Below are 1,077,728 nucleotides of genomic sequence, written 5' to 3'. Positions count from 1 at the left end.
TTGACCCACCCAAGTAGCTGGAGTAGCTGATCATTTGCAGGTTGCATTCCTTGACTAAATGCCTTTGACTTAAAAATCTAATTTAATAAGCATAATTCAAATTAGCTACAATGTTCCTTCAAAGAATGATTATCCCTCCTCCATGTTGCCTCATCTCAATAATGAGTGCAAATTCCAGACCCCCTTTTCAATATGTTGCTTTATAAACAAACAGAACAAATAAACCCAGCCTGAAACACATACTTATGGGACTGAACTGGGCCTAACTCCCATTCAAATCCATAGGAAAGCTGCAAAGTTTTTCTTTGGAGGAGTGCTTTACTCTGTAATGAATGAAATTCTGTTAGCACTCGAGAAACGTGTGCGCTAATTTGTGTTGATCCATAGTTTTAAAAAATCATGGTAGTTTCAATTGCCCTCCACATTTCTCATGTCATGCTTATGATAGTGAGGTCGAGGGGTTGCCCTTTACATGCTGAATAAAGCAAGTGATACAGTTGATTCAAAACCCCTTAAATGCATTTGTTGTTACATATTGCCTTTTACTCACCAGTGTATATAATATGTTTCTTTTTCTTAGCTATAAGAATCAGTCTTACCTTTTGAGGGCCAAGCCTTCTACATAACTTTAAAAAAATTGTAATAAAAATAAACCCATGTTTGAGTTCCTGCAACACCAAACATAGTTAAGCCAATAATGTGATTGCATGACCACACATGAAAATACCTGGCCCCATTTGCAACTTCCTGGAAAGGGATGGTGGGGCATTGGGTCACATTACCACCTACCCATCACATCTACTCATCCAAAATACTGGTGTGGGTAGGAGATCTCATTGGTTTCTATCTAGGAAGCTCTGCCAGCAGAACTGTTTTGAGATTTTCTTTGTCCTAAACTACTTGATCTGCCAGTGGTGGGTGTATAGTACACAGGGAATAAAATATTATGTTTAAACAGTTATCCCATATTCTGAGGCAACCAAAAGCTTTGGAATAAATGCAGTCTATTTCTAGAAGAAGTTTGCTATGCTGTAATATTTTTCTGATAATTTCCTTGAAATAAAACTGACTTATTACCTGGATCATCCTTGCTGCTTCATTTGTATTGTGAGACCAGGCTTACTGAGAGCACAGAGGACAAAACAAATGAGGAACATAAGATAATGTTGTTTGTTTGCACAGGGTTTTATGCGATTGTAATCGAGTGCTCAGCAACCAAGGGAAGAATGGTGATACATCAACACGTTTTTCTGCCATATTACTCTTGTTTCTCACTTCAGCAGACAATGTACTTAAATGAGAATTACACACGTACTTCCGAGCATTTCAAGATAATGCAATAATTTTCATTGACATCCTTCATAATTATCAGAGTAATCTGCACAGCAGAATGGCTACATGCTCAACATAACTAGTGCACGGGATTGGTTGGAATACTATTTACAATGAAAATGAATTTAAAAGTTTGAAAAACAGAGAAGTTTAGTAATACATTATATAATTAGATCATCTCTTGTATGCTTGGGGCTGGTATCTGTGCGGCTGATTCTCATTTTCACGAAGGCCCCTTTACATCACTCTGGCAATGAAATAGGTTTTAGAGTGAATGTAAATTTATGCCTAGTTTGATGGTGTAATGAAAAACTAGGCCTTGTATGTACAATTTCCACCCCTTTGGCCTGACAGGAAGTATGCGGTGACCTAAGATTTAAGAGACATGGATTAAATTCCTGGCTTTGGGGAAGTCACTTAACCTCTCTCTGTCTCAATTCCCCATCTGTAAAATGGAGATGATAGCACTTCCCTACGTCACAGTTTGTGAGAGGCTCAGATAGTATAGCAACGAGGATTACATTAGTACCATAGATAGATTCACTGCTACATTACTCTATTGAAACCAATGTGGACACAAAAAATTTTTAGAACCTACATTGCAAGAGAATTCAGAAATAACTAGCCACCAAAGAGAGGATATCTTACTGTTTGTCCAGAAGACCTGCCTACTGATCTAATTCATTATTATTAATCAAATAATATTTTAATATGTTTATCACCATGGTAACCGAGTGTCTTTGAATGCATCACTTCAGTTCAACCAAAATAATGTTTAAAATCTATCATAGTTTTTTCAGAGAAGATTCCAATGTTCTTCCTGAAAGGACAAGTACTATATAATTTACTTTGACTTTTTATGAAAAACAGAAAGTATTAAAGCATGGGAGGTTTCAACGGAAGTATCACTCCTCTCGACCTGTAAATTTCTCTAGAATTGTAAACATCAAGGATAATATTATGTAAATTTAAAGAAAGATTATCTTTTGTGAATTTGTTATTCATTTTTCACCCATTTCAATAGCTTTGTACGTAATTGAAACGTAACAGTAAATCAGGACTTTTTTTTCCTTTCTGTTCATTGTGGGCAATTTTAACATTTAAAAGCAGAAATGCATTTGACTCTTGATTGTAAGCATCGCTCATGAAATCATAGCCCAATGGGGAATTTTGCCACTAATTTCAATAAAGCAAGGATTTCACCCTTAATTCACAATCACTATAAGAATGAAATGTACTGCAGTATGATATTTGTGATACTAACTTCAGACAATGGAAATCCAGCAGAAGTGAGGCGAATAGAAAGGAATATAAACTATGGCAAGTATTGTGTAAGAAGGAAGGTTAAGATGGAATTTGAAGACCAAATAGTCAAAGAGATAAAAACAAATAACTATATCAAAACTAGGAAGACAAGGGTGCATTGGACTGCCACTGGATAAGGGGAACAATTAAAGAAAGGGGACCATACAAAATAATGAATGGTATAGAACAGGTAGAGTTGGCACGTTTATTGAGCCTTTCTCAAAATACAATACAAGGGGACAGTCAATGAAAATATTAGGCAGAGATTTTCAAACTGATTAAAGGAAATATTTTTCACATCATGCACAATTTGGAACTCACTGCAATAGGATATCACTAAGGCAAAATTAAACAGAAGTAATTGTCATTTACATGTGAGCATCCAGAGTTACAATAATAAGGATTAGTAAACCTCAGAGGATTTTGAAAGAGATATAATACCTTATGCTTCAGGACATAAGTCAAATTCTAACTCATAGCATAGGAAGAAATTTTCCTTGTTGGGTAGGTTATTTCTAGAGCTGGTCAGGAAGTCTCCAACAAAAACTGGCTTTTCTTTGGAAAAATGCTGAGTTTGTGTAAAATTTCAAGGTTTTGGAATTTTTCATTCCATCTTGAAACAAAACGGAGACCTTTCCATTTTTTTCATGGAGACAGAGACCCACTGCAGAATACCCCATACCATGGTAGTTAGAGCACTTGTGTGGGATGTGAAAGACCCAGTTTCAGGTCCCTGTTGTGCCTGATTCCATTTCAATCTATATATTGGGGGTAATGACATCTACTTTTGTAAACACAGAAATCTTCACACGCTATATAGCTACTAAGTACTTATTTTTATAAATAACATAGGATTAGGATTAGCTGCAAACACCATCTATTATTTTAAAGACCCAGGTGTGGAAAAAATGTGGAAGCGCCCTAGTTGATTCGCTCAGTCTCTTCTCTGCCCGCCTGAACAGCTCTATCAGTCCATCCGGTGACTGCAGTTACCTCAAACTCCCTTCTGGCCACAAATCAGTTCTCTGTCTCCCCTCCAGCAACTCAATCCTCGGCCTCACCACAGCCTCATTAGCAAAATTCAACCATTAGCTTCCCAGACCTGCATCTTGCGCCTCTGCTTTCTAGCAAAATGAATTCTCTGCCTTCCATCAGATGATGAGATAGGGTGTGAATTGGACAAGGGCCACTCTGCTCACAAATTCCCTGATCCTATATTCCACCCAACCTCCTTCAAATCCAATTTTTTTTCACTATAGTTTCTCCATTACAGACACGAGACACCCTATTAAAACATAAATCGTCTAAAAAAGGAGCCACACATTCTGTGCAATTCATGCAAGCCCATAACCTTATTTATATGAACCTTTTGCCCTTGCTACATGTCATCTGGCATTCATGCTGAGGCCTGAAATTAGAAAAAGAATATAGAGAAGCAGGGGGATTGTTGGTTCATGGGATTAATAATAGGCTATGGAGCCTTTCACCTCAAGGGCACTGCTCAAACCTAACTAAGGTAAGTATTCACTGTAAATCATTTCTATTTGATGTCTGGTCTGTATCTTCTGTGAAATGAGTTTGGTGGTCTTGTCCAGGGAACAAGTGCCACATAATACATAGCGCTCACAGATAGCCTGAGAAAAAGGACCAAAGAGCTGACACGGCGTCATGGCTGGAGCAATAGAGCTGCTACCAGAGCCGGCTCCAGGCCCCAGTGTTCCAAGCAGGTGCTTGGGGCGGCAGAGTTTCCGCGGCGGTGGCAATTCGGAGGCAGCTCCTCTGTCCCCGGCAACTCGGTGGCAGCTTCTCCCTTTTGCTATCCGCGGCGGCAGTTTTTTTCACTGCTTGGGGCGGCAAAAACTGGAGAGCCGGCCCTGCTGCTATTAATTCTTCAAGAAAATGGATTTATATTTGTTGATTAGGAGCGTGCAGACCTGGCCCAAACTAGGTGAAAAAAAAAAAGAGGGAAGGGGACTGTGCAGTTCTGTAGGGAGGCAAGGGAACTGTTAGTGGGGATGTCTGGGTGTCTTCAGCCTCCTCATTCAATCCATCTCCCAAGTCAATGGAAATGTTCCCATTAACTTCCCTGGGAATTGGCTCAGGCCCTGTGTGTGGTGCTTCCCTGTCAAGGTAAAGAGATATTACTGAGGAAGTGTGGAGAAGGTTGAAATGTTTGTGCTTATGTTCTACGTCCCTTGTGACCACATACAGACTTCCAGTCGTCAGGGCTGTTAATCCAGCCACTGTTCAAAACTCTAATAAATCAATACATGGAAATAAAGGAAATTTATTCCTAAATTTGCCAATGTCAGAGGTATGTGTTCAGTTAATCGTTGATCTAGCTAGCCATCTACCATCTCACATATTTAATAGTGTGGTGGGAGAGTAAAATGCTACAGCCATTGAGTTGAAGGTTTAAACCCTCAGCAAGTCGGAGACTGCTTTGGCTTGTGAGGTAAATTGAAAACGAAAGTTTTTTCCAGAATTGACTCAGGAGTGCTTAAGGCTCAGGGTGCTTTTTTTGTTTGTTTTGTTTTGTTTTCCTCCTCACTGTCCCTCTTGCATTTACTGTTGAGCTCAAAGAGCTAACAGCTACAGCCACCAAAATTGAATTTTTAGCCCCTCAACAATCCTGAGAGTGGGAGATCCTCAAACTGAAATTTTTCTTTCTTTGTTTTATATATAAAAAATGTTATTTGATTTCTTTTTGTGAGGAGGAAGTATTTAAAGCTTTGGGTTGCTGGTTATTTTCTCTGGAACAAGAAGTTTATTAGTAGATGGATGCTGGGAATGAGGCAATGCATTTCAAGTTTGCCTTGAAGGTTCATGCACTTTCATTGAGTCTGGTCAGTACATGTCTAAGCACTGTAACATAAGTGGTAAAAATGACAGACCTGAATGGTATTTCTTCATCTCTCGACCTCATGAGAGTGAGGAAAAAAAATACTCCTCTAAGACTACAGAAGTCAGGGGTTTGACCCTAAAACCTGAGGTAAGGAAGGAATGGAAAAACACCAGCTGAGAAAACACCTCTGATAAACCACAATAAATCTTGTATTTTGTTCACATGCGTAATAGATAACAGTTGCCATTAAAATCTTGACAATTATTGTTTGAAAGTAATGAATATTACTACATACTTGGCGGGTATAGGCAACTCCACCTATAGCTAAGTTTCCTGGTACTTCCTATTACAAGACTCCTGGGTCCAAAGCCAGTTGCTTATAATTTTGTCAAACTTTAACAGTTTGGGTTAAAAATTTCACTGCTGAGTGTTTTCCTCATGCTAAATTTTTGGCAAAAGTTTCAGCAAAAATGGTTCAGCTGTTTCGAAGAACAAGATTAGGGGGAAATAGATTTTTAAGCCCATATTTTAAAAAAAAATAATCATGCCACCTTTTTAATTGAGATGATCTAGTGCCCCTGTCATAAATATAAAGGGAAGGGTAAACCCCTTTGAAATCCCTCCTGGCCAGGGGAAAGCTCCTCTCACCTGTAAAGGGTTAAGAAGCTAAAGGTAACCTTGCTGGCACCTGACCAAAATGACCAATGAGGAGACACGATACTTTCAAAAGCTGGGAGGAGGGAGAGAAACAAAGGGGGTCTGTGTGTCTGTCTGTGTCTGTCTACATGCTGGTCTTTACCGGGGATAGACCAGGAATGGAGTCTTAGAACTTTTAGTAAGTAATCTAGCTAGGTATGTGTTAGATTATGATTTCTTTAAATGGCTGAGAAAAGAATTGTGCTGAATAGAATAACTATTTCTGTCTGTGTATCTTTTTTGTAACTTAAAGTTTTGCCTAGAGGGGTTCTCTATGTTTTTGAATCTAATTACCCTGTAAGATATCTACCATCCTGATTTTACAGGGGGGATTTCTTTATTTCTATTTACTTCTATTTTTATTAAAAGTCTTCTTGTAAGAAAACTGAATGCTTTTTCATTGTTCTCAGATCCAAGGGTTTGGGTCTGTGGTCACCTATGCAAATTGGTGAGGCTTTTTATCCAACATTTCCCAGGAAAGGGGGGGTGCAAGTGTTGGGAGGATTGTTCATTGTTCTTAAGATCCAAGGGTCTGGGTCTGTAGTCACCTAGGCAAATTGGTGAGGCTTTTTACCAAACCTTGTCCAGGAAGTGGGGTGCAAGGTTTTGGGAAGTATTTTGGGGGGAAGGATGCGTCCAAACAGCTCTTTCCCAGTAACCAGTATTAGTTTGGTGGTGGTAGCGGCCAGTCCAAGGACAACGGGTGGAATATTTTGTACCTTGGGGAAGTTTTGACCTAAGCTGGTAAAGATAAGCTTAGGAGGTTTTTCATGCAGGTCCCCACATCTGTACCCTAGAGTTCAGAGTGGGGGAGGAACCTTGACAGCCCCCGAGGTTTTGAAGCAGGGACTTGAAAACTGGCAGAAAGCCACCGTGGTGTCAGGGATATGTTCTTTTTCTGGCCCATGAAAAACTGCACAAATTTGGCCATGTTAAAACACTTCGAAAAATCTCAGTTCACACCTGCTCAGTAGACACTGCTTAGACTTTGACAGCTAAATTCTCAGCGGATTCTGCCTGCCTTGAGCATGCTTTATCCTAGGATTGCATGGGATGAACAGAACTTTCCCTGCAATCTCTGGTCCAGGCTGCTGTGGCTCTGGACCCAGGAACGGAGAACAGGCAGACTCTCTCGTGCTTTCAGTGCTGCCCTTGCTATTGACCAGGCAGTGTGGGGGAGGAACAACCTAACTGAAATACAGAGAGGACAGGAGCAACCTTAATGTTGGCATTTCCTAACTTCTACCTGTTTCACTTTGCAACCTTAATGCTCTTTTCATATTTTTTGCGTGTAATAAGTGTGTCTATAGTAAGTGTATGGAAATGAATTGAGCTAAACTCAAATGGAGGCCACTTTAATGCTGAATGAGAGTCTCCACACAGGGGTTTAATGCATCTTAACTAAGCCACTTTAAATTCACATTTTTAGTTCATTCTGATTCAATTTTCCTGAATGTCCCCATGTAAACAAGCCCTTTACGTCTCCCCTGCCCTAAAAATAGGGAAGATGGGTATTGTGTTGTAGGGAGAGCTTTTGACTGTCTGAGAAAGAATGGTTTCAGAGTAGCAGCCGTGTTAGTCTGTATTCGCAAAAAGAAAAGGAGGACTTGTGGCACCTTAGAGACTAACCAATTTATTAGAGCATAAGCTTTCGTGAGCTACAGCTCACTTCCTCAGATGCATCTGAGGAAGTGAGCTGTAGCTCACGAAAGCTTATGCTCTAATAAATTGGTTAGTCTCTAAGGTGCCACAAGTCCTCATTTTCTTTTTGAGAAAGAATGACTGTCTCAAAGCAAGAGAGAGCAGCTGAGGATAACAGGTTTTTTGAAACAGACAGTGCCCTTGTTATGTTAATAGGTTTTCTGCTAAAACAAAAGTTCTGCATTAAAGTGTTGGATTTTGTAAACAAGTCGTCAACATCCTTTTAAAATGTATTTACATTACAGTTTTGGCTTCTTATTCCTAGTAAAATTGATGCCAACTTGCATTTCATTTGATTGTGGAATGATACAGGCATCACAGTGATAAAACATAAAGGAACTCACACATTTCTTCCCACTAACACTGATCAAAACTCTTGTGTAGCTTAAACACATTTGCCTCGTCAGTGTGTTTAAGAGGAAAACAACTTACGTTTGCAGTAGGTGAGCAGCAGTGAATGTAGCCTGTTCTTAAACAGTCTCCAGGACACATCCTTTTTCAGAAGGGAGGGGGGCAGTGTGATGGATCTGAAGTCAGGGATTACAATTCCCATCAGCCCACTCCCCCTTCCTCCTGACTAAAGGGGAAAGGCCCTGAGCCGGGAAGTGACTGGGTTTTATTTGGGATCTGCAGCCACGTGGCAAGGAGGAACTGCGGGGAAGATGAAGCAGGAGCTACATGGTGAATAGGGAGCTGGAGAAAAGACCCAGAAACTGTCTGCAGAGTGGCATGTAGAATAGAATGTGACTGCCGGGCATCACAGCTGGGTGCAGGGCTGGGTGAGGCTTCTGGGGGAGCAGCAGCAGATGGTCAGGAAGCCAATGCGTAGGGACCCCAATGGGAGGCATTACCTGAGCCTGGCTTGGAAAACTGTAAGCTCCTATTTGCTTGAATAGAGACTGGACTGGAGAGAAGAGACCTGACTCATGACTGGACTGCCCTAGGAGCCCAAACAGGGAACAGTGAGGGTTGCCAGTTTTGTTTGGATATATTCCTGGAGGTTTCATCAAACGATATAACCTTTAATATTAAAGATTAATCTTTAATTCCTGGAGACTTCAGGACAATCCTGGAGAGTTGGCAACCTAAAGAACTGCTACTTTCAACTGTAAAGGTTTAGCCTCTGTACATATGGTATCTTCAATCATTCCCTTTCCTGACAGCCCTGGTAAACCACTCTTTCCCTTAGTCAGGTGTCTGAATGGTCATTGGGACCCACCAGGGCTAGCGTACACCAGGCCTAGAGGCTGTAGCATCTACTGTGGCTGCCTCTGAGCTGCAGTACAGCTGAGGTGCAGTGGTCTGGTGAACTGTAGAGCCTCAATAATTACAGGACCCTGGAGAAGAATGGTGAAAAGGGATGATGCTGGTGATAGGAACATGTTTTCAATTTGCAGGTTCAACGCTGTTTAACAGGGTGCGTAGCGTTATGTTGGCTTTCTCCTGGACACCCTTCCAGTCTCTAGTTAGGTGACGCATAATGGCTATCAAATTCAGTCACAGCAGTTTCAAACAGCGTGATAGTGATACTGATTTGTTACCTGACAATAGCTACATCGCTAAACCGGCAGTGCCAGATCACGCATGAGCTCCCACTTGTGTGTTGGCTGTCCTCTTGGCCGACACCCTGGGGATTGAACTGGGGACCTCCAGAGCTAAACGGCAAAATCACTGCAGCTGAGGGGCTGTACAACTTATGCCCTCTGCAGCCTGGCACACTCACCCATGGATTACATTGAGACTCTGCAGCAGCAGTGATGTTGTGGAGCAGAAATATCTCACAGCATGACTTCCCTCATTGCTGCAATAGAGACTAAGGGGAGAAGGAAACTGTTAGGGGCTTATTCCTTCACCCGCTCACTTCCCTGGTCCTTCTTGCATGAACAGAAAGCAACAATACCCGAAGTCCAAAGGTGCAAACAATTCAATGTTTATTGGGGTGAACTTCCAGCAAGGAATAATTCCAATTTCCTTCCTTAGTGTCCCCCTTCCCAGCTCTGACACCACAGAGCCTTATCTGTGTCCCTGTTCCCGTTCCCCACCTTAGCAAAACATGATTCCAATTTCCTCACCCTCATTCCCCGTTCCCATTCTTCCTGATTGACTGCAGACTATATAGTAAAACTTGAGTTCTGCTTAGCTATACCTTAACCAATCATTTTACTGAAATTGAACTAACCAATCCTAACATATTGTAACATGATTATTTAACCAATTATATCCCACCATCTTAATTAGTTTACACCCAACAAAATTAATTATACAGCAGACAGGAACAATCACAGAACCAGACAGAGATTATACAGACAAACAATGGGAAAATGGGGACTACAGTGATAGAACAACAAAGAAATGAGGTTTCAGAGTAGCAGCCGTGTTAGTCTGTATTCGCAAAAAGAAAAGGAGGACTTGTGGCACCTTAGAGACTAACCAATTTATTAGAGCATAAGCTTTCGTGAGCTACAGCTCACTTCCTCAGATGAGGAAGTGAGCTGTAGCTCACGAAAGCTTATGCTCTAATAAATTGGTTAGTCTCTAAGGTGCCACAAGTCCTCCTTTTCTTTTTAAAGAAATGAGGATTTCACATCCCAGCTATTGAGAAGTGCGTTCTTGCCAGACAGGATGCTATCGAACTAAGTTTCCTTTTACATCTTCTAGGCTCTTCCCTTTCTCTGGCGGTGATAGGCACTATCAGGACAGGATTGTATTCCTAACAGCCCAATAGCACCTTATTTCAATGTGATCTGTTTGGAATGTGAGGATGTGACCGTTCGCTTCCCAGCTTATGGCTGCCTCTGCTGCTTGGTCAGAGGCCTTGGCCTAAGAACAGGGCCTCAGTCTGTCACAGTGAGAGAAGACCTTATACAGGCAGACAGCGATTTTGATTCTCTCTTTCTTTTATACCTCTATAACTAGCTAAATGATAAACATGTACCTACATTCTTAAAGTATAGGCCTTTGCAGACAGGCCTGAATATCTATATCCTAACAGAAACCTCTGGTCCGATTGTCCCCAGACCACCATCACAATTGTCTAGCCACTTATACTGTGCAAAATCAGTGTAAAACACTATCCAGTCAGGAGAGTAGTTTTCTTACACTGTTTTTTGTACCAGTGTAAATGATTACACAAGGAGTAAAGCAGTAGAGAATCAGACCCATTGTTGCTGGCACTGCCGTAGTGCACAGTTGGCTCCAGTCCCTCTTTGAAACATGGAAGACTCTAGAGAAGGGCCATCCCTGTGTTTGAAACAAAGCCCTAGGGAACTTTGCAGGACAGGAAGATTTTTCCCTTAGTGTGTTTGTTGACTTGTATAGAGATGGCTCAGTGACCTGTGCCTCAAGTTTAGAAACAATTCGATTCCCTGTAGCCCCTAGTTATAATCTCAGCCTGAATGACAGACATTGATGAATCCAAGCTTAAACAGAGTTCTGCTTGTACAGGTGTGACACAGAGGGTATATACATAGTTGAACAGCTTCTCCTTCATGGACCCTACTCATTTTCTCTTCGGAGAGAAAAGGTTACTCTTTTACAGGACCTTTTTCCCAGCAGGCCCTCTGGGGCTGACCCTTTAAATTGGGCAGATCCAAGCAGCTGAAGATTTTAAGTGGCCATTTTGGAAGCAGTTGTTACTTTTTGCATCTTTCTCTCCTCCAGCTGGTAAGTACTCCTGTTATGATACCCTCTGATCATTCTCAAAGTGGGTCTTTCAGAAGAGATGCAACTATCACAAGTAAATAGAAACACCTGGTACTTTTCCTCAGAGACAGTGTTTGTTGCAGCATTCTTGGAAACAATTTCCTTGCAGTGTTGTACAAAATACTGTGTATTACATTGCTCACAGCCACCACACCTGAAGGAGTTACATTTCAGTAATACTTGTGCACTATACACAGTTTTCAAAGGGTTGAAAGGGTGGCATAGTAATTATTATTAATAAGCATACTTTAATGAAAATTATGAAAAAGAACCTGAAACATGTCAGGAATCTTTTGTATCACCAGAGAACACCACATGGAACATCTTACCTGATGAAAAGAAGGGGATCGTTTAAGAGATGGTTGACTTTAATTCAGTGAGGAAAACAACAAAGAAATAAGGTCTATATTGGTATTTTAATTTCCCTATATCCTCCTCCTTCCACTTTATATCGAATAGTTATAAAACTGTGGGTACAGAGAAGCATATATTACCGGCAAACACACAATATTATACTGCTGACTTGTAGTGAGTTGAAAATATGACTTGAGGTCTGTGAAGATGACTACAAGCACAGGTGGATATCTCTTTGAAGTCTTGCATCCTAATGATTTCATCTTCTGACCTGGGAACTTAAGTAAGAATTAGGTTTGTGCTAGTATCAAATAAAATGAGGGTTATGAAGTCAACGCATCCATCTGAACTGGAGCTTTGGTTTGTAGTGTAGTATAACCACAATGTTTTTAATGAGAGGTTTATGTCACTTAGGCAAACACAAACATAAAAAATTGACAGCACATATTTAGATTCATAGACTTGAAGGTCAGAAGGGACCATCATGGTAATCGAGTCTGACCTCTTACACATTGCAGGCCACAGAACCTCGCCCATCCGCTCCTGTAATACATCCTTAACCTCTGGCTGAATGATTTAAACACTTCAAGTTAGAGATAATACACAGTTTCCACTAGTTTAAACCTGCATTTGACCCCTGCCCCATGCTGCAGAAGAAGGTGAACCCCCCCCCAGGGTCTCTGCCAATCTGACTCAGGGGAAAATTCCTTCCCAACCCCAACTATGGTGATCAGTTAGACCCTGAGCATGTGGGCAAGACCCACCAGGCAGATATCTGGGAAAGAATTCTCTGCCATAACTCAGAACCCTCTCCATCCAGTGTCCTGTCTCCAGCTGTTGGGGATTTTTGCTACAGGCAGTTGCCAATGGGCTACACACCATCATAGGCAGTCCTGTCATACCATACACTTCATTAACTTATTAAGCTCAGTCTTGAAGCAAGTTAAGATTTTTGCCCCAACTGCTCCCCTTGGAAGGCTGTTCCAGAACTTCACTCCTCTGATGGTTAGAAACCTTCGCTTAATTTTGAGCCTAAACTTGTTGGACAATTTATATCCATTTGTTCTTATGTCTACATTGGCGTTTAACTTAAATAACTCCACTCTCTCCATGGTATTTATCCCATTAATGTATTTATAGAGGGCAAGCATATCTCCCCTCAGTCTTCTTTTCGTTAGGCTAAACAAGCCAAGTTCTCATAAGATAGGGTTTCCATTCCTTGGATCATCTTAGTAGCCCTTCTCTGCACGTGGTCCAGTTTGAATTTATCTTTCTTAAACATGGGACACCAGAATTGCACACAGTATTCCAGATGAGGTCTCACCAGTGCCTTGTATAATGGTACTAACACTTTCCTGTCTCTACTGGAAATACCTCGCCAGATGCATTCTCGGACTGCACTACCATTTTTCATGGCTGCATCACATTGGCGGCTCATAGTGATCAACTAATATGCCCAGGTCTTTCTCCTCCTCTGTCACTTCCAGCTGACACATCCCCAGCTTATAGCAAAAGTTCTTCTTGTTACTCCCTAAATGCATGACCTTACACTTTACACTATTAAATTTCATCCCATTTCTATCACTCCAGTTTACAAGGTCATCCTTCTTGTATGATATTGTGGTCCTCCTCCATACTGGCAATACCTCCCAACTTCGTGTCATCTACATATTTTATTAGCACACTCACTTTTTGTGCCAAGGTCAGTAATAAAAATGTTAAATAAGATTGGTGCCAAAACCAATCCCTGAAAAACTCCACTAGTAACCTCCCTCCAACCTCACAATTCACCTTTCAGTATCAACCATTGTACTCTCCCTTTTAACCAGTTCCTCATCCACCTTTCAGTTTTCAACTTAATCGACATCTTCTGCAAGATAATTAATAATTTCCCATGTGGAACTGTATCAAATGCCTTACTGAAATCCAGGTAGATTTAGTTCTACTATATTTCCTTTGTCTAAAACATCAGTTATCTCCTCAAAGAAGGAGATCGGGTTGGTCTGGCAGGATCTACCTTTTGTAAAACCATGTTGTATTTTATCCCAATTACCGTTCACCTGTACGTCCTTACCTATTTTCTATTTCAAAATTTGTTCCAAGACCTTGCATACAATTGAGGTCAAACTAACAGGCCAGTAGTTTCCCGGATCACTTTTTCCCCCTTTCTTAAAAATGGGAACTATATTAGAAATTCTCCAGCCACAGGGTACAACCCCCAAGTTTACAGATTCATTAAAAATCCTTGCGATTGGACTTACAATTTCATGTGCCAGTTCCTTTAATATTCTTGGATGGAGATTATCCAGGCCTCCTGATTTAGTCCCATTAAGCTGTTTGAGTTTGACTTCCACCACAGATGTGGCAATTTCCACCTCCATATCTTCATTGTCATTAGCCACCCTGCCACTACCCCTCATCTCTTCATTAGCCTCATTAAAACCTGAGGCAAAGTATTTATTTAGGTGTTGGGCCATGCCTAGATTATCTTTAACCTCCAACCCATCAACACTGCTTAGTGATCACACATCTTCTTTTCTTGTTTTCTTTCATTTATATGGCTATAGAACCTCTTCTTCTTGGTTTTAATTCCCTTTGCACGGTGCAACTCTGCTTGGCTTTTGGCAGTTTTCACTTTAACCCTACACTTTCTGACCTCCAAGAGGTAGCGTTCCTTGCTTATCCCTCCCATTTTCCATTCCTTGTAGGCTTTCTGCTTTCTCTTAATCACCTGTTTGAGATGCTTGCTCATCCAGCTTAGTCTGCAACCCATTCCTGCGCATTTTTTCCCCTTGCTTTGGATGCAGGCTTCAGATAGTTTCTGCAACTTTGACTTAAAGTAATTCCTAGCTTCCTCCACATACAGATCCCTGAGTTCTTCAGTCCAGTCCCCTTCCCTAACTAATTCCCTTATTTTTTTAAAGTTTGCCCTTTTGAAATCAAGGATCCTAGTTGCAGATCTGTTTTTGTTTATCCTTCCATTTAGTTTAAACTGAATTAACTGCTGATCACTTGAACCAAGGTCATTTTCTACAATCAGTTCTTATATGAGGTCTTCACTGCTCACCAGTACCAAATCTAAAATGGCATCACCTCTTGTTGGTTCAGCAACTATTTGGTGAATAAATCTGTCAGCTATCCCATCCAGGAAAATCTGGGACCTACTATTATTAGTAGCACTTGTCCTCCAATCTATATCTGGGAAGTTAAAGTCTCCCATAATCACACAAGTCCCAGTAGTATTTATTTAGTTAAAACATTAAAGAGATATCTCTTGATATCCAAATCAGATCCAGGGTCTCTGTAGCACACCCAAAACACTAGCCTGGGGAACCTCTAGTACCTTTCTTTCCCAAAGTTATTTTCACCCAAAGAGACTCTGTCTTATCCATTCCATCACTTCTAATTTCTTTATAGACTACCTCATCATTAATATTCGAGTGATCATACATCCTATTTTGGCTGGGACAGTCCCTTTTTAAAGCCCTGTCTCAGCTTTCCTGACTTTTTTCAAAAGGAGGCACTTGTCCTGTCTGCTCTTGTTTACTTGATCAGTTGGCCAGAGCAAGCAGGACAAATGCCCACTGTTGTCAAAAAATGGGGTGCAGTGAGGAGGAATGTGCAGGGGGGCAAGTAGAGATGCCAGCCTCCAGCAGTAGGGAGGCCAGGCTGGGAGGGGAGGCTGCGTTTCAGCATGTGCGGGGGCCAGCGGTGTTCCAGCGATGGGCAACAGCCTTGTGCGCGGGTTGGGTGGGGGGCCGGGCTCAGGCGAGTGGCTGAGGGTGTCCTGTTTTCTCTTTGGGAAATATGTTCACCCTAATTAATAAACAATACTACTCCACCACCTTTTTTCCTGAACAGAACATACCCTTCAGTGCCTTTATCCAGTCATGACTACAACTCCACCATGTTTCTGTTATCCCTATAATATCTGGTTACATTTCCTGCACTAATAGGTCTAGTTCTTTTTGTTACCCAGGTTCCTTGCATTGAGGTACAAACATCTTAACCATTGCTGCTTGGCTTTGCCCACATTCCTCGCCTGATTGGGTACAGTCATTCCACTGCCAGTATAACCTACCTGACTGTTAACTTCATTGGCATTGGCACTATCTTTCCTCTTAATGTCCATTCTCCTACCCACGGCTGTTCCTTTCTCCATTGCTGTATCCTTCCTTACTTGATTTCCTTCCCTCTCAATGGTAAAATCAAATAAAGTCACACCTTGCTTACATGAGATCTGAATTTGGTCAATTGTATCCATTTGATATTAAATGAATTATTTCTGTGGAGGCTTATGGAAACTAAGAAAACTGACACACAAAGGTCTGCTGAGAGGCAATTCACTGAAGCTGGTAATGACTGCACTCTTTTCCTACTCAAAAGAGAGAAGGCACAGCCAATCCTTTTTACCAAGAGAAGCCCTGGTTGGCAAATCTATGTATGGTCACATGCATCATAGAGGAGGTCAGACTAGATGATTACAGTGGTCCCTTCTGGCCTTGGAATCTAGGAATCGTTTCAAAGTCAGTTGTAAGCCATGTGGTTTGAAAGCCAGCATCATCACTGTGAAACCCAGGAGAAAAGCAAATTAGTTTGTAAAGCCACCTTGCTCAGTCAGGCTCTCTTACCTGATAAATATCTGCATTTGAAAATCTGTTCATGGTCTACAAACGTTGGGCTAGATTCTCAGCTGGTGTAAATTGGTGTAGTGCAGTGTTTCCCAAACTTGTTCCGCCGCTTGTTCAGGGAAAGCCCCTGGCAGGCCGGGCCGGTTTGTTTACCTACCACATCCGCAGGTTCGGCCGATTGCGGCTCCCACTGCCCGCGGTTCTCCGCTCCAGGCTAATGGGTGCTGCGGGAAGCGGTGGCCGATACGTCCCTCAGCGTCCCAAGTTTGGGAAACACTGGTGTAGTGTTATCAACTTCAATGGAGCTATGAATATTTACACCAACTCAGGATCTGGCCCATATTGCTGTTTTGACTGATGCTCTGAATAAATGACAGAAAAGCAGAAGGGGACAGAGAGCAAATCACATATAACATATACTGTACGCATGCTCTCATTCCATTTATGAAACATACTGGCATGGACTAGCAAGGATTATGAGGGGTTCTGACTCTTCTTTTGAAGGATGGACTTGTGTGTGTTATACCGTTGGAAGTGGAACCTTGATGCAGGAAATATAAGTGGTTCCTTTTAAAATACAACTCATTTATTATTTCTAAATAGAATGAACAATTCTCTAGCCCATTCACGAGCCTGGCCTTCACTTATTCTCCACTTTGCAATCATTATCTGTATTACCATCTCTCAAATTCTCTCTCTTAGACCTGGTCTACACACAGTTTTTGTACTGATATAACTACTTTGTATAGGGGTGAGATTTTTTTATTGATATAATTATACAGGCATATGTCTTAGTGTGGATACAGATATAAAGTTACCTTATAGCTTATTCCCCTTCCCACACAAGAGTAAGATATACTTTTATAAGCAAATTATTCCAACATAATTTGCCAGAAGCTGGGAATGGGCAACAGGGGATGGATCACTTGATGATTACCTGTTCTGTTCATTCTCTTTGGGGCACCCGGCATTGGACACTGTCGGAAGACAGGATACTGGGCTAGATGGACCTTTGGTCTGACCCAGTATGGCCTTCTTATGTTCTTATAATTGTGTCTACATTAGATGGTAGTTCTGCTGTAGCTATAGCAATATATATGAAGCAGTACAACTTTTGTGTGTGAACAAGCCCTTATTCTTTCCTGTACCTGTTTTGCTTCAGACTCACCATTTATTCACACTTGTAGAGCTGTGCAAATAACTGATTTTTTGGTTGGCTGGCAGTTTGGGAAATATTTAGTTATATTATTCTCATAGCAAAATGTCTGACCAAGTAGTAGTATTTTATCAATCACAGCTGATTAATAACATAGTAAAAGCATCATCTTTGGCTAATAACTTTGATTGGTTAATAATTAGATCACACCGTGTTTTAATATCATGTGCTGCAAAGAGCTGCAGGAGATGCATTAAAAAGCCACTTGCGGCTTGCAAACCTCAGTCTGAGTATCACTGGTTTGAGTGATGTGTGAAGGGGGGTTCTGGTTGTGTGTGCATGTGGGTGAGGAGTCAGCAGCAGTGAGTGGTGTGTTTTGAGGAGGTTACCCAGTGAGAATGGTGTGTTTGTGGGGATTTCACAAGTGATGAGCAGCATGTGTTAGTGCTCAGGTTAGGTTGGAAGGGGCAAAAATGGAAGGTGTGAGTGATGGAAAGGTGTGCTGGGCAGGTCTGAAGCAATGGGTGACAGGTTTGAGATCAAGTAGGCTCATGGTTGAGGAAAAAGGTTAATTACACTTGGTGAGATTGTATATGTGGGGAATTGGTAACTCCACCCCTTTGGCAATACTTGTACTTTCTCTGGAAATGATTAGGTCTAGCTGTTAATGCCAGCACGGAAGTATTTAAGAGGTTTATGGATCTCTTCTAAGTACAAAACCTTTTCTTTGTTGAGAAATAAAACATAATGTGTAAGGTTTAATTTTTCTTGACTTTTCACTCTATTAATCAGGGGATTCATTAGATAATTCTGTCCAAAGCAGGACTCATGAAATTAGAGAGTCAGATTCAAGTGTAAAATGCATATCTGCAGTACCATATTTGTAAACAGATATTTAGCAATATGATGAAACAAAGTTAATTCCAGGCTAAGTCTATTTTACATATTCATCTTCCTCCATTGTGTTCAAAGTGGAAATCTAGAACAATATGAAAAGTAAGGTTAGATTAACTAGTAATTTATGAATATTCTCTTTATTAAGAGTTTTTGAGAGAACTGTATTTCTATTGGAGCAGTACCATGTCAGTGCTATCCATCTGACAATCTGTGCTTTATGGTGATATTTGTCACTCAAGTGTCTGACTTATTGCAGCTGGGGATTTAAATTTACATTTCATTCTGTCTTGAGAGCATTTGTCTTGCTTTCTTGTCTCACGGGTTTCAGATAAGTATTAATAAAAATTTTGCTTTCAGATTTTTGAAAATCTCTCCTGCAGGGATAGGTCTTCATTTTATGACACACTCTCATAAGCACTAGAGCTGGGAGGGACACTGTTTTCCTGTTCTGCATCAGGATGAAATTGACACCTTTAAATTTTTTCAGAAAAAAAACAGAAAGAGAGAGAGACTCCAGGACAGCCAATAGGCTAGTGATTAGGGCACTCACTTTGGATGTGGAAAAGTGGCTGTCCATCATCTTAAGTTAGTACCTTAACCAACAGGCTGTTGGCCATTGTGAAGAAAGACTCTCTTTCTTCAGTTGTGACTAGATTTTCCAAATGGATGCTAGAAAGCTTTCCTGACAAACATTTCATCAAATCTGGTATGTCCTTGTGAAAAGTTTTGGTTTCAATGACTTGGCATTTTCTGATGAACAATCGTTTAGTCAAAAAATTCCTGAATAGCCACCTGGCTACTCAGTTGAGATCAGATTCTTCATCAATTCTTTTATCTATAAGAGAAAACCCACAATGCATGACACTATAACCAGTCCTCTATTTCCTCTAAAAGAAGAGTTTTTGGCTGCTTCTGGAACTCTGCTATAAAAGTAATAGTTTTCTTTTGATTTCCTCTCTTTAAAAATGTTTTCGTGTCATTTTGTGCACAGGGAGTCATATTCACCAGTATATTCCAGCTAGGGTGACCAGATGTCTCAATTTTATAGGGACAGTCCCGATTTTTGGGTCTTTCTTATATAGGTTCCTATTACCCCCCTCCCCGATCCCGATGTTTCACACTTGCTGTCTGGTCACCCTAGTTCCAGCTGCTTTGTATTGCTTCTGTCATGCAAAGGAGTCATAAAACCAGTTTAACCAGTCACTTAAATCCAGTTGATGGTAGCTTTGTGTCACAGGAGTGGCTCAAAGGAGCTGAAACATACGGTGAATGTTCTTAAAGGGGAAATAATGTGATGTACTCTGTAAATTTGACTGGTGTTTTATTATTGGCTATAGCGAGGTCAAGACTCACTGGTGCAGTACCTTCTGCTGGTTGTCTCAAGAATTAGCTCTCCAGCCTACAGAGTGCCTCCTCCTGGCCGGTGTCCCTCCTGGTACCCCTTTACCTTGGGGTGCTGCACCCTGACAGTGCCCCCACAGTCTGGGTCTCCCCTCCCAGGGGAACCCCCAACCCTCTATCCCCACCTTACCTCAGTGGCTACTGCCAGTCAGCATCTAGCCCCTGTTCACTGGGGCAGACTGCAGTCTGTAAACCACTCATCAGCAAGGGGGGTTTGAACCTGCTACCTTTGCCTATTCCCAGGCTACACCTCTGTAACCCCAGGACCTTTCCTAGCCTTTAGCAAGGCCTGCAGCCTGGGAGTTCTCCAGGCTGGAGCTCCCCAGCCCTGCTCCGTTCCAGGTACCCTTTTCTCCCAGGCAGCCAGGTCCTTTTCTCTCAAGAGCTAGAGAGAGAGTGCCTGAGCTCCTGGCTCACAGCCCTTTTATAGGGCCAGCTGTGGCTGTTTCCCCAATTAGCCTCGCCTTTTCTCTCAGCCTCGGCCCTCTCCAAGGGCTGGCTTTTAACCCCTTCTGAGCTGGAGCACGGTGACCACCCCGCTACACTGGCTTCTTGACTTTTTTGTTTGTTTGTTTGTTTTTTCTTTGGGCAGAGGTAGCTCAGCTAGTTGGATTGGATATTGTCAGACTCTGTCTTTATAGAATGTAGTTGCAAGTACTGATTAGTGGAAGGATGGATAGACTCTCAGAGGCAAATTCAGTAGCAGCAACAGCAAATTCTTGAAACTAATGTATGTTCTAGTTAAGGAGGAACTGTAGAGGGAGCATATAGGTTTAGTGTATACCCTGGCTGTGCATCCCTCTCTAACACGCTGGGCTACTCAGTCAGTGGGAAGTACTTCAAACTTTGTGCTTTTTAAGGACAGTGAAATCTGGCCTGATTGAAGTCAATGGGAGTTTTGCTATTGGGTTTTTGACAAAACAAAATATATTGTTTCAAAACTGACATATTTTGATTTGACTGTCCAGCTGCAGTGGCTCATGGAAATTGTCATTCAGGTGCCTTAGTTTTTGAGGAAAAGGATTTGGTTATTGATATTTTTTGTGAAAAGTTGAAATTTGCAGAGGAAAATTTTAACAAAAATCATTTTTGTTTTGTCATCTTCCACGGGAAACCCTTCTCTCCCCCACTGCCCATTTTCCAACTAGTTCTACCTACCGTTCAGCCGCTATGAGCATAGAACTCTATCATTGCTTGTATGGTACATTTCATTCTTATTACTTAGCTACTTTGTATATAGTATGCCTCTATTGTGATGTGTGTGTGTGTGTGTTGGGGGATGCAGGGGTAAGATGGGCATTCCCAGTAGATTATTGTCATTTGTGCACATGCACCCTGCACAAGAAAGACCTGCACTGTGTGCTTTGCAGTCACATTGACTCCTATTAGCACATAGAAATATCCTGACTTCCCAAACAGTCTTTGTATTGAAGCAATTTTAAAAACAGTTAATACCTACCCTGAGACATCCCGAATACTTTAAAGCCTACAGCAATTTACATCAAGACAAAAAAATGTTGAAGTCAAGCTTTATCATTTCAAGCTGTGCACAGTTGATCATTTGGAGTGGAATGTAATAAGAAAAGCTTTACAACTTACAGAAACTCTTGGGAACGAGAGCACGATGCTTTGCTTTGAATAAAAGAACAGCTTTTGTCATTAGAAAGAAATAAAACGAAATCAGTGTTTGGAGCTGTGTATCTTCTCTGCTTGCTCAGTGGTATTAATTATTTTTCTGTAATCACTTTTTAAACTCCGAGTAACAATGTCATGAGGACACTGAAATACCTCTCGCCAGCTTCCCTTGAATGACACCTCTCTGCTCAACTGAACTCGTGTATTTTGAGGCATAATAAATAGGATCAATAGATTAAAATGGCTTGAAAACAGCTGTGTGTGCACTTTATTTATGCTTACTGAGCATTTTAAGGAGGCTATGCTACATGTCTATTTACTTCAGTCACATTGTTCCAACCTTCCTTTCGGCTTCCTGTTACAAAATCAATCTATTATAATAGTGAAAAAGTGAGCCATTGTAAGGGGTTACACACTGGGAACTAACCTGTAATACTTGTATGAGGTAATCCTAGGTGCTCTCTAGAGGGCAGAGGAGTAATCCTGGAGGCTTCTCACTCTTCTAAGTGTTTGTGTCCTCTCAGGAAACTCTATGATTATGCAGTCGCTGCAGTTTTGAAAGACGGAAGCTAGATACTACAATATGGGACATTTTTTAGGTCGATGGATTATGATGCGTGGGGCAGTTACGTGGTTGTAAACCTGGGGAAAGGGAAGAAGAACAATAGAAAGATAGTAAAGGAAATGATTTTGGTTCTTTGAACTTTAAAGGCTATCCTTGTGTACTGTTTGCAATCTGATTATTCAGCCTGACTTTTCAAATGTTTGCTCTATTTGTTCAGGGTTTTCCTCTCTTTTTTGATTGCTGTCACTAGCCACCCTTGACATTGCCATTCTCCAATGTTCTCCTTCCTGTTCAGTTTTCTTCCTCATGTCAAATAATACGCTACCTTTTCTTTTTCTCTTTGTTTTTGCAGCACAAGAAACGTCATAGGAGAAATGTGGATATTAGCAGGTCAGCAAGGCTATCTCTCTACCAGTATAGGATTGTGACCTCCTATATATTTTCTAGAGGCATTCGGTACATGGAAATTAGTCTTACCTCTTTTCTTCCAAAGGAAATCCCTCCTCCTTCTTTCGCAGCTCCCTTGAACAAAGCTCCCATGAGGTGGATCCATTCTTCTTTGTCTCTCTCTTTCCCACCTGTTACAAAACACTTTTCACCCAAAAAGGAAGTACAATCCATTTCTTCATATTCTACAGCCAAAAGTTACCATAGTACCTATGCATAATTAAAAAGTAAAGTCTACTGGAAAAGCAAAGTCTATTTTTTCCCTAAATAATGTGGAAAAATATTTTTAAAAGCAAACAAATATTTGGAATTAAGTGGAACGTATAAACCTTTCCTTGGAAAGGAGGTATGATTCATAATTGTCTACAAATTGTCAGAAATATTCTTCTGCACGTTCTTGCTGCAGGTCCTATAATTCATACTCGTTAATGACTTAGGGAGCAAGCTGGAGCTTTTTAAATAATAGTTTGCAAGAATGATAATTGCAGGCCTGTCAGATGGTACATAAAGCTATGGAGACACCTTGTGCATGTGAGAGGCCTACATTATAAGAGGAAAATCATGATTGCCTGATAAGGACAGTTGAATTATACTTAACTATTACGTTAAGTCTTAAAGGAACATGTGGAGGTCAAAATCAGTGGTTGTTAAACTACTTTAAAGGTGAACTGCAAAAAATATTTCTTATTCCTTTACTTCTTCTTTATGGACTTTTGCAGCCTCTGAGCTCTGTCCAATCATGCCTAGGGGTCAAAGGGCCTCCAGCAGTCATCTTATTTGTAGTCTTTTCCTTGACATAGTCTCTGGGTGAGAGAGAAAGCTAGGAGGTTGCATAAGATCAAAGCAATCATTTTCCGATGTAATCAACAGATCAAGAGTAGGCTGCTTCCTTTCTTCATTGTGCCACATTCTAGACTGCACTGACCACAAAAACCCAAAAGGCCAGTGAAATGTTTCAGTTTGCCAAAGAGTATTGCATACGTTTTTAATTCTGAAATCCTGTGCCATTCCTAGTAAGTAAGCAGTAACTGAGTGAAGCACAAAAACAAAGTGTATGTTTTCAAGAGGCTAAAATGAAATAACTTACACACAGCTGGTTTTAAAAAAGGAGAAACTACACATGGTTCAACTTCTTCAGATTGTAATAATGAGCTATGTACACCTGCAACGGTAACCAAATGCCAGTTGCCTGACACGGCTAGCATTTCTGAGATCCCTCAAGGACCAGCATTTTAAGTCTTTTCCTGCACGTAACTTTGGCAAACAAGGCCATTATTTCTGTTCATCCTGGTTTGCTGATTTTCAATGGCTCCATTATTCTGAAGCTAATGACAGCATACTTTATTTTTACTGTTGTACTGCTTTTAGGTGCAATCTACTTTTGTCTAAGTTCTCAGTTGAAGCTTTCACACACTCTAATTGGAGAAAGATTTCAGACAGATTTGAGAGGCACCAAGCTTCTTCATATTATCATGAAGTAGTTGATATTCTTCAAAAGTCCACAAAGAATGTTGGCAACATTCTATCTTTTCAGTACTCTCCAGAAGAGAAAAGAAAACAAGAAGATCCTAGTGAAAATACTAAGTAGGATACTATCTTGCCACACAGACTTCTAATACTGAACAAGCTGAAAATATACCCTAAACTGGAGATGTTGACTGCAGCTTTATTCATCTGCTTTGTCTGCAGGCAGAATATGATCATGATATGTTACAGTAGTTGAGCCCTGAGGTAAGTGGGGAAGTGGGATCCCAGGAGGAAGCACGAACAGGAGAGGATGAGCGGGGAGGACTCCTGCCTCATACTGAAAAAGCAGGACGATCAGCGAGTTATCTTAAGTGCCTATACACAAATGCAAAAAGCCTGGGAAACAAGCAGGGAGAACTGGAAGTCCTGGCACACTCAAGGAATTATTACGTGATTGGAATAACAGACTTGGTGGGATAACTCACATGACTGGAGTACTGTCATGGTTGGATATAAACTGTTCAGGAAGGACAGGCAGGGCAGAAAAGGTGGGAGTTATACTGTATGTAAGAGAGCAGTATGACTGCTCAGAGCTCTGGTATGAAACTGCAGAAAAACCTGAGAGTCTCTGGATTAAGTTTAGAAGTGTGAGCAACAAGGGTGATGTCATGCTGGGAGTCTGCTATAGACCACCAGACCAGGGGGATGAGGTGGACAAGGCTTTCTTCCAGCAACTAACAGAAGTTACTAGATCACAGGCCCTGGTTCTCATGGGAGACTTCAATCACCCTGATATCTGCTGGGAGAGCAATACAACGGACAGACAATCCAGCACAGACAATCCAGGTTTCAGAGCAGCAGCCGTGTTAAGGGTAACAAGAAGGGTTTCTTCAGGTATGTCAGCAACAAGAAGAAAGTAAAGGAAAGTGTGGGCCCCTTATTGAATGAGGGAGGCAACCTAATGACAGATGATGTGGAAAAAGTTAATGTACACAATGCTTTTTTTGCTTCTGTCTTCATGAACAAGGTCAGCTCCCAGACTGCTACACTGGGCAGTACAGCATGGGGAGGAGGTGACCAGCCTCTGTGGAGAAAGAAGTGGTTCAGGACTATTTAGAAAAGCTGGACAAGCACAAGTCCATGGGGCCGGATGCGCTGCATCCAAGGGTGCCAAAGGATTTGGCAGATGTGATTGCAGAGCCATTGGCCATTATTTTTGAAAACTCATGACGATTGGGGGAGGTCCCAGATGACTGGAAAAAGGCTAATTTAGTGCCCATCTTTAAAAAAGGGGAGAAGGAGGATCCGGGGAACTACAGGCCAGTCAGCCTCACCCCAGTCCCTGGAAAAATCATGGAGCAGGTCCTCAAGGAATCAATTCTCAAGTGCTTAGAGGAGAAGAAAGTGATCAGGAAGAGTCAGTATGGATTCACCACGGGCAAGTCATGCCTGACTAACCTAATTGCCTTCTATGACAAGATAACTGGCTCTGTGGATGAGAGGAAAGCAGTGAACGTGGTATTCCTTGACTTTAGCAAAGCTTTTGATACAGTGTCCCACAGTATTCTTGCCAGCAAGTTAAAGAAGTATGAGCTGGATGAATGGACTATAAGGTGGATAGAAAGCTGACTAGATTGTTGGGTTCAATGGGTGGTGATCAATGGCTCCATGTCTAGTTGGCAGCTGGTACCAAGTGGAGTGCCCCAAGGGTCAGTTCTGGGGCTGGTTTTGTGCAATATCTTCATTAATGATCTGGAGGATGGCGTAGACTGCACTGTCAGCAAGTTTGCAGATGACACTAAACTGGGAGGAGTGGTATATATGCTGGAGGGTAGGGATAGGATACAGAGGGCCGTAGACAAATTAGAGGATTGGGCCAAAAGACATCTGATGAGGTTAAACAAGGACAAGTGCAGAGTCCTGTACTTAGGACAGAAGAATCCCATGCATTGCTACAGACTAGGGACTGAATGGCTAGGCAGCAATTCTGCATAAAAGGACCTAGGGGTTACAGTGGACGAGACGCTGGATATGAATCAACAGTGTGCCCTTGTTGCCAAGAAGGCTAACGGCATTTTGGGCTGTATAAGTATGGGCATTGCCAGCAGATCGAGGGACATGATCATTCTCCTCTATTTGACATTGGTGAGGCCTCATCTGGAGTACTGTGTCCAGTTTTGGGCCCCACACTATAAGAAGGATGTGGAAAAATTGGAAAGAGTCCAGCGGAGGGCAACAAAAATGATTAGGGGGCGGGAGCATGTGACTTATGAGGAGAGGCTGAGGGAACTGGGATTGTTTAGTCTGCAGAAGAGAAGAATGAAGGGGGGCGGGATTTGATAGCTGCTTTCAACTCCTGAAAGGGGGTTCCAAAGAGGATGGATCTAGACTGTTCTCAGTGGTAGCAGATGACAGAACAAGGAGTAATGGTCTCAAGTTGCAGTGGCGGAAGTTTAGGTTGGATGTTAGGAAAAACTTTTTCACTAGGAGGGTGGTGAAGCACTGGAATGGGTTACCTAGGGAGGTGGTGGAATCTCCATCCTTAGAGGTTTTTAAGGCCAGGCTTGAGAAAACCCTGGCTGGGATGATTTAGTTGGAGATTGGTCCTGCTTTGAGCAGGGGGGTGGACTAGATGACCCCCTGAGGTCCCTTCCAACCCTGATATTCTAGGGTTCTATGAGTGTAATTGGATCCCAATAAGGCCAGAGTTGGAGTCAGAAGCCAAGATCCAGAGCAAAGAGTCAGAGTTGAAATCAACAATTGGAATTGAGGGTTAGGATTGGGCTACCTGGAGTGAGGCAAGGTTGGGTGCAGAGCAGGAGCATGGCTAGGAACAAACAGGCACAGGAACTATCACTGCTGTGGGTGAATGCTTTGAGTAGATACTGAACTGCTGCTTCTGGGCTTAAGAGCTAGTCTGCTGACTCTTCCACCTAATCAGGTAGTATAGCCAATCAGGCAGCCTAATACAGGCCAGCTGCCCTCATTAGGTTCCCCCGGAGACTGGCTCTCTGCAGGCTCTGATTCCTGAGAGTACCTACCTCCCTGAAGGCTCCTCACAGGGGCCTCGAGGCCTGGTTTCTCAGGGTCCTTCCAATGGAATTCTTGCAATTAGTCTGGGACATGTATGTTCTCTACCAGTTCCCAAGACTGCTCTTCTGGACTGTAGCCTTCCCAGTCCACCATGTCCTATAGCCTTCCCAAAACTTGCTAAGACTCAAGGATTTTGTGGACTAAGTACTCCTCTTGTCCATAGACTATGAGTGGCTGATGGGAGCAGTCTGGATATAGGTTCTCAGTGCAGGGCTTTCAAAGTATGATGTGAAAGACAGGGAGGCTCTTCAATGACTTGGGTAGCTGTAACCAGAAAGGTGCTGGATTTACCCATTAAAGCACCCCAGGTATTGGTCACCTAGTTGGCGGATGGGTGGCTCAATTTAAAATTCTGGGAAGAGAGCCACACCTTGTCCTTATGGCCAGGCTGGGGCTGTCCCGATAGTTTTGGTTCACATGGTGTTTATAGGCTTCTTGCAAGTGTTCCTTGAGCTCCCGGTGCAGGTGGGGGGCTATATCCATGGCAGTCCGTACTGGGGAACTGACAGGTAAGAATGGGTTTCAAACCTGGGTCTCCCATATCCTGGGTGACTATTTTAACCAATGGGCTAAGGTTATACATGGGGGCACTACCTTTTTCTCCTCCAGAAAAGCACTACACTGTCTTAAGTAACCAACTCCTGGAGAAGATTCACAGCTGTGAATTCCAAGTGGAGTCATGCACCTCCCTCCAGCTGGGATTTAGGTACCTTCCATTTGAGGGGCTTAAGTTTTACCCCTCTGCTCAGCATTTACTATTGGCTAGCCTATGTGGCTCCCTGCTTTGCATGCTGGCTTTTATGAATCCTATTCCTATGTGCCAAACTCTCCCCATGCCTTGTATAGGGAGCTTGAGCGCCTGACTCAGAGTGTTGAGCAGTGAATCCTTTTAAGCTGATCCTCTCATTTTAAAATGGAAATTCTTTTCCAGATCAGCTGGCTCAGCTCACTAGATAACCAGTGCTCTGCATATCTTTCATTTCAAGGATGGACGTTCCAGAGGAGAAATGAGTTTGGTTTGATTTACACCCACTGCATCATTGACTGTGTAACACAGAAAATAACAACCATGATCTGAGTGAGAACTCTGACTGAATTTAAATATGACATGTATTGACTGTGCATAGTGTGAACAGTGGTTGTGGATAGAAAGGTTTTTTTGCATTCTTCTTGAAACTCAAAATCTTTCCTAAGTTGCACAAGGGAACATGTCGTTGGCCAGAATCATACAGAAATGCCATTTGATTATCATTATTAAAAGATCTTGGATTTTAAATTCTCAGAAGTGAAATGATTATATTTAGAAGGTTAATTTAATTATGCATTAAATTGGGACTTTTATTCTTTCCCTGCTGTCTTTTCCATACCTTGGCATATAGCCTAGTGTATATTACCAGCATGTTGCATGATATCTCTTCACAAAAATGATCCCATGTTAATTAACAGTATTCTTCAAAGGCACTGTGGTGAAACCCCTTCATTATTAAGTGTGTTAATTTCCATTCAGAAGTATCAAAATACACAACTACTGCTGAAGATTTAAAATACTGAAACCAAAAATGTAACTAATAAATCTATTTTCAGTCTGAATTAAATAATTAAAAATAACACTGTGCATAGTAAACAAGTCCTAGACTTTGTGCAATTAATTATGATTATTAATAGGTGTGTCTGAAATTCACTGACAGAGCACTGAAGTGACAACCCCCTTTTATGAAAATATGCCTGGTTGTCGCTTGGACGGTGTGTCTCTCAAAAACACTACGACCTTGGACTCACTATGTGTGCAGCCCTAGTGTAAACAAAGGATAACCTAGATTTGCTGTAAAAAGGAGAAATAATATCTACCCCAGAGGGCTGTTGAGGCTAAATATATCAATGTCTATAAAGCTCTTTGAGAGCCTCAGAAGGAAGTTGCTGTTTAGAGGGACTCCTTAACTGTTCTATCTGTTAAAAAACTTCTAATGATAGTAGGTCCTCAGTGGAACTTTTTAAGTGCACATACTGAAACAGCGAAGTATTTTCTAGAAAGTGGAAGACCAAATGTAGTATTTTCTTTAATGCATGTATGTTGTGAGATTGTTGGGAACACTGGGGCATGGCCACTAGGTAACTTGAGGGGATGGAAGACCACGAGTGTCGATGAAGCCCCCTCGCACTAGGCCCCGGTGTCCTTGGCCCCCCCCTCCTGCCTGGAGGCACTCGCAGCAGCTCTGCGTGCTAGGCCCAAGTGTCCTTGGCCCCCCCGCCTGGAGGCACACACAGCAGTTATGCTGAGAATCTGCAACAGTATGTTGCAGAGTCAGACTGCCTGAAACTAAGCAAGGCCAAACAGGGGAGATATGGAAGAACAATGCTGAATAAAGCAGCTTTATGTATAGTTTAACAAATGATACAGAGAATCAGGGAACTAGCTGGGAACTGGATTGGCTGGCTATATGGATACTTGGAGCAGCTTGCTATTGGATAAGTATGCTGGGAAAAAGGATGTATAAAAGCCTGTGTAACTTCCTGCTCTGTTGTACAGGATTTGAGATTCAAATCTCCCTGTACCTTTTTGAAGCTTCAAATAAACTTTTCTGCTTCTCCACCCCGTTGTGATTATTGGGTGTAGCACACCGGGTAACGAACCAACTCAAGCTGTTGTTCAGCCTCTCGGCACTGGGTGCCGGCAACAAGATCATGTCATGAAAGAGCCTAGAGTAGTCTATAGTCACACTAGGTTTGTGTTAAGATTGTGCAGTTAATGTCTCAGTGTTGAATTTGCAGCAATGTAGTTTTGTATGTGATATAATACAATTTTCCACTGCAGGAGTGACCACATTTAAATGTAAAGTCAAAGTTTTACCCTGTGTTGAGTTAAGTCAGCACTTTAGAGATATGCACTGTACAAGGACAAATGCAGAGCTCCCATCAGTCTTAGCTTATACATTTAGAAATGTATATTTGTTCCCATCATCAGGCATTGGGCAGCATATGGTCATAAAATGTATCATTGACACAAATTCAAAATATAAGCCTTTCAGTCTAAAGCCCCAATAACAGAACTCCCAAAACAAGAACGATTGTTCCCTGTAACAGATTCGGCTGCCAACCGAGTGCCTCATGGCCAGAGGTCACTCTGTGGCACCCTGCCTCTCTTTTCCCTACTTCCGGGGTTTCTTAAACAAACGTCATACCCCAGTCCAAAGGTAATTTTAAACACTCCCCTTCTGAAGGGCCATTTTATTCAGTCCTCTGAGTAGACACTGGCCCTCCAGGCCCCAAACCCAGTTCAGTGTCTCTATCTTCCTTAAGTAAGGAGTGGCCAGCACTCCTTCCTTGAGCTAGTCACAGTTGCATCTTGGATCTCTTCTTGCATTCATTTATGCTACCAGCTGGCTAATATACTCACACCAGCTAGAGTATTGGTGCATTCTACTAGAGCATAGGCCACTTTGGTGGCTTTCTTGGCACAAGTACCTATTGCAGACATTAGTAAAGTGGCAACTTGGTCATCGGTCCACACTTTTGCCTCTAAAGTCATTCCCCATCAGTACGGAGACAATGTCAGTTTCAGATGGGATGTCTTACAGTCACTTTTCAGGTAGACTCCTGGCCCACCTCCATGTGTGTTTTTGAGTCATGTACAGTGGAATGGACATGTGCAAGAAGATGAAATAACCTACCTTTCTGTAGCTATTCTTTGAGATGTGATGCACATGTCGATTCCATGACCCTCCCACCTTTCCCTCTCTTTCAAAGTCTATCTGGTGTGAAGGAACTGAAGCGGGTGAAGGATGGCCCCATCCTCTTATACCAACGTGCAGCAGTGCATGGAGACATTGGGCACGCAAGTTACCCTGATGGGTACCACTGCAGAAAAGTATCTCTGACAACTATGCATGGGGCATGCACATACCTACAGTGCAGTGGACATGTGCAACACATCTCAAAGAACAACAGTTACAGAAAGGTAGGTAACAGTTTTTCCCCACCTCCAGACCCAACCTCTTGAAGCTAAGCCTTAAGGAGAAATCCATTGCCTGGCTGATTGCCTATTCACAGTCTGCAAATCAAAGATCCAGATTTTATACAAGAGTAGCTCACAGATTCATGGGGATTCATTTTCTAAGCAAAAGGTGTTATGAACCTCTGTGTGGGATTTGAAGGACTGTTCACCTGCCAGGGCCCTTGTTGGAGTTGTGGTGAGCTCAGGTAAATTTATTAGCATGCATTTACGCTCTTTTGTTGTTTTTAATACCCTCTCTCTCTAATGCGTTTATCTTAAGAATAAGTGTGCTTGCTTAGAAAAAGTGGTGTGGTAACCTATACCTATAGGTAATTACACGGTTTATAGCCTCACAGGTGAAGGCAACACGGGCCTGCTTAGACTGTCTGAAAGGCAGGTGAATTCACAATGTAGGCAGGGAACTGTGCAGCCGGGAAAACCCCCAGTCAGGAGTGAAAGAGATGCGGGTTTCCACCCAAGAGACGTGACTGCTGTGGAGCCAGAAGCCTGGGAGCGAGTGCCCTTGCTGGACCATGGAGGAATGTAGGTACAGAGGGGAATGCAGGTGCAGGTGCCCTGATCTGTGACTCAGGATATTTTATTTTATGGGTCCTGTTGCTCTGTGTGACACAGTGAACCTTCAGGAACCTCATTTAGCCTTTACTGACATGGTAAATCCTGATAACTCACCAGTCACAATGAAAAGTATATAATTTAGACACTTTCTGTCTGCAAAGGAACTGTGTTTACAGACTACTAAATCTGTGTTTTATAGCAAGTGTCTTTGATGCATAGATTGTTTGCTCCTGACCTTTTCTTTTTGCTTTTATTCTGAAAAATTAACAAAGCAGTACACTAACATTAAATACAATACATGGTCTGTAGGCACAGCATTAAGTATACCTGATAGGATAAGTACAGTATGTCTAGCAGAGCTGGTTGGGAATTTTTCAATGCACTGTTTTTTCATCAGAAAATGCCAGTTCAACATCAAAACTCTTTGTAGGAAAGGGTTGGTTTTGACAAATTTCCCATTTCAAATTTTTTCTGAAAAAAAAAAATTGAAGCTGTCAAAATGACATGTTTTGACATATTTTAAATGTAAAAGTTCTGCTTTTTGGGTCAAAATGGCTGTTTAGAAATGTAAGTAAATTTATGGTAAAAGTAAAAATAAAAATGGTTGAAACTGAAACAAAATTTTCTGAAATTATCCACATTAAACATATTGATTGACCTGCTCCATTTTTTCTCCAGAGTTTTGGTTTGGGAAAAAATTGAGGTTTCAGTTTTACATCCCAATTCAGACTGGAACATTTTTCAGAGTCTCAAAAATTCTCATGGAACAGAAAAACCGTTTCCCACCCAATTCTGATGGCAAGGCTAAACCTTTTATTCTCTAACAGTGTTGTAAGAAGCATTGAGGTGAAGAGATGCAGAGCTGTACTATAGATGTCTAATGTACTATGCCTAAAAGTCTGTCTCCTAGCAACATAAATGTTGCTCTTTTGGCAATTTAATATTAGCTTTGCACTTGATTGAAAACATTCAGTGACAAGCTGAGCTGTAGAATAGGTACCTTGAAGAGAAGGAACAATGGTAACATAGGTGGATGTTGAGTACTGTATTCTGACATCCCAAAGGCATGCAAAAAATTATGGACCTAGTTCTGAGGCTCCACCATGCATCTGGGCTGAGATTTTATTTAAATAGCCTATGGGATTTGGATACACAGTTCCCATTAATTCTGATGGGAACTGGGCATCCAAATCCCTCTGGTAGTTTTGAAAATCCCAGCTGTTAGGTAGTGCTTACTTATGGGAGAACTCAATGGGACTACTCAAATGAATAAGAACTATTCAGCATGCATGGAAGTGACAAAATCAGGCCCATAATATAGTAGCTCTAACACAGTAGATGAAAGACATACAGCTGAACAAGCAGGAGTTTCCTTTAAGCTTTCCTCATGTGCAAAGTATTACAGAGGGACCATATCACAAATTTATTGATTACCATTTGCTTGCAAAGAACTGACAGATTATCCTACATGCACTCACATGCAGAATGGAATATATTTCAGAATGGCAATATGATACACCCTTTTGTGTTTGTGTTAGGTTACTGTCTCTTTAAAAATGTAGGATCACAGCCTGGGTTCCATTGGCTTCTGCTCACCATCTTTTGACCAAAACCTTCCACCTCCTTGCTCCCTTTGATTCCTTCTCCCATGCTCATCTGCACGCTTTCTTCCCTTCTACCACCTATTCCTGCAACTCCCTCCTCTCCTTGGGGCCTGAGCTTGAGAGTTTCTGCATTTCCACAACTGCTGTTGACTTGAATGGGGGGTTTCAGTGCTTGGCTACTCTCAGTTTCAGGCCTTTCCTGAGTTAGGTGACTACTTACTCTCTATTCAAGTTTCACCTTAAAAACTCACTTCATTCCTGGAGTTTGCCAGTATTAACCCACGAGAATCAAAAATGCTGTCACATGCCACATTGTAGGTCACAGAGCTGTCCTCTGCCTTCTGTACTGCGATTTTCTACCAGCCCCAAATGACACACAGACCTTGCAGGATGAACAAGGCAGAGCCTCACCATTCCAGAGGGAGCTCTGGGAGGAGTAATAATAATGAATTGTTATTTATTATTTGTGTCACAGCAGCGCCTAGATATTCCTACTCTGACTGGGGCCCCATTGAGTACATCTACACAGCAACACCCTCCGCCCCCCCCAGCAGCAGTGAATTTCAGAGCCAGGGTCAACTGCTGGGCTCAAGTAGAAATGTGGGCTTGGGCTGGAGCCTGGGCTCTGAGACCTTCCCCCTCACAGGGTCTCAGAGCCCGGGCTCCATCCTGAGCCCAAACATCTACACTGCTATTTTTAGCCTTTCAGTGCAAGGCCTGCAAGCTTGATTTAGTTAATCCAGGCTCTGAGGCTCACGGTTATGAATTTTTTATTGCTGTGTAGACATAACCATTTTGGTGAGTGCTGTACACAGACATAATAAGGATCAGTCCTTGCCCTGAAGAGCTTGCAACCTAAATAGACTAGGAAGAGAAAGGAATTGCGGGTTTGGAGGCACAGAGAGATTAAATAATTTACTCAAGGTCACAGGAATGGTCACATCCTGGCCCCATTTAAGTAAATGGGAATTTTGTAATCGACTTCAATTGAGGCCACGATTTCACCCAAGGCCTGTGACAGAGCTGGGATGTGATCCCATATCTCCTGGTTCCAGTGCGGTGTTGCAAGAGCAACCTACCTTCTTTTCATTAAGAATGATTATTATATTTTGTATTACTGCCTAAATTTAATGCATTAAAATCAGCAATGCCAGAAAAATACACTGTCACAAGAAATGTGTATTCATTGTATTGTTATAGGATGGGAGATGAAATTACAACAGTTCATTTGCAGATAAAGACCAAGAAATATTGGCATTAACATCTTAGCTGTTGTGACTAATAATATTTTGATTCAATGGCTATAGATTTATTTGGGGAATGTAACATGGGAAGTCAATGGTGGTCTGATGATTTTGACCATCTGAGGATCTTGCCGATGGAGGGGACTGGGCCTAGGGAACAGGAATGTGACTATTTTAAGATGACACTGAAGTTGTGAGCCTGGGAGTTTGGAAAGATAGTTGGGTGGGCAGCTATCGCAGGGAGAGGAACCAGTGAAAATGTGTTAAGAGAAAGATGAGAAGCACTGCTTGTTATTTTTGCAAGCCAACTAGCTAAGGATTTAAGAAATGTAAAAGTTCTTCAGTTGAAGCTTAATAACACTTGTTTATGTTCTCCCACTTTAAAATACTTATTTTTTTCCTTTAAAGAACCAGGGAGATTAGCTGCAAAAAACTCCAGTGCTAATACAATTGTAGGTTTAAGAAATCAAGCACTCAAAAATTAAGGTAATACTAAATCATTCATGTTGCACACACACATAATATTTTCTATTTCGGTTTACCTTGTTAACTGGCAATCTTGATGGGTTATTGTTACTTATTAACATACACCACAGAATATAAAAGATGTTGAATGTGGCTGAAATAAAATGGCAATATTACCATTGATTTTAATGGGAACAACATCTGGTTTTTAGAATGTCCTGATTTTGAGCGGCTGATTTCATTCATGCTATTTCCCATCACCCCCAGTAAATAATGTAAATGAATATTCTATGTATGGCAATATAATCTGGCTTTTGAATTTGGCCTCTGAGAAGTGGTGTTGCTACTATCTAATGTCCAGTGTTCTGTATTTTCTAGCATTGTTGCTTTTTCAATGGGGGCAGTGAAGACAGTTCTTGTCCAATTCTCAAGCTTTCTCTATAATTTTTCATTCTTGAGGAACAGAGAAGGAAACAGAATAGTGTTCTTAGTAGTATCACCATTGCATTGTGTCTCTCATTCAAAGAATATTGTTTATTCCAGCTCTCAGGAAATTAACAAGGCACCAGGTTGTTTCTATGGCATGCATTATATACTGTAGAAATAGAAATGAATGAATACCAAGCCTTATCTTTATAAGGCTACAAAAATAAAACAGTGTGTGCTTGAGTTTGGTGTTTGAGGTGCTGCTAAAAAATAAGAGATTGGTGTAAAGGTGATGTTCTTTGGAAATAACAAGGAGTCCAGTGGCACCTTAAAGACTAACAGATTTATTTGAGCATAAGCTTTCGTGGGTAAAAACCTCACTTCTTCAGATCACAAAGGCCCTGAATTGCTTTCATCTCTGCTGACAAGCCACTTCCTTTGAGAAACCACATATGTTCAAACAAAAACATAGGCCAAATTAGTTTTGTGACCGCCTGTCCCCGACACAAGTACATCAACTTCAAATATGCATTGGAGAAGAGGGTTTAAATTTTTGTTTGTCTCCTAATCCTCTCAGGATAACATCAGAATTATCCAAACACTGTCACTGCCTATAGGTTAAGTAACAGCTTCCAAATATGAATACATCTGTCAGTGGCAGATTGCAGCTAATACTTCATAATTGGTACCATAGAGTAGAGAGATTGATTAGAAACAACTAATAATTTCTCTTGCTTAGCCCCATGCTTTTGTTTTTGATTGATTAATTTATGTATGCTTTAAAATTAGTCCTCATAACAAAGATTACTGTAAATTTCCCATTTTAATGGAAATTAGCTGCAAACAGGATAAACACTTTCGAAGCACATTCTGCAGGTGCTCACCATAATTTGCTTTATCAGTATAATAAGATTACATACAACTTCTTTCCATTCTGCAATAAAAACAGACTCCCTACAATATTTCTCTTCTTTAGTTGGTATGAGAAGCTGCATAGTACACTTTTTGTTTATAGGACACATTTCTCAATCTCTTGAATTTCTGAGGATAATTACTATCACTGGGTGAAAACCATTTCTGAAGATTTTTTTTGCTTGAGTATTTGGCTTTGTCTACACTGCCAATTGAACAACAAAACTTTTGTCGTTCACAGGTGCTTAAAACCCCCCCCCCCCAATGAAAGACAAAAGTTTTGTCATGGCAAGAGGCAGTGTAAATGGCTCATTGTCAGCAGGAGCGCTCTCTTGTCAACAGTGCAAACCCCATTCATAGGGGGTGGAAGTATTTTATTGGCAAAAGTGCCGACAAATAGCGTTTACATTGCCCAACTTTTACGGAAATGGCCATGAGCCCTGAAGCTCATGAAGCAGTTGGAGTAGGCGGGATGCAGAAGGGAAAATAAGTTATGCAAAGCAAAGGGTCCTCCCAGAGAGGAGGAAGAAACAATTGGGAACAACTACCATATATAGCATTGCGACAGAGTTCAGGGAATTAACAGGTGAACCTACACTCTGAGCACTCTGGCAGTAATTGGCTGCCCCAGAGAGATCTGATAGGGGCATGAAATGGAATGAGCTAATCACGATAGCAGGCTGGGTGAGCTACAGGATTAATCAGCCCATCAGCTCAAGACTGACAAGAAGAGCACAGGAAGGGAGCGAGGGGGAGAAGAGCTGGACTAGATGAGCCCAGAGTTAGAGCACTCTTCAGGAAGGGAGACCTCGTCTTCTCTTGGGCCCTGGGAAAAGAAGCCCTGAGGCTACACGAGATGCTGTAAATAGCATTGCTGCGTACAACTGTAAAGGTAGTGGTGGAGAGAACATAAATAAACAGCACAGTGTGGGTATCTAACCAGAGGAGTCTGAGCAGGTTTCTGTAGTTCAAGAAGGCAGGAGTGGACCATGCTCTGCTACAGGCCTTTCAAGCCCATTGCGATTTACTGCTGCTGTTTCAGTTTGGGCAGTAATAGCCCCGGTGGGAATGTTAGTGCAGGCAATATTCCATGGGGATGTTTGTGTTCTAAATACCATGGGCTCAGTCCTTTGCTACTCACCCTCTGCATGGTGCAGCAGAATTAGAAGAGAATGATTGTGGTGGTGGCCAGGGGATATTTTTGCCTCTAGCACAGTTTAGAGCAACTTCAGTGCTGCTCCACACCATGTGCAAGCTGTGACTAGGGCTCAACAGGTATACAGAATGGTATGGTCTTGGTTGAGACTCTCAAGCTGAGTATAATACTGTAGTATATGTGAAAAATGTGTTAGCCACTGTATTTGGTTCAACAAAATACAATCAGTATTTTATATACTGGACATTTGAATCATAGAATCATTGTAGATTACTGGGTCAGAAATGTTTTATTCTGCAGGACTGTTCCCCACATATCTATCTCAGGTACTTATATGGGAGGAAGTGATTATGATAGAATTCACGATCCTATGGAATGGAGGACATGAGAACAGCAAAACAAGGACACTGGACCTCAGAAAGGTGGAATTCAACCATCTCAGAGAAATAGTAGGCAAGGTTCTGTGAAAAGACCAATTAGGAAGAAAAGGCGTTGAAGGGGGCTTGCAGTTCCTAAAAGATGTAAAACTAGAGGCTCAACATCAAGCTATTCCGACGCAGAGGAAAGAGGAGGCCAATGTGCTGCACAAGGAGCTTTTTACCTATTTAAAAACAAAAAGGGATACATACAGGGAATGGGAGGAGGGGCATGTCACCAAGGAAGTATACATGGGAATAGCGCGAGCATGTAGGAACGAAATCAGGAAAGCCACAGCTGGCAAGGAATGTTAGAGACAACAAGAAGAGGTTCTTCAAACATTAGACAAAAAAGAAAGATCAAGGACAGTGTAGGTCATCTGCTTAATGGAGAAGGTGAGCTGGTAACGGAAGATGATAGGAGGGCAGAGCTGCTCAAAGCCTACTTTGCTTCAGTCTTCTCACAAAAATAACATGTTACCAGATGACTACCAAAGTTACCATAGACAATAAAGGGGAAGGGATGCAGAGCGGGATAATTAAAGAACATGTCAGAGATCTCCTGATCAATTTGAATGAATTCAGATAAGCAGGGTGGATGATCGTCACCTGAGGGTACTGAAGGAATTAGCTGAAGAAATCTTGGAGCCATTGGAAATAATATTTGAAAATTCATGGATAACAGGAGAGGGCCTGGGAGACTGGAGAAGGGCTAACATAGTGCCCACCTTTAAAAGGGGGGGGGCAAGGAGGAGCCAGGGGACTACAGATCTGTCAGTCTGATTTCGATGCCTGGGAAGCTACTGGAGCAATGCATAAAACATTCAATTGCAAATACCTGCAGGATGAAGGGGTGATCACTCGCAGCCAGCATGGATTTACCAAGAACAAATCATGCCAAACCAGCTTGATTTCCTTCTTTGAGAGGGTAACTGGTTTGGTGGATAGGGGGAATGTGGTGGACATAATATACCTGGACTTCAGCAAGGCTTTTGACACAGTCCCACATGACATTCTGATAAGTAAGCTGGAGAAATGCAGGCTTAGCGAAACTACCATTAAGTGGATACATAATTGGTTAAACAACCACAAACAAAGTGTAACTATTTATGGAATGATGTCAGGTTGGAGGGAGGTCTCAAGTGGGGTTTCACAGGGATCTCTTCTGGGTCCAGTATTGTTTAACATCTTGATTAATGACCTGGATGTAGGAACAGAGAGCATAGTGATCACATTTGCAGATGACATGAAGCTCGGAGGGGTTGCCAACACTTTGGAGGATAGAGCTAAGAGTCAGAGGGATCTTGATAAACTGGAGAACTGGGCTATAGACAACAAAATGAAATTCAACAAAGACAAATATAAGGCATCACATGTAGGGAAGGAAAACCAAATGCATGTACAGAATGGGGGATAACTGGCTTGGCAGCAGCACTGCTGAGAAGGATCTGGGAGTTGTGGTGGATCACAACCTCGACATGAGTAAGCAATGCGATGCAGTTTTAGGTTGCATTAACAGAGGGATAGTATGGTCACAGGAGGTATAGTACTGCTCTACTCGGTGCACGTTAGGGCTCAGCTGGAGTGTTCAATTTTGGTCACCAATGTATAGAAAGGATGTGGAGAAACTGGAAAGGCTCAAGAGGTGAGCGACAGAGATGATCAAAGGGATGGAATGCAAGGCATGCAAGCAAAGGCTGAAGGAACTGGGTATGTTTTGTTTGGAAAAGAGGAGATTGAGGGGGGACATGTAAGAGGTCTTCAAATACTTTAAAAGGCTGGCATAAAAAAGATGGAGAAAAGTTGTTCTTTCTTGCCACAGAGGGTAGGACAAGAGGCAATGGGTTCAAACTACAGCATAGCAGATTTTGATTAAATCTCAGGAAAAAAATTGCTAACTGTAAGAACAGTAGGACAATGGAACAGACTGCCTAGGCAAAGTTATGGAAGCTCCTTCACTGGAGGTTTTCAAAAGGAGGCTGGATGGCCATCTGTCTTGGATGGTTTAAACACAACAAATCCCACATCTTGGCAGAGGTTTAGACTAGATGACCCTTGTTGTCCCTTCTAACCTTATGGCTCTATGATTCTATACTCACCCATAATATAATAGCACAATTTTTACTATATTTATCTTCATAATAAGCCTTTGAGGTAGGTAAGTGCTAGTATCTCCATTTGACAGGTGAGGCACAAAGAAATGCAGTGACTTGCCCTAGGTCTTACAGAAAGTCTGTGGGAGAGAAGGGAATGGAACTCAGGTTTAAGGAGTCTGAAACTAGCCCCCTAATTGCTGGCTCACTTGCCTAAACTCCATAGCTTGTGCTTGTTAAAGCATTATTACAGACCCTTACTGGCAGTGGATACACTAAAACCACCAGTGCCAAAAAAATTTAAATTCTCATTCAGAAAAGGAGGCTGACAAGACAGAAGGGTTTGTTGACTCCCCTTCTGCTGCAGAGTGCTAAAAACTGGGTAAATATTTAGGCACCAGAAAAATGATTTCCTTCTTTAAACATTTCACAGAAGCTATCTCACAAAGTTTTGCTGGGGGAGGTGGACACTTCTCCTGCAGCAAGGTGCTCTATAATTGGTGGATACACGCTCTTACTGTGTGAGAGGCTTCTTCATAAGCAGCTGTCTTCTCTTTGTACGAGACACGATAATGCAAAGAGGTTGATACTATGTACTAGCTCATATGATCCAGAAGACTAAATTACAGGAGAATTGCAAAGGTAGAAGCATTGTCTAGATTGCCAGAGTCAGTTGAGGTAAAGAGCAAAAAGGATTCAAGGTACAAACATTTCATTCATATGTTTTTGTTGGGAAAACACACAGATAGATAGCTTGCTGTCATCCTTCTTTAATTGGCACAGGTGCTCAGCCCTTATGAAACTATAAGCTGCTGGAAAACATTAGCAGGTTGTGTTAGATGGCAAGTTCCACATTTAAATGGAAAAGATATTACTTTGGCAACGAAAAGTGATCCAGTCCTATCAAAGGTTTTTCACTGTATACTGCATGGAGCTTTTCTAAACATGCATCTCGTGTTGACATAAAGCCATATTTCAAAAGGTGGCTGGATTTTGTCTGCCAAGATGGATTATGTGCTGTATGGGTTTCATATAATAAACCCTCAGATTTTCCAACTCAGCCTGTTGTCTGAGCCGCAGCATGTGCTCGAACGTCTTGGGTCAGGCCAACATGAGTAGGACGCTACTTTTCAACTTCAGTTAGACAAAGATCTTGTGGACTGTCAACAACTTTACAGATTACCTGCTAAATGAACATCCGAGGGGCTTGAGTCACATTTACATCAAGGCCCATTTACACCACAGTTTACACCCACATTAAGGTCCCTTTACAATTCTGGAGTGGAGTCAAGTGACCTTAGGCTGCGTCTATACTACAAGCTAAGAGTATGAATCCCAACTCGCATACAAATACTTGTACTAGCTCAGCGACAGCTAGTGCAAGTATAAATAGCAGCTTAGCTGTACCAAGTACGCACCCATAATGTTTGGGAGGATTTGTACTTAGCATGGCTAAGCTGTTCTCTTGCTGCTTGTGCTCCTGCGGCTACTTGTGCTAACTCTCATCAGGTTAGCGAGAGCATGTGTAGGAGCTGGGAATCACACCCCATAGCTCATGGTGTAGATGTAACCTTAAGAAATATCTACACTGCAAAGAAAAACCCACTTCTGGCCTGTGCCAGCCGACTCAGGCAGCTCGGGCTGCTGGGCTCCTCCATTGCTGAATAGACTTCTGGGCTTAGGCTGGAGCCAAGGCTCTAGGACCCTCCCACCTTGCAAGGTTCTAGGGCCTGGGCTCCAGCCCGATCCTGGAAGTCTACACAGCAATGAAACAGCCCCACAGCCTGGGCCCTGTTAGTCTGAGTTGGCTGGCACAGGTCAGCCATGGGTGTCCAGTTGCTGTGTAGACATACTATCAGCTTAATTTGTAATGAAAGAGGTGCCAGGGCTCAAGCAATTTTTTTACATTCTTAACTGATGCAGCAAGCCCAGAGGTTCTGGGGCTATGAACGGCCGAGCCTAGAGGTTCCAGGGCTCAGCCCTGGGAAGCCCTGTCTCCAATTAAGCACTTCCCTCAGTGGAAATAGTCCGACCTTTTTTCGTTAGTGCCTCAATAAGCAGGGGTTTGCTGTTTCACACCAAAGGTGATGGCATTAAGTGGCATCCCTTTGTGCACACAAATGCTGTAAGCTAAATAGCAAGCACTGTCACCTTTATGTGAACACAGCTCATAGATTTGAACATCTCTGCTAATTGACATTTATAACTGTGTGCACAGAATAGATGTTAGTGCTCTAAGGTGCATAGGTACACACAACTTTGCATGAACATCAGTGGAAGCTGAGTTAAGGCCCTTTGAACATCTATGTGTCAGTTATATTTGGAGAGTATAATTCTGTAAAGCATTTGAGTTGCTCTATAAATCAATAGGTAATAAAATATTAAGTACTGGCAGAGAATTCACATGCAGTAGGAAGACATGTATTTTCTTGTGGCAGATGCATATTCTTGGTGGCCAGAGGCATATGTGCCAGCATATGAAAGCTGCTATTAATAGAGACATTTAGAGGAGTTTAAAGCCCACTGAAATCCTTCACCTAGATGAACTTCTTGGAGGATAATTTTGGGTTATGTCCTTCCTAGGTAGTAGAGAGAATTGACATGTCTACTTATGGAGTGGTAACCTTTCATAATTATAGCAGAAACAGATTAAATTGGGGTTTCCTTACCAACCTGAATAATCCCCTCCCCAGGTTTCCAGAAGGTCATTGCTGTTATTTTTTATTAGAGTATTAGAATATTTGTAGGTGATATGGGGCTCCTTGTGCTGAGCACTGTCCATTTATATATCAGGAGGCAGATCCTGCTCCAAAGAATTTACAATGCAAATGCATGGAAGATGTATAAAGGGGAGGGGGAGAGAAACAAAGTATTATTATCTCTATTTTACAGACGGGGAACTGAGTGACAGAGATTACTTGACTTTGCCAAGGTCACACAGTGAGGCTGTGGCAGTCAGGCACTCAACCCAGATCTTTAAGAGGCAATTCTTAATCACAAGACTATGCTTCACTAAAAGAAAGCTCACTGAGGTTTGCAAACCTTTCAGTAAGCTTAACTCCATATTTCAGATTCAGGTTATCCCTTTCAGCCCTTGGGCTCCTCTTTTCCTCCAAAGGGCCTGGTATCATCTTCTTGGGTAGGAAGAATGTGTAAGGGAGGGCAGTGGCCTGTAATCTTTTTCCCTCCACTAACTTTTAGGTAGACCTTCCAGAGGCAGTAAATTGGCTTAGTTCCCGCCTCTTCCATCTTTAATGGAGAGAGGAGTCTTTTCCCTCCTAGCTAGAAGAGATTTTCAGGGAATCAGGCCACGGGTGCTGGAACAATTTGTATAGTGGGGGTGCTGAGCGTCATTGAACCAAACTGTAAACCCTGTATATGATGGAAACCACTTCAAGCCAGGGCGTGCAGTAGTACCTCCATTACCCTTAGTTCCAGCGCCTGTGAATCAGGCTGCCTGACAGACTCCCCATTCAGCAGCCACAGCAGGACCCCAAGCTCCAATAGATGCCACAGCAACTCCTGCAAAGCCTGCTTACACTAGAGGACTGCTCTAACTTATGCTAAATTACAAACAGCCTCAGTGGGTTGAACACATTAAAGAGGACTGGAAAGATACCGGGTGTTCAAGCCATACCTCCTGTCCTCCATCCATGCCTCCTTTCCCTGTTATGCTAGGAGCACAAAATCAAGACACATAAAAGGCTCTATACCACCAAAGGATTATCTTTACAGAGGATGATACTCCTTGGGCCAGCTAAGAGGACTCGAGGACCTGATTATGTCAGCAGTATGATGAAAAGTGGCTACATCAGCCCAGAGAATCTGGACCATTTTGCCCAGGTGTGCATAATTACACATGGTGCAAAGCAACAGGGAATAAAGTCTCTAAAGGTTTTTGTTTTAATAGGTTGATGAGAGAGATTTTCAAAGAGTAGGGATTTATCATTTTTTGACCTAGGCTGGTCTTTGCAATGACAAATAACAGGCTGGCTTCCTTTTTTGAAAAGAAATGATTTGGCATCACGAACACTGGTGTACTTGGTCTGAAAAAAAAGCGGATTTATATTTTTAACTTCTACTTTTTTAATTTTGGGGGCTTTGTTCTCTAGCCCATTACCAACAGCTTCAAGTCACTTAAAATACTGCTAGCCCGGTCTATCTAACGAAGCGAGCATTTTATAATGAAAAGAAGTGATTTACAGTTAACCTGGTTTCCCTTTCTGCCTCCAGGTCTCTCTCTCTTTCTGTTGTGATGGAATGCACTCCTTTTTTATTTTTGTAAGTAGTTCTGAAAGCTGAAATATTAAAGCTTTTCCTCCAGAGATGTGTGAATGAGAGCGTTTTCCAGCTCTGAAATGCTTGGCATGGCACTTTCAGATTTGGCCAGCAGGAGGCTTCGTTTCAGTGCAGTCGGTTAGAGCTGCTGTGATAACTGCGCTCTGATCATGGGTTGCAGTGCTGTGTTGATCCACACCCACGGTATTTACTCGGATACGTGGCTTTTGAACATTACTTAAAGGACCACAGGCAACCATCTTTGATCCTACATTTGACCTATCATAAATTATCTGTCGAGGAAGTGTCCTCAGGGTACCAAAGAGATTATACAAAAACAAATGCAATTCTCTGTTTCCAAATAATAATAGCCTTAGTTTAGATAAGGCCTAGACAATTTGTGTATGTGTTCTTCTGCCAGTGCGTAGAAAGAGCATATGTTAACTACAAACCCCTTTTCCCAAATTTGTGCTGATACCCTTAAAGAGGCTGCTATGTGAACAATCAAATAAAAGAAACAGAGCCAAGTTGGCTTGTGATCCACTGGAAACATTAGGAGTGTGGGAGGGGTGTCATTGTTTCCCAAACAGAAAAAGACAAGATCCGTAGGGAAAGAAACTGAATGTTCAGTTATTTATGAGGCGATGGCGTAGCTAGCACGGGACATTTGGGTGGGCCCTGACTTCGGGTGGGCAGGCAACGACTGGAGGGGCAGGCACAAGGGGGCAGAAGTGATCAGGGACTTGCCTCTGCCCACTCCCTCCAGTCCAGCCAGCCTTGGGGGGGGGGCGATGGATGCTCTGGCCGGAGTCCCCCCGGAGGCCCTGTGCGTGCGCCCAGCTCCGGGAGGAGAGGCCAATCTCCAGCGCACTCAGCTCCCACAACCTGTCCCCGTCACACCGTCCCACACTGGGCCTGGCTCTCCGAGGCAGCCGGCCTACTTTTTTATGATGGCCGGCTGTCCTCCTCCTCCTGGGGCATGCGTGTGCAGCATGCTCATCAGGTGCTCCACTGCTATGCTGCTGCTGTCCCTTGTCCTCTGGTTGGGATGTGAGTGTGCACCCGGTGTGCGGCACCCTCCAGGTCTGGACGGGGCTAGGCCTGGGGCTGGAGCAGAGCCATGGCTGTGGGGGATGGGCCTGGATGGTAAGAGAGTGGGCCACAGCCCACCCAGGCCCACCCATAGCTACGCCCCTATTAAGAGGATTTCATAGACTCCCTGAAGCTAGTTCTCTGTCTCCTCAGAGCTACCAGATCAAGAGTGAAATTCTGGCTCCATTGAAGCCAATGGCAGAACTCTATATAATTTCAATAGAGCCAGGATTTCATTCAGTAGAGCCAGATTTCACCCCAAGTGTTTAGGCTTAAAGTTAGATACTCTACGTATGATAGATTCTATCTTAGAATACTTTGTATGGACACAGGTGGGAAAATACTAGGGCTATGACACCTACCAAAGCTGGCATTGATATGTGTGGAAATCCAGCATATGTGGTCCTGTTCAGAAACACTATGATAATACTGAGATTTTCAGTGATTCCTGTATCTAGGATGATCACCTGACTATCATCTGTTGACAAGCAAAGCAATCTGCGTCTGCTAGCTTTGTGCTCCAAAGGGTCAGTCAATGTATAAAAGTAACCAATTTCAGCCAATTTAAGGCCTCCATTTTGAATCTCTGGGGCAGAGGGAGGAAGAAGGGAAACACTGCTGTGAGAGTTTCTCAGTGAGTCAGACTAATCCTATTTAACCTGACTGAGTTTTGCAAAGTGGAGATGTCTCAAAGGAACACTATGTCTAGTTGCTTTACATCAACAGTGCAAAAGCTTACTTACATGCAATTTAAAGGGTTAACAAAGAACATTATGTTTATAGTGTTGAATAGAAACACTATAGAAACAGGGGATTATGGAGGAATTGGAGCCCAGGGGAGGCTAAGGAGAGTGGATTCTTTGGAGGCTGATGTTGCCCTCACAGCTACATGGATTATGAGGGCAACTGATAATCAGTCAATTTCTATTGGGTAAAATTTCATCTTTGCATGACTAATGTGACAGGTAAGACCTTGGTACCATTTCCCCTCCTGAGAGTATTTTCAAATGCTGGGATCCCTGATACTGTATACAGGGTCTGGGCAAATATGCCTAAAACTGATGATGTTAGAGACAGAAATCAGCTACTCATGCACAAGAGTCATGTGCCTCCAGCATAAAACCACCCCTCTTCCTCTTGATTTTATGGTCCGCTGCTCACAGTTGAAAAAAAAGTAGTTCAGTGGTTCTGCCTTATGAGCCCCAGGATCGGATGCTTTCTGGGAATATCTGTTAACTGCCAAATTCCCAGACATAGTAGCCATGTGGTCCCTTTAACAATACCACAAACATGTTGATAGCCCTCAGTTGCTGCAATGTGAACATTCCACAGGGCTTTGTCCACAACCTTCATGGTTTTGTATTAATAAAAGCCGGTCAACAAAATTGTGATGAAAGTTTTTCCCATATGAAAATACGATTTCAATTAAAAAGAAAATGCTACTTTTAAAAGTGAAAAGCTTGGGGTTCCTCCCACTTTCATTTTCCCTTTAGAAAAAGTTAGGGATCAGTAAGAATGTGTGGAGGTGTGATAGGGTGTCAATCCAGACAATCATTGAGTGGGTTAATGTGGGCCAGAAGGGACCAATTAACCTTATAAGGTGCGCCTGAAGGGAAGCCAGGGTTTATAAGCATTAATTGCAGATGAAGCCCAGCTGGGGGGCAAGGCTGGGCCTGGCCTGAAGTAGATGCTGGCTGGCTGCCTGAGAGAGGCTGAGAGTGGGGCTTAGAACTCTTGGGCAGCTAGGGCTGGTAGCTGGCTGACCGGAGCTGTAAATACAGGCTAAGAGGGAAAGGCTGGAAGCTATGTTGGAAAATGAGGGAGAAGAAGCAAGGAATGAGGAATGGCTTCAGATTAGGAAGAAGAAAAAAAGAATAGAAGTGTCTGGAACTGAAGAAAAGGCAGCAGACAGGGATGGAAAAAAGCATGAGGAAAAGGATTGACATCTTATAATTATCAAATCACTAACTGAAGATGTAAAGATAAGAGATGTTAGTCCCTTGAAAACAGTTGATTTCAACAATTAGATGAAGTATTGGAGATGTATTAAGAACTAAAAGAAGGCAGGCTGGAGATTTGTTAGTAGAATGTACACATAAGGAACAGTCTGAGAAACTTCTTAAAACTACAATTTTAGTGAAAAATAAAAATAATTTGCCAGCTACTTACATTTATGACTGGAACAAGAGGGGTAATGAATAAGGTACCACTAGGCATGACTGAGGATGAAATTAAAAGAGGTACAGGTCAGGACCAACTGCTGTTTGTTAAGCGACTGATTAGCGGGATTTGGGGAGAACACAAGTCATCCACTGCCATCCGAGTAACATTTAAAAATGCAACGTTGCCTGATAGGATTCATAGGATATCAACTCTTCTGGGTTAAGCCATATATCCCGGTTCCTTTGGGACATTATACATATCAAAGTTTTGTGCATGTGGCAGCTGTCTTAAGGGGAAATGAGGTGTGGTAAAAGTGAAGAAGAACACTTCTTTGAGAACTGTATGGAAAGAACAGAATTAAAATGCAGCAATTGTAGGGATAAGCAGAGTGCAGCAGAATGAGCTAGAGAGATATAGAAAATTGAAACTATCTGTTAATTTTCCAATGCAGAAACTACCAAAAGATATTCACAGCTGAATGTAGGAAAGGAAGAAAATGCCAGTGAGGGGAAAGAGTGACTGGTACGACAACATGCACGGTGTGACACTGAGCCAGGGAGGATAAAGCAACTATCAGGCTAAATGACCCAAATTCAACCTTTAAAGACATATTAGAAAAGTATATAAATGGTAATTAGGGCCATTCCCTATAAATAGCTAACAAAACCATGTTAAGTAGACTAGAGCAGAGGTTCTCAAACTGTGGCCTGTGGACCACCAGTGGTCCATGAGCTCCATTCAGGTGGCCTGCGGATAATTCCCTCTATTGTGCGCACCTAGGCAGCCGCACATGAGAAAATGAAGGGCCACCCACCTAATTAGTGGAGCCACGCAAGCATGGCTCCACTAATTAGATGCCTGGCCCCTGAGAAGATGCACGTGTAAGGTCAGGTGGTGGCCTTGGGGGAATAGGAGGTAGGTGGGAGGGGGCAGTGGGGTGAGAAGAGATTGTGGGGGGAATTTGGGACATTCAGGGCTGCAACGACCAGAGAAAGATGTGACTTTCCCCACCTCCAAGGCTGCGCCTGCCAGGGAGAGACCCTCCTCCTTCCCAGCCCCAGCTCGGGAGCTGCTGTGCCAGAGGAGAGAGGGAGAGACCCACCTCCTTCCGAGCCCCAGCTTGGGGGGTTGCCGCAGCAGGGGAGAGAGGGCACATCCATCACATTAGAAAGGTAAGACTACTGATATTAAAATATGAGTTGTCTGCTTTTATTTGTAGAACAAAAAAACCCATTAATTATTGAGGGTTTTTTTTATATAGTGCTTTTATCCAAAGCGCTTTACAATAGTTAGCTAATGGTACAAACAACATTTGGAAAGATCATTAAGTGGTCCACGGAGACCCTCAGCAATTTTCAAGTGGTCTGCAGAAAAAAAAGTTTGAGAACCACTGGACTAGAGCTTTCAAATGTAAACTTGTATCGTTAGAGAATTGGAAGAAGATACAGATTGTATTTCTCTGTTTACCTATATCTTGTTAGATGTTAACCAGATTAGCTTGGAGATGCTAAACTTTTGTTCCTGTCTGTTACTATATTCTATTGATTCAGAGATCAAAAGGGAATATTAACATTTACATGAAATATGTGGCGTAATAATATCATTGTATTCATTTCTCTTTGAAGTTTGTAGTAAACTACCTATGGACTGCTCAAATGAATAATTGTGTTATGCTAAGCGATGCAAACTGATTACCTGCGTATACACAGAAAATTGACTTTAAAGCCACAATATATATATTGCCTAGTCTTCATCCAATGAATGCCTGCTGTGTTGATTACTATAAAGAGGCTAACACAGCCTGCCAGAGATCTATAAAAGAACTCTAGGGCCCCAATCCTGTTATCTCAGATCTGCTTAAAATTGGTCAGGGGAAGCTTGAGTCACAAGACTGAGGTCTCCAGCGGCAGTCTGGATTATCCTGTTATTTCTCATGGAAGAATTATACAGACCCTGCACATGGATGGCCTATTGAATTATAATCTCTGGAATTGATTCTGAAAAAAATTTTTGGAACTCAGCAACTCACCATCTCTACTATGAAACTGACCTAAAAACTTCATCTCTTTATGAATAATGAGATTTTAACCAATTTTCTCTCTCCTTTTTAAAATAAATCCTAGTTTAGCTCATAAGAATTGGCTGTAAAGGTGTATTTGGTTAAGATCTGAAATATTAATTGACCTGGTGGGTAATGTGTCCAAATTCTTGGGACTTGGTAGAACTTTATATATGGTGAATAAGATGTTATATAAGCCTCACCATATTTGACTTGGCTATCTGGGTGGGAGCCAAAGGCTGGAGTGCTTTAAGGGAGCTGTGTTTTTGGCTTGTGGTATTATAGAAACTATTTTGTTGCTGGCTTGGTGAATCTAATTATTAGAATAACCACCAGTTTGGGTAGGGTGACCAGATGTCCTGTTTTTAAAGGGACAGTCCTGTTTTTTTGGGGGGACTTTTTTCTTATATAGGCACCTATTACCCCCCACCTCCTGTCCCGTTTTTTCACAGTTGCTATCTGGTCACCCTAAATCTGGGGGATCATCTGCCCCATTCTTTGCAGTTAGTCCTGATTGAACAATCTCAGTGTGGCCCCTCCAGCAACCATGGTCACAAAGGGGAACAGAGTATGGCTTGTAAGCAAAGATAAATGTATAACATTTATGATAGACATGATCATTTTCCCTTTAGAGACAAGAAAGAAGACTGAAAGAATAAAAATTATAATAAAGATGGCAGAAAAATATTTGCATATAAGCGATCTCTTGATAGACCACAGTCATGCAATTTTAAACGAAGAGATATAGTTTAAACAACATGGTTCTAATGATATTTTTGCTGGAATGCACATAGTTTAATAAGACCTAGTCAGGAATTAAAGAACACTGGTTTTGAAATGGAAAAGAAACCTGACATGTATACAAGAAATGTGCTTAGTAAGAGAACTTATGTTTAGACCTCCAGGATATGGTGTAATCAGACATGACATAAAAAGTAGTGATGGGGAGTGCTCTATATATTTATAAAGGAAGGTCAAAGTTACATTGACATAGATGTACAGAACTTAAGGTTTGAGTAAAATACTGTTGAGATTCATCTGCAGAATAATATCTTTATACGAATCTATACTGTTTACAATTTATGTAAAAAAATAATCAGAAATTGGAAGAGTTAGTTAAGGGTGTCAAAGGCTCATATATAATTTTGGAGACCTTAATCGCCATAATGAATTAGAGGGAAGCAGGAAAACTGATTATAATGGCAAATGCATGGAACAGTTCACTAATATGCACAACCTGGTATTGCTCAATACTGGAATACCAACTAGGTTTAATTTGATGGATGGAACCTTTTCATATTTAGATCTGGGAATTGCAACAACCAATATAGCAAGTACATGCAGCTGGGAAATCTATAAAGAAGATGGAATGGGAAGTTATCACTTCCTTATGCTAAATATATATTAAAGCCAAGGTAATGTTGAAAACACTGAAGGAATTCCTACCTGGAGCCTTGGAAAAGCAAACTGAGGATTTTTTAATAAGTGAAGAGTTTCTAAGTACCAACTGTATAAGCCATAATCTAGAGGAATTTCATGATACTATTATAAAGGGAGTTGTAGCAGTATCCAGTCTAGCTATATGTAAGACATTGAATTGCGACAAACTCAAAAATCCAATGCCCTAGTGGAATGAAGATTGTAAAGCAGCAAGTAAAGAAAGAAATAAGGCATTCAAACAAGCAAAAAGTATAATCAATAGCAAGGACTTAATGAACTATAAAAGATGTAAAGCAGTGGTACAAAGAATTATTAAAAAAGCAGAGAAAGAGTTGAAGAAAGTATTGAGGGAAAATGAACAAAGATCCCAAAGTTTCAGAGATATATAAACAAGTGAAAATAATGAATCGGATATGGGGTAAAAACAAATTTATACTTGGTCTTATAGTAAATGAGAAAGTTGAAAGTTTTACTTAGGAAAAGCAGATATTTTAGCAAAAGAATTCCAAAAAGTTAGCAGGTTTCAGAGTAGCAGCTGTGTTAGTCTGTATCCGCAAAAAGAACAGGATTACTTGTGGCACCTTAGAGACTAACAAATTTATTTGAGCATAAGCTCAAAAGTTAAAAAAAGCATTAAAAAAAAGCATAAAAGTTAGCAGTGATACAAATCAAAGTAAAGAGTTTTGTGAACAAAAAAGAATGTTTGCTGAAAAAAATTGAGCTCTTACATGGCTGGTAGAATACAAAGATGATGTACTGAATGAAAATTTCAGCAGACAAGAACTCAATAAAGCTATAGACAAAAATAAAAATACAGCCCCAGGTAAAGATAGCATCTGCAAAGCAATGCTTAAGCACCTGCCGGAAGGGAGTTTGAGAGTTTTATTGAAATTAAATAATTCTATTTGGGGGGAAAGGAATACTGCTGGCAGAACGGAAGAAAGCGGTGGTTATACTGATAGGGAAAACGTGGCAAGTTGCACACAAGACCTGATGCATATAGACCTATTGCCCTCCCATTGTGTGAGGGCAAAATTATGGAAAGAATGATAAGAGATTAGTAAAATACCTGGAAAAATGAAATTATAAACTGTGCACAAATTGGTTTCAGGAAGGAAAATGCACAGTTGATCATATTGTAAGATAAAGAGAAACCAACATACAAAAAACTCATAAGAAACAGGGAGTTTTTGATGTCTGTATTTTTGGACAGGGAGAAAGCATATGACATGCTGTGGAAAAAAGACTTGCTCTATCAACTAGCCACAACTGGAGTAAGAGGAAGAATGCTCTGGTGGATAAGAGATTTAAGTGATAGAACCATACAAATCAGTGTGGGGGTGGCTTTGTTGAATATTTACAGTAAAGGTTCTTTTATCCAGCACTTCACTAACCGACAAGCTCTATAAACCAGCATTTCTGAGTTGCACTGAAAGTCCAGTTTATAGTGTGGTTGGTGAGGGCCGACAGAGGGCTGGGGCGTGGGAGGGGCTGCGAGGCATGCTCTGGGAGGAAGTTTTGGTCCAGGAGTGGGCTTGGGGCAGAGGATTGGGGGGTGGGAGGGGCTCGGGGTGTTGGACATGGTGCAGGGGGGAGGGCGCTCACCTCCGGTGACTCCCTGCAAGTAGCTCCCTGTCCCTGCAGCTATTGGCTGAGACGCACCCAGGCGGCTCTCTGCAGGCTCACTGCCCCCTCCCCAAGTACTGACTCCGTGGCTCCCAGCCCATTGGCTGGGAACTGTAACCAATGAGAGCTGTGGGGGGCAGTGCCTGCAGATGGAGGCAGCGTGCTTGGTTGCAGAGCTGCCTGGCTGTGCCTCCACCAGCAGCAGGAGGGAGAGGGAGATGCTTGCTGGGAGCCACGGGAGATAAGCACCTCAGCATCCTACACCCCGAGCCTCCTCCCATGCCCATGCCCCTGCCCCAAGCCCCCTCCCAGAGCCAAACTCCCTCCCAGAGCCCGTGCCATGCACCCCCCATGGCCCTGCACTCCAAACCCCTCCCTCTGAGTTAACTGGCATTTTTAATTTATGGGCACCCCCCATAGCTCCAGCATGCTGGTTAAAAAAGCTTTTAGTGTATAAACTTACTAATAAGAAAAGGAGTACTAGTGGCACCTTAGAGACTAACCGATTTATTGCCACTAGTACTCCTTTTCTTTTTGCGAATACAGACTAACACAGCTGCTACTCTGAAACTTACTAATGGCACTCCAGAGGGTAGTGGCATCAGACCAACCCTGTTTAACATGGTTAATGATATTCTATATGGCAGATGGGCAGGGATAGGTAATTAGTCCATTTGCAGATGACTGTGCTGTATGGGCCAAACATAGAAGACTTAAGATAGCTGTGGAGAGAACCAATGAGGCACTCAAGGGTATTTCAGAATGGGGAGATACTTGGGGTTTTAGGTTCTCGCTTGCTAAAACAAAGGGAATGATCTTCACAAAAAGGGATATTGGGGAAGAATGGACCATATCTCTCTATACAGAAAAAAATCAGGTAGTTCAAAATTTTACATTTTTAGGAGTTATGTTTGAGAACAAACTAATTTGAAAAGGTCATATAGATAATATCAAGACTAAATGTAGAGATAGGATGAATGTGCTTTAAAGTATTGTGAGAACAATTGGGGGGCAGATAAGAACATGTTGATGCTGTATACAACATTAATAAGATCGGTTATAGATTATGGGAGCCTTTAATTCACCTTCGAAATCAACACTAAAAAATTAAAGCCAATCCAAGCCAAAACTCTGCGAATTTCATGTGATGTGGGTATTACAACTCCATTGTATATGCTGCAAGTAGCAACCAGAGAAATGCCTATAAATTTAAGGATAAAATTGTTAGATTTAACCTTTTGGGCTAAGGCTAATGCAAATAGTGACGATAAGAGTATTAAATGAATACATAGGTACTGCTGGGAATTAAGTAGACAAGAAGTAACTTGGCGCCACAAACTCCCACATGCTAAAAAGGTCGGTAAAAGACCTGTGTGAAAAGGAAAGTCTGCAGAAATTAAAATCTTTAGTCATGTGAAAGTAAACCATAGCTAGACAAAAAGAAAAGGAGTACTTGTGGCACCTTAGAGACTAACCAATTTATTTGAGCATGAGCTTTCGTGAGCTACACCTCACTTCATCAGATGCATACCGTGGAAACTGCAGCAGACATTATAGACCCACACAGAGATCATGAAACAATACCTCCTCCCACCCCACTGTCCTGCTGGTAATAGCTTATCTAAAGTGATCATCAAGTTGGGCCATTTCCAGCACAAATCCAGGTTTTCTCACCCTCCCCCCACCACACACAAACTCACTCTCCTGCTGGTAATAGCCCATCCAAAGTGACAACTCTCTTCACAATGTATATGATAATCAAGGTGGGCCATTTCCTGCACAAATCCAGGTTTTCTCACCCTCCACCCCCCCACACACAAACTCACTCTCCTGCTGGTAATAGCCCATCCAAAGTGACAACTCTCTTCACAATGTGTATGATAATCAAGGTGGGCCATTTCCTGCACAAATCCAGGTTCTCTCACTCCCTCACCCCCCTCCAAAAACCACACACACAAACTCACTCTCCTGCTGATAATAGCTTATCCAAAGTGACCACTCCCCCTACAATGTGCATGGTAATCAAGGTGGGCCATTTCCAGCACAAATCCAGGCTTTCTCACCCCCAATAATTTCTCAATAATGCGTTGGAGGGGTTTTAGTTGGGGGCTGAAGGTGACGGCTAGTGGCGTTCTGTTATTTTCTTTGTTAGGCCTGTCCTGTAGTAGGTGACTTCTGGGAACTCTTCTGGCTCTATCAATCTGTTTCTTCACTTCCGCAGGTGGGTATTGTAGTTGTAAGAATGCTTGATAGAGATCTTGTAGGTGTTTATCTCTGTCTGAGGGGTTGGAGCAAATGCGGTTGTATCGCAGAGCTTGGCTGTAGACGATGGATCGTGTGGTGTGGTCAGGGTGAAAGCTGGAGGCATGTAGGTAGGAATAGCGGTCAGTAGGTTTCCGTTATAGTGTGGTGTTTGTGACCATTGTTTATTAGCACTGTAGTGTCCAGGAAGTGGATCTCTTGTGTGGACACATTATTAAGGATCTACAACCTATCCTGAAGGATGACCCAACACTCTCACAAATCTTGGGAGACAGGCCAGTCCTTGCCTACAGACAGCCCCGCAACCTGAAGCAAATACTCACCAACAACCACATACCACACAACAGAACCACTAACCCAGGAACTTATCCTTGCAACAAAGCCCGTTGCCAACTGTGACCACATATCTATTCAGGGGACACCATCACAGGGCCTAATAAAATCAGCCACACTATCAGAGGCTCATTCACCTGCACATCCACCAATGTGATATATGCCATCATGTGCCAGCAATGCCCCTCTGCCATGTACATTGGTCAAACTGGACAGTCTCTACGTAAAAGAATAAATGGACACAAATCAGATGTCAAGAATTATAACATTCATAAACCAGTCGGAGAACACTTCAATCTCTCTGGTCACGCAATCACAGACATGAAGGTCGCTATCTTAAAACAAAAAAACTTCAAATCCAGACTCCAGTGAGAAACTGCTGAATTGGAATTCATTTGCAAATTGAATACTATTAATTTAGGCTTAAATAGAGACTGGGAGTGGCTAAGTCATTATGCAAGGTAGCCTATTTCCCCTTGTTTTTTCCTACCCACCCCACCCAGACGTTCTGGTTAAACTTGGATTTAAACTTGGAGAGTGGTCAGTTTGGATGAGCTATTGCCAGCAGGAGAGTGAGTTTGTGTGTGTGTGTGTGTGTGTCCCCGGGAAAGGCGGGTGGGGGGTGAGAGAGCCTGGATTTGTGCTGGAAATGGCCCACCTTGATTATCATGCACATTGTAGGGAGAGTGGTCACTTTGGATAAGCTATTACCAGCAGGAGAGTGAGTTTGTGTGTGTGGTTTTCAGAGGGGGGTGAGGGGGTGAGAGAACCTGGATTTGTGCAGGAAATGGCCCACCTTGATTATCATACACATTGTGAAGAGAGTGGTCACTTTGGATGGGCTATTACCAGCAGGAGAGTGAGTTTGTGTGTGTATGGGGGTGGGGGGGTGAGAAAACCTGGATTTGTGCTGGAAATGGCCCACCTTGATTATCATGCACATTGTAGGGAGAGTGGTCACTTTGGATAAGCTATTACCAGCAGGAGAGTGAGTTTGTGTGTGTGGTTTTTGGAGGGGGGTGAGGGAGTGAGAGAACCTGGATTTGTGCAGGAAATGGCCCACCTTGATTATCATACACATTGTGAAGAGAGTTGTCACTTTGGATGGGCTATTACCAGCAGGAGAGTGAGTTTGTGTGTGTGTGTGTGGGGGGGGGGGGGGGGGCAGAGGGTGAGAAAACCTGGATTTGTGCTGGAAATGGCCCAACTTGATGATCACTTTAGATAAGCTATTACCAGCAGGACAGTGGGGTGGGAGGAGGTATTGTTTCATGATCTCTGTGTGTATATAATGTCTGCTGCAGTTTCCACGGTATGCATCCGATAAAGTGAGCTGTAGCTCACGAAAGCTCATGCTCAAATAAATTGGTTAGTCTCTAAGGTGCCACAAGTACTCCTTTTCTTTTTGCGAATACAGACTAACACGGCTGTTACTCTGAAACATAGCTGGACAGTTCTCTCTCCCCTTGTGGTTTTGGAATTATATAATAAAACAAAGGGAAGAGCAGGACTACCAAGATGATGACTAAGATTTATGAATTTATTCATGGCAAATGGGGACAGCATTACCAAATCTATACTGATGGCTCTAGAGGTGACAACACAGATAAAGTGAGAATGACCTTTTTTATCCCTGAAGGTGGACTTAAGAAATCTATAAGACTATCCCATTTTGTGGCCACTGTGACAGCTGAATTGATGGGCATACTGTTGGCAGTGACCTGGATAAGGGATGTACTCTTGACTATGACTGCTATCCTATCTGACTCTTTATCTAGTATAATGACAATTAGAAAGGGAGCTTTGGAAAACAGGAATAACTTAATCAATGAAAGATTGTTCTTAACCATGGAAACACACTACTATATCTATACCTAATTGTACTGTCGGGATACCGGGCAATGAAATGGCAGGTAAAGCAGTGAAAAATGGCTTTAAATTAGGAGGTTTATATAAAGATCCCTCTGAGTAAACATGACTTCAAAAGTTTGGTTAAGAAGGTGTAATACCAACAGACACCCCGGTTGTTGGGCAGGATTGAACCTGGGACCTCAATGCATGAGCAGCTACTGCATGAACTAACAGCCACAGGGCCCTTAGCTAAGGCTATAGCAGACTCACTAATCTCTAAGTGGTCTCTGTGCCACTAGAGGGGACAGAAAACCAGACCCAGAAGGTGTGTGGGTTACAAAGGCACTTAACAAGGAATGGCAATTACTATGGCCCAAAGATACAAAGGGATGAAGGTTCTATGAAATATGTCCTAAACTTGAGGAGGATGGTATACTTAATAGCTATGACAGAAGAAGTGAAGTAAGTATATTTAGAGTACTAACAGCTCACTGTGACCTGAATGGTAATTTATCTTCACTAAACAAGTACAGGCTGTGTGACACATACAAAGTCCAAGAAATAGTTGAGCATCTGCTAAGGCAGTGGTTTTCAAACTTGGGTATGCATCCCCCTAGGGGTACATGAGCTCTTGTCAGGAGGTACGTGAGAAAAATCCTGTAATGGTGGAAGCAGACCTCCCCCCCCCTCTTTGTTTTCATAGGTATATTATGACCCTATCTCAGATGGGGGTGCACAGTAGATTACATTATTTGGAAAGGGATGGACTTAGCCCAAAAAGTCTGAAAACCCACTGTATTATGGCAATGCAGGAATAACTACATAGAAAGATTTTTTATAAAGACCTGAGATGCCTCAAGGTGAAAGAATATAGTCTGAAAGGATTAAAGGGAGTACCATGAAAGTGTGGTAGCAATAAAGAAGCATTACTTAGCTTTATTTAAGGATACAGAACTGGGTGAGAGGATGTAGATTTTTGCCTATGTGAAAACTGCGGTAGGTAGCAGTCATAGCCTCACATGCTGAAGCTGCTGGTCATAAAATGACAGAAAAAGAAAGAAAAGAAAGCCAGCAGTGGGAGAAATGGGATTGGAGTATAAAAGCCAGGAAGTGAGAGCAGGAAGGGGCCTACAGTCGCCCTCTAGAGGGAAAGAAAGTTGGGTAGGGACAAGGAGGAAGTCCAGGGAGAGGGTAGGCCCTGGGATCCTGTCCTGAACTAGATGGTTCGGCAAGAAGCCAAGAAGGGTGAAGTAGCTGGGGGGAGCAGAGGACTATCCAGTGGCAAATCAGAGATAGGAAAGGAGATAAAGAGCTGAGGTAGGAAGGAGTCCAGGGAAACAGCAACAGGGTGTGAGACTGAGCAGACCTGGATTGCTTGACACAGGGTCCCTGGGCTGGAGCCCAGAATAGGGGCGGGCCTGTGTTTCCCTACCAGCCACTGGGAAAGTGTCACTGGACCTAGAGTTGGAACAGAATACTGCCTGAGATGGCATATGGACAACTTGCCTGGTGGGACTGTTACCTCAGAAGGGAGGGACTACATAATGACCCGAGGCTGAGTCATGAAGAGGGAGCACCCTGAGTTGTGGAGAGAGAGAGAGGAGGGGCGGCACAGAGTGAGCAACTGACAGAAGGGGGCAACAGACAGGGCAAGAGCTAATTCCCAAACCCTACCACAAAGAGGTGCACCTGTGATGAATGGAAGCCCCTTTATGGGGGAAAATACTTTTTGCAGGAAAAGCAGAATTTTCCCTATAGATTTTTCACACAGAGATTTTTGTGTGAGAAATACAATTTTTCTGGCAAGCTCTAATATTAATGATTTTTTAAAATAATTATTTATTTATATTACTGTTCCAACTATTAGCCCTAAACCAAACCTCTGTATGAGAGATGGTTGCAGCTAGCCAGAAACTGGGCAGCCACTTTCAAGCGTTCTGCTTCCGTTTCTCATTGAAACGGAACTCTCTGTGAACCAGATGATACAGGATAGCTGGACAAGGTAGGACTACACATGTATGCTGGTATCTCTTTTGGAGAACAAATGGCCTTAAACAGTTTTCTGCTTGGTAGAAGTGAAAGACATTGAGGCATTAACTGTGGGGACTCTGATCCAAGTTCTTATGTCCTTCTGTCGAGTTAATCTGCTGGTGATAATTGCTTTGGAGAGGATTTTATGGTGCTAAGGCTGTATGCTTCAATGTTCTTTTGACAAAATATTCAATGATCTACTTACTCATAGACTATAAGGTCAGAATGGACCATTATGATCACCTAGTCTGACCTCCTGCACAAGGCAGGCCACAGAATCTCACCCACCCACTCCTGTAATAAACCCCTAACCTATGTCTGAGCTATTGAAGTCCTCAAATCATGGTTTAAAGACGTCAAGGTGCAGAGAATCCTCCAGTAAGTGACCCGTGCCCCATGCTGCAGAGGAAGGCGAAACCCCCCCAGGGCCTCTGCCAATCTGCCCTGGGGGAAAATTCCTTCCCGACCCCAAATACGGCAATCAGCTAAACCCTGAGCATGTGGGCAAGACTCACCAGCCAGACACCCAGGAAAGAATTCTCTGTAGTAACTCCGATCCCACCCCATCTAACATCCCATCATAGGCCTTTGGTCATTTTTACCGCTAATAGTTGAAGATCAATTAATTGCCAAAATTAGGCTATCCCATCATACCATCCCCTCCATAAACTTATCAAGCTTAGTCTTTTGCCCCTCTTTAAAAACTAAGTAGTTTTTCCATTGGGATCTTATAAACTATCTAGTTTTTATCTCAGCAATTCTATGTAATGATGTAGCAACCAAATGTAAGTTAGAGTTACAATTTATCAGGAAAAATCCTATTATGTACAAATTAGGTAATGTGTCTCAATTTACAGTCTTGCTTGAGGAGATGGGCAATAATCATAGCTACATATTTAGGGCTTGTTTCTGCCACCCTGACTGGACTGATATCAGTGGGATTACTTATGGGTAAGGCACTACTCAGCATGAGAAAGGGGTGGAAGAATCAGGCTTGTAGCATCCATCAATTATTTTAAACAGTGTATTAACATTATCCCTGGATCAGGTATTGGGCCAGGTCCCTAGATGGTGTAAATCAGCATAGATCCATTGATTTCTATTGAGCTATGCCAGTTGGGTGACACCCTGGCCTCTTGACTTCAATGGGGCCAGGATTTAATCTAGTATTCCTACACTCAACTAGATAAAGACAAACTCCAGCTGAATGAATGGGTGTGGGGAGGCTGGGGCATTTGTTACATTTCATTTAACATGTTAGAACAAAAAAAGCTTCAAAAGTAGCAAAAAACCACAAGGTCTTTACAGTACAATGGCTTAGTTTATGCTTCATATTAAGGTTGGCTGGTAATTTGTTTAAAAGCTCTACAGACAGGAGTATTTATGTTCTGACAGAAATGTTTATCACACGTGTTTGTGCCCTGAAGGGGTCTCCTTTGCATGGGTAATGAAGTTACAGGTTGATTTTAAACTAGGTTCACATTAGACATTAGCAGAGGGAGCTTCCGTGAAGTAAAGTAGGCCCACATCATCCAGACTCCCAGTATCTTAAAGGGAGATTTTTTACCTCAATGCTTAATTTGTGTCCTTGTGTCAACTAGAACCTAATTCTGCAATTAACAGTTTTCGTCCCTGCCTCCAGTATGTTCAGAACCAAGCTCCTTGTTTTTAGTAGAACATTTGACACAAGGGGGCAAATGTTCAGATCAGTGAATGGGGATTCATCCATGTGCCTCTATTAGCATTAATGGGAATGCCTCAGCTAAATCCCCTGCAGCACCCTGAATATCTCCTCCCGTATGTCACTGGGAGCCACATAACTCTTTCTTTCCAGGATGTGTCCTCAGGGGGTTATTTCCATTTTCTATGCCCGCATATTAATATGAAATATGGGGAGATATTTTTGACATCCCCAGCTGGGATAATTTGTTTTCATGACCCCTTTGAGCTTTAGGATGACTAATATGTTGCAGTTTCACTTACCACAGAAAATTATTAAAACCTGGAATGTTTTCATGCAGTTTACCAAATGCTGTTTTAACCAAAACAGACATATTGCTCTTCCTCTTTGGTTCCATTGCATCTGGATTGAATCTGACTCTCCCATTGGGGGAAATACTGCTTGTGCCAGGCTGGAAGGCTGTATTACATACTGACCTGTCTTCCCATCCGGAGGCAGTTATGGAGAATGAGGGGATAAGCTACTGAGTTGCTGAGACAGAGGAAGGAGGGTCAGTGGCATTCCAGTCTAGAGAATGATCGTGGTAACCAAAAGGCAAGAGAAGCGTCTGAAAAGGCTGTGCAAACACGAAGAGCTAAACTTTTCAAGAGTGTCTAAGTGATTTACTAATTAATCCCTTTTCAAAAATGATGTAAGCACTTAACTTACAATGAGATTTAGGCTGCTGACAGAACTTGGGGCTTGTCTACACTGGAAACACTACAGCAGCACAGCGCTGCAGCGGCACCACTGTGGTGCTTCAGTGTAGATGCTCACTGCAAGTGATGGGAGGTGCAATCAATCCACTTCCTTGAGAAGCAGTGGCTAGGCTGATGGAAGAATTCTTCCATCGACCTAGTGCCTTTTACACTGCGGGTTAGATCTAGCCTTTGGGAGCTTTTGAAAATTTTACCCCGTGCTCTTAAGGCTTAGCCCACGGCAAGGAGCAATGTCCGGAGGGAGCATGAAGGAGGCATTCTGCATCAGAGAAGAATGTCTCTGAGGGCAGCTTTGTGAGTTTGGGGAGCACACATGCTAGTAAATCTGTTTATGAGATGCAGTTTATTCCTCCACGTACAGTGTGCTGATTTTGTTCTGCCTTCTCCCTGTCATCTTTGGAATGTAGAATGCCCCAGACCCTGATGTGAACCAAGCATACTCCCACTCTGGCCGTTCGTGTAAAGGCCAGGAAGAATCTAGCTATCTGTGTAATGTATCTGTACTTTATGTAATGTGAGTACTAATTGTATAATGTTCTCTGCTAGTCACACACAAGTTCAGGTCAGGAGGTAAAGAATACTGTAGGCAGTTAAAATCCCACCAGGAAATTTAAATAGGCAGAATGCAATTATGTGTAGAAGACAATGAGGTTAACACTCCAACTCTTACAGAAAGTTACAGTGGGTCTCTGATAACCACAAGTGGTCAGAGATCTCAGCTACAGTAATTCTGCCTTTACCTTGCATCTGAAATGCCTCTGGCAACATGCTAGCATATGAGTCAGAAGGAAGAGTCCTGTCACCATCAGAAGCTACATTTTAAATAAAAATATCTTGTCTAGTTTGTTTTTTTTTAAAGCACTCTCCTGTGAATTAATCTCTCTGCAAACTTCCATTTTTAAAATAAATAGAGGTATTGTTTAATGGTGTAAAGATGTGTTCAAAACCCATAAATACCTATCTTCCTTCCAGTTAAAATGTGTCTGAGACATATTTTAAAACAAAAATAAACAAAACTTTGCTTACAAGTGCAGACCACGTAAGTGCAATTTTAGGACCTGATCCAAAGTCAAAAGAAGACGATCAGGCTCTTAGTTGGGTGGGAATATTTAAGTGCAAGTATAAATCCCCTAAAAAAATAATCAGGCTATCTAATGGAAATATGTAGACATAAAGGCTATTCTAGACAAGCATGTAAAGTTGTGGCAACAGTCATACTGCTGAAATTAACATCGCATATCACTTTTTTCTATTATGATCCAAAATAAAATAGGACCTAGTTAATCTCTATAATTATAGTGTCTGAAGATTGTTGTCTTCTAGTATTTGAGAGCAGAAATGTTATTTACTGCATGCTTCAAAGAACTTGGTATTCAGTTTTTTTGAACCAGTGAGTGAGCTGGCCTTTAGCATGTCAAATGCTGATTAAGAAATGAGTTGTCCTCTCTGGAAATGCTGTAAGCTCCTGTTAGTGATCTGTGTAACCACAGACCAACTGGCTACCTTTTATTCTTTTTATTCAGACTGCTCTTCCTTTTGGGTGTGGTACTCCAATAAATCACATTTTTCAGCTTATTGCAAGTGACTGTTTTAACCCTCAGGTTTCTGTAGGCTAGTGACATCATTCTGCTACATTCCTCAAAGCTGACAGCTTGACAGCTTAAAGGTTAACTGTAAATATCATTAAGGAGAGTGATTTGACTAATGATAGCACATTGATAGATCTGAGCTACCAAATATTTCTTCTTTCAAAAGTTGTCGCCTTTGTCCCTGGTAGAATTCTGACTAATGTTGACATGTTGCATATGTTGATATATTGGCCCTTGATTTTGATAGATTAAGATCAAGATTTTCAAATGACTGCTGATTTTGAGTATCCATTTTAAAGGGGCTTGATTTTTCAGAAAGTGCCAACCATCCATCCTCTGAAAATCAGGTCTTTAATAGCATATTTATAAAGCTCGGTGTTTGTGTTGCAAAGTCTCTATTAAAAGAAGCAGAAATGTTAGGTCACAAACTGCAGCTCATCTTCAACCCGTGCTTCTTCCACATCCTATATCCATGCCGTGGTCAAATTTTTCAGCTTTTTCCTCAGTTCAGTTCAAAAGTCCTTACCTTTTGTTTCGTCCAGATGGCCAGTTCAGTCACCGGAAATCTAATCTCATCCTTTCTTGACTACTGTAATTTCCTCCTTTCTTGTCTTTTTATTACTAATATCTCTCCACTCTAGTCCATCCTAAATGCTGCTGCCAGATTAATCTTTCTCACCCAATACCACGTTTTTATCACAGCACCCCCTTCTTTGACTTCTGACTCCCCACTTTGCACACATCAAGTTTCAACTTTTTGTTCTTGCTTTCAAGGCCCTGCATCACTCAGCTTCTGGCTACATCTCTGATCTTCTTTTCTGTCCTCCCCTTGCCTCCTCCACTCTACTGCTACTTTCAACATCCTCTTCACATTCTCCTCTCACTAGTGCCACTGGGCCTTCTTCCATGCTGTCGCTTATGTTTGGAAAGCCTTTTCAAAATCTCTTGGTTCATCCAGTTCGCTCCTAAACCATCACTCCGGCATCATAAATAAACAAGTGCATTTACACTTAAAAACAGAAACAGCAACAGAAACATTTGAAATTAGACGTGTGGCTAAGTCTAGTAACCATGGAAGTTGATTGCTAGATCCTGTGTCTTTCATCGTTCGTCGTCTTGCTAATGTGTGTTTTATCTTTAGCTGTCTGCCAAGCCTATCATTTAGAATACACCTATTCTCTCTGTGTTTCCTGTGAAGTGCCTTGTACACTTCTGAATGCTGTAAAATAAATAATAAAATAGACTTTGATTGGCTGGCTGTGAAACTTTTGTATTACCCCTTCTTAGGTTTTTTTGGGAGGGTTTTTTTTTGTTTGTTTTTTACTTTTTGTGTGGACAAAAAGGAGACACTTATTTTCTCAGGCTGTCAAACAATTTTTATGAGCATGAAGTGGTATTTTAAGGAACTAACATATTTGAGCTATATCAAGACAGAGGACAATAGAGTACTGTACATAAGACTACTTCCTTTCAGGTTTATAACAGCAAAATGGTTTTGCACAGGAGGTCAGACTGGCGGGAAAAAAGGTTGGATGCTCTTCCAAACTCCACCCACAAAATAAGGTCTGCCTATGTGGTTGCCAAAAGCAGATGCTGCTCACGGTAGGTTGTACAGATGTAAAAAATATGAGTGTGCAGCTTGTGGGGCTTCTTGGGCCTTGGCAGGGCTTGAACATGCCCACGGGCTCTGCTAGGCTTCTTTGGCTTGGAGCCTTCCTTAGTGGGGGAAAATAAATGGTGGCATCTCCCACAGAGCACCCACTGGTGACACCAAAAAATGAGATGTCACGCTCAATAAACTGTGCAGCTCCATGACCCTCCCGCTCCTTTCTTGTATAAGGAATGAAACAGTAATCAATATTGACATTCAGATTATCATTGGGCGTCTGATAATGGATGAGGCAGTTTGCATCACACATCGCTGTGGTTCCAGGCTCTTTGGAGACTCTCACACACACATAAGTTATGCTTGGTTCACATTTCTGAGTTTTTCTTCACAAACACAATAGCTAGAAATTGACTTTCGGGAAAAAAATGAAAGCTGCAGATCAAGACTGTAGGCTCAGAGAAGTATCAATACAGTGTCTAGGTGTTTACTAGCTGTTTCTGAATCCTGGCTTTGCATGCTCTAGAAAGCACATCTTGTTGCTTCAGTTTTCCTGTCACTGCTGAGCTATGTTTTTCAGTTTTCTCCCTGTTGGGGAAAGAAGACAGAAGAGAAAGAGAGGAATCTAATAATCTTTACCAGAGATATTGCAGCTGAACACAGAAAATGTCTGAAACCAGTTCACGTGAAATGCTGAACAATTAAATATTGCCATATATGTTTAAGCCTAGTAGCATAGCACTTAGACCACCTATCTATTTGTATGACCCTCATCATCATAGTGTATGAGCAGTTCCCAGGTAATAAAAGTGGGAACAAAACCAATATGGCCTTGGTACTGGTGGAGTGTGTAAACCTGGTTTAAGCTCATGGAGTCTAGCCTTTGTCTACATGTCTACACCACACACTTACATCGACTTAAAGTAGTTCAGAATACAGCTGCTGCAGTTAGAGCATTGGTTGTGCATGTGTATACTTAGCTCCTTGTCACAGCAGGGCATGTGCTCACCAGGAGTGCTTGTATTGATGCAGAGTGCAGTACACTATAGGTATCCTATGTGGAACTCGCCAAGGTCCAGCACACTGTCTTTTGGGTGGCTAAGCATGATGGGGCCAAAACAAGGAGTGACTGGGAGCATGGGGTCAACTTCCCAGTCTGCAATGTTTTCTGTTTCCAATAATATCACACAATTTTTTCAAAATCTCTCCTTGCTGTCCGCCATCTATGAGAGAATCATGGAGCCTACGCAGCTCTGCGCTATTGTCATGAGCATTGCAAGCACAGAACACACAATCCTGGAGTTCCTGCAGAGCCACAAGTAGAACCAAAGGAGTAGGGAACATGACAATTTGAGTACAAGTTGCTGTGGGACACATCAGGAACCAGTTCAAGGTTGTTGGTAGTAGTCAGAGAAGATAGTGGAGCACCACTTCTGGGCTTAAGAAACAAGTGCTGACCCCTGAGATCACATCATAATGCAGATTTGAGCTGATGAGCAGAGGCTGCGGAACTTTCGGATGCTCAAGGCCACATTCCTAGATCTGTGCGCTGAGCTTGCCCAAGTATGGCATGTAGCCCTTTGTAAAAGAAGCAGATGTGCAGCTCTGCACTGGATTGATTGTGGGCGTCTCTGGCTTACTGGTATGCCTGCAGCAGCTCCTTGGCTTTCAAGTGGCACTGTTGCTGGTCCCTGTTGTACCCCTTCTCCTGCAGCCTGAGCAATCTGCTCATAGATATCTATGTTTCTATGGCTAGTTTGGAGCTGTTCTTTCACAGCTGCTTCTCCCCACAGGCCCAGAAGATCCAACATCTCTTGTCTACTCCAGGCAGGAGTGAATCTGAAACATGTAGCCGGCAAGGTCAGCTGGGCAGTTGCACTCAACAATAGAGAGCTGCTAGGTGTGCATACCAAGCCATGTATTCAGGAAAAGGAATTTCAAAAATTCACAGGGCTTTAAAGCGGAGGGGAAGCTTCTGGTCTCCTTTACTTCTGGGCAGTGGAGTTCAGCATGGTGACTAGAATAGTCAGTGTGGGGCATTGTGGGACAGCTGCTGGAGGATTGTTAGAGTTGACATAAGTATAGCAGTATCTACACTACACTGCGTTGTCCTAAGTACATCGACCGTAGCTCTATGCCCTTCAGGGAGGTCTTCTTACTACGTTGTTGTAACGGGGCGCTTACATCGATAGGAGATAGATTTAAGTGTAGAGACATGCACAACTAGGTTGATGTTAGCTGCCTTGCCTTTCCCTGCCCAAACTTTGCAGTGTAGGCCAGGCCATAGAGTGTCTATAGAGTGGGGTGGGATGCAGTGATGTTTCTGGAAGGTAGGGAGTTCAGGTGCTGCTAGGGACTGTTAAATGAACTCTTGGCTCAAGCATGAGGACAGTTTCTAGTAATTAAACAAAGCAAGGCAAGGGTTAATGCTTGTTCAGCCTGTTTCTTTTCGGAGTAGGAAGAAAGGAAGCATAGGGTATTGCTACATAATGCATTTCAAATCCTGATTTCTCACTGCTTTTTGTAGTGGTTTACACGTTTGCAAAGTGAGTGAAAAATGCTACCCAATCAGAATGCAGTCTTTTGAGTTGATTTTGTACAGATGTAAATGACTACACAAGATGCCAGGCAGTGGAGAATCAGGCCCATGATATTTTGGGCGTTAGAGATGAACAGATCATTCAATCCCATTGTTTAAAGAAGACAACTGTATGTGAAGAATTCACAAGGGGAACCGTAAACTACAGTTGAGCAAAGTCATGCTTTATCCATACAACAAGGTTATTTTTGCTTGATACTAGATCATTTCAGAGGATGATGTGGGGGATAGAAGGGGTATTATTGGGTTGATAGTTCTATTTGTCTCATGCAGTTGTGGAAGCCACAATGCATCATCTTGACACATTTTCATTGTGTTATTATTCCATAGGAATGACAGAAAGTGTATGTGGGGGGGGGGGAGGAGTTCTGTGATGCATCAAGATTTTCTAAACATCTGTGGAGACCGGCTGTAGTCATGGAATCTTGTTCTTATGAATTGAACAATTAGAAGATAGACTGCAGGATTTCCCTAGTTTATCTTGTGCAAAAGGATGTCACAGAAACCATTAATAATTGTGATATGATGTTTAGTTTGTCGCAAACATTTGCAGAGGGCACCCTGATATGTGCTTCTCTCTTTCGGGCCTACTGAATATTTAATTATTTATCTGAAGGGGAACAGCTCCAACTGGAGATGGAGAGCACAAGGCAAGAGAGATTCTATAGCTCAGTTCTTAGAGTACTCACTTGGGATGCAGAAGACCTAAGCTAATTTAAGTCCCTGCTCTGGATCAGGTTGGGACATGGGAGGCTAGTATAGACTCATCCTTCCTTCACTACTAATTTGGTCATCTAGTTAGTTTATGGGGACACTAGTTGGGAGAAGGCTCTAAGCTCCATTTTGAAAAAGGGGTTGAAAAGCTAGAAAGTTTGTGTTTTTTAAAAAGTATTTTTAAAGTTTTATTTTATGGGTTTTTTTTTCCTTCTTCATTTTTATTGGTGGTGGTGGTAGTGGTATTTGTTTTGTTTTAGAAATTCTGGTCTTGTCTACATTGGAAGACTCACTGGTGATTTAAGAACTAGTAGGATTATGACAAGTAACAAGGAAGTGAAACTAGAATAAATGAGAAGCAAACTGTTTTTTTATTTAGACTGCTTAAATCTTTGCTTTTTGTTAATGCAGTAATTTACATGACCAAGAAACATTTGGGAGAAAAGATGTCTTAAAGATTCAATATACCTGGCCCTTCGATTAAGGTCTAAGAAATTCACAGTCCATGTTGCGGAGACCTCCAATAAGTCTCCCAGCAAAGATCAGACTTCATGCTCCTGATAATGGAAGCTGAAGCTAGATGAATTCAGACTGGAAATAAGGTGCACATTTTTAACAGTGAGGGTAATTCACCATTTGAACAATTTACCAAGGATTGTGGTGGATTCTCCATCATTGGCAACTTTAAAATAAAGATTGGTTTTTTAAAAAATATGCTCAAGTTCAAAAGGAATTATTTTGGGGAAGTTCTATGCCCCATGTTATACAGGAGGTCAGCACAGATGATCACAATGGTCCGTTCTGCACTTGGAATCTATGAATTCATGTATTTCTAAGATAAAAACAAGCAGAAAAAGAAGGCTTGGAACCACTGCTTTATCTGGTAGGAATTTCAGGCATCTTTCTTGATGAGCTCTAGCTACTTAAAGGTGACCTCCAAAGGGGCTAGGGGTGGGGGCGCAAGAAAGAAATTGCATCATTTTTGCTTCTTTGGGGTAAAGAAGTTTTTTTTTAAAAGCTATTCAGCAAATATACCAGTTTACCAGAATCAGTGCTGCCCATCTCCCTCCCAGCTGTGCACAGTATAATGACTTTGAAGCTTACCCAGCAGTGCAAACTCCATGTTGGATTTTAGTGTACATGGTTTGATGGAAGGTGGGCAATGATAGTGCCCCTGGTTTCCGGCTGAGTGGCTTGCCACGAAGGTAGGGAGTGCACTGAAAGAGCTTTTAATGAGAGCTGGCCGGAAGCCAGAATTTCTGCTCCCCAGGAAATTCTGAAATTTCAAAAATATAACTAAGATAAAAAATAGATAAAAATCATTCCAAATCGGAAAAGCCGAAAAATTCCCTGAGAACAATTTTTTTTTATTTGAAATCCTCAAAACTTTTCATGTTGATAATGTTTGAATGTTTCATTCCAGCTTTTAATTTATATAAAAAAATTATATTTTATATTACAGCCATGTTATTAAATATATTACATTTATAATTAATATTTAGTATTTCACAAACGCTAAAGAAATCAAAACAGAAAATTGCATGTTTCTTAAATGTTTCCATTCTGCATCAGAGCAAAAACTCAGAAATGAAAAATTTCCCACAGAATGGATTTTCAAACAATAGTTCTGAGAGAACAGAAATAGAATCTTCAAAAATGTCTGGACAGGAAGCTGGACACCTGGTGGGTGATTGTGCTCCCTGGGTTGCCTGGCTACCCAGCAGCCTGCCTGTTTGAATTGCTGGGGCTACATAGCTCCCGGGAATCCCCAGCAGTTTTCCAGGTTGCCCAGATCTCTGGCTAGCTGGCCGTCTGACTGCCTGGCTCTGTTCCATCAAAACATTTCAGCCAGCTCTACTTTCAACACTTTCAAATGATATTTTATGTGGATTGTATTTGAAGATTTCTGGTGCCTGGGCCCATAGACCCAATAACAGTATGTAAAACTTTCACCAGGAGTCTGTTTCTGCGTAGTCATGTAGTAGTTTTGGCAAGAAAAATATTTTCCCCTTGCTATTTATCGAGTGAGGTTTGCTTTGGGAGCCAGTGGAGACTGTTAGGCTGGTGGTAATCAGATAAATCACAGTATGAACATGCTACATTTTGGGGTGAGGATACTGGTGCTGTCAACCTTGGAACTAACATGCTGGTCAAATCATGGAGTATCAAATTAATATCACAAAGTCTTTAGTATGTTCTAATCCCTGGTAGGATTAAATGTACTATGACAGCTTGCTTGGGGGAGCAGGGAATGTTCAGTCGTTCTTTGGATGCTGTTTTTGATGGTGCACTGTTTTGGATGTCATAAAGTGAAAATTATACATTGACACAGTGCATGAAGTTCCTCATGAAGCTCAGTCATGCTAATTCAGCTGGTGGCAGTGATGGCAGTTTGAATCCACAGGATCTTTCAAGAAAGTTAGAGTTAAAAAAACAGTTAGAAACTCAGGAAATAAAGATCTAATCACGCACTTCTCAAATAAAATTTCTCCTTCTCCCAAGCTACCTTAACTCTGTCCCATATAGATGCCTGAAGAAAATCTGAAACTTTTCCATCATTGCACATAGTTTGTTTTTTATATCCGTAACCACAAACCCCAGTGTTTTAATCTCAATCACACAATGGCTGTGCTGCTTTATGGCCTTCAGCATGATAATATATTTCATACATTCCTGACTAGAGAAATAGCATTTTAAGACAGTCATCTTCCTACTCCTTATTGATGGTTTAGACCTGCTGGGTGCTGAGGACACTCATCTCCTCATATGAGATGCTGAGTACCTTACAGGGTTGAGTACTATAATTCCATGTGGTAGAGAATTATCCAAGTGGTAGATGTAGGTCTCCACTTACAAACTTAATGGACTAAATTCACTAGTTTGCTCTTGCTTCTTTGTGTGCCTCTGATGATGCAAAATAGGAACAAACCTGGCTTAACTGTGTTTATAGCTGTTCTGTGTTGCCAGAGCAGCACAAAGGAAGATGGTAGAGTGGCTTCTTTATGGGGCAGAGTTAAGGTACTCTAGGGCCTTGTTTGAAGAGTGCAACCTTAACTGCACTCCCTGGATTTCTTTCTAACTTGTTTTGTTTTACATCTGTTGTTCTTGAAAGGTAACATGCACTCAAACCACTGGTATGTGACTGCATCTTGACTTCACCTAAATTAAATTTTCTTTATGGGAATAGACTAGAGCAGGGATGCTTCACAATCCTGACCAATAACACAGCTTTTTTTTTCTGAACCCATAGATGGCAGCTAAAGTAACTATTTTTTTTTTAAGTTGCTAAGTCAGCAACTTCAACATGGAGTCTCTGTGAAACAGAGAACCCCTTGATGCCATTTTTACAGTCACTTTCCAGAGTAGAATGGCACTATAAAAATCACAAAAGAAATATTTCAACTCCTCCACTGCTCAAATCAGTCTGTATGGAGACAGAAGAAGATGAAACCTACAAAACAGAAGACTGTTAATAATTATTAATGACGCTTACTGAAATAACTTTCTTCACCGTGAAGTATCAAACTACCTGGGGTTGAGATTCATCGCAGCACAGAGTCCACCATGAGGCCCATGTACCATTTAAGTCAAACTTCAGACCTATTTTGGAGGATCTTAAGTGATGCAAGGGCCTTGTGCTGGCTTTCTTCATGGGATTTTTGCCATGGGAGAATGTCACTTTGTCTAAGGACTAAAGATGAAAGTTTACTGTTGTCTGTTCATGTTGGCTGTCCAGTGACTTTGTGTATGACCAAAGAAGTTTAGTTCCTTTGATTACAGAATCTGAGTGGAAGTCTGAGGTTCAGAGGTAAGAATAATAATGGTGGCTAAGACTGAATGCATATTTTAATTTACCCATTCAGTGCAAAATATTATGCCTACTTACATTTTTAATCTCTTTCTCTGTAGTATTCTCCTAAGAAAGGACCTTATTTCTTCCTGACACCTTTCAGGAAAATATGCATTCCTTTTGGGTGTTCAGTAAGAGTTTCCTTCAGATGAATCAGACCTCTCCCATTTGCACTGGCTAAGGAGAGTCGTTCATTTGTCATCAAGAAGAGACAGATTAAACTCATCCAGGCATATAAAATATAATACAGTGAACTAAGGATGAATAGTTCAGATTTGTTTAGACTCTACAAGGATTTAAAAGTAGGTTATACCCAAAGTACCTGTATCCAAATGAGAGATGTACCCAGAGTTGATTTAAATGAAATATATAATGTACAGGATTAGCTAGAGACCCACGGATAATACAAGGTCGTCATTTATCTAATGACACAAACCATGGAATCAGTATTTTGAAAGGTTTTTGAAAGCACCAGGCCCCTGAAAGCAGAATCAGTGACAACCATCTACAGTATTAACTATTAGGACATTCAATTTTTAGTACATATTTCATCTTTTTACATTTATCACTTTTAAAAAGCCTTTTAAAGTTATACTGAAAACTTTTTCATTCTTAATGTCTGAATTTACCCTCCAACTGAGGTGGGCTAAACAGCAGTAGCACTTCTAGAGATTGTTTGTGTATTCAACAGCACTATTTTCCCATTCCCAGTGATGTCCGTGAAAAGACGCTTCTGATTTACCATCTTTTCTTTTCTTCTTTTCTTTTCTTCCCTGATGGAATGCTGAGCTTGAAGTCCTGTTTTCTTCTTTGATCACTGAAGACCAGCTGTCTCAATTTACCCCTTCATACAGAAACTCAGCATGAGGCCTTTGAACCACTTCAGTCCACCAAATTGATCTTAAGTGAGACTTAAGTGGTACATAAGCCTTGTGTGTCCCCTCTGCACAGGGATGTCACCCCCAGATAGTTAGGTACTTTATCAGGGAATGTGGCTTCAGAATCAACATCAGAATATGAACAGTGCTGCCTGCACAAGAGAGAGGTTCATAAAAGATGAGGAAGAGAAAATGCCCTAAAAGTTTCTATTTATTTTTTATTGACTAATCAGGAGGGGATAGACAGTGAAGGAGACATATGATTTGAAAATGATCTTGGCATCTATGCCTCTAGAGGAGAAGTATTAATCTATAATAGAACAAATAATTCTAATAGTTTCCAAAAAGTTACACTTTGAAGAATAAGTGGCAGGGATAACGGGGGACAGAAGGGGAAGGAAGAAAATAGAATGCAGTGAAATAGGTATAATGGTAATTTGTTAATTTTGATTACTTGTACTAGCTAATTGACCCTATGATTGTTTCCATGCATTAATCACAATGTATTGTGTCTTATAATGCTAAGAAGACCAGAAATCCCTTTGATTGCTAATTTTCGTAGGTTTTGCTGCATAGCTATTTATCTCTGTGCTAACTAGTAGGAAATCTTGCTTTATAGAGGATTTTTGTCCCAATTTTTTCCCCCAAATGAATGGTCATAGTCCAGTTCCTTCATTCAAGGAAAGTAATATTGCTAATAGTCTTAGTCTCTCTGACTCGTGGTGTTACAGCTGACACTAAGAGTATTTAAAAGATGGTTGTGCAAGTATGACATTCAAATCGATGTCTTTACAATGTTACTGTGAATTACTCATAGTTCAGGGAATGAAAGAATAGTTTTCAGGCATATGCAGTAAAAAGGGGATATGTAAATTAATTTAAAAATACCCTAAATATTCAGTAAAGAATGATCAAGGTCCAATGAAAATCATGTCTCTTGAAAACTGTGAATCTGTTATATAAAACTTTAAATTGGGAACTATCAATTTTTCTTTCTTTCTCCTTTTTGTTTTGTCTTAAGTGAATAGTTTTAGCAAAGCTTTATTGAGAAGAAAGAGGAGATGACATGATTTAAAGTTATCCTAGACCCAGGCCATTCTGTCCTGTTGGATAAGCCATGAGAGTGACCTGGGGAGAAGGTCCCTTATAGAGCCTCCACTGCATTAGTCTGTAAGGGTTGGGTATGCTCTTTTCTCCCTGAACAAGGACGAAGCAGGGGTTTAGGCCAATAAAGCCTTCACGTTTTCCGAGATCCATGCAGAGGATCCCATGTTCAGGCTCTGTGCTGACTGCTGGTCCTCTTAAGGTTGCCAACTTTCTGTTTGCAGAAAACTGAACACCCTTGCCCTGACCCTTCTCAGAGGCCCCGCCCCTCACTCACTCTGTTCCCCCCTCCCTCCGTCACCTGTTCTTTCCCACCCTCACTCACTTGCTCATTTTCACCGGGCTGGGGCAGGGAATGGAGGTGTGAGAGGGGGTGAGGGCTCCGGCTGGAGCTGCGGGCTCTGGGTGGGGCTGGAGATGAGGGGTTTGAGGAGTAGGAGAGGGCTGCAGGCTGGGGCAGGGGTTTGGGGTGTGGGAGGAGGTAAGGGCTCTGGGCTGGGGCATGGGGTGCAGAGAGGGCTCCTGGCTGGGGCAGGGGGTTGGGGTGCAGGAGGGAGTGGGGGCTGCAGCTGGGGATGTGACTCTGGAGTGGGGCCAGAGATGAGGGGTTTGAGTTGTAGGAGGAGACTCTGGGCTGGGGCAAGGGGTTGGGGTGTGAGAGGGGTTGCGGGCTCCAGCTGGGGGTCAGACTCTGGAGTGAGGCTGGAGATAAGAGGTTTGGCATGCAGGAATGGGCTCCAGGCTGGGGTAGGGGGTTGGGTGTGGGATGGGACTCTAGGTTGAGGCAGGGTGTTGGGGTGTGGGAGGGGGGTGAGGGCTCTGGGCTGGGGTGCAGGCTCGGGGGTAGGGCCAATAATGAGGTGTGCAGGGTGCAGGAGGGGGATCCGGGCTGGGGTTGGGGTGTATGTGTGTGGGGGGGAGGGCTCTGTCTGGGGATGTGGGCTCTCGAGTGGGGGTAGGGTTTGGGGTGCAGGAGGTGGCTTAGGGCTGGGGTATGGGGTTGGAGCATGGGAGGGGGTCCTGGCTCTGGGGAGCGCTTACCACAGGAGGGTCCTGGGAAGCAGCGACATCTCTCTTCAGCTCCTAGGTGCAGGCGTGACTATGTGGCTCTTCACACTGCCCACGCCTGCAGGCACCGCCCCCCCTCAGCTCCCATTGGCCACAGTTCCTGACCAATGGAAGCTGCTGAGCTGGCACTGGAGGCGGGAGGAAAGCGCAGAACCCCCATGGCCATCCCTCCACCTAGGATCCAGAGGGAGATGTCAGCAGCTTCCTGGGAGTCACGTGGAACCAGTTAGGGAACCTGCCTGTGCCGCCAACTGGACTTTTAATGGCTCGGTCATTGGTGCTGACCGGAGCTGCCAGGGTCCCTTTTTGACCGGGCGTTCCGGTCAAAAACCGACACCTGGCAACCGTAGGTCCTCTGAGACTCTCTCCAGCTTTCTGTCAATGTTGCTCTGACAGAGACAGATAGACATGGCATCCCCTGCAGACAGCAGAAGGTCTTAGCAGTGGGGGACAACAGGTGTGGGGCGGCATGCGGGGTCACATGCTCTCCCCCCACATTGCTCAGTCACATAGTGTGGTTGGGCCCCCTGCCTGCAGGACAGCTGAGCTGGTGAGCTGCCCTGGACAGAGAGTGGCAGAGACAGGAGGGATAGCCAGGAGCTGCAGGCGGGGCCACTGTTTTCTAGGAGGGGATGGCTGCCGGGGGTGTGTGACTTGAGATATTCCAGGGTTGTGACCTCGCACTATCAGCAGGCACTGGGTATTAGCTTAATAATTAATTCAGAGGTACATATGTCCCAGCTCCACCTTCATCCTTCTCTATACTCCATACTTTCCTTGCCTTCCTAAAGCCTGGATGCTATAGCATTTGAAATTGCTTTCCAAGTGACTTGTCCAAAGTCACACAGGATATTGGTGGCAGAACTGAGGATAGGATCCAGGGCTTCAAGACTGATCCTTAAGCCTCAAGAGCAACCTTCCTTTAGTGTCACTTTCAACATGAGTCATTTTGCAATTAGTCAATTCTACTAATTAAGACATCTCCACCTCACAAAATAACTAGAATTCATATGCACTTATGACAATGCCTTAAAGTGGAAGGGGAAAAGGTACTGAAGTGACATTTGAAACCATAAATATCAGAAAGATATTTCCAACAAGTTGAGAAAGAGTCAGTGAGTGGGTCTTATTGTCATCAGATGATAGAAGACTCAGGTCTTGTCTAAAAGCACACTTAGTTTGCAGCAAGCTGTGGTACGAAATCTGTGCTGCACTAGACTGCTGCTCACTAAGTGTCTGTATGGACCCTGATGTCATGCAGTAAAAATTGCTTAGTGAACTATCAGTCTTGTGCCAGTATTTAGCCTTAGAAGGAGTTTACCACCATTCTTCTGTGGTTTCTAAGTGGGGCAAATCAAAACTCATTGGGCAACTTTCAGTGAGCAGCAGCAGAGTCCACACAGCCACTTAGTGCACAGCAGGCTAGTGCATGGTGGATCTACACTCCATCTTGCCACACACTGAGTGTGTGTATAGACACGCCCTTAGAGAATCCTCCATTCTTTATGGAAATTATAGCATTAGTGGTGGAGCTGAGAGATAAATTATAGCAATAGTAGAAGTCGGGCACAAGTGGTTCTCAACTGAGGGTGTTTCATATGCTTTGATCTTTCTGCTAATAGGAATGCTTTGCGGCATTTAGGACCTTTTTCCTCTGTGTTACATAAGGAAGCCCCACTGCCTAAAATTAAACAGATCTCTTTTAATTGTGTTTCTTTTAAAAGAACACTTATAAAATTAAATGGCTACGGAGAAAATCTGAATAGCACTCCACAATAATGAAAGGATATTTCTATACAAAGTGCCTCTGAAGAGGCATGCTCTAGGACAAACAGCTACCAACTCACAACTGGTGTTGCCAAGCAACACTACCTCACATACTTAAAATGAAAATGAAAATTAGCAGTCACTGAGGAACACGACACTATTAAAAGTTGTGGAGACAGTATAGCCTAGTTAGTGCAAGAAAGAGCTGGGGAACCAAGAGAATTTGCTGAGTCAGTCATTCTCTGTGTGATTGAACACGTCACTGATATTCCTGTTCTGTAGCTTGCAGCTTCTTGTCCATCATTGTGGTGTCTGAGCATCTACTATACTAGATATGAGTGGTGGATTGCTCTGCCTGGATACAATCATATCAAACTACAAATTCCCATTTTGTTTTGTGAACGCCATCTTGATTGCAAACTCCTCTGTGGCTTCACTGATGCTTTTTTACTTCCATCTTGGACTGGGATTCTAAAGGTACCTGTGCATTGCAGCTGGGAGCATGCTTCCCAGTGTGAGTAGACAGAAAAGCACTAGCTTTCCTCAAGCTAGCATGCTAAAATTAACAGTGTAGCTGGGGGTAGCACAGGTATGGCTTGGGTTAGCTGCTCAAGCACATAGTGAGGGGGTCTGGATGGGTTTGTACTCAGGCAGATAGCCTGAGTTGCTGGCCAGGCTACCCTGGCTACACTGCTATTTATAGTGTGCTAGCTCGAGCAGAGCTAGTTTGTGTCTGTCTATTCATGCTGGGAAGCATGTTCCCATCAGCAGTATAGATGTTCCCCAAGAGGTGCTACCAGGGGGCTAGGAATGCAGAGCAATCGAGAGTTGTTAACCTGCAGAGTCTCCTGGTCAAATGGAACACACTAGGACAATGAGCTGGCTGTAGTCCTGAGGCACCAGCTCTCTCAGGTGGGCTTGTGACCAATCAGTGAATCACAGAATCACAGAAATGTAGGGTTGGAAGGGACCTTGAGAAGTCATCAAGTCCAGCACTATTGCAGGGCCAAGTAAACCTAGACCGTCCCTGACAGGTGTTTGTCCAGCTTGTTTTTAAAAGCTTCTAATGGTGGAGACTCCATAACCTTCTTTGGAAGCCTGTGCCAGAGCTTAACTACCTTTATGGTTAGAAAGATTTTCCTAATATCTAACTGAAATTTCCCTTGTTGAAGGATAACTTCTTGTCCTACCTTCAGTGGAGATGAAGAACAAATGATCGCCTTCCTCTTTATAACAACCCTTAACAATTGGAAGACCGCTATCGGATCCACCCTCAGTCGTCTTTTCTCAAGACTAAGTTTTTTCGAGCATGGGAGGGGGTGCTGGCTCTGGGCAGTGCTTACCACAGGAGGCTCCCGGGAAGCAGCGACATCTCTCTCCAGCTCCTAGGTGGAAGCATGACTATGTGGCTCTTCACACTGCTCATGCCTGCAGGTACCGCCCCCTCAGCTCCCATTGGCCACAGTTCCTGGCCAATGGAAGCTGCTGAGCTGGCATTGGAGGCGGGAGGAGAGCACAGAATCCCCATGGCCATCTCTCCATCTAGGATCCAGAGGGAGATGTCGGCAGCTCCCCAGGAGTCACGTGGAGCCAGTCAGGGAACCTGCCTGTGCCGTCAACTGGAGTTTTAATGGCTCGGTCAGTGGTGCTGACCGGAGCTGCCAGGGTCCCTTTTCGACCGGGCGTTCCAGTCAAAAACCAACACCTAGCAACCCTAGGTCCTCTGAGGTGCTCTCCAGCTTTCTGTCAAAGTTGCTCTGATAGAGACACATAGACATGGCGTCCCCTGCAGACAGCAGAAGGTCTTAGCAGAGGGGGACAGCATGTGTGGGGCGGGATGCGGGGTCACATGCTCTCCCCCCACATTGCTCAGTCACATGGTGTAGGTGGGCCTCCTGCCTGTGGGATAGCTGAGCTGATGATCTGCACCGGGCAGTTTTTTTAACCTTTCCTTATAGGTCAAGTTTTCTAAAACTTTTATCGTTTTTTGTCTTTCCTCTGCTCTCTTTCCAATTTGTCCACATCTTTCCTAAATTGTGGTGCCCAGTACTCCAGCTGGGATCTCACAAGTGCTGAGTAGAGTGGGACAATTACCTCTTGTGTCTTACATACAATATGCCTGTTAACAACTCTAGGATCATATTAGCCTTTTTTTTTTTGCAGCTGCATCACATTGATGACTCATGTTCAGTCTGTGGTCCACTATAATCCCTGGATCCCTTTCAGAAGTACTATTGCCTAACCAGTTATTCTCCTTATCACCTGATAGGGGGCTTGAAACCATTCAAGAATGTCACCTGACAGATTGTACTGGCACATTATAAAATAAAGGTTTCCTCACTGGCCATTTAAGAGGAGACCAAAACCAGGAGGAGAGTAGGGTCCTGGGAACCTGAAAAGACTGAAAAAAATGCAGAGGGGACTTGGAGTGGGCAGGCTACTGTGGAGGGGCTGTGGGAGGTTGCATGCATTTTTTAATTTTTCCATAGATCTATATAGCTCTTGTGTTTTGTTGGTTAGTAAAATGTATTTGGTTTAGAAATTCCTTTGCAAAGTCTGTTTGTGTCCCATAGTCCTGAAAGAGAAAACAGTAACTCAGAGGTTTCCCAGCACTGGTGGAACTCTGGAAATGTACAATAACTACTGGGGAAGCTTGGGAGAGATGGCACTAGATTTGGGGTGTAGGCAGTTGGACTGCAAAGTCCCCATCTCTCAGGAAGGTGTGCTGGGACCTGAGGGTATGCCTAAAGGCCCAGCGTCAGAGACAGGGCCTAAACTCTATTGAGTCCCTGCCAATCTAATAGCACATGGGATCCAGTGGTTGAATCCAAGTATAAGAAGCTGGTGAGTGGCCACCAGGATGAGCTCATGCAGGTTTAAAATGTTACGCTTAAAAGAAGCACACTGAATCTTTTTCAAGGGGATAAGGCAATACACCGCATTTATCCAGGGTACAATTTAAGCATTAAAATCAGCATATGCTTCCATTTTCTCTCTCTCACCCTCCAAAAGGTTCTGCAGCTGGATCTTATAGTTACCATTCCTTAGTGTTGCTTGGTCAGTTCCAGTGCCCAGCTGAAACTGCACACGAGGGGTGGGGGGGGAGAGGAGCTGAAGCTGGGTCTCTGTTGGATGTGTCCAAAGCTCCCATGTTGATGCAGAATGAAACCAAAATCCATTGCAATACACCCCTCTTTTATAGTAATAAGTTCCCATACAAGTCTATGGACCTTGCAGTGTCACACTGGAGCTGTTAATCACGAGGTAGTCAAGGTTGCTCCCAATCAGTATTATTTCGGGTTGTTACTGGGAGTATCCACAGCTGTTTCTTATTTTGTCCCTCCGGCTCCACTCTTTATCTTGTCTTTGGGACATATGCCTTTGCTTTAGGGTAACTCTGAAATGTTCATAACTTTGAACAAAACGTTATGGTGGTTCTTTCACAAATTTACAACTGAACATTGACTGAATACAGCTTTGAAACTTGACTATGCAGAAGAAAATGCTGCTTTTAACCCTGTTAATTTAAATGAAACAAGCACAGAAACAGTTTCCTTACCTTTTCAAATCTTTTTTTTAAACTTCCCCTGTATTTTTTTAGTGGTTTACATTTAACACAGTACTGTGCTGTATTTGGGGTGTGTGTGTGTGTGTGTGTGTTTCTGTGCTGCTGCCCAATGGCATACTTCCAGTTCCGAAGGAGGTGTGTGGTTGACTGGTCGGTCCATAACCCTGAGGTTCTACTGTAAGTCATTAATGTATATGCACTTTGTTAAAATGAGTACAGAACTTAATGATGATGATGGGAAAAATTCTGCCCTCATTTACACTCATGTAAGGTATGGCCCAAATCACTATGTAGTTGTTTAAAAAAAAATAAAAGAAAAGCAAAGAATTGGATCAGTTTACTTTAAACAGAATAACAAATATTTAAAAGATAACACTTTAAGCGTCACCTATCATTTTCATGTCCAAAGAAAAGTAATCTTGTATTGACCTATACCCCACACTCAAAGAGGCATACAAAGTGAGCTGATAAATGCTTATAACCAAAAAGAGTGTCATTTCTTATGCTGACAGTCCATATCATCTTTTGATCCTTGACCCACAGTATTGCGTGCACTCTTGATAAAGGTGAAAATTATTACTGACCTCATTAATCTAAAATCATTCCCAGTGCTGGAGTCTAAATATGCTGCATTTCTTTACAGGACCTAACTAATGAGGTGTAAATTACTGAAAGTGTCATGCATTTACTTAACAGATGTCAAGTATATTGATAACTGTGTATGATACTCCCATGCTCCACCTTTACATTGCCTGAGTTGGAGCATTATACTTTACTTCACACATTTCCTGCCTCAAAATAATTATCATGTCATTGTAAACTGGGGAAGGGGAGGGTGTCACTTAGCTGAGTAACATCCAGCAATGCTCAGTAGCATTCTTCCGTAGCAACAAATCTTTATGAGCATAGATCAAAACAAGTCACTATAAATACAACAATGACAAAAAGATTCCTCAGCCGGGGGATACCCAGACCTGAGCACATGGGTGTGGAACCCTACCTTTCTATAGATAGTCTTCCCCTTTGCCTGGCCAACAGACATTTTTAGAACCCTTTCCTTAAGCAAAGGGAAGGGAATCCAGAGCTACTGCCTCTCAACCTTGTCATAGTCATTTAAAACATTTCAAAATATGTTAGATCAGGGGTTCTTGTGAACCACACGGACTGTGAACAGGAGTCTAAGGATCATAGTTACTCTGTCTCCCCGTTACAAGGAGAGGCCTGACATGCAAAAGTTAATGGGAGAGGAGTCTTGGTATGGAAAATGTTGAGAACGATTGTAAATAATAATATTGTAATGATTAATTCTACGAAATAATAAAAGAAAAATCTCTTTAGAGGACTTCTGGGTAACCAGAGAAGATCTTTAACCATTACTCTTGACGGATTTCTAATGCAAAAATCTGTTCCCGAGGCGGAACCGTTCTTAGGTTTTTGCATTAGGAATCCTATTTTCAGCCAATAAAATAGGGTGAAAATCAGTAGCACCACCTTTGTAATAATGTCTTTTGAATTTGGCTCCCAGAATGTCAAAGTGAATCTTTAAGAATGGGAGTCTTCAGACTTGTCTGCACAGCAAGTTACTGTGCAGCAAGCCAGGGTGGGAGTCTACAGCGCACAAGGTTGCCACTTCCAAGCAGTACTACACAAAGCCACACACTGGGACTTTCTCTGTGCTGCAGCAGTGTTCACATGGCAAATTACTGTGCGGCAAACTGGTGCAATAACAACAGAAAACAAGTGATTAGTCAAATTAAAAATACCTCCATGAATAGTAAGAAATTTGAACCCAACTAGTTGCGTGGCTGGCAATCTGGCCAATACTGACATGTGAGCAGCAGAACAATATATATACTTAATACTACAATTTTACCCAAGGGCTTTACTTTTGCTGCTTTTCCTATTTCCTTCCCCTGCCATTTTTTGCAGGTCAGTGGAAGAGTGAGTGGGGTTTGCTTTTACCTTACCTTTATTTGCTGATTTACCTTTGCATTTACATTAGGCATAGCTTTGTTTAAAGAGATGCTGAACTTTATAAATTAGGGTTTGTGGGCTCAATTTTTTAAATTTATGAAGCCAAATTTAGCTTAAAAGCAGTTTGTTTCCCTTTTCTACAGAGACAGACAGAATTGCCAGGGAAGTCACTTCTCTTTTTTCATAGAAAGGCTCTTCCCTTTTGTCTACAGAAACATGCTGGCTGCTGCCCCAAGAGTTTTAAGAAACATTTCACTGTTCTCAGCCAGCTCACAGGAATTACAAATTAAAGGCACAGCAACAATTAATATCTTTAATTTTAAACTTCCTTGATAAATGACTTACATAATACTTTTGCAATTATTTAACTTTTAATTATTAAAGATAAACAGATTTATAGTGGAATATTTTAGAAGCCATGTAATTTATGTTTTACACAAACCTTTCTGCCTCCATTACAGCTGGCAGCCCTCTCCCATGGATTACAAAATTTATGGCTACAAAGCCCCTAAGACTTTATCTTTTGATAAATAGAGCTTCCTTCTTTTATATAATTAATAATTAGCATTGTGCTTAATGGTTAATATTCATAGAATCATAGAATATCAGGGTTGGAAGGGACCTCAGGAGGTCATCTAGTCCAACCCCCTGCTCAAAGCAGGACCAATCCTCAATTTTTGCCCCAGATCCCTAAATGGCCCCCTCAAGGATTGAACTCACAACCCTGGGTTTAGCAGGCCAATGCTCAAACCACTGAGCTATCCCTCCCCCCAAAGTATATTTAATATACTTAATTAATAATAGTTATTATTGAGATATATAATAATATATATGATTACTATCCAACTCAAAGAATCCTACCTTATTACCACCCCAACTCAAATTTCATATAGCCTTTGAATTGTGTGCAGAGCCTTTAAGATCTTTAAATTTTGTTATTCATAATAGTTAGTAGGAGGTGTCCCTCCTTAATTCATACAACATATGAATACACCAATCTCTTTATATCCAGGTCTTTGGTCATTCATGATGGGAATTCTATAAGAAACGTATCGGAGAGTCTGAAGGTTTCAGAGTAGCAGCCATGTTAGTCTGTATCTGCAAAAAGAAAAGGAATACTTGTGGCACCTTAGAGACTAACAACTTTATTAGAGCATAAGCTTTCGTGAGCTACAGTTCATTTCATCGGATGCATACAGTGGAAAATATAGTGGGGGCATTGGTCAAAAAGGGGAAAGTGTTCAAAATGATTGTTACCTTTTGCATGTGAGTATCCCTACTGACTGTTACTTCTCACCTCTTCACCTTAGCGAGGCTAATAAATAAATAAATAAAGATAAAAAGTAAGTGTCAGTCTTTCTACCAGGCAAGATAAGAGAAGTAACCACAGTGCAAAGAGACTGCCTCGTAAAGAACACAGTCAGGAAAACAGAGAAATAGCTTCTATGTTTGGAAAGCCTAAAAAACTCACCCCTTTTGACTTTTGAAACCACAGGGTCTCTGTGATGGGCTACACCAATCCTGTCCGTGATGACACTTGCAGCCTGGAATTCATCGAGGGTGCACAGTGCAGCCATCAGAAATAACAGGTTCTTTTTCAGATGGCTACTTGGGGTGAATTAAGAAGATGAAATGGGTGAAGCTTTATGAGCTTTAGTTAATGCAAAGAAATATAATTGAAATATAGGAAAAATCAATATACATAAGTATAAGGCTAAGTACAGTAAAGTGGTTTCTTGCATTATTCATAATTACAGTCTTACATTGAACATACTCACAACCTTATGGAGACCATTAGAAACAAAGATGGAAGGAAAAGTAAGTGGAGATGACCCCAAGAGGGAGATACTGTGCCAGGCTTCCTACCTGGTTGTCCCATGTTGTCAACAGACTGGATAATTATATATTTTATATACCATTTTCCATTCTACTTACACATGTCCAGCACATATCTGATAAAGATTTGGTCCTTGCCCGTGTGTGGTAGTCCAGCTAACCATGTACTATATTCTGGCTAACCACAGTTAAACTTCTGACTATTAATGCCTCACTTATGTCAGTTGATATCCTAATAGTTTTGATATGTCAATTCAATTAGTTCCATGGCTACCTTGTTTCAAAAATACCCGAGGATGCTATTATATGTTTGTTTGTGGTTTACCTATGTCACAGGCACCAACTTCCTGTCTACCCAGAGGGTGCTCGACCCCACTCTCCACCCCAGGCCCAGCCCCCACTCCATCCCTTCCCCCAAGTCTCCACCCCACCCTGCCTCTTCCTGCCCTGCTCCTCCCCTGCCCCCATTCCACCTTTTCCCCCCAGGCCCCACTCCACCCTGCCTCCTTCCACCCCTCTCCCCCAAATGTGCACCATCCCTGCTCCTTCCCCTGCCTCCCAGTGCCTCCTGCAGGCCGTGGAAGAGCTGATCGCAGAGGGCTGGAGGCCCTGGAAGGGAGAAGAAGTTGATAACAGGATGGCCAGCAGGCAAGAGGCACTGGGGGGAGGGGGAAGGGAGGAAAGCTTGGGAGCTAAGCACCTGCAAATTTTTTCCATGGATGCTCCAGCCCTTTTACTTGCTGCTACAGCTTCAATAACATCCATTATTATTCCTGAAGGCATACTTAGTAAACAGATTATATTTTACCCCAAACTATGTATCCTCTGAGATCAGGTCAGAGGCCAATGGTCAACTGTGCTGCAGCAGTATCCATATAGTGAGTTACTGGTGCACTATAACGACAGGTTTCAGAGTAACAGCCGTGTTAGTCTGTATTCGCAAAAAGAAAAGGAGTACTTGTGGCACCTTAGAGACTAACCAATTTATTAGAGCATGAGCTTTCGTGAGAAACAAAGGGTCTGTGTCTGTCTGTAGTCGTCTTGGCCAGGGACAGAACAGGAATGGAGTCTTAGAACTTTTAGTAAGTAATCTAGCTAGGTATGTGTTAGATTATGATTTCTTTAAATGGCTGAGAAAAGAATTGTGCTGAATAGAATAACTATTTCTGTCTGTGTATCTTTTTTGTAACTTAAGGTTTTGCCTAGAGGGGTTCTCTATGTTTTTTAATCTAATTACCCTGTAAGATATCTACCATCCTGATTTTACAGGGGGGATTTCTTTATTTCTATTTACTTCTATTTTTTATTAAAAGTCTTCTTGTAAAACACTGAATGCTTTTTCATTGTTCTCAGATCCAAGGGTTTGGGTCTGTGGTCACCTATGCAAATTGGTGAGGCTTTTTATCCAACATTTCCCAGGAAAGGGGGGGTGCAAGTGTTGGGAGGATTGTTCATTGTTCTTAAGATCCAAGGGTCTGGGTCTGTAGTCACCTAGGCAAATTGGTGAGGCTTTTTACCAAACCTTGTCCAGGAAGTGGGGTGCAAGGTTTTGGGAAGTATTTTGGGGGGAAGGACGCGTCCAAACAGCTCTTCCCCAGTAACCAGTATTAGTTTGGTGGTGGTAGCGGCCAGTCCAAGGATAACGGGTGTAATATTTTGTACCTTGGGGAAGTTTTGACCTAAGCTGGTAAAGATAAGCTTAGGAGGTTTTTCATGCAGGTCCCCACATCTGTACCCTAGAGTTCAGAGTGGGGGAGGAACCTTGACATGGTGGCAGCGGTGGGAAGTGAGCTGTAGCTCACGAAAGCTCATGCTCTAATAAATTGGTTAGTCTCTAAGGTGCCACAAGTACTCCTTTTCTTCTTGGTGCACTATAGATTCACATCCTGCCTTGCTGTGCAGTAATTTGCTGTGTAGACAAGCCCTTAGTAAATTTAAGAGTCCAAAGTCTAAATTGGCATAACATACACATTACAGGAAAGGGGGATAGAAGAAAGCATAAGATATACCCACATAGACTCACTTAAGACTTCTTTAGACTCACCTCTGAATCTGGTCTGTGGGATGCACAACTTCAACACATTAGTGCTATGGATCATAATGGGACCCTCAGTCTTAATTAATGCTTTTCTTTCAAATGTCCTGGAGATGATAGACCCTGTTGGTGTTTTATTTATCTGCAGTCTCTCTCTGGACTTGTTTTCATGGCTGAACCCAGCATTCAGGTGCTCATATGCATTACAAATGCTGACATTTGCAAATGTCAGTTTAATAACAAATTCTGGAAACCCTTTGTATTGTCATCTGCTTGATGAAGCATCTGAAGAATGAAAAACAACAGGCTCTTGCTAGTGAATGAAGTTGTAATTTATGAACACAGGTACAGTACGTTATTGATTGTCAACAAACACATTGTCTTCACAGTGAGTACCTAGATATTCTCCATAATTTGTGGTGATTAATCTCACAGAAGAACACACAATAAAGTTCATTTGTCTTCTATTGTTGCTTCCAAGTTCTCTAAGCTGTTCTGACTGTAGTCCCTAACTCTTCATCTTACACTCAGGGTTTTTTTTTCTGGTTTGCAGTTGTTTTTATTTAGGCTGTGTCTACTTTACAAAATACTTTGGTATAAATTATGTAGCTCAGGGCTGTGGAGCAACGTAAATTACACCGACATACCCACCAGTGCAGACAGTGCTGTGTTGGCAGGAGAAGCTCTTGCAGAGGCAGGAGTTATTAAGCTGGCGGGGGAACTCTATCCTGTCAGCTAGTGCATTTTCACCAGACGTGCTATAGTGGTGCAGCTGTCCCACTGTAGCTGCTGCAGTGTAGACATTAGCCTTGGAAAAAACCTCGCAGCATTTTTAAAGGCTTTTTCTTCTCATTTGGTGTTATATATGTAACCCTGTAGCAAAATTAGGCTCCCTGGCGAGCCAGCAGTTCCCTAGCTAGAGCTGCAGAGCTAAGCAGTATAGCAGATTTTGCAATCTGTTAGTCAAGGCTCTGCATGCTGAGAGCAGAGAGATCCCATCTACTGTGCTGTAAAGGTGTCTTGTTTGTGAAATGCTAAGAAGTGGGAAGCCAAACAAAGGTGCTGAAGGAGCTGATCAAAATAAAGAATGAGTGGTAATATATTTAGAAAATTATATTTCAAGTGACAGATAAATATACAGAGGGGAAGTCACTGACTATTTAAAGTCAGGGAATAGATATTTTAGGAGGAGGAAGGAATTTCCCAGGCTTCCCTCCTATGAATAAATCACAGCATCACAATCAGCATGACTTGCTGGAATAAGCTTGGGAGGGGAAACAGAGCTTGTGTTGAGGAAGTTACCAGCTACTAAAGATAAGAGTCAATGTGAGTGAAAGAGGTATAGAGCGGAAGTGATGAGGAAAAATGCGGGAACCTGGCATTTGGAAAAAAGGAAGATGAAAGAAAGGAAAAAAAAAAGATGAGACAAGAAATGTAGGAAATAAAGAAAAGAAATTAAGGGAAGTGGAAAGCATAACCAAAACTCAATTGATAATAATGCCTAGTATTATTGAAGTTCATGCTATTTAAAAACATGTAATTAGGCCTCATAGACCCCTCTGAAGTACCTATGCATCATTTCTGCCTCTATTTCTCTGTGGGTGAAGTAGCGATAATACTACTTACCTATTGTACTTTTAGGATTGCCAACATTCTAATCGCACAAAACCAAAACACCCCTGCTCTGCCCCACCCCCGCTTGTTCTTTCCTCCCTCCTTCCGACACTTGCTGTCCTCCACCCTCACTCACTTTCACGGATTATTTTTTTCACCAAATGAACTGTAATTATGAAGTGTTTTTTGCTGATCATTCTTCATACTTCATTTATTCACAAAGAATTGAAAATAATGTTATGTTTATGTGCAACTAGAAATTTTATGGTCATCTGCTGGGAAAAAAGCACTGTGCTAAATGGAGATGAGCCCAAGCTGTGAACCCAAAGCTTGGGTTCTGGGCCCCAAGTTTCCCCAAATTTGGATCTGTTTGGATTTGGAGGTCTGGTTCCAGGTCATTTCCAGAGCTGAATGTTAAATCATTTTATTGAAATGTAAAGTCCGTTTTAAAATTGTTATGCACCACCAATGAAAATCAGCTGCAAGGTGAGTTCCAATTGCAATTAGAGAGAACTTATGGAATAGTTTAAAGGGACTTGTGACTTTACCAGTGGGACACTTGTGGGAACCATGAAATTCACACCATTTCCCATAAGTTTCTGCTACTTCATGATGACTCCCAGTGGCTACTTTTAGATAGAGATATGTGGTCATATTTTCTGCAGGAGCAACTCCATTGAAGTAATTGCAGTTATGCCAACAGAGACTTTGGTCCATAAAATTTTGCCATATCAGATCAGACAACTTGCCCATCAGGACTAGTGTGCAGTATGTGGGAGTGCCCACTACCTGATGCTTCAAAGGAACATGATTCTTCCCCTAAATTCCAATTGTTTAATGCTGTAGCTGGTAGAACACTTCTTTTGAACTGGGCTCCTGATAACTTTCAATCTTGACTCATGATCTAGTATGAAATATAACTTGAATATTTATAGATATTAATTCAGACTGACAACCCCTTTTTAAAAATACAGCCACTGGTTGACTCAAGGGTCTCCCCTTGCAGTGAGTTCCACAGGTTAACAATGCATTTGGTGAGATAACATATATCTTTGTGTTCTAGAGTTAGCAGTCATTAATCTCAAGTGACACCTTGATCTTCTGTAATGGGATAAAGTGAAAAAGTAGAATCAGTTCAGTTTACACTGTCACAGAGGCTTTCAGCTGGGGCAGGGCCACACACTCCATTGGCAGCGTGTGCATCAAACTTTCTAGGAGTATATGCCATACCTGGTCCATGGGGTCATGACACAGAGGTGGCTGGGCCAAATTTGAGTAAGTGGCATTGCAACTTGGTGCTTGGACCCCTCCAACTTCTTCAATCCTTCTGGGACTGGTCCTGGTTCGACCATCTAAACAGGTAAGGGGTGTCTTTATAGTAGTGTTTGATATCTGGCTATTGTGTGTTTTTTTGGTGGGGAGGGGCTGCCCAAGTAAACACTAATATGGGTCACAATTCTAAAAAGGTAGAGAACTGCTGCACTATACGATTCAAACTTTAGTATCTGATCTACTTCAGCTAAACTGTCCTTTTTTATAAGCATTTGAAGAGAAGTAAGAATTTCAGTGTTAACTTTTCAAAATGTTAATGGAAATTAGGTGCCCAACTGCTATTCAAAGTCCCACTACCACATGCATTTCATGACAGCTCTATATTCATAGGATGAGATGCTCAGCTAGTTTAAGTCAGTTAACAGAATTACCCCAATCTTCTACAGCTGAGGGTCTGGTTCACAATGTCTGTTGAAAATGGAAGTTTCACACCTGTGACATACCCAGGAGGCCATCCAGACTAATGAGTAGCTGTGTCACCCCTGCCCTCTAATCTTGGGTGTCTTTTACACTGCTGTGCTGCCCACAAAGTCTCCAGCATGTAAATCACTCCCCGCTCTGTCTGTGTGTGAGCTCCAGCCAGCCAGCCACACCTTGACTCTTACCAGCCATAAATATTTCCACAGAGAGAAACCCAATACACTCCCAATCCTCATATTTCCCCCCAGAAATGTATGTCTTGTACTGCCCAGCTCTCTTCTGACAGCACAAATATATTGTCTGTTATTCCTTTAAGGGAACAATATGCACACAACTTGTTACCCAGACACTTCAACTTGAACACACTGGATTAGATAAAACAATAAAACAAGTTTATTCACTACAGAGAGGTAGGTTTTAAGTGGGTACAAGTAATGAGGCATACAAGTTAGAAAGGGTTACAAGAAAAATAAAGATAAAATACTTCCTAGTATCTACTTAAGAAACTATCTTTGTTACAAAGCAAACTTTCTCATCACTTGTTCCAGCAGATTACTGACCAAACATTCAGGTCAGGACCTCTGTTCCAGAGTCCAACCGCTGCTTCCTTTGTCTCTTCAGGTGCAGTGAATGTGAGGGGCAGGGAGAGAGAGAAGGGAGTCGTTGCAGTGTTTGTCCCTCCTTTTTAGAGTTTCAGTCCCCCACTTGCAAAACATTTCTAGATGAGAACCAGGACCAAAAAGTCTATGTGGAAGGATATACCCTGCTGGGTTTTTTTTCATGTTTGAATGTCCTTTGTCTTCCCTTTCTGCTTGATGACTCTATTTATTGCTTAAATGCAAATTAAGCAAAGCACACATTCCTTTCTCTAGGCCAGATCTGTTTGCCAACTTCTGTTTGACAGGGGTGTGGGGTTTGGAACATGTGTTAATAACACCATACAGGGGACTCTAAGAAGTTCACATACAATGTTGCCACACATATTCAGGACAATACTGACCAGCAAATTATGAGTTTTCAAATGATACCTTACAAGACATACCTCACACAAACATTATTGCAATAGTGTGTAGGTTATGAACATGGGTATATTCTGTTACCTACTCCCCTCAAAAAACCCCATTCATTGGAATTATAAAGCAGCCAAACAAGAAAAAAAAAACAAGCAAAATATGTGCAATTTTGATGTTTCCAACATGCCCATCTAATCTCATTGAGAATCTAATCTCACTTGTATTGTTCACCATGTCTTGATTCTCTGGCAAATGTGGAAAAGTGCTGGGCCAAAATCTGACTTGGTGTAAGCAGGTGCAACTCAGTCAACAGTCTGTGGTCCCAAGCTTATAACTCCCTGTCTACTAGTGTAAGTTACACTACATTACCGCTTGTGCCTGTTGTCTACCCAGTTACATCCCATATGTAACTTACACTGATGTTGAAGTCACAGTTGAATTGGCTCTGTATGCACAGCTCAACTTATTTTTGTAAAGTGTTTTGCTTTCAGATAAATAATCCCTCCACTGCATGTGTGTGGGTGAACCAGTTGTGGCTGGTTATGATAGTTACTGGTATATTCCCTGTGGATATTGTATATCCTACACTGTTCTGCATTGGAATCAATTAGAAGATGTCCATTATGCTTGATATAAAAAGAAAAATTCAGTCAGTTGATTGGATTTTTGCCAGCACATGACAAATTTTGGTTAATAGATAGTGATACATTACATGACATTGTGATAGCAGATTTCAGAGCCTTGCAGCTGTGTTTTCCATTTGAGAAGAAATCAGTGACATGGAGTTTGGATGTTTTCTTAGTTCAGCTTGTTTATTTGACACTGTATACTCCAGTTGTGAAATAGAGATGAAGAACAGCATGCAGGCAATCCTCTCGTTCAGCTATCTCAGCCAGCATATCAGTGCCTAGTTCCCGGGGATCAATTTTGCCCCCCAAAATGACTCTAGTGAGATAAATTAAGGCAGAGCGAAAACTTCTTTGCTTCATGCCACTGCTCCCTATTACTCAGGGACTGTATGGTGTATAGTGGGTACATAGAAGTTTACAGGGATCCCCTGGGTCAGATATATGCATAATAGTTCACCAAAGGGTGGCATGTGAGATCTCTACCAACAGCCAGTAGCCTATTGGTTGTCATAATCATTGTGGAATATACGTGTGGAAAATAATATTTAAGGAGTTATGTATCTATACTGAAATATTATGTTCTTAAGGGCTTGGAGTTAAGGCAAGTCACCAGGAGGTGACATAACTCCGTTATGTTCCTGTTAGGCAAGAGGTAACAGACACCTATCTCCCTGTCTAGTCATTTGGGTATTGTGTATTGGAGGCCTATTTGCATAATAAGCAAATTGTGAAATGAAAGACTGCAAAATCTACAAGAAACGAAATCTACAGGATGAAACAAACAGCAGGGGGTGTCTTGTTTATGAATAGAGACAAATAATGGGACTGGTATATAGGGTTGCCAACCCTTCAGGATTGCCTGGAGTCTCCAGGAATTAAATATTAATCTTTAATTAAAGATTATGTCATGTGATGAAACCTCTAGGAATATGTCAAACCAAAATTGGCAACCCTACTTGTATATCTTGGGGGGGTAAAGAAAACACTGAATCCTTTGCCTGGGTGGCAATCTGATTGTGTACTTGTCTCATGAGAGGAGGGTCACAGCCAACTTGGCTGCAAAATGCTCCAAGGATTTTGGGTGAGCAATATTCTACAAGACATGAGAGTATCTTGTTAGTTAAGGCGAGGCTCTAGAATGAATGTTCTGATTTTGTTTTAAATGTAACCATTTGTTTCTAATACTTCTACTTGCCACTACTTTAATCTCAGTGGCTTGTTAAAATAAACGTATATTTGATTTCATTATAAACATATATAAGTGCTGCTTGTGAAGCAGCGTAGTGATCTGAGGTGGAACTGGTAAGCTGAGATGTACTATTAAGCCGGGAATCTGTGAATAGTGAAAATGCCCAGTGGGCCAGTGGACACTCCAGGGAGATGCTTGGAGGACTTCAGAGCTGGGGCATGCCTATCACAGGTTTGGGGCTGCGATGTCTGTAGGGGAGTGCTTGTGTTGCCCATGGTGGGGTGGGGTTCAGGAGCTGACCCCTGGCAGGCAGAGGCAAGGCTTCCTCACATTAAGGGCAGGTTGTAGCGAGGTGCCTCACAATCCTGAGTACCCCCAGGAAGTGTCACACTGCCCTTAAAAGAAACATCACAAAACTAACCAACAATGCAGATATTTTTTTCAAAGACTGAACAGTGCTTGCATACTAACAGAAAGAGCATGTAAAATTGCCACCTGGTGACTCCCCCATAACAATTTTTAGCATCAGCACTAAGCTTCCACTTAAAATCAATTCCAATTACTTCTCTCAGATTAGTTTTCCTGCTGTATTTTTTTAAAATATGATCTAAGTTGCGATAGTGTCTAATCACTGTAGTATGTAGGCACCTGATGCAATAATTACAAAGGATTACTTCTGGGTTGTGCACAAAGAGACCAATAACTCCACTCGTTCCGAATCTTACGTAATGCAGAAGCTATTGATTTTTTTGGGGCGGGGGGGGGGGGGGGGGGATGAGTAGCCTGTGGGATTATTGGGTTGGACTTTTCGAAGATGTGCAACATGCATTGAGATGTGGACACAACAACCTTGCCTCTCATGGTAGGAACACCAGAGGGCGTTCTATTGAAGATACTCTCCCCGCATCTCCTGAGAGTATGACCCATAGCCAACCTACTATTTTTTAGCTTCCTCTGGGCTCCCTCCCTTCTCCATAGGAGCGCTCAGTCTTCTTGCCTTCCTATTCTTGCTCAATCCATCTGTTCCCCTACATCTCAGCTCACTCCCAGCTTCCCATTTATCCTCTCTTCTCTGTCCCACCGCTGCTGGATGTGAATGAAATCATGCAGAGATGATTCAATCATGATTTTAGGGTATCAGGCTTAGGTGAGGCCTTAACTAGTGATCTCCTGATATTTCTAGCTTTGTGTTGGAAGTCTAAGTTCTATTGCGACCTCAGCCATTCAAAAATCATGAGCCAGGCCCCAAGCCAGAATCTTTAGCCAGGTTCTTTGAATATTGTTTGTCTGAGCGATTGTTTGAACAAGAAGTAGAACTGAGTGGACTTGTAGTATCTAAAGCTTTACACTGTTTTATTTTTCAATGCAGAGGTTTTTTTGTACGTAACTCTATATTTGTAAGTTCAACTTTCATAATAAAGAGATTGCACTACAGTACTTGTATTAAGTGAATTGAAAAATGCTATTTCTTTGTTTTTTTACAGTGCAAATATTTGTAATAAAAATAAATATAAAGTGAGTACTGTACACTTTGAATTCTGTGTTTTAATTGAAATCAATATATTTGAAAATGTAGTAAACATCCCAAAATATTTAAATACATGGTCTTCCATTATTTAACAGCTCGATTAATTGCGTGATTCATCAAAATTCCTTTTTTTATTCGGATGATTAATCATATTTCATTTTTTTAATCACTTGACAGTCCTAGGTTGTTTTTTTAATTATGAAATTGAGATTTAATAATAATTAATAAGTTTTACTTCCTTTTTATTTGCCTTCTGGGTTTGATTTCTTTTTCTCTAGCTATGATGGCAAGAAACATTTTTTTTTAAAAAAAGATGAGACCCCATGTAATCACAGAACTCTAGGAACTGGAACTTTAAGAAAAAAAATACAGTGAGATTTGCCATGTAATTGTGAGTGCTGGCAATGTTGTATAAACACTTGAATAACTGTAACTGCTCCTTAGCAGACATGTTTGCTTGGAGGAAAATACAGCATTTCAGAAATTTACAAATACATCTACTTTTACCACTGTGAAATGTACCTAATCCCTGAATGCACTGTTATATCCTGAAAATACCTCCTGAACATGTAGTGACCACTTCTCATGCTGCCTTGTCAATCGGACATAGAAGTAATTATTTCCTTTTGACACGGCAACACTTTTGTAGTTGCCGCATAGAAGATTAAGAATGATCTTTTCTCTGTGAAAGAGACTTCGATGTTGAGCTCTATTTTTGGAATTATTCATCAGCTTCTCTTCACACTGATTACAATTTTTAGTTCATATACAAGAACATTGTTCCTATGGAAGTAGTAATTAAAGCTATCTTTATGAACAAATAGGCAAATAGAAAAGCATTTCTGCTACAGATAAATTTAGGTTTTAACCATTTCATACACAATTGGGAGGCCATTCGTAAACTCTACACCAGAGATTAATAATCATTCTTAGCACTTTACTGCTTTATTCACTAATTAGATTTTCCAGTACCCCTGTGACATAGGTAAGTAAGAATTATTATGCCAGTTTTGCAGTAGAAGAAACGGATATAGAGAGGTCATATAAATTGCCTAAGTCCATAGAACAAATCAATGGGAGTGCTGAGATGAAAGCTCAAGTATCTTCAATTCTAGAATCATTCTCTGTCACTAGACCATGCAGAATGAATGTGCATACCACCTAATCATGCCTCCATCACAGAAGAATACATTTGTTTATATCAAACCCCCAAATGTCCAAACTCAGGAGCAAGTTCCTACTGCAGTTACAGAACCAGATCCCTAAATCAGCTCAGTTTCATTTACTTCAATGGAGTTCAGTTGAAGCTTTGGATCACTGCTTTTTCTGCTCCAAAACTAGGAGGTTGGCTTGGATCTAGCTAGAGGGAGATACTGAATTTCATAGCACAACTTTATTTTTTATAACTTTTTCAAAAAAGAAAAGAAAAACACATTACTGCCCAAGCGAGACCAACACCACTTCTTCACTCAAAAAAGAAAGCAAAAGGATAAATATGAATGAACACAGTTAATAGGGCTGCTATAGAGGACATCAAAGTCATTCTGGGTTATCAAATTACTGTTATACCTAATCAATAGAAAATGCAGAGCGATAAGAAAAATATGCAGCATTTAAGATATTTAGAGGCACATGTGAAAGGCTGGTCTAGTGGAGAAGGCTCTGGACTGGGACTCATAAGAACATAAGAATGGCCATACTGGGTCAGACCAAAGGTCCATCCAGCCCAGTATCCTGACTACCAACAGTGGCCAATGGCAGGTGCCCCAGAGGAATGAACCTAACAGGTAGTGATCAAGTGATCTCTCTCCTGCCATCCATCTCCACCCTCTGGCAAACAGAGGCTAGGGACACCATTCCTTACCCATCCTGGCTAATAGCCGTTAGTGGACTTAACCTCCATGAATATATCCAGTTCTCTTTTAAACTCTGTTATAGTCCTAGCCTTCACAATCTCTTCAGGCAAGGCATTCAACAGGTTGACTGTGCGCTGAGTGAAGAAGAACTTCCTTTTATTTGTTTTAAACCTGCTGCCCATTAATTTCATTTGGTGGCCCCTAGTTCTTATATTATGGGAACAAGTAAATAACTTTTCCTTGTTCACTTTCTCCACACCACTCATGATTTTATATACCTCTATCATACCCCCCCTTAGTCCTCTCTTTTCCAAGCTGAAAAGTCCTAGCCTCTTTAATCTCTCCTCATATGGGACCCGTTCTAAACCCCTAATAATTTTAGTTGCCCTTTTCTGAACCTTTTCTAATGCCAGCATATCTCTTTTGAGATGAGGCTACCACATCTGTACGCACTATTCAAGATGTGGGCATACCATGTGCCATAAATATAAAGGGAAGGGTAAACACCTTTAAAATCCCTCCTGGCCAGAGGAAAAACCCTTTCTCCTGTAAAGGGTTAAGAAGCTAGGATAACCTTGCTGGCCCCTGACCAAAATGACCAATGAGGAGACAAGATACTTTCAAAAGCTGGAGCGGGGGAGAAACAAAGTTTCTTTCTGTCTGTGTGATGCTTTTTCCGGGAACAGAACAGGAATGGAGTCTTAGAACTTAGTAAGAAATCTAGCTAGATATGTGTTAGATTCTGTTTGTTTAAATGGCTGATAAAATAGCTGTGCTGAATGGAATGTATATTCCTGTTTTTGTGTCTTTTTGTAACTTAAACTTTTGCCTAGAGGAATTCTCTATGTTTTGAATCTAACTACCCTGTGAAGTATTTACCATCCTGATTTTACAGAGGTGATTCTTTTACTTCTATTAAAATTCTTCTTTTAAGAGCCTGATTGCTTTTTCATTGTTCTTAAGATCCAAGAGTTTGGGTTCACCTATGTAAATTGGTGAGGATTTTTATCAAGCCTTCCCCAGGAAATGGGATGTAGGGTTTGGGGAGGATTTTGGGGGGAAAGACGTTTCCAAGCGGGCTCTTTCCCGGTTATATATCTGTTAGATGCTTGGTGGTGGCAGCAATAAAGTCCAAGGGAAAAAGGAAAATAGTTTGTACTTTGGGGAAGTTTTAACCTAAGCTGGTAAAAATAAGCTTAGGAGGTTTTCATGCAGGTCCCCACATCTGTACCCTAGAGTTCAGAGTGGGGAAGGAACCGTGACACCATGGATTTATATAAGGGCAATACGATATTCTCCATCTTATTCTCTATCCCTTTTTTAACGTTTCCTAACATCCCATTTGCTTTTTTGACTGCTGCTGCACACTGCGTGGACATCTTCAGAGAAGTATCCACAATGACTCCAAGATCTTTCTCCTGATTAGACTCCAGTGACTTGAGTTTAATTCTGAATGACAAACTTGTGTTACCTTGGGAAAGGCATTTAATCTTCACTGTTCCTCAGTTCCTTTCCTGTAAAATGAGGATAACACTTCACTACCTCACTTGGGTGTTTTAAGGATAAAGCTAATGATGGTGAGGCTGTCAGATACTTTGGTATTGAGGGCCATATAAATATATAGATAATTAGATACTATTATCCCCATTTTGCAGATTAAGAGTGAAATGCTGGCCCCAGGAAAGTCAATGGGAGTTTTGCCATTGACTTCAATGGGGCCAGGATTTCATCCTAAGAGATGGAGGCTAAGAAAGGGTAAGTGGCTTGTCTGAGAGACACTTCAGATCTAATGGATTGGGCATAGTTCTCAAAAACAAGGATCTGGGTTTAAAATCGTGGTTCACAATGGTAATGAATTTAACATGGGTATATCACTTCAGTTATCAGATCCCCAGTTTACTCATCTGAAAAATGATAAAATAATGAAATTTGTCCATGTCATGAGGCCTAAGTGATGTGTGTAAAGTGCAGAGTGTTACGAAGGCCAATCAGAGATGAGAATAGATCCCAGGAATTTCTGGTTTCTGGCCCTGTGATTAATTCACTTCAGGCCATGGGAGTTTTTAAGGCTGCTGCTGGTTTCTCCATTTTGAAATTCACAAGTCATCCCTTTTAACAAACCAACTCTGCACAGGAAAGGTTTTCTGATTTCATAGAATCCCAGGGTTGGAAGGGACCTCAGGAGGTCACCTAGTCCAACCCTCTGCTCAAAGCAGGACCAATCCCCAATTTTTGCCCCAGATCCCTAAATGGCCCCCTCAAGGATTGAACTCACAACCTTGGGTTTAGCAGGCCAATGCTCAAACCACTGAGCTATCCCCTTAATTTTGTAGGACTGCTCCAAAGTCATGAACAAAATGTTCAGACTAAAGAACCAGGTTTCAGGTTTCTCCCCAGCATGAATAGTTTACTCAGCTCTAATGGAAACCTTCCCCCCAGACTCACTCATTGTTCCACTCAGAGACCTGCCAAAAAAAAAGGGTGTCACACAGTGTAAGCTTGTTGCCCTAACTAAATGAAAAAAGAGACCAGTTTTACCCCATTATTGGTATTTATCTACAGAGATCAAAATTGAGCCATTGCTGCTGTTCTTAATTAGTATTGCTATTACCATAGGAGCTAGGATCCCTAGTCATGGACTAGGACCCCATTGTGCTAGGCACTGTACAAACACAGAACAAAAAGACCCGGATTTTGTCTGGCCTCCTTATCTGTTTCAGAGTAACAGCCGTGGTAGTCTGATGAAGTGAGCTGTAGCTCACGAAAGCTTATGCTCAAATAAATTGGTTAGTCTCTAAGGTGCCACAAGTACCCCTTTTCTTTTTATCTGTTTCTATTACTCAATTTTTAAACAGTCCTAAAAGAACCCTAATTCATTTTCTTCAGTGCTGCTGAGAATGAATCTTTTAACCTCTAATCAGCTCCTAAATAAAATGAACGTCCACTGCTGCCACCATGTCGAGGTTCCTTCCCCACTCTGAACTCTAGGGTACAGATGTGGGGACCTGCATGAAAGATCCCCTAAGCTTATTCTTACCAGCTTAGGTTAAAAACTTCCTCAAGGTACAAACTTTGCCTTGTCCTTGAACTCTATGCTGCCACCACCAAGCATCTAACAGATATATAACCGGGAAAGAGCCCGCTTGGAAACGTCTTTCCCCCCAAAATCCTCCCCAAACCCTACACCCCCTTTCCTGGGGAAGGCTTGATAAAAATCCTCACCAATTTACATAGGTGAACGCAGACCCAAACTCTTGGATCTTGAGAACAATGAAAAAGCAATCAGGTTCTTAAAAGAAGACTTTTAATTAAAGAAAAGGTAAAAGAATCACCTCCGTAAAATCAGGATGGTAAATACCTTACAGGGTAATCAGATTCAAAAATAGAGAATCCCTCTAGGCAAAACCTTAAGTTACAAAAAGACACAAAAACATTCCATTCAGCACAGCTATTTTACCAGCCATTAAACAAAAGAAATCAAACTCATTTCTAGATTACTTACTAACTTTTTACAGGAGTTCTGAGCTGCATTTCTGATCTGTTCCTGGCAAAAGCATCACACAGACAGACAGACCCTTTGTCCCCCCCCCACACTCCAGCTTTGAAAGTATCTTCTCTCCTCATTGGTCATTTTGGTCAGATGCCAGCGAGGTTATCTTAGCTTCTTAACCCTTTACAGGTGAAAGGGTTTTGCCTCTGGCCAGGAAGGATTTTATAGCACTGTGGTTACCCTTCCCTTTATATTTATGACAAATGTCATGACTTCTCTTAGCTATACCCTCTGTTTCTACTTCATTATATTCTCCCTCTGGTGAGGGTTAACTATATGAATATAAATAAGACTCATTTACCATTGTTGGCATCACTTGCAATACTTTGTTCCTTTAGCCAATAACTCTCCCCTTTCCATGAAGTTGATATGAGCCACTCTTAGCAAAAATTCAGCCGTAATCAGTATTTGCCAAGTAGCAATATATTTTTATTATTATTATTATCCTGAAAATATAATGGCAAATATGAGTGATAAATATATCTGATTTTGACTGTAGGCAAAGATCCAATTTTTCAGATATACAGAATTACGCAAAAATTTTCGTACATCAATGTGTTCTGAGTTAAATTCTTCCCTAATTCACCCAAGGTCTTTTGTACTACTTAAGTCCCACTTAACCCTTTAAAATAGGGGTTAAGTGGAATGTAAATTATTCCTGGACTTTGTGCTGGCCCTCTGAACTGGATGAAGTTCTGTCTAAGTGGTGGGAGCCAGGCATCTATAGATCTCCACTTGAGTGTGCAATATTGCTAATCCTGAGCATTTCAAAATCACAAACCGTCTCCCTACCAACCCATGCCTGAACCAAAATCATGAGATTGATTTAAAAATCACACAGTGTTAAATGATAAATATTGGGTGCTTTTTATTTGCCTTCTGGTTTTAACCCTTTAGGGTGCACTTGCATCATGTTTTCAACCTTTACCCTGCAACCATGAGGGTAGTGACAGATGAACTTTTAAAATAAATGACAGTTGAGAGGGTTCAAGAAAAAAAACAAATACTGCCTTGTGCATGATAAAATCATGACAGTTGGCAACGCCAAGAGTGGCAGAAATCTCTGCTTTCTTCTTCTGTTCCACCTTCCTCATGTATACAGACCTAAGCCCTTAAGGACTTCAGTGGTGGTGACAGGGTCCCTGGGGTGCACCTTGAACTGTGAGGCTGCTGAGCCCTCTGTCCCACCAACATGTGTTATCCCTCACACTGTGATGCTGATGTCAAGCTGCGAACCTCTGACCGGCACTGCACTTACATAGACATCCTCAGACAGGGACACACCCAGTTGTGTTACGTGAAAATGATTTCCAAGTCACTCATGAATCAGAAATAGAGAGACTCCAGCCAATTCCCCCCAGTCTTGCACCCCAGAACTATATTGTCTTCCATTGGTCAGAAGCCTGACCAGTGTAAGTTCATTACCTAGTTTGCCACTCCAACAAAAGGGTAGTGGCCGTGCAACAGCCCTTGTTAACCTCAGCTGAGATTTCCCAAGCACTTCAGCCAAAGTACACTATTTTAGGTAAAATATAAAACAAATGTATTAACTACAGAGAGCTAGAGTTTAAGTGATTATAAGTGGTAGGTATAAAGGTCAGAGATCGTTACCTTAAGAAAATAAAAAGTAAAGATGCATTCTAAATCTTAAACTTTTCTCTAAGCAAGAATTGAATCATAGAGATTTTCTCACTCTGACAGATGTTATTAATAGGTTATCATTCCTCAGTACATAGGCTGGACCATCCTTTCCCAGTACAAAGCCAGTCCAAAGTGTTTGTCTTCCAGACATTCTTCCAGGTGTTGAGTTGATAGGAGGTAGAGGAGGAGGGCGTGCAGGGGGAAGACTGGCCAAATGATGATGCCACTGTCTCTCTTTTATACTTTCTTCCAGCTTACTGGAAAGATCTTTGCTGTGACCTGGGTTAATCTACCCCCAAGGCATAGGTGCCTCCTCTGAGAAGTCTCTAGCATAGTGGATTGTGTGTTGATGAGCCATTAATGCCTTCTGGCTATTGATGGCTACTCCTTTGTTTTAACTGAAAGGCTGGTTGTGGGTGTTCCCTATTTCAGTAACACATACAGTAATACTTCATAACTTCCCATACAATAATAGCACATGCAATCCAACAGGTTATTGTTATTCAACAGATCAAGACTTACAAAATGATATCTCTCAAGGCATACTTTGTGTAAAACATTTCATCATAATATCACAGTGGTGAATAGGGGGTGCCTGGGTGCTACTTGGAGGTACAGAGTGTCACAGTGGAGTGATGCTGAGCATCGCAATACCTAACTAGAAAATACCCCTAGAAAATCACAGGAATAACACTGAAACTCACCAATCCTGAGTTAGGTGCTTAGGCTTCCTATAAAGTGAATGAGGAGAGAGAGATGACTTAGAATGAGATCCACAAAGCCAGCATGCTAGTCAGTGCAATGTCTAAGATAACCAATGGTAGACGCCAACAAGAGATGTGTGTCCAGAGCCTGGCTCCTCTCAAGGAGCTAGGCACCTTCTTGCAGCCTGGATTTAGGAGAATATATCTGCTAATGGTCTACGAACTGAGGGAAGATATGCATTCCTCCATCTAAGGCCTCTTCTACACTACACAATTAGATTGATGCAAGGCAGCTTATGTCAACCTAGTTGTGCATAAGTTTACACTTAAATTGGTCTCTCACCACTGTAAGTGTCCAATTACTCCGACATAGTAAGACCCCCATAGTAAGACTCCCACCTCCCCAAGTGGTGTAGAGCCACAGTTGATATATTTAGGTCAACACAATGCATGTGTAGACACTGCGTTACTTCTGTTGACCCAAACTGTCCTCCAGCTGCTGCTCCATGGTGCTACACACTGACTGCTGTGGTCACCATTGTGAACTCCACTGCCCAAGGGTTACAGAGAATGGAAGCACCTGGCTTTAAAGTCCTGTGAATTTTTTTTAAATTCCTTTTCCAGATCGCCTGGTTTGGTGAGCACACCTAGCACCTCTCCATTGTTGAGTGCAACTTCCCTGACGTCCACGCTCCAGACACGCTCCTTTCTGGAGTAGAAAGGATATATATTGTGTCTCCTGGGCCTGTGGGGAGAAAAGGCTGCGCAGGCACAGCAGTAGAAACGTTGATATCTATGAGCAGGTTGTTCAGGGGCTGCAGGAGAAGGTGTAGGAGTGGGACCAGCAGCAGTTCCATGTGAAGGCCAGGGAGCTGTGGCAGGCTTACCACAAGCCCAGGAATGCCAACAATCGATCCAGTGCCGAGATACTGACTGGCTGCTTTTACAAAGATCTGCATGCCATATTCAGCAGAGACCCCACCTCCATCGTCCATGAATATGTCCAAGGAGCCCAAGTCACAGGCCCCAGCCATGAACAGGGAGGAGGACGAGGTGGTGGATGAGGAAGAGAAGGAGAAGTATGGGAGATAGGAGACCGTGGGAATCAGCTGCACAATGAACCAAGATCTGTTTTTGACTCTACAGCAGTCCAGCCAGTTGACTGGAGCCTGATGTGGGGGGAAGGAACTGGAGCCTGATGTGGGGCAAGTGTGTAGATAAATTTTCAATTACAGGGATTTCCCTCCTCCCCTCCAAATAGCAGGACACATCTTTTGACTTTTCATTAATTTACTCAGGCTAGAAGAGATGGTGGCACAACCAAGAGAGGTAGAGTTGTATCTGCTTTTCATTCCCCTCTAGAGTTAGGTGGTGGGGAGGAGGAGATGAGGAGCAGTTTGTTTTTACACACAGGGATGTTCCTTGAATCCTTCTGAGAGATCTTGATGAAACTTTCCTGGAGCTTCTCTGCAATCCTTTGCTGAAGATTTCGGGGGAGGGCTGCCTTATTTCTTCCGCTGCAGTAGGACACTTTCCCACACCACTCAGTGATAATTTCAGCAGGCACCATTGCAGTCCGCAGGCTAGCAGCATATGGGGGGCCTGGGCTGCTTCAGGATGCCATTGCTGCAAACCCATCGACTATGTCCTGCACATTGCCAATTGTCACAGTCCTGCATAGCAGGAGGTCATTAATGGCCCTGCACACTAGCATCACATTGGCCTGGGGTGGATTTCCTGACCTCAAAGTGATTCCTGAGTGACCAGCAGCAATCTGACATTGCAAGTTTCCACAGTGCAATCACCACTCACTTTTCTGCTATCAGTGCAGCTCCCATTTTGGTGTCCCTGCGCTGGAGGGCTTGGGCAAGCTCAGCGCACAGATTCAGGAATGTGGCCTTGCGCATCCAAAAGTTCTGCAGCCACTGCTCGTCATCCCAAACCTGCATTATGATGTGATCCTACTGGTCACCACTTGTTTCTTGGGCCCAGAAGCATCTGCTCTGTGAATGCTACCACCAACCTTGAACTGGTTCTTGCTATGTCCCACAGCAACTTGTCTTCCAAGGAATTGTCATGTTCCCCATTCACTGGTTTCTTTTTTGTGGCTCCGCAAATACTCCAGGATCATGTGCTCTGTGCTTGCAATGCTCATGACAATAGTGCACAGCTGTACAGGCTCCATGCTTCTGTCAGAGATGGTGGACAGCAAGGAGGGCTGTGTAGCTTTGTGGGATTTGAAAAAAGGATGAGAAAGTATGGGATACAGATAACATGGGATGGAAACAGTTGCATTTTGGGAAGTTGACTCTGTGCTCCCAGTCATCCCCGTGCAACTTGTTTTGGCCCCAACATGCATTGTCAAATCTTCCCAGAAGACAGTGCACTGGACAGTGGTGAATTGTACATGGGTGTACCACATTTTGCATCGATACAAGCACTCCTGGTGAATATGTGCTGTGCTGACACAAGGAGCCAAGTATTCACATGCACAAGCAATGTACTAATTGCAGCGGCTGTATGCTGATGTAACTTGAGTTGACATAACTTTTTAGTATAGACAGGGCCTAACTTGTACATGGGGGCTGATCTGAGAGGCCATCTCACTCTGCACAGAAGAGGAGGAGTTGTTCTGTTATAACCTTTAGTCTATTGTTTAGCATGCTCATCTGGGATTTGGGAGACCATTGGCTCAAGACCTGCTTCTGCCTGAGAGGAAGAAAGAACTTGAATAAACATCAGACACTTCTCAGGTGAGTCCCCTAGCCCCTGGGCTATAGAGTCGTTTTGTGACCTAGTTGATGTTTAATTATTTAAAGTGTAATAACTTCAATTGGAGAGGTAGAGGCAGCCACACATCAGAATATCCCATAGCTCAGTGGTACAAAGATAGCTGCTAAGGGCATTTTTACAGCAAAAACTTATGTACTGAGAAAGTTTAGGGTCTTACAGGGTTAGGCGACTGCTGAACAGGAATTTTGTGGATCTCAGTGGTGCCTAATATTGGGACTTATGTACCCTAGGGATTAGTTGCCTAAGTATCTTTTTTGGATTTGAGCCCAAGTGCTTTTTGAGGCTGAGGGGTCATTGGGAAACCATGGATTTGCTTGAAAATCCTTCATTTGGACAAGCGATGGAAATCTGGAATCAGACTACTCCCATGCATAAAGTTAAGCACACGCTAAAGTGCATTGCTAAATCAGGATGTCTTTGGATTTAATTAATTAATACTCCATGGATGATATTGTCTAAAAATGTAGACTTCCTGTAGTTTGATTGGATTGACATAGTGTTAGCATGGAAAATTCTCTAGTCAGAATTATGTGATCACACACACACAAGAGTTCCTTAAAATGGAAAGGACATTTAATGACAATCATTTACTGAAATGAGTGTGGATTTTTGTGTGTACTTGGGCTTAAATGTATGCCTCATTTAGTCTAATGATTCTATCATTCAAAAGAAGTTGTTACTGGTATTTTTTCAATGCCCTCTTTGTATTCCTTTTTCTACAAGGTTTTCCTCATTAACCTATACTTCCTGGGCTTTTAAAAAAAAATCATGCTAACATTATACTCATGTTAAAACATCACCTCAGCACGGTTTCTGATATTCCATTGCCAATTGTCTTTGTTAATGAAGAAGATCACAAATGTGGTGCTCTTTCTAATTTGCTATAGGCCTTTTTCCATATGGCTGGAAGATCATATAGGTTGAATTGATGCCTTTGTATTTGACCTATCAGGTGGCTGTATTTGTTAAAATCAATCATTTAGTCCCTTTTTGATTCATAGATGGCCGGAAGGTAAAACAGCATGCTAGGTATGAGGTCAAAGAGAATATGATGAACCAATTATCTAAAAGAACCAATTATCTCATGTTTTTCCTATAATGTAACTCTCATGTTCAGCTGAGATGTTAAAATGATTTATAATTAAAGGAAGAAAATAATTTTTGTTGCTGGAAACATTAGTCTAATTTTGTGCCATTTTTCTGCCAGGTGATTTATTCTCTGAAGAACAACTAATGTTCCCTTTTAATGTGGATTTGCACATCTTTTCATTAGGGTTGGTGAAAGGAGTATGGCAGTTTGTGTTCTGAAAATTCTACCCTTGTCTTTCCTTGAATTGTCAAGCATTGTACAGTCAGATCAGAGAAATGAGCTCATAGATACTAATCCTGTTATTAATAAACCTGATTTGATAATGCACTTCCTGTCATGCAAATATATCTGAAAGCTACAATAGAAGCATGTATGTTAGTACTGAGCTAAATATATGATTCTCAAAGAAGTCATAAAGCACTAAAGCACACACCATTGTAAATTTAATTCTAGGATTAGATTTAATATTTGATGTAGAATATATGATCCGATTAGGTGAGACACATGCCTTTACTAAAATATAGCCTGAGCAGTTAGGACTTTAATGTATTCATTTTTTAAACTGATTCCAAAGAGGTAAAGGCACCAGTCTTTAATTCAATATATTTTATTGAGGCTACAATCAGTTTCCAACTGTACTGCATCAGTGTTCTTTTCCCTGCTTAGGTTGCATGCAAGTACCTATTGAATTCTTTTAAAAAGATCATTATATTATTGATATTACTGGGCGTATAAAAATAAAATGGCTCTTGGCCTATGTGCAACATTTAAGGAAGATTAGGTGCTTTTTCTGTAAGTAAGTATTCCAGTTCCTGTAAAGATCTGCTAGGAGACTTAGGGTGACTATATGTCCTAATATTATTGGGACCATCTCAACATTAGGGGTTTTGTCTTATATAGGAACCTATTGCCCTCCTCCCCCATCCCAATTTTTCACACTTGCTATCTGGTCACCCTAATGAGAATGAAAGCTGAGTAGTTTATCCCTACAAGGGAAGGAGGATTATTGCTGAGGAAATGGAGGGCACTCTAGCTATTCTCTCTGCTCTGGGACTGATCCAACTCCTAATGAAGTCAGTGGAAAGACTCCCATTGACTTCAATGGAGGCTGAATCAGGTGTTATAAGAGGAGTGAATCTGGGAAATGGAATACATCTCCACTTTTTCTCGTGTTGCTTTTGAGCCTGACTACTCCCAAGTGCTGAGTTCTGCTGTCAGTCCCAGTGATCTGCAGCTCAGAAATGTCACCAAAGTAGTAATCATTCTAGCTCCTCCGAGCTGAACACATCCAGTGAAATTGGTGCAAAGCGTGACAGGCCAAATGAGAGAACTAAGAATAGGGTCAGATTTATTGTGTTTCTTAAAATGAGTCATGATCGGGGATCAAGAACTGGAGGCAGGAGGGACAGTGACCTGCAGGAGGGTAAGGGAAAAACTTAGTTTGCGGAATTAAAAAAGAGAGGTGGTGTGGGAATACTAGAAAGGGTGGTCAAAGCTTACTGTTGGAAATTAAGGCTCCAATTTCTCAAATCATTTAGGCACAAGCTCAACTTTAAGCAGAAGAACCCTCCAATTGAGACTAGTTATATATTTTAAATTAAGCATGTGCTTAAATATGTAAGGCTGAATAGGAATCAGAGTCAATGGAACTATTCATTTGCTTAAAGTTAATGTGTTTAAGTGGTTTTACTCAGTCAGAGCCTAAAGTTCTAAAGGAGAATAAGGTAAGGGAAAACAAAAGAAACGTAAAATTGTAAATTACCATCTGAAGTCTGATATTTAGATTAAGGATCACAGAACATGAAATCTTTGCGGGGAAGGAGCAGAGATCATGCCATTGTATTCTTTTATTCAGCAGATAAGCTGTAATAATATATCGCTGACTGTTGATTCATTGAAAGAAGTAGAGCAGAAAATACACTAACTCAGTGCATTTTCCTTATGCATTTTATTTCTGTATTACACTATCAACTCCAATATGACAGTTACTGTAATAAAATGAGGTCTAGTTGCATCCTACACACACACACACAGATTCTGGGGAAAGTGTATCTTTGGAGGAGGGGGGAAATACTAACCCCTCCCTTTCTGCACAGGAAGGACATGTTACAAAGGGAACTTCTACACATGGACAGTCAGTAGAGGCAAAATAAGACACACAGTTAACACGTTATTATTATTTTTATAGGCCGGAACTTTCAAAGGTGCCCAACTCCCACTGAAATTCAGTAAAAATTGGGCACCTGACTCCCACAGGATCCTTTGAAACTCCCAGTCATAATAGCCAAAGTGTATTAAGTGCTTTACAGAGATGAAAAAGAGAAGGGTTGCAAACTACATACAGTCTAAATGATATCATTGCCATGGGAAGTGAAGAGAAGACAGAAGGGAATTAGTAGGGACACTAAGTTACAGGTACAAGGTTATGGGAGTGATTTTTCTCTTTCTTACACTGGTTTAATTCAGGATTATCTCTACTGAAGTAAAACGGATTTTACCAGTGGAAAAAAACCCAATATGAGTGAGAGGAGAATCAGGCCTTTTGCATTTGTTTCAGTGTTCAACACGGGTCTTGAAAATATATTTATTTTCAATAAAGGTACATTTAAACACAACATTTCAGCATGGAGATGGGGATTGAATGTATATCACTTGTTGGATCACCTTTGCCCATTTTTCCAATTGGAATGAATAAATTTAATTTATCTCCTGTTGAATCTACTTTAATATTTAACAATTTTCTGTAGTCATAGGCCCCACTTTATTCACATGCAGAATGTTAAGTATCTGTGTAGTCCCTTTGACTGCAGAAGAACTACTCACATGTGGAAAGCCATCCATGTACTGATGGGTAGTTTGATCACATTTTCATATTCAAAAAAACCCAGATGTGCTACAGTACAATCTGATGTGTAAAATACACACAGTAATACTTTTTTAAAGAATATGAAAATCTGATAGTTATAAGAATAATTAAAATATGAAAGGAGATGAATAAATTGTGGTGATGCTTTTTAATAATGAGACTCTAACAACCGAAATACCAGCCTAGATCATCTAGTTGGCTTCTTCACATGAAGGGGGCCTCCTGTATGTGGCTCTCTCCTGCCTTCATTAAAAAGGGAGAAGTGCTGCTTTCACAGCATTCTCCCCCTGCCTGAATTCCTCGGGGTACCACTCTGTGTGGAATTGGTGAGGTTGGGGAGGGAGAAGACTGCCTGTTCCCCATTGCATCATTCCCTGATAACCAGTGATGAGCTGCCAAAATCTTAACAACGGGTTCCCTTCTCACCCCACGAGGGGGTTGTTGCCCACTCCCGCCCCCTGGGACTCCTGCCCCATCCAACCCCCCCCGCCACGTTCCTTGATGCCCCTCCCCCAGCCCCATCCACCGTCCTCCCCTGTTCCCTGACTGCCCCCGGAACCGGACAGGAGGGTCTTGTGGGCCACCATAGTGGGTTCCCACCCCACCCCTAAGAGCCAGAGGCACCTGCCAGGGGGCGAGGTGGGGAGTCCCGGAAGTGCTTACCTAGGGCAGCTCCCAGGAAGCATCCGGCAGGTCTCTCTGGCTCCTAGGGGTGGGGGAGCATAGCTAGGGGGGAGCAGGGGAAGCAGCCACTCCCCCACTGATCACATCAAAAGTGGCGCTTAGGTGCCGACTCCCTGGGTGCTCCAGGACTGGAGCACCCATAGGGAGAATTTGGTGTGTGCAGAGCACCCACCAGCCACTCCACGCCCGGCCCCAGCTCACCTCACCTCACCTCTGCTCCGCCTCCTCCCCTGAACGCACCGCCCTGCTCTACTTCTCTGCCTCCTCCCCCGGCTTCCCGCAAATCAGCTGTTCGGCGGGAAGCCAGGGAGGGCAGAGAAGCAGGCGGCAGCTTCCCGTTCAGGCCAAGGGTGGCGGAGGAGAGCTGGAGCAGGGAGCGGTTCCCCTGTGTGCGCCCCCCCCACCCGGGTTACCTGCTGTGGCGCGGGCAGCCCTCCTTGCGTGCCCCCCACCCCAGCTCACCTCTGCCTCCCTGGGCCTGAGTGGGAAGCCATGGCCTGCTTCTCAGCCTGCCCCAGCTTCCTGCATGAACAGCTGATTCGCGGGAAGCTGGGGGCGGGGAGGGACGGAGAAGGAAAGCGGGGTGGCGCGTTCAGGGGAGGAGGCGGAAGCGGAGCGGAGGTGAGCTGGGGCCGGGAGTGGGGCAGGGAGCTGCAGGTGGGTGCTCTGCACCCACCAAATTTTTCCCTTGGGTGCTCCAGCCCTGGAGCACCCATGGAGTCGGTGCCTAAGGCGCCACTTTTGGCCAGTTAAATTTAGATGCCCTTTTAGAACTGGTTGTCCCTCATGGAACAACAGGTTCTAAAAGGGCTTCTAAATTTAAAAACCGGTTCTAGCGAACCGGTGGGAACTGGCTCCAGCTCACCACTGCTGATAACCCTACAAATATGAGGCTGTTTGTTTAAAGAAGAATGTAATACCACAGGGTCAGCTCATGGCCAATACTGAACTGCCCAGTTCCCGAGGTTCAGGTCCTCTGCTACAGAGCCATGCAGCCTAAGGAGAGCTGCTAGCAGAGTAGAACAGCATGGATGGCTCTGCCTCCAGGGATCTGGGGGTCTGTTCTATATGATCAAGCAAGGCAGAATCAATTTCTAGTTTCGTATCATTTCAATGGAGAAAATCAATGTTTATTTTTAAGCATTTTTTGTTTGTATTGTTTTAAATTTTCACAGTTGTGGTTGGACAATGGGTGTGTGTGTTCAGACAATAATTATTTAATGACAGTAGATGTTGAGATTCAAAAACTTAAAGCTTTATAACTATTAAAGCACAAATTGTCAACATTACATGTCAAAATATACAAAGAAAATAGCCTTAAATCAAACTCTAATTACTTCTCAAGTAGCATTTGTCTTACTTTGCCTACTATAAATTTTGATTATCATCCACCGAATTTTTTTTCTTCAATTTTTGTGTGTATGGTGAAATTGATGTTTACCAATATTTATCAATAACGATGTAATCCTTTAAAATCTATCTATAATTCAAAGTGCTGGGAGAGTTTTCCCTCTGTAACTCTACAGTGGTTCAGTCCCAGTAGAATGATACTTGGCAGGAAACAATGCAAGGGGAAACTCATGGAAATGCCCTGCTCTTCTAGCCCCTTGCTGCTGGTGATCTGGCTCATTGAATAAATGTCTGACTCTTGGATGACTTAATCCAGTTGTATTTTACTTTAATAAAGCAAATGCAAATACTTTTTCTGAGCTCCTTTGAATGAAATAATATACATCTGTGCAGTTCGATGATCACTCCTTGCTTATGATGCTTCCACGAGACCTTTCTATTCTGTATCTAGTTCCAACTGGCTGTACATAACAAGAGCTTCACAGCACCTCATCCAGACTCTTTGTCTGGGAAGTTCAGCCCTTAAAGGCACAGTTCCCCAGTACCACAAACACCACCGTCAGGCTGATTAGCTTTGGTGTCCTGTCTCAGAAAATATTTCTCTCTTTCTAGTATGTTACCCTGCTTCTCTCTCATATTGTTGATCTCATTTAAAGTATCAGACTAATATACTGATAACTGCCGAAGTGAGAGATACACAGACACATCCCTGGTCCAGACAAAAAAAAATGCTTTATGCACTGTGGTACTGGAAAAATTGCTAGTATTTTCTTTTGGTGACTGGGGAGAACTGCTTGTCAGAGGCAGGATCTCCACATCTGCTTGATTCAGTCTCTATTTCAGGTGCACACAGAAATCCAGAAAACTAGGACTAGCAAGTGAGTTAACCGATGAAGGGAATCCTCTTTTGTAATGTATGGTTTTCTCTTGTGAAAGGAGCAGCCTAGATTTTTATGCCCACTTGAAATGGATTATAGCTATGCTGCTGAGCCCACAGTTAACTCTACTTTGAGATCGAAGACATCCTGCGTGGCTGTTTTAGGGTTGTGTGAATGAGAAACCTTGAACTGGGAATTTGTACAATGACTCTACAGTTCAGGACTAAGTTTAAACGTGGATATTTTCTAAGGTTGTAATTAACTGTGCATATATACAGGACAGGTTCAATAAAAATGGCCCTATGGGATAGTAATAAAGTCACTTCCTGCAGAGCACATGTTTTCCCTCATAGTTGCACTAGATTTGGCACTATTTGGAATATTTTAGATGATTGAAATCCACTCATCTTCTAAAGTTTCTGTTCCACATACTTCACAGAGGAGGTCAGTATCATTATCCCCATTTTATGGACATGGAAACTGAGGCACAGAGAAGTGCCTTACCTAAGGTCACTGTCCAAGATAGGACAGCTCTTTTGAGTCCCAGCCCAAGGTGCTATTTACTAGGCCCCATCGCGTGTCTTGAAGGCATCTGCTCATTTCCAAAATCCAGTTACGTTAATGGGAATCTTTCCATTAACTTCAATGGGCTTTGGATCAGACCACTGGCTTGTAAAGGGTTCTTCTCAAGGGTTTTGCAAGTGCCCAAGGGTTAGGATTTAATGCACAGTGGAATGGAGTTAATTGGGAGTGAGGTTGTGGGTGAATTGCTGGCAGGAGGAGGGATGGTAGGGTAAGAGCTAGATAGCAACAAGAGCCCTTGGGACTAGAAAAGAACAGAAGGGTATCACAATGGGGTAAATACTGTTTTCTGTCTCCTAGGTTTTTGCTGTAAGTGTCCTGACATTTAATTCTGAAAGGGGGAAGGGATAGTTGGAGAACAAAAGCAGCAGTGTAATATGATCTCAGCAACCACTGATTGCAGTTTGTCAGTGGATTGCCACCTTGAATTTAGGAGTGTTATAAAGCAAAATAAAATTTGTTCTTGGGGCCCAATTTTGTATCTCTTATTCATTCAAGTTGTCCCATTTGATCCAATAGGACAACTCTCTGAAAAAGTAAGTACTCCTCAGCATCGGGAAGGATTGAAGAATTAGTCCTTGTCTTGTGTTAAAAACTGTCTTTTTATTTATAGTCATAAGATGGTAAAATAAGCAACCAAGTTTTGAACTGGTAAAAGGAAATAGCAGTCTAGTTTGGCTTTCCAACCGTTAAACAGAGACCGCTCCTTAATGTAGCATAACTTCATTCCAAAAGAATGGCTGCTACAGTACTTCAAAGTAACAAAATTTAAGGAACAGTGATAATTAAAGACAGTTAAACTTGTTAATTCTTTATATTTTAGATTTTTCAGTCTAAAAATGAAAACACTAAAATCTCCTTTGAGACAGTATAATTCATGTGTATTGGCTAGCAGTACATGAAGCATCAAAATAAAGGTTATTTCCGTATATTTTTTCTTTACTTTTATGCATTTCAGTTATTTATCCTTTTTACTAATGCTACGAGATTAATGTGTGAAGTTATGAGACATTGGCATAGATGTGCCAAAGAACAAATAATTGAAAATCAGCAAAAGAATTTCAACTGTATCCATTTAAATTGGAAAAACTCTTACAATAGAAACTATTATGAATAACTCCTATTAGTGACAATATGTGCAAAATCCTTCATTAGGATTGTATAGTCTAACATTCATGTTTTGTAAGTATTAAAACTAATAAACAGAAAGTTAGGAAAGAGAATGAAACCCCATGAATCATTATGCCTGTTTTCTGATTTGTGCATTAATTTGATGCACTTTTTCAGTCCATAAATTGGAAACAATCCAAGAAAATGAATAAATAGATTGCTTTGATTGCAGTTTCAATTTTTAAAAAATGCATAGTGTAGTCAATCAAGAAATGTTATGGTAATTACTGTAAAGATAACAGCTGTGCATATTCTTTAGATTATTAACACCTTCTAAACTCCAGCAGGGGAGTAACTTGGACATTGCTAGATTTCCATGTGAAAACAACTGCTGTTCTTTCACTCAGAAAGGGGTAATACATTCCTCTCTGAGGGCAGGTCTACACTACCGCTTATATCGATATAACTTACGGCACTCAGGGATGTGAAAAAACCACACACCCCCCGTGCGACCCAAGTTACACCGACCTAAGTGGTGGTGTGGACAGTGCTATGTCAGGGGGAGACGCTATTCCCCCGACACAGCTACCGCCTCTTGCAGAGGTGAAGTAATTATGCCGACAGGAGAGCTCTCTCCCATCAGCATAGAGCATCTTCATCAGATGTGCTGCAGCGCACAGCTGCATTGATGTAACTCCACCAATGTAGGACTTCTAGTGTAGACTAGCCCTGAGAGAAAAATCGGGCATCAACTGCAGGCAGAACAGAAGTTTTGTGACCTTAAGGGTTTTTGAATGTCTTTAGTGCCACAAACTGTACAATATATATGTTACCAATAGTGAACAAACACAAATATCCTGTCCGTTCCTTTATATATAACAGATAACGGATTATGCCAGTGTTAGCATTTTTGTTTCTCATTTTTTCCCTTTGTTTCATATTCTAGTGTGGAGATATGGAACATTATTTCTGAACTGCCGCTGTAAAAATGTCTATTTTTGACCTTGTAAATCAAATCTGTGGTAAATCTAATATGATGCTCATTCCTTTTTCTGGGCGATTGAAGGAAACTTTCAGCATTATTACAAAGTTAAATGTTCTGTTCACAGGTAAAAGTGTGTTACATGATAGAAAATATGCCATAAACTAGACGCTCTCTTTTATATTAAAAAGAACTCTTGATGAAAATAATATCGGGCATGACACAGAAAAAAGGGGAACAATATTGCTTCTTAGCAGCTATTTTCAATGTCTAAATAGTTGTGTCCACAGCAAGTTTGACTTAAGACAGCCATATGCACTAAAACATCACCTTTTTTTCTTCTAAAGCACTGTAACATAAGGATTATGAAATAATGTAATAAGCTTTGTGATAACTCGGGAAAACCCACTTGACAAGCTGTTTTTTTTCTTCAAAGGGCTCTTTAAGCTCTTAGGCCTAAAGAGAGCTTAATTGAAGTTAATTGAGAAATTAAAAGTGGGAAAAATATTACAGGGAATAAAAAAAAACCTTCCAGCAAATTAGATAATTGTACAATTGAACTGTCCTCCTGTGACTCCTCCTTACATTTTTTTTCTAAACAAACTCACCTGAAAATGTGGGATTCACTTATTGGGGAGGGAGGAAAGGATTCACAAAATCATGAGTTTGCCAGATGTCTTCAATAGTTTGTACAACCGACAAAACCTTACATTGTCTGAGTTCACTCATCCCTACTAGTCAGTCTTCAGTTGAAGGGACTGCTAGCATGGTGAATCATTCAGAGTTAATCAGACTCTGCACCTCCCAAGAATGTTCAGGTGCATTGCATCTTGTGATGTCTATATTTGTGTACAGCAGAACTCCAGGAAACTCTCCAGCCATCTTCTCTTCAAGCTGTCCTTCATCTCCTTCATGTCAGAGTGGCTTCTAGGTGCAGAAAACAACCTGTGTATGAATAGTGAGCTGTTCAACATACATTTCTGAGAATAATTATGTGAGGGGAGTGATGCGAATGAATGATAGGATCACAAGATCCAATTAATATTTAAGAACTAGAGCTGGTGGAAAAATCAAACATTTCAACTAGCTCTAATAAGAATAACATATTTTTCTGCTTTTCTTCCAAATAAGTACCTGATCCCAGGTTCCACTAAGCAAATGGTAAAACTCCTATTGACTTCAATGGGCTTGGATTAGATCTCCAATGATCATTTCCTTATTGTGTGTGTCTGTTTTTTTTTCCCTGTTTCTGTCAGTGTTTTGCTAGGCTGTGTGAAGCTGTCTGACTGTCTTGGGGAGCCTGGGATGGATTCCAGCTGTTGTTTAGAGTTAGGAGCATCTCAGATGGTGATGGCTTTGGGTATTAGTAGAATAGAAGAAAATACAGTTAAAGCTTTGTTATCTGGCATGTTCGGGGAATGGGGGGTGCTGGTTAGTCAAAAATTCCAGTTAACTCAGAGTTATACTTACCAATGGCATATCAATTTTCAAAGAATTAGAGTACAATAAAATGAATAAAGTATAAACATCTTATGAGACTACATATCACTATGGGCAACATATGTCATACACCCAGATCACTAAAAATACACTTAACACTAAAACTATACTGACCATAATTTAATCTTTCTTTGATGATTCAGAAGGCACTTCAGGATCTTGCAGTGCTTCAGGGTCATCATTATCAACATCAATTATCACTGTAGATGTAGAAGGTGTAGGAGATTGGGCTGAATCTGTAATGACCCTATGACATACCCTGGAAGCTGCTTTTTTTGAATAAATCCCTGATAACAGCTTGCTTACTTGTCTTCTGCCTCTTTTGCATAAAAGTAGAGTTCAGAATGTGCAATTGCATAACCTTCTGGATAGTACACTAGTCCCAGTTACTAGACTGAAGATTTGTATTGGGAGATATCGGAAATTCTGGTTAATAGAGCTTTCCGGTTGATAAAGTGCCAGATAACACAGCTTTTACTATATTTATTTTTTGTTCTTGTTTCATCGAACAATTTCAGTTAAGTTTTTCGTTCTGCTGTTTCACTGTCTAGTTTTCCCCTTTCTCAAGTCCATTGCTCCCTTCCCCCATTCTTTTCTGCTTCACATGGCAGTTGCACTGCTTGGTGATGGAATCTGCCAAAGATGGTCACTCCTTATCTATCCAAGGCCAGCAAGCCCACTGGCCAGGCTAACCCCAGGCCCACTGAATTCCAGAGGAGTCTTTCCACTGACTTCAATAGGCTTTGGATGGCCTTGGGATGTACTGATGCCCTAGGTGCAGATGGAGTTTGGTTCCCCACCATGGTTACTAACAACTCTAGCTCAAATAAATTGGTTAGTCTCTAAGGTGCCACAAGTACTCCTTTTCTTCTAGCTGCATTGGTGATTCAAAAAGAGGCGCTGTGGCATCCAGAGGAAATGATTCCAGTAATCTTCCACAGTCCTTGTTTGATCAGGACACTCAAGTGAATGAAGCCATAGGCCCATGAATGGATTATAAGTATCAGGCACAACTCTATGAACTTTAATATTAAAGGGAGCAGGAGAGCGGGGGCTAATCTCCCCTCCAGAAAACTACCAGGAATTAATTAGGTCCAAAGTGAGGTGGAAGGCTTCACATAATTACCAACCCCCAGCTACCCACTTCTTGATTCAGCCAAATGCTGAATTGTGCCACTGTTTCCTGACGAGAGGGAATGAAGGTACTGGTGAAGGAGAGTTCAATCTGTGAAAGCTAAAAACCTCTGCTTCTCCCACAGGTGAATAGAGTTCACCACTCCCACTTGGGTCTGGTGCTCGGGTTCATCCTGGGAGCTGGCCCCTTGAGCCCTCTGAGCTGCTCTGGCTGCAAGTTGTGACAATATTTATTTATAAATATTTATATTATATATTATTATAAATATTATAATTATATATTATATATATTAAATATTATATATTATATTTATAAATATAAATAATATTTATTTTTATTTATTTATTGATAGTTTATTACTTCCCCTCCCTTTTTTTAAAAAAAGTTATTCTCTCTATTATCATTATTATCCCACCTGCAAGACTTCCTGGATGTCGTGAAGAAGATGAACACCACTGAACACCTTGCCAGTCTTGCCCAGAGGGAAAAACTTTTTGCTCACTCCAAAAGGATTAGATCTCCCCACAACGCAGGAAACTCATATCTGACAGCTACACCACATGGAGAGCGGAATGGGCAAGGCAGCTTTCAGCAGCAAGAACGCTGAGCCCCCTGGAGAGGGTGGATGTTCTGGAGCCAGTCTGCTCTCTCCCTCCTCCCCTCGGATTGACCAGCTCTGCTCCACTCTTCCCAAGCTCAGTCCCCACATGAACCCCGCATCTCTTTTGGGGAGAGCAAAGGAAAACGGCCCTGGAGGCAGAGCAACCGCTATCTCCTCTCAATCCAAACAGGACCCCAAGGGGTGGCCATTCCGTATCAGTCCAATTAAACACTCGCCCCACAATGGGAAGGAGCAATCTACATCTCCGCTTCCATGTTGCCCCTTCCTTTATCTTCATTTTTGCACCTTGTATTTTCCAGGCTGCAGTCCTTCTATGTCCCTTCAAAGGGAAAATGATTTGGGCTGGGCTTAGTGTGTCTCTTCTGCACCTGCAATGTATTATGGTTTCTTCCCTCACTGCAGAAGGAAAGTGACTAGGATTGCTCAGTTTCCTTCTCCATCAGTCTCTCAACACAGATGTCTGGGCGGCAAAGAGAAATTTACTAGTATTTAAGTTAGTTTCCCTTTTCGCGTGGTGTGTGTGTAAAGTGCTTTGGGGGGAAACCCAGAAGTGGCCTAAGCGACTGCTTATGGCTCAGACTGGTCTGTTCGCTTCTGAATAATCTTAAGTGGCTGAGAGGGTTTCAGGCACATTTCGATCTAGCTATTCCAAATCACATAATTTTTTTTTAATATAATAGCATGAGCCAGGCAGAGAGATTCATCTCCCTTTCCCCCATTTTATATTCAGCAGGTGACACCTTTTTCAAGGTCTGGTGTTGCTGAATAAAAGACATATCAGGAAACTGTATTGAAATTGTGCACCTTAATCCTCCCTATTGCGTGGTAATCCAAAATCCCTGCTTTTGCTCACAGGAGGATCAGCAACCGTTACCTGCGCCATCTTCACATTTGTATTTATTCATTTTGAAAACAGTTTCTCCAACTTCTTTAGTAGAAGTTGTAAAGGAATTAAGTTTCAGAGAAAGTGACAATAGTTACAAAGTGCCAAGAGGAGGGGAAAAAAACTGCAAACAACCAAACCGGAAGCCTGCTGTCAGAATGAGCTTTTAAATCTCTTACGTGTGGAGACGAACACAGGGCTGCAGGAGACCTAGTACACAGAAAATTAATCATGCTATCTCCAACTGACAGCTCAAGTGATTAGTGTGCAGAAACCTTCCATATCTCAAACTACCAGCATATAAATTTGATCAACTTTAGGTAGCTGACATCAGTTATGTAGAGCCATATTGCAGCAGAAGCCTCAGCTTTAAAATGCTAGGACTTTGTTAATTTACTGCCAAAGTAACAGTGGCTTAGGAAAAAACCTCATTTTCTACTTTTCTGGAAAACATATAAGTTCCATTTCTACATAAAAGAACCTCATGTCCACAGCCAACCCAGTAAACCCGAGCTAATAGTTTATGTACTCCTTCTGGTCTCAATCCTGCTCCCAGTAAGCCAATGGCAAAATCAGCCCATTATGCTCATGCAGTATCAGCACTTAGGTGGTGACTTTCTTGAATTTACAATAATGTTCTAAATATTTTGTTAGGTCCATGACTGTGAGCAGTTCCCTGCAAGTATTCAAAACTTAATGTTTGAAATCTGAGCTACAGTGGTCAGTTGTGTCTAGTCACATGATCTCACTTCTTCCTGATTGAGTGAGTGTACTGTAGCTATTATGATTGGCAGATGGGAGAAGAGTTGCTTTAAGAAGCCATTGGGTTAAGGATAGAATCTGTCCGGGAGATGTGGCAGTTTAGGAATTTGGGGAATTGAAAGCTTTTTTCCTTTCCGGGCCTCATCTAAGGTACCATATCGACAAAAAATAGGCTAATGTGGATTTATTGGTTTAAATTTAATTTTTTCTTGTGACCTTTGCACAAATCAATTGTGCGTGCACCTAATAAAATGGGGGGGTGATGTCCTGGGAAGCCGATGTTTGCCATTGATTACAATGAAGGCAGGATTTGACCCAAGGGCTCAAAGTGTGCCACATACAACTTCCCAGGTGCAATCAGTTGTGTGTACAAGCAATGGGTTTGGTAGTTATGAATTCCATTAGTTGTGTGTGCAAATGATAGAGGCTGGATTGAGTTCGCTTTGAAATTCTGACCCATTAAATCAAAATTCTGGCACCTGATCACAGCTGGACTTGACAGTTCCTGTGAGAGAGACAGACTTCCATGAATTTGTGGAACATGGTGAAAGGGAGTGATAAAAACAATAGAAGTATAATTTCTTTTAGGATCTGTCTGAAAGCAAGACATGTAAAATATTGTCAGTGTGTTGTGCTTCTCTTTCAATCCATGGAGCGAATTACAAAATATCAGAATAAAGTATTGTCTTTGTGATTACACTGACTTATCTGAGAGATACATACAGTGCCTCCATTTAGACTGAAAATATACTGTCCAGCTGCTTCAGAAATTAAATTCAAGAACTGAAAAACACAGACATAAATGAGGTGGTTTAAAAGTATGAAGGAAGGAAAAGGGTGAGATTGTCCAGTTTTAGAGGATGTAAATACATCAACACAGACTAAATAGACCTATTTCTACGTTATTCTAATTGGGTAGTTATAAACCACACTCATTAAGTGCTGTGATTCACATCTGTCAAATGTGGTTCTTTCTCCTTTTCTTTTCCCAGAGGAAAAAATGCATATGGATTTTTTTAATCTCTTGTGTCCTGTGTGGACATTCAAATCATGTCCAAAGTAGGATCACTTATACGGATTCGTCTATGGATTGGCTCATGTTCCACAGAATTTTCCCATACTGAAAAATTCTCATGGGCCCTGAAGATACATGGTTTTATGTCTCAGGTTACTCAGACTTCCTTAATTCAAAGCACTAAAGCTGAAAAGTGAGATATTTAACTATGAACTTTATTGATCATGTCTGCGCTCTAACAAACAGTTACAAAATATTAGAAATGTCTATCTGATACAAAAGGTTACAGACATTCTTTCTCATGGTGCGTTTTCAGTATTATTCAACTATGGATATATTGTAGATACTAAACTTGGAAATGTATGATTGACAAGATTGTGTCACTTATTTTATATCACTATAAAATATATGTACTGGAATGACTGTACTCATATGCTTTGGAAGTAGAGAGACCTTTGACAGTTCATGGCTACAATCTTTGTGACCTTTTTATGGTCTGAAAGAAGAATGAGACTTTTCTCATGATCTGGAGACTAGTGTGAAAGGCTCTTCTAGGAGAAACTGAAATACAAAAGAGGCAGCTTTTTTTCTGTAAAACACAACTGCAAAATAGATGAATTCTTGAGAAACTGGATTAAGGAATTATTATTCTTGATGGAAAATAAATCTCTGGAATTTCTCGTACTGATAAATGTTGTGTTGATCTTACAGTAGGCACAATCATAACTGTAATTTTAGAAGAAAGATTGTAAACTGCAGCTCCGAAGGTATAGTTGTTGTTCCAGCTTTTTTGGCCAGTTACTCAAAGACAAATGGCGACAGGGAAGGGCTGTTGATCCCCCTTTGAATTACCTGGTGCTTGTGGGGGAAGACTGAGGGGAGGGGTATTAGCAAATCCACTCCTGAATACGGAAGAAATAGCTCTGCGTGTGCTGAAGCCAGCTTTGTAAAGACCCAGCAGGAAGGAACAATTAACAGGCGGCCCTGTTCACATGTTTAAATTTGTGAGTACTTTTTATACTATAGTTTTTCAGTGAAGGCTTTGAGTTTCCTACTCCTCATCCTCCTTTTTAAGTGGTTCCTCAGTATTTCCTCTCTGACTTGGGAGGAATGCTGTGTCCATCTTTGAGTAAGATGGCTATAGCCTTATCTCTCATACCCGCTCTGATCAATCTCAGAGGAATGATTTAGCCTTGTAGCTAAGGACACACTGTGTCAAGCACTTCATGAGTATGAAAGGGTGGTGGGGATTAGAGGACACAAGAAAATTTCATCACTCCCGGCACTCCCATGCAGGGGTGAAGCACGGTTAAAATTCTTGCATTGAGTGAAGGCTGTCACAGTGGAGTAGGAAGATTGCTTCCCTCCCCGATTCTGAACCAACAAATGGAACTGGCTGGGTGCTGGGGAAGGGAAGCCCAGGCTGCATCCTGTTATGGATTGATGCAATGACTATACTCCTCTTATGCTCCCTGGAGCTACAGAAGATGTGTCTCTGCACCACCCCAATTCAAGGGTTTGCCTTACAGGCACAAACATGTCTTAAGTGTGAAGAACACTTAACAGGTAGCATTTTCCCATGGTTATTCTTTGTGGAAGTAATTCTAACATCCTTGATTCTGCCAAAATCTGCAGCAATGTCTGGAGGAGTAGAGAAAGGGTTAGATATATATGTACAGCTGAGAGGTGGGGTAAATGGTAATTAATAAATGTTAGTCATATTCCTTTTTTTCTAGTGATAATTATATTATTGTTTTAACAGAAAATAGGTATTTAATAAAGGTAATATGTGGTGTGATCATGTCTATGCTCTACTATATGTGCACAGAGAAATTTGGTAATTCTAAGAACGATTCACTTTAAGTGGAAACGAGATTTATAAGACTAGGTAACCCATTGGTTTGTTATTTTTTAAAAAAATCTCTCCATTGTCTTTTGACCAGTTTATCCTATAATGCTCAAGACCTTTCTTAGCAATAGAGAAAAGATCAGTGGTACTGAAGGTCTGAGTGACACCATCCATCTCTGGGATTTGGCAGTGGGGGTTTTGAGCTCATCCTTCCAAGACTGTCATGTTTGTGGTCTAAGTTACAAAGCCTGTTCCACATGAGTGAATGATGGGTGTTCTAGCAGTGTCAACCCCACCACAAGGGGCATCCTCATTGTGCATCATAACTGGAAGTTGTGGACACTTTCAAACACTGCTGCACATGCTGACTGGTACCTGTGCTGATGGGTAAGAGGAATCAAAATTGCCTTTAGACAAATCCCCATATCACAGAAGCTGGAAAGTAAAGGTCCTTAATTACTGTGGTGCACTTAAATGACCCATTGTGCTACCTGAATAAAAGTCTCCTAGGACACAGTCTCCTTGGCAACCATGGTACTCAGAACTCAAGAGCTTCTTCAGAAAGCTAGTCCCAGAGTGCACTCATGTTTTTCCTGGTCTTTTATCACTAATTCCACAAGCATTCAAAAAGCAGGTTTGACATTCTTCTTAAAAAATAAAATTGCTACACTAAAATTAACTACTGAAGCTGCCTTTGCTGTTCTGCAAAGCAAAGCTGAGGTGAAATTCCGAGATGGAGCAAGAAAAGATAGGGCTAAGATGCCTTTGATCTTCTTTCTACATTCACACCAATTGTATGTGCATTTAAGAACATCACAACAAGAGGCAATGATATCATTCCATTAGGATACAGCAGCATGCCAGGATCCTTTATGGGGGCTGAGTCTTTACAAGGTTCTGTAGTAACAGTCTGCAAGCAGTGTCCTGTATTTTGTCTTGTATGTTCTGCTTGGTGTTGCTAGTATTTCGGAACTGTATACCAGAACCTTCTACAGTGGTCACCATTAAAAATTTAGTATTTACCATACAGAGGTATCTGATGTACCATAGTTTTCCTGCTGTATGGAAATGACTGTGATAGCTTTGTAAATATCTGTTGAAAAATGGTGACTTTTTAAAGGGTAACTAATACCATGAAACCTCCTGCTCACTAGCTCTGGGTTACTCTGATCCCTGCTATCTCCCTACACCACAGCTGTCATTTCCAGCTAACTTTTTTTGTTCATCTATACTTTTTACTTTTCCCCTAAAATCCCTAATTCTCTTTGTTTCAGGCCACATCAAGCTTGTTGCTGTGATCTTATATATATATATATATATATGGCTTTTTTCAAAAAATGTTGGTTTTAGAATTTTTTCATCCTTTTTTATTTATGGTTTATTCATTTCCAAAATAAAAAAAAATATGAAATATTTGAAAAATACTTTAAAAATCTTACCAAGTGACTAGACTGACCAAAATATTCACTTTCAAGGTATTTTTTTTTATTTTGCACACAAAAAATGAAGACTTTTTTTTAAAAATGAAAAATTTCACGAGCCAGTTTGAAAGACATTTTTTTTAAAAAATGTGTAATGGACTGCACACCTGTGTTCACACCCTACACACTATTGTAATAATCTTTGTACACGGTATGTCTTCTGAGGTATCATTTGAAAACTCACAACTTACTGATCAGTAATATGGTAAAGTGCCCATAGCAACATTATGTGTAAAGTTATGAGCATAAGCTGAAATCGTGACATGAGTGAGGAAAAAAAAAAGACTCACCTAACCTGTGTGAAGAAGAGGTAGGGATATGGGCAGCTGGTGAACCAGTTGTTGGGGAAGACCAGCTCCCGGCCCCTCCCCTTCTACCCAAGGCCCCTCTCTTTCCCCTCACCTTCTGTCCCCTTCCTCCCGCAGGATCCCAGAGTACCCCGCCGCAGCCCCTGGCCCCGGGCAGCCAGGTGGCACAGCCGCAGTGGCCCCGGTGTGCCTGGCGGCTTGGCCGCAGCTCCTCTGGCCCCACTGTGATGCATAAGGGAGCAACCACAAAGTAATTTACAATAGGGAAGACTTTATACCTTGACTAAAGGATGCAGAGAATGGAAAAAAGATTGAAGGAAAGTCTGGTGGAGTGCACTGCTTAATGGAGAGAGATCAAGAGAAGCCTCTTTGGAAGAAGCCGAAAGTATATTTGTGCCTGATATAGGAAGTGAAGGGATTATGGTTGAATAAGAGGAAGAAGCATTAAGAAATCTGATTTTTGTGTGTGAGGAGATAACTTACCTTAGGAGGACTGTAGGATATCTCCAGATTTGAATGCTCCATAAAGTGCACTATCCTCCATTTTCCTCTTAAATGCAATCTGAGTTGTTAGTTTTAAACTATAAATCTTTTTAGTGCCCTGTGAATCTAGAATACTGCCTCTGCCTGTGTTATACTACCACCACTGAGAGCAGATGAGGCATATAGGATGACAGTCCATTTCTGTTTGTATGTCTGGGAGTTGACAGCAGGGTATTTGTTGTAGGTGGATAACCCGAGTTCTCTGGAATTTACTTCCTCTTTTAGTTTAACAGCCCAATTTAACTGACCTTTGGGATAAGTTGCAACACCTGTCTCTTCACTAAGCTTTCAAGGCTTAATCATGTGCCAGTCACGTCAATGGGAGTCTCGTATCTCAATTAATCAGGCAGAAAATTGTGTTTGAGGGGGTAGAAATTGAGACTTTTTGATTTGGAGATTTTTTAAATTAAAGATAAATCTAAGACGATGCAATTTTAAGAATTTTTAAAATATTTTTATGAGCCTGGAAGTATTTATTTATTAGGCACATTACACATTGAAGAAGAATTACGTAAAATAATGGAGATTTGTGACTCTGATTTTTTTCAAGATTTTAATGTTTAGGGTATGTGCATTAGGGTTTGTAATCATCAAGAGATAACACTATTTCATAGCTTCCCTCAAGTAAACAGAAAACCTTGTTTTTGCCTAAGAAATTAGGGCTACATCTGTGCTTGGAGGGAGGGGTGTGATTCACAGTTCGCATGGACATATTCACACTAGCTCTCATCAAGAGAGTACACTAAAAATAGCAGTATAGCCACAGTAGCATGGGCAGTGGGGAGCAGAAGCATGGGATAGCCACCTGAGTACGTACCCCCGGGGTCCAGGAAGGTTTGTTCTCAGATAGGTGAGCACATACTGCCTCACTGCTGCCTGGGCTATCCCGGCTACACTGATATTTTTAGCACATTAGCTCTATGAAAGCTAGCTTGAGTATGTCTACGCAAACTGGGGCTCACTCCCTTAGCTCCAAGTGTAGATGTAGCCGAAGAGCAGAGACAGCCCTATCAATATTTCAGTTCAGTTCCATTTGTTTTATAAATAATGCATTCCCTGCAAGCTAACTCCATCTTCCTAGTTTATGTCTTAGCAACTAAAACTAATATGGTTAAAAATCAAAGTGGAAAGATAACAGAAACCAGAACAAACCCTAGGTCCCTTAGCTTTCAACATGGTGAAAAACAAATTAGAACTCTTGTCCTTTCAATCTACTGGTTTGTTAACAAATGAAGGATGATAAAATTGTGAAACAAAGTGTGGAGCAAAGGGTACCCACTCTGAAGAAGATGACACACTTCTTGCCATGTGCATCTTTAAAGTAACTAAACTGATACAACTTTATAGACACAAAAACCAACCAAACAAAAACCCATATCTGAAAAGAACATTAGGGTTGCAGGGTAAGTACTCATAAGTGTGGATGTGCTGAAATTAAATTTGCATGTGGAAGCTTAACTTGTCCCCTTGTACATTTGCATTAATATGTAATGTTTAATTGCCTCTAACATAGTATTTCTTAAAGGGACATCATCAATTTAAAAATCATGCTGCTTTGTGATTTTTTTAACCTATTATTTTAACAAGTAACACCAGGTTTATTATAATTGAAAGAGATCAGAACATATATTTTTACATTTTTTTCTGAATTTGGTAACATTTAGTATAAGTTTTCCTTTTGTGTTTGCAAGAATGGGACCTTAATCAATTTCTCTGTGTTGACTATGTTTTCCACATAGCTAAAAGGAACACAAGAACACTTTTAAAATAGGCATATGTGATTACAACACTACAACAGTTGCAGAGAGCATATTACTTTTTACACATTTTTTAAAAAGATCAACATTTCATGTTGCATGAGCATTTAAATACAGCATAATAACTTTTATTCTCTAGTCTATACATGCACCATCTTGTTGTATTGTGTCTATGAGACAATAAGAGTACGCTACATGATGTACAATGACAATAGCCCTGCTTAATTCATGGTATGTAATACAAAATGAGCAAATGATTGAGTCAAGGGCTCATTTGGAAAAATGCACGTTTGTGAAGGATACGGGATGCTTGTAATACTTTATGAATACTGTATGTGCCATGGTTATTGGGATAGTTACAGTATGACTAAATTGGGTTAAATATTGGGAGGTTTACCATATCCTTATACTGGATTAGATCAACAAGGCTGTTTGGGAAACACACAGGAAGGCAGAACAGTAACTCAAGATTAGGTACTTCCTGGGGTGGTTAACAGACAATGCCTGTGCTAGTAACTATGAAGAGCTTACCTTTCAGACTCCAGCCAAGTTACACAGCTTGTTTTGTCAATGCCAGGTGTGACACTACACCCCATATTCTTCACAGTGATATTACCATGATATGATTATGGCATAATTATGATGCATTTTGTATAAGATAAGTCATGTGAGCTGTCATAGGAAAAGTTGTGATTTGCTGAATATGATTATCCTATTTGTATGCATGTATCATTTTTGTATCTGAAGTTATGAATATTGACTATGTATCTGTATTTCAAATATAGTTACACCTAGGTAACATACAATAGACAAGATGCTTTCAGTCTAGATAGCTGGCTGGGAAGGGCTATTCAGAGCAATGAGCCAATAGGGAAAACAATAGGCCTTAGAAGAAGCTTATACCCCACCTGGTGAGCCTTCTTGAGAACACTCCAGAGAGCCTATGAGTGAAGGCTGCTATGACTCTACAAGGACATGTGATCAGGTCACATGATACTGGACTCCATCTTGGGATGTCAGTATTTTTCCACAGACTGGTATGGGAGCCAAGCTTTGGAACAAAGGGTTCCCACCATATGCTAAAGCTATATAAGTTGGGGAGTAACATCATCTGGGGCTCTTCACTCCCCACACAAGAAGACTCCTAAAAACACCTGAGGAATGAAGACTGAACTGAGAGAAGTGCTGGATCCAGGCTAAAGGGATTTCTAGACTGTGCATGAAACACTTGGGGATTCTAAACTATAAAGCAAGTGCAGCTTGCCCCTTAAGAAACTGCAGCCTGCTTGTATTATCTCTTAGGGTGAGAATCTGCTAATTCATAGCCAATCTATCAAGTATAATAAGCTTAGTTTGTATTTTTTGTTTATTTGCTAGATGAGCTGCTTTGATCTGTTTGCCATCACTTATAATCACTTAAAATCTATCTTTGGTAGTTAATAAACGTGGTTTTGTTTTAATCTAAATCAGTAAACTGTGACTGGAGTGCTTGTGGAAAATCTCTGTTTGACTACCACAAATGTACATGGTCCTCTTCACATTCAGGGAGAGGCGGACCAAGTGTTAAACCCATATACTGGCCAGATTTGACCAGGGCAGGATGGTACTGCTCTGGGGTCCTAGGCTGGGAGGCTGGTGATTAGAAAGCCTGCATGTAACTGTGTGACTGCTGGTGAAAGTGCAAGATTGGGGGACTTTGCAGCTTGTCACAGCAGCACAGTGTGAGAGGGAGCCCAGCCTGGTGGGTCAGAAGGCTCAGTGCTACCCCAGTTCCAGGTGGCACCCCCGGAGGGAGGGAATCTGTCACACCAGGAACCAACAGATTAAAAAGACTATTTTTGTTATAGTTAGTTAATTCTTATAGTGACTCTAAGAGAACACTTTCTGTTCAGAGGGGGTACTTTATTGGAAATGTATTGAACGGAGGCCTTCTTAGGGTACTGCCAAGACTTTAGGTAAGGTAGAACTACATATAGACTGTTTATTGCTGTAAAGCCAAGTCCTAAATCTCTTATACTATGCTTTGGTTCTTCTGTTAAGATTAATCAATACTTTGGTTTAAGAAGGCTGTCTGGTCACTGTATTTACTACTGGTTGCAGGTTCCTGAAGGGAAGAAGCACGTGTGCCAAACCCAGTTGGATCTGCTGGGTAAGCACAGTTAATAAACAGAGTACTGTAGTTCAGCGCCCAGTCTCAGAGTAAGAGAACTGTGGGATTCCACCCTAGGAGAGGTAAAGGCACACCACCTAGTACCTAAGGGGCTGTACTCAGAGAGACCAGGAAGGGGACTGAGTGTAGTTAGTCCCATAACCATGACAATCATAACATATTGGATTATTTGAAAAGCAGAATTTGGAACAATGGGGTTACTCATATGAGAAAAGTTACTCATGGGCATAAGTCTTCACAGAGTTAGGTGCTTTGTCCATACATTTGCCGCAGACACGAGGCCCATGACAAAATATTTACTTTGCGGATTTTTTTTCCATACAATGTTATGATATTTGCCACCAGTCTAGCGAGCATCTGAGCAGGGCTTCATTAGTTTTTATAAATTTGGCTCTGCATATGCCCTGTGTAGTGAAGTATGGGAGAGTGACCTGGATTTTTAAACAGTTTTCAAACCATATAGTTTAGGAATGTATGATATATATCTATCAAACCAAGCTATACTAGGTAGTGTCTTATACACTTTGGCTGAGATTTACAAAGGTACTTCAGTGTGCAAACCCCAAACTTAGATGCCTAAATCTGGGTGTTAAATTCCTAAATCAAAGTTTTAGGCTTCACTGCAAACCACAAAACTCCCACCAGTGTTGTAGGTGCCCAAGGTCACTCAGCATCTAACTGTTCAAGTAAAAGTTCCATAGCACCTAAGTTTCTGTCTCTGGGCATACACACTGCTGCCTCCATCTAGGCATCCAGACCTCTGTCTCCTGCCTAAGTCCCAGAGTGATCAATGAACTGGGGGAAGGTAGAGGTTCTTAACTCGTGGGTGGGGCCCAATCCATTAAGTGTGCTCAGAAGCTGCCGACCCCACAGCTTTTAGTGATTCAAGCACTCATCTGCACAAGTAGCTTTCAAAATCAACCTGAAATCATGAATAGGTGTCCTGGGACTTTGCATGAATGTTGGCTGCACTAGCATGAGGACTTCACTCTAAAGATTAAAAAAAAGTAAAAGCAGGAAAACAAACTAAATATAACACAATTTATAATTATTAGTTTATAAAAAGCTCATGATTTTTGTGCTTGCAGTCTTTGCAACACTGCATATTAGAAGTTTCTCTCGAAGAATTTTAGATCTCACCAAGCTATCAGTCAATTTGATGTGATTTTATTTTATTTTTAATTGAACAGTAAGTCAGTTGTGATTAGTTTTCTGAACAGAGATTCTTAAAACCTAGAGATGGAAAATGTCTGTTCTGTTATCTATTTCATCTCACTGCTAGGGCAACACTGTTCTCTGTGCACATCTACTAGTGATTTTTCCAGGCTAGTATTCAATGTATCAAGTATCAGGGCTTCCACCACTTCTCTTGGGATATTTGTTTCATGGCCTTCTATGATAGATGTTGCTGGATAAACATGGGTATTCTCTCATTGCATCGAACATTGGAAGTATTGATCATATATTTTCAGTTTAGATGCCAAGAAAAAGCTTGTAGAAGAAAGGATCAGGTTCAAAAAGACGAAGAAAGGGAATGGAAAAATCCGCATAATACTGGTGAAAGTGCACAAGTTCACGTTGTTGATATGTTCTTAGGATTACCCATTTTTTATGAGGAAATCATTTATGAAGCTTGATGTTCTGCATATCCGTATAAGAATATTGTGGTACGACAAGGGTGTTTACACCAATGTTCCAGGGATATTTCAGATCAGACACCCAATCTTACCTCACTGAAGTCAACTAGAATTTTTCCATCACTTGCAATGGTAGCAGATACAAGCCCCAAATAGTTACAATCTGCCTACCAACTTCAAACTGAAACCGATTTCTTCCTTTCCTGTTCTGCTGCATTTCAGTGGAAGTGAAGATGAACCCTATATGCCCTTACCTTCCTCTCATGGATGTTGAATGTTAATTTGTTAATATTGGAAGTGCTTTGAGATCCTCAGATGAAAAGCACTACAAAAAGTGCACAGAGAATTTTCATGCTAACATGTTTCTCTGACCAACACGTCTGTGATGCGAGATGAATAAAAAAAGATGACATGAAAATGTTGAGATGCTCATGGAGCCCTGCCAAATTGATAATTTTTAGATGCTCATGGGAGACGCCTATGTAATTATTCATAATTTGGATTCCTTTCCTCATTTTATAACTTCCATTTAAAAGCCAGTGATGTTTAAAATTGCATACACGTTTCATGATAACCTCGTCAAAACTTGGTCAAAGGTATGGTTTGCAGAGTATGGCTTGACAAATTTTGTGGCAGCGCAGTTAAAACCATTCATTTCCCATTACCCCAGTAGGTTAAAGCAACCCCAGGGGCTATTCTAATTTATATTAGCTGGCTATTGTGATAAGTGACCATCCATACAGCGATAGCAGAGTGGACCATGTTCTAGCCAGAACCATGCTCTCAAAATACTCCCTTCACCGGAAGCAACAGAGAAGGCAATGTAGGAACAGGTGATGGCTCTATGCCCTCTGGAAATTCCTCCATGACAAGGGAAATCCCAGCTGGAAAGATCTTACCTGGACCCTGGATTCCACTAGGTCAACGCAAAGAAGATTGAGTAAGTCTAAGAATCTGCCCCAATGTGTCCACTAGTTTCAAACTACAATTTTAATGTTGGCAGTGGACATTTCACTCTCCAAGAAACTTCTATAAAAAACTCTACTTGGGAAATAAATTATAAGAGAGAATTCTATTTGTCTTTGCTTTTTGCCCTCTTTCTTCACTCTCTAACCAGCTGCTATTTTGTTGCTATTTATTTGACAAACTTTGTTTCCAGCTTACTTTGGAATACCCCCTACACATCCATCTTTTCATTAGTTTTGTTTTTCTGCTCTCTAGGATGGGAAAATTTCATGTGTGCACGCAGCACAAGGTTACACTTTAATCCTGTGGAACTCTCTAGAACTGATTTACTCTGCTAGCATCTTCTTTGCACTTCAGATAGGATTCATTATCACACTTCATTAATTACTTTGCAACAAAGACAAATGTTCTTTGTAAAATGCTCAGTGTTACATGTTTATGAACAGCTAACAGCCAATGGTGGATGGATTACAAATACAGTGGAAACTCAAGTAATGACTGCAATAAAGTTTCCTGCCAATAGTGGCAGTGAAAAACACAACTTCCCAAGATTAATAAAAAGCTCACTACACAAAAGGCAACTTGTGTATTTGTAGTTTAAATCCTTGTCCTTCATCGAACAGAGAGATGTATAATCAATTTCTTTCACAATAACAGAAGTTGACTTTGTTAAAACTTTTGCTTCTGACAGGCCTTGTGGTCTTGCAGTTTTCTTCAGATTTCCCACTGTTGTACTACCAGAAGGGCAGCTCCAGGAATTATAGCAATGATGTTAGCACCAGCATATACCAGCTACCAACATTTTAGCCCTTGTGCCATCTAGATGATCTCTGAGATAACATAGATATTAAAAAAAAACAGTGGCTGGTGCTTCTACTGGTGCTATTTATAAAACTGGTAGTGAACCAATGGAGAATTTGAAGATAAAGCTAGTGTAGACACAGCCAAATGACAAAGTACATAATCCCTCATGGCTATTTCATTATTTGCTCAAATTTCCCCCCACATAGACCATCCTGTCTCCTCTGGTGGTACTCCTTATAGTAGGTAGATAGAAGGTTCCAGGAAACTCCACAAGAGTCACATCGCTGAGTCTAGTTCTAGTACTTTCTTTGGGAGTTCAGGGGAGAGCTGACAGAGGCATGGATCATAGAAATCTATACCTGTGGAGTGTGGGGAATTGTGCTTCTAACTCCGTGGCTTCTGGCGTTTCCACAATGAGGGTTCCTAACCCCATGGAAGTATGGCTCTGTCAAAATATGCTAGGTCTCCTAGCACTGCCAGCCTATAGAAAGAGGAACTGGACTCTAGCCTTCAGTAGCATGCCTGGCTGTCTTGTATTTTAGGCAGCGGGGAGGCCTAAAGCAGGCTCTGGTGGTGCCCCCTGGAAGAAGGGGAGGATTTGGACTGCCAGGGTGAGAGAGAACCCTGGAAATGGTGGACTAAATTGTGACCTGGCCAGAGGGCTTAGTTACAGGAAGAGAGATCATTGCATCAATAGACCAGCCGTCAACGGGGGGCACCATACAGGGACACAGTCATTATGCCTTGCCTGGCCACGAGGAGGTGCTCCTGCAGCGAATGAATCCCTTCACATGGTCCCATTGTTGTTAATGTACTAGTTTCTACTAAAATAAATCCTATTGTATCTAGTTCATTGAATGAGAACTGCACTTCAGAATTCAATGGGATTAGTCCCACTGTGAATATTAAGCATGTGCATAGATCTTTTCAGGATTAGGGCTTATATATATGTATTGCAAATACTCCTGGGACATTTTGTGGCAGATGCTGTACCAAAAATGTATCTTGTAAAGCTGTCAAGTTTAGAAGAACATTTTTTAAATGAATAGAACAAATTTTAAGACCGTACATTAGGCCCTGATCCCGCAGAGCTCAGAACTCCCTCCACCCCAGCAAGCCTATCCATCCTATCAGTGGTTCTTTCCTGGCTCTCGTCACCACAGGGCTGATCCCACCTAAACAAATTCGAAAATCTAACCCTTGGAATTAATATGCTACATTGAGCCAATGGCTTGCTGCTTTTCCACAACTCTCCCTTGTACGACTGGGCAGCCTACGCTCCCAGGTAAAACACGTCATAGTTAATTATCAATATTTCTGCTGTAATTCTTTCTGTGGGATGATTCACTCTCTAATTGACAGGCATTTTCAAATCAAATACTCAGGAAAATTCTGCTTGAACTTTACTTGAATATGGCTAGTTTGAATTATATGGCTCTGTGTAGGTCAAGTGCACAGGCATGAGTTCTGAAAATGCCAGATGAGTCACTACCCCCTATACTATGGCATATTCCACAGTAACAGTACTACTATATTAGCGAGGGAAAAGCTGTGCTTAAAACTAAACATGAGTATAAGTGTTTGCAGGATGAGAACCTCCTGCCTTTCCTTGGACTCCAGAATTTACTCTTCTCTTCATGGAAATAAATATTTCTTTCAGGTGTCTGACTTGAGCTATCTTAAAGGGACTCAGTTTGACAGAGTGTAGGAATGACGCACGTTCTAAAAATCAGGCCTCTTTAAGGTGTCTCAAGGTGGGCAACCAAAATCACAAGTCACTTTTGAAAATTGTACACTTATACTTTTATTTTGGAAAGAAAAGTTTACCTAAACTAAGAGAATGAAAAAAACAAGTTAGTTTATAATAAGCTTTTTGTTTTAGATCTCCTTCTTGTCATCATTTTCTTCCACTGAATCAAAAAATGTTTCTCACTCAGTCCAAAATCCCCATGGGTTCATTTTCAGATACCATAAAAAGAAAATTATCCTTTTAAAAAGAACTCTCTTTTCTTCAGGTTTAAGTAAAGGGTAATAGCCAAACAGCATGCTAAACAAGTTCTCCAGCAAAGCCATCAGTACATAAAGAAAGAAACTTTATCCAAGCCATTAAACAAATGGATCTATTGTATGCTACAGTCTTTCTAATCAAGGAGAAGGATTTTTGAAGTCAAATAGATTTCCTTTCCTGACACAAATATAGTTTCAGCTGTAGTCTCCACTGTCTCAGTTTGATTTGAATTGAGGTCTAGGTCATCTCTGGCACATGCTTGAGCAGCTGAGACAGTCTTGTGGCCTATGGGACACATTTTGGGATGAGAATTAGCTGATGGGATGTTTGAACACAGAGACTTTCGGGAGTTCAGTAAGTTACATGCTTTGCTGTTTAATAACCACCCCTACCCAAAGCAGTAATGAGAATTGTAGATGAAATTCACTGCAGGACAGAGGGCCAACACAGGATCCTGTGCACCCCTGGGAGCTGACAATGCTCACAGAACCTTGCAGTATCATTCACAATATCACTGGTGTACAGCAGAGCTCACTGATTGTGTGTGTGTGTGTGTGGGGGGGGTGTATTTCCCTATTTCCTTGTATTAAGAAGGTGATCTAAAGACCATCCTGAGAAATTAATCTTATACCATGCCCAATAGATCACTAGACTCTGGCTGGTGCGAGCCTGTCATGTGTGAGTGCAGGTATGTGTGTGATGACTGTACGACAACCGTGTAGAATCTGTGTGTGTGCAGGTGTCAGTGGGTCAGAATGCACTGAGGAGCTTTTTAGCAGGTGCCTTTTCACAGATGTGCCCAGCTGTGCTGGTGTGAGCATTACTGGGGTAGGGCAGAGGGAGAATGGCTATTGTGGTCGTGGTGCTGTCAAAACAAGCACTAGAGAGAAGATAACTTGTGGAGTTGGAAAGTTGGAAGACCCATTTCAAGTTGTTGCTTGGAGTTCATCTGCAAACTGTTGTTCCACTCTGTAATCAGCTGTGGATATATCTGTGTCCATCACCAGATAACTGCAGATAAAAAAAAAACCTGTCTGTGTGCCAATCCCATGCCTAAAACAAGACTGGTAGGGAGGATGTCTGTGAGATCAAGACATGCATGAAGCTGCTTCAATCCAATATTCATTATATAATGAAGAGTTTGAAAATAATATGCTGTAATCCATTTTTTTTGCAGTTATTTTCAGTCTGATTGTGTTTGTACAAAATAATTAAATAGCTGTATGAGGCTACAGAATTGTGTTTTTATGCACAAACGAACAAATGGAAGCAACAATTGTTTAATTTGGCAATAATGAATGTGAAAACAAAGATACAAGAAGAGGCATTATAACGGGAGCTCTCAGTCCCTCTGTTTGCCCATTTGTTTAAGGGAGGTTGCTATATGGGCATAGGAAACCACAAAAGTTTAGCTGGAATATCTTGAGAAGGAGCAATATAATTTTTATTAGATCATGTGAGGAAGGAGACTTAAGCCTAAACCCTGCAGGTGAATCCATGAAGTAAATCATGTTGTATTAGAATGTAAAAGGGCACACCAGGGATCAGCAACCTTTGTCCCGCGGCCTGCCAGGGTAAGCTCCCTGGTTTGTTTATCTGTCGCATCCACAGGTTCGGCCGATCGCAGCTCCCCCTGGCCACGGTTCGCCGGTCCAGGCCAATGGGGGCTGCGGGAAGCGGCGCGGGCTGAGGGATGTGCTGGCCGCCACTTCCCGCAGTCTCCATTGACCTGGAGCTGTGAACCACAGCCAGCGGGAGCTGCGATCAGCCGAACCTGTGGATGCGGCAGGTAAACAAACCTGCTGTGCCTGCCAGGGAGCTTAACCTGGCAGGCCGCGTGCCAAAGGTTGTGGATCCCTGGGGCACATTTTATTAGTGCGCTCCCCATCAAAATGCCATATTAGCAGATTTCAATCAGCTGTGATGACACGTGTATTGTCTAATTGTTTCCTCATTTCCCCCCTGTCTGTTTGTTGCATCCATCTCTTGCCTTAAAATCTAAGTTTTTCAGTGCACGTGGACCATCTATTTGTTACGTGCATGTACAGAGCTTAAGAGAATAGAGGCCCCAGTCAGGGATCAGGAGCCTATGCCCTGCCACAATATAACTAATAATGAAGTGTTACAGTTCAGTACATACAAAGAAAGCATATTAGAGAAGCATTGCTGTTTATAGTTCAGGCTAACTTGTCAAATTATTATGGCTGATATGATTCTAAAAGCAGGACTTTTAGGAAAAGTAACCTGCCATGCACATCATTTTGTAAAGCTGTCAGGAAAAACTGTATCAAATGGGTAAGCCATCATTCATTCCTTCATTTGATCTCGGCTAGACATGAGCAGAACCAGTGAAAAATACCTTAATCAGGTCTTTAGAATGGCCTCAATTATTTTGCATTTTTTAAAATTTTAAGTTGTTACAAGTACACGGCAGTTAATAGCACTAGTAATGGTCTGGGTGTAACTACAGCTATCATGTATGGTCCATTTTTAAAGAGAACCTTTTGGCTTTACTATAGGGTGCACATGGGCAGCACGAAGTTTAGTTAGGAACCTGCCCAAACAGAACTGAGTTCCACTCACAATTTGCTACTGAAACTCTATTAACAATATGAAGCTTTGTTAGCAACATTGGAGGAACATAGGCCTCCAGTCCTGGAAACAGATCACCAAGGGTAGACCCTGACATAAGCTTAGAGTCTTATTGAAGTCAATGGGGCTTTATATGGGTACAAAGGCCCACCCATATGGATCCAATTGCAGGACTGGGACCTTAATGTCCACTCTTTGTATTATTACTGATGGTATTGTATCTGCATCTCCTCGTCTCACTAGGGATTTGTGTGTGGGAGAAGTCAATGGATATTTTCCACTATGTGCTCTCTGTTTCTGGTCTATACATTCATTAACTTTTGAATCAGAGAAAATATATCCTCCCCTGATACATTTTTTTCTGTGTCTTGTGCTAACATTAGGAAAATATATTATGTGGTACCTTTTTTGTTCTTTTTTTTTACCATAGTTTATAGCTTCAAAGCCCTTATGTGGTTTCTTTCCTGTTTATTATTTAATATGGAATTTCTAACATAGGGGCCTCCAAAGTTTCACACCATTCTGAAGTAATGGGTGGGTAGTTTTGTGTGATAGACTAAGTAGCATCCCAGATGAATCATATTTATTAACCTATAATTATATGGAAATGTACTAGGAATGAAGTTATGACTAATAAAGGAGTGACATCCTGTCGAGCAATCCAGTCAAACACAAATCAGGATCGCATGAGGAAAATGCTAAAATAGTGTGAAAGAAGCTGACACTTCAATGTGGGAAAATATAACCTAAAAGTTTGTTGAACTGTATTTTTGGTGGGGCTGGTGTGGGGAGAGAATACATGTGTGAAAAGGGTTCGATTTTGAAAGGTGCTTGCTCCTATGAAGTGCTGAGCACCCTCAGCTCCCATTGAAGTCAGTGGGAGTTGAAGGCATTCAGCACCAGACCTGGGCAACATTTTTCCTCCAAATTTTTTTTGCGGAAAAATCTGGCTTTGAGTCGACTTAAACACTTCTCGAATTTGTGTCACATTCACACAATTACTTTGGTCAAAACCAAACAAATTCTGAAGCTGAAACAAAACACAATGTTGTTTTTTTTTAATTTGTAATGACTTTTTCTTTGTAAGCTTACTTCAGTTTCATTTAAAAAAAGCTTTTTCAGCATTGCATTTCAGGCTGAAGGCCACGTTTCAGTTGACCCGGAATTACTTTTTTTTTTCAGAATGGAAACTGAATTCAAAAATTGGTTATTTGCACAGCTCTGTTCTGCACCTCACAGGACTGAGCCCACATAGCCCACATTTGTCTATAGATCTCAAAGTATTTTAGAATGGAAGACAAGTATCGCTGTCTCCAGTTGGGGATTCTGTTGCACAGACAGGTGAAGTGACTTTCTCAAAGTCTCCCAGCAGGTCACTGGCAGAGGTAGGGACAAGTTACATCTCTGGTCAGTCCAATGCTATGTCCCCGACTGCACTGTCTCCGAGAATGAATAGTTGCTTTTGTCAAATGTGTGTTCCCAGAAACCCTAAAATAATTATAATGAAATATTAATAGCAATAGCAACTTTTTCCCCTTTAAATGTTTAGTACATAAAAAAAAAACAGGAACATAAGAAGGCCATGCTGGGTCAGACCAAAGGTCCATCTAGCCCAGTATCCTGTCTTCCGACAGCGGCCAATGCCAGGTGCCCCAGAGGGAATGAACAGAACAGGTAATCATCAAGTGATCCATCCCATTGCCCAAACCGAGCTTCTGGCAAACAGAAGCTGGAGACACCATCCCTGCCCATCCTGGCGAATAGCCATTGATGGGCCTATCCTCCATGAACTTATCTAGTTCCTTTTTGAACCCAGATAGAGTCTTGGCCTTTACAACAGCCTCTGGCAAGGAGTTCCACAGGTTGACTGTGCGTTGTGTGAAAAAATACTTCCTTTTGTTTGTTTTAAACCTGCTGCCTATTAATTTCATTTGGTGACCCCTAGTTCTTGTGTTGTGAAAAGGAGTAAATGACACTTCCTTATTTACTTTTTCCACACCAGTCATGATTTTATAGACCTCTATTATATCCCCCCTTAGCCGTCTCTTTTCCAAGCTGAAAAGTCCAAGTCTTATTAATCACTCCTCATATGGAAGCTGTTCCATACCCTTAATCATTTTTGTTGCCCTTTTCTGAACCTTTTCCAAGTCCAATATATCTTTTTTGAGATGGGGTGACCACATCTGCACGCAGTATTCAAGATGTGGGTGTACCATGGATTTATATAGAGGCAATATCATATTTTCTGTCTTATTATCTATCCCTTTCTTAATGATTCCCAACATTCCGTTCACATTTTTGACTGCCGCTGCACATTGAGTGGGTGTTTTCAGAGAACTATCCATGATGACTCCAAGATCTCTTTCTTGAGTGGTAACAGCTAATTTAGATGCCATCATTTATATGGATAGTTGGGATTATGTTTTCCAAATGCACATTACTTTGCATTTATCAACATTGAATGCAATCTGCCATTTTGTTGCCCAGTCACCCAGTTTTGTGAGATCCTTTTGTAGTTCTTAGCAGTTTGCTTGGGACTTAACTATCTTGAGGAGTTTGGTATCTTCTGCAAATTTTGCCACCTCACTGTTTATCCCTTTTCCCAGATCATTTATGAATATGTTGAATAGGACTGGGCCTAGTACAGACCCTGGGGGACACCACTCTCCATTCTGAAAACTGACGATTTATTCGTACCCTTTGTTTCTTACCTTTTACCAGTTTCTTGTCTTTTACCAGTTATCAATCCATGAGAGGACCTTCTCTCTTATCGCATGACAGCTTTAAGAGCCTTTGGTGAGGAACCTTGTCAAAGGCTTTCTGAAAATCTAAGTACTCTATATCCACTGGGTCCCCCTTATCCACATATTTGTTGAGCTCTACAAATAAGTCTAGTAGATTGGTGAAACATGATTTCCCTTTACAAAAACCATGTTGACTCTTCTCCAACAAATTATGTCTCGCTGAAACTATAGTAAAGAACAAAATTGTCAGTTTGCTGGGTACTGAAGTTAAGCATACAAAAAACAAAAATCCCTTCTGTCTTTTGTGATTTCTTCTAATAAAATACTAAAAATAGTAGTGGCAGTGCGACTGTGAAAGGCTTCAGCGTTCAATTAGCAGCCAGCCACCTATTTGCACCTCAGAATTGCTCAGAGTTTATATACTTACATCAGAATTGAGATACAAGTTATTAGCCTGATGGTGAAATTTGATAATTATTGCCATATCTCAAATACTGCAGTTTTGCTGAGAAACTTCAATTCTCTCCTTTTTCAGGGGACAGCATGAAGTCTCTTCAGCCAGTGATGAACTTCTTTACTTTCTAAAAATCAGTGTTCATGGTAGCATCAAAGGGGCACATTTTCGCAAGGGAAAGCAATAGGATATTTTAAGTTATGCAGATGGTGTTGCAGAACTTCTGAATTGTATAACTTGCACAGTACATTGAATAGCGACACTTTACTCTTAGGTTTCACATTAAACTAACCTCAGTATTGACATTCTGTGGTAAGTATAAGCATCTTCAGCTCAAATGATTTAAGTGAAGATGGATCATGTCTTTTTGTCTCTTGTTTATTCTTTTCAAATGCGTGCAGCTTTGGGGACAAGGGACCAGATTTTCAAAGATATTTAGGTACCAAACGATGCAAATAGGTACTTAGTCAGATTTGCAAAAGCACCTAAGTAGATTAGGAACCTAACTCCCAACTGACTTTACATGACAAATTCATACTGATGACTTTAAAAAAAAATTATTATCCTCCATTAGTCTGATCGGAAGAGCTGTGAACTCACATTGATTTTAGGGGGAACTGAGGAGACTCAGTATCTCATGGCAGGCACCTGGGCCCACATCCACAAAGTGTCTTAGGTGCCTAGGTCCCAGTTTCAGCTCCAATGTGATCCACCAATCTCCCGCTGAACCAATCATTAAACTTTCTAAGAGGTCTGCATTCATATAGGCTATTTTTCTCACACCTTTTGGTATATGCTGTATCCCTTCCTCTTGCATTTAGCAGAATGGGGACCGATGATGATTGAGGATTCTGAATGCTACTGCTACAGTGCCACATCTGCTCTGGGCTTATCTACAATATTTTCCCTGAAAATACACTGCAATCTCAATATAGCCACGGTGCGGCGACTGGGTTGCAGTGAAGGCTCATCAAAGCTACCACACTATTGAGTCCAGAAGGCAAGAGAGACAATTACTTTTGATTTGTTTCCTTCTGTGATCATAGATTGTAGGCTAAAAGTAATTTCAAAACTAAACCAGAATCAAAAGGTAATTTTTTCTACCAATGGTAATTGAATCACATTTTCCCCCAATACAGATTCCATCTGATATTGTCATGGTGCTGTGTCACCTGGCTCCACTCCATTCACACTTATATGGATAAACAGGAACAACTGATTCCTGTCATATCAACCAAGGTTGCTGTCTGGAGTTTAAATTGCATTGTCCAGATATTCATTTAAATGCATTTCTTTGTGTGTGTTTGAATCTTGAAAAAAAATACCAGAAATTACAGCACAAAGGAAATCACATGCATCACTTATAGAAAAAGTTGAGGCGACTTGATCATAGTCTACAAGTACCTACATGAGGAAGAGATTTCTGATAGTAGATGATTTTTCAGCCTAGCTGGAAAAAAAAAACATAATGAGAGCCAATGTTTGGAAGCTGAAGTTTGATAAATTCATATTGGAAATCAGATGCAAGTTTTTAATACTGAAGGTAATTAACCATGAGAACAACTTACATAGGAACATAGTATATTCTCTATCACTTGAAGTCTTAAAATCAAGACTGGATGTTTTTCTAAAATATATGCTGTCACTCAAACAGAAGTTATTGGCTTAATGCAGAAATTAGTGGGTGAGGTTGTGTGGCTCTTGCTATGCAGGAGGTCAGAATAGATTGTTGTAATGGCTCCTTCTGGCCTTAAAAATGTATTAATCAAGTTAGACTTTTATTTCAGGCTTTATTTTTATAATTTCCATCCCCACTACAATGACTACCATACCACTAGCAACCCATTAAACAATGCCAGAGAGTTACAGTACTTGAAGCACTATCAAGAGTTGAGAGCAGAATCTGGCCCTTGGTTTGTTTGCTGAAATGCTGCTATGCTTGTTTCCAGCACAAACCCAAGTTGTAGCTGCTGCTACCACTCATTCAGATTCTAGCTAGATCAGGGGTCAGCAACCTTCAGCACGCGGCCCATCAGGTTAATCCGCTGATGGGCCGCGAGACATTTTGTTTACATTGACCGTCCATAGGCACAGCCCTCCGCAGCTCCCAGTGGCTGGGAATGGTGAACCGCTGTCACTGGGAGCTGCGGGGGGTGGGGAGAGGCATGCTTGCGGAAGGTCAATGTAAACAAAATGTCTTACAGCTCGTCAGCAGATTAACCTGATGGGCCATGTGCCAAAGGTTGCCGACCCATGAGCTAGACTAATGGAGAAAGCGTTGTTGGTCTCTTTCAACTTGTTCAGAATTTTGTGGTCTGTCAATAAAGCAAAGTATTAGCCCACAGAATTACCACTATCCACTTATCAGTTCCCACCAAATGAAGCTTATAACCAGTTCCTGTTCAATATTCTTAGATCTTCTGGGGCCTGGGCCACAACGAGAAGTGCGCTCTAGCTGCTTTGTTGTTCTGGTAATATGAAACTCTGGTAAACCCAATTTATGGTGGCTTTTGATGACTGGAGTGAGGGAAAGGAGCCGGAGTTCAGTCCTGATGTAACCTCCTACTCTTCTGGCTTGTGGAATAGAGAAGTTAATTAGTGATTCAGCTACAAGAGAAACAAGTACATGTTGTTGTATACCTGTAGATTCAATATCTGAACTCTTATTATTGTGTTAAACACCATAAGTTGCCCTAGTATCCTGTATACCAAAGCATCTTATGTTTGCCAGATGTCATTTTGTGGACGGTGCTAGCTATTAGCAGTGGCAATAACTCCAGAAATAATCTGACCACGGAGGAGAAATTATGAATAATTTTAGAGAAATGTTCAATGAACAGATTTGGCATAGGATCTAAAATGTTATTAATTAAGGAACTCAATTAGTAGCAATATATACTAATTGCCTGGTTATTATGACTGATGCCTGTAAACAGTATAATTGCTAAGAGTCATGTGCTGTGCCATACTGAGTCATAATATTTAGAAGTATAAATAAAACTAAATACAGGAGCAACATTATTACTGGAAGGGGCCTGATTAGCTGTAAAGAAGAGGAACCATAATTATTAAGCAGCAGGAATAACAAAAAGGGCTGCAGTTGAGATGGTTGCAAAGGTGTTACTGCAACAAGACAAGATGTTATCATTCAAATTAATTGACAGCCCCTGCAAGCTAATAACAGGACTTTATTCAAAATTCTAATGCCATATAGTCAATTTCCTACAGAATGGTTCAGTGGAGGGAAGTTCATTGAATATTGCCCAGTCTTTTTAACCCTTTTGAAAGTGACCTTTCAAAGACTGTAGTCCTCTCTGTTATATTGGTGTAACTAACATAATATGGAGCTTAATTGGTCCTCATGTGAGTTTCTTTTAGTGATAGGCCAAAGCTATGCTGCAAATTCCTGAATTGGTGCTGGAGCACTAGACAAATGACAATTGTATTGGCAGTTACCTTTGTATTACAGGGTGTAGTATTTAAAACCTCGGATCAGATCCTGAGTTGATATATGTCAGTTTAGCTCTGTTGAAGCCAAGAACAGGAAGTGGAGGCTGAAAGTAGCCAACAGAGCTACACTGATTTGCATTATCTGAGGATCTGGGCCTAAATATTCACTGCTTCATGTAGCTGCAGTAATCCATGGTACCTTGCTATACTTAGAATTATAGGTATCACAATTACTATGGGGAGGCAAAGATGGAGTTTTTAATGGTGCCCACTTTATTTCACTGACGTCAGTGCTACAGATCTAACTTTTCAAGGACAAACTAACATGGCAAGATGCGGGAAGTTTGTGGGCATTTCTGGGGTTTTGTGTTTATTACAAAAATTATGAAATTTACCATGTTGTGAGACCCCATTACAATAAGGTAATTCACTTGACAGTCATATTAGGTTTATTACATTTCTAAAACTATTGTCACTATATTTCTATATTTTAACAGTATCCTCTACATGGTTAATTTGACAGACCTTAGTAGATGTGACTGAGGAGTACTAAATCCAAATGGGTGACCACAGTCCATGCTACTATAACCAGAAAATGTCAAAGTTGAAAAACGTTACATTGTTTCATCAAATCTTGATGTGTTTGCATTTTGTTGAGCCTTTAATTTGATTCAATAGCAAGTTCAACGTACCTGGTTGGGTTCCATGTCACCTGATTGTTCTATAACGAGGATCAATAACCTTCGACACGTGGCCCACCAGCGGTTCACCACTGGGAGCTGTGCGGGGCCCATGCCTGCGGATGGCCAACGTGAACAAAATGTCTCACGGCCCGCCAGCGGAATACCCTGGTGGGCCACGTGTGGATGGCTACCGACCCCTGAGTCAGAGTGAATGTTCCATTGATTCCTTCTGTTCCTTCGGTTGCTATGTCCTTGTGGCAGAGCCATGGTGTAAAAGCCTTAGCACACTTTTTTCCTGGCTGCCTGGCCTAGGCTAACACTCATCTCTGCAAAAATAATCTTTTCCCAGCATTCTCTTCTGGGCCTGGCCCTTTACATTTGTCAGAGTCAAGCAACTGCAACCCCACAGTGGCCATTTTGAAGCTGTCTTCTGCCTGGGGTAGCTGCCTATCTTCCAACAGATAAGCACCTGATTTGTTCCCCCAACTTTCCCTTTCTTATTGCTGAAGAGATGGTACATTCCTGTGTCCTCCATTCCTCTACCTCTTTGAACCATCTGCAAATAGCGGTGCATGTTTATTATACACACCCTCCCCCTTGTTCACCTATCATCTTTTTGGCCAAGCAATATTTAGCTTTTAAAAACCTTTCTTCCTAAATCTGTGCTTTCTCTGGGAATCAACAAATATAACTAACCTTAAAACGGAATGACAGTTGAACAAGAAGGAAAGTAAGTATAAGACATCATATTTAGTAGAACTCTGTTGGCCTACTAATCAGCACCTTAGTCTTTTAAAAGATGTAAAAAGGTTGCTTGTGAGGACTGAGGACACTGAATGGCTGATGTTTAACCACTTTATCTAGACTTTGAAGACATGTCAGCTGCAGTGTGAAATGAACAATATGGGTGTGGTCTCCCCAAACACAAACGTAATAGAGGAATCTGAGCTTTTTTATTCAGTCTTTGGTTGTGTGGAAATATTCACATTCGAACCTTTTGGATGTACCTCCAGTCAATGCGATTCTCTTGCTCAAAACTGTGAATACAGGATCATTAATCATATAGAAAAAAGGGTAGCTATCTCATCTGACCTCTGTGGTGCTACTGGAGATGAAATGTGAAGGTAGTAATTCCAGATGCAGCAAGGCAGCGGATTTCATAGCCTTCATGCCTCATATTCATTTTAAGATATGCCATTTATTTTGTTGTTCCTGATAAGTCCTCTGGTACCTGGCTTTGATTTTTTCCACTTCTTCCTGGCCAGGTCTTTTACTGTTCCAGAGATTCCAGCACATTACAACAAGTTTTGAGATCTACAAGTGCATACAAACTCCATAATTCCTAATGGTTTAGAAGATAGCAGGTGATTTTTGCCAACCAACCTTCATGGACATTTGAATCACAGGACAGATTGTGCTTGAATTTAGCCCAGTTTAGTCAAGCAGCAATAATAAAGTGGGAGTGAATAGTCTGCTAATGACTGTTTTATTGATCTCTTGTGTTCCAGCGATTTAGTTATTCACTGTATTAGAAGCTAATTATTTTCCTGTTGCACTTAAAATGTTAATGAAATATGAACAGTTTGCAAGTAAATTGATTGCATGTATCTTGGTGACAGCACAAGACAAAGCACCAATCTGTTTAGCCATCAGTTCCACAGTGCTCTGGCCTGAATATTGTAAAAACTAATTTGAATGCCTTTTCCCCTGGCTCTATTCACATAAATCATTTTATGCCAATACAATATGCTTGAAGTGTGATGGATATGCCAGGAGGGATACACGGTCATGCAGACTACTGGTGACTTTCAAGTTAACACTGATTTTGATTTTTGCCTTGATTCTTTCTTTTAGTATCCTTGAAGCAGCCAATGAGAAAATGTTTCTTGGAGGTTTACAGAGGTAGTACTATTAAATGAAAAACATTCATCTTGTGTATGCCTGAAACTCAACGGTATTGCTGCTGTCATTTGGACACAGAATTATACCGATATAATGATGTATGCTGTTACTGTTATCTATTAGATTGCCTTTCAGATTCATTGCCAGCTGTCTTGGACTCTAACCTTTTCTGTGCTTCTAATGATATTTAGCTCAAATGGCTGAAAACCTTCTACATCTTGGAAAGTTTTGGGAAATTAGATGTGTAGCACTAAGGTCAGCACTATTTAAAAACTCAGTCTTTGCCTATTCATAGTGATTGCGGTACTACTGTTGTAAATATCGAAAGATCCCACTGGTAATTGTACGTATGTGAAGCTGTGAATATTCAGGGCTGGATCCTCAGTTTAAATCAACATAGCTCTAGTAGCTATCTTATATTTTCAAAGGGCTTTACAAGCATTAATGAATTGATTTTAACATTGACAAGCAAGCCTAAATTTCAGAAATGAGCAGTGATTTTAAGTGCTGAACTCTGAGACCTTAAAGGGTCTGATTTTTATAAAGTACTGAGCACTATGCCTCTGAAAATCGGGCCCCTTTAAGGTGTTTCAAGTTGGACATCCCAAAATCCACCAGTTACTGCTCACATACGGTTGGGATGGGGTGTAATATGAACTTAAATGGAAGAGAAGAAAACTTGCCAGTGCTGGAACCTTAGTGAATCTCTTAGTTCTTTGCTGCCAAGGTATTTTTTCCAGCTATGAAAAAAAAATTTTTTGCCCCCATCTTTCATTGCCCCCCATTCGTCTTGCAAAACCTTCTCTGAGAGCAAGTTCAGATGGAGTTTACCATCTCCAAGAACATGAAAAAGTCAAAGAAAAACATATCCCTTCACAGGCCCTCCCACTACATAATTGCATTAAATAATTAAGAGAAGGTCTGTACCTAGGCCTCAGGGTCTATTTTAACTGCAGAAGCATATAGCATTGTAACCAACATTGCAGCTTGCAGGCTTTTCCCAAGAAACTTTGCAACTTAAATTCCTGTCCTGAGTGTCCTAGAACACTAATATCGTTGCAAGTCCCTCACTGAACTGGCATCTCAACTCTTGTTAGGTGGAATCCCAAGTCACTATTGTTATGCCTGAACGTATCAAGTTCTTGATTCCATGTTGAATTCTTTTGGTGGTACATTCTCACAATGGGATAGTTGTACATTGTAGCATGTACCGTAGCCATTATTAATTTATCATCTCTGGCTACTGTGGCATTGTTTATTACCTCTTTTTTGGGAAGACCTGGCTTCATCCCCTTTCTGGAACAAAATAATAAATAAATTGTCCGTAGAATTCAAGCACTGCTGTGCAGAATGCAGGTTTGGTTGGATTCAGTGTAAAATTATCACCTGCCAGACAAAGGCTGCTGTGAAAGCTTGATTGTGCTCTGTAAGAGTTTGGGCAAAGACTAGAGTGTTATCACTGAAGATGACTGTGTTGCAAATGTGCTGAATTGCTCTTCTGGTTATGGAAAATTTTAGAAGCTGAGCATATGGCATTCATTAATCTTTTGCACCATCTCAGGGTTACATACTTGAGTAGAAAATGCTAGCAAGTAGCATGGTTCTGATGTATGTTCTAGCTAAGGGAAGCATATATTATAAAGCCAACTTGGAAAGGGGGCTTTTTTGGTGAATACTGAAAACTATTTACAATAAAAATCTCTATCTTTCTCTCCACCACTGAATAGGGAAACTGAATTTTCAATGCATTGTAACGACTTTCAACACTTCCATTTTAGGAATTAGCAGCTAGATAGTGGGGGATGTACTGATATGCAACAGCTTTAAATGACACAGTTGCTACACCACTGCTCATTTGTTATGACAGAGACTGGGTAAATAAAAGACAGGCAACATCTTGTATGTTCAAAGTTGGAATTACCCAAATCTACAGTTTCTTTCAAAGCCACCACAAAAAAACCTTCATCTCATAATTATACTCATTGCAGAACAAAACACTTGTTAATTTCTGTGTATGCTAAAACAGCAGGCTGTTAATCATACTGCTGTTGGCAAAGGATCATTTGTGTTACTGAATTGTTGTGATGTATTTGATGAAATGCCATTACAGGATGGCTTATATCTTGCCTAAACAGCTGAAGATTAGAATTATGGAGCACAAGAGGTGTATTAGGAGAAATGATAGGAACTCACTTTGGGTCACGCTGAAGTTTTTATAAGATGTATGTGATGTATATTGAACACAAATCCTGTTTTTGCTTTCATGTGCATTGGCGTAAATCAGAAGTAACTCCAATGACTGAATTTAATCAGTGTTTATTGTAGTGTAACAGAGCAGAGATTGGTCCATGGGCCTTAACTGTATGTAAGACCAAAAATCCTGGGGAAATGTGACAACAAGTATTTCTCATTTCCTTCTTTATGAATGTCTTTCCCTCTAATTTGGAGTTTTCTATTGTTTTGTGTTCTCTTGCATTCCCATATTGAAGTTGATTAGGACTGTGTTGGATTTCTCTTTTTTCACATGTTAAAGATTCCATTCTGAGTCAAACCGGTTGCTCTCCACAAACAAACAGGCATTACTTTGCGTTGTTATTCTTGACTTTGGTTAGTCCCATTGCTCTAAGCAACATTTTCTTTCAAAAACTGCCAAGAAATCTGTGTCGGAACATTTTCTCCTGTATGTGGAAGAGGAGGAATAAGAGGGGGAAGTGGGTGATAGTCTTTATAGTTTAAAAGACCCTTGGGTCACTGATAGGAATTATGGTCCTAAACTGGCTAGAACTCTGATTCATAGATTTTTAAAGCCAGGGGGACCATAACATCATCTAGTCTGATCTGCTGTAGAACACAGACCCTTAAATTTCACTCAGCTACCCCTGTTTTGAGCCTGATAACTGGTGCTTAACTAAAGCCTATCTCCCAGAAAGGCATCTACTCTTGATTTAAAGACATCAATAGCTGGAGAATGCACCACTTCCTTTTGTTTGTGCTAATGGTTAATCACCTTCACTGTTAAAAATACATGACTTATTTCTAATCTAAAACAGTGCATGCTTGTGCAATTTCCTGCCCATTTCACCGAGCTCCTGGATTCTGACCACTCCCTCTTCTCATTGTGCAGGGGCCTGGAAGCTACTAGTGCCGTGGGCTACAACTAGCCCTTCGGGATCCACCTGCATGAGGGAGGCTGGGATGGAGTGGAGGCTGGCCAAGTATCTGGGAATTCACTGTGGACCTCCAAACCAGGTTTTCTGGGTAGGGGCTTGGGAAGGCTCCTTTATTTTATCTTTTGAATATTATGTAGTGACTGAAAATACAGAGGGATCAGAAGGCTTTGGGGCAGGAGCTGAAAGTGGGGACTGCTTGGAACCTACAGCTTTCAGTCGGTAGAGCAGATGTCAACAACTGCTTCCTTTCCTGTTGACACTCCTCCTCCCCCAGTGTTTGCTGGTTAAAGAGGCAGAGCTATAGACCCTGCCTCTTGGAAAGGGGCTGAGTGTCTGTGAAGCAGCCTTGCAGCCACAGACCACATATCCCAGGCTTTGATTAATACTTAGGGGCTATGGAACATGGCACAGCTCAGTAAGATTGTCTCAAGTCATTGCAAATTTGAGCAATTCTGAAATTGTTCAATTACTATTTTGCTAACTGGTGCAGACCAAAATATCACCAGCAAAGGTTTGCAACGAAAGTTAGCCCACGTCCAGAAAAGGGGAAAAGAGGTAGGTTTTTTCATCTTAGAAAATCTGATTCCATGGCAACCCCCCTTCCTTGCATTTTGTTCAAAAACCTTATATTTGTCCAATAAAATAAATAAATGCACTTTAATAAATAAATAAAACCAAAGTCTGAGATGAAAGCATATACAAAACCAAAAAGCTTTGCTTTTTTTGTAACCATCTGGATTTACCTTAAAAACAAAAACAGCTTTCTCTCCCAATGAACAATCTCAAACGGGCAGTTGGCAGAGTTAAACTTTACATAGTAACTTCAATTCATGTGCAACATACTGTCCTAGCATTCTTCAATTTGAATATAAATTCACGGAGTCAGAAATTCTTCTTTCCTCTGTGTTGATACAAGTAGTTAGGAGCTCAGTCAGTATTTTCAAGGGCACCCAAAGATATTATCAGTCACACAGTATGTCATCAAGTAGACTATTTTGATTAGCATGCAAAATGGATGGTCATATACTACAGCAGGGGATGATCATATAGTACAGCAGTCATATAAGTTAATCATAGTACACTATTAGAAGGAGATAATGCATATTACTGCTAACCCAGTTAACATCTATTTCTTTGGAGGATTTTTGGGAACATCCAAAAGCTTTTAATAAATGAGGGAGTCTGTCACTTTATGGATAGCGGTGCCTAATGGTCGGCCCACCCCATCACATGTTGTGGCCCTTTAAGTTTTTGCGCAATCTGATATATAAACAATGGCACAGGAAATATTGGCAGAGGGGAAATGTTCCCAGGAATAGGTAGCATTTGGGAGGAAATCCTAACATTATTGTTTCTTTAAGCACTTGGAACTGGGGCCCAGATCCACAAAAGGGACTTAGATCCCATGATTTTGAGGTACCTAGAAACTCACAGGAACAACCCTGTGATCCTCAAAGCCTGAGTTAGGCACCCAGGCTCCCTATGCAATGCATGGGGAGAGACAGCTACCTTAGCGTGTGCTCCACAAAGCTAGCATGCTTGGCATGGAGCCGCCTAAGCAAGGCAATGAGAGATTGTGACCCAAGGACCTCTTCATGCCAGACGGCAGAAGGCTCAGGGTGCATAAGGGCTACAGAGATCCCCTGGGAGCGGTAGTTACACTCTAGTACACCAAAGGGTGTCATAACGTTTCTACTAAAAACCCATTTCACACCATACATTATAAGCATTGCAAAATGTATGTGCAGATAAACTATGAGTCAAATACTAATGAAGAGAGCGTGTAGGAACTTCAGACGGAAAAATTAACAGGCAGAGGAAAACGGGGGATGCAGCGCTCTGTTTTACTAGTGAAGAACAAAGGGCTGGTCTAATATATGTAGGGGTGCAGCAACACCGGGGCATCCTTCATCTGAGAACATAAATTGCTAGTGGGTTTGACCTCATGAAAGGAGGGTTGCAATCATCCTGCCTGGAAAAATATTGAGAGAAGGACTTTGAAGTAAGCACGACCTTATTAGACAAGAGGGCATCCTGTTAGATGAGTTTAGGTTCCAGAAGTCATGTTATGATTTTATTTATATGTAAACCTTTGTTTCCAGTATTTCTGCTGGCCATCATTTGAATCTCTGTTCTTTGTTAAATAAACTTACATTTGCTTTCTCTATAAATAAATCTAGGTGCTGTGTGTTACACAGAAATGGGGTCAAAGGTATAACTAGTAAGCTGGGGTGTACTGTTCCTTTCGGAACAGGGCCTGGTACGTCCATGGGTGTCCAGTGGCTCTGGGACTGGATGCTGCAGCGGGTTGCTCGAAGGACTTGGGAGTTGGAGTATGCCTATCTGTAGCCTGCATGAGGCACAGTGGAGCCCACATGCCTGAGAGGGGAGTGTTTTGTCTTGCCTGTTGCTGGGAAAGTCAGGGAGTCGACCCCTGACAGGTACACACAAGGCTTCTTCATGCTAAGGGCAGGTGTTATTGAGGTGCCTCACACCCCTGGTAGCCCTGGGAAGTGAAGGGACAAAATATGGACACCGTGTAGAATCAAGCACGTGGGTTATGCACAGTGCTGGCAAGAGTGTCACCTTGCTTATTAGGCTCAGAGATACTGCCAAACAATTGATTACAATGGATTATATGGATTTTCCATGGGCGGAGGGAAATGACAGGGTAGGCAGTGCCAAACTCCTGGATAGGTCTAGCAGCAAGACAAGATAAGCACAGTAGCCAATGGTCAAAAGGTTACATAATGTCTCCACCCATGGTTTCAGGTTAACACATGACACTTAATTAGTACACAGGTGTTTTTCTTTAAACAAAATATAGAGTGTGTTAGTATAAAATATATATGTTGAATTCTGATTGGGATCCATAGGAATGAAGTGGCTCCCCTGATTGTCCGACAGGTCCACACTTAGGAGTTAAAGCAAAAGGACAAATGAAAAATATATAGCAATAAAAATTGTCTTTTAGTTGTTCATTTGTGTTTCTAAGGCAGCCACTGGCAATGGCTTGGAGGAGAGGTGCGCATCTGTGAGAGGGAAGATATCATATCTCATACTGACATGTTTGAAACTCAAGGCTGGTATGTAGGAAGGCACCTCTTCTACAGAGGAAACAGGGCCCCTTTCATTCGTTCGGCTGCTTAAATCACATGCTGGGCCCAATCCGCTAGGGGTGTTAAGAGGCCACCTACTGAATCAGACCGCTGAGGTGAGTTCACCCAAAGCAGTTGAGGCGGGAAAAGGAGGTGGTGCTCCCTCATAACCTTTAGCCCAGTGGTTAGGGTACTCACCCAGGCTGTGTGAGATCCCTAGTTCAAGTTCTGCTCTCTGCCTGATGAAGAGAAAGGATCCAAACAGGGATCTGCCATCTAGCAAGTGAGTACCCTAAACATGGGGATATAGAGCCTCTCTAACACTTTCACTGGCCCAATTAATATTTAATTATTCAATTAAAGTGTTAGAACTTCAATAGGAGAAATTAAGGAAGACCCACATTCCATAGCCTAGTGGTTAGGACACACACCAGAGAGGTAGCAGATCCGTCCTCAAATCACTTTGCATCAGGCACGGGAGAACTAGAAGATAAAGTTGAACCAGGGCTCTCTCACATCTTGGGTGAGTACCGTAACCACTAGGTTAAAGGCAGCCCTTCCCATTCCCCCAGCTGGTTGTGTGTCTCGCCGGAGCAGCCCGATCTGGTAGGTGCCTATGAGATTGAGCTCCACGTGTGACTTAGGTGGCCAAATGTCTGTCTTCCCTGGTTTGCAAATTGGTCTGGGGCTTAGATGGGAGATCAGCACCCAGCCATCTAGAGTAAGGCAGCAGTGTGCATGCTCAGAGGCAAAAACATAGGTACCTAGGGAAGTTTTACTGAAGAACATAGGTGTCTTGTGCCTTTAGCCACCTACAGGGTTAGGCAGCAACTGAGTGGGATTTTTGTGGATCACAGTGGGGCCTGACAATGGGACTTAGGTGCCTAAATACCTTTGTGGCTCCCACTCCAAGAGCCTTGTCGAGTGTGCAGGACAAGGGTCCCCTCACCCGGCCAAATGCGATGAGCTTTAGGAAGCAGACCAACCTATATGCTCTCTTCTTACTCATGGAAAGGGAGACACCATCAGTAAAAGGCCTGCTTGCTCAACACACTAATTTTGAGGACTAATTGGGAAAAAGGGACCAGCTGAAGGAGAAACTGGCTAAGGCCCTGAAGCTGGGAAAGGTAGAGACAGTTCAGGGAAGTGGTGTGGAATTGCAGGAACAGTCTTTAGCATCCTAACCTAGAGTTCCTGGGCTGGAACCCAGAGGAGAGGGTGGGCCTGGGTTCCCCTACCTCTCCCTGAGCAAGAGACAGATTACAGGCTTCAAAGGTCAAGAGTGATGAGTCACATATAAGAACTGAGGGCCTGGCATAGAGGCCACTAGACTTAGAGTTTTCCTATTGTGGACTTTTCTGATGACCCCAGAAGGGGACTGGACTGAGAGGTGACCTGGCCAGAGGGCTAGGCTATGGAAGCAGCAGACTGTTCTGGAACCAGGAGGATGGACAGGGATCCAGGGGAGTGGAAAAACCCTTCAAGCCCTGTGTCCTGGCACGAGGGGGTGCTCTAGTGGTGAGTGAGCTAGGAAGTAAGGAATGTTGCAGTTTTAAGTAGGTTTTGGAATAATTGGGTTAATATAAGATATCATTTTAAAAATTAAGCGCATGCAAAAATGGGTAGCTAATTATACCGTGCATACAAATGGTCATTTAGAGTATAACTGTATGTTATGCATGCAGTTCCCCAGTTTGTGTTCAGTCATGGAGGAACACAGCCCTGTGTTGTTTGTGAGCATCTGAGACCTCAGAATAATAATGGTATATTCCCCGCATCATATAAGATAGACAGAATAATGCAAGGGGGCCATAGTCTACTATTGGTTACACCAATGTAAACTGGAAGCAACTCCACTGATTTATGGCATGAACATTGATGTCCCTGCCAGCTGTAAAAAATTAGGTGTATTCTCCATTTCATATCTAATATCATGTTGTGGATTTAATAATCTCACTTCTGTAATTTACATAATAAAGCTAATTTAATTTAACCTGCTTCTCCATTTATCAAATATGTGTTTGCAAAGATCTTGCTATAATCTGTAGTAAAATACTCCCCACTCCCCCCCACCACGCCACCCCTTGTAAAAGTTTCCAGTTTGGTCTTAAAAGCTGTAAGAGAGTCATAGTTACTTATAACAAGTAGCAGTGATTTTCTCAAGCAAAAGCTCTGTCCCCCCAGAGGAATACTTTTTTTCCTTTAGTGTGGACTAGCAAGAAGTGTAGCTGCTCATTTATAAATAAACTGTAATCCACAGAGTGAGTTAGTAGGAAATCCAATAAACAGGGAGTTATAATAATGAAACGTAAATGTTATGAACATGTGAATCAGAAGTACCAAATGATACTTACATAGAAGAGGGTGCAGTTTAACAACATCCCTGAGATGGTAAATGGAACATGTAGAGAGATCTTTAGTAAATTCCTCCATACTTAGCCCATAGTGTAAAAATGTATTTAAATTCCTAGCTTGGGGATAGGCATAATATTGCCATAGTCATCAAAAGTTAGGGTAAGAAGGTACAAAATGTGATAATAGTATAGGCTCCAGGCGATTTATTCCATTCAACTTTGAAGTGTTCTTCATAATGACAATCAAAAGACACCGCATCACATTCTCCGTCATTGCAGGTGTACTATAGAGAAAAGAAAATGTAGATTTCACTGGGCTACATCACAGTGACATGGTAAACATTAGGGGGCAAAGATCAACATAAACAAGCATGTTCATTCTAATTGCCCTGGAGAATCATCTTGCTGGTTCCTGTTCTGTCAGACATCTTGTCTCCAAAAGATATAAATTGAATAGGGCCATAATAGCAAGATTTAAACAACTCAAAGAGCAGTTCGGCTTCTCACGGTAATGTGATTCCCACATACTGTAATATTCCATTCAACAATATCAGAAGTCTAAAGACTGGATTCAACTCCCAATAAAGCCATTGTAAAAGCTTCCTCTTATAGCAGTGAATGATGGACTGGCTTTTAAAAAAACCAGCATGACAGATGGCAGTCATTGGCACTGAAAAGACCCCTGCAGGCTCTGATCAAAGCCACTTCCATAGTGGGTTCTAAACCTAGTTTTATCAGCACACATTCTTTCTAAGCTAGAACTGAAATGTACATTTGACAAAAAGGGTAAATTAGAGGGAGGTCTGGAGCTAGCAATGTAATGGGGGACAAAGGAGTTTTGTTTTGGTTTTAAATAAAGGAATTAAAATTATGCAACTCTCCCTTTAAACTGAGTGCATAAATTAACAGGTTCATTTTCTGTACTTGTGCTGCAAAATGCTAAATATGAGCTAACTTGTTGCAAAGCCTTCGCCATATTCATAAAATAACCTTGCAACATACTCCTGGTTTGGATTACAACTGGAGGCAGTAATGCCTGAGAGTATTCTTCAAGATCATAAATTTACCAGGTTTTTGACAGATGCTTGTGTTAGAGTTCTCAGCACTACAATACTCATTAAGAGTCCTCTGAGACAGTTCTCGGGGTGCCCCGGACTGTGAGTAACCTTGTTACCCCCTTGCCTCCAGCATGAGAGTATCTTGCTTGTGCTTCGCTGGGGATCAGCTCCCTGACACCACCAGCCTATTAGCCACCCAAGCACTTGTCACTGGGCTATGCCAGTCCTTACTTTGCCTTGCAGATTAACAATAGGTGCACCTCAGTCCTGGAGTCCCTTTGTAGCATTCCCGTGTTGTGCTCAGCCCCATATCCACTAAACTCTCACAGAAATGCCAGGACTGCCCCACAAGGGAACAATGTTCACGTTAGCTTGTATGATTCAACTCAGGATCAGCATTTGGCTTAATAGCACGTGTCTTACATAGATGTAAGCAGAGTCAGGATGAGCTCCACCCTGACATCTGGTGGTGAGGTGTGGCAAGTTGTGGCAAAGAACTTCAGGGGCTGATCTCATTTGCATAGGCACACCCACCCCACCTAGAATGAGGTCATAGCTGCCCAAATGGTCACTTTGGCTGCTGTGGGATCCCCAGTGTCTCTGTTATTGGGGCAGGAAGAATAAATTGTTATTACCCTGATTATGGGAACTGTGCTTGGAACTGTACTGTGCCTTTTGTTATGATGGAGGGACTCACCATCAACTAAGTAGCACTCGCTAGGCAAGGGACATGGGTTCCAAAACTCTTGTCAGTTGAGAGAGGCTGGGGACAAGTATTAATACTTGGTGGCATGGGCCCCTTGGTGAGGGCCTTACATGCTAATTGCACTTCCTCCTCTCTCCACTGTGGAATATCAGAGCTAATGTTGATTCTATTAGGAGTCTAGTTACAGGCTGCTGAGCTGAATTCGCTTTGGGCTAATGGTGCACCAGCGCTAAGGCTCCCCTACTACAAGCTGAAATCACAAAAGAGCTAAAAACTGATTAAGAGCTGAAATCACTGAGCGTTGTGTTAAGTAGTGGGGGAGCCTGAAGATATATGGTGGAGCAGTTTGCGGGATGGCTGGAGCGGCTTGTGGACTGGCTGGTGGAGTAGTTCATGGGACAGCGGGAGCTGCTTGTGGGACGCGGAGCTGAGCGGAACAGTTTGCGGACTGGTTGGTGGAGCAGAGCAGAGCGAAGCCCTGTGGAGCTATGGGGCAGTCAGCTTCAGATCATGTAAGGTAGAAGGGTTACATACATTAAAAGTGAAAACAATAATACCTTTATCAGAGTCAAGTGATCGTAAGAATATTAGAAATAAATGGTTACATGTAAAACAAAATCACAATATGCTTTCTAGAGACTAAGCTTCCAGGTTAAGCGCCTGTCTAAATCAGTTTCTCTCCCTCCTCCCTGGCCAAGTTCTTTATGGCATTTTCTATCAAAGTTAGCTGACATCCCATTTACTTCGTAGGCACAGGAAAAAAGGATGTTCTTCTTTCCCTTGTACTGAGATAATCCCCAAAGTTCATTGTCTGCACTCAGAGACAGTATAACCACCCGTGGCTTGTTTTTCCTGTGTGCTGCTTCCCTGCTGACTTCACATCTCTTTGTCGACTTGGTATGTAAATGGGTATCCATTGCACTAGCTTACAGTGCTTAATTTACATCTGACAGAGAGAAAAGTGAATAAACAACTTTCTAACAGAAAACCTGTTCTTTTCACCTCTGCTGCTGACTCATACCTGAATCCAGATGCTAACATATGTTCATTGTATACACATAACTCCTAATATGGTACTGTATCTGTACATACATTTCACACTGATATTCATGATGAGTGTGACCCCAGCTTTCACTGAAGACTTTATATGACATTCTTTGATGAACCATACTGACGATTCTTTGGTACATACCAGAATCAGGACTTTCTTGTAACCCCATTGCCAGTTGGCACTAAGGGTTTTTTTAGGTGACAGACTCTCCGCAGCAAAGACCAGCAACTGGTAGTTATGCAACTAAGTACAAACAGTGATGCACAGCAAGCCAGAAATGATGAACTGTAGGCTGCTGTGAGAAACAGTCTTCTTCTTAGCTGGTTTTTAGATGGTCTGTTGCCAGAAACACAAGGTATTTTAATGAAAGATGATGAGGTCATGTCCAAACCGCTGCAGCAGAGAGGGTCACTTATTGCAACTACTGAAGCAAAGCCAGATAATGGGAGAGCAGAAAAAAATAGCCAGATGCACTGTCCATAATGAGTTTGGAAGTGTAAATATTAAAAGTGGATGCTGACCAATTTGATGATGTACAGATGTAGCCAGTCCAAGGAAAGCAGCGTGGCAAGTGGGTTGAAGGGGCTGCAAACAGCAATGTGTCCCCTAATGCACAGATATTTGCAGGGCGTATGCTAAACAGGGGCACTGAAGATTGGAGAATGACAATCTGGAAAAGTTAGGCAGGGCTAGTCTCAGCTGCCAGCCATTATCACATTGGTTCTGCAGAATAAATGAGGTAAGTTTAATTATAGTTAAGGGATATGTAAATAACCAAAAAGTATAAGTGCTTCTTAATTCAGGATCCGAACTTTGTCCCACCCAACTGCCCATCCTGTGGTGGAGGGAATCAAATTGCAAATAACTAAGCTGTGATTCAGACTTCAACTGGAAACCTACTGGTATAAAAGTGTGAGGAGGAATGTAGTTGATTCTGTGACTTGGAGGGCTGAATACAGCATACACTTTTGGCCCTGCCAGAGGCTTCTGCACAAATTATTTCAGAAATAGACTCTGCTTGCACACCACACCAAAGCACAGAGAGACAGAAACAATCATCGTGCTCTAGCTATGCTAAGTTAATACAGCTAGTTCCCAGAAATAGAGGCGAGGGGAAAGAAGGAATATTATGGCCATACAGACAACTGTGATTATCTAGTCTGATCTCCTGCATTACACAGGCAGTAGGCCTTCCCTGAATTCATTCCTATTTGAACTAGAAAATTTCATTTAGGAACATACGTAATCTTCACTTAAAAGTTTTCATGGGTGGAGAAACTACCACAAACCTTGGTAGATACTTATAAATGGGCTAAACCCAGGGGTGCTTAGACCCATATTGGTCGGTTCCAATGTGGTCAAGCAGGTAATACCAATGAAACCTTTAAGAGGGGTGACTTTTTACATCCTTTAGCAAACAAGTGATGTTATTGCCAGTTACTGATTTCAGCTACAGACCTGTTTGAAACTGTTCACCCTTTTTTCCAGTCTTAATCCAGATAAGATTTACAACCTCCTTTCTTCTCAAGCCCTTCCCTCCTTGTCTCTTCCCCTCCTTCCTACTGGCCAGGAGCCTTTTTGTTGCACCTGGATTCGCATCGGAGATAACGCTAGTCTGTGGGATGGGAAGGTCCATGTTGGCTCCTTTTAAGAGAGATTATTTTTGTCTTATTGAAAACCATCTGCCATCACTCCTAGCAGTCAGAGGCCTTCTTAGAAACTGCCCCTTCCATTAGGTATTCTTCGCAGCAGACTTCCTCCTTACTGTGTTCCTTTTGGCCTTATAACTCATTAGTTTCAAGGCCTTCCCTCTTGACTGCTAGTCAAGGTCTGTCTTTGTAATACACATATATTTCCTTACCCAATACGCTAATTTTAATTCTTTACTTATCCTGCAGTAAGCCGAACAAATTGAGCTCCTCGAGTCTATTTTTAGGGTCACTTATTCCCAGACTAGAAGCCCCCCTTCCTGAAATTGCGGTCTATATTTTTTGTCCTTAGACTTTCCATTTGGTAGTTTTTAACACCAAAACACATATTGTCTGTTTGTGCTCAGCTCTGTATCAGTCAGAGGTGATGAGTGGGGAGGAGGAGCAATGCAAGGTCAAGTCCTGCCCCAGCAGCCGGCCCGGGTGGGGAGCGCAAGGGGTGGGACCCCTTACTCCGGACTTCTTACTCCGGCCTTTGGGACACAGCTCAGTGGAGCCGCTGCAGTGCAGCAGCTGCCTGCAAGACAGCCTAGCTGTGGTGGGCTGCCCCCCGCCCAGGCTCAGCTTCTGGGGACAGAAGCCGAACAAACCAAAGTCCTTCCTCCCTCCTGGCATGCTCAGCCCCTGTCCTTGGAAGCCGAGCCTGGGCAGGGAGCAGGCTGTCGCCACCCCTCCCCAGCCAGGCTCTCTCACAGGCAGCTGCTATGCTGCACAGAGTGGTGACCCAGAGCAACTCCCCTGCACCTGTGCCTGGCTGCCAGGGAGAGCAGCGGAATGTGCTGGGGAGAGCTGACGTAGTGGGAGAAGGACAGAGCCCCACCTCCCTGCAGGCAACCTGAGATGAGGAGGAGGCGGGGAGAGTGCGGCAGCCCTGGGCTGGGGAGAGGGGAGGGGAGGAGACATGTAGGGTGGTCAGATGTCCTCCTCTTTAGATTATGCCGCCCCTCAGTATGGGGAGACACTAGTCACTTATGGTATCCACTCCCCCAATCTTTGTGTCATCTGCAGACTTAATCAGTTTTGTGTGTTTTCTTCCAGATCATTGATTAAAATGTTAAATAGTGTGGAGCTGATAATCAGTCTCTGGAAGACCCCAGTAGAAATATACCCACTTGACAAAATGAGAGCTAAGGAGCTGATAGATGGTACTCAGCATGCTACGGGGCGAGGATCCAGACCTTCCACTACAAGAGACTGAGAAAACCCTGGCAGAGATTTGGACAGCTTGTGGTGTTGTTCATTTACAGATAATCTGTCTGCCAAGAGATTGCAGTCTAGAATCTCTTTAGGAGGTGAGATAAAATGTTCAAGCTTTCCAGGCCTCTCTGAAGCAGCAAATGGCCCACAAATATTTCAGCAAATTAAACATTAGTGTCAACAGTGTTGATCCTGCACAGAAGCACATCAGAAATATTTGGAATTGATTTAGCTGAAATAATAATTTCAGGGCTAGATAGAAGAACTTTGTTCAAATGTAGAGGGGTTTTTTCAGTAAAAGATATTGGAAGGAATTCTGAAGTTCAGACTCACAACAGATTGATGTTTGAGCCTGTTGTTTAAGGTAAGCCATTTAATGCATAGCCACCACCTATACATTTACACCTATACAGCTCTGTATAGCAGAGAACCAAAGTATTGAAAAGGTGCACTTGCGGAGGAATCTACTTCATCTTGGGCCGTATCCTGGGTCATAGTAAGGAACCTAGAAGGTGACATATTATCAGATCAAAAATGCTCACGAGGGTTGTTTTGTTTTTAGGGTATCATCAGCTCAACCCCCTGGTCTGGCAACAAGCTCCAGGGAAGCTCCACTACCTATGCAGAGCCCCACTGAAGTCAGCGGGGCTCCGTCTGGCAGCAAGGGTCTGCCCTCATGGAACTCATCGTGGGGCTAGGGCCCGAGGTCGCACAGACAAAAGTTTACAGAACAGTGATTGATCCTATGGCGATGATGGTGATGATTTAACATACACATTGTGGTGATGACTAGAGGACAACCAGAAGAAACTGGAAATGATGAGGTTTTTATTTGTTTGACCAGAAAAACGACAAATCAGAAAAAGATTTGGTCTGGTTCTGAAAATGTTCGAAATTGGTTAGCAAATCGAAGGGGTGCGTTGCATTCCAGTCAGCTTCAGAAAATGTGTGCTGGGTCTCCTGTTATAACTTTTGCCCCATGGCAAGGGCACTTTCCTGGGAGAAAGGAGCAAGAACTTGAACTCAGATTTTTCTGCCCTCCTCAGTGACCAGCCAAACCAGCATGCTATAGGCTTTTCTGGGGTGGATGGCTGTCAATCTAGCCTACCCAAGCTGTTCTTTTCTCTGCCTGATTCACAGGGAAAGTTTGAATCTACATCTGCTACCTCCCAGGTGAGTGCCCTAATCACCAGGCTATAGAATCATAGGATTGGAAGGGGTCTCGAGAGGTCATCTAGTCCAGTCCCTGCACTCATGGCAGGACTAAGTATTCTCTTCTAGACTATTTCTGATAGGTGTTTATCTAACCTGCTCTTAAAAAGCTCCAATGATGGAGATTCCACGACCTCCTTAGGCCATTTATTCCAGTGCTTCACCACCCTGAGAGTTACGAAGTTTTTTCCTAAAGTCCAACCTAAAGCTCCCTTGCAGCAATTTAAGCCCATTGCTTCTTGTCCCATCCTCAGAGGTTAAGAACAACACTTTTTCTCCCTCCTCCTTGTAACAACCTTTTATGTACTTGCAAACTGTTACGATGTCCCCTCTGAGTCTTCTCTTTTCCAGAGTAAACAAACCCAATTTTTTCAATCTTACCTCAGAGGTCATATTTTCTAGACCTTTAATCATTTTTGTTGCTCTTCTGTGGACTTTTTCCAATTTGTCCACATCTTTCCTGAAATGTGGTGCCCAGAACTGGACACAATACTCCAGTTGAGGCCTAATTAGTGTGGAGAAGAGCAGAAGAATTACTTCTCGTGTCTTGCTTACAACACTCCTGCTAATACATCCCAGAATGATGTTCCCTTTTTTTGTAACAATGTTACACTGTTGACTCATATTTAGTTTGTGGTCCACTATGACCCCCAGATCCCTTTCCACAGTACTCCTTCCTAGGCAGTCATTGCCAATTTGTATGTGTGCAACTGATTGTTCCTTCCTAAATGGAGTACTTTGCATTTGTCCATATTGAATTTCATCCTATTTACTTCAGACCATTTCGAATTTTAATCCTGTTCTCCAAAGCAATTGCAACCCCTCCCAGCCTGGTATCATCCACAAACTTTATAAGTGTACTCTCTATACCATTATCTAAATAAATGATGAAGATATTGAACAGAACTGGACCTAGAACTGATCCCTGCAGGACCCCACTCATTATGCCCTTCCAGCATGACTGTGAACCACTGATAACTACTCTATGGGAATAGATGAGAATTTGGAAGAAGGAAATTACATTCCAGAAATACTGAAAATACTGACAAAATTACAATGTCTAACTGTAGTTGGTGCTCCAAAGATATATCAAGCCTGATTATCAGAAGATGTAATTTTGCATGAGCACAAAATGAAACACCTTCTGAAACACGTTGTGACACTGTACCCCCATATTCTTCATAGTGATATTATTATGATATGATTATAGCATAATTATGATGCATTTTAGGCAAGAGAGGTCATGTAAGGTGTCATTGGAAAAGTTATGATTTGCTGGATATTATTATCTTATTTGTATGCATGTATCATTTTTGCATCTGAAGTTATAAATACTGACTATTGTACTTCAAATGTAGTTACACCAGGGTAACGCGCACTAGACAAGATGCTTTCAGTTTAGATAGCTGGTTGAAAAGGGCCTATTCAGGGCAATGAACAATTAGGGAAAACAATAGGCCTTAGAAGAAGCTTATCTCCACCCCCTCCGCCCCCTCCCCACCCCCCTTCCCCCGGTGAGCGTTCCTGAGAGAACTCCAGACAGCCTGTGAGTGATGGCTGCTATGACTCTACAAGGACATGTGAGCAGGTCACATTATTCTGGACTCCATCTTGGGATGTCTATATTTTTCTACATATCAGTCTGTGAACCAAGTTTTGAAACAAAGGATTCCTGCCCTATGCTAAAGCTATATAAGGAAGGGAGTGACAACATCTGTTGTTCTTCACTCCCCACTCAAGAAGACTCTTGGAAACACTGGAGGAACAAACACTGGACTGGGGGAAGTGCAGGACCCAGGCTAAAGGGATTTCTAGGCTGTGTATGAAAGACCTGGGGATTCCAAGCTGTAAAGCAAGTGCAGCTTGTCCCTTAAGAATCTTCAGCCTGCTTCTACCATCAGCCGGGGTGAGAATTTGCTAATTCATATCCTATCTTGCTAGTATCTTCGACTCAGTTTGCATTTTTGTTTGTTTACTAGATAATCTGCTTTGATCTGTTTGCCATCACTTATCTATGTTTTATAATTAATAAAAAAAACTTGTTTTTGCTTTACCTAAACCAGTGAGTTGGAGTGAAGTGCTTGGGACTCTTAGTTCAGAGAGGTTGTTGCATTTCCTCTCCACATTGCGGGGGAGGGGGACTCTGTGACCTTACACTGTACAGTTCTCTGTGTAGTGCAAGATGGTCTAATTTTGGGTTTATGCTCCAGAAGGGGTGCGTATCTGAGGAGTTGAGAGTTACCTTGGCTTTAGCCTTTCTACTGTTGGTTGGTTCATGCAGTGACTAGGCAGAAAGCCTGCATGTAGCTGCAGCTGGGTGTGTCCCTACCTGTGTGTATGCTGGTGGAAGTGTAAAACCGGGAGCGTCTCTGCAGCTTGTCACAGCAGCACAGTATGAAAGGGAGCCCAGGCTGGTGGATCAGAGGGTTCAGTGTACCTCAGTTCCAGGCAGCACCCCGGGGAGAACCTGTCACACACGTGCCATACATTTTTGAGCACTAATAATTATATGTGCAGTGGAAAGATCTTAATGCCTGTGCAAGTAGGTTATATAATTTAGATAACCCAGAGCTGCCTATGTGCATAGGCCTTAGAATCTGCAAACACACACAAATAATTTGACCTAATAGACTTTATACGTGCAAAATCTGTCACTTGTGTGCATAAGTGTTACTGTTTGAAAAGTGTGGCTGCAGGAAAAGGGGAACAAGCTTGAGTACCTTTTGAAAAATCAGGCTCTTTTAAAAAGAATGAAGCTGGTGCATACTGTCCCAGGTAAAATATAAAATCCATGTGGAAACGTAAGACATTACAGTTTATGAATATTATTGCTAGTCACCAGGTGGTGTTATTTTAAACCATTTTCAAGTTAGGTTGAACTAAATGTATAAGCAGTTAGACCTTGGAGAATTCTTGATTGTGCTGCAGTCTTTTACAAGCTGTGGCATTCACAAGTATAGCTTGTTTCCTGACTGGATCGCTGGCTGGATACATTTTTAGATACTGAGCTGCAGTTTACAGATTATAGCCACACACACAACAAACAAGAATGTTACCTGGTGTCAAAAACAACACAGAAGTCACAAAGAAAGAAAAGGCCAATAAAATATTTTCCCCCAATATTTAAAGGGATGTTTTGAAACCAGACGGGTCTGAACAAGATTTTCTGAGGTTAAGTAGTAGAGAGTCTTATTATTCATTTGTATTATCATAGCCCCTATCCATGACCAGAACTCCACTATCATAGAATATCAGAGTTGGAAGGGACCTCAGAAGGTCATATAGTCCAAACCCCTGCTCAAAGCAGGGCCAATCCCCAATTTTTGCTCTAGATCCCTAAATGGCCCCCTCAAGAATTGAACTCACAACCCTGGGTTTAGCAGGCCAATGCTCAAACCACTGAGCTGTCCTTCCCCCCATGCTTGGTGCTGTGCAAACACAGAAGAAAAAAATGGTCCCGCTGCAAAGTAATAATCTTATGTATAATATTTCTCTATTTGTGACGGAAAAGAAGGTTGAAATTCAATGCAATAGTTTTGGGGAAGCTTTCCAAAAATATTGCTTTCTACAAGAATTTAAGATTTTATCCGTAACCCTGAATGAAGCAGCTGGCCTCTCCTTCTCATGAGAAATTAACAGAGAATAAGGAGCTGTTGCCAAAGATAAACATTTCTTTGTATAACTCAAAGTGAGTTTTAAAATATCATGCCAGACATGGTCCCAATGCCCTGCACTCATGTTTCAGAATTTGACTACTGGCTTTCAAATCCGCACGTACTGAGGATAAACCAAGGAACAAACCAAGATTTAATGGTTTTCAGTTGTTATAGGTAGCTTTCCCATCAACAACAAACCTAAGGGGAGTATTAAAAACAATACAGGTTCCTCCATAGATATGGGCACAGGGGCCATTAGCTTGAAGTTCACGATCCTAGCACCAGTGGTTTTAACAGATGACAGGGGTGAAAAAATTAATCTAACAAAGGAACTGAAATAAAACTATGTGACGTGGTGACTAGCTTCAAAGCTCAAATGCCAACATCAGGTATTTCTATGAATGCTGCTTAGGTTATCAATTATTTGTTTGGAAATACATCAAATATTTTAGAACACTGGTTGGCAAATGGCTTTGTGAAGCCAAAAACACTACTATCCACCACATGCAGCATTTGCCAAATACATCTGTAACTTCTACCTCTGGGAGATGAAGAACACACTGTTATACTTTCACCAGTCCCTTCATCTTCCTTCATTTTATTATATCTGCAGACTGTGTCATTTTAATTGCTTTGTTTTATATACCTTTTCAGTGCCAGTTAGACAAAGGAGAAGTCCCAATGAGAGCGTATTTTAAGTGGGGGTGAGGGTGGGTGTCTTACCAAGGCTGTAAAAGGCAGAATTAATATGATCCCTTTTGATCTTTCCAGAAATCCTTTGGTTAATAGACACCCCAGAATTACTACTGGGCAAATCGATTTTTAGTTCACTGGCAATTTTGAAAATTGTTTCCGGTCAGATTGAAAACAATTTTTTAAAAATGTTTTTGGCAAATCAAAAAGTTGAAAAAATTACATTTTGGGGTTCACAAAACATTTCATTTAGATCCTGTGCATTTTTAAGCATTATCACCGTTTTTCAATGGTTGTGACATTTTAAAAATAAAATGAAAGGAAATTGCAAAACAAAAAGTTGTTTAAAAATCAAAATGTATAATTTAGAAAAATTTGAAATGAATTTGAAATGTGAATGTTTCAATTTTATGGATTTTTTTTAATGGACAATTTGGCAAAATACATGAATTTGTCAAATGTTTTAGTGTTGCTATAACTGCATTTTCACTGAAAAGGCTGCAGTCAAAATGTTTTTCTCAGCTCTACATAGGATGGCATTTATCTGTATTTCTTCACTGTGAGTTCTTCTCCAGTATACTATCCAGTATAACTCCAGATTTTTTTCTGCATTAGTGCTTTCTAATAATCTCCAGTTTTGAATCTCTGCCCGTTATGTTTTCTCCCTAGATATGTTGCTTTACATGTATCTGTTTTAAATCTCATTTATTGTTTACTCATCTCTCTTAGTTTGCTAGACTGCTATGTTGAGCTATCCTTTCTGGCATTTCCTAGCAGCTCACATCCCTCACCTTCAGACAAACTCCTTGCTCCAATTGCCTGTGTCCTTTCTTCACCTGCTCATGCCTGTTCACAAACTACCTGGATTACAAACCCTCCTCATAATCATATGCAAATAACACAGTCACTATGTGATGGGGTTTACTCCACCCCCCATTAGATAAAGGGTTAAGAGCCTGTTGGTGCATCTATGATTGATTGTCTCCTAGCTTGGAGGGGCAGAGTTAGGTAAATATCATTAGGTACCTGGGCCTTATAAGGAAGCTGAGGGACATAGGGGAAGGAAATTTAAAGCGAATAGCTCAAACTGAGAGGAGTCAGTTCAACAGCGAAAAAAGAAGCTGGGAGGACCTAAGAAGAATTTAGAGGCCTGCGAACCAAAGGATCGTTGTGTTAAGCACAAGCGGTAAGGAAGCAGCACGAGGGGGCTTGGAGGGAGTAAGCGGGCCAGGGAAATAGCAGTATGTCTGAAGAAGCAGTCATATCTCCTTAATGCAGAATCCCTATAAAATAAGGAATAACCTAAGAGGTGGGTAGAAGGCTCTTTGGTGTTGGGATATTTTGCGGACTTTCTAAATGGATTGTTTTGTTATTCCAGAAGGAGATTAAATTTGGTGTGACTTGGCCTGACGGCTGAGCCATGTCAGACCTGGGGAGAGGCAGATAGCCTACAGGAATTGCTAGAGATAAGAGCCCCTTTGCAGCATTGCACCCTAAGGGGGTGTCACAGGTTGTGAGAACACTACTGTACACACTGTCACTTGATTTGATATTGCCTAGTCTTCACTGCAGAGATTGACATTGACCAGCATTGTATTTTGCTTGAATGTACTTGATTTGGCTTCAGATCTTAAGCCTCCCAGACTGTAAAAGTGATGATCAGAACTGGGGTTTTGCTTTGCACATCTTTTCTTACTACAAGTAGATTTGGTGAATTGATTGAAATAAAATAAAGACTGGCCTAAGTCTTCACCCGTAATTTTGGTGAATTTGTTTGAGGCTCAAAATAGATCAGAAGTTTCCCCCTTTATTTTTCATTTTCTTGGGCATCTTCACTTCATGATTCTGGATGGAATTGGAAGTATCTGGGAAAAGGCTGTTTCATGGGGTATCTTTGGACTGAGAAGAAGCAGGAATTATCAGGTTTCAGAGTAACAGCCGTGTTAGTCTGTATTTGCAAAAAGAAAAGGAGGACTTGTGGCACCTTAGAGACTAACCAATTTATTTGAGTATAAGCTTTCGTGAGCTACAGCTCACTTCATCGGATGCATACTGTGGAAAGTACAGAAGATCTTTTTATACACACAAACCATGAAAAAATTGGTGTTTACCAATACAAAAGGTTTTCTCTCCCCCCCACAAACCCACTCTCCTGTTGGTAATAGCTTATCTAAAGTGATCACTCTCCTTACAATGTGTATGATAATCAAGGTGGGCCATTTCCAGCACAAATCCAGGGTTTAACAAGAACGTCTGGGGGGGGGGAAGGAAAAAAAAAGGGGAAATAGGTTACCTTGCATAATGACTTAGCCACTCCCAGTCTCTATTCAAGCCTAAGTTAATTGTATCCAATTTGCAAATGAATTCCAATTCAACAGTGTCTCTCTGGAGTCTGGTTTTGAAATTTTTCTGTTGTAATATCGCAACTTTCATGTCTGTAATCGCGTGAGCAGAGAGATTGAAGTGTTCTCCGACTGGTTTATGAATGTTATAATTCTTGACATCTGATTTGTGTCCATTTATTCTTTTACGTAGAGACTGTCCAGTTTGACCAATGTACATGGCAGAGGGGTATTGCTGGCACATGATGGCATATATCACATTGGTGGATGTGCAGGTGAATGAGCCTCTGATAGTGTGGCTGATGTTATTAGGCCCTGTGATGGTGTTCTCTGAATAGATATGTGGGCACAGTTGGCAACGGGCTTTGTTGCAAGGATAGGTTCCTGGGTTAGCGGTTTTGTTGTGTGGTATGTGGTTGCTGGTAAGTATTTGCTTCAGGTTGGGGGGCTGTCTGTAGGCAAGGACTGGCCTGTCTCCCAAGATTTGTGAGAGGAATTATCAGAGATCTCATGAATTCTTCTTATAGCCAATTTTCAAGATACAGGCTAGCTGAGATAAGTGTTCATAGCTCAGGTTGCAGAATGAATCAACACTGGGCTACACTTCACTTCAGTGTTGAATGCAGGGTAATGAAATGTTGTTATGCTTATTGTATGTGTAAAGGGCAAAAGAACTGAACTTCGTCTGCCCTAAACTGAACCTCACTTGCTAAGTGTAACCCACACAGCACCTGGGTGTGGTGCTCTGTCCCATCTTGTGGCACTGAGACCACTGAGAGGGAGATTCATGAGTCTGCTCTACAGCCTTTTAGCTCATGCATTTAGCTCCAAAGGTCCAAAGTTCATTGGACTTTCACACCACAAGGTGGGAAACTGAGGCAAAGGAAACTTCCCAATGTATTATGGGGTTGGTGTTTGCTTATGGTTATATGCTTTCGAATTGTGATTGTGGTGTTTTCCCAAATTAACGCTAGCTTCGGTTTCCCTTTTTGATAAGTTTATTTTCTTTCTTTTGTTATATACAGACTCAGTACTTGTGAGGGGGGAAGTATTGCCTCAGAGAGGCAGCCAGGGTGGTGGTCAGTTTTCCCCAATTACTGGGTGGGGGCTCAAATTAATTCTGTTTCTTAAGAGGAACCCCTGGATATTGAACTCAGCCCTCTTGGGGTTGGCAACTGTTGCGGTTCAAATACAAGACAGCACACAAGTTTAAGCAAGCAAACAGGCTGGTCTGCCAACGGACTGGCCCTGTCAGCTTTCCACCCTCTCCTTTATTCTTTCTCTCCCCCCGTGCATTACGTTCTCCAACAGATAAAAGGAATACACTGGCTTTGTTTAACATTCTTATTTACCAATTTCTATCTACCGCACTCCTTGCTCTCAGGCCTTGAGCCCAGTCCTGGGTGGCTTCCCATGGTTCATGTCATCTGGGCGACATTCCAAGGTTCATGCCCTTGAGAGGAGCCGTGTGTGCACTGCTCCTACACAACACTCCGGGTGTGCCCTGAATGTTGCCAAGTGCATGAACCCCATATGAATCCTACATCCCCTCCTTTTTTGTTTATTTGTGCTCGCCCATCTCATGGTAGCCATCAATTTGCTTTTGCAAGCCAATTAACTCCCGGACAGACAAGGTCATAACTCGTGGAGCCTGCCAGGGCGGGTCTCGACAAAGCCTTAACAAAAAGGAAATACATTGCACACAGCAACAGCAAAAAATAAGCCCAAGAAGGTAAAGTGTAATTCGCCGGGCCCCAATTAGCCATGCTAGAGTACTGGGAAGAGAGGTTCGCGTAAGCAGCGAGCATCATCTCATTCCCAATTTCCTCAGGGTGATGACATACTGGAATAAGGCACGTACCTAACAATTCTTCAGATGCTACAAAATCAAATAAACAAAAGTGGGTAACATTTGCTATTGAAGCCAATCTTTCCCATAGGTTATATGTCATTCGGGCCTGTAACGGCGGAGGCGCTCCCGAGTCAACCCCTACAGGAAATAGCAGGCACATAAGGCACACAATCATCACAGAATTAGCAGTGATTTGGGCGAGAATGGCCACAAACAGAGTCTCAGGAGTCTCTGGCTGTTGGTTTGCTGCCAGTCTTCGTTGAGCCGCGGCGACCAATGCTTTCACTGCTCCCCATGTCACGGGCTGGCTTGGGACGCTACGTCTCCTCCGTCTCCGTCCCGCCATTGTCGACCCGGGAGGCACCGGATTCTCCTCCAAGGTCAGCTGAAACTCCAGTATGGGGTTTGACAGCCCCCGGTGCCACGCCATGCTGTTTCAGTGCCGATCCCACACACCGGGCAGGAACCCACAACGGTCCTGCAGGGAGAGACACAGCAGCAGATCCCCGCCCCCAAGTAATTAAAGGCACTAGGCCCATCCATTGCGGATCGGGCAGCTGATGGTAATAGACATGCAGTCTTTCCAGTACCTCGGACTTATGAAAATGCCAATCCGTGGGGGGTCTGCTGATCTGCGTTAAATTATTTAAAGTAAACAAAAGGATATGCATTTGTTGCTGAATGTCTCCTAAGGTTCGGAGACGCAGCTCCCCTTATTTTAATTGTTTGTCGAGCAAGGTTTTTAGCATGCGATTTGCATGTTTAACAATAGCTTGGCCTGTGGAATTATAAGGGATCTCGTGTTTGAGACGGACGTCCCATTAGGCACAAAAGGTGGAGAGGGCTGTGGAGCAATAAGCTGGGGCATTATCCGTTTTTATCTGACTCGGGCGACCCATAACAGCAAAACAGGCTAGCAAATGGTGGATAACTTTGGGAGTGGCTTCCCCACGCTGTGGGGTCGCCCAGAGGAATCCCGAATAGGTATCAATGGAAACGTGAAAATGAGTAGGGGCGGAATTGTGGCACGTGAGTGACATCCATTTGCCACAGCTGATTCGCTGTGGTACCTCTGGGGTTAACGGCATAAGAAAAGGTAGGGGCAGCAGCGGCACAGTGAGGGCAGGAGCGAACAATAGAACGTGCATGATCGGCAGGAATGTGAAACTGTCGGGCCAAAACAGAGGCAGACTGATGAAAAAGGAACGGCTTTCAATGGGGTCAGAAAAAAGGGAATTTACCAGCCCACGTAATGCGCGATCAGTGCGCGCATTGCCCTCAGTGAGTAGCCCAGGCAGAGGGGTATGACTGCGAATATGAGCAACAAAATAAGGGAAATTACGAGTGGTGATGAGATACTGTAAGGACAAAAACAGGCGAAGAAGGTCCGTATCGACCTGAGGGGTAATGAGGGCAAGGGGTAAATGATCAATTACCTGATAAACATAACGCGTGTCCACAATCAAATTAAAGGGACAATCAGCAAAAAGTTGAAAGGCCAAAATAACAGCAGCTAGTTCCAAGGACTAGTGAAGCTCTCCAGGCACTGTGCATGCAAATGTTGTTGTACAAGTGAATGAAGCGCTTTCAGCTTTTCTAGGGGGAGGGGCCACTGGTCAATCCACACGGGCTCTAAGGATTGCCATACCAATGGTAATGCGGAGGGCAAGGTGGGTGAGGGAGGATTTTGGGCCATTATATATTAATATCAAGGGTGGTGTCCAGCTTTACAAGTAAGTCACGGCCCCAAATATTGAGGTGGACAGGAAGTACAAAAGGGCGGATCGTAGCAAGGGCATGGCCTCCTGGTTTAGAGACCGTGACCCAAGACAAACTTTGGCGCCCGGGTTTACTACCCCCGATCCCCCACAACTCTTTAGAAGGAACTGTTGGCCAAGCGACCGGCCACTCCGAATCACGAATCACCGTAACGTCAGCTCCAGTGTCCACCAGCCCTGTAAAAGGAAAATTATTTAAAAGAAGTGTTAACTGAGGTTTCGAGGGGCGGAGCAACATTGTTAGAGCAACAAGTGGAGAGGACGTGTCGTGAGGCGGCGACTGAGACAGTGTCAATCCAAAGCCGCCTCCGCCCCGGTCTCGATCCTCTGCGGCTGGTACCTGATAGGGGACTAAAATCAATTGTGCAATTGACCGTCCACGCGGGAGCGACTGCGGAAGATGGGTCCACACCTGAACCTTAATAACGCCGGTGTAATCGGCGTCAATGACCCCTGGGAAGACAAAAAAACCCTGTTTCCCAGCGTGTGAGTGAGGGAGAACCAGACCCAGAAATCCGGCAGGGAGAGGTCCCGTCACCTGTGTAGGTATGGCGCAAACCTCCCCCGGCAACTGAAAATCAGCATCCTCCCGCATAATCAAATCAAGCCTTGCACTGCCGGCAGTCGCCGCCCTCATGGAGTCTATGGCTTTTAAGGCAGAGGAACAGTTGTCTGAGTGGGGAACACCCCCGTTTGGCCCTGGGTTCGGGGGGGACCCGTTGTGCAGTTTTCCGACCCGCTACGACACTGATTAGCCCAGTGATAGCCCTTCCGACACCTGGGGCACTTCTTTGAGGGGCGGGCGGGCGCCGTTGATGAGCGGCACTCCCGCTGAAAGTGAGCCTCCTTACCACAGCGGTAACAAAGCTTCACCTCCTTCCCGCTTTTCCGCAGGGCGGTGGCCAGAACCCCAGGTTTATGTGCTTGTGTGCCGATGTTTTGGCACGCCCGCAGCATGTCCAACAGCTCTAGAACGCCAGCGGCTTGTGCCGCCTGGAGAGCGAGGCGGCAGTCCTCGTTCGCATTTTCAACCGCCATTTTTAACAGGATCTCCTGAGCTGCCGCAGGGTTATCCACCTGTCGGAGGATAGCCTCCTGCAATCTGTTGGTAAAATCCATAAAGGACTCTGATGCACCCTGACGGATACTGGCAAAGCTTTTGGTAGGCTTGCCTGAATCCGGGACCTTCTGAAAAGCATGCTGTGCACAGGTGGAAATAATGGGGAAGACAGCCTGCTGGAGTTGAGACTGCATCTGAATGGTAGCAAACTGGCCCTCCCCTGCCAAGTGCTCATAAATGATACCTTGCTCTCTATATACCTGGGCTTGGCGTTTCGTCATCTGCCAATACTCACTAAGCCAAATAACATACTGACTGGGCGTCAGCATCATGCGCAACAGCGCCTTCCAATCTTCAGGGACCAGGGTGTACCCAGTACCTAGCCCTTCAATGAGACCACGTACATACGTGCCAGTGAGGCCGAACTCGCAAATCGCTTTCTTTACCTCTCTGATCACCGAGTAAGGCAAACTGACCCAGTTTGCAACCTGGTTGCCCTGGCCATCATCCTGCCAGGTCACCGGACAAACTGAGACCAGATCAGCCAGCTTCTCTGCTGTAATATCTGAGTGAGTCTTCGCTGCGTGAACCATTTGTTGCACCAGCGAAAGCCCCTGAGCAGACGCGGATGATCCCCCGGGGGGCCCCGGAGCATGGGGCCCTACGGGGGGACAGTGATCACACACTGGCTCCGGTGGGGAAGGCAAAGGAGGCGGTGGTAATTGAGGCACTGGGGCGAAGCAGGGGGAGGGATGGCTGCAGGAGCGGACAGGGGTGGCGAGATCGGCAGCCCCTCTATTGGCGCGGGAGAGGGTCTTTCTGAGGCGACACGCTGTGTTGCATCGCCAGGAGGGGGGACGGCTGCAGGAGCGGACGGGAGTGGCGAGATCACCAGCCTCTCTATTGGCGCGAGGGAGGGCCTTTCCGAGGTGACATGCTGTATCGCGTCACGGCAGAGGTGCCAGGCATGTAAAGCCTGCATGGGCGCCCGAGGCTCTTTGTGCAATGTCTGACCCAACTGCTCCCAGTCCGCTAGCTTAAGGGTTCCAGCTTCAGGGTACCACGGGCATTGGGCACTCACCTCCTGTAGCAGGAGAGTGAGTTCTCGAGTGGGGCAATCATGCTGAGCCTTATGCAGCAAATACTGTAGCTCATTGCGGTGTTGCACTTGCAAAGCAGAGAGGGAGCTTCCCATACTTACCATGACGAAAAATACTCACCGGGATCCGCGAAGCGGATGAGTGACGCGTCTGAAACCCTTGCCGGGCGAGGTGAGTGCTGAGGGCCCCACGTTTGGGCGCCAGTTGTGGCGGTTCAAATACAAGACAGAACAAGGCTTTAAGCAAGCAAACAGGCTGGTCTGCCAACGGACTGGTCCTGTCAGCTTTCCACCCTCTCCTTTATTTTTTCTCTCCCCCCACGCATTACATTCTCCAACAGATAAAAGGAATACACTGGCTTTGTTTCACATTCTTATTTACCAATTTCTATCTACCGCACTCCTTGCTCTCAGGCCTTGAGCCCAGTCCTGGGAGGCTTCCCACGGTTCATGTCATCTGGGCGAGATTCCAAGGTTCATGCCCTTGAGAGGAGCCGTGTGTGCACTGCTCCTACACAACACTCCGGGTGTGCCCTGAATGTTGCCAAGTGCATGAACGTTGTATGAATCCTACAGGCAACAACCTGACAGAACTGTTACACACCTATAACTAAATACAATTATTTTATGGGCAAATTTATCTTCTTCTGACTGTTTTCACTATTCATTATATTAAACTATCTGCATCTGAAATGTCAAATCATTAAACTGCAGTTATAGAAAAAATTATAAATGCTGAAGAACTGAATAATTTCAAACTTACACCTCTGTTTTGACCTGTGTGCCTTGTTCTGGATCTTTGGACTGTAATCTAAAAGCCAGTGTGACCTACTTGGTTATTAGCATGTTGAGACTGAGCAGTGAAGAGAAATGAGAAATAAATGTAATGAAATTAAAATTAGCAAAACAGCTCTTACCCAGTGCCTCTGAGCTCTGTTTGCTTGTTCACAAGATCCCCAGGGTAAAACCATCTTCTTCGTCATAAGTGACTGCCTCTGAAAACAACCGAAAGTGGTGCTACTTGGTAAACAAACACACTGACTCTCCAAATAATGTACTGTGGGCTTGCGGGTGTGTTTGTGTATTGTTGCACCAGGGGGCGATTAAGTGTCAATATTTCTGCACTAAATAAGTGCTGGTTGGTCCTGACCAGGTCTGAAATTCCAGACTATTTGCTTGGTTGCATGGAGCAGGAGGGTTCACAAAAATCCTTCCTTTCCTCTTGTGTGGCTGTGCAAGGGCCTCGTGTGAAGTGTTCCTTGCCCCACCACTGCCGCGGGGGAAAAAGATGCTGAAAAGAGGCAGGAGTTGTGTCCTTCCCTCCCTCTATTGTAGCCTGCAGAGCTGGACAGGCCCCCAAGAATGACTGTGTCTGTCCAAAGCACAATCTCCATAATGCTGTACCTGCGGTGGGGTAGCTTTGTGCCACCACGTGAGCAGGGCTATGGACAGATGTAGCCAGATCGGTTTCACCATGGCAATCTGCTGAGGAGCCCGAAAGGAATACATACACTGTGCTGCGAGAGAGTCCTGACCCCCACTGAAAATTCTACCTTAGCTTGAGTAGAAAAAGCCTAAGGTATAGAATGGGAGACTATACCATGCACTGGATAATAACATGAGAGACTGCTTGCCTGTAAAACTTAAACTAGCTCTTTGTTTGGAGAACTAGTTACAGAAGTGATGCAGCTAGCTTTCAGAATGGCATGGGGCATCATGAATATTGTCCGGCCACTCCTCAGCTCTGTTGTATTTGGTGGATAAGTTAATACAGGCTGGATCAGTATTAACGTATCCTTCTTCCTCTCCATGGTCCAGGACAATCCAGTAAAAAGGATCTAGGTCCCGTGGCCAGTGGGGCAGCCCCATTTAGCTTGGATCCTGACAGAGGGGCAGAGCATTGCTTAGAGCCATTGCAGAGGCATGGGACTTCCTCATAGATGGCCAGAGCCCCTGAGATCTGCTGTGTTGCCAGCTGTCATAATTTCATTGCAAGTCTCATGATATTTGACACTCTTGTTAAAGTCTCAGCTTGTGGAGTCATGAGGATTACATGAGAATCTCAGCATTGTGTCCTTTTTTAAAAGAAGTTTTTATCTGTCATGTTTGTGGAGGAAAACCCCAAAGGCTCAAAACCCAGACAGCGTATAAAAAGATCCTAAAGTTTATTTTTTTAAAAAAAAAAACTCATGATCTGCTGGGAGGAGCGGGAGGATAACATGATTTTTTAACACTTGGGCTTTGCTATATTAGATCTGCATAGAGTTTGTGGGGTCCACTAATTTTGTGGACCAAATCACCCATGAAAGAACATGTAGAAAATTCTACAAGAGGAATGTTGTGGGGTTTCCTGTCCCTCTGTCTGGACACAGTCACAATAATTCCTATCTGTCATTCCTACATGATGAATAGCTATTCACCAAATACACTCTACCTTTTTATGTTGTTTATAAACCTATACTATGTCCCGTGTTATGCAGGAGGTCAGACTAGAGGATCATAGTAGCCATAAATTCTATGACAACTTTGGGTAAACCAACCACTTACAAGAAAACTTTTCCTAACCAGGAACTTTTCACCCCATATACATTTATTTTGTGACACACTGAGAATTAGCTACCCATTCAAACTAAATAGGAGATCTATATATTGGCCAATAAGTAAATGGGAATTGGGGTAATTTTCTTGGCAGCAGGACTTTGTCTAGGCACTGGTTTCCTTTGAACTTCAATCATGTTAAGTGTAACAAAGAAGACTACACGCTTTTAATCAGCAAGATAACATATGGAGTAGTTAGTTGTGATTTATAGAAAATGAATTTCATTCTCATGAACCTGAATGCTGTAATTACGTACCTCCTCCTTTCATACATGTAGCTTCTGCATCTGTATCTTTAATCATCTGACTCAGTTTTCCTTTTCTCTGCCTCCCTCTCAGACTTGGTTTATTCTCTCTCTAGACCTCTGGGCATGTGTCGACAGTACTTTTAAAATGGTCACAATCTGAGAGGAGCTATTCTGAAAAGCCATTCAGCTGATTGTTAATAGTAGTCATCAGAATACTTTGTAATTATTCCTGTAAGAATACTTGTATAGATTACATGATAGGATGATTACAGAGGAAAATAATGGCTGCCTTGAGTGCCCATTATTTATCTGGAAGGCATTTTTTAATAAAGAAAAAGTGACTGCCATACATTATGTAAATGTTGCACTGTTTTTTGTTTTTAAGTTCTTGCTCTTAGCTTCTCTCCTACCTAATTTTCTCAAATACTTGCTTTTCCCTATAGCTCCAGGATATAATGCTGCCTGCTTCTTCTTTACAATGTCACCTGAAAGTGAGAACATGCTTTCTCCTGGCACTGTTGTAGCCGGTATTGCAAGATATTTACATCCCAGATGTGCTAAAGATTCATATGTTACTTGATGCCTCAACCACCATTCCAGAGGACATGCATCCATGCTGATGACGGGTTCTGATCGATAACAGTCCAAAGCAGTGTGGACCGATGCATGTTCATTTTCATCATCTGAGTCAGATGCCACCAGAAGAAGGTTGATTTTTTTTTTGGTGGTTTTGGTTCTGTAGTTTCTGCATCAGAGTGTTGCTCTTTTAAGACTTCTGAAAGCATGCTCCATCCCTCTCAGATTTTGGAAGGCACTTCAGATTCTTAAACCTTGGGTCAAGTGCTGTAGATATCTTTAGAAATCTCACATTGGTACCTTCTTTGTATTTTCTCAAATCTGCAGTCAAAGTGTTCTTAAAACAAACAACATGTGCTGGGTCATCATCCAAGACTGCTATAACGTGAACTATATGGCAGAATGCAGGTAAAACAGAGCAGGAGACATACAATTCTCTTCCAGGGAGTTCAGTCAAAAATTTACATAACACTTTTTTTTTTAATGAGCATCATCATCATGGGCATATGTCCTCTAGAAAGATGGCTGAAGCACGAAGAGGCATATGAATCTTTAGCACATCTGGCATGTAAATATCTTGCAACACTGGCTACAACAGTGCCATGCGAACGCCTGGTCTCGCTTTCAGGTGACATTGTAAATAAGAAGTGGGCAGCATTATTGCCAGTAAATGTAAACAAACTTGATTCTCTTAGTGATTGGCTGAACAAGAAATAGGACTGAGTGGACCTGTAGATGCTAAAGTTTTACATTGTTTTGTTTTTGAGTGCAGTTATGTAACAAAAATATCTACATTTGTAAGTTGCACTTTCATGATAGAGATTGCACTACAGTACTTGTATGAGGTGAATTGAAAAAATACTATTTCTTTTGTTTATCATTTTTACAGTGCAAATATATGTAATAAAAATAATATAAAGTGAGCACTTCACACTTCATATTCTGTGTTGTAATTGAAATTGATATATTTGAAAATGTAGAAAAACATCCAAAAATATTTAATACATTTCAATTGATACTCTATTGTTTAACAGTGCGATTAATTTTTTTTAGTTAATCTTGTGAGTTAATTGTGATTAAATGACAGCCCTAGTTTTCACATTTGTTGAGCTGATTCAAACCCATGTTCAAAAATGAAAATACACTTTGACCTCATCCTCCTTCCCTTTACATAGTTCTTATGAACTCACCAGACAATATCCAATCTCTGCTTAAGAAGAGCTCAGGACTGGATCAGTGGAAAACTGCTAATGAATATCCTGCATCACTACATATCTTCCTCTTTATTGGATGTAGGGCAAGTTTCTGTACTGAGGGGCAACGCAGAAAGCACTATACCTGAAGTGGGACTGGTGTGTAGGTGGGAGAATGGCTTTAACCCACCTGTGGTGTAAGTTATTTCATAGAGATCTGTACTCTGGAGCTGCTCTAACTTCTGGCAGTCTGACCTGCTCTCTGTGTGCCTTGTGTCCCAGAATTGCTGGAGTGGAAAGTGATCTGGCCACAGCTGTTCTGTTACATGCTCCTGCACTGGAGGAAATCCCCAGGGATCTCCTTGACACCCTGTTGGCCATTGTATGTCACTGGAATGGCATAAACAGGTTGTTGAAAAGGCTGGAATCTCATGCTGTTTCTTATTGCATCACCTCACCTGACCCCACCTACATTCCACCCATTACAACCCAGCTGTGTGGCCAAGATTTATAAAGGTGACTAGTGAACATGGTTATCTCAGTTTTTGGGTGCCCATCGTAAAGGGGATTATCTAGAAAGTGCCAAACACCCTCCCTCTGACAAGCAACCTCTGTAAATGTGTCTCAAGCTGGGCACCCAAAACTTGAGACCTCCACAGTCATGAGTCAATCTGAAAATACTGGCCTAACTGTATTTGTAATGTTTAGCACTTACATAAGACCATCCTCATCATCACTACCATTTTTCTACTTAACTAGTTACAGGGAGTATATTGCTTCCGGATGTTTATGTTTCTCTACCCTGATCCGTCTCCTTTTTCCCCCTCCTTTCTGGGGGGAGAGAGTGTCGGGGTGACCTGGCCTGAACTGTGAAAGGTCAAAAGCAAAAAACCCATCAAATGAACAATCATTTTAGCTATTTTGACTTCTCAGCTTACTTGACATAGAGTCATTTAGTTTCATGTGATAAGTGCTTGTTGTGACGTGAGCGTGCCATAGTAGATATTACACCTGTCCGATCACCTTCCTGATATTTCACCAAAGGGGGGTATTTGTGGTTATGTGTACAGGAAACAATTTTAGAGTTATATAATATGTAAAATATTGGTCCCCAAAACTGGTGGAGGCAAAACTTGTCACCTGAGGTGGGTCACAAAGCGGTCTCAACACTAAGACCAGTCAACATCTGTCAGCCTGACACAGTGCTGTATTTACAGTCTGGGGAACATACAAGCTTGAGCACTGACAAAGACAAGGGTCTCACACTGTATATGAGAAAGAAAGAGGTTCAAATGTTATCCATTACAGAGGTGACATTCTTCCATCAGCAGTGTCTCATGAAAAGTGGGCCCCAGCTCTCTGGAATGTACAACACTGTAAAGACTGACCATGAGGGGAGAAATGCCTTATTAGACAAGAAAGTAACTTGTTAATAAGTGTAAGCTATAGATTGTGGGGTTTTTTTTTACCTGTAACATTATATTTTCAAATTCTTTTACTTGTTCTGAGTTGAATCGCTAACTCAAACTTTGTTACATAAACTGCAGTTTGGTTTTACTATAGACATGTCTACGTGCTTTGCTCCGAGGAGACTGTTGAACTGAGGTAAAGCTAGTAAAATGGGGCACATTGCTTCCAGGGAGGCAGTGGATCAGTGACCACTGCAGGTGTCCAGAAGACACGGGACTGGGTACTCAGGTGTAACAAAGTGAGTGTATAAATTGCTAGCCTTCAGAGAGGGGGAAAAATAGGGCTTGGGAAGCCCAGAGTGGAGTCCTTGAGCTATCAGGGGCCAGAAGAGTTGAAAAGATTTTCCCCTGGTGGACCCAACCAAGGGTCTCTCATGCTGTAAGCAGGTGATAGCGATTCACCTCAGGTAACCTCCAAAAGTGTCATGCCTCTATAAAGGTCTCAGAAATAGTTCTCCATCATTCTTCCATTATAGATTTCTGTGGCTAAAGAAAGTTGATCAATCCTCTACTATTCCGAGGAAGAAAGAAAACAAATGTCTTTTCATTAAAATTTCATCAGCACCTCCTTTCCCACCTGGTCGGATTTTATGTACATGACTCTGCTAGTATTTTCTTAGCACAAAGTTAAAGATTGAAAAGTTTAATAGGGGAATAATTTGATCTGTAATAACCCTGAAATGAAAAGAATTGGGTCACTCCCCAATCTATTTCCCCCTGCCTCAGATGAACGCTGACATTTTAATCAACATATTATTCCTGGGTAAAATAAAATCACATCAGTCATCAAAGACCTCAGAGAGCATTTCTTGAGTTCAGTGCTCAAAGAGAGCAGTTATAGTTTATTGCAAACCTTCTTCACACTGCTCTTTGGTTTAGCTTTATTACACAACTGTGCCCCAGTTACAGGGGAAACACCTTCAGTTTTATATTACTCCTGATCTTACTATAAATTCAATGATGGTTGGGTCTCAGTGAAAGAACTCTGCTTAGTGGATTCAGTGTAATTCCTCCAAATACTGGAAGAATCGAGCAAATCAGTAAGCCCCAACTCTTGGATAATGGGTTCTCTAGCAAAGTGTCAGAGTGCATTACGGCATTATAGGTTTTATTAATAACTGACATTTATATGTAACTATGGTTAATTTCAATCTGTCTCTTTGGGGCTTTAAGTCAGCTCAAGGGGATTCCTTGAGTTAAACTAATACATTCAGGAAGGCAAAGGCTGACATGTTTTATAAGTCATCTCATGCCATATAAAAAGTATAGGTAAAAAATGACAGGCTCTCTGTTTTCCTACAACAGATTGCCTATGCCATATGTAGCATCAATGGTCTTATTATTGGCAGTGCAGGTAGCAATGCCTGCAGGTAAGGTTACCTGACACTTTTAGCCACCCTCCTGGTGCTCCGTGATGGGTTTTCAGCACCCTTACGATAAAAATTGGTCCAGCACCCCTCTGTGTGACCACTAGTGAACACTCCTCTCAGAACATGCAATAGGACACAGTATTCCTCAGTCTCCACACTCTTCCGCTGTCAACAAAAAGCCGCAAAGCCCACTAGCAAAATGTGTTCCTCATCTCCCTCTAGTGGCTAGGCCACATAGAGTATAACAACCTACTACTGCTGTTATTAGCTCAGGTGTCTGAGGTCTGTACTGTGGATTGTAAGATTCTAACCATACTGATGAACCACGTGGGAATCCATATAAGTCCACATGATGGAATTTTAGCCCCTCCTCCCGCAGTTTGGTATTTTAAAAAGCTAGCAAATTATATAAAAATTACATTAGAAGAACTCAGAAGTCAAGCACTCAAAAATTAGGAAAGACCAGAATTAAGGTTGTCTGTGCAATGTTAATTTGGACCCCTTGTATGCGTACACTGGGATACAGTCTTTAACTAATTTGATTACATGCAACTCAATCCCTGCCTCATACAGTGCATAGGATGAATCAGGTTGCAGGGTGGATGAGGCTGTTGGATGTAGGAACCCTGGTTTATTTATTGCAGAAGTTGGAAGATGTCCAGTGAAAGACTCAGGGGACTGCAGGAAAAGAGAGGCTGCTCTGATGATTTCGGGAGTTGCCATGGCAACCTTATTTCTGGCATTTCTTAACTTTTGAGGGCTTGACTTTGCAACCGTAACTTTCTTTGAGTCTATTTTTATTTAATTATTATTACAGAAGCACCTAGAGACCCAAATGAGATCCAGCTTCAATTGTGCTAGGCACAGTATATGCACAGAGTAAAGCGTTTGCTATCTAACGAGACAAGACAGGAAAGGGCAGTATCTTTATCTTCATTTTACTGAGTGAGAATTGAGCTGCAGAGAAGTGTAATGTCTTGCCCCAGGTCGCACAGGAAGTCTGTGGCCGAGCCAGGAATTGAGTCCAGCTGTCCCAAGTCCCACTTGGGAGTCCTGCTCACAAAACCATTCTTCTCTGATTAAAGATGGCTTCCTCAGAGAATTTGTGCTGATGAAGAATGCACTTAACAGACGTCAATAGAATAAGATCCCTTAGAAAGCAAGCAGTTTGTTATATTCCACCATTGTGCCTGTAATTAAAAACCCGTTAACCGAATACAGCTTTTCCAGCTCACTGGATCTCTTTTGTTTTTTTGCTGCAGTTCTAAATGACTGCAGTGTTAGAAAAGACATCTGACAATTTATTATTTTAATACTTTGAAAGCTTTTTGAAATTTCAAAAGGTGGCTTTTTCTGTGTATCAGAAAAGTAAATATTTTTACTGAAAGTCTGTTCAGAAAACCACAATGCACTGTTCAGTGTTGTGGATAAGTGTCGTAAGTACTCAGTGCACCTTTATGCAGAATGCCAGCACTAGTTCTTGCCATCATTTAAGTTCGAACTGTGGGGGAATTTTCAAAAAGTGCGTAAGGGCTAGATTTTTAAAGGAATTTAGGTGCCTAAATATGTAAATGGACACCTAGTAGGATTTTCAAATATTCCTTGGTGCCTAAGTCACTTAGATGCTTTAGAAAATGCTACCCTAGAATCTTAGTTGTATTTCACACAGACCACTGAGCAAACTTAGTATCTGAGGCAAAAAGTGAACAATCCACTCTTTATTTGGCTTTCATTGTGATGGGCATGTGCTGGTCAGAGGAAAGGAAGCCTTTCAAAAAATTCCCAAGAGTAGAGCTCGCTGAAATTTGGGATTTCTGATTCCTGCAAAATTTTGATATTTCAAATACTGTTGTACACAAGAAATCCCTCAAATATTTTGTTTCAGACACACTGACACATGGTATTTCCAGAATGAAATATGCTTCTGGGACTGGCAGCTGCTGATTGAAACTGGCATTCTTGTTACTTTCATCCCTGTTAATAGCAGCAGTGAAAAGGGACAAGAATGTCAATTTCATTCAGCAGTTACTCAGGTGGGGCTCCCAAGGTCTGTGGTTCTGGGGCAGCCCCCTGGTGTGGACTTCCCCAGGGCAGGGACCCTAGGCCTTCCTGACTCCTTGGCCAGCTGATTTCCAAGGCTGCTGGCTCAGGAAGCTGCATGGTAGGGGCTACCCTGGCATCCAAGGCCCGGGGCAGTTTTCATAGTGAGGTACCAGAAAGCTGTGGACCCTGGAAAACAAGGTTTCCCAACCCCAGAACAAATTGCCCTGGAGCTGCAGACTCTGGAAGCCCAGGCTGGCAGGGGGAACCAGGCATATTTCTGATGGAACCCTTTCTGTGATCTGATGACAATTCATCAAAATCAGACTGTTTTGCCAAACACTTTGGGTTGAACAAACTGGTATTTTCTTACAAAAAGTTTTTCTACTTGCTCTACTGAAGAGAAATATACATTAATTACCCTTTGCCTTCTGCAGGATCAACTGCTTCACACTTCACTGTTCCCCAAAGGTGCTCTAACTAGGGGCTGACTCCCAAGAATAACAAGAATAAGAGCCTGTTAAAATGAATAAACTATAGCTATGTTAAAGCAATCTGATGTTTCAGTAATGAGGGTGACCAGGTTAAGGTCACTCAGGAGCAGGTCTAAACTGGGCTCTGAGCTTTCAGTAAGGATTTTTTGTTTTCTAATAATCTACTGATTACCTAGTCCAACCCCCTTTGAGCAGGGGGTTGGACTAGATGACCTCCTGAGGTCCCTTCCAACCCTGATATTCTATGATACTGCAGATATGACACAAAGACTGAGCTGACTGAAAAGATACTGTTCCTGATGATGCACTGGTTGAGCTCTTACTTTCTCCCATTTGTTGTATAACTCCTCCTTGAAGATGACTGTATGGACATAGGCTGTTTATATGTCTTTCATATATGTCACATCAAGCTCTGACCTGGTCACTAGTGCACAAATGAAAGTGTATTGTATTGGAAGCATATTTTTATGGCAGAGTGCACAGGAAATCTATGTGTTACTGTAAGCAGAAGTGATTTACTATGTGGTGCTCTTCCTTCTGAATCAGTAGGAGAAGCAGGTGAATACTACAGAAACCTTCCTCATAGAATTGGTTTGGATATTTAAATGCATAAGCTTTTGCTAAGTTCACATCCCTCTTGGGTTTCTTTTCTGCACATTTTCTAGAAAAATAAGTTTGCCAACATAGAAGCTAGCTGCAAACAGTGAGCACTGACAAAAAGCAAAATTTCAAATTCATAATTTCAATGATTTATACCAGATATGTGAATCTATTTGGTATGGTCAGCCAAGTAGGGAACCAAAATGTAAAATGCTACATATGTATCCCATCAAAATAGCTCTAATTTCAGATTTATAATATCAAATACTGAAAAGAAACTGCTTGTAAACATGCTACAGACCAGGGATCAGCAACCTTTGGCACACGGCCCATCAGGGAAAGTCGCCGATGGGCCAGGACAGTTTGTTTACCTGCAGTGTCCGCAGGTTCGGCCGATTGCAACTCCCACTGGCTCTGCTTCACCATTCCAGGCCAATGGGGCTGCAGGAAGCGGTGGCCAGCACGTCCCTCGGCCCGCGCCGCTTCCCCCAGCCCCCTTTGGCCTGGGATGGCAAACTGCGGCCAGTGGAAGCTGCAATCGGCCGAACCTGAGGACACATCAGGTAAACAAACTGTCCCAGCCCGCCAGCGGCTTTCCCTGATGGGCCTTGTGCCAAAGATTGCCGATCCCTGCTACAGACCATTGTGAGAGTAGTGGGGAGAAAATTACACTAACACTGTACCCAGCCGTAATATCTGACAACAGCTGATGTTTTGTTCTAGGAATAAGTCAAAACCTGCTTGTCCTTTGGAAAGGAGGTTTAAAATTCCCCACCTCTTACCTTTCCCTAAATGGCTGTCACTCCTTGTGATAACTGAGTTATATTTATACAATCAGATCGCAATAGTATGTGGCTTGTGACCATAGGTGTAGTTTGACTTCTATATTTGGGGGGGGGGGGGGCGGGGCGGGGAGAGGCAGCTCCAGTCAGGCCAACTGGGTTGCCTGTGTGTGTGTGTTGGGGGGTGGGGGGGGAGGAGAAGGGGGACAAATTATGTGCCTGCCCACACATAATGTGCCTTTTCAGATTGGTGGGGGCGCAACTTTAACTGATTCCAGGTGCTGCTTAGGCAACTGAAAACTCTAGTATTTTTGCAGATAATAAATTAGAAATATCTGATAGGAGCATTGTATCTAATTCTTGTATCAAGAAAGAAAATAAATAATTACTGGGCCCACTCAGCTCTAATACTAACATGTTCTGACGTCTTGTGGCAAGTTACTTATGGGACGTTGATCAGGTTTACAATTGTAATGTATATTCTTACTCAGATACTCTTACTAAAGTCAGAAGGGACCAGCGTGATCATCTAGTCTGACCTCCTGCACATTGCAGGCCACAGAACCTCATCCACTCACTCCTGTTATAGACCCTAACATCTGGCTGAGTTACTGAAGTTCTCAAATCATGGTTTAAAGACTTCAAGTTACTGAGAATTCACCATTTACACTAGTTTAAATGACCCCATGCCTGATGCTGCAGAAGAAGGCGAAAACCCCCCACAGTCTGACCTGGGGCAAAAATTCTTCCTGACCCCAAATATGGTGATCAGTTAGATCCTGAGCATGGGGCAAGACCCAGCAGCCAGACACCTGGGAAATAATTCTCTGTAGTAACTCAGAGCCCTCCCCATTTAGTGTCCCATCTCCAGGCATTGGGGATTTTTGCTACAGGCAGGTGCCGATGGGCCACGCACCATTGTAGACAGTCCTATCATACCAATCCCTCCATAAACTTATCAACCTCAGTCTTGAAGCCGGTTAGGTTTTTTTCTCCCACTGCTCCCTTTGGGAGGCTGCTCCAGAACCTCACTCCTCTGATGGTTAGAAACCTTTGCCTAATTTCAAGCCTAAACAGTTGATGGCAGTTTATATGTATTTGTTCTGGTGTCCACATTGATGCTTAACTTAAATAACTCCTCTCCCTCTCTGGTATTTATCCCTTTGATGCATTTATACAAAGTAATCATATCTCCCCTCAGCCTTCTATTGGTTAGACTAAACAAGCTAAGCTCTTTGAGTCTCTTCTCTGCACCTGATCCCATTTGAATTCATCTTTCTTAAACACGGGAGACCAGAATTGGGCACAGTGTTCCAGATGAGGTCTCACCAGTGCCTTGTGCAATGGCATTACCACTTCCCTGTCTCTATTGGAAGTACCTTGCCTGATGCCGCCCTGACTGGGAAAACCGAGAAGTCTGCTGCTTGCCAGGAGCTAGGATTCACAATGTGACGGAGAGAGTGCTGAGACTCATCAAGCCCTCGGATCACTACCCCTTCCTGCTTCTCCACGTGGGCACCAATGATACTGCCAAGAATGACCTTGAGTGGATCACTGCAGACTACGTGGCTCTGGGAAGAAGGATAAAGGAGTTTGAGGTGCAAGTGGTGTTCTCGTCCATCCTCCCCGTGGAAGGAAAAGGCCGGGGTAGAGACTGTCGAATTGTGGAAGTCAACGAATGGCTACGCAGGTGGTGTCGGAGAGAAGGCTTTGGATTCTTTGACCATGGGATGGTGTTCCATGAAGGAGGAGTGCTAGGCAGAGACGGGCTCCACCTAACGAAGAGAGGGAAGAGAATCTTCGCAAGCAGGCTGGCTAACCTAGTGAGGAGGGCTTTAAACTAGGGTCACCGGGGAAGGAGACCTAAGCCCTGAGGTAAGTGGGGAAGTGGGATACCGGGAGGAAGCACGAGCAGGAGCGCGCAAGAGGGGAGGGCTCCTGCCTCATACTGAGAAAGAGGGGTGATCAGCGAGTTATCTCAAGTGACACAAATTCAAGAAGCCTGGGAAACAAGCAGGGAGAACTGGAAGTCCTGGCACAGTCAAGCAATTATGATGTGATTGGAATAACAGAGACTTGGTGAGATAACTCACATGACTGGAGTACTGTCATGTATGGATATAAACTGTTCAGGAAGGACAGGTAGGGCAGAAAAGGTGGGGGAGTTGTACTGTATGTAAGGGAGCGGTATGACTGCTCAGAGCTCAAGTATGAAACTGCAGAAAAACCTGAGAGTCTCTCGATTAAGTTTAGAAGTGTGAGCAACAAGGGTGATGTCGTGGTGGGAGTCTGCTATAGACCAGGGGGATGAGGTGAACGAGGCTTTCTTCTGGCAACTCACGGAAGTTACTAGATCGCAGGCCCTGGATCTTATGGGAAACTTCAATCACCCTGATATCTGCTGGGAGAGCAATACAGCGGTGCACAGGCAATCCAGGAAGGTTTTGGAAAGTGGAGGAGACTATTTCCTGGTGCAAGTGCTGGAGGAACCAACTAGGGGCAGAGCTTTTCTTGACCTGCTGCTCACAAACCAGGAAGAATTAGTAGGGGAAGCAAAAGTGAATGGGAACCTGGGAGGCAGTGACCATGAGATGGTCAAGTTCAGGATCCTGACACAGGGAAGAAAGGAGAGCAACAGAATACGGACCCTGGACTTCAGAAAAGCAGACTTTGACAACCTCAGTGAACTGATGGACAGGATCCCCTGGGAGAATAACATGAGGGGGAAAGGAATCCAGGAGAGCTGACTGTATTTTAAAGAATCCTTATTGAGGTTACAGGGACAAACCATCCCGATGAGTAGAAAGAATAGTAAATGTGGCAGGCGACCAGCTTGGCTTAACAGTGAAATCCTTGCTGATCTTAAACACAAAAAAGAAGCTTACAAGAAGTGGAAGACTGGACAAATGACCAGGGAAGAGTATAAAAATATTGCTTGGGCATGCAGGAGTGAAATCAGGAAGGCCAAATCACACCTGGAGTTGCTGCTAGCAAGAGATTTTAACAGTAACAAGAAGGGTTTCTTTAGATATGTTAGCAACAAGAAGAAAGTCAAGGAAAGTGTGGGCCCCTTACTAAATGAGGGAGGCAACCTAGAGACAGAAGATGTGGAAAAAGCTAATGTACTCAATGCTTTTTTTGCCTCTGTCTTCACGAACAAGGTCAGCTCCCAGACTGCTGCACTGGGCAGCACAGCATGGGGAGAAGATGACCAGCCCTCTGTGGAGACAGAAGTGGTTCGGGACTATTTAGAAAAGATGGATGTGCACAAGTCTATGGGGCCGGATGCGCTGCATCCGAGAGTGCTAAAGGAGTTGGCGGATGTGATTACAGAGCCATTGGCCATTATCTTTGAAAACTCATGGCGATTGGGGGAAGTCCCGGACGACTGGAAAAAGGCTAATGTAGTGCCCATCTTTAAAAAAGGGAAGAAAGAGGATCCGGGGAACTACAGGCCAGTCAGCTTCACCTCAGTCCCTGGAAAAATCATGGAGCAGGTCCTCAAGGAATCAATTCTGAAGCACTTAGAGGAGAGGAAAGTGATCAGGAACAGTCAGCATGGATTCACCAAGGGCAAGTCATGCCTGACTAATCTAATTGCCTTCTATGACGAGATAACTGGCTCTGTGGATGAGGGGAAAGCGGTGGATGTGTTGGTCCTTGATTTTAGCAAAGCTTTTGACACGGTCTCCCACAGTATTCTTGCCAGCAAGTTAAAGAAGTATGGGCTGGATGAATGGACTATAACGTGGATAGAAAGTTGGCTAGATTGTTGGGGTCAACGGGTAGTGATCAATGGCTCCATGTCCAGTTGGCAGCCGGTATCAAGTGGAGTGCCCCAAGGGTCAGTCCTGGGGCCAGTTTTTTTCAATTCTTCATAAATGATCTGGAGGTATGGATTGCATCCTCAGCTAGTTAGCAGATGACACTAAACTGGGAGGAGAGGTAGATAGGATACAGAGGGTAGGGATAGGATACAGAGGGCCCTAGACAAATTAGAGGATTGGGCCAAAAGAAATCTGATGAGGTTCAACAAGGACAAGTACAGAGTCCTGCACTTAGGATGGAAGAATCTCATGCACTGCTACAGACTAGGGACCGAATGGCTAGGCAGCAGTTCTGTAGAAAAGGACCTAGGGGTTACAGTGGATGAGAAGCTGGATATGAGTCAACAGTGTGCCCTTGTTGCCAAGAAGGTCAATGGCATTTTCGGATGTATAAGTAGGGGCATTGCCAGCAGATTGAGGGACGTGATCGTTCCCCTCTATTTGACATTGGTGAGACCTCGACTGGAGTACTGTGTCCAGTTTTGGGCCCCACACTACAAGAAGGATGTGGAAAAATTGAAAAGAGTCCAGCGGAGGGCAGCAAAAATGATTAGGGGACTGGAACACATGACTTATGAGGAGAGGCTGAGGGAACTGGGATTGTTTAGTCTGCGGAAGAGAAGAATGAGGGGGGATTTGATAGCTGCTTTCAACTATCTGAAAGGGGGTTCCAAAGAGGATGGATCTAGACTGTTCTCAGTGGTAGCGGATGACATAACGAGGAGTAATGGTCTCAAGTTGCAGTGGGGGAGGTTTAGGTTGGATATTAGGAAAAACTTTTTCACTAGGAGGGTGGTGAAACACTGGAATGCGTTACCTAGGAAGGTGGTGGAATCTCCTTCCTTAGAAGTTTTTAAGGTCAGGCTTGACAAAGCCCTGGCTGGGATGATTTATTTGGGGATTGGTCCTGATTTGAGCAGGAGGTTGGACTAGATGACCTCCTGAGGTCCCTTTCAACCCTGATATTCTATGATTCCATGCACCCCAGGACCACATTAGCCTTTTCACAGGCACATCACACTGATTGCTTATAGTCATCCTGTGGTCAACCAATAACTCCAACTCTTGCTCCTCAACTCTCACTTCCAACTGATAAATCCACAGTTTATAGGAAAAATTCTTGTTGTTCATGCCTAAATTCATGACCTTGAATTTGCACTATTAAATGTCATCTCATTTCTATTACTCCCGTTTACAAGGTCATCCAGATCTTCTTGTATGGCATTCTAGTCCTCCGCCGTATTGGCAATACCTCCCAACTTTGGGTCATCTGCAAATTTTATTAGCACACTCCCACTTTTTGTGCCACAGTCAGTAAAATAAAAATGTTAAATAAATTTGGTCCCAAGACTGATCCCTGAGGAATTCCACTAGTAACCTCCCTCTAGCCTGAGAGTTCACCTTTCAGTATGACCTGTTGTTGTCTCCCCTTTAACCAGTTCCTTATCCACATAAGAATATAAGAATGGCCATACTCGATCAGACCAAAGGTCCATCCAGCCCAGTATCCTGTCTGCTGACAGTGGCCAATGCCAGGTGCCTCAGAGGGAGTGAACCAACAGGTAATGATCACTCTCCTGCCATCCATCTCCACCCTCTGACAAACAGTGGCTAGGGACACCATTCCTCACCCATCCTGGCTAATACCCATTAATGGACTTAACCTCCATGAATTTATCCTGTTCTCTTTTAAACCCTCTTATAGTTCTAGCCTTTGCAACCTCCTCAGGCAAGGAGTTCCACAGGTTGACTGTGCGCTGAGTGAAGAAGAACTTCCTTTTATTTGTTTTAAACCTGCTACCCATTAATTAATTAATTTCATTTGGTGGCCCCTAGTTCTTATATTATGGGAACAAGTAAATAACTTTTCCTTGTTCACTTTCTCCACACCACTCATGATTTTATATACCTCTATTATATCCCCCCCCTTAGTCTCCTCTTTTCCAAGCTGAAAAGCCCTGGCCTCTTTAATCTCTCCTCATATGGGACCCATTCCAAACCCCTTATCATTTTAGTTGCCCTTTTCTGAACCTTTTCTAATGCTAGTATATCTTTTTTGAGATGAGGGGACCACATCTGTATGCAGTAGTCAAGATGTGGGCATACCATGGATTTATATAAGGGCAATACGATATTCTCCCTCTTATTCTCTATCCCTTTTTTAATGATTCCTAACATCCCGTTTGCTTTTTTGACTGCCGCTGCACACTGTGTGGATGTCTTTAGAGAACTATCCATGATGACTCCAAGATCTTTCTCCTGATTAATTGTAGCTAAATTAGCCCCCATCATATTGTATGTATAGTTGGGATTATTTTTTCCAATGTGCATTATTTTACATTTATCCACATTAATTTTCATTTGCCATTTTGTTGCCCAATCACTGAGATCTTTTTGAAGTTCTTCACAGTCTGCTTTGGTCTTAACTATCTTGAACAGTTTAGTATCATCTGCAACCTTTGCCACCTCACTGTTTACCCCTTTCTCCAAATCATTTATGAATAAGTTGAATAGGATTGGTCCCAGGACTGGCCCTAGTAACCACTAGTTACCCTTCTCCATTTTGAAAATTTACCATTTATTCCTACCCTTTGTTCCCTGTCTTTTAACCAGTTCTCAATTCATGAAAGGATCTTCCTTCTTATCCCATGACAATTTAATTTACATAAGAGCCTTTGGTGAGGGACCTTGTCAAAGGCTTTCTGGAAATCTAAGTACACTGGATCCCCCTTGTCCACATGTTTGTTGACCCCCCGCAAAGAACTCTAATAGATTAGTAAGACATGATCTCCCTTTACAGAAACCACTTTGACTTTTGCGCAACAATTTATGTTCTTCTATGTGTCTGACAATTTTATTCTGTTTCAACTAATTTGCCTGGTACTGACATTAGACTTACAGGTCTGTAATTGTCAGGATCACCTCTAGAGCCCTTCTTAAATATTGGCGTTACGTTAGCTATTTTCCAGTCATTGGGTACAGAAGCTGGTTTAAAGGACAGGTTACAAACCATAGTTAATAGTGCCGCAATTTCACATTTGAGTTCTTATAGAACGCTTGGGTGAATGCCATCTGGTCCCGGTGACTTGTTACTGTTAAGTTTCTCAATTAATTCCAAAACCTCCTCTAGTGATACTTCAATCTGTGACAATTCCTCAGATTTGTCACCTTACAGAAGACGGCTCAGGTTTGGGAATCTCCCTAACATCTTCTGCCGTGAAGACTGAAGCAAACAATTCATTTAGTTTTTCTGCAATTACTTTATCATCTTTAAGTGCTCCTTTTGTATCTCGATCATCCAGGGTCCCCACTGTTTGTTTAGCAGACTTCCTGCTTCTGATATACTTAATAAAACATTTTGTTATTACCTTTTGAGTTTTTGGCTAGCTGTTCTTCAAACTCCTTTTTGGCTTTTCTTATTACATTTTTACATTTAATTTGGCAGTGTTTATGCTCCTTTCTATTTACCTCACTAGGATTTGACTTCCACTTTTTCAAAGATGCCTTTTTATCTCTCACTGCTTCTTTTACGTGGTTTTTAAGCCATGGTGGCTCTTTTAAAGTTTTTACTGTGTTTTTAAATTTGGGGTATACATTTAAGTTGAGCCTCTATTATGATGTCTTTGAAAAGTGTCCATGCAACTTGCAGGGATTTCACTCTAGTCACTGTAGCTTTTAATTTCTGTTTAACTAACCTCCTCATTTTTGCTTAGTTCCCCTTTCTGAAATTAAATACCACATGTCAAGGTTCCTCCCCCACTCTGAACGCTAGGGTACAGATGTGGGGACCTGCATGAAAACCTCCTAAGCTTATCTTTACCAGCTTAGGTCAAAACTTCCCCAAGGAACAAAATATTCCACCCTTTGTCCTTGGATTGGCCGCTACCACCACCAAACAAATACTGGTTACTGGGGAAGAGCTGTTTGGAAACGTCTTTCCCCCCAAAATACTTCCCAAAACCTTGCACCCCACTTCCTGGACAAGGTTTGGTAAAGAGTCTCACCAATTTGCATAGGTGACTACAGACCCAGACCCTTGGATCTTAAGAACAATGAACAATCCTCCCAACACTTGCACCCTCCCCCCTTTCCTGGGAAATGTTGGATAAAAAGCCTCACCAATTTGCATAGGTGACCACAGACCCAAACCCTTGGACCTGAGAACAATGAAAAAGCATTCAGTTTTCTTACAAGAAGACTTTTAATAGAAATAGGAGTAAATAGAGGTAAAGAAATCCCCTCTGTAAAATCAGGATGGTAGATACCTTACAGGGTAATTAGATTAAAAACATAGAGAATCCCTCTAGGCAAAACCTTAAGTTACAAAAAAGATACACAGACAGAAATAGATATTCTATTCAGCACAATTCTTTTCTCAGCCATTTAAAGAAATAATAATCTAACACATACCTAGCTAGATTACTTACTAAAGGTTCTAAGACTCCATTCCTGGTCTATCCCCGGCAAAAGCAGCATATAAACAGACAGAGACCCTTTGTTTCTCTCCCTCCTCCCAGCTTTTGAAAGTATCTTGTCTCCTCATTGGTCATTTTGGTCAGGTGCCAGCGAGGTTACCTTTAGCTTCTTAACCATTTACAGGTGAGAGGAGTTTTCCTCTGGCCAGGAGGGATTTTAAAGGGGTTTACCCTTCCCTTTATATTTATGACACCACAGCGTTGGGCTGTTGAGGTTCTTCCCACTACAGGAATGTTAAATGTTATTATATTATGGTCACTATTTCCAAGCGGTTCTGTTATAGTTACTTCTTGAACCAGATCCTGCGCTCCACTCAGGACTAGATCGAGAGTTGCCTCTCCCCTTGTGGGTTACTGTACCAGCTGCTCCAAGAAGCAGTCATTTAAAGTATCGAGAAATTTTGTCTCTGCATTTCATCCTGAGGTGACATGTACCCAGTCAATATGGGGATAACTGAAATCCCCCACTATTGTTGAGTTCTTTATTTTGATAGCCTCTCTAATCTCCCTTAGCATGTCATCGTCACTATCACTGTCCTGGTCAGGTGGTTGATAATAGATCCCCACCATTCAGGCTCATATTAATCCCCATCTTCTCCAAATTAACTAATAATTTCCCATGTGGAACTGTATTAAATGCCTTACTGACATCCAGGTAGATTAGATCATCTGCATTTCCTTTGTCTAAAACATCATTTATTTTCTCAAAGAAAGATATTAGTAACTTTGTTACCACCCCTTGAATACAACAATTGAAACAATTGTAGCAAAATCTACAATTACTTTCTATCATTTAGGCTACTTACTTTTGCAGGTCACCAAGCTTGGAACAGATCATTTAGCTTTAGGAAATGTCCTAACAGCCCCTTCTTACTTACTCACTGTGTTTATAAACAAAATTCTGACTCCCTGCCTCAGGGGCGCAAACTGGGAGCAGCAAATATCCTGTCTCCTCTGCAGACTCATTGCATTGCACACTCAGGCTGCCTGCCCTTGAGGCTTGCAGGTTGTTTATTTTTTGTGGGGGGGGGGATGCCTTCCCTTGCGCCACCCCCCCCCATCCCCCCAACTCTGCCTATGCTTGTACCCAATCATAACTAAATCCCCAGGGCTGGGATTGAAGATCTGTGTAAGTTGCACTACCTTTACTTGTGCTGTACTTCTTCTGTAGATAACTAGATGACTTCAGTCCCCTGTCAGCTGGGGACCTTGCACCAGCACTCACTACAATTTGAAAAAACATATAAAAAAGAGGACACACAAACTATTATAGGCTCATTAATTTACAGCTTTTAGACTAGGGCTGACATTTTTTTGCTTAACCACTCACCATTTTCTCCAAATGTGCATCATAAGGTGGGTCCAGAGGTCATCTTGTTTAAGAAACTGGACTGATTTCTTTGTTGGTATTTCTGTGGCATTAATGTTCATGGTATCTAAGCACTTCAGAGGTGGAATTGTTTATGCTGTAGCATCATTTGGCATGTGGCCCAAGCTACTCACAGTGCATTTATTCCTTTCCACACTATTCAGCACAGAATATGTTGTCTTTAAATTAATGATGGAGCAGAGTTGCACAGTTTCAATCTGAGCATCATTTGCCTTCAAATAACTTTCTACCATTTCTCAGTGCAAAGAGATTTTGTAAATTAAACCATATTAAATGTAAAGATAATATAAAGCTGCTGAGAAGAGCCCTTGCTTGGAAACCATGCCATATCATTTCTTATTTAAGGTGCCCTGGATCTTTTTTGCAATCAGTGATTGATATGATGACACAAATGCACTGTCATTGTGTACAGACCCTTCAGGACTCAAGAAGGGTAAAACCTAACACCGTCTATGGTACTTATATGATCCCTATTACCATGGTACCTGAATGCCTCACAGTCTTAATGTATTTATCTTCACAAAACCCCTGTGAGGGGGGAAGTGCTACAGATGTGAAACAGAAGCAGAGAAACCCAACCGACTTCCCCAAGCTTATCCAGGAACTCTATGTCAGAACAGGGAATTGAACCAAACCCCAAGCTAGTGCTCCAATCACTGGAGAAACCTTCCCCTCACCAGGCTTCCTTTCATGAGTCATTTGCCTTGTAATCATTGCAGTGATGTTTTCAGGGTACCAGGGAAAGCAAGGAAATCAATTATTGCTTCCAGGGATCCAGGTGGAAAGGGTGTAACTGCCAGTGCAGCTCTAGCTGTGTCTTTTGGGTTTCTGAGAGGAATTACTGCCTAAGTACTTTACAAGTGTTCCATTCTCCTCAGTGTGGCTCATGGATAGCAGCAGGGCTTCTGGTTTAGTTAATCAGGACAAGAAGACTTTATCAGCCTATGAATTGACACATCACGGAATGTGAATAGCTGGTCTCATCACAGAAAGGAGAAGAGAGCGGGAAAAGAGAACCTAGAGGGAGAAGTGACTGGGGTGGCAACCTTTGTCCTACAGTGTCCATTTTACTGGTAAGGGGCCTCTAACTGCATAAAGAGGGAACATGGTTGCTTTGTTTTAGAGCACTAAAATAAACATAGGAAGGAGAAATGTTTATATCGAACCAATAAAGACTGAGATGCATATCCCATCAGCAGTGCTGCCCTATGTCTGCTGCATGATTATTTTCAATTGGTTTCAGTACATAGAGAAAACTGCCTCTTTGAACTACAGTCTCTACAGAAAAGCGAGCATATGGTTTTGGAACTGCCAAAGTCCACAGCCCATTGACTGAAAGGATAGCATCGTATTTCCTATCTTTCTTAGATCATCCAATAAATCTGAGAATAAGGAAGAAGAGACATAGCATGAACATAGCAACGTGACTTGAGCCTTCATCAATTCCATGTTGTCTGAATTTCAACAACAATATAGCAAGGTAACGATGACACTAAGGAAATTGCATTCTGATCCTTTGTGAGGGTTTTCAAGACCTTTGTACCTACCTTGATGTACTCTCTCACTTTCTTATAATAGTCAATGTAATGTGCTGACAGAATGTTATTAACTTGCTGCTAATATGACACCTTATAGGAAAAAAGCATGGATACAGAGAAATATTTCTTGGTGTAACCCTTCTGCCTGTCAGAGTTGGCAGCAACAAGGACCGGGTTCAGTATGTAGGGGTTCCATTCCAATAACACAATGCAAAACCGGCTCAAGCCCCCACCCAGTGACCTGGGACAAATATATACCACCCCCGCTGGGCGCCTCCAAGAGGCAATACTTCCCCTCTCACAAGCACATAGTCTGAGTGTAGCAAAAAGCCTTTTAATAACAGAGAGAAACAATGTGTCATTATGCTGCGGAAACACCACCAACAGGATTCATAACACAACCCATGAGCAAAAAACCCACCCCAAGCAAATTGGGGCATGTCTTTTCCCTTTGGTTCTTGAGTCCAGCAACCCAAAATCACCCAAAGTCCCAAAAGTCCAACGACCCAAAAGTCTCTGTCCCTGATCAGGGCAGCCCCAGAGTTCGAAAGTTTATCTGCAGAGTTTTACCTCCCAACCTGGGTGGAGATGGGGGGGGGTGGTTTAAGGGGCACCTTACATGGACCAAAGCTGATGGCTCCACCTCTCAATGGGGCTCCACTCTGCCAGCCACCCCATGAGCTGCTCTAGGCATCCAACAAACTGCTCTGCTCCACCAGCCACTCAGCTCGCCATCCTGCAAACTGCTCCACCATATATCTTCAGGCTCCTCCACTACTTAACACAACACTCAGTGATTTCAGCTCTTAGTAAGTTTAGCTGTTTTGTGATTTCAGCTTGTAGTAGGGGAGCCTCAGTGCTGGTGCACCATTAGCCCAAAGTGAATTCAGCTCAACAGCCTGTAACTAGACTCCTAATAGAATCAAAATTACCTCTGATATTCCACAGTGGAGAGAAGAGAAAGTGCAATTAGCATGTAAGGCCCTCACTATGGGGCCCATGCCATCAGATATTAATACCTGTCCCCAGCCTCTCTCAATTCACAGAATTTTGGAACCCACATCCCTTGCCTAGCGAGTGCTACATAGTTGATGGTGAGTCCCTCCATCATAACAAAAGGCACAGTACAGTTCAACTGTCCTCGATTCCCATAATCAGGGTAATAACAATTTATTCTTCCTGCCCCAATAACAGAGACACTGGGGATTCCACAGCAGCCAAAGTGACCATTTGGGCAGCTCTGGCCTCATTCTAGGTGGGGTGGGTGTGCCTATGCAAATGAGATCAGCCCCTGAAGTTCTTTCCACAACTTGCCACACCTCACCACCAGATGTCAGGGTGGAGCTCATCCTGACTCTGCTTACATCGGTAAAACCTCATAATACAGTGCCCTCTCATTTAATGTGGAAGAATAAAATACTTTGAAATATACACATAGTTTTGTTATATCTTTTCCATATCACATTAGCCTCAAAGGACATTGGATTATACCTTGAGTTTAAGCTAAGTATGCATAATGCAGCCTAAATATACAGTAGACTGAGACACATTTCATATGATAAGTGAGTTTGACTTTTGGATTAAAAACTGGAATGTATCAAAATGCTGAAATGAGCTAACATCTGGATCATATGATTGACATTTTCCTAATTTATGTTCCTTGTAACATGCAATTATTTTTCTGAGAATTTTTCTGAGCCCTTTTGAGAATGAGATTCCATTTGTCCGTCCATTCTACCTCTTCAGAAAGCATGGGTGAGGTTGGGAGCATCAGCTGTGCCCTAAGGATGGGCTTTTCAAAAGAGCTCAACTGAAATCAATGGGAATTTTAGCAGTGGCTTCAATGGGAGCTGAGTTAGGCCAACAACGAGCATATCTGAATATCCCATTCTTATACTCCATTCTACAAGTGCTTCCTGTGAGAAAGATTTTAAATCTTGTCACATACGCATGTTTATAAATCAGGTTCTGTTGTAAGAATCGTCAAAAATTTCTAACACGTACTAAGCCTGTTTGGTCCATAGCAACGAATTGTTTGCCCAGTATTCATTTATATAAAACTAGCACAATTGGAATCTGAATTACTCATAAAATAGTGTTTATTTACTCTAAATACATTAAATTAGAATGATTATAAAATACATGAATAAAACTATAATTATGTACATGGCACAAAGAAACAACTTTAAAAGCTACCAATGTACAAAATACTTCAATCATTCTAAAAACTTGAATTGTTAAAGGCAGGGTTCTGTCTATTCTTAATGCACTGATTTAAAAGCCCCTTATTATCAAGAACAAAGTGCTACACTGAGAGTGAGAAACGTGTTTCAACACAACACTTTACAAACAAATTAGTTATAACATTTCACATTGTGCAATAAAACTAGAGATGGACTGGAGCAGTGGGAAGCCATTAGACACATGGGAGAGGTGATCACTGATGGAGCAGTTCAATTTGCTTTCTGAACTTAACATTGAGGAAAATCCGCACATGAAAATGTGTGTCTGTGGCACAAAGAAGCTTTCCACCTTTTAAGAAGACTTCAAGCCTCGCAAATCTTGAAACTTTTATGGTATTTGTGATGAGCATTCTTTTCTATGCTGGTTTCCACCTGCATTTTTGGGGACTTCTTTTTAAATCAATTTTTAGGATCATGAAAAGAGCTGTAGTGACAGGAAATCTGAGGTCTTCTACATACCTACAGAGCAGGTGCAGAATACACAATTACAATGGAATTGCCCCACATTGCCCCATCCAAGTGCCTCACCCTTGTCTTGGGGAGCTCACTCCTAAGTGATGATTAAATCTTCGGTGTCTACTGAAATTGCTAATAAGGATGCCTGAAGTGACTGTTTTGTTTTTTGAGTGATGAAAACTGGTCTATCAGCTAGCTGGAAAAAGTCCCCACCTCCTGGTCTGTCTGATTGCATATAGCTGGCAGCACCTGAAATGGGGAACAGATGGGCTTCCATTAAGTGCAGAGATATACAGGCAAAGTGTCTGGGTAAGGCCTGAAAAATGCATTGATATTGGTACTGCTTTCCAACAAAGAGTGAAGTAACTGCGCTTCCACAAAAGGGCTCTGAACCCACTCATCCAGATCCTGTGTGCTGACAAGCACTCTGGTGTCAGCACATGATGAAAAGTGAGAAGTCCCGAAGTGCAAATTAGGCATAACAAAGACCGAAGGTCAGGGTTCCGGCACATGCCAAAGCCACAAGCTGGAATACCAGGCACAACATGGTCACATTGGAGGGGAGGGGATAAAAGAGCAGCCAGACAGCGATTAGCCAGACTAAACCAATGCCCTAGAAGCAAGGGCCGTTGCTTGTGGTGTGTAACAGAGCAGCACGTGGATAGAAGGTACATAGAGAGCTTTCCATAGAGAACGGCAGGCGCCATTCCCATGAGGCTGCTGTTAGCGCTGAACTCCAGAGGCGAGCTGCAGATGGAGCACAATCTCTGACCAAAGGCCTTTGGATAACATGTGAGCAAACTGTGGGAAACCAAGTGGACACAGGCCAGCTGGTATCCACATCCATCTGAATCTGCTGAATGACATTTAGCTCCTCTCTGAGGCCGAGCGCTTGTGAGGGTGAAAGAGACCTTTCCAAACCCAGTACAGTTGCCGCCATTAGTAGCAACAGGCTGTGCAGCTTGTCTCACCAGGGCACAACTGGACCAGGGGCAACATCCTGTGAGTCGCCTAGCCAGGCAGCATCACCCGATCTTCCCCTGGTGACAATGCCCGTGAGAACTGTCCAGGCATAGCTGGAGGGGTAGTCATGACACCTGATGACTATGTGGCAGAGAGCCAGCCATATGTGTCTGAGACGGTCAGGCTGTATGCTGGTTCTGTTAATTTCTGTGTCACATTAATGTGCTCTTTCAGCACTTTCCCTCAGTCCTACAGCAAATTGTAAAATCCCCTTTCTCTTCTCCCTCCCCCCCCCCCCAATGTTAATACAGGACCTTCTTGCAGTGCTGTTTTGTTCTGGACTCCTGAATATAGCAGAGTCAGCCTCTTCTTTTGCTCTGTGGATGATACTGGTGCGTACAGTAGCTTTCCCTGCTGATATTGTTTAATACCTACTGTGGTGATTTCAGTTGGCCAGGCCCTTGGGTGAAGGTTGCAATACACACTCTAGTTTTCCTGGTCCTACAGCTATGCCTTCTTGCACGGGGCCCAGTGGTGGGGAGAGCAGGGGGGTAATTTCTTCTCATATGCACCTTCCACTTTGCACCATGAGGGGCATATCAGGGGCTCAACCCAGAGGCAGTGGCTATACTTCTGTCAGTACAGCTCCTTATGGGGCAAATGCTGCTCAGGGATGTGTGTGTGTGTAATGAGTAGCAGTGCCTGAAGCTGCTCACAGCACAGTAATGATCAGCAGGTTGTTAGCTGGGTTTGCTCACATGTCTACGAATTTCTACCCATTGCCGGATCTGCAGGTGCAACCACCTCGCCTGCCTTTGAGTCACTCTCCTCCCTTGCCTGCCACATGTTGGTGCTAGGAGAATACCACTCAGTGCTCCCTGCAGTTTATGTGGTACTGTAACACTATGATATTCTACATGATGACTTTTGCCCGTGAACATTGATAGCAGCTCACCCAGTGCCTCCAGGGCTCCTGCTTGCCCTGCTGTGGAGAAGCAGTTCACGCTCTTCTTGGCCCTTGCAGTCGGCTGTTCACCCTTCAGTACATTTGGGGGAGGTAGCTGCATGATGACAGTGCATAAGGTCTGCTCGCTGGCTCTTAGTTAGTCTCACACCTGTCAGTATTTGCCTCCATATTTGATATAGCTCCTGTGCTGATACGTCTTAGCACACACTATTCATCCAGCTTTCCTAGGGACGGGGTTATTTCAGAGCTTGTTTGGCTAGATGCCATCCTTTGCAGTATCACTTTTGATTGGGCTTCTTAGTGTCATGTCCTGGGGGAATTGGCCATGCTCACCAGCAAGGTCACCTCACTCTGATATCCCAAATTCCTCTTCCTCCAAGATGAGCTACAGGCTGCATAAATGAGCCTCTTGGTAGTGAATGTGTAGTATGCCTTACACTTCACTGCACATAGCAGAGCTACTCCTTTCTCTCCACCGGAGGATTGAATTGACCCCTGTATTGCTATCAGCTTCCTTCTGTCTTCTTTTCCTTATACAGGTTCAGGTGTTCGTTTACTAATGTACCAGTAAAACTTCTAGTAAAATAAATAAGTACCTACACATATAACAGATAGAGCTGTGAATCTTGGGACAAATGTATTAGATAGAAACACTGTCACCAAACCCCTGACAATCATGTTTTGACTCTTCACCTGCTTATTTTAGTGACCAACTGTGAATTGTTGGCATTATACATGGCTACAGGTGAGAGAAACGTACATTCAAAAAGAGTTCTGTAGCTTTGTCCCCTGTAGTAGGAATCTGCTCACTCCACACCATTTGGAAAACATACAATTTTAGGGGTTGTCTATATTTGAGATATCTGTGAGAAATTTTATTATCCACAGTGATTTATAAATGATATTACAGTGAATGGAAGGGCCTCATCCTTGCCCTCTGATGGTTGGCATTTCTATTTTGGAAGTACCTACGTTTTCCCAGGTGTAGCCAAAATATCTTTCTCTATGCACGTGTATACACACCATAGCTCTTTTGTAGCTAAGCAGCTATTAAAATATCCACCACCGATCTCATTTTGGGGGGCTTAATACTTTGCCATTTCAGACAGCATCTGTCTGGAAACTTGGCATATAAGTTACCAACTGAACACACATTTCGGTGTTTTATTTTGTTCATATAATAAAATGCATGAATTTAGTAACATATCAGCTAGTGAACAGTAAATAACAAAACTGTCAGAGAAGCAGAGATTTTTTTTTAAAGTAGGCTTATGAATAAATATTTTTATTTGGAACAATTTATTTGTTCATTAAACAAAGTGTTATTGAAATAAATTAGACAGAACTGGGACTTTTGGTAAGTCATAAAAGTTTACATCCCTTAATTCAGTGCTAAAAGGTCCTGCTTAGTATGCTATGCCCTATCTCGTGTTTAGTAAGGGCTACTATCCTGGGAATGATTTGAACAGTAGTGTCAAGCAATACATTTTGTATATTGTGTATGATTATTATTTTACTAATGAATTTAATGAACACATGGAAGGAATAATTGGTGTTAAACAGTGACGGTACTAGCCCACTGGGGGCCCTAAGCAGGAATATCTCCAGCCCCTCCCCCCCACATATACTAATAATTAATAGGGGGCCCCCTTGTGCTGCTTGGGGCCCTAAGCAGCTGCTTAATCTGCTTAAGCCTAGTGGCAGCTCTGGTGTTAAAAAACTTTTGTTTAGTGTTTTTATTACTTACCTTCTCTTGAATTTCAGCTTTGCAAAGCTAGGTCATGGAAGAAGGGAATGCCATGAGCTACAGGATGGGGGTTTCCTGCAAATTCTCCTCTGAAGTGGGTTCTGAACTGGAACTAAACTTTCCCAAAGTAGATGAGGATGATTAGTGGCAAACAGCATGTTTGGCTATAAAGATGGAGAGGGTTCAGACCCAGTGCTGTAAATTCAGGTTAATCTCTATCGTAGTATCGAAAGAATACTTAGCAATCCTTTCAAGATTTTGGCCCAGAGCCCCAGCACACTGTATGGGGAAAATATTACACCACTGGTGTCATTCAGACTTTCATTAGTAAGAATACTATGGTCCCATTGAAAACAACGGGTATTTTGCAATTGATTTTGTTTGTTTATTATTTTGGTTGGAAAGTCCTGTCTAAGCATTTTGGACAAAATTTTATTTAACTTCAACTTTAGCAAGCGCCGCTAGTAGAAAATCCAGGCATCTCCTTTATGCAGCTCTACGTCTTCGCCAGACACGCTTGAAGCTAGTCCCCAGATCCAAACACCTTCAAAACTTTGGGAAAGTTTGACTTTGAACCCAATCTGCTCTTTGTGGCTTTGGTCCATTCTTACTATCAAGTCTAGGTTTTGTAGTGATCTGATAACTACTCAGAAAATAAAAGTCAGGTTTTTTTAAAAAACAAACCAACTTAAATTGGTTTGAGGATTAAATCATTTGGGCATGACAGACTTTAGCAAGAGAGCATGGGGCAGCTCTTGGGAGGGTAAATTGAGGATTTACTGAGGGTTAATTGCATACATAGGTAAATTAATGCTTCCTAGTTCAAAAGCTCTATTAGCAATTGGCATACTGTTACCTCAGTCTTTGCATCTGTCTCTTTCTACCCATGGCTATCTTGCTGAGATTCATGGCAGCTGGTGCTGAACAGTTGCCAATGAACCCATAGGACTCTGGAAAGTTCCATCTCATTTCCCTTTCCATGCAATGTGTATCCAGCACTGCTTGAAGGGCTAGCAGGGAGTATGGGCTATGGGGCCTTCACTATTCTGAAGATACCTAGCTATATACCTCTGTTTTTTCTGACCCACCCAGTACTGTTGAATGTCAGCATCTGATTCAGAGCCAGATGGTTAAAGATCAATCTGAATAAGACTGAAGTAGTGCTGTTAAACTGGGGTGAGTAACCACACATTTTCGTGTGGATGGTATCTTGAGCATGTATGTGGATCTTTTCTAACCAGGGTTCATGTTGGAGATATTATTGCATCCTTAGCTGCTACTAGATGATCATATAGCAACAGTGTCCAGGAAATGATTTTCATCTTTGGCAAAGCAAATGCAATAGTTTGTTTCAGATGCTACCATAATCCATGCCTTCGTCGCCTCAAGGTTAGATTAGTGTATTGTACATTGCATAAAGGTACACCTGCAATCAACCTGGAAACTGCAGCAGGTGGAGAATTTGGTTTCCTCTTTATTAAGTGGTGTATATCTTCATAAGCACAGGACACTGGCACTGTGTGATCTGCACTGTCTGCTTAATGGTTTCATGGTGGAGTTCACTGTGATGGTTTTGACCAATTAGGGTGACCAGATGTCCCGATTTTACAGGAACAGTCCTGATATTCAGGGCTTTGTCTTATAAAGGTGCCTATTACCTTCCAACTCCTGTCCCGTTTTTTCTCACTTGCTATCTGGTCACCCTATGACCAATCAAACGCTAAGTGGCATGAGTCCTATTTACTTGAGAGATGTTTCTGTCACTGAGCCATAGTGCCACACCCCTGGAGGCACCATCAGCTGGGGCCTCTTCATTCAAAAGACAGGGATCTGCTGGCATGGGTTTCTCCCTGTGGGACTTGTGAATTTGGGAATTACTCTGCACCTTGGTCAAAAGTATCCTGAATCGGTTGACCTTCAGGCCATGCTGCAAGGTCTATGCATTTTGCCCAGGCTTTGAGGAGACAGTTGAGATTATGGAGTGAGGCAGAGCATTATCAATATTTGAATTTATTTCTGGTTGATTCAGTTTTGGTTTTAGAGGAAGAGGAAGCTGCTGGCTTATATGACTAGGGTTGCCAACTTTGTAATATTTATAAACTGGACACTCTAGCTGGAGTGCCAGAATCCCCGCCTTCCCTGTCCCTTCCCTCTGAGGACTGCCCCTGCCCTGCCCTGCTCCTTCCCCTTCCAGATTTCTGGTAAAAAACTCGGCACCTGGCCATCCTATATGTGGCTGCATTTTTAAGTTCTGTTAAAGATGCCTGTGAGAGGCTCTTAAAATACTTATTAGAAATGGGAATAAAAATTAAAATAAAAACACACAGGAAACTTCAGCCAATGCAGGAGGAGAAAGACACAGAGGTAGAGGTGTATGCCAATTTCTAATATATCTTTTTAACTATGAAGTATTAATTTACTTAAGTCTGGTTATTAACCCTCGCTAATTTTTATTTTAATATCTGTCAGTGGCAGTGAGTTTGTGTATGTGTGTTTTAATACCTTGCTTGCAGCATTATCCACTTTCCATTTCAGAGTGATTTTACTTTATTTGCATATTCACTTCTCACTGTGTATTGGGAATTCAGTCACAAATAAGAACTGGAGTGATGAGGAAGGGCGAAAGAGAAAGGAAAATTGCATGGGCCTGATTCTCCAACACCTTGTGCGGTGGTTTACACCAACGCAAAGTGGGCAAAGAATGCTAGCATATCAGAAGGAGAATTACATCCCTACTTTTAAATGGTGGGAAGGAGTGTCTTGATCAGTCAGCAGGGTTTCAGTCCTCCAGAATGTCGACAGGAGTAGAAGGAGCATTCCAGTTTACATTCTGGTAGCTAGAGAGAATAGCCACTGTATTGTTTACACTATGATGAGACAGGCAAACAACCCATTTATACAGGACAAATGACTTAACAGTGCTTAACCATGAATCCCGCCGAACTGGGGTATGACAACATTTTCTGGCCACTGTATAGGGTCCAATTGTGTAATAAGTTGAGTCAGTCACACTCACTGTAAACATGCAGGTTGAGCACAACTGTTTATTCTGAGTAGACAGGTCAATAGATGTCCCACCTGAAGTAAAAAACAAACTGCTTTTGAAATTGAAAATGTGAAAGCAGAGCAGTTTTTGAAGGGGAGACGGACAGCATTGCATGAACTAGTGATGAAAGACTAAACCGGAGCTGGAAGTTAAAAAAGAAGAAGAGGAAAATCTCTTCTAAAATAATGGGATTAAAGGCAGGAGAATAAAGGAAAAAGCAATAAATAATTTGACAAGCCCCAAAAGAGAATGTCTTTCTCATGCTAAGGGACCAAGAGCAATTCTGGAGGCTTTCTCCACTTGCTCCTGACCAGTTGTAAGCCCAAAGCATTACTGTTGAAATGAAGGCTTGAAATGAAGCAGGGAGTTTAGAGCAGCAATTGGTTGATATCTGTGGATTCTGTGGCTGTCGATGGAGTCTGAAATTAAGTTTTAGGTACCAGAACAGGATCTAATTTTTCCCAAGAAAATTAGTAACCCTATTTAGAGCTTTAGGAAATTTACTAGTATAATTATACCAGTATAGTTGGATAATCTGGACTAAGAGTGTCTGAATGGAGACTTGTACCAGTATAACTGTACCAGCATAACAATATGTAACTACTAATATATTTATGCTGGTAAATTTCCCCATGTACACAAAGCCCAATGAGTTAGATTAAATTAAGAAAACAAATGCTTTGGAGTTTTGGATTTGGACGTCTCTATAAAAGCATCACTATATACCGTTTTTTAAAAATTATTGTACCATTATATTCAATTCTGTTTATACATCAAAGAGATTGCTTCATATCTGGTGCCACATTACCCTGCTGCTGTTTGTAAAGTATGTAACAGCATCAGGATTCACGCTGGATCCATGACAAACCGATCTCCATTTCTTTTCAGCCTACAAATCAGGGGTTGTTAAATCTTAATGTTGGAAATAAGGAAGAAATGTTTGGAATCTCCGTAAATTCCTCATAAAACATCCTATCACAACGACACAGCTGTCATGGTACCTCCATCGTCATCTGTGCTTCAGACAGTATTTCAGGGTTTGTTTTAAAAGTTGTTTACTTTGAGAAGAAAGTACAGTCACCAATATATCCACTCAACCCTTAGCATTTTCTGGCAATATGTGCATTTATTTGTATTCGTAAATACAAATGTTGCAATCAAAATACAAATATAAATATTGGTCTAGACGCACAGCCCTACGCCTTAACACCAAATACAGTGGAATGTGTGTGCCTTTAGGGGAAAGTTGTTTGAGAACTCGAGGGTATGAAGCACAGAGACGCCTGGCTTTTCCGGATGGTTCGGCCTGTGGGGTTTCCTAGGGTGGCTATCTAGACTAGAATGACATACTTGTACTAGTGCTACCTGTATTATCCAAGGCACATTGGGCACAGAAGTTTACTTTCATTTCACTATGACATCACAAGCTGCACTGCTAGCAAAGAAATCACACGTCCATAAGAAAAACCTAGGAAGTAAGGACAGTAAGAAATTATGTTTGTTCTTGGGTAGGAAAGGTCTATTTTGGCACCATTTGTGTGGATTTGACTTACCTCCCAAACTGCATTGAATAAACTAAAAAAAAAAAAAAAAACAAACAGATAGGCATTTGCTTATGTTGGACTACTTTTTTTTAAGTTACCTATGACCATTACATGTTGGATAGTAACGTCTGGCTAGTATCACATGGTCCACTGAATGACAATGAAGCCACATATCTCCCTAACACAAGTAAATAAGAAAATGAGGGATTGATCCTGCAAGCTCTCTACGCCTAAAGTCAATAGGAGTGTTGTTTGCTTGAGCCTATGGTGAAATTTGATTTTTCCTGCAGAAAGTTCCCACCAGACATGTTATGTACGTTCTTCATTTGCACCACAGTAACCAAAGCTCCCTGAACTCAGTGGCATTTAATATTTAAATCCTGCAATAGGGTCCCATGAATTCTATAGCATGTTCAGTTTGAGATGCTCTATCATTAGTAGGTCCCAAATGTGCTTTTATCAGGACACTGTGTGGAGGGCATCTTCATCTGTTATTTTCTTTTAATATATCATTAAGATATCTTTCATGCTCTTCTTTGTGTTTTTTATGGGACAAATTCAAAACGTTAAGGTTTTCAAACACTGCAGCCAATTCAAATAAAAAGAGAGGAGCAGATTTTTCTCTCTGGTAGCATGGATGATTTTACCTTATTCTTTTGCCATTATGTTTGATGTTTTACATATATTTTTTAGATAATTATATTGAAAGAAAGAGAGACTTTATGGTCAAGATTCCAATGGTTTTAACTCAGTCACAGAGACCTAAAAGACTTCTCCTCAGAACTTTTAACCATAGCACAGGCTCAGTAACAAGTCAGCAGACTAGTGTGCTTTCAGGGTTAATGGTTCCTTCTTGGTGTTCTATAGTGTATATGTCAGGGAAGATCCTTTCTCCAGACCATTGCCATAGGCTAGTAGTTTGTATGAAGGCCCACTGGCACAAATGTTAAACGTAATGAAAGAAAAGGAGTAATCACAAAAGAGAGATGGTCCCTGTCCCGCCCATAGGTTCCCCTGCACGTTAGTTTGGTCCTTCAGCTAATCCTGAGTTATTGTGACATACTATCATTAGAGCTGGGTGAAAACTGCAGATTTGGCATGACCAAAGAATTTCGTGAATTTGTGTTGATTTTGCCAGATTGCTTTACTTAAAAAAAGAAAGAAAGAAAGAAAGAAAGAAAGAGAACTTTTAAAAATTCAGAACAAAACATTTGGTTTGGGCATTTTTCCAAATTAAACGTTTTGATGTTTCTATTTAAAATTACTTTTTGTTTTGAAATTTCCTTCAACTTTATTTAAATTTTAACAAAACATTTAAAAAAGCTTAATGAAACTTTTTGTTTCTGATAGACGAAAACATTTTGTTCAACCCAAAATGATTTTTTTCTCCAATTTTTTGGCACTGTCAATGAACCAAAAAACCCTCCAGTTATTCACCTCATTTGTTGCTGTTGCTCCTCTGTCAAATATCTCTGGTTATTACCCAGACAAAAGAATACCTCACAAACAATTGACTATATCAGTGGCTGGATCTAAACCTGAGAGAGCCCACAAGTCAAACTAATGACCAACACAAATGCCATCGGTTCTCCATTTTCTTTCGTCCTCTGTAGCTAAGGAAATTATTAGAAGACCAAGATGCACTGTTTAGGTATCATTAAAGAATTCCCTGGGTGTCAAATACTGAGGCACTTAACATTATGATGAATGTCCATGTCTAATTACAGATATCCTTTGTGTACAAAAACACACCACCAACTGAGGCTCACAGTGAAAGTTGAAAATGAAAATAAAGTTAGTAGCAGAAGGGAAGACATAACTTCAGATCTGGCATATCTATGCTGAGAAATGTCAGGAGTTAGTAGCCAGATGCTGAAAGGCAAATAATACTAGGAAGTAGTCATGTTCTAAAGTAATTAAAAACACAGTTAGAAAAGTTAAATCTAAATTATTTTCAGATGATATAACTATACTGGTACTCAACCCCTGGGCACAATGCCAAAGATGGGGGTGGACTAGTATGCTTTTTCCCACCAAACATACTGTGTAGGGGAGGGAGTTGCTTCACTTGTCACACTAGTGTAGCTCAAGAGAGGGTATGTAATCTCAGTGTTAAAACACCTCTGTGAGAGAGGAAACACTTCAGACGCCAAGAGTAAAAAAACCAAGAAGCTAGAGTGTCTAAGAAATGAAGGCAATAGTTAAAAAAGAGAAGGGGTCACTTCTGTGGGAACAGGCACAAGGGCTATGCTGATTGAGTCCTGGAGGATGATCTCCATTTTTTCCCCAAAGAAGTACTGGTACGCTTAAAAGAGAAAAATGTTTTAAATTTTAAGCAGCCTGTATGCAAGTGGATATAGGCCCAGGCTAGTGATACTTTGTCTGTAATAAGCAAGTGTAAGTCAAAATGTCCACCTGAATAGGTGTGAACTAAGAATATAGCAGATGTCAGATACTGTTCTTGGACTGACGTTGCTATTTAACATGGTTTCCAGCAAGTCATTTATAAAATTAATGACAGCTGCTCAATTACCATGTTCTTTCTCTTGTGTTCTTTATTTCTTAAGAATAAAAACTGGCAGAATTGTAATGTGTGAGCTGAAGCAAGCCATGGAAGGTTGCTCCGGAGTTTTGACAGAGTTTTTGGCCTAGTGGATGGGGGGAAACAGTGGATATGATATATCTTGATTTTAGGAAGGCTTTAGACACAGTCCCACATGACATTCTCATAAGCAAATTAGGGAAATGTTGTCTAGATGAAATTACTGTATGGTGGGGGCAAAACAGGTTAAAAGACCACAATCAAAGAGTAGTTATCAATGGTTCACCATCAAACTGGTGGGATGTATCTAGTGGGGTCACACAGAGGTCTGTCTTGGGTCTGGTACTATTCAATATTTCCATTAATGACTTGAATACTAGAGTGGAGAGTATGCTTATAAAATTTATGGATGACACCATGCTGGGAAGTGTTGTTAGCACTTTGGAGGCCAGGATTAGCGTTCAAAACAACCTTGACAAATTGGAGAATTGGTCTGACATCAACAAGAGGAAATTCAATAAAGACAAGTGCAAAGTACTACACGCAGGAAGGAAAAATCAAATGCCGTAAGTACAAAATTGGGAATAAGTGGTGAGTTTGTAGTACTGCTGAAAAGGATCTGGGGTTTATAGTGGATTACAGATTGACTATGAGTCATCAATATGATGCAGTTTTGAAAAAGTCTAATATCAATCAGGGGTGTATTAATAGGAGTATCATCTGTAAAAGACAGGAGGTAATTGTCTCACTGTACTTGTCACTGTGGCCTCAGCTGGAGTACTGTGTCCCGTTCTGGGTGTCACACTTTCAGAAAGATTTGGACAAACTAAGGAGAGTCCAGAGGAAATCAACAAAAACAATAAAAGGTTTAGAAAACTGAGCTATAAGGACAGGTTTAAAAGAACTGGGCATGTTCAATCTTGAGGTGGGACTTGATAAGTCTTCAGATATGTTAAGGGGTGGTATAAAGACGATGGGGATCAATTGTTTGCCATGTCCACCAAGAAGTAGTCTGGAGCTAGGGAGGTTTAGGTTAGATATTAGGAAAATTTTCCAACTATAAGGATAGTTAGGGAATATTTCTCACGGATGGAGTGCTGAAGGCCATGTTATTGTCACTCTTCCCAGCTGCAAGGATATCCATATATCCTGAAATACCAAGAAATGCAAAAGGCACTGTAACAGGCATGTAGACTTTGCCATAAGCAATAAATTAAAGGAAAAATAACTGATTCTGTGCTTGCACTGTTTCTGAAAGTAATATAACATTATGAATACTGTGGCCTTTTCTTACTAAGACAGGATTGTCCAGGCAAACCCCAGAATTCTACTTTGTTGGCAGAAGAAAAATATTTCTGTAATGCTAGTTGTTGGAGGAACCCTTTAATGTATGCCATATTTATATTGATGCATTAATGTAGTTTTGTACTCAAAGGTATTAGCTGCATATTACTGCTCCTAGGGTAAAATAAACTTGTCTGGAAGAATGTATAGAACTTATCTCTTTTTTTAAAGAGGAAACCAAAACCAAGGAGCTTGCTGGACGTTAGGATTCAAGGTCGGAATAACTGAGAAGTGATAGCTTCTGTATTAAGCTGAGTGTTTTTATAAAATTCCAAGTGCCCTAGAAGCACTCTCCTTAATGCAATAAAACACTTCTCAGCTCCCAATTGAAGTAAATCTACAGTAAATGAAAGGTTTTATTTTTGCACATTCTTCTTCTTGGTGTGTTAAATGTATTATCTCACAGGGTAATGAAGCAAAAGGACAAGGGACCTTGGCTGTTATTTCAAACAGCTATGTCAAGTTAAAACAATAAAGGTTGTCTATTGATTTTTCCATAGAAATGTATCTGCATTGCTTTTACTGGCCAGTCATATTTAAAACCTTTTTATTCAGTACGGTACTATAAATGTTATCACTAAGACTGAAACTGGGTAAGTGTGAATCAACATAATTAACTCTCTTGTTTTTCAGATTTTTGCACAACCAAGACATGGATAAGTCTTTTTGTCTTAATGCCTGCAACAAAGCTTATTAGGGATGGAATGTTCTCAAGTATGAAAAAGTAGATTGATAAATTTGGGTTGTGACACCCCAGAAAAGCGTTGAGCTACCTTTTTGCTCATAAAGGAGCCAAACAAACCATGGGTGATATATGATTTTCATATCACTTAACATGGGTATGGAAATTCCTTAGTACAAAAAAAGGGTTTAGTACACAGATTTCATATGCAGTACCATTTTCTCTGGGGATATAGGTAGGACAAAGAGATGATGCAAATAATTGTATTTTGAATTATGCTGAGCCCAGTAGACCGACCTTGCCTCAGTCCAACAGTGGCTTAACTGCCACCAGAATATTAAGCACTGAAGCAGACAGAGTAAGCCATGGAAGCTAGCAACAGTTCCAGGGGCAATGACTATAAAAACACACTCCAGAACCTAGTGTCTCACAGCTGCCTACCTTATCTACAGTTTACTGCACTGAAACTCAAATGACCAAAATTAGAGACAGCAGCATAGCCCAGTTAAAGAGGAACATATTTCACACAGTATTCAATAGATAAGAGCAGTAGCAAGTGAAGGTTGCACCTGCAAGCTTCTGTTCAGTGTATATTGAAATTATGACTCGTCTCAGCATATCAGTACTGGAGTTGTTGCTGTGAAATTGCAGTTCTATAAGGCTAAGGAAGATGAACATAAAATTGTGGCAGGAGTTATTTTGCCACAGTCACACTGAACTGGGAGAGAGACGGGTGTGTGGGTACATACATGGGGTGGGGTTTGCACTTGTCCAAGAACAGCAACCGAAGTGCACCTTTAGTTATACAGAGGCTGAGTTTTGGTTTGGTGCTTTGCTGTTGCACAGGATGGGGAAGAGCAAAGTTTTTAATGTTCTCAACGTCGGTTTGTGTCAATACTCATAAAACAGAGGCAATATAATTAGACTTCTAGTAGAATTCATCTTCCAAGGAAGAACCTGAGGGTACTGTGTGCTTTTTTGCTGAGTTGCGGAGCAATCATAGAAGCATGGGACAGGAAGGGACCTCGAGAGGTCTTCTAGTTCAGTCCCCTTCACTCAAGGCAGGACTAAGTATTATTGAGATAATGAGTAGAAGCTCAACCACAGTATGTGCACATAGTCTAAAAATGGAATATTCCATTTCCACAGACACTCTAAGGGAGCTCATCTACAAATATAATTACTTAATAAACAACACTTTATCAATCAAAGGACTAATGATGCAAGCAGCCCTCTTTGTCTAGAACACTCCAACTGAAGTCAATTGGTGTTCTGTGTGCAGAGGGTTTCCAGGATCAGCGCCCAAGAAGATAAATGGATCTGTTCTCTTATTTAGGTTTATAATGGGTGGCTCTTATCAGAGCATTAACTCACTTTGTTTGTAGTCCTGAATATTTAGCTTTACCTCGCTTCGTAAGTCTACCACCCATATTGCTTAGATGACAGCTCCGACCCAATGCAGAGAACTCACAATTAAACATAAACACGCAGAAGGTTTACATAGTAATAGTGAGCTACAAAGGAAATGTGGTATCATTACAAATATGTGTTGATCTTTTGGGTCAGATGAGTATTTGTTTTATTTTATTGCAGAAGATGGGTAGGATAGACTTCACTAAAATGGGGTCCTGATCTGGCTAAAAACATTTTGTTTTCTCTCCAAAGGAGAGGAATTCTTGTTCAGTACTTCTGTTTCACAGGAGCCAAACATGCAAGAGTTTTTCTATATCCAGCTTCCTTTTTCTGTTATCATTTGACTTGGCCGTATTTTTATGATACCAGAAATAATATTTTGAAAAGCTACTTTTAGGTTTCTTGTGAGCTATTTGTTTAATTAAAAACACTCTGAAAACAGAGAGAAGCAGCACTGAGATTCATTGGTGTTTCCAAGAACATGACTAAATTACTGTTCCTTGTAGTTACCATGGTATTACCATGTACGTTTGTGGGATTTTACCTTTGTTTCCATTTGAGGACAGGGATTATATGTACTGTACATTATTTTCAAATACACATGGGCGAGACTCACATTTTAATCTAACAGTCTAATACACTCATTACTTTATGTGGCTATTTTTCAACCAAAGAGCACTGAAAACTCATTGCTATTTGGTTTTGGTAGAGAATGTGAGTTCTGTTGGCTTAGTAATATTTACTGAGGGTTTGCTGAAAAAGTAAGAGTTTCTTAACACTGTAGAAATATTTAAAATGTTGCAAGATGGACAATTCTCAATAATTTAATTTGTGAAACATGTTCCAAAAATACAAAATGCTTTTCCAAGTTAAAATCTATTTGATTGTTAAAAAAAAATCCCCTAGTCTTTTCTGTATCCAATATCTGTTTTGATTTAAATCCAGTGTTGACGTACGCAAACTCTTATACTGAACTATATAGGTCAAAATTTTTCAGTCCTTAACTCAGACAAGACTCCCATTGACTTCAGTGGGAATCTTCTGTAATTAAGTACTTCAAGATTTAGCTCTATAGCAACAGAATACATTTATTTTTTCTCCACTCTATGAAAACACTTAAAGGGGGAAGGGAGGGGAAGAAAAATGCATGGGTGAACTTTGCATTAAATTGTAATCTGCAGAAAATCACATACCCCTAGTGCTATTAAGTAGTAAATCTTACATATGTCCTATCAGCTATAGTCTGCTACAATATCACAAACAAGCAGAAGTCTTGTCCAGTTGCAAGTAAACTATCCCAGAAATCACGTACCATCCTGCTATGTTTGATCAGTTATTTTTTAAAAAAAGCTCTGAAATGCTCTGCAAGTAATACTTGCAGCTACTTCAGATATAGGCAACATCTTTGACGTTATCAAACTCTGAGCATTCTTGTAAATCAGCTTTTTCACCTCAAATTAAAATTAACGTGTGCAGAAAGGGGGCTAAGCCTATGAATCCCATAGCTTTGAAGCAGAAGAGACCTTACATGGTTTGATGGGATCAGAGAAACTGTCTTTATTTTATAGTGATTTCTCCCATGCAAAGAGACAACTAAGACAAGATCTCCCAGCAACAGGTCTCAATAAAAGCAGGTGGCTTGGGTTGGTCTGGACTTAGACATCTCTAGTTGCATCATGGCTAACTAGCACCAGTGGGTGTTGCTTTAAGCCCCAGAGAATGGAGGAAACTTTGAAAGGGACATAAGAATGAAGAACCCATATCAAATGTTTGACCTCTGTTTTTTGCTTGAATGCTGTTTAGCTTTCAATGCCACGGGAGAACAGTAAAGGTTCCATTATATTAGAATTATTAATAAACATTGCTTACACTACAAATTTAGTTGAATTTAGTAAGAATCTTGTATTTAAAATTAATAGCAGTCAGGAGAATTCTTCAAGGTTTTTCTTTTTCAGGCAACTACATATTAAAATCCTTCACTGATTTCTGTGATGATAAAAGGTAACATGGCCTCTATAATTTGAGATGAAACTGACCATGTCCTCCTTCACTTTTTCATGTTCACTATCCCAAGAAGTGTGAAAACACAGTAGTCTTCATCACAACCGGCAACACTTAAAGATAGAGGTATCCAACCCAGTAGACCAGGTTAAACAGCAGGAACGATGTTGGAAAAAAGACTCTGGAATAGGAATCCAGTTCTAAGATGTCTATGTGAATCCGTCCTCTCCTCCATGAGCCAGATTTACATTCTTCATAACAGCAGAAAAAGCTCTGGCAGTCTTTTCCATCCAGACACTCATAGACACAAGTGTCTTCAAATTCTTGCCAGTACATGGCATTGTTCAATGTGATGACTGTAGGCGGTGGTCTTATATCAAGTACAGAATAGTTCTGGGGAGAAGGGGGAGGAAAAAAGAGAAAACATTTGAAAAGCTGCCTTGGATTGTGGACATAGCACTCTGTAAACAGCTGAGGAACAAGCCCATAGATTCTAGAGATTTGTTGAGCATGTGCAACTGACACTTTTGGATTTAGGATCAATGTCACAGCCTTTGCAAATAGGTTTCCATAGAGTAATTTTGATATACAGTCATCAGTTAAATTAATTCTGGGTGTGTATTCTCCACAGATGTTTTCAAGGCATATTATCCATTAGGTACTCAATTTTCATATTTAAAGTATGTGTTTACACTACCAGTATATCACAACATGATCATCAAAATCACCTCTTTCTAAAGTTACAATTAAGAATGGTGTCAAAACTATAGTTAGAGCAGACATATGGGCACATCAGTTATTTTATGGAGCAATCTCATCCATATCAGCAAATAATGCTGCATTAATGCCACCTAAGCTTAGCATGAGTGAGAATAATCACAAAAAATGAAAAAAAAGTCAGCTGAGAGTGACTAGAAAAGAAAGCACAGACTTTCAAATTAACATCACAGGACGCAAACGTATTTTAAGTCTCTTTATAATAATACTCAGAAATCTTCAAGGCTCTATCTTTCTACCTCTGCCTATATGGTAGGGCTCATCTTTCTTCTACCCATTCTCTCCTTAACACTTTGACTTCTACATGGTCCATTTTCTTTTCATGCAGCCCTCTCCTGTAATAACCTCCTTTTTCCGAAGCATCAAATCTCTGCCAGACTCAACTCTTCTACTAAAATCAGTGGAAACACTCTCATTGACCTCTTTGATCTTTAGATCAGGCCCCAAAAGCACATGCCAAAATTCCCAAGGTATACATGAAATAAGTAAATTGTACAGTTTCTCCTTCCTTTTTTTTTCATCTCCCTTATTTCCCTCCTCATAACCTCTTTGGATTTATTAATCTTTAATATTAACCCATCTAATTAAGAATGCAAGTTCCTTGGCATAAGACCTTGTTGTCTCCAGATCACCATGCATATCAGTGTCTATAACAATAATAATATGATACAGGATGGTATCACAGAAAATCCATTTTAGCTCTGCATTAAATACTGTGCTACTAAAACACTATCATAACATTTGACTGCAGCTTTATCAGATTGCAAACTACCACTTTGGCCTGGATCCACAAAGGAACTTACACATTACAACACCCAATATCACAATGCCTAGCTTGTAGGTGCCTAGAAAATCACAAGAACAAACTGTGATCCACAAAGACGGAGTTAAGTGCTCAGGCTCCATATACAATGAAAAAGGAGAGCTATGCACCTAACAATATGATCCACAAATGCCAGCACATGAGGTGGCGAGCTCCCAGGGCGAGCCAATGAGAGATGTGGATGAAAGAGGTGTGTTCTAAACCCCACCTCTCTCATGGTGATAGATGCTTAAGTCCAGGCCGTAGGGAGGCACCTATTTCTGCTAGGGATCCATGAGCAGCAACCCCTCTCCTGGAGTCAGGCAGCTTAGGCACTTAAGTCATTTCTTGTGAGAATGAGGTAGGTGTTTACCTCATTCTACACAAAACAGGGCAAAGGAAGGATGAGAGGTGATGCCCACCTTATAACTCTTCTCTTAGCCCAGTGACTAAACCACACATCTGGAGACCCACATTCAATTCCCTCCTCTGCCAGAGGGGGAACAGATTTGAACTTGCTTCTCAGGAATATGCCAAATCACTGAGCTATGAGATATGCTGATTGGGTGGGGGGGGATGCCACAAATTCTCCTGCTGACGCTGTTCTACTGTGGATAAATACTTAGCATCGTTGGACCAGACAGAGAGAGCGAGAGCATGCACAATAGCGAGAATGACTCTATTCCAGTGAGAGACCCAGGGTCCAGTCTCCTGCTCCAAGCACTCCTTAATTATTCAAACTCAATCATTCAAAAATGGCTGAAGAAAATAATTTCAGACATGGGATGTACAAAGTTCTCTAGGAGGAAGAGTAACTTTCCAAAAAAGAACAAAAACAAAAACAAAAAACGAGGGGAAAATTTGAATGCAAACTCTATTTAACAGTTTGATAGTTATTAGGATATGTCCCATGATAGTTCTATGAAAACTGTAAATTCTTCATTTTTGTTAGTTTAACTTCATGATATAATTTGTATTCACAGTTTCCATATATTACTTTATAAAGCAGACATGCAAAGTTGCATGGGTAAGAATAGGGCAGGAGGAGATGGCAGTTTTGGCTATCCTAGATCGTTTAGAAAGAGCTTATAGCCAGAGGCATTTATGTTCCTCTCCCAAAGCCAGAAAATAAACTGACCTTTTACCAAAAAAGAAGAAGAGCATTCACAATCAGGCTCAAGCCTGACATTACATTACAGCATATTTCATGAATAATTTCAAACTGATGTCAACAATATGTGCATGCATCCATTTGTTGCTATTGAATAAAATAGTGTACTCACCATCATGTGACCAAAACTGACATCAGGTAGCTCAAATAAAGATAAGAGAATCATTCAGAAGAAAACAAATCTTTACTGCTTTATATTCATCTAGTTTTAATAACGTTTCTTAAAATAACCCTTAACAAAGGCATGAAACTCCCACAGAACCTTTAATCCACCCAGAATTCTTCTTCACCCATTGACTTCATTTATTTAGTAAATAATAGCAAAGCCAGCCTTCATTCTCATGTCACTTAGCAAACTGCCAGATTTTCAGTTAAGACACCTCCCTAGTGTTAGCATTATTTCCTCATCTTGACATATACCCCTTAAACGTGTCCTTCTAATAACTGCCATATTTTCTGCATTCAGCCTTTCCACACTATTATCTTTTCCATTTTCTCAAAGGCAGCTCACTTCTAGCATGCTGTAGAATTACTTTCAGTAGCACCCTTCTCATGTTGCCTTTCATATACAACATACATGTATAAGGACTATTTTAGAAGTTTAATGGAATTTTCATTGAATTGGCTCTTGGCTATCTATTATTCTAGCTTGTACTCATTTTTCCCCTATTAGTCCTTTATTTTACTGTCTTTCCACTTCATGACTTATTTCCTGAATCCTGTCTTCTCCTTCCTTCTTCCTCTTTTCCCTTGACCTCTCTTTAATCCCCTTCTTCTCACCCTCTCTTCTCTCATGTTTCACCTCTTTGATTTCAAATGAACATGTTTCCTTCCCCCAGCCTGAAAAAACAAAACTTCCGTCAACCTCTCTGACTCCTTTTTTCCATTAAATGTTTTGAGTGAGTGAGCTACTTCTACTTCCTCAGTTTCCTCGTCACTAGTTCTATCTTTGATCTCTTGCTTTCTGAATTTGCACTTCACTCCACTGTAATGTCTCATAAAGTGAACAACAACATTCTCCTGGGAAAATATTTAAGAACAGTTTATTTTAGAGTTTTTGGAGGGGACTACTTGTATGTCCCTCTGGCAGGTGCCTTTGCTGCCATGAGTCCAATTGTACTGGGCTCAGAGGGAAACAAACACTCTAAAAATGACCTAAAGCTGTTTTCTGAACTTAAAAATGACCGTTTTAAAGTTTACTATCTCATTTGCTTATAGAGCTAGGAACAAGTGTTGGTTCCCACTGGAGTGGTAGAGACCTGGGAATCAACGCTTCTGAGTAGTATAAAACTCATGTTTCTAGAGATGAAGAGCCATCAGATAACAGACTTAATAGCTGGTGTGTTTATGTATATGGAAAAGCTATTAAAGATGCAGGACTGAACTTTGTCTGACCTGGGCCATGTACGGGTATAATTTTTTGGTGGGAATTTCAGACTGGGGAGAGAGAAGAGGAAGAAGGAATCATTTCGGTGGCAGGTTGGGGTTAAATAAATCCTGGGGAGATAATTTCTTTTGAGGGGCAGGTGATGCAATGAAAAGTGCATGATAAATTTGTTTGTTAATAGATTTGGCAATTCATACACAGGATATCACTTCTGCCTCCACTCATGTTAACTTCAGCACCATCTCCATGCAGCACTGATGCTCACACTCGTCACACCCACCACTTACTCTCTCTGTCACACCCCCAACCAGGTACACATCCACCTTTCACTCTCTCCACCCTCTGTACATTCATACACACTTCCTATTTATTTTCTGAAGCCCCACTCTTCACTTTCTGCACTCCCATACATATAAACTCACCCACCCTTCATCCTTACTGCAACTCGTCATTCTCTGCTCTTCCTGTGATGTGCCCCAACCCCCCCATTTACCCCTCACATTCTGTTGTATACACCTCTGCTGCACCCTCTCAGTTCCTCATTCCCTCAGCTCAGGGGCCTGTCTCCCTCTTCCCCCACTTTCACTCCTTAAGGCCTTATTCAAAAATCCTTGCAACTGGGGCTGGGCAAGGAATCTATGCTACTTAAGTATCTCTAGATTTTTTTTCAGTGGGGGAGCCACTTTCCTTTCCACTCAGCTGCACAGCTGAAAGGCAGGGAAAGGAATAGAAAGAAGGACTGCAGTTGTGGAAGGTATTGCATTTGGCAGCAGCATGCTTGATGCCTACAGGAACTACTTTCCCACCTGCTTGCTGGAATTGATCAAGAATTAGGGAGGGTCTGGGCAAGGGGGAGTGGGGTGTTACTTTGCAAAAGCATATGGATGGACCATTGCCATGACTGGCTGTGTGAAAGATTCCCTCTCTGTATTATGCTCTGTGCCCTTCATTAGTAATCTTAGGTGACCACATCTTACCGACTTTTTCTTCTTGGTACAGTTTGGCTTCCTGCAGCTTGAGTAGTAGTTCAGGGTTGCATACTCCATCAGAGCAGCAAAGACAAATAAAAAGCATACAGTCACAAACAGATCCATGGCAGTGACGTAGGAGACACGGGGTAAAGACTTTCTTGCAATGGTACTCAATGTTGTCATGGTCAATACAGTGGTAATACCTGCACACAGAAATTGCATTTAAATGTATACATATCATTTCTTAATAGCAAAGCAGAAACTTTGGAAACATACACAAGATAGGGGACTAACATCCCACCAAGCAGTTAAAGGAAACTGATCATCCCCATATGATATCAATGGATCACTGAATAGTGGTTAACATAAAACATTGAGTGAAAAATTAAATCCTCAGTAGAGCAGGTAAATAGTTTGCACAAAATATTTCAAACCCAATGAAACATTTGCCTTTGGTATTTTTAATACCCCTCTCCTGAAATTCCTACATTTTTCTTTTTTCAGTGCCCCTCCCTATTCAGTGCCTTTCCCTCCCTATTCCCCTTTTCTTTCTCCTGTTTCAGTGGCAGGTGCGGGGTGAAAGGAGACAGAAAAGTGGGGAAATACCTAAACCTGGAAAAATTAGGGTTTGGGTTTTTCAATTAAAAACTGAAAAATGTTGATGAAAACAAAATTTCACACACAAAGTCAAAAAGCCCTTGTTTGTCAAAGGAAATTTTGATTTTTTTATTATTTTTTTTTGACCAGCTGTAATTGTCAATAAGGATTTAGGCCCTAGTCCTGCAATTGGCAGCTTGCTGGCCAACTGTTGCTTCCATGCACAGCCTCACTAGCTGAGGTCAATATCAATCAACAGCAGCAGCAGTTTGTCCAGATGTTATCAATTTACAGGATTGAGGCCTTACACATTAAAATTCTCTCTCTGACCCCATGTATGTAGCCCGGATGAAAATTGTGGCTTATATGAACTGCTACTGTAATTTGAAGAAAGTGGCCAGTTTAGTTCAGAATCCATTCTTTCAAATATGGTATCTTGGATGGACAGACTAATATTTAATCTAATATGAATGATCTTGATGTAAAATATGCTGAAACCACACAATCTGGTTTGTACTGGAAGTGAAAGCTGTTTGTGTGCATTGTTCAAATCTGGAAGTCGCTCTGCCTGAGAAATAAAGACAATGTTTCCATTTTTGGACTAGTATTGACAATACTTTTTTGGGGGAATCACAAGGCTTTTACAGAAAAATTAAAAATAAGAACTCCGGGATGGCTTGGAAGAATGTAAAGCACCCTTTGAAATACACTCCAAAAGACATGATTTAAAACAGTATAGATATAAACAATGTTAACAACAAAAAGAAGAAGAATGTTTTGCAGCAGCATGCAGCGTTTGAAATATCAGTGGGGTGACAAAACCTATGCTTCACAGTAAAATTACTGCCCACATATAGCACTCTTTTTGATACCGATATAGCAATGTCTATGGATTACATTTACCTAACTTTACTCTTTTCTTCATAAAAAACTGTCGGCACTTGATTTGTAGTGTTTGTTATGGACTAAAGTGATTCACAAGGATCCAGTCCTCTCCCATATCATATTTAAGAGCTATAAAACCACGGGGAGAGCTAGAAGCTGAAGTGCTAGCAGAATGTTTACACCATGCAGCTCTACATCTCCTTTATGTCAAAGGGTAAATAATGCTATCTGTCAGGGGTCTAAAATGTGCCTCTGACATCAGCATCAGGATAAAGAGCAGTTTGCTGAAGCTGAACCAGACAAGCCTGAGGTGATGCTGATGGAAAGAAGGGAGTGCTCTGAGTAATTTTTCTCTTCCATAAGAGCCACTGAACTCAGTGGCTCTCAGACCTTGGAGATACCTAGATACCCAAATAATAATGGAGGCAAAAAACTTCCACTTCTAAAATGTCATGCCTGAACCTATCAGAGACAGATGTGGCCCCAGTAATCCATGCACCCGTAACTCCATGCTCAACTACTATGATTCTCTGTATCAAGGTAGGAAGTCCAATATCCTGAAAAAGCTTCTGCTCCTTCAGAACACAACCACATCCCTGCTCAGCAACACATCACAGCAGAGCTTTGCACTGATTCCCCCATGAACCCACAGCCAGTTCATAGTCTCTGTCTTGATTCACAGAGTTGTTCTTTGCTAACAGGGAGACTCTCTCTCTCTCACTATGGCCTCCAGTGATCAGTCTGTTCTACAGGCACAATGAAATTACAGACAAAAGGGACAATTTGGGACCATGGGAGCTTCGCCCAGACATTGGAACTCCTCATCTAAATGAACGGAAAGTAACTAAGAACCTGGCCACAATCACAGCCTCCATGCAAAATGCATCTCTTTGACTGAGTGTTCTGGCAACAACACTTTTACACTCCCACGGCTCACTCAATCTTTTATTTTATATTAAAAAACCAAACCCCTAAACTACACTTCCTGAAAAAGAAGACAGAGATTTTTGTTCTTAGTCTTGGAGGGTACTTTGTCATAGTTTCAGGATAACTGCACCTGTATTCCCTGTCCATGGTCCCTCAAGGGCTCCCAGACATTACCTCTCCATGGCGGAAACTTGTTTCTCACTCCCTCCTGACACCATGTTTTAAGGCTGCACTGCTCCCTGAACTACACTGCAATATCCCTAGCAAGCAAGTCTGCCTTTGCTTTCTCTCCACGGGCTATGACTAGTGTATTGCCAGCAGATACAAGTTACCACAACTTCTTCTAAGAGAGCACATTTATTCTTAAGGTAAAAGCATTACAGAGAAAACATATAAAAACAATAAACTTTTCTATATGCATGATGAAAGCTTACCAGAGGGCACCCATCGGTCTTATGGGACCCAAGTAGGCCAAGTCCTTCCACCCCTTCTGCAAGGAATGCCCCCCCCACCCTTGGACAGGGGTTCCTGTCCATTTGCTGGATAAGAAAGAAGTCCCTGAGTCAGTTTAAACTCAGGATATTTATCCAAAAGTCCTTCCTTTGACTGTTGTTCTCTGGAGAATCCAGTTTGAACCAGTATATGTGAGCCCTCGCCCACCCTCGCCCCCGGAAGGGGAACTTCTCTGGGAGGGAGGTTTATAAGCTGGCTGATTTGCCTTAATTACCGCCCACTGCTTTTAGTTTCTGGAGGAGTCATGGTACCCCTCCCCCATGGAGTTGAACACAATCATACATAAACCATTCATTTAAAACTATGGACCCCAAAGATAGATATTGCAACTCCATGCAGTATGACACTTGGATACCATACTGATGGGTGCTAGGATCAGAACCTAGTTAGACAGAAGACCATAGTAGGAATAGGCAGGAGCTGGGTCAGAGTTGCAGACGCAGTGGCACTTGAAAGGGCAGCCACAGGGGAAAGTGTGTAGCATCTTTTCACCCCTGGCTTGGGGCTGGATTTCATCTCCACCTTCACAGAGTTCAAATAGTCAGACTTTATGCAAATAAGATGCCATTGCTTAGGGTATGTCTGCACTGGAGCTGGCAGGTGTAAATTCCAGCTTTCGGAGACATACCTGAGTGAGCTCTGATTGAGTTATCACACTAAAAATAGAGTGTAACCAGAGTGATGTGAATGGTGGGAATGGCTACCCTGAGAACAAATACAATAAACAAGCACTGAGAGCTATTTTTGAAGTAATACAAATTTAGTCCAGTCTTTAATTGTGTATAAGCAATAGAAACGCTGTTTTTAAACATGAAAATCTGTTTTATAGTATCACATAGGGAGCAGGAATGGAAAAAAAAGGCATAAAACACTATACATCAACAGTGTATATCTAGATGCCATATACATCAGTAAGAACCAACACCTATTTTTTCCCCAAAATAGTATCTAGATTCTTTACCCTGGCCTCACTGCTGTTCTGTGTGAGATCATTTTTGGGGATGATGTCCAGGAGGCCCTATGATAGATCTCTTATCCTTCCTTCCACCCTGTTCTAAAATTTGCAATGCTCCAAAACTGTCTGTCATATTTCAGCAGACTTTTAAAACCTACCAAAGATCTGAATTTACTGTCAGAGTCATCCTGATCTCATTTCAACAGCTTCATGTCACAGCTGGCATTAACACCCTCAGAGAAGTGTATGTGTTAAAATGTATTTGCTGTCAATGACATCAATACTAAATTTACTATTTTATAAATGAAATAAAACTTTCCAGCAAACTAAGATAGCTCAGGGGATTCACAATGGGTGAAAAATGTTTTACCTTTAGGTCATTGGTATGACTGAATCATGATCAATACTTACATTAATATTTTACCATCCAATAGCTGCTTACAGGACTTCACTATGCAAAGAAAATTAGTGGTCTGAATCTGGCAGTCTTAGAGGACACCTGGATTACATGGTTAGAGAGGCTCAATTACCCTCTTACATCTAAGGGTACCTTCCGCCAGGCAGGAGTAATGGCACGTTGAGGACATACTACTGATGCCCAAGCTGTAGCTAGTTTGTAGATACGGATTTCATTTTCTCCATCTTCCAATCTCAGCACCTTTCATGAGCACTAAATTCATTTTCAAAATGTAAGTGACTGAAGGATGGAATTGAAAGGAAAATGATGTGAGTTTTTATTAAGTGCCATCGTCGGGCTTGACAACTGCTGTCTTTTTGACACTTGCAATTTCAGATGCTATATGGTAACAATCATAATGGTATCAGATAATGGTATGTGCTAACACACCATATATATATATATATAAATCTTTTATATATATAAAAAGAAGGCAGTTTGCTGAAAGCTTCAGTTAAATTAAACCCTCTGAATTTCAAGAAAAACACCCCCATAGTTTACCCAGTATAATTTTTCTTCTCTTCAAACGCCTGCCAACATATCTAGATTGGTAGCTTTGGAAGAAGGTAATTTTCATAGTTAATGAGAAGTAGAAATACTAGAAAGCAGTTCCAGCTCTGTAAAGGGAGGCATTTACACAAGGAGGGAGCATAGTCTAGTGATTAGAACACATAACTGGAAGTCAGGACTCGTGCATTCTCTGCCCATCTCTGACACTGACTCAGTGTGATGTGAGGGTAACTTCATCTCTCTGTTCCTCATCCGTTGGTTTGTAAAGCAGGGAAAATGATACCCATCTTTCTAAAAAGAAACCCCAACACTTTGAGATCTTCATATTCAGGTGCTAGTGTTTGTGTATGTGCCATAATAGGGATTATTACTACAGTTCTATTGTCCTCTCAGAACCAAATATCCCCTATTTCATTATTTTAGTATATAAGTAGCTTATTACTGATAACTGTGCAGAAGGGGGGTAAAGCCTTTATTTCATACAACCCAGAGCAGTTGCCAATAGCTCAGCACATTACTCATTAATTTCAGGGAGTGAAATTTTTTCCCTGACGTAATGCCATTTAAGTCAATGAAGTTACACTGGGGGCAAATTTGCCCCCTTCCCCGAGTCTATAAATCATTTTGACTGATTAGCACTAATGATCTAGAAAACCCAGGATTATTTCAGTGAGTAGCCGTTAGCTGTGTTACACACAAATGCACACAACTATTTTTAGAAGCGGGTACAATGTATGCTACTTTTCAATTCAGACAGATTTCTTGTTCAAATTATGTAAGTGCACTAAAGCAAATAAAGAGCACTAATGTGGCTATTCTGAAGATTTACAGTAAACTGACCATTGGGAGACATTTGGGCTCTAATGGTGCACAAAGACATATGTCCCACCTATGCACTACTTTCTAGTCGCTTTTTGTAGTTTATATTTTTTAAAAAAGAAAAGGAGTACTTGTGGCACCTTAGAGACTAACAAATTTATTTGAGCATAAGCTTTTGTGAGCTACAGCTGAATGCATTCACTGAATGCATCCGATGAAATGAGCTGTAGCTCATGAAAGCTTATGCTCAAATAAAATTGTTAGTCTCTAAGATGCCACAAGTACTCCTTTTCTTTTTGCGAATATAGACTAACACGGCTGCTACTCTGAAACCTTTATATTTTTAGACCAGTAACTAAAGGTTTAATTATTTCTCAGAGTGTATCTAAATGGATTTCTCTGGAGTCTATCTAACCAAAAGGAGTTGGGCACCTAATACATCTAGACTGCTTGGAAAACTTTAGCTTAGTTTCTAATTTGACACCCACCCATTGCTATCAGAATGTCTTGTTCCTATTGGATAGTGGTTTTCAGGAAAATTCAAAGACAATACATTGGTGTGACTAAAATTCTAACCTTCACTCTTGTCTAATTAGTTTGGAAATGGACCTGTGCAGTATAAGTACAGGAAGCTTTCTGAGAGATAGCACAAAGCAAGCTGTTTCTAGTAAGAGAAAGCACTTGACGCTTTTTTTCTCCTAGTTTGTTGTTTTTAATGAAAATCAGGCATTGTGAAACATTATCCAGATGGGTGATTTGTGATTCTTCAGTACACAATATTGTCTCACACGTTTATTGACACACTGTGGTTAATCTTTCCTTGTCTCTATTAATACACTAATTTAAGAGAATTGCATTAGTACTCTAAGGCCTGATTCTCATTTACACTAAGGCATCCTTATACCCCACTGGCAGTTGAAAATCGTCTTAAAATGGGTGTAGATTTTAAAGCCCCTTTCTACTGCTAGAGTAACAATGTAGAGGCACAATACTGTAAATAAGAATCAGGCCTCTAGTCTTTTGTTTTTGGAAAATGGAGTTCAAATGATGCATATCTGGAATTCTGAAGGACATTTATAGTATATAGCTGTTCAATTCAAAGCTTACCAATGCAACACTCAGCAGGATTCGGAGCGTTACACGCAAGAAAATCAGAGCACATTTGTCAAAAGGTTTGCTAAGGTTTGTGAATTTCTGGAGTGGAGTTGGGACATTTATGATTTTGTGTTGAGCTCATGGGAAGTGATTTTTTAGTGTTGCGTTATTTGGTTTTAATTAACTAATGTATGCTCTCAGCAGTCTTATTGCAAGTTCTCCCAACTCTCTTCCCGTTACTGCTCCTGTTGCATATCTCCATCATAATGAACCATCTATGAGCTGAAGAGATGTTCCCTGTCATTCACTAAGAATAAAGGCTCATTTAGCCCTGTAGCAAGATGGGCTGTGTACTTACAGCAGGAACAGCTGACATTTGGATTCATTGCTGAAACGAAGTGGTAGCTAGTGGAAAGCCTATACTTAAAACATATTTTTAGTAACATATTTCTGCTGTCATTCATTGTGATGAGCTGGACCATCATTTTAAGATGTCAGTTTTGCTTATTTATGTGATGCAGAATGGTTCAAGCCAGGTGCTGACAAACCTTAATAAATGGCTGCACAGCAACATAGGCATACATCCCATGCCTCACTGAGTTATGGACTTTGCTAAAATTTTCAAACATGCTTAAGGGATTTAGTAGCCCAATACCTTCTGGTGAGATTTAAGCTCCTAAATCCCTTAAGCACATTTGAAATTTTCATCTTTATGCCTACAGCATATTTATGCCTACAGCATATGCCTTCCAGCAAATTTCTGGAAGCTACATCACTCAGGAGGTAGGTGGCTGCCCTGGTTCACTCATGTGCTGGAAGAAATGATAATGCTGGACTGAGGCATTCTGAACAGCCAATAAATGTTGCAGTCTTGAACTAAATGGCTTCCTGTTGTGACTTTGGGAGAGAACAAACTGGAGGGTATGAGGAATTCCTCAAAGAGTCTAGCTCCCCAGTGTGATCTTAGTAAGATAGCTTGCAGAAACAGGTTGAGATAAGGACTCATGATCATTTTCAGTTCAAGAAGTCATTTTAAAATATTTTTTCCTGTATAGAAAAGGAGCAGATGGTGATAACCCATGCATAGCTGCTAGGAGGGTCAGAAAGCTTTGTGAAAAAGGCCTCCCCCTGTTATAGGAGTCCTCCCGCCCCCGCAACAGAAGTCCCTGTTCATTCCTAGGGAACTACTCAGCCAAAAGGGGATAATGAGACCACAGCCCTGATCCTCCTCCATCTGCCATCCCCCACCTCCGGTATTTTCTCTAAAGGGAGAGGCTATTTGTGTCAGCATAAGAGTTGTGCAAAGTGAGTGCCCCATTGGGTGCAGAGCAGCTCTTGGAAAGATTATGCTTCCTTGAGGCAAAATCTCCCATGTGCTATTTCTGGGATGGGCACACTGACCAGGGTTCTGGCATACCAGCCACAATGGAGCCCCAAGTGTCTTTCCTTTTGTTTTAATGTGTACGTAGTTAATCTCCTGTTACAACCCCGCCCCTGCGTTCCTGATACTTGCACAACCTGCAGTGTTTGTGTTAGACTTTGAAAATTCTGCCCAATTATTTTTTAACAGAGCCTAAAGTTAAGCACCTAAATCCACACTTTGACACGTATATAAGCGACCTGATTTTCAGAGCTGCTAGAGAGCTGCCAGCACCTTCGAAAAACAGGACTCTTATTTATGTACCTAGCTCTAGGAACTCAAGCATCATCATTTTGGACAATTTTCTTCTTATTCCATCAACATTTGTCTGTCTATAACTATAACATAAGGAACAGCAGCTTAAGGACGGAAGGAAGGAAGCAGTCTACTGTGCCAATCATTCAAAAATCCGACTAGAGAAACCACAGAAGGATTAGGGAGGCAATCATTTATTTTGAGCTATTATGCAAGCAAAACAAGTGGCAGAGTCATTCATTTTTAATTGTCACTTTAAAACTCAAATACCAAATTCCCTTGTCACAACTGGCTTTTGGGCCTGTAGGAACTGGCTGTGACGATGTACAGTATATATCTAGTGCCCAGAGACATTGGTTTTCTAATCGGAAAGGAGATGAAATTTTCAAATGGTAAAGCAGGATATTTGTTAATATTCAACACAGACATAGAACAGAAAGAATTAAGACCTTACCTAGTGCTGTTCTTGCTGGTGTGGCATCTTTTTTAATCCAGAACGATACCCAGGATAACACAACTGTTAAGATGCAGGGTATGTATGTTTGAATAGTGAAGTATCCCATTCTTCTACTTAAATCGAAGTATATAGTCATGACTATGTAATCACCTGCAACAACAGGAAAGAAGCCAAAAAGGATATTGTGATGAACTTCCGTTACTCATTTGCCTCACTGGTAATCTTTAGAGCAAGTATTGTTTCAAATATGCAGTGTATGAAATATTTCCTTGTGTTCTGAGACCATCTGTGCAAAAAAGCCCAGGCACAATGCAGCTGAATTAAAGCTTTCTTACTCAGAACTTCCTGTGTTTTATCCCTTTGATAGAAATTTCAATGTTTCTGGACAGCTGGTGTGAGGCGGGGAGTGGACACAAGGTTCTTCCTCTCACCTGAGCTTGACTAATGGGTTTTCCCGAGGCCTCTCTGCTTCCTGAGGCTGGAACTTCAGAATGATTCTATGGCAAGTATCACTAGGCTACTAACTTCCGACAAACTTGCAGTGGCCATTTCACCTTCCCTCTGCCTTCCCTCCTATGGATGCACCTTCCCTTCCAAACACCTGATTCTGGATTTGATCGGCTTCACCTTTTCCCCCTAGAACCATAATGCTGCTCTACACCAGCTGCTAGGGGTCCTTATGCAAGATGAAGCACACAAACTTTCCCCATAAACTGAGAACTTGTTCACAGACATTGAAAGCTCAATGTGGGAAAGCCTTAATTAGCCTCAAATCAAGTTTTCTATCACACAGTAACAAGACAAAGTATAGCATCCTCTCTCGAGGCCTCTTAACAATATTTTCTATGTTCTTTGTGATTGGTAACATTTCAGTATTCTTTAGTACCAAATGTATTATTGAATAGTTGGCATAAAATGTTCCCTTGTGTCAGTAAAGTACATACCACCACCATTTGTAAATTTCGTTTTCTGTCTATCTAGGGTTTTATGTTGTACCCCTCAGCTCAGTGGTGTCCAAATTATATCAGAAATACAGCTCTGTAAGCAAGAATTAAAAGAACAAAAATTAGCATACCATAGTATTTTGCAGAGTGCTGTGCCTACAGTGCAGTGCGTAGGTATGTGTCTTGTCTTTGAGAAGGTATAAAACAGTGTGGGTTTTCTGATTTATGTATGTAAACCACCCTAGCCTGTGGAGAGCTCTTCTGCTCCCAACCTATAGAAGATAAAATTCTCTGTGATTATCAGGCCCTAAGGAGTTCTACGTGAAAGCAATAATGATTGTGTGATCTTATTTGTTATTGAACTGGGATCTGTGAGGTCTGAGAACAGAATATGATGTAAGTACACGACTGAGTTTATTGATACATGTGCATAACTCTCAATAATTGACACTGGGAAGAGTATAACCCTATGTCTATGTTTACTGGTTTACTATACAGCACCTCAGCTTTTATTTCTGCGTTCTTTAAGTAGCTTTAAAAGTCCTTTTGTGATTATTATTGTTACAGATGTGGTTTGATGAGGTTATGATGTAACACTGACAGACCCTGGTTGTCGGCAGGTGGTATAGAACCTGGGACTTCTGGAACTAAATGCATGAGCCTCAAGCCATATGGCTCTAGCTAATGCTGTAGAGCAGACTCATTAATCTCTCTCTCTCTAGGTCGTCTTGGTGCCACTAGATGGGACAGAACCCCACACCCAGCAGGTGTGTGGGTTACAATAACAGACAGGGCATAAACTTGCTTGGACCCCTTCTCCAATCACCTGGCAGACAATATGTACAGTAATCAGCACCCTGCTTTTCCAGCAGAAAGAACTGTATTTCTACTTTAGGGTTAGAAGAATCTCCAAGTATCTAAACGGCTGCCATTTTTAAGGGCTCCCCCAAAATTGCTCACAAAATCCCTGTCACACAGAAAAAAGTACATTGAAAGCTGCAGTTCCTCTTCAAAATGGATCATTATTGGTTGGGTGCCGTCAGCGTTCTTAGTGCTGCACAGAACCATGCAGGGGAGAAAATCTTTGTTCCCAAAGGGCTTATAGTCAACAATGATTGTCATTAAGTAGTTACCCCTTGCCAATTAATTTCACAGAGTGATCGTACAATTATGTCTTCTAGATACAGAGAAAAAAAACTATAGTGATTTCAGATACTGCTACATAGTAACATAGTAACCCTGGTATTCTATGATTTTCTTAGCTCTCATATACCCATTTTAATTCATAGATCTCTTCTAAAGGATGGTAAGTATCGTAATTGCATTTTGCAGAACAGCAGTCAGATGTTTAAAGGTATTTAAAGGTGCCTAAAGACCTAAAGAATATTTGAGTGTCGCCCAGTATGAAATTCATGAATGGCTGGGAGAGCATTCATGTAATATAGCTGGGAGTGATTTTACATGCTAATGGCTGTATGTGGGCAGGCCAGGTATGGCTGCTTTGGCAGCAAAGCCATGTAAAAGGCAACCCAGGCTAGAGAGTTCAGGGGACACAACTGTTCAACAGTCCAGATTGTAGGCTGGAGAATGTCAGAATATGATGCTATAGACAAAGTAAAAGAAAACCCAGATCTAGGTACCAGATTTATTACCACAACATTAGCAGTGTGTCAACTTTCATATCTTCCTCATACCACACAACATTTCTCATAGTGAGGAATGGCGATCAAGCCATGCAGGCAATTGCAGTCGGGACACTCTGGAGCCTTCATTGTATGTAAATTTGTGTCCAGGACACATTCTCCCCCATTTGTTTAATTACACAAACATTTGACTAACAAGTGGTGCACCAAGGATCACCCCTCTGAATCTCCCCTCACACAAGTGAGAATCAGGAGTACCTTAGCTTCGCCAAAGTCCGTGGAGTTACACAAGTGTGAAACTCATGTGAGAAGAGATCTAGCCCCTGAGATTCTAAAGTAAGGCTAGGCAGTGCACTGTTTGGACACTATTAAAGCCGCTGGCATGGGGAGGAAATCATCTCTGCATTAAAAAAGCTGGAAGCACTTATGTCCCTCATGTTGGCACTATCGTGGTAAGTAAAAGCTGCGTGCTGGCCCAAGGCTTTTAAAAACTACTGTAGATTGCAGTATGCATCTAAATTGCATTTTAGATTTTCCTTTAACCTTGGTCAGACCATCTCCTTTTGCATGACCTCAATTTGTCACTCAGCCTGCTGAATAGCTGCATCAGTCTCTAGTTATCTAAAATTTCTTGGTGGTGGTTTTCGTGAGTGTGTATAGCAGTAGCATGCACATGCCACATTGCACACAGTACAGTTTTACAGCTACTTATTTAAAGTACATGAACCATCAATAATCAAAATCACACAGCTTCTATTCTAAAGGATTACAGAAATGTCAAAGGAAGAGGTATGAGTCTTACATTAACAATCCAAAATATAAAATTATTCTCTTCATTCTGCATTGTGGGACATAGTTGTATATGGTACATTAGTTCTGAAGAAATCCCACTGACATCAATGCAATTTCCAGATGAGGAACAAATACAGAACATGCAACACAGATCTACAAAGCAGATTTCAGAGGAAAACCCTGCTTTAAGATAAAAATAACGGATATAATGGGCTTAAAAAAACATAAGTAATCTAATTGCAAAAATGGAGACCACATGGAAACCAAAGAAATCTCCAGTTTGGAACTAAGAAAATAGTTTTAGTTATCAACAACTTAAATAATTTCTCAGGAAACTTACTTAAAAGTTTAACTAAACAATGAGCCAAGTTCATTGAAATAATGAAAATTGCCTGGAGGCAAAATAATCCACCACAGGTTTTATGTAACAAGAAAAAGTGTATCTTAAGGCAACAAATCTTTTAAAGTAATCAAAATACAGAGGCAACATTTCTCATGAAACCCGGATGACTGTTGTCTGTGACCTAAAATACCCTTATTAATTTTAGTTTATAATTTGAAAATAGGATCCTGGGTGGAAAAATAATGATTTTCTATGGATTCAGAACCTGGGGTTTTAATGAATGGTGCTAAGCAGCAGCATAATATCATTTTCTGCTAAAGACTGAGGAAGGCTTGAGTGAACTGCCAAAAGTTTTCCTATATCACATTAAAACTCAACTTCCTTAAGGCTGAAATCTTTGAGTAGCACAGAACTGGAAGTTGTATTTTTAAATAAATCTTTTTACAGTATAACCACATTAATGTACATTGCATAGTAATTAATATCTTCAAATTAGACCATAAGTTCACTCTACTACATTTGTTTCACCATCTTACCCCTCATCGCCAATAATTCTACTGTTATACTCTATGGCTAAAATGGATGGTGAGCCCATTAGTCTTACTAAAAGTTAAATGAAGACTGATTTTAGTGATGTGTAATATGAAACTACCATGTACCAACTTGACAATATTCTGGTTTACTGTATCTTTAGTATGTGAAAGAAGACAAGACTCTTGTTCTTCTCCACCTGAAATGGAGAATAATAAAGAGTGTCAGAGTTCACCTGTGACATTAGTGAGTGTGATTGTGAGAATAAAATATAAAGATGACTAGCAGCATGCTAGGAATATATTACTATAGACCTGTGGGACTCAAAGAGAGCTCATAGGGGTAACTCATTTAACATGTTTGTTTTTTATAATATTTCACAAAATCTACTTAATACCGGATGGGTAAATTTCCCCCATCCTCCAAGTTTCAATCTCTTTTCCATGTCTGAACCCAACATCATCCTCCCCCCACCCCACTCCTCTTTTTTCCCTTCCACCCAACCTTGTCTGACACCTTTTGCTCCCAAAGCCCTCCCCTGTCATTCCTTTATTGATCTCTGACCAAGTCTGCTGTGCTGTCCTAGTAAGTTGAACAACTCTTACTGGGCTGGGTACTCTCTACCTTCCATAGTCTGGAGCACCCCGAGTCAGAAGCACCTCAGATTGCGATGCACATCTCTGATCTGAAAACAACCAGCCCAGTTCACAGGACACTAACCAAGTTAGGATTTCTTTAAGTATCGTTCACCTGTTATTGATGCCACTTCCGCAGTTGACTTGTCTATCCAATTGCTATGATGTGCTGAAATGATTTTGCCAGATGCTGCCCTCTTACTCCATCAGGGAGAGGAAGACCTACCTTTGGAATATCCAAAAATTGAGCACAATTGTGGATGAGACAGTCTGGCAGCAGTGACTCTAGAAAGAGGTTCTCTTATTTAAAATAAAAATAATGATAAAAATAGGACATTGTAAATGCTTCTTGGAGATGCAGAGAAGATGAAAGGTAGGGGAATAAATGTCCCTGTCTCCCTTAAAATCTTGATAACCAAAGAAAATGTACTAGAGCTTATGCAATCTTTTATTCTGACTCTTCCAGAACATGTTTTTCCATGTGTATTACTAGTGCTCATCGCCATGGAACAATCTTTGATCTCAAGCACTCTAGGATGAATGCTCCCAAGGCCTAGAAAAAATAAAAAGACTGAGGTCACCCTGCTACTTAGGTTTTTTTCTCAGATGGCTACACATTGCTCTGATGACAATTTTTCTCCAGTGTGAGTAACGGTGTGCATGTTCCCACAGGTGCACACACACAAGAGCAGACAGGCACATTTGCACACATTCCAACATGTAAATGTACTAATTCTGAAGTATTATATTACAGGTAACTTGTGTGCATGATATGTTAAATAACCGTCTCTATGTGTCTCCAGGGGTGGCTTTTAGTATCATTTGTATTATCATAGTGTTGTAGCTTAAGAGCCTCAATCTTGGACTAGGATTCCATTGTGGCAGGCGTTATGCAAACACAACAAAAAGATGATGCCAGCCCTTAGGAACATACAATCTAGATTAATAATTGCTCTAGGCATGGACAATGTATGTATGCACTCTGCACAGGCCAGAGGCTGCTGTCTTAAGTAATATTGAGTATGCATTTTTCCTTATGAAATACAGTGAGCCCATTAATTGCAAATGGCTAGCAGTAGTAGTGATTGTGTTGTTATTACATAAGTTATAGGTCTTTTTTTTATTACACAGAGCCATATATAATATGGGGGTGGGGGAGACAAGCAAATTCCAAAAGCATCAGTTTTCATAATAGGAACGTTGAGGGTTGTTTTAAAGAATATAATAAAAAAAGACACATGCGTAAATAAAAGGGATTAATGTAAGGGGATTAATATTAAGGACCAACTCCTGGTCTCATTGATGCCAATGGAAGATTTGTCTTTGACTTAAGTAGGACCAGGATTTGGCCCTAAATTATAACTCATAACTGAACTGTCTCTTATTTAAATGTTTGCCATTGTAAAGATATTATTTTCTTTGTGTAACAACATTAAGAAGTATAACATTTGGGAACATATTTTCACTGAAGCTATCTGTTGTTTATTTACTGAGTCAGCAACAGGTAATTTACATTTGACGTTATTTGCTCTTCCGTAGCCAATAACCTTTCAGTTTCTTTGATGGAACTAGCATTTTCAAGAGCCCAATAAAATGTCAAAGTTTTGTTGAATGACATTGTGTCTGTTTTGAAAATCTGATAACTAGTATGTATTTACATTTATTTCATCCTATGATTTTGAATGGTAGTGTTAAGCTTGGAAACATTTATGAAATGTGTTAGAGGTCTAAATTATTCATATTGGCCAATTTTTAGAATTATTGACATACGTGTATGAAATAAAATGTTTAAAAATGAACCTTTTTCAATAGTTTAAATAACTGTGAAACCGAAAAGCCGGTAATTATCATGTCCGAAAGAACTCATTATGTACTGAACCCCCTACATTTTAAAGTAGTTGATTTGAAATGTGGTTGCACATATTCTACAGTCTTCAGTTACACTACACAACTTATGTTAAGTCCCCTTTAGCTCTTTGAGAGTACAGGGGAGATAGACCAACATCTGTGTATATAGCTGCGTACAAGAAGGCAACCCCAAAGATATAAACTCCCAAACAATAAAGCCTGAGTTACTAAGGTGATTTGTTTGAGCAATTAAAAAGAGTTTGATCGTTATAATGATAGCTTTATTCTGAAAACCTAAGTGCTCTTTGTTTGCAGCACTACTATAGAGCATAATGCTTCCCCTCAAAATAGGCCATGTAAAGTTACAGCATCCTACTCATCCAAGCACTGCTGCCAACATCAGAATTGCTTTTAGATCATGTCTAGCCATAATGACATTTTCATTTCAGAGCAGAAAATGGCATTTTGTATGTTCTTTCAAATATGGAATTAATGAAAATGATTGATTTTTCATTTTATTATTTTAAGGTACAAATAATATTGAGCAGTCCTCACAAAAAATGTAGGTTCATCAAACCAAGCAATACAAATGAAAACATATAATACCACAAGCAGAAATTCCGTCCATGATTACAAGTCTAGTTCAATTTCTGACTGAACAATAGAAAAGCTACACATATAACCTCTATCACCTAGAATGCATTTAGCGCATCAAGCAGAAAGTAAATCAATGTCCAAATATTGTAGATCATGAATGATCTATTACTCTTTATTCATAGAGAAAATATCACTAAGTATCACAATTAGGCTCCTCTTTTGTTCCTAAGAAAAGATTAATAATATCCAATGTAGTCTGAATAATAATAAATTACCATATGCCACTGCTGTGTCTGTGAAGATGAGACCAGAAGACCCTAAAATATGAATTATTTTTATAGGGTTATATAGCATTGCAAGGGTTATTGGCTGGGAGCACAATAATGCTTTTAGAACAAAACATTTTCCACACTCTTTGAAATATAGAATTCAGCAGGAGTAATGAGCAGACACTAAGGTAATGCTTCTCAAACTCATTTTGCTGTTAATAATTGTCCAAACATGCCTAGAGAGCCACAGTTTAATGTCACCTGTTAGGCAGTGCTGATCACATCCTACTTATATATAGTACTAAGACTTTTAATGACACGATCCATTGACAATTGACAATATTGCTTGGGGCAGGGGGCCTGCCCTCTTTGTTTTTAATAATGTTTGGCATAGTCTCACATGCTTTAATGTCCACACTTTTATTATTCAGAATTTCATTTAGACTGATACAATTAAAACTGGAAATGGAATCTAAATTACTTTGAATTTTAGAACAGTTCAGGTTTCAATAATTGGACCTAAACCTGCCTTGCTAGTGTTGGGTCTGACTCAAAGCCAAGAGACTATTTTCTAGAACTGTTTCAGAAATTGAATTTTTTTTTTACAAAATACCAAGTCATTGAAAATGTAATTTTTCATAGGAAAGGGTCAGTTTCAACAAATTTCCCATTTAGAAAAAAATTGAAAAAAGTTTCAAAATTGTCAGAACATGCCATTTTGACATTTTCTATATGAAATGTTATGTTTTCCCAGTTCAAAATGACTTTTCATTTCAAAATTTAAGTTAAATAATAAAAAAGAGGTCAAAATTTAAATGAAATGTTTTAATTGATCTGAAGCATTCCCGCCACCGCTCCCCCTGCCTCCCCAGATTTTCAGTTAGCAAAATGTTTTGAGATTTGGATTTTTTGTCCTGATCTGGGCAGGAAAACTTTTTGAAATCTTGAAAACTTTCATGGGACAGGAAAACAGTTTCCCAGCTGGCTCTACTATTTCAAGGTTCAGCTGTAGATGAAATCTCTGTTGTTTGTGCAAAACTTCTTCCCCCAAATGGCAGAAACTTCATGAGAATAGCCGTTTACTGTGATTACTGAGATTACTGTGCATTTTACAAAAATCAGTTGATCTCACAATCCTTCTACCATCTGTGGCAGAATCTCACGAGAACATATTACAAGATTCTGGTCAAATCTGAATCCCAACCTCAAGCCCTACAGCAGCTTTCATTGATTTTAAGACCAGACGGGACCATTGTGATAACTGAGTCTGATCAGCATAACACAGTCCTTAGGACTTCCCTGAATTAATCACTGCTTCAAGTAAAATAGATGTGGTTGAACTAGAACATATCTTTTAGCAAAACATCAAATCTTGACTTAAAGAATTTCAGTTGTAGAGAATCCACCACAACCCTTGGTAAATTATTCCAATGGTTAATTACCTTCACTGTTAGAAAAAAATTGCACCTTATTTCACATCTGAATTTGTCTAGCTTCAATTTCCAGCCATTGGATCTTATTCTACCTTTGTCTATTAAATCAAAGGGCCCTCTTATAGTCTGGTGAACATGATCACCAGTTTGGGAAAAACAATTGGCCAAGTTTGTAACTTTTATCTCAGAGCCCTGTTTATTTATCACAACACACATATGAAATGTGGAACACCACCACTAAGTAACAGCCCTGTTCCTAGCCTAGTTTTGGGGGTCTCTGTACTCCTGCAGCTTAATCTTTTCCAGTCTAACGGAGTCTACAAGTCCTATTTGCCTTCTCATAGCCAACTTCTGCAGCCACAGGAGAATGTGCTCCCAGCCCTCTCCTGGTCCCAGGCACTCTCAGGAAGTTGGGGTCTTTACTTACATCCCTTAGCTGGGAATCATCCGAACCAGTCACTTGATGCTGTCCAGCTGGGTTTGATGATTCCCAGCACCCACCCGCTGGGCTTCTCTCTAAAACAAGGTTGGTGGCTCCCTCCTCCCCCACCACCTGAGCCCTTAAAAAGGCAGATGGCCCTATTTCACCTCTATTATCAAATATCTGTTCCCCAGATAGGTTCTTGCAGTTGGTGATCAAGACACCTCTTCACCTCCTGTTTGTTAGAATAAACAGATTGCGCTCCTTGAATCTGCCACTATAAGACATGTTTTTTAATCCTTTAAACATTCACCCAGCTCTCCTCTGAGCCCTTTCCAATTTATCAACATCTTTATTGAATTGTGGCCGCCAGAACTGGACACAGTATTCCATCAGCAGTTGTACGAGTGCCAAATACAGCGGTAAAGTTACCTACTCCTACTCAGTATTCCCCTGTTTATACATCCAAGGATCACATTAGCCCTTTCAGTCACAGCGTTGTACTGGGAACTGTTGTTTTACTTTAGAGGGAATACATGGGCCAAAGGTGTTAACATAATTCAGTCACTGACCAACAATAAACAGTGTTAAACGAGGTCTGGGCTTTGGTATACAAAGACCTCAGCCTGCTTAGGACCATGGCAAATACACCATTAGAAAGACACAGAAAAGAAGGAGAAAAAACAGCTGAAGTGTTTAAAATGCGACGTATTAAACAAGATTTTAATTTTAACAACATCCCCTGTTTCCTTTAGCTGTAGACAATTTTTAGGAGGAAAAACTCCCTGTTCTTTGACAGTCTTTTAGAGGGTACCTAAGAGGGCAACAACTTGTATTTGTCAAGTTGTATTTGTCCTTTTGTGGGGAAAGAGAAGTTAGTTGAGGTGGGCTGGAGATGTCCTCGCTGCTGCTGTTGTTGTTTGTCAGGGTTCCTTCCCCACTCTGAACTCTAGGGTACAGATGTGGGGACCTGCATGAAAGACCCCCTAAGCTTATTCTTACCAGCTTAGGTTAAAAACTTCCCCAAGGTACAAACTTTGCCTTGTCCTTGAACAATATGCTGCTACCACCAAGTGATTTAAACAAAGAACAGGGAAAGAGAACACTTGGAGACGTCTTCCCCCAAAATATCCCCACAAGACCTACACCCCCTTTTCGAAGGAAGGCTTAATAATAATATCTTCACCAATTGGTACAGGTGAACACAGACCCAAAACCTTGGATCTTAAGAACAATGAAAAATCAATGAGGTTCTTAAAAGAAGAATTTTAATTAAAGAAAAGGTAAAAGAATCACCTCTGTAAAATCAAGATGGTAAATACTTTACAGGGTAATCAGATTCAAAACATAGAGAATCTCTCTAGGCAAAACCTTAAGTTACAAAAAGACACAAAAACAGGAATACACATTCCTTCCAGCACAGAGAATTTTACAAGCCAAAAAACAAAAGAAAATCTAATGCATTTTCTAGCTAAATTACTTACTAACTTTACAGGAGTTGGAAGGCTTGCATCCTTGATCTGTTCCTGGCCAAGGTATCACACAGACAGACAAAAACCTTCCCCCCCCTCCAGCTTTGAAAGTATCTTGTCCCCTCATTGGTCATTTTGAGTCAGGTGCCAGTGAGGTTACCTTAGCTTCTTAACCCTTTACAGATGAAAATATTTTGCCTCTGGCCAGGAGGGATTTTATAGCACTGTATACAGAAAGGTGGTTACCCTTCCCTTTATATTTATGACATTGTTCAAGCCCAATCCTAGAAGGAAAAGCCCCCTTGTTTGACAGTCTCATAGATGGTATCCAAGATGGCGATAACTGCCATTGCAGGACATGTTTGGGATTCACCTGGAGCTGGTAGTGGTGGTGTTTATTACCAGGCTCTTAGCATTGGTGTACAGGCCATAAAAACATTTCTTCTCTTCATGTCCCTTGGTACCTTGATTAATTTTGCTCTCAACAGCATAATTCTGTGCTAAATGAGTGCTCAGTTGTCCCCACTTTTCACCGTCCCTTTTTGTGGTCAGTTCCATGCCCTCCTCACTAGTCTAAACAGTCTGTGCCCTAGAAGATTAATTCCCCTTCTATTGAGCCTTGAACTTATCCTTCACCCCTGCCTAAACCTGATCCGAATCCAAATACTGCCTGTTCTCCTCTTCTCTTCTCTAAAGTTATATTTGTACTTCTGAATTTTCAGACCACACACCTTTCTTAACATTTTTTTTAATCACAAGTATACATATTGTCTTATCTGGTTCACAGTAACAATTCACTCTTCTTTGACCTGTGATTGCTTTAGTCACGTACAATATCTGCATAAATGCCCTGAATTCACATGCATAACTCCTCACTATCCTTAAAATAGTTTCCTTTACTCGGACAAAGAATCATCCTCAAATCATTTGTCAACATTCAATTCTGAGAAGTCTTTCAACAATAATACACCAATTATTCAAACACCAACAAACTCTCCTCCCCTTCAGATAATTGACTTTTCAGTCCCTGGCCATTCGGTTCATAGCCAGATGATTTGTATTGTCTGTACAGTTTAGACTGTAGACTCCATTGACTTTATCTGCAGAACAGTAATGTTGACCTAAAACTGTTAAAGGAACAAAGTAACAAATTTAGGTTGAGTTGGTCAATATCTGTCTCCTCATTGTCTCCGGGGCTTTCCTTTGTTTACTAATAGATTCTCTAAGTCTTATGACATGTAGCATTATAAACTATCTAAAACACAAAAAAGAAACATGCATTGTGTTTCCATTAAATTTCTCAGCTCAATTGTCATGTCACTGCAAGAAAAAAAGTACACCATCCAAACGTAAAAAAAAAAAGTACACCATCCAAACGTCCACTCTTCTCTTCTTCTCTGTGGTTCCTCAAAGTTATTCACCTTCTCCCCATGTTGGAAGAGGGACCATTATAGACTATATAGAGGAAGAGGATGAGGAGTCCCTATCAGAGTTTGTGGGGAAAAACAAGGGAGAACGCTCCAATAGAATATGACCATTCATACCAAATTCACAGCTGATTATGAAAAGGTGTAACACGAGTGAAGTCGACAGATTTGCACCCACTTACACCAGAGGAATTTGATGGTTCACAAACAAAAATGCAAGCTGCTAGTAATCAACCAGGATGAAAATATGCCAACCTGCCTTAACTAATGTGCACACTGTGCACTTGCACAGGGACAGCACCTCAGGAACCTCCCCCCACCCGCAATGACTAGGGAAAAAAACAAAACCAAAATGACTCCCAAAAAAACTGAAAGGTGCTGTGACCCTGTGTACCAAATTGGAAAGCCACTTGCTCAAATTTGATCTGCTTACTCAAATTTGGCCTGGCCACTCCTCTGTCATGTTTACAGACGGTGGAAAGGGAGAGGTCCCAATTTCTGTAATTTGCAGAGCCCCCATATTCTTTAATCCAGATCTGAAAAATATGATACATTTTGTATATTGTATCCTTCTCAAGAGCATGTGGTGGTATTATTTTTGGTAATTACTTTGAACATTTCAGTTTTCCTCATTTAATTGGTAAAGTATAAATATCTATGTAATTACCAAAATTAGGTCTTATTTTGGAACAAGTTTGTAAATCTTAGCCTTATATTCTTTATTGCTGTAATCCACAGTTCTGATCTATTCCAGCGGGACTCTGTGAAAACTTTGAGGGAGGATGGGGGTCAGAAAAGGGGTCTGAATTCTCAATAGCAAAACCACAATATTTTTACTAATTCAGTACATTTTGGGCTTAGCATTCAGGGTTGAGGAATCAGTATATGCCACCAAAATAGGCTGACTGGCAATTGTATATGATTATGTTTAGTATGATTTTTATTTAAATGAGTGTGTTGCTATTATGTTGCCATGATAACTGAATCTCCAGTGGAACAAAAAAACAGTATAGAATGGAGTGTGATTTAAATGGATTTAAAGTTATTTCTAACTGAAGGTTTGTGGAACATTAACTGCAAACATATCTTTCTTTTACTGAAGCAGCAACTGCCATGCCTGTTTCATTCATGTGGAAGGGCTCAGTTAAGAAGAAAAATGCTGCTCCTAATGGAATAAAATAGCTAAGGAAAGGATTGCAGCGACTATTCCAGTGTAGCAGCAGCTTTAACACCAGACATGGTTTTCAGCAAGAACAGCTATCCTAACTGACCATTACGGCCTGGTATCAGTTACCGTTACTGTGTCCTATTCACAGTGAAGAACTGGACATGAAATTCTGGACCTACTGAAGTCAATGGAGGTTTTACCATTGACTTCAAACAGACCAGGATGTCATCCTTAAATATAAAGGGTAAAATTTTCAAAAACACTTAAGTCCCATTAAAAGACAACGGGACATAGATTGCTAAATCATTTATCCCAAATATCTCTATTTTATGAACTGTAAGACTTAATCTGTGGGTAGCTGTAGCCTAGGGGAATGAGTGCAGGTCTGGGTTTCTAAATACCTGGTCTGGCCCTCAAAAATATTTGCTATGTATCCTTACTTTATGCTTCAGTTATCCCATCTATAAACTGAGGATAATAATGCTTACACCTATTTGCAAAGGGTTTGGAGATAAAACATATAATATGAGTGCCAAAACTGAAATCAGAGTTTCATTGTAAACCCTATTTTGATCCTCTAATTATTTTTATAGATGCATAGGGCTTGCCCTGAATTTTCCTTTGCCCTGAACCACACTTCCACCAGATGGGTGTAAAAATTTAGACCATCAGAATTATCAGAGCTGATTACGAAATGTGTTTTGCTCCGAGGGAAAAATAATTATGACAATGTAAAAGTTACAAACTCATGTTATTAAGGTTCAGTTTAAAAGCAATCTGGACATTTACAACCTAAATACGAAGTGAAGGACTAAAATCCATATACTGTTTATGTTACAACCTGATATATAGACTGTGTCAGCTCTTTTTACAGGCCCAAAATCCAGAGTTTGGTCAAGAAGACAGAGGCCTAGCAAATAGTGAACAATATTAGCTAAGAAACAGAACAAACAAAGGACAACCTTGCTTGCAAACAGACCTAAGGAATGAAAGGGGCCCTGTTTCTTCTGTAGAAGAGGTGCCTTCCTACATACCAGCCTTGAGTTTATGGAAGAGATTCAAACATGTCAGTATGAGATATGATATCCTCCCTCTCACAGATGTGCACCTCTCCTCCAAGCCATTGCCAGTGGTTGCCTTAGAAACACAAATGAACAACTAAAAGACAATCTTTATTGCTATATACTTTTCATTTGTCCTTTTGCTTTAACTCCTAGGGGTGGACCTGTCAGACAATCAGGGGAGCAACTTCATTCCTATGGATCCCAAATCAGAATTCAACATATATATCTTATACTAACACACTCTATATATTGTTTAAAGAAAAACACCTGTGTACTAATTAAGTGTCATGTGTTAACCTGAAACCATGGGCAGAAACATTATGTAATCTTTGACCATTGGCTACTGTGCTTATCTTGTCTTGCAGTTGGACCTACCCAGGGGTCTGGGACTGCCTACCCCGTCATTTCCCTCTGCCCATGGAAAATCCATATAATCTATTGTAATCAATTGTTCGGCAGTGTCTCTGAGCCTAATAAGCAAGGTGACACTCCGTCAGCACTCTGTGTAATAAATAAATAAATAAATAAATAAATGATTATACATGGTGTCCATATTTTGTTCCTTCTCTAAGTACAGGCAATTTGTCCATTCAAGAGCTCTCTGAATAACCATCAATTCTGGGAAAGGAATGCAAGTAAATTTTTCATAATCTCCTCCCCAATAAAATCTACCAGACTGGAGAATGAAGTACCTTATTTAGCAAATGAACAGGTAAGTCACAGGACTCAGCAATGCGATTTTCCCTATACTGCCTTATGATGTGCCACAACCTGATCTGAGAGTGCAGTTCAGTCCCCATGTCCAATCGTTTTCTTCTCTGTTGAGACTGGTAAAAAGACACAGTCAAGTGTGATGGCTGGTTTGGCAATGTCTACCATGTACCAAACTCAGACTACTTGATCATTTTTTTTAATTTATGAGTGAATTTAGTCTTTCTGAATGTTAAGTTCTAATAGCCAGGGACTGAGCCAGGCATAGTATAGGCACGTGCTTCTATCAACAAGAATCCAGGTCCCCAGAGCATGTCTGTTCTAGTAAAAATTATCCTTTAAAAGGTACAGAAGGGACCAAAGCACCACCTCCCCTTTCTTCTTTTTCCTTTTGTGATTGTTCTTGATAATGAAAGTGTATTCTCTTTGTGGATAGAGTTCTTTTTTATTACCACATGTGGAACAAAGTTATTCTTGATATCTTACTCTCATGTATTTATTCATGGGCTTGGCTACCTCAAAAGCATCCATATTATGCTTAACACTTTCTTAAATAACGAGTTAAGCATTTGGGGATTCAATTTTTTTTCCTGCACATGCTCCTACCCTTTGACAATGCACCTTATTGCTGACTAGGACTCCTGGACCTTCATGGAGCAGAGACTTCCATAGGTACCATATTGTGCAGTGGTTTTGTGATGTGGTTAAGTGGGAACAAACACACTTGTGGCTTAATGAAACATATTGACTCCAGGTTAAAGGCTCTTGAGCTAATCCACTGCACCATTTAGCCCTGAAACTAGGTTTCTAAGCCCTGGTCAACACAACAAGTTTAGGTCGAACTTAGCAGCATTAGAATGATTTAACCCTGCATGCGCCCACACAATGAAGCCATTTTTGTCAACTTAATGGGCTCTTAAAATCGATTTCTGTACTCCTCTCCGACGAGGGGATTAGCGCTGAAGTTGACATTGCTGGGTTGAATTTGGGGTAGTGTGGTCGCAATTTGATGGTATTGGCCTCCGGGAGCTATCCCAGAGTGCTCCATTGTGACCACTCTGGACAACACTCTCAACTCGGATGCACTGGCCAGGTAGATAGGAAAAGCCCCACAAACTTTTGAATTTCATTTCCTGTTTGGCCATGGTGGCAAGCTGATTAGCACAGGTGACCATGCAGATCTCATCAGCAGAGGTGACCATGGAGTCCCAGAATCGCAAAAGAGCTCCAGCATGGACCAAACGTGAGGTACTGGATCTGATCGCTGTATGGGGAGATGAAACCGTGCTATCAGAACTCCATTCCAAAAGACGAAATGCCAAAATATTGGAAAAAAATGTCCAAGGGCATGAAGGACAGAGGCTATCACAGGGACCCGCAGCAGTGCCCACGTGAAACTTAAGGAGCTCAGGCAAGCCTACCAGAAAACCACAGAGGCAAATGCCCGCTCGGGGTCAGTGCCCCAGATATGCCGCTTCCATGATGAACTGCATGCAATTCTAGGGGGTGCCCCTATAACTACCCCACACCTGTATGTGGACTCCTGCAAGATAGTCTCACGCAACAGGGATGAGGATTTTGGGGATGAGGAAGAAGAGGAGGAGGGGGAGGTTGAAGATAGAGCACACCAGGCAAGCGGAGAAACCATTCTCCCCAACAGCCAGGAACTGTTTATCACTCTGGAGCCAATACCCTCCCAACCCGGGCTCCTGGACCTTGAAGGCGGAGAAGGCACCTCTGGTGAGTGTACCTTTGTAAATATAATACACAGTTTAAAAGCAAGCGTGTTTAATGATTAATTTGTCCTGAAGACTTGGGATGCATTCACTGCCAGTACAAATACTGGAAAAGTCTGTTAACGTGTCTGGGGATGAAGCGGAAATCCTCCAGGGACATCTCAATGAAGCTCTCCTGGAGATACTCCCAAAGCCTTTGCAAAAGGTTTCTGGGGAGGGCAACCTTATTGTGTCCTCCATGGCAGAACACTTTACCACACCAGGCCAGTAGCACGTAGTCTGGAATGACAGCATAAGAAAGCATGGCAGCTGTGGTCCCAGTGTTTGCTGGCATTCAAGCAACATCTGTTCTTTATCTCTCTGTGTTATCCTCAGGAGAGTGATATCATTCATGGTCACCTGGTTGAAATAGGGGAATTTTATTAAGGGGAAATTCAGAGGTGGCTGTTCCTGCTAGGCTGTTTGCCTGTGGCTGAAAAGAAATCATCCCCGCTGTTAGCCACGCAGTGGGGAGAAGGGTGAAGTGATTATCCCAGAGAATTGGGTGTGGGAGGGATTTAGTTGGGTTTGTGCTGCATGTTAACCCGAAAACATCAGCCCCTCCTTTTAAATGGGCAATGTGTCTTTTTCAATTTTACTCTCCCTTTTTTTTTCCTCCCACAGCTGCAAATGTTTCATCTAGCATCTCCGTCCTAGAGGCAAGCGCAGACAAGAAGGTGAAAAAAACGCACTTCCGATTAAATGTTCTCTGAGCTCATGCAGTCCTCCTGCACTGAAAGAGCCCAGCAGAATGCGTGGAGGCAGACAATGTCAGAGTCCAGGAAAGCACAAAATGAACACGAGGACAGGAGTGACGCGCGAGAGGATAGATGGCTGGAGCAACAGGAGAGGTGGGAGGACCGTGATGAGAGAAGGCAGGATGCAATGCTGAGGCTACTGGAGGATCAAACTGATATGCTCCAGTAGTATGGTTGAGGTGCAGGAAAGGCACAGACCACCACTGCAGCCCCTGTGTAATCAACCGCCCTCCTCCCCAAGTTCTGTAGCCTCCTCACCCAGACGCCCAAGAACGCAGGGGGGTGGAGGGGACCCTCCAGGCACCCAACCACTCCACCCTAGAGGACTGCCCAAGCAACAGAAGGCTGGCATTTAATAAGTTTTGAAATGCAGTGTGGCCTTCTCGTTCCCTCCTCCCCTCCTCCCCCACCCCACCTGGTGCTTCCCTCCTCCCCCTTGGCAGTTATCCCCCTATTTGTGTGACAAATTAATAAAGAATGCATGAATTTGACTTTATTTCATGACTTTAATGCATGACTTTATTGCCTCTCTGATATGCAGCGTGCCCTCCTGTATTCTTCTAACTGCCCTGGTGTCTGGCTGTGCATAATCAGTGGCAAGGCGATTTGCCTCAACTTCCCACCCCTCCATAAACATATCCCCCTTACTCTCACAGATATTGTGGAGCACACAGCAAGCAGTAATAACAATGGGAATATTGGTTTCGCTGAGGTCTAACTGAGACAGTAAACTGCACCAGCGCACCTTTAAACGTCCAAATGCACATTCTACCACCATTCTGCACTTGCTCAGCCTATAGTTGAACAAGTCCTGACTACTGTCCAGGGTGCCTGTGTACGGCTTCATGAGCCAGGGCATTAAGGGGTAGGCTGGGTCCCCAAGGATAACTATAGCCATTTAAACATCCCCAGCCATTATTTTCTGGTCTGGGAATAAAGTCCCTTCCTGCAGCTTTTGAAACAGACCAGAATTCCTGAAGATGCGAGCGCCATGTACCTTTCCCGGGCATCCCACGTTGATGGTGGTGAAACGTCCCTTATGATCCACCAGTGCTTGCAGCACCACTGAAAAGTACCCCTTGCGGTTTATGTATTGGGTGCCTTGGTGCTCCGGTCCCAAGATAGGGATATGCGTTCCGTCTATCGCCCCACCACAGTTAGGGAATCCCATTGCAGCAAAGCCACCCACTATAACCTGCACATTTCCCAGAGTCACTACCCTTGATAGCAGCAGCTCAGTGATTGTGTTGGCTACTTGGATCACAGCAGCCCTCACAGTAGATTGATTCCCAACTGATCGGTAGCTGTCTGGCGCTGCACGCTTCCAGAGGGCTATCGCCACTCACTTGTGAACTGTGAGGGCTGCTCTCATCTTGGTATTCTTGCGCCTCAGGGCAGGGGAAAGCAAGTCGCAAAGTTCCATGAAAGTGCCCTTACGCATGCAAAAGTTTCGCAGCCACTGGGAATCATCCCAGACCTGCAACACTAAATGGTCCCACCAGTCTGTGCTAGTTTCCCGGGCCCAGAATCTGCGTTCCATGGCATGAGCCTGCCCCATTGCCACCAGGATGGCCAAATTGCCGGGGCCCATGCTTTGAGAGAAGTCTGTGTCCATGTCCTCATCACTCTTGTCACCACACTGCTGTCGCCTCCTCGCCTGCTTTTACAGGTTCTGGTTCTGCATATACTGCATGATAATGCGTGAGCTGTTCACAATGTTCATAACAGCTGCAATGATCTGAGTGGGCTCCATGCTTGCCGTGGTATGGCATCTGCAGGAGAGCAGAGTTGTAGGGGAAGCAGTGGTTGGATGACCAGTTTTGCAGACCTACTGCACCGTCTGCTGCCAAGACAAAATAGCTGAGTGGGCTGCACACTTGCCATGGTATGGCGAGACAAGAGCAGCCGAGCAGAGTTGCAGTGGAAGCGGTGGATGACGACGGTCATATAGAGGACCTGCAAGGTGGATTCATAGCACTCGATGACAACGGTTTACAGCCCTACTGCACCATCTGCTGAAAGCAATATGGCGCCCTCACGGAAAGAAGGCGAGAAATGATTGTCTGCCTTTGCTTTCATGGAGGGAGAGACGACTGATAACACGTACCCAAAACCACCCGCGACAATGTTTTTGTCTCATCAGGCATTGGGAGCTCAACCCAGAATTCCAATGGGCAGCAGAGACTGCAAGAACCGTGGGATAGCTACCCACAGTGCAACACTCCAAAAGTCAACGCTAGCCATGGTACTGTGAACGCACTCCACCGACTTAATGCGCTTAGTGGGGACACACCCAACTGACTGTCTAAAATTGCTTCCTAATAATCAACTTCTATAAATTCAACCTAATTTTGTAGTGTAGACATACCCACACTTGGCCCTGCATTGTATACATTCATGAAGTCTAATGTTAGAGCCAAACCCTTAAACCTAATAGGAAATGAATAGGAGCTGTTTGGGAGAGCCAGACTCAGATCATGAAGAATCATTTGTGATGCAAATCGGTTTCTTTCCCATCAATATTTAAGCATATTTTAAAGACATGGACAACAATATTGATGCATTCCAAATGCAAAGTGACAGCTTTCATATAAACACTGCCTCATTTTTTTTTATTTGTAACCATGCTTATTATTTATATATATATTTTATAGTGCCTCTAAAGTTCAGGTTATGTCAGCATTTCTGTATTTTTCAAGAGTGTACCAGTCAGCTGTGTAAATTCATTCTGAGCTGAAATTTGCCAATCAAGCCTTGGAGATTTTTCCTATGAACTTTCAGAAAAAATTGTCCTCGCCATTTCTGATTTACAAGTGCTAAGGAAATAGTTTAATTTGTGTAAGAGGCTATTTTTAGTGCAGCTTAAAAAGGGCTTTGATTTAAATATTACATTGAGCATGTACAATAATTAATCAGTGACATGATCTAATTGCTTTGGTATTTTGGAAATACAAATAGATTCGCTTTATTAGCAACCCCTCTGAAAACATCCGCTCAATGTGCAGCGACAGTCAAAAAAGCGAACATTCTGTTAGGAGTCATTAGAAAAGGAATAGAAAATAAGGCAGAAAATATCATAATGCCTCTATTTAAATCCATGGTACGCCCACATTTTGAATGCCGAGTGCAAATCTGGTCACCCCATCTGAACAAAAGATATATTAGAATTGGAAAAGGTACAGAGAAGGGCAAAAAAACTGATTAGGGGTATGGAACAGCTTCCTTATGGGGAGAGTTTAAAATGACTGGGACTTTTCAGCCTGGAAAAGAAATGAGTAACAGGGAATATGATAGAGGTCTATAAAACCATGACTGAAATGGAGAAAGTGAATAAGAAAGTGTTATATACCCCATCACATAACACAAGAATTAGGGATCCCCCAATGAAATTAATAGGGAACAGGTTTAAAACAAACAAAAGGAAGTATTTCTTCACACAATGCACAATCAACCTGTGGAATTCTTTGCCAGAGAATGTTGTGCAGGCCAAAACTGTACCTGGGTTAAAAAAAGAACTAGATACGTTCCTGGAGCATAGGTCCATCAATGACTATTAGCCAAGATGGGCAGGGATGCAACCCCATGCTCTGAGTGTCCCTAGCCTCCATTTGCCAAAAGCTGGGAGAGGGAATGGATCACTTGATGATTACGCGTTCTGTTCATTCCCTCTGAAGCACCTGGCATTGGCCACTGCTGGAAGACAGCCCAGGATACTGGGCTAGATGGACCATTGGTCTGACCCAGTTTGGCCATTCTTATGCTATGTTCTCAGTTGCCAGCAAAAGGTTGCTATCATCCGGCAGTTGCTAATGAGCAGAAGGTAGGTTTGCGAGGCAGCAGCCTGGGAAGGAAACTCTGGGACATGCCTTTCCTGCAAACCTGGCTGCAAGCAGGGCCACAACAGAGCTGGGCTGCAGTGTGGATGCCAGGGCTTTCTTTTGGGAGCAGAGGCAGTGATATTCTAGGGGGCTGCATCTTACCTCTCTCTGTGCTCTCCAGGGTTTGGTGATCAGCATGTACCAGCACTTCTTCCCTGTGTGCACTGACAGGGCACAGCCTGGAGAGTGCAGGGAGAGGTACTACGCAGCTCCAGTATCCAGGCTGCAGCCACCATACTGCTCTGTCCACAGCCTCTTATCCCAGCCCACAGCCCTTTAAGTCCTGTGTGGCTCCTGTATTCAGTCAAGTTTGCTGGGCTGCAGCCCCAGAAGGACGGGCTCAGCTTAGTACCTCAGGCAGGTTTGTGGGGCTGCAGCCAGGAAGTCCCAGAACTTCTTTCCCTGGCTGCAGCCTTGGAAATCTGCCTTCTGCTGGGGCCTTTCTTTAAAAAAACAAGTTGCTAGTAAGTGGCATTCCATTGCCACTATCCAAATCCCAATAACACTCATGCTAATGGGATGGGATTGGTTCCTGGCAAAACATTGTCATTAATCTGGAAGTTGCTAATGTCAAGATTTCTATTAAGCAGAATCTACTATGACACATTTAAGTGGTCAAGCTATTTATCCTCAAAAATGTCTATGTCTGCAGTAGCTGCTTTTCTTGAATCTAGAGTTTGGAATCAGTATGACTAAGAAATTTCCCTAACCACTCTGATTCCCTTTCCACTCACTGCTCCCAAATTCCTGCTGCATTCCCCACCTGGCTAACTTCATCTGAAGCTAACCAGGCCCATGTGTCTCCCTCTTCTATTCTCTACTACCTACCCCTATGCAAATACCTTTAAAGAGATATGCGAGAGCTAGCTACGTCTGAGCTGGACACAAGAGTTTCTACACTAGTTATTTGTATAGCAGAACTGAGTACACCCCATCATTCATTAGGAATCATCACTTGAACTGTTTATTCTGTATTGATTTTTGGATTTTAATTGATTAAAATAATATTTAAAAAAACTCATTAGCCCTTTGATGAATGCAACTGAATATATGAATAATGTAATGAATAATAAATTCAAATGACCTACAGGAAAATCTGCACTCATTCAAGCAAACGTATGAGTCTCCCATTGATAATGAGTGGAAGTTTAGTTAATACACAGATATTTGTTCCTACTGTTTTTCATGGGTGGCCCTGTAACATCTTACAAGAGAGTGGATGAGTTCATCAAAGTCTGGAGGAGTCTACATAGAAAATATGGTCGTTATACAAAAACATTCCCAATGGATTTCATATAGATAGTTGTGTAAAAAAACTGAACACAAGAGATTACTCTTAGGGGTAGGGTGACATTTGAGATTGGTAGTTCAAGACACAATGAATTCTGCTAAACTCCATTTTATGGTTCTCTCGTCCTCTCAAACCCACCGAACCAGTTTGTTTTGTCCATCTGCTAAGTCCTGTCTGTCATGGAGATTGTGAGCTCTCCAAGGCAGTAACTGGTTTCTTTATTACATGTATTTATGATGCTTAGCACAATGGGACCTGGATAATTGATTGGGGTCAACAGGCACTAGCATAATACAAATAATCAATCATTATAATGAATATTAATAAATAATAAGATGTTTCAAAAATATGATGTAAGGGCTATTTCTGCTGGATGTATTCCTCCACAAGGGCAGTGTAACAGGGTGGCTTGCCCTTCAAGGGCTGCAAGGTCTGGGACTAGCCAATCCTGATTACTAAAGAGGCACACCTGGGCTGGATCAGGGAATTCCCTATAAAGGCAGCATAGCTGCAATGAAGGGGGAAGCTCAGTAAACTGTAGGACACTAGAAAAGCTTCACCAGGGGAAACCTTGATACCAGGGGTTTTAGAAGCCAGAACCAGAACCCTGAGGCTCTAGCTGTAGCCAGATCTATAGGTTATATATATCGATTACTTTAAAAATCATTTCCTGCAAGTTCAAGTCATCATGCATTGGGGTGCTGTAACTCCAACTGAACCAGAATAACACCCTCAAGGTTATCCAGATCTAGGCTTCCATAAGCACAAGTGAAGATGATGATGTGGAAGAATTCTATTAAGAGCTTGAGGAAACCTCAAACCTTCGCTCAAAAATCCACATATATGATTGTGATGGGAGATTTCAACACCAAGGTCAGAAGAGGGAAAGAAGGTGAAAAGTTCATTGAAAGGTATGGCATCGGTGAACGGAATTCATGAGGAGAGTGACTGATAATTCTGGCAGAGACGAAAGAAATGTTCATTGATAACACCTGGTTTAAGAAAAAGGCCAAGAGAAGGTAGACATGGATCTCGCCCAATGCGAAGAACAAGAACGAGATCGACTACATGCTGATCAGTAAGCAGCACATCATACAAGGCATCTCAATAGTGCCATCATTCAACACCGGTAGTGACCATCACTTGCTCAGAGTGAGGCTTAAGGTCAACATAAAGGTGGAGAAGAAAGCACTACAGATGGCAAATCAGAGACAGTGGCCAAAAATATTTGACCAGCAATCCTGAAATCAAACATTTCCAAGTAAGACTGGAGTTTCATGGATAACTGTGACGAGGACTATAAAAACTTTGCAGATAAGTTGAGACAATGCGTGAAATTAGCCAAGAAAGAAAGAATGAAAAGAGTGAAGGGAAGAATCTCAGAGGAAATGAGGAATTTGCTAGAGAAGTGGAGGAATATGAAGCAAAATGATGGTGACAAACTTGAGTACTCCCTCCTCTGCAAGCTGATAAGAAGACTAAAGAAGGACTTTGAGACGTACCGAAATGAAAGGCTCTTAAAGATGGCTGAAGATCGCAGAAGCCTCAAAAATGCAAATGGGAATTGACACTGTACAGGTCAAATAATGGTACTGAAGGACAAGGATGGAAAAGCAGTGATTGACAGAACAGGGATGGAAGTGGCCTGCCAAGATTTCTACACTGAACTGTTCACGTCTCAAATAAATGTCCCACTACCAATACCTCAACAGACCAGTGAGCACGTATTCCTGGTCCTCATCACCAACACCTCATCCGTTCAACATGCAATTTACCAAATGAAGGAAGGAAAAGACAGACTGATAACTGAAATGATAAGAACTAGAGGCCATGACCTCTGGAAAACCCTTGCTCAGTGGTTTAGCCCTTACTTGGAAATCCAGAAGATATCATCCAGCTGGAAGGAGTCCAACACCATTTTGCTGTGCAAGAAAGATGATCATGAAGATCTAAAGAACTATCGTCCAATATGCTGCTCTCTCGTGTCTACAAGCTATTTACCAAAATAATAACAAACTGACTCTCACAGAATCTGGACGAGCAGCAGCCGAGAGAGCAGGCAGGTATCGAATGAATTTCAGTACATTGGACTGTATCTTCACTAGAAACCAGCTATGGAAGCACACAAGGGAATACATATTCCCTTTAGGCATTGCCTTCATCGAATATGAAAAAGTGTTTAACAGTGTAGAGATCGTTGCAGGACTGAAAGGTCTTGCAGAGCAGGGCATAGACACAAACTAAAGGAAGCAAACTCTGACTGCACTACAGCTAGAACTCTGTTCAATACTCCCTTTTGCATCCCAGTCAAAAAGGGTATGAAGCAGAGAGAGACATGGTTTCCCCGCAAACTCTTCACAGCCTGCCTTGAAATGGTAATGAGGCAGATGAACTGGAAGGGTGGAACCAGCGTCAATGGAGAGCAGTTAAATCACCTCAGATTCGCGGACGATATCGTGTTAATTGCCAAAGCTACAGAAAATGCTGTGAGAACTCGACACAAAAAGCAGCCAAATTGGACTGAAATTGAACCACTCTAAAACAAAATGTATGAGGTGTGATGCCTTGCCAAAAGCCCAAATAATAGTCAAGGGAGAACAAATAGAAAAAGTTGAATAATACATCTATCTGGGCCAAGAAATTTACTTGCGCCATGATCAGGAAGATTAACTCTTGCGAAGAAAGAAAGCTGGTTGGCACACAATGATTTCTATCAAGGATGTCCTCCCAGAAAAAAATCAACAAGGAAACATGCGCCAACCTCTTCAAATCAACAGTACTGCCAGCAATGTTGTATGGCAGCAAAACATGGGCGCTGACGAAGATAAAGAAGCAACGACTGTCTATCATGAAGAGGGCAATGGAAAGAAGAATTCTGGGGATTTCAATCCATGACTAAGTCCCCAGTGAAATGATCAGACAACAGAGTGGAGTGCAGGACGTTGTTGAAAGCAGGTACAGTAAAATGTGATGGGCCAGGCATATAGCTAGGCTCATTGACAATTAATGGCCTACAGCTGTCACTGAGTGGTATCCACAGGAACTGAAGCAACCACTTGGCCAACCTCCAAAGAGATGGGAAGATTTTATTGTGAAAAGGCACGGCTGCACGTGGAGAAGGAAGGGCAGGATCAGAGAAGAATGGAAGATGTGTTGTGATTGGCGCAATCTATATGAGGGCTGAAGGACCGATCGATCAAGGTGACGTAAGAATCCCCAGTTATCACTTTGAGAGTTGACAGGTTCTTGTCCCAAGATCAGCCCCAGTATTATTTAAATTATTATAGAGTTGGGAACCCGATGTGCACAGCTGCAACATTCACACTACAGGAACTCTTCTACATTTACAAATAGTTTATTAATGAATTTTACACAGTCACAAACACCTCAACTCAGTAAGGTAGATAAAGATATTACAGAATGTACATCTGAACATTCATATACTCTCACCATCCCTTGTAGAACAACCTGAAGTGTTAGCCATCATCTTTTTCATCACCATCACCATCACCAGTGGCCATCATTCGGGCATCTCCCAAAGACATCTTCATCTCCCCTAGGCTGGGATGCAACTTTTATAATATGTTATGCTGACGCCACAATGTTTGATACATGTTCAGTAGAGGATTTGCCCCTTTTCCTTATTTGTATTTCCTCACCTTACTACTGTTGGAGTGTCTTTCTATATAGGTTAGTATATCAATAATATCAACTTATTATCATATATGTGCATTCGTTACCATGGCCCTTTTGTGGTTAGGTATCTGCAGATATAGCTCATACACCTGTTATATACGTCAATTAATTGCCACGATACTTTTGTGGTTGGATCATGTACCTGTGGTCTGAACTTCCCTTTAAACAGTCTATTTTCAGCTCCCCAATACTTAGGGTTTCTGTTGCCTGTTTATCTGTTCAAATGTCATAGGCCTCAAGCCTTATGTTAACTTGCTGAAGCTAATGTCTTATGGGATACAGGCCTGTGGGTTCCTTGCATTACTGCTGAATATACTGCAAAACAGTGAATATACTAAAGGCAAGCTAGCCCACTGAGCTACATAGCCAGGTAGGGCATAGGAGGGTATGTCTATATTTGCAAATAGTAAACTGTGGCTGACCCATGCCAGCTGACTTGGGCTCCTGAGGCTGGGCTGTGGGGCTGTTGCATTGCCGTGTAGAAGTCCAGGCTTGGGCTATGGCCTGAGCTCTGGGATCCTCCCACCTCGCAGCGTCCTAGAGCCCAGGCTCCAGTCTACACTGCAATTAAATAACCCCTTAGCTTGAGCCCCACGAGCCTGAATCAGCTGGCACAGGCCAGCTGCAGGTGTCTAATTGCTGTGTTGACATACCCAGAGTGGCCTGTCAAAGCAGGAAAAGCTCCAGGCAGGAAGGCCTAGAGTGAATTGGAGACTGATAGCAGTAAGCAGGCCCCAGCAGAAACACCTGGGACATGGGGCTTCCCTATTGAGTCTGCAGGCAGGAAAACCTTGGGAGTGACCTGACAAGAGAGTAAAATCAATAGAATTTGTTTGGGGACTTTGAGCTTTCTTAATGTGAAGAAACTTGGGCCCCTGATAAAGCGTGGTTGATGCAGAAGAAAAGCCTCTGTGGAGTTTATGAAGACATTTGAGGGGGAACTATGTAGTGACAGGATTTAGACTAACTCCCTCTTGAGTGTTTATCATTTTTAAGTGCTTAAAAAACACTCTCTACCCCCTGCACACATATGCTGTTTCATTTTGCCAGTTGTGTAACATTTTCTCTCCTGCAATCTTTCCCTCCTTAGCCTTTCTCTTACTGTAGACTGACCAGCCAAATGAGGTTCCTCAAATTCTCCCCACAAGGGATTGTATTTTTTTTTAAAGAACTCCTTTCTCTCAAACCCACTGGGGTACAGTGCTGATTTCTCAGATGCTTCCTTTTGTTCTTTAATATTCTGTGCATTTTGTGAGGTCGTCTTCTGCATGGAACAACATATAGTTAAATCAAGGAAATCTGTATTTCCCTCCTGGAGCCTATCAGGTTTCACAAAAGTTTGAAGCCCTCCCTGCAGGGAATATCAGCTTTGTTGCAATTGCCCCCAGATAGTAAGGATTGACAAAAGTAAAGGTGGCTGAAAAATTTCTGACAGCACAGGCTGCCTGTCTGATTTCTCTTTCAACTGAATCAACATCTTCCCATGGAATGTTTTGATTTCCGCAAATCAGCATGTTCTCAGAGAACTGTTCTGTTTGAAAATTTTTGACCAGCTCTATCACCAGGATATCAAGTCAGGCACCCAGAAATGAGGAACATGCAAGTAGTGACCACCTGTGAAAAGTTTGGTTTGAGTGACTTCCCCAGCATCACATAAGAACTCTGTAGCAGAGGCAGGAATATAATCCTTGAGGTACCATAATAGGACTGGTGCTGTTTAACACATTTATTAATGATCTGGGAAAATAAATTTAGAGTGGTGGCAAAATTGCCAGATGAGACAAAAATATTTAGGTTCTTCAATATTAAAAACGACTATGAGGAACTTTAGAGGGACCTAAGACAGCTAGGTGATTGGATAAAACAATGGAGTTGAAATTTAGCCACTACTTTAAAAAAAAATACTGATTTACATTTGTACATGTTTTATGCTGTTAATTCAGTGTCTTCTAATTTCCTTTATGGAGTGAAATCTTTTTCTGCCGTATATTTTTCATGTACTACCTCCTTTGGAAAAATGGCCGTTTAGCTATACAAGTGGACAGACATAAGTGTGAGCTATGCCCTTAAAAATGCTGGTGTGTAGCATGTTATGTCTTATCTAATTGGCTGCTATGTTTCTGGGGGAGCAGGATGTCTTCTTTGTAAATCTCACTTATCAATAAATCACAAATGATTGCTTTTTCCAGCAACTTCCCCAAGCACTAGTATCTTTAACAAAACTGTAATAGCTTTTACTGAGGTTTGGATGGTTGAAAGTGTTTGATTTATAAAACTGCTGCTGTTCATTATTAGTACTAAGGATGTGAACCTGCTAAAAATGTTGAGATGGCAAATCAAAGCTGGAAATCAACAAAGACCCAGGAAATACTAACGCTTGAGGCTGCATTCACACTGAGGTGCTCAGGGAGTGTATTGTGATCTCCTTCATTAATGGTATTGATGCACATCGAACTCCCCAGGCACTATTATAAAAATGTATTCCTTGTTTCAGGGTTTATTTCCCTGGAGTCAGAGGCTGATCTAAACAATGAGGAGTCCGGTTGCACCTTAAAGATGAATATATTTATTTGGGCATAAGCTTTTGTGGGTAAAAAACCCAAAGAAGTGGGTTTTTTTAGCCACAAAAGCTTATGCCCAAATAAATCTGTTAGTCTTTAAGGTGCCACTGGACTCGTTGTTTTTGTGAATACAGACTAACACAGCTACCCCACTGATAGATGCTGATCTAAAGATTTATAAACTATAGCCCAAACAATAAACCCTCTTTTTCCTTTTTTTTCCTTCTAAGATTCCTACCCTTGCTGTTCTCTTCTGTAAAACACAACACACTCAGTTCCAGCGGTGATGAGCACAGTATAAATACATATGTGATTGCAGATGATTAGATAGATATATTGAATCAGACAGAACCAGCCAAAACACTGAGACTGAACTTCGACTGCCTTACATCTTTCTGAGGTCCTTTAAACCTGGGCAAATTGCGTTCAAAGAACTACCATTCTGATCTGACAGAGTTTTAAACCCATTTTGCACTGGCATAAATGACTACACAAGATGCAAGGCAGTGAAGAATCAGACACATTGTCTTCTATGTTTGTCTTTATCTCCCTAATTCAGTGGTCTGCTTGTAATACATAGCCATTGTGAAGTTCTCGTAAGTCCCTTAAAGGCAGGCTAAAGAGACAAACATAAAAGATAATCCATGTCCAATGCACTTTATTGTATACAGTCACACTGAGTGACATGCTGTCAGTACAAAAAATGGTGCTAATGGAAAAAGAATGAGACTCTAAAAAAATTAATGCAAACTCCTCAAAAACTGTTTTCCACTGCACTCTGGGATGAAAAGTGATTTAAATAATCAAACACTGAGATCTGGAAGTGTTAAATAAAATGAAGAGAGAACGTACTAGCAGGGTTTACCCTGAGAAAGGCCAATCAGGTCAATATATTTTGTTCCTAAATTGGTGTATTACTTGAATCCAGTCTGATTCAAGAGAGAAATACTTTTTGGGAACTCCATAATCAGAACTGTACAGCTAGCTGATGAAGAGAATTGGGGTTGGGGCAGGGGAGCAAAAGCCATCAGAGATGGTCTTATGGTTACCAGATTGGGGCATACCTTTTCATTATGTGTGTGTACAGTGCCTAGCATCATATGGCCCTGATCCCTGATTGGGATCGCTAGGTGCTACCATAATACAAATTAATAACAAAATAGTAAGTGTCTAAAGCACATGGCTGGGGCTTAGATCTGGGGTCTGTCCCTGATTCTACCATAGACATCTATATGAATTTGGGCAAGTCACTTCATCTCTGTGCCTTGGTTCCATAATTGTTATGAATTATTTGGGTTATTGGGTTATTGAAATTTACATTCTCCTGCCTTTAATCTGTCTTGTCTATTTAGATTATAAACTCTTTGGGACAGACAGTGTGTTTTACATGTACAGTAATGGGACTCCGATTGTTCTCTGTCGGTGACTCTAAGGCACTATCATAATATAAATAATAGTTGAGAAACTCCAAACCAGGCCAGATTCTCCTCTCTATTCACCTCAGCAGATCTAAACTCTGATATTTTGTTTTTCCTGGAAGACTCATATTGGGAGTGTGGCTTTAAGAGCAGGCTCTTCCCCAAAAGTAGGAGGAACAAGTGCCGTTTAACCACAAGCGTATTCAGGCACATTAGTCCTTTTAATGCATACAGAATCTTGTAATTCAGCATTGCCTCTACAGTAAAGCTCACCTAGCTGTTTGTTTAGAATAGTATTCAGTATAAATTAAGGGTGGAATTTTCAAAAGCTACTAAGTAGAGTGGGGTCAAGAACGTTTCAACAGTTGTATTTTTAAAATACCAATGCCTCCATCATGATTAAATTTCTGGTCAAAATATGAGACAGGCCCTTGCAGAATAGCCAATAACCTGGTGGTTCAGGCATGCTCCTGGGATGTGGGAGACCCAGGTTCATGTCCCTGGGCTGGTTCAGGCAGACTAAGCACTTGGACGTGAATCTCCTGCATTCTAGGTGAGTACCTTAAGCACTGGGATAATGGTTCTGCTTTCTTCACAAAAAATTCAAAAGGGCTTGGTTTTATTCCACAGTAGAACAGAAACAAAAACCTTAAAATGTTTTGCAAAACTGATTTCTTGTGTTCTGGCCAGCGGCCAGCCCTATTCCTAAATCACTTAGACTTAGATGGGAATACTTCCAGGGTTAAAATTAAGCGTGCTTAAGTGCTGTGAGGGATAAAGGTATTGGCCACTTTTTCGTTAAGTGAATCATACACAAACTCATCCTGAATGTTGCCAATGAATTTGTTATTTGTAAGGTTAGCATTTGCTGAATAGCTTCAATTAATATTTTTCAACCTCTGTGATGTTTTTGAACTGGTCATTGAAATATATGGTTTCATTATTTGCATTGTACAATTGGTTATCTAATTCACATGGTGCTGTTTCTGCTCCTTGACTGGATAAGAGACCTTTAAGCAGAAGAATAATGAATGACCAGTGAACATCCAGCAAAAATTTCTGGACAAATAAATACTGATATTAAAATTAATGAACTTTGATGATCCCATGAACCATAGCAAAGTTAACATAGTGCTTTTGTTGCTAAACATATTCATAAGTCTTGGGTTTTTTTTTTTTTAACTTGGACCAGTTCCTCTCTGGATGGCCTATCATTTTTTATACAGATAGAAATTCAAATGAAATTATATATGACCTCTCAAGGTCCCTTCTAGTCCTACGATTCTATGATCAACGCATTTCTGAAATTCTTATGCCACAGTCATCTGCCTGCCACTTTTGAGGATAACTACAGCTTCTGGAGCAGATACTGAAAGCAATAGCCACATTCTAACATGCATATAAAGGGGTCAACTTCAAACCAGTTGATTGTCTAGAAAGAAGCCATAAATACATAAATAAATACCAGAAAAACCAAATTAATCTGTCTCACTTTATTTCTGAGCTATCATCCCTACTAGGAAACATGTTATGTAAACCTCCTATTGAACTCTTTTTGGAGTTCTCCTTATGGAATAAAGGTAGAAGATGGTATTATAAACATTACTTTTTCAGCATTTGTAGAAATATAAGCACCTATTAGGTTTGGTTGAACTATAGTTTTAAATTGAGTGGGGGCTATTAGAATGAGCAATAGCCCCAAAGCTTTTGACCAAAACGGAATAAAATCATGAGAAGAGTTTCAGAGTAGCAGCCGTGTTAGTCTGTATCCGCAAAAAGAAAAGGAGTACTTGTGGCACCTTAGAGACTAACACGTTTATTTGAGCATAAGCTTTCCTTTCACGAACGAGAAGAGTTGTTGTTTTAAACTTGTAGTGATCCTTCGAAATATCGGTGTTACATTATTTAAGGTTTGGGCAGAATAACAGAAATAAAACACAGTTAATTGGGTACCAGCTGCAGTAAATAATTGGCTATATAAGAAACTGCTTCATCTGGCATCAGCTAAGGTCCAATAATTGGCAATGACATCACTTGTTTCTTAAAGGGCATACAAAATTAAGCTCTCAAAGGGTTCATTGCTAATACCTGCCTGATCACACTGGAGCCAACCAACATGTGTCTAAGCACCCCTGAGTTTAGCCCATTTGTAAATATCTTGATCAAATGCTTATAAATGTTTTGTTACTGTTTGGAGGTAGTAAGTTGCTTATTATTGTGTTGTTGTTATTTTCATTGTTATTTAGGCATGTTTAGAGCAATTGCATAAATCCCACTCAGCCTTTGGATTTAATAAAGGAATTTATGGTTAAATTGCTGTCGTGATAAATCCCTGCATAAATAATAATAGTTCCAAAAGCATTGGAAACATTTTGGTTTCTAGACTGTCCTTAACTATGCAATGTCATAATACTGTATTCATCTAGAAGCTTATTCCTCTTAAGCAACAGTATCTGAATCCCAACAAGTTTTTTATTAATCAGTCAGATACTTGGGTAAGCACTAGGGGGTACTACGCATTTAGCCATGAATATGGGGATCAGCAATCAGCTACTATATAACATGGATACCAGTGCTCAGCTGTCAGCTTTTCTTCAGCCACAGCTGTACTTACAAGACATCTTTAAAAGGGCATTATTAGCATGCCTGGAAGTGTGTGGATCTGCTGTCCCATTCAAGCTGTTAGACTAAAATGATGAGAGATATTTTTTTTTATTTCTTTTGATGGACTGAGCGCTGAATGCAGTAACTACCAATGCTCACCTTTTAGAAGCATTAAGGAATGGGGGGAGAGGGATTATATATGTGGCCTATTATTAGAGATGATCAAAAACAGTGAGAAATGATTGTAAAAACATTGATGTGGTGGGTTTGGGGTGGGGGAGGTGGTTTACATGCCCCCAGTGTCCCAAAAGTCTGCTTTTCCACAAAATTGGCTATTTTTTGCAGGGAGGCATTCAAACATTTAAAAAGCCAGCACTGTTTAAGCTTGCAACATCTCTTATTCTGATTTTCTTTAAGGACTTCCTGCACAATTACATTGAACGAAGTGTGCAGAGCAGAGGCTGTGGAGAAGCCCGTGTCATCGTGCACTGTACACTTTTCACAGTTGCCCTGTTTTCAGAAGCTATGATCCTTAAGGAGAGATTAGATAGTCAATCACTTACCTACGGATCCCCGCAGCTTGTACACAAAAGTACATGCAGTATATGATTTTTTTTAAACTGCCGCGTGGCATCCTGCTGATTGCTGCTGTAATATTATTCAACTATCCTCCCCCAAAAGTGATCTAATTCCATACATGGCACCTGGCCTACACTAGGCAGCTGGTGAGTTGACATCTTCTGCTTATTGTATAAAACGGATCACTTTGCCCTCCCCAACTCCTCCCTGTCCCCCTCCTGCTCCTCCTGTTTCTTTGTCTTACCCACCTCTTCTGTCTTGTCCTAGATTTTGAGCTCTTAGGAATTTGGAATGTATGTTAAATATCTGTGCAGTGCCTAGGACAATAGGGCCCTGTTCCTTGATTAGTGCTGCTCGACACTACTGCAATACAACTACTTGATCCACTAATTTATTGTGAGGTGACCTGCTGTGTTTCCTAGACACCCTCAAGGCAGAGGGGATGCCAGTGAATTGAGTGCCAACAGTTCTGTCAGTCTGGCATTAGATAAACTAGGGTGAGAGGCTGGGGTAGGCAGACTCTGCATCATTTTAGAACAAACACTAGCGGCAGTCGAATCAAAAGAGCAGAAAGTGTATGTGCATAGAAAAGGGACAACTTTAGACTATCAACTAGCAACAGTAGGCCAAAAAGTCATTTTAAAACTACAGTGGAGTAGCATCTTACGCGGGAGTTAGGTTCTAAAGTCAGCGCGTAAGGCAAAAATCGCGTATAGTCAAACTTACCCTTGAAAATCCCTTAAATCGTCCATAAGGTACAGTATACTGTACATGGTTTTATGTATACAACCCTGTACAGTAATATATATGAATGTATAATGTATACAGTAATGTACAGTGTATAATAAAGAGTACATATGCAAAATATAATTTTACAGTACTGTATTTTTAATTATCAGTTCCTCTAACTCTTCGTTAGTCAATGTTTCTCTATGGCCCTCAATTAATTCTTCAATTTCTTCCTCAAGGATGTCGACAAAGCCATCACCACCCACTGGCCTGGCCACCTGAACAATTCGTTTCACTTCCTTGTCAATGGTTGGGAAACCCTTAAAATCATTCACACATTCTTTCCATAGGTTTCGCCAATATGCATTGACTGTTTCAGGCTTGATTTCATCCATTGCCTGTTTAACATAAGTGATGCAATCGGCAATGTTGAAGGACTTCCAACACTCCATCACATTAAGATTGGGATCAGCATCCATAGCACTACGTATCTGTGAGAACGTAAGCCTCGTGTACGTGGCCTTGAAACAGCGAATCATGCCTTGGTCGAGAAGTTGGAGGATAGAGGTGGTATTGGAGGGGAGAAAGACGATTTCAACATTGTTATGTGCAAACTGGAGTGCCGCAGGGTGGCCAGGAGCATTGTCTACCAACGGCAACACTTAAAAGTCAAGTCCTTTCTCTTCGAGGTACCGCTTGACCTCCGGAATGAAACACTTGTGGAACCAATCCAGAAATAATGCTGCCGTCACCCAAGCCTTTTTCTTTGATTGCCAGAACACAGGCAGGAGATTTTTGTTCTTGCCTGTTAGGGCACGGGAATTTGCAGCCCTGGAGAGCAAGCCCAGCTTTATTAAATGCCCAGCCGCATTGCCACAAAACAACACAGTCACATGGTCTTTAGCTGCTTTGATTTCAAAGTGTAAGTGTGGTTGGGCATTTTTTTCCAGAAGAGCCCAGTCTTGTCAGCATTAAAAACTTGTTCTGGAAGATAGCCCTTTTCTTCTATGATTTTCTTTAATTGTTCGGGGTAGGCTTTTGCTGCCTCTTCATTGGCAGATGAAGCTTCACCAGTAGCACGTTTTTGAGGTTGAAGTGGTTCTTAAAATTGTTAAGCCAACCTTGGCTGGCTTTGAATTCCTTCTCAACAGAAGGCTGTCCCTCTTCGGTGGGAGGTTTGAACAGCACGTAGAGGCTAAGAGCCTTTTCTCGCAACGTGTTGCCATCGATAGGCACATGTTTATGGTTCATGTCTTCCAGCCATAAGTATAATGCCTTTTCAGTCTTCACTAAAGGCTTATCCCTCACCTGGGTCATCACCTTAACAGTCTTTGGAGCACCTGATGCCATGGCTTGACGAATTTCTCTCTCTCGAATCTTGATGGCACAGATGCTAGATTCATTGGGGCCATATTTATGTGCCACGTTGGAGACTGACATACCTTCTCTCAATAAGTCCAACGCAGCCAGTTTTTCCTCCAGCGTTGGAACAGATCGCTGTTTCTTTGGTTGAGCACTAGATGAAGTAGTTGGCTTGTGTTTATGGGGCAGGTTGTATGAAAAATATGTACAGTATCTTTAAACTGCACGTATTTAAACACTAGAATCACACTTAGCGCGGCGAGATGCTCACAGTCTGAGAGGCACGCGGGAACTGAGTCGGACTGAGGGAACAACAGATTCACGTCTCCCATCTCACGCTCACTCCGGGGCATACGTTCATTGAGTGGAATGGTGAGCAGAATCGCCCACACTATTTATAGGTATCTTGTTATTTTTCTTTTTTTTTTTAGTGGCTGAACACGTACAGTTGAATCCGTGTAAGTTAAATGCGCGTGTGATGCAACTCACCTTGTACGTCTAACTAGAGGAGTGTGGCTTTTCTGATGTGGATGTGGCTATCATCATCATCCATGCCTTTGTCACCTTCAGACTGCTCTCTTGCAATGCATTCTGCATGGGGCTGTACAATGGGGCTATTCAGAAACCTTGGCTAGCGCAGAATGTGGAGGTCCACGTGTTTAGGGCTAGTTTCCAAGCTGGAGAACAAACCTCTGCAGGGACTACATGGTACAGGAGAGGTGGGGAAATGGCTCTACCTGTTCTATCATTGCTGGTGGCATAGCACTGAAGCACGTTACTACCCTACCACTGAGCAAAGGGAAGCCAGGAGAGAGTTGTGCCCCAGAGCACACAATGAAACACAAAGCACAATGACTCTTCAGGGGTGGTGCTGCTTACACACCAGCCCTTGGTCAGAACAAATGACACAAACTACCCCTTAGGAGAGTTCTCTTCATATAAATGAGTAGGAGCTACTCGCAAAGTTTTCTCAACTTTGGAATTCACTTCCCTCCGTGGTCTGCCAGATGTTAACCTGGCAGGCATGCTACAAATGACCATCTTTTCTAGGATGCATTTAGGAAAGTTGGATGGTCTATGTATAAGGTGGACAGAATTTGATTATTATTAATTATTATTATTATTTGTCATTTGGACAAATAATATGAATGTTTAAGCATTTTTTTCAGATTCTTTTGATTGAAATTTTCACAGAAGTGTTAAATTATGATGGGGTCAGGCAACAAAGGGGGTCAGACAATAATTATTTAATGACAGATGTTGGGATTCCAAAAGTTAACGCTTTATAACTCTTAAAACACACGTTGTCAGCCTGACATGTCAAAATATCAAAAGTCAATATTCTCCAATCTAACTCTAATAAGGTCTCAAGAAGCATTTTTCTTACTTTGCCTATCTGAAAATTTCAGTTATTATAGCTGGAAATATTTCTTCCTCAGTTTGTGTGTGTGCAGTCAAATTGACTTTTATTGACGTTTACCTCTAAAATTCCAATCCTTCCAAGCTTATCTGTGTGTGGAGGGTCTGGAGAATAACGAACACTCTGATTATTTGTTGGAAAGTCTTTGGTTTTTCTTTTATGGGAATCTATAAAGAGGTATTTGTGAAGTTGGAAATTTGAATAAACCTGTTGTGTTAATATATTTTAAAAAATTGTCAATGATGTGTTTATTTCCTGAGAGGTGGCTAGACCTGTGGAAAGATGTTAGCTACAAAAAAAAAAAATTAAACTCAAAATGTAGCTGCTCTATAATTAGACTCAAGCCGTTAGCCACAAGTTGGGGTTCAGGTTCATCTATGGTTTTACACTGTCTTGACAAATGTGCATGCCTACAGCAAGAAGACGTATAGCAGTTTCAAAAGATATTTGTAAACCCTTTATGCTCCTCATACTATTTCCTTATATAGAGAACTCTGGGTGGTATCTTTTTTTCCTGTTCAGGCTCTAGGCCATGCATTAATTTCTGTATTTCATTACTCTTAGCCAAATTCTACCCTCAACCAATAGTATTACTAGAATCTAACAACGGCAGAATATGGCCCACTGCTCAGAAAGATATGCCTAAAGTTATATGGTCTGTAAAACAGAAAAATAAACTCCAAGGGTTCTTACCAAGGGAATTCTGCAATTATCTTATCATGAATTTAAATGTGGAGTGGTGTTTTGGCAGTTATTATAAGAAAATATTTAATCTATATTTTATTTTTCTCAATAGATGCCATTCTGCTTATGTACAAATGTAGGGTTTTTTTTTTCAGGGAATCACGTCCAGGACAGATTTGCAGTATTTAACTTAAAACATTTGTAGGTGATTTTACTATAGCTGCAGACTCATAGACAACCATAACACAAAGCTATTTGTGGATTATTTTTGTTGAATGACCATTCTGCTGAAGAAAAATAAGACAGATGATGGGATAGCACCTCTTTGTTTCAGAGAGGGTCTTTGTACTATGGGGGGACTCAGCCACTGACCAAGCAGACAGTATTTCTGCTGCTGCCCACATTCAGGGATTATGTTAGGGGATGGCAATTTTAATTTCCTTCTGCACAGAGACCAAATGTCAAAAGATATCACTCCAATGGTGATGTTCTACAATAGGTATAAAGCCTCTGAAAGAGAGGGGTTAGCAAAATGGCCAGCTTGTCCATAACTAGCTTCTAACTCAAAGCCATGCTATATACATAGATGTGGTGTACTGAAAACTGCATTAAAAATACAAGTGATCAGCCTTATAAAGGGTTTCCTGGCCCTGCTTGCAGGCTAGAGCGTGCGCAGGGAAGCTGTGTGATATGGGACATCTTGGATAGTTTGAAAAGAGCCAGCCTGCAGCAAGGTAGGTTGAGTTGTACTTCTCTGCCTTTGGTAGCAGCCTGCGTTGTGTGTGTCTGCTTTTGTTGCTGTTGTGTGTTAGGGTTCTGGATTTTAAAAAGCAAACAAAGAAAGGAGTGTTATGGTGCAGCTTTCCAGAAAGAATATTTACATTTTTCATTTACTTCTCTGTGTGTATGCCATGCACATGAGAGTATACCTGGGAATGTATTATATATTATCATTTATAGCTTACTTGTACTAGAGTTTGACTAATATCTGGGCTTAATCTTACGCAGACCAAGCAAAGATATTGCTCACCCTCCTGCAAGCAGGAGGGTGGGATTTTCAAAAGCACCTAAGTGACTTAGGAACACAAGTCCCACTGAATATCAATAGAGCTAGTGCGCCTAGGTCACTTGAACGTTTTTGAAAAAAATTGCTCTTAGTGCTTCTGATGTTATAAATTTTCCTATTCTGAAGCAACGGAAATCCAGTGCATGCCTAATTGTGCCCTGAGTATGCCTCAATTTTACCACAGTGTACTTTTGCCTCATAGGATCCCATGTCATGGCATACTTCCTTCCGCCTCATGAAGTTTATATGGGGCTCTCTTGTGAGGAGGAGTCAGAAACTTACTACATGCTTGCTTACTGCTTACAGGGGTTTCCCTGCCTCTGATATCATAGCCCATCACAACACTTGAGGCCTGATACAAAGCCCAATGAAGTCAATGGAAAGACTCCTACTTATTTCAATTTGGCTTTGGATCAAGCCCTTAATCATGCAAGTAGTATCACTCAATTCAGATATTAGTACCACTGTAACCAGAAAGCAAGAGGATTGAGTGTAGTGGGATTATTTATGAATAAAACTACATATTGTCAATAAAGACTGCAGAAATGGGCCCTCCATCAGCACAGCAACACTGTCTCTGCAGCTCTTCAAGCTCTGTCCAGATCAAAGGCTGAATTTGAGGACAGCAGGAAGCACTAAGTGTTATATCCATAAAGGGATTGAGGTGGCTAAAGTGGCAGTTAGTCACCTAAATCCAAAATGTGGATCCTCAAAACCCCTGCTCAGCTGCTGTCTCACCCAGGAGTTACCTAAATTCAACAGGTGCCTAAGTCTCTGATAATAAAGTCCCCTAAAATTTTGCCAGCAGGCATGCACATGGCCACCTAAATCCTGATGCCTGGAACCTAGCTCATGGCTAAGTCCCAGCAGAATTCACAAACGAGGCACTTCCCACCACTATCTCCTATTGGCCCTGATCTGTTAGGCATGTTCAGAAGCTACCTTAAAGCACACCTACTGGACCAGACCCTGCACAAAACCCAGGAGGAGGAGATATCCCCTGTTTGCCCTGTATCCCAGGAATTAGAAAGCTCACGCAAAGACACAGAAGCCCTGGGTTCAAATCCTCACTCTGCCCAAGACAAGCAGGAACTTGAACCTAGATATTCTACGTCATTGGTGAATGCCCTAACCCCTGGGATACAGGGTACTCTTGGGTGGGATTTTCTCAGTTTATCCTGCTGAAGCTGTTCCCCTTTGTATAAAATACTTGAATAGTCACTGAGCCAAAGAGAGTGAGAATGACTCTGGTCAATGGTTAAGGCACTCACCTGGAGTGTGAGGTTCAGGTCCCCGTTCCAATGAATATTGAATCATTTATACAATGTGGACCCACACCAGAATACCTTATAGCCCTGTGGCTAGGGCACTCACTTGTGAGATCCAGTTTCAAGTCCTTACTCCCTACAGACAGGAGTGGAGGAACTTCATCACTGCCCTAGGTGCCAGAGATGTAATGGGAACATGATGATGCTGATGATGACAATGACAATGACTCCTCTCAGGCAAAGTTGGTATTTGTACCTGCATCTTCCATATCTGATGTGAATGCTCAAACCACTGGGCTATTGGGTTCAAGAAGATTGGGGCTGCCTCCTTCTACCTTTTGTTGTTGTTGTTGTTGAGAGAAAGGGCTGACCTGACTTAGATGCCTAACTCAAGGAGTGGCTTCCCAGCTGTGTAGTGTAGTTAGGTGCCTAGCTCCCCTCTCCTCAGAATTTCTTATTGGTTAGCTTAGGTGGCTCCCTGCTCAGCATGCTGGCTTTTGGGTATCCTGTTCTTAGGTGCCTAACTCTTCCCATATGTAGGGAACCTGGGCACCTAATTAGGGGCTTCAGATTCCACAAGGCAGCAAGGTGCCTGAACACTAGGCATTGCAACACTGAGCCTAAGTGCCCTTTGTGGATTTGGCCCTAAATTTAGAATAACCTTGGCCACCCATACTTTCCTTTAACCTGCATTTTTATTTTTCATGTTATTGCAAATTAACTACAAGGTATTCAAGACCATTCTGCCACATATGAATAATCACCCAGGTTTGAATCTTTAAAGTGTCGTTAAGATTGTAGATTCACTACTGAATGAAAATATAAAGCATCCTTTGAAATAGTTTCAGCTCTAAATTTAGCATAATTACTGCTACTGAAAGGGCTGCAGATGACATTATAACAACCTTGGGTCAAGGCCAAGCCTACAGAGCTTTATTTATTAATATAACAAAGACTTTTGATAGAGCTGACCATAAATTATCGGTAGAATGGCTGGATGACACAGGATTTAGTACAAACTCAGAAACAGATTGGGCAGCAACCGAATAGAAAATAGCTCCCAACTGATTCAATTAAAGCAGTTCCACAAGCTTTTGTGCTGGCTTACAATCTCAGTTCCTGGTTACAGCGGTATTAATAGCAGGACCACGAATAGTATTGTCAATCCATATTTTAACATATACAAAAAAACCTCTAGATGACTGATGAAAGGGTTCATATCTCTTGGGTACCCTCTTACAAATGAATACAACTAATGGGCCCCATTCTGCTCACATCTTGTGCAGTCATTTACAGCTGTGCAATGTGAGTGCAACACAGGTGTAAAACTCTACCATTCTGACTGCGGTTATGGCTCTCCCTTTTATGGGAAAAAGTTTCATCTTACCCCTGGGCTCCTGCATCAAGGCCAGGCACATTCTGACCTTTATAACTAGAGTCAATATTTAAAAAGAAAAATAGGAGCCTAATGTGGAAGTGGAAAAAGGGATAAAGGGAATTTGGATGCAGACATCTTAGTTTTCTTAGGAATAGAGCAAGAGTCAGGCTAACTCTAACTCTAATAATGCGAGACTTTAAGGCAGGGCCTGGGTGAGTGAGAAGCGAGTGGGAAAACTGTAAGAGATGCTGTTTTGACCTTGTGTTAGATAAGAACGGAACACAGACTGTAGCAGGAACTGCTGAGAAAAGTAAGATATCAAGAAGGAATATGTATAAACAAGACGTGGCTGCTGATCATTATTGTATGCAACAAAAGGTATAAATGTTTGCCCTAATTGTTTATCTGGAGGAGAGCTGCCTAGGAAGGGGGAATCTCTGTCCATGCACACTCTCCCCCTTGCAATTGCTTGAGAATAAACTGTCTCTGACTTGTTGCAAACAACCTAAGAGTGAAGACTGTGTTTTCTTCCACACTAATGTTAAGCTCTTAAACCCATGTTTAGGGTCCTAAACAAGTGGCCACATTTTCAAGAGTATTGAGCATCCAGCAGCTCCCACTGTAAACAATGGCAGTAGCCGGGTGCTCACCACTTCTCCAAGTCATGCCATTAGTTTAGGAGCCTAAATATGGAATTAGGAGTCTAACTTTGGACTCCTGTTTTTAAAAATCTTTGCAAAGTTCACTATTAAAGGGCCTGGTTTTCCATCTTTACTCCATCATGCTCATTTCAGTGTGATGACTTGCAGAGTAAAGTATTATTTGACAGGGTGGCAGAATTGAACTCCAAGAACTACAAAGTCCCTTTGGGCATAGGGCTGAGCAAGGTGTGTAAGCTCCATGATCCCAGGAGATGCCCAGAGAGGCATTATGCCTCAGAGGTACCCCTCTGAGATACAATTCCTTTCTGGATCCCGTTTTGTTCAAGGTGGGCGGGAAGGGGAGAATAAGTTACTTCAGCCTTTGAAACAGTGCAGCTTACTTCCCACCTTTGTGCTTGGCCACTTAGGGTATGTCCAGGGTTAGTAGAACACCAATTAGCAGACCCCGGGTTTGTTAAGGTAGGGCTTGAGCATCTACACTCAGTTGCAACCCGTGTTAGGAATTGTTGAACCCTGGGTCCCAATCCAGGGCTCCAGTGTCTACATTGCATTATGTGGGCTCAAGTCCAACCACACATATCCCAGACTTCCGAGTGCTCTTGGTTTGGGGTGCAGTGTGGGAAAACTTGCCTGTTCACCAAACTTGACTAGCCAGAAGACAAAGAAAATCAGACCATGGGATTGTGGGATACTTTTGCAGAGTCCTTGAGCATGAGTCCAGTGGGGCTGTCTACACTGCAAAGCAATAGGGCTTGAACCCGGGGTGCCTATTTGTCTCAGGCTTGGACCCCCCTCCCATCCATGGGATCCTGGAATCCTGGGTCTGAGCCCTGGGTTAGTGTGATGTGTGGTTAGACAGAAGGGAGGTTAGGCTCAAGCCTTGGACTGCAGTGTAGAGGGAACAGGGGATAGACTGGAGAATAGCACATTCACCAGGAAAAGGCAGGTCTACATGATCGGGGACTCTTTACTGAGAAGGATAGACAGGCCTGTAACCAGAGCTGATCCAGAGAATAGAAGGGTGTGCTGTCTTCCAGGTGCTAAGATACCGGATGTAGACCTGAGGATGAAAAGGATCCTAAAGGGAGTGGGAAAGAATCCACTAATTATCCTTCATGGGGGAACAAACGATACAGATAGATTCTTGCTGGAATGTATCAAGGGAGACTATGCTAGGCTGGGGAAGACGCTTAAGGAAATCGAGGCTCAGGTGATCTTTAGTTGGATTCTGCCTGTTCCTAGAGAAGGGCAACAAAGGTGTGACAAGATTATGACTATCAACAGATGGCTCAGGCAGTGGTGCTATAAGGAGGGCTTTGGGATGTGTGGCCACTGGGAGGCATTAATGGACAGAGGACAGTTCTCTCAGGATGGACTTCATCTGAGTAGGGAAGGAAATAGACTTCTAGGATGGAGGCTGGCACAACTGATTAAGAGAGCTTTAAACTAGGAATTTGGGGGAGATGTCCAGGTAATCTCCACATGGATTTTAGCACTGAGAGGGAAGAAAACAAAGTAAGAAAGGATACAGCTGTGGGTAGGAGAATGGATATAATGAGGAAGGGCAGTGTGGTTACCAGTCTAATAGGTTATACTGGCTGTAGAATGACCGTGCCTAATCGGGTACAGAATGTGAGCGAGGCCAAAGAGCAAAAATTAAGATGTTTGTACACCAATGCGAGGAGCCTAGGTAACGAAATGGAGGAACTAGAGCTACTGGTGCAGGAAGTGAAACCAGATATTATAGGGATAACAGAAACATGGTGGAATAGTAGTCATGACTGAACTACAGGTATTGAAGGGTATGTGCTGTTTAGGAAAGACCAAAATAAAGGTAAAGGTGGTGGAGTAGCATTGTATATCAATGATGAGGTAGAATGTAAAGAAATAAGCGATGGAATGGATAAGACAGAGTCCGTCTGGGCAAAAATCACATTGGGGAAGAAAACTACTAGAGCCTCCCCTGGGATAGTGCTTGGGGTGTGCTATAGACCACCGGGATCTAATTTGGATATGGATAGAGCCCGCTTTAATGTTTTTAATTAAGTAAATACTAATGGAAACTGCATGATCATGGGAGACTTTAACTTCCCAGATATAGACTGGAGGATGAGTGCTAGTAATAATAATAGGGCTCAGATTTTCCTAGATGCGATAGCTGATGGTTTCCATCATCAAGTAGTTGCTGAACCGATAAGAGGGGATGCCATTTTAGATTTGGTTTTGGTGAGTAGTGAGGACCTCATAGAAGAAATGGTTGTAGGGGATAATCTTGGTTCAAGTGATCATGAGCTAATTCAGTTCAAACTGAACAGAAGGATAATCAAAAATAAATCTGCGACTAGGGTTTTTTATTTCAAAAGGACTGACTTTCAAAAATTAAGGAAATTAGTTAGGGAAGTGGATTGGACTGAAGAATTTATGGATCTAAAGGCAGAGGAGGCCTTGGATTACTTTAAATCAAAGCTGCAGAAGCTATCGGAGGCCTGTATCCCAAGAAAGAGGAAAAATTCATAGGCAGGAGTCGTAGACCAAGCTGGATGAGCAAGCATCTCAGAGAGGTGATTAAGAAAAAGCAGAAAGCATACAGGGAGTGGAAGATGGGAGGGATCAGCAAGGAAAGCTACCTTACTGAGGTTAGAACATGTAGGGATAAAGTGAGACCGGCTAAAAGTCAAGTAAAGTTGGACCTTGCAAAGGGAATTAAACTCAATAGTAAAAGGTTCTATAGCCATATAAATAAGAAGAAAACAAAGACAGAAGAAGTGAGACTGCTAAACACTGAGGATACAGTGGAGGTTAAGGATAATTTAGGTGTGGCTCAATATCTAAACAAATACTTTGCCTCAGTCTTTAATAAAGCTAATGAGGATCTTAGGGGTAATGGTAGCATGACGAATGAGGATATGGAGGAAGATATTACCATATCTGAGGTAGAAGCAAAACTTGAACAGCTTAATGGGACTAAATCGGGGGGCCCAGATAATCTTCATCCAAGAATATTAAAGAAATTGGCACATGAAATTGCAAGCCCATTAGCAAGAATTTGTAATAAATCTGTAAACTCAGGGGTTGTACCGTATGATTAGAGAATTCCTATTTTTAAGAAAGGAAAAAAAGGTGATCCGGGTAACTATAGGCCTGTTAGTTTGACATCTGTACTATGCAAGGTCTTGGAAAAATTTTGAAGGAGAAAGTAGTTAAGGACATTGAGGTCAATGGTAAATGGGACAAAATACAACATGGTTTTACAAAAGGTAGATTGTGCCAAACCAACCTGATCTCCTTCTTTGAGAAAATAATAGATTTTTTAGACAAAGGAAACGCAGTGGATCTATTTTACCTAGATTTTAGTAAGCTGTTTGATACCATGCCACATGGGGAATTATTAGTTAAATTGGAAAAGATGGGGATCAATATGAAAATTGAAAGGTGGATAAGGAATTGGTTAACAGGGAGACTACAGCGGGTCATACTGAAAGGTGAACTGTCAGGCTGGAGGGAGTTACCAGTGGAGTTCCTCAGGGATCAGTTTTGGGACCAGTCTTATTTAATATTTTATTACTGACTTTGGCACAAAAAGTGGGAGTGTGCTAATAAAGTTTGCGGATGATACAAAGCTGGGAGATATTGCCAATTTAGAGAGAGACCAGGATATCATACAGGAAGATCTGGATGACCTTGTAAACTGGAGTAATAGTAATAGGATGAAATTTAATAGTGAGAAGTGTAAGGTCATGCATTTAGGGATTAATAACGAGAATTTTAGTTAAAAGCTGGAGACGCATCAATTAGAAGTAACGGAGGAGGAAAAGGACCTTGGAGTATTGGTTGATCACAGGATGACTATGAGCCGCCAATGTGATGTGGCCGTGATAAAAGCTAATGCGGTCTTGGGGTGCATCAGGCGAGGTATTTTCAGTAAAGATAAGGAGGTTATAGTACCTTTATACAATACAGTGTGCAGTTCTGGTCTCCCACATTTAAGAAGAATGAATTCAAACTGGAACAGGTACAGAGAAGGGCTACTAGGATGATCCGAGGAATGGAAAACCTGTCTTATGAAAGGAGACTCAAGGAGCTTGGCTTGTTTAGCCTAACCAAAAGAAGGTTGAGGGGAGATATGATTGCTCTCTATAAATATATCAGAGGGATAAATACCAGAGAGGAAGAGGAATTATTTAAGCTTAGTACCAATGTGGACACAAGAACAAATGGATATAAACTGGTCATCGGGAAGCTTAGACTTGAAATTAGACGAAGGTTTCTAACCATCAGAAGAGTGAAGTTTTGGAATAGCCTTCCAAGGGAAGCAGTGGGGGCAAAAGATCTATCTGGCTTTAAGATTAAACTCGATAAGTTTATGGAGGAGATGGTATGATGGGCTAACATGATTTTGGTAATTAAATATTCATGGTAAATAGGCCTAATGGCCTGTGATAGGATGTTAGATGGGGTGGGATCTGAGTTATTACAGAGATTTCTTTCCTGGGTATCTGGCTGGTGAATCTTGCCCACATGCTCAGGGTTTAGCTGATTGCCATATTTGGGGTTGGGAAGGAATTTTCCTCCAAGGCAGATTGGAAGAGGCCCTGGAGGTTTTTTGCCTTCCTCTGTAGCATGGGGCACGAGTCACTTGCTGGAGGATTCTCTGCTCCTTGAAGTCTTTAAACCATGATTTGAGGACTTTAATAGCTCAGACACAGGTGAGAGGTTTATCGCAGGAGTGGGTGGGTGAGATTCTGTGGTCTGCGTTGTGCAGGAGGTCAGACTAGATGATCATAATGGTCCCTTCTGACCTTAATATCTATGAATCTATGAATGTGTCCTTACACTGCCCATTGAGCAGTGGGGCAGTGCTAGGTGGAGTATCCAGAGAGCAGGGGTTCTTGTGCAACACACTAGATGCAAAACTGGATGGGTCTTACATGCCTGCTCACCTAATTAAGACTAGGGCACCACTGAGCCTTAAATACGTAACTGTATCCTAGCCGCTTAGAGAACCGTTAGTGCATGGCAGCAGGGTCCACACAGACACTTAGCAAGTGGCAGGCTAATACTAAAAAGTTAGAACTTCAAAAGTAACCTCAAGATTCTTCTTCAGTTAAACAAACAGAATCACATGAATTAGGGAGAAATTTTGTTTGGCTACTTAATTGTTCACCCAACTGAAAGTTTTATAACATGAAGTTTTGTACATATGCAAGAAGAAGTTGGCCTACCCCTTGTTCAAATGTTTGGCTTAAGTCAGGCAGCCTGCAATAAAATGTAAATAAATTACAATACTGTGACGAATGTCTCCAAAATGCTAAAGTCAATGCTACAATATTTATACCAGAGTAAAAACTTCACTGAAGAACTGACTTTAAGTAGCTTAGACAGTATTCCCACACAAATAGTGAATATTTATTAATTTGGAAGGACACTGAATCAAGATTTGCAAACCACATTGTACATTCATCAAGCAAGGTACACTTTTCATGTAGAAACAGCTATTTTTCTACGCAGAGCTGTTTTATACTTTTCAATGATCAGACTTCAACAGTGATGTTGCCCCTATGAATGAATCTATACAACAGTCTATTTTAAATGAACAAAGCACTGGAGGGCCAATACAAAGAGAAGCAACAATAGTTACCTGAATTCTAACTGGTGCAGTGAATTAATAAATGAATTAATGACCTTAATTAAGCTAGATACATACGTGTCTTTCAAAGCATGGACGTGCCAAACTCTTTTCTTAAGATGGTTGTTCATGAAGAATCTCTTCCAGTTATAGCAATCTTCTGTGTTATTTGCAAGAACAGAAGGTAAAACATTTTCAGACAGAAGTGTGATTTAAATTTGATGGCACCCTCTTAAGATGAACTATTTTTCCTAGTTGCCATCTACTGGACAATTATTTACTTGATAATTTAAGTAACCAATTGTAGGGTGTTGCAGTATTCTAGGACTAACCACCTGATCCAAAGCCCAGGTCTTTGGAAAGCTTCCATTAGCTGCAACTGGCTTTTTATCAGGTCTTAAGTTGCTGTATTTAGAAGTTAGCCTTCTATGTCCTTTGCTTATCTTTTTATAGTGAGTCAAATAACTTTTCCTGAAGTACATTTGCTGAGCAATATAAAATCTACACAATAGAATACAATCATGTGCAGTTGGCGTTGTATCAAATGTTGGCCTATCAACTGGTTATTGTTTTCTTTACAAAATCGTTGAGTCAAGCTATAAAAGCCATTCTGAACACAGTGAAATAATGAGATTTAAGTTTTCCCTGGTTTTCATCAAAAGGTACAAAGTGGCCACTATTCATCAATGGCATTCTTCTGTATTTCACTCTCAGCAATAGGCCCTTTTCACTTAATTTAGTTCAGCAAAACATTTTAACACACATTTTCACACTAGGCCACTTAAACCAAGTGCCATGTCCTTCTTTGGATACTCACTCAACTACTTGGGTACTGCAACTGTTTAAGGTATCTAGGTTCCTTATTTGGGTGTGCAAATAGGAACTTTGTGCCTAAGTCTTGGCATGCAACTTTTAATAGAGCTGTCCGGGTCATAGTGAAAAAGAGGAGAGGAGAGAATTTCAACAAGTTTCATTAACAAGTGGTCATCTGCGAGTATAGCTTTGACACATATTGCACTATAATATGTGTGCTTTTAGAAGGCTCATAGCTCATCCACTTGATTCTCTGTTTCAGAGGAGACAAATATAGTATATGTGCACCCTCAAGGATGAGTGCTATACTCGTTCCTCCTAGTGCCTACTTCAGTGGTTCCCAAACTTGTTCCGCTGCTTGTGCAGGGAAAGCCCCTGGTGGGCCGGGCCAGTTTATTTACCTGCTGCATCTGCAGGTTGGGCCGATCGCGGCTCCCAGTGGCCGCGGTTTGCTGCTTCAGGCCAATGGGAGCTGCTGGAAGCGGCGGCCAGTGTGTCCCTCGGCCCACGCCGCTAAAATAGAGAGAAGATATGATCCATAATTTCCTGTTTAATCAAAATGTAAATTCACAAGTCAAATGAATAAGGAGCAGAAATCTCAAAATCTTGCATGAGACAGTCACAAGAGGATCACAAATTTGGGAGGTTGTTAAAAGAGAAATCGATGTTCCCCTAGGAGAGTCATGACTTATTGCAGATATTACACCAGACTGATTATCAATTGATGTGTGGATTTCTTTTAAAAGGAGATACAGACACTGATTTATTGATTATGACTGTTAAATAGGGTCTTGATTTATTGCAAATATTGTACTGTAGAGTAATATTCTGAAAGCAAAAGATTATTGTCAGACCTCATAAACACCAGGCTATTTCTCCACTGATAGGATAAATTACTGTTTACCACCAAGAAAGAAAGCTCAGAATATCCCCTTACTCCAGAGATGATTATTAAAGAGTTATATTTGTTGATTACAAGGGAAAGGATTTGCAGTCAATTGTTCATGGGCCTTATTCTGTTCACACTGCAGTCAATGGGGCAATGTGTATAGTGGGGGTGCTGAGAGCCATTGAACCAAACTGTAAATCTTGTATATAATGGAAACCACTTCAAGCCAGGGGGTGCGGCAACACCTCCAGCACCCCTAGGTCCAGCACCTATGCGGGGGGAAAGTCCCACAGTAGGAACACATTCATGGGGGCAGGATTGAGCCCTATATATGAACCTCACAAAAACTAATTTTGAAGCTATGCAAAGATTCTGGGTAGAATTACTCAAATGTTACAGGTTTCACACTTCACTTGAGATTATGATAAATGGAGCAGAGAAGTGGGCCCAGTGAAAAACAATGAGAGGATAACGTTTACCCTTATGCAGTGGGCCAGCAGAAGGCCTATGTCCTACTTAGGTACTATTTAAGACATATTTTAAGGTGTTAAATGATATTTGAAGTGATGCAAAGTTCTTATGCTGGACCTGCATGCAAGGGTGAATTTCATAAATAGAAAAACTGATAAAAGTAGCAGAGAGGATGGAGAAATTTATTGAAAAAGTAAAATATATAAATATCATCTAGGTACCAATTTATGCCAGCTTAACTTGTGTATTTGTGTGAGGAGGTGAAGACATCTTATTTAACAGGAACAGTGGCACAGGTGCAGCTAACAGAGCTGTAAACAGGGGAGTTTTAGTGGGAGTTCTGTTGGAGAAGTTTGGGGTGGGAATGTAGTGTTGTGATTTTGTTTTAGTGTTTGAGTCTTTTTTTCCCCTTAACAGGACTTTAGGTGGGAAGAATATGACAGGTACAGAGGCAGCAATGGTAGTGACCGAAGCCATGGAAGAGACAATGAAGGTGACCAGATGTGGAAGCTGTGGGATGTACATGATCCTGGAGTGGGTACCTGAAAAGAGCTTCGTATGTATGAAGTGCCGCTTGATAGAGCTGATGGAAGAGAAGATCGGAGGCTTGGAGATGCAGGTGGAAACTATGGCTGAGTTTCGAAGGGGGTTCAAGCAGGTGATGGAACAAAGGCAAAAAGAGGCTGAAAGGAAAAGTCAAGATTTGCAGATGCAAGCTGGACTGAAGAACTCAGAGGAGATACTGCTGTGTGAGGAAAGTGGTCAGTGGAAACATGTAACTACAAGAACCAGGCAGAGGAGAAGACCAGCTAGTGAAGGAGAAACAGAGCTCAGGAACAGGTTTGCCGAGTTGGAGAGTGAAGAAGTGGCACAGCAGGCAGTAACTGAAGGAGGTGGGGCAAGGAAAAAGAGAAGAGTGACTACTCCTGTAAGAAGAAGAGAAAAGCCAGTGGAGATACCCAGAGTTCAGAGCCCCAGCAGGATACAGGGTGACTTTCAGAAGATTGCAAGGGGGAATAAAAGACAAGAGGACTCATGGATAGAAAGAACAGAAGGAAGGCTGGAGAATCACACCATCACCAGGAAAAGGCAGGTCTATGTGATTGGGGACTCCCTACTAAGAAGAACAGACAGGCCTGTCACCAGAGCTAATCCGGAGAACAGAAGGGTGTGCTGTCTGCAGGGAGCTAAGATATGGGATGTGAACCTGAGGCTGAAGAGGACCCTTCATATGGGAACAAATGACACAGCTAGATTCTTGCTGGAACATATCAGGTGAGACTATGCCAGGCGGGGGAAGACGCTTAAGGAAATGGAGGCTCAGGTGATCTTCAGTGGGGTTCTGCCTATCTCTAGAGGAGGAGAACAAAAGCGAGACAAGATTATGATGATCAACAGATGGCTCCGGCAGTGGTGCTATAAGGAGGGCTTTGGGATGTTTGACCACTGGGAGGCATTCACGGACAGAGGACAGTTCTCATGGGATGGACTACATGTGAGTAGGGAGGGAAATAGAATTCTGGGATGGAGGTTGGCACAACTCATTAAAATAGCTTTAAACTAGGAACTCAGGGAAACTGTTGGGAGATGCTCATGTAATCTCCATGCCTGATTTTAACATTGAGAGGGAGGAAAATCAAGTAAGGAAGGATACAGCAATGGAGAAAGGAACAGCAAGGGGTAGGAGAATGGACATTAAGAGGAAGGACAGTGCTGATAACAGTCAGATAGGTGACACTAGCAGTAAAATGACTGCAACCACTCAGGCGAGGAATGTGAGCAAAGCCAAGCAGCAACAGTTAAGATGCTTGTACACCAATGCAAGGACCCTGGGTGACAAAATGGAGGAACTAGAACTACTGATGCAGGAAGTGAAACCAGATATTATAGGGATAACAGAAATATGGTGGAATAGTACTCATAACTGGAGAACAGGTATTGAAAGGTATGTGCTGCTCAGGAAAGACAGAAACCAAGGCAAATGTGGTGGAGTAGCATTTTATATTAATGATGAAGTAGACTATAAGGAAATTAGAAGTGATAGAATTGATAAGACAAAGTCTGTTGGGGCCAATCAAATTGGCGACGAAAGGTACTAGAGGTTCCTCTGTTATAGTGCTTGGGGTGTGTTACAGACCACCAGAATCTAGTTTGAATATGGATAAAGACCACTTTCATGTTCTTAGTTAAATAAATACTACTGTAAATGTGTGATTACGGGAGACTTTAACTTCCCAGATATAGATTGGAGGACAAGTGCTACTAATAGTAGTAGGTCCCAGATTTTCCTGGATGGGATAGCTGACAGATTTATTCACCAAATAGTCACTGGACCAACAAGAGGTGATGCCATTTTAGATTTGGTATTGGTGAGTAGTGAGGAGCTCACAGAGAACTGATTGTGGAGAATAACCTTGGTTCAAGTTATCATGAGTTAATTCAGTTTGAACTAAATGGAATGATAAACACAAACAGATCTGCAACTAGGATCCTTGATTTCAAAAGAGCTAACTTTAAGAAATTAAGGGAATTAGTTAGGGAAGTGGACTGGACCAAAGAACACAAGGATCTGAATGTAGAAGAGGCTTGGAATTACTTTAAATTAGAGTAGCAGAAGCTATCTGAAGCCTGCATCCCAAGCAAGGGGGGGAAATCATACAGAAGGGTTGAAGACTAAGATGGATGAGCAAGCATCTCAAACAGGTGATTAAGAGAAAGCAGAAAGCCTACAAGGAATGGAAAATGGGAGGGACAAACAAGGAACGCTACCTCTTGGAGGTCAGAAAGTGTAGGGATAAAGTGAGAACTGCCAAAAGCCTAGCAGAGTTGAACCTTGCAAAGGGAATTAAAACCAAAAGGAAAAGATCCTATAGCCATAGAAATAAGAGGAAAACAAGGCAAGAAGATGTGTGATCGCTAAGCAGAGGATGGGGTGGAGGTTAAAGATAATATAGGTATGGCCCAACACCTAACAAATACCTTGCCTCAGGTTTTAATGAGGCTAATGAAGATCTTAGAGGTAGTGGCAGAGTGACTATGGGAATGAAGATATGGAGATAGAGCTTAATGGGACTAAATCGGAAGGGCTTGAGTAATCCCCATCCAAGAATATTAAATGAACTTTCATAAAAATTGAAATTGAATTTCAAAGAAATTGAAAGCCCAATAGCAAGGATTTTAATGAATCTGTAAACTCTGGGGGTCATACCCTGTGACTGGAGAATTGCTAATATAGTTCCTATTTTTAAGAAAGGGAAAAAAGTGATCCAGGAAACTGCAGGCCTGTTAGTTTGACTTCAATTGTATGTGAGGTGTTGGAAAAAAATTTGAAAAGAAAGTAGTTGAGGACATACCAGTGAACAGTAATTGGGATAAAATACAACATGGTTTTACAAAAGGTAGATCATGCCAGACCAACTTGATCTCCTTCTTTGACAAGATAACTGATTTTCTAGACAAAGGAAATGCAGTAGATCTAATCTACCCGGATTTCAGTCAGGCATTCGATACAGTTCGAAATTGGAATTTATTAGTTAAATTGGAGAAGTTGGGGATTAATATGAGAATTGAAAGGCGGATAAGAAACTGGTTAAAGGGGTGACTACAAAGGGTCATACTGAAAGGTGGACTGTGAGGCTGGAGGGAGGTTACTAGTGGAGTTCCTCAGGGATCTGTCTTGGGACCAATCTTATTTAACATTTTTATTACTGACCTTGGCACAAAAAGTGGGAGTGTGCTAATAAAATCTGTGGATGACACAAAATTGGGAGGTATTGCCAATACAGAGTAGTATCAGAATTTCATACAAGAAGATCTGGATGACCCTGTAAACTGGAGTAATAGTAATGAGATAAAATTCAATAGTGCAAAGTGCAAGGTCATGCATTTAGGGACTAACAACAAGAATTTTTGCTATAAACTGGGAACTTATCAGTTGGAAGAGACAGAGGAGGAAAAAGACCTGGGTGTATTCATTGATTTCAGGATGACAATGAGCCATCAATGTGATGTGGCTGTGAAAAAGGCTAAGGCAATCCTAGGATGCATCAGATGAGATATTTCCAGTACAGACGGGGAAGTGTTAGTACCATTACACAAGGCACTGGTAAAACCTCATACTGTGTGCAGTTCTGGTCTCCCATGCTTAAGAAGGATGAATTCAAACTGAAACAGGTTCAGAGAAGGGCTACTAGGAGGATCCAAGGAATGGAAAACTTACCTTATGAGAGGAGACTCAAAGAGCTTGGCTTGTTTAACCTAACCTAAAGAAGGCTGAGGGGAGATATGATTGCTCTCTATAAATACATCAGAGGGATAATTACCAGGGAAGGTGAAGAATTATTTAAGTTAAGCACCAATGTGGAGGAGTGAAGTTCTGGAACAGCCTTCCAAGGGGAGCAGTGAGGGCAAAAAACCTAACTGACTTCAAGACTGAGGTTGATAAGTTCATGGAGGGGATGGTATGACAGGACTGTCTACAATGGCATGTGGCCCATCTGCAACTGCCAGTAGCAAAAATCCCCAACTGCTGGAGATGGGACACTAGATGGGGAGGTCTCTGAGGTACTATAGAGAATTCTTTCCCAGGTATCTGCCTGGTGGGTCTTGCCCACAGGCTCAGAATCTAACTGATGACCATATTTGGGGCCAGGAAGGAACATTCCCCCATGATTGATTGGCAGAAACCCTGAGGGTTTTTCGCCTTCCTCTGCAGCACAGGGCATGGGTCACTTGCAGATTTAAACTAGTGTAAATGATGAATTCTCTGTAACTTGAAGTTTTTAAACTATGATTTGAGGACTTCAGTAAAGCAGCCAGAGGTTAGGGGTCTATTTCAGGAGTGGGTGAAGTTCTGTGGCCTGCAATATGCAGGAGGTCAGACTAGATGATCCTGTTGATCCCGTCTGACCTTAAAGTCTAAGAGTCTAGAGGGCCAATTCTGGTCTAAAATTGAATTTCTTTTGGGAGGAAAACAAAACAAAGCTATGAGTTTCAATGATCGGAATAGAAGTGTGTAAATTTAAATGGATCACATTAATCCTGCAAACCTAAAAAACAGTTTATAGGTTTGCCAAGCCTAAAATTCAATCCCTAATTCCAATAACCCAAAAGCAGACCTCTGCTTCTGAATGTTATCTTCGGCCTCACAGCTCTGAGAATTCGCTGAATCTGAAGGAAGGGCATAAAAGGGGGAGGGGAGCTGCGCTGCCGCAGAGGTGAGCAGCTGGAAACTTTTTGCCTCAGAGAGTTGACCCTGTGATATCCCTTTGGGGGATGTGTGACACTTAGTCCTCCTGTGTTCAGGCCAGCACGTGAGGAGGTGCAGCCATGGTTCCCATAGACATCAGGAGGGAACAGTCTCTCTGTTGGGGATTTAATTTTGCCCAGGCCTTACATAAGTCATGGAAGGGGAAGCTCTTTGTCCCTTTCAACCCCACTGTGACCCCAAGTTAGGGGTTGGGCAGAATCTGGTCCTATATGAGGAGAGGAGAAAATACATAATAAATAAGCATCTCCCTTACATTTATGGAGACTTACATAGCATATTTTCCCACCTAAACCAATATACAAACTCAGTAAAGAAACACTGTCAGGATTAAAATCATAGCGACCCGCTTAGAGTGAAATAAGTAAAGTTTCTCTATAATCAAAATCACTCTTAGTGGGTTTAATAGGAGGGCTAGAGTCTCCTGGTGCACCCCACCCTATTAGCATGTGCTAGACACCAGAGGACGCTGAAGGTCAATTAATCTAGACTCACTGGGGGAGATACAGCTCATTGGATGCCACACTTGGATATAAGGAAGCCAATATAATGCTGTTGTACACTTCAACTCTCACTGACTGCCCTTCCCCTCCGATGGATCCCTGAGCAATTGGAGGGCCCTCTGCAGAGTCCAGATATTGAGGTGTACGAGGTCACAGAATACCTTCCATATAGAAACATGAGATCTTTGAGGGGGAGACACACTCTGTGTATGCAGTCCCATGGTCCAGAATCTGGCTCTGATGTCCTGAAATCCAAGTTTTCCCAGCAATTTCACTTTAATGCTAAAGGGCTTGGGGTTTCAGTATGCCCTGGCTGAAATAGACTGGGCTCCCGCAGAGTGTAAAGCTGTTAGAAACAAGTGCTGTTTTTGGATGATATGAAACATTTTTGAGACCCCATTTTTCTGCCTCAAATGATCACATCATTAGAGGTTAACCCCATGGAATGTCTTGCTGATGTATCCCTGTGCTGGATCTTTTCAAGTCAGGCATTTAAAAGAGAGAACACGCCCCACAGTGCTTGTCCTGTAAAGAGCACTCATGTGACAAGCACCCTTTGATGTGCCATCAGGACACAGTTGGGAACCACCAGTGCTTTGAAAATGTCACTGACATTTAATAAACAATTGAGCTTCATGAATAGTCATTAAATAAATGTCTTTAGAACGAGCACCTAGCTTTGGAGTGGGCGTGGCAAAAAAGACAATTAAAAATGGCTATACTATAGTGACAAACTGTAGGATCTTGGACCATGTTTTTCTTTCACTAATAATACAAGCTCTTTTCTTCAATGCAAGACTTTGTAGTTGTGGATAGGAAGTGCCTAGCATACAGGCTGCCACACATATATCTGAAAATCCTGGGACCAACACTGCTACAATACTGCATGCAAACCTGAACACAGTCATGCCTTACACATGTGATTGAACTGGCTCTAAAATGCCTTCAGTTCTGTGGAGTAAGCTCATTACAAATTCCACACTATCACAATGGCCCACTCCCCCAGGTCTGGGCTGGCAATCTGTTTGCAGACAACATCTAGGATGGGCTATCACCAGCAGGAGAGTGAATTTGTGTGGGGGGGTGGAGGGTGAGAAAACCTGGATTTGTGCTGGAAATGGCCCAACCTGATGATCACTTTAGATAAGCTATTACCAGCAAGACAGTGGGGTGGGAGGAGGTATTGTTTCATATTCTCTGTGTATATATAAAGTCTGCTGCAGTTTCCACGGTATGCATTCGATGAAGTGAGCTGTAGCTCACGAAAGCTCATGCTCAAATAAATTGGTTAGTCTCTAAGGTGCCACAAGTACTCCTTTTCTTTTTGCAAATACAGACTAACACGGCTGTTACTCTGAAATCTAGGGCTATGTTGTTTCCAAATCCCAAGCAGACAATCTTCTTAACACAAAAATTTCCCTTCACTGGTGTTCTAAAGAGACAGCACTCCTTGTAGTGCAGCTTGAATAAGGCAGCTAAGAGAATGTAGAAATTTAACAGAATAGTTTTACTTATTGAATTTCCATGCTTGTATAATTTAAGCTATTTTAATATTTATATTGCCAGCCAATTTCTCCGCCATTCAAATATTTGAATACAAGAGTCGTAAATAAGCACAAATGCATTTCAGGACTTTTTCAGGAAATGTGCCTTTTCATAGTTATTAATATCTTTGTTTCCTAAAACAGAACATTTTACTGACAGCGATTAGCACAGAACTAGAAAAAGTGTCTTTGTGTATGTGTGTGTCTATATTCCCAAATAAAAATCATTAGTTAACAGCTAAGGTTACGAGTTGCTCCCCCAAATTATTGCTCCCCAAACCACACATTATTTTAAAAGACATGAATTTGTGTACTTATAACCTTAGCTGGTGATTGCCATGTTTTGTAATGTTTGAGGATTTTTTATAATGTGTGCAAAAGTACATGTTGCTTTGAGCAGCACCTCTTGGTTTTAATGATTAGTTAACAAAGCTTTTGTTCTGAGCATTACTAAGCTATTTGTATTGTTAGTTAATGAGCCTAGTTCTTATTTACACTAAGGGTATGTCTACACTACAAAATTAGGTCAAATTTATAGAAGTCGGTTTTGTAGAAAGCGTTTTTATACAGTCAATTGTGTGTGTCCCCACACAAATGCTCTAAGTGCATGTAGTCGGCGGAGTGTGTCCACAGTACCGAGGCAACCGTCGACTTCCAGAGCATTGCACTGTGGGTAGCTATCCCACAGTTCCTGTAGTCTCCGCCGCCTATTTGAATTCTGGATAGAAATCCCAGTGCCTGATGGGGCTAAAACATTGTCGCGGGTGGTTCTGGGTACATATTGTAAGGCCCCCCTTTCCTCCTTCCTTCTGTGAAAGCAAGGGCAGACAATCGTTTTGTGCCTTTTTTCTTGAGTTACCTGTGCAGACGCCAAACCACGGCAAGCATGGAGCCTGCTCAGCTAACCGACACCATATGTCTCCTGGGTGCTGGTGGACGCGGTACTGCATTGCTACACAGCAGCAGTTTATTACCTTTTGGCAGCAGACAGTGCAGTATACTGGTAGCCGTCATCGACGTAGTCCTTTTAACTCTTTTAACTGACCTTGATGAGGTCGGGGTGCTTGGGCAAACATGGGAGTAACTCAGCCAGGTCATTTCCCTTTTAAGTTTCGTCTCATGGCGATTGAGGCCGACCGGCAGTGCACTGTCTTTTAATCAGCAGCCAGCAGAAGACAGTGGCCAGCAGTCATACTGCACCGTCTTCTGCCGAGCACCCAGGAGATGATGATGGCTAATGGTCGTACTGCACAGTCTGCTGCCAGTAAGATGTATAAAGATAGATGAAGTGGCTCAAAACAAGAAATAAACTAGATTTGTTTTGTATTCATTTTCTCCTCCCTCCCTCCGTGAAATCAACGGCCTGATAAACCCAGTTTTGAGTTCTATCCTTGAGGGGGCCATTCAGTTTCTCGCAAAGCCAAACCCTTTGTTGATTTTAATTCCCTGTAAGCCAACCCTGTAAGCCATGTCGTCAGTCACCCCTCCCTCCATCAAGGGAATGGCAGACAATTGTTCCACGCCTTTTTTCTGTGCAGACGCCATACCACGGCAAGCATGGAGCCTGCTCAGATCACTTTGGCAATTAGGAGCACATTAAACACCACACGCACTATCCAGCAGTATATGCAGCATCAGAAACTGGCAAAGCGAAACCGGGCGAGTAGGTGACGTCAGCACAGTGACGAGAGTGCTGAGGACATGGACACAGACTTCTCTCAAAGCACAGGCCCTGGCAATGTGGGCATCATGGTGCTAATGGGGCAGGTTCATGCGGTGGAACACCGATTCTGGGCTCGGAAAACAAGCACAGACTGGTGGGACTGCATAGTGTTGCGGGTTTGGGACGATTCCCAGTGGCTGCGAAACTTTCGCATGCGTAAGGGCACTTTCATGGAACTTTGTGACTTACTTTCCCCTGCCCTGAGGCGCAAGAATACCAAGATGAGAGCAGGCCTCACAGTTGAGAAGCGAGTGGCAATAGCCCTGTGGAAGCTTGCAACACCAGAGAGCTACAGGTCAGTCGGGAATCAATTTGGAGTGGGCAAATCTACTGTGGGGGGTGCTGTGATGCAAGTAGCCAACGCAATCAAAGATCTGCTGATATCAAGGGTAGTGACCCTGGGAAATTGCAAATCATAGTGGATGGCTTTGCTGCAATGGGATTCCCTAACTGTGGTGGGGCCATAGACGGAACCCATATCCCTATCTTGGAACTGGAGCACCAAGCTGGCGAGTACATAAACCGCAAGGGGTACTTTTCAACAGTGCTGCAAGCACTGGTGGATCACAAGGGACGTTTCACCAACATCAACGTGGGATGGACGGGAAAGGTACATGATGCTCACATCTTCAGGAACTCTGGTCTGTTTCAAAAGCTGCAGGAAGGAACTTTATTCCCAGACCAGAAAATAACCCTTGGGGATGTTGAAATGCCTGTAGTTATCCTTGGGGACCCAGCCTACCCCTTAATGCCATGGCTCATGAAGTCATGCACCGGCAGCCTGAACAGTAGTCAGGAGCTGTTCAACTACAGGCTGAGCAAGTGCAGAATGGTGGTAGAATGTGCATTTGGACATTTAAAAGTGTGCTGGTGTAGTTTATTGACTCGGTCAGACCTCAGCGAAACCAATATTCGCACTGTTATTACTGCTTGCTGTGTGCTCCACAATATCTGTGAGAGTAAGGGGGAGACATTTATGGCAGGGTGAGAGGTTGAGGCAAATCGCCTGGCTGCTGGTTACGCACAGCCAGACACCAGGGTGGTTAGAAGAGCAGAGGAGGGCGCAGTCCGCATCAGAGAAGCTTTGAAAACCAGTTTCATGACTGGCCAGGCTACGGTGTGAAAGTTATTTTTGTTTCTCCTTGATGAAACCCCCCGCCCCTTGGTTCACTCTACTTCCCTGTAAGCTAACCACCCTCCCCTCCTTTCTTTGATCACCGCTTGCAGAGGCAATAAAGTCATTGTTGCTTCACATTCATGCATTCTTTATTAATTCATCACACAAATAGTGGGATAACTACCAAGGTAGCCCAGGAGGGGTGGTGGAGGAGATATGCACCAGGAGAGGTGGTGGAGGAGGGAAGGACAAGGCCACACAGCACTTTAAAAGTTTAAAACTTTAAAACTTATTGAATGCCATCCTTCTGTTGCTTGGACAATCCTCTGGGGTGGAGTGGGTGGGTGGCCGGAGGCCCCCCCACCACGCTCTTGGGCATCTGGGTGAGGAGGCTATGGAACTTGGGGAGGAGGGCGGTTGGTTACACAGGGGCTGTAGCAGTGGTCTGTGCTCCTGCTGCCTTTCCTGCTGCTCAACCATACGCTGCAGCATATTAGTTTTATCCTCCAGCAGCCTCAGCGTTGAGTCCTGCCTTCTCTCATCACGCTGCTGCCACCTTTTAGCTTCAGCCCTCTCTTCAGCCCGCCACTTACTCTCTTCAGCCTGCCACCTCTCCTCCCGGTCATTTTGTGCTTTCCTGCACTCTGACATTGTCTGCCTCCATGCATTCGTCTGTGCTCTGTCAGTGTGGGAGGACAGCATGAGCTCAGAGAACATTTCATCGCGAGTGCATTTTTTTCGCCTTCTGATCTTAGCTAGCCTCTGGGAAGGAGAAGATCCTGTGATCCTTGAAACACATGCAGCTGGTGGAGAAAAAAAAAGGGACAGTGGTATTTAAAAAGACACATTTTATAGAAGAATGGGTACACTCTTTCACAGTAAACCTAGCTGTTAACATTATATACATAGCACATGTGCTTTTGTTCCAAGGTCGCATTTTGCCTCCCCCCAGCACGTGGCTAGTCCCTCCACCTCCCCATGGCTAATAGTGGGGAACATTTCTGTTCAGCCACAGGCAAACAGCCCAGCAGGAACAGGCACCTCTGAATGTCCCCTTAAGAAAAGCACCCTATTTCAACCAGGTGACCATGAATGATGTCACCCACCTGAGGATAACAGAGAGAGATAAAGAATGGATGTTGTTTGAATGCCAGCAAACATACACTGCAAAGCTTTGTTCTACAATGATTCCCGAGTACGTGCTACTGGCCTGGAGTGGTAAAGTGTCCTACCATGGTGGATGGAATAAGGCTGCCCTCCCCAGAAACCTTTTGCAAAGGCTTTGGGAGTACATCCAGGAGAGCCGCGAATGCCAGGGCAAATTAATCATTAAACATGCTTGCTTTTAAACCATGTATAGTATTTTAAAAAGGTACACTCACCAGAGGTCCCTTCTCTGCCTGGCAGGTCTGGGAGGCAGCCTTGGGTGGATCTGGGGGGTACTGGCTCCAGGTGCAGGATGAGAAACAGTTCCTGGCTGTCGGGAAAACCGGTTTCTCCACTTGCTTGCTGTGAGCTATCTACAACCTCATCATCATCATCACCATCATCTTCCTCATCCCTAAAACCTGCTTCCGTGTTGCCTCCATCTCCATTGAAGGAGTCAAACAACACGGCTGGGGTAGTGGTGGCTGAACCCCCGAAAATGGCATGCAGCTCATCATAGAAGTGGCATGTTTTGGGCTCTGAACCGGAGCGGCCGTTCGCCTCTCTGGTAGGCTTGCCTCAGCTCCTTAAGTTTCATGCGGCACTGCTTCGGGTCCCTGTTATGGCCTCTGTCCTTCATGCCCTGGGAGATTTTGAGAAATGTTTTGGCATTTTGGAAACTGGAACGTAGTTCTGAGAGCACGGATTCCTCTCCCCATGGAGTGATCAGATCCCGTACCTCCCGTTTGGTCCATGCTGGAGCTCTTTTGCAATTCTGGGACTCCATCATGGTCACCTCTGCTGATGAGCTCTGCATGGTCACCTGCAGCTTGCCACGCTGGCCAAACAGGAAATTGAAATTCAAAAGTTTGCAGGCCTTTTCCTGTCTACCTGGTCAGTGCATCTGAGTTGAGAGTGCTGTCCAGAGCAGTCACAATGGAGCACTCTGGGATAGCTCACGGAGGCCAATACCGTCTAACTGTGTCCACAGTACCCCAAATTTGACCCAGCAAGGCCGATTTCAGCGCTAATACCCTTGTTGGGGGTGGAGTAAGGAAATGATTTTAAGAGCCCTTTAAGTCGAAAAAAAGGGCTTCGTCATGTGGACGGGTGCAGGGTTAAATCGATTTAACGCTGCTAAATTCGACCTCAACTCCTAGTGTAGACCAAGGCTAAGGCCCCATCACTGCACAAGTTTGGCAGATTAAAAGGGCCTTAAGTGAGTGCAAATATGAGTTATGTGATGTCAAGAAGCCAATCTCTCTCTGTATTTGGGTTGATTTAATGTTATAAAACCCTGAGTGGGGAAAAAGGAGGTAGACGCTTGAAGGGGAGGAGAGGAGACTAGAGAGCAATGAAGAGCAACACTATAGTGGCACCCATGATCCCTCAGCAACTGCTCCCCCTCAGCTTCCTCTTCCCCTTCAGACCCCTGCTTTCCTTTTGCCTATTGTGTTTTTAAATGATGATGCTCTAAAAGCTAACACTTAAGTGATTCACAGCCAGCACACTGAACCTGGGTTTAAGGATTACAAAAACTTGCACTGCAACAGGGTTACCCTGATATAAAAGAACAAAAGATTTTTTTTTCTCATGTGTAGTCACCCTTTCCCACAGCCCAGTCCTAGAGGGCTAAATAGTATTCATGCTGTTTTCAACAAGCCTAATATTTCTCCCGATGGCCTTATACTCAGGACCAGTTCTCTAGGGGTGGCTGGGCAGAGTGGTTGCCCTACATGCCAACTTCCAGAGAGCACTGTACTTTTCATGGTTTGGGGGTTGTTTTTTGCTCCCTTATGATTGGCTGCCCTTTTTTTGCTCTGCTGATTGTCCAGGGTTCAGATTTTTTTTTTCTCAGCTGGTGCAGGGGTTGGATGGAGTGGGAGGTACTGAAAATGTTTTTCACTTGGCAGACAAAAAGCCTAGGACCACCTCTGTTTATAGAGATAAAAATTTTCTTTGGCCGGCAAAAGTCATTAAACCCCAGATTACTCTTCCCCCTGAGTGCACATCACCTTGGCTGTGCTTTAAGCCTCTGATGATTTTGGACATTGATTTTCTTGTTTAGATTCCAGTAATTGTGAAGTCCTCATAGCAACCATCTTGTTACTTGTAAAACCCTGCCCATGTCTTCAATTACACAAAATGCATGTACATCTCTAAAAGAGAAAGGTTTAATGGAATGTTGTCTCTGGTCTTTGCTAAGCTGATGAAGTGGTCACTTGATGGGCTAAATTATATTACAGGGAATGGGTTATACACAGACTGGCCACGATGGCAGTATGTTCCTGTACAGACTATCAGCACTCATGCTGCAAGGTTGCTGAAGAGAATATAGAGACAGACAGACCAGTATACTGGTGATACTGACAAAGGTCTCACATTACACTCACAATTCTGGAAGGAAGTAACTGTGTCATAAAAATGTCAGAAACATATACATTAGAAGTGAAAAAGACATTAGGCTAGTGAGTCTATCTCTTGGGAATGCAAGACTGTTTCCTACAGTATATTTGGGCCCCCACAGAGAGAGTTCCCCTCATGCAAGTTCAGAGATTTGGTTTTCACATCCTTCATATATTTGTAGACTGCCAGCACCTCCCACACTCATCTGTGAGCCAAAATAAATGAGTGAGATCTTCAGCTTGTCTCTCCGCCTAATGACACCAGCTGAATCACTGGCCTATATACATTTCATTTTGTTACTTGTAAATTAATTTCTATATCCCCCTTACAATTTTTGGTGCTCCTTTAAAAAAAAAACAAACAAAAAACAGTACCTCCAGTTTGGCAACAGTTTCTGCTATCATGATGGCCCAAAGTCATTATTATTTTTTATGTATATTTAGTATAGTACCTAGAAGCCCAAGTCATGGGCCAGTGCCCCACTGTGCTAGGTACTATACAAACACAGAACAAAAAGATGGTCCCTGCCCCAAAGAGCTTACAGTTGAGGAACTATCATCTCCCTCTTCCCTGATATGATTGCCCAAAATCTCTAGCATATTGTAACTTTTCTGTATCTTAATTTAATAATTTGCTTTATATTTTATTATTTAGTTGGTAGTTATGTTTATTTCCTTTGGGCCCATCTACAACCTAACCAGTTATTTGTTTAATTTTGATGACAATGAGATCTTGCAGAACATTAGGGCCTTTGGGAATCTGTAGGAAATTTTGACTAATTTGTGGAATACATCATACTGAAAGATTGCATCATCTAGTGATACAAATCACCCAATAACCCAAATAACTCATTGCCAAGGGATGCTGTGAAGGCCAAAACTATTAATGTGTTCAGAAAAGAATCAGGTAAGTACATGGAGGATAGGTCCATCAAAGGCTATTAGCCAAGATGGTCAGGGATGCAACCCCATGCTCTGGGTGTCCCTAGTCCCTGACTGCCAGCTGCTGGGACTGGACAATGGGGGATGGATCACTTGATAATTGCCCTGTTCTGTTCATTCTGATTGAAGCACCTGGCATTGGCCACTATTGGAAGACAGGATACTGAATTAGATGGACCATCGCTCTGACTCCGTATGGCCATTCTTATATTCTTATGTTCAAATACTGAAAAGCCAGCAATACCGATCCACTCAATAAATATCTGGATAGAGAAAACCTCTCTTTGAGGCACCCCTCACTGTTTTATAAGGAATTCCCTCTACTTCAGATTGGCATTTTAAAAATTTCACATAAACACCAGGTTTTCAGCTATCATGCTGACAAAGGCTACATAAGAATCTGGATAGACAGGTTTGATCAGCACAATTTTCAAACATTGGTACCTCACCATGGTATGCAAATCCCACATTTGGAAGCTCAAATCAGTATTTAGTGCATCAGTGCTCATTTTAAGTGCCCATCTGAACATCAAAATGTTAGATCAGTGTATCCCATGTCAGTGCTCGTGCATGAAAATTTGGTGTACAGTTCATATCTAATGGCAGAAAAGAAATGGACTCCAGAAGACATGCTATGTGGTTGGTTTTTGCTCAGAAGCATGACTGAGAAGTGGCAACGGTAATGGGGATAAAAAAGGTAATGCCAGCTCTCCTGCTTCTTTAAATTATAACTTGGAGTCTATGAAGAGGAGTATAAAAAGGAATTTGCCCTGTTACCTCATTTATTATTTGTGATCTTAAATGACTATGTGAAGCTGGCTTCTGACTTGTTTAAATGGAGCAGATACACATATTTATTAGGATACCGCCAGCAGTTTCATAGTTCAGATGGGACCGTTCTGAGCATTTAACAAGATTTCTTGATGAAAACTGTCAGGCTGGCATGACTCCTGGTAAGCACAGAATAGAAGCGGCAGGTCACTCACACTATCTCTAGCTTTCTCACCATCTCTCCTAATTAGTTTCATGCCTCCTGTCACAGATATTGGAACCATAACATATCCTGGGCTTGACGTTGATCTACCAACACCCAGATCACAGTTAACTTGCCTGAAGAACTTACACATCCATATTCATTATTCAGATAGCAGAACAAACTTTTACATTTGCTTCATTTGTTAACACTCTCCTTAGCCAGACCATATACCCAAAAGATTTACTAATACATTAATTGCATTTCAATGACAAAACTATCTGTCAGCCATGAGAATGCATTACTGGTGCAAGAGGATGAGCAATATATTTTCCACGTTAAGCCCATAGATCAGTGTGTTTTACTCTTTATCCACAGTGTTCCGCAATAAATAATATAGATGCACCTAAATTCTGCTTTTTAAAAATTCATAATTGGTTAATATTAAAGCAGCAGACTGCTACTAATACCACTTGCCACATTTACTGATGTGTAGCTTACACTTCAGTGTCATTTATAACCTTTAGATGGTGGTTGACTTCTATGAGTTTTTTAATCTACCAAGTGCGGCATCTATTGTTTATATTGCGTTACGTTTAACTTTACAATTTTAGCAATCTATGCCATTTAATGCATAGTTCATTTATTATTAATTATTATTATTATTAGACAGAAAAAGGTTCCTGTGGAAATAAAATGGCCATTAAGTTTTAATTAAAATCAATTGATAAGGTCAATGGAAAAAGACATTCATCAGCTGGAGGTGTACCATGCCTTTGAAACATTAAGAAAAATACTCAAACAGTAGATGAAAGATTAACTAGTCATGAAAACGTTTAATTTTATTAGCTCGACTGCTATGCTCTGGGCTAAGATAATAATCAGTCAATGTTCTTGATGCTTGCTATTTAAAAAAAAATCAATGATCAGAACATATGTCTCAATGCAGGGATAATTTAATAACACCTAATTGCAGAATGAGCATATTGTGGCAACTTAAAATGTAGTGTAAACAGCAGCTGCAAGTTAATATTATTCCTAGGTTGGTAATACTATGAAGAGATGAGAGGAAGAGAGAAGGGTTTTGTTAGAAATCCAAACATAGTCAATTATACTGAAGTCTGGATTTTGGCACTTTTCAAATGAACACTTGTAAAGACTGTAATTCCCTGAATTCAAAGTGTACTTAAATGAAAACAAACTTTCAACAAATGCCCAGTCCATTCCACACTGCACATAGTATCCTGTATATTTTTCATCATTTTATTCTGAGTTCATAAATATCAATTGTGATTGAAAATCAATATTTTTTAGCAGTTTAAGGGCACCATTTTCAAAGTTGGGTCCCTAAAGTTAGACACCTACAGAGTTAGAGTCCTGAATATCTGAAGTTCCCACTGAAATTAATATTTTGGAAAGCACTAGCCCTTAGTTTGCCATGAGAATAACCTGACTGTTTAAAACATAAACACAATTAAAGTCAAACGTACAATAAATTGCAATGTAGTAGATGAACTGCTGAAACCTGTCAGATTCAAGGCACAGATGAGATCATGTCATACACAGAGTGTAGAAAACTATATATTGAACTTCTTAACCTTGAGAAGTGAGCATTCATTCAGTTCCTACCTGCTGAGGTTTTCACAATTTCTGAAGTATTTCTGAGACCCATGAAGTCAAACTGATAGAGTCTCCACGATTTCTGGTCTGCAGCTTCTACTGAGTTTTTCCTCCATCTGTAAACCATTTCTTCTTTAGGATAGCCATCTGCAAATTTTTTAAAAAAGTGTTACCTTTCTTAAAGAGATGTTGGAAAAATCTATTTATGATTTTTGAGAATGTTAAAACTCTTGGAGGGTCTGTTCCAGTTACTTTATTGATACGATTCAGCAGAGGAGAGTTTTATGGCATAGACAAGAAGAGCCAATAGCCCTAAAAGATTACTTTATTAATTCATTCACGTACCCATTTATATATTTCTATAGAGATAAAAGTTCAGAGGAAGTTGTGGGGAAAGGACAAATTAGGGCCGGTCAAAAACTTTCTGCTGAAATTTTTTAAATGAAAATTGGGTTTTCTAATAAATATTTTTGTGGTAAATATCTGCTTTCCTAGATTTTTTTTATTATTATTTTTAATTGAAAAACACCAAGACTGAATTTTTTTGCCTGAAAACTAAGAAATGGTATTATTTGGCCAAACATTTTTCAGGTTTCTGGCCAAAAAATGTTTGAGTTATGACATTAGTTTAGTGTGGAAGAGTCTCTGTAGTGGTTTATTTTACAAATAATCTTTCAGAATGCGAGAAGTTTCACAACAAAAAGGAAAATAAAACATTGAACAAGACAGATTTTTTTAAAATTAACAGTGTATACCATGATATTTCACAAATCAATTAAACACAATAATTAAGCAAAGCTTTTGTCAGAATGTGGTTTCAATCAGATTAGTTTTAAAGGCCAGGAAAAGTAGTAATCATCACATGATCCATACAACTGAAAGGGCTTAAGCCTTCTTTTACCACTACAATAATAATTCATAATTATTAATTCGGCAGCCCAATATTTACATTTCTTTCTTTATTTACAGAATATTTAATTCTATATCTGAATGAGCAGAGACCTTCCAGAAATGTATTCGTAAAAACCATAACAATAAGAATGTCTAGAAAAGAACAATATGCCCTCACTAGTTAAGTCTATAGGCCTGGGTACACAAAAGGGGTTAGGCATCTAAATTCCTATTTTAGGCATCAAACTTTCAGTTTTGGGATCACTGACCTGTAGGAAGCTAAACTCACTTGGCCTCTATGTTCATATAAAAGAAGTAAAGTAAAACAAAACAGTTTGGAGCAGGGGAGGACTTCATAACTTTCAGACCATGGGTTAGGGTACTCAAATGGGATGTGGGAAGACCCCACTTCAAGTCCCACCTCCGCTTGAGGGGAAAGAGGAGATTTAAATTAGGATCTGTCACTTCTCAGGTGAGTGTCCTCACCATAGGGCTCCAAGATATTCTGGTATGGGGTCCTTTGTAATCTCTCCGGTTGAAGTTGTTGCACTCTGGATAACTACTTGAAGCATCATTTGGACTGGAGAATGAGCGAGCGAGCGAGCGAGAGCTCAAGCATGAAAATTACTCTTATAGGTTGGTAGTTAGGGAACTCACCTGGGATTTTGGAGACCAGGGCTCAGTCTACCTGCTCCAGTTGCTCTTTAATTATTTATCCAGAGTGTAACAGCTTCAACAGGATAGACTGAAGGAGCCTTCATATCAGAATAGCCCAAAGTCCAGCGGTTAGGGCACTCAGCTGAGCAGCGGCAGAGCCAAGTTTGAATCCTTTGTCCCCTTCAAGTGGAGGGTGGAGTTGAACTGGCAGTCCCCCATATCCCAGGTGAGTACCCTAACCACTGAGCTAAAATTATGAGGGAGCTTGCCATCTTCCTCTCAGCTTCCTGATGAAACAGCATAGGCACCTAACCAAGAGGGGGTTAAGCACACACCCCAGCTGCCTGCCTAGCACACTGGTTTTTGTGAATTGCAGGCTAAGGTCCTTATCTCTCCCCATTCATTGTAGGTGCCTAACCTGGACTTTGTGGATCCCAGTGATTTTCTAGTATCTAACTCCTATTGTGATTATCAAAATGGTCTGTTCTGGCCTTGAAATCCAGTATATTGTGCTTTCTAATATATATCCTAATAAACCATTAGTCATCTGGTAATTATTAAAGTAGATGTATATCAAAAGATAAAGTTTTACAATGTGAAAAATGAAAAGTAAAACCCATCTATTTAAATACAATCCACTTGTTTTTTTCAATATAATTTTTCCTTTTCTGTGCTGAACATTGTTACATCCTGATATTTGTGCTGAAAAGAACATGCTCCCGCATAATCCCTCTCTTGAATTTCCTTAAAAGTTTAATCCATTATTATAAAGACTCCCTTATTTATTCCCCATCCCAATACAGCAAAGAAAAAAACCAAAAGTCCTTCACTTCTGATCTTTCCTAAATGACTACGTTAATTTAGAATGCAATGTTCGTATATTCTATATCAATGTTTGCACAACTGAGGTCCCCATTCAATTTTAGCAGAAGAATTCCAATACCAAAAAGATAATTCATACTGCAATGATTTGTGGGGGATTTAGAGGGTAATTTTTTGCCAGGCAGATTATGGCATTGGATCCATGCTACATATTTGAGCAGTAGAGATCCTGTGAAGCTTTAAATACCCCCTCCTTAACGACTGAGTGCATGTTTGGAATTTGCTCTGTGTATGCTTCTAATTGAAATAAACTTGCTCCCCTTTTTACCTTAAATAGCTTCTCAGACTGACATTATTTGGGGGGACTCTTCCTCATGTCCTCACAATCCATAAAGGAAGTATCAAATAGCATACTAGACACTCTAAGGGATGATGTGCTCTCTCACTGATTTGCAATGATAGGATCACTGCTTTACTTGAAAGTAAGAGCAATACCTTACTGAAATCTGCCACCCCTTCTTGGTCCTGATATTGCCCTTTAGGAGTGGGGATGTGGGGGAAATGAGAATATCACTCAACCCGTCAGAATCCTTGCTACATCCATAGTTCAGCACCAGTCAGCACAACTACTGAGGGCAAAGTGCTACCCCAAAACAAGCTTCACATAAAATACTCAGATTCTGTAATCTGAAAATAGGTCATGTATGATTTCTGAGAAGTCTATGGGAGAATTCTTCATTATTCCTTCAGCCACATTCAAAAAATGACTAGTTAAAACATGATCCACATCATCGTTATTTGTCAGTGTCCTGAGCAGTATATGGTCAGTCAGAAGTTTAAGAGGATCTAGTCCTGCAGTATTTTGTGAATTTCCAGATGCTTTTACTGCAGTGAAAGAAAGTCAATCTGAACATAACAAGCCTCAGCATCAGTCATTGTCCTGGAACCATATGCACCAGACTTCAGTTGACCATCATGCCCTTGCAATAATACCTAACTTAATCCTGAGTTGCAGGCATCTGCTCTTAGAATGGCTGGCTTACTTACATCAAAAAAGATAAATGCTTATGACTTAAACAGAAGTTGTTTCACTCTATTGAATGACTGTTCTTGTGTTCTTCACCAGTGCTAAGTGCTTTCACTTTTCACTTCTTTCAGAGGGTATTATTTTCTGACAGGTTGACCACACATCTACCTAGACAGTGAATCATACTTAGGATTTCTTTCAATTTCAGAATGGATTCAGGAGGTTGCAAATACTTAATAGTTTCTTACTTTCTCAGCATCTGAGACTTTACATTATTCATTATATGAGGTACCAAAAATTCCTAGTTGTTTCCAGCCCAACAAGCTCTTTCACTTTGTACAGCATCAGACTTGTAGATTTTTATGTTTTCAAAAGACACTACACAGGTTTTTTAAATCATGTTCCTCTTCAGTACAGCGATGTACACAAAGTATTAGTTTATCTGTATAAATATCTAGCCTTTCCAGGTGCTTCAGTAGCTCTGCCATCTTCCTGTGAAAGATCTCAGATGCACTAGTAATGCCAGAAAGAGGTCTGTGGTGAGACTACTGTATAAAAGGAGTTAAAATTGTGGTTAACTTGACACTTTTTGGCTGTAGTGAAATTTGCCCCAAAACACCTGTGGCATCTAAAAGAGTAAATACTTGGGGGCACCTACTTTGGAAGATGTCATCCAGTGTGGGATAGAACAAATTTGTCTCTCTAGCCTGATCTTTCACTGAGATTCAGGTCACCAAATAGACAAAATTTTCCAATTTGATTAAGCATTGGAATCAAAAGTACACACCATTAACTGGACTCTGTAATTTCAATAGCACGCCATCTAATGATTTGGTCTATATGCTCTTTCACTTAATGGAGCACTGGAATTGAAATTCCACCTGTTCTTTGGCTGCGGCACCACCCATGACTTCCTAGAATTATCTGGGCAAAGGATATAAGAAAGATCAGTCTCATTGTCTTGTGATCTCACAACTCCTTCCACTTCTCTAGTGAAACAGAGGGCAATGAATTAGCCTATCTTCTTGCCTTTGTGGCATTCAGCCATCCACGCTGAGCAATCAGTAGCATGTGTATTTGGAATCTTGCTTTTTTATTTGGGATGGTTTACTATTCTGTGATAAATCCTTGCCCCAGAAGGAATGAGATTTAAATGCCTTAAAGTCAGTTTATGACATCTTGATTGCCAGGTTTCATATAAGTTCAGAATTATGAGCAGTTGATTCTTCGAAGTCCGGTCATGTTCTAATGGCAAGTTCAGATATTTATTTAAGAGCCCAATGACACATTTGTCCCTGATGCCTTCATGATTACTTTTTCCAAACACACAACTGTCTGCTACTCTAATTCATACAAATGCTTTATTTTGTGTATGTGATTCCAAAAATATCTTAGAGAGTGTACAGTCATCTTTAATTCTAATAGTAAAGTAAACATTACTAAGTACTGAATACACCTTTGCCAGATTTGGAGATGAACCAACTGAAAGGAGGAGAGTTTTCCAAAGGAAGATACAACGTTGTTTTTTTTTTTAACTGTACTTCTCTTTTATTATTGTAAAATTTAAGGTCATATTCGCACCCTATCTTTCTAAATTGCTTCCACTGTATTTTTAATCAATGTATTTAGAATGTTTTATAGTTATTCTTTGCATTTACACTGCAATGCTTTCTATGGAAACCAGATCATTTGTGCAGAAGCGGAGGTCTAGCTTTGAAAATAACTATGAGAAACAGTAGTCGACTTGCTTCACCTGCCTTGATTTTGCACTACAGAAAACAGAAAAATCAGCAAAACAATGGGTGAAAAGTTCCGTGATTATTACAAATGTCTCCAAACAGAGATTAATCTTTCCTTTTTCTTGTCTGGATTCCCTGGTGAAGATTAATACCGATTAAAAGGCCTAGCTTCCTGTGTATTCTCCACTTCAAGCCAAATACTGCCACTGATCTGAAGTCAATAGGAATTGTGTGAAAAGTGTGAGGAAGGAATATGGCCTTTAATGTGTTGGGCACAATGTTTTGCAACATGTGAATGCCTCACTTTGCAGTAGTTTTACCCTTCTGTAAAGCTATCGGGGGGAAAAGTAATATATATTTAGTATAAATCCAGTACATTTTACTTTTGATAGTGAAGGGCTAGACGCACTGTGATGCTGGAAAGTATGAAGAATGGACATCATGCAGGGGTGATTAAATTCAGATTAGATACTCATTTCACAGCACAGGTTTACACACTTCCTCATGCGTGTTCAGATTTATTAGTGCACAATTTGCTCATCACTTTCATGGGCACAACTCCGTTAACTTCATCAGGACAGATACACAGGCAGCAATAATTTCTGGAACACCCCAGGAGAAATCTAGAATGTTTATCACGTAGAGTTTGGCTGATTGTGACACTGACATGCTGCTTGCCTTTCAGAACATTCCTTCTGCTGCCATGATCACCATATAACTGTTGGGAGAATTGGGCTCCAAGTTTGCATCAAATTTCCTACCTGCTCCCACCTTGATTTCCCCAAACTATTACTATTTGTCTCAGCCTCTCAAGTCAACGCTCTTCATTTTCCTCTCTCTGCTGCGCATATGGGCCTGTTGCGTGAAGTGATTAGAGATGAAAGGAAGATAATAAATGTGACAAGGGTCATGCTAAAGGACACAGTCAACCTGAAAATCTTATTACAAGCTGAATATTTTGCTTGAAAAATTGTTGTAACACCAAAAAAATTGTAACTGAAAGAGTGGGGGAGAATCCCTTTTTTGGGAATTTTTTAACTTTGTGATTCTGACAGAATTGTTTGTGTAATCAGTTTCTTTTATTTCTTTATTACTGATGGCCAGTTATACTTCACGCTCTTGTATAAGACAGGATAACATCACGCACATGTACTGCAACAGGGAAGCTCACAAGCCATTCTTCTTCAGCCGGCCTCTGGGGAGAACTCACTTGCAGGTTCTCCAACCCATGAAAAAGGGTGTTTCTTAGTAATAGCAGCAGCAAAGCTGAAACTGTTCACATGCCTGTCTGCTGCCTCTCCAGAGAGGAAAGGGAAGAAGAGTCAGCCCAGATATGTTTGGTGATGTCATGCTCAGGTCTGCCTTAAAGACCTTCCTAAATATAAGTAGGAGAGCTAAAGCCTGTGACAGTGGTAACTGTGTAGGAGACAGGGTGGGGTCAGGGGAATTCTGTCATTGAGTGACAGGAGAGCCAAGTTAAATGTCAGCAAAAGAAATGTTCCAAAAGACAAGCAGCATGTCAGTGTCACAATCAGTTAAACTTTACATGGTAAATATTCTAGATTTGTTCTGGGGTGTTCCAGAAATGCTTGCTGCTGCTGTGTGTGTTTTGCTCAGGGAGGATACCCCTGTCATGCAAGCAGAAGCTTACTTTTCAGAGGGGTAATGAACAAGCCTTATTCATAGCTGACTAACTGTGGCAGTAACATGCTATTTGTCTTTCAAATCGCTCTTTCTTCTGACATTCAACTTGGCTCTGATGTCACTCGGTGACAAAAAAAAACCCCACCTCCGAGCCCAGACAGTGGCTATGTCTGTCACCGCTGTCACAGGCACTAGATAGAGAGGCTGATGAAATCCAGAAATAGACTACTCTGATATGGCCATGCTACTGGCAATCAAGCAGGTTGTTGGCATGGTCTTTTTTTCTTGTTAGGGGGAGGAGATGGGTGGTTTATAAATGCTTTCCTTGCCTGCAGCAACAGCTGCAAAACAAACATTTCTTTATCCAAATTACTAAACATCTTGCAGGGAGGAGCATCCACTTCCAAAATTTTTTAGAGTCTGTTCTTAGAAAAGTTGCATGTCTTAGGTATGCAGGACATGGCAGTTTGTAGTTAGCATGCTCAAAATTATGGTATCTTTGATACCATGTTCATAAGCTCTTTGAGAAAAATCAGTTAGATGACAGATGATTAGATCCCCTTTCAATAGTTTGAAATAAAAATTTCAGGTGATGTTGCAATTCTACCAACAGATGCATGACCAGAAAGATTTGAATACAAGTAATTCACTAAAAGAAACCATCAGAATAGTCCAGTTCTGAGTGATGAAAAAATGGTGTCACTGTGTTTTAGTAAATTACTAGAAACCTAGGCAGAAAACTGAATTAAATCACAAATAAATTAGATTGGTGGTATCCATATCTACAAATAAAGAGGATGGTTAGTCCCTATTCACCCATTCACTATTTTTAAAATGTTTAACTGTGAGGCATTTTATAAGGCAGCTACAATTAAATACACAAATATAGAAAATGTAAGGACATTTTTAAAAACTTGAAATGATTTCTGTCAGAAGTTGGAGACAACTGTACTTAAACAATAACTACAGCAATGATGCCAGTTGCTCCTTCTAGTTTGCAGTGGCAATTGATAGTTAATTAAACAGCACATTAGCAACACTGAAAAGCATGGAGAAACAAAACAAAACAAACTCAGTGTAATGGGGAGATGATCAAGTACAGCCCTGAGATAAGTAGGAGCACCTCCCACTGAAGTTGATAGTATTATTATAAAATTATTATAATGATGCCCAAAATATGCTAGCCACATCACAATTATATTATAAATACAGTGCCTTGCCCCAGAGAGTTGTCAATCCATTCTAAAGGAGATAAGGAACAGGGAAAGGAAAAGAACACATTTTCGTATCCTTCCTCTTTTTCCACTTTGTTTAGCCACCTTACCTAGTTTTTGTTCACCCAAGCTCATATTTGAAGTATATACAGGTAAGACCTGGCCATTTGTTCCCTTTCCTGTCATTCCCCAGTAGAAGTTCTTATCACCTCTCTCTCTGCAATTTGCCACCCTCATAGCTTCAGTTTTCTTACCAGATACGACTCACCACAACCCTCCAAAGAGCTCTCAGTCCCATTAACAGCTCACTGAAGGGGATTCTGCTGAGGATAGAGGGCTTTGAGCAATCACTGAGACACAGGTCCTCAAAGGTATTTAGGGACCTAACTCCCATTGAAATCGACCCCTTTGAGAATCTGGGCTTGAAGCTTTGAGATTGTGCTCTGCACTGATGCTCTGTCTTTCCTATATATCCAGCTGTTTAATTAGGTTCTTCTTCTAATGGAGCCCATCGCTATAGTAAATTCCCCCTCCCCCCAAACAAGTGAGAGTGTGAAGTTTCCACCCTTCTTACCTCAAGGAAGTTGCAAATATTTAGTTAATTATTTCCTCTTTCTCCTCCCTCTACTCCTATTATTTCTTTTCTACACTCACACTATTTTCTCTTCTTGTTTTCATCTTGTTTTCCTCCTCCTTTTTCTGCTGTCTTCAGGGCATGATTTGGCTGCTGTGACAGCTCAGGAAGAAGAGGAGATGGTTCTTTTAGACTATCATGGCTGTGCTACAGGATAATGAAATCTTTCTGTTGGAGTTTATTTATCTCCAATCATGTTCTCTACCAGCTACATACACTTTGTGTTCCTTCCTTCCTGCTTTGCCCAAAGAGATCAGAGAACTATGGAAATTAGCAATGGTAAAGAGATGAAGGGTGCATTTAAACAATCAGGCTGAAGGTGGTAGCCAAATTGCCCAGTCTTTAGTAAGCCTTTATTAAGTTTTCCATTAGGGATGCTCTGGAATTTGGCTCATTTGTCCCCACTTCATGAAATAAGTTGAGTTTTCAGTTTGACATCAGGCAGTCACTACTCTTATTGTAGATGCTTGCACTGATCATTACACATAGCCCCATATCTATTTTGTAAAGTCACTGTTTCCAATATCATAAACCAATCTTTTTGTGGAACCATGTACTATAAATTTCATAAGAGACCCAACAGAGAACTGTTCCTGCTTCATCATCACAGCTTTGTCCTCTAGCTTTATGTTCACAAAGCTATTTTGCTTTTGAATTACTTTAGTGTCACGAGTGACACATCTTTGCCAAATGTTTGCTTTTTCCAAACTTGGAATTATACCTATTATGTTAGACACTTTTGTGTTGGTTTGTAAATGTTTCCACATATTAGAAACAAATCTAGTCTCATTTATTTATCCTGCATTCTGCCTTTGATTTGATATACATTTTTAATTAAAGTGTTTTTGATTCATGGGTTTGTTTTTTTTTTTTTACACAGCTCTTAACAGTTTTGTTTGGAAAGCAATTTTTAGTAGCCCTGTATATACTAACTGTTTTTGCCCATAACCTTGCAGGTTACCAGAAATACCACAAATAATTCTCTCTCCTTTAGTTCATCTGTTAGCTGTCCAAAGTCCTATGACTTAGATTTCTTCCTTAGGTCTTTAACATAATGATATATGGTATCACCTTGCAGCTGGGTTTTTGTAAATCAAATGTGCTTTTCCCAAATGGCAATCTTGTTTGGATCACAGTACTTAGGACATTTGAATGTCTGAATGACATATCTAGCAGATGTTAGTCCCCTTCATGCTCTCACTGGCATGTATTGTAGATTAAAGCCTCTGGTTCTGCCACACACATGTAGCAGCGAGAAGCTTTTACCCTGTCCAGTTTCTGTGAAATATCACTTCAGAAAAATATGTAGAAGTGTTGCAACTACTTCTTCCAGTTCAGGTTTATTTCCAGACTGGTGCATTCAGGCATTTCCCCCCTCCATTTTATCAGATATTTACTTTTTTCCTTTCATCAGCAAGGTAAGAGGCTGAATTTTATTCCCTGGCCCAAATCATGTTTACTTGTTATACTAAACATAATTATTTCATAGTTATCTTGTGCTCCGCCATCTTTGTTCGGTGCAACTAAAATACAAACATAACAATTCACCCCGTTTCATAACAAAGGTCAGGATCCTCTAACCCCAAAAATTACTGTTAAAGCATTGTCTGCTTTGTGGGAATAGCATGGCTACTCAACCTTATTTCTGCACATTCTGGGAGGCGTGGCATACAGATTAGCCTAATAGGATGAATAGGCCAGCAGTGATTTTATAGGGCATGTCTACACTGCATCTGGGAGTAAACCCTCCCAGCCTGGGCCAACAGAATCATACTAGCACTCTAAAAATAGTTGTGTTGATGTTGTGACTTGGGCTGGAGATTTGGCTATCAACCCCCCTGGCTTCAGAGCCCAAGCTCCAGCTGGAACACAGCTGTTTTTAGAATGCTAGTATGAGGCTTGCTAGCACAAGTCTATGGACCCAGACTGGGAGGCTCACACCTACATGCAATATAGACATGCCCATAGAGTTATCTTCCCATGTTTCAATCATACAGGCCAAGGTGGGGGTCTCATTGACTATGAGGCTGTGGATGGAAGTGTTGTGGAAGGAGGACATGTGGTATGAAGCAGGACTTTGGGGGCCTGCTGGCACACACTCTCCTTGCTGCTCTGTCCTTCTGCCCAGTGGGGAGTAGAGGTCTTAAGGACCACCCCTGGCTGGTGATCAGTGAGGTTCTAGCCCTGTGTCACTGGAGGCATGGGGAAGACTCCGTTGAGGGTGTGCTGCCCCATAGTCCAAAGTGCAGTGTGGGCACTCAGCTGGCTAACTAACTAGATCTGGATGATTTTCTTTCCTCACGTAATGCCACTTCGGGTCAACCAAAACATTTCACAACTTTGTGTAGAATTTGGTGCCTTGTTTCAGTCTTACAAAAACAAAACAAATCAAACATTTGGAAATGTTGAAATGGTTTATTTTCATGTACCCAAAACACTTCAATTTTCCAGGCTAGAATCAGACATCATTCACAAAACCACTGGACAAGGTGCCTCCCCCTTATACCCAATAACCCATCTCTTAGGCCCACATTTGGAATGTGGGACACCCAGGTCTGAATCTCCATGCTAGAGCAGTGACTTGATACAAGGTCGCTCTTGTCACAGGTGACTGTCTGAGCCATCAGGCTATTGATTATTCTGTGAGGTGAGGGAATGCTTTCATTCTTTCCTGGTGAAACTGTTCCATTTTGTATAAAATACCTGAATAGTTATTGCACCAGAGAGTGACCAGTAACTCTATAGCCTGATGGTGAAGTTACTCATCTGCATGGGAGGAGACCTGTGCTCAAGTCCTTGCTCCAGAGTGTTGATATAAACCAGGGTCTCTCCCATCCCAGATGAGTGATCCAACCACTGGGCTAGTGAGTAACAGGGGAGACACTTCTGGTTTTATGAATGTAGCCCTTCATTTCCTTTCCTTTTTATAAAAGTGACTTAAATGAAATGTCATTTTCTGACTTATCCAATTGCAATTCTTTAAAATTAATTTTGGTTTGATTCAAGGCATTTCCCCCCTTAGAACTGCCAATGAACTGGGGAAAAAAATCAATTGTTGGCCCAGCTCCACAGCTAACATTCTCCTCCCTGTTTCCTGCAGTTGGATAAAAACTTATTCTGGAGCAGATTTATGCCTGGTATATCTAACATGGCTCTTGCTGAAAACTGAAGGAATACAGGTCAGAAAAAAAGTCTAAGTATTTGATTGTTAAAATATAAATTCAATGCTTCTTTAAATAGAAAAGTGTGTCTTTTTAGCAAATTGAAGTGTGTGTTAGTTGCATTAACTAAAATTGAAAGAGAAAATAGACTATATCTTCAGTTTGCTATTGGTTATCAGAGCACATTGTTCTAAATTATGGATTCTCCCATGTTTGTTTGTTTTAAGAGATGAATTCTGTATCAGCTTTGCTTTCCACAGGGTTCCAGGGTGGATCTTTAGCCACATCACAAGATTTTACCTGAGATCTACAGTCTCTGAGCAGCTGCATAACTGAGCATCCCAGGCAGATGTAGCTGATGCCAATCTTTGAACAGTTTCTGCATAAATGATGAATCTTAAATCAATTCTGCGAGAGAGACTGGAAGCTAACCTAATACAGTAAAAGCTTTATCATCTGGCACTTTACCAACCAGAAAGCTCTATAAACCAACATTTCTGATCTTCATTGAAAGTCCGGTTTAGAGTCCGGTTGGTGCAGGGCCAGCAGGCTCCTTACCTGGCTCTGCGTGGCTCCCCAGAAGCGGGGACATGTCCCTGCAGCTCTTAGGTGGAAGAACGGCCACGAGGGGCTGTGGGATTGGGGCACAGGAGGGAACCATGTCCAATGAGAGCTGCGTGCAGAGCTGCCTAGCCGTGCCTCCACCTAGAAGCAGCAGGGACATGTCACTGCTTCTGGGGAGCGGCCGCAGGTGAGCACCTCCTGGATCCAGCACCCTGAACCCCCTCCAGTGCTCCAACCCTGAGCCCCCAGCCCCCTCCCGCACCCAAACTCCCTCCCTCTTAGTTAACTGGAATTTTTCACTTACCACACCCCCCCATTCACCCAGCGTGCTGGAGAAAAAAGCTTTTACTGTAAAACCAGAGAGACAAGGTAGGTGAGAGAATATCTTTTATTGGACCAACTTCTGTTGGAGGAAAGTACACAGAGCTCATCTTCAGGCCTATGGAAGGAAATCAAAATGTCTGAGGGCTGGCCTACACCTAGAAGTTATTTCAACCTAGCTACAGCACTTAGGGTTGTGAAAAATGTATACCCCCCCAAGAAATGTAGTTAAGCCAACCTAAACCTGAGTGTAGAGAGCTCTGAGTCAGCAGAAGACTATTTCCATCATCTTAGCTACTGACTCTCAAAAAGGCAGAATTACTACAGTGATGGAAGATTGCCTTCCCCTGTAAGTACATGTTTAGGATATTCCTGATGCTGTAGCCAAGGTATGTCTACATTAGCTGCACCACTGATATTTCTAATGTAGACATACTTTGAGCTAAATATAAGTTGTGACAGATTGTTAAGCATAAGGGGTAATACATGTTGTATGAGGCCACTTGAAACGGAATGGGCAACAAAGGTTAGATTGTTATGCAAGTGGAGTTTGAAATGGGCAATTAATGGTTAGCAGGAAAGTGCACGTTACATGAAACTAGTGTCCCTGTTCAGTCCATTAATTTAAGTTCTCAGGCTTGCCTTTTGAAGGTGTTGTGGAGGTTTCCTTTGAGGAGGAGTACTGAAAGATCAAATAAGGAGTGATCACTTTGTAAAAAGTGTTCCCCTGGGGTGATATGGTGTTTTTGTCTTTTATCATTTTTTTGGGTGAGTTCATTCAAGAGCTCATTCAGGGCTCATTATAACAATCTGTAACACACACCTGCCCCCTCAGCCTTGGTAGCCCACGTATGTATAACAATCTAATCCTTATTGTCCATTCCACATCAAGTGGCCTCCTAAAACTTGCATTACCCCTTATATTTAACAATATGTCCCAACTTGTGTTTAGCTCAGACACTCTGATTTCCTTCCCCAGACCTGAAGAAGAGCTCTGAGTAGCTTGAAAGATTGGACCTTCTACTAATAGAAGTTGGTCCAATAAAAGATATTGCCTCACCTACCTTGTCTCTCTCATGTCCTGGGACCGACACCAGTACAGCAACACTGCAAATATAAGAAAACCAGAACAGACTAAATGAAATCTTGGATGAATTAGAGCATAACTGGTGTTTAGACAAAGTAGTTTTAGGTAAACTAGAAAACAAAGCTATAAAAAAAGTCAAAGCAGGACACAAAAACCAGAACCTATTATAGGAACAAATTTCAGACTCACAGTTCTTTGGCTTGGTCATATTCTGTACATATTAATAAAAAATCCCTAACACTTAACATGTTTTCATATGCAATGGAAATATTTTTTTGCTAAGAAACAATTCTATTTTTAGCCACTTTAATGGCAAGAACTTAACTGTATCTTCAATCTATGCCCCTCAGACAAAATCCCAAAGAGACAAACAGACAGGCACAGACAACACTGCTCAAATCGATCCATTACTCAGTTATACATAAGGCAGAGGAAATGTGCTCTTGCTTGCCTGAAGTCACACAATCAATAGGAAAAGATTTTGGTAGAAACTAAAGAGCTCCAGGAACATAAGCAACTAAAAATGAAATAGTTTAGGAAAGGAGGCAAATCTTCCTGGGAAGTCCCTTTACTCCATGCTGGCAAATGGATAGTACATCTGTAAAGGAGGTAGTTCATCCTCCCCATATGAATGATCTTAGTTCCAAGGATTTTTAAATACTTATTTTGTGGCCAGTACATAAAGAAAGACAACAGAAACTGAAGTTTATACTCTACCTCTAATTAATTTACAGTATAAATGCACTGTAATCATTCTAAAACTATATATATGTATTAAATAAGCAAGACTAAAGGGGGAATAAAACTTTAAGCATTAAATTACTTGCGGTTATATGAATTAGTCATAATTACAGATATAAAAAAATAGGACCATACTGCAATCATAATTTAAATACACAGTAACTTCCGTAACCGTGTTATGAAGTGTATCCAAAAATATCAGTGATGAGTCTAAACACAAACAAATGGATTCCATATTCTCATACAAAATTTTGATTAAGGCACAATTCAATATCATATTATACTGTAAAGAACAAATATTAATGGGTTTGAAAGAAAATCTTAAAAAAAATAGGAAATTCGCAGTGAACCTTTTAACTTTCGTCTTAATATTGCCCCATATCCCTGCCTACTCTCCACTTATAGGCCAGATATCCTCTTAAAACCTGCCCATCTTTCCCCTTCTACAATAGTTTTCCAATACTGGATTATAGTGGATATTGTATCTAAAGTGATGTCCCAATTTCAAACGAAGTTACACGTTCAACTGACATAGCCCACAGAACTCATAACGAGCATGACCCCTACTTTTCAGGCCCAGCAGAAAGTAGAAATCTATAACATATCTTCAAATCATTGTGAAATACATTTCAAACTCCACAGAAGCTCCTTCAGTGTAGCCTGACGGGCTCACAGAATCCCTTCTAAAATGTGCCATACTCAGCTGACATAGTACTAATGGAGGATATAGCAACTTTCATAAGTTCAGCTGAAGATACATAAGATCAGTAGGCAAACCATTTTTGATGTACAGTACAAGTGGATAACTAATGACAAAGTTTGTACAAAACTGATTATAACTGCACCTTTTTTTCCAAATTCCAGTTTTCAGTCCCATTTCTGGAGTCAATATGCCCCAAGTTTGCTTCCCACCCATCCGACCACTTAGTATACCTTTTTCTTGGTGATGCCTTTAGCACACCTTTTTCTGGTGGTGCTATTTCCTCCAGCATCCCTTCCAGCATACCTTTCACTTACATAGGCTATCCTCACACCAACTCAGTTGGCAGGGGTTGTATTTTATAGTGCCATGAGGTATGTCTACACTAGAGATGGAAGATGTACATTTCAGCTTGAGGACTAGATGTCTGCACTAGATCTGATTGAGCTAGTGTGCTAAAAATAGAAGTGTAGCTATGGTGGTATGAGAGGTGGGAGGGGTACAAAAGAACAGCACAAACATGTAGGGACAAAATCAGAAACGCCAATGCACAAAATGAGTTAACCTATCAGGGGACATAAAAGGCAATAAGGAGGTTCTTTACATTAGGAGCAAGAGAAAGATGAAGGAAAGTATAGGTCCTCTACTTAGTGGGGAAGAAGAGCTAATACTTGATAACATCAAGAAGGCTGAGGTGTTGAATGACTATTTTGCTTCAGTCTTCACTAAAAAGGTTAATGGTGATCGGGTAATCAACACAATATTAACAACAAGGGAGGAACACAAGCCAAAATACAGAAAGAACAGGTTAAAGAATATTTAAATAAGTTAAATGTATTCAAGTTGGGAGGGCCTGATGAATTTCATCCTAGGATACTTAAGGAACTAGCTGACACACTCTTGGAACTGTTAGCTATTATCTTTGAGAACTCAGAGCAGGGATTGGCAACCTTTGGCATGTGGCCCGCCAGGGTAAGCCCCCGGAGGACCAGGCCGGTTTGTTTACCTGCCGCGTCTGCAGGTTCAGCCAATCGCAGCTCCCACTGGCCGCAGTTCGCCGTTCCAGGCCAATGGGGGCTATGGGAAGCGGCGGCCAGCACATCCCTCGCTGCTTCCCACAGCCCCCATTGGCCTGGAGTGGAGAACTGCGGACAGTGGGAGCTGTTATCGGCCGAACCTGCAGATGCAACAGGTAAACAAACTGGCCCGGTCCGGCCCTCCAGGGGGCTTACGCTGGCGGGCCATGGGTGAAAGGTTGCCGATCCCTACATAGAGGATAGTCTAGGTTCCAGAGGACTGGAGAAGGACAAACATAGTACCTTATCTTTAAAGTACCTATCTGCATAACTATAGACAAGTCAGCCTAACTTCGATAAATGAAAAGATAACGGAACAAATTATTAAACAATTAATTTGTAAACACCTAGAAGATAATTAGGGATGCAAGTAGGGTTCAAATAAAGTAACTGTGTAACCCAGTAGTGGGCAACCTGCGGCCCATGGGCCGCAAGCAGCCCGTCAGGGTAATCTGCTGGCAGACCATGAGACAGTGTTTACATTGACCGTCCGCAGGCAGATTTTACTTTTGTGAGCAGCTGTTATGAGGTTTATGAGCAAAATGGCTACAAATTTGTGAAGTAACCCTCCCATGACATTTCCCCCATCTTGAATTATGGCTAGTTTGGATTTGAGGTTGTGATTCAGGCTCATTTCTAGTAATTGATGGGTTTTTTTCTGGGGGAGGCCAGCAATTTCACCAGCACTTCACCCTTGAGACTTCTCAAATACCCTCATAAAAGTCCATTGCAGAAGAGGCTATTTCGGTCACAGTTGAATAAGTACATGCAGGGAGTAAGTCTACTGGCTTGTCTGTCTCATATAAAGAAACTCCTAAAGTAAATGAATAATAGTAAATATAACATTCTAGTCAATAGCATAAACACTGAAACAAATCACTTTGTTATCAGATTGAACATCCTGTCACTCAAAATAATGATGAAAAAAGCTATAAGTAATTCCTTGGGCATGCGTGTATTCCATAAGGAGTGAAAATCAAGTCCAAGTCTAAGCTTTTTTTCCTGGTCAGGCCAGGCAACCATTTAGTGGCTTCTAGGACAACTGGCATCTCAGACTCATTTGTCACCATTTTTTTGCAGCAATATATAACTTATATTGACTATCCCTGAAGTTCGGTAATGCACACAACTGGCTGAAAGGAGCCAGAGAAGTAATTTAATGTAGAGGGTGAGGTGGATATCTTCTGTTGCTCAGTGGTAAGTGAGGTTGGATATTCACAATAATTTTTTCCTTCAGGGAAAACATATTGGCCATCACAGCAATCAGGGTTTTTGTTTGTTTGAAGTGCAGGGCAGCAGCCTATCGACCATACAGCATGTATATATATATATATATATATATATATATATATATATATTTCTATATATACACACACACACACACTTCACTTGTCCAGACTGGGATATTTGCTTGTCATAGACTACCAATTACTAGGATTTTTCCTAGTCAGATATTCACTAATCCCAGTGTGGTTTCTCATCTCACTCCCTTTGCCTCCTCTTTTTTCTAATTGAGATATTTTAGCGTGTGTTTATATATAAAGTTTAATATAATGCACACATCTGGAGGGTCAGAAGTCTGGTTCAGCCTTCAGAAGAGCTATGGAAAATGGCATGTCCCAAATCTCAGGGTTATCATCACATTTAATTAAATGATTTTGATGTATAGTTGTGCTTTCCTCCTTATTTCATGCATTTTTGTAGTTTAGGTATTTCTGATTGTGACTATATCTGAACAGGCAACCCCTCAGTCTGAATGTCAGGACTCCTGCACCTCTTAAATTCTGAACTGATTGGATACTGCAGCGGAGAGATAGAGCCAAATTTGACCTCAGTTACACCAGTGTAAGTCTGGAGTAACTTCAGCAAAGTCACATTAGAACTCAGTAACTATGATGGTGGCCATTTTGATTAGCTAGTTTAGCACTAAAACAGAAACACACACAAGATTATGAACTGAGACCAAAATAGGACTTTAAAAAAAAATTGTTTTACCCCTTCCAAAATATTGGAAGAACAGAGACTTGAGTTTGACACAAAATAGCATTTTAAACCTTTTAAAAACAGGACACTTGCTCACAAAACTGAAACAGAAGAAAGATTATGGAATATATGGAGAATATGGCTTGTGCCTGAAACTGCCTTTAATAGTGATGCTTTCAGGACCTGAACCATTTAAGTTAATTGAAAGGCTCCCAGTGAGGTTAATAAGGGCCTGCAAAACATCCCACTGATTGCAGGTGCACCACTTTGTGGCTGAGTCTGGGAATTAGCTCTTGATCCATCGGGTGCCCTATTTTGTTGGTTGCCCTCTCTCTCTCTCTCTGTGCCTCAGGGTGCTCCCTCTTCATGACTCAGCCCTCTGGCCAGGTCACTACATAGTGTCCCTCCTTCTGGGGTAACAAAGTGCCACCAGGCAAGCTGTCTCGACATAGTCTCTGACAGTCTTCTGTTACAAGTTTAGGTCCCTCTTTCCCAGTGGCTGACAGGGGAAATGGGCCTTCCTGCTACTCCAGGTTCCATGCCAGGGACCCTATGAGCCAGCAGTCTAGGTCTACTGAGTTCCAGACTGTTATTATTTCCCTGAGCTCCTTCCCACCCCACCTCTCTATCTCCTTGCCTATCTCTGGGTTTACAACCCAAGATTCCTTTGCTCTTTCGCTACTTAACCCTTCTTGGCCTCTTGCCAGACACACTAGTCCAGGACAGAATCCCAGGGCTACCCTCTCCTTGGACGTCCTGCTTGTCCCTGCCCAACTCTCTTTCTTTCTAGAGAGTGACTGCAGGCCCCTTTCCTGAAGCTTCTTCCTGCTCTCACATCCTGTTTTATAATCTTGTTTCAGATCCCCCTGTCCCGCAACCTGGGCTTCAGCTGCAGTTAGGACCTATCAATCCCTGTCTTTCCTCCAGCTGCAGCATACAAGGTTAATTGGCCCTTTCTGGCCAACATTAATCTGCTCAGGGCTTGTGTGGGGGTGAACACCCCATTACAGGGCCAGATCCAGAGCCCATTTTATCTCATGCTACATATTAGCTTTGCCCACTAGGAGCAGTACATGTCATCCGAAAAAAGTGGCAATAAATCCTTTAGGGCATATTAGCATGTCTGTCTCTTGTTTGTACAACATGTGCTCATTAATCTGGAAGAAAAGTTCTGACATTTTTTTAAAATAATTATACACTGAAGCCAAACTTGTCAGCAAATGGGATGCTGTGAGAAAATGGAGAACTGATTAACCAGTGCTTTCAACTTTAAGCTATTTTAAGATTGTAGACTTGGCAGTGCCCTTTCTCCTTGGGCAACTGTCCTTGTTTAAGACACAGGTAGAAATGAAATTGTTGGTAATGCACTAGTCCTTTACTGAGCATTTAGCCACAACATAAAAATGCCTTACATTTTGGCACAATTGCCAGTGAGAAGGGGCTGTGGTAAAAAGGACTAAAATAAGAGGTAGAGGGACAAAGTGATACAGTCAGAATGACTTAACTGCTCATTTGCTTTGGTTTCATAGTGTGTCTCTCCCACTCATCCACCAATATTTTTTGGCATTGTTAGATCAGTGGTTCTCAATCTTTTCCACGCTGTGACCCCATTTTTTTTAACAAAAACATAAAAGACCCTCCTCCCATCTAGCCACAACAATGGAAGGGTGGGGTTAACTGACATGAACCTGGTCACAGCTTCTCCAGGGGTCATGACCTCCAGGTTGAGAATTCCTGAGTTAGAGTGTAAGATCTTTAGGGGAAGGGGCTCCTTTCACATATCTGTAAAATACCAAGAATCATTTTGATACTCTAACAATAATTAAGATATACCTCAGTGAAAGCCCCTGAGAGAAATGTAAATGTGTGCCCAGAAAAACCTCTTAGGCATAGGGCCATCCACTATTGCTACATAGACATTAATATTCACTCTAGATGTTTATCTCTCTAGCTGAGCACCTGCTTTGGTTTCTTTGCTGATTTTGTCCTTAATTTGTTCAGCATACAACACCTCAGTTCCTTTGTTTTCTGTTATCTTACCACACTAACATTCCATTATATTTATATCTTGGGGCAGTTTAGATGGATTTCACCTCTTATAAAGCTCCTGGCTACTTGTGAATGCAACCTTTAGCAATATTACTTTTCTAGTGGTGCATAAGCTGTACCTTAATTAGCATGCCAGTCAGTTTCACCTCAGGAAATCATTTCAGCATTTAACAGAGGACACCCAATTAAAATTCCTCTATAGAACTACATCATGTAAAAGTTAACACTGACAAATTAGCTATTCTTTTCATAGCAGCCCAGAACTTTTTTTGCTGTCCCTTGAGACGGGATTTCTTCTTTGTTGCACTTCCTTTAGAAAATGTCTTCAAAATGATCTTCTGGGAATGATTTTGGGTGTACATTTCTCCTTCCTTATTTGCTCACAAGACTAATAAATGGACTAGAGATATTTTTTAAAAGTATTGATGGTTATGGGTGTTTCAAAGAGACCACATCATAATATTTTGTGATGTTTCTAATGGCAGAGTTAAGAGAGTCTGGCAGTGATGAAGCAACCACTTCCCCGTCAGATTTCTAAGGGTACAGTTGTGGCTAGAGCAGAGTGAATCGTTAAGTGTTTCAATTTGGTGGCGAAGCTGAAAAATGAGGAAATCATCATTTGGGGTCAGTCCAAAATAGAAATGTTTTGGTTTTCACACTGCTACGAAAAAACAAACACTCCATTTCAGATCAAAGGAAATATTTTGTTTGAGCTGAAACGTGAAATGTTTTGCAGTATTTTGTACCCCTTTAAAAATTAAATCTAGCTAAACTTCTAAACAAAACACTGTTTTGAAACAAAAAGTTGAAAGGTTGTTTTGAAAAGGTAGAAACAAGACTTCTTTTTTTTTTAATTTCCTCCCTATTTGCAGGATTCAATCCAAATTGAGAACAAGTTTCAGTGGATCAAAAACTGCATTTTTGCTGAATAAACCATTAGTCCAAAAAAAATTCACTCAGCTCTAACTGTGGCTTTAGAACAAGGGGAAATGCAGAGTTGTGTTATTCCAGAGTTGTGTTACACTCTGGTTCTTAGTTCCACCCCTGGCTTCGGGGGGCTATTGGTGTTGGGGAGTAATCTATACCAGCCAGATACCTGTCATAGATTACTCCCTGTGGAATGTTGGCTCAACTATGCTGCTGGCATGTTGGGAGGCGGAGGGAAGACTTAATCCGATCCCCACCCACATGCACAGAACCAACAGTGACCCCCCAGTTGCTCTCCTCCACAGGCAGATACCTGCAATACAGGCAGTTCACACAGGGCAGTAAGGGGCTACGGAACACGAACTTTTGTAAAAATTCAGGTTTGGGACCTTAGAATGTGCCCAGTAAAGATAATCATGCAAATCGTATGCTCAACCCTTGTTTTCAGAAGCTCTAACAGGACTCACACTAAGAAACTCCCTGTCAATGCTTGGAGAATCTCTCACACCATTAAACACTACACTGTGATTATTAGACCCCAAACTGTAAATTAGAGAGATCCCTCTGATCACCTAAATACTAGAAAGTTTGAATAAGGTTAAATTCAGCAAAGACTTTTTCAGGTGAAAAGGTCTGTCCTTGTATGGAGCACACACTGCATTCTGATTGAGTCTTATTCAACTCCAGTCTACTTGTAAAAGCCATAAAGGCTTGTATGCTTAAATCCCTTCCCTAAAGAATGTTTCCTTGTTCTCTGTTTAGCTGTTCTACCATAGAGAATTACGTGGATGGTTTACTCTTTTGCCTCTGATAGCTTTAGAGGTGCAATAGAAAGGGAAAGCATTTGAAATTTGTCATCAAGCATCCTGATTTTATTTTCCATTTCACATCAAACCTCATAGTCAAAGGTGATAGTCGATTAAATGTCTTATTTCCCATCAGCTTATTTGACATCTGTGATCCTCTGCCATATTTGCTGAGAGATTCCTTTCCCATCTTTAATGCTGACCAATAAAATGTAATGGATATTGGATAGAACAATTTGAACTACTCATAAACTACTCATACAGTTTATCAGGTTCTAAGTTAACCTTTACACCATCAGAAAAAAGATCTGGTGAAAGCTGTGGACAGCTCAGATCTCTGTTCAATGTGCAGCGGCAGTCAAAAAATCAAACAAAATGTTTAAAAGAATGAGAATTGCACTGAAAATCTTATAACGCTATTATATAAATCAATGGTAAACCTTTAGTTGGAATACTATATTCATATCTGATCATCCTACCAAAACAATTAGAAATAGGAGTCCAGAGAGATGAGTGACAAGGATGATTGGATGCACAGAAATCCTCTATATGAAGAGAAATTGAAAGTTTTGGGAGTGTTTACTTTAGATAGGAGATGAATAAAATGGACCTGATAAAGGCACATGAAATAATAAATGATATAAAGAAGGTAGAGTGGGTACTTATATTCACCCTCTCTCTAAATATAAAAATCAGGGGTCATCTGATGACAATCAAAAGCAGCAAATTTTAAAATGATAAAAATATTTTTTGTGCAACACACATAGTCTGTGGAACTCATTGCCATAATTATGAAAGCCAAAAGCATAGCGGGATTCAAAAGAGGATTTGACATGTATATGTGTAACAGGGACATCCAGAGGTACATAGTAGGAATTAAAAGTTATGGAAGAGGGAGAAACCATCATGCTTCAATGTATAGACTGAGCTCTCATTGATGGCATTTAGGGAGAAAATTTCCCTATGGGTTGGTTACTCCTTCATTATCTATTGCAGATTTCCTTGCATGTTCCTCTGAAGCATCTGATAATGCCTGCTGCTGGAGATGGGATACTGGAGTAGATGAATCATCTGGTCTGGTTATTACCATGTTCTTTTCCTGCATAGAATTTGTTTTATTTGAGTCCTATACTTTGTCCTAGCATTAGGAATGAGCCAGACTAATTTCCTTCCTTAATTTAATAAGTAGAGTTAGAGGGCTGAGTGAACTCAATGGAGTTAGCACTTGAAATAGAAGCGAGCAGCTGAGCTCCTTTTGAGCATTCAGCCCTATGTCCTTTTCCAAAATAGCTTGGAGACAGCATTCTTCAAACTTTGCTGGCAACACATTTCTTGTTTTGTCTGGAGAAACAAACATATCTTCTTTTTCCATCAGGATGTCATCCTGCTATATTTCCGCTGAGCTCCCCATCTTTCATGATACTCAGACTACTACATTGTAAATTTATCCACTGCATAATAGCTTTATCAGATCGGACCAGATGATGATTCATCTAGTCCTGTAACCCAGCTCCTTAAATTTGCAGGTCAATTGCTATTGAAAACAATGATTATTACAAAGCTCCTATACAGGAAGTGGCTGACAACAACAAAATCCTTGTGTGCTGAGTTTATGTTGTGGGTACTATCCCATTATCTGCACCAGAGAAAAGTCTGCCTAAGTAGAGTAACAGGAACTTCCCACTACATAGTAAGATTGATAACAGGAAAAGGTTGAGAACTGTCCAACAAGGTCAATTATATTAATATTAAATGAAAAAAGTTTAGCATGAACTCCTTAATTAAACTCTGGAAACATTCACTAGCTTATGGCTGATCCTGACTTGTAATTTTGACTCTTCTCAGGTCATTTAAACCAGTATCCTCTTAATACACATTTTCTTACTAGTTCTCTAGTTGGAGCCGAGTTCTTAATTCTTTAACTTTAACTGTTAGGGATGAATGGCCTTCATAAAGTGAAATCAAGAGGATTTAAAAAGTTTGCACAGTCTCAGTGATCATATCCTGTCCAAAGCACTGGCTTCAACTATTCATATAATTGTTGTTACTGTACTGTACAGCATATAGCTCCAGGACATAGTGGTGCAATAAATGCAATTACAGTTCCTCACATTTTGGATGGGAAGCCACCCTGGAATCTATCCTGGATTATAGAGTTACTCATAACTCATGTCACTGGGAACATGCATCATGTAAGAAAACATGTTAACTGGTACACTTTTAACTCTATGATGATAAAAATAATTTTGCCCTTAGTGTGGGCAAGGAGAGTCATGTTTAAAAATGTATTAGCTGATCATAATTCACTCTATAGAGGAGGCAAAAGGTAGAATACTAATAATAAAGTAGCACATGGGGGCCTCAGCTGAGGTCAGAGCCCACTGTGATAGGCCCTGTACATACACATAATAAGAGGCAGCTCCTGCTCTGAAATGCTTACAAATCTAAATAGACAAAATAGACAAAGGCTGGGAGGCAAAACAAGAACAGAGAAGAAGAGACATGCTCAAGGTCATATAGCAGGTCAGTGACAAAGCAAGGAGAAGAACCCAGGGCTTTGAAGTCCTAGTCCAGAGTCTGAACAACTAGTCTATTAGAACTGGGAGAATTTTTTTGTGTGACTAGTTTTCACCGAAAAATGCAGATTTTGGCGACTCAAACTTAGTGAATTTGGATCAACTTTGGCTAATGTTTCAGTTAAAAACACACACAAAAAAACCACAACGAAACAACTCTATTTCCCCCCCACACACACACCAATTTGGGAATGTCAAAACTGTTTATTTCTGCATTTCTGAAACTAAACATTTTGATTTCAAGTTTAGGACAGATGTTTCATTTAGGTACTTCCTAAATTTTACTTTATTTTTTTATTATTTAAAATGTATTATAATTGTTAATTGTATAATTTTTTTAAACCACGAAAAACAAAACATTTCTCTTTGAACAAAATGTTTCATTTGACTCAAAACAAAAAATAAATTTCATTTTGCCAAGAAATGTGAAAGTGTATGTTTCATTTTTTGGTTCGGCCACCAAACTGAAAATCAGTTCTTCACCCAGCTCTATGCATTACTCTGTCTCTCCAATCAGTTAATTCATTTTTAAACATAAATTGCCCACGTACACTCGATACTAAGTGGTGCTTGGCATGTTAAAATGTCGTCTTAACATATTTTCCTTGGGTAAACATGACATAGGGGCCTATAAAAATGCCCATTCTAAGTGACCATTGAAACTCACAAATGTTAAAACTTTGGCTTCGGGGTACCAGGTTATTATTACCTGACAATTTTCTTTGTCCATGCCCTGTGAGCCAATTCAGTGGACACAAGCTTAAATTATCACCTTAATCTCCTATTGAACTCTCATTATCATATAACAGATGCAGAAGAGAGATTTACAAAGGGCAGTTAAGTGCTCATCTCATGAAAGTCAATGGAAGATGGCTGCTGAATCCAACACGTGCCTTTGAAAATCTTGCTGGTAGAAAACTCCAGAATCCCAATATTCCTTGGAATGGAAGCTATTAAATGGTTATGACAATGCTTAAATAATAAAAAAATCAAAACCTGTAAAAGTGAGGATAACCAAGAATTGAGTTGTAATGAGAGGAAAAAAAAAATATCAGATTCACCAAGCCTGGGCTGAAGAGGCATTTCAAACACAGTAAATCCTATTACATGCAGAGTGGTTTCTGGAAATGCAGATGGAGCATGGCTAGGGAGTGGGTTGGGAAAAGGTGGTGATGGAGAAGGACAAAGTGTATGGCATCCACTGATATTCTCAAGTTCTAAAACTCTGCTTGCATAAACTTGACCCTTTGCTTACTACATATCAGTTTGTAATATCCAGGTTGCAATTGTTACTGCAGGATTAATAAATTCTGGCCTTGGAATCTATGAAGGTATCTACTGGATAGCTTTTCTCTTCTGTTGTTGACAGAACAGCACTTTGGGTGCCTAGGATGTCTCCAGATATAATGGGTATTTCAATTGGGGAAATTCACCTACAGTATTTGACTTCCATCGTGAGTATTAATTTTGAGCTATTTCTATGGTGGTAATATAGTTAATTAAATTTCACTCAGAAAAAATGAAAAGTTAAGCGCATCACATACTCTGTACAAAGTAATAAAAATTTAAGTGATGTTATTATCCATCTCTTCTCACAAAACATAGCAAATCTAATATTTCTGTTTGAGCTGAATGTGTAGGTTAACATCTTCCATAACTCTTCATTTCCTGATCCCGTATCTTTTCTGCCTTAAGGTAAAACATTATTAAAACCATATGAGCTAATTTTTCATCATGTTTTATAAATACTTCACCAAGGGAGTAATCTTGACGTTTTTGCTCGCTCTGGGCTCTAACCTGCTGGGCGCTGAGCAATCTGCACGTGAGTAGCCCCACTGAATTGAATGGGATTACTTTTTTACTGAAAGATAAGCTTGTGCTTAAGCGCTTTGATGGATCAGGGTCAGAGTGCTTGGAATCTTGCAGGATGAAGCCCCTCTGTGTTCAGGAAAAACTCCCAGAGAGGTCAGTGGAAGTTTTGTATAAGCATAAAGGACCTGTTTGTGAGTTCAGGTGTACAGCAGCAGAGGGGCACACAAGAAACCTCCTCCCTACCCTTGGCAGATGCTCAAGGACAGCACGAAATACCCTCCGAAGAGCACAGGGATTGCTCCCTCCTGTTCCTCATCCCCCAACCCTATGGGAATCAGGGCAGCCAAAAAAAAAGTGAGGTCATGCTCCGTTTCCCCATACCAGACCAAAGTGTGGGGCTGTTGCATGAAGGAGAGCATTCTCCATAATTACTGGTGCAAAATATACATGCCTCATGTCCCAGCAACAATGTCAGGGTGATTGAGATTTAGGCAGCCAAAATCTCCCCCCAGTGCTCCTTCTGGGGTGATGCAGTTATGCACCACTCCCTATATCAGGATTGTGGCTAAATGCCACAGTCTAGCCCAGAATGATTAAAGACTTCAAGGCAGAGCCCATTATAAAAGATGAAGTTCTTATGGATTTCAAATACTGCAGCCTGGTATGATTATGTAGCATGTTGGCAGATGTTTATAGTGTGCTTTGACTTGCTATGGTGATAGAGACTTCAATTATCATTACTTTCTTTATGGAATACACCTTATAGTTTCCACTCTGAGAATAGACATCCTGCAGCTTTCTTAAAAAGAAAAGGAGTACTTGTGGCACCTTGTACTTGTGCCACAAGTCCTCCTTTTCTTTTTGCGAAAACAGACTAACACGGCTGCTACTCTGAAACCTGCAGCTTTCTTGTTATACTGAAAAAAACTCTGCACCTGCTTTACACATTTTAACTCCCCCATTTTTTAAGAATTCTAACCACAGAAGGTATGAAGCTGCCATAGGATGTTGCAACAGCTATCACCCCTGAGCCTTTTGAAAATGTAGGACAACAACAATAAAAAGGACGATGTGCCACTTCCATCAAATGCTGCTCCCTATCATAACTTCTGGGCAAATGGATACTCTAAAAATGTAGGAGAGTACTAATAGTGTTCAGTATGTAATAAATTCAGAATTTACCAAACACAGCGGGGACTCTGGAGTGGAATTGTTTACTTGCTTGAGAAACATGGACATTACAAATATATTAAATTATTTTCAATAAAATCTTTCATAAATAGAAAAAGCAGCAGCTGGGAAGCAATATTTGATTCCACTACTCCTTTAGAACTCTAGCGGCAGATCCTAGTGATAAATGTGCACTTTCAGGCTCCAGCTGATAAATACAAAGACAAGCCTGCAGACAGTCTCTTGTCCCCTCCCCACTCTCTCGGTGCAAGATAGTTGAGTAGGATTTAGAAAGGCCCTACTGAGCAGACTGTGCACCATTTTGGGGGGGGGGCGTGGGAGGAGGGAAAGGTGGTTGACACTCCAGGAATGAATAATGGTACACAGAGCCTTTCACATCTAGGATATTATTTCAAGGTCAGATTGTGACTGAATGTTGTTACCATCTGACGGCCGGCTGGTGCTCTGTGAAATGAGCGAAATCATCCATTAGTATCTCGTCAGGTGTCCACATCACAAGGCCATCTTACCCTTGGCACTAACCAGTACCCTTCTACTGCAAATCACTTTTGTGCTGATGCTGGCACTCAAGAGAAAGGACAAGAACTAAATGGGTATGGAAATGGGACACCTTGTGACTGTTAATGGTTACACCCCGGAACAGGTCTGAGGTAGATGGCTGAGGCAGCAGAAGGAAGCCTGCACTGCTGATGCCTGTGCTGCAATTGTTATATGGTTAACAGAGGACTTCTTCTTCAGGGCTGTCAGGCCTGCAGCTTTCATGAGAACTAACTGTCACGGAGTCCCCGGGCAATGCTCTGGAGCTACTCCCTACGAAGCCAGTCAGGACTCTGGGGGAGCCTCCTCTCTGTGAGCAGACTGTCTGCAGGGCAAGCAGTTCACACAGCTTCCACCTTACTGGGTCTGACCTTGGAGCATTCAGCATCCCCTTCCACACTGTGGGCTTCCCACAGCGAGTCCGCCCAGGCGGGCTCCTGGGGAAGCCAGAGGGTCCTGCATTCCAATTCCACAGTCGGACGTAACTCTCAGCCAGCCAGTAAAACAGAAGGTTTACTAGACAACAAGAACATGGTCTAAAACAGAGCTTGTAGGTACAGAGAACAGGACCCCTCAGCTGTGTCCATTTTGGGGGGCAGTGAGCCAGACAACCATGTCTACACTTCACTCCTCATCCCCAGGCAGCCAGCACGAACTGACTCACCCTCCAGCCCCTCCTCCTCTGGGCTTTGTTCCTTTCCAAGGCCAGGAGGTCACCTGATTCCTTTGCTCTCCAACACCTTTAGCTATCACCTTGCAGGGGGGAAGGGCCCAGGCCATCAGTTGCCAGGAGACAGAGCGTCCGCCATTTATGTACACTGGCCCTTTGCTCTGTAACAATTACACCCCCTTATCCCACCACCTAGAGACTTAAGAAATGCATAGGGGAAACGGAGGCACCCCTACAGTATTCAGAGGAAACATTAAGAACACTCCCACTTCATCACACTAACATTTAACTTAAAAAAAAACAAAAACCCAAACCACCTCCCCCAAAACCAAGCAATGTTTTATAGTCACAACAAAACATAGTCGCTCCCTTTTGAGTCACTATGAGTCCCTCCAGTAAAGAGCTGGATACTTATTATCTCTCTAATGGTCAACATTGACGAGATGTGCAATGTTTGGCATGAGGAAGGGAAAAATAAGTCTATTCTTTGTACAGGGCATTGAAAAAAAAAAAAAGGTACTTGGTGCTGCAGATATATATGGGGTGTGTGATGGAAAATAAGGAGACACTGAATACCTACACTAGCCAGAATTTGAATTAAGCCTTCTGACAGCTCTTCTTCAGAAGCTATTAATCCACCTGCTCCTCCTGCTAATGTGCATGCTGAAGAAGCTTTGCTCAGAACAGAATCACTACTTCAGGTTCATGCAGTGCTTCCTCTTAGTGACTGACAGATGGGGGTGATATGTTCAGCAGAGCTGTGTGGATGCATTGGTTGAACAGCAATGCAGACTAATAACTGCAGAAGGGAAGTAATTATACACATTACATTTTCTAAAGCAGGAAAAAAGCCTGCTTCACTGATGGCCTCACAGAAGAGGCATGTTTGCGTATAGAGACAGGAACTTCAGAATGGGAATATGATATTTAAAAGATACAACAAATCCATTATTCTTATCTGTTTCTTCCAGGACTCTTGGTTTGTTTTGTTGGAAATCTCCTTATGTAATGGAACAGAACAACAAAGGCCAAAATAGATATAGGCGTGAGGATCCCTGGGCAAGATGAATTATCATTAAGAGGAAGGCAACAATATGATCAAAGCCTTTGAATAGTCAACATATGTATCTTATAAATGTGACAGATTGAGATTGGCTAATGATGGGAAAGGCAGAAAGAAACAAATTGGAAGAAGATATTAAGCTTCCTCTTTTCACCCAGTCTTCCACGCCATCAGGCTCAATACAGGGGTAACTTGGTGCAATTTAATGGCGTGTGATATAACAGAGATCAAACTAGATGATCTAGCAGTCCTTTTGGCTTTAAAACTCTATTAATTGCAATCTGAATATGCTATTGTACAGTGTTTGCCACCTGTGGGTTTGTCCCACTGGATTTGCATGAATAAAAAAAGACATGAAACCACCTTGGTGTGGGATACCTTCCCCATCTTGCATATTCCCTCTGATACTTCTGAGATAACTGGGCCCTATTTTTCCTGTGGCATTGCAACAGAACAAAATGAAATTGAAATTAGACCAGTATGACCTAGTTCCCTGTTGTCAATAATACTAATTAAATCAGTGCTTTGCAGGAGGCTTCCCTTACCCCTATACCAACATCTTCAATCTGCTTGTGCCGCTCGTTCCCGTTATCAAATTCATCAAGTACATTAAGATAGTATTAGAATCAGATCTCCATCAGCACAAGGAATCCAGAAGGAAGCAAGATTATACAGTGTTAAGTTTTCTGCTGGACACAAGTATAAAACTTCCACTCTGCTCAGTGCAAAAATTTCAGAAGGAAGTTTAGGGAAGTTGCAGGTGTTTCCCTCCTCGCAATATCAAGCCTTCTTTGGTATAGGAAAAATGTATTGTAATAATTCTTAACAGCTGTCAGTAACATCATATTAATTAGGTGACCAGGTGTCTGGGTCAGTTCAGGAAAAAGGTCTCAATCAATGGTGAATGTATGGATTCCAACTGGAGCTGGTAGAAAAATGCCTTTTTTCATAGTTTTATTTTTAAAAGAATAGATTATATCAATATTTCCTGTGCAAAACTTTTAGTGTTTTCAATGAAAAACAAAAATTGAAAAAATCTGTATAAAAGGTTTAGTTTTCCCTTGAAAAATGGAAAATTTAATTGAAAATTAACAAAAATTGCTTTAGATAAAAAGCCATTTGTAACCAAAGCTACTTTTCAACTTAACAATTTTGACCAGCTCTAATTGTAACTCTATGTACAGGACTGGGGCTTTTTTAAAAAAAGACAGTCTGGGATATAGTTATATACACACACGCTTAACTTTGAATAGTACCATTGAGATTAAAAGTTAAATATATGCATCACTTTTTGCAGGTCCATGGAATAGTCTCTGGCTAAACTGATGTCAAAGATTTTGGGATACATTGGCTTGAGTCACAATGGAAAATCCAAAGTGGAGAGAGCTCACCACATTCAGCAAGTGAAGCAGGATCCTTTCTTTAAAAATGTAAAGATAAGTTTGGAAGGGACTTGGTTCTTCCTTTCCACCACACACAATGCAATGGGATGGCTGTATTACTACGGTATGGTTATTGGAAAACATGATCACTCTAGCAAATTTTCCTTCATATAACCAGTTGTAAAAAGACATACATTAATTAATGAAGAATAAGTCAACTTACAGATCTACTTAAGATACATGCTAATGCTTCTCACTTATTGTGATTAAATGGATTATTCTTCACATATATCAATAAGTCAACCAAATTTAAGCACAATATCTATGATCAGCTACATTCAATGCACATTTAAAAAAAAACAACAGTTTATCATAACAAAAGGCCTCAATTTTTGGAACTGCATTGAATACTGCCAAAAAATATTTGGCTCAATGAATTTGCTTTAGTGGTATTCCAAACCAAGTTCTTATCTGCATCCATAAATATTAATCTGAGTAATTTCAGTTAAAAGAATGTTCATGGGAAACAAAAGTCTAGTGCAGGAAGGGTTTGTTCAGCTAACTTGAAACTTCCAGTTTCCCTCCTTTTTATAAAAAGTTTCAGTTATCCAACTGGGAATGCAGAAGCAATGCCAAATAACTTAGGTGACTGTGGATAGCTGACAATATGCAAAGTCAGTAGTTCCTGAATAATTAATGGGCTAAAGAGTTCACACTATTTCATACAACACATTTATGAAAATAAAAATATATTCATGAATCATTTGTGACTTGAGAAAAGGCCTAAATGTACTGAATAAATTATATACGAGTCATAGTTTGACCACCTCTCCATGTTATATGACAGTAATACACTATAAAACACAAACTGTCCTCTTACAGAGCTCAAGGGACCAAAAATATGGATCTAGACCCATGTTCTTGACTTTCCATTTTCTGACAAATACTTGAAATGAATTTGGTTAGGCAACATTATCAACTAATAGTGCTTGCAGATGGGTGGCTTTCTTCATGTATGCTTCCTACAATATACATGAGTACCAACAGTTGCTCTATCATAGAGAGATCTGTTACATTGGCATAAATCCAGAGTAACTGACATAAACAGAGTTATATGATTTACACTGTCATAACTGGGATCTGAACATGACCCATCCCTAATGATAGGAAAAAGACTGATTAACAATCTATTGTCTTTTTATGGGATAAGATCACATTCTGGAGGCCAAATACATCCAATATACTTAGATGTCCAAATTCTATCCTGATCTAGACCTTACACAATTCTATTTCCATTCTTGAATCGATGGAGTTCCATGGGATGTAGGTGAAGGTAATTTTTGGCCTTAAACTTGTGAGAATACTAATACTTCAAACCGCAGTGCCAGATTCTCTCACCCAACTCATGTTGAGTAGTACTTCACCTTGCAAGTACTTCTACTGGTTTCAACCAATGAGTGAGGGTGACAAGCTCTGACCTATAATGTTCCACCTGATTCACAAGTGGGATTTGTTTGACAGATCATTTGTGATAAAGGAAATAAATGTTTCACTCTTTTCTTACAATGGAGGAGCTCATCACCATTACAAATTAGCTTATTAAATACATTGTACAATGCCAATATTTATTTTCCTTTACCTTCCAATAACTATTACCCTACCAGGGATAAATAGAAGTTGATTTTCTGTTTTTTTTTAACCTGTATTCCTGTATATGACTAATCATTTTGTTCTGTTGGACTTGATGAAAGCAATATCCTGAGTACTAAATAAAATTAATGAAATCGCTACAGTATTGAATATGCATGTTCATCTTCAAAAGCACCAGTACTCACAAGCATACATATGCTTGCTGATTGCAGGATCTTGAAAAGAAAAAGAAAAAGACCTTACTAAAGCTAAAATTTGCCAAATTTGCCCCAGAGTTATTCTCACCCCCAGAAAACCCCAAAAGTCTAGGTGGAAAAGGAAGACAGATAAAAGATTAGGGACCAGGATTCTAGTAGAAAACCAGAAAGCCCCCCTGGTTGGTAGGCGAACCCTTTCAGGAGGCCAGGAGATAATTCAGGCCAGTGAGGACTCTGAGGCAGTTCCTAGCCCAAGTAGGGGCAACCCAGGGAGCGGAGTAGAAACAGGCTCCCTGGAATTAGGCTAGATTGATACCGCACGTGAGAATTTCGGGCAGGACCAAGCCAATGACCCCGCTATATGGAGGTAGTGGAAGTAAATGGCATATCCATGGAAAGAAAGACCGAAGGCCCAAGGCCACATTATGTGCTCAAACGCGATCTGTTGTACAGGATAGAGCAAATACGAGGGGAAGAAATAGAGCAACTCTTAGTCCCACGGAAACACACAAGGGCAGTACTAGAGTTAGCTCACAGTCATCTATTTGGGGGACATCTAGGAGTAGACAAGACACTGGATATAGAGTCCTAAGAAGGTTTTATTGGCCAGGAATACATGCAGAGGTCCAGCGCTATTGTACCTCTTGCCCTGAATGCCAGTTGCATAGCCCCCAACCTCACTTGCAGGCCCCATTAGTACCTTTGCCTATTATTGAAGTCCCTTTCGAGAGGATAGCCATGGACATAGTGGGCCCACTGGAAAGATCGACACGGGGCCACCGAAAAGTACTAGTCATCCTTGACTACGCCATGTGGTATCCAGAAGTCATTCCTTTAAGAAACCCCACATCCAAGGCAATAGCAAAAGAACTACTCCAGGTTTTTGCCAGAGTGGGCATCCCTAAGGAGATCCTGACAGACCAAGGAACCCCCTTCATGTCAAAATTAAAGACAGACTTATGTACCCTACTCCGCATCCAGGCCACACGGACCACAGTCTACCATCCACAAACAGATGGATGGGTCGAGCGGTTTAACCATACCCTTAAAAGTATGATCTGGAAGGTGGTAGCACAGGGCAGAAAAGACTGGGATACCCTTCTACTGTATCTAATGTTTGCTATACGGGAAGTCCCCCAGGCGTCCACTGGTTTCTTTCCCTTTGAACTACTATATTGACGCCACTCATGCAGAATATTAAATATCACCAAGGAAGATTGGGAAGAACAACCCAACCCAGGAAAGAATGTCATTGGACATGTGACACAGATGAGAGAGCGAATAACTCGAGTCACCCATATAGCATGAGAACATTTGGAAAAAGCACAAGAGGCCCAGCGGACATATTACAACCGTCGGGTAAAAGTACAGAGATTTCAGCTGGGGGAACAGGTGATGGTGCTAGTGCCGACAGCAGAAAGCAAACTCCTAGCTAGCTGGCATGGACCATATGACAGAGTGGAAGCTATTGGGGAGGTGGACTATAAGGTCAGACCACCAGACCGCCGAAGGCCAGAGCAAATCTACCACATCAACTTACTGAAGCCCTGGCATGACCGAGAGATGTGCCTGGCCATTTGGGGAGTTCCATCCCAGACAGACGACCCACGGGGGAGGTGAAGATATCTCCTGAGTTAACTCCAGAATAATGAACAGAGGTCATTGATATGATCCACCGGAACCATGACGTGTTCTGTACACAACTGGCCGTACAATGCTGGTGCAACATCATATTGTCACCAGTCCTGGAGTAAGGGCGACGATAAGACCGTACCGAATACCAGAAGCTAAAAGGGAAGAAATTAGGACAGAAGTAAAGATGATGCTGGAACTTGGGGTTATTGAAGAATCCCACAGCTTTGATCCAGCCCTCATCCTAGTCCCCAAGCCTGACAGCACCCTGAGGTTTTGCAACGACTTCCGGAAGTTGAATGAAGTATCCCAATTCGATGCCTATCCGATACCACGCATTGACGAGCTAGCTGATCAGTTAGGCAAGGTCCGATACCTAACCACTCTAGACCTGACCAAAGGATATTGACAAATTACCCTGGCCGAGAATGCCAAGGAAAAGACTACCTTCTCTACACCCGATGGCCTGTTCCAATACACTGTCCTTCCTTTCAGACTCCATGGGGCCCCTGTGACTTACGGACAAATTGCTGTGACCCCATGCCAAGTATGCTGGGGCAGGTGGAGCAGAGAACAGTTTGAAGGAGTTGGCGCAGAGGAGAGTTTGGAGAAGTGCTGTGGTTGGCTAGAAGACCAAGACCCTAGGTAAAGAGACACCCGGCTTGTGCAGAGGTGGGGCAGGAAGCCCCAAAGCTGAAGAGCAGGAGAGGAAAGTAGCCCAGGGGAAGGAAGCACTAGTTCAAGTGGTTTACCACTATCCCGGAGTAGAGGGTGGGCCCAGGTCCCTCCCTCTCCACTACCCTTCTCTGGGTTACTAGTGGGACAGTAGATACCTTAGTTCTGGGACAGGAAACTGCACCCTGAAACCCCCCACAAGAAGAGGAACCGCGGGACCCATCATGATTGAACCAGCAATTTGCCACAACCTATAAATAGACATCTCCCAGTCCACGAGAACATTAATTATACATACAGCTTTTCACAGATCTATGTACTGGGTGTTTATGGAACTTATTTGTGTATGTAGGACACAGTCTGTAAAACACAAAGCTAGTCATTACCTCAAATAGATTGAAAATATTAGAAGATGTGCCAGAAAGGCACAATCAATTAGAGCTCCCTTCTGTTAAATGAATGATTTCAGTGCGAGTTGAGTGCTCAGCTGTCTGTTTCCCTCCTCTCTCCACCACCCCACTAACTATTCCCCAGACTGATGTCCTTATATTGTATATTAAGGCCTCAGTTGTGTGAAACACTTATGTGCATGAATAAATGTATGCATGTGAATTATTCCATTAACTCTAAATTATAGATATACAGTGTATTAGTACTATCATTTGTAATTCACCTTATACTACAATTAGCTGGCAGCTCAAATGTCCAGCTTCTTTCCAGAGTTGGGCCACAAAAGGTTTGCATGTCAGCACAGATACTCAATGCCACAGCTGACAGGAAACAAACTCATTCAGATAAAATGAGGAACCTCCCTAAATCTCACCCACAAGTTGCACTCAACTTAAATCTTTGAGGATCTAGAAACTGTCATTAACTTTCTCATAATTTTTCATTTTTGCTCCTCAACGCTTTTGGATTCCAACTGGGGCCAGAAGCAGAAGTATTAAAATACAATGAAAAAGGCGATCCTAGTGCCATTTCTGACTGTCCAGCTGCAGAAGTAACACTCACCAGCAAGCCTGTGCCTGTGAAATTTCTGGTACTGTTTTGCCAGTCAAGATAATACAGATGATGAGCTTCTAAAAATATACAAATTGAGTTGATCTATCACTACTATCAGAAATTCCATATATTAAGGCCAGAAGGAACAGTGATCATAATTTAGCTGGGCCTTCAGCAGAACACCAGCCATATCACCCAGTGGAAAGAATTATTCTCAACTATTATGTAAGGAAACACTAATGAGTCCAATGACTTGTGATAGAACTGTACCATAACTTTTAGACTGAACATCTTTCTCGATTTAAAGATTCCAAGTGATGAAGACAGACTCCAGGTGATAATACCAAGCTTTCCTTCCTCATTCTTTCTCCAATTCCACACACACTTGGCTTATAGACTTGCATTCCAGTTCTCAATTACCTCAAAACACTGATGAAATAAGGTATGTGATTTGCAGTGCTGGAAATCCTTGAATTCCCCCCATGCTAGTCATGTTGCAGGACGTTTCATAGGCAGTGACACTAGGAAGTTCGGGGAGCTGTAGTGTTCCAATACAGGTATGTACTTGCAGAGCTCTGTTTGAAAGACTACAACTCCCAGAATATTCCACTCTTTCACATACTGCTGCAGAGACTTTTTAAAGATGATACCTGTTACAGGAGAAAATTTGGGCAATCGTGAATTATTAGGGAAAAACTAGAAACTTTTCTGTACAATTTACAAATTTACGTTCTGGAGTCCATATTGGGTTAATTTTAGGCAGCATGGGAAAATGAAATACAGAGAATTTTCACACAGGAAAAAACAAAACAATATGGATTGTACATCACAAAAACATTTTTTCAGTGCTCCTTTTAGCACTGAAAAGAGTGCAACACTATTAGATATTTTCCATGAAAACAGGGGCCAATTTTTGACTGGCATAACTAGAAAGTGGGATGCTACTATATCAGATTCAATAACTTATTCCTTCAAGCTTTACATGACTTGGATAACAATTGCCTAGGAAGTAGATTTGAAGGTTACAGTCTATTTACAGCCCTTCCAACCACTCTACCTCCTTTTGTACTAGAGAGAGTATGATCTAATTTATGTTTGAAATCCTCTCTGCTATCTTGACTAGAAGAGATCTTGTGTACAAGACATTTTTGTTCATGTGCTTGACATGAAATGGCCATAGTCAGTAGACTCAGAGATGTTGGAGAATGACTGCCAACCAAACAACAAATACAGAGCTTATTGATGGATATTGTTTTCCCTCTCCCCTCAAAAGTACTAATGGGTGAACAGTGAACATGAAAGAGAAGTTCTGAGAACAATTAATAGAGTCAAGTTTAATGCTGGCAGGATTTATGTAAACTTCTAGTACACTGATCTGAAGATACCTCATTCTCTATCCCCAGTATTCCTGCAAGATTATTTTTGTGACTGCCAACTGTTCAGTGGTTTTGATTGTCCATAGGGACTAGGCTGGAGACCAGTGAAAGTCTGTTTTCACTGATCTGTTTTCACTTCTGCCCTAAATCGGGTTGGAACCTAAACCGCATCAAAGGGGAGAATCTAGTGCATCATCCACTGTACCACTCGTCTTTATTTTGTAGCATAAATTATTGTAAAGCTTATAAAATATTTTACAGTACCAAACAGTTGTGGGGAAGTGTTCCATTAATCTCTCTGATGCACAAGAACATTCCAAAGAGCTTAATGAAAATAGAACTCCAAAAGAAAACAGAAGTAGTCTCACTGCACATTGTCAGACCGAAGGGTCAGGTGTACAAAATGAAACACCTCAAATTCCTTCATGTATTATCTCCTTTGCACAGCACTTTATACCAGGGTTGGCGGCAGTTGCTCAATATTTATGCCATGCCCATGCACACCTGTTTTTATTTTTTTTTAACATGCTTTCTAGAATGACCAACTGTTTGGATCTGTCACAGAGTTTGTGGACAACAATGGTTCTACTGGAGGTCATGTTCCCTTCTTTTCTACCAACATAGCATACAACTTTTCTTTTTCAGTGTCTTTGAATTTTGTAATTAAATGCAGTCAACATTATAGTGTTTCCTGGAAAGTGCAGAGATTGTGTCTTGATGAGCTAAAACCATTTCTCTCTCTCTCTCCTAAAGTATTTTAATTCACAGGGTTTGGTCATTATTGACTTGGAAGCTGCAAAGCCAGCACAATATTTTTCTTGACTGATTTATCAATCAGTTATCTGAGGTTACACTTAGCATGATCCTCATATTTTAGGTCTCAAACAGTGTGGACACACATTCTGTCAACCAGCAGTGACTTTTATAATGGCCATAGCCAATCTGAAAACAGTTCATTTACTTGACCTCAACTGATCCTTGACCTTGGGAGACGGACACAATGTTAGATGCCAAGATCTTCTCGATAATTGGCATTTGGATAAAAAGACTGTGTATTTTATTTACTAGCAGTTTGGAGGAACAGTTACAAAGTCAGAGCAAATGTTCTCTTTGTCATGAAATGGAGTAACATGCTCCATATGGAGATGTTTAAAGTCTGTAAAACTGAAAGGCCAAATGCTGAGGGTCTTAACCACAGTTTTCACTCAGCGCTCAAATATGCTTTAAACACAGAAGCTGTAGTAAGGGTCGATGTAGAGACTCCCAAAGCTCTCGGAGGTATAGAGCCTATACGCTTGCTGCCCCCTATCAACAAGTATATGGGTTGCAGCTTACTACGTACTCTGTGCCGCTGTGTGCTCTGTGTCTAGCTTTGCTGACCATTTGGGAGTGGGGAGTGAAGCAGCCATGGTTCTATCGACTTTCTACCCCCTTTGGAGTTCTACAAACCCTAGGAAAATAAGAATGGGGCAGACCACATTTCCCACTGAAGAGCAAGGACTTGAATCCCACATAATAGCCAGGTATTGCTCAACTGGGGGCTTTTTGCACCTACATAAAGGCAAGGCAGAATGTGGCCTTCTGTTTCTCTCATGTCCACAATCAGGCCAACTCCAACAGGTTCCAACGAGTTGACGTGAGTGAAAACTGAATAAGAATCTCAACATTTGACCCTTATAGTATATTATCTTTTAACCCAGGGACAGATGGAAAAATGGAGGAGTCTTTGGACTTCACAGTGGGAGCACAAGGTACTAGTCACATTCTAATCCTCTTCTAACACTAAAGTGTTGACTTTTAAGTCAAGAAAAAATGGAGAGCAGCAGTGGGGAGGAAGTGATTTATAACAAATTCCTAGACTACTGCAAGATTTCCTGTCTGACCATAAAAACCAAGGAGAACACATTACCCCCTTTGAGAATTGAGTGCTGCCAGCTAGAAGGATTCACAGAAGAGAATTTTCTTTGTGGAATAGACAGGTAGACATTGTAGTTGTTGTTCTAGTTCGGCTTAGACATCTGAAGATATCAGGCAACATGGTACATTTTAGGACACACAAACTAAGAAATAGCATAAGATCGTAAGAGGGTAAAAAGAGTATGTCTGTCTATGTATAGGCATCAAGAAGATTCTGTGAAATTCTTTAAAGTATGGATACACTAATAGTCTCAGGGAGGGTGACCTAAGATAGGAAATGTGAAAAATCAGGATGAGGGTCAGGGGTAACAGGCGACTATATAAGAAAAAGCCCTGAATATCGGGACTGTCCCTATAAAATTGGGACATCTGGTCACCCTAGTCTTAGGGTATGTCTGCACTTTGAGCTGGAGGTTTCAATTCCACCTCAAGGAGACATATCTGCATTAGCTCTGATCAAGTTATTGAGATAAAATAAGTGGGTAACTGCAGTGGCATGAGGAACTAGCCACCCTGAGTATTAACCCATCCAAGATGATAGGTACGTATTCGGGGCAGCAAGCCCCTTACGTCACTGCAGCTACAGACGCTTTTTAGTGTGCTGGCTCAATCAGAGCTAGCATAGGTATGTCTCTTCAAGCTTGAAATTATACCTTCTAGTTCAAATTGTAGACACACCCTGAGTTACTAACTATACGCCATTTGTCTTACTCCAATAGCTTTTGTTTAAAAGTTTAGGAGCATATTAATGGCTGCTTAAGATACTTATTTGTTTTCAATATATGTGTATGCAATTGTGTGCCATCCTCTCCTTGAAGGTGACTGGGAGCTATTAATAAGATTTAAAATTCAGCCATGCATTTAGCTCTGTGTAATGCTTCTGAAGAGTCTGAAGATGACAAAATGCTAGCCTGGGCTTCAGCAAAGAGTTAAGGCAAAATGCAGGAAGAGGAATGTGAAACAATTTGCCCTGATATCACAGTTATGGGTAGTTCTGGCAGAATGATGTTTAACCCCTGTTTTAGATCACAGTTGTATCTTGCTTAGGCCCTGTCTACATGCAAAATAACCAAGTTTAACAATATTAGCTAGGCTCTGTTACAGCTCTGTAAATTACCATGCATACGAATAGGACCACGGAGATAATATATAACACCACCCTTTAGTTCTGTTCATACACGTTGCAGCGGTTGGCCAAAATTTGGTAACAAAGGAATTATGTGAGTTCTTCCTGCCACCACCAGAGCCGGTCTTAGTACTGTTGGGTGAGCCTGTGATTTTTTTTTTTAACCCTTATCTTACCCTTTCTACTGCAATCATATCACTATGCACAAAAATGGTGTGAGGACTTTGAGGGAGATCAATGAGATGATTCTTCAAGGTCTTCCTGGACAACTAAACAGACAGACTTAGCTTTAAAATGGGGGAGACTCTGTGTCCCTTGGCTTCCTGGGGTAGAAATTGAGGCCAGCTGTATGTGCTTGGGTCTGTGCCTTGCTGCACGTTTCAAAAATATCTTTCAATCCACAATTGTTTTTTTTTAATACATACATACAAAATGCAGCATTTGCAGAGTATTTTACGAACATTAGGTATTTAATCATCACAACCAATGCTTACCAACACTGCAGGAATATTTCATCTCCATTTCAGTGATTGGGAAACTAAGGCGTTTACACTGCAATAAGAAACCCGCAGCATCGAGTCTCAGAACCCAGGTCAGCTGACTTTGGCTCATGGGGTCTGGGCTGTTGGGCTATAAAATTGAAGTGTAGACATTAGGTCTCAGACTACAATGCAACTGTGTAGCCCAGAGGTAGGCAACCTTTCAGAAGTGGTGTGCTGAGTCTTCATTTATTCACTCTAATTTAAGGTTTTGCGTGCCAGTAATACATTAACGTCTTTAGAAGGTCTCTTTCTAAAAGTCTATAATCTATAACTAAACTACTCTTGTATGTAAAATAAGGTTTTTAAAGTGTTTAAGAAGCTTCATTTAAAATTGAATTAAAATGCAGAACCTCCTGGACTGGTGGCCAGGACCCAGGCAGTGTGAGTACCACTGAAAACCAGCTTGCGTGCTGCCTTTGGCATGTGTGCCATAAGTTGTCTACCCCTGGTGTAGCCCCACATCTCGAGGCCCGCAAGCCCGAGTCAGCAGACTCAGGCTCAGAGGCGCCGTGCTGAGGATTTTTACACCACAGTGTAGATCAGTGGTCCCAAAACTTTTGAGGGCCGCACCCCCCAGCTCTCCTAGAGCTATGGCCAGGAACAGGGCCATGGCTCTGGATGGGGTGGGGGGGATTGGGGACATGGACAGGGTAAGGGGGCCTAGGCTGGGGCTGCAGCAGTGGGTGGGGCAGAGGCTGGGAGTGGGGCCAGGGCCTCATGACCTTGATAGGTCATGTTTTCTAGAACTTTAATCATTTTTGTTGTTCTCTGGACTCTCCAATTTGTACACATCTTTCCTGAAATGTGGCACTCAGAACTGGACACAATACTTCAGTTGAGGCCTAATCAGCACAGAGTAGAGTGGAAGAATTACTTCTCAGGTCTTGTTTACATTACTCCTGCTAATACACCCCAGAATTATGTTTGCTTTTTTTGTAACAGTGTTACACTGTTGACTCATATTTAGCTTGTGATCCACAATGACCTGCAGACCCCTTTCTGCAGTACTCCTTCCTTGGCAGTCATTTCCCATTTTGTACATGTGCAACTGATTGTTCCTTCCTAATTGGAGTACTTTGCATTTGTCCTTATTGAATTTCATCCTATTTACTTCAGACTGTTTCTCCAGTTTGTTCAGATCATTTTGAATTTTAATCCTATCCTCCAAAACAGTTGCAACCCTTCCCAGTTTGGTATCATCCTGAAACTTTATAAGTGTACTCTATGCCATTATCTAAATCACTGATGAAGATATTGAGGAGAACCGGACCGCAAACCGATCCCTGTGGGACCCCAATCTTTATGCCCTTCCAGCATGACTGTGAACCACTGATAACTACTCTCCGGGAACGATTTTCCAACCAGTTATTCACCTACCTTACAGGAGCTCCACCTAGGTTGTATTTTCCAAGTTTGTTTATGAGAAGTCATGTGAGACAGTATCAAAAGCCTTACTAAAGTCAAAATATACCACATGTACTGCTTCCCTCCTACCCACAAGACTTGTTACCCTGTCAAAGAAAGCTATCAGGTTGGTTTGACACTTTGTTTTTGACAAATCTATGCTGACTGTTACTTATCACCTTATTATTTTCGAGATGTTTGCAAATTAATTGCTTAATTATTTGCTTCATTATCTTTCTGGGTAGTGAAGTTAAACTGACTGGTCTGTAATTCCCCGGGTTGTGCTTATTTCCCTTTTTATAGATTGAAACTATATTTGCCCTTTTCCAGTCCTCTGGAATGTCTGTCTTCCATGACTTTTCGAATATAATTGCTAATGGGTCAGATATCTCTTCAGTCAGCTCCTTGAATATTCTAGGATGCATTTCATCAGGTCCTGGTGATTTGAAGACATCTAACTTGTCTAAGTAATTTTTGACTTGTTCTTTCCCTATTTTAGACTCTGATCCTACCTCATTTTCACTGGCACTCACTATGTTGGACATCCAATCGCCACCAACCTTCTCAGTGAAAACCAAAACGAAGAAGTCATTAACAGAAAATGTGGAAATGGCAGAGGTGCTTATTGTCTTTCTCCCATCATTAATGGGTCCTTATTGAGATTACAGGAACAAACCATCCCGATGTGTAGAAAGAATAGTAAATGGCAGGCGACCAGCTTGGTTTAACAGTGAAATCCTTGCTGATCTTAAACTCAAAAAAGAAGCTTACAAGAAGTGGAAGATTGGACAAATGACCAGGAAGGAGTATAAAATATTGCTCAGGCATGCAGGAGTAAAATCAGGAAGGCTAAATCACACCAGGAGTTGCAGCTAGCAAGAGATGTTAAGAGTAACAAGAAGGGTTTCTTCAGGTATGTTAGCAACAAGAAGAAACCAAGGAAAGTGTGGGCCCCTTACTGAATGAGGAAGGCAACCTAGTGACAGAGGATGTGGAAAAAGCTGATGTACTCAATGCTTTTTTTGCCTCCGTCTTCACGAACAAGGTCAGCTCCCAGACTACTGCACTGGGCAGCACAGCATGGGGAGGTGGTGACCAGCCCTCTGTGGAGAAAGAAGTGGTTCAGGACTATTTAGAAAAGCTGGATGTGCACAAGTCCACGGGGCCGGATGCATTGCATCCGAGAGTGCTAAAGGAGTTGATGGATGTGATTGCAGAGCCATTGGCCATTATCTTTGAAAACTCATGGTGATCAGGGGAAGTCCCGGAAGACTGGAAAAAGGCTAATGTAGTGCCCATCTTTAAAAAAGGGAAGAAGGAGGATACTGGGAACTACAGGCCAGTCAGCCTCACCTCAGTCCCTGGAAAAATCATGGTCAAGGAATCAATTCTGAAGCACTTAGAGGAGAGGAAAGTGATGAGGAACAGTCAGCATGGATTCACCAAGGGAAAGTCATGCCTGACTAATCTAATTGCCTTCTATGACGAGATAACTGGCTCTGTGAATGAAGGGAAAGCAGTAGACGTGTTGTTCCTTAACTTTAGCAAAGCTTTTGATACGGTCTCCCACAGTATTCTTGCCAGCAAGTTAAAGAAGTATGGGCTCGATGAATGGACTATAAAGTGGATAGAAAGCTGGCTAGATCGTTGGGCTCAACAGGTAGGGATCAATGGCTCCATGTCTAGTTGGCAGCTGGTATCTAGCGGAGTGCCCCAAGGGTCGGTCCTGGGGCCGGTTTTGTTCAATATCTTCATTAATGATCTGGAGGATGGCGTGGACTGCACTGTCAGCAAGTTTGCAGATGGCACTAAACTGGGAGGAGTGGTAGATATGCTGGAGGTTAGGGATAGGATACAGAGGGATCCAGACAAATTAGAGGATTGGGCCAAAAGAAATCTGATGAGATTCAACAAAGAGAAGTGCAGAATACTGCACTTAGGATGGAAGAATCCAATGCACTGCTACAGACTAGGGACCGAATGGCTAGGCAGCAGTTCTGCAGAGAAGGATCTCAGGATTACAGTGGACAAGAAGTTGGATATAGATAGATAGAAGTCAAGAGTGTGCCCTTTTTGCGAAAAAGGCAACGGCATTTTGGGGTGTATAAGTAGGGGCATTGCCAGCAGATCGAGGGATGTGATTGTTCCCCTCTATTCGACACTGGTGAGGCCTCATCTGGAGTACTGTGTCCAGTTTTGGGCCCCACACTACAAGAAGGATGTGGAAAAATTGGAGAGAGTCCAGCGAAAGGCAACAAAAATGATGAGGGGACTGGAACACATGACTTATGAGGAGAGGCTGAGGGAACTGGGATTGTTTAGTCTATGGAAGAGAAGAATGAGGGGGGATTTGATAGCTGCTTTCAACTACCTGAGAGGGGGTTCCAAAGAAGAAGGATCTAGACTATTCTCAGTGATAGCAGATGACAGGACAAGGAGTAATGGTCTCAAGTTGCAGTGGGGGAGGTTTAGGCTGGATATTAGGAAAAAATTTCACTAGGAGGGTGGTGAAACACTGGAATGCGTTACCTAGGGAGGTGGTGGAATCCCCTTCCTTAGAATTTTTTAAGGTCAGGCTTGACAAAGCCCTGGCTGGGATGATTTAGTTGGGATTGGTCCTGCTCTGGGTAGGGGGTTGGACTAGATGGCCTCCAGAGGTCCCTTCCAACTCTGTTCTATGATTCTCCCTGCTTGTTTCCCAGGCTTTGTGCATTTGTGTATAGGCACTTGAGAGAACCCGCTGATCGCCCCGCATTCTCAGTATGAGGCAGGAGCCCTCCCCTCTCACACGCTCCTGTTCGTGCTTCCTCCCGATGTCCTGCTTCCCCACCTACCTCAGGGCTTTGGTCTCCTTCACCCGGTGAACCTAGTTTAAAGCCCTCCTCACTAGGTTAGCCAGCCTGCTCGCGAAGATGCTCTTCCCTCTCTTCGTTAGGTGGAGCCTGTCTCTGCCTAGCACTCCTCCTTCTTGGAACACCATCCCATGGTCAAAGAATCCAAACCCTTCTCTCCTACACCACCTGCGTAGCCATTCATTGACTTCCACGATTAGACGATCCCTACCCCGGCCTTCTCCTTCCATGGGGAGGATGGACGAGAACCCCACTTGCGCCTCATACTCCTTTATCCTCCTTCCCAGAGCCACGTAGTCTGCAGTGATCCGCTCAAGGTCATTCTTGGCAGTATCATTGGTGCCCACGTGGAAAAGCAGGAAGGGGTGGAGGTCCGAGGGCTTGATGAGTCTCGGCAGTCTCTCCATCACATCGCGAATCTTAGCCCCTGGCAAGCAGCAGACTTCTCTTTTTTTCCCCGATCAGGGTGGCAGATAGATGACTCAGTCCCCCTGAGGAGAGAGTCCCCGACCACCACTACCCGCCTCCTTCTCTTGAGAGTGGTGGTCGGGGAACCCCCAACCTTAGGACAGTGCATCTCATGCCTTTCAACTGGTGGAGTCTCCTCCTTCTCCCAGACGTATCATCTGGGCCACTCCCCGCAATGGTACCTGTGGAGAGAACATGAAAATGGTTACTTACCTGCATCTGCATTGCTGGTACATGGACGTTCCCCCTTCTTCTGGAGGTCACATGTTGCCAAATTTCTTCACTGGCCTCCTGTCCCCGCTGTGCGGCCTGCTCTGAATCTTCAGAACCTTGTGCCTATAGAAGCATATCCTGACTTATGTCTAGGAAATCTTCAGATTCTCTTATGCAACGCAGGGTTGATACCTGTTGCTCCAGACCTTCAACCTTCTCTTCCAATATGGAAACCAGTTTGCATTTTGTACACACAAAGTCGCTTCTGTCCTCCTTTGGGCTTAGTTCACTGAGAATATGAGTCTGTTACAAATCCTGGAAGATAGACTTGTGTTCTTTAGTTCAAACTGAAGTAGCTCATTCTTTTAGCTTTGGAGGTCCCTGGTTCAATTCACAGTGTGTTACGTAAAATGGTACCCTTCATAGTAACCTGTTAGAACAAGAATTTCTTTTTTTGTAATTTTGTGTAGAAATTATGTAAAGTGATCAACTTTTTATAAGACTCCCAAATTTAACTCTAAAATTAAAACAAAAAAAATTACTCGGGGAAACACCAAATGGTTGTACTATTTCACCAAAGTTGTGGAAAAAAATAAATCCCTGGAAAATTGCTTCCCTACCTATAGTACATATATTATAAAACCAATGGGCACATAAATTTTGCAGTTGATAACCCTTCCCTATAAACTCAGCTTTACAGTAACATGCCCAATTGACCTAGGTAGGTACTAAAGTTGCACAAAACATAATGCAAATCAACTACAGATCACTTTGACTTTCTTCATTTCATTTTCATTACCCACGTACACATTACAAATACGACACAGCAAGACTAATATTCATCCACATATCTGCTTTCAGAAGGTGCTCTGCTGAAAGGGACCAACACATGTTCAACCAAACTTTTCTGCCATGTTGAGAAAAAGAATCAGGCTAGAAAAGAATGGCATCTAGAATTTCCCAATATAATATTGCTCTAAATAGCCAATTTCTAATTCCACTGCTGCTCTCTAGCAGTGGGGATTAAATCTTTCAAATATAATTCATATGAAGCTTCTGTACATTTCCCACAAGCCTTAGAAGTAGGCCCAGGCCTTTAATTTTGAACATTTAATCCAGTATTGTCAACCATAAACATTCAATAATCATAATGGCTTAAAAATCATGAGATTTTAAAAATAATAAATGTTGGGGTGGTTCTAATTTGCTTTATTTTTTAGCCTCTACAGTTCACGTTCCAGCTTTTCTCAATAACTATGAGGGCTAGAATATAATATCAGAAATTCAAAACACCCTCCAAGAACAGCCCAAGTGATGACTTCTTGTTCAGTTTGCTAACACTTCATATATAGATCCTACAAATATGAACTGCTGATTACAATACAGCCCTGAAAATAGTATGGGAATAGGAATCTCAAATTTCTAGACCTCAAACAATTTCGAAGAATACTCCCTAAACTGTAAAAGACTTATGGCCAAAAAATACATGAAATTCAAGACTCTTCACAGATTGTACTGACACAGCTCCATAGGATTTGTTACTTAAACTCAGATCTTTAGCTTGTTCAGCCATAACACACATGCCCAGGGTGTATCCTGTAGCAACCCTATTCTTCAGCAAGGTCCTTGAGTGAATGGATTTTGCCATTCTAGTCACTTGTATTTCCATGTGCATCTTGGATTACACTGTATACCTGTTCTAGCTTTGAGTGGAAATGATTTTTAAGAGCAATGTTGACATAAAAAATGTTCATTGTAACAAAATTATAAAACAAAGCCAACACCCAGCTGGGACCAATGAATCAATTCCCTTTGCGGGACAGCAAGGCTTTAGTGAATAACCTTTGCAAGCATGAACCAGCTTAGTGCTTGCAACCTGATATGGCAATTGTTGTTAGAATTACACTTATTAAGGAGTGTCGGGGTTGGGACTCACCACCGCAGCACCTCCTGCTGACTTGTCAGGGAATTAGCTCAGACCAGTATGGAGCACCCTCCACTGGTGGTGTCCCATCCGTCTCTTGCCCCCTCTTGGCACCTGGACCCATGTTGCTCCCTTCTTGCGGCGTCCTCTTCAAGACACTGCCCTCCGGCAGTGCCCCCTAGTTCTGGTTCACTCCCTTGTGGGGGAGAGGGGTTTATCAGGAGTCTTTCACTTCACCCAGCCACAGCGGTCAACCACACCCCCAAAGTCTAACCCCTTTTGCCAGGGGTCTGGTGCAGTCCACTATTGCCACATCTAACAGCTAGATGTATGTACAAGGAGGAAGGGGGGGGGGACCCAGGCCCACCCTCTACTCTGGGTCCCAACCCAGGGACCCTTTGGCAGCAGCCTTCCTGCCCTCCTTCTCTCCCACCTCTCTCCCTGGGTCGCTTCCCCTTCGTACCAGCCTGGCCCTTCCCTTGGGGCCTGCAGCATGGCAGATAGCAGGGGTGGGGTGGGGTCACACAGGAGACAGACCTTCACCCTCTGAAGGCCTGAAAGAGACTGTCTGCTCCCTGCCTGGGCCGCCTTTATATAGGGCTGAGCCTGGCCCTGATTGGCTCTCTCTTACTAAGCCTCTGATTGGCTCCCTAGCAGGCCTTCTCTGATTGGCTGCTCACCCGCACAGCCCCTCTGGCCTGCTGGAGCCCCCTCTAGTACAGGAGTGGTGCAGCCATCCCACTACAAGGAGACACAAGCTAAATTTCCCATTGTCTTACTTAACCTTTCACTTCAAACCAATCTTATTTTATGACTGTAACAAAGCTTTTATGCTCCAGTTGCATATCAGTGGGTAAATAATGTTCCCCATTGACCGTACCTTTGAATTCTACAGAGGTACCACTGCTTCAGGCTCTCTTTGTTTTGCTTCTTTTCTTCTTATTGCTGTTTATCCCATCACATGTCTTTCAGAAGGTTTGTTGTAGTATTAATACAACCTTTATTGAATATCTAGCCGCTGTTACCTCCTCTACTCATGCACCTATTACCAGAGTCTAGAACTGGATGGGAAACTTGTCCTGTTCAACCAAACTTTGGATTACAAAATGTTTCCTGTTCCACTTCAGGAGGAAACTGAGCCCTGTGAAGTTTTTCCATGTAAAAACAAAGAGAGCATCCTGAATAGCCAATAGTGCAATGCTAAGGGCACTCACATGGGATGTGGGAGACCTAGACTCAAGTCCCTACTGTGCCTAGTTCAGAGTTGGGACTTAAACCTGGGTCTCCCACATCAGGGCCCTGCCCACCAGGCTATATGCCCACCTAACCATTCCATCGGCATAGCTAAATATATGAGAATACACTGTGTAGAGTGACTACATTTCTTTAGTCTTCACACATACTTGTGCAAAATAAAAAAAAAACCTTTTCAGACGAACACAAAATCATTAGATCAATGATCTACAATACCAAGCTATGCAGGATCAACAATATCAATTCAAAGGATTCAACAACAGCCAAACAAAGCACTTTTGAGCTTTGCACACTGACTGGGATTTAATTGCTCTCTGTACCCCTTCTGTGACAACAGGATGCCTCGACTAAATGCAATTTAGGGATTTCTTATATAATCTGATCCTTCTTATGACAGTAAATTCAGAAAAGAGGATTTTTCGTCACCTGCCAAAAAGCACTAGTTCCTTATTTCTGAATCTGTAAAATAATGCATGTGCTCTGACAAGCTGTAGCTTGTTTTGAGTGGAGTTTTCAGGTGAAATCCTTCGAAGGCAGAGGGCACCAAATGCGGTGGAGCTGCCACTGTAACTGCTGCACAAAGAGAGCCAGGCCATAGAGAGGTCACGGCCACCTGTACCCCACGGAGCCATGCCCTGCAGTAGAGCACATGGTGGGAGTGGCTTTGTGGAAGGGCAAGGATAAAAGTGAGGCTTTGGTCAGTGCGTCCACAAACAGCATGGACTCCCTATGCTCAACTGCTTTTTGACTGGGGGAAGGCTGGGACAATTTCATCCTTCCAATTCCAGTGTTTGTCCACAGAGCAAAGCCCCTTTGTTGAGGTGCTGCATGGGGCCAGGATTTTACCTTCAGTGGCAATCTCCAAATTTCCTTTATGCCAGCAACAGCTGTGCTTGGAGGTGTCGAACCCCTTCAGAAGACACTGTGGAGTTCAGGGTCACTATGAATTCCTTGCTGTGTAGAGGTGGTGCAAGCTTCACTGTAAGTACATCCTGCAGCTTAAACCATGCCGCCTGACTGAGTGTGTTCAGTGAAGAAACAACATTTGTTCCACACTGATGCTGTGTCTAATGTCTTTTCACTAATGTGCTGCATCTCATGTGCTGTGCAGGGCTTTCAAAGGTTTCTGAAATGTAAAGGAGGAAGCAAAGTAAATTTCACAGTGACCTTTCCTGATAATAAAAACATTAATTGTGATCGCTAGATGGCTGCTCGGACTATGCTATTCACTGAGTACCCATTGCATTCCAATCCACGTGCAGACCAGCATCAGATTGGACTGAGTAACAATGCATTATATGGCTCTTGCAGCTGGGTTTGAAGCGTTACTATGGCAACAGAAAAAAGGTGATGTTGAGATTTTTAGACACATAAAGAAAAGCTATTAAAATAATTAGGTAATGCTTTCCCTTATCTTCTGTTTCCAGGGCCACTTTGCAATCCCCATTTTTGAAGTGCTTCAGATCCTATGAACTTGTTGAAAATTTTCAGGTTCAGTTTTTCTTGGCTCTCTGGCTAAGTACCAATGTCACTGTTCAGAATCGCTGTTATACTGATGTGACTGGTGCACCACTTGCAGGGGAAGTTTATATAATACGCCACTCTCCATATGTTGATACTACAAAAAAGACACGCCCCCTTCCCCGGCAGCAAGTCTCAGAGCCCGGGTCAACTGACTTGGGCTCCTGGGGCTCACACTAGGAGCTAAAAACAGCAGTGTAGATGTTTGGGGTTGGGATGGAGCCCAGGCTCTGAAACCTGGCAACGGGGGTGGGTCTCAGATCCTAGCCTCCAAACCAAGCCTGAACATTTACATTGTTATTTTTACTCCTGTAGCATGATCCCAAGTCACCCAGGCTCGGCAATTTGCTGCTGGAGTCTTTTCTTGTGGTGTATATGTAGCCTCAAAAATCTCACCTACTGCTCCTGCAGTAGGCAGATTAGGGGCCTGTTTCACCATTGTGTTACTCCAGTTTCATAGCCGTTTAGCTCCGTTGGTTTTAATGGAGTCACACCCGCATAAAAGCCAGAATAAATGCAAAAGTAACTCAGTCCCTAACACAGAATCCCTGGATCTGAGACTCAGGCTGGACAGAGCCTGTGGATGCACAAAATTTGGATCCAAGAATCAATGAGGGGAGGGGGAGAGGGAGACACTGCCAGAAAAGGTTGGGATGTAACACCGGAGGAGGGAAGACTGGCAGAACACCAAGTCGGGAGTGCCAAGAACACTCTGATTTATCGTCATTCAGCTTTAGGTTCTGAGAAGGCTTTGATCAGATGGCATTTCCCCACTACTTCAAATGAAACGTACATATGCTGTTATATGACAAAACCCACCTCCTTTCGGGGTTCTGGCTTTACTGGGAACTCAAATAATAACAGAACAGAAACTTCAACCTAAAATTTCACCTCAAGCCTTGCTGTTCTTAGGGAGTCCTGAAATATCTACATGTCTTTGCCTTTAGTTTCATAAGAAGGTCACACACCTTTACCTTATATCTTAACAACCCATACCTATCATAAAGAGCCAACAGAATTTACTCAGCAGCTTTAGGCGGCATTCTAATGCCAATCAACAGGGTGGGTTAGCAGAAAATCTTTCTCTTTCCCTTTCTAGGTGGTATCATAGATTCTACCATCTTATTACAGATGTGCTGTGGTAGGGGCTTGGATCTAAGTGCTATTTCAACTTCGCTTGCTGCAGTTCATGCGTAAACTAGGTATTTGAAAAGTATTTGTGGGATTTAGGTGTTTCAGTTTCTCCTACTTCCCATCAGCCCCTCTTTTACAGTTGTGGTTCTTTATCTTGTAGAATCCAAGTTTAGAGTACAACAGTATTGTTCAGATGAAAAGATCTTTATTACAATGTCTATATTTAAAGGTTATTTAATGTGATTCCTGGTAAATCATTTTTTCTGATAGTGATCATCAGACTGAAAAGGCCAGTCCAAAGACAAGGTGAAAAATATACCAAATGACTTGCTTGTAGTGGTAATGTGGAAGAATTTTGACTGTTATTAACAAAGATTATTAATCCGTAATAGTCTGAGTGCTAACAAGATACTGAAGACCTATTCTAAACAATCAGAACTATCACAAAGAGGTTACGTAAAGCCATTTTACTAAACAATTGTTAGTTTTGCTTAAATTTGACTCAAACAAGCTTCTATAGCTAACACCAAAACACTGCTTGATGAAATATGTTACAAAATATTTTTTTTATTGCTGAAAAAATGTAGTTTTTCTGAGATATCGTGTTTTTATTTACTTACACTTTCTCTAAGGCAAGTAGAACTGTTGACAATACAGGTTATTTTACTTAATAAGTATTATGGAAAAGGTGACAAATATAAAAAATATAATAAAACAGAGTTGCCGTCAATATACCTATTATCATAGAAGTGATACCAATGAATTATTTTTATTTAATTCATCATGTTTGTCCATCTTTCCTCAGTAGCTAAGTTGTTAATGTAATATAGGAAGGAAGTCATTCCAGTTCTCTTTTTTTTTTTATTCTTGTCAACCACATTTTTATAGCTCCTAATTGGTTTTGCATGCATGAGGTCCACTCCAAAGCCCTTTAAAATAAATGGATATATATTCACTGATGTTGAAGAGCTTTGGATCTGACACATCATGCTGAATGCACCCTGGTTGCACTCAAAGACTCTGAACAGCTACACATCTTTGTTTAAATTCAGAAAAGCTGGATGCTTTTTTAATAGCACAATAATACAAATCAGGAGGGCACACCTCTGAAATAACGCTTGAATCAATTTTCTGACATCAGACCAGAAGTCTTTCAATTTGGACAAACCCAAAAGATAAGAAGAAGAATCCTTACAGAATCCCCTCCAATATATTGTCATGTATGTTGTATCTATTTTATTTTGCAAGACTAATGAGAATATTTATTCATAGTTTTCTTCTAGTATCATATCAGTGAGGGGGAACTTACTGGCCATTATGAGCAGTACATTTTATCTTTCTAGTCCCCTGGAGAGATCTGTTGGTTCATTTCCTTTTCCTAACACAGCTGCAAGCCTCCTCCAAAATGCTAAACATCTCAACTCACATGGTCAATATTGCCCTGTAGTTCTATAATAAAGTGCATACAACACACATCTTTGTTTTGTTTTGTTTTTTATCAGATCTGATTATCTTGTAAGCACCCTACTGGGGATCTAGTTTAAGCTATCTATAATTCCTGGATTTTGTAAATAATATCTTAACTGTACAAAAATCCAAAATTCGTATCAGTCTAACTTAACATTGCTCTTGTGACTGTGTAGCTCAATTTTCTACAAATTAAATGTAGAGTAAGGTCTGGATGTACAAAAGGAATTAGGCATTGTGAAGGTGAGCATCACTGCACTTGATTTTAGGTGTCTGGAAAATCACTTAGTTAGGTGCCAAAGATCCTATATGATGAATGGGGAAACAGAGGCATCTTAGACTGTGATTCACAAAGGCCAGTATGTTAGGCAGGGAGCAGCCTAAGCCAGTTAATGGGAGATGCTGAAGAGATGGGTGTGTGTTAAGCTCCACCCCTCTCAAGGAAAGAGGTGCCTAAATCCATTCTTCGTGGAAGCACCTATCTTTGTTAGCCATCCACAACAACTGAGGACCCTCTTTGGAGTTAGGCACCTGATGTGTTTTTTGCACAAAGCCAGAGAGGAGAAGGAATATGACACCTCCCTCATGACTTTTAGCCAGTGGTTAGGGTACTCAGATGGGATGTGGGAGATCCCCAATTCAAGTCCACCCTCCACCTGAGGAAGAGAAGCGATTTGAACAGCAATCTGCCATCTCTCAGGTGAGTGCGGAAGTCATTGGACTAAGGGATATTCTGACGTGGGGCTCCTTCAATCTTTCCTGTTGAAACTGTTGCACTCCAGATATATAGGGTCATTAGAGCAGGGGGGCTGGACTGTGGGACTCTCACATCTTGGGTGAGTGCTCTAACCACCAGGCTAGAGTCAGGTTCAGGCTTGTGCACTTGCTCTGTCTCTCTCAAAGAGTCTCTCCCACCCCACCCCCACAACTCAAATTTAGAGGTTGCCTACTGGACTGGGCCCCACAGCCAACTCTTGGGTGTCCAAAGGATTATCTTCCCCTGGTTTGTGAGTCACTCTGGCTGAGTGAAGGAGAGTGAGGTAGCCATGAACATGTTCAGAGGCAGAAACATAGCCATTTAGGAATCTTTTATGGCCAAAAGTCAGGTGCTGAGCGACTTTAGGTACCCATGGCATTCAGCGGGTGTTCTGTGCCTCACAGTAGAGCCTAGGACTTAGGTGGCTAAAACAGGGAGTTAGGTGCCTAACTCCTTTTGTGCATACAGGCCTAAGTTACTTTTGAAAATGGGCATTTGGGCAAAAATTTCAAAAGCATATTTGTTTTTACCCATTTACACTAGAATATATTAGGATCAGATTATCCTTACAGATAATAACTTAAGGAATGGATATGCGGTTTATAGTATAGGATCACAATATATTACTGGCATTTTTGCTGTGCTAAGAAATAAGAGAACTCCTTTTCCCTTGTACTTAAATGGCTTTATCTTAAGAGGCAGCACTGAGAGTCTCCCACAAAGTGCTCAGCTCTGTCCTGTCTCATCATCCGCTCAGGATCGGGCTCAGGCATTTTTCAGAAATGATTATCCTTAACTTCATAGTGAAACAGTAAATCCTGTGCTACTGTGTCTAATAGATAACGTATAACTTTACTTCATTAGTTGTAGATAATTTGAAGTATTTCCATGAAAAAACTTTCAAGCTCTTCATATAACCCTCCTTCCCTGAGAGCACAACCACCTTTAGCCCTTTTCAGCATCCAAGAAGGTGAACTAATGGATGACAGAACAAAAAGAACACAGTACTTTTCAGCTAGTTTAATCAAGAGCCAGATGGTGCTGTTGGGAGGATTGGGGGAAGGTATCTTTCACAGCTTGGACTATGGAATAAACTTGGAAGTAGAACCTTGAGGGTTCCATTATAAATCATATGCTTCAAATACAGGATCTAATTTAAGCCTTATAACTAGGGTTGTCGATTAATCACAGTTAACTCACGTGATTAACTCAAAAAAATTAATCACAATTCATCATAGTTTTAATCGCACCGTTAAACAATAGACTACAATCAACATTTATTAAATATTTGGATGTTTTTCTACATTTTCATATATATTGTATTCTTTGTTTTAATTGAAATCAATGTGTATATTATTTTTTATTACAAATATTTGCATTGTAAAAAGGATAAATAAAAGAAATGGTATTTTTCAATTCACCTCATACAAGTACTGTAGTGCAATCTCTTTGTTGTGAAAGTGCAACTTACAAATGTAGGGTTTTTTGTTGCATAAACTGCACTCAAAAACAAAACAATGTAAAACTTCAGAGCCTACAAGTCCACTCAGTCCTACTCCTTGTTCAGCCAATCGCTAAGACAAACAAGTTTGTTTACTTTTACGAAAGATAATGCTGCCCACTTCTTATTTACAATGTCACCAGAAAGTGAGAACAGGCATTTGCATGGGACTTTTGTAGCCTGCATTGCAAGGTATTTACATGCCAGATATGCTAAACATTTGTATGTCCCTTCATGCTTTGGCCACCATTCCAGAGGACATGCTTCCATGCTGATGACGCTTGTTAAAAAAATATGATAATTAATTTTGTGCCTGAACTCCTTGGGGAGAATTGTATGTCCCTTACTCTGTTTTACCTGCACTCTGTCATATATTTCATGTGATAGCAGTCTTGGATGATGACCCAGCAAATGTTGTTCATTTTAAGAACACTTTTACTCCAGATTTGACAAAGAAGGTTCCAATGTGAGATTTCTAAAGATAGGTACAGCACTCAACCCAAGATTTAAGAATCTGAAGTGCCTTCCAAAATCTGAGAGAGATGATGTGGGGAGCACGCTTTCAGAAGTCTTAAAATGAGCAACACTCCAATGTGGAAACTATAGAACCCGATCCACCAAAAAAGAAAATCAGCCTTCTGATGATGGCATCTGACTCAGATAATGAAAATGAACATGCATCAGTGTGCACTGCTTTGGATCATGATGGGGGGTTTGGAGTGTGGAAGGGTGCTCCATGCTAGGGCAGGGGTTGGGATGCGGGGGGTGGGGGAGGGTTCCATGTGGGGGTGTGGGCTGTGGGGTAGGGCTGGGACCAAGGGGTTTGGAGGGTGGAAAAAGGATCAGGGCTGGGGCAGGGAATTGGGGTATGGGGGGTGAGAGCTCCAGCTTGGGGTGTGGGCTCTGGGGTGGGGCTGGGGATGAGGTGTTTGGGGTGCAGGAGGGTGTTCCAGGCTCAGATCTATGGGTTTGGAGGGTGGGAGGAAGATCAGAGCTGGGACAGGGGGTTAGGGCATGGGAGGGGGTTCAAGCTCCAGGCGGCACTTACCTCAGGGAGCTCCTGGAAGCAGCGGCATGTCCTCCCTCCTTTTCCTACACTGAGGCGCGGCCATGTGGCTCTGCATGCTGCCCCATCTGCAGGTGCCGCCCCCGCAGCTCCCATTGGCCACGGTTCCCGCCAATGGGAGCTGCAGAGCTGGTGCTTGGGGTGGGGGCAGCGCACAGAGTCCCCTGGCCATGCCTTGGTGTAGGAGCCGGAGGGAGGACATGCTGCTGGTTCCAGGAGCTGCACGGAGCCAAGGCAGGTAGGGAGCCTGCCTTAGCCCCGCTGCGCTGCTGACCAGACTTTTAATGGCCCGGGCAGCAGTGCTGACTAGAGCCACCAGAGTCCCTTTTTGACCAGGCGTTCCTAGGTCTGATCTGGGGTGGCCCCTCCTAGGGCTGAAATAGTAGTCTGAAATCCATGCCCATTCAGTCATTATTATATATTAATCATTCCATGCCTAAACCATACTAAGGACTTTATAAAGCAAATGAGAAACATCCAGCCAGCCCTGTGGCGCTTCCAGTCTAATTACAGACATTGTGCTGCAAGTGATCAGCTGACATGGAGGGCGGGGGAAGGGCACAGTACAAATATGGGCTTTCTTAGTTTTGTTATTGATGTATGTGTCTCGATGGATTCACTTTATCAAATAAATATTTGTAATTTTTGTCCTTTGCCCTTTCATTCCTCTGGAAACTATGTGTGGCCTTGAAGAAGTAATGAGTTTTTAGCAGCAACTTGAACGAGCTGAGGAAAAGGGATTGGCAGACTGGGATTGGGAGTTCAGGATGGAATGAAAGAAAGCATTTATATAAGAAGTGGGATTAGGAAACCAAGGGAGCGTCAAAACAGGCATCAGTGAGGGTGCCTTCAGGAGACATAGACAACATCGCAGATGTATGCAGTTGTGTAATTTTATAGCATCTCAAAGAATGCATTGCAGCCCCTTGGTGCCGCTGTAATCTGGCCACAAATGCCCTGCTAGTAATGAATTCCCCTGTTGGAAGAGAACTCCCTGCCCGCGTAAGTGTGCTGCAGCTGGTTCTTAGGCCTACAGCTACTCATGCAACATAACGTGTTTGTCAGGGATGGAGTCGGGGACATGCCAGGTATGGAAAGGCTACAGGGCAGAGTGGAGTTCCGCTATGATAGTTGTTGAATTTACAGCAGCCAGGCAGCTGGTCTAAATTGTATACGGGTCTGGGATCAGCCTTAAAACTGGAGTCATAACCAGCTCCCTGACACATACACTGCTCCTACCCCTCTCCTGTGTTGATCAGAGTTCTGGCATGGGAGAAGATCCCATTAAGTAAAAAGTTTACTGTTACATTTGTTTGTTCATTAACAATGTGCTGGGGATCATATTATTGGTCTGTGGTGACCGTTATTAATCTTGTGAGAGGAGGGAATACATGGATGCTGCATATATGTAATAATAAAACCCTTCACTGTAATTATTTTCTCCAATTTATATAGATGTTTGGTATTTTTCTAATACATCTGGTTGTACTACACTTGTACAGGTCAAATGCAAACTACTAGAAAAGGCGATTGCATTACCTATAACATCTTTTTAGTACCAATAATTTTCATGTCCCTCTATGTAAGACCATTAGTAACTAGCTTAACAAATCATAATCATGCTAAATGAGGTTATTCTTTCCCCACCACCCCAGCAAAATGTACTGAAAATTACCATAATTCCAGTCACCACAAATCCGGATTCAATTTTCCTCCCTGAAATGTTGAAACTTTAAGTGGCTAGAACAATTTACTTTTGTGGCATCTTCTATTATTTATTAAACCCAGATTTAAAAGTAACAATTCTGCTGCTGCATCCAAGTTGAAGAGCTTTAGATTCTTGGTTTCAGAGTAGCAGCCGTGTTAATCTGCATCCACAGAAAGAAAAAGAGGACTTGTGGCACCTTAGAGAATAACAAATTTATCTGAGCATAAGCTTTCGTGAGCTACAGCTCACTACAAAAGGTTCCCGCCCCCCCCTCCTGCTGGTAATAGCTCACCTTACCTGATCACTCTCCTTACAGTGTGCATGGTAACACCCATTGTTTCATGTTCTCTGTGTACATAAAATCTCCCCTCTGTATTTTCCACTGCATGCATCTGATGAAGTGAGCTGTAGCTCACAAAAGCTTAAGATCAAATACATTTGTTAGTCTCTAAGGTGCCACAAGTACTCCTTTTTTTTTAGATTCTTGGTTTTTTTTTCCCTGTCATAGAGTTTAAAAGGTGCTGTATAAGAGGCTGTTTGTGTGTTATTACTAACAGCAAGACATTTACGTACAGTTCTATTTACATATATATCTTGCCTATGAGTTGTTTTTCTTTAACCAAACAAGATAACTATAAAAATGACCACTAGTTTGTCGGTAGGGTTTTGGGGGGAGAGGGGATTCTTGGCAATTTATAGGAAAGGATTAGCTGTTCTTTGATAAAGTAACTTCAACTTTCTTGATAGACTTATACTTTTCTTAACAAGAGATGTATATGGGCTACTACTACGAAGTCCTAAACCTGGAAGAAATAGGTGACAATATTGTTGCTAGAATTGAAAAAGAATAATGTAGCCTAGAGATACCTAAACTATGGTCCATGATCACTTGTGTTCCCCACAGTACTTGCTGGTGATGTCTGGGCTAGTAACATGGTGCTGGCTCTCCCTTTTTTCCAGCTACTGACCCATTTTGAAGACAGCAGAAAATGCATGACTATTTTGTTATTACTTCTCCATGTAAGCAATTGCTGTAGTTGCTACATGTGATCACAAATGGTAAGAGAAGTAATCTACCTGATCGCAAATTGGGAAATTAGTGGATGCAAGAGACTCCACAATATGTAAAATGATTTGAACATACATCCCTGCTTCAAGATTTGTCAATAGCACATGCCTGTACAACCTGTCTGTAAAAACATCTTCCTTTCTTAGCACTCTCACCATAACATCCTTCCTTGAAATACCTCCCCTGCCTTCCTCTCAGCTCTGTAGTCTACACCAATCCTCTGGTCCTACAAAGTACATAGTCCTTCAAAGTTCCCTTTGCCTACTCTTGTGTCCATGTCTCTTTTCTCCATCCTGCCCACTTCCTCTTCCTTTGCAACACTCACTATCTCTAAATTTCTTCTTGAAATACCAACAATAACCAGCTCACTTCCTTTCACCTATTGCGCCATCGCTTATCAACTATGTCTATTGGTGTCCACTCTCACACTTCATCCTCTAATTCTTTGTTTGGTATTGTTCCAGTTTAGGCTGCAAATTCTATGACATAGGACCTTTCTAGGCTTTTTAAAAAGTAACATACACACTGATGGTGCTGGATAAATAATATACCTGAAACTTGTTTATTTTTAAGATTCAGAATACTAATGCAAATGTATGTTACTAAAAAAAAAATGAAAAGGGTTTAAGGAGCTCAGTAAGTACCTTGAATCCTTAAACAGGCAAACATGCTAGAGGAAAACCGTGTTTTCTTTGAAAGGATTTATACACCCAGTGAAAGGTGAATGATAGAAGTAAAGCTTTTGAAGACTCACTATAATGTTTAACAATGGAACCTTATGATATTATGCTTATGGGAAAACTAGCTGGAGTGACTGCATTGATTTGTAGCTAGCTAGTGTATATAAATATTAAAGGTAATATGTTTTTCAACTATTTTACTGCTTGAAGTGGGTTTTGAAAAGGCAGATATACAAAAATGAAAAGATTCATCTTTGAATAGCATTTACAGAAAATAGAGAGTTTACTTTGTAGTAAGTGATGTTCTTTGAGAAATGCCTCTGCAAGCTCACATTTGTGGGATATGGCACCCCTGGCAGCAAAGTGTGGAACGGTCTTGAAAAAGCAAGTGTCTGATGTGATGAGGGAGTTGTAAATGAGATCCTGTATAGTAGTGACATAATCACCTTGCTCTGCGTACAAATCAGTGCACCACCAACTGCCTCAGCATTTTTTCCCAAACCAATAAACCTGATGTTATACAGAACTCTGAAGCATAGGGGAAGGTGGGTGGGAAGTGTGAATGCAGCAAGGATACTCTTAAAGAACAACAGTAGCTAGTAAGTAACCTTTCTTGTTGAGGGCCTCTATGCATTCCCCCTCATGGGAGATTAGAAAGCAGTGCTCCACCAGGACGATGTTGGGAGGGCAGTTCTTAACTAAATATGGAGTATAGCATGGCTTTCCCAAGAAGTAGAGTCTGGTGACAGTGTGCACTGACCTTCAAGTTGCTATGTTGCATATTTCCACCAGGGGAACCTGCCTAAGGCATGCCACTGATGAAGTGGTAGAGTGGGCCTTTAGATTAGGGCTACTGGTTTAACATCCCGTCTGTTCTCTTGGATACAAGTGGGGAAGAGAATGGAGACAGACAAGATATCTTTGGCTGGGCTAAGAAAGTTGGAACTGCTAGGCAGAGTCTGAATCCATAATATGTCAACGAGGGGATTGGATATCTCCAGTACCATAAATCCTGTTTGCAGCTGGAAAGTATTTGCACTTTTCCCCCAGTAGCCCCTGAAACAGATTTAATTCATTTCCCCGCCTGATAAATAGTAGACAATCTGATCTGATGAGGTGCTATCTGCATACCCCTGCAGATGGAAATTGAGTGGTTCCTCCCAAGGAGTCTCAGATTTGAGGGGTCTGGTTGTAGTGTCAGTGTTGGAAAGGAAAGTTACTTCTCTGTTGGGTGAGGAATGGTTGCTTGTGAAGGAATTGTTGCTGACGGACGGCACAAAGTAGAAGGGGCTGATGCTAAGGTCTATGCTAAGGTCTCTCTGCCTCCAACAGGGCTTTTGTAGAGTCCTGCATGTAGGGCCACATGAGGAACTCAAGAATGTTCTGCATGAGATCTTTCCACATTGTCTGGATCTGAGGAAAGGGAAGAAGGTGATAGAAGATAATAAAGGTGATAAGTAACAGTCAGCATGGATTTGTCAAGAACAAATTGTGTCAACACAACTTAATAGTTTTCTTTGACAGAGTAACAAGCCTTGTGGATGGGGGGAAGCAGTAGATGTGGTATATCTTGACTTTAGCAAGGCTTTTGATACTGTCACATGACCTTATCATAAGTAAACTAGGGAAATACAATCTAGATGGAGCTACTATAAGGTGGGTGCACAACTGGTTGGAAAACCATTCCCAGAAAGTAGTTATCAGTGGTTCATTGGAAGGGCATATTGAATGAGGTCCTGCAGGGATCTGTCCTGGGTCTTGTTATGTTCAATATCTTCATCAATGATTTAGATAATGGCATAGAGAATACATTTATAAAGTTTGTGCATGATACCAAGCTGGGATGGATTGCAAGTGCTTTGGAGGATAGGATTAAAATTCAAAATGATTCTGACAAACTGGAGAAATGGTCTGAAGTAAATAGGATGAATTTCAATAAGGACAAATGCAAAGTACTCCTCTAAGGAAGGAACAATTAGTTGCACACATACAAAATGGGAAAGACCGCCTAAGGCTATGGAAAGAGATCTGGAGGTCATAGTGGACCACAAGCTAAATATGAGTCAAGAGTGTAACACGGTTGCAAAAAAAAAGCAAACATAATTCTGGGATGTATTAGCGGGAGTGTTGTAAGTAAGACACAAGAAGTAATTATTCCACTCTACTCTACACTGATTAGGTCAGAACTGGAGTATTGTGTCCAGTACTGGGTGCCACATTTCAGGAACAATGTGGACAAATTGGAAAAATTCCAGAGAAGAGCACAAAAATGATTAAAGGTCTAGAAACCATGTCCTATGAAGGAAGATTGAAATAATTGCGTTTGTTTAGTCTGGAGAAGAGAAGATTGAGAGGGGACATGATAACAGTTTTCACGTACATAAAAGGTTGTTACAAGAAGAAGGGAGAAAAATTGTTCTCCTTAGCCTCTGAGGATAGGACAAGAAGAAGTGGGTTTAAATTGCAGCATAGGCAGTTTAGGTTGGACATTAGGAAAAATGTCCTAACTGTCAGGATGGTTAAGCACTGGAATAAATTGCCTAGGTTACTCTACACTAACTAGCTACAAGAAAATATTCACAAGACTAAGGGAAGATCTAGCCTGAGGACACAAACATGAGTTCCTTTATCTTTCTGTGGCAGTGGGGAAGGAACGAAGGCAGATGGCAGCTGTACTCCCTCATACAGAGCAGGGTGATGATGCCACCCTTGCATGAGACCTCTCATGCACCCCCACAACAATATGACTTTTCAGGGCAGTTCTGGCACCTCGATGTCAGAAGCACCATAATATCAGAAGTGTGGCTACAAAGAGGAAGAACTCTCTAAGGCTACGTCTACACTTGGAGTTAGGGGTGTGATTCCCAGCTCGCACGGCCATACTAGTGCTAGCTCATATGGATCTAGAATACTAAAAATAGTAGTGTAGTCATGGTAACATGGGCAGCACCGAACAGTGGCATGGACTAGCCACTCCATGTATGTACCCATGGGTCCAGGCAGGTTTGTACTTGGGGGTGCCTAGTCCGTGCCACCACTGCGGCTACACTACTTTTTTTACCATGCAAGATTGATGGAAGCTAGCACTAGTATGTCTATGCAAGCTGGGAATCACAGCCCTAGCTCCAAGTACAGATGTAGTCTGAATTATACAGAATATTGAGTCTGAGACCATGCATTTGGTCTTTCCTAACAAAAGGCAAAAGTGATACTTCTGTAAAGGAAGAAATTGTAAAGCACTCTGAAACCAAATAGCACCATTACAGCAACACAAATGTACAGAATGTTTATTGCACACATTCCTTTAGAAAATACTGTTTGCAGTTCACCTATCTCTGAAAGATTTGAAACTCTTGTTAAAATAAAACGTAAGTATAGCTCTTTAAGAGGTAAAACAGAGTATTACTTCACTAATTCATAATAAAAATCATTTTGAAAAGCACTTACGCATGAATGATCTTGTTCTAAAAGTCACTAGGTTTAGTGAGATTTCCCATTAAGTGGACATGAGAGCTGGATGAATAATTAAGAACAAATGTTTATATGAATTTCACCTTTTCATTCTATTCACAAATTCTTTGAGCAGATCACCATTTTCTGAAACTAATTTGCTGATAAAAAAATGATTCTCCAATTTTTTCCTGGATTCACAGAATCATAGAAGATTAGGGTTGGAAGAGACCTCAGGACTCCAACCCCGTGCTCAAAGCAGGACCAGCACCAACTAAATCATCCCAGCCAGGGCTTTGTCAAGCCGGGCCATGAAAACCTCTAAGGAAGGAGATTCCACCACCTCCCTAGGTAACCCATTCCAGTGCTTCACCGTCCTCCTAGTGAAATAGTGTTTCCTAATATCCAACCTAGACCTCCCCCACTGCAACTTCATCTCAAGCCTTACTCTCAGGCATAAATAGTAAACATCAGCCTTCCCTCTAGGCATTTAAAGCCTCCACCACTCCAACACCACAATGTAAGTTGCTCTTTCCTCTTTGGGCCCTCCGTGTTCCTTGTTCTATCATCTGCCACCATAGAGAACAGCCTAGTTCCATCCTCTTTGGAACCCCCTCTCAGGTAGTTGAAGGCTGCTATCAAATCCCCCCTCACTATTCTCTTCTGCAGACTAAATAAGGCCAGTTCCCTCAGCCTCGCCTCATAAGCCATGTGCCCCAGCCCCCTAATCATTTTCATTGCCCCTTGCTGGACTCTCTCCAATTTGTCCACATCCTTTCTGTAGTGGGAGTCCCAAAGCTGAATGCAATATTCCTGATGTGGCCTCACCAGTGCTGAATAGAGGGGAATAATCACTTCCCTCGATCTGCTGGCAATGTTCCTACTAATGCTGCCCAATATGCCATTAGCCTTCTTGGCAAGAAGGGCACACCGTTGACTCATATCCAACTTCTCGTGCACTGTAATCCTTTTCTGAGGTCCTTTTCTGCAGAACTGCCACTTAGCCAGTCGGTCCGCAGCATGTAGCAGTGCAAGGGATTCTTCCGTCCTCAGAGCAGGACTTTGCACTTGTTCTTGTTGAACATCATCAAATTTCTTTTCGCCCAATCCTCCAATTTGTCTAGTTCACTCTGGACCCTACCCTACCCTCCAGCCTATCTACCTCTCCCCCCAGCTTAGTGTCATCCGCAAACCTGCTGAGGATGCAATCCATCCCATCATCCAGATCATTAATGAAGATGCTGACCAAAACTGGCCCCAGGACAGACCCCTGGGGCACTCTGCTTGATACCGTCTGCCAACTAGACACTGAGCCGTTGATCACTACCCGTTGAGCCTGATGATCTAGCCAGCTTTCTGTCCACCTTACAGTCCATTCATCCAATCCATACCTTTTTAACTTGCTGGCAAGAATACTGTGGGAGACCATATAAAACCTTGCTAAAATCAAGATATATCACATCCACTGCTTTCCCCATATCCACAGAGCCAGTTATATCATCACAGAGGGCAATCAGGTTGGTCAGGCAGGACTTGCTCTTGGTGAATCCATGTTGACTGTTCCTGATCACCTTCCTCTCCTTCAAATGCTTCAAAATGGATCCCTTGAGGACCTTCTCCATGATTTTTCCAGGGACTGAGGTGAGGCTGAAAGGCTTGTAGTTCCCTGAATCCTCCTCCTTCCCTTTTTTAAAGATGGGCAATACATTAGCCATTTTCCAGTCATCTGGGACCTCCCCTGATTGCCTTGAGTTTTCAGAGATAATGGCCAATGGCACCAACTCCTTTAGCACCCTTGGATGCAGTGCATCCAGCCCCATGGACTTGTGCTCATCCAGCTTTTCTAAATAGTCCTTAACCTGTTCTTTCACCACTGACAGCTGCTCACGTGCTCCACATATTGTGCTGCCCAGTGCATCAGTCTGGGAGCTGACCTTGTCTGTGAAGACCGAGGCAAAAAAAGCATTGAGTACTTCAGCTTTTTCCACATCATCTGTCACTAGGTTGCCCTCTCCCATTCATAAAGGGTCTCACACTTTCCTTGACTTTCTTCTTGTTGCTAACATACCTGAAGAAACCTTTCTTGTTACTCTTAACATCTCTTGCTAGCTGCAACTCCAATTGTACTTTTGCCTTCCTGAATACACCCCTGCATGCTCGAGGAATATTTTTATACTCCTCCCTAGTCATCGGTCCAAGTTTCCACTTCTGATAAGCTTCCTTTTTGTGTTTATGCTCACCGAAGATTTCTCTGTTACTCTAAGCTGGTTGACTGCCATATTTGCTATTCTTTCTGTACACCATGATGGTTTGTTCCTGCACCCTCAATAAGGCTTCTTTAAAATACTGCCAGCTCTCCTGGACTCCTTTTCCCCTCATATTAGCCAGGGAATCCTGCCCATCAGTTCTCTGAGGGAGTCAAAATCTGCTTTCATCCTTTTAAAATTCAGCCTCAATAGTATTTGACTTGACATTCTCCTATAAATATGAATACCATACACTGACTGTGTGTGAACTAGAATTTCCTTCATTTCTTCTAAATGTACAGGCCCTTGCTTTCATTAAATGATCCATCGTTCTCTTAGTATAAGACAGTGAATAAAGGAAAGTCACTACTTACTCCACTAATTCCAGTGAAGCCCCCTCTAACTTCTCTTTTCCAGATTATGTAATCATGGTCTTTTGTCTCTTCCTCTGTAAATACCAGCTTCCTCTAACATTCTTTATTGCCCTTCTGTTCTCTAGCAGCATATCACAGCTACAGCTTATATTTCTTAAAGGTTATGACCAAAACTGATCCGAGTATAGCTGATAAGACTCACCATTTTTGTTGTATTGCCATTATAATATTTAGTTCCGATTTGCTTTTTATATTGCTGCAGGCAGCTTTCTAACATGGCTTTAGTTTTTCTTCCAGAGAAGAGCCCAAAAGTTCAAAGCATATTGGAGTACAAATATAGACATGTTTTGCCAGTGCTTATTACCTCACACTTGAAATTTCATGTGCCATTGTGTTGATGAGCATCTCAGACCATTTAAGTTAATTTTAAGTTATTTATCTGCAAACTACATCAGTTCACTGCCAACTCCTCCTCCTCCAAACAATCATATATTAAACACTGGCCTCATTACTGATCTTTGGTTCCATTAGCCTTTACTAATCTCTCTCCACGTGGTCCAGCTATTCATCAGGACACTTTGATTCCCATCACTTAACCTGTTCTTAATCCACAGCGAAACATTATCCCTTACCCTATTGTTATTTTCCTTAATAAACTTTTTTGCAGCCTTAGCAAAAGCGTTTTGAAAATCAAAATAACTATGTGCCCACCAAATTACCTTATTTTGTACATCAATAAATAAGGACATATTACTCTTTCATTAGGTAATCATCTGGTTATGAGACACAATTTATCACCTATAGTTTTTTACAATAAAAAGTTCTTCTCTATTTACATGGCATTGTGGTTTCCATCATTCTCAAAGTCTGAAGCTGCATATCTCGGTCCCACTAAAACTGTTAAGGGCCTTAGTTTGTAGTGTATAGGAGTAATAAAATCCTTTCTAACCTCTTCTCTCAATTTAAACGTTCTGACATTTACTGCAGATGCCATGTCTTTGACCTCACACATTCATTAGCCCAAGAGAGAATCCATAACAAGTGTGTCAAGGGAATTCAGAAAAGCTACTGCATTTTATAGCAATTCTACAAACCTGACTTTCTAATAGCTATTATCCATTATATGATCTAGAGAAATCTACAGGATACAAGAAAATCCACAATTGGTTGGGAACCCCAGAGAATGTAAGAAAGAGAGCCTAGTTATTTTGGAACCCCACACATTCCTTGATTTATGCACTAAATAGAAATCTAAGGGGGGAAATGAGTAATGTGACTTGTCAGAGACCCCATTAAGAATAACAAAGTATTATCTTTTGCTAATTATTTTCCTCAAATTATATTTACAATAAATTTTGTATTTATTACTTTCAATTAGGAATTACTTTCAATTTTCCCCTTTTGGAGGGTATTTATTTTGTTAGCCCAGATAAAAGTTGTCATTTACTGGATGGCAAACCCATTTAATGTGATTTCAAACTTTCCACCTATTAACCCCTCACTTCATGTTGTCTTCTAACCAGATTTTCCCACTGTAAGCCAGTAAAAACAGAGCTCTTGCAAGTCCCTTGAGCACTGAGTGATCCTTGAGCACCATATGGTACCAGGAATAAAATGGGAACATTTTTTCACTGTCTACAAGGGGAGACATTTTGGGAGATATGAATGATGCCAAATATTTTTCTACCTTTGATTCATCAGGATGATTCTGGCAAGCGTCCTTATAAAAACAGAGCATGTGTTTGTGCACATTCAACTGCCACTTTGGGAGACACTGCTTCCATAGATTGACAGTTGGGTTGTGTTTTGTTCCTGAGGTGTTTCACCAGAAAGTTCATGACATTTTTGAGGGCACAGAGGGTACTATGGCTCACATGGGTGACATGTTGATCTTGAGAAAGATAGATGAAGAGCATAATCAGAGGCTCCAAGAAGCTCTGTAAAGAACTGAAGTTGTGCTGGGCTAAAGCTAAATAAAAAAAATAAATTAAGTGACTATCAAAGATCTTTTTTGTTAATTAAAAAAAGTTATTTTATTTTATATAAAATAAATCAAAATGAAAGATCTTTGACAGTTGTCTAACTTTTTTAAATTTATATATAAAGTTCTCCCTACCACCACCATTAAAAGCAACTCTAAATCCTTAATGTCCTAGGAAGGATGACATATTAGTTTCCCATGGCAAATTCCTTGTTGAGTCAGCAAGAAGCATCTTAAACTAATAAACAATGCAAGGACAGTAAAAGTAATCTTGACCTGAAAAATGAATACCCAAACCAAAATGTAAATCCATGTAATGGCAATAACATACATGGGAGAAAAGTTAACATAGCAAGGTCTACAGGTAGATGACAGTAAGATTGATGTCATCATCAGCATGCCTACCCCAAGAGACAAGAAAAGGGGTACGAAGATTCCTTGAAATGGTGAACTATGCAGGAAAATTTGTGCCTAATTTAGCTGCCCAAACCAGCAGTCTGAGAGCACTACCATGCAAAAGATGTGCAATGGACATGGGATGCAAATCTTAGGTGACACCTACACTACACACCAGTGATGGCTACACACCACAATGACAACCAAGGTGCGTCCACACTGCGGCACGTACCTACACGTGTCAGCAAAAGACTCTGGCAGTGATGATAGGCTTCAGCAGCTCCCCAGTGCCAGAGCCTGTCACTATGGGGAGGAAAGATTCTGACAGCAAGGAGGCCACAGGGAAGCCACCCCTGGCCACCAGAGCCTTTCCCCATTGAGGAGTCTCTCCCTACACCAAGAAAGGGCTCCAGCAGTGGGGAGGCTCTAGTTGGGTGAGTAGAGAACCATATTTCCTGATAATCTGTTTTTTTCTTCCTTTTTTAAAGCAGCAACAAGATAGGCCATCTCCTAGTTCCAACTGGGAGTGACAGATATCATAGAATGTTAAAGAAAAATGTCAGGTTTGGGGTAATTATATGCTGAATTCTCTGGCTGCCTGGCTAGTTGGGGCAGTCAGCAGAAAGTGCTTACTTGAAGTTCACATTTAAGGGTGTTCTCAAAGAATATGTCTGTACTTCAGTGTAAGCCCAGGGTTCAAACTGAGGCTCAAGGCTCAAGCCTAAGCCCCTTCCATCTACAAACAAATCGTGCTAACCCAGGGCTGTCTTATCTTTCTTGATGTAGGTGTTACCTGAAATTATCTCCATGGATCTCCCAACAAACATTTTAGCTGTTAGTATTTCCTTCTTTTGAGCCATATAGAGGTATTTATTTTACGTGGGAAGTCTAACAAATAAGTAATTATTTCTTCTAGTTCACTTTTTGCAATTTGCAAATTGGATACAATTAACTTAGGCTTGAATAGAGACTGGGAGTGGCTAAGTCATTATGCAAGGTAACCTATTTCCCCTTGTTTTTTCCTACCCCCCACCCTCCTCAGACGTTCTTGTTAAACCCTGGATTTGTGCTGGAAATGGCCCACCTTGATTATCATACACATTGTAAGGAGAGTGGTCACTTTAGATAAGCTATTACCAGCAGGAGAGCGGGTTTGTGTGTGTGGGGGGGAGAAAACCTGGATTTGTGCTGGAAATGGCCCAACTTGATTATCATACATATTGTAAGAAGAGTGATCACTTTAGATAAGCTATTGCCAGCAGGAGAGTGGGGTGGGAGGAGGTATTTTTTCATGCTTTGTGTGTATAAAAAGATCTTCTCCACTTTCCACAGTATGCATCCGATGAAGTGAGCTGTAGCTCACGAAAGCTTATGCTCAAATAAATTGGTTAGTCTCTAAGGTGCCACAAGTACTCCTTTTCTTTTTGCAAATACAGACTAACACGGCTGTTACTCTGAAACAAGTCAGCAAAAACCATCTGTAGCTAATACATGCTGCAAGGACAGTAAGAGGCATCTCCAGATGAAAACTAAATATCCAAAGAGAACAGTGTTTCAGTAGGCAAGAGAAAACAAATGAAGCCAGAACGTTTCTTGTTAAAGCAAAATTAAACTATTATTCTTAATTGGCGTAAAAGTGACAGAGAACAGGCTGTGAAAAACAAACGAGCGAGCAATTGAGGAATTCTCAGTCTGGTATAGTAAGGGTGAACACATGGAGTCAAATCGCAGTAGCAACTATACTCATTTTTCTTTTCATTTAAGTAACTGTGCTGGCCAGTAACAAATCTTCTTCCACATGAAGACTACAGATCAGACTTCCATTGATGTTGTCAGGTGGGATTTTCAAATGGGCCTAAACAAGCGTCATAGAGTGGCTGGCTCTTTAAGGGGAGCTGGGTCCTCTCAGGTGGCCTGCAGAATGTAATCCAGCAGGGAGCAAGAACGTTTGCCTTGACTGCCCGACTGATGGGCTGTGGAGTGTAACCATTGTAGACATGTTTGTAGAAGATTATAATTTAGAGATGCTCCCTCATAAGGGCCAGTGTAATGAACATAAGAATTTGGATATGTGCCCTGAAGGCAGGGTGGGGAACACTGCATGGTGGTGTGCAGCAGTTCACCAGAAAGACACTCTCCAGCTTGTTTTATTAAAGTTTTATTCCTTTCTCATTCACTGGTTTGCTATTTAATGAACCCCAAGATCATTACAACCATGTAGGGAGCAGCCCTGGGGAGATGAGGGGAAAGGATATGATTGATATGTTAAACTTCTGTTCAACAGTCCTATTTCTTCAAAACAAAACTGAGTCCCTGAAGAAAAGAGACTGAAAGTCTGTGCCTCGAGCGTGAGCTCTAGTGCATGAGCTAGTGAGCTAGCTCACCGGCTTACAGGGAGCTACTTGACTTCCAGCAGCAAAACTCTCCTTGACTTCACTGTTGGGACAATTGAGCTTTAGCTTTTGCCCTAACTCTCAGTTATAAAGGATCTCTCTTTTTTTAAAAAGTGTAGTAAAAAAAATTAGTTAACTGTGAAAAGAAGGTGCATCTCTGAGTCCTAAGGACAGTGGAATGTAAAAATACAGAAGAAAATTCACCCCTGTGCAGAGGGCCACCATACAATCTGTGCACCACTTTAGCCTTAAATAGTTTCTTATCCCTTTCTTTTGGAGTTGACTGTTAAGTGTTTGTACTACTCAGTGGGTAACCAGAGCTCCTTGCTGAAAACCTGAAGTTAGTTCCAGAAAGGGCAGAAGCTACGTGAGTGGTTCTAGCCCAAAACAGATCCTTTTTCGGACCCAGTTAAAAATCCTAAAAATGCTATTTGTGTATCTGTACTGACAGTGGTTTAGGACTGATTGCATCCAGGGAGCTGGATTCAGGAAGCAATCAGGGATGGGCATGCCATTTCCTCCCCCAACAGCTGATGATTGTGCTACGGGAAGCCATTAGAATGACCCCTCTCTGATCAGAAGAGTAAATAACTGTGATTATATCTCTGATACTGTGGTGGGATACGTGATGGTAGCAGTCGACTTTTAAACACAATGGAATGCAAAGGATGAGTCACACCAAAATTAGTGTTTGCACAACTTTTTATGTTTATTAGATTCCTGGGTGGTGTGCTTTTTTTCTTCAGTAAAAATGTGAGCAGGTGAACATTGATCTTGTGTTTTAACTACACTCTTCTCTACCAACAGGGTATCCATTTAAAGGTTTTTTGAATGCGGTGTTAGATTGACTGTTAAAACACAGAGAATAAATTGCCAATGCTGGTTATTGTTAGGGCAATACTCCAAACTCTCCATCAAGTCAGGGTGCATATAATAATATTCTTGTTCTAATTTGGCTCACGTTATATGTTCTTCACATCCATTTGCATCCATGCAAACTGCTTTCAGGGAGATGTCTTTGCTTTCGTTTGGGAAGCAGAGCAGCACACAGAAGCTAAGAGATATTATAACACCACCAGAATTGTTCATTTTATTTCCTTGAGCAAACAGTATGGAAAGTACTTTTAAACAGACACTTTTATTCTCAGAAATAAATACTGTAAATGATAATGATACTATAAAGTGAAATGATGACTGTAGACTTGCAAGTGAAAAGTGTGTGTAATTATAACAACAAATAAGTTACAGGCTAATTTTAGGAGCACAGAACAAATGACCCAGAGCCTTTTTTTTTAGCATTATTTACATCCTGTCTAGTCAAAGCATCCAATTTCCCAGGGAGATTTTGAGAGGCCTGGTATTCAAATTTTAATCATTCAGTTTTTCCACATTACTTCTAATGTTTGGGTCTATCTTGAACTTTGTGGTCAAATGATTGACTAACATAACGTATGGAGGACAAAGCACTAAAGAACATAATCAAGTAACAACTGCTGTCTTCAGACACTCAAATAATCTTTCATTCAGCAGTTAGCTACCTGTCAAACTTCTCTCAAAAAACCTCTCTTTTAGTTTTTGTGAAATACCAGATAATACTTTATACCAATACCTGCAGACAGTTATTTAAAAACACTTATGTTAGTGCTCCCCATTCAACACAACCTTTGTTTTCAGTCACAGAGAGCTGATATTTGCTGACAGAAACCATGTAGGGCTTTAAACATCTCCTGAGTGCATAGACTCCAATTCTGCCCTGCTCTTCAGCTGGTTATACAAGGGATAGAGAATTAAAAGCTCCTTATGACACATACCTTCACTGTACATATAGGTCATATGGTGGGCAACCTGTGGTCTGCGGTCTGCACACGGTCCGTCAGGGTAATCTGGGTGCGGGCTGCGGAACAGTTTGTTTACATTTGCACGACCGCCTACAGCTCCCAGTGGCCACGGTTTGCTGTTCCTGGCCAATGGGAGCTGCGGGAAGTGGCAGCCAGCACATCCCTGCTGCCCGCGCTGCTTCCAGCAGCTCCCATTGGCCGGGAACAGCAAACCGGGGCCGCTGTGGGGTGTGGGCAGCCGTGCAAATGTAAACAAACTGTCTCGCAGCCTGCCAGCAGATTAACCATAGGCCACAGATTGCCCACCACTCTTGTAGAAAAATGTGTAATTAGATCACGTAAGGTATAGTCTCTGATAATGTAACTGAAACTACATTGAAATGTGTATGCCCAAATGTACAGAATTTGGAAGGGAACCGCATTCGACTTTGAGTGTTTAATCTCATAAACCTAACATTCTCTAACTACAATTTTTAGGGTGGATTTTATTTAAAGGAAAAGTTGGAAGAAAAAAGCTTAAAAGTAGTTTCATTTTTTAGTACTCTGATACAATGATGTCCTGCAAAAAAATTGGGCAGGGGATGTAAATGCAACAATCTGGATATATTTCGATAAGACACCCTAAGAATACCAGGTCTCTAGTCCATAGAACCCCTGTGTCATATATGCTAAAAGAGCTGCAGAAAACAGTTCTTCCATGAAACCTACAGGTAGGAAACATGCTCTGTAATTTGATATTATAGTGCTTTAAAACACCATGAGTAAATGTTGCCCATGGATAGTGATTTTTTTCTCCAAGACACTATCTCTTTTCTCCACTGCACAGCCCTCCTGCTTCATGATTTCCCTAGGGAAAAAATCAACATGTATAGGCACTGCTAGTAATATGGAGAATATTCTGTTAAAACTACATACAAAAACATAGCCAACAGAACTGGTAAAAAGTTGGAATTTTTGTTTTGTAAGATATTTCTAAAATTCTTTTTTCCCCTTATTGGAGTGATTTTTTTTTCTTTTCAGAATTACACATTAAACGGCCTTGTGTTATCCTGGAATTATTTTTCTGGCATGTTGAAAACACTTACTACTCTAGTTCTTACCTCCTTTTCTTGTGGAAAATGTCAGAGTGACAAACTGTTTCATTCCAACACAAACAACAGACACTTCCAACAGTAAAAAAAAAGTGAAGAATTTTCAGTCAGTAGTAATCAGCAGCTGCCCTTAACGATTTTAAACAAAAATAAAATAAACTAAAATAGAATATTTTGACTATTATAGTAATACTGTCATATGATATGACATATCATTATGCATGTCAACATGACATATTAGACACTTCTAGAGACATGTAATGAAATACTGTAAAATAAGTAATATAAAATGAAAAAAAATGAAAAATTTCATTATGAAATCAAAGTTGCAAGATTTTTGAAAACAATGTTTTCTAAAACAATTGTTTTAATTTCTAAAAAAAAGCATTCGCAGGAAGTGTTATCAAAGTCAATACAATTTTGTGGAAAAATTCAGTTTTGGCTAAGCAACTTTTCACAATTGAAAACTTTCAACAAAACTTTTCCAGGTAAGTGGAATAGCCAGCTACCTCTAATGGTGCCTCATTTAACTGGACTATTTAAATAACTCTTCCATTTTTTCCCCTCTTCTGAACACATCAAATCACTGTATGGCTGAATTGTTCTTCTTGCAATTTGACATTTTTGTAGATGTGAACTGCTTTTGATCAAGTATATCATGTTAGATAAGAATGAGTTACACTGGGATTTACCGGTTGTTCTACCTGGTCCACATCTTTATTTTGCCACCTCCTGTATCACTGTTTATTTGATTATATTTCCTGGAGCTTTACACTGTCCACTGTCACAATATAACAGGTCAAGCACAAAACTGCCTCAGAGCCAGCTGCTCTCCTTCAAGACAGATAAAGCAGAGACAGGCAAGCAATTATTGGAATTTAATAGAATTACAGCTCAAGTGATGGCTTGGATTTTAGTCTCTACAGCATCATGTCTTATGGTTCATCCTTGTTACAGCTGGTTCCATTAAATTGAATTACCCTGATATTGACTATTAGCTACAAAGCTTTGAGAAAATGAACTGAGTGCACTACAGTGTTAGACAAACATTACCTTCCAGTGGTCTTGGTGTCTGTCTCTCTTCAAATACATATATATACACACACTGGGCTATCATCTAGTGGCCATGGAAAGACTCCCATTCAATCAGCTTTAGATCAGGTCCTATGTGCCTCTCTTCTGCATCAATATATGGTATTACCATGACTTGTCCTTCCCATTTACTTCATAGTATTACTAAGTAAGAGTACATCTAAGCATGGTGGTAGCTAGTCGTGTCCAGTACACCATGTTTGTCAATGGTGTAGAGCTATTAGTGTAATGGCAGCAATGTGTCAGCATAGTGGTATGCCGCACCATCAAAACTAAAATAATATCCTGCTCCACAAAGTTGAATTGCAGAGGTTTAAATTGTTAGAGTAGCAGAAGGAACTTAGGGCTTCTAATTCCCTTTGTTGTGTCTTGAAGAGTGAAGGAAAACCACAGAGAATGATAGTGAGGTTACCCAGCAGAGCAAAAGCTGTTATGTGGGATGCTATTCCCTTTCAAATGCAGTTATCTTTTCTCTCTCCACACAACAGCTGTCTGACAGAGAGGCCAAAAAAGTGGAAGAGTTTGGATCACTAGGTAGCGGCTGGGGAGGAGACACACTAAAAAAAAACAGGTTTCAGAGTAACAGCCGTGTTAGTCTGTATTCGCAAAAAGAAAAGGAGGACTTGTGGCAACTTCGAGACTAACCAATTTATTTGAGCATGAGCTTTCGTGAGCTACAGCTCACTTCATGAAAGCTTATGCTCAAATAAATTGGTTAGTCTCGAAGGTGCCACAAGTACTCCTTTTCTTTTAAAAAAAACCACTCTGGCATGCCCCAGCGCAGTTGAACACCCCCCCCCTCAAAAAACAAAAAACCAAAAACAACAACAACCCCACAACCACACAGAAAATTAATGCTGTTTTAAAACAGCTTTACCCTCCATTTCATGCCCTATAATTCCCCCATAAAAGAGGTCAAAAAGCACAGCAGGGACCTGGCAGTCAATGGTAGCATGGTTAGTGGCTCAACTTTGCTGCTAGAGATAATGAGGAAAGGAAGGACTGGAAATTAGCCAAAGAGAGAGGTCTTCCTTACAGCTAGAAGATACAGAACTGGGGTTCTATATATTTTGTTCCATATGTAAGGTGGGAGACTAAAATCCCAGCCTGTTCTGATCACTGAACTATAGAACAATTTGCCAACACCCCATGAATTTGTTTTTTGTTTTTTTGGTCAGTTTGTTCCTCACCACATGCTTTTGTTCAGAAAAGGAATATATCAGCCATAGAGAATAGCAAATCCCATACTTTCAATGTTAATAAATGCAAAGTAATGCATATTGGTATATATAATCCCAACTATACATCAAAATGATGGGATCTAAATTAGGTGTTACCATTCAAGAACAAGATCTTGGAGTCATTGTGCATAGTTCTCAGAAAACATCTGTTCCATGTGCAGCAGCAGTCAAAAAAAAAAAAAGCTAACAGTGTTAGGAACCATTAGGAAAGGGACAGCTAATGCAACAGAAAATATGATAATGTAACAATATAAATCCCTGGTACACCCACAGCTTGAGTACTGCATACCATTCTGGTCTCCCCATCTCAGAAAAGATATATTAGAATTGGAAAAGAAACAGAGAAGGGCAACAAAATGATTAAGGGTATGGAACAGATTGCGTATGAAGAACGATTACTAAAACTGAGACAGTAAAAAGACTAGGATTGTTCAGCTTGGAAAAGAGATGACCGAAGGGGGTATGACAAAGGTCTATAAAATCATCCTTTAAAAAGTGGAAGTTAAATTCTAGTGAGGAAAATAGAAAGGAGCATAAACTCTGGCAAATGAGGTGTAAAAATATAACTAGAAAGGCCAAAAAAGAATTTGGAGAACAGCTAGCCAAAGACTCAAAAAGTAATAGCAAAAATGTGTGTATGTACATCAGAAGCAGGAAGCCTGCTAAAAAGCCAGTGGGGCCACTGGATGATTGAGATGCTAAAGGAGCACTCCAGGATGATAAGGCCATTGCGGAGATACTAACTGAATTGTTTGCATCAGTCTTCACGGCTGAGGATGTGAGGGAGATTCCCAAACCTGAGCCATTCGTTTTGGGTGACAGATCTGAGGGACTGTCCCAAATTGAGGTGTCATTACAGGAGGTTTTGGAACAAATTGATAAACTAAACAGTAATAAGTCTCCAGGACCAGATGGTATTCACCCGAGAGTTCTGAAGGAACTCAAATGTGAAATTGCAGAACTACTAACTGTAGTTAGTTCTATCATTTAAATCAGCTTCTGTACCAAATGACTGGAGGATAGCTAATGTGACACCAATTTTAAAAAAGGACTCCAGAGGTGACACAGCAATTACAGGCTGATAAACCTGATTTCAGTACCAGGCAAACTGGTTGAAACTATAATAAAGAACAAAATTGTCAGACACATAGATGAACATAATTTGTTGGGGAAGAGTTAACATGGTTTTTATAAAGGGATATCATGCCTCACTAATCTACTAGAATTCTTTGAGGGGGTCAACAAGCATGTGGACAAGGGGTATACAGTGTACTTAGATTTTCAGAAAGCCTTTGACAAGGTCCCTCACCAAATTCTCTTAAGCAAGGTAAGCTGTCATGGGGTAACAGGGAAGGTCCTCTTATGGATTGGTAACTGGTTAAAAGATAGGAAACAAAGGGTATGAATCAATGGTCAGTTTTCAGAATAGAGAGAGGTAAATAGTGGTGTTCCCCAGGGGTCTGTACTGGGCCCAGAACTATTCAACAAATTCATAAGCAATCTTGAAAAAGGGGTAAACGGTGAGATGGCAAAATTTGCAGATGATACAAAAGTACTCAAGATAGTTAAGTCCCAAGCAGACTGTGAAGAGCTACAAAAGGATCTCTCAAAACTGGGTGACTGGGTAACAAAATGACAGATAGAAAAGGAGTACTAGTAGCACCTTAGAGACTAACCAATTTATGGCAGATGAAATTGAATGCTGATAAATGCAAAGTAATGCACATTGGAAAATATAATCCCAAATATACATATAAAATGATGGGCTCTAAATTGGCTGTTACCACTCAAGAACAAGACCCTGGAGTCATTGTGGATAGTTCTCTGAAAACATCCACTCAATGTGCAGCGGCAGTCAAAAAAGCAAACAGAACGTTGGGAATCATTAAGAAAGGGATAGATAACAAGACAGAAAATATCATATTGCCTCTATGTAAATCAATGGTATGCCCACATCTTGAATACTCCGTGCAGATGTGGTCGCCCTATGTCCAAAAAGATATATTGGACTTGGAAAAGGCTCAGAAACGGGCAACAAAAATGATTAGGGGTATGGAATGTCTTCCATATGAGGAGATATTAATAAGACTTGGACTTTTCAGCTTGGAAAAGAGACGACTAATGGGGGATATGATAGAGGTCTATCAAATCATGACTGGTGTGGAGAAAGTAAAGAAGGAAGTGTTATTTACTCCTTCTCATAACACAAGAACTAGGGGTGACCAAATGAAATTAATAGGCAGCAGGTTTAAAACAAACAAAAGGAAGTATTTTTTCACACAAAGCACAGTCAACCTGTAGAACTCTTTGCCAGAGGATGTTGTGAAGGCCAGGACTCTATCAGGGTTCAAAAAGGAACTAGATAAATTCATGGAGGATAGGTCCATCAATGGCTATTAGCCAGGATGGGCAAGGATGGTGTCTTCAGCCTCTGTTTGCCAGAAGCTGGGAATGAGCAATGGGATGGATCACTCGATGATTACCTGTTCTGTTCATTCCCTCTGGGGCACCTGGCATTGGCCACTGTCAGAAGACAGGATACTGCGTAGATGGACCTTTGGTCTGACCCAGCATGGCCTTCTTATGTTCTTGTTTATTTATGTACAAAACATTTAAATGAGAAAAAGTTGCTATTGCTATTAATATTTCTTTTGCAATCCCTAAAATTCCAAACTATCAAATTCAAACCTGTTCTGTATTTCATAATTTGGAGCCTGGTAGCCTTCTGCAAGGGACATGTGGAGTAGGGGGCAGAGAACCACACACAATGTGGATTAGATCTCTGAGGTTTCCCTCTGAGAGTTTAGTACATAATAACCCCAGAAGAAACAGGTGCTTTAACTACACATCTACAAATTTCAGTGTTTTGACCACAGGGACACATATACCCTGAGAAATGTATGTCTCAGCATGAACTTTAGAGGCTTTTCATGAACTTTCTAGTCTCCATTGGACTCTCTCAAATTCCCCCATTTATATTTTTCCCAGAATCCCCTTAGATTTGGATGGGAGGATGTCTCCACAAAAGTTAATATTATTAACTTAGCTGTAAATGCCCTGTGGTGGTGGATCATCTTTTCCTGATAAACATTGTTTTATGGTTCTCCTGCTTCTCCTAATCCACTGCCTTGCTGTTGTGCTTTGTCCACTTGTTGTCTCCTGTCTGTCACTTAGATTGTGAGCTCTCTAGAGCAAGGAGTATCTTTTTTGTTACATGTCCATACAGTGCCTATCACAAGAGAGCCCTGATCCTTTAGAGTTCTTTGTCATTATTGCAATAAAAATAATACTAATGATGAGCCCCTGCCCTCACACTGCTCTGGATTCAAGCCTTCAGGCTGGTGCTTCATAGGATTTGCACTCACTCTGGCTTGTGGGGCAGAGGGGATGACTTGCCCCTTGAATTCTTAGGGCTCAGTTCTGCCATTAGATGAACACATGGCTCAGCCTTACAAGAATCTGAGGGTAGAATTTGTCCCTTAAGACTTTACATTCCTGGGAAAAAGGAGAGCAGAAATGGTATCACAAACCCTAAACAAACCAGAAAAATACTACACAGTTTAGTGCAACAGCTCTAAAACAGCACAATGTTTAAAAGTACAGGATCAAAATATTCAGGTCCCTGTGGGTCACTACTGTAATTTTGGGGTATATTTTTAACGAATTCAGTCTTGTATTTTTCAGTAGCTGACAGTTTGGTTTGAGGTTTAATTCAACCTTTTTGTAACTTTTCCTCTGAGAATGTTTTCTGTCCTTACCAAACAATTTCCTCTCCATTTATCAAGCATTATAAGAATGTTTCACTCTACAGATTATTGCGGGGGCGGATGTAATCACAAGAGCATTACCAGTTAAACGTCTTACCTGCCTTGCCATCTAAATGAATGAAGCAGGAGAAAATCTAGAGCCACATGTGTGGTGGCTAGAGGGTTAAGGTGAAAGTCATTTGTATGCATCTTACTTATCTTCAGTGGATTAGGAGCCCTTTCTCCTGAGATGCCACCTTTCACTCTTCCTTAACTAGTAGGAAGGTGTTTTGACAGCTGAATACAGAAACTTTTCATTTAATGTAATCTCCAAAATGAATAATATGCAATCCCATCCTAAGGTCTCGTGTTCGCCCATGAATGGTTAGCAGCTGTGGTTGAATTAAAATTAATCAAAAACTGACAGACACAATGGAGTTATTCCATAATATTTGCTTCTCCGATTGCTATGTTCTTCTTACACACACACACAATATTCTTTTGCTAGTTCTTTGTTTCCCCTCCTCCCCCCAGAGCTCCTTCTGAGTTTTGTTCAGTTTGGCATGTATAATATTTTGGTCCTGTAAGTAATGAGTACATTCATGTAAACAGTCAACAAAACTTGATCTTATACATCAAATAAAAAAAACAAGGGAATTCTGGGTTATAGTTACTCAATCATTATTTAGTTGGATTATATTTGAACATTTAAAAACAGACAGTAAATGTAATGGCCAGTATTCTAAGGCACCCTGGTAATGTACCACACACTACTGCTATAGGGCTTAGACACAACAGGGACTAAGTTGTTAAAGATTCCAGGGATTGCCCTGTGCCTAGATACACCTGTAACGTTACACTCCATATTCTTCATAGAAATATTGTTATGATATGAATATGGCATAACTAAGATATGTTTTATGCAAGATGGGTCATGTGAGATATCTTCGGAAAGGTTATGATTTGCTGAATGTGTTTATCCAATTTGTATGCAAGTCTAAGTTCTGTAGCTGGAGTTAGGAATATTAACTCTGTAACAATTACAATTGCGTTTTCACCTGGGAAATGCCCACCAGTTAGTAGGCAAAGAGCCTGGATGAATCATTAAAGAGAACAATAGAACTTTGAAAATGATAATCTCGCTCCTTCCTGAGAAGTTTACTGGGATGCTGCATTGACATAGCAGGGTCAGGTGACCGTGTCATCAGGTACCGGATAATGTCTTAACTTGCTGGTACTTTTCCACTGTAGGGAGATGGGGATCAAGCAAAGGATTCCCACCTTATGTAAATCCTTTTTAAAGCTGGGGAGAGGGTTAATCTTGACTCTCCTCCATTGCCTGCCCAGGAAGGAAGACTGATAAAAACACCTGGAGGGAAAGGCAGGGTTGAGTTGAGGCTGAGACAGGGGTCCAGTCTGTAAAGAGAACTAACTGGAATTCTAAGCTACAGAAATTCTGCAACTTGCCTAAAACAACATTGAGGGTGAGAAATTACATTTTGTAACCCGTTTCTTAAGTGTATTAAGCCTAGTTTATGTGTTTTGTTTTATTTGCTCACTAATTTGCTTTGTTCTGTTTGCTATCCCATATAAATACTTAAAATTTACCTTTTGTAGTTAATATATTTGTATCTTGCTTATAACATAACCCAGCTTGTGCAATTCATATCTGGGCGGGGCTGGGGGGGGAGGGAAAGAAGCTCTGCACATCTCTCTCCACATCGACAGGGAGAGAGATTTTTATGAGCTTACACTGTACAGATTTTTCGACATAGTGCAAGACAATATTATTTTGGATTTACTCCCAAAGGGGGTGTGCACCTGAGTGCTGAATAAATCCCTGAGCTGATTCTTCCCACACTGAGCTGATTTCAGTCTGTGTCTGCAGCTGGGTGTGGCCTTATCTCTGTGTGTGTGAGTGCTAGAGAAGGCTTGAGGGCCTGGCACAACAAAGACAGGGTAAGGAAGCCCAAACTGGTGGACCAGACAGAACCAGAGGGACCCCAGCAAATCAGGTGGCATCCCAAACAAGGGTGTCCAACCCGCCACAACACCAATGCATAAAGAAAGTACATACTGAAATAATTATTTGCATCCATGAATTTCTTCCCCATCTGTAACATGGGAAATATTAAAGTTTTATGATAGATGATAAAGCCAGGCAGCAGAAGAGAAAAAAAAAAAACTTGCTACAGATCCCTGCCATCTCTATGTAACAAAGTACAGGTTCACTATTGGTCAATTAGTACACAAATTAGGTTGCTGGTATGAGTTCAACCAGAACTCTTTAACTGAGATTTACTTTCTGGAAGCTCCTGATTTTGCAAATTTTGATCTTTGCCAAATAAAAGGGATCAAATTTCAGTTGTACCAGTTTATCCTTTTGCATAGGAACTGAAGTTAGTTGTTCTATCTTTCTACATATTTGTTATGTTAAGCTTAATGACTACATTGGCAAACAGTTTTGGATTTTGCTCAGTTGGCTACTATAAGTGCTATGGTACATTTTTCTCCATCAAGCTGTATGTTTGGTGTCTATGACAGAACTTTAAACGTTATCTGTAATGCAAAACTATTAGAATCCCTCCTCCCTGAAGTACTTTAAAAAACCCAGAGTATGGTTAACTTTATACATCTACAAGAAGAACCCTGTCTGACTTTCACGATAAAATACTGAAGAATGCTTGGAATGCATAAGCATTATATTCACAAGGAAAATCAAAAGGTGTCATTATTAGACACTCTTCTCCAAAATACCTTTAATTACATAAATCAGAAACAAAGATAAATTTGGGAGATAAATTTCCAAGTCATATAGAACTGAAAGGCTTCCTTATTTCAATTATAAATATATTTATTCCAAATAAGCAGAAAATAGGTTATCATCTGGCATCTATTTGCGGCATAGCTAAAACTATGCAAGAAAATCCCATCATAGAAGTAGGCTTTAATTTTAAGACAGATGTACCTAATTGCACTCATTCCTCTTCTTCTAATCTCATTAAAAATGAAAGGTGAACTAGGCTGAAGTGATATTAGGAGAACAAAACTCTAAAGCATGGTATGCTTGGCTATATACAGTATTGTACTCCACACCTAAAGATACACATCACACAATTCCTTTTTTCTGCTTTCCAAGAATACATATGCTCAAACGAGTCCCACTGCATGGTCCAATCATGTCCTCATCAGCATTACAATCTCAGCCTGTCAATTTCCTGTTGAGAGCAATGATGGTGCTATTATTCCAGAACCTGGGCTAGATTTAGGGGCAGGCAACCCAGGCGACTGTCTGGGGTGCTGGGCTTGGGGGGCACCGGGCTCAGGGTACTGCTTTTGTTGTTAGTGACAAAAGGGAAAGTGGAATGTTTGAAGTGAAATATTTCAGGCATTCCATATGTGGATTCATTTTTCATTAACCTCCTAGAATGTTCTGGCCCTTTGTAGATTCTTGTGGAACCTTCCAGACTTTCTGAGGACTACATTTTCCTTGCACGTCCCAGAAGGTTGTCAGTCATGCCCTCACGGGTATATAGGGTGAGAGGCGTCGCCAGTCAGTCAGTGAGATATAAGAATGAAGTGAGAGCCCAGCTCCGATATTGTGAATCTTGTTTTATTGTGCAATTGTGAAAGTGTACTTGTGTTTTAAGACTTGAAGAGTGTAAGTAGAGATTAATAAAGGACATATTTAATGAGACACCAGAGATATCTATCAAACCCGGAGATATCTATCAAACCCCTATCTACACAACAATATAAAAGAAATACTGTTACTTCTTTTGCCATGCTTAACACGTAATGTTTGATGACTTTTTAAGACTGTAGAACAGACACTTTTCCTCTCTCTAATACTGTATGTTTCCTCCCACAGAAAGAAGCCTTGAGAAGCTCAGTATAGGAAGCAAACAGCTCAATTGCAATCTAGTTTGCTGCAAGGGGCAAATCTGATGGGAAAATATCTGAAACAGAACAACATAGTCAATCAGTAGTGATTATCCCAGTGCAGAAGAAATTGAGGAGTGAAGCGTAAATGATGGAAGTTCTATTACTAAGGAATTAGCAGATTTACCTGAAGATAAAGAATGGAAATGTGAGGAAAGTGATGGAGAATCATCCAGTTTTCCTGGTGGCATAAAAGAGAGTGATGACAAAGAAAAATCTGGTTTACATGAAAAGTAGAGAAATGATAAAGAAGAATCAGCCTCTCATGATAGAAACAGCAGTGAGAAAAATTGCACATCACAAATCGATACATCAGATCCTGCTTTACGGCTAGCGATCCTAAACTCTGCCGACATTGATCGTACAATTTGCAATGGGCTAGGCAAAATCAAGGATATGACGTTAACAGTAAATAAGCACAAGTGATACTTCTCAAAGTCACAGTGAGAAAGAGTGCTTGAGAATGGTGAGAAACCAAATCAGCATTGGCTAGATTACCTGAAATCAACTGACAAAGTGTTCTGTTTTTGTTGGAAAATATTTGATAAGAATGCCAAATAGTTGCTTTTGCTTTCTAGGTACAGTTACTGGCATACCTTAGCTGATGCTCTGAAGCAACATGAAAAAGCCACCCAGCAATTTTACCCAGCCTACTCCAAATGGATGGAGGTTGAGTCCAGGCTCAAGCCAAATAAATGAATAGACCCAGAAAACCAGTGCATTATTAATGTAGAAACCCACCACTGGAGGAACTTGCTTGAGCATCTGATCTCAATTATCCTCCTCCTTGCAAGGAATTATTTGGTTTTCCAGGGCTTGTCAGTCTTTGGCCAGTCTTTGGATCTCTCTTCAGTTAGTGAGGGCAAAGGCAAGAAAGCAACCTTTTGAACTAAAGGACTAGGGTTAACATTCTAAGTCTGTCACCTACTGTAACACTATTTAATGCTGGTCTATCCAATGTTGGTGCACAGTTCAATCTCTTGAACTGTTATTTCTGTTATTCTTAAAATGAAAAAGTTTCTATAAGTTCAAAGAAAACAATTTTTTATTTGCTTATATATGGCATGAATAAATACAGATTTATAGATCCTAGCATACAAATTTATCATCTTATGTGATAGGATAAATCATGCATTCAAATTGTGCATCAAAGACATGAAATGGGTTACAAATGCAATAAAAATAAGGTATTCAAAAGTTTAACAAATTGGGGGAGAAGGGTGTGCCAAAGATGTTCCTCATCCGGGGTGCCATTTGGTCTAGGGCCAGCCCTGTCCAGAACAACAACAACAGATGTTTTGGATTTACAAAAGAAAAATGCCATTAAGAGTTACCTAAAAATAATTTGACCGAAACCTATACTTTTGAAACCACTGCTTGCAAAGATGCAAATAAAGCAATGACCTTCCATTGAAACCACTACCTGCAAAAAGGATTAATAATGCAGTGACCTTCCGTTGTAACTTTAAAATTGTACCATAAAGGTGAATTAGATGATTTTTCTGAGTTGGTTGAAATCATTTTTGAATTTTTATCCAAGTGTCTCATTTGTATTTCGTACCAGGATTAGGACCATGTTTTTGCCAATTCCTTTTTAAGGAGCATCCAAGATGGTTAACAAAGGTAACAGATTTTACATAAGTCTAATACACACACAGACACACACACATATATACAGCTCCAAGTTATGTAAATTGTAGTCTTCCATATACTGTACTTGTGGAACTTGTAAGCCAATTAGTTTTATTCTTTGTTGTTCAGTATCCTGCAGGACAGATCATAGGCCTTCCTTTGTACTTTACAATGTTCTTTTAGGAGTTAGCATATGTTTCACTAAAATACATATCTAACAATCATTGGGAAACTCCTATTTGAACTATGAAAACCTATTTCCAGAAAGATATTTTTATTTTCTCACTAATAGCCAGATTTTCTGTAAATTGTTTCAAATGGATGCCAGGTCTTCATTATAGATTATAAAACATAATTAAAAATTCTGTATTTTATGTATGCAACTAACCATATAAAAATCTCATCAATGTATACGAATAGGCAAACTGTCTCATTCCAAGATGCAGAAAAATCTGGAGAGACACAGAAACTGAAAAAAATGTTTGTCACACATCGCAAAAGTTACTTCATATGATACTCCTTCCACTGAAGAAAGAACTGAAGATAATAATGGGAATTGTCTTCCTTATTCCTATTATCTGCTCAGACTGATAAATGCTTGTGAGCTTGTAATGCCATTTGAGTTGTACATCCTGAATATTATTTGATACAGCCCAATAGAATTTTTAATCCCCTGAAATCTGTTTTGTGAGTAGAATTCTTATATTTAACTTTATGATTTACTGTATAAAGATTATTAGCTAATTTTCTTTCTTTCAGCATTGTTTTCTAAAGATTTCATACCCAATCTTAAGAAAAAATGCATACAGAAAATTCTGATTCAAATGTCAAATTAAGAGTAATTATGTTATTACAATCATATACTTTACAAGAGAACCTCTTCACATGATTCCATGCTTAATGTTAAAATTATTGTTATGTTTGTGTGTGACAACACTGTAATTTCCAAATTTCATTAAGAATAATTCTTAATAAAATAAAATGAAATTATTTATACTCATGAAGAAAACAATTTAGGTACTTTACTGAACATCCAAAATTATTAAAAATTGAGAAAAGCTGATAAATTTTACAAAATAGTAGGTGACTGGACACTATGGAATGTAATCTAGAAATCAGGAAACTAAAGTACACTGAGTATTAACAGTAGAAATTAGGCCAGTGCATAGTCATCTACATCACTTAAGCCCAACATAAGAAGTTTGTGGGGGAAACACAAGTGGAATGGCTGCACTTGTGCTGATTCAGTGTCCTCAGCACCTACACAACAGCTGCAGCTGCCCATGTTCCACTCAGATGGACTAGATTACAGAACCCATGATCAGGATTTCAATCATGGAATAAATTACCAGAGAAGGTGATTAAGAAAAGGGTGTCAAGTATCAGAAGGGTAGTTGTGTTAGTCTGGATCTGTAAAAGTGGCAAATTTCAGAGTAGCAGCCATGTTAGTCTGTATTCGCAAAAAGAAAAGGAGTACTAGTGGCACCTAGAGACTAACCAGTTTATTTGAGCATAAGGTTTCGTGAGCTACAGCTCACTTCATCGGATGCATTCAGTGGTAAAGAGTCCTGTGGTACCCTATAGACTAACAGACGTATTGGAGCATAAGCTTTCGTGGGTGAATACCCACTTTGTCAGATGCATGTAGTGGAAATTTCCAGAGGCAGGTATAAATATGCAAGCAAGAATCAGGCTAGGGATAACGAGGTTAGTTCAGTCAGGGGGATGAGGCCCTCTTCTAGCACTTGAGGTGTGAACACCGAGAGAGGAGAAACTGCTTTTGTAGTTGGCTAGTCATTCACAGTCTTTATTTAATCCTGAGCTGATGGTGTCAAATTTGCAAATGAACTGAAGCTCAGTAGTTTCTCTTTGAAGACTGGTCCTGAAGGTTTTTTTTGCTGCAGGATGGCTACTGCTATTGTGTGTCCAGAGAGGTTGAAGTGTTCTCCTACAGGTTTTTGTATATTGCCATTCCTAATATGTGATTTGTGTCCATTTATCCTTTTACGTAGGGACTGTCCAGTTTGGCTGATGTACATAGCAGAGGGGCATTGCTGGCACATGATGGCGTATATTACATTGGTGGACGTGCAGATAAATGAACCAGTGATGGTGTGGCTGATCTGTTAGGTCCTTTGATGGTGTCGCTGGGGTAGATATGTGGGCAGAGTTGGCATTGAGGTTTGTTGCATGGATTGGTTCCTGAGTTAGAGTTACTATGGTGCGGTGTGTAGTTGCTGGTGAGAATATGCTTCAGGTTGGTGAGTTGTCTGTGGGCGAGGACTGGCCTGCCTCCCAAGGCCTGTGAAAGTGAGGGATCATTGTACAGGATGGGTTGTAGATCACTGATGATGCATTGGAGAGGTTTTAGCTGAGGACTGTATGTGATGGCCGGTGGAGTTCTGTTGGTTTCTTTCTTGGGCTTGTCTTGCAGCAAGAGGCTTCGGGGTACACGTCTGGCTCTGTTGGTCTGTTTCCTTATTTCCTCATGTGGGTATCATAGTTTTGAGAATGCTTGGTGAAGATCTTGTAGGTGTTGGTCTCTGTCTGAGCGGTTGGAGCAAATGCGGTTGTACCTCAGGGCTTGGCTGTAGACAATGGATCATGTGGTGTGTCCGGGATGGAAGCTGGAGGCATGAAGGTAGGCATAGCGGTTGGTGGGTTTTCGGTATAGGGTGGTGTTAATGTGGCCATCACTTATTTGCACCATGGTGTCTAGGAAGTGGACCTCCCATGTAGATTGGTCCAGGCTGAGGTTGATGGTGAGGTGGAAGCTATTGAAATCGTGGTAGAATTCTTCTAGGGTTTTCTTCCCCTGGGTCAAGAAGATGAAGATGTCATCAATGTAGCATGTCATCACTTGATGAAGATGTCATCAATGTCCACCAATGTAATATACGCCATCATGTGCCAGCAATGCCCCTCAGCTATGTACATCGGCCAAACTGGACAGTCCCTACATAAAAAGGATAAATGGACACAAATCACATATTAGGAATGGCAATATACAAAAACCTGTGGGAGAACACTTCAACCTCCCTGGACACACAATAGCAGTAGCCATCCTGCAGCAAAAAAAACTTTCAGGACCAGTCTTCAAAGAGAAACTGCTGAGCTTCAGTTCATTTGCAAATTTGACACCATCAGCTCAGGATTAAACAAAGACTGTGAAAGGCTAGCCAACTACAAAAGCAGTTTCTCCTCTCTTGGTGTTCACACCTCAAATGCTAGAAGAGGGCCTCATCCCCCCTGACTGAACTAACCCCGTTATCCCTAGCCTGATTCTTGCTTGCATATTTATACCTGCCCCTGGAAATTTCCACTACATGCATCCGATGAAGTGGGTATTAACCCATGAAAGCTTATGCTCCAATAGGTAAAAAAAGGGTGTATCTGTCAAGGAATATAAACAACATTTAAATCTCTTCCTACTCCAGAAGGATAAAATAAAAATCTGGAATATAACAAAAAGACAGAAAAATAAATAAATATATTACAAATAAGCACCATTGACTTCACTGGCACCAATATTATCTAGGGTAACACAAAGAGTATTTACCCCTGGTTTTCACTTTTAATTTTATTGAGAGAAAACACACTTGTTCTTATGATGCCAAGAGTTAAGTACCAAGTAACACAGCATTAAATCAAACTAAAATGTGAGATTTCCATATGATGTCTGTCAAAATTCATCAGAAAGTACAGCACTGTTGATTTATGACGCAGAAAAAAATTAGCTTCTGAGGAAAATATGTTAAATTACTTGGAAAACAAACAAAGAAAAAGGATATAGAAAAAAGCAATTAGTGGGGAACATATTAGAGGTACTAGCAGAGCAATGTACTTAAAGTTAGAATTATCTCATTCTTCAGATATAGTTGTACTATTTTTGATTGTGCCAAAAGAAACTTCTTAGTGGAAATGGTAAGTTTAAATGAATTGAATCAGGTATGGTATTTTCCTTACTCGTTTAGATTACTGACTTATGTTTGGGAGTTTGCTAATGCACGTCTATATTATCCAATTCCAGGAATATCACTCTGATGCCTAAAATGTTTATTCATAAATGTAACCAGATTGAATTATCCCTGGGTTTTGTGGTCTGTTACCATCCAATTTTTACATTCTCAGCCATTTTCACTTTACAAACTGCACTTGTGTGGTGTAGAGCTACAGTAAGGCATGTATCTATGCCATGCCAAGAATCGTAGACCATTGTGATCTCAGAGGTAACTCAACCAATCACCACTCTAACTCTACAGTTAGTTTGCATGCAACTGCTCATTGGTTGTATGGCCCTGATGCCACACCCTTCCAATAGTACATACAATAACCCTAACCTACAGTCCTGCACAGCAGCACACAACCCTCTTTCACCACCTGTGCAAATCCACTCAACTGTCCCAGCACAACACTACCCACAAACAAATCAATGCAACCAGCACGTACAGTAACTCCGAACATAACTTTTAAGCCTAGAGTACGTTACGTGATTCTGAAGAGATGGAAACTGCTACAAGCATCTTTGGATCATCACCAGACTTAAGAATTTTTGGTCTGTTACCATCCAGGTTTTAAAGTTCTGAGCCATTTTAGGCTATTTTACACATATGACTGTCTGAATGATACCCATATGAGATCACAGGCTTTCAGCTACCAGTATTAACTATATAATATCATTATCCCATCAACTTCCTGTTGATGATAAAGTGTAAATAAACATGGATTAATTGCATTTTATAATCATTCTTTTAGGTCTTTATAAAAATGTAAATCAAAAAGGGCTGGTCTTACATTAAAATAATATTTTAACTGAAAATATCAATTTTTCATAACATTATTAGATGGGAAAAGAAATATTTAAACTACCCAGTAGCATAAATTTTAAAGGGTTGTTGGAATTACTTTTTCATTTCTTGAGTATTAAAAGGAAGCACTTTTATGTACTATTTATAATATACACACACATCCATATCCTTTCTTTACTAGATAATGCTGTGCAGTAGCCTTCATTTATTTACCATATAATCTTATTGATCTTGCCTCTTATCTGTCTCTTAGCTGTCTATCAACCCCCTCATTGCCTCATCTCGGAAATTAGTTTGCAAACTCCTCAAGGCAGCAACTTTGCCTTCTAATCCACAGTGTGAGTCAAGTACTTTTGAGTGCTGTAAAAAGTAATATATAATTTTTATAGAGTGTAATTGTAGTAAGGTTTATAATAATAGGTTGTTCTAACTTAAGCCCAGCTGGCCTGGTAGCTGGAGATTGCTGGGGTTTAGGGACACCTTGGCCATGCCCTTTGCTTCAGAAGCAACCCCTGAACCAGGAGCCTAAAATGCAGGTGGAGTCATATGCTGGTGCTACAAAACCTTGTTACTCCCTATGAGAGTGCGAATAACACAGAACATCTCATCTATCAGCTTTATGGCTACTCTGCACTACTGAACCCATGCAAAGCAGCCATAAAGGGTCTGGGAATGGGGCCCAGAGAGTTGTGTGGTAAAACTGAGAGCCTTGTAGTAAATTAGAATGAGGGGGGGTTTCTGATTCTCCACTATGCTACTCCACTTTTACACCGGAGTTACTCCTCTGAAATGTATTTTGCTTTTCTGCTACAGTAGAATTCTTTGTGCCCTTCTTCATGTAAAGCTGGCAATGTGATAGTGACAGAAACCAAGATACCGAATGATTCATTAGATCTCATGTCCAGATACAAATGGATTGTCTCACAAGCACCTCACAATTTGATTGATTTAGCACTGTAAATTCCAGTAGTCACTAGTGAGATTGTTCATATAAGATCAGATGTTGTGACATGCAGAGCATCACTTGAGAGAGGCTGAGCACCTCATCTTTCATTCAAGTCAATGAAAGTTGAGAGTTTTCAGTATGTTTTCCGAGGCACTGAGGCATAGACTGTGTAACTCCTGGTGCTTATTTACTCACAAGTAATCTCATTAGCACTTCTCATGTGAATAAGTGCCGACCAACACGAGTAAGCATTGAACAATCTAGCCCTAAGTATCTTGCAACATCAGAACCATAATTTGTGTATCAGCCTACCAAAGGTATGATAAGGACTTCTTCTTAATATTTTTCCATATTGTGTTTTGACATGTGACTATTTTACACTTTCACAGCAACAAGGATTCTGAGACAGAGACATTCCTTACTATTTACAGTATTTTATATCATTGCATTTGTAATACTATAGCTAAAGAACTGTCAGAGATTGTTATAAACCCTTACTTTCAAAGAGATGGTATCTCAAAGAAAACTACTTTCCAGCTACAATAGGACATGCAAGTTTGTCAGTTACCAAGCAATCTTTCACCTACATTTGATTTTCTTTTCATTCCACGATTTAAAAATGCAGGACAGCACCACTGACTTTTGAAATTACAAATTATGCACGAACAGTACTTGTCAAGAGCGTGGCTTCACTTTCTTATTTTGAAAATAATATGACATAAGTATTGAAAAGTGGCTATTACAAATTTTCAATAAATATTTTTCAAAATGTTGCAGCATATCAGGATTAAAGTTCCACTGAAATTCCTGTACATGAAAAGGATTCTATTTATGCTATAGTTTGAAAGAAACTCATAATGTCACATAATGAAGTGTGTCGTTCTTGAGATCACATACAATATACTCCACTGAGATTTCTCAATGGAAGAATTGTAGCATGTCCAAAATTCTCATACTGTTACACTAGAATCTGTAACAACGTAATGGAGTGTCTCACACACGTCTATTACACTGTGGAACAGGGCTGCAGAAATAGATTGTCAAACCATGTAGTGACTATCCAAACAGTCAGAGAAACAGTGGCTTCAGATTTTCCAGTCCAGACTGAAATAAAAACAAAAAATGCTGAGAATCCAAACTTTGACTTCAGGCTTTTGTTCAAACAAGCCAAATATATATGGCCATCTGGATAGTATTTGAGTCTCTAGAATTATATTATATGTGTTGTGCCATCTGTCCCCGCACTCTCCCTGCAACTAATCCCATGCCTATCTTAGTAAAATACTGCCCCATGGAACACAATACTTACATTATATGCTGCATGGCATTATTTTACAGATGGAACCATTCTATTGTCCATGATACACTATAGGATTTACTTTTCATAATTTTTCATTATAAGTCTATTTAACAAATAGACACATGCATCTGAATAGATCTGTCAATATTTATTGAACTCCATGAATAACATTCCCATCTCATAGCACAGTGACCTGTAGGGTAGCTACCGTCATAATCACAAGGAATTCTTCGTTCAATTCTCGTCTTCATTCAGCTCAAACTGCTATTCAAGCCAGTAAGATTTTTTGTATGAGTAAGTGCAGCTTAAAGCACTGATCCAAAAAAGGCACTGTGAAAAGTTAACTATGTACTATAAGTCTGTGCAGGATTGGGCCTTCAGTAAATAAGGATTTGGCTGATGTAGCATTAGTGTCATATATACAACTACTTAAAGGTTAAATCCTGGCCCCAGTGAAGTTGATAGGATTTTTTGCATTAATTCAGTCAACCAGGCTTTCATTCTGAGACTGTATATATTCTATTGTCATGTCAATAGGAAAGCCCTAGTACAGCAATGTTAATTCTCAATTTCAAGGGGACTTTTTTTCTGTTTTTTATCTCGGGACACACACTATATTAGATTTTTTTAGTGATAAACGTCAGCAAACTTTGATTTCACCATACACACCCAAAGCGATAAAAAAAAATTTCCATCAATAATGAGCAAAATATAAGGATGGGCAGGGAAACAAAAATGCTTCCTAAGAACTTAGAGTTTGATTTAAGAATATTTACTTTGAGTATTTTGAAATGTGACATTGACAGTTTGTGTTTTAAAGGTAATAAAGCTAACTCTTTGAACTTCAGTGTCTACTGCCATTAAATAATTACTGTTTGTCCTCCCCGCCATTGTCTGATCCTCCCAGAATTTCCTGTAAACATGTAAACATTTAATTTATGAAAATCAAACAAAATGCTTAAACCCCAAAATTATATTTTTAAAAATTGAATTTTGCCAGGCCTATATTACACTAAATTGTGTATATTACATATATATATATCTAGAACTAGAGCTTGTCAGAAATTTATCTTCAAAAGTTTATTTGAAAAAAAATAATTGAAATGTCTCAAAATATATGTTAATTTAAACAAAAATTCTTGTGAAAAAAGATATACAAGATATTTCAAAATTTAAAAAGAATGTTCTAGAAACCTTCAGAATTTCATTTTGGTATTTCAAAATTTAATTTAGAATACTATTTTTATATATTTTGTATTGTTTTTACATTACGCCACAACATGTCAATAATAGTATAAACTATTACTTATATATGGCAATATAATAGTTGAAATATTGTATTTTCATTTTATTTTAATAGACATTAAATACAACTGCTACTTAGGTCTGGTAAAACCATCTTACCATTTCTGGATCGAAATGCCTCCTGTTTGTGTTGTAATGAAAACAACATCTCTGATACGATATCTGCCTGGCCTTGAATAGAATAATGCTTAGACACAGAGTGGAACCATTGGTTTAAAGCTGAGCCAAAACAAGCCAAGATACTGCTTATAAGGTATAGTCTGGTATTCCTGATGGTTTCAGATTGCATCTTATGAGCCAGCACAAAATCAGGGTGTCTAGGAGAGGGATCTGCAGCACCCACTTGTGACAGATATGGCAATTTTCTGCAATATCCTTGAAAAACCTTACTGGCTTATGTTTAAGTTCATGTATTATTGTGGGCTGGAACTGTATGTGACCCTAGGGGGAGATGTGATGGAAGGCTTGGGTGAGCAAAGGACTGTATTGAACAATACACCACATATGAATGGACTTTTGAGACAGTATGTGTGAAGTGGATTTTCTGGGAAATATCTAGGAGGAGGTGAATACAAACTCACCCCCCAACCCCAGTTTTGCACAGTTCTCAAATTAGCAACAAAGAGGTGCCAGGCCTCAAGCAATAACAATGGCATCTTCCATACAACATTACATTGCACGCACAATACATGAGAGGTCACACTGCATGGAGGATGCCATTTTGTTCTACAAAATGGTATCCTCTGCACAGTATGAATTTTCACACGCTATATGTGAGACGTTATGCCTTGCACAGCACTGACAAAAGAGGCGCTGGGGCTGAGCCCTGACAAGCCCCTGCATAAATTAAGCCCTTGTTATGCAAAAATCCAACCTTTTCAAGCTACGCCCTGAGGAGTGGGCCTTTGTCAGCTGATCCCCTATTACATGAGGACAAGATCAAAGGCCCAAGCAGTATAAAGGAAAGACTGAATTATTCATTTGGTTGTTCTGGTTCTGAATCAGAGACAGTTATGAAATTGTAATCATGGGGAAAACCCAGTTGTGGGTTCTGAAGAACTGACACCTATCAGAGCCTGAGGCTGGTAAGTGTTTTAGCATGTGTGTAGGTCCTTTTATTGTTTTGAATGTTTTTTTTTCTGTAAAGCTTTCACCTTAAGAATAAATGTGCTTGCTTATCAAGAGCTGTGTGGCATCTCATAACTGCTGACTATTACATTGTTCGTAGTCTTTGAAGAGAAAGCAAAGTGCAGATGCAGGCCTATTTAGGCAGCCTGGCTTGCTGGGACTATCACAATGTAGGCATGGAACGGTGCAGCCTAGAAAATCTCTACTCACGAGGGAGAGAGATATGGGTCTCTGCCCAAAAGAGGTGACAGCTGAGGAGCAGGGAGCCTGGTGTAGGTGCCCTTGGTGAACCACACAGGGGGAACACAGGTGCAGTTGCCCTGAAATGTGACACCACTATCTTAAAAAAAATAAATGGAAGTTAGAAGAAAGTTTTCGTAACTTTTTTCCATATTTGGAGGGAGGGGAGAGAAATGGCGTCACTGATAACTCCTAAGAAAATTACAGATAATAGGCCAAAGCCTGCTCACTTTGCTCAGGCAAGTAGTTCCTCTCACTGAGAGTCAGGAGGGTGGGATTTGTTTCAAAATAGTGGTACTGAAGAGAGGTATCTACAAGCAGTTCTTATCATCAAGGAAAAGGGTTTTATACTACATATCTGAAAACTAAATTGTCTGTGTCCTTAATTTTTTCTTTAGCAAGTATCATTTCAGTTGTTCCTTCCACCCTCATCAGGAACTGTCAAAGGTGCCCACCTAAGAAAGCCTGAATAAGGCTTCCTGATTACCGGGTAGCGCCCTCATCTCATTTGAATGCATATATTTTCTCTCTTTCAGTTTTTAACATTTCAAAAAGCTTTATTCTTTACAAACTAGAAACCAAAACCTAATGTTTAGATTGCTACATTAAATGAAAGCACCTCCAGTTGTGGCTGACAAGTAGCATCTCAAACACTTTGGAAATATGTAATGGCTTCATTTTACTGCTAGAACACAAGTCAGTGATGTAAAATGCACACTGTCGTATCTTCACATATTTGACGGAAACCCTTTGAATGTAAGTGTTCAAATGAAACAGCAATTCAAAAAACCATCATCCAACACCACCACTGTGAAAATAGACAGGAAGGAAGAAAGATTCATAGTTCTGTGTTGTATGTAAGGCAGTTCCAGTTGTCAGTTCTTGCTGTGTAACTAATCATTAGACATTTCCTATTTTGCAGAATAATCTCTTGCATTTTTTTAAATTTATTTAAATAAAGATAGGCCTACTTCAGCGAACTTCAGAATCCACTTCACACACATTGTCTCAAAAGTCGATTCATATGTGGTGTATTGTACAGGATACTCATTTATCCACAGTTGTGATCAATGATTTCCTAACGTATGCTGTATAAAACTGCCTGGGAAGATTGTTGGAGGAAATTCACATACACCTTGGACCTGCTTTTGGCTAGGATCAGGCACAAAAAGGGAGAATCAATGCTTGGATAGGAAGCTTACACACGCAAGCATTTTTAGTAATTTTACAACATCCCAAATTGTGCTTATTTGCAACTCAACACACCAAGGTGCCTGGTTTTTACCTTCTGGAGCTTGCAATCTAATTTCAAACATTACAGAGAATGTGGTAACAACACAGTGAGGAGGGGACAGAGGAAAGATGGGGTAACATCAGTAAGATTATTTGGTTACTTAAAGGCTGGAGTGTGACATGGTGATGCATGTAGTGGGGCAGCTCCCCCACTCCTGGAGAAGAGAGGTTAAAAGCAGCCAAGCTAGGCTGATTGGGGAAGCAGCCACAGCTGTGGCCAGTTCAATTAGGGCCCAGCGGACCCTGGTAAGAGGGCTGTGGGCCAAAAGCTGGAGGAGTCTCTCTCTCTCTCTCTCTGGAGAGAGAAGGACCTATCTGCTTGAAGGAACACAGGGTACCTGAACTGGAGCAGTACTGGGCAATAGGGCAAGGGAGCTGGGGAGCTCCAGCCTGGTAAAACCCCAGGATGCAGGCCTTGTTGAAGGCTTACAGAGGTACTGGGGCTGCAGAGATACAGTCTGGGTTAGGCAGAAGCAGCTGGTCAACCCCCTTGATGATGATGAGTGGTTTATAGACTGCAGTCTGCCCCAGGGAGATGCAGCTAGATGACAACTGGCAGTAGCCACTGAGGCAAGGTGGATTAGAGGGTTGGGGGTTCCCCCTGGGAGGGGAGACCCAGAGAGTGGGGATACTGCTGGGGCAGAACCCAGAGGTAAAGGGGCACCGGGGTCCGGGAGGGACACAGGGCCTGAGGCAGGTGAGACACCGGCCTGCAGAGGGCGCTCCGTATGCTGGAAAAGAGCTAATTCCCAGATGACCAGCAGGATACACTGTGTCGGTGAGTCTTCGCTTCCCTGCAGGCAGATTTGTGTAGGTTTAAGAAATGACCGCATTGACTTAGGTTAAAGTAAAGTTTTTCTTTATCTCTAAAGATAATCTCTGTATGTAGTAAATACCTGTGAGGGACCGGCTCCCATATTGCATGAATTCAGGAGAAGATTGCACAACAGTAAAACTATCTCCTTAATGACAGATAAAGAAATACTATTTTATCTTTTCAAAATTATTTGAGAACTGTCAGTGTACTTGAAATACCTTTTCTGAATACAACATGCACACGGTTACGCTATATTTTTACAGTCACTCCCAATCAAGTCAAGACTAAAGAAAAAATGCTTGTTCTATATCCAAATCAGTTGTATACATTTCCATAACAAGGACTCCAGGGTGATACCCTGGTCCCATTAGAGTCATTGGGAGTCCCCCCAAGTGTTTACAGGATAGAGACTCATGCTATCTACTTTTTTGTTTTCTAGGAGACTTGTCCTCCATTCAAAGCATGCATTCAAAGCACATCTTTATTGCTGCTTGCTGGCTTTTTCAGCCAGTGTGACATGCCTCTCCTTTCGGAATCTAGAAAACTGACCCAATTATATATCTGCTCTTCTAACCTAGAGGATGAGGTTGTCCAGGAAAGCAAACAAGTTGACTAAATATGTTCATAATTAATTTATTTTTGCTCTCATTTTCTGCCACAATCTCTTACCACAAGCACCCACACAGCTACGAAATACAAGCTGAGCATGTATGCTAGATATGAACAGTGTTTTGATTCATTTGAATAGTGCATGAGAATGATTAGACACCAGATAAACTAGGAGGAGAGGCTAGTAGAAAGCATCTATCTCCTCTTTGTTCAATAGCATTTGGTAACTGCTATTTTTATTGTTTGTATAGCTACATAATTGTGCTAGGTGCTTTACAGGAAACTTTACAGTCTAAGGACTAATACATGTCTCCTACTGCATGGGGTAGAAAGAGGGTGCAGGGATACCAACTGCTTAGTGCACTTATGGAAGGAACTCATTATGGCAACAGGTAGGTAATCAAAAGCACAAGAGAGGAGTCACGCTAAAGCTGCTGGCAGCACCAGTGGTCCCAGGTGACCACGTCTGGGCAAAAGAGAGCAGAGCTGCAGTGGTGGGGAAGCATCAGTTACAGCAAGGTGCACTTTCTAGCATGGTACACACAGGAGGTATTACACCTGCTATTACCACGTAGCCAGTACACCTGCTGCCCAGGTTTATAGTACACATGATTAATCCCTGAATGTAGACATAAAATAACTGGTAACAATGAACATATTGGTGGGTATTGTGGATGAATGAGAGAATACGGGTCGCAAAAATAAGTTCATGTAGTAGTTGCTTAGACAGAGAGGCGTATTTACTAGCGATTCAGTGGAGGGATGGTTGCTGGGGTGGTGGCAGAACACTTTTTGTTGGTGATTTAAAACGGTTGATGTACATGCTAATGAGATTATGCTCAGTGCACTACTGAACTTAGCTGATTGTTCCTCAGGTACACACAGCCCTTCCATTACCAATAGCATACCTAATTTTGGGGATACTAAAAGGCTGTAATGTGTACTCAGTTGGGATTTTCTTCATTCTTCAACAAATGGAATCGATCCATATGTTTCCCCAAAATTATATAATTAACAATAAATAGCAACCAATTGTATTCTGTATTGATTTATGTTTTACTAGAAACATAAAAAGCCAAGTTCTCTACTGATTTATTTAATCCTGCACCATTTTAAAAAAAATCACAGCAAAGTTTGCTGCAACTCTGATTTAACACGCGTTGGGTTACTCTGAAAACATCAATATGTCATGTTAATTATGCACAGAAAAAAATATAATTAGCTATGAAATTAAAATACATAGAAATACCCCAGCAACACCCTCCAAGTACAGATAATATTAAAATATTCAGTGTAGCACCAAAGCATAGGGAGGATAAATATAATTTGGTTATGGGACCATTATAGAGAATTTTTATAATCAGAAAATTGTCTCCTCAAACCTGTATTCTGAAACAATTAGGCCATCAGCAGACAAACTGTGGATAGACTATCTAAAAGAAGAGTTATTAATAAGATACACATATTATTATAGCCAATTTTAAAATGAGTATAAAGGTAATTGGAAGAGTGATCATCATGCAAGACTGCAGCATTACTTACTAAGTCTTAAAAGACAGGCCCAAAATTAAAATTACTCTAAAAATAGCACTCCCCCCCCCAGTCCTAAAGGGAAAAATATCAGTAATTGCTTCTTGTAATGATTAAAAGCTTAGTTTCTCACCAACAGATTAAGGGCACTAGGTATTGAATGCTCTCTCTAGGTGACACTGGCCAGGCTTCGTGCTGGGATGCAATCAGGAATTAGGGAAATGAATATACAAACCAAATTAGGGGCTGACCACGAAGGTGCAGTATAGCCACTGATCTAGCTTCTCTCTTCAGAAATATAAATCCAGTCGCCCTTCTCCCAACCCATCCTCAAATTTCTCTCCATGCTCGGCTAGCGTGAGCTGTTCTAAAGTTTATTTTTAAGGACACAGAGGACCCCCCTGCCTTGCTTCATCAACGTGGTATTTACAGGATTCTTGCAACATGGATGGCCTTGAGTGAGTCCTCTGCCAATGGTGGAATGTTACCCTGTGATAGCAGGATTCTCAAATATTTGAATATCCCGCCTGGTCACAAGCACAGACCAGACACAACTGAAATATGCATGTGTATGCTCACATTGCATGTGTATAAATATGAACCTGTCAATCCAAACCCAATATATCCAACTTTAGAATGAGAGTCTTCTGTCTGCCTCCCTGCACAATTAAGTTTAAAAATATTAAGATAACTACTTCTTAATTTTTTTGACAACAGAGCTTTCCTAGATTTTAGTGGGTGAAACTAATGTGAAACTGACAAATATTGGCGGTCTGTTTTTAGAAATAACATAAAAACCATCACCACGCAGGTTGGTCACAGAAGACCAGAAAAACAAAAGAAAGTCAACCATATTTAATAAAAATGATCACCTAAGGTTCAACTTTTGAGAAAGAGGATTGAGAAGCACTTGCAAAAATGTGTAAAGTTCTTGAAGTGCCCATTTGTGCATGTGAAAGACAATTTGTGCAATAACATATGCAAAAGCTCACATATTTCATCTCACAGACTTTGGTTCTCAGCTTTGGAAAATTTGGCCCCAGATTAGCAAAATATTGGTAAATGTAGGTTATCCTTTGAAATTTCATACTTTAAGGATTATTGCAATCGTTGTGAAATGCTTTCTTCACCAACCAATCTGGTAAAGTTAAAATCCAGCTGTATATCATTTATATTACTTTCTAATGCAGAAATCCCTCATGGAAGTACATTTTCAGAATTTTCACCATAAGGAATTAAGTTTAATTGAGTATTGTGCCTGGAGTTATGGCCAGTTGAGGTTCCTTAAATGAGAACAATACAAAGAAAATACAATTTAATTATCTGTCTACCCTCACTGAGCACCAACTTCTGACTGCATAATGAATTAACACCATTAAATCCTGCAAAGAGGTATGTCATTTAACACAAGTTCACTCCCAGGTGACCTGACCAATTCTTAATACTGAATTGTGACCTAGTTGTATCAGTGATTTGAAAACAGCTTCAGTTGATAGGCTTGATAAGAGCCAATATTTGTAGCAATATATGGTGGCACTTTACAGCTTTCTAACCGGCAGATAATTTGGCAGAGTTCAACACAATATACAGGGTGGTGCTGGAAGAGATATTGAATTGTTTCTTTACTACATAACCTACTCACAGTATTACTATCTATTTGTATCTGACCTAGAGTTCCAGATCTTTATCTAACCATATCAGAATTATAACTAAGCAAAATGGAGTGAGTTAATGATGCAGTGTCATTGTAAAATTTATATCTTAACTCATAACATTTAAATCAGATGCATACAACTGTCTTGATTAATTTTTTAATAAAGTGAAGTAAAAAGATGGTCAGCTATGGGAGACGAACTATTTAAATGATTTGGTCAGATGTATACTACAAGAAAAAAAAAGTAACTTAAAGACAGAAATTGCTGGCTAACACAACACTCTGGAATGTTTTCCCCATGCCTGCTTTCAACTTTTATTTTATAATAAATTCTAAAACTGAATAGTAAAATACTTTTTCCAGTGAAGAAGTTAAAAATGCTCTAATCATGACAGTATGAAAAACAAAAGCAGCAGTTAGAGAAAAGAATTGCAGGTTTCAAATCATAAAGTGTTGACTCATGTGGCTTTCAATAGAGTTTCACGTGCTACTGGATCCCCCTTAAACTTGGGCTTTTTACTGTAAAATCCTAAATCAGGATAGATTTCATCTTCAAGTTTAACTGCTTTATTTAAGAAAGAGCAAGTTAACAGTGAACCATCCACAGATAAAGTCCTATTGAAAGCTACTGGCAGGCAAACACTAGTAAAAAGTTGATTGGGAACTTCTCCCTAGTACAAAGTTATTTATCAACTTCATGAAAAAAACTTGTACAGATACAGACAGACATCATCTTCCTTTCCAAATGCAAACAGATGGACATCATACCAAAAGGACTGAAAGTAAAAAATCCATTACAATCTACATACCACACAGACTATGCTGACAGCTTGTGTCACATGCTCTCAAAGAAACTGCGGAACCACCTGATCAACATCCTCTACAGCAAACAGCGAAAGATTAAGAATGAGCTCTCAAAACTGGATACTCTCATAAGAAACCAACCTTTGACACAAACTTCCTCGTGGCTGGACTTCACTAAAACTAGACAAGCCATTTACAACACACACTTTGCTTCTCTACACAAGCAAAAGAACACTAAATTATCGAAACTACTACATGCCACAAGGGGCCACAGCAATGGTTCCCTTAACCCACCCAGCAATGTTGTTAATCTATCCGACTATACTCTTAACACAGCGGAAGAATCTGTCCTATCTCGGGGCCTCTCCTTCTGCCCCTCCACCCCCACGAACATGATACAGTTCTGTGGTGACCTAGAATCCTATTCCGACTCAAGGAATATTTCCGACACACCTCTGAAAAACATACTAATCCACAGAGACCTTCCTACCAACACTACAAAAAGAAGGATTCTAGGTAGACTCCTCCTGAAGGTCGAAACAGCAGACTGGACTTCTACATAGAGTGCTTCCGCCGACGTGCACGGACTGAAATTGTGGAAAAGCAGCATCACTTGCCCCATAACCTCAGCCGTGCAGAACACAATGCCATCCACAGCCTCAGAAACAACGCTGACATAATCAAAAAGGCTGACAAAGGAGGTGCTGTTGTCATCATGAATAGGTCGGAATATGAACAAGAGGCTGCTTGGCAGCTCTCCAACACCACTTTCTACAAGTCATTACCCTCTGATCCCACTGAGGGTTACCAAAAGAAACTACAGCATTTGCTCAAGAAACTCCCTGAAAAAGCACAAGAACAAATCTGCAGACACACCCCTGGAACCCCGACCTGGGGTATTCTATCTGCTACCCAAGATCCATAAACCTGGAAATCCTGGACGCCCCATCATCTCAGGCATTGGCACTCTGACAGCAGGATTGTCTGGCTATGTAGACTCCCTCCTCAGGCCCTACGCTACCAGCACTCCCAGCTATCTTCAAGACACTACTGACTTCCTGAGGAAACTACAATCCATGGGTGATCTTCCTGAAAATACGATCCTGGCCACTATGGATGTAGAAGCCCTCTACACCAACATTCCACACAAAGATGTGTAACCCTTCTGCCCGTCAGAGTTGGCAGCAACAAGGGCCGGGTTCAATATCTAGGGGTTCCATTCCAATAACACAATGCAAACCGGCTCGAGCCCCCACCCAGTGACCTGGGACAAATATATACCACCCCCGCTGGGCGCCTCCAAGAGGCAATACTTCCCCTCTCGCAAGCACATAGTCTGAGTGTAGCAAAAGTCTTTTAATAACAGAGAGAAACAATGTGGCATTATGTTGGGGAAACACCACCAACAGGATTCATAACACAACCCATGAGCAAAAACAACCCCACCCCAGGCAAATTGGGGCATGCCCTTTTCCCTTTGGTTCTTGAGTCCAGCAACCCCAAATCACCCAAAGTCCCAAAAGTCCAATGCCCCAAAAGTCTCTGTCCCTGGTCAGGGCAGCCCCAGAGTTCGAAAGTTTATCGGCGGAGCTTTACCTCCCAACCTGGGTGGAAATGGGACAGGGGTAAGAGGCACCTTACGTGATCTGAAGCTGACCGCCCCATAGCTCCATAGCGGCGCTCCGCTCCGCCAGCCGCCCCACAAAACTCCTTCACGCAGCTGCACTCCGCTCCACCAGCTGCCCCACGAACTCCTTCGCTCAGCTGCACTCCGCTCCACCAGCCGCCCCACGAACTCCTTCGCTCAGCTGCGCTCCGCTCCGCCAGCTGCCCCACGAACTCCTTCACTCAGCTCCATGGCCCACAAGCAGCTCCTGCCATCCACACACTGCTCCGCGTCGAACTGCTTCACCAGCCGTCCCGCAAACTGCTCCACAATATATCTTCAGGCTCCCCCCACTACTTAACACAACACTCAGTGATTTCAGCTCTTAGGTGAATTCAGCTTATAGTAAGGGAGCCCCAGTGCTGGTGCACTGTCAGCCCAAAGTGAGCTCAGCAGCCTATAACTACACTTCTAATGAAATCAAAATTAGCTCTGATATTCCACAGTGGAGAGAGGAGGAAGTGCAATCAGCATGTAAGGCCCTCACCAAGGGGCCCATGCCACCAAGTATTAATACTTGTCCCCAGCCTCTCTCTATTCACACAGTTTTGGAACCCATGACCCTTGCCTAGCGAGTGCTACTTAGATGATGGTGAATCCCTCCATCATAACAAAAGGCCACATACAGTTCCAAGCACAGTTCCCATAATCAGGGTAATAACAATTTATTCTTACTGCCCCAATAACAGAGACACTGGGGATCCCACAGCAGCCAAAGTGACCATTTGGGCAGCTATGGTCTCATTCTAGGCATGGTGGGTGTGCCTATGCAAATGAGATCGGCCCCTGAAGTTCTTTTCCACAACTTGCCACACCTCACCACCAGATGTCAGGGTGGAGCTCATCCTGACACTGCTTACATCCTCCCCCCAGCCGAGACTTTGTCGTCCCGACAAATCACACTCCCTTTATACCAACTCATTGGTTTCCTCCAAAGGGCCTCAGGAAGCCCACTTTAGCTTCCACAAGCCTGTGTACTAAATGTATTGGCTCCTCACTAGTCACCCCAGGTGCATCATAAGTTAACCGTTTCACTGGTCTTATCACCCTGTCTCGTCTATTGAGAATCTCTGTTGCCGAAGTAAGGGGAACATCCTCTTGAGTGATGGATGGAGAGGCTTCCCTGGAGGGTCCCTCGGCTACTGGCGTAGGCCCCTGCACTCCTAGTTCTAACGCTGGAGGGTCCAAGGTGCCCAGGACATCCTCTACCTGTCTGTCCCCATTGTCCAATAACCTGTGTGTGTCATCACAGGGGGGTCTCATCAGCAGCACCGGGGTATCAGAAAGGGGCCTAAATAGTTCCGCCATTGGGTTTAGGGCGGAAGAGGGAAAACTCTCGTTTGGTTCAGCTGATCGAGACTGAAATCTTGTCTCCATCCCAGGATACACCAGGGTTGTGTCTTCCTCCTCAGACTCACTCTCAGATGTGCAGAATAGGGGTAAGTTAGCTGCAGGGGGCCCACTGTCTGTGTTGGATGGTGGCCTTGGTCTAGCACCTCTGTTCTGCCCGGCGGCCCTGCTGTGGCCCATCTCACAAGGGGTGCTTACCAATTCCCCCACAGGGAGCAAAAGGTTTCTATGCACCGTCTTTATTTGCCCTGGACCGTCTTCAGGTTTGATCTTGTAGACCGGCAGATCTCCCAGCTTTTCCATCACCAGGTAAGGTATTGCCTTCCATCTGTCAGCTATCTTGTGTTTGCCAGCAATACCCAAATTTCGCAGCAGGACTCTGTCCCCCGGCTGGAGCTCCTGCGAACGCACTCTAGCATCATATCGATGTTTGTTGCGGTCTGCGTTCTTCCGAGCCGCAGCGGTAGCTAAGCGATAAGCATCCCGCAGCTTTTCTCTTAGTCGGGATACATATTGCTGATGAGTTTCATAGCTATCTCCATCCTCTGATACACCAAAGCACAAGTCTATGGGTAATCTTGGTTCTCGCCCAAACATCAAGAGATATGGGGTGACTCCCGTAGCATCGTTCTTTGTGGCATTGTAGGCATGCACCAGAAATGCGACATGCTGGCTCCAGGTTGCCTTCTGCTCTGGTCGCAAAGTTCCCAACACATCTAATAGGGTTCGATTGAACCTCTCTGGCTGAGGATCACCTTGGGGGTGATAAGGCGTTGTCCTAGACCTTTTAATTCCTGCTATCTTCAGCACCTCCTTCAGAAGGTGACTCTCAAAATCCCGCCCCTGATCAGAGTGTATCCGAGCCGGGAATCCATAGACTGAGAAATATTTGTCCCACAATACTCGAGAGACGGTGGTGGCCCTCTGATCACGTGTGGGATATGCTTGTGCATACCGTGTAAAATGGTCAGTCACTACTAGAATGTTTCCAACATTCCTCTTGTCTACCTCTACAGACAAGAAATCAATGCATACCAACTCCAAAGGTTTGTTGCTGGTGATGTTCTTGAGATATGCAGCCCTCGTGGGCAGAGTTTTCCTTTGAACACATCGAGCGCAAGTCTCACATTTCCTGCGAACATCTTCAGCCATTCGGGGCCAGTAGAACCTACTACGAATAAGTTCCAGGGTCCTCTCCATCCCTAAATGCCCAAAGTCATCATGCAGGGCCCTCATGGCCAGGGCTCTGTACTTTTTTGGCAGTACTAGTTGTGCTCGTTGTTTTTGTAAAGGGTCAGTGGTCATTCGGTGTAGCACTCCCTGAATCAGTTTTAGTTTGGTCCATTCTCTCAATAGTAGTTTACCCTCCGGGTTAGGTGGGACAACCGCAGCTGGGCTTCGCCCCTCCCTTTTGGCAAGTAGTGTATCACGAATGTCAATATCTTGCCGCTGGGCTTCTTGCCAGTCAGCCGCATTGAGCATGGGCAAAGGAGATTGGTCTAATGCAATATAGTTCACCAAAGCAGAAGGCATGCATTCAGGGGGCAGGCCCAAAGCTTCTGCAACACATCCCTGAAAGTCTTCACGGGCCTCTGGCTCTCGGCGACTCACACTGCAAATAGCTCTCACTCCATCTGTGGGTATCACAGCAACTTCTGGAGCCTGCGGACGCCTGGACAATGCATCTGCATCTACATTGCTTCTCCCTGATCGGTACTGAATGCTGAACTCATAGCTAGCCAAGGCGGCCACCCATCTCTGCCCTGTAGCATCCAGCTTAGCACTTGTTAACACATAAGTCAGTGGATTGTTGTCTGTCCACACCTGGAACTGAGCACCATACAAGTAGTCTCGAAATTTCTCAGTGATGGCCCATTTCAAGGCCAAAAACTCCAGCTTGTGGGTGGGATAGCGAGTTTCACTATCAGACAATCCTCGGCTGGCAAAGGCTACAGGTTTACATTTGCCTTCCACTTCCTGGTACAGGACTGCTCCCAGACCCTCCAAACTGGCATCAGTATGCAGGATAAATGGTTTGCTTGGGTCGGCAAAAACTAGGACTGGAGCATGAGTTAGGCAAGTAATGATTTCTCGAAAAGCCCTTTCACATCTCTCATCCCACCGTGGCCCAAATGGTGCAAAGGGGCCATTGTGTCTCTGCACAGGAGGCTTTGGGAACCTCCCCTTATTCTTGGACTTAGATTTGTTCTTGCTGGACTGATGTCCCCTGGTAAGATCATTCAGAGGCTTTACAATCGTAGCATAGTTTTTCACAAATCTGCGGTAGTAGCCACTAAATCCAAGGAAGGTCTTGAGTTCTCTGTAGTTACTTGGACGTGGCCATGTAGTGAGTGCTTCTATTTTATCAGGATCAGTACTCACACCTTCTTGGGACACAATGTGACCCACATACTTCACTGAGGTTCTGCAGAACTGGCATTTGTCAATTGAAAGCTTCAGACCATAATCCTCCAACCTATCAAGCACTTTAAGAAGTCTTTCTTCATGCTCCTCTAAGGTTCTTCCAAACACAATCAGGTCATCCAAATAAACTAACACTTGCAGTAAATTCATGTCTCCCACAACTTTCTCCATGAGACGTTGAAAGGTGGCAGGTGCTCCAGAAATCCCTTGGGGCATGCGTTCGAACTGATAAAACCCTAATGGTCAGATGAAGGCTGTCTTCTCCTTATCTTCTTCTCCCAGAGGGATCTGGTAGTATCCACTTCGAAGATCCAACACAGAGAACCACTGGCTTCCCAGCAAACAGTCTAAGGCGTCTTGCACTCGAGGCATAGTGTACTGGTCGACCACAGTACGGCTGTTTAGGGTGCGGTAGTCAATACACATCCGGATTTTCCCATTCTTTTTGCGGACTACCACAATGGGTGAGGCGTATGGGCTGCGGGACTCTGTAATGATGCCATTCGCAGCCAGCTCCTGAAGATGATGTCGCACATCTTCCATCTCAGAGAGAGCAATCTTCCTAGATCTCTCCCTGAAAGGTCGAGAGTCATGTAGTCTGATATTGTCCTCTACTCCTTTTGCACATCCCACATCCCACTCATGCAGTGAGAACACCTTGGATCTTTCACAAAGTTTCTTCCTCAGGCGATCTTTCCACTCCTCGGACACTGGTGAATCTCCAAAGTCAAACTTTGCTGGGTCTATTGTCGGAACTTGTGTTTCACACTGGGGTTTTACAATCGACTCAGGCTCAAAGAGGTCTGCTATCTTTTGTCCTTGCTTCACAAAAATATCATGACTCGTTTCATTAGCAATCAGTATAGTCACCCTTTCCTGGGCTTCAGCAGGTAGGGTTATGACTCCACTGGGGACCAGCACTCCTTCAGGGAGCTCTCCTCCCATCGGCTGCTCTATCATTGCTAACGTCCCTTTATTGCCTTTCAGACAGGTACTCATGACAAGCACTTCTTGCTCCGTCCTTGCAGGCACTACTAAGGGGGTTGTGCCCGCATACTTCAGTGCCCCAAGCGGTAGCTCAGATGTGTCCCTTTTAGCGCTCTCAATTTTCCTATAGGCTTCAGCACAAAGCGTATGGATCATCAGGGTATTCAGGTATTGGTCCCCAGCCCGCCTTCTGCAGTAATCCGCGAGTACCTTGAAGAGACTGGAGTTGGTCCCTATCAGCACAGACACATCAGAGGTCCCTTTAGGGTCAGGGCATATTAAGGCAGCTGTGTCTACCTCTTCTCTTACCCCAGCAACCTCCTCTGGGAATTCCAGGTGCACTATGACATACCCTTGATAGGGGTATTCATCCATGCTGAGGCCACATAGGCCAAGGCCAGTCAGTGGCTGTATAGGCAGGTGCCTAAGCATCTGTTGGTAGAATGACTGAAATATAATAGTCACTTGAGATCCAGTGTCAAGCACTGCTTTACACTCCACCCCTTCGATCCTCATCATGACCTCTGCTCGAGGCCCTATCAGTCCTGCAGGGATCCCAGCTGGACAGTCTTTTCTGGGGGAATCTTCAAATCCTGCAGACCTGGGGGGTCCCCGTCCCCAGACCCTCTGGCAGCTACCGGATCTCTCCCAACTGATCCTCAGCTTTCCATACACTAAGGAGGGGTTTTCTTCATTACGGCACTTGGCAGCACTGTGTCCATCCTGACCACATCGGTAGCAGAAGAATTGACCTTTCCCCCTTCGCCTGGGGGGATGGTGGCTCTAAGTGCGGGCTTCTCAATCGCCACAGTTTGAGGCTTCTTATTCCTGGAAGTCTTAACTCGGTCAACGGTACTTTGCAGCTCAGCTATCCGTTCCGTCAGGACCTGCATTTGTTGGGCAAGTTCCTCTCTGGTGCTCACCATCAGTACACTGGCCGTTTGCAGTGGTGTTGTGCTGGCTGGCTCCGATGTTTGGGCTTCCCAAAACTCACTGGCAGCCTGCCTTTCTTCCTCCTCTCGGACCTCTTTTATCAGCTGGGAGTAACTTGGGGGATGTTCCCGTCGTTCTCTTAGCCGGAGATGAAGTAGAATCGGGTTCTGATACTGAGTTCCTCTTACAATTTGAGCCAGTCTGGTCTGATCCATCTGCTCAGCAGTCACTGCTCCCCTCATGACAGCTCTCTGAAGCAGTCTCTCCAGTCTCTGTATGTAGGCTGAAGCCTTCTCGCCCTTTTGTTGTCGGGAATTAAGGAACTTACAGTAGCTGTCTTCAGGGCCCTCTACGCTCCCAAAGTTGTGTTCAAGGGCCTCTAGGCAGTCCTTCACACTGACCCCAGGGTCAATGAGCTTCAGGGTGCGAAACACATCTAATGCTGGGCCGCCAAGGCTCTCTATAAGGCATCTTCGCTTTTCTGCATCTGGTACGGCCCACTCTTGCAGCATTTCAGTGGTATGCTCTAACCAGGGTTCAAACTCCTCCTCCCCAGCAAATAATCTTAACTTACGACAAGAGTCTGACTCAGCATGGGGCAGCACAACCTTTTCCAATATTTGCCCCAGAGCTTTTGTCCAATCATCAGCCGAGGCTGCAGCCTCTGAGCTAGAAGCTGCTGAGCCAGGGCCCAACAAACCTGACATATTAGCCATTATACAAACAGTAATTTCCTCAAAATATAAGCACAAACAAAAAAAAAATATAAATTGTTTCCCAATGTAGTGGATCACTCAACAGGTGCTTGCGAGGGGTACTGACCCAAGCATCCCGGACGAGCCCCCAAAAATGTAACCCTTCTGCCCGTCAGAGTTGGCAGCAACAAGGGCCGGGTTCAATATCTAGGGGTTCCATTCCAATAACACAATGCAAACCGGCTCGAGCCCCCACCCAGTGACCTGGGACAAATATATACCACCCCCGCTGGGCGCCTCCAAGAGGCAATACTTCCCCTCTCGCAAGCACATAGTCTGAGTGTAGCAAAAGTCTTTTAATAACAGAGAGAAACAATGTGGCATTATGTTGGGGAAACACCACCAACAGGATTCATAACACAACCCATGAGCAAAAACAACCCCACCCCAGGCAAATTGGGGCATGCCCTTTTCCCTTTGGTTCTTGAGTCCAGCAACCCCAAATCACCCAAAGTCCCAAAAGTCCAATGCCCCAAAAGTCTCTGTCCCTGGTCAGGGCAGCCCCAGAGTTCGAAAGTTTATCGGCGGAGCTTTACCTCCCAACCTGGGTGGAAATGGGACGGGGTAAGAGGCACCTTACGTGATCTGAAGCTGACCGCCCCATAGCTCCATAGCGGCGCTCCGCTCCGCCAGCCGCCCCACAAAACTCCTTCGCGCAGCTGCACTCCGCTCCACCAGCTGCCCCACGAACTCCTTCGCTCAGCTGCACTCCGCTCCACCAGCCGCCCCACGAACTCCTTCGCTCAGCTGCGCTCCGCTCCGCCAGCTGCCCCACGAACTCCTTCACTCAGCTCCATGGCCCACAAGCAGCTCCTGCCATCCACACACTGCTCCACGTCGAACTGCTTCACCAGCCGTCCCGCAAACTGCTCCACAATATATCTTCAGGCTCCCCCCACTACTTAACACAACACTCAGTGATTTCAGCTCTTAGGTGAATTCAGCTTATAGTAAGGGAGCCCCAGTGCTGGTGCACTGTCAGCCCAAAGTGAGCTCAGCAGCCTATAACTAGACTTCTAATGAAATCAAAATTAGCTCTGATATTCCACAGTGGAGAGAGGAGAAAGTGCAATCAGCATGTAAGGCCCTCACCAAGGGGCCCATGCCACCAAGTATTAATACTTGTCCCCAGCCTCTCTCTATTCACACAGTTTTGGAACCCATGACCCTTGCCTAGCGAGTGCTACTTAGATGATGGTGAATCCCTCCATCATAACAAAAGGCCACATACAGTTCCAAGCACAGTTCCCATAATCAGGGTAATAACAATTTATTCTTACTGCCCCAATAACAGAGACACTGGGGATCCCACAGCAGCCAAAGTGACCATTTGGGCAGCTATGGTCTCATTCTAGGCATGGTGGGTGTGCCTATGCAAATGAGATCGGCCCCTGAAGTTCTTTTCCACAACTTGCCACACCTCACCACCAGATGTCAGGGTGGAGCTCATCCTGACACTGCTTACAGATGGACTACAAGCCATCAAGAACAGTATCCCCAATAATGTCACGGAAAACCTGGTGGCTGAACTTTGTGACTTTGTCCTCACCCATAAATATTTCACATTTGGGGACAATATATATCTTCAAATCCGCAGCACTGCTATGGGTACCCGCATGGCCCCACAATATGCCAACATTTTTATGGCTGACTTAGAACAACGCTTCCTCAGCACTCGTCCCCTAATGCCCCTACTCTACTTGCGCTATATTGATGACATCTGCATCATCTGGACCCATGGAAAAGAAGCCCTTGAGGAATTCCACCATGATTTCAACAATTTCCATCCCACCATCAACCTCAGCCTGGACCAGTCCACACAAGAGATCCACTTCCTGGACACTACAGTGCTAATAAGCAATGGTCAGATAAACACCACCCTATACCGGAAAGCTACTGACCACTATTCCTACCTACATGCCTCCAGCTTTCACCCAGACCACACCACATGGTCCATTGTCTACAGCCAAGCTCTACGATACAACCACATTTGCTCCAACCCCTCAGACAGAGACAAACACCTACAAGATCTCTATCAAGCATTCTTACAATTACAATACCCACCTGCTGAAGTGAAGAAACAGATTGACCGAGCCAGAAGAGTACCCAGAAGTCACCTACTACAGGACAGGCCCAACAAAGAAAATAACAGAACACCACTAGCCGTCACCTTAAGCCCCCAACTAAAACCTCTCCAACGCATTATCGAGGATCTACAACCTATCCTGAAAGAAGACCCATCACTCTCACAAATCTTGGGAGACAGGCCAGTCCTTGCCTACAGACAGCCCCCCAACCTGAAGCAAATACTCACCAGCAACCACACCCCACACAACAGAACCACTAACCCAGGAACCTATCCTTGCAACAAAGCCCGTTGCCAACTGTGCCCACATATCTATTCAGGGGACACTATCACAGGGCCTAATAAAATGAGCCACACTATCAGAGGCTCGTTCACCTGCACATCCACCAATGTGATATATGCCATCATGTGCCAGCAATGCCCCTTTGCCATGTACATTGGTCAAACTGGACAGTCTCTACGTAAAAGAATAAATGGACACAAATCGGATGTCAAGAATTATAACTTTCATAAACCAGTCGGAAAACACTTCAATCTCTCTGGTCACTCGATTTCTGATCTCAAAGTGAGTATCCTTCAACAAAAAAGTTCGAAAACAGACTCCAAGGAGAGACTGCTGAATTGGAATTCATTTGCAAATTGGATACAATTAACTTAGGCTTGAATAGAGACTGGGAGTGGTTGAGTCATTATACTAAGTGAAACGACTTCTCCTTGTTTATTCCTCCCCCCTCCCCCCCCTCCCCCAACTGTTCCTCAGATGTTCTTGTTAACTCCTGGAAATGTGCTGGAAATGGCCCACCTTGATTATCACTTCAAAAGGTTTTCTCTCCCCCCACCCCACTCTCCTGCTGGTAATAGCTCATCTTAAGTGATCACTCTCCTTACAAAGTATATTTTTTCAATGTCTGTGTGTATATATAAAATCTCCTCGCTGTACTTTCCACTTTATGCATCCAATTAAGTGAGCTGTAGCTCACGAAAGCTTATGCTCAAATAAATTGGTTAGTCTCTAAGGTGCCACAAGTACTTCTTTTTTTAAAAAAAACCTAAATAAGCACAAAGATGTATTGACATAGATTTTTAAAGGAAAAAAATGGACACTAAGTGGTCTGAAGTGTTTTGACCTTATTCAGAGTAGTCTTACTAGCCTGACACAAAATCCGAGATGGCAGAGAGATGTGAAAGACAGAACATAGCTTCAAACCCTTTTGAATTCATTTATCTCAAGAATCTACATGCATTTCAAACCTGAACAAAGTAACAAACACATGCTAGGTCATTTAAGACTTAGCTAAAAGTTTAAATTTGTGTAGAACTCTAAAGCAAGAAGTGAAGTGTCTGTTTTGGAATACCCACTTGCAGGCACTGATGAAAAGAAGGAAAACAAATACATATAAAATTCAGCAGTCAAACAACCAGAAAGGGAGTTTAACAGACCTGCTCTCTCTTCTGGAATTCCTGACTCTTGCTCAAGAATGTCTTCCCTTCTTCCATGCTCCCTGTTAATAAGGATTATAGAAGCCTGCTGCCTGGATGATGGGAAGGTAAGTGTTTGCAGCCAGAGACCAAAAAAAAGTTTAGGGTTATTTTTAACCTATCATTTAATCACTAAATTTTATAAAGCGTTAAGAGTTTAAAAATGTGGCGTTAACAGGATAAAATGTTGGTGACTACATTCGTTTTTTATATTTCCATACTGTGGATGATATTTCATACCAGAAAGCTATTGTCAATAAATTTAATAATTTTGGTGTAGTTTAAATTCATAAGAATTACTTTTTAAATTAAGAAATCCATTTTTCAACCCTAAAATGCCCTAACGTATATGTCATTGCAGATAAGTCACACAAGTTGTAATAAACATAGTCTTGATCATTAAAGTCATTCTTCTTGTCTGAAATCCAGACTAATTTCATTTAAAAAAAACAAAAGTCTACAGACAGATTTGCAGCTCTTTTTTTTTTTATCTTGAAGTTCCAACAGGTCTCAATGGAGAGAACACTTTGGCTTTTGGAAATTCCTCTTCGTACCAGAACATATAGCACGTATATCCTTCCTCAGTAGAATCTGTTTTAATGAATACGATACGCTTATACTTCAGTCCTGAGGTAATCACTCTATAAATTCAGCTGCAACAATAGAATTTAAGTCTCTGAGTACCTAATTATTAATAGTGATAGTAGAGTCATTGTCAAGGTTTTCAAAAGTATGAATCTGATTAAAAACAACAAACCTGCCTGAAGACTTATAATGTAATTTAATTTACATTCAGCCTGCTGGTAGAATACTTCCAACGAATCCTAAATGGAAGGAAAAATGTAAAAGATATATAGGGGACAGTAAATTTAACCAAAAAATGCTATACAGACTGAGATTCAGGTTTCCTGTCATTCACATGGTTTGATCAAAAACTGCTCTACTTTAGTTTCTAAATTCACTTCAAACTCATTTTTGTAACACATAGGTTGTCCAGGGTGGTCATACATACCTGTCACAGCGGAGGCCAGCATACAGCTACAGGCAGCCTATGCCTGCTACTACTGTTTTCTACTCCTACTCATACCTCCCCAAAGAATTACAGCTTCTCCCTTTATGCCTCCCTCTAGGGGAAAAAAAGCCACTTCTGATAGCAACACATCTGTTCTCTTCCTTCGCATTGAAACAGAACACAGTATTCCTAAAGGCTAAACTAATCCATGGCATATGGTAGACACCAAACAATCAATATGCATAAAGAATTATTTGACCGCTGAAATATTCTATCCAACAACATTTAGCAAAAAACGAGCCATATCCTATGTTGAAAAGGAAACTGTCAGGTCAATTTATGTCCAAAGTGTGGGTTATATAAAAATCAAGATTTTACTAGAACTTAAGATCAAAATCAGTGAGCCAGGATCTTTTAAAAATCCCACTGAAAACACACACACACACACACACTTTATTGTCTGGCTCTAGACATCCCCTACAGTGTTTGTCAAATGTAGCAGCATTGTGACAGTGCACAACAGATGAAAAGAGAAACTGATTATAAACAAAAGTGAAAAACTTGGCTATTTTCTTTGTCCAAAGAGATGGAAATACAAAAAATAGACATTAACGGTGAAGAGTACATTAAATTTGCCAACTTTAGTCACCTTAGGGACTTTTATTAAGACTGATAAGAATAGTACAAGTCAGCAGGACTATTTTTATGCCATTTGTATTGGACAGACCAGTGGTTTTCAACCTTTTTTCATTTGTGGACCCCTAAAAATTTTGAATGGAGGAGAAGACCCCTTTGGAAATCTTAGACATAGTCTAAGGACCCGAGGCTGAAAACCACTGGGACAGAAAATGCCATTACCTTATTGAGAAAAGGAGAGTACGTATTAGGGACTCCTGGTTTATAATTATTGGAAACGTACAGATTGAAAACATTGAAGCAAACTCAGAAGTTCATATGACAATAGAAAAATCATGAGAGGAACTCTGTTTTCTAAAACATATCTGGGGCCAGATTTGGTCCATGTTATAGTGGAGAGGGCATAGCTCTACAGCTAATGGGCCCTAGGAAAGCAATCTAATCAGCACAATTTAGAGCAGCCCTGAATTATGCCATTGGCCCATCATCATATCTGACTACCAAATAGTATCGAGGCATCTGTCCAATCTTTCTTATCTCACTGTCTGTCACAGGCATTTGTAAAGTGTCCATTGTTAGGATATAGATATTCAGGCCTGTCTGCAAAGGCCTGTACTTTAAGAATTTAGGTGTATTCTTATCACTTGGTTAGTTCTAGAGGTATAAAAGAAGAATCACTGTCTGCTGGTGTAAGGGCCTTCTCTTACTGTGACAGTCTGAGGTCCTGTTCTTAGGCTAAGGCCTTTGGCTAAGCAGTAGAGGCAGCCATAAGCTAGGAAGTGAACAGTCACATCCTCACATTCCAAACTAGTCATATTGAAATAAGGTGCTATTGGGCTGTTAGGCACTATCAGGACAGGATTGTATTCCTATCACCTCCAGAGAAAGGGAAGTGCCTAGAAAATGTAAAAGGAAACTTAGTTTGATAGCATCCTGTCTGGCAAGAACTCACTTATCAATAGCTGGGATGTGAAATCCTCACTTCTGTATTGTCTTGTCATTATAGTTCCACTTTGCTATTGTTTGTCTGTATAATCTCTGTCTGGTTCTGTGATTGTTCCTGTCTGCTGTATAATTAATTTTGCTGGGTGTAAACTAATTAAGGTGGTGGGATATAATTGGTTACATAATCATGTTACAATATGTTAGGATTGGTTAGTTAAATTTCAGGAACATGATTGGTTAAGGTATAGCAAAGCAGAAGTCAAGTTTTACTATATAGTCTACAGTCAATCAGGAAGTAGGTGGGTGGGGGTGGGCATGTGGGTGTGTGAGATGGGAACAGGGAATGGGGGTAAGAAAATTGGAATCATGTTTTGCTAAAGGGGGAAATGGGAACAGGGAATGGGAGTAAGGAAGTTGGAATCATGTTTGGCTAAGGGTAGGAATGGGAACAGGGACACAGGTGTAAGGCTCTGTGGTGTCAGAGCTGGGAAGGATGATACTAAGGAAGGAAACTGGAATCATGCTTGCTGGAAGTTCACCCCAATAAACATTGAATTGTTTGCGCCTTTGGACTTCGGGTATTGTTGCTCTCTGTTCATGCGAGAAGGACCAGGGAAGTAAGTGGGTGAAGGAATAAGCCCCCTAACATCTTGGTGCCGTGACTCGGATGCATCGCATTGGATAGGTGAGTGGCAGCCTGTAAGTCCCCCTCCCCAATAGTCCGCGCAGCTGCTTGGAGGGGGTATCGCGAACTCTCGTGATGGTAGTTGTGGGTTCTGGCAAGCCAGGGTAAAGGATTTTTTGGATAAATGGATAAGGGAGAACCAGGCCCATACCAGGTACAGTGGTCAACCTGGGATGAGATTAAAAAGGAAATGGAGGAAGTGTTAGGGGACCCAGAGGTATGGGGGTTGGCTGAGGAGCCCACCCTCCTTGGTATATGGGTGTTGGAAGAAGGTCCCTGCCCATGAGGGCTGAATGCCTTCCAGGGAAAGGAGGCACTTCAGTTCGCTTGTGAGCGGTTTGAAGTAAGGGCAGCATTATGAGAAGCTGCCAGTAATCTTTCAAGTTTGGTGCTGCTTCAGCAAGGGCTGCTGAAGGGTTATAAATTAGTTAGGGGTAGTGAAAGATGATTTGGCACAAAAGGGTTTAAAGTCAAAAGCAGAGTTAACAGACCACCTTTAGAGACTGGATCTGAGACTTGGTCCTGGGGGAGTGGAGAAAAAAAAAGTTTCAAAGTGCAACCTGCCTTTCCTCACTCTTGTTTTTCTGAAGTTTTAATGGAGGGTACTTTGGATACTTATGTGAGATGTCAAGAAGGAAGTTTTTGTTTAATGATAAAACCCAGTTATATAATTGTAACTGTATGTGCATCTCTGTGCAGTCACATTGGATGGAAGCTTGGTAATTAAATTTTCCAAGGGAGTCAGGTAGAGTGGCTACTACCACCACTACGCTTCTGTCCCCAGAAGCCTTTACAGCTATTCTGAGGGAAAATGGGCCCTTTTCCCACAGAAATGGTCTATAAGGGACTGCTGCAGGCAGAGAGAGAATCTGATTAAAATTATTTGACTTTTGGGTAATGTAATCAAAATCACTAAAGGATGGAAGGGTTTTCTATTGGAACTTAACTTGGCTGCCCCTGGTTGTGTCTAATTGTACAAGATGGAAGTGTAATCGGGGTACAGTTGTGTAAAAAGAGTAATTACAGTGCAAGGGATGTTAGGCAAAACAGAATTTTGTGTGTGTGCGCACAGGTAAAAGAAAAGGAAAAGGGAGGAATGATGGGAACACTGAGCCTTGGGATGGCTCTGGGGGATTAGATTGTTGCTTTGGTGGGTGTGCATGAAAACTCTGTAGGCATGGGGGAGGCAGTTACACCTTGTGTAAAATTAATTTGGCTAATATGATGTTATGGAGGTTAAACTATATGGAAGGAATTTGCATTTTCCCAGGACGTGTGCGGTGTATATTGGAGAAGGGTAAAAGAAATGCAAATAAAACATGGTACTTCATTAAAATCCTAATAGGGCTCCAAAAGGAGCCACAATAGGTTATGCTTTCTTTTTCAGATCTGTGTGTTTTGGAGCAGGAGATGAAAGTGGAAAGTAATCAGAACTCTAGTGGAAGTGGAATGTTTCCCTTTTAAGACACTCTCTAAACTGCTAACAGCTTTGGATCCAAAAGCAAGCTAGTAAGCTACCAAGTAGGTATCTCATTCCCCTATGCAATGTGGAATACAGATCCTTTGGGGCTCCCGGCAGCTCAACACAGAGCGATATTTTAAAAGCAGGGCAAGAGTGATTTGGAGGAGGAATGTGGTGGGTGGATCTGTGACTGTGGCTCCTATGGTCAAACTTCTCCCCGGGATGGAAGAGAGTGGGGATTCAGGCTGAGGTAATGCCTGCTAAGTGATCCTTCTGCCAATCTGTGGCCTGGGGACAGGGAAGGATCCCCTCTCTCTAAACCTTCATACATGTCTGCAAAGCACACCCTGTTTCTTCTGTGGGTTGGAGAGAGGATTTTGGCCCTATTAGGTGTTCAGAAGCCAGATGCTATGATGATGATGATGATGATGATGATGATGATGATGATGATGAATATTATAGACATACCTGTAAATAAATCCCAATAGTAAATACCATATTGCATTACAAAGTTTTGGGATAGATTCAGCACATCAAGCTGAGTACCTGCCACCAGTTCTGCCTCTGTCCCCAAGTAAAAGATGAGCCACAAATAAATACAAAAATCATGTATTGCACCGTTAGACATGGGACAATCCGAGGATGAGTATGATACCACATGTGCACATCTGGCAATATGGTGCCTGACTATTCTGTACTGCCTGCCTAGCTCCTTCTTGGTGTGTAGACCATTGATTTAGATTGTGCTCTTTCCTTTATACTCTGATTTTTGCAGGTCCTAACAAAAGTAACACTGATGGGATCACAAACACCAAGTAAGGACTCATCAAATTCTATCTTTAAAGTCAACAATTGTCAGTGAAAAAACAAAGATCCTGGCAGTCTCTTGATCCCTACACATCTTGTAATTTGACCCTTAACAAGCAAGTTAGCATCAGCTGTTCCTCACAGCACTCTTATATTAACAATAGTTCAGATACATGCGATGTTGAAAACGAGGGAGCAGCTGTCCCAGAAGGAAAGAAGAAAGTGGAATGGAAAATGATAATAGCCCAAGGCAATAACCTCTGTTAGGCACTCAGGTATTTCACTGAACATGCAACAACTAGCAGCTGCAATGCACAATAAGGCTGTACACACACATACAGCCATAGCTTTTTGGATCACTCTCTGGCATGCACAGAAGAACCTGACCATATATAGAAAGGAAGGCAGAAGGTGCTTCTCTCAGTGGTAATAGGTGGTAAATTACTATTGGGAGCAACAGTCCAGCCCTTCCAACTATCCTTGCTGTACTGAGTTTGATTTCCTGGGCAGAGTGGTTCATGCATGACAGGCATAGAGTCCAAAGGGAGAAGAGAGCGGAGGTGGCACAGCCAGATACATCCAGCAGCAATCTTAAGGGACTGAATGGCCACGAGGGCGCATCAGAAAAAGAAAGGGAGGAGGGATCAGAGGAAGGACAAATAATCAGTAGGGAGCAATGGAGGTAGTTGAGGCAAACATGGAATAGCGCAATCTCAGAATGACAAGGGGAGAGTGGTTGCTGCTGTGCTCCGAAGGAGGCAGGCAGGTTGAACCTGGAAGGTGCTATGTGACACTCCTATGCCCCACTGGGGGTGCACTATGCCATTGTGCAGTTTAGGAGCTCTGCATGGCAGCAGCCTGCCCCCTCCTGGTCAGATCCTGAACTGTGCTGAAGCAGGGGGTTCCCTCCTGAAAAGTTGTTTAGGAACAAAAGGTGGCTGTCATGCAGAGTTCCAAAGCCCCATAAGAGAGACGATGTGGCTTATGAGCTTCACACAAGGAAGAGCTAGCTGCCCTGAGGAGCTCCTGAGCTGCACAGGTGCATTTGCTTCTGCACAATTTAGAATACGTGTCATCTTTATAACAGGGTAACTTGTGATCATTTGTGTGTCCTTATAATCACCATGTGCATACGTGCCATCCTTATTATAACATGGTACTTCTACTTTTTTGTGGCAAAAATCCTGGCTGCAGGGGCAACCAATTGATGAAAGTGCAAAGAAAAATCAGACAGGTCTCCCACTGAAAAAGAAGTCAACTCAAAGGAAGCCAAATTAGGATATTCTGATATGTTGAAATAGTGCCAATGACAAACGACATATGGAAAACAAGGCAGCAGTTTTTACTGAGTGACCTCCTCTCTTTGTTCTACATGTTTTAGGTAGATCATCAGACAGAAATTTTGGAATACACCACAGTTGAATGAGACAGAATAAAAATAATGATATAATCCTTCATGATTCAGGGCATAAACTAAATCACTAATTGAGTGGGTTAAGAGGAAATCTCCCATATGAAGAGGTTATTCCATAACTGATAATTACAGGTTTCTTATCTTTTCCTCCAAAATCCCTACTGGAGATAGGATACTGCTCTAGAAAGACTACTGGTCTGATTCAGTATGGTAATTCCTATGTTTCTAGTTCAAATTCTATTTTGCTATATTCAAGATCTTACCCTGTGGCCATCCACCACTGTGGTAACAAAGGATAAAGTCAACACTGTAAATTCCTTCAGAAATCTGATGTTTTGAAAAAGGTAGCAAAACAATGTCTAATGAATAGGAATTTCAACTGCAATAAAGCAACTTAATTTTTCCTTTCAGGATAACCATGAATTTCTGCAAGCAATAACATTACACAAATAAAATGTGTAAAATGGTTTCTCCTTCCTGAAGCTTCTATCATCTTTCTTTTTCAACAGTTATCTGGATTGTATCTGGAATATTCTGCCCACCACCACCACCACCACCACCACCACACCAGAAATGAGAAAGTATTTTATCAGGTCAAATCACTTCAAACTTGAAACAAGGACTTTTGCGAATCTTGATGTTCTCTATTTGATTTGCCCCCTATTAAGTATTTCTTTCAGTGCCATCTTCAATAGCATCATTATTGAAGTTGTGGGAATTGAATGTTTTGGGGGTTTTGTTGCTTTTAAAAATGAATTTTAAAGACTTTCTTTCCTGATTCTTTGACTTTCTTGCTTGATTAATGAGGCGGAGGATGACACTACTGATGGAGATAAAACAGCTGAATGAATCTGCAGAACAGTTATGGGGAATCTAATCTCAATACAGTCCATAAAAAAATACTTGATGTAAAATTGAGATGTGTTATTCAAGCTAGCAGGGAAGAAAATAAAAAGCTATTTTCAATTTTCAAACCCCCTGTTGAACACAATGTGGCTGCATGGAGAGTATTTTATTTGCAAATGAAGGTACAGCTATACACCAGATTTCCCCCCCCACACTTTATTTTTGCTATCTTTCTAATAGCATTCCATTGCCCATCCTCTATCTTATCAGGATCACTCACAAAATGCTTCATTCACATGTTAACAGTCAGGTTATTGTGTTTGATTTTATAGTGTCAATAAATGTTTTAATTTTTTTTTCACTCTCGGAACAATAAATTCATCAGCTGGTATTAGCAGTGCTGCATTTCAAAAAAGTATTTTAGTCCTCATGATCCCACTTATGTGGGAGTAACAAAGGATTGCGCATCAGCAGGAAGTTTGACATTGCTGTGCATCCTACAGGACACTATGTATAAATTAACCAATTTGATCTTGACCTCACACAAAGAGACAGGAACCATTTGCAAACACCGAGATGGCAAATTGAGCAAGGCTAGATTCTAGCAGCATTGGTGCTATGTTTATGCCTTCAGTTATTTTTGTTGGTATTTATTTAAGATAGCCTATATAAATTAAATGAGCCCAAAACCTTTATTATTGATCTACCACATGCGGTATGGACAAGAGCAAAATTGGTGGGAACAATGTAGAGGGGAAAAGATGGTTATGTGAGATACTACTTCTCCATGTAACCATCAGATATCCCCTGTTAATGACCAATATAGCTGATACACCCAACAGAAGAAAAGGTAGCTTGGCCAGGAGAGGACTAAGTACTATGCTTTTCCTTGACCACCTGCCCACTCCCACAAGCACAGCTATGCACTGTCACCAACTCTTATCACATTTGTCTATTTTACTTAAAGATCCGACTCATGGAGACAAGTGATCACGTGAGAATCTCAGCTTCCGTATTTTTTAGACTGAGTTTCTAGCCCTTATGGTTGCAGAGAAAAGTTTGAAAATGTGTCTCGGATGCATCCTCAAGGCTTGAAAACCAGAAGGCAAATGAATGGAATCCAAAATATATAACAAAAATACTCATGACTTTTTTAAGACAATCTGATGATTTGCGCAGGGAGAGAGCTGACTTATGGTTTTTGAAAGTTTGGTTCTGGCAATTTTGCAACAACTTGGTCAGCCATTACATGCCACAGCAAGAGTCATGGAACCAAGTGTTGACTGTAATATCCAAATAACCTCCAAGTGACCTGCCAAGATCCTAGAGCAGCAAGCATGATCCCAGATCAGTCAGCTAAGATGACCATAGCTCCAGGCTTATTTAGAGCGGCATCTAGGCAGCTCTGCCACATTACCCTGGGATGTCTGCAGCATGTCCAAACAAAGTCTACAATACATTTCCTCCAAAGGAAGCCACGATCTGTGTGGTCTCTTGACTCAAATGGTTAGTATCACATCAATACTGCCTACATGCCCAAACCAATACACACATCAATTTAGAAACACAGCCAAGGTGTCACAGACATTCTCAGAAACTGCATTCAAAATCTTAAGGAAATTTCTGCGCAAAAAAATTGCTTAAACAAGAGCTACAGTTGAATACATCTAAACTCATCACTGTGCTACTGTTTTCATGGGGAAAAATCCCAGGAAAATGTTGCCATTTTCTCAAAAAAACCAAACACTTTTAGAAAAATATAGAAATACATAGATGAGATCACTCAAACAATCTTAATTCTTTCAAATGTGCATGTCATGAATGAGACTGCACCTGCCTAGTGACCGGGTGACCTCTGAGCACAGCTGAGCCACAACAGGGCTACCCGATTGGCCAAGGAAGTCAGCAAATCACTCTGAAGCTCAACAGCAGCAACTAATCTATGGCTGCTCAAGGCTTATGTCCGCCGCTTCCTGCCTGTCTTGTTCCCAGCCTCACTCCCTATTGGCTGCCTGACTCTGGCTCTGATACCTGGCTTTGGTTCCTGACTTCTGCTCTGACCCCTAGGTGTGGCTCCCACTCCAACCACTAGGCCTGATTGCCCACACCCAGCTTCATGGCAGGGGAATAGCTTATGCACATGCTTAAACATGTGCTTATGTACTTTGTTGGATCAAGACCTTGATTCATTTGAGTGGGCCTAGGAGTGCTATTAATATATACTCTCACACAGCACCACAGTGACATGAAAACAAAAGAACAGAGGTAAAATGAAAGGGAAGTAGTGCAGACCCTAGTCTCCAACAACTACATTGTTGACCCGTGATGAACTTGTAGAAGGTTTTTATGCAAGATTAAACTATATATCACGTGCTAATGCATGCTAAAATGCTTTAGAAAGTGATAATCTAAGTAATTATTATGGCATATTGGGCTGTATTAGCAGGAGCATTGCCCGCAGATCGAGGGAAGTGATTATTCTCCTCTATTTGGCACTGGTGAGGCCAGACCTGGAGCATTGCATCCAGTTTTGATCCCCCCCACTACAGAAGGGATGTGGACAAATTGGAGAGAGTCCAGCAGAGGGCAACGAAAATTATTAGGGGGCTGGGGCACATGACTTACGAGGAGAGGCTGAGGGAACTGGAGTTTAGTCTGCAGAAGAGAAGAGTGAGGGGGGAATTTGATAGCAGCCTTCAACTACCTGAAGGGGGATTCCAAAGAGGATGGAGCTCGGCTGTTCTCAGTGGTGACAGATGACAGAACAAGGAGCAATGGTCTCAAGTTGCAGTGCGGAAGGTCTAGGTTGGATATTAGGAAACACTGTTTCACTAGGAGGGTGGTGAAACCCTGGAACGGGTTACCTAGGGAGGTGGTAGAATCTCCATCCTTAGAGGTTTTTAAGGCCCGGCTTGACAAAGCCTTGGCTGGGATGATTTAGTTGGTGTTGGTCCTGCTTTGAGCAGGGGGTTGGACTAGGTGACCTCCTGAGGTCTCTTCCAACCCTAATATTCTATGATTCTATAATTAAAGCTGTAATGATGCAAGTAGGGGAAATAAAAATAACAAAACAGGTTTTGAAATAAATGTGGGAACTAAACAGTTACCACAAGGCCTGATTAGTTAGCACAATGCCTATATGGTTAGCCTAATGTGCCTGACTTAGGTTTGTAAGATTTAGCAATATGCATCTTGTGATAAAAAAGTAAGCCACAAAAGGGCACTTTAAGTTTGAAATAACAGATTCCAGGAGAATTTCAGTATAAGTAACCAGGAAGTGAAACCGCATTTACATATTGAAACCATTGTGAAATTTGTCAGAACCCTTAGTTATGGTCCTTGGAGTGACAAACATGGGCAGGGGGCTGAGACCTAAACCAACTATGGTTCCAAATGTGTGGGGAATGTAAGGAAAATGGGTATAAAAAGACGGTCAGACCATCTCCTGGTTGGGACACCAGGAATGACTGAATGGCAGAAGCCTGAGTATGAACAACCCCTCTTACTGTTTCTTCTCTCATTCCTGCAGTTTCCATAAGGTTGTAAATCAACCTGGGGAAATGCTTTATTTTGTACCAGCTTCAGATTGTAAGTATGCACAATCTAGGAGGTGCTTTGTTATATGTATCTGTTTTGGTATAATTATGCTTGTGCTTGGATTTTAAATAAAGTCCTCATGTCTCTGTTTGCACCACTCTCACTTCATATAACAAAATTAATATAGCTGATGATTAAAGAACCTGTTATTGGTGACAGTACATTCTGCACTTCTAAATTAATAAAAGGCTACAAGATAAATTAACTTAGGCCAGAATTTAGGTTTGGCTAGACCTTATTTTTTTGGAAGGGGTAATAACTATCTGAATGAAGGTGTCCAAAAGGTTCACAATTGAGTTTATGTAATAAAATCTGATTTATTTGAATGGGGTTTAATTTTTCTTTTGAGATACATGTTAGTCTTGACTTATTTCTGTTTTAGGTAATTTTTAGAGATCCCTGCTCAAATCCCTTTTCCACATTAGCCAAAGGAGGGAATTGAACTGAGCTCTCCCATATCCCAGGAGAGTAGCTCATACACAAAGCTAAAGGCTACAAGAGAGGCTGTCACCTTCTCGCTTCCTCTGGCTTGTGGTTTGTACTGGGGCTTAGGCAGCTGGTGGCCTGCCCGTGGCAGCAGCAGTGTACATACTCAGAGACAGAAACTGAGGGTCCAAAGGAACTTCTACAGTGAAAATATACGGAGTAAGATTAGGAGCCTGCAGGGATAGGCTGCAGCTAAGCACCGGTTTTGTGGAGTGTGTGGAGGTTTTGTGATGCCTAAAACTGTGGTTTAGGTACCTAAATCCCTCTGTGGATCTGTCCCAGTGAGGACATGGAAGACACAGAAGGAGGAGGAAGGTACTGGGGAGGAGAGGAACAATAGGATGTGAAAGGCTGTAGGGGCAGGGAGTGGGAATTCTGGGAGAAAGAAAAGGAGCCAAGGAAGACTGGAACACCACAGGAGAGATGAGAGGAAAGGAGCAGAGGGTAAGAGAAGGCTCTGCAGGGATTAAAGAGGGGGAGAAGAGGAAGGGAGGAGGACAGGTCTGTGGCAGGAAGAGAAGCTCACAGCCAGTGGATGGAAGTGAAAGGTCTGCTAGAGTCAGAAGTAACGTTGGGGGCTAGGGATAGGAAGATGAGCTCTCATGCCAATACACGTGTAATCAGAAAGTCAATCTTGGGGACAGATCTGGTCAAGAATTTTTCAACAAAATGATTATGTTGAAAAATAGTGATTTGTCAAACCAGAAACTTTTGACAAAAACGTATCCATTTTCACGAAAATTCTGTGGGAAAAGTTTCTTGGGTCTAGGATGTAATTTCTGATCAAAATGAGGGAGAGAGAGAGAGAGAGACTGAGGTTTGAGTCCCTGTTCTGCCTCCCTGAGTGTCCTGACCACCAAGCTATTGGATATTGTGGGATTTACATCTCTCTCCTTTTGCCAACAAATTCAAAAGGTGTTCGGTTTGTCCTGTAAACCATGGGGAAAGCTTTGAAATCTCGAACAACGTAATGAGACAGGAAAACTGTTTCCTGCCAGCTCTCTACTTAGGGAGCACACAGAGTAAGACATTTCAAGTGCAGAGAAGCTCTGTGGACCTGAGGATGAGAAGTTCTGGCTACTTCTTGATTCTTAATATGTTCAGGGTTCACATTACTGTCTTCAGGAGAACTCCCCCTTTTAGTCAAATGAGGGTTTGCCTTGTTTGCATAGTGGAGTAAGGATCCAATGAATGAACCATTAATTATGTAAAAACAACCACTGTAACTGAATGTTACTGAGGTGATATGAACACTATTTTGAATAGGATATGAACAGAGCTAGTAAAAAAAAAAGACAAAAGAAATTGAAAAAATGTAGTTTTTTTATCGTTTGTTTCAAATTTTTTGAAAACTCATATTTAACTTTTTCCACAAAAAAAACTTTGTTTTAATTTTTAAAAGATATTCATTTTTGAAGAAAAACAGACATTTTGAACAGAAATAATTTGATCAAAATTTTTCAACAAGCTTTATATAAGAACCATTTTGTCTACCAGAGAGACTACAATTTGAGACCTTAAAGACTATTGCGGGACAGAGCATTAACATGTTTTATTGTTATATGAATACATCAAGAACAAAGTAACTATACACATTTTTCATGTTATAAATGAGGCTCTTATATATGCCGCCGCCACCACCACTTTGTGGTCACTGCAGTATTATTCTTTTTCTTGGAGGTCTCCCATACAAGTACCAATTAAGCCTTATGTTGTTTATCTTTATTGCTGATAAGTGCAATAACCAGCGTCATCTGGCAACAAATTCTGTTAAGCCTTGGCAGAAAATATTGCTGTATTTTCTATATAAATCAATAAAAACCTGAAGTACCAATCCCCAAACTAAATCTGTTCACAAGCTGTTGGGAAGAACCTTATATCTTCTCAGGCATCTCTTTTAGGTCAGACAAGAAAAGCTGTAGAGAATTTGAGTAAAGCCTCAATTTGGAGGGAAAAAATGGGATTACCTTGGACAAAGCATCTATTATTAAAGTTCTGAACAGCTGTGTTTCTCTTACTTCAGTAAATATCTCTGGCGATGTATTATAATGTGTCTGCTTTCTGTCTACTAGAGGCAAGCGATGTTGTCTCATCAAAATGCTGATTTTTGAACAACCATTGTGAACAAATACATCTTTAAAATTATAAAGTTCTCTTTGTTTGAAAATCATTACTGATACTAGTAAACTCGTCTAGACTTATCACATCAGTGTAGCTCATTTGATGATAACGAATAAAAGAACACACACCATAAATTACAGGTTGTACCTTTCTCTGCCTTTTTTATTGAAAAGGGGCAAGAGACCTTCCAGAATTAGAATATGGGCTACTAACTAGCTTCACTGACTGTTTGTTCTAAGTGGTTATCATTTTTATCCTTCATATGAGATAGTATTTTTTGACTCTCTCTCCAAAAAAGTTACAAAGTAAATGCTGCTTTTTGGACAAGTTTATAGGAAATGCTCTAAACTTTGTTTAGCATGCTAAACTCAGCAGGGGCAGGCTATCTGAATAAGTAACCAGGCTTCTGGGCAGTCCTGTACAGCTGGCACTGAAGCGTGCTCTGCTGCAGCTTCACTGCTATCAGTATTAAAGCTAGCTCAGATAAGTCTATGCATGCTGCAATCTCACACCTTGATTGCAGTGTAAACATTCCCTCCCTGAGAACTAGCTTTGAAACAATCAGCCTTTGTCTACACTTGCAAGTTAGAGCACATTAAATCAGCCCCGGGCGCCCTAACTCCTGAGTTGTCCACACTGGCAAGGCACTTAGAGTGCCTGGACTCTGCAGCTGGAGTGCTCCTGGTACTTCACCTCCACGAGAAGCATAGAGCTTGCTGCGCCCTGGCTGAAACACCCGGGTGTCAGTGTGGATGACGTGTTGCATTACTGCGCTGTGATTGGCCTCTGGAAATGTCCCATAATCCCCTGAAGTCAAGTGGGCACTCTGGTCATTGTTTTGAATTTGACTGCAGGCATGTGACTATCCCCTTTCAAAGCTCTATTTCTGACAACCGGCATGCTTCTCTGCTCTGGGACAAAGCAAACCATTACTGGGGGGGCGGGGAAGAGAGAGAGAGAGTGTGAGTGAGTGAGTGTGTGTGCGCGCATGCGGGGCACGGGGACTGATGTCTGGTTTCCCCCTTCTCCCTGCCGCTGTCTGAACTTACAAGATAGCATGCTGACACATTCTGTCCCCGAAAACACACCGTCTCTCCCTCCACATACACACAACATACTCCCTGTCACACTCCCCGCCCCCTCAGTTGAAAAGCAGCTGGCAATCTAGTAGGATGCCTATGGAACAGTGGGATTGGGAAACCTGCATCATGTGATGCTGTGCCTGCCCCATGAGGCGTTGCAAACCCTTTTCAAAGCACGTAGCAACCACTTGCACACTGGGATAGGTACCACAATGCACTGCTCTCTGTGGCATTGCAAGAGCTGTGAATGTGGACATGCTCCACAGTCACAAGGAACACAGTGTGAACACACAGCAGCACTTTTCCTGCTGCTGTCTCCGAGGGCTGGTTTAACTCCCGGCGATCTACATCTGCAAGTGTAGACGTAGCCTCAGTCTCCACTTACCCAAAGTAGCACGATCCAAGCATACTTTACCAGTGCACCAAGTCAACCCACTTCTAATTGTACATTTTTAAAATGCAGCATTGGGGAATTTGCTTCTAAAAATCAAATACTTTACTGTGGATAAAGGGACGACCCACAACTATAGCAGCATCAAGGTGTTTCAGACCAGAGCTGAGTACTTTTTATATGGGGAATTTAAAACAAAAAGTCAAAACAAACAAAAAACCTGGGCAAAGTTCAAGGACAGAGGGGTTGGATATCTCAGGGGATTTGGAGTGGGACATGAATTAGAAATTTAGGAAGAAAAACTAATTGGTACTGTGCATCAAACTGAAACATGCATTTTGCTCCGTACATGGAAATAATCTCTGCAGTCAAATATTTAAAGAATACTCTCGTTTCTTACAAGGAGGTGTTATGCAATTCCACATCATATGGAGGAATATGGAACTATAATTTTTTTTATATAAAAGCTAAAACTGAATATGATACCCACATTGGGCAGGTTATTTGATAATAAAAGACAAAAGTACAGTATTTTCTGATTTGGCAGAGATATGGTGCCTAACATAAAAAGGAGAAGGAGATAAGATTTATTAACTGCCATACAGTATGTCATTTCTTCCAAATTAATTATCTTGTAAGGAGGCAAAACTGCCTTTCATATGCTGGGATACAGGCAGCATGCTCAAGAAGCCCAGACCTTGATAGCACTGCCTTAATAGCAAGGGATACAGATGAAACTTCTCTGATATTGTTTTAGCTTTGTTAATGGTACAGCTGGCAGAAGTGCTGCTTATTGCATTTTCTCCCTATTTCCATGTTTGTCCTTAGCATCTTTTACACTTCTGTGGGGAAATTCTATATTATTTGACTGACTTGGTCAATGTTTACCTCTCCCCGTTCCTTCCCTCTCCACACCCCAAAATTCTCTCTCTTTATTTGGTCTGCTTCTGACCCTCTACGTGGCATCTAACACTGAATAAAATGCACAAATGGCTTCTTTCTCCAGCTTGACAGTCCAGCAAGCGTGACAGTTTCCACAAAATGCTTGAGAATTAGACTGCATAGTTTCCATTAAGTGGAGCTGCATCATTTGAATGCTAGGTATTCCACTGAAGTATACGAATAAAAGGAGTATTTATTTTTTTAAAATCCACCATTAACATTGTTATAGCCCCTAGAGAATAATGTTTTGTTGCTATGAAAACATTTTACATTTTCTATATAATATGTGCTATACATTTGCTCCCTGCACGGTCCAAAATAACCTGAACCTTCCTGGTATGCTACAAAGCTCATCAATTTTCCACAGGCATTTGAAAATGAGGTGAGGGGAAGGGAATTCTTGAAGGAGAAGGTGATTTGAGCTTTAAATTGCCTGGCTTTTTGATGGTGCATTATATACTGAATTGTATTGCTGTAATTTTAGGGTATTGTGTGTGATGTACCTTAAAGTTATATCAATGGTGCCTAGAGGGTATGAAGAGATGCAGTTTTTTAGCATATGTAAAAATCTAAAGAACTATAAGAAGCAAAATACAATTAAGCTGGGGATATGCCTTTTTGCACATTAGATAGCCCAGGGAGGAGTTTCTTGTGGTGGTTTCAAGAACAACTTATTCACAAAACAACTAAAGCAGCACAGAACCCAAACTGGAGTAAATCATAGTAAATACTGGATGATGGTTTAGGCAGATGTGGTTATTGACATGGACACCTGTGGCACAGTGAGTCACATTCCGAAAGCACAGACATTTAAATGTTGTAGCACTAACAGTTTCATTTTTCTAATAAAAAGAATGGACTGCTGTCAATAGAGAAGCATTTTCATTTTAATCATAATTGATCCTTTATACATGATAGAGTTGCTTGCCTGGACTCCATAGCTAAGGCAATGATTTCCATAGTTAAGGCTAATAGATTTCTATTCTAAAACTTATTTTCAGTCCTCCTGCCCTGCAAATTTTGCTTGGAGTAACTCTTTCCTTTCTAAAATAGTATTTGAGAAGAATGGCTTTTCTGAGAAGTGTGAAAGTTTAGGATCAAAAGTGTTTATATGCTACTTAATCCAAAAACACATTCCAGAAATGTTGCCAGTGTTTCTCTGACATACTTATCACTATGCATGAATGAATGACTCCATCCTGTAATATAAGCATGACACACAGAACTACTACTTCTGTGTGTCATGTTTATATTACAGGATGGAGTAATTACAGGAGGTAGTGATCAATGGCTCCATGTCTAGTTAGCAGCCGGTATCAAGTGGAGTGCCCGAAGGGTCGGTCCTCGGGACGGTTTTGTTCAATATCTTCATTAATGATCTGGAGGATGGTGGGGATTGCACTCTCAGCAAATTTGCGGATGATACTAAACTGGGAGGAGTGGTAGATACACTGTAGGGTTGGGATAGGATACAGAGGGACCTAGACAAATTAGAGGATTGGGCCAAAGAAATCTGATGAGGTTCAACAAGGACAAGTGCAGAGTCCTGCACTTAGGACGGAAGAATCTCATGCACCGCTACAGACTAGGGACCGAATGGCTAGGCAGCAGTTCTGCAAAAAAGGACCTAGGGGTGACAGTGGATGAGAAGCTGGATATGAGTCAACAGTGTGCCCTTGTTGCCAAGAATGCCAATGGCATTTTGGGATGTATAAGTAGGGGCACTGCCCGCACATCGAGGGACGTGATCAGTCCCCTCTATTAGATATTGGTGAGGCCTTATCTGGAGTACTATGTCCAGTTTTGGGCCCCACACTACAAGAAGGATGTGGAAAAATTGGAAAGAGTCCAGCGGAGGGCAACAAAAATGATTAGGGGACTGGAACACATGACTTATGAGGAGAGGCTGAGCGAACTGGGATTGTTTAGTCTGCGGAAGAGAAGAATGAAGGGGGATTTGATAGCTGCTTTCAGCTACCTGAAAGGGGGTTCCAAAGAGGATGGATACAGACTGTTCTCAGTGGTAGCAGATGACAGAACAAGGAGTAATGGTCTCAAGTTGAAGTGGGGGAGGTTTAAGTTGGATATTAGGAAAAACTTTTTCACTAGGAGGGTGGTGAAGCATTGGAATGGGTTACCTGGGGACGTGGTGGAATCTCTCCTTCCTTAGAAGTTTTTAAGGTCAGGCTTGACAAAGGCCTGGCTGGAATGATTTAATTGGGATTGGTCCTGCTTTGAGCAGGGGGTTGGGACTAGATGACCTCCTGAGGTCCCTTCCAACCCTGATATAGTATGATTTTAAGTGCTAGGAAGAAACCACTCTTATTACTCCCTCCCCGTGCCAGTGACACAACTCAGTGTTTAAAATCCCAACCATCTAGAAGTCATGAGTCAGGCTCTCCCAAATCACCCCACTGACTAAAAAACTGATATTTAAAATAAGTGAATTTGCAAAGAAAGAGGAGGGGGTGAGTGTTTGTCTTCTGATTTTATGCCTTTGGGGTGCACTTGGGCCATATTGGCAGGCTTTTCTCTGTAACTGTGTATCTTAGAAACATACTTTTAAAAAAAAGCTGAAATTCTTGTGATCACATCCCTGAAGGAACATGGGCTTTTAGTAAAAAACACCAAATATTGCGAGACTCATGATAAAAATCACAGGAGTTGGCAATAACCATGTCACATGGCAGGGATCAATACCTAATGCATGCCATTACATACGTCGGTCTAGCTTACCTAGAGTCAGGATTTGTATTCCCACTCCCTCCTCCTTGCACCATGCAAGCAAACTGTCTTAGGTCCTTTCTTGCTTTGCTGGAAGGAAAGCTGTTTGAAATTTTTCAGATTTCAAGTTCTTGATTAATGTTTTCATCAAAAATTCAATTTTTGACAACAAATAATACGATCACACTAAATTTTGGGGAAGGTTTGACCAGATTTAGTTGGAAGTAGCTACAGCTGCTGAAGCACTTTCCATGTTATTCAGAAAACTTGAGGTCATCACACTGAAGGCACAGAAATATTTGGAGTCTCACATAACAAATACCTTAAAAATCTCCTGGTGGAACAGAAATCCTGGAAAGGACAAAGCGGGGGAGGGAAGGAAAGGGATACTTAAACTAGCCTATGTTAATCAGCTCTCAGGCCCTTCCGAATGTTCAAATTTGGGCCCAAGCAGCAGGCTAATTACATTGTCCTTCGCTAAACAGAAATTGTGTGTGCTCATATGGATCTGGCTTAGACTTTTTATGTCTATCCCTCTTTTACTGTATTCAATCACATTATATTTAGGGCCCTAACAAATTCACAACCATGAAAAACATGTCACAGACCGTGAAATCTGGTCTTCCCCAATGAAATCTGGTCTTTTGTGTGCTTTTACCCTAAACTGTAAGGATTTCATGGGGGTGACCAGTGTTTCTCAGATGGGGGGGAGTGTGGGGGGCTGACCCAAAAGGAGTTGCAGGGAGGTTGCAAGATTTTAAGGGGGTCACGGTATTGCCATCCTTACTTCTGCGCTGCCTTCAGAGCTGGGCGACCAGAGAGTAATGACTGTTCGCTGGGCGCCGAGCTCTGAAGGCAGCGCTCCTCCAGCAGCAGTGCAGAAGGGTGGCAATACCACACCATGGCACCCTTACTTCTGCACTGCTGCCCTCAAAGCTGGGCGACCAGAGTGTGGTGGCTGCTGACTGAGGGCCCAGCTCTGCAGGCAGCAGCGCAGAAGTAAGGGTAGTAATACCATACCATGTCATCCTTACTTCTGCACTGCTGCTGGCAGCAGCTCTGCCTTCAGAGCTGGGCTCCCAGCCAGCAGCCGCCGCTGTCCAACTGCCCAGCTCTGAAGGCAACGCTGCCACCAGCAGCAGCGCATAAGTAAGGGTAGCAGTACTTCAATCTGCCCTACAATCCGCCTTGCGACCATTCCATAACTCTTTTTTGGGTCAGGCAGGGCCATTCCTAGGGTACAGAGAATCAGGGTGACTGCCCTGGGCCCTGCGCTTTGAGGTGCCCCCATAGGTGGGGAGGTGAGGCTGGAGGCGGGTCAGGCAAGCAGGGCGAGGAGGCAAATAGGGAGGCAAGCAGCACGTGGGGGGGCTGAGGAGGAGCCCCCCTACCAGAACCTCCCCCTCCCACCTCTGCCTCCTGCCTGCCGGCGGGCCCCACCAATCAGTGCTTCCCCCTCCCTCCCAGCCTGCCATGGATCAGATCAGTTTCACGGCGTCAGCAGGCACTGGGGGCAGAGGGGGAGGAGCAAGGGTGCAGCATGCTCAAGGGAGGGGCAGAACTGGGTGGGGAAGAGGTGGGGCAGGGGTGGGGCCTTGGGGGAAGGGGTGGAGTGGGGGCGGGGCCTGGGCAGAACCAGGGGGAATACCCCCCAGCAGATAGGGGCTGAGTTTCTAATGTCCTGGGCCTCCCACCCTCTAGGGATGGCCCTGGCATCAGGACCCGTTCAATTACAACACCGGAAAATTCAGATTTAAATAGCTGAAATAATTGAATTTACAATTTTAAAAATCCTATGACCATTAAATTGACCAAAATGGACTGTGGATTTGGTAGGGCCCTAATTATATTGTATAAGAATCTCACAATCAGTGTACAGAGCTACACAGTAATAAATGTTGAGAGAAGCAGCTCTCTATTTTCACATACAGTAACTTCCTCCAGAGGAATAGGGGTAAGTTAGTATCAATATGATATTTACAATGGCATACAACACTCTGACAGGAATTTCCCATAAATTATAATAATTCTCTATCACCATTACAATTAGATTTAAAAATAAAGGTACAAATCCATTCACACTTTTATTTGACTGGGGTGAATTTGTGTACACCAGACCGAGGATAAATTTGGCCAATTTATAGCTATAGTATATGCTGTTGGAGTCTTTGGACAAAGTTAGAAGAAACTTTTGGATGCAAAGATTCTGAATGCATCTCCAGAATTTTATGAGCCTTGGCTATAAAAGTGAAGGAGCATAAAAATTTTAGAGACACTTAATGTAGCCATGTATTGAGTCATATTAAAGAGGATGGATAAACCAGAAAGCAAACAGAATAAATGTTTGGCTAAACAGACTTCCTGAGAAATAAATTATCAAGGTTAGTCAAGAACAGAAAGAATTGTGGGGAACTTCAGAAAGACCTAAATAAGGTTGGCATCTGGGCAACATGATGGCAGATGAAATGTATTGTTGACAAGTGCAAGGTAATGCCCATTTAAAGAACCAATTTAAACTACTCACACATGTTAATATTTTCTAAATTTACTATATTTATTCAGGGACAGATCTAGGTCTCACTGGGGACACCTCAGGAAAACATCTTAGTGCACATTCAAAAAACAAGGAAGATTAGCTACATTAAGAAAGGATAATAATGAAAATATAATACCACAAATTAGTGATTAAGCCATCACCATGAATATGGTACTGAGTGTTGGTCAACCTGTTTGAAAAAATATATGGAAGAAATATAAAAGTCCAGAGAAGGGCAATAAAAATAATGAGGTATAGAAACTTCCATATGAAAAAGATTAGAGGAGACTCATTTAATTTTGAGAGAAAACAAAGACACGGCAGAGGTTTAGAATCTGATGGATGATATAATGGCTCCACTATTTATGCTTTTCTACATAGAAGAAAAAATACAATTGTACTTTAAAAACAACAAATTTAAAACTGGTAAAAGGAAAAGACTTTTACACAAAATACAAAATTAATCCATGGAACTCATTGCCATGAGATATTGAGGCCAAAAGCTTAGTCAAATAATAAAAACAGATTTAACATTAATATGACTAAGATCATCATCTTCAGTTACATCAGACAGTATATAAAAATGTAAACCATCATGGTTCAATTCATAAGCCATTTGCTAACTACTGGGGGATATGAAGAAACTTCTCTAATGCAAAGGGATTTTGCATTTTTCAATTAATTTTTTTTCCATTTTTCTCCTCTTTCTGAAGCATCCCATACTGGCTGCTCTCAGATATAGGAAACCAGTCTTGAAAATGATTAGGGGGATGGGCACGTGATTTATGAGGGGAGGCTGAGGGAATTGGTATTATTTAGTCTGCAGAAAAGAAGAGTGAGGGGGGATTTGATAGCAGCTTCAATTACCTGAAATGGGGTTCCAAAGAGGATGGAGCTAGGCTGTTCTCAGTGGTGGCAGATGACAGAACAAGGAGCAATGGTCTCAAGTTGCAGTGTGGGAGGTCTAGGTTGGATATTAGGAAAAACTATTTCACTAGGAAGGTGATGAAGCACTGGAATGGGTTACCTAGGGAGGTGGTGGATTCTCCATCCTTAGAGGTTTTTAAGGCCCAGCTTGACAAACTCTTAGCTGGGATGACTTAGTTGAAGTTGGTCCTGCTTTGAGCAGGGGGTTGGACTAGATGACCTCATGAGGTCTCTTCCAACCCTAATCTTCTATGATTCTATGGCATGTCATCTATGACCCTCAGTATAGTAATTCCTATCTTCCTGTAAGAAGAAAGAGATGAAATAGCTAGGCCCCCAGTCACAAAGACTGAATCAAGAAATTCAGCTGTGTGGTATCCAGAATAAGCAATATGGTTCAACTCATTGAAGAGAGCTTCTCAGCTAAAAAGTTCAGATTAAAATCCAGATTCTTCCTGTATGCACATCTGTGGCATTCAGTTTACAAGAAGTCTGCTCTCGCCTACCAAAACGTCAATAATGAAAACTCAGCATGGGATATAAAATCAGGCTGGGTTCTTTCTGGCTTGTGCCTCACCAGTAATAAGATTATGCAATTAGAACTTCATTAATAACTCTGCTGATGATACATGAGACAGAAAAGAATACAACTCTATCTGTCAGACCAGAATTTGTTTTTTTCCCCAGGCTAATGGGAGGAAAAATAAAATAAAATAAAATCGTTGAAATCATTATTTTTGTCAGAAAACTAAATTGATAAGTCTTAATACCAAACAGCTAAACTATATATTCATAGAAGGAGTTTCTCTATTCCAAGGAATATATTTGGTGAAATGGAATTTTTATGTAGAAAGAGAGGATCTGTTCTTCCTACACACTAGTACAATAATAGATTTGGACGAAATTGGTGAAAACTTTTTCACATTTCTTGCAGTTTTTTAACCATTCTGTGTTTCATGATTTTGCATACCAATTTTTTAAAAATTGTTCTTGAAATTTCAGGAGACTGGTAGTTTTTCACATTGAAGCATGCCTAAAATTGAGTAAATTAAGCCACTTTTGGTTGAAACTTCATATTCGCATATGGTTAACCTGACATGAAAGCACTCTAGTTTGCTCATGCATATATGTGTGTGGCCTGTTGGCTGTATATTTACTGTGATTGAACTAAGCAAAGGGCTGAGATCCAACATCTGAGTTCCATTCCCATCTCACCTAAGGATTGGCTGAATCGCACGACAGTAGTTTGACACTTTGAACTTTGTTCTGTTAAAAGCACACTTCTAATTCTCTAAATTGATTTGGAGTTTGATAAACCACATGTAATTCATCTAAATATCTTGGTGGTGTATTTTTACCTTAAAATAACAGGAGCTGCTAAATATATCAACCAAAATTAGTAAATGAAGTGTAAACTTGGAGATTAGCTGCTACCATTGGGAAAACACAGCAAAATCCTAGTAAATTACAAATATATCAAGTGAGTGACCTGTATTTTTAGAGTTAAATCTTTGTAAATCAACAGTAAAAGGTTAATTTAAAGAAAAAAATCTAATTGTTCTGCTGAAACCTCACTGGACAGATCAGCAGGATGGCAAACACCATATTGAATTCTTCCCTGTGCAGTGATTGGATAAGGGTCTGGGAGAGGGAGGAGCTGCACAACTCACATCTGGAGTCTTGAGTAGTTGGAGACACCCACAGCAGGAAAGCCCATCCCTTACTTCCTGCTGACAGTCCTCCTCATGCTGGATGATGGGAATGCCACTTTAAGCAGAGGGTAACTAGAGAAAAGCCCACACCTGCTCACCTGCAGAAAGGTCGATAACTGACAACAGGCAATTTGGTTGGTTTTTCTGTTCCACAAAATCCAATATTTCTTTTTAAATTAACTTCCTTGGCTTTAAGTGGATCAAAAACAACAGGAAACAATAAATTAACACACAAAGAAATCAGATCAGCCCAGTGAGATAGCTTTTTATTTGTATCATCTCGCATTATTCTTGGCTCAGTCTCCAGCTCAGATATCTCTAAAAGGGGTTAATCTTCTAACTCTGCCACACAGATTGTTCCAGACATTAATGATGCAGTAAATGCACAGTCCTGCAGATCCTGACACTCTATACACCACAGTTGGTTCTTGAACACTCAGCTGCCATATGGTATGGCTGCTGGCCGTCATGTGCTTCTGTCTGACAGGGTGGAGCAAGTGCAAGCTCATGCTGAGCACATGGATGAGAGGTAGGCTCAAGAATCCTCCTTGATACATGGCCCGAGGTAGGTCCTGAGGAACAGGGAATAGCCAGAGATGATGCTTGGACTGCTCCCTATAATAACCTATGCCATTTTTCTTTTGGCTACTGTTGTGTTTGTTACTGTTTAAAAAAGTGCAAGAGGCTGAATGCTCCTTCTGCTTACACCAGCTGAGAAGAGCAAAAGCTCAGACTTTAGCAAGTGGAGGATGGAAGAGGAGAGGAGATATATGGCTCCAGTACATGTTTCTAATTTTTCCAGAGCCTGTGGAATGCATCACAGGCATCTTATTCAGGTAGCGCAGGAAGATGTTGATGGGTTAAAGGTTGTTCCTCTTCTAACCAGGTAGATTTCAAAAAGGAAATCCACACAGAAGTTAATGCTTTTCCAAACAGTTTTAACTCCCCTTCAATACCATTAGCCCCATCCCAGGAAGTAGAGATGCATATAGGGTTTTGTGTGTGTGTGCCTTTTGTTTTTTAGACGCACACACGAAACCTTATTATGAAAGAGCCACACAGGCACACTGGGATCCAAATAACCATATTAACTAATTACATACAACATGCAAGGCCTGGCTACATACATACATTGGCTCCTCAGGCAAGGTTTTGGTGGCTTCTGAAACATAGAAGACAGTGAGGGTCACTAGAGGGTCACAAGAAGAACAAGGAGTACTTGTGGCACCTTAGAGACTAACAAATATATTTGGGCATAAACTTTCGTGGGCTAAAACCCATTTCATCAGATGCATGGAGTGGAAAATACAGTATATATACACACACACACACGTACATACATACACACACACACACAGAGAACATGAAAAGATGGGGTTGCCATACCAACTCTAACGAGACAAATCAATTATGTTATTATCAGCAGGAGAAAAAAAAACTTTTGTAGTGATAATCGGGATGGCCCATTTCAAACAGTTGACAAGAAGGTGTGAGTAACAGTAGGGGGAAAAATTAGTATGGGGAAATAGTTTTTGGTTTGTGTAATGACTCATCCACTTCCAAAGGAATACTGCCCAATTCCTATACATTAAAGGAAGGCAGCATGATTCCCAGGGACAAGGAGTTGCCTTGGAAATGCCACAGGCTTGTACCCAGGGAATTGGCTCCCTGAACTACTATCCTTCCAGCTCACGGGGCTATAGCCCGCTTTCCTGCAGTGCTCTAGGTTTTGCTGCATCACTAACCACAAATGAGTTCAGAAACCACTTCAGAGGTGAGAGAGAAGGGAATACCATGAAGTGAATTATGCAGCATTTCTAGCTAATGTTTTCTCCTCCCATGGGTTTTCCAACAATAGGTGACGATCAGGAGCTAGTAATCAAAACAAGTTAAATTAGCACAGTAAAATGGCTCCATTCAGCCCATTGTATTCGTATGACTCTTCCTGGCAACCAGACCATTTGACTCCAACTCACAAAGGGCAAAGAGAAAGGATAGGAGTCAGGAGGTCTTGCAAGGACCTAGCTCAGTCTAAAATTTATTTGGTAAAGTTAAAGGAAATTTCTAGGAAAGGTGCTAAGTTTTAGATATTAACATAGTTAATGTTCAAGTGTCTGTGCAGCAGGATAGGTTATAGTATATGAAGTTTGAGTGGTTTTTTTGTGGTTGCCCGCAATTTAACTTTCAACAGTGTGTGTGCACATAGGCATTCTGATGTAGATTCTACAACCATTTAGGTTTTTGTTTGATTCACAAGACAACACATTGTGGAATCTAAATTTGTAATAAGCTCCTCCCATTTGGAAATTTGGCATAGCTGACAGTAATAAATCATTCAGATGTTCACCTCACAAGTCCTGTGGAGCATCATGTATCTTCTGCAGTGTGTGTACAATACACTGAAAATATAATGAAGCTAGAACACAAACAAATCACTGAGGAGATGTTCTATATGAAAATTTACAAAAGCAGCGCTAAGATAGTGCTAAAGGTAGCACTAAAATAGCCTTCAAGGAAAGGAATGTCACTTGATAACTTAAAAAGAACCTCAAGTGAACGGCAGTAGTAGAGCAGGTGAGAAGGTTACAGAATCATTGTGTTATCGTTTTTCATGTGTTATTTTCATACATCAAGAAAACTGTAAAACTGAGACGAATGGAACTCGATTATGCTCATATAACTCCCACTTCCTCAGATGGTGTTGCATGCATGCACCCAAAGTTAGAAAGATTTTTTTGCCTAAAATATTTAAATGATGATAAAACAAGTCAGGCCAAGATCAAGTTTGAAATTTAGCTATGGACCTGAACCTTCTGAGGTTCAAATCCTATTCAATGCAAAGTGAAGAGTTGTTCCTCTAAATAAGATAATGGCACAGAACACAGCTTAATCGCTTTCTGGAGCTTCCCCAACAGTTATTATGCCTCCAAATTGAAGAAAGGATGGGGATGATTTCTCTGCCTGTCAAGAGCAGGCCATCTTCTCTGGATATTGATAAAGCTGGGGTGTCAAACTCATTTTGGAAGAGAGAACCAAACTCCATTTTTGATTATAGTAAGGGGTATACATTTAAAACTACATACTACCTTCAGTCTACAGCAAGATAGCAATGAGAGGTTTCCACAAAGATCCAGAGTAGAATATGGACTATTATTGTTTGTTGAGTAATTTATTGTCACATTCAATTTCACTGGGAAAATCTGCTCCCTTGTAGAACTGCTACAATTTTGTCCACTATTTCTCTTTCTTTCCCATCCTATTTTTCTGTTTCTCTCCCTATTCCCACCTCTCTGTGGGCTTGACTCTCACCTCTTCTCCCATTCCATTCACTAAAATGATCATCAATAAAGCAGTTCATGTTGACAATATAGCATTATCATTGGACTTTAAAGTTGACGCTCCAGTGAGATTAATATAGACAGGAGAGTTAAATCTAAGTAATTGTTTCAGGCTGTCTACAGACTCAAAGACATTTCAGCACTAGTTACATTTGGGAGGTCACTTTTTATTTTTAATAACAAGTTAGATTCTACACAGTCTGAATACATCAAATGGGCTGGATCTAGCTCACAAGCTGTATGTCCTAAAGCATTTTTGCCCATATCCATGGAGCTCATACAAATACTCCAAAGTTCATTTGCCTTGTGGGAGGAAAATACCTCCATGCCCACCATACTGGGTTCCAAATCCTGTTTCAAACTGGAGAAGATGAATACTCTTCTACACTATCAATATACTTCCCAGGAAAAAAAAGTAGCGTGTATCACATAAATGTGTTTGCCAAATGGTGTTACCTCTCTACTTATTTTATAGATACAATGGGAAAATGATATTATTTAAAAGGAAAAAGAAAATGATAGCTTTCCCAGTCCTTCACTTCTATTTACAGAGTACATTCTCTGAGACGCAGGATTTATCAAAGTATCACTTTTTGATAGAGCCCTTTTAAAACAATAGTGGCAGCACATCACTGCTGATGAATGATCTGTTTCAGGAAGAGGGAGTACTCTGTGAAAAATACATTTTGAATGCCTTTTCCACCCAATCATCCTAAAAAGTATCTTTTCCCTAGTATTTTTCATGATATGAATGGGGGTAAATGAATAGGAGAGAATAAACACACTCCTTACTACCGAGTACATTTTTTTTGTAAAAGACAGAAATTAAGTAACTCTGTGAGCCTGGCCAGAAGACAATTGTCCTTTTGGAAGGGAACACCAGTTATAATAGAACTGAAATTGGATTCATTAGTAAGCACCTATGATTCATGCAGTCAGAATGTTCAATGTGCTGAACATTCCCTTCACCTCAGGAGATAAACAACTGGAGGGTTTTTTTTGTTATTCAACTTCTATTTTTGGGTACAGAGGCAATCAGGAATGTGCCTTTAGCAAATTTTAAAAACAATTTAGAAAGTCATAAACCATGTTTGTAGGGATCTGTGGTATTTGCAGTGTTTACATACACACACAATACCTAGCATGATGATATTATGGGTTAGCTTTCACATTCCTGACTTTCTTTTCTAAAAAGTCTCACTAAAACTTGACTTTTGCCATATTAAGGAGAAAAGCCTGTGATGAGAGTCAGATACAGTAAACTAAATGCCATGCTTGTCCTTTTAAACATCACTTACCACATTTGGCTCATGTTTGTAATTACATTTCTGCAGCAACATAATGTTAATTGAGATGTGCCATCTCCCATCTCTGGGGTGTTCATGTTAACAGGATTCCTGCCAACCTCCCACAATGATGACAGCATTTATAGACAAAATTATACACAATACAATCCAGTTGGACCTACCATGCAGCTGAATAATACAAGAAAAAAATAGCCTTAGCCTAATGATGCAGTCTATTTCTGAATTGTGAGGCAAAGTTGCTACCATGCTATTTCTCATAAACTCAGATATCAGAAATGATCAGGCCTATATCTGAACTGCACATTTCATAATATAGTTAGTTCTCTTCTCAAATATATGTTACATTATTATATCTCATCATAGCACAGACTGATGTGAATATCTGCTCCTTGTTAAACTGTAATTATGACTGCAGACCATGATGCTGGTGCTTGCAGCTCTAGCAGTATAACTCTACATGGGGCATTTCATGACAAAAACTTCTGCTCTGAATGCTGAAGAGAAAACACATATATGATCATATCAAAAGCAAACCTCAGCTTCCAGTACCTGTTCAATAAATCCTGAAAAACCTGACAGAAATTAGAGACAAACTGGTGTCTCGCCACATGGTTCAAGTATAATAGTTATGCACTGAAGCAGTACTTACAACTAGAGAATATCAACGGGCAAGAATGTTCATCCATTGGGAAATTATGTAGCTGCAGCTGGCATTCTGCATTGATGGTGAGCCTGTGGAAAAACCAGGTAATTGTCACTATATATCAGCACAATGAAAAGTTAAAGGAACGTGGTAGGGTAATTGTTGGTAATTGTCCAAGACACAATTGAGAAATTTTGAAGCGTGGCCACAGAATTAAATGCTAGGAAATGGGTGAGATGGCTGTGTGTGATCAAACATGGAAACAGAGCTTTATGCAGTGTTGTATGGGTTTTGCTTGATATTACGCTGTAAACTTAATAGCCTGATCTGTGATATTCTTTCTCCCATGTTAGGCAACCATTTTTAAACTAGTTACTATCTACAGTTCTTATCAAAGAACTTTTAAAATGCATTTAACAAAGATATGCTCAATTAACATAGGTCAACACAAATGTTTGCAAAAAATCTCGACCACATTTTAAAGCGATGTTCAGAATGGTTTGCTAACACAGGGCACACTACAAATAAGGTCAGTTCTTCAATTACCATTAAGACAGGGGATTCCATCCATGAAACTACAAAGTCAGTCTATATATTTGACTAGATCATATCATATATTAGTTTTATTTGAAAGCTATTTTCAAGTAATGGACACTATGTTAACTTCACTGATGAGTTTGCCCAGCAAATGACAAATTTTAGGAAAACTAAGTAAAAGGTAAACAAACTAGATTTGAGAAGGTCTAGGTGCCTTAAATTTGGGCTGACAGCCAGAGAAATGTCTATCTTGTTTAAGCTCAGCTGTAAGTAAATTAGTTCTCTCTGCCCAGGAGTTTTAATTGTACAACAGGACAGGATTCCAAGGTTGCATGCACAAAAGTGGCCAGAGAAGAGGAGGAAGAGACAATGGACCTGGCACAAACTTGTACACTGTTTCTTGAATTTAGAAATTTAGTCAACTCAATGCTGTTCTTTCTGAGGCATCCACAGTGAAGAAATTGGAGATACTACAGCTGTCTCTTACCTACAGTTCTGTAGAGTCAATAGTCTGTGACAATAAAGACTGTGTACTTGTTGCTGAGTTTTATGTCCTAGCTGGTGAACATTAGGGTTTATAGAGTTCCTCCTACACAGAGGAAAGGTTGAGTGGTAAAACTGGAATCAGAACTCCTTGCATACATTTAAAATGCTCAGTTAAGCAAAGGAGGGCTGTAACAGGGTCAGCTGGATCCTGAGCACCCCGTGGCTTGCGTGGCTCTGCAGCATCCTCCCATCAGTCTTCCCTCTCTTCAGGGCTCCCCAGTTAAACTCCATGCAGATCTGTCTCAAAGGCCATTCTGGTAGGGATTTATTTATTTTCCAAAAACGGTGAATCAAAATTATAATAAAATTAGGCAATTACCCTGCTAGCCTTCGTCTCTGCTCTCAGGGGCATCTTCTCCTGTCTCTGGAAATCCCTGAAGTTCCTTCCTTCTCTGCAGTTCCTGCTACTCTGTCATCTCCCGCAGCTGGAGCTCAGCCTTCTGGCTCTGGCTTCTAGGCCCTAAACCCATCTCTCAGTCAGGTTCTCCTACAGGATACTTCTGTTTACTGCAGCTCTTCTCTGCCATAGATTCCTCTTCCTGTCCTCTGCTCTCCTCTGTCTCTTTATAGACAACAGCTGCCCTCTATCAGGCCTCATTGAAAGGCAGTTAATGAGACTCAGGTGGACTGGACCAGTTCCCTCTTAAAGAGCCCAATCCACCCTTTGACAAGGGCTAAACGTTTTTCTCATGAATAGCATACAATAAGATATTTTTGCAGTCCATGGGGCAGATTCTGTTCTCAGTGACACCTATAAAACTCAATTACATAAGTGAGGTTTCACAGGTGTAAGTAACAGTGCACAATTTGGTACAACATATGGCACAAAAAATTGGTAGATGAAAGGGGGGTGCATACAAAAACTAACCAAATGAGCATCTTTTCACATTCATCAAGGTCCTGTTTGAAAGCCCACTGAAGTGACTGAGAGACTTTCCATGTACTTCAGTGGGCTTTGGATAAAGCTTCAAAAGAGAAGGATACTGAAAGAACATGTAGGCTACATCTACCCAGCAATTAAACACCTGAAGTTGGCCTGGCTCAGCTGGCTCAAACTTGTGGAGCTCAAGCTGTAAAATTGCTGTGTAGACATTCAGGATTGGGCTGGAGCCTGACGTCTGGGATACTGTGAGGGGGGAGGGTCCCAGAGCCTGGGGTCTAGACCGAGCCCAAACATCTAAATAGCAATTTTTAGCTCCGCAGCCAGATCCCAAGTTAGCAGACCCAGGCCAGCCACGGCAGTACCACAGATCTTTTATTCCAGTGTAGACATACCCTCAGCGGCAATTTCCAGCTGTTGTATTCTGTTCTTGTTTGACCATCTGTAAATAGGGACACTTGTCATTGAAGCTCAGCTTCCATATGCAAGTATCATCAGTGTGACAATGCACTGAGGAGGTTGAATACAATCAGCGCAGCAACTGTATAGCATGGAAGATATATTTTACAGATAGATGGCTTGCTGTACAGGGAACCTTGTTTATTGTGGAATTCCACTTTTGAACAGTTTACTCCTCCACTGAATAAAAGCAATTTTTCTTTATTTGAATGCACCCTTTTAATGCAAATGTATACTTTATGGTATTGTCTTGCTTAGAAAAATTCAAACATATTTCTTCCAGTAGTTCCCCTTTTTGACAAAACATGATGTGCTATCTTCCAGTGTGACTTGTATATAGAAACTGTCATTGATGCTAGTATGCACCTAAACATGAGCATACTACCAGAGGAAGAATCTCTAAATATATATTTTGCATCATTTTTCCTCTGCAGAACTCAAAGCATTTTCATAGATTGGTAGAATGAGGCACAGAGTAATTAATTGACTTTCCCAAGGTCACATAGTAAGAAAACGACACAGACAGGAATAAAATCCAGGTCCTCCGATGTCCAATTCAGTGCTCTAAACAATGGATCAAGCTGTCCCCAGAGGCTCTGTTTAGTTCAAATATGCACCCAGGTGTACATCTGAATCTAATCTGAGCTAATCTGCTCTCCAAAATAGAACTGGTTGGAAAATGTTTTTTTCCCTTCCCTCTGAAAAATTTCAACAACATTGTTTTTTTCTTATTATTTGCAGAAGTTCTTCTTTCTTTGTTTTGTTTTTTTTAATGCAGTAGTGAATGTAAAAATCTAAAACTGAAAATGTTTGTTTTACTTGGAACAGCAACCCAAAAGATGTGCATGTGTTCTTATGAAAAGACAAAAAATGGACAAAAAATGATGTTTCATGCAAACTTCTGTTTTGTCAAAAAGCCATTTTTCATCAAAAATATTTTGATTTTTTCCCCCAGCTCTACAGTAAGCCAAGTCAGGAAGTTTTATAGGAACTACTTCTCTTGTAAGATTTCTGGGACTACATGCTTCTGACTGGATTACAAACACTGAGAGAGGAACCTTTCTTGTAGAATTTTGGCACTTCTCCTTTCAGTTCCTGAATATGGAAGTGAAGAAAGGCACAAAATAAAGTTTTAAAAAGAATAAGCAAGCTTTTTTAACCTAAAAAAATGTTTTAGCTTGGGGCTAAGTTTGAATTTTGGACAAATATTCATGTCATTTCTTTTACACTGCATCAATTTGCCTGTCCCTAAAACATATTTAAATATAAGTTAGGAAACAGTTAAAAAACAAAACATTTAAAAATACTCTGCAGAAAAAGAGACCAAATACTTTCAGCCACACACTCCTACTTCCTACCTTAAAGTATACAAGATTTTTCCATCATTCCATATTCTCAGAAGCTGATTGGGTGTAGTGATCCAATGAGCTTCTGCTGTTTTAGAATTTCGGAAGATAGTGTCTGGTATCCATATCAATCCAACCATATTGCTATTTAGAGTCAGTATTTTCACGGTGCTGTTGAATCGAAGGCGGCTGTCTGTCCATGTCTGAGCAAAAAATATATCAATTTGGTATTCCTGTAATAAAAGCACAACATAAAAACTGAAGTTGGTTCCATGTATTCCATTTATATTTGGTCTTTGATAGGCTCTACTTAAAGGGCCGTAGCCTCAGTCAGTGTAACTCAACATAGCTCTTGTCAAGATTCCCTCCCCACTCTGAACTCTAGGGTACAGATGTGGGGACCTGCATGAAAAACCCCCTAAGCTTATTTTTACCAGCTTAAGTTAAAACTTCCCCAAGGTACAAACTATTTTACCTTTTGCCCTTGGACTTTATTGCTGCCACCACCAAGCATCTAACAAATATATAATAGGGAAAGAGCCCGCTTGGAAACGTCTTTCCCTCCCCCAAAATCCTCCCAAACCCTACACCCCCTTTCCTGGGGAAGGCTTGATAAAAATCCTCACCAATTTGTATAGGTGAACACAGACCCAAATCCTTCGATCTTAAGAACAATGAAAAAGCAATTAGGTTCTTAAAAGAAGAATTTTAATTGAAGAAAAAGTAAAAGAATCACCTCTGTAAAATCAGGATGGTAAATACCTTACAGGGTAATCAGATTCAAAACATAGAGAATCCCTCTAGGCAAAAGCTTAAGTTACAAAGAGACACAAAAACAGGAATATACATTCCATTCAGCACAACTTATTTTATCAGCCATTTAAACAAAACAGAATCTAAAGCACATCTAACTAGATTGCTTATTAGCCCTTTACAGGAGTTCTAACCTGCATTCCTGCTCTGGTCTCGGCAAAAAAACCACACAGATAGAGAGAACCCTTTGTCCCCCCCACCCCCAGCTTTGAAAGTATCTTGTCTCCTCATTGGTCATTTTGGTCATGTGCCAGCGAGGTTATCTTTAGCTTCTTAACCCTTTACAGGTGAAAGGGTTTTTTCCTCTGGCCAGGAGGGATTTAAAAGTGGTTAGACTTCCCTTTATATTTATGACAGCTCTATTAAAATCAATGGATCTATGTTGATTCATACCAGCTAAGGATCTGGTCTTATAAAGTTTTTTTGTTTGTTTGTTTTCATTCTCAGAATTAGTTTACTTTAGGAGAAAAAAATAGAACAACATGATCTCCTGCATTGACCTTTTGGCTTAGCATGCTCTGCCCCACCACACAGTCCTGACCATCCTTCTCTGTGTGAAGTCGGGCAAGTCACAACTGCACAATATATCTGTAATGGCTTCCCTGCCTCTGTGTGAAAACAGAGACTTTAAGGAGCTGCTGTATGATGAAACAGGTGTTTGAGATTCCAGTAGCATTAGATAAATATGGCTAGTGATTAAATAAGTCATCTGAAGAATGACAAATTGTGTGGAACATGGCATCCATACACACACACATTAATTGTTCGTTTCTAAACTGTTAAGTGTATAGCCTACAGCAGAAAGATACCAGGATCAGATACTCTTTTTTTCCCCACAGATACCTCATGTATTACAAATGCCAAGCACCAGAACTCTCTTAAACTGACATTAATATGCTAATCCAGATGCTACAATCTTTTCTATAGTAACATTTTATTGCCATGTTTCTGTTACTAAGTTGTCATAATAAGGGTGATAAAATAGAAGTTAAACACATGCACACACACACATGTGTGAGCATGTGTATATATTATTACATACAAAAATCTTTAACAGATAGATATTTAAGTTTCAAAATCCAGTACTTAAAATAACAGTTCCACATCTGCCTGTGCAATCTTCATTCTGCATCCTGGTGCATCCAACCTATGCACTGAATGATGGGAGGATCTTGTGGGAAAAATGTGATTATATAATTAAAGACTTTATCATAATGCATAAGCATAAAGGGGCAAAATTAAGGGTTCCTGGTCAATATGGCAATTCCTTGCTTGGGACTTTGTACATTAATTAATTTTCATTTAATGTAGCTTTTTTGCATGAAGGTTCCTTGGTGAATTTTTTTTAAAAGAAAAAGATACAAACAAATTCTATTATGCACAACTGTAACAACTTATCATGTATTATTAGCAGAATTTGTGCCATGAATTTATCCTAGTATTCTAACTGTGTTCTGAGAGCCATCTGGTTACTCTGCATTATTCCTGTAATTACCCTCTTTTGCAGGCCATCCTTCCAGAATTGATGTTATAACACCAGAAAACCTTATTCATTGACACTATTAGCTGAGAAATACACTCGGGAACTCTCACCTTTCCATGACGAATGATAGATGGATATGTAAGAATTCTTAGCATGTATAGGAATAGCAGGTAATATATCACCTTATGACTTGCAGCATAACTAACAGTCCCTAGAACCTTTCTAGCTGTGATTTTTCTTTTTGATTAGCTTTATTTTCAGGGGTAGGACAAGAGATTTGATGCTGAAGGGGACTTATTTTCATCTTGGTGGGCAGGGAATTGTGCATCTCTGCACATTGAGACAAGAAAGTATATCAAAGTATCTAGCTCACACTGATTGTTATTTCTATTTTTAAATACATGGGAAGTGCTCAAAAATTACAGGGATGAGGGAAATAGTCATAAAATGACCGACCTATATATTTATAAATGTTCAAAAATTATTGTTTTCTCACTTTGCCATTGTTGCAGAGAATGGATTATTCAGATTATGTTCTACTATTTGCCCCATCTCTGCCAGCTCCTCATTGCAATAACCTGGAGAAGAGAGGCTTGATACAGATATGGAATATGCTAGACATGGCCAAATGTATAGCAGCTTTCTCTGACTGCTGAGCTAATGGAACTGTTCCTTTAGCTTGCAAGCAGAGGCCAGTATTTATGGAGCCAAAGGCTATGATGCCACATATATACAGCTGGCTAATGAGCGTGATGTATTTATACACAACAATGGATTGATGCAAGATGTTCATATCTGAAGATATGTTATATGAAAAGAACGCTTATTTTGATTGCCAAATTATTTCTAAATTTAGGAGAAGCTGTAATTCTCTTTTGGGATATTATTCACACTTAGGATTTTGCTTATTCAAAAGGAGAGACAGCCCTGAACTGTTTAATTAATGTCCACCATACTTTTCTTCCACAACACACACATTCCTTCTTTTTAAGTAGTCTAGGAGGTAAGGTAGTCCAGTTGGCGTTTTCTGTTAAGTACTACATTTAGAACTGCCCTTAGAGGTTATTCAAAATACGACTCGTAAAGTGCAGGCCTGGGGTGGGCAGATTCAACTCCATTTACTTGAATGTGTTGTTTATACCAGGGCTGAATTTAAGCCTGTGTGCATATATAACTGCATTGCATCCTCTAATAATAAAACATGGCCTATTGTTTTAAATGTGCCTCTCTGTCCTATGCTCAGCTTGAAATGATTTATTTAAGCAATATCACACAACAACTCAGTAAACAGCATTTTCCTCCCAAACATTTTTCGTAACAATTTAGTTCTGTTTAAAAGTAACTCATTACTGATGCAATGTACTATATTTGATAATAAGGGGTAAACAAATATTTACATTTGATATCTGAACTGTAATCTTCACCTTTTTCTTCATCCATTAATCCCTTTAAAAAAGGATACTAGATCAGTACAGCCTTTACATTAATCATTATAATAACCTCAGCCTTCATCCAAATGGTGAATGGGGTTTGCTATTTAGGTATTCCATTTTTGAGCAAGAGACAGAGAGGTCAATTTTGAAAGCTGGGTGTATAAAATTAGGCTCCTTTGCCCAGATCCTCAAAAGGTATTTACTTGCTTAATTCTCATCGATTTCAATGGCAGTCAGGCACCTAAGTGCCTTTGACAATCTGGCCCTAAATTTTAATTTATAGGCACTTGCACATAAATGGTTTGATTTTCATAGATGCTGAGTTTGTCTCTCCCAGCAGTCAATAGACAACGTGCGTTGCAGCGTGGAGGAAGGGTGCAATGGCCTCTGAACCATTTAAACTCCACATAAGGACTGTGCATGGAATCTGCTCAGCGTGCACTCACAGGTGATACTTGCGTATCCATTCCATGCCACAGGAAGGGGCTCCATGCTAGACCCACGTAGGAGTAAGTATTTGGGCCATAATGTATGAAAAGACAAGGATCACTTTCAATTCACGGGTTTTACCTTTCAGAGGAATGCATAGGTCAATTGTTTTATAGAAGTAATACTAACAGTTTGGGTATTTTGGCAAGAAATAATCTTTATCTTAAGTTCTGTGTAAAATCTTCTGCCTAGAAAATCTTAATGGGAACAGGTTTCTTTGTAACACCAATACTTGACGAATGAAGAAATAGAAAGCAGAGAAATCAATCTCACCAATTACGGTTGGAGGCACATCAATTTTCCAAGCACATTTCTGAGATGTTACCTATGCAAAAAAAAAAAAAACAAAAACCCACAAAAAACCTTCTTGCCTGTTCACAGATATAAATAAACTTAGAAATTTTGTACAGTAGGCCTGCTCCTGATTACTTATTTATGAATTACAGAAGTAGTTTGTACCCCTGGGTGTGAGAGGCCCGTAGGGTTAGAGAATGGGAGGCCCATAGGGTTAGAGAATGGGAGGAAGGTCTTGAATTCTTCTCTCTGGCGCTGGTAGGGTAGAGAAGCAGGCCCAGATCCTCAATGGTATTTATGCTTCTAACTTACATTGAAATCAAGGGAAGTTAAAAGCCTAAATATCTTTGAGAATCATCATAGATATCATTGTAGTGGATTGATTAATGTGCCTTTCCACCTAGTCACAACAGGAGCATGATGAGAAAGGAAGGGGAGATATGGTGGTTGTAGAAGGAGTAGATATATGTCTGGGGGAGGGACAGGGGGATTGACACTTTAGTGTATTAGATGCTCTAATGTGTGAGGCAGGGAATTATTGAAAAGTATTTTGTGGGTAGGTGGATTGGAAAAAGGAACTTCATATTTACAAATCAGACCAAACATCTGTTTGTTTTCTCATTCTCAAAGGAGACATAGAGAGGAACTCTTAAAAATACTGCACATTATTGAATGCCCTTGGTCCTCACTTGGGAAAATCTAAGACCACCAATCTTCCATTTGCAATGCTTGGTTTCACTCATAAAATGCATGGAAACATCTAGAAAGACAATATGAGATCTATCTTGCCAAACACATAGAAAAAAAAGTGTAACCATTTTTGGCAAAACACTAAAAATGTCCAACAACACAGCTGTTACAGCTAGTCATTCCTGAGGGTCCCTTTTTGAGTATCCAGTGCAATAGCTGTCTGTCCGAGGTACTTATATGGCCTCCATCATTGTAGTATCTGAGCACTTCACAAGCTTTAGTGTATTTATACTAACTGTACTGTGAGGTTGGGAAGTGCTATGTGAATGGGCCTGAAGGGGTTAATGAGAGCTAGTGGGCTCAATCAGCATTGCACCGCTACACATGCACTAGGCTTCAAACATGGTGGGAGGAGTTAAAAGGACTGAACATGGCAATTCAGGCCTGACTAGGAAGAAGAGTAGATCTCTGGCACTCACTCAGTGAGAGGAGCCTGGTGGGAGTCAGGGAGCATAGTGGGCTATTGTCTCTCCCTGAAGGAAGGTAGGTCTACAACAGGGAGCCCAAAGCAGTTGGAAAGGAGCAGCAAGAAGTGAGTTTAACCGGGACTCTGTGAGGAGGGGCCTGCAGGGAGCACGGAATCGCCTGTTCAGTCAGGATCTGCCCTGCAAGGGGAGTGGAGAAAACTCTCTCCAGGTGGAACCAACTGGCTAACAGGAACTGCAGCTATGCAGTGAGCCAGTGGAAGAGGCTGAGAAAGAATGGGGCTGATACACTAGGAGTGCAGGAAGAGGCTGAGGCAAAAACCCAAGAAAGGCAAGATAGGAAGTGGTCCAGGGAGGCAGCCAGAGGTCTGTGAAGTCAGGCCTTGATTATCTGTTTAAGAACTGGAACCCATTAGAAAGAGAGCCTAGGATGCCCCACCATTCCACCAAGAAAGGTGGAGTGGAACGCCCCTCCTGCAACAAATGGTAAGGACTACTGAACCCCCGATAAAACGGTAAGTGCCGAGGGTCCTATATGAAGTTGATGGACACTTATTTGTTGGACTATTGTTACCCCAGAAGTGGTGGGAGTCTGTGTGACTCGGCCGAAGGCCGAGTTGCAAAAAGTAGCTGACTACCACAGGGCTAGAACCGTGGTCAGCAGGAAGCTCTAAAGGAGGAGAGCCTGCTGTGCTATGCCCAGCCACCTTGGGGTACACTTGCTTGTGAATCATATGCTTACATCCCCCTTTTTACAAACTGGAACTGACACACAGAGAAGTTAAGTGATTTTCCCAAGGTCACACAGGAAATCTACAGTAGAGCAAGGAATTTAATCCAGGTCTCCTAGTTCCTAGTGTAGTACCTTTTAACTACTGGACAATCTTGCATCTGCAGACCTTCAGTGGCCACTTTCAAGTAAACAAAATTACTGAATGTCCAAAAACATTTAGATATCCCCTACAAGAAGCAAAAGATACAGTCTCTGCTCAAAGGGCATGCAATCTAAATGTAATATGACACAAATCAGACCCATAAACAAACATGCGGGTAAGGGGGTTAGGAAAAGCAAATTCATAGGTGAAAATAATACAGTTACTTGTGAGGTCTACACTTATCAAAGTTTTTCCTGTGATTTAAAATACACCCCCCCACCATGGGTCTTGATTTTGTTTTTAACCAAGTTAGGCTTGTGACTGTAAGGCAATATACATTATTCAGACAACTTCCTGGAAAAATTGCTAAAACTGGTCAGCTGTAAGTGCACTTTCTAGACTTGCATTTGAGGGAATTGCATATGTTTAACTTGTTTAAAAATCAGACCAAACATCTGTTTGTTTTCTCATTCTCCAAGGAGACATGGAGAGGAACTCTTAAAAATACTGCACGTTATTGAATGCCCTTGCTCCTCACTTGGGCAAATTCAAGACCACCAAGCTTCCATTTGCAATGCTTGGTTTCACCCATAAATTGCATGAAAGCATCTAGAAAGACAATATGAGATCTATCTTGCCAAACACATAGAAAAAGTGTTACAGTTTTAGGCAAAACACTAAAAATGTCCAACAAACCAAAATACCCCAATATCATAACTGAAAATACACTGTTAACCATATCAATTACTACAATGCTGTATTTCTAACAGAGAAAATATTAAGTTTTGATACATTCCAAATAAGCCACTTCATTCAAGGTAACAGAAAAGTATATTTGCAATTGCTTCCCTTTCAGATATGTACATTTTGCCTTAGATAAACACTTAACTCGGCATTTGTAGTATTTTCTATATTTACTGTAGGGTATACTTATGAAAGACTGAGGAGATATTAGCTATCTTAGACACGTTTTTAAGGATCCCTGCTGTTTTGAGTGAGACCGACAAAAGGCCAGTTTTCCAAAAAGTTTTTCGTCTGCCCTTCAACTGTGCATATGCACAAAATTTGCTTAGGCAAGATTGTGATCTTGTGCATTCACCTGTTAGAATCTATACATGCAAACCACTTTTATGCACAAATGTATACATTCAAGGAGGATTTGTGTACAGAATTTCTGTCATCTGACTGCACATACGGATGGTGTGAAACTAACTTCCCATGCACACCCACAAATAAAGGCCACATTTTGAAGATATAGCTCAGTGTCAGGGGTTCAACCAAAGCCTCTTTCTCAAGACCTCTGTTTCCTTTAGACAATTTTCAGAAAGTCATTAATACACACACACGTATAGCAATTAAATACCCAAAACACAATTCTTAAGTTACAGTCCAAAACTATCATGTTATTTAAAACCAAAAGAAATGTAATTCCTGTACAATACAGAGATAATAAAACATGAATTTTACAATAATGAATGTGGAACGTTTGATCTCAACTGTAATTCAAAGATAATGATATTTAGATAAAATTATTCACTCTCCATTTCAGCTTCAGAAGTATCTACTCTAGTATTACATGATTCCACAGGTACAATGCTATGAGGTAAATTTTGGAGCGCAATATGCCAAAGAACAAAAAGAAGTTCTGCAATTACTCCTGTGATCTGATTACTTTGATATAAATACAAAATCAGAGGAAGGGATTAAAACAAATGCAGCTTCTGTGTGGAGGGAGGGGAACCCTGCAACGTTAATGCAATTTTCCTTTATTACTAGAAATGTAATAGGTAATATATGTAGGTGATTACACAGGTACTCCTGATACACCTATATACCCTACTAATTACCTGCCTCACATTAGAAGTAATTGTTGTAGGGATTTTTTCAATTTACTCAGAACTGGGAAGCTGTTTGTTGCTATGGAAACACTCCCACCTCTATATTGAAGCAATAGTTCCCCTCCCAGTTGCCATAGTAATAGATTGCAACAGGTTCCTCTTCACACCACAGCTGCTGTTCCTCTCTGCATTGCAGCTTTGGTCCTCACAGCTGTTAATTGCCATTATTATGCTGGAATCCAGCAGAGTTGTCTAACTAGATGTAAGCAGGGGAATAGACCTGCTATTGTGGGGAACTTTCCTGACTTCTGCACTACTCTGGTGAAGTGGGCTAGCGAAAGGATCTGAGTCCTCGCTCCCACTTCCTTTACCCAGTGGCCTCCCTGCCCTTGAGAACTCCCCTTCCACTCTCCTGTTTGGCAGAGTCCTCGTAACCCCAACAAGGCTGGGTCCAGTATTCCTGGGGGGCTTGACCCTCCCAACCCTGCTGCAGTCACCTAGGACAGGGGCTAGGGTGTCCCCACTCCGGGGTACTCTCTCTGCACTAGGCACTTCTCTGACCCGCTGACCATTACATACAAGTTAAAGCAAATGTAAGTTATTTAATCAACAATTTATTTTAAAAAGAATAAGGAAAAATGGGAACGGTTAAAGGAAACACATCACCCCACTCTGTGGCAGGGAACTTCACAAACAGTGTCTCTGGAACATCAGGGCAGTTCACAGTCTGTTCCTTGTAAGGCCCAGGCCCTGGCTGTGCTGCAGGGATGCTGTGGGTTGGACACTCGCTCTGGTGGTGGCCACAACGCTCTAGGTGGCAGGGCTCTTCTTCCCAGCTTTGCCCCCGCCCTGTCAGGGTAACCAATCGCCCTCCAAGTCTGGCCTGCAGAGCCTCCTGGCTGAGGCGTCTCCCTGTGCTGGGCCCACTGCCCGGGTCCCCCTCACTCTCCCCAGATGCTCACGACACCCGGCTCTGGACTGCTCCAGCTCCACTCTACCTCAGCACGACTGCTGCTCTGCCTCCAGCTCCCTGGGCTGCTTCTCTGGCCCCTCTGGCTCTGCTCTGGTCTGCTCCCAGGGCAAGTCTGCTCTCTCTGGGCTGTGCCTCTGGCTTTGGGGCTGCAGCTCTGCTCCCAGGACAGGGTCTGCTCTCTGGATCTGGCACAGCTCTGCTCCCCAGCTCAGCTCAGGCCCCTGCTTTCTCCTTAGCTTGGCCCCACTCTGTCTGACCCAGGCAAGTCCAGCTCACACGGAGGACAGGACCTCCCTGGCCTCCTGACTCCCTGATTAGCCTGCCCGCCCTGTCATTCAGGCTGACCTGGAGCACTGGCCTCTCCCCATTGTTCCTGGGGACTGTCAGTCTCAGGGTCCTGGTTTCCCATGGACCCTTCCCCCTTTTTAGTACTGGGAGCTAGCAACTAAAACACCCCCACTGAATGTTAGTAAGGGGCAACAGTCCCCTTACATAGAACCTACTACCCAGGTTCTTGGACTGTTCTCAGCAACATGTATCTCAGTACCGCTGAAAACAACTCAGGGAGGGAAGCCAAGAGCGCCCATTATATGTGACACGGGGAAGGATACAGAGATACTATTTTTTAATTATGACATATTTATATGGGGAATAAACTACAGGTGAAATTCACCCATAAGCAGAGGGCCAAAATAACGCATATGCACAACTTAAACCCCATTTCATGATATCAGTGATGCATAGGCCTATGCTGGCCTTTCCACACAGTGTTGAATGCTAAATGCTCTCCACTGTAAAGTATATAAAGCCCACAGGGTCCCAACCCCAGTCTCTTTTAAAAAGGGCTGTTTTCAACATGGCTAGCCTTGATGGAGCTATCTTCAACTGACTTAAGCTGCTTAAACTAGAGACATCATGGTTAATCTGATTAATTGCTGACCTCTGTAAGCATAAGTGAAGACAAATTGAAATCTAAGTACCAAATTTTGCACAGTCACTCCATTTTCCTCACTGACGCAACCCTGGATTTATGCCAGTTGGATAGAAATAAAGTTTGGCCCTATTTTTGTTGCTCTAGTCCATATTTCAATACAATAACAAGAGATCTTTGTTCTATAATAATGTTTTATCTCACCAATGTCCCTAAAATATATTTCATAACACACCATGGGTGAATGTTTGTTTCAAAAGTGGGGCATGAACCAGTTCATAACATACAATTCAGCTGTCAACAAGAGCAGAAAAAATACCATCACAGTTTCGTTATCAATTAGCTTATTGTGAATGACACATACCTTTCCTCACAATCACCACTGTCACCGTTTCAGTGCGACTGCACCTGTGTCCCCCTATTGTGGTGCCTCAAGGGAACCCACTTAAGGTTTCAGGCTTTATAGGCATCACCCCTCTCAGGTGGAGACCCACATTTCTCTCCCTCCAGATCGGGTGCTTAACCTTGCAGTCCCTGTGCACCTCATTGTGCTTTCCCCAACAAGCCTGTCTGCCTAATGGCCAGCAATCATATAATGCTTTCTCTAAAAGGACAAAGACAAGTGGTTTCACCAGTGATTGCTTTCTTCCAAAGCAAAGGACATTAAGGCAAAAGCATCTCAGAGAAAACATATACAAAGCAATAAAAGGATTTAAATGCTCACTAAACATACCTGGAATAGCCCATCTTCCATATGGGAAGTCTTGTAGCTCAAAAGCCTTTCCACAAGGGTGGCGGCTGCCCGAGGACCAAATGTCCCATCCATTTGTTGAATCGAAAGAAAGGCCCTAACTCTGTTTAAACTCAACCTTTTATATGTAAAGTCTTGGTTTGTACCCCTCCTGTTCCCCAGGAGTTCAAGCTTCTAAGGGTGGGGATCTACTACACAGCCAGCTTTGGGATTTTTTCCTTAATCTGCCCGAGTGATTCCAGATTGTACCCCTCACCTACCATGCATACCTAGGAACAGACAAATACACATCACCTGTATTGATTCAAAGGGCTATGAAGACATTACAGCTTGTCCTGTCTGGCCCATATCAATATATTTGCTCTTATATTTATCAATATCAATGTTTTCATGTTTTAAACATAAAATACAATGTGGTCCATAAAGGTACTGTATATGGTTGCAATATCTGTCACCCCCACCCCCAAAATGCTAGAAATCCAAGAAAATGATGGTTGAAGCTGGGCTTGTGAGTTGCTCTTAGACTTTTTGGACTTGGTGATCTTTCCCTGAGAAATGAAGTTAGGTTTGCAGTAGTATCTGACATAGGCCACTGAACAACTGAGGTTTTAATTATCTGTCTTGGCAAGAGAAGCTCTTCCCTACCTGATAAATAAATATAAGCCAGTTGCAATTAGAATGAGGAAGGTCAGCTGCTTGAATAGTTGTTTTAATAAAGTTCCTCTCTGTGTCTTCACAGAAGGAGAACAGTCTTCAGAGGTGACTTTCATAATGAAAAGTTACATTACCAGACTGTGGAAAAACCAATGAAAAGACACTAAAAGCAAGAGAATGTCTTACACTTAAGTAATTAGCCTCTCACAGTTTGTATGGTAACCTCCAACTTATCTGTACGTGTGTGTGTATATATCTATCTATCTATCTATAGATAATCTTACTATATGTTCCATTCTATGCATCCGATGAAGTGAGCTATAGCTCACGAAAGTTTATGCTCTAATAAATTTGTTAGACTCTAAGGTGCCACAAGTACTCCTGTTCTTTTTGCGGATACAGACTAACACAGCTGCTACTCTGAAACCTAATTTTTTGTTTGAGCTTCATTTCCCCTTGTTCCTCTAACAACATACAGCTTCAGAGTACTTCAGAGGGGCATTGGACTGATGAATTATTTGGGAGAAGATATTGACAAAGATGGAGACTTTTAAAGCTGGGTTTTTGTGATTTTGTAGCCTTTGACAGTACTCCAACATTAATTATTCTTACTCAGTGAAAGAGATTTCATGTGCTTCAAAAGGCTTCTAGGAGATAGAATTTGAATAGGAGTGAGTGGGACACTGCTGAATACATCTAAAACTGAAGATAGCTTGCTGAGTGGTTGTATTTTAATAAATGAACACGAAACATACAACTGGAGTAGCATGGCAGCTGAAGTAGGTAAGGGCAGGTTTTTCCACACTGAGAACTTTTGTTTCAACAAGTCAACAAAAGGAATTTAAAATAAGTCAGAAAGTTTAGTAAAAAGAGGGCAAGTCTCACAATGGTTGATGGATCACTGAATCACCTTAGTAATTTTTTCCTAGCCTACCATTAAAAAAATCTTAAATCAATTACCTAGCATAACAAAGGCAAGAACAAAAAGACATTCAAAACAAATTAGTAAAACCTGGAATTTAATACAGTTAAATCTGGAACTAATCCTGATATACACAAGTAATGAAACTGAAAACAGGATAACAAGCTGAGGAACTGAAATATATGTATGTGTTTAAAAACTACTAAGTAGATCAAAAGATCACTTAGATAAATGGCAAACAGACTGAAATGATCCAGATGAATAACACACAAAATGGAAGCCAATGATCAAAATGTAACACCTGCTGTCACAAATGATATATATGCTGGAAATATGTTAATGTCCTGGAACAGCAACTCCACTCCTACCAGGGATGTGAATATTAAAGCAACTAATCACAAACAATCTCCCCTACCTGCCAGTAGCCTTTTAACAAATATGTACAGGTGTTTGTAATCTGCGCACCAGCTGAGAAGGAAGGCTAAAAGAGAACAATCCGAATCTCATAAAAACAGAGGATAGTGTGTGACTAAACTGTATTCCTAGAATTGTGAAATTAACAAAGCCTACAAATCCTGGATAAACAAGATCCAAATTCAGTTTACATCAATTTATTAAAAATATAGACGATTAAAACAGTTCTGCCTCAGAATCCTCAACTTTTCATTATAGGCTAGGCTGGTAGCACTACCTATTCAGAATGCTCAATGCTTCCCATTATAAAACCCTGTTTTCAGTTGGATTATCTTTGCCAAACTTTAACCACTTGCATTGAAATTTTCTATGTCAGAGATCTGCGTCAGTCTGAATTATTTTTGAAAATTTCAAGCATAATGGTTCAGCCATTTCTGAGAATGAGGCTAGGGAAAATAAGTTGTTTTGCCCATATTAAAATATTCTGGTGATTTTTTTTAAAGATGTTCTACTGCCCCCATGCTCGAAAAGAGCCCTAAAAAAGGGGGGAAACAAGGTCAGATTACAAAGGATGAATATAAACATATAACACAAGTATGTAAGGAAAATATTAGAAAGGCCAAGGCACAAAGCAAGATTAAGCTAGCTAGAAACAAAGGATGACAAGAAAACATTCTACAAACATCAGAAGCAAGAGGAAGACCAAGGACAGGGTAGGCCCGTTACTCAATGGGGTTGGGAGAGGGAACAATAATAGAAAATGTGGCAATGGCAAAAGTGCTAAATGACTTTTTTGTTTTGGTTTTCACCAAAAAGGTTAGCAGCAATTGGGCATCTAACGTGGTGAATGCCAGTGAAAATGAGGCAGGATCAGAGGCAAAAACAGGGAAAGAACAAGTTAAAAATGACTAAGAAAAGTTAGATGTCTTCAAGTCACCAGGGCTTGATGAAATAGGTCCTAGAATACTCAAGGAGCTGACTGAGGAGATATGTGAGCCATTAGCGATTATCTTTGAGAAGTCATGGAAGACGGGAGACATTTCAGAAGACCGGAAAAGGGCAAATATAGTGCCAATCTATAAAAAGGGGAATAAGGACAACATGGGGAATTACAGACCAGTCATCTTAACTTCTGTACCCAGAAAGATAATGGGGCAAATAATTAAGCAATCAACTTGCAAAGCCCTAGAAGATAATAAAGTGATAACTAACAGACAGCATGGATTTGTCAAGAACAAATCGTGTCAATCAAACCTAATAATTTTCTTTGACAGGGTAATAAGCCTTGTGAATAGGGGGAAGGAGTGGATGTGGTATATTTTAAAGTTAGTAAGGATTATGATACTGTCTCACATGACCGTCTCATAAACAAATTAGGGAAATACAACCTAGCTGGAGTCACTATAAGGCTAAGATTTAGTCATGGGTATTTTTAGTAAAAGTCATGGACAATAAACCAAAATTCATGGCTCATGACCTGTCCATGAATTTTACGATAAGTACCTATGACATCTTAGTTAGTCCTGGGGCCTCAGGATGCAGCTGATCTGGGGAGCCCCAGGGTGCTGCTTGTGCTCTGGGGAATCAGCACGGGGCACCTCTGCTGCTCTATGGGAGGCAACCTGAAGTACCACTGCTCGGGGCGGGGGGATGGCCCAGAGCACTGCTGCTGCTCCGGGGGGGGGGGATGGCCCAGGGCACCTTTGCTGCTCGGGGGGGGAGGGGCCAGGGCAGTGCTGGTGCTTTGGAGGGGGGGTAGCCTGCAGTGCCGCTACTGCTTTGGAAGCCCCTGGGGCCAGCTACACCGGCCGCTGCTTGGGTGGCCACAGGCCCAACTGCCTGGGGCCACTCCAGCAGTGGCCAGTGAGGCTGGCCCTGGGGCTACCGCAGCAGCTGCCAGTGCAGCTTGCCCCAGTCCGCCCAAGCAGCTCATGGTGTGGCTGACCCAGACTTCCAAAGCAGCTCCAGCATCTGCTGGTACAGCTGGCCCTAGGGCTGCCCCAGCTGCTCAGGTGGCTCTGGGTCAGCTGCACCAGCCGCTGCCGAAGTGGAATTCACAGAGGTCCCGGAAGGTCCCGGAATCTGTGACTTCCATGACCTCCATAACAGACTCACAGTCTTAACTATAAGGTAGGTGCATAACTGGTTGGAAAACCGTTCCCAGAGAGTAGTTATCAGTGGTTCACAGTCAAGCTGGAAGGGCATCTCAAGTGGGGTCCCGCAGGGATCAGTTCTGGATCAAGTTCTGTTCAATGTCTTCATCAGTGCTTTAGATAATGGCATAGAGAGTTTGCAGATGATACCAAGCTGGGAGGGGTTGCAAGTGCTTTGGAGGATAGGATTAAAATGAAAAATGATCTGGACCAACTGGAGAAATGGTCTGAAGTAAATAGGATGAAATTCAATAAGGACAAATGCAAAGTACTCCACAGAGGAAAGAAAAATCAGTTGCACACACACACAAAATGGGCAATGGCTGCCTCGGAAGAACTGCAAAAAGGGATCTGGGGGCCATAGTGGATCACAAGCTAAATATGAGTCAACAGTGTAACACTGTTGCAAAAAAAGCAAACATCATTCTGGGATGTATTAGCAGGAGTGTTGTAAGCAAGACACAAGAAGTAATTCTTCCGCTCTATTCTGTGCTGATTAGGCCTCAACTGGAGTATTGTGTCCAGTTCTGGGCACCACATATCAGGAAAGATGTGGACCAATTGGAGGAAGTCCAGAGAAGAGCAACAAAAGTCATTAAAGGTATAGAAAACATGACTTATGAGGTAAGATTGGGGGAAAAAATGGATTTGTTTAGTCTTAAGAAGAGAAGACTGAGAGGGGATATGATAACAGTTTTGAAGTACTTAAAAGGTTGTTACAAGAGGAGGGAGAAAAATGTTCTCCTTTATCTCTGAGGATAGGACAAGAAGCAATGGGCTTAAATTGCAGCAAGGGTGGTTTAGGTTGGACATTAGGAAAAACTTCCTAACTTTCTGTGTGGTTAAGGACTGGAATAAATTGTCTAGGGAGGCTGTGGAATCTCCATCATTGGAGCTTTTTAAGATCAGGTTAGATAAACACCTATCAGGGATGGTCTAGATAATACTTAGTCCTGCCTTGAGTTCAGGGGACTGGACTAGATGACTTCTTGAGGTCTCTTCCAGTCCTACTATTTTAGGACTCTGTGCTTTTGAGCAGGGACTTGCAGTTTGGCATAAGAATGGCCTTTTTGTCAGGGATGTGCCTTTTGCTGACCCTGTGAAAATCTGTCTGTTTGGCCACATGACTGAATATCTGTTTTATCATGCTCTTGTAAATACCTCAGAAATTATATACAATAAATCTACATGAAAAGAGCATTATTAAGATAGCAATGCTGAGCACTCCAAAGATTAGGCTAAATTCACAGAACACCTGGGGGTGAATAGGAGGACTCCATTATAACCTTCAGCCCAGTGATTAGGGATGTGGGAGACTCCAGTTCAAGTCCCTGTCCCTAATACGAAGAAGGGATTTGCACTTGGGTCTCCTACATTACAGGAGACTGCCCTAACTACTGAGCTTATGAACCATTCTGTTATGTGCCTGTCTCGGTCTGTCCTCTTGAAACTACCCACTCTTTATAAATGATTAGTCATTGGAGCAGGGATTTGTACTTGGTCTCTAATATTCTAGGTGCATATTCACGCTGCCAGGCTACAGAATCATTCTAATTTTCTTTCCTTGGCGCAGTGATTCATAACAACAATGTATAGTCATTGGGCCAGGTCATCCCTGGTGTTTTGTGAATCTAGTCCTCCTTTGCTTTTGTCAAAATCCTGTAACTGAAAAATTCAAGTCAGGTCAAAATGTAACTATTCATTTTGACCCAACTTGAAAATTTTTAGATTTTGTGATTTGCTGAAAATTATGTTTTTGGTTAGACTTGAAACAAAACTTTTTTTGATATTTTGGAATTGCCAGCAAACTGAAAAATCCATTATTCACCCACCTCTAAGTTACAATGATTTCCTTTTAGAATGGTTTGTTTCATCCATATAGTATTTTTTCCCATCTGTCTTCTGTTAACTCTTATTTGATACAGGTGTTCTTACTTATTCTATCTCACATATTTCATCTGCAGCGTTTTATATTCTCACCCCAATTATGCAAGTAGCTTGGGTAGCGGTGACAGGATGGGGCAGAGTTAGGGGAAAGAGAGCACTCCCCAATCTCTAATACATATTGAGCCCATATTCTTCTTTCACTTACCCTTTGACAGAGTTCGGTTTCATGTTTGTAGTGCCGGTACTAGCCCACTGGAGGCCTTAAGTAGGAATATTTTTGCCCACTCCACAACATATACTAATAATTAATAGGGGGCCCCTTGAGCTGTTTGGGCCCCTAAGCAATTGCTTAGTCTGCTTATGCCTAACACCGGCTCTGCGTGTTTGTAACAGGGCGGGATTTTGTCTTTTACTGGTAAAATCCAGTTAAAAGAAAAGTTTTGTACAAGAGCATTCAGGAGGCAAAAATTATTCTGCTAGAGTCACCAGGATTTGAGAAAAAAGAGATCCAAGTTCCTAGAAAAGAAGTAGGAGTAAAGTAGACTGGTAGATCTTTCTAGGGAAATAAATCTGGCCACACTCAGCTGACTGAAGAGAGATTCCAGTTTAACTTTCTTACCTGCATAAAACAAAAAATGAGATAGAGAACTAGAATAAAGAAACTTCCTTTAATGTGCAAAACTAACAGAATGGCTAAGATACTAACATTTTTCATTGGGAAAAAATGAAGTTCACATAGTATATTTACACAGATTGACATTAAAACTCATGTTTTACCCACAGTGGGATATGAGATACAACTTTCAGAGTAACAGCCGTGTTGGTCTGTATTCTCAAAAAGAAAAGGAGTACTTGTGGCACCTTACAGACTAACCAATTTATTTGAGCATAAGCTTTCGTGAGCTACAGCTTATGCTCAAATAAATTGGTTAGTCTCTAAGGTGCCACAGGTATTCCTTTTCTTTTTGAGATACAACTGTTATTTCCTATTCTGTGTATACAGAAATATATGTGATACCTCAAATACTACAATGTAGTAACTGGTAAATTTTGACTTATAATGGCAATAACTTTGTAAAGTGTGGTTTTGGGGTTCTTTAGTTTTTAAATATAATGTATATTAATATACTTGATAAATTTGTGTGTTTGATGGGTTAAAGTCCTACAATTGCAGGAATTACAGGGGTAGGGGAAATCCTGAAACAGGAGGTGCTTTCTGAAAAAGTAGAAGTAATTTTAGTTTAGTGTTTTTTAAAACTAAACTAAAATCATTGCCTGCAGAATCAGTGAGATTAAACTGTTCAAGATGTCAACAGTAGTTCAGGATACTTGAACATTGCCTTTTCTCTACAGGGACCTTTGGAAGTCCTCTCACTTGCCGAAGGATGAGCTGGCTGAGTAGTATCATTATCCATAATAGCAGGACTAGTACAGCCTTTTTATTTAACATGGCTGCAGAGTGTAGTCTGTTTTCCTCGTTTTTGCAAGTAGATACTTTCTTTCAAAAGCCATATTGACTTCACATCTTCTGACCTGTTTTCATGTTAAGTGCAAACTTTGGCAGAAATGCTTTTCAATGGATCCCAAACCTCTTCAACTAATGTGAATCAATTTCTTTCCCCTTTCTTTGTAGGCTGAATATCTAAAAGCCTCAGATATAGTATTTTTCACTATCCTCACACAGCTAGTCATTACAGACCTTTTCCCATCCTGATAGTCTGTCTCCAGATACAATCCCATTATTCCTTTCTGCTTGGAGAGAGACAAGTATTTGTCACTTCCCTAGCTGGTGTTCAGTCGCAGTAATTTGCATTCCTTAAGATAGCTATTTAGCTTTTTAAATACACTCAAAGTTTCAGCTTGTATTGCTTCCTTTGTTGACCATATCACACAATCTTCATTCAGTACATAAAGAAACATCTCAGATTCTGTACAAGTGTGACTCAGTGGCCAATGTCTCCCCTTGTTGTTAGGCATGGCAGGCACTCCTTCTTTTGTGCCTCTTTCTGAAACACTTCAATGTTGATAAGCTTCATGATGAAGTAATCACTAATAGTTATGCAGTAGCGATTTCCAACAAATATTCTGGATTGTCTACCGTGAAGGAGGAGTGGACTTTAGTTTGGGATTCTGTCACAGAGATTGCTGGAAAGCAACTGGGACTAATCAATGTTAAATTACAGATGATACCATCAAATTACAGGAAAGAAAAAAAGGAGAGGTGCAGTGAAGAAGCGATGCACTGAAAGGTCACTCAAGTCATCAAAGAGAGGATTGTAATCAATGGTGGAATAGTATGGCACGGTGCATTGAGAAGCCTCTGAAACCTATGACCAGAAATGTGTATTTGACACTTTGAAGTCCCCAAATGGGCATCCATTCTTGCAGCTTCTGCCAGATAAGGATAAAAATGGAGAATACTACCAGGATATTGATGCAGAACATAAGCATTGGCATGAGTATTTTTTTGAATTAGTGATTCCCACCAAGATGTAAATTACAACTTAATCCAAAAATGAACCCATCAGAAAACCGGCCAATGACATTAGAGGAAGTGATGCTTGTGGTCAAACAGTTACGAAATGATAAAGCACCTGGTCTTCACATCATAACTGCTAAAGAGTAGAGGCCCCAATTAGTTCACTGGCTTCATAGAGTCGTCTCAAAAGTTTGGGAAATGGGTCACATTCCAGAAGATTGGAAAAGGAGCAGCACCGTCCCTTTTTTCCAAAAAGGAGAGCAATCAGCTTGCTAAAGTTATAGGGGAATAGCACCACAGTCAGTCCCAGAGAAGGTGTTTACAATCACACTACAGCCCAAAAAGGAGACAACCAGTGTGGTTTCCACTTAGGTCAATCTACAATCCATGTTATATACGCTCTGCAGGATGTTCTTGAAAAGACTAGAATGACAAAAGGAAGTTAACATCATGTTTATAGACTTTGCAGACTTTTTTGACTCAGTGCATCGATCAGCCTTGTGGATACCTCTAGGCCAGCATGTGGTGCCTGAGGACTCAGTGTGCCTAGTGGAGGAACTGTACCGCAGAACATTTAGCTGTGTGAGAGTCAATGTTTGCATTACAGAATTGGTATTCAGTAGAATCAGGAGTACTCCACGGATGCAATCTCTCACCTACATTATTTAATGTTCTAATAAACTATGTGATGACAAAGCTGATTGAGGCCAGTTTAGGAGGTGTGAAATTTAAAGATTCATCTTTAGAGGATCTCAGGAATGAGGATGATATTGACTTACTTGGAGAGACTACTGACCAACTATAACTAATGGTGATAAAGCTGCAAAAAACTGCAGAATCTATGGGACTTAACATCAATGGTGATAAAATCAAAGATATGCATGCCTGCTATAAAATAAAAATGAACAGCCTGCCAATGCTGTATGCAGATTGCAATGACATTGAATGGGTGAATAGTTGTATTTGTCTGGGTAGTCAGTTGATAGCCAGAGGTTCTAGACTCAAAGAAGTCATGCATCAGATTGGTCTTGCGGCAGTGGCATTCTGGCATCTTTAAAAGCCCCTGTTTAAATGGTGAGATGTCTGTGCGAGAACTAAGATACAAGTGCACAATGCAGGAGCGATGACAACTTTGTTAGATGGAGCCTAAACATGTCTGTTAAATACAGCTGAGAAGAGGAAACTAAACAGTTTTTGGTGTCAAAAATTACAGTGTATTTCTAAAATCTATTGGTTTGATTTTGTCACAAATGAAAAGGTAGTTAGATAACCCCGGTCATGCACCAGCTGAGAATAAGATGACTGCAATGGTAGGGTCATTTCCAACATACAAAAGAAGGTATGCTTTTACAGAAGGCTTATAGAGCTGAGGTTGAAGGAAACAGAGCAGAAGGCCAACCACAAATGAGGCTGGAAGATGTCATTTTGAAGCATTTAAGCAATCTAAATCCTCCCATACTGACTCTTGCTTAAGAAGACTTGCAAGGGACCGTTAAAGATGGAAATCCATTCTACACACCACCACATTTACATCATAGGCAAGTGAATCTGGCGCTGCTGCTATTGACTGGTCAACCTTCTTATGACTTGGTCCTCCAGACATGTCACACACAGTCCACGCCTTTCAGGATAACCCAGTAGTCCAAATAGTCCATGAATCTCCCGTTGGGCCTTCAGTCTGACTCCAGACTCACTAGTTCTTTTCTCTGGTGTCCAGGGAGTTCAGTAGTCCTCCTTATCCATTGTGTCTAGAGGTTTCTACACCACCTTCCTTGGTGAGCTAGAAGGAGAACCCTGACCCTCCCTTTCCGCTGGGTTCCATTCTGGGGACACTCTAATGAACAGTCAAGGCCTGTATATCTAGATCCTTTGCTGCCTCTTTGGGCTGCTGCCAGCTGCAATCCATCTTGGGCTTTTCCCACAGCCTCTTCCCAGGCTGACTGTATTAGCATCACTCTCTCTAGATCTCTACTCCAGCCTTACTGCAGAGCTTCTTAGCACTTTCAGACATCCAGCTGCTTTTTCTTCAGGAGAGTTTTGTTAATGAAATTAGAGGAATGTTGAAGGCCCGGGCCACAATGTAAACTGTTTTGATTACAAGATTTAGTAAGGTTTAATTTACAATGCCTTTCTTGCTCAACATAAAAACTGCTGTATACTGTTGAAGGTCTCTCTAAAAGGTCTCTGTTTATGTGAATGAGGAATGCATGCATCAGGAAAAGATAAGGTGTGAAGGCCATTGTTATAGCCAGATGATCAAAGAAGAAGGAGTGAAGAGTCTTAAGGACATCAGAGAACAATCAACGCGCATCCATAATGAAGGAAGGGCAGATTGACAACCCTGAGGTGGAGGCTGACACCCCTAAAGACAATTGATTAAATACTTCAATTAAGAAAAAAGACTGTAAGAACACGGTGCTTTGCCATGGGACTTTGGGTTCGTCTTGCCACACTCCAGGAGCATCATATCGCGACCAACAGAGCCCATCTCCTCACTCATGCTCAGTCTAACTGGACATTAGATTGACTCGAGCTACAACAGACTAGTAACTATAAACATCAATTGGCAGGATTGTGTGTGTGTGTGTGACTGAAAAGCATATGCTGACTGCTGTATTCTCAATAAATGAGTCTTTTTGCCTTCTCCACTATAAAAGATCTTGTGTGCTTCTTGTAAGTATAACACAGGCCTATCTTCCATCAGGGAAGCTCAGTCTGTTAGAAGTCCAAGTCAGCTCTCTGTCTCCAGCCAATTTTCTCTCAGTGAGTGAGAGTCAGTAATCTGCTGCCCTTCCTGCTAATCTCCAAGCTGAGTTGCGTTCAGCCCTTTTAACCATTCCCTCTAGGCTCAGTACCTAGTGCAGGTGTAGCAAGGCAGGGCTGATTGAGCCCACAAGCTCTCATTAACCCCGTCTAGCCAGTGTGGGGTTGGTACTCTTCTTCACTGATCCTCTTATATTTTTATTCTTGTGTGCTTATTTTTTTCAGCTTTTTTATTGCACTCACCTATTGTTTGCCCTCAGAACTATACACAAGTTTGCCATAAAGAAAAGGAGTACCTGTGGCACCTTAGAGACTAACCAATTTATTTGAGCATAAGCATGCATTCGATGAAGTGAGCTGTAGCTCACGAAAGCTTATGCTCAAATAAATTGGTTAGTCTCTAAGGTGCCACAAGTACTCCTTTTCTTTTTCCGAATACAGACTAACATGGCTGTTACTCTGAAACAAGTTTGCCATGTAACATTTTAGTTTTCTTTTTCTCATATAATCCTAGTGATTTTCTTAAGCCCTCATAGCATGAATCTCCAAACCCCTTTATTTATATTTCTTATTGGCTTCTGGATAATGAGCCGACCTGCTCTCTCTCTCTCCCAACGTGCTGGGAAATACAGTCCACACATTATGTAGAGTCCAAACTCACCATGTTCCCAACAGTTTAGTTTTAAATACAGATAACAATAATAAAATTACAAAGTTTAACTCAAACCTTTACCTCAGGCTTGTTGCTCCTAAAGTTCCTCCTTCTAAGCTTCTCAGCCCACATCCTAGATCCTCTTTCCCACAGAGAATCACTCCCACTTCCTTTATACCTATGTGTGGTAACAAGTGGAGCCCCATAAATTTTTTTTATTTGTTATATTTTTCCATTTTATTTTTTTCAGGAATTTTATTTTGTTTGATTGTGGGAAATCCTGAGGTATTGGAAGACTCTGGGAGGGTTGGGTACTGTCCCCAGTGGGGTTACAGAGCAAGCCCACCATGCACTCGCCTCAAGTGACCGTTCTTGTCCTATGGGACTGGGCTCGACTCCAGTGACAAAGCCACTCAGGTATGGCCCCTCCAGCCCTCTTTCATGATGGGAGGGCAGACAGGCCAAATTTAAGTGAGTTGCATTGCAACCTGGTGCACAGGGTCACAATGCCACTCATTCAAAAATGCTTGATGGAGGGGTGGATGGACCAAACCTCAGTGGTGATGTGACCCTATGTGCCAGGTCTTAATGCCTGAAGATGAGAACTGGGCCCAACCCCAGGGGGAAAAAAGCTGCACAAGCCACCTCTGAAGGTAAGGATTTTTTTGTTTGTTTTATTTCTCTTTATAGGTTGTTTTCTGTTTTATTTTGCATTTTAATAAAACAATGAACTTTAGTAATTAGCCACCTGCATCAGTGAGTCAGCATAAACCATATTATATTGTCCAGTGGGCTCCACCCACACTCAGAGGTGGGGGTGTTTCAGGTAGCCACAGTCTGTCTGTTGCTTATTACCTTCTCTAACATCCCCATGCAATGGCAATCAATTCTGTGATAAGGATTGATAGGGAAAAAGATTTATTTATCTCTTTCCTACTGCAGATGTGAACTTGATTTTAGAAACATGTAGGCCATAAAAAAACCTGCTAAACTATTTACATTCTTAGGTGATGACATAGTACTAGTGTGCTAGGCAGTATTGTTGTCCTTCGTGACTGAAGATGATGCTGACAATGGGATTATATCTTGTGAGTACAATTATGGGTTAAAAGGCCGATGTGCGAGTGGCAGTCCTTTCCACATCGAGTGCATATGTAGCTCGATATCGAGGAAGGAATTACATTCTCTGCCCTCTGAATCTGCCACTATTTATGACTCAGCCTCTGTGCCTCAAGATCCATACAGCGATCAATTTCAAACTAAGTAAACCCATTGTTGACTGCTGCTTGCCAGCACTATCTGTCTGTTGCTGACGACTCCCAGTTGTTGGCATCAATGTCTGCACTGCTTCAAATTATGCTTCAGTGTGTCCTCAAAGCATTTCTTTGGGCGGCTACATGTGTGGTTATCCACTTGCAATTCACCATATGGCAACTGCTTTGGCATTCTGGTGTCATCCATCCCCAACACATGACCCACCCAGTGTAACAATGATACAGTAAGCATGGCTTCAATCCCTGTGGAATGCCTGTGTTCCAGAACCGCATTACTGGTAACTACCCTGACATCTGATGTGGATTATGGCACACAGATGTCATAAGTGGTACTTTTCTAGGAGCTTGATTTGGTGCCTGTAGCAGGGTCAGGTCTTGCACCCATACAACAAATTGGACAGCACAACCGCTTTATAAACTTTTAGCTTGGTTTGATGCTTAATACCATGTTACTGCTAGACTCTGCCTGGTAGTCTGCCAAATGATGAACTGGCTTTGTTGATGCGACTTGTCATCTCCTTGTCTACAGTAGCATCATTCAACAATGTGATGCCAGGATAGCAGAAGTCTGAACAGCATTCAGCTGTGTGTTGCTGATGGTGACTTTTGATTTTGTGTATGGTCTCCCTTGCTCAGGTTGATATATGATTTCTGTCTTTTTCAGATTGATTGTGAGCCCATATATTTTTGTAGACTCTATGAAACTGTCCAAAACCAATTGTAACTCTTGTTGAGCATATGCCCCTAGAACAGTCATCAGCAGCAGCAGCTTGTGAATAATTGCCTCAAAGACCTTTATGGAAGATCACACCCTGTTTGGATTGAATAATTTTCCAGAGGACTGGAAACATATCCTGATACTGGCATTTAGATCTCTTGTAGCATCATCAAGTATTGCCGCATAGAAGAGATTGAACAGGATTGAACCAATTATGTAACTATGCTTAATACCATGCGTGATAGGAAATGGGTGAGACAGAACACCATCTGTGAAGACTTGTCCAAGCATTCCATCATGAAATAGCCTCAGAATGTTGGTGAATTTTTCTGGGTAACCAGCATTTCATAATAGCTGCCAAAGTCCAGGTCTACTTATGGTGTTAAGTGCTTTAGTCGGGTTGATGAAGCCAATGTATATCCTGTTGCTGTTCTCTGCATTTCTCCTGCATGTGACTAGCTATAAATGTCTGCCATTCCTTGTGTGAGCCTGAAACTGCATTGTGACTCTGATAGCATGTGTTGAATGCAGATGTTGAATAGCAGACAATAAAAGAGTACTCTGGCTAGAACCTTTCCAGTAACGGACAGTAATGAGAGATGATATAGCTGTCACAGTATGACTTTTCACTTTTCATTTTGTATATGGTGACAATGGTGAGATCTTCGAAGTCTTGCCGTATAGCTTCAGTACTCCATATATGGAGAAAGAGAGTCCATGCTGTTGCTTCAGCAAGGTCTTGCCTCCATACTGAAATATTTCTGCAGAATGCCATCAGATCCAGGGGCTCTGCAGTTCTTCACGGCACTAATTGCAGTGCTGACTTTGTTGTTTGCTTGATTAGTGCCATGGCACAGGCCTGTGCTAGGCAGTGTACAGACATAGAGCAAGAGACAGTGTCTGCCTCAAAGAGTTTACAGTTTAAGTAGATATGAGAGACAAATGGAAGGGGATGAGGATAGTTTATACAAGACAAGAGAACAATTCAATGATGGCAAATGTCATGTTAGTTCTGCAGTCTTTTGTTTTTGTTTTGTTAAATTCATTTCAGTAGGGCTATGTTCGAAGTGGATTAGCCAGACGGAAAGACAAAACAAGGGAGATATTGAAACAAGCCCCCAGTCAGTACATGGATAGAAAGTTCAGAATGAGAACTGCATAAAACAGTCTGACATCCGTGTCCTTTGGTCTCTGCTTGAACTGCTTTCTGCAGCTCTTGTGTCAGCTTCTGTCTGGCTTCTTCTGCAGTTTCTTTACCAAAGCCCACACAGATGGTGGGAGGGGCATCACTGGGCTTCAGGCTTCTAGTTCCCTCGGGTGGGTGTCTCTCCCCTGTACAGTTCTGGGTACATGGGGCACCCAGGGGAGAGAGAACCCCAGTTTAGTTGAGCACAAAAAGATGGTTATGTAGTTCAACACAAAGTGGGAGTTTATAGAGTTGGTAGTGCTTAGGAGATGAGTCAGTTTAATGCACTGGCCTCTGTCTTCTGGAGGCCTAGGAAGAAATTCTGAATCAAATGAGAATACATTTAACATTTTGAGGCCTGATCTTGTGTTTTCTCCCACAAATACCATTTAATGCCAAGGGATTGGAGGAGTTCAGCACTTCTCATAAGTCACCGAGGTCTGTGAAAAAATCAGATCCTTGATGCTATTACAAAACCAAGACAGTGTGATTAGCAATCCCTGCAAAAGAGATCCATGAGTGGAAGGGCAGAGATAACCCGCTCAGGAATGAGGTACAGGCAGGGCTGTTAAAGGTTCTTTAGATATATAATTAAAAAGAGAACAGAAAAGAAATGGGGCTGCTATGCAGAGAGGATGGCGTAGAGATTAAGGATAATCTATGTGTGGCTCCAAAACAAATAATTTGCCTCAGTTTTCAATAAAGATGATCGTTTAGAACTTGGGGGCAAAGGCAGGATGGCTAATGGGAATGAGTATATGTAAATGAAAGATTATTTAATGGTAACCAGGATTTTTCAAGAGGGACTCTGCATAAGCACACTCTTGGGATGTGCTGACCAATGCAGCTGGGATGGTAGAACCTTCTGACAGCTGTGCCTGCCCAGGGCACTCATACACCCCTCCCATCCTTGCCCCCAGGGTTTGAGCATGATCTGAGGGTGTGGCTACAGAAAGTGTTCATTGCCGCCTCAGTTCTATCCCCTGCTAACACAGAATACAAAATAATACATTGTACTGAAATTACGACTCCGCAGGAGCAGGGAAGGTGGGGCGGCGGGGGACTGTGAGTATGCAGAGTCCATGTCAAAGAACTCACATTACAAGTAAGTAATCTTCATTTCGTGGAGTGTCCTCTGCATATTCCCAATTTGGGGATAGTTTGGCAAGCAGTACAATAAAATGGAGGGAGGGAGGAGTCCTAATTAAACAATGATTGGAGCACCGCTCTGCCAAACTGTGCATGCGACCAGGTTGCCAGATCCAATGCATACTGTTTTGTAAAAGTGTGAATCAAACTGCACATAACAGCTTTGCATTTTGCAGTAAGGGGAATATGTTTAGCTCATGCTATACATGTGGCAACCTCTCTAGTAGACGGGACTCTAAGAGGAACAGGAGAGAGTGAAGCTCCTCTGCAATACTCTTCAATATACAGTTTAGCCCATCTAGACAGGGACTGAAATGGCCTGATCTTTAGAGTTACCCACACAGAAGATGAATAACTTAGGCGAGTACCTGAAGTTTTTAATTCTGTCTAGGTAATTTTGAGAGTGAACTCTTCACAACTAAGGAATGTAACCTAGATTCCCCTGGACATGAATGAGGTTTTTGAAAGAATCATGCTAAATTACTAGCTTAATTTACATGACACTCCAAAATCACTTTAGGAAGGAATTTAGGGTGTGGCTAAAAAGTAATAAAAGAGGGATTTCCCCCATCAAGGCAAGTAGCTCACTCACTCTTCTAGCAGAAATGATTGCTATTATAAAAGCTGTCTTCAAAGAAAGATTAAATAAAGTATAGCTCATTAGAGGTTCAAAGGGCAGAAGACATAAGTTGCATTAGAACTAAACTAAAATTCTATGGAGAGGCAGGGTCCCATACTGGAGGATACAGACTCAATACACGTTTACGAAGTTTCTCACCAATGTATGCGGGAAAAAATGGATTTTCCATTAACATGAGTATGAAATGCTGCTATTGCTGCTAAATGGACCTGAATGAAGGAGGGAGAAAAACCCATTGCTTTTAGTTGTAACAAATTTTCTAAAGTAAGTTGCATAGGAGCTGAAACTGGGTCAACATTCTTATTGGTCACCATATAACAAATCTTTTCCATTTAAAATGGTAACTTTTCCTAGTTGATAGTTTCCTAACATTAATTAGAAGTTGCTGCACCTCAGCAGAGCATTGATTTCTCTAAATCTGTCAAAGGCCTTTGCCCTAGCTGTCAGATATAATGATTGGAGGTGTAGGTGGAAGACCTTCCCCTCCTGCTGGGATAGTAAGTCTGTTGACATCTTGTGTTTGGAGTTGGACAAGTGGAGTAACTCAGTGTATCACTGTCACCTTGGTCATGCTGGAGCAACTAGAATTACCCTGGCTGAATCATATCTTGTTTTCTTTAGGACTTTGAGCATCAGAGAGAAGGGGGAAAATGCTTTAAGACGACCTTATCCCCGGTCGAGGAGGAACGCACCTGTCAATGACTGACTGAGCCCACACTTGAGTAAAAATAGGGACATTTCATATTGAATCTGGTGGCAAGTAGATCTGTCCAGAAACTCCCAAAGGTTAAAAATGGTCTGACACAGAGTCCTTTAGAGACCACTCGTGCCAATGCAAGGAATCTCTGATCAGACAATCTGCAGTCATGTTTGTTTTCCCATTACATATAAGGCAGCTGGGTAAATGTTGTGTAGGATACATCAGTCCCAAAGTTTTATCACCTCATTGCACAGCTGAGATGATCCAGCTCCTACTGGTTTGTTAAATAATACATTGCAGACATGTTGTCTGTGGGCACTTGAATTACTGCATTGTGCCCCTGGGGAAGAAATGCTTTGAGAGCCAGATCATCCTCAATTCTACCACATTTATGTATAGCAGAGATTCCGTGTAGTTCCAAAAACTTTGAATGGAAAGGTTGTGGAGTTGTGCTCCCCGTCCTCTCTTGGATGTATCTGTGATTACTATTAATATAGGAAGAGCTGGGTTGAACAAAACTCCTTTAAGGACATTCTGTGGTTTCATCCACCACATCAGAGTTTGTTTGTTTGTTTTTCCCTTCGAACAGTGAGTATTTTTTAGCATACTGACTATACTGGGTTTGAAGTTCTTTAATAGCCAGCTTTGAAATGGCTTCATTCTTAGCCTGGCATAAGGAGTCACCTATGTTGTGGATGCTATAAGGCCTAATAAAATCAAAAAATATATATTACCCTCTGAGAGGATTGTTGCAGCAGTCTTTGTATGGTGGTGCTTAGTTTCAAAAACTTTCCTCTGTGGAGTAGAGGGTTGCCCAGTGAAGAAAATCCTCTGATGGAGACAGAAGAGACTTCCCTTTGTTTATATAAGACATTAGGTTCTGACCAGAGAACAAGTGACCTGAATGGCTTTCCCTTATTCTTCTTTGAGTAGTACATTTAGGAGCCAATCATCTAAGTAAGTTAAGACAAAAATCTCTTGTCTCCTCAGATACACTCCTTTTGGAGCTAGGCATTTGGTCAAAGCTCTGGGCATGATGGAGAGGCCAAAGGGAAGAATTATGTACTGGAAATTATCTGAGCCAAGGGTAAAACAGATATTTGTGATATGAGGGTCATATAGAAATATGGAAGTATGCATCTTTGAGAACAGCTAACAAAACCAGAGTAGACAGGGAGGGAATAATCAGAGCAGAGTTAGCATTCCAATCTGAAAGTTCCTGATGTATCTGTTTAAAGCTCTAAGACCAGCATTCATTTTTAGGATTAGAAAGGATTGGGAGTAGAACCCTTTGTTTCTAGAAGTTTACAGTGCTTCTTCTATAGCTCCTGCTTGCAATAGAGCTTGGACTCCTGTCCTTAATATCTTCATGAGGGAAGGATCCCTGAAAAAGGAGGGATGGATGCATGGAGGAAGAAATTTGAACTGGATAGTATAACCTTCCTTTACTGTGTCTAAAACCAATCTGTCAGAGGCAACAGTTATCCATGCATCATAGAAATGGGACTGATGGTCTACAAAACTGTGGGTGGTGTTTTCTACAGTTGGTTTGAAGCTCTCAGTCTTCATGTCAAACCTAAAGCCTGACATTAGGCAGAGAAGTTGTGGGCTGAGCCTCAGAAGTTTTGTCCAGATCCAGGTATTGTAGGATTTCTTCCTCTCCTGTGGTTGAGAGGACATTTGTTGTTGGTGTTGCTAGTGCGGATTTGTCTTTTGAGTCAACAGACACTTAACTTTTTTCTCAGACATGAAGAAAAGCTCTGTGTAGCTTGAAAGTTTGTATCTACCACCAACAGAAGTTGGTCCAATGGAAAGTATTGCCTCTCCTGCCTTGCCTCTCGCATCCTGGGACCAACAACACTGCAAACAATCTTTTGAGTATAATAAGTTGAAGAGCAAGAAGGTGAAAAGTATCGCCTGTGATACCTGAACATAGACATAGGTGCTTTCCTTCAACAGAGGCAGTAGCCCCGGAGATCTTGAAGGGGGAGAGTGTCTCCTTCATCTTTTCCAATACCTCATCAGTTTTTGTACTAAATAGTCCATCCCTTTCAGAGGATAGATTCTCTATTTTAGATTTTGTTTCCATTGGAAGAGAAGATACTCATTGCCATGCATGCCTAAAGATACTATTTCAGATGCCACAGATTCTGAGGTGGCATTGGAGACATCAGATGATGCCCTGAGGCATGCTTACTCTTGTTTTGGCCCTCTTTGAGACCTGTTAACTTTCGCTGATCCTCTGAAAGATTGTTGATGAAGACTGATATCATCTTCCCACAAGTGAAAATGATACCTAGCTATGATCACTTGATAATTGACCACATGCATATTTAAGGAATCCAAAGAAATAATTTCCTCCCTAGAGAGTCCATATTTTCCCTTTATCATTGAATGTTAGGGCAAAATGTTGAAGACCTGATCCTGATCTTTGAAATGTTGCTGCCACAACAAGGGGGTTAGGCTAAGGGTGTACATCCTGCACATGGGATCTGATACAACTTGTCAGCCTTTTTAAAAAAAATAGGTTACATGACAAAGCACTGGACAGAGATTTTGCTGGTTGCCAGAAGCTTTCTAACATAGACCACAAGTCTTTACTCTTTGCAGTAGAGCCCACAATGTGAGGAAATGGATGTATGGCTTCTTCCAAAACTATTGATGCTAATTTTAAAGTTGATGGCAACCTATCCACTAGCTGATGAAACTGAATCACGTCCGAAGAAGATGCTGCAGCTACACCCACATTCTCATCTGGAGATGAGCCAAATTCTAGTTCCATGACTTACTGTTGGAAGTCATCCAGAGGAGATCTTTTCTGATACTCTTCATCAGAGTGTGTGTCTTGCACTAAGGCAGGGAAATGTTCCTTGCCTATCTGATCCAGATGCCTTGGATCCATAGGTTCCTGTGAAAGATGTTTCAGCACTCAGGAGTCAGGCTTTATTGAGTGATATTGCTAAGTATGGGTTGGCCAGTATGGCCAGGACATCCATGGCCATATTGGACCAGTCTTTCCAGTTACTCCAATCTGGCATCATATCACATGTTTAATACATAGGATGTCCAGGAGTGCTCATTCGAGGAGGAAGACTCTGTTTAGAAAATGGTTGGGTCTTAGATATAAATGTTGCAATTGGTTCAACATCTGATTGTGGATCCAATTCTGGATCAGATACTGAAGCCGTAGGAAAGATAACTGAAGTAGGAATCTGAAACATGGAGAGAGATGATTTGGCCTTTCTTAGTGAGCTAGTTGGAGTCTGAGGTGGTATGGATATGGACTCTGGAGATCTTTCCCATTCAATCTCCCGTCTCTTATGAGCGCAAAGGGATGTGGCTAAATCTGATATGAGATGTGGGTCTGAATAAACCTGTGCTGGAACCATTATAATATGCAGATGACCTGTCATGCTTGGATCCAATGGCCTTTTCCTCAGGTCCATACCTTGGAATGATCCAGAGGTCTTATGTGTTTAGGTCTTGCATCCACATGGTGCAAATGGTTTGAAAAAAACTACCTCAGGTATATTTTAATTTAGCCTTTCTTTTGTTTTGAATCAATGTACTTGGTTCCGGGAAGTTGTCTGGATCCTCAGGGTCTCTCTCCAGTATTGGTTATAATAGAGACTAACAGTTTTGAAGCTGGATCTCTCGAAAATCAGTTGATTTGGAACTGGAGGGTGGTGCTGAGGCAGAAGATTTCATTATTCATGCTTTCTTGAATTGGGATATGCTCAGAGCCAATTTAGGTTTCCTACCCTTGCTTTTAGATCCCTTAGAATGATCGGATCCCAATGTCTTGACTGACAGGGCCCCTTGTTCTGGAAGGGGTTGTAGTCTGTTCTGTCTCTTCCTCTGGGCTTGAGGAGCAAACAGGCTACAGATAGGCCAGTGTGCTGAGGGTGATTCTCACCTATGCATTACAGACACCAAATGTGTGCGTCAGACACTGGGAAGACAGCTGGGCATGATGTGCACCTCTTAAACCTAAACTTCTTAGCACTGGGATACACCATGCTGGAACTGATGAGTATTCTTCTTAAAGGTAAATTTTTTCCTTTACGAATGTTAAAACAGTTGGTGATGTAGAAGTGTCTCTGAAATTAAATCTCAATTACATATTGATGTATTTGAGTCATTTGGTCACTATGGATGGCATAGGTAGCCATTAAGTAATCCCTTAGAACACACAGTAGCTCCAAAAAGAAGTCAATTTCTTCTTTGATCCCGAGCTTGGATTTGATCAACAGATTCATTCACTCAATAAACAATTCCATATATACTTGTAATGGTGCCTGTCTATGGAATTGAAAAGGCATTGACTGTTACCACTCAATTACTTTTTCATGTTTCGGGTATGTTTTCTCTTGATTATTGCTACCTGATATTTGATGGGTTTTCTCAGAAAAATCATCTTAACAAATAGTTATAATCAGTTCAGCTCCAAAAGTGCTAATGCAGACAAAATTGTCTGATCATATCACTTTCTCTGCCTGGGTTGTTGTTGTTCTTTACAAAGTGACTACACTATGTCACTGCAAAACATGAATTTCTGAAAGATCCTGGTGTTGATAAGATAGTGATCAGATTCATCAGTTAATTATACAAAAGGCTTTTTCACTCATGCCCATATTCTTTAGTACATACTTGAAAAGAAAAAACTATTGATGCTACAATGATTTGCATTAAAGGGTGAGTAGACCTTTTGATAACAGACTTCACTGAAAAAAGAACAGGAGTACTTGTGGCACCTTAGACTAACAAATTTATTTGAGCATAAGCTTTCATGGGCTACAGCCCACTTCATCAGATGCATGAAATGCAACATATAGTAAGAAGATATACATACAGAGAACATCTAAAGGTGGAAGTAGCCATACCAACTCTAAGAGACTAATTTATTAAGGTGAGCTATTATCAGCAGGAGGAAAAAAAAACTTTTGTAGTGATAATCAAGATGGCCCATTTAGACAGTTGACAAGAAGGTGTGAGGATACTTAACATGGAAAAATAGATTCAATATGTGTAATGACCCAACCACTCCCAGTCTCTATTCAAACCCAAGTTAATAGTATCTAGTTTGCATATTAATTCAAGCTCAACAGTTTCTTGTTGGAGTCTGTTTTTGAAGCTTTTCTGTTGCAAAATTGCCACCTTTAAGTCTGTTCCTGAGTGACCAGAGAGGTTGAAGTGGTGACCAGTTAGTACAGTATATTAGCATTCTATCAAGCAACAATTCAGGCAACTCTGATGTATTTGAGAGATCTGGTGAAAATTAGTTCTTTTTTCCCTAAGTTATAAGCTGTTGAAAATTACCCTGCAGACATAGAGGAAATTTTAAACAGTAGCCCTAAGCTTATAAGATTTGTAGCTAAGAAAAGCTGCATTATTCAGGAGTACCTGAATATTGTAGTTGTCCACTTCATGATGTACACTTAGGTTGAGAACAGAGCTCTGTTCACGATGTATCTTAGAATACCTGATCATGGAATTTCATGGTTGGGTTTTTTTTAAATAAACATAAAAACTACAATCTTGAAAACAAAATCTTAACTCTTCCCCTTTGTTCACATGCATTTCAATACAGTCTTTAATTAAATGATCACATACTAGGCATGTTTACATTGCAATCAAAGGTGTGATTGCAGCTCAGATAGTTAATCTAATCTAGCTATTGTGGTTAAAAATAGCAGTGAAGATATAGTGGCATAGGCAGATTAAGACCTCCTGGGGGCTGGCTACATACTCACATTGCGAGTCTGTGCTCAAGCATGTGCCGCTGCATCTTCGTTGCCTTGTTAGTTATGCTATCTAGATGAAGGGTAATGCTGCAGTTATGCCTGCATAAACTGTGAGCATGCCTTTGATTGCGCTTCGATTTCAGTATAGACACAGTCAAGATTTCTTAGACATTCAGAGTTTTGTTCTGTTCTGTTTTTATGATCTTAGATATAGTTGTAGCATTTTATGCTTCTGCTCTGGGTAGATCAGTCAGAATCCATGAAGCCACACTTATTCAAAATATACTATAGATTAACAGTAACAACAAAGCAATAATGAAAATTTACAGGCCTAAATTGGCCACCTAACTTTGCAGCTAATGTACTGAAGCTTTGAATAACCTGCACCCTTCACTAAATTCTGTAAAAGACACTTTGCACACATAAGCAGCTAAATTGGATTCATGCTTTATTGTCTCATCCCCCACATTCCACCTAAAGAAGTCTGAACTGAATGGGAAAAGAATTTTATAATAGGTATCTGCTGACTAACTTATTAACATTTCTTAGAAAAGAGACGTTATCCTATACAAATATAGAGAGCTATATGATGGCATGGTATGTATGCCGGAATGGAAACATTACTCCATAGTTAGGCACTAAAATAAGTAGGCTGATTTTCAGAGGCATGGGGCATCCACAACTCACATTGCAGTCAGTGAGACCTCAGAGGTGCTCATCATTCTTGAAAATCAGGAAACTTATTTAGATGTCTAAATGGGCCAAACTTCATGCACTCAAGTTTGTACATTTTGTCCTGTGTGTCATAAGATTCTGAATCCCTCACATTCCTTTTATTTCACTTTATACAGGGAGTATTTCTTGTATAATTTTCCTTCAAATTGATTACTACCTTTGGATTATGGACATGGAGAATATATGACATGAAGAAAAAAATTAACAAAAAAAATGAAAAACAAAATTCATTATTTGTATTACCAACCCTATTGAGTCTATAGAAACATACCATGTAGATCTTAATAGTATAGATAATATAACATTGCATGAAAAGTTTTAGATGCTAAACTGGTGATGTTTGCCAGTCACACAAATAGTAGAAAACAACAACAGAGCAACACAGAAAAGGGGAGAAGGTACCTCCAGTGCTGTGGCAGTTCAAAAGGAGAAATTCTGCTTGCTGTGATAAATGTTTGTGAATCTTACCCCCGTGGTCAGTAACATTTAGACTCTCGGGGGGAGGTTTTATTGATGGAGGAGGCTACTGCATTCTTCAGTCACAAGAGACCAGCATAGATAAAAATACTGAAAAAAATATCATGCTTTTTGCACCTAAGTTGGTATGTGCAGCTGTATAGTTGCACTCCCCATTGTGGGGGGAGGGAAGGGAAAGTGAGGGCAATGGTGAATTTCAGTTAGAGAGAAATAAAATGACTTTCTCTAGTCTATGGATACCACCACAATTGATTTAAAGGAATTAATTTAGTTAAGTGCAACCACCCACCAATATAAACCCTTAAAAGCAAATAAATAAATAAATAAATAAAAATAAGAGAGCCAAATTATGGGATAACTATTAACCTTTCACTAATGCCTGTGCAGCATATTTCCACATCCTCACCAGGACCTTCCTTCTGGAAGCATACTACATACAATAGATTAATCACCCTCCTTGTATAACATCAAACTTTAATTACAGCCTCAACAACTGTAGCAAATATTCAACAATGACATTTGTACAGGTTAAGCATGTGGAGGAATTATGAGGTGGTAAGTTTGCATGTCATGCAGTGAAAACCTTTCAGAGACTTCTCTTTTCAGTTCCCTGGCTACAGGAGCTCCTCTTCCAGTCTTTGCTGCCTCATTACAGTTCTCCTGCATCAGTAAAGGATGCAACTCTAATTTAATCCACCCGAGAAGCTTTGTGTTAGAGGGTTGCCCTATGGTTCTCCCGCCGAGACCTCAGTCACAGGAATACAAACTGCCTAGTTTTAGTGGAAAATGGCAGACCTAAGCCTCATCCACATTGCTTTTTACACTTAATGTGCCAGATCCATGGGTTTGTATAGGCTGGCTGCAACTACTAACCACTAGACCACACTCCCCACCTAGATTCTGGAAGATATCCCAGAAATTCTGATGCCCAGCATTTTAGTGCTGTTCAATAAATAGTTTTTTCATAAGAATATAATAGACATAGTGGGTCAAACTAATGGTCAATCTAGTATAGTATACTGTCTGACTGTGGCCAGTACCAGGTGCCTGAGAGGGAATGAACAGAACAGAGCATCTCCTATTGGCTAGTCCCAGCTTGTGGCAGACAGAGGTTTTGGGAGTCCCTTTAAACTCGCCCCCCCCCCGACCTGGAGCATAGGGATGCGTCTCTGACCATCTTGGCTATTGGCAATGACGGACCTATCCTCCATGAACTTATCTAATTCTTTAATGAAACAAGTTATATTTCTGGCCTTCACAACATCCCTGGGCAATAGATTCCATAGGTTGCATTGTGTGAAGAAGTAATTCCTTATGTTTGTTTTAAACCTGCTGCCTATTAATTTCTTCAGGTGACCTCTAGTTCTTGTGTAATATGAAGAGGTAAATAGCACTTCCCTATTCGCTTTCTCTAAACCATTCATGATTTTACAGACCTCTATCATATCCTCCCTTAGTAGCCTCTTTCTAATATGTTTCTCATCCCTCTTGGATCCACATGAGGATAAGTTACTTCTTTTGCTAGGATGGTAGAGGTTTGTGGTGTGGTACTGAAAAGCCAGGGTTCAAAAGCTGCTTATGACAACCCATATGAGGAGTCCTTATGGTCGAACAGAATAGAATTTCTGTTTTTCCAGTTTTCTTTTAAGAAATCTGGTTTAATTAATTCTCACATTGAGAAAACATCCTTTAAGACAGGTTTTACAAACAATAGGTACATCATAATACCTTGAATAATATTGATACATATATAGCAATTAGCTACCATTTCTATTATTTTAAACTCATTTGCAGTTCATGGTGGCTACAATGTATATATTACCATGGACACTATACATAGTATGTTCTCAGCATGAGTTCCACAGTAGAATCAACACCATGTTTATAAAAAGTATCAACTGGAAACGGGATGTTTGGTTTGTCAGGAGTCTAGATTTTGTGGGCACTGTGCTTGGCAATGATCTGACATGCCATTTCAGCTAGAAAGTCATTTTGATGAGGAACTAATAGATAAAAATAACTTCACACATTTTTGATATAGCAAAATATGATGCAGTAATTCAGCATACCAGATCCGAAGCATTAGGACAGTGGTGCACAAACTTTTGCTGTCTCTGTCTCTCACACACACACCCCTCCTTACCATTAATGGAATCTGTCCACACCTTCCCTGATTACTGCACAGTCAAGTCTTCCTCTGCAGTGGAGCTTGGGTTGAAGGCAAAGCTGGGAGCAGAATTGGGGATGAGGGAGGAGCTGATCTGGGAGCAGAGGAGGAATGAGGGCAGAGCTGGGCTGGAGACAGACTTGACCTACGGCTGGCGGTGGAGCAGGGTTGGGGATGGAGAGAGAATGAGAACAGAGCTGGGCTGCAGGTGGAGCAGGATTGGGGGCTGAGCAGGTCTGGGAATGAAGCAGGGCTGAAAACGTGGTGCTCCCTGCCCACTCCCATGGAGGCTGGCCCAAGCCCTGTCATATGCCTCTGAACATAGAATCATAGAATATCAGGGTTGGAAGGGACCCCAGAAGGTCATCTAGTCCAACCCCCTGCTCAAAGCAGGACCAATTCCCAGTTAAATCATCCCAGCCAGGGCTTTGTCAAGCCTGACCTTAAAAACCTCTAAGGAAGGAGATTCTACCACCTCCCTAGGTAACGCATTCCAGTGTTTCACCACCCTCTTAGTGAAAAAGTTTTTCCTAATATCCAATCTAAACCTCCCCCACTGCAACATTCCTACATGCCCCCCCATGGGAGCGTACCCCACAGCTTGGAGACCACTGTACTAGGAGTTAGATTCCAGGTACTGTGGGAAAAGTGAATTTATCTCGCCTTATCTTGAATGGGCTCTACTTATAAAATTCTGGTCTGGTAGCATTTTTCACCCACTTTGCACTGCTGCAGAGGTGCAAGCCAATCGGGAAATCAGGCTTTTTATTTCTCCTGTTAACATGAACATAGTCCATAAAGGGTCAATGGGTGGGGCTGGTATCTACCAGAAGGCAGGTGTACATTAATGCTGATTTTGCATAGTGTGTGTATGACACAATGAAGCAATTTAACATACCATAGCTCCAGGGGTATAATATACAAATATCTATCTGTTTTAGGATTTTATATTGACACCCATCACCATAATATCAGAGCACCTTCCACATAAAATCAATAGCAGTTGTGAAGTCCCAAGTGGACTGCATGGAGTCACTTTTTCCTTTTTTGGGTGAAAACTGCTGGGGTAGAATGTTTGTTCCTTTTTTGGGTGGTTTGCAAGGGCTATGCAGGATGGTAGGGGTTTTGAAATAGAAGTGAGTGTTTGTATTGTGAGCTTCGCTTCTGATGGAAAGGCTTTCTCAAGGAGGAAGGTTTTGCTACATTTCCTAAAGATAGTCAGACTCTGGATTCACCTGATCACCTCTGAAGGATAGTTATGTAGATGCCAGGAACAGAGAAAGTTTTGTATCCAGCTCTTAAATACTTCATTCTTGGCTTTGTGATCTGCATTGTCCCAGAAGAGCACAGCTGACATAGTTGTTCATAGATTGTCATTCAGTCCTTGTTGTAGCTGAGGCTTTATCCATTAATTAGGACCAAAGCCTTAAACTATACACCTATAGTATCTATATATAGAGACAGAGATATAAATAGCATTCATTTGGGGGTTAAGGTAAAGCCTTTTCCCACAATACCCAGAATTTAACTCCCCAGGCTCTAAAACATGCTAAATTGCTGCATTACATCATACACATTGTAAAACCAACATTAACTATTTCACCTATTTTTGGCAGATACCATCCTCACACAGTGACTGCTGTGCATGCTGTTTGTGCCAAGTGGTCTGATATTCCACAGCTGTGCATCTTGTGTGCTCATTTAGAGATCAGAATGATAGTGCTTCACACTCCCATGGCAGATGTGTAGCAAGGCAAGCAAGTGAAGATTCAAACTCTCAGATCCAAGCTTCCATTTACACCAAGACCCCTGTACACTTCTCTAGTAGTGTAAAGGAGCCTTACACTGGCTGTAAATTATACTGAAAACCAATTCAAAGCGCTCTACACTGCTAGTGCCTTGCAAAAGGGCCTTAATATGTATGAATGAGATTCAGGCCCTCTCTCTTTTGATAGAGTAAGAGTTTGTGCATCGATATCTAGACTCTACCCACCTATCCCATGATCATATATGGTTACCCTCTTTCAAAGACTCCTCAGGGTCATGGACTACTTAACATGCCATAATTACAAACTAAATCTTAATTACAAAAACACAGTTCATTATACATTTATTTTTAATTTTAACAATAAAATTCCTATACCTAGGTTTTTGCTGACTGTTCAGTTATTCAAAATTACAAAATCAAAATGCACCTCCATATTCTATAGAACACAATACTGACATACCAGGTATAAAAAGCAGGAACACATGGCTGCACTTAGATGATCTAGTTAGTGACACTATAGAAAAGTTAATATAACTGTACTGAACACCCACATATCTGAGCTATGACTTTATAAACCAATTTGAGAGGTCTGGGCCTATTATCAAATTAGGATAATTTGCAATTTGAGCAAACATGTTAGATTGCATGGATCATAAAAAGCCAAATCTTCTTGATTAATTTCAACAGCAAGGTAATCACAGACTAATCCTATATGCATCTTTTAGCCATATATATTCATCTAGGCATGATAATAAGAGTTTTAACTCTACAGTCAATACTGGCCCTACAAATAATCAAACAGAGGAATAAAACCTATTATGTTAAAGGAAAAGCTGTTGAGCCATGTGACAGAGTGTGAGTAGCCTAAGGCTGACTCCATGAGGGACAAATTGCGGAGAAAACTGGTTAAGGACTGGAAGGTTAACCAATTAACAAGAAAAAACAAAGAGGAGTCCTTGTGGCATCTTAGAGACTAACAAATTTATTCAGTTTGTCAGCAGAGAACTGTTAAAAAGAGAGACAGAGGAGAGAGGGGAAGACAAGAAGAAAGGGCCAGAGAAGTCCAGGATCTCAGGGAGGTGAGAACTTTCCCAGTGGATGTGAGGCAAAGATAAAAGCCTTATGTTGTGGGGGCCCAAGCACTTTTATAGTAAATTGTAAATAAAGAACTTAGTGTTGAACTTGCTACTGGTATGCATGAGGACTGTTTGCAGAGAGGAATCCAGAGTGGGGAATACTGCCCTGTGACAGGTCAAATGAACTCCACAGATAATCCACAGCTGTAATAAACTTCAGGATACCATACTGAAAAGTACACGATAATGGAGCAAGGCAAGGAAAAAAAGTCTGGCTTATTTTTATCCAATTTTTCAACCTTTCAGTTTGTAATATGCTACTATCACACCATGTAGAGCCAGTTATATGTTTTCAAGTTCAACATGTTTCAAACAAAATTACATTGTCCAAAAGTAACAGGAAACTCTTTGAGCCACAAGAGAAACTCAGACTGCCCCAGTACCACTCCTGGCAAAATCTTGAATTAAGAGATAACAAATGTAAGCAGAGGAGCAAATGGATGACACAGATTTTATAACGTGTGGAGTTTGAATCTAAACAGTCAAACTTCATGACAATTTGGGGGTTATGTAAGCGAACTTATGAGAGCATTTGACCCTGTCATGAGAATTTTTTAAGTTGCCTTCCACATGACACTGACTCCACACAACTCCGTAGGCATCATGAGCCAGCTGACAATGGGGTGACTAGGCTTACAGTTTGTGGATGGCTGACCTGAGGCTGTATTGGATTTCAGTAGATAGGTAGGACAGGTCTCAGAAGACCAGCACTTGGCAAGCTCTGTGGAACAGGTGAAATAAAATTAAGAAAGAGGCACTGTTCTCGTAAATAAAACAGAAGGCTGCCCAATGACTTCATTTAAAAAAATACTTCAAAATAGAAGTGTGATACCAGGGCATGTGTCAATTCTATGTTTACCAAGGACCAAAGACTGCAGCCCCTTTTACCAAGGACCAAAGACTGGGAAAGGACTTTCAAGGCGAAGTTGTCTCACGCACAGTATAGCCAACACCGCCCATATACAATACCCTGCAGTTGCATGGGAAGGGAATTATGAATGCAGAAAGGGGTGTGTGTGCATCCAGGGGGGGTTATTTGTTTGTTTTTTATTTAAAACAGGATTGTAGATCCCTAGCGCTGCTCTGCTGCCTCTGAGTTGACATCTTTTCTCAATGTTTAGTAATCACATTCTCTTTCATACACAATAGCTAATGCACTCAAATGTGAGGATGAATAAGAAATCATGCCTTAGGGTAGTATTACTATTTATTATTTGTATTATAGTAGCCAGAGCCTCCAACCAAACTCAGGGCCCTATTGTAGTAGGCACTCTAGATACAAATATGAATAGACAATCTTTGCCTTTAAGAACTTATTCTTTAAATAAATAGGTGGTAAGGGAAACTGAGGCGTGAAGTGCCTTGCTCAGTGTCACAGAGTGGGTTGTAGCAGAGCCCAGAATAGAACTGAATAAGCTTGGTCCAATGCTTATGGACTATATCACGCCGTGTGCTTTCCTATCTACCACCAGCCTGGAAGCTCTGCTGATTGGCCTCATTACCTCCTTCATCTCATCTGTGGGGATTCATAGAATCCATTGGGGCACTATAAAAGTGCAGTTCTTGTGCGCCAAGCCTCACCAGGGACTGTAATTTTCACTAATCCTTTTGCAGGGGCGGCAAATGTGGAGGGCTTGTTGTATGCACAGTTTACACACTTATGCATGGGGCAGTCATAAATTAATTCATAGATGGTCTGGCTGAAATCTCTTTGAAATCAATGGTGAAACACTCATTCACTTAAATGAGCTTTTGATCATGTGTAGACAGAGAAAAATAGTTTTGAACAGATCTGCTCAGTGGATCAGAGGGGAAAAATAGCCCATAGGCTATACTTTAAGTACTGTTATGGTAACAGATTGATGGCCACATTAAAGTTTATTTTTACAATGTTTCTTTGTGTATATTTTAAAATCAACTGAACAGTATGGTGGGTCACTGTGGGAATGCAAGACCAAAGGCAGCAGACAGCTAACTTTTAGTAACAGACTTTGCAGATTGAATCTGAATAGTAATCAGGTGTATTCAGAACTGTGTGAATTTGACCATAAGACAATAATGCAAACTATCATTCTTCCAGGTTTGCTAGGCATTCTTGGTAAAATGTTCAACAAGGAGAAATTATGTCGTGGCTGATCTGTGCTCACCTGGCCCAGATTGGAACGTGTAAGAGAATTTACGGTTCTAATATGACTGGTTTGATTAATATTGGGGCAAAACATGAAGCATGCTGGATTTTATTTTAAGAGTGACATCCAGACACCCAGAGACATGGTGCATTAATCTTCCTCAGGAGACTTTTGTGAGAGACTGGAGGCTGATTGAAAGTGAGTTCAATTTCAATAATTCAAGCTACCTTGACTTTTCATAATCAACACACACTCCTCTTTGACTACTGTTAAATGCTGCAAGAGTAAGAAATCCAACAAATATAGTGCCTTGAGCATTATTTGCTATCCAAGCCAATAAGATAGGATTGATGAGCAACAGGAAAAGTGCTCACCTCCTTCCAACAGGCTGTTGCTGGGGTATTAACAAGATAGTTCAGACTCATCTTAGTTAGGGCCTCAGACTGATTTAATCAGATTGACTCATTCCTAAAATACTCAGGTCCATAAAATTAGACCAATATCCATCCATCAGTTCCCTAAAGTTCCCTGTATTGCAGCCTTGTAGAGACACTTTTAATAGTTTGCTATAGGTCCATGTCAGCTGTATGGGACATTACCACCAGCTTTGAGCTGCATTCCCAAGCAACCTGACTCCAAGGAGACCCGGTCTCTGCACGCCAGAGGCCGCTACCGACCTCACACCATCCATGGGCCTGCGTGGACCCCACCCGCTTACCTCTTAACAGCTTCAAGCCCTCTTGAACTCTCTCTTCAAAGTTCTTTTCAACTTTCCCTGAAGATACTTGTTGACTATTGGTCTCGTGCCAGTATTTAGCCTTAGATGGAGTTTACCACCAGCTTTGGGCTGCATTCCCAAGCAACTTGACTCCAAGAAGACTTGGTCCTGGCGTGCCGGGGGCCGCTACTGGCCTCACACCGTCCACGGGTCTGCTCGGACCCCATCTGTTTACCTCTTAATGGTTTCATGCCCTCTTGCACTGTATGGGACACTTAATCATTCAAACATTATCGGTTAAAACCTAGTCTTCTGGAAAGCTTGTCTCTCATCTTCAGGATTTAAAATACTTAAAGGCATTGCCTTTTATGATTTTTATGCTACTTTAACACGTCCATCTCCTTTTCCTATAGGACCAACTAATTGGCTACACAAGACAATGTCATATACTGCCCTCCCCACAATCAAGTTTGCCTTCTTTGGGTGTTTCTATGCTGTACCAGGTATTAAAGGACTTGCTGAAACTCATGCCTACCTTTTCTGCTGCATGGTATCTCCATTGCCATAGTACTGCATTGAAAAAAAACATGTTTGGGACTCTGAGAAAGCTTGCATGAGAATTACAGACACAGCTATGTTAGCAATTGCTAAGTTATGTTAGTAACTGCTTCCCGGATCTATAAATATTCTTTTGAGTTAGGAATGAACAGGAGAAAATCAGTGGATCCATTGGTAACATCTCCTCCTCCCACAAAAGAAAAGGTTTGTGTGGAGAGGGTGAGGGATGAAAAGTGATACTATCTGCAACAAGAATTGCAGGAGGACAAGGTTCCACAGGACATGGAATTGGGTTTGTAGTGGGGTTTCTTCTCTTTCCTTTTCAGTGGGAATTATGCTTAGTACTAAATTAGGTCCCAAATATAAATGTTAAAAGTGCAATGGGGCAGGTTACCCTTCAAAAACCTGGGACTTAAGGCTTGTCCATTTTTACTGAAAAGGTTTTAAAACGCTTTGCTTTTTTCATTTCTATTTTGATTTTCCCCTCCAAAAAAATAAGGGGAGGAAAAAAACCCCAAAGAACAAAACTGTAAATTAATTGAAAGGGAGAGAAAGAAAAGGAAACTAAAGAAGGGTAATAAAATTAATGCTGTCAATGTGGGTTTATGGAAAATAGATCCTACCAAACTGACTTGGTATATTTTTTATGAGATTATAAGCTTTGCTGTTAATGGTGTTGATGTAATATGCTTACACCTTAGTACAGCACAACATTTTGATTTAAAAAAAACTAGAATATAAAACTGACATGGCACATATTAAGTGGATTAAAAACTGGTTAACAGTCATAAAATATCATTTTAAATGGGGAATCATCATTGATTATATTTTTAGTGGAATCCCACTGAGGTCGGTTCTTGACCCTGGCCTGGACTATTTAACATTTTTATCAAGGACATGGAAGAAAACGTAAAATCATCACCGATAAAGTTTGCAGATGACTCCAAAATTGGAGGAGTGATATATAATGAAGAGGACAGGTCGCTGATACAGAGTGGTCTGGATCACTTGGTAAGCTTGTTGCTACCAAACAGTATGTATTTTAGTATGGCTAATGCAAATGTATACATTTATGATCAAATAATATAGGTCATACTTATAGGATGGGGGGTCTCTATCCTTGGAAGCAGTGACTCTGAAAAAGATTTGGGGGTTGTGATGGGTAATCAGCTGAAGAAGAAATTCCAAGGCGACACTGTGGTAAAAAGGGCTAATGTGATCCTGGGATGAATAAACAGGGAAATCTTGAGTGGGAGTAGGGGTTATTTTATCTCTGTATTTGGCACAGCTGTGACAACCTTTGGAATATTGTGTCCAGTTCTGGTGTCAACAGTTCAAGAGGGATGTTGATAAATTCAAGAGGGTTCAGAGAAGAGCCACAAGAACAATTAAAGGATTAGAAAACATGCCTTGTAGAGATAGGTTCAAGGAGCTCAATCTATTTAATTTAGCAAAGGGAAGGTTGACTATAGTCTGTAAGTACCTACATGGGAAACAAATATTTAATAATATGGTTTTCAATCTAGCAGAAAAGGGTATAACATCATCCAATGGCTCGAATCTGAAGCTAGACAAATTCAGCCTGGAAATACAAAGTATAAATGTTTAACAGTGAAAGTAGTTAACCATTCAAACATTTTACCAAGGGTCATGGTGGATTCTCCATCACTGACCATTTTAAAATCAAGATTGGATGTTTTTCTAAAAGATGGGCTCTAGGAATTATTTTGGGGAAATTCTATGCCTATTTTTCTGGAGGTCAAACTAAATGTTCACAAGGTCCCTTCTGGCCTTGGAATCTGTAAATCTATGAAAGGGAGTGTGGCGGGGTGATTCCCCCTCCCCCCCATCATGCCTTGAAGGGCTTAAAAGAGCACTGGGAGAGGGCTCAGAGGAGAAATCAGCCACAAATTTAGCCACAGCTGTAGCCTGTGTAATTAGGGCCCAGCTGGCCCTTATTAGAGAGCAGTGGGCCAGAAGGAGAGAGACTCTCTCTAGCTACATGAAGAGAGGAGAACCTGGCTGCCTGGGAAGCTGAGGAGGGTATTTAGGGCAGAGCAGCCCTGGGGAAGGGCAGAGGGAGCTGGGGAGCTCTAGCCTAGCAGAGCCCCAGGCTACAGGCCAAGAGCAGTGCTGGGGAAGGGCAGAGCGAGCTGGGGAGCTCCAGCCTAGCAGAGCTGCAGACCGAGGTAAAGGCCCACGAAAGAGTACTAAGACTGTAGAGGAGCAGCCCAGACCTAGACAGAGGTAGCTGGTCCGACCCCCCCTTGCCAATGATGAGTGGTACAGACTGCAGTTCGCCCCAGGGAGCGTGGGCTAGATGATTGACAGTAGCCACTGAGGCAAGGGAGGGATAGAGGGTTGGAAGTTCCCCTGGGAGAGGGGACCCAGACTGAGGGGGTACTGCCAGCAGGCAGAACCCTAATATAGAAGGGCACCGGGGTCTGGGGCAGGCATGGGGCCAGCGTCAGGTGAGCCACCGACCGGCAGAGGGCGCTCCTGGCTGAAAAGAGCTAATTCCCTGGACAACCAGCAGGAGGCACCGCAGCAGTGAATCGTCACCCCGTCACAGGGAGGAAAGAGAGAGAGACATCTCAGTTTCTGTCTGCTAGGAATTTCTAAAAAGTTTTCTAAAAAAATCAGACCAAATCTTTTCATATGTCTGAGGTCTGACAGTGTGTTTAATACATATAATTTTGCTCTTAGTGTACCCACTTGAAGGGGTAACACATAGAATTGCTTCAAGTTTTCCTATCGTAGTATCTGGAGAAAAAGACAATTATGTATTATATATGATCATTATTTTACATGACCCTTTATGAATATCAGAATGGTAGAATTCATTTACACTAAGCAAGAATCCATACATATACCATATGAACAAGTTATACAGTAACTAAAAGCTTTATTTGAATGGACACATCTGGTAGCAACTCCATAGTTATGTTTCTGCTCTACCATGGAAACTCAGCTATGCACTAGGACTTCAATTCTTTTCCCTAGCAACACCAGCATTCCATCTATTTAACTGCCCTTCTGCAAACTTGCCTCTACCAAATGACCCTGTACCGACACAGCCAGTTACTACACCAAACATCCACAGCTACTAGTATAGGGAGAAAATAACCTGGTAAAGAGGAGTATGGGGAAGGGACAGTTGAAAGAGACAGAGTTAAGGTGGGGGTGTGTTGTCTGGGTGTATTGTAGAGGTTGTATTGGGAAGGTGTGTGTCGGTGAGTGGTGAAGAGGATGGGTATTGGATTAATTGATTTTTCATTTCCTTGCTTTTACAGGCCCGTGTCAGGTATGTTCTATGTACAGCAAATTTAAATGCTTCACAATGAAGATTTTTGTGTATGAGTGGGTAGTTAAATAATCTACTGCTGCTCTATTTATTACTCATTGTAGTAAGGCATCTGTTAAAGAGATCTTAAACTATAATGTTGAAATTATTTCAGAATAATGGTAAAATCTCAGCACCTTCTTGCCAATGCCTCTCCCACTGAAGTTAAGGCAAATGTCCCATTGAGCTCAGTTCACAGACGTCCTGCACATTGTGCAGTTATTTACACCTGTGCAAAATGAGTGCAGAGTGGGCAGTCAGTGCTAGCATTTTGATTTACACTGATGTAAATGACTCTGCAAGATGGAGGGCAACGAATACCAGCAAACTATACCCATAGTCTTTGTTGACAGCTGGCTGGGATTCAAACTTTTGTTGTAGTGATTAAGAATAAAACCTACATAAATTTTTAGAATGCTAAACATTGTGCGTGTTAACTTTCCCTCCCTGAAAGCTATATTTACGATCAACAGGAAATGTGAATAATGGAAAAAGTGTTTGTGCAACATGGTAATAAGGAGCATTAATACTTTGATGAAATCTACATACCTAAAGTAAACTTATAGCCACCTGGGAGCCCTTGACTGCGTGACTCAAAAAGCCTGCACAGGTCATTTGTTACTACACGAGTGGGTATATTAACTATCATCAAACATGCATCAAGAATAAATTATACTTTATAATGATTAACAGTGATCTACATCCAAAAATAATTGCTAAAATAATCAATGCTGAGCTTTTAAACGAAAGCCAAGCAATTCAACTGGAAAATTATTTGAGACAATTTTTTCCATTTTTTAATCAGTGCTATTTCCAGTGACCTCTTTGTAGCATCCTTTTGAAAGCTGTTTCAAGGGAGACCAAAGTAGCAATTTAAAAGCTATAATACAAAATCTAAATAGAATTGCAAAAATACTAAGGAGTTCACCAAAAGTGGGCTTTTCACAGGGAAAGCTGCACTTATGCCTTTGGCAAGCAGGACATCAATAGGTTGAGTTCTCTGAAGGAAGACAATAGTATTGTCAGGAAGTGGGCTCTCAACCTCATCAAAGAGGACACTGAATTCACCTGCAAGAGGAATGCTAGTGATGTATCTGGAAACCCACTTCCATTGTAATCCAGGATTGTAACTACCAAAGCAAACTGTGGTGCAGCAGTATGAGGGTAGCATTAGAGTGATCATAAACCATCTGGAAAGGAAAATGAGGTGCAGTTTACTGCCAGAGATTACACAGAGATAAGAATGGCTATTAAATTAAGATCTGAAAAGCAGAGTCATTTCTAAGAAGTAAGGACCCAATCCTGAGAGGTCATGAGTGCCAGTAACACCTTCTATTGTCTCAGGATTTGGCTTGTAAACTTCAGCAAGAGCTGCACTTGCACAAAACCTGTCTGGATCAGGCCTGAGATGATGAAAAATAATATTTAAAACTAACATTTGAGTTCACTCATCATTTTGATAAAATGTAAACAACCTTAAAATAACTTGCAATTCAGGATTGTTTCCTGTTAGCAAACTTTCTTTTATTCTAAACACTGAAGATTTTTAGGTACATTTACAATACAGATGTTCAGGATTTTTAAAAATTATTACAATTAACAATAAGGTATTTTAACTTCGACATCTTTTTGCAACAAAACATATGTAACTGAACGGTATCAACTTATTAGCTTTCTTTCCAAAACATATGCCCTTGTGATGGGTTCGAGTCCCATCCAGGTTTGGTTTCCCAGGGACGAGCCACTGAGTGTGGTTGGGCAGGTCATGGATAGACCTGGTTCCATGTGCCAGTGTGAAAGCGAAGGTCGATAGACCGGTGTGAATTGAGTTGGGTCCAAGGGGATCCCTGCATCTCCAGGCCCTGACCTTGGCAGTTTCCCTCTACATGGCATGACCGGCGAGGGGCCTGTCTGGGTCTAGGAGTGTGTGATCCCATCCTTTCCGTCCTCGGACAGTCTGTTTCCGTACACTCTTTCCTCCCCTGTCTCTGGTTCCCATCTGAACCAGTTTGACAAGCCACTGACTGGTCTGATCACCTAGCCTGAAGCGACAAGATGTGACGCCAGCTGATGCTCTTTGCTGAACGGGGCTGTAAGACAGTCGTGGAGGCCCTAAACAAAAACCTTCTCTGTGTGAGTGTGATGAGTAAAATGATCTGTAGGGATTCTGGAACCCAGGGGGTCCAAAAGGGATTCCCGCACTTGCCAGCAAAAGATGGGGGCCGGTGAGTCAAGAAAGATCACAGTCCCACCAAAAGGCACACACTAGTTCACTTGCAAGTTTCTGGAAAAATTGGAATTGGTATACCAGGGACAGGGATAATTTAAAGTTATGGTTTCCCTCAGAGGGAAAGTTTTGACCTTGACAAGACTATGCACCTCAGAAGTGCGCTTCTGGCCAATGTCAGTGTGAGGCATATTTCTATTGGCATGAAGGAACAGAAGAAAGAAGAAAAAAAAAAAAGCGCCGTGAATTTCAAATGAGGAGCCTCAAGGACTCCCAGAAGAAACTTACAATACAATTAAAAAAGATAAAAAGAAAAACTGGCAAAGAATTTAAATCCAACCAAGCCGGCAAGAAATGTTAAGCAACAGAAGTCTCTTACGTTCACCCCTCAGACAGTGGCTCTCTGTACTGAGGAAATGTTCCCCTTGCACCAATTCCCGGGCATTGGTGCTTCGGGTCATAAGACCTCGGTGTCTGCATACGCACCTTGGTCTCCTACAAAATTGTATAATTTACTTAAAAATTTTCCAAAAATAAGAGAGGACCCTGTTAAATTCAAAAATAAATTGCAAATTATTATAAACTGTTATAACCCTACATGGGCGGATTTAAACCAGCTTCTACGAGGGGTCATGCCTAGGGAAACACTGAGTCGCCTTTGTAAAGAAGTTCAGTGGCCCAGGCAAAATCGAGGCCATAACCAGAAAAAGTTAAATAAAATTCTCACAGCCTACCCAAAGAAAGCTGACTTAAGCAAAAATTAGCACCTGTAAACAAAGTAAAAATAAAAATTTAAATAAAACCCAAATACTCTCACCGCCACATTAAAACTATGTTAATGACCTTCCAGCTCCAGAACACAGAGGGACCCCGTAATAGCCGCCCATTACAGGGGGAGAAGGGGAAGGCCAAACCAAGGTCCCCACCGTCCACCTCCCCTAGGGACCTAGTGATGGCACGTGTTACTATTGCAAGCAAATGGGCCATTGAATACAGTAAGTGTCCCTACCACCCTGGTTGATCCAAAAGTGGTAGAGGTGGGCAACGTTCTTGTGCCCCACCCCATCTCTTCACCTCTGCCCATTTCTGTTGGTCCTCTGTCTAACTATCATGTTTTACTCCTCAGTCCTTGTTCACCGGCTAACCTTTTGGGAAAAGACTTGCTATGTAAATTAAATTGTATAATCTACTGTACCCCAAATGCTGTGTATCTGGACATGCCTGATCCCACTCACAATGAAGTCCTGGCAGTTTAACAGGAGAAAACTGACCCCAGCCCTTCCTAGCTGCAACAGGAACTGCTGGCTAAGGTCTCTCCCTCCTTGTAAGCCAATCATGCCAACCACGTTGGGTGCATTGGGTCTGCCCAACCCGTTAAGATTTGCCTAAACCCAGCAAGATCCCTTCCCGAGGTGCAGCAGTACCCTCTATCAAAACAGGCCAAGAAAAGAATCCAACTTGTTCTTACCTCCTGCATTCAGCAAGGAGTCATTATTCCTACGGTTAGTAAGTGTAACTCCCCCACTTTACCGTGCTGTTAATGTGGCTGTACTCCCTACCTTTCCCGTTGTTCCTAGCCCTGCTACTATTCTTTCCTACAAAGCACCGGTGCTGAGGGGTTGTTACCACCTCAAATAAGGAAAAGGTTGTATTAAATCCAAACATAAAAGAATTAAGGTTATTGTTAAATAAGATCTAGGTATGAGGAATAAATGTGTGTATATGTAAATAGGTGTGAATAAATAAATAAAAGGGGGATTAGTCAAAAAGCCCACCCGCCTTGCTAAATTGGTAGTAAAACAATGCCTGTGCCCATGAGAAAAAATAATGCAACAACAACAAAAAAAAGGGATCGGGCCCAGACAAGCCGGCAACCGCAGTTTGAAAAAGTTAAAAGAAAATAAAGTGAGAGGTTAATGCTGTAGTTACCGAAGGAAATTAAGCAGTGAAACTTTGTACGAATGTTTAAAAAAAAAAGTGTTATGAAAAGAAAATTCTTGGTTTCTTTGCAGCCATTCCTTTGGAGAAAGGGTGCATTTCTCTGGAATAATTTCTGTAAATAATCCAGGCAAAAGGTTATTTAAGTAAAATCATTTAACTATAAACAAGTTAGGCAAATTAGCTAAAAACACTCCTGGTGTGTGCAATCTTTGTTCTATAAGTTTAAAATAAATTGGTTTTGTTTTAAAATTGTAAAACCAAAAAAAAAATACTTTTGCCAGACAAAAGAAACTAGTGTTGTTTTAACTTTGGTATTAGCATTTAATCCTTAAAGTGACTTAATGCTTTACAAAATTTAAAATTGTTTTTAAATAAAGACCAAAGTTGTGGCTGCAGCAGGGCAGTCAAAGCCAGAAAAATGGGAAAAGATTTTAAATCTGTTTTGGTAACATAGCGATAAAGGCTGTAGTCAGTGCCCCACACTAAGTCTTAGGCTCTGTGTAATCAACAGTCACTTTGCCAAAGGGAAGCAAAAATGGGTTGTGTTTTCCTTTTCAAATTGATGTGTGTCTAAAAGCAAAAGTTAGAAGTTAGAAGTTAATTGTATCCTTTTGAGACAAAGTCTCTAAGCGGCTGATAACATTGAATCCAAAAGCAAGCCAAGAATGTCTGTGTTAATGCAAATCACCTAAATAACAAAGATAGAAGCCATTAAAACCTGACCTGCCTATAAAATAAATACAGCAAAATATGGGGAGTAATTCCTCAGTTTTGCCTGCAATCAGCTAGGGTATTTGGTTTAAATGTATATATTTTAAGCAATACTGCCAACAGTGTGTGATCTGCCAGCAACATAGTGTTGGTGAAACTCTCAAGGTTAGGCAGGCAGCACATCCCCCTTCCTGGGGACCTTTTGTAAATATTCAAATTAATTTTATTTAAATGTCTAAATGTTGTAATTATAAGTGTGTTAGTTTTAGTTGATGTATTTTCCAACTGGGTTAAGGCCTTTCCCTGTAAAAAGGCAGATGCCAAAACTGTTGTAAAACTTTAAGGATTTTGTACCACAATTTTTGGCATACCTGTGAGTAGCAACAGTAATAGTGGACCTAAAGTTATTGGACAAATTATAACAAGTGTGACAAAACTCTGTCCTTGCCTCCGTGGGTCCTGTGTTTCCTGGCGGATTTCGCTAGCCTCAGAGGCTCACTGTGACCCTCCACGTAACCCTTCTTTCTCTAGAGACAAGGGTCACAGTCTACTGAGCCATTTTCATCAAAAGCCAGTGAGGGAGATGAGGAGAAGTTATTCTTCCTTGCACAGTCTCTGTTGTCTCCCAGCCTCAGTGCTTAATCAAGGGGCAAAGGTGTGTGTGTGTGGGGGGGGGAGCCCGAGCCCACCCTCTACTCCGGGCTCCAGCCCAGGGACCCTAATAGTATCAGCTATGGTCACTGACCTTTTAGAAACATGACATATACAATTCCCAGGGCTACTTCCCCCACAGCAGCCCTCACTTCCTCAAGCTCCACTTCACCCTTACCTCAGAGCCTTCTTCCTTGTGCCTGATATGGTGTGTACTACTCAGCCTCTCCAACAGCACAGTTTCCTCCTACAGCTCTTGACATGCACACCCACCTAACTGGGAAGCTTTTAACTAGTTTCAGGCAGCCCCTGATTGGCTTCAGGTATCCCAATCAACCTAGCTTTCTCCCTGCCTTCTGGAAAGTTCTTAATTGGCCCCAGGTGTCTTAATTGACCTGGAGCAGCTGCCATTTCACTTATCCTGGTACCAGGGATTTGTTAGCCTGGAGCTAATATATCTATCTCCCACTACTTTTCTATATCCATCTGGCCTTGCCCCGTCACACAAGTTATGTGCAGCTTTACAGATCCAACACAATCTCCACTGCCCCCACCACCTACAGTCTGCCAGGACAGTAAAACATCAAAATGGGATTTTGAAAAATAAAACTGGCCAAGATCTCTGCTAAAACTTTAAAAAAACTTTCTAAAAATTTAAAGTGGCCAAATGCCCGCCCATTAGCATTAATGAATATGAGGGCCACTCCCAATTGAAAGACTGCACGCAGTCCTCATGAAATTCTAACAGGGTGCCCAATGCGACTTCCGGCTGCATCTCACTTGCCCTGGCTCAAATGAACAGTCATTTAATGGATGACACAATGCTTAATTATGGTCAGGCACTAACAAAGTGTGTTAGGTCTTTTTATATACAGCAGCCCTGCCACTTGCTGAAACCAGAAGACTGAATCGACATAAAGGTCCATCAGTGAGGAACCGCCCTGGCCCCATGCTGAAAGACCCGTATCAAGTCTTGTTAATTATCAACACTGCTGTGAAGTGCCGAGAATTGACTACCTGCCCATGTTTCTCACTGTAATGGCTCTCCGGCTGATGATCGGTCTATTTTTCCTTCTGGCGTTGTTGCTCCTTCTGGACAGCAGGAGTTGTCATAAATATAAAGGGAAGGGTAACCACCTTTTTGCATACAGTGCTATAAAATCCCTCCTGGCCAAAGGCAAAGTCATAGAATATCAGGGTTGGAAGGGACCTCAGGAGGTCATCTAGTCCAACCCCCTGCTCAAAGCAGGACCAATCCCCAACTATATCATCCCAGCCAGGGCTTTGTCAAGCCTGACCTTAAAAACCTCTAAGGAAGGAGATTCCACCACCTCCCTAGTGAAAAAGTTTTTCCTAATATCCAACCTAAACCTCCCCCACTGCAACATGAGACCATTACTCCTTGTTCTGTCATTAGCTACCACTGAGAACAGTCTAGATCCATCCTCTTTGGAACCCCCTTTCAGATAGTTGAAAGCAGCTATCAAATGCCCCCCTCATTCTTCTCTTCCGCAGACTAAACAATCCCAGTTCCCTCAGCCTCTCCTCATAAGTCATGTGTTCCAGTCCCCTAATCATTTTTGTTGCCCTCTGGTGAAGTCTTTTCAATTTTTCCACATCCTTCTTGTAGTGTGGGGCCCAAAACTGGACACAGTACTCCAGATGAGGCCTCACCAATGTCGAATAGAGGGGAACAATCACGTCCATCGATCTGCTGGCAGTGCTCCTACTTATACATCCCAAAATGCCAATGGCCTTCTTAGCAACAAGGGCACACTGTTGACTCATATTCAGCTTCTCGTCCACTGTAACCCGTAGGTCCTTTTCTGCAGAACTGCTGCCTGGCCATTCGGTCCCTAGTCCATAGTGGTGCATGGGATTCTTCCGTCCTAAGTGAAGGACTCTGCACTTGTCCTTGTTGAACCTCGTCAGATTTCTTTTGGCCCAATCCTCTAATTTGTCTAGGGCCCTCTGTATCCTATCCCTACCCTCCAGCGTATCTACCTCTCCTCCCAGTTTAGTGTCATCTGCAAACTTGCTGAGGGTGCAATCCACACCAACCTCCAGATCATTTATGAAGATATTGAACAAAACCGGCCCGAGGACCGACCCTTGGTGCACTCCACTTGATACCGGCTGCTAACTAGACATGGAGCCATTCATCTCTACCCGTTGAGCCCAACAATCTAGCCAACTTTCTATCCACCTTATAGTCCATTTATCCAGCGCATACTTCTTTAACTTGCTAGCAAGAATACTGTCCTTTCACCTGTAAAGGGTTAAGAAGCTAAGATAACCTCGCTGGCACCTGACCAAAATGACCAATGAGGAGAGAAGATACTTTAAAAGCTGGAGGAGGGAGGGAAACAAAGGGTCCTCTCTCTGTCTGTGTGATGCTTTTGCCGGGACCAGAGAAGGAATGCAGGTCAGAACTCCTGTAAAGAGTTAGTAAGCAATCTAGTTAGATATGTGTTAGATTCTGTTTTGTTTAAATGGCTGATAAAATAAGTTGTGCTGAATGGGATGTAGATTCCTGTTTTTGTGTCTTTTTGTAACTTAAGGTTTTGCCTAGAGGGATTCTCTGTGTTTTGAATCTGATTATCCTGTAAGGTATTTCCCTTCCTGATTTTACAGAGGTTTTTCTCTCTTTAATTAAAATTCTCTTTTAAGAACCTGATTGCCTTTTCATTGTTCTTAAGATCCAAGGGTTTGGGTCTGTGTTCACCTATGCAAATTGGTGAGGATTTTTATCAAGCCTTCCCCAAGAAAGGGGGTGTAGGACTTGGGGGATATTTTGCGGGGAAAGACGTCTCCAAGTGGGCTCTTTCTCTGTACTTTGTTTAACACGCTTGGTGGTGGCACCATGAGGTCCAAGGACAAAAGGTAAAAGTTTGTACCTTGGGGAAGTTTTAACCTAAGCTGGTAAAAATAAGTTTAGATGGTTTTCAATGCAGGTCCCCACATCTGTACCCTAGAGTTCAGAGTGGGGAAGGAACCTTGACAGGAGCGAATGACAAGATAAAGAGCCGGTAACCTCTCCTTTGTCCGCTGACAGACCCACTGTGCTTTTAAAGGCATAACCTCTCCACCTGAAGAAAACAACCTCTCCACCTGAGGACATAATAAAACCTCCAACCAAGCAAGGTGATTGTGCTAGTAACCTCTCCCTTGCTGCCTCATTGCTGGACACCTGTCATAAATATAAAGGGAAGGGTAAACCCCTTTGAAATCCCTCCTGGCCAGGGGAAAGCTCCTCTCACCTGTAAAGGGTTAAGAAGCTAAAGGTAACCTCGCTGGCACCTGACCAAAATGACCAATGAGGAGACAAGATACTTTCAAAAGCTGGGAGGAGGGAGAGAAACAAAGGGTCTGTGTGTCTGTCTATATGCTGGTTTTCTGCCGGGGATAGACCAGGAATGGAGTCTTAGAACTTTTAGTAAGTAATCTAGCTAGGTATGTGTTAGATTATGATTTCTTTAAATGGCTGAGAAAAGAATTGTGCTGAATAGAATAACTATTTCTGTCTGTGTATCTTTTTTGTAACTTAAGGTTTTGCCTAGAGGGGTTCTCTATGTTTTTGAATCTAATTATCCTGTAAGATATCTACCATCCTGATTTTACAGGGGGGATTTCTTTATTTCTATTTACTTCTATTTTTATTAAAAGTCTTCTTGTAAGAAAACTGAATGCTTTTTCATTGTTCTCAGATCCCAGGGTTTGGGTCTGTGGTCATCTATGCAAATTGGTGAGGCTTTTTATCCAACATTTCCCAGGAAAGGGGGGGTGCAAGTGTTAGGAGGATTGTTCATTGTTCTTAAGATCCAAGGGTCTGGGTCTGTAGTCACCTAGGCAAATTGGTGAGGCTTTTTACCAAACCTTGTCCAGGAAGTGGGGTGCAAGGTTTTGGGAAGTATTTTGGGGGGAAAGACGCGTCCAAACAGCTCTTCCCCAGTAACCAGTGTTAGTTTGGTGGTGGTAGCGGCCAATCCAAGGACAAAGGGTGGAATATTTTGTCCCTTGGGGAAGTTTTGACCTAAGCTGGTAAAGATAAGCTTAGGAGGTTTTTCGTGCAGGTCCCCACATCTGTACCCTAGAGTTCAGAGTGGGGGAGGAACCTTGACAACACCTAAGTGAATTAAGACTACAAAATCTTAGAAAAGAGCTTGCAAAAGCTAGCCAAAACTACCTGAAGATAAAACTTTTCATATTCCTCAGCCTCTCCTTCTTCTTAACAAACTTAGGGTGGGGATGGAAAAGTAATATTTTTCTAGATCTTGACCAATCAGTAGACTCACTAGTAAATAATCAAATGTATACCCAAAAAGTTTGTTCTGCCACCGGAAATTTTGCCTGTACTGAAATTATCCCCGTAACTGATGATTTAACCTGTCCCATATTGTAATATGCCCCTTCTTATGCCATTGATGCTGATGCCTCTCAGCCATTTTGTGAAGGTGTTTAGCCATCAAATGTGGTATAATACTTCATCAAGAAGAGATGGGTTAAAGTTTCAATGGACTGTAATTAATGCTACACTAGAGACTGTAAAATTTACACTACCCGTATCTAGTTTTTAAATTACCTCTACATATCCAAATTGCTCTAAAGGATCTGCCATCAGGTTAGCACAGCAAAGGGCCTAAGTTTCCCCTAGAAAGAAAAGGGACTTGGCTGGACACCTATGGAATGGTGCAAATAGTGTAGCAGTGAGCTGGGATATCCATAAGAGTCAAGAACATAAGAAAAAAAATTGGGACACCGAGAAAAAACCACAGGCCTTATTACTGGAGCACAATTGACTCAGACACAAGAGGGAGTAGGTAAATTATGTATTCTTTCCACCCTTAGTGCAATAACCCAGATGCTTGTAACAGATATTGTGCTTAGTATCGCTGGGGCTGGAAAGGCATTGCAGTGGGATCAGGCTTATTTAAAGGTTCAGAATTTTCAGAATGACCAGCTCATGGCCATTCAGAGAGATCTTGAACATCAGGCGTGGCCCTTTGCCCTTACAGCCACCTCGGGAGTACCATCTGATCTGTGGCCAGAAAGACTACTTAAAGATTGTCTGGGTAAAAATGCAGACGTTCGCAGTGTTCCTTCCAAATAATATGGGCCGGTCAGAGGGATGTGGGCTTCCATATACTGAACCCTGCTGAGTCCATGGAAAGGATGCATGTGAAATTGGGAAATTCACCAAGACATTTGGGAAATTAAATCACCTAGTATGCTCAACCGATTTATAGTCCGTGCTCCTGAAATAACACCCGATATCCGAATAGGAAATCAATGGACACTCTGGCTGCTAGAACCCCACAGCTTCAGTGTGTACATAAACTGAAGCCAGAAAAAGTTGTCACAGTTCAAGACGCCGTTTGTTGGAAGGGTATGGAACATGGGACTACCCTGACAGAACATCTACATCAAGCTAATAATAGCTGTGTGCATGTTAAATCCACTTCCTTAAATGATGTACATTTTAATTTCACCACAGCCGCAGGCAATCATATCATTTATTGGCCTGCAGATAAAAATCTACAATTAGCCCTTAGGTTCCAAATACCTTTTAACTGAACTACCTCAGTGCCTAACCGATTCCGAAATTTGCTCTCAATCCTACCAAAGGTTCAAAAAATTTCCGAACTGCAGGGACAAATTCACATGCTCCAAAATGTATATCAAGCCAAAAAAAATGCCTTTTATACTGCCTATAAAATGTCTACTTTGTGTACCCAGACTAATGTATTGTGTTTTGTAACTAAAGTTATACAACAATCCCAACCACATCACATTATCACCATGGAAATGTTCTTGCCTTTACTGCTGTTTAGTATAGGGTTATGTTATTGTTGCTGTAATGCATGTATTTATCATTGCCTATCCAGCCCTAGACCTGCCAACCTCAGCGCAAGGAAGCAGGTGGCACTAATGATTGTAAATAAAATGTGTAACACAGTTTGGGCAGAAGAACAAAAACAAAAATAATAAACGAGCTCATGGCTATGAAAGTTTAGGCCCAATCCAAAAAAAAAAAAAGGGTGGGGGGATGTGGAGGAAAAATTCAGTGGACCCAGGTAGGCCTAAACTTCCCAAGTAGGCCTAAAACTTTGGTCAAGCTAACTGTGTATATAAAGCATAAAAAACCAAAAGTGAGGAAAATTCCATTGTAAGGCAATTGCAGCAGCACAGCTTAAAAAACGTTAACCACAAAAGAACAACCTGTCAACAACAGAAAAAGCTTGTTTTACTATATTCTAAATAAGGTAATTAAGAAGAAAGTATGTGTAATTTGTCTGTGGTTTTAAGCTTTAAAAAGTTGTGTGTGCTTTGCATCGGCGCGGGGGGGAGCTACTTAGAGCTGTTACCCCCCCTGCGCTTGTAATCAATAAAGAAGCCTCAGGCTTGGTTCTGATCCAAACACAACGCGTGGTTATTTTTCCACCACACCCAGTTCTGCCACGTCTGCTTGTCCATGCTTTTATCATCTGAAGATTAGCCCACTACAATGCACTCTACTGGGGCTTCAATTTCAAACCATTTGGAAGACAAGGTGCAGTCTGCTTATTAAATGGAGCTTAGATCTGGAACACATAACAACTGTACTCCAAAAGCTGCACATGGCTAGTGAGCTTCCAGGCGGAATGAAAGCTATGACCATGTGATGGAATGGTAGTTCTTTAGTGAGGCAGACACACATACCTGTTGTTTCTATCCTTTTTCTCTCGTGTTGTGTGCCTACGTTTAAATAAATATACTTGTTTGAATATTCCCACAGGCAACCCTATTATTGACAGCAATCATTAGTCATTTTTGTCCCCACAGGGAGGGATTGCAGGTGTCTGAACCCCAGCTAGACCTGCAGGATGCTAAGTGATTGGCACACACGGGATAGTGTACCCAATCTCATGAAACCATGAGATTTCATTCAGAGACAGGAAGGGCAAGAGTCCTCACACCTGGCGGGAGTGCACTTAGAGACCAGAAAGAAGTCAGAGATGCAACTATATATATGTGTGTGTGTGTGTGTTTCTAATGTAACAGAAATTCTTATTGCAGGCCTGTCGGATTGATACAATTAATCCCCATGCTGTCTTCGAGATAGAATCTTGAATTTTGTGTCTTCTTCCCCCACCCCACCATTCTTTACAGAATATACAGTTCTAACTTTGATCTTTGCAAGAGAGGTCACCAAAATGTCAGTCTTAAATCTGCTGTAGAAACTTTTCAGTTGAGTATGGTGCTGGCTTATGGCAAAGTTTGCATTTAGGAACCTTAGATGGCCACCCAGATAGGATAGAACACTCATATGCTGAAGGTCCCTTTCCAAGTTACAGGGTCTTGCTGCCTGATCTGATCAACTTAGATTCATAGACACTAAGGTCAGAAGGGACCATTATGACTGCCTAGTCTGACCTCCTGCACAACGCAGGCCACAGAATCTCACCCACCAAATCCTGTAAGAAACCTCTAACCTGTGTCTGAGTTATTGAAGTCCTCAAATCGTGGTTTAAAGACTTCAATGAGCAGAGAATCCTCTAGCAAGTGACCCGTGCCCCATGCTACAGAGGAAGGCGAAAAACCTTCAGGGCCTCTTCCAATCTGCCTTGGAGGAAAATTCCTTCCCGACCCCAAATATGGCGATCAACTAAACCCTGAGCATATGGGCAAGATTCACCTGCCAGATACTACAGAAAATTCTTTTCTGGGTAACTCAGATCCCACCCCATCTAACATCCCATCATAGGCCATTAGGCCTATTTACCATGAATATTTAATTACCAAAATCATGTTATCCCATCACACCGTCTCCTTCATAAACTTATCGAGTTTAATCTTAAAGCCAGATAGATCTTTTGCCCCCACTGCTTCCCTTGGAAGGCTATTCCAAAACTTCACTCCTCTGATGGTTAGAAACCTTCCTCTAATTTCAAGTCTAAACTTCCTGGTGGCCAGTTTATATCCATTTGTTCTTGTGTCCACATTGGTACTGAGCTTAAATAATTCCTCTCCCTTTCCGGTATTTATCCCTCTGATATATTTATAGAGAGCAATCATATCTCCCCTCAACCTTCTTTTAGTTAGGATAAACAAGCCAAGCTCCTCGAGTCTCCTTTCATAAGACAAGTTTTCCATTCCTTGGATCATCCTAGTAGCCCTTCTCTGTACCTGTTCCAGTTGAATTCTTAAACATAAGAGACCAGAACTGCACACAGTATTCCAGGTGAGGTCTCATCAGTGCCTTGTATAACGGTACCAACACCTCCTGATCTCTACTGGAAATACCTCGCCTGATGCATCCCAAGACCTCATTAGCTTTTTTCACAGCCATATCACATTGGCGGCTCAGTTATCCTGTGATCAACCAATACTCCAAGGTCCTTCTCCTCCTCTGTTACTTCTTATTGATGCGTCCCCAGCTTATAGCTAAAATTCTTGTTATTAATCCCTAAATGCATAACTTTACACTTCTCACTATTAAATTTCATCCTATTACTATTACTCCAGTTTACAAGGTCATCCAGATCCTCCTGTATGATATCCCTGTCCTTCTCTAAATTGGCAATACCTCCCAGCTTTGTATCATCCACAAACTTTATTAGCACACTCCCACTTTTTGTGCCAAGGTCAGTAATAAAAAGATGAAATGAGATTGATCCCAAAACTGATCCTTGAGGAACTCCACTGGTAACCTCCCTCCAACCTGACAGTTCACCTTTCAGTAGGACCCGTTGTAGTCTCCCCTTTAAACAATTCCTTATCCACCTTTCAATTTTCATATTGATCCCTATCTTTTCCAATTTAACTAATAATGCCCCATGTGGCACGGTATCAAACGCCTTACTGAAATCTAGGTAAATTAGATCCACTGCGTTTCCTTTGTCTAAAAAATCTGTTACTTTCTCAAAGAAGGAGATCAGGTTGGTTTGGCACGATCTACCTTTTGTAAAACCATGTTGTATTTTGTCCCATTTACCATTGATTTCAATGTCCTTAACTACTTTCTCCTTCAAAATTTTTTCCAAGACCTTGCACACTACAGATGTCAGACTAACAGGCCTGTAGTTACCCAGATCACTTTTTTTTCCCTTTCTTAAAAATAGGAACTATGTTAGCAATTCTCCAATCATATGGTACAATCCCTGAGTTTACAGATTCATTAAAAATTCTTGCTAATGGGCTTGCAATTTCATTTGCCAATTCCTTTAATATTCTTGGATGAAGATTATCTGGGTCCCCGATTTAGTCCCATTAAGCTGTTTGAGTTTCGCTTCTACCTCAGATATGGTAATATCTACCTCCATATCTTCATTCCCATTTGTCATGCTACCATTATCCCTAAGATCCTCTTTAGCCTTATTAAAGACTGAGGCAAAGTATTTGTTTAGATATTGGGCCATGCCTAGATTATCCTTGATCTCCACTCCATCCTCAGTGTTTAGCGGTCCCACTTCTTCTTTCTTTGTTTTCTTCTTATTTATATGGCTGTAGAACCTTTTACTATTGGTTTTAATTCCTTTTCCAAGGTCCAACTCTACTTGACTTTTAGCCTGTCTCACTTTATCCCTACATGTTCTGATCTCAGTGAGGTAGCTTTCCTTGCTGATCCCTCCCATCTTCCACTCCCTGTATGCTTTCTGCTTTTTCTTAATCACCTCTCTGAGATGCTTGCTCATCCAGCTTGGTCTACAACTGCTGCCTATGAATTTTTTCCCCTTTCTTGGGATGCAGGCTTCCGATAGCTTCTGCAGCTTTGATTTAAAGTAATCCCAGGCCTCCTCTGCCTTTAGATCCATAAGTTCTTCAGTCCAATCCACTTCCCTAACTAATTTCCTTAATTTTTTAAAGTCAGCCCTTTTGAAATCAAAAACCCTAGTTGCAGATTTATTTTTGTTAATCCTTCCTTTCAGTTTGAACTGAATTAGCTCATGATCACTTGAACCAAGATTATCCCCTACAACCATTTCTTCTATGAGGTCCTCACTACACACCAAAACCAAATTTAAAATGGCAGCCCCTCTAGTCGGTTCAGCAACTACTTGATGATGGAAACCATCAGCTATCACATCTAAGAAAATCTGAGCCCTATTATTATTACTAGTACCCATCCTCCAGTCTATATCTGGGAAGTTAAAGTCTCCCATGATTACACAGTTTCCATTAGTATTTACTTTATTAAAAACATTAAAGCGGGCTCTATCCATATCCAAATTAGATCCCGGTGGTCTATAGCACACCCCAAGCACTATCCCAGGGGAGGCTCTAATAGTTTTCTTCCCCAGTGTGATTTTTGCCCAGATGGGCTCTGTCTTATCCATTCCATCGCTTCTTATTTCTTTACAGTCTGCCTCATCATTGATATACAATGCTACCCCACCACCTTTACCTTTATTTCAGTCTTTCCTAAACAGCACATACCCTTCAATAGCTGTAGTCCAGTCATGACTACTATTCCACCATGTTTCTGTTATCCCTATAATATCTGGTTTCACTTCCTGCACCAGTAGCTCTAGTTCCTCCATTTTGTTACCTAGGCTCCTCGCATTGGTGTACGAACATCTTAATTTTTGCTGTTTGGCCTCACTCACATTCTGTACCCTATTAGGCACCGTCATTCTACAGCCAGTATAACCTATTAGACTGGTATCCACACTGCCCTTCCTCCTTATATACATTCTCCTACCCATGGCTGTATCCTTTCTTACTTCGTTTTCTTCCCTCTCAATGCTAAAATCCGGCATGGAGATTACCTGGACATCTCCCAACCATCTCCCGCAAATTCCTAGTTTAAAGCTCTCTTAATCAGTTGTGCCAGCCTCCATCCTAGAAGTCTATTTCCTTCCCTACTCATATGAAGTCTATCCCGAGAGAACTGTCCTCTGTCCATGAATGCCTTCCAGTGGCCATATATCCCAAAGCCCTCCTTATAGCACCACTGCCTAAGCCATCTGTTGATAGTCATAATCTTGTCACACCTTTGTTGCCCTTCTCTAGGAAGAGGTAGAATCCCACTAAAGATTATCTGAGCCTCGATTTCCTTAAGCGTCTTCCCCAGCCTAGCATAGTCTCCCTTAATACTTTCCAGCGAGAATCTAGCCGTATCATTTGTTCCCACATGAAGGATAATTAAGGGATTCTTTCCTGCTCCCTTTAGGATCCTTTTCACCCTCAGGTCTACATCCCAAATCTTAGCACCTAGAAGACAGCATACCCTTCTATTCTCTGGATCAGCTCTGGTTACAGGCCTGTCTATTCTTCTCACTAAAGAGTCCCCGATCACATAGACCTGCCTTTTCCTGATGACGGTGCTATTCTCCAGGCTATCCCCTGTTCCCTCTGGATGCAAGTTCTTTCCATTCCTATTCTCCCTTGTAATCCTCTTCAACCCATCCTGTATCCTCCTGGGACTCATATTTGGTGTAGTCTCCATTAACTCTTCCCCTTTTCCTATAGGACTAGCCGCTCTTCTCTTCTTCCTTGCCCTTCCACCTTCAGTGACTACCTGCTGAGCCCCTTCTTCATTTTCCAACTCTGCAAACCTGTTCTTGAGCTCTATTTCTCCTTCACTAGCCCATCTTTTCCTCTGCCTGGTTCTTTTAGTCACATGCTTCCACTGACCACTTTCCTCACCCAGTCTCCCCTCAGAATTCCTCAGCCCTGCTTCCATATGCAAGTCTGAGCTTTTCCCTTCAGATACCTCATGTCTTTGCTCCATAATCTGCTCAAACCCCTTCCTAAACTCAACCAGACTTTCCACCTGCATCTCCAAACCTCGGATCTTTTCCTCCATCAGCTCTATCAGACAGCATTTCATGCAGACAAAACTCTTACCAGGTACCCCCTCCAGGATCATGTACATACCTCAGTTTCCACATCCAGTCATCTTCATTGTGTCTTCCACTACTTGGGTTACTCCCACTTCTGCCTCTGTATCTGTCTTAGCCTTCCCACCTAAACCCTGTTAATCTGGGAAATACAAACCACACCAAAGCACCACCACCCACAGCAAAAACAAACCCCAAACAAGCACCACAATGCAAACTCCCCTTGCAAACTCCCCCGTTTACAGCTCTGTTTGCTGGCTCCTGTGCCGCTGCAGCTGTCTGTTCATTTCACTTTCCAGCCAGGTTGAGCTGTCTTCATGGAATGAAGGTGGGTCTACCTGTGGCATGATCGCATATGCCTCCCTAGCAAGATTCCTGCTTTGAGTATTTTTTGTTGATACAAATGACTACTACCATATCATCCATCTAGATGAGGACATGGGCAGTGGAACTTTGGCTTTTGAAATTGAAACGTGCCCTCCAGACTCCCCTGAACTCCAGGATATTGATATGTCATTTCCTGCCCTGCTTGGTCTAAGTTCAAACATGTATGTTGACAACCCAGTGTCTCTGGCTGACCTTTATGGCAATTATTTTCTCCTGTGGGTCCAAGAGTGGAAAATCTTGGTGAACCAGTGTAGGGCTCTGCCACCATTTTAGGGACAGATGGATCCTGTCCAATAGGGAAGTCTCCAATCTGAGATCCTTTTTTTTTTAGATCCCTTTAGGTCTCTTTTTACTAGCAGTGCCTCAGGTCCAGAAGCAATAATGTTCACGTGAAAATAGCTATTTCAAGGAAGACGTATCTAACGAACTTGCCAACCTGATGGCCAAACCACGTTTCTGAGGTAACTTGGACACTGTGTAACTAAAGAGCTCACTCAAACTGTGTATCAAATATCCCACCCAGACTACTGAACAGAGATCAGTATTCTCCTCTCTTTGTTCAAAAGTAAGCTCTGGATAGTACAGCAGAAGTATGGTTCTTTCTACTGACTGGTAGTGGCGGATTAATGATTTTGCCACCCCTAGGCCCAGAAATAATTGCTCCCCCCCCCAGCTCGCCTCCACTCTGCCTCCTCCCCTGAGCGTGCCGCCGGGTCCTGCTTCTCCCTGCTCCCTGCCAATGCTTGTGCGTGAAACAGGTTCGTGAAGGAGAGGGAAAGGGGTGGGGGACACGGCACGCTCAGGAGAGGAGGCAGGGCTGGGGCGGGGGATTTGGGGAAGGGGACCAATAGGGGCAGGGAGGGGGTGGAGTTGGGGCGGGGCAGAGGGCACAAACCGGTACCGCGGGAAGCAGCCTCTGCTATTATAAATTTGCCGCCCCTGCAAATTTGCCGGCCTAGGCCTAGGCCTTGTCGGCCTAGGAGTTAATACGCCACTGCTGACTGGATTTTACCAACTACTAGTTGCAGTAAGGACTGATATGGCTTGAATCAGGATAGTTGCCACCTTTGAAAAGTCCTTGGACACAGTGACACAGTGAGAAAAGCCTGAATGCAAACAAAAGGTATTAATAATGATTTAGAGCAAGACCAAATATAAGATATTTATAAAGCATTTCCATAACAGGAATGTAGAATTGTGTCCTTTAAACAAATTGACTTAAAACAAAAGAAGTTACCAGGTTCTATCATGGCAAGGAAGCTTCTGAAGCTACTTGTAATTATTTATTATGAGTGAAGCAAAGCAAAGCAAGTTATCACAATCTAAACACACTTGCAGTTTTATTTAACCTGGTCTCTAAACAGATTAAATCTTGTATCCTTTGCAAAGTATTTTTTCAATTAGAATTGATTTTTCCCTGTTGAGTGACTATGTCCACTTGCAATAGGGAAAGACTTAAAAGCAACCAAAATTGCTGCCTCTTATCAATAAATCAGATGCAGTATGACCTTCTCAGACTCCCACGCTGATTTTTTCAATGACATCATCCAGATTACTGCATCCCAAGTGTAACAACACCTGGAATATTGCATTCAGTTCTGATCAGAAAGATCAGATTATCAGAAATAAACAGTGATTGAAGGAGATCAGAGAACAGCAGTAAAATCATCAGGTAGTTTATGGGGAAAAATTAGAAATTAGTTTTGTGCTTTTTGATGAGCAACAGCTTGGTTAAACAATAACAGCCTCCAAATTGTGATTATGGATTTAACATTTATATTGTAGCTGTGCCCAGAAGCCAAAATGAAAAGCAAGGGGCCTGTGTGTGAGGCACTTTACAAACATATAAGGTCGCTGGCATAAAGAGTTTATCAGCCAGACAGACAAGGGGTGGGGAGTGATATGCAACATACAAGCAAAGTAATCAGGCAGATATGTAGCAGGAGGTTCTGACAGCATGCTTCTGCCACCACCTAGCTCCTGCTCTGGGGACAGCCTCTGCTCCTAGGGCTGGTTCCACCCTCCCCCAGGTCAGGTCTACACTGCAATAAAACATGCACAGCTGGCTTGTGTTAGCTACCTAGGGGCTTGTGGAGCTCAAGCTGTGGAGCTATAAAGTTGCAGTGCAGATGTTTTGGGCTTGGATTGGAGTATGGGCTCTGGGACCCTGCAAGTGTTTCATTGCAGTGTAGACATACCCATAATGCCTGCTGCCCTGGATGGGAGACAGTCCCCTGAGAATGAGGCCCTGCCTGCTGGTTTCAATGAGGGGGGTCCTAGCTATGTTTAATGTAAAGCAACTACTTAAGGTGAAACCGCGGTAAAAACTAATATTAATGGGAATACAATAAAGAAAAGGAAGATTTAGACTGGTTAGCAGGCAAATACCTGATATATAGATGAAAGAATAGTGAGTTAGCAGCTTGAAAAAGACTGGCACAAGAACCAAGTTGCCTATAACTGAAGGACAAGTGAATTGTGTCTCTCAATAAAATTAAAGGTATACTATCCTGGCCAAAAATTATTGATATAGCTGACTAGCAATTATCTCCGCTAAATGGAGGTTAGTTTGGAATACATATCCCATCCCTAGTCTTTTTTTTAGGAATCAGGAACAAAGAGCAGGAGGGGACAGGATCTGGCTTATAAAACTGACCTCGTTTCAGTATCATCATGACTTAGTTCATCAAATCATTTTACATCCCTGGGCCATAATGAAGCAATGTAACAAGACACAGTGCCTACAATATGCAGGATCACACACAATGTAATGTGCAATGTAATATCCAAGGCAATTACCGACTTTTGTGCAATGTAATATCCAAGGCAATTACCCACTTTTGGTAGTTAAAATGCCCCCAAAAGAAGTCTAGTTTTAGTCAAGAGAGGATAACTCACCACCACAGATAATTGGCCAGATGCTTTGTCTGGGCTACATTGTTGGCATTGTTACAAAGGGACAGCAATTGATGTGTTCCGTGGTGGCACTGCATTAAAAAATGCAGACAAACAACAACATAAGAAAAGGCAATGGGAAAAATACCGTGAGAAAGAAGAGAGCTTGCACAGAAGCAAGGCTCCACAGACGAATGGTAGCTTGTGTATAGTTGTATGGGGTTTGATTTTCTCACTTTTTAAAATGAAAGTTGTCATTCTATGTTCATGAAAGCATATCTCAACTAGTCTCTCTAAAAATACAATTGGCAACAAAGGGAAGAGTAAGGAAAAAGGAATTGCCCTGCATACTGTTTGACCATCTAATCTCAAGACTGGTGTATCTGTGTACATAAAACAAGTTACACTTTGAATATGTGCAGACACAGCATCACTGACTCCTCCACTGAAAAGCCAATGTGCAAAGGGCTGGATATATCTGTTACCACTCCGCAGAGCGGGCAACACCAATGGAACACTGGCGTAGGAAGAAATGTCAACAATATCTTTAGCATCTAATTAACTCACCCCTCTCTCATCAAAGTGCACACTCTCTTTCAAACCTCTCATTTAGAAAAACAAGAGTTGATCAACAACACTGGATCTAACTACACTGACCTGAAGGTCAATAACAATATTCCCCCCCCCCCCCCAAATCACCCAACAACAACTTTTACCCCCTCTTTCTACCATGTAACAAAGACATGTCATTCCTCTCCAGATGCACAGTTTCACCTTTCTCCACTATGGCCTTTGCTTTATTTGGCTGATGTCTTCAGTAAACGATATACACTAGTAAAATAAATCCCCAGAAATTTCTATTAATTCAGTTATGGCTCTGTGATTCAGAAAATATCCTTCTTAAAAAATATAACTCCTTTTCATCTGTCTTATACTTCTGGTATTTGTTTTGAAGTTTCGCTCTCTTTGCTTCAATTCCTCAGCGTTCTTCACTAACAATTATTTTGCACTTCTAGATGGTTTTTCTAGTACAAAATCCTATTACTGGCAATAATACACAAAAACAGCTGGTCCCAGGCAGCTAACCAGTAACATTACAGTACTCTTGGTTCCAAATATTCCCCATTAATGTCTTTTCTTCCCTGAACATTAGTTACTTAACAGAAAATGACAAGATAATTTCCCTAATTAGCTGCCAGGCAATCCATTTGCTCCAATGCAAGTGAGATTCAGTCAATTACTCTTATATCACCAGGCTTTCTCCTCCCTGCGAAAATATCCCAGGTGACTAAAAACAAGAAACATTGCACCAGTTTCCCAATTATTTACTAACCCATTCTGGTCTTCAAGGCTGTGTTTCTGAAAGCATTACTTTTAGCAGCTACTTGTTTCATCCCAGAGAACATGATTTTACTAATTACTACCAGGGTACTTTCACAGGACAGCTGCCAATAAGGCATTTCATTGAACCTTTTATAATACTTCTCTAACATTGTTTTCATTTTCCTGAGGTGGGTTTTGTATTTAGATGGAATACATGAGCCCAAAACCTCAAAAGTTTGGGTATGGTATACAGAGACTTCAGTCTGCTTAGTACCCTGGCAAACATATGAGTCAAAATCCATTTCTTTCTTCTTTTCTGTATCTTAAATAAAAGGTTAAAACAGTTAGAACATTTGAAATGTAACTAAGGCTTTCATTTTAACCATAAGTCTTGTTCTCGTTCCCTTTATCTGGAGAGAATTTTTAAGAAGGAACCCCCCTTGTCAGCAGGACCGGATTATGACATTCTGAGGCCCTAAACTATGTCAAGTGTAAAAGGCCCCATACCATAAAAAAAAAGAATTTATTATTTTCACAGAAAGGACATTGAATATATAAACACAAAATTTGTATATTTGCATATATACAGTGGTTCAAGAATTCATTTCTTACCGGTACACTGTACTCATGGGAGGGACATACAGGGGGGACATCAGCTAAAGGAGGGACATGTGACCTCCCCCCATGACTCCTCCCTGCCCCGCCACCAGCCGGGGCCCCCACGCTTTCCCCGTCCGCTCCCCATGATACATCCCACGTTACCTGGGGGGTGGGCTCTGTCCTCCTTCTGTTGTGCCAGAGACTTCTGAACCGCAGGGCTCTCTGGGACCGCAGCAGCAAAAGGGGCAGAACGTGCGGCTGCTAGCCTCCTCCGGCAAGGCTGTACAGCCTCCACCCCCGCCCCCAGCCCTGTCCCAGGCTAGGCTGCAGTACACACCCCAGATAGGAGACGCAACTGAATGGAAGGGCTGAAGGTGGGGCTGTGGGCGGTACAGCTGAGCCGGAGGAGCTGCCAGCATGGGGCTGCCCCACGGCCCCACGTTCTGCTCCTCCCGTGTCTTTCCAGTACACTGTACCGGCTATAAATATCTTACTGGTATGGTGGACCAGACAGCCGTACTTGCATCACTGCATAGAAACAAAGGTGAAGTTATACAAAACAGAGTAATAACCTTCATTTTCAGCAGAGGCGATAGAGGATATAGGATGTGGCTAACCCACAAGCTCAAAGATCAACTATTAGTTATATTGATATGAATTACACCCAGGTAATAAGCAGACCATGAGAAAATGTTATGTTGGTTGTATTTTTTGATTTGTTTTGTTTTTATAGAAGGTTATGGTGAATTACCTAATATTGATACTAAAAATAGTAGCAGGACGTTTTCATTGAAACGAGTAAAATTAATTTTCTATTATAAATATTGAGATTTATATATGTATACAACAACAAATAATATTTGTATTAATATATACATGCTGAAAACCTGTGTTATTTTACCAGGATATTTCTGTGAAAGTTAGTGCTATTTTGTCTATGTTCTCACAGGAAAAGAAGAGAGGATATATAATTTTTTTTACACAATAAATAAGGAAAATTCTCCTTCTTTTCTTATGAATAAATGAAAAAAAATGATTAATATTGTTAGGGAAATACAAAGTTTATCCAGACTACATAAAAATATATTTACACATGTTTATTCTGATTTAATTTTCTCTACAAAACAATTAATTGTTTAAATTTTTCTTTTGCCATAATATAAAAATACAATGCACTATACATATGATATGTCAGTTATAAGTCTATATAAGAATTTTTATAGCATACTGCCTATAATTAAATGTTATCTTGCATGCTCCAAACCTGCTGAGCAGAAAATCCCAGTCTTTTTTCTAGGCAGACATCTCTCTTCACGTTCACTTCTCTATCCTCTGTCTCCCCCAGGACCACTTAAAGGCTAAGCCAGTCTATTATTAAACCAAAGGTAAAAGGAGAGATATAGGAAAGCAAAGGAATAAGATACGGAAAGAAAAGGATATGGTGATAGACTCACATCCCAGCTGGTGTTTAGGTTTTAGCTGACACAGGTGTCATCTGGCTCCCTCTTTCTGACTGATCTGGTCAGGACATCTCTCAGGATTAAGATGAAGAAGCTCTGGTCTCCCAGGAGACAGCAGGGTACATGGTGGAGTTTGTTCCTTCCTCTGCTCTGGTTTTTCAGCCAGCTAGTGTTATGGTAGCAAGCTTTTCCCCCTAAAGACTCTTTCTAAGGACCCCAAAAGGGAGAGATGGGTGCTATAGCTTATACCCTCATTATTCGTCCACCAGTTAGGCATAATTTCTAACACACCAACTTTGGTTCACTGATTTTCAGTCCCACACTTCTCTTGTGTACCAGATGTGATCTTTACACTGCCATTGAATTATACCAGTAGGCCTCTGTTTGGATTAATTCAGACTTTGATTCTCTTTTGCACTTTTCCCCACATGAACATTTATTGTTAGAGGGTCTCATGCCATTTTATTAGCTTTCACTCACAATTAGGGTAAATTTGAAGGTCCAGTTATCGCAACAGTGTATATCTTCATTCTCTGAATTAATCTCTAACTCCATAATGCTGGAATCTTCATCCTACTTAGCAACAATTATGTGGTAGGACAAACCTTTTCCACTTTATTACTCCAGCATAGGCAATCTGGAGCATTCAGAGAATTTCACTGAGGTGGGAAGGGTGCAGGATGATTAGGGAAGGAAACATGTAGGGAACATTAATGAAAGAGTAGGAAATCAGGGCTGCAGGGACATCCCTTGTAGGAGGAGGACAGCAATGGTTACCGGACAGTAATCTTACTAAATGTGCACATCACCTGAAGGATAGCTGTTCTGGTGTCAGTTTCCTACAGTAACCTCCATGGATATTAAAAATGTACTTAATCAATCCTGTAAAAAAGAAAGAGGTTTATGAACATGTCCTTGCAGTCTCCCAGTCACTGCCCTTTGGCTCACTATGTTTCTTTTACTGAATGCTAACTCTTCACTGGTACATTGCCTTTTCCCATGAATTTCCTCCTCATCAGTTAATCCTTCTAAGTCTGCAATTGGCTACATACAGTATTTTCAATTAACCTCTCCTGTTTACTAATTTCTTCCTTTTCTTGCACTCCAGTTTCTTGACAGCACAGTCTCTCTTATTTATTTTGCTCCATTTTATTAAAATATGTACAAACTCATAATAAAAATTTCCAAATACTTTGATTATGTCAAAGTGGCTGCAGAAATTCTGACTGACTGACCTGTTTGGTTTTCTGTAAAGAGCCTACACCTTCAAGTGTTCTATTTGCCCTCTTCGTAAGTGTTTTAAACAGCTTCCCATGGATTGTGGGGGATAACTTTCTTGTCAGTGGTTATTTTATTGTTGTTCTCACATTTGAACAAGGGTGGCAAATATAATCTCCCTATGTTGTGTTCTCATGCAAAGCTTTTCAGATATAAATATAATCAGCTGCTTAGCTTCTGGTGAATAGTTCTTTTCCTTGCTCCCTCTTTTTTATCAGAATGAAAAATGTGCTCTTTTTTGTGCCACTCTCTTAAAAAGCCCCCATGGCAAACAAATCATCAGTACCCTGCAACCTCTAACCTGCAGCTTTCTATCTTACCAGGCATCAGGAATTTGACAGACAATTGACAGAATAAAAACTCACAGCTGGTGAGAGAAGCATTGAGATGTAGTTTGGGCTTTTGACCATTTTCATTTCTATTTCTATGCTACCCCTTTTGTAATTATTACAGATCACAGAACCCTAAAGACCATTTATGAATGCCTAAGAACAAGATAAACCCTAATTGAGTATCGGAATATGAGGTTAAAAAGATAAGAGTTTAACCTCCTCATTGATAAACAGTATAACAGGTGAATCTAGGATATTTATTGATTACACTGGTCTATCCACATAAAATTAGCACATCCTGACATCAATTTAACCATGGCTATTAACTGTGGATGTAAGTCAGACATATTCCAACAGTAGTGAAGGTTTTAAAATTAGGGATGGTTGAGCTTGACTGAGCAAAGGGAGAACGAAGTTGTTGCAAGTCAAACTATTTAAGAAATTCTTTATTTAAAAGAAAATGTTCAGGGGTTTAGGTTTTGTTTTTTTTTTAATTATTCCTTTGCCTGTAAATCCAGGTATCCTTAGATATCAGGAGTCCAACTTCACAGATCTCAGATGGAGCCATAAAAGCATCAAAAATGTTCTAAAATATCCTTTCCAAACTCCAGAATGGATTATCAAATCCATACATTATGGTCTATGGAACGAGGAGTGAGAGCAGTGGCATCCCATTGTGAAACTAGGACATTCCTTCCTCTGAGGTAAAGTTTCCATTCTAGCCCTCTAGAACCATAAGACAAACTTTAAAATCATGACAGGTTTATCTGTGTTAAAGCTGTCACTGATGTAGGGCTGAACCTTGCCCATTCTAAGCCTAGGTGAGTGGCAATTTGCTGGTGGATGGAAGGACAGGGAATTCCAAACTGCAGGAGAGAGGAGGAAACCTCTGAAACAAAACAGTGCTGTCTGAAGAAGTTCAGGAGTTTGGAATTAGTCCCAGAGAAGATAGATTAGTAGATTCTCATACACACATATGTAGAGAGGAAGACAGACCTTTATACAGTCTTTGTAATTAAAGTATACATGAGAAACATACATAATAGGACATAAGAACCTTATACAGGGTCAGATCAAAGGTCCATCTAGCCCAGTCTTCCGACAGTGGCCAGTGCCAGGTGCCCAGAGGGAATGAACAGAACAGGTAATCATCAAGTGATCCATCCCCTGTTGCCCATTCCCAGCTTCTGGCAAACAGAGGGTAGGGACATCATCCCTGTCCATCTTGGCTAATAGCCATTAATGGACCTATCCTCCATGAACTTATCTAGTACTTTCTTGAACCCTGTTATAGTCTTGGCCTTCACAACATCCTCTTGCAAGGAGTTCATAGAATCATAGAATCATAGAATATCCGGGTTGGAAGGGACCTCAGGAGGTCATCTAGTCCAACCCCCTGCTCAAAAGCAGGACATATCCCCAATTAAATCATCCCAGCCAGGGCTTTGTCAAGCCTGACCTTAAAAACTTCTAAGGAGGGAGATTCCACCACCTCCCTAGGCAACGCATTCTAGTGTTTCACCACCCTCCTAGTGAAAAAGTTTTTCCTAATATCCAACCTAAACCTCGCCCACTGCAACTTGAGACCATTACTCCTTGTCCTGTCCTCTTCCACCACTGAGAATAGTCTAGAACCATCCTCTCTGGAACCACCTCTCAGGTAGTTGAAAGCAGCTATCAAATCCCCCCTCATTCTTCTCTTCCACAGACTAAACAATCCCAGTTCCCTCAGCCTCTCCTCATAAGTCATGTGTTCCAGACCCCTAATCATTTTTGTTGCCCTTCGCTGGACTCTCTCCAATTTATCCACATCCTTCTTCTAGTGTGGGGCCCAAAACTGGACACAGTACTCCAGATGAGGCCTCACCAATGTTGAATAGAGGGGGGCGATCACGTCCCTCAATCTGCTCGCTATGCCCCAGTTATACATCCCAAAATGCCATTGGCCTTCTTGGCAACAAGGGCACACTGCTGACTCATATCCAGCTTCTCATCCACTGTCACCCCTAGGTCCTTTTCTGCAGAACTGCTGCCTAGCCATTCGGTCCCTAGTCTGTAGCTGTGCATTGGGTTCTTCCGTCCTAAGTGCAGGACCCTGCACTTATCCTTATTGAACCTCATCAGATTTCTTTTGGCCCAATCCTCCAATTTGTCTAGGTCCCTCTGTATCCTATCCCTGCCCTCCAGCGTGTCTACCACTCCTCCCAGTTTAGTATCATCCGCAAATTTGCTGAGAGTTGCACAGTTTGACTGTGTGCTATGTGAAAAAATACTGCTTTTTGTTTGTTTTAAACCTGCTGCCTATTAATTTAATTTGGTCACCCCTAGTACTTGTGTTAAGAGGAGTGGAACACTTCCTTATTTTCTCCACACTGGTCATGATTTTACAGACCTCTATAATATCCCTCCCCTAGTTGTATCTTTTCCAAGCTGAAAAGTCCCAGTCTTATTAATCTCTCCTCATATGGCAGCCGTTCCATACCCCTAATAATTTTTGTTGCCCTTTTCTATACCTTTTCCAATTCCAATATATCTTTTTTGAGATGGGGCAACCATCTCTGCAAGCAGTTTCAAGATGTGGGTGTACCCTGGATTTATAAAGAGGCAATATCATATTTTCTGTCTTATTATCTATCCCTTTCTTAATGATTCCCAACATTCTGTTTGCTTTTTTGACTGCTGCTGCACATTGAGTGGATGTTTTCAGAGAACTATCCACGATGACTCCAAGATCTCTTTCCTGAGTGTTAACAGCTAATTGAGACCCCATCATTTTATATATATAATTAGGATTATGTTTTTCAATGTGCATTACTTTGCATTTATCAACATTGAATTTAATCTGCCATTTTGTTGCCCAGTCACCCAGTTTTGAGAGATCCTTTTGCAGCTCTTCGCAATCTGCCTGGGACTTAACTATCTTGAGCAATTTTGTCATGTCAACTGCAAATATATCATCTGCAAATTTGTCATATCATCTCCAAATTTTGCCACCTCACTGTTTGCCCCTTTTTCCAGATCATTTATAAATATATTGAAAAGGCCCAAGCCCAGTACAGACTGCTGGGGGACACCCCTATTTACCTCTACATTCTGAAAACTGACCCTTTATTCCTACTCTTTGTTTCCTATCTTTTAACCACAAAAAGAAAAGGAGTACTTGTGGCGTCTTAGAGACAAACACATTTCTTTGACCATAAGCTTTTGTGAGCTAAAGCTCACTTCATCGGATGCATTCAGTGGAAAATACAGTGGGGAGATTTTATATACATACAGAACATGAAACAATGGGTGTTACCATACACACTGTAAGGAGAGTGAGCTATTACCAGCAGGAGAGAAAAAAAAAACCTTTTGTAGTGATAATCAAGGTGGGCCATTTCCAGCAGTTGACAAGAACATGTGAGGAACAGTGGGGGGAGGGGAATAAACATGGGGGAATAGTTTTACTTTGTGTAATGACACATACACTCCCAGTCTTTATTCAAGCCTAATGTAATGGTGTCCAGTTTGCAAATTAATTCCAATTCAGAAGTCTCTCATTGGAGTCTGTTTTTGAAGTTTTTTTGTTGAAGAATTGCAACTTTTAGGTCTGTAATTGAGTGACCAGAGAGATTGAAGTGTTCTCCGACTGGTTTATGAATGTTATAATTCCTGACGTCTGATTTGTGTCCATTTATTCTTTTATGTAGAGACTGTCCGGTTTGGCCAATGTACATGCAGAGGGGCATTGCTGGCACATGATGGCATATATCACATTGGTAGATGTGCAGGGGAATGAGCGTCTGATAGTGTGGCTGATGTGATTAGGCTCTATGATGGTGTTCCCTGAATAGATATGTGGACACAGTTGGCAACGGGCTTTCCTGGCGCAAGTGCTAGAGGAGCCAACTGGTGGGGGGGGGGCGCTTTTCTTGACCTGCTGCTCACAAACCGGGTAGAATTAGTGGGGGAAGCAAAAGTGGATGGGAATCTGGGAGGCAGTGACCATGAGTTGATTGAGTTCAGGATCCTGACGCAGGGAAGAAAGGTAAGCAGCAGGATACGGACCCTGGACTTCAGGAAAGCAGACTTCGACTCCCTCAGGGAACGGATGGCCAGGATCCCCTGGGGGACTAACTTGAAGGGGAAAGGAGTCCAGGAGAGCTGGCTGTATTTCAAGGAATCCCTGTTGAGGTTAGAGGGACAAACCATCCCAATGAGTCGAAAGAATAGTAAATATGGCAGGCGACCAGCTTGGCTTAATGGTGAAATCCTAGCGGATCTTAAACATAAAAAAGAAGCTTACAAGAAGTGGAGGTTGGACATATGACCAGGGAAGAGTATAAAAATATTGCTCGGGCATGTAGGAATGAAATCAGGAGGGCCAAATCGCACCTGGAGCTGCAGCTAGCGAGAGATGTCAAGAGTAACAAGAAGGGTTTTTTCAGGTATGTTGGCAACAAGAAGAAAGCCAAGGAAAGTGTGGGCCCCTTACTGAATGAGGGAGGCAACCTAGTGACAGAGGATGTGGAAAAAGCTAATGTACTCAATGCTTTTTTTGCCTCTGTTTTCACTAACAAGGTCAGCTCCCAGACTGCTGCGCTGGGCATCACAAAATGGGGAAGAGATGGCCAGCCCTCTGTGAAGATAGAGGTGATTAGGGACTATTTAGAAAAGCTGGACGTGCACAAGTCCATGGGGCCGGACGAGTTGCATCCGAGAGTGCTGAAGGAATTGGCGGCTGTGATTGCAGAGCCATTGGCCATTATCTTTGAAAACTCGTGGGGAACCGGGGAAGTCCCGGATGACTGGAAAAAGGCTAATATAGTGCCAATCTTTAAAAAAGGGAAGAAGGAGGATCCTGGGAACTACAGGCCAGTCAGCCTCACCTCAGTCCCTGGAAAAATCATGGAGCAGGTCCTCAAAGAATCAATCCTGAAGCACTTGCATGAGAGGAACGTGATCAGGAACAGCCAGCATGGATTCACCAAGGGAAGGTCATGCCTGACTAATCTAATCACCTTTTATGATGAGATTACTGGTTCCGTGGATGAAGGGAAAGCAGTGGATGTATTGTTTCTTGACTTTAGCAAAGCTTTTGACACGGTCTCCCACAGTATTCTTGTCAGCAAGTTAAGGAAGTATGGGCTGGATGAATGCACTATAAGGTGGGTAGAAAGCTGGCTAGATTGTCAGGCTCAACGGGTAGTGATCAATGGCTCCATGTCTAGTTGGCAGCCGGTATCAAGTGGAGTGCCCCAAGGGTCAGTTCTGGGGCCGGTTTTGTTCAATATCTTCATAAATGATCTGGAGGATGGTGTGGATTGCACTCTCAGCAAATTTGCGGATGATACTAAACTGGGAGGAGTGGTAGATACGCTGGAGGGGAGGGATAGGATACAGAAGGACCTAGACAAATTGGAGGATTGGGCCAAAAGAAATCTGATGAGGTTCAATAAGGATAAGTGCAGGGTCCTGCACTTAGGATGGAAGAACCCAATGCACCGCTACAGACTAGGGACCGAATGGCTAGGCAGCAGTTCTGCGGAAAAGGACCTAGGGGTGACAGTGGACGAGAAGCTGGATATGAGTCAGCAGTGTGCCCTTGTTGCCAAGAAGGCCAATGGCATTTTGGGATGTATAAGTAGGGGCATAGCGAGCAGATCGAGGGACGTGATCGTTCCCCTCTATTCGACATTGGTGAGGCCTCATCTGGAGTACTATGTCCAGTTTTGGGCCCCCCACTACAAGAAGGATGTGGATAAATTGAAGAGGGTCCAGCGAAGGGCAACAAAAATGATTAGGGGTCTAGAACACATGACTTATGAGGAGAGGCTGAGGGAGCTGGGATTGTTTAGCCTGCAGAAGAGAAGAATGAGGGGGGATTTGATAGCTGCTTTCAACTACCTGAAAGGGGGTTCCAAAGAGGATGGCTCTAGACTGTTCTCAATGGTAGCAGATGACAGAACGAGGAGTAATGGTCTCAAGTTGCAGTGGGGGAGGTTTAGATTGGATATTAGGAAAAACTTTTTTCACTAAGAGGGTGGTGAAACACTGGAATGCGTTACCTAGGGAGGTGGTAGAATCTCCTTCCTTAGAGGTTTTTAAGGTCAGGCTTGACAAAGCCCTGGCTGGGATGATTTAACTGGGAATTGGTCCTGCTTCGAGCAGGGGGTTGGACTAGATGACCTTCAGGGGTCCCTTCCAACCCTGATATTCTATGATTCTATGATTTGTTGCAAGGCTAGGTTCCTAGGTTAGTGTTTTGTTGTGTGGTGTGTGGTTGCTGGTGAGCATTTGCTTCAGGTTGGGGGGCTGTCTGTAAACAAGGACTGGCCTATTTCCCAAGGTCTGTGAGAGTGATGGGTCATCCTTCAGGATAAGTTGTAGATCCTTGATGATGCGCTGGAGAGGTTTTAGTTGGGGGCTGAAGGTGATGGTTAGTGGTGCTCTGTTATTTTCTTTGTTGGACCTGTCCTGTAGTAGGTGACTTCTGGGTACTCTTACACCAACATTCCACACAAAGATGGACTACAAGCCATCAGGAACAGTATCGTGGATAATGTCATGGCAAACCTGGTGGCTGAACTTTGTGACTTTGTCCTCACCCATAACTATTTCACATTTGGGGACAATGTATACCTTCAAATCAGCAGCACTGCTATGGGTACCCGCATTTTTATGGGTGACTTAGAACAACGCTTCCTCAGCTCTCGTCCCCTAATGCCCCTACTCCACTTACGCTACATTGATGACATCTTCATCACCTGGACCCATGGAAAAGAAGTCCTTGAGGAATTCCACCATGATTTCAACAATTTCCAATGTTGGTGGAAGAGTACCCAGAAGTCACCTACTACAGGACAGGTCCAACAAAGAAAATAACAGAACGCCACTAGCCATCACCTTCAGCCCCCAACTAAAACCTCTCCAGCGCATATCTAACAGAATGGACATACAAACTGAAATACTCTCCTATGGCTGGAGGAGCTGTCTCCAAAACTGAGTTGAGACACTTTAGTAAGGCAATTGTATCTGCTCCATAGTAGAGGACTTTGGTTTCCAGGGCTGTCAGACTAGCACCTTCCAGAAACTACTTCTTTTTTGAAAAAAGTAAAAAATCTACTTTACAAGCCTGTCACGTGGAGAGTTATTTATGCAGGTGGCTAGTAGAGTTAAGCAACTCAAATTAGTCAAAGAGGTAAAATGGACTATTCAGGTTCAATTTAAGGATAATGTATTCTGCATATAACTTGGTTTTTAAAGCCTGACCCTGTGCTGACTTTCTCAGTCCCAAATAATGACCCAAATCCAAAGAGCAGAACAGAGTCCAAAACTCTCTTTCAAAACACAAGACAGGTGACAGGTCTGTAGTCTCTGTCATTTGCCCCTGATGAACAGGTACATTTTGCTTCAGCAGCAGCAGCAGCAGCAGCCCCTTTCTAATTAGCTTTTCACCAGAGACTTAGTTGAAACGTTGCTGCTTCACTGAAAACAGGATACAAACAAATAAACAAAGCCCAGCCAACTGTGATATATGGGACTCGTTGGGGGGGTTATTATTTGTTGTTTAAGAAAAGACAGAGACCTAGAGATTTGCTGCTTACAACTCAACCTGCTTTGTTTTCTCCGTTTTCCAAGACAGCCATTCCCTATTTCCAGTTACGGATTTTGGGGAGAGTCATCCAATACCCTATACAATTAAATGATAATGTGAATAAACAATACACCAACAGGAGGGAAGGGATACTGACTCAGGGCTTGTCTATACTGTGCAAATGCATTTTGATACCTAACACTATTTAACTAACAGATTATTGAACACCATTTTTCCCTTAATGTGGCAAGGATCTTTGGGTTTAGACATGTTAGACAGTCTCACTAAATCTGCATCTCCCAGCTAGGTTTAACCATGGCCAGCTAACAAACTTTTTAAACAGAACTGCCCTTTTCCGCACCAAGGGGAAAATCATGGTTCTCAAATGTCTATTTGAAATGACATGTTATTTTGAAAAAAACAATCAAAATGTTTCATTCACCCAAAATTATTTTTTTTTCATTTTTTGGTGTGTTTTGGTAAGAAAATAAAAATCCATTTTAGTTTGAAATGAAACATTTTTTTTTAAATTTGGTTCAGCCACAGAATCGAAATGTCAATTATTAGCTCAGCTCTGTTCGCTTCCCTTTTCAAAAGATAGCCATAAATTGAAACACACAGCCTGATTCCGCCGCTGATTCCTGTGCAGAGTACAAGTACCTTCACTCCACAGCTAGGGACAGTGCCACCAGCTCAATGGATTGTAGTAGGAATGTGCTCCTGAATCCATACGTGCATTATTTTTAAAAATTAAGTGTCTGATTTTTATGGTTATAAAGAAAAATCGTCCAAGTGTACACTGAATCCAATCAGCTGATAAAATGCTGTCTGCCTGAGCCTCAGGCAGCCTAAAACAAATTCAATGTTGTGAACTGCCCAGTTCAACAGACTAGGTGTTAACAATTTTCATCATTCAGTTTCAAAGTTAACTATTTAACCAATCATCACTTAAGCAAGAAAACTCAGCTAATATGCTTCTCACACAATCCCAAACTGACTCCCACTTTCCCCCCCCAAGGTTCAAAAGACCCAAATAGTCCAAGGCAGTGGGGAGGAAGCATTAAAATAAAAAAGCTAAAATAAAAGTATCAGGGGGAGATGACTTGCTATGGCTGATATTCAGTCTCTCCCTAACTTATCTGGTTGCTCCAGTAGACACCTGGTGCACAGCAATGGTACTAAGTAGGCCTGTTGGACATATGACTTTTTTACTGAAGATCTGTTGTACATTGTGATTATTATTACTACTACAATAATCATCCAAGAAATTCAAAACTCTTAGAATATTAGTTAATACAACATTACTTTCCCTGTTACCGGATAAGTAAACTGAGGCACAAAGAGAATAAGTAACTGGTCCAAATCCCAGAGAGTCTGTAGCAGAGCCAAAATTAAAAGCCAGAAGTCCAGACTTTTAGTCCTGGATCACATAGGTAACCTGAACTGGAGAAACTGCCTTTTTTTCCTGGTTATCATTATTTGTCTCTTCAAAGCTGCTGAAGTTTTAAGCTTTTCAAAGCCTCTTTGTTTTACCGCTGTAGGCATCATTATGTTTATACTAACTTTGCCTTTTGGTAAGTGCCTTTGTATGCTTTTATCTAGAGATTAAAATGAACCACAAAACAATGCAGAGAGCACTGCTTTTATCACCACACAGAAGTAGTCAAGGAGAAATAAGGAAAAAAAAACATCGTAAGACAAATATAAATGTACCACAGGAGAAGGTGGGGGCAAAACCAGGATTTGACCGTTTGCTGTAATGTACACGGGGGCGAGCTGTGACAAAAGAAGTCAGAGCTAGCAGTATACTATATTAGCTGCAGGAAGAAGGACTGAATCAGGCTTTTTCTGTACAAAGCAAAGGGAATACAGGCTGAGACTGTTTGGTCAATTTGCTGAAAGAACACATTTGTCAACTTTTGATGAACACATTCACCATTTGGGGCCAGAAAGGGCCATTGTGAATATCTAGTCTGACCTTCTAGGAGAGGACATGGCTACACTGCAGCAGGGGGGTGAGAGTCCCATCACAGGGAGACAGTCTCGTGCTAGCTCCACTTGATCTAGCATGCTAAAAATAGCATTGTGGGCATTGGGGCACGGGCAGCTACTTGGGCTAGACACCCAAATCCAAGCCCGCATGGCCCCTGGGTCCAAACACAGGTAGTTAACCTGAATCCCCATCCATGCTGCAACACCCACCGCTATTTTTACTGCACTATCTATTTGTACTGCTAGAGTTAGTGTGAGTCTGTCTGCTTGCGTTGGGAATCACACCTCCAAATGGCAGTGTAGATATAGCCCTGTATATCACAAGCCAGAAGGCTCCCATGAATTAATTCCTATGTGAACTAGAACAGATCTCTTAGCAAAACAGCCGATCTTGATTTAACAATTGCCAGTGATGGAAAATCCAGCACAACCCTTGGTAACTTTTTCCAATGGCTAATTACTCTAACTTTTTAAACAGTTGTGTCTTATTTCTAGTGTGAATTTGGTTAAACTTCAACTTCTAGCCATTGGATCGTGTTATACCTTTGTCTGTTACTTTGAATATTGGTTCCCCAGGTAGATACTTATAGACTGCAATCAAGTCACCTCTATCCCTTCTCTTTGTTAAACTAAACAGATTGAGCTTCTGGAGTCTTTCACTATATGGCATGTTTTCCAATACTTTAATCATTCTTATGGCTTTTCTCTATACCTTCCCCAGTTTATTAACATCTGTCTTGAACTGTGGACAGCAGAACTGGAGCCAGTATTCCAGCAGTGGCCACACCTGTGCCAAATACAGAAGTAATATAACCTTCCTACTCCTAATCAATATTCCCCTGTTTATATATCCCAGGATCACATTAGCCCTTTTGGCAACAGCAGCACACTGGGAACTCATATTCAGCTGATTATACACCATGCTCCCCAAGTACTTTTCAGAGTCACTGTTTCCCAGGATCTCCCCCTGACCATTTGTAAGTATAGCCTGCACTACTTGTTCTTAGACGTATATGTTAAATTTGGCCATATTAAAATATTTACAGTTTGAAAGGGCTCACCATATGAAGTGATCCTGATTGCTCTGCACACCTGTCCTGGCCTCAACATTATTTAAAATGCCTTCAATTTTTGTGTCATCCACAAACTTTGTCAGTGATGGTTTTCTGTTTTCTTCCACAGCATTGATGTAAATGTTAAATAGCACCTTTCCATGAACTAATCCTTCTGGACCCCTCTCCCCCAACAGAAATGTCCCTGTTTGATGAAGAATCCCAGTTTATAATTACATTGAGACTTGTCATTTAGCCAGTTTTAATCCATTTAACGTGTACCATGTTGATTTTTTTATTATTCTGGTTCCAAAATGTCTTGTGGTACTAAGTCAAAGGCCTTACAGAAGTCAAAGTATATTATATCAATACTATTACATTTATCAACAAAACCTGTAATCTTATCAAAAAGATATCAAGTTAGTTTGACAGGATCTATTTTTCATAAAGCCCTCTTGATTGGTATTAATGATATTACTTTCCCTTAATTCTTTATTAATCAAGTTGTGTTCAGCTGTTAACCTTTTCAAATATTGGTACATTAGTTTTCATCCAGTCTATTTCCAGTGTTTCCAGAGTTATTGAAAATCAGCATTAAGTATCCAAAGAGCGCCTTTTAAAACTCCTGGATGCAAGTTATCTAGACTTGCTGATTTAAAACTGTCTAACTCTAGTTGCTGCTGCTTAATATTCTCCTTAGTTACTGTTGAAATAGAAAAGTGTTTCATCATCAGTCATCATCATCTGACGTGTTCCCAGATTATTGAACACTTTAGCCTTTTCTGCATTATTATGGATAATTCTACCATTGCCATCAAGTAATAGACTAATACCATTAAGATTCTTTTTATTCCTAATATACTTAAACTCCTTATTGTCTTTAACTCTGATGGCCATAGACTTCACATTCAGTCTTTTTGCTTCCCTTGTCAGTTTTCTACAATTCCCAATTTCTGGTTTATATCCATTGCTCCCAGCTTCCCCTTTGTCCATTTACTTTTTATATGTAGATCTAAATCTAGATATTTATAGCAGCTTTCATTTCCTGTCTAAGCCAGGCTGGTTTTTAAGCAGAGCGGCCTTCTTTTCCAATTGTAGCTTTTTGGGCATCTAGTAAAATGATCTTAAACAATTCCCAATGATCATTCACACTTGGCTGTTTAATTTTTTCTCCCAGCAGATTTGACCCATAATTGTTTTCAGTTTTGTGAAATTGGCCCTTTTTAAGCACTAAGTGTGTATTCATATATACAGAACAAAGTACAAACCAGCATAAAGTACAAACCAGTATAAAAAGTGAGAGTGATTAGCTACTGCAAAAAGTTACCAAGGCTTGTGCTGGATTTTATATAATATATATACTGGTTAGTACTCTATTCTGATTGCACATAATAAATGTGATCAAGACATGATAACTTGTACCTAAGATACCACAAATTTTTAGTTCAATGATCATTTCCTGTTTATGTGTCAAGATGAGAGCTAATATAGAATTCCCCCATGTTGGATGCAGCACTTTGGGCATTAGGAAATTGTCATGTCTAATATTTAGAAACTCTGAAGATGTTTTAACTACTGGCATCTTGAAGAACCACAGTTTCAGCAAATAACCATTTCTTTTTGCCTTATAGTTTTGTGAGCCGGAATTACCTCAGAATTATAACAGATGCCAAAATTCAGTTTTACTTACAGCAAATTTAAATAATTCAAGAGAGAGAAATAGACAAAGGACTTGTCATATAGTCTGCTTACCTTAGCTGATTTTTGAAGCAAGCATATATTTTGTTTTAAAGGTTTCTACTTTTATGAACAGGCAATTATGTGTTAACAGTGAAGAATATTTCAGTCTACTAGCTGCAACTGGATATATTTGCAAAGTGATTCAAATTGGTTCAGATAGTGAGAGGATGATTTCATATCTGAAGGAGAGACAAAGTTCATATGCAGCTGAGATGATGAGCCTTATTAACACATGGGTTTTTATGGTCTTCAAGAAGAGGATATTGGTTGATACAGATAATTCACCTGAAGCAAAAGTTGATTTTACTAAATATATTTCCCTTGTCTACTTCAGTAACACTGCCTGTAAATTATAATACAGTATCAGTAGAATTTGCATATTATGGTGATGGGTACTATAGAAAAAGCTAACATGACAGATGAAGATGTAGTAAAAGAAGATGACCAGAAGGTTACTTCAATCTACTGAAGCCATATGGGAACACAGATAGAATTATGAAAAAAAATATGATGTAATTATTATGGACTGATATTGTAACTCCTCTTCTCCCTCCCCTGCCCCGCCCCGCCCCGTACCTGAGTTAACAACCCAGGTTTTAGGGATTTCAGGGGTGATAAGGGAGAATGAATCTTCCCTAGAAGTGGGGGAAATAATAATGAATAAGTATCCTTAATCATTCCTTTACATAAAAACCTCTGATTCACTTCAATGTGATCTGCAACCACTTTTACTTGTTGCCTGTGAACATTCAGATGAGCAAAGCATGTCTTGGAAAGAGTAAGCGTTGTGAATATTTGTGCAAAATTCAGAAGTATATGTCCTGCCAACTTACAAACTCTTGGTGGATTTGGGAGTCATCCAGTTAGGAAACACAAAATATTACCATCTGACTTAGCTGAACAATCACACAGCATGAATAATCCCATAGCATGAATAATGAATTACAAATAGTCACAGCAAATAGTTTGCGAGTCATCTGGAGGCTGAAATATATTTATATAAACCTCTTTATTGAATAATTTCAAATAACCAACAGGTCAGAAAAAAGCAGACAATTCACAAACAGAATACATTCATTCAATAATTGGTTTATTGTGAATAGTCTGACCTCCCTCACTATCTGGTTTGGTGTAGAACAGCTGCACAGCTGCTCTGTGTAATGCAGCCAATACACTGCAGTAACAACTGAGAGATTTGCATGCCCCCTTTCCCAAGGTCAGTGGATTTTTGCAGTGGTTTAACCTCAATCACACCTCACAAACTTTTAGGGTTCACCCATCACTACCCATGCTCAGACTACCCAGACACTGCTCATCTTGACCCACTTAAGGATTTAGAGATGGCTGCATTTTCACAAGCTTTTTGACCAATCCATAAAGTTAACATTCATTAAATCTAGCATAATATTCAGAACAAACAAGAGGAAAAAGATCAGATTTAAAACAGAGAGCACTGCACAATGCATAGGTATCCTAATGGCCAATCTAATCAAACTTTAAAAAGAAAGTGAGCCATTATAGTATCACTGGGGAAGCCCTCGACTACAATGCAGCGGGAATTAATGTTTTCTCCATAGTTTTTAATTATCTGATACAATCATGTTTAATTATCTCTTACAGTTAGCTAATTTTCATTTATATCAATTTGCTGTGCAGCACAATGAAAATCTGTTTCTTGGTTTAGTGTGTGTGTTTGTGTGTATTATATATATATATTATTTATTTATTCATAGCTACTAACCGTATGTTTCTATCCATGAACAACAGTAAAAATGCCAAGAGTCAGCAGGTTTTTAAGCTTAGAGAAATATTTTCTTTTATCAAGATAGAGAGTGGGTGTGGACAATAATTTCCCTTCCCTTTTTCTGCCTGATCCCTTAACTCCAGGTGGAAGCTTCTTATGAAGTACAGTAGTCGAGATGGATTTTGGTCACCAATGGGCTCTTGTAAATCCCTGTGCCTTACTCATTACTTTTGCAGCACCCTGAGGAGCTCTAAGTGCTTCGGATAAATAGATAAAAGAGAGACAATACCTCCTGGGAAGAGCTTGGAATCCAAAATCAGAATTACACAACAAATGTAAGCCACAAACCAAACAAAAAAGTGTTTGAGCAGAAGAGGCACTTACTCTATAAGCCACATACACAGCCAGTTAGAGTTTAGAAATACATTAAAGGATCCTGAAGAGCAATGAGAATTAATAAGATCTTGCAAAGAAAAAGAGCGTCTCTTTTCTATGCATTTATCTTAGGCAATTTTTTAAATGGCTTATGATATTTGGGCCTGTGTTTTCCAACAGAGACTACCAAGGAGACTGGATTGAATTTGAGATATAATGAAATCCGTTACCCACATTCTTGAGTCCAGTTCAGTTGGACCCAAGTGCAGGACCTGAGGGGAATGGTGGGATGCAAAAGTGGCTTAAAGCCACTTTTACACTACCCCAATCTTGTAAATAGCTGGATGCTCTTCCAACCTATGCCAGTGGGTAACAAACTTCTAGGGCCTAATACACAGCTGGGAATCGCTGAAGTGATGCAGCTGTTATGCTGATTATCAATAGTTAAGACAAAAAGCTCTCTCAGAATCACCATATGTAAACTATTAGAATCCTTTTTTCAGAGTAGGAGCCGTGTTAGTCTGTATTCGCAAAAAGAAAAGGAGTACTTGTGGCACCTTAGAGACTAACAAATTTATTTGAGCATAAGCTTTCGTGAGCTACAGCTCACTTCATCAGATGCATTCAGTGGAATCCTGCAACTCTTAAGACTGGGTATTTGCAAGAGGCTGGTTTGAACACAGAACTACAACACAGGAATTCAGTTCTCAGCCTGGCTCTAATTGGCCCGGAGTCTCCTGGAATCGGCATTGGCCTCCTGGTGACTATTGAAAGCAATCCAGGAGATTTTAATAGGATATTTTAAGAAAATGATGTTACATCATGTTGAGAAAAAAAACAAACAACTCCCGGAATAGCTTCAGGCAGAATTGGCAACCCTTCTCCGACACTGATTGCCTCTGGAGCAGGAGTCAATCACTTACATTTTTTGCCAGAATTTCCCCACAAATAAAATAGGGTTAATATATGCCTACCTTATGTACGATGTGGGGGATTCAATCATATTTATGTAGTGTTTTGAAGGTAAAAAGCTAAATACAGTCTTATTAAAAATAATCATGTAATTGCCCTGCTGTTTAGAAAAGTTGAAATTAAATTTAGCGAAGGTTCATCCAAATGTCAAAACATTAATACAAATGTAAGTCAATATAAATATGTATGTAAAATGTGTTATTATCCTCCATTTTATTTGTGTAATGCTCCAATGGAAAGGAAATAGAACCAGTGTTGTTGTTCAGGGAACAATTAGTGGTGGCTGAGAATTTTTGGCAACTTGTAGTGTCAAATCATTAATATTTATAAGTGAATAGTGTGTATTTTGAGTGAGCAGTCTCTCATGTTATCTGAGTGCTTTTAGTACTGCAAATGACTCGGAATGGTTTCTAGCAACTAGCTGTTCTGAAAACGAATGTACAGTATATACAGATTGAGATGTAGTAAGATGATGCAGTGACAGTACCCTGGGCACTTATATTTTATGCATTTTTTCATGTTCTGGTTTAATAATTTATGAACTTCTACTCTTCTTACCAAATCCCACTCACTCTTTAGGGATTCAGCTGTGCCTTTCCATACCAACAATATTCAAGGTGGGTTGGCCTGAGAATCTAGTAATGGAAGGATGATCTGTGCTTTGAGTCCCTTATTTATGCAGTCTCATACAAACTGAAACTAACAGGCTTTACACAAACCGGTCTCTAATGTCCTGAATTAGGGTGTTGAAATAGAAAGTGTGTGTGTGTGCACACACGCACCTGCTAACTGGCCTGTGTTATACAGGAGGTCAGACTGGATTATCTAAAGGCCCTTTTGGCCTTAAGATCTGTGCATGCAACATTAAATATCAGAATGAAAATGTCCAAATATGGCACAAAAGTAATATTTAAATGATTATCTAGACCAGAAGTAGGGGCAGTAGGATGATGGGGGAAGGGAAGGGGGCTAAGAGTTAAAATAAACTAGAAATGGTTATAAATAGGCAAGAGTATAAATATTAGTATTGAAAAATGAAAATAAGCAAGGACTAAAAACAAAACAAAAGCATATAAAGAAAACAAGCAGTAAATAGAAAATAGACCAGGGTTAGACAAAATACAATATTCATGGAACCTTTTAAAAAGTTTACTACTTAGCCATTATGCAGCACTTTTGACTCATCCATCTTAAAGCACTTCATAAAGGAAAATCAGTATCATCATCTGCCTTGTACAGGTGCAAAAAATGAGGCACAGAAAGGTGAAGTAACTCGCATAAGGTCACACAAGAGCGCTTATGTCTTTGAACATGTTCCCTCTAACATTAAACTTCATTAACTATTATGACTTGGTTGATAGCTCTAATTTATTAAAACTTGTGATGTAACAGAGTTTCAAAACATTAGCACTGGGTGATTTGCATTTAACAGTTACTGTACAACCAAATCACTATTATTATATTAAAGACATGGTAATTTATCACAACACAATTAGCTGAAAAGTCATGCATATAAATTAGTCCCACTTTCAGATGCTAAGAAAGCCTGAATTCCTGCTGAGTTTTTTTTTTTTTCCAGCATTGTAAATTCTTTTGTAACTACAGTTCACAAGTAACATCTGCTGACTACCTAACTCTTTGTTTGGAAGACAATGTGGACAAGAGAAATGTGTGAAGCTCCTAATCCAACATTCCTTGTGTACCCAAATCTCCCACTAAAGTTAAAGGGAGCTCTGAGTGTGCAAGAAATACATAATCGGACCATAAAAGGACAACAATTTTCAGTACCCCATATAAGAGAATACATTTCAACAGCTGCCAATTCAATCCTTACCTGTAAAGATTTTCATTAAATTGTATTCCATACAATGAATTTTATGGTGAATATGAAATATCTGAGACCTGAATATTGTAGTTATACATACAAATAAAGGCATGTCTGGCATATTCAATGTTATCTAGATTCCAGCAGATCTTTAAACTTGTGAGTCTATTTAAAGTATAAAAACAGTTTCAGTTCTTAAGGTTAAGAACTTTTTGCTGAGGAGATTAGACCAAATTTCAAGTGTTTTAAAATAGCAAAGTAACCCATTTTTTGATCTTTTCTTGATGTAAGTTGTTATTCATAGGGCTATCAAAATGCACAATCTCTCTCAATGTATTTTCATATTCTATACTTTATATAAAATGTATACAAATCATTCAGTGTTATTCTATAATCCACAGACACTAAAGACTAGAGGTGGTTGGAAAAATTCTGACAAAACAATTTTTCATTAGAATTTGCTGATTGATCAAAATCAAACCATTGCTGTGGAACTTTTCAATCTTGATGAACCCCAGACAGTTAACTTCACAACAAGAGTCTGGTCATTTTCCCTGCCTCTATTGAGTGGCTGGCAGCCTGGAAATTGACAAAAATTGTCGGTTTCAGTCAGCAGCTTTCTGGGCTTCCATCATCCCTGGCACCATTACAGCCCTGATGGGAGATCTGGGAGAGCATATTTCATTTAGGACACACCGCATTTGGTGGTTCTGAAACAAATATTGTAGGATTTTGTTTCCATGAAATGTTTCAAAACGTTTGCCTTTTTGGCCTGATTCAGGACAGGAGAAATGTTTGAAATCTCAAAATGTTTCCCTGGAAAGGAAACGTATTTCCCACCCACCTCTACTAAAGACAACCAATCCCCATTGCTACCTATGACCTTTTGTTTTGCACGCCAAAAGTAAACACAGATTTTAATAAGGCAGAAGTGGTGCAAACTTCCCCACTGTTGCTCACTCTTTTTCCGGAGGGAGCAGTGTTCTTGGTGAAAGGGTAATGAAACTGGCTGCTCTATTCAAACGTGGCTTGTCTACTGAATCTGCCAACTGTATGGGTTCTTTTTGTGATGTGGACTCCCAGAACTGAACTGAGACCCAGCTTTCTTCAACAGGCCACTGTTGGATGAATGTGAGTCTTGGTCACTTCTGAACTACAACAGAATAGGACTAGAGACTTAGGAAGAAAGCCTGCTGACACAAGGTGACACTGGCCTTTAAGAGGGAGCTGGGCCAATGTACCTGTGCTACATCAGCTGACCCAGATTAGGCTATTTTTAAAAAGTGGGCATCTGGGCCAGGGAGAGGAAAGAAAAGGCAATTAAAAATCCTGTGAGAGATTTAGTGACTCAGTTAGGAAGCAGGAGCAGCAGAATTTCCCAGGTCCACTGGGAGGAGAGACAGAGAAAGCCTGAAATTTTAAGCTTGGAGTTTGTAGCCCAGGGTGAGCTGAGAAGCTGTTTTTGTTTGTTTTAAGTTTAGAAAATAATGCTTCCTAAAGGAGATGGTGGATGTGGCAAGCTGGGGAGAAGCCCTGCCTTGTTAGAGCCCCCTATTCTATTATCTGTCAAATTCACTATTTGTGTGAAGGTTTTCATTAAAATCTATATAATAGTGTATAAAACACACATCAGGCTGATTTTGTTTCAGATCTTTGAAAAATGTCACACAGCTGCTAGCCTGTGTGTGTGTGTATGTAAATAAAGTGTAGACACACACACACGGTTTATCTACAGCAATAATTTGTTCAGAGCAAGCTGGGGTATAACTCTACCCCACATTAGCCTCCTGTGGAGTAACTATCCATGTAGACCCTGCTGACATGCATTAACAGTTCCTTAATGCGCTTTGCTTAGTCACCTTTCAAAGAGGACTAATAAGCGCATTAATGAACAGTGCATGTCAGTAGAGTCCACATGGACAGTTAGTCATGCAAAAAGTTCATATTTTTATTAGGCCCGACTGAAAAGGAGACTGAAGAGATTGTGGTGAATCACAAATATGTACATATTGTTTGTTCAGAAGCAGAAGGTTTTAGTCATCCCAAACAAAGAGACCAATTTTCATATGTGGGTGCCTTAATTGCTTTAGCCACCTACACTGTAAATGCCAAATTGAGCATCCAAATGTGATATTTGGATATCTGATTAAGGAGCTAATTCAGTGAGTGGGTCTGTATGTCACAGTTCACAGCAACTGTGCCTGTATTCCCCAATCGTGGTCCCTCGAGGGCACTCCTTCTCAACTCCCAGCACCCCAGACATCACCTCCCTTGAGTAGAGACCCAGATCTCTATGCCTCCTGGGGTTTTTCCAGGCTGCACAGTTCCCTGCCTGCACTATTATATTCCCAGCAAGCCAGACTGACTAAACAGGCCAGCGTCTGCACTTTGCTCACTCTCTGAAAGCTTATAAACAAAGTAGTTGCCAGCAGTGATATGTTACCACACAGCTGTTTATAAACACACACCGTTATTCTTAAGATAAAAGGGGAAATCATTACTGAGGAAACACATTAAAAACAATGAAAGAACCTACACACATACTAATAACCTAACCAAAGATCACACCCCTCCCAACACCAATAAGGGCTCTGATAGAAGTCAGTCCTTTAAACCCCACAAAGGGGCTTTCCTGTGGTTAAAAATTCATAATAGCCTGTCATAAATATAAAGGGAAGGGTAAACCCCTTTGAAATCCCTCCTGGCCAGGGGAAAGCTCCTCTCACCTGTAAAGGGTTAAGAAGCTAAAGGTAACCTCGCTGGCACCTGACCAAAATGACCAATGAGGAGACAAGATACTTTCAAAAGCTGGGAGGAGGGAGAGAAACAAAGGGTTTGTGTGTCTGTCTGTATGCTGCACTTGCCAGGGACAGAACAGGAATGGAGTCTTAGAACTTTTAGTAAGTAATCTAGCTAGGTATGTGTTAGATTATGATTTCTTTAAATGGCTGAGAAAAGAATTGTGCTGAATAGAATAACTATTTCTGTCTGTGTATCTTTTTTGTAACAAGGTTTTGCCTAGAGGGGTTCTCTATGTTTTTGAATCTAATTACCCTGTAAGATATATACCATCCTGATTTTACAGGGGGGATTTCTTTATTTCTATTTACTTCTATTTTTTATTAAAAGTCTTCTTGTAAAACACTGAATGCTTTTTCATTGTTCTCAGATCCAAGGGTTTGGGTCTGTGGTCACCTATGCAAATTGGTGAGGCTTTTTATCCAACATTTCCCAGGAAAGGGGGGGTGCAAGTGTTGGGAGGATTGTTCATTGTTCTTAAGATCCAAGGGTCTGGGTCTGTAGTCACCTAGGCAAATTGGTGAGGCTTTTTACCAAACCTTGTCCAGGAAGTGGGGTGCAAGGTTTTGGGAAGTATTTTGGGGGGAAGGACGCGTCCAAACAGCTCTTCCCCAGTAACCAGTATTAGTTTGGTGGTGGTAGCGGCCATTCCAAGGATAACGGGGGTAATATTTTGTACCTTGGGGAAGTTTTGACCTAAGCTGGTAAAGATAAGCTTAGGAGGTTTTTCATGCAGGTCCCCACATCTGTACCCTAGAGTTCAGAGTGGGGGAGGAACCTTGACATGGTGGCACAGTGGTGGGATTAACCTGAAATCATTTTGAGATCCAGTTGAGATTTTTTGAACTAGAAATACAGATTTTAAAAAGGAATTTTTAGGAAGTCCAGAAGGCAGCTTTGAAACTGAAAGCAGCTTGGTTTCTCTCTGCTTTGTGGCCAAGCAGAGACAAAAGGGGATTATCTTGTGAATTGCAGGTTTTCTTGCCTGGAGGCAGGGTACTTAACTCCTGCAGGGAAATTCACAGTCTTCCAACCCAGAGGTTTTTTTTTTTTTCTTTTCTTCCTAAAAGTAAATAGGGGGTGTGTGCTCTACCCATTTGCCTGGAGACAAAAGTGGCAGGGTTTTTTTTTTAGGATTTTGATTTTTTTTTGTTTTACAAGGAGCACAGGTTTGAAAAGAAATTTTTTTTTTCTTTGGGCTGGGTAAGCAGTTTTCCAAGTAGTTGGAGGTTTTTTGCTTTAATTTGGGCCCAGAGCAGAGACAAGGGAATTGTCTTTTTCTGTAGGCTGACAATCACTATCAGAGAATAGGTATTCTATTCCAGCACAGCAAAATTTTACAGCCAAGTTTTGTTTGTTTATTTCTGAACCTTGGGTGTAAAGTTAGTTAAAAACAGAGAGGTTAGAATGGGCAAATCCTCAGCTCGACTACAGCTGGAATTAGCCAAATTTCAGGCTGAGGAAAAACAAAGGGAACATGAAAGACAGATAGAACTCATGCGGCTGAAGGAGGAGGAGAAGGAAAAAGAGAGGAAGCATGTGGAGGAGATGGAGAGGATAAAGGCCCAGCAGAATATACCAACAAACCCTAGCAATCCTTCTCCAGGTACCACTTCCCATCCCAGAAAGTTCCCCACCTACAAGGCAGGTGATGATACTGAGGCCTTCTTAGAAAACTTCGAAAGGGCCTGCCTTGGGTACAACATCTCTACTGACCAATACATGGTAGAGCTGAGGCCGCAGCTCAGTGGACCCTTAGCTGAGGTGGCAGCTGAAATGCCTAAAGAACACATGAACAAGTATGAACTGTTTAAATCCAAGGCGAGAGTCAGAATGGGGATAACACCCGAGCAGTCTCGTCGGAGGTTCAGAGCCCTAAGGTGGAAACCAGACATGTCATTTACCCGACATGCCTACCACATTGTAAAACATTGGGATGCCTGGATATCAGGAGCAAGTGTTGAATCTCCAGTAAATTTGCCCTTCCTAATGCAAATGGAACAATTCTTAGAGGGTGTTCCTGAGGAAATAGAAAGATACATCCTAGATGGGAAACCCAAAACTGTAATTGAGGCAGGAGAGATTGGAGCCAGATGGGTGGAGGTGGCAGAGAAGAAGAAAACTGGTCGCAGTTGGAGCGGAGACCAGAAGGGACCACCCCAGACCACACCCTATTACCGGGGGCCGCCCAAAGCCCCACCTACCTCCCAAAGAACCCTCTGGACCCCTTATCGTCCCACCACCCCGTTCTCCAGCAACCCTCCTCGCCCCAGTGACCCGTCAGCTGGACGATGTTTTAAGTGTAACGAGCTGGGGCATGTAAAGGCCAACTGCCCCAAGAACCCCAACAGATTACAGTTCATTGCACCGGAATCACACCAGAGGTCCACAGGCCCAGATACCTCCCAGATACCCTTGGAGCGGAGGGAAACTGTGAGTGTGGGTGGGAAGAAGGTCACCGCGTGGAGGGACACCGGAGCACAAGTGTCAGCTATCCATGCTTCCTTAGTGGACCCCAATTTAATCAACCCAGAGATCCAAGTGACGATTCAACCCTTCAAGTCCAACTCTTTCAATTTGCCTACAGCCAAGTTGCCTGTCCAGTACAAGGGCTGGTCAGGAATGTGGACTTTTGCAGTCTATGATGATTATCCCATCCCCATGCTGTTGGGGGAAGACTTGGCCAATCATGTGAAGCAGGCCAAGAGGGTGGGAATGGTCACCCGCAACCAGGCTAAACAAGCCGTGAGGCCTAGCTCTGTTCCGGAAACTTCTATCAGGACCCAGTCAGAGGTGATGGACCTGGACCCCAGGCCAATGTCTGCAACAGCAGTAGTGGATCCAGTCCCAGAGACCCAGACGGAACCAGTCCCAGAACCGGAACCAGCCGAACAACCAACACCAGACCCCGTGTCAGCACTGAATCCAGTACTTGCAACCTCAACACCAGAGGGCCCCACCGAACCTGAACTGGCAGCAGCCGATAACCCTACACAAGAGGCTCAGCCGGAGCCTGAATCCCAACATAGTACACCAGCGGAGAGCGGTTCACAGTCAACAGAAACAGCTCCATCCCCTATATCGCTTCCAGAGGGACCAAGCCTAGGTCCACAATCCCATGAGGAACTGATGTCTCCAGCATCAAGGGAACAGTTCCAGACCGAACAGGAAGCAGATGAAAGCCTCCAGAGAGCTTGGACGGCGGCACGGAGCAACCCACCGCCTCTCAGCTCTTCTAATCGATCCAGGTTTGTTGTAGAAAGAGGACTTTTATACAAGGAAACTCTTTCTGGGGGACACCAGGAAGACTGGCATCCTCAGAGACAGTTGGTAGTTCCAACTAAATACCGGGCCAAGCTCTTGAGCTTAGCCCATGATCACCCTAGTGGCCATGCTGGGGTGAACAGGACCAAAGACCGTTTGGGGGGGTCATTCCACTGGGAGGGAATGGGCAAGGATGTTTCTACCTATGTCCAGTCTTGTGAGGTGTGCCAAAGAGTGGGAAAACCCCAAGACCAGGTCAAAGCTCCTCTCCAGCCACTCCCCATCATTGAAGTTCCATTTCAGCGAGTAGCTGTGGATATTCTGGGTCCTTTTCCGAAAAAGACACCCAGAGGAAAGCAGTACATACTGACTTTCATGGATTTTGCCACCCGATGGCCGGAAGCAGTAGCTCTAAGCAACACCAGGGCTAAAAGTGTGTGCCAGGCACTAGCAGACATTTTTGCCAGGGTAGGTTGGCCCTCCGACATCCTCACAGATGCAGGGACTAATTTCCTGGCAGGAACTATGAAAAACCTTTGGGAAGCTCATGGGGTAAATCACTTGGTTGCCACTCCTTACCATCATCAAACAAATGGCATGGTGGAGAAGTTTAATGGAACTTTGGGGGCCATGATACGTAAATTCGTAAATGAGCACTCCAATGATTGGGACCTAGTATTGCAGCAGTTGCTCTTTGCCTACAGAGCTGTACCACATCCCAGTTTAGGGTTTTCCCCATTTGAACTTGTATATGGCCGTGAGGTTAAGGGGCCATTGCAGTTGGTGAAGCAGCAATGGGAGGGATTTACACCTTCTCCAGGAACTAACATTCTGGACTTTGTAACCAACCTACAAAACACCCTCCGAACCTCTTTAGCCCTTGCTAGAGAAAACTTACAGGATGCTCAAAAAGAGCAAAAAGCCTGGTATGATAAACATGCCAGAGAGCGTTCCTTCAAAGTAGGAGACCAGGTCATGGTCTTAAAGGCGCTCCAGGCCCATAAAATGGAAGCATCGTGGGAAGGGCCATTCGTGGTCCAGGAGCGCCTGGGAGCTGTTAATTATCTCATAGCATTCCCCACCTCCAACCGAAAGCCTAAGGTGTATCATATTAATTCTCTAAAGCCCTTTTATTCCAGAGAATTAAAGGTTTGTCAGTTTACAGCCCAGGGAGGAGACGACGCTGAGTGGCCTGAAGGTGTCTACTACGAAGGGAAATGTGCTGGTGGTGTGGAAGAGGTGAACCTCTCCATGACCCTTGGGCGTATGCAGCGACAGCAGATCCAGGAGCTGTGCACTAGCTACGCGCCAACGTTCTCAGCCACCCCAGGACTGACTGAACGGGCATACCACTCCATTGACACAGGTAATGCTCACCCAATTAGGGTCCAGCCTTACCGGGTGTCTCCTCAAGCTAAAACTGCTATAGAACGGGAGATCCAGGATATGTTACAGATGGGTGTAATCCGCCCCTCTGAAAGTGCATGGGCATCTCCAGTGGTTCTAGTTCCCAAACCAGATGGGGAAATACGTTTTTGCGTGGACTACCGTAAGCTAAATGCTGTAACTCGCCCAGACAACTATCCCATGCCACGCACAGATGAACTATTAGAGAAACTGGGACGGGCCCAGTTCATCTCTACCTTGGACTTAACCAAGGGGTACTGGCAGGTATCGCTAGATGAATCTGCCAAGGAAAGGTCAGCCTTCATCACACATCTCGGGCTGTATGAATTTAATGTACTCCCTTTCGGGCTGCGAAATGCACCCGCCACTTTCCAAAGACTTGTAGATGGTCTCCTAGCGGGATTAGGAGAATATGCAGTCGCCTACCTTGACGATGTGGCCATATTTTCGGATTCCTGGGCAGACCACCTGGAACATCTACAAAAAGTCCTTGAGCGCATAAGGGAGGCAGGACTAACTGTTAAGGCTAAGAAGTGTCAAATAGGCCTAAACAGAGTGACTTACCTTGGACACCAGGTGGGTCAAGGAACTATCAGCCCCCTACAGGCCAAAGTGGATGCTATCCAAAAGTGGCCTGTCCCAAAGTCAAAGAAACAGGTTCAATCCTTCTTAGGCTTGGCCGGTTATTACAGACGATTTGTACCGCACTACAGCCAAATCGCTGCCCCACTGACAGACCTAACCAAAAAGAAACAGCCAAATGCTGTTCAGTGGACCGGAAAGTGTCAGAAGGCCTTTAACAAGCTTAAAGCGACACTCATGTCTGACCCTGTACTAAGGGCCCCAGACTTTGACAAACCGTTCCTAGTAACCACAGATGCATCCGAGCGTGGTGTGGGAGCAGTTTTAATGCAGAAAGGACCTGATCAAGAATTCCACCCTGTAGTGTTTCTCAGCAAAAAACTGTCTGAGAGGGAAAGCAACTGGTCAGTCACTGAAAAAGAATGTTATGCCATTGTCTACGCTCTGGAAAAGCTACGCCCATATGTTTGGGGACGGCGTTTCCACCTGCAAACCGACCATGCTGCACTAAAGTGGCTTCACACCATCAAAGAAACTAACAGAAAACTTCTTCGGTGGAGTTTAGCTCTCCAAGATTTTGATTTCGACATCCAACACATCTCAGGAGCTTCTAACAAAGTGGCTGATGCACTCTCCCGTGAAAGTTTCCCAGAATCAACTGGTTAAAATCGTCCTTGAGATGTGGAAAATATTGTTAGTCTTTATGTACTTGGTAGTATATTTAGAGATGCATGTGTCTTATTAACTCTGTTTTCCTAGAGCTCCAGGAAGAAATCCCAGCCAGTGTTTCACCCTAGCTGAGATTTGGGGGGCGTGTCATAAATATAAAGGGAAGGGTAAACCCCTTTGAAATCCCTCCTGGCCAGGGGAAAGCTCCTCTCACCTGTAAAGGGTTAAGAAGCTAAAGGTAACCTCGCTGGCACCTGACCAAAATGACCAATGAGGAGACAAGATACTTTCAAAAGCTGGGAGGAGGGAGAGAAACAAAGGGTTTGTGTGTCTGTCTGTATGCTGCGCTTGCCAGGGACAGAACAGGAATGGAGTCTTAGAACTTTTAGTAAGTAATCTAGCTAGGTATGTGTTAGATTATGATTTCTTTAAATGGCTGAGAAAAGAATTGTGCTGAATAGAATAACTATTTCTGTCTGTGTATCTTTTTTGTAACAAGGTTTTGCCTAGAGGGGTTCTCTATGTTTTTGAATCTAATTACCCTGTAAGATATATACCATCCTGATTTTACAGGGGGGATTTCTTTATTTCTATTTACTTCTATTTTTTATTAAAAGTCTTCTTGTAAAACACTGAATGCTTTTTCATTGTTCTCAGATCCAAGGGTTTGGGTCTGTGGTCACCTATGCAAATTGGTGAGGCTTTTTATCCAACATTTCCCAGGAAAGGGGGGGTGCAAGTGTTGGGAGGATTGTTCATTGTTCTTAAGATCCAAGGGTCTGGGTCTGTAGTCACCTAGGCAAATTGGTGAGGCTTTTTACCAAACCTTGTCCAGGAAGTGGGGTGCAAGGTTTTGGGAAGTATTTTGGGGGGAAGGACGCGTCCAAACAGCTCTTCCCCAGTAACCAGTATTAGTTTGGTGGTGGTAGCGGCCATTCCAAGGATAACGGGGGTAATATTTTGTACCTTGGGGAAGTTTTGACCTAAGCTGGTAAAGATAAGCTTAGGAGGTTTTTCATGCAGGTCCCCACATCTGTACCCTAGAGTTCAGAGTGGGGGAGGAACCTTGACATAGCCTTAGCTCAGAATCAGAATAACCAATTACTTGTTCAGTCTTTCCTTTGGCCCTTTGATCTTGGCTTTGTGTAACAGGGGAGCAGCAGACAAAGACCAATTCCCAAGGCACAGCTCCAAAAGGTTGTTTTTTTGTATAACCAGAGATGAGGAATTTGCATTCACCCTCCCCTATATATTTAACACCTATTGTTCCAAAAAAACACTCTTGTCTGATACATTTTTCTGTATTGTCCTTAGCACACGATAATATGTAACTTAGCATTTAACACAATGGACTTCAAGTATACTTAAGCTTCATTCAAAAAAAGGTTTGTTTAGGGATATTGCAGGAAATTGTACTATCACACTATAGTACATAGTGTTTGTTATAATTGCAGAAAAGAATGATTTCTAATTTAAAAACACTTTCTTCCTTAACAGTTTCAGGTGATGGTTTAAAAACTACCACGACAATTGTTGGCTTCCCCATTAAAATCTGTATGTAAGAGTGCTGACTAAATGCATCCTATTTTATTAAACTGCAAAGAGTTCTTACATCTCAGGAAGTTCCATTACAGATCTTCTTTGAGTATGCGAAAAAATGCAAGAATGACTTCTTAAGGGTATTGTTAGTAATAAATGAGGACATGCTGTTGACTTTTGAACATTTTGATTGAAAAAAGTATTAGAAAATTCAATCATGTAGGGCCTCTGTCAGCTTTCATCCATAGGTTTGGTGATAAAAGAAAAAACTCTGGCTGTACAAAATGGCAAGTTTTACAGTTTTATACTGATTCTTCAATATCCTTCCTCATATCTGACCACCAACTATGCTGTCTAGCTAAGGCTTTCACATAAACCATACTTGGATGGTTTTCATAAAAATCCAATACAAGATGAGGATACTTTTTGGGAACAATAGTTAATCCTCTCAACAAGAGATATCCTGTCTCCACTGAAATGTTCTCTTTCCTGTGAAAGTAAATATATAAACTACTAAATAATTTCATATTTAGTCATCCACATACTATAAAGTATAGAACTTTAGACAACTTTTCTGTTCATGTGACCTGAACAGATCAGATCTGCTAAAAATAATCGGAAACACACATCCTCAATTGTTGAAAGAAACATGGAGGTGATGCAGAGTAACATTTGCCATATGGCACCATCATGATTTTGAGCTACAGATACAAAAACAGCCTGCAGAGGAGACGGATGCCACTGGCATAAGAAAACTCACCCATTGAAACGTCATGAAAATTAAATCCCTATGACCTACTAGGTCTTGGGATACATAGACATACAAAAAGAGCATATCACAAGACAAGGAGATAATAGTCCCTCTCTATACAGGTCTGGTGCACTCACAAGTGGAATGATGTTCTGGATACCATAGTATGAGAAAGACATTGACACATTGGTGGAAGTACAGAAAGGATCAAGGGTGTCTGTGATAACTGAAGACAGACACAATAATCTTCAAATATTTTAAAAGATATGAAGACCAAGGAGGGAGAGGAATTATTTATTATGTGCAACAAGGAATATTGGGATGAAATCAGGAAACGGACACCTGAGACTGAATATCAGGAAAAACTTCTTTACAGTGAGATGTATTTGGAAAAATCTCCAAACAGAAGTGACAGAAGCCCCATCCCTTGGGTCTTTTAGAACATGGCTGGACAAAAAACACAGACAGGTACGTCTGGTAACCATTCTGCACTGGCAGGAAGATTAGTTGGATGACCCAAAAACTCCTTGCCATCTCTACCACCTATGACTAATGCAGCTAATTGATTGATTTGGATACTATCCAGAAGAATGATATGTGTGGGTGACACCTCATACACCATACTCCGGGGTGCCTCTTCAAGGTCTTTGTGCATTCCAAAGGCAACCTGTAATTCCCCTCAGCACAGCATGATGTGATGAAGCAGCATATTTGAGGCCATACTGATGGGCAATCTAGTTGTGTCCTATCTCTCCAGAGATGTGATTCAATAAAAGGATCATTTCTGTCTTTTCAATTCTAAAAATTGAAGTCAGGGTTTTGTGATTGGTGATTATTGCACATTTTTGGCCTCATAGGTAGCTGAGAAATTATTTCACTCTGGAAATGACAGCTAAAAGCTTCAATCACTGGATAAGCATGCTCACTAGGGTTAAGTACCTCTGTGAATAAGCGATGGAATATTTCCCAAATTGGCCAGGAGAGAGAGAGATTCCAGCTCAGAAAAAAAAGCCTTAGCCACAAGAATTAGTGGGTTATCAGGATCATGGCATTCTACTACATTCCCATGTATTAAAACCTGTTTTTAGTGATTTGAAATCTGCTTGGCATGCCGAACCCCGCTCCCAGATAACATTAGTTGATAATTGCCTAATTCAGTTGTTTTAGCTATCAGGGTATATTTCAGGAAAACATACAGGGCCAAAGAACAGTTATAGCAGTTTTACCTTTTGGGTGAAGGGGCTTCTAAAAAAACCCTTCCATAGATGATAGTGTTGAATAGATCCCTTCGTAATTTACAGAGGCAGGGCTGAGATGTACCTGCCTCCTTATCTGTTTGCCTTCTGCCCTCCAGTTCCTGCAGTAGCCACTGGGGCAGTGAGCCATGAGAACAACACTTCAGGAAGTAGCCACTTGTCTACCCTGGGCAGTAGAAGGCTGCTGCTGTGATCTTTTTTTCCCCTAGCCCCCAGAAGATGTGTTCTGTGGCTAGAAATACGTAAGGAAGGTAGGGAGGGGAAGGAAAAGGACAGAGAAACCAGGGTTAGTGAAAATAATGAGAGGAGACGTTTCAAAGACTTGGAGAGGTGAGGAGAGGGATGGATTGACAGATTTTGGGAAGAGAGAAGAGTAAGCAGAGAGCAGCATGTTTCAGGATAGATATTTTTAAGTGGGTGGCAAGTTAACAGGGCATCATTAGGAGGCACTACAGTGTTATACAGAGGGATCCACTTTGAATTTGTGTTTCGAGTCTATCCAAATATTGTTACACCCCTGCCCTCTGCAGCTGTGGGGTGAGTGCAGGAGGTGTTCCCACTCCAGGCCAATCCCCAGGGCCTTTTTTTTTGGCCTGGGGCCAGGATTAGGGCTGCAATGCTGGGGCGGAGGGAAGTTTAGCATAGAGTACCCTTTGAATCGGGAGGTAAATCCGCCCTGTTAAACGATCTAGACTTTCCAGTCTTCTCAGCTCTTCTGCAATTTTATCCGTCAGTGAATGTAGCAGAAAATGTAAGCAATACCTTTTTCCTCCACTTTCAAGGCACTCTCCATGCTAACTGCAGTAGCCAATTGATGGTCAAATACTTGATATATGGACAGTAGCTTTAGAGGACATTCTGTATATACACACACAGTTTTAATCTTCTGCCAGTTTAACAAGTGGAAAGAGAGCCAACTTCTGCCAACAATACCAGTCCTGTCCCCTGCATTACGTACAATGGTAAATGTGACCCTCTGAGTTCCTCATTTTACTGCTACCCCTAGGATGAATTAGTGTCCCATTGAAATCAGTGGTAGTTTTGCAACTGAATTCAGTGGTGCAGACTCCATCCCTGGGATGTGACAAAGAAAGCCATTCAATTCAAGTAGCTGAGAGGTGCAAAATTATGCAGATGTCAGGAGACAAGACACATTATCTGGCATACAAACAACCTCCCTCCCCGAAAATTTAAAAAAAAAAAACAACCCACCCTATTGCATAGGAAATAAAGGCATATCATTTGGCAGGAAAGAGAGATGTGTCCAAAATACCCACTCTTCTGAGGATAGTGATTTTGAACAAAGCAGAGTAAATAAGTGTCCATTAGCATCACAAAACCTAAACATTCAGAAATGATGGCTGAAACTGAAATGGAGAACCATTCCACATGTATGGAATTCCATAGCATGTTTCAGCTAACTCTCTTCCTGTAAAACTTATCAGCTATAATTCTTCACTTTAAGAAAGACCTATCGAGCTAAAAAGATATCACATGTTGCAAGGTGCCGGTCATTAAAAAAGGAGGAGTGAAGTCTTCACTCTATTGATGTCAGTGACACAACTACCATTGAATTTAATGAGGCCAGGATTTCATCCCAGAAACACTGAGTGTTTCTGGGCAGCATGCCTTGTAACTAGTTGCCTGCTTGTCTGCAGTTCTCTGTACTGTAATGGTATCCATTTTTTACGGTAAGGTCTGTTTGTACAAATAGCTGCTTTTGTGTTTCATAACCCACACACTGATGTGTTCCATAAAGCCTTCTCAGAAAGTTTTATCAGTGGGCAATATGCTGACATATTTCTTAACTCCACTGAAATTTGTGCCAGAGATTCGCTTTTCTGTTTCCTCTGAAGAAGCCTACACTTTTCAGCAGCTCAAAGTCATATTGGTCCCACATGCTCCCGATGAACAAATTTCTTCATAACTTTTGGAACATTTTGCTATATCATCTCCTAATCAAGTTAGGTGTTTTCCTTTCAAAGGAATAGCTCATTTTTAATACTAGATACTGTATAATTTTCTCTAGAAAGCTGTGTAACCTTTCCACATCTCCAGTCTTGTCCTTCTGGATAAGCTTTGATTTTCCAATATGTTGTCATTTTCACATGCAATAGAGTACTAAACACAATATTTAAAGGGATACCATGAAATTTAAAAATCACACTTCAGTCTGAAAATTGTGCAATTACTATTGTTACAAACAATACTTACATTTACTAAAACAAGTTAGTGGGAGAAATGTATTCTTTTTTTCAGTGAGTTTACTTAGCACATTTGACAGTGCTTGGCATACATTTCATTTCACTGTTTCCCCTGTATAGTCAGTCTTGATACAGCAAGTTGCTGAACATCCTCAACATCCATTGAAGGTAAAAGTCAATAATTTGGTCTTGCCCGTATTTGAGGAAGAAGAGTCATCCTACGGTAACTTGTCAGAGAGAGCCATAATATCACACATTATTCTGGCTCATTTCCAACGGAGCAGTATGTAAGACTTGGAAAGAATGTAGATGACAATAGACCTAGACAGGTGAGATAGCTGGGAGGCTGGGCATGCCCCAGAAGAGGCAGGGCACAACCATGTCTACATTCTTCTATATTCCCAACATGGAAGGCCAAGAAGTTCCATTGAGAGAGGCAGGTTAAGGGGATGGAACACCAGGAGTGGGGTCACTTGTATCCCCAAACAGAACAAAATTCCAAGAGTGGAGGTACCCCTGCGGTAAAGCGTGTTAAAACTTGAGCTGGTGTTAAATCTACAAGCACTTCCGGGAGAGCAACATAGCAGAAGATAAACAGACAGAGGACATTTTTAATATTTTCCTGTCTTCTTTCGCACAAGGAGCACTGTATTTGACTACGTACATGACTTCTGAATATCCAAATGCTATGGGCCGGGGTGTGTGTGTGTGTGTCTGTGCTCGCATGTGTGAGAGAGAGGCAAGGGCACTTCCACTGGAAGCAAAGGGGAGATGACATAGTGGTTGAATGCATGGAACAGGGCCCTGATCCAAGTGCCAGGCAGCAGCACTCTGCTTGGAGAGAAGGACAGCAGGATGAAGGCAGCAGTTCAGGGAGGGAGTGGTCCCTAGAGGATAGGCTAGCGGATACTGGGCTTGACATCCCCAGATACAGAAGGAGTTCCTGAAACTAGGGCCACCCAGATGTTCATAGATATCTGCAGGATTCCACTGGTGTGAATGGGGATCTGTGAGTGACCTTTTTAAAGTAGCTGTCCTTTAAGCCTCAGCTCAGAGTGGCTTTTAGTATGGCGGATACAATAACCACTGGGCCAGTTTTTCCCTTTCCATGTTAAAAGCCTCAGGACCGAGGTAGGTGCAGTTTGTTGGTATTTGTTTGTTTGTTAAACAAGGCAATCACCAGAGAGATTCCCCTGTGGAGACTATCCCATGTCATTCCGTCAGAGGATTGCCCCCTACAGAAAAGCTACCTATAAGCCAGGCAGATCGCAGCAGGATCTGCTGGGGTGGGGTGGTTGGGAGTGGGGGAGATTCAGATCCATCTGCATGCAGACCCTGTGCTCCTGCTCTTTCTGTGCCCCATGATGCTTCCCCCCAGTTCCCTTATAGCAGAGCTTGATTTAAGCCATTCAATCAGAAATCCCTTCAGCAGCCCTGGCTTTTGAGGATACTCAAGGATGCTTTACAGAAAAGTTAATGGAGCTGGACTGAATTAATCTTTCTGGGCAAACTGGATGGGGGTGAAAAAGGAATGATTTGTTCCCTGTTCCCCTCATCCCACAGACCTACCTCCATCATACCTCCTCCTCTATCCCTCACCACACATGGAGAGACAATCCCAAAACCTGACCCTCCTCACCCACCTTGTACACAGTAGAGGGTTCCTCCACATGCATTTATGGCTAACCGTGATCTGACAGGCTTTCCTGCCTGCCAACAGACAAGACTGAGAGGCTAGTCATCATTAACGTTAAAAGTCTGTGTCTCTCTGAAAATGTCTGTCACCTAGATGCATCTCTCAACAGTAGAGGGGGAAGGGATTGCCTTGACAAGGTGCGGGGGAGGAGATTTTTCCTGGGATTGCTGGTGATGACTGTTGCAGGTGGCAGGGAGGCTTTCTGACAGACCCTGGTGAGAGGTAATTTTCACTTTCCTCATCCAATGATCAAGTCCATCTCTCTCCCTAGAAGTTTCCTCGACCAGAAACTCCTGTTCTACAGGCCTCTTGCTCTCCTCAAAGCACTCCTTCACCAGCTTGTGGACAGAGGAGTGGTCTTGGAAGCCCCCAGGAAAGGAGGGCCACTGATTATGTTTTATACACTAGACCTTGAGGGTGGAACACTGCTGACTGCTCTCCCTCATGCAGCAGCTCCTCCTACAGTGGAGGCTGCTTTCTCTGGCTGTACACCATCAGGTCTACCATTGCTTAGGAGGAGGAACAGCTTCCTCTACCAGAGCTTGGATCTGGAACCTGTGGTGGGATTAAAAATAAGCCCGCAGTGCTGGAGTACATACCCTATTCCCATCGACACCTCTGCTCAGCTCTGATAAATGTTGCAGGTGGCAGATGTCTTGTTTACTGCGGCCTGTGGAGTGGGTACCCCATAGCCCTGTCTCCTCCCTTCCTTCTCCTATCTTACGTTTCCCTCTTCCTCTGTTTCATCTCCCCTGCATCTGTCTGTCTTTCCTTCTCCATTCTCTCTCTCTTGCCTACTAAACCCCCTTCTCCACTCAAAAACCCTACAGAACATTCTTAAGATGGCCACCATTGCCGTTTTAGGTTGATATTCATTTACTGTTGACAGGAAACAAATCTTGGTTACGGGCCAAAATACCATTTTCTATTGATGTGTATGGAAAAAAAAACATTGCTCACATGAATGTGTGAAGAAAAGTGAAATAAAAGGTACATGAACATATCAAACTGAAGGGCAATTTAAAATTCATGAAGTATTTGCTACAAATAATTATCATGAGTAGCCAAGCTCTAGTACATATAATTAAGTGTTATAACAGAATACAGTTGTTTTAAAGCAGTTTAGCTCTTGATAAGAAGTGGCAGTAACAGTGAAAATACTGGCTTACTATCTAAGAATGCTCCAATAGTGCAGAAATCACAAAATCGCTATAAACAGAAGTTTACAACAGGATTGATCTGAATGACATACCATTAAAACCTGAGCATCAGAAACCCATCCATTATCATAGTGTAGAGATCAGCATAATGCTGAGACTTCAGGTTGCTTTCATTGCGGATAATTAGGTTGAGATGGTAATGTAGCATTTCAGCAATGTGCTTGATGAAATTTTCAAAGGAAAGGTTGGGGGGTTAGGTGAACCCCGGAGATTGCAATTTGGCTAGTAAGGTAAAAAATAAAATAACAACTAAATGGCATAGTCAGAAGAGTCCCTGAAGGAAGAGAAGCCACCTAAATTGATCAGTGTTAACTTTTTTTTTAATTAAATAGACAATCTGCACAGTAACTCAGACTATAAGACATTTACTGTGTGGTAACAGAAGTACCTGAATGCTATTGTAAGGGGACTATTGCCCCCTTACTAACATTCAGTGGGGGTGTTTTAGTTGCTAGCCCCCAGTACTAAAAAGGGGGAAGGGTCGATGGGGAATCAGGACCCGGAGACTGACAGCCCCCAGGAACAATAGGGAGAGGCCAATGCTCCAGGTCAGCCTGAATGACAGAGCGGGAAGGCTAATCAGGGAGTCAGGAGGCCAGGGAGGTCCCGTCCTCCGTGTGAGCTGGACTTGCCTGGATCAGACAGAGTGGGGCTGAGCTAAGGAGAAAGCAGGGGCGCAAGCTGAGCTGGGGAGCAGAGCTGTGCCAGATCCAGAGAGAGCAGACCCTGTCCTGGGAGCAGAGCTGCAGCAACGAAAACCAGAGGCACAGCCCAGAGAGTGCAGATTTGCCCTGGAAGCAGAGCTGCAGCAACCAGAGGCAGAGGGGCCAGAAAAGCAGCCCAGGAAGCAGGTCAGTGCTGGGAGCAGAGTGACAGAAGCAGCCTGCAGAGCAGACCTGTCCTGGGAGCAGAGCTGCAGCAACCAGAGCCAGAGGGGCCAGAGAAGCAGCCCAGGTAGCAGGAGGCAGAGCAGCAGCAGCAGTGCAGAGACCGAGTGGTGGAGCTGGGGCTGGAGCAGTCTGGAGCTGGGTGCGGTGTGGAGCCGGGGAGAGCGAGGGGGACCCTGGGCAGCAGGCCTAGCACAGGGAGACGCCTCAGCCCAGAGGCTCTGCAGGCCAGGCTTGGATCGTAACCCCGACAGGGCGGGGGCGACACTGGGAAGAAGGGTCCTACCACTTAGAGCCTGAGAGCGTGTGGCCACCACCAGAGCAAGTGTCCAACCCACAGCATCCCTGCAGCACAGCCAGGGCCTGAGAAGAAGGCCTGGGCCTTACAAGGAACAGACTGAACTGCCCGGATGTTCCAGAGACACTCTTTGTGATGTTCCCTGCCACAGAGCAGGTTGATGTGTTTCCTTTAACCGTTCCCATTTTTCCTTATTCTTTTTAAAATTAATTGTTGATTAAATAACATGTATTTGCTTTAACTTGTATGTAATGGTCAGCGGGTCAGAGAAGTGCCCAGGGCAGAGAGAGTACCCCAGAGTGGGGACACCCTAGCCCCTGTCCTAGGTGACCGCAGCAGGGTTAGGGGTCGAGCCCCTCAGGAATCCTGGGCCCAGCCTTGTTGGGTTACGAGGACTCTGCCAGACAGGAGAGTGGAAGAGGAGTCCTCAAGGGCAGGGAGGCCACTCGGTAAAGGAAGTGGGAGTGAGGACTCAGATCCTTTCGCTAGCCCACTTCACCAGGGTAGTGCAGAAGCCAGGAAAGTTCCCCACAATAGAGGGACTATTCCCCTGCTTACACTATCAACACAGCACTCTTAAGTAAATTCAGTTGCTGAAAGATGATACAAGTGTTGACTCAGAAAGCTATGGACCCAGTGCTGCAAGAATCACAATACAATACCCATGTACCCAGAAGAAAAAGTGTTATTCTCTCAGTTGGAAATTACCATCCAAACTGCACCCGTTGAATTGAAGGAACATATGAACAGTAGCCAATGACTAACTGGTTTCAAATACACTTGGAAATTTACTTCTCTTGAACAGAACACTGACATGTGCACTCCATACAATATACACTGGAATGGTGAGGGAATCATCTGCTATAACCTTTATAGCTTTCAATCAAACAAGCTCCTGTGAGAAACAACTTGTGACACAGTCAAGCTGATTGGGGTGGATAATGAGTTGCTGGTACAAAGTGTTGAGCTGTTCATACAGGCTCTTTGACATTTGTCTTTCAGATAAAGCATAAATGAACAGACTGATGGTTGTTATGAGCTACAACACATACATTATATCATATCTTCTTTGTAGTCCATAATTCCTGAGTCAGAAAGTTTGCTGATATCACTATAATCGCTCAGCACAGTACTCAAAGAAATGTACGTAGCGACATGCAACCAGAAGGACAGCCCTGCATGAGAATGTTTGTTTTTGCTTTGAAAAAGCAGTTTTTCAGGATAACAGGGAACTATGTAATCCCAATTGAGACACGTGGTCTCTGCACAATTTCCTTTCCCTTATATTTACATCATTGGAAGCATGCCCCATTGAGTTAAGTTTTCAACATGTTACATCTGACCTCCTCACATTCCCTCCCAAATCTTTCCCCCTGTTACCAGTGACAACTCCACTATTCTCTCTGTCCTCATAAAGTCATCACTTCTGTGTCATCTTTCACTCCTCTCACTTCTCTGCACACGCTGGTGCTGTTGCTAACAGTCCTGACAATTTTTCCTCTACAATATCTCCACAATAAGTCCACCATTATCTGCTTTGGCCGCAAGCACAACATCCTCTTTTCTAGCCCCCCCTTTCTGGTATTCTTAGGGTGTCCCCATCCCCATAACATCTAGTATCTGACCTTTGTACACAGTTTTGAATTGCACTCACACTACTTTATCGGTCCAAAAAAGTACCCCAGCAATAAGATAATCTATTGCATGTGTTGTATGTACAGTGGTTGTATTAAAAAAAAGTTCCTTCCAGCCATGAAAACCCTCTGTATGTTCCGTTTTAAGGAGAGGGAATATCTCCAAATGCTGTAATCTCTATAAATCCGGAATTAACTTTTAGTGAGCCCACTGTATATGCATGTTTTGAAACTCCATGAACATAAGAACGGCCATAATGGGTCAGACCAAAGGTCATCTAGCCCAGTATCATCTTCAGACAGTGGCCAAGGCCAGGTGCTTCAGAAGGAATGAACAGAACAGGTAATAAGTGATCCATCCCCATGAAATAAAAGGTCAAAAGTTGTTTTCCTATCACACAATATTACAGGCCATAATCCTTGATTTTGCAGCAAAGTACTGTAAATACAGCATTAAAACACTTGTTTAGTGTATTTTGTGTAGTTTCCTGATCATGTAATCCTGTAAACAAAAACGTATTTACCATTAATGACATGGTAACACAGATCGACAAATTTCTTGTTTGCATTTCTCATGCACAGGATTTCTAGGATTGAAAGACAGTTGCAGCTTTATGGCAGCTTGCACTATTTTTTTTTTCTTTTTAAATTTGGTTGTCCTCTCGTTTTTCAAAGCAGTACCACCAGAAGCTGAGCTAACTTCTCTAATCTATGAAAGTGGGGATGGTCCACTTCGTTATGGACACTTGGAACAGCAGGCAAACCGCTGCATGTACAGTAGTGTCTGATTACTTCTTACGTGCCTTTTCAGAAGCTGGTTGCCTACTCTGTGCCATTTCAAAATGCACCCAAGCCCTGCAGCAGTGTGCTCTGCCTCTCTCTCTCTTCCATCAGTAACTCTATCCTCCTCCTTTTAACCTTCTTTTTCCTGCACCTCCTTTTGTCTTCCATAACACCTTTCTTTTCACATACAGTGTCAGCTTTTCAAAGCTGCACAAGTACAAGCCAGATATTTGTCTATGCAAATGGCCAGTTCAGGGTCTGATCCAAACCTCTTTGAAATCAACAGCAATATTTCCATTGACTTCAAAGGGCTTTATTCAGGCCTAAGTGCCTATTTGGCCATTTGCACATACAAATGTATCTAATTTACAATTTTTGATGTGTCCATAAAAATGCCGAACTAATCAGGTGATTGTGTGTACAAATAAAGTGTGCAATAAATTTAGCTTAGGTGCATAACTCAATGGCAATGATGTGTTTCTGAAATATAGTCCATATTTCTCTCTCACACTTACCACCACCACCACATCTTATTCCACATTTCTAGAGGCTCACTTCACCACTTCTTCTTTCGGTAGGTGAAGGTATCTGCATAGTCATAATTATGTAGAAAACTGAAATTTCGCCAGAATAAAATGAAACATGTTTTTCTTTTCACACAGTGCTAACCATCAATGCTATCACATTCAGCACAAAACTTCTGCAATTTTTCTGAAGTCATTAATGTTGCTATCTTATATTCATGGTTTTAGAAAAAAGGTTTTCTGTTCAGCTTAACAAAAGGCTGGTTACTGCAGTGGCTAAAATAGATTTATCAGTGACAATCTGTTAACCCTCTTGGACCTATATAGTAATAATTCTCTCTTTTTTCAACTATTGTATGTGTAACATTTAAAGTTTCCTGAGAGAGAGTTGTTCAAGGTGAATGATATTTATAATGCAATGCTGTTTGTACGCATTTCACTGCTTTGGCTTAAAGGTAAGACACTTCTAATATTGTGGTGTTATACATTATTTTTAAGCAGGCATTTCTAGATACCACTGTTGATATCCTCAAACTGCCTACCATGTTTACTGATCTCACAGCCATTTCTTCTTCTAGAGAGAGAACCAGAATCTACAGCACAAGACAATTAGGATTCGTTGAAAGATCAGTCCATCTTTCTATCCTACTTTCGTTGCAGCTAGCTTCCCTTCAGAAGTGAAGATAAAGAATAAGAGTATATCTTGTCTCCAGTGAGGCTCAATTATATGCTTAAGACTATTGAAAATAGACACTAAAAAAATTGTAAATACTAGTCATTTAGAAAATCACTCAGTTCTCTTTGTGACAAGAGGGGATTTGTACGACTCAGTACAAAGGAAAGAGGATTACTGACTTGGTAAATTAATGACAGATCAATTTTTATAAGAAAAACTGGAGATTTAGTACCTAAACTTTTCTTGTTTTTCCCCACCTTTTGGGCAGTTTTTAGTATTTAACCCCATCTCTGTCGTGGTTAATTGCAAGCTCTAACTGGCTATGCTGCAAAAATGTGGTAAATTTTGCAACTACATTATTCACGCCTCTCTGTACCTCAGGCATCTTTGAGGTAGCCTAAGAAACTGATATAAATGTCATATACAGGTCCTTAGGATATTATCCTGGGACCGATACAACTACAACAACATCTCCCCTCACAAATGCACAGTGCAGACCTCCTGCTTTTAGCACACTTCTCACTGTTTAATCTTTGCTTTTCATTTCAAGAGTGCACTCATGGTTAGGCTTGGACAGGAGACTGCTCCTGAGCCTGTAGATAGGAACCAATGGCACCGCCAGAGCAGTCACTGTGCTTTCTGAGCAGGTGAGGTACTTTTCCTGATGATGCACAACTGGTTCCCAACCAGCTGAGTCCTGCTGCTCATTCATGTCATAATTTTTCTAAGGGTGATCCAAATCAGATTTCTTCTTCTACTTCTTCTCCTTCCTGTATTTGACATATTGGGTAAATCCCATGTAATCCCTGGGGATTTAGAGGGCATGGCCCCTTTAAACCCTCATCCTGAGACAGCCAAAGTTTTGGCACAGACGTTTTGGCAGCGAGTCCCTGAGGTTTCTTGGCAAGACTGAGAAAACTTTGAAATGACCACCAGGCCCAGCGCTTGACAGTTGCTGTGGTTCCTTGAGGATAGTTCCTCTGTAGGAGAAATGCCTCTCTTTTCTGCATGTAGAAGCTGCTGCAGTTTATCCTTGATCATTTCCTTTTGTGAAGAATGCATCAGAGGTCACAATTGACCAGAACTCTAGTTTCATAGCCTTTATGTTCCTTTTATAAAATGGTGTATTAAACGTAAGGCTTAGTTAGAAAGTCAAACACAGTGCATGAAAATGGTATCAGTAGCCTGGGTGCATAAATCAATGGTAATAAGATAGGAGAGCACACAATTAAGCAATAAAGACACTGGGCACAATAGAACAGATCCTTGGAAGGCAGCTGTCCTGGAGAAACAGCATCCTGGTAATGTGAGGATACAATGTTAAATAAAGAGAAATGCCACTGTTTCCTGGCTGAATGGGGGAGAAAAAAAAAACAATGCAGTAGTCAGCAGGAGGGGAAGGATAACTCAGTGGTTTGAGCATTGACCTGCTAAACCCAGGGTTGTGAGTTTAATCATTGAGGAGGCCATTTAGGGATCTGGGGCAAAAATTGGGGATTGGTTCTGCTTTGAGCAGGGGGTTGGACTAGATGATCTCCTGAGGTCCCTTCCAACCCTGATATTCAGTATTCTATGACTACACGCTTTTCAAATATATCTCTCAGAGAGCTTGTGTCCCTAAACATTAATCTACCTGTGTATTTGCAATGCATATATACCATGGAAGCTTGAAGAGCCTTAAAAACTGAAAAAATAAATCAGTGTCCAAATAGAGTCACAGGAGTTCCCAGGCTGTAGGATTATTGTTTTAAATATAAAAACTGGAAACTAGCACAGACATGTGTTTATTCTGGACTAGCTCACGCATCACCCCCTTACTCACAGAAACACTCAAAATGATTTCCACAGACGCAGAAGAGCACAGGTAGATGGCTTAGCAAAGGAAAGAAACAGACCCTCTACCATGTAACTTCAACCACATGCCAAACCAACCAAGGTGAAGAGCCTTTGTCTAGGCCCACAGAGGAAAGAAAATCCTTGGCCCCTTTAAGGATTACATCCCCGTCCCCACTGGATTTGAGGAGGTGGGGCACTGTGGATGACTGGTTGGACAGAAAGGTACAATATAAGTCTATTGGCTTTCATGCACCCAAAGGGAGGCCTTACAAACTGCCTCCAAGCCTTTTGGGTTTAGGGAAAGATGAGGTTTACAGGCTTTGTGGTGGGCATCATGCTAACTACTTTTTGGGGGTGGGGAAGAAATTGTTCACTTGCTACCAGATTGGCCTGGACTGGGTGGAGTTTTCCACCTTCCGTTCAGCACCAGGGAACAGTGGGTTAGGTTAGTTGTAAAATTCATTTCTGTCACAACTTGGCAGGTGTCCAGTGCAGGAACTTATTCGGTATGGGTTTATGGAAAATAGATCCTGTCACACTAACTTGATATATTTTTCGATAAGATTATGTGTTTGGTTAATAAAGGTAATAGTGACGCTAAGAAACAAACTTCTGTAAGACATTTGACTTGGCACTGCATGGCATTTTGATTTAAAAACTAGAATGATATACAATTAACATGGCACATATTAAATGGATTAAAAATTGTCTGTTAGGTTTCAAAATTAGGTCTGCCAAGGATTAAAAAAATTGTGATTAATCGTGAGACTAAAAATAATCACAATTAATTGCAGTTACAATCACACTGTTAAACAATAATAGAATACCCTATATTTAAATATTTTTGGACGTTTTCTACATTTTCAAATATATTGATTTCAGTGACAAAACAGAAAACAAAGTGAACAGTGCTCACTATATATTTTTTATTACAAATATTTTCACTGTAAAAAAGATAAAGAAAAGAAATAGTATTTGTCAATTCACCTTATACAATTACTGTAGTGAAATGTCTTTACTGTGAAAGTGCAATTTTCAAATGTAGAATTATTTTAACATAACTGCACTCAAAACCATAACAATGTAAAACTTTAGAGCCTACAAGTCCTCTCAGGCCTACTTCTTATTCAACTAATCGCTAAGACAAACAAGTTTGTTTACACTTATGGGCTATAATGCTGCCCTTTTCTTATTTACAATGTCACCTGAAAGTGAGAATATGCGTTTGCATAGCACTGATGAAGCTGGCATTGCAAGGTATTTACGTGCCAGATATGCTAAATATTAGTATGCCCCTTCATCCTTCGACCACCATTCCAGAGGACATGCGTCCATGCTGATGACGGGTTCTGTTTGATAACGACCCAAAGCAGTGCAGACCAACGCACATTCATTTTCACCAGCTGAGTCAGATGCCATCAACAGAAGATTGATTTTCTTTTCTGATGGTTCGGGTTCTGTAGTTTCCGCATCACATTGTTCTTTTAAGACTTCTGACAGCATTTTCCACACCTTGTCCCTCTCAGATTTTGCAAGGCACTTCAGACTCTTAAACCTTGGGTCGAATGTTGTAGCTATCTTCGAAATTTCACATTGGTACCTTCTTTGCGTTTGGTTGAATCTGCAGTGAAAGTGTTCTTAACATGAACAACATGTGGGTCATCATCCGAGATGGCCATAACATGAAATATATGGCAGAATGCAGGTAAAACCATGGAGCAGGAGACATACAATTCTCCCTCAACTGGTTCAGTCACAAATGTAATTAACACATTATTTTTTTTAACAAGCATCTTCACCATGGAAGTATCTAATTATCTAATTCTGGTTTTGAACCCAGTTATATTTTTGGCCTTTATAAGATCCCCTGGCAAAGAGTTCCACAGATTGACTAAGCATTGTGTGAAGAAGTGCTTCCTTATGTTAGTTTTAAACTTGCTGCCTATTAATTTTTATTGGGTAACCCCTAGTTCTTGTGCTATATGAAGGGATAAATAACACTTCCCTATTCACTTTCTCCACACCATTCATGATTGTATCGACCTCTGTCATAACGCCCTGTTAGTTGTCACTTTCCTAAGATGAACAGTCTCAGTCTTTTTAATCTCTTCTCATATGGAAGCTGTTCCATACCCCTAATCATTCTGTAGTTTTTCCAATTCCAATATATCTTTTTTGAGATTGGGCTACCAGAGCTGCAGGCAGTATTCAAGGTAAAGGTGTACCATGGATTTATATACTGGCATTATGATAGTTTCTGTCTTATTATCTGTCCCTTTCCCAGTGGTTCCTAACATGGTTAGCTTTTTTGACTGCTGCTGCACATTGAGGGGATGTTTTCAGAGAACTATCCACAATGACTCCAAGATCTCTTTCTTGAGTGGTAACAGCTAATTTAGACCCCGTCATTTTGTACGTGTAGTTGGAATGATTTATTCCAATATGCATTACTTTGCACTTATCAACAATGTCATTATCTGCACTTATCTACATTTTCATCTGCCATTTTCTTGCCCAGTTACCCAGTTTTCTGAGATCACTTTGCAACTTTTGCAGTGAGCTTTGAACGTAACTTTGAGTAATTGTGTGGTCTGCAAACTTTGCCACCTCGCTCTTTACCCCTTTTTCCAGATCATTTATGACTATGCTGAATAGCACTGGTACCAGTACAGATCCTTGGGGGATCCTGCTATTTACCCCCTCAAAGAATTCTAACAGCATGATTTCCCTTTACAAAAGCCATGTTGACTCTCTCCCTAACATATTGTTCTCAGCTCTGTGTCTGATAATTCTGTACTTCACTATAGTTTCAACTAGTTTGCCCAGTACTGAAGTTAGACTTACTGGCCTGTAATTGTCAGGATCGCCTCTGGAGCCTTTTTTTAAAAATTGGCATTACATTAGCTATCCACCAGTCATCTATTACAGAAGCTGATTTAAGTGATAGGTTACATACCACAGTTAGTAGCACTGCAATTTCATATCTGAGTTCTTTCAGAACTCCTGGGTTAATACCATCTGGGCCTGGTGACTTACTGCTGTTTGATTTATCAATTTGTTCCAAAACCTCCTCTCTTGGAATCTATGAACTGGGGTCCAGTTCCTTGATCAAGCAGAACTGGAAGTGGATTAGGAGAAGGCATCTCATAAAGAAGATGAAAAATCCAATTGGGGCTCCTAATTTCTGGTATAGTGATGAAAGAAACCTCTTTGTCCCCACACCCTTCACCTTCCTATGAGGGAAGCCAGTGGATTTCCACCACGGTGTTGGGACCAGATAGAATGGAGGGGTGGGGACCTGATGGCAACCCTCTAGCAGGTGGTATGGATTACAAAGGAATGGCGACTTGCACTGGACAAGTTACCACTGGATAGTTCCCAGCTGTGTTACTTAATAAAGTTGTGGTCTATTTAAACCATATTTTGTTGTCTTATTTTAATTCCTGCAGTGTTTGGGATAAGTGGAGCGCTACATGAATACAAGGGTTCATCTGTGCTAATCCAGTTGAAGAACTGGAGCACCAGTTGCATTGTAAACTCATACATATACTGATAGTGAGGGAAATCATGTGCCCAATTCCAAATAATGTTTCCCAGACAGGAAAGTTTTGAAGGCAACATTTCAATTTCATGAATATCATGCAAATTCAGTTAGGGTCAAATTTCAGAAATTTAATTTTCAAATCAACTATGTTGCAGAATGTTTTTGAGGACATTGAGACCAAAGCCATACCAAAGACAATTCCAAATATTCTGATCTAAGGGTCTTACCATTTCAATTTTAGGGACTGATCATGTACTTATCTTCCTACATGTGATTAATACCCTGGAAGTCACTGGGACTGATCATGCAATTATTGTAAGCACATACATAAGTGTCAGTAGAATCCGGGCCTCTAGTATCTTATCCTGAAATTCTGACTCAGACAAACTCCCATTGACTTCAATGGGACCATATGCAGTGCACAAGAAGACCATTGAAACTCTTGTTTTATATAGAATTAAAAGCATATTACTGGTTTGCTCCAAGCCATCCAGTAAATAGCTATTAAGGCATCTGTTTTAATACTTTTTACATTCTCCAAATTGTATTACGGTTAATCGATTCTGGTAATTAACTTTTTATGCTTATTGATTCCCTTTAGTGGCCTTGCTTATTTTAAGTTTTAATTTTGAAGACTGTAAGTGGCCCTTAATATATTAGATAGGTCAAATTACTTTGCTCATAATCACAGTCACTATAAAACTGAATTATCAGCATTCAGATATCTATTGAATCTAATCAGTAATACCCTTTTACTGGCCCCCGCAGCCTTCCCATTACAATGTGGCTTTTGACATTTTCTAATATTTTTTACACTTTATGCAGAAAATCTGTTCTGATAGGTCCCAATTTTTATTTATTTTACAAAAAATTATGGATATTATGAAAGAATGTACTGAGCATTCCAGTTTATTGGTTAATTGAATTAAAATGTCATATCATTTAGGACATTTGAATACAACTTGAGCCTCATCCTACACCAGAATTCATATGTTATCCTAAATATCTTGGTGTGCAAGTGGATAAAATGAGAGAGTTTGCATTATATGATCAGCCTCTTCTTGATAACCCTATTAGAAATTAGCTAATTGAATCACATCATCTTCATTAATTGGAAGGGCATATGCTATTAAAATTCTAGTACTAATATAATTTTGTGTTTATTTTGGCATACTCAGAGATGGCTACTTTAAAAAACCAAACAAAACCTCCAAATGCTGACATTATATTTCTTTTCAGACTAGTGTGAGTTTTACAATTATGCCTTGATCCTGCAAAGACTTATGTCATGTTTAACTTTATGCACTGTTAGATGCTTCACTGAGTTCAACGGGAGCATTTACATGTGTAAAGTACATATATCTCTTTAGATATGGGACAAAATCTCTAGACAATTCCAGTGGAATTTCCACTGGGTTCATTGGCTCTCCCCAGGTTTTAATATTATGTATGGGCTCAATAAGTGTTATTTTAGAGAATCCCGCGTGACAATGCACATATGTTATAAATGAACATTTTTATACTATCCTGCTTTATTTTTGTGAAATGTGATGGCGGGGAGAGGGAGGGGATAATATGTTTATTTAGCATTTTGGCTACATCAGATTTTTTTAGGAACTCTTTAAATGTGAGGCTGAATGGATGTTTGTTACATAATCATGTTGCATTTTAATAAAAACACATTTCTAAACATTAACTAGGTAAATCTGCATTTGATTTTTCCACATCTATATTTTATCAGTATTCACATTTAATCTAACATAGCCTCTGGTAAATTAAAGGTTTAGATTACATGGAACCTTTACTGAAGGTAATTTTGTGCTTCAGAGTCCAATGCTCCTCTCACTTGCATCAATGTAAATCAGGTAAAACTCCACTGAAAGCAGTGGAATTGTACCAACACACATCTTAAGTGAGAGGACAAAAAGCCCCAATTTAAAAGATAAAGGTATACATAAATTATGTACTAAGATTTTAGCTAGTAAAGATAAAAGATTTATTACATTTCTCGAACAATGGTCCTATAATTTATATTTTTGATGCTGGACCAAATCTTGCCATTCAAACTGTACTCATTAAGGCCAAAATCCTATCCCAAGCCTCTAGCCCAATTTGTCAGGCTTTGCATTGGACAGATACAGGCTCCCAGGCTACAGAGCCGCATTGCAGAGGTTTTTTAGCCCGATGGCCTATTTAGCCTAGGTTTCTTGTAACAGTTTTCAAGATACACCCAGAACTTATTGTACATCTGCAGCATCAGATGAACAGAACAGCCTTATAGAAAAGTCATGACAAATAAACCTATAAGCAGTTGTTACATGGATTACCCACAGAATTGGGACCCAGACCACTGTAGAGCTCCCTTTTCTGTTCCCTGCCTGCCTAAGCCCGGCTCCCTCCTGACTTTCACAATTCTGGGCAAGGAGGCACTCACAGAGCAAGAGATTCACAACTCCCAGGTAACCCCCTTATATCTCAATATATAAAGCCCTGGGACTAGATCCTCACTGTAAGTCATAGCTCCAGTGAAATCAAAGGAACTAGGACAATTTAACCAGCCGAGGATCTAGTCCATGAGGTTTATACATGTCTCATAAAACTCCTCATTCATCCTCAACATATTCATTCCCAGATCACAGACCTTTGTGCTGTCATCTAATGGAAAATGATGGCAAAAGACAGAGGCCAAGTTCACTCTTCGCATAAGTATTGAAATCAATGGAGTTTGTGCCATCAGTGAATGTGGCCCAGAGACTTTCTAAAATACCTCGCTGCCTTTAGCAGTGTGTTAAGTAACAGTTAGTCAAAATGTACTGGGTTTAGGAACACTTGAACAGAATGTTAATGTTCCATGGACTTCAGCTGCCTCCTGGCTTGCAGAGAGAATGGCTTTTGAAGACTGCTATTAATGACACATTGGGACATTATGGTAAACGAAGGCCTATAATTTGTAGAGTTTATTTTTAAGGATGGTTTTTGGAGAACTGCAGCTTTGATGGCTATGAAAAAAAAAGGAAAGGAAAAAATGAAATAAGAACCATAAAGGATAAAAGCCAAGTTTTCTGGAGGGCATTCTTCAGGACAAGAGTTGGTTATTTATTTTCCTCTGCTACTTAAAGGGACAAAGGAGGAACGTAAACCTGGTTGGTCATTAGAGGACTGCCAAAAGATACCACAGAGAATGCAGAGTGCATTAGATGTAAAATGCCTGTGCATAAATCTATTGCTAGCAAAAAACAGGGCTAAATTAACATTACCCCCTCACCCCTATTTTTTAACTTAAACCAGAGTGTTAGCTGGAGAACAACAAAAGATAATTGCCGACAAGATATTTCAATCAGCTCTCCTTACTCAATAACCTTTATAGAATCCCACCAGACAGACAGATAGTCCAGTCAAATTTAACTGAGGATGGGGTAATTACAGGCAGCAAATATTCTTTTTTGGTTTAATTTAATTAGCACTTTTAGCAACTGAAGAGCTGAGTTTTTTTAATCAAAATTGGTTTTTAATCTTTTCTCCACACAACCAAAGCAGTCAGGCACTTGTTATTGAGCCAGTTTCTTTTCAGAGTTGACAATTCCGCATTCCAACCACAACTTCTTTTGACAAGCACTCAGGAATTTATCTACACTTGTTTTTAACCAAGTACTTTTTGTTACCCCTTTTTTCTTTAACGATCAAATGTATTGCATATGATGCTGTACCTTAAAAATCATTTGACTTTACCAACTACTCTATCTTTTATTCAAAATTATGGTGTTTGCTAGTGTTATTCTACAGTATGTTTCGTCTTAAAAAAAAACCGAGGAGTACTTGTGGCACCTTAGAGACTAACAAATGTATTTGGGCATAAGCTTTTGTAGGCTAAAACCCACTTCATCAGATGCATGCAGTGGAAAATACAGTAGGAAGATATATATATACACAGAGAACATGAAAAAATGGGTGTTGCCATACACACTGTAACTTGACCAATTAATTAAGGTGGGCTATTATCAGCAGGAGAAAAAAAACCAAAAAAAACTTTTGTGATAATCAAGATGGCCCATTTCAAACAGTTGACAAGAAGGTGTTAGTAACAGTAGGGAGGAAAACATTAGCAAGGGGAAATAGTTTTACTTTGTGTAATGACCCATCCACTTCGAGTCTCCATTCAAGCCTAATTTAATGGTGTCCAGTTTGCAAATTAATTCCAATTCTGCAGTTTCTCGTTGGAGTCTGTTTTTGAAGGTTTTTTTTGTTGGAGAATTGCAACTTTTAGGTCTGAAATTGAGTGACCAGGGAGGTCGAAGTGTTCTCCGACTGGTTTTCAAATGTTATAATTCTTGATGTCTGATTTGTGTCCATTTATTCTTCTGCGTAGAGATTGTCCGGTTTGGCCAATGTACATGGCAGAGGGGCATTGCTGGCACATGATGGCATATCACGTTGGTAGATGTGCAGGCAGAGATGAAAATAAGCCAGTACACCCCGGTATGGTGTACCGATAAGAGCCGATGCGCCGTACCGGGACCGGCTTTCCCAGAGGGCGATTTAAAGCCCTGGGGTAGCAGAGGCGGGGCTGCGGTGGAGATTTAAAGGGGCCTGGAGCTCCAGCCGCTGCTACTGCCCCGGCCCTTTAAATCTCCACCTGAGCACTGCTGCCAAAGCCCTGGGGTAGCGGTGGGGTGGCTCTGGCAGGGATTTAAAGGGCCCTGGAGCTCCAGCCACCACCACCGCCCCAAGGCCCTTTAAATCCGTGCCTGAGCTCTGCTGCCCGAGCCCTGGGATGGGGTGGGGCGGCTCTGGCGGGGATTTAAAGGGCCCCGGAGCTCCAGCCGCTGCTACTTCCCCGGGCCTTTAAATCCCCGCTGGAGCCCTGCTGCCGAAGCCCTGGGGTATTGGCGGCAGGGCTCCAGAGTGGATTTAAAGGGCCAGGGCGGTAGCGGCGGCTGGAGCCTCAGGGCCCTTTAAATCCCCAACTGAGCACAGCTGCTGCTACCCAGGGCTCAGGCAGCAGGGCTCAGGGTTCTGGCAGCTGCTACCACAGAGGAGCTCCAGGCCCTTTAAAGCTCTGCCAGAGCCCAGAGCCCCGGGGTAGCGGTGGCAGCCGGGAGCCCCCAGGGCTCCTCAGTGATTTAAAGGGCCCGGGGCTCCACTGCATTAGTGACAGCTGGAGCCCTGGGCCCTTTAAATCTCCCCCGAGTCCCAGGGTTCCCAGCCGCCTCTGCAGCTGGTTGCTCGGGGGTGATTTAAAGGGCCCTGGGCTCCCAGTCACCACTACCGCAGCTGGAGCCCTGGGTCTTTAAATCAAGATTTAAAGCGCCTGGGGATTTAAGGCCCTGCCTCTTCCGGTTAAGGCCACGCCTCTTCTGGTTGAGGCCACGCCTGACCAGTATGCCAGAGTCCTTGGCAGGGTGGTAAGTCCTCTAACTTACTTTCACCCCGTGTGCAGGTGAACAAGCCTCTTATGGTGTTTACCTGCACATCTACCAATGTGATATATGCCATCAAATGCAAAGCATTCCACTTAGGAAGGAACAATCATACAAAATGGGAGATGACTGCCTAGGAAGGAATACTGTGGAAAGGGATCTGGGAGTCAAGCTCAATAGGAGTCAACAGTGTAACACTTTGGAAAAAAAAAAAGCAGCAAACATCATTCTGGGTTTTTTTAGCAGGAGTGATGTAAGCAAGGCCCAAGAAGTAATTCTTCCTCTCTACTCCGCAGTGATTACTCAACAGGAGTATTGTGTCCAGCTCTGGATACCACATTTCAGGAAAAATGTGGACAAATTGGAGAAAGTCCAGTGAAGAGCAACAAAAATCATTAAAGGTCTAGAAAACATGACCTATGAGGGAAGATTGAAAAAATTGGTTTGTTTAGTTTGGAGAAGAGAAGACTGAGGGGGGACATGATAACCGTTTTCAAGTACGTAAGAAGTTGTTACAAGGAGGAGGGAGGTAAATTGTTCTCCTGAACTTCTGAGGATAGAACAGGAAGCAATGAGCTTAAATTGCAGCAAGGGTGGTTTAGGTTGGACATTAAGAAAAAATTCCTGTCAGGGTAGTTAGGCACCGGAATAAATTGCCAAGGAAGGTTGTGGAATCTCTGGTTTCAGAGTAGCAGCCGTGTTAGTCTGTATTCGCAAAAAGAAAAGGAGTGCTTGTGGCACCTTAGAGACTAACCAATTTATTTGGTTAAGCTTATGCTCAAATAAATTGGTTAGTCTCTAAGGTGCCACAAGTACCCCTTTTCTTTTTGTGGAATCTCTGTCATTGGAGATCTTTAAGAGCAAGTTAGACTAACACCTGTCTAGATAATACGTGTAGTCCTGCCTGGAATACAGGGGACTGGACTAGATGACCTCTCAAGATCCCTTCCAGTCCTACAATTCTGATAGAGATGAATGATCTCCCTTAATGCCTATGTTACAGTGCCTATTTTAGAAGCATGAAATTGGGAAACAAGTTATAGGGCCTGATTCATCAAAGCACATAAGTACATGCTTAACTTTAAACTGAAGTCAAACAACTACTCATGTAGTTAAATTAAGCATGTGCATAGTCAATCCATGGAGGATCAGGTCTCAAGTCATCTGCTGTTTTTTTAGTGGTTTATATTGCATTAATTAAGGTAGGTCATATATTTCTTTCCCCCCCTGCCCATGCTCTTTTAGAAGATCTTAAGGATACCTTTGAACATAAGTAGACATCTGGAGTAAATATTTAGTAGTAAAAATATCAGAAAACTTGGCAGCTTTGTTTCATTAAATTGCAACCTACTTCTAAAAACAATTTCAGAGAATTTCACATCATTATGATTCATGGATTTCTAGAATAAGTATGATAAAAGTGAAAAGCTCTATCGAGACTGATCTATTTATTTCACACTGTACCTACTATAAAAGTACCTTCCTTTCTAAAATTTTTGTAAAGATAGTTCCTTAACTGATGTGAAGTGACAGTAATTTCTATGGCTGGGAGCATTTGGTTCAACTAATTTTCTTCCTATTTAGTATAAAATGATTTGTGATTTTTATGATGAAAGCTGGACTTTCTTAAAGCGATTTAACATTTCTTTACCTGTGTGCCAGTTTCCTCTATGTCTGCTGCCCAGAATAAAGAAAGAAATAGCAGCATATAATTGTTGAGGGGGTCAGAAATTGCTAACAAAATATTTTATAATGGGTGGTGTTCTTTGTCACAGTTACATGAGACTTCTTTCCTCTTTAAAAATAAAGGTATGATGTTTATTATTTTACACCATACTATTAATTTCTCCCCATTTTGATTTGTGTTGATGACTAAAATAAAATAGTTATTGACTAAGACAAATAACATAGGCTCTCAGCCCGCAACCACCTCTGAGTGGGAAGATCCTTTCACCTACATAAAGGCATGTTGACATCTTTAGGGCTCCCTGAAGGTATAGGTATCAGCCTACACAGGACGAATTGCATGTTCAAGGCTTGATTTGGGATTCTAACTTTAAACTGATTGTTTTTACTTCAAACTTTTCCCCAGTGATTAAATTTCAAGTCTAAGGCATGGCATTTCTTGAGAACATTTTCATTTATTACTAAACATATGTGCCCTCGCAGAAAACCCTAAACTGAGAGGAAAAAAATGGGTTAAAAAAATTGGTGGCGGGAGATTACAGTAAAGTTTATAGTTGGGTTATTCTTCTCACAAGCTTGTTCATGGCATCTCTCTTCCCCAATTGTCATTGACTCACTCTGCAGCCTCTATGCTACTGCACATTTCAAAAGGAATACAATGTATTATTCCTGGGTTAAAATGCCTGCTCTAGGGTGTAAAGCATAGGTCTGGCCGACTTATTTATGACTCCCTAACTTGCTGAGCTAAATGGCAAATCACATTATTTATTCCCCCGTGCTATCATCATTCCCTTTCTTTCCCTCCTGTATCACTGATCTATTTATAAAGGCCTTTATGTGCAAATGGTGTTCATCCATCATTAAATTTTCATTCCAACGGAGTACCATTTTCAGGGATAACTCTTTAAATTCACTTCTTCCTTCTTCCTTCACATTTCTCTGATAATTCTTTTTTTAATAAGTAATGGATTTCTGTGATTTTATAAAATACACCCAGCCCCTTTCCCCCAGGCACACCTTGCCTGCCAGTGTAACTCTGAGGTAGAGAGAATAAAAAGGGTTCTGAATGAATTTCTATTAACATCCAGGCAGCACCATGTAGAACAATGATAAAGTAAGGGTTTATTGGTTGTTTAAATCAATGTAAATTCTGCCATGGTATATGCACATAGTAATTTCTATTTGTCTTTTCATTGTTGAATGAATATATATATATATATATATATATCTTCATATGTTGTTTATGTTTACTGAATGACTAACAGATAACAGTAAAATTGCATTAACGTTATTGTAGGAATCTTAATTTTTGCATTTCCTGGAAAATTGCATACCCTTAATATGGGTAATTTGGGATTTTATGTGTGCGCTCAAACGCATGTGAAAGACAAGAATGGGGTAATTGGGATGGAATTATTGAGGTAGCGTAGACCCTTACAGCATTCTACAAGTAGAAATGGCCCACCTGATGATTACTTTAGATAAGCTATTACCAGCAGGACAGTGGGGTGGGAGGAGGTATTGGTTCATATTCTCTGTGTATATATAAAGTCTGCTGCAGTTTCCACGATATGCATCCGATGAAGTGAGCTGTAGCTCACGAAAGCTTATGCTCTAATAAATTGGTTAGTCTCTAAGGTGCCACAAGTCCTCCTTTTCTTTTTACTGTCTTACATGTTAGCTCGATGAGTCTGCATGAGTGTGGACACCCTTTAAGAGAACATCCAACATGATGGTCTGCTTCCTCCAAGTGAATGTTTGGATACTTCCAATGCATACATATTCGATGGCAAGACTTGGACTGACATAGGGAAGGTTTACACAGAAATGTAACCCTAGGGATAGTGGGATTCGAGTTAGCAACCCATGTCAGGGAACACTGGGCTTGAGCATCTACACTGCATTTTGACCCTAGCTTAAAGATAAGGAGCACCCGAGTACATAAACTGCACAATTAGCTCCTTTGGTGGCCGTCTCAGTAGAATGGCTGCAGTTTGAGAAGGCTTTATACTGATCTGTCATCTAATCGGAGAATTGACTCTCCACCTTTAGGTTGAGTCATGCTGGCACGGAAATGCTCATGTGCCCCTGTTCTGAGGATAATTAGGACATCAGGCTCCACGGCTGTCAAACTATTAACATGAAACTTTGTGATTCTTAATTTTTAAACTTTGCTGTTCAATGAAGGGGTTTTTGTTGGGTTGTTTTTTTATTTATTATTGTCTGCTTTGAAGTATGACTTAAAATGAAGATTTCAGAGGAAAAACATCCCTGCTCCCCGGCTTCTGCTGGGCAGTGAAGTGCATCCCCAGGGCTTGGGGTGCAGCATACTCCAGCACCCCCCAGGGACCCCTTATCTCTGCCTCCATTGCACCTTGGAAGGCAGGACTAAGGGATCGCCAGGAAGCTGTGGGGAAATTTTGGGGCTGGCTCCCACCCACCTCCCTCACAGTTCACGCCTGGGTGCCTCTGCACACGCAGCCCCAGGGAGCGTAGGGGGACCAGAGAGTGGAGCAGGGACCAAGCGGCTGCCATGCACAGAAAAGAGCAGCTAGGGTGTTGGGGATCATCCTCCCCACGGCGCGCTGAGCTGGGAGCTCTGCCACTTCCCCTTCCTGGAGGGCAGCCACTTACTCTCTGCTATCTGCTCTCTGGCCCTTGCTCCCAGCCCTCCTATGAGCCTGATTTTGGCTTTTTTGGGACCCCAGACACACAACTTCCATTTAGTTTGACATGTCCAGTAGTTGGTCTGATGGCAGATGAGTTTGTTTAATTTGCTTGAGGGTTTTTGTTTTTGTTTTTTAAGAAAGGTTGAAGTAAATCAAAGCATTATTCAGTTGTAGGACTTGGGGGAAAACTGGGTTGTTGTTTTTTTTGTTTTCACTACTCAAACTTCCCTTGCCATTTTGTCCATTGCTAATTCAAAAACAATGATCTATATATTTCAAATTAGTCTCAATTAGATAGGTTTTGATGAAAACCACATGCAGTTATTAATATTGCATTAAAACCGTTATTCAGTGTAAAATTTCTAAGTGATAGGAGCACTGAGAGGTCTCCCATAGCAATTTTATCCATGAGACAGTGACCTTTACAAGCTTCATCTAATCTACATTTGCAGTTAAGTCATTAGGTCTTTCCTTCCTGAAGAAAGGCCTAATGGCATGGTATGTTTTGCAGGTTAACTAGGGTTGCTTTTCTGTAACATTCAGTGTATTTTTACATACAATGTTGGGAGTTTCATACTGTTTTCTAGACACTACGTTCTGTGACAATCAGCTAAGAATCGTAGAAAACCCTGTGGAGAGGAGGTTATTAACATACTGATACACTGCCTCCACAGAGCATGTTTGTTCAAATCACAAAAATGATGGGTGAAGAACCTCTGAAAGTTGTCACGGTAATAATAGGTAAATATTACAGACTCTTTACGTAGGTTTTTATGTGCAAGGTCTATGTATTCAAATTCAAAAGATCGCCCTTTATACAGGTTCAAAAGCGTCCTTTGAAAAGGGGGAAATATGCTTTGAAGTAGGCATATATGTAACCAGGCAAACGAAGGAGGAAATGAAACAGGTTTTGTATTTGGAGAAAAAGGCATAATTAATGTAACTAGATAGGTTGAAACTTTGAAATACAGTTGCAGCTGAGTTGTGTATTGATGTCTGCAATAAAGGGGGAGATAATGTACACAAAGCAAATAAGGACAGGACACCTGGACACGTAGGGTATATCTACATTATGATAAAAATAGTCATGGCACTGAGTCTCAGAGCCCAGGTCAAATTATTCAGGCCGTGGGGCTAAAAAATAGCAGGCTCAGGCTGGAGGCTGGGCTCTGAGACCCACCCGCCTAGTGGGGTTTCACAGTCTGGGCTCCAACCCCAGCCTGAACCTCTAAAACTGCAATTTTTATCCCTGTAGCCCAAGTCCTGTAAACCCAAGCCAGCTGACCTGCGCCAGCCATGACCATGCCATTGGTCTTTTATTACAATGGAGGCATACCCTGTACAGAGACCATAAGGATTATAGAAGAAGGAGATTTCTAGTTACCAAAGGGAGATTACTTAAGACAAGACATTTTGCTGGGATCTGACATTTCCCTGGAGATATATAGTGTTCCAATTACTGGTGTGAACTCTGCATAATCTTGGGAGAGGATAAGATGGAGCCAAATTCTGCCCTCTAGTCCCTGTTGAATCCCACTGAAGCAAATAGCATTGCACTGAGGTTATGAAGTTGAATTTATCACAAAGACAAAGTTGTAGGGTTTGTCTTCTTACTTAACCAATATTTTGTAACTTTGGGACAATTTCAGGGCTGGCTTAAATATTCATGAAAATCCATTGAACTTCATTCCCATTAAACCAGCTCTATAATATTGATATTTCAACTCAGTGAGGAATTTGACCATAGCAGGGTTTGGAAATTGGCTAATTATGATTTCAGTTGACCTCACCCTTACACAGACAGGTAACTACAGTGGGCCCAATTCTCTACTCTCTTGCATCTTGTGTAGTCATCTATACTTGTGCAAAGAGGTGTAAAATACTACCACTCTGATTTGGTCAAAAATTACACACATTTTGTGCAGGTGTAGATGTTTACACAGGGTACCAGGGGGTAGACAACCTGACATACTACTTCAATTTTGATTCTTTCTGATATGGGCCTACGATCCCACCTTTCAGATACAATCCAGAGATTGTGCACAACTCCTCCCTGTCCACTTTATACACACTGGCCTCTGACACCAGAGTATATCAAACCACAAAATGGAGTTTATATTTCTGCCCTTTTCCTCATAGATTGGACAGGTGAGCTGCTGCGTGTGTCCTGTTGGCCCTGCTTGTCTATCTCCTTTCACCTCAGGCAGCACAGGGTGGCCAGATACTACACGCCACCCTCTTTTCCACACAGTCACTAAGCAATGTGATATTTATGGAGGAGCAGGAGTGCCAGGAATCAGGGCCTGAAACGGCAGAGCCAATCTATGGGAAAACTAACGAGCGCAGCAGGCCTGTAGGAAGCTGCCTGATTGCCTATTCCACCCAATTGGTGGGAAAATTCTGCACACCAGCTATTAAGTCCAGCAGCAGCAGTCTGATGGCTCCTCAAAGCATTTCTCCATGGCTGTGATAGCTGCTGTGCCTGCATTGCTTCAGGTAACCTGGTTTGGACCTCTGCTCTGATCCTTGGCTCTATCATCTGGTCTATGACTATGGGCTCCTATTCGTGGCTACTGACTCCTGCTCTAACCACTAGACATGACAACCCATGTCCCAGACTCTGACAAGGAATGAGTTCCATAGTTAAACTTGAGCAGAACTTTCTGTCTAGAAGCCAGTAATCTCAAGGAGTGGGAACACGACCATGGCAAACAGCCAAGCTGAACAAAAAGCATCTCCTTTCCAGCAGTCCTGATGTGTATTGACAATGGACTGCCTGCTGACAAATGTAGGGGTCCAGATCCCAAAGATACAAGAACTTGTACTTAATTTACCCTGACACGCTTTCGCTAAAGTCAAAGACCCAATAAAGACAAGTGCAAAGTACTACACTTGGGAAGGAAAAATCAAATGCACAAACACAAAATGGGGAATGACTGCCTAGGCAGCAGTATTGCAGAAAAGGATCTGGGGAGTATAGTGGATTACAAATTGAATATGAGCCAGCAGGGTGCTACTGGTGTGGTGAAAAAGGTAAATGTTATTCTGGGCTGTATTAACAGGCGTGTTGTATGTAAGACACGAGTTAATTTTTTTGCTCTACTTGGCACTGGTGATGCCTCAGCTGGAATAGTGTGTCCAGTTTTGGGCGCCACATTTTACAATGTGAACAAACTGGAGAGTCCAAAGGAGAACAAAAGTGATAGAGGTTTAGAAAGCATGACCCATGAGGAAAGGTTGAAAGAATTGGGCATGTTTAATTGAAAGAAGAGAAGTCTGGGGGGGAGGGCATGATAGTCTTCAAACATGTAAAAGGTTGTTGTGAAGATTGGGATCAATTGTTTTCCATGTCCACCAAGGGTAGCATAAAAAGTAAACAGCTTAATCTGCAGCATGGAAGATTTAGGTTAGATAAAAGGAAAATTTTCTAAATGTAAGGATAGTTAGATATTGGAACAGACTTCCAAGGAAGGTTTTGGGCTCCCCATCATTATAAGTTTTAAAGAACAGTTTAGACAAACAGCTGTCAGGGTTGGTTTAGGTGTATTTAGTCCTGCCTCATGGCAGGGGGATGAACTAGATGACCTCTTAAGGTCCCTTCCGACCATATATTTCTATGTTTGTGTCACCATGCCTGTAGGTTGAGGGTGGGTGAAGGTATGAGGGAAGGAGTAAGGTCGGTACTGGAACTGAAAGTGAGAGTTTCAACATTTAACACTTACGACTGAGAATATGTAGTCCTTAAATATCTGTGATACATTATTCTTAGACAAAAACATAATATTATTAGAACAGTCTATATTTATTTCTAATTGACATATGTTCAAGCACTGTTTGCTCAGAGAGAGACTGACCATTGAAGTAAATGGAAAAGCTCTTATTGACCTCAGTGGGTTTTGGATTGGGTCTTTACTTTGCACAGTTTTAGTTCAAAAGCATTCCTCATTCTTTTCTGCCATCCCCACCACCAGCAGTATAGCAGTGAAGACAATCAGTATGAACATCAAACTCAGGTACTGCTGAAAACTGACTCTGAACTTGACCTAACCTCCCTTTCCCTTTCTTTTGTTAAGAATTTTATTTATAGATGAAGGGCTGGTTTTTTTTTGGTTTTTTTTGCATTTACTGGGTAGTTCCCAGAGACCATCAAGTGAGACTGAGCTTTTTGTGAGACCAGAAGTCATGGTTAAGTACGTGTTTAAAATTCTCTTCATTTCTCAGACAACTGAACTCAGCAAACACAATGGATCACTACATGCACTGAGGTGTGTGAGTGCCTGTCACTGATGCAGTCAATGTTGCTGATCAACTGGCAGGTTACTCATCAAATAAATGGTGGGATTTTAGCAGTCTCTATATCACTTTCCCACTATGGGAGTTACAGAACCTGTCCTTGGAGCAGAGGACCAAGAGCTGTCTTTCAATTTCAGTTCAGTCTGACTTTGGCAACACTTGTACAGCTCATCATGCCAACAAAGTGTAAGAAAGAGACAGAGCCCTCAGGTCTCCTCTAGAGGAGGAAAAGACCCTTGGGGGATCAGGTTACACCAGACATTTGGGATTTGATCCCCTGTATCCATTTGTCATTACGCTCAGTTCCTGAGCCTGTTGCCGGTTGTGATACAGTGTGATGCCATCTCTCTCTCCTTTCACTCAGGGTTAAGCATAGCTGTTCCACATCTCTTTAGGATGAGAAGCATTTTATGATTCCTGATAGTCTGAGGAAATATTTCTTGCACTTTCTCAGATTTTTGACTTTTCAGTAGAAAGTGCTTCTGTGTCTTTCAATCTGTCCTCTTTCACTTTGGTGGCATAATCACTCCTATGGGTTCCAGCTATGCTTTGTGCCTCCCAGTTCCCACCTCTAGTTCATGGTCACTGATTCTGTATTTGGTGAGAGTCTGCTTGACCTTTGTACATTTCACTGTGGTGAGATGATTTGTTAACGTGACAGCTCTGTGCAAGGATTGGTAGTTTACGGTGTTGCTTTTTTCATTTGTTCTTCACCAGGAATATCTTGTAATATTTTGGGGGCTCAAACCACACCAGTAAGGAAATGTGTCACTGTCTGCCCTCTACCCCTTGGGTGCCTTAAATGCTCTGCTCCTGTGGCTGACAGCCCAGCCACCAAACAGCCAGCCGAAAAGCATGCAGTTCTCTGGGTGTCTATGTGCTGTGCAGCACTGGTTCAGTGCTCTGACCCTAGCTGCCTGCCACAATACAACAGCCCCATAGACACCAACACACTCCCAGTCCTGAATTTCCCCAAAGCCGTCTGCCCTGATGTGTCCAACTGGACCACTGAGCAGTCACAAGGTTCATTGCTTCTTAGAAAGAGATAAAGAAGCACAGCTTATTACTTTAACTGGAATTAACAATCACTTAAACTCAAACACAGCACTGGCTTGGTTTAGATTAAAGGCCAAACACATTTATTTAATCAAAAAGAGATGCTTTAAGTGAATCCAAGTAAGAGAGAAAAATAGAGATGTTACAAGCAAACAAGAATGGAAAATACATCTAAAAGTCTAAAACGTAATCTAATAAAATACAGCATTTATTCGAGGTGGATTTCTTCTAAATCTTTCTCCTTTCCAGACATGTCTGACTTTCCTCACAGTGAGGACCTTCCACAAAAATACAAGATGCTGGATTACCTAACCGCGTGTTACACACCTATCGTGTTCCATGTGCTGGTCCAGCATCTTAAGCATCTTTGGATTTCTATTGTTTCCTCCAAAGGTCAGGTAGAGTTGTTCAGCTTGGGGGTTGTTGATATACTGCAGTGACTGGATTTAATTTTTGATTCTCTTGTACTTTGTGGTGGAGGCAGTGTTTGTTGCTTTGGCTGAGTGCTCACCAGGAGTTGAATATTTTTTTATGTATGTTGCTTTAGGGTGGAAGCATGTAAGGGGTTAATTTTGATTACAGAATACATAATTTTATTTACCGTTAGTTAGAAATGGTAATAAAGTTACCATTTAAATAAATAGTTGTTTTAAATAGCTGAGAGGTAATTTAAACACTGAAATTGAACCAAAGGGCTACATTTCACAAGGCCAAGAAAACCTCTGAGTGAACTTTTAGAGGTACAAAATTAGTAGGTTACTCCCTTTCTGGTGATTAACTTACAGATTCATACTTTATTTCTGAAAGATAATTGCATTAAAAGAGGACAGAAAACTAGCCTTCTCTCATCCTTAAAGACTTCTCACCCTCAAGGTATGTGAGGGAAGAGACTGACCTTGTATTTCACCCCTCCTCCCTGTTTTGTAGAGTCTATCAATTTAGGTATCAGTTAGTGCTGAAATGAAAACAGGTCCTTGGGATTTTGAAGCAATTTGAACCTCCAGACAAGATGAACCTCTCATTATCACCTTGTAAGCTTTCATTAAAAAAAGACACCTCTAGGAAGTAAATCAATATAATGGGTTTTTGGTGAAGTTCTCAAGGTTTTGAGTTAGGTATCACCAGCCTATGTGCCCCTTTTCTCAAAACAAAAAAAGCAATAGACCAAAGACATATGATGGGGGTTCAGACAAATCAAATTAAGACATTTCTTTTGTATGATAGGTAAAGTTCTGCATATAGTTGTGAGTTCAAGTTAGAAAAAAATTAGAAACGTACTTTAACAATGAAATTGAGCTAATGATTTAATATTAATTTTCATAATGTCATTTATTGTACTAATTTTAGTTAATGTAAAAGTATTTAAAGTCAAAATGGTAAAGAAGTATTTTGGTATTTGGAACTATAATGTTAATTTGATAATGAATTTTGGAAGTTGCTTATGTAGAACAAAATTGGAGATAAAGTTTCCTATGCTTGAGGTTGAAATAGATAAACTCACCTTGAATTAAAGTTAGCTGTAAATCATAGAATATCAGGGTTGGAAGGGACCTCAGGAGGTCATCTAGTCCAACCCCTTGCTCAAAGCAGGATCAATCGCCAACTAAATTATCCCAGCCAGGGCTTCGTCAAGCCTGACCTTAAAAACCTCTAAGGAAGAAGATTCCACCACCTCCCTAGGTAAGCCATTCCAGTGCTTCACCACCCTCCTAGTGAAAAAGTTTTTCCTAATATCCAACCTAAACCTCCTGCACTGAAACTAGAGACCATTACTCCTTGTTCTGTCATCTGCTACCATTGCAAACAGTCTAGAGCCATCCTCTTTGGAACCCCATTTCAGGTAGTTGAAAGCAGCCATCAAATTTCCCCTCATTCTCTTCTGCAGACTAAACAATCCCAGTTCACTCAGCTTCTCCTCATAAGTAATGTGCTCCAGCCCCCTAATAATTTTTGTTGCCCTCCGCTGGACTCTTTTCAATTTTTCCACATCCTTCTTGTAGTGTGGGGCCCGAAACTGGACACAGTACTCCAGTTGAGGCCTCACCAATGCCGAATAGAGGGGAATGATCACGTCCCTCAATCTGCTGGCAATGCTCCTACTTATACACCCCAAAATGCTGTTAGCCTTCTTGGCAACAAGGGCACACTATTGACTCATATCCAGCTTCTTGTCCACTGTAACCCCTAGGTCCTTTTCTGCAGAACTGCTGCCTAGCCATTCGGTCCCTAGTCTGTAGCAGTGCATGGTATTCTTCCATTCTAAGTGCAGAACTCTGCACTTGTCCTTGTTGAATCTCATCAGATTTCTTTTGGCCCAATCCTCTAATTTGTCTAGGTCCCTCTGTATCCTATTCCTACCCTCCAGCGTATCTACCACTCCTCCCAGTTTAGTGTCATCTGCAAACTTGCTAAGGGTGCAATTCATGCCATCTTCCAGATCGTTAATGAAGATATTGAACAAAACCAGCCCCAGGACCGACCCTTGGGGCACTCCGCTTGATACTGGCTGCCAACTAGACATGGAGCCATTGATTGCTACCTGTTGAGTCCGATGATCTAGCCAGCTTTCTATCCACCTTATAGTCCATTCATCCAGCCCATACTTCTTTAACTTGCTGGCAAGAATACTGTTGGAGACCATATCAAAAGCTTTGCTAATGTCAAGGAATAACATATCCACTGTTTCCCCTCATCCACAGAGCCAGTTAGCTCATCATAGAAGGCAATTAGGTTAGTCAGGCATGACTTGCCCTTGGTTAATCCATGCTGACTGTTCCTGATCACTTTCCTCTCCACTAAGTGCTTTAAAATTGATTCCTTGAGGACCTGCTCCATGATTTTTCCAGGGACTAAGGATGAACTTTAATGAATGAACTTTAAGCTTTGAGCTTAAAGGAAATTTTAAGAGTACTGTACATGTACAACAGAATACAAAGAGACTTATGGCTGTTATTGAAAGTTACAGGAAGAATTAACAGCAGAACTGAAAGGTCTTGGAATAAAGCTGTTCGCATTATGTTTTTAATTAACACAGAGTTATAAGACTCTAGAAAGAACTAAGAATGAATGCACTGAAAGACAAACCTTTGAGAGTTTTGGATGACACATACTGGATGGGTGGAATGAACTCCATGACATCTGACTGGCCTAAGTGATAGACTTAAGACCTGTAGCTTGGAGAAGGAATCCCAAAATCTGAGTTGTCCCAAAAATAAAAAGTTGTGCATACACTAAGAAGGGGATGGTCCAAATCCAACAATGTGACTGAATGGAAAATCTGTGGATAAGATGACTCACTGCCACAGGATAGTAGAGTAGCAGCCTAACATGAAGATGAAAAGATCCTAAGTGAAGAATCATCTTGATCCTGAGTCAGAAAGCACCTTCCCTCTTTCTGTAAAAGTAATCCTGAAAACAGATCTTCATCTCCCCAAGAGAGAAGAATTTCTTTAACTGAGTCCTTCATGGACAAAACCTTTGGAAGATTTGAGTACTGGACCCAAATCCTAACCAAAGTTTCTGTGGGAATGAGAAACTTTCCTGGAGAGTGAGGAAACCAAGAAAATCACAAACCTCTATGCAAGAAACTCCAGAAAACTGCAATGCTGAGGGTGATGTTGTCTTTTCTTGTTTAAATGTAGAGAGGTTGAGCAAAGCCATATTTGTCACTCCTGTTTCATAGGTAAGCCCTATGTAGTCTAAAGGGAGGGAAGGATTTTGACCTGAGAGAAAGCAAAGTACTACTTTCCTAAATAATCAGGACAACTGGAGTTAGAATCTTTGTTCCCTAAAACTAGACACTTGCTCTGGTAAGATCTAAATTCTAGAAAAACAGACGTAATAAGCTAAACAACTTCCATAGATACTGCCAGAATATTCTGTTCTAAATAACACGATGGACATTACACAAAAGCAACATACTTTTAAGTTGTGACTTGAGGTGTTATATTTTGGTAAGAGCCAGCTTTGTTGTTCAGTGATATTGGCTTTTGGTATTTTCTTAATTTAGATCAGTTTGAAACTGCAGTGAGAGTGTTATCACAGACTGCTACTGCTATTCAGCCTGTTCACTTCTCTCTCTCTCAACCCCTGACCAGCAGTTTGATTGCATGGCTGTATGAAAGACAGAAATACTTTCATCTTTTCTCTACTCCCTCACCCCTAGCCTCCTGTGCAGTGAGCTGTTTGACGAGATTGAAACTCCTTTTAATCTCAAACCTTCTTACAATCTTGATAGTGTGTAAATAGGTTACCAACACTGACACAATATTTCTTAAATTGGCACATGTAAATATCTTCTACAAGTTTTCAGAGATTTTCATTCTTGCTTATATGTGTTAAGATATTTCTGATTCACCTAACAATTGTTTAATGTGATCTTGAGAGATATGGTGTTGCTGTTCTATTTCCTTTTGCAAATCCAATTCTTAGAGTTTACACCATGTTGATTTACATTAATCTTCCACAGTTGCCAACTTTCACGCAGTAAATAAGGATGTCGACTTTCACAATAAACCCAAAATCAAGCTAATCCCTCCTTTGCCCCTGCTTGCTGGGAGCTGATAAAAAAAAAAAAAAAGAAGCAACAAGTTACAAGCCATAAAACTAGCCAACAAGAAACTCACAAGCAAATTAAGCCAAAAACAACCCCAATTTCTGCATTTTTTCACGGGTTTGGCATGTCTGGAATCTTCACCAATACAGTAGAACATCAGAGTTATGAAAACCTCAGGAATGGAGGTTGTTCTTGACTCTGAACAAAACATTATGGTTGTTCTTTGAAAAGTTTACAACTGAACATTGACTTAATACAGCTTTGAAACTTTACTATGCAGAAGAAAAATGCTGCTTTCAACCATCTTAATTTGAATGAAACAAGCACAGAAATAGTTTCATTATCTTGTCAAATCTTTGTTTTAAAAACTTTCCCTTTATTTTTAGTAGTTTACATTTAATACTGTACTGTATTTAGTTTTTTTTTTTTAGTATTATTATTTTTTCTCTGGTGCTGCCTGATTGCGTACTTCCAGTTCAAAATGAGGTATGTGGTTGACTGGTCAGTTTGTAACTTTGATGTTCATAACTCTGAGGTTCTGCTGGAGTTTATTCATGGAAACACTTTCCCTTTTTATGTGAATTTACTTGCACTGTATAATTTCAACTAGGTATTTCTGTTAAGCTTTTAGGCCAAGCCCTTTGCCAGATGTCAAATTTTACTATACTGATATAGTTGAATATTAATATGTTTACCCTTTAAAATGCATCTTATTAATACAATATATCCTAAAAGTTATTGGTATCCATTTTGTTTTGTAACCAAATTTGCTAGTATTGGGTTTGTAATTGTTTTTAATTAGGCATGTGTATACTGAACATTAGCATTGAACTATGATTGTAATAGGATTTAAAGTTGTTTCTTTTGAATACTTGTTCAGCTTAAAAAACACTTTTAAATATTGAAAGAATTGTTAGTTATTATACTGAAACCTTTTTATAATTTAATAATTTGTGGTATTAAGTCTGTTTTGCTCATTTTACCAGTCAACTTAACTTCCGTACCTGGAAAGATAATGGAGCAAATAATTAAGCAATCAATTTGCAAACATCTAGAAGATAATAAGATAAGTAACAGTCAGCATGGATTTGTTAAGAACAAATCATGTCAAACCAATCTGATAGCTTTTTTGACAGGGTAACAAGCCTTGTGGATGGGGGGAAGTGGTAGATGTGGTATATCTTGACTTTAGTAAAGCTTTTGATACTGTCTCACATGACCTTCTCATAAACAAACTAGGAAAATGTAACCTAGATGGAACTACTATAAGGTGGGTGCATAACTGGTTGGAAAACCAATTCCAGAGAGTAAATATCAGTGGTTCATAGTCATGCTGGAAGGACATAATGAGTGGGGTCCCGCAGGGTCCAGTTCTGTTTAATATCCTCATCAATGATTTAGATAATGGTGTACAGAGTACACATATAAAGTTTGCGGCCAATACCAAGCTGGGAGGGGTTGTAGGTGCTTTAGAGGATAGGATGAAAATTCAAAATGATCTGGACAAACTCAAGAAATGGTCTGAAATAGGATGAAATTCAAGAAGGACAAATGCAAAGTACTCAATTTCGGAAGGAACAATCAGTTGCACACATACAAAATGGGAAATGACTGCCAAGAAAGGAGTACTGCGGAAAGGGATCTGGGGGTCATAGTGGACCACAAGCTAAATATGAGTCAACCATGTAATGCTGTTGCAAAAAAAGTGAACATCATTCTGTGATGTTTTAGCAGGAGTGTTGTAAGCAAGACAAGAGAAGTAATTCTTCTGCTCTACTCCACACTGATTAGGCCTCAACTGGAGTACTGTGGCCAGTTCAGGGTGACATATTTCAGGAAGGATGTGGACAAATTGGAGAGAGTCCAGGGAAGAGCAACAAAAATCATTAAAGGGCTAGAAAACATGACCTATGAGGGAAGATTGAAAAAATTGGGTTTGTTTAGTGTGGAAAAGAGAAGACAGAGAGGACATAACTGTTTTCAAGTATGTAAAAGATTGTTACAAGGAGGAGGAAGAAATTTTTTTTTTAAACTTCTGAGGATAGGAAAAGAAGCAATGGACTTAAATTGCAGCAAGGGAGGTTTAGGTTGGACATTAGGAAAAACTTCAGGGTGGTTAAGCACTGGAATAAATTGCCTAGGGAGGTAGTGGAATCTCCATCATTGGAGATTTTTAAGAGCAGGTTAGACAAACACCTGTCAGGAATGTTTTAGATAATTAGTTCTGCCATGAGTGCAGGGAACAGGACTAGATGACCTCTCGAGGTCCCTTCCAGTTCTATGATTCTATTAGGGTTATTTTTAAGTACTCCTTACTTGAATTTGTATTCCTTTATGTGGTATTGATTTTTAATCCTGGTTGTTTAATATTGTTAGTGATACTTGACTATCAGTTGTTTAACTGAAGGTCGTAATCTTTTTTCCTTACACATAATTACTTTGTATCATTCATTCGAACTTTCTACCGTAAGGCTAAAGTTAGTTTCTTCTAAAGATAGAGCTTTCTTGGAGACTAGCACAAGTCAATGGAATGAACTCCCGCAAAAACTAAGGACCATCACGAACGTCACCACCCGCCTCTCCAAGACAAAGGCACATTACCTTGACCTTGCCTCCTCTAACATAAGTATGCTGCAACAAGTGTATATAAATACATACATTATTTAATAAATTCCAAAACAAAACAATCTACTGCACACAATTCTCCCCCTCGGAAAAGAAAGAGAACACATACATAGTGGATGCAAGTCATATTGCTTGATGCACTATGGGAAAATGCTCAAACACTATGGTGATTAGTATGGTATAAAGAAAAGGAGTACTTGTGGCACCTTAGAGACTAACCAATTTATTTGAGCATAAGCTTTCGTGAGCTACAGCTCACTTCATCGGATGCATACTGTGGAAAGTGTAGAAGATCTTTTTATAAGGTATTTTTTCATGCTTTTTGTGTATATAAAAAGATCTTCTACACTTTCCACAGTATGCATCCGATGAAGTGAGCTGTAGCTCACGAAAGCTTATGCTCAAATAAATTGGTTAGTCTCTAAGGTGCCACAAGTACTCCTTTTCTTTTTGCGAATACAGACTAACACGGCTGTTACTCTGAAACCTGTTAGTATGGTATAAGAACCTACACAAAATAGAATTACTTACCTTATATATTGTGTAACCACTTTGCGTAGCCTTTGTTTCTTAGTTGATTTTAGATTTTTTTTTTAAACAAACAAGTTTTATTTCAAAGTTTAATTTCTTTGCTTGGTTGGCATGCCCATGGGGAAAGAATTCATGGGAACATAATGGGAAATCACATTCCTGGCAGTCTCAAACCACAACAATTACCAGTAACTCTGCTGATTTTAATTTTCGTTGAAATAGTCATATGAGTAACTAATAGATTTATCTTCTAAATTATTATTTCTCCCAGTTGTCAAATTTGACCATTTTTGGTGATTTAAATTTTAATAATTAACTGGCACCCAATGCTTTGAGAAAAACCCACCCTTTTCCTCCCTACATGGGAATCGGCCCAGTTCTATTCTGCAGCCACTGATGTTGGCGATTCTGTGCACATGGAGTTGTTCTGACGTGGGGGGAGAGGTGATTGTTTTGGAACTGCAGATGTAGGGTTATTTTGTGGGCGGTTATCCTATTACCCTGGCTGGATTATTAAACTGGACCCCAGATTTCACTGACATGCAGAAGAATGGGTTAGATTATACTGATTTTCAGCTTTAAGAAATATACTTTGACAATGGTTAATATGAGACTTTTGGAAGGCAAAATTCAACTGAGATCCGGAAGGGTCCTTCTTACAGCTATTTAGAAAACTTATTTTCCTCCTGTTGGGTGTGTAATATTTCTTCTATCAACTCCTGATTAAGTACCCATCAGACTAACATCTTCCTTGGAGCACAGGGAAAAACAGCTAGTCGGTCTCTTAAAAGCAGAGTGAACTGAATATATAATTTAAAAACTTTTTGCAGAGCTATTAAAATAAATGTACTAGAAGATGCAGTTTGAGTTCCCAACTGATGCAATCAAGAACATCAAAGAGCTCATTTTTAAGTGTCACCATAAAATGCTAGAAAAGTGTAATCCAATTGGTTTTCTAAGCAATGCGGCTTTTACATTATACAACAGTCTAGACTGAGGTGTGTTTCCTTAGTCAAAGAAAAAAGGTAGTAAGACGTGCAATTCTAAATACAAACAAAAAAGCTTTTTCAGTCTATTTTGTAAAACTATGCAATTTTGTTTTCATTTCATTTTAATTGAAAAAAAAAACACAGGTTGTGGAACCTGCTTCACTGAAGTTTTTCAAAAAGGCTGGATGGCCATCGGTCTTGGATAATTTAGGCACAACAAATTCTGCATCTTGGCAGGGGGTTAGACTAGATGATCCTCGCAGTCCCTTTGAGCCCTATGGTTCATGATTCTAAGATTTTAACCCCTATGTAATATGATAATAAAACAAATCAGCATAACACATTATCTACTTTAGACTCAGCTACACTGACTCTGTGCTGAGCTTTCAAGTTACCATGGCTCATGGTTCAGCTGATTTTTACAGACTAGTCAGCATTTCAGAAATGTTTGTTTATATCAGAGCAATATCTTAAAGCCTTTAAAATTGGCTCTTTTGTTTCAACATGAAGCATGTTTGAAATGCCAAGCTTTCTTTAAAGCAATTTTTAAAGGGATTCAACCACAGTGAAAAATAATAAATCTTCAGAAAATAATCTGACAAATTACCACCGTCTAGACTCAATGGGAAAAAAAAGTAAATTTGTCTTCTACTTCATGCCTTGAAAGACCATATAAAAACTAAAACCCATCAGTCTGTGGTCTTGTGTAAATGTGTGGCATTAAAAGATCTAGAAATGGTTTACAGAACTGATGATGCTGAAGAGAAAACAAAGCATTTAGGGGATAATTTGGGGCTCAAAAGCCTATTAAAAAAAAACAACAAGTCACATTTTCTATAAATAGGCCTAACCATTGGCAACCAAGTTTAAAACTTTTGACCTAATCACACAGGACAAGGAAGCTGAAGTATTCTGACAACCTAAATTCTCAGTGCATTCAGGGTATCTAACATTGCCCACGTTCCGGTTCCTTGACAGATCTATTATATGCTATTTCTTCTCTCTCTCTCTCAGTCTTTGCCCCAAGTAATATGTGTTTTTATGTTGTATGTATTATGTCCACATATACATTTGGTTAATCAGAAGGCTAAATCTGGGACCCATTGAAGTCCGTTGGAGTTTTTCTATTGACTTCACTTGCATATACATCTGGCCCTGAGGAGGGAATAAGTTATGGAAATATTATTATCATACTAGAATACAAGCTGAAATATAGAATGCATATTGGTCTTTATGTCCAATATTTTCAATAATGGGTGTCTAAAGTTAGACCCTTAAATTCATTTTTAGACAGTTAAATGTTTTGTTTTTTTTAAAGAAGTGTTGATCCCAGTCGCAAAAAAACCTCCCAGGACTTTCCAAAGGATGAGATTCTCCAGAGCTCATAGACCCCTTCTGTCATTTTTGCCATAACCAAATTGAGAAGAGAGCTGGAACGATGTCTCTGTTCAAGAATTCTCTCCCTTCCTGGACACAGTTAAAACACCCCTTTCATCATTCCATCTTGACCACTCAGCATATCACAAGATCACTTACAATTATATTCTATAAAGCTGTAAGTTGTGGGGATTCATTTATAATGGATTTTTATTGACATTCTAGCTTTCAACCTACCCCTCAGAATGGTTTGGAATGTTTGTTCTAATTTCTGGTTCCATGGACAGAGAAATCGTTAAGATTTGGAGTAAAAACCCTTTTAATAGAATTGACCTTTCCCCATAATGGAAGAAGTAATAGCTGCCATCTTTCAAAATCACTTTGTAAAGGTTTTATTAGCAGAGAATCAGTTCTCAATCATGCCACTGATATTTTATGTGATCCAAATACCAAGGTGTTTCCCATGGTCCAGACAACATGAAAAATCTGTGAGAACTGGGGAACCACGTGGAGAGAGGGGGATTTTTTTTTAAACAAAAAGACTCCACCTTCTCTATTATAGTCCACTTTAAATAAAGTGTCCTCTTTAAAAGAACTTGGATGCACCAGTGGTTCAGTAGCTGCTCATTGAAGAGCTAACAACAAAAGAAAAGGAAATTAAAAAGAAAGTTAAAGTATCCTAAATGCTAAGTGAAAGTTAAAGAAAGTTAAAGTATCCTAAGTGCCAGTGTAACTTATACAGAAACCACTCCCATCTGAAGCCTATAATGACTATGTAGGTTGTAAAATAAGCTATAGACCCATGGTTTAGAAAGGCTTTATTAAAGTACCTTTTGGCAGTATTTTATGTTCGTCTTATATACTTTAAAACTCACCTTACAAGGGCTGCTTTTGCAAGGTAAGAAATCACTCCATGCAAAGGTCCAGCACAAGGCATTTGTTTCACTTATGTCTCTTTTTTGAACATAACGTAGTACTGTAAGATTTGTTTTTCCTTTTATATGCATGAAACACATTTCATTAGTTTGTTTTAACAGTGAGTCAATGAATGTATAGAATATGCAGGCCAATATATTTGGTTTGAATTTCCTCTCCCCCCCATCTACATAATTGCGTTACCTTTGCACCTCTATATTTGTGACTCCTACTATACATTATCTATAGTGGCACTTAATACCTTTCCAAACCTATCCCTAAGAGAGAGGCAAGTCACTATGTTCTTGTGCCATCTTGTTTTACATGAGACATAGAACATCTACAATAACCTTGAAGGAACAGAAGATGCCACATGCTCCTGGATATTGTAAGATTTCAGTGCTTGCTGATCCTTTCTGGATCAGGCTCTCAATAGCATCCTAGTGCTTATCTAGATGGAAAGTGAGAGTGCAGCAAGCTGGGGTGTAAATCTACAGCACACTAGCATGGCCTGCATTAACTGGCTGTGTTGGCCCTGTGATCGCACACTAAAAGTTCCCTAGTATGCTTTGACCCACTCCTATTTCAGGCAGCAGTAAGTCAGCACATTAGTGCATCATAGCAGGGTCCACATGACCAGTTAGTGGGTGTCAGGCTAGCATGCAGTAGCTCTGCACCCCAGCTTGCCATGTACTAACTCTGCATCTAGACAAACCTCTGTGCAAGAGTTTCAAGAAACATTTGGGTTTCCCAAGTCATGGGACCCCTTTCTCCATATTTGTGCAAAGCAATGCAACTTTACTAACAGATCACCTTAAGGGATATACATTTTTAAAAGGCTAACAACTGTTTCTTGCATTTAGGCTAAAACCCTATTCTCTATATTAGAGTCCTCCGTATTTTTTATGAGCAACACATCAAGATCTTTCAGTGACTTATTCCTAACGGTATAGGAATGCTTATTCCACAATGCTTCACAAAGGATTTTTCTTAATTACACAAGAGGGCTAAAAGCAAAAGGGTTTGATTTTTCAGCTTATCTTTCAATCAGCAGATGAAACAAATATGCAAATCATTATCAGTGTACATTGTGGGACCAATGGGACCACGAGTCTGATGAATTTATTTGGTGAATTTTGCCACGGTTAGGGATGGGATTGTAGACAAATAGATCAGAAGTTTCTCTAATCTATTCATTATCAGAAACTGTCGCACCAAAAAAATGCTAGGTCTCCTTGGGCTGTAGTTTGTTCATAAGCAGTTCATTGCAAGCATTCAACATTCAAAATCTAAGCTGTTTTGATTCAACAGATAGAAACATACCAAGAGGCCTATTATACCCTGCTTACATAAGCGTAACACTTACAGTCGGGTTTCCGGTGCAAATGCTTATGATTACAATGTTTAAAATGGTTTTCAATGAATATGCTGCCCTTTTCAATTTCAATGAACATTACTGACATTAAATTCATTGACCAGAGAATGTGATCCAAAGGCCATTGTAACCAGTGGAAAGATTTCTATCGATCTCAATGGGCTTCGGATAGGGGCCTAATTCAGAAAGTGGACATAAAAAGAGAACAGTCACTACTTAAGTGGATTCATTTAAAATATTTTAATGATTATTTCGGGGGGGAGGAGGGGGGGAAATGTTGCAGCACTTGCTTATCTGAAGTATAGGATATAGTATCTCAGATCAAGGACACTTGCACAGTTCTGATCTATGGCTCAGACACCTAACAAATTGATCAGAATGTCACTTTATTTGCTGGTCTGCCTCCAAATAACCCTTGTAATATTAATGAGCCCATAAGGCTGCAGCACAGGTATTCAATTGTGAACATTTCATTTCTGTTTGGGTGCAACAGCATCTCTTTCTTGGGCTCTCTTCTGTTTTTATAGTTGATTAAATAGAACAGTAAGATCTCCACCTTTTACATTTAGAATGGGATTTTCAAAGGATCTTAAGTCCATGGGAATTGGGTGCTAAACTCCCATATGTGTTGTGGGATTAGCTATGAACGTTTAGAACTGTTATTTAGGGTGGCCATTAGGAAGAAGGGGTCTGAACACACAGCAAATAAGGACAGTCTTGCATTCACCCAGATGACAGCGTCCTGGGTCTCTAAACTCTACATGTTGTCAGAACAGGATCAAACAAAGACCCAAAAGATAACAGAACATCCTTGCAAAAATGGAAAAGGAAAGCACGCAAGCAAGCCCTCCAGCCCAGCTAGCAAAACCTAAAAGCCACACGCAGAAGAAGATGAATTGAGCCAAGAAGGACTGGACAGAATAGATAATCAGAAACTTCTATGAAACCATATATTGGGAGATTTCTGGGAATCTTACTGATCTGCTGTTGAAGTGCTCCAGACTGACTCTCCCTACATCAGTGCAACAGGAAATCCTTGACAGACTGCATGAGAGACCAAGGTATTACAAAACGCAGGGAGAGAGCTGAACAGTCTTGTTGGTGGCCTGAGCTGAGCAAGCAACTACAAGAGGCAGCGAGAAATGTGATATTTATCCTCTCATAAAAGCCAACCCACCAGAACAATTACTGCCATTTGCTGTACCAGGACAGGTCGTGGCAGAAAGTCAGGTTGTATAGAAAAGATCAGCTCTATCTTTTGACTGATTATTTCTCAGGATTCATTGAAGTTGCCAGTTTGTTCAACTGCCAGTTTGCTCACGTCAAGTGCAGTTGTAGAGAGGGATTTCAAAGCAAGTCATTTCTGAGAATGGCCCTCACAACCTTCGGGAGGTTTGTAGATACTGACAATTTCACTCATGTCACATCCAGGCCTCTGGCTCCCCAGAATAGTGGTAAAGCAGAACATGTAATAAAGACAATGAAATAACTTCTTTCTAAAGCCGCAGCGCCTCGTCTTTCCCTGTTGCCATACTCATAAACACACCTCTGGCAAATGGATTCAGCCCTGCAGAACTTCTTGATAGGAAAGACATTGAGGTCCACTGTCCCAGCCACCCTTTCCTAGCTAGACCCCTGTTGGCATGACTTCTCAAGACTGAAGGAATATCAGTATAGACCCCATCAGAAGAGGAACTTTGACAGGCACCGTAAAATCAAAACCTTCAGGCTAATGCATGCAGGAGATTTTGTTCGGATGAAAGATTCTCAAGAAAAGGGGTCAGTGCAGGGATGTGCCAGAACCCCTCACTTCTACTTTTAGAGTGCCAGTGGGAAACTTCTGTCAGAACTCGGGACATCTGGATGCATCACCAGGTGGGCCTGCAACACACCCTGATCATGAACCTGAGAGGGAACCTGTGAATACCCCACCTGCCCATACAGAACCACCAGTGTATCCTCCAGATCTTCCGGCCAGGAGATATTCGGCATTCTGCATTTCTGAAGGATTACAAAAGATCTTGAGAATTCAAGAAAGTCAGAGGGCTAGTAGTCACATATCTTTAAAGGGTGGAATAAATCCCTGACACAAGTCTGAAGGTTTGGGCAGTCTACCTGGTCCTTTACAGGGCTGCTTATTCTTGTTTTGCATTGATATTTCATTCCTGTGACAAGTTTTGAATGAAAAGTTTGAATAAAGACTTTATCACCCTTCCCTTTTCAGAAAGGAGGTTATGGTGTTAGTTGTGAACATTTAGAGCCATTGAAGGTGGCCACTCCGGGGCATATACCAAAGAGGTAAGGGTTCGTGTAAATAGGTAATAAATACAGTCTTGCATTTACCCTAGCCATGCTGTTCTGGCTGTCTTATCTCTACACATAGTTTTGAAAGTCCCAGTCTTAATTAAGCTATTAATGAAGAATGGTTGTTTTCACATTTGCCTCACATGCCACGTGCTGGGTAATAACATGAGGGCCCAGTGTTTCAAAAGTAAACTGGCTCTTTTTTGAGAGAACTATTTGCAGATGTGCTGCAGCTAGCATTCATTTCATGTACAGACTGCCTGCCTGCCTGCCCAGTGCCTTCTCCAAACTCTTCCCTCTTGCAACCTCTGCCCCTCCCTACAAGTTCAATACAGGTTGCCACAATATTTCCTGAGTAGTGTATGCACTTCCTCCTTTGTGGAAGGGAAGTACTAATTATTGGTGTCCAAGGGAAAGGTCTCCCGTTGTCACCTGAAGTCTTATTTCAGCTAGCTATATTGATATCAATTCATAATTTGTAGTTGCTATGTGAAGTTGTGCTAATTTCCAGTATTTTGAGATAATGTACAGGTCTAAAATTATTCACAGAAGGACACAAGATGGTGCAGTATTTAACAAAGGCTTTTTAATCAAGAGTATGTAGTGAGCCTAAACAGCCTAAGGATGTCAATGGTCTGAACTGCCATCGAATTTTTAAAAGCCCACTGACAGTATTAAGAGGGATTTATACATTCATACCTTTTAAGGCCAGAAGGAAGCACTATGATCATCTAGTCAGGCTGCCTGCATAACACAGGCCATAAAACATCACCCAGTAATTTCTGTGTCAAGACCACAACATCTGTATCAGTGCGAGTATCTTTCTGAAAAATAACCAGTCTTGATTTAAAGACTTCAGGTGATGAGAATCTGCCACATACCTAGGTACATTGTTCTAATGGAGGAGCTCATTATACCCTTATGTGCTAGATTAAAGGGCCATCTATTATCAGAAATCTCCTCCCTATGCAGGTACTTATAGATCATGATCAAGTTACCTCTTAACATTCTTAGATAAAAAGCTAAATCTATTTAGTTTATGTCTTTCACTATAAGCTATGTTTTCCAAGCCATGAATTATTCTAGCTCTTTTCTGAACCCTCTCCATTTTGTCAACATCTTTTTTTGAAACAGGCACCACAACTAGGCACGATATTCCAGCAATGGTCTTAGTAATGGCATATATAGAGGTAGTACCATCTCTCTACTCCTATTTATGATTATGCATCCAAAAATCACATTGCTCTATTTAGCTACAGGATCACATGGGGAGCTCATGTTCAGTTGGTTGTCTACCATTACCTCTAAGTCTTCTTCAGTGTCCATGCATCTCATGATTCTGTCTCTCTTCTAGGTATGATATACATTTGTTGATCTTAGACATATGACCTTGCAATGGGTTGTAGTAAAATGCATACACCTAGTGTGTAGGGCACAGTGTACTAAAGGAGTACAAAGGACAAGGGCCCTGCCTGCAAAGGATTTATAATCTAGATCAATAACTGTAACAGGGCACCCCCTCCACTCTGGTCTTCCTCTGCACTCATAGACTGCTTGCAGACTCTCTGAGCGTAAACACTATGTTTAGTTTATTTACAGTGTCCCCTCCCCCCCCATCACCTTTACAACACTGTGCAGGACCATCGCTACAACATATAATTCCTCAGCCCTTTGACCAAGGACAGGAGATCTCTGCTGCTGAGATTTCTCTTGGCTATGGCTCTCAAAGTCTGCCTCAGCCCTGCCTACCTGCCACGTCCACATGCATGCCCATGGCTCCTTTCCTCCACCTCACCCGTCCACTTCATCCCTGTAGAATTTTCTAACCCTGAGCTAACGGGCTAATTTGTACTTCACTCTCTCCAGCCCATTCTTATTTGTCAGTTAGGCACAGCTGTGCCCCTCAGGTTTACTCAGAGTGATTTAATTGATGACCCAGTGATCAGAGTCCTGGTTCAGCTGTTGCCCAGCACTCTGAAATACACCTCCCCCACTTACGTGACAAATGATTATTCTTACCCTGTTCTCTCCCTCCCAGTGCTTCCTTGTAAGATTCTCCCTATGTCTCTAGGCTGATCATCCAGGTCCCCCCATTCTCTACCTGCTGAAATCACACTCAGTGGGTGGATGTTACGCCCACAATTGTATCGGACCACAGGTCCTCACAACATGGGCACCCTAGGGGTCCACTTTTCCCTACTCTCACACCTTCTGTCTAGTGGTGGGGCTGGTGGTTTCCCCCATACTTCTGGTTACTCAGGGTTCCTGATTTTCCTAACCCTCTGAACTGCACCTGAGCTTTCTCCCTTTGGCATACGGTGTGTAGTGTGGAGAGAAGATTTCCAAGGACCACCCAAGCCCCATTAACAAGCTTGGGTTATCTTATTTTCCTTCATCTACTCCTCAGTCTCTTGGGGAACTCTTTTCTTCTCTTTTGTCTTGGCTTCCATCTTCCTGTCGAGAGACATCTAGCTCTGAGTTCTCCCTTCCTTCCTTTCCCCATGGGTATCAATGCCTTCTAATGGGGTTTTATTTTTTTCCTTACTTGGTACCCTTAACATTACTTGTCTTCCCAATGGGAAGGGTCTCCAGTTGGTGCCCAACATAACAGGACAGGGTAAACTATTCACTACCCCGCCTGTTTCCAAGTGAACCTCCCCCCGAGCTCTAGGGGTACTTCTGCCATAGCACAGTGCTTTTTATCCCTAGGGACACACTCTAATTTCACAGGTTTCAGAGTGACAGCCGTGTTAGTCTGTATTCGCAAAAAGAAAAGGAGTACTTGTGGCACCTTAGAGACTAACAAATTTATTTGAGCATAAGCTTTCGTGAGCTACAGCTCACTTAATTTCACAGTTACTTTGGGAATCATCCAGTGGGATTTTAACAATTCCTGCCAGACCAGAGAGCAAGCAGCGTCTGCCTAACAAGCCCCTTCTTCTCCATTCCCTTCCTGGTGGAGGGTTCTCTGGAATTCTTCCTTGACCTGATCCCCCCCAGATTGTCAGCCCTCTTTCCTGGGGAATTCTGCCTCCACAAATTCCTGCATCAGTTTAACTCTTGCATCTATGGTACCTGGCTGATGCTCCCTAACCCATACCCTTATGTTCTCAGGGAGGCTCTGGAGGAACTGTTCCAAAAACAGAGCATCCAAAATCTCCCCCACAGTTTTGGTATCCAGTCTCAGCCAATGGGTGGCCCAATTCATTAACTGTTGGGTGAATGCCCAGGCCACAAACTCAAGTCCATTTTGCAGCTTGGAAATTGTCAGTACTTTTCAGTGGACAGGCCCACCCAATCTAGGATGGACACCTTAACCACCTCAGAGTCTTGGGCATGCTTGTCATAGAATCATAGAATCATAGAATATCAGGGTTGGAAGGGACCCCAGAAGGTCATCTAGTCCAACCCCCTGCTCAAAGCAGGGCCAATTCCCAGTTAAATCATCCCAGCCAGGGCTTTGTCAAGCCTGACCTTAAAAACCTCTAAGGAAGGAGATTCTACCACCTCCCTAGGTAATGCATTCCAGTGTTTCACCACCCTCTTAGTGAAAAAGTTTTTCCTAATATCCAATCTAAACCTCCCCCACTGCAACTTGAGACCATTACTCCTCGTTCTGTCATCTGCTACCATTGAGAACAGTCTAGAGCCATCCTCTTTGGAACCCCCTTTCAGGTAGTTGAAAGCAGCTATCAAATCCCCCCTCATTCTTCTCTTCTGCAGGCTAAACAATCCCAGCTCCCTCAGCCTCTCCTCATAAGTCATGTGTTCCAGTCCCCTAATCATTTTTGTTGCCCTTCGCTGGACTCTCTCCAATTTATCCACATCCTTCTTGAAGTGTGGGGCCCAAAACTGGACACAGTACTCCAGATGAGGCCTCACCAATGTCGAATAGAGGGGAACGATCACGTCCCTCGATCTGCTCGCTATGCCCCTACTTATACATCCCAAAATGCCATTGGCCTTCTTGGCAACAAGGGCACACTGCTGACTCATATCCAGCTTCTCGTCCACTGTCACCCCTAGGTCCTTTTCCGCAGAACTGCTGCCTAGCCATTCGGTCCCTAGTCTGTAGCTGTGCATTGGGTTCTTCCGTCCTAAGTGCAGGACCCTGCACTTATCCTTATTGAACCTCATCAGATTCCTTTTGTCCCAATCTTCCAATTGGTCTAGGTCCTTCTGTATCCTATCCCTCCCCTCCAGCGTATCTACCACTCCTCCCAGTTTAGTATCATCCACAAATTTGCTGAGAGTGCAATCCACACCATCCTCCAGATCATTTATGAAGATATTGAATAAAACCGGCCCCAGGACTGACCCTTGGGGCACTCCACTTGATACCGGCTGCCAACTAGACATGGAGCCATTGATCACTACCCGTTGAGCCCGACAATCTAGCCAGCTTTCTACCCACCTTATAGTGCATTCATCCAGCCCATACTTCCTTAACTTGCTGACAAGAATACTATGGGAGACCGTGTCAAAAGCTTTGCTAAAGTCAAGAAACAATACATCCACTGCTTTCCCTTCATCCACAGAACCAGTAATCTCATCATAAAAGGCGATTAGATTAGTCAGGCATGACCTTCCCTTGGTGAATCCATGCTGGCTGTTCCTGATCACTTTCCTCTCATGCAAGTGCTTCAGGATTGATTCTTTGAGGACCTGCTCCATGATTTTTCCAGGGACTGAGGTGAGGCTGACTGGCCTGTAGTTCCCAGGATCCTCCTTCTTCCCTTTTTTAAAGATTGTCTTTTAGAACGATGTCAGCTGTATGGGTTTCCCCAGTCAAATAGCAGCCAGCTGCAGAGACCAGGTTCCCCTGTCCCAGTCTGCACTCTTAGCCACCCTCTCAAAGTTTCTCAGGCATGTACTGGGGTCACCTGTGGGGCCTGTCTTACAGAGGGCCAGTCTCCAGTTCCCACCACAAGACTGCCATCTTTTGTAGGTACTGCTACTGAACATTCACTTGCTCTCGTCTAAAGTCCTGCAGACTCTTTTGCTGCTCGGCCTCCCAGACAAGGAAAATCCACCTCTGCAGCTTGTGACACTGCTGGAAGCTTTACAGAGTCCTCTACATTTCCTTTTGCTGTTTCACCAGCCACTTCAAGGTCTCCTCCATCATTCAAGCTGCCAAACCTTCACAGCGGCAACCCCAGGAGGTTCTTCATCTGGATAGATGCTGGGCAAGCCCCCATGTGTAACAGGGCACCCCCTCTACTCCTTTCTTCCTCTACGCACACAGACCACTTGGAGAGTCTCTGCTTGTAAACACCATGTGTGGTTTATTTACCATGTTCTTCTATCACCTTTACAGCACTGTTCAGTGCCTTAGCTACAACACATAAGTCCTCAGCCTCTTCAACCAAAATTAGGAGAGGGAGGAGATCTCTCCTGCCTCTAGCTCTCAAGCTTGCCTCTCCCTCCCTGTCTGTCTCTCCTCCCTTTTCACTTCCTACCTGTGTCATTTTCTACTCCCTGAGCTAGTGGACTAATTAATGCTTTAACTCTCCCCAGCCCCATTCTAATCTGTCACTTAGGCACAATTTTGCCCCTCAGGTTCACTCCAGAGTGATTTAATTGGTAATCCAGTGCTCAGAGTCCTGCTGTTGTTGCCCAGTACTCTGTCACAGCAACGTAGAGAACAAAGGGCATGGGAAGGGAGCCAAAAGGAAAAAAAAAAGCAGCTTATTTGAATAAATTAGGTTAATTTTTTTTAAAATGTATTGTGTCGTCTGCTCTTTACAAAACAATATGAATGAATCACATAGGTACAACGAAATCTAAATAACGGGATTTCTATTAACCACATGCAACATGCAAGGCCAGTTCATATATATATTACTGCACTGGAAGATTTCCAAACATAGAAGGGGTATAAGGGCTTACACTAGAGGGCTCACAAAATATTTAAAGGGATAGTACCCAATTCCTATACACTACCATAGGACTATTTTTTTAAAAAACATACACCTTTTTTTCAATAATTTAAGTTACCTTTCTGATAGGTAGAGGTTAGCTTGCATTTATTGGCGAGTTTGGAGCAACGCATTCTAAAGAGGGTCTGAAGGCTTTAGAAAGCGGGTCAAGGAGAAGAATATCAGCACATTTAGGGGTATGATAAAAAAAGCAGTTAGGCAAGAAGGTTAGGTGGAGGGAATGTAACAAGGACAGTGGAAATAGAAGAGAGCTGATGGATAGGCAGGAAACAAAAACCTGTTTTAAAGCCCACAAAAGATTTGAAACTATTCCACACAGTTCTGAGACTACCATTCCTGCTGGGTGCGACATGGTGTTATGGAACATGGTGCTTCTGAATCTATGCTATTTCATGAGAGACCTAAACCAGAAATCCCAAATAGTAGCAGTCTTTAAAAACCTCAAGGTATTTTTTACAAGATCACCTCAGGTGCTCTGGTGTCCTGGCCAAATTCTAATTTGCGTAGCTGAAATCTGTCCATATTAAAGTTTCCTCTGTAGTTTTCATTAGAGATGTCAGCAGGCTGAATGACCTCAGAGAAACCAGGTGAAGTCAGCGAAGTCTTTTCTTCAAGATTTAGTGTTTAGATCAGTTTAGCTAACTTATTTTTCTCACTTGGTATCAGAAAGTCCACATGAACTTCTCCTGCTTGTGGTTTCCCCTAGTCCAGTGAGACCCACTTTCTCAAAGGCAGTCTCCTCCCTCAACATCCCAAGAAGCCACACTTATAGGCCTTTCCTTAAACACCTGTGTAGGATAAGGACAAGCCAACCTGTAGCCAACTTCTTGTTTACCAAGATCCAGATAGTGCTCCTTTCACCCTACAAAAATATTCTTCAATTTCCATTCTCAACTGTTGAGAATTATTCACAGTGGGCAAATTCCATCCAAAAGGTGGCTGCACTTCAGTGATGGATGAAACAATTCCTATATAATCTGTAAATCAGTTTGTAAAGCACTTTGGGATCCCTATGGATGAAAGATATTATAAATGGAAGTTATTATCTGTAAGTCATTAGTGACAAACTCATTACCATTTGATGGCCAAGTGGTATCTTACGTGAAATAAGTTGCTGTTCATGTCAATCTCCTTAATTTGCAATAGCCTAAACTGAAGAGATGACTCTGCAGAACTAAATGAAAATGGAAAGACAGTAGTGGCTATGAGACAGTAGAACATCAGAGATGCAGCTTAAGTGCTTTCGTTCCTTTATTGTTTGGGAACTCTGAGGAATATGTTGGTGAAATAGGACTGACTTGGTGCAAAAAGTCCATGAAGATGATCTATCATTCTGTCTCTGAAAGAGTAATGATGAGCAAAGTAAAGTATTGCACTTCCCCCAGGCACAATTAGACTAGGAATCAATTTAATCTTAGCATTGAAATCTGTCTTGGAAAAATTGATTTAATTGTACTAAAGAGGCAAATTCAGTTTAAAATTAAAGAAAATGCATGACCTAAAGGAGCAAACAGCTAATTTAACAGCTGTCACTGTAAACATATAGGATGAAATGGAAATACAATTGATTATGTTATTCATTTATTTGCAATGACTTTTACCACTAGAAAACAAAAATATTTCTTTTGAGAGGCTGTACATGACATATTTTATGTAAATGGAGCACACTGAGTGTGAACTTCATTGTGGCTGAAAATGGCATTATATATGTTAGAATATAGATATTCAGGCCTATCTGTAAAGGCCTATACTCTAAGAATGTAGGTGTATTCTCATCACTTAGCTAGTTCTAGAGGTATAAAAGAAAGAATCAAAATCACTGTCTGCTGGTGTAAGGGCCTTCTCTCACTGTGACAGTCTGAGGCCCTGTGCTTAGGCTAAGATCTTTGGCTAAGCAGCAGAGGCAGCCATAAGCTGGGAAGCGAACGGTCACATCCTCACATTCCAACCTAGTCACACTGAAATAAGGTGCTATTGGGCTGTTAGAAATACAATCCTGTCCTAATAATGCCTGTCACCTCCAGAGAAAGGGAAGTACCTAGAAGATGTCAAAGGAAACTTAGTTTGCTAGCATCCTGTCTGGCAAGAACTCACTTCTCAATAGCTGGGATGTGAAATCCTCATTTCTGTGTTTGTTCTATCACTGTAGTCCCCATTTCCCCATTGTTTGTCTATATAATCTCTGTCTGGTTATGTGATTGTTTCTGTCTGCTGTATAATTAATTTGGTGGGTGTAAACTAATTAAGGTGGTGGGATATAATTGGTTAAATAATCATGTTACAATATGTTAGGATTGGTTAGTTAAATTTCAGGAAAATGATTGGTTAAGGTATAGCTAAGCAGAACTCAAGTTTTACTATATAGTCTGCAGTCAATCAGGAAGTGTGTGTGGAGTGGATGGAGGAAATGGGAACAGGGATGGGGAAATTGGAATCATGTTTTGCTAAAGGGGGAAATGGGAACAGGGAATGGGGTGGGGAAATTGGAATCGTGTTTGGCTAAGGGCAGGAATGGGAACAGGGACACAGGTAAGGCTCTGTGGTGTCAGAGCTGGGAAGGGGGACACTAAGGAAGGAAACTGGAATCATGCTTGCTGGAAGTTCACCCCAATAAACATTGAATTGTTTGCACCTTTGGACTTCAGGTATTGTTGCTCTCTGTTCAGGCAAGAAGGACCAGGGAAGTAAGTGGGTGAAGGAATAAGCCCCCTAACAAAATAATACAGCCAATTACAGCAGCACACTATTTCCCTTCTGATCTTATTACTCTGATGGAACAAGTCGACACGTTAAAAATAAAATACTACCATGGTGCCAAATGAAATGGTTGATTAAATTACCAGCCCAGCCAGTTATATTCTCCCATCAGACCCTGTGAATGACAGTGATCCGCCAAACCTCTTTTCATTGGGAGATCAGTTTAAATGGACGAGTTATGACTGCAAGAATGAAAGGTAACTCAAATGTAAAATGACAGGTTTCAGAGTAGCAGCCGTGTTAGTCTGTATCTACAAAAAGAAAAGGAGGACTTGTGGCACCTTAGAGACTAACAAATTTTAGTCTCTAAGGTGCCACAAGTCCTCCTCCAAAAATAAAATGTGTTTTAATACAACCAAATGCAATGTTGTGTGTCTAGGAACAAAACTCAGGCGATACTTAAAGAATGGGGGACCGTATCCTGGAAAGCAGTGACTGAAAAGAATGTAGGGGTCGTAGTGTACAAGCAACCCAGCTGGAGCTACCAGCATGCTGCTGTGGCTAATGTGATTGTTAGATATATAAACATGAAAGTAGGGAATAGAAGTGAGAGGTGATTTTACCTCCTGTATACAACATTACTGAGACTGATATTGGAAGACTGCACACAGTTCTGGTGTCCCCATTTTAAGAAGGATGTGGAAAAATTAGAGAGGGCCCAGAAAAGAGCTACAAAAGTGATTTGCGGACTGGAGAAAGTGCCTCATAGTGAGAGACTTAAAGAGCTGAATCTGTTCATCAAAAGACTGAGATGACTTGATTACACATTATAAGTCCATCAGAGGAGAAAATATGGAGTGCCAAATGGCTCTTGAATCTAACAGAGAAAGGCATAACAAGAACCAATGGCTGGAAGTTAAAGCCAGACAAATTCAAATGAGAAAGAAGGCACATTTTTACGAGTCAGTAGTTAATCATGACAACATACTTCCCAGGGAAGTAGTGGATTCTACATTTCATGATGTCGTAAAGTCAGGATTGGATACCATTCTTGAAGATGCTCTTTAGGTAAACAAGTTATTGGGCTCAGCAGGGGGTAACTGGGTGAAATTCTATGATACACACAGTTGGCCAAAATATAGAATTTCTGGTTCATGACTTCAAAATTTTTCTTGAACCAGACATTCTGTTAAAAAAAAAATCTGCTAGCACTTGTGCATTACAATTAGCAGTGGCAAAACTGACAAGAATATCACTGGCACTCAGAAGTTGCCAGGGTTCCCGGGATCTGCAGCACAAGGGCAGCCTTGCCATGCCGACTGCCCTGGACTAGGGAACCCAGGATTCCAGATCCCCAGGCCAGTTGGGCTGCCTGACCAGCACTAGTGATATATAGGAAGTCAGACTACATGATCCAATGGTCCCTTCTGGCCTTATATGACAGATATCCTGCAGTATTCAATTTCATAGTTTTATTTTGGTCCACCTCATTACTGCAAGGATTACTTGTCATGGATGTGGCTAGCAATTGATCCCAAATCCATTCAAGTCAATGGGAGTCTTTTCATTGACTTCGGATCAGACCCATTGCTCTTGTGTGTGTGTGTGTGTGTGAGAGAGATCAACTAACATAATTAAGATAATCCTGAACTAACCCCCACCCCCATTCTGAATGTCTCAACATTTAAGGATGTTGACTATCCAGATGTAAGTGTACAGTGGGAGGCTTTTGCCCTCCTCTAATTCAGAACCAAAAATAATTAAAAAAAAATAAAAAAAGAGGGAGGAAGAGTGGGGACAAAAGCATCCGAGTATTCCACATTAAATGTTCCATATCAAAGTTACTATGAAACTGCAAATATACCCTGAACTAGCCACCTGTGAATGTCCGGCATAGAAAGCATTAGACCAGAAATGATCTTTTGAATGTATATTTCTCAAAATAAGAAAATTCTCTGTAATTATAGCAGGTATACTTTCCATATCTTAGGTATATTTATTGAAGCCCATTATCCAAAGTGACTGTTTGAATGTCACTCTGTCACATTCTAGGACATAATCAATTTTCTGCCTTTCCAGATCAATGCATTTTATGTTGTCTGAACAGAAGTCCAGTCCTCCCTAAAAATTCTGAGATACGAGTACACTTAAGTGGCAAATATACTCTGTTAATATTCTCCTGATTCTCCCCCTCACCCACTTTTGAAACTTCTTCTGAATTCATGGATATTATTTGTCTGCTCCAGATAAGTCAAACTAGACCTGGTACCTCCAGTTCAAGAAACAGTCTCATCATTGAGTATAAGCCAAGTTATTTTATCTAGCAACCCAGCTCCAAGCAAGGATGCACCAATGTTTTTCACATATTCAGTCTTGGAGACATTTTTGACATTAGCAATTCTAGTATTGTCTAGAGCTGTCAAATCCTGAATTTTGTTGTTATTATTTAGAGTTCACTGAAAAGGAAAATATTTTGAAAAAAATGTGAAAGAAATGAAACTTTTGTTTTATTAGTACAGCTGTTGATTAATCACAGTTAACTCACGCGATTAACTAAAAAAATGAATTGTGATTAATTGCAGTTTGAAATGCATTATTAAACAATAGAATACCAATTGAAAATTATTTAATATTTTTGGATGTTTTTCTACATTTTCAAATATATTGATTTCAATTACAACACAGAATACAAAATTTACAATGCTCACAATATTTTTGATTACAAATATTTGGACTGTAAAAATGATAAAACAATATTTTTCAGTTCACCTCAGAAAAGTACTGGAGTGCAATCTCTTTATCGTGAAAGTATAACTTACAAATGTAGATTTTTTTATTACATGACTTCACTCAAAAACAAAACAATGCAAAAAACTTTAGAGCCTACATGTCCACTCAGTCACACTTCTCATTCAACCAATCACTAAGACAAACAGGTTTGTTTACATGTACAGGAGATAATGCTGCCAACTTCTTATTTACAGTGTCACCTGAAAGTGAGAACAGGTGTTTGCATGGGACTTTTATAGCTGGCATTGCAAGGTATTTATGCTCCAGATGTGCTAAACATTCATATGCCTCTTCATGCTTCGGCCACCATTCCAGAGGACATGCTTTCATGCTGATGACACTCGTTAAAAAAATAATGCGTTAATTAAATTTGTGACTGAACTCTGTGGGGGAAAATTGTATGTCTCAGGCTCTATTTTAACCCACAGCGCATTCTGCCATAGATTTCAGTCTCTGATGATGACTAAGCACAGATTGTTCATTTTAAGAACACTTTCATGGCAGATTTGACAAAACACAAAGAATGTACCAATGTGAGATTTCTAAAGATATCTACAGCACTCGACCCAAGGTTTAAGAATCTGAAGTGCCTGACAAAATCTGATTGGGACGAGTGTGGAACATGCTTTCAGAAGTCTTAAAGGAGCAACGCTCTTATGCAGAAACTACAGAACTCGAACCACCAAAAAAGAAAATCAACCTATTGCTGGTGGCATCTGACTCAGATGATGAAAACGAACATGCGTTGGTCCACACTGCTTTGGATTATTATTGAGCAGAACCCATCATCAGCATGGATGCATGTTCTCTGGAATGTGGTTGAAGCATGAAGGGGCATATGAATTGTTAGTGCAGCTGGCATGCAAATATCTTGTGACACTGGCTACAACAGTGCCATGAGAATGCCTGTTCTCACTGTCTGGTGACACTGTAAACAACAAGTGGGCAGCATTACCTCCTGCAAATGTAAACAAACTTGTTTGTTTTAGTGATTGGCTGAACAAGAAGTAGGACTGAATGGACTTGTAGGCTCTAAAGTTTTACATTGTTTTACTTTTGAATGCATTTTTGTACATAATTCTACATTTGTAAGTTCAATTTTCATTATAAAGAGATTGCACTACAGTACTTGTATTAGGTGAATTGAAAAATAATACTTTTGTTTTTATAGTGCAAATATTTGGAATAAAAATAAATATAAAGTGAGCGCTGTACACTTTGTATTCTGTGTTGTAATTGAAATAAATATATTTGGAAATTTAGACAACATCCAAAAATATTTACATCAATGGTATTCTATTATTAATCGTGCAATTAATCTCTTTTTAATCGCGCAATTAATTGTGATTAATTTTTTCACTTGACAGCCCCTATTTATTAGAAAATGTTCACAATAATTCTTGGTGAAATCCTTGCCCCACTGACAACAGTGGAAGTTTTACCATTGATTTCAATAAAGCCAGGACTACACCCTTTGTTTTGACATAAACAAATGAAAAAAAGTGTTATACCAAAATTCTTTTTCAAGTTTTTATCAAAAGCCTGTAATTTTTTACAAAAATACTTTTAGGAAACATTTAGATTTCATCAATGCCACTTTTCAATGATTTTTTTAAGTAATTTTTTTTTTAACTAGCTGCATTGTTTATGAAATCCTGCCATGACACATACTGGGCTGTACTGTTAAGCCGCTGAACTTGTGACTGGCCTATGCTATGTTGTGTCAGAGGCAGTAATCCTGGAACTAAGGCCATGTCTACACTACGAAAGTACTCTGATTTTACAGAAGTCGATTTTTGGGAACAGATTATATAAAGTCGAGTGCATGCGTCCACACTAAGCACATTAATTCGGCGGTGTGCGTCCACAATACCATGGCAAGCGTCGACATTCTGAGCGGTTCACTGTGGGTACCTATCCCACAGTCCCCACTGCCCATTGGAATTCTGGGCTGAGCTCCCAATGCCTGATGGGGCCAAAAATTTGTCACGGGTGGTTATGGGTAAATGCCATCAGTGAACCCTCCCTCCCTCCGTGAAATCAATGGCAGACAATCATTTCACGCCCTTTTCCCTGGATTGCCTGAGCAGACACCATAGCATGGCAAGCATGGAACCCGTTCAGCTCACTGCAGCAGTTATGACCATTGAAAACACCTCGCGCATTATTGTGCAGTTTATGCAGAACCAGCACCTGAAAAACTAGGCGAGGAGGCAACGGCAGCACGGTGATGAGGACATGAACACAGATTTCTCTAAAACTGCGGTCCCTGGCAATTTGGAGATCATGGTATTACTGGGGCAGGCTCATGCCATGGAACGCTGATTCTGGGCCCGGGAAACAAGCACAGAGTGGTGGGATCACATAGTGTTGCAGGTTTGGAATGATTCGCAGTGGCTCCGAAACTTTCGCATGCGTAAGGGCACTTTCATGGAACTTTGTGACTTGCTTTCCCCTGTCCTGAAGTGCAAGAATACCAAGATGAGAGCAGCCCTCACAGTTTACAAGCAAGTGGCAATAGCCCTGTGGAAGCCTGCAATGCCAGACAGCTACCGGTCAGTCGGGAATCAATTTGGAGTGGGCAAATCTACTGTGGGGGTTGCTGTGATGCACGTAGCCAACGCAGTCATTGAGCTGCTGCTATCAAAGGTAGTGACTCTGGGAAATGTGCAGGTCATAGTGGATGGCTTTGCTGCAATGGGATTCCCTAACTGTGGTGGGGCTATAGACAGAACCCATATCCCTATCTTGGCACCGGACCACCAAGGCAGCCAGTACATAAACCGCAAGGGGTATTTTTCAGTGGTGCTGCAAGCACTGGTGGATCACAAGGGATGTTTCACCAACATCAATGTGGGATGGCCGGGAAAGATCCATGACACTCGTGTCTTCAGGAACTCTGATCTGTTTAAATGACTGCAGGAAGGGATTTACTTCCCACACCAGAAAATAACTCTTGGGGATGTTGAAATGCCTATCGTTATCCTTGGGGACCCAGCCTACCCCTTAATGCCCTGGCTCATGAAGCCATACACAGGCAGCCTGGACAGTAGTCAGGAGCTGTTCAACTATAGGCTGAGCAAGTGCAGAATGGTGGCAGAGTGTGCATTTGGACGTTTAAAGGGTCGCTGGCACAGTTTATGACTCGCTCAGACCTCAGCAAAACCAATATTCCCATTGTTATTGCTGCTTGCTGTGTGCTCCACAATCTCTGTGAGAGTAAGGGGGAGACATTTATGGCGGGGTGGGAGATTGATGCAAATCACCTGGCCGCTGAATACGCGCAGCCAGACACCAGGGCAGTTAGAAGAAGCAGCAGCAGCAGCTTTGAAAACCAGTTTCATGACTGGCCAGGGTACTGTGTGACACTTCTGTTTGTTTCTCCTTGATGAAAACCCGCCCCCTTGGTTGCCTCTAAATTCCCTGTAAGCCACCTGCCCTCCCCCCTTCGATCACAGCTTGCTTACAAAGGAAATAAAGTCACTATCATTTAAAAAGCATGTATTCTTTATTAATTGATTATAAAAATAGGGAGATAACTCACAAGGTAGCCCGGGTCGGGTGTGGGAGGAGGGTAGGAGGGAAGGAAGAGGCCACTTTAAAACTTCTTGAATGCCAGCCTTCTGTTGCTTGGGCTGTCCACTGGGGTGGAGTGGTTGGGTGCCCGGAGCCTCCCCACCCCGTGTTCTTGGGCGTCTGGGTGAGCAGGCTACAGAACTTGGGGAGGAGGGAGGGTGGTTAAACAGGGGCTGCAGGAGTGGTCTGTGATCCTGCTGCCATTCATGAACCTCCAAAAGACACCGGAGCACGTCCGTTTGATCCCGTAGTAGCCCCAGTGTTGTCTCATGCCTCCTCTGATCTTCCTGCTGCCACCTCTCCTCACGTTCATCAGCCACTTTCCTGTACTCTGCTATTGTGTCCATCCACACAGCTCTGTCCATGCCGGACGACTGCATGAGCTCAGAGAACATTTCATCGTGCATGCGTTTTTTTTGCCACCTTATCTGAGATAGCCTTTGGGATGGAGGAGGGAAGCTTGAAACATTTGCAGCTGCTGGAGGAAAAAAAAGGGAGTGAAGTATTTAAAAATATACATTTTACAGAACAATGGCTATACTCTTCCACGGTGAATGCACTATTCATATTACATAGCACGTGTGATTTTGGTACAAGGTCGCATTTTGCATCTCATATTGAGTGCCTGTGGCTTTGGTGTTAGAGATCACACACGCAGTGCTGGGCAACAGAATTAGGCTTGCAGGCGGCCATGGTAAGCCATAATCTTTTGGTGCCCTCCTCTCCCATACCAAGCAAAGCACACTGAGTTGGCCATTTAGTGCTGCGGTTTTCCTGTTAACGTGCATCAGCAGAAACCAAAGTAAACCCCCCCCAATCCAATTCTCTGGGATGATTGCTTTACCCCTCACCCCACCGCGTGGCTGGTATCAGGGAGAATCCCTGCTAGCCAAATGCGAACAGCTCAGAGCCAATGCCCCCCCTCCCCCACTGCGTGGCTAACTGCGGAGAGGATTTCTTTTCAGTCACAGGCAAACAGCCCAGTAGGAACAGCCACCTCTGAATGTCCCCTTAATTAAACTCCCCTATTTCAACCAGGTTACCATGAACGATACCACTCTCCTGAGGATAACACAGAGATAAAGAACGGATGTTGCTTGAATGCCAGCAAACACTGGGACCATACGCTGCCAGGCTTTGTCATGCAACGATACCAGATTACTTGCTACTAACATGGCGTGGTAAAGTGTCCTACCATGGAGAATGGAATAAGGCTGCTCTCCCCAGAAACCTTCTGCAAAGGCTTTTAGAATACTTCCAGAAGAGCTTCATGGAGATGTCTCTGTAGGATTTCCACTCCATCCCCAGAGACGTTAACAGACTTTTCCAGTAGCTGTACTGGCCATGGATGCATCCCAAGACCTCAGGGCTACTTAATCATTAAAAAATGCTTGGTTTTATAACATGTATTATATTTAAAAAGGTACACTCACCAGAGGTCCCTTCTCTGGCTTTGTTGGGTTGGGAGGATATTACAGTCAGGGTGAGAAAAAGATCCTGGCTGTTGGGGAGAACAGTGTGCTGTGTGCTCTCCTCAAACTCATCCTCCTCATCTTTCCCATCCGCAAAATCCTCAGGCATGGCGGAGATACCCCATCATCGGAGTCCATGGACAGGGGTAGGGTAGTGGGGGAGACCCCCCCACCCAGAATTGCATGCAGCTCAGTGTAGAAGTGGCATGTCTGGGGCTCTGTCCCGGAGCGTCCATTTGATTCTTTGGTTTTCTGGTAAGCTTGTCTGATCTCCTTAAGTTTCACGCGGCACTGTGTTGCGTCCCTGCTGTAGCCTCTGTCCCTCATGGCCTCGGAGATTTTTTTTTAAATGTTTTGGCATTTTGTCTTTTGGAATGTAGTTCTGATAGCACGGATTCTGCTCCCCGTACAGCGATCAGATCCAGTACCTCCCCTTCAGGTCCATGCTGGAGCTCTTTTTCGATTCTGGGACTGCATGGTCACCTGTGCTGATGAGCGCTGCATGGTCAAACAGGAAATGAGATTCAAAAGTTCCTGGGGCTTTTCCTGTATACCTGGCCAGTGCATCCAAATTCAGAGTGCTGTCCAGAGCGTTCACAACGGTGCACTGCGGGATAGGTCCCAGAGGCCAATACCTTTTAATTGCATCCACTCTAACCCTAGTTAGATGTCGATTTCAGCGCTAATCCCCTCATTGGGGATGAGTACAGAAATCAGTTTTAAGAGCCCTTTATGTTGAAAAAAATGGCTTCGTTGTGTGGACGGGTGCAGGGTTAATTCGATTTAATGCTGCAAAATCCGACAAACTTGTATTGTAGACCAGGCCTAAGGGTGCTGCTGCACTCCCTGGCTTGAAGTAACAAGCACCAAATACATAGTTTCCATCATCAGCACAACCTCCCTCCAATATAGAAATTGTTCCAGGACCCCTGGTCAGAGGAGGTACTTTAGGTGTAGAGGATTGTGGCCTGTGTTGCCAAAATAACTTGATTCTAGCAGTTTAGAAAGGTCACACTTTCTCCATTACTGTATAAAAGAACACTACCCATCCTTTCCCTCTTGTCATTCAAGTTTCTTGAGATCAGCCCTGATGAGATCTAAACGCTTAAACATCCGAGTAATGAAAATAAGCACTTCTATAGTGCTTTACATCCTCAAATCACTGTACAAATATTTAAGTGTAGCAGTTCTGTCATTAACAAACATAAAAAGTGTACTTGGAGAGTAAAATAAATTCAATGGCAAATGGTCTGCTCCATCTCTTGTGAAATCAGTGGAATAGTATCCGATTAGAACGTCCAAGGAATCCAAAGGAATTTTACATTAATCCAGATTCTTGCCTTCAAGATACTGAAAGGAAAATGTATTTGGTAACAGCTGAACAAAACGACCTTTGCTGCTGCTTTGTGCCCTTTCCTCTTTCTGCAGTGCCAGATAAAAGCACACTATTATAATTTCCCAGAACTGTGCACGTACATGTTGACATCATCAGTTACACAGATGCAAACAGAAAGGTAATAACTGACATTAAGAGTTTGTGTTCCAATTGAAACTAAAAAAAGACCTCTGTCTGCCAGACATCTCTTCTCTCCCCCCCTTATCTCCCTCCCCCCCAAACCCACACACAAACAAAAACCCCTCCACCCAGAGCCTCAAGAAATGTACTAGTAAAATGACCATATTTTCAAAATAAAAATCCAGAAGGTCTGTGGCAACATTTTTCAGGATTATGAAATACTCAAATGTTCTAAATCCTGGTTTCTTTCTTTGATCTGCTCCACCTGCACTGGAAAATTTCTGTCTTGAGCAGATGGCGGAAAGTCTGCACTCTGCCTCTTTTCCTTGCTTTCCTCTGGCAACACACAGAAAGAAGGGAAGCAAAGGCCAGAAGGGCCACCACCCCAGTCTCTTCCCCAGGCTGAGATCAAGACTTCGCATTCACACAGCTGTCACTGAGTGTGTCTATACTGCAATCCCAGGGTGTGACTGCAGCTTATGTAGACATACATAGGAAAGCTTTTATCTAGCTAGCTTGGATCTCACAGTGAAGCTGTGGTAGCTTGTTCAGCCTGTGCTGAAGTCTATGCTGCTGCGGCTTCAGTGCTCTGGTACCCACTACCTGAGTTAGCTGGATTAAATCTAGCTCAGATGTGCCTACACGAATTGCAATCACACCTTGACTGCAGTACTGATATTCCCATTGACTCTCATTGGGCTTGTATTGCAAGACCAGGTTTGGCCTTGAACAATGGTTAGAGTGATGCACACTCTCAGCAGGTGAGTAGCATTGATGCAGGTGTACTTAACATTTACGCACTTACACAATGCAGCTTAAACAAACAAATGGTGGCAATAAAACCCTTCACATTTTTTGGCTGATGAAATGAAAAACTGGGACTTTTCATGTGCCCCAAATGATAGCCTCAGGATGCTAGGATGTCCTGTGAAAAACACTGTCCTAGTAAAACTGGAGCAGATTGTCTGATTAGCTAGAGAACAAAAGCGAATTTAAAAACTAAAAAGTACTTGACAACCTCCTTTGGGATAATTTTAATAATTTGCCTTAGATATGAAAAAGATAAATATTTTGAATTGTTTATGACCTTTTCTAAAGTGCATCTTTTCTTGCACAGTCCAGTTCTTTGACTCCAGTGCCATTCTTCCTATGAAATTTAATCGTATTCCTCAATTTCAAGTGTCTTTGTATAGAATGAGAGGACTCCTAGATTCACCTTCCTCTGCGGCATGTTGGTAGAAGTCACTTGCCAGAATTATGTGACTCTCAATTATTTCCCTGCCATTGTGGGGGCCTCATACACTGGTGCGTCTTGGTCCCACCTATTCTCTGTGTGTGTCACATAATAGTCTAGTCTCCTGTGGGCTGTGCTGCTTTGGTCTAATTTCAGTGAGTTGGGTTTAGTGTGAGAGTGATGTGGGTGATGTGTAACATCCAAGAGGTCACGCTAGATAGCCTTAAAACTCTATGACTATTTATGTATCCTTTCCAGACAGACTCCATGAGTAATTACCAAATTTATGTCGGATTAGAAAACTACCTTTCCCCTACTGCATTAGCTATGTACAATTGTAATGTCGCCAATTAATTTAGCTCTTTTCTTTGTGAATTTTCTGAGGACAGATTTTGATTTATACAGATTTGTTCATTGCTTAAAATTATTTGACAGGCACTTTGTGCAAACATCTTTCAGCATATGTGGTTCATAAAATATTTACTTTAGGCATGGTTCTGCTCCCATATAGGTCAATGGGAGTTTTATCACTTAGTTTTAATGGGAGCAGGATCATACCCTTTGGCTATTTGCAGGGCATAATAAGCTAAGTTGCATAGTGTTATTTTTGCTCCCTAATTGGATAGATGAACTTTTATAAAAAAGGAGAAAAACCAAAAAGGTTTATGGAGCTGGTTGTACAAACACTTCCAGCGTTAGCCTTTACATTAACAGATTAACATATTCATGAGAATTTCACTTTCAATAAACATTCTTACAAACAAATAGCATTCCTATTCACAAAGGGATTGTGAATAGCATCAATGCAAAGTCAGGGGTTTTATTTAAAGGAATGTTTCCAACAGGGCCAGATTTAGGGACAGATGGCCCAGGCCTGGGGTGTCGGGCTCGGGGTGCTGTTTTTGTTGTTAGCAACAAATAAGAAAATAGAATGTTTGAAGTAAAATGTTTCAGGTATTCCATATGTGGATTCATTTTTCACTAATATCCCAGAATCTTCAGGACCTTTGTAGAATCTAATAGAATCTTCCAAACTTTGAGAACTACATTTTCCTTGAACGTCCTAGAATATTGTCAGCCAGGCCCTCGCGGATATATAAGGAGCAGGGTGTCACCAGTCAGTCACTGCGATATATGAAGTGAAGTGAGAGCCCAGCTGTGATACTGTGAACCTTATTTTATTGTTTAATTGTGAAAGTGTACTTATGTTTTAAGACTTTAAGAGTTTAAGTAGTGACTAATAAACAACATTTTTAATGAGATACTGGAGACATCTATTGAACCCCTATCTACACAGCAATATAAAAGAAATACCGTTACTTTTTTGCCATTTCTACCACGTTTGATGACTTTCTAAGACTGCAGAACATAGACTTTTGTTCTCCCCAATACTGTCTATTTACCTTGTAGAAAATAAAAGATGGCCCCAAAGAAGCCTTCAGAAGCTCAGCATAGGAAGCAAAAAGTGAAAAGCTCACTTGCAAACTAGTTTGCAGCAAGAGGCAAATTTGATGGGAAAATATCTGAACCAGAACAACATAGACCAGGCTTTAGGCAGTAGTGACCATTCCAGTGCAGAAGAAATTGAGGAGTGAAGCATAAATGATGGAATCCTATTACTAAGGAATTAGCAGATTTACCTGAAGATAAGGAATGGAAATGTGAGGAAAGCGATGGAAAAGTCGTCTAGTTTTCCTGGTGGCGAAAAGGATAGTGATGATAAAGAAAAATGTGGCTCACATGAAAAGGAGAGAAATTATAAAGAAGAATCAGCCTCGCATGATGATAGAAACAGCAGTGAAAAATTGCACACCACAATTCGATACATCAGATCTTGCTTTATGGCCAGCGATCCTAAACTGCCGATATTGATTGTACGGTTTTGAATGGGCCTGGCAGAACTTGAGGATATCACGTTTCCAGTAAACGAGCAGAAGAGACTTTTCAAAGTCACCACTGCGAAAGAGTGCTCAAGAATGGTGAGAAACTGAATCGGTGTTGGTTAGTTTACTTGAAATCAACTGAAAGTGTTCTGTTTTTGTTGGAAAATATTTGACAAGAATGCCAAATCGTTGCTTGCACTTTCTGGGTACAGTTACTGCCATAACTTAGCAGATGCTCTGAAGCAACATGAAAAAGTCACCCAGCCAATTTATGGCCTACTCCAAATGGATGGAGGTCAAGTCCAGGCTCAAGCTGAATAAATGCACAGACCCAGAAAACCAGCCCATTACTAATGTAGAAACCCAGCATTGGAGAAACATGCTTGAGCATCTGATCTCAATTACCCTCTTCCTTGCAAAGAATAATTTGGCTTTCAGGGGCTTGTCGGATAAATTGTTCCGTGAACATAACTGTAATGTCCTCGGTTTGGTAGAGCTCCTTGGGAAATACGATATCGTGCATGAGCACTTACGTTGAGTAGTTCGTAAAGAAGCTATGGCCCATTACTGCAGCAAAACCAATTCAAAATGAATTGACTGACGTTATGGGAAGAAAGGTGCTTGATAATATATTAATGTGGTTTGGCAAAGTGAAGTGCTATGCCGTAATAATGGACTACATTCCTGATATTAGTCACTGAAAAGATGTTATTTGCAGTAAGATTTGTTGATGACGAGGATGGCTGTATCCAAGTAAAAGAACACTTTATCTGTGTCTGGTCTGTGGATGACTCTACTGGAAAAGGCCTAACAGAACAGTTTATGAACATTCTGAATGAGAATAAAATAAAGTTTCAGGATTGCTGTGGCCAAGGCTATAACAATGGCGCAAACATGAAGGGAAGAAACAATGGAGTCCAGGTAAGGATCCTTGCGCTGAATCCAAGAGCTTTCTTCATTCTTTATGGCTGCCATTCCCTCAACCTGGTTGTGTCACATCCAGCATCATCATCTTTAGATTTAGACTGTCTTCTGCAAAGGATATACATCCTGTTTTCAGCATCAGCTATCAGGCGGAACATCCTAGCAGACAAGTTTACAAATCTGACCATGAAGCCGCGAAGTGACACTCACTGGGAGAGCTGCATTGACAGCATAAGCCCAGAGAGGTACCATGTGACTGAGGTTTATGACACCGTGAAGGACTTGGTGCAGTCAAGTAAAGCTGAGGCTTGAATCTGACATGAGGTGCAAAGCCTGGCAAACCAGATCACTCACTTCAAATTTCTGATCTCAATTGTGATTTGGCACAATATTCTGTTCCACATAAATGTTGTAAGCAAGGCATTACAAACTCAGTCGATGGACATTGTGACTGCTGCTACTTTGATGAGAAGCTGCCTTGATTTCCTTGTGGCCCACAGAAACAACGGATTTGAAGATGCTGCCAAAGAAATGGTGGAAAACTTAGGAGTTTAGACTGTCTTCAAGGAGACTTGTATTCATAGGAAGAAGAGACAGTTTGGTTATGAGGGCAGAAACTATTTTTTTCTTCTGAGCTTCCCATCACCTCAAAAGGGAGGGTCCCTCCCTCCCCTCGCTCTTTGACACTTTGAGTGTCCGTCAAAGAAAAGTTTGGACAAATGAATCACCACAAAAAGACTGGGGTGTTTTTCTATGATCTTACTAAGCTGCCAGCAGACAGGAAAACACTTTTGAACAATTGTATGGACCTTCATCAGATTCTGACATATAGGAAATGTTCAAATGTCAATGATAAACTCTATGTCGAATTGGACAACATCCATCACATTTTGCAACACAGAAAGCACTCTCCATTCCAAGTTCTCCAATTCATTCATGATGCAGAGCTGAAGGACACTTCCTAATGTGTGGACAGCTTTGAGGATTCTGCTCACGCTGCCGTTGATAGTCACAAATGGCGGGTGCAGCTTTTAGAAGCTCAGGCTCATTAAAACTTATCTTCGCTCGACGATGGCTGATGAGAGACTGACATTACTTGCTATTTTATTGCTTGAAAATGCCATTGTCCAGTTTTTGGATCGCTCACGCTGTGCTTCAGTTCACAAGGGCAAAGGCGAGGAAAGCGACCTTTTGAACTAAAGGACTAGGCTTAACATTCTAAGGCTGTCACCTACTGTAACACTATTTAATACTGGTCCACCCAAGGTTGGCGCACAGTTCAATTTCTTCATGTCAGTACATTTCAGTTATTCTTAAAATTAAAGTTTCTAAAGGTTAGAAGAAATTTTTTTTTTATTTGGTTATATATGGCATGAATAAGTATAGATTTACAGATGCTAGTGTGCAAATTTATCATCTTATATGACAGGGATAAATCATGCATGCAAATTGTGCATGAAAGTCATAAAATGGGCTAGAAATGCAATGAAATAAGGTATTCAAAAGTTTAACAAATGGGAGGCGGAGGATGCCAAAGACGTTCTTCTCCTGGGGCACCATTTTGTCCAGGGCTGAACCTGGTTCCCAAATTCTTCTTTGTGGTATTTGAAAGTAGTCCCTCAGCCCTGTCTTGTATGCTACAACACATACTTGGAAAGGTTTACTTTCAAGCATATTTGTTAACCTACTGTTCTACATCTGAAATAGAGCAATGTCTTTTAAACTAATTATTTGATTCCTTGGGCCAAATTCTCCTGTGTAGCTGCATTTCAATGAAAGGAACTAAGCTAACTGAAGGAAGAATTTGTCTCTATATCACAAGGCCATATAAAAATGGACTACTTAAAAGCACAATTTTCAAAATTGTAATGGAGAAAGCTACAAATACCCTCTGTACAGCAAAAATGTTGATTATATGGGGATAGAGGCTTCAACTCCATTCCATGCTCTCCTTAGTTTATTGATTGCCTCTAAATAAAGGCCTTATTAAGTCCTTGTGCTGGCATGGTAACAGCAGTTCTCTAAATCCACAAAAACAAAGGGAGATTAATTCCCAGTAAAACTGTCCGTGATTTTAAGTATCACTTCTATTACATTTAAAAACACAGAATTAAAACTTAGCTTACACGAAACCCCATTTGCAGAGCTTAGTGTTGTTGTATTTTGAAGAATTATTCATCTTCATTAGAATTTTATACCTGAAGAAATATGCTTCTTTCTGAAGTTCTCAGTAAATGTTTACAGAGATAGGAGCACTAGTGGCTAGTGGGAATGTCAATGCATGGACCTGTGCAAAGAGGTTCACACCAGCAACTCTGGTGATACAACAACTTAAAATACAACTTTTTTAAACTCAAAATTTGATAGCTGAAAGAATAATCCAATGGGGCTGAGTTTTGCAACTTGAAGGTCCAAGTGAATATGAAGGAGTCAGTTTGCACCAATTCTTTATGAACCAAGCTGCCTGATTCTGTTTGCAAGCACCATTGCACAGATTTAGTCCAAGGACTAATGGGGAGCCTCAGTCTGTACAACAGTAGAAGCCACAAGCAGTGTACTCAGGCACCGTGTTTACCACTTTTTGCAGTCCCCTAATATGGGATTAAAAGTGAACCTGGTGGAATATCGATTACAAAGAACTGTTGACAAAATTTAACCATTTTCAGTCTTACAAAGAACTTTGATTTTTGTACATTTGCAGAAATAGAGAGTGAATGTGTATCCATCCTTCAGAGGCAAAATGGGCAAGTGAACTGAAAACTGGTCTGGGAGCCAGAAACTCTTAACTCTTTTCTACCACTTCCTATACTATGAATTTATATCATTATATCAGAACATACATATCACCCATATTCTAGAACGGAAAACAGGCTTGCAGCGGTTAAAATCACTTGCTCAGCATACTATGTCAGAGCCAGGATTAGAATGCAAAAGTGTAGACCATAGTGGCCTCCATAAAGCAAGTCTTGTAACATTGGTCTCAAAAATATTTTACTTTTACAGAACAGGTGAATCTCATTCCCACTGGAATTGATAGCAGTTGTCAAGCAACATAATCAAGACATCTTCTGCAGAGATGGATTCTTGAAGCTTTTCTCTAGGAGCACTTCCATTTCCTAAAGGAGGTAGTTTTTAAAAAAAGATTTCTGAGGTGCAGCATTCTAGCAAATTTTCATATCATTCTTCCTGACATTCTCCCCGGGTTCATGTTGTATGGGGTAACTGTCCCTTGGTTTTTCAGTTGCTTTTGTCTCAGTCTGGTCACTATCCAGAGCCCTTGTGAGTCCTTTGTACTTCCCACAGGTTTACATTCCTACTCCAGGAATGCAGCCCATTTCCAGTATACATGTACTTCCAAGTTTTAATTGTTACTTTAACTCAGCCTGGAATTTGTCATAGCTTAGTTTCTTCTCATGTGGTAAACTACTGTACATCTCTTGCCTGGCTTTTCAGTAATAAAATTAGGCAGCTCATTCTGTCTCCATCATTATATCGATTTATTTGGCCAGGTAATTCAAATTGTTCTACCTACAGAAGTAATTTACAATCCATTCCTCTGAACAACTCTGTCAGAAAAACAGGATACTCAGCCCTCCCACCCAGAGCCCCAGAAGCTGGAACAGCCTCAGCAGCCATTTCAGTGCTTCAAATCTTTTAACTGCTTTTATTACTGTTATAGAGACCCTACTTGTTGCCACTAATTTGAGACCCATTTCTTCCAGCATTCACATTTAACTCCGGTTAGTCAGCATGGATTCTTTGTGACCTAGCAGCAAGCGTTCACACACCGCAGAGGCAGCACTTTAAGCTGGAACCGTAACAGCTGAGAGCAAGAATAATCAGCTAGAGGTAAGAGTTGGCAGCATTTGTACATCTTTTGCCTCAGACCGCAATAGCTTTATTCAGCTATGATCCCTTTCCCTAGTTAGAAAAAGACCGTGATGGCTTTCTCTGGATGCCCAAAGTTCCAAAGCCAGATTTTGAGTTTTAAAGAAAGGATCCACTGTCAACACCTTGACTCTGCATTATATTACTGGAGAGCAGGGTACCTGGATTATTACTTACTTGTACCATAGACTGGTCCAAAGGGCCAAGTCAGCATCATTGTTCAAACAGAGGGAGACACGGTCCCTGCCACAGACAATCTAATTTCAGACAAGATGCAACAAGTGAATATAACGAACAGTAGGAAGGGAGGACTAGGTATGTGCACAGCTTGACTGTTCCAGCTCACTGTAAAGGTTTTATTTTATGAATATAATGCAAGTTATCCCCAGCCACCTTTAACCCAGCTACAGATATTAATCTCCTACTGCCCAAATAAAAGGGCTTATTCTGACCCCCAACCCCTATACACCGATCCGGTTGTCTTTGGGGTTTATAGGGGCTCTGCAACTGACCAGTGGAGAATTCCCTTGACACAGAAGCAGCCCAAGGGCAATTTGGGTAAGTTTGATGTAAATTAAAGTGAGTGTGTGGATACTTATTTTGGTTTAGGAATGCCTTCAATTCATTAGGAGTTTTGGGATAACCCAAAATAATCCATTTGTCTACTGAAACAAAAGTGTCCACTCAGCCAGTTGCCCTGGTTTAACTATACCTGATTCAAAACCGATTCACATTCTACCTATGCGATTTTCTCAGGTAGACAGGCCCTCAGTGAGAGTTTACATTGCAGCCATTAGGCAAAATCATAGGAATTAGAGCATTTCATCCATGTTCTACTAGTTTATAGTCTCAGGGAGCTAAAAAGACTATTAGGTTTCTCTCTCTACTATACTAATTAATAGGGCTGCAAACTGGAGAACTTTTAAGAAGTGTTATCCACTGACTCTCGTAATAAATTGGGCAATTTAAAAGCTTGAGAAACAAAACAGTTGTATTTTCTTCTTATAATTACAGGGTCAAAAGCAGTTGCATGCCTATAAAGGCATTTATAAAGACAAAAACAGGAAGGAAACAGTCAAACTTGAGATTTTGCACCCAACTAGAGATATACTGATTAAGAAAAAAAAAGAAAGAAAGAGACTGTAAAACCAAATAGCAGGTAGCATGAGAGAAATTCTAAATGGTCTCTGCAGACAATGGGTGGAGGTGATTTTCTGCATTTTGTTTCTCTTATGGGACTACTGCACATTTCAGTTGATGACTGATCTACGCTGCCGCTTAAGTCAATGCAAGTTATGTTGCTCAGGGCAGTGAAAGTATCACCCCACTGAGCGACATAGCTTACATCTCCCTAACGCGGTGTCTACACCAAGCTATGTCATAGAATCATAGAATCATAGAATATCAGGGTTGGAAGGGACCCCAGAAGGTCATCTAGTCCAACCCCCTGCTCAAAGCAGGACCAATTCCCAGTTAAATCATCCCAGCCAGGGCTTTGTCAAGCCTGACCTTAAAAACCTCTAAGGAAGGAGATTCTACCACCTCCCTAGGTAACTCATTCCAGTGTTTCACCACCCTCTTAGTGAAAAAGTTTTTCCTAATATCCAATCTAAACCTCCCCCACTGCAACTTGAGACCATTACTCCTCGTTCTGTCATCTGCTACCATTGAGAACAGTCTAGAGCCATCCTCTTTGGAACCCCCTTTCAGGTAGTTGAAAGCAGCTATCAAATCCCCCCTCATTCTTCTCTTCTGCAGGCTAAACAATCCCAGCTCCCTCAGCCTCTCCTCATAAGTCATGTGTTCCAGTCCCCTAATCATTTTTGTTGCCCTTCGCTGGACTCTCTCCAATTTATCCACATCCTTCTTGAAGTGTGGGGCCCAAAACTGGACACAGTACTCCAGATGAGGCCTCACCAATGTCGAATAGAGGGGAACGATCACATCCCTCGATCTGCTCGCTATGCCCCTACTTATACATCCCAAAATGCCATTGGCCTTCTTGGCAACAAGGGCACACTGCTGACTCATATCCAGCTTCTCGTCCACTGTCACCCCTAGGTCCTTTTCCGCAGAACTGCTGCCTAGCCATTCGGTCCCTAGTCTGTAGCTGTGCATTGGGTTCTTCCGTCCTAAGTGCAGGACCCTGCACTTATCCTTATTGAACCTCATCAGATTCCTTTTGTCCCAATCTTCCAATTGGTCTAGGTCCTTCTGTATCCTATCCCTCCCCTCCAGCATATCTACCACTCCTCCCAGTGTCGATGGGAGACGCACACCCGCTGACTTACTTTCCACCTCTCAGCGAGGTGGAGTATTGAAGTTGACAGGAGACGCTCTCCCATGCACCCATAGTGTCCTCACCTGACCCGCTAAATCGCCGCCGCTGCATCAATCAATCGCAGTTGCGCCAATTTAGTGCACAGTATAGGGCTTGTCTACACTACCGGCCTGATTGACAGAGCAGCAATGATCCAGCAGGGGTCAATTTATCATGCCTACTATAGCCATGATAAATCAGTCATCGATCGCTGTAATGTTGACTCCGGTACTCCACCTGAATGAGAAGCGCAAGGGGAATCGACGGGGAGCGTTGATGAAGACACCGCGGTAAGTAGATCTTCCCCTGGTAGTGTAGACCAGCCCTGATTGTAATGGAAGAGACAATTTGTTAATCATTGGCTATCACTCCAAATTGTCATATTAGAAAGCCCAGCACCTCATGCTGTACTAATGAACAGGAAAGCCGTATTCACTTAGCCTTAGAATTCCAACAGCACAGGTCATGGACAGTGTTCCAGGATATTCTAGCAATAAATTTAATTACAAAATATTTATTAATAACCAACAAATCTTGCATATACTGCATATAGTTTCACTTCCGGACTATGGTGAAAACAACAACAATTCCTATTCCTCAGTCTGCTGCGTCCTTCAGGGACTTCACGCTTTTACAGAACCTTCCATCCAAAAATCCTAGAGTGGTTCATGAACACTGATGAATCGCACTTCACACCTACTGTAAGGAACCTATTATTCCATTATATAAGTGTGTCAAGGTTCCTCCCCCACTCTGAACTCTAGGGTACAGATGTGGGGACCTGCATGAAAAACCTCCTAAGCTTATCTTTACCAGCTTAGGTCAAAACTTCCCCAAGGTACAAAATATTCCACCCGTTGTCCTTGGACTGGCCGCTACCACCACCAAACTAATACTGGTTACTGGGGAAGAGCTGTTTGGACGCGTCCTTCCCCCCAAAATACTTCCCAAAACCTTGCACCCCACTTCCTGGACAAGGTTTGGTAAAAAGCCTCACCAATTTGCCTAGGTGACTACAGACCCAGACCCTTGGATCTTAAGAACAATGAACAATCCTCCCAACACTTGCACCCCCCTTTCCTGGGAAATGTTGGATAAAAAGCCTCACCAATTTGCATAGGTGACCACAGACCCAAACCCTTGGATCTGAGAACAATGAAAAAGCATTCAGTTTCTTACAAGAAGACTTTTAATAAAAATAGAAGTAAATAGAAATGAAGAAATCCCCCCTGTAAAATCAGGATGGTAGATATCTTACAGGGTAATTAGATTCAAAAACATAGAGAACCCCTCTAGGCAAAACCTTAAGTTACAAAAAAGATACACAGACAGAAATAATTATTCTATTCAGCACAATTCTTTTCTCAGCCATTTAAAGAAATCATAATCTAACACATACCTAGCTAGATTACTTACTAAAAGTTCTAAGACTCCATTCCTGGTCTATCCCCGACAAAGACCAGCATAAGACAGACACAGACCCTTTGTTTTTCTCCCTCCTCCCAGCTTTTGAAAGTATCTTGTCTTCTCATTGATCATTTTGGTCAGGTGCCAGCGAGGTTACCTTTAGCTTCTTAACCCTTTACAGGTGGGAGGAGCTTTCCCCTGGCCAGGAGGGATTTCAAAGGGGTTTACCCTTCCCTTTATATTTATGACAAAGTGGGAAAAGGGAGCCAAGAGGGAGTTACATAACTTGACTAAAGCTATATAGGAAATCTGTGGCAGAGCAAAGGCTCAAAGTGTCAGAAACCAACATGTCGGTGGGCATACTTAGTGGCTGGAGCAGTAGCTATCAGTCTGGGAAGCCAGAAATCAGAGCTGGAATCAGAAGTCAAAAGTGGGCTTGCATCAAGGCAAGCATAGGGCTGCTGGGAGCTGGGCTGGAGCCCGAGCCTGTCACCACATGGAGTGTTCCAAGCCATTATATGTTTCAGAGTGGTAGCTGTGTTAGTCTGTATCAGTAAAAACAACAAGGAGTCCGTGTGGCACTTTAGAGACTAACAAATTTATGTGGGCATAAGCTTTCGTGGGCTAAAACCCACTTCATCAGACGCATGGAGTGAAAACTCCATGCGTCTGATGAAGTGGGTTTTAGCCCACGAAAGCTTATGCCCACATAAATATGTTAGTCTCCAAGGTGCCATATGGACTCCTCGTTGTCATTATTGCTTGTGGCTTAATCAGGCTCTACTTCAGGAATGACTGCACGTCACAAGAACTCCCAATCTTGTGTTTTCCTCGCTAGTTTACACCTACCTTTTAAAAAGTATTTGTGTCTGCTGAGAATTTCAAACTTGTTATTGCTAGTTTACAGTTTACTGCATCTCCCAGCAAATGGCAAGGCACAAAAGTGAGCATGGGTAAAAACTGCTGACAAAAGCATCAGACAGAAATATTTGTTCTACCTCTGTTTGCTAGATTTGGCTTAATTGGTTTATCAGGCAGTGCTATTAAAATGTAGATTGTCTCTTGTGAACTGTTAATGGGACACAAATCACATGCATGACTTCACTGCATCAGTACACAGCAGCCCACAGTGAAAATTTTGCATAAATAGGTCATTAAAAATGCAACAAAAGAATACGTTGACAGATCCACTGAACAGCTTGCATAACTGCAGAAGACAGATGTAGTACAGCTAAAAGAAATTTCAGTTTTGGAAGTTAAGGGCTACCCTTCTGAAGTGAGTGCTGCTGCACCTCAGATCATGGGTTGCCACTGAGAATGGATAGATAAAGGCAGACTACGGCCTGGTCCACGTAGGCAACTGCTCAGAAATTTTGCATTATTTCACTACCTCTAGAAGAGCTGGCATTAGTGTAGGTGTTTGTTCATCTCTAGTAACTGGTCCAAGCAGCAGCTACTGCTATATTTCAGGCCCTTCAGCAGCTTCTGTGGGGATATCATGACATCAAGCTTGCCACCGGCTGCGGATTTATTATACGGACGTTATTGTACGTAAGTGAAACGTGGGTGCTAAGGAACAACGCTGGACTGACATTTTTTATTTTTGTCATCTTTGCCAACTGCTCATTATTCAGGGACAGGACAAGATCAGAAATGAGGATAGTTGAAGCCAAACTCAGCAACCACCTCCATCAGTAGTGGTTCAGTTTTTGCTGCTTTTTTGGTGTGGACATATTATTAGAATGGAAGACCTACAGCTTCCAAACCCTGTTTTCCAAGGAACACCACCACATGGCCACAGGCATCAGAAGCATCAGTGGCATGATAAGATTGCCAGTGATGGACATAAACTGAATGTCAAGCCAGATCACCTTAAGGATCTAGCCAGTGATCAATCCAGGTGACACTCAATCTTCAAGGAATACCTTTAGGATTTGCCATGAGGAGTGGCTGGGCCATTTGGTTGCTGCTTCCAACTAGCAAATTTAGTCCCTTAGGTCCTGCTATTAGCGCTGAATGTTCCAGATTCAAATTCTGATGAGGGTCTAAGTAAGGCAGTAACGTAAAGTAGGGGCTGACATTTTTCTGCTCATTTGTCTAGACTTACTCTGAGAAGAGTTAGAGGATCGGATGATTAAATGGCTGGTTCATGGCACTAATACAAACAGTACTTCCACGGAGCACATCATACACAATTTTTTTTAATCCAGATACAAACTTCTCCTTGGGAAAAGAAAAAAGAGTGAGATTGAGAGAGAGAGAGAGAGAATGAACAACACATGATAGACCCTCTTTATATTATTTAATGTGTTGCTGGAAGGTTCTCAAATAACATGGTGATGGGTGTTGTATAACAATGTGAATAGATTAGAAATACACCAAGTTAGTGTGCAAGTGGCATTAATGTGTCGTGCCTTTCTTTATGATTAGCAGGCATTCCCTGTGGAAGTGAATTTTTTGTTTGTTTGCTTGCTTGTTTTTTCCTGTGTGCTTGGTTTTCTAATGAAGTGGAAATTTATTTTATTTATTTATTTGGGTCTGAGCTTCCTGTGTGGGTGGTTTTCTTTTTGGAGAAAGGGAAAGTGTGGTCAAGGACAGTGTCCTACAGTGTGGAAAGATAAAGAATGAGAGGGTGGCTGTAATGGACAGGCACTTCTCTGTATAACTGTCTGCTGGTTTCTCTTAAGGCCTTCTTTAACATAAGCCTCCATGCTGCATGGGCATATGTTGATGCGGTGGCTTGTCAAGCCACTTGACAAAGGGGCCCTTCCTGGGCAATACAGATGCAGGAGCACTTATGAGGAGATCCATGGTCCCTAGCAGAGATCTTTCTTGGCTTCACATACCCTTCTCCTCTGCCCCCTACAGCCCCACATTGTCCAGGCATATCCATGAAGACCAGCCCCACTGAATGCTTCCAGATCAGTATTATCCCCACCCTATATATGCCTTTTGGGCTTCAAAGAAGGATATTCTCCTTTTCTGTCAGATTTCTTGCATCCACACTGATGAAGTGAAATATCTAGAGACAGAAGCTGCCTCTGGAACAGATCTCTCACCTTTGCACCTGGGACAGCATTAGAACAAAACCAATTTACACAAAGACTGTGCTTTGCTAGATTAAGTTTTAGACTTTTAGATGTGTGTTTTCACTTGTATTTGATTGTAACACTCTCTGTTTTTTTTTTCTTTGTACTCTGGCAGCACTGAAACTATGTCCTGTTGTTATTTTTGTGACGCTTGCCTTAACCTGCAAATAACTATTTCTTTTTCCTAGTTAATAAACCTTTAGATAGTTTATTCCAGGACTAGCTATAGGTGTTGTCTTTGGTGTAGGATCTAGGGTACCCATCTTGGGTAAGTGACTGGTCTCTTGGGACTGGAAGCAAGCTGAATGTGGTGTGATTTTTGCTGTAAGTGACCATTTATCACTAAGTCCAGTTCGTCTGGGTGGCAAGAGAAACTGGATGGTCTAAGGCAGTGGTTTGCAAACTAGAGCACCGCTTGTTCAGGGAAAGCCCCTGGCAGGCCGGGCCGGTTTGTTTATCTGCTGCGTCTGCAGGTTCGGCCGAGCACAGCTCCCACTGGCAGTGGTTTGCCGATCCAGGCCAATGGGGGCTGCGAGAAGGGTGGCCAGCACGTCCTTTGGCTCCGTGTCGCTTTCTGCAGCCCCCAATGGCCTGGAACGGTGAACCGCAGCCAGTGGGAGCAGCGATCGGCCAAACCTGCGGACGCAGCAGGTAAACAAACTGGCCTGGCCCGCCAGGGGCTTTCCCTGAACAAGCAGCACCCCTAGTTTGAGAACCACTGGTCTAAGGGGACTGCCTGTGACTCCATAGTATGACTGGTATAGTGGTCCAGGAGTTCACATTTGTTACTGGCTTGGTAAAATCTCATTATAGAACACACCACTAGTTTGAGGTGTTTGCCCTGTTTCTGATGGTCTGCCCTGAGGTAGGCACTCATGGTCATGAGCCACTCTAGGCAGCGTGACAATTTTAATCTAAACCAACCCAGTGCTATGTTTGAACTGAAGTAATTGTTAACTCTAGTTAATGTGGCAAGCTGCTGGGTACTGTCACTTTAAAGGAGCAAACGAACCTTTTTATTTCTCTGAGTGGTCCAGGAGAGGGCTGGACACTTCAGAAAGAGACAGTTCTGGTGAAATTCAGGATGGGAAGTGTGTTGGGGTCCTCTTGTCAGGTGTAACCAAAGGTGGTGGAAACCAGCATGGGGTTGTTGTTGTGGCAGCCTGCTGGGATCAGAAGCGCTGAACCAGGGCTGCACAACACAGAGTTATTCAGGATACTGCACGCTTGTCTGCTGTCTGTTGGTGTCCAGGCAGTAAGCCCCTACAGCACAACATATAAGTCACCTAGAGTTACTGGGCAGGTGGTGAGACAACTCCTTACTGGTCTGGATTACACCACAAAATGTGACAATAAGTATTATCTCCATTGTACATATTGGAAAACTGAGGAAGTGACTTGCCCAATGACAGGGAGCCAGTGTCAGAGCTAGGAATAGAGGTCAAGAACTCCAATTCCAAATCTAAGCCTAAATCACTGGACAACACCCTCTTAGCTTCAACTGTTTATTGCACTAATATATTATTTCTCCATTTTCATGTGCATTCAAATATATCTATATTTGAGGACTTCAAAGCAATCAGATGATTTTTAAATAAATAAAATGGTAAAAGCTATGCATTATTACCTCTCAATCCTAAACTTTAAGTGCTTAAGTGGCCATTACTCTGCGTAAAGGAGCATAAGTAGGAACAGTCAGGATAAATACTGTTTTAAAGAACACTTTCAGTTATCTGTCAAGAACAATAGAGAAAATATACAGTATTTCAAACAATTCTACACATATAATATGCCCTGCATTTCTCAAGAGTTTTGCTCTCTCTTGTTTAGAATTAAGAGGATTTCATAAAAGCAGATGTGTTACTGAGCAGCTCATCTTCCTGTTGCTTATTCCTCACCTGAAATAATAATCCTTTTTGTGATATCACAATAATCCATTAACTGTGATAGAACAAACGAAGGATTAGAAAATGGATAAAGAATAAAAAACAGATGACCTATGTGATAGCTAGTGTTTGAATTCAAATATAATTAGAAATAAAAAGTGAAAGAGACTGTGTGTGTATCATAATGTCTAAGAATTGATTTTTCTAAGTTATCACACTATAAGTTCTCTACCATGTTTCTCCCAGCAGTGAAAACATTTGAAGGAAACTCATTGCTGACTACAGTTGTATTTCTTCTCCCCTGTTCATTTCCAATTAATGAGAAAACTAATAGAGCCTTATGGACTTCTAAACTCATGGCAGGCAGGTTTGCTCCAAGATTGACTGGAATTCTTTTCTAATATACATTATGAAATGGGGTGATCATTGTCTCAGTTGACTGTACAAACAAATTAAAACTATGTTTGTGAGTTTATACAAAGCACATTACCACATCAGCTGCTTTGGATGGCTTCAGCCGATACTGTTATTAAATGTCATAATAATTTATTTCAGAGAGTCTTCTATCAATGGCACCTTCCCTCATCCTCTTCCCCTTTCAAAAACAAAAACGTTCAGACATAATCAGAGCTGGAAAACTATGCATAGCAAACAGCTGAATGAATTTTACACCTTTTCCTGTTCTGAATTATCCATGCACAGACTGATTTTTGTAAATACATTTGCTAATTGTTAATAGAACTTCAATGAACACTTTATGCAAATACATTTCAGCCTGTGGTTTCTTGGATTGCCTTACCCGTCTTTCAATATTCATAGGGGTGGGAATATACCACTTACGTCACATGGTATTGTTTCTTTTTCATGACTGGATGAGAGACTTTATTATCAACATGTGCATGAACAATGAATACTTATGTTTGCATGTTAGTATGGAAATTCATATAAAGAAGAGTCATTTCCCAGAATTCATGCAACAAATGCTCATTTACACAAAGCTAATAAAAAAGGGGTGGGGATCAGGTCAGTTCAAGGAACAATTAGCCAGGCACAATAATGTTACTGAATGGGGGGTGGGGATTGTTTTGTTTAGGGTGGGTTTTTTTTTGCTATTTGCTAAAATTCTAATCATAATAATGCTGGCCCTATTAATCCCCCATTTTAATCCTACAGAAGTGATTTGGAATTTTGCTATTGTCTTCAGTGGGAACAGGATCACTACTACTATTCACTTAAGTAGTATAGAACGGAATTTCTCTCTGTCCCCCTGTTGTAAGAGCTTATGTCAGTATTAGTCATTTGCACTTACAGCACATTTCATCTGAGGATCCCAACAAGATGTTTTACAACTGTTAGGGCCTGCTCCTATTGCAGTCTGTGGCATATGGGCAGTGACCTCCAATTGCTACCCTTATGACATGGATAAGTATTATTTACAGAGCAGTAAACAGACACGTAAATTGGTAAAAGTCCTTTGCTCAAACCTACAGAGAAGAAACAGCTCACTTAGCCAAGCCAAGGAACTCTATTCTGAGATGTAGCCCAGAGAACTAGCTTAGCATTTTATTTCACTGAGCAGTAACGCAAGGAACCTACAAGCCTTTATCCTGTAAGATATTAGCTTAATCAGTTAGCATATGACATAAGTAAGTTGGCATAAGGCTTCAAGTCCTATGACCTTTAGTATAGATAAATGGCCCAAAAGTTACCCAGAGTTTTGGAGAAAAGAAAACACTTGCTTAAGAGGGGAGGTTTTACATAACAATACCAAGCAACTATAAGAATACTGAACTGAAACTAAGCTTGGATATTTTATGATAAACTATTGGGAGATGCTTAACCACAAACTTGTCTTGGCAATGAATCAAAGTATACGTCAATAGGTTAAATTCATTAATATATTAACCTATAGGATAAAAGGCAGTCCAATATTATTAGGGTGAGGAAGTTAGATATGGACAAGATAGGCTTGGCATTTGAATGAATATTCATAACAACCCATAGGCCCTCTAATATGTCAGACCATCATGACATGGGTTGCCATGATGGGTTGCCATCAGCTGAACTGGATCTGGACCATCAGACTCATTTGGCATGCCAGGGAAAGAGCTGGACCTTTATCTGTTAATACCAGATCCCCTAGAAAGGGTGTGAGTACTTGACCATATGTGTGAGGAATGATATAAGATATCAGCCTAACACTATTTTTGCTATCTGTTTATATGGTTTGGAGCCTTTCTGTCTGTCATAAATATAAAGGGAAGGGTAAACCCCTTTGAAATCCCTCCTGGCCAGGGGAAAGCTCCTCTCACCTGTAAAGGGTTAAGAAGCTAAAGGTAACCTCGCTGGCACCTGACCAAAATGACCAATGAGGAGACAAGATACTTTCAAAAGCTGGGAGGAGGGAGAGAAACAAAGGGTTTGTGTGTCTGTCTGTAGTCGCCTTGGCCGGGGACAGAACAGGAATGGAGTCTTAGAACTTTTAGTAAGTAATCTAGCTAGGTATGTGTTAGATTATGATTTCTTTAAATGGCTGAGAAAAGAATTGTGCTGAATAGAATAATTATTTCTGTCTGTGTATCTTTTTTGTAACTTAAGGTTTTGCCTAGAGGGGTTCTCTATGTTTTTGAATCTAATTACCCTGTAAGATATATACCATCCTGATTTTACAGGGGGGATTTCTTTATTTCTATTTACTTCTATTTTTTATTAAAAGTCTTCTTGTAAAAAACTGACTGCTTTTTCATTGTTCTTAGATCCAAGGGTTTGGGTCTGTGGTCACCTATGCAAATTGGTGAGGCTTTTTATCCAACATTTCCCAGGAAAGGGGGGTGCAAGTGTTGGGAGGATTGTTCATTGTTCTTAAGATCCAAGGGTCTGGGTCTGTAGTCACCTAGGCAAATTGGTGAGGCTTTTTACCAAACCTTGTCCAGGAAGTGGGGTGCAAGGTTTTGGGAAGTATTTTGGGGGGACAGACTTGTCCAAACAGCTCTTCCCCAGTAACCAGTAATTGTTTGGTGGTGGTAGCGGCCATTCCAAGGATAACGGGTGTAATATTTTGTACCTTGGGGAAGTTTTGACCTAAGCTGGTAAAGATAAGCTTAGGAGGTTTTTCATGCAGGTCCCCACATCTGTACCCTAGAGTTCAGAGTGGGGGAGGAACCTTGACACTGTCTTGACTAATTGTGCAAATAGAAGTGGTTAAAGCTTTGCTTTGCCTTCAGTAAGAGTATCTCCATTGTGGACACCAGGATTCCAAGCTAGATATTGAAGTTCATAACCTTGATTCTGTTGTGCCTGATTCTGGGACTAGAGTCCTACAATCCTCCAGCTATTTAAATCAGATGTAATTGGAAGTCAATATCCATCAGTCATCACTAAAGACCCAGGCTTCAGAGATTTGCTGGAGGCAATAACAGGTGAAAAAATGTTTGATAGTGAATAATTCCATAAAACTAAGTACACTACAGGCTCTCCCTCTTGTACTTATTATTTATGACCTGATATTAAAAAAAAAGGTTAGTAATTGTGTAGTTATTCTGAATGTGACTTAGGTTCCTTAATCACTGAGGTGCTTTCGAAACATTTAAGCAGTCTGTTTAACTAAAACTTTACAGAGTTAAAACAAATGTGTATAATAAGTAAAACCAGTCATGTACCTGAGCTACATCGATGATATTTTCATCTCTGGACTGATGACGTAAACTCCTTCATACATTTCCCCCACAACTTCAATAACCACCACCCATCCATTAACCTCTCTCTAGAACACTCCCACACCAGCATTAACTTCTTGAACACCATGATCAGTTTCAGCAATGGAACCCTCAGACAGCTATATACAAGAAACCCACGGATCGCCATATTTACCTTCACAGATACAGTAACTACCCCAAACAAACCCAGCAATCTGTTATCTACAGCCAGGCACTCAGATACCACAGAATATGCTCAGAGGAGAAACTCTGGGATATACGCCTTAAAACTCTTAAAACCGCCTTCACCAAACAAGGATACTCCACCAGAGAAGTAGATTGCATCATGGTAGGGGTCACCCAAATACCCCAAGATAACCTGCTTTGATACAGAAATGAAAACCCCTTCCCACTACACATCACTAGTGATCTCCTAGCACCCCTCACTGGAACCCATATGGGGTACCACCAAATAATTACAACTCTCATTCAATGGGGACCACACCCTGAAATAAATTGTTCCTGAACCCCCTCTTCTGGATCTTCAAACAACCCCCTAACCTCCCCAAGGTCATTATCAGAAGAAAGTTCCCCACAGACCAGGACACACCCTCTCAAAGTGGCACCAGACCCTGCCAGAACACCGGATGGAAAACCTGTAGGCATGTTTCCACTGCTAAATGATCAACAACCCCCACAACACACCTTTCAAGATCCAGGAATCCTACACACGCATATCACAGCATGTGGTGTTCCTCATCCAATGCACTAAATGCTCCAACATCAACCATGTGAGTGAAACAAGACAATCGCTACACTCTCAAATGAACTCACACAGAAAACGATAAATGACAAAAATACCATATTACCCGTCTCTGAACACTTTTCACAAAAAGAAAAGGAGTAGTTGTGGCACCTTAGAGACTAACCAATTTATTTGAGCATAAGCTTTCGTGACCTACAGCTCACTTCATCAGATGCACACTGTGCTACTGTGTAGCCTTGCCTACAGTCAGCCCCCCAACCTGAAGCAAATACTCACCAGCAACCACATACCACACAACAGAACCACTAACCCAGGAACCTATCCTTGCAACAAAGCCCGTTGCCAACTGTGCCCACATATCTATTCAGGGGACACCACCACAGGGCCTAATAACATCAGCCACACTATCAGAGGCTCGTTCACATACACATCTACCAATGTGATATATGCCATCATGTGCCAGCAATGCCCCTCTGCCATGTACATTGGGCAAACTGGACAGTCTCTACGTAAAAGAATAAATGGACACAAATCAGATGTCAAGAATTATAACATTCATAAACCAGTCGGAGAACACTTCAATCTCTCTGGTCACTCGATTTCTGATCTCAAAGTGACTATCCTTCAACAAAAAAACTTTGAAAACAGACTCCAATGAGAGACTGCTGAATTGGAATTAATTTGCAAATTGGATACAATTAACTTAGGCTTGAATAGAGACTGGGAATGGTTGATTCATTATAAAAAATAACCTATTTCCCCTTGTTTATTCCTTCCCCCCCCCCACACACACACTGTTCCTCAGACGTTCTTGTTAAACCCTGGATTTGTGCTGGAAATACCCCACCTTGATTATCATACACATTGTAAGGAGAGTGATCACTTTAGATAAGCTATTGGTAATTGGCAGGAGAGTGGGGTGGGGGGAGAGAAAACCTTTTGTAGTGATAAACACCCATTTTTTTCATCATCTGTGTGTATAAAAACATCTTCTGTATTTTCCACAGTATGCATCCGATGAAGTGAGCTGTAGCTCACGAAAGCTTACGCTCAAATAAATTGGTTAGTCTCTAAGGTGCCACAAGTACTCCTTTTCTTTTTGCGAATACAGACTAACACGGCTGTTACTCTGAAACTTTTCACAAAGTGATCACTCTATATCTGACCTCTCAGTCCTCATTCTCAAACAAAATCTGCACAACGCCTTCAAAAGGTGAACATGGGACCTTAAATTCATAACTTTGCTAGATTCTAAAAATCATGGACTGAATAGACACACTGGATTTATGGTTTATTACAAAAATCTATAAACCACTACATCCATCCCCAGACTCCCCCACCCTCTTTTCCCCACTATGACTGGAGAGGTGTTAACAGGCCACATCACCTAGAATGATCGCTTGAAATAGGTGATAACTACTTATTCTAAACAATTTTTTCCACCTTGTATTTAGCTGTGACATTGAGTATATTTCCCAGACCTGAAGGAAGAGCTCAAAAACTTCTCACCAGAAGAAGTTGGTCCAAGAAAAGATATTACCTCATACACCTTGTCTCTCTAATATTATGGGACCAACATGGCTACAACTACACTGCATATAAGTAAAATAGTGACTCATGATATTAATATGTTGCATTTATATAGTACATTTTTATGATGATCTCAAAATCTTTACAAACAATTAGGTCTCACAGCTTCCTTCCATTCTAGTAGTGATGACTAAAATAAGGAAGAGTGACTTGTCAAAAGTCAAACAGCTGATTAGTGAAAGAGTTGAAAATAAAATCCAGCTGTCCTGTTTTCAAGTTACCTGCTCTAATCACTTCTATTCATATTGTGGTAAAACCCAAATTGTCCAAGAAATAGTTCTGCACTAACACAGAGAAGACACAGTCCTGCTCCAAAAAGCTTAGAAGAAAGACAATAACAGACACTGCAAAAGGTTTGAGGTGATATAAGGAGATGTAGCCTTGTTATGAGTGTTAGTAAAATAAATAATCTGACTATTGTACTCATGTTAATTTATTATCCCACAATTCCCATTAAAGTGAATGGACTTGTCACAAGGTCTTTCAATTTCTCAGCGAGTTGTAGTCATGAAACGCACCAACAGACACTAGCAGGATATTGCCTGTGTACATCAAGATGTTATTGCATGAATGATGAACCATAAAAATAATTTACAGAAGTCTGAATTTAATTGACCATGCTGTCAGCCTCTCTTACAAGTGATTGTAGGCAAACCTTAATGATTGAAATTAAAAGCCCCTGATTGTAACAATATTGCAATCACTCTTTGTTGTAATACACTCTTGATTTTGTCTGAACGATTAGAATGGTAAGAATTCATACTTGAGGATGTTGTACACACATCCACCACTTACAAAAGAAAAGCAGAACTTTCACTACGGATCTCTGAAGAATTTGCTAGGGCAAGATAAAAGATTTATGAACAAGATTTATGAACGAAATAAAAGTCTTATCAGAACAGTATAAAAACAGAAAGAATACCGAATTCCTTGTAATAACATTTTTCCATATCTATTGTATTTAAAGATGCAGTGTTCTAGGATGTATTTTTATTTGTGTCCCTCATGTGCAATCCCAATTTTTACTTTATCTGTAACAATTTCATAAATTTTCCTTATTTCTTTAATGACAGATTTTATTACTTCCTTACCGTGTTACTGTCACTTTGTCCTCTACTATTTGTATTGTTGAAAATGGCAATAAAAAATAATGAACATGAAGATGATGAGACTTTCAGTTCTTAAAGAGGCACAAGACTTTATTTGACTCTCTGTATTGGCAAATCAACAATAACATAATACAGCTCACAACTAAACTGGTAGAGCATTTGAGAGAGCAGAGCAAATTGAAAAATTCCACTTCTCCTATAAATCTTTTACTGCTCCTTGAAATGTGATCTGAATATCTTGTTGACAGTCACTGCAACTGACATCAGTAGGAATTCATCGGCTAGATGCATTCTGAACATTTGTGGGTTTCAGGTGAAGAAAAGGAGAGTCCTCCACTTGTATTTTTCATCTCTCAGCTCCCACTGAAAATCACAGCAGTTCCTTATGTACCATACTGTGCATTCTGAGGCCTTTCTGCACACTGCACACTGGAAGACTTGCTCTTGGGTCATGTAGGGCAATTGCCCATATCATCTTAAGCAGCAGCACTACCTAAAGCGTGATTCACAGTATGAGCAACACAACCATCCCTCATTCCTCCTCTCCGGCAATTTGCAGACCACAGAACTTGACCTGAGGCATGCAGCCTCTCCAAAAATGTTGCATTGGTCTTAGCAGCTATGGTAGTTTGCTAGCCAACTACCACTTCCCCACTGCTGCTAAATTAAACTTAAAAAAATAATCCAGGAATGCAGAGTGAAAATTGTTCAAATTTTCTAGACTTTTCATAGATCCTAATACATATCAGTGAACCTATAAAGGACATACTGAGACTCAAGTATATTTGTGCCATGGTGCTGCTACACTTCTGAAGGTGCACTGCATACAGGTCTAATTACTCAAACATACCAACTCTCACAAATTTATCACGAGAGATGACATTTCTAAGTGAAATTAAGCCTCACTCATGATCTCGTGATAGAACTCTCAAATCTCAGGATTTTTTTCTATTGGCATGATTCTCATGAAGCTTCTCATTTTGCTCAAGTACTGCAGCCCTGCCAGGGTGTGCTCGATCTCCTCCTTCCAGAACAGCGCCAGGAACCAGTACATCAGCTTGGTGAACAGCACCAGCATCCTGCCTGCCACAGCCGCTTGGCTGTGGGTGGGTCTGTGCCTCCTCCCTTGGCCCGGCCTAGGGAGCAGACTCCAGGCCCCACCACCAACACTGCCCCTGCTGGGCAAGAGGCTCTGCAGTGCTTAGTCAGCTGGGCCATGTCCCCCTGGCTCTTGTGCAGGCTGGGCCTGCCTCTGACCACACCCCAGACTGGGCCTGGCCCCACCCACCCCATCCTGAACCCTAGCTCCTACCCCCTAACCCAGACCAGGCCTGCCTCCTATGGCCCCCCTCCCCAGGGCTTATCTCCTCCACCTCGATCCTACCCACCCCATGCCTATCCTCCCCAGGGCCAGGCCTACCCCTCCACACACACACTTAGGGGCCTAACCCCACTCCCTACCCAAGGGCCTAACCCCCTCTCCTCCAGCCCCCGCACACACACTATGAAACCAAGGTTTGCTTACATAACATTTCACTATATTGCCTTTAGTTAAGGTGCCCCGTGACATCCAGAGCTTGGGCTCTGACAAATTAAAATGTAGCACCATTGCTAAAAGAAAATCTGCCATTGTAAGCTTAAAATGAGATGCATAGCAATGCGGTGAGAACAGGTAGGGTTTTTAAACATACCACACAACAGAACCACTAACCCAGGAACCTATCCTTGCAACAAAGCCTGTTACCAACTGTGCCCACATATCTATTCAGGGGACACCATCACAGGGCCTAATAACATCAGCCACACTATCAGAGGCTCATTCACCTGCACATCCACCAATGTGATATATGCCATCATGTGCCAGCAATGCCCCTCTGCCATGTACATTGGTCAAACTGGACAGTCTCTACGTAAAAGAGTAAATGGACACAAATCAGATGTCCAGAATTATAACATTCATAAACCAGTCGGAGAACACTTCAATCTCTCTGGTCACGCGATTACAGACATGAAAGTTGCTATATTACAACAAAAAACTTCAAATCCAGACTCCAGCGAGAGACTGTTGAATTGGAATTCATTTGCAAATTGGATACAATTAACTTAGGCTTGAATAGAGACTGGGAGTGGCTAAGTCATTATGCAAGGTAACCTATTTCCTCTTGTTTTTTCCTACCCCACCCCCTCCTCAGATGTTCTTGTTAAACCCTAGATTTGTGCTGGAAATGGCCCACCTTGATTATCATACACATTGTAAGGAGAGTGATCACTGTAGATAAGCTATTACCAGCAGGAGAGTGGGGTGGGAGGAGGTATTTTTTCATGCTTTGTGTGTATATAAAAAGATCTTCTACACTTTCCACAGAATGCATCCGATGAAGTGAGCTGTAGCTCACGAAAGCTTATGCACAAATAAATTGGTTAGTCTCTAAGGTGCCACAAGTACTCCTTTTCTTTTTGCGAATACAGACTAACATGGCTGTTACTCTGAAACCGGGTTTTAAAAAGTTTTTGTAAAGCATTTTCAGATGTAGTAATATCATTTTTATAAAGAGCTCTGGCCTATTAGAAATTATATACACCACTAATGAAGTTTATAAACCAACCGTCAATATATCTAGATTGGTCTATAGTTGAAAAAAAATAGCAACTCACGATTCATATACCAAATCTCTTGATTTTTAGAGTTTGTCTCTTGATTTATGAGACAGTGGGGTTGGCAACACTGAATTACTTGAAAGTTAAAATCTCATGACTGCACTGAAGGATGCAGACACTTTTAAATAGAACATACTTTTGCCAGTGCTTTGTCCATTAGAATTGAGCCTTGCATATGTTCAGATTATATACACACACACAGATCAGAGATGGGCTGCACCAGCCACGCCTTGGATTTGGTAAACTGTTGTAGCGTTTAGCCATTCCAATGACAGAACCAAAACAACTGAATGAGACCCACCCTCTCCTTTCGCTCTCTCCCCCACCCCCTTCCATTCCTCAGTTAGGCATCTGAGCACCCCTCAAATACATCCACTTGGTGACACACCCACATGTGCAACCTCCTGTTCCTGAAGTCTTGTACCTTCTAGTAAGGGGAGGAAGAAGAGTAGCCACTGATCCGAGAAGGGGGGCAGGGAGATGAAGGAGGAGCTAAGAGATGGGATGAAAGAGGAGAAACATATGGGTAAAGGATGGATGGAAAATGTGAGGCCTACCCTCAAAATGGAGGAGTTATTCTTATGCGCACACACATTTATATATATATATATATATATATATATATATATATATATATATATATATATATATATATATATATACACACACACACACACAGTAAACCCTAGAGGACACACCCAAAAGTAAAGGACATGGAATTCTCATTTCAGAGGAAATTTCCAAATTTCAGATAACTAGGGTTCAGCTAATTGGTATACTCCTATATAATTCATACATGCCAATAGCAAACACTAAATTTTGAAACACCGTGTTTTCACAAGTTCATAGCTTTCCGAAAAATTCCTTTTGGGCTGAACCATTTCAGATCTAATTTCCACCCAAAAGGTAATTCTCCTGCCTGCCCTGACTGCTAGCTTCAACGACAGCCTATAAAAACTCCCACAGTCCCCTTTTGTCTCCTAAATGAGAAATGGATTAGACTCTGAACCCTCACTACTGCTGCACTCCCCAGCAAGGATCACAAGGAAGGACTGGGAAAGAGTTTCCAACCTATTGTGAACCTCCCTATCCCCACCCTACCGGACATGCACATTTGGGGGGCAATCAGCAACCTTTTCTAAACATGGAATTAGAAAAGGGCCTTAACCGAAATCCTGATACAAACATAACAAAATTGTAGCGGGGAGATGTGTTTCAAAACTGAACTGGGATCCAGAGCTGACTACTGGAGTTGGCATTTCTCTATAATAAGCTGAGCAAAAACCTGCAAATCTGATGTGTTTGAATTCTACATCTGAATTTTGTGCCATAGACCCATCTCTAATTCTCAAATCTCATATCTTCCTGCTTGTTATAAGTTCACATCTGGCAGTGCGATTGTTGCTGCTCCTGGCATTTGTCACGGAGAGCTTTGGCTTAATCTTTTGATGAAGCAACAGGACGCAGTGCAGGCAGCTTTGAAGCAGCACTGGAAGACTGACCTTCAAAGATTTATATGAGAAATATTTCTGAGAAGAGGGGAAAAAAGCAGGAGTCTGGGTGCAGCTCTTTACAGTAGGTGAAGAACAGAAACACACTCACTTTCTTTGAAATCCCTTTTTCTGTAGTGCATGATGAAAATATGCATAGGCGGCGAGTTATATGGGCCCATGCTCCACCAATATTCAGGATCATGGGTCCGGCTCCACCAATGTTTGGGCTTATATTTTCAGAGACGTCCCATCCATAGGATGGACTGGGGCAACCTCCCCAGGCCCTGCACTTTGGGGGACCCCACACTTCAGCAGGGACCTGGGGTCCAAGGTGGCCTGGGTGGCTAGCAGGGGGCCTGGCACTGGTAGCAGCGAGCAACCTGGCCCAAGCCCACCCCACCTCTTCCCCCCCAAACCCCGGCCTCTTCCCTTCCCTGCTCTGCCCTGCCCCCACTCCATCCTCTCCCCCAAATCCCTCCCCACCTCTTCCTGCCCCCATTCCGCCCCTTCCCCCAAGTTCCCGCCCTGCCTCTTTCCAGCTTCTACCCTCCCCCAAGTGATGCCAGGAGTCAGCGGGATGGGGTGGAGCCAAGCGGGGTGGGCTGGGCTGGATCACTCACTGCTGCTGGCGCCAGACCCCCTGCTAACCTCCCAGACTGCCCTGGACCCTGCATCCCCCTGAAATGCTGGGCCCACCAAAGTGCGTGGCCCGGGGCAGTTGCTCTGGTCTGGGACGGCTCTTCCTGGACTCGTTCTGGGGGTCCACCACCAAAAATTATACAAATCTGAAAATATGGTCTGGAGATAAAGGCAAAGAACTTTACTTTTGTTTTAGTTAGACACATTTACCAGAAATCCTAGGCAGATTCCTCAGCTGGAAAGGAAATGACAGAGATCCTATGTAGAGGAACACCTTCCTGATTCCCCATATCTCATTCCTCCTGAGGGGATCTGCCATGGCAAAGGTACCTCTGAACAACGCAGACAACACCATCCAGCAGCTGGTGAAGAAGTGGATGTTTCTTCCCCAGAGGGCCAGCAATGAAGTGGTGTATGTCTCGCAGAGGCAGGGCAGCGCCAACATCCCTCGAATGGGTGATCTGTGCGACGTTGCCGTGATAACTCACAGCTTCTGCCTTCTGACATGCCCAGATGCCACAGTAAGGAACATCACAGAGAGTGCTCCACAGGATGCCGTCAAGAAACAAATCACCAAGATGTCACCACCTACCTGAGCGGCTCACTGGAAGGTGAATTTGGAAGAGAGGGGAGACTTTGCTTCGCTCTGGACTTGTGCCCGCAATGCTATGCGACGACTGGAAAAGGTTATCTGCTGCCACTGGAAAAGGTTATCGGCTGCCACTGGAAAAGGTTATCGGTGATGCGAGGAACGCCAGGAGCTGGGAGTCCTGGTGCCACAGGTGAAGAATACAGATCACACTATCATCACTCTAAGAGTTAGAACCATGCTGGAGAGGACCCTGAAGGATGCCATCTGCTGCCAATACATGGAAAACCTGAAACGGAAGCCGGACCAGGGTGAGGTATTCGAGGTGACGTGCAAGCGGGACGCCAGCAATCACTTCCTCCCTGGGCGCAGCTTCACCCAATTTGCTGACTGGGTGTTCATCCACAGGGCCTGGCTCAACTGCATCCCACTGAACAGAGCTGTCCGCCACAGGAATCAGGACAAGTGATGCAGGAAGTGCGGCTACACCAATGAGACACTCCCCCACATCCTCTAGCTGCAAGCCCCATTCGAGACCTTGGCAGCTGCAACAAAATGCCATCCAAGATCGCCTGGCCAGATCCCGCCACCCATGGGGAAGGTTGCTGTAAACTCTGCCCTCCCCGGAACAGACAGCAACTGTGACCAGACATAGTCATCACCAACGAGGACCAGAAAAAGATCATCATGGTGGATGTCACAGTGCCATTTCAGAACAGGACCCCGGTCTTCCATGATGTCTGAGCTCGAAAGGTAGAGAAATATGCCCCTCTGGCTGAAAGCTAGAGCTAAGGGTTGAGAGCTAAGGGTTACCAGGTCCAGACACATGCACTGATCGTCAGAGCCTTATACACATGGGACCCAGCAACGAGCGAGTGCTGAGAGAATGCAGAATCAATCGATGCTATGCTTGGCTGATGTGGCAACTCATGGTGTCAGACACCATCAGGTGGTTGAGGGACATCTCCATAGAACACATCATTGTTGAGGGACATCGGCAATACCAGGAGGGATGAGCTGGAGTGCCGATGAGAAGCGCAGTCAGGAAAGTAACAAATACTTTCCTCATGGATTGTATTTTCTAAATGGACAACCAACCTAATTCTCAATTACTGAGGGACAATCTCTATTCATTGATATATTTTGCTTTCCACAACCAAATCTCCTTATAAACTTTTCATGAGTGATGTACCTGAGTATTCAGATTCTAATATCTAAACTGTATTGTTAAATCTATTCACTTAAATTTGGATTATTGCTGATTATGTACTTTATGTATCATATAACTTTTAAAAACTAACTTTGTATTTGTAGATAATCTAAGCACTATACCCAAATGTACAGACACTTTTCCCAACCTATGCATTATTTAATTTTTTAACATTAGCTTTAATAACATTTTTAAATGGTTTTTATCTGTTAAAAATTAGGGTGAAATTCTATTGTTAGATAGGTAACTGGACAATAATATTTGTAAACAGAGGGGCATGTTGATTTGGTGATTAGGGTGCAGCACCAGGAAATTATTCCTTGCTAAGCCATAGATTTTCTGTGTGATCCTGAGTAAAGTAACTTATAGAGCTGGATGGAAATTTGTGTATATAATTTTCAAAGTTTTCCTTAGAATTTTATTTGGGGTTTGGCAACTCAAATGTAAGTGTTTGAGGTTTAAATCTCTAGTAGGTTGAGCAACATATTGGCAAGAAACAAAGTTTTCAGTTTCTGCTTTTCAGTTGATAACCTTCCCCCCACCCCCCAAAAAAATCATTTAAGCAAATAGCCATTTCCCATTGAAAAAGCATGTTGACAGAAATTTTTGATCATCTATAGTCATTTAGCAGAATTTGTTTCCCTATCTGTATAACGACGTGGATAACAGTACTTGCTATGGCTCCTGGTGAGGCAGGGCTAACTTTATTATTTGTAAAGCATGGAGATTGTCAGGTAGAAAATACTAAAGAAGGGCAAAATATTTTATTATTGTTAATTTAAAAACTGTCAACACTGAGATAGGTTCATAAATATTTTAAAGCAGAAGTAACTCTAAGCTCTACAGGTTTAAGAGCTTTCCCAGGTCTGTATAGTTCAACTCGAATAGTTGGCAGTATTACTGTACACGTGTCTTAACAGCCTTCAGTTTAGCATTACCTGAATAAATCTTGTGGCACTTTAGAGACTAACCAATTTATCTGAGCATCCGATGAAGTGGGCTGTCGCTCACGAAAGCTTATGCTCAAATAAATTGGTTAGTCTCTAAGGTGCCACTAGTACTCCTTTTCTTTTTGCGAATACAGACTAACACGGCTCCTACTCTAAAACCTAAATAAATCTTGTTTTCCAATGCACTGGGACATGCTATCCATTGAAAAAAAACACATGGATTACATTTTCCAATGTAAACAAGAACCTTTTCATCTGTAACTACAGCCCTGTTTCAGATGGGTAAGTTGTTGCATGTCTGAATTTAATAACAATTCTAGATTGTCAAATAACATGTTCAAATGGAATTATTTAATCAGAGATTATCAGAGTTTAACACAACACTATACAGAATACAGAAAGAACAGATACATTACCACCCCTGCAGTAAGGAATAGAGCTGGCCTCTGTCTCTCTCTCCTCTGTAACTAGTGGGATGCTGTCAGTCTGCACTCCCCAGCTAGGGTTGCCAGGCGTTCAGTTTTCAACCGGACCATTAAAAGTCTGGTTGGCAGCACAGCAGGGGCCTGGGGCTAAGGCAGGCTCCATGCCTGCCCTGGCTTCGTGCGGCTCCTGGAAGTGGCCTCCAGGTCTTTATGGCCCCTAGGCGCATGGGGAGGCTCTGTGTGCTGCCTCCGCCCTGAGTGCCAGCTCTGCAGCTTCCATTGGCTGGGGGCATGACCAATGGGAACTGCGGGGGCGGGGAGTGTGCCTGTGGGTGCAAGAGTAGCACACAGAACCTCCCTGGCCACCTATGAACCTAGGGGCTGCAGGGACCTGGTGACCGCAGTAAGCACTGGCTGGACCCTGCACCCCCTCCCACACACCAACCCCCTGCCCCAGCTTGGAGTCCCCTCTTGTGCCCAAACTTCATCCTGGAGCCCACTCCTCCCCAACACCCTGCCCCGAGCCCCCTCCTGCACCCCAAACCCCTCATTTCTAGCCCCACCCAGAACATACCCCCAGCCCAGAGCCCATACCACCGCCCTGCACTCCAACCTCCTTCCCCAGACCAGAGCCCTCTCCCGCACTCCAAACCCTTCATCTCCCACCCCACCCCAGAGCCCGCATCCCCTTCTGTAGCCCTCATTCCCCCTTCTGCACCCCAGCCCGGTAAAAGTGAGTGATGGAGAGAGGGGAGATGGAGCTTGCAAGGGCAGGGCCACAGGGTAGGGGCAGGGCCTCGGGGAAGAGGCGGGGCAGGGGGAGAAGCATGGGTGTTTGATTTTGTGCGATTAGAAAGTTGGAAACCCTGTCCCCAAACTAACTGTCTAGCCCTCTGTCTTTCCCAGGATGTGAGACAAATAAACTCCTTTTTTTTTTTTTAAGGGAAAATTGCTTTCCCATGATTAATTTCACTGTGTTCTATTTTTGACACTTTCATTTTACCTAATTAATATGGAATTTATTTTATGATATCTTTAGATTACCTGGTCAATAAGGTAAAGGAAATTCTAATCCAGTCATTATCATGAACAGATGTGAAACTGGCAGTTCTTAATTAGTTAAGTCATTTTTTCAATGGATCTTTATTTCATCCATTACAGATAACATCTGCAATAACAAATTCCTCATATCAATCTCAGAACATAATTAGATCTGAGGCACCTCTTATCAATCACCCACTCTTGTTTATACCATATTTCTGTAGACACTTTTTATTAGTTTTCCCTAGACATCTATATTGCCACAAACATGGAGGCACCAGCAATAATGATGTATTATTATACACAATAGCAATAGTTGATCAGATGAAGTTCCTGAATACAGGTCAAGAATCAACACTTTAGGCCTTAAAATTCAAACACACTCTTTGCTAATATCACAAAGATTCTGGGAGAACAGTTAATCTGCAAATGAATTTAACATACAAGGAGAAGAGGACAAAAAAAGGTGAATATTTACTAACAAAGTCAATGCTAGGGGAGCATGCCAGGCATGGCAAAGACAAGCCAAATGTGTGGGGGTTAAGAGGAGAGGAGACACTATACATGCCCTGTGCCTCCTGGAAGGGGGCAGGCCAGACTCAAACAAGTCAGTGCTAGTGGATGTTTATTAGTATTATATCTATTATGGCAATGCCTAAAAATGTCATTCAAGGATCAGGAGCCCATTGTGCTAGGCACTATACAGAGAAGAGGAGGCAATCCCTGACACAGGGATTTTACAATCTAGGTGTCAGACAGGGTGTATCGGATGGGCAAAATACAGAGGAGGACTTGGAAGGGCAAGGTAGCAAAACGGAGAGTGTCGCCCAAAGATGCACACTGGGGCCATTGGATCCAGTGACCTTCACACCCCCATCATGAGTGTAAAGCAGAGCTCAGGATTTATCTGGGATAGGAGCTGGTGTGACAGCTACAGGGCGGCTGCACAGACGTCCCACAAGCAGCCTGCAGATTGGGAATAAAATCTGCCCTCCCCAAATCTATTTCATGCCCTGCCCCAACCCTGGTTACTTTGTGCAAACAGGATAATCTTTCCTTTGTAAGTGGCTTCTACAAAGGATATTACCTGGTGACAGACTGTTTGTCCTCCCATGCTATTTACGTATTTGCTATTTACTAGCCAATACATGTGGCCATAAACCATCTTAGGCAGTATTGGGTCCATAGAAAGGATGAGGATAATCAATTTTTAAGTCTGAATTAACCCCCTCTAAAATAATGTTTTTTTATAGCTAGCAAGCCTTTAACTCAGGGGTTCTCAAACTGGGGGTCGGGAGGTTATTACTTAGGGGGTCGTGAGCTGTCAGCCTCCACCCCAAACCCTGCTTTGCCTCCAGCATTTATAATGGTGTTAAATATATAAAAAAGTGTTTTTAATTTATTAGGGAGGTGGCACTCAGAGGCTTGCTGTGTGAAAGGGGTCACCAGTACAATAGTTTGAGAACCACTGCTTTAACTGTATGCTGGTACCTATGAGAACCTATGTTCATTCTTTGTACCTATGTTCATTCTTTGGTGGTTTTTCACTATGAAAAAACACACATTTTATATAGTTATTTCTAATGAACATAGACATTTGCCAAAATTGGGTTCACTTTTAAATGTGTTCTTTTTCTGATGGACAGTATTGCGACACTGAGATCAGCTTTGGGGGGGGGGGGAAGCAAATCATCAAACCTTCCTAGATTCCCAAGGGCAAATTGTAAAATCTCTGAATGTGAATTTTTCAGCAATATTTCCTTGTTCCTAATTTCACCTCCATATCTGAATCTGCATTTCCCCCATTGTTATATTTTTACACTATGTAGTTTTGTTTGTTTGCTAATGTAGATATAAACTGTAGGCAGCAGCTACCCCCAAAGAAATAAAACAGACAGGGAGACACAATCATGTACAGTAGCTTTTTTTGGTGCTGATATACTTGGCTTCAAGAAAGAAGTGCATCACAGATGCCTACATACAGTTTTCAAGGCATAAGATAGAAACAGAGCTAGAAAAAACCCACCAATGTCTGTCTCTCACACACACACAAACCACACACACATGTAAGAGGTTGAATGAACATTGTTTACAAGACACTGCATGAATATGCCCTTCTATTGTCTAACTGTAGTGTATTTTTTTTTTTTTTGCTTTTGATAGTTTTACTTCTGCTCTGGCTACTGATAGGCATGCAGCTTGGAGGACCCAGGAACCAGGTAGATAATGTAGGAACAAAAGGTTGGGCTCTCACTCTCTTACTTCCTTATATGGGTGCCTAATCTTAGGCGAAGATGGCCCTTGATAATTCAGCATGAAAGGCTGGAGTTAGTGCAGAGCTTATATGTTGAAATATCAAGCACAAAGCTAATGGAATTCCAAAAAATCAAACTTGCTCCCATGACACTCATTTAGCTACATTACAAACCTTTTACATTTGCTGGAATAGCGTTTTTTTAAATAACCCTACTAGAGCCTGTCCAAAAGGGTGAAAAAAAAATCATTGATAAACAATCAAATTTAGGAACTGCCATACATTTTAATCACAGTAACCATTTTTCATGGAAAAAAAGTTAAAATTTTGAAAACTCTCAGTCAGCTCTACATAGTACATTATACATATGCAATACATCCAATTTAACATTTCTGGTGCAGCCTTTTGGAATATCCTGATTTAGACCGCTAGGTAGTTCAATATAAACAGTGTATGAATATTTGCTTATTGACAATAAATCAGTGGCAAGGAGGGGGCACTGAAAGGAAAGAAATCAAGAGCTGCTAGCCTTAGAGTGCTTCTAAACTCCGCTGGCTCTACCAGTGGAGTTGAAATTCTTTGATCTTGAGCCTATATACTATAGGCTCCACACCCACACTGAGTCTCTGGTATTTTTAACTTCTGAAGTTAAAGACTAATCATGAATGCTGGCCAATACCTAAGTTTAGGTGAAAGCAATTAATGAACTCATTGCTGACATCCTACGGAATTTTTTTTTTTAATTGGGAGACAGAATATTTACATTTATATTACATCTTGCTAGGAAAGGTGTATAGGTCAAACAGTAATTCTTTCCCTGATCTTCCAAGGTGCTGAGTATCCTCCATTCTCACCAACTTCTGCCAAAGTTGAGGGGGTCCAGCAGCTAACAGAATTAGGCCTCCTGTGCGTAAAATGAATTTAAACCCTGCAGACAATTGACAGTGTTTACTATGCAGCACAAGGAGCCTATCAGTCTTCCAAAAACACTTGTGCCAACCACTTTTTCTGCTGCCATTTTCTGCAAGGCCTCATTGTCCCAGCAGATTAGGAAGAGGTAGAATGACTACTTGGAATGATAAGTAATCAGATAATGATAAGAATGACTGACACCTACATATGCTTCTGGGAGTTTAAGAAAACTAAATTATATAATTTAAGACAACATGAGTGATCAACAGGTGAAAGTAAAACTTCAGGAGTGCATCATTAGTGCCTTCTAGTGAGAAGATTTAAAAGTGAATAAATTAAAGCTGGAGAAAGCAGAAAGTGGGAATAATGAAGATTAAATAGAAATGAATGAAAAATGAAAAATACTTTTGTCAAAACAAGAGAAGAACAATCCAATTTACCCTGGAAATCAATAGAAAAACCTTTGGGTTGTAATTTTAGGTGATTTTCTGGATAGAGTGCTATCAGTGAAAGAAGAGCGTCAAATAAATAGGGTCTCCAGTCCTAATGGCTCCGTGTTTAACAAGGTTTATCCTGTCTGGAAGGAAAACTAAGGATGCAATTTAATGTGAACACTGTGAAAGCGTGGTAGCTCAGGTAATTAAAAAACAAAAGAAAGCAACATATTCTTGATATCAAACCTAAACTAGGCTTAATTGATTTTCACTGTAATTGACATTTCTTATTACAGTGCCTAGAGAGAAGGCATGTAACATTGACTTGATATACTATGTAAATATATTGCATTGTTGTTGTTCAGCATTCAGTATGGACCCGATTCCAAGCCTAGTGAAGTCAGTGGAATTATTTCCAAAGGATTTTGGATTAGCCCCTATATCTGTTCTGTTAGAGATTATTATTATTAATGCTATGAGGATATTAAACAAAGCCCACAGTTTGGAAAGTGCATACATATTGTGTACGTACACATTCATATCTCTGACCTGCTCACAACATATATTGCAAAAAGAAAAGGAGTACTTGTGGCACCTTAGAGACTAACCAATTTATTTTTATTTATATTTAACATATATTGCACGTTCCAAACAAGGCATACAAACATGCATTCCCTCTCTCACTTCAGAACATATGGTCTAAAACTCCCCATGCACTGAAAGGACAGAAGACCTACTATCAACTTTAACTATGTATTACTAGGGCCCTACCAAATTCACAGCCATGAAAAACAGGTCATGGACCATGAAATCTGGTCTTGTGTTTGCTTTTACCCTATACTGTGCAGATTTCACGGGGGAGACGAGTGTTTCTCAAATTGTGAGTCTTGAGCCAAAAAGGAGTTGCAGGGGGGGTTGCAAGGTTATTTTAAGGGGGTTGTGGTATTGCCACCTTTACTTCTGCACTGCCTTCAGAGCTGGGCGGCTGGAGAGTGGTGGCTGCTGACTGAGGGCCCAGCTCTGCAGGCAACAGCACAGAAATACGGGTGGCAACATCATACCGTGACATCCTTACTTCTGCACTGCTGGTGAAAGGGCAGTCCCACAGTTACTACTGTGGAAGTTGGCAGCCATGTATATCAAATCACAACCATTGCAATGTCACAAGGCAGGAAGCCAAGGAACTCATGAGCTCTTGGACGATCACTCACTCATTTTGTGACCTACTAAGCGATTTAATTAGTCTGTCTTTCAGCTTCCCCATCTGTTTAATTATTAGAATACTAGCTAATGCCTCACTGGGGTGATGTACAACTAGGGTTGCCAGGTGTCTGGTTTTTGACCAGAATGCCCAGTCGAAAAGGGACCCTGGTGGATCCGGTCAGCACAGCTGACCAGGCCGTTAAAAGTCTGGTCAGTAGTGCAGCGGGGCTAAGGCAGGTTCCACGCAGCTCCTGGAAGTGGCTGATATGTCTCTGCAGCCCCTAGGTGCAGGTGCAATCAGGGAAACTCCCTGCCCCAAGCGCCGTCTCCACAGCTCCCATTGGCCATGGTCCCCAGCATGGGCAGCGTATTCTTCACAGAGCCACGGGCCACACCTCCACCTATGGGCGAGACATGGTGGTCACATCCAGGAGCAGTGTGGAGCCAGGGCAGGCAGGGAGCCTGCTTTAGCCCTGCTACACTGCTGACCAGGAGCTGCCTGAGGTGGCTGGAGCCTGCACACCAAAGCCCCTGCCCCAGGTGGAAACTGCCTCCTACACCCTAACTCCCTTCCAGACCCTGCATTCACACCCCAACCCCCTGCCCCAGGTCAGAACCCCCTCCTGCAACCAAGCACCATCCCAGATCCCACACACCGTCCCACATCCTAACCCCCTCTCCCAGCTTGGAGGGGCCCCCTCCTGGACCCTGAACCCCTCATTTCTGGCCTACCCCAGAGCCTGCACCCCCAGCTAGAGCCCTCACCCCCTCCTGCATCCCAACCCCCAGCCCCAGCCCAGTGAAAGTGAGTGAGGGTGTGGGAGAGCGAGTGATGAAGGGAGCGGGCTAGAGTGAGTGGGGATGGGCCCTCAGAGATGGGGCAGGGGTATTGGGTTTTGTGCAATTAGAAAGTTGGCAACCCTATGTACAACCTTAATTCTCACAATGTTTTGACAATACAGTGCAATATAATATTATTGCTTCTCATTTGTACCTATATCGTTATACTGGATGGGTCTAAATTCCAGTAGTTTCAAGTGGCCATAATATAGCAGCATTTATTTATCTGCAGCTGGCTTTGAACCTTGGGTTTTGGTGATTCATTAATAAAATGTGAAATTATAAAATCAAAGGAACAAGGGCTTGTATTATAAATATTTCTATGATGCCATCTTTTGATGTTTAAATGCATTAATTCTACCATTCTTGCTCTGTCAAAGCAGCAGAGGCGTTCTAGAACAAAGCATGCATGGGAGAAACAAAATGATTTCGGAAGTCATGCTGCAAAAATCTTCCTCCTAAGCTAATAATCAGCACTTTATCACATGATTCAACTGAAAAAGCATTGGCCCAAAAAAGCGCAGTAAGAGTACAATTCAGCAGAATTAATAGCACTAAGCGGGCATTTTCAATGAAACTCATTCTGTTACAAAGCTCTTAGACATGATTTCCACACATGGCACAACCACCATGTTCAAGTTCAATATCAAATTCATTACCACCACCCCCTAAAGAACTCTGCATAATGAACCAACGGATTCCAGATCAATCTTCCAGATGTTACTTAATAGCTCTTAAAAAGGATAAGATTTTACATTTTAAAAACCCTTGATTTCTATTATTCTGTTATTGATGATTTTTTATTAGAATAGTACCTGTAGTTGTAGTAAAATACGAAAAAAAATTGAGGGTGTTCAGTTTTCCTGGTTCATAGCATAATCTGACCCTCATCTGGGATCCGGAAAAAATTCTCTGTCCCCACCCCAGCCACCACTCCTTCCGTGATAGCACGTCATGATTGGAGGTATGACAGAAGTATGGTGATTCTTATGCTTTTATTTTTCTATAATTATAGACTCAGTTCCAAACCCCAAATAACACTCCCTCCTTCCCCTTCCCCCCCGAATCACTTGGTTCCCATTCCCTTTATTGGGTGTCTAGGGTTATGTACAGACAACCAACTGATTTTTTTTTAAATAGACTGGTGTACTGATACCAGAAAATGGGTCCGATCATCCTCTCTCATGTTATAAGTAGGGGCTGCTGGGGATGAAATCTATGCAAGGAATCCATTGCAGAGAATTACCACACATCATTCTATTACTGGGGAATGCCAGCTTTGTCTGGCATTAGGGAAGGGAAGGAGATCTCCAAACCTTCTGGATCCTAGAGAACTTCTGTGGAAGACCAGAGCCATCCAGGAGAGGACCTGTGTCCCCACACTGGCTCTGGCCCTGGTCCTTAGTAAGGCCTCTCCCAAAGTTTCCTGGCAGGACCATCAGTGGATGACATGGAAAAAAGTAACACAGCCTGGAGATCTATTGCATTTCCGCAGTATGTTCTGCAGGGTCTCAGGTTGGAGACAGTGTGTGTCCCCTTGACTCTGTCCTCTTCCTCCCTAACCTTTCCCGTCTGGTCCACCCAGGTTTTTGCCCTGATGCAAAACAGACCCTGGATGCTCAGAGTAGGCTCTGCCAGGTCCAGGGTAGAGCGATCGTGTTATGGATATGGGCTCAGCAGCTTCCAAAGGAAAGCAGCATATCCGCTTGTTGAGTAGAATACATGGTGGGAGGGGAGGGATGATCTAGGTCAGAGATTTTTATCACTTAGTTTTGACTTAGGTTGAAGAAATGCAGGGCCTAGGGCTTGTCTTCATATAGGATACAGTTCTCACAAGCTCATCTACTGGGAGTGTAACAGCTGCAACAGGCTTTTTATTAAAAACAAGCCATAGCTGCCATAACATCCTCCAGCTTGCATGTTCAACCTTCCTAGAGCTTTATTCCACTGATTACCTCCAACTGGCTGGTCCTATGTCATTTCATTTAAAAAGCCTCAAAGGTGGCAGCTAGATTGCTCCATGTGCCCCCTTGCTGAGCCTGGAACAACTGATGATATCTAGAGCCCAGTTCCTCATTTCCCAGCACCTTATGAAGGCACATAGAAACATAGAATATCAGGGTTGGAAGGGACCTTAGGAGGTCATCTAGTCCAACCCCCTGCTCAAAGCAGGGCCAATCCCCAACTAAATACACCAGAGCAAAGTGTATACCAAAGGCTACCTTTCTGATCTGGTAATGTTCTGCACCCTCCTTGCACAAGTGTCTGTGACTATATAGGGGACAAAGGAAAAGTGTATTGGGCCCCTACTGTATTCACCTTTTAAACAGCCTCCCTCCTGCCCCAACACAAACATGCACTTTTAAAAATGGAATTAAGTGTCTCGTGTTGGGATTCCTCTGAGACGTTTTCTACTTGGCTTATCCAGAATACCTTGTCCAGTTTTGAGACAACATTGCATTCAGTTCTCAGGGATCCAAAAATTCAGTTAGACTTCAGCTCATCACTCAGGTTACTTTGCTAGGCATGTAACAGCACTGTGCCCTCACTGGCCAGGCCCAGGCGCAGGGTGAAACAATACCAAATGATTTTGCACACTACATGGTTTATATACATTATTCCTAGCTGTTAACACCTATATTTCTTGAATCTAATTGGTCTGGACATTGTATGGATCATGTAACAGCCAATCATTTTGCAGACTGTGTAAGGACCAATCCTTCATGTCCTCACCTTATCTACATTTCAAGCTTATCAGTTCAGGGTGTTCCCACTTCTCAACCAGCCCAAGGACCCATCTCCAGCATACCGCGTGTCAGACCCTTCTATACAGTTTAACCTGGCACTCAAATCAGGCTATACACAAGTTTACTCATGCCCAGCAAGATCTATGCCCATATCACATATTTCATAGAATTGCTGATGATCAAACCCCTTATTCAGTCCTTATTTAACAAAATGCCCTGTGATGGGGTACACTACCTATCTGGAGTTTTGAACTGTGTGGAAGGAGTCTTAATGTAGAATTCTGGGGTTCAGCTGGGGCACATTGGATGGTAACACAGTAACATGGACCCAAGGTTTGGGTTTGGTGCAAGGACTGGTAACATAAAAGTGGGTTTTTTTTGTTTTTTGGTTTTTTTAAGGTAGTGTAATTTTGGCTTGTGGTACCCCTGAAGGAAATGAGTGGCCCTTCTAAAGGAGAAATTAGATATACACAAGTATCCTGATAAAAACAATGGAAAAGACCAATGTGAAAAAAGTACTTGACAGTTTAGTTGACGTTTGAGAAAGAACAGTATTATATATAACATCCCCTTAAAGTGATGGGCAGCACTGGAATTATGTCGGAGCCTATTAGAGCCAAGTACCATATGGTGGGAAATCAGAGTAAATGGAAATGGGACCTTTAGTTTTTACCTGTGGCGAGGGAAAACTGGACACAAACTGCGGGGTCTTAATACCCATCAATCCGTTACGGTAACTTTACCATTGGGTATGTCTACACAGTGATGAAAGATTAACAGCACCGTGGGTTTTTCATCACAGGGCAGACATACACAGACAGCTGTGTGTTTATACACAAGTCCATATTTACAATCCTCTGAATATAAACAGTATTAGGTAATTTTACAAAATTAAGTCCTTAAATATAGGTTTCAATAGGAGGCTGCTGTATTACAACACATTCTTGTATGCTTATTTGAAAGAAAACAATGCAGACACTTTAGTCTGCAAAGCAGTATTTATTATTCATAATGTTCTGTTGTCTGGGTTCCCAGGTAACAAGTGCAGAAAATACATCAGGAGCATCACAGTGAAAAGAAACTCTGCGGCAACGCAGGCTGGAAATACATCCCTTTCGAACTCATGGTAGCCTTTCTAAAGGTCGTAAAAGAAATGATACACCTGGATGCCAAGCCACAAGCATTTCTTAATTTGAAAGTGTCACATTAAGCTTTTATTCCTAGGATATTTTATGAAAAGTAGTAGCATTGCTCTGGCTTTCCATGACGGGAGATGGTGATCGTTTCAAAGTCAGGAATTCCATGATGTTTTAATGAGAAAGATCCTATATGTGTAACTGACGTTTGTCTTTTGAACCGTTATGTAGTTATCCTTCAATTTCAGGGACATGTCTTGCTATGGGTAACCCCCTTTAACATTTGTAATTTTCCGGTATTATGCCTCTGTTGGTGGATATTTTAGATTCCTCTCAGATAGGCAGAAAATAGCGATGTGAATTGTTTCTTTATACGCCTTTTCATTGTACCTCAGAATGGTTGTGATCAAACTAAACAATTTTATTGTCCCACAATTACACTTTAATTCTAACTTCACTACATTATTGCTCAAGTCAAATTCTAGCACAATTGCTTCTAACCCATACCAGCAAATCTACATGAGTTAAAGCTTTTTTAAAATACTCAGCAGCCAAGGGTTTTTAGAGGTGGAGATTTATTTCATATCAAGCAACTATAAAGCATCTTTCAGCTCAAAGAGATACCAAAGCAGTTAATGTTTTACACTTTAAAGCACTTGGGAAATCTCTTCAGGATCAAGGAGGTGCTTTATACATGTAAGGTGGTAAGTGGCAGCTTGGTGCTACCACCCTCATCTACATGAGCACTCCTTACTCCAGTAGTCCCTATAACACTCAGGTTTGCAGAAGGGGAGTACACAGTGGAGGGCTATTTCCAGTGCTGAAGATCACAGGAGGTGAATATTTCAAGGAAACTGATTCAGATGGACCCAGACATGAACTAACAGTCATCTTAGAATTAATTGCATTTCCACTGAACAATAATTAAAGTTTCAATTCAAATGTGATTATGGCACAATAAAGTATTTTAGAGTTTAGCCACAACCATCCTGAGCTACAGTCAAAGAGCAGGAAGCAACTGCTCCTGGCATCCCAACACTGTCTCAAAATTTGAATATAATAAGATTATATTTCTTTAAAGCTGCTTAAAAAAGTAAAAGGAGGCTTTTATAAATCACAAGTTTATCTCCCAGATTTTCTACCTGTCCTACTCTCTCATTGTCATCCTGCCGTAATAATCTAGTAAATTGGGGCAGGAAGGGACTTGTCTCTTTTGTTTGCAAGTAAAGTATCTTGCAGCCCATGGCACTGAAAATAATAATTAAGAATACACATAGCAGGCAGAAGTGACAACTTTTAGCTTGTCTGCAGTTGAGTCCTTGATGTCCAAAACACTGAAGAACAAACTGTCTTTGCACAACATTGCGAGGAAATTAGCCTGTTCTCTCTCATCTCATGTGGCAGAATAGATGTTAATTAATAATGGCACATGTCTAGCGGATGCCTAACCCGTTACCTTTATCTTGGAATTAGCTGGCCCTGTATGCACTGCACACCTTACCTTCTAAACCTTACTAGCCTTATTATCCCATAGATCAACAGTCTGATACAGCTGTTGGTCTAAGAAGCTTGTGAAATGCTAGCTGTTAAAATCCTACGTTAGAGAGATGCCAAAATATACAACCAGAAGCAGTAGCAGTACCAACTATCAAGGAGTTGCACTCAGTCTTTTAGACTCATTACTCCTTCAAGTTGGTGGGTACAAAGCTAGGTTGTTATCTTAACCCCAGCTGTCTTAAAATTATTCCTGGAAGCATGTTTGATCTGCAGCATAGGCTGCTGCAATAGACTTTCTACTGTTGGATGTAGGTCTCCAGAGCAGTAGCCTTTGGTATATTGATGCTATTACTGTGATAACAAGAGGAAGGTCCTGAAAAGTAAGGGGCTTTCTGACTGTGTGGGGTTTTTAAATTGTCTGTTAGAACAGCATTGCCACTAAACAAAAAGTGCTGTCAAATTACTAGCTAAGAGAACAACCACACAGACACAGTAGATAGGAATCTGTCAGTAGTAAGAGAGGAAGGGCTTTAGGTGAGTTCTAGAGTGATCTACTGCTCCTTCAGATAGTAATTACATACACAGCCAGATAAGGAATTCTTCAGCAACTCAAGTAAAATTCACTAGGATAAACTACAGTATACAGATGGCTCTGTAGCTAAGGGACCAGTGAGATGGGTGATAGCTTATTTAGAAAAAAAGAAGGCCAGGCTAAAGGCTAATGTCTCTGGAAAGGGTAGATTTAGTCAAGAAAATAATTATGTGAGGAAAAAAGAAGAAGCAGAGAATTATATTAAAGATTGATGCTTGGCTATTTTGTACTGCTTCACATCACCAGCAAATCAGATGTATGGTACTAGTTGCTTTTAAAATAAATTTGGTTAGCAGTGAACCCACAGGTGATTACAGCTGACTTGGAACCAATACAGATTTACTCCCTTCCTTTGCCATCTAGGGTGACCAGACAGCAAATGTGAAAAATCAGGATGGTGGTGGGGGTAATAGGAGCCTATATAAGAAGAAGACCCCAAAATCAGGACATCTGGTCACCCTATTGCCATCTCGTGCTTCCATTCATTACTCAGTTAAAAGGATCTGAGTGGTTAGCCCTTAGAGCCAGATTTAAAGATGTTACTGACTTCTTAACTGTCGCTGAGCATTCCAGAGGCCAGCAAATCATAACTACCTCCATTCTGGATCTCAAAGCACTTTGCAAAGGAGTATTAGTACCAGGCTTCCTGGTTAATAGATAGGGAGGCAGGAGCATACAGACATTAAATGATTCACTCCAAGATCACACAGCAGGTCAGCTCCAGTGCTGGGAATAGAGCACTGTGCTCTATCCATTGGGCAGCAGTGCCTCCTTACTTGTAGATATGATGCATCTACTGCAATGATAAGCATGCCAAGTACAGTTTGTCCTGACGCCCCATTGACTAACTGAATCCCACAAAATTGCTAACCTTTGAAAACATAGAAGATATTTGAAGTGATCATGTCAACCAATCTACGTGTCTTTATGAAAGAGAGCTGCATTCCAAATGTCATTTTTAAAAATATATATATACTAGGTTTGTCCACATGCGGCAGATACATGCATACAGCATCTTTTTCCCTACCAAAGCATGACCAAAGATTACTTTAATCAAAAAGCTAGAATAGTTTTATTTCATTATTCCTTTAATTATGTTATTTATGACTCTGTATTTGGAAACTACCTCAGACTATTTTGTGGCCATCCCCTCTTATTATCCAAATCTTGACATCTCTAGTCAGTTATTAAGGGAAACCACTCATTTAGCTCAATGGGCCTTTTTACGGAGTTAAGCAAAATTTTTTCTGATGACTTATCAATTCTGTGGGATTTGGCCGGCATCAGTAACATATATGATCCTTAGGGATAGTGAGGTTTATTGTAAAAATTGTTTGTGTGACAGACATTGTAATCACATGCAGTATCTTCAGGGACCATACTGTATTAAATCTATGAATGGTTTATCTATGATTGTTCTCTACTCCATAAGCAAGGTTTACCACAGCTCCTAGAGGAACTAAAAACACTGGTAGGGTAATTAAGGAGAGACTCAGACTAAACAACTCTAGAGACTAAACCCTTGCGTGGTTTGAATATACCAATTCAAGCTGGGTTTTCCAGGGACTAGGAGACAAAGAAACGGCTTGAACTGACACAATGCCCTCTTTCTAATCCAAACAGACGGGACCTTCTTTCCAATGAGGGGGCCCCAGTCCTTGTAGAAAGTCTGGAAAGACTTTGGCCTACCCGGGCCCCCTAAGACTGCTCATAGATTCATAGAAGATTAGGGCTGGAAGAGACCGCAGGAGGTCATCTAGTCCAACCCCCTTCTCAGAGCAGGACCAACCCCAACTAAATCATCCCAGCCAGGGCTTTGTCAAGCCAGGCCTTAAAAACGTCTAAGGATGGAGATTCCACTACCTCCATAGATAACCCATTCCAGTACTTCATCACCCTCCAAGTGAAACAGTTTTCCTAATGTCCAACCTAGACCACCCACACTGCAACTTGAGACCATTGGTCCTTGTTCTGTCATCTGTCACCACTGAGAACATCCAAGCTCCATCCTTTTTGGAACCCCCCTTCAGTTGAAGGCTACTATCAAATCCTCCCCTCACTCTTCTCTTCTGCAAACTAAATAAGTTCAGTTCCCTCTGCCTCTCCTCGTAAGTTATGTGCCCCAGCCCTGTAATCATTTTTGTTGCCCTCCGCTGGACTTGCTCCAATTTGTCACCATCCTTTCTGTAGTGTGGGGCCCAAAACTGGACACAATACTCCAGATGTGGCCTCACCAGTGCCAAATAGAGGGGAATAATCACTTCCCTCAATCTGCTGGCAATGCTCCTACTAATGCAGCCCAATATGCCGTTAGCCTTCTTGGCAACAAGGGCACACCATTGACTCATATCCAGCTTCTCATCCACTGTAACCACTAGGTCCTTTTCTGCAGAACTGCTGCTTAGACAGTCAGTTCCCAACCTGTAGCAGTGCATGGGATTCTTCCATACTAAGTGAAGGACTCTGCACTTGTCCTTGTTGAACCTTTTTTGGCCCAATTCTCCAATTTGTCTAGGTCACTCTGGATCCTATCCCTACCCTCCAGCGTATCTACCACTCCCCACAGCTTAGTGTCATCCGCAAACTTGCTGAGGGTGCAATCTATCCCTTCATCCAGATCATGAATAAAGATGAACAAAACTGGCCCTGGGACCAACCCCTGGGGCACTCTGCTTGATACCGGCTGCCAACTAGATATCGAACTGTTGATCACTACCCGTTGAGTCCAATGATCTTGCCAGCTTTCTATCCACCTTATAAGTCCATTCATCCAATCCATACTTCTTTAACTTGCTGGCAAGAATACTGTGGGAGACCTTATCAAAAGCTTCGCTAAAGTCAAGGTATATAATGTCCACCACTTTCCCCATATCCACAGAGACAGTTATTTCCTCATAGAAAGCAATCAGGTTGGTCAGGCATGACTTGCCCTTGGTGAATCCATGTTGACTGTTCCTGATCACCTTCCTCTCTCCCAAGTGCTTCAAAATGGATTCCTTGAGGACCTGCTCCATGATTTTGCTGGGGACTGACATGAGGTTGACCAGTGTGTGGTTCCCCAGATTCTCCTTCTTCCCCCCACCCCCTTTTTTTAAAAAAAGATGGGCACTGTATGTGCCTTTTTCCAATAGTCTGGGACCTCCCCAGATGGCCACAAGTTTTCAAAGATAATGGCCAATGGCTCTGCAATCACATCAGCCAACTCCCTCAGCACCCTCGGATGCATTGCATCTGGCCCCATAGTCTTGTGCATGTCCAGCTTTTCTAAATAGTCCTTAACCTATTTTTATCACGGAGGGCTGCTTACCTCCTCCCCATACTGTGCTGTCCAGTGCAGCAGTGTGGGAGCTGACCTTGTCTGTGAAGACCAACGCAAAAAAAGCATTGAGTACTTCAGCTTTTTCCACATCTGTCACTAGGTTGCCTCCCCCATTCAGTAAGGGTCCCACACTTTCCCTGACCTTCTACTTGTTGCTAACATACCTGTAGAAACCCTTCTTGTTACCCTTCACATCGCTTGCTAGCTGCAACTCCAATTGCACTTTTGCTTTCCTGATTACACCTCTGCACGCTCAAGCAATTTTTTATACTCCTCCCTAGTCATCTGTCCAAGTTTCCACTTCTGGTAAGCTTTCTTTTTGTGTTTAAGCTCACCAAAGATTTCTCTGTTAAGCCAAGCTGATCGGTGGTCATATTGGCTATTCTTTCTGCACATCGGGATGGTTTGTTCCTGCACCATCAATAAGGCTTCTCTAAAATGCAGCCAGCTCTCCTGGACTCCTTTCCCTCTCAAATTAGCCTCCCAAGGGATCCTGCCCATCAGTTCCCTGATGGAGTCAAAGTCTACTTTTCTGAAGTCCAGGGTCCATATTCTGCTGCTCTTCTTTCTTCAGGATCTTGACCTTGACCATCTCATGGTCACTTATGCCCAGGTTGCTGTCCACTTCTATGGTCATTTCTGGTATGTTTAGTGTCTGTGTAAATCTGTTTAATGTTTTTATATGTTCTCTGTAATGCTTTTACCTTAAGAATAAATGTGCTTGCTTAGAAAGAGCTGTGTGGTATCTTATAACTTCTGGCAACACACTGTTCACAGCCCTCAGAGAGGTGCTGGTCCTTTGGCAGACTGGCTTACTGGGAATATCACAGTGTAAGGCATGGAGCTGTGCATCCTTAAAAGCCTCAGTCAGAAGGGAATGGAACAACAGGGCTTGCCCAAAGACAGGTGATGGATGGAGACTTGAGATCAGACTGGGAGCTCCTGGAATAGAGTTCAAACTGACTGTGATTGCTGTAGGTAAGAACTCAAATTGTACTGTATTCTAAAGTATTTCGGTGTATGTAATGTGCTAGAAGACAGAAAATGAGAGCAGTAAATTACATTGAAAAGAAATATCCAGTTTATCAGACCTTTTACCCAATGTAAAGTTATACCAAACATACTGTATTGCTAAAATCTCATGGTGAGCTTGACAATATTAATGACAGTGGGGAAAAGACAGAATAAGCGGGTATCCAGAACTTACCATACAAGCTAAATACAACCTATATTATCTGACAGGTTCCCAGGTCAGTCCCTCATATGTGTTAGGAAGATAAATGGCATACTGGACCAAGCCAGCGGAATGGTGTGGCCAGTACCAGATGCTCCAGAGAAAGGTAAGTTACCCCAAACTGGACAATTATAGAATATCTTGCCCAGAGTTGAAGTTTTCTTCCTAACCCCCAAAAGCCGGCTGTTGGCTGACATACTGAGTCATGATGACTGAGGCAGCAGGCATGTATCTGAATTCGGCACCCTTTAGCATAACTAGCAGGATTCTAGTTACCGTAATAGATAATAACGTCCAAACATCTATGTTTCTGCAAATTGGCCAAACAATCTGGATTCCATGGCTTGTAAAATGACCCTCTTTCCTGGAGTGATCAGTAAAATCAGCTAGCATCTGCGGGCAGTGACCTCGGTATGTAGCCAAGTGTTCAGACAAAAGAATTTAGAAGTGTTTGGTTTAGATAAATCTCTTTCAGAAGAGGAGGTGATGAAGGAAAGGCAGAAAATTCAAATTCTTGAATAAAAAGGGTAGCTTACTTGATGTCAACTCAGTGGCACAGGCAACAACCCAGTGGTGAACAATAATGAGAAATTATTCTCCAGTTGATATACACCTTGGATCCCCTTTGTCAATATGTACAAAAGGGAATGATAGAGAAAAAGAGGTTTTTTTCCCCGCAGAGAAATAAAGTAAAAATAGAGAGAGACCAAGATGATGTTAACCACCAAAAGAGAAACCTTTTAATCTAAAAAGAAAAGGAGTACTTGTGGCACCTTAGAGATTAACCAATTTATTAGAGCATAAGCTTTCGTGAGCTACAGCTCACTTCATCAGATGAAGTGAGCTGTAGCTCACGAAAGCTTATGCTCTAATAAATTGGTTAGTCTCTAAGGTGCCACAAGTACTCCTTTTCTTTTTGCGAATACAGACTAACACGGCTGTTACTCTGAAACCTTTTAATCTAAGACATTTTATTCTCAGCCATTCAGATCTCTAACATCAATCTGTTGGGATAAGATGTCTCCAATAGCTTTTCTTACAACCAAATCTTTGACTGTTGAACAAATGGAAGCCTTGGGAATGTAGGCCTTGGTTTTCCAATGCAATTAGTTATTTTAGGTACTAATGTGAGACACCTGAAATGGCATTGTTTTTCAGAGTGCTGAACACCCACCATCTGAAAAACCCAGCCCTTTTAAAAGGGTGTCTCAAGTTGGGCATCAAAACTGAGGCACACCTTCCCCCCCCCCCCACAAAAAAAAAACAATCACTAATCACTTTTGAAATCTTGGCCGTAATATTATTTAGAACAAAAGGTCCAGATTGGAACTTGACCCCTAAGTCTACAGGAGAATGTGCACTGCTACTTGAGCCAAACACGGCATTGCACCAACTCAAACCCTTCTTTGTAGCATTCTTTGTAGCAAACCCATTCTTCCTGACTCAGAGGAGCCCCTCCTCACAGCAGCCCTGTCCCAGTTTTGATGACAAAATTTGATTCCATAAAGGGTCCAGTTTCGATTACAATTTTGACTGAATATAGAAACTAGCGTGATGAAACTTTGATTCAATGCAGAATTCCTTAGCAAAGATGCAACAAAATAAATCAGAAAGAAATGAAGTTACTGGAGCCAATGTGCTGAGACAGAGTAAATCACTAGAGGTGGTTCCGAAGAAGCCTCGATACTGAGAATTGTCTTACTGCTCAGCTTTCCCCTAGCCATTACATTTCATTAGGTCTTGTTTATTCTCTACACAAATGGAGTTGTGTAATGTAATGTGTAAAGTTGCAAATGGAAATGGAGGTTCCCTTTCCTGTGACCTCAGTACAGCATGCTATATCTTATCCTAAGCTCCTTTCTGAATATAGCCCGAGACTGAGAGCTGTGTGGAAAAAAATCCCCGTCATTAAAACAAGCATATTGCTATTCCAACCCCTATTTTTCTAATTCAATATCTTGATATTATTTTCAACAGTCAGGCTGAATTGCATATTAGCATATAATGCAGGCTGCCATTCAGATGCATGTTTTAAAAAAAGTATTACTTGCTCAGACTACTTCTATTTATATAACAAAGTAAATGCTTTTAAGTAGCTTTTGATGCTTTTGTCATCAGAAAAAAAGACTTTCAATGATATTTTGTAGGTCCACACACTGTAGGCAGTGAGTTTTAAAATAAGCTATCCCTTTGGGTATTTGGGGAAAAAGATTTAGAAACAGATTAGATGTTTATGTCTGAAAAACGCTATTGAGCAGGGAGGTTACTACTTTTCATTGATTTTTTTTAAAAAAATATTAATGTTCTGCTCTGTCAGTAGTAATATTGTAAACAATGGGGATTTCCCAGGTCTATGAATACTATTATTCTTGTCATAGTATAACTTTAAACAGAATACTACATACATCATTCTTATGTGTAGCCTGCAAATTTAATCATGGAGAAAAGAATATATCCCTAGCAAACAGTATTCTCTTCCAATCTTACTTGTATTAGCAAAGGTCATAAAGAATCCTACTCACTAAAATCTGAATAAACTCCACTGGGAGTGTACTTGTAACATGTTTCCTTACAGCTAGTTTTGAGCTAGATCTGCTGGCTAACCAGGGGCTCTAATTTGGGCTCTAAAAAGACATTATGAAATCCATAACACAGCCTGCAGACAGTTGTATAAGTAGAGTAATTCCTAACTGTTCTACTAAGACCATATTATGCTACAAGCGGAACTGAGTGGCATGAAACTTAAAAACATAATTGTCAATCTTAAGCACTGGGTGACGCATGATAAGTTGTTCTACTCTTTCCTTTTTAAAGAGATTAAAACGGAATGCAATTTCCTCTGTTTGGTCTTCAACTGGTGACTCAGATTTGTCACCTACAGAATGTAATATGGGATTTTCTATGTTCGGACTCCTAGAACTGGCTCTTGGCTAGAGGCCCTTAATTTGGGGGTCAGGAATATCAGGACTGACCTCAGTTTTCTAGCTGTAGACTAGAAAAACCCTAAGTGTTGTGGGTTATTTATGGATTCATCTCTTCTACAGTGATTCCAGGCCAGCCTTTGGGGTCTGTGTAACTTATGGCCACAGGCTCCTATCTATCACTTCACAGCTGGGAGGGTAGTGCCACCCAAGCTTTTACTGGTTGGAATTCCCTCACAGCAGGCTCCTGCAGCTAAGCCAATTTCTTTTACGAACAGTTAATACAATCCTTGGCCACAAAGAGGCAGCTCATTAATATAAGAGACAGCAAGGGCCAGTGGCTTAAGAAAAAAAAAATCAGCTCAGTAATATGGTCTGTGTCATACAGGAGGTCAGACCAATGATCACAGTGGGCCCTTCTGACTAGGGAATCTAGGAAGTACTGAACAGAGAACAAGGGACTCTCGTGTCAGGGACTGAAAAAGAGATTCCTCCTTAGGCTTTGGTCTAATCACCTGACCTTTTTGCTTTAGATTCTCTGTGCCCAATTGTCTATTGCCTTGCTCCTTGTAAAATCATTTACACCTGTGCCAAGAGTGTACACAGTACTACCATTCTGAGTTGGTAGGGTTTGACACCATTTCGCACAGTTGTAAATGATCGCAGGCGGTGTAAAACAGTGGAGCATCAAGACATTTTCCACGATAGTCAGCCAGCTTCTGTCAGGTGATGGACTTCAGTGAGAGCAGAAAGAGCCAATAGTGAGTGCTTTTGAAAAATCCCACCTAACAGTCAGGTTGTATCTGTATATACAAATCCTCTTTCATTGTGCCGAGGAAACTTTCCACTTCAAGAATATCATTGTAGCTCTGCTACATGTTGCACTTTTTTCCCCTTGAGGAACTCAAGGAGATGGATAATCCAGCACCATCATAATTCACTGTGTTTTATGTAGTCTTCTCAAAAGGTCAGAGTGCAACAAAATGCAGATAATAACCCATTACCACAATAGATGCAAACGAGGACTGCCACTACTGCCATACTAGAGGCTTTAAATAGACAATCGTGACGTTGTGTGGTTCAAACCTACGGTCGGACACAATACTCCTATTTTAATTGATGCAGGGTGAGAGTACAATGCCCAAAATATGCAATATTGTAAAGAGAACACTGTAGTGATTACAGTCTTCGCTCATCATGGCCTGCATGTTTTTAACATTCTGAGTTTCCACAGGAAGTCATTTCATCATTCAGAAGAGAACAGATAAAGGATTACCAGACTTTGAGGCCATTCATTACTTTTTCCTCATTAAGGACTAAATAACTCAAGTTCTAAAAGCTATTTAAAAAGATAGACAACAGCACAGATCTTTGTAGCAAAGTTGCTCATGTTCTTTGTGTTATAGCAGATAGCTTGGCCTTTTCTTATTGCAGAAGATTTCATAACCCAAAATGTAAAATGAACAAATGAAATCTTAATGATACTAGAGCAGGAGGGTAAAATTGTTGATTGTGTTACAGAAAAGGCAGAAGTATTCAGTAAATATTCAAATATTTGCAGGATGATTTATTCATCTTATAGCGAAAAGGAGAATCCTTTCTATTCCATCCATAACTGGAGGCAGGGGGATGTTAAACGTAACTATTAAAGTTACACATTTTTAGATCAGGACTAAATAACGTGCACCAAAGAGTGTTACAGGAAATGGCTGAGGAACTCTGTGAACCATTAATGTTGATTTTTAATAGTTCTAGAAACTTTTTTTCCAGGGAAAATCCAGATGACTAGAAATAAAGCTAACGTTGGGCCAGTATGTAGTAAGTGCAAATAAGAGGCCTTAGAAACTGAGCACACAATTTTAAACAGTGAGGGTAATTAGCCATTACAAAAAAGCACTTGCCTTGGGATGTGGTGTATTCTCTATCACTTGAACTCTTTAAATCAAGATTGGAAATCTTTCTAGAAGATATGAGATAGCTCAAACAGATGTTATGGACTCGATGCAGAAGTTACTGGGTGAGGCTGTCTGCCCTGTGTTATGCAGGTGGTCACTAAATAACCACAAGGGTCCCTTCTGGCCTCAAAATCTAGGAAAATTTATGAAAATCCATTGGTCTGGAGTTCAACCTTGGAGCAACTGTGGTTGTCATAGTAGTAGATATTAGTAGCCATCTTTTAGTTGATGCACTTGGTTTAGCATTGGTGAATTTCTATGTACTCCCTCCTGTGCTGATATTTTGGTCCTGTAGATAGCTTAGCCCCAGACAAGATCCATGTACCCAGACCCAAACTGTATGATATGTGGTGCTGCTAAACAATGTTCCATGACAAACAGGAGGTATGGAATCCCCCTGTATTGACTCTATAAAACCAGTCAGTCCTTTACACATGTGGTACATCCTGCCCCACTGCAACAAGACCCGAAAAGTAGTGGATGTGCCCCAGCTTAGTATATCTGTATGCATGTACTAGTTCTCATTAGTAATATAAACTTTTATTTAAAACTAAAAAAGAAATTCAAAATTCTGCTCACAGAGTAACTGTCATTGGAGGTCAAAAGGAGCTACTAGCCGCTGAGCACTGAAAAATCTGTCACAGAAGTTTGAAAATAAAACCTGGAATTACATATGCTTGCATTTTATTTTGACACTAAATTGTGATATATTCATTTTAAAATCCCTATAACATAAAATTGAAATCCTGATCTGGTCAAAACCCAGAATTAAGTATTAAAGGAGTAGCCTTGAGTATAAAGGAGTAACAGGAGTTAAAGCCTTTTATTGAAAGTCTATGTGTACTATTATAATGATTTGTCAAGTATCTAATAAGGATTAGGTTTTCCTGGAAATAGATTATAGTGAAGTCACTTCCATGGACGGATGAATGCAGGTCCACTTCAGTAAACTAATTAAAGCAGGCTCAGTGTCTATGAATGAATGTCACATATCTGATCCAGCAACTAACTGAAGTGGAAGTCAAAAGGTATTTTTTGCATCCTTCGCAACATGGACTATTGTGCTGTAAATCTGAAAGTCTATGGAATAGGAAAGATCTGGAGCACAGAACAGGGTTTGAATCAATTACTGCAAGCATTGCAGAAAACCCCCCCAACTATTTTACGTTTCTATGATTAAAAATAGTCAGTCTGTATTCTGGCATCATATGTGAGAGCCTTTTTTTAAGAGCCCCCCTGAAGGCCAGTTCAGTAGTCTAGTAGGTTGCTTAATGAAGGACTCTACCTAGCTCCCCCCATTCCTCTGACTGATGGGAGCTGCATACATTTCAAAGGTGGTATTCCTTTGTATTGGAGAGTAGGTAGAGTTCTGCCACTCTGCAGCACAACCTTCTGGCTGATGCAGGAGTGATGTGGACAGGTTCTGAAGAGAGAACTCATGGTTAAGGATAAGATTTGGTCATGTAGGTTAAATTCTGTGACTTTAGCAGATCTCTGACTCCTTTGACTCCAACCATCAGCCCCCCCCCCCCCAGACTTCGGCTTCAGCCCCTGATTTTGTACATTTCCCCTGCATGACCATACCCTGATTTTATAAATTTTGACCATGACTATTTTGTGAATTTTGCTTAATTTTACAGTGACAAAATCTTATCCCTAATAGAGGTATAAAGATGTGAGGATTGGGAGAGAAGCAGGGTCATATCTGGGGTTCTGAGAATGGAAGTAGCATTGGGCAAATGTCCCCAAATTGTCCTCCACCAATATGCCTGAAGTTATGTTCTGGAGAGACTACCCCTATTGGTGAAAGGGTATAGGACTCCTTTGTGCAGTGAAACTACCAACCTGAGTGCCAAGTAATGCCAATTTTGATGTGGATTCCTGTCAGTCCAGTAGGGCCTGGACTGACATCCCAACTTATTTCACGTAGACAACTGGACAATTAGATACTGTAAATACTGACTGATCTGAACCAGCAATCTAAAGGAGAAAGGCTTTGAAGTCAATTAATCCTCTAGCTGCCAAATTATATCGTTCATATAGCATTAAAAGTGACTAGGTCCTATTACAGTGGCATGCAGCAATGAGTTCTAATACTCCACTTTCTAAATCAATAACTCCTCTCAATCTGTTAGACACACATAAGGCAAGAAACACCATCATAGCCTGCAGTCTTCTCTCTAGACAGGGATAATATTGTGCCAGTCACGTTGTTAGTGCTTAAATGCTACAGAGCTTTCCAAAGAGGTAATAGCTAAGGTATTCGGGGAAGGGTGGAGAGGTGGATAAGGTAGAATTTGCCAACCTTACACTCTCCTTAGGCCCCATGTCAGGCCAACTTGCCCTTCCAGTCATGGAGGGCTGGATATGTCCTCTGGAGTCTGTCATAAAGCACTCAAAATGAGGTATTTTCTTCCCAACTTGTGGGAAAGGCAATACCACCTGAAATTCAGCAGCAGAGTTCCCATGAAAAATTTGACTGAGAAACATGAACATGCTTGAAACTTCCCCTCTAATCATTCTGTTTTGGCAAAATTACTGCACGTTCTTTGGGAAAGCAACAGAAAAACCTGCAGATCACACAGACAAGGAGGATATCAACTGGTCAAGACTACATGCAATTAGGTAATTCATGGTAGTTATAAGAGATGAATGATAATGTGAATATTTTAAGATCCTTATAGGGTTAGGCCAAGATTTTTATTTCAATTGGTTAAGGACGCTTTGTTGAAGCAGCAAAAACTTACACCAGCGTAAAAGGGTTAAAGAGAGCCTATGGACCCAGATAACCTGTCCCACTGTATCTGCCGTGAATGCCAGGCCTGGAGGAGGAAGGAGAAGAACCTGTCTCAGTTCAGGGCTGACTGGTGAAGATGCATGAGGTAGCACTGCCTCACTAAATGAGGGGAGAATGGCTACAAACCTGACAGCTGGGACAGCTGCTGTGGGAGAAGCACTGCATCCCTGACTGGGACAGACAGCGAGGAGATCGGGAAGCACCCAGCAGTGAGTGAATGGTACTAATTTGATTATAAAGACATGAGGAGCTAGGGCCCTCCAATTTTACGACCACCCTGACCAAAGGGACTGAGGATGTGGCAGGACACCACAAAAAGTCCACAAAGGGGAGTTACTCCAGATGAGCCACTATGGACTGTTTGCACTGTAGGGGACCAAGACCCAAACTGAAGAGACCAAGGTAGGGAGTATCACAGGGCAGTGGACTTAGACTCTTTGCTGGGAGGACCCAGCTGACATTGCTTCACATAGGGCCCTGGCTTTGGACATGGTGAAAGAGGAGTACCCTGGCTCCCTTACCACACTCCTTTAAAGGTTGAGGTCCAGATGCAAGTGGAGGCCAGAGGGTACCCAGCCTAAGGTGAGGAACCAGGCACCTCTATCAGGGAAGCAAAGGGTTGAAAGTCAGGTGTACTAGCCCCTACACCACCCCAAACTGAGCTCCTAAATCCATGGGACTAGATTTGCAAGACTGCTGCCTAATCAGCAATTTTGAAATTCTGACCATTTATTTGGGAGCCAACGTTTTAGGCATGCATTTCTGAAAAATCCTAGCTTTTGTTATCTTGTAGCCTATGTACAGTTGTACAAAGGAAATACACCAAAATGAGTGTAGCTAGAGTACCAAACAGAATACTTGCATTTCCCACAAGTTTTGTACAGGTGTAAGTGACCATATATGATGCAGGGCAGAGGAGCATCAAGCCCAATATATTCTTAGGAGTACATCAAGAATTCAAAATATACTAATATATACACAAAATATATCGCAGTATTTTTCCTATACTGTAGTGGTTCTCGTCATTTGCTAAGGTAAGTCTATCTCTGCAGATGGATTTTGGCTGTTTCCACAAGAAGGGTAGGAGAATGGCCATTAGGAGGAAGGATAGTGATGATACCAGTCAGACAGGCGATACTGGCAGTAGAATGACTGCCCCGATTGGGTAAGGAATGTGAGCAAAGCCAAGCTGCAACAGTTAAGATGTTCGTACACCAATGCAAGGAGCCCGGGTAACAAAATGGAGGAACTAGAACTACTGGTAAAGGAAATGTAATCAGATGTTATAGGGATAACAGAAACATGGTGGAATTGTAGTCATGACTGGAGTACAGGTATTGAAGGGCATGTACTGTTCAGGAAAGACAGAAATAAAGGCACAGGTGGTGGACTAGCAGTGTATATTAATAATGAAGTAGACTGTAAAGAAATTAGAAGTGATGGAATGGATAAGACAGTCTGTTTGGGCCGAAATCACTTTGGGGAAGAAAGCTACTAGAGGTTCTCCTGGTATAGTGCTTGGGGTGTGTTACAGACTGCCAGGATCTGATTTGGATATGGATAGAGACATCTTTAATGTTTTTAATGAAATAAATACTACTGGTAATTGTGTGATTATGGGAGACTCACTTCCCAGATATAGATTAGAGGACAAATGCTACTAATAATAGTAGGGCCCAGATTTTCCTGAATATGATATGACAGATTTAATCACCAAATAGCTACTGAACCAACAAGAGGTGATGCCATTTTAGATTTGGTATTGGTGAGTAGTGAGGACCTCATAGAACAGCTGATTGCAGAGGACAACCTTGGTTTCAGTGATCATGAGCTAATTCATTTTAAACTAAATGGAAGGATAAACAAAAATAGATCCGCAAAAGCGTTCTTGATTTCAAAAGAGCTAAGAAATTAAGAGAATTAGTTAGGGAAGTGGACTAGACCAAAGAAGAAGGATCTGAATGTGGAGGAGGCTTGGAATTACTTTAAGTCAAAGTTGCAGAAGCTACCTGAAGCCTGCATCCCAAGCAAGGGGGGGGGAGGGGGAATTTATAGGGAAGGGCTGAAGATCAAGCTGGATGAGCAAACATCGAACAGGTGATTATGAGAAAGCAGAAAGCCTACAATGAATGGAAGATGGGAGGGATCAGCAAGGAAAGCTACCTGTTGGAGGTCAGAAAGTGTAGGGATAAATTGAGAACTGCCAAAAGGCAAGCAGAGTTGGACCTTGAAAAGGGAATTAAAACCAATAGTAAAAGGTTCTATAGCCACATCAATAAGAAGAAAACAAGGCAAGAAGAAGTGGGACTGCTAAGCACTGAGAATGGAGTGGAGATTAAGAATTATCTAAGCATGGCCCAACACCTAAACAAATACTTTGCCTCATTTTTAATGAGGCTAATGAAGAGCTTAGGAGTAGTGGCAGAGTGGCTAATGACAATTAAGATATGGAGGTAGAAATTACCACATCTGAGGTGAAAATCAAACTCAAGCATCTTAATGGAACTAAATCAGGAGGCCTGGATAATCTCCATCCAAAAATATTAAAGGAACTGGCACATGCAATTGCAAGTCCAATAGCAAGGATTTTTAGTGAATCTGTAAACTCAGGGGGTCATACCATATGAATGGAAAATTACTAATATAGTTTCTATTTTTAAGGAAGGGGAAAAGTGATCGGGGAAACTACAGGCCTGTTAGTTTGACCTCAATTGTGTGCAAGGTCTTGGAACAAATTTTGAAAGAAAAAGTAATTAAGGACATAAGGTAAATGGTAATTGGGATAAAATACAATGTAGTTTTATAAAACGTAGCCTGTGCCAGACTAACCTGATCTCCTTTGAGAAGATGTCTTAAAATCGGTTAAAAGAAATTCAGGAGATCTAATCTACCTGGATTTCAGTAAGGCATTTGATACAGTTCCACATGGAAATTTAGTTAAATTGGAAAAGATGGGGATTAAGATGAGAATTGAAAGGTGGTTGAGGAACTGGTTAAAGGGGAGACTAAAATGGATGATACTGAGATGTGAACTGTGAGGAGATTACTAGTAGAGTTTCTCAGGGATTGGATTTGGGACCAATCTTATTTAACATTTTTACAACTGACCTTGGCACACAAAGTGGGAATGCGCTAAGAAAATCTGATGATGACACAAAGGTGGGAGGTATTGCCAATATGGAGGAGGACCAGAATATTATACAAGAAGATCTGGGTGACCTTGTAAACTGGAGTAATAGAAATGGAATGAAATGTAATAGTGCAAAGTGCAAGGGCATGCATGTAGAGACTAACAACAAGATTTTATCCCATAAGCTGGGGACTTATGAGTTGGAAGAGAGAGGAGGAGAAAGACCTCGTTGATAACAGGATGACTGAGCCTTCAATGTGATGCAGCCATGAAAAAGGAGAATGCAGTCCTAGGATGCATCAGGCAAGGTATTTCCAGTAGAGACAGGAAAGTACCATTATACAAGGCACTGGTGAGATCTCATCTGGAATACTGTGTGCAATTCTCGTCGTCCATGTTTAAGAAAGATGAATTCAAACTGGAACAGGTGCAGAGAAGGGCTGCTATGATGATCTGAGGAATGGAAAACCTACCTTATGAGAGGAGACTCAAAGAGCTTTGGTTAGGCTAAACAAGCTAAAGGAGGCTGAGAGGAGATAAGATTGCTCTCTACAAATACATCAGAGAGATAAATACCAGGGAGATGAGTTATTTAAGTTAAGTGCCAATGTGGACTCACAAACAAATGGATATAAACTGTTCAACAAGTTTAGACTCGAAATTAGACAAAGGTTTCTAACCACCAGTGGAGTGAAGTTCTGGAACCGCCATCCACGGGAAGCAGTGGAGGCAAAAAACACCTCACTAACTGACTTCAAGACTGAGCTTGATAAGTTTATGGAGATGATGGTTTGATGGACTGCCTATGATGTCATGTGGCCCGTTGGTGACTGCCAGTAGCAAAAATCCCTGTGGCTGGAGACAGGACACTAGATGGGGAGGACTGAGTTACTACAGAGAATTCTTTCCCAGGTATCTGCCTGGTGGGTCTTGCCCACATGCTCAGAGTCTGACTGCCATATGTGGTGTCAGGAAGGAATTTTCCCCCAGGTCAGATGGACAGAGACCCTGTGGGGGTTTCACCTTCCTCTGTAGCATGGGGCATGGATCACTTGCAAGTTTAAATGAGTGAAAAAGGTAGATTCTCTGTAACTTGAAGTCTTAAACTATGATTTAAGGACTTCAGTAACTCAGCTAGAGGTTAGGGGGCTATTACAGGAGTGGGTGGGTGAGGTTCTGTGGTCTGCAATGTGCAGGAGGGCAGACCAGATGATCACAGTGGTCCCTTCTGATCTTAAAGTATATGAGTCAGATCCTTAGATGATGTAAATAGGTACATGTCCATTGACTTCAATATGCCCATTTATACTACTTGAGGATCCGATTCAGAGATCTCAGAGGAAACAGCTTTTTTAAAGCCATTTTCAATGTTTAAATATAGTCCTACCCACTAAATTAATTTACACTGCTCTACTGAATAGGAAAAAATTCCTACTGGGAGAGACTCTTTCATGGTGCATTATTTACAATACATATTCAACAGCATTAGTCCGTACAAATAAAACCATATGAATAAAAACATTGGTAACATTGAGCAAGTACCAAGAAATGAGCTTTGCACTATGGATCCGGTATAGCTTGAAGACTATTTTTCAGCCTTCCAGACAGGTATTCTTAATGTAATTATCACTTGTGTCTGAGAGTAAACTAATGTGACGAGAAAAGAGCAGATACTTATAAACACAAATAAAAATCACCAAGTAAACAGAAATTGGGAGACAATCGAGTGTTCTAAGTTTCTTTGGGAGCCAGAATATCATTGGGACTGGGGTTTTAAAATGGTAAAAATCAACGGACTGAGAAATAGTAAACACAAAGCCTAGAAGAATAGAAGTAGAAGAGCTATTGTGTTGCTGTGTGACCCTGGGTGAGTCTTAATTATAATTATATTGGCGGTGTTAGTGGACAAGCAACCCCATGTGAGCTCCCAGTGGGATGCTATGGAAAAGTGCCATGGATGCATAAATAGGGAAGTTGTGAGTAGTAGGAGGTGATTTTACCTATCTGTATGGGACTGGTGAGACTGATACTGGAATACTGCATGCAGTTAATTGCCCACTTTTTGAAAAGGAGGTTGAAAAATGGGGGCGTTTGTGGCTCATTTCTGCACATATGATCTGAGGGCTGGAAAAATGTTTGACAGTGAGACTGACGGTGCACCCCATAAGGCTTTATGGAAATATGTTTATGTATATATGACATAACTGGGATATGTTTTATGCAACATATGCCATGTAACATCTCTCTGTGAAGGTTATGATCTACTAAATCTATTCATCCTATTTGTATGCATGTATCATTTTTGTATTCAAAGTTATGAATATTGGCTGCTTGATTTTTAAGTAGCCTTAGTAAAGCATTTGGTCAGCTTCTTGAGAAAGCAATGTGCAAATTAAGTGCCCAATCAAGAAACATTTAATGACAATGGATGTTGGAAGACTCCAATCCACATAAGAAGTCTTCCTGGACACATTCAAGATACCATGTGGGCGATGGCTGCTGCCTGTAAAAACTGAGTCATGCATGGACATGTGACTTGCCCATGTGATCCAAAACTCCATCTTGGAGCTGGACTTTGCATAGGAGAGGAGGAGGAGGTCTCCACCCACAAGAAAAAGTCTATTTAAGCCCATGGGAGACCCCACCATTTTGTCTTTAGCTGGCTCAAGAGATATCCTTTGGGAGTGGAGAGTCTACCTGAAAGAAACTGGAACAAAGGACAGTAACCATGGGAGGGGGTGTGAGTGATTGCTGGACCCAAACTAGAAGGAGACTACTCTTTAAGAGGAAGCTTATAGGAACACCTCTGAGAGTTAGGTTTTTTCTGTATTCAGTTTTCTTACTGTATTAGGTATAGACTTGCGGGTTTTATTTATTTATTTTTTTAACTTGGTAATTCACTTTGTTCTGTCTGTTACTACTTGGAACCACTTAAATCCTACTTGCTGTATTTAATAAGATCACTTTTTACTTATTAATTAACCCAGAGTATGTATTAATACCTGGGGGGGTGGGGCAAACAGCTGTGCATACCTCTCTATCAGTGTTATAGAGGGCGAACAATTTATGAGTTTACCCTGTATAAGCTTTATGCAGGGTAAAACGGATTTATTTGGACCCCATTGGAAGTTGGGCGTCTGAGTGTTAAAGACAGGAACACTTCTTAAGCTGCTTTCAGTTAAGCTTGCAGCTGTTAGGGGACATGGATCAGACCTGGATCTGGGTTTGCAGCTGGCTAGCGGGTCTGGCTCAAACCAGGCGGGGCACAGAAGTCCCAAGCTGCCAGGGCAGGAAAGCAGGGGCAGAAGTAATCGTGGCACATAAGTTGGCAGCCCCAAGGAGGTTTCTGTGATCCAACCCATCACAGAGATTAGGAACTCAATCTGTCTATTTTATAAAAAAGATAGAGGAGTTCATATCAGCATATCAGTTCCTTCATGGGAAGAATATAACAAGCACTAAAGGTCTCCTGTATCTAGCAGAGAATGACATAACAGGAACCAATGGCTGGAAGCCAGGCAAATTCAAATTAGAAATCAGGCACAAATTTAAGAGTGAGGGAGATCAGCCATAGGAACAAACTACCAAGGGAGGCTATAGATTCTTTATCTCTTGATGGCTTCAGATTGAGATTGGCTAAAGCATATCTTCCTGAGAGGTGTCCAAACAAGTTATTGGGCTCAGTAAAGGGTAAGTGGGTGAAATGTAGTGAGCCATGATATACATGAGGTCAGGTTAGATGATATAATGGGCTTAAAGTTTATGAAACTATGTCACGCAATGCTATCATTATATCTTGTATTTAATGCATCACCCTAATCCATCAATCAATGTATCAGACTGACAGATTACGATTACAAGATAGGACTTCAGAAGAGCTGTAACCCACTCTAGAACTAAGGGGCTCTGACTTGTAGTGGCTGGCCCACAAATAATGGTTGGAGTCTGCTCCTGCTTTTGAACTGGCACTAAAGGCTTCTGCTTTTAGATCCAGAGGACCCAAATTCAATCCCCACAGAAGTGGGGGGAATTAGAACTCCTATGGATGTATGAAAATTGGGCTAAGCATCCTCAGGAAAAGGAAGCATGCAACCCATGCTAAAACAGTGTGTCTGTTACATTATAATGGCTACCCCATTGAAACATATGTTAGAGTCTGCTACTACTTTTTTGAGCTAGGAAACTGGCCCTTTGGGTCAAGAAGGAGAGGTTTATGTTTTTAGGTACAGATGCCCTGGCTTCCATCGGTGCAGACAGCCCAATAAGGGGCATTGTTATAAGTAGCTGCCCATAGTCAACTTGTAACTACTACTTCTGCTTGGGAAAAGGATCCCTGGCCAAGGTGAGTGTGTGAAACCCACTAACAGTGGGACCTCAGCAATGTTAAAGCAGAATAATTTTCCAGATAAATGGACCATGTGACAGTCAGATGTGTCAATCTGTTGATACAGGACAGTGACCTCAAGGTTTTATGCAATAGAATGACTTAAATGAAGTTAGGATAGATATTGCTTTCTCGTATGTGTAGGGAATAGATGTGAAAGCGTTTTAGCATGTTATCAGCTGCCTTAAATGCAATGTGAATATGGCAAGGAATGCTGGAGACTTTCCCCTTGACTTACAATTTGCATTTGTTCAACATGGGGGATGGTCTGATACAACTTGCACTGTTGCTAACCATATATTTTTTAATTTCTCTATTCTTCTGTTTACACAGCTGTAAAATGAAAGTAATTGGTACCTGGCAGGGGTATTATGAGCCTTAATTCATCAATAGCTTTGAAATCCTTTGATAAAATGCAAAATATATTGTCACCACTCTTTTCCCACCTTTGCACAACTGATTTCTTGTGAGGCAGTATTCAGACCAGCCTACCTCTTTGCCTGAGTCTATTGGCTCATCACTTAGTGATGTGAGATTTTACATCTCCTATTAAAGCAGCCACAGACAATATGCTTTTAATGAGTTTGCCCTGGAATTCCCATAATGCGTGGTGTCTTAGTTTATTATATGCAATCAGCCTTTGGGATACTGGGCTGACAACTCATCTTGATGTTTGTCCAACTGCAGATGGCATCAGGAATGAAAAATTGAATTGCCTCATTAGGAAAAACATGCATACATGTTAGTTTCCTCAATTAGAATGACAAAGATGTGGCCTTGTGAAAGCTTTAACAACTGTATGATTAATATGTATAATCATACAGCAAGAAAAACTCAGCTTATGGGAGGGGGGAATCTGTTTTAAAGGAAATGTGAAAAGGACATGAAAGAACAGCTCTCCCTTTATGTTTAAATGTTATGCAGTGCTATTAAACATCCAGCAGCTGTTGCCAGCTTTAGTCCTACAGGGACAAATTGGGGATATCCATATTGCTATACATTTCTGGGGATAAACTGGCAGACCCCCAGAGATATGGTGCAGTTGGGCTCCCACATAAATGGGTTCTGAGACTTAGGATATCCTCAGCTTCAGATGGTTGCTAGGACACACAGTGACCCAGACATTTAAAAATAGAGCAAAGGCTGCATGCGGATTTGAGGCAGCATCTTCCAAATTAGCTAAATGAAGGTAAATCAAAATATGAGGGCTGGGTAGGAGCTCCTTCATAGCTCTGGGCTGCTGACAAATTGAATCGATCAGAATGAGGCAAGCTTGCATCTGTGAGAAGCTACGGTATTTCTCCAACAGGCAAGTGATGTCACATCACTGTTCTAACAATGAAGCTGTCTCCCCATTAATTTTACTTTTCTAAAGCCACATGAAAATCCATGATGCTCCCTTTACAAAAATTAATTGTTGAATGATCACTGCTGGGTCAGTGGTCAACCCTGCAGTGCAGTGCCTCAACAGCTGCCACTGAGGCTATAGACTGAGATAGTGATGCACTTTTTCGTTCCCCCTATACACCTGCAACCAGCCATTGATGCCAACAAATTGCATAGTGGTAAAGACACCTCCACATGTCCCAGAGTGAGCCTGCATAAGTAGTACACATAGGGTTAGTGACAAGTTGCTAATCTCATTCTATGCTGTGGAATCTATTAAAGGCTGGTCTGATCCTGAAAGATACCGAGCATCCACAGTTTCCACTGAAGTCAGGATCAGGCCATTATGGACATGCTGTTCCTTCTACAATATGCATTTAATCCATTTTGTTTTAAAGTTGGCATTTTCCAAAAAGTTTCAACATAGAGTCTCATTTGAACATACAGTAGAATTACATTCTTTCCATCAAACAGCTGGTTAGTGCATGCTAAGTTTGAGGGGTTTAAAAAAAAAAACCCACCACCACCATTTCACTGAAGTTTCACAAATGAATTCTGCTTTTAGTGGAATGCAGGAAGGGAAAGCTTAACATATGACTGTCTGATTCTCATGCTTGAGTGTAAAGAGACTAACAAAACTGATCGGTTAGTTTGCATTGTCCAAGCAGAGTGAAAAAACAAACAAAATAAGATAACCAAGAGTAAATAAGGCCTTGATCCTAAAACTGGACCAACATGAGGGAAACCCTGTGTTGAGGAGCTCTGTGGATTCATATGGGGTGCCACACAGGTGCCAGACTCTTCCCACATGGATCTGATTGCAGTAAGAAGGTCTTAAATTAGAATTATGTCAGTATTAAGATCTAAACTATTATTAGTAACGGAGCTAAGGTCATTGATTTTAAATATGGTCTTTAGACTCGAATTGTCCCTTTAAAATATCCTGTGGACTAAATAATGAAAAATACAAAGTGAAAGGAACCCTCACTGTTGTTGTAATCACAGTCTAAAGGCATCTATTTTAGCAAGGAAATTGAGTAACTTACAAAGTTATTAGCTCAAATCACCCTCCTTCCCATTCACATGCCTTTTTCACAAGAAGTGAAAGGCTGCTTCATAAATAGGACTTGGGAGTCTTTTGCTAGTAAAATTGTGACAATTAGGGGTGGAGAAACTAGTTCAGATAAAGTAAGCCTGAGTAGAACCTTCAACCACATACCCAAATCAATGCTTAGAGGGCAAAAAGGGTTTTGTTGGGCTTTTGTTTTGTTTTTTAAATTAGTTTTGAATGCTTGTTTGTTTTGCTTTAGCATGACCCTACTAGATTTCCAGTCTACTTGTGCAGAGAAAAATGTTAGTTTAGGAAAGCTTTGTGTAAGCATCTACATTTTTGGATCCATAACCTAACAATTTGGAAAACTAAGATTTATCCATCAGTTTTTATAAAGGAGTTTCTCCCATGTGAACAAAAAACTTTATGTATATACTGTCATTTGCCACCTTAAATGTTAGGCCCTTATGAGCTAACATTTATAAGCGTATCATTGACTTATGTCAAGGTTCTTTCCCCACTCTGAACTCTAGGGTACAGATGTGGGGACCTGCATGAAAACCTAAGCTTACTTTTACCAGCTTAGGTTAAAACTTCCCCAAGGTACAAAATTATTTTACCCTTGGATTTCCACTGCCACCACCAAACTTTATCTGGGGTTTACTGGGAAACATGGTTTGGACACGTCTTTCCCCCCAAAAATCCTCCCAACGCTTGCACCCACTTCCTGGGAAAGGTTTGGTAAAAATCCTCACCAATTTGCATAGGTGACCACAGACCCAAACCCTTGGATCTTAGAACAATGAAAAAGCATTCAGTTTTCTTACAAGAAGACTTTTAATAGAAGTAAAGGAATCACCTCTGTAAAATCAGGATGGTAGGTACCTAACAGGGTAATTAGATTCAAAACATAGAGAATCCCTCTAGGCAAAACCTTAAGTTACAAAAAAAACCCACACAGACAGAAATAGTCATTCTATTCAGCACAGTTCTTTTCTCAGCCATTTAAAGAAATCATAATCTAACACATACCTAGCTAGATTACTTACTAAAAGTTCTAAGACTCCATTCCTGTTCTGTCCCCGGCAAAAGCAGCATACAGACAGACACAGACCCTTTGTTTCTCTCCCTCCTCCCAGCTTTTGAAAGTATCTTGTCTCCTCATTGGTCATTTTGGTCAGGTGCCAGCGAGGTTACCTTTAGCTTCTTAACCCTTTACAGGTAAGAGGAATTTTCCTCTGGCCAGGAGGGATTTTAAAGGGGTTTACCCTTCCCTTTATATTTATGACAACTTATTTTTACTTTCAAACACAGGTTACACATTGAGCCAAGATGTTTAGATGTCTTCTTTTAGAACAGACTAACAGCAAATTGAAGATAAAACATGTATTTCACACCATTTCATAATTATATGCTCCCCAACACTGTAGTATTTGAGCAACAAGCTTGTGCCCTAACCAATTGACCATCTTTCTTCCCTAGCAGTTGCATGCTGTTGTGAACCTGGGACACAGATCAGCAAAACAGAAGCATATGCTTAAATATTTTGCTGAATAAGGATGGTCTTACACAGATGCCTAACTGTCTTAATGCATCAGGTCCTTAAGGTATTAAATTTGGCATTACATATACACATACACATAGAAAAATCTTGTATGCTCCTCTTGACTAATCTTAGCAACATAAGCAAGTACAACAATGAGGGTGGATACCAAATCAATTAATATCATGAAACTACTCCATTAAACATTACTAAATAAAATAAAACTATTTCATGTAACTCTGACTTCCTGGCAGGAGAATCTTTCCATTCGGAGCAAGGGATTTACTGGATCACAATGCTTATGTTAGATGACGTATCAAAATGTATCCTTGTCAACCACTTGAATCAAACAGACAGAACATGCAACTTGATACATTTAATTAAAACTATATCATCTTAAGACACCTTAGGAGTTTCCCTGTTGCGTATGTACTAATTTGGTCACTTTTATATCTCAGTTTTTCTGACTAGATTAGTGAATTATATTACCATGACCATAAGCCTCTTTGTAACTGAAGGATGAATGTCAATTACTATTGCATTCGTTAGCTTGAAAAATTATGATGGAGCCTTTGACTCTAAAGGGAGACCTAATTGTTGATGACAGCAGCTGCATTTGTTGCTGAATAGATTGTGTTATTAAAATCTGTCAATTTCCTGCTTCTTCCACTATCCATTACAGAAAGCAAGATTGCTTGTCAAAAATGTTGCAACTCCTGGTGATTTCTGTTTCAAACCAGAGAGTCACACTTGTTTTATTTTTGTTAGAGCTGGGATTTATAAATGCGGTCCCCTTCTGCCTAGCCTCAGTACATGACATATATAAGTTAAATAAAATGTAACACCTTGCTGCCAACAGCTGGCTGCAATAAGAGCAGTCCTGAATTTTCAACTATCCCCCTATTGTAATAAACATTTGGGTAATATAACAACCCATTATCTGAGAAATCCTAAAAACCAAAACCAGTTATAGCTAATTTGCTTCAGACAAGAGCCTCAATGATCAGTTAGGTTTTGCTCGCTAGCCTGACCATTAAAAATAGACTTTGTTGGACCTACAGGAGAAGTGAGTTCTAATTTGAGACCCCTTCACCAAGAAAATTCTGCCTCTAGACCCAAAGATACAGCTCTAGGGACTGCAAACAAGAGCATTCAATTAATCTGACCTGCTATAGCTAGGCATGAGCAAAGAGGTGGACTTTGTTAGCTAGGACCTAAGCTACATAAGGCTTTAAATATGTAACTCAAGATGTTGACTTTTACCTGGAGTCAAGTACTTTCCTGGGACACTTCCTGGGGGCATGCAGAGTTCTGAGGCACCTCACTACCATCTACCCTTAGAGTGAGGAAGCCTTGTCTGTACCTACATGGGTCAGCTCCTGAACTCCAGCAGCCCCAGGCAACAGAAGCACTCTTCTCAAGGCCTCCCAGGCTCTGTCATCACTCTGCCCCATGCCTTCCGAGCATCTCCCTGGAGTGGTCCACTAGACACTCAGTGTTTACGGATTTGCTGCTTTCAAAGAAACGGTACCTCCCAGCTTAACAGTTACACCTCAGATCACTGCTCCACTTAACTCACAGGACTTAAACTGTTTATTGTGAAATCAAGCTGTCATAAATATAAAGGGAAGGGTAAACCCCTTTGAAATCCCTCCTGGCCAGGGGAAAGCTCCTCTCACCTGTAAAGGGTTAAGAAGCTAAAGGTAACCTCGTTGGCACCTGACCAAAATGACCAATGAGGAGACAAGATACTTTCAAAAGCTGGGAGGAAGGAGAGAAACAAAGGGTCTGAGTCTGTCTGTATGCTGGTTTCTGCCAGGGATAGACCAGGAATGGAGCCTTAGAACTTTTAGTAAGTAATCTAGCTAGGTATGTGTTAGATTATGATTTCTTTAAATGGCTGAGAAAAGAACTGTGCTGAATAGAATAACTATTTCTGTCTGTGTATCTTTTTTGTAACTTAAGGTTTTGCCTAGAGGGGTTCTCTATGTTTTGGAATCTAATTACCCTGTAAGATATCTACCATCCTGATTTTACAGGGGGGGTTTCTTTATTTTTATTTACTTCTATTTTTTATTAAAAGTCTTCTTGTAAAAAACTGAATGCTTTTTCATTGTTCTCAGATCCAAGGGTTTGGGTCTGTGGTCACCTATGCAAATTGGTGAGGCTTTTTATCCAACATTTCCCAGGAAAGGGGGGGTGCAAGTGTTGGGAGGATTGTTCATTGTTCTTAAGATCCAAGGGTCTGGGTCTGTAGTCACCTAGGCAAATTGGTGAGGCTTTTTACCAAACCTTGTCCAGGAAGTGGGGTGCAAGGTTTTGGGAAGTATTTTGGGGGGAAGGACGCGTCCAAACAGCTCTTCCCCAGTAACCAGTATTAGTTTGGTGGTGGTAGCAGCCAGTCCAAGGACAACGGGTGTAATATTTTGTACCTTGGGGAAGTTTTGACCTAAGCTGGTAAAGATAAGCTTAGGAGGTTTTTTCATGCAGGTCCCCACATCTGTACCCTAGAGTTCAGAGTGGGGGAGGAACCTTGACATGGTGGCACAGTGGTGGGATTAACCTGAAATCATTTTGAGATCCAGTTGAGATTTTTTGAACTAGAAATACAGATTTTAAAAAGGAATTTTTAGAAAGTCCAGAAAGCAGCTTTGAAACTGAAAGCAGCTTTTTTTTCTCTGCTTTGTGGCCAAGCAGAGACAAAAGGGGATTATCTTGTGAATTGCAGGTTTTCTTTGCCTGGAGGCAGGGTACTTAACTCCTGCAGGGAAATTCACAGTCTTCCAACCCAGAGGTTTTTTTTTCTTTTCTTCCTAAAAGTAAATAGGGGGTGTGTGTTCTACCCATTTGCTTTTTCTTTGGGCTGGGTAAGCAGGTTCCCAAGTAGTTGGAGGTTTTTTGCTTTAATTTGGGCCCAGAGCAGAGACAAGGGAATTGTCTTTTTCTGTAGGCTGACAATCACTATCAGAGAATAGGTATTCTATTCCAGCACAGCAAAATTTTACAGCCAAGTTTTGTTAGTTAAAAACAGAGAGGTTAGAATGGCAAAATCCGCGGCTCGACTACAGCTCGAATTAGCCAAATTTCAGGCTGAGGAAAGACAAAGGGAACATGAAAGACAGATAGAACTCATGCGGCTGAAGAAGGAACAAGAAAGGGAGGCAGCGAGAGAAGCAGAACAACACCAAGCGGCTGCTCACAGGAGAGCTATGGAAGCAAGGGACAAAGAACTGGAGGAAAAAGAGAGGAAGTATGTGGAGGAGATGGAGAAGATAAAGGCTCAGCAGAATATCCCAACAAACCCTAGCAATCCTTCTCCAGGTACCACTTCCCATCCCAGAAAGTTCCCCACCTACAAGGCAGGTGATGATACTGAGGCCTTCTTAGAAAACTTCGAAAGGGCCTGCCTTGGGTACAACATCTCTACTGACCAATACATGGTAGAGCTGAGGCCGCAGCTCAGTGGACCCTTAGCTGAGGTGGCAGCTGAAATACCTAAAGAACACATGAACAAGTATGAACTGTTTAAATCCAAGGCGAGAGTCAGAATGGGGATAACACCCGAGCAGTCTCGTCGGAGGTTCAGAGCCCTAAGGTGGAAACCAGACATGTCATTTACCCGACATGCCTACCACATTGTGAAACATTGGGATGCCTGGATATCAGGAGCAAGTGTTGAATCTCCAGTAAATTTGCCCTTCCTAATGCAAATGGAACAATTCTTAGAGGGTGTTCCTGAGGAAATAGAAAGATACATCCTAGATGGGAAACCCAAAACTGTAATCGAGGCAGGAGAGATTGGAGCCAGATGGGTGGAGGTGGCAGAGAAGAAGAAAACTGGTCGCAGTTGGAGCGGAGACCAGAAGGGACCACCCCAGACCACACCCTATTACCGGGGGCCGCCCAAAGCCCCACCTACCTCCCAAAGAACCCTCCAGACCCGTTATCGTCCCACCACCCCGTTCTCCAGCAACCTTCCTCGCCCCAGTGACCCGTCAGCTGGACGATGTTTTAAATGTAATGAGCTGGGGCATGTAAAGGCCAACTGCCCCAAGAACCCCAACAGATTACAGTTCATTGCACCGGAATCACACCAGAGGTCCACAGGCCCAGATACCTCCCAGATACCCTTGGAGCGGAGGGAAACTGTGAGTGTGGGCGGGAAGAAGGTCACCGCGTGGAGGGACACCGGAGCACAAGTGTCAGCTATCCATGCTTCCTTAGTGGACCCCAATGTAATCAACCCAGAGATCCAAGTGACGATTCAACCCTTCAAGTCCAACTCTTTCAAATTGCCTACAGCCAAGTTGCCTGTCCAGTACAAGGGCTGGTCAGGAATGTGGACTTTTGCAGTCTATGATGATTATCCCATCCCCATGCTGTTGGGGGAAGACTTGGCCAATCACGTGAAGCAGGCCAAGAGGGTGGGAACGGTCACCCGCAGCCAGGCTAAACAAGCCGTGAGGCCTAGCTCTGTTCCGGAAACTTCTATCAGGGCCCGGTCAGAGGTGATGGACCCAGACCCCAGGCCAATGTCTGCAACAGCAGTAGTGGATCCAGTCCCAGAGAGCCAGACGGAACCAGTCCCAGAACCAGAACCAGCCGAACAACCAACACCAGACCCCGTGTCAGCACTGAATCCAGTACTTGCAACCTCAACACCAGAGGGCCCCACCGAACCTGAACTGGCAGCAGCCGATAACCCGACTCAAGAGGCTCAGCCAGAGCCTGAATCCCAACATAGTGCACCAGCAGAGAGCGGTTCACAGTCAACAGAAACAGCTCCATCCCCTATATTGCTTCCAGAGGGACCAAGCCTAGGTCCACAATCCAATGAGGAACTGATGTCTCCAGCATCAAGGGAACAGTTCCAGACCGAACAGGAAGCAGATGAAAGCCTCCAGAGAGCTTGGACGGCGGCACGGAGCAACCCACCGCCTCTCAGCTCTTCTAATCGATCCAGGTTTGTTGTAGAAAGAGGACTTCTATACAAGGAAACTCTTTCTGGTGGACACCAGGAAGACTGGCATCCTCAGAGACAGTTGGTAGTTCCAACTAAATACCGGGCCAAGCTCTTGAGCTTAGCCCACGATCACCCTAGTGGCCATGCTGGGGTGAACAGGACCAAAGACCGTTTGGGGGGGTCATTCCACTGGGAGGGAATGGGCAAAGATGTTTCTACCTATGTCCAGTCTTGTGAGGTGTGCCAAAGAGTGGGAAAACCCCAAGACCAGGTCAAAGCCCCTCTCCAGCCACTCCCCATCATTGAAGTTCCATTTCAGCGAGTAGCTGTGGATATTCTGGGTCCTTTTCCGAAAAAGACACCCAGAGGAAAGCAGTACATACTGACTTTCATGGATTTTGCCACCCGATGGCCGGAAGCAGTAGCTCTAAGCAACACCAGGGCTAAAAGTGTGTGCCAGGCACTAGCAGACATTTTTGCCAGGGTAGGTTGGCCCTCCGACATCCTCACAGATGCAGGGACTAATTTCCTGGCAGGAACTATGAAAAACCTTTGGGAAGCTCATGGGGTAAATCACTTGGTTGCCACTCCTTACCATCATCAAACAAATGGCATGGTGGAGAAGTTTAATGGAACTTTGGGGGCCATGATACGTAAATTCGTAAATGAGCACTCCAATGATTGGGACCTAGTGTTGCAGCAGTTGCTCTTTGCCTACAGAGCTGTACCACATCCCAGTTTAGGGTTTTCCCCATTTGAACTTGTATATGGCCGTGAGGTTACGGGGCCATTGCAGTTGGTGAAGCAGCAATGGGAGGGATTTACACCTTCTCCAGGAACTAATATTCTGGACTTTGTAACCAACCTACAAAACACCCTCCAAACCTCTTTAGCCCTTGCTAAAGAAAACTTACAGGATGCTCAAAAAGAGCAAAAAGCCTGGTATGATAAACATGCCAGAGAGCGTTCCTTCAAAGTAGGGGACCAGGTCATGGTCTTAAAGGCGCTCCAGGCCCATAAAATGGAAGCATCGTGGGAAGGGCCATTCATGGTCCAGGAGCGCCTGGGAGCTGTTAATTATCTCATAGCATTCCCCACCTCCAACCGAAAGCCTAAGGTGTACCATATTAATTCTCTAAAGCCCTTTTATTCCAGAGAATTAAAGGTTTGTCAGTTTACAGCCCAGGGAGGAGACAACGCTGAGTGGCCTGAAGGTGTCTACTACGAAGGGAAATGTGCTGGTGGTGTGGAAGAGGTGAATCTCTCCATGACCCTTGGGCGTATGCAGCGACAGCAGATCCAGGAGCTGTGCAGTAGCTACGCGCCAACGTTCTCAGCCACCCCAGGACTGACTGAACGGGCATACCACTCCATTGACACAGGTAATGCTCACCCAGTTAGGGTCCAACCTTACCGGGTGTCTCCTCAAGCTAAAACTGCTATAGAACGGGAGATCCAGGATATGTTACAGATGGGTGTAATCCGCCCCTCTGAAAGTGCATGGGCATCTCCAGTGGTTCTAGTTCCCAAACCAGATGGGGAAATACATTTTTGCGTGGACTACCGTAAGCTAAATGCTGTAACTCGCCCAGACAACTATCCAATGCCACGCACAGATGAACTATTAGAGAAACTGGGACGGGCCCAGTTCATCTTTACCTTGGACTTAACCAAGGGGTACTGGCAGGTACCGCTAGATGAATCTGCCAAGGAAAGGTCAGCCTTCATCACACATTTCGGGCTGTATGAATTTAATGTACTCCCTTTCGGGCTGCGAAATGCACCCGCCACTTTCCAAAGACTTGTAGATGGTCTCCTAGCGGGATTAGGAGAATATGCAGTCGCCTACCTTGACGACGTGGCCATATTTTCGGATTCCTGGGCAGACCACCTGGAACATCTACAAAAAGTCCTTGAGCGCATAAGGGAGGCAGGACTAACTGTTAAGGCTAAGAAGTGTCAAATAGGCCTAAACAGAGTGACTTACCTTGGACACCAGGTGGGTCAAGGAACTATCAGCCCCCTACAGGCCAAAGTGGATGCTATCCAAAAGTGGCCTGTCCCAAAGTCAAAGAAACAGGTTCAATCCTTCTTAGGCTTGGCCGGTTATTACAGACGATTTGTACCGCACTACAGCCAAATCGCTGCCCCACTGACAGACCTAAGCAAAAAGAAACAGCCAAATGCTGTTCAGTGGACCGGAAAGTGTCAGAAGGCCTTTAACAAGCTTAAAGCGACACTCATGTCTGACCCTGTACTAAGGGCCCCAGACTTTGACAAACCGTTCCTAGTAACCACAGATGCATCCGAGCGTGGTGTGGGAGCAGTTTTAATGCAGAAAGGACCTGATCAAGAATTCCACCCTGTAGTGTTTCTCAGCAAAAAACTGTCTGAGAGGGAAAGCAACTGGTCAGTCACTGAAAAAGAATGTTATGCCATTGTCTACGCTCTGGAAAAGCTACGCCCATATGTTTGGGGACGGCGTTTCCACCTGCAAACCGACCATGCTGCACTAAAGTGGCTTCACACCGTCAAGGAAACTAACAAAAAACTTCTTCGGTGGAGTTTAGCTCTCCAAGATTTTGATTTCGACATCCAACACATCTCAGGAGCTTCTAACAAAGTGGCTGATGCACTCTCCCGTGAAAGTTTCCCAGAATCAACTGGTTAAAATCGTCCTTGAGATGTGGAAAATAGTGTTAGTCTTTATGTACTTGGTAGTATATTTAGAGATGCATGTGTCTTATTAACTCTGTTTTTCCTAGAGCTCCAGGAAGAAATCCCAGCCAGTGTTTCACCCTAGCTGAGATTTGGGGGGCGTGTCATAAATATAAAGGGAAGGGTAAACCCCTTTAAAATCCCTCCTGGCCAGGGGAAAGCTCCTCTCACCTGTAAAGGGTTAAGAAGCTAAAGGTAACCTCGTTGGCACCTGACCAAAATGACCAATGAGGAGACAAGATACTTTCAAAAGCTGGGAGGAAGGAGAGAAACAAAGGGTCTGAGTCTGTCTGTATGCTGGTTTCTGCCAGGGATAGACCAGGAATGGAGCCTTAGAACTTTTAGTAAGTAATCTAGCTAGGTATGTGTTAGATTATGATTTCTTTAAATGGCTGAGAAAAGAATTGTGCTGAATAGAATAACTATTTCTGTCTGTGTATCTTTTTTGTAACTTAAGGTTTTGCCTAGAGGGGTTCTCTATGTTTTGGAATCTAATTACCCTGTAAGATATCTACCATCCTGATTTTACAGGGGGGGTTTCTTTATTTTTATTTACTTCTATTTTTTATTAAAAGTCTTCTTGTAAAAAACTGAATGCTTTTTCATTGTTCTCAGATCCAAGGGTTTGGGTCTGTGGTCACCTATGCAAATTGGTGAGGCTTTTTATCCAACATTTCCCAGGAAAGGGGGGGTGCAAGTGTTGGGAGGATTGTTCATTGTTCTTAAGATCCAAGGGTCTGGGTCTGTAGTCACCTAGGCAAATTGGTGAGGCTTTTTACCAAACCTTGTCCAGGAAGTGGGGTGCAAGGTTTTGGGAAGTATTTTGGGGGGAAGGACGCGTCCAAACAGCTCTTCCCCAGTAACCAGTATTAGTTTGGTGGTGGTAGCGGCCAGTCCAAGGACAACGGGTGTAATATTTTGTACCTTGGGGAAGTTTTGACCTAAGCTGGTAAAGATAAGCTTAGGAGGTTTTTTTCATGCAGGTCCCCACATCTGTACCCTAGAGTTCAGAGTCGGGGAGGAACCTTGACAGGAAGCCTTGTCTGTACCTACATGGGTCAGCTCCTGAACTCCAGCAGCCCCAGGCAACAGAAGCACTCTTCTCAAGGCCTCCCAGGCTCTGTCATCACTCTGCCCCATGCCTTCCGAGCATCTCCCTGGAGTGGTCCACTAGACACTCAGTGTTTACGGATTTGCTGCTTTCAAAGAAACGGTACCTCCCAGCTTAACAGTTACACCTCAGATCACTGCTCCACTTAACTCACAGGACTTAAACTGTTTATTGTGAAATCAGGCTGATTTAAAAGCACAGATACAAGTACCGGAAACAGTTACACACAAAATAAAATCATAACATGAATTAAGATATTTTCCCATCTAATAAAGTCTTGTTTATCCCAAATCCTTGCAGCACTTTATGGCTAGGCTGGCAGTGATCCTTCTTTCATGAGACAAGCATGTGTCAGTTTGTCTCATATCAGTGGGTCTCTCTGCACTTCACAATATCCCAGAACAACCCTTTGTCTTTATCCCTTAACAGGGCACCACTCTGTTTCACCCTGTAAATTTCTTCATCTCTCGTTTTGTGCCTGGCTCAGTATGCAAATTGTAAGCCTACAGCATGAGGCATACAATACAGAAATGGCCGGACAAGGAGATAGGTGTCTTCCCTTAGAAGTGTTCCTTTCAGGCAGCAGATGTATTGGATCCAAACAAGAAATCAATGTCCTTGCTATTGACGATGTAGGGCCTGTTTACCCTGTCACAATGTAAAAAGTCAATGGGGCCATGAAAAAGTTATCAGGTTTCTGTGGTGTATGACAGTAATGCAATCTGGAGATCAAACTTATGGACAAATACAGCAAAATGTGAATTTGAGAGAAAAGTCTGTAATCCTCACACCAAGCACAGATGAAAAATTGACTTCTGGACTCTTAAATGCTCTTTAAGTCTCAGGTGACTGTGGTGACCAGAAGTACCCTGAATGGCAAATCCCCTTAAACACTTCAACATAATGGGGACAAACACTATCCTTGCTACCCTGTGGAACTTATTCCCTCAAACAAGAATTACCTCCACTTTACCTGGATTAGGCATCAGACAGTTCAGAACCCAAGTTCCTAGCTCAACCAGGCACCAAGAATCAAGGACATGTCCCCATCTGGATCAGATATACAAGGACATGAACATAAGAACAGCCATACTGGGTCAGACCAAAAGTCCATCTAGCCCAGTATCCTGGTCTTCCAACAGTGGCCAATGCCAGGTGCCCCAAAGGGAATGAACAGAAAAGGCAATTGCCTATTCCCAGCTTCTGGCAAACAGGCTAGTGACACCATCCCTGCCCATCCTAGCTAATAGCCATTGATGGACCTATCCTCCCTGAGCTTATCTAGCTCACTTTTGAGCCCTGATAGAGTCTTGGCCTTCACAACATCCTCTGGCAAGGAGTTCCACAGGTTGACTGCATTGTGTGAAAACACTTCCTTTTGTTTGTTTTAAACCCGCTGCCTATTAATTTCATTTGGTGACCCCTAGTTCTTATATTATGAGAAGGAGTAAATAGCACTTCCTTATTTACTTTCTCTGCACCAATCATGATTTTATAGACCTCTATCATATCCCTCCCTCCCCCCCTTAGTTGTCTCTTTCCAAGCTGAAAAGTCACAGTCTTACTAATCTCTCCTTGTACGGAAGCCTTCCATACTCCTAATTATTTTTGTTGCCCTTTTCTGAAACTTTTCCAATATATCTTTTTTGAGATGGGGTAACCACATCTGCATGTGGTATTCAAGTTGTGGGCATACCATGGATTTATAGAAAGGCAATATGATATTGTCTGTCTTATTATCTATCCCTTTTTTAATGATTCCCAACATTCTGTTCGCTTTGACTGCTGTTGCACAAACTGACCATGTATTCCTACCCTTTGTTACCAATCCATGAGAGACCTTCCCTCCTATCCTAGGACAGCTTACTTTGCTTAAGAGCCTTTGGTGAGATTCCTTGTCAAAGGCTTTCTGAAAATCTAAGTACACTAGATCCGCTGGATCCCCTTGTCCACATGCTTGTTGGCCCCCCTCAAAGAATTCTAGTAGATTGGTGAGGCATGATTTCCATTTACAAAAAAGCATCTTGACTCTTCCACAACAAAGTATGCTCATCTGTGCATCTGATCATTTTGTTCTTTACTACAGTTTCAACCAGTTTGCCCAGTACTGAAATCAGGCTTACCGGCCTGTAACTGCCAGGGTCACCTCTGGAGCCCTTTTTAAAAATAGGCATCACATTAGGTATCCTCCAGTCATTGGGTACAGAATCTGATTTAAATGATAAATTGCAGAACTACTAACTGTAGTTTGTAACCTCACATTTTAGTGCCTTCAAAACTCTTTGGTGAACATGATCTGGTGCTCATGACTTATTACTGTTTAATTTATCAATTTGTTCCAAAACCTCCTTTAATGACACCTGAGGAACTGTCCCAGATTGAGATTTGTCACCTAAAAAGAATGGCTCAGGTTTGGAAATCTCCCTCACGTCCTCAGCTGTGAAGACCCATGCAAAGAATTAATTTAGTTTCTCCCCAATGGCCTTATCATCCTTGAGTGTTCCTTTAGTACTTCGATCATCCAGTGGCCCCACTGGCTGTTTTGCAGGCTTCCTGCTTATGATGTAATTAATTTTTTTTTTTGCTATTACTTTGAGTCTTTGGCTAGCTGTTCTTCAAATTCTTTTTTGGCCTTCCTGATTATATTTTTCCAACTCTGACACATGAAGTATATGCTCCTTTCCATTTTCCTAACTAGGATTTAACTTCTACTTTTTAAAGGATGCCTTTGTTTCTCACTGCTTCTACTTTGTTGTTTAGCCATGGTGGCAGTTCTTTGGTTCCCTTAAATGTATAACCCAAATTAAAAAAACATAGCAAGTTGAGCCTCTATTATGGTGCCTTTAAAAAGTTTCCATGCAGCTTGCAGGGATTTCACTTTTGGTGCTGTACCTTTTAATTTTGGTTTAATTAACTTCCTCATTTTTGTTTTGTTCCCCTTTCTGAAATTAAATGCTAGTGTTGGGCTGCTGTGGTGTTTGCCCCTCCACAGGGATGTTAAATTTAATTATATTGTGGTCACTATTACCAAGCGGTCCAGCTATAGTCACCTCTTGGACTAGATCCTGTGCTCCACTTAGGATCAAATCAAGAATTGTCTCTCCTCTTGTGGGTTCCAGGACTAGCTGCTCCATGAAGCAGTCATTTAAGGTGTCACGAAATTTTATCTGCATCCTGTCCTGAGGTGACATGTACCCAGTCAATATGGGGATAGTTGAAACCCCCCTTTAGTATTGAGATTTTTATTTTTATAACCTGTCTAATCTCCCTGAGCATTTCACAGTCACTATCACCATCCTGGTCAGGTGGTCGGTAATATATCCCTACTGCTATATTCTTCTTATTAGAGCATGGAATTACTATCCATAGAGATTCTACTGTACAGTTTGGTTCATTTAAGATTTTTACTTCATTTGATTCTACGCTTTCTTTCACATATAGTGCCACTCTCGCACCAGCACAACCTGTTCTGTCCTTTGGATAGGTTTTTTTACCCTGGTATTAGTGTGTCCCATAAAACGACATCATCAAAATGCCTGTTAGCAGTGCAGCCCAAGCTGTCTCACTGTATTCTCATTTCCATGCTATGCAGGTGGGCTGACAAAATCTTGTGGAACCGGTTGTGTTTTAATTCAATAACGATTCAAGATGGTCAAATAGTAGGTTCAAATGGAATTATTTAATCCAAGATTAGTACAGTACTATAAAGAACACAGAAAGACTAGACACATTACCACCCTTGGGGGAAGGTATTTAGTTGGTCTAACTGATGGGATGCCAGCAGTTTGCATTGCCCACCTAATTCCCCAAACCTCAGTCTTTTTTATAGAGTAGGAGACAAAGAATCCCCTTTTTGGAAGGAAAAACACTTTCTCACAATTAATTTCACTGTGTCCTCTTTTTGACATTTTCTCCATTCATTTATGGAGTTTCTTTTATGGCATCTTTAACTTACATGATCAATAAGCTAAAGGGAATTCTAATCAGTCACTGTTAGTGTTTTATCCCTTACAGAAGCCATCTGTACTACGATAATCCCTTATTCACCACATAGTCCATTACAGAAAACATCAGCCACAACAAGCATTCCTTATCACTGTGACTGAATGCACCCCTTACACACTACTCTAATAATCTTTAGAGAAAGTATGGCTTGAGGTATCTTTTAAAACTAATAGTTCACTGGTCAGTAATATGGCAAAACATGTGTAGCAATATTATATGTAAAGTTATGAACATAAGCTGAAATTGTGACTGAAATGTGTTTACCAGATAAGTCTTGGGAGTTTTCTAAAATACAAGAAGATAGGAGGATACCTCTAGCCAGGTGTCAATCACCTTTTATGCTTTGGCAATGAACGGGGGCAGGAACTGATCGATCTGCATTTTAGCAAACATGGACCCTCTTTCACCATGAGACTCCATCCTCACAGCAGGAAGTTACTTTATCTTAGGGTAATCTTCAGGAAAATGCATTCCACAGGGTGACTGACTATAAGAGGGAGGGGCAAAAACCCAGGATTTCTCTTTCACCTAAGAGAAAGGAACCAGCCTTTGGACTTTGGGGGAGGTTCTGATCTGAGAATTTGATCAGCCTCATTGCTGGGAACAGGTGGTAAGTCCTTGAACCAGTTTTTGTTACTAGAAAGCATTTTATCTTTATTTCACTTATAACTATTTTTGACTTTAATGCCTTATACTTTTACTCACTTACTCTATTTGTAGTTAAATAAACTTGTTTTCTTTAATTAAAAGTAATCCAGTGCTGGGTTTAAACTGAATTGTTTAGTAACTCCAATAAAGTAGCAAACTATTGGATATTGACTGCTTACAGGGGCAACAGACCTCGAATAGCTGAACTGTCTAGGAGAGGGCTGGAGGATGCAGAACACACTTTGGGGCAAATTTGGGACTGGGGGTGTGATGGGGTCTCCCTGCAAGTAGTAACCGAGGCTGCTGGAAGCCAGAGCCTGCTTGGTGTGTTGCTGACAGGCTGCTGGGGTCAGTATTGCTGGATGAGGGCTGCAGCTAAACACAGACACTCAGGGTGTGACCTGCATGCAGTTTGGCTGTTTGTGAGTGGGTCAGGTTGGAAGCTATCTCAGCAAAGCATTGTGAGGCACCCAAGTTTTCAGGACAGGTGGTGACAACCCCTCACTGTCTGCATCACAGCCCAGAATGTGGGAATTGTCCAGTTTTGTTTATACTTCTGGAGACACTTAATTTGAAGTGTGGGGGGATCTCATCCCTGAACACCTGGACTATATTAGTAAAGTCAGAGTAAGAATCAGGGTTAAGAGACTACACGCATTTCATTACTGAGTTCATTTTCCCTTTACCCATTAGGTTCAACAGAAGATCAAAGAACTTTTTAGCTTAAATATATACACAAAATAAAAAGGCATATAATAGAATTGAGATTTTAACATACAAAAGTCACAAAAGTTAACATTTACTAACAAACTAGATGACATATTATCCCTTCATAATCAGCTACTCAAGAACGTCCTTGGATACAGAAAGGGAAAAACTTAAGTCACTCAGAAGTGACCTAGTTAATCCTTGTTAGGATCTACAGGCAAGTCAACAAAAACAATATTAGAGGCTGTTAGATTAACAGATTTAGTATGGATCTGTTACCTTTAATCCATTACAAACAAACTCACTGACACAAATGCAATCTACCCAGGCCAGAAAATACATTGAAAGGGATTAAGGCAGCTTGTGAACACCAGAAACTGTCTCAACTCTGAAGAAAGAGCAAAACTGTAGGTTTTCCTGAAAGATCAGCAGTCTTCCCTTGCTGCTTTCAATAATTAGTCTTGAGTGCCATATTTAACCTACCATGCAGAGAACTTTGGACACTTGAAGGAGTTGAACTCTTCTCTCAAGGAGTAGAATATGAATGTTTTCAACATGGAAACTGATCTTTCCTAGTATAAAGAGCAAACTTTGAAGTTTTCTTCCTTGTTTCAAACTCCATCCCTGGACAGCAAGATAGGTTCATCCATCATATTAAATTGTAAGTATAGCTAAAATGTAGCACAGTTGGCTTTTTTCTCTACATATACGTATATAAAACAAACTTTTACAATTTTTTTATATACCTGATATGTTTAGAGTTACCAAATATCAGAAGATAGTTTGGGTTAGAGGTTTTTAGGTAAGGTAGTCATTGATAAATTTGGGGAATTTTCTGAGAGTTCAGTACTCTCATCCTAATAATTCGTCTGTTCCACAAGTTCCTCGTTTGAAGCCACTTTTTTTTCCCAAACCAACAACAACAAGTAACAAAAGCTGTCAGTGGAAACATTTGTCTACATTCACATGTAACTAATTGCACACACTCAAAAGTGTACCCGAGAGAGGAAGAGGGAAATGCTCACCAATGCCCACACTCAGAAAATCACTTTAAATGTAGTAACACATGACTGAGAAGACATGCAAAGTAATGCACATTGGAAAACAATCCCAGCTATGTATCTACACACACACAATGATAGGATTTAAATTAGCTGTTACGACTCAAGAAAGAGTCATAGTGAATAGTTCTCTGAAAATATCTGCTAAATATGCAGCAGCAGTCCAAAAAAAAGGCTAACAATGTTAGAAACCCTTAGGAAAGGGCTAAACAAACAAATCAGTAAATATAACATTGCCATTATATGAATCCATGGCATGCCCACACTTGGTTATTCTGTGCAGTTCTGGTCACCCCTATTCAAAAAAGATATATTAGAACTGGAAAATGTACAGAGAAGGGTAACAAATTATTAGGGAATGGAACCACTTCTGTATGAGAAGAGATTAAAAAGACTGGGACTGTTCAGCTTGGAAAAGAGGCAACTAAGGGGTGATGATAGGTCTATAAAATCATGAATGGGGTGGAAAAAGTGAATAAGGAAATATTATTCACACTTTCATATAACACAAGAACCAGGGGTCACCCAATGAAATTAGTAGGCAGCAGGTTTAAAACAAACAAAGGGAACTTGTTTCCAGGGGATATTGGAAAGGCCAAAAGTATAACTAGGTTCAAGAATGAATTAGGTAAGTTCATGGAGGATAGGTCCATCAATGATTATTAGCCAAGATGATCAGGGATGTAACCCCATGATCTGGATGTCCTTAAGCCTCCGACTGCCAGTTGCTGCGACTGGACAACAGGATGGATCACTCAATAATTGCCCTGTTCTGTTCATTCCCTCTGAAGCAGCTGGCATTGGCCACTGTTGGAAGACAGGATACTGGACTAGCTGGACCACTTGATAAGAATGACCATCATGGGTCAGACTATGTTCTTATAAACTCACTATGAAACCAAAACACCCATTAACCAAAGATTGCACTGCCACCACAGACTTGCCCTCAGAAATACAAACACAACCTTTCAAACAAAATCAAAGATGACCTAAAAGCACAACTTCTTTTGGAGAGAAAAAAAAAATTAGGGAGGGGGAAAAAAATAGAACACACCTGCTGGAATTCAGCCTGAGCCATCAGCCCTTTGTCACAACTACAAACAAGATGCACCCTACCTCCAAGCTGAAGGAAGCCTGTCATTTATGGTTAACCCATGCAAAGCCTTCAGAGAAAGCAGCCTCTGGCAGATGGAGGGCATAACAGATTGGATCACAGAAACCCCCTTGGGAAATGCCACCTGATGTGCCGAGACTACCTCTGAGCCAGTTTTCCCTGGCAGCCTGGGACTTCAGAACCCTGCCTGGTTGTGCCAGACATGCTAGCCTGCTACAAACACAGACCCAGGTCTGAACAACGTCTCCCAATAACTTCAGGCTTAACTGAAGACAGCTTAAGAAGTGTTCCTGTCTCTAACACTCAGATGCCCAGCTCCCAGTGGGGTCCAACCCCCAAATAAATCAGTTTTACCCTGTATAAAGCTTATACAGGATGAAATTGTAAATTGTTCACCCTCTAACACGGATAGAGATATGCACAGCTGTTTTCTCCCCCCCCCCCCCGGTGTTAATATATACTCTGGGTTAATTAATAAGTAAAAAGTGATTTTATTAAATATAAAAAGTAGGATTTAAGTGGTTTCAAGTGATAACAGACAGAACAAAGTGAATTACCAAGCAAAATAAAACATGCAAGTCTAAACCTAATACAGTAAGAAAATGATTACAGATGTTCCAGTAAGCTTCTTTTACAGACTAGTCTCCTTCTAGTCGGGGTCCAGAAATCACTCACACCCCTGTGGTTTCTGTCCTTTGTTCCAGGTTCTTTCAGGTATCCTTTGGGAGTGGAAAGGCTCTCTCTTGCACCAGCTGAAGACAAAATGGAGGGGTCTCCCAAGGCTTTATATAGTTTCTCCTTGTGGGTCTAAAACCTCCTCCCTCCCCCTGTGTAGAATCCCCTGTACAAGATGGAGTTTTGGAATCACATGGGCAAGTCACATGTCCATGCATGACTTAGTTCTATACAGGAATGTTCAGATATGTATTTGTGTCTATCAAGGTCCATTGTTTGCCAAGTACTTTCATTTACTTGAATAACCCCCTCACATTATGTTGATCAAGTTTGCCTTAGGTGCTTTCTACAGCAAACAAACACTTTAAATACAAGCATAGAGCCAACTTTATATAAAAATGGTACACGAACATAACCTTTGCAAAGATATGTTACATGGCATATCTAGCATAAAACATATTCCAGTTATGTCATAGTTACATTCATAAGCATATTTCTATAACACATTATGGGGTGCAACGTCACAGAGGGTTTTGGTTTTTAACTTGTAGCTTTTGTGTTTTAGCAAGCAATCAACCACTGCAGGATGGTGTTAGGATTTAAATATTCAGGCCTGTCTGCAAAGGCCTGTACTTTAAGAATTTAGGTGTATACTTATCACTTGGCTAATTAGAGGTATAAAAGAAAGAATCAAAATCACTGTCTGCCAGTGTAAGGTCCTTCTCTTACTCTCTTACTGTGACAGTCTGAGGCCCTGTTCTTAGGCTAAGGCCTTTGGCTAAGCGACAGAGGCAGCCATAAGCTGGGAAGCGACCAGTCACATCCTCACATTCCCAAGTAGTCACATTGAAAGAAGGTGCTATTGGGCTGTTAGGAATACAATCCTGTCCTGATAGTGCCTATCACCTCCAGAGAAAGGGAAGTGCCTAGAAGATGTAAAAGGACATTGAGGTTGATAGTTTTCTGTCTGGTAAGAACTCACTTATCAATAGACACAGCTGGGAAACTCTTATGTCTTTATAGATGTAGTTGTGAAATCCTCACTTCTGTATTGTTTTGTCATTATAGTTCCCACTTTGCTATTGTTTATTGGCATGGTCTCTGTCTGGTTCTGTGATTGTTTCTGTCTGCTGTATAATTAATTTTGCTGGGTGTAAACTAATTAAGGTGGTGGGATATAATTGGTTAGCTAATCATGTTACAATATGTTAGGATTGGTTAGTTAAATTTCAGTAGAATGATTGGTTAAGGTATAGCTAAGAATATTACTATATAAATTAGGGGCAAACAGGAAGTAAATTGGGATTCGAAAATAAGGAAAAAGGAACTTGTATTTAAGCTTGCTGGAAATTCACCCCAATAAACATCAAATTGTTTGCACCTTCGGACTTCGGGTATTGTTGCTCTCTGTTCATGTGAGAAGGACCAGGGAAGTGGGAGAGTGAAGGAATAAGCTCTCTAACAGATGGCTGCCATTGGAATAAGATAAATTAAACTGCCTCTTGAGATTGACAGATTTTGATTAGTCACAGAAGTGACATGAAAAATTGTAGATTAACAATATAATGAGCAAGTTTCAGCTGGCAAGGGTGCAGGTTGATACATTTGCTGACATTAAAACCTTTGACCAGAAGCAGTAAGAGCTTGGCTCTAGTCATTGTTTTCTGTGAAATTAATACAAAGTTTGCCATCTCTGAAGACTATTTCCTGCTTTTAGAATAAACTGAATTTGTACACTTATAGCCACCTAAATCAAGAAAATGTTCTGTTCTCCATGATCTGCCAACAAACCAGAAAAAAAAATCAGCAAGAAGACTCGTTAGAGATCCACTAACTCTGCACTAACGAAGTGTGACCTAGTTTAGGGCCCCAGACCTCCTGCTGGTGGAGATGGATACTGAGATTTTATTTGGAGGTGTAAATTGCAATAAGAGGTCTGACTCAGGCTTGTGGGCTTGGGCTGCTGGGCTAAAAATTGCAATGTAGACATTAGGTCTTACGCTGGGGTCTTGGGCCCAGCCTCCCCTACCAACCACCCTCTTACGGTGAGCACAAAAGCCCTCCTCCAGACTACCCTGTGGGGAAACCTGGAGATGGTAAAGAACCTGCAAGCTCCACAGCTGGCACTGAACGTCCACAAACACACTGATGGTCCTCCTCTCCCCCCCCTCAACCCCCTTTTGGGACTCTATTACCCCAGAGAGGAATACGGCTAACTGATAACATGACCAGAGGGTCAGGCTGACACCCACAAAAAGTCTCATCCTGTGGTGCTCTGCCAATGGCCAGTGAGAGACGTTTGGGTGAGTAGAGACCTACTAGGTCTCTCTAACCACTAGAGAACACCACTAGTGAGAATCAGGCATAGACTCCCCAAAGAAGAAACACCATCACAAAACGAAGATGAACACAAGCATTTCTGAAAGACTGAACACTGCTTACACATGAAGAAAGAGACCCTGTAAGGCTATGTGACACAGTGCCACCTGGTGACTCCCACCATCACAGCAACAATGTTCACTAAAAGGTCATTTTTTTTTCTTTGAAAGACATTCATGTAAAGCAACACTTCATTGGCCAGCCTGGGGATGAATAATTGCATTATTGAAAGCAGAGGATTTCATCTCAGCAAAGACAGGATTCTAACCCTTATCTAAATTGAGCTTCATGGAGGACGAGCTTAATCTTTTCAGCTGTGGGAGGTGGAAGGTGCTGAAATGAGGGCAGACAGTAGTCTTCGGTTGTATGGGTTTGCAAGCGTATGCTATGCCAACTGGAAACCTCTATTTTCTATCCCTGGAGAGCACGAGAGTTGCTCACTAATGCCAATTTGCTTGTAAGAAGATGTGTACATAAAGATACAGTAAAAAGGAAAATGAGGGAAAGCCCAGAATGTCATGAATATAGACAACTAAAGGGCTTTTCCAACCAATTATTTTTCAAACCATGCAAAAGGACTAACAGAATCATCTAACTATTTGTTTGCCGGTGACAGGCAGTTTCATGAAAATCTAATCACGCTAAACTACATTTTTACAGGGGTTAGGAAATTAGTTGAAAGTGATTTTTTCAAAGTTTTCCTTTAGATATACAGTGTTTTCCCCTGACAGGGGAACTCCCTCCACACTGTAAATGCCGACACCTTTAAAGTAACCAAGATTTTCTGCATGAAAACAAAAGTCCAAATTGTTTTGTAGTTGTCAAGAAAAAATATCCCTCTGAGGATTCTAAGCAGTAGAAAGAGTTGACATGATGTCCAATGTGGGTTTTTTTGGGGAGGAGGCTACTGTGATGCTCCCCCCGGGATACCCAGGGTTGTGAGGCAACTCACCGCTACCTGCCGTTAGTGTGAAGCAGTCTTGCCTGTGTCTTTTGTAGCTCAGCTCCCTGAAACCAACAGCCTCCAGCATCACAAGCTTGTCAAGCCTCCACGGACCTCGCTTTCTCTGTGCACGTTAGTGATAGGCACACACCACCCCTCAAGGCCTCAGAGTGCTCCCTGAAGTGCCCAGCTCTTAACCACCTCACAATGAAATTACCAGGTTTTCTGGCCAAGGGACCACTATGCACAGCTTGAATGCTACAGGTCAAGTTCAGGTCCTGGATACCATATCACTAAGATACAGTTAGAATGAAACCAAGCACAAGGTTCTTACCGAAAGTAAGTTTTAAGAGATAGTGAATAAGGACAATGATGGAAACAGAAATGGGGACATAAAACAAAAAGTGTAACATGCTTCCTAGAATCTAAGCTACTTTAATGACCTAAAGCCTTCTCTAAAGTAGTTTCTCACCTAAAGTAATTGCCCAGCATCTCCAGCCAACCTGGCTAGGATCCCTCTTTCATGAATGCAAAAACCACTGTCCTTTTTTACTCCTTGGTGAATGATAAAGGTGTTCTTTAACCTTCTCCTTATATCCCTTGGTAATGGGGATACTCACCTCCTGAGCATCTCCTATGGGCTGGATGTGGTACTGTAGTCTTTTTCCTCACACCCTGGCATCCTTTGCAGGCTGCCAGCTGACCCTGGTGGGTCTTCCATGACTTGGTCCTCTGGCCAAGTCAAACTCTAAATGAACAGGGCAGTAACAAGTCCAATAAGTCAACCGTCCCATTGGTCTTGCTAGGGTCTTCAGCATCACCTCTAGGCCCTTAAATTCAGCCCTTTGGTCAGGCTTTCAAATAAGCCGTCCCCTTCTTGGGGTTTATGCCACAGTGGCTGGTGGGGGAACCTGGCCACCCACTACTCTGGTCCAACCCAAAGATCCTATAAACAGCAGCTACACACTTCTCAATTTCAGTTCATTGTTGCTGCTTCCCTGCACCCCTTCCTAATGGACCCCTTTTAGTTCCACCCTTACCTCTAGGTTAAGTTTCTTAGGCTCTCTCTCTCCTCCCCCCCAACCTAGCATAACCCAATGCAGCCAGGACCAAACTCTGGCTGTGCCTCAACCACCTGTGGCCAGAGAGGAGCTCCCTGCCTTTCCCCTCTGGTTCCAGCCAGGAACTGATCTGCTAAGCCTCTACTGCTCCTTTTATCTGAGCCTGCTGGGCTCTGACAGACCTCATGGAAGAAATCACTCCCACCTTCACTGCTTCTCTCCTGTCACTTCACTGGTTCCTGGGGGCACAGTGTAGTAGGGCTGCAGAGCCTCCTGCAGGAACCCACAAAGTCAAAGTACACCCCATCACAACCCACACTGCCAAAATCCACTTTGTCCCCAGAGTCAGGATATTCCCTGGTGTGCTGACTTCATGTTGCCCTCACAAGCTCATATTAACTTTTCCTACAAATAAAGCTTCCTTTGTGCTAACTTACATTTACATGTGAACTGAGGCAGACAGGGGAATATACATTCTTTGTCTGGCAGAAACCCTGTCTGTCAACCCTGCTTTGATTCGGGACTTTAAAACATATTTCCCAATATATAAAAAAAACCTCCTTACATAGGGTCAGTACATACATTTCACAATGCTATTAATGATCTGGCTTTCATTTAAGATGTCATCGGACACTCTGTAGATAAAGAATATGAAAGCAGTGTGCTAGGTGTGGTGAGTTTGTCAGTCCTCAGAGGAGTTGCTGTTATAGAACATTGAACCCTTTGCCAGTTGGCACTGAGGGGTTCTTAGGGCCACAGGTATAAGAGAGGGGAGGTTTATAGATTTTCCACAAAAAGGGACATATAAAGTATAGTATTCTAATCAGCATGCATTGTAATAGTCAAAACTGATGGGAGGGAATGCCCCAGTGAATTTTTGAATATCAGCTGTGAGACAAACATAGTTTTTGGGGTTTTTTTAAAAAAGTTTGTTTTTAATTCGTATCTTGCTTGTTTGGGTATAAAGGGATCTGTGTATTTTGAGACAAGTAGTATCAAAGATAACATGTTATGCAATGGATAGATTCTGTAGACATTTCATGTGATCTCATGAATGAGAAGTGCTGGAAAGAAGTTGGGCTACATTTGAGTAGTTGAGAGCACCATTAAATGCGGATGGTCGGAACACCTACCAAAGCCAACCTAACTCTTTCTTATGGCTTGAATTGGTGCAGAAATGCAGTCCCCTTCACCACAGTCAAGATCTGTCAGTTCACCAAAGACCTCTCTAATAGACTTCATTGAGAGGTCTTGGGTGAGCTTGGGTTTCAGCATCAGGCCCATTAGTAGAATGCAGATCATGTTATTAGGAGTGCAGGGCCAGATCCTCAGCTGGTGTAAAATGAGCATAGCTCCACTGTCTTCTTTCAAAACTCGTATGTCAGAATACCAGAACAAGTGACATTTGAACAGGAATAGACTAGAACCCACTGTGTAACCCTTTACTATTATTACTCATTATGTGTTACACAGGGAGTATGCTCAGCACTCTATATATTACATAGTACATTTTTAATCTGTAGCTCTTAATCCACCTTACAAATGTGGTTAATTAAGTATTACTCTCCCTTTACAGACGAGGTAGCTGATGCACAGAGAAGTTAAGTGCCTTGCTAAAGGCCATGCAGCAGTCTGATGTGGATTCACTGCATTAACTCCCTAGCTTGCTTCTTATCCAGAAAACTCAATGTTTCCTTCAGTGCTTTGCTCTTAAATTTTGTTAAGATCTAGGTATGTATAGATGAACATTACAAAAAAGGAGGTTTTATTAATAGCCATGATATATCATAGCTAATGGATGAAAAAAGGCATAGTATGCTCGTCTGGCAAAAGAAAAGCTACTGTATAAATAATACTGTTTTACATCCTTCTCTAGGAATTTATAATCCAGGAACATTTCCATTAAATCAAATGTTTATTAGGTAATGCTTTGTATCATCAAATGCATCCGATGAAGTGAGCTGTAGCTCACGAAAGCTTATGCTCAAATAAATTGGTTAGTCTCTAAGGTGCCACAAGTACTCCTTTTCTTTTTATTATTTACTGTCATCCTGACCTTATCTTTTAGGACGGGTCAGTGTGTTCCTGTTATCCATGGGGAATGTTTTTGTACCATCCTTAATATCAAAATATTTTGGTACTGCTTGATATCTGGATGTGTTTGCCTGAGTACTCTGTGCCTGGCCCTTCTTAGGAATGTGTATTTCGGCAATGTTAGCCCTGTTCTAGCCAGATTCTATAAGCAGGTCCTCACAGCTTGTCTTTGCTTTATATCTGTAAAGCTTTAACTACTACTTTAGCCCAGACCTCAGGCCTCATACCAGGCTGCTAATAGAAGGGCTCAGGCTCTCTTCCTACTACATCGCTAATATCGTTTCCTTGAGGCCAGGTCTACACTTGTAAAGTTTTGATGTTATATTTTATACTGGCACGATGCTCCTAGCATGGACTCAGTTTATTCCAGCAAAACTGAACTTTGGAGTGGTATAGCTTATTCCAGGGGCCCTGAGCAAAATAAGCTAAACCTGCAAAAAGTAGAGTTTTGCCAGTATAGCCTCTGTATTAGGGCTTTTGCAAAAATAACAAAACACCAAGCACTGCCTAACTAATGTAGACCTGGCCTAAATTGAAGAACAGTCTCCTTAATTTGACTATTTATCTAGTGCACGATAGTCCTGTTTAATCACAAAATAGATTGATTTCTAAAAAGTCTAAGGAAAAAAACAGATCATGTGAGCAGTAAAAATTCTGAAGATTATTTTCCTGAAATGTTTCATTACCTCACCAGTTTACCTGTTTAGTCTTGCTACAGCTGTCAAATGCTTATTGTTTAACTTTTCTATTTTGGTTCGGCTGCTCCCAAGATAAGTCTAGTTTCTTTAGTGAGACCTCAGAGTTTCTACATTTGTTTTGGCTTTCCCTCTCTTCTTATTGTTCTGAAAGAACTGTCCTGATGGCAAAGAAATAATCAGCCATATTTACATAAGAACGTGTCATACACCAGAGGATTAAGGAACATGTTGCAGAGAAAATAATGAAGATAGACTTAGCAACTTTCAGGTTTGCTCAACCAGAAAGTTCTTATCTATTCCTTTACTCTGTATAGAGGTCGGCCAAAAAAGGTCATTAACATTGTATGAAACAGAAGACAAAGTGATGACACTTCAATTTAGGAACAATTACAAAGGAGCATTTAGGACAAATCTTTAGGAAAGAGCCAGATTCTCAGCTGGTGTAAATCAGCATGGTTCCATTGAAGTCAATAGAGCTATGTCAATTTTCACCTGCTAAACATCTGGGTCCAAAGTTTACCTTCACAGTGGAATGAACAGTAATACGAGTACAGTCGATACTGTAAGTATCTCAGACAGTGGTCAGACTCATTGTTGCCCTGTACCTCGTGCAGTCATTTACACCAGCGTGAATGCTGATCATTCCTTTCCAGTTTAGTAGCATTTTATATCTCCTCCCCTCTCCTGGCAGTGGTATAAATGAACACACAAGGTGAAGACAATGGGGAATATGACTAGAGTGACCAGATGTCCCGATTTTATAGGGACAGCCTTGATTTTTGGGTCACTCTTATATAAGCTCCTATTACCCCCTACCCCATTCCAGTTTTTCACATTTGGTCACACTAAATATGACTGGTTTTTGTTTTTAATTGCTTATCTTTCAGTATGGAATGTTTTAGGAAAATGTCTCAAAATGTATCCATGGCATAATTCTATTAACTTCCTTGGAAATTCATGTGGCCTTTTATGGATAATGCTCTTTTTTAAACATTGCATTAGGTATATGCATAAGTTCTGAGCAAAGCCAAAATCACCTACTGTACCCTACTTGGGTACTGCACCCTAGCTGAGTCACAAATAAAAAATGATTGAGTGGACTGAATTCATTCTACATTGTTGGGCCTGATTTTAAACTAACACTGAAAGGAAAGACATAAGCTACAGTATTCTGACCAAACAATATAGCTTGATGGCTCATCTCAGTTTCTAATGAACTAATGTTTGCATAATGCATGAAGCCCAATTTAGGGAAATTGAAACTACTTTGCCTTAAAGATGGCCAGATGTTTAGCAAGCATGTGATCAAATGACAATTTCATCCAGAGAAACGAAGACCAAGACTGAAGCCAATTAGTAATGCAGGAGGAAAACTTTCATTTCCATTTGCAGTTCAGAAGACCTGCTGATAGCTCAGTGCTCTCTGTTCCAGGCGTCAAAAGCAATAAAATTAAATGACTGACATTGTTAGACAGAGAGATGTTTGATTACCCTTTGAGTTTGCTGGATAAGAAGCAAGCTAGAGAATTTATTGGCCTCAGTCACCCTCCATAGACTGGGATTGCAAAAGATTAATACTTTATTACATGACAGAGGTCAGTATCCATTGACTCTACTAGCTACTGTTACAGGAATGATGGAATAATTTAAGAGTGAAATTCTGATGTAACCATCAGAGCCAGTAAAGTCTGGAACCCTGGAAGTTCCTCCTTTGTTTGTAGTCTCAGTTACTCACTACCTAACTAAAGGGGGGAAAGTCACTTAGTAGTCTTGTGCCTCAATCCATCTGTAGAAGAGCTACCCCTGAAACCACAGTTGGAGACATAAGGTTTTCTAGGTAAAAAGAGCTACTCTAAGGGAGTTGGCTACCTAGTCCTTTCAACACTAGTGAAAAATCCCACCCTCTTTGCAAAATTTGCAGAATGACTCCGAAGATCCAACCTCATGGCATTCGTCTGAGGGAGACTTCCCTGGCTAAACGGGGTTCTTTCAGAAAATGAGGGCCTTAGTCTGAGTTTAAGAACATGAAAACGAGGAAGGTCTCACAGGCATAATGTGAATCCTGCCACTAGCTGATTACATGAGTGACGGTATGGCCACTATTTGGAGACCAACATCCAATAGCAAATGTTTAACAGCTACACAATGGGAAAGGTAAACCCTGAGTGTCTGTGAAATAGCCCAGGTGGATTGTAAGTGGTGATCACATCTAAGATTCACTAGATCACAGTTACTGACAGAGATTGAAGGTAGAGACAGCAGGTTTTTAAATACTTCATATAGACCTTGCCCAGCCCAGCATGTCAGCTGTGTGCATAGCCAAATAGAAATGTGAGAATGATTAACAGCAGTATGACTTTGCATCATTATAAGTATCTAATGATTTTAACTTATAAAAATAGGATTAGAAGGTTACAAAGATCCCTGCTCTTCTCTAAAGAGAGAGTGAAGTAAAGCTCTGAAAACTAAACAGCCACCCCAGTTGAATTTTAAGAGCATTTCATGATAAGGGAAGGGACGAGGAGGTGTAGCTCAAAGGCATGTAACTTTTCTCCTGCCTATACAACTGCTATAAATAGGCTCAATACTTAGCAACAATTGAGTCAAGTCCTCCCCCTTTTCAGATCTAGAGTCAAAGGTGAATAGCAGTCTCAATGTTGGGAAGCACCCGAACGGAAGTATCTCAGAATGACTGTACATTTAGCTTAGCATATTAGAAGCATGCTGTGTCACGGGGAGCAAGGGGGAAAAAAATCAGTCAAGGCTGCTTTTTCAGGCTGCCATAGGAGTAGTCTCCTCCCCATCAGAGGCAGGGCAGGTCACTAAGATTTCCAGCAGGTTGTCCATCAGACAGTTCATATCAGGAGCCCTCTCTTTACATCTGTTAGATTTTGCTTTTTCAGAGATGTGAACATTTCACCATAGATGCTTATAGTTTGCAAGAGATTTTATTTTATTGGTGGAGGAAGCCTCTAAATTCTGCTCCATTATAATGCGAGGGTGGTTTATCCAAAATCATTTAGATTCATGCCAAACCTCCTGGGTGAAATTGCCCATTCCCACAGAAATACCATGGAAATCTAATGGAAACTCCACAAAGGTCTACCCTCACCAGCTACCCTCTAGTCTCAAGTCAGGTAGAAAGGGTTTGAAATGTTATAACAAGGCAAGGAGACAGAGGGATCCAGCAGAGACCTAGGTTTTGTGGGGAGGCCAGGGGATCCAGGATATACTAGTATTATATACAGCAGAACTGCTTCTGCCTTCAAAGTGTAGTCACAAGAAAGAAGCCACTCAAATAGATGGGGACAGGCAGGTCTAGCAGTTCCAGAATTGGCAGCAGTAAGAGGAAAATGGCCCTTTGAAAACATACAATTTCCAGGTTCTTTATCAGCAACTTTCATAGTCTGGAAGGCTCCTCTCCAAATCTGAGGAAGTAATAAATAACTGTAATGCTCATTTGTAATGATACACGTCTGACTTTTAGCGAAAGCATGGTGGAGTCTGTATATGTCAATGCCTTTGCAGAAATGGAAATCCCTGATATTCTGTAGATTTTTAAGCTTGCAGGGAAAAAGCATTTGTTATATTCCTTAATTCAATAGAATCACCCAGGAGAACTAGTTGATTTGTACCAGAATAACACTGACTGAGCACTTGTGACTCAAGGGACACTGTGTTAACTAAAAGTTTGAAATATGAAAGAAATAGTTCTTCCAGTTTTGATATGGAGCTATGAGAGACTAAATGAAAAGTTGTCTGATTAGGTGGGTGACATTCTGTCATACAGAAAGTATAAAGGGCACCCCAATCCTCGTGGTTTGCTTTCATTTGAGGTCGAAAAGAAAAATGAAGAGTATTGTTTTGATTTTTTTGAGTAGCTGGTAAATGGAACTGACTCCCCTAGCAACAGAACATACTATAAAAAACAGAATATTCTGTTATTCATTTGAAGGTTTGGGACTATATTCTACTCAAGTGTTCCATCAATTGCACTGTTGTAAACCCAGAGGGACTCTGTTGACTCCATTAGAGTTACTTTAGATTTAAGTTGGTGTGACCAACACTAGACAATGTTGTTAATAGTTTAATTGCCAAATATTGTTAAGGAGGATTGTTACATTACAATGGAGGCTAGTAGTTTGGTAACGGAAGTCCACTACTGAATGGTCTTATACCCAAAAAGCTTGAATATGAACACCTAAAATGTGCAGTGCATCCAATAATCAAGGTTCTTTTTTTGAACGCACTGGGAAAGCTTGATGCAAGATATAAAACAAATTTGAGGAGTTTGTGGACAGCCAGGAATCAAAGTGATCTAGGCAAGGAGACTCAGAATTTACCCAATGGAAAAAGCATAGCAGCATAACACACCATGCAGCAATTTTTATCATATAGTTTTCTCAATTAAGGAAATGATCCACAAGCTGTAGGTGAGAGGAGAGAGTGGATTTAATTGGCATTCACTAGATGAGAAGGACACACCCTTTCTTGTTCTTACACAGGCATTGCTTAAGTATGAAGAAACTAACCTTTGATCCTGATTCTACCTCAGCTATTTCTGTAGTGCCCATGTCTGTTGAGATTGTGCAGTCTGTGGGTTCTTTTAATTGTGTGTCATTAAAAGTTATTTATGCAAAACTAAGCAATTGAACACACATTTGACTTTTTTCAAAAACAGGAGTACTTGTGGCACCTTAGAGTCTAACAAATTTATTAGAGCATAAGCTTTCATGAGCTACAGCTCACTTCATCGGATGTCTAGAATGGAATATATAGTAAAGAAGATTACACACACACACACACAGAAAGGTGGAAGTTGCATACAAACTGTAAGAGGCTAATTTATTAAGGTGAGCTATTATCAGCAGGCAGAAAAAACACATTTGTAGTGATAATCAAGATGGCCCATTTAGACAGTTGACAAGAAGGTGTGAGGATACCTAACATGGGGAAACAGATTCAATATGTGTAATGACCCAGCCACTCCCAATCTCTATTCAAACCCAAGTTAATGGTATCTAGTTTGCATATTAATTCAAGCTCAGCAGTTTCTTGTTGGAGTCTGTTTTTTGAAGCTTTTCTGTTGCAAAATTGCCACCTTTAAGTCTGTTACTGAGGAACCAGAGAGGTTGAAGTGTTCTCCTACTGGTTTTTGAATGTTACGATTCCTGATGTCAGGCTTGTGTCCATTTATTCTTTTGCATAGAGATTGTCCATTTTGGCCAATGTACATGGCAGAGGCACTGTTGGGACATGATGGCATATATCACATTGGTAAATGTGCAGGTGAATGAGCCCCTGATGGCATGGATGTGATTAGGTCCTATGATGGTGTCACTTGAATAAATATATGGACAGAGTTGGCATTGGGCTTTGTTGCAAGGATAGGTTCCTGGGTTAGTGTTTTTTGTGTGTGGTTGCTGGAGAGTATTTGCTTCAGGCTGGGGGGCCAGCTGTAAGTGAGGACTGGTCTGTTTCCCAAGATCTGTGAGAGTGAGGGATCATTTTTCAGGATAGGTTGTAAATCTTTGATAATGCATTGGAGAGTTTTAGCTGGGTGCTGAAGGTGATGGCTAGTGGTGTTCTGTTTTCTTTGTTGGGCCTGTCCTGTAGGAGGTGACTTCTGGGTACTCTGTTTTTTCACTTCAGCAGGGGGGTAGTGTAGTTGTAAGAAGGCTTGATAGTGTTGTAGTAGCCAGGCAAGGTACTAACAAACTTCAACTGAACTTTATTTTTTAAAGTGGAAACCTCTTTTCCAAGCTGCAGCTGCACCCTTGGTAGCTCTCCCTCAGCCTCTTCAACGCCTCCTTCCTGTCCTGTCCGATTCCCAACAACCAGTGCTTCCAATTCTAATAATTACAATCAACATCTAAACACCACAAATAGATATTTGACTTTCTGCATTTAACAAAAGAATCAGATAAAGAAGGTTTGACAGTTAGGAGATGGGTCCAGTCCATGAGCTCAGGATCAAACCCTAGAACATGTGGGCTAGCCCACGACCCAGCAAAATGCTTAGGGATATACCAAGCATCTTCATCCCATTAAACTCAGTAGGACTACTCATTTAAAATTAAACAGACTTGCAATATTTTGCTGGACTGAGGTCCAGAACAGAAGCTTGAAAATTTGATGAACTATACATCAAGTTTAAGAACAAGCCCTCCAGCATTTTTCATGATCTGAATTCATTAAGTAAAACCAACCAACCAGTCTCCCCCCCTCCCCTGCCCCCATAGTTATTGTGAGGGGAAGAAACTGAGGGAAACAGCTGCAGAGGAAATGACACTCCAAGCTGCAGGATAATGACTGACAGTGCAGTTCTGCTGTAGAAGTTGTATCTAAAAGAAGCTGTGATAGACAGATTGCTGTAATATCCTGAACCAACCTTATGGAATTAAAATGAATTTTAGTGAATTAAGGTTAATACCTTTGGGGTACATTGCATTAAAAACACAATTATGCTTGTGGCATTGTATGCACTCTCTAGGAGGAAGGGAATGCTTATGTACTTTGAAGCCAACCCCCTGGTGAGGTTTGCATGTACTATTTCAAAGTGGATTCTCCAGGGACCAAGACACAAAGGATTTTTAGATAAATAGCCTAGTTTTAAACTGGCTCAGTACCTTCTTCCTGATCCAGCAAATGGATAGTATCTGTAGTCCCTGGAGGGCCCCATTTCTTAGAGCAGTTTTGGAAAAAACTGGCCCTGCCAGAATCCATGTTAGGGTTGAGGTGAATTCTGTTAAGCTTATTAACATGTTTAGGTTTCAGAGTAGCAGCCGTGTTAGTCTGTAGCTGCTAAAAGAACAGGAATACTTGTGGCACCTTAGAGACTAACAAATTTATTAGAGCATAAGCTTTCATGAGCTACACCCCACTTCATCAGATGCATAGAATGGAACATATAGTGAGCTATATAGGTTTAGGTTCTTTTAATAGGTTCTCTGATTTAGACCTGTTAATCATTTCTGAAGAGAAAGCAAGCAGGTGTCCATGGGTAACCTGTCTGTGCAGTTGCTCTGCACTATGATAGATGATAAAGAAATGTGTAATATATTTAAAAAAAACCTCAGTAGAGGTGTCGGGTGGAATACAGCTGTAATTGCAATTTTATTTGACAAGACGTTTGCCTTAGTACATTACATTGGACAGATGTTTCCATAGTTGCAAATGCTTCAATGGTATATTTACTTTGAGTAAACAGGTATAGAGACTAAACATGCAATTAGAAGTTCAGACTTTATTACAAGCCACAGATAGTATTTGAGAGGCAAGTGTATTTCAGACATCTTTAAAAAAATACCTAGGGTGGCTGGAGAAGAAAAGTGAGCATGTGGGGACTTTGAAATTGCAGTTCAAAGAAGTCTATCAATACATTAAGGGGCATACATGTGTAAAGGAGTGGCTTTTTTCTATAAAACTGAACTGTGAACAAAGAGGAAAGAGCATACATAAAAATATGAGGAAGCAGACTAGACAGTGGACAAAGAAGGTGGTGATAAAAAGTCCAAAAGAACACTACATACATTTTCAAATTGTATGAGAATAAATGTATGAGCATTTATCCAACGGATAAGCAATCGCTATGACTAGATAAGTATAGGTTCCTCACATTCTCAAACACTCTTTTTTACATGCAGCTGCACTGAAATAAGATTTTGGGCACTACGGCCACAGAGAGCTAGAGCTACAGTCTTTTCTCATCTCGGGCTGTGACCTCATCCAATCTCAGATACTAACCAAAATTAGGCATGTCCACTCTGTGCATACAGACCTGATTTGGTTTTATAGGGATTGAGTTGCCTATAGGGTGGTATTGTGTTTTTCTGCCTTACTGAGCTTCTTGAAGAGGAAGATGTTGGGGAACAAATACATTCAAGTATGTTTCCTGAATTATGTCTCAACGTCAATTTTCTCTGTTTCTAAATCAGGCACAAGTCTAGGTCATATCTGCAGAAAAGGCACCGTGTGGTGCCATGTTAAGCTTTAACACATATAAAGCAGCTTATGACCCTATGCTAGGGGTAGACTATTGTGTCACGGTCCAAATTTCTTGCTCAAGCTACAGTCAAGGTCCAGACTCCAAAGACTATAAAAATATGTAAATAAAAAGATTTCAGGGTCCACTCAAAAGCATCTGGCAGTCTGGATTTTGCCCTATGGTCTGCCTATTGACTATACCTGCCCTATGCGGTTACTGAAAAGAATGGGACTTGATGCTCAGGAAATCCATGCATCTGCATAATTTTTAAAATGTAGCACTAAAAATGACCAAATATTTTAAGGTATTAAAATTGTGATCTGGAATTTGAAAACTATACTTTGAAATATTGAAGAGGAAAAAAATTAACAGGAATGGTCCAACTCCTGAATGTTAATGAAAGTTAGCTTGCTTCACTAGGAGGGGGGGTCTTCTAAAAACTCTTTTTTTATTAAGACATAGCAATGCTCTTAAACAGTAAAGTTGAAAAAGTTCCTGTGAGACATCAATACCACATCTCGCAAGTCAGATTCTGTAATGAGATTTCACTGTGAAGTGGCCAGTGATAGGTTCCTGTAACTTCTGTATAAAAAGATAGGATAAAGTTAAGGGATATAATAATCACTTGGAAAGTTCTAATGTGGTTTTACATTAAATGCCTTGTGGCAGTTCCTTAGGCAGCCAGCTGATACATATTTTAAAGATCACAGTTCATGTTCCATTTTTTCCCAGTATGACATTTATAAAAATTGACTTTTTTAAAAAAAATGCTGCCCTAAAGATTTTAGATGGGTGTGGAGATTCTACATTTCAAATTGCTTTTGTGTAGCACTGGTTACTTCTGTCACTTTATGTAACCCTTCTACTGCTGGAAAAAAGATTTTTGAAGCCACCTGGACAAACTTCCTGCATCACTCCATTAGATTGATTTTCCATCTATCCTCAACTCCTTTCTGTTTTGACTGTGCTCAGTAATTCCTGCGCTATTTAATATTAGCTGTGTCCAGATTGCACCTCAAGGATCCCTCTTGCTGAGGGCCCCTGGACACAGATCCCACTGCCTTCATAGAACGGGGAAAGTCACCTCTATGGCACTGACCCAGGTCTGATAGGACCCTCTGTGGGGCCAATGATCTGCAAGTAGAAAGGTGGTCATGATCCCCTCCATGAGGGCTCCACTCACTACAGCTTGACATTGTAGTAACCCCTGAGTGGAACCTCTTCCTTTGTAGTTTTAAGGGCAGGAGACAGGTCCAAGACCAGGTGTTAACAGGGGCACTCTTTATATGGTCCATATTTTTATATATTACACAGACATCTGTATCTATAAAATAGAAGCCATGTTGACAGACCCACGGGAGAATAGCTGGGAATTAGTAGACAAACAGAAGGACTTGGCCTGTAGCTGACCCACAAAAACTTTTTAGAGAGGATACTGCTGCTCTTGGCACTAGTCTGGAGCAACCTTACAGTCAGGAGAGCACAAAGACTGCAGTAGTGTGCTATACCGATTTCCTCCTGTGCAAGGGCACAAAGGGAAGACTACCTTCCCAACACTGCACTCAGACAAGGCTAATCACTATCTGGCTCCTAACTATGCCTGTTTTCAGCCACAATACATCAATCTTGCTTACTATTTAAATGACTGTCCTGGGAGCTGCTTTTTGGCTGTATTGCATGCAGATGCAATAAATACAGTAGACTACTCAAACTGCAGCCCAAAATGGAAGGTTAGCTACTGGCCCAGTTTAATACCATACCAGTTAGACTTAGGGTGACCAGAGGGTCAGTGTGAAAAATTGGGACTGGGGTTGGGGGGGTAATAGGTGCCTATATAAGAAAGGCCCCCATAATCAAGGCTGTCCCTATAAAATTGAGGGATCTGGTCACTCTAGTTAGACTTCCTGCAGAAGAAAGTCCTTGAACATTTTCAGGACTGGATAGGATTGAGATAGGTTACTCAAGTTCCACTAGAGAGAAACTACTACCCAGGAGTTTGGGGGCACACATCAGACCACTAATTACATAGTTAACCCCTACCCATTCCAAGCCTACCTAGATGGTTTATAACTCACATCAAAGGGGTAATATATAAAAATGGATCTTGCTGGTTGGTTTTTCATGCTTACATTGAGAAAGCAGTGCCAAAAATTCAGGATTGCAATCAGAAATATTCTAAAGCTTCAATTTTATTAGTTCATGTTATGGTCAGGAAATTTAGATAGAATGCTTTTGTTTAGTTCCCAAACTCTAATCCATGCTCTGTGGGCAGAAAAGGACTAGCCCCATTTTAATGGTAGTAGAGCCAGAGGGATGATCACCCCTCATGAAGATTTAAGAAAGGAGCACAGCCTGGAGCTGTCTTACCTTTTCACCATGGCCCCGTCCATTGTGGGTATCCTCAGATACTTTAATGGAGATCCTGGGGCCAGTTGGGGAAGCATTGGTAGTGCAGTGAGTGAAGGGTTGGGCTGCTGGGGGCACAAAGCCTCCGTGCATATTGCCCTGACCGCCTGACACATCCAGGTATGTCTCTGGGTATCTTTCAAAGTCAGAGGACAAACTCTCCCCCCAGGAAAGATTCCTTAAGGGGATCCCTGGTGAGACAGCCCTGGGTTGAGTAGATTCGCTTTCCTATCATGGATGCAGCTATCCAAATTCAATTCATTTCATACTGTCTGTAGTAGTCATCTTTCATCAGTGGTTTCCTCGTTATTTCTCCATGTGAGGGAAAAAGGAATTAGCATTTATATTTGTCAAGGTTCCTTCCCCACTTTGAAGTTTGGGGTACAAATGTGGGGACCTGCATGAAAGCCTCCTAAGCTTACTTTTACCAGCTTAGGTTAAAACTTCCCCAAGGTACAAGCTATGTTACCCTTTGCCCTTGGTTTTCCACTGCCACCACCAAACGTTTCTCTGGGTTCCTGGGAAAGAGTTGTTTGGAAACATCTTTTCCCCAAAAAATCCTCCCAACCCTTGCACCCTACTTCTAGGGGAAGGTTTGGTAAAAATCCACACCAATTTGCATAGGTGACCACAGACCCAAGCCCTTGGATCTTAGAACAAAGAAAAGCATTCAGTTCTTGAAAACATTTTAATAGAAGCAGTAAAAAGAAAAAAAGATCACCTCTGTAAGATCAGGATGGTAAATACCTTACAGGGTAATTAGATTCAAAACAGAATCCCTCTAGGCAAAACCTTAGGTTACAAAAAGACAGGAATATTCATTCTATTCAGCACAACTTATTTTCTCAGCCATTTAAAGAAATCATAAATGTAACGCATATCTAGCTAGCTTACTTACTAAGTTCTAAGACTCCATTCCTGTTCTGTCCCTGGCAAAAGCCTCACCCAGACAGAGACCCTTTGATGTTCTCCCTCTTCCCAGCTTTTGAAAGTATCTTGTCTCCTCATTGGTCATTTTGGTCAGGTGCCAGTGAGGTTATCCTAGTTTCTTAACCCTTTATAGGTTAAAGGGTTTCCTCTGGCCAGGAGGGATTTAAAGGTGGTTAGCCTTCCCTTTATATTTATGACAATATTAATGTTTTATCATAAGCAGGACAAAGGTATGTACTTCTAACGAAACTTGATCTACAGAATTTGCTCAAATACTCAATTGAACAACTATTGCTCAGATTGCTTTCTAATTTAAGGAAGAGGGTTTTACCCCCTAGATTTTATCTACAGGATTAAATTACAGCTGAAACTTGATATACATGAGTGGTGTTTGAGCTCTAAGATAGCAATATACAATTTAACCTCAGAGTCGTGCAGGTTAAATAAAAAGCAACTAAGAGCTATGGTTGGAAGAGAAAAAGCCGGTTAACTCCTTTCCACCACCTGTTGGTGAGCTCATGCTTGAGATACTGAAGCAGATGGAATCTAGGATACTGGGCTAGATGGACCATTGATATGACCCAGTATAGAATATAAAAACATAAGAATGGTTAAGTGCCTACCTATGGCTTTAGAACACTAACTTTAGGCACCCAAGTTTTATATTTTTGGCTTTCATCTCTCACTCACTGACCACAGTAAAATTTTCTATTGATAACTGAGAAATTGACTTAAAAGTACTGCTGACTCACTTGAAGTGGGTTCTCTGATCCCCTTAGCTTGGACAGTTCCTATAAAATGTAATTAATCCATCTGCATCTTTAGCAGCTCAGAGCAGGATTTACAAGCCAGTTCAAGGAACAAGGAAGAACTAGATAAACCTTCCTAACCTAATAGGTCAGTAGTTACCTTCTCTCATTCCTCTTGTGCAGGGCACACACACAAGATATACTGTAGTAATGTGAGCCAGAGGAATGCATGCAGAAGAGATCCTCCTGTAGATACATCCCTCTGAATTGTAGTTGGAGGGTAAGATAATTACCAATTTAAGAACACAGATGCCTCTATTGTTTCACATTCTGTGCTTCAACTGAAGAAATATAACTAAATGTTTCACACTCACAGAATGTGACACTATGAGATGTTCCCAGTACTGATTATTTGTTCCATCTTCACTTGCCAAATCTCTCATTTGCACTGAGTGTCCTGTGTTAATGTATATTTTAAAAATCCAAGTCATTGAAAAAAGGCATTGGCATTCAAACTCAGAACAATGGTTTTGAAACTCAGCCCCCCCCCCCCCCCGTAAGCTAGAAGAATTACACTTGTTGAATGTTTATATTACAGTTGTGCCCACCAGAGTTGGCTAGGTTTTGAGCACATGATGGCATTCCACGTGTCTGCCCTGAAGAAAGTAGGAGATTAGACTTGATCAGATCAAAATATTAGCAAATCCCCCCCCCCCCATTCCTGAACCACATTAGGACAAATGTCATCCTTCCACACAATGGAGAGTGTTTGGAATCCATGAATTGAAGCTGAAAGTTGTGCACGCAAAAGCAATCCAAGCCTACATAACTATGTCAACATCAAGATAAAGAAACAATTTATAGCATGCATTTGTCACTGCAAAAACTGAGCCCTTTCCTGTATGTTAAGCCATCTGTTAACAGTGAGCTAGAAGAGAGTTTTATTTCTATGATTAGGTCCAGCATAAACCAGTGGTATCAGACACATCAGTGTCTCACATGCCTTCTGACAGTTCTGCATCCCTTGGCTCATGTCCACAGTACAACTAAAGATGACCTTTTCCCGCTAAAGTTCAAGGGGAAAACTGAAGGACACTATTCTCATTGATTTATAGTACAACACTGGAGATCTGATAAACTCATGTAAACGCACTGATCTAAAATTCATACTGATTTTGGTCCAGAGTTAACCCAACACTTATAAAGCCAAACCTTACATATATATTTCTATACAGGGACATATTGTCAATACCTGGCTTATTTTTAAGATAAACAGAAATTCTTCTACATAAAAATCAATTTAATTTTAATTTCCTAAATGATATTTAAGTGCCACTTGCAACATTTCCCTGAAAATGGTTTGTTCCATATGTCTTTCTGAACATCATAATTTTATCATTCAATATATAACAGCATTTTATGCCAGGCAGCACTCCGCATGATACTGCGGAGTTGGTTTATTTCTCCCAGGAATGACAAAAGAATTGTCTGAAAAGTAGAACTATATCTGCTGATATATTTCTCACTGCTCTCAATCAAAACATCTTAACCTAGTGACATTTCTCTTTCCCCCCTGCCCCTTCAAAACCAAGTATTGATGCCAAGACAAGCAGTCTAGATAAAATCATTGTTAACAAGACACTTACCATATTTATTGATGACACTGGGCCAATGCTGTTAACATAAATGTCAACATCAATAACTGTTGGTTTTACTGTGGAAGAAAACAAAAGGCAGCATTTAATACTACCCTGTGGAGGACACAGCTCATCATGTTAAACTTTTTCATAATTACAGATACCAGTCTTTGGTTAAAACCAAAAAACAAACAGCTGATACATTTTGAAGAGCTGGCAAGATTCCTTTCTATTATGCTTGGTGCATATGTACTCCCTGCTGTAAATTATAGCCTCCATCACTTTCTCTTTATGATCTGTTTATCTCAGTACCAGCATGGAAAACAGACTTTGTGGTTACACAGTGGCCCAGATTCAGAAACTGGGCACAAGCCATCCAAACCGATTCAACTTACAATTTCTTCCAGTCCCCTCCTCACATAAACTACACCACCTTCCCCCATGTGCTTGGCTACTGCAAGAAACTCCTTCTAGACTTGTCTTTTCTACACAAGAAAGTTGCACTAGTTTAACTTAAAAATAGCTAAGCACTTTTAAAGCCTCATTTATTGTTTGCATTCTACATGCAAACAACATATTATCTACATTCTAGACAATACTTAATCCTGCCTTGAGTGTAGGGGACTGGACTAGATGACCTCTTGAGGTCCCTTCCAGTCCTACACTTTATGCCTACAATGGGCTAAATTCAGAAATGTGGTCTAAGGTAGGGATCCCTTAGAGATAGTAATTATCCTACAACTGGTGTCTGAATTGGTGTAACTTGCATGCTGAGGAGATAGAAGGTGTAAGTTAAAGTAGGATGGGAACAACCCACTTAAAGTAGCCCTTCCTTAAAGCTTAGCTTCTAGCCATGTAGCCTATATCAGTACTGATGCTCTTAGTCATCAGCAGAGTGAGGTAAGTAATAGCTTTAAGGTGGCCTGCTAATGAACCAAATCACATCTCAGTTTAGCCCCCTGAGTCTGAGGGAGCCTAAGGGTTTGTTTACATGAAAGCTGCACCAGCCTACCTAAATGTGATTTTAAACCAGTGTAAAAGGCTATGTGGACAATCTTATTTGGGTTTAAATCAGGCTTATTTTGAGTCAGTCAATTATGACTCAGTCAAATCTAAGCAAAAAAGGGGGCAGGATTGCTCTGGCTGAACAAAATCAGTTTATATTGATTTTTTTAAGTTGTGCTTATTTCAGTACTTAAGCAACAGCCAATTCCTGTTTGGTCAATCACGAATACAATAAACTTGTAAAAACAGAAGTTTCTATGAAGATACAAAAGTAACATTAAAATGATCAGAAATAGAAACCCAAAGACAATAATCCCTGCCTAAAATCCATAAAGTGATTATGTACTGTTAGAAAAGTGTGGTATGAGGCAGTTTGGGTTATTTAAGGTCATGAATTTTATCACCATAAGTCAATTCTTTAGGCAAAATTTAAATCCTGCCTACAGCAATCAAAAGGAAATCTGAACTCAGTTGAATGCACACAACTGATGTAATGTAACTCTAATTGTACCTAGCTGATAACAAAATAGGAGTCTAACTGCTCCTAGCAAGGAGGCTGGCTTCAAACTGCAATAATAGGTAGAACTGTAGAAAGCTACAATTGACATAATTTAGGTAAGGATTGGAAGTAGCAGGGAAGCACAAGCAGTTTTATTTAGATATTACATGTGGGCAACAAGACCCTGACACTGCAAAGACGTATGTACACACAACATTACACACCGAATAGTTCCACTGAAGTCTGTGGAACTAGCCAAAGTGCATGCAAGTCTCTGTAGGATTGGGGACTAAATGATCATGCATTGTTTTGAATCCACTTTTAGTTACACTATATAAATATGCTATAATTTACTGAATTAACTGAGTCAAAATCTGCTGGTATAAAAGGCCCATTTAAACCAGTGGAGAATGTGGCCTTCTATGTTTCATGAATGCTCCAGATGGTTTATAAACAGAAGAGAATAAGAAGACTGCTGATGTCATATCAGTGACAGTCAGGGTCCAGACTCAGATTTCCCCATAAAACCCCCGAATTCCAAATTAAAAAGGAGCCTGCTAAATTACATCTCCTAGTTTAGGAGAAGATGGGATGCTTCCGGGAACGAGATTGTATCTTCTGCCACTACCAAGCAAAAGAAGTGCCACATGTTTCTACAAATGTTGGAGAAATGCAATTGGTTCTGCTGTTAAAAAGCATAGCTTCTGTAGAGCCTGGATGCCTCAGGGTTGGAAATGTTCATAAAAACTCCACAGGTGCAGATATTTAGATTTGTTACGGTAAGAGTTTAACTCTGGGATACCCAATGCCTTCTGAAATGGAAGGTTCTAGGATTATTGCACTAAAAAAGAAAGAGTATGCTGTTAGCAAAAAGCCAGCTGGGTCTCAACTGTTTCTATATACAATGTCTACAAAAATTCTCCCAAGACTCATTTTCAAACTAAACTGAGTTTAATGGAGAGGAGAGAGTTACATTAGCAATTATTTCAGTAAACTTATTCCATTCTGGCTGCACCATGTGTTCACAGATGCACATCTTAATGTATTGATTTTGCCTTGTCTAGAGCTGTTAAGCTGCTGATGGAGCCTTCTTTCTTGTCTTAAAGAATCAGACCTCACAGACCTTGAGCAAGCAACCAACATTTTTATACCACACTAAAAACAGACAGTAAGATTACAGATGGGTACTCCACCTCTTCAGAACAGTTGTCAGAAGAATCAGACCGAAATAGTTCTAAAGAGCTTTCAAAAAACCTAGGGAAATTCCCGACAGAACCAATCATATGCATCATATGTATCATATGCAGACGTGTGATTAAAAGTTGTCAAGAGATATATCGGTGTTCTCAAATGAAGGTTTTTGACACATTGTTTATTCTAGCAGTTACTTTTGCTAAGACAACACAAATGAGTCCAAATTACAGCAGTGTAATACTGACAAAGTACTGCCATACTATAGTATTTAGGGTTATTTAATGGCTTAACATATGTATTTTTTACTTTTCAAACATCCTGGCGTTAAAGGGAATTTATAAAGCTGATCAAAATATCTGCAAAATTAAGGTTATGTCAGGAAAGTACTAAGTGTATATATCATACAATTCCCTTCAAATATCACTGCAGAGAAATTCTGCTCTCATTCATACCAGTGAAAGAGTCATACATCCACTGGTTTCAGTGAAGTTGTACTTCAGAATTACACTGGTATAAACCCAGCAGAATTTGACATATCTATACTGTGTGGACCTGATTGCCCATTGAAGTCAATGGGCAGGCTTCCTACTCACTTCACTGGGCTCTGGATCAGTCCCTGGGTATGTTTACACTGCAGTGTAAGACCAGGGTTTGAACTCAGGCTCAAGACTAACCCCACCTTCTCTTTACACACAAATTATGCTAACCTAGGGTTAGGACATAGGGTCCCAGGACCCCACAGGGGTGGAGGACCCAAGCCAGGACCCAGGGTTCAAGCCATAGTCCTTTGCAGTGTAGATGCAGCTGCACTGGACTTGTCCTCTGGAAGTCTGCCTAGAAGTATTCCCCCAATCCCATGGACCAATGTTTTGTCCTCCAGACAGTAAGGTTTAGTGGACAGTCAAGTTTTCCCCCACACTGCAATATGAACACAAAGTCTGGGATATGGGTGGTTGGACTGGGGCCCACCTAATGGAGGGTAGATCCTGGAGCCCTAGGCTGGGACCCAGGGTTCAACAATTCCTAGTCTTGGGTTACAAATTTGTAGGTGCGCAAACCCAGGGTCTGCTAACTCAAGTTCTACTAACCTGGGCTTATGTTGTACTGTTGACAGAAGCCCTATGTCATGATGGCTAATTAGATGGCAAATTTAAATTTCTATTTGACAGCTGGTTCTTTTCTATAAATATCTTCATACTTCACAGGAAAACTGCGGGGTATAAGATTCTGATCACTTATTTTTCTAAGTTAGTATTTTAAAGGAGGTTGCTACTTAAGATCTCAAGACTATTGTAGCTGCCACTCAGCCATTGTGCCCATGTCAGCAATTCCATGACTATGAGACCATAGTTGGGTATTTTCTACAGAAAGTTCACAAAAAAATCTCAATATTTGAAACCTATGGAGATAAAATGTATGTTGCTGCACAGGGCTCATGAATATGTAAAAATCTCCCTCACTGGAAGTTTAACATGAATAGAACTAGGTGAAATATTTCAAAACTTTATTTTTCATGGGAATTTTAATGTTATAAAATGTCCACCTTTTCTTTTTTGCTATTAGTCAAACAGTCCAAATCTTAAATTATCCTACACTTTCTTCAGAACTTTGATGCACATATTATGTATCAGTAATTAAATCATTTTATTTTAAAATAAAATGCTACGTTTTTATTCCTAAAAGTGCATATAGTCATGTAACCAATGTATAAACATTATATAATCCCAGCTCCAAAAAACCAATCTGGATTCCAAAGTGCCAAACTTCCACAGGAGTTCTGCATGCAAAATGCTAGCAGGATTAGACCCACAGTAATTAGATGCTCTTGGAAATCATTCTGTAATATTCCAAATTATCTGATCATTCAAAGAGTAACCAATTACCTCATACATTGCTACTTTTAGACTGTGGTAAGGTTGTAGTTTAATTACCCTATGATTGAGTAATGATTAGAGCTAGAAGACTGACTTTTGGTTCACTGGTAATTCTCAAAACAATTCAATCTGAATTCATTTTTTATTTTTGGCAAATCACCTACCCCATCCTCACACACCATTCACAAACCAGGAGGAAAGTCCTTTTGTGACTCTAGCCTGAAAATATTTTCTTCCACAATTATTCAGCAGATTTGAGTCAAATCAGTGGATTGTTTCAGTCAATCCAAAACTACAGGTTTTGGCAAATAAATTATTGATCTGAAAATGTTGTCTGGCTCTAGTGGTACTGTATTCTCATATATTTACATGTTTGTCCCTTTAAAATAAGTTGCTACCCCCTACCAAAATGTCTTTATAAGAATGCCTAGTAAGTATAACTAATTTTTAAATGGTGTTGGGCAATGTGGGATACCTATTCACTCATACAGCTCAAGACTTCACCTCTATTTTATTGGACCAACTTATCCCATTCCAGCAAACACATCTGTGATGCTGGCAGACCTGGTGCCAGCTCATGCCAAGGTCCCTAGGCCTCACTGAACGTGGACAAATGTAAAGCTGGAAACCAGTTTGGCTCGCCTGAGCGTTAGTATTGTTAAAATAGATATTAGGCTTATAAAGTGTGGTTAGTATTTAGACTTTATGAAATGCTTCTAAATTGTTGCATGCATTAATCTTACTTATAATATCTGTGTCATGTTCTAAGGCAGTGGTTCTCAAACTAGGGCTGCCGCTTGCTCAGGGAAAGCCCCTGGAGGGCCGGGCCGGTTTGTTTACCTGCCGCATCTGCGAGTTTGGCTGATCGCGGCTCCCAGCCAATGGAGGCTGCAGGAAGCAGGGTGGGCCGAGGTATGTGCTGTCCGCCCTTCCTGCAGCCCCCATTGGCCTGGAGCAGCAAACTGCGGCCAGTGGGAGCCATGATCTGTTGAACCTGCAGACACAGCAGGTAAACAAACCGTCCCGGCCTGCCAGGGACTTTCCCTGAACAAGCAGCGGAACCTAGTTTGAGAACCACTGTTCTAAGGTAATATTAAAATGTTTGTTCTGTAGCTATAAAAATATTTGATCAAACTCAACCCTTAGAGTCAGGCAAGAAACATTACACCAAGTGTGAAATACTAGTTTACCACAAGAGGGGTCATCTCCTGCCCAACAGAAAGAAGCCCATAAACACCAGACTAACTGCTGTAAAACATCAGTGGACAAAAGACTTGGCTGATTGCTTCCCCCCCAAAGAAGAAAAAAGACACACAAATACTTGTTGCATCACAGCTTGAACTCTGGGGGAAAGGAATAAAAATCCTTGTCAAGAAGAAAGTAGGCCTATGTTCCTTGGACTTCAGGGAGAGGGTCAGACTTCTAAGTGTAAGCAAGACATCCCCAGCTTTGTAGCTTGGGTTAGCCCTAATGGATATATTAAGTGTGCATATTACAGCAGCTTCTATCATCTTTGAAACCCAAGACTGACTCATTTGGGTGTGTATGCTCACCTGCCTTAACCTTGTAAATAACATTTCTTTTCTGAGTTAATAAATCTGTAGTTTATTACAGGACTAACTACAAGTACTGTCTTTGGGGAGATATCTAGGATGCAATTGCCTGGTCCCTTGGGACTGGGAGTAACTGGACTATTCTTATGATTTTTGATGTAAGAAAACATCTTGGTGGCAAGATAACATGGAGTCACAGACAGTCCAATCTAAGGCTGTAGTCATGCCTGAGGAGATTGCACTTGTTACTTGGTTGAAAAAATGTAAGTACAGAACTCTCAGCCAGTTTGGAGTCTGTGCCCCGATTTTTTAACAGTCTCACCTGAAATTGGCACTCATTGCTGTGAGCCATTCTAGACAGCTTGACGATATCAGTGGGGAATGCTAATGAGAAAAAACTGATTTTAACTCAGAATTCTTGACTTGCTTTTCTTTTGTGGGAGGAGTTAGTGTTTTCGGACAAGAAGCAGGGGACATAGCCTTTCATTGCCTAGAGTGCAAGGATGGAGCCTCTGTCTTCATGGATTGAAGACCTCAATCTGAAGGACTCTGAAACATTGTTGTGTAGTGGTAGCCCCCTTCCAGGTCACTCCTAAATTACTGCATGCTGGAGATATGTTGCTGCAGTTTTTATCACAGTAAAATCCACAGCAATGATGCAGGGAGACCTGGCGGGTTCTGAGTGGAACAGTTAATGCCCATGAGAAAAGTGAGCAGTAATGAAAAATAAAGAGAAATAGAAAAATGGATTCAGATTGGCAGAGAAAAATTAGCCAAGGTTGTCATTTGGAGGAGAACTAGCTGAGTGCAGATCATTCAGCATGAGTGTATTTAATAGCAAACTCAGGTGCTAGTAGTTCTTGCAAAGTCATCATGCCGACTGAATGATGCCTCACAGCACAGCTCCCATGATCTGTGGAGACAATCCTTGTCTCATGGTGCTTGTGATTTTTCTCAGTTATCAACATGAAAGTAATTTACTTTTTCCACTTAGTAATTGAAGTGTTGTGGTCTTTTTGATAAGAGAGGACTGGGGGAGAAGAGAGAAATGGTCATTAACATTACAGCTGTAGGCCTACACCCACAAAAAAAGGACTAAGGCATTGCAACAGTGTGTCAGAGACTAACCTTTAGGAACCTAGAAAGGTCACAGATGTAACACTGCAATCCACACAGGCTGACTTAGGCACCTAGGATCCCCATGCAATTGATGAGGAGAAATAGGCATCTTAGTTGAGATGCCTAAACTAGCCCATAGGAGATACTCAACCCCGGTGTGGGGGGGGGGGGAAGAAGAGGGGGAATGGGTGCTTGCCTCTCCCCCATAGGTCAGCACTTATCTCTCTCTACTGGGCAAGCAACAAGTGGGAACCTGTCTCTTAGAATCAAGCACCTTAGGCACCTAGGTGGTTTCTCACAGGAATGAGTTAGGCGCCCAGGTCACTTCACACAAAACAGTCAGTGGAGGAGGTAGTGCCACACACCTTATAACTTTTAACCCAATGTTAGAGCATGCACCTACATTCTCTCTCTGTTCACTCCCCAGCCTGCTGCCTACTCATCTCTCACAGGCTCTCTTCTCCAGCCTTCTTGCTTCAGTGTACACCCCTCCCTCAGGGCCAGGCTCCAAGGGTCAGACTCTTTTCCTGCATTCCTACCGTCCCTCTCTAATGCACAGAGAAAGGGGCTACACACATGCTCACTATAACTTTCTTGTGACAGCTTCCTGGCTTTATACTAGCCCAGCCCATTCCTGCTCAGGTGAGCTTCATCCTAATCCTCTCATGTGGGACCTATCATACTAATTGGTCCTCTCTGCACTTCATTAATCCTTTCAGGATTGGTGTGGGGTGAACACCCTCTCACAGAGACTCTCTGCTCAAATCCTTTCTCCCCCTCTGGTAAAGATGGGGGGATTCAACCGGTGTCGCCCACATCCCAGATAAATGCTTTAATTACTGAGCTAAAAGATATAAGATGGGCAGCAGCAGCAGCAGCTCCTCCCCCCCTCCACTCCCCCTTCAGCTATATTTTGAATGGGACCTGATCTGATCAGCAGCCTCTGAGCAAGCCTAACAGATTGGGCCTCAAATGCATTCATTCCCTAGTTCACAGATTGCTCTGGGGCTTTGGAAGGATATAGGCATCCAGACACCAGAGCATGAACTTATTGAGTTCGCGGGGGTGGTCGGGCACAGGAGCAGAAACTTGGGACTTATCTACATGGTGCATGAGAGGGGTGTGAGTTCTAATGCACACCAATGCACACCATTAACACAATCTAGGGAACTTTTAGTGTACACCAGCGGGGTCTACTCAGGCTTCATAGTGCTTTTCACATTGGTGCATGTTATAATTTATATCCTTCTTGTCCACATTGCTGCACCATGCAGACAAGACCTTAGGTGGTGAGGGAACTTTTACCCTGAAAATGTAGGCACCTATAGGTGGATTATGGGTTTGTGGGCCCTGGGCCACAGCAAGTGGGGGCCCCTCCCCACACCTTCCGCCTGCAATCCCCACCTGGCATTCCTGCTGGGGAGCGGAGTTGGGGTGTGGGGGCTTCCTCCACCTGCCCGGTGCTCCTGCCAGGGAGCAAGGTCAGAGTGACCATTTTTCCAGGGCCCCCCAATTGGCCAGGGCCCCTGGGCACAGGCCCCATTGGCCCAGTGGCTAATCCACCACTGTAGGCACCAAGTGAGTATAGGTGTCTGCCAGAATCTGCAGGAGTTTCATGGATTACAATGAAGCCTAGACTGGGATTTAGGTGCCTAAATCTGGGTTTAGGCACCTAAGTACCTTTGTGGATGAGGGCCATAGACATTACATACTTTATGTGGTCATTATTATCCTAGCCTAGCAAAAATAGCTAGATAAATGGGGGTTACTGGAACATTAAGTGTTCCATTAATGCAGTAACATTCTTACAATGAGTACCCTATGTGTGCAGTTTTGTAACACTGACAAAGGATGCTTGGCCCAACAAAGTAATTTGTTACTTTGACCATTACTTGCATTTTTTTAATTGTAAGGTGCAAAATGGGCTGTGCAATATAAATCAAGTGAGATAATGGTGAATGATTAAATGGGAATGAAGAACTAGGTGGGTTGAGTTTCTTCTAGACTTCCTAACCTTTGAGATTTTTAGAGTTGAAGAATTTTTTGTACAGAAAGTGTTCACATAGCAAGACCTTCTCTGATTTTTCTTTTGTTTGTTTTTGTTTTAAGAAGCTCTGGTAGTAGGAATCACCTCTGATTAGGAGCACAGGTCACCGAGCTCCTCCGTACCTTACAAACTAATAAAACCGCATCAAGCAGGTGAATTACATATGAACCCAACATTCTTAGTCATTATATTGTACAGCAAGTACCTCATGCCTGGTAAACATATCATTCCGTCACCAAACAGCTGCATTCTAGCATGTTGTCCTCACTGGTAACACATCATGCTTCAGGCACACTCTTAAAAGGGAAGGTCTGGCACATGTTGTAATATGCTGTACCATTGAGACCAGGTCCTCCTCTGGTGTAAATGGACATAGTTCCACCAACTGCATGAGTTTTACCTTTCACATACCCGGCATTTCTACTAAAGGACTAAAGCTTTTTGTTTATTTTGCGGACTCTAATGAAGCTACACTGGTTTACACCAGATTAAGATTTTACAGAATGTGTTCTGTGTTAATCTAGTATTGTCAGGTCATACACATTTATACAAAACGATGATGTCAGCACATTTTCCTGATTCACAGGAGCCTTTTCCACGTCTCAGTAACTTCTCTGAACAATACCAGTATCCATCGGCAGTTATTGATGCAGTGCTCAGTTTGTTGGGCTCAGTGTATTGTCTTTAGATTTACAAAATTAGACTTTCTCACATCCAGTTGGTTTTGAAGCAACATATTCATGAATCCATTGTAGCGGAGACAGACCAAGAATAGATTATAGTGATTTTACCAACATAATTGGAGTGCTACTTCAAACATGAGGAACACGCGGGTGCTTTGCCCAGGTAATTGTTTATTTCTCAGTTCAGCCCTTTCACTGACCTTCCGTAGCAAAATATAGCAGCTGCTGCTGTTACGCATGTTGGGGGTGTTTTTACCATTGTTGGTTAGGGATCCCAGGCAGCAAAGCTTCTGCACGGGGTGGCTGGGAAATCCATCTTTCTTCCCTCCAAGATTCTCCGGTTGTTCTTATTTAAATCTGGTTCTATCCCACACTCTAGCCACCTTTTCAGGAGTGCCCGGGAATGTGAATTATCCAGGGAGCACAAATGGCACTTGTGTTCTTTCCATTCACTCCCTCCTGCACCCTAAATGGCTGCCACATGCTATGTTTCCAACTCCTTGCAGGAGAGAAGACAGCTTTTATTCCTTTCCCTTCCCCCACCCTGTTCAAAGGGTTAGTCTTCCAAGAGGTAATTATGCCTGTTTTAGGCATAGTCCTCTCTTTCTCCACTACTTTGCATAGACTGCGAGCTCTTTGGGAAAGAAACCATCTTGTTCTGTGTTTGTGCAGTGCCTAACACAATGGGGCTATGGGTCCTAAGTGCTACTGTAATAGTTATATTAAAAAACCCATCTTAAATCCCTCTCTTCTTCCCACATGAAGATTCCTCTTGATATCTGTGATGCTGGCAGACCAGGTCCCAGCTCATGCCAAGGCCCCAGGCCTCACTGAATGCTGACAGATGCATAGCTGGAAAACTGTCTGGCTTACCTGTGTTAAAATAGATGTTAAGTTGATAAGAATGTGTTTAGTGTTTAGACCTTATGAATGGCTTGTAGGATGCTTCATGCATTACTCTCACTTATCTGTATACCATGTTATAGAGCGATAGCAAACGTTTGCATTGTAAACCTCTAATTGTGTAACTCACCAAACAGGAAAAAAGCATTAATGAAAGTACTCGCCCTGCACAAAAAAAGGCCCATTGAAAACAAAGGAGCCATTGTGTAGCATCAAAGGACAGAGACCTTGTTGATTGTATTCCTCACTCACTCTAAGAAGGGGAGATCTGCATATGAACTCATTCCATCAGTTTGGGCTCTGAGGTGAAGGGAATAAAAATCCCTGACAAGGATAAACTCGGTTCTCTTTGCTGCTTGGACTGTAAAGGGGCAAGAATCGCCAAGCATAAGCAAAAGACCCCTTGGCTGTTTTTGGCTGGGTTAGCCCCAAAGGACATATAGAATCTATTTATGATAGAAGTTTCTATTATCTGTTGAAAGTTAGGAGTGATACTTATTTGAGTGTGTGTGTTACTTTCTTTAATCTTGTAAATAACATTTCTTCTCTTAGTTAATAAAATCTTTAATTTATTACAGGACTAGCTACAGGTGTTGTGTTTGGTTTGAGATCTCAGATACAATTGATCAGGGGTAAGTGACTGGTCCTTTGGGACTGGGAGTAACCTGAATATTGTTGTGATTTTTGGTATAAGGGATCATATCACATAGCCAAGCTTGCCTGTGTGGCAAGATAGACAGGAATGTCCAAGGGGCTGTCTGTGGCTCCATGGTAAGATTATTATAGTGCTTTGGGAGTTCACATTTATGACTGGGTTGGTGAACTCTAATTATAGAACATACCACCAGTTTAAGGTTGTTGCCCTGCTTCTTAACAGTCTGCCCTGGGGTTGGCACTCTTGCTCCTGAGTCACTCCAGATAGCGTGACAATAGCATCTCTAGTACTTACACACTTGCTTGCTCTAGAAGTGTAACTAGAAGGAATTGCAAAAAGAAAAGGAGTACTTGTGGCACCTTAGAGACTAACAAATTTATTTGAGCATGAGCTTTCATGAGCTACAGCTCACTTCATCGGATGACTGGATGGAATTGGGAGAATGGAGGAATTGGGAGAACTGGGGTGTATATGTGATCCTGGATTGACAACTCACGTCTTCTTGCTTCCTTGTAGGGGATGCCTCAGTGTTGTCTGCCTTTGTCATAGGAGGCCCCAAGAGAAGCCTAGCACTGATTAGTAATAATTTTATCTGCTCCGACAGAGATATGACAAAGCTGTCTCTCCAATATGATCTAGAAAATATTTTGATCTGTGATGCAGTCAGCAGCTCCCTACCATTATGTCTGGGGTGGCATAGCTGGAGCTGATTTAAAGAATCAGGTCTGGCAATCAGCAGCTGACAGAAATCGAGGCAAACCAAACAGAAGCAGTAGTTTGTAGTGCACTTCAGGGTGCATTTTTGTTTGGCACTCCAGGAAGGCTGAACAGGCTGAGGAAAGACTCCAATATAGTTTGAGCAGTAAAGATTATAATTTGTGTAGTGCTTAAAATGCAGTTCTAGTCTAAAGATTGACTTAGTAAAAGTGTTGTCTTCTCTGTTAACAGATCTGCTCTCTGTGTGTCTTCAGAAACTGCTTACTTTAGTTACAATCAGATGTATTTAAATTCTTTTTTTCCCTGTAAATCCTTGTGAAGCCAGCACAGCAAAGAGTGACAGAGATGGATCTGATTCCTCCTTGCACATCGTCAACAGAATATCTTACCAATTTCCATTAGCTACACTTGTGCAAACCCACTAAAGGCAAATGGGAGTTGCACAGCTGGCTAAGGGGCTATTTCTGCCTGCAGAACCTTTCCTACTAGTCATGAAAAGCCAAAGGGGGAGGAAAGAACGCAACTGGATGAATAATCCAGGTTGAGTTTGTGGGGCCAACATTTTTACTTTTAAATGGAGCACGTTGGTTGGGACTCATGGGTACCCAAGGGATGGGTACCAGAAACTGTGAAGGCTCAAATATGCAAAGGGAATGGAGGAGGCAGCCAGGGGGCTAGTGTCTGTGCAGAGGAGATGGGAACCCAGACAGTGGTGGAATGAGGTGGTGAGTCTTTAAAAAAAAAAAAAAAAAAACACAAACATAAGGCCTTGAGCACTCGAGAGCCTGCCCTTGTAGGACTGTCTACCTAGCTCCACCAACACCAATGCTAGCATAAGTGGGACGAGACTCAAATTTGCTAGTTAAAGATAGCATTGTCCCCATGTTTGAGACGGCCCTCATGAACTATATTTGTAAAATCAGTATAATCCATTCTTGTTTTTTCTCAGCTAAAATGGATTCATGAATGAATTTCCTTGAAGTCAATTCCTTGCCCACTTGTAATTTTTTAATTACAACTTATAAAACCAGCTCTTGTGAAGAAAAGCGATAATAAAACAAGGTGATAAACTATCTCAGGTACACAAGGCCACCTTTGCATGTGGCAAGAACTGATCCCTTTTAAATCTTTGGCCAAGTGCTAGAAAACATGAAACCCCCACACCCATGCATGGTGGCTGTGAGCCATGGGAACCTCTAACTAGTAGCTTTAGGGGCAATCCACAAAGGAACTTAAGTCCCATTTTTAGACATCACTGAGATTCACAAAACTCCTGCTTGGCTGCCACCTAACCCTTTAGGCACCTAAAGTCAGTCAGCACCTAAGTTTTTGCTTCTGGACACGTTCACACGTCCCTATCTCCCACCTGAGCATGCACGCTGCGGCCTCATTCTAGGCACTCAGATGCCTGTCTCCTGCCTAAGCCACAGAACTATTCACAAACTGGGGGAAGATTGCATGCTGGAGCCTGATCTGGTAGGCATGCCTAGGGGGAATTACCACAAGACTACAAATATTCCAATATGGGTCTCCCTCCATTTTTCTTGTTGAAGGTGTTCCATTTTTAATTAAATGTTCATTTAAATATTAAGTGGGCTAGAGTTAGAATGACTCTGTAGTCCAGAGTTGGTTGATTCATCCCTGTTCAAATCCTTTCTCCCCCACAGGAGGAGTGGGGAATTGAGCTAGACATCTCCTACATCCTAGGTGAGTACTCTATCCACAAGGCCAGGGGTTCTCAAATTGTACATTGGGACCCCAAAGTGGGTCGCAATGCCGTTTTAATGGAGTCGCCAGGGCTGCTGATAGACTTGCTGGGGCCTGGGGCCAAAGTCTGAGCCCCACCTCCCAGGCCGAAGCCTAAGCCCCACCACCCAAGGCTGAAGCCAAAGTCCCCTGCCTGCAGCTGAATCCCTTGGGCTTTCGCTTTTCCCTCTCTTCCACCCGGGGCTGTGCAGCTCAGATAGGCTCAGGCTTCAGTCTCCCCTCTTGGGGTTGTGTAGTAAGTCACGGTGCAATGACGTTTGAGGACCTCTGCACTCGGCAACAGGTTATAAGGGGGAGTCTTCTCCCAGCTGTATTCTTTTGGGCTGCAAACATGATTTAGGGGAGGGAACCAAATACTTATGTTCCCCCCAATTCATGACTTGCTAGCAGAAATAGGTGCCTCTTTGCAGCCTGGACTTAGGTGCTGAACTCAGAGAGGGGCAGGGCTTAGTACACACCTCTCTGGTCAGCATTTCCCATTGGCTATCTTAAGGACTCTTATTATTTATCCACAATGGAATGGTTTCAACAGGAGAGATGGAGGGAGCCCCTTGCCCCATTGTATATCCCAGTGGTTAGGGCACTCAAGTGAGAGGTCTTAGATCCATGTTCAAATCTCTTCTCTTCCTGAGGTGGAGGGGGGAGTTGCACTGGGGATTTCTCACATCCCCAGTGAGTACCCTAAGCACTAGGCTAAAAGTTATGTGGGAGGGCTAACAACAACAAGCATAGGCCAAGAGAGTGTTTGCAGCTGAGACTCCCAAGAAGAGGGAGGTGCCTCCCTCCAGCCTGGACGTAGGTGCTGAACAATCTGAGCTTAGGGCACCCTGCTTGCCTTGGCATCTCCTATTGGATACTTAAGGAGAAGAGCCACCTTATGTGCCGGCTTTTGTGAATCCCATTCTTAGGTCCCTCTCCCTGCCCATTCATTGTATAGGGAGTGTAGGCACATGTTACAGGCTTTGTGAATTCCTGGTTTTTGTTTGGTTCCCACAAAAAAAATGATGACAATAAGATTTCATTTACAAAAACCTGATTTTTTTTAAACTATAAATATTTCCCATAGAAATTTCCATTTTGACGAAAAAGCCATTCTGCCATTTTGCCAAAAAGAGGTTTGCATGAAAAATGTGAACACTTCTAGTTCTTGCATCACATATAGCTTACTTCTAAATGAATGAATGAAGAAGAAGGCTTTACTACACTTGGGTGGGTGGTGGATAATGGGTTGTCTATAAAGAAGGCTGATTTGAAAAAACAAGGATGTCTTGTCTTGCATAGGCGTGCTGGGAGCTACATGAGTAGTGAGAAGCCTGGGTCTAGTAGTAAACATCAGGCTGCTATTTATCCTGATTATCTGTTAGGTAATTCCTTCAACAGGATAATCATAATCTCTTATTTTGTATAAGTCTCCTGTCAGCTTTAGAGTTTTAAACAAAGAAACTTTAAGAAGGTGAATAGAAGTTAAGCATGTGGATAAATGTCTACCAAGTCCTGCATGTGAATCCACACATACGGACCCTAGAGCTCACAGAGTATCCTATTGGCCACAGGGCTTACACCTGACTGCAGGATCAGGGCTTTCCTCCCTGCTAGTGTCTCCTTTACAGAAGAAGGAAGGCCCCATAAAAAATCCCTCAAATTAACATATAAACAATATTGTAATTTAAAACAACAACAACTGTTTAATACATGCCAGAAAACAACTCCCATCTTGCAAGCCCTTCTTTTCTGCTCAGATCTGTTTTTCCTCTGGTGAAAGTGCTAGGCTCATAGAGAAGTGCCTACCCATTGTCACCAATCAGAGAGACTCTTACAGACAGTCTGTGTCTGTTAGGTCTTCTATTTCCTCCCATTTGGGCAGATCTGATTCCTGTTATGTATAGCAGTAATTGTCATTTGATAGTTTGTAAAACATGTAATTCATTTTCCTTGCATTACATTTTTTTTTAAAGAGAGGGAAACGTTTAGGGGAAAAATCCATTCAGTGTCTTCATTCATACTTCAACATAACAGAAAAATTACATGCCCACTTTACAGCCCAGACTGAGTGCGGAATGGGCAATCTTGCTCACTAATGTAATGAGGAGATATGTTCTAATCTCCATTTCAGAGTGGAGGGATTTGAGCCCCTTAGTTCTTCTAAGAAAGGTTTATCTCTGGACAGGAGCCATGAATAAGGCTCCAGTCCTGCAAATGTGTACATAAGAGCTAGGTCTTATTATTTATGTATTTCTTTTGCATGTGGTTACCTTTACTCACGTGGGCAGCTCAACTGACTTGAGGAAAGTTAAGCATGAGCACAAGTGTTTGCTGGCTTAGGACATAAGACTCCCATCCTGCAATTGACGACATGTGCACAGAATTGTGCCTGCACAGTGGCCCACTGAAGTCCATTGGGTTTTATGAAGGTTGTCTGCTAATAGTTATAGGGGTGTATGCTAATAGTTATATAAGCTTCTTAAATTTGTAAGAAGCTTTGTTGACAGAAATCATTGGCCCATATGTAGAATAACTTGAGTGTATGAGCATTAAAGAACCAATAATGCTGTTGAAGATTTTTTTCTGACCTGAGACAAAAGGCGAAACAAGAGTTCAGGGAGCTTGTGTGGTGTCATAGAAACCCAGAATAGTGTTATAGATTTGCTCTTCACAGGTGTAAATGCTTGGGTTTTTTATCCTAGATCTCCTCTCCCTCCATTCCTACTGACCATTCTCCCCATCTCTCTTCAAGCTGTTTCCCAGACAGGGTTCCCCTCTGCCCCAAAGAAGATTCAAGCAGACCACAGAACATTTGGACATTCTTATAATTTGGGGGTGCCATATCATCAGTCCTCCGTGGTTTCTGTTCCATCTACAAATTCAAAGATTTTTGCTGTACACAGTAGCACACTTAACACTCCCGCTGATGTTATTGCTGTCCTGGGATTTGAGTGAAATCTCCTTGAAGCTGGTGGATGTAACTGCAACCCTTCATCCATGCAAAATATACAAAACCATTAAGCTCATTTATGGAATGAGAGAACTGAAACAAGAAGAGCTACTACCCAAATTACAGGCCACATCTGAGCTATGTGTGGAGAGGGGTTTCACTGTGGGAAGAATGTGTTTTGTTTTTGGTGGAGCTTTGTGTGAGAAGAGATGCACCAGAGAAGCTGACAGAGAAGCAGCAGAAAGCCAAGGTGACATCAGGACAACCACTGGGAGTGTAGGCCTGAGAAAAACCCTAGCGAGGGAGACCTTTTGGGGTAGAGTGCTGGTCTGAAAGAGGCTTGGAATTATAAGCAAAGAGACTGTCTTCTGATGTTTGATTTCTGCTTTGTTCAATGTACATTCTTTGTAAATAAACAGGGTTGTATCAAAGAAATACCTGACTCCAGCATCAACTTCTCCTCCTAAGAGAAACAACCTGTAGGACCCCATGTATTGGTTAACTGCTCAAGTCAAGAGAGGTAATATTATTTTTCAGGCTATAGAAACACCAGGTACTCGAGATGACATCAAAGTAATCATGAGAAACCTGTGGTCTCATCAGCAGTGGTGAAGAAGTAGACGTGAAAAGAATCACATACAACTCTTATAAATGTACAGTGGCCTCAGGTGAGGGGGAAGAATGGAAGATGCATAGGCCCTCATGAGGGTCCAGCTACATCGCCCTGGCAGGTAGCACTAGATAGTCATTACTGCAGTGTTAGAAATGGATGGGAGGCTAAGGGCTCTCGAGAGAGGAAAGAGATCTCATAGCAAGAGGCTCAATTTGCTTTTTTAAGCCACAAGTCTGGGTGCATCGGGGACCTTTCTGTGGGTCAATGTTAAAAACATACACAGTTTGAGCGAATGTTACTGTCAAATGTTATGGAACACCTCTATGTTGTAAATTTGGAGAGGTGATGAGATGCTCCTCCCCCTACCCTCCTTTCTCACTTGGAGGTGCTCTCTCTACTATCTTCTCTTCTGTCTGCCCCTGTTCCCCTCACACCATTCTCAATCTCCTCTCTTTCTTGCAACATCCACAGTTTCTCTTTTTTTTGTCCTTACCTTCTCTCTTTTGTCCTCTCACATCCCTTTCCTCTTATCTCTTATTCTCATCCTTCCTTTGCCCCTCACTCTCTCCTCCTGCCCACACAGACTTCCTGTGGTTGGGGAGGAGCACTACATGCCCCACTGCATACTGAGCAAGTCCTATTATGTGAAGTTTCTCCCTTGTATGACTTTCACCAACCATAAAAGAAGCAGACAGCATGTTATCTTCTAGATATAAAATTACTTCAGAGAACACAGTGACTCTCCCTGTAAGGTGTAACAAATTGTACTTCTGAAGCAATGAAGCCTTCTCTGATCTCTGCATGTGTGTCCAAGATGAACTTTTTACATGTAAAAATGAGATCTAAACAATATAATAAAACTAGCTTCATTTTTCCAGGTTTCAGAGTAGCACCCGTGTTAGTCTGTATTCGCAAAAAGAAAAGGAGGACTTGTGGCATCTTAGAGATGCATCCGATGAAGTGAGCTCACGAAAGCTTATGCTCAAATAAATGTGTTAGTTTCTAAGGTGCCACAAGTACTCCTTTTCTTTCATTTTTCCAGACCCTTCTAAAAATTGAAAACCAGTCATGGACTAAACTGGACAGAAGATGGTTGGGAAATAAAGTGACATTAAAATAAACTAATTTCAAAGGGCATATCTTTTGTCATGTGCTACTGAGTTTCTTTGGTGTTTAAAAATATTAGCTATATTAGTAGGCAAGTTAGTATTGTTTGATTAAAAACCTCTATGGGAATGACAAAATGTGACCAATTAATGGGGTATAAGTGAGGTTTAGGCTGTCTGGATTTCAGGCTGCATTATTGTAAATCTCACTCAGTGGCCTATTGCTTTGTCAGTTATTTCACTTGATGTTAGATAAACAAATATGAAGTTAACTCATATTAGGGCCAATATTTATACTCCAACTAAATGTCAGAGCTTAATCCTGTATGTTGGGGAAAATCCTGTTCCTCTGGTAAGGTCTGACCTTACTCCATAACCAGATATGCACTTGGGCTAGAGTCTCAAAGGGGATTTAAGTGTTGCAGTGCTCAGTGTGGCAATGCCTAACTCCTATGCATGGAATTGACAGCCCTGAGTTAGACACCTAGGCTCCCTATGCATTGTCTGGGAAGAGTTAGATGCTAAGAAAGGGATGTCAGAATGCTGAGCAGGGAGCCACCTAAGCTAGCCAGGAATGAAATGCTAAGGAAGAGGTGGTGCTTACGGCCCAGATTCCCCAAGGGATTTAGGGAACTAACCAACAGGCCAGAAGGAGGTACCAGTCTCTGATCAGGATTCACAGATGTGAACCCTCTCCTGGAGTTAGGCACCTGAGCCAAATCAGCCCTTTCTTGTTAAGAGAGCCACCATCCATTATAACCAATAGTGCCGAGGTGAGGGCACTAGGATGGGGGTGAGTCAGTGTCAAGTCCCTGCATTAATGAACAGTGAGAGTGGAACAGCTTCAAGAGGAGGGACTGGGAGCCCCCCCGAACTATATCATAGCCTGGTGGTTAGGGCACCTGCCTGGGAGATGGAGGGTCCACATGAGGCAGTTTAGGGCTTTGCACTTGATCTCCCACATCCCAGGTAAGTGCCCTGAATATTGGGTATAATGGTGGGACACACATGCCAGCCAGCCCCCAAACTTCTCATCCCCTATCATTCTTTGTGAGGATTAGGTATGCTCAGAATCTGCCTATTGACTCAAGCCCTGCAAGCAAGGTAGATGGGGAAATGCCTAGTTTGACAATCCTACCAGGGCTTAGGCATGAACTGGGGTGCCAAGCAACTCAGCAGCCTCAGGATTTAGTCTGTGAGTGCCTAATGGCAGAAATCAGCTTGCTGGCTTCAGTGAATTCCATTTTTAGAGGCCCAGCTCTCCCCACACAATGCCTGGGGAACCTGGCTACCGAGCTTGGGACTGGGAATTCCACTAGGCAGCAGGATACCAAGGGATACCAAGCATTGTAGTGCCTAAGTCCCTTTGTGACTCTAGCCGTTAGGGCTTGATGCAAACCCCACTGCAGTAAATGGGAGGTTTTCCTTTGATTTTAGTGGGATTTGGAGCAGGCCCTTGAGCAGCCGGCTGTGGGAGAGGCTTCAAAGCACGGTGGAGGCACTTTCCAGGTAAGAGCCAAGGCATCCTGCTCCTTAAGCTTGATACTGTTTGCACCAATAACTTGCCCCAGAGCAGGTATTGTTAGTCCCATGACTGTGGCTAGGAGTAAGTGTGTGGCCCAGATGCTAGACATTTTTATCAGTCCTCTGCTATAAACTGTTAATTTAGGATGTGTTCTTTTTTTCTATTCAGAAAATAATTTTCGCTCTGACATAATGGGAAAACTGCCAAATACAACAGTTAAAACCCAAACCTTTGGAAGCTGTGATGCTTAAACCTCTCCCAAGTGTGCAGCAATAGGAGACTAGGGTCAGATGTACCACTAGTACAGTATTGCTTTTATTATGAAGTCCCAAGTGCTACCTTTGATTTAGATACCTCCTGTAAAAGCATCAGAGAGGTGATGCCCTGTAGCACCTCTGCCTAATGCCTGCGTCAGACACTTCCCCTCACCTAGATCCAGTGCCTGCAGACATGTTGTCCTGTCTCACAGCTCTGAGGGTGGGTTTGGAAAGATAGTGACTTTGCCATATTTTCCAGCAGTGTTAGCCTCCTGTGCATTTAGATCCCCTGCAGGTCACTTAATAAGGGCGTTATTCCTGGCTGGGATGCAATGTGACAGTTTGAGTATTAAAACACTTGAAATATGTCATGGGGGAACTCAGAGCCCATGGGCAGAGTATAAGACCATAGATCATTTCACTGTATGAGCTTTATGCTGTGCCAATCACACACACATAACCTTCTTCCACTTACAATCCTCTTCTCCCTCTGCTTTTGGAATGAGAATTTCAAATATGGGTGCCCAAGTTTAGGTGCCAAAGTCCACCTAAATAGGTCCCTGAAGACATTGTCTGGCACTTTTGAAATTCAGACCACCAGCAGCTCCCATTAACTTCCCTGGGAGCTATTGGGTACTTAGCACTTTTGACAATCAGACCACCTATTAAAGAGCCTAATTTTAGGGCTCTATTATCAAAAATCTTGACCTTGGTGTAAAGAACTGGAATAACCAAGTAGAGAGCAAAGTTGCATAGAATGGTGAGTAGCCACTGCTCCATTAAACATAGGAAATGTTGAACAAATGAAAAGCCCCTGATGAGTAGTCTGTTGTACCCCAGTACAGATTTAACTCTGTGTCTATCGTCAGTTTAACTTCCGCTTGGATACTGAACATTGTATTCGACCCAGTGGTATATTCAGTATCTTATCAAAAAAAGAAAAGGAGTACTTGTGGCACCTTAGAGACTAACCAATTTATTTGAGCATAAGCTTTCATGAGCTACAGCTCACTTCATCGGTCTCTGTGTATATAATGTCTTCTGCAGTTTCCACAGTATGCATCCGATGAAGTGAGCTGTAGCTCACGAAAGCTTATGCTCAAATAAATTGGTTCGTCTCTAAGGTGCCACAAGTCCTCCTTTTCTTTTTGCGAATACAGACTAACACGGCTGTTACTCTGAAACCTGTCAGTATCTTATGTAACTCCAATTTTTTCTTAATATTCCAAACTGTGTGCTTTCTCTTTTATGCCCCATGATGTCTAATGCATTTTACCCCCTGATGCCTTTATGAGACAGATACCACAGTTAAGGTAGGAGGATTAATATACTACATTTATCTATCTCAAGCAAAATGTTTATCTTTGGAAGCTCTTAAGAGAAAATTTAGCTTAGCTCTTTTCCTTAGTTCACACACTTTGACATTAGGAGCTTTGTATGCTCTGGCTTAGTAAAGCCACCCATGACTGTGCTCTATGGGAGAGGAAGGGGTGATATTGCAGTACTGGCCTGGGATGCAGAGGCTTGGGTTCAATATCTGATCCTCCCTCAGGCTTCTTGTTTGACCTTGGGCAAGTGCCTCATCTGTAAAATAGCAATATTACTTGTCCTTCATCACAGGGCTGGTGGGAGGGTAAGTTAATTAATGGTCAGGGAGTACTTCGTTGCAGGACTGAAATTATGAGAACCCAATACATAAACTCAATTGACAGAATCCAGAACTGTAAATGCTTTATCCCATGCTGTGTAATGCAACTACTTTATGGAAAACAAGATTTGTGACTGTTTAGGGGGAGAGATAATGGGAATTATTTAGGCAATAAATGACCTTTTCAGTGTTGGAGAAAATAAATGACCACTACTAATCTTATGGAGGCTCACTCCCCGGTTCTGAATTATTATCTCACCCCCCCAGAAGCATATCATCGTTTATCCTGTTCATTCGGGTCTGTGTCGGAGAAATGATTTATCTCCAAAGTTAGTGATCTGAGGACAGGTTGTAGAAAGCAAACTGAACTATCAGTCCCAACATTTCTTGATGTTACTGATGGCTGGGAAACTTGTTCCTGCTGCAGCTCGGAAGAACATGATTCCATCGGGTATTAAAGATTTGCTGAAACCAGTCTAGCAAATTAGGGAGATGGGAAGATGAACTGTTGCTGTACAGTACAAGCACAAACTTCTATCAGTTATGCTCTTTTCCAACATGATGGAAATATCACTGTAATTACTAATTAAAGAACCCTATGTAGAGATGTTTTAGTAGTATGGGATAGATTTTATTAGAATTGTACTAGTGCCTAGCTGGTTGGCACTTGTTATTACAATAAGGACTGAGCACAGGGAGCTCCTACTCATCTCTAAACTGACCAAAACAGAGAACTTCTAGAGGGTACATTAAATACACTTGCTGTCACTGCATTTCTGTTTGAACTCAGGGGTAAAGATTATCTCCCTGATTTCTCTGTAAAAATCTATCAATAGTAGAGCATGCACCGTTGGGCATTTTAGGTTAATTCCCTCACCGTTTTTGTTCCTCTACCTATACATGAGGGGAGGGAAATTAAAAAGATAAATTGACTCTTTATCTCTCTCTCTCTCTCAAAGTGTGCATAACCATAAGGGATGGTAAAATGGGAGCTAGAACTATATATATATATATGATATTGTTATGGAAGAAAAAAGTCTTGCTGTATACAGGCAAATGAGTCAAAAGAATTGATTATAGAAAGATATCTGTTGGTTCTTATCTAATCCAATTCCCATCACATATCCATATTGCCACTAGACTCCCACATTCCATCTGACCACCCGGGAGACGTTTCCCCTGGTTTCTGATTGGAAGATTTAGGAAACCCCCCACAAGTTGCCCTTTCATCTTCTCGGAGGCAAATCCAGCCCCCTCCTTCTGAGCTGCAGGAGGCCCCTTGGCAAGGGAACTTATTTAGTTATACAGCACTGTTGGAAGGGGGCTGGATCTGAGTCCGCTGGGCTTCTGTTGCTGTTTTTGTTGGTTTTGCAGACTGCTGTTTTAATCATTTGTCAGGATACACAGAGAGCTTTTTTGTCTTGTGTACTCAAATGGAAATAAATATATTCCTGACTCTGCCAATGACCAGTCATATAATCCTGGACAAGCCATTTAATATTTCTGTCCACCAAACTTCCCCTCTGTAAAACAGCTCTAATCATGTTAAGCTTCCTCCAAAGGGTGCTGTGAGAATTAGTATTTGTAAATTGCTATAAAATGCTAGGATTGAATACCTACATTAGAACTGAGCCTGAACCAAAAGCCTGGACCTGAACATTCCTGAACTTCGTCAAAGTTTGGATCCAAATCTTATCTTTGGAAATCAAGCCCATCATTAATAGAAACACAAAATATTTCTATCTAGATATTGGTGTATCTTTTCTACAGAAAGAAACAGAGGACTCACTTCCAATGTCTGGCCGTAGCTTTTTGTCATATTCCCTCAGCAACTTGTTTAATATGAGAGTCGCATCTGTGTCTTGAGTTTTTGGAGCTAATACCCATTTCTGGTTGCCTGTTACATCTTCATATTCATCCTCTTCAACCTTTCTGGAACTGCAATACAAAAATAAAATGTTATGTTACATAAATAAAATCTGAATTTACATTAACTAAATCTCAACAGGCACTCAAGAAGTTTGGGTTCTTTATTCTGTTTCAGCTATCTAGTTTTAGAAGTATTTTGTTAAAGGAGGCATTTATTCCCAGAAGTGAAAGAGACCTTGTAAGGGGCACGAACTGAAAATAATTATATAATCCATCTCACACCACTGATTTCTCACAGGAACTTCAATCTGTGGATTAATGCAGGGAGCAGACTAGATCACTTTTTTTGAAAAATCAGCAGATTAACTGATAGGTAACTGGTAACTCACTGGTGACTGGGTAACTGGTAACAGAATTCTAAGGTGGGTAAACATCCTGTAGTATTATACTGACTCCTTCAACACAGCTGATTCATCTCTTGCACAGCAGGCTAATAAGAATATTAAAAATTCAGCTCTTTTAATACTTCCTGATCATTTCATTCTATTAATAAATTATTATGCTATCAATGTTTTTTTTTAATTTCAGAACTTAATGCATTACAAGGGTTAGAATTAAGAAGATGAATGAATATGAATTATCACAAGTACATAAATATGTTGCATAAGTCTCTTTGAATCTCAGAGTCCAAGCCATTCTGTTTTTATAGTTCTCTACTTTGGGCATTTCAGGAGCTAAGATTCCTCTTTCTACAAAAGGTAGATTATCTTTGTTACGTGACTAAAGCATTAAAATAAGTTGACAACTAATAATTGTCCAGAAACTTTAACTAGTGCCAGTGGTGCTGGAACTAAGAGTGCGGGAGGTGCAGCTGCACCCCCTGGCTTGAAGTGGTTTCCATTATATACAGAGTTTACAGTTTGGTTTAATGGCTCTCAGAACCCCCACTATAAAAATTATTCCAGCACCCATGGCTAGCACAGAATGTGGCTGAACATACAGTACTGTTTTCACACATGGGAATCCATTTTCATCTGTCCTACCAGTTGCTTTCTTAGTGCAATGCAAAATGTTGACTTGAATCTCTAAAGTCTTATGGTTTGGGTTTCAATATCTTAGAGACCGCATCTACTTTATCCATCACATTTGAGAACATCTGGGACACAGACTGTCATGAGATTTTCATATATGCAGCTGGAAGAAGGATGATCTCAGTGGTGAAACTTTGGGCCTGATTCTCCATAGCCTTCTACTTTGCATATGCCATTCTGATTTGGTGTAATTTTACTCCCATTTTGCAAAGTGTGAAGGACTACGCAAGGTGCAAAGCAGTGGAGAATCAGATGCATAGGCCATATGTACATTAGAGATTTGCCCAGATTAGAGCTATCTGTAAAGCCGCATCAATGCAAGCCCCAAATATAGACAAGGCTATAGACTCTTAAACTTGCTTTCTCCCATTCCTTCAGTACCAATTCCTTGATCTTCTGGGGCACATTGCAAGTCTAAACTCTTTGCTCAGGCTTTTTATGAAGGGATGAGTTGAATTAGGTCTAGAATTTATTTGTATTTCTTCTTTGGTGGGTTCAGGAGTACTTTGGGAGGGGTGTGGATTATTATTTTTATTGTCTGTGATGGGCACCATGTATAAATAGAAAAACATCCACAATTATCATAGTGAATAAAGATTTTATTCAGGGTACCATTCTCCGAATCCTTCAAAGAATATACCATATATAAAGGGGTTTTTTTTTTGGGGGGGAGCAGTTTTTTCCCTGTTCAAGTGAAGCCTATATAGAATTATTTCTAAATGGAGCTACTGGGAGTTCTGTGTGTGGAACACTTGTAGGATGAAGCCTGAAAGATATAGAACTAAATGTGGGAGAGGGAAGCATTTTAAATAATGAAACTTTATTTCCTGGGGCACAAGCTATAACTTTCAGCTCCTCTTGCTCATTGCGGTCACTCAATCTAAGGTTGTTTTTTTTCTTTCAGACTCCTGATAAGCCAAATATTTGTAATGCAACATTTTCAGAATGATTCTCAAACATGCACTATTTTTAGATACACATTTCTTGGGTCCAGCAATTAATGATCTGCATTGTTGGGTGAATTATGAATGAAAACCAGGCCTTTTGGCAAATTCTGTCCTGAGCTGTACCCTTGCCATTCCATTAACGGAATCAGGTTGCACGGGTGTAAATGAGGGCCATGTTCATTCTAGCACATTGATTTTGTATCGTGGTTCACATTTTAGATATTAGCTTCTTTAAAACTCATAATCAACAATAATCTAACACTTGCCAGATATTTTAAATCTTCTTCCTCCAGTAAATAGTTTCCCGGAAAGCTATATCCTGGAGGTTTATGTTTTCTTCTAGATGCTTGATTGCAACTGGAGGTTGGGAGAGGTACCTAAATTTTCAGAGTAATTCATGCTAACTACAGTGATGTGCATTATGTATATATTTACAGGCACTTTTATTACCTTTATGTATGTGCTCCTAAACCAATAGGCTCCTACTAAGTATTTAGGATGCACTGTCATAGCTAAACTGCTTAGTCCCCACTCCCAAGAGAGACAACCATATTCCAAGACTTTCCAACAGCCACAGGAAAAGAGGGGCTGTTTTCTTCCTATGTTGAGAAATAGAAAGCAGAGCTGTCGCCCCTCCAAGTTCTTATTATGTAACACTCGCTTTTTTTTTTTTTTTTTTGGGTTTTACTGTGAGAGGAGCAAACCAAACCACACCGTGGTGCACTCCCCAAGAAAAACACAACAGAGAAGGAAGCTTGAAATGCTATAGGAAGGCATTTTCTTTAACGGGTAAAAGTTGCCTGGAGCCTCAGTTTCTAGATCTTGCCATCTGCTCTGAAGAGCTGACAGTAATAAACAATGAGGTAACCATGGGCTGGGGTGGGGGAGGTTGGAGGAAAAATTGTGTCTGCGGGGAATGAGTGAGGTGAGCGGAGAAGGGGTTTGAGAAGCACTCTCTCTCCCCAGGGTTTGGTTTACAGAGAAAAAGTCTGAATGTCCACGTAATCAGGAATTCGGCATTTCAGGTTGGAAATGACTATGAACGAGATTGAGTGTGTGCGTGCGTGGGAGAGAAAGCGAGCAAGTTAACTCCCAGTGTGTCTGCGCCTTTTCACTTCAGTGTGCTGTGTTCAGGGGAGATGCTGGCAGCATTCCCAGCAGCCGGTCCATGGGAGACGTAAGGGTCTGCCAGAAAGTTCGCCAGCGAGAAATGCTGGGCTGGACGTTGGAGTTGAAACTGAGAGTATGCGCGGTGCAGACACCAGCCCTGCCGTGTCAATGACAGGGTATTTACCCCAGCTCTCCTCATCAGAGTTTTCTGAAGAGTTCTTCATGTCCGTTTTTCTCCTCTTAGGTCTCAACCTTTGGTCTCTGTTGTAAGAACTGGCCAATCACCTACGTTTTCAAGTGTTGCACTAAATATTACAGATTAATAATAATCTACCAAGAGGGAGTTTCTGTCACTAAGGGCTTGATCCTGGGAGTGGTTAAGTGCCCTGAACTTTCCTTGGAGAGCCCGATTCTGCAACACTTGCTCACCTGAGTAACTCTTGCTCCTGCAGTTCTCCAATTCATTTGAGAACTCAAGTGAACAAGGGGTGTTCCTGTGAGGAAGGGTCTGCTGGAGATCAGCTCCCAGCAGACTAAGGAGGGGGAGACTTACAAAGTGCACAATCTCCGGAGGGCCAGGATGACATTTCCATAGTGACGTTTCCCCAGTGGATGGTTGTGTGATTATTAAGGTATTATCATAACCCCTTCATACTATTATCAACGGAAAGCCTCCCCGTGGATAACCTCAGAGGAGAAATTTAGGCAATAAAAACCGCTTTGATCTTGCCGAAAAAATCACCATCGCAAGAAATTCAGAGGACCTGTTTGCATCCGTTGCAGGGACAGAACTAGTGAAGCTTGCCTTTTGGTGACTTGGTCGTTGGCTTGTCTGAGTTACCTTTTCCTAGGCAGAGCTCACCTGCCTCCGGCCAGAGCATCCCGTCCTTCCCTCTCCTGCTTTCCTTGGCTTTCTTGAATCCTTGAGGCAGGTACTTTGAAGACTAAACCCCCGATTGAATGATACTCTTGACCAAGCCACACGCTGCATAGTACATAAAAGAACCGCGCCATGCCTATTAAGTGGGTACAGCTGCAGAGAGAATCCAGTTGGCAACCCTCGGGGCTCGGCTAATTCCAGAACAAGCGAAGTAATGGGGAAACTTTTCGCAGACCCAGGTGAAGCGGAGAGATTTTATACAACTCCCTGGCAGAAGCCTAAGGATCTCCGTTTCTCTAGCCTTATATTACAATCCTGAGTACAAAAACCTGTCCGAGGTGACGGCTTTGACAGTGAATGGAGGGATGGTGGGGGCTGATAGCAACTAGCTAGTTTAGCTACACTACAGAGCAGGCAGAATACAAATAGTGCAGAGGAAAACGGGGGCAAAAGAAAGGGTGGGGGGGGGAATAGCCTCCTGTGACTAAGTATTTTCCCAACTGTGCGTATGATATTTCAGCATGAGCAAGACACATTATATGGAAGCATCTGGGAGGAAACACGGGAAGGGGCTGCACAGCGCAGACTTACCAGGCTTGAAACACTGCCAGGAGGAAGAAAAGCACCAGAAGCTTCGCTGACATGATCCGAGCAGGTACCAGGTGCAGCAGGACGGAATAAATGATGCCGGACTTTCACACGCAAAAGAATGAGGCGATGGGCTACCGCTCGGATTCTCTCGCTCTCCTCTTGTATTCCCAGCTCTAGCTTGGGGGAGGGGGTGTGTGTGTGTGTGTGTGTGTGTGTGTGACTATCCCCTTTGCACTGCTCCAAAAACCCAAAGCCACACACCCAAGGAGACTCTCCCAGCTCCCAGTGCAAAGCCAGCTCCAGGGGCGGGCAGGTGCTGGGGAGCTCCAGCACTTCCCCTCGCTGGCAGTCACTGGGCTGGAATAAGGTAGCGGCCCCTCCTGCTTGTCAGAGGTGTTTTAGCCAGGCACCTTCGGCGGGGAGCAGCGAGCGAGACCAGGCACCACCAGGGCAGCAGGCGCGGGGCGGGGGGGCAGGAGCGCCGCGGTGGAGACCCCCCCTCAGCCCGGGCCCTGCCCCGCAGCCAGGCGCGCTCCAGCCCGGACGCAGCGGGGCTGCGAGAGGTGGCTCAGCCCCCAGCCTCTGGGTCCCTGGCCCGGACCCACAGGTACCCCCGGCGTGGCCCGAAAGCAGCAGAGCCCGCCTTCCCCCACCCGCGGCTCCCGTACCGATAGGCAGGGGGGAGAAGGGAGAGGGAACTCCCTCCCTGGGGCAGTTAAATGACCGCCAGCCGCAGGCTTGGGCTCTGCCCCAGAGCCCCGGCGCGGCTGCTGGGGCTGGGCTGGCCGCGTCCCCGGCGGCGAGTTTGGACAACGGTCGAGGAGGGACCCAAGCCCAGCCTGGCGAGCCGTTGCTGTGGGTTTCCTGGCACACGCGGGGAGGTCTCTGACAGTTGCAATAATTATAAGGATGGAAACCAGCGTGGGGCGGGGAGGTTCAGATCCCCCCCCCGGCACAACTTGACGTGGAGCGGGTGTGTTTGCGCGTGTGTGTGGGGGGGGGGGGTGCGCGGTGCAGCCGGAATCTGCCCTCCTCTGGGAGACAATGCCGGGGTAGGGGCCAACACGGGAACCCTCTGCTTTGCCTAGTGGTGCAGACAGGCGTACCCGCCCCCAGCCCAACCCGCACTTGGGAACTGTGGCCCCGGGTGGGCTGGGTTACTATTTAGAGCTGTGAACTGAGATCATTGATGTAGGTGGTGGTGGTGCATATTACAACAGACGTACCGTAAACACCCCAGGTCTCTGATACGTTTGCCATGGGTACGTCTAAATAATGTATTCTCCGCCATAGGGAATAAGTGTCCAGAAGCAAGTTTGACCCAAAGTGTTTTCAAGCCAACACGCATAATAGCTTGGACCTGAACAGCATGTGAACCTGAACCTGAAACTTGGACCTGAACACACTGCGATTAAAAAAATATCGTGGACATGATTTTTTATTTACTACTTCAGGTCTGTGCATCTCTCAGGTATCAGGCGAATAATACCCACCTTCCCTTGGAAACAGAACAAAAGCAGTCAAAAGATTTGATTTACATTACACAAATATAGAAACAAGAAATCCTGATAAAAATACATTATATATTCATTTTGTTGTGAAAGTAAATCAGGCATAATTTCTTCCTTTCCCCCCAGAGGGCTTCTAAGTGATCATAAATGAAAATGAAATGAAAAAAAATGAAACCAAATAAAAAAGAGAGTTATATATTAAAGTGTAATCTTGTGCTCAGAATAACTTGTAATGTGAAGTCTAAAAATAGCTGCAGAGATAACTAGAAGGATTTTGTTCCCGAAGTTATTTATTATTGGAATGATACAGCTTAAAGGAAATTCACCGTGATCTGGGCACTTAACTTTCAATGGTGCACATTTCTGGAACCTATAGTTTCATTCGTCCTATTATACATTAGTTCTTATGTGTTGACTTTATCTAATTACATTGAATGCAAATTATTATTAATCACCTGTTATCAAATCTGTATCTCCCTCATATCGCCAGCAGGGGAATCCAGGCTAACTATGGAACTTCCTGTTCTTTGAAACAAGAGGGATCAGAAGTTCAAAGGGAAGCTTTAGTTTCATTTTCAGTGCTCTAAAATTCCCCATACTGCTTATGTCCTCGTGTAGGGCTTTGAAATGTTAATTTATGTTAAGAGCCCTCTTTTGCGATATGTTCATTTGAAAGGTTATCTGCAATTATCAACTTTTTTTAGGATAAATGACCATATTTCAGGTGTTTAAAACAGACTAAGGTAGATTTATAAAGGCATGTTACTGAAGGAATGTATTTAGTACCTTTGCATAACTCATTGTTCGTAAACGGAACTATTGCTATCTTAGGTCTCAGTGAAAGTTGGCTTTTCCTTCAACAATGTAGTATATAATATACATTGTATTTGTCTTCCCTATTGGGAAGTATATTATCTAAAGTTAAAGTTCATCTTAAACTCCGACCTTAACGTTCCTGGCGATTTGGGAAGAGAGGCAAGCGTTATATAAACAACGGTTTTACAAATACCAGCCACACTTTCGCCAGCTTTAAGGCCATAAGGAAATTGCATGGTAGCAGACTGTCCGAGGACGCCTGCTAAAGCGGACACACTGCTCAGAGAAACCTGCACCGGAGCTGGACACAACATTGTGTGCAATTATTCACGGCAGTGAAATCGGGAAAAGCTGGCGCGAGACCTTGCTAAGCTGGTGTCCCAGCTGGAATAGGACAGGCGGATGTTAGATCATATGGGGCTGTCTCTCCGGGGATTTCCATTTGTGTCGGTGCGTTTCGCAAGAGTTGTTGTTGTTGTTTTTGTAGGCGCGTGAGCAGCCTCTGCTCGCTGTTGTCGAGTCCCAGCGCTACGCCCAGATTCAGCACCCGAGGCGTGGACAGCTCCCGGGGAGCCGCAGGCGGCTAGCGGGCGCGGCGTTTCCTGGGCTGCCTTCCTGTAGGTTTGCCCCAGTCTGCGAGCGGGCGGCCGGCTAACTATACAGCGGCAAAAATGCCCTAACAATAGGAGAGGATCGCTGCTTGCAAGGCGCACGGAGCTCCAGGGTCCCACTTCCAGCGCGGGCTGAAGAGTTTGTCTTTGGGAGCCGCTGGCACTGAAACCCCGATGGATTTCACTCTGCCCCAGGCGGGAGGGCAATGTGTCCGAGAGCCGAATGGCTCTCTCGGGTTCACAGGCAGGAGTGTACCATCCCGAGGCTTCTCCTTCTTCTGGTGACAAGGAAGAGCTGCTACTTGCAGGATTCTTCGTGGCTGCAGGAGCCTCTTGCGGCTGCTCTGAGAAATACTTCTGGTGGCGGGCTTTGTTCTCCTTTTCCAGCTGAGCTCACTGGTAGCTTCGGCTAGGGGCAAGCCACGTGAAGCACTGGTTAGAGGCGATTTGCAAGCGATCCCAGGGTAACGCCGGACCCTCCAGCAGCTGTCTGGAAGGCTGCGGTTTAATAGCAGGAGGCAAGTGCCCACCAGGGAAAAAGTGGGTGGAGATAGTTTTTAAAATGATGGGGAGTTTTGGTAAGGAATCCCGCCCTGCCACCCGCCACAGACTGAAAGAGGCCTAGCTCTTAAAGCTGAGGTATGGATCTTCTAGTCCTCACGGGGTCCCCTCTAGAAAAACCTGCAATCAGACAAAAGGTGGTTGCTTGGTCCATAGTGCACAAGTATGTCAACGGCCCACTTCACCTTGAGTGGCCCCTTCCTTTAGTGGAAGTCGTTAGCACATCTTCTATTTGTTCCGCTTTGTATTTCACTGTGACCCTTTCCCAGACCTGGAGGAGAGCTCCTTGTAGCTAGGAAGCTCCTCTCTTTCACCAGCAGAAGTTGGTCCAATAAAAGATATTACCTCAGGCACCTTGTCTCTCTAACATCCCAAGAGGATTTAAATAGCTGGGCATCACCGCCAAACAATGGTGAAACCAGCTCCTCTGTTTTCTGTCCAGTATATCAGAGGCAGCAACTTTAATCTTATACAGCAGCACCTCTGGTGTAATATACCGCCTATAGAAAAGGCCTCCAGTGTCTGTTTCTGGGTGAAGCTTGTTCCTGTAACTAATTCAGGGCCTGATTCACCACTGACTTGCTTCACTCCCATAACTCCCTCAAAACCAGTCCATGTACTGTCACCTAAAACGAGTTAAGCAGTGTTGAATCAGTCCCTTACTCCCCCCTTACCCTTTACACAGTACAAGCCAGCTAGCCTTGTCCACCCTCCCCATTCCCATCCCATTGCCTCTTCCATCCCCGTCTCATGTTGTCCCAAATGAGATTCTAAACTCTTTGATGCAGAGACCCTGTCTTCAGCCAAAAGTACCCTTAAAAGTTTTCTGGACATAGCTATGGTGGTTATGGGTGTGATTTTTATCAACATAGCTATGCCAGCCAAAGCCCTACTGTAAAAGCATAAAGGCACTTTTGCCTGTGTAACTTGTTTTGTTCCCTGAACTAGAATAAGCTATATGGGCAAACACACTTTTATGTGAGTATAGTATGTCTACTCTAGGAGTGTTTTACTGGTATATACCCGCAAAGCCCTTCGAGTGCAGACAAGGCCTTCACCATACAGCACAATGGAACCCAGGTCCTGACTGCAGCCTCTGGGCATTGTTACTGTAATACAAATAATAACAGTGCTGCGAATCCTAGCACATTTCTTCTGTTTCATTGAAATACACACGCATGTGGATCATTTACTGTTCCATTGCAGCAGCCTCAATGGATGCTAGCAAAGAAAGCAGACACCCTTCTAGCACACCTGTCCAAGTGTACAGTGGGGGTCTATCATGAAGAAAAATCCCTTCCTGGTATTCACAAATGATTACCTTGCACCCTGAAGCAAGATAACTGATTGCTGTTGTTAGGCGAGCGTATAGTGCTACAAGTGTTATAAATTATCATCAAATCAGCCAGCCCTTACAAAACTCCTCTTGTGGTGTTTAACTGAATGGCCTCCTGTGGTAATGAATTCCAGAACTCAGTTATAACTTCATAATGCTGTATTACCCATCCTTGGTTCTAAATTTATTGTAAACAAGAGTCCCCTTCTTTCTGTAATAGAGAAAAAATAGACCTGATCCAGCTGTGATCCTGAACCCCATATTCTTCTCAGTGATATTAGTATGAGGTGATTATGACATAATTATGGTGCATTTTATGCAAGATATGTCATGTGAAATAACATTGAAAAGGTAGTGATTTGCTGAATATGATTATCCTATTTGTAGGCATGTATCATTTCTGTATCTGAACTTATGAATATTGACTGTCTCTGCATTTCCAATGTAGTTACACCAGGGGAACACCCACTCGACAAGATGCTTTTATTCTAGACAGTGGTTGGGAAACGGGCCCTTTAGGAAAACAGAAGCTTATCTCCCACCTGGGGAACCTTCCTGAGAATGCTACAGACAGCCTCTGTGTAATGGCTACTATGATTCTACAAAGACATGATGTGACCACATTTCTCTAGACTCCATCTTGGGACATCAGTGTTTTTTCACAGACCCGGTCTGCGGACCAAGCTCTGAAACAAAGGGTTCCCACCATATGCAGGGGTGGCAGGTTTGTATAATTTAAGGTGGTGCCCAGAACAGTTCCAAGTCCCCCACCCCCCAACACACACACACACACACACCTGCCTAAGGCTCTGGGAGGAAGTTTGGGTGCCAGAGGGGTGAGGGGTTGGGCTCTGGGAAGGAGTTTGGGTGTGAACTCTGGGCTGGGCAGGAGGTTGGGGTGTAGGAGGGAGTGCAGGGGGCAGGCTCTGGGAGGGAGAATGGGTATGGGGTGTGGGGTGTGGGGTGGGGGAGGGGGTTGGGGTGCTGCGCTTACCTTGGACAGCTCCTGAAAGCGACCTGCACCCCCCTCTGGCAGCAGCTCCTAGTCGGGGGGGCCAGAGGGGTCCCCGCACACTGTTGCCTGCAGGCACTGCCCCTGCAGCTCCCACTGGCTGCAGCTGGCAGAGTCGATGCTCAGTGTGGGGGCAGCGTGCGGAAACACACACACACACGGGGCTGCAGGAATGTGACGGCCACTTTCAGAAGTGAAGAGGACAGGCAGGAAGCTGCCTTAGCCCCATTGCGCTACCGCTGGTGGCAGCGGGAGCCCCAGGCCCTTTCAAATTGCCCAGGGGTGGCAGGCGGGGCTTGGGGAGACACGCCGGGGGAGGCGTGCAGGGGCGGCAGGTGGGGCCGGGGGAGAGACCCAGCCCCAACTTTGGTGGAGCAGCCGGGCCCCTGTGCTCTCATATTGGTGGAGCACGGGCACCACAGTCCCATACAACTCGCCGCCCCCGGCCATATGCAAAAGCTATATAAGGTGGAGAGTAACATCATTCGGTTGTTTCCCTAGCTGTCGCCTTCCTATGCAGTGGCTGGTCAAAGTGCCTGAATGTAACTGCAGCTGGATGTGTCCCTACCAATATGTATGCTGGTGAAAGTGTAGGCTAGAGAGGGCTTTGCGCTTGTCACAGCAGTACAGTGTAAAAGGGAGCCCAGGCTAGTGGGCTAGGGGGGCTCAGTGGTACCCCAGTTCCATGTGGCACCCCTGGGGGGAACCCGTCACACCAACACTAACCAAAGTTTAAGGGAGTCTCTCTGTTGCTGTCAGTGGACTTTGGATCAGGACCAAAAGAAGGAAATGAGTATTTTACTCTACCATTTATAACATTAACTATCTCAGTCTAGTTCATGCTCACTTTTGTTCTTCCATACTGATTTCCTCTTCCTCGTGCATTTAACTACACCATTTGCTGTCTCTGGACCTATTCCAGATTTGCTATCTTAAAGTGAAGTGACCGCTATTAAAAACAAGACCCCAATGAAAGGACATACTATTGTTTTATTTAATGACATAGTATTTATAGTTCTTGTGATAAATGAAGGGGGGGTAGCTTCCTTTTATGGACACCCAGACAGCCAGTAGCTATAAAAATTCCTCTTAGTAGCTGTTCTCTAATTGCTCTACCTGCAAAGATTTAAAAAGTCTCACTGTGATGCATAGGTAAAAGGAAGTGAGTGGACACCTGGCCAAAAAAGCCAATGGGAAGGCTAGAACTTTTTTAAATTGAAAAAAGACTCCCGTTTTGTCTGTCTGTGGTTGTTCTCCTGGGGAGAGGTGAAGAGGACAGCAGCTATGCTGTAAGAGCTTGGACCAGTTATGAAAAAACCATCAGTATCATACCTAGAAACTACTCAATTAAAACCCCAGATATGTAAGTAGAGCAGGAAATGTCGAGGATGACGCGATTAGGTTTATTCCTTTTATTTTGTTATGGCTTGTGGATTCCTCTGTGCTAACCCCAGGTGCTTTTGTTTTGCTTGTAACCTTTAAGCTGGTCCTCAAGAAAGCTATTCTTGATGCTTAATTCTTGTAGTTACTCTTTTAAAATCTAGCAATAGCCTGAGTTCCCAGATGTATTTTCTTTCTTTTTTTATTAATAAAATTTACCTTTTTTAAGAACAGAATTGGATTTTTGTGTTTTAAGAGGTTTGTGCACATGTTGTTTAATTACCTGGTGGCAACAGCTGATTTTCTTTTTTTTTCTTTCTCAGCTCTTCCCCGGAGGGGGCGGGGGTGAAAGGGCTTGAGGGTACCCCACAGGAAGGAATTCCCAAGTGCACCTTCCTGGGCTCTCAAAAGGGTTCTGCACTTGGGTGGTGGCAGCATCTACCAATCCAAGGTCAGAGAAAAGCTGTAGCCTTGGGAGTGTACTACAAGCCTGGAGTGGCCAGTATTAATTTTTAGAATCCTTGCAGGCCCCCAGCTTCTGCACTCAAAGGGCCAGAGTGGGGAATAATCTTGACAGTTCTATATAATAAATTATATCTATTTCGTAATTTATCTTTAACTGCTGTTTCACACAGCGCAGACATCTTTTACTGAGCTACCAATAAAGATGCCAAATCTTTTATCCCAGCTAATGAGGCCGAGTCTAACTCTGATACATTTCCACCTCAAAAGCCTGTTGCCGTAGCATCTTAGGACCTTACAGATGTCTTTTAATGTCTTTAGTCTCAGAGCACCCCTGCAAGGGAATGACATGGTGTTATCCCCATTTCACAGGCGGGAACCTGAGATTCAAGGAGACTTATCCAGAGATCATAGAGCAGTGGTCCCCAAACTTTTCAGGGTCACTTCCCTCCTTACCCCTGTTCCCCCGCTGGAACCAGGGCTGGGGCTCCCAGGGGTGGAAGTGGACAGGGGTAAGGGGAAGAGGCTGGGGCTGCAACTGGGGGCAGGTCTGGAGCCAGGGCTGGGAATGGAGCCAAGACCAGGGGCTGAGGCTGGGCTGGGGATGAGTCTGAGGACAAATCTGGGAATGGAGCCACAGCAAGGGGGTGCGGCTGGGCTTGGGGTGGGGCTAGGGCTGGGACCAGGGCCAGGCTGGAGTTGGAGCTGCAGCTGAGCTGTGGTCAGGGGCCATAACTGGAGTGGGGCCAAAGCAGAGCTGGGGGAGGAGCGAGGCTGGGTGGTCCTCCCTCCCCAACCCCAGAGGGGGTGGCCCAGGGCCTGCCATGCCCCCCCAAACATTCCTAATGTCTCTCCTAGGGGGGTTCACCCCTCATTTTGAGGATCTCTCTCACAGAGGAAGTCTGGGGAAGATGAAGTAACAGAACCTTGCTCTCTTGAGCCCCAGGCTAGTGTTCTAACCTTACACCACAGCCCATCAGCCTATATGAAAAGTGTGAGCTTTTTTCCAAGGTGTATTATTTTAAAGTTTCCCAAGTGTAAATTTCATCTGTCCATTTGGAGGTTCTTGCAATTCTTCAAACTCTCAATGACTTAGCACCATCCATAAACTTTCCTAATTTTCTTAAAGTGAAGTGACCGTTAGTCACTAATAGATTAAACACCACTGTAGGCAGTCTCTGTTAATTTCTCTCTCCCCTATGGTGTGGTTATTAATTGTTTTTGTCCTTGTACATATTCTCTTTTTAATGCTCAAGACTTTGTCCTCAGACCCCAAGATATTTCCTCCCTCACTCCCACCAGTATTCTAATATTAAACACCTCTTACCTTTCTCTAGAGGTAAATCCTCTCTAAAGCATAGAGGGGGTAGGAGAATGCAGTTCACACCCATCCACCCATATATTTTAAACATCAACCAAACTCCTAGAAACTTTATACTAAAAAGAAACCAGGCAAAGGGCTCAGTCCTGCAAACACTTGATCACTTGAGCAACTTTACGCATGTGACTAGTTCCATCTAAGTAAAGGCAACTATTCATCTAAGGAAATGTACCCAGAGAGGTAGGTATTTGAACTGAGTTTAGGCATGAGAACCAAAAAGTGTAAGTGATCATTCAATGTAATTGTGAGGAGCCCAAGAAAGGATAATTTAAAAATAATCATCTTTCACCAAAGTATCAAACTGAGCCTCTTTTTATAACATAAGAATTAGCACACCAAAACAAAAAGACCTCTTTGGACTCCACTCACTCCTGCACAGGAATAACCCACATAAGGGAGAGGAAACATTGGAGTTGCCACTCACTGAATATCCTACTCGTTCTTCCATTCCCTTTGATCCCAGATGTAGTAGAGCAACCTGGTGCTCAAAATATTGGGCACCAGGAGAGAGGATGCACAAGACCACACTGTAAGGAACACAGAAGAGTAAGAATTGCGAGCACATGTCACTGTCATTCCACCTTCCTCCTCCCCAGTGGTTGCAGCTATATGCTGAAAAAAACAGGGTACTCCTTATGTCTAGGACCCCTTAAATGCATGACGTTTGCAGGAGCCAAGGGCCAGCCACTAAAACCACCCTATCTTTCCAGTTAAAACACTGCAGAGTACACAGCAGAGCAGGATATTGAATCCTGGTCACCTGTGTTTCAGGCTACCACCCTAACCACTGGACCATCTTCCTCTCCACTGTTATTCTGATAGCTTCCACTCTGCTCTTTGGCTCTGTTGGCTCTTGCTGGTTCTGAGAGAGCACAGTTCCTGAAGTTCATCCTGGAACCTCCCTAAAGATGCGATCCTGCAACACGGATGCTAGAGCCGCCAAAATTACTACCCCTTTTGTTTATAATCTGCTGTTTACCTTCAGGAGTTTTAGGGTGGTGAAATGGGGGAGAGATGAGGAAGAAGCCAGAGAACTCCAGACACTTCTCCAACCCCTGGCCTGTCCATTACCTCTCTATGGAGTAGAATCCTTAAAAAGGACTTGCCAAAAATTGTTAGGGAAAGGAGAAGCCTGCAGTACGGGTTGGGCAGAGCCTCCCCAACACACACATTCAGAATGGACTCAGGGCCTGATTCTGCAAACATTGCCACGTCATGAATAACTGTATTTACATATTCAGTAGCTCTACTGGCATCAGTGAGAGGACTCGTATCCACAACATTATTTCTGTGTGTTTGCTTGATTAGGTCCTTAGCTGACTTAAAGCTAAAAATTCAGTATGACAAAGTTTTCCCAAAACAATAAGCCAGAAATGGAGGACATTTTGCAACCAAGTATTGAATGCATTTTTTTTATTTAAACATTAAGAGTAAATTACAAAAGCTACTGGAGCAATGGAGCAGTCATGCCAGACTTCTAAAAAAAAAGTTGAAAACTCAAATTACACTTTCTTATTCATGGTTGAAGCAAAACACATGGGCAGCAGCAAGGAGGTTATTGAAAAGTTTCAGGCAAAAACCAAAATGCCCGTATTGTCTCTGGAAGACCTGGCTGTCATGAAGAGTGGTTTTCTTTCTCTGACAACCCTTTTTGTGTTGGGTGATTGTTTTCTTGTTTTTGGGAATAAGAAATAATCATTATTTCAGAGGCATCTTTGTTCATACAACATCATCTTCTTCAATGGAAGATGTTGGTCAACCTCTGGTTATGTTACCCTAATGAAAGTATATGTTAAGGACATTCATGTTTTATCTGCACAGTATGTTCTTAGTCTATTTTTAAAGATACTTTTGTGCAATGCATGCCTAAGTTTTGCAATAAAAAATGAGAATTACCAGAGAAAAACGTAGTTGGAGTGTGAAAAAACTGACTCTTCGCCCCCCCCAAGCATAAGATTCTATCACCTTTATTTACATTGAGTAGCACCTTGCTCCTCAAGCAGTCCCACAAAAATCTATGACCCAGATTCTCAGGTGGTGTAAATTAGCATAGTTCCATTCAGCACTAGGTACTATGTCAATTTCTACTGGCTGAGAATCTGGATTGATGGGGTGAGTTGTGGAATAAGGTGCTACTTGGAGAGAGTAAGGGTGGTGGAATGTGACTCTACATGAGAATTATTACATTTACAACCTGCATTATTCACGGTACCCTATCAGATGACAATAATGGAGCATTTCTGTAAAATATAGGTTACGCCTAAGTATGTATGATGTACTTTGGACATATAAAAACTTCAGATATGTAATACACTTGAACAGTTAAAAATATAACTTACTTTATTTATAAACTATCAATGTAAGATACTGTGCAGCATAGAAGCCATGTTCTATGTCTTCACTTCTGTTCTTCTAAAAAGATCGATGGCTGTAATTATTAATGTCACTGTCTCTGAAACATCTGATGTTACATGTAGAAACAATCAAGGCAATATTATTTGTACATATTATTAAACATGCAAAAACTTCCTGAAGAATATTGCTCAAATATAGAAAGTTTTCTGGACTTCATATTCTCCGTGGTAGTGTTTGCTTTATTAATATGGCTCACGTGTGGTTTTGGAGTCCTTCAGTTTATTTTGGAGAAGTAGCATCTTTAATAACGGGTTCCCTATTCAAATACGTGGCCCAATAGACTAAATTAAAAGTTCCAAACAATACTGGAAAAACTATTCGGGACATTTTGTCAATCTTACTGATGCTGTTATAAGTCTTTTTGCTTTCAGCAGGCTTTTCTTCTGCAGATTTCACTGCAACAGTTGCAGCGCTTGAGATGACTGACGGGGCTGAGTCCTTTGGTACGTTTGGTATGGGGGCTGTCCTTCCAGCACTGTAAGCATTAATTGATTTGTTTCCTAGTAATTGACGTTCTTTCCTCTGTAATATAAATAAGGAAATGCCATTTAGTGTAGAAGGCAGGTGAAAACGTTTTCTCAGGGATTAAACAAAAATGTCAGTTTAGTCGTCAATCACATAAACTGTTCACTAGCTGTTCTCATTTCAAATCCCAACAAACTGTTTATGTCCTGATCTTGCTGCCCTTACTCAGACAAAACTTTCACTGACGTCAGTGAACACTGAACAAGGCCTGCAGGACTGGGTCTCAGACTAGCATGTCAATGAGCAGAATCCTTTATCAATGTGATCCTCGCCCTGGGTCAGTGCTTAAATTGTGCCACGCTTGCCAGGGCTGAGCCCCAGCACCTCTGTGCTTGCTGCATTAGGTCTGAAAGTGGAAAAAAAACTGGTTGAGCCCCGGCACGCAATTGCTTGAACCCAGGCACCTCTTTCATTACAAATTAAACACTACCCTGGGTTTGCACAAGTAAATTTAAAAACCATGAAAAAGAAAAGTTTAGCTACTGCTGATGTCCCAGGGTTCCAGGATGGCTGCCAAGTCACTAACATCACATCACTGACAAAAGGAAACAACATGTGGAGAGCACTGGGGTCCTTTGTAGCTTTTGGCTTGGTATTTAGTTATTTCACAGGGGATTGATGTAAGGTATATTGCCTGCAAATAGGATTTTTCTTTATGGGATCATTTGAAAAAATTCATTAGAATAGCCCTTATTCCTGACAATAGTCACCAGTAAAGTTCCCAGTAAAGTCCTGATGCTGAAAATACTTATACATGTAACTTTCACATGGGAGTAGTCTCAATGAAGTTGACAGGATTACTCCTGTGAATAAAGTTATGCTTGTAAGCATTAAATAGTCTCAGTATTTGCACACAGGGCCTACACTTGTAATAACTCTGGCTATATTGCAGTTGAAGTGTTCATGGTTTCATGCTGTTTTTTTGTTTGTGTTGCATTTATGGTGATTATTGTGGGATCCTGATTCACTGAACTCAATGCGAGTTTTCCCACTGACTCAATAACAGCAGGAATGGACTATCTATATTAATTTTATGCTACCTTTGTTTAAATTCTGAATTTCACTGAACAAAATCCATAGTAATTAGAGCTATTAATGCTGTAACTGATTTTTCGTATTGGCGTTGGGACTGTAGGAAAAAAATGGTTTCAGGTTGATGCAAAAAATAAAACAGTAGATGCTATCAATGAAATGAAAAAAGTTTGGGGTTCTTTTTAACCTTTTTTAAAAAAAACTAAGCATATTTTGAAAGGGAACATGGTTCTGAAATGAAAACATGCTTGTTTTGAAGAAAATGAAACAAAGTGTTTTGATTTTTTTTTCAGCTGAAACTATTTGCCGAATTCAGAATGAATTTGTGAACAGTTTTGGTCAACTTGAAATTGTATTTTCAGTGAATAAAATATTTGCCCCAAAAGTTTTACCCAGCTCTAGTTGTAACATACATTTAACTCCCTCGCAGTCATACTTCCAAACACAGATCAGTTCATATGTACAGTAGAGATGAATGTTTCCTATTCTACCCGACAGCATATGCATTAAAAAAACCCCAGTATGCCCTGCAAGTTATCATTTGAAGAGCAGTGACAGTGTGACACGAGTGAATTAAATCCATTTTTATGGAGCAGTGGCAAATTGTACAGTCAGTTATTTGTGCTGTGCAAGGTAACTGATTCTTATTCTAGTCATTCAAAAAGTATAAATTAAGAACCTTGATTTTTGCAGCTTCCAAAGCTTTTTTGCCATCCCACGCCCAGCTTCTCTTTGTAAAATAGTTGACTGTTGCAAATTCAATCAGCGCAGAGAATACAAAGGCGTAACACACAGCTATAAACCAGTCCATTGCAGTCGCATAGGCCACTTTTGGCAAGGAGTTGCGGGCACTGATACTTAAGGTGGTCATGGTAAGGACTGTAGTTACTCCTTTAAAAAGAAAAAAAAATAAGTTTAGGGTTCTGCATGAGACTTGGAATGTTTTGTGACTTAGGCCCTGATGCCTAAGCAGTCGTAAGGAAATAACTGTTTGTATAACATTTTAGAAGTGCATGGTACTTTGGTGATCAATAGAAAAACAAGGTCCCTGCCCTGAGGACCTTATTTCTGACTTCTGGGGCACCCAGCTCATCTTCAATTTCTACATATTGAAAGAACATTTTAAAAATTGTATGCATAAAGATTAGTGGTGTTAATCAGAATCTTACTTATTTTATTCATTCATGTTGATATGTGGTACGTTTATAGCAGCCCTCATTTATAAAGAAGTACATTACAAAATCTGCTATCTGTGTACTGAGGAATTATTGTAATCTTTGGACTTTCTAATACTTGCAGGGATATGTTTGTGGAAAGATCCATGTAAATCCTATAATCTTTTTCCTTCTGGATTTCAGCCAATATAGAGCATGAACTTTGTAGAACAACCTAACAATTATCACAGGTAATAAAGAGAAACTTGGAAGTCACTTTACTAGGATTGTAATAACTAAACTAATTAGCAGTAACTGCAGTAATAAGGCAAGATTTCAATATTCAGAGATAAAAAACCAACATAAATTATTTTCAATAATTAATTCCCAACCATTGTAGGTGTCCGATCCTGCTGCCACTGATATTAATAACAAAATTGTTACTGATTCCACTCAGAAAAGTCTTCGCCTTCCAGTTTGTACTCAAAGGAGTAAATTCTACTGTCAGTTACACCTGTGTAAATCCCAAATTTCCACTGATATCACGGGATTTTAAAAGGTGTAACAGAATGGAAGTAGGTCCCCAATCCTTTGGCATCATGGTAGGTAGTCTCTGTGTTGTCCTGGCCCATCTCATACTACTGATTTTAAAGCAAAATGCCTGACTGATGTCAGTGGAGAGTTCTGTATAAAAATCAATAGCAAGATTTGGCTCCCTGTTACTAGTGGGAAAACTGTCTTTTGGACAAAACTGATTTTTGCACTCCTCCCTTTCCCAGCCACTGCGTTTTCGTAATGCATCAGTCTTGGGTGTTTACTTCCTGCTTACAAGCAATCTTCTTGTGATAATTCAAGTTGTTTAGCGATCCCAAAAGGATTTTACATATTAAACATTCTGTAATATGGATACAGTTTGTAAATGAGTAATTATATTAATTTGTATTGATGATAATAACACCCCTATTATCATCAGTACAAATTAATTGGCACTAATTAACCTCTTTTATGATTCATCTAGATCAGCACCTTGAAACACAGACACACTAAAACTTTTGAAGAAAAATCAGTGTTTTCATTGCTGTGTCTAGAGATGTATTAACCCCTCCCCCATTAAAATAAAAACACACAGATTTTATTTCTTCTTCCCTCACCAACCCACACTTAATTCTTGTGTAATTTTCGTCAGTGCTGAATCAAAGGACTTGGAAACATGGTAGGAAGAGAGCCTATGGTTTAAATTGGTTCAGAAGTAGGGGGAACTGAAATCACCAGGAATAGAAATAGATCATAGTAAACTATTTCCTTATACAGTCACCCCTTTGAGTAAGACAATCCTTTCATAACCACCACAAAGAAGTGAAATACTCACCGAAGACAGTTCTAGCAGGAACAGACTCTCTGTTTAGCCAAAAGGACACTTGCGATAAGATCACGGTCATAACGCATGGAAGGTATGTCTGGATGACAAAATAACCAATCTTTCTTTTCAGGTGAAAATGTGCAGTCATAATAGTGTATTCACCTAGAAGGAGAAAAATGCAGTGGTGGGAAAAAGTCAGACCATGCCTGAAACTGATGGATCCTGCTGATTTCTGTGCCCAAGTCCTCAAATTCTATCACCAAATGAGAGAACACACTCAGCCATTTCCACTGCACCAAAAATGTCTGGTCTTCCATGCAGCCTAGCTCTGCAATGCTGGAAAAACCAGGATCCGGAACATACATCCTGCTGATGTTTGTACACATGCCTCCAGAATGACACTGCATAATTAAACAACACAATGAACTGCTCCTACTGTATTAAAAAGTTTCAGAATCTGGCATGTTCCAGTGCCACAAGGCTGCAGAAATTTGGATAGGTGACATGAATTCTGTTAGATCTGGCCAATTTTTGAGTCCTGGGCCCCAAATTCCACCACCAAAATAAAGAGTAAATCCAATTGGTCTTAGTGCATCAAATAGGTCCAGAACCAACACATTCCAGCAGTACAATGCTGCAAAAAACAAGATCTGCTACTAGGATCCAACCTGATCCTGACAATTTTTGCAGCCAAACCTCCAGATTTCTACTAAGGAAACATGACCAGACACTCCTACTACATTGAACATGTCTAAACTATGGCGTGTTCCAGTGATGCAGCACTGCAAAAACCTGGATCCAGAATTTGGATCCCACTGACATTCCACCCCACAATCACAGAATACTTCCCACCACTCCTAGAGCACCACACAATTTGGCATGCTCTAGCACCAGAGCCCTGCAAAATCCTAGATCTCAGACATGGATTGTGATGGAAAGTTTGAGCTGTTTTGTCAGTAGGCAGCGGTGCATGAAGACTACTGCAGCCTATCTTTAGCTAGCACTGGAGACAGTCTACATTCTTTTTTACCATAAAGTTGTAGCTGTTGCTAGCATCCATTTTGCCTCTATCTCTGGCTGACTAATCGGGCATGGTTTCTGAACAGAAACAGCAGAATTTTGTCAAAGTGCCTAAGTTTCATGCTCCAGAGAGCTTCAGCTTTGATGGAGCAGACTGACCTGACTGGAAGGATTGATTTACAGGTTTTGCATTGCAACTAAACTCCAGAAGGAGAAGGGTCTGGTACAGTTGTGTTCCTTAGTCTATGCTTCGGGCAGGGAAGTGGAACCCATCTTTAAATCCTTCACCTTTGAAGAGGAGAGCCACACTGTGGTGCTGGCTGTGCTTGATGACCTCCATGTAATGTGGCTGATGAGTGAGCCTGTTTCTACCAGCATGTCCAAAAACCTGGGGAGTCTGTGGAATTGTTTATAAGAGGCTTGTATGACATGATAGAAAACTGATATTGAAGACAAAATGGAAGAGCACATGAGAGACAGAGTACTGACTGGCATTTTAGACAAGGGACTGACAGAGAAACTGCAAATGAGGGAAGATTTAACCCTTCACACAGTAGTAGAAATAGCAAGATAATTGGAGACTATTAAAAATCCAAATAGAGGCCAGTGGCCACTAGAAAGAAACCTAGAGGAAGTAACTTACAAACAGAATCACAATAGGAGATAGAGAACGACTGCAAAAACCAATTATAATCAATCCTCAAAGGCAATGTGGGGTGAGCCCTAGGCAAAATATAAACACTTTTCAGACTAGCTGCACAAAATGTGGGAAAGATCACAATACAAGAGGTGATTGTTTAAATAAAGGAGGCAAATGCTGTAAATGCACAAAAATTGGCAATTTCATTTAGCCAGAGAGAAAGAGCTAAACTGACTCCATTCATCACACTATTTGAGACATTTTGCTTTCAAAGATTGCATTTCAGGATTTCTAGTGTTCCTGAAAATTTCCCAAGAAAGATGGCAAAGCTATTAGAGAACATAAATGGGGTCATCCTTTTTAGGGACAACACATCAATGGAAGAACATAACAAAATCTTCAGTGAAGTCCTGACCTAAACCACTGAGTCCTGACTCAAGCTAAATAAAGAAAAGTGTGTTTTCCAAAGTTAATTTTTGGGCCAGTTAATAAACAAAGATGGAATTAGTCCTATCCCCGAGAAAGTAAAAGTAATTAGAGAACTGAATCCACCAACAAATGTACCAGAACTGAGACATATACTGGAGATGGTAAACTATCATGGTTGATAGCTGCAAGACTTTTCTACAGTGACAAAACCACTGAATGAACAACTAAGGTCCAATACTTCCTGACTCTGGGGCCCAAATCAGGAGACTGCCTTCCAAAGGGCAAAGAAATTATCTTTAGAACTGAGGTAGTTAAATTCTACAATGGTCAGTGCAGATATCAGTAGCTATGGCCTCGGTGGTGCGTTATTGCATCTACATGGATCTGAATGGAAGCCAATTGCATTCTGCCCTCATACACTTACAGAAGAAGAAAAATTATATGCATAGAATGAAAAGGAGTGCCCGGCAAGTGAATGTGCATGTGAGAACTTTTTACAGATACATGTGTGCGAAGAGACTCAAATAACAACACCTATACCCGACAGATCCTGGAAAAGGCTAGCACCAAATTTGTGCGAATTTAGAGGATATCATTAGTTGTAGTGGATTATTTTTCTAGATATACTGAAATAATATATTTGAAAGATTCAACAAATTGTAGTGTTATCAAGAAATAACAAGCACATTCGCCAATTTTGGTATATCAGAACAACTAGTGACAGACAACACACCACAACTGAACTTCAGTCATTCCAAACCAAATGTGGTTTTGAACTGATCACTAGCAGCCCACATTACCCACAAGCAAATGGAGAGTCTGAGAGGGCTGTACAGATATCCAAGAAAATATTGAAGCAGGAAGATCCATTCCTTGCTCTACTGAGCAACAAGTCTCTACTGTTAGTAGCTACTGGCTATAGCCCTACCCAGCTCCTGATGGGAAGGAAACTCAGGACTGTTCCAACCCTGGAAAACAATCTAGCCCCAGAGTGGCCAGACCTGAAAAAAGTAGCCAAATCAGATCAACAAGCAGAAAAAGCTTATGAACACTTTTATAACTGATGACAGGTTTCAGAGTAGCAGCCGTGTTAGTCTGTATCCGCAAAAAGAACAGGAGGACTTGTGGCACCTTAGAGACTAACAAATTTATTTGAGCATAAGCTTTCATGAGCTACAGCTCACTTCATCGGATGCACTCAGAGAATTGCCTGTTTGTGTCAAAGTGGATAGAGTAGAAGGATGGAGAACTTCAGCTGTTGTAAAGGAAAAGAATACCTTGCCCTGATTATACAGTATTGAGACAGACCATGGAGAGTTCAATAGAAACCGTCAACATCCTCAGTTTGTTCTAGAGGCTGAAAAATCCACAGAATAAACTCTACAAAGTGCAGGTGTGGAATTAGGAGAAAAAGATTCACCTATTCCAAACTTGCCAGAGACAACCCTTGTAAATAGAAGTCAGCCTAGCCACCAACTGTTACTCATTCTGGCCATATAGTTGAAAAAAAAAGTATGATTTAGAGATGAGTAACAGACAGATGTATGTTGAGAAAAGTAAGTTAAAAAAAAACAGTTTTAGAAATTGTTAAAATGCAGAAAAGAAAAAAGAAAGAGGGAGAGCTGATGGAAAGTTTAAACTGTATTACAATGTTTGGTCACTAGGTGGCACTGTGTGAAGACTATAGCTGCATGTCTTTACTAAATGTTGGCGCCAGTCTTCTTTTAAAATTAATTAATTATTTTTTAAATTATTTTATTTTATTTTTAAGTTGTTACTGGTGTCTATTTTGCCTCTGTGTGACAATCCTGACATAGATCAAGCTGGATCCTTCTCATTTTGGCACACAAGACTCCAAATTCCACCATCTACACAGAGAACACATACAGCTGCTCTGACTGCACCAATACATTCTAGATCTCTTTGCATCCATCCCTGTGCCATCCCTGGGACCTATCAAATCCTGCTGATATTTGGACTCAAGACCCCACAATGCACTGCCAAAACAGACAGTCCATAGCTCCTCTCCTAATATGCCAGATAAATCTAGAACCTGACCAGTCCTGGCACAAGACTGCTGCAAAAACCTGTATGTGGACCTGGATCCAGGCAATTTTTGGCCTCCCAATGTACAAATCCCTCTACCCAAATATAGACTATTGTTGACCTCCTACTCCATCAGAAAAACCAAGATGCTGACACACTCTGGTGCGCAATTTCAACAACCACATCCTACAATTTGATCCAGCTAATAATTTGCTCCATACTTACAACTTTACCGTCGAAATAGAGGACAAGTAGAGCCACTCTTATTCCAGTATAGATTGGTTTAATCATGTGATAAAACTGCTGAATTCTGCCAGATCCTGGCATTTTTGGCCATGCCCCCAAAATGTATTTTCTTCAGAGACAAGTGCAGCATAGACCTTTACCACTTGAGCTAAAGGACTAACTACAAATATTATATTTGGTAGCATGCAATGATCGTTATCCTCTGCAGACCAGCTCTAAAGGAGGATGTATAACACAGTGAAGCTATCTTACATGTGCATGTATGGCCATATTTTACAGACAGCACAGCTGAGTAGTTAGAATAGGCAGATTATTTGTGAGACACAGTGTGGTTAATTGTCTATGGTTTTGCTAGTATAGCTATACTGGTATGTTATGCTGCCAAAATGCTCTTACTGTGGGTACAGTTTATATCAGCAAAACTGTGCTTTGCACCAGTATAATTCATTCCAGCCCCTCTGTGCAAAATAAGCTGTACCAGCAAACTCACAGTTTTGCTGGTGCAACTGTATCTACCAAAGGGACTTCTGCCAGCACACCTATGTCAGTCAGGGCGCACACCTCTTCACACACCTGACCAACAGAACTATGCGGCAAAGCTGTGTTGTGTAGACCAAGCCTGAGATGTGGACCTGCCATATCAGAGATCTGGCATCTAACCCCAATTTGTGTAAGCTCGCAGTGGGGTATGAGGCTGTGGGGGTACAATAGTTCCGGCTACCTGTGACTGCTGATACTATTCTGAGGTGTAAAGGCTGCCTCTGTCTCTAATGGTCTCCGTGCGGAAGTGGTTATAGTAGCTGGGAGAGGCCAGCAGAGTCTGGAGGAAGAGCAGTGTGGAAACTGCCACACTGCTGCCCCCAGTGTAGAAAGACTCTTCACCTTGTTGGGGCAGGAGAAGAGCGGTGCAATTTAAGAAGCCTGCCTGACTCCTCCTCATGCAGCTGCCCACCTAGTGCTGTTTTCTGCTCCTATAAACCCTCTCTAAGACCACTGTGATGTACTCGACACGTGGCAACCCTTTAAAGCCACCCAGTGATTGAAACTGATGCTGGATGTGGTGACTTGCCTGGTAAGCAGAGTAGCTGTCTTTGAGCATATACAATAGGTGCTCCCTGATCTGCACTGGCTGCTTATGGCTTTCCAGATAAATTTAAGCTCTTCACTTTGACCTATAAACCCCTAAAAAGCTCAGGACCCATCTACCTGAAAGAGTGTCTCAACCCTTGTGCCCAGGGAAGGGCTCTCTTCTGGCTTCTCACTTTCTTGTGAAAAGGATCCTGGAAGAGTGCTGGGGAGAGGGGCTGGGAGAAGGTCTGCTGTAAAATGAGGTAGCATATCCCTATAACTGGATAATTTCCTATACACATTGATTTGTGATAATCCCACACCTGGTATGCAGGATTTTTTGGTGCTCTACACCTGGCTGCATTTTTTTTTAAATTACAAATTACAAAACCCAAAGTACTTGTTTTCATTTGAAAGGCCAGTCATGGCTGATTCACACCCTACCTGTCATTTCTTACATAGTATTGAGACATTGGTCCCCCCATGTCCACTCCACCAAAGATGCCAGTTTTGCCCATTGTTCAGTTTTCCAATAAGTACCTCTGCACTTTCTCCCATGCTGCCTGTAAAGGTGTGGGTTATTCCCACATGCCCCTTGTGGTCCAGTGTGGCACTGCAAGTATGCCCCACCTTCATTTCCCGAGATGGGGGTAGCAGTCAGTTCCCTTTCCCAGCTTGAGGGGATTGGGGTGGGGGGCAGCTGTTGGCTTTGTACTGTCCCTTAAAGGGACAGTACACTCTTTCGCACTGCTCTTACACATGGAGGAAGCTTCCCATGAAATTTGCATTTTCTCAGCAGCCACAATGCCTGCAAAAAACTCAACTGGGGATGGGGAGAAGCTGATGCTCTGTACCACTACTTATTATGCTGACTGGTATTGTCTCATTGTTACCTTGGGCTCATCCCAGCCATTTATTGTATCCACCTGTTGGCTCTAGCATTACACTTAGAGTGAAATTCTGGCCACACTGAAGTCAATGGCAAAACTCCCGTTGACTTCAGTAGGGCCAGGATTTCCCTTTAAGACTTAAGCTCTTTGGGACAAGAACTATTTTTGTTAAATGGTTGTACAGAGCCTATAACAGTGGGATGCCATTCTCAACATCAGTAATCATAAGAAATAATTAATAATAAAGAATAAATGGAGCTGCTGCATTTTTTCTGTACTTAGCTGGTAGAATTTTTGGTCTTAGAGCTGATATAGCTGGATCCAAGTGCTGGCTATGTGATTTTGTGCTGCAACTGTGCCAAGTTGCAGAGGGTCTACATCAGTGGTTCCCAAACATTTTAGTAAGGCAACCAAACAACTGCATTTTGTATTTTTTTACGACCTATCCAGGATCCAAATTTAATGGGGGAGGGCAAAATCATAGGCCAGTGTCCTCCTCCACCGCCACCTCCTCACCCTGCTGAGAGGCTTCTGACCATCTGCAGCAGCATCCTCTACCCTAGCACCACAACCCTACTCCCAGAGAGGTGCAGAGGGAATGCCCCAAGGTGTGGGGGTCTGGTATTTGAAGAGTTTGCTCTGCACTCATCCCACAGTGATGACTCCTTTCTTACAGGGCTGGGCCTAACTCCCTGCTCTGGGAGTTGCAACCTGGCACACAAGGTCACAGCATCACTCTGTCCTGATGGAGGGGCGGCTGGGACATATTTGAGTGAGTGGCATTGCGACCTGCCCATTTGGTGTCAGTGCCACTCAGGTTTGACCTATGCCATCCCTTGCAGTACCACTCAGGTATGGCTTGACCACTCCTCTGTCATGGGAGAGGAACAGCCAGGTCAAACTTGAGTGGCACTGTGACCCTGTGTACCAGGTCACAACACCCAAAGGGGGGTTGCTAGGCCCAGTCCCATGAGACAGAAGCTACTTGTGCAGCGTGAAGTGCTGGGCAGGCTAACTCTCCAACTCCCCTGCCCCGGGCCTCTCCTCCACACTGATCCCATGACCCATTTACATCCTTCCCACGATGCAGCCCATCCTTTAGGAGACATTGGCTAAGATTTTTTGATGGATTAGAAGTTGCTACATTTAAAAAAAATCATTTAGATAATAGAATTTTGGAGAAAGAATATGGCTAAAAATTGGCAGGCTCCAGTGGGATCCCGACCAATGTTCCCTCTAATTTTTGACAGGTCGTGTGCATAAAAAATTTATGCTGTGCAAATTTTTGTGCTTCTGTGCAAATGTTTGTGCTCGTGGTGTTTAGCCGTGTGTGTGGGGTTTAGGCTCTGTGTGCGCGTGCACACGCGCACAGCTTAGAGGGAACAGTGATCCAGACACCAGATACATGTTTTTCATATGCTATGAGTCTGGATACATCAAGGGCCCTTTTACCAGTGGTAGAATGGTGGCTACACCTGTAGGCTGAGGCCTGGGGTGAAAAGAAAATGGCAGGTTCTGGCAGAATACAGGTATGTCAGATCTGTGTTATTGTGTCGTTGTTGCACCAGACCACACTTGCCTCAGGATACACCCAGGGTCTGTAATTTTTTGGTACAGGTAGAGCAGCTGGCTGTGTTCTGTATTTAGATATTGGAATTTGGGGCAGGAGTGCAAAAATTGGCAAAATCCAGCACAATCTATGTTTTGGGTCTGGGTTTTTGTAGTGCTGTGGTGCTGCAATGTGCAAAAATCCAAGATCTTTGGTGCAACAGAAGTGGCTGGACTTGTTCTCTCTTTATTTGTTTATTTGCAGGAATATTTCGATACATACAAGTGGCTGGATGTGTTCTTTATGTAGGAAGTGGAAGTACTGGGGCTTTGTTCTGGTTTTTTGCAACACTGCTACATGGGGAATTTTTTTGTGGCAGCCCTGTTCTCTATATAGCCAGTAGAATTTGGGGGCTTGAGTGCCAAGATTAGGAGGATCAGGGTTTTTGCAGCATGCCAGTGCTAAAATGTGCCAGATTCCAAGATTTTTTTGGTGCAATCTAACTAGCAGAGTATCTTTTTTTCAGGCAGAACTTGGGGAGCTGAGTGCAAAAATCAGTAGGATCCAGTAAGACTGGTGCAGATGCAGATTTTACCTCTTTCTAAAAGGCATCCGCTTGAAGCGATAGCATAAAGGGTGTGTAAAATTTTTATATACCCAAACATTTCCCCCCATGCAATTGGAGGGGTTGTGCAGTTTGACATGTGGTCCAAAATATATCCAAAGGATCCAAACTGTTGGATTTGTGCAATATTCTTCCGTCTTCCGCTCCCTCCCCAAACCCGCGCCCCCCACATTCAACAGTTCTGTACAAAGGAGAAATGTCTTAAACATCCGATCACAAGTAACCCTGATTACCAGCCTACTGTGAGCTTGATGAAGTACAGAAAAGCCATCACTGACTGATGCTTTCCCTGTGTAAAATCGGATTTTTGTATTTTGCTAATCCCTGGTTACAATCTGTGTCCTGCTCTTTGCGATCCACCCTGCAATCAGAATCCAGCCTGCCCAGATGCAACCTGGGACATTAAAAAAATTCTTGACGTTGGAAAACCGTAATTTATTAGCCTAAATCTTAGGGAGGGGAGGGGAGGGGATTTCTGGGCACAAACTTTTTGATCCCTCCGAGGATTCTGCTGTTTCCCTTAGGTTGAGGAGTCCAAGGTGCCTACCACGGTAAAACGGAGAAGAGAAAGTGGCCCAGAGCTGATACCCTGGAGTGTCCACTGCCTGCTTTGGATTTTTTATTTCTCCCGGGATCAGGGCGAGTTTCTAGGAGATGCCCCCATACATCCTCTGGATCTTTTTCTTGGTAGTTTTGAAGGCAAGAGGGGAGCTGCCATTCATTGCAGAAAACAATGCAGCTATGATGGTGAACTGGTAAGGAAACATGTCTTTGTTCTTTAATGAGAGGCAGCTTGCTTTCCCCAGGGGGCTCTTTGCTATTAGGGGAACAACTGTGATTATTTCTACATGCACATCCTGGCTGCTGATTCTCTTGGCTTATTTAGCAACTGTTTTATGGATATTGGAGGGGTTGGGAATGATTGGAGCATAATTTTGGAGGAAAGCGGAGCATAACTTTGCTTTGTGGTTGCCTTGTACTGTGCAAGATTGCCCTAGCTTTAGGATTGTTTGGAGAGTAAACAGCAAGCCCAGTTGGGCTCAGAGTGGGCCCCACCTTCCACCGGGCTGTTTGTTTGTTTGTTTGTTTAATTTTGAATAGAGAGCTTTAAGCACCTTCATTCCTTAATGCTACCAACCTTTGTGATTGTGAGTGTGTGTGTGGGTGAGAGAGGTTGGGGATAAGGGGGTTGTGCGCATGGTAAAGTGCCCTAAATATCCCTTCCAAGGATAGCACAGGTTACCAATCTGGTTTACACCTTCTCCTCAGAGTCTCAAATTAGATCTCAGAGCCTGTCATTTATAGCCAGTGATAGGAGGTGCCAGGTCCTCAAAATAAATATGTCTCAGTGCTTTACTAGTGTTAATTTCTGCCAGAGCATTGTTCAAATCTGCATTCTAAAAGTCCTCTGTGAATGAAGCCACGGGGGAAGGGGATGGCTTTGTTTAAAGACAGTATATTTTTGGTTCCAATCATAGGAGCCCTTAGACTCTACTCCATTAATTCTCTCAAGACAAGTATATTATATAACCTGTTAAAGCCTCTGTGCTGTGGAACCCACGTAACTGTCAGAGCTGGTCTGGCTTCACCCTCCCAGGTATCCCCCACCCCCATCTAAGCACAGGGCTGCCCTGACATGGAAGCCTTAAGCAGGAGGCGAGGGAGGGAAGGGGGGGCCTCACGTGGATGGCTGGGCTGGGATTAAAGCTTCTTTGCCTCTCTAATGCTGCCACATCTGGTGCCTCCACTTCCAGTTATGGAGGAAATGGGAATCCTTGGGGTTAGCACCTCCTCTCTGGCCACGTGGTACCCAGGACACACAGCAAAGCTCAGCAACAGCTGCCACCTTCCCTCTTCCCCCTCCCCCAAACCGTTTCATCAAGCAAATCACTATAAACCTAGAATTGGTACAGATCTAATGGGTGGGCAGTGTTTGCCTCCTGGCGCTGTTCCTCCATCAGGGAAATAAGCCAGAAATAGTGCTGTGATTTCAGCAAATACAGCAGGACCTCGGAGTGACGAACACCTCGGGAACTGAGTTGTTCATAGCTCTGAAATATGCGCTGTTTGTAACTCTGAACAAAACATTATAGTTGTTCTTTCAAAACCTTACAAAAGTTTGCAGCTGAACACTGACAATACAGCTTTGAAACTTTACTATGCAGAAGAAAAATGTTGCTTTCCTTTATATTTTTAGTAGTTTATGTTTAACACAGCACTGTACTGAATTTGTTCTTTTTTGTTTGTTTGTTTGTTTTTTTGGTTTTGGCCTCTCCTATTGCCTAATGGTGTACTTCTGGTTCCAAATGAGGTGTGTGATTGACTGGTCAGTTTGTAGCTCTGGTGTTGGTAACTCTGAGGTGCTACTGGTCAGTTGCCAAGACTTGATATGCATCTCCCTAGTGCCCGCACCAAAGACCCAAGAGCCTGTATGCATCTCCCCCCACTGCATCTCTTTTTCCTGTTAGCAACTGTGTGGTGGAAAGATGCATTCTACCACACCTGTACTGGTACTGATGTTTTCAGTTCCTACAGTCTGTCCCATCAGATGATACTGGTTAAGTCGTGAACCATCTTCTGCAACCACCACAGATGTAGCGGTGCTATTAGTCCAGACGTAGACCACTTCAGAATTGGGGTAAGCATCTGTTGATGGAAATAAAGATGACAGGTTAAAACAGAGATTAATTTCCTAGTAGACTCTTAAATTATATAACGAAAAGTAGTACTTGTGGCACCTTAGAGACTAACAAATTTATTTGAGCATAAGCTTTCTTGAGCTTCAGCTCACTTCATCGGACGCATTCAGTGGAAAGATGAAGTGAGCTGTAGCTCACGAAAACTTACGCTCAAATAAATTTGTTAGTCTCTAAGGTGCCACAAGTATTCCTGTTCTTTTTGCGGATACAGACCAACACGGCTGCTGCTCTGAGACCCTAAATTATATAGTTTTGGGAAAGGGAAGGGGAAGAAGAGAGGAGTGACAGAGGTTAAGAGAAACAAATAGAGATGATATAATTATGTTCCCATATGTCCGGCTCACAAAGAATTAGGTTGAAGGCTTCTGACATAACAGATGTGTGGGATGGTTTGTAAAAGGCTGGAACATTGGAGTTACAAATATAATCCTTTCAGCCCATTTGATTTCAGGGAGATTTTGACTGGAAGAGTGAAATGTGCATGGAGTGGTGTGGGGGTGTGCTGGCTGGTTTATATGCCTGGCTGGGGTTGGTGAGAGTGTGTGCACATGTGGGAGGGGGAGGCTGATGTGTCTGCATGTGTGGAGAGGGTTGAATTGTGCGCGTGCAAGTGTGTGTTTGATATGAGTTCTCGCTGCCTACTATTTTTTAGCTGGAGGCCCTAGGAATCAAAGGTAGTGGCAGAGTTGCCAACTCACATGAACTTATTGTGAATCTCACAATATTTACTATTTTTCTTCAAGCCTCAGTGCCTGGATCATGTTACTCTATGAGAACCTCAGCTTTCACATTTTAAAAAAAGTTTCAAGCCCCTGTGGTTGCAAAGGAAAGCTTGAAAACAACAGTCCTATAGTCTTAAAAAGCAGGAGGCAAATTTTTAAAAAAGCTGTGTTTTTTTAAGAAAAGCTCTTTATTTTGGGGGTGCCTATCTTATGATTTTTGAATGTTTAGCGGTGGCAATGAGGTTGCAAGGAGCCAGAGACTGTTTTACCAAATCCTCTGGAAAAACTAATGACCAGGACATCAATTTCCTTGCAAAGAGAGCGCAAAATGCAGGTGTGACAGACATGGAAATGCTGTGTAATAATGTAAGAATAGGGTCTGTGCAGGGTTGCAGCACAATAGCTTCTCAGATTTAAGAACATCCAAGCACACAGTTGAAAGATAACAGGGAAAACAGGTGGTGTTAGCTTCAAGGATCCTGTATCCCATCTTCAACAAGTTTCAAGCCTTGTTTTTCTAAAGCTGGTAGCCTGTCTTAGAAAGCAGGGACTCAGAGAAGGACTTAGGGATCATTGTTCATAATCACCTGAGCATGAGCTCTCCGTGCAATAGTGTGGCAAAAAGGGGAATATCAAATAGAAGTAGGGAAGGGATCTTGACTCATACACAGCATTGGTGAGACTGCTACTGGAATACTATATCCCATTCTGGGGTCCACACTTCAAGAATATGGGCTAGCAGCTTGCTCCATCCACTCCACACATCAGCCTGGTATGGCAGTGCCTCCGGGAACGGTGCACCCTACTCTTGTTTAGAGGGAGGCAGTGTAGCCTAGTAGACAGAGCACTGGACTGGGACTGAGGAGATCTGGGTTCTATTTCCAGATCTGTCACTGGCCTGTGGGGTGACCTTATGCAAGTCACTTCACCTCGCTCAGTTTCCCCATCAGTAAAATGGGGATAACGATAGTGACCTCCTTTGTGAAGTGCCTGGAGATCTAGTGATGGAAAAAGTGCTATATAAGAGCTAGGTGGTTTTATTATTATTATTACTATGGTTGTGGAAATACTAAAGAGAGTTCCAAGAAGGGCTGTAAGAATGGTCCAGGGCCTAGAAAACAAAGCTTCTAATGTGAGGCTTAAGGAGCTGAACTTATTGAAGAGAAGGTTGAAAAGTGTTTTGATCACTGTGCACAGGTACTCACACATGGACAATGATCTGAGAGTGGGGGATTTTCAGCTTTGCTGAGAAGGGCCTAACAAGATTTTGTCTGGAAGTTAAAGTTAGACAAATTCAACCTTGAAATAACGCATGATTTCCTAGTGGTGAGGGTAATTAAATATTGAAAAAGCTTACCAGGGGAGGGGCTGGACTCACCATCACTTGGAGTCTTTAAGACATGACATATTTCGTAACACATACTTTCATCTGGCTTCTGGGCGAAGTTCTGCAGCCTCTGTCAGTGGGAGGCAGTGGGGAGATCAGGCTGGGTGGTCATGGTGGTCCCTTGTGGCCTAGGAAGTTATGGTTCTATGAATTCCCCCTTCCTTCATGGAACATGGGGAGAATAGGAGTGCCTCTATTGCCCTCAACATGCTCAGAACACTTTCAGCTTTGCACTAAGACAGTGAATATAACCAAATCTCATGTTTCAGGGTTTCAAGGGTCAGGAAGGATTATGTTCCCCCAGTGCACAATTGGCCAGATGAGTTCTGGGTTTGTTTGGGTTTTATTTTCCACCTTCCTCTGAAGCATCAGAGATTGGCCGCAGCTGGAGATGGGAAACCAGACAGGGCAGATGAGTGCTCCGAGGTGGTACAGAGAATCCTCCTTCTTATATGCCTGGCTCACCCGACTTGCTCACATGCTCAGGATCAAACTCATCAGATTTGGGTCAAAAAGAATTTTTCCCACAGGTCAGATTGGCAAAGACCTTGGGGCATTTTGACTTCCTCTGCAGCATGGACCATGGTTCACCTGCTGCGATAATCTAGATGAGTGGTTCCCAAACTTGTTCCACTGCTTGTGCAGGGAAAGGCCCTGGTGGGCCGGGCCGGTTTGTTTACCTGCTGAGTCTGCAGGTTTGGCTGATCGTGGTTCCCAGTGGCTGAGGTTCGCTGCTCCAGGCCAATGGGAGCTGCTGGAAGCAGTGGCCAGTATATCCCTAAGCCCGTGCCACTTCCAGCAGCTCCCATTGGTCTGGAGCAGCGAACCGCGGCGACTGGGAGCCGCAATCGGCTGAACCTGTGGACGTGGCAGGTAAACAAACCGGCTCAGCCCAAAAGGGGCTTTCCCTGCGCAAGCAGTGGAACAAGTCTGGGAACCACTGATCTAGACATATCTCACCTAATCAATTCCCTGCCATTGCTGGGGCCTTGGGCATTGGTTACATCCTGTTCTCTGCATCTGGCACACAACAGTTTAGTCTAACTAAATTCTGAACTTAATATAGAGTATCTGGGTGAAATGGAATGGCTTGTGATATAAAACAAGTCATACTAAGTGATCTAGTGGTGGCCTTAAACTCTATGAAACTATGAAATCAAAAAGGATGCTGAAGAGTTAAAAAAACATTCTCAGGAGAAGAAAGGGGGTCAGCTGTTAAAAGCTTCTCAACTGACTCAGATTAGGGTGACCAGGTATCCAGTTTTCAATCCGAACACTCAGTCGAAAAGGGACCCTGGCAGCTCCAGTCAGCACCGCTGACCGGGCCATTAAAAGTCCAGTTGGCAGTGCTTCAGGGCTAAGGCAAGCTAGTGCCTACCTGTCCTGGCTCTGTGCTGTGCCCTGAAGTGGCCATCAGGTCCAGCTCCTAGGTTGGGATCCACGGCCAATGGGAGCTGCGGGGGTGGTGCCTGCAGGCGAGAGTAGCGACGCATGCAGAGCTGTCTGCCGTGCCTCCGCCTAGGAGCTGGACCAACTGCTGCCACTTCTGGGCCACAGTGCCAGGACAGGCAGGAAGTCTGCCTTAACCCTCCTGCTGTGCTGCTGACCAAACCCTGAGCCCCAACCCCCTGCCCCAGTCTTAAGTCCCCACAAACCCAGAGGCCCCTCCCACACCCCAAACCCACCCCCAGAGCCTGCACCTCCAGATGGAGCCCTCACCCCCCCTGCACCCCAACCCCCTGCCTCAATCTGCACCCCCTCCCATGCCCTGAACCCCTCTGCCCCACTCCCCATCCTGGAGCCCCGATCTGCACCCCAAACCCCTCATTCCTGGCCCAACCCCAGAGCCTGGACCCCCCAGAATGAGCCCTCATCCCCCCTGCACCCCAGCCCCCTGCCTCAAACTGCAGCCCCCTCCCACACCCTGAACCCCTCATCTCCAGGCCCACCCTAGAGCCCGCACCCCCAGCTGGAGCCCGTACCCATGCCCCAGCCCAGACCCCCTTCCCGCACCCTGAACCCCTCATTTCTGGCCCCACCCCAGAGTCTGCACCTCCAGTTAGAACCCCCTCCTGCACCCCAATCCCCTGCCCCAGCCCAGTGAAAGTTAGTGAGGGTGGGAGAGAGTGAGCCACCGAGGAAAGGGGAATGTAGTGAGCAGGGGGGTAGGGCCTTGGGGAAGGGTTGGGGCAGGGGGGTGGCCTCAGAGTAGGGGCAGGGCTATGGTGTTTGGTTTTGTGGGATTAGGAAGTTGGCAACCCTAACTCAGATAGCGCCTCCGTGGAAGGAGTTTGAAGGAGCTGGCAACTCTTGGGGAAAGGCAGGCCTGCTACGGACTCCTTTAGTATTATTTTAAAATCTATTTTCTCTTAAATGCTTTTTGTTTCAATAAATAATACTTTGCTTTAAGATGGCAGTCCGGTCACTGGTTACCACTCTCATTGCTCCTGGAAGGAACAGAATTGTCAGGCCTGCTGAGGTAAAGACAGTGGATGTACATCAGACTGCAGCTTGGGCCAGCTCTGAGAGTGGAGGAATCATACGTCTCCATCCTGACAGAGGTGATGTCTCCAGGCCTAGGACCTGAGTGGTGCAGGGGTAAGGTTGCTAACTCTCCAGGATTGTCCTGGAGTCTCCAGGAAATAAAGATTGCTTTTTAATTAAAGATTGTGTCATTTGATGAAACCTCTAGCAATACAGGGTCCACTTGATGAGCCCAGAGGTGCTGTTAGTCAGGGAACTATGATAGCAGATCAGCAGAAATTGTATGCAAAAGTCTTGTGTTCTTAAATACAGATGGCTGCTCTTCGGTGCAAAGCAGCAAAGAGGAAGCTGCAGTGTGCTGGAGGCTTTCCAAGCTCTTAACAGCTTTGTTAAGATATTGCCACCAAACTAAATAAAGGTTTGGGTGATTTCCTGACCTCCAGAGAAATCACTCCCTCTATAAATACTGCTAAATCATCCCTATTATGGATGATTTCACCTGGGAGCTCACAAAAAATATACGAAGATCAATCTTTTCTTTTCTTTTTTACCTTTGCAATGCCCAAACTACTCAAAGTGTCAGGGCTTGCTTTTCTTTTTTTAGTAAAAAGGCCTAGGGTAATTTATCTCACTACCTCTTCCCTACAAAATTTTTATTCCCTTCCTCCACTTCAGTTTACCAACTCTGTTCTATGCTATCAACACACTCAGTATTACTTTTCAGGAAAAACAAAATACAAACCAAAAGTGAAATCCCTGCAAGCTGCATGGAAACTTTTTAAACTTTTTAAAGACGCCATAATAGAGGCTCAACGTAAATGGATAGCCTTAATTTAAAAAAACAGAAAGAACCAAAAAAGTGCCACCATGGCTAAACAACAAAGTAAAAGAAGCAGTGAGAGACAAAAAAGCATCATTTAAAAAGTGCAAGTTAAATCTTAGTGAGGAAAATAGAAAGGAGCATAAGCTCTGGCAAGGAAGTGTAAAAATACATTTAGGAAGGCTAAAAAAGAATTTGAAGAACAGCTAGCCGAAGACTCAAAAAGTAACAGCAAAAAAATTTTTTTAGTACATCAGAAAAAGGAAGCCTTGTAAACAACCAGTGGGGCCACTGGACAATTGAGATGCTAAAGGAGCAGTCAAGGACAATAAGGCTATTGCAGAGAAACTAAATGAATTCTTTGCATCGGTCTTCACAGCTGAGGATGTGAGGGAGATTCCCAAACCTGAGCCATTCTTTTTAGGTAACAAATCTGAGGAACTGTCTCAGATTGAGGTATCATTAGAGGAGATTTTGGAACAAATTGATAAATTAAACAGTAATAAGTCACCAGGACCAGATGGTATTCACCCAAGAGTTCTGAAGGAACTCAAATGTGAAATTGCAGAACTACTAACTGGTTTGTAACCTATCATTTAAATCAGCTTCTGTACCAAATGACTGGAGGATAGCTAATGCGATGCCAATTTTTAAAAAGGGTTAGTGGTGATCCCAGCAATTACAGGCCTCTAAGCCTGACTTCAGTACTGGGCAAACTGGTTGAAACTATAGTAAAGAACAGAATTGTCAGACATACATATTAGCATAATTTGTTGTGGAAGAGTCAACATATTTTTTGTAAAGGGAAATCATGACTCACAAATCTACTAGAATTTTTTGAGAGGTCAACAAGCCTGTGGACAAGGGTGATCCAGTGGATATAGTGTACTTAGATTTTCAGAAGGCCTTTGACAACGTTCCTCACCAGAGGCTCTTAAGCAAAGTAAGTTGTCATGGAATAAGAGGGAAGGTCCTCTCCTGGATCGGGAACTAGTTAAAAGTTAGGAAACAAAGGGTAGGAATAAATGGTCAGTTTTCAGAATGGAGAGAGGTAAATAGTGGTGTCCCCCAGGGGTCTGTACTGAGACCAGTACTATTCAACATATTCATTAACAATCTGGAAAAAGGGGTAAATGGTGAGGTGGTAAAATTTGCAGATGATACAAACCACTCAAGATAGTTAAGTCCAAAGCAGACTATGAAGAGCTACAGAGGGATCTCACAAAACTGGGTGACTGGGCAACAAAATGGCAGACGAAATTCAATGTTGATAAATGCAAAGTAATGGACACTAGAAAACATAATCCCAACTATCCATATAAAATGATGGGGTCTAAATTAGCTGTTACAACTCAAGAGAGATCTTTGAGTCACTGTGGATAGTTCTCTGAAAACATCCACTTAATGTGCAGTGGCCATCAAAAAAGCAAACAAAATGTTGGGAATCTTTAAGAAAGGGATAGATTATAAAACAGAAAATATCATATTGCCTCTGTATAAATCCATGGTTCCCCACATCTTGAATATGGTATGCAGATGTGGTTGCTCCATCTCAAAAAAGATATATTGGAATTGGAAAAGGTATAGAAAAGGGCAACAAAAATGATTAGGCGTACAGAACAACTTCTTTATGAGAAGAGATTAATAAAATTGGGATTTTTCATCTTGGAAAAGAGATGCCTAAGGGGGGATATGATCGAGGTCTATAAAATCATGACTGGTGTGGAGAAAGTAAATAAGGAAGTGTTATCTACTCCTCATAACACAAGAACTAGGTGTCTCCAAAATAAATTAATATGCAGCAGGTTTAAAACAAACAAAAGGAACTATTTCTTCACACAATGCACAGTCAACCTGTGGAACTCTTTGCCAGAGAATATTATGAAGGCCAGTACTATAACGGGGTTCAAAACGGAGCTAGATAGATTCATGGAGGGTAGGTCCATCAATGGCTATTAGCTAGGATGGGCAGGGATGGTGTCCCTAGCCTTTGTTTGCCAGAACCTTTGGTCTGACCCAGTATGCCGTTCTTTTGTTCTTATGTAGATACAGTGACTGCTTGAATCTGTGAGCAGTCTATAAGAAATAGCTCTGAGAGGTGTGAAATACCTCATGCATCCCAATGAGGCATCAACACTGTTGATGATATCACTTCTGGTCATTTTAGCAGATACATCCAGTTAATATGTGCTTGTCCCACAATCACAGATTGCCTCCCACTCTTTTGTAGGTGCCAGAAACTCCAATTACCCCCACCCAACTGGCATAACCTCTGACCTCCTCCTTGACAATGTATGCAATGCAATTATGCAGTGTCAGATTGAAAAGTGGTGGTGTGGGATAGCCTAGAATAAAATCAATGGAATATCAAGATAAGGCAGGTGATAACATACTGATTATCATAATGAATTCCACAACAATCTGTTTTTCTATTTAAAATAAGGTTCCATAAGGTTTCCAATCTGCTCTGCCAGAGTGCCACAGAACTTAAACCCATCTTGTGTGTGGTTATGAGAAAGCCTTTCTATTTGAGAGATAAATGATTGATCTTGGTCGAGCCTCTTCCATGCTTCCTCCTCCACCCACAGGAAAATGGGGCAGAGTAGAGTAAGGTGGACAATTTTTGTTAACACTCTGTCAGGATATCACTGATGGTGAAGTGAAGTGAAAGAGAGGCTGGGAAACTTGAAGGAGGTGCATGTGTATCTGCAGACAAAATCTGGCACATATGATGGCCCAAAATGTGTCTCGTTTCATTCAAAGCAGATTCAGATACAAGGCCAATAAACCACTTGGGAATATGCAACATTTATTTCTATTTAGGAAATTTTCTTTCTCTCAGAACTCAGATGATTAATTTGCTATTCTTTAGCAGAATATTTCTGATTTCCTAAAGTAGGAAACCCTGTTTGAATCCTCCCTGCTCCTCATCTAAGCACACACTACCAACAAAAAAGAAAGAATGTAGAGTTTGGGACAATAATATAAAAACAGAGAAGTGTTTGAAACTATTAAAAGCTTAAAAAATGAGTGAGTGCTAACTGACAGATGCTTCCAATGAGCATTTTATAAAAGGCTTGAGAATATTCTGGTTTATCATCTACCAAACAATGAAGTGAAATAATTTCTGCTGGTAACTCCTGGCCAATGAGCCATGCCTTAGTTTTTCAAAACTAATAAACACTCCAAGAAATTCAAAAACAATGGAGTTCTCCTCTCTCTTTTTTTGTCTCTTAATGTGGATGGCAAGAGTCTTATAAAAGGCCAAACACACTCATTCATTTCCATGAGTAGAGGGGAGCATCCACAGCCTTGTGAAGGTAGGACAGTGTTTCTAACTCTCATAGGTTTTTGTGTGTGCAACAGGATGTTGGCTGGGGCTGGAGCCTATCTGGCAATGACACAAGAAGCTCTAGCCCTCTTGTGAATTTCAGCACCTCCCCCCCCCACCCTTTGATGGGCTGCCTGCCCCACTTGCCTGCTTCCTGGGGTAGAGCAGCCAATCAGGGCTGCTGCAGGAAGTAGGTAGCACTCTCTCCCCATCCCCTCAGGAGCCCCACACCATTTTCACAGGAGGTGATGGAGGAGGAGGGAGCTAAAAAGCCCAGCAGTTTAGGGTGACTCCACTCCTCCCCTGCAATACTTGGCCTGGGCTTGGACACGGGGAGTGGGAGTGAAGAGCACTGAGAGATGCCCCCCACTCCAGCCTCAAAGAGGAGAGGGGACCCTCCTGGAGCACTCCCCCCATTCTGGGGGTGAAGGGGGGTTTGAACAGCACAGGAGGAGCAGAGGTGAGACAGGGGCAGAACTGATGTGGGGGCAGAATTGATCGGGGGCTGGGCAGATGTAGATGTGGGAGGATGGGCAGAACTGATGCAGGGGCTGGGGGGACAGGATTGATTTGGAGGTGTGGGGGAGGGAGAATTATTTGCTGGGCAAGGGGTGGACAGATGTGGAGACAGAAGCGCCTTCAGTGTGGACCAAAATCACCTTTCCTAGTGCATTTGGGTGTGATGGCAACACTAATTGTCACAAACACACACACTGGGGAGGGGCAGGGGGAGTTCAAAAATCAAACAGACCCAAAACCCCACTATAATATTTTTTAAAAGTCTTATGATTGGGGGCAGGGGGAGTCTCATTATTTTGGGGGCCTGACTCATGATATTTGAACCTCGGGGGGTTATGAATAATGCTATAAGAAAGTATGAGAAAGTGTCTGTAACAAGGCAAAGCACTAGCCTGAAAAGGCTAAAAGAATCCCTGCCTATCACATAAGGAATATGTATATAAGGAAGTGGAAGCTCAGCCCTAAAGCTTGAGTGTGTCCTGTTTTTCCTGGTTGGTACAGGCAAAGGAAAAGCCTTTGGCACAGTAGCCAGTATTAGTTAGTGGAGATGCTTTATTTTATTTATGTTTTTCACGGTCAAACAAATAAATTGTGACCTGAGGCCAGGCCTTAAAAGGACACGGGTGTGGCATTTGCTTCCCCTCCCAGGCTGGTGAAACAGCCCACCAGTTTACAACGCCAGCTCCCCAGCATGTTCCTTGGAGCCACTTTCTATGTGCTCTGAGGATTGGGATCTGCTGGTGGAGTTGTCTGCTTGCCACAGTATTGTCCCTCCTACTCAGCTTTTAATGAGTGAGTGATATTCTGATCTAGTCAGCGTTATCTACCCACTCTCCCTACCACTACTCCGAACCTCATCTGATAGATGGGAAATTGCTGGAAAGGAAGTCCATGGGAGCATGACTCCTGCTAGAGCCATGGTGTTATAGAAGGTGGGAAAGGGAAAATAGGAAGCAGTGCAGAGACGCAGGGTATCCCTGGGCTACAGTGGCTCTCCTAAGATCAATGGGCTGAACCACCCCTGTGTGTTGGCTGTGGATAGGTATTCTAAACAGTACAGTCACTTGGAAAATACAGGTTTCAGAGTGGTAGCCGTGTTAGTCTGCATCAGCAAAAAGAACGAGGAGTACTTGTGGCACCTTAGAGACTAACAAATTTATTTGCGCATAAGCTTTCGTGGGCTAAAACCCACTTCATCGGATGTATGCAGTGGAAAATACAGTAGGAAGATACATATACTCACACCTTGTCAACTGTTGGAAATGGGCCATCCTGATTATCACTACAAAAGGTTTTTTTCTCCTGCTGATAATAACTCACCTTAATAAATCACTCTCGTTATAGTGTGTATGGCAACACCCATTTTTAATGTGCTCTGTGTATATTTATCTTCCTACTGTATTTTTCACTGCATCCGATGAAGTGGGTTTTAGCCCATGAAAGCTTATGCTCAGATAAATGTGTTAGTCTCTGAGGTGCCACAAGTACTCCTGTTCTTTTTGGAAAATACAGACTCAAGTCCAAACTTTTAGAGTTTCATGGCCGCTGCACTTAAAATACCGAGATGAGGATGATTTAGGCCAAATCTGCAAGTCAGTGGGAGTTTTGTGTATGTGGATCATTTGCAGGATCTGACCTTAAATCAACACTCAATTAAAAATAATAATTACCTGTACAGCTCACCCATGACGGTTATGTTTTATACCCAGGTGATAAGATATAAAATAATTTAAGAAGAATTTTGCATAATTTATGGAAAGCTAAAGATCTATTGGATCCAGTAGCTGCTGCATTGCTAGATGCTACCAAATTCTAAAGTGTGGTGTAAAATATCCCACAAATCTGGACTAAATTTGGCCTTAAATTTAGTAAAAAAATTACTCTCAAACCATTAATAACTGGTTGAAGAAATAAAGAAAGATGTTCCAAAGAAAGCCACATTCACTCTTCTATTTTGTTTGTTTTGTCTGTCTAGCTACATTCTCATACTGTGTTTGGCACTATGGTATATAGATTACACCATGGTACCATTAGAGTGCTTAATCTTGCAACTGCTGCTAATCCCTATCCCTACTGTAGAGATCCCAGGCCCATTAATTAGTAAAGATGATCATAAATTATCAGATTACACAGATGGGATTATTTTAATTATAAAGGATTTTATCTGTCATGCAATCCAAAATATTTTAATTTTGATGTCTTTTTTTGGGGTAAGATTTGGGGATATAATTTTAAAGGTTGAAATATTTGCCTTATGGAATTGGGCTTCACTTGTTTTTAGAATATGGAATTTGAACTGAACAGACCAAAAATAAATTTCACTTAGACATAAGTTAAACATGGTGTTAAGGAATTTTGTTAAGGCCAATCTGGGTTCTGCTAATCAGAGAGCCAAGAGATAGATTTAACAGAGCGTCTGAACCTTAATCTTCTTTGTCAATTTGTGCTTTAAAAAGGGTAATGACACCCCAGTTAATTGATCTGTTTTTTGTGTGCTTATGCATGTCTCCTGACTTTACTTAAAAGAGATTGTTAAAATAGAATTGCTGAGTTCCAGGTTTATTGTCTTTTGAAAACTTCTGTACCAAATATATTTGTTTGCATCTAAAAAGATGCTGTTACTAACTGATGAAAACTCAGCCTAGGGGCCAGGAATCAAACTGTGCTCTTCCTGGTTTGTGCATCCACACTGGTTATAAATAAGGAATCTGTACTTGGTAGTGCCTGTGCAACGGAGGGCAAAATTTAGCTCTGCAATTGAAACTTTTACTTAAAATTTTTGTTGCTCATATGTGAGCCAGAATACAATCCAGCTCACACTTCACTAAGTCCTAAAAGGAGAAAGAAAAGTAGTAACAACGCAGTTTTGTATAAAAACTAAGCAGATGTGGTACTGAATACAGACAGAGCAGGTCTGTTGGGGAGAAGCTGCATTGTTTCATACAGTCAGTTTTCAAAATAGAACTGTAATTTAACTAGTGTGAAAAAAATTATATCCACATAGCTATGGAATGATTGCCTAAAATGAATATTTTTAAACAGTATGCTGATTTACAAAACAGGATCTTCACATTGACTCTAGTGGGAATTGTGGATTCACAAGGGGTTTGAAATTATTTAAATTCAGATTGATCATTTGGCCTTTAAACTAACATAGGGTCTGGATAAATAATTTAAATTGAGCATGGTGATTTGAATAGCTATGTGACATGCAGGAGAGAGGCTAGCAACTAAAAAGTGGAAAAAGTCCATCGTGAGACTTTTCTGGATGGTGTGATGTAAGCTGTACAGGATGCTGAAACTAATCTTGCGAGCAAATTCTTAGCCATGTGTTTGTCCATGAGAAACAAGAATGGGGGCAGCACATGGTTACAAAATGGGCATTTTCTAATTTCAAGCCTACTAAAAGGATCGTAATTTTTGTCCTTCCCAAAATTAAAAGAAAAATATGGCTCTATACTAAAGGCAATATTTTCTAGCTAAAAAGAATTTTCTTAGATTCTAGCCTTCTCTTTCCACAGGAGACAGAACAGGGTATTTTAAAATGTGTCAGACAGACCTCATGAGGCTTCATTACTAAGCAACAGTAAGATACTACAGTGATTGGAACTATAAAAAAAACCTTAAAATAGACAGCTAGAAATGGCTATAAATCAGATTGTGATGTGCAAGCCATCATAGTCAAGGTTGGAATGGGAATATGAATTAATTTTTTCTTACTCTGAAAAGAAATGGAGCTATTTACTGCCCTCAGATTATAAGATATTTAGATATGCGAGATTGATGTTGATTCTGTGTTGCCAACACATGATTTTTTGGTGCATCTTGCTAGATTTGGTGTTTTTCTTGAAGCTTCTTCAGCTTCTGGAGGTAAACGGTTCGGAGAGAATCTCAATTTTCATTTGAAAAAAAAAAAGGAAACTAGCTCTCATGGTCGTGGAGAAAAGCTTGAAAATGTGATCTGAGTGTATCCTAAGGGCTCAGAAACCAGAAGGCAAATAATATATATTGGGTGTGTTTTATTTTTTAAAATCTCATGATTTTGGAGGCCTAACATGCTTTTTGATGCTTAGTTGACTATACCGTTGACTACTTGAAAACAATCAATCGGCTATATTGGAATCTGGAGCTAGTACGTAAACTAAAATATACAAGTTCCAGTTGGTACTGCTAATGTAGAGATACTAATGTACACGTGTACTCATAAGTCACTCAGGAACATCTGCTGTCACAGAAAGGGACTGGGCCATTTAGGTACAGCTCTGCATTGAAAGCTGTGCAAAACCAGGCCACATGCCTCCTGAAGGACCCCAGTATGTAAGTGTGATGGAGTATATACCGTACAGTGGTTTGGAAACAGAGGGAGAGCTCAACCAAGGCACCTGGTTGCATATGGAAACTTAGATGGGGCCCAATTAAAAAATGAGTTCCAGATGGCAGAGGAGCTGGGTGGTTTCTATAAAGAGAGGAAGCTCAAAGCAGAAGAGGGTGTAGGAAGAGAAGTCTGCAGTCCTTCTCTTGGTAATAGCAAGATGGGCAGGGTTGAAGAGGAAGCTAAAGGGCAGAATTTGCCCTGGGATTGTCTCCTGAATAAAGAACTCTGGCAAAAAGAGCAGGAGAAAGATTGGGAAGCTACTGGGGTGCAACAAGCCCTGGCAATGAGTCTTGACAAAAGGGCAGGACCCAGAGCTCCAGGGAGTCATTCCAGTGAGGAACAGAACAGAGGGATGAAAGTTTGAGCCTGTGCATGGCAGAAGTGGTTTAAACTTATATTTTTAATTTGGGATTTGTTGGAGGACTCTGGGGGAACCCTGTGAGCCTCTGCCCTGAAATAAGGGTGAATCCTGAGTGGTGTTGTCATAAATATAAAGGGAAGGGTAAACCCCTTTGAAATCCCTCCTGGCCAGGGGAAAGCTCCTCTCACCTGTAAAGGGTTAAGAAGCTAAAGGTAACCTCGCTGGCACCTGACCAAAATGACCAATGAGGAGACAAGATACTTTCAAAAGCTGGGAGGAGGGAGAGAAACAAAGGGTTTGTGTGTCTGTCTGTAGTCGTCTTGGCCGGGGACAGAACAGGAATGGAGTCTTAGAACTTTTAGTAAGTAATCTAGCTAGGTATGTGTTAGATTATGATTTCTTTAAATGGCTGAGGAAAGAATTGTGCTGAATAGAATAACTATTTCTGTCTGTGTATCTTTTTTGTAACTTAAGGTTTTGCCTAGAGGGGTTCTCTATGTTTTTGAATCTAATTACCCTGTAAGATATATACCATCCTGATTTTACAGGGGGGATTTCTTTATTTCTATTTACTTCTATTTTTTATTAAAAGTCTTCTTGTAAAACACTGAATGCTTTTTCATTGTTCTCAGATCCAAGGGTTTGGGTCTGTGGTCACCTATGCAAATTGGTGAGGCTTTTTATCCAACATTTCCCAGGAAAGGGGGAGTGCAAGTGTTGGGAGGATTGTTCATTGTTCTTAAGATCCAAGGGTCTGGGTCTGTAGTCACCTAGGCAAATTGGTGAGGCTTTTTACCAAACCTTGTCCATGAAGTGGGGTGCAAGGTTTTGGGAAGTATTTTGGGGGGAAGGACGCGTCCAAACAGCTCTTCCCCAGTAACCAGTATTAGTTTGGTGGTGGTAGCGGCCATTCCAAGGATAACGGGGGTAATATTTGTTACCTTGGGGAAGTTTTGACGGTCTGGGTCTGTAGTCACCTAGGCAAATTGGTGAGGCTTTTTACCAAACCTTGTCCAGGAAGTGGGGTGCAAGGTTTTGGGAAGTATTTTGGGGGGAAGGACGCGTCCAAACAGCTCTTCCCCAGTAACCAGTATTAGTTTGGTGGTGGTAGCGGCCATTCCAAGGATAACGGGGGTAATATTTGTTACCTTGGGGAAGTTTTGACCTAAGCTGGTAAAGATAAGCTTAGGAGGTTTTTCATGCAGGTCCCCACATCTGTACCCTAGAGTTCAGAGTGGGGGAGGAACCTTGACATGGTGGCACAGTGGTGGGATTAACCTGAAATCATTTTGAGATCCAGTTGAGATTTTTTGAACTAGAAATACAGATTTTAAAAAGGAATTTTTAGGAAGTCCAGAAGGCAGCTTTGAAACTGAAAGCAGCTTGGTTTCTCTCTGCTTTGTGGCCAAGCAGAGACAAAAGGGGATTATCTTGTGAATTGCAGGTTTTCTTGCCTGGAGGCAGGGTACTTAACTCCTGCAGGGAAATTCACAGTCTTCCAAGCCAGAGGTTTTTTTTTTTTTCTTTTCTTCCTAAAAGTAAATAGGGGGTGTGTGCTCTACCCATTTGCCTGGAGACAAAAGTGGCAGGGTTTTTTTTTAGGATTTTGATTTTTTTTTTTTTTGTTTTACAAGGAGCACAGGTTTGAAAAGAAATTTTTTTTTTCTTTGGGCTGGGTAAGCAGTTTTCCAAGTAGTTGGAGGTTTTTTGCTTTAATTTGGGCCCAGAGCAGAGACAAGGGAATTGTCTTTTTCTGTAGGCTGACAATCACTATCAGAGAATAGGTACTCTATTCCAGCACAGCAAAAGTTTACAGCCAAGTTTTGTTTGTTTATTTCTAAACCTCGGGTGTAAAGTTAGTTAAAAACAGAGAGGTTAGAATGGCCAAATCCTCAGCTCGACTACAGCTGGAATTAGCCAAATTTCAGGCTGAGGAAAAACAAAGGGAACATGAAAGACAGATAGAACTCATGCGGCTGGAGAAGGAGGTACAGGAGGCTGCCCACAAGAGGGAAATGGAGGCAAGGAAGCATGTGGAGGAGATGGAGAGGATAAAGGCCCAGCAGAATATACCAACAAACCCTAGCAATCCTTCTCCAGGTACCACTTCCCATCCCAGAAAGTTCCCCACCTACAAGGCAGGTGATGATACTGAGGCCTTCTTAGAAAACTTCGAAAGGGCCTGCCTTGGGTACAACATCTCTACTGACCAATACATGGTAGAGCTGAGGCCGCAGCTCAGTGGACCCTTAGCTGAGGTGGCAGCTGAAATGCCTAAAGAACACATGAACAAGTATGAACTGTTTAAATCCAAGGCGAGAGTCAGAATGGGGATAACACCCGAGCAGTCTCGTCGGAGGTTCAGAGCCCTAAGGTGGAAACCAGACATGTCATTTACCCGACATGCCTACCACATTGTAAAACATTGGGATGCCTGGATATCAGGAGCAAGTGTTGAATCTCCAGTAAATTTGCCCTTCCTAATGCAAATGGAACAATTCTTAGAGGGTGTTCCTGAGGAAATAGAAAGATACATCCTAGATGGGAAACCCAAAACTGTAATTGAGGCAGGAGAGATTGGAGCCAGATGGGTGGAGGTGGCAGAGAAGAAGAAAACTGGTCGCAGTTGGAGCGGAGACCAGAAGGGACCACCCCAGACCACACCCTATTACCGGGGGCCGCCCAAAGCCCCACCTACCTCCCAAAGAACCCTCCAGACCCCTTATCGTCCCACCACCCCGTTCTCCAGCAACCCACCTCGCCCCGGTGACCCGTCAGCTGGACGATGTTTTAAATGTAACGAGCTGGGGCATGTAAAGGCCAACTGCCCCAAGAACCCCAACAGGTTACAGTTCATTGCACCGGAATCACACCAGAGGTCCACAGGCCCAGATACCTCCCAGATACCCTTGGAGCGGAGGGAAACTGTGAGTGTGGGTGGGAAGAAGGTCACCGCGTGGAGGGACACCGGAGCACAAGTGTCAGCTATCCATGCTTCCTTAGTGGACCCCAATTTAATCAACCCAGAGATCCAAGTGACGATTCAACCCTTCAAGTCCAACTCTTTCAATTTGCCTACAGCCAAGTTGCCTGTCCAGTACAAGGGCTGGTCAGGAATGTGGACTTTTGCAGTCTATGATGATTATCCCATCCCCATGCTGTTGGGGGAAGACTTGGCCAATCATGTGAAGCAGGCCAAGAGGGTGGGAATGGTCACCCGCAACCAGGCTAAACAAGCCGTGAGGCCTAGCTCTGTTCCGGAAACTTCTATCAGGACCCAGTCAGAGGTGATGGACCTGGACCCCAGGCCAATGTCTGCAACAGCAGTAGTGGATCCAGTCCCAGAGACCCAGACGGAACCAGTCCCAGAACCGGAACCAGCCAAACAACCAACACCAGACCCCGTGCCAGCACTGAATCCAGTACTTGCAACCTCAACACCAGAGGGCCCCACCGAACCTGAACTGGCAGCAGCCGATAACCCTACACAAGAGGCTCAGCCGGAGCCTGAATCCCAACATAGTGCACCAGCGGAGAGCGGTTCACAGTCAACAGAAACAGCTCCATCCCCTATATCGCTTCCAGAGGGACCAAGCCTATGTCCCCAATCCAATGAGGAACTGATGTCTCCAGCATCAAGGGAACAGTTCCAGACCGAACAGGAAGCAGATGAAAGCCTCCAGAGAGCTTGGACGGCGGCACGGAGCAACCCACCGCCTCTCAGCTCTTCTAATCGATCCAGGTTTGTTGTAGAAAGAGGACTTTTATACAAGGAAACTCTTTCTGGGGGACACCAGGAAGACTGGCATCCTCAGAGACAGTTGGTAGTTCCAACTAAATACCGGGCCAAGCTCTTGAGCTTAGCCCATGATCACCCTAGTGGCCATGCTGGGGTGAACAGGACCAAAGACCGTTTGGGGGGGTCATTCCACTGGGAGGGAATGGGCAAGGATGTTTCTACCTATGTCCAGTCTTGTGAGGTGTGCCAAAGAGTGGGAAAACCCCAAGACCAGGTCAAAGCTCCTCTCCAGCCACTCCCCATCATTGAAGTTCCATTTCAGCGAGTAGCTGTGGATATTCTGGGTCCTTTTCCGAAAAAGACACCCAGAGGAAAGCAGTACATACTGACTTTCATGGATTTTGCCACCCGATGGCCGGAAGCAGTAGCTCTAAGCAACACCAGGGCTAAAAGTGTGTGCCAGGCACTAGCAGACATTTTTGCCAGGGTAGGTTGGCCCTCCGACATCCTCACAGATGCAGGGACTAATTTCCTGGCAGGAACTATGAAAAACCTTTGGGAAGCTCATGGGGTAAATCACTTGGTTGCCACTCCTTACCATCATCAAACAAATGGCATGGTGGAGAAGTTTAATGGAACTTTGGGGGCCATGATACGTAAATTCGTAAATGAGCACTCCAATGATTGGGACCTAGTATTGCAGCAGTTGCTTTTTGCCTACAGAGCTGTACCACATCCCAGTTTAGGGTTTTCCCCATTTGAACTTGTATATGGCCGTGAGGTTAAGGGGCCATTGCAGTTGGTGAAGCAGCAATGGGAGGGATTTACACCTTCTCCAGGAACTAACATTCTGGACTTTGTAACCAACCTACAAAACACCCTCCGAACCTCTTTAGCCCTTGCTAGAGAAAACTTACAGGATGCTCAAAAAGAGCAAAAAGCCTGGTATGATAAACATGCCAGAGAGCGTTCCTTCAAAGTAGGAGACCAGGTCATGGTCTTAAAGGCGCTCCAGGCCCATAAAATGGAAGCATCGTGGGAAGGGCCATTCGTGGTCCAGGAGCGCCTGGGAGCTGTTAATTATCTCATAGCATTCCCCACCTCCAACCGAAAGCCTAAGGTGTATCATATTAATTCTCTAAAGCCCTTTTATTCCAGAGAATTAAAGGTTTGTCAGTTTACAGCCCAGGGAGGAGACGACGCTGAGTGGCCTGAAGGTGTCTACTACGAAGGGAAATGTGCTGGTGGTGTGGAAGAGGTGAACCTCTCCATGACCCTTGGGCGTATGCAGCGACAGCAGATCCAGGAGCTGTGCACTAGCTACGCGCCAACGTTCTCAGCCACCCCAGGACTGACTGAACGGGCATACCACTCCATTGACACAGGTAATGCTCACCCAATTAGGGTCCAACCTTACCGGGTGTCTCCTCAAGCTAAAACTGCTATAGAACGGGAGATCCAGGATATGTTACAGATGGGTGTAATCCGCCCCTCTGAAAGTGCATGGGCATCTCCAGTGGTTCTAGTTCCCAAACCAGATGGGGAAATAGGTTTTTGCGTGGACTACCGTAAGCTAAATGCTGTAACTCGCCCAGACAACTATCCAATGCCACGCACAGATGAACTATTAGAGAAACTGGGAAGGGCCCAGTTCATCTCTACCTTGGACTTAACCAAGGGGTACTGGCAGGTACCACTAGATGAATCTGCCAAGGAAAGGTCAGCCTTCATCACACATCTCGGGCTGTATGAATTTAATGTACTCCCTTTCGGGCTGCGAAATGCACCCGCCACTTTCCAAAGACTTGTAGATGGTCTCCTAGCGGGATTAGGAGAATATGCAGTCGCCTACCTTGACGATGTGGCCATATTTTCGGATTCCTGGGCAGACCACCTGGAACATCTACAAAAAGTCCTTGAGCGCATAAGGGAGGCAGGACTAACTGTTAAGGCTAAGAAGTGTCAAATAGGCCTAAACAGAGTGACTTACCTTGGACACCAGGTGGGTCAAGGAACTATCAGCCCCCTACAGGCCAAAGTGGATGCTATCCAAAAGTGGCCTGTCCCAAAGTCAAAGAAACAGGTTCAATCCTTCTTAGGCTTGGCCGGTTATTACAGACGATTTGTACCGCACTACAGCCAAATCACTGCCCCACTGACAGACCTAACCAAGAAGAAACAGCCAAATGCTGTTCAGTGGACCGGAAAGTGTCAGAAGGCCTTTAACAAGCTTAAAGCGACACTCATGTCTGACCCTGTACTAAGGGCCCCAGACTTTGACAAACCGTTCCTAGTAACCACAGATGCATCCGAGCGTGGTGTGGGAGCAGTTTTAATGCAGAAAGGACCTGATCAAGAATTCCACCCTGTAGTGTTTCTCAGCAAAAAACTGTCTGAGAGGGAAAGCAACTGGTCAGTCACTGAAAAAGAATGTTATGCCATTGTCTACGCTCTGGAAAAGCTACGCCCATATGTTTGGGGACGGCGTTTCCACCTGCAAACCGACCATGCTGCACTAAAGTGGCTTCACACCGTCAAAGAAACTAACAGAAAACTTCTTCGGTGGAGTTTAGCTCTCCAAGATTTTGATTTCGACATCCAACACATCTCAGGAGCTTCTAACAAAGTGGCTGATGCACTCTCCCGTGAAAGTTTCCCAGAATCAACTGGTTAAAATCGTCCTTGAGATGTGGAAAATATTGTTAGTCTTTATGTACTTGGTAGTATATTTAGAGATGCAGGTGTCTTATTAACTCTGTTTTCCTAGAGCTCCAGGAAGAAATCCCAGCCAGTGTTTCACCCTAGCTGAGATTTGGGGGGCGTGTCATAAATATAAAGGGAAGGGTAAACCCCTTTGAAATCCCTCCTGGCCAGGGGAAAGCTCCTCTCACCTGTAAAGGGTTAAGAAGCTAAAGGTAACCTCGCTGGCACCTGACCAAAATGACCAATGAGGAGACAAGATACTTTCAAAAGCTGGGAGGAGGGAGAGAAACAAAGGGTTTGTGTGTCTGTCTGTAGTCGTCTTGGCCGGGGACAGAACAGGAATGGAGTCTTAGAACTTTTAGTAAGTAATCTAGCTAGGTATGTGTTAGATTATGATTTCTTTAAATGGCTGAGGAAAGAATTGTGCTGAATAGAATAACTATTTCTGTCTGTGTATCTTTTTTGTAACTTAAGGTTTTGCCTAGAGGGGTTCTCTATGTTTTTGAATCTAATTACCCTGTAAGATATATACCATCCTGATTTTACAGGGGGGATTTCTTTATTTCTATTTACTTCTATTTTTTATTAAAAGTCTTCTTGTAAAACACTGAATGCTTTTTCATTGTTCTCAGATCCAAGGGTTTGGGTCTGTGGTCACCTATGCAAATTGGTGAGGCTTTTTATCCAACATTTCCCAGGAAAGGGGGAGTGCAAGTGTTGGGAGGATTGTTCATTGTTCTTAAGATCCAAGGGTCTGGGTCTGTAGTCACCTAGGCAAATTGGTGAGGCTTTTTACCAAACCTTGTCCAGGAAGTGGGGTGCAAGGTTTTGGGAAGTATTTTGGGGGGAAGGACGCGTCCAAACAGCTCTTCCCCAGTAACCAGTATTAGTTTGGTGGTGGTAGCGGCCATTCCAAGGATAACGGGGGTAATATTTGTTACCTTGGGGAAGTTTTGACCTAAGCTGGTAAAGATAAGCTTAGGAGGTTTTTCATGCAGGTCCCCACATCTGTACCCTAGAGTTCAGAGTGGGGGAGGAACCTTGACAGGTGTGGTACCCTGAAGAAAGGGGGTAAGGACAACTGGTCCCAGAGTCAGGGGCCAGAGACCTGATGCAAGGTCTTGATGTTGTCTGTTGGACTCTATTGGTCTGGGGGGTAGGGTGGAACTACAAGGGTATATCTGCACAGCAAAGAAAAACCAGCAGCTGGCCCATGCCAGGCTGACTCAGGCTCGCGGGGCTTGGGCTGCAGGATTGTTTCATTGCTATGCAGACTTCTGGGTTCAGACTGGGCCTGAGCTCTGGGATACTCCCACCTCACAGGGTCCAAGAGCCTGGGCCCAAGCCCAACCCCAGATGTCTACAGAGCAATGAAATAGCCCCATGTGCCTGAGTTGGCTGGCATGGGCCAGCCACAGATGTCTAGTTTCTGTGTAGACATCCCCCAAGTGACCTGGCTGGAGGGCTGAGTCACAGTGTCTGTCAGCAGGGGGCATTAGACGAGGAGACCCTGCTATGTCATGCCCAGCTGTGAAGGGGGCTGTCACTAGTGAGTTTGTCTACAGCAAGGTAGTGTGGACATGGAGACACCCTTCTGAGGTGCAGCATACTAACCACCATACAACTGGTCACCTCTACTGGCTAGCTCTAGGTAATGAGGGGGAGGGAATGTGGAACCATAATGACTCCACCTAGTCTCTGCCTCTCTTGCAGTACTGAGTCCATGGGGGAGTAATTAGACAGTAGTCCCTCTCTAGCATAGGGCTGCTATGCTGTCTGGCCCTTGTGGAACCGTACAAGGGAAGGGGGCTCCTTACTCCCCACCCTCAGCTCCCCGATATAAGGGCTAACCTGAGTCTCAGTCGTGGTCTTGACCTGTAGTGAAACCTACTCCATCAGGAATAATGTGCTAAGAAAAACAAGTGGCATGCTGAGCCATATTGTTGAGTTGTGTATTGCGGGATCAAACTACAGTTAAAGAGAGAAATAAAATGGGAAAAAGAAACTTCTTGCTAGCCAATCACATTATTCTCCGGTCCAGGGAATATCACTCCCTCCTGTATGAAGGGAAAGCCTGGCAGTTTTTACAGAAGCAGCCATGTAAGAGTGAGTGTCATCAGAACACAAGATGAAATGGATCAATATCATGGCCCCTGGAAGTCTTTCTTGAACTACCTGAAGTCTGAGCATCTCTGCTGCGCCTCCAGGAAATACAGCACAGAAGGTGCAACCCATGGAAGAGGTGCAAAGGTGGCTTTAAGCCAGCTTGTGCTCTTCTGATTATGTGCTGCTCTGGAGCCAGTGTGGTCCCTCCAAGGGCTGCTGCTGGGCTGCTGCACATAATCTTGTTACTGCTCAGTGCTAACCTGACATGGTTCCTCCTAAGCCTCGGCCAACTCTTCCAGCAGGGGGCAGCACAGTGTTGTTTATGGCAGCCCAACATAATGCCTATGCTGGGGGAATTCTGCCCCAGGGAACTGCAGGTCATTCATGGCTCCTGTATGTCACTACAGTGGTGTATAAGGGGAGAATCGCTCCCAAAGCCTTCAGACATGCTGATGCTGTGTAATGTGTGCTACCCTGAACAGCGACATCTTAACACCTTCCTCCCTTCACCTCTTTTTTTTGCTCACTGCAGTTAGTACTTATAGCATAACTTTTATTTTTGGGTGTAGTGTTGGCTGATTTGATGTGGAATGAATTTGAGAACTGATTTTACACCATGCTTGATGGTGACCATTTTTTCAATTGTCTCTCATGGGGAAGGGACCAGAATCTATTACTTCAGTTTCTGTGGTTCAGCTATACCTGTCATGTTAATGCCAATATAAGCATTGTTGGTAAAAAGACTGGACAGTAGGGCTATTTTGAGATGGCATTTTAAAAATGTAAAATATCTTGGGAGTTTCCAGGTAGATTAGTATCTGTGAAAGCAAGATGCACAGTAATTTCAGTGAGCTGCTGACTCAAAGGCTGCCGTGAGTGTTGTAGTCAAGCTGTGAATTTGAAATCACCGTATTGGGCTGCTATGTTAACTGCATTGTTAGTGCTAGCTGAGTACAGTATGTACATGCAGAAAATGTCACGTTTCATTTATTTTCTATAAAATAGGTAAAACTCATCTAAAATACAAATACTGAGCACTTATTTCCTCAGGGCCTGATTCTGCTGTCTTTATTCACAGTGAATAGTATCTTACTTTACGAGTAGTTATTGATTTCAATAGATCTACTCATGTAGTAAGTTACCACTGAATGTCAGCAAGGCTGGCAGAATCTGGCCCTAAGTGAGTATTAATAAGTTCTTAGGAAATTACAGCAAATATTAAGTTTATCTTGGTTGTGTGGGGTTCTGCTGCAAACATGTTGTTGTTCAGCCACTTATGATACAATGGAGTGAAATCCGGATTCTATTGCTCTGCTTTGCCACATCTACCACTCGGAGACCCACAGGGTAGAACACTAGTTTATAAAACGTTTGTTATTCTGTTTCAGTGGCCTGGCTGTTTTCCAATCATGATTCAGTACATGGCAACATCTTGGCACATCCTGCATGATGTGATCAGATGTAACAGTGTCATGCCTTATTGACAGTGACTCCACATTTGGGAAGATTCTCACAGTAAACATGTTGTTGTTCAGCCACTTATGATACAATGGAGTGAAATCCGGACTCTATTGCTCTGCTTTGCCACATCTACCACTCGGAGACCCACAGGGTAGAACACTAGTTTATAAAACGTTTGTTATTCTGTTTCAGTGGCCTGGCTGTTTTCCAATCATGATTCAGTACATGGCAACATCTTGGCACATCCTGCATGATGTGATCAGATGTAACAGTGTCATGCCTTATTGACAGTGACTCCACATTTGGGAAGATTCTCACAGTAAACATGTTGTTGTTCAGCCACTTATGATACAATGGAGTGAAATCCGGACTCTATTGCTCTGCTTTGCCACATCTACCACTCGGAGACCCACAGGGTAGAACACTAGTTTATAAAACGTTTGTTATTCTGTTTCAGTGGCCTGGCTGTTTTCCAATCATGATTCAGTACATGGCAACATCTTGGCACATCCTGCATGATGTGATCAGATGTAACAGTGTCATGCCTTATTGACAGTGACTCCACATTTGGGAAGATTCTCACAGTAAACATGTTGTTGTTCAGCCACTTATGATACAATGGAGTGAAATCCGGACTCTATTGCTCTGCTTTGCCACATCTACCACTCGGAGACCCACAGGGTAGAACACTAGTTTATAAAACGTTTGTTATTCTGTTTCAGTGGCCTGGCTGTTTTCCAATCATGATTCAGTACATGGCAACATCTTGGCACATCCTGCATGATGTGATCAGATGTAACAGTGTCATGCCTTATTGACAGTGACTCCACATTTGGGAAGATTCTCACAGTAAACATGTTGTTGTTCAGCCACTTATGATACAATGGAGTGAAATCCGGACTCTATTGCTCTGCTTTGCCACATCTACCACTCGGAGACCCACAGGGTAGAACACTAGTTTATAAAACGTTTGTTATTCTGTTTCAGTGGCCTGGCTGTTTTCCAATCATGATTCAGTACATGGCAACATCTTGGCACATCCTGCATGATGTGATCAGATGTAACAGTGTCATGCCTTATTGACAGTGACTCCACGTTTGGGAAGATTCTCACAGTTAAGCTAAAGTATAGAGCAAACAGAGTTTTAAGGTTAAAGCATGGGAGTGGGAGGCAGGAGATCTGAGTTATTTTCCTAGTTCTACCACTCATTGATTTTGCACAAGTCACTCAGGCCTTACTGTTCAGCAATGTCCACTAGTTTGGATTGCCTTCCTATTTTGGGTGCTAGTTGGTGTTTCAAGTTAGTCTGCAGAGGAAGTATAGCCCAGGAGGCAAGAGATCTGGTTTCTAATCCTGTCTCTGCTACTAACATACCATGTGACCCTTAGGAAGTCTCTTTGCCTCCGTTTTCCTCCCCACCCACTCTCTGTGTAGAAAATTATTGGAGCAGGGACAGTCTCATGTTTTTGGACATAAGTGTGTAGACCAATTTCATCAGGCAAATGTTCAGGTTGCCTAGTGTAGCTTGGTGGAGGAAGTTAATTGGTATGGGAGTGCAATTGCGTGCTCAACTATGGAGATGGCACAAACAGAAAACTGGTTTAACCAGATAATCACACAACATTAACTAGACTCCCATCACTCCATAATGCAGCATTTCATACTGTCAAATCACTGGCCAACATTAACTCACAAACATTAACTACTTCATCTTTCAGGGCAATCCTGTGACCAAATTTAAAAGGATATAATTAACACCATGATTAACACCATGAGATTGTAGCAGTTAAGTCAGTTGTCTGGGCAGGGGGTCCTGTGGTCTGTGGATTAGACATCTGTCTGTCTGACCAAAGCAGTGGGTTCTAATCTGCATTCTGACACTTGTTTGCTGTGTGACCTTGAAGAAAGTCAATTAACTTCTCTCTGCCTCAGCTATCCTAGGTATTTACCTGTCTCCATATGGGTGTTGGGAGCCCTAACTGAACTCTTCTTGCAAAGTACTACCAAGGCCAATCAGTGAACAAGGTGCAAATACAGTTTCTAGCTTTGGGGCCTTGCTTGATTTACCTACATTACATTTTTTTTTTTTTTTACTCTGGGTTAAGATCAGGCCTGTGAAACTTCAGTGTGGATCAGTTTTGCTTTGGCAAATTTAGGGAGTGAGGGGTCAGTACCAGGCATATAATAGAAGGCGTACTTTGAACTCGCCCATGGAAGAGATTAGCTCTTTCCCGTAATATAACAGTTTTAATATAAGAGTGCACAGATAGGGCCAAATTCCTTGCTAGTATCAACTGGTGTGGTTCCACTGATTTAAATGGAGCTGCGTCTGTTTACACCAGCACAGGACTTGGCCTCTAGAGTCTGCATTCCCAGGTTTATCCTCAGCCTCCTTTAAAAAAAAAAGAGAGATTGCTACCATGTGGTTCATAAATCCTTACTTTTAATATGGAGATATGGCCCAAGGAGGCTACGAGTATTCACATACAGAACGCTATTACTTGTACTTTGGTATTTTTGACTCTCTTGCAGTTAACTAAGTTGGTGAGCCCTCATCCACGAAGGGGCTTAAGCACTCTGATGCTGAAAGATTGTGGGATGCTCAGATACCATGATATTGGGGATAATTTAGAGGGTGGAATTTTTTCCAAATTTGTATTGCAGCATGTAATCAGCTTCTCTCACACAAATCATATTTTCATGTGAATTCACATATCACATTTTATGAGTTTGGAGTGAAATCTATAGTCTGCTCTTAAACCTTTAAGTTAGGATCTTGTCATTCAAGTGAGTGACAGAACTTCAAATTATATTGTCATAGGTTAACATCATTGCACTCAACTGATGCATTTGAACCTATAGTGACCCTGTAAGAAACATTTGGGTCTACAAGTGAGCTGTAGCTCACGAAAGCTTATGCTCAAATAAATTGGTTAGTCTCTAAGGTGCCACAAGTACTCCTTTTCTTTTTGCAAATACAGACTAACACGGTTGTTACTCTGAAACAGATGAAACTGAGTCTTTTTTGCCCTTCAAGGGAAGGGAAATCAAGTGACTGAGTTTGGTAATTATTACTGCATTTCGTGCTTTTACTGTTATCAACATGATCACAAGAAGACAATGTATAACCAATATTAAACCAGCACACATACAGCAGATAAAAGCAAGATTAATCTTGGTAGGATTAGAGAATCTACATTGATACGATGTTTTTAAAAAAAAAAGATAAGGGGGGGGGAGTGTGGTGTGGGGGCATTAACTTGTTCCAAGGACTTGTTAAAAACCTTGACTGGTAACTTCAAAAGCCTTGGGAGACTTCTGTTGCACCTGGAATCTATGTTTCGATTACTGAAATAAAAGAGGTCTATTCTAGTAGCCTAGTCTGTACTTTAATTAAGGGCTTTGTATTTAAATATAGCCATACAATCCCCTAAGGTTATTTTTAAAGTAAGCTGCTGGCAGGACAGCATTATGGTGGATTACAGATTCAGGGTATCAAGAAAAATCAGCACTTCAACATACAATTTAGAGGATAATGCGTGTGTTTGTATATACAAACAGTAGCGTGCAGTATATATAATGTGTGTCTGTGTATGTACGCAGTTTAATGCAACAAGATATAGGACTAGATTTATCAAAGACAAGATGGGCAGATTTTCCTCTTTTGCTAACCTCTAGATATCTGTACTATATATTTGTAGTCAATAGAACATGACAAAATAGTACATATGTAAACCCTGTAAGAGCACAGTTGACACTAGGGAAAGTTCTACTTTTCCATACATGTAAAAACCTCAATTATTAAAAAAGTTACTTGGTTGCATCTAGTATTGAATAGGTATTGTTAAAATATCCCCACTACCTGTCATCCTTGTGACACACAGGTTACCAAGAGGGATACATGATCTAGACAGTAGCAGTGCTACACAGAGTTTGCCATCTATTGGAGATTTAGAGCTTGGGGGGGCAGACTGGGTAGGATCAGATCAGTCATATCTACTGAAAGATGTACACAAACTGTCCTGGCTGAAAATGACAAGCCAAATCAAAACTGTATTCATAGTTCTTAATTGTGACCAGAACTTACAGCTTCCAAATTTTAGCGGGCAAGCATGTGCGTCCATGGGGAAGTCTTCAAGCTGCATTGGGCATTCAGCAGAAATGGTCAATCTGTGAGAAGAAAAAAGAAACAAACTCTTCATTTTACTCAGCACTATGCAGGCCCTTCACTGTGGTATCTGCGTGCTGACAGAACATACTCTATATGGGGTCTTCCATTGATGGGCCTATCTTCCATGAATTTATCTAGTTCTTTTTTTAACCCTGTTATAGTTTTAGCCTTCACAGCATCCCCTGTCAGTCATACACATGGCCTTTTGTTCAGCCAGCCCCCTTCAATACAATACACTAGTGCATTACCAGGGTGGTCCATGTATCTGACTGTCTGACAATAGTTTTTGGGGAAACAATCACACCACCAGCCCATATACCACTGCCTGGAAGTTCTAGAGATGAGTTCCTGCAACAGCTTTTTGCAGGTGGAGAGGTCAAGGGGGTTAGGGTAAAAGAAGTTTAACACTCTCTGATCCATCCACTGCATTGGTACTGTGAGGGGACTGAGACAGGGTAGAATGAGGAGAATGGCAATGTGGGGGAGAAGAGGAACAGGTGTGCAAGGGGAAGAAAGGAAGATGGAAAACAGAGGGGACTCATCATTAGGGCCCTACCAAATTCATGGTCATGAAAAACATGTCACAGACCATGAAATCTGGTCTCCCCCTGTGAAATCTGGTCTTTTGTGTGCTTTTACCCTATACCATACAGATTTCACAGGGGAGACTAGAGTTTCTCAAATGGGGGTCCTGACCCAAAAGGGAGTTGCAGGGGCTCACAAGGTTATTTTAGGGGTGTTGTGGTATTGCCACCCTTACTCCTGCACTGACTTCAGATCAGGGCAGCTGGAGAGCACCAGCTGTTGGCCGGGCACCCAGCTCTGATGGCAGCACCCTGCCAGCAGCAGCGCAGACGTAAGGGTGGCAATACAACACCATGCCGCCCTTACTTCTGTGCTGCTGCCTGCAGAGCTAGGTGGCCAAAGAGCGGTGGCTGCTGACGCGGGCCCACCTCAGCAGGCAGCAGCGCAGAAGTCAGGGTGGCAATACCCTACCATGCCGTCCTTACTTCTGTGCTGCTGCTGGCAGCAGCGCTGCCTTCAGAGCTGGGCTCCCAGCCAGCCGTCACCGCTCTCCAGCAGCAGTGCAGAAGTAAGGGTAGCAGTACCACAACCCCCCCTACAATGACCTTGTGACCCCCGCACAACTCCTTTTTGGCTCAGGACCCCTACGATTACAACACTGTGAAATTTCAGATTTAAATAGCGGAAATCATGAAATTTATGATTTTTAAAATCCTATGCCCATGAAATTGACCAAAATGGACCATAAATTTGGTAGGGCCGTACACAGAATAGAGATGGAAAGGTAGCAACAGCAGTAAAGCAAGAGAGAATATCCAGCTTGATAGAAATGATACACCATTTCCCAATCACAGACAGGAAATGCTGCTTCTAAGATGTGGTAAGAGCAATAGGTGAGGTTCGAGTCACCTGCCCTGAGGCAAGGAAGTTTAAAAAAACCCTCAAAACCCAGAAAATAAAATAGAGGGGAAGGGAAACAGGCTTCGAGAGTATGTCTACAGCTATCAACCCAATCCAGCAAAATGTTTAAGCACATTTTGAACATTAAGCATGTATGTACTTTGTGGGAGTGGGGCCTGTATAAGAAGGACCCCAGCTTTCCCATACTCACAAGTTTTGGACTCAGACCTCCAACAAATTGACTTTTTTCTCTTGGTAACTCTCCTTCCTCTTTCTCTTTCATCTCTTCACAGTTAGATCCCAGATAGCTTCTATGCCAGACTCTAGAAGCCCTAAAAGCTCTGCAGGCTCTGGGTCAAGCTAGATGTTGTACTGAGTGAGTTTCAACAAAAGCATTTCCTCCCCACCTGTTCTGCAATTGTAATTCTATAACCATCACATGTAGAACCATTATTATCTCCAAGGAGAATCATGCACCCACAGGAACAGAGCATACCACATCCCCATAGGCAATAAAATGTGTTCTCCTGATAATTGGTCAGACCCATATATTCACTCTGTTTCTAATAAACCTCTCTCTCTGGGTCTGTAATTATAACTGTAATATCTACAGAGAGTGAACTGTAGTCAGTCCTATGTTTTGGCAAATTCCATATGTTTAACCCAAATGTATTGGTCCCAGTGACCTAAAGTCTACGAGGCGGAAGGAGCTGTAGTGGGAAAGTTGCCTGCCACACTCCCAACGTAAAAGGGACCCAGAGCTGTCTGGCACAGTCCAGGCTTGCTGACTCAATTAACCTTTGTCTTGCCTCTCCTTCCATGCAGCCTAGAACTAGATCTCTCCCGAGCCCAGTGGCTACCTCAGAGAAGGAGAGAGATGCAAACACTGCCCGCCTTTCTCCAAGGGAAAATCCTTCTGGGTTACAACTTCAATCTGCTGCACCAGCAGGAGCGGATCTAGCCAAATAGCTATTCTAGAGGAGAAATTAATGCATGCCGAGGTTGGCTGCTAGGACATCAGTCTTGGCAGTAGCTGTATCCAGGCTCCAGTCCAGTACTTCTCTCTCTGGCTTCCTTTTTAAAAGTCATTCAAAATAACAGGGAGGGATAACAATCAAAGTGGCCACGCTTCCACATGTTTTGTTCTCTATGTCAAGCAAATACTTCCACAAATGAAATTTCTTTGATGTGTTCACAGGACAGCACCTTACTCCAAATGTTGTAATATACCTGATCTACTTATTTCAGTTCCCCATCTGTCTTTTTATTTAGAACACTTTTCATCTATAGAGCTCAAAGGATGGTAGGTATCATTATTTCCATTTTAGAGCTAGGTAGGCTTGGAAGGATTAGGTTTTTATCAGTAGATGTTAATTCCCTGTACACACACAAACTGACAAATATGCCCATTGAAATTTACATATAGTAAGAAAAATACTGCTTGAGAACTTATTAGAGGTTGATTTAAGGATATTTACTTTGTACATTTTGATATGATGTTGACAAGTTGTGTTTTTAACAGTTATCAAACTTTAACTTTTTGAATAGCAACAGCTACGGTCATTAATTACTTTCTTCCCTCTACCTGCCCACACATGTTTTGTGACACTCCACCCATAATTTCTCACAACTGTGAAATTTTAAATCAATTAAAAATTGGAAAATAAATGCTTCAAAATAAACTGACCGTTGTCAAACTTATTTAAAAAAATCAAATTCTGCCAAGTCTACAGATAGGGAAATTGAGGCACAGGGTCATCCATTATCAAACAAGAGGGATCAGGGGCAGAGCTGGGACTGGACCTTAGCTCCCTGCACTTCAAGCACAATGCCATATCCAGTGGCACGTGCTACCTCTCCTCTAAAGTAACAGTTACATAAAATAAAAAAAGAGACGACAAGACCCCTACATGTCTATATTTTTAAGGAAAGACATATTGGACTCTGATCCATGTATGGTATTAGAACTTGGGCACCACTTAGTGAAACTGCAAGAGAATTTCATATTAGAAACTGACTTCTTGTGCTGGTCTTAAAATAACCGCTTGAGGCCTGGATCCTATAAGGTGCTGAGCATGCTCTCCCTGAGCCCACAAAGCACTATTAGGGCCACAGCGCTCAGCAGCTTGCAGGGTAGAGCCCTGAATGCCCGGTGCATAGAACTTCTCCAGTTCCTCCGACTAATGGTTTCTGTGTCAAATCAGTGCTGCTTGATGTTTGCTTTCCTTCAGTTTCAGAGGAAAACACCAGTCACTCAATGAAGTTGACTGGAATTAAAATCCTCCAAGTCTCTTTAAATGAAAAGTTGACATTTATATATAATTTAATTTTGAAGGATATGATTGTGCCTTTAGGGCACAGGCTTACATTGGGGCTATGTGGAGCTGCACGGCCCCAGGGCCAGGCATAATCATAGAATATCAGGGTTGGAAGGGACCTTAGGAGGTCATAATCCCTCACCAAGCTTCCTTATCCTAGCAGGCAGTGCACAAACTGCTCTGTCTTTTAGGGTAGTGCATGGTGCAGTCTGCTATCCCTAATGTTTGAGTGGTGGAAGGCACCGTTGTCTCATCTCTTCCCTTGGGGGCTCTGTGGACCTCTAAGGGTTCAAGGAAGGAAGAAGCCCCAGTACACAGGGACTGTAACCATCCCTGACCCCCACATGCAGTGTTAGGTGCTGTGCACCTTCTCCTGTGCATTTGTATAAAAGTTCTATCCCTAAACAATAAACTGAAATATCCCAATAATTTATTCTCAGATGTGTTATTCATAACATTGCATAGCTAGTACATTTTAAAATGCTTACTGGATGATGTCATAATAACCTGTTACAAAATCCTTATCATTTACTGGGTACTTTATGCCATTAATTACAACATATAATTGGTGCATAATAGGGCTGGGCAATATGGATGAGCAATGGCTTTGAAATATTACACATTTTCACCACATTGTTCTGCATTGTTCTGGTCCCCTCAAATATTAACTCTTCACTAAAATATGAGGGTCCAAAAAAGATGTGCTCAAAAAATGCACTTGTAACTCAGAACAATGTGTTTCTACAGAAAGCAGCATGGCAGCCCTATACACACACACACACACACACACACTTGCTTCTGGAAACGCGTTGCAAATAGGGCAGAGACAGAAGATGACAGGAATGTGCAGAATGCACCAGTGTTCCACACCCAGATGTGGTCGACAAATTTATACTTGGTCTTCACCTTCAAACATCACCTGGAAGAAGCAGGACGCATCTGAAGTCCTGTCTCCTTCCAGACACACACCTTCAGCAAGCAAAAATTCCACTCAGCTCACATACGCATTGCATGCATTCACAGTGCTAGTGGAACACTGGTTGGTCATTATTAAAGAACTCTTATCTTTAGTAAAAAGTTAGGGCTTGAATATCCGTTTACACACACCAGTTTTACACAGTTCACTACAATGGAGTGACTCCTGGTTTACAGTGACGTAAGGGAGAGGAAAAATAGGCCTTTTATGTGCATGAATGGAACAGGGTTTTGTTAAACCTTTAGAACAAAGTCCATTCAATTGGATTTTAATGGGACCAACAAAACACGTCTGACCTAGGGACTGTCCCCAACTCAAACATCTCCCTGGTTGTGCTGAGGCACAGGAATTATTAAAAATAAAGTTCGAAAAAATATTATGAGAGCAAGCGTGTGGAGGGTTGTTTTGTTTTACTACCTTTGTACTCAAAAGCCCACTGAATTATTTTTAGTCAAACTTTTGATAAATAAGAATACATCTTGGGCATTGACCGGACATGGAATATTTCTGTCCAAAAAGTGAAAGTTTGACAAAACTGAAAGCAACTGAAAAAACCCCAAAGCCTTTAGAATGGAAGGATGACATCAATGGAACAAAGATTTCACCCAGTGTGTGTAAGAAACTTCAGCAATAGTTGCTGTTGTGTTACCGTCTGTAATCCTTAGTGGTTTTATAGTGTTTTACCTGTTCAAAGTGCTGCACAAATATTAAGTAACTAAAGACAAGGTGTAACCCATCTTAGTTTCTGGGGGGGGGAGTAATATTTATTAACCATTTATTATTAATAAATCTATAAATAGTACCTGACAGTTTTGCCAAACTGTATTATGTACTTCATTAAAATTTTCATAATGTTGCTATTGATGTTAAATTCCAGCAAAAAATATTCTACAGCAACAAAAATACATACATGGCAATTCAAACTGCAAGATTTCACAAAGTCAGGAAAAGTCTTGAGAGAAAAATCCACATTTGGAGCATTGACAATTAAGCATTAGTCCTTTGTTAAAATTTGGCAGATTCTTTTGTGTAGCTGTACCATTTTCACTGGACTGAGAGCAAACTATTTTCAAGTCACAGATGCAGTGAGCGATTAGTGATCTTTGAGACCTATAGATTCACATTCTACATTCAGCGTGGGCTCCAGAAGGGATGAATCCCACCCCAGCAGTCCCACAGGTGCTTGGGACCCAGGAGTTCAGGAAGTCCTGAGAGAGCCATCACTTGAAATAGGGCGCAGTCAGGGTACAAGAGATTCCCAACTTTCTATTTCTGGTTGACTGAGCAGGGAGAGGAGGAGCCACAGGGTATGCCCAAGAAGAAAGAACACAACCAGAAGTTGAGGAACACTGTCAAATAGCTACCGTCTCTGCAGGGAGCTAATGCTGCTGCTAAGGAGTGGGAAAAGCAATTGAAGGTTCCTTGGAAAGTGTGTGCCTGCTGCCTTGCCCTTCCAAAAACACCTTCCAGAATGGCATCTGCCGCTGCCAGCCATGAGAGATGCAAGTATGGGAAGGCAGCCACCTGCATCAAGGTGGTGTAGATGGTGGCAGGAACCTCTTATACCAGCCAGCAGCCTTCAAACTGGAAAGTATCAGGCACAAGGTTTCAAAACTGCCTCCCCACTCTGTAAGGCCAGTTGCTATTCTTTGTTAAACTAGGCTGGCGGTGTTTGCTTGAAACTCATCTCACCCCATTTTTGCAGCTATTGATCCTGCTTGGAAAAGGTCAAGTGGACTTTGCTGGCTCACTCATTACACCACATAGGTTAAAAAGTCATGGGTGAGGCTCTCTGAGGGGACAGGTTTTAGGTATTGGTAGAACAGTCTGTGAAAGGGACTTTAGGAGGAAAGTCGGGGAAAAGGTTTGAACTAAACTTTTTTAATTAACCTTAGAACTGATTTCCTCGTCTCCCCCCAACCAGTGAAGCCAAACCCTGGGAAAGTTGTGAGTTTGGACTCTGTAGCATGTGGACTGGGTTTCATTTTGTTTTTAAGGGACAGCCGGGAAAATTGTTTCCTCACAACCACAGGGAGGAAAAATCCCTCTAGGGATATGATAATGAAAAATAAGTGAAACAATGTTAAGCAAATCCAATTTTCCCATAAGAATTAATGTAAATGGGGGGGGTGTTAGATTCCAGGGACATTTTTTTTCGCCAAACAAAAGACTATATACACACACACACACACACATATATATACACAGTGTACGTTTTAAACAAATAATTTAATACTGTACACAGCAATGATGATTGTGAAGCTTGGCTGAGGTGGTGAAGTCAGAGGGTGGAAGGGGGTGGGATATTTCCCAGGGAATGGCTTACTGCTAAATGGTGAACTAGCATTCGGCTGAGTCCTCAAGGGTTAACCCATTGTTGTTAATGTAGCCTCACACTCTACAAGGCAGCAGGAATGGATGGGGGGGAGTCAGCATGGCAGAGAGAGACAGAGACACACACCGTATATGTGTGTGTGTGTGTGTGTGTGCGTTTGTGAGAGAGAGGGAGAGGGAGAGACACACTGTGTGTGTGTGTGAGAGAGAGAGAGAGACGCACATTGCTCCTTTAAGTATGCTGACCCCACTCTAAGTACACTGCCTTTTAAAGTAGATCAGCAAATTGCGACAGCAGCTGCTGCCAGCAAGCTCCCTCCATCCTGAGCCCTGTTGTGTCCCGCCCCGCCCGCCACTCTGTGGAGGTGGGGTAAAGGAGTGGGGGGAGGGGGACATCCTGACATTAGCATACACACATCCCGCGCACAGCAAGCGGGAGGCTTGGGGAGCAGCTCCAAGGCAGAGGGCAGGAGCAGCACAGGGCAGTGGGGGGAGGGACAGCTGAATTGCCCGGCAAATTGATAGCCTGCTGGCTGGCTGCCATACAGGGGACTTAGGGTAGAGATGAGCTGATGTGGGGCTGCCGGTCCACCCTGGTTCCAAGCCCCCACCAGCTAGCTCCAAAGGGCTGCTCTTCCTGCAAGCAGTGAAGAAAGCAGGCAGCTGCCAAACAATGTTATAAGGGAGCATTGCGCAACTTTAAATGAGCATGTTCCCTAATTGATCAGCAACGTAACAACGTTAACCAGGATGATGTTAAGTGAGGAGTTACTGTAATCTGTGCACAGAGGGGATGGTGCGTGATTTAACACTGTAAAGCTGTCTTAAGGCATGGATAAACACTTAGTCACTATACAGATGGCTGAAAGAGTTATGCTAAGGTGATGAAGTCCAGAAACTTGCCTCTGACTGGCTGTGTGAGTTGTCTCCAATGTGGATCATGGAGGGGGAGAGGAAATGTAAACATTACTGGTAGTTCTGATGCTGCATCACTCAGGATGCCCCAGCTATTCAGCCTGAATCACACTGGGTGGCATTCACCTCTGTCTTGGCTGTGTGACAAAAGCGCGAAGACAAGGTCTAGCTTTATGGGCTTAAGTGGCGCATAGTCTTTGTCCTGGCCTTCTGTTCACAGGGAATTTCACCCATTGTGTTTCTTATCTGCATTCATTTTATGTGTTGATCTCCCACTGGAAGTGAGCATAGTCTAGTGGTTAAAATCTCTAACTTCTGGTTCATTTCTGGCACTTAACTATTCTGTGCAGAATACTCCTGCGGTCCTACCTCACAGCTGTGTTGAGGCTCTAATTCATTAATAGTTGTATGTCTACATAGAGTGCTTTGAAAACCTCAGATGGAAAGAGCGATACAAGTTGCAAAGTATTCTAATTACTGATATTATTGTGAGTTTCATTCTGCACAGTAGGCAATTCAGACCTGTAGTATAGATTAAAGGAGATTTTTATCATAACTGAGCCAAATCCTTAACCCAGTTTATGCTGACGTTAAGGATACATACTCCCTTTAGACTTCCTAAACCATGCACAACACTGACTTGATTTGGCCTGGTGTGGAAAGGATGGGGAAAGGAAACCATATCCATGCTTTGGCAATGGCTACCCAGTAGTGGGGACCTCAAGCAAGTAATCTCCCCAACCATGGAATGCTTTTGTATATCCTGAATACTGCTCTCCTCCTGCTGGTCTGGAGAGAGTTACTGGGACTCTAGGACAGGAGTAAACTTTGTGAGAAACAAGGAGGAAGGAAGGGACAAGTGATAGGTCCCTTCAATGTTCTTAAAAACCAAACAAATGATCTTGAGCTTTTGTGGGCATCTCTCTTCCATTGTCCAGCTGCTGGGGTGGTGGTGGGATACTTTATCTGGAGGGGCCCCATTTCAGTTTCCTAGTCAAGGCTGAGAGCACCGTTTTCAGCTGACTCCCTTCATTCTGCAACCTTTATTACATTACTTTTCTCTATACATAATAGCAATTGAAGACTGTTTAGTTTATGTCCATTTAGTCTTTACATGGAAAGTGTTTAATACAATCTGTAAGCATTGAATAAAATAATAGCTGATCTTTTTATGAGCTTCTCATACAAACATCTCAGTGCTTTTTCTCTTTGCTGCCCTCTCCCGCCCCAAAGGCCATTAAACTCTCCCATCCTTCAGATCTCTTCTCTGCCAGGACTTCTTTAAGAAAATAGCCAATTAATTATGGCTGGGTTGAGGAGCAGTTGGGAAAGGTGGTGTGAATAAATAAATCTCCAAATAGGTACAAAAACGTACATATATATGACTTCATCAACCCGTCATCCCCCCCAAACCTTCATGTGTCACCAGACTTAGACTGGTTTCAGAGTAACAGCCGTGTTAGTCTGTATTCACAAAAAGAAAAGGAGTACTTGTGGCACCTTAGAGACTAACCAATTTATTTGAGCATGAGCTTTCGTGAGCTACAGCTCACTTCATGCATCCGATGAAGTGAGCTGTAGCTCACGAAAGCTCATGCTCAAATAAATTGGTTAGTCTCTAAGGTGCCACAAGTACTCCTTTTCTTTTTGTAGACTTAGACTGTAATCTCCAGGGCAGCAAATGTCTTCAAATATCATTGAACACAATGAGGTCCATTGGTGGCATGCTAATATAAATGTTAAAAAGAATAATTATCAGTAAGGAAATTATAGTAACTTTACACTCTTGCATAAGGTTGTCCTGTGGGTTCTTCTATGCCTCTTCGAAAAGCATATAGCAATTATTGATAAAATCAGGCTAGCTGGTTTCCAACAGATGCAGCCTTGAATTTGTTTCTACTAACTATTCTAGAACATAAACTATGACAGTTTAGCTTCCTTACACCAACAACTATTTACACCAAACTTTTCTTATCTACCTCACACTTATGTTCCCACCTCCTTGGCTACCAGTTATCAAATCCACCGCTCTTCTGAATGTCTTTGAGGTTCCTGAAGCTTTTTGGATGCCAGGAAGGAATTGAACTGAGTAACTATTTCGGGGCAGGGGTAGGGGGAATTTGAAACATACTCTCATTTGGAAAGATATTTGTTTACCTATTGATATTTTAAAGACTTGTGATCAACTTCTTGAAGCAGGGGCATTTTTTTGTGGATGCTTGTTTTTTAGTTTCTGAAACCACAGGAAGCTTCTGACCACAACTCTGGGAGTGATACTTGAAGTGCCACAGTGGGTGGGGTTTGCTGTTGCAGTGAAATAGCTCTCAGATCGTTACTCACACAATGAACAGTCATTAAACAATTTGCTGCATCATTTTACCTCCTATTCCTAGTACAGTCAGAGCTTCCAAGGTGGCAGAAGCATGCACAGCTAAATGCATCCCTGGCAGAACTCCTGCTAACTTCTGATGACTTCAGTGCTGAAATTCGGACAGTCAGTTTATATGATATATAACATGATTATACATATATATATATATAAGCATATATATGCCATTAACATGATTTAAGAAGGATGTCAGGGTCAAATAATGACTTCATTTAAAGTGTATTAATTTGTATATTAAGTTAATTATTCAAATCCAGACTCTACCTTCCTATTAGCTCTGTAGACCTCTAGAATTTGGTTTTATTTAAGCAGGTTGATGACAGCCTTCACACTTAATGAAAGATCTACTGATATGCTCCTGCTTTTTTAAGAGTGAAGTTCCAGATTCAAATGTCTTCTATGTTTCCAATGTCAGAGCACCCTAAGAAGTGGTGTTTGAACAAAAGCAAGTAAAATTAGAGAGAAATAAATTTATTTATGTTATATCTGAAATAGGTGGAGGCAGAGAGATTATTCTGGGTTTAAATTAATGCTGACCTCAGCAGGAACAAATGATGATTTTTAAGATGTATAGTTAATGGAAAGTTTGGGGTGGAGAAGAGAAGGAGGTCACACATAATTTCCCACATCTTCTTGCTAAATCATAGACCCAAAATCTAACACCTGGAAATATGATGAGAAAGGGTGACTAGAGTATATAAAACAATGAACAGATTATATGGAGAAATAAGACAAACTATAAACTTTGGCTGAACAATTTAACATTAATATCCATAAACCATCACCGCTTAAATCAGCCTCTACCACATGACTAATGGATAGCTAATGTAATGGTGATTTTTTTTAAAAAAAAGGCTCTGGAGATGAACAGGGCAATTACAGGTTGGTAAACCTAATGTCAGTACCAGGCAAACTGGATGAAACTATACTAAAGAATAGAATTATCAGACACGTCAGTTAACACGATTTGTTGGGAAAGAGTCAACACAACTTTTGTGAAGGCAAATCGTGCCTCACCAATCTATTCTTGTTGAGGGAGTCAACAAGCATGTGGACAAGGGTGATCCAATGGATATAGTGTACTTGGACTTTCAGAAAGCCTTTAACAAGGTCCCTCACCAAAGGCTCTCCAACAAACTAAGCAGTCATGGACTAAGAGGGGAAGTCCTCTCATGGACCAATAACTGGTTAAAAGATAGGAAACAAAGGGTAGGAATAAATGGTGAGTTTTCACAACGGAGAGATAAATAACAGGATTCCCCAAGGATCTGTACTGGGACCTGTACAGTTCAACACATTAATACATGATTTGGAAAACAGGGTGAACAGTGAGATGGCAAAATTTGCAGATGATACAAAATTACTCAAGATAGTTAAGTCCAAAGCAGAATGCAAAGAGTTACAAAGGGGTCCCACTAAAGTGGGTGACTGAGCAAGAAAATGGCACATGAAATTAATTGTTAATAAGTACAAATTGGAAAAAATAATCCCAACTCTACATACAAAATGACGGGGGTCTAAATTAGCGGTTACCACACAAGAAGAGATCTCAGAGTCATGGTGGGTATTTCTCTGAAAACATCTGTTCCATGTGCAGTGCCAATCAAAAAGGCTAATGGTATGTTAGGAACCATTAGGAAAGGGATGGGTAATAAGACAGAAAAATATCATAATGTCACTATATAAATCCATGATAAGCCCACACCTAGAATATCTGTACTGTTCTGGTCACCCGATCTCAAAAAAGATATATTAGAATTGGAAAAGGTACAGAGAAGGGCAACAAAAATGATTATGGGTATGGAACTGCTTCCATATAAAGAGAGATTAAAAAGACAATAGAGGCCTGTAAAGTCATGAATGGCATGAAGAAAGTGAATAGGGAGTGCTATTTACCCGTTCACATAGCACAAGAACCAAGGGTCACCAATAAAATTAATAGGCAACAGGTTTAAAACAAACATAAGGAAGTATTTCTTCACACAATGCACATTTCACCTGTGGAACTCATTGTCAGTGGATTTTGTGAAGGCCAAAAGTATAACTGGCTTCAAAAAAAGAATTAGATAAGTTCATGGAGGATAGGTCCATCAATGGCTATTAGTCAAGATGGTCAAAGATGAAAAGCCTATGCTCTGGGTGTTCCTAAATCTCTGACTACCCAAAGCTGGGACTGGACAACAGGGGATGGATTGCTCCTTAATTGCCATGTTTTGTTCATTCTCTCTGAAGCATCTGGCACTGGCCACTGTTGGAAGACAGGATACTAGACTAGGTGGACCACTGGTCTCACTCAGTATGGCCATTCATATGTTCTTATATTCCCAGGGGCATCCACTCCAGATTCCTGACCTGAATAACCAAAGAAGAGAGCACCCCCAGGAAATTCTCCCTAGGTTTTACATTGAGCCTAGTGACTATGTGAGAGTTTAATGAGTGCAGTGCAATAGAACTCATAGCTGTATATCTATCTAACAAATCTTAGTACTATTATTTAAGAAGCACAGAATAAGTAGGGATACTAGACATTTTTGAAGTATAAACATCTAAGAGAGATGTGAATTATTTTGCTTGGTTATTGGGAGTATAGTTTTTAAGTAATGGGATGAAATTAAGAAAAGGAAAGTTGGGCTGAATATTAAGAGAAAAAATTCCTTAAAGTGAGATCTCCAAGGAAAATGTTTTGAGACCCATCAACTTTGAATGAAACTTTGCTAGAGTAGAGTAGACAAGTTACTAGAAACCAGACTGAAGGAAACATCTGGTCACAGGAAGAGGCTATGAATTAGACAATTCATGTGGACTTTTCCATCTCTAATTATTATATTGGGTGCTAGCAAGAGACTCTGCTATAGCAACTTCTTAGATAATTCACTGGGAGTCTGGTTTTCAGCACAAACATAAATGTCCTTTGGATAAAGTTATTGGCAGTTAGGAAGATGGTTATAATTTCAGGTAATGAACTGGACTAGGGAGCCCATTCTAGCGATTGAGCTCTCCAGTCAAAAGACAAAGATTAGGTAGCCATGCAGAAGGGTGATGGAAACCAGCACTCATCACACATGGTCAAAGTCAGAAGAACTGTCGGGGAGGGAAAGACACTGGGGGGACTACTCTTTCCCAAAAAGAACGTCTTTAAGCCAACAAGGATTCCCCTGTGAACCAACAAAGCTTCCCCCATGGAGAGTAGCATTATTTTTAAAGACTTCATACCTTGTACAAAAAGCATCCTTCCCCATCAGTTTGAGATCTTGAACTCCTCACCTACAGAGAATTGCTCCCTTCAGTTCCAGAAACTAGTTCCCCCATCATACTAGAAAGCAAATCTTCACCTAAGCAATCTTGAAATTTTAAAAGGTAATCACTTGGATATGAATTATCTGAGATATCGGAATTAGTTTAGCATCATCTTTGAAATTTTAGATTTCCAGGATAAGCAAAATGGATACAATTTTCAGCTAGGTTTTGTAGAGTATCACGTGCAAACAGAATGAAATTGCTTGTGCAATTTGACATTGGAATGCAACATTTTGGGGCATGTCAGTGAAGTGCAAGGCATGTTGCATACCTGCCTTTCATCTGTAACATGCCAATACAGTCTATATGTCATACCAGCAGCTAGAGGCCAGGGGTCAGCAAACTACGGCCTGCGGGCTGTATCCAGCCCCTCAGGGCTTTGGATCCGGCCCGTGGGATTGCGAGCCCCTCGCCACTCCCAGAAGTGGCCAGCACCACGTCCTTGCGACCCCTGCGGGAGGAGGGGACAGAGAGCTCCACGTGCTGTCCTCACCTGCAGGCATTGCCCCCCCACAGCTCCCATTGGCCAGGAATGGAGAACTGTGGCCAATGGGAGCTTCAGGGGAGGTACCTGCAGGTGAGGGCAGCGCGCAGAGCCCTCTGCCCCCCCACCCCACCCCGGGGCCGCAGGGACATGGTGCCAGATGCAAGAAGACAAGTGTGTAATGGGTCTCATTTCAGACGTGTAATATGCTTCAAAATTCTCTAAATCTTATAGCTTAATGCTGGAACATATCTTGATCAGATATCCTACATTCTTGGTCTATATTTATGTCACTGCTTTAAAATATTCCGATAATCTGTCATGAGAAGAATTTAAAGGACATTGCGGTGGGAAAAATCTGTGTAAGTCTTTCAAGTAAGAACTATGGGAAAAATCTGTGTAAGTCTTTCACAGAATACATCTCCAAAACAAGACGCTGCCCCAATTTCCCTGAGCTTAAGGCAGATTTCCCATTATATGTTGTTGGACTAGATAAATATGTGAGATTTATAGCATATACTCTTTTGGATAATCCACCCTAAAACAACCTTTCAGGTAATTCACTGATCTTTCAACACAACAAAAGATGTGCTTCAGATAATGTTACTGCCAGTTAGGAACATGATTACAATTTCAGGTAATGCAATGACTCAGGAGCCCTTTGTCATGATTGGTCTCCTCCCAGCAGTGGAGAAAACCAAGTAGCCATGCAGATTCTTTTAGATCTGTCAGCTGCCTCTAGTACCCTTGCCCATGAGAAGCTGTTTCCTTGCCTGTGGACCCTGGCAGTAATTCACAGTCAAGCTGGAAGGGCATATCAAATGAGGTTCTGCAGGGATTAGTTCTGGGTTCAGTTCTGTTCAATATCTTCATCAACGATTTAGATAACGGCATAGAGCAGACGTGGGCAAACTACGGCCCGCAGGCCACATCCGGCCCCCGGGACCCTCCTGCTCAGCCCCTGAGCTCCTGGCCCGGGAGGCTAGTCCCCAGCCCCTCCCCTGCTGTTCCCCCTCCCCTGCAGCCTCAGCGTGCTGCGCCACCGGCACAATGCTCTGGGTGGCTGGGTAGCGCAGTTGCAGAGCTGCAGCCTAACCCGGTGCTCCAGGCAGCGCGGTAAGGGGGCAGGGAGAAGGGGGCATTGGATAGAAGACAGAGAAGTTGGAGGGGTGATAAGGGGGTGGGGGTGTGGATGGGGTCAGGGTGGTCAGAGGGCGGGGAACGGGGGGGTTGGATGGGGCAGCAGTCCTGGGGGGCAAGTCACGAATGAGAGGGGGGTTGGATGGGGCAGCAGGGGGCAGTCAGGGGTGGGGGGTGGTCGGGGACAGGGAGCAGGGGGTGGTGGATGGGGCAGGATTCCCGGGGGGTCCATCAGGGGATGTGGGGTTTGGATGGGGCAGGAGTCCCGAGGGAGCCATCAGGGGGTGAGAAGTGTTGTGGGGGGGTCCAATAGGAGGCGGGGGCCAGGCCACGCCTGGCTGTTTGGGGAGACACAGCCTCCCCTAACCAGCGTTCCATACAATTTTGGAAACCCGATGTGGCCCTCAGTCCAAAAAGTTTGCCTGCCCCTGGCATAGAGAGTACATTTATAAAGTTTGCGGACGATACCATGCTGGGAGGGGTTGCAAGTGCTTTGAAGGATAGGATTAAAATTCAAAATGATCTGGACAAATTGGAGAAATGGTCTGAAATAAATAGGATGAAATTCAATGAGGACAAATGCAAAGTACTCCACTTAGGAAGGAATAATCAGTTGCACACATAACAAAATGGGAAATGACTACCTCGGAAGAAGTACTGCAGAAAGGGCTCACAAGCTAAATATGAGTCAACAATGTAATACTTGCAAAAAAAGCAAACCATTCTGGGATGTATTAGCACTGTGGTTCTCAAACTTTTGTATTCGCAACCCCTTTCACACAGCAAGCCTCTTAGTGTACCCTTCCTTATAAATATAAAACACTTTTTAAAAATATTTAGCACTATTATAAATGCTGGAGGTGAAGCGGGGTCTGGGATGAAGGCTGTCAGCTCGTGACCCTCCCATGTAATAACCTCATGACCCCCTGAGGGGTCATGACGCCCAGTTTGAGAACCCCTGTGGGAGTGTTGTAAGCAAGACATGAGAAGTAATTCTTCTGCTCTACTCTGTGCTGATTAGGCCTCAAGTACAGTATTGTGTCCAGTTCTGGGCACCACATTTCAGGAAAGATGTGGACAAACTGGAGAAAGTCCAGAGAAGAGCAACAAAAATCATTAAAAGTCTAGAAAACATGACCTATGAGGAACAATTGAAAATATTGGGTTTGTTTAGTCTCGAGAAGAGAAGACTGATGGGGGACATGATAACAGTTTTCAGGTACGTAAAAGGTTGTTACAAGAAGGAGGGAGGTAAATTGTTCTCTTTAACCTCTGAGGATAGGACAAGAAGCAATGGGCTTAAATTGAAGCAAGGGCAATTTAGGTTTGACATTAGGAAAGGTTAAGCATTGGAATAAATAGCCTAGGGAGGTTGTGGAATCTCTGTCATTGGGGATTTTTCAGAATAGGTTAGACAAACACCTGTTAGGGATGGTCTAGATCAGTGGTTCCCAAAGTTGTTCCACCGCTTGTGCAGGGAAAGCCCCTGGCGGGCCGGGCTGGTTTGTTTTCCTGCTGCGTCCGCAGGTTCGGCCGATTGCAGCTCCCAGTGGTCACGGTTCGCTGCTCCAGGCCAATGGGAGCTGCTAGAAGAGGCACGGGCAGAGGAATGTACCGGCCGCCACTTCCAGCAGCTCCCATTGGCCTGGAGCAGCGAACTGCAGCCACTGGGAGCCACGATCGGCCAAACCTGCAGATGCGACAGGAAAACAAATCAGCCCGGCCCGCCAGGGGCTTACCCTGCACAAGCGATGGAACAAGTTTGGGAACCACTGGTCTAGATAATACTTAGACCTGCCTTGAATGCAGGGGACTTGACTAGAAGACCTCTCGAGGTCCCTTCCACCCTACAATTCTATGATTTGATGGATGAATGCTAACTGGTAGACACTGAATCCAGATAAGACTTACAGGATGGGGGAAACAACCAGATGGAATGATAGATTATATCAATTGCCCTTCATGAAGGTATATGCTTGCTATTTTCTACATAGACTGGCAACCTGAGGCTATTGTTGGTTCTCCTGAATATCCAGGAAATGCTTTTTTATCACTTTCCTCAGCCAGAAGGTTGCTGTGAAAGACCCTTTCTTTATGATGCAGATCTCCACACAGTCTTCCACACTTTTACTATCTACAAGATAGGCTGTACTCTATTTTGAGCTACATCTAAAAACCACTTGGAAATTGCAGCTCCTACAGAATGCAACTGCCTGATTATTAGGTGATATGTCTTGTAGTAAAAACTTTATATACTGCACTTCGCTCTGATTTTCCTTCCAAGTGTAAGACAAGCTGTTTGTTTTTGACTAATGGATCCTTGTTCACAGCCTTGTTCCAGAACTGTGATGGTGTCACATGAGGAGAGCGAGCAACTGAGGTGCTTGAGCTGATAGCACCCTGCTTTAAACAGGAGGACCCTAGTGACAGAGAGCTCTTGACTCTGGTTCCCCTTTGGTCTGCTAGACCCTGAATTGGATCAGTGGAAGCTGAGAGTGCTTATCATCTCAGGAGTTTTTCAGCTCTCTGCAGGATTGGGTCCCTGAGAAAATCAGTTTTGTCCTGCGGTCAGGAAGCAGTTGACTGAACCTTGAGAGTGAATGAAAGGGAAGCAATGGGGGTGAGAGGGAGAGGGGAAATTCTTGTGATTAAATTATTTTGAGACTTACTGAATTTTTTTTGGTTTTGTTCTGTTCGCTTATTTATTTGTTTTAATATCTGTACAGCTTTCAAAGCACTGGCCAGGCATTCTTATACATATAAACACATATGTAAATATAGTCTCGTACTGAAATGAGAACAAACTACACTGATTGAACAAAAGGGATGCAATCTAGCCAGCTATTGACTGAACACTGGCCCCGTCTTTCTAAAGTACAGGTCTGCTAATTACTCCCACAGTCAGGTCCATTTAATGAAATCCACAGCTGTGAATTGACAATATCTGGCATAGGTCCTGCTGTGATGACTATGTGAAGAAAAACAACCAAGATTTTTGACTGAAAGAGCTCTCTTTTTTTCCAAAGGGAAGGTTGGCCTTTACTGAGGGAGTCTTGAAAAAATCCCCATAACTCCCCATTAATTAATTGTAATAGCTAAACAATATACAAATGCTTTCTTTGGATTAAAATATTTCATGAAAGGGTAGATTATAAACTAAAATGCACCTGGGCATTATACAAATGCAACCAATATATTTGATCTTAATGTTACATAAAAAGTTTTCGCAAAAAGAAAAGGAGTACTTGTGGCACCTTAGAGACTAACCAATTTATTGTCTCTACGTTAGTCCCTAAGGTGCCACAAGTACTTCTTTTTCTTTTTGCGAATACAGACTAACACGGCTGTTACTCTGAAACCTGATAAAATGTTTTGAGCATTGATAACTGTAGCCATTCTGTAAAGGTAACAAAAATGTGGTTATGCTGCCATCAAGTGGATATTTAAGTTATCCATGTTCCACATTACTGACTTTTATGTGGCCTCCATGAAAAATACCGATATTTGAATATTTTCTTATTTGTACAAGGGTTGATATGCAGGTTTTGAAATTATTATAATTTCCTAAGAAGAGCTAGTCAGAAATTAAATTGTGGTTAAAAACACAGTTTTGGTACACACATTACTTTTACACACGTTTTAGCTAAAAATGCAGACTCATGCTCCCACAATTTCACTATAGAGGTTTAACACTGAAAATTTACCAAAGCTCCTCTTCCTTTATACTCCATTCCCATTGCAAAAAACCAAACCAACCAACCAAACAAAACAGTTCACTTAGCTGTTTTGTTTTGATTCTCTTTAGCAGGAACAAAGATTTCTTATCTGCTGTCCTCATTTTTTAAAAGCTTTATGTAACAAGGGAGCTTCACAAATGTATTTTCACATAACTGCCTTGTGCTTTTATTTCTGGTGTAATGAGATGTATTACATTTTTTAAAATTCCCAGTAAAAAAAAGTGAATTTTTTTCCTGCCTTCACAAAGTTACGAAATCACTATGTAGACCAACAGAAAAAGCGATTCCTTTGTTAGCATATATAAGTCCGTTGCTGCTCGTATTAAAAATAGATTTCAGAGAATAGACACTTCAGAAATGCAGATAAAGACAATACTCCCCCCTAGGGGTAGAAATAGAATTTGCAACATTAATTACAAACATGGTTTGTACAGTATAAACCTTATTAGCAAAAAAAAGCAAATAAGACTAACCAAATGAAAATCAACTTTCTGGTTTTTACTGCAAAAACACTGCTATAGTAATTGTTCTGTGAAATCAGTCTATATGGTATATTTTGGTTTTATTGTGATCTAGAGGGACTTTGATAACATGCATACATAGAAGCATATTTTTAATACTTCACTGGCAAAAAGCCTTAAAATAGTTCCTTTATTTCTGTCCCAGACAATATAAAATGCAATATAAAATGCAAAATTCAAAAAAGGTATTTTCAGCATAATGAAAATATATTTCTTCAAATATTCTAAAGCAGGAAGTTTGAAACTAAAATTATCATAAAAATATTTTCCATTTAAATGGAAGCGACTGGGTGAGTACTATTTTGCATGTTATCCTATTACTGTGTGTAGGCTATTAAAATAAAGCATCATATCTGTTTGTACAGTGGCACAACTTCAAGTTATAATCTAGTAGAGTTTTTTTCTCCTCGTATTTTGATTCACGTTCTAAAGTTCTCACACTTTCAGTGTTTACCTGTTTTGCTCACATTTATGATATTCCTTGTTGTGTTCTGATTAGGATTTTTTTACAAGCTAGTCCATAACGTGTGTGGGTCTCTTTTTGTCAACAGGTAGGTCTTTATCAGTTACTTTGTTCCATCTTTCAAATAACTATTTTATGAAAATCCTAGCCAATAAGACTTTTCCATAGTCTCTTGCTAACCTGATTAAATACTGTACATTTGGAATTCAAAAGAGATTGTGGGGCACCACTCACACTGCTCTCTTCCCCCTCCTCTTGGGTAATCATTCAGACAACCCAAGTGGAAGGCTATGAAAGTAGTTCAGATATCTCCAGCCATGACACAGGTACCGATTCTCTCCATATAGAGATTATTGCTGCATGCAGGCTGGGAAACCCCATACATTTCTTCCCAATTCTTCCTCAGAAATGGATGGGAAAAGCCCCCCACATTAGCAGGGGTTTGGCCCAAAAATTTACAAACCACGAAGAACCAAGAACCAAGAAGATCTGGTGGAGGCTACAAGAAGCAAGGTTTATTCTCATGCTGAGGCCCTGTGCCTCCACACTGCTGATAGGCCCCGATTGGCCACTGTGACACCCCTAAACCATGAGAGCAGTAGGGAGAGGGATTTACACAGTGTCTAGGAGGAAACCTATGCTAGTTAATGCTGACTCACCATTTATCTTGTGCTGGTATTCACAAAAGGTTCTGCAGTGGTTACAGCAAACTATAAAACAGGAAGGGAGTCCTCACCAGGCCAGCTGGAGGCAACGGATGGATGCTTAGCCAAGCCAGGGTAGGGAGGGGGAGCTTTCCTCTGCTTTTAGTAGTGAGAAAGGAGCTGTGTCCTTCCCCTCCACCACTCTGACTCTATTTTACTTTCCCACCTGAGGTTTTGGGGGGGGGGGTGTAGCCATCACTTCAGCCTTGCATCCCTCCCTTCTTTCTGGATTCCCAGACCCAGGACCCTGAAGAGAAGCCACAGAGCAAGAACTCACTCCTTAGCCTGGATCCACAGATTCAGGTTCCCTCCACTATAGAAGCAGAGGGGTGCATCCGGCTTCAGGTTTCTTTTTGCTGATCCCTTTAGAATGGACTCCAGGTCTTTCATGAGGTTATGCCACTAAGAAGCAGGGGCGGCTCTCCCAATTTTGCCACCCCAAGCAGTCACCGCCGAATTGCTGCTGCAACAGTGGCGGAGCTGCCGCCATGCCCGGAAGAGCGGTGGAGCTGTAACCCAAAAGCCGCCACGGCGGGAAGAGCAATGGAGCTGCCACCGAATTGCCGCCACGGGACACGGACGGCCGCCCCATTCTGAATGCCGCCCCAAGCACCTGCTTGGAAAGCTGGTGCCTGGAGCCAACCCTGGTAAGAAGCTTCCCAGGTTACACTTTGGTTCTGAACTTTATGGGCTAAATCTAGCCCTGATGTAATGGCAGTGGAGTTACACTGGGGTGCAATTTGTCCTCAGTTTGTTTTAACTGACTATAGCTGTGTCGACACAGCAAAGAAAAACCCGCGGCTGGCCCATGCCAGCTGACTCCGGCTTGTGGGGCTTCGGCTGCGGAGCTTCTTTCATTGCTGTGTAGACATCTTGGCTCAGGCTGGAGCCTGGGCTCTGAGACCCTGTTTTGTGGGAGGGTCCCAGAGCCCGAGCTCCAGCTCGAATCCACAAGTCTACATAGCAATGAAACCATTCTGCAGCCTGAGCCCCATGAGCTCGAGTCAGCTGGCAGAGGCCAGCTGCAGGTGTCTAGTTGCTGTGTTGACCCAGCCATAGAGACAAGGTGGGTGAGGTAATATTTTTTATTGGACCAACTTCTGTTGGTGGAAGGTCCAAGCTTTTGAGCTACAGAGAACTTTTCTTCAGGTCTGGGGAAGGAAATCAGAGTGTCTGAGCTAGGGACAGGTTGTTAAGCATATGCCATGGAATAACACATGTGGTAGGTGGTCACTTGAAAGGAAGTGGGCAATTGAGGATTAGATTGTTATGCATAAGGTGTTTGAAGTAGGTAATTAGGAGTTGCAGGCAGTATGGTGTGTTACAAACTGTTATAATGAACCATAAAATCAGTGTCCCTGTTGAGTCCATAGTTTTTGGTGTCTAGCAGAGTTATGAATTTAAGTTCGCAGGGTCACCTTTTGTAGATGTTCTGCAGGTGTCCTTTGAGGATGAGGACTGAGAGGTCAGCTACAGAGTGATCACTTTGTGAAAAGTGTTCACCCACATTTAATAGGGTGTTTTTGTCATTTATCATTTTTCTGTGTGAGTTCATTCGAGAGTGAAGTGATTGTCTTGTTTCGCCCACATAATTGTTATTGGGGTATTTAATGCACTAGATGAGGTACACCATCTGTTATGATAGGCATGTGTATGACCCATGAATATTGAAAGGTATGTTGTGGAGGTACTGATCCTTGTAGCAGTGGAGATACGTCTGCAGGGTCTGCATCTATTATTCTGGCAGGGTCTGGTGCTGCTTTGAGTTGGTGTGTCTTGGTCTGTAGGGAGCTTGCTTTTGATAATGAGCTTGATGATACTAGGGGGGTTGTTTGAAGGCCAGAAGAGGGGGTTCAGGAAAGATTTCTTTCAGCATGCGATCCCCATCAAATGTGGCTTTTAATGACTTGATGATACCTCATATGGGTTCCAGTGTAGGGTAGAAAGTGACAACTAGGAGTGTGTAGTCAGTGGGTTTTTTTTTTTCCTCCTGTACTGAAGCAGGTTCTCCCAGGGTATTTGGGTAGCCCTTTCCATGATATCATGGAAACGGTTGCATCTTTAGCACTTTGTCAATAAATTCTGGGCAAATTTCCCATGAGACGTTTAGACCCTTTGTTGTTTAAAAATGGAAGTTCTTCTACTCCACCTGAAGGCAGATTTCTCTGCCAATTGCCCAAAATGAGTTAAGAGCTCTGGGATGGGTGTAACTTTACCTATTGACATGCCTTGTGCTTTCTCCTTGTCACACTTTTGAAATTTGACATTTTACAGCTATTAGTCATTTCTTTAGGGATTAGCTACTACATATTATTTCTGCCACTGAAATCTACCTCAGAAATGGTCAATTGTGAAAGAGCTGACACTCTTAATGTAGCACAGCGTCTTAGAGACATCTTGATCTGACTATGTATTACACAGACACTCTCCCGGCCTAGGATTCAGTAGGATGATACATACAACAGGATGACACAACTGTTTTATCTGAAATTTTAAAATTGTCATAAAGTTGAAAGTAGGCTGTTTAAAAAGAGATGGATTTCATTCCCTAATATGATATATATGATAACATTATTTCTGCTCCTTCCTTTCCTCTTCCCCCATAACATCAGAAATTATTTTACATTGTTGAGCTACATGGACTTTGTGGGCTTTTCTGTAGCCTGGAAGAAAACCATGTGACTGACAATCCAGATAGCCTTAACTTGCTGTCTGAACTGAAGCCATCAGAAAGAGTTAACTCAATGTCCTAAATGTTGTAAAACAAATGCTCTCTCAAGTACCACATGCTAGCTGTAAACTTGTGATTTTCTGCTACGCAACAGAAGGTACCTGGCTTGGCTCCATATAGACTGAAGGTTTGACTCTGATTTTGTATACACCAATGTCTACCGCGAGCAAGTGCATGGCCATCAGTTGAGCTCCACCAGGGTAACCTCAGTGTCAGTGAGACTAGAATTACAGCCTGACCCTTTAATATAGTTTGGGAACTTGGGTTTCTTTTGCAGCTACTGTAAACACACATACACACACTGTTTGTTGTTTTTAATGTCTCCCCAATTTGTTTCAGGACTTCCCCCTGAGATCATTATAATGACCATCCATGTGAAAAAGAACAGCAATGAGGAACAGAGAAAGTTAGGGGAGTTACCGAACCACAGTATCTCTATGGCAGTGGTTCCCAAACTTGTTCTGCCGCTTGTGCAGGGAAAGTACCTGCTGGGCCGGGCTGGTTTGTTCATTCTGCTGCGTCCGCAGGTTCAGCCGATCACAGCTCCCAGTGGCTGCGGTTTGCTGCTCCAGGCCAGTGGGAGCTGCTGGAAGCGGCAGGTAAACAAACCGGCCCAGCCCGGCAGGGGCTTTCCCTGCACAAGCGGCGGAACAAGTTTGGGAACCACTGCTCTATGGGACTGGTTATTTAGTTGTGCTCTTTTGTTTAAAATACCTTTATATTTCAGTACAAAGTCTTTTTTCTTTTCCTTTTTAAATTCCTAGTCATTCCTAGATCTTTCTGTTCTTTTCAAAGAAGAGTTATGAGGCAGGGATTTAGGCCTCGCTTAGATTTGGCAGATACTCGTATGTCATAAGCTTAGGGTAAACGCTTTCTTCTTTATTTTTTAAAATCTCTTTTTAAGTGCTGTCCATATGACTACACTCTCAATGAAAGCCCTGCTACAGATACAAAGCAGTCTTAATTACTGCAGATGAATTACGTATAACGAACAAAGCAGGCTCCAGTAATGTAGGAGTTGTTCTTGGAGAATTTGAAATAAAGTAGGTCATGCTTTAACATCACTATAAAATATCTAGGTTAAGAATTGATGAGGCTTCATAATATCATCAGATCAGATAAGAAGCAGGGCCTTGAAAAGTTCAGACATAGATCTGATTCTGAAAGACTAAAAAATGTACCAGCTTTGTCTTAAAAGTGCACTTGTTAAATAGCTTTGTAATGCCCTATCTACTGCCTGCAAGGCTTTATTCCAGTGATGGCTTGTCCTTTAGCTAAATTAGAACTAGAAACAAACAGAAGCTTTAAGAGTTCAAGATGTACTATACCAGAGACAGATTTAACTTTCTGGTAATTAAAACAGCTCTCTCACATCACATCAGCAGAGCAGTTGAAATCAAAAGTAATAGGAGAGTACAGACCTACATAAAACAGTAGGACTGAATCATCTGCTCCACAGAGAATATGCATTCCATTTCACCAAAGAAAATATTTCAGCATTAGCATTGTTCAGAAGCTGCAAATTAATTAGTAATTATAGGCAGCGATTATGCTTTTCATTTTCTCTTGATATTCTCATAAAAATGTGCAAAAAGTCTACTTTATTGATTCTATTCTGAGAAAAATCTGACATTCCAAACAAGTAATTGTAGAGCTACTAGGGAGTAAGAATAAAAAGAAATCGGAAAAATCCTTACCTCATGGTATAGAGTAGGGTGCCATCATCTTCAAGGCGTAGAAGTTTGTTCGGTGTTGTCATGTTGTGAGCTATAGATTTTTTACCATTATGGAAGAAAGTGTCTGGAGTCCAGATCTTGCTGGCAAGCAGATTGTTAAGAGGGAGGCGTTGCATCGGTCCTTTGAATCGAAGTCTTTCATCTTTCCAGCTTTGTCGGAAAAAAACGTCAATGGTGTATTCCTGACATAAAGAATCAGTCATGTTAATAATGTGTCTCAAAAGAAATAATAATTGTACAGGTATTTTAACAACAGAAATAATACTGATTTAGGATTCATATGCTATAACCTACCATTTCTGTGTCTGACACTGGACCAAAACTGGTAACGTAGATGTCTGTTTTCACCTGAGTTATTCTCTCTGTAGCAAAGAGACACAGACCCTGAATCAGTAATTGCTATAACAAACAAATATACACTCTGGGTGTATTTCTTTTTCTATTAATAACTACATTTGCTATCTTAGGCCAGGATTTTCTAAGAAGCCAAAAACATTGAAATTCAATGGGCTTTGGGTGCCTAAATCTTTGGGTCCTTTAACAATCCCAGACTTAATGTTTTTTTTAAGCATGGGATTTTCAGAAGATTTTAAGTGAGCTCGGAGCCCAAGTCCCATTTTTTTCAATGGTGTCATAGTGGTGAGAGTAGGCTTAGAAAGTCTTCTAAAATACAAACTAAATGAACATTAATAAATATCAATTGACTGTAACTCTGCCCTACAGACATGTATGAAAGACCTGGTTCCTGAAAGGCATTGCTATACACCTTTGGAAGTCAATTACACCAATGCAAAATCAGAATGGTAGCATTGTACATACACATCATACTTACACCACACTGACGTAACTGTCTAAACCAGAAACAGGACAATAGTGAATCAGGCCCTAAGTGCTTATCCCAAAGAGTGTAAAATCTATAGACAACTCACTGAACAACCAAGGGAAGAGACAGTGGAAACACTGAGCGGTGTGTAAGAATGGTGAAATACATGACGCAGTCTGTTAGTTCCATGAGTTTCACTGTGGATTTATCTTTTTTAACTTGTTTTGTGGTTATCACGTTGAGCCATGGGGTTATTCATACTTCTCTGCGGAGAGGACTATGGTTCAAAGACATTTTGGAAGTATTGCTTTTTAAGAAGGGACTTGGACAGTTGGTGGGGACCAAGTCCAGGGGAGGGGATTCCAGGAACAGGAGCTGTGGGGAGGAATGTCTGCCAGAGCAAGAGGAAAGCAGCTAGTAAACACCTTGATCAGAGTGACCGGGAGCAAAAGGCTAGAAGAGCAGAGAAGTGAGTGGAAGCCAGGGCTGTAAAAGGTCTTGGAAAGCAGAACAGGAAGATTAAACCTGTGCAGAAGGTGAGAAGAAGCCAGAGGAGAAACGTATAGAGGGCCTGGACAAGGTCGGAGTAGCAGGGATAATGGATGTAATTTTAAATACTAGCATTTTCAAGTAGCAGATATAAGTGCTACACAGCAGGTGTACAAATACAATTTCATCACATCTAGCTGATCATAGAAAAGGGTATTTTTTATTTTTACCTTTTCTAGAGATTTTTGTCACTCACACTATAAAATAGGTTTGATTTATTCTGCACGACTTGTACATGTTATTTATTTATTCTGCATGACTTGTACATGTTATTTCCCAATTGTGGAACTTAAAATATTTGGGAAGGTGAAGTCAGGCATCACATTAGAAGAAAATATTATCGAAAGGAAAAACACAAACCTATTCAACTACAGAAACCCTTAGTGGTGATTAGAAGAATATGTGTCATGGGCCAGCCTGATCCAAACCCGATTTGAATCCAATGAGAGTGACCGGAAAGACTTCAATGGGTTTTAGAGAGGCCCTCTTTTCAGGGAGACTGGATTGCCTTAGGCCACACACAGCTAACTAAATATAATTTGTTTGTTTTTTTTAAGGACTAGGGCATCAGATAAGATCCACAGTGTTACTGGTGCAGGGGCTTTCCCATTTTACTAGAAGTAATGTGATGGTCTCACAGTAGAGCTGCCCATGCAGCCCTTATTCAGGTAAGACTCTCATTGACTTGAAAGAGAGATTTGCCTGAGTGAGGATCAGGCCCATTATGTCAAGATTGGGTCCCAACTGAAGATTTCTAAATACTGATACAATTGGCAATGAACTGCCTTATTGCTGCAAAATATAATTCTTTCAACAGAGTTATTTTAAATTAGTATTAAAAATAATCTATTGTGTAAGGAGGCTCTGCTGTGCGATAGATATAATTTTGTACAGTATACATATTGACATATTTTTGACATATTTTTGACACTTGACATATTTTTTCAATGAGTCTACCAGAGACAAATAACCATTTTACTGCACTGGAAATGTTATCAGTGTGGCAGACCACTCCAAGCAACAGAGGATTCTGCTCACCAATACTTACGTGAAACACCTCTGTGGTTTGCTTTATTGTAATGTATAACAATACATGTGAAGTATACCATACTGCTTTAAGAGCCAAATGCAAATGTCAAGGTTCCTTCCCCACTCTGAACTCTAGGGTACAGATGTGGGGACCTGCATGAAAGACCCCCTACACTTATTCTTACCAGCATAGGTTAAAAACTTCCCCAAGATGCAAACTTTGCCTTGTCCTTGAACAGTATGCTGCCACCACCAAGCGTTTTAAACAAAGAACAGGGAAAAGACCACTTGGAGACGTCTTCCCCCAAAATATCCCCACAAGCCCTACACCCCCTTTCCTGTGGAAGGCTTGATAAGAATCCTCACCAGTTTGTACAGGTGAACACAGACCCAAACCCTTCGATCTTAAGAACATGAAAAATCAATCAGGTTCTTAAAAGAAGAATTTTAATTAAAGAAAAGGTAAAAGAATCACCTCTGTAAAATCAGGATGGTAAATACCTTACAGGTAATCAGATTTAAAACTTAGAGAATCCCTCTAGGCAAAACCTTAAGTTATAAAAAGACACAAAAACAGGGATATACATTCCATCCAGCACAGTTTCTTTTACCAGCGATTAAACAAAAGAAAATCTAACACATTTTCTAGCTAGATTACTTATAGATTACTTACTAACTTTACAGGCTGCATTCCTGATCTGTTTCCGGCAAAAGCATCACACAGAAAGACCAAAACCTTTGTTCCCCCCCATCCAGATTTGAAAGAATCTTGTCCTCTCAGTGGCCATTTTGGGTCAGGTGCCAGCAGGGTTATGTTAGCTTCTTAACCCTTTACAGGTGAAAGGGTTTTTCCTCTGGCCAGGAGGGATTTTATAGCACTGTATACAGAAAGGTGGTTACCCTTCCCTTTATATTTATGACAGCAAATAACTGAGCAAGGCTGCCTGCACTCAAAGCACGATATAAAGCACAGTCTTTGTGGCTTGCTTCAACTAAGGCCAATGTAAAGGTATGAAGTCTCAATAGCTCACTTCAGCAATGTTCCAGAGGAAAAGGACCCCCCTGTTTCTCCTCCCAAATGTAGCCTTCTAGAAACTGATTGACCCATCCATCCATCCCTCTTTAGCTGAGAGCACATCCCTCTTATATAGACTGTTAAGTGGGGATTAATTAATTACCCACAGTTTGCTCAGTCTGCGATGCTGTGAATCCCTACAGTCAAGGCAAGCAGCCGGGGTCCTTCTAGCAAGAAGGAGAGTCCTCTCATCAACTTCTGGATGGTATCTTATTCCCCATCACAATCAGCCATTTGTTTACGAAGGCTTTGTTCTGTTTCCATTTGGTTAGGTAGACAGAGCAAGTACATTTAACAGGTTTGTTCCACTGACATATATTCATTTTATGTAGGCTTCACTGTAGTAATTACACAAGACTGACACTAAATGATGCAATAGAAATTCTACTGTACCTCCCAGTCCTGGGCGCAATCTATTGTCATAGCCATCCAGTAGGCCATCCAAGATCCTGGTGAATATGGTAATATTATTGTTGGTGTCATCTTTCCCTGAAGCTGTTGGCATTAGTGAGAAGCTGTTTAAAATAAATAAATAAATAAATAAAAATAAAAGGAACAGATTAAAAGCTGTGCCAGTCTCAGAGGGATCCATGGGGATTAGATCTCATACCCTGCTTCCCTCCAATTTTCCACCCTCTCCCACAGTCTGAAGTATTCAGATGAAATTCTGCAATGTGAACTGCATGGTTTTCCTCTATTCCTCATGCCCCTCCTCTGCTTCTGCTTTTTGCTTTGCTGCTGGGAGAGGTAGTGACATATCTTTCTGTATGAGAAATCTCAGAACATCAAAGATGAACAAGTGGCTGATGGCAAAACTCCCATTTACTTCAATGGAGCCAGGATTTCACCCCAAATCTTCTCGGTTTCTCAAAAGCACAGCACAGAATAAACAATTCTTCTACTCCCCTCCTTGTTTTCATCCCTTGCATTGAGCAAACAACTGTTATACATTGTGGACCTGATTCTACAGCCATTAGGTCGAATCATGCATTCCTTGTTCAATTTAAAGTCTCATAGACTTCAATAGACATGTCTAAATATGTCAGGCCTGGTGGCCCTTTAAGCCAGCAAAATATCCTATCCCCCCCTTTCTTTAACTGTCTGCTCAAGTACTGTGGGATCAGGTCCAGGGTGCTCTATGTGAGTTTACAGACAAAGCAAACCTAACCTTGTGTCCGGGGCATAAGGAAGGAACCTATGTTAACTTCTTTCCAGTATTTTTAGAATGAAGAATACGTTACTAAAGACAATGAAACTAAGGGGTCACGAGGAGAAATGGCTGGAATATTTTCACTGAAAGACCTTTTTGTTTTGGTGAAAAAAATACTGTTCACCAAAAAGTTTTGCCTAAAAATTTTAATTTCTGGTCAAATATTTGTGTTTTTGAATCAAAAAACCAGAACTCAAAAATGTTTCAGTAAGAATTTTTACCCAAGACTCTTTTTGAAAACTGAAAAGATACTCTTTTTAATGGCCTAGTTGGGTAAAAAGGGCTCTGTCAGACGATTCCCCAATGCAGGCACTTGACGAACCTTCTTGCAAGCCATAATATAGGGGAGCATTCGAGGGGGAGGGAGGAGGGCACTTCAGTGTGGGGACCATAGCAGGCAGTGCTATGGAGATTCCCAGATATGCTAGAGCCTACAGGGCAGCGCTGGGAGGCTGCTATAACTTGGGCCCTGAGGGCTAAGTTATGCTAGAGGCAGCCCCTTGAGCAGCCCAGGATCAGGAGTGTGCAAGCCTTGAAGCCCCTTTTAACCCTTCCCCCTAGGTTCTTAGAGGCACTACACTGAATCTCACCCCTTGCCCAAGCCACAAGACCATCCAACCACTCTATGCTCTCCAGGTTAATTTAACTCCCAGTTCTGTCTCTTATGACTACATCTGCTCCATTGGCCAGTGCCTCACTGAGGTGGATAGTGCAGTGCAAATGATCAACTAAAATAATATGGCAGCTGCACCTTCAGTTTAGTTGAAAACAACATCCTAGTGAATGGAGGCAGGTAACAGAAGTGACAGAGGTACTAACTATTCAGCTGGCATTGCAGACACAGAAGGAAAATCTCAGAAGCCTGTTTAAAACATTTAATCGGCTTCTTTTCCCCAACAACAGCAAAAGGACATATTCAATTATTTCTCCTGATAGATGGAAAGATGAAATTGCCCTTTTTAAAAAGGAGGTCCTAAGATCATTAAGGGTTCATTATTTTCCAGCTCACTCGTATCCCCAGCCCTTACCCTGGTCTCAGGTGAAGGAATTAAATTACACATTAAACAGTTTAATATATTATCAGAATTGTTAGATTGTAAAACTATCTCAAAAAAGGGAAGTCAAGATACTAGTTCAGAAAAGTAAACTTTCTTTTGGTACCTGGCCAACTGAATTTCTCCAGGAGAGTGCCAATTAGGGTGACCAGATGTCCCGATTTTATAGGGACAATCCCGATTTTGGGGTCTTTTTCTTATATAGGCTCCTATTACTCCCCACCCCCATCCTGAATTTTCTCATTTTGTTGTCTGGTCACCCTAGTGCCAATAAACACCCCTCTATTTATTACACAAACTATTAATTTGTCTCTGCATTCTGGTGTAATTCCAGTCCTACTGGAAACCCTATTCTTAAAAAAGAATGCAAGAAAGAAAAGCAGCTTTGAAATCTAAAATATTTTTCAGTGTCTAATTTGCCCTTTCTTGTGAAAGTTCTTGAAAGAATTGTTGTCAAGTAACTACCAGTATATCATTGCCTTATCACAAACAATCTGTCAGTGTTAACTGTCAGGCTTTGGACCAAATTGCAACAGAGACAGTGATGCTTAAAACTGTGAATGGTTTACCTTTCAATGTGGATGACTGAGCATCTTTAGGGAGTTATAAGGTTTTGCATTGCTGGACATTTCTGCTGGTTTTGATGGCCTCGATTATGCTGAACTGATTGCAATATTAAATTGGTTTGACAAGAAGTATACTTGCTTGATTTTGCTCATGTTTGTTTGATCTTAAGCAGTTTGTCTCTTTTGCTTTTAATTCTTTTACTGTCTCTTAGGGGTCTTTCCTGAGTCCACTGTCATTCCAAAACCAAAAATCTTTCTTTACCAACAATTAAAGTTGCTCAGTGACAATAACATACTTACCTATTACATCATTTATAAAACTTGAGCATTTAAAAGTATGGAAATGAAGGCTGAAGATAGCTTGCATACACTGGTTCCAACTGCGTTTTCCAGAGACCAAGAGACAAAGAAAGAACTTGAGATATATAAAGACTGAGTTTAAACAGATTCAGGATCTTCCTTTTGCTTCAGCAAATGGACAGGACCTTTGGTCCAAAGGGGACCTCAGCCCTTGCTGAAGGGGTAGAAGGAATGCTGGCCTATCGGACTCCCCTTGCGGAAGATGGGTAGTTTTCTGGTACGTTAGTAAGTATGTGGGGACTTTTTTAGATATTTTCTCTGTGATGCTTTTATCCAAAGAATAAATGTACTTTGCAGAGCAAGAGTTGTGTGGTAACTTGGAACTGCTGGCACACACTGGTCATATCCCCATAGAGCAAGCTAAGCACAGGCACTGGTTTGCTGGGGATATCACAGTACAGTATACGCCAAGGGAATGTGTAGCCTTAAAACCTTTGGTCAGGAGGGGAAAAAAACCTGGGTCTCCCCACCAAAGAGAGGTAATGACTCGGAGCCTGAAACCTTAAGTGGATGGCCGTAAGGGACTATAGAGGAGAAATACAGGTGCAGCTAACTCTGAAACTGCGACAATATACCTCAGTGACAAATGTTGATCAATATCAAATGCGTATTACGACAGTCTTCCTGTAATTTAGTCTTCCATGCCTCCTTTGGATGAAGTGATCCCAAAAACGTGAATTAGATTCTTGCTGCACTGGTAGTTCTACGGGTACGTAAGCTTTGCATTTTTTTTCAGATGGTCTTTCAAGGTAAAGGGGTAAAAAAGGAAGGAAGGAATAGGCTGTGAGTGGACACAGCTGGAAATTAGGGTCCCAATGAATTAGCATTCCTCATGACTGAATAGGCATCTGTGTACCATGCTATTATATAGAGACAAACTGGAAGGAATTAGGAAAAGAGAAACCAAAACAATGAAATGCCTGATTCAGAGGAAGAATGAAAAGACCTATGTGGCCATGGAAGCCCATGGGAGTCTCTTCAATGGGCTTTGGACCAGGCCCTACGAGAACATGAGGGAGAACTGATAACTGTCTATAAGTGCTAGAAGCATGATGACCCCAGGGAAGAAATTTTGTTTAGGGTTGTAGAGCATAACCAGGAATAATGTGAAGGGGAGGTAAAATAAGACTGAATTTCATGAAAATCATCTGAATGATGAGAGCTACTAGATTGTGGAGTAGTATCTCATGGAGAACAAAGGAAGCCCCTTTGACTAAGATATGTAAAAGTAGACCAGACAAAACACCCAAAAAATATATTGTAGAGAAAAAATTCTTGCATTGCTCGGGAGCTAGAGTTAGTAGGGCTCATATATTTCTCACTTACTCTGATTAAAACTGTTAGTTGATAGTGAATAACACCAACGTCAACATGCATCCTCATAAGATTTCCTCTCAGCTGCATTTCAGAAAACCAAAGATATCCCCTTTGCTCAAGTGGAGGAGCATTCTAATTGACTTGAGGCCTTATGTGTGAAGAGCAAGTTTCTGCAGTGATGAAGTCAGCCTTCTACTACTTGAGAGATTTTCAGAATTCTTCCCTTTTCTCTTCTGAGGTAGAGACTGTGCCTTTCTCCCTCTGTGATAAATCACTGTCAAGTTTTAAGGCTGGAGATAGCTGGTGGAGAATTACTCCTTTTGTGTAGGGAAATGCCCTTCACTGGTGGAAACCTGGCAGCAGCAACTCTGCTACATCCTCTGCTGTATCCCAGAGCAAGGGAAGAGAAGGGGTGTATCAGGAGGAGCGTGATCAGGAGGGGGCATCATACTATGACTTATCCTCTACTGACACAAGGTTAGAATAGGCCCTCTGCTGGCTCTAACTTTTACGCCGGCTGAGGATCAGGGAGCTGCAATGCATCGATCACTCTCTACTGCCTGAATTTATTGGAAAAGCAGGGCCTTACTTACTGGCATTCCAAATTGCTTGAGTAATAGTAGAACTGTTCAAAAATTCAAAAAACAATGCTGACTTTTTGATGAAAATGTTCGACCAGCTCCAATTAACAGTTTAGTTTTCTTAACGCAGAAAGAGTCAACAGCAAGCTGGACTGACTGCGATTAAGATCCACCTCACTTCTCCTTTTGCATGAATAGTACTGGTTCCCAGTTAGGTTTCTCATTAGCGAAAAGATATTTTTGGTCACTCATAAAGTGAGCCTTTACCAAATAACAGCTAAATTAATCTTTTGAGGGCGTGATACTGCAAGATTCTCAACTGCACCCAAGAAAGCAACGCATACTTCACAGGGTAAGACACTGAATAAGTGACTCCTTGTTCTATGGGATGCCAGCTATGGTCCACTGATTCTCTGGAGAATCTGTCCACTGTCTTCGACCCCCCCAGTGACATCAGAAACATGCCCACCTTTTGTTTGTTCTGTGACAAATGGATACTGTATTTCTTGCACACTCAAAACATTTATTGAGTCCAGTGGAAGTTTTGGGTGCACAAGGAATGAAAAATCAGACCCTTTGTCTAATCTGTAGCTGTTTGCTTTTACTGTAATTGATTTTTTACTGTTCACTAACATCATAGTACAGATTAATTTTTAGTTTCAGCAAAATTGTAAAGCATCTTAAGATACCTCAGTAGAGTAAGGTATTATAAAACTTAAGGTCTAATTCTAGCAAGGTTGAAGTCTGCTTGACTCACATTAGACTGTTTATGCAGAAAAAGGGTCATAAATCGCTATTATATGAACAATGCTGGGTTGGGGGTTTTTGTATTCTGCTCTTATTTGATCTATACCTCTGAATTTTAATTTTGTCACTTTTTTTAATAACACCATGTAACTATGTTTACAGTTCTACACCTCTCTTTCCCCCCATGGCTTAATGTTGTATGTAATTCTCAGCAGTCATTCCATATTTATGATAGCCCAGAATTACAGCTGAGATTTTGCTTTTGCTGAGATTTTAAAAACCGTCTGTGGGATTTAGATACATAATTCCCATTTATTTCATTGGGTATTACATGTCTTAGTCTCCTAGGAAGATTCGAAAATCACAGCCTTCATCTACAACTTCTTTTGGTGTTTTGTTTTTTAATCTTTGTCCATTGGTCCAAAATGACAACAACTTTTCCTTAATGTTTTATAATAAAACACACTAAAATGTAGCACTGCATACCAAACCTAAATGATCCTAAATCATTACAGTACAGTCTATTGGCAATAATAAGTGTTAACTGTGGCAATCAAAGGGCTACTACTGTTACTATACCACCCTAATATTTTATCTGAATATAGTACCTTTTTATCCTGAAGCATCCCAAAGCACTTAAACTATACACTGACATTGCCGCTGCTTCTAAGGCAGAACTACTTAGATACACTGCACCACCTTTTGCCCCGAGGCTGCTGCATGAGCACAGTGACAATTTGACCTTACCTCAGTACTTGAATTCTGTAGCACCAACAGTAGAGTGGATTAGAGATGTTTACCTCTACAGGCCTAGGGTAAATTATTGGATCACAAATGGAAAAAAATGGTATTGTAGAGTTGCATTTTAGTACTTAATAGCTATTTGATTAACTCATGGAATCAAATGGCCCAATTTGGCAGGACTGTCTCTCTCTGTTTATATGGTACAGGCTTTACAACTCAGGTGAGTTGCAGGTCACAATTGAAGTACACTGGCAAAACTTTGCAATGAATCCTGCCTGAGGCTTATTTCTATCCATTATTTTTTTCCTATTTTTAGCCACTTTAAAGACCCTGTCTTCAAAGACCAACAAATCCACACTTCTTTGTTAAAGGGAATACCATACAGCAGTTAAAGGACTGAATATTATCCAAGAAAACATGGCTAATGCTAACTTATTGCATGCTTTCCTGCTTACTATACCAGTGAAGTGAAAGGGCAGAGACCTCAAGGTTGCAATCCTAGCACATTTCTCAAAATGGTAAAATTTTAACAAATTACCACCATCTTTGTAGAGCCAAACTATCACTGTCTAATTCCTTTTCATTTCTATAATAAACTAAGGTACGTATTCACAAAAGGATGTAGGCACCTAACTATCACTTTAGGCACCTAAATCCCAGAACAAGGCCCCTCTGAGATTCACAAACACTCTGCTCAGCTACCTCTGAACCCCATAGGTGCCTAGCTCATTCAGCACCTCAATTTTTGCAGTAAAAGTTCCCTTGGCACCAATGTTTCTGCTGCTGAGCACATGCACTGTCCCTTATGCTTGATAGCCAGACACCTAAGGCTCAGATCAATGCAGAAACCAGGGGAAGCTAGGCATTGCTCGCTTGCAGGGCCTGATCCAGCTCAGACCTTGCCAGTGGATCAGGCCTTATAGAGAAGCTTACACAGAATGTTGGGGATAAAGGGGGAGAAGAAGTGTACACAACCTCCCCAGGGGAAACCTCCCTCCTAACGTTTAGCCCAGTGGGTAGGAAAGTCACTTGGGATATGGGTGACCCACAGTTCTCCCCACTTTGTCTGAGGAGGAGTCGGGATTTGAACAGGGACTCTGTCATTTCTTAGGTGAGTGCTCTCACCCCTGAGTTATGGTACATTCTGATGTGAAGTTCCCTCAGTTGGAGCAGGAGGAGTGGACTAAAAGTTATGAGAGAGGTTGTTGTCCTTGTCCTCCTTCCCACCTGTGGTAAAATACAAGGTAGTCATTCTCCTCCTGCCTAACACCAGGAGAAGGTTAGCAGCTGAGAATCCCAAGTAGAGGTAGGTGCCCCCAGGCAGTCTGAGTTTAGGCATCTATCTTTGAGAGATGGGCACTGGTTAGGACACACCCATCAACATAGCATCTCCCACTGGCTAGCTTAGAGGAGGAGCAAGCTAGGGTGCTGGGTTTTGTGAATCGCTCATTCTAAGGCACCTCTCTCTCCCCATTCGTTGCATAGGGAGTCCACACACCAAACTCAGGCCTAAGAGTTAGGCCTGGTGGCTCTGAGCATCACTACGCCTCAGTATTTTTGTGACTCTAGACCTAAGAGCCTGATTCTGCTCCCAATAAGATCCAATGGGAGCTTTGCCATAGGCTGCATGATAGCAGGAGCCGGTGTACCATAGACTAGTGTTTGAATTTTTCAGCTGTTCAGCTTCCTTGTAGTATGCACGTTTAGAACTGTCTGCTTTTTCTCAAATGACTGGAAACAGAGTTCTGAGTGTCTTAATAGGCTTATATTGGAGATGGGTCTGAGCCATCAAGTTCAGATCCAAAGGTTTGTGGGAATTCACACCCAGGTGTTAGTTTTGTGCATTTTAAAGAGTCACCAGCACAAAGTTTGGCTCCTGTGCTAGTTCCAAACTCTTCAAAAATGTAATGTTGTTGAGATGGGGAGTTTATTTGAATCTATCTTTATTATGTATTTTTCAAAGTGGGGAGCTGTTAATGTATGTTCCAGGATGGGATTCAATTAGGAAAATTTATTTTTCAACAAAATTGTATATATATCTTTTTACCAAAATGTAGTCACTTTAGATATCTATAAACCTTGCTAAATGCTTTGTTTAAAATCACTTTCATAGGCTGTTTCTGGTACGTTAGTGAAAACACCTATGTTTGGGGTTTTTTGAGAGGTGAAATATAGCAGTGATATTTGCTATAGTTAACATTCAGAAAACAATGATTCAGGTAGGCACCTAAAAAAGTTTAATTAAATAGAATTGTTTGTAACATATTCTGTCAAAATATTTTCTCAACTTTCAAACCTGTATTTTCATTTTGAGTAGGAGCAAGCTCACTTTTAAATAATTAATTTTAATAACTGGGAGCTCATACTGAATTCTCTCTGCCCTATTACAACCTGAAATGGCTTGCTTCACCAACTGTACCTTGTGTACTATGATCCAGAAGAAGAAAGGTGTCAGCAATTCTTATTTCAGAACTCACTAGGGGCTCAATCCCTGCAATGTGTTGAGCACTCTGGCCCTGTTCAAGCAAAACACTAAAGCATGTACTTAACTTTAAGCATTTAAAGTTAAGCACTTTTTCCCACTGAAGTCATGGGAACTTCATCTACTTAAAGTTTAAAATATAATTTAGTGCCTTGCTATTGGGGTCAGCACATTCAGCACCTGGCAGGCTTGACCTCTATGGTTGTGATCCTGAATTTCTTGTACACACAAAACTCCCTTTGACTTCAGTATTCACCACAGTCAGCAGCAGTGCAAGGGATATAGGGCTGGTCCATAAATTGGTGAGGAACAGAACATTTCATTGGGAAAAAATAATTGCTCCCTTTCCCCCTGACATTAGTAGTGGATCAAATGCAAGTCTATTTTTCTTCCTGCCACACAGTGGGAGGAAACAGAGCTTTAGATGTTCTTTAAGTCATATCTGTGAACATACTGTCTTCAGTTAAAAAATGTCAAACACGTGACAACTTACCCAAAGTGATTGGCTAAACTTATAGAAATGCAGAGAAGGAAGAGGTTTTTGATCATGATAAAAGTAGGGAACATTCCATTGTCCATTCCAAATGAGTTTAATAATATAATCAGTTGATTTGGGAAAGGTATTCCTTTCCCTCCTTTGTTCTTAAGCTGTAAGAGACAAAAAATAAATATATCAATAAAAAAACAGATACAGAGATGATAGGATAACAACATTCAGACACCAAAAAAGTGTCTGTTTTTAACTATTTACCTATATTTACCTATAAACATCTCATATTGTACATTATAAAAATGAATTTATTCAGGCCCTCTTTAGCTTGTGCTAATAGCAAATTACAAAACAAAAGAATTTTTTGTTGATTTGCTCATTAAGCAAATAATGTAGAATTATAGAGATGTTTACTATTTCCAAATACTGGTTTTAACTCTTACCTACTTTAAATAACAGCTATATGCTGCATAATCAAGTGTTGTTTTTGTGTGCTTTTCTTAGTTACGTTCTTTTCTTCTTCCCAATTCAATTACAAATTTGTCTTTCCCAAATCTCCTGTTAGAAACCCTCTCCTACTTGGAATTCAGGTTGCCAATACATTGTGCATTAAACGAAGACAAAAACATGATCTTTATTTTAAATGCACATAAACCTCATGCTAGGGAAATGATTTACAATAATATAATACCTGCCTGGGGGATTGATTATCACTTTTTGCATGTCTGCCTCAATGATTAAGTAACCTAATAATTACAGTATTTGGGAGAGGTGTCTCTCACTGCTCAACTCTGTGTCCTAATTAAACTGTTACACACATACATACACACACACACACACACACACACACACACCTTTCAAGCCAGCACTTCTCGCTCTTTCTTGATTTTGGATCTGCTCAGGTAAATGAACAGAGCCTACTCACTTTCTCTTTCACAGTCCAAAAAAACCAAAATGGTTTAACAATTACAATCTACGACCCTGACTCCCCCACACAGCTCCTAGAAATATTCAATTGACAAAACTAGGGACCATTCAGTGAGGCTATGGAGCTCTCCTTTGATCAGTGGGAAATGTGGGTTAAACTTGTCTATAAAGAAACAGGGAGACATTTCTCCCGGTGTCTTACTGACAGGTAATAACTTCCCTCGAGCCTTCCCCAGTGGCCCAGCACTTGGCTAGAGCAGGAATCGGTCAGTGGGCTGGTTCCCTCTCTTTCTCTCCCCTTGCAACCAGGGCATTGCAGAGACCCACAAAGCCATCATCCCCTCCAACTCACTGCCTTGCAAACACAGCCTCAGCTCTGTCACTGACCCTGCAATCACTGTAGCCTCTCCCTCATTTACTTGTTCACCCATGTCTTGATGCTCCATGGAGTCTCCCCAGAAGCACAGTACCAGCCCACAGTGGAATACAGTCCCAGAGCCTCTCCCTCCGCCCACTACTCCCTCTGGTGCTCTTTGGGGCGCTATGCCCGGCTGCCCCCGAGCTGCCCAACTCTGCCAACTTCACAGGAAAGGCCAAAAGTGGCGTGCCTGGCCTCCAAGAGAGCCCCATGACACTACCATGGGCAGCAAGACCACAGTGTACATGTCCAGTCCCGGTCCCACCATGAGCACCCATCGTGCCAGGTAAAGTTTGCACAGGCACATACAGGGCACTGCAGGGCCCAGTCACTCACAGAACATCAGGTGTGCTGGCTGCAAAGGTGCCCCATGGGGACCCTCCCCTTCCCTCCCTGTGGGACCTCAGCCCCCTCACCCCCAGGATTCCGGTATCTGTCATTGCTTTGAAAAGCAGGAATAATTCCTCTTTCTACTCCCCACTCCCTCCTTACCAGCTGCACTAGATCAGGAAGGGGCTGCTTGGGGCATCTTTCCTCTTGGGGCTGCTGCAGCCCAAGGCCAGGTGATGATCCCCAGATGCTGAAAGTTTCACAGAGGCACCCAGGGATGGTACTGGGGCTGGGTGAGAGACCCAGACAGCTCCCTCCTGACAGGCTGCGTTTGCTTTCCTTGCCTACAGAACTCAGTTTCCTGCTTTCTCACCTGCCTCAGCAGGATTGCCAGATTTCTACTGCATTAATAACCCAAAGTCACTTAAAAATTAGCCCCAAACTAAGTAGCCCAATCTATTTATTGAAACCAAATTGATGTTTTGTTTTTTTTTAATTAACACATTGTTCTATACATAAATAACACAAAAAAGATTTTGGTAGATACCTAGTACAGATTTGATTAAATAAATTTTTTAAAAGCTACAAGTCCCAGCAGGAGTTCTCCACATTAACAACAAAGTGATTAGATGACAATCAAATTCAAAATCCAAACCCCAAGGGGAATTTTGACAGGAGGTCACTCCACTAGCCACCCCCTACCTCAACCATATTAAAGTCCCCTTTACAGACAGACATTCACACACCCAGCCCAGATGAGACCCCCCCCAAAAAAAACCCTGACAGCCAATGACCCCCACTAAAAATCCTTCCACCCAAAGTCCCCTACACCCTAGAAAAACCCAGAGCCCCAATATAAGCTGTCACCCAGATTTCCCCTCCTCCTCCCCCAAATAAACATCCTGCAACCCAGAGCCCCCTGACCCCCTGTCACCTCAATAAACATCCTTCCATCCAGAGCCCACTGCCCCCCAGTAATCACCCCATCACTCCAATAAACACCCTACCATCCAGAGCCCCCCTCTCCCTGAGTAATGACCCCATAACCCCATCACCCTAATATACACTCTGCCGTCCAGATTCCCCTGCCCTCCATTAATCACCCTATCACCCCAACGAACATCCAGAGGTCCAGAGCCCCCTGCCCCCCTGTAATCAACCTGTCACCCCAACAAACACCCTTCCGCCCAGAGCCCCCTCCCCCCCGCCCTTCCATGTGCAGCCTCCCCCTGCCCACTGCCTTAGGTCCAGCCTGGCTGCCGCTCCCTCTCAGGCCGGAGGTCTCCTCCTCGCCCAGCCCCAGAGCCTGCAGGAGGCTGCCGGGCTCCAGCGCTTCAGCCCGGGCTCTGCAGCAGGCGCTCCCGCCGGGCAGGCTGCTGCCGTGTGAACGGGGAGGCGGGCGGCGGGGGAGGCTGCGGAGCCAGAGCCTAGCCCGGGTCGGGTCGGGTCGGGGGGCAATCAGGGGGCCAGCCCTGCCCCGCTTACCTTAGCTGCGGCTCGCAGCACGGCACTGCCCTGGGGGGAGGGGGGGGAAGGGGGTGGCTCCAGCGTCCCGGCTCCCCGCTGGAGCCCCGAGCGGGGTGGGGCAGCATCTTCCTCGTGCTGCTGCAAAGTGCACCCGGGGGGAGGGGGGAACCTGGCAGGGGGGAAGTGCCGGGGAGAGCAGCCCCCCCGCCAGCCCCGGAGCCTTGTCCCGATCCCAAGCTGCCCCCGGACACAGGCGGCTCAGCGGGGCAGGGGCGCGCTCTGCCCACCGGGCCCACGATGGGCGCGGGTCGGGGGGACAGGCTGACGTGGGCTCGCGCCCGGCTCTGTCCCGGGCCGGGCTCTCACCTGCGCAGCAGAAGAGGAGGCTGCCGAGCAGCGCGGCCAGGGGACGCTCCATGGCGGGGCAGGGGCAGCGGAGCGAGGGCAGCGCAGGTGAATGGCCGGAGGCGCCTGTCACTTCCAGCTGGCCACAGCCCCCCGGCCTCCCCACCCCCAGGGACACACACAGCACAGGCGCCGCCCCCCTGCCCTGCCCCCCCGGGGAGACACCCACCCCCCCACCACAGGTGCTGCCCCCCCCCCAGGACACATACACCCAGCACAGACACCGCCCCCCCCCCCCGACAGACACCCAGCATGGGCACCGCCCCCCACCCCCGGCACTAGCACTACTGCCCCCTTCTTGAGTCCCCCCCCCATGCAGGATACCCGTGCTGCCCCCTCCCCCAGGGAAACGCACAGCACAGGCACTGGCCCCTCCCCTTTGCTCCCCCCAGCCCCAAATGTAGCAGCCCATGACTCCTCATAAAGAAACCCAAACAAACAAACAAACAACCCCCCCCCCTGCAACTGGCATTTTAAAATTGCCCGATTCCACAGGAAAATGGCAAAGCACCGCCACATGTCCTCCAAGCAGAAAGGCCGGCCGCTCAGGAGGCAGCTGGGCACCAGCAGAGACAGCCGCACATGGCAGAAATAGGCTGGCAGGCCAGTAGTCACCCTCATGTCCCTTCCCAAGGCAATCAGCAGAATGGGACTGGGATGTGCATGCCTCGGGAGTGTGAGCCCCGGCACGGGGAGGTTGCAGAAGAATTCACACTGGGCAGTGGATTTGCTTGCTGTTTGAAATGTTTGAGCCTTTCCAAAGTTTGGGGCTTGCATGCTGTGCTCAAGAACAATTTTAATACCCAAAGTCAGGGTCCATACTTGGATGTTTTAGACACAACAAATCCTGCATCTTGGCAGGAGGTTAGACTAGATGACCCTTGTTGTCCCTTCTAACCCTCTGATTCTATGAAAAGGAGAAGCCATTTATTGCTATGTATGCCTTATCCTGGGACCCATACCACTATAACTATACTGCATACATTTCCCTATTATGGTTTATTGTTTGTTGAGTGTTGACAATAGGCTTGAAACTTTATAAAGCACTTCATAAAATATATAGGGCTGCTCCTGCAGGTCCTTCCTGCAACAAACTCTAGAATACTTTTAATGACATATTCATTTAGTATTTAATAGGTATGTGATGTAACTAGAGACTTCATGGTAAGCTGAAATAAAGAAGGGAGGCATCTTTTTCCAGCTCCTCTCATACAGACAGACACACCTCTCCATAAGGATGTCCCCTAAGACAGAAAAACATAAAAAGGTCTGTCCTGCATGAAACCAGCTCTCCATTCTCTCTAAGAACAACTGACTGATGATGAACATACCTCCTGTGCTAACTGCAGGATGCAGGTTGTATAAATCACTTCACTGAGAGTACTTGTACTTTATTTTTTGGCCTACATTTCTTACAGATATTTAATTCAGTTGCCATTTTTCATTCTTCAGAAATGTAAAGATAAATTTTGTGCTGATGTAATTGTACTATGTACCATAACTATATTTAAAGACCTGTTAAGATTTCTGTTATATTCACTCCTCTTTAAAATGAAATGTGCAGGTGATTGATCCATGGTCTGTACTGCTATAAACTTTTAAGTAGTTAAGTGGCAGTTTGTACAGTTAATATACTTAATACCATTGTATAGTTAATAGTTGTAATAAGGTTCCTTGGTAATACATTACTTGTATTACACATTTCAGAAGACACTGTGATAACTTCAATATTTTATTGTGAATGCATACTAAGGATAACATTCAAAACTGAATAAACCTCTGTCAGGCAGAATATTTAGTGTACTCTTTTCACTATGCATGGAAACCATACAATAAAACTCTAAGAGTTCAAAAGAATTGTGATGATATAATAGTGTGAGTGAACCTTACAAAAAATACACCAAGGCTCTAATAGCACATCATTATAGTTCTAGTGATAGGCTGTGTGGTCTTCAGATAGCATAATGGATCAATGGAACATTTTTTTAAAAAAATATCCATAACAATCAAGGAAATCAAATGAGGAAAATATAGTATTTATCCTGCCTCCATTGGAGTCAATGGCAAAAAACTCATTGGTTTTGTAGATCAAGATCATGTTGGTGCGTATATGGATATAGCTAGTGTCTGACTGAAAGCCCCCAAAACAAGCAAATTTAGAGTTCACTGCCAAATCCTGTAGTCCTCACTTAAGCAAAACTCATGTTGAAGATTGGACTTTATGGGTATAACTTTATTTTTTACTCATCTGTTTATGCATTTTACAGGTTGTTAAACATTGCACCCATAGTGGTCTTAAATGCAGAGCCAATGCCTTATATTTTCCTTGTTGTACATTAATAACTTAAATTGGTGTGAAGTTATGAATGAATATTAACAACAGACTACTCTTCTATGTGTTCTAAAATACCTACACAAAATAAGATGGGTTAAGTATAGACAGTTTCCTTGCTTTTGTGGCTTTCAATCAGACCCTTAATTTTGTTTTGAAATTGATTTTTTTTAATCTGAATTAATTATATGTAAAGGTGATAAAGCAAAATTTCTCATAATTAAATAAAAATCATGATTAAAGATGCTGGCCTAGATTCTTCATTTTAACTAGTAAGAGTTACATATTTTTTAGCTCCTTGTTCCACTTCTCATGTTAATGTAGTCTAACATTACTTTCTTTAACTTGTTAGATCTTTTCCTCAGAGCCATATGCTTTGGATGAATATTTATTTAACTAACTCAAAGAGAGAAATCATTAAAAAAAAACCCCTCTGGAAATTGGATGGTGGTAAAATGTTAGACCACCCGTAACTTCTTGAAGAAAAATGGAAAAGTGCATTTTCTCTTTAAAACAGAACATTTGATAAATATCAATTTAATTTTAGGAAATTGTGCTTTCCATGAAAAATGTCAATTTACAAGCACACAATGCTAAATCCCATCTGTTCTGTCAGCATTTTTTGTTATTTAGTTGAGTATTCTCAGTAAATATGTGTAGTTTGTTACTGGACCATTAGAGGGTATCATAGTTCCATATAACCATAGTGTTAAACAGAACTGATATCTCTTGAAAAGAGCCATGCTCAGAGAATGAGGTCTGCATGTGAGGTTAGAATACTTGGTCTGATGGTAAAAAGATGGTGGAGCACTTACACTGTAACATTCCCTGTCTACTCCGCAGAGTCCAGGACCTGTGTATGCATGTGCATGTATATATAATTTTGGCAATTGCAAGTAAAACGCAAAAGATAATTAATCAAAGAGAGCATGCAAAGTACATTTCATTGGATATCAACCAATTACTGTGCAATACCATAGATATGATAAAGGAAAAATAAATTGGCTTGGTAGAAAACATATAAAATATAAAGGGGTAAATGAGAGACTTGTGGAATTATATCAGGGATGAATTTGGTCCCTTGGTTCTAAGCAGCATTGCCGATTTTCCCTATAGCATTTTCTATACAGTACTATTGTAAAATAGAATTGACTCTGTATGCCAATTAATTTATCCATCACCACACTGTATATTCAAAATATGTTATTCATAATGAATGACATTCACCCTTGTCAAAGTCCTATTTTGAGAGATTCAGTCAGACAGGTGGTGAATAGGCCTTTATGTTGGGCCTCTGCATAGGGGAGAATTTCACCCAATGAGAATTGTAACCTTAAAATTCCTACTGATAATGGGATTTGCTTTGTCTTCAAAGAATAATACCTCATATGTGAGTTTCAGTATGATTTTTTTCAATAGTTGTTTTGTGGTTTATAAAAAGAACAGGAGGACTTGTGGCACCTTAGAGACTAACCAATTTATTTGAGCATAAGCTTTCGTGAGCTACAGCTCACTTCATCGGATACATAAAAGTGGAAAATGCAGTGAGGATATTTTTATACACACAGACCATGAAAACATGGGTGTTTATCACTTCAAAAGGTTTTCTCTCCCCCCACCCCACTCTCCTGCTGGTAATAGCTTATCTAAAGTGATCACTCTCCTTACAATGTGTATGATAATCAAGGTGGGCCATTTCCAGCACAAATCCAGGTTTTCTCTCCCCCCACCCCACTCTCCTGCTGGTAATAGTTTATCTAAAGTGATCACTCTCCTTACAATGTGTATGATAATCAAGGTGGGCCATTTCCAGCATAAATCCAGGGTTTAACAAGAACGTCTGAGGAACGGGGGGGGGGGGGGAAGGAGGGGGGGAGAGGAAAAAACAAGGGGAAATAAGTTTCAGAGTAACAGCTGTGTTAGTCTGTATTCGCAAAAAGAAAAGGAGTACTTGTGGCACCTTAGCGACTAACCAATTTATTTGAGCATAAGCTTTCGTGAGCTACAGCTCACCTCATGAAAGCTTATGCTCAAATAAATTGGTTAGTCTCTAAGGTGCCACAAGTACTCTTTTTCTTTAAGGGGAAATAGGCTACCTTGCATAATGACTTAGCCACTCCCAGTCTCTATTCAAGCCTAAGTTAATTGTATCCAATTTCCAAATGAATTCCAATTCAGCAGTCTCTCGCTGGAGTCTAGTTTTGAAGTTTTTCTGTTGTAATATCGCAACTTTCATATCTGTAATCACGTGACCAGAGAGATTGAAGTGGTTTATGAATGTCATAATTCTTGACATCTGATTTGTTTCCATTTATTCTTTTACGTAGAGACTGTCCAGTTTGACCAATGTACATGGCAGAGGGGCATTGCTTGCACATGATGGCATATATCACATTGGTAAATGTGCAGGTGAACGAGAGAGAAAACCTTTTGAAGTGATAAACACCCATTTTTTCATGGTCTGTGTGTATAAAAATATCCTCACTGTACTCCTTTTCTTTTTGCGAATACAGACTAACACGGCTGCTACTCTGAAATTTGTGGTTTATGCTCACTCTATCTGTATACTCAGCCTTCCTGTTCAATTTAAAAGGACACTCTTCAGTAAGTGAAAAAATTAACTGATCTTTACAATGATCAAGAAGGTATTCCTTTTGTTAGCAACCCACGTTCCATGGCAATGTCCAACCCAGCATGACAATAACCACTTCATGATGTGGTTTCGGTTTTTTAATTAGTTTGAGAGATAGTAATACACTGTCCACCTCCATTTTTCTGCATTTTGAGCTGTAACATGGATCATTTGCAAAGATAAATATATTGGGCTAGATCAGGAGTGGGGAAACTATGGCATGTGAGCTGAATCCAGCCCCTCAGGGCTTTGGATCCGGCCTACGGGATTGCCATGCCCATGGCGCTGTGGGCCCCGCGCCACTCCCGGAAGCAGCCGGCACCATGTCCCTGCGGCCCCTAGGGAGGGGGGCAGAGGGCTCTGCGTGCTGCCCTCACCTGCAGGAACCACCCCCTGCAGCTCCCATTGACCAGGAACAGGGAACCGCAGCCAATGGGAACTTCGGGGGAGGCACCCACAGGCGAGGGCAGTGCACGGAGCCCTCTGCCTCCCCTCCCCCAGGAGCCACAGGGACATGGAGCCTTAGCCCCTCTGCTTGCTGCTGTCACCCCAGAGCCGCTCAAGATAAGTGGCACCTGGCTGGAGCCCACACCCCAACCCCCTGCCCTGAGCCCCCTGTCGCACCCCTCCTGCACCTCAACCCTCTTCTCTGAGCCCCCAACCCTCTGCCCTGAGCCCTCTCCCACACTCCGCACCCCTCCCTGCACCCCTGCCCTGAGCCCCCATCCCACACTCCACACCCCCTCCTGCACCCCAACCCCCTGCCCTGAGCCCCCTTGTACACCCTACTCCCCTCCTGTACCCCAACCCTTTGCCCTGAGCCCCTTCCTGTACACTGAACCCCCTTCCACACTCCACACTCCCTCCCATACCCCAACGCCTTGCCCCAGCCCTACATTTATGGCCCTGCATGCAATTTCCCCATCCAGATGTGGGCCTTGGGCCAAAAAGTTTGCCCATCCCTGGGCTAGATTATCCGCTATGCTGATAAAAATCACAGTGGACGATAGGTTCATCAATGGCTATTAACCGGGATGGACAGGGATGGTGTCCTTAGCTTCTGTTTTCCAGAATCTGGGAATGGACAACAGGGGATGGATCACTTGATGATTACCTGTTCTGTTCATTCCCTCTGGGGCACCTGGCATTTGCCACTGTTGGAAGACAGGATATTGAGCTAGATGGACTTTTGGTCTGAACCAGTTTGTCTGTTCTTATGTTGTTATGGAGGCAGGAAACTCCTATTCTGGTATGGGCCAACAAGTTTTACACACATACCCTCTGCCTCTGGGAAATTGGCAGGAAGTACAATTCCTTGGGTAGTGGCTGTTCTAAGATCTGGGTATACCAGGAGCATCTCTCTACAGTGGCTCAGAGTTTCTGTTCAATTTAGCAAGCCACTCCTTCTTCCCCGAGGAGACATGCACAAACCCCATGAGACTGAGGGGAGGTGAATGGGAGATTCACAGAATAGGAACCATGCAGGCAGCAAATCACCTCCTCTGTGTCTCAGTAAACATGTTTGTGCTGTTAACTAACCTTGGAGCTGCTCTATGTATCATTCTTTACTGACACAACATATGTAAGAGGAGATTGCAGACCAGTGAGACTGGCATTACAAGTAGAGGAGGATTTGAAATATGATGGGACACAGTCAAAACTTAAGACTGAGCATCTCTGAAATATGAAGAAGTCCTGGTCTGCATCCAAATCTAAATGACACCTCTTGTCTCTGACTCTGTAATGACTTAAACTAAGGTACTAGATGCATATACCATTGGAGTTTTGGAAATTCTGGATACAGATATGAACTTTACATCTTGTTCTCTTCTCTGATATGGGTTAATATCCATTGCCATATCTGTAAGTATAGGTATCATGTTAATATATAGGAGTGACTATGCAAAGGGATGTGTTTAAGTCTCTGAACAAACCCAGTGTAAACTAGATGCATCCAAAAAGTAGAATTGTACAGTTAACAAAAGCAATGTGCTCCTCTCTTCTCTTAATCTGATTTCTTATGCAACATTACACTGTCTGTGTGCATAATTCCCAGACTATTGCAAATTTACCTGTGAAACTCCCAGATCCTTAGAATTTTGCTTTCAGACAGTAACAATAGAAATCATACTGTTATCAGATTACAATTATAGAGTATGGATAGGACTGCACCTCTAGCCACCCCTAATCCTTGTCACTGACGTATTCAGGTAAATTAAACTGTATTAAATCATGGTACTATGTACTTATTGCTAAGAATGTTATCTATAGGCTCAGAACTTTTTTAAAAAAATTAGCACACTGTCAGGCTTCAGCCTAGAAGCCCTTCTGAAATTAAATTGTCTGATCTATCATATATCAAGCAACGTTATCCAATTTATTTTAAAAATGGCTAAATTTGTTAATCAGGATTTTTGGGTAGCTGGAGGTACAGTCCTATGTATACTTGAAATAATAACGATCCATTATGGTAGCACAGTATATTATTTCTGTTGTATTTTCTAAGGACTAAATCCTCCTATCTGGTGATCCACTGATTCGCAACAAGCAGTTCATTTTTATTATCTGGATCCAGTATGGCCCTCTTCCCAGAAGGACAGAGTAGCTCCACTGTGCACATCTATAGCTATGCGATGGGGTAAAAAATAGGCCTACTCGGTATTCTGGAATGTCTTAGAAGGCCAGTATACAAATCGCTTAACTCAGTTTAGAGATGTAAATAAATAAATAAAAAGGAGTTGTAAATACCTGCAAAGTGAAGGGACAGGTTTTATTTGCAAATCAGATTTGCTCTATTTACCCAGTTTTAGTGCATGGAATGGAGACTGTAACTAGAGAACACTTTTCTGTACCATATTTGTGCTATTTCTGTACAGCAGCTGGATACCAAACACTACCGATTGGTTGAAATTGTCCTTGAAGTGGCCATCAGGTTCTAGCATGGGTTCTCAACAACACTCTACCCCTATGCGCAATGCATCTTACTTCAGTTTTGTACCTGACATAACTTCTGTGAAATACCTCTTAGTCACCCTCATAGCCTACCTTCTAGAAGAGAGTAATGGAGCAGGAGCCCAATTCTAATCAGTTCTTGCACAATCAAGCCACCATAGTCCTAAACAAGGACTGCTCTTAGGATAGTGACTGCTGACCATGCTACTTTGCATAAAACTGCTTGTGAAAAGGATGTAATGTACAGCGAGCCAGTGTACATCCTGGATAATGAAACAGAGAAGAATTTAAAGAATGATAGACAAAGACTACACAAGAGATTATAATGTGATTATAGATCAGGAAAAGCTTGGTGGGAGATGATGGCTCAAACTATGCTAAAACCAAGAGTATTTGCTTGGTTCAGATTCTGCCACCCTGACATTATTTCTAGGTAATCCCACGGGTTTCAGAAATGAGGTACTACTTAGTGTAAGAGTCTAGAGTGTTGTGAAAAAAGGCAAACAAGAGCTTGGGGTACATCGATGTATCTCACACATATATACGCTGTCACACAGTGTCTGTGTGCATATATGTGTGTGTTCATATGTGAAAAAATCTACTGAAGTATATTCCAGGGGGCTGTCTCTCACACATTTCTTACACATACATATATATTCGAGAGAGTAAGCACCATGGAATATACTTCTATAGATTTTTTCAGGTACTTTTAGGGACTTGGAAGCTCATGTTTAAAATCATGCAATTCCAGCCATCTTATTCTACAAAGGATATGGAGATAGAAAGGGCTCCATGGAGAGCAACCAAAATGATTCAGAGTTTTATTAATATGATTCATAAAGAAAGATTAGCAAGATTTAAGCTCAAAGGTAGAGGTTCTTCTCAGCATGCAGAGATTTATCTACATAACTCTTAATGCTACTTGCACATGTAATTCCCTGTGCACCACGATGGGATGGGGGAATAAACCCTAAAAGGAATATAATAGAAATGACAGAAGCAGACTAAAAGGACTGATGCTCATAAATTGTTTGATAGACATAAGTTGAAATGTCCATTGACGTTGAAGGAAGAATTTCTTTACCTAATATATGGTAGTAGTATTAAACAAGACAGCATTAGAAGTCTGCAACTGTAAATCATATGCAGTTCAGATGCTAATATACAGTTAGATCATTATTTTTTAAAGTAAAAGGGCTTTGATTAACTCTATTTTTTTTCTTTCTGTTGTAGTTTCTATTATGTTTATTATGTTTTTATATGTGTGAAGGATACATTCAAATAGTACGTTATTTCTGCTTCTGATAAACACAGATAAATATTAAAAATGTCAACAAATATTAGTTCACACCATTATAAAATTTTACATAAACTTACCCTGTAATGATTCACTGTAACGAGTACAAAAATATATTAACAAATACCATTTGGATAACAGCAGACATCATTGTGGATAGTTTTCTGAAAACATCCACTCAAAGTGCAGTGGCCGTCAAAAAAGTGAACAGAATGTTGGTAATCATTAAGAAAGGGATAGATAATAAGACAGAAAACATCATATTGCCTCTATATATACCCATAATATGCCCACATCTTGAATACTGCATGCAGGTGTGGTTGCCCCGTCTCAAAAAAGATATAATGGAATTGGAAAAGGTTTAGAAAAGGGCAACAAAAATGATTAGGAGTATAGAATGGCTTCCACATGAGGAGTGATTAATAAGACTGGGACTTTTCAGCTTGGAAAAGAGATGACTAAGGGGGAATATAATAGAGGTCTATAAAATCATGACTGATGTCGAGAAAGTAAATAAGGAAGTGTTATTTATTCCTTCCCATAACACAAATTAAACTAAAAGGCAGCAGGTTTAAAACAAACAAACCGAAGTATTTCTTCACACAACACACAGTCAACCTGTGGAACTACTTGCCAGAGGATGTTGTGAAGGTGGGGACTATAACAGGGTTCAAAAAAGAACTAGATAAGTTCATGGAGGATAGGTCCATCTATGGCTATTAGCCAGGATGGGCAGGGATGATGTCCCTAGCTTCTGTTTGCTGGAAGCTCAGAATGGGTGACAAGGGATGGATCACTTGATGGTTGCCTGTTCTGTTCATTCACTCTGGGGCACCTGGCATTGGCCATTGTCGGAAGACAGGATATTGAGCTAGATAGACCTTTGGTCGGAATCAGTATGGCCGTTCTTATGTTCTTAAAGACAATAAGGTTGCAGTAGTGTAAATCAAGGCAGAATATGGCCCAAAAGGAATATGGAAAGTGGAATTTAATGCATACTATTTCAAAGCATTTGTGCTCTCTAGTTTTATTTAGAAACATCAAAGTGATATCCATCACGATGGATCACTTCTGCAAATGTTATTTTATTGTGAGATGATCTTGCAACCAATTATGCCCATGAGTAACTCCACTCATGTGAGTTCAGTCCAACTGCTCATGTTTCAGGAATCAGAGCTTGTAGCAGAGCCAGGCTGCCTAATTGGCTACCTCACTTTATTGGCTGGAGGGTCCAGCAGGCTGGCTCTTAAGCCAGCAGGAGCAGCCAGCTGGCTGCTCAGTGCTCATGCCCACCACTGTGACTGCGGCTGCCTTGTACCCAGCCCTGTTTCTCTCCTGGTCCTGCACCTGCCTTGAAACCCTCCTTGCCTGCTACCGTGCTTCCCAGTTCCTGACCTCAGCTTGACCTGTGGTTCTGGCTTCTGACTGCTGCCTCCAGCTTGACACTTGGCTCTGGTATCCAGTTTCCTGCCTTCCGGCTTGAGCCATGGCTCCAGTTTCTGACTACTGACCCTGGCTCTGACACTTGGTGCCTGATACCTGCTCTGACCGCTAGGCTAGACCACCCTCATACTGGTTGCCTGACATCACGTGTGTAAAATTATTCCCATGACAAAGTTACTAAGTGTTTGTAAGATTGTCTCCTTAGTCTTCAAGTCCCTATCTATCACTTTTGAATATAAATCATTGGTGTTCTAGACTGTGTACATCAAGTCCAGGGTACAAACAGCAGGCACACAAGTGTTTTCATGAATGGGGCTGTGATCAATACTAATTTGTGAATTAAACCTCTGCCACCTTACACTGAAAAAAACATTTTGATGTAGTTTGTACATGTCCACTACGTTCTGCAGGAAAGAAAGCATGAAAAGGATCATCATCAGTGAGATTTCAGTAAAGAAATCTTCAGCTTGTTCTGAATGCAGCACCCCAGCTGCTCAAAAAAACAGTTTGCCAGGCACACACCACCCTGTTATGCTGCTTTCTGAGTTGTGTCCCCGTTGAACAAGGAGTCCAGTTCAATTCACGTATTTATTTCCAAAGCTCTGGATGGCATTGGTGTTGGCTAGCTAATATTCTAAGTCTCTTGCCATGACCATGACCTCCCACAAGAGCTGTGTTCCAGTGGAACAATACTACTGTTGGCCAATAGAGAAAGGCTCATAACCACAGGAAACTCACCTCTTCATCCAGGCTTTCATATAGCAGCACCCTTAGTCTCAGTCACTGGAAAAAAAGTTGAAACTCCTAAGTCTGTGTCTTGGTGGTTGGGAAGACAAAGAGAGAGAATTGTCATCTTTTAAATTGGGGGGGAGGTGCTCTAATTACTGTGAGGGTGTGAACTATATTTTGGCAACAAAAATGATTAGGGGTCTAGAACACATGACTTATGAGGAGAGGCTGAGGGAGCTGGGATTGTTTAGTCTGCAGAAGAGAAGAATGAGGGGGGATTTGATAGCTGCTTTCAACTACCTGAAAGGGGGTTCCAAAGAGGATGGCTCTAGACTGTTCTCAATGGTAGCAGATGACAGAACGAGGAGTAATGGTCTCAAGTTGCAGTGGGGGAGGTTTAGATTGGATATTAGGAAAAACTTTTTCACTATGAGGGTGGTGAAACACTGGAATGCGTTACCTAGGGAGTTGGTAGAATCTCCTTCCTTAGAGGTTTTTAAGGTCAGGCTTGACAAAGCCCTGGCTGGGATGATTTAACTGGGAATTGGTCCTGCTTCGAGCAGGGGGTTGGACTAGATGACCTTCTGGGGTCCCTTCCAACCCTGATATTCTATGATTCTATGATTCTATATAGTACCCAGATGGTTAGACAGCTAGAAGAAACTTTACATTACAAAGTACTACACCTCCGAGACCATCTGAAGATAGATCTGTGGGCCCAACACAACACAATCTGTGGTAGCTAAGAGCAACTATACAATTGCTACTTTTTTAGATTCAATCAGTTATGACTCTAAAAGGGTTTAACCTTTAAATATGAGAAATTAGCTAAAGTCTTATAGTGGCAGAGATCTGAATTACATTAGCTGTGTTATCTTTGTTTCTGTATGTAGCACTCTATTGTGGGGTGAGAGCTACTGGGAAGTCATGCTCTGATGGGGGCATAGGATTCCTGAGCTATATGCTAGATAATTAAATGGGTCTGACCACTTCCAAGTATTTATCTTTGTAAAAAAACAAAAGAAAAGCAATGCTGCTACTGGATTACCCTTAGACATGTAGATAGCTGCTTAGATAGGGAATACCAACAGATTAGTTATCTCTATTGCTTGAGAAGCCTTCCTAACATCAACAACTGGTCTTGTTTTTTCTTTGGTTTGGGCAGATCTTTATGTATACAATTCTGTTTAAGTTTTCTTTCTCCTTATCCTCCCCCTGAACCAATTTCCTCATTGGTTAAAAGGTTACATTCTGATCCAAGAGGGCAAAGAAGAGGAGACCAGTGGTTGCTGGCTGTTGTTTCCTCTTGTTGATGGAAAGTACCCTATTTTCATTCAAGCCATTTCTCATGAAAATGTAAGCTATAACATGTCTTAATGTAAAGCTTTGTTTAAAGTGTGAGTGCGAATGAAATGAGTACACTGGTACAAGTGGGAGTGTAATGCACTTTGGACAAGAACTACAAATACATAGGTTAATATATGCTCCCACATCACTGTAGTATCTCAGCATGTCACAGACATGACTGGGTTTATCTGTACAAGGCCCTGTGAGTTGGAGATAAATACTTCATCATTTTACAGATAGTGAAACTGAACCATGCGGAAATGATCACAGTTGCATAGGAAGTTTGGTAGAGGCTGGAGTAGAATCCAGCTTCCTGCTGAATGCCTTAACCAAAAGCTCATCTTGACTTCTGCTAAGTGAGTATGCTGATGTGGGGAAGAGCATAGTGAAATCTCTAGCACAAGCAGCAGGGATGGCCTGTTATCTAGTGTTAAAGAGAGCCTCTAGGCCCAGCTACCGCACCAGATGGTGCATCTCAAGAGGTGTATTCTGCCAGGTTTCCCACATTCCCAGTTGACTGGTCAGCAATGATGGTCAACAATAAGCACTATTCAGAGGCATGTGCCTGGTGATACTTTTCAAAGGAGGAGCAGAGTATGCTTATCAGTGCATTGCAGCTGCCCACCCTGAGGGATGTGTGTGTTGGCAAAATAGCTCTTGTATCAGATACCAACCAGTAACACTCCCTTCCATATCCCTGTCTTTCCTGAACCCCTATGGGACAGATTCTCTGGATTGTTCTAGTCAATTTGAACTGATCAGATGGCACAAAGAAAGTCAAAACATGCCCTAAATTCCCTGCTGGGGATATCATGAGCTCCTATATCTTCCTCCCCACAGCACCCCAGTGCAGGAGTAACCAGAGTGTCAAGAGCTCCAACTAGTGCAGTTTAGAGCAGTCTCCAAGCTGCTTTTGATTGAGCAGCCTTCAAGCTGCTGTTTGGCCAGGGCAGAGAATTAGGGCTCCCTGACAATTCAGAAGCTGGATACTACAGAGACTCTGCCCCTTAGTGTTTAGCATTCATTAAAAGGAAAACATGGAATTAAAACAAGAGAAGACCATCTGGCCCAGTGTGCCCTCAGTTTAAATAGCATGAAATCACTCAAATTTACATGTTCTTTGGGGCTTTTTGGATGAGAAATTGGACTAACTTAAGAACGCTTTTCAGTTTTAACTGGGGCACCTCTTGGCTTTCAACGTATTAAATCACCATCAGCGTAACAAACAGCTCCATACTAATGTGGATGTCAGGACTAATCACTGTTACTGTATTAGCAGATTACAAAGTTAAAGGAAATTTCAAGGACTCTTCTTCTTCCTCACCCTAACAGTCTCTCTTTAGGATAATATATCAGTGTGATGTATACCAGTATAGGACCAGATTGTGCAAGAAATGCCCCTACACACACAATCTTCCAGTGGACAGTCTAACCACAGGTCTGGTGTCTGCGCTTTGCTGAGTGCTGGGCCTGCTCCCCAGTAACACCATGACCTTGGACTCTCTCCATGCTGGCCTTCAGAGGTGGCCCGCCACAGAGGGGAGCACATACTGCCTTGAAAAGGTGTCGCATCAGGTGCATGCCCTCTTTGCCCCATGCAGCTCTAGGAGGCAAAGTGCTTCCTGGGATTCCCAATGGACAGTGCAGCTTTGCATAGCCTCCAGGGCAGGCTTGTGTCTGCCAGGTACAATCTGGCCTGTAGTATCCACCTGTTATCTAACTCCAAAATATAGCTTGTCAGCACAGTAATGTTTTCAAAGTTTATCATTTAAAGCATTGTTCTAACTGAATCATATGTACAGGGGTCTTTGAAAGATATTGATAAAGGCATAGATAAAAAAGTAAGTTTAAAAAGGATTTGTTACTGAAGCCAATGGTTTAGAAGGGAAACTGGAAAAGACACCAGCACATGTCACAATGGAATATGCCAACTGTCAACTCTGGTTCCTTCTCTGCAGGATTAATTACAGTGGACTTGTAGCAATGTCATTTAGTAATGAAGGGCTCCTATCAGGAAGAAGAGTACAGTTAAATGTTGATGAAAACAGTTAGTTTGGAGTGTTTTCTTAGCTTGCTACTGGTTTAAAGACTGTGTGTTTAAGTCTTCAGAAAGGAATGGTGTCTCAGAAACTGAATGATAAGACAGAACTTTGCCTGGAAAATTCTCTATTAAAAGCTTAACTGTCAGGCAAAAAGTAAACTAGATCAGGTTCAGCTAAGTAAATTTTATTCCCACCGTGGATATTTCTACTGAAATGCTTCATTAAGATTTAAGATATCTACTACTAATAATAACGCACGTCTCTTTTTAAATGACACCCCATTAGCAAACGAAGCAGTCTATAATAAAAGATATATATGTAACTGCAAGGGTATTCGAATCTTAGGAGTGCTCCAGAACAGCTATTTGAGTCAACAGGGATTTTTTCCTCCCTAAGATCTTTGGAGATGTTCTAGAAAACACATGAGAGCTGCATTACCATAATGAAACTAGAGGCACTTTTAAGATGATTTAAGATTTAAGATAAAGCTAGCAGGTTGTCAAAACAGCTGGATTCTATTCCCATCTCTGCTACTGGCTCACTTTAGAATTTGGTAAATCATTTAATCCATCTGTGTTTAGTTTCCCCATCTTTTAAATGGGGAATAAACAGAGGGTTAGGAGACACCATTAATGAATGTTTATATAGCCCTTGATGCCTTTGGATGAAAGGCGCTATATATAGTTAGTGTTCAGCATTTTTCTATTAGTATTCTTATAGCCTCTAGGCCAATCAGCAAACATCCTTACTGTGTATGATACCTTTTAGGTGCTTCCAAGAGATAATACAACTTTCTAAAGTTAATTATAAACAAAACCATGCAGCATACTGATTCTAGTGAATGGATGAACACAGTGAGATCTTGACCAAATATTAAAACCACTCTAAATTAGAAAATAAGGCTCATGCAATGAAAGGGAGTAAGATGGGGTGTCCCATTATATTCAGAACAATTTAAATGCTTTTTTTACTAAATAATTTAGACAGATTCATGTTTTATAAAAACCTGTAAAATATAAATGGTGTTAGTTCTTCTGAGTTACTTTTCTGGACAAAGAGTGTCTCCTTGCTCTTCCATAGAGTGCCAGAACCACTTAGCTTCACTCTACAGTTCTTTCGCTTTACCACTTGATGTTAAGTAGAGGGAATGAGAAGATACATACTCTTTGTTATTGACACAAATTTGAATGAATGATCCTTCGCATGAGAACTTTCTGATGTGTAAGGGAGTGTTGTGGATATAAGAAAACACCTCTTGAGGCGATGTTATGATGCTCTTAGATGTCCCAAAAGAAACACATTCTTAACTATTCGACCCAATTCTGAAGAATAATGTAAAGATGAGAGTTGTGAGTTTACATTCAAGTTTCCTAACACATTCTGGGCCAATTTCATTTGATTTTATGAGGACTCCACGTCTTAACAAAAATTATAAAATTAAATACTATTTAAAATGGTTGCTTTGATCTTTGCTTACAAAATGGGATAGTGTAAGTTGTTTATCAGGTTGATAATATTGGTTGAGTCTAAAATTAGCAATTATGGGAAAAAATGCTTTCTTGAATGTATTTGCTTAATTCAGCTCATGATTCAATCTGGTCATGTATATTTGCACACTTTTTTATGTTTGTGGGATGGGAGCTTACATTTATGAAAATATAGATATTTGTGCAAAAATGTATACATGTATGTATAAATGAACAAGTTCATTAAAGCTGGTCAGGAAATGATTTTTTCTCCTTGAAAATGTTGATAAAAATGAACATTTTAAAAAAAATTGTTAAAACATTTCTGTGAAAAATTTTGGTTTTTACCTGAAAAGCCAAAAAATCTTCAGTTTTTAGCAAGCAAAAACTATTTTTTTGTTTTAAACCAATAATCTAAATCTTTAAAACATTTTTTTCTTTTCAATTGTTCATCATTTTTCAGTTTTGTTGATAAAAAATGTGAATATTTTCACTTTAAAAAAATCATGACAAATTTTGTTTTTGATGAAACCCCATTTTTCAGCAAAATTTTTTTAATGGAAAAAAAGGTCTACTGGCTCTATTATTCATGATTAAAATGACTGCCTGGTGCTTCTATATATTGTAATTTAATTTATACTATGATAGCACACAAAGGTCTCAGCCATGATTGTGGGCCCCTTTGTGCTAGGCATTATACAACCATAGAAAGAGAAATCCCTGTCCTAAAGATTTTAAAATTTAAGGCTCTTATCTTGAAAGCCAAATTGGTATGGGGACTCCAGAACCCTTGGATGTCACGGATCCTGGGATCCATACTGCTGGGTTGCATTGACCTAAGAAAGAGTTTTTGGTAACTTGGTGGGGATCTGCCAGGAGATACTGTAACCAAATATGAAATTTTCTAGATGGCCAATAAATGTAGTTTATATGTTTCTTGCTTTCACACAGATATTTTAAAATCTAAAATGCACATACATAGGCAATTATAATGCTTTATTGTCCAAAAAGGACAGGAAAAGATTTTAAATATCCTAGGCCTCTTTTTATTTCCTGCTTTCTAACATGTTTCCAACTCTAACTCTGTGAGAGATTCAACATCCAGTGATGTTTTGTCTCATACAGCTCCTATATATATATATGTTATGCCAGACAGCAGGGGTGGCCAATCTGAGCCTGAGAAGGAGCCAGAATTTACCAATGTACATTGCCAAAGAGCCACAGTAATACATCAGCAGCCCCACATCAGCTCCCCGCCCCCCGCTACCAGCACCTCCCACCCACCAGCAGCCCCACCAATCAGCACCTCTCCCTTTCTCCCCACACCTCCTGATCAGCTGTTTCGTGGCGTGCAGGAGGCTCTGCGGAGGAGGGGGAGAAGCGAGGGCACGACAGGCTCAGGGGAGGGGGCGTGAAGGGGTGGAGTGGGGGCAGGGCAAAGCCAGGGACTGAGCAGTGAGCACCCCCCGGCACATTGGAAAGTTGGTGCCTATAGCTCCAGCCCTGGAGTCGATGCCTATACAAGGAACCACATATTAACTTCTGAAGAGCCACATGTGGCTCTGGAGCCACAGGTTGGCCACCCCTGCCATACAGCCAGGAAACAGAAAATATTCTGTGTGAATTTAAGTGGCCAATCAAACAGCTTGAATAGTAAATTCTGAAGATTCTAATGAATACGCACTACAGTTTGCAAGAACCCAGTTGGCTCAAAGAACAATTACCAACAGTGAACATACTCAGAAAAATCATATTTGTGAACAAAAAAAGGGGGCTATATCTGACAAATTGTTCATAACAAATAACTTAACCAGCTCCTGTTAGCATTTAGGGCTTGTCTTAATCCTCAGGATTATGTTACAGCAAACTAAGATCACTTTACTCCTAAATTAAATATGATTTAATTTATGTGCATTGATTTCACACTTTTAGTTGAGTCACCTTAACTTTTGAGTGCCACTTTGTAGACAAGCCTTTAGATATTATAGTGATAGACAAGATATTATCAAAAAGGCATTTTTATTTTACCCGCATTAGTCATCTTCCTCCTTACGGTGGAGGAAACTATTTGTGAGACTAAAAAGAGGCTTAAGGAGTAGGTTAGGATTTTTTATGTGTATTTACTTGCCAAATGAGGGCATTAAGGGCCTGGTGCTGGTTTTAGACTGCTGAGAGTGTAGGTTCAGTATCCAATCCAGCTCCATGTTAGAATTCCCATTTACTTCAGTGATACAGGATCAGAGCCTCAGACAGCTGGAGATCATGTCCGCCGCTGGCCCACATAATAATATACACACCATTTTTCCTATCCTATGGGAAACTCTCTAGGGTTTACACAAGCACTAAGGCCAAGATTTTCAAGAGTCATTAATTATTTTGGGTTGCTCAGTTTTGATTCTCCAACTGAAACACCTTAAATGGGCCTGATTTTCAGAAAGTGCTGAGCACTGCCTTCTGAAAAACAGGCTCCTATGAAGTATCAGATTCAGCATCCAAACACTGACAGCCAATATCACTAGTTGCTTCTGAAAATCTTGGCCGAAATGCATTTGAAAGTCTCCATTTCTAAAAATAAACGTACTTTGCAGAATAATTTTGTAACTCACAAAAGTTAAGAAAGACACATGATCAGCCTAGCAGTGCAGATAGTGCCACAGGGAATAGGAGCAAATATTTAAAAAGTATACAAGGAGATTCTTTCTCAGGTGAAGTACCGCAGGACTGGTCTACACTGGGAATTTATATCTGCATAGCTACATCTCTCAGGGGTGTGAAAAATATACACTCCTGATAGATGTAGCTGTGCTGATCTAACCTCCAGTATAGACAGGGTTAGGTGGATAGAAGAATTCTTCCATGAACCTAGCTACTGCCTCTTGGGGTGCTGAAGTACCTCCGCTGATGGGAGGACTCCTCCCACTGGCATAGATCATGTCTACACTGAAGTGCTACAGTGGTGCAGCTGCAGCTGTGCCGCTGTATTGTTTTAAGTGTAGACATACCCACTGACTTAAGAAAAGCGAATCAGAATCTATTATATATATATATATACAGCACATGCTGATGAAATCTATAGGATCTCTGAAGGGTTGATAACTGCTTTAGTGGCATGTTCACCGTAAATTCAGGGACATATGTTTTTGGAAGTATAATAACATAAAATAAAATGCATTAAATGAACTCTGTGGGTCAAGTTCATAGTGTAAAGTCCGTTGAAGTCACACCAGACATTATTCGATCCTATATATATTGAGCCCACTAGTGGATTAAACTGAGAGTAAGTAAGAATCAATATCTTGACACAGTCTCACTTTTATACTTTGTCATTAATATCCTTTGTACCTGATCCCGAAATGTAAAGGAATATGGAGACTTCTGATTCATGAGCATGATCCTAAGTGATGCTAAGCATCCACAGGTCCTGTTGACTTCAAGGGAAGTTGAGGATGTTTCACACCTCATAGAATTGGACTTCAAATGTGTTGTACTGACAATTTTTGTACTGTAGGAAACTATGCTTTCTGCACTGTTTATGGGACTTGATAGAAAAAGGGAATATCCAGGTATGCAATGAAACATCAAGGAAGTAATAAAACTATCATAGTCACATGTAACTTAGGCATCAGAATTACATAAAAGCATATTGAATGCTAACTTAACATAACATTTGAATAAATCATCATGCTCACTGAAACATTTATTTCAGCTAGAACCGCATACTGTAAGCTTCTCATACATAAACATTTTTTGGCATTTATTTATGAAAACTTGGCTCATGCATGCTTTATTTATGCATTAAAAATAAGGGATAGATAAATGAATTTCATATTTATAGCAGAATCCTCCAGTCTGCTGCCTACTGTGATTTCAACAGACTACAGTGTTAATTCAATAATTGTGTCTTTAATATCAAGGAATTCCTACACCCAATTTGCAGTTTTTGCATTTGATATTTAGAGTGTGCATTCTTATTTTTCTTGATAGGTTTCTACTCATTTAAAATAATTTATCAGCATCTATCATTACCAACTAAAATTCATATATTATAAGGCCAGAAGGAACCATTGTGATCATCTATTTTGGCCTTCTGTATAACACAGGCCATAGGACTTCCATGAATTAATTCTTAATTGAATTAGAGCATAACTTTTAGGGAAAAAAATCCATTCTTGATTTGAAAATTGCCAGAGATTGAGAATCCACCATAGCCCTGAGTAAATTGTTGTGGTGGTTAATTACGCTCACTGTAAAACATTTGAGCCTTATTTTCAGTCTGAATTTGTCTGTCACCAACTTCCAGGCACTGGATCTTGTTATAAATTCATCTCCTAGACAGCAATTAGCCAATATTTGTTCTCCATGTAGATATGTATATATTGTGATCAAATGCATAACCTTCTCACTGTTAAAGTAAATAGATTGAGCTGCTTGCACTCCTCAATCCTTTAATCATTCTTTTGACTCTTCTCTGAAATTTCTCCTATTTATCAACATCCATCTTGAATTGTGGACACCAGAAGTGGACACACAAAATGAGCAGTGTTTTCCCAGACACCCTCCCCTTCTATCAGGTGTTGAACCTTCTAGGAAAAGCTTAAGTGGTTTCACAGGTCCAGGTGCCTCATTCCCCCTACTGGATGTAAGAGAGATGGGAGTATCTAGGGTGTAGACTGACTAGTCTTGAAGTAGAAACCCTAGCAACAGCTAAGCCTGGGGACATGTTTTGAGCTGAATTTTTCTATCTTATTGCTAATTTCAGCGATAATTAAGCCAAATTCCAGTAAGGGGGTGAATTTGGACTCTACCCAGAGTGTGTGCTTCGGAAGTTGGGGAAAACACCTGCTCACACTAGCCTTTAAAGGGGTTAAATATAATGTGTCAGGATGCAAGAGAACTGCCTGGTCCCCACAGAAAAAGAGAAGAACCTCATCTCAGTTTTCTCCTTCTGCACAGGTACTTGGGTGAGGACTACAAATTTGCTTTCTTTAGAGGCAAAGTGGAAATCATTACTAGGGGTGATAGGGCTCCATGTCCAGGGTCACATGACTGTTTTGAACTCCAAGGCAGAGAGTTTTCTGTTAATTTACTTTGTTTTCTTGTTATAAGCATTCTCTCTTGAGTTAAAAGCATTATCCCTTGCAACTGTATTTTTCCGCTGAGTTACGCCATTACATGTATATATATTGTATTAGTGGTGTTCTCATGATACATTTGTGATGTTTTGTGTCCTGGCTATATTCCAGCAAAGCTAATTACATTCCACCTCCCTAAATATTCCTGAAATACCAAGTGAATATGGTGTTTTTCTTTATTCCTTGTCTTAAACTATCTTGCACTCTTGAAAGGTGCTAAACATAGCTTATAATGTCATACAAGTTATGTGAGTTACGTAAATTTAAGATGTGTAAGTTATGTCATGTTAGGTCATAGAACACAAACACACAGTAGGTGCATTCTTTGAGTATGGAGCTAACATAAAGTGTGACAACATTTGTATTCCTTTGCAGCCCACTCCCCTTTAAGAGAGACAACATTCAGGGAACACAATCCTGCTAAGCAAATGCTGATGATCCTCTTTCTGGAATCCTAAAAGCTCTCTGCATTTGTATTCTGTACTATTTCTGTGATTTAAGTACTTCAGTGTACAGCGCTGTCAGTCACTTAAAAATACTATGTATTTCTTCCCCTCTCTCAGACACAATCACCTTCTACAAATAATCCAAAAGGCTGTATGCATACCGCAAGGCATTGTCCTTTACTTAGAGAGCATATCCAATGTCCAAACTCATAGTACAAAGGTAAACTACAAGCCTTGGTCCTTACCAAGCCACCGTCTGTTTTCTGAAAGATATTCTGAATGTCTCTTATGATATTGTCCCAGAAATTCTCCATCTTGGAGAAGACAATGACTTTTACATTTAGCAGTTCACATGGCAAGTCCTAGCTAGCAATCCAGTACAGGTTGTTCACAGTGTATTTTTCTGTGTCCCATCAAGTGTGATTTATGGGGAAAAACAGTTGAGTTAATATTTTTAGTACTTTAATAAGCACAAAATTGCAAAACCTTAGCCTTTTCTAGCAACAAAACCACCACCACCAGCAGCAATACCATATGCCCTCCTTTTGATTTACCATCAATGACTGCCTGGCTGCATACAGTGTTTCTTTGCTTAATAATGGCTGTAGGCAAGTGCATGCATAGTATTCAAAGCATTTTTGTTCCTTTATTAAATCTTGTGATAAGGATACCTTATATATAATGATATTCCTATACCACAGAGTGCTTTTAATGTAAGTAGTTCATTCCTGTGGTGTTGTGTGAGGGGAAAATCATGTGATCCTTTCAGGAGTATACCTTCCATTGGTACTCAGTAGAAAGCATCAATAGGAGATGAGGTTAATTTACTCATCATTCAAACTGAGGCATCCTTTTTTTGCAACCACTAATAGAGTTTTGCAAGTTTACTCCTGTGCCTAATCGGAGAGTTTCAACATCAAGGGGTATCTACATTTTTGTAAAAGAAAAAGAAAAGGTGTATTATTACTTTGTATAAAAGCCCCATTCTGAAATGTAACATTTAAAAGACTGCATTTAATTCCTTCAGTTTTCCAGTGGCAATCATAGTGACATCATTTGCTTAAATTGTTCTTCTGATACACCTTTGATGTTATTACCTTTCTTCTCAAGAAAAAGCCTGAGTCAGTTCTTTGTGCTGATGTATGCTAAAAGGAAGTGTGGTCATGTGGCTTACTGTTTTGCATTCTCTTATGAATTTTAATTGTAGAGATATTACAGGAAACTGTCATTAGTATATCCAAGTAATTTATACCCAAGGAGAATCTTTATATTTAATTGGGTAGATTTCAAATAGACATTTTGGCCATTTATAGTTTGAATACTCACTTTGAAGCAAACACGCTTGTGCCCTCTTCTACCAGTAGTTAATTTGGCACATAAGCTATATTTATTAGGACTACTATACCTTTATTTATCAGTTACTTTTCCTAAACATACCTAGTTAAAAGACTTATTTGCCATCAAATGTAAATGCCATTTGTCACAGTTATCTATGTCCCCTTTCTGGTCTCTCTGAGTTCACTCCCTCAGTTCTTGGGCCTCTTGCCCTAAATTGTATTGGGGTGGACTGTTGTGATTCTTCTACTCTTAGACTGGGACTAGGGTATACTGTCCTGTGTTACCAACTTTTATCACACTGCAGGTTTGACAGGATTTTAGGTACCTGCATTTCCTCCCTCTGACAACCTGTGACCCGTGAAATTGACTAACAGTCTTCGTAAAGTATTTTATTTAACAGTTGGGACAAGGCATTAGCGAACATGATTTTAAAACAACAAATGCATATTTAGTCTCATCAAAAAATATGCTTCACTAAGTTTGATGGTCTTTCCTTTTGAGTTACAGGTTAAGCTGTATACCAACAAACATGCTTTCAGGCAGCCAGGTATCTCTTGGGACCCAGCCAAGTTTGATGGTCTTTCCTTTTGAGTTACAGGTTAAGCTGTATACCAACAAACATGCTTTCAGGCAGCCAGGTATCTCTTGGGACCCAGCCTGGTCTCAGCTGGTCTCTGAGGGTATATCTGCACTGCACGGTTAAACTAGGCTCCTATCACTGTCCTCCCCTACTTGCCCCCCCCACCCGCTGCCAATCCACACATAAAACCCTCTGAACAGGGTTTGCTTTTAAATCTGGGTAGCTTACTCACCTAGGGTTGTGGGTTAGAGCTCGGGGTCCAGGCTAACTCAGGTTGAAGCCTGCCCACTCAGCTGTGAGGATGAAAGCTAAATCACTTGAGAGCTGACAGACATTCAATGCCTTCTTACAATTGCCCCTGAAGGGCAGAGAAGGTTCTCCCACAATTGACACAATTGATTGGAGCACCTCAGCACAAAGATCCATGGGATACATCCCCCAACACACATGGATGCAGGCAAAAACAGTGAGGACACAGTAACTCAGGTATGACTTTGCTGTGGGGGATACTCACACCCTGGCTAGGCTAACCTATGTGAGCAGTCTCAGGTGTCAATCATCTGCTTTAACTCTGCAATGTAGACATGGTGTACGTCTGCACTAGAGCTGGAAAGTATAATTTCTAGCTTGAGTAGACATACCCACACTAACTGATCAAGTTAACACAGTAAAAATAGAAGAGTAGCTGCAGTAGCATGGGCAGCAGGAAAGGGTATTTGCCCAGAATATGTACCATGGGTCTTAGATGGATCCTACTCAAGTTGGCAAGCCCCTCCTACCATTTGAGTTGCTGCAACTACATTTCTATTTTTAGCATGCTAGCTTGGTCAGAGATCTCATGGGTATTTTACCTGAGCTGGAAATTACATCTCCAGCTCCAGTCTAGATGTACCTGTGTAACCTGAGACTCTGTCTCCTGTTTCCCTAAGAAAACTGGTTTGTTTGTTTGTTTTTGAGCTGCCACCCTCCTTGTGCTTGTCTGGGCCCCCAGATATGACATCTTCCTTCTACCTCTGGCTGTTTCTTCCAGGTTGGCCAGAGCAGTGGCTCTCAACCTTTCCAGACCACTGTACCCCTTTCAGGAGTCTGATTTGTCTTGTGTACCCCCAAGTTTCACTTCACTTAAAAAAATACTACTTACTTACAAAATCAGACATAAAAATACAAAAGTATCCCATCACACTATTACTGAAAAATTGCGTAAGTTCTGGTTTTTACCTTATAATTATAAAATAAATCAATTGTAATAAAAATATTGTACTTATATTTCAGTGTATAGTATATAGAGCAGTATAAACAAGTCATTGTCTGTATGAAATTTTAGTTTGTACTGACTTTGTTAGTGTTTTTTATGTAGCCTGTTGTAAAACTAAGCAAACATCTAAATGAGTTGATCTACCCCTTGGAAGACCTCTGCATGCCCCCAGGGGTACACGTACCCTGGGTTGAGAACCACTGGGACAGAGCATCCAGCCAAGCCATCTATAAAAATGCAACTGGTTCCTGCATTGTTTGGGTAGTAAGACCCAATTCAGCCTTAACGGCATATAATCACCCGTGATTACCTGTGGGTATGAAAACTGTGTGATCCCTTCTGTTAGACTTAAACACATAGCACATAAATCACATTTTGGGATACAAATCAATAACTATTGCAGAGCACCTCCAACATTTATCACACCATTCTCAAAAACTATCTTGGTTAAACTTCTGTTTTTATACTAGTAATATCAGCAATGTCAACAATGCTCTGGAAACACTGCCTGGGCCTGCTCTTCCTCCCACTGAAATCAATGGAAGTTTGTAACTGACTTCAAGATTTGGTTCTTGGCTAGTTCCTTCTGTCATGCCAGCAGAAAGAACCTAAGAGAATATGGCTTTGTTTTGAGTATGCCACAAGATCAATGACTATTGTTTTGTTTTTAATTTCTTGGCAACAGATTTATAGATACATAATTTAAAACATGTTTACACTATTTCCTGCAGATTGAAACAATCTTCTCATGGCAAAGATTGGACAAGACAACTAACAGATATATTTTTTCCATATCTAGATTCTATAACAAAGGTGTGAAGATCCTGTAGGCCTAAAACTCTGTTTTATTTAGATTATGAATATATAATATATAAATAAATCACATTTACTTTCTCTTTCTCTAGGAATGCAGTTGAAGAGAACAAAAAATTGTATGCAATTTATGACACAAGGTAAGTAATGAACAATAACTTCTAATTGACATTATGTTCTTTAAATGGAGCATTGACCCTTTTAAAATGTTAATAATCTTTATGAACACATACTTAGAAAGCCACTTACTCTGAGCCACATAATGATCTTTAAATTAAAGTAACAAATATTTCAGATCCTCATATATATATATACACACACTCACACCTAACAATAATTTCACTTTTAAAATATAATTATATATTTATGTAGCCAAATTCATCCTAAGTATATTTCTTGATGCAGTGGATGTATATATCCTAGGTGTACATATACTAATTTCAATAGTTACATCAAGGAAGAATTTGGCACACTATCCTGATATTTGGCAGCCAGGTTCTTTCTCCTGTCACTCTTGCACAGAGTGCACCAAAAACACTGTCAGCATTCTTAGTATGAAAGGGAAGATCTGTCCAGCACTGCCAAAGGGATATATCTGGGTCAGGTGAGAGTGGGGGTGAGGGTGTGTCTTTATTCCTAAAGCTCAAGAGAAGGGCTCAACAGCACTTTGACAGGCACCAACAGGGAATGCGTCTGGGCAGGGTGAGAGTGTGGACACAGTCTCCTCATAGACATCTTTCCACATTCTTCAGACACTGAAGGTATTGCTTACCACCTAGTTCCTCGTGTTCCACTGCCTGTTAAAGCCATACTTTTGCGTAAGTAAGAAACTGTGTACAGGAGAGCAAAAAGGCTTAAAGCCATCTGTCATTTTATTTTTCTGTTATTGTGCATTACCACCTTCAGAACTCTTCTTAGTCTTAGCAAGTCAGGATTGATGCCAAGTCATTGCAGGTTTTTGGTTGTTTTGTTTTGTGTTGAGTCTTATTGTTTTGTCATTGCTCAGGACAAAACTGAAAAGGACATTTGGCAAAAAAAATCAGCACAAGCTTATGTCTCTTTGTTTGTTTGTTTCAGCTAGTCCTTATCCGGAGGCTACTACTGTATTAAAGTTAGATTTACTAGTAATCGACTTGACCTTTTCTTCAGATATATGTGACATTAAATATCAACAATCAAATAACAAGCCCTTTCCTATTTTACTCTGGCTTGTGCAATGTATAGCACAATGGAGCTGCAGCCTTGACCAGGACCTCTACTGTTACAGTATAAATAATAACATAAAGATTAGCTAACTTACAAATCATATGAATAAATAGTATTCATAATACTATTTGATAAATATGAAAATACAGATACATCTGATGTACCCTATACTCTGTGCTGATATATATTCTGGAACAGAATGTAACTACTAACATTTAAATTTATTTTTATAATCTTTTGTTAAATATATTAGGGTTATTAGTGAAGGAATTTAGATAGGAACTCTTGACAGTCTCCATGGTAAATAGATCTTTCATCAACTGCCAACTCAGAAACTCCACTTTGTTTGTTTGTTCCAGACCTAAATTGTGCTTTCCCCAAGAGAGTCATTAAGAATATTATTTCTAAGGCACTTCAGGCTTCTCTAATGTATAAATGTTACTTGAGTGCATAAATATTAATCTTTATTATGAAAAATCAGGGTTATAAAGAGCCCTGACCATTTTCACCTATGCCAAATTGTCAATATATTTTTATTTTGATGGGTCTGATTCATATTCTGCATAATTCAGAACTTTTGCCATATAAGAAATTGTGGTCAAGCTATAAGAATACTATTTTAAGTCTATTCAAATAAACCAAATTTCAGTCAAGTTTTCCTGAAGTTGTGGAAATAATGGTCTTAGTTTTTGTAACTGAACAATAAACAATAATTCAGAACAGTTTGGGTCAAACATCACATTAAGGACCAGAGTATGTACCCATTACTCACATTAATTAAAACCTCACCTGCATGTAGCCCCACTAAAATGATAAAATCCATAGTATGTCAAAACCTTCAACATAACTGTTTTAGTAAAATTAGATTAAAAACAAGTTATGCAACTAAAACAAATGGATTCATGCAACACCATTCACTACTTGCTATTTTGAAATCTGTAGCACTATATGCAGGGAAGGTATCACTCAACATGTGCAAGAATGGCACAATGTGCTCCTAAATATGCACACTAGGTACACATGAGATTATTCTCCTAAAGTAGTATGTCCAGCAATCATGATTCATCATCTGAATAGATGTGAAGGCAGTGTGCATGGTTGTCAGACAAGGTTCAGAGCATTCCTTATGCCCTGACCCCAGATGCACATTCTACAGACTTTTGCCCTCACTCTAAAGCTCTGCCAACACAAGGGACTTTTAGGGGAGAGGAAGGAAGAGGGGGGAAGTGAACAGTGTCTTCTTTCTGCATGCAATTTTATGATTTTAATCAAAATCTTTTTGGACAATATTTTTCAGTTTTTAGACAAAGTCAAGATTTTCCATGAGGGGAAAAAAAACGTTTTCCAATGAGCTGTATTAATTACATCTCCTCAGCAGGTTAAACCAGCAGGATATTAAAAATGCTTCAAGGCAGAGCAAACAGGCAGTAGCATACTTCCCATTTTAGTACAATTAATATCCCTAATTTCACAAAAGATACTGCTTCATTTCTAGCAGTGATTCTCCCTTTCCCCCTTTGGATCTTGTCTGCCTTTAATTTGGGTTTCTGAACCCTTTGAGTTTACATTCTTCTCCTTAGGCACATTGTATCTTCACCAAAGTCAGCCACAAGAAGCCAAAGAAGGGGAAAATTAAGAGAAGATGCTCTGTCAGGTAGTTCTGAGCCCAATACAGAGACTGAGACATATCCATTTTGCCAGATCCAACTTGTCTTCCCAAGAGTCCCGCGACTGCCAGTGCTGTCTTACAAGGAGTGGTTGAGTCCCTCTTCCTTGATTTTCAAGCCAGCATTTCTGCTGCAGCCTTGGTGATTGATACCTTGCAGAGAATGCATGAGTTGCTTGCAAGCAGACCTCCTTAATGCATTGATTGGCTCCTAGAACAGTGATCTTCCTGTCGGTGCTCCTATTCTGTCTCTCCAGGAGTGTTAAGGTGGATGTTCTTGGCTACAGGGAGGAAAGATGGAATTCTCCTCAAGATTTTGGATGCCTCCTCATCCCACTTCCACTTCTTTCAACAAGTCCCAGCACCCAAAAAAGATTCTTAGCATCTGAAGCCCCACCCCCCTCTTCAGACAATGGTTTCCACCATAGTATCAGAGGACTACTTCCAGAGAACTACTTCACATCTATAGGCTTGGTAGGCACATGCTTCTATATACCTAATCATCAGCTGCACAGATACAACCTTAACTTTTCATACCATATCTTCCATACAAGAGGTCCAACTACTCACATTTGGCCTATCCATTTTCCCTAGGAATAACTGTGGCAGACCTCTGGAAGAGAGGAATACAAGCTTTTCTGGTCTTGGACAATTTTTTAATCAGAAGCAGATCAGCTGCACAGAGAGTGACCCAAGAGTCCAGGAAGCTAAAGTGTTTCATCAGAATGAGCAGCTGCACCACAAATTTTCATTATAAATGGTTCCACTTATATGACTTGATCCTGAGCATGCGGGACTGCTGGTAGTGATGAGAATGGAGTTCATTCTCTACACCTGGGCTTCTCAACCTTTCCAGACTACTAGACCCCTTTCAGGAGTCTGAAGCCTGAGCACCACTGCCCAGGGCTGAAGCATGTAACTCAGGTTTGCAGGGCCCTCATGGCATGTGGCCAGGGGCAATTGCCCTACTTGCCACCCCTTAACATGGACCCTGCCCTTACGATCCCCCTGGTTGAGAACCACAGCTCTACACATATTCCATTCTGGTTCTTCTGCTAAGTCTGCCAATTAGTGACTGTTGTCATAGTGCCTCTTTGTATTGTGGACAACCGTCCACTAAGAACAGGAGAGCACTTTCTCTTTTCCATTGAACATCTTTCATGTCATAATCATAGAATCATAGACTTTAAGGTCAGAAGAGACCATTATGATCGTCTAGTCTGACCTCCTGCACAAAGCAGGCCATGGAATCTCACCTACCAACTCTGTAACAAACCCCTAACTTATGTCTGAGCTATTCAAGTCTTCAAATTGTGGTTTAAAGACTTCAAGGTGCAGAGAATCCTTCAGCAAGTGACCCATGCCCGATGCTGCAGAGGAAGGCGAAAACCCCCCAGGGCCTCTGCCAATCTGCCCTGGGGGAAAATTCCTTCCCGACCCCAAATATGGCGATCAGCTAAACCCTGAGCATGTGGGCAAGACTCATCAGCCAGACACCCAGGAAAGAATTCTCCATAGTAACTCAGATCCCACCCCATCTAACATTCCATCACATGCCATTGGGCATATCTACCCAATGAAGATCAATTAATTGCCAGAATTAGGCTATCCCATCATATCATCCCCTCCATAAATTTATCAAGCTTTGTCTTTAAGCCAAATATGTCTTTTGCCCCCACTGCTTCCCTTGGAAGGCTGTTCCAGAACTTCACTCCTCTGATGGTTAGAAACCTTCATCTAATTTCAAGTCTAAACTTCCTGATGGCCAGTTTATATCCATATGTTCTTGTGTCCACATTGGTACTGAGCTTAAATAATTCTTCTCCCTCCATGGTATTTATCCCCCTGACATATTTATAGATAGCAATCATATCTCCTCTCAGCCTTCTTTTAGTTAGGCTAAACAAGCCAAGCTCATTGAGTATCCTTTCATAAGACAGCTTTTCCATTCCTTGGATCATCCTAGTAGCCCTTCTCTGTACCTGTTCCAGTTTGAATTCATCCTTCTTAAACATAGGAGACCAGAACTGCACACAATATTACAGATGAGGTCTCACCAGTGCCTTGTATAACGGTACTAACACCTTCTTATCTCTACTGGAAATACCTCACCTGATGCATTGCAAGACCGCATTAGCTTTTTTCACGGCCATATCACTTTGGCGGCTCATAGTCATCCTGTGATCAGCCAGTACTCTGAGGTCCTTCTCCTCCTCTGTTACTTCCAAATAATGCGTCCCCAGATTATAACAGAAATTCTTGTTATTAATCCCTAAATGCATGACCTTGCACTTTTCACTATTAAATTTCATTCTATTACTATTACTCCAGTTTACAAGGTCATCCAGATCTTCCTGTATGATATCCAGGATCTTCTCTGTATTGGCAATACCTCCCAGCTTTGTGTCATCCACAGACTTTATTAGCATATTCCCGCTTTTTGTGCTTTGGTCAGTAATAAAAAGATTAAATAAGATTGGTCCCAAAACCGATCCCTGAGGAACTCCATTAGTAACCTCCTTCCAGTCTGACTGTTCACCTTTCAGTGTGACCCGCTGTAGTCTCCCCTTTAACCAGTTCCTTATCCACCTTTCAGTTTTCATATTGAACCCCATCTTTTCCAATTTAGCTAATAATTCTCCATGTGGAACCGTATCAAATGCCTTACTGAAATCAAGGTAAATTAGATCCACTGCATTCCCTTTGTCTAAAAAAATCTGTTATCTTCTCAAAGAAGGAGATCAGGTTCGTTTGACATGATCTACCTTTTGTAAAGCCATGTTGTATTTTGTCCCAATTACCATTGACCTCAATGTCCTTAACTACTTTCTCCTTCAAAATTTTTTCCAAGACCTTGAACCCTACAGATGTCAAACTAACAGGCCTATAATTACCCGGATCACTTTTTTTCCCTTTCTTAAAAATAGGAACTATGTTAGCAATTCTCTAATCATACGGTACAACCTCTGAATTTACAGATTCATTAAAAATTCTTGCTAATGGGCTTGCAATTTCATGTGCCAGTTACTTTAATATTCTTGGATGAAGATTATCCAGGACCCCCGATTTAAGTTGTTCAAGTTTGGCTTCTACCTCGGATGTGGTAATATCTACCTCCATATCCTCATTTCCATTTGTTGTCCTACCATTATCCCTAAGCTTCTCATTAGCCTCGTTAAAGACTGAGGCAAAGTATTTGTTTAGATATTGGGCCATGCCTAGATTATCCTTAACCTCCACTCCATCCTCAGTGATAAGCAGTCCCACTTCTTCTTTCTTTGTTTTCTTCTTATTTATATGGCTATAGAACCTTTTACTATTGTTTTTAATTCCCTTTGCAAGGTCCAACTCTACATGGCTTTTGGCCTTTCTCACTTTATTCCTACATGTTCTGACCTCAGTAAGGTAGCTTTCCTTGCTGATCTCTCGCATCTTCCACTCCCTGTATGCTTTCTGCTTTTTCTTAATCACCTCTCTGAGATGCTTGCTCATCCAGCTTGATCTACAACTCCTGCCTATGAATTTTTTCCCCTTTCTTGGGATGCAGGCTTCTGATAGTTTCTGCAACTTTGACTTGAAGTAATTCCAGGCCTCCTCCACCTTTAGATCCACAAGTTTTTCAGTCCAATCCACTTCCCTAACTAATTTCCTTAATTTTTTAAAGTTACCCTTTTTGAAATCAAAAACCCTAGTCACAGATCTATTTTTGTTTATCCTTCCATTTAGTTTGAACTGAATTAGCTCATGATCACACGAACCAAGGTTGTCCCGTACAATCATTTCTTTTATGAGGTCCTCACTGCTCACTGCATCATGATTACCATGCGCATTGTAGGGAGAGTGGTCATTTTGGATGAGCTATTACCAGCAGGATAGTGAGTTTGTGTGTGTGTTTTTTGGAGGGGGGTGAGGGGGTGAGAGAACCTGGATTTGTGCAGGAAATGGCCCAACTTGATTATCATGCACATTGTGTAGAGAGTTGTCACTTTGGATGGGTTATTACCAGCAGGAGAGTGAATTTGTGTGTGGGTGGGTGGAGGATGAGAAAACCTGGATTTGTGCTGGAAATGGCCCAACTTGATGATCACTTTAGATAAGCTATTACCAGCAGGACAGTGGGGTGGGAGGAGGTATTGTTTCATATTCTCTGTGTGTATATAAAGTCTGCTGCAGTTTCCACGGTATGCATCCGATGAAGTGAGCTGTAGCTCACGAAAGCTCATGCTCAAATAAATTGGTTAGTCTCTAAGGTGCCACAAGTACTCCTTTTCTTTTTGCATCTAAAATGGCATCCTCTCTTGTCGGTTCAGCAACTACTTGGCGAAGGAATCCATCAGCTATCACATCCAGGAAAATCTGAGCCCTATTATTATTATTAGCACTTGTCCTCCAGTCTATATCTGAGAAGTTAAAGTCTCCCAGGATCACAGAATTCCCATTAGTATTTACTTCGTTAAAAACATTAAAGAGGTCTCTATCCATATCCAAATTGGATCCCAGCAGCCTATAGCACACTCCGACCACTATCCCAGGGCAGGCTCTAGTAGCTATCTTCCCCAATGTGATTTTTGCCCTGACAGACTTTCAGTTATTACTTAGATGAAAGCAAGGTCCAGGAGAGCAAATGCTTCATATCCCATTTCCAATTCCCTGGCCTAGGGACTCCCAGTTGGACTATCTTTTAAACTATCAACAAATAAATGGACATGGTTAATCTGAGAGGTCAGATAAGAGGAAGAGTATTTTAATTTAAGTAATAAAATGTGACAGACTCTACAGGAGTGTTGATTCAGTCACACCTCAGATGCATTTCAAATGCACCTAAACAGGGCATTAATCAGATGTACTGAATCCTCTAAATAATATTATTTCAATTATAAAATAGACAATCTATTTAAGAAAATGTTTTAAATGTATTATGCAATATTCTATTTTACACAAGGTGTATTCTTTCAGCATTCTCTAATCTTTTCTTTCTTCTTTTAGGTTTCTTGGTAACTCTCCCCAACTTGCATGTTCCCTTTGCAGACACGGGTTCACTATGGCCAACCCCAAGCATTCTAAAATCACATCAGGCCTTAAAATCATGAGGATCATTCTCTCTGTGTTTTGTTTTTGGAGCCCAGGGGATATGCTGAAGGGTTGAGACAGCTAGAGGCTTGATTTCCCCCCTAGAGATGCTGAGCACTCACAACTTTAATTGAAGTCAGTGGGAGCTACAGTTGCTCAGAAGCTGTGAAAAACAGGCCCAAGATATCTCAAATTGTGTATTCAAAATGACTGGACCCTCTTGAAAATTGGTTCTGTAGCCACTTCCACAAAGGTTCTCTGCCCACTCAGGGCCTGCCATTCTCAGGCACTTGTACTAAACTTCTAAATCTCGCCTAACCCCCTTGGTTGGGTTAAAGGCCTCATCACACCTCTGCCAATCCCTGCGCACACCCACCCACAGGTGCATTAGTGGAGTGGGACTGGGGAGGGAGCGGCATTCCACACCCAGTCCTGCTCATGGGTACCAGCGAGCGGAAGAAACTGGTTGCATGGGCTGCAATCATTTCTCAGCCCTGTGTGTTTGCACCCAGGAAAGTGCAGCGCCCGCTTGGCCCGGGTCAGGGGTGGACTAGTGGAGGGAGCTGTGGCCAAGAGCGGAGGCACTGGCTGAGCTTGGTCCAGGGCGGTGCGCGAGCGGAGGGCACAGGGCATTGTGACCGTGAGCCGCACTCACTGAGCCCGGCCCAGGGGTGCGGAAGCGGAGGGCGCTGCGCGGTGGAAGCTGCGCTCACTTCTCAGCCCCTGCTCGTAGGTGCGCCGCTGCCCGCGCGGACGCGGCTCGCCCCCAGCGCCGGGCGCTGCTCCCGCCTGCGCGGGCCAAGGGCGCTGCGCGCACGGGCCGCCTCAGGGGCTCAGCCTGTCCCGGGTGCACTGAGCATTTTGCCCCCCCCCCCCCCCCCCGGCTCAGCCCGCCGGCCTTTGGAGCCCGAGTGCGCGCTGGCCGGCGGGGCGGGGCGGGGCTACCTCCCGGGGCAGTGGCGGGAGCAGCCCCGGGGCGCCTGTGGCGCCTGCCCCGCTGCCGGGCCGGGCTGAGGCGGCTGCCCCGGCTGGTTCCTGGGAGCGCGGGGCCGGGGCGGCTGCCGCTGGGGGGTCTCCCAGCCGGGCGCCGGCTCTCGGGCTCCCCGCGTGGCACCGCCGCCAGCCCCGCAGAGCTTCGCTCCCCGCCGGGAGGAGCCGGGGCAGCCGCCGCTCGCCCCGCGCCCCGGCACAGCCCGCTCCCCCCGCCCGCCCAGACCGAGGAGCCCTCCCCTCCCCGGGCGGAGGGAGAAGGGGCGGGCGGGAGGCGGGAGGCGGGGAGGGGGAGCCAGGCAGCCGGGCTCCGGCGGAGGGGGGAGGGGGTTGGGGGTTCCTCCGGGGCTCGGCACAGCCCGGCGCCGGGGTCTCTGCAACCCGGCGTGCGGGAGGCTGCCGGGGCCGGGGTGGGGGGTGGGGGACTGTCGCCTCCGCCTCTTCCTCAGCGAGCGGCTCTCGGGTCGCGGCGGCGGCGGCTGCTGCGGGGAGGGAGCCCGGAGCGGAGGGATGTGGGGCTTTGGGGGAGGCAGGATCTTCGGGATCTTCTCCGCTCCCGTCCTGGTGGCCGTGGTCTGCTGCGCCCAGAGGTAGGGGCTGCTCCGAGCCAGCGCGCCCGGCGGCCGGGTTAAAGGGCTGCGTTTCGGAAGGAAAACAAGCTGATCCCCTGTTTTCTGCTTCTCTCCCCTCGGCTTCCCCCCTGCTTGTCTCTCTGCGCTCCCCCTCCTCTGCTCTCCCCCTCTCCTATCCTATCCCCCATCCCTCCTCTGCTCTTCCCCTCTCCGATCCCTCCTCTGCTCTTCCCCTCTCCGATCCCCCATCCCTCTTCTGCTCTCCCCTCTCCGACCCCCCTATTCCTCCTCTCCTATCTCCCACTCTCTCTCCCCTATCCTACCCCCCTTTCTTTTTCTCTTTATCTTCTTTACCCCCATCGTTCGCCTCCCGACCCCGCTGCCCATCTATCCCACAGCGTGAACGATCCGGGGAACATGTCCTTCGTGAAAGAAACTGTGGATAAATTGTTGAAAGGCTACGACATTCGCCTCCGGCCGGATTTTGGAGGTGAGTTGCCCTGTTCAGACGGAGCTGCGGTGTCTGGCTCTTTCCCGTGTCTCTGTGTGTGAGTCTGTGTTCAGCTAGTCTCTGTGTGGACGGGAAGGTGTTTCCTGTTAGGGGCAAAACGTGTTGCCAGCACCTCTGTGGGTGAGAAGTGATGGGTAGGGGCTAATGGCTTCTCCTCCTCTCCAGGGCCTCCTGTGTGCGTGGGGATGAACATAGACATTGCCAGTATCGACATGGTTTCCGAAGTCAACATGGTGAGTCCCCAGCTGGTGTCTTCTGTATGCAAACGGCTTGGGGCTGGTGGTTGTGTTGTTGTGTTTGTTTTTCCTGGTTTTGCAGCTGTGTAGGGTGTGGTTGGTCCCCAGAGAGAAGGGACCGAAGTGTATTCGTTGGTGCTGTGGTAGGAGCTCCTAGCTCTGGCTGTTGGAGGGACCAATCCAGTGGACCAAGGCTCAATGAGTAGCTGAGCACTTGTAACCAGACGCTGCCCTTAAATCAATCCACCTGGCGGAAGCGTTTGCTAGCGCTTCTAGGACTCATTTAAGAGCTGGATGCTGCCGGGGGCATTTTTGTAGGCGGTAATATGTCACAGGTGAATGTTAGATACAGCAGAATCGAGCTGGAAACTTGATGTCCCTGGAAAACGTTATCTTTGCCGCTGGAACGTGCTTCATGTTGATTTGGGAAGCTATAACACGTTGGCCAGCAGCGTCTAACATGCCTCAAATGTGCCAAAGGGCAAGTCATTCTCTGATATAAGGGGTTGGTTTTGGTTCCTGGTAGCAGCTACAGTTGCGTACTGAACCACCTTGAAATGAATACAGCTCCACGCTAAGGAGCTGTCCTAGGTGCTGTAAGTGACTCTTTGTTCCCCAAACTCTTCTGTTGCTGACTGTGCTAAAAATGGTACCTGAAACAGGATTTTAAGCTGTCCAAATCATGCGCAGGTGAAATTATACATCTCGTGTTGTCTGTCCCTACTGCAGAGTGTTTACTGAATTGCTCAGATGGACTGAAAACAGTATGAAACAAAAATAGCATTTGTTTGCTGAAAATGTCAGTCCATAGCTGGTAAACCAACTGCATTTTACTTCCTGTAATTTCATTTAAATCTGTCTGTTAACATCATGATCAACTTTTTTTGTTAATGGGGCCTACGTCAGTCTCTTGCTTTAAAAGATGCATTTGATTTTAATTTTTTTACTTAATGTGAAAGCTTTAGAGGCTGCTGGAAGCAAAGGAAAATGCAGATTAGACACTGAATTGCAGATGAAAATATAAATGTAAAAGCCATGTTTATCAGGGTTATCAATTCTAGCTATAGTAAAGATAGTGTTGAAATATTTTGATTATATGCCAAAAATGCAACATTTATCAAAGGGCAACTTTTAAAATATTTCAAATGAAGTGACATCATATATCCAAGCATTTGGAAGATAGAAAACATTATTTAAATTTAAATCTGTCTCATAAATGTTAAATACCAATAGTAATTTTACTAGTTAACATAACATTAACCCTTTTCCTCATAAAATTTTTCCCTGCCACTATTAAACACACAGGTTTAGGTTGCTCAGTTGTGATTCAGGAGCAATCCATCTGACATTCAGGCAAAAAAGTAGTAAAAAATAGAGAAATCAAAGGAACAGTTGATCAAGTAACATATAAAAACTATTTTACAGTTGGAAGAAATAATAATGGAGTTTTTATATGCTTTACCTTTTTAAACCTTTAATTTTGTTGAACAGGAGGAAAAATAATAGTCTTTAACCAGATCTCAGGTGGTAAACCAGGATTAGAGAAAGTTATGAGTACTCACATATTAGAGTGTTTGGTTTTTTGGAAAGCTTTCAAACCTCTCCCCAACTTCTGTTCTTTCTAGAAGAATCAACTCTGAAGAGCTAATGAAGAGCTAAACTGTGTCATGATACAAGTTATTCTTAAATATCTAAAACAGCACTATACTATAAGTACTGTATTTCAGCCTCTCAAACTATTTTTTTGGGGGGGGGGAGTCTATCTGATTCATTAAAGCAAAAGAATGTGCAAAGTATTCCATGGTTCCTTTAAAAAGGCAGCATTGTCTAATAGATGATCATGGGACTAGAGGGCAGGAATCTTTGAGTCCTAATTCCAAATCTGACACTTACAGTACAGTCCTGAGCATGTCAATCATCCTCCCAATATCTCAGTTTCTCTCATCTACAAAATCAGGATAGCAATATTAACTGATTCCACAGGTCTTTTCATTACATTTATGGCATTTTTGGTTCCCCAAACTTTTGAAAGCTGAACCTCTCTCCCTTCCCCTTTTCAGGAAACTGAAATCAATCACTCACCCTCAGAAACCCAACCATGTGGTGTTGAAGGTTTACACATCTTGATTTATACATTTTCACACCTTCATGGGTAATCCTGTGTGCCTTTCCCTATCCCCTTGCACTTTGAGAAATGCCAGTGTGGATCTTCTTAGTATACTTCCTCTCTTTCATGCTTCTTACATGAACAATGTTATAGTTAATAATGTTCACATTTAAAGTGTAATTGGCATCTGAGTTTGCACCCATTGAGATGAGTGGGGCAATTCATACCTCATAGCTATTATTTCAGGCTTTCTACAAACTCTAGTAGATGGCTCTGCATCAGTTACATGCCATATTTTCAAGGTTTTCTCCACAATAAGAACAGCTAGACGCTTGGTGTTTTTTAAAAAAAATAAAATGGAAGATGAATCTTGTGAGAATTATTGAGAGATCTGTCTGCACCTCTCTGGCTAGTCTGTTGGCTGCACTCCACGATTTGGAAACTCTGCATTATGGAGTAAATTAATATTTGTACAGCATTTTGTATATGTAAAATGCTACATAAAATATAAAGTATCATAGAGAGATAAAGAATGCAACGTGTATTTCTTTAGGCATGAAAGACTCTTGGTGCTAAATTCTGACTTAGTCTACGCAGCTGCACAGTGTTGTAAGGGACAATAGTTACCAATCACCCTCACCTTATGCCACTGCACAGGCTAATCAGAACTTGGGTTGCGGTAAAGCTACCTACTTCTACCCTTAATCCTCAAGACAGGTAATTGAAGGTGGGAGTGCTCACCCCTTCTGACACAGTAGCCTGCACAGGTGAGCTGGGATGATAAATATTTTTCTAATTTTCTGCTGGTCAGCAAGTTACTACCTACTCTCCCCTAGTCTCCAGAGGTCAGAGGAAACAGGTAAAGAATTGATTTCTATACTGTTTTGTTCATAGGACATGTGACAAAGCTCCAACCTAGCACTTATTCGATACTCATCCATGGTTAACAGGTGTTATTTATTCAGAACTCCATAATAAAATACTAACAGGCTAAGATTCTCATAACAGCAATACATAGTGATTCTAAAAATAATATTTTGCTACAAGCACGGTATTCATTTCTTTTTGAAAAAATTGGCGGAAAACTCTTCTAGATCTAGTTGGTGGATAATTTATTGCAACTTGATTTTTTGAAGGAAAAAAGACAACCAGAGTCTTCATTTACAGCTTGGTTCAAACAGTGGAGGTAGGTGTTTTTTCTTTACCTGTTTCAGGTGACTCTGGACTAGTTTGGAGTAGACCCTTAGCTATATTGAGAGGGTAGAGACAGAAAAGAGAGGTTATTTTGCTCACTAAATTATAATTTTTGAGTTAGTAATTTTCAAAAATATAGGAAACATTTAGTTTGAAGAACTGAGTCAATCTGTTGAACTTTCATGCTGGCTATCAAATTTTAATCTTTGACAAATACTGTTTCATTTAATTCCAGATAGCTACTACTAGTTTTAATGTTTAACCTCATTAACTATTAAAAAAATCTTTCAGGCATTACTCTTTATAAAATGTGATAACATTGACATGAATTTCTATAATTTAAACTTTTGCTATCAGCTTTTTTATAGTTAGCCTGTTAAAATTCATCTGTACATTAAAGATAAAATAACCAGAGGATTTTCTGCATATAAATAAAAAATTACTACAGTGATATTATTATACTGCCGTGTAGGCAACAACTAATGGGTCTTTCGGTGATATGATGGGAACTCTTTGAAACTAAAATGATAGTTTGTATTGTTTTCTTTCCTGAATCTTCAGCAAACTGCAGATTCCAACATAAAAATCATCCTTTATAAATCTTTAGGTTTCAGAGTAGCAGCCATGTTAGTCTGTATTCGCAAAAAGAAAAGGAGTACTTGTGGCACCTTAGAGACTAACAAATTTATTTGAGCATAAGTTTTCGTGAGCTACAGCTCACTTCATCCAATGCTTCCGATGAAGTGAGCTGTAGCTCATGAAAGCTTATGCTCAAATAAATTTGTTAGTCTCTAAGGTGCCACAAGTACCCCTTTTCTTTTTATAAATCTTTAGTTACTGTAAATTACAAATACTAAGTTTTAATTAACTTTGTAACATATTGGGGTTTGGAACTTCTTTCAAGGGCAATTCTGCTGACAACTCTTAAAAATCCTTTAGTTCTATGTGACTTAACTGCCTGGTTTTTTAACATGGAAAATGGAGGGAAATGGCATTGGGTCCCCATTATTTCTGTCTCTTCTTCCTGAACTGAACTCCCTGCCTCTGACCCCCATCCTTACCACCACCTCTCTCATTTCAATAAAATTAAATCAAAATCAACATAATCCAGTAGGCATAGTTAGCTATACAGTCATTCTGCTGCTTATGAGACTACTGTACTCATGAAATTAGTCTTACATAAAATCAGACCATAAAACTTTGTTGTTTCCAAAAAGGATGTAATCTCTTCTATGTTAATGCTGTAATCATTATTTTTATATTTGTTTAATTGTAAAACTGAAAGTCAGCGAACAGACTTCACTGAATTCCTATTGACTTTCATAGAAGTTTTAAATTCTCCTGATAAACTACAGTTAGTTGCTATTGTAAGGTCATCTAACTTTATTATTTTCTAAGGAGAAGTATTGTCTACATTACATCCGGGGGTGGTGAATAAACAATGTTTTTTAAATGTACTACTACTGTTTCCTCATGCTATGTGTCATAATAAGCAGCTCCCTTGTAAATATTGTCTTTCTTTACAATTTAAAATTTATATCAGCCATTAAATTATTACTAGCTTAATGTGCATCTTGTAATAAGATTCACATTAAGTTGGAAAAATTGGGTTGGCTAGAGTAAATGATACAATTGGATAAATATTATTTAATATAAACAAAAATAAAGGTCTTTTAGCTAGAGAGAAAATCTATATGATTGGAATTCACAACTTTCTCACTAATTTAAAAGGTTAGTAGATTGCTATCAGCCAAGTGGCAACTGAAAAGTATGTATGTTGCAGCTATAAGGACAAAAGGAGTTAAAATATAGTTTTCCATTATTATGTCAATTATCTGAATTGTAGGGACCCAGGTATGGAACCCTTGCTCATGTTATTCAAAACTCACAGGAATAGTCTGATTGGTTTCAATGGAAAAATGTGTGTAAGTATTGCCAATGTGAGCCCAGTTATGTTCAGAAACATTCCTTAGATCTGATTCAACTCCCATTGAAATCAGTGGGAGTCTCTGCACTGACTTCAGTGGGTATTGGACTTTGGCCCCTTAGGATATGGGAAGGCAGTACTTCTGTGTGCTGGACCCTAAACTTCTCTCTCCTTCAGCTGACAATCTTTGAAAATGCTAGCACTCTGACAGATAAATTGTCTGTAAAATGCTATAAATGGTGACGATTCATAAAGAGTTGCAAACTCTTTACACTTTGCAGTTTTTCCCAATCCTTAGATGATAGGAGTAGGGATATCCAGGAATGAGTGATATTTGTACTATGTAGATCCTTACTCATGATGGTGAGAACTTATTCGAATAAGTAGTTCCAGTGAAGTATATGTCTCTAATTATACAAGAACTCAGTAATTTGAGAAGAATAGCACAGCTGAGTCCAAGGAATTTTGGAAAATAGTAGCACCAAAGGATGAGATCAGTTAGTAAGACTACTCCTTTTCCCAACAAATATTATTTTGAATCAGGATTTGATTATCTAAAAAAATTAAATTTCAGCTGTGTCACATGTAATCCCTTAGTGTTTATATTAGTATAATAGAAGTGTGTTTTGGAGTGTTGGGGGGAGAAGGATTTAGTAATATTTGATAAACAGAAGGTGTTTTAGTCTATCCAGAACAAACCTTTTTTTATCCAAATATGACAGCTAGTCCAAAAAATATAGCTAGGAGAGGAATCAGTTCAAAAGGAGAGTTCATTTAATATTTGTAAATGAATTTCACACTTCTGTATACTTACATAGATTGCAGGAAAAAAAACGTAAGTGTAAGCATGCATAGCTCATTATTATAAATGTGATTGAACCAATAATTTTAGCAAAATAATTTGTTCTCTCAGCAGTTAGGAACCAGTTACAGGTTGCTTTGTTAATGTAACCTGCAATACAAATTTATTATTGTGTGAAGGGGAAAAGGAAACTGAAACAGCTGTGCTGGGGGCTCTCCATTTATGTTGGGTAATTGACAGTTCCTTAGCAGTTAATGACTTTTTTTTCTTTATATTCATCTGAATGTTGACTTTTCATTAGTGTATGTGAAAAGTCTTTAGTGGAGTACTAAATTGTCTTTTTTATTGCATTATCACTTAATTAATTTACATTGTAAGAAAATAAATTGAAGATGCAAAAGAACGTAAGGCCTAGGATATGGGACTTTTTGCAGATATCATTATGAATTTAAACAAGTTACATGTAACACGTTTGGGATACAGCTAGCTCAGGTTCACTTCTGGCCTTTGCAATTCTAGCATTCTGTCTACTATTCCTCTAGCACCAGTGAAGCTCCAGTAGTGGAAACACTCTTGTGGGTCAGGCATAGGAGATTTTTACCACCGAGAGTAGAGAATTAGACTCAGGCTAGGGAGTTATGTTGCATGGGAATTGGGCGTGCACTTTCAACTCCCCTGTTTTTCTCCCCCACCTCCTCCACAGCAATGTAGTAACTCTTAGCTGAGGAGTCTTATTTATTTTTTAGGCTACCATTATGCCATGGATTCACCATTCCCTAGAAAGCCACATATATATTCCTTTATACCCTACAAATATAGAGTACATAAATAATATAACTGTGATGTTTATCTTAGGGCTCTGTATAGGTAGATGTTATCTTGTAGAAACTTATGAACACGAGTGGCTTTGCTGGTGTGAGTAGTCCCATTGACTGTAAGCTACTTGTATGGGAAAAGTGTATGCAGGACTTACAAAATAGATATTGGGCCTCATTCCGCTGTTGGAAGAGCCTGAGTGTTCAGGCACCAAAATCTGTGGATCATTCTTTTTCCATGCTGGTCTTGAGACATCTTCTGGACTCAAAGGATATCCATATTGGTTCTCACTTACTTCTACCCTGCCACCTGGCTTTCATATTGCCCCTTGACAGCATGGAGATGGCAGGATACAGAGTTTCACAGTATTACAGGGATACTACGTCATTTACTGCACACTACTTAGATTAACTTGTTCCTTGGTGGAGAGAGAGATTCAGACCCATAGTCTTCCCCTGCTTTATCTCACTTATGGAGGCCTTCTAAGTGGTGGAGGGGAAGGGGAATTATACCATAGAGCTAACTTTCTCCTCTTCGTAACTCCCATGCTCCAAACCTGCAATCTTTCATTCCTCTCTTCTTTCAGAGTACCGATAGCTTGGAATGCAGTATAAATAGAGATGAATCAAAAACCAGGAGCTGGAGAAATCATAAGAGAGCAATGAGTTGCAGAGGAGAGGAGTAGTAGCTGAATCTGAATGGAAGCAGAAGGTGTCTGTCTTTGGGCACTAGGGGGTGTATGTGTGCATGCGATTTCAGAGGTCATGCATGGACATGCCAGAGAAGTGTGTGTGGGGGGTGGGGAGGTGGGAGATGGTGGGGGTGGGCATTTGTGGAAGTATGTGGGTAAATAAAGGACATGTGTTAGGGTCAGGAAATGAATTGTAAGGAAATACGTCAGTTACTGGTTCTATCCTCTTTTTCCAAAGAAATGGCATTCCTTGTACTTTGTCAAAAAACTGATTGGACCAGCCTGATACAGGATAGCTACTTAAAAATGCTGAGTATCTATCTTCAAGATTTTTATGAGCTCATTTAAAATGAAGAACAGGAAAAAAATCATCATAATAAAGGGATGGTCAATAAATTAGAAAATGCATTTGAGAGTTGATCAACTGACCTTTACAGTGGAACCTCATGTATTATTAACCTGACAATAAAGCTTTGAATCAAAAGTTAAAGTTGCCGGAGAACAGGCAGTGGAGCTGGCTATAAAACAAACACTTTAACATTTTTCCTGGCATACCCATTTGTGTGGTATTAGTATTTGCCTTTTGATTTGCATGCTGAAATTGGAAATCAAGAGATTACTCGATGCAACCTCCTTATCCATTAGCAAGATGTTTTCCTTATCTTTACATTAAAAAAAAATCACTTTCAACCTCTAATGAGATCTCTTGCATTTAGTCTTCCTACATCAGTAACCTAGCCAAAACCCTGATGAGGATGTCCTTTTCCTTCCATTAGTCACATCTAAAAGGCTCATTTATAATCCTGCCTTGTTTTCTTCTAACTTCAACTTAAGATAAAAAAGTATATCATTTTAATAATGTGCTTCATATAGTCTGCTTTGTCTTCCAAATGTTTTCACTGAAAAATTGTTGCTCTACTCAGGGAACCGTTCCTTTTAATTTGACCATTGATGCTAGCTGAGCAGAACTCTTTTAAGATAGAAAGTAGTTGTCTAAATGATTAACCATTTATAACTATCTCTCTCCAAAAGTTCCTGAATGGATTTTTTTTAATAGCTCAAGAAAGGGATTGAATCTCTTGTGTTCAATGAAGTGTACAGTTGTAATTTTACCCTCTGTTCCCTTTCTCCTATCCACCTTTACTGGCCTTTGAAGTAGGAGACCGGATTTCTCATTGTATTTATTCCTCTAGTCATTTTCCTCAAGTGGGCCTGTGACAGAGTCAGAGTAGCCTAGGGCTGGCTCACCACTCTGTGCACTTTGTAAGTGTTCCTGCATGGGCCAAATTGGGAGATAATTGATTAAGACTGGGTGATTAACCAGTTAACAAGAGATTCAGCGCCTCAGCTGAGCTCTGTTAAATGGGAGACAGGGAGGGAAAGGAGGGCTGTCTCTCCCTAAGGTGTTAAAAGAGCCAATGGTACACACATGCAGCAAATGTTTGTAAAGGGAAAATGAGATGCAGTAAATGTGAGGAAGAGCGTGCCTAAGAAAATTATATAGAAAGGATGGCGATCAAGTGTAGTAACTGTGGTGGATATCACAATTCAACGTATTGAGGGTGTATTGCGGCAAGACAAGCTAAAGAGATACAAAAGACAAAATTGTTGAGATATCTTATGCAATAGCATTAAGAAGACTCTCAAAATATCAGGCAGAGAAGGAAGAGAAGATCAGCACAGGAAAAGGGGACTGCAGAACACAGGAAAGAATATGATAAGCACCAGAGACTGAATAGGCGATGATATACTGATAGTGAAAAAAGAAGGGTTTATTGCATTTATGATAGAAGTGATAAATTGCAGATAACAAACAGGGAAAAATCAGAAAAAATGAAAGTTATAGGAAGGGCAGCAGAAAAATACTTGTGTGTTTATCAGTCTGTCAATGGACTGTATTTATGTGATTTTTGAAAGAGGCTAATAGTGCAACATAACTAGCATGGGGATCACAATCTTTTGTTGGAATGTGCACAGTTTAATAGCAGATGGTGAAGAGCTAAAAGAAAATATCCTGGAAATGAAAACTAAACCAGATATCATATGTATCCTGGTTAAAAAGCTTGATTTTAAAATCCCAGGGTATATCGCCTCTAGTCAAGACCAAAAACTAGCAAGAGGAGGAGGCATTTGTACTTTCATTAGGGAAAGATTAAACTAAATAGCAGTAGAGAATGAAGAAGTAAGTCAGGAGTATAAACCTTCTGAGATCTCAGTGCAGAAGAGAAATATTCCTTTAAGGATTTATAATATCTATAAGTTGTGGGAAATTAGAAAACTCAGAATTACAAGAAATAATGAAGAATGGTAAAAGACCATATATTATATGTGGTGACTTAAATAGTCATAATAAAATTGTGGGGAAGTAAGACAACTAATAAAAATGGTGCAAGCTTAGAAAAGTTCATTCAAAAAAATCTAGTAGTTTTAAATGATGGAATCCCAACTAGATTTAATGCAGCAAATGGTAGTTTCTCTAGCATGGTCCTGGGAATTATAATGGGAGACATTGTATGTAGATACAGATGGGAAATATATAAAGAAGAAGGAATGGGGAGTGATCATTTCCCTATACTTATTACATTGCCCTGAAAAATAAAGTTGAAATGATTGATGATTACCTGTTCTGTTCATTCCCCCTGGGGCACCTGGCATTGGCCATTGTCAGAAGACAGGATACTGAGCTAGATGGACCTCCAGTCTGACCAAATATGGCCTTCTTATGAAAATTACCCACACGGAATTATAAGAAAACTAACTGGGATATGTACTGCTACAAAAAATGTATTGAATTTATGAATGATCCTTGTGTGAGTGATGACATAGGTAATTCCAATGACAATGTAATAAAGGGATTAATTGCATCAGCCACTATAGCCATATCTAAGATATTGAAGTATCTCAAAACTGAAAAATCATTTTCATGGTGGAATGAGGAGTGCAAAATAGCAGTTAAAGAAAGGAACAAAGTCTGTACAAAAGCAAAAAAATACAATAAATAATGAAGATCTAATGAAGTACAAAAGTAATAAGGCAATAACACAAAGAATTTAAAAAAAATCAAAGAAAGAGTTGGAGGAAGAACTGTGAGTGGATAAACAAAGATACAAAGACATCTGAAATATACAGGCAAATTAGAAGAATGACGGGAATTCAGACCAAGAGTAATCACATCCAAGGTCTAAAAGGGACTGACAAAATAGTTAGAAGTTCTGATAATGACAGAACAGAAGTTTTAGCAGAAACTTTCTGATTGATGAGTTATGGTGAAACTCAAGGTGCAGTTTTCCACCAGAATAGAATATCTGATGTGAAATTACTTTGGAAAGGTCATATAGACTATGGCAAAGGTAATGTACGGGAAGGATTAACCTGCACAAAAATCTTGCTGGGACTGCTGGCGGGGGGCAGGAGATAAGAATACATTGCAGATGGTATACAAAACCTTAATCAGATTAGTTATTGGCTATGGCTGCAAGATTTTGGGACAGCATCATAAAACATTAGATTTCATACAAGCCCAGGCACTATGAAATGTGTGTGTGTGATATATATTACAACACCTATATGCACTACAGCGAACTTCTCGTGAAGTGCCAGTTACATTATGAATTAAACTACTGGACCTAACTTTATGGGCCCAAGGTAATGGAAATTGGAATGTTGAAAGTACTAGACAAATATATGAGGACTCTTGGGAATTTGATAAGCAAACTATATAGCACATGATGTTAGCACCCTACATCCCATTTGAGTTAAAGTGTGGATGCAGAAGTTGAAAGACTAGGAAGAGCTAAACAAAGCCAAAACTTTGCTGTGGAAATTTAGTGATGGATGGAAAGTCTCATAGAATCATAGAACTGGAAGGGACTTCGAGAGATCATCTAGTCCAGTCGCCTGCACTTAAGGCAGGACTAAGTATTATCGAGACCATCCCTGACAGGTGTTTGTCCAACCTGCTCTTAAAAATCCCCAATGATGGAGATTCCACCACCTCCCTAGGCAGTTTATTCTAGTGCTTAACCACTCTGACAGTTAGGAAGCTTTTCCTAATTTCCAACCTAAACCTCCCTTGCTGCAATTTGTCCAATTTACCGTGTCCAACTGTGGATTTAGATTTATTTTATAAACTGAAGTGTAAAAAGAGACAGTTGGTATTAAAAGTTAAGTATATAGATGAAAAATGGAGACAGTTTTGTCAAATATATACAGTTGAGTGAAAAAAATAATCAGGAAGAACAGGGGCAGCATATTATATACCAAAACTTAGAATTAGTACATCCAACATAATGTGATTTTGTAGCTGTCATGACAGCCAAACTAGTAGCATAATGCTAGCATTAAATGGGATTTTGGTTGTATGTTCAACAGTGGAGGTCATTTTTTTTTTTTGGACTCAGTCTCACCTTTTATGGCAATGAAAAAGGGTATCTCTGTATTTGGAAGTGATTTAATCAATGAAATTATATTTCTAATAGTACAGATGGAGATACATGTTGCATTAGCTTGGATCTCAGTACATATTGGGATAATGGAATGAAATGGTAAACAAAGCAGCTAAAAATGCGTTAAGAAAAGAAGGGATTGACACATAAATTCACCCTTGAGTAAACAGGAATTTAAAAGCCTAGTACAGAAAGCTAAAAGAGGAAAGGCAAAAACTTTGGATTAATGAAAAAAAGAGGAAAATATTTTTTTTTTTAAAATTGTGCCCTAGAGTTGAGGGATAGTAACATACTTCAGGGCCTAAAAAGGAAATAAAGGAAGTGATTTTGTTTAGAGTACTAACTGGCCACTATGGCTTAAACAAAAATCTTTTTTAGAATAAATAGACACAAAGGTGGACTGTGCACTCTGTAAAGTGTAAGAAACAATTGATTATCTTTTATTGGTATGTAAGGACTTTTATAAAGAAAGGGAAAAGCTTTCTGAGGAATTCAAATGTCTTAGGGTAACAACAGTTTCAGGGAAATCAGGTGTTATTAGAAATGTTCGATTATATGAAAGACACAGGACAGAGCAAGACAATATAAACTGTTAAGTATTTAGGAGTCATAGTTGGTGGCAACTATAGACTTTTCACTCAAATCTGCTTCACTACTAAAAAACAAAACGAAAGAAAAGAAAGAAAGAAAGAAATGGATTGGAAGGAAGGGCAAAAGAAGCTCAGGATCTCAGAGAGATGAGACATCTCACCTCCCCCGTGCCTAAGTTGCAAGATGAAGCTTGAGAAAAGCTATGGAGCTGGGACATGAAACTGCAAAATATGGTGTAAATAAAATACACTGTTGTGAACCTATGTAAGAGTGGGTGAGGACTGCTTGCAAAGAGAAATCCAGGATGAGGGAGTGTGCCCTGTGACAGGGCCATCTAAAAGAAATAAATTAATTAAATTTACTCTTCTGATGGTAGTTGTGGAGAAGACAGAAAAAAGCATTGATGACTTAAACTAAGCAGAAATGCAGGCTTCTGTTTATGGACACCAAATTAGCTTGTTATTCTGAGATCTACAACTTTTTCATGCATAAAGTGTTAATAGGAAAGTCCTAATTTTTTTTTTGCAAGACTGTATTAATGGAAACTACTAGTTGATCACAGAGAGAATTTAAAAAGCATCTTCTGTATTGTATTGTGTCATTGAATTCCATGTGTCTGAACAAGCAGTGTTGGGTTCCTATGACCTCCTTTGCAATAATATAACCAAAGAGGACCTGAAATAAAATGATATGGTAAATAATATAGTTAACGGACAATCACATCTGGGGAATTAATTAAAACATAGCAATAATACAGTAACAGTGTTGAAAATTTAGAAGATGGATATAGCTAATTGCTTCTAGAGAACATAAAATGAAATTGTTTATCTTTCAAAGATGAGTGAAATCTTTATACATAATGAAATAATAGGTGTGAACAATGGATGAGATGTGATGCTGATGAAGGCAATCAAAGGAGAAATGTGTCTGGGTTACTTTCAGTCTGACATTGAATTGCATCTATCATTACTATATTTTGTCCTAGCCACTCTAAGCTGTGTGTGCGCACAGAGATCCTAAACCCTACGCACACGGTGAAACACTGCATGCACAACAATTTGCACAGAAGAAATTTTTTGTGCACACAGCCTGTCAAAAATTTGCACAGAAGAAATTTTTTGCACACATGGCCTGTCAAAAATTAGAGGGAACATTGGTCCTAGCTTCTGCTAAGATTTGCTCTGGTATCCCTTTCTGTCTATTGTTCACTACGCTCCTTTTCTTGCGAAGAGAACTTTGCTTTTCATCACTTCTTGCAACTTGACCAACCCATTGCCACTTGGTCTTCTTTTCATCATCTTCAAGATGTTCTTCCCTATGGTTGGCTTCCATGGCTCAGTGCTCAGCCTTTGGCTTCTATTAATTATCTATGTCTCCTTTTCATATCAATGTCTCATGGCTGTCATGACTAACTTGCTAATTTTTCATAAAGCAAAAAGTACTTATTTTTTAATAATTGTGTCAAGCTGCATCTTTTTTGATTTATTTATTGAGCCTTGTAAAAAAGCACCTTGGTGGTTAAATCCCAGGCACTTGTACAAATATTAAAAATTACAATCAAGGATAAATATTGTTGGGGATTGGTCCTGCTTTGAGCAGGGGGTTGGACTAGATGACCTCCTGAGGTCCCTTCCAACCCTGATATTCTAGGATTCTATGACAAATAGGCTTTACCACCCAGAACCACGTTACATTTAGAACACTTGGGATGCTTGCACAATATATATATATATATATATAGTTTATATTTCCATGAGCTTCTTTTTGGTTGGCACCAATAAATGTTGAATATTTTCTAATATTGAATTACAGAATAAAGCAGTTTTTCTTATTTGCAATTTGTATAGCAGTGTAAAGTGATTAAGTTGCGTGGTGGTTTTTGTTTGGTTATGATTGCTTAACTGGACATGTTCTCCCTTCTTCAAAAACATAGTGCTAGGAAGGCAATTATTCAGAAGGGACCATTGCCCCTATCAGATCAAGAGTATTCAATAAAAATCCCCTCACAAAAACCTATTTGCATGATTTACTGAAAAAAATTGAAGGAATATTTTGAGGAATGTTTTTTCCTTCCTTTTGTAGGGAAAAATCTGAAGAGAAATTAACTTTGTATGCAAATTTATGCTATCACTTACATTGAAGCCATGAGAACAGAATTTGGCTCACAATCCAATATATATATATATACTTATTGTGCAGCATCCCAAGTGCCAAGATTATTTAATTACAAGATTAAATTTTGAAAACATATTTTTAGAGTCTCATTTATTTTTAAAAAGCCTCTTGTTTTTTTCAGATATTTCCTGATCTGAAATGAACTAAAACTATCCATTTGAAGGCTACTGGGAGACTCCATTCTTATGGATTCTGACATCAGCAAAATTCTAAAATAGGTTTGAGCTAGCACTAAAATAGCCACTAAAATAGCCATATGCCTTGGGCTGGAGCTCGGGCTCTAAAGTGTAGGTGATCGGGCATGCTTGATAGCTAAGCTTCAGCCATCACCGCAACATCCACAGCGCTATTTATAGAGGGACAGCTTGAGCCCCTCTAGCATGAGCCTGTCTACTTGGGCTGGAAGGCTCACTCCTATCTGCAATATAGACATACCCTGTGTAAGGAGGAACGTGTCAGGCCTAAGTTGGGACAGGGGCAGAGTGCATGGTGATCTGCCTGATCCTCACCTGTCACAGCAGCCCACTCGTGGGCAGCCCATAGGCTGCTCCAAGTTATTCCTAGAGTCATTTCAATCCCTGGTCAGCCCAGGATCAAAGGAGCTGATAATTAGCTTAGAGCCACTGTTCCCTTCAGCTGTGCTGAGAGTAAATTCTGTGCACCTGAGGATTGATCCAGTAAATAAATTTTTAAAACTTTATATTATTAAAACAAACGTAGACTCTGACAAATATATTGGTTAGTTCAATTTCTGTTGTACCAACAGGGCCAACACAATTTTTCCTTGGCTTCATATCACAGGAATAAATAAACTAGGACATGAGTCACTGACAAAGGGAGAAAAAAACTGATTTATTTATTATTCACTAATCTCTAGGGTTTTGGTGTCATTCAGTGTTAGTGTATATCCCAAAGAAATTATTAAACACTTTACAGTTCAAAGAAGTTACTGCCAGGAGGGGAGAGTGTGTGTGTGTGTGTGTATGTGGCTGTGGTACAACATCTGTAGAAACTGACTTTTAATGTGGCTTCCACTTTTGTGTGCATACTTTCTGTGTAGTGTCACCTGCATTCTCAGCCGATACAGCGTGCACACGTACATGTGCAGAAGTGGAAATGGCCATGTTTTTTCTGGCATGGATACGTCAAAGTTTTAGACTAGTAAGTCAAATATTAGCCTTTTTAATGCAAAAGTTTGATATAACATTCATTTGTACTCAACATCCCCACTAACTCAGCCCAATTAGATGTGTGAGGTTAGATGTCATTAAAATGCCCCAAAGGCTTTCTGTCCAAACCGTTGTGGGCCTCAGAATTTAAATGTCAGCTTCTCTGGGAGAGACAAGATGGGTGAGGTAATATCTTTTATTGGGCCAACTTCTTTGATAGTCATTTTGGGTTTCTCACATGGTCTCCAGGTAGAATTCCTGATTTTTTTTGTCCTTCTGGTGTGTGGGGAGTACGTGATGATTTCTTGTTTGAGATAGTGCCTTCCAGAGTATGAGAGGTGCAGGAGACAGTTCTTTTTTTCTGAAGTCCTTCTGCAGAGCTGATCAACATATTTGAAGTTTCCATTTCAGATGGCAAAATTAAATACCTTTCATTGTTGTTTGCTGTATTGTCGTAGTTGTGTTGGTCCCAGGATACTAGAGAGACAAAGTGGGTGAGGGGATATCTTTTATCATCTGTAATGAAGTTGGTCCAATAAAATATATTCTCTCATCCAACTTGTCTCTCTAATATCCTGGGGACCATCCTGGCTACAACACTGCAAACAGCTTGTCTTGGAGTATTTTTTCCTTTTCTGAAAACATCTTGAGCCTGGACTGTTAGGCCAAAGTCCTGAAAAAAAATTGAAACATTTCATTCCAAAAATGCCAAAATGGAACACTTCAATGTTATTGAAACACGGTGTTGATTTTTTTCTAAATGAAATTTCATTGAAATCAATATGCTCCTGCAGAAAGAAAAAAAATGTTCTCTTTGAAAATTCAGTCAGCTTTACTAATTAACAAGTATGTTTCATAAAATATAGTTATTTATACTGGGACACAAGGGTGCTGTAATCAGGGGGGCCAGAGGGGTCATGCCCCCTCCCCACTATTAAAAGTGAGAGGGCCATCCACTCCCACTTTTTAACATGGATCTAGTAACCTCAAGCAGGTGTGGAGTGGCAGGGGCTGTGCTTCATGGCTGGGGAGCTGATAAGGTGATAAGCCCCACTAGTGGTGCCAACCTCTTCCTGGTGTTGGGGGGTGAGGTGGCCTTAGACCTCCCTGCACTATGGGGTTCCACCCCCTGCTCCTTCTCTTCCCCCAAGGCCCTGCCCACTGGCCAGGCCAGAAGCCAGAGCCAGTCCACAGTAAGAGCCACCCAGGGAGCCTGGGTCACTGTGGGGAGCCCTGGACCCGCCACTTGCTATGGGTGATACATACAGAGGAGCAGAGACACAGGACGTTGGCTGCTCTCGGGCCCGCTGGCCCCCACCCAGAACAGGTGGAGGTTCCAGGGCTCCCTACAGTGGCCCAGGCTGTGGGCAACTCTTGCCATGGCCCAGCTCTGGTTTCTGGCCTGGCCAGAGTGTGAGCCCTTGAGGGGAAGGGAAGAAGCAGGGGGCGGTGCCTCTGGGTGGGGAACAGAAGGAGCAAGGCCGATGGGCCCCCCGCTTCTACACAGGTTCCCATGTTCCTGATGGGACCAGCTGTCTGAATTTGTGGGCAGAATTCCTCCTGACCATAGGGAGAAATTAAAATCTATAAGGAATGAGGAGCAGCTGATACCCTGTACTTCCCTATAAGCAGCACTAGATGCAGTGGATACAGTGGCAGACAACATGTACAATTCTGTGGCAATGAGGAGAGCCTCCTGGCTCCAAGTATCAGGGATTCCAAGGGGGATCCAAGTCACAGTCAAGGACCTGCCTTCAAGGACAATGAACTTTGTAATTCAAAGAATGATGAGGCCCTTAATTCATTAAAGAGCATCAGGACTACCCAGCATTCCTTGGGTCTGTACATCCCAGCCACAAGAGAAAGAAAGCAAGTCCCCAGAGCTCCTTCAGGCAGCACTCCTCTGCTAGTCTTACTATCAGCCTCAGATGTCGACCTCAGAGTCTCACGGCATCTCTCAAGGAGTCTTTCCTCCACTTTGGCAACCACCTCTTCTTACTTTTGGAAAGTCTGGACTCAGATCACCATGCACAAGAGGTCTCCGGACAGTCCTCCTGTCCAATTTCAGTCACTTTGTAACCTACGCTCTCCTTCCCCCCTCCCATTTCAGAGATCCTTTGCACAAGATACTGATCCAGCAAGAAAAGGACTCCCTTCCACAGCTGGGAGCAGTGCAGGAGATGCACTTACAGTATGGGGGTTGGGGTGGGGTTATTTCCACTGCTCTGTCATCCCAAAGAAGAAAGGGGGTTGATGTCTCATTCTGGACCTCTGATGTCTCAGATTTATCTATCATTTCAAGTTCAGGGTGGTCACTCTGGCCTCCCTAATTCCCTCATTAGTGTAAGAGACCAGGGTGTAGGCAGTCTGGCCGAACAGTCACAGATGGGCTGGTGTCCACAAGTCAAGCATGGATATGGAGTCAGCAGGGATCAGAGTAATCACTTGTGTTAGGATAAATAAGCAAGAGTCAGAGGCAGGCTGAGTTCAGAGACTGGAGATAAGAGGTAGAACCAGGCTAGGATCATGGGGCAAGAGTCAGGGTCAGAGTCAAGCTAGGGTCGGAAACTGGAGATCAGAAGCAAGGTGCAGTCTGGAGTTACAGTAGGCCAGAATTCTATGTGGTTGCCCTCCAGGGTTAAAAAGTGTGCTTGGCCAATCAGAAGGCTGCAAGGTTCTGTCAGTCTAGACCCTTTGGCCAGTACTTGCTGTGACACTTAGTTAATTTCACCACAATGCTCTTTGGATGTGGCTCTGCATGCCCTCCCCATGGTGATGTGGGAATGTCAGCCATCCCAGGCTCTGCAGACCCAGATTCTAATCCCACCCATCCTTACAATTAGATCCTCAAGACTGGTTCTTGGCTCTCAACAGTGTCCCCTTCTCTGCACATCTACCTATCAATACTCCAGTGACAGTTACCTCCATTCAGGGTGGAAAGCCCATGTAGATCACCTTCAAACTCAGGGTATGTGGTCCTCATGCTAACTAAGCAAACTGATAACTGCTCATCAGTCACTAAGAGTGCAAGCGATGTGGATCATGATTCGAAGCAGAAAGAACAATTACCCTACTTATTGTGGTTCTTCTGTATGTGTTGTCCACATGGGTTCTGTGGCCTGTTATCCTTTCCCACTACTACCAAGTCCTCCTCCTTCTGAGGTTCTCTTTTCCCCAGCCAGGTTATGTAAACTGAGGGATGGGTAGGCCCACTCTACCCTTTATACCCTCAGATGGGGTGAGGGGACTAGGACATCTGGGGTGCAGATGCATCCCCAAAAGACAAAGCTGGGCAAAAGAATACAATGTCATGAGCTGGGGGGAGGGAGAAACAAAGCTCTCTCTCTCCCTGTCTATGTGATGCTTTTGCCGGGGACAGAACAGGAATGGAGTCTTAGAACTTAGTAAGTAAACTAGCTAGATATGCGTTAGATTCTGATTTCTTTGAATGGCTGAGAAAATAAGCTGTGCTGAATGGAATGGATATTCCTGTTTTTATGTCTTTTTGTAACTTAAGGTTTTGCCTAGAGGGATTCTCTATGTTTTGAATCTAATTATCCTGTAAGGTATTTACCATCCTGATTTTGCAGAGGTGATCCTTTCAATTTTTCTTCTATTAAAATTTTTCTTTTAAGAAACTGAATGCTTTTTCATTGTTCTTGAGATCTGCTAATAGGTGGTAAGGCTGTAGCCTTGCCTTTATCCTACATGCCATTGCCCCTTTTGGAGAGGTTCGCATCACCAAACTACCAACAGGGCGCAATGACTCTATTCCCCAGCCAGATCGTAAGGCAGGGGAAGGTGTCTTGTGGCCTCTTTTACCCCCTGCATGCTCACGTAGGACTAGCCATGATCTGGCCTATAGTACTTTGTCCTTGTAGGCATGCTTTGGCAGATTCCTGTTTGAAATCAGTTTATTACATGTATATTTCTGTCACCAATGTTTTCAAGGGCCCTCCCTGGAATATTTTAATCTGTCTGTGGGACTGTTGTACCAGCAAACTTTAGAGAATGAAACATTACTTGTCTATAATGCTTGTTCTCTGAAGATATGTGGAAACAACAGCTTACATTTCAGCATACTCCCACAAAGTTGGGGCTAAAAAAGCTAAACCAGTACAGACACCTATATATTGGTTTAACTCTATTAGTACCAATTGTACTAAATTGTACCAGGCACATCCATGCATGGAAAAATTGAAAAAAAAAATGTTAGCATCTTATTAGAAAGGCTGCTAATATAGAAGCAAGCAGGATTTAATAATTATTCTAAAATATAGAGTGAAGCAACTGTTTAAATTATATTGTTAAATTACTTTTGTCATAAAAGTTCCTTAAACACTTTTTTTTACACTTAAAACACTGCAGATAATTAATTTTACGTGAACTAAGTAAATTGTAGTGAGGATGAAATACTTGTCTATATATCCTAATTGCACCTGCAAGCTCCCAACCCAGACAAGCACCCTGACCCTCCAAATGCTGATTTTCTCCCACCACGCCTAACAAATGAAGCAATAGCCCAATAATAAGACATCAAACCTTCCTGCAAGAGCACCTCAAGCCTCTTTATATTCCAGCTGCCAAGTTCCCTTTTGCTGGAAAAGGTTTTCATGAGACATCCCTCCAAGTTTACATCCCTCTTTTTCATACAACTGGAGCCCTTTAACTTCACAGGTCCATGAAATCCTCCCATAACCCCTGAATGTGCATCTCCACATCTTCTGGAGAACACGCAGAGACATATCCTCAGATGGTATAAATCAGCATTTTTGCTCTGAAGTCAATGATACTCTGATGCTTTATATCATCTCAGAATCTGGCCTTCATATCCCAATTTCCCTATGCTATGTATTAGAAACTGTTTCCTTGGAGAACTTCACACTGAGGAAGCAGTATATTGTTTCTTTACATGAGAGTTTTGAAAATGCTGGACTACATTCTGGTATGCTACATTGGTAGAAATCTGTTATTCCAGATTCACACCAGTGTAACAAAGCAAAATTTGGGCCAAAGTACTTCATTATTAAAAATAGGGCATTTGGTTGTATAATGAGTTAGAGCATCAGCCATTCACCTCCACTGAGCCAAGATTTCTGTTCTGGCTGCTTTGTTTGACAGATGCTGTATTTTCTTCCTTTGTGCATGAATCTCTGAAATTTTCAGGCAGTACTGGTAGTGTACTTGTAGACCAGAACCTATTTAAGTTGACTAGAATTAAAGATGCTTAGCACCTCTCAGAATCAGTGCTACATAAACAAGTTAATCATGCGATTAGATCACATAGGAATACAATAAAAAGTTCCACTGAGTTCTACTGGCAAAGATCTCACCCATAGGAATTTTTCTGTAGTGACTAATGATGTGAACTATAGCTCACGAAAGCTTATGCTCAAATAAATTTGTTTGTCTCTAAGGTGCCACAAGTACTCCTTTTCTTTTAATGAAAACACAGTGATGAAGGGAATGAAAATTATTTTTTATAACTCTGAGTCTTGGGTTATACTATAATACCAGTATAGTATATATATATTTGCCTAAAATGAATTATTAAATAATTATGCACATAATGGTGCTCAGCAGCTCACAACATTAGGTCAAATATTTGTAACTTATTGATTGGGTGAAAGAGCACTACACATCTGAAAGGTTTTGTTGGCTGTTTGATTGATTGGTTTTTTATAAACTGTTGGTTTAAAAAAAATACTTTGAAGTAAATGTTTCCTGGCCTCTTGTAAATACCATTGTCAGTGAATTCCTCAAAATGACATCTTGCCTTTTGTTCAAACTGTGTTTCTGCGTAAAGAGTTCATAGGCATTTTTGTAATGTCTGAACTGCTTCAACTCATGTGATAGACTTTTGCCTCTAGGGTACAGTCCTGTATTGCACTAAATCTTCTGCAGATCCAATTAACATTTTGGAAAGGTAAACCACGGATAAATCCTGCATTTCTAAATTGGAATGAATAAGACAAAGGTAGCAAAACTACAACTTTACATTATTGTTCCACACAGCACTATTATTTTTGTTCACATACATTTAAAATTTAATGGTTTTAAGTGAGATTCCTTGTATCAGATTCCTTGTATCAGACCTTTAGTGTTAGTGAATCTAGCTATAGATTACTCTTCTGTTGTGAATTTTTTCCATTAGTCCTCGCCCATATTATTCTAGGGTGAAAAATTGTCTTATTTTGATATAGTTTTCCTTCTTTTCCTCTCCTCCCACAGTTGTTGAAAATTCATTTTACCTAATAAATAAGATAAAGGTAAGCCAAATGGAGAGCAGTGTTGAAACAGATACATTTTTTTCTTTAGTACAGTTCCACTCTTATGTAAAGATTTCAAAACCAGTTAGAGAAGCCTGCCTAATTTGGAGAATATTAATATATTACAGATAAAATAATGGGACATTTTATGGTGACATCTGATAAAAGTAACTAATCTAGCTTCTCCCATTGTACTAGGATTTAACATTTAAAGCCCTGTTGGATATGTAGCTAGCATTTCTGCACATTATAGTTTTATGCAATGCAAATTATAATGCAGCAGAGCTGTGTGGGGAAGATCCAAAGACCCTAAGAGGATCCATGTAGATTTTCTGTTCCATTTATGTCAAATAATTTCTGTAGTGTATAAGTGTTTCCATCCTCATCATTTGGAACTTCTGGAAATTTCAGGATAAAATTCTCCAGGTTTAGTCTCTGCCTCAAGTGGATTTTCTTGATTTGGGATAGTTTGAGCAAACCCAGGGTAGCCCATTTGGAAACAGGAGTTCTTTTAAAAGTTAAGTTTTTTATGTTGCAGTTTGTTGTTTTCTGTTCCCTGCAACTTGGAAAAGCCCAGAAGTCTGGACTGGGGAGAAAACAAAATCCTTTCTTTTATGCTAGGTTTACTGCCTTCCTCAGAACCTAGGAAAGGAGAAATTCTCAAGATGTGTAAGAAAGTGAAAGGACGGACTTCAGGATAGGAGAATGTTTTATAGAGTAATTTTTGGTGAAGAGCTCCACTATTGATGGAGCTGGAGATGAGATAGCTTAGTATGCTAACATGTGTGAAATAGTTACTCCACCTAAAGTCACCCATTTTAATTGAGGCAAGATTAGTTCAGATCTCTCCACTTAACATTTTAATAAATGCAGTGGATCTGAATGCCTTCTCCTGCAGGACACTGGGCTCAAGTGAGAGGAAGTCTCCCTACGGTTCCCCTCACAGAGCTTTCTCTGCAATTGTTTCATCAGTTGGCAGGTTAACGGACACACAGACATACCCCTTAAGCTGTGGGGCTGGCTACCAAACCCACAGACCCTGTGGATTCCCCAAGAGGAGTCAAAGGCCAGCTGGATGGAGGCTCCATGACTCTGCACTGTCTTCGGGTCTTTAGCGCTATAACAGGGCATAGCAGGGCCCCCCTGGTCCTACCTCTGCTCCAAAAAAACTCACTCAGACCTCCTAGCTCAGCAATCACCAGTGCAGTTTATTTACAGCACATAATCCTACCACTTTCTCACCCTATAAAGTATGGGGGTTTCAGTCTGAAGAACTTTCCAGCCTCTGCAACCAGGAGAGAGAGGAGGCACTCCCACTTTCTAGCTTCCCTCTTTCTGTCTGCCTCCCTCACTTCCTTCCTCTGAGGCTTTTATGCAGCCCAAGGCTAATCATGCTGGCAGCTATTTCCCGTTTTCCAATCAGGCACAGGTTTCTCTAGCTAGTTCCAATTTACCCCCCTTAATTGGAGCTGGAGTGACCGAGGGCTGGCTCAGCAGTCCCTGCCCAGCACCCTGTCACAAGCTCCTTGCCCTTTTTCCTGACAGCGTTTCCCATGGGCCCCTCCTTAAATGGGAATTCCCCACTGCAGCAGGGCATGGAAATATAATACAGCCTTTATACCGACTTTATGTCCCCCATATTCTTGAACAGAACAGAGCATTAATTATAAAATATGCAAATCAAGCAGTCAGACTTCAATAAGCAGCTCTGATTCAGCAGTACCCTCAGCCATGTATGTAAGTCCTATTGAGGTCAATGAGATTTGAGCAAATTCCTAAAATTAAGCACGTTTAAGTGATTTTCTGAGTAGGGATGGAAAAATCAGGGCCACAGTTAGATTGAGCAAAAATACATCTTGTAAACATGCAAACAAGACTTACAGAATGCACAGCTACAGACAGACTTTTCTGTTGAGGCTGCGATATTAGTAAATTTCACTTGTGCATTAAAACACAGAACTCAATTAAGTGAAAAGTGATAGGTATCTGGGAAGTAAAGCAACGTCTGAAGAGATACGGATCAATACTGAGCAGTTCTTCAAATGTCAGGACCAGAAACCTTGGGTCAATGGCATCTCTGAGGGAAATACTTCACTTAGTAGTTTTGAGCATGCTTGTCTCTAAAGGATATACGCAATTTCTCGTAACACCAGTAAGATTTTTTGGGAATGAGGAAGGAATGTATTTCTTTAAAGATTTAAAATATATACATTTTATTTTTGCCTTCAATATTTAATTTTGGTAAAATATTGTTATCATCCCTGTAAGCCATAAAATTGCAAAACTTATGAGGTGTGATATTGGTTGAATTTTAAAGTTCAGGTTCTTGTCCTCACTAAAGGCGGGATTCAAGATCACAGCACAGATTTTGGTGCACTGTATAAACACTTAAGTCAATATAATATAATGTAGGTTCTGGGGGTTGGGTGTATGACTGGTAGGGATTGTTCTGGCCACAGGGATGGTGCTTGATTGGGGAACTGGTGCATGATGTAGGCTCTAGGCAGGGTGGGGAGTCTAATGCTGGCTGCTGGGTGGTGGAAGTTCATCCATAGGTGAGGGTTCCTGCTGGGAATGCTTCTCACATTTTTTTTTAAATCTGAAATTATGGGTCTTTATTTGCATTCTGGCTTTTGAGCATTTAGGGTTTAATTTTTTTAACTTTTATTTTCAACCATGATGTCCAGAAACTTAATTTTTTTAAATTAAAGTCTAGGTTCTTGTATAAGAATCTAACTCCAGGAGCTAAAGCTTTTTAAGAAAAAGAACAAATTTTGCAAGACTCACTACAAAATTGCCAGAATTAGCAACGCTGGTTTCCCCTTGCACAGGGCTTCTCTCCAAGCCACTGCCTTTGGTCCTCTTGGAATGATATTTCTCTACTTCTGAAGTAGATTTCTGTATGGGTAGGTAGGGGGTGAGGAGTGAGAGTTGCATTGGGCTTGGTTAGGGTGTGAGCTGTAATAGCTGGAATGGGGTTGGAGCAGCTGAAGGATGGGTGAGAGAGCAAGTTGCTCCTTACCTCCCCTTCGGGCACTCTCATGGGGTCTTAATGACCAGTGAATATTGATGGATATTTTTTTCTTTGCGTTCTCAACCAATGGGGCATAACCCAGCAGTTGTCCTCTTGTGAGGTCATTTGAAAAGCCTTTACTGGCATGAATGTCTTAGTCAAAAGTGACCAAACCAAGCAAGTAATGAAGATTCTGTGAAATAAATGGCAGCAAAGTCTCTCTCTAGCCCATTATTAACCTTCTGGACACTCTTCAACACCCACCTTTTTTCTTTTCTAAGGTTGTTGAGAAGGGGATGGACTGAGATGGATCTATATATAGGCAGTCCTTTGCTTTGTAATTTTTAATTAATCAGATAAGGCACCTATAGTTGCATTTCAATAATATCTAGCTCTTTGAAATTTGAATACATAAATAATAAACTCACAAATCTGACAGAGGGTCTGGGGCAAATTTTCACAACCCTCCAAGTGGATAGGGTGGCCTGGGAGAGGCTGGGCCCAAGGCATCTGGGAGATGTGGTGATTCAGTGCACCACCCAGTGAGGCTTCACTGGCCAGGCACTTTTGGAATCTTGTCAGAGTTTAAAGCTACTCTCACTTGCCGGAAAGTGGTAGCAGTGCAGCTGTCTGCTCTCCCCCAGGAGTGAGTCCTTATGTATGCAAAGGGAGAGAAAATTGTAATCTCTGCTCCCACACTGGTGAAATAAACCAGTTAGCCTTCTACCCCTCTTTATCTTACATGTAGCGAGGGATTTTTTTGAGTTTTTTTCCTGGTGTATTATTCACCAAAATACAGTATTAATGGTGTTATAACTCTTCCAGTGATGATCTCTTTCAGTATTCACCGTGGGTGTGTGCATGTGCTCCATGCGTCCCAGACTAAAAGATTCTTCAACAGCCGTATACGTCAATGAATGCCTGTACACTGCACCTCCCCATGCTCTGAACTGAGGACATAAGGGGCAATGTGTACCAACTATCTCTCCAGTTCTTTTCTACCACTCCTGGTCCGAGATGGAACTTCTCAGTGTTAGCAGCTTTGCTAGCATTCCTGTCTTCCTGATCAGGTTTCAGTTGTAAATATTTTATCTTCTTCTTATAGTTAGCTAGTTTTAGTGTGTAGTTAGTTAAGTAGCCTGTGGTTTGTGGTGCTGCATAGATCCTCACACTCTCCTCCTTTCCGAGTTCTGCTTGTGAGTCACCCACAATGAATACCCATCGAACCATCACTGGAGAAGAAAAGACAGTGACTGTAAGGTAAGTAACCTAAGTTCTTTGAGATGTGTGGTTCCCGTTGTCAGACTCTGGGTTCCAGGTGGTCAGGCCTGGTGGTTGGAGCAATGGTCAAGCACAGGTACCAAGGGTTGAAGCTAGGACATAGAGTGGTACCAGGACTAGGGCAGCACTGAAACTGGAGTCTGGGGACAGGCCATGGGTCAGATCCAGGGTCAAGATCAGAGTTGGAGTCTGACCCAATGCCAGCCAAGGTTGAAGCCGTGGAGTCAGCCCAAGGGTCTAGCCTGGGTTCAGAAGGCAGGTACAGGGCTGAAGCAAGTTTGGAATAGGGTACAGACAAGGCTTAACAGGGCTGGAACAAGGTTCAGGCAAGGCTGGGACAGGAACAGGATTGAGGGAGGCTGGAAGTGTATGGAGTCTAACACTGCAAGGCAGTAGAAGGGTTCCTAGCCGAGTGGTACTGTTGCACAGACTAACTTGTGGCTCTGGCAGCAAGAGTGAAATACATGTGACTGGGGGTTTTTGAACTGGGCTTTGCCCATGAATAGTTTGGTGAGGTCTGAAGGGCTAGGAGTGAGGGGCAGGAGGGAAGCACAGGGTCTGCTCAAGGAAAGTGATAGAGGAAGGCGGTAAGGCTTCCCTCGACTCCTGGAGTATATGCCGGGGGACTCAAGGGGTGGATAGTCCAATGCACCAGCTGAGCACTAGGGGATCCAACTCGTCCCTCTAGTCATAGTCCAGGAGGTCTCTGATCCTGGTGGTACCACCCAGGACCAACCTCCGGTGCACCAAGGGGGACTCTGCCACCTGCACACTGAGATGGGAGTTGTGAGCGGCTCCGTGAGGAGGTCCTCCTCCTTGGTGGCTGCCGCAGACCTTTGTCATTGAGACTAGCTTCCAGGTCCTGAGGAGGTCCTGGTAAAACGCTGGCTGAGTGAGAAGTCCTTAGTCCAGCTGTGGGTTTGCCTCACACCTATAGGCACTCCACTACCTGCTCCTCCTTCCCCTCTGTTTCAGATCATTCCTAGAGGATTCATGGCAGAGTAGGAACTGGAAACACTGTGGGCCCATGCTGTCCCTTAAACCTTCATTTCAGAGCACAAGGAGACACAGGGTGCAGACTAATTACAGTTGCCATATGCCATGTTTTTTCCAGGATCCTCCCTTTTTTGAGATAGCTGTCCTGGGAAATCTGTAAGGGTGCTCAGTTCACACTGCCAGCAGTACAGTTTTAAGGGCTCATGATCATCCCAGATGTCCCAGATTTTTGTACTTCAGAGTTGGCAACCCTAGGACTAACAGACACTACTACTGATGAATCTTCCAGTCTTTGGAACATGGAGAGCATGCACACCCACAGCGAATACCCATAGGGTATTCTCAAAGAACTCCAGTTACTGTGAATTAAGTAACCTTTCTTTTAATTGACTGCAGACCAGCCTGAATACAAATTTTAAATGTGGAATATTTTTAAGGTTAAAAGGCTTTATTTTATTATTTTGTGAAATTGAAACAAGAAGAGAGAAAATTGTATATACAAACCAAGCTACTTTCGAAGAGCAGAGGGGAAAAAACAATTCTACATGTATATGGTGTGTGCAATTAATCTGTTTGAAGTATTTGAAATATTCTGTGAGTTCTTACTTGTTTTAACTGAAAATTATTCAAAAGTCTTGAGATGAGAAAATACTCAATGAAGTTATGTTAGGAAGTTAAAATCCTCTCCACCTTTGTGATCTACAAATTTGAATTAATCCAGAAACTGATAGGTAGCTGAGAAGAATCTTTCCAGTTTTGTAAAATAATTGTATTGATACTGTGACAGGGCAAGGCCAGATGGCTATAGAAAAGTAGTGGGAGATAGATATATTAGCTCCAGGCTAAACAAATCCCTGGTACCAGGATAAGTGAAATGGAAGCTGTTCCAGGTCAATTAAGACACCTGGGGCCAATCTTTCCAGAAGGCAGGGAGAACGCTAGGTTGATTGGGACACCTGAAGCCAGTAAGGGACTGGCTGAAACTAATTAAAAGCCTCCCAGTTGGTCAGGTAGATGTGGATGTCAGGAGCTGTGGGAGGAAGTTGTGCTGTTGGAGAGACTGAGCAGTACACACCATATCAGGCACAAGGAAGGAAGCCCTGAGGTAAGGGTGAAGTGGAGCCTGAGGAAGTGGGGGCTGCTCTGGGGAAGTAGCCCAGGGAATTGTATGTGTCTTGTTTCTAAAAGGTCAGCTACCATAGCTGATACTATTAGGGTCCCTGGGCTGGAGCCTGGAGTAGAGGGTGGGCCTGGGCTCTCCCCTTTGCCTGCCCCCCGCGCCCCAATTAATCACTGAGACTGGGAGACAACAGAGACTGTGCAAGGGAGGATAGCTTCTTGTCATGTCTCTTGCTGGCTTATGATGAAAATGGCTCAGTAGACTGTGACCCTTGTCTCTAGAGAGAGAAGGGTTATGTGGAGGGTCACAGTGAGCCTCTGAGGCAAGCGAAATGCGGGACCCATGGGGACAAGGACAGAGCTGTGTCACAATACATACATCTGTTTGTCTTCTAATGTTCCTGAGTACTTGTTCATTTATTTGGATAATAGTTAAGGCATGTTTAATAACTAAAATCTGGGATAAGAAGTGTGTTTGGGAATAACTTTCTTCCTGAAAGTGGGTGATGCAATAATGAACAAATGTGTTCTGTGCCATGTGCCTCTTCCACCGTTAGTCTGATTCTGACAGAATTGTTTCAAACATCTTAACAGGCTGTCCACTTTGCTTTGCGAAATAAAGGGTAGAATGACAGCTTCTGATCCATGTGTGAAGTTTACAATAAATTTTCTTCCAGTCTGTAAATGACAGTGATATGCCTATCACTGGCCCCCAAAACTATTTAAAACCTAGTAGTGACTTAACTCAGCAGATAAATATGTCCAAAATGCTCAAAACTGAGTGCCAAAAGTTAGGTGCCTAACTGGTTTGCTTGTTGGGGGTGCTGAAACCCCCAGTTCCTCACTGAACTCACAGGGAGCTGGAGGTGAACAGCACCTCAGAAATTCAGGATACTTTGTATTTAGGGGGTCTAATTATGGATTTAAGCATCTTAGTTAGGCATGCAGGCCTAAAAATCCAGAAATGGTTAGTGATTTTGGGTGCCTCAATTTCTGAGTGCCCAGTGTAAGGCATCGTGAAGGGGCCTGATTTTCAGAGGATGGGTGACATCAGCACTTTCTAAAAATCAGGCCCTTTCAAGGTAACTCAAATTGGGCACTCAAAAATTGAGGCATCCAGAATCACTAACTGGAAAATCTTGAGGTACGTGTTTGTGAGTGTCTGAAATTATATGGAGTGTTAACAATTCAGATTTCAAACTCACAACTGAGAGAGTGTGGGATATCATTAAGATTAAGGTTATTAATTGTATATTGGATAACTTCCTGGAGATGTAGATTACCAGAAATATTAGGGGTTAATTTTTAACCAAATCAAGTACTGTGCAATAGACTGAATACATCTACAAATACTGTTTTATCTCAATGGATAGAACACAGAGGATTGTTTTGGTAGTTTATGGCAACAATGCCTGACCACAATCTTCTAATGCTGATACATTTGTTACTGATACTTCTGACTGAAGAAACCCTCTCTGCATTTACTGCTCCTATTAGTGTCACCCTACACTACAGGTAATGGGTCAGAAATCCCATTTCAGATTTTCACATGCTGAAATGAGTAAAATCCATTTACCGTGATATCAAAATGAATTGCTGGTGTGCAAGAACACTAAAGACTAACAGATCTACAACTCCAGCATCTTGAAGGGGAAATACTAGAAAAAGAATATACTGTAAATAGAAAGTATTGGCTACAGTAAATGTTTTAAAGATTTTTAAAAGAACAAGAAAGCATCCTGATGCTACACTGCTGAAGAACAGTTAATAGTGATAAAAATATTAGCCTCTTTATTTTGGACTCAAGTCTTTTTGATCGTGGCATGTGCCACATACCTGTGATTTTAAGAAAAACAGAGCTGGGGAGACTTCAATTATGCCTGTAAAGTTTGGAAACTTTTCTGGATATCCCATTCTTGAACTTTACCACAAGCTTCTCTGTGTGTGGTTTTATAACAAATATGATGTTGACCCTGTTACTGACTTCTGTTTTTCCCTTCAGCCTCTACAGAGGTTTGCTACAACTGCCAATAGATTGTTGTACCACCCAGAATTACCAGAGTGCAGAACAGTCTGGCCACACCCCTGCCCTGGTATACCCCTGATCCAGGGATTATGCAGGGGTGACAGGGGGCGTAGGTAGGGACAGCAAAGGGCTGCTCCACCCTCCTTTACAGCCCTAGTATGTCACTGGAGCAGCATAAAGCACCCATAGCAGAGACCAGAACGTGGACCTACATTTTAGTCTAGCATTTGTGTGAGTGGAGCATGGTGTAACAACAAGATAACGTTAATAGGGCAACAAAAATGTATATTGTTGCAACTGAGCAGCTTTAAATGATTTAAAATGTTGCTGGGTATATAATGGTATCTCCTTGTGTTCCCCCCCCCCCCATCCCTGATAAAAATATTCAGAAAAAAAATAGCTCATCCAATTTGTGGCCATATTATCACTGCCCAAGAACAGGTGTTCTGGGAGAGGTAGGGATAATGTGCATGCAGAATGCAGCCATTAATGGGTTGCCTGATCATTCCCTCTACACCAGTTTGGCACAAATGTAACTCCACTGAACTTCAGTGAAGTTACTCCAGTAACTGGTGTGATAAGAATCAGGTTCAGTGGAGTCTATCTATGCTGAGAGTGCAAGGGTACTCACAGTGACCCCAGAAAGGATAGATCTGAATAATGTAGGCCATAGTCCACATATTGGCAAGTGGCTGCATGTAGAGGTGCTCGTAGGTATAGTAACTACTGCTGGTGAGCTTACTCCTTGCATGTACCTTGCATTCCTGCTCCTTGCTTCTGCAGGTATAATGGAATGGACTTCAGTGGGGTCAAGATTTCACCCAATACCTCCATGCACAACTGCTCAGCCAGTGCACCTTCTCCTCTCTTCCTCATCCCTTGTTAGGACCATAATGCGCTTTTATTATTGAAACTAAAGAAGAAGTCAAATTCAGCCCTGGTATAAGGGATGCACCTGCTTATGCCTGGACTAAATTTGGCTCAAATGGATTACATCCCAATTTGTAAAGATGAAAATACCTACCGTTGGCCCCTTGTCTTAACGTGAGAGCACTGTTAAACAGGAATTGAATGTTTTTGAATGGAATGGAACATAAGAATGGCCATACTGGGTCAGACCAAAGGTTCATCCAGCCCAGTATCCTGTCTACCGACAGTGGCCAATGCCAGTGTTAGGGGGCTTATTCCTTCACCCACTTACTTCCCTGGTCCTTCTCGCATGAACAGAGAGCAACAATACCCGAAGTCCAAAGGTGCAAACAATTCGATGTTTATTGGGGTGAACTTCCAGCAAGCATGATTCCAGTTTCCTTCCTTAGTATCCTCCTTCCCAGCTCTGACACCACAGAGCCTTACACCTGTGTCCCTGATCCCATTCCTACCCTTAGCCAAACATGATTCCATCTTCCTTACTCCCATTCCCTGTTCCCATTTCCCCCTTTAGCAAAACATGATTCCAATTTTCTTACCCCCATTCCCTGTTCCCATCTCCCCCTTTAGCAAAACATGATTCCAATTTTCTTACCCCCATTCCCTGTTCCCATCTCACACACCCACATGCCCACCCCCGTCACTTCCTCATTGACTACAGATTATATAGTAAAACTTGAGTTCTGCTTAGCTATACCTTAACCAATCATTTTCCTGAAATTTAACTAACCAATCCTAACATATTGTAACATGATTATGTAACCAATTATATCCCACCACCTCAATTAGTTTACACCTAGCAAAATTAATTATACAGCAGACAGGAACAATCGCAGAACCAGACAGAGATTATACAGACAAACAACAGCAAAGTGGGAACTATAATGACAAAACAATACAGAAGTGAGGATTTCACATCCCAGCTATTGATAAGTGAGTTCTTGCCAGACAGGATGCTATCAAACTAAGTTTCCTTTTACATTTTCTAGGCACTTCCCTTTCTCTGGAGGTGATAGGAATACAATCCTGTCCTGATAGTGCCTAACAGCCCAATAGCACCTTATTTCAATGTGACTAGTTTGGAATGTGAGGATGTGACCGTTCGCTTCCCAGCTTATGGCTGCCTCTGCTGCTTAGCCAAAGGCCTTAGCCTAAGAACAGGGCCTCAGGCTGTCACAGTAAGAGAAGGCCCTTACACCAGCAGACAGTGATTTTGATTCTTTCTTTTATACCTCTATCACTAGCCAAGTGATAAGAATACACCTAAATTCTTAGAGTATAGGCCTTTACAGACAGGCCTGAATATCTATATCCTAACAGCCAGGTGCCCCAGAGGGAGTGAACCTAACAGATAATGATCAAGTGATCTCTCTCCTGCCATCCATCTCCACCCTCTGACAAACAGAGGCTAGGGACACCATTCCTTACCCATCCTGGCTAATAGCCATTAATGGACTTAACCTCCATGAATTTATCCAGGTCTCTTTTAAACTCTGTTATAGTCCTAGCCTTCACAACCTCCTCAGGCAAGGAGTTCCACAGGTTGACTGTGTGCTGAGTAAAGAAGAACTTCCTTTTATTTGTTTTAAACCTGCTGCCCATTAATTTCATTTGGTGGCCCCTAGTTCTTATATTATGGGGACAAGTAAATAACTTTTCCTTATTCACTTTTTTCACACCACTCATGATTTTATATACCTCTATCATATCCCCCCTTTGCCCTCTCCTTTCCAAGCTGAAAAGTCCTGGCCTCTTTAATCTCTCCTCATATGAGACCCATTCCAAACCCCAAATCATTTTAGTTGCCCTTTTCTGAACCTTTTCTAATGCCAGTATATCTTTTTTGAGATGAGGGGACCACATCTGTATGCAGTAGTCAAGATGTGGGCATACCAGGGATTTATATAAGGGCAATAAGATATTCTCTGTCTTATTCTCTATCCCTTTTTTAATGATTCCTGACATCCCGTCTGCTTTTTTGACTGCCGCGGCACACTGCATGGACGTCTTCAGAGAACTATCCACGATGACTTCAAGGTCTTTCTCCTGATTAGTTGTAGCTAAATTAGCCCCCATCATATTGTATGTATAATTGGGGTTATTCTTTCCAATGTGCATTACTTTACATTTATCCACATTAAATTTCATTTGCCATTTTGTTGCCCAATCACTACCTACTACCTATTGATGATTCAATAGATAAGCATTCTGGTAATCTTTCTATTAATGCTACAATATGGTCTCGTCACTTGTATCCTCATAAAATATAATTAGGTTTGGAGTGATCGCATTCTTAAATGTTCAGCTTGAGCTACCCTGTGTTTGGAATTCTCACAGATGAACGTAACTTGAAAGTGCTATTCACAGTATTCTTGTAATGTGTCACTTCTGAATATTTTGTGCTATCTATCCTTTCCTTCAAAGAAGATTTTTACTATTGTATTAGGACTTCATTTTATTTTGGCTCATTAGAGTTTAGTTCATACCTACAGCTTTTGCTGACATCAGTATGTTGTGGGTGATAAGTAGAGTTGGCTATATTTTTCATCAGAACAGTTTTTCAACAAAAAAATGCCATTTCTATCAAAATCAAAGCGTTTAGAAAAACACATCTATTTTGAAAATTTCATCTTGAAAAAGCAAAATGGAGCTTTTTGATTTGGAATTAAATTAATTGGGTTTTAATATACACTTTTTAAAAGGTTGGAATTGGAACAAAATGTTTTGATCGACCAAAAACAGAATTTTTATTGTTTACTTTGGAATTTCATTTTGCAGAAAATTTTGAGATGTTTTGTTTTAATTCTGTTTTAGAACAGAAAAAAATATTTGAAATGGTGGAGTTTCCCATAAAAGGGAAAATCTGGTTCTCTCCTCCTTCTGCCCCCCTACCAACTCTAATGATAAGCACCTCTGAAAATCGGACCACTTATTTAGGTGCCTACATATGTATTTAAGTGCCTAACTTTAGGTACCTAAGTTTAGAAAATTTTGGCTTAAATGCCTTGCCCAAGGTTACACAGTGAATCACTGGCAGAGCTGGGGCTAAAACTCAAGAGTTCTTGGCTCTCAGATCTATGTTCACCTACTACATAAGGATGCCTTTAGCACTTTTATCCCACAGTACTTTAAAGACTACATGTAGTTATAAAATATTTATGGGAATTATTTACTCACAACTGAAATATGGCAATTTGTATTCTATACAGATTCTTAAACTGTGGATTTTTTTCTACTAAGAATTTTCACACTTAAAATACTCATCAATCTGAAAAAGACAAGTGCAGGGCCATATTTACATCCTTACTATGAAAGCAACCAAACTCAAACACAAAATTGATAAGTAAGTAGCCTGTGCTGTAATTACAACCAACGCTACCTTCCAATATATTGAACTTCCACAAGTCAAGAAAGATTAAATGCTTTGACCAGATCATATTCCTTCATTGGGGCTTGTAGTTTGAAATCAATGGGATTTGTGTCCCTGTGTCACTCTTGGTGCTTTTGAAAATCCCACCTAAATATGGTCTTAGTAGTTTAACTTTTAGGCTCCTCTTTTTGAAAAGTTTGTCCTGCGTATATAAAACATACTCACAATAACTTTGTTAATGTACTGGATGTTGAAACAACTTTTCACTGGTAACAGTGATGTAATCTTGTTTTGTCCTGCGTATATAAAACAAACTCACAATAACTTTGTTAATGTACTGGATGTTGAAACAACTTTTCACTGGTAACAGTGATGTAATCTTGTTTTGAAGTGACAACAGTTTTTTGCCACTCAGAGAAAAGTTTTTAACAAAAATACGGTTCTAGTCCCTGATTCCGGTAACATTTATGCCCAGGCTTAACTTTAAGAACACGTGTAGTCCCATTGGAGTTAACGGGCTACAATTATGAAGTTACATGCACACTTAAATGTTTGTAGGATCAGAACCTGCAATAGCTTGAAGTTAAATGGACTGTTGGAAGAGTAAGGTACTACTCAATGAGTATGGGTGCCAAAATTGGGTCCCTTAGAAAATATAAAATTATTTGGATCCTGTGAAGGGGGACACTCTCCTCCTGAATTCCTCCTGTAGCGACTTGTGGTGCTGCATTCTTTCTTGGCTCTGGTGCCCCGTAGAGGTTGTTGCCTTAGTGGGTCAGGTCTTCAGTGGCTCAGACCTCTGGCTAAGTTACACTGTCAGAATTGATGAGTGAACTCCTTCTGGGGTAACAAAGGTTCAATACATCGTATGCCCCTACTAGGGTCTTCAGCACTGTCTCTGAGCTCTTGTATATCTCATCACAGTTCCCATGTCACTTTAGGACCTACTGGATTTGTCTGGTGGTATTTCTTTACTTTCTATTCTCACCAGACATATACTCTTGCTCCACTTATTTATCACCTCCATTTCTAACCTTACACTTAGGGCTTGTCTATACAGTGTGTTAATCTGTACTAGAAGGGTATAAATTCTAGTGTGCACTAGCATGTTGCACACTAACTGTCCCATGTGGGCCCTGTTGGGTCACACTAAAAGTTCCCTAGTGAACATTAATGTAGAATTGTTTGAAATGAGACTACATTAACGTTTACTAGGGAATTTATAGTGTGCGTCAGCAGCATCCATATTACCAGTTAGTGTGTGACATGCTTATGTGCACTAGAATTTACACCCCTCTAGTATAGACTAGTGCACCTTGTAGACAAACCCCACAGAAAATCTGCCATGTTTAAACAAAGTACTTATCCTTTGGCAATGACATTAGTTTACTGTTGAATGAGGATCTGATTACATGAGTCAGCAATAAAGTCTTTAAATATAAGCCACCAAAATGGTCTAATTGAGCAATACTTGATTTGTCAATTTTGTTCTGTCAGCTTTAGATGGATGGCACATCATGATGCGACTAGAGGATGAAAACAAGCGTACTGGGCACAGAAGTGAAGTGACTCTGAGATCACTTTTGAAGCTGATCAGTCTTCTTAAACTGAAATTGGTCTTTGACCAGATTGTCTGGACATATCAGATCCATTTTAATTGGATTCCAACATATTCCTAACAGCTGAGACTGCCATGTCCAGGGTGAGAATATCAAAACTGGAGATCTCAGCTAACTTATTAGAGATGGAAGCATCCTGTGACAGATTTTCTGTGAATAGACACACAGTTGGCCTTGACTGAGCTAGTGCCACTGTTGTGTATACTTTCCACAAATATTACAACAATTTGAGTATTGCTCACTGGAATTCTCTGATAAAGAGAAGTTTAAGCTTGCAAGCTGAAATATATACACACTGCAAGTGGTGCCTTTTATATAATGATGGGGCACTGTTTATTAACACAGAGTTCCCAAAACTCTCTTGCTCACAGGCCTTAAATTCTGCTACCCTTAATCACTTCTTAATCCGTGTGCATAAAATCTTGGCCCCATTGAAGCTGATGGTAAAACTCCCTTTAACTTAAATGGGGCCAGGATTTTGCTCTATGACTCATTTGCAGAGTAAAGTACTCTATCAACAGTTCTCAAACTTTAGCAACCCGAGGACCCTCATTTTGATTTAAATTTTTGGGGACCCCCCAAGCACCCCTGCTCAGCCCCAGGCCCTGACCCCACTCCACCCCTTCCCCCAAGGCCCCATTCCATCTCTCCCCATCCCAGCTCACTCCATCTGCCCTTGCTCCATCACGTGCTCTCTCCCACTTTCACTCACTTTCACCAGGCTGGGGTAGGGGTTGGGGTGCAGAAAGGGGTGAGGGGTGCAGGTTCTGGGGGGGAGTTTGGGTGGGCTCTGAGCTAAGGCAGGGAGTTGGGGTGCAGGAGGGGGTGAGGGGTGTGGGAGCCTGCCTTAGCCCCACTGCACTGCTGGACTTTTAGCTCCTAAAATCTCCTAGTTTGGCTTCAGTAGCCTCCGGGAGATAGAGGGAGGGGGAGGAGTTGATCAGCAGGGCCTGCAGACCCCCTGGAGTACCCTCGGGGATCCCCAGGGTCTGCAGATCCCAGTTTGAGAAATGCTGTACTATATGATATGAGTGAAGGTGGGAGAATCTGGCCCATGATGAGCTTGACAACAACCTGACTTGATCCTTCATAGCTAGGTCTGCACATATTCACATTTAGGTCTAAAATGTTTGAAAATATGTGCTACATCTCCTTAAAACTGTTATTTTCCCTTCAAGATACCCTATTGGTTTGTTCAAATCATTCTTCTGACTATAAGAATTATGCGTATCCATTCAGAGAACAGAATCCATGCCTTACAGCTTTGACCAATTGCAATTAGCCAATGCTGCTCAGATTTCAAATGCTTGGTAACGAATACTCAGAACAAACTGTTTCCAATCAAGCCACACAATACGAAAAATTGCAAATGTTATGTAAATTTTGAATAACAAGTACATGTGAGGAAATTGTGATGTGCTTACAGCCGTTCTGGAAACAGAAGAAGAGATGAAATTTGTTAAATAAATTATTCTCTGTGATTTATTCACTGAACTTTAGAACCAGTGATCAACCTATCATATGAGCACAGCAGTTGCACAAGATAAAACATAGGTTTTTAAATTAGCTTTAAATGTCAGAATGTTGACATGAATTCATTCCATCCTAAACCCTGAAACTTCTGACAGCTCCATTGCATATTATCATGGCACTAAAAGATCACTGCAATCTATTTATTTTTTGCTTTTAATTTGTTACTTCAGCACATGGCTTGTTTGTGATTTTTAATATGTATTATGGTTCAGATTCTCCACTGACCTCATACAGTAATTTGTACAGAAGGTAGCAAAACTACTGTAGCATTTTTTTGCTTGTCCTCACTTTTTATTACATTGTGGAAGTGACGGTTCCCGTGCATGAATCAGTTTGTTTTTAAGTAGCCAAGTGTGTGATCAGTTTTTGACCTTTCCAACTCCTTGTTGTTTTAGTTAGAAAATTTCTCTCTCATCCTTCCCTTATTTTTCCCGTCCCACATTGTGCTTATTGTGGGTAATTTCTATCATCATTGTTCTCTCCTCAACCACATACTAAACTTCAAGGGGTCAGGAAAAATCAAATCAGTACTGTTTTCATCCCTGCTAACTTACCTATACAGTCATATTAATATAACTATTTTTTGTTTAAAAAGTATATAGTTGTAGATGTTTTTCTATATTACTATATCAAATCTTCTGTGAACTGTAATTGAACATGGCATAATAAAACTACATACAAAAGGAAAGGAAAATGTTATTAATTTACACTTAAATAATGACAAGTAGCAGGTGTGAGTGCATATCAAAAGCAATTTTTCTGTTTGCCTTAAATATTGTTCAGAATTTCTTCCAGTCAGATCTATTTTTTTAACCTAAACCAGCATTATGTTAGAATTTTTGAAAATGAGATTCTAAGAGCTTGATTCTCATACCCTCACTCATGCTGCTCAGTGTCTTCTCCATGTGTGTGGGCCTGTTGAAGTTAATTGGATGACTTCTGAAGTAAAGTTCTAATAAACCAGAGTAAGAATATCAGAATCTAAAGACCTTAATATGCTTTTGCTATATGACCTTAATGCTTCTTCATGATTATCTTTTGCATAACAGATAAGGTGCATGAAAAGACGGTTTCTTTCCTGCTTTTGGCTGTCTTGCATTTTGGCTACAAATGATATATCAAGAATTTCATTACTCCCTTTATTAATATTCTTTATTAATACTTCTGAATGGGATAATTTTCCCGATATACATAGCTGCAATCCTGCTGGAAAAAAAACTGTTTCTTTTCTGTGTTTATTCTAGGTAACTAAACACTACAATATTGCTTTCTTTTGTATTCAGTCTCTAATAAGCCAAAAAATCCCATTCATCATTGAAATATTTATTAAAATTCTTAGTCAGTGGATGTAATTAAATAGACTCAGACTTCCCGCAGGGCAGTAGACACGGGTCACTATTAAAAAGGCAGGACATGTAAAATAATTTCTGCCATCGTTTAATCAAAGGAATGAAAAATAGAGAACTTTTGACACACAATAGTGAGTCTAATTACTTTTCTATTCACTTAAGTAAAAATTTCCCTCATCCTAAATAAGTTGATAGCATCAAAGTTCTGTTTCTTTCTTAAGAATTTTGCTGGGCATGGGAAATAATGGGAGATTAGTTTTTACTGTTATGGTTTTTTTCCTTTCAGAATCAGAATTTACATGGTATGTTTTAATGCAGTTTAATATATATCATGTCCTAATTTGTGTCTCCTTTGGATTTCCTCAAGGTTATTTAATGTGCAGCACATTATATATTAGATCTATTAAGAAAGGTTCAATGGCATTTATCATTTCCACTCACTATAAAAGTTGGAGAATGAATTTTTAATAGTGAAGTATAAGTACATATGTTTTAAAGAAAAAGGGCTACATTGTGTCTTGGGCTATGTGCCTGGCCCTAGAGAAATAAGGGGGAGTAAGACCCCCCTTGAACTCCTGGGTGTGCGACCTGCTTATTTCATCCTGAGCTCCTGAAGCGGAGAGGCAGGAAATGTGCACAGTTTTGGCAACTCTAACTGAGCCAGCGCAAAGGGTGTTGTACTTTTGTTGTTGGGTTATACCAGCAGCAAAATGCTATCACCCCAAAGAGGAAGCGGGAAGAGAACTATGCCTCAGAGGAGTGTCTTAGAGGCACAGTATCTGCTGTGGCTTCTGGGGTGGTGGAGTGTATGCACCATCCCTTTCTCAGTGCTGTGTGTAAAGACACAGTCTAGCCCAGGGGTTCTCAAACTGGGGGTCGGGACCCCTCAGGGGGTCACGAGGTTATTACATGGGGGGGGGGTTGTGAGCTGTCAGCCTCCACCCTAAACCCCGCTTTGCCTTCAGCATTTATAATGGTGTTAAATACATTAAAAAGTGTTTTTGATTTATAAGGGGGATTGAACTCAGAGACTTACTATGTGAAAGGGGTCACCAGTACAAAAGTTTGAGAACCACTGGTCTAGCCCAAAAATACTAAGAATGAGCTAGTCTGAGAGCTAAGTGGGGAATTTTACAAGTACAGCAGCAGAGTAGAGGCAAGCAAGAATGCTAATGGTGCAGAACATATGCTTCTTTAAAACACACTTACATTCATATTCAGTTGAGTGCTTTTGTTTTAATCACAGCAAAAATGTCAGAAACCTCTAGGATTCTATGGTAATCTCCATAGCACAGTTAAAGAAAATTGATGTGTAACTTGCCCTTTTTATTATGCAAGCATTTTTTGCTTATTTGGTGCTGCCTCAACATTTCTCTTAAATAAAGCTTCTATTAATAAAAGAAATTTTCACTTTAGTGAAGAAATATAATATAGCAGATATTGTTTAATTAAATGGCTTGAGCCAAAATCTTCCCTGATAGTGTCACTGGAATTACACCAATGATGAATTTGGCCCAAAGTTTCTACAGCACAAAATTACTTGGCAAGATACTATTTGAAACCAAAAGGCAAAAAGCTATTAATGGAAAACAGCTTGCGTAGTCCAGTACCATAAATACATTAGTGATCTAATGATTTCAGCTATTGTGCTACTTCAGCAATTTTCTAGGGAATATGCCAGTTGAAGAGGGTATAATATAAAGTAACAGCACTGACATGTTATATTTAAAAACTTTTACAATTCCTTATCTGTACAGTACATTTCCATAAACTATTAAACGTAAAACTGTCCTCATACTGTCCCAAGTTAATTGTTTCGTTAATGCTAGAGCATATAAGACTTTGTAAAATTACCTGTGGTAAGATTTTTAAATCCCTTTGCCACCTTACCACGGCACTAATCTATCTAAAGTTATACACCCTGTTTAATTTATACTTAATAGAAAGGAAGGAGGAATACCGAATATTTAATTAAATTAAAGGACTAAGTTGTCTCAGTCTAAACCCTTTAGATCCAATACCATGTCTGACTACTGAACCAGTGTTACTGAAAGCTTCCATGCACATATTTAACCCAGCCAAATACCGAATCGCCAAATAGTATGTTTTGATTAGGTGTGGCAGAATTAAAAACAAAAGTACTTCTATGTCTTCAGCAATGTAAAGATATTATACATAAAGTAATGAAACACTCATCAGAATTTAATTTTGTGTGTGTGCTTTGAAGCTTTTTTTGTTTTTTTTTTTACATTTTGAAAAATATTTGAACTAATTGGGAGCTGGCAAAAAAAACAAAACTCCTTTTAAGAGGGGACCATTACCATGCATTCTGTCAAAGACTTCCAGTGCTGGCCTCATAACTGAAAATGAGGTCCTAGAGTCAGTACTTCTCAGATAAGCCAATGCACGTTTTCTGCATATTTCATCTGTATCCTACATATTCCTCTGAATACTACTTTTTATTTTTAAAAAAGGTTTTATTCTTCTGTACAGTTTTGTGCACAATGTTCTCTTTCCTCCACTTTTGTTTCTAAGCGCTTGTCTTCACTACTGTGTTACATCAACAGAAACACGCTCTCCTGTCAATGTAATTACTCCATCTCAACGAGAGGTGGAAGCTATGTCGGGAGAGAGCATTTCCCGCCAACATAGTGTGGTGTAGACACTGCTTTAAGTCGATGTAACTTATGTCGCCTGGGGTTTGTGTGGTTTTTTTCACGCCCCTGAGCAACGTAAGACAAGACCTAAGTGTTTTTCTTACAGGTATTTAAAAGAATGTCATATGTTTATAGTAATATGTTCAAATGTCATAGAATCAGTTTTGCAATGCTTCAGTACATTAGTAATCTTTGATAAAGGAGGATCCTTTTATAATAGAAACTTGAAAGGAAAACAAAACACACATGCACTTCCCCCGCCCAAAAAGAGACTCAAAACCCTACAAACTATGTCTCCTAATATGCTAAGGTAGGCGTGGCTTTTAACCTACTTTAGTAATGCTACAGTAGAAGCTAAACCTTGCTCACTTTACACAAGCAACCCCTCTGAAGTCACTAGGACTGTATTAGTAAAGTAAGACAGATTTGACACAAAATATACACACACACTTTCTCAAGAATTAAGGACAAAATACCTACACCCTATTTCAGTTAAGAACTGGAGTAGCATCTTCGGAGACTCAGGGCATGTCAACTGGGGGGGGCAACTTTCTAATTTGTGAAAACCGGACACTGAGTGCCAGAACCTCCCCCACCCCCGATCCACCTCTTCCCTCTAGGCTAGGGGTGGGGACCCTACTGCCTGCAGGATGGATCTGGCCCGCTGCTTAATTTAATCTGGCCCGCGGCAAGTCTCCACGCTGTGGGCCAGAAGCCCCAAGCCTTGGCACCGCTCGAGCCACAAGTGCCAGCTCGCCCTGCTGCGCGGGGAAGCTAGGGTTGGGTCTAGCTCCCAGAAGTGACCAGCATCTCTCTGCAGCCCCTAGGTGCAGGGGCAATCAGGGAAGCTCCGCGTGCTCCACCCCCAGTGCTGGCTCCACAGCTCCCATTGGCCGGGAACTGCAGCCAATGGGAGCCGCGGGTGCGGTGCCTGTGGGCGCAGGCAGCGCACACCATGCAGGGCCTCCTGACCCTTCCGCCTAGGGGCCAGATATGCTGGCTGCTTCTGGGAACAGTGCAGAGCCAGGGCCGGTGGGGAGCCTGCTTTAGCCACACTACACTGAAGACCGGGAGATGCCTGAGGTAAGCACCCCCTGCCCGGGGCCCACACCCCGAACCATCTGCCCCAGGTCAGAACTCCTCCCACACCCAAACTCCCTCCTGGAGCCAGCACTTCAAACCTCCTCCGGCACCCCAACCCCCTGTTCCACTGCTCTCTCTCCACCTCTGTCAGCCCATCAGGCGAGCAGGGCTCGAGAGGTGGAGGTTGACTGGGGCAGGACAGGGGAGGGAGAGCTGCATTCCGGGGGGGTGGAGGGGTGACTGGGGAAGGATGGTGGGCAACACTCTGGGGGTGGGTGGGGCACAAAGGAAGCTGAGAAGGGGTCCCAGGAAGTGAGCCAGGCCATTGGCCCCACTCCTCAAACACTGCATGCTTCAGGATCCCTCCCTCCGGGTGCTGTTCACGGTACCTCTGTCCACTGAAGCTGGACAGTTCCTGAGTGTTCCGTCAGCTCCAGCAGCAGCTACTCTTCCCACCTTCCCAGCAGCGGAGTGGAAGCTGACTATGGATGGTTACTTAGGTAATCAGACTTTTGGTGTCCAGTCAGTGCACTGTCAGGTCTTCTTTTTGACTGGACTTTCTGATCCAAAACTGGACACCCTAATGTCAACACTGCATCTGGGAGCAAGCCTCCCAGCCCAGGTCCACAGATTTATGCTAGCGGGACTCGCACTAGTGCTCCAAAAGTAACTGTGTAGACATTGTTTTGATGTTGTGGCTTGGGCTGGAGCTCAGAATTTCAGGTCCTTCCCACTTTCACCCAAGGCTTGAGAGCCCAGGCTCCAGCCTAAGCTGCAACATCCACACAGCTACCATGAGTCCTCCTATCACAAGTCTGCAGACCTGGGCTGGTAGGCTCACTCCCCAGCACAATGTTGGCAAACCTTATCCCTTTGAAGTCAGTAGAAGTTACTGTTGACTTCAGTGGAAACAAAATAGGGCCCCTACTGAGCAAAGGTTTTAAACATATTCTTAAGTCCCACTGAAGTCAATATGACTTAAGCACATGGTTAAGAGCTTTGCTGAATGTTGTCCAAGATCTTTTTTCATAAAGAGCAATGTAAAGAATAACACTTAGACAGAGGCCTGCCCCAGCCTTTAAAGGCAACCAGGAAAACTGGCTTAGGCAGAGGCCTATTCTAGTTTAGATAAACTAAGGTTAGCCTGGAAGCCTGGCAGAGGGCTGTGTAGTATTAGGGGCTATGCCTTTAAGAACTGAGCTTCCTAGAGAGAGAGTCTGGGGCAGAGCACTGTGAAGCTGTTGTTGGTGTTAATATTATGCACAGCCACTTGTAACTGGATGCTGCATAAAGCAGAGCTCTTGCAAGCAGCACAAGCCCTGAGTGATCACTGAATGCCACAGGCTGCACCAGACTGAAAAGATTTTCTTTAGCCTGCACAAAGGCCTGTTCTGTCTCTTGGGGATTTTTCTTTAGTTGGCAGTTATGTTGTTAGGAAGTTGCTATGGGAATTTTTGTTACTTAAGTTATTCAGTTTCTTCAGGACCTACAATTAAAAGTAATATATTTTCCCCCTATATTCTTAATGCTCCTGAGTCTTTTACTGAGCCTTCTGTTTCACAGTATCTGAATCTACAACCCACAGTTCACATGCATCAGAGATTTCAGAATTTCTGGACAGTTTGTACCTTAAACTAGCACTAGTGTTAGATTAGGGTATGCTAATTCCAAATATTTTGTGATGTGTCGCTGAAGTAGAAGATAACTAACTGTAAATGAAATTCACCCCGAGCACATTACCTATCTACAACTTAATCCCATTTAAGCACTGCTCTGAGTGTTTAAATAGGACTTGGCAGTGTTGCCAACTCTCAGAATTTAGTCACTTTTGTGATGTATGGTGCTTTTCTTAAAACCCTATGAGGGTAAATGGAAAATCTCAGTTTTGTTTTGTTAAGTAATTTTTTAGCCCTCTTGTTTGTGGAGAAAAGCTTGAAGGTGTGAGATAAGAATACTCTAAAGGTTTTGAAACCAGAAACTAAATGAAAATAACTCTACATTTATTATTTTGAAAACTCTCATAGGTTTTTAAGCCAGTCTCATGGTTTTTGGGTCCTGACTCATCATTTTGAGTGCTTCAGGTTGGCAGTGCTGCTTAGGTGGAACACTGGCCTTCTGCTGACTCTTTGCACAGGGGCAAATCCCACCTTATCTTTGTGCCCAATCCAATCATTTTGTATTTACCCTCAGCTCTTGTTGACTTTGCTGGATTGGGACCTTTAGATGCTGCATTAGACAGTTTTCAGGTGTTTGTACAAAAACATGACTTATTTTCCAACTTGGGCTTTGTGATTCTGAATAGGAAATTATATCTGTATAAGAGAACTTCCTTGATGTACATAGCTGTGGATTGGTTGTAAATAAGCTCCATTTCTGTTTTTCTTCAGGCAATATTTAAGTCCTAACCAGAGTTGATCCTTTTGTCTTTAATGTGCTTTGAGATCCTTCGATGAAAAGTACTAAATATTATTTATTAGCACCATCTCACTCAAAGTATCCATTATATTAAAATTCTTTTTCACTTGGGTTTTTGGTGATATTGCAAAGCAATTGAGTTACAGTTTTGTAATGTAGTATGATATATAATGTAACAGAATACTTCAATGTACTGTGCTTGTAGCTTTGTAGTTCAAACATAATTGTCTGTATATAATTCATTCATCTGATTCTGAATACTCTTTTACTTTACATCACTTTTACATTGTTGCTTCCTTTTTTGGGTTTTATATATTTCTTTTAATTTCATAATTTTCACAAAAATTATTCATTTTATATTATCTTAATATAGTTAGCTTTAATGGGAAAGTTAAAACATTTGTTTTAGATGGGTTAGTTGTGCACTGGGCATCACTAAAAGGTTCTCTTACCTTTTAAGTGGCAGATAAAGTATTACTAGTTATAATAGTATTCCTCATTATGGACCAGGCTCTGAACCCTGTACTTACACTGCGTGCTTACTCACACAATTAGTCCCACTGAAGTCAATAATCCCCAATCTGAGTAAGGGTTTCAGAATCTAGCCTTCTGAGTATTGTTAGTATGTTCTCAAACATCTCAAGAATCTTTCTTACTGGTAAAAAGGCATGAGATTACTTTACATCTCAGCCACTTTTATTTCCTCAAAACAGAAAATTTAAAGAAATATCAGAGCAGTCACCTTCTCTCCGACACCACCTTTTTTACGCAGGTGGTGTCGGAGAGAAGGCTTTGGATTCTTTGACCATGGGATGGTGTTCCATGAAGGAGGAGTGCTGGGCAGAGACGGGCTCCATCTTACGAAGAGAGGGAAGAGCATCTTTGCCAGCAGGCTGGCTAACCTAGTGAGGAGGGCTTTAAACTAGGTTCACCGGGGGAAGGAGACCAAAGCCCTGAGGTAAGTGGGAAAGCGGGATACCGGGAGGAAGCAAAGGCAGGAATGTCTGTGAGGGGAGGGCTCCTGCCTCATACTGGGAATGAGGGGCGATCAACAGGTTATCTCAAGTGCTTATATACAAATGCACAAAGCCTTGGAAACAAGCAGGGAGAACTGGAGGTCCTGGTGATGTCAAGGAACTATGACGTGATTGGAATAACAGAGACTTGGTGGGATAACTCACATGACTGGAGTACTGTCATGGATGGTTATAAACTGTTCAGGAAGGACAGGCAGGGCAGAAAAGGTGGGGGAGTAGCACTGTTTGTAAGGGAGCAGTATGACTGCTCAGAGCTCCGGTACGAAACTGCAGAAAAACCTGAGTGTCTCTGGATTAAGTTTAGAAGTGTGTGCAACAAGAGTGATGTAGTGGTGGGAGTCTGCTATAGACCACCGGACCAGGGGGATGAGGTAGATGAGGCTTTCTTCCGGCAGCTCACAGAAGCTACTAGATCGCATGCCCTGATTCTCATGGATGACTTTAATTTTCCTGATATCTGCTGGGAGAGCAATACAGCGGTGCATAGACAATCCAGGAAGTTTTTGGAAAGCGTAGGGGACAATTTCCTGGCGCAAGTGCTAGAGGAGCCAACTAGGGGGGGCGCTTTTCTTGACCTGCTGCTCACAAACCGGGTAGAATTAGTGGGGGAAGCAAAAGTGGATGGGAATCTGGGAGGCAGTGACCATGAGTTGGTTGAGTTCAGGATCCTGACGCAGGGAAGAAAGGTAAGCAGCAGGATACGGACCCTGGACTTCAGGAAAGCAGACTTCGACTCCCTCAGGGAACGGATGGCCAGGATCCCCTGGGGGACTAACTTGAAGGGGAAAGGAGTCCAGGAGAGCTGGCTGTATTTCAAGGAATCCCTGTTGAGGTTACAGGGACAAACCATCCCGATGAGTCGAAAGAATAGTAAATATGGCAGGCGACCAGCTTGGCTTAATGGTGAAATCCTAGCAGATCTTAAACATAAAAAAGAAGCTTACAAGAAGTGGAAGGTTGGACATATGACCGGGGAAGAGTATAAAAATATTGCTCGGGCATGTAGGAATGATATCAGGAGGGCCAAATCGCACCTGGAGCTGCAGCTAGCAAGAGATGTTAAGAGTAACAAGAAGGGTTTCTTCAGGTATGTTGGCAACAAGAAGAAAGCCAAGGAAAGTGTGGGCCCCTTACTGAATGAGGGAGGCAACCTAGTGACAGAGGATATGGAAAAAGCTAATGTACTCAATGCTTTTTTTGCTTCTGTTTTCACTAACAAGGTCAGCTCCCAGACTGCTGCGCTGGGCATCACAAAATGGGGAAGAGATGGCCAGCCCTCTGTGGAGATAGAGGTGGTTAGGGACTATTTAGAAAAGCTGGACGTGCACAAGTCCATGGGGCCGGATGAGTTGCATCCGAGAGTGCTGAAGGAATTGGCGGCTGTGATTGCAGAGCCATTGGCCATTATCTTTGAAAACTCGTGGCGAACCGGGGAAGTCCCGGATGACTGGAAAAAGGCTAATGTAGTGCCAATCTTTAAAAAAGGGAAGAAGGAGGATCCTGGGAACTACAGGCCAGTCAGCCTCACCTCAGTCCCTGGAAAAATCATGGAGCAGGTCCTCAAAGAATCAATCCTGAATCACTTGCATGAGAGGAAAGTGATCAGGAACAGCCAGCATGGATTCACCAAGGGAAGGTCATGCCTGACTAATCTAATCGCCTTTTATGATGAGATTACTGGTTCTGTGGATGAAGGGAAAGCAATGGATGTATTGTTTCTTGACTTTAGCAAAGCTTTTGACACGGTCTCCCACAGAATTCTTGTCAGCAAGTTAAGGAAGTATGGGCTGGATGAATGCACTATAAGGTGGGTAGAAAGCTGGCTAGATTGTCGGGCTCAACGGGTAGTGATCAATGGCTCCATGTCTAGTTGGCAGCCGGTATCAAGTGGAGTGCCCCAAGGGTCGGTCCTGGGGCGGGTTTTGTTCAATATCTTCATAAATGATCTGGAGGATGGTGTGGATTGCACTCTCAGCAAATTTGCGGATGATACTAAAGTGGGAGGAGTGGTAGATACGCTGGAGGGGAGGGATAGGATACAGAAGGACCTAGACAAATTGGAGGATTGGGCCAAAAGAAATCTGATGAGGTTCAATAAGGATAAGTGCAGGGTCCTGCACTTGGGACGGAAGAACCCAATGCACAGCTACAGACTAGGGACCGAATGGCAGACAGAACGAGGAGTAATGGTCTCAAGTTGCAGTGGGGGAGGTTTAGATTGGATATTAGGAAAAACTTTTTCACTAAGAGGGTGGTGAAACACTGGAATGTGTTACCTAGGGAGGTGGTAGAATCTCCTTCCTTAGAGGTTTTTAAGGTCAGGCTTGACAAAGCCCTGGCTGGGATGATTTAACTGGGAATTGGTCCTGCTTCAAGCAGGGGGTTGGACTAGATGACCTTCTGGGGTCCCTTCCAACCCTGATATTCTATGATTCTATGATTCCTCCACCTAGATAGATCTTCTGAGATAGGAAGATCTCTGAACATATTTCATACGCACACTGTAAAATAGAGCTAGTTGAAAATTTTCTGACAGAACAGTTTTCTGCCAAAAAAATTGCTAATTTGACAAAATCAAAACATTTAACTGGAATATATGTATTTTGTCAAAATTTATGAAGAAAAATATTGAAATGTTTCAATAATGAATTTATTCGGAATTTTTGTTTCACAAGAAATTTTGACTTTTCATTCTGATTTGGGATGAAAGGAAATTGTTGAAACTTCGAATTTCCACCCCATAGGAAATTCCATCATTTCAAAATCTCTGTTATAGCAGTCATGTTGCAGGCCCTGGAATCATGCTATGTCAGAATAAACTCCCATTGGGGAAAGGGAGTTGGTGCAAATAGACTGAATAGCTGGCATTTCAGGCTTAACTAATAAAATGAATAGCCCTCTGGCTCCCCTTCAGTTCCTCTTTGCTTCTGCTATATAAATAATAGCTCTGAAAAAGTGGGGAAAGATAGAAGGAATATGTGGATCTGCAGAGATAGTATGTTCAAAGAACTATGATTACAAATAAAGTTTTCTTTTCTTCATCTCGAAATTGTCTCTGCAGATCCCTAGTATAGTAGATTAGCAAACAGTATGCCACCCTAGAGAGAGGCTCAGTTGAATAAAAGTGAAAGACTGTGCTGCCAAATTGAACCTTTGATCTGGTCCCATCAAGAGTACAGCATAGAGTAAATATGTGGATCAAATTCCAGCCTTACAAATCTCTGGAATTCACCAAATTGCAAACACCTGGAAGACAAAAAGTAACAGTCAGCATGGATTTGTCAAGAACAAAAACATAAAAAAAAAACAGGGAAATACAACCTAGATGGAGCTACTATACAGTGAGTGCATAACTGGTTGGAAAATTATTCTCAGAGTAGTTATCAGTGGTTTATAGTCACACTGGAAGGGCATATCAAGAGGGGTCCCATAGGGATCAGTTCTGGGTCCGGTTCTGTTCAATATCTTCATCAATGATTTAGACAATGGCACACTTATAAAGTGTGCGGACAATACCAAGCTGGGAGGGTTGCAAGTGCTTTGGAGGATAGGATAAAAATGCAGAATGATCTGGACAAACTAGAGAAATGGTCTGAAGCAACTAGGATGAAATCCAATAAGGCCAAATGCAAAATACTCCACTTAAGAAGGAACAATCAATTGCACACATACAAAATGGGAAATGACTGCTTAGGAAGGAGTACTGTAGAAAGGGATCTGGGGGTCATAGTGGATCACAAACTAAATATGAGTCAACAGAGTAACACTGTTGCAAAAAGAGCAAACATGATTCTGGGAGGTATTAGCAGGAGTGTTGTAAGCAAGACACAAGAAGTAATTCTCTCTCAGCTCCATGCTGATTAGGGTCTCAACTGGAGTACTATGTCCAGTTTTGCGTGCCTCAATTCAGGAAAGATGTGGACAAATTGGAGAGAGTCCAGAGGAGAGCAACAAAAATGATTAAAGGTCTAGAAGGAAACTGTCTCTCAACCTGCTGTATGAAACTCAGCCTAGAAAACATGACCTATGAGGGAAGACTGAAAACATTGGTTTTGTTTAATCTGGAAAGGAGAATACTGAGAAGGGACATGATAACAGTTTTCAAGTACGTAAAGGTTGTTACAAGGAGGAGGGAGAAAAATTGTTCTTAACTGCTGAGGATAGGACAAGAAGCAATGGGCTTAAATTGTAGCAAGGGAGGTTTAGGTTGGTGTGACTGGGGCCCCAGTGTTGGCCAGCTGTGGTCACTCAATTAGGGTGAACTGCAAAGAATGGGGCAGACAATCCCCAAAAAGCTGGTGGATATTCAAATACTTAGATTTACCAAGCCAGCATAAAACTGCTTCTTTATTACCTTACTGGTTATTCAGAAGTCCAGACAACACAGTTTCCTTAAAGTGATCCAGCCTCAGGCCTCCATCCAGGTCCCTAAGTCAAATATAATGATTTCTGCAAATGTTATTTCATCATATAAAAGAAAAGGTTCTATCAATCCCAAAGGATCGGATACATTACCTCCCAGGTTATTGAATATTCCAGATCTTACCCAAATACATGCTACAGCCAATTCTTATTAACTAAACTAAAATGTATTAAAAAACAAGAGAGAGTATTGATCTTTTAACCATATACATATAGACATGAGTTCAGCTCGCTGAGGTTCAGCTTCATAGCAGAGATGGTGAGCTTTATAGTTGCAAAGAGTTCTTTCAGAAATAGTTTATAGGTTATAGTCTGATATGCAAATATCATATTCAGGGTGTACGAACATAACTGGGACCTTAGTTTTGCGATTCAAACTTCCCCCAATGAAGCTTAAGTAGATCTGAGATGACAGAATCAGGACCTAAGGACCTTTTTATACAATTTTATGTTCTCTTTGACAAGTTGGAGTTCCTGAGGGAATAAAGGTAATTATGATGACTCTGAAGGAGGTCCATCACCAGTACTTAGCTTTACGAATTTAACCATAAGGCAATTAGCTTGTTCCTCCACCATTCACAGATGATTTGCTATACATTTCAAAGAGAGATGAATACAGAGCTATCCTGTGTTTACAATTCATTTAAATCTGCGGTGAGCAAACTACGACCCATGGGCCAGATCCGGACCCTCAGGGCTTTGGATCCAGCCCACGGGATTGCCACCCCCATGGTGCCATGGACCCCGTGCCATTCCAGGAAGCGGCCAGCACCACGTCTGTGTCCCCTGGGGGGTAGGGTGCAGAGAGCTCCGCGCACTGCTCTTGCCTGCGGGTACCTATGGGTACCTCCCCTGAAGCTCCCATTGGCTAGGAACAGGTCCGTGCATGCCACTGCCACCCTGGAGCCACTCCAGGTAAGCAGCACCAGACCAGAGCCTGAACCCCTCCTGCATCCTGCACCCCAACTCCCTGCCCTGAGCCCCCGCTGCACCTCACACCCCTCCTGCACCCCAACCCCCTTCTCTGAGCCCCCTCATACACCTCGCACCCCTCCTCTGCCCCAACCCCTTGCCCTGAGCCCCTTCCTACACAATGCACCCCCAACCCCCTGCCCCGGCCCTGCATGCAATTTCCCCACTCAGATGTGGCCCTTGGGCCAAAAAGTTTGCCCACCCCTGATTTAAATGGTTGAATGTTCTTTTGATCTCTGAATTATCAGAATACAGCATAGACGGGGACTGTTGATAACATTGTGGACCCTACCCATATACATGTATATAGGCAAACCCACAAACATTATCTCCCCATGTATTTAAGAGTCGAATTTGAGTGGTTTATTTTGCAGGATGTTTGACCCTTCCTAGCTATGCGTCACAGTTGGACATTAGGAAAACTTCCTAACTGTCAGGGTGGTTAAGCACTAGAATAAATTGCCTAAGGAGGTTATGGAATCTCCATCATTGGAGATTTTTAAGAGCAGGTTGGACAAACACCTGTCAGGGATGGTCTAGATAATATTTAGTCCTGCCTTGAGTGCTGGGGACTGGACTAGATGACCTTGTGAGGTCTGTTCCAGTTCTATGATTCTCTAATAGACGGGAGTGCCCAAGGGGCTTGTCTATAACTCCATGTTAAGGCTGATATAGTGTCTGAGGAGTTCACACTTGTTACATGGTTGGAGAAATTTAAGTATAGGTTGGGGTGCCCTTATTTCTAACAGTTTCCCTGGAAGTTGACATTCACAGTCTTGAGCCATTCTAGACAGCTTGACAAGAACAGTAGGGAACCTAGCACTGTCTGTACTGGAGGTAGGTTGACATAGTTACATCTCCCAGAAGTAGCTACATCAAGGCCCTTTTGACATTATTTGTGAAGCCTAGCCTCAGCGGGTAAAGTATGGGTTTGGAGGAGGAAAAAATGGCAAATAGTTTAGTATAATGATAGAACCACCTTAGGCAGGCATGTCAGATGATGAGGTTGCAACACCATTTTATCTTTGAAAGAAAGTATGTGGGGTCTCTACCCTCCTGTCTTGAATCTCAGGTAGGATATAGCAGCTCCACACTACCTTGGGATCCCCTCCATGCCAGGAGAATCCTCCATCAGCTGCTTAAACCAGTATTATGGTTATAACTGCTTCTGCAGAACAGTGTGGCCAAGGCTCTGTCCCAATGTGTTCTTTGTATTATTGTCTTTCTGTCTATCTAATCTGTCAGATTGGTCACAGTGGTATAAATCAGAGCATGACACTGGCAGATTATTCTCTGTGAGGACATCATATGGAATCTATACCCTTATGGAATTTGTACCCTCCATTCCCCTTGATCTGTAACAGTTCAAATCTGATGACCTTCAGGGCATGCTACAAACCTCATCTGTTTTCCAGAAATTTGAAAATGGACAAGAAAGTGAAATATTGGTGGGAGTGGGAGAAGCATCTGACATTTTAAGTTGCATGGCTCACTGGTTGTGAATTATTTTAAATGTATACTACTGTACTTAAAATGTACTTTTAAGTTTTATGCCCAGGTAACTGAGAGTGTGGAGAAAGATATCCTTTTTAGCCTATCTATGGGCTAATCAATAAAGATATTCCCAATTGATAATCCCCTAAATTTGTGTAAATTCCTAGCCTAGATTTTTAGTTAGACATATTGACAAATTTATTTTTGTTACTTTTCCACTCACTTTGTCTGATGTTTAACTTATTGTTTCTGGAATTATTAGGGAGGAAGAAATCTAATGTGATCACCCTGGAAACACACTACAGGTCCACAGATATCAATCATAGCAGACTTTTGAGGCCATAAACTCAATTAGGGATTAATCAAATATAGGGAAGTCCTGGGCTACAGCAGGAAGAAAGAGAGGCAAAGGAGCCTTTAAGACAGCACTATGCAACAAGGTGATCCCCTTTGCAATCAGGTAACTGTCCAAGGGCCAGCTCTCTGGCTAGATTCCAAGTTTCATCAAAAAATTCTGATCAGCTCTAGTGAAGTGTGAAACCTCATTTCTCAATGGGGATCTGATTGATCACCGTTTTACTCCAGTTTTATGCTGGTGTAACTAGGTTTACATTAATGTAGTTAAAACTGCAGTAACAAAGTGGTGAATTGGACCCTAGGAGAACTAGATCCTTCTCTATTGAATATTGATTCCAGCAATGAGACTCTAGGTTTACATCGGGCATCCGATGAAGTAAGCTGTAGCTCACGAAAGCTTATGCTCAAATAAATTGGTTAGTCTCTAAGGTGCCACAAGTACTCCTTTTCTTTTTGCGAATACAGACTAACACGGCTGTTACTCTGAAACCTAGGTTTACACTGTTTAACAGAGAACGGAATGTGGCCTAGAGGCTCCAGAAAGATCATTTCAGGTAATAGGAGAGACTAGGAAGAAGCAACTTTAACAACAGGGAAAATATAATCCTTGTAAAAATTAGAAATATCTGCTGTAGATTTAAGATACAGAAGTATCAATTTATGTTTAACATACAAAAGTATCATCTAGTCTAAACCCTGGTTGTAACTCATTTTTTGTTTAATTTGCTTTTAATAATGACACATCAGGCACCATTAAAAAAATAATACTATGTCGTCTCCAACACAGAGCAATGCCTATTTGAAAAACCGGAGATTTGAAGGAAGAATACTTCTCATGTATGAAATCTATTATTTATTTTTTGTTGGTTCTACTCAAACTCTTTTGTGATTCCATTAGATTAACAAAGAGTATGACATGAGTTCCAGTTTGGAAGGCAGTATTAGGTGCACTCCAATAAATCTTCATGTACTTCATTTGACTCTGGCCCTGTTCCCCAGGTGAGTGTCTCAGGCCTCAGGCCATGTCTACAGTATGAAATTAGGTCGAATTTATAGAATTTGGTTTTGTAGAAAGCATTTTTATACAGTCGATTGTATGTGTCCCAACACAAATGCTCTAAGTGCATTTAGTTGGCAGAGTGCGTCCACAGTACCGAGGCAACTGTTGACTTCCGGAGCGTTGCACTGTGGGTAGCTATCCCACAGTTCCCGTAGTCTCCACCGCCCATTTGAATTCTGGGTAGAAATCCCAATCCCTGGTGGGGCAAAACATTGTCGCGGGTGGTTCTGGGTACATATTGTCAGGCTCCCTCCCTCCATGAAAGCAACGGCAGACAATTGCTTCGTGCCTTTTTTCTTGGGTTACCCGTGCAGATGCCATACCATGGCAAGCATGGAGCCCGCTCAGCTCACAGTCACCGTACGTCTCCTGGGTGCTGGCAGACGCGGTACTGCATTGCTACACAGCAGCAGCTCATTGCCTTTTGGCAGCAGACAGTGCAGTACGACTGGTAGCCGTCGTCGCCGTACTCCAGGGTGCTCTTTTAGCCGACCTCGGTGAGGTCAGTCGGGACGCCTGAGCAACCATGGGAATGACTCAGCCAGGTCATTTCCCTTTTAAGTTTCGTCTCATGGCGATTCAGTCCTTCCAGCAGTCCTACTGCATCCTTTTCTAACGAGCAGCCAGGAGACAATGATGGCCAGCAGTCGTACTGCACCGTCTCCTGCCAGCAAGATGTATAAAGGTAGATGAAGTGGATCAAAGCAAGAAATAGACCAAATTTGTTTTGTATTCATTTTCTCCTCCCTTCATCCCTCCCTCCCTCCATGAAATCAATGGCCTGCTAAACGCAGGGTTTTGAGTTCTGTCCTTGAGGGGGCCATTCTGTTTCTCCTTGCTGCAAAGCAACCCCCTTTGTTGATTTTTAATTCCCGGTCAGCCAACCCTGTAAGCCATGTTGTCAGTCACCCCTCCCTCCGTCAGAGCAACGACAGACAATTGTTTCGCGCCCTTTTCCCTGCATTGCCCGAACAGATGCCATAGCACAGCAAGCATGGAGCCCGTTCAGCTCACCACAGCAGTTATGACCATTGTAAACACCTCGCACATTATCATGCAGTTTATGCAGAACCAGCACCTGAAAAACCAGGTGAGGAGGCGACAGCAGCATGGTGATGAGGACATGAACACAGATTTCTCTAAAACTGCGGTCCCTGGCAATTTGGAGATCATGGTGTTACTGGGGAAGGCTCATGCCATGGAACGCTGATTTTGGGCCCAGGAAACAAGCACAGAGTGGTGGGACCACATAGTGTTGCAGGTTTGGGATGATTCCCAGTGGCTCCGAAACTTTTGCATGCATAAAGACACTTTTATGGAACTTTGACTTGCTTTCCCCTGCACTGAAGCGCAAGAATTCTAAGATGAGAGCAGCCCTCACAGTTCACAAGTAAATGGCAATAGCCCTGTGGAAGCTTGCAACGCCAGACAGCTACCGGTCAGTCGGGAATCAATTTGGAGTGGGCAAATCTACTGTGGGGGTTGCTGTGATGCAAGTAGCCAACGCAATCATTGAGCTGCTGCTACCAAAGGTAGTGACTCAGGGAATCCCATTGCAACAAAGCCATCCAGTATGACCTGCACATTTCCCAAACTGTGGTGGGGCTATAGACGGAACACATATCCCTATCTTGGGACCGGACCACCAGGGCAGCCAGTACATAAACCGCAAGGGGTTCTTTTCAATGGCGCTGCAAGCTCTGGTGAATCACAAGGGACGTTTCACCAAAATCAACGTGGGATGGCCGGGAAAGGTTCACGACGCTCGCATCTTCAGGAACTCTGGTCTGTTTAAATGGCTGCAGGAAGGGATTTACTTCCCAGACCAGAAAATAACTCTTGGGGATGTTGAAATGCCTATAGTTATCCTTGAGGACCCAGCCTACCCCTTAATGCCCTGGCTCATGAAGCCGTACACAGGCACCCTGGACGGTAGTCAGGAGCTGTTCAACTATAGGCTGAGCAAGTGCAGAATGGTGGTAGAATGTGCATTTGGACGTTTAAAGGGTCGCTGGCACAGTTTATGACTCGCTCAGACCTCAGCGAAACCAATATTCCCATTGTATTGTTGCTGGCTGTGTGCTCTTTACTCTCACAGAGATTGTGGGGGAGACGTTTATGGTGGAGTGGGAGGTTGATGCAAATCGCCTGGCTGCTGGTTACGCGCAGCCAGACACCAGGGTGGTTAGAAGAGCACAGCAGGAAGCGCTGCGCATCAGAGAAGCTTTGAAAACCAGTTTCATGACTGGCCAGGGTACTGTGTGACACTTCTGTTTGTTTCTCCTTGATGAAAACCCGCCCCCTTGGTTGCCTCTAAATTCCCTGTAAGCCACCCGCCCTCCCCCCTTCGATCACAGCTTGCTTACAGAGGAAATAATGTCACTATCGTTTAAAAAATATGTATTCTTTATTAATTGATTATAAAAATAGGGAGATAACTCACAAGGTAGCCCGGGTGGGGTGTGGGAGGAGCGTAGGAAGGAAGGAAAAGGGCACTTTAAAACTTCTTGAATGACTGCTTTCTGTTGCTTGGGCTGTCCACTGGGGTGGAGTAGTTGGGTGCCCGGAGCCTCCCCCTACCCCTGCGTTCTTGGGCGTCTGGGTGAGCAGGCTACAGAACTTGGGGAGGAGGGAGGGTGGTTAAACAGGGGCTGCAGCAGCAGTCTGTGATCCTGCTGCCATTCATGAACCTCCACCAGACACGAGAGCATGTCCGTTTGATCCCGCAGTAGCCCCAGCATTGTCTCATGCCTCCTCTGATCTTCCTGCCGCCACCTCTCCTCATGTTCATCAACCGCTTTCCTGTACTCTGCTATTGTGTCCCTCCCAGGGGTGAAAGTAAGTTGAGTGACTTACTGGTACTCTTGGGCCAGCTCTGGCCCCCGGAAGGGGCAGGGCCTAGGGCGGAAGGGACGGGGTTGAGGGGGTCAGAGCCAGCCCCAGCCCACCCTGTAAGGTAAGTGCCCCCCCACCGGGGTAGCAGCAGCAGCCCGGGGCTCCGGGGGCTATTTAAAGGGCCCGGGGCTCCCCTCTTCTACTGCCCTGGCCCTTTAAATAGCCACCAGAGCCCTGGAGCCAGAGCTATTTAAAGGGCCTGGGTGGTAGAAGCAGGGGAGCCCCAGGCCCTTTAAATAGCTGCCGGAGCCCTGCAGCCGCTACCCCAGGGCTCCAGCAGCGGGGCTCTGGAGGCAATTTTAAAGGGCCTGGGGCTCCAGGAGGGCCACATGAGGACTAGTACATTGGCCCGAGGGCTGCATCACTGACACCCTCCCCACCACCCTGCTGCCCCTGGCCCCGCCCCCACTCCACCCCTTCCATGAGGCCCCACCCCTTCCCCACCCCATTCCAACCCCTTCCCCAAATCCCCACCCCTGTCCTTCCTCCTCTCTGCCTCCTCCCCTGAGCGTGTGGCTCCCCGCTCCTCCCCCTCCCTCCAGGAAAGCCCTAAGCGCCACCAAACAGCTGTTTGGTGGCGGGAAGCACCTGGAGGTAGGCAGCGGAGCGGGGATGTGATGCACGGGGGGGATGGGGGGCGGCAGGTGAGGGGAGCTTGGCAGCCATGGGAAATAACTCGGGGGGGCAGGAAGGGGCCACGGGGAGCTTGGCAGGCTGCAGCAAATAACTCCAAGGGCCACATGTGGCCCATTGGCCACGTGTTTGAGAACCCTGCTTTAGACTGTAGTAGTGGGGAATGTTATGGATTAGTTCACTGATATTTGAAAAACTGACTGGGAGTAGAGAAACCAGAAAGCAAGTCTCCCTGTTCCAAACAATGAGCGGAAATTTGAGAAAGACCCATGCTTAGCTGCTTTCCTGAGCCAGGGCACTTGCCTGAATCTGGGCATAAGAGATCCTGTTATGGACAACCTCCTGAGAACAATAGTTTATCCCTTCGGTTGAATATCAGTGTTAATGTGAAACATCCCTTGATTCTGACAAAAAAATAAGAATTCTGCAAAACAAAGTATTGAAATTTGAAGAATCAGAACACAATCCATGCTAGATGGCATGTCTCATTCTAGCTTTACTTACACTGTTCAATAAAGAAGGCTATAAGAATATACAGTACGTGTGTCCCAGAACTGTGCATAGGTGCCCTCTCTCCAGGCATTAGGACCCATGCATCACCACCTACATCACCAACCCATATTGGCTTCAGGGAAGAAAAAAATTACAGGGAGGTGCCAGCCCCAGGAGCCAAAAGAAACTGAAGCCAGTCCGAGCAGAGCCAGAAGCACCCTCAGCAGTTTCTGATCCTGCTGATGTGAACCGACTTTTCCACAATTTCACGTTCAATGTTTTCCCCCTGTCCGTGGTTGGCTCTTTGCCCCAACCACCCTCCCCTCTTTGTCTCTCACAGTCTAATCACCTAAACCTCACTCCACTTATCACCTATTCTTACCTACTTTCGTTCCCTCCTGCCCTCCCCTCCTCTACTCTGTTCCCCTGCAGCTCCCTCCACTGATCCCATTTCCTTCCCTTTGTCATTCTGTTTAGCAATATTGCCAATATCAAACATTCAGAAATCATGACATTGGCCTAGAATTCAAGTGTTTTTTTACAAACAAACAAATATACATGGATGGCATGTGAGCCACCTAGGGTGACCAGATGTCCTGATTTTATAGGGACAATCCTGATATATTTTAGGCTGTTTCTTAGAAGCCTATTACCTCCCCGCCCCGGCCCGGACTTTTCACAGATGCTGTCTGATCACCCTGGAGCTGCCTGTTTGGGGAGATTAGCCCCCAATCCCACCTCTTCTGCCTGAGGTCTCATCTCCCCTGCTCCTTCCACCTCCCCCACCCCACCGCAGCCCCAGGCCACCCCGATAAGTGTGCCCTAGCCCCAGAGCACCAGGTGCCTCAGCCCCAGCACCCCCAGCACCAGGGCCGCCAGCTCCAGAGCACCGGATGGCCTCAGCATCGGCCCCAGCCACCCTGAGTCCTGGGCCACAGGCCTGCCCACCCTAGCCCTAGCCTACTTCAGGGAAGACGAGCAGCCTGTCTGGGCTGGAACCACAGGTGGCAGCTGCAGAAAGCAGGAGGGAGCCTCAGGGAGGAGCATGGGTGGCGCCACGCCTGGCTATTTGGGGAGGCTCAGCCTCCCCTGGCCTGTGAAACTTGCCCCACCTCCCATGCAAATATTGTTTTTCTTTTTTTTTTTTTTTTTGCCTTCTGGTTTCTGAGTCTTGGGGATGCACTCGTGTCACATTTTCAAGCTTTTCTCTGCAGCCATGAGGACTAGAAACATGCTTTCGTTTTTAATTAAAATTCCAGGAGCTGGGCTTTAAGGAATACACAAGGAGACCCACGATAAAATCACAAGAGTTGGCAACACTGTGTTTAGCCAGCCCTCTCCTACAATCCTGCCCCCCAAAATATATATGAATAAATTATGACACTAATGTGTCATTTGCTGCTGTCAAGTTATTCACCCTGCTTGTGTGTTCTATTTAAATTGTAAGCTCTTCAGGGCAGGAATTGTCTGCTATTCTGTATACCTAGCACAGTAGAGCCTATAATCAGTCAGTCCCTAGGTGCTACCTTAATACAAATCAATAAAATGAAAATTAATAATGTGTTATGAATACTGTGGAGATGAATCAATGCCATGCAGTTCTCAGCATATTGCAATGATTTTGGGGAGAAAAACGGGCTAAAAGTGGGGGAGGAAACGGGCTAAAAGAGGAGGAAGACTAGAACAATTTACTTAAATTTACTATAATATTGTATCGGGATTTTAGCCCTTGTGAGAGATTACGGTTCAAATGAATTTACAGCCATGTACATTCAAAATTAGTTTTAATGTTAAAATATCATTGATTTGTGTTCACCCAGCATAGCAGTATAATTGTTTCTTTTTAAAAAAACAATTTATTAATTTAGATAAATTAGCAACATAGGATTAAAATATTATAGCTTAAGTGAGGGGACATATTTTTTAATAATACTCATATCTTTGAAATATTATCAGATAAAGTATCAACATCAAACATATGTACAGATTCTAAGTAGGCCACTCCTGTTGTACTTAAAAATTGTCTGATGATACTTGAATATAGTGGAAGAGTGATGCTTTCATCTGAACAATTCATTGTTTCTTGAAAACTAAAAATAGCTTCTTATTCAAATAGATTATGTAGCTGTGTCTCAAAGAAACCATTTTTCTCTATAGTACTTATGTAAGCGTACTTTCTGTCAGACACTGGCTTCAGGCTGAAGGGCACAATTGTATTTTTATTAAATTAACAGTTTAAGATCAGGATGTTTCGCCTTTGATTACTGTGAAGATACAGGTTTCAGAGTAGCAGCCGTGTTAGTCTGTATTCACAAAAAGAAAAGGAGTACTTGTGGCACCTTAGAGACTCACCAATTTATTTGAGCATAAGCTTTCGTGCGCTACAGCTCACTTCATTGGATGCATTCAGTGGAAAATACAGTGTGGAGATTTATATATATAAAGAACATGAAACAATGAGTGTTACGATACACACTGTAATGAGAGTGATCACTTAAGGTGAGCTATTACCAGCAGGAGAGCTGGGATTGGGGGGCAGGAGGGGGTGTGCGGGAGGAAACCTTTTTGTAGTGATAATCAAGGTGGGCCATTTCCAGCAGTTGACAAGAACATCTGAGGAACAGTGGGGGATGTGGGGGGGAATAAACATGGGGAAATAGTTTTACTTTGTGTAATGACCCATCCACTCCCAGTCTTTATTCAAGCCTAAGTTAATTGTGTCCAGTTTGCAAATTAATTCCAATTCAGCAGTCTCTCATTGGAGTCTGTTTCTGAAGTTTTTTTGTTGAAGAATTGCCACTTTTAGGTCTGTAATCGAGTGACCAAAGAGATTGAAGTGTTCTCCGACTGGTTTTTGAATGTTATAATTCTTGACATCTGATTTGTGTCCATTTATTCTTTTACGTAGAGACTGTCCAGTTTGACCAATGTACATGGCAGAGGGGCATTGCTGGCACATGATGGCATATATCACATTGGTAGATGTGCAGGGGAACGAGCCTCTGATGGTGTGGCTGATGTGATTAGGCCCTATGATGGTGTCCCCTGAATAGATATGTGGACACAGCTGGTAACGGGCTTTGTTGCAAGGATAGGTTCCTGGGTTAGTGGTTCTGTCGTGTGGTTGCTGATGAGTATTTGCTTCAGGTTGGGGGGCTGTCTGTAAGCAAGGACTGGCCTGTCCCCCAAGATCTGTGAGAGTGATGGGTCGTCCTTCAGGATAGGTTGTAGATCCTTGATGATGTGTTGGAGAGGTTTTAGTTGGGGGCTGAAGGTGATGGCTAGTGGCGTTCTGTTATTTTGATTGTTGGGCCTGTCCTGTAGTAGGTGACTTCTGGGTACTCTTCTGGCTTGATCAATCTGTTTCTTTACTTCAGCAGGTGGGTATTGTAGTTGTAAGAATGCTTGATAGAGATCTTGTAGGTGTTTGTCTCTGCCTGAGGGGTTGGAGCAAATGCGGTTGTATCGTAGAGCTTGACTGTAGACAATGGATCATGTGGTGTGGTCTGGATGAAAGCTGGAGGCATGTAGGTAAGTATAGTGGTCAGTAGGTTTCCGGTATAGGGTGGTGTTTATGTGACCATCGCTTATTAGCACCATAGTGTCCAGGAAGTGGATCTCTTGTGTGGACTGGTCCAGGCTGAGGTTGATGGTGGGATGGAAATTGTTGAAATCATGGTGGAATTCCTCAAGGGCTTCTTTTCCATGGGTCCAGATGATGAAGATGTCATCAATATAGCGCAAGTAGAGTAGGGGCATTAGGGGACGAGAGCTGAGGAAGCATTGTTGTAAGTCAGCCATAAAAATGTTGGCATACTGTGGGGCCATGCGGGTACCCATAGCAGTGCCGCTGATTTGAAGGTATACATTGTCCCCAAATGTGAAATAGTTATGGGTGATGACAAAGTCACAAAGTTCAGCCACTGGGTTTGCCGTGACATTATCTGGGATACTGTTCCTGACGGCTTGTAGTCTACCTTTGTGTGGAATGTTGGTGTAGAGGGCTTCTACATCCATAGTGGCCAGGATGGTGTTTTCAGGAAGATCACCGATGGATTGTACTTTCCTGAGGAAGTCAGTGGTAGATAGCTGGGAGTGCTGGTAGTGTAGGGCCTGAGGAGGGAGTCTACATAGCCAGACAATCCTGCTGTCAGGGTGCCAATGCCTGAGTTGATGGGGCGTCCAGGATTTCCAGGTTTTTGGATCTTGGGTAGCAGATAGAATACCCCAGGTTGGAGTTCCAGGGGTGTGTCTGTGTGGATTTGTTCTTGTGCTTTTTCAGGGAGTTTCTTGAGCAAATGGTGTAGTTTCTTTTGGAAACCCTCAGTGGGATCAGAGGGTAATGGCTTGTAGAAAGTGGTGTTGAAGAGCTGCTTAGCAGCCTCTTGTTCATGTTCCGACCTATTCATGATGACAACAGCACCTCCTTTGTCAGCCTTTTTGATTATGATGGCAGAGTTGTTTCTGAGGCTGTGGATGGCATAGTGTTCTGCACGGCTGAGGTTATGGGGCAAGTGACGCTGCTTTTCCACAATTTCAGCCCGTGCACGTCAGCGGAAGCACTCTATGTAGAAGTCCAGTACTTGTGGCACCTTAGAGACTAACACATTTATTTGAGCATGAGTTTTCGTGAGCTACAGCTCACTTCATCGGATGCATTATCACCTAACCTGCATGTCTAAGTAATGTATACTGTACTGTGCTCATACCGCATTACGGAAGGGAGGCAAAGGGGATTCTTAGGGTTTGTCTATACGGTGTGCCATAATGGGTCAGAGGACTGTGATTTGTAAAGCGGACTAACGCACTGTGCCCTAGCTGCCCCCTGTAGACCCTGCTGGCACGCTGTAAAAGGTACTGAGTTCTCATTAACTCTGTGTACCTTCTAGAGTGTGCCAGAACCGCCTACGCATGGCAGTTAGAGCACAAAACATGAGAGTGTTTTACAAACCACACCCTTCTAGTGCACTTTGCCTGTGCTGTGTAGACATGCCCTAAATGAATAGTTGAAATGACATTTATAAAGTGCATCCTTTTGTATGGCCTGTATATGGCCCTGAAAAGGGGGGTGGGGAGGGAGCACCATGCAGCTCTGCTCTGCCCCCAGCTCTGCTCCAGTCCCAGCCACAGATCCATCCTGTCCCCCTACTCAGCCCTCATTCCCTCTCTACCCTCATTCCCTACTCAGCCCTCATTCCCTCTCTACCTCTAGCCCCAGCTCCTCCCCCATCCCCAGTTCTGCCCCCAGCTCTGCTGTTGGCCCAAGCTCCTCTGCTGAGGAAGCCATGGCTATGCAGTAATGGACGGGGGGGAGCATGGACAGACTCCATTACTGGTAAGGAGGGTGTGACAGGAAAAGTTTGTGCACTGTTCTAAGGTCATAGCTGTAGGGTGGAGTTAAAGTTGTTTGGATAACTGTGCATTTCAGTACTTTCAAATGTTTGGGTTTCTCTTAAGTTTAACATTAACCCTGAAATTCCATTCCATCTAATGACTGTTTTTCTTTCATAACTGCAATCTTTGTCAGGATCATTACCGTTAAGTTACTGATTTGTGTTCCCAACTTTGACTCCAGCTTAATAAAGTTTTTCTCCCCTTCCCTGGGAATTGCTCATGCTCTCATGCCTCCCTATCCACTTCCTGAAGCGCTTCATAGATGCTGACTCAGTGAGTGCTCCAGGGCTGGAGCACGCATGGAAAAAATGTAGTGGGTGCTCGGCACCGATTGCCAGCCAAGCTGCCCCCCACCCCCCAGTTTCTCCTTCCCACCAGCAGCCCACCAATCAATTCCTCTCCCTCCCTCTGAGCGCCTCCTGCACACTGCAGAACAGCTGTTCAGCAGCATTCAGGAGGTGCTGGGAGGAAGGGGAAGGAGTGGGGAGAAGGTGGGAAGATACAAGGAAGAGGCAGGCCGGGGGTGGAGTGGGGGCAGGAAGTGGCAAGGCAGGGGTGGGGCCTTGGGGAAGGGGTGGAATGGGGGCGGGGACAGGGGCAAAGCAGGGGTGGGAAGAGGCAGAGCAGGGGTGGGAGCTTGGAGGAAGGGATGGAGTTGGGGTGGGCCTGAGGCGGGGGGAGGTGTCGAGCCTCCGCCCCCTCCACCCGCCCAGTAGAGAGAAAGTCAGCACCTGTGGGCTGCTTTATCCAGTTCTGTAGCTTCCTCATGCTCTCTCAGCCTCCATACATTGATTTCCATATCTATCTAGCCTCCATACATTGATCTCCATATCTAGTTGGCAGCCGGTATCAAGTGGAATACCCCAAGGGTCGGTCCTGGGGCCAGTTTTGTTCAATATCTTCATAAATGATCTGGAGGATGGTGTGGATTGCACTCTCAGCAAATTTGCGGATGATACTAAACTGGGAGGAGTGGTAGATACGCTGGAGGGGAGGGATAGGAAACAGAAAGACCTAGACAAATTGGAGGATTGGGCCAAAAGAAATCTGATGAGGTTCAATAAGGATAAGTGCAGGGTCCTGCACTTGGGACGGAAGAACCCAATGCACAGCTACAGACTAGGGACCGAATGGCTAGGCAGCAGTTCTGCGGAAAAGGACCTAGGGGTGACAGTGGACGAGAAGCTGGATATGAGTCAGCAGTGTGCCCTTGTTGCCAAGAAGGCCAATGGCATTTTGGGATGTATAAGTAGGGGCACAGCGAGCAGATCGAGGGACGTGATCGTTCCCCTCTATTCGACATTGGTGAGGCCTCATCTGGAGTACTGTGTCCAGTTTTGGGCCCCACACTTCAAGAAGGATGTGGATAAATTGGAGAGAGTCCAGCGAAGGGCAACAAAAATGATTAGGGGACTGGAACACATGAGTTATGAGGAGAGGCTGAGGGAGCTGGGATTGTTTAGCCTGCAGAAGAGAAGAATGAGGGGGGATTTGATAGCTGCTTTCAACTACCTGAAAGGGGGTTCCAAAGAGGATGGCTCTAGACTGTTCTCAATGGTAGCAGATGACAGAACGAGGAGTAATGGTCTCAAGTTGCAGTGGGGGAGGTTTAGATTGGATATTAGGAAAAACTTTTTCACTAAGAGGGTGGTGAAACACTGGAATGCGTTACCTAGGGAGGTGGTAGAATCTCCTTCCTTAGAGGTTTTTAAGGTCAGGCTTGACAAAGCCCTGGCTGGGATGATTTAACTGGGAATTGGTCGTGCTTTGAGCAGGGGGTTGGACTAGGTGACCTTCTGGGGTCCCTTCCAACCCTGATATTCTATGATTCTATGATTCTATGATTTCTGCTCTCCCTCCCTGAGGCCCTTCAAAAGTATACAGGTGTGACACGTGGGGATGCTTTTTGGTGATTGTTAATATAGGACTGGATCTGTCACTGTTGTGGCGTCCCATAAATAGGGGTACATATTTCACCCTGGAGATCTGACTGTGTGGCACCTAGGGAAAGAGAAAGGAAGCCCTTTCTAAGAGCTTGTCTATACAAACACTTAGTTTGCATCAAGATGGAGATAATTCTACCTCACACTAGCTTGCCACCCATTAACTGTCTGTGTGAACCCCGCTGCAATGCATTAAATGTTTACTAGTGCACATTGTTTCAAATCAGGGTAGATCAAAATGCACTAGAGAACTTTTGGTGTGTGGCAGCAGGGTCCACAGAGTATCTGGCAGGCTAGTGCAAGGTAGATTTACACCCCACCTTGCCATGAACTAAGTGTTCATATAGACAAGCCCCAATAGATGCTTAATAGCTTATACTTAAGAGTTGTTAAGAGATAATGATAGAACACGTACCCTGAGTAGCTACAGCCCTCACAGGGAGTACCCAAACCAGTTTGAACAGGGTGGTTCAGACTGGGAGACCCTGACTGAGGCTATGTCTACATTGCAGAGTTAAGTCAACTTCAGATACATTGATGATCATAATTACATTGCTTCTGCATGTTCACACAATGCTCCTTGTGTCGGCCAAGCGCATCCATAGTTGGTGCTCTAGCACCAACAGAGAGAGCAGTGCACTGTGGGTAGGTATCCCACTGTGCAATTTGTCACCTTTTGCCACGAGGAGTTCTGGGAATGGAAAACAGTGCATCATGGGAGCGGGCTCACCATCCCCTGATGCAGTTTTCTCCATCCCATCATTCCATGGGCTTCCAACTATGTTTCGTGCCTTTTTTCAATTGCCCCGGTAAATTGTGCATCTGCCATCTCTGTCTGAAAGCATGGATCCTACACTGCTCTCCAGTATTGTGGTGAGCATTATGAACACAACATGGCTGATCCTGCAGTATTTCATGAGCTACAATTCTGACAATGAATCTGTGTGCCACAGAAAGAAGCAATTCAGGATTGATGGTGGCATTCATGGAGCAGCTGCACATGGTGGACCGTAGCTGTTGGGCTCGGGAAACAAGCACTGAGTGGTGGGATTGCATCATTATACAGGTATGGGATGAAGAGCAGCAGCTACAGAACTTTTGGATGCGCAAAGCCACTTTCCTGGAACTGTGTGCAGAGCTCACTCCTGCACTACAGCACAAGGACTCCAAAATGAGAGCTGCCCTAATGGTGGAAAAGCACGTCACCGGTGATCTCTGTGTGAAAGCTAGCAACTCCAGACTGCTACCAGTAAATCGCAAATCAGTTTGGAGTTGGGAAGTCACCATAGGGGTTGCAGTGATGTAAGTGTGCAGGGCCATTAATCGCCTCCTGCTACGAAGGAGTGTGACTCTGGACAATGTGCAGGAACTAGTGGTTGGCTTTGCAGCAATGGGATTCTCTAACTGTGGTGGAGTGATAGATGTCACGCATATCTCCATTTGGCCCCAGACCACCATGTGATGGAGTAAATCAACAGAAAAGCCTACTTTTCTATGGTATTGCAGGCTCTGGTGGATCACTGGGGTGTTTTCAATGACATCAGAGTGGGGTGGATAGGGAAGGTGCATGATGCCCGCATCTTCAGGAACACTGGCGTGTATAGAGAGCTACAAGCAGGGACTTTCTTTCCAGACCAGAAGATTCCAACAGGGTATGTGGAAATGCAACTAGTGATCCTGGCAGACACAGTCTACCCCTTACTTCCATGGCTCATGAAGATAATCGAAGATGCAAGGGTGCATCTCCTGCATGCATGCAGCTTCATACTGGGTCTGTATGCTGCTCACCTGTGTCCTGTTTTGGTTCCTGCAGAGTAATTGCTGATTGACGTGTCACAGTTTGCTATAGGGGGAGGGGAAGAAACAAAGCAGCTCTGCCGAGGAACCTTCAGGAGAAGATTGCAGAGTACCTCCAAGAAACATTCCTAGAGATCTCTATGGAGGATTCTTGGGACATCCCAGTGCATTAACACACTTTTCCACAGGATCCGCACTGCATAGCTGCACAGGGGAATGAGAAGCAGATGAAAACAGTCCTAGAGTTGTTAATTATTATCCCTTATCCCACCTCTACCATGTAATGAAATAAAGGAGAGCTCTACCTCATGTAACTGAGCAGTATCAAAGCAAAATGAGTACCTACCAGAACTCCCCTCTCTTGCTTCAGGCACGCCAGAGCTGGAGTACTGGGACTGGCTAGATCCCACCAGAGTCAAAAAGATGTCCTGGCTTGCACATCACCAGACAACTGTGTCGCCTGTCCCACCTCCTCCTCCTTCTCCACTTCCTCTTCCACCACTTCATCCACAAGGCTTGTGGAGGGGGAGTTGCTGCTGAGGATGGCGTGCAGCTTCTTGTAAAAGTGGCAGTTGGCCTCCCTTGCCTTTTGGTGAAGCTGTGACTGTACAGCCTCCTCTCCCCACAGACCCAACAAATCCAACAATTCTGGTGTACTCCAGATCGGAACACACTTGCTGCGACAAGCTGGCATGTTCATCTTGGAAGATGCTTTGTGAACTCTCCACACTGAGCAAACAGGAAATGGAATTTCAAAAATTCCCAGGACTTTAAAAGGGTCTCATGCCTGTATACCTGGCTGCAGGGCAGTGGAGTTGAAATTGCTGACCAGAGCAATCATGGTGGGCATTGTGGGATACCTTCTGGAGGCCACGTAGGGTGACATAAGCAAGCGCAGTGTCTACACTGATACTGTGTTGCTCAACTTAATTGCAAAAATCCCTATGCCTCTCGTTGAGGTGTTTTATTATGTTGGCATAGCAGGAGAGTTAAAGTAACAGGAGGAGCATTGCGGTGTGCAGACCTCCACTGTTTGTCGACGAAAGTTGCCTTTTGTTAACAAAACTGTGTAGTGTAGACAAGGCCTGAAAGTCATACAGACTCACAGGAGGATCTGGTCTTATTAGGAGAATGTAAGTTGGTTCTCCTCTGTTCCTGCAATGTTAGAGGAAATGTAACTTGTACTTCTGCATAATATTAGGGGAAATTAAAATGGCAAGGAGGATATTTGTTATATAAAAATCCTTTAGGGCTTTGTTCCAAAATAAAATACTTGTTTTTACTGTTTTAGTGGTCACAGTTTCATGAAGGAAAGAAATACAGGTACCCAAAACCAAGTTGGGCCTGCAGATATTAAGCAGTTGGTACATACAGGGTATTGTGCCCTGGGCCTAGTCTAATAAAAGTGGAAGAATCATAAGTAGGGCCCTACCAAATTCATGATCAATTTTATGGTCATAGTTATATAAATCTGAATGTTCACAGTGTTGTAATTGTAGAAGACCTACCCAAGAAGGGAGTTGTGAGGCGGGGTCGCAAGTTTACTGTAGGGGGCTTGCAGTACTGCTACCCTTACTTCTGTGCTACTGCTGGGGGTGGTGCTACCTTTTGAGCTGGGTGGCCATAGGGTGGCTGGCCAGCAGCACAGCTCTGAAGGCAGAACTGCTGCCAGCATCAGCGCAGAAGTAAGGACGGCATGGTAGGGTATTGCCACCCTAACTGCTGTGCTGCTGCCTTCCGAGCTGGGTCCTTGGTCAGCAGCCGCCACTCTCTGGCAGTCCAGCTCTGAAGGCAGCAGCGCAGAAGTAAGGGAGGCATGGTAGGGTATTGCCACTCTTATTTCTGTGCTGCTGCTGGTGGGGCGTCGCCTTCAGAGCTGGGCCCCTGGCCAACAGCCACTGCTCTCTGGCTGCCCAGCTCTGAAGGCAGTGCAGAAGTAAGGGTGGCAATACCATGACCCCCCCCAAAATAATCTTGCGACCCCTACAACGCCCTTTTGGGTCAGGACCCCCACTTTGAGAAATGCTGGTCTCCCCCATGACATCTGTATAAAATAGGGTAAAAGCACACAAGACCAGATTTCAGTCTGTGAAGCATTTCTCATGGCTGTGAATTTGGTAGGGCCCTAATCAAAAGGTTCCATGCGGAGACAGGAAAGAGCAAGAGGGCCAAGACCTGAAGGGACACATTCAGAGATACCATGAAGGGAACAGAGGTGCAGTAAGTTATGTAACCATGACAACGTAATATGTTGTGAGCCTTACTACACTAAATCTCTTCAGGAAACATCCCCCCAATGGGATTCTGGTCCTCCAATGAGAAGTGGAAAGGAGATAAGTTGGGTACTGGGATGAGCTCTACTGACATAGCTACGGAGCTAAAAGGGGAGTTCCTAGGGACTGAAGACTTGTGTTTGTCCTATCTAGGGCATTGGGTAGGTGTGGTGTTTAGATGCTGCTTGTAATTATTAGAACTGGGAGCACTGGCTGTTGGGAGTCTGAAAGGACAGGAAACAGGAAGCTGGGGGAGGAGTTGAGGAGGCTGAGTGAGAGCTACCGAGGGTGCAGCAACAGCTTGGTAAAGAGGTTTCCACTTTAAAAATAAAGTCCTGTTGAAGTTTGTTAGTATCTTGCCTGGTTGCTACAATGTTTTGGCGATGAGGATGGATCTTCTGCCTCTGAACTCACCTGCACCCTTTCTGAAAAGACCAGGTGAGCCTCCAATTGCTTTTACTGCATGGATCCATATGTTTGAGACTTATCTGCTTGCAATCACTGCTACAGAGATTTCTGAAGTAAGAAAGTGTGCTCTGCTAATCCACTGCTTTGGAGCAGAAGGGCAGCATATATTTTACACTTTTCCCCTTGCAGATGATAAATATGAGACTGCACTCACTGCATTAAAGAATTTTTTTGTGCCAAAAGTGAATGTAGTAGCTAATCGCTACAGATTTCGCCAGCGTGAGCAGAAAACAGGGGAGACTATAATGCAGTATATTGCTTCCCTGAGGTGTCTGATTGTAATTTGTGACTTTGGGAATATGGCAGATGAGATGATTAGAGACCAGCTCGTTGAGAAACAACCATGCTTCATGTAAGAGAACGCTTACTTCTAGAACCACAACTTACACTAGAAAAAGCAGTAACCATTGCTACTCAGATTGAGTCAGCTACAGCTGAAGCCAAAATAATAAGCATGGATACAGGGGGCACAGTCCAAGCTGTGACTCCTTTGCAGAAAAGTTCACTATCGCTGCAGACAAACGATTACAAGAGGAAAACTAATGGAAAACCACCGAATCAGCAAATTCAAAATACAGTAAAAGCATGCATTCGCTGTGGATCCCTACAACACCTTGCAAGCTACACAGGATGTCCAGCAAAAGTAGCTCAGTGCAATTATTGCAAATAGATTTGGCATTTTGCTAAGGTATGTCGCAGCAGCCAGTTCAATCAACAGGTGCATGCAGTTACAATACCAGATGTTGCTGTTCTGAGCGTGGACAAAATCACTACTGCACATATTCCAGAACAAATAAAGTGCACTGTAAACATTTCCACCATACCCTCAAGCCAATGGGGAAATCAAACGGTTTAACAGAAGTTTGAAAGAGAGTTTGCAAATGGCTAAACTGGAAGGGTGATTGTGGATAACCTTCACTACTGACTTTTTGCAAGCATACTGGGCTACACAACATGCCACAATGCAAAGATCACCCGCAGAGTTACCGCATGGGAAACAGATGAATACTAAACTGAACATTCCTGGATTGTTAAAGGCACGACCTGCTGCCCAAACCAAGGACGATGTGAGAAAAACAGTTGAACAGAACTAAGCAAAGTATAAGGCTTTCACAGACAAGCGGCAGGGTGCTAAGGAACCAAAGTTTGAGTGTGGTTCCTTTGTTAGAATATGAAAACCTGGAATTTTATGCAAAGGGGACCATAAATTCACAGCTCCTCTTAAAATCATAGAGAAGAAGGGACCTTACACCTATCGACTTTCTGATGAGTGGATATGGAATGCTTCTTATCTTGCACCTTATCAATCACCAAGAGGAGATTTATGCCAACACCCAGTCTGCATTGGGTGACTTCACTGTAATATCAACACACCAAGACATAGCACTGGAACCAGGGCTTGAGAGATGGCTGGTCAGACCCAGATGACCACCTGTCTGGACTAGAGACTATGTTTTGTAGTATCTACAGTGTTTTCAGTGTAATATTTCTGCCAGCAGTATACTGTCTTGTTTCATATTTGTTCCTGTGGTTAGAACAACAATGTTTATTTTAATTGGGAGAGTTTCTTAAGAGAGGAGGGAATGTGGTGTTTAGATGCTGGTTGTAATTATTTGAACTGGGAGCACTGACTGTTGGGAGTCTGAAAGGACAGGAAACAGGAAGGAGGTGGGGTGGAAGTTGAGGAGGCAGAGTGAAAGCTACCGAGGGTGCAGCAGCAGTTTGGTAAAGAGGTTTCCACTTTAAAAATAAAGTCCTGTTGCAGTTTGTTAGTAGCTTGCCTGGTTACTGCAACAGTAGGGTATGGTATGAAGGAGGTGATGCCAGAAGCAGGTGATTTAGTTAATTACTCTGGCTGCTGGTGGCTAGTAGGCAGTGGGTGGAGATGGGGGATGTGAAATTCCTTGAGTACTTGGCAAACCTCCTTGACAGTAGACTTCAAAATATAAGCTAATCTCCAAAATGAAGACAGACTGATACTCCACTGTAACATGGGTATAACTCCATTGTCTTCTGTAGATTTACACTCACATCACAGTATCTGTATGTGTAGAGGCTTGTAGGGGCTTTGTGCTGGGAGAGAAGCTGAGCCCTGATTAGGGGGCGGGGCTTCACTGACTAGGGGTCCTATAAAGGTAGCAGCCAGTCGTGCAGCGGCACAGGAGCTAGCAAACAGAGCTGTAAACAGGGGAGTTTGCAAGGGGAGTTTGTCTTGTGGTGCTTGTGTGGGGTTTGGTTTTGCTGTGGGTGGTGGTGTTTTGGTGTGGTTTGTGTTTCCCAGATTAACAGGATTTAGGTGGGAAGGCTATGACAGATTCAGAGGTGGCAGTGGGAGTGACCCATGTAGCAGATGACACAATGAAGATGACTGGATGTGGAAGCTGTGGTATGTACATGATCCTGGAGGGGGCACCTGGTAAGAGTTTTGTCTGCATGAAATGCCGTCTGATAGAGCTGATGGAGGAAAAGATCCGAGGTTTGGAGATGCAGGTGGAAAGTCTGGTAGAGTTTAGGAAGGGGTTTGAGCAGATTATGGAGCAAAGACCTGAGGTATCTGAAGGGAAAAGCTCAGACTTGCAGATGGAAGCAGGACTAGGGAATTCTGAGGGGAGACTGGGTGAGGAAAATGGTCAGTGGAAGCATGTGACTAAAAGAACTAGGCAGAGGAAAAGACGGGCTAGTGAAGGAGAAATAGAGCTTCAGAATAGGTTTGCAGAGTTGGAAAATGAAGAAGGGGCTCAGCAGGTAGTCACTGAAGGTGACAGGGCAAGGAAGAAGAGAAGAGCGGTTAGTCCTATAGGAAAAGGGGAAGAGTTAATGGAGATTACACCAAATATGAGCCCCAGGAGGATACAGGATGGGTTAAAAAGGATTACAAGGGAGAATGGGAATGGAAAGAACTTGCAGCTAGAGGGAACAGGGGATAGACTGGAGAATAGCACCGTCACTAGGAAAAGGCAGGTCTATGTGATTGGGGACTCTTTACTGAGAAGAATAGATAGGCCTGTAACCAGAGCTGATCCAGAAAATAGGAGGGTGTGCTGTCTTCCAGGTGCTAAGATACGGGATGTAGACCTGAGGTTGAAAAGGATTCTAAAGGGAGCGGGAAAGAATCCCCTAATTATCCTTCATGTGGGAACAAATGATACGGCTAGATTCTCGCTGGAAAGTATTAAGGGAGACTATGCTAGGCTGGGGAGGACGCTTAAGGAAATTGAGGCTCAGGTGATCTTTAGTGGGATTCTGCCTGTTCCTAGAGAAGGGCAACAAAGGTGTGACAAGATTATGACTATCAATAGATGGCTTAGGCAGTGGTGCTATAAGGAGGGCTTTGGGATGTATGGCCATTGGGAGGCATTCATGGATAGAGGACAGTTCTCTCGGGATGGACTTCATCTGAGTAGGGAAGGAAATAGACTTTTAGGATGGAGGCTGGCACAACTGATTAAGAGAGCTTTAAACTAGGAATTTGGGGGAGATGGTTGGGAGATGTCCAGGTAATCTCCACGCCAGAATTTAACTTAGAGTGGAAAGAAAATGAAGTAAGAGTGGATATAGCTGTAGGTAGGAGGAAGGGCAGTGTAGATACAAGTCTAATAGGTTATACTGGTAGTAAAATAACCATGCCTAATAGGGTACAGAATGTGAGTGAGGCCAAACAGCAAAAATTAAGATGTTTGTACACTAATGCAAGGAGCCTAGGTAACAAAATGGAGGAACTAGAGTTACTGGTGCAGGAAGTGAAACCAGATATTATAGGTATAACAGAGACCTGGTGGAATAGTAGTCATGACTGGGCTACAGGTATTGAAGGGTATGTGCTGTTTAGGAAAGACCGAAATAAAGGTAAAGGTGGTGGAGTAGCACTGTATATCAATGATGAGATAGAATGTAAAGAAATAAGAAGCGATGAAATGGATATGACTGAGTCTGTCTGGGCAACAATTAAATTGGGGAAGAAAACTATTAGAGCCTCCCCTGGGATAGTGCTTGGGGTGTGCTATAGACCGCCGGGATCTAATTTGGATATGGATAGAGCCCTTTTTAATGTTTTTAATAAAGTAAATACTAATGGAAACTGTGTGATCATGGGAGACTTTAACTTCCCAGATATAGACAGGAGGACGAGTGCTAGTAATAATAATAGGGCTCAGATTTTCCTAGATGCGATAGCTGATGGATTCCTTCAGCAAGTAGTTGCTGAACCGACTAGAGGGGATGCCATTTTAGATTTGGTCTTGGTGAGTAATGAGGACCTCATAGAGGAAATGGTTGTAGGGGATAATCTTGGCTCAAGTGATCATGAGCTAATTCAGTTCAAACTGAATGGAAGGATTAACAAAAACAAATCTGCAACTAGGGTTTTTGATTTCAAAAGGGCTGACTTTCAAAAATAAAGGAAATTAGTTAGGGAAGTGGATTGGACTGAAGAATTTATGGGTTTAAAGGTAGAGGAGGCCTGGGATTATTTTAAATTAAAGCTGCAGAAGCTATCGGAAGCCTGCATCCCAAGAAAGGGGAAAAAATTCATAGGCAGGAGTTGTAGACCAAGCTGGATGAGCAAGCATCTTAGAGAGGTAATTAAGAAAAAGCAGAAAGCATATAGGGAGTGGAAGAAGGGAGGGATCAGTAAGGAAAGCTACCTTATTGAGGTCAGAATATGTAGGGATAAAGTGAGACAGGCTAAAAGTCAAGTAGAGTTGGACCTTGCAAAGGGAATTAAAACCAATAGTAAAAGGTTCTATAGTCATATAAATAGGAAGAAAACAAAGAAAGAAGAAGTGGGACCGCTAAAAACTGAGGATGGAGTGGAGGTCAAGGATAATCTAGGCATGGCCCAATATCTAAACAAATACTTTGCCTCAGTCTTTAATAAGACTAAAGAGGATCTTAGGGATAATGGTAGCATGATAAATGGGAATGAGGATATGGAGGTAGACATCACCATATCGGAGGTAGAAGCGAAACTCAAACAGCTTAATGGGACTAAATCGGGGGGCCCAGATAATCTTCATCCAAGAATATTAAAAGAATTGGCACAAGAAATTGCAAGCCCATTAGCAAGAATTTTTAATGAATCTGTAAACTCAGGGGTTGTACCGTATGATTGGAGAATTGCTAACATAGTTCCTATTTTTAAGAAAGGGAAAAAAAGTGATCCAAGTAATTATAGGCCTGTTAGTTTGACATCTGTAGTATGCAAGGTCTTGGAAAAAATTTTGAAGGAGAAGGTAATTAAGGACATTGAAGTCAATGGTAAATGGGACAAAATACAACATGGTTTTACAAAAGGTAGATCGTGCCAAACCAACCTGATCTCCTTTTTTGAGAGAGTAACAGATTTTTTAGATAAAGGAAACGCAGTGGATCTAATTTACTTAGATTTTAGTAAGGCGTTTGATACTGTGCCACATGGGGAATTATTAGTTAAATTGGATAAGATGGGCATCAATAGGAAAATTGAAAGGTGGATAGGGAATTGGTTAAAGGGGAGACTACAACGGGTCCTACTGAAAGGTGAACTGTCAAGTTGGAGGGAGGTTACCAGTGGAGTTCCTCAAGGATCAGTTTTGGGACCAATCTTATTTAATCTTTTTATTACTGACCTGGGCACAAAAAGTGGGAGTGTGCTAATAAAGTTTGCAGATGATACAAAGCTGGGAGGTATTGCTAATTTAGAGAAGGACAGGGATACCCTACAGGAGGATCTGGATGACCTTGTAAACTGGAGTAATAGGAATAGGATGAAATTTAATAGTGAGAAGTGTAAGGTCATGCATTTAGGGATTAATAACAAGAATTTTAGTTATTAGCTAGGGACGCATCAACTAGAAGTAACGGAGGAGGAAAAGGACCTTGGAGTATTGGTTGATCATAGGATGACTATGAGCTGCCAATGTGATATGGCTGTGAAAAAAGCTAATGTCGTCTTGGGATGCATCAGGAGAGGTATTTCCAGTAGGGATAAGGAGGTTTTAGTACCGTTATATAAGGCACTGGTGAGACCTCACCTGGAATACTGTGTGCAGTTCTGGTCTCCCATGTTTAAGAAGGATGAATTCAAACTGGAACAGGTACAGAGAAGGGCTACTAGGATGATCCGAGGAATGGAAAACTTGTCTTATGAAAGGAGACTCAGGGAGCTTGGCTTGTTTAGCCTAACTAAAAGAAGGTTGAGGGGAGATATGATTGCTCTCTATAAATATATCAGAGGGATAAATACTAGAGAGGGAGAGGAATTATTTAAACTCAGTACCAATGTGGACACAAGAACAAATGGATATAAACTGGCCACTAGGAAATTTAGATTAGAAATTAGACGAAGGTTTCTAACCATCAGAGGAGTGAAGTTTTGGAATAGCCTTCCGAGGGAAGTAGTGGGGGCAAAAGATCTATCTTGCTTTAAGATTAAACTCGATAAGTTTATGGAGGAGATGGTATAATGGGATAACATGGTTTTGGTAATTAAATATTCATGGTAAATAGGCCCAATGGCCTGTGATGGGTTTTTAGATGGGGTAAGATCCAAGTTACCCGGGAAAGAATTTTCTGTAGTATCTGGCTGATGAATCTTGCCCATATGCTCAGGGTTTAGCTGATCGCCATATTTGGGGTCGGGAAGGAATTTTCCTCCAGGGCAGATTGGAAGGCCCTGGAGGTTTTTCGCCTTCCTCTGTAGCATGGGGCACGGGTCACTTGCTGGAGGATTCTCTGCTCCTTGAGGTCTTCAAACTACAATTTGAGGACTTCAATAGCACAGATATAGGTGTGAGGTCTTTTTTAGGAGTGGTGGGTGAAATTCTGTGGCCTGCATTGTGCAGGAGGTCAGACTAGATGATCATAATGGTCCCTTCTGACCTAAATATCTATGAATCTATGAATCTTAATCAGTGTAACCAAATAATGAATCAGTCATTAATAAGTCATTTCACATCCTTTAAAAATCTTCCAGAGCCCATCTGACTCTTCTGACTGTCCTAATTGGCAGTGAATAATGTCACAAAAATGCCTTTCTCCATCTCCTAATGGGTATGTGAGCTATAACTCACTAATATTTTCAAATAAACCTAATTTGAAATTTCTAGGACAAACAATTTTTTGAGATACAATATGGGAAAAGTGTTAGATGAATCTTCAAAAATTAAGACCTATTTATTTCTGAGTCTTGTATCTCAAAGCTAACTTACTGAATCACCTTAAGTTTGGACAAAAATATTGTCCACTGACAAAGAATGTATGCAATATAGGTGGGTGGAAGTGTCGAGTGGGCGGCAAAATTAGTTTTATAATGGAACGCAAACATCAAAGGCAACTGTGAAGAGGTTACTCTTATGTGTGTGTGTGTGTCTCTCTCTCCCCTTCTCCCCCCTATACCTTTTGTTCTCTAGCAGTATGTTTAAAAGATCATTTAAATTCATTGTATTCATGGTTTCTGAGAGGCTTATGATACAAGTTCATAATAACAAATCTCAGCTACCATATTATGTTAAAAATATTACACTGAAATGTTGTGTCTCTAATGGTACAAGGAAAATTAACCCAAATAGATAGCATGTTTCCCCTAAAAAAGCAGATTAAAAATACCAAGCTGGTAAAGCAGTTCTGTTGTGTAATTGCCTTCAGCAACAGGATTCTTAGTACCACTGCATTTTCCATCACTAATGGGAGGCAACATGACAGTATTACTGTGCAAAATTATTACATTTAATTGCAATGGCTTTACTTTGCCTTTCTTTAACTGGAAAATGTTCATGACTAAAAATAGAACCATTCCTTTCTGGTGCAGATATAACATCTGTAGAAAGTTAACAGGTTGTATACTGCTCAGCATTCAGAGGAACATAGGAGTTCACATTTGGAAGGTTCTGACTTGTCAGAACGATATTGTTTTTTTTTCTCTCTGCCTCTTCGTCCTCACCCCCTTTTCCCTTTTATTTTTAACTAACTGCTATTGACAGATGACATTTTCTCCTGTTCAGAAAGGTGTGGTGTGGACCTCATTCAAGTTAAATTCATAGACAGGTAAAATTAGATGACTACTTATTTACCATTTTGCATGCATCTCTCTCTACTGAATAGAGGACAACTCAGCCCCTACAAAGAGCAGAGACAGATAAAAAAAGCAGTGCCCTATTTCCATTCCTATGCATATAACTAGGTAGGAGGAGATACCTTGTCAGTTCACCCCTTCCCACGCTTGTCAAGTTGACTTACTGTGCCTCCATCCACTCCTTGGTGCTGAGCTGCTTTTCTCTGCATAACTCAAACAGGTGACTTTTTTCAGCTGTTCATAACTCATTTCCCCCCTCTCTTTTCACTAGTCTTTTCCCGAAATGACGGAGACTTTTCTCTGAGCTTTTGCCTTCTATAGTACTTGCTTTCAGTGCTGTTGGCACTTATGTCAATTCAAACTGTCATATATCCCACACATGCTAACAACATTTATGTCATCGTTTCAGGGTAATCACACCTGTATTCCCTCTCCGTGGTCCCCCAAGAGCACCCACTTAAAGGTTTCCAACTCCCAGTTACCATCTCTTTTGGGTGGAGACCTGCATCTCATTCCCTTCTGATTAGTGTTTTTAAGGCTGTACAGCTCCCTGATCTACACTGCAATATCTCCAGCAAGCCAGTCTTCCTAAAAAGCCAACACTTGCATTTTGCTTTCTCCCAGGGCTTTAACCAGTGTATTGCCAATAGTTACACGTTATCACACAGTTCTTATAAGTGAGCATATTTTTTTCTTAAGGAACAAGCATTACAGAGAAAACATCAGAAAAACAATATGCAACACATGCAAAAAAGCTTACCATAGATAACCCCTAACTTCAGCATGGGGCTCTGGTAGGTGTCTGTCCTTCAAACCCCACAACTGCTTTTTCCTGTGGTTACAAGTTCATATCAATCGTTAGATGAGTAATCAGAATGAAGGCCCCAAGTCCATTTAAGCTTGGGCTATTTTTCCTGATGTCCTTTCATTGTTCGTTGGTCCCTAGAGAATCCAATTTAAACCAGAATATGCAAGTCTTCCCAGGAGGTAGTGGTACCTCTCTGGAAGTGTTATAACCTGAACAATTTGCCTTAATCATCTGCTACTATTCTCACTTCCTGGAGGAACTGTGGTAACTCTCCCCTCATTGAGTGCATACAATCCCTGTTCCACAATGATACAAAAAACATTCATACACTCAATGCAAGATCGTGTCTCAAAGATATTGTGGGAAGTTGCCTTGTCTGTCACATTGTCAAGCAACTGTACTTATTTAAAAAAATTTCTTATTTGCCTGATTTCTTAATGCCTGATTTTTTTCTTACATGCTGTGGTATGCCAGGAAAAGAATGACTTTTGTCTTTTGATGCAGAATAGCCATGGTAGTACAATGTACAGAAAATAATTCAAAACTCCTCATGGTAGCTTTGTACCCACAGCTGGTGCTCAGAGATAATAAAAATACGAATATTGTCATCTTAGACAGCAAAAGATGACATTTTCTGGAATCAATGTAAATATCACTTAGTTACCCTATTGGCTACTTACTTCTGCAAATTTGTAGGAGTATAAAAAGTCTACTTCTTTAAAAACAAATATATATTTTTTTAAAAAATCAGTGCTTGTGCAAGATGCACTACCAGACTGATAGTCCTGAGGGATGAAGTCTGCTGTTACTCTACCCACCAGGTACAAAAATGGGTATCAGCAATCAGTGGCAGTATTAAGAATAAGCAAGGCAGGCAACTGCTTGGGGTGCTAGATTTCAAAGACCAGCAAAATACTCCCTCTGAAAATCAAGCCCACTGTCCCATAATATCTGGCAGTACAAGGTGACAGCTGTGCTCCTGCAACTCAATAGCAGTCCTCTCCTCCCCAGCCCTTGCGCCAAAGATATGTTATTGAATGGTATGTGTTTTCTAAAATTTTTACACAGATATGATACTCTTTCACCACCCAAAGCAGTTTTTCTTTCCCCACATTTCTCCAATTTCTGCAAACTACTCTCCAAACACTGTATACAAATACATGTTCAGCACAGTATCATAGATTTTCAGTTTTATTTTTATAGATATTTCTAAGGGTAGTTTTCACATGCTAGGGAATAGTATACTTACTTCAGGCTGAGGGCTCTAGTTGTTTGCAGAGTCCCAGGACTCCTGCAGTGCCAGTGGAACTATGGGAAGGGGTTGCCATAGAAATCTGTCTTCATTGAGTGTCCAAACCACTGGGACTGGCACTATTAGAATGCACACAACCCTACTAGTAAAACTCTATCCATTCCTGGAAGAGGCTATCTCTATGGGTAAAGTGGTAATTTATTCTCTATGCTTTTGTCCTCCCTGCTCAGTTTCCTAACACAGTTGTCATTTAAGCCTCGATTGAACAAAGCATTTAAGCATGTGCTTAAGTTTAAGCATGTGAGTGGTTCAGTTGACTTTGTGATCATTGCATAGGCTTAAAGTTAAGTATGTGCTAAAGTGCTTTGATGAATCATAGAATCATAGAATATCAGGGTTGGAAGGGACCCCAGAAGGTCATCTAGTCCAACCCCCTGCTCGAAGCAGGACCAATTCCCAGTTAAATCATCCCAGCCAGGGCTTTGTCAAGCCTGACCTTAAAAACCTCTAAGGAAGGAGATTCAACCACCTCCCTAGGTAATGCATTCCAGTGTTTCACCACCCACTTAGTGAAAAAGTTTTTCCTAATATCCAATCTAAACCTCCCCCACTGCAACTTGAGACCATTACTCCTCGTTCTGTCATCTGCTACCATTGAGAACAGTCTAGAGCCATCCTCTTTGGAACCCCCTTTCAGGTAGTTGAAAGCAGCTATCAAATCCCCCCTCATTCTTCTCTTCTGCAGGCTAAACAATCCCAGCTCCCTCAGCCTCTCCTCATAAGTCATGTGTTCCAGTCCCCTAATCATTTTTGTTGCCCTTCGCTGGACTCTCTCCAATTTATCCACATCCTTCTTGAAGTGTGGGGCCCAAAACTGGACACAGTACTCCAGATGAGGCCTCACCAATGTCGAATAGAGGGGAATGATCACGTCCCTCGATCTGCTCGCTATGCCCCTACTTATACATCCCAAAATGCCATTGGCCTTCTTGGCAACAGGGGCACACTGCTGACTCATATCCAGCTTCTCGTCCACTGTCACCCCTAGGTCCTTTTCCGCAGAACTGCTGCCTAGCCATTCGGTCCCTAGTCTGTAGCTGTGCATTGGGTTCTTCCGTCCCAAGTGCAGGACCCTGCACTTATCCTTATTGAACCTCATCAGATTTCTTTTGGCCCAATCCTCCAATTTGTCTAGGTCCTTCTGTATCCTATCCCTCCCCTCCAGCGTATCTACCACTCCTCCCAGTTTAGTATCATCCGCAAATTTGCTGAGAGTGCAATCCACACCATCCTCCAGATAATTTATGAAGATATTGAACAAAACCCGCCCCAGGACCGACCCTTGGGGCACTCCACTTGATACCGGCTGCCAACTAGACATGGAGCCATTGATCACTACCCGTTGAGCCCGACAATCTAGCCAGCTTTCTACCCACCTTATAGTGCATTCATCCAGCCCATACTTCCTTAACTTGCTGACAAGAATACTGTGGGAGACCGTGTCAAAAGCTTTGCTAAAGTCAAGAAACAATACATCCACTGCTTTCCCTTCATCTACAGAACCAGTAATCTCATCATAAAAGGCGATTAGATTAGTCAGGCATGACCTTCCCTTGGTGAATCCATGCTGACTGTTCCTGATCACTTTCCTCTCATGCAAGTGCTTCAGGATTGATTCTTTGAGGACCTGCTCCATGATTTTTCCAGGGACTGAGGTGAGGCTGACTGGCCTGTAGTTCCCAGGATCCTCCTTCTTCCCTATTTTAAAGATTGGCACTACATTAGCCTTTTTCCAGTCATCTGGGACTTCCCCGGTTCGCCACGAGTTTTCAAAGATAATGGCCAATGGCTCTGCAATCACAGCCGCCAATTCCTTCAGCACTCTCGGATGCAACTCGTCTGGCCCCATGGACTTGTGCACATCCAGCTTTTCTAAATAGTCCTTAACCACCTCTATCTCCACAGAGGGCTGGCCATCTCTTCCCCATTTTGTGATGCCCAGCGCAGCAGTCTGGGAGCTGACCTTGTTAGTGAAAACAGAGGCAAAAAAAGCATTGAGTACATTAGCTTTTTCCACATCCTCTGTCACTAGGTTGCCTCCCTCATTCAGTAAGGGGCCCACACATTCCTTGGCTTTCTTCTTGTTGCCAACATACCTGAAGAAACCCTTCTTGTTACTCTTGACATCTCTGGCTAGCTGCAGCTCCAGGTGCGATTTGGCCCTCCTGATATCATTCCTACATGCCCGAGCAATATTTTTATACTCTTCCCTGGTCATATGTCCAACCTTCCACTTCTTGTAAGCTTCTTTTTTATGTTTAAGATCCGCTAGGATTTCACCATTAAGCCAAGCTGGTCGCCTGCCATATTTACTATTCTTTCGACTCATCGGGATGGTTTGTCCCTGTAACCTCAACAGGGATTCCTTGAAATACAGCCAGCTCTTCTGGACTCCTTTCCCCTTCAGGTTAGTCCCCCAGGGGATCCTGGCCATCCGTTCCCTGAGGGAGTCGAAGTCTGCTTTCCTGAAGTCCAGGGTCCGTATCCTGCTGCTTACCTTTCTTCCCTGCGTCAGGATCTTGAACTCAACCAACTCATGGTCACTGCCTCCCAGATTCCCATCCACTTTTGCTTCCCCCACTAATTCTACCCGGTTTGTGAGCAGCAGGTCAAGAAAAGCGCCCCCCTAGTTGGCTCCTCTAGCACTTGCGCCAGGAAATTGTCCCCTACGCTTTCCAAAAACTTCCTGGATTGTCTATGCACCGCTGTATTGCTCTCCCAGCAGATATCAGGAAAATTAAAGTCACCCATGAGAATCAGGGCATGCGATCTAGTAGCTTCTGTGAGCTGCCGGAAGAAAGCCTCATCTACCTCATCCCCCTGGTCCGGTGGTCTATAGCAGACTCCCACCACTACATCACTCTTGTTGCACACACTTCTAAACTTAATCCAGAGACACTCAGGTTTTTCTGCAGTTTCGTACCGGAGCTCTGAGCAGTCATACTGCTCCCTTACATACAGTGCTACTCCCCCACCTTTTCTGCCCTGCCTGTCCTTCCTGAACAGTTTATAACCATCCATGACAGTACTCCAGTCATGTGAGTTATCCCACCAAGTCTCTGTTATTCCGATCACGTCATAGTTCCTTGATATCACCAGGACCTCCAGTTCTCCCTGCTTGTTTCCAAGGCTTTGTGCATTTGTATATAAGCACTTGAGATAACCTGTTGATCGCCCCTCATTCCCAGTATGAGGCAGGAGCCCTCCCTTCACAGACATTCCTGCCTGTGCTTCCTCCCGGTATCCCACTTTCCCACTTACCTCAGGGCTTTGGTCTCCTTCCCCCGGTGAACCTAGTTTAAAGCCCTCCTCACTAGGTTAGCCAGCCTGCTGGCAAAGATGCTCTTCTGAGTTGCATCTTCATGAATATGAATTGATTTTAGTCAGTGCATAATATTAAGTATGTGCTTAAGCACTTTGCTTGGGTCTTAATGCTACTTATGATGTGTCCCCTTGTGTACTAGGGAAATTGACTGGTACCACCAAATATTTTGCAGAGACCATTTAACACATTTGAAATGGTAGCCATTTTCTGCCACTAATGTAGAAATGACCAACAAGGGCAAGGCTCTGAGCCATTCAGTAGTTTAGGACTATTTCAAAAAACATTTTAGAATCTCCAGAAGGGGGATGCTCATGTGTTGAAGATGTTATATTGATAGGAATGTTCTGGTTGCTCAATGTTTTTTCAGAGTATTCATACAACGTTTTGTTCTGATGCTATTATGCAAATTATACATATAGGCATACCCCTGCACTTTTTATAAGAATTTGTTTTGTTTGGGAAATGTTTGTTCTTTCCACCACATATTAAGCCAACTTGCAAAGTTTAAATTAATTTGTATTATAAATGTTAATCACATAACCATAACATTTTGGTCTTTTTCATAGTTTAAGATATTTGGGAATGCTTTCTTGATTCTCTTGAAACCTCCCTTCTGTACAAACACAGTAAAGATTGTTTTGTTTTGATTTTTTAAAAAATGTACAAGATAGAAGCCTACACAAATATTAGAATCCAGCGAATTTTGTGTGCATATTATGTGCAAACAGTCAAAGAGTCTAAGCGCAGAAGGGACCACTAGATCATCTAGTCCAGGGGTTGGCAACCTTTCAAAGAAGAAGAGCCACTTTTTGTCTTTGACCAAAATAATTTGAGAACTGCATCACACGCAAAGCTACTTGTACACATACACAAAGATAGCAGGTATACAGCAGATGACAAACAAATTCTGTTTCAAACAAAACTTAAATAAACAAAATAGGTGATGGAATAGACTGGCCTCTGGGATGGAGTTTGGTGCAGGAGGGGGCTCCGGGCTGGGGCAAGGGATTAGGAAGTAGGAGGGGGGTGCACGGTCCAGGAGGGAGTTTGGGTGCTGGAGGGGGTGCGGGGTCTGGGAGAGAGTTTGCGTGCAGGAGGGGGCTCCGCACTGAGGCAGAAGGGGGTGTGAAGTCTGGGAGGGAGTTTGGGCAGGGGGTTGGGATGCAGGAGGGGGTACGAGGTGCAGGTTCTGGCCAAGAGGCGCTTACCACAGGCAGCTCCCAGTCAGTGGCACAGCAGGGCTCAGGCTGCCTGCCTGCCATGGCCCCACACCACTCCCGGAAGTGGCTGGCTGCTGGCATGTCTCTGCATGCCCCTTTGGGGAGGAGCAGGTCTCTGTGCACTGTCCGTGACTGCAAGCACCACCCCCGCAGCTCCCATTGGCCAATTCCCAGCCAATGGGAGCTGTGAGGACGGTGCTAGGAGCAGGGGCAGTGCATGGAGCTGCCTCCCCCCAGCCAGGGACACACAGAGACGCGCCAACAGCCGGCAGCTTCTGGGAGCAGTGTGGGGCGACGGCAGGCAGGCAGCCTGCAAAGAGCCGCATGTGGCTCCAGAGCCGCAGGTTGCCAACCGTGATCTAGTCTGACCTCCTGTATATCACAGGCCACCAGCATCACCTAGCACCTACACACTAAACCCAATGACTGAAATTAGACTAAAGTGTTACAGCCCACAGGAGACTAGACTGTTATGTGCCATAGGCAGAGAAAAGCAGGGACCAAGTTGCACCAGTCTGCATGCCTTTTTTCCTATGACATTTGGCCCACAGAATTCTGTGAAAGGCAAATCATTATAGATTGGTTAATAAAACTATCTAAAACTGGACAACAAAACAAAGAGTTATGTTTTATCCTCAAAATCTGTGTTTACAAACCTAAGTGATGGAACTTAATATCCTTCTGTATATAGGTGTTCAGTATTGAAATCTGGATCTAGTATGTTTGAATTGCTTTATCTCCCCACTTAGAACCAAATAATTCCCTTCACCATTGTGGGATGGCCAAGCTGTTCTTGTGATATTTCAGCCATCTTGCCTGGTCCTGAACAGAATTGTATTTCATCCACTTCTCCTACTTCTGGATTTGACCTTTTTTGAAGTTACTTGAATCCAGAGGTTTGATTCAGGCCCATCTCCATTGTTAAACAATATATTTGCTCTCATGAGTTTGGTCAACCTGTGGCCCTGCCCTTTATTACATTGTATGTTTCATATATTTATGGCTATGCTTTATTCCATTATTTATTCTTCCTTTCATCTTTAAACTCAGAATGCATCTCTAAGATACACTTCTAAGATCTGTCATCCTCTTCCTGTCCACGCAGATAAAATTATCTTCCAGGCCCTTAGCTCAAATCTCAACTGTTGTAAACTGCTTCCTTTCTGGCCTTCCTGACATTCATATCAATCTTTCCAAAATGTAGCTGTTCACACCATGCCCTTTGCCAATAACTCTGAAGACATCACCCCCCTCTTTGAATCTCTCCATTGGGCCCCCATTTTACCACATCAAGTTCAAACTCCTTGACCTCATCTCTAGGGTCCTTGACATATTTGTATTTTTTGCTGCTTGCCCACTCTTGCGTTTTATCACATCACTCTCCTTCGCGCCACAAAGGGTGCTACCTTCATCTGTCTGTCATCTTCTCACATAAACATCTTCTTCCATGCTGCCTCTTAGCACTGAATTGGTCCATCAGGTGTCTTCATTCTCCTCATTCAGATCTGTTCTCATGAAACACCTCTGCCATGAGGCCTATAAGAGATTGGCAAATTAATGATCTCTAGGTTCAGAGGGAGATGGGGTTATTGACTCAGTCTTTATTATTTCTAATAACAGAAAATGCAAATGTATTTAAATTATATATATTCTTCTCCTACCACCTTTTGTATGTCACTTTCCTTCTTAGACTATTAGGGGCAGATATTGTCTTCATGTCTGTCTAGCACAATGGGGCCCTGATCATAACTAGGATCTTTGGGCACTACTGCAATATAAGTATGAAATAACAAAAAGGGATGTTTATGAATTGATAACCCCAAGTATTATTTGAAGTCAGCTGTGTTATTGCTTTATGCTACTTTGCTTCCCTGGCTTTTTCACATTGCCATTTTAAGCTTGGAACACTCAGACTGTTGGGACTTTAACATCCAGATTCACATGGAAAGTTATTTGCTCTGTTTAGCATTGTGAAATGATGCTTTAAAGAATGTTAAGTGCTTCAGTGCTAATTTTACCTTATGACCATATGAAGGTTGCTTTAAAAATGTAAGATGTAATGAGAAAAGTGTGGCCTGATCACAGGACTGGGAGAAACAGGCTCCCTCAGTGGTACAAGAGAAGTTATCCAGCTGTTCTGCCTCAATTTCCCCATCTGGAAAATGAGAATATTTGCCTAACTAATGGGTATTCTGTGGTTAATGTTAGGTAATGTTTGTAAAGGGCTTTGAAAAGAGAGTGCTAATAATAACAGCAATAGTACCTAGCTCTTATATAGCAACTTTCATTCATAGTTCTCGTCTTATCAGTAATTTATATTGATCAGTAAGAGACAGCAGAAACAATATTATGGAGAAATGTTATTGAACTGTGGATCTCACATGAAACCCTTCCAACAATTCTCAGTAGTATTTATGCATAGTCACTTTGTTTAAACAGCCCACGTTTCATGGTTCACGTAATCAAGCCTCAGAGGGCTGTGCTTCTACAGTCTGGATTCACAAGACAGACTTCTCCGAAAAGATCTGGGACTAAGGACTCTAGCAAAAGCCCCACAGTAGAGTGGAGCAAGAAGTCACAATTGTAGCCCATACAAATTATCTTATGCATATTCTGCTGCCCATGTTTCTCAAGAGCATAGCCACTGATCTGCATGTAGGATTTTCAGATACAGACTGATTAAAACTGCGGCAGGCCTTCACTCATTAAGAAGAAGCACTGATACCTAATATAATGATCTGACCAATAGTAACTTCCTTCCAAATAAATGCAGGCAGTCAAAATGCCATGTACTGTGTGTTTATCAACCATGACTGTTGAGAGCAGGATTCACAGCTGTGAATAGTATCCAAATGGCTATTCATCGTGAGTATATTTACATGTAGTTGATGGAATGTATTGTCTCTAATTTATTTCTGTTTTGAGCTGGATGGATTTCAAAAATAAAGCCTAGCGTCAAGTGGCAATGTAAATTAAGTTCATGCCCCATTTGAACTGGGTAAGTGGGTGGAAAGAGACATGAGAAGCATTACTGGAATTTCATCTCTCTGCTCCAGGCATACCAAGCTTTCCACTCCCATCTGAGCCCCTTAGCCAGCATTCTGGACCCCATTTTATGCTCTCCGTATGTGTACACAAGAGTTGCACCCCATTTCATTGCAGTAGTCATTGAAGAGTTAATGTCAGAGTTTTATGTAAAATGTAGGTATTTACAATATTAGAATACACATTTAAGGGCCAATAAGCATGAGAATGTAACCAAGTTTTGATATACTGTAGAACCCTTAAGGCTTTAGAAACTTAGATTTGCAGTATTGGAATAAATGTAGTTGTCATAAGTTAATGTTACCCTTTCTGTATCTATGTATATAGTCCTGACAATATAAATCATGGATTGCCATATGCTGCTTGCCACACACTGAGACATTAACATTTATCCAAACTGCTTTGGTTCTTCTTTATAAAACAAATTTTGATAACAACACATCCTGATATTAGGCCCCTGTAGTGGGATTTCAAATTATGATAAAGTATACTTGTCCCCATGCCAGCTGTGTAGTGAGAATGGGATAGGGTTTTAGGATGAACATATTTTTAATATTATATGGAGTGTTGTTGTAGTCATGTTTGTCCCAGGGTATGAGTGAGACAAAGTGGGTTAGGTAATATCTTTTATTGAACCACCTTCTGTTGGTGAAAGAGACACAAAGCTCTGTGTAAAGCTTGAAAGCTTGTCTCTCTCACCAACAGAAGTTGATCCAATAAAAGATATTACCTCACCCATCATTTCTCTCTAATCTTTTAAAATTAGCCTTTTGTTACTTTTTCTACTGTCACAACATGAAGATCAATTTGGGTTCAGGGTTTTGTTTCTGGTACTGGGTTTTTTTTTTGTGGGGGGGTTGGTTTATTGTACACCACTAATCAGGAAATTCTTTTATTTGTTTATTAAATAAACAAACATAAAGAATGAAGAATATAAACCCAGCTCATTTAAAACTTGAAAGTATTTTAACAAACTCCCTTTGTGGTCCACTCCCAATAAGTGATGAGAGCTACAATTCATTTGCAAACTTAACACTATTAATTTGGGCCTGAATAGGGACTGGGATCGGCTGGCTCACTACAAAGCAATTTTCCCTCTCTTGGTATTGACACCGTCTCATCAATTATTGGGAGTGGACCACATCCACCGTGACTGAATTGGTCTTGTTATCGCTGGTTCTCCACTTGTAAGGTAACTCCCTCCTCTTCATTTGCCAGTATACCTATGCCTGTATCTATAATTTTCACTCCATGCATCTGAAGAAGTGGGTTTTTTACCCATGAAAGCTTATGCCCAAATAAATCTGTTAGTCTTTAAGGTACCACCGGACTCCTCATTATTTTTGTTAATTGTTGATTCTGTGCCTTGGTAAAGATGAAACAAGATCAATGTACACTAAGAAGGGGTAAGGAAAGAATAGCAGATGATAGGGCAATGGAGCTTTTAGTGTTAGTGCTTCCAGTTCAATTGCTGAAAGACCCAGGCACTGCACATTGCTCAAGACGCAGTTTACCCTCTCCTGGACCTGGCTTTACCCCCCTGACTCTGACAAATGTTTGATTGGATTGTATGAGAGAAAGGTTGGGTTTCCTATGTACTTGTTTTTTTGCAAGCTCTGGCTGTCTGAGATTCGAATTTTCCTTGCTAAACTGGTCACAAGAAAATGTTTGCAGTTTTATATTTAATGTGGCCAGTTAAGCTGGACAATAAACCATTTAAGGCAAAGAGAGAGTTACAAAAGAGGTATAAACAAAGAGGGGGGATAGGATCGCAGAAATTGTAGGCTCACATTTCAGTTGCTCAGGGCACAACCATGGAGATGGTGATGCCATCTGTTTCTCTTTCCTTATTTGGTCTGGTTCAGATATTTTTTTCTGATTCAGGAAGAAGAAAGCTCACTTGTGTGAGGCCCAGTGGATGCCCAAAACTGAATAAATTGCCAAGCTATACAGAAAACAGAAATATTCAGTTGGGGCAGAAACTGTTTCCCATCAATGTTTAATGAAAACAAATTCCCAATGGTCCATATGTTAGATGGACACCTTCTCTTATCTCAAGAATATTCTGGTCTGTTGCTATAACTACTTTGTAACCTCCTCAGAATAACATAATAAACAACTAATTTAGTCCATGGAAACTCAGCTCACACCATTTCTTTGATTCCATTCTGTGCTTTCTTTCAACAACAGTTTTACATAACATGCAGAGAGGGTTCAAATGACCTTCCACCCAGAGATTTCAGCCAAAGATAGTGTTCAACACAACAGTTCAGATGTCTCATTTTCTCCATGATTTGGTTTTGCTGGTGATGGTATTACAGAGAAAATTAGGGTATGGCAGATGATTTTAAACAAATCAACAAACTGTACTCACTTGTTCTATGAAACGTAAATTATGGTATTGTATATTTAGGATGACATTTTATCCCTTGATATTGTAGAATACTCCTGAATTTTTAGGGTTGTGCTCTACCCTGCTATAGTAAAGCTCACTAATGCGGAAGAGTAAGCTCAGGAATTTTTGCAAGGTTCATCTTTGCTATTTGTTGTGACTTTGTATAGAATGAAATTTCCATTTTGGCAATCTACCTCACCTTACCTGCTGATGTGATGGCAACAGACATGATTCTTAAGCCTGTGTGCAATGTTGGAAAAAAGCACAATCAAGCAACATTTCTGTTGCTGACATGCAGCTGGTGTGTTTTCTTTGTAGGAGAGTCTATATTTCAGTTTCAAATTTAACCCCTTTCAGTGTTTCTGTTGGAAATAAGAGGGCTTGGGTTCCATGGAGGTAGGCAGAGGAACGGCCTTCACACCTTGCGGATAATGTAGGGAAATGATTCAAGAGCCCTGCAGTGAGCCAGGCCCTTTGTGGGTTGCCATCTCTTTCCCCTGGAAGCACAGCTATTAGGCTGCCATTGACTTCCCCTTCTCACCTACATGGGGAGGCAGATGTAGAATAGGAATTAATGCAGTTTACAGTAGGCCTAAGCCACTTGTGGAGATATATATCTACCACCCCTATGTTTAAAGGGGACGATACCAAAGGGTAACTATTTCTTCAGCCGTTTCCCCTCCTTAACTACACAACCCCATTTCCATGGGCCTGGGATAGAGGATCTTCCATCAAATTGAAGAAAAGGCCACTGAGGATCATATTCTTTTCTGAGGACTTGGAATGTGTTATTTGAACTTTATACCCATTGTATTCCATTTTTAATGTTCTGAGAGAGAGAGAGAGAGAGAGAGAGAGAGAGAGATGAGCAAGCTTTAATTTAGCCCTTGTTAACTAAATGATTTAAATGAACAAGACTTTTACTAACATGGCTGGTTTTCTAATCACATTTGGACACAGCTCAATTTCTGATCAGATGCATTTTGAACTCTTACTAAGATTGTTATAATTGCTGTTTAGTTATATTAATTATATTTTATATTCCTGGTGGGTATGTGACCACAAATATTAATGACAGCATTTTGCTTGGTTTGTGCATACAAAAATAAGAGCTTCTGCCTCCAGGTTTGTGTGTGTGTGCGTGTTGTTTGTCTTTATTCAAGCCTAATGTAATGGTGTCCAGTTTGCAAAATAATTCCAATTCAGCAGTCTTTCGTTGGAGTGGATGGGTCATTACACAAAGTAAAACTATTTCCCCATGTTTATTTTCTTCCCACCCCACTGTTCCTCACACGTTCTTTTCAACTGCTGGAAATGGCCCACCTTGATTATCACTACAAAAGGGTTTTTTTCTCTCCTGCTGGTAATAGCTCACGTTACCTGATCACTCTCGTTACAGTGTGTAAGGTAACACCCATTGTTTTATGTTCTCTGTGTATATAAAATCTCCCCACTGTATTTTCCACTGAATGCATCCGATGAAGTGAGCTGTAGCTCATGAAAGCTTATGTTCAAATAAATTTGTTAGTCTCTAAGGTGCCACAAGTACTCCTTTTCTTTTTTCAATTAGACTAAGTAATTTTATGTAGAATTTTGTGATTAAATAGTCTCTATTCCTTACATCCCCTCCCCCCTCTGATTTTATGAGCCTTCACAGATTACTTTCCCACACACTGGTTGACATGAATAGGATATAAGTACCGCTGTACTCTGGAGATACACACATGCATGAATAGTTAAATGCATTCCTTCCATAAAATTATTCATTTGGTCATGTAAACAGATTTGAAATCTACTATTGATATAACTAAATGATCATTTGGTTGCTCTGAGTCCTAGCAGAACAATGGACCAACTGAGACCAAAAAGCACTGTTGCATGAACACTTGATGCCAGGCCGGCTCTACAGTTTTTGCCGCCCCAAGCAGTGAAAAAAACTGCCGCCGCGGATGGCAAAAGGAAGAAGTTGCCGCTGATTTGCCACCACAGACGGCAGGCAGAACAGAGATGCTGCCGCCGATTTGCCACCATGGCCGGAGGAACTGCTGCCCCTCTAACTGCCGCCCTAAGCACCGGCTTGGAACGCTGGGTCCTGGAGGCAGCCCTGACTAGATGCCATCTAACTATAAAGAATAATACAGCATCAGCAAGGGTCATTCCATTTTGGTGCAGAGCCATCATTTGCAGGCAATAATGTTTAGTCGTATAGTTCTATCTGCTACAGAAATTAGACACAGATTTTTCTATCTCTTCAAGTATGAAATCCTGTTGTAACTGAAGTTAATGACAATAGACTCATAGACTATCAGAGTTGGAAGGGACCTCAGGAGATCATCTAGTCCAACCCCCTGCTCAAAGCAGGCACGCTCCCCAATTACCACAATACTCCTATTGACTTCAGCAAGGTGGGGATTTCACCCTCTGTGTCTATATTACCAAAGTGCACTTGTCCTGAAATGCTTTTAGATCTCAAAGTTGAAGATAACAGGCTTATATGAGTCTGAGACTGTTCTGTCTAACTGCTTGGATTTATGGGAGCAGAAGTTGCAAATGAACCAGAAGTGAATTGAAGTGGAGCCCCATATGTGAATCATTTTCTTGTGTCCTTTTCTTATTTACCCTATTTTGACTCATTTAGGAAAAACTTTTTTACTCCTGACTGAGCAGTGGCTTATTTCTATGACTGAACAATATAGAATAGGAACAGGGGGAAATACACAAGGGAATTGCATTTGTTTGACATCGAAATATTTGCCTTATGCTTTTTCCTACAACTCATAAGATTCTTGTGATTTACTTGGCTGTTCCAGTCCAGTGTTTTTGAGACTGTAGAAATACTTTTTCTTTTACTCCTGTAATACACTTTTAAGAGACATAGCAATGGTTTTACTACATGCTGATCTAAAGTGTGATAGTGAGGTCCATAAAAGATCTGTGAATGCAGATGTCCACCAGACTCAAGGAGAAAGTCTGAACTAGTGTTTCTCGAAAGCATAACTGCCACAAATGTGTGTTATTTCTAGAATACATATATTTCTGTCACTTAGTTCGGGTAGCTCCATCTTTTTTTACTTTTTCAGGTTCTACACTGAAATGTATTTGATAAGTTTTTTTCAGGGAAACAGACACCAGAACAGATCTGTTGTCTATCTAGTCAACTATCTTGACTGATGGATGGATACTTTATCCTCTGAAGATCACTTTCCTGTCAGAGGAACAATTAATTACAGCAGAACAGTGTATATATACCTTCCATTTATTTCACTTCTATTTAATATGTTGAAACTACAGCGTAACCCAGACCCAACTAAGTGGAAAGGTTGGTGAATGGAAATTTTGCGCCAAGAAATACACATGGGCAGCAGGTATGGTGTTAGCCATCACCAGTGTATTATTTACTCAGAGTAATATTTGAGATAGAGGGATGCTCTCATGTTTAAAGAACTAGACTGAGACAAAAGAGACTTGGATTCTATTTCCAGCTTTGCCACAGAGTTCCTGTGTGACCTAGCATAAGGAAATCTCTCTGCCTCACTTTCCCATCTGTAAAATATACTTCCCTACCTGTGAGCTAGCATCGCTAGTATATGAGGTGCTTGGATCTTAGGTAATGAGTGCTACAGAAAAACAAACCTTTTTTTCTGTGTAAATATGGAGAAATAACTGCTATTGCAGATACTACTGTGTGGTAAAGTTTTTGTGTATACTTTGAATGTTTAATGTGTTGACTTTTGGACTCTGACCTGATGTTGGGAGATCTATACCTGAGAATTACAGTAGTCTATATGTTAGAATAAGTTAAGCTGCTTAAGATCTACTATAATGCAAAAGGGGGGACACAAATATAATAAGTAAATAAAATAGGCTTTTCAATAAGCTTAATTAAGGCCTGGTAAATGTACAGTGGTTAGCATGAGGCCTAGCAAGGCCTTGCAGGTAGCATAAGTATTTGACCTAGTGTTATAAGGTTCATAGGAGCTTTTGAAATATGTAGCTTGTGATAAACAAATACATCACAGATGTACAGATTGTGGGAGGGTTTTTAATATGTATAATCATGAGGTTAACCACATTGATGTACCAGAAAAATTGGGAAAGGTATCAATACACTTGGCTTGTGTCAATAATCGAAACCCCAATTATAGTTTCCCAGACATCCATATGTGAACTGAAGGCCAGAAAACAATCTAAATGTGGTCACTGGACATGTGTTGGTGTTCAGGAAAAGGAGGTATAAGAGAAGATGTCAGTCCAACCTTTAGTTGGTACATCACGGATGGCAGCATAGTAGTAGCCTTAGTACTAGCAAGCCAACTTAAAGTGTTCTCCATTTGCTTTTCTTCCCATCTTTACTTCTAAAGGTCTCCATAAGATTATGAGTATTCACTGTGTAGGTGTGTTATTTTGTTATATTTATTTTGTTTTATTATATTTTTGTATGATTGTAATTATATTTGCTTGCTTGTATCTGCGTATTGTTTCTGTGTGTGCCTATCAGTGTCATTGTTAATAATCTTATGTAGCTACCTGAGCAAAGAGCCTACTGTTAGTGACTGGTGCAATTTGCACTCTAAACTTTTCAAAGGCTACAATTGGCAATTACTGCATGTTGTCAGTGGTGGCAGATGACAGAATAAGGAACAATGGTCTCAAGTTGAAGTGGGGGAGGTCTAGGTTGGATATTAGGAAACACTATTTCACTAGGAGAGTGGTGAAGCACTGAAATGGGTTACCTAGGGAAGTGATGGAAACTCCATCCTTAGAGGTTTTTAAGGCCTGGCTTGACAAAGCCCTGGTTGGGATGATTTAGTTGGTGTTGGTCCTGCTTTGAGAAGGGGATTGAACTCGATGACCTCCTGGGGTCTCTTTCAACCCTAATATTCTATGATTCTAGAATTCTAAGTGTGGAAATTGAGAAGTGATGCAATAAGAGATGAGAATGGCATTTTAACCTCCACCACAGAATTTCATAAGTAAAAATGCATACAAAGATAAAACTGGTGTTGCAGGGTGTATGTGGGGTTTTTTTTTTGGTTTGTTTTTCTTTTCTCCTCCCCCACCCCGTTTTTTTGAAAGTATCTTAGGAGGGAAGGCCATGCAGATACAGAGGCAGCAGTGGTAGTGACCTGAGGAATGGAAGAGGCAACGAAGGTGACTGGATGTGGAAGCTGTGGGATGTATATTATTCTGGACAGGGTATCTGAAAGGTGCTTTGTTTGTATGAAGAGCCACCTGATAGATCTGATGGAAGAAAAGATCTGAGGTGTGGAGATGCAGCTAGAAATTGCGGTTGAGTTTTGAAGGGGATTCAAACAGATGATGGAAGGAAGGAGAAAGGAGTCTTGAGAGGAACCTCGAGATTTGCAGATGCATGCTGGACCAGCGAACTGTGAAGGTAGACTTCTGGATGAAGAAAATAGCTAGTGGAAGCATGTGACTTTGAGAACAAGATGGATGAAAAGACCGACTAGTGAAAGAGAAAGACCAGCTAGTGTTAGAGCTGATGAACAGGCTTGCTGAGTTGGAAAATGAAGGGGAGAGGCAGGCAGTAACAGAAGATGGGAGAGCAAGAAGGAAAAGAAGAATGACTAGTCCTATAAGAAAAAGGGAAGAGACAATGAAGATAGCCAGAATTCAGAGCCTAAGGAGGACAGAAGATGACTTGCAGAAGATTCCATGTGAGAACAGAAGGCAAGAATACTTGAAGCCAGAAAGAACAGAATGGGGAAGGCTGGAGAATCACACCACTGCCAGGAAGAGACAGGTATACATGATTGGGGACTGCCTATTAAGAAGAACAGACAGGCCATTTCACCAGAACTGATCCAGAGAACGGAAGAGGGTGCCATCTGCCAGGAGCTAAGATACAGGAGTGGATCTGATGCTCAAGCTAATAGGCACAGGAAAGAATCCACTGATTGTCCTTCATGTGGAAACAAACGATACAGCTAGCTTCTTGCTGGGACACCTCAAGAAAGACAATGCCTGGCTAGAGAAGATGCTTAAAGAAATGGAGGCTTGGGATTCAGTGGGATTCTACCTGTTCCAAGAAAAGAAGTGCAAAGGCAAGACAAGATTATGATGATCAACAGATGGCTCAGACAGTGGTGCTATAAGGAGGGCTTAGGGATGTTCAGCCACTGGGAGGAATTCTCAGACAAAGGACTGTTTTCTCATGGGATGGACTTTGCCTGATTGAGTAGAGAGGGAAAGAAATAGACTTCTGGGATGGAAGTTGGCACAAATGATTAAAAGAGCTTTAAACTAGGAATCTGTGGAAGATGGTTGGGAGATGTTCATGCAATCTCCATGCCTGATTCTAATATTAAGCGGGAAGAAAATCATGTAAAAGAGGATACAGCATTGGAGAGAGGAAAAACAGAGGGTAGGAGAAGGGACAGCAAGAGGAAAGTGCCAATACCAATGACACTAACAGTCAGGTAGGCAATACTGGCAGTAGAATGACTATACCTAATCAGGTGAGGTATCTGGGCAAAGCCAAACGGAAGCAACTAAAGTTTCTGTACACCAGTGCAAGAAGCCTGGGTAACAAAATGGAGGAACTAGAACTACTGGTGCAGGAAGTGAAACCAGATATTATAGGGATAATGGAAAAATGGTGGAATAGTACTCATCACTGGAGTACAGGTGTTGAAGGGTATGTGCTGTTCAAGAAAATACAGAAATAAATGTAAAGATGGTGAAGCAGCATTGTATGTTAATGACAAGGTAGACTAAAGAAATTAGAAGTGATGGAATGGATAAAACTGAATATGTTTGGGTCAAAATCACTTTGGGGAAGAAAGGTAACTGAGGCTCCACTAGGATAGTGCTTGGGTTCTGCTATAGACTTCCAGGATTCAATTTGGATAGATTTAGAGACCTCTTTAATGTTTGTAATAAAATAAATACTACTAGGCATTGTGTGATTATGGGAGATTTAATTTTCCCAGATATATATTGGAGGACAAGTGCTTCTAATAATGGTAGAGGCCAGATATTCCAGGATGTGATAGCTGACAGATTTCTTCACCAAATGGTCACTGAACCAAGCAGAAGTGATGCCATTTTAGATTTAGTATTGTAAGTAGCCAGGACCTCGTAGAAGAACTGGTTGCAGAGGACAACCTTGATTTGAGTGATCATGAGTCAATTCATTTTTACACTAAATGGAAGGATAAAAATAGATCTGCAACTAAGGTCTTTGATTTCGAAAGGGCAAACTTCAAAAAAATTAAGGGAATTAGGGAAGTGCACAGGACTGAAGAACTCAAGGATCTGAATGTGTGGAGGATGCTTGGAATTACTTTAACTTAAAGTTGTGGAAATTATCTAATGCCTGCATCCCAAGGAAGGGGGAAAAAACTCCTAAGCAATGATTACAGAGCAAACTGGATGAATAAACATCTTAACCAGGTTACCAGAGAAAGCGAAAAGCCTACAAGGAATAGAAGAAGGGATGGATCATCAAGGAAAGCTACCAAGTGAGAATTGTTAAAAGCTAAGTAGAGTTGGACCTTGTAAAAGAAATTAAAACCGCTAGTTTAAACAAGGCTCTTTAGCCATAAAAGAAAACAGTGGAAGTGGAACCATTAAACACTGAGAATGGGGTGGAGATTATTGATGATCTAGGTATAGACCAACACCTAAACAAATACTTTGCCTCAGATTTTAATAAAAGTAATGAGGAGCTTGGGGGCAGTGGGAGGGTGGTTAATGGGAACAAGGATATGAACATAGAAATTACCACATTCAAGGAGAAAGCCAAACTCAAACACTTTAATGGGATGAAATCAGAGGACCCAGATAATTGCTATCCAGGAATATTAAAGGAAGTAACACATAAAATTGCAAGCCCAATTGCAAGGATTATTAATGTATCCGTAAACTTGGGAGTCATACCTTATGACTGGAGAACTGCAAATACCTATATCTCAGAAAGGAAAAACAATGATCCAGGAAACTACAGGCCTGTTACTTTGATATCAACTGTATGCAAATTCTGAAAGACAAAGTAGTTAAAATAATAGAGGTAAATGGTAATTGGGATAAAATACCACATGGTTTTACAAAAGGTAGATCATGCCAGACCAACCTGATCTCTTTGAGAAGATAGCTGATTTTCTAGACAAAGGAAATGCAGTAGATCTAATATACCTGGATTTCAGTAAAGCATATGAAACAATTCCAGATGGGAAATTATTAGTTAAATCAGAAGACATGGATTAATATGATAATTGAAAGGGGCCTAAAGGGGGGGCAAAAAACCTTACTGTTTTTAAGACTAAGCTTGATAATTTTGTGGAGTTTATATAGTGACTGCTATTAGCAAAAATTTCCCATGGCCAGGGATGGGACAGGGCTCTGATGTGGAGGGCTCTGAGTTACTACAGATAATTCTTTCCCAGGTATCTAGCTCATGGGTCTTCCCATATGCTCAGGGTCTAACTGATCACCATATTTGGGGTTGGGAAGGAATTTTTCCCAAGTAAGGTTGGCAAAGACCCTATTTTTTTGTTTTTTGTTCTGTTTTGTTTTTCACATTCCTCTGCAGCGTAGGGCACTGTTCAGTTGCTGGTTTGAACTACACTATGTGATAGATTTTCTGTAACTTGAAGTCTTTAAATCAAGAGAGGAGGCTATTAAGTAGTGAGTGGGTGAAGTTCCGTGGCCTGGAATGTGCAGGAGGCCAGACTTTATGATCATGATATTCGCTTCTGGCCTTTAAGTCTATGAGTTTATACACAACACATATTTGTATAGTGAATGGTAGTCCCTTCAGTGAAAGTTTGGGGTTTGCTGGATTTTTTACATTTGGTTCTCTAATGTTCAGAGTTAGAATCAAGGGCTTTGAAGGAGATTTTTCATAAATTACATAGGCATTTACAATATAGAAACATTGTACAGTATCTGTAATATGCAAATAGATCTTTCTGTCATATTACAAAATGACTGCATAATTGTACTCAGGAGAGGTCCAGAATTGGAATACTTTATTAAGGGTACTGTGGCTCAGGACTGAAATTCATTGGAAGACTCTGTGGGTGAACTTTCACAGCACATTATGGCTGTCAAAAGTCAGTGTTATAAGGGCCTTTTCAATGCCGATTGAAGACCATGGAATGTCTTTTGTTTGACTTCAAAGGGCAGTGGATCAGGTCCACAGTTTACTTTGTCATGTTAAGAAAAGTGGAAAGAAGAGGGGAAGGGAAGTTAATTCAGATTAGACAGCTAATAATCCAGATTGATAGAAAATGTAGAAATGGTGCCCTAGCCTTGTTACTTAACGTTGTGAAGATATTTAGTTCATTAGTCATCTTGTGTCCAAGTCAAATAGAGCCAAAATGTTCTTCTCTTGATACATGTGAGGTTAGGGTGACCAGACGTCCCGATATTTACTTGCTTGTCCTGTGTCCTGACCGATGTATGGTCGGGACGCCATTTGTCCTGATATTTTGCTTCGGCGGCACGCTGGCTTTTTTTTTTTTTTTTTCCCCTTCGGTGGCACTCCAGTGTTTTGTTTTTGTTTTTCGCTTGGGGCGGCAAAAAACCTAGAGTCGGCCCTCATGTGGGGTTGAGCCTGTGGCTGCCCCCCATGTGTCCCAGTATTTTGTTCTTGTCATCTGGTCACCCTATGTGAGGTACAATACTGCAAAGTCGTGAGCAAGTAACTGGGGGTCAGTTTGAGAGATCTCAAAAGACAGAAGTTTCAACACTAAGAAGACACAAAAGTTACTTATAAACAGTAACAGTAAAATACCTAATAAATTCTGTTGATTGCATTCATCCAAGGGTTACTGTATTTATCAATTCTAAATTTTAATTGCTCTAACTCACAATATTCAGATTATTGGCCAATTAATAGTTAATAGTTCTGAACCAATAGACTTATATTGATGTATTTTTCAATATCAGCTTCAGAAGGAATTGTCTTTTTAAAATGTTTTGTTCATATTAACGTATTTTTTAAAATAACATATATTCACATACATGTCTCTACATACATACATGCATGTGCACACACACACAAACATATGCATCCTCAAAACAGCAAAACACAGATTAGTCCTAAACAAAACCTTATGGAAAAATTCCCATTGACTTTAAAAGGATTTGGATCACACTCTACATACACAACATATAACTAAGGGGTGGCAGTAATAATAATAATACCTAACTGTTAATTTTTATTTTCAGTGATTCACAGTTGGTTTTGTCATCCCTACTCTTACCTGAAGAGCCAGGAAGGATAAAACAAGTAATTACTGCCACTGATTTTCTATCCTTTTTATACTACTATGTTTTGTTATTTGTGTTAGGTGTGAAAAGAGAAGGAAGAATTTTTATTGGCATTACATTTAAGGTGACCTACATAACTCACTCATGAGTAGTGAAGCCACAGGTATTGTGAAGTCAACCCAATCTGATGCCAATAAATTTTTGTTTAGTCCTGCCACATATCTTATTAATGCCACAAAGTTAGAAAAAGCTGTTTTAACAATTTGATACTGTTGTTCATATCCTCCTCTAGGAAAATTGCCTTGCTTTAGATACTATTGATGATAGTAATAAAAGCAAACCAGCTGTAGGAGAAAGTGTGAATACTAATACATTTTCTAAGACTCTAAAAACATTCTGAAATCATTTTTTACAATTTAAAATAATCTCAAATAGATTATGATGAGATAGATGTAACAGGGGAAAATAAACCATTTTTGAGATAGGTGCTTTCTATTTTAAAAAACAGCAACCACAGCAAACTTGGTTGACAGGATAGAGATCTTAGAAATAGTGCCAGTAGGGTTAGATTGGTGGAAAGAGTGTAGGAGAGAGATATTCATCTGATGTAGAGAATGTGTTTATTCCATGTTTATGGTCATACTTATGATATGATGCATATAAGTTTGTACAGCACCTAGCACAATGGGGTCCTGATCCATGACTAGGGGATCCTAAGCACTAAGGTCATACAGTCAATGTATAATAATATATTAAATACACATATAAGCTGTCTTTATGGCATGTGGGGTGTTTCTTGGCTAACACTGACACTGCAGCAGATTGTGAAAACTCTGCAACTTGATTAATGTGATTTTTTCACCTCCAGTTTTAGTTTAGGATTTTAGTTGTAGTGATGGAGAAAAATGAAAGAACAGATAGCTACCTAACACAAGCATTGCATACTGTTGTACAGACACAACTAGCAGCATCAGAATTATCCATTTATGCCTTTGGCTGTTACAAAGTCAAAGTGCTGAGAGGAAGGTGAGAAATAAATAATAAATACAAAAGTCTTGCATCTGCAGTGCATAATATAAACAGACTTACTGTTTTCTAGGAGAAATATAGTAAAATCTGCATAGCAGGCTGACAGCTGTACTGCCCTCAGCTATCACATACTTCTCCCCAGCTTTAGCCAAGTTGTATCATTGCTTCTACACATCCGTTGTGTCATCTGACATTTTACTGCTTTCTGTTTTCTGCAATCTGAGATGGTAGCCTCTGATTTGGGAAGAAAGAGGTATTTTCACCTGCTTCCCACAGCAAATGTTGGAGAGGTTTGCTATTTTTGTATAAGGAGCCTCCCTGTTTTTGTGCATTTCATTTGTAGATTAAAAATTCCTTTAACTGTCTCAGTAGAATACTCATGTTGTTAATGTGTACATTTCACATCCAAGAAATGAGAAAATCTTGTACTGTCATATACATTACATTTAGTAGGTTGCGTCCTGATGCTTTCCTGAACTGGAAACATTGATAGTTTGGCTCCAGAAATGAGGTGATTCAATACACAAGCAATTAATTCCTTTGTTTATTCCCTTTTACATTATAAGTTTCTGGAATAATGTTGTCCCTGTTCCTTCAGAGATCTACAGGGTTTAACTAACTAGCCAGTTTTCTTTTACTTAAGCTTCTGAGATTTAATAAATTGTTGAAGTGAAAAAGAAAGACTTACTGAAAATGTACTTTGTAAATAATACAAATACATATATTACATATACACGGCCTTTTAGTGTGCTTTCCTACCATTTATATTCATATGGTATTTAACCTGAACAAAAGGTACTTAGTACACTTGTGGACTTTTACCAGATCTGTGATTGAAGGTTGCCATTAACACCTTGCAGCATAACAGCATATAGGGTCAAATTTTCAATAATTCCAATAATACAACTTTACTGGCTATGGGATTTTTCATACAAACTACATTCTAAAATGCTTTACAGAATTAAGTAATACAGATATGGAAAAAATAGCGTTCCTCTTCCGCAGCTGCCCAAGGGGACAGACAAGGGAGAAAATACACATTATCAATAGTTTCCGCTAAAATTTTAAGTGAGATGAAATCTGTGAGGAAGATTCCAAATTATTGGAAAATTCCAGATGGCAGAAGGCTCTTGCACTAACAGTGGGGAGATTAAGTGTGCAAAACAAAGGAGAGCCCAGATCTAGATGAGCAGAGAGAGTTGGATGAGGAAAAAGAGAGACAGACATGATCTGTAAGGGAAGCTAGAGTGAGACCATAAAGCAGTAGTGGGCAACCTGCAGCTCACGGGCCGCACACAACCCATCAGGGTAATCCACTAGCGAGCCGTGAGACCATTTGTTTACCGGCCAATGGGAGCTGCGGGAAGTGGTGACCAGCATGTTCCTGCGGCCTGCGCTGCTTCCTGCAGTTCCCATTGGCCGGGAATGGTGAACCGCGGCCACTGGGAGCTGCGGGCGGCTGTGTAAATGTAAACAAACTGTCTCTCGGCCCACCAGCGGATTACCCTGATGGGCCATGTATGGCCCGCGGGCCGCAGGTTGCCCACCACTACCATAAAGGATTCTAAAATCAGACTCCAGTAATGAATTTCTCTGAAGAGAAAGTGGAGCTGCTGGAGCTGTTTGAGAATATGTGGGTTAGTCACACTTTTTGATGTCTTTATTTTTACTTAAATTACAGTAGCACCAAAAGGCTTCAGTCACATCAGTGACGCATTGTGCTCCGTGCTACATAGAACATAATAAATGAAGTTACAATCTTGGGCCCAGATTCTGCAAACATATATGCATGTGCTCAACTTCAAGCACATGAGCAATCCTGCTGACTTCAATGGGACTGCTCATGCGATTGAAGTTAAGCACCTACATTACTGTCGGTATGCTCAGAACCTAAATTAAAATTAGATGGGTATAAAAAACAGAGTAGAAGAAAATGGGTAAGGGTATAATGGATCAGGACATGTGGTTACACAAACTAGCTATGGACACAATTTGCTGGTCTTTGATACATCTTGCACCATGCTTTAACAACTTGAATTTGTACTAGCTTAGCCATGCCAGTTGCACTACCTGTTTCAGAAACAGCTTAGACATTAACTGTAACTCTTTTGAAGTTCCTTGTATAACGCCCCCACTACTAGACAATTTCTTTAGTGTGTTATCAAAGTCGGGGATGGTCTAGGTATACTTATTCCTGCCTCAGCATGGCAGAGGAAGGGAGGGAGGAGAGGAAGATATGATCTCCTGAGGACCCTTCCAGCCCTATATTTCTACAATTCTATGATAAATAATCACAAAGAATTGCTTTCTTTTAACACTGAACAAGGGACAACTTTATCCTTAAAGCAACTCTGTCTTTTTTACATCACAACAGATCATCTGCATAGAAACTCTTTAGCCACTCTTGCATGGTTGCCTTTTACAGTTTAAATAAACAGTACACACATCCTCACATGTTAACACTCATTTACACTGGTTTTGTGTTAAGTGATTTCCTCTTATGAATATGAAGCGACAGCAACACAAAATGAACCAAATTTTACCACCATAGGTGTAGGCCATGGTAACAACACATTGTAATTTGCAATTGATTAGAGTGATAAGCTGCAGTTACATAGTATTAATATAGTGTCATGCCTGCAGATTCCTGTGAGAAAGAGCCCACAGTCGCTGAGAGTTGTGGAAGGAAGTCAATCAAGTTTAAAAAAGAAAAATACGAACAAACTCTTAGCTGTTCAGGACCAAAGTTCCTGGGGATTTTCTAGTAAAGTTTAGGAATGCAAACACTTGAAAGTGATTAGCAAATGATATTTATAAGCAAAGGAAAAGAAATAAATAAGAATTTGAAAGGTTATGTCTTAAAGACATATATTTTGAGATATTTCTATTCATTTGCTTTTTTCACAAGGAAGAAAATAATTCTGTTGAAAGACAATGTTCAGAACTGGAGTTACTAACAGTACGGAAAGAGTCTGAGCCAAAATTTTGTTTTAGCATCCATCCAATCAAGTAGACCAGGTGAATAGCAGGTGACAGTGAGTAATGTGTGTTTGAGGGAAGCCAGCTGTAAAATGGAATTTGTTCCAATAGATGGAGGGTGGGCTTAGGGTAAGAGAAGGATCTATCCATTCAGTGATAACTACATGGTTATTCCATATGGTACTGCTACTTGGCCAAAATATATTCTCTCTGTTATATCCATGCAACTCCACTGAAATCAGTAAAGTTGCATGAGTGTATATTGGGATCCAAATTTGGCATATCATTTGTAAAGTTTTTCAAGCATAAATTTAATCTAAAATAGAAAATATATAATAAAAGTTTCTAATATTTTTAAGACACCATTAGAGCTACCAAATGGGGGATCTCATTCCACAACCATAAATCTCATATGAGAGTCTATGATCCCAAGCAAGATACCCCAGTTACCTCTGTAGTCTCTTAAACCTCACGATGGAACCAGGTTAAGCCTCTCTAGAATGATGAGGTAAACAACAATAGTTAAGGCTACGTTTATGTCACGTTGGTCATGGAAGTCACTGAATCCATGACTTCCAGAGACCTCCATGACATTCTCTGCTTCAGCCCCAGGGGCTGTGGGACTTTGGAGCTGGCAGCCAGCGGGGCCCTGGCAGAGTTCCAGCGACAGGCAACAGGCCACTCCCTGCAAGGTTCCAATGATGGGCGACAGCCTCGTGCAGGGTGAGGGAGAAGAGGAGATGCCTCAGGTGAGCAGCTGGTGGTGTCCTGTTTTCTCTTGGGGAAATATGGTCACCCTGCAGCTTCCAGCTGCCATGGGCAGAGGGGGAACCTCACAACTCCCAGCCGCCACTGTGGCAGGGGAAACCATGGAGCCGTAGCAGCAAAAGACATGGACAGGTCACGGCTTCTGTGAATTTGTGTTCATTGCCGGTGACATGTCCCTGACTTTTACTAAAAATAACGATGACAAAATCTTAGCCTTAACAATAGTTTATAGTGTATAGTTGTTACAGTGTAATACCCCTTCATTTGTGTGTCTGTGTGTGTGAAATGAATCTGCTAAGACTTAATTCCACCTTCTCCTACCACAGGGTATCACTGCAGAAATAATCCATATAACACAATAAAATGGTCCACTTGTCTACAATGTCTATCAGATGAAGTGTCAGACCTGCTGAAGAGTGCAGTCCTACCACTGCTTATTTAGTCTTTTAAAGTGCTTAGTACTCAGTAGCTTCTACTGTTTTGAATGGGAGCTGCTGTGTTCTGGGCAGCTTTTAAAGTCTGGCCATATGAAAATGAAGTGCTTTTCAGATAAACCTGGATAAAAGGAAGAGATCTGATGTATGACTAGTTCACACCAAGCACCAGAAATTTCACACACATTTAATTTCACAATTTTAAATATGGCTCTTTTTCATTTTATATAAATCAAATGAAATGGTAATTCTATTTCTGTTGGTAGCTGATAATTGTAATTCTAATTAGCAAAATACAAACTGTATTTCTAATCAGCATGGAAGCAAATTAATTAGCATCATGCGTTACATTCATCTCTGTCTGGTTGCATAAACAGAGACAGAATCAAAAATCAGTGTAGCTGTATTTGTTACCCATTGATTTACACTGGAATTTGATCTGGCTTCTGGTGCATCTTCATCCACTACTAGTATTTGAATTCAATCTTAATTACTCTATGGGTATCACAAATTTTAATACTAAACTTCATTAGGAACAATATACTTTAGTATTTACAACTAACAAGAACCTGCAGGTTATTTAAAGGTAAAACAAGTGTTTAAAATACAAAAAGTTCTTAAGATCTAAAATCCCTAGCAGAAAACATGTATAGACTTAAAATATATTTATTTAGAGAAATGAAATATTTGAAAATCTCTTCTTTAGTTGCCAAGTCTGTGTTTCATCTATGAGAGTTGATAACATTACTTACACTTAATTTGAGGTGAATAATGCAGCTCCCTGCTTTGTTTTTATTGACTGTCATCAGTTCTTGCTGGTGAACAATTTTTGGACTTCAGACCGAAGAGCCCTGATCCTGCTGTTGCATTTGCATGAGCAGAGCACCACTACAGTCAGTGATGCTCTAAGATGATACCAGTGTCCCTTTTCATGGATCATTTCAGAATTTATCCTTTTTAGCCTACGAGTTATAGTTGCTTATTAGTTGAGATTAGTCCAATTTTAAACTCTAACATAAAAAAGCACTTTGTTTTTGTCCATGTACCTTTTAATAAAATGTAAACTGTACACAAACAAAAATTACCTCCACCTTAATGGTAAGATATATGTCCTCTAATGCCTTGCAGAAGCAAGACTCTGCTGACTACTGTGTTGCAATGGGAACTTAACCTTAAAGGGGATTACACCAATAAATGAACATGTATTGACAAGAATGTGTGTATACGTGGATATCACAGTGTTTAAGTTCAAAAGAAAATGAATTTAAATTCCCAGTTAAACAAATAGAACTGCCTTATTAAAACAATATTTCCACTTTTGAATCAAGTAGTTATTATTTACTAATTTCCAAAGTATAATATAAATATTTAATAGTCCAATTCATTCCAGTATTTGTTTGTATCCTAGGCATATTACCTTCGCTTCATGCAAACTTTGTTTTTTCATGTTATGCATATACAAGCATTGAAAGGTAATAATTAGGGACATCTGCTTACATTTGCTAGGAGCAGATGTTGGTTGAATTAAAATGAATACAACTATCACTCAGTATCATTAAGGAATGGAATCTATAAGGATCCTGAACACTAACAGACAGTTAAATATTCTACATTGATATCTTTATGCTATTTGCAAAAATTTCATGTACAAAATTATCTTCATAACCAATTGAATCAAAACTGAATTGCATCAGTATTTCAGGACATCAATTTGTACTTCCTTTCCACTAGAAACATAAATTGTTTGTCAGCCATGATGTCTAAAATTGCTAGCTTGTGTTGTCCAGTTGATAATAATGCTTATTAACGCCTTAGGACAACCAAATCAATTCATGAACAACTCAGCAGTATTCTGAACAACTTAATCATGCTCTGAAGTCCCATAGTTAGTACCAAAAAACACTGCTAACTGTGCTGAGCTGGATGATCAACGATGAGAATTTTGTATATGAAGAAGCCATCTGGTCGTCATATTTTATCTTCTCTTTCGAGTGCTAATCTGTGTGAGAGACAGATAAAAAGAACATTAAAGTGTGTAAATGTTAGAATATACTTCTATTCAACTGTTTATTTTCATTTGAAGTCCTGGGGGGAAATAGAAAGAATGTTTTTTTTTTTTCCTCCCGGGTAGAATATGGGAAACAAAAGGTACAGCAAAAATGTGTCATTTGCAGGGTTTGGGCTATTTGACAGTAATAGATAAATTATGTAGCTGGTTTCTCAAGGACTGTGAACTGTATCCGTGCTAACTAAACTCTAGGCTAACTAAGGCTTCAGTCCTGTACATATATAAGGCAGATGCTTATCTATTTATGCACTTGAATAGTCAGTCACAATGAAACCAACATATCCAGCAAACACTATCAGAACTTTATTGTGCAAACAGCCCTGTTCACCCATTCTACAATAAGAGTGTAGATGCAATGAAGGAAAAACAATTTGGATAAGGAAAATAACTTTACTTTCATGCTTTCAGTGTGTTTGTATCAATAGTGACGAAATACAAATATTTTGATTTTGTCTTTTCAATTAGTAATAATTTTGGAGGAATCTCATATCACACAAAATTAGTCATTTCACCTTCAGATATGTAAGGTAAACATTTTATGTACAATATATTCACAAGAGCTTACCCTATTCTTTATTTCTATATTGCATACACATAATAATGTAAAATTACTTATAAAGGCAATTTGTGTACTTTTATTATGGGTAGATTAAAAAAAGGAATAAAGCAACCTATTTATAGTCCATTGCAAATTCTTTTTTTTTACATAATCAAAATAGATAAAGGAATATATGACTGTACTCCACCACCAGAGAACTCCATTTTAAAAGGAGTGCTCTGGATACTATAATCTTTTTCAGTTACATTCATATGTACATTAAACATTTACATTGTAGCAATTACCATTTCAGATCTTGGATAACATTTCAAAGTTGAAGCTACTCTATTTATGTAATTATCAATAACCTAAAAAGAAAAGCCACAAGGAGATTTTATAGCATTTTCAATTCTACATACATTACCAAAGGCATTCCCTTAGCAATCTATTTTACCTGTAAACATGCTTCAGGCCCAGTATAGCAAAGATGGGTATGTGTGTGGGAGGGTTCTTCTTTGCAGCTTTTTGCAACAAAACTCTCGTTCACACATCCAATGTGATATATGCCATCATGTGCCAGCACTGCCCCTCTGCCATGTACATTGGCCAAACCGGACAGTCTCTACGCAAATGAATAAATGGACACACATCTGACATCAGGAATCATAACATTCAGAAGCCAGTAGGAGAACACTTCAACCTCTCTGGTCACTCAGTAACTGAGTTAAAGGTGGCAATTTTGCAACGGAAAAGCTTCAAAAACAGACTCCAATGAGAAACTGCTGAACTGGAATTAATTTGCAAACTAGATACCATTAACTTGGACTTGAATAGAGACTGGGTGTGGCTGGATCATTACACAAACTAAATCTATTTCCCTATGTTAAGTATCCTCACACCTTCTTGTCAACTGTCTGAAATGGACCATCTTGATTATCACTACAAAAGTTTTTTTTCTCCTGCTAATAATAGCGCATCTTAATTAATTAGCCTCTTAGAGTTGGTGTGGCAACTTCCACCTTTTCATGTTCTCTGTATGTATATATATCTTCTTACTATATGTTCCATTCTATGCATCTGACGAAGTGGGCTGTAGCCCACGAAGGCTTATGCTCAAATAAATTTGTTAGTCTCTAAGGTGCCACAAGTACTCCTGTTGTTTTTGCAGATACAGACTAACATGGCTGCTACTCTGAAACAAGTAACATGTATATTTAGGTGTGTGTATATATATAATATTTTCCCTTGAATACCGTGCTTGGCTTCATTTATTTATTATTTTGATTTGATGCCAAGCTTTTCGAGTATAGCTGTCATGTGACCAATATATCCAACCAGCAGCAATAAGAAGTTTTTAAAGCATCTATTCAGATTCATTTTCAAGTTAGCATGAGTAGTGCATTTAATACAGCAGGCTATACAACTTGTTTTAATATTTCACTTAAATACAGAAGGAAGAATGATGTAGGGTCAGAAGGCCTGGAAATTAAAGTAGCTCTTGTGTTGAAACTGATTTTTTGTTTTTAGATCATAAGGGAAAATAGAAAAGAAAATAAGGTAATTCGTCTTGGGGAAAAAAAAATGAATGAGTGAAATCCTGGCTCCATTGAAGTCAATGGCAAAGTTCACCTTAAATTCAACGAAGCCAGCATTTCATCCAATATAGTTATGTATCCGTTATTTATGTTTGCTGTAACGCTGTAACCTCTTTGCTATAACAGTGACATATACTCAAATATACCTCTTTTAAAGTTGAATTTTAAAAATGATATCTTTCACCTGAACTTTTCTTGTTGTCTTTCTTGATCAGAGTTTAGTTTAATATTTTGATTGTTTAAATAGTCACAAGCAACTAGTAGAAGCGTTGGGCCTGATCCTGTGAGGTCCGGAAGCTGCTGGGATTTGAAGGCACTCAGGGCTAGATCCACAAAACAATTTAGGTGTTGCTGTCAGTGACTGGGACATGAGTGGTCATGCCTAGCTATTGGAGCATAAATCAGACCTAGTGGTTAGAGCCAGAGTCAGTAGTCAGGAATCAGAGGCCAGGTGCTGTAACAAAAGTCAGAAATCAGCACTAAGGGATCAGAGCTGGAATCAGAGGCCAGATGCCGGAGCCAAGGATCAGAGTCAGGAATTGGAGCCAAGGGTCAGGACCAGGTTACTTGGAGCCAGTTAAGGCTGGGGCTAAGGCTGGAACAAGCAGATAAGAAGCTATCACAGCCATGGGCAAATGGTTTGAGCAGTCACTGATCTGCTGCTGCTGCTGGGCTTAAGAGCCAGCCTGCTGACTCTTCCAACCAGTCAGGCAGCGTAGCCAATAAGGCAACCTAATACAGGCCAGGTGTATTTGTTAGGATGCCCAGAGACTGGCTGTGAAGGCCCTGTTTCCAGACTAGCTCTGCTGCAGGCCCCAGTTCCTGATAGTTGCAATGCTCAGTATTGAGTCTTGTAACAACTAACTTTTGGGTGCCCTGCCACCCACTGGATTTCATAGCCCTGAGCGAAGCACCCAGGAGAGACAAAGGTGCCTAATAATGTGATCCTTGGAAGCCAGTAAGCTGAGTAGGGAGACTCTGGCCCCACCCCACAATGGGACTTAAACACCTAGGTTGGGGCTGCCTCCTTCTGTTTGGGATTCTCACCCCAAGAACCCCCTTCTGGAGTTAGGCACCTACACCAGGTCAGTCCTTTCTCATACAAAGCCAGAGAGGAAGAGAAACCCTGCTATAATCTATAGTCCAGTGGTTACAGTATTTTTCTGGGATGTGAGATGTTTTCAAATTGCTGCTCTGCCTGATTTGGAGTAGGGACTTGAACCCATGTCTCCAACCTCCCAGAAGGGTGCCCTAGCCACCACTCAATAACAGGGTGGGTCTCTGTCTATTCCTCTTGTTGAAACTGTCCCACCTGATATAAATAAATAAAGTGCCAGTTTGCTGCCTAAGTCCCCTTTTTAGTTCTAGTCTAGGGCCTTGTCTACACTACACAGTTTTGTTGACAAAAGTCAGCTTTCATAGACAAAACAGTGGAGGTCTGCACACTGTAATGCTCCTCCCACTGATTTAACTCTCCTACAATCCCGACATAATAAAGCTACCTTGACGAGAGGCATAGAGCTTTTTGCGACAAAGTTAGAGCTACGCCGTGTCAGTGTAGACACGGTGCTTGCTTATGTCACCCTAAGTGACCTCCAGGATTTGTCCCACAATGCCCATCATGACCTCTCTGGTAAGAAATGGAAATCTGTGTATTGCTGTTTGTTTAAAATTTAGTCTTAGAAATCCAGTGATTTTTTATTTGTCCTACACGTGGTGGTTGTTGCATAAATTCATATACAGTGGCAATCAGCACATTTGCAGCTACAACTAACATTCAGGCAGCAATCATCACAAGGGTCTTCAAGGTGGCAAGTAAACAATGCCTGGCTGAATGCATTACAAAAAGACACATTACTGGGGCTCACTGTCAAAATGCTGCTTCAAAGCGTCCCTGATTTGAATAGCCCCTGCATTGAGCCCCTCTAATAGCTCTGGTATTTGGCTACTCAAAATCAGCTGCCAGGTGAGCCCCCTCAATGCTCCACTCCTGGAGAAACTCCCCCCCGCCCCCAGCTTCACAAATGTTATGCAGTGCACAGCAGGCTGCTATGACCAAGAGAATATTTTTCTCGTTGAAGTCTAACCTACCAAAAAGGCAGCTCCAGCAACCCTTTAATCTGCCAAATGCACATTCAGTGGTCATTCTGCAGTTGCTGAGCCTGTTGAATTGCTCCTTGCTGCTGTCAAGGTTTCTGGTGTAAGGTTTCATCAGCCCTGGGAGTAAGGAGTAGGCTGGTTCTCCCAGCATCACTATGGGCATTTCCACATCCCCTGTTGGAATCTTCTAGTCTGGAAAGAAAGTCCCTGTTTGCAGCTTTCTATACAGACCAGTATTCCTTAAGATGCATGTGTCATGCACCTTCCCTGACTACCCCGCGTTGATGTCAGGGAGACGACCCTGTTGATCCATCAGTGCCTGCAATACCATAGAGAAGTATCCCTTTCTGTTGATGTACTCCGTCACAAGGTGGTCTGGGCCAAAATGGGGATATGCATGCCATCTATCACCTGGCCACAGTTAGGAAATCCTATTGCCGCAAAGCCATCCACTATTTCCCACACATTGCCCAGGGTCATAGTCGCAGAGGGCAATTAATTCCCTGCACACTTGCATCACTGCAACCCCCACAGTGGACTTCCCAACTCCAAACTTATTCGCGACTGACCAGTAGCAGTCCGGGGTTGCCAGCTTCCACATAGTGGTTGATTGCCACGAGCTTTTCCATTGTTATGGCAGCTCTCATTTTGGAGTCCTTGTGCTGCAGTGCAGGGGTGAACTCTGCACAGATTTCCAGGAAGGTGGCTTTGCACATCCAAAAGTTCTGTAGCCACTGCTTATCATCCCATACCTGTATAACGATGCAATCCCACCGCTCAGTGCTCGTTTCCCAAGCCCAACAGCTACAGTCCACTTTGTGCAGCTGCTCCATGAATGCCAACATCAATCCTGAATTGTTTCTTTCCATGGCACACAGCAGGGCAGTCACCACAGATTCTTTGTCAGAGTTGCAGCTCATAAAATACTGCAGGATCAGCAACATTGTGTTCATAACGCTCAACACAAGGCTGCAGTGCAGAATCCATTCTTTCATGCCAGGCGTACAGTTTACGGGGGCAGTCAAAAAACGGTGCAAAACGCAGTTGGAATTCCTTAGAATCATAGAATCATAGAATATCAGGGTTGAAGGGACCTCAGGAGGTCATCTAGTCCAACCCCCTGCTCAAAGCAGGACCAATCCCCAATTAAATCATCCCAGCCAGGGCTTTGTCAAGCCTGACCTTAAAAACTTCTAAGGAAGGAGATTCTACCACCTCCCTAGGTAACGCATTCCAGTGTTTCACCACCCTCCTAGTGAAAAAGTTTTTCCTAATATCCAACCTAAACCTCCCCCACTGCAACTTGAGACCATTACTCCTTGTCCTGTCCTCTTCCACCACTGAGAATAGTCTAGAACCATCCTCTCTGGAACCACCTCTCAGGTAGTTGAAAGCAGCTATCAAATCCCCCCTCATTCTTCTCTTCTGCAGACTAAACAATCCCAGTTCCCTCAGCCTCTCCTCATAAGTCATGTGTTCCAGACCCCTAATCATTTTTGTTGCCCTTTGCTGTATTCTCTCCAATTTATCCACATCCTTCTTGTAGTGTGGGGCCCAAAACTGGACACAGTACTCCAGATGAGGCCTCACCAATGTCGAATAGAGGGGGACGATCATGTCCCTCAATCTGCTCGCTATGCCCCTACTTATACATCCCAAAATGCCATTGGCTTTCTTGGCAACAAGTGCACACTGCTGACTCATATCCAGCTTCTCATCCACTGTCACCCCTAGGTCCTTTTCCGCAGAACTGCTGCCTAGCCATTCGGTCCATAGTCTGTAGCTGTGCATTGGGTTCTTCTGTCCTAAGTGCAGGACCCTGCACTTATCCTTATTGAACCTCATCAGATTTCTTTTGGCCCAATCCTCCAATTTGTCTAGGTCCCTCTGTATCCTATCCCTGCCCTCCAGCGTATCTACCACTCCTCCTAGTTTAGTATCATCCGCAAATTTGCTGAGAGTGCAATCCACACCATCCTCCAGATCATTTATAAAGATATTGAACAAAACCGGCCCCAGGACCGACCCCTGGGGCACTCCACTTGACACCGGCTGCCAACTAGACATGGAGCCAGTGATTACTACCCGTTGAGCCCGACAATCTAGCCAACTTTCTACCCACCTTATAGTGCATTCATCCAGCCCATACTTCTTTAAATTGCTGACAAGAATACTGTGGGAGACCGTGTCAAAAGCTTTGCTAAAGTCAAGAAACAATACATCCACTGCTTTCCCTTCATCCACAGAACCAGTAATCTCATCGTAGAAGGTGATTAGATTAGTCAGGCATGACCTTCCCTTGGTGAATCCATGCTGACTGTTCCTGATCACTTTCCTCTCATGTAAGTGCTTCAGGATTGATTCCTTGAGGACCTGCTCCATGATTTTTCCGGGGACTGAGGTGAGGCTGACTGGCCTGTAGTTCCCAGGATCCTCCTCCTTCCCTTTTTTAAAGATTGGCACTACATTAGCCTTTTTCCAGTCATCTGGGACTTCCCCCGTTCGCCACGAGTTTTCAAAGATAATGGCCAATGGCTCTGCAATCACAGCCGCCATTTCCTTTAGCACTCTCGAATGCAACTCGTCCAGCCCCAGGGACTTGTGCACGTCTAGCTTTTCTAAATAGTCCCTAACCACCTCTTTCTCCACAGAGGGCTGGCTATCTACTCCCCATGTTGTGATGCCCAGCGCAGCAGTCTGGGAGCTGTCCTTGTTAGTGAAGACAGAGGCAAAAAAAGCATTGAGCACATTAGCTTTTTCCACATCCTCTGTCACTAGGTTGTCTCCCTCATTCAGTAAGGGGCTCACACTTTCCTTGGAATGATGGGACGGAGAAAACTGAATACTGGGACAGTGATCCCACCCCCATGATGCACTGTGATCCAGTCCGAGAACTCTTAGTGGCAGAAGGTGGCAGTTTGCACAGTGAGTAGCTACTCATGGTGCACTGCTCTCTGTCAGTGCTAGAGCACCAACTGGGGACACGCACGGCCTACAAAAGGAGTGTTGTGTGAACATGCAGAAGTGATGTAATTACAGCAATTTATGATCATCAGTGTAACTTAAGTCAACTTAACTCTGTAGCGTAGATATGGCCTAGCTCTCAATGCTTGCAAGAGATGCTCAGACCTCACCAGTTTTAGCCCTAAATCTCAAAAATTACTTTCCAAAGGTGCATAAATGTTCCTTTTATAACAGAATGTGTAAAGGTGAAGAGACACATATTTCAGTTTGACCTTAAGGGTGTGTTTGTCTTAGTTCAATGTATGCAAATATACTTCTGTTTTATTTTTAAAATCTTGAGTAAGAGAAAATTGCATGATTTATGAAATGCCCTCTATAAATATGTATTTTGAATTATACAGTGAGAGCAGGCTGGACTGTTTGCACCGCTCTGATAAACGTTAAATACCGTTTTTATTGAAAATTGTGCAGGTCAGTTTTGATGTTTTATGTTATAAAATGATAGGTCCAACACTATGCATATATGATTATGATATTTAAAATATAATTGAGTTTGTGGAGCTATCTATGAAGGTTCTTATATGGTCCCCGTCAGTGTAGTACTGAGTAGTTTGCAAACATTAACAAATTTATCTATACAACACTTCCTTGGAGGTAGGAAAGTATTGAATAAACAAATCAAGTTGCATCAACTCATGTAGTTGTATCCCACCCCAAATTTACAATATAGGGGTATTTCAAGTAATACCAAAGAGGTATTCTAAGAACTAGAAACATGAAAATTCCTTCTTTTCCCACAGGTACATATCCTAATTCTTTGGCTCCCAGCTCATAAGTGGCAAGAACTCCCACACCTCTAGAATAATAGGGTAGCAGCTAACTTCCCCAAATTGCAGGTGGCACATTCCTCTCTTGTCTAGGAGTTATAGCACATTTAACCACTATTCTTTTTTCACTGAAGTCAGATAAGAAGCTCTCATTGACTGTTGCTGCGTCAGTCACTTGAACAGCTGAAGGCTAATAAAACTACATTTTTCCTTAGGTTCTAATCAGTATTTAAATTAACGAAATTAAATGTAACTATTTTCTTGAGATTCTGTCAACTTTTTTTTAAAAAAGCAAAGTGTATTTGTGCTGCACAAAGCAACTTCAGTGCCTTGCTCTGCTTAAGGTTATTTTTCTATCTGATCTGTAGTTTTCTAGGATATTTGTGTTCCTAACTATATCTCTCATACGGTTTTCTATAGTGCTCTATGTTGTTGTATCTAGGCAGTAGATATTCCTATTTCTTTTCTCCTTTGTTGTTTTTTTCAGGAGGATTCCATCCTTTGAAATTTTATATCTTAGCTGTCCATACATCAAGTGGATTTTATTTCCATCTTACCACCAAGTTTGTAGGTGGGCTCCCAGGGGTATATCAAACTGGCATATTTCTGACACTGGGCTACCTCTCTGCCACCAGATCAATGAGGGTATTACACTTCTAAAGTATAAGGCAGGGATGAGCAACTTTTGGCACATGGCCCACCAGGGTAAGCCCCCGAGCGGGCTAGGCTGGTTTGTTTACCTGCCGCATCCACAGGTTCAGCCGATCGCGGCTCCCACTGGCCTGTTTGCTGCTCCAGGCAATGGGGGCTGCGGGAAGCGGCAAGGGATGTGGGATATCTTCTGCTATCTATCCATGGTGACTGGAAACTCCAGGTTGCTGAGGTCTCAGCAGGCCTTGTGGGACAGATGATATTCTGGATCAGGGAGGAAATCTTAAAGAAATATTTTCCCTGTCCCCAGCTGCAGATGATTTAATAACCCAGAGTGAGACAAGGTGGGTGAGGTGTAATATCTTTTAGTGGACCAACTTCTGTTGGTGAGAGAGACAAGCTTTTGAGTTACACAGAGCTCTTCTTCAAGTCTGGGAAATATACTAAGGCCATGTATACACTACCACTTATCTTGGCAAAACTTACATTGCTCAAGGGTGTGAATAAACACCCCCTGAGCAAAATAAGTTATGTTGGCATAAGTGGTAGTGTGCACAGCACTATGTCAGCAGGAAGCGGGAAAGCTTCTCCTGTCGGCATAGAGTGGCTACATGGGAGATCTTACAGTGGCGCAGCTGCATCGGTACAGTTGTGCCTCTGTAAGCTGTCTAGTGTAGACATAGCCTAAAACTGTCACAGCTAAATACAAGATCAAACAGATAGTTTAGCATAAATAACACATATTCTTAAGGTGAAGTGGCCCATTAACATCCAATTCATAACTTTGCTAGACACTAAAAATCATGGTTTTAGTAAAGACATGGATTTATGGTTTATCGCAACAATCTGCAACCCACTAACTCCCTTTTTTTCCCTATGACTACAGCAGTGTTGATGGGTCACTTCACCTTGAGTGGTTGCTTAGAATATGTGCTAACTGCTTATGCTAAACTATCTGTTTGATCTTGTATTTAGCTGTGACATTCTTAATATCTTTCCCAGACATGAAGAAGAGCTCTGTGTGGCTGGAAACCTTCTCTCTCTCACCAACCGAAGTTGGTCCAATAAAAGATATCACTTCACCAACCTTGTCTCTCGAATATCCTGGGACTGACATGGCTACAATAACCCAGAGTGACTCTGTTGCAGGCTTGATTGACACTCTGCTGAAACATTTGCAAAGGCTCTTTCTCTGTGCTTATACGCCAAAATACATTTCAAGCACCAGCTCTCTTGCCAGACAATCCTCCAATTTTGGGTAGGAAACACCGAGGCTGGGAAGACATGCCATGACATTACTGTGAACATAGGAAGAAAAGACAACATCCAGCCTCAGGAGAGCTAACACCCTTGTGTAACCACCCTCTCTCAAGACACCAACATAACAAAGTGAAGGACTAATATTGGGTGCCCGGGCATTTCCTCTCTTGCTGTTCAGAGAAAGCTTCTCTTCTGTTGCTATTGTTACCTCTGTTCCCCTAAAAACCAACCCAGGGTCACACTTGTATGAGTTTTATTATGATGCCGCTGTTGGGTCAGACAGAAAAGGGATGGAGCTTATTTATACATGCACACATTCACCGCGTTCATACCCTCCTGCACTCACACACTTACACAGGCGGAGAGTTACTGGAGACCGCATGGGAAGCTGAGAAGCTGAAGCATAGTAGATCTTGTGTGTCCACCTGAGGTCACGGATCCGGGCCGGTGAGCAGGTTGAGAAGAAGCAGAGGGTTTGTATGCATGCCTATCGCCATGCTGGAACGGAGTGGCTCCTGTCACGTACATGGAGTTTTCCTTTCGTGTCCGTCACCGAGAAGCATTTCCAGACCAGTTCCTTTCATGCATACCAGGTTCTTCTTTTCTTTACAGCACCCCATGATTGCCTTCTCAGGGCAGGTTACATCAAATACACCTGTCTCCTGTCTCCAGGCTCTTTTCTCCTTGCAGTTCCTCTCCGCCCAGTCCCACATTCACGCCTTTGTTCACACTCCCTTATCTCCCCCCCACACTCCCTTGTTCACACACTCTCTGAATATTGCAAAGTTTGGAGGTTCATACCAGTGGTAACTGAAAAGGTACAAAGCTTGCAAAGGTTACAAAACTTAAATGGCTGTGCTAACAATAACTGAAGTTACAAAGTCTGCAAAAAAGTTAATGATACAAGTTACAGATCTTACAATTGCAGTTGAGCAGAGGCTTTACATAACAGCTATAGCCACCTTCTTTCTTTCACATGCCGAATGGTAGGCATCTTTGCCTGGTTGCTATGTCAACCATCCTCCCTTTGCAAGCGGAATGCCTAACAGCGGTTGATATGGCAACCTCCCTCAGAACATTTATACATGCTGAGTATGTGACAAACACTTTGGAGAAGGCATTTTTGGTTGCTCAGCATGTTGGCATACCACAGGGCAGTAGCCTGGGGCAGAGCATGTTCACACAACCATACATTGAGGAGAAGTGCAGACATTCAACATGAGCTGTGAGCAAATCTTGAAGTGAGGGAGCCAAGATAAACCTGCTGCCTCCGACTCCCACACCTGCCTGTTTAAAAACATCAAGGATAAGGTCCAGCTCTGAGTGTTACCACAGACCACTGATGAACGCAAGAAACCATAATGCACAAGATGATAACCAACATTTTCAAGTGGGTGCCTTAAACATATGATGGCCATGGCAAGCCTCTCTTCCCACACATTCAACTGCAGATGGAAAAGAGGCTTCCTGAACATGAAATATGCTGGAAACTTTCTCTGTCTCCAGAATCAAGTTGCTTCTCAGAGGCTATTTATACTCTGCCCTCTGTGTGCAGCAGTAGAGCTAGCTGAATTCTTTTTTTTTGACTGATACTTTTTGTGGTGAAAAATGCAGATTCAGGTCAACTGAAATATTTCATGAATTCATGTCAAATTCATCAAATTGGTTTGGCAGGGGGAGGGGATTGGAGGGCGGAGTGAAAACACCCTGAAAAAATCCAAATTTTTTGTTTCAGTATTTTCAAAATGAATTTTTTTTTTATTTTGGTGTGGAGAAACTTTTCATTTTGAAATGTGCTTCACTTGTATTATTTAAAAAATAAAATAAAAAGGCAATACCTTGAAAAATGCAATGAAATGTTTTGTTTGGCCTCAAACAATTTTTTTCTCCAATTTTTTGGTTCACTGAAAAAGTTTGTATATCATACACACACACTATATTTCAGGTTTATTTGAATTATTTTTTTTTCAGTGTTTTGGTATGGCCAGTAAACCAAAATATCAGTTATTCACACAGCTCTAATCAAAAGAAGATAAAAAGAAAATCATGTAAATCTTGTAACAAAGTGTCAAAAATAAGCTGCTTCCTTGATAGCCTTAGAATCAGCCTTTTTTTTTTTCAAGGTATTTGGTGAACCTGTGTCCCGAAAGCCTCAGTGCAGCCAGAATTCATGGGGATCCATAAAATCCATGCATATGTTCTACGGATGCTTTCAGCTTCAGCACACAGGTGCCCAATAACTCCACAGGGGCCCAATCATGCTTCATTAGGAGGCCCCCAGTACTTCTGTCTGGTATTATGAGCTCTCCATGGCTGGTGGGTAAGCAGTGTCCAGTCCCAAATGCTACAAGGAGCGCCAAACAACAGACATGCCTTGTAGTCAGGGAAGAGGGTGTCTCACTGCATAATCACAGAGTGCTTCAGTGTTTCGAGTCAGAACTTGATGTTTACAGGACTCGAGCATTTCAGTTTATCTGAGATGTGCTTGACAGAGGATAATGTTTCCATTACCAGTGTTTAAGGCCAGTGCCTTTCACAATGCCAGGGATCAACATGCAAAGCTTGCTCCACGCCAAAGTATCGAGATGCAAGAAATGCATAGGAGGGCAAGTCTGTGTAGAAAGACCTTTCCACACCTTACCGCGACAGCAATTTAAGACTACATTTTCAAAAGTGCCTAAGTGACTTGAGAACCTAAGTCTCATTAGCTTTCAATGGGACTTAGGTACTTTGAAAATTTTACTCTTTGATATTAATCAAGATGCTTTAGCATTGAATTTCTTTTGGTAATAGAGCAATATTTTAACCAGGGAGGACAATTCTCTTGCTGGGGGAATGTGTGACATGCTTCCATCCCGTTATTATTTCTCTGTTAGTAATCCTACAGTTTCAGTATACATTAAATTAGTACTTTCCTTGTAAGGACATGGCTGAACAACCCTAACACTGCTAGATAACTTTTGTTGACTCATTGAGGTAGATGTGGCTTTTTAACTCCACCAGGATATAGTGGAATGGGATGGACAGAGACTCGTTAGGAGGCAGAGGAAACCAGGGTCTATAAAAGAGAGGTCTCAGCTGGGAACCATCATGAACAGAAAATCTTGGGGAGAAAGCTAAGTGTGAGGTTTACATAGCATTATTATTGTTCAAATTACCTTAACGCCTCCCTTACCTTTACACCTCCTTTCCTGGGGAAGGCTTGATAAAAATCCTCATCAGTTTGCACAGGTGAACACAGACCCAAACCCTTGGATCTTAAGAATAATGAAAAAGCAATCAGATTCTTAAAAGAAAAATTTTAATAGAAGAAAAAGTAAAAAGAATCACCTCTGTAAAATCAGGATGGTAAATACCTTACAGGGTAATTAGATTAAAAACATAGAGAATCCCTCTAGGCAAAATCTTAAGTTACAAAAAGACAGAAAAACAGGAATCTACATTCCATTCAGCACAGCTTATTTTCTCAGCCATTTAAAGAAAACAGAAGCTAGCGTATCTCTAGCTAGATTACTTACTAAGTTCTAAGACTCCATTCCTGTTCTGTCCCCGGCAAAAGCATCACACAGACAGAGAGAGCCTTTGTTTCTCACTCCTCCAGCTTTTGAAAGTATCTGGTCTCCTCATTGGTCATTTTGGTCAGGTGCCAGCGAGGTTATCCTAGCTTCTTAACCCTTTACAGGTGAAAGGGTTTTTCCTCTGGCCAGGAGGGATTTTAAAGGTGTTTACCCTTCCCTTTATATTTATGACAGTACCAATATGAGATTTCTAAAGATAGTTACAACACTCGACCCGAGGTTTAAGAATCTGAAGTGCCTTCCAAAATCTGAGAGGGATGAGGTGTGGAGCACGCTTTCAGAATTCTTAAAAGAGCAACACTCCAATGCGGAAACTACAGAATTTGCACCACCAAAAAAGAAAGGCAACCTTCTGCTAGTGGCATCTAACTCAGATAATGAAAATGAACATGTGTCGGTCCACACTGATTTGGATTGTTATCGAGCAGAACCCTTGATCAGCATGGACGCATGTCGCCTGGAATGCAGGTTTTTAAAAATAATTCTACATTTGTAAGTTCAACTTTCATGATAAAGAGATTGCACTACAGTTCTTGTATCTTGAAAAATACTATTTCTTTTGTTTCTTTTTTACAGTGCAAATATTTGTAATAAAAATAAATATAAAGTAAGCACTGTACACTTTGTATTCTGTGTTGTAATTGAAATATATTTGACATGTAGAAAACATCAAAAATATTTAAAATAAATGGTATTCTTTTATTAACAGTGCAATTAATCGCATGATTAATTACGATTACTTTTTGAAATCGCTTGACAGCCCTATTTTTCTTTTTCTCTCTTCTTACTGTTAACTAACAAAAATAAATATATGAACAGTCATTACAGATATCTCCTAAGGAAAAAAACTGTGGTAACCTCACGTAACACTGTGCAAGGCAACTGTTGGTGAATGCTGACTTTTTCAGTGCTGACCAGTGTGTGTGTTTTTTATTATATATCTATTTAACTGAAATTTTATTACAAAAAATTCTGAAATGCACTTGTAAATTTCTTGAATCCCTCATGTGTATGCTGGTGTGCCTAGTAGGGTGTGAAAAGTCAGAAGCATGTTTTCAAAGTACAGAATACAGGAATTTAGCTCTCATTAGCTTTAATGGGAATCATGTAGTTCAGTCCCTGATTGAGGCTTTAAAAATATGCCCCTTACTCTACAGAATCCATATTTAAGTTATGGGGAGACTACTAGATGGATTTTCCTGGTTTATTTTTCCTTTGAATGAATGAGCTGTATGGTTCCATTCAAAAATAAATTGTTTAAAACAGTTGGGGATAATTCCATTTCCCTGTAGGCCAAGAAAGGATTTGACGTGTATTTACATTAAAGAATAAGTCTAAGAAAAGTTTTTGCATTTCAAGAAGGTATAAATCAATCCTCAGGAACATCATAATAAATATTTTTAACAAATAATTTAAAATCATTAATAGTTATATTAATATTATAAGCTATTGTGATTATTAACTATAATACTCTATTAACAATAATTTGGAGACATACACCATTTTCTACAATAAATGGCCAGTTTGTTAACATCCTCCATGTGTAGAACCCTAAAATGGACTATAAAGTGTAATTGCAAATTTTATGGTATTACTGCTGTGGTACATATTGTTAATGTTATTTTTGACATGCAAATCATTATATATTTATTTATATTTGTTTTCATTTTATGGAGCTTTGAAGGTAAAGCCAAAAATAACTACTTTGTAATAGGAAATCAGTTCTTTTCTGTTTGTACTTAATATATTATAGTTCATTAGTAGATTAGTAACTATAGTAGGTTTTGACTGGCTGAAAAGCTATGTAAGAATAAATAATACAGTGTACTTTCTACAGATGTGTTCAGTCTGTAAAGAGAGTTACCATTTGGGGAATATTTATTTAATTACCATAATCGCCGGCAGCATACATAAGGATATATTTTGTAAGACTGTATTATGCTCACTTATTCACATGTGTTGGAGATAATGGATAATACTTTCAAAGAGCATAGGCACATTCTATTCTATTCTATTCAGGTTCTTACATGGCCCTCATCACCATCGTAGCTGAACACCTTCTAGAAGTAATGGGAATATTATCTGCCATGTTTGGTTCTTTCATTCTCCCTTCTCCTCAACAAAAAATTGTAATGAAAAAAATGTATAATATATACCTGTACTATGTGTTTATATTCACAAAAGCAAGGTCAAAGAAGTGCACCTTGCACTGGAAACAAAAGGTAGTGAGATTTGTTATGGCATTTAATTCCTGTGGAATGAATTCCTACAGTCTTGGACTCGTCTCATGCTGTCTCCTGCACGACAAGCTTTGTCCTTGCACTGGAGAATTCTACTGTACCTGAGGATAGGAGCTACCAGCTGCCATCCTCATCTTGAAGCTTTGGGCAGTCTTTTAGGTAGGCTGGGCCCAAACCATTGAGTGCCTTGAAGGTAATGGCTGAGTCCTTTGAATTTGGGAAGCCAACATCATGGTTTGATGTGCTTATGGAAACCAGTGGTGCTAGTGAGGAGACAGGCTACTGTATTCTGTACCAGCTGGTATTTTGTGAGGCTAACAGCTTCATGGACTATAGAAATAGTCCAACCAAGAGGTAACAAAACCTGAGGCTAGGTTATCATTCATCAGCATGAGATGCAGCCTTGAGGCTAGGTTATCATTCATCAGCATGAGATGCAGCCTTCTAGCCAGCCATAGATGACAGAGCATGTTACTTGCAGATGTCGTTCCATGAAAATGCATCATGCATTAGCAAAGCATTCAGGAGCACTCCTAAACTGCAAGTGGAATTGACCAGTTGCTTGTGCATTTTCAGCCAGTGAAAACTGCATTGTGTCTAAAAACCCCTCAAAATACTTTCCTCTGATAACCAGCATAACCTCTGTCTTGTTCGGTTGAGCTTCAACCAGTTGTTCTTCATTCACTTAATCCAGCTAATCTCATCCACTCACTAGGCTAGCAAAGAGACAACGGTGTTACTTGAGAGCAGCATGTTATTTGCATATTGTTGGCTCATGAGTTCATGATATCTTTCCACTTCGCTAGTAGCCGCATGTAGGTATTGATCCTAATCTGGTACAAATCAGTGTAACTTCATTGAAGTGAGTGGAGCTACGCTGTTTTGCAGAAGTTGAGGATGTGACCGCTAATGCCCACCCTTTTCATACTCTTTTTCTATCAGAGTAATTTCAGCAGTTTTATCACATCTATAACTTCATACTTTTACCTTCAATGGAAACATTTTTTCCATCAGAATTTGCCAAGTTTCATGTAGAATTGTTTTGATTGTAATGAATTTCTGATGGAAAAATACCTGGAAAAGTACCTGATTTCATGCCACCTCATCTAACTCATCAGCTAATTAGGGCAATCGGCTAGCCGTTAGCATGTATCTTATATCATGCAAAAGCGTTCTTCTTGAAATTCCCTTTCCTATAGTTCAGATGCTCTGTTTCAATTACATGTGAGTGACAGCTGGTTACTCTTTCAGTGCAGTAACAGATCACGCTAGTGGTTTTGTGCCTTTTTTTCTGCTCCTTCTAGATTATGCAAAACACATTTTATTATATATTATGAATTTTACAATACTCTGTATGTGTCCAATATTTCACTAATTCACAGTCTCCTGATGTTGGACATTTGAAGCAAAATAAAGTACTGTGCTATCTTTATGATTAATAGAAACATACATTAATCAAGCCACAACTGGTAGAGAATGTATTTGTTCTTATTCATCAACATCAGAACGGGAGGAGATATATGGTCCTCCTGGTGCACTAATAGGAGCTATGCACATGCACTGAGAGCAGCATAAATCTTTTCCTTTGATGAGTGATGATGATTAGTCCCACTAAGAAAAGCTTTTCAACCAAAAGATTGGATAAGGTTATTCTCAACAGGCATGTCAGATTTGGCCTTTAAAGCATGAACTGCACTCAGTTCCACAAGGACCTCTTTTCTCCTACCATTTGGTTCCTTTGTTTTAAACGCTCTTAGCTTCTAGAAAGTGAACAACTTACCCAATGACTAGAATACTGTATTTGCCAAGCAATTAAAAACAGTTTCTTAAAGCAAGATATCTTGCCTCATTAAAGAGAATGATTCACTCGATAAAAATCCCAAGAACTCTGAATGTTGAAGGGGATTAGTAGTTTTGTTCGATTCTGGGGAGGAATGTTTGGGTCTGATTAAAGCACTGGGTAGGATTGATGCCTGAAACTAGGATTTCTCAGCATGAAACAGTTTCCCAAAAATGGACATACAGGCTGCCACTAGCCCTAACAATTTTACTTAGATTCATTGATGATAATTCCCACCCAACCTGAGAGAAGCAAGCCTGAGGGTTTTTGTATCACCAGTTTGCTAAACCACATGCAAATGGATATCTTGGGGCTTGCACAGCTCTAGTTCACCGTTTAAATATCTTTTTGGAAATTACATTAACTTCTCAGTGCTACGTGAATATTTTTGCTATATAAAGCACTTGTATATTATTGAAAATCAGTATTTTAATAGGCAATGTTTGTGTTTTTATTGTAAATATAGTAACAATATTATAAGGTCTAAACACAAATTTTCTGTTTTGTCTTGAATAATCAATTTGGTTTTCATACAAAGAATTTTGAAAATAAAGGATCCTAAAAAGAAAATGCCCCATCAAATTTTAAAATAGATGGAAACGAAGATATTTTGAAGATTTGTTTTCCCTTTGTCTGAACAGAAAATCTTAGTATGAAATTCATTTTGACTAACTTATTTACCTAGTGTTATAAAATATCCACATGCATTTTTATGTTTTTGTATAATATCCTACATCATTTTTCATTTGCAGACACCTAAAAAATTTCACATGGAGGTGCGGACCCTCTAGGGGGTCTGTGGACCACTGGTTGAAAACCATCGTTCGATGGTAATGATAACCTTTTGCAGATCCCTTAGACATAGTCTGCAGACCCGAGATTGAAAACCACTGTCCTAGATTCAGCGCATGAACCACATAGCTTATGGTTTATCACAGAGGCTGGGAACCTCTTCCCAGCATGTTAAGTGTGGTTTTATTACTGGCATGATCAAGTAAAATTTGTAACATCTTAAAACAGGAAAAGATTTATTAAAATGGTTGAATAAAGTTTGGCTCCTATATCCATGTTTAGGCTCCTAAATAAGAGAATTGATTTTCAAAAATGCCAAGTACCCAGCACCTTCAATTGACTCTATACACAAAGCCATGAAAATCAAATATAGAAACTAGTATAATCAGACTAGTAGAATGTTAGCTAGGGTTTACCTACTGCTTATGTATATTGCAGCCAGCCTAACTCATGGTGGTAGAATCTTTACACTATGCCAGCATATATTCTCATTGTATAGGCACACTGCACCTTTCCAATTTTGCTTTCTGTTATAATTTTGACTGCTGTTCAAAATATTTTGCATGGGGTGCCAGAGACTGGCAATTTGGTCCTATCTGTGTCTGTTTCACAATCTGTAAAATGGGAATTGTAACAATATTTACCTACTATTTAGTTACCCACCCCATGAAACACCCTTCATCTCTCTCTTATTATGAAGCTATCACACAATTTATAGTGGTAATTTGTGGGAGGGAAAAAAAGAGAGAGAGAAAGGAAAGATATCAAAAGAAGTTTAATTTGCTAGAGGTTTTGAAATACACATTTAAACTTAATTGAAACCATTCCTAAATTCTTTAACATTATTTAAAGCTTTCATGTCTAAATTGTTTTTTTTTGCAAGGTAAATGTAACTCAAAATGTAGCTAAAATTGATAACAGGGAACAATGAGGATGTTAAACTAGTGTTAGTAAGAATTTATTTTTTATACAAGGTGTCACCAAATATGTAAAGTTTGTTTCCTCAGTAATGAATTATTGACTCACTAATCAAGCACTGACTGCAGAGGTTTTTCTTCTTCTCCTTTTCACCACCAGGATTATACCTTAACAATGTATTTTCAACAATACTGGAGAGATAAGAGACTAGCCTATGCTGGGATACCTCTCAACCTTACGCTTGATAATCGAGTGGCAGATCAACTCTGGGTGCCCGACACTTACTTTTTAAATGACAAGAAGTCATTTGTGCATGGAGTTACAGTGAAAAATCGAATGATTCGCCTTCATCCAGATGGAACAGTGCTGTATGGCCTCAGGTCTGTACTTTATAATGAAGATTTCATAGCTATTGTTTCGTACTGTTGATATTTGTTTCCTGGTACAAGGTTATTACACACTGTATGTAGCATATTATGTAAACTTCACAGTAACCCTGAAAGATGTCGGTAGAAAATAAATAACACACTCAATGTTTCTTAATTTTGCCACCAATGTATTCAGTGAGCTTTTATCTGTTTATACAGCGTCACCATAACAGGAAAGCTCTGCAGCTACATGGTTCCTGAAAGGAAACCATGAAGTGCAAACCTAAATATTTCTTTCAAAAAATATGGGGAGTGAGGTTTAATTTGGGTGCTGAGTTCCTCTCTTGGTATACCACTACTTGGTAGTGGAAAAAATAAACCCAGGAAAAGTGAAGTCTACAACATTAAAACATGATTGTGTATACCCTCTGGATTTTATATTTACTCTGGAAGTGTAAAGGAGCTTTAAAGGACGCTGCTTTATATCCATATTAAGTCCCTGTACCTTGCCAGAGCAGTAAAAAGGCGACTTAGTGAAATGAGAATCAGACAGAAATAAACACAAGATTTGCCCTTATAGGGAAAACCAGTTCTTTACCTAGGAGAAGCCTTTTCCCCTTGCTGCATACAACTCTTCTGCAGCTTCTTCTCCTCCCTTGTTTCACTCACTGGAAGAGGTTTTCAAAGGTCACAGGCTGCCCTTAATTAGACTCAGTGTGTCCTTAATCAACCGGAGGTAACGTTTTTCCGTTCATAGTAAAAAGGGCTTTAACAATTCTAAGACAGATACACCTGCCTTCAACCGTTCTCCCAGAACTGTCATGTCTGACTTTGTCACAAAGTATTCACAGCACATTCCCAAATAAATTTGCTGAATATTAGTTATAAAATTAAAGCTCAGTATTAATCGGTAGAAAATCATTTATTTGATAAATTTAGTCTGCTCTTCTGCAGACAGCGAATGCCCATGAGCAGATTACACTTTCCTTGAACGTATTTGTTGTTTGAATTTACTCAATGAGAAGAGACAGAGAGACATGGACTTCAGTGCCAGCGGCACATATATGATACCCAACTCACAACTTCTTTCATGCACACATCACTCTTGCCCAGCTTTTGCTGAGCCTACAAGAGAGAAGAAGCTCCTGACATTAAATCCTAGCAAAAAGAAAGGGAAAAAAGTTCTAAAGACTGGTCAAAACCTTAACCTAGCATTTAGCTGCAAAGGTGGTTTGCAGACTTGTGCTCCATCTAGGCTCTGCTGCTTCTGAACAGTCAAATGGCATCAGTAGCCAAAAATACCTTCTGCCATCTTCATCTGGTCATGAGGCCTCTTCTTTAGTGAGCACCTGGCCTTTGCAATTTTCATGTTTGACTCCCCCAATGCTCAGTTACTACAATGCACTGGATGATAGAAAATATCATGAGAAAGCTCCAGGTGGTGGTCCAACTTCTGAGCAACACAGATCCCTGAAAATGCCTGATGAAAGTGACCCTTATGCCACACTGGCTCCACGTTAAGTACTGGAAAATTCAGAACCCTGATCTTCAAAGTCTTCAAGGGATTGAGCCTTGGTTATCTCAGGTTTCTTCTCTGCCAAGGTTCTCTTCACAACCATTATCCATGAAGAACAATGGAATTAATAGTTCCAAGGTTGGACTTTCTCAGAACCTGATCCATGGCTATGCAACTCCCTTCCAATTGTCTACAGATGTCACTGTTTGCAGCATAAAATGTAAAATGCACATTTCTATGCAGCGGTTTTTCCTCAATAATAATTTAAACAAAAAAAAAGGTAATGGCATTTACAAAGAGGGGATAGAAAATAAAGTATCCTTGCCTGTTGTATGCTTACCGGATGCAAATCTTTTTGCCCTCAGACACTATGGTGATGGAGCATGTTATAAATACCTAAAGTGAAAGAGAGAATTGTTTTGCAAGTCTTCTGAATCTGTGAATTGGTTATTTTAAGTATTCAATACTCAGTATTTGAACATTCAAGCTATATTGGTTAGTTATGGTTGGTCAGATAAGGAATGTGACATTGCTTCTGTTTTTTAATTGAATGAATGTAATTCTTATAAACAGGAGGGAAGGATATCTGAATTAGCCACTGGGACTATGAACCTCTCAGAGAGAAGTTCTTAGTGTACTTAAATTTACTTAGACTGTAAGCTCTTTGGGGAAGGGTCTAATTTTTTATGTTTCTGTACAGTGCCTAGTGCAACAGATTCAGGCCTTTAGGCAACACAGCAATATAAATGCAAATAATAGTAGTAATAATAATAATAATTAATAAGGTTACAGTTCAGGGAGAGGTGTCAGGAGATAAACTAATTTAGGAAATTTTGGAAAATTGTCAACCTTTCCTTTCTGTATTGCGTGCATACAAAGTGTGTGTGTGTTTGTGTGAAATCCGATCTTTGTCTGGCTCATATAATTGCTTCTCTACCAGTGCGCTGCTGAGGGGTTCTGGGAATCCTGCCATCCTGCTGTGCCAGACAGCATCTCTTCCATAAAAAACATAGCTCTTCTTCTTGCGCACATAAGCTAGCCTGAGTGAACAAAACTTTCCTTCAGCGAGCACGTGTGTAAGGAAAATGAGGTTGTCTGAAAGTTCACAGAAATTGTACACAAATGGAGTTGAGCATTACTGCAGCAAATGATTTTGTACATTTGAGTAAATGTGGTATTTACCTATCTGTTTTTTTTTTTTAGATCTTTAGTTTGATGTTGTGGACTTACACATCTGTGTCTTGATTTAGTACATAAATATACTATATAGCTTCGATGGAGCATATTCTTCCTGACAATACAACCTTGCAATACATAGATATTGGTGGGGCTTAGGACAGAGTACATTATCTAAAAAGTCATAAAGCAACCTAATATGTTAAAGACAAATATAAATTTGCAAGCCGCATCATTTCTAGTAAATATTCCAAACTTATCTTTTATAAATATCCATTTTCTGTCTCCTTAGCATTTGCCAATAGTTAAAGACGCTAATATTTGAGAGACCCTGATACTGCAACTGCCTCTGCATGAATTTTACCCATGTAGATGCCATGGCAGGGTCTGGAACCATGTGACCTATTGTTCAATGTAGTAAATATTTTCCATTTAAAATAGAATGGGATAACAGCATAATAATCACAATTACATATCACTGATTTTCTTATTGTTTTGAATCGGAACTACCAATATTGTATTACATGCAAAATAATTTGATTTCATAATAAGTGTGACTTTGTAAAGTTCATAATTGTTATGATTGTGTAATTTAGAATGTTCTTGCGGTGATCCCAGATAAAATGTTAAGTAATTTTTTTCCCCGAGTGCATTACTTGGTGTTAATTTTATGTGCTATGTCAGAGTTGCTAACAGTCAGACTGCGGAGACACTAGTTTCCATAATTAATAATCCTGAATCTAGCACCTTGCCTGAGGAGCCAGCGGAGCACTGGGCAGATGTTCGATTGAGATAAATCCTTCTCCTAAGCCACAGAGCAACTGTGGAAGCTGATCTTTGTAAACTATTCCAGCCCACTGGGACATGTGTTAAGCCAGAACATCTGTCAGGGCAGGCATGCCATTGGGCAGTGGAAGGAACATGTAAAAGGGGCCATCTGAAAGAATCCCTCCATTGAACAGTACTTAGAGAGGGAAACTTACATTAAAAGAGTGGCCCAAGGTAGACAGTGATGGCAGAGCTTTGTTCATGCATTAAATGACCTTTGACAGTGAAGGAAGGATTCAGATTCAGATTTTTGATTAGGAATGAACCATTTTTCAAGTTTGTGTCTATTAACATGAGAAAACGGATTAATTTGGATTTAAAACGTTGACCTAATTAAACATAGAAGGTAGTTTAAAGATGAACTTCACATGAAAGCAATATTAGATGGTGTACCCTTAGCACATGCTAAAGGCTAAGACCTCAGTTCAGCAAAACACTTAAGCATGTGCTTAAACTTAAACACGTGTTTAAGTTCATTACTGAGTCAGGGCCTACATGTCAGTATTAATACATTCTTTTTAAAATTAAGATCTAATTCTGAGACAACATGTGGCTTAATATAATTGCTTTGAATGCATACATAAATTTTATTCCTTTAAATTGAGATTTATAAAAATAATTTGAATATATTGATCATTTTGATATTTACTTTACATTGATTGTAAAATTATGCTAAATTTGGATTGAATGTACACGTTGTACTATCACATTGAAATAAGCGTAACTATTTTGAATCTATCCTTCCATTGGATGCTGTGGATTTTATTTCTTTATATGGGTTTTGATAAAACATAAACACAGTAAAACCATGTTGTGTGGTAGTTAAAAAAGAAGATAAAGAAGAAAATTCAGAATGTAGACAGAACACAAATGTAGCATAGTAAAAAGCATCATCATGACATGTGTAGCAAACTTTTATAGTTAAACACTTTCCGATATAAAGACACGTTCTGTAATCGTGACAAATGTTTGAATAGTACTTACACACTGAGCCCCAATGTGATCACTCAAGTGCCATTTAGAGTGAGTAATCTTACTGAAGTCAATGGAACTACTCATTTGAGAAAGTTCTGCTCAGTGTAAGAGCTGCAGAATCTGGTCTGTAGTCAATGCCTTTCTTTAAACATCCCTCACTTTTAAAGAAATAATGAATGATTGGCCTACTGTAATTCCATTTGTTTGTATTTCAGAATCACAACTACTGCAGCTTGTATGATGGATCTGAGAAGATACCCATTAGATGAACAAAACTGTACTCTGGAAATAGAGAGCTGTATGTATATATACAGATACAAATAAAGTCCAGTTCAGTTGTGTGGGCAGTTTTCCCCAATACAGCCATAGAACAGTCATCCTGATGCCTAACGAACATGTGAATTCTTTAACACAATGACCCTTTGGACTGTTTATTTGATTTTATGCATCATTTAGAATATAAGGGAATTATTAATGTCAGGCTTGCATGTTGTGTTGATACAAATTGGGGCTAGGAGACAGAAAGAATGATACAGTTCAGCACTCCAGATTGATTGGATAGAGGTAGTGACTGGATATTTATTTACAACAGGAGAACAAAGGTTCATATTTTAATCAGATTGACTTTGAAGAGCGCAAACACTGAGATACAATTTTCTTTGTGTGCTTTATTATGCATGAATGGCCTTGCCATGAAGAACACACTACTGAATTATCTTTTTTAAATTACACTTGACTTAATACCAGTCCCATTGGCATTAATGGGGGTTTAACCATTGATTTCTGTGGGAGAAGGCCCCCTCTCTCTAATATCTTTGTTTGCATTGATAGAACATTCTCTCTTTTCCTGTTAATTAATACTAAGTGCATCTGATATCTGAAATAGCACCAATCTGTAAACAGACTCCTCTAGTCAGTATTAGGAGCCACTTCCTGGTCGTATCTATGTCTTGACTGTACTCTATCTGGTTGCCTTCATTCTTGCCCTGAATTTCATCAGAACTAAAAAACAAAACAAAAACTTGCCTCAAATACTTGTGAACTCTTTTATTTAATGGAGACAGCCCTTTAAGAGAGCAACTTAAAATGGTAATATATTTGAAAACCACCCATATGGAATAAAGTAGTGGAACAATTGTAGCTGCAAAGCCCTAATCCACTCTGTAATCTTCTGAAATTATACTATGTACTAGATTTTTCATGGTAGAATATAGTAGAGGTTTTTTCCAACATTACATTTGTGCTTTGTTTGAAGATGGTTATACAACCGATGACATAGAGTTTTACTGGAGAGGTGGAGATAATGCAGTCACAGGCGTAGAGAGGATCGAGCTTCCACAGTTCTCCATTGTGGAATACAGACTGGTGTCAAAGAATGTTGTCTTCGCCACAGGCAAGTGTTCATTTGTTTGCACGTTCAGTTTGTTCACTTCCTTACGTATGCCAGTTATTATTTTACGTAATGATAGTGCTGGATACCACATTTGTGATAAACAAGTAGCTGGTAAAGCCATTATGCAGTAATCCATGAAGCAGGAATACTTCTCCATTTCTTTTTACAGATGAGTAGTCCATGAGAGCCTAGGTTGTGTCATACTTAACAGAAAGGCTAAACATCTTTGTAATTGGGTATGAAGCCTTTCACTTTGGGCTGTCAGTTAACCCTAGCCCATAGTGACCTTACAGAAGTATGGGAATGCCAGGTTAAAAAACAGCTTTATGATCATTGATTTACAACTTGAGTGTGTGTTTGGATTGTGTCTCAATACAGTGTATGCAGTGTATTTGATATCTTGTGTTGCATTAAGGTATGTGCCTGCATATAGTAGGCAACTGAAGACACCTAGTTTCTATACATCCAGGGCTCCTATAGTCAGTTTTGGAGTGCTAAATCTGGGGTCAGAGGTCCTCTTCCAACCTGCCCCTCTCCCCGCCCCCAGCCCCCCCAGGAGAAACATGGTTTAAATTGATAGAATCTCACAGCATCTCTGAAAACTAGACCACTTACTGAGGTGACTGAAGACAACATGGATATAAGTGCTTAATATCTTTGAAAATGTTGGCATGGGATGACTTACCTATGGCCACACAGTGATTCCTTGGCAAAGCTGGGATTTCTGCTCAGGAGTTTCAAACACTCAGCCCTCTGTTCAGATCATGAAACCATGCTGCCTATTGAACCCTTCATCCCAAGCATTTAACAAACTAAGCATATGGTACATTTATGGGACTCTCTTCACCGATTCCTTGATCATAGCATCTGGTTCAAAGTGCACAGCAGCACTACTTGTATTTCATTACAAAACATAAGCATTGGCAGAAGAGCAATTGATATGAGTTTGTTTGCCAAATGCTGTCATATTTCTTTGGTCATAGTTAAGAAAAGAGGGTTTTGTTTAAATGGAAAAGGAAACAGGTGTGTTAATCCCTTACCACTCCACTCTGCAACCTCATGCACTCCTAGCATAATCACACACTGAAGGTGGGAGTTTTTGTGAGAACTGCTTTTTAAAATATTGGTTGCATGGCACTGATGGAGAACCTCATTTTTGCACTGGTTACAGGAAGTTGAGAAAAGATTTTAGTACAGGATAAGCGAAGTTTTAGTTCAAGAAAGTGTGAAATGTTTTTTATGATGAAATCTGGAATAATTTACAGACAGAGTCCTGTTAAACACAGATGAAATAGAAATCTAAAGAACTGTGTGACAGCCATATAAAAGAGATTGAAGAGGCAATAATAAACAGGATTGGACATTTATATGGATAAAAAGAATATTCAGCATTATAATAGTTACTGCTAACAAACATTTAAAACTCCAAAAAGAAAAGGAGTACTTGTGGCACCTTAGAGACTAACCAATTTATTTGAGCATAAGCTTTTGTGAGGATGCATCCGATGAAGTGAGCTGTAGCTCACGAAAGCTTATGCTCAAATAAATTGGTTAGTCTCTAAGGTGCCACAAGTACTCCTTTTCTTTTTGTGAATACAGACTAATACGGCTGCTACTCTGAAACCTGTCATTTAAAACTCCATGCTTCAGGGTTTAAAACAGCCTAACTATTAGGGATTAGGATGAGATTTTTGTGGGAAGTAGATTACCCCACATGCCTACTATAAGGTCTCTTGTACCTTCCTCTGAAGCATCTGATGATTGCCAGTGATGGGGACAGGATACTGGATTAGATGGACCACAGACCTGATCTAGTATGGTAACACTGTTTTTATGCAAGGGAATAAATCTTTCAGCAAACCATCTTTACGTTTCTACCACAACAGCCCCCATGCATGGAATAACCTCCCTGAACTGATCCACATGGCCAAGTCCTTCCCTTTCGAATCATTCCTCAAAACCCACTTCTGCCATACACCACAATAAATTAGCCAGCTAATTAGTGCTTGATAGAGAATGCAGTTTATATTAATTATTATTAGCGTATATTTTTGATTGTATGTTTTATCCATCTTCTTGAATGTCTGGCCAACACCCAGCACACTGTGATCATAACACAAATAATTATTATTATTAATAATAAAACCAGGGATGCTATCTGGAGGGGCTGGTGGACTCCTCAAGACCCTTTACCTCTCTCTAAAGACTTGGGAAAATAACCACTGACTTGGCTGCTGCTGCTGAGTTTCTCTGTCTCTGTGGAAAAGAAGGCTGATGCTGTCCCTTTTATCTCTGAGGCTATCGGGTGCTCAAAGGCAGATATTAGATGGTTCATTGAGCTATAGATAAGATTTCAGTGTAGTAATAATTCTACTGGTTATGCAAAAAATAAGAATGCATCAGGTGTATTAAAGAGCCTTGATATAAGCATTGTTTCAGATAAAATGAGTTATTCCTCCAGTGCTCCCTGAAACAGCACGACTGTATATTCTTGTACAAAATATAATGAGAATGGAAACACTGTCCGTACTACTCCCCCTACTAAGGAGCGATTTCAACAACACACATAATGGCTAAGACTTTCAAAGCTGTCTAGATCTGCATGCCCATTAAAATGAATGGGAATTAGGCATCCACATAATGTAGGCAGCTTTGAAAATTTGAGCCACTGATTTTAGCAAATTCCCAGCTTCTGAACTCTTCAACTTTCCTACTATTCCTACTTCAAACTATGCATAAACTGTTGCTTATTTTGTAACGTGGTTGCCCACAATTTAGATTAAGATAATTGGCTTGAATGTACTTTTAAAACATCCAATTTAAAAATTATAGAAAAGAAAGTTTAAATCAGAACTATGAAAACTATTTTAAAAATTGAAGTAGTCAATCTTGAACTGAGAATAGCAATAATTTTCTGGAAAGGTTCCATACTGCAGCCAAAGCCCTACTACAAGAGACTAAGAAGGCCAGCCATGCACCGAAGTGGCTCCTGAAGTGGCTGATCTGACAAACATTAGAAAAAATCAAAAATGGTCCAGATAAACTACACTAAGGGTATGTATTCACTTCTGGCCGGATTGGTGGGCAGCGATCGATCCAGCGGGGATCGATTTATCGCGTCTAGTCTAGTCTAGTCTAGATGTGATAAATTGCCCCTCAAGCACTCTCCCGTCGACTCCTGTACTCCCGTGCCACGAGAGGCGTAGGCAGAGTCTATGGGGGAGTGTCAGCAGTTGACTCACCACGGTGAAGACATCACGATAAGTCGATTTAAATTTGTTGCATAACTTAGATCGATCCCGCACCCCAGTGTAGACTAGGGCTAAGAGACTGACCTGAAAAGGGAAGACATAACCCACTTTCGCTGGAAACTTCAAGATCCATCATAGTCTCTAGACAAATTAGCTACTTTTTTGAAAGAGGAAGGTACTTTTAATAGGCTTTGACATATAATTATTTGGCATGTTCTGAAAGATCAATCTTTAAAATACATTTCTAATTAGCAAAAGAAATATCCTGGAAGAACAGATTTGAATATGAATTCTGTAACTGGCCATCTCTGATATCTTGGTTTTTTACTTGGATAAAACAGCAAGAGACTAATTTAGCCTTGGAGCTAGGTATTTCAGCTCAGCTCCCTGTCTTTTAATGAAATCGAAACAGACACAAGTAATTGCTTTTTACCAAGCATTTGAATAAATGAGAAGTTGGGGTTATTTGTACTCAGATTATTGATTAACCATTTATTTTCCTCTCTGCATTCTCAGTCATATCTAGCCTAAATATTTAAGGCCAGATTCTGCCACTCTTACTTGCAGTGAGTCAGTACTATGCTCTTCAAATTATCCCTCTGAAATCAGTGGAACTCCTAATGCTGAATGTGAGGGAGGGTATCAGAATCTGGCCCCTAAACATTAACGCATGTCAAGATTAAAATATATTTTTGATGTAATATATAAAAGCTAGAACCTCCAGGTAACTAGTTGATAAATATATTGAGCCTTAATTAACAAGACATTATCCCACCAAAATCATGCCAGTTACAGTAATAATAGTCGAGCAAACCAAGAAATAATGATTGCACAAAGTATTTGATTTCTGCTTAAATATATAAGGATTTGTTCATAATCCCTTGATCACATGTAAGTGAGGCCCCTGTGCACAGACCTTCCACACAGAAAGGGCAGAGTCAGCTGCCTTCATAGCAAAGTTCCCTCCCTGTCATCCCTCACAGAGTTCTGTGGTCTGCATAGTGGGACAGTGTGGGAGTAAATGAGAGGGAGTAGGAGTCAGCAGGATGGAGATTGGGCCAATTGGATCATGCACCATCCTTCCTCCAACTCTGCAAAGGTGTAAACATATTATAGCTTAGGATAAGACAGACATTGGTAGTTCCAGGGTCAGGCATCATCTAGGGCAGCCCTGATAGCATGGCACCATTGCTGTCTGGGAGCAGTAAGGGTGGTTTCCAGGGATACAAAGCCAGCTGTGGCTTCTGGATGGAATTGATCTGTGAGGTGCGAACCCCGCCGCTTCCATGGGCAAAATAATTTGGGAGAAACTCCCTGAGAGGAACCTGGCAAAGTTTTGCTCCACTGTCACCCCCTACTGCAGTGGGTGGTTCAGTCCCTGATTTATTTTTAAAACTTATTTTACAAGATGGGGTGTGTGCTTGGTTTACACAGATTACCCAGGAGGCCCTCCAGGCTATTTTATTAGAAAATCAGATGACAGAATTAAACTTTGTTAGCAGAAAAGTAGACCTAGTTTCAAGGAGAGAAAGAGTTTATGCTTGGAAGTGAGACATTGTTCATTAGAAAATGAATGTGATAAAGCAAACGAATGCTTCAGGGATTGTTCATCAAAAAATATAGACTTTGCACAGTAGCAAGATATATTTTTTTAAGTGAAGATTTAACCAACTGTATTTGATCAAACAAACTTTTTAAAGGAATTGTTGCATGTGGGTGCATGTGCAGTTTTTCATGTGCACATGTAAAACTACTCAAGATAGTTAAGCCCAAAGCAGACTGAGGAGAGTTACAAAATGGATCTCACAAAACTTGGTGACTGGGTAACAAAATGGCAGATGAAATTCAATGTTGAAATATGCAAAGTAATGCTCATTGGAAAACATCCCAACTATCCATATAAAATGATGGGGTCTAAATTAGCTGTTACCATGCAAGAAAGAGATCCTGGAGTCAATGTGGATAGTTCTCTGAAAACATCCACTCAATGTGTAGTGGCAGTCAAAAAAACAAACAGAATGTTGGGAATCATTAAGAAAGGGATAGATAATAAGACAAAAGATATTAAATGCCCTTTATATAAATCCATGGTACGTCCACATCTTGAATACTGTGTGCAGATGTGGTCACCCCATCTCTCTCACTCTCTCTCTCTCTCTCTCTGTATATATATATATATATATATATATATATATATATATATATATAGGAATTGGAAAAAGATTCAGAAAAGGGCAACAAAATGATTAGGGGTATGGAACAGCTTCCATATGAAGAGAGATTAATAAGACTTAGACTTTTCAATTTGGAAAAGAGATGACTAAATGGTGACATGACAGAGGTCTATAAAATCATGACTGGTGTGGAGAAAGTAAATAAGGAAGTGTTGTTTACTCTTTCTCATAAGACAAGACCTAGGGGTCACCAAATAAAATTAATAGCCAGCATGTTTAAAACAAACAAGAGGAAATATTTCTTCTCACAATGTGCTGTCAACCTGTGGAACTTTTTGCCAGAGGATGTTGTGAAGGCCAAGACTATAACAGAGTTCAAAAAAGACTAGATAGGTTCATGGAGGATAGGTCCATCAATGACTATTAGCCAGGATGGGCAGGGATGCAAACCCGTGCTCTGAAGTATCCCTAGCCTCTGTTTACTGGAAGCTTGGAATGGGTAACAAGGGTTGGTTCACTTGATGATTGCCTGTTCTGTTTATTCCTGCTGGGGCACCTGGCATTGGCCACTGTTGGAAGAAAGGATACTGGGCTAGATGGACCATTGGTCTGACCCAGTATGGCCATTCTTATGTTCTTCTGTTCTTTTTCTTACTATTATTCAAGAGAATTTATTTCTGACACTTGAGGTAGCATATTTCACCTAGTTTGCATCTATTTGAGAAGTGTCAGTTCAGCAACAGCTATTCAATGCAAATAATACATTATGCGAAATGAATTTTAAATATAATGTATTAAAATTAATTAAATTAATTATATTCATTTTGACTGTTAATTATACTAATCCTCTCAATAAAGTGATATATGAAAATTATTCATTTAGATAAACATTTTACATAGAGATTTAAGCATCACCTTTTAAAAAAATATCCAGTGCTCAGCCAATTGTTTTATAATTAAAAATTAACGTTATTATTTCTTTTCTCGGTAAAATTCAAACTAGTGTATTCTCTGCAAAAAATCCAAGATTCCTTTTGAATAGCATGCAGTTAGCTATCCGGTAGTACACTAAAGGCATTTTCCCTACTGTTCTATAAATGTCATAATATCCCATCAAAGGTGCATGATTTAGTTTCTATGGAAACTAAAGAAAAGTATTTTGTCTACCAGGGTCTTTTTTCAGTATAAATAAGTGTTTTTCCCCCCTTTTTCTTAGGTGCATATCCAAGACTCTCACTGAGTTTTAAGTTAAAGAGAAATATTGGATACTTTATTCTTCAGACCTACATGCCCTCTATACTGATTACCATTTTATCGTGGGTGTCATTCTGGATCAATTATGATGCATCAGCAGCAAGAGTTGCCCTTGGTATGTGATAAGGATGAGCTAAATGTAGCCTTCAGAAGTTGTTAAAGACTGCAACATGTCAGTATACTGATATTCCAAGCTCACTTATGCCAAAATCATGTCACTCTGTATTGAGTCAATAGTGCTTTGTTCTCCCCTCGAATGCAGAATGTAACTATCATAAAATCTCTAAAGTGAGTTCCTCATATAGAGCCCAGTCTTCCTCTCATCAGAGTAAAGTGGCTCCAAGCTACCTTTCCACATACCCCAGATCTTGGGGCTGGCCAGGGACCAAGCTATCCCTTGGCTCATGTTTTAGGGCTCTTCTCACTTACATGGCAGAAAGAGTCCACAAAAACCATTCTGCTACTCAGAACTTTCAGAATGTAGGGTGGTCCAGCCACCACCTCCTCTTAAAGGTCAGTGGAGAGGAGGAATATTTCCTGTGGTCCAACCAATATCTCTGTTTTAAGTTCTCATCATAATTGTGGTATTGAATAAACAGGAATAGCTAGACAGAAGTCACCAAGCCATATCACACTCCTGCTACTAGCCCATGCAATTCTCTTCTCAGGGCACCTGGAAAGAGAGAGACCTGAGTAAGGCTGCTGTCCTGTTTTATTGTTTGTTTGTTTATTTATTTTGGCTAGTCATGTATCAAAAGATTGCCCCGCTTTCATGAGTTCTACCCAATGTAGCGGCAGGAACTAACATTTTGTCCTGTGTTTGCACAGCACCAATCACAGTGGGGTCCTAGTCCACATCTGGGGCTCCTAGGTGCTACAGTAATGCAGATAATAAATACTAATAAAAACAATCAGTCAGCTACACCCAAAGGAGTCACAAGAGCCCTGTTAGTCTCAATCAGTAGGAGAGAGAGATCGCCCTTCAGAGGCCAGAGATCAATCTGGTAGGTTCTTTTGAGAAAGCAGCCAACCATCAGTATGCATGAGTTATTATGAAGTATGCCACCCAGTACTTGTAACCTGTCCCCTTGTGCTCCATAATATACAAGACCATGAGCCTGATCCTCTATTACCCTGTACCTTGTGTAGTCATTTACACTAGTGCAAAGTGGGTGTAAAATGCTCTCAAATCAGAGTGATAGTGTTTTACACTCACTCTGCACTGGTGTAAATGACTGTAGTACTATGGAGTATCAGGCCCTATAGCTTAGGAGCTTGCTAGGGAAGGGATTCACTCATAGATCCTTGTTGACTAGGAAAAAACTTTGCTTTTTGACTTCTGCAAGAGGCCTGTGTTCTCCTAGAGGTTAAGATCCTCTGGTTAAGCCTCTGAGGGTATGTCTACACTGCAATTAAATACCCTAAATACCCACGGCTGGCCTGTATCAACTGACTCGGGCTCGTAGGGCATGGGCTGCAGGGCTGTAAAACTGTGGTATAGATGTTTGGGCTGGGGCTGGAGCCCAGGCTCTGGGATCCTCCCTATCATGAGGACCCAGAGCTCAGGCTCCAACCTGAGCATGAACGTCTGCATCACAATGTTGTAGCCTGTAAATCGAGCCCTGCATGTCCAAATCAGCAGACATGGGCCAGCTGTGGTTGTTTAATTGCAGTGTGGACATATCCTGAGGGACGGCTGATAAACAGTTTAATATGTTCCAGGGTATGTTGAACAAATTTATAAATGCCAAGGCTTGACACAGGGATCAGTTTGATCTCACCCTGATTTGGATTCCACATGTTAATGCATTGAACCAAATTCTGCCCTTATTTGCACCTGTGTGATGCCATTAACTTCCCCATGGTATATTTAAGCTATTGTAAGCTGGTGAAGGAAATTTCCCAAAATGGAAGCAAAAACTAAAACATGATCTCCTAAAACTTGTAAGATGCCCACTGTTCTATTTCTTTGTTTAGGAATTACAACTGTGCTGACTATGACAACAATCAACACTCATCTTCGGGAGACTTTGCCTAAAATTCCCTATGTTAAAGCCATTGACATGTATCTTATGGGCTGCTTTGTATTTGTCTTCTTGGCCTTACTTGAATACGCCTTTGTCAATTACATCTTCTTTGGAAAAGGCCCTCAAAGACAGAAGAAACTTGCAGAAAAGATGGCAAAGGCAAACACCGATCGCTCAAAATTTGAAGGCAACCGGGTAGGATTTTTTTATCTCCTAAGTGTAATACAGTGACTTGTTCTATTACAAACAAACAAACGAACAAACAATGAAGAAACACAAAGAAAAACCCTCTCTCCCTTTTCATGCAAGCAGTTTGTGGGCACCATTTTTCCTTTTCCATCTGAGTGCACGTCTGCATCCATAAAGAGGTATTTAGATATCTAAATGACATACATTGTTCCCACAAATAAACATGGGTGCAAAAATGGAGGTAAGTTTAGGATTGGCCTGAAAACCAAGGCCATAAATTGAAAAGGTATGATTGTGACTTGGGCTGTGTGCCTGCACAAGGGGAATAAGGAGAAGTAAGACCCCCTTTGCCCACCATCAGTCTGGGCATGCCCACTTACTACCTTCTCCTGGAGCAGGTGGGGAGGGAGTGGCAGGAAATAGCTGAAGTGTTGATCCTATCCACTAATTCATTGGTCAGCATAGCTGAGCCAGTGTGTGTGGTGGTATTATTTATTGCTGCTGTAGGCCAGCAGCAAATTTTTACTCTTCACCCCTGGAGGAAGTGGGTATGTAGCAAGGGAATTGTACCTCAAATGGGAGTCTGAAGCCCAAGGCATCCTGGGGCTGTTGGTGCATAAAGGCACAGCCTAGTTCTGTAATAGTGTTCCTAAGCAGATCATCCTCATGGTTATCTTATAAGGAAAGAAGATTTTGGAGGAAGGTTTGTCTGTGAATGAATGACAGAACATGCACCTGCCAAGGAACAGCTGGGAGGGGAGGGGAAGAGTATGCTGCACCCTGTACAGCAGATTACTCCTATTTCTTAAGTTCAAGAGGGAGCACCAAAGGAACTGTGCCTCAGAGGGGTGTCTCAGGCACAATGCCTCCTCGAGCAGTGCAATTTACACATCACCCTTTGCTGAGGGCTGTGCCTAAGATCACAGTCTAGCCTGAAAAGAGTAGAGGCAAGCTTGCTTTATGTTAATGTTGTTACAAAGAACATCCCAATGTTAAATACCGGAGTGTCATGATGACAAGAGATACCAGGAGTCTATAGGAAAAAGGTCTCATTGGTGAATATAGTGTATTGGTATTGTCCAGACTCAGCTGAGTTTTAGGCCAGGGTGGAAGATGGAAATTCCATTTGGAAAAAAGATTTCAAGATTTTTGGGAAAAAATCATTTCTGGTTAGTCAAAGTGTTTCACATCAACAAAAAAAGTTTCATTTTGATTTCATATTATATTAAAAATAGAAATAGTTATTTCCAAATATGTCATAATTTCCAGTTTCAACACTGTCAGAACTTGTGCTTCAGTTTTTCTTTAAAACTGAATGTCAATGAGATAGATACGATTTTGTGAAGCATTTTGATTTTATGGAACTGCATTTTCCATAAAAAATGGTTATGCTTAAATGTTTCTGACCAAGTCTACTGGGTACTACTGTATATTCTACCCCCTGTATCATTACAAATGATCACACTGACAAATTAACTAGCTGTTTCTCAAGTAGCTGTATAATGTAAAATAATTGCAATGTACACTTTATGACTCCAGGACTATACCTCATTCTAAATATGTCAGAGACTAGTGCCTGATTATCAGGAGCTTATTCCTAGTAAAACTCTTCAAACTAATAAATTCATTGTAGTCTGACCATACTATGCAACCAAGACTTTATCACAGTTGGCAAGTATTGTTTAGGACTAAGCTAGCATGGAGAATGGATTTTCTCTCCTCAAAAGACAGAAATGGAAAAGAAAAGTATCACAATGAAGGCAGTAGTTGAGGTTTAGCTAGAAGCTGGTAATTCTTCCAATCTGAACTGTCTGTCAAATGTAATCCATTTAAGTCATTCAGTGTAAGTTTTTTTTAATGAGACCAATATCTGCCTCCCCATGGCTCACTGTTCTTCTGCCATGAGATCAACGAGTCCATCTTTGTATTGTTAGGAGGAGTGTGAGTATCTCTAGTACTAATGAAAGTGAGGTGGTAATAGTGCTGATTTAAGCCAGGTGTAGTGTGGATGGACACTGTACAAACTCTCCCCCCCCCCATACAGCTCACCAATTTAGGGCACTCCTGACCTACACTACCCTTGCTATTACACTTTTGCCCCTGCCCCTCTTCACAGAGATAGTGAATTGTTCTGAACTTTGTGGTCGTTAAATAATGTGCACAAATGGGGACCCAAAAAACCTAATTTTGACTTGTGACCTGATGTCAGGATATGAATTCAGGTCTCCAGAGAAGAAAGAATACTGTTCAGCATAGCCCTCTTAGGGATCGTCTTGTGAAGAGAAGTCTGAGTAGTGTTGGAGAAACACATGTAAGTGTGTTGAATATGTTCATTTTGGTATTCAGAAATACTTAGGATAAAGAATGTGGCATGTTCCCATTCTATGTGCTGAATATTTTGTCCTCAGTCCTCAGCTGGTGTAGGTTGTTTTAGTTTCATTGAAATCAACAGAGCCAATGATTTCACTGCAGCGACACCTGTTTACATCAGCTGAAAACTGGGGCCATTAGATGATCATCAAATTATATATTGTCACAGAAATTGTATTGGAATTGTCTAATTCACATTTTACTTTACACCATCATAGATATTAGTATATTTCAACTTGAGAATTCAAGAAGATTTTTAGCTTTTTCTAAATGTTTTAATGACCTACTGTATTTGTGTGGGTTTTTTTTAATAATCTAGCCCTAGCTTACATGCATCCTTTAAAAAAAATCTATTTTCCATTTATAGTCAAACTAGAAAGGAAGAAAGGCTAATGAGAGAACAACATAACAGTTCTGTGAATGTCAGAATTCAAGACCTCAGCTTGATTCATAGATTCATAGATACTAAGGTCAGAAGGGACCATTATGATCATCTAGTCTGACCTCTTGCACAACGCAGGCCACCGAATCTCACCCACCCAATCCTGCAATAAACCTCTCACCTATGTCTGGGCTATTGAAGTCCTCAAATCGTGGTTTAAAGACTTCAAGGAGCAGAGAATCCTCCAGCAAGTGACCCGTGCCCCATGCTACAGAGGAGGCCAAAAACCTCCAGGGCCTCTTCCAATCTTCCCTGGAGGAAAATTCCTTCCTGACCCCAAATATGGTGATCAGCTAAACCCTGGGCAAGATTCACCAGCCAGATACTACAGAAAATTCTTTCCTGGGTGACTCAGATCCCACCCCATCTAATATCCCATTACAGGCCACTGGGCCTATTTACCATGAATATTTAATTACCAAAACCATGTTATCCCATCATACCTCCTCCATAAACTTACCGAGTTTAATCTTAAAGCCAGATAGATCTTTTGCCCCCACTGCTTCCCTTGGAAGGCTATTCCAAAACTTCACTCCTCTGATGGTTAGAAACCTTCGTCTAATTTCTAGTCTAAACTTCCTGGTGGCCAGTTTATATCCATTTGTTCTTGTGTCCCCATTGGTACTGAGCTTAAATAATTCCTCTCCCTCTCCGGTATTTATCCCTCTGATATATTTATAGAGAGCAATCATATCTCCTCTCATCCTTCTTTTAGTTAGGCTAAACAAGCCAAGCTCCTTGAGTCTCTTTTCATAAGACAAGTTTTCCATTCCTCGGATCATCCTAGTAGCCCTTCTCTGTACCTGTTCCAGTTTGAATTCATCCTTCTTAAACATGGGAGACCAGAACTGCACACAGTATTCCAGGTGAGGTCTCACCAGTGCTGCAGGCAAGAGGGTCAGCAAATACTGTGGGAGATAGTATATCTACCTGGAAATTAGAAACTTGTGTTAATTTCACTAGTAGTCCCTCTAGCTAACCCAAGAAACTGCCACTGACCGGCTATTGAGGGAGCTGTGTCCAGCATTCCTGTGCTAGAGAGGGAGGTTTGTTTCTACCAGGACCCTTTTGGATGGGGGAAGTAGAGAGATAATTATTGAAGGAAAGCTTAGAAGACACGTTAAATGGAGGAAAGAAAGTTACAACTCATGCAATGCATACGTTCAATGCTGTTTATTGGTACAGAAAGTAAAGACATAGAGCCTGTTATGGCAGTGCAGAGTCATCAGACATTGTTCCATGAGGATCTCCTCTGTCTGGGAGAATCCTCAGAGGGTATATTGATGCTGTAGTAACTCCTACGTCACCCGCATCCCTTGGCTCCTGCCACAGGGGGGAGTATGTCTGGGGGACAAGGGCATGGGCACTGTCCGCCTACTCCTCCCTGGTCATCAGAACAACTTTAAGCTGACAGTTGGCCTGCCCCAAAATGAGGGCAATAAAGGTGGCATAATGCTGCCTGGGCCCCTACAACTCCAACCTGCATTGAGCACAGCTCAGCCAGACCCCAAGATCAGGGCTACAATTTTTCAAGCAAGTGGAAAAGGAAAATATAATAATAATAATAATAAATAATTAATATCAGTTGCACATCTTATTTGTTTTTAAATAGAGAGCTATAACTTGCAGGCTAGAGGCAGAGCAACTTCCTGGTCAGGATCTGAGTTTGATCCCTTGATCTTAAAGTAACAGAGGCTGGCCATGCTATTGAGGCAGTGTCCTCTTGGACAGAGGGGACAGGAGGAGGAAGAGGAATGTCACATTACTGTCACTAGCAAGCTTTCCAGCCATTGAAAGTAGTAGCATCACCATGAAGGATGCTTATACTGTAGCTCAGCTTTTACATTTCATAGGACTAAAATCTAACATACAAGCTGCCAGGCTTGATTGCAAATATTCCTTTTAGATATGTTGCAAAAGGGCTTTGTATGGTTTCATGGTCTTATTTGACCCCCACAACATGAATATTTTCAATAATAGAAAAGTTATGTGTACTAAAATCCATTGGTTTGGGAGGTTTTTTTACTTGATGATTAAGTTTGAAAAGTGGCTATAGTTTAGGCTCAGAACTATGTTTCATAATGGCTTTGTGGACACTGTACCATGTCAGAAGGTCTTACATTTGAAAAGCTGAAACTGTGTGTCCTAGTTATCTCCATGTTGGTCACACTGCCACAGACATGCCTCTCAAATGCCATGTTTTTAGGCAGTTTATCTGACTTGTTCTTGATCAGCTGTCACCAGGTCATGCCGCATTTAAGAGTGCTATACATGCTGTTACCACACTGCCTGTCTGTTCCACTCCAAGCAGTTGTTGCTTCACTTCCCACTCTGCCAATGTGTGATGGGCAGAGAGAGAGAGAGAGAGAGAGAGGAAGAGCAATAGCTCCAATCAAAAGATAAAGTGTTCCCAGGGACCAGCATGAACAGTGCTCCCTCCTGGTACAGAGGGCAAAGGGCAGCAAGGAGAAACAATGGGGGAGAAAAGAATATTCCATACTCTATCTTACTGTGCCCCAAATATCAACACTGAAAGTTACATGGTGACAGGAAGGAATGATTCACAGACACAGTGAAATGGAAATTGGCATTTGTTTTCCTTTCCCAAATGGAAATGTGTCAAACTGCTCTTAACATTTATTTATTTATATATAAATAATAATAATGAAAAAAAATACTGATACAAGGCTCTAGGCAACCTAAAACGTAATTAGAACTGGCTGAAAATTGGAATTTCCATCTTGCAAGAAATTCTCATATGTCCAAGTTTGTTTTCATCTAGAATTGGGACAAAAAGTCGAAATATCAAAGGTTTTCATGGAATGGAAAGCCCCAAAAAATTTTCATCCAGAAATGCCAAAATATTTTGCCTTCAGATTAGTTCAGCATTGAATTGTGTCCACATCAGCTGCCATTGTGCCTCATGACCTCACTCTTATCTATGCACTGGGTTCCTCCGCTGGACTACATCTTTCATGATGACTCGAGATCATGGGATTCCCATAATTTACCACAGCAGTTCAAACTGAAAGAGAGACCACAATGTATCATGGGAGTTGTAGTTCAGGCAGGGAGTCCATAGAGGAGACTGGAAATACCGGAACTACAGCCCCTATGATGCATCACAGCAGCTCAGGAAGAAAAAGATTAATATCAAACTGACCTGAAACGAAATATTTCAATCCAGATGCATAAACAAAAATGCTTTTGAGTCAAGTTAGGTTGATCTGAAACTAAATATTTCTTTTAAAAATTTTCCTGATTGAAAATAATTTTTTAAAAAATGGAGAATTAAGATTTTCCTGCAGAAAATTTCAGGTTTTTAGGAACTACATTTTTTGTTGACAGATTTTTCATTGGAAAATTCCCAAACAGCTATATAACTAGTACTACAACAAAAACATTAAAATAATCATTTGTAAGGAACTCTGCGAGCCCACCACCTACAAGAAAGCTCTTTTCCACTCCTTCATCATTGTGGGAGGCAAACCCTTATCCCTCTTCAAAAATCCTGCCAAACAGCTGTCTTTTGCAGCCTACTCAGAAGCTCACCAAATCCAGGCTATTTCAGATCAAAGTGGGGGGACATGTTCCAGTATCCTGGAGTCCATCGTGCCAGCCATCTCCAGCTCAAGCATCCCCACCACTCACAGTTGTGGCACATATTCAATTAAAATATCATCTTTGTTCTCTTTGCCCTATTGGTATGAAGATCCCCGCACGATACCTCACAAGGCAGCCAGCACAGTTCAGGAAATGTAATGGTTCTGCTGACATTCTGTTAGGATCATATTATCATGGAAATCATGCCATTCTGCAACTGTTAGGAGAAAAATGCAAAACCTGAAAAATCTTGTAGTAATTGTTGTGCCCTGGCAAATTACCATGGCAGTTTTGGTTGACCAGGATTGTAATTAGACTACTTCTGATAATTTTACATGTGTAAGCCAGTTGTTGAAACAATTAATATACAGCACATTTTTGGCTAAGAACCAATTTCCCTGTTTTTATCTGCCTAGATCTGACCAGCTATAAATTAGATAGTAGTATGATACTCCTATGTTCAGCGCACATACATACAGAAGTTAGATAAAAACATACAAACTCTTGCGGTTGCAGTATAATGCTACTTTATTTCTTAGAATTCAGAACGATTACACACAGGAACCCCAAAACAGAGAGAGAGAGAGAGTCTGCCCCCAAGACAGCAAAGCACAACTTCACTCCACTGTGATTTAAGCTGTCTCTTTCCAGACTGACTGCTCCCAAATCCACACTTCACTGCAGACCCCTGCAAGCAACACCCAAAAACTACCTCCTCACACACTCTTAAAGTGATAGCTTGCAGATTCAACGCGGTGCTCAATACTGCACAGATACCTCCATTGAATAGCATGCAGTGGTGCAAGTAGAATTCATTTCTCACCAGTTTGCTGCATTCATAGGAGGAACACAAAGGGGGGGCACCAGCTAACAGGGGGACACTTGACCTCCTGATGTGACCCCCCCACGTGACTCCTTCCCGCCCCCAGCCTGGGGCCCCCGCGCTCTCCCTATCCCTTCCTCATGATCCGTCCCACATTACCTGGGAGGGGAGGGGCTTTGTCCTTCTCCCACTGCCCCGGATACTGCAGAACTGCAGGGCTTTCCAGAACCGCAGCTGCGAAAGGAGCAGAATGTGGGGCTGCCAGGAGGCCCCATGCCAGCAGCTCCTCTGGTGCGTCTGTACCGCCCCCTGCCCTCCCATGCAGCTGTGTCTCCTGCTTGGGGTCTGTACAACAGCCCCGCCAGAGGACAGGGCTGGGGGGGGGGGTACAGCGGAGGAACTGCTGGTTCCCAGGAGAGCCCTGTTCTCCAGCGGGGCTGCTATACAGACCCCAGACAGGAGACACAGCTGCGTGGAAGGCCTGGGGGCGGGGTTGGGGGCGGTATAGCTGCACTGGAGTTGCTGCCGGCATAGGGCCGCTTGACAGCCCCACCTTCTGCTCCCCCTTGTCTTTCCCGTACACAAGACCAGCTATAAACATCTTACTCATACGGCAGACGAGACCAGACCAGACCGATGAACCTACACCCCTGATAGCATGTCAAATTAATGAGAATTTTCAGTTTTCTGTAAGGTCTTAGACTGGAGTGTCAAGGTGGTGGTTGTTATCTGTTTTCCTTTACCATTTGGTGTATTGCCACATGTCAGAAGGGTTCCCCAACATTTCTGTATTGTACTGCTGCATTTCTTTGCCACAGTCGTAGATTCCTTGTACTTCCAGTTCACCCTACACTTTCGGTTGTAAAAGGTGGTCCCCAACTCTGAGATCCCTAAAATCTGCAGTCCATTTATCTATTAAAAGAATGTAATATTGACCTCAAAAAGTGATCTTGTGAACACACAAATTATGATTGTTGTAATTATTACCTGCCATGTAAAAGTTTTAATTATGGAGATGAGGTCTATTATCTCTTCAAAATCATAGGCTTGCTGATAATACGATGATCAGTGCCACTATGAAACCCTAAGAGAGTAAATATTTATAAGAGGGTCACTAAGGAAAAACTATCATTCTGATATTATTCACACCTTCTTAATTCCTTCCTTTAATAAGCTAAGCAAGTTTATTAATTTCATAGCCTAAAGAGAAGGAAATTCATGCCTCATCACATTTATATCAAATTACATTCAATATTTAAAAATATAAGATCAACCACTAAAAGAAAAATATCCTATATTGTGTGCCATGTATGAGTAATTTTAATACCAATAAAGAGTTGCTATGTGGGAACGGGTGGACAAGAAATACAGAGCAGGTGAAGTGTGAAATCAGAGAGATTCTTAGCAGCAAATTATTTATGGATTAAAAGATGGTAGAAAAGAAGCCGTTGCACCTGGTCACTTGTTTTATTGAGCTAGCTGAGCACTTTTCTGCATCTTATTTGTAAATGGTGTCATTTATTTTGCTTTACTGCTAGCTTTAAAGTTTCCTACCTCATGAGACCTCTTTCAGAAGAATCTTTTAAGTAGGCTTAGTGGGATTCTAGTTAACTCCATACATGTCGGTCAATGTCGATTTTGGCTACCACCCTGAAATAGGCAGAAAAAATATTAATCGGTAACAGTCGACGCAAATGCAGCCTCCCCTCCTTGCACCTGCAAGGATCAGGTGTCGCCGGCCCTGTGGCAGTACAGGGAGCCCTCTGCAGTTCCACTGTCATGGCCCCGCTCCCTCACTCCCATGACAGCAGGGCTCCACAGGGTTCCCTGCAGTGACACAGGACCAGTGACACCTGAAGCCTGCAGGCGCAAGATTTGGGGAAGGCTGTGGTCCTGGTGGGGCAGGGCAGAGACCTCCCAGCCAGGGCCACAAGGAGGAAGACAAGTCCTCAGCCACAGGAGAGGCCACCCCACTGCTGAATGGCTCCTGCCCAGGGATAGAGTCACTGAGCAGCAGGGTAGACTCCCCTACGGCCAGGGGTCTCTGCTCTGCCATGCCTGGACCACAGCCTTCCGTGCACCTTGCATCTGCAGGCATCGGGTGTCACTGGCCCTGTGACCGAGAATGGAGATCTCTGCAGCTCCACTGTCATGGCCCCACTCGCTCATCCACTGGTCAGGAGTATGGAAGCCATCCCCAGGCAGGAGCTGTTCAGCACTGAGTGGCCTCCCCCATGACTGGGGGCTTGTCACCCGCAGCCGGGATTGCCAGGAGGATCTCTGTTCTGCCAGGTCAAGACCGCAGCCTCCCCTGCACCTCATGCTCCCCAGTGTGTTGGGCCCCTTAGCCACGCAGGGGGTTCCCTGCCACCTCACTGTCAATGCTGAGAACCCTGTGTAGCCCCAACATCAGCACTTCCCTAACCCCAACCCTACCCTCCCACACTTCATTTCCAGTGACTGTAAAAATAAAAAGCTGATAAAAATCGAATAAATATGTTAAATAGCAATCTATATTCATCAAAATTAGAAAAATAAAATAAAATAAAATAGAAGTCTGCCAACCCTAGTTATAAGCTCATGTCTCTCAAACTTGTTAATGCCACATCACCCAGTTGCAGTTACTGAAGAATAACATTGGATGCTCCTTCCCCATGTGGTCTAGAGTTTGCAGTACTACTAATTTAGGGATTAAAAATAAACTTATCTTGAAACCTTTGTAGACTGGCTCATATCTGAGGACAGCTCCCAAAAGTAATAAAGTAATCACAGAACTACAAAAATTGTATCTTTCAATAATATATTTACTCTGCCTGAGGTATTTGTGGCACAAATACAAAAGTTGCATTCCTGTATTTATAGAAAAGCATACACAAAAGGATAAGTAACCTCAATTTGGTTATGGTAAAAATACATTCCCTTAGAAATTGATTGCCAAGATTACACAATTATACCTATTCTGTACCTATTCTTAGGGTCATGTAGTTGGGGTGGCTTGATGGGGGGAAGGGTCACCTGGTCATGATGCAGAGATACCTATGTTCTGCTTTAACTTGTACCCCTCTGTTCACTTTTAGTTTTGCTGTGCAGTTTGTTTCTTTTGAATAAGGCTTTTCTGCACTAGGAGTCTGGAATTTGAGTGATCTAGAACTACTACTCTGCTAATGCTGCAATTCCCACCTTTTTTGGGAGAGGATGCTGCTGTAACCCACTGATGAATATGGGGTACAGGTCTCCCTCTGTGCTGATTTTCAAAGGGTATGAGTTGTTAGAGCCCCTAGCTACAGAGCTTTAGCTCAAGCTGTAGACAGTGATACGTTTAGCTCTGGAGGTCCCCAGGTCCGTTTCTGGTATGTTGGCCAAGACAGCAGCTGTCACACTGGGTCTTATCCGCGATAGCCCCACCAGTACTACTTATGCCTTTGTAATATTTAAATAGAGTGTCAGTTTTACCATTCATTCCCATATACTGAATTTTTGTGCTGAAAATGAAATTATCTTGCTACTAAACACAGAAGTGACAGCATTTTATTAAGGTTTGTATTCAGAAATTTGAGAACAACAGGGTTGGTTTTATTTTTCAGAGATTATTCATTTTTCCTGGATTCCTTTTTAGTATTGTTTTAAAAAAAACAGTGAAAGTGTGAGGACTGTGTACCAAGTTTTCAAAACGTGTCAAGATGTTGGAGGAAACACTAATGTCATAGCACACAGGATATGGATGTTCAACATGTGGAGACTCGTGCAATATTACAGTATTCTGCACAAATTAACTCTTAGGGCCTGATTCTCTAATGCCCTGCGCCTTGTGTAGTCATTTACATCATTGTAAACTGAGTTTACACTACTATTTTGATCTGGTAGCATTTTGCACCCACTTTGCACTGGCAAAAATGACTACACAAAAGTGCAGGGCAATGGGCGACTCCTACTCTTCATGTTCTTTTCAACATCAGTGCAAAATAGTCATCATTATTTTAACAAACTTCATTTTTATTTGGTGGACAAGGAAAACAGTGTATTATCGTTTCATAGGCTTTTCCCCTCTCCATAGTTTGTAATATTTTAAAATCCTTGACACGTTTCCATTATATTTGCAAACACTGAGTTCTTCCTTTATTGACAATCAAAATGAAATTAACACGGTTCTCTCTTTTACTCTCTTGTGTGTTCACCAGCATGAACAATTGTGTCAGAGCAGCACTGACAGAAAAGTTAACTTTCAGACCAGTGGTGAGACTTCTCTACAGTGTCACTTCTGTTGTATCCACAATTATAAAATGTTCTTAAAGTTCCCAAAGGCAAAATAGTGAATGATCTTTTTCTAAAGTAAGCTAGATGTCTATGGTCTGTTTGTCCACTGTTTTGCATATTGGATAGCTATTTACACAAGAGCAAAGTAGCTGGAAAATTATACCTTTCTGATTTATACTTTACACAGGTATAAATGACTACACACGGAGCAAGGCAGAGGATAATCAGGGAACCGGAATCATGAATCCAGTTTCTACCATCTTCTAATAAATTTAGTGCATGTCAAATGTGGGGGATAACCTACATGAGTAGAGTCACTTTAATGTAAAACAGAGCAAGATGACAACATCAGAGACATCTTTTCATGCTGTTCTTAAAGCTTCTGTTTACACATATTATTCAGAATGATCAAAAGTGTCTGTATTGTATTTAAAAAATAGGGATTGATGAACTATTAAACATAACTGCGGAATGAATGAGCAGGCAGAATATTTCCTCCTTTTCCTGTGGTGGAGTACAGTGATTGACTTGTAAGGAAAAGTTATGATTTTAAAGAACCCCTCAAAATTGGAGACATAGTAAACAGAACTAAACGGATCTGAAATAATTCAGACAGCACAAATTACCTACCAGTAAATCAAGCCTAATAGCAGTTTCTTACCATAATGAAGTGTTTCAAACTGGCGTTAAGGCTGAACTGATCTGATTTAAAAAACAAAACAAAAAACGCTGTCTGAGAATCTTGATTACAGCAGGGTATTTAAAGACCACTCTTTCCTTCCAGTTCTTCACTAAAAATACAGTACTTAAAACTTAGAGCTCCACAGTGGTATGCTTGACGTATATTTGTTGTCTAGTGTTAAACAAGAGATCTTGGTTTTTAGCAGATGTAAACATCTTACATCAGGGTTTTAGATCGGCAAAGTGCACTTATTCTTTAAACATTGCATATTGCATTGAGTAGATATGCATCCTAAAGACTAACGGATTTATTTGAGCATAAGCTTTCGTGGGTAAAAAACCCACTTCTTCAGATTCATGGAGTGGGTTTTTTACCCACAAAAGCTTATACCCAAATAAATCTGTTAGTCTTTAGGGTGCCACCAGACTCCTCATTGTTTTTGAAAATATGGTGCTTCTTGATTTTTCATCCATCTCAGGCTCTAAGTCGAATAATGTAAGAATCCATCACTTCACACACATCCAGAGAACTCTCATCCCTCAGAGGTGGGCAAGATGTGGGGTTGAGTAAAATTGATTCTGAAACAAGGTACTAACAATTTGCACATTTAGTCATCAGTGATTCAGCAAAGAATTAATGAATGATTTGGTACTCGGCTGTTGTGTCTGCCTGAAAGAGCACTTGAGGCTTCTTCTTAAGCCAGGTGGTCTACACTCAAAAGTTAGGTCTACATCACTCCACACCCCCTGCGCAAGATAGTTAAGCCCACCTAACCCCCCAGTGTAGATGGTGCTAGATTGGTGGAAGAATTCTTCCATCAACCTAGTTACCTCCTCTCAGGGAGGTGGATTTACTATAACCATGAGAGAACCACTCCAGCTGCGGCAGTGAGTCTGTACCCTGAAGCGACGCAGCTGCAGCCCTACAGCTATGCTGCTGCCCTGTTTCGAGGGAAGAGACTCTTCACAGAAACAACTGGTCCTGCAGGGAGCGGCAGTGGGGGCAGAGAGGGGTGCTGAGGCGGAAAGGAAATGAGGGGTGGGATAAAAAGAGAGGAGACTAAAGAGAGAGAGGAGACTAAAGAGGAGAGAGGCAAATGACAGTAACCAAAGGGGGCCACAGGCAAGAAAGCAGAAAGGTATAGGGAAGCAAGGAGGCATAGGGAAGCAAGGGCAGAGAGGCCAGGAGAAGCAGAGAAGACCAGGAAAGGAAATGTCAGGGTTAAAGTGGGGATCACCGTACTGATAACCTCAAGAAATCAAAAATCATGAATCAATTATGTATTTTTAAACAAGTTAGACCAAATCCTCAGCTGGTGTAACTCTGCATAGCTCCATTGAAAGCAATAGGGTTACATGGATTTGCACCAGCAGAGGATCTTGCCCAAATAGTACAATTACAAACCTTAATGAATCATTCAGTATATAGTACCCTGGCATTAGCAATACAGGTTTTCAAATTCTTTGAGAATAGATGATGCAGGGAGTGAGCATTTGCCAAAGTTTTTAAGTCTTTTAAAACTTACTTGGTGCCTTATTTACACATGAAATGCAACACTTTCCATCCATTAACTATTCATTCTTCACAACATCCCTATCAACTCAGTCAAAAAGTATTACTGTATTGTTCTTGTTTTGCAGAGAGTTTAAGTGATTTGCCCAAAGCCCCTGAAGGAATCAATAGAAAAGCTAGGATTAGACTTCAGGAATTTCTGTCTACTAGCCCCAAACTCAGTTCCTTCAGACCACACTGCTTCTCTCTTTGTGCATTCTTGTTTCTTTTGCCTATTGTCATATAAGTTCCTCAGTCTACTAGCTTTCAGGTAAATTTGCAAACTTGCACCTCCTAATTAGTTTCATCTGGCATTTCAGATAGATATATATTATGGCACAACTTTATGTAACCAAATTATATTTTCAAATAAACAAAGTGATTGTTTTTCATGTGAACAATTTAGTTTTCCTGATTTTTAGATTGGATATATAAGCAGTAAGTCCTAATTGTATTATTATTTATTATTAAACAATAATAATAATAATAATTTTGTATTGTGGTAGAGCCTAGGGACCATAATCTTAGGTTTGGAGTTTGTTGTTCTAGACACTGTACAAACACACCACAAAAAGACATGCCCTACCCTGAGGAGCTTAAACCTAAGTATAAGATGAGAGACAACAGCTGGATACTCCAAACCGAAACGTGAAGAGTGCAAGATACTGGTCAATATGTTCACAGCACATGAGCTGTCATGTCCATTGTCAAGGGTTTTTGAGGGAATCATGGCAAAGGAAAGTTTTATTTGAATTTGACAGGAGACAAGGAAGTGGTGTGTGGATGTCTATAGGGAGCTCCTCCAATGCTTATGGAGCAGCATGGGAGAAAGCATGAAGGTCCTTGTTTAACATTTTAATAAGTGGATGATGAAGGCAGAGCAGAGGCAGGAGTTGTATCTTGTTAGTTTATGAGAGATCATAGTTAGGGTGGGGATAGCCACCTTAAAAGATGAGTAGTTTTTGTTTGATGTGGTGGAGAAGTGTGAGCCAGTGGCGAGATGCAAAGAAAGGGATGACATCATCAAAGCAGTGAGCCAGGAAAACTATCTTTGCTGCACCATTTTAAATAGGACAAGATTTCATTGTGAAGGCTAGAGAGGAGGCGTTTTCACCCATCAACATGAAAGATGTTGAGGGCCTGGATGAGAGATTTGACTTTATGGCTGGTAAAGAAAAGACAGATCTTATAGATGTTCTGCAAAAATGGCATTTCAAATCCTCTCTACAATTTGAAAAAAATCAATTTTGATCAATTATTTTTGGAGACAACTATAAGTGACAATTGTATGCAAAAAAGTTAAGTTGTACTTCACAACTCTGCTGAGTGTCTTTCACTTCTCCTGCTGACTGCCTCATTCTATGGACCATGCTTCGACTTGGCTACCTTGTCGTCATTTTTGCAAACCTCAGCTCCATATACTCATACAAACAACAGATCCAGATTGTTACTGTGGTGAAAAAATGGGACTTCTCCACCCCCAGTGAGGCTTTTTAACCCCACTGCTTCAGTTTAGTTTGTTTATTTTTACTTCTAGGTATCCATCACTATAATTTGGTGTCTAAAGCACTTTGCTCTCCCCCGCCCCGATTTATTCTTATCCTGTTTGCATACAACTTCACAAAGAATTAGTGCAACCATGCCGTAATTGTTTCAGTGGAAAAGATAGGTTGTTGCATCTGTAACTCAAAGAACAATCCATCATACAAGACTTTTTAACAAGAATGAAATAAACTAAATATGCCTATACTAAGACACTTGTATACCTACACTTGTAATACATAATCTAAGGCTTCCAGATTACTTATCAGATGACTGTTCAAGCTTCAGAACACCAGTGTGGTGAAGGAATCACTTCATCCATCTCTGAAGTACAGCAACTTCTGGAGTGGAGATGTTTAGCTGTACAAAGAAGGATCACACAACAGTTTAGGGTTGAGAGTAAAAAAAAAAATATTGTATGCAGTTGAAATTGCAGGATGAATTTTAGCTGGGTAAATTTAATAACTAGAACTGGAAATTAGCCTGGACACCAGGGATAATAAAATATTCTTACACAAACTGACATGGAGGGCCATGCAAAATGGATTTAAATGGTCCACAGAACATTCTTTATGTACAGGGGAGCATTCCACTGGCAAAAAGTTGGAGGATTGGAGCTGACTCCTGCTCCAGCCTTGCTCCCCATCCCCAGCTTCCCAAGAAGGAAAGGACAGATTGGACACAGGGAGGGATGTGGCAAAGTGGAATCAAGTATACTCAATTCTCCACTGATGTAAGGTAACTGAGGAACCCAAAGCCAATGGCATTACTTAGAACTATTTCTCAGCAACTGTAACTTCCACTGCGGCTGGGAGGCATGGGAATAGGGAACCACAGTTGGCTCCTTGGTGCTCCCCCATGTCCACTGCGTTGAAGTGGAACAGTGAATCTGGCCCAGGATCTTGAATGACCATAAAGTTCTGATCCTGTAATTCATGATCATTCAAAAAGACAGTCCCTTCCAAACAACACCCTGTCCACCAACACCACGCTCATCATTGGCTCAGTACAGGCTCAAAGGAAAGAGTGCCATCTTCTGAGTCCAGTCACTGGTTTCCCTTCCTGCATCCTTTCACTGTTGCTTTATGGTCTCTCATCCAACTGGAAAGGCCTTGAGTTTATGCATTGCCCTGATTACAAAACTGTGTAACTGACTTTGGAATGGAAAGTGTAACAGAAAAGTTGTAAAGAAGTCCACTGTGGTTCCAAAATGTAAAGCATTCAAGATTTCCTTAGAAATACTTCAGTAATCAAAGCACAGCTGTTCCTTTCATCTGACTCTATGTGTGCACTTTGTCTCATAGGGATAGTCGTAAATCTAGTGTGGAAAAGCTATAGCCTATTCTAGTTCTATTTACTTCCCTATGGTGCAAGAGCTGTCAGCATGATTCTCCACCCCCACCCAGCAATGCAGATAAGTTACTGAACTACACCTAATCCTCTAAAATGGAGTTTTTCTAAGGGGGCGGGGGGAAGTGTTGGGCTGTGGTCAGTGTGCAATTGTCTATCATAAGCTACTTTTTATTATGACCCTGGTCCAGCAAAACACTTAAGCATGTGCCTAATTTTAAGTATATGAAGAGTACCATTTAGTGCGATTTTAATGGGGTTGCCCATGTATTAATGCCAGAAAACATGCTCTCCAATTTTGTTGATCTATGAAAACAAGTTTGGAATCCTAACACTGAATTTCCTTTCGCAAACAAGGTGGATGCCCATGGAAACATTTTGCTAACATCTCTTGAAATTCACAATGAAGTGGCAAGCCATGAGGTTACAACCAGCGTTACTGATGCTAGGAATTCAACAATATCCTTTGACAACTCAGGAATCCAGTACAGAAAACAAAGCACGAATCGGGAAAGCTTTGGAAGGCGTACAATGGACAGAACAGTGCCCCACAGTAAGAAGAGCCATTTACGGAGGAGGTCTTCACAGCTGAAAATAAAAATCCCTGATCTAACGGATGTGAATGCCATAGACAGATGGTCGCGGGTGGTGTTTCCATTCACATTTTCTCTTTTCAACTTAATTTATTGGTTATATTATGTTAACTGAGTGACTGTACTTTTCTAAAAGACTTCAATAATAATACATGAGATATTGCTCTGCCTGTCGAGTTTATGTATAATATGAACTTTTATTATATATAAAATACACATGTATGTGTGTACACATATATTGTGGAAGTGCGTGTATATATAGACACGTGCACAGAAGTGTACTCTCTCTATAGATACACGCACACACACACACACACACACACGTGTGTGTGTATATACACACATACATACACACACACATTCTGAGGTTATGGACAATTCAATATAGAATGCACATCAAAAGAACTTTTTTTTAAAATTGAAAGACAGGTGTCCTCAAAACAGTAAGCCTTGAGAAAATTGAGTATCGTATAATCTCACTTTGACTGTCATAGAAATTTTCAAACAGTTGTAATCATATATCAAGTCAGTATTCAGAAACATTGCATGGAAAAGCAATGTTGAACATAAACTAACACCTTTCCATTGGTAAGTTTAAAATGTCATTTGTATTGCATATCAATGTTACTTTCAGCAAGCCAAATTAATTTTCCTTGCTAATAGTTCTAGTTTTTATATGTTGTAAGATTTTTTTCCTGTCAATTTTCAGTCATGGATTGCTTTCTCTTCTGCAGTAAGTAAGTCTAATCATAGGACGAGTGTTGCTCTAGTGTTTTGAAGAAATTCATAATGTTTCCAAACATCCGTCTTAAATATCCATCAGCAATGAAAGGAATTTTTGTAAGTACCAAAATGTACAGTGCAATTTTTTCACTTGGACTGGTTCCAGCTAAGATGTCATTCTGAAAAACAAGCACCTTTTTAGTGTAATGTAGCTAAGAATTCAAACACTGCCAATGTGTTCTGCATCTGCTATAGATTTTAAAGGTAATTATTCCAGTGAAAGCATAAAGACATCTCAGGTTATTTGAACCCATCAAGCTATATTCTTTATTAAACATGCATTCACGTGATCAAACACTCTTATAACATTGTATGTTAATGTAAAATGTATTTGCATAATATGCATATATATGTATATTTTATCAACATTTTTCTTTTTGTGCTTGCTATTGTGACTGCATGCTATGTCATATTTTTGTTTCTGTGAAGTTACAACTTTTTGTTATCTAGACTTAAGCAGATAGAGCATTTCTAATATTTCAATAACAGCATTTTCATATTTTATTTTGTACATATAGCATATACAGATAAACTCACAGCTAGTATGTTCCGGTCACAGATCATATCATAAATGATAGCAAACAATAGGTCTTGTTTCAGCATTAAACATGATCAGGCATTTTCTTTATGCAAATGTGGCCACTTTTGTTTTCATTCCACTTCAATCCCTCATCAGTATCCAGACTTTTTCACTCTAATAGGTTCTAGTAATAAAGATACACCAGTTTCGGAACTGTAAACTTCATTTACTATTAACAGAACTAGATCTTTCTAAAGAAAAAATGATATATTTTTTGTAAACACTTTTTTTATCACATACATTCATAAATAGAACAAAGTATAGTAGTAGACACAGATCGAAAAAGACGTTAAGAGCTGGGTCTTGCCAGCTCTCTGCCTACAGAATTCCTGTTGATGTCAATAGGAACTTGGCAGGTGTTGTTTCCAGTTTGGAGTGCATTAGTGGAGGGAAAACATGTGGATATGCAACTGCCAACTAAGCAAGATAAGATGAACCTAAAAAGTCTGCCTTTGATCTAAAATATCCTATGTTTTCAAAATATCTGACTTGTTTGTAAGTACAAGTAAGTGATATTTATGCTGCTGCCGTATAAATTCTCTGTTCCCATTTTAATCTGTTCCAAGGTACGTAATTCTTCTGTGAAACTTTGTTCTGAGCTGAAACTCAACATAGAAACTCAGGCTGCAAGATCTGAGTCGCAGTCTGATTCTTGGGCTGATCGGTTTGCAATAATGTGTTCTCCCATACAAGTAGCTTGTGGCAAAGCTGCAATTTAACCCTCAATTGCTACTTACATGAGTAAAGTTAGACACCTGCACATGAGATCCTGGAATTGGGGCCTTAGTGCTCATACATATTTGGTTACAGGGGGTTAGACAGAGTGCCTGTTACTGTCGTATTCAAACACAGATAAGCTTTGTCAACAACATATGTCGAAGAACTTCAAAGAGGCCCTTACAGCTGGGCTAAAAAAAATCCAGTTTTTAAAAATTCCCCAATACAAATTTGCATTCTGGAGCATGACATATTTTGAGCTTTCTAATAACTCATACATTTGCAAACTGACAAAGAGAATATTTGCAACACTGGCATCATTACGAACACTTAAACAATTTCAGAACTAAAACCACATTTATGCAAATATTCTGATTAATAAAAAACAGTTTATAACTTTCCATATTTTTTTTAGAAAAAATTATATCTCTAAACCTATCTTTGAGCAAACCTTGCAAGTAGTGCTCTGCGCAGCTGTGCTGAATAATTGGGTTAAATTCCTTCTTCTCTGGGCCCAGATATGCAAGGTGTTGAACACAGTACTGCCAAATCTCATGAGTTTATCATGAGTCACTGTACTTTCTTAAAACCCCAGGTCCTGGAGTCATGTGATCATGCAAGAATCAGCTTTCATTTTAAAAAAAAACAAACCCCAATACTAAGTTTGTAGCTCTCATGATTATGGAAAAATACTTTAAAATTTGACCCCCAAGGCTCAAAATACAGAAGGCAAATAAAAAGAACCCCAAATGTATTGTTTAAAATCTCATGATGTGTAGGCCAATTTGTAAACCATTTTGAAGGCGGCCTGATTCACAATTTTTGAACACGTGCGACTGGCATCTCTGGGAGGTGTAAGCTCCTCAACTCTCATTGAAGTTAATGGCAATTGAGGTTGGTCGGACCCTCATTTTATCATCCTCTTGCTTCCAGACAAGCAAGCAGGGCCGTCCATTGGTTAACAACCACGCTTCTAGTCATTTAGGACCCAATAGAAATCCAATGAAGTCAATGGTGGGCTTTTAACCGACATCAGTGCTGGTCGGATCAAGCTCTTGGAGCTAGATTGTAACCTGACAGTCTGCTGTGAGTCAGAGGCTGTGCATATCTATACTAACCCAGGAACAGACTAGAGAACAATTTGGGTCTCATAGAATCACAATTCACCTACTCCCCGATTCCTCCTTACTTGGTTACGGGGAGAGTAAGTTAGTGCACCCTTTTTCATGGAGCAGTTTACTCCTCCATCTATTTAAAATATATAAGTGAATATTTTAAGTGTGCCACAGGATTTTGTCTGCATGAGTCTAGCTGAATTCCACGGGGGACCCACATTTCAAACCTTGAAACCTTAGGCCAATCTGATAAAAGCCAGGAAACTCTAAATTAAGGCTAACACTCCATCCTGACACCATTGTGCCTTTGTCCATCTTCCCTCATCTCCAGCCTCACCCCTCATGGGAATGCACACACACACTCCACACATACACCACATGTTAAGAACAATGTTTGTCTTAACTTTAAATTTTCTGGCTTGCGTGAATGTCTTCCAGAATGTTATTTAACTATAGGTGATTTTAAACTAACACTAATTATTCTAACCCAGTTACACCAGCGTAATGTATTTCGTAGCCAGTTAACCCTTTTCTAATTCACAGTGTAACTAAACAGTCATTTCCTCATCTTTCATTCAATAAAGGCATAGAGGAAACTAGGATTATCCTGTGTCGTAGCCCAAAGGTTCAATAAGAAGTAGAATTATTATGGTGGTTAATTCTAAGTTGATTTCATCCCATTGTCAAGGTAAACTAAAACCCTGTCTTTTGTGCTTAGGGCACATTTATGTGTTTTTGGTATATTTCAGTCATGGAAAAAACTAGAACAGCGAAAACTAGATGATGATGAGATGCTATATGAACATGTTGATGAATGAATACTCAATCATTAAAAAGGGACTTAAAGATTAATCACTTCTCTTTTACTTGGTGGGGAATAAAGTATATTTGGTGAATTTATGTTTATTCTAATTTTACATGTCCCTGATGTTTAATCAGATATTTTTCAAATAAAAGTTGAGCAGAAAATGATTTCCCCAGTTGAGATGAAAGTCAAAATAAATGCTTCTTCACTCGGAATCCACCATACCCACAAGTGTTTTCTACAGCATAATGAGAGGAGTGTAAAGTTACATCCACTTTAACTTCAAGAAATACTTTGTGGCATAGCCAGGCTTGGGAAGAAAAGGCATAGTCTGGTGCGAGCCATCTTCACTTCCTATTGAAGACTGCATGATCTTCCTCCACTTCATGTGTAGCTTCTACCAGCCCAGGAAGCAAAAGAGAATGTGAGATCTGAATGAGACAACGCCCGTTCTTGACAGCAGCATTCTGTACACTGTCTCCATTAATCAAGCCATAGATTTTTTTTTTAAACCAAACATTTAAATGTAGTGATTGTTCCAGGAGCACTAATTGTAATCAATATATTTTTATTATTAATGTAAAAATTGGTTAAGAAGACACAGAGTACTGAAGGACTCCAGTAGATTTAAATAGAAGTAATCTACATAACGGTTACAGGGAAGATAAAAACCAAAGGAAAGAAGGATATTCAGAATGAAGACTGGCTCAAGGTCCTCAAGTCCTGGATCTCTGGGAAAAGCTAACAGTATGTGTTCAGAACAGACAATCTTCCTCAGATTTGAGTCTGGAAGCAACTAATGGTTTGTGTCACAACCTAAACAATAATTAAAAGTATTAGACTCTGTGGGTCTTATCCAAAACTCAATGATATCAATGAAAAGATTCCTATTGATTTCAAAAGGCTGCGAATCAGCTTGACATACAGGGAGTTTTTCCAGAATAGCTATTCCTGATTAACTCTATGTACAGATGCTTTTAATCCAGATTGAGCAAGCCTTATTCTACATTAGTTTAATTCATTGGATTAAGCTAATTTAGAATAAGGAACTCTTATTCCAGAGTAAGTATGTTCACACGTGGAGTTACTGAGGAATAGTTAGACTGGTTTAAATCCACATCCAATCTTCTTCCAGATTTATTTTGAGTAGACGGTCCCTACTCAAGTATAGATCATGCTGATTTCACACATATTTAGGATCTTGTAAAGAATTGCTGAAATGCACATTTTAGCATTTTGAGTGTGAAAATTTATGGTTAAATGCGTCTTCAAGTGTATTCATTTTGAACATACTGTACAGCTAGATATGTATGGTAGATATCTATTAAACCCTTACTGCCACATCTAATAATTGTTAAGGGAATTGAACTCCCATTGCAAGTGAATGGGTGTTTTGCCTAAAATTAATAAGGCCATTCATTGGCACAGCATTTTGGGGTCATAAGCTTGCTTGCCACAAATGAAAAACTAATTTTGTGTCTAACTATCTCCATAGAAAATAAACTAATAGACAAAATAAAGCATGCAGCTGAAAAGTAAGTCTAAGAATAAAAAGAGCCCTCACACTTGTTTTATTTTATGGGACAAAGGCAGCAATGCTTACAGTTGCCTTCAAACTGTCTCCAAAAGTATAGGGCTTAAACTGTCAAAATGACTAGTGGTTTTGGCTGCCTCAATTTTTAAGTGCTTTCCTTGAGACACCATATTTTTAGAAAATCTGAGCACCAAGCTTCTCAAACTGGGCCCAAAATATCACTACTTACTTTTGAAAATGTAGGCCAAGGTGTGCTGAAGACAAAGTGATATGGAATCTATTGTGAAACAAATCACTAAAATGAACTGCAAGTTTGAACTATTCATGGTTAAACTAAAAATGTGAAATTCCAGCAATTACTTACTCCACTGCTGTCACGGTTCCTCCCCCACTCTGAACTCTAGGGTACAGATGTGGGGACCTGCATGAAAAACCTCCTAAGCTTATCTTTACCAGCTTAGGTCAAAACTTCCCCAAGGTACAAAATATTACATCCGTTATCCTTGGACTGGCCGCTACCACCACCAAACTAATACTGGTTACTGGGGAAGAGCTGTTTGGATGCGTCCTTCCCCCCAAAATACTTCCCAAAACCTTGCACCCCACTTCCTGGACAAGGTTTGGTAAAAAGCCTCACCAATTTGCCTAGGTGACTACAGACCCAGACCCTTGGATCTTAAGAACAATGAACAATCCTCCCAACACTTGCACCCCCCCTTTCCTGGGAAATGTTGGATAAAAAGCCTCACCAATTTGCATAGGTGACCACAGACCCAAACCCTTGGATCTGAGAACAATGAAAAAGCATTCAGTGTTTTACAAGAAGACTTAATAAAAAATAGAAGTAAATAGAAATAAAGAAATCCCCCCCTGTAAAATCAGGATGGTAGATATCTTACAGGGTAATTAGATTCAAAAACAGAGAACCCCTCTAGGCAAAACCTTAAGTTACAAAAAAGATACACAGACAGAAATAGTTATTCTATTCAGCACAATTCTTCTCAGCCATTTAAAGAAATCATAATCTAACACATACCTAGCTAGATTACTTACTAAAAGTTCTAAGACTCCATTCCTGTTCTGTCCCTGGCCAAGACGACTACAGACAGACCCAGACCCTTTGTTTCTCTCCCTCCTCCCAGCTTTTGAAAGTATCTTGTCTCCTCATTGGTCATTTTGGTCAGGTGCCAGCGAGGTTACCTTTAGCTTCTTAACCCTTTACAGGTGAGAGGAGCTTTCCCCTGGCCAGGAGGGATTTCAAAGGGGTTTACCCTTCCCTTTATATTTATGACAACTGCAAAGAAAATATTAAAGGGGATTGTATTTGGATGACTAATCTAACATTTGTAATGTGCTTTTATAGCATAGCTCTGTCCTGACATTGCAGTATAACTTACATTGCAGTACATCCTCTCCCTTGGCATCACAACAGACATAAAGCTTGATTGCTCAGATTTAACTCCACACACTAGCATTTCAGACAGTACCTATCCAAGCCAAAATAAAATGCAAGGGGTGAAGCAGTCACCGTGCTACAGGCAAACACTGGCTGTACTTGTCTGTCCATGACATCATAATAATCTTTGGGTTATTCATGTTAATTTCAGGGTTACTGTATTTTGTTTTATAAATTAACCATTTGGTGATAATAGGACTGGTGCTCCTCTCGTTGCTGGCACTGCATTTTATATGTACATATTGATTTCGGGGGAATCCTAGGGCTTGTCTACACAGTGGGGTAATGCAATCTATACGGGGGGGAGGGGGATTTCTAAAGCCTACTAATATGTTGCACACCAGTGGGTCCATGCAGACCCTGCTGAAGTTCACTAAAGGTTCCCTACTGCTTCAAGCAGCATTACATTAAAATACACCAGCAGAGTCTATATGGACCAATTAATGCGCAACCTGTTAGTGTGCTTTAGAAATCACACCCTGTAGAGCATGTTACTCCACCATAAAGACAAGCCTCTAGCATCAAATGGTGTTTGCCGCCCAATTCCCTAGGTCACCTCTGGACATTTTCTGTATTTTACATCCACATTGCAGGTGAGTGTTTTTCCACCACTGAACCAGCTTGTAAACAGATGCCTAACTTATCTGTGGGCTCAAGCCGACAAACATTTGCTACTGAGTAAAGTGATTACAAGGAGGGCCAAGCAAATTGATTTTTTTTTTTAGTTCAGCAGCTGAACTGAAAAATCTGAAAAAAAGCCAGTTTGTTCCAGTCTGAAATGGATTTTTTTCCCCCTCACTGAAACAACTGAGAAAAAAAAAATGGAGTCCAGCTTGAGGAAAACATTTTGAACATCATTTCCAAATGCGGATTTGAAACATTTTTAAATGACATATGGATCTGAATGGACAGTTCTTTTCTAAATGGTTTGTTTTGAAAATGTTTTTATCTTTCCATGTAAAACAATGTTAAACTTTGTATTGATTCCTGAAAGTGTTTTTCTAGTAGTGTCCATTGTTCTAAATCAGATACCCCTTCTTTAAAGCCCGGATTCAGCCAAGCACGTAAGCAGGTGCTTAATTTTAAGCACGTGAGTCGTCCAACTCAGGTCAATGGGATTATTCACATACTTAAAGTTAACCACATGCTTACATGGTTGACTGAATCGGGGCCCAAGTGAGAAATCCGCTCAGTTAAAATATCAAATTTTGGAACCCAAAACAAAAAGAACTTTGGCTTTAATCCCTTAATTTGCTGCAAAAATAACGTCCAAAGAAGCTTTGAGGTGGTGTAAATCAAAAGAATTTTAAAAATATGTAGTGCTTCTTCAAGGCACACTGTTTCCAAAGCTGCAGCTGCTAATGTTTATAGTGACTGGGAGTGTGATGATAAATAAGCAAAGATTTCCTCCCAATGGCCTGAAAGCCAGCCAGATCACTCCACCTGGGGGTTCCCCAGAATTAGTTCTGCTGTAGCAACAGTACTCCATGCCCACTACAGGCGATTGGATTTACCCACAAAAATAGAAATAACTCTGTCTGCTTTGCATAGGTGCTGGAACTAAGGGTAATGGAGGTACTAATGCACGCCCTAGCTTGAACTGGTTTCCATCATATACAGGGTTTACAATTTGGTTCAGTGGCTCTCAGCACCCCCACTCTACACATTGTTCCAACACCCTTGTTGCCTAGAGATGGACAGACTGATGCTGGTTTGATCTGCAGCATTTTGTTTACGGTCAGCAGATCCAATGCCAATAAAACACAGCATGTAGAAGATACAAAGCCACAGCTTTGTTCTGCTCACCTTTCCTTCCCTTTGCAGCATCTGGGATGGTAAAGCAAGATAAGATGATTCCAGCTCAATGACAGTAGAATACATGCGTACAGCATTGGCTTGCTGTTCATTGTCGTGTTGGCTGCTATAAAATCACCTTTTATTACGTTTTGAGATTGGAAAGCCTTGATACGAGTTTATGTCCATGTCATTTTCACAATACAAGATTAATTCTAAAATCATAAAGAAAAAGAGGGCATTTCTGAAAGACCATTACCCCTATATAATAGGCACCCTATAAAAATAAGGAGCAACCACTGGGAACCGTTTACAAAAAAGGTGCAATTTTGAGAACCGTTTTCCCATATCCCCATATAATTGGCACTTTTGACTTTACCTGATATTAATTATTATACAATAGTTTTATAACATTTAAGTTATTGCAACATTCCATAATTTTCTCATCACCACTTTCAACCAGAAATATATTCTTATTTTCTAGCAATAAAACACAATAGCCCATATGCAGCTCAGATATCAAGGTGTACATTGCATGGTTAGTGAAACAACCACACCAATAACAGCAACCTCTTACTCTATGGGGCATACATTTCAAATTACTATGTAAATTGTTATACCTGCAGAGTGTTCTTGGTTTGTAATAATATTGTTTGGATTTTACACATTACTTCACACAGTACACTTCCATGAATCTCATTTGCCTCTGCAATACACATTTTAATTGAGCAAAGATTGGTTATAATGTCCTAATGATCTCAGGGAGGGTGAATTTCTCTTTATCATTGTTTCTTGCAAATGTGTAAAATTCCAAATGCAGATGACAGTTTTAACATTCACAAAGATGTAGTTTTAATTACCATGTTGATTACTCAATCTGAAAAGCCAGATGCCTAAATATCATGAAAGGTCGAGTAGAAGAAATCCTGATAGTTCGTCTGTTTCAATATTAGAGGCATTTATTGAATGGGAAAGTGATTTTAAAAATATTTAATTATTTTGAGTATCAAGGGCCTTATTTTCCTTTGCACACTAAGGTACCACATTTGCAACATTCTTACACAGTATTAAGGGTTTTAATATAAATGAGAATCAGATCCCCAGGATTTAGAAATTGAAACTGAGGTACCTAATATGTAATTTTCCTCAGATAGAATATAGCTAAGAATGACTCATGCTACATAAAGAGCTGCTATCTTTTCCCCATTTTCCATGGTAAATGACATTTTATTATTAGGAGATTTACATAAAATACCAAGAACTTCACCTCTGACAGCAGAGAATTTGTCAATATTGTTTGCTTTTATTTCTGCAATTTACAAATCCATGTTGCAAAGAAAATCAGCTGCCATAAAATCATATTATTTTGTACGCACTCCTCACACATGATGGCTTGTCCAAAATGTTATCTATTGAGTAGAGTGTGAATAAATGTCTACTAATCATTACTTTAACCAGCTAGAGGATAGAACCAAATGATTTCTATAAAAGACAGGATCCATAGCTCATTAAAGCCAATAGCAAGAGTCCCATTGATTTCAATGGGTTTTGATTAAGACCTAGAGTTAATGTCACCTAGGCATGATGTCAATTTCCTTCATTAACAAGGTAGCTCTCAATCTTTTGCATAAGGTTAGTGACTTAAACAGCTCTTAAAATATTTATCTGGGTCACAGATTCAGCAGAGGTGTGCACAGCATCAGGTCAATACAGAGCAGAGGTTTAAAATCAGAAATTCTATTAGGCATGAGGGAAAGAAATGCATGTGATTTGGGATTAAATATACAAGCGCTGAATGGGGAACAACTGGCTAGGCAGCAATCACACTGGCCACATAACATACATTTCTCCTCTTGTTCCTGCAGAGCAAGGATATTCAGGCAGCTCTTATGCTAGTTCTTTTGATATCAAAGTGACTGCCTTTATCTTGTGTGTTGAATGATGGCTTCTATACCTGGAGGAGAGCTGTCAGGGTAGCAGCATTAGTGTGGCTAGCCTAGAATGGATGGTACGTCCCCTCTTCAAAGCCCTACCCATGCCAGACTCATGTAATGGCATACAATGATGCTGTACTAGTCCATGTTCTGGGATGGATTCCAGGTGGGATATTCCATGGTTCTAAGTGGTGCTCTATGAATTCGTTTGCAGCTTCCCTCTCTGCCCTAACATGTCTGTGGCAGTGGCCTGAGAACAATACTTTATGTAAATAACTTCCAAGTGGAGTTATTCATTAAAGCAGACAGTTGTAAAAGTGAGAGCAAACAGCATTTGGCAGCATGAACTTCTAATGAGAATGTGATTAAGGAATTCAGTTTCTGAACCACAAAGTGATTCACTTTCTTGAATGGCATCTGTATTCAAATGCTGTGGGAACATAGCAGAAATGGAGCAGGCAGATGTGGAGTTAAAATGCTGAGGCAGTGTTGGTGAGCAACTGTTTGAGACAGCAGGACCTGTTTAGTTAGACAGATTTCTTCATTCAACTTGAATTCGAACCATTTGATGATCATGTGGAGGTCCTTTATCAGAATGGCACCCACCTTCTTTTCAATTTTGACAGTGAGGGATCACGTTTCAGTCCCATAAGTCAGGATACTGACCACTAAACTTTCATCTCTCTAGTTACCAAGGTGTTTGTGTGGAAGACGCTCTTGACGAAGTGCCCCATTACTGATGACCCTATTGGGGTGTGGACTTCAAGTTCTTGCTCAATACTACCCATGTTATTCACAAGAGCGCCAACCAACATTCCCTAAGGCGGTATGGTCTTTTGCTCTGAATGCCTCCAGCTTCCCTGCGAGAGTTGGCTTTGACTTCAATCCAGTGAAAGCAGGATAGAAAAGACTCCCCCTCAGACCCCTGAAGACCTAAAGCACAGTGGTTGGACAGTGTCAACAGACACCTGTCCCTTACAGGCATTCTACCTCATAATACCTGGTTGAGGACAAAACATCATGGAGGCACATAGTGCATTCTGTGGCCTGTACACTGTCCAGACAGCATGAGAATTAACTTTGTAGGTGACTTATAGTGAAGAAGAAAGGAGGAGGTAGATAAGAAAATACAGCCCAAGTGATTACCATTGTGGGATAGCAATGGAAGATTAACAGCACTGGGCTTGATTAGCCTGCATTATCATTGCAAAGTAGGCAAGTTGCCAGCCCAGACTGAAGCAAAATCTGAAGTTAAACCTGCACCTTCCACCATGCTTCCAAACTTGGGTTTGAGGTTTTTCTGTGGGGATGAAAGGGGTGATTAGGGGCAATGTCCAGCTATAGCTCAGACTAACTCTGCAGTGAAGACATACCCAAGCTACCTCATATGGAAACATATGGTTCTGGCATGTGTCTGGCTATGCTCTGCCAATATGCATTTATAGGCACAAGCTCATCATGGCAAGAACTTGGAATTGTTGCTACACTTTCATCCACACACGATTCTTGGTAGGAGACTGATGACCTGTTAACTTTTGATGAGGCCTGCTGCTATGCCCACCTAATTAAAGGCTGATTATCAATTAGAGCAAACATCATACGCTTCATTGTTCAGCCATCAACAGGGACCAAATCCTTCCCCCTGAACCAGAGAAGTACAGCGATGGAAAAGGAATCCTCCCTGCCCAAGCCATACAACGGTTGCAGTCCTATGACCTGATTTTCAGAGATGCTGTGCAAATCCAACTACAGTCAATGGTAGCTGCAAGTGCTGAGCATCTCTGAATATCTGGCCCCTCATGTTCCCTCTGCTGAGGGTTGGGGTGATGGCAAGAGGGTAAAAAAAAAAAAACTAGCAGACCTTCTGATCCAGCCCCCCTACAACAGCCCCATCCCTCTTTTGTCTACTAGGTCTCTGGGAGCTTCTATTGAGCTTAGCTGTGCCCCACAGGAGCTGCACAGACAAGGCTTGGCCTCCTAAATTTCATTGTCGGGGTGGACAGAAAAGGAAGCACAGATGGATTTACACCTGTGCTTTTTGATGGCAGGTGGGCTGATCAGAGAAGATCTCCACACTACATGTCATTTAGAAGAATTAATTTGGAAGGGTCCCGTTCATCAAAATGCCTGGCAATTCAGCATTTGCTATGAGAGATCAGCCTTATTGTTATTTAACTCATTTGGAAATGAAACAAATGTTTACCTTCTTCTAGGGGCTGATTGGATTGACTCATGCTTTGGTTATACTTTATCCCATGACAATGAGATGACTCTTGTGAGAAAAGTGAGCAAGTTTTGGCCAGAAATGTGCATTGCTTTACTGTGTATAAAAAGGGGACACAAGACTCTATTCTCATTTACACTCAGGCCCAATTACAGTGCTCTGAAAGTGGAAAGGGAACTTAAAGTGAATGTAAATGAGGGATAGGAAATCACATCAGGTGGAAAGGATGAAGGCCTTCCAGTGTTGCCAAGCATCATGGTACAGCAAATTTAGCAAGCATATCGTGATCATATAAAAAGTTTACAATTTTTGGCAGAATTTCTGTTTAAAATTAAGTGACCTACTTAGCATGCAACTCTAGCTGACATGTCAATTGCATCTCCTGAAAAGCCTTTTTAATACCCTTAGCTACAATAAGAAAAACCACCACTAAATGATCCAGTTCCTGGTGGATGGCTGTCCACAGCACAAAAGCCACCACGACCTCTTGGGCTAACTGGCACCTTCATCGGCATTCCCATCAGCAAGATCACAGCCTGAATGCACGTGAAGACCAAGCTACTTCCTTGTGGTGGTCTGTTCAGAAGAGGGCTGTGGTCCTCACACTCAAAGAATCTTAATCTGCCATCTTTCGCAAGCACTGATTTCACTGGAATTAGAAAAACTGAGCCTTTTCTATTGATCCTGCCCTTTCCCAGCACCTCAGTCAGCTTTCCCAAATTAGCAGTGCCTATCAGTGACAGAGTAGATACTTCCTTTCTGGTGGGCTTGATTTTCTCTCTTTTTTTTTCTTGGCTGTTTTTCTACCTCTTCAAGCATTTAGTCTCTTCCTCTTTATTTGTTCTCATCTCTTCCTTTTATTTTTCTGTTCCTGAACATTGCCTCTGACATACTCTCCTCCTCCCCATTGTCAGTCCTTTCTTCATCCCTCCTCCAATATCTCTCTTTTCTTATCTCCTCACTCATTTTCGTTCTTCTCCCATGTCTCCATCGCCCCTGTCCCCATGCTATCTGCCCGTCTTCTTCCAACGTAACGTCTGGGTAGGACTTACAGGGGAGCAGCAGCACCTGGGCAGGAAGCCAGTGAGGAGGGGTCCCACTGAGAGACACGAACTGACCCTCACCAGGAAACATGCAAATGCCTATTTGCTTTGAATGGAGACTGAACTGGAGAGGCACCCCAGGCACTAGTCCTGAAGAGTCCCAGCTGGACTGCCCTGGGGGTTCAAACAAGACTGCTGTGGCTCACTTTGAATGGTCACTGTTTAACATACATACGTCCCTACCTCGCAGACGTTCCCTGCCTGATGCCGTAAGATACCCTTTCCCTCAGCCATGTGTCTGCATGGTTCTTGGAACCCACTAAGGCGAGTGCTTACAGTACTTCCCTCCAAGTGGCAGCACCTTTGGCAAGCTCCTGGCACCGTAGGGGTTTGCTGTCCTCAGTTTCTGGGCAGCCTTCGGGTTTACACAATTAATGTAAAGCAACAGGCCGAGCTAAGTTGGGCAGTTGCATAACACAGAAATGTTTTAGAACTGAGCACCAGCCTTGCAATGAGCGAAATGAGTTTTATGAGTGTCAGTCTTCTCCAGATAGTCCACTTCCCAAGCCCTGAGAGGAGGCGAGTGCCTTCAGCTCCCCTTGGCTTTAGGGAAGCCTACAAGCCCCCCTGTACCCTATGCTATTGGTACCATTTGCTCCGGTGAAATCCAGCGCTGGCACAGCAGGTCAGTAGGACGCAGAGCTGAGTCACGAGGTTTGCATTATGACTGCACCTTGCTCAGTTAGGAGCCAGGTCTGCAGTCAGTTCAAGTGAACTACTCATTACTTCTAGACACAGTATGGTTATTTGTTACTGCTGGCTTTTCGGGGTCCACGGCCGATACACAGGTGCTTATAATGGACCCTGAAAAGATGTTATATATGAGGTCAGCTGCACTGCAGAGAGCACTTTTTTATTATTATAGATTGACAATGTTTGGATTCCTTTACAGTGTCATGGGCAAACCAAACCTTAAAATGGCAGCAGTTGCAAGCTATGTTATATAGTATGAAAGTGTGCACATCACTTTCTTACAAGGCAATAGTACTTATCCCAGCTGCCGTTGTGGGTTTTTAGAATCTAATTCCTGACATGGAATGCAAATGAGTACAAAATTTCAGACAGCCCCCCAACCTGAAGCAAATACTCACCAGCAACCACACACAGAACCACTAACAGAACCACTAACCCAGGAACTTATCCTTGCAACAAAGCCCGTTGCCAACTGTGTCCACATATCTATTCAGGGGACACCATCTTAGGGCCTAATCACATCAGCCACACCATCAGAGGCTCCTTCACCTGCACATCTACCAATGTGATATATGCCATCATGTGCCAGCAATGCCCCTCTGCCATGTACATTGGGCAAACTGGACAGTCTCTATGTAAAAGAATAAATGGACACAAATCAGACATCAAGAATTATAACATTCATAAACCAGTCGAGAACACTTCAATCTCTTTGGTCACTTGATTACAGACTTAAAAGTTGCAATTCTTCAACAACAAAAACTTCATAAACAGACTCCAATGAGAGATTGCTGAATTGGAATTAATTTGCAAACTGGATACAATTAACTTAGGGTTGAGTAAAGACTGGGAGTGGATGGGTCATTACACAAAATAAAACTATTTCCCCATGTTTATTCCCCCCCATACCCCCCACTGTTCCTCAGACATTCTCGTCAACTGCTGGAAATGGCCCACCTTGATTATCACTACAGAAGGTTTTCTTCCCCGCCCCCCGCTTTCCTGCTGGTAATAGCTTATCTTAAGTGATCACTCTCCTTACAGTGTGTATGATAACACCCATTGTTTCATGTTCTCTATGTATATAAATCTCCCCACTGTATTTTCCACTGAATGCATCTGATGAAGTGAGCTGTAGCTCACGAAAGCTTATGCTCAAATAAATTGGTTAGTCTCTAAGGTGCCACAAGTACTCCTTTTCTTTTTGCAAATACAGATTAACACAGCTGCTACTCTGAAACGAATCTTTTCTTGATTTTTGTTCACATTAGTCTTCTTTCACCACTAATAACGGTTGACTGGTTTTGCCTAAATACTTCCCTAAAAGGTGCTGGGAGAAAACAGACATAGGCCAGTGTGGCACCAGGAGGAGATGAGTACCTTGATGGTAATGGACAAGGCCATCAGGAATCAAGGTACTATGATACTATGGTGATGGGCACAGTTTAGGAAACTAAGTAGAAGCCAGCCTCTCTGTCTCTCCTTAAGAGAGATGAAGCCTTTTGTGCACAGATTGTGGTTTCCTAGAAGAGATCCCAGGCATGATTTCTAGGGCTTGCCTATATTAACAGAGTTTCAGCAAACTGGGGTATAAATCTACCCTGCACTAGCCTGCTATGCCCTAAGTGTTATGTAGACCCGGCTACTGCTCACTAAAAGTTCTGTAGTATGCTTTGATCTAGTCTGCTGCTTTGAAACACTAGTAATCAATCTAATGGCATACCAGTTGTGGTTCCTGAGGGTCAGAATAGCTATGGAAGTAGGCTTGTTACCTGCTTATAAGTGCCACTAGCATTTTCATAAATTTCCAACGTAAAACAGGTCAAACAGAAAAATGAAATTTGTTTTTGACAACAGTCCTTGATGTTCTGTCTGTCTTTATCTAGCTGCTGGTATGGCTATCTGAGAAGAAACTGTCTAGGACGAGCTAAGACACCACTTCAGAATTTAGACTGTTAATAGAAAACTCAGCGAGAAGCTTGCACTATGAAAGAGAGCCTGTTGTGGTACCTGTCTTCTGAGCACAAGTGACCACTGACTTCTAGATTGGGAGGAACAAGGTGTACAAGATTGGGAGGAACAGGTACAGGCTTAGGTGGGACTTCTAAAGCCTGGCAGCAGTTTTGCTCTGCAGACGTCCATGCAAATATATTTGTTTTCTTTTGGATTTGATCTGCATAGGTTTGTGTTCCACTCCCACACACACCATCTTACTCCCTGGCCCAAAGTTTTGATTGATGCTCCAGATGCAGCCAAATTTTCCTTTGAGTTTTAGGGTCGGTTGGAAACTGCCACTCTTCACCTTTCTCCAGCAGCTTCATGGGGTTTTTTTACTTCCAACCATGAGCCAGCGTGGCCTATCACACTTGGTGATCTGTCTGGAAAGCAGAAGGCATGATGACCTCCTAGTCTGCTCCTCTAGTGATATTGTCTAGGACAGTGAGCTGTCATGTTCCTCCTTTCTAAAGTTTTTAATGTGGCTGCCAAGATCTGGTCATTCTCTCCCTCAGTTCAGCAGAAGCAGGACTATGAACAAAAAGCCAGCAGCTGACAAGGGACAAAGATTTAATCTTTCCTCAGTGTCTAATATGGTGTCCTGCTTCTCCTCACTATTAATCTCTATTACCGTCTCTGTTAGTCAAATGCTTCACAGCTCAGAAAATTGTGACAAAACCCACTTGTTCTTATGGGAACTCATAACCAGGTGAATTCTGCATGTTTTGAATGTAACAATGGAAAATTTCCCGAATTTTCACGGGTAATCTCAGGTTCTAACACCACAAAAACAAAACAAACAAACCAAAAACAGCTGATACACACAATATCAAACCCTCTTACAAACCTACAGCAAACCTAACTTGCAATGTTCCTGGTGATTGCTATTCTAGTCCATATTAAGGGATCTGAGGCAGCGTGACTGATACATGCTGATGTGATATGTTGCAGTGAGACAACACTGGGACATTTGCCAATAAACTCCACTTAAGATTAACAATTTTAAAAATCACCCATTTGTTATGCTCACCATTTTAGTGGGGGTAATTATGAAGCAGAAATACCTTCTTGAACATTTGCTATCCCAAATGCTTATAGATGTCTGGACATCTCCCAGGTCCATCAGACGTATACCAAGAGTTTACTGCATGTCAAAATGAGTTACAAGTGAGGGCATTGCTGCTGCCTCTAAATTGTGGCTGATGACGAAATGGGATCCACCTGTCCCCATAATGGTTTTTGAAATACTTGAAACACTGAGTTGTTTAAACTCAACTGCCAAGGAAAGTTGAAAACAGAAAGAAACACTGCGCTAGTCAGACAGCAAGAGTAAGAGTCTAGATGAAGGATGAAATCCTGGCTCTGTTGAATTCATTGGGTGTTCTGCTGTTGACTTCAATGGGGCCAGGTTTCACTCTTCAACGGGACACCAAATAGCCAGGAAGGAGGGAAGTTAGAGAATTAGATAGGGACAAAGCATTCTTGTGGAAAATAGGTACCAAGAAAGGAGGTGCAGAAGGGCTCAATCGTCTTCCAGTGTATCAACTTCTATATGAAACTGTTGGAAGAGACTTTTAAGGGGAGGAAAGTGTGCTGGCACCATATGGACAGACAGAGGAACATAATTAACCAAATGCACATTATTATTATTAGTAGTAGTAATCACGTTAATTACAGTAGTTCCGAAGAGCTAACCAAGAGTGGGTCCCCATTGTGCTAGGCACTGTACAAAAAAGAGCCATGTACAAAAACCACAATAGAGACCATCCCTGCCCTGAAGATCTTACAATCTAAATAGACAGGGCAGATATAAGGTGGAGGAAGCGGTAGACCATGCAAGCTGAGTGAGCAATGTGATGGCAGCAAAGAATATGTTAGTTCCATGACTTATTCAGGTGATGTTACTTAGAAGGAGATAAGCTAAATGGAATGAAGGGGAAAAGGGGGGATGAGGGGGACAGGGCAGGGGAGGAGAGGAGAGGAGAGGGTAAAAGGGGCAGGTGTGAGTGAAACTGAGATGAAGAGACTAGGTGGGAGGGAAGGAGTAGGGTTGGAGCAAGCAGCCCATCTCTGCTGCACAGGGCAGAGAAAGCCCAGTCAAGACTGCAGAAAGTTCTCTGAATGTCCAAGGGTACCTGCTTTGGCTGCTTCTGCTTCTATTGGAATTTGGCATTTTCCCCACGGCCATGGGATGATGGAGAGGCACCATCTGGGTCTTAGTTTCCCCAGAGTGTGTGTGTAGGGGTCTCCCCTCTACAGTTCTGGGTCAGGGGGTGATGGGGAGAAGGGTGGCCCTGTTTGGGCCCCATTTTACCCCTTTTCTCTTCACCCCAGTGTGGCAGTCCCTTCTTTGGCTGCTTCCACAGCTGCTCCTACTGGCTGTGAGGGAGACAGCAGAGGAAGGAAAGACAGCAACATATAAGTTTTGGATGGTTAACATTTAGCTAACAGACACCACCAGGGTTAGTCAGACATCACAATAGTTTACCACTACTCCTGCCACTGTTCTGGCCTTAAAAAATCTATGAATGAGTGTGGTATGAATGCCTAGATACATTGTGTGCCTTGCATAGGTGCCAACTTTCTAGTGTTCTGGGGGATGCTCAATCCCCAGCTCTGCCTCGGGCCCCATCCCCACTCTACCCCTTCCTCCAAGGCCCCACCCCTACCCTGCCTCTTCCCACCCTGTTCCACCCCCTCCTCCCCAGCGCCTCCGGCATGCTGTGGAACAGCTGATCGCAGCGGGTGGGAGGCACTGGGAGGGAGGGGGAGGTGCTGATTGGTGGGGTCACCAGCGGGTGGGAGGCTCTCCAGGGAGTGGGAGGAGCTGATCAGCAGGGCCACCGGTGGGCGGGAGGCACTGGGAGGAGGGGGAGGGGGTGGAGCTGATTTGGGGGGCTGCTGGTGGGTGCACAGAGCCCACCATTTTTTTCCCTGTTGGTGCTCCAGCCCCAGAGCACCCACGGAGTTGTCACTGATGGTGCCTTGTCCTTGCAATAAGGAGTCAGCAAAGGAATTAGAACTCATTAGTTAATTTTACATTAACAGGTTGGTGATGTGGGAAAGTGAGAAGAGCAGGCACAAAGTCTCCTCAAGCCTTTTTTCTGGTACTTTCAGAGTGGTTATACCAACCCTAGTCAGAAAAAAAGAGCAGAAGCTTCATATTTGGATCTATTTGAAATATTGCTGGTCTACTGTACGGTATCCAGGACTACCTCAAGCACACCTTTTGACCAATGTTAAAATCGCTACAGCACAGAGAGTTTGAAAATGTTCCGCTTACCCTAAGAGGATATCTTATGAATTTCATGGTTTGGACATATTTATAACCTGGGATACTTTGAGAAAATTATTGATATGATAAATGAATAACTGTGTGGGAAAGCACAGAGGTAGACAGAGGCATTTTCTGTAGCCTTCTTCTAAGGAAAGTCTTGGGTATGAAGACATCAATGGGTATGTCTTCATACATGATAGTTGGCCTGGCCCGGCCCATCAATTCAGAACCAGGGGTCTATTACTGTTGTTGGGGATTGGTCCTGCTTTGAGCAGGGGGTTGGACTAGATGACCTCCTGAGGTCCCTTCCAACCCTGATATTCTAGGATTCTATGATTACATATCAATTTTATTCTAACTAATAACTTTCATTTTTGTAGAAAGTGCTGCACATTTTATGTGAAGCTCCACCACACTAGCTTTCTTTTTGTTTCATTTACTTTACTGTCAGTTTAAATTTGAAACTTTAATGAAAATAAATGAGTCCTAACAATTCAGAGACAGCAGGAGAACTGGCAGTAAATAAAGCAACATATTTATGGTTTCATAAAGCAGGAAATAAGTCACTTTTATTATTTCCATAGGAGCTCGTTTTGTGTCTCAATAGTTTACCCACCAGAAGGCTAATTTGTGAGTCAAACATGTCTTTGTTACACTGGTGACAGCTATCTTCCTAGGCCAGCATGATGCATGTCACGTTATTTTCTTAGAGTGACTGGAAGCCTTTTCCTGTAGTCTAATAGCTGGAGGATATTGTAGAACAGTTGAATTAGCAAAGTAAGCCTATTGATTTTTGTTACCTTTTATCTTCTATTCCATCACTCTTATTGGTCATCAGTCTTCACCTGTGCATCTTACTGACCATGTGAACATTTTGGCAACACCTTCTAAAGATGGCCAGTCCTTTGCCCTTCAGTCTCTCACCAGAGATTAGAAGCATAGTGTTTCTTGTCCCAAAGAATGATCTGTTATGAAGGCCCTCAAACCAGACTAAAATATCTTAAAGAAGGCAAAGTTTATCAGAAAGTGAGAGAAACTATATTAAATCAAAGGAAAATGGTATAAAACCATATCTAATTATACAATTAATAGCTGCTTAACCGAATAACTTGCATTGCAGTGGTGTGTAGAGGTCCCAGCCAAGATGAGGGTCCAGCATTCTTACAGTTATGGAAAAGAGAAATGCTCACCTTTTCAGGCTGCTGTCAGTTTCTCAGAACAAATTCCTCTGATCAGCTTGCACCTGTTCAACTCTGCGCCCCTTGATATCAAGGCTGCTAAATGACAGAGCCCTCTTACCTCTGGTATCCTTTTCATGAAATATCCCTGAGACCATCTGAACTAAGGCTGTTAATATATATACCATAATAGCTAGGGAGCGATTAGTGTGGAATAATTAACGCTGGTTCAGGTGTCATCTCTTGGCACATCAAACTAGCAATACCTACTGGATTGAGAGAAGAACAGAGGCATTGTATATAACTGATCCCTCTTCTATGTCTATATTTGTTTCTCTGACTTTCTTTCTTTCCTGAAACTTAGCAGTTCAAATGCTTCATTTATCATGCCCATATTTTGATCCAAATAAAATTTTATGGTAAATGGGTTCCTCATTTGGATGTTAATGGGTGTTTTTCCCCCTAGGGGTCTGGATGTACTTTCCTGTAGTGGTATGCAATAAATCAAACACTTTTCAGTCATTGCCTTAAAGTTACAGTGACCATTTGAAGCCATTTGGTGCTGTTTTGCACTCCCAGGGCTGTTTTTTGAAGATGCCTGTTTTAAGTATTTAATACTAAATTCTGATATGATGTAAAGAAAGGCCAGACTAACAGTTGGGAGGCCTACTGCATATTTCTGAAGTTTGTGAATTAAAGCAAATGAACACTCAATTTAAAAACAAACAAACAAAACCACTCACCAAGGGTAGTGTATCACAAAATGAACATTGTTTTATTCGTCTGTTGACAATCTTAAGTGTTCATTACTTGATAGAATTTGGAAATTTATTACTAAATGTACTGTAGAGTATTTTGTATGGATACATTCTTACTAATTAGACTGCACCAGTGCACTGACTTAGCAAATTTTGCTGAGAAGTGAGGAGAGACTGGGCCTGATTCATCACAACACTCCTCCATCAGTGTAGCTTCACTGATGTCAGGGTAAAACTGGAGTAATGCAGAGGTGAACCAGGCTCAGACTGTACAGACTAGTAAGCATGGATTAGTGAAAAACTCTGTCAGAGAGGTTGCCTGTTTCATCTACTTCTGCACTGATGAGACTGTTCTTTTCTAATGAAGTTTATGAACTAAAATCAGATACAGTTTTTTTGGGGGGGATTGACATATGTGGAGCCTATTGTGATTTGCTGGGTGCAGTCCTTTGGTAACATTGGATCTGGGTCCCATTTAGTCTTAAGTACAGACTGCAGAAATGTAGTAATTTTTATGATATCCCTACATGGTGTACATACAGTCATACGATGAGTGGACAGAACGATGTGATACCTTACATTTATCATGCAAATTGAATTGTCGTACACTTGGCAGGAATCCATCTCTACCAGGGCTACTTCAAGGATTCTGTATCCCAGAACACATTCAAACTGACACTATTCATTTTATACATCAGCCTACTGGAGGAGTATTTCCTTACTTTTTAATGTAGAATTTCCTCCAGAAAATTCACAATAGTCAAAGGCCCAGGGTAGACAAAATTCAGTCCTAGACCAGCAGTGATTTGTTTAGGACCTGTAACAGGCTGGTCTACCCCTTTAAGGGCAAGGGGCCAGCTACCCCTGTTTAATTATCAGCGGGGATGGGGGGCGCGGAGGGTCAGGAGGTGCCTATAAAGGGCTGAGAGCTCAGCTGGAAAGAGAGATATAAAAGGGAGGCTAGTTTCTGTGATGGTTCTGGAGCAGAGCAAGGTAAAGAGTGAAAGGTCTCTAGGCCCCTGCAGCCTGTACTGAGTATGGAAACTGCTTTGTTTTGTATTACTTTGCAACATTTGTTTGTTTGAATTAATAAATTGTACCTTGAGGAAAGGGCCTGAAAGAGATCTGGGTATGATATGTAAAACACTTCCTGGGCTGGGGAAACAGGGCCTCTAGCCCCTGACTGCAGGGCTGGCAATAGGAGCTTTGTACTACTGGTGAGAGGAGACTCCCACTTTCCAACAGCTTCATTCTAGCCCTGGAAGATCTAGAGGAACCTGATCTCTATGTGTAAAATAGCGATTTGAAGTCATTTGTCGAGATTTCTGTATAGCACCCTATGGGGTGGAACTCCTAACAACAGTAACAGGCTTTTCAAGTGACAGATAAAGGAAATTCTTAATACAGGTACTTTAAAAATCTCTCTAAAGCAGTGGCTCCTTAGCATATGCAGCCTATACACAATGCAGGATGGTATATAGTGTAGTCAAAGGTTTTTACCTGTATTTATGCAGAATAACCTGCTAAATTGTACCTACATTGCTTTTTAAAATAATGCCACCAAATCCAATTCATGCTGCTAAGACTTGTGTCCCTTCTCACTGTGTGTACACACACACTTTTTTAGAGTCTTTTTGGCCCCAGTCAAGGAAGGCCCCTCAGCATCTGTTTAACTTTAAGCATATGAGCAATCCAACTTGATTCAAAATCAAACTGGACTACTCATGCTTAAGGGTCTCTGTAAATACAAGGTATTTTAAATGGAGAGAAACGTAAAACAGATGCAGTTAAAAGCTTGTCTTATGAGAGAATAAATTAGTTTTGAACATGTACTTGATAGAATTCAAGAATGTCCTTTAATAACAAACCTTATATACATGCTGTCTGAAAATAACTGACTTTTCAAATACAATGGCATATTTATTAGGGAATATGTCTTTGGGAGAGTGTCTAATTCAGCCATATATGGTGCAAAAATAAATTCTCTTGAAGATCATAACATGTCTCAAATAGGTGTACATATAGCTGTATTAAACCCTTATCATGAGCGCAGCGAGAATTAGGGGGCTAACTTCTGCTGGATTGTAAATTTAGGTAAGGGATCATTCTGATGGAAATCTAAGACCATTTCAGAATAAAAATCCATGTGTTTATCTGTGATTGCTCCATCTCCAATTCCGGAGCGGAAATGTGATCGCTGTTGCTTCCAGAACGGTGAAGATTCCGTAGTAGCTCCATATCATTAATTAAATCTTGTAAACTTCAATTCTCATCTGCCATTTCCTACGCAGCACCGGCTTTATTTCACACGCTAGCAATGATGGATGTTTTTATCGAGATGCTACTCTTATGATACATTAGATGTTCTGGTCAGGTAACCCATAAAATATATTAGGTTACCAATCTACTTATTCACGGAAGTACAAAAGTAGCAAAATTGGGAGTTCCCTGGTAAAACAGACTACACTGTGCTTGTCACTGTAACATACACGTTTGCCAGTTGCAGAACATTTTTCTTCACCTTGGCAAAGAAAAACAAACACTTGGCTTGTTCGCTTTAATTTCTAATCCTGAATCACTTACAGCCTGATGCTGCTCCCAATTAAGTTAACAAGAATTTTGTCTTTGATTTCCTGGGGGTAGGATTGAGCCTTTACCAAGTAAGTAAACAAATCCTGAGCTAAACACAATGTTCTTCTGGTACCCACTTGGCTATTTCAGCTAGGACTGATATATTTTTTCCCCTACTGAAATGATTAGACTTGGAAGGATTAGATTTTTACTGGTAAATGTTCATAAATATTGATTTCATGGCACACAGATAAAGTGATGAAAACCTATTTCCCTAGATAATCAAAATGTACAGATTGGCAAAGTAAGAAAAATGCTGCTTGAGAACTTCTTAGAGTTTGACTTAAGGTTATTTCCTTTGTATATTCTGAGGCGACATTGACACTTTGTGTGTTAATGGTTATCAAGCTCTAACTTTTTTGAATCGCGGTGTCTGCTGTCGCTAACTAACTGTCTGATCCCTCACAGTTTCCCACAGCATTTCAATGATTTTAAACTGTTTTCAATTTTTATTAAACTGATACTATCCATCAAAATTGTAAATAAATATAAAAATTGAGTTCTGCCCAGCATAGAAATAGTTAAACTGTGTGGCGATGGCCCTAAATTAAACATATAGAAACATTCATTTTAAGAGGACAGCAGCTACTTTGGGCTTAGCCAATCAGCAAGACCAACGCCTCACATTTTTAATGATATCTTTTTAAAAAACAGTTCATAACGCACTCCTTCAAATGTCAAGAAGTGCTTCCTGAACTGATGAAAAGCCCCAAATTTAACTGGATGACCGAGAATTGAAACAAGGATAAGCTCATTGCCATGCCAGCTTTTGATATCTTCTGTCAAAAATTCTGTGCCTGTTGGCCGGTGCATCCATCTGCCTGCTGAAAATAATCCCTTTAGGGTGGTTTTTTTCCCCCATTTCTGCTTGTATTTAACTTCTGTGCTTACCACAGGCAATAACAAAATCTTTAGTCTTTTCCAAATACTCACTCCATTTATTGTTTATCTTTTTAATGACTTGGTTTCAGTAAAGTAATCGCATCCCAATGGCATACTCCATAGGCATACTGGAGCTTTGTACATTTGACAAATGCAATTGAAGTGACCGTCACATGTATCTCAAATGAAATTGGTGTTGTACAGCCTTCACAGTAAAGAGAACATAACCAATTCGCAAAGTCCATGCTCATTAATGTGTGTGCAAGCTGCTCAGTATCGTAGCTGAACCATTGTACATATGCAGCAGCAGTTCCATGTCAGTCAAAGAAGAGTTTAACAGAGCTAATAGCTGTGCAGATCTTTGTCCCAGCACCAGTTTCATTCAACTTTCTTCTCCTTCGGACAACTACACACAGAAGTTAATCCCCTAGTCTCCATCACCTCTTGGCTCTGGTCTAGGGTTGCCAACTTTCCATTTTTTGAAACCCCTTGTTGCTTAATCCCCCCACCCCCATCGGAACTAACCTGTCACCTGTAGAGCTAGGGTTGGAGGAGCTGATGCTGAGCCTGCCTGCCCAGTCGAGGTGGGAGGGCTGTCTGTCCCGGGAGTGAGGGGCTGGAGAGAGCCGGAGCCCCAGAAGACTGAGAAAACGAGACGGGCCATCACAGGCAGCAAGTCCAGTTTCTGGCCCCACTCCTCAAGCGCAATGCACTGTCAGGATCCCACCTCCTCCAGAAGCAGCTGCTCTTTCCGCCCTCCTGGTGACAGATGCCAGTCGCAGTTACTGCAGTAACTGGACTTTTATTGCCCAGTCAGCAGTGCTAATTGGACACTGCACAGGTCCCCTTTTGACTGGACTTTCCAGTCAAAAACTGGGCACTTGGCAACCCTACACCAGTTGTCAGACTCGAGTTGGTAACTGGAAATGCAAGGTCAAATTCTACCTTCATCCACATGCATGCTGCGCCGTTTAATTCAATGGCATTTCAGGAACTTTACAAAATGGTGCTAGGGTTTGGGGCATTCTGGGTGCTGATAGTGGGGAACAAATTAGGGAGGTGTTGGAATGCACAGTAGTAATGTGACTGTAGCAAAGTCAGGCTATTCTTGGACTGATTCAGCTATTGAGTATCTTTAACGTACGAAGAGCTCTATATTAGTGTATCCTAAAGGCACTATGTTCTGACTGCAGTATTTATTAGCCTTACAAATATGATTTCAAAAAGGAGCAGGGCAGAAGAAGCCTATTGCACCAACCTTGTGAGTCATAAAAAAAATCAATCGATGGTGTCTGACTGTATCTTATACAGGGCAGAGCACATTTTAAGAAAGTAACTCAATATTAATGTGCTTAATGGATGCTATCCATCGAGAATGCTTAATCTGATACACCATCCAAAAAAAAACACTTGCAGAATAATAAGTAGTCTGAGGATATGGAAAACCACAGGTCAGGAACTGTTTGACTATGCCATTGTGACAGGCTCCCCCTGGAGTATCTGGAGTATCACTCTACTTTACAAACAGGAGTCGTGCTGGGGCAGGGGTCAGTTAGTATCATGGTCAGTTATGCATGATAATAAGAAGGGGAACCTTGCTTCTCAGAGGGGTGTTGGAACATGCCTTGGTCACAGTACAAGTGCGTTCAAGCATTCCCATGCCCTAGTGTCTGGCGTCTCCCTGCTTGGAGCCATGCTGCTAGGAGTGAGTGAGGGATCCGCTCCAGCAGCTGCACAAGCATAATGTGATGTCTCTTTGCAGTGGGGAAGTGAATGGCTTGTGGTCTTAACTGGAAAGTTCATGAAGCACAGGACAGTTGCAATGTCATTTTCTTTCCTGTTCCTTTCTCCATTCTTGGCTGGATGAAAGGGACAGATTTCCTGGTGCTGCAGGGGCTGGTTTTGGCACAACTGGGCATTTGCAGTGCTTCGCTTCTCCCTGCTCCATTCAGGCTCCATCTGCTATCTTAGGCTATATTCTAGTTCCATTCAGGTTGCCTCCTAGTCCTGTAAGCAGGTGTCAGCAAATTTCTGGTGCAGCAGAAACTTCAGCTGGTTCTTAAGGTTTAACAGGAGCACAAATGTGCTTGGTCCTTTTTCAAAGCTCCCCAAACCCCTCCGCTTGGCAATAATGTAGAGGGGTGACAAGTAGCACAATATTTCTCTGGCATAGACTGCTGAATTCCTCACCACAGGACTGGAAAGCCGCCTCCCTCTCCCAGTGTGGTTCTTTCAGAACTGTTATGATCTCTAAATGATGGCCTTCCTTAAAAGAAGAAAAGGAGAACTGTTAACATTGCCCCTGAAATAAAAGCTCCATTTCCAGCAGCGACTCCTTTCTCGGGGGCTGCAAGAGTTGTCTGAGAACCAAGGGTACTGAAATGATCACAGTCCTGAAATGCTGGGAAAATATCAATATAGTAGCCTTCCATACAGTTACATTAGGTGGGGGGATTTCTTACCTGCTGTCCAAGGTAAGAAAAAATATATAATGCTGCTTTTAGAATTGAATTGGTAGGAACTTCAGCTGAGGAGAATAAACCCATTCTGCCTGGGGCCCAGGAGCAGCAGCCCAGGGACAGTAGGGGGAAATGGAGAAGGACACTGGAGGATCTGCTCTTTGGGGTTGATGGAGCAGTTTGACTTTGAGGGAGTGTTTCGGGGGCGAGGGGAGAGGCCCACTACCACTCTGACAAAAGGGTAGTGGACGTGTAACAGCCCTTGTTAACCTGAGCTGAGATTTCCCAGGTACTTCAACCAGAACCACACTGCTTTAGGTAAAAAATAAAAGAGATTTATTAACTACAGAAAGAGAGATTGTAAGTGATTATAAGTAGCAGACATAGAAATCAGAATTGGTTACATAAGAAAGAAGAATAAACTTCCAGTCTTAAGTCTACGGACTAAACAAGATTTGAATCATCCTGATAGATGTTACAGGCAGCTCACAGTTCTCAATGCACAGGCTGGATTCCCTTCCCAGCCTGGGACGAATCTCCCCAGTTCAAAGTCTTTGTCTTGCAGATGGTCTTCAGGTATTGAGAGAGGCCCAGTGCTGATGTCACTGCCCCTCTTTTATACTTCCTTCCAGCTGCTAGAAAGATCCTTGCAGCGATGTCGGGTTTAGTTAGCCTTCATTGCGTATGTGCCAGAAGCTTCTGGGGTAGTGGATTCTTTTTGATGGGCCATTAATGCCTGTCTGGCCTGTGATAGTTGCTCCTTTATCCCTACTGAAAGGCTGGGTGTGAGCATTCCCCACTTCACAACATATATCAGCAATATATATAGCAATATTTCATAGCTTCTCATACAAGGATAGTACATACAATTTAACAGGATATTAAGGTTCACACAGATCAAGACTTTTAAAATGATATCTCACAAAGCATGCATTGTACATAATAATATGACAGTGGTGAATATGTTGGTTCCAGGGTGCTATTTTGAGATACAGAGTTTCACAGGTATGAATGGTGTATTCACCAGGAGGGACAGTCTAGCAGCAGGAGAGACATTTTTTTCCAAAGACAGGAGCCATTAATGATCTGGTTCCTGGAGCAGGATGTACAGGGAATGGGAGCTTCCCAAGGGGACTGGTATCAGGAACTGCAAAAGGGTGGTGGAATAGTCTAACCAATAGAAGGCTAAGGGGAGATATGATTTCTCTCTATAAATACATCAGAGGGATAAATACCAGGGAGGAAGAGGAATTATTTAAGTTAAGCATCAGTGTGGAGCCGAGAACAAATACATATAAACTGGCCATCAACAAGTTTAGGCTTGAAATTAGGCGAAGGAGTGAAGTTCTGGAGCAGCTTCCCAAGGGGAGCAGTGGGGGCAAAAAACTGGCTTCAAGTCTGAACTTGATACGTATAAGCAGGAGACGGTATAATGGGACTGCCTACAATGGCGTGTGACCCACTGGCGATTGCCTGTAGCAAAACTCCCCAACGTCTGGAGATGGGACACTAGATGGGAAGGGCTCTGAGTTATGACAGAGAATTCTTTCCAGGGTATCTGCCTGGTGGGTCTTGCCCACATGCTCAGAGTCTAATCGATCATCATATTTGGGGTTAGGAAGGAATTTCCTCCCGGGTTAGATTGGCAGAGACTGTGGGGGGGGTTTCACCTTTTTCTGCAGCATGGGGTCACTTTCAGGTTTAAACTAGTGTAAATGGAATTCTCAATAACTTGAAATATTTAAACCACATGATTTGAGAACTTCAGTAACTCAGCAAGAGGTTAGGGATCTATTACAGGAGTGAGTGAGTGAGGTTCTGTGGCCTGCAATGTGCAGGAGGTCAGACTAGATCATCAAAATGGTCCCTTCTGACTTTAGTAAGAGTATCTGAGTAAGAAAATACACTACAATTTTAAACCTAACCAGTGTCCCATAAGTGACTTGCCACAAGATGTCAGAACATGTTAGTATTAGAGCTGAGTTGATCTAATATTTATTTAATTTTCTTTCTTGATATAGGAATTAGATACAATGCTCCTGTCAGATATTTCTATGTTATTATCTGCAAAAACACAAGTGTTTTCATTTGCCTAAGTAGCCCCTGGAATCATAGTTAAATTTGTACCCGTACCTCCAAATCTGAAATGGTGCCCCCCACCCCTCCTCGTGCAGCCCTGTTGGCCTGACTGGAGCTGCCCTACTTCCCACACCCCCAAATATAGAAGTCAAACTCCGTCTATGGGTCATCACCCCATCATCACCCCAGGTTTCCAAAACAATATGAAAGTATTGTTTTGTGGCCCAATATATACTGTCCCTTGACTGCTTGTTAAAAGCATAAAATGCTCTAATCCATCACTTTACCTCCTTTCTCCTTCCTTCACCATCTTCAAGTCCCTTTTTAGGAGGTAAAATTATTTAAAAGTGCTCTTTTGGGGCACAATTCATGGTTGTCTTTAGGCTGTCTAATGCCCTACCTTGCACATTGCACAAAGCCACTTCTGTGGATACAGCAAGAAAGCCATGCAACTTGACTTCCTCACTTAGCTGGAATGGCATTCTCTTCTTGAGAAATACCTAGACAAAAGACCCAAAGATACTTCAAAAGGGATAGGCCAGAGTCAAAAAAATGAGTATAATGGTCAAGTATAGATAGACAGAGGTTGCCCCAAGGAGCATGTAGTTCTCAGCCCCAAAGAAACAAGAAAGCTGGAACTGACAAAAAAAGGGGCAGTAACAACACAATCCTTAGAGGAGAAACAAATGCATCAGAAAACAAGGTAGAATCATCAAGATTTTCAATGGCAACTATTGATTCTACAACTTCTTGTGAGCCCCTTGAAACACCCTAAAGAGGGCTGACTTTGAGGATGGGTCATCAGCTGTCAAGATGATTGGGTTGGGTTTTTTAATTTTTGTTTTTGTTTTTGAAAATTGGGCCACTTTCAGAAGTTTTAAATTGAGCATCCATAAATTGAGCTCCAAAATAACAAGTCAATGTTTATGTCTTGGGGGGGGGGGCGGGTGTTGCAAGTAGTGTAGATTTCCAATGTGCTCCAGTAGTTATTTCCTTACTTTTACAAATCCCCAAGCATGTGACAGGAAAGGATATTTCTAATTACCTTAATTTTTAATTTTTTTAATTTATTTTTTAGCTTTTGAAATTAATCTTTCTCTTGTGTAGGTAAATGAAGATAAATGGCTAGATCCTCAGCTGGTACAAATCATAACTTTGACTTCACTGGACCCACCCAGACTTATTTATCAGTTAGGGATCTATCCCAAGGTTTTTAAAATACCTTATCACTATGATAGAGGAGTTTCCAGATTACTGAATTAATGGAGTGTATAGACCTATTGTTGAGATAGTACAAGACAAAGGATGGAAGTCAAAATTTCAAAATGAGTAATTTTTAAATGACTTGGAACTCAAAAAGAGTTTGTCTAGTTTTTTTCAAACACCAGAAGCATTCACTTCGCCCTTCAGTGTAACTCCTGCTATTTTTAAGCCAAACTCATAGGGAGGTCTAAAATAGCCCTATAGATGGCTATGTAAGTATGGAGCAGCTTCCATCTCTCCAGAGGATGTAGACTGTTCATACTGTGCTTTCCTTCCTTGTTATGAGCTGACTTTGCACGGATCCTTGAAGGAAGCCATTTGCAGTAGTCAACTGCACGACATTTTATTGGTTGCAAATTTTGTAGGAACAATTCTGCATATTCTTGAGAACCACCTATTAATATATACAAGACGGAGCACTTTTGTATCACTCCTCTTTATTCAGATTTCAGCTGCCTAGATCAAACTTAGTGAGGTAGCCAGTTTGTCGGTGGATTTTTTTTAATGTATTAACCTTTTCCAACTAAAATGTTTTCTGGTTCTGCTCCATGGCTGCTCCCTGTTTCACAGGTGGCATTTCCATTAATAACATTAATGTCTATGGTGGGAGGAACAGAACTTGTAAGAGTAACACAGGCGGGGGAGGAATCTGGCACTTCTGTGCACAGAAAAATAAAAATCATAAACATAACCTAAATCTTATTTCAGGAATTCCCAACCTGTAGGCCATAACCAGAGGGTGTGGGCAAACCTCAGAAGTACCACCGTGATCACGTGGTGTAGCTGCATGTGTGCTCAGCCTTCCCAGGAGTAGTACCTGATACTTCCTCTCCTGTTACTGCATGCAGTCACTATTGTAAGGATTAGCCTGGAGAGTGAAGCATGATGTCATGATAGCTTGTGGTGGAATCGAAGAAGCCGGGAGAGGCATGACCTAGCAGAGAGTGGAGAGGTCCTGCCAAACTCAAAAAAAGGGGGGAGAACTGAGGATGGGGAAGGAATTTGGAGGGAGGGAGAACTGGAGCTGGGAGGAGAAGAATAAACTGGAGAGCGGGGGAAGAACTAGAGCTGAGGAGGAGAAAAATGAGAGCATATAGAAGAATGGGACATCAAGTTGTCACTGCAGAAGGGAGAAGAAGTGGAACAAAATATGGGATGAAGAGCAAAAGAATAGTAGAATTAGGGAACACATTATGAGAAGGTTAAAAAAAGGAAATAAACAGAAAGGCAAGCCCTCTGGGACAAGTGCCATTTCTTTTCTATGTGCTGTAGAACATTTCATGCACTATAAATGCTGTGATAATACTATGAGACAGGACACAAAGAATGTCAAACTGCAGCTGATTTACCAGGTCTTAGCATAAGTTACAGGGTTGGGTGCATCAAAGTGCTAAGAATCAAATAGCCAGAAATATAAAAACATAACCAGAGTTATCAGCTTCTCTACTATAGGAGTCAGACAAGTGGGAGTGTTCAGGAGTGTAAAGGGCCTTGAAGGTGGATAGAGATTGATTGAATGGCTGGTAAATAACCTACAGACTGAAATATATTTGCATCCAGTGTTTGCTGAACAATTTCTAATAACAAAAAGTAAATTTAAAGCCTTTGTACAGAAAAAGAGCCAATCAAATCTTCAGTTACCCAGATCTATTTGTATGGTAGGCCACGAGGAACCTGAGTGATCACATAAGGAATGATCTGATGTCTGCCCTCTTTATCTCACTACTCAAACTTTTAAAACCCTTTATTCAGTAAAAGGTTAATTAAAATGGTTGAGCACATCTAGACAGAAATGCAGATAATCATTTCCAGTACAGGGTTACATTAAAATCCTTTTTCTTTCTCCAAAATGGCTACCCCAATCTTGAAAAGAACGCTAGTTCTGGAGAAACTGGAAAAACAAAAATAACACTTAGCACTTCCATAGCATGTTTCATCTGTGAAAGGCCTTACAAACATTAAGAACATAAGAACAGCCATTTTAATTCCCTCAAAATTCCTTGTGTGACTGAAAAAGAAAAATAAGCACATAAACTTTATAATGCTTTGTTATTTTTATCCCCTAAAAACGTATTTTGAAAGCTCTCCTGCCAACTGGTTTTATATGGATGAAGTTTAACTTCATTTCATGTGCTCCTAACAACCAGAAGACAAATGACTGAAATGAAGACTAAATGGGCCAACATTTACATTAATAAGCCTGATACATTATCAAATACTACACAAAACATCTTGTTGATTCTCCTACTGTCACTTGCCATACAAATTGGTCCATTACTGAGCAGCAGTTTTTGAGATGCTATCACAGCCCTTCATCAAGGTGCCATGACTAAAATACAGCAGTTGTCATAGAAAATAAAATAATTGTTCATTGGCTCAATAAATCACAATTGAACCCACTGCAGCCTTCAACTGGGGCCTGTGTTTTGTAATTCATTTTTTCCCCTGAAGACATTTAATACCATTTTATGCTAAAAGTTTGCATAAACTACAGGCTTATTAATATATCAAGTGAGTGTAACAGGAGATAAGGAAGTGAGCTTGGATCTAAAAATCTCCTCCTCTTCCTTCCCCACCAAATAATTCTCCTTGTTTTCGTTATACAAGAAAACCTTTCCAGATGTCACTTCAAAATTCTATCCTTTCCTTTCTATGTTTCTTTTTTAGCATGCAGGGAACTAACTGACATAAAAAGAAAACTGATGGAATGGAACTGCACAGAGGAATACAAGAAGGACCAGTTGGGGCTCGGGACTTACCTGAGCCAACTTAGTTTACCTGAATAAGATAGAGCGAGGGAAGAGACAGTGTGCTTGCACATGTGGAATAATTCAAGAGGTCAAATTGAGAAACAAGCAGCTGTGGCAGACCAAAGGCACTGAGAAATTGAAACCCATCCAATGATATAAATCATCGAAGCAAACAGGGCTTGGGGGAAAGAGGGGCAAGTAGGCCCAAAGAAATTGAGAAATTATAAGCTTGGTCCCAGGAATCTGAGCTAAGGAGCCCAAATATGAGCTGACTGAAGCAATTAGCCAGAAGGCCCATCAAGTAGACAGAATCAGAGAAAAGGTCAGGGGGAAGCCCTGCTTCCAACAGAAAATCCCCTGGAGAACTTTGTATTTGTGAGAGTCTCCTCAAGAGCTGCATACTGTGCCAGCTGCACGTTCTGAATGTCCTTCAAGGGTAGCCTCAAGCAGAAATAAAGCTAGAAATCACAAAGGCATGGATTACTGTAGGAAGTTCCCAATCCAGAGGAATAGATCCTAGGTTCCTACTGGTATCTGACCTGCTGCAGATGTAAAAGGGAGCTACTAGGTCCAACACCATCTAAGATTTGAAGTGCAGGGATCTATGGTAAAAGCACCAAACCTTGAACCTCTTAACCCCCCACTCACGCAAAATATAGCCTCTTAGAAGAGGTAAACAGTGACTTATAATACTCTGGGACCTTCTGGAAAGGTGAGTGTGAAATAGCTCAATGGCAGTTGTGTTTAGACAATAAAACCTCCTGTTTAAGGATATTAAATCTGTCAACTGCTTTTGATAAAAATCAGCATAGACATGTGGATGTCTTTCACTATTAGGAGAAGAAAATCAAGTACTCAGAACAATTCCCAAGCCTAACGCCAACTACCTACCAGATGATACGAATGTTGCTTCACAAAGACTTAGTCCATTTACAGAGAACCTGGGGGATGAGAAAGGCAAGGAGGGCACTGACAGGAGGCTGCTTCATATTTCTTTTCTAACTTTAGCTTGAACTAGTGCTGAAGTCCATAGTAAAACTCTTAAGCAGGATCAGACCCGTAGGTAATAAATGTAATTACAGAAGAGATTTCTCAAGAAATACTTTTTCATTTTTCAAAAATGGCCACATCCTGGTGCTCAAGATGCCTGTACATTATTATTGTATTTTAATCTCCAAAAGTATTGCCAGTTTTCTGAGCCATATATCTTTCAATTGCCCTACTGTTATTGTCTAGTGGCCCCTTTTGGAGTTAATGGGAAAAATAATATTTAACAAAGTAGTGTCAAAGCAACTAGAACACCAGAATGGCCATAGTCGGTCAAATCAAAAGTCCATCTAGCCCAGGTGCTTCGGAAGGAGTGAACAGAACAGGTAATCATATAGTTATCCATCCCCTGTCGCCCATTCCCCCCTTGTGGCAAACAGAAGCTAGGGACACCATCCCTGCCCATCTTGGCTAATAGCCTTTGATGGACCTATCCTCCATGAATTTATCTAGTTCTTTTTTGAACCCTGTTATAGTCTTGGCCTTCACAACATCCTCTGGCGAGGAGTTCCACAGGTTGACTGGTTGCAACTAGTTGACTGATTGTTGGCTACAGCAATATTTAAAAAGATTAATGAGGAGGCTCCTCAATTTCAGCACCAATAAATCTTGTTTTAGACAGTTTAAGTCAGGCTCCAGATGTCATTTTAATGTAGTTTTTCTTTTATTTTGTAGTTAAACAATCAACACAGTAGTGATCAGTAACTGTGTGCACTTGAAGCTTGTCTGACTACAGGGACTACCGTAAGGGAATCTGACTACCCTAAGGGAATCTGAAGGAAGTACATTTAAAGCAAATGATGTTGCTAAGACACCCATTAAGTGACAGAAAGTATGTGATTAATTGACAGTGAATACCCTGTTAGTTATTGGGAACATTTTCTTACAAACTCTGTTTAGTGTGGTGTGCAAATGAGATGACGTGTAATGGTTAGTGCTGATGTCAATGGTGTTCAATTTAAGAAGAGCACACAGCAGGATATGTGAGAGCCAGTAATTATCAGATAAGAAAATTATCATTGTTTGCTTTCACACTGGCAACATTATTCAGGTGACATCAGAAAACTTGTAATTACTTTGCATGAATGAAGGAAAGCAAGTGAAAAATGTAGAAATCTGAAAGTGCAGTGAAATGGATGGATTTTGAAGAACACACTTATTCTCTTAACACTTTCACAACAACAGAAGATGTTCTCTGTGCAGTTGGAGAATAAAACTGAAACTAATTTTTAAGTGTATTTCACATTCATGGCTGGTGTCTAATAGACAACAATGGAGAATAAAATTAACTCCATGGTAAATAAATGGAGTTAATCACACAGGCTGCTATGTACTGGGTTGGTAGGCTCTGTGTGTGGGCCTGTGTGATATATCTGTAATTGTATGTGTTCCTTCTGCAGGCCTGGAAAGTTTATTGCCTGCTTTCTGTTAGAGGTAGTTGCATGCTAGGAAAATTAATGCTTGAATATTTTCACAAATAAAAGCAGTGACAATTCATTTTGATAAGGTCAAAACTTTTTTTGACATTTTTAGAACAGTACACTGTGAAAGTTTTCAGTCTGAAATTTATTTTATATTATCAAAAACAAAATCAAAATGAAACCATTTCATTGACCTTAAAGGACCTTTTTCCCCAGATTTTTTTATATTATGTTATATTTTTAGTTCTCATCCAGAATGAAAATACATTTGAAATTGAAAAATTTCCTGCAAAATAGAAATTCTAGTTCCCTCACAGTTCTAATGCAAAGTAAGGGTGACAGAACATTGCTTTCAAAAACACCCCCAAAAACCAACAGATTATCCACTTTCCCTTGTGCCGAGAGGGCTCATTAAGATAGTAGACTTCCATGTGTCTTATGTTGTAGCCCCCCCAAATTTAATATTCCTGCATTTACCCCAGAATTTGACAGTCAGCCATTTTGCATGTTCAACCACTGCCAGCTGAAACCAAAACATCACATAGCTAGACATAGAGAGGTAAGGTCATGCACCTGCATGTTTGCAGTTTTGCTATCAGAATAGGAGAGGTTGGGGCAGGGTGTTAAGGTTCCATGAAAATAGAAGAAATGTTTGGACGGCCTTGGTTTTAGGTGCCTCTGAAAGGCAAGTTTTATTGTTGTTATGACTAGAAATGCTTTGATGATAAGGAAAATAATGAATTGTTATTGGCTGTTGCTAAGGAAATTATTAGCCTATTAGGGGCTATTATGAGTTATGTGCTTTGTTTGGAGAAAAATTTATAAAACACTAAAAATAATTAAAAATCTACTAGAATTCGTTGAGGGGGTCAACAAGCATGTGGACCAAGGGGATCCAGTGGATATAGTGTACTTAGATTTTCAGAAAGCCTTTCACAAGGTCCCTCACCAAAGGCTCTTTAGCAAAGTAAGCTGTCATGGGATAAGAGGGAAGGTCCTCTCATGAATCTGTTAAAAGATAGGAAACAAAGGGTAGGAATAAATGGTCAGTTTTCAGAATGGAGAGAGGTAAATAGTGGTGTTCCTCAGGGGTCTGTATGGGACCAGTCCTATTCAACATATTCATAAATGATCTGAAAAAAGAGTTAACAGTGAGGTTGCAAAATTTGCTGATAATACAAAACTACTAAGATATTTAAGTCCTAGACAGACTGCAAAGAGCTACAAAGGGATCTCACAATACTGGGTGACTGAGCAACAAAATGTTAGATGAAATTCAGTGTTGATAAATGCAAAGTAATGCACATTTGAAAACATATTCCCAACTATACATATAAAATGATTGGGTCTAATTTAGCTGTTACCACTCGAGAGAGGTCTTGCAGTCATTGTGGATGGTTCTCTGAAAACATCCACTCAATGTGCAGGGGCAGTCAAAAAGCTAACAGAATGTTGGGAATCATGAAGAAAGGGATAAATAATAAGACAGAAAATACCATATCGCCTCTATATAAACCCATTGGTATGCCCACATCTTGAATACTGCGTGAAGATGTGGCTGCCCCATCTCAAAAAAAGATATATTGGAAATGGAAAAGGTATAGAAAAGGGTAACAAAAATTTATGGAAAGGCTTCCATTTGAGGAGAGATTAATAAGACTGGAACTTTTCAGCTTGGAAAAGAGATGAGTAAGCTGGGATATGATAGAGGTCTATCAAATCATGACTGGTATGGAGAAAGTAAAGAAGGAAGTGTTATTTACTCCTTCTCATAACACAAGAACTAGTGGTCGCCAAATGAAATTAATAGGCAGCAGGTTAAAAACAAACAAAAGGAAGTATTTCTTCACGTAACACACAGCCAACCTGTAGAACTCTGTTACAGGATGTTGTGAAGGCCAACAATATAATCAGGTTAAAAAAAGAACTAGATAAATTCATGGAGGATAGGTCCAACAATGTATTATCCAAGATGGGCAGGGATGGTGTCCCTAGCCTCTGTTTGCCACAAGTGGTGAATGGGCGACAGGGGATGGTTCACTTAATGATTACCTGTTCTGTTCATTCCCTCTGGGGCACCTGGCACTGGCCACTCTCAGAAGACAGGATACTGGGCTAGATGGACCTTTGTTCTGAACCAGTTTGGCTGTTCTTATGCTCTTATGTGCTTTGGAAGCAGTCCGGGGAAGCTTTCTTTGGGCAAGATTTTGATATTTAAGTTCTTGAGCAGCTAGATGGAAGGAGGGATCCCCCCACCCCAGGAAGCCTGGTTGTTGATTCCTCTAAACCATCTCTTAACTTTACATAAATATAAATGTTTTGAGATGCTCTGACAGCATATGTCTGTGTGTGTGTGTGCTTACGATCTAATAAAAAGTAGTTTTAGGTAAAAGCATTCTGGTTTGTATCAATCATATATCAGATGGAGGAGCTGTGTCCCCATTGATTTATTCCTGACATCGCAAGGAGACAAACAACTGATTTGGGTTCTGAAAACCCTGGGTAACAATGTTGGGTCATATTTAAGCTCCGTATGGAGAGAGTCCTTCACTGTAATCTAAAAGTAGGGTTTTTGCTAACCTTTAGTGGTTCAGTGACCTTCTCTTCGTGAATGCCCCAGCCTTGATCTTTGGGGAAAAGGTTCACCCCATTGCCAGGTCAATGAGGTGCAAGAGGGAAGACTTGACATTCTTGCTGCTTTTGTTAGGCTGCATTAGAGCAGCAGCACACGTGAAAAAGCAACAGATGAAAGGAGCAGCAACAGAAAATGAAATACAGGGCTTTTTTCCTGTCCCTGTCAAGTAAAGGCATTTTGGAAGGATTCAGCTTGTATCGTGATCAGTGGAACTGGAAGCAGAGGGCCAGAATTCTCTGGAGGGAGTATTATAGCTGATTCATAGATATTTAGGTCAGAAGGGACCATTATGATCATCTAGTCTGACCTCCTGCACAACGCAGGCCACAGAATTTCACCCACCCACTCCTACAAAAAAAACTTCACACCTATATCTGTGCTATTGAAGTCCTCAAATCATAGTTTAAAGACTTCAAGGAGCAGAGAATCCTCCAGCAAGTGACCCGGGCCCCATGCTGCAGAGGAAGGCAAAAAACCTCCAGGGCCTCTTCCAATCTGCCCTGGAGGAAAATTCTTTCCTGACCCCAAATATGGCGATCAGCTAAACCCTGAGCATATTGGCAAGATTCATCAGCCAGATACTACAGAAAATTCTTTCCTGGGTAACTCGGATCTCACCCCATCTAATAGCCCATCACAGGCCATTGGGCCTATTTACAATAAATATTTAATTACCAAAACCATGTTATCCCATCATACCATCTCCTCCATAAACTTATTGAGTTTAATCTTAAAGCCAGATAGATCTTTTGCCCCCACTGCTTCCCTTGGAAGGCTATTCCAAAACTTCACTCCTCTGATGGTTAGAAACCTTCATCTAATTTCTAGTCTAAACTTCCTGGTGGCCAGTTCATATCCATTTGTTCTTGTGTCCACATTGGTACTGAGCTTAAATAATTCCTCTCCCTCTCCGGTATTTATCCCTCTGATATATTTATAGAGAGCAATCATATCTCCCCTCAACCTTCTTTTAGTTAGACTAAACAAGCCAAGCTCCCTGAGTCTCCTTTCATAAGACAAGTTTTCCATTCCTCGGATCATCCTAGTAGCCCTTTTCTGTACCTGTTCAGTTTGAATTCATCCTTCTTAAACATAAGAGACCAGAACTGCACACAGTATTCCAGGTGAGGTCTCACCAGTGCCTTGTATAACGGTACTAAAACCTCCTTATCCCTACTGGAAATACCTCTCCTGATGCATCCCAAGACCGCATTAGCTTTTTTCACGGCCATATCACATTGGCGGCTCATAGTCATCCTATGATCAACCAATACTCCAAGGTCCTTTTCCTCCTCCGTTACTTCTAATTGATGCGTCCCTAGCTTATAACTAAAATTCTTGTTATTAATCCCTAAATGCATGACCTTACACTTCTCACTATTAAATTTCATCCTATTACTATTACTCCAGTTTACAAGGTCATCCAGATCCTCCTGTAGGGTATCCCTGTCCTTCTCTAAATTGGCAATACCTCCCAGCTTTGTATCATCCACAAACTTTATTAGCACACTCCCACTTTTTGTGCCAAGGTCAGTATAAAAAGATTAAATAAGATTGGTCCCAAAACTGATCCTTGAGGAACTCCACTGGTAACCTCCTTCCAGCCTGACAGTTCACCTTTCAGTAGGACCCGTTGTAGTCTCCTCTTTAACCAATTCCTTATCCACCTTTCAATTTTCCTATTGATCCCCATCTTATCCAATTTAACTAATAATTC

At 41.6% G+C, this 1,077,728-nt stretch overlaps 3 protein-coding genes across 7 annotated transcripts; 1 reads left to right on the top strand and 2 right to left on the bottom strand.

The window, feature by feature from the left end:
- Positions 1-213,838: 213,838 nt before the first annotated feature.
- Positions 213,839-744,436, bottom strand: GABRG3 (gamma-aminobutyric acid type A receptor subunit gamma3). Its single transcript, XM_084610241.1, has 10 exons — positions 744,002-744,436; positions 739,303-739,451; positions 715,426-715,493; positions 443,733-443,953; positions 439,959-440,041; positions 296,404-296,541; positions 228,927-229,079; positions 220,046-220,242; positions 217,794-217,823; positions 213,839-215,324 (listed from the first exon to the last, which is right to left on the bottom strand). The coding sequence occupies exons 1-10, from the start codon at positions 744,052-744,054 to the stop codon at positions 215,046-215,048; spliced, it is 1,371 nt and encodes a 456-aa protein (XP_084466367.1). The 5' UTR covers positions 744,055-744,436; the 3' UTR covers positions 213,839-215,045.
- Positions 744,437-754,524: 10,088 nt separating this feature from the next.
- GABRA5 (gamma-aminobutyric acid type A receptor subunit alpha5) lies at positions 754,525-840,735 on the bottom strand. Of its 4 annotated transcripts, none has more exons than XM_084637311.1 (10): positions 840,655-840,735; positions 837,150-837,304; positions 827,988-828,109; positions 824,413-824,480; positions 824,080-824,300; positions 798,865-798,947; positions 770,573-770,716; positions 759,567-759,719; positions 757,723-757,934; positions 754,525-756,008 (listed from the first exon to the last, which is right to left on the bottom strand). In XM_084637311.1, the coding sequence occupies exons 2-10, from the start codon at positions 837,233-837,235 to the stop codon at positions 755,706-755,708; spliced, it is 1,392 nt and encodes a 463-aa protein (XP_084493437.1). In that variant the 5' UTR covers positions 837,236-837,304; positions 840,655-840,735; the 3' UTR covers positions 754,525-755,705. The 4 variants fall into 4 exon arrangements, with proteins under 4 accessions (XP_084493437.1, XP_084493438.1, XP_084493439.1 ...); XM_084637312.1 differs by lacking the exon at positions 840,655-840,735 and adding an exon at positions 840,307-840,358; XM_084637313.1 differs by lacking the exon at positions 840,655-840,735 and adding an exon at positions 838,984-839,065.
- Positions 840,736-866,594: 25,859 nt separating this feature from the next.
- Positions 866,595-1,037,060, top strand: GABRB3 (gamma-aminobutyric acid type A receptor subunit beta3). Of its 2 annotated transcripts, none has more exons than XM_084637288.1 (9): positions 866,595-866,637; positions 876,400-876,491; positions 876,678-876,745; positions 1,004,697-1,004,917; positions 1,009,616-1,009,698; positions 1,010,656-1,010,793; positions 1,017,435-1,017,587; positions 1,019,450-1,019,694; positions 1,036,663-1,037,060. In XM_084637288.1, exons 2-9 carry the CDS (start codon positions 876,419-876,421, stop codon positions 1,037,011-1,037,013), a joined length of 1,332 nt encoding a protein of 443 aa, XP_084493414.1. In that variant the 5' UTR covers positions 866,595-866,637; positions 876,400-876,418; the 3' UTR covers positions 1,037,014-1,037,060. The 2 variants fall into 2 exon arrangements, with proteins under 2 accessions (XP_084493414.1, XP_084493413.1); XM_084637287.1 differs by lacking the exon at positions 866,595-866,637 and adding an exon at positions 875,933-876,019.
- Positions 1,037,061-1,077,728: the final 40,668 nt, after the last annotated feature.

The sequence above is a fragment of the Lepidochelys olivacea genome, assembly GCF_965140295.1.
Source record: "Lepidochelys olivacea isolate rLepOli2 genome assembly, chromosome: 1".
Classification (NCBI taxonomy): Eukaryota; Metazoa; Chordata; order Testudines; family Cheloniidae; genus Lepidochelys; species Lepidochelys olivacea.
Note: the sequence above shows the minus strand (reverse complement) of the source record. Positions and strands in the feature narration are given on the sequence as shown.

Excerpts from the sequence above, each read along its gene's own strand:
- GABRG3 (XM_084610241.1), bottom strand. The coding sequence starts at position 744,054 with ATGTCAGCGAAGCTTCTGGTGCTTTTCTTCCTCCTGGCAGTGTTTCAA. Across the intron at positions 440,042-443,732 it reads AAAATCTTGTATACTTTAAG|GCTCACCATCAATGCAGAAT; the intron begins GTAGGAAGTAGG and ends GTTTTTCCACAG. Across the intron at positions 220,243-228,926 it reads ACCAGCAAGAACAGCACTAG|GTATTACCACTGTATTGACC; the intron begins GTAAGGTCTTAA and ends TTCTGTGTGCAG.
- GABRA5 (XM_084637311.1), bottom strand. The coding sequence starts at position 837,235 with ATGGACAATGGAATGTTCCCTACTTTTATCATGATCAAAAACCTCTTC. Across the intron at positions 828,110-837,149 it reads AGTTTAGCCAATCACTTTGG|CTTCTCACTAATGCCAACAG; the intron begins GTAAGTTGTCAC and ends TATTTTAAACAG. Across the intron at positions 770,717-798,864 it reads CCCGCTAAAATTTGGAAGCT|ATGCTTACCCCAATTCTGAA; the intron begins GTAAGTTCTGGT and ends TTCCATCAACAG.
- GABRB3 (XM_084637287.1), top strand. The coding sequence starts at position 875,940 with ATGTGGGGCTTTGGGGGAGGCAGGATCTTCGGGATCTTCTCCGCTCCC. Across the intron at positions 1,010,794-1,017,434 it reads GAATGTTGTCTTCGCCACAG|GTGCATATCCAAGACTCTCA; the intron begins GCAAGTGTTCAT and ends CCTTTTTCTTAG. Across the intron at positions 1,017,588-1,019,449 it reads AGCAGCAAGAGTTGCCCTTG|GAATTACAACTGTGCTGACT; the intron begins GTATGTGATAAG and ends TTCTTTGTTTAG.